Below are 1,153,433 nucleotides of genomic sequence, written 5' to 3' on the forward strand. Positions count from 1 at the left end.
CTACGAAGACCAGCCCCTTGGGAAGGGTTGTGTTTCCAGCGTTTTTATGACTACCTTGTGTGTGACAGACATTTCCTTTAACAACTCTGATAACTCTGCTAGATTGATTTGGGGTTTGTGGTAATATTTGTGGTAAGGGAGAAATTGTATGATAAACTGTTAAAAAACACAATTTTCAATTGAAATCTCGGCCATTGTGTGAAGGAATAAGTGAACAGTTATTATTTAGTATTTTTGTATACTCACATCTAAGAAATACAGTTCCTTGGGAGCTGTATTTGGAATTTTAAGCCTTGAATTGGGCAGGTACAATAGGCACAGACCTGTGATTCTGCCTACTGGGGAATCTGAGGCAGGAGAATCTTAAGTCCAAGCCAGCCTGAGCAACTTAGTGAGATCCAATCTCAAAGTAAAATACTGAAAGAGCTAGAATATAGCTCAGTGAGAAAGCACTTCTGGGTTCAATACCTAGTACTGGATGTGGTAAGGGGGATAAAAGTTAAACCTGAATTGAAATATTTTTGATAAAGTGTAAATTGTAACTTTCCCTCCCTGCAATTTAGCCCAAAGTCTACAACATGTCTGTTTTCCTGGTAGGGTCAAAGTTATTCTTGAGCACAGGTGATTAGGTGACACACAGTCCTCCTTGCCATTTTTAAAATCTAGTGTGGAGATTATTCATTTTAAGGCAAGGTGGATTCATAGCTACTCACAGAAGGGGTAGAACACACTGTTGATATAAAAAGTTATTGATGTATCTTCTGTCTGTACTGATGGTGATGTTCAATTCATACGGGAACTGTTTATTTCTATGGTGTTGTATTCAACAAACTTTATCTACCTTGGAGTACTGAAAAATAAGGAACATTTTAACCTATGCTTCAAGAGAATGCATTTGGTAACTTCACACATTACATTTTTATTTTATATATTTTTAATTTGTTCTAATTAGGTATACATGATAGTACAATGCATTTTGACACATTGTACATAAATGGAGCGCAATTTCTCCTTCCTCTGGCTGAACATGTGCAGAGTACATTTTTACACATGGAGTAACTGATGTCCAGAGAGAGGAAGTGGCTGTGTAAGGTGGCTGGGATAAGTTCATCTTCTTTGCCTCTTCTTTCTGCCACTCCAGTATTGCCCCAAGTGTGGGGCTGTACTGCCAGCAATCCTTGAGTTATATGGAGTTAGAGGTTACTCAATGAAAGAAGCATTTTCATTTCAATTCTTTCAACCATTTCCAAACAAGGAGATGGTATTAATTCAGTGCCATATCTTATACTTCTTTTTATAATCTTTTTGTAAAAGTGGAAGGCATCCTTGTTAAATTCTGGTACATTAAATAATATTGTCTTGTTAATTCTAGCAGATTAAATTATATTTGTTTCAGATGAAATTGTTTTCAGTTAAAGCATGGTACTGACTTTTAAATTTTCCAGTAGCAAATTAAACTTTTTAGAGCAAAAGTTTACAAAGCAAGTTGACTCAAAGAAAAATACTAACAAGCAGAAGAGGCATGAGAATATTGTAACAATTTGTAGTTATCCCAGAGCTCAGGTTTGGGAAACAGAGTTGTATTACATTGCTATTCAAATAGGCTTCAGGAATAATTTGTCACCAAATCCTTTTCTCTCCTCCTCCGTATGTATGAATATATTGTGTGTGTGTGTGTGTGTGTGTGTGTGTGTGTGTATACACATACATATATATAAATGTAAGTTTGTATACATTTAAATGTTAAATGTATACTCACATACAACATACACACATACTTGAGAGAATGAATAATTAATGAAAAGGAAGTAATATATTAAAACATCTTTAGGTCATATCCTAATTTCCTGATGTGAAAAATTCTATCTAGGCTCGGGATATTTTGATGGATAATTTAAATCAACTCCCATCTGTGTAGCTAGAGAGATTTTAGGCAAATAAATGAAAAAAGACCAACAACCTTGATGTATGATTATTTTTCTCTACTGAAAAACATATACGTGCTTATTGGAATATATGAAGAAGGAAATTTTATTTGCCAGCATGCATTTTAACTCTTTAAAAGCATACCTCCTCTTAGTAGCTCCCTCATCAGATAGCTCCACTGTGAAAGGTAACTAGACAAAATGGTGGTCTCCAGTCTGAATTTCTGCCTGGCATTTCTGAAAGTTTCAGAATTTTTGCTTAGCCTTCAGGAAATAGGGAATAGTTCATGTTAAGTTGGACCCTCTAATGAGTATACCTTTTTAAGTAAACTTATGGAGCTACAATTTCTGGAGCATTGCTTCTTGCCATTCTCAACACTGATCACTTTGCATAAGTTTTATCAATATCTCCATGAGACTTTTATCTTTTTTAAGGCAGTGAACTGAGGCTGTCCTTATTTTATTTTCTCTCCTTGTGTTTTGAGGACAATACTGTTACACTTAAGAGTTTTTCTTCAGTTCTTAGATTCTGTGCTTGGAATTTTACCACCAACCACATAGAGGTGCTCACTAGTTAAACAGCTTATCAGGCACCTTCTATGTGCAGGTAAGCTGGGCATACAGAGTCAAGTCATGGTATGCAATTCTCAGTGACACCTTGCTGCTCCACAACATAATATTTAGAGACAAAGGTATGGTCTACAGCAAATTTGAACTTGATCTTGAGAGAAGATAGTGGATCGGGTGGAGAAAAAACAGAAATGCAAAGTTACTAATATACATTGGTTCCCCATGCCCTTGAAGAGGCCATTGGGAACCTGTAACTTTATTTCTTTAAGCTTTCTGGCCATGTGGCGAGCAGTTTACTCCATCACGTGCTCCCTACTTTTGCCATTTAACACCCTCACCAGAGGCCTAAAATGGTCCACCTGATCATAGACTGGATCCTTTAAAACCATGAGTCAAAAATAAACCTTTTTTCTTTAAAAGTAAATTATCTGAAGTATTTTGTCATAGTGACAGAAAGCTGACAAACACAGGTAGCAATTAACATACTCAAATCTTAGTAAAGTAAGGGTTGAAAAGATGATTCAAATGTATCATTTCAGAAAGGAGACACCTATGTGGTAGCAAAGAGTTAAAACTTGGGTTATTAGAAAGTTGCTGACATGACCAAGAGTCGCACCTAGAGTCCTATTTGAGGTACATGGTGAGGCTTTGTCCCAGATGTCTGGGAAGGAATGTGATGATTAATACCCATGGATCTCAGGAGTGGAGAACAGCAGAATCAATGCTGTATGATCCCATAGGAAAAGGATAACATGAATGGCATGTATAAGAATCACAAGGAGCTGGGCATAGTGGTGCACACCTATAATGGTGGTGCTCAGGAGGCTGAGGCAGGAGGATTGCACATTCAAGGCCAGCCTCAGCAATTTAATGAGATCCTAAGGAACCTAGTGAAACCCTGTTTGAAAAATTTAAAAAGTGCCAGGAATGTAGCTCAGTGGTAAAATGTCCCTGGGTTCAATCCCTGATATCCTACCCACCCCCTCAAAAAAAAAAATCACAGGGAAGGAGCGCCCCCATGAGAAGTCGGAAGAACTGAAAGAACCCTCCTCAAGGCTAACCATTTCATTCCCACATTACTCTTCCCTCACTGACAAATCTCCTTGCCTTCCATCTCCTCCTTTAATATGTTCCCCATACCTCTATCAGCTCATTGTTTCAAAAATACTGCTTTGACCATGTGTTAGGTATTTTGGTCACAATGATATAAAGCTAAGAAGAACAATTTAGAGGAGAGAAAGCATATTTTGGCTGATGGTTTTTCAGGGTTAGTCTGTGGTAGGCTCACTTCATTGCTCTGGGTCCAACGTGAGGCAGAACATCATGGAAAAAGGGCATGGTGGGGAAATGATGCTGTGTTCATGGTGGCCAAGAAACAGGGGTGGGAAGGGACCACAGGGAAGATATATATACCTGCCAGGGAATATCCCCAGTGACACACTTCCTTCAGCCACACCCACCTGTCTACAGTTAGCACCCAGTCAATCCATTCAAACTAGGGTGGACAGATTCAATTATAGCTCTCATCGTGCATCTATTTCACCTCAGAACATTCCTGTAACAAATACAGGATCTTTTAGGGGACATCACCTATCCCAAACCATAGCACACCACTTTGCTTCCCAGGGACAGTAGCCTGGAGTTGAAGCTTATTATATGAATCTGTGGCTCCTTTCCTTTCATTGTTAAATATAGTTCTCTAGTAAGTTCTCAAGACATGGGTTGCTTCTGAGCATCTTCGTCTAGTCACCATAGAAACATCAAATCAGAGGAGCTTCTTTAAAATTGTCTCATTTTCTCTCATTTCTAAAGAGAAGCCTTTGGCTGCACTTTGCCTTGATGTGACAGACATCATAACCTGTGAGTGAACATCTAGTCATTTTATAGTTTCCCAAAGGTGATTCCTGTGATGTTGGCAAAGAGAGGGAATTAATTTCCATGTGTTAGAGAGGAAGTATATGAACTGTATCCTTTTCCCTAAAACATACTTCATCAACAAAATGAGCTGCCCACCTTTGAGGGGTGGCCTTCGGCTGTCCAGCTCTACCCATTCTACCCAGCACAGGGTAGGTAAATCTTCCTAATTCAGGGCAATAATAGGGAACAGGTTTTCCCACAGATTAAAACCGTATTCTCCTAACAGCTCTCTTAGTACCACATTTGATATTCTGATCTCCATCTGTCAGTCTCCTTTGTCTTCATTCTCATTTGATTCCCGCCCTATACATTTGTTTTCTTCTCATTCCTTTCTTTGCTTATTCTCCTCTCTTCATTATGAGGGGCCTGACCCTTCAAAAGACATTGACAGATTTGCTGCCAGCTGTCATCTTATGACTCAGCCAAAGGTGGAACCAGCAGGATGTTGGACAGGAAGATAGGAGAAGCCAGGGTATTCTCTTGTTTCTGACTGCTTAGGTCCCTGTTTCCATCAAGGGTGATACAGCTATCAAGGTGCATCCACTGCTCTTTCTTGGAGTCAATACCTTCTCGAAAGCTCCAGTGTAATTTCTGACTCCACTGAAGGCACCAGCTTCTGGACATCTCCCCACTTGTAGGGGGAGGTGCTTCCAGAGACGGATCTCTGCATTGCTACTGCTGTTCATGTTTGCTGTTTTAGCTCTGCTGACAGTCATTGTAACCAATTCCCTATATCCAGTCCTCTCTGCTGAATTACCTGGTGTGGCTTTTGCTTTCTTGCCTGCATTCTAAGGAATATCTTTCCAAATTTAGCAGAGGGAAAAGGGACTGTGTACCTTTGACTACTTGTACATTTGAATACCTGTCAGTATTCATTCAAAGATCCAGACCTATTGTGACCTGTCATGAGATCATTGATTAAACCAACTATAGTCCATTTTTCACACCCTAAGTTAGTAGGCAACATAGTATATAATCTGCAGCAGTATATATTGGATTAATGGCCTAAAAAACAGCTATGTATGAAAATACAGACAATATTGGGGACAATTAACATAATCTTGATGAGAAGACTTGTAGTTCTTCTCATTTTACAGTTGAAGATACTGAAGATGAATGGGACTTGATAACCTGTCTAGGAAAAGAAACACCATTAGAATTTCCACACCATGAGCAAAAGAACCCTGCTTGTCTTGTTTACTGCCACATCCTCAAGGACAAGAAATCTGTCACATTATGAGTGTTTCCAATCAGTGCCAGCAAATGGCAGAACATGTAAATTTGCAGTTCTTCTACTTGTCTGGCTTACCATTTATTAACAGTCACTTCCTAAGGACCTCAGGTATGCCATGCTGAAGACACTTAGGGACCGTAGGTGTACAAGGGAAAGAGTTGGAGGATATTGGATCCACATTGGTGAAACTGAGCAGGTCTGCTCAGAGTGTGGTTGAATGTAGTCACCTTGGCAATGAGGACAAAGAACTTACCTGGGCAGATGTAAATTTAAAAGAATTATAAAAGAGTAGAAATATAGCTCAGTTGGTAGAGTGCTTGCCTAACATACACAAGGCCCTGAATTCAATCCCCAGCACCACAAAAATACATACATACATACATACATACATAACAAAAATTTAAGTGTATGACGCAGTTGAGGACATGTGTTGATGTGATTGAGGACAAGAAAATTTGTGTCACCCCAAGACCCCTAGTAGAATACAGAGGGACAACTCAAAGACAAAGGTTACAGGTTGCTGACGTGAGGTGAAAACTTTTTATGTGGTCTCATGTTCCTTCACCTTCATCCATTGGCTACCCCAGGGTAATTGACAAAGGTCTTTATTTTTTTTATTACATTTTAATCATGATGGGAAAGTGGCAGAGGAAAGTTAAGTGTGCAGGAGCCACTCCAGAGTTACATTAGAGATTGTAGTAGAGTAGTTACATATCAATTATACATAGCAGCATAGTTGTATTGATTATATGTAGCAGCACAGTATATATTATACACAGCAGCATAGTGTATATTATGCACAGCAGCATAGTTTATAATCTACAGCAGTATATATTTATGTACAGTAGCATAGTATTATTGTCTATATGCAATAGCATTGTATGTATTGAGGTACTCATTAGTATACAGCAGCGTAGTAAGTATTGCAACATAGTATCAATTGTATACAGCACCATGTATATATTCAAAGTGGAAATGCAGTCATAGAACTGCTTTCCATTTTACTTAATCATAATTTGGCTATTTTCTAAGTTAATTTGTCAGTGAAAAAAGAGAAAGGGGAGGATTTCTGCCTTTAAGTTAGATAACAGTAACAAAGCATTTTCCACTTCTATATTATCAGAGTTGTGCTAGTTCCTCTGTAGCTGAGGACATGCACTAGTTTTCAGGCCTTTGAAGTGTTTCTATAATGTCACCATCAGCCCTCGAGGCAACCCTGCCAATGTTCCGACCTCTCCCTGTGGTTTAGCACTACTGGGACCCCCAGAACTCTGCTCCAGCTTCTGTTCTGATGGATCAAGGGCCAAGTTATATTGCTTACTAAATATTTTAAATGTCACATCTGGAAGCATTTTTATAGAATTAATAATGATGCATGGTAGAAAGCTTATCTCTTCATGGTTTCTTGATGGTAGTAAATTTGAGCTACAATTTATAGATTGAATTTTTCCTTTCCCCACTAAAATAATAATAATTATTGATAATTAATAATTTAAATACCACTACTAATTATTATTATGTTGTATGTTCAAGCCTTAACCACCAATGTGATAGGGCCTTTAAGGAGGTAATGAAGATTAAATGAGGTCTTAAGAGTGGGTCCTAATCAAATAGGGGTATCCTTAGGAGAACAGGATGAGACACCAGGCATATATATGTTTGCAGAGAGAAAAATGTGATGTGAGGACACACAGGGCAACCACCTGCAAGCCAGGAAGAGAGGCTTCACCATAAACCAGCCCAAACCTTGATTTTGGACTTGTAGCCCCCCAGAACTTCAAGGAAGTAAATTGTTGCTATTTAGCTCCTAATCTCTATTATTCCATTATGGCAACCCTAGCAGACTCACAAGTAGTGATGAACTATCTTTTCTTTCTACAATGTAATAAAGAGCACTTAGAAATAGCAGTAGATCAGTGTCATCTATCTTATGGCATTAAGACCCAGCACAGACAGTCTTGTTGCTGTGTATCATCCAATACTAGAAAACAGCCTGATGTTAAACACCAGGTGACCTGGTAGATAAGCTTTTATTGAGAGTTGATACAGGTCTGCACCTCCTCATTACCTTTCTCTCTGCATCCTCAGATGTCACAATGCTGGAACTTCAATAATATCTCAGAGAAAGATAAACTAAAATGACATATTCCACTTTGGAAGGGAAGGGCATCTTGTTTTCTAAGTCTTTCAGCCTACGTGTTCAAACGTAATTCATGACAATTCAAAAAGTCTTTTAAATTTTCTATGCTCATTTGACTTTATATATACAAGGTGATAGTGGGCAATATTAGTTAGTATCATCCCTAGTATAATTGCCCAGAGTTCTCTTCCTCCCATGTGAATGAAATATAAGGGAATGAGAGTGTGTATATGTGTGTCTACATTTATTTCATTCTGATATCCAGTGAGCATTTGCATTTTGTAAGCTCCAAAATGAATCAAGTACTTGATCTTCAGTGAGCTGTATATATTTTGGACATTGAAAAGAATTACTTTTACCACCCAGGCATTCATTCTTCATAGAATAATATATTCTTAAAACAGCACTTTGCTATTCCTTTATAAGCAAGTTAAGGCATCATTGGAAGAGAAGTATAAGTTATTTTCCCTGTGTACAAGGCCAAATCTGGATTCTCATAATCAAATTAGAGGTGCACTGTGTCTTGTGTATGGTATTGTCTGAAAGTGTTTTATAACCTGGTACCTCTTAATACAAGGAGTCATCACATATGGCTGAATCCTTATTGTGCATTTGCATAATTTTTTTGGAGGGATTGAACTGAGAGGCATTTGGCCACTGAAACACATCTCCAGCCCTAGTTTGTATTTTATTTAGAGACAGGGTCTCAGTGAGTTGTTAAGCACCTTGCTTTTGCTGAGGCTGGCTTTAAACTTGGGATCCTCCTGCCTCAGCCTCTGAAGTCACTGGGATTACAGAGGTGCACCATCATGCTGGGCTAGTCCTCTTTTAAAAAAATATATTTTCAGTTGTAGATGGATGCAATATATTTTTTATTTTGATGTGGTGCTAAGGATGGAACCCATTGCCTCACCATTGCTAGGCAAGCACTCTGCCACTGACCTACAACTCCAGCCCCCTGTAGTCTTTTTACACATTGTGTGTCAACATACATGAGGACTTGTGGTTATATACACACACACACCTTTCTGCTATTTTGTAAACGTGTACTCTGTTATTATAGTTAGAGACATCAGTCGTCCTATACACAAACATGTTTTATATCTAAGAAGTATCTGCTAGGTGCTGGATATTGTTACAAGTGTTAGAAACAGGGCAGGGGATACACATGTCCTTGTTTTCAAGGAACTTAACATTACTGTGGCTTGCATCAAGTTTACCCTTGAATAAATACAGGAAAAACTCACAAGATCATGTTTAGTACAGTTTTACTGGATGCAAACATATCACAAAGTATAAACAACATGAAATAAAAATGCAAAGAATTGTGAGAATTTGGAACATAATTGGTTGGGAACATGTTCAGAGAGTCTTGAACTGTAACATTCATTGGAAGTTCTTTATTTTAAAATAATTAGTAATCAGAATTTTTTAATATAATGGAATTCTGAAGATTATACTATTCAGGGCATTTAATTTTTTTTTCAGTTGTAGATGGACAACTAAAAAAATATTTTTATGTAGTGCTGAGGATTGAACCCAGTGCCTCACATATGCTAGGCATGTGCTCTTCCATTGAGCCACAACCCCAGCCCTCAAGGTATTTTTTTAAACCTCATTTAGGCTGAAATTTAGCAGATGAGCTTGAGAACTGTCAGTATTAACTGCATTTCATTTCCAAGTGTTAATATATGTATCAGTTTAGGCATTTTTACATGAATAGTAGTGGCTTTGTTTTTTAAGCATGTGTTCTATTGGAACCAGAATTCTATATTGATTTGGCTTTGGGAAAATGATTTGTTTTATGGTTGATCTTGCTGGAAACATTGGTATGGAATTAATATGTTTGAGACCATCAGGAAAACAAAACGAAAACTGACATGAATGTGATAAAAAATAAGTCTGTTCAATCTAGTGGAATGGAATAACTAAGAAGTGTGTTTTTGTTCAGCATCATAGATAAAATAATCAAATGATTAATACCTATCACATGAATTTAACAAAACTGGTGAGGCATCCCCTGGGGTTGGCTACCCTGTGGTCCTCTTGCCCATTATGTTTAACCTCACATGTGGACTCGTGGGGACAAAACACCTATTTTTTTTATACTTCCTCTGTTGCCATGGTTATAGGCAATCAGATAACTTATCCATAATTATCTATGAAGTACCCACTATGGGCCAGGCATAGAAAATCATTGAGGTATGTTTTCTTACAAACTTCATCAAAGATTTCTGAAGGAGGAATGCCACCTGTTCTAAGCACTTTTTACACATGACAGTGCTTCAGATATTTGAGAATCACTGTCATCTCTCTTCAGAGCTATAATGTCAAACTGAAGCACAACTATTCACATATTTAATCATGGCTGCTATGATTCCTTTGTGTAAGACCCCACATAAGTCATATGAAGGGCACCAAATATTAACTATTGAGATGCTAGCATTTCCAGTCAGTTTATTTATTTTTTTGGTGGAGGGAGGTTGCTGGGAATTGAACCCAGGGATGCTTAAGTACTGAATTATATCCCCTAGCTCTTTTTTTTTTTGATTCAGGTTCTCATTAAGTCACTTAGGTCCTCACTAAATTCCTGGGGTTGGCCTAGAATTTGTGATCCTCCTACCTCGGCCTCCCAAGTTACTTCCAGTTGATTCTTGTGCTCCACAGATAGCCTTCTTGGTCCGTCTATCTGAATGTAATTTCAGGTTTCCAACTTTTCATAGGCTTGTAGGTATCTCATAGATGAAGTGTATTGGTTTTGTTTTTGAGTACACATGACTTGTATTGGAAGCATGATATTCCTTAGACAGGTGAACACTACTTGGACAGCAGTAAGACTCTAGTCCCTAACTGGAGGCCTAAGAAGTGACTACACAGAAGTAAGTTGACTTTTGAAAGAGAAGATGCTAATGCTAATTGAGGAACATAGATACCAGCTAGTTTTGGTGAGTCTGAGATTGATTTTTTCCCAGTCATATTGAGGCAATTTGTCTATAATTTTCACACTGTATTTGGTTTGTTGGAGAAAAATAAAGCTGTGTATTGATTAGTGTTTGAAAAACCAGTTAGTTCTTAGTTTGCTTGAAAGATAAAAGCAAATGCACAGTGTCAGAACCAAATATAAGCATGACCAGGACAATAAGTACCCAGGGCTACTACACTGACCCTGAGTTTCTGGAGAAGCTGTGTCTAAGTGGGGTCTTGATTTCAACCAGAGCGTCCGGGCCTGAACTCAAATTTTTTTTTTTTTTGGAGGGGTGGTTGGGGGTCAGTAGCTGACTCTTCCTTGCCATATAGCCATATAGATTGATCCATTTTAAGAAATATAACATTATTTTTTTACTGTAAAATATGGGGACGAGCAGTTTCTAAACTGCATCCTATGAATACTAATTCCAAGAGATTAATGAGGTATGTGAACGACAGATTTTAAGGACATGTGCATTTGAGAAATACTGGGTTAGACTTAGTTTAATGGAAGGATACCTATAGGAGCTATAAATGTGTTAATAACAATGGTGGCTCCCAAAGAAGCATCTTAACAAAGACAAAGAATATCTGTTGTGGACCTGGAGTTAACTAATATGTGCAGCTGGCAGGGCAGCAGATTGTCTCTGGGTTCTACAAGTTGGCCAGGCTAGATCTTGGTCACTTCACAATAAGGCACTCAAAGTGCTTATCAAACACCCCACGTTCAACTCCAGTTACCCAATGACAAGTTCCTTCTGAGTCAGAAATGAGATAAAAGGGGCCTATCATGGACCAAGATTGTCTTGTCTAGAATCCATTGGGTCTTGTCATTACATTTTTTGATTGAAGTATTACAACATGAACTGTGTCTGTTAATTAATGAGATGGCTATAGCTGAGTTTTTACCTTTGCATTAATACCTCTGCAGACTTGGGGCAAAAATGGTCTTTGGAGGCATATATGTGCTGGGGGCAGTTTGTCAAGAGGATTCTTCAACTCCAGCATTTGATCTTGCAGACAGCATAGTTGTGATCATGATGTCATCGGTCTTTCTTATTTATTTATTTATTTATTTAGTTTTAGGTGGACAGAATATCTTCAACTTATTTTTATGTGATGCAGAATATTGAACCCAGTGCCTCACGCATGCTAGGTGAGCGCTATACCACTGAGCCACAACCACAGCCCGTCACTCGTCTTTTAATGTGTTCTGAATCCCAGGACACCCTAAGACATCTTGCACTGGGAAATTGTCTCCTGGGTGTTTTTGCAATTACTAGAAAACTTCCCATGTTCTTCTACAGATTTCTGCTGACATTTTCTTTGGACTTTTTACCAGAGGCTTCATTGCTGGTGAAATGGCAGGTGTGCCTGGGGTTTTGATTGAAAGATATTTACCTAAGCTTTATACTATAGTGGAAATGACTTCTCTGTGTCATTTGAAAAGTACATAACAAGGTGTGGTAGTTACCTTATTTGGAGCTTGGGGATACTTAGAGAAAAAGAAAAGTGGTCCCGATTTTATAGAATCTGTCTAGTTCAATGCTCTTATGATCCTTTAAAACAGGGGTCAGCAAACTAGAACACTGTATCAAATCCAACTGGCTACCTATTTTTGTAATTCAGTTTTACTGCACCACAGCCCAAACCATTTGTTTCTGTATGTTTTAATGACTGCTTTTACACTACAGTAGCAGAGTTGGGATGATGATAAGAGAAATCATCTAGCCACCAAAGCCTAAAACATTTGCAGAACATTTGGCCTTTTACAGAAAAAGCTTGCCAACAGCCACTTAAAATTTCAGACCCTGGAGCTTCATCCTAAGACATTTTAAGTTAGATTCACAGATGTGTGTCAGTGGACATGTAGGCAGCCTTTTCTGTGCAGCCCTCCTCTGTACCCACTGTTATTACTCAGTGCCCTCCTCTTTTTTTCTCCTCCATTTTTGTGTGGTTGGGGCTGCAACCCAGGGACTTATGCATGCAAGGCAGGAACTGTACCACTGATCTACACTGCCAGCCCAGTGGTTCTCTTAATTCTGCATATATGCCTTTTTTTTTTTTTTTTTTTTTGGTCAAACAGCTTCCCCTTCTGAACCCTCCATCAGTTTCACTTGGTTTCCTCTTCAGTTCTCTGGCGTTTCATTACCTGACTTCTCCTACCCTTCTGTTATTCACCTATTTTTTGGCAGTCCTTCATAAGTCTACGTTTTTCACCCCTTATTGTTCTCCTGATTCCCTCTGTATATTTCCAGTTATCTGGATCAGAGGGCTGTCTTTGTCCAGGTTTGTTATATCTGAAACCAAATTCATCATCATTTCCCCCAAGCCAACCTACCCTACAGACTTTCCAATTTTCTGTTATTGGTAACATCAATCTTTCACGTTGAGATCTTTGTCATTAATAATAATGATCATATTTTTTGAAAATTGTACCTACCTTCTGGACTTGAAAAACACATTTAATGGAAATTAGGACCTATGGAAAAATAATAAAGGGCATAACTGTAGAAAAAAGTTTACAAAGCTTACCTGATGCATAGACATAATTATTCTAAGAACAAAGACGGAGGGAAGGAAACTAATTTTGACCAGGGACCCCATGTGCTGGGTGCTGTACCAGCCAGGTTTTGACATAATGTACATTGTTTTCCTAATAATGCTTTGAGTAATTTATCATTTTATGCAAGAGAAAGTCTTATCTCACTGATGAAGCAACCTTATGTCACACATCTAGTGAATCTTGATACTGGTATCTATGTCTGTTTTATTTCCCCTTGTTGAATATGAAACTCGGCTTCCACTCTTTAAAAAAATATTGTGGTTTCATCAAATTGGTACATTGAATTGAAGTTTGCTGAGGTTTTTAAAATTTTTTTTTAAATACATTACAGTGGAATGCATTACAATTCTTATTACATATATAGAGCACAGTTTTTCATATCTTGCTGCGTATGAATTGAAACTCAAAGTATATTCAGTTAGCAGTGACTGTAGATAAGAATCACTGTCCCCACTTAGCTCCTAGCTAAGAAACAGTAGTAGTGACAATACTATACTACTGATGGCAACAGTTGACATTCATTGAATGTTCTATTGTGTAGGTACTGTCCTAGCCACATTCTATGAATCCTTAATTTTTGTTTTTATTTCTACCCTGTCTTCTGAAATGCTTCTAGTGGACAAATACAGACAATGAAATTTAGATTTTGTAACTTGTACATAATCACATAACTAGTCCATTGATTAGTGGTTAATGGTTAATAGTATATGGTTAAATGGGATTCAAACCTGATCTGTCAGACTTCAGTCTTACCTTATTCTCTGTAAAAAAGATAAACTGTTATATATTTATCAACTAAGTATTTTTTTGATGGGATATTTTTATATCACTTAATTTGTGTTTTATCAATGTTTCTAACATGGCTGATTTACATGTGGTATCACCAGCTCAAGGTATACCTGAAGTGTATAACAGTCAACTCTACTGAACCTGAATTAACTGGTTCTACACAACACCAGACATGTGGAGTTTGTATTTTGAAGATTTATTAATTTGCTTAATTATGTAGTATGCCAGGAAGTCCGAAACACCAATAGGGCCAAATTTGGCTTATTGCCTTGAACTTGCAGTTGGGTAACCTTAGTGTGAACTGGGATGGTTAGTCTTACAATGAAAGTGGAGCTTAAATCTGGGGTCTTGAACCATGGGAGCTACTTGGGAAGCAAATAAGGGTGTCTGAGAGGCAGAGTCAGGAGAAAACAGGGAAATGTTTGGGAGACAGAGTGGAATGATCTGTAGTAGTAACTTGGGGAGAAGAATATAGAAAGGTGCTCATTCAACAGAGGGTCTTGCCATTCAGGGTCTTAGATGGGTGTGGGTCCCTGAGATTTTGATCTTGTCTGGGTTGTATTGAGGAGCAGGTAATTATATCCACCAAGGGCAGCATGTCTGAGGATCAGCATTTCATGCTTTTCTATAGACCACTCTGCCACTCACTTTCAATCAAAATCCTCATTAGAGTGGGATTGCTTCTTATGCAGATAGGAGTGATTCAAATGTAAGTGTTTGAAACCAAAAACATTTTTAAAGGCTCTCAGTGCCCCCAAATTTGAAATAAGAAACATCCCTATATTTATTTTTAATGGAATTTTGAAATTTTAAAATTGTCAGGCCAGAGAAAGTGTAAAACGCGTTATTATTATCTTATTAGGTGCACTACTCGAGCCATTGAAGTGGAAGGAATTAATTCTCTTGGCTGGAATTCTGTGTACTATATTATGGTTTATGTGTCCCAGATATTCTATAAATGATATGATGTCTAAATTGTGACAGAGTATGTTAAAATGACCCTAGTGCTAGCAATAACCATATCATGTATGTGTATTACTACTGTTAACACTTAAAAATACATACTTAGATTTAATAACCCTGGCCTGGAAATTGAATTTGATAAACCATTCACAATCAGCCACAGTGTTATTAGAACAAATATTCTGCACCGCCCGCCCCCCCAGAAAAAGAAAAGACTAATAAATACAGAAAGTAAATATACAATGAGTACAGATTTATGCTCTAAGAAAATGCATTCCTTTCCTATTTTAGTTAATTACTGGTATGTTTTAATAGCAAATGCTAATTTTGAATTAGAGTTATGGTTTATAACAAGATCCTTGGGAATGCATGCCTCTATGCTCACTGGGTCCATTTGATTGTTGATTAGCAGGGCTCTGCCTCACAGTAGAGACTGGTCCTCAGTTCATTTGTTAGCTTTTTCCCAGGTTTTTTTCCTACAGGACGAGGAGTTACTAAACATGTATTCTCTCATCCTTGTCATGCATCCATAATGTAAATGTCATGGTGGAAATACTCATGGGCCTTGCCCATCAGTTCCTCACCTAAGACATCTTCCTTTCGGTAGATCATCTGACATGCAACTTGTCTACAAAGGGCCAGGGAAGAACTGGTTTTCATACATAGACTGCAAGAACCTACTCACAAATGCCAGTCTTATTCATCCAATGGTGTGTCACTGTAGGAAGAGACCAGTAGACAGCAGGACATTGTAAGAGTTGCTTTCTCCTTGAACTCCTAGAACTATTTAATTATTAGTGGTAATTTGTCTTGACTTGTTAAGGATGGGGGGGGGCGGGGTACGTAGAAAAGATTACCAGTATCCCAAACTGGATCAAAAGGTGTTGGAGAGTAAAGATCCTGCCACTTGCACATCTTTATACCTTTTCCAGAATTTTATTCCTAGCAGATAAAAGCTTACTAATATTTTTACTCCTTTACTTTAAAATTCTTTTCTTTCATAAAAATCTGAATGCAAGTGTGCTCATTAGACATGTAATATTATTCAGACATTTAACCTATCACACTGACTCATTAGACATGCAATATTATATAGACATGTAACCTGTTTATAAATGAACCTGTTTACTCATTTGTAAAATAAGGTGGTGAGATTTAGTATTGTATGAAAGGAAAGTGGGTCTCTAGAGATGCCCTGTGGAGCTCCATCTGCCCAATATTTTCATGAGCTTGGAGGATGTGAGCAGCCTACTAATGGAGATTGTAGAGAATGTGGAGCTGAAAGCCATTTGTTATGATTTAAATATGTGATATCCCCCAAAAGCTCATGTGAGATAATGCAAGAGAGTTTAGAGGTAAAATGATTGGGTTAGGAGAACCTTAAAATAATCAGTGGATTAATCCCCTTTATTGATTAACTGTGTGGTAACCATAGGTAGGTAGGGTATGGCTGAGTAAGTGGGTCACTGAGGGCATCCATTTGGGTTTATCTTTTATCTATGGTGAGGGGTACATATTCTCATTCTCCCTCTCTTCTCTTGGCTCTTCCCTCTCCTCTCTGCTTCTTGATGCGACATCCTAAACTGCTTTTCTCCTGCATACCTTTCTGGCATGATATTCTGCTTCACAGTGGGCCCAAAGCAATGGAGTTTACCACCTATGGACTGAGACCTCTAAAACAGTGAACTGCAAATAAACTTCTTCTGTAAAATTGTTCTTGTTGGATTTTTTGGTCACAACAATAACAAAAACTGACTAAAACACCATGGTTAATGGTGGAATGATAAAAGCGAGACAGATGAATTGTGGCACCTTGGAACAGTGGGCTGCATGTCCAGGGAGAGATGTGACCTCAACACCAGATTTCACTTTCATGAGGATATCAGAATGATCAAAGCCATGGGAAATGTCCAGATCAAGCTAGTTCATCTCCTAGAGACTGAGGTTGTGGACTCCATGGGTGGCAGAGTCATCATAAGTAGATGATAACTATCTCTTCTAAACCTAAGCATTATATGTTGCATCTCAGTCATCTCCATGTAAGCTGTGTGAATCCTAACAGAACACCCATTTTATAGATGAAGAAACTGAGGTTTAGATCATTTAGGTCTTTGTCCAAGACCACACTGGTAATCAAGGTAGAGTTCAGACAAAAATTCTCCTCCATCTGACCTCAAAGTCCAAGCTCTAAAGTGCTATTCTGTCACTTCCCTCCTTGATGCCTAAGAGTAGAAGGCTAAAGGTGACATTCAAATGCTAATGGAATGCCCTGGGTAGGTGTAGAGTAAAATTATCCTCTCTGCTGCTTGACCATCTTCTCCATTGTCTTCCTCCATCATGGTAGAGTTCCATCCTCCTCTGGGGATGATTTTGGGTCTTCAAGAGTGGATCCTTCTCATACCCGACAAGAGTGTTTTAGTGGCTTTGCGTACGTAGTTTAGTTTTCCTTCCTAGAAGGAATAGAGCCCCAATAGAAGTCATTCAGCCCCACATAAGATCAACTAGTTATTCAGTAGTAACAGTAGGGTTCATCCTTGTGTGTTCATATGCAAGGGTTACTGAGATGTTTAAAGGCCTTGCATTTGTGTGCCTGAAATTATTTCCTGGAAGCAGCAAAAACCTTGCGAATAGACAAGTATACAGCCTTAAGGGGGGAAAAATACATTTTGTGTCATTCTTTATTTAAGACTGGTTTGGTCAAAACCAGTACCTGAATGGCTGAAAAAAAATATATACCAATCAGCATCATCATATCCCAAGGAGGAAAGCATCTCTTTTGCTCACTTCTGCTTGAAAAAAAAAAATCTCAGGCACAGGTTTGTTCCACCTCCTGACTCGGTAGCTTTGACCACTGATAAGCAGCAAGCGTGTCAAGACTATGGCTGTATTCAGCAGGTCCCTGAGAGGAGCCAAACACACTTGTCAAAATGACCTCCTTTCAACATCCTGAGGTTTCTCCCCACTGTTAGCCCCCAAGAATGTAATGGGATGGAATGAATCTGGTGATAAATCAGAATTTACTTCCTTTGGAAAAATGATCTTCATGACTTCCCAGCCCAGAGCTTGGAGTGTGGGATGGAGAGGCTTGTTTCTCAGACATTGGAAAGGAATCTCTTATTAATACACATGAAGAAAAATAATTTTTTAAAAAAGACAATAAGCAGAAGTTGAAAAGAAATGAAAGACAAAATGACCTTTTCTTGTCTTTAAATGGTGAAGGGAGAAAACCTCCAACACTTAGCAGTGGTTTTCCTTGTGATCAGAGATTACAAGTGATTGAAATAATGTTTGCCCTTATTTTTATGTTCAGCATTCTCTGCAACAAGCAGAATTTCTTATACAATCAAAAAGTGGACATGTGGGGTTTTTTAAAATAATTTAAGTGTGATAGGATAATCTGGGATTGTGTAGGAACCCACACTATTTCCATTAGGGTGGGCTATCTTACCTGGGTTCTAGGCATGGATTTGTAACTCAAGTCTCAGCAAATCAGTGAATCAATTCCTTTGGCTTCTGCGTTCAGTTCAGGAATTTTCACATGATTCAAGATGACCCAGTGAGACTCAGTTCCAGGAATTGTCTTGGAATGGTTAGGAAAGAGAAGGTCTGTTTTCTTAGGGACTTTTGAATTGGTAGATGAACAAGCCTGAAGCAATCAGTGATCATTTGGCTTTGGAGTGAATGCAAAGGCAGAGATGAGACTTGGTTTTGTTAATTATATTTCTGAGTACCTAGATGTTATGCTGGAAGTTAGTGCACCCACAGACTTTTATTAAAACTAAAATGTGTGTGTGTGTGTGTGTGTGTGTGTGTGTGTGTGTGTGTGTGTGTGTGTGTGTATTTGGTACCAGGAATTAAATCCAGGAGTGCTTAACCACTGAGCCATATCCCCAGCCCAGCTCTGCCCCTTTGAAAAAAACATTTTTTTTTTTTTGAGACAGGGTCTGGCTGAGTTGCTAAGGCTGGCTTTGAACTATAGATCCTCCTGTTAGCCTCCCGAGCTCTTAGGATCATAGGTGTGCACCACTGTACACACCTAAAGTTTATGTTTTGAAATATGTTTTAGTCAGCTTTTGTGTTGCTATGACCAAAATAACCACCAATTAGAGGAGGAAAGGTTTATTTTGGCTCATAGTTTTAGAGATTTGCTCCATGGTTGGCCTACATCATAGCCCTGGGCCCAATGCTAACTATAACAAAGTTGCAAGATTGAGAATTTTATCAGTCAAACCTATACAAAGGTCAGTTTTACTAGAAATAGGAATTACTGAGAAAACTCAGTAATTCTAAACTTGACTACAATTAAGCAAGTGGTAAGTTAGCATAGAGCCTCAGGTTTTGTCATAGTTCTCTTGATAATTTACAGATACAGTTGACAAAAGATTTAGGAAACAGAAATGGGAATACAAATTAAGTTGCTCACTGAATTCACCTTTGTCTGAAGCCCATCAATAAAACATTAGCTAAGATTAACCAAGTACAAGAAAAAGTCCATATAAACATTAAACTATAATCATTTTAGAAGTCACATTCTTAAAAGACAGTGTAATTAAATTGACAGCCTATGAGAAGACAACTAAAATAAATATATTTACTTAGAAAAAATTAAGAACAAGTAGGTAGCTGGGCACTATGGTGCACACCTGTAATCCTAGTGGCCTGGGAGGCGGAGGCAGGAAGATGGAAAGTTCAAAGCCATCCTCAGTGACTTAGCAAAGCCTTAAGCAACTGAGACCCTGTCTCAAACTTAAAAATAAAAAGTGCTAGTGATATAGCTTAGTGGTTAATTGCCCCTGGATTCAATCCCCACTATGGGCTAGGGATGGAAGAGGGTTAATAGTGGACATCTTTAAATTTTTTACAATTTTTAAGAGATAATATTTCATAGCTACTCAGGTTTATCTATTCTAAGAAGTGATTTTGCCCATTTTGAAAATTCTGAGTTATTGTAAACCTTAAAACCAGTGATTAACATAGTTTAATTGGCGGCATTTTTTATCTTATAAACAGGGGTAGGTTAGATCTGATAGAATGCAGTTAGTTTAAGCTTTGCTGCAGATTTAGCAGATCAAGAAGTTCCCATCTATTTTTAGTTCAATAAGAGTCTTTTCTCCCCACCTTACATTCATGAATGGATGGATGTTAAGTATTATTGAACACTTTGCTTTTCTTATATTGAAATAGTTATGTGATCTTTCTTCCTTGGCTTGTTAATGGGGTAAATTTCATTGGCAGATATTTGAAAATTGATCTAGGTTTGTATTTCTTATATAAACCTCAGTTGGTTATGTAGTATTGCCTTTTAAAAATTGCATTGTTGACTTTATTTTTGCCAGTGTGGGGGGCAGATTTTTTCAACAAGTTCAGAAATGTCATGAATTTTAAAGGCCTATAATCTCTCTCATTTTATTATTTATGACTTATTTTGTAAGTGATCTTTATTATAGGGCTCCCTCTTTCTATTCTCTGAAAAAGTGTATATATTGTTGGAATTATTGGTCCAGTTGTGGACTTCAAACAGAACTTGACTATACAATTGTCTAGTTTGTGTGTGTGTGTGTGTGTGTGTGTGTGTGTGTGTGTGTGTGGTGGAGGATGGAATGTTTAATTATTTGCTTAACTTTTGTAATAGATAAGACTATTTGGATTTCTTTTCTGATTTAGTTTTGTCACATAGATTTTTCTAGAAACTTACCATTTTTTCTTTCATATTGGATAGAATTGTTCATAAAATTGCTCCTTGGATTTCCTCCTTTGTCTCTTAGATTCCCCATTGTTGGTTCCTGATACAAACTTATCTTGCCTTTTTTTTGTTGTTGTTGCCAGATTAACTGCTACTTCATATCTTCATTGACTTAATGATTGAACTCAATTACATTGCATTAACAACCCCTGTTTCTCTGGTTCTTTTTTAAATTTTGTTATGTCAATGACTTCCTGTATAGCTTTGATATAAACATTTTACATTTTTATTAGTTCAAAACATTACATAGCTCTTGACATATCATATTTCATACATTTGATTCAAGTGGGTTATGAACTCCCATTTTTCTCCCATATACAGATTTCAGAATCACATCGGTTAAACATCCACGTTTTTACATACTGCCATACTAGTGTCTGTTGTATTCTGCTGTCTTTCCTATCTTCTACTATCCCCCTCTCCTCTCCCCTCCCCTCCCATCTTCTCTCTCTACCCCATCTACTGTACTTCATTTCTCTCCCTTGTTTTTTTCCCCCTTTCCCTTCACCTCCTCTTATATGTAATTTTGTGTAATAATGAGAGTCTCCTTCCATTTCCATCAAATTTCCCTTCTCTCTCCCTTTCCCTCCCACTTCTTGTCCCTGTTTATGTTAATCTTCTTCTCATGCTCTTCCTCCCTGCTCTGTTCTTAGTTGCTCTCCTTATATCAAAGAAGACATTTGGCATTTGTTTTTTAAGGATTGGCTAGCTTCACTTAGAATAATCTGCTCTAGTACCATCCATTTCCCTGCAAATGCCATGATTTTGTCATTTTTTAGTGCGGAGTAGTACTCTATTGTTTATAAATGCCACATTTTTTTTTATCCATTCATCTATTGAAGGGCATCTAGGTTGGTTCCACAGTCTAGCTATTGTGAATTGTGTGCTATGAACATCGATGTAGCAGTATCCCTATAGTACGCTCTTAAGGTCTTTAGGGAATAGTCCAAGAAGGGCAATAGCAGGGTCAAATGGTGGTTCCATTCCCAGCTTTCCCAGGAATCTCCATACTGCTTTCTAAATTGGCCGCACCAATTTGCAGTCCCACCAGCAATGCAGAAGAGTACCCTTTTCCCCACAACCTCACCAGCACTTGTTGTTGTTTGACTTCAGAATGGCTGCCAATCTTACTGGAGTGAGATGGTATCTTAGGGTGGTTTTGATTTGCATTTCTCTGACTGCTAGAGATGGTGAGCATTTTTTCATGTACTTGTTGATTGATTGTATGTCCTCCTCTGAGAAGTGTCTGTTCAGGTCCTTGGCCCATTTGTTGATTGGGTTATTTGTTTCCTTATTGTTTAATTTTTTGAGTTCTTTGTATACTCTGGATATTAGGGATCTATCTGAAGTGTGAGGAGTAAAGATTTGTTTTCAGGATGTAGGCTCCCTATTTACGTCTCTTATTGTTTCTCTTGCTGAGAAAAAACTTTTTAGTCTAAGTAAGTCCCATCTATTGATTCTTGTTATTAACTCTTGTGCTATGGGTGTCCTATTAAGGAATTTGGAGCCTGACCCCACAATATGTAGATCGGACCCAACTTTTTCTTCTATCAGACGCAGAGTCTCTGATTTGATATCAAGCTCCTTGATCCATTTTGAGTTAACTTTTGTGCATGGCGAGAGAAAGGGATTCAGTTTCATTTTGTTGCATATGGATTTTCAGTTTTCCCAGCACCATTTGTTGAAGATGCTATCCTTCCTCCATTGCATGCTTTTAGCCCCGTTATCAAATATAAGATAGTTGTAATTTTGTGGATTGGACTCTGTGTCCTCTATTCTGTATCATTGGTCCACCCGCCTGTTTTGGTACCAGTACCATACTGTTTTTGTTACTGTTGCTCTGTAGTATAGTTTGAAATCTGGTATCACTATACCACCTGATTCACATTTCCTGCTTAGAATTGCTTTTGCTATTTTGGGTCTTTTATTTTTCCATATGAATTTCATGATTGCTTTATCTATTTCTACAAGAAATGCCGTTGGGATTTTGATTGGCATTGCATTAAACCTATAGAGAACTTTTGGTAATATCGCCATTTTGATAATGTTAATTCTGCCTATCCAGAACAGGGTATATTTTTCCATCTTCTAAGATCTTCTTCTATTTCTCTCTTTAGGATTCTGTAGTTTTCATTGTATAAATCTTTCACCTCTTTTGTTAGGTTGATTCCCAAGTATTTTATTTTTTTTTGAGGATATTGTAAATGGGGTGGTTGTCCTCATTTCCATTTCAGAAGATTTGTTGCTGATATACAGGAATTCCTTTGATTTATGTGTGTTGATTTTATATCCTGCCACTTTGCTGAATTCATTTATTAGCTCTAGTGGTTTATTTGTAGACCTTTTTGGGTCTGCTATGTGTAGAATCATGTCTTCTGCAAATAGTGATGATTTAAGTTCTTCTTTTCCTATTTTTATGCCTTTAATTTCTTTGGTCTGTCTAATTGCTCTGGCCAGTATTTCGAGAACTATATTGAATAGAAGTGGTGAGACAGGTCATCCCTGTCTTGTACCAGATTTTAGAGGGAATGCCTTCAATTTTTCTGCATTTAGGATGATGCTAGCCTGAGGCTTAGCATAGATAATACAATGTTGAAGTAAGTTCCTGTTATCCCTAGTTTTTCTAGTGTTTTGAACATCAAGGGATGCTGTACTTTGTCGAATGCTTTTTCTGTGTCTATTGAGATGATTGTGTGGTTCTTATCTTTAAGTCTATTATTGTGGTGAATAACATTTATTGATTTCCGTATATTGAACCAGCCTTGCATCCCAGGGATGAATCCTACATGATCATGGTGCACAATTTTTTTTGATATGCTTTTGTATCCGATTCGCCAGAATTTTATTGAGGATTTTTGCATCTAGGTTCATTAGAGATATTGGTCTGTAGTTTTCTATCTTTGAAGTGTCTTTGTCTGGTTTCAGGATCAGGGTGATGTTGGCCTCATAGAATGAATTTGGAAGAGCTCCTTCTTTTTCTATTTCCTGAAATAACTTGAAAAGTGTTGGTATTAATTATTCTTTGAAGGTTTTGTAAAACTCTGCTGTATACCCATCCGGTCCAGGGCTTTTCTTGGTTGGTAGTCTTTTGATGGCTTCTTCTGTTTCCTCCTTTATTATTGGACTGTTTAAATTGTGTGCATCTTCCTGACTCAATCTGGGCAAATCATATGACTTAAGAAATTTATCAATATCTTCACTATCTTCTATTTTATTGGAATATAGGGTTTCAAAATAATTTCTAATTATCTTCTGTATTTCTGTAGTGTCTGTTGTGATATTGCCTTTTTCATATCCCGTATGTTAGTAATTTGAGTTCTCTCTCTTCTCTTCGTTAGCATGGCTAAGTGTCTGTTGATCTTATTTATTTTTTCGAAGAACCAACTTTTAGTTTTATCAAGTTTAGTTTCTTTTGTTTCAATTTTGTTGATTTCTGCTCTGATTTTAATTATTTCTTGCCTTCTACTACATTTGCTGTTGTGCTCTACCTTTTCTAGGGTTTTGAGATGAAGTATGAGCTCATTTATTTGTTGTTTTTTTTTTTCTTTTTTTGAGGAATGAACTCCAGGCAATGAATTTCCCTCTTAAAACTGCTTTCATTGTGTCCCATAGATTCCGATATGTTGTGTCTGTATTTTCATTTATCTCTAAGAATTTTTTGATCTTCTCCTTTATGTCTTCTGTAACCCATTGATCATTCAGTAACATATTGTTCATTTTCCAGGTGATGCAGGATTTTTCCTTCCTTCTTTTATCATTGATTTTCCAGTTTCATTCCATTGTGATCAGATAAGATACATGGTATTATCTCCACACCTTTATATTTACTAAGAGTTGCCCTATGGCATAATATATGGTCTATCTTTGAGAAGGATCCATGTGCTGCTGAGAAGAACGTATATCCACTTGATGATGGTTGATATATTCTATATATGTCAGTTAAGTCTAGGTTATTGATTGTGTTGAGAAACTATAGTTTCTTTATTCAACTTTTGTCTGGAGGATCTGTCCAATGGTGGGAGCGGTGTGTTGAAGGCCCCCATAATTACTGTGTTGTGGTCTATTTGATTGTTGAACTTGAGGAGAATTTGTTTTATGAACGTTGCAGCACCATTATTTGGTCCATACATATTGATAATTGTTATGTCTTGTTGGTGAATGGTTTATTTTAACAGTATATAGTGTCCTTCTTTATCCCTTTTGATTAACCTAGGTTTGAAGTTGATTTTATTCGATATGAGTATGGTTACTCCTGCTTGATTCCGAGGACCATATGAGTGGTATGATTTTTCCCAACCTTTCACCTTCAGCCTGTGTATGATTTTCCTATCATATGAGTCCCCTGAAGGCAGCATATTGTTGGATCTGTTTTTTTAATCCAGATTACTAGCCTATGTCGCTTGATTGGTGAGTTTAAGCCATTAACGTCTAGGGTTACTATTGATACATGGTTTGTACTTCCAGTTATGTTTATTTATTTATTTATTTTAATTTGGCTTATTTTTCCTTTTTCGTTATTTTCCCCCTCTTTACTGAGTTACCTCCCACTGTTACTTTTGGGTGCTGTTTTTCATTTCCTTCTCATAGTGATTTGCTCAATATGCTTTGCAGTGCTGGTTTTCTGGCTGCAAATTCTCTTAACTTTTGTTTATTGTGAAATATTTTAATTTCATTGTCAAACCTGAAGCTTAATTTTGCTGGATACAATATTCTTGGTTGGAATTCATTATTTTTCAGTATTTGAAATACGTTGTTCCAGGATCATCTTCCCTTCAACGTCTGTGATGAAAAATCAGGCATTAACCTAATTGGTTTATCCCTGAATGTAATCTGCCTCCTTTCTCTTGTAGCTTTTAGTATTCTCTCCTTATTCTGTATGTTGGATATCTTCATAATAATGTGTCTTGGAGTTGGTCAATTACAATTTTGTACGTTTGGGGTCCTTTAGGCTTCCAGGATTTGGCAATCCATTCGATCTTTCATATCTGGGAAGTTTTCAAAGATTATTTCATTCAATGGATTGTTCATTCCTTTGGTTTGGACCTCTATACCTTCTTCTATCCCAATGACTCTTAAGTTTGGTTTTTTTTTTATGACATCCTATATCTCTTGGATGTTTTGCTCATGGTTTCTTACCAGCCTTTCTGCGTTGTCTATATTCTTTTCGAGTTGATAAACTTTGTCTTCATTATCTGATCTGACTTCTGTTTGATCTAGTCTATATGTAATATTCTCATTTGAGTTTTTGATTTGGTTTATGGTTTCCTGCATTTCTAGGATTACTGTTTGATTTTTTTTTAAATCTCTGTCTCCTGGTAGAGTTCATTTTTTGCTTCTAGAATCTGCTTATGCAATTCATTTTCAAAGTATTCTTTCATTGTTTGCACTTGCTTTCTAATGACTTCTTTAAGATTCCATTCCATCTGAGTCAGGTATGCCTTGATTTATTTCTCTGTCCATTTTTCTGATGCCTCTAGGTTCTCCTGTAAATTTAAGTTTTCCTGCATTGTTTGTAATTTTTTTTCCCTTGTTTTTTTCATGGTACTCACGTTACTTTCCAACTCTGTTAAACTGCTGTGTTTCTGTTTTCTCCTATAAATTTGTTTTGGTTTTGTATATCTCTGTGGTTTCTCCTTTGTGGTGGGAGACTATGCCTAGAGATGTTGGGCTTTATCGTAATTTGAAGCTGATTCATTCGATTCATAAAAGGCTTATGGATTCTGTAGGCATATAGTGATCTGATGTTTGGTCTTAGGACTTTATAGTTAAGTCGGGTCCTATGATGGTATGAAGGTTAGTATGTGTTGGCTAATTTGGAAGATTCCTCTGCTGAAGGGGAATATTAACAGGCGAATGGATCAGGGTATTTGGTAATAGCTAGGTATTTCAGAGCCGTATAGACAGCCTCGAAACAATCACCTATTTGCATTTAGAAAAATACACATATTGAAAATCTTAATGCTTGGGATGAAAGTTAGGGGGAAGGGGAAGGAAGGAGTCCTTAAAGGAAAAGAGGGAGAGAAAGATACGTAGAATAGAGGAGAATGGAAAGAACAATAAAAATTGAAAAAGGAAAAGAAAGAAAGGGAAAAATAGATAAATTAAGTCTTAGAGTTTTATTTTCTTCTCTTCTAGTAGGCAGAGCTGTGCCCTCCGAGCCGAGCTTCTTCCTTCTATGTGCTGGCAGCAATCCCTGTAAGGTGACTCCTCTTCCCCTACTGGATCCTGTTAATCCAGAGCTGTTTCTCTTCTCCAGGCCCTCCCCCCTTCCTCTTGCCAGCCAGCCAGACCCCGCTCACCGGAGGTCATCTCCAAGGATCTGGTTATACTTGCAGCCCCACTGCGTGCCCTATTTCCCGAACGACCGATCACTCTCTCTGTCATTCATCCAGACCCCAGGGTTGTGGAGCGGTGATCTGGGAACTGACAGTTTAATTTGTCCAGACCCCTTTGGTGGCCACACCCAGGGAACTGGCGGCTAAGGCCTTGCCGCTAGTGGTATGGGGAGTTGGAGATCGGGAGTACCCTCTGCTTCCCTCGGCCCCTACAGTCACGCCCACAGATCTCTCCGGCGAGATTTTTGAGGTTTCCCAGCTATATGTATCTTAGGGGGTTGGAGTCACACACCTGCTAAAGCCGATTCCGCTGGGAAGTGATCCCATCCACCGAACTATGGTGACATCAGCTCTCTGCTATGGCAGGCCCCAGACTCCTTGGTGGAGTGTCCAATGGGAGGGGTGGGTCTGGCCTGTCTCTGGTCTGTCCCAGTCTCGGATTCAGTTCTGGTTCACTTTTTCATGAAGGCTTGATTAGCAACCTCTTCTTAGGGTCTCTCCGCTGCACAATGCTGAACCGCCTCCTACTGTGCTGGTCGCCAGGCAGTGGCGGCGGCAGCCCAGACCTCCGTGCTGCGTGGCCAAGATTCACCCGTCTTGTCACCTCCAATAATCACACATTCCCTAGCAGATCTCACTTAAGCGGAATTTTGCTGGGAGTTTCTCAGCAGGTAGAATCTGAACTCATGGGTCTCTCTGTCCACGTGGTTGAGGAGGTATTGAAAGTGCTGCCTCCCCACCCGCCGCCATGTTGAGTCCTCAACATTTTACATTTTTGCTGTTCTTTCAAATTTTCATTGGTGTGACCGATGATAGGCATCATTTGAGATAATTTTCCTCCCTTAAGTCCTTGGAATTGCTACTGACAGGTTTACTTAACCCGTCAACTAAGAACAACCACTCATGCTCCCTGCTCAGGGTCTCTTTTTAAAGTGATTCACATCTAGCTGTCACACAATGAAAGTTTTCCCTTATTCAGAAGTAGACTAAGCAGAATTCTTTCTTCAGCAACTCACAGGTCTTATGTCTTAGAGCAAGAGTTTTACCATTGTATGCTCAGGCTTCTCATTTGCAAAATGGGCTATTGAGGACAATAAGGTGATCATTGTTAGTGTGACCTGCTTAGAGTAGGTGTCTTGGAAATGGCATTTGTCTGTTCCTGTTGGTAGCTTCTGCTATCAAAATATGCTAAATTTCTGGTTGGATGACAATAAAAAATTGCTACATTCACTCATTATAGTATTTTCTAATCTAGTCTAGTAAGTCATCTAATTAATATAAGTTCATAGAATTAAGTGAAGGGAGCTCTTTTTTCTCTGTGTGCATATCTTATGAGGCAGAAGAAAAAATAGAGTGTGACACCCAAAAAGCTAATGGGTTCTATATCCCTATATTAGCTTTTTCCTTAAGAGTGTTTTACAGTGGTCTCACAGATGCCTTTGATAATCGAGTAAAAATTATGGACACTTTCTTTCCCCAAATGAAGATTTGCATATTCTTCTTACATGGAATTCTATATTTGATAAGTTGAGACTAGAGACCCTTTGAAGAATATTCCCGATGAAGGGTGAGAATCATGTTTTAGAAAGTAACAGTTCTCTTTAATGTTAGCCTAATGTCATTTTTTTTGACAGCTTAGAAGTTCCCATTCCATGAAGACTAATGCATCCTGAGTTAGAAGATGTATTTGCAATGGGCCAGGTGGATGTTTTGACATTATTAATCCTTATGGGATCCATCATAATGACTCTGAAAGAACACTAGAAATAGCTTATGAGCCTAAACAAAATAGGAAAACATTTTCAACTCCTAGTATGTTCTGAGGAAAGTGTCCCTGGTGGTGTCCAAGTGAATCTAAAATTGAATGATTTAATACTTTGAAAACTTTTCTCTTCCCCTGCCTTGGCTTTGCATTCCAGCTTATCCTGGGATGACTTTGTATAAAAGCAGTTTGTAAAGCAGGTATGTGCTTGGTTTGTTAACAATAAAAGCAGAATGCCCTTTATCTTTGTTTTGAAAGCAAGTAGGATCTTGTTTGATGATATGAGAAAGAGAGAGAGAAAAGTCCAGACAGAGTAGTAGACAAAGAGCATGAATCAGAGACAGAGTCAGAATCAGGCAAAGAGAGAGACAGAAAGCCAGACAGAACAATAGACAAAGAAAATACATGTGTGCATGCACACACACAGATACCAGACAGGGCAGTAGACAGGGCGCGCGCACACACATACACATACACACATACACACACACACACACACACATACACGGCCAGATAAAGCAATAGATAAAAAGCAGAGAGAGAAACAGAGACAGAGAGACAGACACTGAAAGGAGGCCAGACAGAGCAATAGAAAAAGAGCAGAGAAAAGGGGAGAGACAGACACACGAGAAACAGAGGCAAAAGTCCAGATGGAATAATAGGCAAAGGAAACAGGGAAGATAGGCAGATGGAGAAAATGAAATTTTTTCATTTTGACCTAAGGTAGAAAGTGAGTCTATAATTTTCTCGAATAGCTAAAGCAATGAGATACATAAAATAAGGGAAATTCAGAAGAAATAAATTAGAAGCCTTAAATTTTTAAAAAAATCAATGATATATAAACACATTAACAGCTATTTTATAAGGTTCTCATGCAAATTAACTGAGGAAATATGTGTAACTATCTTTAGTATAATACCTGATAGAATATCCAAGATGATTACTAATTCCTACTTTTGTTACTTACAAATTATGTTTTTAAAGCACTGGGCTCCAGTATCATTTGCTGTTTCTTTTCCTAAATAAATAATAGTGGGAATGCTTTTCCTTAGGGATGTTTGATCATTTCAAGTGAGCTATTTGTTTCTCAGGATGTGGTAGAACTGGTTACACATGAAAAATGATTCATTAGCTCCACAAGATCACATATGTGCAGTAGTTTTCATAGAAGCACCCATCATAGACTTCAGTTGTCAGTGATCCCTGGAGAAGGGCTCTAAGCTCAGAGAATATTCAAAGACAAAATCGGGGTTAGTAATGAAAGTCCTAAATGTAGGCACAAAAATATTGGCTAGAGGAACTGTATAGAAGTCAGGAAAGGTTGTGCTTAACAAAAACAATTATTCATCTACAAATACTTTTTTCTAGGCTCCAGGGAACTTTACAAGATCAAGAATATTTAATTCATAAAAGACCTAAATAAATGATGTGGCGCTTGATCCTATGATGACTGCCAACTGCATCTTCAGTTCCTAGATTGTTCTGTTGGGCAGATAGATATGTAGAAAGCACTCTTTGACATTTGTGTTACTCATTTATTAAAGCAATTCCCTAAAGACTTTTACTTAGGAACTTTTAAAAATAATCAAAGATTGTTCTTATGTTGTGGATAAGAGGACCAGTTTGACATCAGAACACAAATCCTGCACTTAAGCTGGATGAATGTATGTCTCAATATTCTCAAGTCCATTTCGTTCACTGTAAGTGGGGATTCTAAGAGCCTTCTCCTTACAGGGTGACCATGAGCATTAAGTGATGTTTCTCTGCTCCATGTGCTTACCATGTGCTTACCATATGAATGGTACCTAGAAAGCACTTGCTATTAGCTGCTATTGTTGTTGACATAGTTATTGATCATTTTGACTTAAATGCATCATTGGACCTCAAGGAAATTGGTTGGGTTGGGGGGGGGAGAATAGGAGTTGAAGGATAGATGAAGTCTTAAAGTAATATTTGCCTTGTCAAGATATTTCTACACAAGTAGTCAGATGCATTGCATAAATCAATTGCCACATACAGAAATAACTGAAATACTCATGTTGATAGACTAAGGGGGGAGAGCATGGCCATTTCTCAAAGTAAATGGGAGAAGACAGCTGGGAGAGTCTCATGTTCTCAGAAGTGAGCCCTGGATGCCTTTCTAGAAGGATGGTTGCCATGACACCCCAAGGCCTTTCACCATATATTTTTTTAGTACTATGAAAAGTCATTTGGTATAATAAGGGTGGCAGTGATAAACGATTTTTAATGCCTTCATGAAGATTTGTGCAATGCTATTTTTCCAAAGATTTTTCTCTGTCACCTTAAGGGGCAAGCCTGGGAAGATATATTTGAATACATAAATGTTTCACTTGCTCTCCGAGGAGAGTTGAGATAAATATTTATATTGGTCATTTGCCATCCATTTAGTACTCTATGGGTTATTACATTCACACTTACTCTGAGATGTTCTAAAATTCCCACAGGAGTGCTTTTTCTTGTCAGCTATATTGGGGGATGGGATCAGGGACCAACACCAACTAATAGGAGACATCTCTGCACCTTAAAACAACGTTTGCTGGGTACCTACCTTTGACATTTCAGGAATGCAAGTGTGTTTTCTGTTCATTGATACAGAGTGAACTTCTGTACTCTTTAACAGATTGTTAGTCTCATTGGACCAAGAACCTAGAAAATAACTTGTCCTTAGAATAATAGTGCTTTAAGAAAATGAGATATTAATAAAATAGGAATTATCATTTATAGCACTGGGGTGATAACAGTTACCTTTGCATTCCTTATGTGCTTTGCCCAAAATCAGTTTTAAGTTGAAACATGCCACAATCCATCCAGCACTTATTGAGCACCTACTGTGTGCTGGAGAAACAATGTGTACTGTTAGAGTTTTGGATTTTAGTTGTCCCCAAAAGCTCCTATTAATGCAGGAATATCCAGAGATACACTAATTAGATTATCAGAGCTATAACCAAGTCAGTCCATCATGATTTGAATGGTGGTAACTGTGGATCTAGATTCTCTGCTTCGCCAATCACAAATTTGAAGAATAAAGTCTACAGAAAGTAATTAAAGGGAGGAATAAATGGAATAGGATTTATTTAACTGAGGTTAAAAAAAATCCTATGATCTGGGAGGGAGCCTGACAGCAAGAAAACTCATTTTTGTATGGTAGCCCAGGGGCTTGTCTGATTTTGGGTTATGAGCATGGATCAATGTTTGTGTTCTATAGGCATTAAAAAAGTATCAGGGCTGTTGGCTGTTCCTGGAGTTTTAGTCCTTTCTATAATTCCCAATGGGCTTCACTTCTACCTTCTATTTCCCTGCCTCTCTGAAACAAAGGAATTGGCTGGAGTGTTCCCACAGGGGACCCTTCATGGTGTTTTTACATTTGCAAAAGGTCTTTTTGGTGCCTATTAATATCTCTGTTAGCTTTTTGGTGTGCAGTCTTTGCCTTTAAATAAGACCATAATTGGGGCCTGTTGTCTGACCATTATCTATTCTTATTCAGCTGGAAGAGGTGTGTCACAGAGGGAATATCTGCTGGGCCCTTCCACCATGATGTCCTTGACTCACGTTGTGCCCAGAACAATGGAGTCAGCCACCTATGGACTGAGACCTCTGAAATTGTGAGCCCCAAATAAATTTTTCCTTCTCTCAGTTGTTCATTTCAGGTAATTTGGTCACACTGATACAAAAGCTGACTACCACATAGTAAATAAAGCATATCTTCAAGTGGCCCATTCTGCAATGGTAGAGTTGAACTTGAAAGCAGAGGTATAGATGTCTAATGTATGCCCAGAGATATCTCTGTAGCAAAGTATATAACTTATTCTGCAGGAGTCAAAGGAAGTTTCTCAGTGGAAAGGAAGAACTGGTATTTATTACACATTGTTGGTTGCCTTTTGTTTCTGGAAACACTAATGAGGGTATATCTGTCCATGCCACATAGGGTTTCAAATAATTTGAATGTGATGCATTGAATTATTGTTATGCTCGAATTCAGGACCCCCAAAAGACCACCAGAGACCAAGATAGATGTAAGCAGCAAAGAGGTGTTTATTGCCGGCTAGCTCCGTCCTCCATGCGCACATAGCATCTGGTGACGCTGAGAGGCTCTGAGCCCAGGGTTTGCAGCAGTTTTATACACTCTTTGGGAAGGCAGGGATTTCACATACATCATAGCATCTCTTAGCAAATCATCACACACCATGGGAAAATCATAAAACAACTCTAAAACATGATTAGTGTATCGTATCAAGTGGCAGGAAAGAATCTGGAAAGGATTATTGGTTAGTTTAAGGGGTTGACACACTTAAAAATGATTGGTTTAAACCGTGAGGGTGTCACAAGGGGGGGGGTCATGCCAAGCTGCAAGGCTTCTAGTTTAGATATTGGTCACCACACCTAGGTGGGGGCCATCTGATATTTCAATATCTTGGCCTATCTTAGGAAATCACCATCTTCACCTTTTCCAAGAACTGTTTGCACAGAGCTTTCTGTGGTATTTCTCGACTTTAGGACTGCAGTAGGTCTGGGGTTAAGTTTCAGAGCAAAATGAGGTCCCAAGTAGAATGAGGTTGCTTAGGTCTTTGATTATCTGAACATTACCTTAGATAACCCTGGATAGGATTTAGTCAGGTGAAAAACTGGTAGAACAGAAGGACATTCCAAGCCAAGGAAAAGGGGGGGTAAACAAAGACTGCAGCATAGGGGTGCAGAATGTGTAAAAAGAACCATTAACAAACCATTCTTGCTGGCACTTGAAATGTTAAGTACAAAAGATGAAGATGCTGATAAGGTCAGGGCAAGATGATAGGTCTTATTTTGGACCATTACTCTTGGTGTCTTCCATTCCTTGATGGGAGCCTTGTCCTTAGAATTTGCTATGACTGGGAGGACATGGGGAAGAAAGGAGGTATGCCAAATCTAAGAGCCATTCTGCAGTCCTGTTATAGCTCTTCACACCCACAGCCTATCATCTACAGGAAATAGAAGGATGTGTTTCCTGTTGTAAGCCACTGAGATTTGTGGGATGATTTGTTAATGCAGCAGAACTTAGTTGAAGCTGATTGTTATAGTTACATCAAACTGTATTTTGTAGGTAACATAGAGAATTTCTATTTATTGTGCTGAATCCGTGAGTATACAGATTGAGGAGTTGTGATATAGAATGCACATTTGTGATGCCCATCCTGATAAAGGGAAAATTCTACATGTACTTCTGTTCTCTGATAATGGTTATCCTGATATCTAGTGTGGAAGATTGATTGCAACTTTTCATAAATATAAAGCCTATATCATATACTCTAGTGTATCTGGATACTTTCACAATATTATGTTTCAAGGTTCATTTCTATTGAATGTTAAAGGGAATCATTCATTTATGGATCACTAGATATGCATGATGATGCACACTTATAATCCAGAGACTTGGGAGACCAAGGCAGGAGGATCACAAGTTCAAGGCCAGCCTGAGCAACTTAGCAAGACCCTGTCTCAAAATTATAATTTAAAAGGGCTTGGGATGTATCTTGGTGGTTAAGTGCCCCTGGGCCAAACCCATGATATTAAAGGAAAAAAATACAAGTCATTTATTGATCACCATCATTTATTGATACATGATTTTCCATTTTATGAATGTCCCAATGTATGCCACTTTTTTGATTATAGCAGAATTATAAATAATGCCATTATGAATATCCTTATGTGTGGTTTTTATAGAACACAAGTTTCTCTTGTGTATGTACCAAGAAAGTACCAAAGTATATGCCAAGATTTATCTTTAGTATATAATGCATAATAGTTTTCAAAGTGGTTGTATAAATTTCCACTCCATCAGCCAATTGTGAGAGCCTAGTTGCTCCATATCCTTGATAACCTTTTTTATTTTTTTTAACAGATACTAGGAATTGAACCCAGGGGCACTCTACTACTGAATTACATCCTCAACCCTTTTTATTTTTGATTTTGAGACAGGATCTTGCTAAATGGCTGAGGCTGGCCTTGAACTTGTGGTCATCCTACCCTTTAGCTTCCCAAGTTGCTGGGATTGCAGGTGTGAGCCACTGTAGCTGGCTTCTTGTTGATATTTGCCTTTAGCCACTTGTTTTGTTTTTAGCCCACCTAATTGGTATGCAGTGCTGCCTTCTTGTTTTCATGTCCATTTCCCTGAAGGATAGTAATTTTGAGAATCTTGTAGATACTCATTTGCTTTATGGAGTATACTTTTTTCCAAGTCTGTTGTCCATTTTCTTACTAAATTTGATGTGTTTCTTATCAGTCATAAGAATTTTGCACATAATTTGCTTGGGTGACATTCATCAATTATTCAACATATTCCTCAATAATTTATCAACACATAACAAACATGTTTTCCTTCAGGCTGACTTAACTTTTTATAATTTTTCTTTTTTTTTTTCATACTAGAGATTGAACCTAAAGGCCCTTATCCACAGAGCCACATAGCTAGTCCTTTTACGTGTTTAAAGACAGTTGTTTAGGGCCTCACTAAGTTGCTTAGGTTGGCCTGGAACTCCAGCCTCAGTCTTCCAATTTGCTGGGATTACAGGCATGTACCACCATGCCCAGTTCCTTTTTCCTATTATTGACAGTGTTTTTGGTATGTTTTTAAATGAAGTATAGGTTATTTACCTTTTCTCCCATGAATATTAACTTCTGTACCCCAAGTAAGATACATGTGTCAACTTCATGACACACATTACAGTTAGTCATCTGGAATTGACTTTTGTGTAGGGAGATAGGGAAGTATATATCAAGATTTTTTTAAATGTCCTAGGAGTATCCAACTGACTTATTCCTGTTATTCACATCTGCATTTTTTCCTCATATCTGTAACAGTACTATGTTTGTTTCAAATTAAATGCACAGTTATGTATGGATTTAATTCTAGATTATGGCACATTGGTCTGCTAACACTTATACCAATTTTAGACTTTCAGTTATTAAAGTTACAAAAGTTTAGTTACCAGTATAAATCTACCACCTTTATTCATGAAAATTATTTTGAATCATCTTAGCCTTTTGTTTATCCATATAAAGGAATCACAATTAAAATTTGTCTATGGAAACAAAATCTGCCAAAATTTTATTGTCATTTTAGTGTAGCTATAGTAGTCAGCGTGAAGGGATTTTATATCATAAAAATGCCCTTTTAATTCATAAATATTGTATGCCCTGTCTTGCTTTTATTGAAATTTCTATATTTTCTTAGTACTGTTTTAATTTTTGTTTGTTTGAGATTGGTTTTGTTTTTTTTTCCTGACTTTTTATTAGTTTTTTTTAGTTATATCTAACATTAGAATTCATTTTGACATAATTACAGAAACATAGAATATAATTTGCTCTAATTCAGTTCTCAGTACTTTTGTTATCCCTCTCCTCTCCCTCCCCCTCTTCCCTTTCTTCTACTGGTCTATTTTCTTTGATTATTTTAAATTAGTGCATTGTATATATACATACATTGTATATATAGATCCAATAGGGACTCTGTATCCTTGCTTAGACTTACTTCTAGTTATTTAGTGAAGGGCTGCTTGATATTATTAAAGGTTTGTTTATTTTTGTTGCAGATGTTTAGAAATACTATGACTTAATACTCAATAATCTTGCTAAATTCAGTTACTAATTCCAAACATTTATTTATATATCTTATAATTTCCAGGTGCACAAGACTGTTATGTGTATAGATAATGATCTTTCTAACCATTTTTTAAGCTTAATTGAGATGGGAAAAATTTGCTGTGTATGAAGAATACACATGGTACTGTACTAGGATTCATGTCTTGAATGAATGAATTTTATCCTATTATTTGACATGGATAAAGTTCATTCATTGACATTCTGTCTCATATGTGCTCAGGATTTCTTTCTAATTGAACTAAAACTGCATTGCATACCACATTGCATTTGGCTCAAACTCTCAGTGTATATTCCTTTAGCATAGGGATCATTGTCCCATGTAATCGCCATGAAATTATCAATTTAAGTGAACTTAACACTGATAGAGAGTTAAATTTACCAACTCTCATTTCTTGTTTGGGGCCTCTGTTTACTCATGACAGGAGCTGTGTCCTTAGGCATCACACGTGAAGGCACATGATACTGTCTACTTCTTGCTGGTGACGTTTAGTTGATCACCTTGCCATGGAATCCATTTTCTCCATTGTCTAGTTATTATGTATTCCTTTTCCACTAACATATTTTTGAGAGACACTTTAATGCCAGACATTCTGGTTTATTCCAAAAATGTCCCCTGCATTCAGTAATTCAGTATCTGTAAATGATTCTTGCTTGAACCCAGCTTTGTTATGAAATGTGCAAAATGGTAATTTTCCAATGCTAGCACTCCATATGCACTAGTTGGTGCTCAGAATTTTAGTGTAAGACAGAGCTCTCCTTTCTACTTCTCCCCCTCCTCCTCTTTATGTATTTATCTCCCATTAAGAAATTATATTTACATCCTTTTATTGGTTCAAAATTTACTACTGTATTGAATTATTTTGGTGTTCAAAGTTTCCCAGATTTTCCTGGTGAGAGAATCTTCAAGCAAGTGGTTTGTCTAAGCTTCCCCTCTCCTATATTGTTGGTTCCTCTGCATCCCCAGCCTTGCTGTAACAAGAAAGAAGGGAAACTGTTAAACTAGTTTCCTTCTGTAGTTACAGGTTAATCATGATTATACTTGTTTTCTAGTAAAATTGAAGCCAAAGCCAAAATGTTGTGTGTGGTCTTCTTGATTTTGTGATCCAGTATAGGAGAGATTCCCCATCAGAACCAGAGACCAGCCTGAACTACTTAGCGAGGGATTGTGGATGTGGTTCAGAGGTATAGCACCCCTAGGTTCAATTCCTAGTACCCTCTCCCCAAAAAACAGGGGAAGAGGTTTAAATTGATTTTTTTCATTAAAATATTTTAAATGAATCAAAATGAAATGCAACTTTCTGTGAAGATTTCCAGCTGACCTGGAATTTATCCTAAATTTAGCCAACACAGTCTTATCTAAAATGCTGGCGTCACCTTTCAACCAAAAATGCCATGCATCATATTACTTGGCTGTGGCTCTTAGCACAGACCTACCCAGGTCTGTGAAAATTTTGGAGAACTGCATGGCTTTGATTCTTTTTTTAAAACTAAGTGTTCCAGGAAATACTCACTTTTAAAGGATGATTTGCTGACAGTTCAAATCCTGAATCCAAGGTGCTGATTCATGAAATTTGAAGTTCAGGGAATTGCTTAAAGTTATAGCTTCCCAGGAAATAATCATATTAATGTCAGAGAAAGTTTGTAGACCTATGAAAAATTGTAATTACATACTCTGCTGTGATACACTGCAGCCTGATAGATAAGGGACAGATTTAACAGTGGTGCTGACGGTTGATCCATTATCGATCTTTTGCTTTTAAAGCTATCAATCATGTATCTTGGGCTATAACTTCCATTTAAATCCAATAGATAAGAAATTGCTGGTGTGAGAATAAGACACAGAATCAACAGGTTAGAAAATACGATCAACTATGTAAAACTTTAAAACAAAAGCATATCTGTGATAGAGTACACAAATTCTTGAATCCGATTTTGTTTTGTTGCTTCTCAGGATTGAATTTAGGGGTGCTCCACCACCAGGGTGCATCCTTAGTCCTTTTTATTTTTCATTTTGAGACATGATCTCACTAAGCGGTTGAGGCTGAACCTAGTACTTATGATTCTCCTGCCTCAGTCTCCCATTACACCTGGCTAGAATATACATATTCTCTAGGTAATTTTGTTTTGCAAGATATTCACAATAAACTTTATAAAACTCTATAGCCTAAAGAAAAACTCTAGCCAATATTTGATGAAGTCGTATTATTAAGATGGATATCAGTCAAAAAAACTATCTTGGAGCAATTTCTGAAAAATTCCTTTAAATTGACTACTGAAAATGCTACTTTAAAAGTATCAAATTTATCATAATTTGTCTATTCAAAGGTGCATTTAAAAAAATATGTCGTCACCACTTAATTCAGTGCATGTTTTTGTGTCTGTTATGATCTGAATTCAGTTACTGAAACCTAATTACCAATGTTTGATATTAGAATATAGGTCTTTGGGATTGAAATCAGGAAGGCTGGCCCTTATGGAATGGGAGTAGAGAGCTTATAAAATAGAATCAGAGAGCTGCCTTGTCCCTTCCATCACATGGGACTCTGAGCAAGGAAGACACCAAGACATGATCTTGGGGTTCCTACTCTTTCCAACTGTGAGAAATTTCTATTGTTATAAGCTACCCAGTCATTGGTATTTTGTTACAGCAGCTCTAATAGACTTAAGTTTCTTTTGCAATTATTCATAAACAAATAGCTGAGAAGTAGATACTACACCATACATGCAAATTATTAGTATATAAGAATGAGATGGAAGGTTTTAGTTTTTTTTAATGGCATGTTGATATTGTTTAGCAGCCATTAAGTAGATTATCTTGATAATCGAGTTTTAAGCTCAAGAATCTTTTCTTAAAAGTATTAGTTTCAATGTACAAAGAAGTACATAGGAGTAGATTTGTATAAGTCATTTACAAGGAATTACAGGAGTATTTTATTGTATTTTCTTTAGAGCTGTTTTGCTTTAAGAAAACTTTACTGATATAGCAAAAGTTTATTATTTTTAATCTTTTTTTCTTCCCTACTTAGAATGATTTAAGGCTGGTAACCATCAATTCTATATGAAATTATATGAGATTTACATAACAATTTTGGCTGTACACTTTTATTCTAGTTGAGCATCTGTCCATAATGTGTAGTATTATTTTGCTTGATCTGCAGCAATAGAACTGACTACAATACTGAGTAATCATTTGTTTCATTTTTTTGATATCCTTATAGAAACATCAAACATTTACAAGATTCCTGCTATAATCTCTTCCATTCCCATCATATTAGAGAAGGCACTCAGGATCAAGCTAATTAAATGAGAATGTTGATTGAAGGAAAGGGTCGAATATTATAGTTGTACCTTCTATGTACCTTATCTCATGTGTCTTTGACGTATAAAAGTCTTGACTCAAATATAAACTGTTCATGTGATCCTGAGTTGTTTACTTGGATTCTCATAGACCCAAATTTGTTCTCTGGAAAAAGGAAATGGTGAAAACAGGCTATTGACTTCAATTTGTGCTAGCAGGAATGGATGAGGTACAGTAACTCCAGGCACATCAAGAATGATCAGTAGATAGTTGTTTTTTGCATGGGAGATGCCTAACCTGGCATTGCCTCCCTCTGCTCCACAATTCTATTCAATTGCTATTGCTTTCAGATCCTTATTGAGTTCAAGTTCAGCAGTCATGATGCTAATGAAAAGAGTAAGTCTGATGAGGGGCTTGGATTGAACTGGTGGTGTTGCATTTAAGTTTGAAGTGTTGTTAAACATTATTATCATTAAAATTAATGCTCATCTCATTTAAGTCTTCTTCTCAATAAAATAAGAGCTGTAAGAATGCATCTTTAGAGGATAAATTGATAACCAGAACATAGCATTATCATGAGTAAAAGAGCTGAAATTCACTAAGCAGCTGTTGTGTGCCAAGCACCATGCTAAGTAATTTCTTAGATTAGAATTAATGCTGTCAGTACATTTAATTTCTACAAAACTAAAACAGGAAAGAAAAGTTCCTCCCATCACAAGACATTATAGTAGGGCCAGGATTGTGGGAAATTTAGTTCTATTTCACTTCTGTTACATCCTAATTTTCTGTGTGTGGTCTTGGGGATTAACCCAGCATGCTCTACCTTTGAACTACATTCACCCAGTCATTTTTTTCTCCCATTTTGACACAGGATCTCAGTAAGTTGCCCAGGCTGGCCTTGAACTTGTGATCCTCTTGATTTAGCCTCCTGAGACACTGAGATTTCATGTATACACCACCCACCCAGCTTACATATTAATATTGTTAAGGTACTCAGTATGAGACACATTAGTATTGGTATGTTATGATTTATATTTTATGTTTTTTTTTTACATAAATGCCATAGCATAGCTTGAGTGTTATGGAAACTAAGGGCTAGACCTAGACATGTGGATGGTGTCAGAGCTGGCATTGAATTCAGTTCCCTCTGATGACACAGCCGAACAAGAAGTTGACTACCACCCATGAGTCCTTAAAAGATACGTCACTTAAGCCTTAGTGCCTTTTTCACTGTTCTGCTTTAAGTGCTCAGCCTTATAAAGTTGAAAGTCGATTTTTTAAAAATATTTTTTTAGTTTTAGTCATTAATGGACATTTATTTATTTTTATGTGGTGTTAATGATCAAACCCAGTGCCTCACACATGCTAGGCAAGTACTCTACCACTGAGCTAAAAAGTAGATTATCTTCACCCTCATAAATTCAAAGAGGTACTTTCCCCCTCATAATTAACCTCTTCCAAATCAGCATGTTGTTAAATGCTTTTTCTTGATATTGTTATAAAAAGTAGTTCTGCCTGTAGCATCTTGGACTTAAGGAAAGGGAGTAACTCATTTAATCCTTATATTAACCCTTGGAAGACTATCATTTTCATCTCCTTTGAAATGCAGTTGTGTGAGGATAGACAACTAATGAGTGTGAGGGCAGGATTCCAGCTGGAACATCAAATCAGAAAGCTCTCACTCTTACCAATCCAGTTGCAGTGAATGCAACAGAGTTCATGTTAATAATATACAAATAACGATTTACCAGTGGTGGGTACCAAATTGTTATAGCTTAACAATTTGATTTCTGATTAATATCCCTCTTCCTTCCCACCAAATACTGCTGCTATGTCATCTCAAAACTTGAAGATTGACAAGAGCAGATACCATATTGAATCTCAGAAAATACAGCTGGGAATTGAGTTCTTCTGTGCCATAATGTGGCAGAAAACGTTCTGCCTTCACCCATGATTAATTTATAATAATAGGTCCATTGTCATTCACTCATTTAGATTTTACAGGTTGGGAAACCAGCTGAGTGAATTTTATATTTAAAGGAGATTTGGAATAGACTTTAGAAAGGTTGGGACACAAATATTAAGGATGCACGAGAGAATTTCCAAGGGTGATGGATCAAAACATGGCATTTATTAATGAGGACAGAGGGAAAGGGTGCAGCTGATTGTAAGATCATAAGATCTTTGTTACCTTTTTTTTTAAAATTAGGAACTTTCTGGCTTTAACCAACAGATCAAAAGGAGGGGCAGAGTCTAAAGGAGATGTCTTCTTAGTAAATACTGTTGAAAAGGCCATTTATATAAACTCTATTGCACATAGAATGTTTACTAACTGGTATGATTCACCCAGGTAATGTTTTGCACCATAACAATTTGAGGTCTTTAAGGAAAATAAAACACTCTCCTTTCTGGTCCATGTGGCCTGATTCTCTTTCCATAGGTATCTGCAAGCACAAGTAAGAATATTAGTCATGTGTTATTAAAACGAGGGTATTTATGATATATTTTTAAAATTGTGCTACTTTATATTTTATGGTGTTTATAGATACTGCATAGAGTTCCTTGAGTGTTTTATGTGTTAGCTATAGTCATGTATACAAGTTAGCTTTTAAGGCCATAATAAACCACCCTAGTCTACTGGCTTCAACATAATGCCTGTTGGATTAGTTCATGGGTCTGCAGTTTTGCAGTTTGAGGTAGTGTTAGATGGGTGGTTATTCTGGTCTCACCTGGGCTTGCTTATGGACCTGTGATCAGCTGCTGGGGTAGTGGGGACAGTCTCATCTCACATGACTTCCACTAAATCAGCTTACCTCTGTAGCACGTAGTCTCTGTTGAGGCAGGGAAAGTGTGGTACCTTTCCTCAACCCTTGGAAGGATCACAGCCTCTATTCCCATAGCAAATATAGGTTAGCAAGAAAAAAGCTTAATGGATTTATTTAATCAGAGTTCTATACAACATGGGAACCTTCATATTGAAGACCCAAAATACCTAGGGAAAATGGTCCCCTTTTACACTTAAGTTCAATGAAGCATGGACAGCCTTGTTGAAATCTGATTGGACAAAAGGCATGTGATTGAAGGCTAGTAGGATGAGGTGAGGAAGATAGACCCAGCAAGGCCCATTCCTCTGGAAGTCTCTTGACCTGTCTGTGTGGCATTCCTTCTTCCTGGATATAAGGCAAGACCATTTGTGGAATGAAAGTCTTATGCTTCATCAAAGAAGGTGGGCCAGAGAATTTCTTTATGACTTGTGCTTAACAGAATGTAGGGCAAGGTTGGAATATTATTTTGAGGTCTTAAGGCTGGTTTGGGAAAGAGAAATCCTGTGACCTGCATAGGGGCTGAAATAGAGGTTGTGTCTAAAACCCTTACAAGCCATTAGTTCAAAGTACTCAGTGTGCTAGAGTGCTATACTTTGTGGTATTGTTTCCTTAGTCTCCAGAGCTCTCGTTTTTCTAGCAGGTTAGCCTGAAGTTTTCATGTGATAGTGAACAGGTTTCTTGGAGATTGAAATGGAAGCATGTAAGCTTTCTTAGGCTTAGAATCATAACTGGAAAAATGTCATTTCTTCCCCATTATTCTGGCAAAAACAAGTCATAATACCAGTTTATATTAAAGGGGAATGTAAGTAGACTCCACCTTCTACCAGAAGAGCTGCAAATACCCATTGCCAAGAGCAAGAATATGGGGAGGAGTGGAGACCAGTGGTCCTTTTTGGCAGTTTACTTTATAGCCTTGAACTGATGTTTGGTTTCTGTGTTCCTTCTTGGTACTATTCCTGATTTTATTCTTCAAGAGCATCTACCATTAGAAATTTTTGTGAGTAGGGGATAGGGTTGGGGCAAGGCTGTGGAACACAGAGACAAATTTTCCAAATTGCAACCCTTTCCACAATGCCTTGCTACCTGATGACAACATTGATTTCCTGATAATGATAGAGGATCCTATCATAATTTTAGTCTCTTAATACAGCCCACCAGAGGGTCTAATGGAGTGCATAAAAGGACTGTTTCAAAAGGTAACAGATTTGCATGGTGCACACCTGTAATCCCAGGGACTCTGGAGACTGAGGCAGGAGGATCGCAAGATCTACACCAGCCTTAGCAATTTAATAAGGTCCTGTCTAGAAATAAAAAAAAAAAATTTTTTAAAAGGCTGTGGATGTAGCTCATTGGTAAAGTGCCCTTGGGATCAATCCCCAGTACCATACAGAAGACAAGATCCTGAAGGGGCAATGGAAATGGGGTTCGTAAGAGTGAATGGCAGTTGAAGGAACCTAGAAGTTAGTAGTTTAAAGAATTCAAGTCTTAAGAAAGTATAGCTAATCCAAGACATAACTTAGGTAAGAGGTGTATTGGTTTTATTTGTCCCCAACATGTTGAGCTAGTGCCAGTCATCAGAAATAATAAGAGTCAGGTTCTGATTTATTTTATGGAATAATTTAAAATAAACTATTAGGACTTTTTGGAACTGAAAGGGGCGATATTACCTATTCTGTGCACAGTTATAGGAAGTCTGGAGTCATTGATCCAGGCTTATTTGTTGTCCTACTTCCTAGTTGTGATCTTGGACATGTTGATTCTTCTTTTATCTATAAAATGGGGCTAAAAAAACCTTACAGCTTGTAGTATCATTTTAAGGACTGAATGATTTTATATATATCAGTCCTCATTGTATTAATTGGTAAGGCAGGCACTCAGCAGCAGTTAATCATTGATAATAAAATCTCTGTATGCTTGAAACTGGGTAAATTCACTATCAGTGAAAAACTAAGCAAAACACAACACTAGACCTTAAAGGTTTCCTGAACAAATGATTTATGTCTATGTGGTTAGAGATTTTCTTCTCACCATTTCAGTCACGGTTCAGTTTAAAAAATTTGTTTTTGCTTTTCCTTCCCTCTATAAAAACACCTTATTATTTTGAACCATGTCTAATTACCATGTACTGTAACCCTGTTTTCGATTGTTGGAATAATCAATAATTCCTTCTGAACAAAGATACCTACTTTGACCTATGACCTTATCTGAAAAATCATTTTAATGATCAGAGCAATTCATTTTCTTTTTATTCAACATGATTCTTCATCAGACCATTGCTTCAGGTGACTTACAAAAATCAATCCAAGGGAGAAAATAGTGTCTTTAGAACAGAATAATGGCAGACAGTGCCCAATGCACTGGCTTCTGATTACCCATCTGTTAGAGTGGGCTTTTGGATTGGAAACAGATTATTCAGCCAGTGGCTGCCTTATCAGTTTGAAAGTTTGGGCTCTTTGAGTCATAGGGCATTGCCAAGCTTCTGATTTCTCCTGAGGAGCCTGTGGTACTTGGATAGGGCATTACCTGGCCTCCCAGGGCATTTTAAGTGATCACTTACTGACTTCTGTAGCCAGCAAGCTGAAGAATTCCCTTGTAAGAAAAGTCCATTTCCTGTATCCAGTCTACCTTGCTTAGAAGAAACCCCTGTAAAAATGCTCACTTTATACCTGCTGTCCTCGAATAACAGCAGCTGTTTTGAGATAGATGAGAAGTAAGGTAACCATTGATTTATAAAGAATGCTGGGAAACAGCCTGTTAGGTAGTCTTAAAGGTTGCTTATAAAAAACAACACACACATTGCTTCAACAAGATCAGCCATGACTTGGATTTTATAGGTCTACTCTCTTAGTTCTGAAGTTACCCAGTAGCCAGAGTTTTATAAATAGCAGCCCTGACAGCATGGTGGCTCCTTCTCATAGGTGGCCATTAAGTCCTTGCAGTGTAGCAACTTCAAATTCAGATTTACTCTAATTGTACAATAGATTTTACTCAAAAATAAGATGGCAAAACACCTGGTTGACATTTTTGTTGATATTGAGATATTATTTTGGTATACTGTTAAATAAAATTCTTGCATTATATATCAACAGAGTTTTTTTCTTTTTTCTTGTCCTTTTTTTTTTTAATGTGACCACTGACAAATTTGACATCATAAAAGTGATTTGGGGATGGGGTTGTGGCTCAGTGTTAGATGGCTCACCTAGCGCATGTGAGGCCCTGGGTTCGATCCTCAGCACTACGTAAAAATAAATAAAATAAAGGTGTTGTGGCCAACTACAACTAAAAAAAATAAATATTTTTTTAAAAATGTGGTTTGTATTTGTGGCTCACATTTTCTTTCTACTGGACAGTGCTGGGCCTGAACTTCATGACTGAAAATAGGTCCTTAGATGGATGTCCTCAGCATCCCTTGAGAGCTTATTGGAGATGTGGAACTGTGGGCCTTCTCCTACACCTCCGGAATTGGAATCTTGATTTTAACAGCATAACCAGTTCATTGATGGACATACTAAAGTTTTTAGCATCACTGAGCCAAGTGTAGTAGGGATAGAGAGGACTAGTTGAGAAAGGGCTTTTGACAGTTTTTCATACCCTTGTTCCATCTGCAATGCCATTCCAAATAGTAGTTTCTGCCTGGTGTCTTATCCACACAGATATCCCAGGAAGTCCTATCTATCATTTTATAATGGGAAAAAGTGACTTATATAGCAGAAAATTCACTTAATGATTAAATTTTCTTTCTTTTTTAATTTTTTTTTTTGTGTGTGTGTGTGAATGACTCTTTTCATAAGCAGACCTCTTCTGTTACTGATTTTGACTTCCTTTTTCTGGATTTCTCTGCTTGGTGGTCATCCAAAAAGTTCAGGGCCCATATCTGTTTACTCACCAGTTTAACTCATTCATCTTGTAGTTTTGAGTCTGAGATTCTATCTCTTTAGTTCCTCTGGCTAGTCGCTCCCCATCCTACTAACCTGTCTTACCTTCAAGGCACCTATTCCTCATTGAAATGTTTATAATTTATGTGCTTGACATCTACCTTCTTTGTCCACTAGAGTTAAAGTCTCATGAGATCAAGATCTTTCACTCTGCAGTAACTTCTGATACTATCTAGATTTAGACCATAGGTTAAGTCCCCATAAACTACCATTGCTTCTGATCAGCTGGATTCAAATTTAATGGTTCCCTCTACCACTTCAGTTTGACACTTTGCTAAAACAACCTGGAGAACACAGGAAAGCACTGTACTTACTGCTATGGTTTAATTACAGCAAAAGGATACAGCTTAGAACCAGCCAAAACAGGTGAATTCTTGATAAGGTCTCCCAGCTCAGCTTCTGTGTCCTCAGGGACATAAGTAGCCCTTCCTCTCACATCAATGTACTCTACAGTATGTCTCCAACCAGGGAGGATCTCCCAAGCTTCCCCTATTCAGAGTTTTTATTGGGATATCACTTTTGTAAGCATAATGGATTGAGTCACTGATAATGAAATTAAGCTCAGTTTCTACCTCCTTTCTTTTTCCCAGAGGTTGGCTAGTATTACATGGCTCAAGGCCCCATTCTTCCAGTCAACACTGCCCTGAGTCAGCTTTAAGTCTCTGGGGGGCCCACTGTAAGTTACTTTGTTTATATGAAATCAGGTGTGTTCTAAGGGGCTCACCATATGTAATAAAGATTCTCCTATCCCTTGGGAAATTCCAGGGGTTTAAAGTTCCCTCCCCAGAACTTGGGACAAAGGGCAAATTGTTTATTACATAGAAACCCCTCTATCCCCAATGCCTGTAAAAGTGACTGGCACAGAGTGGGCACTCTTTAAATATTTCAATAAATAAATCCATTTTCAGCATGGTTCTTTAAACTAGGTGGGTTCTTAATTTTAAAAAAAATGGTAGAACAATTATACTTTTAACTCAGTATTTTAGAGACTGATCAGGATTCAAGCTACTTAACAAGTAGCCTTCTGTTGCCTTACAGAGATACAGCATTGTTAACTTTCATTATTGTAATTAATTCTGGTTAAGTACATAAATCTTTCACTACTACTTCTAATGCAAGTACTATGTTAATGGAGGGAAATCAGTTCCATAAAATGACTGCAAAATGGTGTTTGGGCTTTTTGTCTTGTAATTAATTATTGACAATTTATACTCATTACACACACGTTCAAGGAGGAAAAAACACCAATTATTAATATTTCAGGAAATTAATATTTCAGTGTTATTAAAAACACCATTGCTCTGTTAAGAAATGGTTGTTATATACTTTTTTGATTCTGAAATTATTGGTGAGAATAGTTAAAATGCTGCCTCTATGAGCAGAAGCAGCAAGAAGGGAAAATAACACAAGTTTTTAGTTTAAATAAGATGAAACCAGGCATGATATTGAATCTGTGTCCTCAGATGGGTTTGGGACCCTCTGTGATTTCTGTGAAAGTGAAGGTCATCTGCAGTAAATGAGAGTGAATTGGGACTATAGACAAAGATAGGTCACGTGGGGAGTCACAGATTTTGGTGTTTGGTGGATCAGCTTCCCTCTGCTTATTCATCTAGGTCAATATATTATGAAGAAGTTCAGAAGAAATAAATGAGCTGGATCTTTTTGCATTCATAAATCTAAAACTTTGCTCTAGCAAATGATTTGAGGTTAGTTGCCTAAGCTCTTAATCCTGGTGTCCTGGTCTACAAAATGGGGAGAATAATTCCTGCCTGAAGATGACATTGTGTTAGTGAGTATTTCATTGCTATAACAAACATCTTAGATAAATTAAGAAAAGGTTTATTTTGGCTCAAGGTTTTAAGGTTTCCATCCCGTTGTATTGGGACCTGTGGTAAGAAGCACATCATGGCAGGAGACATATGTAGAACAAAGCTATTCATATCATGGCAGCTGGGAGGAAGAAGAAAAGAGAGCCCAGCATCCCACATTTCCCTTCAAGGCCTTACTCCCAATGACCTAAGACTTTCCTCTAAGTCCCACCTTTTTGTGTGTGTGGTGGTGGTGGTGGTTGAACCCAGGCTTTGTGCATGCAAGGAACTCTACCAATTGAGCTATATCCCTAGCCCCTCAGTCCCATCTTTTAAAGGTTCAGCTACCTCCCAATAGCACCACACTGGAGACTAAGCCTTTAATTCACAGGTGTTTGGGGGACATTTCAGCTCCAAACTGTAAGAGACATCTTTCCAATTGGGCTATTGTGAGTGTTAAGTAGGCTGTGCATGTGGTGTTCATAGATAGCATTCGACATAGTGCCACAGTCTCAGAACATTGAATCCAGGGCTTTGTACATGCAAGGCAAGCACTCTACCAACTGAGCTACATCCCCAGCCTTTGGTTTACTCTTGAGCAGTATAAAAGTGCAACATTTTCAAGAAAATTTGTTTTTATATCCCTTTTGCTCTATTGTATTTCTTTAAAACTATCTACTCTTTATCTAATATGCCATGAACTCTTTAGGTTTACCTGTTAGTTTGGGTCTTCATTTTTTTAGGAAGACTGTTATGTCACCTAAAACTGGTATTAAATAAATTCTGTGCGTTTCTTTTATTAGTCTGTCTTAAGCAGGATATTAGAATGGGAAAGGAATTTTTCCTCTCCTATAATACCTAACATCAATCTATTACAAACTTTCTAGTGGAAGTGTTAGCCACATATAAAAAGGAACTCAGAATTGTGTGTACACTGTTGTACATCAGTCACCAACAGAATTAATGAGAGCAGGAAGGCTGATAAGGAAATAACCTTGAGGAATCGGGAAACTGTGGACACACTTCATAGGAAGAAGAGAAGTAATGTCTAGTGGTTTTCTGTAGGACTTGATTAGGGAACACCACACACTATGGTGGCCATGGATGGTAGAGGCAATGTGTGTAGCTGGGTATTACGGGTTGAATATGAGATGTCTCCAAAAAGCTCCTGTGTTAATGCAGGAATGTTCAGGGCGAAATGATAGATTTGTGAAAACTTTAACCTAACCAGTCCAACCTAGGTTGAATGAGCTAACTGGATTGTAGCTGCAGGCAGCTGGGATATGGCTAGAGGAAGTGGGAAAGTGGGGGTGTATTTGGCAGGGTCCATCTTCCCTGTAACTCTTTCCATCTCTCTCTCTGCTTCTTGGCTGCCATGAACAACAGAACAGTGCTCCTTTGCCATGCCTTTCCATCCTGATGTTCTGCCTCATATTGGACCCAGAGCAATGGACTCAGCCAACCATGGTCTCTGAAGCCCATAGCTAAAATAAACTTTCCTCCTATAAGTTCTTTTGATCACACTATTGCAAAACTGATGACACAGTAGCATGATGTTGAAAGTGGAGTTCTGTAGAAAAGGAGCAAATCTGGCAGGCTCCCTGGGAGAGGAATATCAAGAAAGGATACTCCATGGAGCCAGAACCTCATCAGAAGCATATGTGTGATGTAAGGGAGACTAGATCAACAAGAGGATGTGTGTACTTTATATGCAAATTTGGGGTTTTGATGCCCAAGGGTTAGGATTAGGGTTCTAGGACCAACCTCTCATGGATGCTGAGGGATGGCTGTTAGTTTGAACCATTGAACTAGGACTCCTTAAATCTCACTCAGCTGCTAATCAAATTGGTCAGTAATTACTAAGGGGACTGAGAGGTAAAGCCAGTATGTGGCTTTGAGGAAGAAACTGCTTCTAATTGCTTTTCTTCCACAGGTATCTTATCATGTGCTTTGATAACTAATTGGGTGTTAGTTTAAGTTTTGATCCCTGCATGATCCCCATTCTTGGCAGAACTTTTGTACAGTTTATTTGTTCATTTATTTTTGATACTGGGGATTGAATCCAGGGGTGCTTTGCCACTGAGCTGTATCCCCAGTTGTTTATTTTATTTTGATACAGGGTCTTGGTAAGTTTCTAAGGCTCTTCCCTGAATTATTGAGGCTTGCCATCCTTCTACCTCCATGTCCCATGTCACTGGGATTACAGATGTAAGCCACCACACCCCGCATTGTACAGATTACTTTTGCATCAATAGATGTCATGTTACTGAAACAGTAGCACATGTAATAAGCCAGTATTTTTCCTTGGGGGCTTTTGTTTTCCTGGGCCAATCCTTGGGAAAGAAAAGTAAGGGAGCTGCTCCCCAAATAGGAGAAGAGCTGCTACCAGAGAGGGGAGAGAATAGGGACTGCACAGCCTGTGAGCATTAGAGACCCACAACTTGCTCTCTGACATTGTTCTAGTGAGATGAACAAATCTCCAAAGTGAAGAAAATCTGCAATAAGCAAAATAGAGTCCTGAGTGACTCCAATGGGAAACTGCATATAGATTTCCATGTGCTGTGACTCTGACCTTTCCTTAACACAGACCTGTGTTGCAACTTGTGGATAATGAATCATAATGCAAAATCATTCTTGTCGGTATACATAAAAATAAATTCTGCCAGGTGGAAGATCAGTTGGCCCCTTTTTCTACCCCTGTGTCTGTTTTTAAATTAATTTCAACAATCCTTGTATCCATATAAATGGATGCTTCTGGGACGTCTCCTTTGAACTTGCAACATCTTGCGATGTCCTCATTAATACTGGATTAAATAAGATCTTTCACGTCTTCGTATTGCTTAAACAGAAGATTCATGATTTTTTCTTCTGTAAAATTAATCGTTTAACAACTGTGTTGTGGCATGATCTTTCCAGTTCTTCTAGGAATGGTCTGTAGGGAGCCTGTTGCAAGCGAGTTTGTTGTCATTTACTTTTGGTCAGTATCTAATTGTGACTGTAACTTCAATGCATGGGATAGCTAGATTCCTTCCTCACAACCTTACTTCTAAAAAACATGGTGTTGTAACAGTAAGTCCCTAAGAAAGTGTGCCATTTGGGTAAACACTGCAAATAAACACAAGTAGAAATAGGCACTCTCTGAAATCTCAATGAAGCACACTCTTGGACAAGAATCTTGAAGGTATACAGTCACTTGGAAGCAGGTGTTGCAGTATCCTTATGGTTGCATCAGATGACCTTCTGGTTGGATGAGGTGACAAGAGTTATCAGAGAATGAATAGCAACATAGGAATGAACGGCTTATCCACTAATGTATCAAGCTACAGGGCTTTCCAAATCCTTATGGGAGACATCCTGGTGCAAATTTTCTGACTACCTCTTTCTATCCCTCCCTCCCATTGAACGCAGAGGCACTTTACCACTGAGCCACATCCCCAGCCCTTTTGAGTTTTCATTTTGAGGTAGGGTTAGGGCCTCACTAAGTTGCTGAGGCTGGCCTTGAACTTTGAATCCTTTTCCCTCTCTTCCTGAGTTTCTGGGATCATATGTGCCCCACTGTATCTGGCCCACCTGTGTGTTTCTGCACTACTCATCTCACCAAGAAATCTTCATTGTGTCCTTTGTTAAACTGCTTATCAAACTTGTTGCCAGTTTAGATAGAGGCATTTGAAGCATTTTTCTTGGTGGCCACTGGAGTGGATCTTCCATGGTTAATGGCCCTTCTCTAAGGTACAGAATAAAGTGAGACAGACAGACAGACAGACACACACACACACACACACACACACACACACACATGCACACACACACACACATGCACACACATGCACACACATGAAGATTGCACTTTGTACTGATGCCTGGTTGAAGAAGTTACAGGGGTTTTGAATAGGGGGGTGGTCAGATCAGATGTGTATCTGAGGACAGTGCTTGGGATCCCTTGATGTTACTAAGAATCTACAAGAGATTTTATTAAAATACATAATCTGTTTGAGCAGCCCCTGGGTGGGACCTGAAACTGCAGTTCTAACAAATTTTCAGGTGAAGATGATGATTCTGGTGCATGGATTGCATTTTGAGTAGCAAGAGTTTAAAACAAGGATCTCAAATTTCTCAAAGGATTGAGTACTAGGTCATATGGTCTCTGTCACTACTGGTCAGTTCTGCTATTGTATCATGAAAGCAGCATTGAAAAATGTGTAGATGAATGGGCATGGCTGTGTTTCAATACAACTTTAAAAACTTGATAAAACTGGCAGAAGCTGGGATTTAGCCTGCAGGCCATCATTTGCCAGTCCCTGGTTTTAGAAGCATTTTGAAATAGTGTGAGGATGGTTTGAAGGAATGGAGGGGAGATTGGAGACAGGTAGCCCTGTTAAAAGGAAAGCATTTCAGTGAAAGCTAATAAATGCTCAGACTAGGCAGAGGAATAGGAAATAGAAAGCGAAAGAAGAATTGATAGAACTTGACAGGGGTAGACAAAATATGCAGAGTTGACATCAATCTTGGATGGTTTGGGAGACCTCAAGTAATAAAATAAGGTAAAGCGTGACTTTTCCTGGGCACATTTCAGGAGAATAAGTTTTTGGTCTATTGCTTCTAGGATGTGACAGCTTCTGTTACAGACATCCTTCAGAATCTATGAAAGCCCAGATGGTTTTATGCTCCCATTAATGATACAAAATTGAAAATTTTTATATGAGGTTTCAGGTTCCAGGAAGAAAGAAACTTTCTTAATTATGTATCTTTCTTTCGTACTATCATATAACCAGATAAAATTTTTTTTAATTATTGTAGTTTTCACAGGTAAATAATTCTGTGCCATTAATTAAATAACAGTTCTTCTGCTCAAGGGACTCAGATGAGACTGAAGAACAATCTCTAAGTATTTGTTTTTTGATCAAAGTTATTTGTGATTAAAAAGATGAACTTGAGACATGTCTAAAACTTGAATATTAGCCAGGTATGTTTGAACACACCTGGAATATCAGCTCTTGGGGAGGCTGAGTCAGGAGGATCACAAGTTTGAGGCCAGCCTAAGCAACTTAATGAGACCCTGTCTCAGAAGGGGGTGGGGGCAAAAAAAAAATGACTGGGGATGTAGCTCAGGCGCAAAGTGGCTGTTGGTTTTATTCCTACTACTGTAAAATCACTATTATCATATTATAAAAAACAAAACTTGAAACTTACTGTTTTTTGGTGGGGTGTAAAATGCAAACATCCCCAAGTTAAATAGAAGTCATATTGCAATATAATGTTGCCCAGTTGAGTTCTATAGATTACTGGCTCTGTAGCTGAAAATTTAAAAAATTGTAGGTGCCTTCTTTTGCATTCAGTTCATAAGTAGAACGTCATACATCTCCATATTCTAGTACTAGTATCAAACCTATGAAAATTTAAAATCCCATTATATTTAATTTCCATTTTGTCTTCATGTTTCCCAATAGTTCCCAATATTTTATGGCTTGTTTTAAAATCAGGATTTGGTCAGACAAACATTGTATTCGGTTGTTACATCTCTTTAGACCAGTGTTTTCCAAATGTAGTCCTGGACTAGCAGTGGCATTATCTGGGGAAATTGCTAGAAATGTAAGTTCTCTAGTTCCACCTAGCCACAGTAAGTCAGACACTCAGGATGCAGCTGAGGGTACAAGGAGTGAGCCTTCGGTGGTACCAGTGCTGCTGAAGACCAGGACCCTCTGTTGTCAAGGCTATTCATCTTGGCTGCACAATAGAATCACTCGGGGCTGTTGTAAGAAGACCAGATATCAGTTCCCCATTGGGTCCTGCTTCATAGCTAAGCTGGAATACCCTACTTTCTGCTAACCTTGGACTGTGCTCCTACCCTTTTATTTAACCGAATTGACTTTTATCTTGCAGAAGGGCCCACAATGTGTATATGTCCGATCTTATGCCTACTTTTGGGTTTGAAAGTGAAATAGGTGAAATAGATCTCATTACAGTCAACCTTTTGGGTTTCTTTTTTTCTTTTCAACCAAGTACATCTCCTCTTTGCCATCTATTTGTTCTGTGTTGTAGGCTAGATTGTGACTACTGTGGTTTTCAATTCTGTTTTTCATTTCCAAAGTTGTTTTCCTTCCTTCCTTCCTTCCCTCTTGAGAATTTCGCCCCTTTCTCTCTTGATAGCTTTGGACTTATCCATTTCACTTACTTTATTCTTCTGTCTCAAGCTGTATTTTATTAGAGGATTTGTTTTCAATATCCCATCTGGCCATCCTGCGTGGAGGAGAGTGGAGTCTTTGTTCTCGTAGCCTCTTTTTATTTTCACCTGTAGCCAGTCAGTACAGATTTGTTGAGATGCCAGCTCTGAATACCGTTTTGTGACATTCATGCTGACAGTTAACTGAGTTTCTTTTTGTTCAGATTGGTAGGACAAAGCCTGTTTAGACTTAATATGTTTCTGCATTCTCCCAGAAATTTCCAACTCTCTGCAGTTGACCCACTTTTTAAAACTTGGGAGGCGGCAACTCCTAGATATTATACAATGCCTGATATCCATCTGTGAAAGTAAATGAGACCATCATTCTTTTGGTTTGCATCCACTCCATTAAAGTGAGATGAATTTGATATAAAGGGAAATCAGAGACATTGATATCCTATGTATAGACAAAATGATTCCGAGAGAAAAGTAATTTTTTCCATCTGTAATATTAATGATGATGATGAAGGATCATTTTCACACACTAAGAAGTGAAAACATACAACAATCCCACTATTATGTATAATTATAATGCATCAATAAAAATACTTAAAAAATGGAATCATGACTGTCATACAGACTTAAAATGAGCATGTGTTAAAGACCTATTACTAATGAAGGAACCAGATAGATAAGCAAATAGATTCACAGGAAAAAAAATCTAAGAAGTGCAAATTTATAAGGGCATATAGGAGGGTTGAAATTGAATGTGTAAAATGGAATTCCACTGAACCACCATAGGATGGAATTTATGTGTAAGTCCATAGATAAGATTTGGTTTGCATTAGTACCTGTTATTTGTAATTTACAGTTGTAACATAGCTAAAGGGCAATGGAAGGCTACAAGCAGAAAACTGAGAAGAATGTGCTCTAAACTTTGCAGCGTAGTCTATTGGCGACACTCAATAATTCTTTTTTAGTATTTTCATCTCTTCACAGTGATGCCACTTGTAAGAAACATGATAGCCTATAAGGCATTTTGAAACATATGTTTTTGACAATCACCAAGACCTGTTAGGTTGGTAGTATCCTTTATAGTTTACCTTGGGAAGATGAACTATGGAAGATCTTAGCATGGTGTCTGGCCTCAGGTAGGTACTCACAGTTTTGTATTTGCTGCTGTAATGAGACAGTATTTGATGGTGGTTAAGAACAAGGATTCTGGAATCATGTTGTAGATTCTGCCTTATTCTCCTAAACTATACTGTAGGGATGAAAATGATACCAGTTTCATAAAGTTATTAGTGGTTGATGAATTAATTTCTGTAAAGTACAAGGAACAGTGACAGACTGAGTAAATTCTACATGTTGTCACCACTGCTAGGTGTCCAAAGGCCAGATTAAAAAATTGCACCTGTTCTACCTACCTTCAGGTCCCATGGGCATCTTTTGCTGAAGGAGGTACCTTATGAAAGATTGAATTATATATTTTCAGATTTGATAGTTTCCTTCTTTTTTTCATATTTGAAGATTCAGAGTTGTTTGTGGAATACAGGTTTCCTGTTTGAACCTGAGAAAGTTCCGGGTGATTCTTGAATACATATTTCCTCTGACTGTCCATATCCATGTTTGAGCAGTACTTGTTTGCTGTATGTTGGCAGATACGGACTTTGCTGATGCTTAAATCTTCAACACTTGATTGCATACAGGGAACATGCCATATTTTGGAGCTCTTAGCTTGATGTTTTGGCCACATTAGGAAGAAGGGTGAGATACCAGTCTCAGAAGTTTTTTCTTAAGAACCACAGAAAGGGTTTATTTGATTTCTCATTTACGTAATTTTCACAGCAGTTCTATGGAATAGGAATTATTATATCTATTTGAGATATATAATGTTATATGTCAAGTTGACGGCGGTGGAGACCCCAATATCTGGTATAAAATCACATCTAGATCTGTCTGGAAGGGTGTTCCTAGAAGAGATACACATTTGAATCATCAGGCTGAGTAAAGAAAGTGCAGATTGGGTTGGCATCATCCACTTCATTGAGGACCTGGAGAAAACAAAAAGGCAGAGGGAGAGCAAATTTTCTGTCATCTTGAGCCAGACATCCATTTTCTCATACCCTTGGACTCTGGAACTCCTGGATCTTGAGCCATTGGATTCTAGGACTTAGATGAGCACATTCTCTACCCATTCTCTGGACTTGGCCTCAGAACAGTGTGAGCCACTATGTTCTCAGACTCATTCCTCCCACCCCACCCCACTGCTTTCTGTCTGTCTCTGTCTCTCTTTCTACACACACTCTCTCTTAGTCTTTTGCTTTAATGCCCCCTCTAATGGGGATATTGTGGATTGAAGATTAAGATGAGGATCCAGTAAACTGACTCACCTCATGGAGCAGCAATCTTAGCTTCAGACAGTAGCACCCAGAGCTTTGATGAGAAAACCGGCTTTGGTGTAAGCTGTTTAAATGTTAACTAGAGCTCCTCAAATCCCCAGGGCCAGGAACTGCCAGGTCTGGTATTTTAGTGAAGATGTGAGAGGAGTCCACTCAGCCTTAGCTGAGTTGGTCCGGGGACTAGAGAAGCCCAGGTTCAATCCTGTGTAGTAGAGACTGGGGTGTGCAGTTTGTCTAAGTCCATACCACAGCCAGGCACAAGGATGCAGGCTACTAGAGGTCAATGTTTATGGTGGAAAGGAAGCCTACCATATTTCTGGTTCATAGAACTTTTAGTCAGTATCTGAACTAGTGGACAAATGTGGTGTTTTCTTTCCCCAGTGTGTTACTGTGTAAAGACAACAGCAGATGATGTCTTATACCAGAGTCAGGCTCAGACCCAGGGTGTGTTTCATTCCCAGCCCCTGTGCAACTCTCGACAACATCCTTTTTCTCAGGTTCTCCTTTGTTTTCTAGACCTCAAGTTTTACTGCCTGTTTTTTCATCTATTCCATCCATCCTTCTAAAACAAAAAACATTTATTAAGTGCCTATTGTGTGCAAGTCACCAGGGCTTCTGTGGTTTGTATGAGCAGACAGGGCCAAGGCTCTTAGGAACCTTCTAGTTGAAGGAGACAATAAAAGCAGGTAGATGAAGAATCACAAATTGCGCTTGATATTTTTTTATGACGAAGGGGGAAGACAAGGCAGGAAAGTTGAGGGTGATACTGGAGGGTAGAAGGGGGAAGCTTCTGCCTGGAGAAATGATGTCCATAGAGAGTGAGACGGTACTGCCCTAGGCCAAAGGAATAGCGAGTGCCAAGACCCTGGGCCAGGGATCATCTTGGAGCAGCTGAGAGGAAAGGAGCTCCAGTGAGGTGGGCCGAGCCAAGAAATTTTAATAGCTGACATTCATCATAAGACCATTAACATGCTACTAACAAGAATTTATTAAGTTTCTCCTGTATGACCATCATGGAACCAGGTGCTTCTCAGGTGTCATGTTATCCTCCACACTACTCTACAAGGTGCATACTTGACAAAGAGTATATGGGCCCTAGGGAAGTTGGTCCCTGCCCCAGGGAGTGTACAGTCTGTTGAAAACACCTGTTAACTAATGGCCTGGCAGTACCTCCTAACCACTCTGGTCTTGTATTCACTTCAAGTGAGGAAATGATAACATTTTCATCTCAGAGTGGCCTTGAAGATGAGCCAAGGGGTAAAAAGTGCCTGTGACCCATAGGTGCTACATCACTGGGAATAACTATGAAGTTCTTCATCACTGGGAATAACTATGCTGCGACTGACAGCTGCCCACAGTGTACAGAGCTGCATGAGGGACTGAGAGTCGGGGAAAGGCTGAGGAGAGGAGAGTGAGCTGAATCTTAAAACAGTGGGCATTTGTAGAACTCGAGGCAGACAAGGAGGAGATTGACAAAATTCCAAGAAGATTAATGCATGATACTTGAATAGTCATCATAAAAATATAGTGTGGGGAACAAATGCACCTGTGGTTTTGAGGAGAGGAGGCTATGTGCTGTTACTCCATGTCTAAACTTGGTAAAACACTTCTTATGTTTTGGTATACCACTTACCTGTCACACGGTTCTGCATATAATCTTAATCAAAATGAAAATTGTGTAGTAAATAGGAGCCTGCTTATTCAAGGACTCTTTCCAAGAATGTAGTAATATTTTCTTTAAAAATAAAAAGTACACGTCAACTTGCCCTCTAGTGACAATATTTTGTATTTCAGAAGATAACTTGCACTCTGGCTCCTACAACAGTGTCATTTTCTTTTTTTAATATTTAGTTTTTAGTTTTTTATGGACACAACATCTTTGTATGTGGTGCTGAGGATCGAACCCGGGCCGCACGCATGCCAGGCGAGCGCGCTACCACTTGAGCCACAGCCCCAGCCCAACAGTGTCATTTTCTTTTTGTCAGACATAGGATAGCTGTGGATAGCCCTACAAAAGAAAGGGGAAACAGCAATCTCAGTGAAGTATCTTTAGGTTGAGCTGGCATGGTATTTTCTAGACTGCTCATAAACAGAAGTCATAGGGGAACATTGAGGAACAGAGACTCTGATCTTGTAGTCTAAGGGTCCTGGTTCTGAAGCCAGCTCTGCCTCTTTGTAGCTGTGGGACTTGAGGCAGGTTATAGAACATTCCAGATACAGTCCCTTCAGCTTGGAAAGGAGTTAACCAGAATGTCATGAAGTTACTTTTGTAAACCTCACTGGTATACAGAATTGTAGGACAGAGATTTTGCTTTGCCACTGTTGAGTTCTTGTGAGCAAATAATCCATATTAACAAATGAATGAGCAGTGACAAATGACAAATGTTGAAAGCCATCCTTGTGAAAGGCCCGCATGTGGCATGAGGCGGTCAGTGACTTCTCTCCTACATACCCCTCCTCCTTTCCCTTGCTGCTATCATTTGTTTTTTATTTCCCATTAATTAAGTTTATTTTCCTCTGGACTGTTTTACTTGCTGTTCTTTTTTTGATCATTTTGAGCAAACATTTGGAAGAGAGAGAGGGGAGCATCGAGGAAGGTCAGAAAGGTCTTTGTAGACCCTTGTTAATGACATTTTAGTTAAACCTCTCTTGTAGACATCCATGGATTTCTCTTTATCACTTAGCTTTTAGGGCTCCATCATACACAGAGGATGCATTCTGGAACCCTAACTGGGTTTGTCTCTTAGCTTTCTACCATTCAGTCCCTTTAACTAAGCAGTATTTGGGGTTTTTTTAAAAGGATGTTAGCTGATTTTTTTCCCCATCATTCTAAATTATTTTGTTCCTTTCCCTACAGAGTTTATTGTTCACTTCTGCTTTGAAAAGCAGAACCTGGGAGTCTGCTGAGAAGAAAAGAAGCATGATAGGACTTTTCACAGCTGATGGATGAACACAATCGCTACTTACAGCTGAAAAACATCCTCATCTTCAAGTGCCACTTGGGATCCTTCATGCTGTGGAATAAAGGTGAGCGAGAATGCAAAGGTGGCAGATCTTAATGTACTCCTTAACGTCTCAAGAGTCTAAATGCTTCCTGAGATGGTAGCCCCCTAGAGAGAAGCGAATATGTCTTTTAGCTTCCTGCCTGGCATCTGAAACCTCACAGAGTTCTATCAAATCTGAGATGATGGAGAAAAGGCACCACATGAGAGGTGAGTGTGAAAAATGATTTTGATTCATGATGGTCTCCAGCTCAGAACCAAGTCACACTTCCCAGTGAGTAGATGATGGTAGTCCAGAGTTTCTAACCTTCAGTTGAAAGGCTTTTATAGCCAAGCATCCATTTATCTTTTTGACCTCACTTTCCAGGTGGTCTTGGTGTCCCAATCAAATTGTCCTCCCTGCTGCACTTGCATCTAGGCTCATGTTTTGCAGATATAATTACATTTTATTTTTAGGGAAAGATAATGTTTTGAATGATGGAGAAGAAACTGAAAGAGTTGTATTGGAGAATAATCTTTGGCAATACCCATATTGTTTCCAGTTTTTAAGAATAAATGTCTGTCCCGGATGTGGTGGCATATGCCTGTAATCCCAGGGGTTCAGGAGGCTGAGGCAGGAGGATTACAAGTTTAAAGCCACACTCGGAAAAATTGAGATGCTAAGCAACTCAGTGAGACCCTGTCTCTAAATAAAATGCAAAATAGAGCTGGGATGTGGCTCAGTGATAGAGTGCCCCCTGAGTTCAAACCCCAATATCCAAAAGAAAGCAGAAGAAAGAATATATCTATCAAGTTTCTATATTTGTCTAATTACAAGTGATATAGGAAATACATACTCCAAAGGAGATTTATTTTGTCTAGGATTTCTTTTACCATTTTATGGAAAATCTGTTCTTCAAGGTCCAGTTGAGATAACATTTGCTATATCATTGTGTCATCTGACATTGACTTCAAAGTTTGACTTTTTAGTTTTTTTTTTTTTTTTTTTTTAATTTGTGCACACTTCTTTCTGAGTAAATTAGTTTAGAGGATTCACATCTGGAACATTTATTGTATTCTATGGTGCTTAGTTTCTTACCTATGGTAAAGCCTAAGTAGGGCAGTCTGGTTTTGCTTAAAACTTAGATCTGTTAAAAGTTCTAGGATGGTCAAAATCATTGTTGAATTTTTAAAATTGTTGACTAATGTGTTGTGTCTAAATTAATCACTTTTAGCTGTTTTTCTTTTTAAACCACTCCTTTAATCAGTACTTCTTTGCTTGATCAATAGATTGAGGACTCCGTGTGATAAATACATATTATAATTTTTCAGTGCCCTTCCCTTATATTCCTAATACACCTCTCATGAGAGTAATACAAAAAATGTAACCAATAGGAGACAGAGTGGGTCAAACTGATCTAGTCCATGGGATATTTGCATTTATGGAAAGGATAAGAAGGAATCCCCTGTCATGTTCAGTATGCCCGCCCTTTTCTCCCCCACACCTCAACATGTGTATCTGTACCAGGTGTGCTTTGTGATAGGACTGTCATCAGAGGGGGACCTCAACTCAGAATTACTGGTTATTTGATTACGTTGTAGCAGAGAATTTTTGCTTGCGTCTGATATTGAGGCACTGAGATTAAATTAGGAAATAGGAAAACGAGGAGTACACATTCAAGGGAGACTAGGGTGAGAGGTGTTGTTGGGATCTCAAGTTCTTCTTTTAAAGAAGCCTTGAAGAAGGGTGATTATGGGAAGGTATGTGGGGATGCCATCAGTATGATATTCACAAGACTGTTTATAGTGGTCTGGTAGTTCCCAAGACCTTTGGTTCTGAGCTGGAGACCATCATGAATCAAGAGTTTTCCTTCATTATCTGCTTTATAGTTAACATGGCTAAGTATCCCGTTTTATAGATTTCATATTTCCCTTTTATCAATCTGTGCTAAAATTGCATGCATTTATGGGCTAATTAACAGTATATAGGGCAATTTTCATAAGTACGTGAATTTTCAGTAACTTTAATATCGTGAATGTTGATGTATAGCTTTCCCAGAAATTTGGGAATGGCTTTGGAAGTGACAGTCTGAGGAATTCCTGCACATTGCTTTTAGATTATAGTTTTTTGTCCTCTTCCTCCTATTTACTATCTATCTCTTCTACCTTTTATTTCTTCAGTCCATCTCATTTCCTCTATCCTATCTCTGGACCTCTCTGACGCTGTTCAGTAATACCTATATGACTCGGGTGCTGTGGTGTACACTGCTTGCAAGGCTGAGGAAGGAGTATCACAAATTTAAGGTCAGCTTCAATAATTGAGCAAGATCCTGTCTCAAATAAAATGGGCTGAGGGTATAGCTCAGTGGGAGAGGTGCCCCTGGATTCAGTCCCAGTACTGCCAAAAAAAAAAAAAAAAGAAAGAAAGGCAATAGAATAATAGTAATAATAATACTTGTATAAGGTAGTTGATCAACACAGTGACATGGGCAAATCAAGTCCTTCTTCCCTGTTCACACTGTTTTTATCTCACCTTGAGAGAGGATGAGACTGACCCAAGTAAATGCAGCAAGAGGTTAACTTTTATGCCATAAAACTCCTTGAGATTTGATAGAAATAAGTAAGTCCTTAAACACTTTCCTAAATCATGTGTCCTTGTGGGGATCATTTTGTTTAAAGCTCCAGGAGGCAACTTGGTGTGGAGACTTAGTGAGAAAGGCAAGAATTGGCTTGCCCGAGCATGCCTGGGCATCTTCCCCTCTTCCTCACATACTTTCCTTGCCCCCAGCACGTGGGGGAGTTGCTCCTGTGGTATGGCAGGAGCAGTGACTTAAAAGGTGCCATGAAAAGACAGGTGGTTACTCACAAATTCCCTGGAGGAGCATCAGGTGCTCTACCCAGGACCACATGGGGTAGCAGCACAGCTGGAGGAGGGGCACAGAGAGTGCAGAGGAGAAAGAAAAGAGCCTCTTGTGGTTCCCATAGGGGGGAATGGGTGAAGTGTGGTACTCAGGTTTAGGACAGGGTGGGGCAGTCTTAATAATCCCAGTGGGCTCTGGAGGGTAGGAGCCAGATAAGGGGAACTGGAGAGTGAGCTCTCTATTCATTGGTTTGCACATAAAAGCCCTGCTTGCAGGTGAGTTTTTGCCTCTCTAGGAATTGGTCTGCCCTGGGGAGGGACTCTTGCTTTAGATTCAGCAAGTCTCCAGATATGAAAGCATCAGATTATAAGAAGTACAAATGTAGTCCATGCAATGGTGTGCCTCCTGGTGACATTCCCTTAAATAAGATGTAGTCTCAGGTATCCACAGACCATGCTTTGTATCAATGTGAAATGCCACCAGTTGGGAGTTCCTGGTGGAGACAGAGGAAAGGCTACTGGGGGCAGGGGAAGGCCCTGAATGTTACAGAAATGAAGCTTTCAGTGAAACCAAGACAGCACAAAGGCCCTCTTCAAACCCAAATTTTTGTGTTCAAGCCAGAAAGATTCAGACCTGTCACTCAGAGTAAGAGACATGAGTTTATTAGAAGGGATAGGAAAGGAAAAGGGGACTCTATCTCAAAGGAGACAAGGGGGTCTTCTTAGGAGAGGGTTGACTTGCCTCTCTTGTCTGCCAGTTTTATTGGGAGTCCCAGGAAAGTTTCCAGAAAGTCAGTTCTAGGTCCCTTTCGTGACTTTTGACTGATAGAAGGATGATATCAGAGTTTTGAGTCCCTGACCACTCTTGGACACTCTGGTCCATGCCTACTGTTTCTAATTGGTGACTGTCCTTACAGATTTTATGGTTAGGAATCTTATCTCCCTGAGTTATGGTTTCTGGTCTGTGTAAGGGTCACAGAAGTTCCCTGTTTAGGGTAACTTGTGTTCATTTTATTGGGTGTTTGGTATGAAAGGGTCTGCTTTTGTCTTGCAGATAACAGGTAGTTTGCTGAGGAATATCCTGTGGATTCTAGGCAGTCGTGACTGGAGGTTGCTTTATTAAAAGAGAAAGCATGTGGGCATCAGCATAGGGGGTCCATTTTATAGAATATTCCCTTAATCTCTTGTTCCCACCTCTCTTATTTGTCTGTCCCCTGTCATACTCGTGAGTCCTGCAGGCTTGCTGCTTCTCCAAGACCTCCTGATGTTCCCTGTCTTTTTCCCTGAAAGAAAACTCCTAGTTTAGCCTACATGTTTTCATTGATTGGTTTCTTCTCTTCTCTCTGATAAGGTATTTGCATTTTGAATGCAAACCCAACTGATCTATGCTTTTGCCTGGGCTTCCTTTCATAGGGTATACAGACTGGTAAAATGGTATTACCATCTGTCCAGAGGCCCCCCACCCTGCAAGTAACCTGTGGAAACACCTTTGACCCTGCCCTCCCTCTCCCTCTTCATGTGACTGATGACTGTTGTTGCCCATAAATCTTTCTTATATCCATATGCCTGTCATCACTGCTTCTCCAAGGACTGACTTCTGTATCTCATTTTTTCTCTCACTTGAATTATAGCAACTTTTAGACAGTTACTTTCCTTTCAAGGGAAAAGAAGAGATGGCACAAATCACAAAATGAGAAATGAAATCAGGGGTATTTCTTCCAACTGTATAGAAATTATAGGATAAGGAATGTTATGAAATACTTACTGCCAACAAACTGGATAGTTTGAATAAAATAGGCAAACTCCTAGAAAGATACAAATTATCAAAAATCTCAAGAAAAAATAGAAAACTTTTCCATATCCATATCAAGAAATTAAAATCAGAAATTTTAAAAAATTCACAAATCTATGTGCAGATGGCTTATTTGATAAATTCTGTGAAACAATGAATGATGAAATATTACTATTCTGCACAAAAACTTTCAGAAAAACAAGAGCAAGGAAACACTTCTCAGTTCACCTCATTGTACAATGCTCTCTACCAGGATACCAAACCAAAGACTTTAAAAGAAAAGAAGGGGTTGGAGATGGAGCCCAGTGGTAGAGAGTTTGCCTAGCATGTACAAGGCCCCGGCTTCAGTTCCCAGTACAAAAAAAAAGAAGGAAAAAAAATAAGTTATTGAGTTACCAATCAATATCCCAGTTTTAAAAATTCTTAATAAAATTAGCAAATCAAATCTAGCAATGTATTAAAATAATTATTTACCATGACCAAATGCATTTATCTCAGAATTTCAGTGTAGGCTTACCTTTTGAAAATCAGTTATTGTAATATACCATAGTAATTGAATAAAGGACAAAACACATGAACATATCAATACATATATAAGACACTTGAAAACAATCTAATATTCACAATAAGGGGGGAAAATCCCACTTAATTCCCTGTGTTCATAATACTAACATCGGTCTCACCTCTGATTCCAGTGATGCTTGCCTTGACCCTTAAGGACTGAGCTTTTTGTGTTTTGATCTGCTTTATAAGTTTTTTTTTTATTTTTTATAGTCAGACATGTTGATGGGCTTAGTGGTAGAGCTCTAGCCTAAGTATGTTCATGGTCCTGGGTTCCATCCCCAGCCACTGTCTCCCCTCAAAAAAAAAAAATTAGACATAGTATACTGAATATCAGTAATTGCGGTAAAGAGGCCTTTATTTTGAGATTTTATGTTAATTTGGCTAGAATTTCTGCCGTGGTTAATTCTTTTTGTAATTAATTACTGGTGTCAGAGGTTTCAAATACCTCTTTTTGTCTTCCCATTTGACCTTGAGCTTCCTCAAGGTCACAGCTTCTGAGAGTCTGCCTATTGCAGCTCTTTCAGCTGTAATGCAGTTACTAAACCTGCCCTGTTGATGTGGTGGTAGTGTGTTGGGCATTCTAGAATCTTCTGATTTAATCTCAGCCTTCTAGTGGGTCTAGGTCAAGGGCCTGAAACCTTCATGAATGTTTTTCCAGTGTTGTTGTTTTTTTAGATATAGATGCGTACAATACCTTTATTTTATTTATTTATACCTTTATTTTATTTATTTATATGTAGTGCTGAGGATTGAACCCAGGACCTCACACATCCTAGGCAAGTGCTCTAATGAGCCATTACCCCAGCCCATATGTTGGGTTTTTCAGTCCCTTCAGGTGAGACAGAGACTAGAGAGCTGAGTACAGCTGAGTACTGAAATACCCTTCTAGAAGTTAAACCCCCACCACATTTTTCCTACTTTACAGGAGGCTTTTGTCATTGACTTTATAATGATCACTTTCCTCCTTCCTCTATCAGAAGGCAGAGAGGAGCTTTCATGAATTTTCACCTTGAAAACCTCACAGGGTTCCTGGGGATCAAGTCCAGAAGGTGCACCCCCTCCCCACCAGATTACAGCCCCAAGGAATTACCAAAGAAAAAACAAAAACATAGCAAAATGCAGACACGTAAATGTCAAGATGCAGATGGCTTCCATAATTAATTCTACTACAGATCTGAAGAGGAACTGATACTGGGTCTGTCACCAGAGAAGAGATGCCTCCAGAGAAGGGTCCAAGGAGTTCCCAGAGGCGAGGGGAACTTAACTCTGTACCAGTGGGATTCTTGGCATACGTGATGGAAAGAATTTCAGCATGATCCAGACAGAGACTGGGGTTTATTTAGGAGGGTAGATACACTTTCAAGGGAAAATGACTTGGGCTGGTTTAGTGTTCATAGAAGGTCTGTATAGAGCCCTACAGGAGGTGGATCCAGGGTGGAGCTTCACAGTTTCACACCAGTTTTCCTGGCCTTGTGTGTGAAGGGAAAGTGAGGAAGGAGAGAGGGTAAGCGAGAAATGAAACGACTGAGAACAGGCGGAGGTACTCATGAGAGTTTGTTTGTTAGAGCTGACAAACAAAGGCCATCTCTCTATAGGAGAGAGGGGCAAAATAGGCTTGAGTTCTGGGACTTTTATGGAGGAGGCTCAGGAGTCAGAGCTGGGCAGGTCCTAATGTGGGTAATTAAGGTTTGGGTTGATTTAAGGGAGTGGTGAGCCTTTCTCAGAAAGGTGGAAAGAGAAACTTTTTCCTTAAAATGGTGCTGTCATTTAAGATGGCCATCCAGATGCTAAGCAAGGATCTTATAGTGTATTTCCCTCATTTTATAAGGGCATGGGCCAAAGTGTTTTCTGCATCTCAGTGAGGGTGTTTCCCTTACAATTTCATATTTTTTTTCTTATGGTAGATCCCTTTCTCAGTCCTACACAAACTGAGAATAAGACGAACACTTCCCATATGTTTTTGTAATGCCAGGCTCATTTTGATACTCTAATCCACCTCCAGCACGTCATCAGCATTAGCATTTGAGTGTTTCCAGTTGTTTGTAGCTCTGTGGCCTTCTGCTCCAGATAGACACTTCTTGGCTGTGGTCCTCTGTCAGTACCCAGTTTTTCAGATTTTAGAGTAGTTTCTGCAATTTCCCTGCAATCTCAATTTTATGATAATCAAATTAAAAGTTAGGTCCTTTTTTCCTTTTTTCTTTTCTTTTTTTGTTTTTAATGTAGCATTCTTGAGTTTTAAGAATGGAGGCAGTAACTTCCAAGTTCATGTTCATTTCGAGTTGGAACTGAAATTGTAGGTCCATGTGTATTCAATTAGTTCCCTAAACTAAGGAAGTAGACAATATCATTATCCCCATTTATTACCAAGGAAAATGAGTACAAAGATATTGTGACTTTGCCACTGATAGAGCTAATTAGTGACAGAGCCACAATTATATATACATTTGAGTTTAATATAGTACCTAACATGAAATAACTGCTCAGTAACTAATGAAAGTGATGTGTATTGCTCATATCTTGTCATTTATTTCTCACAGTTGACTCTAAGAGGTAGACTAGTTCACCTGGCATTTTGTACAAGAGGGAGGTACCACCTTCATTCTTCCCAGAAGTTCTGATGTAATTGGATTATAATGTATCCTAGGCATTACAAAATTGAAAATGTGCCCTCATAATTCAGGTATGAAATTATTTTAGTCCGGTTTTTCATTGCTGTAACCAGAAGACCTGACCCCCCAAAAAAAAATTAGAGGAAAAAGTTTATTTTGGCTTTGGGTTTCAGAGGTTCAGTCCATGGTGGGTGGACTCCATTGCTCTGGGCCTAATGTGAGGCAAAACTTCATGATGGAAGGGTGTGGCAGAGGAAAGCAGGTCTGGATATGTCAATCAAAAAAGAGCTCTCTCTAGAGCTTTGCTCATCGGAGACAAAATATAACCCCAATGATACACCCCTAGTGGGACCAACCACCTCCAGTTACTTCCTCCCTGCCTACTGTTACCAGTAGGCATAATGATAATCCACCTGTTCAAGTGGATCAATCCATTGATTAGGTTATAGTTTAAATATGTAATCATTTCACCTGAGCATTTGTGCATTGTCTCATTTATGAGCTTTTATGAGACACCTTATCTAAACCATAACAGAAGCTAAGGAGGAAAAGCACAACCTAAGAGGCGTATGGATCAGTTCCATTGCATTTGTACCATGAGGGAGGAACAACTCAGTGTTTTCAGATCTAGTTTTTCTCCCAAATAGAAGGTGAAAATTTGAGATACAGTGGGAAATTTCCTAATATGGAGTTGCAGGAGATGCATGTATTCTTTAAATCCAGTTTGGAATCAAGTCAGGGAAAGTTGTGCTTAAGTGGTGGCACTTTAATGTGTTCAGGTCCTACCTCTGCCACTTGCATTTCAAAAAACCCATTAAATCTGCATGAAGTCCCCTTTCTTTTCAGCTATTTGAACTACACAAGAGGAGGAAAAGGAGAATGACTGGTTAGATCAGGGAAAATTATTTATGCTGTTAAGGAGGGAATTCAGCTATGGAATGGAGTTTTTACAAGCTTGAGTAATAAAATATAAAAAAGGAAACTGGTCTTGTAACTGTAGTGGTTAGTTTCAGTATATTCCTTTCCCAGATTATACCACACACACACATACATGCACATTGATAGAAATATGTAATATATATGGTGTGTGTGTGTGTGTGTGTGTGTGTGTGTGTGTAGAAAACCAGGTGAAATGTAGTATAAAGACCTTGAGCAGGAGAGCCAGGCATGGTGACACACAACTGTAATCCCAGCAACTTGGGGAGGCTGAGGCAAGACTGTAACAGTGGACCACCTCATGCTTTGAATATAGCCCTTGCTGCCCTTCTACTGAGGTTTACTCTAAAATAGACACTTTTTTCCTCCCTTTCCTGTTTTCCCTTTGCTCCTCCCCAATCTGGGGAACATAGGATTACCCTTCTTCCTCATTCTGGGCCAAGTTATTTGTCCTTAAACCCACCACTGGAGGAGTATGGCGCCAGAAGATCTAAGAAATGACTCTCCCAAATTCATAAGTCTCACTACAGAGAACACCTGAAATGTTGCCTTTGAAACTTATCTTGTAAAAACTCTGTTCCCCCTGATGAGGAGAATCACAGCCACTGGGATAGGAGTTCCTATGTGTTCTTCCTTTTCTAGCAAAGCAACAAAACTTGTTTTTCCTTTTTCTCAAAACTATCCTTGGGATTGGATTAGTATCCAGGACAAGGACCACACTTTTTGTAACAGGAAAATCATAAGTTCCCAGGCAAGCCAAAGCAACTTAGCAAGACCCTATCTCAAAATAAAGAATAAAAAGGGCTGGGATGTAGCTCAGTGGTAAAATGCCCCTGGGTTCACTCCCCAGTACTAGTGAATAAATAAAACTATACATATAGACACACCATGAGCAGGTGATGTAAGTTCCTGCAGCCAGAAAAGATTTCAGGTACAAAATGTAGAGTGTTGACAAAATTTAACAAAATGGGCTAGAAATGACTCATGGGGTGGGCGGGGGCAGGGCTTTTGCCTTTCATCAGGGCTTTTCCCCTAGAACATATTTGAGGCTGGGCAGTACCTTAACTACATCTTTGATAAACGGGGATCAACACTGAGCTTTTGGAAGAGTGGCTTCTATATGATAGCACCTACTAGTGAGAACGTTTTAAAAATAAAAGGAAAAACTGTCATCTACTATACAACTACACAGACCCAGTACAAATCTTTTGGGAGACTGCCTTGAGAAAAGGCAGAAGCTGGATGAAGAATAGTGTATGTACATTGTAACCATGTTTGCACACTATGTCTAGTATATACAAGTTGTTTATTATGTATTCTATGTATATGTACTAGAACTGGAGTTTTGAGGTGAGATTAGATTCCCTGCTTCACCAGTTTCCTTCTGGGTTCTTGCAAATTTGAAGAACAAAATCCACAGAAAATAACCATGTGAACAGTAAATGGAGTTGGATTTATATAAGTGAGAAGAAGAGAAGCAAAACTTCTGCAGTACAGAAGGAGAGCTGATAGCAGGAAAACCCATTTGGTGTGCTAGTCTAGGGACTTCTATGGTACTTGCATAGGGCATTGATCAAAGTTCCTGTTAAACGTGTATTGGAGAAGCTTCAAGGTTATTGGCTGTGTCCTTTAGTCTGAGTTTTTAATCTTTCCTGTATCAAGATTCACTTCTACCTTCCACTTCCCATTTTGATGTCCCCCCACCCCCCAACAAAGGAGTTGGCCTGAATGTTTCCATGGGTGACTTTCATTGTCTTTACATTTGAAAAAGGCCTTGACAGAGCCGATTAATGTTTCTATCCCTTAGTCTCGTGGTGTGGTGTTTACTTATGAGGAAGACCTTGATTGAGGTCCATTATCCTGTTATCTGACCATTAACTATTTTTATTCAGTATTACATACTAGTGTTACTGTATATACATGTAAACCTATGTTGTGCTATGTGTACTAAGTACACACTATATACTACATACACACCATGTATGTATATGTATAGTGTGTATACAATACGTACTATATATATGCCATGTACATATATGCATATTATGTATGCATACATGGTATATATGTATACATAGATTTTTGTTTAAGTTTATGGAAGTGTATAATGGAAATGAATCGGTCTGAAAATGATGTTAAACCTCAGCAAACTGGGTATTGAGATGAATAGGAATTGCTGGGTCATTGTCTCACCACCCTTGGTGATCACAGTCTCCTGGAGTGCTTGCTAGAAAAGAAGAGCACTGATTTCCCCTGGTGCCTGCTCCCCCAGCCTCCAGCCTTCATCAACTACCAATCTGAAGGGAGTCAGGACCTTTGTGGTGTTAGAAGTGACCACCATCTTAACCATGGCCCACAGCAAAGAGAATGCAACCTATACACACATAGGACAAGCTAACCTGGAGAAATATGAATAAGATTCTCCTGGGCAGGTCCTCTTGTCCCTGGAGGTTCTGAATCAGTTGGGGTGGAAAGGAACTGAGGGCCATATTTGTCATTGTAAATCTTGATCCAGAATTGAGAACCACTGTGGAAGGGCACTGGAAAGGCATGGTGTAACAGGGGTATGGTTTGATTGGAAGTTTGTTTTAAAATCACTCACTATAGTGAGAAAGTAGATCCAGGAGCAGTGACAGAAAAGGAACTGGGAGGCGATGGGAGGAACCCAAGGAGGATGGGAGTAGTGATGGATGTGTGGCTCTAAGGACCTAGCAATTGATGGGGACTGGACAGCAGAAGGGGATTTTTGAGACCCAGATGTCAGAGGAAACTGAAAAGAAAATGTCATTTTCATTGAGAATGAGTCTGAAGTTGACAGCAAGGATACTCCAGATGGTACTGCCTTATGATGATTTGATTTGAAATTCTGTGGGCTTAAGAATAGCAGAAAGGCAGTACATGTTCAGTAGAAACCATACTTGAATTTTGATCTTTTCCCAGACTAACAATATACAAAATGATCCTCCCTTACGACTATGGGCAAGAGTAGAGAGAGAGAGCTTCCAGTCAGACACCAGTACTTGAGGGCAGACTGCCAATGCTCCAGTACCCTGTGTTACTGAGCCAGTGGGGTAGTTGGATTAAATACATTTTGGATTTATATTGTTTTCAGCTTACGTTGAATTTATCAGGATGTAACCACATCATAAGTTGAGGATCTATAAGAGTGAAAGGCCCACAAAAATCTGTGACCATCAAAGCCCAGGATCAAGTGAAAGGGACCGGGCTGCATCATGGAAACTTCAAATCTACAACCAAAATCCAAGGCACATGTTTAGGGGACTTGAAAATGTGACCAGGGAGAGTCTTGATCCTGTAGCCTTCCCTTCAATCAATAAGGCAGAGGACAACATGGTGAAAGTGCTCTGTTAGAGCGAGGCTTGATAATAGGAAGGGTGCCCAACATAATGGAGGCAGGATCAATAGGGAAGGGAAGACTGAAAGTGAAAGGAAGTGGGGGAGACTAATTAGAGCAGTTAGGTAGGGAGTAATTGTAAGCCTGAATTAGAGTGAAGTAGTGAGACAGGAAGTAAGGAGGTCATTACTTGTGGAGTTGTATGAGGAAAATCAACAGGACCAGATGGCTGATTGATAAGTGAAGGGCCATGGAAAAGGTGACCAAGAGCCAGAAGGATGTGAAACTGTGGAGGGGCACAACAAAATAGGAAGGTAGGCTGGGCAGCAGGATTTGACAAAAAGATGGAAGAGTTTGGTTTGTGGTATGCTTAGTGGAGATGATGGTTGCTAAATAATGAAAATGAAAGTGCCTATTCAGGAGAGCAGCTAGAGAGGAGATGAAGAGGATTGGGCATCCAAAGAATATCCTCAGGGCAATAGCCAAGGACTGGAAAAGCTGAGGTTAGGCTCCCCATGTTTGCTCACAAGTTCAGTGTTGGTCTAGTAAACCAGGAACCTCAGCAAGGTAGACTCATCAAGATACACAAGGATGAACCTTAGTTGTGAGAATTTTGGACTTTTCCAGGATTTCAGATGTTGAGGCAAAGAGAAACAGGCAGTCATTTGTAATGTGGGTCTTCTGCAAAGAGATGTTAGGGAAAGTACCAAACAACTCTAGGTGCAAGCTAGGGGGAGACACAACATGGGGTCTTGGGGGTGAGTGGCTGGTTTACTGTGCTTACTTGCCATTATTCATTATAGCAAAGCACGTGGTTTGGAGTTCAAGTTCAGAGTCCGGAAAGCTACATCATGTAAGCTAAATCCAGTGCAACCCCCTGTTTTGGTATATTGATGTCACACAGTCACCCCTCTTCATTCATATATTCTGTGTGGCTTCCTTTGTGCCACCACAAGATGGAACAGAGCCTGTATGGGTGGTAAAACCTGAACACTATCGGGCTCTTTGCAGATATTTGTGGGATTCCTCCCGAGTTCCCCAGGTTCTGTACCATTATGTCGCTTGGAGAGTCATCAGCAGCAGTGCCAACCACTTCTGCCACCAGTGTTCCGGTATTCTCTCTCACATATTTATTGCTGTAGTTTTATGTAAGGCCTAGGAAGGTTAAGTCCCCCAACCTGTGGGCATGGAGCAAGTAGCTTTACCAACCCTCTGTACTCATGCATCTTTTTCCTCTTTGGTTGTAATTGACTCCATTGTTTTTCCATTGTTTTATAATTAGCTCTTTTGCCCCTCATGAAGTTTAAAGTTGGGGATCATAAAAAAGAAACATTTCTCTTCTTCCCTTGTACATGCTTCTTTGAAGGATTAGTCTCAGGAATTGTTGGCTGCCACGGTGCCTAGTCAGAGAAAAGGGGTGAGTGCTAAAAGAGTGTTAGGGAAGACTGAGCTATGATTCCTAAATTATCAGACACCTTAGAGCAGCCCAGTTTCTGCCCAGCCTGTGGGCACTATGTTTATGTGAACAAATAGCTTCCTTCATCATTTAAGTCAGTTCAGATTGAGTATTCGGCTATAGGCAACATAATAAGCCCAGACAGACTGGTCCTAACACAATTATTCCTCAGTTTCCCTAAGTGCTGAGTAGGGGGCCACTTCCCCCATACAGTACTTAGCAGAGGAGCTTGTGGCAGCTTCTCCATCTCCAGCCTGGGCTCAGCTGTCATGCCATCTGCATTGGCCTCCAGCCCTTTGTCCTGCTCAGTTTAGATGCTGGACTCCATCCCCTGGCATTGTGGATGTTGAGGTTTATTTTGGTCAGTGTCTGAATCAGACTGGTCTTGCTGAAGAAATTAGAAGCAGCCTTGACTTTTTAGGTGCTTTTACATGATTAAGATGTATTTTAAGTTATCCTGGGGTTGTAAAGAACAGCAGTTAACACTGGCAATTTCTGAAAGGGGAAAGACTATTATTGGATTATATTGGGTATCTGATATCATGGAGGGAAATCTTGAATCAGCAGAAGTTGGATCCTGGCAGCTCTTAGGTACTAGTAAGCAGAAATGAATGAACTTCTCACTGGGGTCTAGGTGTTTAAGAAACCACTCCAGTCCTCTTGTGCCTTTGTGTCTCTTCACTTACAATTCAGGTTCCAAAAGGAAGAGAGACTTTGCCTCACTTTTTTTCCATATGAAGAAGGGACTTTGATAGACTCTTCAGAATTATAAGCACTGTTAGAAGAAGGATTATCCAAAGAAAATCATGGTTACTATTATCCTGAGAAGGGAGCAGATATGAACAGGGAAATAATATTTGCCTTTTAAAAAGAAAACAAAACTCTGCTTATAAAGGCAAAAGGACCATATTCAGCAATATCTTGTGAGTTATTAAGCAGTTCTCAAACTTTATTAGGAATCAGCATACCCTGGAGAGCTGGCTGCTATGCCTCTGTCTTGTGTTCTGATATAGTACCCTGGACACAACGACCTGAGATTCTGCATTGCCAAAAATTTCTTCAGTTGTTGCTGATGATCCAGGGTACATACTCTGAAACTCACCATCTCATGTGGTGTTTTTCTAGATTTCAATTAAAACCCTTTTTCTAGGAGTAATGCATCAACATTTGCACTCTGAAAAAAAACGGAACTCACCTTCTTGTAACTCAGCAGCTTTTAACTGTATTAACTTGTGAGTGATGGTGGGTGGAGTGTGTTTCAGATTGTCTTCAAGTGCACCTCACTTAAGCTTTTTGAGAAGATTCCTTTGCCTTAGCCGTTTTAATGTCCATGAAAATGTGATGAAAATCAAATCCTACAGTGTGTTGGAGACTATCCGATAATTTTGATAGTTGCAGTCAAACTGCAAATAACTTCAGAGGACTGGGAAGATTGGTTCCTACAAATGTGTTGGCAATGGCTTCTCTAAGAAGAAAGTACATTCTTGTATCTGAATTCTGACAAGCCTATTCTCTGTCATTTCTCAAAGGAATAAGAAAAACCATTTCTCAGTTGAAAGTGATTCAGATTTTAGTGAATTTCTCATAGGATTTTGCCTTATAGAAGATGCTCATGACTTGGGATAAAATGCTGAAGGTACTCTGGGGACATCATCCAGAGCACCTTCAGCATCATACCCAGAAAGGGGAGGTAACTTCATCAGAAAATACAGTAAGTTGGGGTCAGAGGAGAACAGGAAACCATGTCCCCAGATTCCCAGCTCTGATGATGAGGGTGGGAACAACCATATTAGGTCACCATTAGGCTCACTGTGGTTGTCATCATGAGCTACAACAGCAGGGCTGTTCACCATTCATTGAGTTTATAGTTCATCCAGATTATGTTAAGTTCTTAACACATATTTTCTGAGTCAGGGGTTAGAAAGCAATGGCCTCTCACTTCGGCCCATAAAGCTTTCTTGGGCCATGGTTACACTTAACATGTTTTTGGAATTGTGTGTAGTCTTTTCCTGCCACTGTGGCAAAGTGGAATGGTTGCAATGTAGACTGCCTGGCCCATAAAGTCTATGACTTTTACTGCCTGTTCATGTATGGAAAAAGTCTTCTCTGATTCTTGGCATCACCCTGTAGTATCTACATCATGGTGCCATTTTATCAATAATGACATAGATGCAAAAGAGAAATGAGGCCTCAGGTCACATTCCTCATGGAGATGAGACTCAAAAGGAAGTCCATCAAGCTCCAAAACATATGTTCCCTGTACGTATTACAGTATACCTGATCAATACCGCTAAGTGTGTGGATCATATTGTACCGTAGCAATGTAGTGAGTTATAATATGTTGACAATTTTCCCTTCCTTAAACAAAATAAAGTGACATTTTAAAATGGAATAATGAGAACTGGTCCCTACAGGATAATCACATCACAGTGGCATATTTACTTCAAAAGGTAAATCATGTTTTATGGCAATTGCTAAGTTAATGAAATTATTATACTGCCAACTAAGTGGATTGTGTTATTGCAGACTTTTTGCATGACACCTGAGCCTTGACTGGTGGGCAAGTGATGAAAAAATTGATTTCCTAGTGGGAATTTGAGCCCTGAGGCCTGGACTCAGCCCAGTAGCTATATATTTGCACATGGTGCTAATTATTCCAAATATATCACTCAAGCAGGTTTTTTTTATTGCTTTTAAAGTTTCTGGTTCTATCTTTTAACTCAGTAGATCTCAAACATTATTGTGCATCACAATCATATGGCTTTTTCCTTTTTAATTTTTGTTGAGGTACTGGGGATTGGATCCAGGACCACTCTTACACTGAGCTACACCACAGCCCTTTTTATTTTTATTTTTTTATTTTGAGACAGAATGTCACTAAAGTTGCTAAGTTGCTGAGGCTTGCCTTGAACTTGAGATTGTCCTGCCTCAGCCTCCAGGGTTGCTGGGATTACCGGTGTGTGTTCCTGTTCCAACTGCATCTTTCCTTTGCAAAAAAGATCATTCCTATGTTTAGCCATGTTGAAATTGCTCACCCCAGGTTATGGTCCTCCTGACAGCAGAGAAAGTTAGAATTTTTCACTTTAGAATAGCCAGGGAATTACACATGTTATCTTGAGGTTTTTAGTTTTTACTTTGCTCATTCACTTATATTTTTTCCTATCAGTGGGTCCATACTCACTTGATTATCTTAATAAAAAAGCACTGGATAGTGTATTTTGGAAATGTAAATTAGACAGAGTCAGGCAGCATTTGTCTGGGAAGGGAGAAGGTGTGAATAATCCAAAGGCCAAGAAAAGTTGAAATGTCACTTCTTATTCAATATAGAAGAGCTGGCTTCTTATCACTAAAAGCTCTTGATAAAAATGGCAGATTACTGGTCCCTACCCTAGATCTTCCAAAGAGAATTTCAAAGTGGAAGCAAGGCATCCATAATTTTAAAATGTGGTAATAGTGGTTCTTAGGCACACTAGGATGTAAGGCTGTCACAGGTGTGGTTATCCTTATATTGGCATGTGAATGTTTCTATGCTAAAGAGAGAAGGTAGGGGAAAGAGGCACAGTCAGGCCTATTCAGCTATCAAAATGTTCCTTTCATATGTACAATATGTTATCTGCATGCAAATTCTCATTATTTTACATGTGTATGCATGTAGTCAAGCCCAAGTGTTCTCATACATTTGAACTTGATCTTTCTCTGAACAGGACAAGTTCTTTGTGTATCTGATATTGTCACCATTCAAATCTCAGCTCAAATATCAGTCTCCCCAAATATCATGCTAAGGGAAGTAAGCCAGTCCCAAAAAAACAAAGGCCGAATGTTCTCTGTGATAAGTGGAGGCTGATCCATAATTGGGGGGTGGGCATGAGAAGAATGGATGAACTTTGGTTTGGGCAAAGGCAGGCGGAGGGAAGGGAAGGGAAAGGGGAATGAGGGTAGAAAAGATAGTCGAATGAGAAGGGCATCATTACCCTAAGTACATGTACGATTGCACAAATGGTGGGATTCTACATCCTGTACAACTAGAGAAATGAAAAGTTGTGTTCCATTTGTGTCTAATGAATCAAAAAAAAGTCTTCTGCTGTCATGTGTAACTAATTAGAACAAAAAAAAATAAGAAAGAAAAAAGATATTCCTAAGCCCACACACACAATCCTGCAACAAAGGCCTCTCTTGACTATGGTGTTCGATGTACTGCAAACATGTTCACTCCTCTTTCTATCTGTCTTTGGCTCTATAATTTCGCAACTTCTTTCATGATGATGAAAAGATGAGCTCTGTTGCCCCTACCTTTGAACTGGACTGAGTGAAAACTTTGACCAAGTATAAGCAACTGGAGTACCAATTTATTAACTTCAGAGGTCACTGATATTTCTTTTTGTCTTGGAACCGTATGTCCCCTTATAAACAAATCCAGGCTAGCCTGTTAAGGATGAGAGACAGGCTTGTCATCTCATCATCTCGGCTGACTATCGGCCAACCTCCAGACCTGGGAGTTGAGGCTGGTATAATACCAGCCAGCCACAGCCACTCTCACCTGACTGCAGATTCCTTTGTGAGCCCAGCCAAGACCAGTCATACCTGGCCCAGATTAGCAGAACTGCTCAGCTGTTCCTCAATTCACACAAAATATTAGTTGTTATTTGAAGTCACTGTCTGGTGAGTTGCCTTATAATGCAGCCATAGCTAACTGAAGCAGTTGTTTGTTTGTTTGTTTGTTTTCAAAAGATCATGCCTCCTTACATCACCATCTTGTATACAGTATATTTTCTTCACATTACCTGAAATTACCTTATTTTTACCTGCCTTTCTCCATAAGAACATGAATTCACTGAGGATGAAGCCTCTCTGTCTTATTTGCTGATGGATCTCCAGTGCCCACAGCAGTGTCTGGCTGATAGCACTCAGTAAATATTTATTGAATCAATGAACACATTTCATATAGCATCCCTTGAAGATTTAACTTTTTTTTAATTGATTTTTTAAAAATGACAGCAGAATGCTTTACAATTCGTATTACACACATATACCACAATTTTATATCTCTATTTGTGTATAAAGTATGCTGACACCTAGTTCGTGTCTTCATACATTTACTTTGGATAATGATGTCTATCACATTCCACCATTCTTGCTAAGGCTTATGTTAAATTTATTCTCACAGGAACTATAATTGGAAGTTTTTAAAAACCCTAATGTGTGTGGAGGATTGCTGGGAAATTCCAGTTTGCGAAACTGAATAGGTATACAAAGCCTGTCACAGAGCCAAATTACAGGTCTACCTGTCCCAAGTGGATCACAGCATGTTTGTTTTAGTCCCAAGTTCTTTTTGCTGCCCTGGCTTTTGTTAACTCTTAGGAGGTTGTGGAGATGATTCAGTGATAAGTCTCATTCTAGAAAGGGATATAAATTCCCGGGGGCCTGTTGTCAGTGATAATCTCACCATAGGTTCTGCTAATTGCTTCCTATTCCTCAAGAAGGAAATCCCAGAGTATGGCTTGTCCTAGACAAGGACATCAAACTCTGGGGACAGATGTAGCTCTTTCTGCTGCCTAATAGTGCTTGGCAGTGTATCTCCCTCACTTTATCTTTTCAAACATCTTTTTTCCTTTAGCACTGACACAGTATGGTAGATGTGAATTTGCTCTTTGGAAATTGACCTCAAGAGTTAGTTTAAGAGTTCCCTGCAAACCCGCAGTGTATCCTTGGGCAAATCACTCAGCATTTCTGTGCTGTAGTGCAGTAATGATTTTAGCTATGTTTTTATAAGAATAAATAATCTAATATCTGCAAGATCTCCTAGACTAGAGATGTAGTAAATTCTCTGTAAATATTAACTGGTGATATTTTTATTAACATTCATTATCAGAAAAATTGAAAAATCAATCTTAGAATCTAGAGTTATATTCCCATAGTAGGGTAATTAATAAGTATTTACTTTACTACGGATATATAGGTACATCTGCTGACTGCTTACCCTAAAGAGACTGAGTACTAATAAGACACTTTATATTCCAAACCATAGTAAGGAAAGATTATTGCTTTTGAGATAGTCAAGATTCAGATGGGAAAACAACCTTGAGGAAGGTCACACAGACAGTAAGGTCACACAGACAGTCAGGACTTGAACCTATGTTGTAGTCCTGTATATCAAGCAATTCAACCTCTCGCTACCACAAAGGAAACAAAGTGTAATAAGGCAGAAGTTACCTAGTGCATGAGTCTACTCTTAATTTATGATGCCATTTCTGTAAAGAGCTGGAGACCGCATGTGACATATTAAGTCACAAAGTCTTATCCTCAAAACCACCTTGAAAGGTAGGTAGCTCCATGTCTCCATGAAACTCAAGTATTTTGAATTCCCTAGCTATTGAAACTTTGATATAACTCCGATCCCCCAGATCTAAGTCCTGCTGTCTTCACAATGCTGTGCTAATGTACTACCACTGGCTTTGAAAATTCAAATTTGTCTTCAAATCTGTGAGGTGTCAAGCATTTCTGGGGATAGACTTTTGTAATTTATGTCAATAGGCATTGTTATGGTTTAGATATGAGGTGTCTCTCAAAAGTTCATGTGTGAGACAATGCAAGAATGTTCAGAGGTGAAAAGATAAGATCATGAAAGATAGGACCCAACAGATTTGACTAAGTGGTAACTATAGGCAGGTAGAGTTTGGCTGGAGGAAGTAGGGTAGGCATGGTGGGGGTATGCCTTTGTGCTTTATATTTTATCCCTGGTGAGCAGAACTTGCTCTCTCTGCTTCCTGGTGGCCATGTTTTGAGCTGTTTTCCTCTGCCTCACTCTTCCATCATGATGTTCTGCTTTATTTTAGGCCCTGAGCTACAGAGTCAGTCCTGTACGGAGTGAGGCCTCTGAAACTGTGCGCCAAAATAAGCTTTTTCCTCTACATCATTCTAGGGTATTTTGGTTATAAGAAAAAAGCTAATGAAACGAGCATTTAAAAAATGAATTTGTGTTAAAGTATTCCTCTAAAAGGAAGATTTAACTTATGAAAAGGGAACAATATTTTTAGATACTTGAAAGAACTCATTGCCTATGTCTAATTAACATTTCATAGAAATTTTTTTAAAAAAATCTATTAAACAACATCTTCAGGCCATAGTCTACTTGGTCATAGTCTAATTTCATATCCTAGAGAATCAAGCCTTCTAAAAGACGTTAAAATAGATTTTAGATGGAAAATAATTAATCAGTGTAACTTGGTAAGACGTGGCATGAAACAGATTTCTTAGATGTTTTTAGAGTCTTTGCTATGTTAATGTATGCTTTGAAGCTCTCAAAAGAAATGGTTTATAGCTTCACAAGTTTATTTAACCATGAAACTCTCTACCACAGGAAACTATAGCTCGTGGATCATACCCAGAATATGGTCTGCTTCTATTTAGCTTTTGAGCTAAACAAAAGAATTTTACATTATTATACCTAATGGATTGTTACAAGTATAAAAAGAATATTCAGCAATCTGCGGTCAAGAAAGCTTGAAGTATTTACTGTGGTCTTTTATTGAAAAGGTCTGCCAAACTGAACACTACTCTGAGATAATATCACCACCATCATGACTCTCTCATAACCTTCACCAATACCTGCCCCACCTACACATGTGTGTGAATCTCCTATCAAAATATGGCACTCCTCCTCCCAACTGCTTGCATTGGGGCTGACTTGTAAATTCTTGGGCAATATATGAGAAGAATAATACTGTGGTAGTTTGGAACCTAGCCAAACCTGAGTTGAGAAAGCACAGTACTCATGTTGACTTCTTGGAATTGAGTCATCATATAAAATTCCAACCACTCCACTGGAGAGGTCACATGGATTTCCCTTAGGAGTTCTTGGAGAGTGAGAGTGGCCCAGCCTTCCTGACATCCCTATCTACCAGGTACCAGGTATATTAGTGAAACCAGCTTCGATCCTATAGACAGCCCCAGATTCTTGCTGACGTCACCTTTTTATTCCTCTCTGAACCAATGTACACATTCACAAGATATAAAACACAGATTGAACATCCTGAATCCAAAATCTAAAATGCTTCAAAATCTAAAACATTTTAAGTAGTCATGTGAGGCCACAAGTGAAAATCCTAGACCCTGAAATGTTTCATGTGCACAATTATGAAAAATACTGTAGAAAATAATCTTCAGTCTGTAAGGCATAAAGCAAATGAATTCAATATTGGTTCACATTCCCAGAAAATCTCATCATGTATATGAAAACAATCCAAAATCTGAAAAAACCCAAAATTCTGAAACATTGCTTGTCCCAAGAATTTCAGATAAGCAGTGGTCAACCTACGCTTTCTATTTTGAGCTAGGTGGGTTGGGGGCAATTGGTTATGAAGCAGTAGATCACCAGAGCAAGCTCCATGCTCATTCTTATTATTGTCTTCATTGTCGTTTTGCAGATGGTCTTTAGGACTAGAATCCTACAGCGCTCATTTTGAGAAAATCCAATTCTGAGAGCATAACGCTGTCTTCACAGTTTGGAGGTTTTATTAATTTATGCAGACCATCCAATAAAAGGTCTAAATTTGTGCAGTTTAAACCTAATAATAGTCACTTGATCAAATACTCTGCTATATGCAGGGGACTGTTCAATGTGACACACCTGCAGAGATAAGATAGCAGCCCAGACCTAATCTCATATCTCCAACCATTTTTTGCAACCTGCACTCCTGTTCCTGGGAGTGGAGAATTTCAAAAAGCTCATCCTCTGCTATCAAGTTGTAGTACAGTCTCTTTAGAGGTTTATAAGATCATAACATCAGGAGAAAAAAAAAATCTCTACAATCTTTACATGTGCACCAAAGCCCAGCACGCAACAGATGCTCAGTGATAGCATCATGTGGATTTATTTCATTTCACATTCAAGAGGGTATCATTTCTTCACTGAGATGGTCGATCATTTCTCCTTCTCTCTGATTTTGCCACATAAGTCCTGTATAAGCACCAGGGTACCTTGGTGGCTTGTTTTTTACCTTGTCACACTCCTGATTGCAAGCCTTCAGTGCCCCCACTGAATGCCAAACCTCTCGTTTCTTTAGCTACCCACATATGCCCTTCCCAAGTTTAGCCCCTGCTTATTTCCCCATCATAGAAAAAAAATTTTTTTTCTGGAATGCATTATGTCTTCCCATGGCTCCATGGCTGTGAATGTGCCGTTCTTTCTCCCCAAATGCAAACTTTCTCTTTCTAATTCATGTCTTCTCATCATACCACTTCTGCTCCCACTTCTCCTCCCACTTCTCCTCCAGTAACTTTTTAGACTTACCTTTAGGGAAAGTATCATTTATTCAGACATAAATACCCCCATGATATCTGTTAGAGTGCTTACTATGTTTGGTTAAAATTTATCTTCCAGACGTAAGTTTTGCTCCTCTGTGCCCAAGGTTTTTTAATGATGAAATGTGATTCCTATTGCTTGCCTGCAGACTTATAAAAATTAAAGATGTAATCATGCATAAGAACTTGGAACTGCTAAGGAAGGCCCTCTGTAAATCATTGCTGCTTTCACTTAATTTTCCTACACATGGCAGACTCTCTACCCCATCACACCCTCAGCTGCTCAGGGGTGGGCAATATACTGCTGTTGTCTTCTTATCCATAGTATCTGGCAGGGTCATTGGTAGGTGGCGTTACTTGAATTGTTCTTTCTAGTCTTATCCTGCTAGTTGCTGGGTTTTGTTTAGAACAGATAGCTACCTACTGAGAAAACTGTTTAAGTAGAAAAATGACATAGTTGTAAAAGTGTTCCTTTTAAGTTGTGGGACATTATGATGTGGAGAAAACACCATGGCAGATGGGCAGATGTGTTCATTGGCCCATCCCTGCTGTAGTGACCATGTACAAGGTCATTTCTGCTGTGAGTAATGATTTTTTGGTGGAGGGCCAAGTCCAAGTCTGGACCCAGTTATATTTTGTTCCCCAAAATGACTCAATGCTCCTTTTATAGAGCTGGGGGTCTGCTGGGTTGAGCTAGGAGCAGGTCCTTATGACTTCACCAGAAAGAATTTGAGCAAAACACAGAGTAATAAGCAAAAATTTTAATAGAGTGAAAGGAGAGGAAAGTGTGGTGCTCACAGGGCTGGAATTTTTTAAGGAAACTGAGTCCTTTGTTCTTGCCTTGATATTCCTGTCTCCCCTAAATTGGTTTAGTACCCTTTGGATAACTCCCCAGCAACTTCCTCTGAGAGGGCCTGGGCATTCTGGGTGATAGAGTGGTTGTGACACAGTTGGTCACAAGAGATAAAATTGGCATTTATCTTAAAACATAGTGCCCCTTGAGGGGTTATAACACTTTTCTGATACTTACCTATTTTAGTTAGGGTCCCAGGATTTTAATAATTCCCTCAAGGGATTATAGTTCTCTGCAGCCTAGGGAAGGTTAAGCACTCCAGGTCTCATTTCCCAGTGCTTGCTTGTTCAGATAAGATTCCCCACAGTTTTCAGTTTTATGGCTCCTGGACTCTTCTTGGTACAGAGGCCTAATGACTGTCCTTCATTGTCCTTTCCCTAGCTAACTAACCTACCTAACACTGCTTGCAACAGAGGACAGTGAATGCCTCATCAGCTCATATTGCTTGCAGGTGTCCAATTCAAGTGTCTTGATATGGATTTATTCTCCTTTTTTTTTGTTACTTCCTCTTCCTTGTTGACATTAAAACAGCAGATTGAGCTACAGCTTCATTGAGACACTCCTGTCTTCCCTTCTAATTGATATTGGAGTTTAATTAGTCTTTTTCTTAATGTAATTTATTATGGTTCAGCTCAGGTTTTGTTTATGACACTTTGTTTTTCACTATCACGTGAAATGACTCCCGAGTGAACACCAGTGGAGGTCACTTGGTACAGATCAGATTTTTGTGCAGAAAGCATGGTCTTTTCTGGTTCTTCAGCATCTTTCAGAGGTGTGCAGGTGTGTGTATTCCGTGGCTGCACAGCAGAGCATGAACTTGCTCCCTACTGCTTCCCTTTCTGTTACAGGGTCAGATACAGCCAAATTGCTTGGTCTCCTGCAGCTTTTGCTTAGGTACCGGATGTTTAAGTTAGTTTTGGAGATGCAAACCACAAAGCACCAGGAAACCTGGGCTAAATATCCTGCATAGGGTGTCAGGGCTAAACCAGTATGGCTGCTGAAGGGCCCTCAGTCCTCCAGGAAGTTGAGCAGGACAGTGGCCCCTGCAGATGAGATGTGGGAACCACTACCTCACAGATCTTGTTGCCAAGCAACTCAAAAGAAACCTGGGACCATTCATTGTGTAATCCTGTTGGTGTCCACCTGCATTTTTGTTAGTGATCTCACCATTTGGTCTTATAAATTCAAAGCAAGCAAGTCTCTGAAAATCTTTGATCCTATAAACACACAACACAAAAATAAGAGTGGCTTATATATAGGTGAATAAAATGAGAATTTTAATATTTTGTAGCTGAACTGGTACCACAATGGATAGGTATAAGAGGGGTGGATTTGAAGAAATCTCATTCTTTGAAATGCTCTCATTTGTTTTTCATTTTAAGCAGGAAGTTATTTGTAGTAAAGGAAGCTTTATAATTATAGTATCATTCATTTTTGTAACCTAACTAAGTTGTTGACAGCTTTCACAAGCCAGCTGAGTTGCTCATATTATCTGTATACTGCCATTGTTGTGGATTTGGGTAGTCGCTAAATGGCAGCTTCTGCTTTTCCATGTGAGGAATATAATGACCACCTCCATGCTGCTTTGCATGACTGATAGAAGTACAAGATAATTAATGCCCCCCTGGCCACCCCCCTTGGCTCTCTGGTGGGAAAATTGGGTACTATGGTTTTCCCTGGTTCTCAGAGTTCCCTAGTAAGATTTGCTCCACTTATCTCCAGGGTCAACTTTTTTGATGATGTACCTTCTGTTCTGTGCATTTTCTTCTGTCTTGCCACTCCATGTGTTTCATTGCCTCTCTTCCCCATTAACTACTAGCCCTCTTATTATTTTTTCAGGTCTGCCTCAGAGGAAAACCAAATGAAGACATGCTTGGAAAGAATTCTAAGAGCCCAGGGACTTGCTTGGGATGTAGCTGAGTGGTAGCGTGCTTGCCTACCATGCATGAGGCCCTGGGTTCAACCCCTAGTACTGGAAAAAAAAAAGTTTAAGAGTCCTTATTTCTTGAAAGAAATTCCATAATATAAAGGACTAGATTAGAGATATCCCATGTAAAGATGAAGTAACAGGAACACCCAGATTGAGGGGAAACCTATGAACTTGAACTGAGTCCCAATAAACTCAAAAGAGAGGAACTTTGTGGAAGCCCTCCAGTGGAGCATCTTTACAGATGGCTTCCTTTTTTAGGATCTGGCTCTAACCCCATAAGATCTCTTAAATTTTTACTCTCCTGTGTAGTTGAGAGGGAATGGAGCAGTGTGCTGCCTTTCTAACTATCTTGGTACATTTTCAGTTTTTACAACTGAATACCACAGACTGGGTAATTTATAAAAGTAGAAGTTTATTTAAGTCATGATTCTAGAGGCTGAGATGTCTTAAGAGTATGTTGTGGCATCTGGCAAGGACCTTCTTTACACATCATAACATGGTGGAGGGCATGGCAGGGAGAGTGTGTGCAAGTGAACCAGCAAGAGCTTGCTTTTGTAACAAAGCCACTCCTGTGGTACCCATTAATGAATTAATCTACAAATTGATTAATCCTTTTATGAAGGCAGGGTTCTGAGGTTTCAGTCCCTCCCGCCTTATCTCAAAATTACCACATTTGGGAGCAAGTTTCCCATTTACTGTTTGGGGGACTCATTTGAACCATAGCCAACACTAAGAAAGATCTGAGCTATTTCAGAGTGTGTACATCTTCCCCTGTTTGTTGTCATCTCTCCTTCTCCCACCAGATACACCCGATCATCTTATGTCATCTCTTCTACCTGGGAAGCAGGTACATATGGTGGTAGAAGGCAGGTACAACAAACATCTTTTATTTTTATTTTGCAGTATTGAGAGTCAAACCCATAGCTTTCATGTGGCTAGGCAAGCACTCTCCCACTGAGCTACACTTCCAATCCAAGAATCTTTTTAAAAGGCCACAGGCTTACCATTGGACAAAGCTAAAGAACATTAGCTTGCATTTTTGTATTGGAACGTAATTATACAGGTGCAGAATTATGGAACTCAGTTTTAGAAGGGACCTCGAGGATCTTCTAGACCCCAATTCCATCTTATTCCTTTATATCCCTCTGATGTAGAGAAGTACTGTTCCATAATAGGCAATCAGTCAGTATCTTACAAATGTCCATTTGAATTAATGAAGTGTCCTTCTGACAAGCTTGATCACAGCTAATAATTTAGAGATGACTCTCTTCCAGGAATGGCCTCTCCATCTCTACATATCCCTAACAGTAGTTCCTAATTCTACCACAGTCATGTGACACTTAATGAAGAGGGTATGCTTTAACAGATATGTTGTCATTATGCAGACATCATCGAGTGCCCTCACACAGACCTTCATATAGGTCAGTTACATGCTGTGACTGCTTGATGCAATCGAGAGATGAGAAAAGAGATAAGAGGCAGCTCCCAGCACAATATGGCATATGATTTAAGGCATATTTTTTTAAGTGGGAGTGCATTCTAACATTATGCCAAAAATAGAGTAGGTATAAACCAGTAATGTATCTGTTTATTACCAAGTATTATGCACTATACATAATTGTATGTGCTATGCTTTTCTATGATGGTTGGCACAGTAGTTTGTTTACAGTAGCATCACCACAAATGTGGGAGTAATGTGTATGATGTTACCTTAGCTTTGATGTCTTTAGGCACTGGGAATTTCTCAGCTCTTGTTGTAATCTTATGGGATCAGTGTTGAAAATGTGGTCTGTTGTTGACTAATGCATCCTTTGTCTATATATGACTGTACTTAAAAATCCTAAAAGAATTTGGTACAGTTTCACCCTTCAGCTATATCCTTTAATCCCTCTCTTTTCTGTTTAATAAGAAACACATTCATAGTGTGTCAACTGTTCTTCACATGAGTCATTTCTGTCATCTTCCTCTGAGCAAATCTCCCCATCTCAAATTTCTTCTTGATTCTAGGAGTTGAGTATAATGTATTAACCAATGCAGAGATCTAAGAAATGATACTAAAACTTGTAGATCTGCTAAAATCTGGGTGGTGCTGTCCTTCTCTTAGTTATTGGTATGCTGACTGTACAAATGCCCTTTCTAATAGAATCCAGTCATGCCTCAGCATTGGGCAACTATGGGTCTCATATGGCAAATCGAGATTAGAAGCAATCAGATGTTAAGAATCAAGACAATTAGCTATATAATTATTCAGTAGGTAGTAACTTGTTTTCCTGTAAAGATGAGGTTTTACTCAAATAATCAATTGGTTTTTATTTGCTGGCTTTAAAGGGAACATCAGTTTAAAAGCACAGATCTTACCTCTTCTGCCTGGCTCCTCAGAGATGACAAAAGGTTACAAATGGCAATTCCAATCATATGTCACTTAACTAAGAGCTTTATTACAATCAGTTAAAAAGCTGTTATGTAGGTGGATGAGACTAGAATTGGAGCTTGTTGTGTTTGTTCAGACTCTTACTGAACTTACTAAATGTGATGGCATCATTGCAGAGTCCTCCACGGTGTGGCCGACCTATAGATGCCCAGTTGATGATTGTGGCCACAAATGGATCTTACATCCACCATCTCCCGTAACATTTCTTTGGGTCATTATTTCTAGACTCCATGGTGGTGAAAGCTAGTGAATCACAGGACTTGTCACTTAATTACGACTCCCTTACCTGTTCTCTTACTGGCGTGCAAGGAGGGCTTAAAGTTTATTCTTGGTGGAACTTCAGGATGAAGAGAAAGTCTAGATTTATACCTGTAGAATCAGAAAGAAGTCAAGGTGGAAGCTGGGGTGGAACATTATAAAAAGACTAACTTTGGTCATGACGTTGATGATACTAGGTTTTGACATGCTGAGTTTGAGAGATCCAAGAACTGTGCATTATGCATTTGTGATTTTTTTTTTGGGGGGGAGCAAGTGCTGGGGATTGGAACCAGGGCCTTGTGCATGTGAGTCACATACTCTACCAGCTGAGCTATATCCCTTGCCCCCTGTAGTATGCATTTGGATAAATTAATTTTGAACCTAAGTGGAGAGGTTTCAACTGGAGAGAGAAATTTGTAAATTAATTGCAAAAAGTGATAATGGAAATGGTAATTTAGGGATATAAGTAGTTATGTAAGCTTGAGCAGAGCAGGGGGCCTTTGACCAGGCTTTGATGAAATCTTACGTTTATTGTCTGGGTAGAGGAAAATTAATTTATAGAAAATAAATTACAGAAGGATTAATTGAAAGTGAGACAATATCAGGAAACTTCAGAACACAGTATTATGAAAATAGAAGACTGCTCAGTATCGATGAATGCAGCTGAGAAACTAAATCAGGGCTTCAAACAACACCTTTTGTAATTAGTCACATGGAGTTCTTTAGTCAGCAAAGTGAAGCCATCTTAGGAGGTGAATGAAAAATTCCACAGCTTTGGTGTATGCATATTTAAACTAGTAGACTTCTAAGACTGGTCCTCAAATCAGATCCCAAAGAAAACTTTCTGAGATATTCAGGCCTCATCCAAATTAAAAGGCAAAGTATTATAATTGTTTTAAGGACAAGAAGGCCTTTGTTATTGGTGAACTCTGGTGAATTTAGGAATTTACTGACTTTCCAGTCACTGTTCTCAAATCATACTTTCCATTCCTTGGCACAAAGCCTTCCAAGATTCCCTTTGGCCCACATTGTGGTACACTTTACACAATTTTTACAAACAGCTGCTCCTCTGCCTTGCTTTATCCCCAGTAGTTGTGCAAACCCCTGTGGTGCATGGATCCACACCAGGCTTTCCTCTGAGTTCATGGATTTGTTCTTCCATTCCTTTTACAAGGCATTCATGTTCTTTTTCTATTGTTGCTGTAATAACTTGCCATAAATTTAGTGCTTTAGAGTATATAAGTTTGTTATTTTGCCGTTCTATAGATCAGAAATAATAATGTGCCACAACCTGGCCTTCTGTTGAGAGTCTCACAAGGCCAAAACTGAGGTATTGGAAGGTGCCATTTCTTTCTGGAAGATTCTGAAGTGATTTGCTTTTGAGCTTATTTAGGTTTTGCCAAATTAAGTTCTTTGTAGTTTTAGGTATGTGGTCCATTTTCTTGCTGGCTGACAGCCGAGGACCAGTCCTTTTTTTTTTTTGTACCGGGGATTAACTCAAGGGCACCCGACCACTGAGCCACATCCCCAGCCTTTTTTGTGTGTTTTATTTAGAGACAGGGTCTCACTGAGTTGCTCAGTGCTTTACTCTTGCTGAGGCTGGCTTTGAACTCATGGTCCTCCTGTCTCAGCCTCCTCAGCTGCTGGGATTACAGGCATGTGCCACCGTGCTCAGCAAGGACCAGTTTTGAGAAGCCCCCCGTGTCCCTCCTGTGCTTTCTATGAGACCTCCTTCTGGCAATGGCAGTTGAATCCCCCTGAGGTTTTGACTGTCCCATATCACTTAGAGTGCAGTCAGAGAAAAAACTGCTTTTAAGAGTTTTACTACTACTACTACTATTACTACTACTACTACTACATTGGGCCCAGATAACCCATGGCAGCCTTTTTGAAGTCTTAACTGAATTTCCAAATTCCCTTTTGCTAATTAAAGTGGCACATTCACAGTTCTGGAATCAGGGTCTAGTCATCTGGGGTGAGAATTATTCTGTTTTCCATAGAAGCCTGCATTCTTCTTTATTCTGGGGTCCTCCCTCTTCATCTTCAAGTTCAAGCACAAATCTTTCTTTCTCTCTGCACATTCTACTGCTTTCTCTACTTTTGGGAGGAACCATCTGCTCCCTGTGTTTCCCAAACCTTTTTGGTTCTGTCACATAGTATTACTGCCATGTGTATTTGTCTCTACCACTAGTCTATAGATATTTTGAAGATAGAGATGATGGCATATTTGTCTGTTTCCTCCATTTCATAGGATGAACCTATTACATGCAGCAGATGCATGCTTACTTTGTCTCATTGAACATGTATCTGGAAACCATTCTAGAATGTTTCATTTTAATGACCTCTTGACACTTCATCTTCCCACTCTTGTCTCTTTTATCTCCCTCCTTCCTACTACCCCAAATTCTTTAAGAGTGCGTAAGTGTTTTCATTTGCATTTACAGAAAAAAAAATAATTGATCTGAATATTGGGTTTTCATCTTGTAACTTACTCTGTGGTGTGGCATAGTGTCCAAAGTGCCCTGTCAGTCAACAGATAGGGTCAGGATCTGCAAACTGGCATTGAGTAAATTGTGTTTGTTTTTTCATTTGTGATATTTTATTTAGTCCTCTGCCCTCTTGAGATGGGCATGAACACTTCCTCTATTTTAGACAGGGAAATTGAGTCATGCAGAGTAAGGTGCTCACCTCGGTTAAGAAGGTGTAGGTGGAAAAACAGGAGCCCTGAATCCTGACTCTGTTTCTGGATCTGTTGTCTGTCTCTCTCTCTGCTGTCCATATTGCCTCAACTTGTATTATTCTCAACTTGCACATTATTCTCTTTACCAAAAAGAGGGCCCACTGAAGTATCTCCTGTCCTCTCTGTCAGGCAAGAGTTCAGAGATGCCTCCTGCCTTCTGACCCCCTGTTGTGCCTGGTAACTCCTGGAATCACCTACCTAGGTTCCTCTGCCTCCATCCCCACAGAAGCTTTCAGACCTATCTGGTTTACTCTGGTCTCCACACTTCAGTGCATCAGGTTGGGTTCTGTGAGATGGATGAGGAATCAGGATGCAAGGGCCAAGTTTGTCAGAGGTTGGGGTTGTGCATAAAATCCAAGTAGAGGCCTGCTGGGTCTCTTGAGAGAAGCCCCGGATATGACCTGGGGCATTCTGTAAACAAAAAGGAGGTGTCCAAGGGAGAGAAGAATAGAGGAAAAGAACAACAATAGCCAAGGGAGCAAATTTTGCTGTAAGATATTGGTTAGGGAGTTCCTTTTGGAATTGAGGAGGTCTGTGCTTTGGATGTGCCATGGAGGATTCACTCTCATTTAATTTCTAAGCCTCCTCTATAAAGGACAACTTTGAGAAACTTTTTTAAATAGAAGTAACACATTTTTAGTTTTTTATGAAGCTATAATTTATTTTTTTAAATTTTTTATTGATTGTTCAAAACATTACAAAGCTCTTGACATATCATATTTCATACATTAGATTCAAGTGGGTTATGAACTCCCATTTTTACCCCAAATACAGATTGCAGGATCACATTGGTTACACATTCACATTTTTACGTAATGCCATATTAATGACTGTTGTATTCTGCTACCTTTCCTATCCTCTACTATCCCCCCTACCCTCCCCTCCCATCTTCTCTCTCTACCCCATCTACTGTAATTAATTTCTCTCCTTGTTTTCTTTTCCCCATTCCCCTCACAACCTCTTATATGTAATTTTGTATAACAATGAGGATCTCCTTCCATTTCCATGCAATTTCCCTTTTCTCTCCCTTTCCCTCCCACCTCAATTCTCTGTTTAATGTTAATCTTTTCCTCCTGCTCTTCCTCCCTGCTCTGTTCTTAGTTGCTCTCATTATATCAGAGAAGACATTTGGCATTTGTTTTTTAGGGATTGGCTAGCTTCACTTAGCATAATCTGCTCTAATGTCATCCAATTCCCTGCAAATTCCATGATTTTGTCATTTTTTAGTGCTTCGTAATACTCCATTGTGTATAAATGCCACATTTTTTTTTTATCCATTCATCTATTGAAGGGCATCTGGGTTGGTTCCACAGTCTAGCTATTGTGAATTGTGCTGCTATGAACATCGATGTGGCAGTATCCCTGTAGTGTGCTCTTTTAAGGTCTTCAGGGAATAGTCCAAGAAGGGCAATAGCTGGGTCAAATGGTGGTTCCATTCCCAGCTTTCCTAGGAATTTCCATACTGCTTTCCAAATTGGCCGCACCAATTTGCAGTCCCACCAGCAATGCAAAGAGTACCCTTTTCCCCACAACCTCGCCAGCACTTGTTGTTGTTTGACTTCAGAATGGCTGCCAATCTTACTGGAGTGAGATGGTATCTTAGGGTGGTTTTGATTTACATTTCTCTGACTGCTAGAGATGGTGAGCATTTTTTCATGTACTTGTTGATTGATTGTATGTCCTCCTCTGAGAAGTGTCTGTTCAGGTCCTTGGCCCATTTGTTGATTGGGTTATTTGTTTCCTTATTGTTTAATTTTTTGAGTTCTTTGTATACTCTGGATATTAGGGATCTATCTGAAGTGTGAGGAGTAAAGATTTGTTTTCAGGATGTAGGCTCCCTATTTACGTCTCTTATTGTTTCTCTTGCTGAGAAAAAACTTTTTAGTCTAAGTAAGTCCCATCTGTTGATTCTTGTTATTAACTCTTGTGCTATGGGTGTCCTATTAAGGAATTTGGAGCCTGACCCCACAATATGTAGATCGGAGCCAACTTTTTCTTCTGTCAGACGCAGAGTCTCTGATTTGATATCAAGCTCCTTGATCCATTTTGAGTTAACTTTTGTGCATGGCGAGAGAAGGGGATTCAGTTTCATTTTGTTGCATATGGATTTCCAGTTTTCCGAACACCATTTGTTGAAGATGCTATCCTTCCTCCATTGCATGCTTTTAGCCCCTTTATCAAATATAAGATAGTTGTAACTTTGTGGATTAGTCTCTGTGTCCTCTATTCTGTACCATTGGTCCACCTGCCTGTTTTGGTACCAGTACCATACTGTTTTTGTTACTATTGCTCTGTAGTATAGTTTGAAATCTGGTATTGCTATGCCGCCTGATTCACATTTCTTGCTTAGAGTTGCTTTTGCTATTCTGAGTCTTTTATTTTTCCATATGAATTTCATGATTGCTTTATCTATAGAAAATTTAGATTGCTTTATTTATAGAAATGCCATTGGGATTTTGATTGGCATTGCATTAAACCTATAGAGAAAACTTTTGGTAATATCCCATTTTGATGATGTTAGTTCTGCCTATCCATGAACAGGGTATATTTTTCCATCTTCTAAGATCTTCTATTTCTATGAAGCTATAATTTTTGAATTTGGTTAAGCTGTCCTTGAATGTGCATGCAATTTTGGTCATCATCTAGTAGCTTCATATAATTTCATGGTGTCCTGTGATCTGTGGGGCACCCTTCCTTCATACCATTTGGGGATCCATCAATGCAATATTGCTTAGCTACTTTTAAAGCCTACTGGTATTCCTCACATCAAGATATATGGAATGTAGCATGTAAAAATTTCCTTGAATGTTGCATTAGCTGGCATTTACAATATAAAAGGGAGAGACTAAATTCTACTTTTTAAAAGCTTGTGTGTTATCACTTTGCAACAAGTGGCCCTCAAGGCATGGAGCATTCATGAGACTCAGGTCTCCTCCAGTGAAACACAAAACCCTATTGACTACACAGGGATTAAGAGAGAACAGGGACCTGGAGTCTATAAACCTCATACTTAAAGAGCAATTTCTGAATGACTTTATTTTTTGCTGAATATACTCATTTTTATGTACAGTCTCTTGCTGTGGAAGACCAGTAATGCACTGAGGGTAGGGTCTGATTCTTAGATTTAGTTTGTTGCTACCTAGGTGCATAGGGACTGGATTATAGAGATGCAGCTTGTTAGTGAGAGCCAGAATTAGATGTAGTGTGAGTTCCATTTTCCTCATGTGGAAAGTGCAACAAATGTGCAGGCTGGAGCTGGAGCTGCGTGTGGTGGGACACTCCTATAATCTCAGCAGCTTGGAAAGCTGAGGCAGGAAGTTGGCAAGTTTCAAAGCCATTTTCAGCAACTAAGTGAGGTCCTGAGCAATTTGGCAAGACCCTGTCTCTAAATATGTGTGTGTGTGTGTGTGTGTGTGTGTGTGTGTGTGTGTGTGTGTGTACACACATATATATGCCTGCAGATGTGACTCAATGGTTATGCGCTCCTGGGTTTAATCCTTGGTACAAAAAAACATGAGTGTAAAATCAGATTACGGGATCTTGAATACTTAGCCATGTCTTATTTCCTTTAGTCTTTAGTCTCTTTATTTTCTTCTATTCCTGCTTCAAAATAAACAGTACATCCAGAGTCTTTGTGATGGTAGTCATAGAACTTGATCATCAAATCTACCTGTATCAGTGCATCAGTGTTAATGCTGCTTCTGGATCACACAGTAGGACAGCTACTGTGTATGCAGTGAAAGACAAATGTAGACTAGGAAGGAGTGGCTGGATGCATGGATTCCCCTTGGCCCTGCGTCTCTCCTCCCCTTCTGTCTAGGGTGCTGCTATAGGCAGGGGCCACATGTGTGCAAGCTCGCATAGAAGCCAGTCTGCTGATCTTCCCAGGGAACTGGAACATCAAATAGATGGAACATGATCTCTTGAAAAGAATGGCAGGTATAAACATGAACTATGTCTTGTGCGAGGGAAAGGAGGATGCAGCACAAGGAACAGGAGTGGGACCTGAGCGTTCCTGATTCTCAACTTCTTTCTGGGGCCTCCCATCCCACGTGTACCTAGTATATGATATGTAAGTCCATCTTGCCTATCAAGTGTAAGACTTTACCTCTGACAACCAGCTCCTTAGAATACTCTCAGATTCTTGAGCAGATGTCATCTGTTTTCTAATATCTATAATAGACTCTGATTGAATCTTTGGAGTTAATCAGACCTGACTGATTGTTTGACTGATTTTTGGCATTGGAGATTGAACTTAGATTGTGATACCACTGAGTTACCTCCCCAATCTTTATTATTATTATTTTTTAATTTTTATTTTGAGACTAGTCTCAAACTTGCAAATTTGTGATCCTCCTGCCTCAGCCTCCTGAGTTGCTGAGATTACTGTTATGTGCCAACACAGACCTGATTTTGGCTCTGCTAAATACTTGGGCATGGTTTCTACTCTATTTACTAGTTAATTCATTCAAAGAAGGAAGAAACAATGCCCATGAAGGTTATTAGAGCAGAAGATACCATTTATTAAATACTTGATTGATGCAAGAAATTGTGGTAAAAAGAATAAAGATTTCCTTTTAACTAAATTTTAAAAAATCTTTGTGGTAGTAGACTGAATGATCTCCATCATTCAGTTGAGGAACTTTACTGTGGTTGACACAATTTACACAAGCTCTTCCAAGTGAGGGGAAAGCAAGGGCTAAACCCCAAATCTTTCTGAATCTTGCATTGGAGGCTTAATTGTTCATTGATTTTTTTTTCCCCAGAGCTGCCTTAGTAAAGTGAACTGGGGGTCTTTCACAACAGAAATTTCTCATCTCACTCTTCTGGTAATCAGAAGTCTAAAATCAAGATGGTGGCAGGACCATGCTCCCTCTGGAATCTGCAAGAGAGGGGCCTTTCTTGCCCTTCTCCTAGCCTCTGGTGTTTTATGATTTGTAGTTTTGTTGAGTCTCTCATGCCATCCCCTCATATTCATCTTCTTAATCTGTATCTGTCTTTCTCTTTTCTTATAAGAACACTGCTCAGCTGAATTAAGAACCTACTCTGTGCCAGGCTGACCTCATCTTAGCTCATTACATCTTCAGCAACCTTATTTCCAAATATTGTCCCATTATGAAATACTGTAAGTTAAGTCTTTAACATCTGTATTTGGAGACACAATTAAATTCGTTGCAGTTATTATAATATACAGCCTTTGGAAACAAATGCTTGCAGGGTTGTTGTGACAGGGAAGCAAAATCATGTACATAAAATATCTGGCATGTAGCAGCCCCCAGAAAAATGCTCATTTCCCCAATAAGATTATTTTAGGTGATAATGCCTTAATAAAAAAAATATGTAAATGGTAAAATTGTGGCCAATAGGGAAACCTTTTGGGGTGTGGAATCTTTGCATCCCCCTAGATGTAACAGCAACAACTTCTCCAGTCTTTGTGTTGTGTGATTAGTTTAAGGCACAGTAATTACTGAGCTCCAGCCCATTTATGCTGCTGCTTCAGCAGTTTTCCTCATCGAGTTAAAAAGCAAAAAAAAAAAAAAAAGAGGAAAAGAAAATATGTGAATCTAGTACTTTTACCATAGAATGAGATAGAAATATGCACTTCCAAAAAGGGGGAGGGGACATAAAAACAAGGGTACATACAACCCAGTTTAAGGACAAGAGAACAAGGTTCATCCACCAAATGTAATTTAAAAATTAAGTTCTGCTTTCCTCACATGCACAAGACCCTCAATTCAATCCCCAGCACCACACACACACACACACACACACACACACACACACACACACACACTCTTTATTGAGTTTCCCAGTTACCCTGAAGGAGGGAAATTGTCCATGGCATTATTTCTTAGAATTTTCTCCCACTTTTTATTTGTTATCCTGATGCCCCAAATTCCTTCTCTTGTCTTCTAACCTCCATAACTTTCCTTCTATGCAGGGTCTTGTCTGCTGCCTCCTGTCTCCTTTCTCTGCCTCTCTAGTTATGTCCCTTTTTGATTCTTCATACTCTGCATCACAGAATTTCTAAGTTGCTACCATTGTTGTGGCAGAACCCTGAATAGAAGTTCCAGATGCTAAGAAGCAAACTGGCCAAGGCCCCCCCCCCTTCACTGCCCTTTTGAGTTAGAAGCAAAGATTTGAGAATGATCATAGTCACTTTGTGTCCTAACAAGAGAGGGGATAGTTAGAGATTACATGAGACTTGATCCATGTATGGGTTCTGCTACTTTGCCAATGGCAGGATCTATGGAGCATCAGCTTGGTAATTGCTGAAGCATTTTCTCTGTGCAAGACTCTGCTAATCACTGGGGGAGTTTAGGTCCTTTGTACGCTGCCTTCACCACTGTCATATCTGAGGCTTGAGTGTGCCCTGAGATGCCTGAGCTTCCTGGGTGTGCCAGCCCTCAGATCTGGTTCACAGAAACATGAGACCGGAGGCCAACACTGAGGTCAGAAGCTTCCATCTAACTAAGATTTGATGCTTAACTTGAAAGAATGTTATTTTGGTTCATGCTGCAGGGTCTTAGGTATCAGGGATGACTTGAATTGCAAATGTAAGGATGGCATTATTTTGAAGGAATTGCCAAAGTATAAGATGCTAGAAATTATTTCAACTGGTTGGATAATGGATTGAATAGAGGATTAAATTTAAGAGGAATGCATGTAATTTCTTAAATCTAGACCTACAAATGAGTCTAGGAATGGGACCAGACTTCCTTTGACTCACTAACACTGCTCATAGGTGTGAAAGATGCACCCCATCAAATAACTGTGAATGTTATTTGTGATCAGTGCATAGAATCTATCAGTTACTTCTGGAGTTCTCTCTGTTGTGCTTAAAAAGAAGTTTCTCGGGTGTGATGCCACACACATGTGATCTCTGTAGCTCAGGAGGATGAGGCAGGAGGATTGCAAGTTCAATGCCAGCTTCAGCAACTTAGTGAGGTCCTGTCTCAAAATAAAAAGGGCTGAGGATATGGCTCAGTGGATAAGTTCCCCTGGGTTTAATCCCTGGCACCAAAAGTAAAATGAAAATTTAACAAGTGGAGCTTATGTAACTGTGAGCATGCTGTGGTGGAGATAAAACTGAGTTTGAGTTGAAGGAAGATTGTGTGGCCCAGAGAGAAGCCACCTCATGGGGCTCATGGGTTGGAAGGTGCTGTGCAACTTGGGGTGGGTGCAGAGGGGGAGCCAGGCCCAATTTTCACTATACTCTCCACTGCACTTCCCTTTGTGTGTCACACATGGATTCTTTCAAATCCTTAAAAAAAAAAAAAAAAAAAAAAGTTCTATCCAGAAGCTCAGCTGCAAAGGCATCTGAGAACTGACACATTTGCGCCCCCCTCCATCCCCACAGGTCCTTTTGGAAGTGTGGAAGGTAATTGAGAAAGGCTTTTCCAGTGTCCAGCACCCCTGGATGGGTAATAGAGCAGTGGCTTGCCTCTTGTTATCTCATTACCATTGCACAGCCTGGGTCCAAGTGTGTCTCCTCAGATTTTTAGAATGAAATGTGCAGCTTGGGAAGTGGAAGGTGAGGAGGGAGATAAATGAATACTCAGGTATTGAAGTTGGCACAAGATATACGTAAACATCATGATACCTTTGTATTTCTGTAATAATTCAATCATTTGTAGAGTGGTGGCCTAGGCTGGGAAAATGATCTATGCCTTCTATTTTTGATTTTGAAGAAATGTCAGAAAGTCTCCAAGTCAGTGAACAAATGAAAATAGAGAGCCAACATCTCTAAAAAAAAAAAAAAAAAAAAAAAAATTGAAAGTGTTTTTCAGTCAGTAGATGAGCTGCAAAGACTGATAAGAGGGGGAAACACATATTTCTGATCATACCTTTGATTAACCCTCTCTGCCATTTTGGATGGAAATAGTACTGCAATTTTGAAGGACAGTGTAATTTTAATTTTGGTATAAAAATGAGAGATGAGGGAAGAATGGAGTTGGGCCCATGCTCAGTTCTGTTCCAAGACAGTTTGGTATTGAAATTGCAGCCTGAAATATGTGATGTCTCATTGTGATTCCTTGTGTGCTAGCGACATAGGCTGAATAGACAATTTGCCTTCAAATGCAGTCCAGAATGGAAGTGGATGCAGGGACGTTTGCTGCTACCCTAAGTGCATATGGGCTTCTGAAGCTGCCTAATGATCTGTGCAGCGTGGGTTGGAGTGGCCCTCACCAGCCCTGGTATTTTCTTGTGCTGAGTTTTAGTTAAGTGGCTATGAGGATGGAATCCGTTTAGGTGGGCTTCCAAAGATAGCTTTGGGGAGCACAATCTGCCAGGCCCTCTGCTCTGTGGAACTGAAAGAGGAGATTCCCCTCCCAGTCAGCACATGAGTCTCTACCTGCCTTCGGGTTGGGTATTTGAGACAGGTTTGCTAGGATTTAATGAGTTATTTGCAGATCTCTTATATTTGTCTTATCTGAGATTTGGCATTGGTTATTTGGGGTGCTCTTATGTAGTTCTCATCTTCTGCATGAAAGAAGTTTCTAGAAGCAGAAAGAGTTATATGATATCTCCTTGGATAAAGAGTTTTTCTCAGCCAAAATGCGTTCATGGTACCTATTTCTGTCTCTCCGTTCAGAAAGAGCCACCTTTCAGAAGGGTTTAGAGCCAAAAATCTGAGAACCTGAGAGAATAATCTCTCTTCATCAATTAAGTATCTTAGGAAGAGGTCTGTAGCTCTTTCATTGATATTGCTTGGTACATCTGATGTCTGGAATTGCAGCAGCCATTTTGTGAATGTGAGGATGGAAGACATATCAATGAGAGGAGAAGGAAAATAACCCATATTCTTGAACTCTTCCTTGATATCACCCTACAAATGCCTTGTTTTAAATAGCACCATTTTTCCATGTGTTAGTTTTCTGTTGATTATAGCCAAATGCAGTTCTAATTGATAGCTAGTTAATACTTTAAATTTTATTTGTTCCTCTCTCATATGGTTACTCCTCTATGAGCAGCTCTTCATCCACATCCCCCCTACATCCTATCTCCTGTCTCCTCATTGACAAATGTATCCCGAGTGCCATTTTCTCCTCCGATGTCTAGAAAATTTTTAATAGTTTTCTGTGCTTCAGGTATAAGCAGCCATGTGTGGCTTAACCACAGGAATACATTGTGAGACATGTCACTAGGGGATTATATCATTTTGTGACCATCATCTCATACTTACACAGACTTAGATGAGGTAGTCCTGTTACTTGATATGCCTTTTTTGTTACTGGCATAACACAGTGGACTAGTAAAGTAAATTTGAGTTATTTTAGAATGTTCTCTTTCTAATTATAAACGTAAGTATGAAGTAGTGAATACATAAACTAGTAACAGTTCTTCTCAAGTGTTATGTACTGCACATGCTGGGCTTACATGGGACAGGAGGTGCAGAAGGTATATTTGTGCCAGCTTGACCACAAACACCTCATGTGGTGCTAGAATCTCATAGAGGCTGCCTGCCCAGAGCACATGCATTGTCCAGCTCTATTATAATGTTATGGGATCACCCTGGTTGTACAGCCCATTTCTGATGGAAATATCCTCATGCAGTACATGCCTGCATTATTTTCATTTATGTGAACCCTTTAAAATACTGGAGGGGGAAGTACAGTTTCTTTCAAATGAGGAAGTTTCTGTGGGATACAGAAGAGAACTGGAAAATACCACTATTTTAGACAAGACCTAAGGGGAACAATTTTAGAGGAGGAAAAATTTATTTGGGGCTCGGTTTTAGATATCTTAGTCCATAGATGGCCAACTCCATTTCTGAGGGCTCCAGGTAATGCAGAACATCATGGTGGAAGAATTTGGTGGAAGAAAGAAGCTGGGAGCATGGTACCAGGAAACAACCCCGAAAGCACACTGCAGTAACCCACTTCCTCCAGCCACACCTGACCTGCTACAGTTACCACCCCTTAATCCCTACTAGGGGATTAATGCATTGATCGGGCTATGAGAGCCTTAACCTAATCATTTTCCCTCTAAGCCTTTGCTGGGGAGCACCTCATATCTAAACCACAATAAACACACTGGAAATAGGAGGTCTTTTCCCTAAGATTTTAACGGGAAATTCTGAAGCAAAGGTGGACTTTTTTTTTTTTTTTTTTTAAGTGAACCACCTTGTTGCCAGCTTGGTCCCACAGTTTGCATTTCAGTGTGTTTGCAGTGCCACGTGACACTGTGTGACAGCTGTTTGCCCAGATGGAACCAATCTTGGATCAGTGTGTTAGTCAGCTTTTTGTTTCTGTGACCAAAAGAGCTGACAAGGACAATGTAGAGGAGGAAAAGTTTCCATGGAGGGCCGACTCCTTTGCTCTGAGCCTTTGGTGAGGCAAAACATCATGGTGGAAGGGAGAAGTAGAAGAGCACTGTTCCATTCATGGTGGCTGGGAAGCAGAGGGAGAAGGGGTCACAGGGGAAACAACCCTTCCAGGGCACGCCTAAAGTGACCCCCTCTACCTGCCTACTGTGACTACCCAGTCCATCCATTCAAACTAGGATTAGGTTATAGCTCTCCAGTCACTTCACCTCTGAACATTCTTGTATGGACACTGGGTGTCCTCTATACATTGGCATGCATGTCCACCCTCCCCCATACACATGGTAAATTTTTTTCATACTGTTAAGTATTTTCTCAAGTTTCTGTCACACAGCAGAGAGCCACATGCATAACTCTTATTTCTGGTTTCTCATTCTGATCCAATGGGGGACATGGGCTCCTCTGTCTGGTAATGAGTCCTGGGGACAGACAGGAGCTAGAGCCATAGTGGACAAAGATGGCTCTTCTTCCTAATAGCCAGTGGCCTTTCGGTTCTTAGTCCCTGTTTCCATATTTCTTTCAAGAACATGCTCTGGAGAAAATTATAAAAATATATCAGCATCTAGGTCTTGCTCCAGAGTTTCTGCTGCAGTTTATCTAGGGTGGAACCTGGCATCGGTGAATTTGCAGAGCCTGAAGGCAGTTCTGCCCTCACTTCAGGTCCAAAAAGCTGCTTTCCATTGTGTCGACACACACTTTTGTGTCAGGATCTGGTATCCTGTGCTATTTGCCATCTTAGTAGAAACTCATAGGATGAATTGAAAATCAACTTTTCCCCCAAGTATAAATGTAGCACATTCTCATTGCAAAAGACATAGGATGTAAAGGGGGAAATAACTAATAACTCATAATTACATAATTCATTTTGTACATTTTTTCAAGCTTTTTCTTGGCATGCACATAAGCATTTATGAACTTGAGATCATATTTAAAATATGAAATATTTTAAATATGATCTCAAGTTCATAAATATTCGTTAGAAATATTCGTTCTTGTCAATCATTTAAGTATTGCTTAATTTTCTTATTGTTATATACTGTCCATATAGACACTTCTGAGAAATCTTATTTCATTATGGTTAGAAATTTATTTTGTATATGGAGATTTTGATTTTTATTCTTGAGCAAAGAAGAATAGCATGTTCTGGGGCTGGGGATATATCTCAGTAGTAGCACTTGGGCTTAGCATGTGTAAAACCCTGGATTCTGTCTTCAGCAAATGCCCCAGAAAAAAAAAACATGTGATGATTGTTTCATGGTAAGTTGTATTGGGTCCAGGGTCAGTGAAACAGTTCAGATCCCAGCTCTGCTGTTTATCAGCTGCATGACATTAGGGAGCTAGTTGGTCTTTCTTAAGTTTAAAGTGAGGATAACATTTGTAACTCCACACAAGGCTGCTTTTGCATTCAGTGGATGGTGCACATGTGTTGATTGTCACAGTGTTCATACACAGCAAGTGCATGTTGAGTTTACCTCTACGATGTCTCTATGCTCTGAGCAGTAGCAAAGGTAGCCTTGCCCACTTGGCTGAAGGGACCAGTGTGATTTGCTGACCGTTTCTCTTACCCATAAGTGTCTACCAGCAGGACAGCATTTACTAAGATGGACTCTGTTATTGTCCAGTTCATTAGACACATGAAGCATTTTCTGGAGAGCTCTGGTTGTTAGAAGGAAAAGTTAAAAAAAAAAAAAAAAAGAAAAAGAAAAATCTAAAATACAAAGCAAAATAAAATTCAATTACTCTAATAACAATTACCATGAGCTAGCTGGCTGGTGGACAGTTTGCTCCCTGGGAAAACACTACTTCCCTTTCTCATAGTGAATATGGCATTTAGTCGAGTAGCAAAGCAGTTTCTCATCTATGGAACCAGGTGTGTGGACAGCTGGGGAAGTGTCCACTTGGGTCTCCATGTCTTTTTAGAGCCTATGGGAGAGCAAAGCAGAAAGTGACCAAAAAAAAGAAAGAAAAAAAGAAAAATGCCATGTCTAAGTTTTCCAAGTAGAAAGGAGCAGACCATGGAGGATGAGAAGAAATGCCACAAGAAGAGGAAACTCTGGGCTGGACTTAGCTGAATCTGCATCTTGAAGAAGTTGTCTTTGAACAAGAGAGGAGCATTTGAGAAATGCTGGGCACATCCTCTAGATACCAGCTCATGGAGGGAACTTGGCTTCTTACCTCTTGAGTCTCTAAGCATTTATAATGGTACCTTGTACACTGTAAATGCTAGAAACATTTATTGATTTAATGTTTTCCCACTGTCTGTTGTAATACCCAAGGGCCAGGAAAAAGAAAAGGAGTGTTTTTGTGGACCTAATTTGAACCAGCAAGGAGTATCTAGTGAGGAAGAATCTTGTAGGAAAGAACCAACGTCCTTCCATGTTACCGAGCCAGGGGTTGCAACCTAGACACAGCCAAGTGAACAGATGAGTCTTCAAAAAGACAGATTTCAAAAAGGTATAAGCAAAGTCGGGAATGGTGGCTCATGCCTGTAATCTCAGCAGCTTTTGGGAGGCTGAGGAAAAAGGATTGCAAGGTGGAGGCCATTCTAGTAACTTAGTGAGGCCCTAAGCAACTGAGTAAGACCCTGTCTCAAAATACAAAATAAAAAGTGCTGGGGATGTGGCTCAGTGGTTAAGTGCCCCTAGGTTCAACCCCTAGCACACACCCCTGAAGAAAAAGTGATAGCAGTCATAGTCATGAATCTGAGATAGAAGTTGGAATATGGCAAACCCAAGAGCAGGCGAAGGCACTTGGGAGTTAAGTCGGGACTGTAAGATAGAAGAACAGAGAAGTGATTGAAGGACAAATGTGGGTATCTAGCAGACATTTCAAGGAGTCAGGTTTCCAGTGCTTCACTGGGAAGTGGAGTTCCTGGGGCAAATACAGACCATTGCAAACAGCTACAGGCATCCATAGGAGCAGTGTGAGAAATGCTGAAGTTTCAAAATGAGCAGAAGTGTGCAAAGGCTTGCGAGAGCCAGCAAAAATGTGATTTGCGTGCCCTTTCCTTATGTGCAAAGACAAACAGGAAGAGCAGTCTGGTTTTTTGGACTTGACCAAAGGATGGTCCACAGACCAGCAGTAGTAGCATTACATCTCCTCTGGAAAATAGTTAGAAATGCAAATTATCAACCCCAACAGAGACCTGTCAAACTTGAAGAGCAAGGCAGCATTGTGTGTTTTGATAAACTCTCTAGGGAGTTTTAATTATCACTAAGAGACCCTCTAGATTGGAATATTATTCCTTAATGTCCTCATTAAAACTAACTTAAAAAGTTTGCATGGGGTTAGGGAGGAAGCAGGCTTGACCCCTGCAAATGCCATCTTGATGCTCTGAAGTGAGGTGTAGCCTTTGGAGTATTTTGAAGACCTTGAGGAGTTTGATATTCAGGCAGGGTTCATGGGAATCAAACTCCAGCTCAAGATTATGATCTTTTCCAGGAATGAGACCCCTTCTAGGGAATTGGTCTGAGATGCAGAATCCAAGATCCCTCCTGCTGCATCACAATCTGTCTTTTCAATAGGATCCCCAAGTGATTCATAGACATATTCAAATTAGAGAAGCATTTGTATAAGATACAAATGACAGCAAAGAAACCCGAACTTGCCTTTTGCCTCCACCTTCTCTATTGATTTACTGAACTCTTTTAAAGAGGTAAAAATGAGGGACAGGAAAAGGCAGGAGAAACAGACTGCTGTTTGATGCATGACATATAGTACAAGTCCAGTGTCATGGCAGGCAGGGCCCAGGCAGGCCACCTGGTTGACAGCACCCAGACCTGTGATACTCATTGCGACTTGGGAGATGGTCTTGCCTATACCAGTCTGGTCATTTCTCAGATCACCAGATGGTTTGGCAAAATTGTAAATGAAACCTACCATATCAAATTCAAGGTCAGCAGCCAATTTGTGATTTCCTGCCTTGTTGATTAATTTGTAGGTATGAAGCTAGATGGGTCCTGAGGGTCTGGAGATGCTCTCTCCCCTTGAGCAGTCTTGGAGAGTAGAAGCATCTCACAATTCAGAGGTGCATACTGAACCTCTAGAACTTCAAAGGAGGAGACTGGGGAAATAATATATGCACATAATTTAAGGGAAGACTCTCAGGCAAATACCTTACTAGTATGTAGAAAAAAAGGAAGCTCTGGAAGCCATTCTGGGTTCATGAGGTAGTAGGATTATTGATCTCACTTCTTCCCATTTGTGATGGAGATTCAGAAATACCATGGATATGAGAGGTTTTCATTTTCATGAGACATGAAAGATGCCTCCCTTTTGGGTGTATTTGCTGTTATTAGATACAGGAGAAAATAACTTAATTTTTCCTGCATTCTTATGGGGATTCTAAATGTTGAAATGACTACATTGATGTCCATCTAATTCTGATGAATGTACCAAAGTCATAGTTCTCTGGCAGAAGATTCCAGAGTCCTGTTCTAGGCCCTACCATCTTACAGAATATTCCAGTCTTCTGTCTGAGGATTAGCAAGGTGAGATTATCACCAGAACAGAGAATGGAAGGGTAGTGAATAGATTTGAGTGTCAGGATCTAAGCAGACACTGGAGAAAGCATGATAAAATCCATTTGAAAGGAGGAGGATCTGTTGTAAAGGAAATGTTAAATGGGAAATATCACAGCACCAACTGGCAGAGGGGTTGTGGGGTTTGTGCACTGGAGCCTCATTGATTTTGTATGTGTGAGGTCGCTACCAGAAATGGTGCTGGATGATTGAGACTCCATCATCTGTGGTGATACCAGCAGAGTGATTCTTTCCCATGGCCCCTGTGTCCAACCAACAGTGCTTTAGATTATCATGCTCAGTCTTGGTTAGCATACTCTGAGAGTGAAGTTCATGTTCTGGAATAAGTTTATGTAGTGTCAGTTGATGACTGAAAATATTTGCATTTATATTCTATCTACATTGTAAACATCAAGAAATGGAGGGTCCCAGTAGGTTAATGGATTGGCTGAAATTGTGCAGCTGGTGTTAAGTGTAAATTTCAGGAGAAACGTGTGTTTGGAATAAGCTCCTGCACTAGGCTTTGAAAAATCAGACCAAAAATGAAAATGGAGTCACTCATGCTCAAGTTCCATGTCTTCAGGCTGAATCTAAACTGTTCATCTGATATTCCTGAGAATCAGAGACAATAGCCAAATTTCCCTTATAGGCTACTTTCAGTTGGTATGATAATAAAGTTCCCTCTATCTTAATCCTTACACAAGAAAAGTTACTGATGTTAACCACTCATTTACTTTTGTTACTCTATCTCCTGTCCCTGCCTTATAAGAAAATTAACTTTGAAATGACCAGTCCCCTTTTTTGTTCTTTCTGTTTTCCTCAGCTTTTTTGTTTCTAAAACCAACCCCCACTACTCAGCTCATTAGAACAGTAGTGCTGTTTCAAGGAATGAAATGCTGCCTGATTCTAGAATCAAAAATAAAGGCAACCAAAATCTTTAAATTGTGCTTTGTCCTCTGATAGTGCAAGTGGTGGAGCTCTGCGCTTCGACCCTGGCATTCTGATTCTGAGCCCAATGCCACCATCTTACTCTGGCACCTCTGTCTTTTCCTTTCCTTCTTGGAATATCCAGATGTCTGTTTCAAGTTTCCACTTTACTGCCCCAAAAGACAAGCTCATCTTCTGATGAACAGAAACCCCACCTCATAGACAAGCCAAGGCTGAGAATAAAATAGTTCACACTTCTCTTCCTCTTGATGATCTGCATCTTTTTTTGTACTCAAATTCTCACCTGCAGTGTCTCTTGATGTAAAGTCAACTGCAACCACGTGAAACTGCCTCCTCCAGCTCTCATTTTGTATTCTCCATCTCCTTTGCTTCATCTGTTCATTCTTGTTTTCACTGACTCATTTACAAATATGTGTGAATGCCTACTACCTCTGAGGCCTTGTCTAAGTGTTAGGATATTAGTAGTGAGCAACACAAAAAATATCTGATCATACTTATGAAGGGGACAGAAACAAGAAAGAATCTATAAAATCAGATACTCATAAGCATTGTGAAGAAACTTAGAGCTGGTTACTAGATTCACTGGGATGTTAGGTGAAGCATCTTTTCAGATACAGTCAGGAAAGCTATCTGGCACGATGATGTTTAGAGAGAAACTAGAAATAAATAAGGAACTTGAGTCCTGTGGATATTTCAGGGGAGAGTATTCTTGGCAAGATAATTCCCAAATACCAAGTTTTATAGGTAGGGTAGGATTGGTATAATTGGTAAGGGGCAAGGGGACCTGAGTAATTAGAGTAAGTGTTCATCATGCTGCCCAATTTTACTAGGCAACATTCTATCATTATGACAAAATACCTAAGATAACCAGTTGATAAAGAAAGAAAGGTGTATTTTTACTTACAGTTTTGGAGAATCTAGTCCATGATGAGTTGGTCTGTTGTTTGGGGCCTGTGACAAGACAGCACATCACGGCAGGAGCGTGTTGTGGAGCAAAACTGCTCACCTCATAACAAGGGAGCAAAAGAGAAGGATGAAGAGATGGGAATCCTACAGTTCCCTTCAAGGACACACCCCTGATGACCTCATGAACCCCCACTAGGCCATCTTCCAAAAGCATCAATCAGGGGACCAAGTCTTAACACCTGGGCTTTAGGGTACATCACCGATCCAAACTATAGCATTGATTTTTGATAAAGTGTTTTAATACATAAGTTTTATGGGTGTAGAACACTGTATTCCCAATTACTGGGTGGGAGACAGAATTGTAGAAGTTGGTTAGAAATTGGGATAAATAAAGTATACATTTTAATGTGTATGATATGTGTGAAATATAAATGTATATAAAAGTTTCTTACACATAGCACTACAGAAATTTTTGTTTCTATCTTTGTTATTGATATGAGTGTGATTATCTCAGTTTTACCCTAAGGATCAATAGGTAAAGCAAAGATATTTGGAAGTGGCTCTTTGCAGTTCTGAATGCAATTTCTTTTGCTCTTCTGTTAAATTATAATTTTGGTTGTACCCTTGAGTAACAGGGAAAGGTTCTACTATAATAACTTAGTGAAAAAAATCACTTCTACGAGTGGCCCGAATGCAGCCTGGCTTTCCCACCATGTCCTTTGTTGTGCATATTCTGTTTCCATGGCTAGAATGTAAGAACAAATGAACAATTTATTCTTAAATTAAAACATAATGATCATAATATTGTTGATCTGGTGTTGTTGTAACAGTGGTTGTAATAGTTAACATGGGCTGAGAGTTAAACAAATGCACATCCCTGTTCTAAGGCCTTTGCAGAAATTTGTTCTCTTAAAACTTGTTAAGGTTTAGATATGAGTTGTTTCACAAAAGCTCATGTGTGAGACAATGCAAGAATGTTCAGAGATGAAGTAATTGGATTATGAGAGGCAGAACATAATGCATTAACAGGGTGGTGTTTTTGGCAGGTAGCTAGAGGAAGTATGTCACTGGGGGTGTGCCTTTGAGGTTTATGTTTTGTTCCTGGTGAGCAGAGCTTTCTCTCTGCTTCCTGGTGGCCATGTTCTGACCTGCATGCCTTTTCCATGCCCTTTTGCTATGATGGTCTGCCTTATCTGGGGTTTAGAGCCATGAAGTAAATGAACCATTAACTGAACCTCTGGAACTGTAAGCCAAAACAAACTTGTCGTCCTCTACATGGTTCTTGTCACATCTTTTGGTCACAGCAAAGACACTAACCCTAGGAGGGAAGCTCTATGCTGATCATTTTCTGTCTAAGGAAATGGAAAATTCAGAATGTTTATGTGACTTCCCAAAGGACAGGACAGAGGAAGAAGAGCCAGGTTTTACATTAGTGTTTGGCTCTACAACTTGAAAATTTGGATAATTCAAAATTTATTGCTGTTTCGATTTGCATTCTTCCTGTGGTGCATTGGCTGTGTTGGCTGAAGGGTGTTTGTTTAAGGAAGAGAGTAAACTGGGAAATCCATTTTTATTTTCTTTAGCCTACCATCAAAATTAATTTTCTAGTCTCTCTAAACATGTTGCTTTGGCCAAGGGATCCCAGAAACAGCAAGAGGAGTTTGGCAGGTGCCAAAGGTGGAAAGCAGTTTCAAGTTTTATTGGTCTTGGTAGAAAATGAAGGACCCGTCTAACATGGACCAACCTGTTCACCATATACATCATGTTGGTTTTCTTTAGAAACCGTATTCTTTGCTTGACTTTTGGGGGGGAAAAAAAAAAGTGTGTCTTTTCAAGAAATTGCCACCAGAAAGCAGTTTATTTAAGTTAATATTTCTTCTTTATTTTCTCCTTCCTCTGTCATTTTGGATGTTTTTGATAGAAAACACACTGAGTTAATATTTTAATGTTGTCAGGTCTTAACTCCACTTTTGAAGAAGCCAGGCATGGCGGTGTGTGTGTGCCTGTAATTTCAGCTGTTCAGAGGCTGAGGCAGGAGGATTGTGAGTTTTAGGCCATCCTGGGCAACCTAGCAAGACTCTTGTCTTAAAAAAAGGACTGGGGATGTAGCTTAGTGGTAGAGCACAAACAAACAAATGGTCTTTGCAGTTGCTCATTTTCTAGGAGTTAAAGTAGCCCAAAGTAGCACCTCTGGATTTTAATACATATTTCAGACATGGCTGTGACTTAGAGTGTTACTTTGACCAGTTTGGTTGTCCCTAGTGCTACCTAGCTTGAGATTTGAAATAAACTATAACTAAAAGGGGAAAAAAACAACTAAAATATTTATTGCAGAAAATAAAAAAGTTAACCAAAGTATTTTATTGATACATTCTTAGACAATACCACGGAATTGAAAGAGAATGGAAAGAGGGAATTTTCCAGCAAGGGTTTTTTTTTTTCTTTTTTGTCTTTTTTCTTTTTTTCCACTAAATTGGCACATAAGCAGCAAGATTAACGAAAGTACTTATTACAAACAGTAAAAAACATACATGCTTTTTTTTAAGTCCTTATCACACTGGTCAGTCATAATGGGGCATGAACAAAACCTCAAGACATGAAAAATCCATATTTCTTTCCTTCAAATCGCATAATTATTAAAATTATTGCAAAATATCCATATACCTTAATTAAAATAACAAAAGAGAACAGAAATACAAGTATCGAACATAAATTATTAACATGTACTGTAAAATACATTACTGGCATGCATTCCAAGGACCAAGACCTTATGCCATTGAGCCAATGCTTTCTTTTCATGTCACCTATCATGTACCACAGATAGGTGGGGTTTACTTTCTCAGCACAGTTTTTGGTCTTTAAATATCTTTTTTGTCTTAAAAAAAATAACGTGATTTGCAGTGGTACTATAATCATAACCATATAGTCACGTACAGATGTATGTGTGCCTTTGTCTGCCAAGATCTTTTTAAAATTTTAATCATTTTAAAAAATTTCCCAAACATTCCACCATCTGGAGGGCGGGGCTCTATGAAACAGGGCATTCGGAAACAATGAACCGAGGTACGACATCAGATGGCAAAGTGCAAAAGTCCTCACAAACTGTACAGAAAAATTTCAAAACCTTGCAGCCCGGAAGTGCTTATGTAGAAAGACCAGTTAGCCCCCAAGTCAGTCCTGTGGCTCTCCATTGCATCCTAAAGAGCCAGGGTGGGACTTGAGTCTCAACTCTCCCTCTGGTAGGGAAGGTCCACAATTCAAGCCTAGTTGGCAGTGCTAATGCCAGTGACTTATTAAGCCAAGATAAAGTAAGGGTATTTCAGAAAGCAGCTGTTTAGGACACTGGATCCTCTAACATTGGTCTCCTGGCCAGGGAAGCTCCTCCGGTGATGGAAGCGGGCAGGACCAAAAGAGTCCTATGCCAGGTTGGGTGACAGAATAACTGAGGGTCTCTTCTTCCTCCATGGTTCCAAGGGATGGAACAAGTTAGATAACCAGGTTATTATAACTGACATACTTCTTTTTTGCAGCAGGGCCTGGGGAAAATAAATGGAAAGAGTAAGTGTTGGCATTGACCTTATTTGCAAAAGAGGAGGTGAAGCTAGAACTGTGGGCAATTGTAGTGCAAAGTTAAGGCTGTGGGGAACACACACATAACTTTGAATTTTTCTATTTCTTTGGCTTTGTCCACTAAAATCAGCAGTTCTCAGAGATACTCAAACTAGTGAGGTTCTTTTTTTTCGAGATATCTTCAGCCACCTCCTTTTTAATCTGTAAGTGGTGTAGTATATATATCAGTGGTTGTAACATTTCCTAATTGCCTAAGCTTGCAGGATCCACCCATGTTACACCAAATTTCATCAGGTGATCTTCTCTCAGACCTTTGCATGGTAGAGGTCTGTCTTGGGTCATTAGAATTAATTTAAGTTGTCTAGAGATGAGGTCACCTAGAGTGCTTTCTTATTCAGACTCAAATATTTGACTATAAGAGCTACTTATAATGTTGTCATTGCTAGGTTGTAAATGGTAATTTGCACAAGTATTTCCATTAAGGTTTGATGTTCACGTTAATGTGCCAGGTAGCTCAATATGCATAGTCCCCATTTGTTTTCTTAGAACGAATTATTTTCCCACTTGGCACAGTGATTCTAGGACTCTCTTTCACTCACTGATCCTAGTTCTCAGTACTACTGGATGGAATGTCCATGGCAGGATGTGTTCTTGGTTCACTAAATCTCAGTAGTTCTGCATCACCTTCTGCTAGACCCAAAGTAACTGTCATGTATCATTTACTTGTAACTTATTTCGCTTACTCTAGTAGGTTCTAAATAACATTCAGTAGAGAAGGAGCAAGACTTTTTCCCAGAACTCATAGATAGCTCAGGAATTCATATGTGGATTTAGAGGAACTTGGAAGCAGCATTAATATACTGGGACACAGTTTGTATCTGATCTTTGAGTAGTGCATCTGGCATGGTATAGATGTGTATATGCATATATTTGTTTTCCAAAATTCTGTGTATGGGTGTGTGTATGTGTGTGTACTGATCTTATTTTCTGGGCTCAAAATTAGTTTAAAATTAGAATTGTCTCCCTCTGAGGAATTCCAATTGGAGAACTCATTTCTCTGTTATATCACATTGATTCACTAAAAGGAGAAATAGAATTTTATGAAATTAAGGGTCTCCTGAAAAATATGGTCATGAGACTCCACTTATGATGTGTCTTCACTTGATGGACATTTGGACTCAGCCTCAGTAACACCCAGGTTCTTCTGAGAAGGTCCCTGAGGTCCCAGCGACATTCATGGTCTTCAGCAATGTGCTTGTTTGGAGTATGAGGAGGAAAATTAAAGGAATTTTTATTTTCAGTGTCACAACTAAAATATCTCGTCTGAACTTTGTAAGTGATAGTCATGAGCACCTTGTCAAACACCACCTGCTGATTATCCTCAGACCAAAGAAAAAATGAGCAGAAACCTCAGTAACTTGTACTCACCCAAGTATATTAGACCACCTCTATTGTGTAATAAATGAAGATTGTTTCCTGGATAAACATAACTGTCTAGTAAAACAAAAAACAAATATAATTGCAGGTGCTCAAATAGGTTATTAAACCCTAAGGATGAGTTTTCACCAAAAAAAAAAAAAAAAAGTTTAGAAAGTATTGTCCCTGCACTGTAAAGCAGATTACTGCTGTAGATTAAGATATGGAGTTATCTTTCAAAAAAAACTTAGAAATGATGTTTTGCAGAACAGAATAGCATTCCCAGATGCTTTGCCTGGCTCATAGTCTCTGATAGCATAGAGAGAGGTCCTGTTTTACCTGGGAAGATTCCAAAGGTCCGAGAGACTAGTGTTCCAGAAACAGGTTGTTCGATGCTTGAGTCTGGACTTCCCTCTTCACCCCATGACACGAATCTCAAGCTGCCACTATACTCAGCTGCCCTAGATTCCCATCCAATTCCTTCCCCTACCTAAGGTGTGGTTAGCACAGCGCCAAGATGCTAAACTTCTCAGAGACTTTATAAAATTGAGAAAGGAATTTTACCCTATTGATAGGTAGAATGTTCAAATTATTCCTATTTCTCATGGGGAAGTATAATGTACAAATGGGTTTTGAGTTACAAATTTCTTTGTCAAATGATAAGCCTAAGTGTTTGCTTTCTTTGCAAAATTGCTTAGGAATATTGCAGCAAAATTATAATGAAGTTCATGTAGCTCCTAGAATGGCAATTATGTGCTTTTCACAGCAATGTCCAGTGTATTATAATACTTATTTTTAAACCATCTGGTGTTAATGAGTAAATAAACGAAGTGCCTATGGTGTCTGATAATTTCATTTATTCGGATAGTTAAGTAGCTTATGGTCCAGGAAAGAAAATGGCTTACCTCAAATAGTTGTCCAGTGAAACACTTGTTAGGAAAATAGTTTTATTTTAACATAGGGTTTTTTGTTTGTTTGTTTTTGTTATTTTATTTGGCTTATAAAGTTAAGTTATAGATTTTAAGAAAGAACAGGAGTAGATGGCATTGTCCATACTGAAATTTTTAAACTTGTCTATATCTATAGTTCACAAAGGAAGATATCTTAGAGAGTCAAAGCTTACCCATGAGCTAGGGCCAATGACACTGGTTTTTGTGAAGTATTACTGATGCACATCTGCTACCTGTGGAAGGTCAGGCAGTCCAGCTCATTCTCAGTGTCACAAGCAACCCTCAGTTTGACATGAAGTTCAGCAAGTTACTTGTTTCTACAATTTTATGGGAGCCCTTTTGTCTCACAAAAATTTCTCAAAGTGTTTTGTGGAACATTGGTAAACCACATTAAAAGAAGTATAGGGGAAAAAAATCACAATGGAAAAGAGAAAGAGTCTCACAAATATTATGCTGGAAAAACACTGAATAAATAAAATTAATGGAACTGTTTCCTCTACCCCACTTTTATTTCTTTATTTTGTAAATAATAAGAAATATGTTAGCTAAAGAAATAAGATAAATAAAGCTCAGTGTTTGGAATTTTATTATTTCAAAAACTATGTGTATATAGGCATATATATGTAGAAATATGTTTAAAGCATAATCAAACTTCCATTAAAGTTAAAAAAAATTCACATCCCTTAATATAACACATACAAATTCATGGGCATTTTTGCTTCAAATGTGCCACCCCCCTCATAGGAAATGCCTATAGTTAAGGCCCTCCCTCTTCTGCTCCCTCCCCATTGCTTCTGCCACTGCATCTATTGTTCCCCTTGAACTATAGGCAGGATTGTTTAATGAGTTTTAACCAGTTTAAAACATTGTTATTCTATGCATATGCATTTATAACTATTTTTCATATAGTAAGATTTATTTATATTGATTTGGTTAACCATTACTATATAGTCTTTCCATATCATTGTGGCAAAAATCTTTGTAGCTTTTTTTTATTTGATGGACTTTGCTTTCCAGTTTTCTTTCATAACAAACAATACTGAAGTAGAAGATAGCTAGAAAATATCATTAACAATGTTAAGTGACAAGTATGAGCCAGAAGAAAAAATAAATGCCATATATTTAGATGACAAAGAATGGCTATCCAGATTTGCACAAATGAATAAGTAATAGAATCTAATTTTTAAAAATTTTGTTAAATTTATAACTCAGTGTCTTGAAGATGAGGAACTACGATTAATTGAAAAATGCTCAATATCATCATTTAGAGAAATGAATTAAAACAATATGGTAGCATTTTGTACCCATGACATCAATGAATTGATAGGTCACAATGGTAGGCATGAAGACTGATAATATAATCATACAGGAGTGCCATGTGAAAAGATTTAGAAAATCTGAAGATAAGCATCCTATTGGCTTGGAAATTTCACTTCCACATTATACTTGAGGCATTTCTTCCATAGGTGCACAGGGACATGCATATGACTTACCAGAGCTTTCAATATAATGATGTGCTATGCTCAGAATGTAAAAATGCAAAGCAGGCCAAGTGAAAGATGTTAATGAATAATATGAATGAAGTAGAAAATGTGCACACTGTGTCAGAAGTTGTGATCATGGTGGGAGGCTCTCTTAGCAGGCAAATGCTCCATTTTCAGAAGAGGAGTCAGACTTTTGTATTTTTATATAAAAGTTCATTTTTTTACTTGGCCATCCAAGTAAAAAGGTATTTGGGGGGCACTATTAAGTGTTGGGCTCAATATTAGGGTTTTTAGTAGATGGTTTTCAATCAAATTAAAACATACAGCAAGGAAGATACAAAAGCAAAAAATTACATGGAGTCTATAGGCTATGAGTTTGCAGCTGGTATTCTCTGCACTGTTTCCCAAATATATTTGAATCTGTGGCACCCTGCCCCCCCCAACACACACGTGTTTTAGTGAATCCCTTGGCAGTGCACAGAAACATAATTTTGGAAATGCATGGTGATATTTCTTAGATCTTAATCCTACCTGTTACTTTGGTATGTTGTTAATTTGTTGTAAAACTCAACAAATGTGGAAATACTGGCTTGTTGCCTGCTGAAACTTGATTGGGAGTGACTCTTGAAGCCATCCTAAGCTCTCTGCCATTTTAACTGTCCTCTTTAACTGCTGCTTTCTTACCAAACCATTTGTCCAACTTGCAGTTTACCTGTGAATATTTCAACTGAGAGGGATTCTTCATATTATCCTTTGCAGTTAGTAAAAGTAAAAGAAATACTTTCTGTGTATGACTTCTGTGTTTCCTGCCTATTCATTTCATTTGCAAACTGCCCCTAGCCTGTGGCAAAGGAGACATTTACCTTCAACTGTTAATTCTCATTCCAGATTTAAAAAAAAAAAAAGCTAGTCAACTTACAGTATTTTGTGAAGAAAAAGCAATTTGTTTTCTAATCATTGCATCTACATTCTTTTTTTTTTAATAATTCGAGTAGCACATTACTCAGTCAAAAAAGTAAAAAAGATGCAAAGCTGAACAAGAAAGAACAGCATGATTACCAAAAAAAAAAAAAAGAGGCAGACATGGGATGTGGCTCTGAGTTACATTGCCTGCTTAGCATGCCTAAGGCCCTGGGTCTGATGCCCCAGCACAGGGGGACAAGAAAAGGTGTTCATGATAACAGCAGTTCAACTCTGAACTAGAAACTTCCTCTTCCCTGATTCACATCCCAGCTCCTTGGAGAATTCTAGACAGTTTATCCTTGAGCTTATTAACTAGACTTCACGACACCAGGAACTTGGTGTAGGAGTAGAATATTATCAGTCAGGGAAAGAATTCAGTATTCCAAATTACCCCGAGTTCCAACCCAATTGTAAAACTCCAAATTCTGGGTATCTGTCGACCTCTGCAACCACCTATGGAAGCAGATATTACTCAACACCTCTTAAATGTCATTCATTCTGATAGATGACAATAAGACTTTTTTAAAACTATTTTTTAGTTGTTGATGGACCTTTATTTTATTCATTTATTTATATGCAGTGCTGAGAATCAAACCCAGGGCCTCACACATGCCAGGTAAGGGCTCTATCACTGAGCCACAGTCCAGCCCATAATAAGACAGACTCTCAGCCCACGCTGCTGTTGGTTCACTTCTCATTCATCATATACTTAGATTACTAACAGACATTTCTGTAGGACTACCACGTGTCCTCAGCAAGTGGTGGACATTTCCTTTATTTTTTCTACTTACTACAGTAAGGATAAGGTACGAATCGCAGACCACCCTTACATAGAGAAGAAATCCCAAAGCAAAACTCGGCATTTTTCAACTATGCTGAATGAGGGGGTGCAGACCAGAGGATGGTGGGGCAGCCCAGCTGCAAGGACCAGCTTACCATCTTTGCAGACAGTAGTGATCCAATTCAAGAGAATGGAGAAGGAACAATCTAGAAAGCTTTGGGGAGGGGGTTGGAACATGTCACATGCTTCCTTGCTTTCAAGTAGGGACACAGAAGGCAATCAGAGTTGGGATGGAACCTTTGCGACAGGACAGAAAATGATCCCACTCCTGTGAGAAGTGCTTAGAGACGAGCTGTCAGGGCAGGTGGGAGTCCTGGACAGGGTGTCCTGCCTCATCCTAGCGGGCTTGTCAGGAGGTATTTGATTGAGTGCTGCAGCAGGGACAGCGTAAGGAGGAGGCAGAGCAATGGAATTCAAGGTCAGGGGGGCCAGTGGGGCCAAGTGAATTACTTCAGTGTATATGAATGTTTTCATACCAAATTCAGGGCGCTGGAAATGAGTGAACAAGTTGATATTCCTCTGGTAGTTTAGGTTTGTATTGGAGGTTCTCCTAACAGTCCTTTCATGCTGAGTTTAAAGCCCAGGTTCTCAGTGGCCACAGGGAACCTTTTAGATTGAAAAAACATCCTTAGACTTGTCCGTTCCGTCCCTCCAATGCTCTTTTCTACCTTTTCTCTTCTTGGATTACCTGATCAATTTTCCAGGCTCAGTTTCCCTCCTATTTCTTCCTTGTACTGAACACAAGGAGAGTGACCCTCTGGTTCCTTCTGGATGTAGTGGAATTGTAGGAGTCAGAACAATAGTCTTTTATTTTTTGTCTGTCAATGCTTAGGACATGTGCTGAATATTTGTTGAAAATGTGGCTAGATGAGCTTTGGTTTTTCTATAGCCATTGTTGTCTCTGGGGGAAATTTTAGAAATGAACAGGACAAAAAAACTTGGGACTTGGTGGGGTTTGGTACCTTCCTCTGACCCCTTCTCAGTATCCTCCTTGGTGCCACTGTGTACAAACTGAAGCATGAAAGTAACTTCTCAGATTTCATTTGTAACTTTTAAACCATAACATTCCTTATTCCTCTATCAGCATCCAAGCAGGGCTGGAACAGCTTGGTTACAATTGAGAAATCAATTTTCAATTCCACTCCAAAAAGAGTAAATGAACATTCTAGTGTTTCTTTAAAAAAGATGCAAAGCGTCAAGCAGAGGTTTACATGGTTCTTAGATGATGCATCTGAAGCAAATACAGTCCTTCTCTCAAAATATCTTTAAGCTTGGCTGAGTTCAAATCTGGGTAATTTAAGGCTGTGTATGGGTTGCTTTCAAAAGAAAAAGAGGTGCAGTAAATTATTGTATCAGAGAAGCTACTTTTTTCTTGTTATGCACTTTGCCTGGGCATTGAAAAGCTTTGTGCATCTTGCAATTTTATATATTATAGATGTGTGAGCATTCTGGAGCGTATTATGGATGCAGTGCAATAATGCATTCAAGATTGAAGCGGTGCACCAAAGTCTGTCTTAAGGCTAATGTTACAAATAAGGCAATAGTGATGAAATAGTAGCAGAGGAATACTTAGTGTTGCTGGAAGAAAAGCTCTTGCTGAATTCCAGGCCTTGGTATTTGGGCTCAAGAGATTTACAGTCAGTTTCTTTATTCCTTTATATATCATCCAAATTTATTAAGAGCTCAGAGGGTGCTAGTGAGCTTGTCTATAAAGCAGGGGCATAAAGATAGAAACATTGTCTATCCTGGTACAACAAGCATTTATTGAGCAGCTACTCTGTGTCAGATATGGTTTTAGACCCTTCTTCCACGGGAATTTTCTCCATGAGTGACACTTCAGTACTTAGGAGCCATTTTAAAGGGCAAAGCCACCACCAAAGTGCACCAAAGAACAGGTAATACATTGAGAAAAGGATGATTATTAACGCATGAGCAGAAATACAAGGGCAGAGTCTCACCTTGTTTGGCCTCAGCTGGGAGAGTGTGCACAGAGCAATTCCAGTATTTTGCTGCTCTACACATTTCTGTGAATGACTGCAAGAGCCCTGCAAGCATTGATTTTAGAATTAAAAATAAACTTCAGGGGGCTGGGGTTGTGGCTCAGTGGTAAGCACTCGCTTAGCACGTGTGAGGGACTGGGTTTGATCCTCAGTACCACATAAAAATAAATAAATAAAACAAAGGTATTTTATCCTACTACAACTGAAAAACATACTAAAAAATAAATAAACTTCAGGGAATAGGGGTGAGTTGGCGAATTTCCAAATACAGAATCATGCAACCAGAAGAATCATTTGTGTTTTGGTTGTTGTCAATCACAAACATCAAAGATGAGAGACTAGAGGGGCGGGGGGAAGGACCTCATCAGAAGAGAGGAGGTTTGAGCAGAGTTTGGCAGGAGGTGAAAGAGAAGCCATGCAAATCCTAGGGTCACAGAGTATATGTAGGTCCAATACCTGGAAGCTGAATGACCAGAGACTGGAACAGGTGAGTGAGCAGAAAGAGTAATACAGTATACATGGAGGAAGAGTCAAAAGTGAATAAAAGTGTCTGAGGAACTCAGAAAATGTCTCAAAAGAGGAGATAGTATTGAACTGTTTAATTATTTTTGTTGTTGTTGTTCTGGGAAAGAACCCAGGACCTTATGCATACTAGGCAAGAACTCTACCACTGAGCTACAACTCTAGCCCTTTTTACTTATTGTTGAAACAGTCTTGCTGAGTTGCTGAAGCTGACCTCGAACTTGAGATCCTTCTGCCTCAACCTTCTGTGAGTCACTGGGATTACAGGCATGGGCCACTGTATCTGCTTATTGAACCACTTCTTGAGCAGTAGATTGTGGACATTCTTCAGGCCTCCATAGGTGTTAAAGAAACAGGTATGCAAGAACATTCTAGATGGGAATACCACATTGGCAAAGGTGTACTCCTTGAAAAATCATGAATAATTTGATGTTTGAGTACAAAATTTATGTGGAAGAGAGAAAGAAAATTTTAAAATGCTGAAAAAGAGACTGCTAGGGAGATCCATTTCAGATGGCCAGGGGTATTTTCTGCTGCATACAGATATTGGGATGTACTGTGAGAGCTTCACCAGTATTTGAGTTTTCCAATAACAGCCTGGTGATAGCAATCACCAGAAAGGAGATCAGCCATATGTTGATGGAACAGTTAGGACTGCTTGCAATACATGGATTCCCAGTTGGAATTACAGTGGGGCTCTAGGCTCTTGAGGCCATGCTCATGCAGAAGCATCCTTGAGATCCCCCCCCCCCCCGTTACCAGGGGGTTGAACCTATTTTTTTTTTAACCACTGAGCCACATCCCCAGCCGTTTTAGTTTTTACTTTGAGATAGGGTCTTGCTGAATTGCTTAGGGCTTTGCTAAGTTGCTAGATTTGAACTCACAATCCTCCTGACTCAGCCTCCCGAGCTGCTGGAATTATAAGCCTGAGCCACTATGCCTGGCTCATTGGTTTGATTTTAATGTGGAAAGGGATATTTGCATGATGACAGTTGAGTTTTTTCAAGCACAATGTCCCCCCCACCCCTTTCTTTTTGAGAATTAGTCTGTTTTGCCCATGCTGGTCTCATGTCCTCCTCCTGGTTCAGCCTCTTTTGTCCTGAGACTACTGTTATGTGCCACTGGCTTCATTGCCTCTTGTTTTGGCTGCACATTTCAGAGGGCTAGATGAGACTCGGAGAAAGGGAAGGCAGAGAAGCCATCTGAGCTAGAAAAAAAAGAAGAGAAGGAAGCAACTTTCCTTCCATTTTTGAGATCCTGTCCCTGGAAGATGGTAGGGTTGGTATATAGTACTAATAATAGAAGTCAGAGAGAACTTTGCCAATATAAAGTAAATGTCTTCCAAGTTTTAAACATGGGTTGCTGGGGACACACAAGGAACCAGACATGTTGCTGTCTTTAAGGAACTCACAGTCTAAAAGGCCTGAATCCTCTGGGCTAAATGGGTATTGGGTGTAAAGCTTGAAAGTTATATCTTATACATAATCTTAGTGTAAAAGTGAACAGTCCTCAATTAGAAGTGGAAATAATATGTTGATCTAAATGGCTGAATCTTGTGGCGATTGTGTTTTATTCTTATAGTTAAATATTAATCACAAATACTTTATAATCAAAGAAATTAAAATGGAGACAACAGTGAACTGCAGGGTATTTTTGGTTTTTAGGTAAATACTTTTAATTGAAAATAGTATGCATAATAAGAATAGGAATAATAAGAATGTTTAAAAAGAAATGAATTTATATACATAAAGATTTGTGAAGATGTGCAGTATTATTTATAATTTTAAAATATAATGTCTAACACTGGAAGGTTATTAAGTTCTTTTTGTGGGGCATACTTGGGATTGAACCCAGTGGCACTTTACCACTGAGTTTTATCCCCAGCTCTTCTTTATCTTTTATTTGAGACAGAGTCTAGCTAAGTTGCTGAGGCTGGCCTGGGACTTACCAATATTCTTGCATCAACCTCCCAAGTCACTGGGATTAAAGGTATGCACCACAGTGCCTAGCTATTGAATCTATTTTAATCCTTTTTTTTAACACTGCATTTAAAAATCTATGGAAACATTTGGGCTGGGAATATGTGTGTTAGTGGTACATCATTTGCCTAGCATGTATGAGGCCCTGAAGATGATGGTTACAACTGTGGACCAGCAGCATGGAAACTGATGATGTTTAGTACAAAAGAACAGGTCACAAAATCAAGAGTGCTGTAAGAGTAAATCTGCTTCAGAAGTCGAAGAAAACCAACTCTGAAAGAGGACAGGTCTATTTCAGCTCCAGGTTTTGGAATTCTGATCCATGGTCGCTTGGTCCTATTGCCTGTGGCAATGGTGAGGCAGTGCATCATGGTGAGAGCATGTGTTAAAACAGAGCTGGGAGGAAAAAGATACTGGAAGGGGACAAGGTCCCAGTATCCCCTTCCAGGACACACCCCAAGCAACATAATTTCCTTACACCTCTGAAAGGTTCCACCACATCTCAGGAGTGCCACAGGATGGGGGATCAAACTTTTGACATATAGGGACTTGGGAACATTTCAGGTCTACACCAGCAATTTAATCATATAGATACATTGACTAGATGTGTATATATGTGTGGTGGGGGGAGGGATGAGCAAAATATTAATAAATGGTGATTTTATACAAAGAATTGGGGTGGGGTGTTCCTCATTTTAATATACATGCATATTTTAAACTTATGGTAATAAAAAGTTGGTAGAGATTTATAGTACTTTATCAGGGTAATCGAATTATAGTCATTTTAGTGTCTAAGCTAAATTTCCTATAATGTTGCTTTTTTATATTGTAATTAGTGTATATGTCTTTTTTGTTTTGTTTTATAACAAGTCATTTAGCAAGACACAGGTAAGTGCCCATGACCATCCTTCATACCTGAGCAGCCACAATTTTTCCTTTCATTTTCAGCCTTTCTCTAGGATAGAGAGAACTTCTTGTGCATTCTGTAGTTTCTTTTGAAGACTGTCTTATGCAATCTACTCCGTCTAATTTTTCTTCATGTTTTTATTAGTATAACCCACTCCTGAGTAAATACCATTATAGGAACTGATCCATTATTAATTATAGGGTAAGCATTTCTTCCAGGCTTTTTATTAGGGGAAAAAAAAAAACAGCTCTGAGAAATTTGTTGAGACCTTCCTTTTTTATCCACATGGTTTGTGTGTGTATCCACATCATGTAAAATGGCTCCCTAAAGTGTTTTCTGAAACGTGTGTGTTGAATCCACTACTGAGAGCCTATGAGAGACTCTCTTTTCCCCAATGTTAGGGAGGAAATAGTTTTAGAAATTAAACACTAATTAATTAAGTTAATTCAGCTGTTCTAGGGTTTCGGCTTTTAAACCATGCCAGTCATCAAATCTATTCTCAGAGGGAGAGAGTGCTGGGATGGATTGGTAATGTCTATCAGAAGTCAAGAGTGCTTGCTAGGTAATAGGCTAATCTGGTCTAAGTCTTGCTTCTCTAAGCACATTTTATCTACAAGATCCACTTAGTCCCTGGCTGGAAGCCAGGTGGGCTTACCTCTCTACAGAAGTCCAGCTTCCTTCACACAGAGAATTATCATTGATATGCAGTGATAGGTAGAGGCAGAAATGCAAATACCATGGCCTGGGTTAGAAGAATAATGGATGCCTACTAACAGACAGGTCTCTTCTAATCTAAGTCTTTTCCGTGTGCGTGTGCACGTGTGCGCACACGCACTCATGTGCAATGACTTAAGAGTTTATTTATTCAAAGGAATGTGGCTCAAGATTGAGAAAATGTAGAAGTGGAAGAATCAGGAAAATAATTGTAAGTCAGGCCCCAAAGATCATGTAGAGAGTGTTACAAAAACCATGCCAGAAGTACATGCAGGAGAGGAAAAGAGGTGGGGGGTGGAGGCAGAGCCTCTCTGACTCTAGGTTGACAGTGTTCTGGAACGTTCTTCCTCCCTTTCCCTAGATAGTCCTAAAGGTGGCTTCTTCTCTTTTTTAGATTTTCATTTTTTCCCCCATCTTGGTGCTGGGGATGGAACCCATGGCCTCACTTGAGTTAGAAAAGTGCCATACCACTCAGCTACACCCCCAGGTTTCAGTTTGAATGTCTCCTCCTTGGAGGTCTTTCTTAATCCCCTCTAAAAAACTGACTCCCACCTGCTTTTCCAGTTCATTACACACTTTATTTTTCATCAGATACCACTAGCACTCTCTGAAGTATTCTGTTGTTTATATTTTAATTTGTATTCTTCTTTCCCTGTTAGAATGTAAATTAGATATGTCAATTTTAGGTTGTCATTGTAGCCACAGGACTTGTGAGATTGCCTAATGCCCAAAGCATAAATAACTGAATAGGGGAAACTTTCATAGGAAGAAGAGGATAGATAGGCCCGTAGTTTGAGAATAACAGATGGTGATGACTGATCTGACATTCCTTAAAACTTCTTCCTTTGACTTCATGCTTTGGCCTGGAATCTTTCCCTTCCATTCTGAGATGGATGCAAAAAGGTGAGGGCCGTGATAGTTTTACCCTAGTTCACTTTCCTGGAGTACGGACTGGCCTTTCACTTCCCACAGATTGCACAGTCCTTCTAGCTCCCCAATCAGGGGGAGGAGAAAAGCCTTTCATTTTCACAAGGAGTGATCAGAAGAAACTCCAGCTGTTAATTGAGAGAAGTAGCAGACACCATGTTTTGATAAAATATGGATGGAGCAGACCATGACTCTTCAGTACCTGAGTTAGGAGAGCAGCTTTTATTGGGAGAAGGGAAGAGAACACTTAAAATTGCTTTTGGCTGAGGATGTGTCAAGCTTGGTAATAAATTGGAGACATCCATGGCTTGGGCTTGCCTAGCTGGAATATATCTTTAAATGAGGCTAGTATGGCAAAATGTTAAGAATTGTTGAATCCTTTTGGTAGATTCCACTACTACTGCTCCGTCTACTTTTCCAAATGTTTGAATAGTTACAAGATAGAAAATTTGAGAATCCCCATCTTCAAAGTAAAGTTTTCAGCTTTGGGGGGCAGTGCTCCCCACCTTCTTCTTATAGTCTCCGCCACTAAGCAGTTATAATGTTGACTTATTCTTTTTTGTATATCTCAAATAAGAGATGGAATTGAGTTGGGATAGTTTTTATGGGTTGATAAACCTGAGGCTCCTAATTTGACATTGAACATTAAAATAATCACCAGATTCAAAGGTAGAGCCATGGGAAAAGATGGACAACAGAGACCCAAGAGTAGCTGCCGTCCAACTGTGTGATCCCAGCAGATGAGCATCTCTTCATGCCTCAGCTTCCTCATCTGGACAGTGGGTGTCAGAGGGTTAATGGAGTTTTGGGTAGAGTACTTAGAATGTGGTTTGATAAAAATTTATACTCAATTTACTTTAGCTACGATTAGTCTTCTCTCTGGATGCATTTGGAGAGTCTCTCTCTCGATCTCTCGTGCACGCAAACACACACGCATGCACACACACACAAACAAAACACTGAGACATTGTGTTAGCATAAACTTTTCCCTTGACAGAAAGAGATCCTTCTGAAGCTGGTCAACCTGCCTATAAACAAAACTAAATTTGCTGTTTGAATTTGGACACTAAGTTTTCAGAAACTGTCTTAAGAAAGTTTGAGATGTCAGAACAACTAGTACATTCTGTCTGTTCACTGAAAAAAGGAGTTTGTCAATCACTGTCAGTGTGACCCCACTTCTGTCCACTCACACAGCCATGGTTATCCACTGTGCTATTTGTGCAGATATGATATTGAAACCTTACACTTTGAGAGATTGTACTAGTCAGCCGGTTCCAAAGGGAGAAGCAGGGATTTGACAGCTTCTGTTATGGCAAAATGAAAGTTTGTTCCTGTACAGAATGATGCAGGAGAAAGCCGAACACATAATCAATAATCAGTGGTCACTGCTGCCCTCATGTACAGTTCTTGTCATCTTTGTGCCGTGTTGAAGCTGTTAACCATGGCTTCTTGGAAACCTTGTTGTAGCATTGTTACATTATTTTCATAATCATTGCTGGAAATTATAAATGTGCATTTATTCCTATATTGCTTTAATTCATTTTGATTTAATAAATGAGACACATACTGATGAGTATCAGAAGAGATTCATTTAGATTAGCTGGAGTTATCCCCTACTTACCAGCTGCTGAATTTTACAGTTAAGAACTGATCTGTGTCTGCATTTATATATATAAAGCAAAGTGAAGACAGTGACAACTGCCAAGCTGATTCTGTTAAAATACATATTACCAGTGAAGTTATCCATGCATGACTGTGGCATATACGTATATTCATATAGGGGGACACACACACACATGGACATGGGTACCTCTTACCCGGGTTGGTTATCAAACAAACTGAATGGTGATCACTCAGAAGTCCCTGTTTCCAAAGAAGCTTTTGAACCCAATACTCAAAACAGTGTGCTGTATCTCAGTTTGACCAAAATGATGTGTGGTGAATTTCACTGGAAACAACACAAAAAAATGTTCTCCTGGTAGTTGTTGTTTCCCAGAAGCCAAGCAGTTAAGTACTGAACTGCCACACAGTTTGGCATGGAGCTGGGTGACGCTCCCAGTGCTGCAAACACTTGCACTTTGAACACATCATTCACTTAGCATTTAGAATGTGCTAGAAACTATGCAAAGCCCTGAATAGTCACAAACCCTTTTAATCTTTCCAGCAAGCTATGTGCATTATATATCTCTGTTTTATAAAAGGAGAACTGAGGTTTAGTGAGGTTAGGGAGCATATTCAGATGTACTCACCTTTTCCAAAACAACATTTTTGATAAGCAAGAGAAGGCTAAGCGAGGAGAACTAGATGGTCTCATGTGCCCACAGGACTGGCTAGGAAGTTCCAAGAGGTCATACGAGAAGCAGTGTATTTTGTGACATGCTCAGGAAGTGTAGCTACTGATGGCAGCATGAATGTGTAGATTCTAGGAGAAGCACCCCGTACCCAGGGCCACCCCTGTTCAGTGTCACCTCTTTTCTCCCCATGGGAACCAAGTCAGGGAAGATCCTTTGAGAAGGAAATGCAGTGTTGGGGCTTAGAGGAGGGTTTAAAATAATGTCATCACAGGTTCAAATGCAGAGAAAAGGTTGTGACCCAAAACAATCACACTAAAGATGATATAAACTTTATTCTTTATGCTCCCCAAAAGAAGTTATAGGCATTGCCTTGGACACTACTCTGAGAGGCAACATGTGGTTATCAGGGTTAATGCGACGTGGCTCATGTCAGAATGCCTGTATTGACATCCAGCTTTGCTCTTTCAAACTGATTTTTTGGGTTTTTTGAGAGGTCTCTAAGCTTCTTTTTCCATGCATTTAGCTTCTCTACACATAGTATAGTAGTACTAGTGATGCCTGGAATAACTGATACGGGTAAATGTAAAGGCTTCATTCAGCACAATAATAGCCAGTTAATAAAATGCACTTATTGTCAGTCACAGTGGTGCACACTTGTAATCTCAGCTGCAGATTACAGGCTGAGGCCGAAGGATCACAAATTGGAGTCCAGCCTGGACTACTTAGCAAGACCTGGTCTCAAAATAATATACAGAGGACTCGGGTATATCTCAGTGGTAGAACACTTGCCTAGCATGCACAAGGCCCTGGGTTCTATCCCCAGTTTTACAAAACAAAAACAAAATCATAACCTCCATCTTTGTCATGGCTCTGTCATTATAATTATCATTAAAAGCAAGTCATCTATATAAGTCAGTGAAATTCAGAATTTCAAACCATGTCAACACTCAGCCCCCTGTTTCAACGGCCCCTGTCTCATAGGATGAACTGCCTTCCTAGGATGTCATTTAAACACAAAAATGTTGTGGGACTTGAAGTTGCCAGTTTTGCTCTTGTGCAATAGAATGTTATAAACTCTGAACTTAATCTTTAAATGAAACCCTTTAGCCTTTCATGAAGAGCTAAGACTGTGTTGTAGTGTGTAAGGAGTCTATATTTTTGCAAAGGAAGCTCAGAAGTACAGTTAGATTTCCAATCACTTCAGAGAATAAGAGACCCATCTATCTCAACCTGATAGCATTTATGTAAATAAATACTTTACTTGGGAGGGGAATTTCTATTTTTAATGATGGCAACATAGGAAATTCTTAATAGCAACATAGGACATTGTTACTATCAATGCTATCTTAGAACTTTTGGGTGATTGTGTAGCTTAAGAGAACAGTACTTTTCTGCCTCGTACTTCTAAATAGTTACGGTCCCCTGAAGTACCATAGTGCACACTGTCATAAAAGTCCCACCATCTCAACTAACCATCTCATTGAGAGAGAAGGAAAACATTAAATGAATTAAATAAACATTTCCAAAATCCTTAACATGCCCCATATTCAAGGTCATTTCTAGGGCTTATGGGTAAGAGATCTGACCCAGTTATGCCCAGGCCAAGAGGCCTGACTTTACAAAGATAATCCTGAAGATCTGACCTTGTTTTCTACTTCTGTTTGTACTGAGTATCCTGAGTAGAATTTTCTGCTTTCAGTATCCTATGACCTGTGATCAGTCTTTCCTACTGGAGCTGACAACAGAGTTATTCCCAGAAACAGGTGTAGACGCTCCCCTGTCAATCACTTCCCAGCTAGGAAGCAGCTTGCCCAAGTCCTCAGGCAAGCCTTCTCTTGTCTCCTGTTGTGTGCCTTCTGGCTTTCATCGTTTGAGTTTGCATTTGCATTTGTGTTTTTTCCCTTTTGGTTATGCTATTGGTGAGTTCTCTTAGATTCCAACTCCCTCACCTCTAAGTTTACAGTTTTTCTCTTTTTTGGCTTTATTTTCTTCCTGCAATGTTTTTGGGGCTGGCCTTTCTTGCAGACTTGGGAAAATTATTCTCTGTTCTTTTTAATGTTGCCATGTTGCAGTACTTCCCTTTTTATTACTGCCCCCCCACCAATATCTTAGGATCCATCAGTTAGTTATATGATTCTTTTGTCTATTGAGAAAAAAATGAATAGGGGGTGAAATTGGGCAAGTCTCATGGGCTGTTAGAAATGAACAGGAGAGGATTAATTGAAATAGCCAATTTAAAAGAATTTGCTTAATATTAGTAATGGCTCATATTGCTAGAGTGCTGCTTCTACCCAGCCATGGTACTTGAGCATCATAGGCATATCAGCTCATCAGCTGTCTGGGAAGATGTTTTCATTTGCAGATGGGAAAGAGCAGGCACAGAGAAGTTAATTATAACTCCCACAGTCACATAACTCTGAGAGCCAAGCCATCAGAATCCAAGGCCCATGTGTAAACTACTATGAATCTCTTTGAACAGAAGATGTTGCTCATGCCCATTGGTGGCTTCTTAGAAAACAGAAATAGAGTGGAAAAAATGAGTAAGGATTGATGCTACACGAAATCCTTAATGCTGGCATACTACTACATACCTCTCATGTCAAAGTGAGGGAGACTGGATACAACATAAACATTGTTTTGAAAAGCAGAGAGCAAAATTCAACCCATAGTAAACATCTTGCACAGGATGTTATATCTTAACTGCTCCTCTGAAATTGCTCACCCTAGGACGACGGAGCACCTCATTGCTGTCCAGTATTGGAGACTCCCTGCCTGTTGCTCATGCACCTTGTACCTGCCTGGCTGCAGGTTGCCAACAATAAGCTCAGAAACTAGGACATATTAACTGTTGATGGAATTTCATTTACCTTTACATGCCTCAAATTTGAGTCTAGGATTCCATTTACTTTGTTTTTTTAAAATATTTTTTAGTTATAGGTGGACACAATATCTTTATTTTGTATTTATGCAATGCTGAGGATCGAACCCAGTGCCTCATGCATGCTAGGCCAGCACTCTACCTCTGAGCCACAACCCCAACCCCTACCTTGTTTTAATCTCAATGACACAGAAATACTATGTCATTGCTTATCTAAAGATGTATTCAGGGAGATCAGGTGGAATCCCACCAGCCAAGCCCACACTGACCCCCGGGCTGAGTTCGGGAGTTTAGACGGGGAAGGAAGCGGTACAGTCCCATCCCCCACAGCGGACACTCCGCCAAGGCAATCAGCAGTCAGCATCTTGAACAGCTGAAATTTCCACCACCATTCTCCGACAGATCTCAACAACAAAACAGGTGTGTGGCACTCAGCCCATCCCCCATACATCGGGAACTCGAATAAAATCTCTCCTAGGCTTGCCGGGGGAGGGAGAATCAGAGTGAGCCTGCATAAAGACTAGGGGGGAACTAGAGGCACCTGACCTGCAACCCCCCCTACCCATCTGCAGCCAAAACAAAACCTGTCTAGCTAGAGCTGGGGGAGGGGCAAGCAGGAAAAATCCAAAGGACAGAGTGCCTGGGATCCCAATTGCCAACTGTGGGACCCCGGAGATCCAGGCCAACTGATTCGTGCGGCCTGCCCTGCGGCTACAGAAGGCTAGCAGGAGAAACCAGGAGGCTAGAGGCAAGGCCCTCGAGACTGGGCAGCTGGAAATTGCAGGCCCGCCGGCGACAGTTCACCCACTGCCCACATAGCTGGGCGGTAGGAGAACACCCGGCAGCAGGTGACCGATCACCCTCCTGCGGCCTGTGATACTGGGCGGCTGGAGACCGCCTGCCTGCCGCGACTGGGAGCTGAAATCAAACAGAGACAGTCCAGTCACACCACCTCATCAGGACACCCCAGCAAGGAACTGGGGCCGGTCATAGCAAAGTAGTGTCGTCACTGGAGCTCGGACGTCGGATCTTCCTTCACAGTGGAATCCACGTCAGCAGGCATAGTTTAACAACACTAAGGAGAGGCATCAGAGTAATACAGAACCGAAACAAATCTATAGAAGAGAACAGAAACACGACAGTCAAATAGAGCTGGAAAGCAACGGGGACAACATGAGAAAACAAGGGAAAAAAGGAGTACAAACAATGCAAGACAACTTAATTCTACAAGAGGACATAGAAACATCAGAAGCAGGGATAGGGAAAGAACTCAAGACATACCTAACTCAAATGGAAAGGAATATTAGAGAAGACATGAGACAGCAAGTCCAAGCAATAAAAATATATTTTGAAAATGAATTAAACAAACAAATTCAAATGGCAAAGAACGAGCTCTACCAGGAGATAGAGATCTTAAAAAAGAATCAAACTATAATCCTAGAATTGCAGGAAACTATAAACCAAATTAAAAACTCAAACGAGAATATTACAAATAGACTTGATCAAGTAGAAGTCAGAACATCAGATAATGAAGACAAGGTTTATCAACTTGAAAAGAGTATAGTCAACACAGAAAAGATGCTTAAATCCCATGAGCAATCTATTCAAGAGATATGGGATGTCATTAAAAAACCAAATTTGAGAGTTATCGGGATAGAAGAAGGCACAGAGATTCAAACCAAAGGAATGGACAGCATATTAAATGAAATAATTGTAGAAAACTTCCCAGAGATGAAAGATGGAATGGATTGCCAAATCCTGGAAGCCTACAGGACCCCAAACATTCAAAACTATAATAGACCAACTCCAAGACACATAATTATGAAGATAGCCAACATACAGGACAAGGAGAGAATATTAAAAGCTACCAGAGAAAAGAGACAGATTACATTCAGGGGTAAACCAATTAGGTTAACGACTGATTTCTCAGCACAGACTTTGAAAGCGAGAAGATCCTGGAACAATGTATTTCAAACGCTGAAAAATAATGGATTTCAACCAAGAATACTGTATCCAGCAAAATTGAGCTTCAGATTTGACAACGTAATTAAAATCTTTCACGATAAACAAAAGCTAAAAGAATTTGCAGCAAGAAAACCAGCACTGCAAAGCATTCTGAGCAATATACTACAAGAAGAGGAATTGAAAAATAGTGCCCAAAACTAACAACAAGAGGTATCTCAGTAAAGGAGGAAGAAAATAACCAAAAAAGTAAAACTAGCCAAACTAAAATAAATAAATAAAGAAGCATGACTGGAAGTACAAATCATATCTCAATTGTAACTTTAAATGTTAATGGCCTAAACTCACCAATCAAGAGACATAGGCTAGCAACCTGGATCAAAAAAACAAATCCAACAATATGCTGCCTTCAGGAGACTCATATGATAGGAAAAGACATACACAGGCTGAAGGTAAAAGGTTGGGAAAAATCATACCACTCACATGGCCCTCGGAAGCAAGCAGGAGTGGCCATACTCATATCAAATAAAATCAACTTCAAACCTAAGTTAATTAAGAAGGATAAAGAAGGACACTATATACTGTTAAAAGGGACCATCCACCAACAAGACATAACAATTATCAATTTGTATGCACCAAACAATGGAGCTGCAATCTACATAAAACAAACGCTCCTCAAGTTCAAGAGTCAAATAGACCATAACACAATAATTACGGGTGACTTCAACACACCGCTCTCGCCATTAGACAGATCCTCTAGACAAAAACTGAATAAAGAAACTATAGAACTCAACAGCACAATCAATAACCTAGACCTAACTGACATATATAGAATATACCAACCATCATCAAGTGGATACACGTTCTTCTCAGCAGCACATGGATCCTACTCAAAAATAGACCATATATTATGCCATAAGGCAAATCTTAGTAAATATAAAAGTGTGGAGATAATACCATGTACCATATCTGACCATAATGGAATGAAATTGGAAATCAATGATAAAAAAAGGAAGGAAAAATCCTACACCACATGGAAAATGAACAATATGTTATTGAATGATCAATGGGTTACAGAAGACATAAAGGAAGAGATAAAAAAATTCTTAGAGTCAAATGATAATACAGACACAACATACCGGAATCTATGGGACACAATGAAAGCAGTTTTAAGAGGGAAATTCATATCCTGGAGTTCTTTCATCAAAAAAAGAAAAAACCAACAAATAAATGAACTCACACTACACCTCAAAAACCTAGAAAAGGAAGAACAAAACAACAGCAATTGTAGTAGAAGACAAGAAATAATTAAAATTAGAGCAGAAATAAACGAAATTGAAACAAAAAAACCATTGAAAAAACTGATAAAACTAAAAGTTGGTTCTTTGAAAAAATAAATAAGATAGACAAGCCCTTAGCTATGCTAACAAAAAGAAGAAGAGAGAGAACTCAAATCACTAATATACGGGATGAAAAAGGCAATATCACAACAGACACTACAGAAATACAGAAGATAATTAGAAACTATTTTGAAACCCTATATTCTAATAAAATAGAAGATAGCGAAGATATCGATAAATTTCTTAAGGCATATGATTCGCCCAGATTGAGACAGGAAGACACACACAATTTAAACAGACCAATAACAAAGGAAGAAATAGAAGAAGCCATCAAAAGACTACCAACCAAGAAAAGCCCTGGACCTGATGGGTATACAGCGGAGTTCTACAAAACCTTCAAAGAAGAACTAATACCAATACTTTTCAAACTATTTCAAGAAATAGAAAAAGAAGGAGCTCTTCCAAATTCATTCTATGAGACCAACATCACCCTGATCCCAAAACCAGACAAAGACACTTCAAAGAAAGAAAACTACAGACCAATATCTCTAATGAACTTGGATGCAAAAATTCTCAATAAAATTCTGGCGAATCGAATACAAAAACATATCAGAAAACTTGTGCACCATGATCAAGTAGGATTCATCCCTGGGATGCAAGGCTGGTTCAATATACGGAAATCAATACATGCTATTCACCACATCAATAGGCTTAAAGACCAGAACCATATGATCATCTCGATAGATGCAGAAAAAGCATTTGACAAAATACAACATCCCTTTATGTTCAAAACATTAGAAAAACTAGGGATATCAGGAACTTACCTCAACATTGTAAAAGCTATATATGCTAAACCTCAGGCTAGCATCATCCTAAATGGAGAAAAACTGAAGGCATTCCCTCTAAAATCTGGAACAAGACAGGGATGTCCTCTATCACCACTTCTATTCAATTTAGTTCTCGAAGTACTAGCCAGAGCAATTAGACAGACAAAAGAAATTAAAGGCATAAAAATAGGAAAAGAAGAAATTAAATTATCGCTATTTGCAGATGACATGATAATTTACTTAACAGACCCAAAAGGATCTACAAAGAAGCTGCTAGAGTTAATAAATGAATTCAGCAAAGTGGCAGGATATAAAATCAACACGCACAAATCAAAGGCATTCCTGTATATCAGCAACAAAACCTCTGAAATGGAAATAAGGAAAACCACTCCATTCACAATATCCTCAAAGAAAATAAGATACTTGGGAATCAACCTAACAAAAGAGGTGAAAGATTTATACAATGAAAACTACAGAACCCTAAAGAGAGAGATAGAAGAAGATCTCAGAAGATGGAAAAATGTACCCTGTTCATGGATAGGCAGAACTAACATCATCAAAATGGCGATATTACCCAAAGTTCTCTACAGGTTTAATGCGATGCCAATCAGAATCCCAAAGACATTTCTTGTAGAAATAGATAAAGCAATCATGAAATTCATATGGAAAAACAAAAGACCCAGAATAGCAAAAGCAATTCTAAGCAGGAAGTGTGAATCTGGAGGTATAGCGATACCAGAGCTCAAACTGTACTACAAAGCAATAGTAACAAAAACAGCATGGTACTGGTACCAAAACAGGCAGGTGGACCAATGGTACAGAATAGAGGACACAGAGACTAATCCACAAAGTTACAACTATCTTATATTTGATAAAGGGGCTAAAAACATGCAATGGAGGAAGGATAGCATCTTCAACAAATGGTGTTGGGAAAATTGGAAATCCATATGCAACAAAATGAAATTGAATCCCTTTCTCTCGCCAGCCACAAAAGTTAACTCAAAATGGATCAAGGAGCTAGATATAAAAACAGAGACACTGCGTCTGATAGAAGGAAAAGTTGGCTATGATCTACATATTGTGGGGTCGGGCTCCAAATTCCTTAATAGAACGCCCGTAGCCCAAGAGTTAATGACAAGAATAAACAAATGGGACCTACTTAAACTAAAAAGTTTTTTCTCAGCAAGAGAAACAGTAAAAGAGGTAAATAGAGAGCCTACATCCTGGGAACAAATTTTTACCCCTCAAACCTCAGATAGAGCCCTAATATCCAGAATGTACAAAGAACTCAAAAAATTAAACAATAAGATAACAAATAATCCAATCAACAAATGGGCCAAGGACCTGAACAGACACTTCTCAGAGGAGGACATACAATCAATCCACAAGCACATGAGAAAATGCTCACCATCTCTAGCAATCAGAGAAATGCAAATCAAAACCACCCTAAGATACCATTTCACTCCTGTAAGATTGGCAGCCATTATGAAGTCAAATAACAATAAGTGTTGGCGAGGATGTGGGGAAAAGGGCACACTTGTTCACTGCTGGTGGGACTGCAAAATGGTGAGGCCAATTTGGAAAGCAGTATGGAGATTCCTGGGAAAGCTGGGAATGGATCCACCATTTGACCCAGCTATTGCCCTTCTTGGACTATTCCCTGAGGACCTTAAAAGAGCACACTATACGGATACGGCCACATCAATGATTATAGCAGCACAATTCACAATAGCTAGACTGTGGAACCAACCTAGATGCCCTTCAATAGACGAGTGGATAAAAAAATTGTGGCAGCTATACACAATGGAGTATTATGCAGCACTAAGAAACGACAAAATCATAGAATTTGCAGGGAAATGGATGGCATTAGAGCAGATTATGCTAAGTGAAGCTAGCCAAGCCCTAAAAAACAAATGTCAAATGTCTTCTTTGATATAAAGAGAGCCACTAAGAATAGAACAGGAAGGAAGAGCATGAGGAAAAGACTACCAGTAAACTAAGACGAATGGGGGGAGAGAAAGGAAGAGAGAAGGGAAAACATATGGAAATGGTAGGAGACCTTCAGTGATACACAAAATTATAAGAGGTTATGAGGGGCAAGGGGGTGGGGGGAAAAAAAGGGGAGAGAATTGAACAACAGCAGAGGAGGTAGAGAGGGAAGATGGGAGGGGAGGGGAGGGGAGGGGGGATAGTAGGGGATAGGAAAGGTAGCAGAATACAACAGTCACTAATATGCCATTATGTAAAAATGTGAGTATGTAACAGAAGTGAGTCTGTATTATGTATTTGGGGAGTTCAAAACCCAATTGAGTCGAATGTATGAAAAATGATATGTCTTGAGCTCTGTAATGTTTTGAACAATCAATAAAAAAAAATAATAATAAAAAAAAAGATGTATTCAGAGAAACGATGGATTAATGCACCCATAATTTGAAAACCTGTAGTTGGATAGCTGATTCTTTTTCTATTTATAAGGGAGAAAAGAAACATACGAGCAGTTCCCAGACCTTCTGTAGATTTTTCCAGTTACCTTATTATATTTTTCCAAAATTGCCATCATCAAGAGGGTTGTGCTGTGGCTCTATATACTAGCAAAGGAATTTGTCTCGTTTTATTTTTTTTTTAAAGATGAAAATTTTAGAAGTATTTTTAGTCCATTTTGGAGTGATTTCAAAGTGAAAACTGAAATTGGTCCATCTGTAATTCATTTGTTTTAGATAGGAAGAAGAACATGGGGTCAGAATCACCCATTTTGAAAAGGGCAAGGGGAAAGGACATCCAGTTTCAAAAAAATTCAGGCAATCCCAGGAAGATGCCCAGCTTCATAGCCTCCCGCACAGCCCATCTTTGTACGTGTAGCATCAGTGATGAGAAGAAGGAACCCTAGCCCCTTTCAGAATTCCCACCTGAGCAAAACCAGATTAAATAATGCTCAGCATGTTTCCCCAACAGACTGGAGTGAAACATTTTTGAATGTAAGAATTTGAACTGTGAGGAATGGAACAAAGAGAGGTTATCAAGTGACCCCCAGCCACTGGAAAATTCAATAACCTCCAGCTCCCCATTTCCCTCACTCACTGCTTAAATCAGTTTCTCTGAAATCTGTTCGAATGAATCCACTTACATTTCAACAGGCAGTTTTGATGTTCCGTAAATACAGCCCAAATATCAATTTCTGTAACAGAGGCAACCACAGAAATAAATCAATGAGCAGCTCTGTGCAGTCCACAGGCTCCCAACATCTGGGTGGGCTGTCAAGCATGTACCCTGAACTGGAGCTGTTGGTTCTGTTCCATTTCCACCCCCCTGTATGTGACTGCTCACCAGCACACCCAGGCAGGGCTGCTCTGTTCACAGCATCTTTCCTTTTGGATGAAGGTCTGCAGATTCTCTCCCGCTTCTGAACACATGCCCTAGGCTTTGGGGTGTTGGCCTGTAGAGTACTGAGCACTGGAACCACATTTGCTGGGAGTGGCATTGGAAAATGTTTAACTATGGACTCTTAAGGCAGATTCTAAAAAGTACTGTTTTTTTCTGTAGGAAGAGAGATGGAAATAAGGGCAGTGGATGTATCCCATCCTCTTAGGAGTTTTGGAATGACAGAGGGGAACCGCTGGCTGAGGATCAGGCATTTTACCCTGGAGGATAAGGAGAGAGTGCGTGTGCTGCCAAGAGGGTGGAAGTACCTACCTCATGTCTGTGAGCTGAGATACCCCACTGCGTGGTCAGTGCTTCAGAACTTTTGAGTTAGACCTTGGGTTTTCTGAGATAACCTTGCATCTTGGGCAGGAAGGAGGCTAATAAGGACTCACTGAGTCAAGAATGGCACCAGGAAAGAGAACCTGGCTTGGGGGAGGAGTACCCAATTTCCTGCAGCTGCTTTGCAGGAGGAGTTATAAATGCACAAAGTAGGAAAGGGGACTTCACTGGGAAGTGAAGAAGATATAGAAAAGAAATCATTTTAAAAAGAGAAGCTGATATTGCAGGTCTTGAGTTACAGCTTTTGCCAGTCTTTGCAGAGTATTATGAATGAAGTTGTTGATATGTGAGACTTGGAGCCATAGTGGGCATTGGAAACTCTGCTCTGCCACTTGCTATGTGACACTGGTCAGATGAATTTGCCTCTCTATTCTTTATTTGGGAATAATAGCAAACAATAGAACTTCCTCACTGAGTAGTTCTAAAGTGTGTGGAATTAAAGTACTTATTAAAATGCTTTTACTAAGTGTTTGCTATTATTACGTCACTCCTAGGTAAGTGTTTATATATTGTTTTCTCTCTGTTGCTTTCTTTTTGTCAGAGGTAGTAAGAGGTATGATACAGAAATAAACTAAACATAGTTACAAGAGAGGTGCTAACTGTGTATATTAGGAATTGTGTCGTGAAAGCCTCATAAAGTATCTTTTTGGAACCCTAGGGGGTTCCAAGGTTAAGGATGACTTATTCAGGGTTGGGGTTTTACTTCCGAGCTGTTCTTCTCTCAGTCTCCAGTCTTTGTCATGAGCTATGTTTCCCTGTGCAAGGACACTGTGCCTGGTGTTTGCTGTTTGGTCCTGAGGATCCATAATATAGTCCCCCCTGGACTGTGGACACAGGTGCCCTGAGGGGGGTGTATTATGAGCCCTATGGCTGCCTATTCAGATTCACTAGAAAACAGTTACTGACCATCTAGCTGTAGGGTTTGACCTCTTTGAGGACCCCAAGGCTCTTCTCTGCCTCCCAAGAATGACAGATTCACTTTGGGGACATTCCATAGAGTGAGCCATAGGCCCAAGGGGTGGAGCTTCCAGATGCTACTAAAAAGGTCAGGCACTCTGGAAGTGTGGCATTTTCCTCCTCCCTGAGTCCACAGCTATTTTCCTTTCCCTGGTTTTTCTCCACAGCCTTCCTCCTCTCCCCCACATGTAGTTCCTTGGGCCAGAGGCTGCTTCCTAGGGCAGAAACCCTCAAGGGTTCAGCAGAGCCCATGTTCCCAGTCCTGGAGGAAGAGGCATCTGCTACCATGAAGCTTGGGCAGAAGGAACCTTCCCTGTGGCTTACCCTCAGATTGTGTGTATATTTGTGGCAAAGACCTGGCTAGCAAGAGCTAATCATTCCTCCATTGTTTGGTTAATTAAACATAATTAATGAAATATATTCCCTCAGGACCTTGATGGGGTGGCCCAGGTGATGATTATGTCACTTTCTTCTTTCTGCCTAGTCATCACTTCATTTTGATTCAGAGACAGAGTGTTTTCTTGACTGAGATTTGATAGTAGACAGCAATCTTTGTCATTATTACACAATCATGGAGGTCAGCTGAGTTGTTATCCCTACAGAGAGAGGGTGTCCTAAGTTGGATGGCATCTTATACCTTCTTTAAGTGCAAGCAATACGAACATCAAATGTGTGGCCAGCCAGGCCTTGAGATGCATCCTTGGAAATGGAAATGGACCACACATAATGTTCCCTAATCTTTGACACGAGGCTACTTTAGTTAAGTATATAATGGCTGTCGACAAGGCCATTGTACCTAAGAAGTATTTATTGCAGTTGGGTTATAAGTGACACAGCTGAAGCTGTTCATTTATATTCAGAATGGCTTAGATCATCCCTGAAAAGATTTTGTCCCCACCGATGAGCCAGTGACTTGTGATGGTGTCTGTGCTTTTTGAACTTAAAAGTAAATGGATTTAGTCCCTGCCAATATTTTGCTGTTTCCCCTGCATAGAGACCCCCCCTTTCTCCAAATACACTGTTTCTTTTAGCTTGAAAGAAACAGTATAAAGAAATAATCTTATAATTATGAGTCTTAAAATTTTCCTTGATATTTTTCCCTCAAAACTTTTATATAAATCAGGAAGAAAAATGCAGAGTAGAAGCTGTAGTGTTAATAGTAACATAGAAAAAAACCAGCAGATTCATTGTTTGGAGGGGCACTAATCTATGGGGAAAGGGGGTTAACTACTGAGAAAAAGATGCTTCTGCTAGCCAACTGTCAGAACTTAAATACTTAATTTATATGGTCTACTATAATATTCTTAGAGAATAATATGGTTTGTGGGGAGGAAAACATCTGACATCCATTCACTTAAACTTAAATAGGTTTGGATGAACATTTTCTCCATGAAGGATCAGTCGTGTTGGAGATGAGATGACCCTCAATTTCCAGGTGATCTCTATTTGTGGTGCTGTTTGTTTAAACTTCTGTTAAAGAAAATAAGGGGATCAGCTTATCAATGGAAAACAATAAGTTATAAGAAGGCCTTTGATCCTTGAATGATGGGAAAAGGAAATATTAGGTGAAACTTGGCTCAGATACTGCTAGCTAAGATTGCAAACCTCCCTGTCAAACCGTTTAGATGAGAATCCCTTTGCATTCCATAGAAGAAGAATGTAAGAGAAATGAGTCCTTGCTGTCCCAAATTTAAAGCCATATCTGTGGTCCTGGGAAAGCCCTGACTGCACTGTCTTTGGCAAGGAGTGGCCCAGGTTCGCCTGTTGCTTTGGCATGGAAGAGAAGCCAGCAACTGTGTTACTGTTCATTGCCATTGTCCTTGGCACAAGACTGAGCATATTCTACCTGCAATCTTCACAGGTGGGAACAAGCTATGTTCCAGTTCAGAAGTTCCTGAACATTGTCCCCACCGATGAGCCAGTGACTTGTGATGGTGTCTGTGCTTTTTGAACTTACAAGTAAATGGATTTAGTTATGAGAGGGCCCAACCTGTTCTGAGAAAGAGGAGTCTCTTCCCAGAGGGAATGAGGAATGAGGTGTTGAAGGGTCTTTTTTTGGAGGGGGAGGTACCAGCAATTGGACCCAATAATGCTTCACCACTGAGTCACAATCCAATTCCTTTTGAGACAGGGTCTTGCTAAGTTGCTTGTCACCTCAGTAATAAGTTGCTGAGGCTGGCATTGAACTCGAAATCTTCCTGTCTTAGCCTCTTGAGTAGCTGGGATCACAGGCAAGCATGTATCACCATGCCTGGTTGTTGGAGGGTTCTTGTCTGCTGTAGCTGGGCAGCTGAGTATATTTATGCACCTGAGAGTCAGCATGAGTCAGAGTAGACCAACAGATTGCTGCTGAAAAACACTTTTCCTGTAACCTGCATATGAATCACCTACATTGCTGGCTATGGATACTGACTCAGTTATTGTGGGATGGCTGAAGCTTACACATTTTTATCCAGCCCCCAGTGCTGCTGCTGGCCTACAGACCCAGCATTGAATGAAGCAATGCATTAGGGACATTTTTAGAAACTTACACTGCTGTCAAGTTCTGTTTATCACTCTTGGGGTTGACACATGCAGGGCAGAGGAAAACCAGTATTTTCACCAAACTGAATCAGGAAAGTAGAGATAAGTAAAATACACCCAGGTTGGGTTTTACTCTTTGGTGTAAGACACCAAAATGGTTCCTTTGCTTTTTCACTACATACGTGTAATGAGAGTCTGTGCAAATACCCACTCCCAGAGTGCAGTCTTATTTGTTTAATGAAGTATTAAGGATAATTCCAAGCTCTTTGAATAGTCCAGATCTGTAAAATATTTTGATTCCATCCCAGATGTACCCACTAGATAACATTGGCAATATATACTCATCGAAATGGGATTCAGACAAACGGAAGTGAATGATTAGTTGAAATTGGTTTTGCTTTTTGCATCAGAATGACTGACAGGAAAGAGCACACGCTAAGGATGGTTTCCAGAAATGCCCCTTTTGGTCAGAAGAGCTTGTGTGCAGAATGTGTGCTTCGTCCTCCCAGAGGCCTAGCCATGGGTGGGCATGGGCAGATGGCTCAAGGGAGCTCAAACCAATGCTAAGGAAACACCCCTGCTCTTCTGTGAGGGCAGCTGAGGAAGCTGCTGTATTTCATAGTTGTGATGATCGCCACAATCTGAACACATATTCTTCTATGAGGCTCATTTGGCATTAATCCATAAACTATTCCATAAGTTAGATCTTCTTTTTCCTGTTTTATAGATGGACAAACTCCAGTTTAAATGGAGACTCAGTGGGGGAGCACTTGCCTGGCATGCATGAGACCCTGAGTCCAATCCTCAACGCTGCATATGAATAAGTAAATAAAATAAAAGATCCATTGACAACTAAAAAAAATCTTATAAATAAATAAATAAATTCATTAGAACTCATCCTGTATCTTATGAATCACACTGTTGTGTCTGCTGGGGAAGTCTGAGCTCATCATAGTATTTGAGGTTCTATAGGACCCAGATTATGGGTTGGATTGTTTCCACAAAAGAGATGTTGCAGTCCTAACCCTCAGTATTCCAAAATATGACCTTGCTTAGAAATAGGATATTTGCAATATCATATCAAGATAAGGTCATATCAGATTAGGATGGGTCCAGATCTATGGACTGCTATGCTTTTAAGAGGAGGAAAATTTGGACAGGGGTAAACACAGGAGGGGGGACCAGGGAAATATCCTCCCCAGAGGCTTTAGGTGGACAAGGCCCTGTTGACACCTGGATGCCAGAGTGGTGTCCTGTAAAGCTGGATCCAATTAGTGGTGCTTTTGTAAACAGTTCCTAAGAAACTCCTGTATCCAGGATTGGACACTTAACACTTCAGAAAGGTTAGCCTCTCTGTATCTCTTCTTCTCCCTAGTCTCTCTGGCCTCCATAACCACCATTCTGCTCTCCATTTCCACTAGCTCAGCTTGTCCAGATTGTACATGTAAATGAGATCACTTTTGTATCTCTATACCTGTTTTAGTTCACTTAACATAATGATTTCCAGTTTTGTTCACATTGTTACAAATGGCAGGTCCTTGGTTACAGTTAAAAAGGAGCACAGAGTTCTCATGTGCTGTTGCACAGGAGGGAGACGATAGATAGCGGGCATGCTACATTTCAGAAAGCTACCAGAAAGGATTTTGAAAGTTTTCCATAAAGAGATGAAAATGTTTAAAGAAAGAAATATATTTAGTCTTAAACATTACATAATATAAACCTGAATCAAAACATTACATGGTAGCCTGGTTCATACATATAATTTTTGTGTTTATTTTTGTTTTTGTGATGGTACTAGATAGGAACCCAGAGGATGCTAGGCAAGTGCTATACCACTGAGTTTCATCCCCAGTGTGATTTCTATGTTGTATGTATCAGTTAAAATGTAAAGTTTGAGAGTAGATCTCATCTTAAATGACCTAACCATAATAATGTTGGGGGAAAAAAAAGTAAAACAAAAACACATACGAAAGTAGGATGAAGTTAAGAAAATGATGACATGTTGGGACCTTTTATTAATTAAAAGGATATTAATTGCTATTGTCCTGAGGGAGGGAGGGGGAGAGAAGGAAAAGAAAGGAGAGTCAAGTGAGCACATGAGCCACAAAGATAGATGAAGAGGAGAAAGGAAAGGAGGAGCTATGATCAGCACCTTGGCCTTCAAGCTGAGTTCAGCTTAGGGGCCACTGTTTGGGCTCCAGCTCAAGACTATACCACCCTCAGGTTAATAAGGTGTGTGCAGGAAATGGTGTTGAGTGAAAACACTCCTTGCACAAGTATAAGAAAGGTGTGTTTTATTTTTATTCCTTTTTCTAGAAAGGGGAGGTTTGGAGATGTTGACTTGCCCAAAGCTTCCCAGTTGGTAAAGAATGGAGCCAAGGTCATTCCTTCTGCCTGACCCTCGCTTCTCACTCCTGGGCTCAGGAAGCTGGGGAGTCTCGGGTTCTCCTGAAATGTCCATGAGGCAGAGGAGCTATGAGAAAGGCAGTCTCTTGGGGCTTTGCCATGTTAGTTAGAGTGGAATGCTCAGTGGCTCAAGTCTTAGTATTCTCCTGAGCTTGCTTTGTTATTTAGTTGTCACGTGCCTCAAGTTGGTGCAGAAAGAGTAGTAGACAATTGACTGGTTTCTTGCTTTCTGTTTTAGTAGCATATTGCTACTGTTTGGATCTTAAGTGGCTCTCAAAGGCCAGTGTGCTGAAGGCTTAGCCCAGCATGTGCTGTTGGGAGGTGGTGAAACCCTGGAGAGGCAGGGTCTTGGGAGGTCTATAGGTCGCTGGGGTATGCTCCTGAGGGGAATTGCCCCTTCCTCTCGGTTTCTTTGACTTTTTGGCCATGAGGTCATCTTTTTGCGACATGATGCTTCCTGGCCACAGACACAAAATCAATGGGGCCACTGGACCATGGGCTGTAGCCTCCTAATCCTTTTTTCTTCATAAGTTGACTGTCCTAGTTGTTAGGATGGCAGCTGCCTGACACACATTAAAAATTTCAGACGGCATTGGAAAGTACCTGTAGGAGCCTTGCATAGGTGGCACACAGGTGAGGTGTCAGGAGAACTCAGGTGGCCCAGAAAGGTAGCAGCTCAGAGTAGATGGTTGGTTCACTGACCCAACAGACTGCTTCCCTGAGTACCTCTTTGTTCCCGAAACTGTACCTTTCAGAAACGCTGTGATGGACAGTCGGGGTGGCTTTGCTCACATCAGGTTCCTCACTGTAAGGCTCCATTAGTGCCATGGAGAAGAGGGCAGTTTCTCCTCTAAAGAGGGCAGTTTCTCTTTAGAGGAGAAACTGCCCTCTTCTCCATGGCCTTCCCCTGCCATGTGGACTGGTCCAACCTCATTGTTTTCTGCTCACTCTTTACACCTGCCTTCTCACCCTTCTGCAGCACACCAAATATACACCTGGTCTTTGCACTTGCTGTCTGCATGCTGTACACTTGCACCTCTGAATACCTTCCCAGATATTTTTGCATTATTCATGTCCTCCTGCCTCAAATGTCATCCCCCCAGGAACACCTTAACTAAAACAGCAACCCCTAGCAACACACTATCTGCATACACTGTCTTCATGTTTTTCTGCAAGTATATTGCTTATTTACTTTTCTTTCCCACTAACACAAAAGTTGTGCATGGGAAAGAATTTATTATGCATACCATTTCCCCCAGTACTTAGGAAACACCATAAAAGGGTCAAATGATTGAAGTAGGGGAATCTCACACATGCACACTCACACACAGAGATGCAGAGAGGTAGGCACTGTACTTCGGAAGTACTCAGAAAGGACATTACAGTTTTAGGCAGTTGAGATAAACACCTTTAAAGGGGTGACTCTTAAGTAAGAGTGTTGAGACAGACAAGAAAGAGGAAGATGCCTGGAGCAGAGGGGACTGCATTTGAGGAAGAGACACCCTTCACCATGGATGACACACAGGTTATCACAATGGGAGTTGGGGAGAAAGAAGACCAGGGCAAGATCTTCTCAGGGTTTTGGCCCTTATTCTGAAGAGTGTGGGTAAGTGTATCAAATGCAGTGAAGCCAGGTAAGGGAAAGGGCCTGGCTTCTTGGAGTCCATCCATGCAGCTCACCTCGGCAGGACCCCAGTGCCTGCACCTTGCCATTGCTCAGGTAGAAGCTGTCTGGCCTGCAGCCTGAGTTCAGGTTCACATGTGTCATTTACTCTTGGAGCTCTGGCTGCCTTCCTCATTTACTCTTTGTGGCACATCTGGCAAGCCAGGAATGTGAGTGACAAAGCAAAACAAGTCACCTTCAGGTTGCCTGAAATGAGAGCAGCTAAGCTCTAGCTATTCCTGGGTTTGTGAGTGACAGGGTGGCACTCTGCACAGAATCTTGGCTGCAGCAAAAATGGGTCCCATGGGGGTTTATGTGAGTTTTTCTTTTTCTTTTTTTTAAATAATAGCTGTAGAATGTTGTGCATTCTTTTGCCCTATTAATGAGGCTGATTATATTAAAAGTACTGTTAGAATAAGTGTATTTTATACTGTAGAACTCTGTATAGTTTATATCTATATGCACGTAAATATACATATATATATATATTACTCTAATAATTCCAAGCAGTGTGTGAGCCTTTACATTTGAGAAGTCCCATCCTGTGACCTGTCTGAACTCTTAGAGCACCCACAGGTCATGGGGAATTGGGGAACTTGGGTCAGGGAGTACACTTCATCCCACATCTGGAATCTGGGAATTTGAGGGAGGAACTGTGATTGCCTGATGGTCCATTTCCATGAATATGTATGTACACTGTCTTCTGTGGACATCAGCTCCCTATTTTGGAGGAAAAGGGTCCAGAGATCATTGGATGGGGAGGATTCTGCCCCCACCTTTGCAACTCACATTCTTCCAAAGCAGTGCAAGGAGTTTAAGCATTGTTTATTTTTTTTTCTCTGAGGACCAGCTACTTGTTGAAATCAGATGTTTTCCAATTGGTTGGGAAGCCTGACTCAGATGACTCCTAGTTTGAAACCAAAATACAGAAGGGATGACAGGGAAGTTGTTTGATAGAGAGGCAAGGAGCCTGCACCCTTTCCCTGCTGCTTCACTTCCTGATGAGTCTGTGCCATTTAGACCACAACTAGTAAAGTACATGCACATGTGCACACTAGGCTTTGAAATTATAACTTATATAATTCTATATTTAGATCTCATATAAATCATTCATAATCTGCTTTGTTCTGAGATACCAATCCCAACTGAACCTCAAGCTCCTCTGCTCTTCTCCAAATCCTTTGTCGAGTCCACAGCTGGCTTCTGAGTGAGCAGAGGATGCTATCTGTTCTTGGGCTGTTGGGATGCCATGCCATTGCGGTGATTAGTTTCTGCATTCATTGCCGTCCTCTAGCTTTTAGTACTAATCGTATCTTTCTGTCTTCCAAGATGGCTCCTTTGCCTTTGTGAATGACAGTCCTGGCTAGTTCTCTAAACTCCCTTCACATGTTGCTCTTGGACCTATAACCTGACATGCATCTTTTGCAGCTTCTTTGCACTTGGCTTACCTAACAGACCATCTCAATTAATTCCTAGTTGCCCTTTGAGAATCTGCTGAGATATCACTTCTCCCTGACTTCCCCAGGCGGATTTTGGTCCCTTCTCCTCTCTGGCCTGCAGCACCATGTGATCTCCATACAACCAGGCTTTCACCCACCTTTGCAGATTTTTTCTTCATATCATCATTTAACCAATTCCATACACATGAAAGCATGCATTTAAGAATAAATTTTAAAGCTGGGTGTGGTAGTGCACATTTGTAATTCCAGTGACGTGGAAAACTGAGGCAGGAGGATTGCAAGTTTAAGGCTAGTGTCAGAAAGTTAGTAAGAGTCGGTCTCAAAATAAAAAAGGCTGAGTATGTAACTCAGTGGTAAAGCGACCCTAGATTCAATCCCCTGTACAAAATAAGTACATAAGTAAGTAAATAAATACTAAAAAGGAAAGCTAAACAAAGCTGCACAAAACCAACACCCTAGCTATGTATCATCAGAATTGGAAATGGAAGGATTAAACAGCAGAGTTGGTAAGGCAAATAAATGACACCAAATAAACTTGTTACATTCTGTAAAATCCTGTAATTATGTGAAATTAACCAAGATGAGTGTTTCATCAGAGTCCCCATTTTATAAGCACCTCAAGACTTTTCTGAATTTGAAGTTATAAAAAGACGTGCTTTATAGAGCATGGGAAAACTGGAAAATTGAAATCCCTTATAGTGATATGTTCTGTTGAGATGCCAGAAGCTGGACTGTGCCAGGAATGAAGGTAAATTGCATATGCAGCAAAGCAGAAGCAGAAACAGGAGTTTACAGCAAGGAGCCGCTAAGAGTTGGTCGGTCAGGATAGAGCCACCCACAGGAGTAGAGAAGGCCCAGGGAAGTTGGATTTCTGTGGCCAAGACAGAGGCTCTTATGTAAGTTCCTCGGAATGTTTTGGGGGCATTTGGCCCAGAGTGATTGTGGAAATTTCTGTTGACCTTAAAGTGTCTGCCATCTGTTGGTGTTTTTTAAATAATATTTTCATTTGCCTCTAAAATGGATGGTTTGAATTACAAAAAAATATAGAGTTGGTAAAGCATTATGTCAAGTGTGAGTCTCCATGGAAACTGCTTGGTTTTATCAAATTGCCAAGGATATGCAGTCGTCATGCTAAATAGGACGTTGCCCAGCCTCTGTGAATGCTCAGGAAGAGAAGTGGACTCTCTTTAGATCTGGCTTCCAACTGGGTCAGTGAGCAATAAATGACTAAACCTCCAAATCTCAGAAACTGGAGAAAGAGGAACATGTGTAATGTAGGGAACATTCCTTTTTAGCAGTCCTCTCAAAAAATGCAGTTTTTCCTAAATTGGCCACAAGAAGTACTTTTTTGGATACCAACAAGGATAAAAGAGGTAGAGAAATTCTTAGAAGTTTTCTACCTAAGAGCTACAAAAACTAGTTTCAGGAAAGATATTATTTTAAGATAGTTACGAAGGTAGCATTCAAGATTCCTAGTTCAGTGCAATATTACTTTAACTTCATTTCCTTGGCTAGTACATATATTGTCAATTTTTGATGTTGTTGGTATTATAAGAAAAAAAAATAAAGCTTGGTCCAAAGAGGTGTTACTCCAGGGAGAAAAAAAAAATCTTTGTTTGCCTGGGGACATCCTGCAAGCCAGAGAGTACTAATGTGATTTAGGGTTGAGGTTGGGATGCAAAAATGATCACAGGGGATTCAGTGGTGGTTTCAACTCGTGCATTATCAGTCAGTTGAAGACAAAGTTCAGTCACCTGGATCATCAGTTTTTCAGTCATATAGGCACAATGAAGTGCCAGTTGATGCTTGCAATGCTGAGGTTCAGTGAGCGTCCTCCATGGACCTGACTCATGTTGTCACATGTAGATACTGGGAGAGGCATGTGTCCATGACTGCAGGGGGAAAGGACTCCATATTTGTCTTTGTCCTAGACTCTAAGAAGTCCTATACACTTCATCTCTTGGCTGATTCCAGTCTTCATCCTTTCCCCATAATGAACTGTAGTGTAACAGCTTTCGGCATTTTCGAGGAGCACTCTTAACTAAATTATAAAAACAGTGGGTGGTTTGGGGAACCCCTCACAAATTTGCACTTGGTATCAGAAATGAGAATGGTCTAGATGGATGTTCCTTCTCAACTTTGTGGTTAGCCTGAATTCTTCAAACACAAGATTGTCCTTTGACTTTCTGTGTAGGGTCATAATATACCTTTACCAAGATCTCAAAATAATGGGCCTCATGCATTGGAGAAATTACTCTCTACTGTATCTTACAGGTAAAGTAGAAAAAGAAATCCACCAGAAGCTAGGCAGTACAGATCAGTAAAGATGTAAATTGCCTATTTGGTTGTTGCCTGTCTGAGGCCAAAGAAGTAAATTTGAGGATGTAGGTGAGCTCCACAGTCCAGATGACTGGGTTTGCCCTGGTCAGAGAGGTGGACTGGAATGCAAGTCATGACCAACTCTTCTTGGTTTTAATACCTTGCTTCCTCTTAGCTTCTCTCCATGTCTACTACTAACCATGTGGTCAGAGTCAACATTCTCACCCATTTCGTCAAGTTTCCCCAAGCTGTGTTCTCCACATCTACTTATTATCTCTTCACTTGTACTTAAGGCTCTCTCATGGCATCCCAATCCTCTTAGAATAAAGGTGAAACAGTTGCAATTTGGCATACAAATAAGATCAGTTGATGTTTATTTTGTAGACTTTTTCTCAACCTGCCTCTCCTCTGGTTGTCTTTCTTCTCTCCAGCCTCCCTGGCCACTCTTAAGCCTTTCCTGTTTGCTCTACTTCTGTAGCAGGATCTTTGCACATACTGTAACATGGCTTTATCTAGATGGCTTTCCCACCATTTTGTGCCCACTAGTGCCTTTAAGAAATCAGACCTTTCTTAAGAAAACTGCTCTTGATTTCTACTGCTAAATTCCACAGTTCCTTGTATTTCTGAATTGACAGAGGCCAGCAGCAGGTGCACATTTGTTATATCTGTGTCACAAACTACAGTACAATGATCTGCTTGGACTTTGTTGGATCTGTAATCCTATACTATTCACAAGAGCCCCCACGGCATTTTGATGTAGGTGGGCTTCAGAGTAGACTTCCTTTGGATAATGATTACGCGGTGTGGTGCTGGCTGCTACACTTGGGAATTGATCACCAGATGGAATGGGTGACTGAAATAAACACAACCACTAAGAATCATCACTTTCATCAGGAGATGTTTTCAGGTGTTGTTCCCTGGGTAAATCTGTCCTGAGTCACTCCTTGCAGGAAAGTCCTTAGAGGGTCCAAGGATGGCATAGGAAGGACAGCTGGTCAGTTTGTTGCCATCTTAATTTCCAGTGCAAAGTTATGACTTAAAACTTAAAGTCAGTTCTTCAAGGCTTGAGATAACCATGCTAGTGATGTGTATCTACCAGGAGCTGCTGTTTTCGGGAGCCCTGGGACTGCCTTGAAGTCTTCATGACAAGAGGAGGAGCTGGTGGTGTGTGAGAGAGTTCCTGTAGGTAAAGGGCATGCTAGTCTGCCTGGAGCATCCTCAAGGGGCTGCTCCATCCATCTGCACATGGAGATCGGCATGGTGCATTCCACTGCCCGTGGTGGACAAGAGGCCCCTGAGATCCAGGTGGCTGTGGATAGCAAGGAAGGATGGCTAGATGGGCCTTCTGAAGATCTAGGTTCACCAGTTGATCCCATGGTGTTCTCATGAACATTAACACTTCTTTCCATTTGTAACTACTGATGTACTCTTCTGGAGGCATCCTGGTTAATTGTGTTAATAATTGTTCTAATGGTCCTGTGTACTTGCCAGATTAAAACATCATCCTTATATAAAGTACTTGAGAGGAGAAAAGGTCAGATTGGGTTCAGAATCCATTCACATTCTCATAAGGCATCTTAATATTACATTTTTCAGTAGGAGAAGCTTATTCTTTAAGTAAAATCACTTTCACCATCTATCCATACTAAGGTTTTCATTTATAATCTCTATCAAGAATTTGAAAATTGCTACAAAGCCTTGTTTATAGCAGTCTCATGCATAGAAGTTGATATGAAACGTCTGCTCATGGCCCTCATTTTCATTAAAAGTTTTGGAAATACTAGATTCTGAAATGTGACACAAATTCACTATTCCGTCTCTAAAATTTTTGAACTTGGAAATCATAGTTATAAATAACTTATAATTTTTGTTCAGCAAGGTTTTCATAGATTCCCCAATGTCCTCATTGCTGAAAATGAGTTCTCTGTGTAGCCGTAAAACAAAGTACTTGATTTAAACTTTATAAGATGCCAAGTGGCTCAAAATCTCGTTCCCTGCAGGGGTTAAGTGTACGTCCTACCACCCATTTCAGGAATAAATGGGACAGCTTTGTACATTTGGTACAGAGTGTGCACCTAGTTAAGCATGTGAAGATAGAAAAGACTGGGCCACATGGTAGTAGGCTCCCCATATCCCTAGGCCTCCAAGGATATTATGGAAATGGCATCCCGTGAGAATTGAATCCTTAAATGAATCTAAGATCCCTCCCATTGCTAAGATTCTTGGACTGGAGGTAGCAGAGCCAATCTACAATTAAAACCAAAACCCAGGTTAACAGGACATTCAACAGAAAATTGTCAATGTGCCATCTTCCCATGAATTTCCCGTATGAATCCCTGGGTGGAGATACTGAAAAGGATCCTCAATCTTCTAAGAAACAAACTTCCAGAAGCATGCATCAGATACACCTGAACTTGTTAAAACATAGACTGAGGAGTCCCAGTCTGCCAGAGAACTTTAGCCTGGGGTCGTGTACGTTCTAAGCAAGTTCCTAGGCATCATAGATGCTTCTGTTCCTGAGTTGACAGTCCGTGATTAGAAAGCATGCTTCTGAGCATGGCTGTCCTTAGTTATATTGAAACTACAGCTGTCTGCAGTCTTATCCTGAAGCAATTACATGGACTCCTGAGTGGTAGGGCCCAGGCACAGGTATATGTTACAAGGTGTTCCTTTGAACATATTCAAAGGAGCAGTGTGTGCTGACAACCCTGGAGGAAAAGCATCCATACTAACAAGTATGGTGATCATCTTGCCATTAGCCTCCTGTGTTAGATTAATTTTTGCATTAGTTTTCTTTTCATTACTATCTATTTCATAGTTTTTAAAATGTCACAGTGACATTTGAATCACAAAAGTGTTTTTGTGCTCTGAGAGTATTGCAATGGTGATAAGTTACATCCCCTCCTCCTCCTAATTATTCAGCTTATTGTTAGCATTTAAATAAAAATCTGTAGTCTGTAATTAAGATCAGTATATACAGCATTTCAAAGGGGGTTTGGATATTTTATTGTTTATGCTTTTATTAAACTTTAGGGTGTTTAAAACAATTGTAGGTACAGAATAACTCCAAGTAATTTGGAAGTGACGACGACATTGCTAGCCCTGTTGATTTCTGCTTGGTGACAGAAACACCCTTAGAAGACAATAGCCAGTTAAATTACACCACGTTTTCACCTTCAGTGTTTAATTATGCAGTGACTCTGTGAGGTTAGTTAAGTGCTTATGTTTATAGCAAATGCACATCTTCCATGGGGATTAGGTTTTAAAGTCAGTGTACATACTAGATGTTGGATGTAATCAATATTTCCCCTTACCATCTCATACAGCCATATTATCCAAAGTGTGTTTGAAGACCAGCAGCACAGGAGTCGCCCAGGATTTGGTTCCAGATGTAGTGTCTAAGTAACCTATTAAATTCCATCCCTGCATTTTAACAAGATCCTAGGGTGATAGTATAAACATTAAAATTTTAAGAAACATCTCCTTAAATTTTAAGAAACATAAGGCAAAGTCCTGGGACTTAGGTAGTGGAAGAGTCCAGAATTACTTGGTTGGATTCTTTTTGCTGTTAAGGCTTTGCTTCCCCCCTTTGGAGGGGAGGCCTGGTGCTAAGTTGAACAGAGAAAACAGGAAGAACATTTCTTCCCCATTTTCTTTCTCTTCCTTCAACTCCCTCCCACCCCATAAAATTCATGGTTCAGTTCATGTTAGTTGAAAATATATGCATGCCAGCTTCCCTGTATTTTACACTCTAACTCAAAAAATGGATGGTCTGTCTATCATGTGTTAAGAACTGTGCTAGATGGTCAAGATGCAATGGCCAGGAGAAGAAAACTAGTTCCTGCCATCAAGGAGCTTAGTGTCTGCAAAGGTCTTACTGAAGAAGGTGAGAGTGATCAGCAGATCCACTGAGCATGAATAATACTGAGTTCTGTTCTACTGAGTGTTTGGCTTCCAAATAATTCTAGTGCAGAACATATTTGGTTAAGAATCCTTTTTAGGGCTGGGGATGTGACTCAAGCAGTAGCGTGCTCACCTGGCATGCGTGCAGCCTGGGTTCGATCCTCAACACCACATATAAACAAAGATGTTATGTCCACCAAAAACTAAAAAATAAATATTAAAAAATTCTCTCTCTCTAAAAAAAAAAAAAAAAAAAAAAAAAAAGAATCCTTTTTAGCTGACCATCCAGCTCTTTGGGCTAAGAGAGTTTTCTAAGTGAAGCTTCTACCACCACTTTCATAGACTCCTCCAACTTTTATTGAGGCCAAACAGGATGAAATGAAATCAAGGCAGCCAACCACACATGTAATGTCTTTCTGAACTTCAGAGCCAGGCCTCCATTGGCCAAGGAGAACAGTGGCACTGGGAAAGAAAAACATCTGAGAAAAGCATGCCAATGAAGTTCCTTCTGTTTCTGTTGCCTAGTCCCAAGCATCTGTGAGGATCTCTCTGATTTCAAAGCCACCCCTGCTATTGGCAGTCCCCAAGAACTCTAAATATTTTCTCCTTCTCTGGGGGACAAGGGAAAAAACACATCTTAATTTCTATTACCTTTATGAGATTTTCTGAATTGTACCCTCCTCCTTTCTGTTCCATTAATATCCATCTTAGAGAGTAGAAAGTATTTTTCCATTTCTAAAGGTAAGGGAGGTATCAGCTAGGACTGATCAATTAATCTTGTGAAATTATCCCTTCTACGCAAAGATATTTACATGCCGGCCAGTTGTTTGTGGTCCTTATGTTGCTACAGGCTGTTCATTGTCCTCTTTCCCCAGCAACACATGGCAGATGTGTGTGACTGGATCCTTAGATGCCCTTCATTGGTACAGAAGGCAAAGTTCTCGGTGGCTGTTACCTGGATATGCTGGGAGTTGATTAATTATTTATCTTGTTTAATCAGAAACTGAACTTGACTCAAAAGGAACAAAAGCACATACAGGATATTTATGACAATCTGTTTATGAAGAATCTCATAGCTTAGCAATCTTCTTCAAAGACAAGCTAAAGCATGGTGAGAAAAATCCACCTGTTTAAAATTTCAAACTCTTAGCCTAATGTCCACCTGATCTAGCCTAAAACTCAGGATTTGAGTATCCTTTCAAAACCATAGTTGTTGAAGGCAGTGGTAGGTCTCTGCCATGGGTTTTTCCCACTGTAATGCAAGTAGAGCTCTTGACACTGCTCTTAGGGTTTGCTTATGTTTAAACACTTGATACCTATAATTCTGGCCTCCCTGGTGCTACTGGCTGTCACTCAGATCTCCGTGAGAGGGGTTGTAGGGCAGGACTCTGCCAAGGGATGGATGTTCATCAGGTGTGCCTTTCTTGTTTTGTTTTTTGGAGGTGGGTACCCAGAGATTGAACTCAGGGACATTCAATCACTGAGCCTGATTGAGTTGCATAGCACCTTGCTTTTGCTGAGGCTGGCTTTGAACTTGCAATTCTGATGAGCTGCTGGGATTACAGGCATGTGCCACTATGCCCTGCAAATATGCTTCTTTTGAAGGCAGCTTGTCTGCTTATCTGAACAGAGAATAAAGCTGTGAGGTAGGTCTGCTTTCCCCAAAAGCCCTGAATGATGCACTTCTATGCTAGTTAGGAAGGGATGCCCATAACTGAGTCTCTTTCACCCATCCCTGAAAGAATCCGGTGACAAAGCAGATTCAACTTTCTGTGTTGACAGAAGAGGCAGCTAAGATGGGAAGACGTTTCATTCCAGGGTTACACCATGTCTCATATCAGAGCAGCTCTGACCCTTAGCTGGTTCTGTAGGCAAAGATGAACAGCTTGCCTCCTCAGGGGGGTCAGATAACTTGTCTTAGAAAATCAAGTTTTCTTTGGTTTGATTGTTTGTGTGTTTTGTCTTGTTGTGTTGCTGAGAATGAAACTCGGGGTCTTGTACACATTCGACAAGCCCTCTACCACTGAGCTATGCTGTCAGCCATCAGGTTATTCTAAGAGAAATCCATCTTCCAAAAGATAAAAGTTTGGAATTGCACTACATTAAAAATGGCCGTAGCTGAATTGTAGAGGTCCAGGAAAATCTTATTTAATCTTCTCCATGACATCATAAAGAAATCTCTGCCTAAAACAAATAGTAGAAAAGGAAAAAATAAAGGTGATTTTATAAAAAAAAATGGATTGAATTGTATGATTCAGTCGGAGTTGTCAACTAACTATCTGAGGTACAGTTCTGAATTACCATTTTAATCATAAACATTGTTAAAGCAAAAAATTGTAAGCTGAGCTTTGTGGCACACCTATGATCCTAATGCTCGGGAGCCTGAGACAGGAGGATCACAAGTAAGAGGCCAGCCTGGTATCTTAGACTCTGTCTCAAAAAGGAGTAGACATGTAGCTCAATGGGAAAATGCCCCTTGATTCAGTCACCAGTACCAGCAAAAACCTTTTTGACCATATTTCACACTTTAATTTACAATAGTAACATCGTCACTATAGAATATTTGGAAGGCCAGTACTTCTCGCCTCTGAAGGTTGATATGAGAAATGCTGTGAAAACCTCCTCTTTTGGTTTGAAATATTTGCTCACATGGAGACATGGGGTAGAGTACTTCCATGTTTCCTATTGTCACTAAGTGTAAATATAAGGGCTCTGAGGGCCTCTTTAAAGTTTATATAACCATGATGGTGTTTACAGGATGGTGAGGATCCTGGCATTGCATCTGCTTCTGAAAAATTGGATGATCCACTTTTTGTAAGATCCAGAAATTGAAGTGCAAGTTCTGAACTTCTGGGTCAGGGATTGATCACCTCCTAAGGCCACTGGGTCAAATATTTGCCCAAACTTTTTGTTTCCTGTGATGATCCTTTGCCATCCTCGTTAGGAATTATATAGACTTGAGAAAGCATCTTTTCTGAAGGTGAAAATTCCGAACAACTCACTGCCTCCCCTGAAACCTCTTGTCTGATTCTGCATGTTGTCTTTGCTCTGGGGTTCCTCAGGACCTGAACCTCAGATGGCACCTTGGTCACTATAGAGCACATCCTGGAGGCTATTCACAGTTGAATTGTAATAACTGTTTCCTGCCGTTCACCAGCCTTACCATTATGTGCTACACCATGGTTCTCACCTGGAAGCACCCATGCCTCTGGAAAACATTTGGAAATTTTTGGAGAGTATGCGTATATGTGTCTTTTCAACATACACAGCTGCAGGGTAGAGCTGCTCTTGGTACCCAGTTGGTAGAAGCCAGGGATGCTGTTAAACATGGTAGGATATTTAGCTGGCAATAAAGAATTATCCATCCCAAAATGTCAGAAGGACCAGGGCTGGGCAGCTCTTTTGTGGCTATTTTGGGGAAAAAAAACTATAGATATACTTTTAAGCATATCTTTTACCTAGTGTAGGAGGCAGTCTCAATTAGGAGCATGGACCTGTGAGCCCAAGTGACCTGTGCTTGTCTTTCAAATCCTCTACATACTGTCTATGTGACTTTCAAAAAGTTGCACCTCTCTGTGCTTCACTTTGCTCACTTATAGCAGCACACATCACTATCCAGAATTAATAACTCACCTTCCTTCTGCAGCTGTCAGTCTTTAGTCTCATAGTGGCTAGAGCTCTCTGTTCTCGTAGGTAAGGTGACCTACAATGCTTTTTGCTAGAGATCATCTATGGGTAGTAGAGAACAAAAATCTTGTTTGCAGACTGCACTGTGAATATGGATCTTCATAATGATGGATCTGTTGTTCTTGCCTTGGCTTAAAAATTAACTTGTCAGTTTGAAGATACTGCAGCTCTTTAATGAAGAATTGCCTGGGCGTAACAAGATCAGAATGAGTTCTCAGCGTTGGTGTCTCTGTCTCCTTGGATGACTTTCTGAACCTCCCTGAGCTTGGTTTGTAAATGAGGAAAATGTTACCTACTCGAGCCAGATTCCTTGAAAATGAAGAGATACCCTGTATACAAATAAATAGGAAAGTGCATCTGCAGAAGGATGGATAAAGACAAATTGGTTATAACTGTTAATTGATGATGATGGAACTTGTTCAGATTGGATAGATTTTTTTCTTTTTTTTTTTTCCTGTCCTTCTAAAACCTTGTTGATATCGTTTTATTGATAAGATTTAGTGATCTATATTATCTTGCTCTGTGTGCAAGTTCACAGAAAGAAAGTCCTTTCTCGCCTCTCTCTGGCCTTTTCACAGCATGGGTTCCTTGTCATATGAGCGTATGAGATAGCAGAGATTCATGGAGCTCCTGGGGATTAAGCATCTCACTCTTGCTCTTGTTCCCACCTTTCCAACAGCAGGAATGCCTTTGGCCAGAGTACATCCTTACACAACTTGGGGTTCACACAGAACTTAGGCTTGTGGAAAATTTGCTAGCCATAATTCTGTTCTTTGCCTGAAAAAAAATTTTTTTTTTTTAATTCTCAAACGGAGAATTCACAAAGCACCTGCCAGAAAAGGATGCCAGGGACTAGCATGGACAATTTGGACACAACACAACAGGACAATTTGGCTCTCCTGGGTACACCAAATGTGTTCCAGCCAACACCACCATCCCCAGTTGACCAATCATAGGGGAAGAGTGCTGAGAAATACCTCAAGGTCAGATGAAGGCTGTCTCTGTATCCTTGAATATTTAAGTAGGCCTTTCCCGTGTAGACAGTGGCATGGCAAGTAAATACTCAGATTGCTGCCATTGGGGTGGTGATCAAAACAAAACAGCCTTTCTGCTGTAAGAAGGATGTTTACCTATAGAAGCAATAAACACTGCACTGCAAATAGCTCAAGAAAGGGACTGGGGAAATCTTTCCAAGCAAGAGAAAACCATTTTTGGCCAATGAGGTTCTTGTTGTTGTTCACAATATTTATTGCCCTCTATACAATGTAAAGCTCTTTTTACTAGAACCTGCAAAAGAAATAGGCCCCATGCTTTCGGAGTCAACTGGTAGACCATTTCCATAAGCAAAAGGGAAGGCTGAGAAAAAAAAAAAGACATAGCTCTTCTGCAAAGGAACTTCATAGCCTTGTTTTTACTTTCTCTAATCTGTGGCTCAGTGCTGACCCCTTTGTGGTTACAGAAACGGTCTGCATCTTTGCCATTCAGTGTGGTAACTAACTGCTAGCTATGTGCACTTACTGAGCACTTGAAATGATGCTCATGCACCTGAGCAGCAAAATATGTAATTTTCATTCTGGTTAATTTAAGCAGCCACATGTGGCCTGTGGCTATTGTACAACTAACTGTCAGGCACAGTGCAATTGACAGAGGAGGAGGCGGTAATAACAAATCATTTAGGATGGTGTGATATGCCAGGTGCTGTGTTCAGCATTTTCTATGGATTAAGCCATTGAATCCCATTAAGCCTATGAGGTATAGACTCACATTATTCCCACTCTGAAGACGAGAAAACAGAGGCCTCAAGAGCAAGTGGTGTGCTCCCATCACCATGTGGAGCACAGGCTCTGGCAGCTTCAGTCTAACCTTGGCACCCTACTGCTTCTCCATAAGATCATGGCCAGTGTCACCAGCAGTGATGACTAAAAGCCACCCTGTTTTCACTAACTGATTAGGTATAACATGAAGAGCTCAAATGAAGATTTAAAATCATTAAATCTCTTTGAGGGCTTCAGGCCAAATACAGAGTTGACCTCCTGAGCTGCTTGAAATGATTGTATGAAGATCCACTTTGCCTACAAAAGTCACTGTGGCCCACAGAGTATAGGAGAAAAGAAACATTGACCTAACTTCTTATTGGGTGTTGTCATGGAGATTCAGCTTTAAACAGCTGTGCTGTGTGTTCCTACTGTAGCAATTAGAGCCAGCCTTATTTAGTCTACGACACCAGTCTGGAGACCCCTTGAGAGGGGACCTCAAAATAGTAGACAGTTAAGAGATGCAATCCTGGGGACAGGATGCTTTTCCAAAACCACATCACTCCAATGTCTTAGAAGATACTTGATTGTGTAAAAAGTCACCATCAATGTTCTATTTCATGTATTGATTACCAGGCAGAATTAAGAAAAACAGTTTTCCAAACATGGATATGCATGAGTCATGGGGAAGCTTGTTAAATATAGGTGAGTCTCGGATGGGCACGAGGTTAGATGAAAAATGCTTTGAATTAGTCTGAAAACTATAAATAGAAAGGTATTTCCAAAGATTTCTTTGTGGCAAATTTTCTGCCATAAATAGGGTTTATGTTTTTTTAAACCAGTCCTTGATATTTCCTTAGTTATGAACAGATCCTGCTAATTGATAGATCACCACAGTGCTGATCCTATTGAATGTGTTTATGCCTGAAGTCAAGAATATATTCTATGTTGTGAGATTAAATGAAAACTAAGTGTGTTTTCAGTGTGATTTCCCACATAGCTCATTTGTTAGTGCAGTGAAATTTGGGCTCTAAGGCTCCATCACTCCAAAAAGGATCAATACTAAATAGGTTGAAGACAACACAGGAAACATATTGATATTTGCATCTGAAAGTCCTTTAGGTTTTCCAGACAAAAATGAGATGCAGATAGATTGCTGGATACTCTCAAACTTTATTGTACATAGTACAGAAAGAGAATACACAGAAGAGATCAGGTAGAAGGCTATCAGCTTGGAATCTTCGAGATTCTTTCCTAGAGGAAGTAGAAACAGAAAAGTCCAGTCACTTCAAGGTGACATCATAGCACAATGAACAATTAACTTTGTATAGATACTGTGCCAACTCTGTTTTACCTGCTGTATTTTACTCATTCAAACTACTGAGTGATATAAAATCTTACAGATAAGGAAACTGAGGTCCAGAGAGATGATCTTTTCTGAAGAGCCAGGCTTTTCTGCTTTGCATAAATGATAATCTCACAACTCATTTGGTGTAATTTTTTCCTGATGATTTTGGTATACTGATAGGACATTGTATAGGGATCCCCTGGTGAGTAAGCTTGTACCAACTGGACCGGGTCCCTTTTATTCATTAAATTTGTTGGTGGGCTGCGTAGTAATTCTTACTAAGGATACTTGGAAGGATGTAGACAGATACTTGCCTTGGACAAACGCCTGACTATATGGGCTGCACAGATGGTCACGGCAGTGGCATTTTCTACCTGAAGAGAAACAACAGCTCAAGTCTGGACTTTGGCAAACCATAGGAAATTAACATGCAAAGGAAATTTGCGAAAGTGAGCAAAAACCAGAGAAAAAGGAATTAAGTTCTTAGCATGAAAAAATGCTAGATTTTCATTCTAACCCAAGGAGGCTACCTTAAATCAAATTTTCAGCTATACTGTGATGATAATGACCCTGATGCTGAGTTTCTTTATTGGGCTTTGCTGTGGCAAATGCAGAGAGAGGAAGAGCAGGTGATGGAGCTACAGTGGAAATGAAGTTTTTACACTTTTTTTCTAACAAATCCTCTTTTGAATTTAATTGGCTTTACTTGTGTTCCCATGTAAAATTTAACCTAAATATATAAAGACTCCTGATTTTAACTTAATGAAGACTGCTCTCAGAATAATGAGTGGACCTTACTGTGTGCTCTTTGGTGGATTTCAGTGAATTCTCCAGAGTTGAGTGCATCCAGCTCTGACTGGCCACTCAAAGAACCCAAGAGGAACTGAGATGACATCAAGTGGTCTTGCCAGTTGCAAGATGAAGGGAAAAAAGTGCATATAATTTTATGATGGCCTGAGATGAAATTTCCACCTTGAAATCCTAGAGGATCCACCTCATTTTCAGGAATTTGAGGGCCTCTGGACAGTAAATGCTCATTCAATTTCAGGAGAGGTCTCTGCTCACAGATCTGAGCACAGGAATCTACTCTGCCACTATTGTGTATGTTGCTGGTAAGTTGGTAGAGAGTTCTGAGCCTTAGTTTCTTCCTATTCCCAGCAAGGTTGAGTTCTTGGTAAACCCTATATAGCAATGGGGATAATATGGGTGCAATTATTATCATCATAATTAATATTATTTTACTACTGCAGAGCACCATGCTAGGCATTTGAAGACAGGTAAATGAGCCTGGCCCTCCAGTGCAGCTCCATATTTGATGTAAAAACATCAATAGAGATCTCTGAGCCATTTTATTCTAAGCTGGCCTCTAAAGGACTGTTTCATATCATCACTTTTCTGTCACTCAGGACTTACTAGAACTATTATTTGTGCTTATAAATAAATGTTCCTGAGCTTGCTAGCTGGCCTGGGGTGACCTGTCCAAATTAATCACATGGAATCGTTCACAGATCAGATGGTATGAATCTGCCTGTCCCACTGCAGTCTTTCTGAGTAACTTTCTGAGTCAGTTTCACCAAGCCAGAAGATTATTAGTGACCCATCTCAAAAACAGAGGTTGTTGTACATATAGGAAAGATTGCCCAATGTCACTGGCAACCTGGATGTCACCCCCTTCCAACTCTGATGGTTTATGGTAGACAAGATACATTAACTACAAAATTAGCCAATTAAAATGTCCAGAGGTTAAGTGGGGACCAGCACTGCCACTTTGCTATGTACAGCTCTTAGAAAGAAAGGCTTTCCTACAAAGCCTTCATGGTGTCCCAGCAGGAAAAGCTCGTTTTCATTTTAACCAAGGTGATAGTTCAAGCAGAAACTTAAGGACTGACTAATCCACAATCAGAGATCCCTGACATGAGCAAAGTATGACACCCCAAGTATCCAGAACCAGGGTTGGATTCCCAGTCCAGTTGTCCTTGTTTTTGCCCAGAGAAACGGACAATACATGCAAGGTCATGACCCAGACTCAAGCAACACTTACTGCAAGTGGGGTTGCCGACTCATGGTATGATCTTCTAAGCCTTCAGAACAGCTCAGCAAGAATAAAAGTTGAAGATCCATCCTCAAGCTGAGGTTACTCTGAAAAAGGACAGAGTGGAGAGGGCATTCAAAACTCATCTTCAACTTGAAAAGAAAAATAATGAGAATATTCATAGTGATCATAAAGAGAAATAATGATTACCTTTGATTCCTAGAGAAAGTTAATTTAAAATGCATCCAAGCTCCATTGTACTGGCAAAAAAAATAAAGAAATAAAAAAAAACTGCAAAGTTGAGATAGGTCTTTAGTAAGAGGAAATACAAGTCATTGTCTGTTAACTGTTGGGAAAATGCTCATTTACAATAACTGGGAGAAGAAGAATTGCAGAAATGAACTGACCTTGGTTTAGATCACAAACTTTTAAAATGTAAATGATACCTGAGGACTAAAAGACACAATTTTCCCTGAGTAGCTGGCTCTAAGAAAATGAACTAAAAAAATCAGAAAACAGCCAAATAGATGGTTCATAATTTTTTAATCAAATTAGAATCAAAAGCATTTGAAGTTATGTGCTTAGCATCCATCTTCATGGAAACTTTCAAGTTCATGTGTGCTTTGAAAGAAAAATTGTACAGACATCTGTAGTCAATAAAAGAAAATAAATAGGCATGAAACTTGTTTCACATACAGGTTCAGCACAGCAAAAGATACTAAATACATAAATGTGGGGTATTTTACGTGTTATACAACATTTTTTTTTTTTTGTACACAAGTGCAATACACTTTGAAATCTGTGACATCGGAGAAAACCAATGATCTTTTTTCAAGGTTTGTGACCTTGGACATGATCCGAAAGAATCCAGTTTCACCTTGAGGTCAGAGATTGTGAATTTTCTTATAAATAATTATTAACTCATAAATATTAACCGGGTACCTACTAGGTTTTAAGTAAGGTTGCCAGCTTGGGATTTGCCAGGCTTTTATATTTTATATTAAAGTCTCATAGAAAAAAGAAAACTTAAGCAACTACCATTAAGTAAAGTGATTAACTCTGAGTCTGCCATCAAATCTGAACTCCCTGAGGACCCCATCCACTTGTGACCCTCATCTCTAGTCAGTTCAGGAGAAGTGCTCAACAACATATCTTTGATTGATCCAACTTAGGACTATTGTTAAGGTTTATATATCTTAACCACATAGTGCCAGGGCAGTGTTGAATTTTAAAACCTACAGTTTTCATGAGTTTGGGGTATGAAATGTACATTTCTCATTTTGGGTTTTTTTTTTTTTTTTTTTTTTTGGTCCCAGGTTTTGAATCTGTGTGCTTAACCACTGAGTCCCATCCCCAGTCCATTTGCGACAGGGTCTCACTGAGTTACTTAGGGCCTCGCTAAGTTGCCAAGGCTGGCCTCACACTTGGGATCCTCTGCCTGAGTCTTCCAAGCACTGGGATTATAGGTGTGCATTTCTTTTCTGCTAAGAACTAGTAGGAGAATTAGCTGCTTGTACTCATAGTCCATTCTTTAACTGGAACCCAGAGTTGCAGAACACAGATGACAGGTATTATTTGGTTTGGGAAGGTGTGATGAGAGAGCACACCTGATGAGAGTAATGCAGATATTTCACAGAGATAACAAAGAGATTCATGGCTGTTTTTATTTCTGAGGAGATTCAATGTCAGATCATTTCTGTTATTTGCAGTCCTTTACTAAAGAGTGTGTCAAAGTGGATTTTAAATTGAGGTGATATCGAGTTAAAATCATGTTGAATGTTAAAACAGGGACAGTTGTGATATGATCCCAAAATTTGCCTGGCAGGATTCCATAAATCTTACAAGTGCTAAATAATCCCATCATATTAATGACAAGAAACGAGAAATAAAACTTTTATAATGCCATTTCATAAATTAGTGAGATGTCAGTGATAATCTGTGTAGTTGCTCATGGGAACAAAATCTTGTAAAAATTATGACTCAGGATTTCTCTGTCCCACCTTTGCAAGGCTATATTAAACTCTTTATTTAAAAATTTTTAACTCCAAACCTTTTTTTGTGGTGTGAAACTCGAACTCCTAAAAAACAATCTGTTCTTCTTGCCTTATGATAATGCCACATTAATCATATGTCTTTAGATGGATAACTCCTTATAGACCTGTAATGTTTATGAATGTTTCGATGAAAGATGGAGGCAGTATGGCTTTTGTGGATGCCGGCTCATAATGTTTATCACAGGACGGTGCTTTTAAGGAGAGGCGTTATATGGAATACAGTTCCCTAATATCGTTTGTCCTGTTTAGATTTGCTATATGTAGTATTTCAGCAGTGTGGCTGAAACAGGGTTGAACAGCACAGTAATAGAAACTCCCCTCTTAAATCTATAGTTTACTGTATTTCATCTTTTCAAAAACCATCACTAGAAATGGATCTACCATACAACACATGGCGCCATCTCTCCCTGGTCCCCCAAGCGGATCCGTCTCGTTATTGACTCTGTAAGGTGAGTCACCCTCTCCTTGGATACATGTAACTTAGACAGTCTTCCATTCTCGTATGTTTATTATGAATCTGTTAAAGCCAGCTGTAAATTGATCAAAAATGAGACCAAACACTGTTTGCATTCAGAATATCATTAGAAAAACAAACAAATATGGAAGAAACAGAATGATGAACTGGTAAAAATCCCTTGATAGAGATCATATTATTTTCTTTCACTTGTGATGGGATTTCCCTGCTTAGTCTCTCTGAATCTCTCTACCCAGAATCTTTGATGCAAGACAATCCTAGTGAGCAGGTTGAGTATATTCCTAAACATCATGCTCTAAAGGCGTTTTTTAACTGAAACATTGACTTGAAAATATTTTCAAGTCTATTCCCTTTAAACCAAAAAGCATCAATTTACAATGAAACTAAAGAGAATTTTTTAATGGATTGAGATTAAATCATTTTTTCTCACCCAGAGAAAATTTCTTCTCATTTATTCTCAGGAAGTCTCATGTAAAAGGACTATTAAAATGATGAGCTTCAGTGTTTTGACAAGCATTTGTACTGCAAAAAGTTGAAATCTCACTGGAATACAGTTACATATTCACTGTAGAGAAGAATGCCCTATTTAAAATCTAGGACAGATCATGTTGATACGGAAAAAGGAAATAACTATGTGAACAATACATCTGAAATTAAAGACGGAGTTGTTGGCATCCATCTAAAATCAACAGGAAATGTAATTACTCTTTGAAAGTACTCTTGTCCTATCTTAGAGTGCTAAATGGATTTTTTAAAAAAGAGCAAGATGTTATTCGTATTCAGAATATCATTACAAAAACAAAGACGGGAACAAACAGAGCAATGATCTGATAACAAGTCCCATGATAGCGACATGGGGAAAGAAAGCCAGTCCACGTTATTAAGCAGTATTGTTCCCTCCCATGACGTGGCTCCTGGCTTACTCTCTCCCAGGATCTCTCTAGAGATGGAGGTGGGTCTTTGTTTTTAAACAAGCATAAGAGGAAGTTTAGAGGAACTCAGAAAGGATCCTTTTATTCATAGTTACCACCTCATTTTAATAACTGGACTCCAGGGTGTTGACTGTTCATTTTTCCACAGTCTGCAGGGCCCTGACTCCAGCCGGACAAGCATGCTTGCCAAGACAAGGGTTGTTTTCCATTGTTTAGGCTGGGATCAGGAGATGATTATAATGCTACTAATGCTATTCTTTGAGAGCATAAATTTGTCAGTGAGATCCTAAAGTAATACATAGGCATAAATGGGGAATCAATGGACATTCTGAGGTCATTTGATTCATGTGGCCAGTTCACCGATCACACAGGTTGTCATTTCTCCAAGTTCTCAGTTTGAATACATTTGGTACATATATGTTGGTAATCTCTGGGTTTGACTAGTATTAAAATTCATCTTTAGACCCATGTAGTTTGTTGGACCCCTCTCTGGCTTCTAAGAGATGATTGCAATGAGTTAAGTTTCTCAGAGGCACAACCATGAGCTACGAATTATCAAGCCCAGCCAGTCTGTCTGTCTTTATTATGTCTTTGCTGCAAAAAAGGAACCAAGGCAGTCTTAGGCTGGTAGGGATCAGCCATTTGTTTTGTTTCAATGCATATACAATTTTGGGACCATGTATTACTTTGAATATATTTAATAACAATAAACCAGAACAAACATTTCTCTTCCTAGGTTTGTAAACGTCTCCCTTCTTTCCCTGTAAGCATTCCACATTGCCAGAATGTGAAAACATGCATTTTAAAATGATTTCTCACCACTGGATAAAGTAAAACATGTAGTGGAGTGACCAGCACCCATTCTCTGCAATGACAGGCTAGTTGCTTAGGAGAGACAAATGTGCACACACTCGTAAACATATTCTTCAGAACATATACCAGGCACGTGACCAATGGCGGCTACTGGCACACAGCTTATTGATACCATCTTTTCAAATGCATATTCTTCCTATAGGTAGACTTATATAGATTGTCATGCACAGTTCTCATGGAAACATGTCTAACTTGCGGTGTAGACAAGAACACATATACAAATAAAAATTAGATTGTTTTCTTACCTTTTGGAAAGCAGTCAAAAGCTATACTGTTGGTGGAATAGTGTACCAAGTGACAGACTTTTGTACACTCTTTCTTACTGGTGGGATACAGTCTACAGGAAAAGTAAATATATAGGTATATATAAAATAAATATGCACACAGATTTTCTTTCCATTATTATTATTAGTTTTCTTTCTGCAGAAGAGGCTGCGATAGAGACCATAGATATCATGTCCCCTCTTTGAGGGGGTTTGGTAGCCTTTGGTAGACCAGTCTGCCACAATTCAGGTACCTCTGAACATGGGAGTATTGGTGCCTCTGGGGTTTACTTTCTTGTGTTGGAACAGCTGAGGGAACCAGCTTCCCATTAACTCATCTATCTGCTCTGAGCATCATTTGCTTCCTCTGGCCATGCCTCTTGTCTCAGCCTAGCTGGTCACACTGACCATCTGCAATGCTAGTCCAGAGAGATGAAACAAGTAGCGTAATGTCAAGAATGTTAAGATTCCAAACACATGAAGAAGCCAAAACAAAGCAAAGCACTGTGACAAATGAACACAGCACGGGAGTGTGTTCCAGAAGTTTCGAGGCATTGTGGCTTGCGTAGAGTTGGGTACCCACATCCATTTTCCAGCAGCAGAAGAGGTTTCGTGTGTTTGTGTGTGTGCGCGCGCTCTCAAATGCCTCCTCCTAGCCACACTTCTACTCTTTTGTGTGATTGCTTTCTTCAAGAGAAACTCACGATTTTCAGTTACGTGTTCTCCTTATGGTAAATAGAGAAATGGTAGTAGTGAAAGAAAAGCAGTATCAGAATATAGACTCATCTTTAAGTTATTTTATATTTGAAATCAAATATAAAATATTTGATTCTTGAAACGGCCTTGCCTCTACAATATGTTCATCTGCTTAATACCATCTTTTATCTAGTATAAAAGATGTTCAGCCTCTGTTTCAAGGTCGTTTATCAGATCTATATCTCTACTTCCAGGATGGGGTTGTGTCCCGAGCTGTCCACCTGCCTTCCATGTCCAGGTTTTTGAAGGCAATCCACAGGCAGCTCACGTAGTTGAGGTGTTTCCCTGTGCTTTGAGGGGACACTGGCTTAGAAAATGGATGGTGTCTTACTTAGGTCAAAGGTAGCTTGAGGCCTCTCATTGTTATGTACTGTGATCCTTTACCAAGGAAAGCACAAGACCAGAGGAGAACTCGGAGTATCCTTTACCAAGGAAAGCACAAGACCAGAGGAGAACTCGGAGTACCTTCTGGTTATGACCAGAAGACTTCATCCACCCGTCCCTATAGAGCCATGCTATCTCTTAGTGACTTTATCCATCCAACTTGGAAAGGATCCTCGGGGTCATCAGTGAATGACAGACCAAGTACAACCATGTCCTTCTATTTATTTGGCATCATTATGTTCACCATGAACTAACATATGGTAGGTAAATCAGTAGTAGAGAGTACAGGTAAAGATGCCAAAATCAGGAGACAAATGACTTAAGATCCTCAGACTGAAGGGACCACCTTAGATAAATCTAAAAATATCCAAATCAGTTTAGGCTCTACTGAACCCCTCATGACATGAGCTTGCTATTTGTCATTTGAATGGAGAAGACTTGTAGCCGTTGGCCCTGGTTTGAATACGTACTGTTAGTGCAAAGATAACAACATTAAATTATATTTTTTGTTTCATACCCCAAACTGTTTCTTATTAGAGCATTATATAAGTATACATAGTAGTTCAGTTCATTTTGACAAAGTTATACGTGCAGGGAATTTGATTTCAATCTCCATTCTTTGAAGCCAGGGAATTTTTGACTGAAGAAGCAACTTGAGGGAAAACTAACTCCTTGACGAATAATAGACCATCCTAGGGCAGTTTAGGTGACTGCCCACATGAAGCCGACAAGCATGTTCAGGGCTGTGTAGACATGTAGTAGCTGTGTGGACTGGATGGGTGGCGGGAAGCGTGCATGCAGCAGGTGGCAACTGCAGCGATGAAGCAGGGCTGTTCAGAATGTAGACACTCAAGGTTGAAGTACACTGCGACTGAGTGCTTAGAGCAACAGTGAGCAAGAGGGTATTTCTGTTCTGTTATTTACTTTATAGCTCATACTGTAAACTCAAGTTTCTTCTCAGATACCTTCTCTCAGAAAAGAGAATACAGAATTTTTCCACTGAAGGTTTTTTCAAGTGCATGGTCTCTATATTTTTGCTTTTAAAATCCAGCAAATAATTTCTTTGTCTCCATTACCAAAGTTTAGATATTAGAGAAAAAAATGAGCTATATATATTTTAATATCTTTATTTTTATTTATTTTATTATTTATTTTTATGTGGTGCTGAGAGTCCAACCCAGGGACTCACACATTCAAGGCAAGCGCTCTACCACTGAGCTACACTCCCAGCACGAGCTATATTTTTTATTGAACAATGTTATGATAACGCTTCCTAACATCAAAGCAGTATCACCTATGTATATTAATTGAATAATTCACTCCTGCTCTTTATGAACTTTTATTTGTACATTTTTGCATTGTTAGAGACTTTCCAGTGAATTGCCATCTAGGATAACTACTTGTGTTCCATACTGGTTGCTCCTTTTGGAATCATTTTAAATAACTTTTTTTTATCCATCTTGGGTGCATTTCAAATTTTTATTAATTTTTTGATTCCTTTAGACTGGATCTGTCCCACATCAGCATTGTAGCTGAAGTAAGGGAGTTTTCTCCATTAAAGACTCAGACTGAGTGTCCTAGAATGAAATCCTTGCAATCTAGAGCTATGTCCTCCAATACAGCAGCCACAGCCATGGGTGTCTATTTAAACTTGAATAATTAAAAACAAAGTAAAATATGAAATGTGTTAGGTGAGTAGTGTAATTTCAAGGGCTCTAGGCACCTGTGTTAATGCTGACTTAATTGGATACAAAGGTTTTAGTACATTAATACCACTATAGCACGTGCCACTGGACAGCTTTAGTGAAACTAAGATCTTTGAGTTTCTCTTGGGGACTTTAGAGGGTTGGGTCATCAGAAACCCCAATGTTTGGAGGTACATGAATCTCCTCCTATGGTTCAGAAACATCTAGTCCAAGTTATTATGGTGTTTAAGGGTCATAATATGAAAAGTACTGAAAGAATCTTAAGATATTTTTCAGACTGGTGGTGAGTCAAAGGCTCTACTCGATTTGCTCAGTGTAGACACCTAGAACAGCATTTAAAAAAAAAAAAAGACAAACTAAAAGTTTATCAAGGAAAGACAACCAATGAATTCCCAAATGGAATAACTGTTGTGATTGAAATAGATAATGGAATATTTGGATTTCTGAGTAAGATGAGGCCTCTACCTTGGCAGCCTTATTTGAGTTCAGTTTACTCCTGTCTGTAGACAATACAACAAGTAATAATTCATTTCAAAGCACATTTAACTTAAGCATCTCCCACCAAACATCATAAACACATAACCGGTCAACTGCAGTGTACTTTTAAGCAAAACATTTTGCCTCTTCAGGAATGGAAGAAATTGGCATTTAGTTGATACACCATTTGCTAGATGCATAATATTTTTTATTATCTACTTACATCTTATATTCCATTTTATATGTAAAGATATTTAATTTTAGAAAAGCACAGTGACTCTCAGAGCCTTGTGACTATGGAGAGGAGGAACCTGGCTTTGAACTCGGGTATGTCCATACCCAAAAGCCTCTTCCTACGACACAGGGAGTGCCACAGTGCTGGACCATCATTTTTTTTTTTCTTCTTGAGTTGCTCTTAAGAGAGAGAACAGAACCTACACACTTGTTCTGTTGGTCCCCTATTTATTTTCCTCTCTCTTGCCTTGTTCCAGATTCTACTCTACTGAGAAGTCAAAATGTTGGTTCTAACCTCTGTCTACTTACTTTGAAAGTGTTGTACCACTTTTGTTTCACTATTTAGAAGTGTAGACTGGCCAAGAGTTGGGTCTTTGTATGGTACCCAGTTGGCCTCTTGAATTTTCTGCTGGGCAGTAAACATTTTGCCACAGTTAGGTCTATCTTAAACCCGGGGAATATCATAAACACTGGAATCTTTCATCCTATATGGAAGGGACCAAAATATTCTAGGAAATCAAGTCCTAGAACAAAGTTTTAATATAAAATTCACTCAGTACCAGCATAAATAAAGGCTGCTGGGATATTGCAGATATGACACACAGTATCTCAAATCTCACATTTTTCCCTTCATTCCAGCCCTAAGGTTTTGTTTTTAAGAGAACAAATGTGATGCCATTTTTACATGGTGGTGGTCTGGGCCTATGTACTTCAATGAGAGTTAGAACATTTTTTTTTTTTTAAGTCTCTAGGAGACTTGCTTAGTAAAGAATAACTAACTTTCTTCATATGCATGTACCAGTGGAGAGGAGCCAGGTTTCCTAAGATCTTAATCTAATTTTATTTCTTCTGCTACAATTCATTAGGTATAGACATTTGCCTAATAGGAAGTCGTTTCCACCAGCAGGAAGGATGCAAGGTGACATAATCTGAGAGGTGTATTTATGTCAATTGTAACTAAAGCACACCAAGCAAGGGAAAGAGGAGGCTTTGTACTTTTGAAGCAGAACTTCTAAAGGCTTTTTGTCAATGGGGAGTAGAAAGGAAATGGTGGCAGGAATGAGTCAAACTCAGAAGAGCAAGTGTTAGCATTTACCAGGGCAGCACACACCACATTTTCTAGGGCCTCCTGATGCAGGATGGGAAGATGAAAGAAAGGAGTTACTTACTGTTTGGGTCTACGTTTTCACAGAGTTCTGTCTTTGCCTCACCGTTGGGTCTATCACTGGGTTTGTGTGACAGCCGCGATGACATGGTGGCTGCTGTGACTACCGCCTTGAAGCTTCGCTTCCGTTTCTGGACATTGAGTTCAGGGTGGAAAATGATGATGTACACTTTCGGCATGTATAGCATTCCCAGCGCCACGGACGCACTTAGGTTCATGGAGATTGTAAGCGTGGTAGTTTGTATGTAGAGCTAGGAGACACAACACACAAGGCACTATTACAAATAAAATGACCGTAGAGGGGGTCTGTATACTTGAAGTGATATCAAGGGTAACTAGGCCTAGGAGGGAAAACATAGCAACCCTCTAGGGCCTTACAAAGAAGGAAGACAGAATGACTGCACATTTATTGGAGGGGTAATGTATATTAACTGATTGGACATCATTGGGTAAGTACAGAAGTGAGCTTGCCTTGAAGAAGTCTTCTATGTGGAAGTTCAGGGAAGACCTTTAATCAGAGTTAAAGTAATTTTTCTTCAGAATGGCAGGTATTTTATAAAGACATGAAGACCATAGAAATTTCTAATCTGGAGTAAGGAGTGGCTATTGTTAATTTCACCTGTGCAGAAATTGCAGAAATTCTGGGACCTCATTTGAAAAATGTTTGTTAATAAATGCCCTTTTTTCAGTATCATTTTAATAATATTGCACCTTCAGCATCCCTACAAAGTACTGAGTAAAGTTTTCCTAGAAAGTAAGACCTTCTTGCCTAAGTCTGTGTCACAAAAGACTAAGTCCCAAGACATACTGATCCTGGCTTGTCCACTCTGCATTGTCCAATTGCTAATAGAACGAAGAAAACTCATTCTACCATTGTGTTATCTGTAGTTTGGATGGTGCCCTGTGCTTGTCCTTGTCTCCTTTTGCTTCCTTAAGAAATCAGTGGATCTACCACTCACGTGGTGCCTGATGTGTGAAGTCATTGTCTTAGCTATACATTTGAAGAAGGTTAGTTAGCTGAAGGATGTGGAAACTTGGACAGTCAACACAGGAAAGGCCACCGACAATTTATGTTGGTCCAGTGTGTTTACAGTGTGCCCTACCATGACCTAGGACCCCTCATGTGATGATCAGGTGTGTGCTTTGCATGTTTCTAGATGCTAGGCTAAATTCAACCATCACCTCTTAAAGTTGGTGGAAAGAAGAGTTCCATGACAGTGGATTTGCCTGTGGTGTCCCACAGCTAGGCTGACTGCCATATTGGCATAAATTCCTATTCTTATTGGAGTCTACATGGTCCCAGTTGGTATGTACTGGACTATATTTTCAGACAAAATTTTCACCATTCTTCACCTCTCTGTCCCCTCTACTGGCAACTCTACCTTTCCAAGGCTCTATCCCCGGGGGCTGTCTTTCAAACCTTGAATGCGTTGTGCTCATTCAGCCAGGAAATCTTTTTAGAAATTCTTCTTTGCCTCTGTGTGGAATATTTCTCCATCCTAAGCTGCCCTCACCCACAGCTTCAAATCAAGGCCGACTTGATTACTTACACACTCTCAAAGGACTATTGTCTTTCCATCCTTGGTCTCAGTTTGTAATTACATATACTCTCTACCATGATTATTTGACTAACCATCTCTGCAACAAGGCCTTAGGGTCCAGGAAGATAAAGTCCTTATATCTGTGTTGCAGGCAAATATCAGATTCTTGATAAATAGGATAGATGGTTTCATTTGTTTGACACCTTTCTCCTTCCTATACCTTGGTGGTCAAACAGCTTTCCTTTAAATAACAGGAATTTCCATCAGTACTACTAACTGCCTGGACATCTCTGATGTTAATTCTTCAAATTGAGGCCCCTGTAAAAAAAAAAAACAAATCAAGAGAGACTTTGCCTTCTCATCTGGAAGGAATGAAGTTTTTTCACAAATGAGAATTTAAATTTGTATGTCTCTGAACAGTGAAAAGAATCTGCCAGCTGCTGACTCTATAATACACAATGAATATAAAACAGAAAGACAAAAAACAATGTTGAATTAATGATCCTTTGGGTTTTTAATTAGACCATATTTTTTTTTGTAGCTCATCTTTTCCTACTGGAATATCTTTAGATTTTGAATGTCATTCCATACTGCTAGCCTGCTAGCATGCACTGTTCAAAAAGGCTCCTCATGGGCACAGAGCTCTATGGATCTAGACCATGGTGCCGGCTTTCTTCATGGTCACAGGTTATCATTGCACTCATGAGGGTGTTGCAGTCCAAGAGAGCAAGGGATACAAGCAGATCTGTGGTAACTTAGGTTTTGTTTACATTTTTCTGCTTATGAGCAAATTCTGTAGTTGGAATTGTTCACTCATTTCTCTTAAGAAAGACAACTGAAGTCTTTTAAATGACATTATTGGGACTTTGAGACAAACACACATATGTATACATACATATATATTAAATTGTGCAGTCTCTGATAACACTTGAGAAATATATAGAAACAAAGATAAATGTCATGGGCCACACATTCTTATCCCTGTTCCCAGCCCACAGGTTCTCCTTATGCAGCAGAGAGGAGGAGAATAAGGAATCTATAGAGATAGTCCTGCTGAATTCAGTTAACTTTTACTAGTCCTGTATCATTTATCCTCAGCTTTCATGTCTGTAAAATGAGAATACTAGTATCTCATAATGTTCACATATTTTTTTATGTGGTTCTTAGGTTTGAACCCAGTGCCTCACACATGCTAGGCAAGTGCTCTACCACTAAGCTACTACCCTGGCCCGCCTATATCCTTTTTTAAACAAAGTCTCTAGGCCCGGATTTACCCTTTCTCTGGGTATCACCTTTGCTTATCTGTCCTGCTCAATACATTAGCTAAAGCTTTTCCCATCTTCTAGGTCAGGCCTGCCTCTTTTCCCAAGTTGTAGCTCAAAAAACACTCAACTTGCTCTGCTTAGAGCATGGTCAGTGGTGGCGTATGCTTTCAGAGTGCAAAGTCCTTCCGATGGGATTTACATGTTAGAAAGTAATTTGAGCATCACAGAAAGTTCATGCTACAACTTTGTGATTTCTTCAAGAAACCGTACGCAAACAGTAGGCTGCATCTGTCTTTGTCAGTACATAAGACCCACACTTGCCCATGTTCCAAACATCTGCTGGCTACCCGCTTCCAGAGTCACTGACAACCAGCAGTTCTTTTGGAATCAACTTCCTTGTGCAAATGATAGGCAATAGTAAGTATTTATTATCATGTCCCTAGCACAATTTTCCCTATCAATACTCAAGTCTTTTGTGACATAAATTTGCATGGCATGGTGAGTGTTATAGGATATGGGTGTCAAGTTATAGCACGACTGACTATATGATAAACACCATGTCAGTATTAAATTCTGGTTAATGAAAAAGTTATACACTTGAAAGAAGTATTAGGTCTGATAAACATCTTTAGCATTTACTATTAGTTCGAGAAAAGCCATCATTCACAGTTCATTGTAGTGGTAGTTTTCCTATTGCTTGTGCTGCAACTCTATTTCCTCATTACCAGAGTGAAGATAATAATGCCAAATACAGGACAGTGCCCAGCATATTAGCAACCACTCAATAAAGGATGTTAGTATCATTTATTGGCTGTAACAAAAAATATGTTATATCAACACTGTTCTTTTTTCATAGTCTTAATACATCTTGAGATGATTGTCTTTCTTACAGAATCCACTGAATAACGGCATGTGTTAGGGAGGAAAATCTCATTAAGTTTGTTGTATTTTGTTTTTGGAAAGTATTCTCAAACCCCTATTTCATCTGTCATTGACTATTTCATGAGAAATAACCAATGTTGTAAGTTCCCAGGTGACAGTTGAGAATTGGGACAAGAAAGCTTTAATGGAGTCTTTAGGTTGGATGGGAGAAGTTTCATAATTCTCACAACACCCCAGAGTCTGTGTAATAAAAATGAAAAATGTGCCTGATGTGACAGTAGAGAGGAAGGATGTGTTATTATCTGAATTTGAAATATTGATGTGACTAAACCAAAATGAATGTTCCTGTACCAAAGACCAGTACTTGATAACTTTTCCACCTGTAACCCCTGCTTTTTAATTGCAGTGGCCATGGCTGGGAAGGGACAGAATGTTTGCAGTCAGGATTCCCAGAGGTCACCATACTGAGGGATTTTTTTGTGGGTAAGAAATAATAGAACGATCCATTATGTTAATGGAGGAAACACTGCTTCCCCCCATTCCCTGGGGGTCAAGGAATTTGTATCTTCTATTAGGATAGTTTAAATAAAGGGTTGTTTGTTTTGATTATTAGAACTGATTTTTGAGTCTTGGCCTTAGACTACTGGTGGGTGATTTGGGGCAAGTTACTTCAGGACTGGTTAATGAGTGAGTCAAAATTCAAACCAGATTGTTTACCAGAGTGCCGGATATAAAATCTTCCTCTTTCTACCTCTACCATGAAGACTTTCCTAGTGATCTGAAGATAAAAGGAGATCATGTGTACAAAGTAGTCAGCATAATATATGGCATATGGTGGTGGTTAGGAATTCCAAGTGTTGTTATTAGACAGCTTCATAGTCTGCAGAAATGCTTCATGCTGTTCTGTTTAGACCTCCAATCTTTAAATAGATGTTAGACAGATAGATAATGTAGTTACAGAAATGCACACACCACACACCAAATAGTCTGGGGTAGGCATCTGATCATTGAATCATAAACAACAGAGAAAACTAGATGATTACTGAACAAGACCTAGTTTTACGTGTTTTGTATTTGTCATTGAATGGCTGCAGGCAGACACGGTACTAAGTCTATATGCAATTGCATTATTTATTTGACGTAAGGCAAGTGCTCCAGGTGAATACAAATCAGTTTCTGGAGCATGAACATGCTCGAAATCAGCTACATCTCAGAAGTTTTCTCTGCTGACCGGAAACCTGATGCTGTGTCTTTTCCAACATAGTGTCACCAGAGGGATGCCGTCATTGCAATTGAGCACATCCTTGGGAAGGCTTAGAGTTGCCCTCCCCATGCTACTTGGACAAGCTGCAGGCTGTCTTGATGGTCAAGTCTTGCAGAAAGCCACTTCTGATTCCAAGCACAGCCCCCTACACATACTGATTGAGAGAATTTCTGACCCCTTATCCTTGATGTCAAAAATATTTTCCCCTTTCAGTTGTCCAAGAGGAGCTCTGACAATATTGGCTAGATAAAAGAACACTGTTGGCTCGGTTGCATGATCTAAAAGGTTATTTACCACTCCTGCTGGTTTGAGAGCTGAAAAATTGTTAGGGGTTTTGCTTGCAGTGATTTTTTCCATACAACGGCAAAGCACTTTACCCATAGTCAGCCTGGAGAGAGCGACTTGTGCCAAATTCCATCAGCTAGCTCCCTTAAAATCTCCAGCCATGTTCATCCAGACTGAACCTGAAAGTCTTTTTGCAGGATATTATATCTGATTCCGTATTGAGATTGAAAATTCTGGTTTGTAACCTCACTGGAGACCATCTTGGGTAAGAAAGAAAGATATTCTGTGTTTTTTTTTTGTTGTTGTTGTTGTTTTCATTTCAACCAGTGGGTTTAAGAAAATGAAATCTGAGCTTAAATTATTCAGCTTCTAAGGACACAATAAATTATTCCATTTTTATAACTGAAAAGCTGTCAAACCTTGCCAACCTTCATCCCCGTTATTGTTAAGGTAAACATAATCAAATGACAATAGCTGAATGATGGGTTAAAACAACAGCCCTTAGTATTTATTAGGCATATTCCATGTACTTTAAATTAAACTTGTTCAGTGTTTATTTCAACTAGCCCCAGGAGTGTTACTTACTAGAAAACAATGTTAGGTTCTCATAAAAGCAAAGTGTGCAAAGCAAAGCCAATGACAAGAGCTTTTGGATGGACTTGAGCAGTGTAGATCATCAGGATCACACCCCTGCCCTTGACTGCTTATCGGTTCTGGGTGTAATTTTCGTGTGCCTTCCTCTGTTCTTCTTGCGCTATTGCTCTTATTTGACCACTGAGTGCTGATAACTTCCTTCTTGCCCTTCCTGTGTGCATCTTTACTTCCCTGCATGTCTAAAACTGCCTGGGTGGTGATGTGAGGCAGAGCCCCCAGCTGCTGCCTGCGCTGTGTGGCAGCCAGTAGTTAACATGCTACGTGGTGTCCCTGGCTGATGGGTCAAATAGTGGGGTAGATGAAATCTAGCTCTGCTGAATTGCCTACCTAAGGGTGAGTCTGTGTGCTCCAAATCCATCAGTAAGGTCCTTAGCTATGTGTAGGGGCTGATGCCCCAGTCATTCAGTTTATGCCTCTAGAGGTGAGGACTCTCAGATGGGGCACAGAATGGACATCCATCCTAATGAGAGGGATACCATGAAAAGGAGTGAGCTCGAGCCACACAGTAGTGGCTGCATGATCTGGGTTTGATCTTGCCTTCCACGGCCTCAGTGAGCTTCCAGAATGTCCTGAGGAGGAAGTTTATCACTTTTAATGTATGGATCACCTCCTATCCAACCCATAGACTGGTAAGGAGGTGCCTCTCTGCTAATATGTATCTTCTCGGGAACTGTCAGCTGCATCTCCTGTTTGCTTCAGTTGGAACTTTTAAGGGTTGTTTTTTCATATGTGGGCTTCCATCATATTTTGTACTTCATGTTCAGTCTTTTTTGCAGTTTTTTAGACTGTTCCGTTGTCTCTCTGCTGCTCCCATCCTGGTCTTAAATATATATTCATCCAGTTAATAACACTGTAGCACAAACAACAGTGGCTTTCACAGTCAAGTTTTAGTTGCTGTTCTCCTCCTCCTCCATCCCAATGCTTGGATATTATATGAGAATTCCAGCTAGCTTCGCTACATCCGTTGTTGTCTCCCTTTAAGCAGTTTTTCAGAGAGCAATCTTTATAGATCAGGTTGTGGGATCTCTCCCCAGACTCCACACTGCCTCACAGCATCTGATTTGGCTACACTGCTGGCTTCCTAACTAGTGTCTCTGAAATACGGTGCATATGGCGTTCTTGGGTGCCCTGCATTCATTCCTAACAAAGGTATTTAATGCATGCAGTTCTCTATGCCCAGAATTTTATTTTTTGCCTGAATTCTTCATTAACTTCTAACTCATCTTTCACGTTCAACTTCCATGCCCTAATATCCTTCTACAAAATTGATTTTTTTTTCCTGTGATGTTCTCTCTGATAGCCTATAAGAGAATAATTTTCAAGGAATCATTGATCTCAACTCCCCTCTTTCTTGAACTATTTCTGGGATATCAATGTTTTAGGGGTACATTTTGGTTCCTAAAGTGCACATACTCAGAATATATTAATTCAAAATTCTGTTTTCAAAGAGCATATGTGACCCGTTAAGGAATATAGTCATCCCTAGCAAAGCTTAGATGAAAGTGGAAGTTTTGTGACTCTAATGTTCATTCTGCTACACTGATATTCACTTTCAACTAAAAAGCCTATTTAATAAAAGAGTAGATTATAGACTTGTTTAATTTTTCATTCTCTGAGGCTTTAATTGCCAGTGCTTAGAAAAACAAACAGCTCTAAGTAGTTCTAAGGGAACAGACAGCCATTTATTTTCCCTACTAAGAAATGTGAGCAAACATTTTCTGCCTGAAGTTGAAACTTGGTTGGATTTCCTTGCCAAATCCAGATTCTTGTCATGGCAATTCAGGATTTCTGTCTTTCTCTCCGACTGTCTGTACTCTTACATCCAGGCCCACGTCACAAATGATAAAAGGATGAGCAGACAGGAAGAGAATAAAAACAATGAAGGAAAGTGAATTTTACAATGTACTAAATATTAGTCTATTAAAATGGATTTTTATTAAATGTAAAAAAGTAAATAATGCACAGATGGAATATACAAACTATCTGCAGATGAGTAGGTAATGGTGTCTGATGATTCTGCTTGCTTGCACATGGTTATGATATGCAACAGAGGAAGGGCAGAACGCAGAAACTGGACAGACAGGGAGGGTGGGTGAAAGCCATGTCAAGTTGACATTGAGTGACCCAGGATCTTTATTATTTTCTTGGTTGTGGTGGGACAAGACTTTTCTCCCCTCCATTCACTTTATCGTGTGTGTGTGTGTGTGTAGTGGAATAAAAACAGAGGACTTTGAGCAGATTGTATGCATAAAGACTTGTGCTGACAGGAGCCCCAGTGTTGCACCAGAAGGTTCTGGTATCTTTTTTAAAAAAAAATTGTTTTAAGTAGTTACAGATGACAGTACAATGACCTTGACATATCATACATCTGAATCAGATGGGAAATAAGCTCTCATTTTTCATTTTACAGGTTATATAATCATTGGTTATGCATTCACATATATATACAGACAGTAATAATCCTTCTTATCTCCCCAAACTCTCACCTCCCATCACTTCTCTCTATCTAGAGTAATGCTATTCCTTTTTTTTTCCTCCTCACATCTTCTTACATGTATTTCGTATAACAATGAGGGTCTCTTTCTACCTTCCATGCATTTCCCTTTCTCCCTCAATTTCCCCCCAATGTACAGGTAATCTTCTTCCTCTCTTCCCCATTGTGAGTCTCACCTCCCTTATATCAGAGACAACTTTTTGCATTTGTTTTTTTGACATTGGCTAACTTAACTTAGCATAACCTGCTCTAATGCCATCCATTTCCCTGCAAATGTGTATATATGCACAATATATACACATTTGTGTATATATGCACAATATATATTGTGTATATATTTTTTTATCCATTCATCCATTGAAGGGCATCTAGGTTGGTTCCCCAATCTAGTTATTGTGAATTGTGCTGCTATAAACATTGATGTGGCTGTGTCCCTGTAGTATATGTTGTTTTTTGGTCTTTTGGGTATAGTCCAAGAAAAGGAATAGCTGGATCAAATGGTGGTTCCATTCCCAGCTTTCCAAGGTTCTGGTATCTTTACAGAGATACATATAATGGATCTGTATAATGAAATACTCATGCCAGAGAATGGGGAAAAAGATCTGACACCGTAAAAAAGGCAAACCGAAGGGTTAGAGATAAGGAAAAAATGGGATTTATTCCCCAGGGATAATAAGGGAGGCACTCTTGGGATGACCTTAAATTGGAAAGAACAAACAAAAACACGAGTCAAGGATTTGAAGGAATTAGTTGACCAAGAGAGGTGACTCAGCTTGGACTGCAAATGCATCAGTTAGCATGTTTTACAAAGTTTGGCGGGCTATTGTATAGGGTGTTGTTGCTCCTTTTATTAAGCAGTAGCAAAGACCTCATATCTATTAGATAGGCTGGGGGATGGTTTTCCTTTGCCACCTGAGTTTGTAATCCCCCAGGCTAACAGAGACATGTGGTGTGAATATGAAATCACTGCTGTTCTAAAGTTGAGTTTTTGTTACTTAATTGTTGTGGGAATTAGGAAACATTTATTTCTAAAGTCTTGTATACTCATAGATTGACTTGTCTAGACTAGGAACCTCAGAATGTCTCCTTCCTTTCTCAAGCCAATATTTGTTTCCTTTTTGATAAGTATCCCACAAAATCTCCTGTGCTGATCCCAAAATATTCAGGGATGAAATGACTAAATTTTGAAAGTCATAAACTGATCAAGCAGATTAATTCACTTAATGAGTTAATCATTTGAATGGATTAGACTGGTTGCTAACTTGAAGTAGGTGGGTTATGGCTAGAAAAAGTAGGTCACTGTGGGGTACCCTGGTATCTGTATTGCTCTCACTGTCTGCTTCTTGGCTACAAAGAAGTGAGCAACTTTACTCTGCCCTTCCCTGCCCCTCTGCCATGATGTTTTCCCTCACTGGGGGCTCAGAGCAGTGGAGTTTAGCCAACCATGGACTGAATGTGTAAAACTAATTTTTTCCTCCTTTAAGTTGTTTTTGTTAGATTTTCATCTAAAAACTAACATACTATATATAATGCCCCAAATTTAGGAAAGGTATGTCATCTTTTGAAACAGCATACCAATGATGTTTAAATTTGATAAGCAATTATATACCAGTTAAACAACTATTGATTCTAAAATTATTTAGTACTGTAAAGATACACCAGCAGCAATGTGTTGTGGGTATTGAGCTGCATCATCCAGAGGGATTCTACCTTTGTTCAGGACTGAGGTGTTTGATACTGCAGATGCTGGTAGCTCTCTGCTGACCCTCTTTGAGAATTGTGTTGGGTGCAGACTCGTCTAAGATGATATTCCCTTTCCATGGCACACTGCCAGCAATCACTGGAAAATGCTGGAACAAATATATTAGGATCCAGTTTTTTGCTCCAAGTGGGGACAGCACCAGAACTCCCCAGAGGGTAGCAGCTGGTCCCTCTCATAGCCCAGCTTTTCCATCCAACCAGTGGCCCACTCATGACTGGTGATACTGAGCAAATTTCTTGCCATTGCTAGACCTTTTGTCATGATGGAGCTGTTTAAATCGTTGGCCTATTTTTTTTTTTAATTTTGTTGAAATTGGAGAATTTTGTATTCTGGACAGAGATCTGATATGTGGTTTACAAAGATTGCTGGTCTATATGGATTCTTTTCATTATCTTTGGCAGGGCCAAACTAATTTTTATCATAATTTTCTAATTATGATAAAATCTTGAGTTATCTGTTAGGTACCATTAGAAATCTTTGCTAACCCAAGATCATGGATTTTTCTCTTGTCTGGAAATCTAAAACCACAAAATTTCTAATCAATTTTATATTGGTGTGGATCTGCGTTTAGTTTTTGGAAGTGTATGTGATTTCAGCACCATGTATTTACAGAGCTATCATGTCTCTACTGTATTGTCTTTTGCATTTTGGTCAGCAATAGCTGTCCATATATTTGTGGGTTCATTTCTGGATTTTTTTATTCCATTGATCTACTTGTCTTGATACTAGTGCCCTGCTCTTTTGATTATAATACCATCATAATATGTCCTAAAATCGGATGGTATGAGAACTCCAACCTTGTTCTTCTTTACTTTTCTTCCAGGGTTATCTTAATTGGATCCTATTGCATTTTCTATATGAATTTTAGAATAAGCTTGTCTGATTCCATAGGACAAGTGTTGGGGTGAATTTAGAGAATGACAGAACTGATACCTTAATATTGAGCTTGCCAATTCATCAATAAGGCACCTCCCTCTGATTGTTTTGGTCCACTTTGTAAAAAAATAATAATTCTACATAGTTTTGGGGTATCATGTGTATATATTCAGTATATAATGATGAACTAAGTGGAATTACCATTTCCTTAGACATTCATCCTTTGTTTGAGAACGTCTGAATTCCTTTTAGTAAATTATATAATAAACGTTGTTAACTCTTCCTATATAAGGGATTTCTTTCAACAGAGTTTCATAGTTTTCCATATATAAGCCTATTGTAAGACACTGGACTCTTGGGAAGCTCCCATGCAAAACTTCAGGTTAAAATAGTCGTCAGGAGCACTTCATGGGTGGTACTGTTGTCACCTTGTGTACCCATTCAGGGGACACACAGTGCCAGGCTGGCCTGCTGCTAGCAATTTTCAGTTTGCAAAGTAAAAGCGTAAGGCTTGTTTACTTAATGTGATTTTTGTAGTCTTTCTGTAAGTAGAACTTCAGTTTTTTCTAGAGGTAAGAAGAAAGCAGAGGTCACTGTCCCCTCATTCCCCTGGAGTGACTGGGAGACATCTGTCTGGTCCCAGTACCTAGCCCAGGTGACCGTCGTCTTGGTATCAGGGCTTCCTGTGGAGGGAACCTGAGATGAGCTCCCAAGGGATTAATTAAAGTGAGGAAAACAAAGTCCTAACCTTCTAATTCTCTCTGTGTTGACAATCTACATTCTGGGCCTCTGTCAGAGAGCTCTTATCACCATGGAGCCAGATAGCTTATAAACCTATAAAACTTATCAAAACCTAAGAAGGAATCTGTTTAATAGGTACTGAATCAACATTAAACAAAAACAGGTGTTTCACTTACACAATGGTGCATACTATCTGTGAACAGATGGAGCTTCCAATAGGTGATTGCTTTCTTTCCTTACAGGGCATATTTTATTCACTATGAAAAGAATCTTTATTGAGAGTTTACCATGTGTCGGTCTTGGTGCTGTGGAGTTCTACATATGTGGTCACTTTAAAACAGTCTGCAAGCACAAAATATGTCTTGAAATGGTCATGGTTCATAGTCATGGTTAGTTTGGCATGTCACATTGTGGTGAGGCATATTTCTGTAAAATAACATGTCATCTTTCTTGCGTCTGGGAGGTATTATAGGATGTGTGCTTGTTTCGTTTTGCAAAAAAAGTATGGTAACTTAGTTACCAAATTGCCTTTGATGGAGGAGTAGGATGCAAGGAATATTTTTTGCATCCCTGAAAACCCAAGTATACAGATGTACTGCAAATAATAGAGAAATAGCAATATTCATTTGTGCTCCTGGGGAAGAGGGCCAAGATTCAGCCAGCTGCAGCTACTGTGGACGTCAGTGGTCTCGAACCAGGGCTTGTCTTAGAGGAAGGCAGGGAGAAAAAAAGAAAGGAGCAAATCAGACCAAGGAATATTCAATTATTGAGTTGAGGTACAGGAATTACTTTCCCCCCTTTGAAAGTTGGCTTTGTAGAAATCTTAGACTTAAGTTTTGCCAAAAATGCAGTTGATAGCAAATACTGTCAATCTTGCATTCATGTGAAATGTGTTTACCTTCCAAAAACTTTTATGCCTTGTAAGATTGAAGTTCACATGCGTGTGCAACAAAAATATGAATGAGAAGAGCTCAAAGACTCAAACCAAATATAGGTAATTTTATAGTACATATTTGATGTAATAATCTTTGTTTTCCTTTCTGTTGTCTACACTATAGAAAAAAATATGGATGTTTCTAGGATGTATTGGTATTTACAGAATCATTCTTCTCCCCCTGCCAAAAGAAAAAATTGTCCTAATTAAACTACTGTATTTTTGCCAGATAATCGCCACCATATTAATGTACTTAACACCTATTCCTTGCATACTAATCCTCCGTCAAAGGCAGTTTAGTAATTAATAATAGTGGATATTTTTTTGAAAAAATTTCACGTAATGGTTATATCCCACTTTTTTGCAAAGCAAAACAAAAACCCAAAACCTTGCACTAAAATCTGCTATGATTGTGGATAAGTATAGTATATGACATTTTTCCACTGAGGGCATTATTTACTAGCTGTGTACCAAGCTCTATGTAAGAATTGATAGTGTGAATCTCACACATCTCTACTGAGGGGAACTCTTGCTGCAGCTGGCTTTCATTAAGTGTCACACAGTGAATGAGTTGTTAAGATAGGATGAAGTAAGCTAAAATGATGGCAAATTGTTATTTAGCCAAAAAGCTACTGAATAATGACAGTGGAACCAATCTTCACTTTGCCCAAATAATAGTATTTAAGCTTCACACATTTTCTCTCTTCAACTTCTTACAATGTATTCTGTACTCAAAAGGTATATGGGGGCTGTAGCTCAGTGGCAGAGCACTTGCTTCCCATGTGTGAGGCAGTGGGTTTGATCCTAAGCATCATATTAAAAAAAATAAAGGCATGCTGATTACCTACAACCACAAAAAAGATATACGGTAAGCACTTAACTTCATTAGAAAATTATTGAACTTGGCTTATAAAATTCACTGTGATATCCAGCAAGGCTTGATATATTATATTCTACATTCATTTGGATTTTCGAATGTGGTTGTTTACTAATGTAAGTAATAATAATGGTCATGTTGTACTTATTAGCAACAGTGAATGGGAATTCTCTTCCCAGCTCCATTGGTAGGAGATGATGCCCATTTTATGTATGGTCATCCTTCAGTTGATAGGGATATACTCTAGAATTTTAAGGCATAGTCTTTAAAGTCCCAATTATTTCATCTGTTTTCCCACAACCTCTTCTTGACGTTTGTTTTCTTTTTGAATGACATTTCTGAAATCGGTAGTTCTTTCATGCAGAGGCATCAAGTAGCTTGAAACAGAAATAAGTGAATGCTTATGTTCACAGATGGAGTTTAACCTCTTTGCTTGGTTTTATGTTTGCCACCCCATGCTTCGTACATGTCATTTTTATTCTAAACAATATACATTTAATAACATGCACATGTGTCCCATACCAATTTAGACTGTGTGTGTCTCTTTCTACCCCAAATAATAATTTCAAAACAGAGCTAGAGTGAACACAAGGGACCTACCAAATGGTAAGACTTCAGGTTGCTATCATAGGTTAAGGAGAGGGTTAGGTGCCTTTCACTTGATGTTGTAATCCTGTGGGGGAAACATGATGATTTTCAGATGATGGGTTTTGAAAAACAAAGATTCTGTATATAGCTTGTAAGATCTTACACATGGTTTCTTTATAAAGAAACCATGAAAATGGAGTGCATTTATTTTTTTCCACAAGTCCAGAATTTCTGAAGAGGGCAGTGAGGAGCAGATTTCTATTCAGGGTGAGAAAGTTGTCTCTGCAGTTAGAAGCCATATGGTACTTTGGGTAAAACACAAGTTCATTCATGATAGTTTTGTTAAAAAATTTTTAGTGTCTAACTAGGCTACTTCTAGGTCCCACCTAATGGTATCCATTAAGGATGGCCAATATAGTGGATTCAATTGTGTCCCCCTGAAAACATGTATATCCTGAATCTTTGTTGAAATAAGGGGGTCTTTGCCAATGTAATTAGTCCTTCTATTTTTAATCAACATTTCTGGGAATGATTTTGTACCTTGGAGAAGATGTGACTATCTAGAAGGTTGATCCTATATATCAACATAGAGGCGGCTGCACATGTCATCGTGCCTATTATTAGCATTTGTCCATACAGAACAATCTGATCACATTTGTTCAATGTAACTCTAAAAATCTTCTGATTTTCAAGGGGAGAGGGTTCTGGGTGACATTCTCATCTTTTTTAGACCTCAGTTCCCATCCACAGTAACAATGGTTCTTATATAAGGCATGTGTAGAATTTTATCAGGAGCCAAGATGAGAGATGAAAATTTACTTCTTCCCCCTCTTTTGTCTGGTTATATATTTTTAATGGCCAGTGTTCCTTGAGTCATATTCTAAAAAAAAAAAACTCTGAATGCTCAGAGATTTATTTAACTGTGACATTTTGTGAAGATCTCAGAATCATCTAGGTCTGCTACTTAGTTATTTACAGAATTTGTAACGAACTTACCCTTGTTTACAGTAGGTGCTTAAGAGCTTTGAGCTGATAGAAATCATGAATGGTTACGTCCCTTGGGTTGGGGCAGCTGTCCCTGTGAAACCCTGCTGATGGTGGGGTGGCTTGGAGAAGAGATGCAGCCGTTTCTTTTCAGTCAGCCTCCTGAATTTCATTAAGCACAGCTTCATTTTATTTCCCCCTGTTCTAGAGTTTGTTGCTGCTGAACTGTGGCCACATGAGTTAAGCTTCAGTTTCCTCATTGCAAAGTCAATGTGAACATAACCCTCATAGGATTGTTGGCTGTGAAAATTGAAAGGATGAATACAGCACATGATAGTTGATAACTACTCGTTATTGTTGTTAAATTTATCATTGTTATAACAAAAATAAATTTAACAATTCCTCTCTTCTCTTAGCTGGTGAAACGTGCTTTCACTTCATCTGCTCTCACCCTTTTGCAAGAATTACAGAGAAAAATTATCTACTCTGTGTTTGGAGAGTGACAATCAGGCCGAGGTTGGGCTTGTGTATGGCCAGCCTATGTTGTTGAAACGGGCCCATTCACACAAGTGTAACCAGGGACAGTGGAAGGCATGGTTCCGAGAGTTCACTAACTTCCTGTGATGCTGTTAAGAGGTTACAGAGTTGAGAAGAGTGCAAGAAGGAGGTGTATTTCCATTTTAACAAGTAGAGCTGAGCACAAGTGAAACACAAAGGTGGGCTAATCCCAGTGATGGCTTCCTAAATCAAAATTATAAGTAAAGTTATGGATAGTTACTAATGGAAACAGTATTTTTGAAGCAACTTTGTTGAAGTATTTAATATGAAGTGTGCATCCTAATTTATGTAATAGTTTTTGCTTAAGCATTTCAAGACCTCCAGTATCCAAAACCACACAGAAAATGTTTTCATACATTCAGCCCTATGATGACGTTGAATTATAGCACTGTAGGAGGTTAACAACACTAGTTAATCAAATAGAATGTGGTAAAATGGTCAGTATCACTAGTCTTACACTTTTTGGGCCCATTAACAAAAAGTAAAGGGAACTTTAATACAAGCCCTGGGATCTCACTACCGTGGATCTGATAATTAATTAGCAAACTAGTGCCTGATGATGGGTATTGTTCAGAGCATGGACTAAGGGATGATTCACATATCCTAGGTGGGGTGGATGGAGCGAGGTGGTGAGAAATTTCTTTGTGCTATTCAGAATACATGCAACTTAAAACTTATGAATTGTTTATTTCTAGAATTTTCCATTTAATATATTTGGACCATGATCCACTGTGAGTAAATGGGATCACTCTATAATATGCTGTATAGAGTAGTTAATTTCAATTTTATAATATCTGAGGGGATTGCTGAGATAAACACCCACACATGTACAAGGTGGACCCAAATTCACACAGATGATTAGTGAGGGGGCGAGATTAAATTGTAGGGCTTCTGGATCCCAAAGTCCATGTCTCCACCTCTGCCTAAGAAGATATAAGCAAGTAGTTACCAGTGTTGTGCTGGTTTGTAAGTAGCAAGTAAAAATAGCATCTGCTTCCCTCCATTTGATACCATATTAATTTAAGAAGAATTTTTTTTCCTAGGGCCAATATGTTCATAAGGAAAAGAAAGGGAGGTAGAGATTGCAATTGGAGTTGGTGATGGTTTAATTATAGATAGCAGAGGGGCGGCAGATGTAGGAGTGATGGATGAGGCAAGTTGCACTTTGCTTTGTCATTATTACTTTGAGCTGCAACTTTACTAGAAGGACAAGCTTCTGTCGAAGGTCCTTGGTATTTTCACAGCCCAGGTTACCCTGCAGCTTACTCACGTGTCCTCTGTACTAGCATGAGGTCTTTTTCAAAAATGTTTTTGTGGGGCTCACCATACAGTTCTATGTACTGAAACAGAGAAGGGTTGAAGAGGATCCTAAGTTAGGGTGTATTGGGGCATTTTTGGCAGAGGAGATTGAGTAGAAGTAGTCTTATATCAAGGTGACTTTAGGGAAGGGATGGGGCTGCATGCTGGAGCCAGCGGGATTTGGAAGCCATACTGATCTTTGAGCCCTAGCCCCCATCTTTTAGGGGAATCATTTGTGCTGTTTCTTCCTATTATTTGTATAATGGTTATAAGGGTACCTACCTTGCCAGGAGAACAGATTCAAGATGGTACTGTATGGAGCTAAAGTTTGTGTAAGCCCTGGTCCCAGGCATATTTGAGTGGCCAATGCATCTTTGTTTGTCTGGAACACGCACTGTCAACTTAATGTCCAGCACTCACTCTATTTTACATCCAGCTGGTTTAGTCATTTGAGCTCGTGGTCTCTCTCAAACCCTTTAGCTTGAAAAGATAAACTAGCCATGTGAAATGAGCATATTAGTCTGTATCCATCCCTTGCCCATGGATGGAGAGATTTGATGGATGGGGTTTAGATGCAAAACTAGTTCTGCAGAGTGGCTGCCCAACGGTGAGAGGGGACACGACCCTCAGACATGGGCCTTCATCAGAAGATTTTGTGATAATTCAAAAGAAACTGACCCCAGACCATATTTTGAGCATAATGTTGCTATCTGGATTTCTCTGAGTCAGAGGATGAGTAATATGATTATTTAAAAATAATCATAAGTGCTGTGATATACTGAGTGCCAATCATAGAGGAATTTGTGTTTAGGTACTATAGGTGGGGGGGCAGATGGAAAACAAAACATACATTTACTTACTAAGTATATAATATCCTACAGTGGTAAGTAATATGGAAAACAGAGTAAGGAGACTCTCCTGTTGTGAAGATGGAATGATATCATTAATCATGCTGTATACTGACCCCTGGTCCTTGCCTCATGGAAAGGGCTTAGTGAGATTTGAACGACAATATAACTGGTCTAAAGGAATATTCTACTTGTTAATGATTTGGTATTTCCCAGGGAATTATTGGAATGGTTTTCACTGTATTCACTGACATGACTTAAATTCCATCAACTTTGTTCCTTGAACAAACATTCCTATTAAAAGAGCCATGGGATACAAAGTATAGCATGGGAGAAATAACATTTGGGGTCTTCAAAAACATTTTTTTTTCTTGTACCAGGTATTGAACCCGGGGCACTTCAACTCCTGAGCCAGATCCCCAGCCCCTTTTTTTGTCTTTTAGGATAGTGTGTGCTTTTTGTGTCCTCTGTTTGTCATGGTCCATGGCCAGAACAATTATATCTCTGAGACCTGTCTTTTTTGACAGGAGTAGTCCTTTTTATAAGTGGTTCCCAACTTATTAATGGTTTCCCTTACTCACTCTCATGCATACTGGCTTGGAAGAATAAGTGTTTGGTCATTCTAGATATAATATTACCATGTTGTTCAGAGTGAGCCAAGTACCACTCATTGACTGGAAGCCTTGGCCTTAGACCTTTTAACCACATGAACAAACTGCTTTTTACAAGTTTATGACCTATATTTCTCCCAAAATGCAGGAAAAAATGACCTGTTAAGAACTTGTCCATTTCCTTTTAGGAAGAAAAATGTATGAAAGACAGTAAAGATATTTACCAACCTGGCAGGAGTGGAGAGGTTAAGCTCAGGGCTACATAGGGGTGCTTGGCCTTGGAAAGGGAGGAATTCCATCCTCCATCTGTTACTCCTGATGGCTAAACACTGGCTTTTGCTATGAAGCATAGGACCACATCCTCTGAACCATACTGCTTTCTCTTTCCAAACATGCATAATGTGAAGAATATGGTGGTGAGCCCTCCTTTGGGCATATGTTGACTGGGTTGAAATTCCACTAGTGAACTCAAGAGCAAGTCTCACAGAGGCAGAATGAGGATTCTTTCCCAAGGAAGCCTAATGAGATGTATGTAAATAGTTCTTTCCATTCCTCCTCCCCCTACCACCAGCCTCCTCAATTACAGAGCAGGAGCTTTGCCAGTTTGCCTGTGTTCTAGAAATTCATTCTCCCGTCCAGCAAAACAGGCATTAGGAGGCCTATAAATAATCATCTTATTCTCACATCTCTGCACTAGTAGAGAGGCTGGTGCTGCAAACAAATGAATTGGCAGTAGATAGACAACTGAGTTGAATATTGAAGGGTGAATCTTGCATGATGCACATTATTTTTAAGCAGGACCAGAAGACCACTTCTCTTTTACTACCACCTGGTTTAAGCTGTGGCTTTAATTCTTTTCCCAGGATAAAGTCCATAGTGAGATCTCTGTTTCGTAGAAGGTAAACTTGAAGAAAGAGGAAACTTTTAGGGTCCCCAAACTGTGGGATCCTGTCATTTTTTTCAGAGTACTATAAATACCTACTACTATTAAAGCTTCATGTATTCAATTAAAAAAGAAGCTCAATGCCCCCATTCCCTGCCTCTCCCCCCACACACCATTGTCTTTCAAATAACAGGAATCATAGTTTAGTTGGGGGTGATATAAGAAATAGTCTTCATGAATTTTTACGAATGCCCTGTAGGCTTTTAATGTTTTAAGGATCCTCTGACATTGTTTTGGTTTTCTGAGGATATTATTATGTACTTTAAATGTTCTCAGAAAATGACCTGTACTTACCCTCTACGGACAAATAAATGAATGCTGCACTTAATAATTTCATGCATCTGAAACTGAATTAGGGCCAGAATCTTGGCCACTGAGACATTTCCTTTTCCAAGGTGACAGAAATACACACTTTGCCAGCAGAAAGAATTGCTGTGCCTGACACAATGTGCCACGTTCTGAGTAGAGTGAGGGAGGTTAGGGTTCAATCTTCAGCATCACATGATGTCTTTTTTTTTTAAAGTTGGATACAATATCTTTATTTTTATGTGTTTCTGAGGATCAAACCCCCAGGGCTTTACATGTGCGAAATGAGTGTTCTACTGCTCAGCCACAACCGCAGTCCACGTGATATTTATTTATTTTTGTGTTCATCTACAACTGTTAAAAGAAAGAATGGCCTCAGATATTTGTGCTGGGCCACCTTCTGAGCATAACTAGAGGCCCCCTCTGTGTGTTATGCACAGTATCTCACTTGTCCCCACACAGCAGATGGGTGCCATTTTTATAACCAAGTTCAGATACGAAGCTCAGAGAAATTATATCCTTACTTATGGTCAGAAGGCTGCAGATTACCTACCATGGACTTGCAAGTATCATTAAGTCATTTTAAAAATTATTGTATTTTCCTTACGTAGGATAAAAGAAGTTTTTCTTCCCTTTACTGAATAAGCTTGATATAGGCACATGAGCATTGAAATACAAATAATGTAGGAAAGAACATAAAAACAAATAACTCACCCTATAATTAAATACTCAGATTGCATTTCAAGACTAGATAATAGATTGTTATTTTTATAATAATTACAGCACATTATTATCACCACTCTGAAATTAACAATTATTACTGAATTCATATTGGTTTAGAATGTGTCTCCTTGTTACAGGAACAGCCCTCTTTATCCTCCCCCCCTCTTTACCAGTAGTAGAAATAAATTCCAGTAGAAAATGACACAGGATACATTATGAGTAGAGATAGTTGGGGGAGGACGAAGGTAAATGTTTGGATTCAGTCCACAATCTCTTACTATATTTATTATCATAAATGTCAATATCGTTCCCAAAGACCTGGGATATGAAAATTTGTGAAAGCATGAAAATTGTTAACTCATTGAAACAAGGACTGCAGCGATTCTGCTATGTTGTCTTGCTAAGTAAAACAAACACCCATTATCAAAGACCAGAAATTTATCTCTTGTAGAGATGATACCCACATAGGTTTATTTTACCATGTTGGCCTGTGAATTGAAGGACATTTTCCTTTTTTCCTAGGGGATTGATCTTGGCAGGGTGATATACCTAATGTTATGTTGTTCTATGGGGAATATGAGTGATTCCTTTGTTTTGTCCCATTAAGCATTCACAGGCTACTGTATCTATTGTGGAAGTCACTGGCAGAGGTATCGGTAAGCCCTACCCAGTTGTATGTGGGAATAGCATGGCCCAGGAGACCCAAATTTGCAGTTCTCCTAAGGCTGTTATCTTGAAATATGGTGGGTTTTCTATGCTTAACTGAATCTCAAGGTATATCATTTATTCACAAATGACACCAATCCCCCCAGGTAGTAGGAAACTGGCGTAGCCTGATTGTCTTGATCCTTCTTTTGGCCCAGATTTCTGGGTCTTGCTTTGGTCTACCAAGGTTTTTGTTTTGTCTCACCTGTTATTCCCTACAATAAATATACATGTGTGTCACATATGCACACATTTTTTTCCATCAATAATCATGAGAAATAAAACCATTCATACCCCCGTGGCTTAAAATCATTGAGACGAAAGTTAAAGGAAGAAATAAGACAATCCCTTATGAGCTCTGAAAAGATTATAATAAATATATAATACTTTCCTTGCTTTCAAAGGAAAGGGAGATATTATACATTTGTTTAGAGATCTCTTGTACCCTGATGTATTTCTACCATGGCAGTTAGAAAGTGGTGATGTGTCCTAGTGATTTCCAAGGGCCAGATTAAAGTTACCTGGTTAAAATACTCAATATTAACATGCATTATTTTCTATATATTTAGCCCTACAAATTAAGAATGGATCAGATGTCAAAATGACTTGGGTACTTTTGGTGTCCTCAAACCATCTTTTTAAATAGGGTTATGTACTGATGCTGTGACTCTTCCCTTCCCCACACCTGTGTAAGGACATTGTTTGATTCCAAATGTGCATCTTTTGTATTTAATTAAATGTGTCAACTAGAACTCTTCTAGCTGACATATAATGGTAGTAGAGATGGTTTCCATTATTGTTCTTGGCCTGCCTACCATCCTGAGTTGTTTTTATTATCATTGCTTTGAATGAGGTGATGTAGTACCCTTGCTCAACTTCACCTGCTACATAGGCTTTCTTTGGTGTTAACATTTCCATTCCAGACTGCTCAGTGTCATCTACTTTGAGCAACCCTAGCCTGTCTCTGTGCCACAATCTTTTTGTGTTTAGTCACTTTCCTGTTTCAGTGGGCAAGGTGACAGAAATATATTCTTGTTTATTGCCATTTTTCAGAAAGTATGTTAACATTCTCTCTAAGAGCAAGGAGGGGCCGGATTGAACAAATAGGAGGCCACAGTCAGGATGGTATCATTTGAAAGGAGAATAAAAAAATAAGATGAAGGTTTTTTAGGGTGATCCTTATTTTTTTCCAAGTGCATTATAATTAGAAGTGGGATTTGTTGTTACATATCCATACATGCACACAGTAAAATAATCATGGCAAAAATATATCATTCCCCAGAATTCCCCCCTACCACACACGAAAGACAAAACATAGGGCCCTCTTGGGTTCTTTTTGCTTTCTTCCACATAATTACTTATGTAGCACATAGTCCTGAAAGTAACACCAAAGGAACATGAAGATACAAGTGAATGATAGCACTTTGCATTCTGATGATCAGGGAACAAAGTTCATTTGAGTCCCCAGGGAAAAGTCACATCCTAATTCATTAAAGATTCCAGGTAGGAACTGCTTCTTAACATTAGGTCTGATACATATTCTTTCTGCTCCTTTAAAAAAAAATACCATCACGTAACATACATATATATGTTACTGGCATTTGTTGGCAAAGACAGAAAAATTGCTAGCATGTCTTTAAAATCACATGTACTGTGTGGTACTAATAGGTTCCATCAAGAAGGTGAATATTGGTTCTGACAAGACTAACTGCACCATGATGGCTGGAAAAGAGTATGTGCTGCAGACACAGTTGAAGAGGGGAAAAACCAACCCGTGTGATAGCAGTGTGTATGATAGAAAAATCTTGAATGAGGTCGGGGAGCTATATAGATTTAAGTGGAAAATGGCAAGAGAAAGGCAGACAGATGTATATGCTGATTGGGTCTTTAAGGTGTTCTGATGGCCTAGCAAACAGAGGCTCCTTCAGGTATTGACAAAACTAGGGTAGGCTGTTTGTGCAGGAAGTGGGTGAGATAAATTCTGCTTCAGTGTACCACTAAGTAGCAGAGGTTTAGGAAAGTCGGGGTTAGGCTGGTCAGTTGTCATACCCAGGTCCCCAACGACTCTCCTGGCAGCACACAAGACCAAGCTGCTGCTTGCAATGTGACACTCTGGAAGCCAAGTAAAGATTTCATGTCCTCTTTCTCTGTGCTTTGCAGAGATTGACTTGCAGTTGGGTTTGATGGCTCTAGGAAGACAAAAGGATTCAGGCTGTATAATTTGATTTTCCTAGGAATGTAGTCATGGTCTTCAGAGTTTGTATTCCCTGGCCTCTCTGATCTGTTTTTCTTGATGTAGAGAGAAGAGAAGGAAGGTTAAGGATGTGGAGCCGAGTTCTGTTTTCACCTGCCACTTTCAGGCTTAACCCACAATCTAAATTGGGTCTGCAAGTGCTCCTAGTGTGAATAGAAATCCAGGCAGGAAGTTGGTTGGAAGAACACTAAGGACCAAACAGAAGTTTGTCACCTCTGGACTTGACCCAGAAAGCAATAGTGAAGGTAATAATGCAAATTCTTAGAATGAAAACTTCCATGGTACCTTTTGAAGATGATGATCCACATTCTAATTTCTGTCCCTATTGAGCAGTCCCAGGACTGGCTTTTCAAAGATGATGAAGGTGAGACTATTAGTATGTCTTTTAATATTCTAGGAACTTTTCTGGAAGGGAATAGAATAATTTAGATAGCTTGACATAATGTGTGTCAAATGGCAACCAGGAGATAAATGATTTCTGCAAGCTATCCTGTCAGAAGGTTTGTAGTCCTATAAAGAACTTAATACATACAATGTAGCATTCTTGTGTTCTCTTAGGATCTTAGAGACTACCGCACATACTTATCTTGTTTTTTAGTTGTGATCCATGGTGAGAAGTATCACTGCTATATGTGTGTAAATACACGGTCACAGTTCTATCAAGATAAGACGTAGAAATGCAGAACCGTGGAGCAGGCTGATAATAGCCCGGAATTTACTTGTTATGACAAGGGATGGAATGGGACATACTGCCTCTGTTGTGAGTGGCCACATCCACTTGAGATCTTCTTTTTGTCTTCAACTTGTAAAGCAGTTAGTCACTATGGTGTAAAGATTACCAGTAATGATATTAATAACCTCTTACTTTGCTTCCATTATTTCTGACCCTTACCACAAAAATCCTACATGTGATTAGCCTCATTTGACAAAAAGAAATGCTTTTGGATGGAGTCCATATCTGGACAGATTCTGACCTAGGGAATAATGTGCACAGTGTACTTTTGAGTGGTAGCAATTCATTTCCCATTTTTAAAGTCCAAGGTTTTTGTGTAAAAATTTAAAGCCTGGCTGCTTGTTTTGTATCACTGGGGTTGGACGGCCCTTTAAAACAGGCCTTGATACTCCAGTTTGTCAGAGTCCTCTGTGCCCTATTTTCTTTACTATACTATATGTGAATATACATGGAATTTACACCTAATTCCTTTCCCCCTTCTGAGGACTCCTCACCGTTTTTATGCCTTCCTTATGTAAATATTTTATAAGTTGCCAAGATCAACATGTAAGAGTCAGGAAAACAAACTGGCTACATGCCCATGAAAAGATGAGGAAAGGCAACCATTTTATATAACATGGAATGGAGGAACACAATGTCAAGTGGGAATGTAAGGGACCACAATGTAGGATGGTCACTGAAGAATAAAGGTTATTTGTGGTGGAACAGTGTAGGAAGTCTCTGGGTAATGGCTAGCTAATTGATGCCATCAGTGCTAAATTAAAAACAGATTACAGTAGTGAAGAAGGGATGCTAGATAAACTTGTAAAACAGTGAATGAGGATAACAGTATTGAGTGCTACTATAGGAAGCATTTATGGCAGCATAACCTATGCTTTCAGGGCAGGCATATTGGGGACTTGCGTGGGGAAGATGTGTCTGGCCCTGGAACAGAGTGTGTTCCAATGTGAGGAAGGACTGACAAGGTAGCAAGGTTCTGGAGCAAAATTGGTATTGAGAAGGAACACAAACCGTGCATTGAGGGTCTTTCAGTTGCCTGGAGGAAGATGGGTGTTAGCAAGTGGGAAAAAAGTCAGTGGAAGCTGCTGAGTACACCTTGGATATGTTGCCAGTTGGTGGGAAAGCTAAGAAGCTCTGACTGAAAGATTTGGGCGATTCTGCCAAAGCATGACTTCTCTGTTCCCCTGATCATTGACTGAGAATCAAGATGAGAGTCTCATCTTGGAGATGTTCCCTGTAGGCATTTTTGTGACTGAGCCCTGAAAGTTTTCAAGGTGATATGCATGGTTCTTGAAATGGCCTGCAGCAATTCCCTAAAAATTCAGACTTCCAAACACTAAGTACATTTCTATTATTGCTCAGAAGGAAAAGGGATGATCTTATCAATAGGCATCATTACTTTAGGGTGGGTTGTACAGTGCATAGAAATCTGGAGATCATGTGGGCTTCTTTCCTATGTTATCTTCCAGTTGATGGTTCTGTTTAGTGTGAGCTTTAGATTCTTCCAGACAGAAGGATAATGGTGTGTGCCTTAGAGAGTTACTGAGTATCAATTGATCAGTGTCAAAATGCACTAAAAATTGTGTACCATGTGCTAATGGCGGAGACTCTACTTCCTTCATCATTGACTATGTCCCTAAGACATTGCAAAGGTAGACTCACATTGGCAATAATCAATTGATTGATTTTTAGGTTGACCTTGTCACAAAGAATATAGATGTATTAAAGAAAATGAATTCATAACACTATATTTGAGGAGGGGTTTCTAGTACATTGTTTCAATTCTCCTGGTGTACGACATCACGAATGTGTGTCAACTGGTTTCAAGTTATGTTTCAAACAGGTCTCTGACCTAACCTGAGTGCCATGGTGAAGAAAATCTGTGTCATCCTAACTCTGTTGGTTTCCTCGGGAGCTTTAGTGATAACTGAAATTTTAATAGGTGGTAGTGCCTGGCTATTCAACATGGGGACACCATGTTTTTTGAGAAGCAGTTGACTTAGTGCGCGTCTCTGTTGCTACACTGCACTAAATAAAAGGCTTAGAAGTAGGGCTTCAGTTTTACCCCAAATTTGCTAGAAAGCCAAGTACCTACCCCATTAATGGTTCTGAGGAAAGGCTCCAAATTCCTACGTGGTTTACCCTGACGGAAGGAAACTTACCCAAAGTATTGTCATGGGACGTGAGTAGAGAGGGTTCTGACTAGGTAACATTGTGTGTCATGAGAGACTACTAGGTTTACATTTAACATGTTTTGAGAACTCATGATCAAGAAAGTTTGTTCAGAGAGTCATGAGTGTGGGCAAGATTTCCATTGTCTCTGATAGCTGAAAATGCATATTGTTCTTTAATTTGAAAAAGCTGCGCAGCTTTTGTCACACTCTGAAATCACCTCCAGTTTTGCTTAAATGTGCAAAATATCAATGTTAGGTATATGGTACATTTTACTTGGATTAAACTAAGGATGTAACTTGCTTTAAGCACCACCTTACTTTTAACTGATGTAAATTAATAACAAATTTTTTGCTACTTATTAGCTATTTGGGAATAAATTGAAGGTATTAATTTCCTTGTTTCAAATCTGTATATGTAGTAGGCTGGGGGGGGGGAGATGGTAAACTTTTCCATCTTTGAGAAGGCAGAATTGCATCTGATGAAATTGTTAGCCTGTGAGATCAGTGCTCTGGCCTTAGCGTCTCTTCTTTAGGTTCTGTCTCTGGTATATTCTTGAAGGGATGAATATACAACTCTGCATTATATGCTTATCAGTAGTATTTTACTTTGACAGTCTCTCTCTTGGGCAGACAACATCTGTCCTAAACCCCATGCTTTTAAATCACTGATAAAGTTCCTTGCTTACCACTTCTTTTTATGCATTTTTCTGTCTAGGAGTTATGCAACATGTCTTTAAATAGTACAGCTGTACAAGATGAAGAAAAATGACCTCCTGGACCACACACTGTGCCAACTTCTTGGATTGTCCAATGCCTCCATGACACAATTCAATGGTAAGTAGAAATTTATGGACCAGTGTGTAGTGAGGCAATGAAGCGGTTGTACTACTTAACTGTACCCTTCCTATTCAAAGAGAAAGGATGATGATCATATATTAAAATACTACCCTAATAAGGTGCCCTTCTGCAGTCCGAAGACAGCAAGTCTAACACAGAATACATACTTTGGTAGCACGGGGAGAGGTATTCTTGTCATAGATATTCATTTTATTCTAGTAAAGGGAATCAGTGTACTGAGCTTTCCAGGTGCTTTCTAGGAAATTTCAAATAGAGAGTTTTAGGTGTACACTCTGACTTAGAGATAGCCAGAGGCACCCTTTTTTTTCCTTGCTGCAAATGCCAGATTTTATCATGGTTACAGCAGAAACTATCCTACCCTCACAGGCTTCTAATGTGCAAGTAAGAAGCGTTCAAAATTTCTGCAGTGACTATACACACACTCATAAACTAAATCAGCCCAGGGCCTCAACCCAGCCTCTAAAATCCTACCTCATGTTGGAAAGGGCTGAATATCAAATGACTGTAGAAGCATCTAGAATGCCCTTCGGTAGAAATGGATCAAGAAACTGTTGTTCATATACACAATGCAATTGCATTTAAGCATGCTGTTCTCCAAGTACATCCATTTACGGAAAACAAGCCAAAAGTTGATCTATAATGTGGGCAGGTGAAGGAAACATGGTGGAATGATATATACACACACATTACCCTAGGTACATGTATGATTGGATACAAAGAAGGGTCATATTGTGCACAATACATCAAAGTATTCTGTTGTCACATATAATGATAAGAATAAATAAAGAAGCACCACATCTGTTTTCCTTCACTATTACTTCCTTCCCCATTGTGTGTACCCAGTGGCTCTTCGGAGGATTTTTGAGGCAGCCTGTACATGGTATATAATAAATAGGTCAATGGTCGTGGTGGAAAAGAGGTGAGCAAAAATTTCACCACAACCATTGACCTTTTTCCAGATGCTACAGTAGGTGCCCAAAATGTTTATGGAATAACTGAATGGATGGGCACATCTAAAATTGAGGCCTACCTATCTTTGAGATAGAAATGAGCCAGGATTGTTCTAAATCTCCTCAGTAACCTCATCTGTCTGGGATCGCACATACCCTTACAAACTGTGATAGAGACACTTTGCCATCTGTTCAGAGTCATAAGCAAGAATTATCAACACCTGTCTACTTGATGCCAATCTCCCCTGTTTTTGCTACTCTTGATGAAAAGCCCACCAGCATGTCGGTGATGTCAAAACGTAACTGGGCTGCCACAGACAGACCTGCACTCTGCCTTTTCTATTAGAGATTCCCATTTTCAGGATCACAGTATGTGAGTGCAGACTCTGTGCTTTCATCATTTTCTATAATTGCTGTGAAACCTGGTCTGAACAGCACCAAAAAGAATTCCTGTGGCACTGATTGTTGCTATTGTTTTTCATTTGAGGATGGAACTTTAAAAATAAATCAACAGATATGGGTAAGAGAGACATAATTGGAATATACAAACATTTCAACTCTCCCCACAGGATTGGTGCAATCCTGTGGATGCTAATTTTATCCATAATTCTTTTGGCTGAGTCCAAGTTTGTGTTTAATTAACTAAATGACTTGAGCCATCCAATTCTTGTTGCTACTAATGTATCACAATTAGAGCAAATGGTAGCCATGGAAACCATTGGCTCCATCCTAATTCAAAAGTAAGGATGGCTTACTTTTGAGCCCATGAAATTTTCGGCCCTCCATAGCATACGTTAATGGTTATTTCTAAATTGGGATTTGGTCACTTTGGAATGTAAGATGTAGCAAATGAATATCATTATGAGAGGTATGCCATTTCACTGATTTGTGGCAAATTCCTCTCAGTCCCATATCCTTCATATTAATGTTCAGTTAGGGAAATATTGCAGTCCATAAAAACACATACAAATTCACTGTAGGGGCAGGAAAAGCATGCCCTCCCTTTTTCCTACAGTATTAAATAAAGGAGATTACAAAAATACTGTTAGGTTAAAACTGCAACCTTGAAATGAAACATCCACCTTATACTCAAGATGGGTTTTCCTCCTCACTCCCCTGTGACAAGAATATTATTGGAGCTTCCTGTTTGGTTGTAGCAGCCTTGTCTATAATCTCAACACTGCATTTCTGGCAGAACAAAGAGGGACTAAATATGGTAGTTTACACTTTGGGGCATTTGAAAGCAATTTCTGTACTCTGGATATAAAAATGAACAGAAAAATAACGTGTGGCTTTTCTCCACCAACATATCAAAGTCATTTTGGAAATAGTTAACAGCTACCTCACATATGATGTTGGTGCTAGGCCCAACTTCAGTCACATGTCCTGAGTATATATTGAGAGCATCCATTTTGAAAGTAAACTACTCAATATAATATTGAGACAGTCAATGATATATACTTTGGTCTTAGGTATTGAACCCAGTCTGCTGCACACTCAGTAAACACCCTAACACTGCGCTTTACTCTATCTAAAATACAACCCTTCATATGTCTCCAATACTTCCTATATTAAAATTACTCATAGTTCATTTCAAACACAATTAGACATCCCATATTTTTGTTGTTACATGTAATTTTTTTCCTCAGTCCTGAAACACTATATTGGGTATTAAATGTAGCCTCTCTTTTCCTATCTCTTATTGCTCATAATGAAAATACTGAGCTCTTTCCAAACACTAGGCAAGTGAGAGCTGGCTAGAGACACTCTAATTATCAGCACATTGTAGCCTATAATCACTTCATAGGGAGCCTCTTCTAGAAGGCAGAATTTTAAAAGAAAACATGGCACTGGACCCCTAAAATACTTTGCCAGTAGCTATCCGAGTCATCATGAACAAGGCCCGATCCTATGAAGACCAAGGAATGTGAACACAGTGTAAATCTCAAAATGAAAAGGGAGCATTTCACAAAACAAGAAACCTTTAGTTAGTTAGTTCTTACCTGAGGTTGAACGTGTAATAAAAAACCCCACTTTTCTAAGCTCAAATACCAAAAGGCACCTTTAGTCTTGATTGGTAGAAATGTTTGCTTAGCTACACCCAGTATTTTTCTTTTATGAAACATGAAAATGGCACCTACTCCATGTTACACCAATTCTAAAAGGTGCTTTCTAAATATTCATTCCTTGATTGATACCACCCCTACCTTCTACTGGGGCCTGAAAGATAGTGATTTTCCTACAACCACCTACACCTCCTTTGTACAGAGATGGGTTTTGATTATTGAGTCTAAATAAGGAAAAAATTGAAAATAATAATTACATGAACCAAGGTGTTAAGCACTATATTTGCTTACCACTGAACTAACCATGATCCATTGTTGTTCAGTGGTTTACATATTTCTGGGGGTGGGGGATTTATACCAAGAATTGAACTCAGGGGCGCAACCACTGAGCTGCATCCCCAGGAACTCGGTGAGACCCTACCTTTGAACTCAAGATCCTCCCAAGCCACTGAGATTATAGGTGCGTGCACCACCAAACTCCCCTGTGGCTTAGCAGTGGAGTGCTCACCCTGGGTTCGATTCTCAGCACCACATAAAAATACAGGTATTAATAACCCAACACGGTGTTTGAGAACAATCAGTCAGGAAATGACTGAAAAGATGTGCTGCACAAACCTGTGGTCCCAGTGAAACAAGAAGATGCAAGTTCAAGGCCACTCAGACCCTAAGTAAGAAGTAGTTTCATAATAGAAAGAGGACATTTATACTCAATCATCAGTCCAAAAAAACAAGTGCCCAGGGGCATGAGTCCAGAACCAGCCATCTGATTTGGAACCCTGCCACACACTACTGACAATTCATTGCTCAATTGAAAAGCTTTATTTAAAAACGGGTAACTTTTAGAATGTTTTTTTTTCACAGAGCTTCCTTCAAAGCCCCTCTTGACTCTTCCCTGTCTCTGAGAAGGTGCTAATTCCTGAGCCCTGTCCACTCCATCCCAGAGTTGCATTCTATTTCATTGGCTTCATCTCCTTGATATATCCTGTTTTCATCACTTGCATGAGTTCTTTATATTATTTCTTTTCTATGCTAATAGTATTTTTGTGCATTCTGACAATCTGTTTCTTCATGGCTTTCAGGTTAGTTACTGTTTTTCTTAGAGTATACATTTGAAAACTCCTGGAATAAAAAGCACTTTACATAATTTTTTTCTCTTAATTCACCTGTTTTCTATCTATGGTTTCCTTTCCATGCAGATTGTGAAATATGGCTTGAAATCTGATATTTCCTCTCATGACGGATATCAAGCTTACCCGACATTACACACTGAGCAAAACACCTTAATTCCATTATTTGCAATGACAACTTTAGTATAAACCATATTCTTCACCTTTCTTCTGTTCTATTACACCATGACTGCATCCTTACAATATCAGCACAACATTTTAATTATGTGGGTTTGCTATGCCAAGTCACTAACATGATTTTTCCAAAGCTATCTTCATTATTCTTCCAGATCTCATAACAACTACAGGAAACCTAAGAATTAGTGCACAAGTGGCCCTTTCATTGATCAGCTACTTTTTAAATAAAGATCTGGCATAAGTTAAACATTTGTGTCAGACCTCCAAATACAAAAAGATACACCTAATGTGTAAACTTAGGACTTATAATCATACCATGGAACAGTTCAGAAAAATGAACCAGTAAGTCATCATTTGAATGGGGACCGATAGAGAAGCATTCAGATCATCTGACATCATTCTGCAACTCCGTACATGGGGAAAATGTGGACATTCTTTTCTTATACACTTGCTTGCCCTAGGAGAACTAGTGCCTTATGTGTATTTTCTGAGTCTCAGGGATGAATGATACCACGTATTTAGAGTATTCATCCACAGCCTTGCCACCATCTGGGTCAAAATCTAGCTTCCTTTACAAATCTTTTGTCAGCTATAATTGAATCTTTTTAAAATATGCATGACATATGTACGTTACGGTTGGAATTTTGAACGCATACACCAAAATCCTGTCTAGCACGTGGAAGAACAGAGAGTAGAAGTGTTTGGTTTACTTTAACTCTAGAAGCAAGACCTCATTAATCAGGGAGCTAGCTACTGACTTCCAGATCCATGTTCATTCAGACCAAATAAAATTTCAGGGCAGAATTTAATTCAGCTCATGTAAGTACTTCCCAGACAAATGCAAAGGATCAATTGTTTTTAAGGTCTTTATATCACATAAGTATCTTTAAAAAGACATTCCTATCAGTAATTCATTCAAGTTACTTTTACATATTTGAAGAAAAAATGAAATCCTGCTTGCTTCAAGATAACCGGTGGTTTTTGTGACCAGAGCTAATTGGTTCTTTCCATACACTAATTCAAATGTGTGCAGTTTCACCAATGTTTTCTTGAAGACTACTTCTTCCTTGCTGCTCAAATTACTCTTTTCTCTAAAGCTGTTTTTCTCAATATTGGCCATTCCTCAGATCTTCACTGGTTTCCCATCCCAAATCCCTGTAACCTAATTCTTCACTTTGGCAACACCCATGGCAATTCTAGTCCTCTACTCTCTCCCCACAGCCTATTATATATTTTAAGACAGCTATAATGTCTCTTTGGCTCTCTTGTCTTCTCTAAGTAAAAATACCTTGACACAGCTTTTCACAATCTTCTTGCAGATGGCCATTCATCCTAATTCCAATATTTCTCAGGGGTTTCAGCTCAGAGCTGTCCTTGTCAAAGGCAGGACACTCATCTCAAGATTCCAGTATATCCTAGCCCTAGGAGTAGTTATAAAATGTATGTTGTCCAATTGTTTTAAGTGTTTTAATTTTGATTGCAAAACCAGCTTAAGGAATACCTGTTTGGTTTCATGCCCATATTATTAAAAATAAAAAAAAATACTGAGACAGAAAGGTTAAAGAAAAGTAACTGAGGGCAGCCAGGGATGATGACATTCAACTGTCATCCTAGTGGCTCCGGAGGCTGACAGAGGAGGATCGCTAGTTCAAAGCCAGCCTCAACAATGGCGAGGCGCTAAGCAATTCAGTGAGACCCTATCTCTAAATAAAACACAAAATAGAGCTGGGGATGTGGCTCAGTGGTAAAAGTTTGCCTGAGTTCAATCCCTGGTAACCCCACCGCCATCAAGAAAAAAGTAACTGAGTACACATAACCTGTGACCTAGAGCCTGGACCTTTGAAATACGGTAGTGATGTCCATTGTTCTAACTGTTACACACTAACCTGTAATCTTCCAAATGCCATGACTATAGAATTGTCATCCAGAATCTTCAGAAACAAGGTGCAGAGAGGTCAAAGACTTCAAGGTAACAAAAGTTAAGATGACATTTCTCGGCTTTTAGTACAAAGCTCTTCATGAGAAGTTTGAAGTAGTGTCCAATTTTTTTTTTTTGGTAAGTTCCTCTACAATCATACTTACTTACTTCAGTGTCTTACATCTTTATAGACTTCTCTTTGCAACAAAGAGCTATGCATTTCTAAATTTAATACTTACATGCAGATCGCCAGGAGATCTTGTACAAGGGAATGCTGCTTTTTTTTAATGACCAAAGTCACAGCTATTCTAGCTCTTTGGGCTGCTTGGCCTCACTAAGCCCAAGTTCCCTTCCAACCCAGGAAGTCTATGGCAGTTTTACTTTTGTTACAAGCTCTTAGGTTTGATTGCCATAGTTATGTCATGATCAGCAGAGGTCTACCAAACACCTCTCTCTGGATCCTGTTCTACTGCTCATAATAACTTCTCTGCCACACAAGATGCTTCAAGACAGCATACACGCTTTATTTAGTCCAGTGTAGACATTCAGCAGATGCTCATTTCTGTCCTCTCTCCACCACCAGACCATCAAAACAGTTATAGGTTCAGTCATCTCCCCTGTCTTCTCAAAGTCCATCTTAGTTAGCCACTCTGGTCACTAGGATACACAGAGATCTTTTTTATTACTATACACAAAATAACCTTTCATTCAACAATAGAGGGAAGGGATTGAAATATGCAAAGCCACCCATGATGCAAACACCTTAAAAACTATCTTCCAGTAGATCCATTGACTTTGCCTGGCAATCACTTTCCATGAACTGACTTAAATTCTGCCCATTTACATGCTCTCTAAGAGTAAAGAGACTCAAGGGACCAAGGATAGAAGGACAAAGCCCCACTCAAGAGCCAGGTACCAATATGTCCAGGTCTCCTAGAAAGAAAGAAGAAAACAAGGTAACTAGGTTAAGACAGAAATCCTTAAGCATTCACTCATCTGACTCGTCACCATTATTTGCATGAACATACGAAAGAGAATGCATCTGTCACTGTATTAATGGACAGCCTGATTGCAGGATTCTGTCTCACACAGCAAACAAATTCTCTGCCACTTTGGTTTTTATACATTCATCTCGAGTGTGGATATGTGAGTGGTTCCTTCACAAAGGTGGTAAATTAATTGGATCATCACAGTTTACAAAAAGCAGATGCACTCCATCCATGGGTGATCACTGGGGAGCTGACAAAGCAGGACATGTGATCCACAGTGCCCTGGAGGGCCTCTCCGAGGAGGTCGCCTGCAAGCTCAGAACAGAAACAAGGGAACTATTGATAAAACCATTGCATATTGACCTAGGGCTTATACAGAAATAGCCAAAGTGAATAGAGAGGAGTGCAGCGGTTGCAGCCCGTTTGAAAAGGGGCCAAGTCCATGTCACATGGGGCCCAAGAGTCTTTAAAATACTAGAGATTTTATTCACAGCAGTGGAAAGGCATTCGAAAGTTTTACTCGAGTAGAAGTGTCCTTTAGATTACAAATATCACTCATGACTGAAATGGACAAACCAATGCAGATAGTCAGTCAAAGTGGTGAGGAAGGATGGAAATCTAGGTAGTAGCAGTGCAACAAGGAGAGTACAGAAGAGTAGGAAGCCATCTCCTCTTCCCTAAGGGGGGTCTCAATATTCCTGCCTGGATTCTTCCTCAGGCGCATACACTCATCCTCGTCTGTTAGACTGCACAAAAAGGCTCCAAGATCCAAACAGTTTTACATGTAATTATCCAGGAACTGTACCAAAGCATTAAGATTACTAGCAATGAATGTACACACAACTTCATTCAATGCCTCATAGTATTCCAAGGAAATAAACACTATTAGTATCTCCATTTAAGATGAGAAATAGGAAACTCTACAAACTTCAGAATACTCATACACATTTGTAGCAATAGACTTTACCTAATGAATCATATCCTTCCTATATATTCTCTAAGACACCTTTGCACAGAGCAGCAATCTAAATCTTCACAGGACTCTATTACTTCAGCTGTGCCTAGGGGCCCAAACTTATATGATTTTGTTGTCTGTTTTCTAGCTAGTCATTCCAATAATGCTTCAGCTACCCATGTCCTGTTGGTTGTAATCTTCCACCTCTAAGGACATGTGTCCCTGGGGATTATTTGGAAGCTGAGGAAAAAAGCAAAATGTGGATTTCTATAGGAATAATGGAACAAGTCAGGCACAATGATCTGAAATAAGAAACAAAATCCTAACATGCTTCTTTCGGATAAACTGTAGACGTATTCTGTTTTGGTATTGTTACCACAACTAACTTTTTTCTGGCTTGGCCGGTTACCCACTGAAAACTTGAATTTTTAACTTATCGTGTATATATCAGGTCAACAAGTGTCGAGGTCCAGATCACTTTGAGATATGTCTTTATGCCATACACAGTTCATGAATAAATTGCATGTTTCTAAACAATAACTCTTTGCCAAAACTGCCACCACTAAAGATTCAAATTCTACATTATTTTTCACTGAATATCCAAGCACTTCTAACACAAGGCGGTTTGCTAAGAATTTCTCCAGGTGCAAACCACCTTCAATAAGAGACTTGCCACACATACTTGCTGAATGACCACCCTCTTTCCAAAAAGAAAAGGGAAAAAAATAGTTAACACCCCAATATAAATAGGACAGTTATTGTCCAGAAGTTGTTTCTTCCCTAGTATTACTGGTTTTATTTCTCCTTAAAGTCCTCAAAAAGAATTCTCGAAGTAGGCTGCCTTCACTGCTGATTCACCATTACTAACTATAGAAAGACTCCTAAGGTTACTGGGAAACCATATGCTATTCCTAGCCCTGATGCTTCCACTTTGTAGGTGACAGTATTATACATGGTCCTCAAAAGCCCAACACTTCCTGCCCTGATCTTTATATATATATTGGATGGCTTTGTTTTATATTTCACATAAGAGAAATTGTCAGGGAAAAAAAATACATACACACCTGTTTCCAGCCCCATATTTACCCACCTGTGCTACAAAAAGATCACATTTCCCGAGAAGGTTTGATATTTGGATCTGCTGGAACAGACTATCAGTAGAGAAAAATAATGACACTTATTTGATCTTTGTTTTACCCGACATGAGAGCCTTCAGACTGAAGACACAAAGAGCCATGGTGAACTTCCGTTCAGTGAAGTGTGGACAGCAAAGAAATGTGACTAGACCGAAATGGACTTGGCTGGGGAGACCCAGCAAGGCCCCATGGGCCAGATTTTTCTTGGACCTTCACTGCAACCATTCCTTCCTTCCAGGAATATACAGTGGAAAGGACCCTTTTTGGAGTGGGAACCTCATGTCGTACAAACAAGGTAAGTCACAGAGTTTCTGATCAATTTTTGCACAGAAAGGTGGAATCAATTAGGGCCTTGTTTTTAGACTTCATACTGCCTTTGGGAAAAAGAGAATTCTACTTTCTGCATTAAGAACATGGGAAAAAACTTTGGTTGGTTGGAAATCCCACACAAGGAACAACAAAAAAAAACCCCAGTGCAACAAAACTCTCAACCAGAAAACATCCCTGGCCCCAGCAAAATCTAGCTGATTGGCTCCTCTGTGGTGATGCTCATTGGGGAACTCCTTTGGCTCCACCCACGAGACCTAGCCAATTGGCCTCAAGAGCAGGAGAATTGTGGGAAGCCAGTGGTGGCAGTTGAGATCTGAGGATTTTTCTTGAGGAGCCGTTTTGTTTGGCCTGTGTAGTTCTAAAAATAAAATTAGTTTCTTTTGACAAGTGGCTCCTGAATTGTGCTCAGCAAGACTGCAGCACCTCTCTATTTTTAAAAAATAATTAATTTATTCTACTTAAGTATATATGACTGCAGAATGCCTTTTGATTCACTATACACAAATGCAGCACAACTTTTCATTTCTTTGGTTGTACACGATGTAGCATTGTACCATACAAGCAGTCATACATGTATCTAGGGTAATGATGTCCAATCTTTCATCCCTCTCCATTTACAGAGGATCCTCTCAGATGAGGACACCCAATGAAGATAAGAGAAGAGGGCAGGAAGAGCTCAAAAGGAAACTTGATCTCTGGGGACTTTGCTTTGGGTATCATTTTCTAAGCCTCAAGAGGTCCCATGAAGACTGCTTTCCTCCCACCAATTGTTCTGCTTAGAGTCTACAGCTTCTGCTCAATATAGTTGCAGGCATCTCCACCTCTGTAATGCACTATCATTTTCTCCCTGTCTACCAAAGCACTTGCATCTACATGGGGGTATAATCTTATTTCATTCAGCATCCATTTATTGTCTTTTTGGTCATCACATCCTGTAATTTTTCCAAAAATAATAAGAAAAACACCTATCATGAATGCTCCAGATATATTCACTGATGGGTCAAATAATGGTACAGCAGCAGTAGTTACACCTGATCAAACTTTTACATTTTTAGTACCCAAACAAAGGTAGAGCTTAATGCATTATTTACAAGCCCTTCCTCTACTGTTTTCTCTTTGCTTTCCATTATACAAAGTCTAATGTGAGACAGAAAAGATCCATTCTTTATAGGACATACAGGATTGCCTGGAGCCCTTAGTTTGGGCAATGATTTAGCAGATAAAACTACACACGACATACATATTTTCTCTACACTAGAAGAAGCTACACATTTTCATAAAAGGTTCCATGTCAATGCTAATACTTTTCAAAAGCGTTTTAAAATAACTAAGGAACAAGCTAGACAAATAATAAAACAATGTCAAAACTGTGTGAGCTTTTTACCACAAGTTAATCTTGGAGTCAATCCTAGAGGACTGATACCTAACCGAATTTGGAAAATTAAAATATTTGCATGTTACAGTTGATACTTCTTCTGGATTTTTGATGGGCTCCCTGCATGCTGAAGAAAAAACTAAAGATATTATAGCTCATTGCTTACAAAATTTTGCCACTGTGGGATTCCAAAACAGATAATGCCCCTGGTTTTACTTCCACCTCTTTTAAACAATTTTGCTCATCATTTAGCATTACTCATATAACAGGAATCCCATACAATCCTCAGGGACAAGGCATAGTTGAAAGAGCTCATCAAAGTATTAAAATGTACTTATTAAATTGGGAAAGGGTATATATTCCCCAAAGATAACTTAAAATAACCCTTTTTACCTAAACTTTTAAAATTTGGATTCATCAGGACTTAGTGCTGTGGAAAGGCATGTGTGTCCAATAAATGTACATAAGCCCAAGGTACTTGGAAGGATATTGTAACAGGAAAATGTAAAGGTCCTGACCTAGTAATTGTCTGGAGTCAGGGGTCTTGTTTGTGTGTTTCCACAGGCAGAACAAGTAGCTGATTTGGATTCCAGAGAGATTAACTAAAGTGATTTCTACAGACCAAAAAGAAGATGATTTGGCTCAAATCCATAACAGCTGATATCCAAAACTCCAGTTTGGCTATCCTTACCATCTTCGACAGAACCAGGATGCTTTTTTCAATATCTATTTTATTATTACCCTTTCCCACATCATGAAGTTCTATTTTATTTTTTTGAGCTCATACAGACCTAGGTTAATGTTTTGCTGATCAGTTCTATTTTTTGACTATAGAGTTTTTCAACATTGCAATGGAGATTTCACCTGTAAAAAGTTATAAAGCCTTTACTATTATATGTTGTGTGTACATATGTCCATATATCATATGATGAGCACTCATGAAAAAATGGATCCAAATATTTTTTTTTTATTCATGTGATTTAAATGGTTTAATTTAAATTGGGTAAACAACTGTTGAGGATTGTTTTAATATGTGAACAAATAAGGAGGTTAACAGATCTGTTTGTTTACTTTTACCTTTCCTTTTCATTATATTTAATAATTCTCTTCAAGATAATGTAAATTGTTAAGAAAATTGTTTTCTTTTAGTGCCTTCTGGAATGTTACATAATTTTTTCTTTAGCCATTATTGCCAGAATTCCTATCTTCATCCCAGTGCCGGTGAACACAAAGATAAAACCAATCTACAGCTTCTGCAATAGCCATCACTGAACTGCTTGCAGAACTTGCCTGGACTAAGTTCACAATGCATACAAGAGGTACAATCTGTTGGTGCAGCAACTTGTTAGGTAGTGTTGGGGTATTTTTGCTGATGGTGTCATTGGTGGTACAACTGCCTCACCATCTAAAGTGTCATTTCCCTGCTTCTCTGTGGGCTTGGATGTCTAGATCATTTATTTGTAAGTGACCTACAATTATAAGCACTTGGTCCATCTGTCCCATACCCATATGCATATAGAGTCCATTTCTGGAAGTGGGGAAAATGGGAGGCTTATGACCTACTATCAAACAAGCCTATCACAGTTTATGGTCAATACTTGCACCAAAAAAAAAAAAGTGCAAGAATTGACCATAACCTCATGATTCTAATTTAGAGGCTGTTTTGACCCTGTGAACAAACATGTTCCTCTGAGAAGTTGCAGGGGACATGTGGGGGGCCAAGCAAACGTCTATGACAGCCAGTCCTCAGTTATCCACTCCAATTTTTCTCAGTGAAATAGCAGCTTCTTTAACGTATTGACTATATACTTTGGCAAGAAGTTACTAAACAAGTGATTGAAATTCTAATTAGAAACAATGATTTCAGAGAACCAAAACTGAATAAGTATATATCTACATAAGTATATATCTACAGTTTCTGCATCCAGATTCAACCAAATTTAGATGGAAAATACCTGAAAAAAAACACACACACCTCTGTGCTGAACAAGTACAGACTTTTCTACTGGTCTTTGTTCCCTAAACAGATAGATAGCAATAACAACCGCTTACAATGGTGTTAAGGTGGCATTAGCTGTTACAGTACTTGAGAGGAGATTTAAAATACATAGGAAAAGTAGGTATAGGCTATGTAAAGACTAAACTGTTTTACATGAGGAATTTAAGCATCCAAGACGGGTCTTAGAACAGATACAGCAGGGATATGGAGAGAGGAGTATACACACTTTATTGTAAGTACTTTTATCTTGAGGCAGTTTGTGGTCTTTCCTATAGCCTCTTCATATACCTTATATCTTTGCACTCTTAAGGAAGACTTTGAATCTTTAAGCTTTCTTTCTAGTTTGTAACTATAGATATTTAACCACATTGGAAATTAACATGAAGCCATTTTTTTCAGAATGCCTATAGATTGACTCACGTGAAATGAGCAAAGCTGAAAGCATCACACATTAATAATGTTGCCTAAGTCTCCTCCAACGTCGTGGACCCCCTGAGATCTTCTGTAAAATTAAGTATCACTTTGTTTCAGAACCTAAAAGACCATAATCATGCACTCGGCATGGAGGGTGAAATCTATGTGCCTCAATCTGCAGATCTTATAAATATTTTATAATATTAGCAAAGCTGCTTCAGTTTTGCTGGGCTTAATTTTTGTTGTTTAATTCCTTCACTGCCTTATAGAGGATTGCTGGGGGGTTTTCCCCCCCTGAGTACTTTAGATATCAAAAGACTCTGCTCTTATGATGTAATTTCCATATTTTATGCTGACTTTAGTATGCCTTTCCTTATTCAGAGGTGAAGTTTCCTCACTTCCAAAACTGTTACCTTATAATGTCACATCTTAAGAAACCAAACACCTCTGAATTTTTTAAATTGCCATCTTTAAGTCAGATTGTAGAAACTTTCACACCTAAAACTCTCTATTTGAGACTTCCTAGAGAGCACCTGAAAACACACACATTTGTCCTCTGACCTACAGAAAGAGGGTCTGTAAGTAGTTAGGTTCCTGTGGTACTGGACAACTTTGGAAATCTCTCATGCAACTCCTACTAGTGGGTTGTCCAGCCTTCCCTAGATCACATTTATATTGGAGAAATGTTGTAAATATTCATAAATTATATGCTTTTTATAGGATGTTATGGGAGATTTCTCAAACTCTCATGTTTCACTTTGATGATCTGAGACAATAGGATATTACTTTTAGCCTATCTTTGCTGATCAGATGTGGCCCATCGTCTATGGCTGCTTTTGCACTCTAAGAGCAGTTATGACAGAGACATTAGAAACCATGAAGCGTGAGCTGGGGATGTGGCTTTGGCTCAAGCGGTAGTGTGCTTGCCTGGCATGCCTGCGGCCCGGGTTCAATCCTCAGCACCACATACCAACAAAGATGTTGTGTCCGCCGAAAACAAAAGAATAAATTTTAAAAATTTTCTCTCTCAAGTGTGAAATATTTACTAATTGGCCTTTTAAAGAAATAGTTTCCTGAGACCCAGTATACTCAGCAGTCCTAATTAACTATTTAAGATGTTCCATGGGCTACACACCTTCACTTGCAGCATTTTAATGGCCGTTCATTTCAGCTAGGGTTGTGTGCATCTACCTTACTAATGGAGTTTTATAAAAATGTAGATATCGATAGCTTACTCTACTCAGTCTTTTAACGGGATATTCTTGCTATGTATGTCATAATTTTTTCCTCACTAAAAATCATTTTTGTTCACTTTTATAAATCATACGTAGTATCCCCTCTCCCATAATCATTATTTGTAGCAATGCTTTATCTAAAAAACATCTTCATTACCTGTATTATTATCTTGTTTTACAGACACAACCAAATTTCCTTGTCAGATGCATTATTCTTTTTTTTTTTTTTTTTATTGGTTGTTCAAATCATTACAAGATAAGAACTCTCATCAGACCTTTCACACTTGCAAATTGCTAGTGATTAACCACAGCCCTTATTTGCGTCTGTCATCTGCAGATAGTTTTTGTTTGACTCTTCCCCAAAGGCCCTTTCAAAGCCCCAAGGAAAAAACTGAATCTCGGATGACTCCATTTAGACAAATTTCGGAGCGTATTAGGCGAGATCTGGCACGTTCAGGGTGGTTTGGCTGTAGGCTTCAGAGCATATTAGGATTTCAACAACTCTTTAAAGTCTCATGAGACTGTGACAAAAAAGTCCAATAGAACAAGAATGGATTACCTAGTCTGCATAAACTAGGTGGGAGGAATGTGCCGACAGAAGTGAGCTGCTGGAGAGCTGTCCTAGCTAGAAAAGGTCTATCTTCCATGTAGCACCTTCCCTTTTCTCTTATCATGCCCTTCTACCAAAATCCTGCACCTCATTTTGGGTCCATGAGCTCATAATAAAGTTTTTTCTTCTCTAAGTTGGTTGTATGGGGTAGTTGTGCTCAGCAAAAGCTAGCTGACACATGAGGGATTTTTTTTTTAACGTGATTTCTCACAATATTTTTGCTACACAGCTTCATGTCTTGATTTTTTTAATAGATACTGATATATATCCCTTTTTTGTCTTCTTAGTCTCTAGGTAACTCATAACAATTTGGAAGGGTCTGATGAAACACGTGAAAATGGTATCTAATTTTTCCTTTCTTACCAGCTGTCCTAATCTCATTTCAGAAAAATCTTATTCATGCCCTGTAGTTACAGCTACTTGCATGGATTCAGTGAGTCTGTCCTCCTCTTTTGCCAGAATACAAAATAAACAACGAAACGTTTCCTGATATGTCATCTTTGAGGATGCTGTTCATTAAATCAGATAGAGGAAGCCACATTTAAGTAAATATCATTGACTTCTGTGGGAGGTATTGCTACAAAACTGGCTTCTTGCTTGGCTAAACAAGCTGTAAGCAGAGTCACTTTCTAACAGACCAGGAATATTGACATAATTTGGGAATCTGTAGGACAGAATTGCCCCAATTTCAAGATAATGCAGGGGGCTCTGGCAGAGTTCCCCAGGCTTGGCCTCAGGATAGAAAACAACAAAGGTTTTAAAACTCTAACAAGAGACTCCTTATAAAAATTTCCAGCCAACCAATTAAGCAATACTTTATATTTGAATAATCAGGCTAAGCCTCCTGAGACTAGTCTTATTACTTTAAAGAAGATCATTTTTTAAAGGCATAAAGGTTATTTTTAGACAAAAACAAGGAAGACTGTCAGGGAATTGATAAGTGGAAATGCATTCTCTAGAGCAGTTCCTTCTACGTTACCAAATCTGGACTTTCAGCTATTTTATAGCTCTGTAATTTGTAGCCAACTGTTAGTAATGCAAAGTAATTCTGCCAGGTATTTCCATTAAATCTAGCTGATTTTTCTGCCCTTACCTCTCTCATGGCAATTTTGTGTCAACTTACACATTCAACTTTTCCTTATCCCGTGTAAGTTTGTTCTTTCTCGACATTGCTTTTGTGTTGACTTATTATAATGCGTTATAAATTTTTAAACATGTACCCTGTTGAGAGAGCCACAGCTGAAGGGGCCCCCAGCAAACTTCCAGCTGATTGGCTCCTCTACGGTGATGCTCATTGGGCTGTTTCCCCGCCCTTTCAGACCACGGAGCTGATCATTGGGGGACTCTTTTGGCTCCACCCACAAGACCCAGCCAATCGGCCTCAAGAGCAGGAGGAGTGGGGGGTGCAGAGGCTAGCAGGAAGCCAGTGGTGGCAGTTGGGCTCTGTGGGAATTCCTGAAGAGCTCATGTGGTGCGCGGTTTCTGCTTGACAAGTGGCTCGGGAATTGTGCCCAGCCAGACTAAGGCAGTACCCATTAACTTTTCTTAGTTACCTGCAAACTTGGAATCCCGCCCCCACACACTCACCAAAGTAGCCTGCAACTTCCCTCTTGGATAAAACCTATAACAAATAATAGGGAAGAAACAGCCATCATCCTGGCATCTTAGTGATCATTCATCTCCTTCAGCATGAAAGGACTAACATAAAAGAGTGCATTCAAAAATGTTAGTGTTCTAGAGGTAAACATAACATGTCGTCTATAAGATCTACTGTTCTCAGCACTGGGACATGCCAGGGTCACTGTTCCCAATTTGTTTGTGGCCTCTCATGGTTCAGAACACTGACACAAACCAGTGGAAATTTGGGAGCTGGAAACACACGGTACAGAAGGCAACCTCAGGCCTATAGATTATTAGTGTGTTGATTGGACAGATTTTCTTTTTATTTCACAAGATTGACCATGTGTATAGCACTTTTGGAAACAAATTTTGAGCTCTCTTGTACCAGTTTCATTGAAAGGCATGTATCTGGGCAGTGGTGGCTTTAACTAGCCCTAATTTTTGTAATGTAAATGTACAGTCCATGTCACAGATTTGTAGGAAATCAGCAGGCTGCAGTAATTTGTGCCTTTCTCCAAATACACAGAGTGTTCGTAAAACACCCTCCACCTTGGTAAAAAGATGTTTTGCCGACCAGATAATCCAAGACTTTCACGTACTAACTCCATCTGCAATAAGCCCACAAGTCTCTGGAAATAGTCGACTATGTGCCTACAGTAATTACTAGTATGTGATGGTGATGCTAAAGCCTGTTTATTTTACGCAGTAAACATCAAAGCTTAGAAGCTTCAAAGAATTCCTCATTCATGACCAGCGCTACCTTAGAGGGTTTCTAACTCATTAAACTAAATTTTTTTTCTGAAAAAAAAAAAACAAAAACAAAACTTACTTTGCCTGTGGCTATTCATAATAAAGAAACTGCAATCACAAAAGGTATCTATTCTCAGAGCTCAATTTTCAGAAAAACAATGGGAGACTAATTATGCAGGACTAGTCCCCCTTGATGCCAAGTGTGCCCACAAGACTTGAGATGTGAATTGCTACCTCTGTCAGGTAGCACCTTGCTTGTTGGTGGTACTCCACGAATCTAAATCATGGGGGTCTGTCTTTTCCATTCTGTTGATGAACATGGAGAATAAAATATATGAACAGCTAGCTAAATTCAACAGGTTTTTGTCTGCACTATCATTCTGTGTCTTTTCTGTCATGATCCACAAAGTGGCCCTTGAGATGGAGCAGGGTTCCCCCCCCCAAAAAAAAAAAAAGAAGAACAGGAAGCTCCTATTTCCCCCACTTGTGCATGAAATTCCCTTCTGAAGGCATCAAAAGCAGGGCTGCTTATAAATATTATTCTTATTTACATGCTCTTTCCCACTACCCCAAAGGTATGTGCTTAACAGACAAAATGGCTTGTTTCCCCTCTCTACTAACAAAAGAACCTTCTTCTAAAAAGACCTGTGTCATCACTCTGCTACTTGTCAACATTTTTTCCTTCCTTCCTCCTACCTGGCTTATTCCTGGATCCACACCCTCCCACCCCCGAGCTGCAGAAATGAAGCTCTTTAGCCCAACCCAATGAACACAAGGAATTACCCTGCCAACTCCCAATGGTCCAGGGAATGGCTGCTGTTTTCCTACATTGGCTCAAAAGACTGAAGGGGAGAATGTATTTCCTGTGGTTGGGAGTGAGATCTCTTTTCTACTGCACAGAAACAAGCATTTACCACTTGCAATATTTTGTGAGCCTGACTCTGGACAGCAGTAGAGAGACACATAAAGAACATGGGATCTTGGCGACTCTGAAACAGTCCCCTTTGGACTACCCAGGGGGGAACACACAGCTCCTTGGTAGTTCAGCTACCTGAGTCAAGATTCTATTGTTATTTTCAGCCCCAACCATTCTAAACGGATCTAAGGTTTTCTTTAACTATTCTTCCAAGCATTATAACTCATGAGGTTATATCAAGCAACTAGACTTTTGAAGCCAGAGTTATGTTCTCAAACCTTCTATTTTTATATTCATTCATTAAATACATTAATTGAGTACCCGAGGTGTGCAAAGAACGGAGATCTCAGCCAGATTGAACTCTTGCTTATGGTCTAATGGAGCTACGTAGGTGTGTTTGGTGCTGGAGGCCCCCTTCTGGGAATAATGCCTGTACACTGCCCTAAAATACAGAGAATTGAAAAGGCAGCAAGACACTTAAAATACTATTATTAAATGCTCTTTAACATCGTGACATTATAGAGTAATGGAACTGAAGGCACATGGACAAACAAGATCTATACAGATAGAGGCATACAAACATATTGCAGAAAAGAACCTTTTCAGTAAAAGGTGCTAGGAAAACAAAGTAACAATGAAACTCAATCCCTATTTCTCTCACTGCACAAAAGTCAACTCAAGAGTAGACTAGAAAATTCACAACTTCTAGGGAAAACATAGGGTCAGCACTACACCATCTAAGCACCAGCAGCAACATGCTCAGCAAGACCTCTAAAGCTCAGGAAACAATACCAAGAGCTAATAAATGAGATTACACCAAATTAGAAAGCTTCTGCACGGCAAAGGAAATGAGTAGGGATGTAAGGAGGGAGATTCCAGAATGGGAACAAATCTTGGCTTGGATTAAGAGGCAGAATATATAAACAACTCAAAAACCTTAACACACACAGACACACACCCTAATAAGCCAATAAATTAAATGGCAATGAAAACTGACACTTCTCAAGAAATGCCCAACATCATTAGCAATTAGGGGAATGCAAATCAAACCATGAAGACCAATGAAACAGAAGACACTGAGACAACCTCTTCAACAAATGGTGTTAGATACACTGGAAATCCATATGTAGCAGAATGAAATTTAATCCACTCTCACCCTGTACAAAACTCAATGGGATGATATGACACTTAAAAGCATCTAAGGAAAGGAAACAAGTATAAAGAGCCTAGAAAATGGGAGAAAATCTTTGCCCCCTACACCTCAGAGCATTCATCTCCGGTATATATAAAGACCTAAAACCAAATAACATTAAAAAAAAACCCTCAGTAAATGGGCACTTCACAGAAGAAGACATAAAAGGTGAATGAAATCTAGCAGAAAAGTGCAAATTAAAACTACACTGAGATTTCATCACATTTCAGTCAGAATGGCAATTATCAAGAATACAAGTAACAATATATGTTGGTGAGTATGTGGGGGAAAAGGGTACACTCACATTGCTGGTAGGATTGCAAATTTATCCAACCACTCTGGAAAGCAGTATGGAGATTCCTCAAAAACTAGGAATGGAACCACATTTGATCTGGTTATACCCCTCTCTCCCTCTCTCTCTCTCTCTCTTATATATATGAAATCAGCATGCTACAGTGATATGGCCACATCAATATTTATAGCAGATGGATTTACAATAGCTAAGCTATGGAACAAACCTATGTAGGTACCCTTGACCAGATGAACAGGTAAAGAAAATATGGTTTATATACACAATGGAATATTATTATTCAGCCATAAAAATTAAAGACTTGTGCTGATAATTGGATGAATCTGGAGACTATCATGCTAAGACAAATAAGCCAATCCCCCAAAATGAAAGGTTGAATATTCTCTCTGATATGCATATGTTAACACACAACAAGGGGAACCAGGTAGAAGAATAGAAGTTCAGCAGATTAGACAAAAGGGGAATGATGGAAAGGGAGGCTAATAGGATTAGGAACATCGGTAGAATGAATTGGACATAACAGTCCTATGTTCATATATGAATACAACACAGACTCCACATCATGTACTCCCACAAGAAAGATCCTAATTAGAATAAGTTATACAAAGTACACACCATGAAATTTTATTCAGCCATAAAGAAAAATGAAATTATGGTATTTGCAGACAAATGGATGGAAGAAGTGTCTATTATGTTAAGAGAAAGAAGCTAAAATCAGAAAGTCAAGGGCTGTATGTTTTGTCTCATGTTAAAGCTAGAGAAGAAAAAGAAAGCTGTGTGGGAGGGGAATCTCCTGAAAAATTAAAGGGAGATCGGTAGAGTAGAAGGGTCCCAGGGAAGGGAAAGGGGAAGCAATGGAAAATGAAATTGAAAAGTCATACAAATATATTGTACATGTACAAATGTGAGACACCAATAACAATGGCAAAAACTGTGATGTTATGTACACATGGTTCACTTTGAATGCCTTCAGTTGACCAAGACAGCAGGTTTCATAACCAAAGTACTGATGAACATAAAAGATATTTTGAGATAGTTCCATCAAGTACAGCAACTTGATGAGTCTACATCTATGATAAAAGACTCCATATGAAGGACAAAACACTCCAAGTAGTAGGGACTGATGCTGGGGTTGCTGGTACATGAATGATGTTCCATTGGCAGCCACTGGTCGCCTTCAACACCTTGTAAATAACGCCAGTGAATACATCACACGAAATGGAAATGAACTCACAGAACAGGAAACAGTAGATGTGTTCTATGTGCAATAGCACTTGCCGGTAATCCCGGCAACTTGGGAGGCCGAGGCAGGAGGAGGAGGAGCACAAGTTTGAGTCCCATCTCAGCAACTTAGCAAGACCTTGTCTCAAAATGGGCTTGGTGATGTGGCTCAGTGGTAAAGGGCCCCAGGGTTCAATCCCACCTTCTATACCAAATAACAACAAACACCAGATAGGGCTTTTGAAAAACATGCTTCTATTCACTAAGGTTCAGTAAAACAGTTTTGCCAGGGGTACTACATAGTAAATTATTATGATATACGCAAGTTATGAGTAAGTTCCCAGTTAAGTTCACTTCTTAAATCACAGACTGTAAGCAATGTTGGGATCCATTGTATGATTGGCAAACTGATGCCCAGAGCAAAGGAGATTGCCAAGGTCGTGCAGGTAGACAGGGGCAGAGCCTGCCAGAGCCCTGGTACTCTATTATCCTCTGTTCCTTTGGAAAACCCAGTTCAACAGAATAGGCATAACTAGGTCATTTGTGTTGCTTACCAGGAGCTTTTATCGACAACTATGAGCTCCGAGGAGAGAGATTCAAACAGAATTAACAACATCTAAACTTGTCCTTCTGCCAACCCTATCTCCCTACCTCAACCCCTGGGATCGAGAATGAGAATTTTATTTTGTATGTCTCTCATTTATTCTACATTTCTCTGTGATAAAGAAAATCCATTTCCTACTAAATTAAAATTGCTTTTTCATCCCAACAAACACTATACCCCCGGTATATACAAGAATAAAAATAAATTGATTTTTAAGTATCTACTTAGAAAAAAAAAAGAAACATAAAAATCATGATGCCACTGTGTGTGCTTTTTCCACAATTTAGCTATGAAAATGGATTCCTATCTTGGAGACATCAGTTCTGTCTCAATAATGACAACATTCTGGACAGTTCAGTGAAAAAACCCATCTCCCAGATTTTTTTTAATGTATGTCTCCTGGATGAGAGTTTCAACTCAGTGGATATTTTGATGCATGTGTGTATAATACATTTGTTTGCATATGTGATGTTTGGCTTCATTGTTGCTAAGATGATAGAACAGTTTATCAGATCATGAAGCAGATCACAAGGTTATAAAAAGAGAACAGGTATGGAATATCCCAATAACCTCCATCTGTCTGTCCACTAGAGAGCCACATACATCCAGGGTCTGAAGACCCACCCAGCCATCAATCTGTGCTCCTGAAACCACAGCAGATAGATGACAGCTCCACTTAGAGCAAAGTGTCTCTAGCCCACCTGAATGAACTTTAGGAAATTCTAATAAGAATTGTTCAACTCACTTGTCCTCCAGAAAATTCCTTCTTCACAATAAGGCTATTTAATACTTCAAAAGCCATCCCCCCCCACCCCGTGACACACACACACGCACAGAGCACTGTGTCTTTATGCAATTCTTGGCCAGTCACAGCTTAACTTCTTTCTTTGGATACTGAAGCAGGGTCAGATGTCCCTACTTCAACCTCTGCTAACAAGCAAAGACAGTCACTCCAGACATTACTGAAAACATTCAAGGACCAGGTTTTTTCTCATCTCCCTTTCAGGACACAGGGATTCAAGTGTAAAAAGATGCCAGTGATATATCTGCAATTAATAAGCTGATCCTCTTTGAGAACATACTATAGTCACTGTGAAATCAATGCATTTTAGTGTCATGAAAAGAAACACACTAAAGTATATTTGGAATTCACAGTATTATTTTGGCATGGCATACATTAATTTTACAGTAGAAAAGTTCAAGAAGAACTTCCAGAAATAATGGAAAGGCCCACATGTAAAGATATCAGTGTGTTTTCAGGGAATTATGGGAAACATGATCGTGGCATATGCCCTATTAAATTACATCAGATGCTGCCACTGATGATGGTTTCTAGAAGAGCCCCTTAAATCAGAGTCTCTATTCTTGGATGATGAAGTCAAAGGGCTGCACTAGATTATAGATGCTGTTCCCTCCTGTTAAAAATGCCCTTTGAGGGGGGATGCTCATCAAAAGAGACATTTATGATGCATTCCTGACCTTAGCTCTCACTAACTTTCCATAGGTTCATTAAATCCAAGTTTGCAGTCCTTCTGAAAGACAGATATGGCTCTTAAGTCATCAATGGTCCATTTTTAACCCACCCAAAATCAATGACGGATCATCTCCCTATTGACAGCTTCTCATTGTCCTACCATGGAGAAACTTTCCGCCTTGTCAAGACACCTCTATGTCTACCCTACCTTGAAATGCCACACTGAATGCAGAATCATGACTAGAATTTTCAGAACCTTAACATGTTTTTTAAAAACAAACTTTATAATTATTCCAAGGATTAAAAATTCTCACTTAAAAAAAAAGTCTATTAAAAACAACTTCAAGATCCTAGCTAACAAGCCAGAGACCCCTTTCCTTCTGAGAAATGTTTCCTAGTGTGTACTTCTAATGGAAGTTAGAGAGGAAAAGAAAGGGGAGATCTGCAGAGTAGGTAAAAGGAAATGAGGGAGAAGAAAGGGGAAACACTAGAAAACTACACTGACGCAGTAGGGTGGTTATACTGTGTGTATGTGCCTGTGTGAAGGAATGAATCCCACCATCATGTACTACCATAGTGCACCAATTAAAAAAAATTGTAGGAAAATGGTAATTTTGTACTGTTTCAGCAGTTAAAGGCAGTGCATCCTTCCAGAGGACCATCATTAGATAAATGGACGGGATCTGCAAGCCAGACCCGCCTTTTTATCAAAGGACAAGTTATTGGTGACAATATGAGCTGGGGACGGGCACTCCGTCTCTCCCAGGCATTCTTCTCACCTCTCCCTTGCTGCTGAGACAGCGCAGGGCTGCCCACCTTTACCTGACTCAGTTCCTGTCAGTCACTGGGACATGGGGGATTTCTCCTTCACTGGATCACACCCAGCTCTGCTGACTCATTCAAATCTGGACAGCAATATTTATCCAGACGCTGCATGGTGAGCACCCCCTCCTTCTTGATCCCTGGCACTGTATGTTACATTTTGATGACTATAGCACAGACTCCTGAAGTCCTCAGAAGGTTCCGTTTTGCATGCAGATTCCATTGCTAGCCCAGATACACCTGCATCCCATGGTTAGGAAGAATATATCCTCTTAAGTCTTCCCCAGAATGAAGCTGTCCTTCACTCTGTCTGTTCACGGGAGGAGGAGATGAGCAGGGAAAGGAAACACTCACAGTCTCAGATAAAACATAGAGTCTCCTATCCATTCCAAATGTCCCTCTTTTATCCTTTGTGTGCATTGGTCAACTACAAACTATATGCTTCCTATTTCCTAACTGAATTTTTCATACCTGCCAGCATGACAGAGCGTATCTATTGAACATTATAATTCCAACTTTTAATGCCATTTAAGTTTCCAGCAAACAACGTATTTTAAAATCTCACTCATGTGGAAACAAACAATGAGCCTCACCAAGAAACAACAGAATCCTGAACCAGGAGCCCAACATACCCTTCCCTACACTGCAGCAAACAGATGATGCACTGAAGCTACATCTCCAACTCCAGACAAGAAAGATGGTAGGACCAGCAACGGTAGCCTCTGTTCAAAATCTGCCCTACAGACTGTTTTCGTAAGACTTACAACCTGGGAATAGGTTTACTTTTTGAATAGGTTAAAAAAATAAATAAGCAAAAAGCATATTGCCCTAATAATGAGCTGAGGCTTCCTGATTTCTTCACTTTTTTATCTTTTCAAGATCCTGGGGACATCAGATACCCTTCCTGGAGCCTATAAACATACAGTTCCACCACTGCCTGTGTTGTGTTTGGGGTGTAAAGTTTCCCCAGTGATTTGTGCATTAAATGCTTGGTCTCCATGCAGCAATGTTCAGGGGAGGGGCTCTGATGTCATCAATGGATCAAATTTCCCCCTCTTCTTCCCAGTGGATTAAGGTCATAGCTGAGCATTATTGGTAGGTGGTGGGGCCTGGTTGAAGAAGTACATCTCACTAGGGGCATGCTCTGGAAGGGTATTTCTTGTCCCTGGCCCCTTCCCTCTCCCTGCTTCCTGTTTGCCATGAGGTGAGCAGTTTCCTCTGCCATGTCCATCTGCCATGATGTGCTTCCCACACACATGCCCAGAAACCACGGAGTTAGCCGGCCATGCACTGAAACTTGGGAAACCATAAATCAAAATAAATCTTTCCACAGGCATTTTCTCACAGTGAGAGGTGACTTACATAACCTGTGCCTTAATGATATGTTTGGGTTTTGCCGATTCATAGGAATAAGATCCTTTGCAAGTGTTTCATATGCTCAATATCACAACCTCTGTCCTCCATTCTCTCCTGCTCTCACTCTACTCAGGCTTCCATGCCCAGCACACCACCAAAACACTCTAGCTATCATGATGAATGAACCCTGTTGGCCATTCCAGCCTCGGTCCTCATCAAACTTCAGTTCTCAGCACCCATGTGAAAGATTCTTTCCCCCTTTCTTCCAAATTTTCTTCCTTGGTTTCTTGGTAATTGCTCTCTCCTGTTTCTCTCCTTTCTATTTGATTGCTCTAGTGAGCTCTTCACTACCTCCTCTGCTTCCATAGTTCTAAATATGGGAGTATCCTGGACATTGCTCCTCCTCCAACTTTCTATCTACAGTCCTGCCTGGAGGGTCTCATTTTGTCTTAAGGGTTCATACAGCATGTGTACTCTGAGAACTCCTAGCATCTCTCCCAAATTGTAGAACTGTCAACAGAGTTCCTGGTGGACTTATCACCACCTTCCGTAGGCATCACAAAGTTACTAGATTCCCAAACGTTCCCACACCTCCAACATATCTTCCTCTTCTCTGGTCTTGCTTGTTCACAAAAAGGACTCTGTCTTTGCGCCAGCCATTCATACCCAAACCTGCACTTTTCCTCTTGCTTATACTCTGTATCAGTGGCCAAACTCTGTCTAGTCCACCTTCCAAGAATCCCTTTCTCAGGCCACCTCTCAATACCTTCATCACGATTTCTGTAGCTCAGATCTCAGCTGTCTTGCCTGGGTTCTAGGAACACTGTCCTGACTCCTTTTCCTGCTTCTAGGTTTACCCCTAGAGTCTGTTCTCATAATTGAAATAACCTTTTTAAAATAACAAGCCAAATCCTGTTAATTGTGTCACTGGAAATCTCCTGCTAACTTCCCACAAACTGCAGAATTAAAGTGAAACTCCTCATTGCAGCCTGTGCAGTACAGTACCAAGTAACATGTAACCTGGCCCCTGCTCTCTGGAGGCGCTGCCAACTGGCTCCTCACTATTCCTCCTGCCAGAGCTTCTGCCCTGGGATTTCCTGACTTCTCACTGGACACTCCTCCCACTCCCAGTCATACTCTTGACTCCTTCCCTTGCTTGTTCTCTAAACCAATGCCACCTCTGCTCCCTCTCCCATCTTGCCCTACTATTTACAAATTTTTTTTCAAATTAGATGCTCATGTGCTGTATTTAATACTGACTCTCACACCAGAGTGAAAGGACTAGGAAAACAGAAAATGTGGTTTCTCAACTCTGTTATTCCATAAAGTAGATGCTCAACTTGTAGGACAAAAAGCAGAAGGATAGATGGAAGGAAGGAGAAATACCAGAGGTAAATAACAAGTCAGTGTGAATGAGTTCAAGAAATTGTCTGCCCTCTGGATCCTTCTCAACACAAATTCACCTTGAACACAGCCTCCTTACTCAAGTCTTCCCTAAACGCCATATCCAAAGGAACACTGCCCTCCCCAGCCATTCTTTACCGCTTTGGCCTGTTTTAGTCTCCTGTAGACACATCTCTCTCTGAAATGATCTTCTGATCATCTTCTCTTATTAGCATGTGAGATCTAGGAGAGTGCTGACCTTGTTCACTGTCCCCATGGCCACCCAGAGTTGATAAGTATAAACACAAGTAGACTGAACACATGAATGAACCCATCAATCAGTAGTCCACTGGGCAGATCACCGCAGTGCACTGGAGGAACCGGAGGGCACAGGACAGGAACGTGTGCAGCACGTCAAAAACACACACGCACAGAGAAAGGAGGGTTGGAGAACAGAAGGCGGCCTCACCCCGCCTTCCCCTACCTTCCACAGTGATATGAAGTTGACACTTTTTAACCCTGGGATGGTCAGGCAACCCTCCATCTGCTGGTTTCTCTGAGAATGGCTCTCTAGTCTTGCTCCCGGTGTGAGGGCCCCAAGCTTGGAGCTGGGCTGGCAGATGTTCTAGCAGGGGCCCAGATGGTGCTTAGGAATGTGTCTAGAATCTCCAATCAGTCCTGACTGTGGCTCATCTCTGTTACCTGCTTTGATCTGAAATGCTTCTGATGGATTTCCAGAATGAACATGGCCAGAGGCCTGTCTAGGGGTCAGACTAGAGGTTTTGCCTTTTTGTGGAAATGTACCCAGCTGTCAGTCCAGAGACTTGAATTTGCATAAAGGATGTTGATAAACAAATAAGCTCATTAGAAAACCAAGACAAGGGTAATCACTCTAACCCAGCTGCCTGGTGAACTAAAGATATCATGCCACCCCCATTCCTCATGTCTAGTACAGTAGCAGGGCTGCAGGACACAATGGCTCAGGGGGACACCGTACAAACTTCACAGAACTATGTTCTCATTACAGCCTTTGTGAACAGTGTCCCCTGGCATTGTGCAGGACACAACCTGCGCCACCCTAAATTTTGATCCAGTGGGGGCACATGAAGGAATGCGGTAAATTTTGCTGAATAAATGAGGATACTGTAAGCCTAGGAGACTCAGCCGCTATATGGAAACACTCTTGCTAGCCACTAGGCAGGTGAATGAGACCTGAAGGAGCCACATCTTTTCAGAATAGAGTTGGAAAGAATTGGGGCCAAAAGCTCCTGGGACATTACTAAAAGGATCTGCTAACTTCCTGAAGTTACAGACCCTTGCGCCTACATAACCGGTTTCATAGAGTAAGTTCCAGGAAGATAGGAATTGTGACGCCGCTTTGTAAATGACTTTTATTGATTTATTCCTGCTGTGGACTGTGTCACGGATGTAACTCCAGAAGGTCTAACAAACTGCATGTGTTTATGAAACCCCCATTTGGCTTCACCACCCTGCATGTCCCACCTTCATGTGGCCCAAGGGGACATTCTACAGCAGAAATCAACCTCCTCAAGTTTCTCCTCTAGTTCAGAGACATTCCAAAGCCCTAACGTCCTTGGCTCCCCCACTGATACATTCCCCACCATCCTCCACACTCCACACAGCTCTGTGTTCCACAGGGTCTCTTGCCCCACTGGGCACCTCCTCCCTGGCTGTTCCCTATCGTTCCCTCGTGGTACACAGATTCCACTTGAAGGCCACCTCCTCCAGGGAAACCTCCAGGTCCTGTAAAACACGATCACCACCCCCCCATCTTTATTCTGCCCATTCTTCCTCTCATTTCTTATTTATTTACACACAGTCTCTCTTTTCTGTAGAATGCCGTGTCCATGAAGGCAAGGGATTGTCTTATTCTGTCCCTGGCACCTACAAAATTACTTGGTACCTACTTGACTTTCAATAAATAGTAGTGGGACAGACGAAAGAATGAATGTTTTTTACTTGGAAAATGTAAAAAAAAAAAAAAAATACTGAACTAGACAGATCCACAAAATCACTGGGATAAAACTGTGACAACAAAACAATTCTTTCACTCTTTTCTATTTATCTGAATCTTGCTTTTACAAAGCTGAAGGAAAAAATCCTGTGGGGCAGTTGCCAGAAGCAATGAGCTCATCAGAGTGGTATTTTAAATTCAGAAGTGTTATTGGTGAATTGCTGCAGAGACATGTGGGGTTGAAAAGATGCTCTATCTATTCTGTGTATCCAAGAAGCACTTCTGTGCTCTTATTTATAGTATTGCATGAATACACATGGGAACCCCACTCTCTAGTCCTAGAATTGAAGCCACTGGCCTGCTCAGGGTTCCTGGGGTTTTAACTATTCCTCTGCAGAGTACAGGGCAGGGTTGTTGATAGAATTTCTTTTTCCTCGCCTTGAAAATGTTGAGCACACAGACATGAAGTTGATAAGGGAAGACCAAGGGGTCTTTTGTGTTGTTGTTTTTAAAGTACACTTTATCCCTGAAGAAATTTTGAAAAATATATTCAAGCTAGGAGATGAGGATGTCAATACTGCTAATAAGAATATCTGATCTTTGTCAAATACTTACTGTATATCAGAGGCCATTTTTGAGTGATTTACATGGAATTAATAAATTGAATATAAATCATAAATCAGATAATTTTGCAGCTCCACATGGAAACTCTGAAGTATTCCCATTTCACTCAGTTTGATTCCACATAAAATGGTACACAGTTCCCAGTCCATCCACAGGAGTCTCCTATTTTCCTCATTGCTCACAGCCCTTGCTATTATTTTCCAACATTTTTGACATGCTTCTGTCTCAGGATCTTTGCATGTGCTGGTCTCTCTACCTGCACTGCTTTTATTCTAGGTCTCCTCATGGTTTTTGCTTAGTGTCCTTTATTATGTCCTTTGTGAGCAGCTGTTCACAAATGCCAACTCTGTCCCACTTCCTATCCTTTTTACTTTTCCTATGCAATTGGCCCTCTCTGACATTCTCTATATTGTTCCTTTATTTATTTAAAGACTGGCTGTCTTCCTGGCACTAAAATGTGGACTGGGAAATTGATCTGTATTACTTCTTGCTGCTTCCTCCTTCTTTCCCATTTACAACAGTGTCTAGGGTTGGGAACACAGACACACACACACACACACACACACACGCATGCATAAATAAAATGAATTAACTCATCCGCTTCTCATAATCTTATCATATATACTACTGTTTTCCTCATTTTACAAATAAGAAAACTGAGGCACAGAAAGATTAAGGGTAAAAGACACAACCACTTCTGTTGTCACTGTCCATATCTCAAGAGCATGGTGCTTATGAGAGACAGGTCCTAATCAGCCATGTTCTTTGTCCCTTTCTGGCTCTGAGATGTAAGGAATGTCACTTCACCTCTCTGTAAGTCCCTGTTTTCTCATCTAAATAGGGATAATGTTAGTCCCTATTCAGAATTGATAAGGAATTTCAGTGTCCCGCCTTGTGATTGACACACAGAGTATTCAGTGATTGGTGTCCAAGATGCTATGGTTTGTACCACCATCTTAATTTGTTCCAGGTGGCGTATCATACAGAAGTTCTGCCAGGCATTTAACCATTTCCCTTGAGCCCTGATAGAGACATTCTGACACCTCCATCTTCGAAATGCTTCCGATTTCCTCGATGTCTTAAACACCCAGAATTGGAACAACTCCCTTCTTTCTGAAAGAAATGCCACCTTCTCACAATTCATAAGAATGATGAATACAAAGGGAAAATAGAGCTGCACCCGTATGTGCCCTCCAGTTTCCCTGGCCACATCCACGAGAATTTACAAGATAGATGAGACTGCAGCCATCAAGAGAATGAGTCCCTTTTAAAAGGGAACCCTAGTCTAGAGCTCATCAGGGGCTGTTGGCATTGCTGTGAACAAGTCAGGGCAAGATGCACCAACAGGATTAATGTGCATATTGCATTTATCAAGCACTGCTTCCTGAAACTCTGGAAAGGAAAGGATCAGAAACAGAAGGAGCTGGAAAGGAAGGTCCTGGGTTCAACTGCACCAGCCTGTGATGAACTGTGTCAGAAGCAACAACGCAAGGGAGCCTGAGCTGCCGGCACCTATTCCCCGTGAATTCACAGAATGACAGACATAAAAAACTAAACAAATCTTAACTGCACAAAGAAACAGCAGTACTTGCTCAAAAGTCATCCATTTCCTATAGGTTCTAGTACATGGTACAAATTTCCCTCCTTAAAGATTTTATCAGTTTAGACCAAGAATCTCCACTTCCCTACACCTCTCACCATCACTGAGTATTACTAATTGTTTAATTTATTTATTTGGACCCTTGATTCAAGCCTCTTGGGCTCTAAGAAGAGTTCATATGCTGTTCCAGTTGTGATGTTGGCAAGGAGGTGATAATGATAGTATCAATGGAAAGCCACTGGAAGGGCTGTTAAAAACAGAATTATATATTCCCAAGTTTTGGGGGGGCCTGAAGGCATGTACAAGCACTTAAAAACAGTTTCTTAAATAATACAGGCCATTCTGAAAAAGGAGAGTGTTTTAAAACTCTCATAGAAAATCGTGCTCAATAGTAGTAGGCACTGGAGGAAAAAAAAAGAAGTATCATTATGGGGAACAAAAACCTTTCATATTTGCAGTTGCTGGACATCTACCCAGCAGGGTTTTTTAAGACCTCTACAATTGGAGGCCTTGGATCAAAAACTCATGGTTGATTATCAGCCAAGAAATCAATGGAAACATCAAGCTGAATGGGAGCACACAGACAGAGACAGTTTTTAATTTCAGACACCGGAGGACCTGTTAGAAACACCAGCACCGGGTGGGCTGATCGTCAGTGCCGCCATTAAGGATTCATTTCTGAACATTTTCTTTTCCTAACAGCTGTCGTGGGAAACTGAATTTCAATAACAAAATAAAATTATAGCCCTTTCTTTTCCCAAAGACCTTAATTAGGACCTAAATTTCAGTGCATTTGCTTACCCATCATCCACACAGCTCTGAGCCTGGAATAAGATGGGGAATCCCCTTCTTCTGTGGCCATTTCTGGAGTTTTCAGTTCAATGACTGAGTGGTTGGTTTCTGTCTGCTCTTTTTTTTTGTCCTAAATTTTCATCACTGAAACAACTCAAGTTTCTAACCTGTTCTCTTCTACACTGTAACTAGGTAGCGCCTCAATTTAGAAACCAGTCCAAAGGTTTATAAAGCATTGATCCCGACTACTGTTTACCCATTTAGGATATGGGAGAAAAAAAAAAAAAAGAACTGCATATCAAACTTCACTACACAAATCAGAAACATCTGGTGGTTCCTTGGATCAAAAGTCTCCTTAAAAAAAACAGATAATGATCAAATTTCTGGGTTAAAACTAAACATTCCATTCATGTGGCATTTGGTCTGCACTGGACAGCAGCCCTGACTTTCTCAAGATTGCAACTTGGCCATGGTGTCCCAACCTGGTCATTTTGACCAAGCACTGGGAAGGTTACCCAAGAAAACACAATGGGATTGAGAGAACTGGAAGCAGATTTAGCCAGCCTAAATATCTGGTCTAATCATTATAAACAGATCTATGGCTTTGGGTCTTGCCTGTTAGCCAGAATCTCTCAGGTGGGAACAACTGCCAACAGTGAGTTTCCTTCATTATGGTTTGAGTAAAGATTAAATATGGTCAGTGTGGGGGCTGAGGTTGTGGCTCATGGTAGAGCACTTGCCTAGCACATGTGGGGTAGTGGGTTTGATCCTCAGCACCACATAAATAAAATAACTGTGTTATCCCCATATATGAGTATAAAAAAAAGTAGGCAATGCTACTTACAAAGTCCTAAACAACAAAAACAATCTGCAAGTATATGTCTATTTAAATATCAAAACACAACAAAAGAGAAGGCAGTATATCCACATATTCTTTTAATGTTCAGGAAGTTCAAAACAGCTTTCAAACCTACTCTTACCATTTCTATTCCCTCAAAGTAAACCTCAGAGTAGATGTTTTTAAGATTTTTAGTTAAGGTGCTGAAAGATCATGAGAGAATTTTAATCAAATAGTACAAAAACTAATATACTGCTTGTTGGGAAAAGTATAAATGGCAGCCACACCCCAGAGAAAAACCCCAACATGGCTGCCTAACGACCTCCTCTTCCTACTTTTCCCCCTTTTCTCACTGGCGCAAAAAGTTCCCGCCCATGTGAACTCTCTCCCGCTGGCGCCAATTTCAAATCTCGCTGGCTTAGCCCCAATAAGAACTAATTCCTGGGCTCCGGAGCTGTTATCTGGAAGAACTTGCCAATAAACAGGTGGTCTGCCATTTATCTAAGCCCTGCCATCTCCCCTTGGATCTATATAAAAACACAGCCTTTTGCAATAAAATTGGAATTCTCCCGGTAAAGTGTCTTTGGAGAATTCTTTCACTGCTCCCTGAGAAAACTCCTTTCTGAATGGCCCTTGGCCAGTTTAACAAAAGAGGTTTATATAATCAGGGACAAAATTTAGACAAAGTAAAGCATACTCTGTTTCCCTAACTGTAAAGCATACTCTGTTTCCCTAACTATTCTTTAGCTTTAAGTTGATTTTTTTTTTCTTTTTGTGGGCGGCGGGGGTGGTTACAAGGGATTGAACCCAGGGTTGCTTAACCAGTGAGCCACATTTCTAGTTGCTTTTATTTTGAGACAAGGTTGGTGTCTTGGATCTCTTGGATTACAGGCGAAACCCAGCATGCTTGGCTAATTAGATTAATCTTAACTAAAGCTGTTTGTTTTCTCACAATGACAACAAACAGGTATCAAGGATCATTTGCTAGAGCTCAAATTAAATCCAAAATGGCACATGGAATTCAAATTCCTTCCAGTTCTGATGTATTGGTAGCAGGTTGTTTTGACACAGTGATGAGAGACATTTCAAGACCACACCTGGGTTCTGGGGATTGACCAGTGATGCTAGACATGGACCTGGAGGGACCAATGTTTACCTACGGGATCTGATCCCTCTATAAGGTTTAGTCAGGTTGACATTGTGTTTACACTTTGGGGAGTTCTCACTTTATGTGGAAAATGAAAAGATCTTTATCTTTTTTCCTATTTTCTCAAGAAATACTTGTGAGAAACATCCAAAGCTGCCTGTCTTCTTGCTATTTCTGGTTCCAGGGCCAAAGCCTTGGTCCAGTTCCGGCGAACATCATGAATGTAAGCCACGGGGTTGATACACCACTAGGCCCTTCTAATCCATGCATTTCTCTTTCATCATGGATAGTGCCTTTCTGATCTCCTGCTGCCTTGATCTCTGCAGTCCCATTTTCTTGGGATGGGAATTAATTTATTCATAAAGGCTCTCAAAGAAGAAATCAAGGAAATATTTATAGGATATCCTCTGTGGGAAGAACATGTTTACACAGATTTTTTTTTTTAAGTATGGTTGGCTTCCCCTGGCATTTTCCCAGCACAGTTGTTTAAAAATGTGGAGTTCTATGCCCTATTCTAGCTCTTTTGAATCAGTTTGGGGGCAGCATACATGCAATGATTTTTTAAAACAAATTCTTCAATGGATTAATGGGCACCACACTTTGAGATCCTCTGAGTTAAGGACTCAGCACTGGTTCAGAGATTGACCACCACAGTGTCTTACTTCTGCCATTTAATGGGATAATGCTCCAGAGGAAAACCAAAGGGTCCTATTACTTCAGTCCTGTAATACCCCTGGTTCTGTGGACATTGCGTTGGAGACACCTCCCTCTTGAGCCCACTACTCTTCTGCAGCAATTTTTCCTGACCCTCCCTTGCTCAATTTTTCCTGACTCTCTCTTATCCAAATAACCACAGGCTGCATTCACAGAAGACCTCTGAGAACCCCAGATCCCATCCTTGGGGTCAAGTTGTGCAAAGCTGGCTTTCCTGCCCATATGGAAGAAATAGCCAATCCTGCACAGCTGGAAGAAATACAGTGCTGCAGCCTGAGAAATGTAGTGTGAAGAAAGCTCCTCACAGAGTGAATCAACACAAACTAGGACAGCCACAGGGTCACAAGGTGATCTTATGAGCAAAAGTGACAGACACATGGCTGTACTGGCTTATTGTGAAGATGGCCTTAGGCCTGAGCCAAAGCAACTCCATTTTAAAAACTCCAGTTTGAAACCGGCAGTCTCACCAGACAACAGAGCCCTCCAATATGGCCCCCAAAAAGTTATTTCCCCTCACCCTGATAGTGAAGCCCCTGTTAGGCTGTTCTCACCTGATAAGAGGGAAAGGCAAGAAGATCAGGGTGAAGACCACCAGACCAGATGTTTCTGACCCCAAGGTAAAAATTATGTCACTGAGAATCCAGTGGTACCTTATAAGCATTGAAAGGGGGGGTCAAAGGCCCCCAAATTTAGTATAAATAGTAGAGCAAATGAACAGGGATTCAGCCAGCCTAAACAAGGTACACTCGAGCTGGAGAGCCTGATGAGGACCTGACATCCCTTCACTTGTCATCGTTCCTGATCCTCTGCAGTATCCTCCTCACCGCTTTCAAACTCTACCGCCTGTCTGTGAGAAACTGATCTGACTCCATTTTTGAGAAACCAGCTTCTACCTCAAGGCCTGTCCTAAAGGAAGGGGGTGTGACCCTTATTCAGAACACACACCTACCCTGCTGAGTTGTTTGTCTGTAAATAACAGGAGAGATCTGTGGTGCCAGGTGTCCCTGGCTCAGTTAAGCTAGATGAGGACCCACAGCAACCCCCTAGCAACCTCCAATCAACATGAGACAGGGAAAATACCTGGGATGACCCCCCAGTGGTTTATGGTGGTTGATAACATGTTGGGAAACCATGTAGTTTAGCATATACACCCCTGGTGGCCTAAACCAATCAGTTCAAAGGATTCCCCCTCTTGTACTAACCAATCACCCCTACCCAACTTGTTCCTGCCAGTGAATGGGCTAATCAATGTTAAGAGTTGTTGTTTGATTTTCCCGAGGTATGGAATGATTTGCTGTATGATGTTGTGATTGCATAGAGTATCCCCCCCAAAACCTATAAAATCTCACTGGGACCTCTGTGAGGTCCAGGCTCCAGCTTGCAATAAAGACTCTTGTGTGACTGCATCGGATTCGGCTCCTGGAGGTCTACTGGGGTCCCACAATCTGGCATTACATCTGGACCTTGGTGAGAGCCACAACTTCTCCCTACCACCCTCTCCTCAACCGGTCATCCACTCCATACCAGAAAAGCCTGCCTTGATCATAGCGATCTGAGTGTGCATCTACTGGACATAAAGCCTAAGGCTTAAGACAGAGGGAATGTCTGTCATTAGCCTGTCATGATTAAGAGTGTTTTGCAGAGCTTAGAATTAATCTAGAATTGTTTTCTGTGAATTGATCATGTCTATTGCAGTGCCTAGCATTAAGGATTATCGTTTTTCTTGATTAAGAACCTATAGAGTGAAACTGTATTGAGTAATTTGAGTGAATAACGCATTGAAACAGGCAGAAAGAAGTGTGTGGACATTGTTTATTTCTCCCCTCAACTGCATACGCAATTTTGCACCCTCGACACACTTATCAAGAAACTTCTCCAGAAAACAACTGGCTGGAAAGCTGTGGATGGCTGGATCATCTATAGTTTCTCAGAATCTGCCAGGATAGCCAGTAACTTCTCTTCCTAAAGCAGACTTCTTTCCTTGTATGTATGACTCCCTGCCTGGATCAACCCACAGGCCAAGCCTCCACTTTCCACAGAAAACACTCTAGTCCTTCAGTTGTGTCAAGATATGATAAACACATAGTGCCACACCACCCCTGATCAGCCAGCTCCCCCTGTGATGCTGCTTCACCAGGTCTAGTGTCTTATTACATCACTACAGTCGCCACCTACAGATAATCCTGAAAACTGGTATCATGCTCCTAAAGCTCAAGTTCACACTTCCATTTCTGGTCCTGTTACAATCCCCATTCTAGGAGCCAAAGGTTATGAGTGACCAAAAAAAAAAAAAAAAGAAAAGAAAGAAAGAAAAGTGGCCATGATCTCATGCATTCTCCGGAGCAAAAGCAAAATTAAATTTCCTGGGGTCTGACAATTAGCAAGAAAATAAACTTTGCTTATTCTTTCTGCTATGCTAATAAACTCAACCAATGAGAACTATCCCTACCATAATCAAAGCAAATTCAATTTTCTGAAACAGTAAACAGTTATGAGTGAACTCACTGCCTAATCTTGATTTTCTCTGCTGAAGTGGAATTCTTCCATTTGAAATACTTAAACTGTTACATCTATATAAAAATGGAAAATGTGTGATCCTATAGTTCGCTAGCTTGGCCAAAAAAAAAAAAAAAAAAAAAAAAAAAAAAAAAAAAAGCCTTTCGCTGTCATCTCATTGCTTCAATTGGCAATTTGCCTCTTTCCACAGTTTAAATGCCAAGGTTTCATGTACACAGAGTGATATTTTTTAATTGATCGCTCATGCTTCTCTAGCCATATGCCTATCATTAGAGTGTGTGAATTTTCATACGATAATTCATTGCTCCCATTTGGCAATTCAGTACCTTTAATTGTGCCAGTCAACCATATAAAATATCATAACCTTTGGAGACTGTACAAAGAAAAAATGTGTTTTTTAAAACTGTGATATGGAAAGCATGCTGCTTAAAAACAGGTTTGTGTTTTCCACAGTCAATTGTATCAGCACCAGTGTCTTCCGGAAGAGCTGTAACTGGTGAATGCAATTCCTAGAACTTTGTATCATTTTCTGCTTTTTAAATTATACATGTGACCTTATTGAAAAGATCTACAGTCATAATTAGAAATGAAATAAGAAATGTATTGTCAAATTAGTGCTACAAGACCCATCTATAAAATACTGCTGATTGCCCAGTTTTATATTCCAAAACATTAAATGTGCAGGATGCAACTGACTTTAACTTGCTTGATGGTGTGTATTTTGTTCTAGTAATAAATAATTATCTCCATAGACTTTGATGATGCCCATCACTCCCTCCAGAAAGTTCACTGGTTATCAACCTACCAGCATATGTGTATGTATGTGTGTGTGTTTTCTTTTCTATTGCATTTCCCTACATTAATCTATATTCTGTAATTCCCTAGACCCAGGGATCAAGGAAATAAAGTGAATTTCAAGGTGGCTTAATAGACAATAAACACACATTATGAATCTGAAACATACTGTTGGAGCTTGCAGTGCTTATTAAGCATATATCTTAGGAAAATCTTCTAAGACGTTTCAGGACTGAAACTATAATCTGGAAAGGTTGACTTTCCTTAGTTTTAGAATTCTGTGTAGTTTCACTGAAATACTCAAAAAATGAAAGCACAGTTCCAACTTACAGCTTCTGAATCACACAATTTCAATAAAAGACATCCATTCAGTCAGCTAACCTGCTAAAAGCCATTCACTCTCTATATATGATATACAGGAGAGAGAGAAAACCAGTATCAGTCAACTAATTCCGGAAAGTACAGCCTTTGGTACATTTTAAGACAGTCCAGCTTCAGCCCTCGTTTCTTCCCACTTTAGAGTCTAATCTCTACACTTTTAAAAAGATTCATCCAAAATAACATGGGAAGAGACCAGATACCCAATGTCCTAGAGCACAATCTATAATGAGGCTCTCCCCTACATAAAGTATCAAGGACTCTAGATCTCAGTTCCAGCCTCAGTTGTACCAACCTGTCAGAACTCTTTATATCTACTGAAGGAACCCACATCTCATTAGATTAATCTCATTAGATGCAAAGGCACAAAACCATAGCCAAAAGAGGTAAGCACAGAAGTCAGATGCATATGAATCACATCAACTTTAGGAATGCCTACATGACAGGCATGTCAAACCTGAACCTAACAAAACATTAATTGTATTAAAAAATCAAGATGTTAGAACTAATTTATAGATTATAATTTGTTAGGATATGGGGGCCATATATCTTAACTGTACCTCAGACCAATGTAATAGAGCCTCCTGGCTTTCTAAACTTTGAACTTTCACAGCTTCTTCATTCCCTATCTCTCTCGGCTGGGAAATTCTCTCTGGCCTCACTGTAATTCATTTCCTCTGATTCATATGTATCCAGACATAAGGAGTCTAGGGAGAAATAATAACCAAAGTTCTCCTTCATTCACCCATATGCCTATATTTTCTGCGTGTAGAACTAGAACACTCTTACTACAATGTGTAGCTTACATATCAGATCTCATCTCTAATGCGGCAGAGACAGCCACCCAGAGGAGGCGGCAGGGGGAATCCTACCTGGAAAATGTGTCCCACAGCCACCTTCTATCCTGTAGAAATATGTGTGTAAGCAGAGTGGGATACGAATGAATGAACAGAAAGGTGAAATTTAGATAGATTAGATCATCTTATACTGGATAATTTCCTATGGTATCGAGTAATTCTATTGTACATATAATTAACTTGAAAAGGCTACCTATGGTCAGTTTTCAAAGGGCTATGCACAGTTCACTGCAAATTTTAGCTTCCTGGAACATGTGTGCCTATTCATTTGGCTCTTTCTCCTCTTAGAAATACCATTCATCATGTGTAAAACCTCCTACTTTATAAAACCTATTTGCTTTTGATGCTTAACAAAAACACATTTGTGAAAAGCATGGAGTGATGTGAGTTTCCACTTACCTTTTCCGCTGATTGTGCAGTGCCGAAAAAAATCGGAATGAAGGCGAGCCAGACTATGCAAGTCGTGTACATGGTAAATCCAATGGGCTTGGCTTCATTAAAATTTTCTGGCACACCCCGAGTCTTGATGGCATACACAGTACATGTGACCATGAGGAGGATGCTGTATCCCAAGGAGCAAATGATTTGGAGGTCTGTAATGTCACATTTGAGAACGCCCCTGGCCTGCTCGGGGTTCATGGTCTTATGTTCGTCATAGTCTACGATGATGTTGGGTGGGTCCACCCCAAACCAAATGAAAACACCTAGAAGTTGCACAGATATCAAACTAGAAGTGATTGCCAGCTGTGACGTTGGGCTTATGAGCCTGGGAGCTGTCACTGACTTCTTACCCTGCTCAAAGATGCGATATATCCGATTGGTTTTTGTCAAAAGGGCTGCATAACTGATGCACATCCCCAAGCCCAAGAAAACACGCCGGAAAGAACAGACTGCCACATCAGGTTTGGCGATCATCAGGAAAGTGATGATGTAGCAAAGAAAGATGCCTGTCAACAGAACGTAGCTGAGTTCCCGCCCAGAGGCCCGTACAATGGGCGTGTCATTGTAGCGGATGAAAGTGGCCATGACGAAGATGGTGGCGATGATCCCCAACATCGCCAGGAAGACAGGGATGACAGCCCAGGGGGAGTGCCACTCCAGTTTGATGATGGGGATATTCTGGCAGCCAGTTCGATTTTCATTTGGACGTTGGTCATATGGGCAGTGCTGGCATGTCATCTCATCAAACTGGTACTGGTATCCATCACAAGGCTCACAGGTCCAGCAACAGGGTGTTCCCTTCTGGGTCTTCTTCCTCTGCCCAGGCTTACAGGGCAGCGTGCACACTGAGGGCGGGATCTCCCGGACACCCCTACCCCATTGCATGTCCTCTATCTGCAGCATGAGAAGGAGAAAAGGGAAGACAGTCAGGTTACTCAAAAGAGAAGAACAACAACCAACATTAGCAAACAGCTACAGTAGCAGCTAACACTAGGTGGATAAAGCTAAACAGCTCGTCCCCTGCTAGTGACAGCCACGGCCATTGGCATCCAGCAACCTGCACACTCACCAATACAGACTCTGCTCCAGACATGCTAACTGTGAGAATTTACAGACAAAAACTAAAAACACAAGTTAAATGTTTCCATTGCTGATTTCCCAAATAAAAATATCCTAAAAAAGAACTTTGGGCTCTGGATTTTTTTAAAAAAAAATTTATTAGTGCATCGTAGTTATACATAATAGCGAGGCTCATTTTGACAGCATCACACAAGCATGGAATATAATCTGCTTCATTCCTGTCCCCAGTGCTTCCCCTGTCCCTCCTCTCCTCCCTCCCTTGACCCCCTTTCTTGACTCCACTCACCTTCCTTCTGTCTATGGCAGTGCTTTATATCTATTCATATAAATATAGCACCTACATGTACATAGGAAAGTTTGGTCAGATCACTCCACCATTCAACCCTTCCCTGTCCTTCTCCCTGTATCCCTTCCTCCACTCCATTGACCTCTCTTCTTCTATTTTTATGGGATTACCGCCCCCCAAACATTTTGTTCCTTGTTTTACTCTAGCTTCTGCATATGAAAGAAAACACTCAACTTTGACTTTCTGGGTCTGGTTTATTTCACTTAGCATGACGTTCTCTAGTTCTATCCATTCACCAGCAAGTCCCATCACTACATTCTTCTTTAGGGCTGAGAACTCCATTGTGTCTACATAGCACATTTTCCTTACCAATCATCCGCTGATGGGCACCTGATCTGACTCCTTAAATGGCTCTTGTGAATTGTGCATGTAATCACTGCTGTGACTGTATCATGAAAGTACACTGTTTGTAGATTTTTTAACAAGCACCCAGAGGATTCTTGGGAACTGATAAATTGAGAAACACTGACGTGTACTCTTCTGCCTGTGTGTCCCAGTTCAACTTGTAAATCACAAAAATAATGTCAGCAAAGTGAAACTTTCCTTCTTCCCCCTTCTTGGGAGCTTTCATAAAATAATCACTTAAAAATTATTTTAGATCATGTTTCAGTGCTGACCATCTTACCCAAATTCTAGCAGGCATTGTTGCCATTTTCATTGAAAACTTTTAAAATTCAGTGAACTTACTTGATTATTTATCAAAGAGGAGCAATAAGGCTGGTCATTGAAGGATTAACTGGATGCCTTAGAGATCAGAATAATAATAATTGATAAGAAAATAACATGGTCCAGAAACCTTTTAGGATTGGCCATCCACTTGTTTACAAATAAAATTTAAAGAAAATCACTGTATCCTAGAAGAGGATGAAAGTGTATTTGCCTAATTAGAGTGTTGGTTTTCTAGAGGAGGAATCATCAGCAGCGGTGTTCGGAGAAGTATTGGCATTAGACAAAAGGGAAAACCACTTTACTGAGCTGAAATCTCATTGACTTGGGCATCTGTCCTGCTGGCCAGCACAGACTCTGCTCTTTCTCTTTCCTGCTATCAGTTTTTCAGATGTCTTTGCCGGGTGCTTTCTGTTGGTTTGAGATTTCACTGAAGCTGTAGGAGCCAGACTGAACACTGAACAGTTAGTAGACCGCTGTGGCATTCTGGAGCACCAGCTGGGATTCCTGGAAGACACCATCTTAACCCTGCTCCCAGGTTTTCTGATTCACTGGGCCTGGAATGGGGCCTGAAAATGTGCATCTCTACCAAGATCCAATTGATTGTTGGAGAATACCGTCTGTCAACCACTGACAGATTCCAGCCTCCTAGACAGAGCATTAGGTCAAGGATGAGATCTTTGTGTACCTGATCACTGAATTTCATTTCCTAACTTTTTGAGAGATAATACACGGGAAAAAACTCTTTGCCTTTGGTGCAATTGGAGTTTTCAGAACACAAGGAAGCTAGTGTTCATGGATAAAACAAGGACAGTATGTGCCAGAGAATAAAGCTAACACAGGGGATAACAGAGTAAGAAGAGATCAGTAACTGGTGAACTTCTTTGAACTCCTGGATACAGCTACGTCTGAAGCAGGAATTGCCCAAGAGTGTGGTATGTAAGATAGTAAATTCACCTATGTTGAAGCATTATGAACTTCATTTCTGTTCCCTAAACCACGACTCCTGAGCAATATATGCACTAAATAATTTTAATATCTACAAGTCAGCAAATTATTTTACAGAACAAATTCTAATTAACAAATGATTCTTTCTCCCCATATCTCATTAATCAAATTTTTAATACAGTTGATCAAAAAATAGCTTAGAAAGCTACTGGAAATTCTAGATGCTTTTCTAAATGCATAATTTTAAGAGTTAAGGAGAAAGCAAACCAATAATTCATTGCTCCTTGGAATTCCAGTGTTCTGTTCGTACAGGATGCACAGCAGGGAAGGGTGCTTTCATTAATAACTGAATGTTAACTATGCTTAAAATCAAAAGCAGCCGATTCCAAAAAGTATGTATGTAGATGGCTCAAGGGTTAACTTCATAAAATATCATGAGCTTCCAATGGCTGAATTTAAACTTTAACCAGAGACCAGACTCTTCAGATGACTCTAATGTGAACTCATCTGCCTGCACACAAAACCCAAGTCAGCACTCATAAATCTAACTAAATATCTTAAAGCATAATCATTTCTTTCTCAACATCATCAGTTATTGAGGCAGTGAGTCACTGGCAGCCATCCCAAATCCATAACATTAAGGAAATAACTTATAATAAGACAGAAAAAAATATATGCATTAACTTTATAAATGTCACATTTCAAGAGGTATGAACATTTAAAAATTGCCATTATTAATACAAATGTTTTCAAATGTCAAATTAAAAGGCCCTACTCATGGTTACTAGGATAGATGGAAAAACCAAACAAATAGATACATTTCATTAGATAAATCGGTGGTTTCCTCATTCTAGTGCTTATGGATACTGATTTACCATATGATTAAACTGGATCAGTGGAAATAAATGCAAGGCTCAGATAAATATGAAAACAAATTATCATTTTATGTAATATTTTACAGTCAATTTCAAACACTGCCAACTCAGTTTTTTTTTCTCTTTTGGAATAAAACAAAATGTCTGGCAATACTGAACAGTTTTTTTTTTCCCCTTTCTCAACTTATCCTAATATATACAAGAGCTATAACCACAAATGTTACATTGTCTGATTACTTAATTTGTTCTCAATTTTCATCTAAAGTAGATTTCAACTCAGTTTAATTGTACATGTTAAAGCAACAAAGTTGCCTCTTGCTTCAAATGAACAAAAGTCTAGTTTACTCACTTTGCTAAGAAAATCATCATTGAAAGTGTAACTCCCATCTAACCTTTCAAAGTTCCAGTAAGAAAGATTTTGTTAAAACGATACACTCTGATTTGTGTGCATCCCTGCCCATCTGCACAGAGACAGTATCTTGTTTTGTAAGAAGAAACAATTAGCAGCAAAAGCCCACAGGCAGATATTGCAGGGAAGGTAAACACTAGGGGCTGTGAAAAATCAAATATGAAGTCAATTTACTTTGCATGAAAGGCGGTAGGAATATAAATTTCAAGGCTTCTCTGAACTCTGCAACCAGACTGTGTTTCAGTTAGCTGGAAAGCCAAATGTAAGGTTCAGACAGATCAGAATAAAGGTTGGTATGTTTATCATCTTCATTAGGAGATACAGGCTTACATCCAGATGAGATCGTGTTTTCTTCATGGGTAACTGGAGCTGACAATTATTTGATGCCTCATCTGGTCAGTGTCTGCCTTATGGGGAAGGACTGTTGAGGTCCCACTGCTCTACAAGAAAAAGAGCTTTACTTCTAGAGCCATCAGTTAACCTCAGAAATGGCATGAAGACATGGATGATTAGATCAGTAGTTTGGGCAAGAACAGATTATTCACCTCTGGCAAATGAAAGCAAGAACAATTCTGCTGTGGAATCCTGGGAAAGTGTTCTTCAGTCTTAAAACAGACACAAAGAAGAAAAAAAGGTATTCTGGGCCAAGTATGTTGCTCACACTTTCCTAGTATGTGTGAGGCCCTAGGTTCAATCTTCAACAGAGGGAGGCAGCAACAATTTTCCAATAATTCAAATTCTTGCATGCATAGTGGTTAACTGTAGAAGCAAAGTGAGGACTAGACTTGCATGTGCTCAGAAACACTCGTCTCTGATTCCTGAGAAAGCATAATGAAATACTGGACTCAGAGAATCAGCACCAAGTCCATTGTTTCTGGTTCATACAGAAAAGTGAAAAATCAAGTGTCAGCTAAAAATTCCCTAGCAAACATGTCATAGGGGAAAGTTGGGGTCTAGCTACAGTAGAGAAAGAGCTACTCCAGAGGGAATGTACAAAACCTTATTATCACTAGAATTTTAAAATAAAACCAAATTAGTTTCCATCATGCTGCCAAAACCAAAAATCAAACAGAAAGAATTTTTATAAACAGTTTGCTTCCATTTTATCTAGAAGAGATCTGTTCCTTTTCCCAGATAGTTACTCCAAGGATTTTTTTCTTGCTGAAATTCTACTTGCATATTTCCAATGATTAACTCCATAGTCCAAGCTGACTGGGGCCTGAATTGTACAGTTCTCTGCTATATTATTTCTACTTATTAGATCTTTAATAGAATGAGTTAGCCTACAAAAGGAATCTTATTAAAATGCTGTTTGTTCATTAAAATACATTTATCCTATCTATTTTATTGATGTATCCTATCCATTTTATTGAGGGGGGGAAGCTTTTTACAACAACACACAGCAATGCAGAATTTTCAACCTGAGATAAGAGTCAGTTTCAGTTCTGATGTGGACTGGGTGAGATGGAGGGCTAACAAGAGTCATAGAAATTCTGAAGCAACACTATGTCTTTTTAACTCAGTCCCTAATTTCATTTTTAAATTTTCAAAATTTTTATGGTTCTGGGGATGGTAATCAGAGCCTTGCACATGTTAGATACCCGCAGCCCTCAGCCCCTATTTTTTAAACATTAGGCAGCATAACTGGCCTGGGAACAGAATCCTAGGACTTATCTATTACAATAGGAAACTTCGTTGAAATTATACTCATTAAAATTATAGCTATCACCACCCCCTTTTATTCAATATATTGTAGGAAGAAAATAGTCTATATAATATTAGGAGTATGTTTTATTTGCTAAAGCCTCCTAGTATTGGAGGAGGGATTCAGAATTTCATCTGTGTGCAGTCCCCAACACAGAGACTGAGAGGAGGAGTTGGTGTGCAACTGAGTCTCCACTCTGAACGAACCAGGCTTCCTACCTTGCTTGTATATTTGAATCACTCAAGGATCTTCTAAAACTTCCAAAGCCTGGACCACACCCCCATCCAATTAAATCACAATCCCTGGGGTGTGAAATGCATACAGGTGTGTTTTTCATTTCCCCAGGTGATGGCATATAAAATGTGTGGAACCATTGAACTAAGATGTCCCTAGGGCTGGCATGCAGAAGAAAATCTTTGTGCTGTTTCAGGAACTCAGTGAATACAAAGGTACATCTCTGACCCTCTTTTCTGGATCTTGTGATTTACCATCTCTCACTGGAAGTCAGAATGGGTGACCTAAAATACTTCTTTATAGTCTATTACAGTTTAATGGAAACATAGAGGAATTGTACATTGGCAGAGTCAGGAAGATCTCTGGACCTAAGTTTCACTATCATCATTGGTCAAACAACTTAAAATGCCTTCAGAAACTGGGCACAGAAGTAAACAAATGAAGTGTGTGGGGGTAAGAACCACCCCTTCCTCCTAAAGCATCCAAGGTAAAAGAAATACAATCCTACTAAATTATACATCAAGAACATATAAGCCATCTGTGTTTCCGTCTCCTCAATAACAAGGTGCATCCTTATTTTAAACCTGCAGAATTCAAAGCTCCTAGACTAACTGAAGAATTGGCACCCATGAATCATTGTTAAGTCTTCTACGAAAGCTTTCTACACCCAAAATAAAAGTGGCCAGTTTTACTTGGTTTCACAACTTCCTTTATACATCTGTTTTTTCTTTTCAGAAGAAATCAGGACAGTCTTATGTGGAATCTCTAGACTTTTTATAACTTTTATGGTGTTGTGGCTTAAATATGGTTTGTTCCCTCCAAAACTCTTATTAAAATGTAACCCCCAATGCAGGACCCCTACAGAGTTATTTGGGCTCTTTCGTTCGTTACAAATCGATTAATTCATTCCTAGGATTAATGGGTTACAAGGTTAAGGATCAGAGGGGTAGCAGGATATCTCTAGAGTGGATCTACTGTAAAATCCATTTAGTTTGGTTCCTGTCTTTCCTGTCTCTCATCAAGTCATGATGCACAGGGCTGTCTTGTGACTCTGCCAACAAGAATCTCAACACCATACACGACTCCTTGACCTGAGACCAGAACCATGAGGCAAAATAAACCTTTCCTAATAGTTTCGCTAAGTATTACTAGCTCAGAAAATAGACTAAACAAATGCTAACAGAATGTGCCTGTTGTATTAGCTCTGGGTGAGACAGTACTACTGACAGAGGAGCAATTTCTTAATTTTTTTTTTAACATGCTGACTACCCTTGATGTCTTAGTTATTCCTCTTCTGGAGACAGAATTCCCTAAAATAGAACTCAAAAATGGATATTGAATCATATTCAAATTTACTAAATATTATTGAAAATAAGGTTTTTAGGTTGAGATTGTGGCTCAGTGATAGAGCACTTGCCTCACACATGTGAGGCACTAGGTTCAAACCCAGCACCACATAAAACAAATAAAGGTATTGTGTCCATCCATAACTAAAAATATTTTTAAAATACTAAAATAAAATAAACAAAATAAGAGTATGCTGTTTATAACTACAAAATTTTTTTTAATAAAATAAGGTTTTTAAAGACTGAATGTGAAGATAATGTAATTAGGTACATATAATTCACATGGATTCTTCAGCAATACCCGAAATTCAACTTGTTCAATATTGGATTTGTGGTTCACACAAGGCCTGGCAAACTAGAGCCTATGGATCAAGTCCTGCCCATTACCTGTTCTGGACATAACATTTTATTAGAACACCATAATCCACATTATCTACAGCTACATTTGTGCTACCAATACTAAAACTGAGCAGTTGGGAATATACAACCTGAAAATCCTAAAATATTTACTAGCTACTAGCTGGTCCTTCACAGAAAAAAAAAATCAGCTGACTTGAATCAAACAAAACAAAAATTCAAAATCCTAGTGCACCAAAGCCTTATTTATTTATGAAACAGCTAGGCTCATCTTTGACATCTCCCATCCCTTTAGCCTCCCCAAGATATAAATGACCAACAATTCTTCAGTTTTATTTCATGTACCCACTTTTATTATTTCATCCCAAAACTACTGAGCACTGGATACTGTTTTATTTGCAGTCATAAAATTAGTGCCTTTGAGATCTGAACCTTCTTTTTTCATCTTTGCTCTTACATCCTCTTTTGAAAAAGTTTTCTGTAGTTTCCGCAACTTTGCTGGCTACCTCCTAAGCCCAAGAGCCAGAGTGATCTCTTCAATGTGCCTGTCCAATTATGTCACTCTTTTACCTTAACCTTTTCAGTGACTTTTACTGCTCTTAAACCTACTAGATGGCACTGCATAATCGGGTAGGGATACCAAGAACTGGCATCACCTGCCTAACCTTGTCCCAATTCTGTGAAGCTTCTGAAAACTGTGGTGGCTCCATACCTCTTCAGCTCACCAGATTGCTACTCAGGAAGTCCTCAGACACACCAGACTGGGTCTAACTTTTATTAACTTGCAAAGATCCTTCTCCATACCACTTAACACAACTTCTCATTATACAAATACGTGAGTTGATTAAAGTCAAGCTCCTGGGCCAGAGTGTAAGCTTGGTGAGATCACAGCATTCACCACTTATCCACTATGCAAACTCAACCTCTGGAAAGGGCATCAATAGCATTGCTGCAACCAGTGGATAGAGGATGTGATGAAGGAGAGAACAGACAGACTGCTCCTTGAGAATTAACTTTTCTACAGTTAGAATTTGAAGTTGAGAGTAGAACTATGATTGCCAGAAGCTGGAGAGAGTAGTGGGGAGAAAAGGATAGAGCAAGTTCAATCAAGTGGTACCAAAATGCAATCACATAGTAGCAAGAATCTCTGATATGCTACTGTGCCATATAACAGAAATCTTCTACACATTTAAGAAATCTAGGAGCAAGGATTATGAAAGTTTTAATCACAGGAAAATGGTAGCCGTTTGAGGAGATACATATGCATTATGGCTTGGATATAAGGGTCCCCCCAAATCCCCTATGTTAATGCAGGAATATTCAAAGGTGAAGTGATGCAATTATAAAAGCCACAATCTAATTACTTCATCTTAATCGAATGGGCTTACTGGATGGTTAAGTGTAGGAAGATGGGGTGTGGTTGGAGGAAGTGGGTCACTGGGGCCATGCCCTGGAAGGCTGCATGTTACCTGTGGCCCTTTCCCCTTCCATCTCTCTTTCCAGCTGCCATGAGATTGGAAGCTTTCCTCTGCTACATCCTTCCACCATGATGTTCTCCCTCACATTGGGCCCAGCCATGGACCAAACCTCTGAAACTCCACACCAAAACAAACTTTTCCTCCTCTAAGACGTTCTTGTCTGCTATTTGGTCACAATGAAAGAAAGCTCACTAACGCAATGTGTAAACATGAACGTACACGTCTTTTGAAATATCACATATTATCTTGTAATATGCATGAGTTTTATGTTTTATGTACCTGTTAAAATATATTTGATTACTTTTTTTTTAAATGACGGAAGGATCCATAATCATATGAGTTCTGCTTTTTGGTCATTTACTACCTACCTATACAATGAAATGTTTGCAGTTGAGATGTCCTTGACATTTTCTTTTGGAAAGAAAGGGAATAAAATAGGGAGCACTCAATTGCTAGGTAGAGGGAAAATGAACACAATTAGCACACCATGGAGCAGGAGGAAAACAAGCCGTGCCATCTGGAGCTAAGGATAGAACTCGACTTCATGATGTCCCTGGCTGTTCTCTGAACACTCTTTCTACTTTGGTAAACTTAGGTATGCCTCAAAATAGAAACAGCATGAGCTCAAAGTCACTTTTTTTTGTGTTTAGAGACAAGATCCATCACCTCCAGACAGCAGGACCACAGGCACATTGACAATACAGTCTCAGCATTCTGAACTTAATTTTTACAAAGACTAAATGAGATGACAGGTATAAGGACCCATGGTGGAGCCTGAGATGCTACCTAAGTAAAAATTATTTTAATTAAAACATCTTATGGTTCCTCTGATCGTTTGACTCATGCAATTACCTTTATGATGGACTCTCCAGTCCTCTTCTCTCCCTACCTTGAGATCCAATTCTTCCAGCCACATATTACCAGTAGTAAATGTCACAGTGGCATTTCAGTCTGCAAATCTAAACCTGAATGTGTCATCTTCATTCCCTTTTTCTAGATCTTTCCATATACCTTCCAACCTGTCTTATTGTACTCAAGAGTTCATAGTTTGAGTGCTGGGAACAGATGCACACGAGTCACATTCTACCTGAGTGATGTTGGGAAAATTATTTCAGCTCTCTGAAAATCCTTTTCATCTTGAAAGAGAGGTGGTGATAATTATCTTTCAGACTTATTAAGAAAATAACATTTTCTCACATTGTCTAAGACAGTAAAGAGTTCTGTCTACTAAAATCATTATTAGGGACAACACAGTCATCTTTGACACCCCCCCCCACACACACACACATACACTTTGATGCTGCCCTCTGTTCATCCCAGCCTTCTCCATGAATCCCCTTCCTTTCTGTCCTCAGTAATGTTGATCTACTAAAGTCCTTAGGACTTCTGTCTCCCCCTTTGTCTCTCACTCTGTACTCATCTGCAGAGCAAGGACTACCTCAAATTAAATATGTGGATATCACTTCTTTATTCATCTCCTCTTACTCAAAGGCAAGTTATGAGGGAAGAGACCACATTTATCTTGTAATGTCCCTCCTACATCTGAGAATAGTGGCTCACATTGACTATGTGTCTCAAATTGCCAGAGAGCCTTCTTGGAAAGCAAGTGTGAATTCTACTGTACTCTGTTTACAATCTGAATGAGTCTCCACTACCTGATGCCAGGGACTAGAAGGGAGATCTCCTTCAAAGAATAGCCTGACAGTTACAAGAAACAGCCCCCTGGGAGACATCCTGCCTGGGAGACACCCTGCAGCCATCTATCTCCCCGAGATATCTGTCTTCCTGAAAGATCCTGGTTATCTCACCTTGTGAAGACATCCAGCAACTGCCAATAAGAGAGCTTCCCCATTCCCAGCCCATAAATACCCCTGTGTGAACAATAAAAGTTTGCAGTTTGATCAGACTCCTGTCTTGCTGTCAACTTTCATGTCTCTTGTCCCTTCATTCCTCCCCATCTAGGTTCACTGCCCACGTTGAAGTGTCCTGCCGGTCGGGGACAACCTGAGACAGAGCCAATGTAGACACTGCATTGGAGTATTCTAGTCACTTTGACTTTGATCTTCCATACCATCCTCTGTCTACCATGAATCTGCTAGCAAAGGACATTGCTTGAGCTTCCCTTTCAAGAAAGAGACAGGACAGAAAGACATGAGTGGCGAGAACATGAGGTTAAAGAAATAATTCTATAAACTGGGCCCACTGTGCTGACCCCCATATGCTTTCTTTTCCAAGAAGCCATTTATCTGCAGCCCTGCTCCGCTAAGTCAACAGTTTGCTGTCACATTCCTCAGCAAACCACCTGTTATCTGCAGGCGAAATGCAGGCCAAAATAAAGAAATAAGAGGAACCCAAGTTACCCAGAAGGGGGAGACTTTTCTGACCCTCTTCAAAGGCTAGATCCCAAAACTCGGGGAAATAAGGATAATTCATTCTAACCATAAAATCTGCAAGAATTTATGGTTGAGAATTAGAACCAGCATGGGACAAGTGAACTAGAGTTGCCATGGTGGTAGGGACTTGAACATCTGATGTCATCTTGCTGTCAGTCAAAAGTCAGAGGTTAACCTGGGCGGGACTCTCAGGAAACTTTCCTGGTACTCCCAATAAAACTGGAGTGCAGAAGAGGCATGCCATCCCTCTCCTTCCTGAGAGGACCTCCTCTCTCCCTTGCCACAGTCTGGCTGGGCACAAATCTCGAGCCACTCAAGCAGGAACAAACTGTATTTCCAAACTCACGCGAACGCCACCCATGTGGCCCTTCCAAGCATACCACACACCAACCAGAACTCTCTCCACCGGAACTCCACTGCGAACTCTCCAGGAATCCCTGCTAGAGCTCAACCGGAACTCCAAGAGAACTCAAAAGTATACACAGCTTAGCTTAATTATCATCATCTTGTCACCTCTCAACCATTACTTCTGGCAAAATGCCAGGGGCCATTCCGAATCCGCTGTGGCTCTCAGCACTCCCTTAAGAGTGTCCCCTCTTTCTCTTTTCCTATCATTTCTAATGAACTCATGCTCATTACTCTGAGTGACATGTTTGAAACTTTTCTGACTTGGTTACAAAAATAAGGGTTTGAAGGAGTGTTTTCATGCTGCCTCAGTTTCCTGAAGGGCCCCAGCCTTATACCAAAAAGAAAAGTTCCCAACTGCATTATTTTATCTACACTTATCCTTTCAGTTGTCATTATTTCTCCTTAATTCTTTAGCAACCAGCTTAAATGTCCCTAGTCTTCCCTGGTACCTCCAAGCTAGAAATGGCTTCTCCCTTGTTGGAAATCTCTTAGCATTTTATCTGCTACTTTCTTCCTTCCTCTACTTATACCTTAAAAATGGGGACTACTATCTGATTCCTTCTAATCCTCTACAGAACCTAAAATGTGATCTGGAGCCAGGGGCAGATTCTATCACACTGAAAAATTTTCAGGATTAGTACACAAAGGCATAAATCCTTAGGGGGAAATAAAAGCCTTCTTTTACGCCCTTGAACATTCCTTTTTGTTTGAGCTTTCAGAATCTGACTTGCTTTAAGTGTGACAAACTATGCAAGCAAGAACAATAGAAGTCCTCACATCACTGGTGCTAAATCTTCTTTTCTAACCAGCTCAGCCATCCCTCTTAGGTTTTCACACTGAAAACAACTTGCAAATTGCTTTTCACCCACTCACCTGGGGTGAGTCATGCTCTCTGCCAGGTGAGTGGAGGAGAATGCTAATCAGCCACTTTTCCATCTGAGATAGGAGAGCTTTGGATTCTGTTTCTCTCTCATTTCTATCCTTCTAAACCTCTGAAACTCTGCCTTCCCTTTTTTAAACTAGAGAGTAGATACTGTTTTGCACAGATTATTTAGGGTAGTTATCTTGCATGTCACTGTGATGAATACCAGCCCTGCAGCAGAATCCCTCCAGAGAAGAGAACCCACCCTACACAACACGGACACATCAGGGGAGCCCTGAAACATGTTAGCTTATTAAAAGCCTTGAGATGTTCTGTTATTAAGGAAAGACTATACCTCCCTGATTTAATCCAGTGCTGTCTAATTCACTTGAGGACAAAACACACCATTCTTTCTTTTCCTGTAATATTATTTCAACATTCTGCTGAATCCAGATTCCTCCAATAACACTGTGGAAAACCGTGATAGTGCTTAACTAACACAGCTATTGGATTCTAGTGTCACTTTTCAGTTCTTTTCCATGGGGGGCGGGGCTGGGATAACATGGTTGGGGTGCAGGTGGGCATGTAACAGATCAGAACAATCAGAGGACATGAATTGAGTTGTTCAATTTCAGGATCATTCAAGCAAGTTAATTAATTTCTATGAGTTTCATTTCCTCACCAGTAAAATCAAATAAAACCACATATATAAAAAAATCAGATATAATGCCTACATATGTATATGAGAATCAAATATAACTGCATGTATAAGGATTGCTGTCAGCAGTTTGCAATTAAAATCAGTATTTTTATTTCTTTTCTACTTTATATCACTGTAGGAGGAAGAAAAGCTATCGTTTCACAAGTTTTTGCTTTTTCTCACTGTCAGCACACTTGTGTTCCTACAGTTCCTGAGACAGACACACCCCTTCCCCCACTCAGGTTAACAAAACTGAGCCAAGTTTCTCTTACTGGTGGTCACCTGGCCAGACTAAAAGTCAACCTGCATCCTATAGGGAGATCTGTTAGTACTACCTGTTAGTACGCTGAGCATACAACAGAAATATTTTTAAAGCATGTTATGATTGGAGGCCGTGACCCCACACAGGACTCCGGACCTCAGTTTTTGAGCAGGACCCAAAGCCCTCGCAAGACTTGGCAAGCACCTTAGCAGATTCACCTATCAACACATCTGCAGACTGCCAAGACTTCACTCCGCTCCCACACAGGTCACTCAGCTGCTACCTACCCACTGCACAGCCATCACCCGGCTGCCCCAACCTCACCAGATACCCTGGCACTGAAAGGAGACTGCTGCCATCTTGGTTCAACATCCTCGCCATATTATGTGGGGGCAGTTTCCAGATCGGATCTCCAGGGGCCAGGGGATTTTCACAGAAATCACCAGCACTGCGACCACCCGCGCAGAAATCAGAGCCTCTAAGCTCAAGTAATTCTCCCGACCCTGGACCCAAAGCCCACAGTTCTAGCTCACGCACAGCTCACAAGCAGCTTAGCAGAAACACCTATCAGCACCTCTGCAGAACTCCAGACTGTGTGCCACTCCCACACAGGTCACACGGATGCTACCTATCCATAGCACAAGCCATTGCCCAGCTCCCCCCACATCACCAGACACCCCAACACTGGAAGTAGACCAACTCCATCTTGGAAAACCTTCCTCACCATTTTGTGGTGGGCAAGGCTATCAGATAGGATCTCCATTTGAGCAGATACCTGATTTCTAATTCCTCCCCCCTCCCCAGCAGTGTTAACTCAGCACAGAGGCCACCCAACACAAGAATAGCTCTCCATTGGACAGGAGTACAGTGCGAACAGGGCACTGCCCACCTGATGAGAGGTGGGGGTGAGAGGTCCCCCGCAGTTGGTACCTGATAAATAAGAGAGGGGAAGGGACTAAAGTCCGGAGCATAACAAAGAGATCAGGATTTGGGAATCTCTAGGTAGGAGAGGGAGACGATACAGGGGGCTCAAGTCAGACCAGTGGTCACAAAAAAAGATCTGTTAGGCGCTATTCCCTGCTGGGACTGGTGGGCAGCACTCCCCACTTCCAGATGCTCCAAACCAGGTCCAGTCTTCACACCCTGGTTACCTACACGGTCCTGAGGGCAGAGACACCTACTGGATAAGACATCTACTGGATGAAAAGAGAAAGAAACGAATCTCTAAGATGATTTTTTTTCCTTTCTCTTCTATTCTTCTATCCTCTAGCCCTCACAAGCCCAACATGTGTAAAACCAAGAACTTTGTATGAAATAGGACTTTGAGGAATGAGTCACCTGAATAATATAATATAGAGGAATTGCATAAGCCCTTTTTTTTTTCTTTTTCTGTTTTATTTCCCTTTTTTCTTTCTTCTTCCTTCACCCTCCAAATTATACTATTTTAACATCCTATATTTTTCTAAAAGCATATGTGTTTGTTTTATGTACTCTACTGACTTCCCACATAACTGTCTACCCCAAATTATTTCCTATGTATTCTCCCACTATTAACCCTCTTAATTAGATTTCTCCTTCATAATTCCTAAGATATAGTAACTATATACCCTCACACCTTTTCTCCTCAACATATCGTCCTACGCCTGAACCCCAGTTCATTGTCCGCCACCAGAAACTGTAAACCTTTTCATAAAATACTGATTATATTTTAAATAATAATTGAATCCAACATTTTTGGGCATACATACTAAACTATAAATGTCTTAATAACAACAATTTGTTCATAGGTGATATATTGTTGATATTAGGATCTACTAACAATGTCCTTCCCCAAAAAGAATTGATCTTGGAACCCTATAAGAGCAGTACAAACCTATAGGGTAAAAAACTCTAACACACCAAGATCCACAGAGCTGGAAAGGCAGACACATGAGCAACATGAATAGACAAGAGAAGACAGTACCACAAACAAATGAAGACAACATATCATTATAAGAATTGACAGCTACAACAGAAAAATGACAGAGGAAGATTTCAGGATATACATTGATAAAATGTTCTATGACCTCAAAGAAGACATAAGAGAACAAATACAAGCAGTGAAAGATCACTTCGACAATGAGCTACATAAACAAATCCAAGAAGCAAAAGATCATCTCAACAGGGAGACAGAGGTTCCAAAAAAAAAAAAAAAAAAAAAAAACCCCAAACAAACAAAAACCAGAAATCCTTGAAATGAAAGAAATAATAAATCAAATTAAAAACTCAAATAAGAGCATTACCAACAGAGTAGACCACTTAAAAGATAGGACATCAGACAATGAAGATCAAATATATTATCTTGAAAAGAACATACAGAAAAGTTTCCAGAAATGAAGAATGAAACGGAAATCCAAATTCAAGAAGCCTACAGGACACCGAATATTCAAAATCACAACAGATCCACACCAAGAAATATTATAATGAAAGTGCCCAAACAGAATAAGGAGAGCATTTTAAAAGCCACCAGAGAAAGTAATCAGATTACAAATAAGGGAAAACCAATTAGGATAACGGCAGATTTTTCAACATAGATTCTGAAAGCTAGAAGATCCTGGAACAACATATATCGAGCTATGAAAAATAATGGGTGCCAACTGATAATCTTGTATCCAGCAAAATTAAGCTTCAGATTTGAAGATGAAATAAAAACCTTCCATGATAAACAAGTGTTAAAAGAATTTAGAGCAAGAAAACCAGCACTACAAAACATCCTTGGCAAAATATTTCATAAACACAAAATGAAAAACAACAACGAAAACCAGCAGAGGGAGGTAGTACACTAAAGGAAAAACTAATCAAAGAAAAAAACAAGTCAAGTTAAATAATAAAAATAAATAAATATGGTTGAAAATACAAACCATGTCTCAACAGTAATCCTAAATGTTAATGGCTTAAAGTCACCAATCAAAAGACATGGGCTAGAAGATTGGATTAAGGGGGAAAAAAAAGATGAGACACTATGCTGCCTTCAGGAGACTCATCTGATACAAAAAGCCATACATTGACTGAAGATGAAAGGTTGGGAAAAATCATACCACTCACATAGACTACGGAAGCAAGCAGGGGCTTCCATATTGATATCAAATAAAGTAGACTTCAAGGCAAAATTAATCAAAAGGGATAAAGATGGGAATTACATGTTGTTCAAGGGAACCATACACCAAAATGACGTAACAATTATAAATGTATATGCCCCAAATAATGGTGCATCTATGTTTATCAAACAAACTCTTCCCAAGTGCAAGAGTCAAAAATTGACCACAACACAATAATCTTGGGTGACGTTAACATACCTCTCTCACCACTGGATAGATCTTTCAAACAAAAGTTGAATAAAAAAAACTGTAGACCTCAATAACAAAATCAATCTGCATTAAACAGATACTCTTTCTTTCCAGCAGCATATGTTTCTTTCTCTAAAATAGACCATATACTATGCCATAAAGTAATGCTCAACAAATTCAAAAAAGTAGAGATACTACCACACATTCTATCAGATCATAATGAAATGAAATTGGAAATCAATGACAAAATAAAAAATAAAAACTTCTCCATCACCTGGAGACTGAAAGATATGCTACTGACTCAACAATGGGTCACAGAGGACATAAAAGAGGAGATTAAAAAATTCACAGAGGCAAATGAGAACATAGACACAACATATGGAAATCTCTGGGACACTATGAAAGCAATACTAAGGAAAATTCATTGCAAGGAGTTTTCCCAAAAAGTCAAGAAATAAATGACCTCATCTAAAAGCCCTACAAAAGAACAAACCAGGAGCAAAAGCAATTTAAGGCAAGAAATAATTAAAATTAGAGCTGAAATCAATGAAATTGAAACAAAAGAAATAATTCAAAAATTGACAAAACTAAAAATTGGTTCTTTAAAAAGATAAATAAAATTGACCCTTAGCCATGTTAACAAAGAGAAGGAAGGAGAGAGAGAACTTAAATTACTAGCATTCATGATGAAAAAGGTAATATCACAACAGACATACAGAAATACAGAGGATAATTAGAAGTTATTTTGAAATCTTATACGCCAATAATATAGAAGACATTGAAGGCATTGACAAATTTCTTCAGTCATATGATTTGCCCAAATTCAGACAGGAAGATATACACAATTTAAACAGACCAACATCAAGGAAAGGAAATAGAAGAAGCCATCAAAAGATTCCCAACCAAGAAAAGCCCAGGACCAGATGGATATACAGAGAGTTCTAAAAGACCTTTAAAGAAGAACTAATACAAATACTTTTCAATTTATTTCAGGAAATAGAAAAAGAGGGAGCACTTCCAAACTCATTCTATGAGGCCAATATCATTCCAAAACCAGACAAAGACACATCAAAAGAAAGAAAACTTCAGACCAATCTCTCTCATGAACATAGATGCAAAAATTCTCAATAAAATTCTGTCAAATCAAATACAAAAACATATCAAAAAGATTGTGCACCATCATCAAGTGGAATTCATCCCAGGGATACAAGGTTGGTTCAACATACGGCAATCAATAAATGTAATTCATCACATCAATAGACTTAAAGATAAAAATCATATGATCATCTCAATAGATGCAGAAAAAGCATTTGACAAAATACATCACCTTTCATGTTCAAAACACTAGAAAAACTAGGGATAACAAGAACATATCTCAACATCATAAAGGCTATATCTACGCTAAGCCTCAGGCCAACATCATTCTAAACAGAAAAACTGAAGGCATTCCCTCTAAAAATTGGAACAAGATAGGGATGCCCTTTTTCAACACTTCTATTCAACATAATTGTTGAAACATTGGCCAGAGCAATTAGACAGATGAAAGAAATCAAAGGGATATGTATAGGAAAAGATGAACTTAAATTAGCACTATTTGCTGACGATAGGATTCTATACCTAGAAGACCCAAAGAGATCCACCAGAAAACTTCTAGAACATGTAAATGAATTCAGCAAAGTAGCAGGATATAAAATAATCAGCACCCATAAATTAAAGGCATTTCTGTATATCAGTGACAAATTCTCTCAAAAGGAAATGAGGAAAACTTCCCCATTCACAATAACCTAAAAAATAATAATAATAAGATACTTGGGAATCAACTTAATGAAATAGGTGAAACATCTATACAATGAAAATTACAGAACCCTAAAGAGACAAATCAAAAGAAGATCTTAGAAGATGGAAAGATCTACCTTATTCTTGGATAGGCAGAATTAATATTATCAAAATGAGCATTCTACCAAAAGCACTAAACAGATCTTATGCAATTCCGATCAAAATCCCAATGGCATTCATTATAGAAATAGAAAAAGCAATCGTGAAATTCATCTGGAAAAATAAGAGACCCAGAAGAGCTAAAGCAATCCTTAGCAGGAAGAGTGAAGCAGGTGGCATTGCTATACCAGACCTTAAACTATACTACAGAGCAATAGTAACAAAAACAGCATGGTATTGGCAACCAAACAGACTGGTAGACCAGTGGTACAGAATAGAGGACACAGAAACTAACCCACAAAATTAAAACTACCTTATTAGACAAAGGTGCCAAAAACATGCACTAGAGAAAAGACAGCCTCTTCAACAAATGATGATGGGAAAACTGGAAATACATATGCAACAAAATGAAATTAAACCCTTTCACCATGCACAAAACTTAACTCTAAATGGACCAAGGACATAGAACTTAAACCAGAGACTCTGTGTCTAACAGAAGAACAAGTAGGCCCTAATCTTCATCATGTGGGATTAGGCCCCAACTTCCTTAATAAGAGTCCTATAGTGCAAGATTTAAAACCAAGAATTCATTAATGGGATGGAATCAAACTAAAAAGTTTCCTTCTCAGCAAAAGAAATAATCTGTGAGGTGAAAAGAGAGCCTCTATCCTGAGAGCAAATCTTTACCCCTCACACATCAGATAGAGCACTAATCTCTAGGGTATAAAAAGAACTCAAAAAGCTAAGCACCAAAAAATAAATAACCCAATCAAACAACAAATGGGTCAAGGACCTAAACAGACACTTCTCAGACGAGGATATAGAATCAATCAATCAACAAATATATGAAAAAATGCTCATAATTTCTAGCAACAGAGAAATGCAAATCAAAACTACTCTAAAATCTCACTCCACTCAGAATGGCAGCTATTACGAAGACAAACAACAATAAATGTTGGTGAGGATGTGGGGAAAAAGGTACACTCATACATTGTTGGTTAGACTGCAAATTGATGTAGCCAATATGGGAAAGCAATATGGAGATTCCTTGGAATTCTAGGAATGGAATCACCATTTGACCCAGCTATCCCTCTCCTTGGACTATACCCAAAGGACTTAAAGACAGTATACTACAGAGACAAAGTGACATGAATGTTTATAGCAGCACAATTCACAATAGCTAAACTGCTGAACCAAACCTAGATGCCCCTTCAGTGGATAAATGGATTAAAAAAATGTGACACATATACACAATGAAATTTTACTCAGTAATAAAAGAGAATCAAATCATGGCATTTGCAGGTAAATGGATGGCGTTGGAGAAGATAATGCTAAGTGAAGTAAGCCAATCCTAAAAAAACAAATGCCGAGTGTTTTCCCTCATATAAGGAGGCTGACTCATAGTGGGGTAGGGAGAGGGAACATGGGACGAATAGATTAATTCTAGATAGGGAAGAGGGGAGGAAGGGAAAGGGAGGAGGCAGGGGATTAACAAGGATGGTGGAATGTGATGGACATCATTATCCAAAGTACATTTATGAAGATACAAATTAGATGTCTACCTACTTTATATACAGAGATGTGAAAAAAAGTGTAGTATATATGTGCAATAAGAATTGTAATGCAAAAAAAAAAACAAGTACATGTATAAAGACATGAATTGGCATGAACATACTTTATACAGATATATAAAAACTGTGCTCTATGAGTATAATACAAATTGTAATGCATTCCACTGCTGTCGTGTATTTAAAAAAATAAAATCAATAAAAAATTTAAATTTAAAAAGCAATAAAAAAATAATAATAATGTTCTCTAACAGTTAATGCCAGAGAACAGCTAAAATAATTGGGATTTCAGGCTCAATTCTATCTCAGAGGATGCAAAAATGACATTTTTTGGTAAAAGGCCTTTTTGTACTCTCAAACCACATCTGAGCAAGTGACTTCCTACCACCAGAATCCTGCTTTGTGATTTGAGGAACATTGCAGGCGTCATTGGGATATGTGTGATGGTGTTGATGTTTACTTCTACATGTGAATATAAAAACAGATGACAATCACACAAATTTATCTGTCCCCAAAGGCAAGGGAGAACCAAAGATGTACTTTTGCTTATTTTCACATTGAGGACTTAGGTCAGCTTGAGAAAGTGAGATAAATGAAGTGTTTATTTGATTCAGATTATCATTGCAGAAGTGGAGGATAAAACAGATACATATTAAAATTATGTTCTCATCAAGAAAACCACAAAGAGAGCTTTGGCGACTCTGAGTGTCCTGGAAGAATCTTTCTTGCCAAAATTTTGAAGTAGACACTAGTAACCAGTGTGCCATCCTTTTAACATCATCTTATATTTCTCCTGTCTCCTAATTCAAAAATCCTTCACTGAGCAGTTCTATATTCCATGCATGATATTAAAATATATTTTCAGATATATTTCTTATATCTGAAAATACAGATATAAGAAACACCTGCTTCCTATCTCACCCTAGGATTTCAGTGTCATAGTGGAAATCTGCAGGTACCTCTCACAAATTTAAATGTAACTCAACTTATATAAGTGTAACCTGGTTGGTCCTTATACTTTTTTTCTAGAAAATTAGACAGGAGTCTCTGAGGGCCTTGAGATGGGGAAAGTCACTCAAGAAGAGTGAGTAGCCTGAGCAAATGCTAAAGGGCCAGAAAGTTCCAGATACAGGATTTGGGAGGAGGAAGGTCAATGAGTAGTTTTAGTTGAGCTGATATAGAGTATAAGGAGGGAGAGAGAGAGGCTGGAGACCCAGATATAGGCAGGGAAAAGATATAGGAAACCATTTGTTCATCATTCATTCAATGGCTACTTTTTTAGCCACTCAGTATGTGCTGTGTGATACTAGCTAAGGTACGTTTAATTACTGAACAAGTTGGATGCCTGACCTCCAGGAGCTTAGAGTTGGGCAGAGAGCCAGGGCACCTTCAAGGGGCATATCCCAAGATACAAAGCAGATGCCCCAAACTGCAAAAAGTACTGAATCCTGCGTATAATATGTTTTTCCAATACATACATTTCTATAATCAACTTTAATTTATAAACTTATAAATTAGGCACAGTAAAGAATTATAAATTTATAAACTAGGCACAGTAAGAAATTAACAATAACATAACAATATTAATAAAATGCCACAGCTATAACAATGCGCTGTAATATGTTATGTGAGTTTCTCCTGAAAAGAGTCAAGTCAAATATTAGTATTTTCTAATTGAGGTTGACCTCAGGTCATTGAAGCTACAAAAAGCAAAATTGTGGACAAGGAAGGAAGTACTGCATAACAAACTGGAGGAAAAACACACACACACATATGAATTGTAACAAATTTTAAGCAGTAAATAAATAATATTCTAATAGAAAGTATAATGTGAAGGAAAGTGTTTTAGATAGAAGTTGACAGAGGTATAAGAAATGATTTTTATGCTGTGACCTGAAAGGTGAGGATGTAAGCATGGGAATTAACAGGAGTGCAAAGACCCTGAGGCAGGCAAGGATTGGTGTATTTGGGTAGTTATTTTCACAAATATGGAAACAAACCCATTGCAAATCTTGTAGAGATGCAGATGCAGATTCAGTTGGCCTAGGGTGGGCTTCAGGTTCTGCACTGTCCAGGTGTTATGGTTTAGAGATTAAGTGTCTCCCAAAACTCATTTGTGAGACAATGCAAGAAGATTCAGAGGTGAAATGATTGGATTGTGAGATCCCCAAGGTGATCTGTGCATTAATCCCCTGACACAGATTAAGTGGGTGGTAACTGTAGGCAGGTAGAGGAGGTAGGTCATTGGGGGCATGCCTTTGAAGTTTATATTTTGTCCATGGGCAGAGGAGAACTCCGATTCCTGGTACCACATTCCCACCTGCTTTCTTCTGCCACACTCTTCCACCATAATGTTCTGAGCCTCACCTCAGACATCAAGGAATGGAGTCAACTGTCTATGAACCAATATCTATGAAACCGTGAACCCCAAAATACTTTTCCTCCTTAAAATCGTTCCTGTCATATCTTATGGTCACGTAAACAAAAAAGCTGACTAAAAGACCAGGTAATGTTGCTGAGGTGAGGACCAAATTTTAACAGCAAAGTGATAGGGGAAAAAAGTCAGGACTGCCCCATGTGCCCTTGGGAAGGATACCGTCTTTACAGACCTATACTTCATTCTCCTTGATAGAGGACAGACAGTTGTGAGAGGTGGGAACACAAGGTTAAGGGAATAATTCTATGTACTTGGGCCACTGTGCTGACCTCCATATCCTGGGAGGTAGGGGGGAAGCAATTCACTTGGGCTTAAGTCAATAGGATATGTCACATTTCTCAGCAAACTATCTGTTCTTGGCAGGAGAAATACAGGCTCTGAAATGTTGATAAGAATATAAGTTGCCTAAAGTGGGGGACTTTTGTGACCCTTACGCAGGCCAGATCCCACAGCTCAGGGAGATAAAGGTAATTCCTTATAACCATAAAATCCATAAGAACAGGTTCCAATCAGACAACTTCAGCATGGGCCAAAGGTGACCTAGAGTTGTCATGGCAGTGGGGACTCAAATGTCTAACCCTATTGTCAGTCAAAGTCAAGAGGGTGACCTGGGAGGAATGCCTTGAAAACTTCCCCAAGACTCCCAATAAAACTGGAGGGCAGGAGAGATACACTGTCCCTCTGCTAGGAGGACCCACTCTCTCCCTTTAGAGTACCCCCTTTTCCTCTTTTCCATCTCTTCCAATAAACACATGCCCGTTACTCTGAGCAACATGTCTGAAATCTTTTTGACTTGATGGCAAGAATTGGAGTTTGAGACTGAGGTCTCTGTTGATGCCTCAGTTTCCCCCCCAGATCCCAGCTCTATAACATTATGGGATATGAAGAGAGTATGTGAGAGTATCTTCTAAAAAGAAAGAAGAGAGTTTTCTTGGTCTAACTTCATTGTCTGATATATATCTTTATAGACACATATAGGACTTACACACCCTAACATATTATCTTGGGTTAAAGTATGGCCTGAAGCCAAGAAATCAAACAAAGACCTGGGATGAGACTGGTACTTCCATACCTCTGCCTACCTCACTTATGTTTCACAATGTTTTTTAGCTCTGGAGTCAAGGGCACAGCCTGACAGGGAGTTATGTACTAACTCAGGTCACACTGAAGCTCTACCACCCAATGTGAGACAGGGCTTTTATGGAGATTAAGGAAAAAAAAAGTCGGAGGTCATAAGAATGGGGCCTAGTACAATAGAAGTGGTGTCCTTTATAAGATGAGGAAGACACATGATGACACATGTGCACGGTGTGAAGGCCAGCTAAGGATACAGCAAGGACATGGTCATTTGCAAACTCAGAGTCTTCAGCAGAAACCACCACCCTGAGTGTCATCTCATTCTCGGATATCTAGCCTCAAAAACTGTAAGAAGAGAAACCTCTGCTGCCTAACTCACCCAGCCTGTGGCATCTTGCTATGGCTTCCCTAGAGCACCAATATGCAGGATAAGATCAGGGAGCTGTGCAAATCAGATTTAATAATCTAATCCTCTGTGTTCATTCACCTTTGCAGAGGCATTGAGAAAGAATTCTGAGGACTGCTGGCTTAAAAGAGTGGTCCTCTGCTCAAAACATGCATAAGATACAGGTTGAAAGACTTGTTCAGGTCCCCCTAGAGGGGTACGGATTTAATTGGTCAGGAATGGGATTGGCACATCTGTATGCAAAGCTTTATGTGCATACAGAGGTGAGAGAAAGTGAGCGAAATCGTACTTGTAAAGATGCTTCTGGAGGCACTTGAAGGCAGTTATAGTAGATGATATGTCTGAAAATAAAAGCAAACTACACAACTTGGCTTCTGTCCTTTCTCAGACCCTGATAGGTGCTAAATGAGAAGCAGTTTTTTGCACCTTCAATCTTTCTCATACTTCACTACTCTGGCCTTTAACTCAGATGAGAAGTCAAGCAGCTCTGTAAGGGCCACACATCCTATTGATGCCCTCAGCCCTTGGGAATTGCTCATTTTCATGGAAAAAAAAAACTGCTGATATATGGGCATTACTAAAATGTACTCTTTGATCTTTCTTGCCGAACTTCACATTTCTATAATAAGCCATTTCTTCAGAGCTCAATTATTTTTGTGATGTTTGATTAAATAAAATCAGCACCACAATAATCCTATTAGGGTTAATTGACATCTTCACAAGGCAAAATTAGCCACTTTACCTATCACACTTCTAACGTCAACCTTCCCCACTTTAAGCAGCCATATATGAACACAATCCTTGAGAACTGCTTCGAAGATTGACTACAATTTTATATATTGTTTTTATAAAACAGTTATCATGTCAACAGTTCAAAAATTATTCAGCCTTATAGATAGCATTACAATATTCGTAAGACTTGACAGCTAGGATTTAACTATTAAAGCCTTATAATTAATTTCTTAATCCAGAGCTTAAGAATGATAATGGCTTAATGCCTAGACTATGTCAATAACGTTTAGGCAATACAATCTGCTAAAATATATGATCCCTTTATTCTATTATTTTTGCTGAAGGCCATCTTTATGTATTAATGAAAATTGGAATACAGATTCAATATAGCTGAGATTTCACTCATGAACTATGCTTTGTAATTATCAATTCTTTAGTCTTAGAACCAACTTTAATGGTCACTGATACCCCATGAGTTCAAGCTGTGTTGGAGGTAATTTTCCTTCTTACATGTATCTAAACTCATATTGAACAATAAGTATTGGGTTGCAAAGGAGGATTTATTTTCTAGATAAGTTGTAACTTATATTATTTATATTATTTAATTTTGGTTAATGAGCTTGAGTTCTGAACACTGGGTCAGTATTTTCATTTGCAACACTTCTTGAGTTTTAACTTATCCAGAAATTTTTATTTCATCATAGTCTTGGGGGGGCGGGCTTTTATCTCCCAGTAATACAGTTATTATTGAACATCCACTTTATGCCAGGTATTAAATACATTCTATCTCTAATCTTCATTAAGAATTCTACAAGGGAAGAAATATCCCAGAACTGTATGGATGAGAAACTCAGGCTCGGGTTTTAACTGTCTAAGTTTATAAGCTTTTTACAAGTTGATGCCTTTCAGGCCACAAAAGCTATGGATTTTAAAATATATACTTAGTGACACATTTAAAATTTCAAGGGTGCATATCTGTATACCATGAAAAGTTAACCTCCTTCCATCTCTGCTTCTATGAGGACCATTACTATGGTCAGTTTCTTCCACATATTTTAATGCATCTGTTAAAACATCTTTGCTAACTACAAGTTTATGCTAATTTTAATGCTACCTGCTTCACCTACTCCCTATAGAAAAGAAAGGAGGATAAAAACAAAACAATTAAAAAAAAAAGAACTCAAAGAGGTTTAAAACATTAATCATTAAATATTGATCCTCCTATTCTAAGGATCCACTCTGTCATCCCTCAACTTTATGGTCCTCTGGGGTTAAGTTCAGATATAAAAAGTGCAGCCTAATTTAGAAATAGTTGGTATAAAGGAACAAAAAGGAGATTTACATATTCATGCCACTCTTCATAATTATTTTTAATACTACTAATTAAGTTATTTAAGGATGGTTAATGAGCTTAGGATTTTTTCACTATTGTAAGATATATTTAATTTGGCTTTTGATTACTGTTTTCATGGGCAAACAGATTTCTGAAGATGGCAAAGCATTCCAGGAGCCCTGGCAGGTCTTTACTCAGTCTCATTCCTCTCCCTCTCTCCACCCTCTCCATCTCCTTTTAATGTATCTGTCCATCCCATGGAGGCAGCATGTGCCCCTTTACGTATCATTAACGTTGTCTGAAGTAAACCTCATTCTCTGACCTGCTCAGGCTCTGTCAGTCTCACAGTACATTTCCATAGACCCAGGGCATATTGTTTGATCCTCTACTACAGAAGAATAACCAGCATCTTCCTGAGCAATTGCTGTCAATTCCCTGAGGACAAGAATCCTATACTGTCTCTCATAATACCAACACACAGTAGGTATACCAAGGGAGTATTTTGTGCTGGAAACATGCAGCAGATTTTGCTTTTTCTCAAACCTATGACCAAACACATATTTTAAAAGTCATTATATACTCTTAGGCCAGTCATTCCATCTTTCAGAATTTATCCCCAAGGATGCCTGCCATAGAGTTTATCAGAAGGATGCACCAAGATAAATTAAAAGTACTCAAAACAGAAGAGGTGATGGATACATGATGATGTCTTAGCTTGTTGTTGTTTTGACAGTGCTTTGGCAAATTGTGCTATTGCAACTTTAATTTTAATATTAATTTGGAAATACAATTGAACTACAATACTACTTCAAAATGTTGCTTCTCAGGCTCAGCACTCTCTCTCTGAAGAGTGAAAGTGCAATTTAGAAAACTGAACCCATAATGAGCCTCAGCATTTTCTCTTCCCCATCTTCTGTATCTAACCCAAGTCTTTTAAGTGCCTATAATAGCTGGCTACATTTCTACTCACCTACCTGCATCCTCCAGAGACAGTTCTTTTATTTCTCTTAGAAGACTCATCTAGACTTTTAGAACTAAGAGTCCCTACTCTGGTTCACACACAGCCTCTCAATTCTACTCACTAGAAAGAATGATGTTTTCAAAAAAAGGCCAACCTGACCTAATCACAAAAATCCCACTCTTCCCTGCTTAAAATCTCTTAAGTGGCTTTTCATTGCCATATGGGTAAAACCCATAATTCCAGCTTGGCATGATAATACATGACTGTAATCCCAGTGACTTGGAAGGCTGAGGCAAAAGGATCACAAATTCAAAACTAGCCTCTGCAACTTAGTGAGACCATGTCTCAAAATAAAAAGGACCTGGGGATAAGGATCAGTGGTTAAACACTCCTGAGTTAAATTCCTGGTTCAAAAAAAAAATAAAGCCCATAATTTCCTGTGTGACCTAGAATACCTTCTGTTTTTAATTTCTGCTTTATGCCATATGCCACAATCCTCTCGGCTTTCTTCAAAGGTGGCCCCCTAGCTGGGGGAATATTCTGCTCCCTCGGATGGACTGTGCCCTTCCCCTTGCCCAGGCCAGCTCCTACACCCCTCAGCACCTGGGTTACTTCTATAAAGTCACTCCCTCCGTATCTTCCACTTAGGTGAAATCCTCTCATGATGGACTCACAATATCTTCAATTGTCACAGATGTAGTTTCACACTGGATGTTAGAATATTAGATCAACATCTGTCCCCCCTACCAAGTGGTAAGTTGAGGGCAGGGACCATGTTTGAGTTTGTCAATTAAGTCCTGGTTACCTAGGGCAATGCCTGGCATAAAACAGACCATCAGTGAATATATATTAATACCAGAATTAGTTACTGACAGCAGGAGGGACAGCGACTCAGTTTACCGCAACACCACATCTTTTCTTGGACAGTATGCATGCAGCACTGTGTTGGATCTCCATAATGAGCAGTGGGCCTTTCAAATCTCCCCTTACTGAGGAGGAAGTAATTAAAACATAAGAGGATGCTCTGATCTAAATATACATATCCTGCCAAAATCTACATGTTGAATCCTAATCACCAACATGATATTAGAAGGTGGAGGCTTGGGGGGTGATTGACCTAGGAGGACAAAGCCCTCATGGATGGGCTGAGTGCCCTTAGAAAGGAGGCCCCAGAAAGCCACCTTGTCTTGTCTGCCAAGTGAGGATGCAGGACCTAGTATCTGAGCCCCGTCTTTGCCAGACAGAGAATCTGCCAGCATCTTCATCTTGGGTTCCCTAATCTACATTACTATGAGAAATAATTTTCTGTTCTTTTATGGTATTTTGTTATAGCAGCCCAAAAGAACAAGTTAATTTACATTAATCACCCATAACGCTGGTTCCCTTCTCAGCATTTCAATTAGAAGTACATTTTCCTAACATTAACAATGCCTCTGGTCCTTCATATGGGGGTGTCTTAAATAGTGGACCGATGGTTTCTGGCTCATGCTGAGGTGGGTGCACAGATGGCAGAGGCACACAAAAGAGAAAGTAAGCAGAGTAATGACTTGAGGTGCTGCTAGCTGTTCCACTATTTTAAGTAATGATTTTGCTCCTTAATTGTAAGCATCTGCCTTAAACATTTAAATGTTGGCAAGTGAAAATATTTGCCAAGTCAAGATTTCACCGCAAAACGCCAAGACCTAGAATTCAGGAAGTCATAATGTTTTCATGTTCCATTAAAAGGTAGCTAGGTAGGACCAAAAGGAAATTTAAGGAGAAAACTTTAGTTGAACACATCATCTTACAAGAGAGAAAAATAATACCACTGTTGGTAAAATTTGAGTTAAAATTCAAACCAGGCATCTACCGCAATCAGCCTCAGGGTTAGGAGACTGGCATGCAACAAACCCGATACTGTATGGTAAAGGGAAGAGATGTAGGTTGCTACAATGCCAGCTAGCAGAGAACAAGATGAAATTTCGCAGTGAGGTGGACATGGGGACAATGATATCAATGAGCTACACAACAGTATTTGGGCCCCACTTGTTTAAAATTCTCATTCCTTCACATCTTTCCTTATAGTTGCAAGTGGCAGCCACAATCCTAATTTAACAGTAGCAATGTGCTTACAATGAACTCACTGGGTCCTATACTAAATGCTGCTGATAGGGACTGCATCAATCATTTGATTTATCAAACTGCTTTACTGCCATTACCCACATTTTACAAGTTACAAGACCATAGCACAGAGAGGCTGGGCACCTAAAGCCAAGAATCCCAGCTGGGAGCAGCAGAAGCAGGAGGAAATGCAGGCAGTGTAACTCTAGGATCTATACTCCTGATCTAAGTTGCTTCTGGGGAGGTGCCTCTCCTGGATATCCTAAGTTTTCCCTCCTCCTTTCCTATGGAGCAGAAAGCAACTAGGGACTCCTTGAGCCATCCAGCTGGACCGTGTTTTCAAGTCTGAGCTGTAAAAGTTTTAGCATGAATGCCATGCCTTTGTATCATCTGCCTGCTGAATTTACACAGATAAGGAAGGAGGCTCTACAAATGGCAGCACTAACTAATGGAAAAAAGGGTTCTTAGAGGACTGAATGGAGTCCAGGTACTTTCATCACTGTGGCAGCCCCAGAACCCACTATTGTCTTGTCCACACTGGACTGTACAGCATGAGTGACAAATAAGCTGCAAAAATTACAAGTGGAATGCTGTGTTAGCTTTCCCTAGCCACAACAAAATACCTGAGGTAGTTAACTTGTGGAGAGAAATGGTTTATTTTGGCTCATGGATTTAGGGGCTCCAGTCAAAGATTGGTTGGACCTATTGCTTAGGGTCTCTGAAGGGGGTGTCACTTGGCAATGCTAGAAGCATGTGGGTCTCTGAAGGGAATTCCAGATATCAATGGGGGGAGCATGTGATGGAGCAACAGAGAGAGATAAAAAGGATGAAGTCCCAAGGGCCCTTCAAAGGCACACCACAGTGACCTACGGACCTCCTACTGGGCCTCATGTCCTAAAGGCTCTAGCACCTCCCAATAGCACCAGCCTGGGGACCAAGCCTAGCAAGAGAGCAGCCTGCAGAGGACACATGGAGACATTGTCAGTGAAGACTGGAATTCTGGGGAGCATGCAAAAAGAAATATGATTGGGGGATATCTGGTCACAAAGGATTTCCTCCCGAGAGAGATGTGGCTGTTTGGAGACTAGCTGAAGAACCAGGAGTTCCAATGCCTCTAAGCACATTCTTTAAGGAATGCTTTCGGCTAAAAGACGGTATCTACCTCTCCCAAAGAGATGCACTTGAATGGAATTAGAACACAACACCAAATTGTGTCTCTAATTTGGCAACATTCCACCTTGCTGGCTGAATTCATTGTGGCCTTGGATATGGGTTGGATGGATGGATCAAACCACATGCACACATGAGCCCCATGTCTCTCACTGTGGACTTCCCTCCCTTAACTGCATTCTAGAAAGCCAACTGAGAACTTAATCTGCCTTCACAAGGGTCCTGTGTCCCTTCCTTCTATCACAGCTTCCCTAAAATGATAAGATCAATGAATGTGAAGGAAGAATCTCCCTCTGGACAGCCTACTCTGCACCAGGAACTCATGCTTGTGCACTTATTAATCTCCAGCAGATTTTCCAACACATTAAGATACAAATAGGAACAACAGGTGGTTCTGGCTCTACTACTTGTATAACTACCATGCTCCAAGCAAAGGCACTGTCTTATGGGCCTTTACATTATGACAACAAACCTATAAAGCAAAGTGTTAAGAAATAAAGTCACTGAGACATCCCTGTATTTGAGAGCTCTAAGTTACCCTAGACACTTTCATGGATGCTGAAAGAAAATAGGCAATTGCTGGGGCAGAGACAAAGAAGAATATTTACATTTGGAGTCATACCATATGTGCTGGCTTCCCAACCTCCAATTCCCACAGGACAATGGAAGGAGGGACAAATGGATGTTAGACATGCTGTGGGTTGTTTTATAAGTGAGGAATCCTGAGTTTAGAAAAACCCAACATTTTAAAGGGGTCTGCATGAAAACCTGACTGATCTTCAACATGGACATCGTTTGTATTACCCTGAATGGAAAGCAAATTGCCCTCAGCTCCACAGGAACAGCTTTACCTCTATTTTCCCTAAAGTTTGCTATATAAATATCCTTAAAAGGATAGTCTGGAACAGAAGCTGAATTTCTTTGTTCATAAGACAGGCAGAACTGAGAGAGGTCCATAGAGAATTGTTTCTACTTTACAAATGTGATAATGAGGTTCAGAATCATTAAGTAATTTTAAGTAATTTTCCCAATGCACTCACTCACAGGAACAAGAACAGGGATTCCAATCCTGTTGTCTCTTGCTCTAAAATCCACACTCCTGGCTACTGTGCAATTCTGCTCCCATGTTACTGGGCCGGTGACCAGAGCTCAGGGAGTTAAAGAGCAGATTCAATGTAACCTGCAGAAGCCTGGAAGTAAAGGAGCTGGGATGCAGTCCACATCATCTGAATATAGATCACAACACAGCTACTGATAAGACTATCAGTACACGTGAGTTTGCTGGGCAACCCGGAACATTCCAGGCAAAGCAAAGGTGTGTAGAGAACAGGAAGAACAACTAGCTCAAGGGAGGCCTGTGACAGAAGAAGGTTTGTGCAAGTGTGTATACCCACACAGAGAGAGAGAGAGAGAGAGAGAGAGAGAGAGAGAGAGAGAGAGAGAGAGAGAGAGAGAGAGAGAGGCAGGCAGAAGGAGTGGCCCAAGCTGAGTTTTGAGGTTGATTTTTATCCTTTGGGCTCTGAGATCTGATTCAAATGGAATTTGACTACAGTGTTTGATGAACAAACATCCAGAGGATGGATCTACCTTACCTCCCCAAATGAGTTCACTTGATTACTCCAGCTACCTGAAAGGCTAGTTTTATGGTATGGCAACCAATTGTAAGAATAAAAGCACTATAACAGGAAGCTTGTGGGCTGATGTCTGCAGGTTTTCAAATGATTAAAAAACAATCTTAGGAAAATTAGCAAAGGATCTAAACAGAGAATTCATTTTTAATAAAACAGGTTGTGGGGGGGATGGGGGGATGAATGGCACTAACTATAAGAATTAAGATGAGTGTCACTTGAAGTGAGATGTGCATTAATATACCATAAAGACTCTGTCACTCACCATTACATTATACTGAAGAAATCTAAAACTTTGACCATGTTTCTATTTGCTGGGATATGAGAGGGCCAGTGGTCCTTATGGTGTTACACTATGAAAGTTATTTATCTCAGCCTTATACAGTAGCAAAAAACTGGATACAACTAGGAGTCCAGGAATTAACTGAATGATTAAATTAATTATGGGATATACATATAATTGAACAAAATTTCTTAATAAAAGGGCTCTAAGTAATCATATAGGAAAATAAACTAAACCTGTTATCAAGAGTGGGGAGGAAAAACAAAGTGCAGAACACTGAACATATACTTGGCATAAAAAGGAGGAGGAGGAGGATGCTAAAAATCCAGATTTAAATTTATCTGGGTATGCCAGGAGAAACTAGAAGGCTATTTTAAAAGAGCAGTAAAGAAACTGGCAATGTAAACCACATGGCAGATGAAGTCATTTCATATTTTTCCATACTTCCTGTTTGGCTATTTGAATATATTTCCTTTAAAATGAAATTTAAAAATATAAACACTAAAAAATAATAAATAACATTTTTCTGCAAGATCAGTTTCAGGACTAGGAAAGTCTGTTGTCTTGGGTCTTACGAGGCAACTTCAAAATCTTCTGGCATCAGTTGTGAAAACAGAATCGATTTTGCCATTAGAAAGTAGAATGTGGATTCCTGCTTCTTGCTGGATTTCTTTCTGAAGCATCTTGCCTATTTTGAATAAGACACTGAAAGTAGTTTCTTCTTCCCATTTGGTTTCCTAAGCAACTTTTGTGAAAATCTTTCAAAGTTATATCCAGTCTTTCCTCACAATCACCAGGATGCTTCAACTGTGCCGATTCCTTCTGTCCTAGTCTGTGTTCCATTTCTATAACAAAATGTCTGACACTAGGTAATTTATAAAGAAGTTTAGCCAGGCATGGGGGCACATGCCTGTAATCCTAGTGACTCAGGAGGTCAAGGAAGGAGGATTTCAAGTTCTAGGCTAGCCTGGGCAACTTAGACCCTGTCTCAAAATACATAATTAAAAAAAAAGACTGGGGATGTAGCCCAGTGGTAAATCATCCCTGGGTTGGATCCCCAGAAGCATATTGGCCCACAGTTCTGGAGGCTAGAAAGACCGAAAGCATAGCACTGGCATCTGGCGAGGGACTTCTTGGTGAAAAGCAACATGAGGCGCAACAGAGGAAGTGAGCTAGTTCTACTTTCTCTTTTTCTTATAAAGCCACTAATGCCCTCATGGAGGCCTCACCTGCATGGCCTCATCTAATCCTAACTACCTTGCAAAGACCCTGCATCCAAATACGCTTCACCTATGACTCTGGGCATTAAGTTTCCCACACTTGAGCTGGGGAACATATCCATACTGCTGAACTTGCCCTCTTCCCCCACACCTGCCCTATTTTGGGGGAAATACCATAATCCATAATATTGGTTAATTCCCATGCTGTCAATCAATACTCATCTTGTCTAATTTCAAGTTGCCAATGTGGTGTCCTGAGGCAGCACAATGATAACCCAGCCTGATTCCAACTCTTAAGATTGGGAGTCATCACAAAGGCATGAAAAGTTAATTTCTGCTTTACTATAAATTACTGCAATTTCTAAACTTGCTTGGAATGCCTGCCCATCCCTTGAACTCACCCATGCCTGGTTTTCCCTAACCAGATAACAACACTCTCTGAAACCTTTGTGGTGCCTCATAAATTCTCATGTTGGAATCTAAATTTACTCCCCAAGTGCTAAACCATTTAGACCATTAACCTACTACTTGCTTTTGTATTATGCTTGTCAAAATACTGTTATCTGTAAGTTCTCAAGACACTCCCCTTTTGCAACTTTCTGTGCAAAAAACCTGCACTACTCCAGAGCCGGAGTACTATCTTCTATTCCCACAGATTTTGGGAGAGGGACAGTCCTGGCCAGTCTGAATAACAAGCTTACTTCAATTTGATTTAAATTGGAGTCCGTGGTCTTTTCTTTGCGTCGTGGTTTAACAACAGCATACAACTATATACTGTTTCCAACACTCAGATTTGATACGTGTAAATAATCTTAAGAGCAGAGATGACAGTAACATACATTAAAATCCTCTGGAAGGACCGAGTTTTGAGAACTTACTGCTTTCGCTTGTCATTTAACATATTCAATTTCAATAACAATTGTGTTTTAAAATGGACTTGCAAACTTCCTATAAAAATCTAACAGTTCTCATCAGCCAGGCCCAGCACTGCCAGCCCCCAAAGCTGACCCTAAGGATGTATACTCTCTCAACACTCTGCTTACAAAGCTGACTTTGAAGAAACTGAGTAAGACAATCAGACAGGGAGAGTGGGTAACAACAATCACCATAATGTATGGCAGCACAATTAACAGTAGCTAAATGATGGAATCAGCCCAGGTGTCCATCAACAGACAAATGAATTAGGAAAATGTGGTGTATATTCATAATGGAGTTCTACTCGGTCATAGAGAAGGATGAAATTATGTCATTTGTTAATAATGGATGGAACTAGAGGACATCATGCTAAGTGAAATGAGCCAGACTCAGAAAATCAGGGTAGAATGTCTTCTTTCATATGTGGAAGCCAATCAACAATAAGGGGAAAAAAGGCAGTGAGGGAGGTGATTGGATATCGAAGATATAGGGAAGATCAGTGAGTAGATGTAGAAGAATGAGAGGGAAGAAAGAAAAAGGCAAGAATTAAATAAATTTAGCAAAATTAAGTCCTATATATGTATGAATGTAACACAGGGAAGTTCACCCTGTGTGTATGTAGAAAAAAACAATCAAAAATAAAGGAATAAAAGGAAAACCAATAGAATAGGGAGAGGAAGAAGTGGAAAGACAGTGGTGAGGAACAGAGATTGAAGTCAAATTTCATGTATGGATGCTTCTGTCAAAATGACCACAAATACTATGTATAATTAAGGCCAGGGCAAAGGAGAGGTAGCAGATTATAAAAGAAAAGAAAATGGGTAAATAGCACTGAGAAACTGATGTGACTCCATTTTTTGAAAAAAAAACACCCTTCAAGGCCTGTCCAAAGGGAGGGCGGGGCATGATCCTTGTCCTTGGAAAAACCCACAGAGTGTTCCTCAGCACATAGCCACCCTGCTGAGTTGTTTATCTATAAATAAGGAGGGATCTGCAGCACCAGGTGTCTCTGACTCAGTTATACTAGTTCCTGGAAAGACCTAATGCCTGACCCTGAAGATCCATAGTAACCTCCTAGCAACCACCAATCAGCGGGAGACAGGGAAAATACCTGAAATGCCAGGTGACTCTCCCAGTAGTTTCAGTGATTGATAAACATGTTAGGAAACCATGTAGAGCCATATAGTTTATCATATACACCCCTCACCACCTAAATCAATCAGTTCAAATGTATCCATCTCTTGAACTAACCAATCACTCTTACTCAATTGTTCCTGCCAATGAATGTGCTAATCAATGTTAAGAGTTGTTGTTTGATTTTCCCGAGGTGTGAAATGATTTGCTGTGTGATGCTGTGACGCATAGAGTATCCCCCCAAAAACTTAGAAATCCTCACTGAACTAAGGGTCAGGACTTAGTTGGGACCTTGGGATCCCTGTGTTGGAAACAGTTGTGAGTCCAGGCTTGAGAGATTGCAATAAAGGCTCTTGTGTGATTGCATCGGATTTGGCTCCTGGAGGTCTATTGGGGTCCTATGAATCTGGCATTTCAGCACTTGGTTGCTTACAGTGTGTGTCGGGGATGGGGAGTGTGGATATCACACTTTCCAACACAAGCAATCACCCCTGAGCTAATCATATGATTTTTGTCTTTAGGTGGGGTGGGAGGAGGAGGCATGAGAAGAAAGGAAACCTGAAATCTATAAAAGGGGCAAGGCACCTCAACTCCCTTGGGAACCAACTCTGGAGCCCCTTCCCCCTGAAGGAGTGAGTCTCTCACCTTCTTGCTACCTCTCTCTATTCTGCTTCTTAAATAAAATTTACCTTTTGCTCTTGTCTGAGTATTTCTCAGATGTTTAATCCTCAACACCAGGGTAATGAGGACCAAATCTCAATTTTCAAGATCCTGATTTCAAGTCCAGTTTCATAATTAGATGCTCTAGTAAATGTATCTAGCCCTACAAGATTCCAGACGCTGTGAAAAGTGCTCTTGGGCATGATTTTATTTAAGCTTCACATTCACTTTGCACAGCTGCTTCCCATTACAAAATGGGGTGCAGGTCCTATAATGGGGCACACTCAGAGCTATAACCCAAGGTAGACCTTGTTTCTGAGCTTTTACTCTCTACTACTTTGAAAAAATTCAAGACATAATTTACACTGCCTTGGGTAAATGACAGGTCATTCCAAGCTGTGAAAACTGGAAGAAACAAAGATAGATTTTTTGCAGTGTAATGGCCTGGTTTCCCATCTTTCCCAGAAAACACATCTTTCCTATCTCTACAGGATGTTTTTTGTTTTTGTTTTTGTTTTTTTCCTTCAGAATTTCCATTGAGCCAGAGTCTGGATATTCCCTGAGAATTATGTCTCCAATCATGGTCTGAGGGCAGCCCAGAGCTGCCTGAGATTCTTGAGGATCCGCAGCTGTCTTTATCCACCTCTTCCTCCCCTATTTCCACCATTCTGCCTACACTGGGCTTCTTTTCAGTATCTATAAATTGTTCTTCCTCTTTTCTAAACTAGCTCTTCACAAAAAGACATCTTGTTAACCAAACATTTCCCTTGGTGTCAAGTCAATTGTATTTCAAAAAGTCAAAGGTTTTCAATTCTGTGGCATGGGATGAATGTCTGCTTATTATTATTATTTTTTTAACAATACAATGATGTTCTAATTTTCACACCTTTGAAGTATGTTTTGTTAATGCAGTGTCTCCTGCTTTGTTCTTTTATTATATTGAGTGAAACAAGCCAGGCACAGAAGGACAAGTACCTTATGATCTGATTCCATGCAAATGCTGCATCTAAAAGAGTTGCTGCCATAAACATTGAGAGTAGCAGAGTACTTACTAAAGCCAGAATTAGGCAGTCAGGATAGCTATGTAAATGAGTCAGGTCTGATCAGGGAGGCCAATTTTGAAAGAGTCTGGGAAGTTGGAGACTGTCCCCTGAGGGAGTAAAATGTTAATTCTTTCAGAACCCTTCCTCCACCTTTATCAAGAACCTGCCCCTGCACCTACCTGTAACCAAGGTAACCTGTCTCAGGAATTGCCCCTCTCTACAGGGAGCTATAAGGTTGTTAATGTGTCCTGGGCTACTCCAGCCAGCCTTCCCCCTTCAGCTCACCTGTTTCCCACCTTTGGGCCATCCTACCCAGCATTCCTGGGCCTAGTCAAGTCTGCAGGAAGGAAAAAGATAAGGAGGAAAAGGCTGGAGAACAAAGGAAGCCTAGGATATATAAAAAGGGCTGAATACCTCGCCTCTTGGGATACCAGGATACAAGCTATGGTCCCCTTCTGCCTATGAGGAGGAGTTTATGTTACCCCTTTTTAAACCCTTTTTAAACCCTGCTTTATATGCTTGCCTCAGCGTGCTTCTCTAATATTCAAACTTCACCATGTGGGGAAGCAGGACTGTTGTCTGAAAAACCAGCCTCTACCTCAGAGCAAAGCCTGTCCAAGGAAGTGGGCATGAGCCTTGTCCTTGGAAAGACCCACAGAGCACTCCTAGGCTCATACCCACCCTGCTGAGTTGTTTATCTACAAATAACAAGAGAGATCTGCAGAGCCAGGTGAGGACCCATAGCAACCCCCTAGCAACCACCAATCAGCAAGAGACAGGGAAAATACCTATGATGCCAGATGACCCTCCCAATAGTTTATGGTGGATGATAACATGTTGAGAAACCCTGTAGTTCAGTATGTACTCCCCATGTAGCTTAAACCAATCAGTTCAAACAAATCCCCCTCTTGTACTAACCAATCACCCTTATCACCCTTACCCAACTTGTTCCCACCAGTGATGTGCTAATGTTTTAGAGTTGTTTTATGATTTTCCCACGGTGTGTGATGATTTCCTAAGAGATGCTATGATGTATGTGAAGTCCCTGCCTTCCCCAAAGAGTGGGGAACTTCTGCAAACCCTGGGCTTGAGGCCTCTTAGCGTCACCAGTTGCTGTGTGTGTGTGGAGGACTGAGCTAGTTCACAATAAACAACTCTTTGCTGCTTACATGGATCATGGTCTCTGGTGGTCTTTTAGGGGTCCTGAATTCAAGTATAACATTGTCACCAATAACCGGGGGTATCAATACCACAGTCCCAGGAGAACTGGAGAGAGTGGGATGGAAAAAGGTTGATTCTAGGATACTAAGTTATCTGTAGACACAAGCAATAATTTCTAGAGTGCTAATACACAGTAGTTTAACTATATATAAAAATAATATACTGTGTACTTAAAAAAATATGGATTAGAAGACCTTGAATTTTTTCACTAAAACAGAAACATGTTGGACTTGATGACCCTAACCCCTAACTTACCCTAACTTAGACATTGTACAATGTAGTGAAACACCACATAGTGCCCAGATTTACAACTGGGGGTACAATTGGGGTACACTATATAATTTTTATGTATCAGCTAAAAGTTATTTAAAATTTTTTTTTTAAATCCAAAGAAATGACACGTTTTACACTGGTATGTAATTTAAGGCCGAGTTTACACTTTTATTTATTTTTGTATTTTTACTTGGCTATGTTTTATTTTAAGCTCAAGAGAAGTGGAATGTGTAGAAGGATAACTTCATGGCTAGTATTTCAGTTCTTCCCAAACTACTACACCCTGGAATCATTGGGGGGGGGGGAGGTTATCTTTAAAAAAACACATAGATGCCTGGTATCCTCTCCTCTTCCTTCTGACTTAATTGATAGGTGTGGAACTGGGTACTCAGACTAAAAGGGTAAAGTTTCTAAGCTGCAAAGCCTGAGTTAAAATGTAAAAGACCAGGCATTGTAAAGTTTTTAAACTACAAAGCCTAAGTTAAAATGTAAAGGATAAGATTAAGATTTGTTTCAAGTTCTGTGAAGTTTTTAAAGTTCTGTTAAGTTGCAATTTCCTGAAGTGAAATTAAGTTCTGTTTTCCTGGAACCTGCAATTCATGTAGAAGCTAAAAACAACCCCCTCCCAGAAACCATGCACTCCAGCACAGACACACTTCAGGGCCCAGACCAAACAGTTTGAATGTGTACCCCACTGTAGGAATGACCAATCACCCCAGCCAGACCTGTTCCCACCAATGAATGTGCTAATCATGTCTCAGAGTTGTTGTTCAATTCTCCCAAGCCTCATGCTGATTTGTTTGGATGTATGCAAAGCCCCTGCCCTCCTCAAAAAGTGTACTTAAGCACTGCTTAACCTCAGCTCTGGGCTCTGGGCTGCTCTCCCTTCTTGAGTGAGCCTGGAACCTCAGCGTGCTGAATTGGATCCTCAATAAATCCCCTTCTGCAATTGCATGAGTCAGTCTCTTGGTGGTCTCTTCCTCGACTTTTCCCGGGACCCTTACAGGACTTTCTGAAGCGACCATGATGATTTTTATGTGCAGCAAAGTTGAGCAAGCACTTTCCTAGTTACTGAAAAGTCCCTACTAGAGGCTGTGCTAAGGAAGGCCACACTGTGAGGGACTTGGTCCTGGGTCTACTCATCAGATAGGTCCATTCATTAACACTTAAATACACTGAATTTCCTTTGACCCCTCCCATCTTTCCTTAGGCCTCAGGGTTTCTGGAAGTTTTAGAATGCAATCCCATTTAGTTTCTCAGGGAGGGTCTCCTTGCTTCAAAACAAAAATACCCCTCTTCCACTCCTCCCTCCCGAGAGTTGTTTACCAAACAGAGTGTAACTTAGATGGCAAAGGAGAATGTTTTTCAATGGCTTATTAAGTTACTCTAACAGAGGCATTTACATGCAAATAATTAATGGGCCAATTACAAATTATTTGGTTTTGTTCATTAAAGCAGAACTACAATTTATTAAAGCAAGAACCAAAACAAATGTTCTTATTGTATAAATGATACATAGTCCTTAGAGGAAAATTAGACTACAGAAACTCAGCATATCCATATCCGTGTGTGTGTGTGTGTGTGTGTGTGTGTGTGTGTGTGTGTGTGTGTGTAAGAGAGAGACAGAGTGGGGGGGGGGACTCCTGGCTTTTCTGTATCTATTCAGCAAATACAGATACAATTCAAGATCAGCAGTAATTAGGAATTTCAAAAACTCTTATGAATTTACATCTGCTGCATCTCAACCTGGCCAAGCTAAGGTCTAGTAAAGGCTCTGTACTTCATTTGCTTCCCTATGGGACACAGCAGCCTTGAAGCTGGGTCACCTCAGTTTCCCACAGCAGGTTCTTTTGTTCATGGACTGCTGGTGAAAAACCAGCCTCTATCTCAGAGCAAAGCCTATCCAAGGAAGGGACATGGCCTTTGTCCTTGGAAAAACCCACAGAGCACTCCTAAGCACATTCCCACCCTGCTAAGTTATTTATCTACAAATAACAGAGAGATCTGCTGCGCCAGGTGTCCCTGACTCAGTCAGGCTAGGTGGGGACCCATAGCAGCCCCCTAGCAGCCACCAATCTGCATGAGTCAGGGAAATACTTGGGATGCCAGATGACTCTCCCAGTAGTTTATGGTGGTTGATAACATATTGGGAAACCATGTAGTTCAGCACGTACACCCCTCTTGGCTTAAACCAATCAGTTCAAATGAATACCCCTTTTGTACTGACCAATCACCCCTACCCAACTTGTTCCCGCCAGTGAATGTGCTAATCATGTTTTAGAGTTGTTATCCGATTTTCCCGCAGTGTGTGATGATTTGCTATGATGTATGTGAAGTCCCTGCCCTCTCCAAAGAATGTATAAAACTGCTGCAAACCCTGGGCTCAGGGCCTCTTAGCATCACCTGTTGCTATGTATGTGCAGAGGACCCAGCTAGCTCGAAATAATCACCTCTTTGCTGCTTACATAGATCTTGGGTCTCTGGTGGTCTTTTGGGGGGTCCCGAATTCGAGCACAATACTGGGAAGGATGAACTTGAAAAAACTGAATTATTCAAGACAGAGGGGCTCCATGAGAGGTTTAGCTGGGACACCCTCCCAAAAGTAGCATTGTTTTTTTCCCTTAACCAAGGTCTGAGAAATGGGCTCACAATACAGCAAATCTAGCACAAACTTGACAGAATTCAGGTGGTCAATCTATCAGAGCTCATCTTACCATGCTTTTAACTTTTCTGTGTGTTGGAAGACACTCATGCTGAAATGCTGGGGGAATGGGGAGAATCCTCCTTAGCTTTCTCTGAATTTAAACCTTCTTTACAAATGGAGTCATGGTGATTGATACCAATAGTATGATCTCAATAAACATGGGATTAATTAATGATGATGAATAAAAACAACTAATTAACACTAACTAATCATTAATTTTTATGGCACTGATCTAAGTGATTTATATGCTATTTTTTTCAATACTCACAATGAAACTGAAATAGAGGCTATTATCTGTTTTACAAAGGGGGAAAATGAGGCTCTGAGAAGTAAAGGGCTTTGCCTAAGCACCTGATAATCAGAAGACTCAACTTCATTCTTCTTCCTTTTAATTGGAATATAACATACATCCAGAAAAGTATACAAACTGTCAGTATAATGACTTGTGAATTATGATGAGACAAACCTTCCATACAATCAGCACCTAGATGTGGGAACAGAGCCTTTTCAGAACCCTCGGTTCCCTGCCCTTCCCTATCACCCCTCTCCCTACTTCTAACACTACAAATTCCATTTTCTTGGCCTCATTCTTACTATGTGCAAACTCCCAGAGCAATGGTTGCTTTTGCAATGGAACCACTTTATCATTCCAAAGACTTTCTGGTAAAAAAAAAATGAGTTGAATAAGCTTCTGCTCTACTGTGCGAGATTGCATTCTTCTCTGCCACCAGAGGGCTTCCAGGTAACAGAAAAAAAATCCCTTCAAGAGACAGAAAGGATGCTTGTGAGCAAAGGTGTCCTGACCCCTTCACCAGTGGAGACCTCTAGTGACCATTAGAGGGTCGAACTGTTTCAACCCTAGTTCTCCATTTTAATGCTTCCTTTCATATATTCTTTCATTAAGTGGGTAATAGACATAGCAGGTGATAACAGAGCAGAGGAAGATGACATGAGCCCTCACTGTGCCAACATCAGGTGATGGACACAGTAATAAAAGATCTGAAATTATTCTGATCGAGGTTTTATACGGATTTTCAGAAGCAAATACATATTTCCTATTTGTAGAAAAATGATTAGGTGATTTCTTTTTACAAGATTCTCTGAATCCTTATCCATCAAGTGATTAACCCACTGAGCCATACATTAAATATAACTGCACATTTCTTATGTGTTATGTGGTCAGCATACTGCACCAAACCAGACATATTTACTACTAACATATAAGTTGCTGTATAAAACATGCCTTTTCAGTGGGGGAAGATATTACCCCAAGGGAATAAAATTAGTTTTACTGGGGTCAAAAATAATCTTAGATCTTAACAATGCTTTATGACTTTCCAAAGAATCACACTGCAGAAAATCAATACAAAATAAATAACTGTAGTATTAAGGTTATAGGGAAATGGGAGAACAAAAAGGGATGGAAAAAGGTCAAAAATATTCCTTAAAGGAACAATAATTAAAAAAAAAAAGATTGAGAAAAAAAAGGTCCAGCAACAAAGGTCAGTAAATAATCAATATGAGAACAGGAGAGGTACAGGGACCAAGGAGAATAGGTACCTGTGAATTTTCTGTACACTGAGACTTGGACAAATCCATAAGGTTGCCACCAGAAGTGATTTGTGGAGTGCTAGCATCTTTGATTTACATATGGGACACAGGGCTGGGTCACTATCCAAGCTTCCAAACCCTGTAAGTCACAGTAAGATCTAACTTCAAACCTAGGGCCCTTCTCATGCTTTAATGTCAAGTTAAAGTGTGCTATGTTCTCAAGAGAATTGGGATTCTATCTCCTGTTTCTGAACATCAAACAATGAACTACCCATCTTAGGGGCTGAAAATCAACAAAGCTTCAGGTCTAGATTTCCTGATATAATTGTAGGATTCATACAATTGGCTTTTAATTGCAAAAAGGCTCTAACTTCAGAGAAATCTTTCTTTGCCCAAACAGTACACTCAGACACTGTTTTTACTATGTCAGCATAAGCCTGGGGATGAATCTATCCCTCTCATTTAAAGCTAACTCAAGTGCAGTGCCCCCGCAGACCTTTATTTGTCTTCTATCCCTTTCGGCAAGAGCTCGCCATGACTACAGGTTTCTGGGTTGATTTATTGCTTCCTAAAAGTATACGCATAGAATTATCATCTCTTCTTACATTCTAGCTAATTCTTCCTTCACTGTCTCTTGCTAAATTTTCCATTATGAAATCAAAAGCCTGGATCTTCCCTAATTCCTGAACTGCTGTCCTTTTACTTCAAGGATTTGGACTGTTTTTATGTAATGGACAGGTTACCAGGCCTGCAGCCTAGTGATACACTGGTGCCAAAGCAATTAGCTGAATGTGTGGCAGGAAAATGAAAACATACACAAAGTGGCCTTCGAATAATGCTGTCCTGCAGGTTTTCAGAGCAGCTGTGAGACATCAGTGAGTCAGGATTGGTCCTTTGGGAATCTTCTTTGCCAGCCCCAAGTTACATCTTTTTTTTTTTTTTTTATAAATTCCGGAATTATCTTTGTTTTTACTCCATCTTCTCCTAATTTATTGAGCCAACAGATCCTAGGATCAGCCTTGTTTGATAGACAGTATAATAGGAATCCAGTGCCTTGTCAAAGGTCACACAGTAAGTAGTGGGAATTAAAAGGAGAGTTTCATATTAACCTCTCTGCTCTGACCCTTATGTAAAACTGACTCCCTGAGAGAGCTGGTTCAGAGAATACTCACCGCACCTACTTATGGTTTGCTCATTTGTTCCTTGGCTTACCTAACCAAACAGGAAAGAACCCCCCACCCCTTGCCCAAGGACTTCCGGCCACCACCAGAAGCTAAAACAGAATCTAGAGGAAACATGGCGGTACTGACAACTTGATTTAGGACTTCCAGTTGCCAAAACTGTGAGAGAATACATTTCTATTGTTCTAAGGCCCCCAATCTGTGGGCCTCTGTTATGGGTGCACCAGCAAATTTCTATGGCTTGGTAGGTAGCAATAAGGAAGGGAGTTTTGATTGAAGGCAGGCCAGTGAAGCAGACAGGGGCACCCTGGAGACTGACATTAGCCATAAAATAGGATGCTGGTGTGGATGAAGCACAAATGCAGAGATGGGACTACCCAAGATTTTTTTTATATGCTATCTTCGAAAAACTGTGCAGCACCATCACTCTCTAATTCTAGAACATTTCATCATTCCAGAGAAAACTGCACACAAATTGTGTGCACTCTTCGTTGGATTTCATCTGGGCAACCACTCTTTGATACTGTCTGTGTGGATTTGCTGATTCTACACATTTCTTATGAATGGCATTCTATCGTAGTATTTTTTGTGCATCTAGCTACTTTCACTTAGCATGTATTCTTTTTTCTTTTCTTTTTCTTTTTTCCTTTGGTACTAGAGATTGAACCAAGTAATACTTTACCACTGAACCACATTCCCAGTCCCCCCTCCCTTTTTTTCATTTTGAGACAGGGTCTTGCTAAATTGCTGAAGCTGACCTCAAACTTTCGATCCTCCTGCCTCAGCCTCCCAAGTGGCTGGGATCACTTAGTATGTTTTCAGGTTTCAAATCTATTACACCTCGTTGCTTCATTCATTTACTATTTTCAAATGATGTTTCTTTGCATGACTATATCACATTTTGATCATCTTCTGACTCACCAGTTGATGGACATTTGGGTTATTTATTTCTGTTTGTGGCAATTAATAAATAATAGTGCTCTGCACATTCATGCACATGTTTTGCATGGACATATGGTTTCCATTCTCTTGGGCAGATACCTAGGGATAGAGATGCTGGGTCATCTGGCAATGCCATGTTTAACCTTTTGAGAAAATGCTAAACTGTTTTCTACCACAGCTGGTCTTGTTAACATTCCCACCAACAGTGCATGTGGGTTCCAGTTTCCCACATTCTTATCAGCATGACTTTGCCTTTTGATTAAAGATACTTCTTTATTTTTAAAAAGCAGATTATAATAAGAAACACTATTTTTGAAAGTTACCAAGAAAAACAAGTATGACAATAGAAATAAGGATGCTTTCTAAATGGGTTGTTTTCCTTATTATTCAGATAAAAGTAAAGAAGGAGAGTACAAAGTATTTCTTAGTGTGCCACAGAGATACCAAGATACTTTAATGTCTCAGTGAGACAAGCCACCTTTGAAATTCAATTCAGTGTCAATGTCATTTACAATTCTAATGAACTTTTAAAGCTGAAAGAACCCTAGTATTTAAAGCATTTAACACCCCTCCTCCCTTTTTGCACTCCACTGGTTTTATGCAACTGATGAAGCATTGAAACAGGACGATTTCAGCAAGACATTGAGAGGAACTTCCTGATTCAAAGGCAAAAATGTCAATTTTCTTTTCACTTGGAATTTTGCACAGTGTTTTACAGACACTTCTCAAAAACTTTAAGAAAGCCCTTCCAAACATTGGGGAATAAATGTCATCATGCAGGATTCTAGAAAGTAGAATGATCTACCCATTCCAATCCTCTGCTGATCTAGGAACAACAAACCACTTCCACAGACATGGTCTGGGGCCTCTGGGTGTTTAGAATCCCAGATCTCATCTTTAAGAATCAACCACCTGAAAGTTAATTTTAGAGGTCCATGAAGAGGAACAAAATTTTACATGATTTGGTAAAGGGACAGTTAATTTGAGGATAGAAGCTGCTGCTCAGTCCTTCTCAAAAACAGAAAAGCACACTGCAGTAAAAATGTGTTTTTGCTTTTTCTAGTTGCAGTCAAGCATAAAATCACATCCTCTCTGCCAAACCCCTGTTCTGATAATCTGCTCAGTAACGGAGGGGGTCATCTCGTATTCACTCACTTGATTTTGTTACAGAAAGAACAATAATAAAAAAAGAAAAAAACCCACAAAATCCACAATAAGGGATGTGCCCCAAACAGCCAATATGCCTTCTGAATCATCAAAAACAAAGTAAGCTGTGTTTCAACGCATTTGTTTTTTTTTTAATCACACATTGTTTTCTGGTTGCTGTGGTACCTGGTGGTGCAATATCAGCCCAGAATCTAACAACCAGGATGCACAATGTAGTACTTCCTGATTTTAACTTGATTTTACTGATGTTTTAAAACTGCCAGGATTTTACTGATGTTTAAAAACTGCCAGGATGTCTATATGCTTTTGTTAAGCATGAGCACTGATTAAATGAAACCTTGAGGTTTCTCAGCCTTGTGAAAGGAAAAGAGTACTTGCTGATATGGTTTCCCCAGCCTAGTGTATATGGCCACTCCTAGCCTAAGGGCAGTGACTTTACAGAGGCCCAAGGACCATCTGAGGTCCCAAATAACTGGATTTAGTTATCCACTGGCATCAGGAATAAGAGAAAATTGATATAAAAAGGAAACATGAATCTAACTGCAGTTTGGCCAAAACTGGGAATGAGGTGGGATAGAAGGAATAAAAGGTTGAAAAGAGACAAAAAGGAAGGATGTTGTGGTTTAGATATGGTTTTGTCCCACAAAAGCTCATGTGTCACGCAGTATAAGAAGGTTCAGAGGTCAAACAATTTGAGTTATGAGACTCTTAAACAAATCAGTGCATTACTCCATATGAATGGGTTAACTGGGTGGTAACTATAGGCAGGTGGAGATGTGGTGAGAGGAGGTGGGTCATTAGGTGTGTGCCTTTGAGGTTTATATTTTGTCCCTGGTGAGCAGACCTCTCTTCCTGTTGCCATGTTCTGAGCTGCTTTTCTCCCACGTGCCATTCTGCCATGATGTCTTGACTCATTTCAGGCCTAGAGCAAGAGAGTCAGCCATCTATGGACTGAGAGCTCAGAAACTGTGCTCTAAATAAACTTTTCCTTCCATAAAATTGTTCTTGTTGAATCTTTTGGGAACAGTGATAGAAAGTTGACTAAAACAAGGGCCAAGGAAATAAGATTTTAATTCAGAAGTTATGTATACCTTTTTGGGTCTGTCACTTCCTAAGTCAGTCTCTCTTCTAGTGTCGTTACTCTCAAATTCCCAGAAAAATCTATAAATTTACCTGTGCATTGTCAATGAACAACTCAACAGATAGATTCTGTAAAGAGAGATACCTATTTTGAGAAACCTATAATTGATAAGGCTTTGCAGTGCTTTCTACTAAGAATGAAGACCACATCAGTCTAAGGATCTAGAGAATGACCAGCCCACCCTTGTCTGAGTCAAGAAGGTGGATATCAGTTCAGATCCAAGATGGTGGGATAGAGGAGGTACTGTTTCTGGCTGCTCTTGGTACGAAACCAAGAAAACAGTCAGGCAGCTTCTCCACAAGGTCTCACCTAGATAGAATACAACATCTCAAGAGTGTGCAAGAGGACTCTTATACAGTGGATTTTCGCAGAAACCACCTGTGCTGCCACCACCCGCATGGAAATCAGAGCCTCTGTGATCAGTAAGACTCAGGACCCAAAGCCTACAGTTCCGGCGCACACAGCACTCAAGCGGAGTAGCGGAATCACCTAATCAGCATCTCTGCAGAACTCCAGACTGCGATCCACTCCCACGCAGGCCACTCGGCTGTTATCTAGCCACAGCACAAGGCCATACCAGCTCCCCCCAACACACTAGACACCCCAGCCATGAAAGGAGACCGACTCCATCTTGGAAAATCTTCCTAGACATTTTTTTGTGGGAGTGGCTATCAGCACAGATCTTTGAACAGATACCTGGTTTCCAACTCTCCCGACTCCTCGAAGCTTTGATAACCCAGCACAGTGACTACCCAACACAAAAAGAGCTCTCAGTTGAACAGGAGTGCAGTGGGGGATCAGGGTGCCACCCACCTGCTGCAAGCCTGAGGGCGAGAGGTCCTGCAGTTGGTACCTAATAGGAAAGAAAAGGGAGGGGTCTAAAGCCTGAAACAAAACAGAGAGACCAGGATCCGGGAAGCTCCAAGCAGGAGAGGGAGATGAAACCGAGGCTCAATTCTTCTCACCCAGGTTACCTACATCACACTGAGGGCAGAGACTCCAGCTTAAAATAGACAACCCCACCTACTGGAAGAGAAGAGGATCAGGAAAGAAACGAAATTCTAAGAGAATATATAAATATTTTTTCTCTTCTTCTTTCTCGACTACCCTTCGATCCTCTGGCTCTCACAACCCCAACATATGTGAAACCAAGAACTTTGCATGAAATAGAACTTTGAGAACTGAGTCACCTGAATAATATTATATAGAGGACTTGCATAAGGCCCCCTTTTTCCTTTTTCTCCCATTTTCTTTCTTCCCTTTTTTCCTTTTTTCTTCTTCTTACATCCTCCAAATTTTACTATTTTTACATACTGTGATTTTCTAAATACATTTTTGTGTTTGTTTTTATGTACTCTACTATCCTCCCACAATTTTGTCTACCCTAAATTACTTCCCGTCTATTCCCCTGCTACTAACACTCAGAGTTCTTCTTCAAATTTCCTAAGTTATATTAATCCCATACCCTCACATCTTTGCCCCTTAGCATATGGTCCTACACCCGACCCCCAGTTCACAGTCCCCCACAAGAAACTAGTGACTATATTTTAAATAATAATTGAATCCAACATTTCTGGACATTCAGACTAAACTATAAATGTCTTAATAATAATAATTTGCTCATAGGTGATGTATGGTTGATATTGGGATCTGTTAACATTGTCCTTAACCACAAAGGAGGAATCATGGAACCCTATAAGAGCACAACAAATCTATAGGGTAAAAACAAAAACACACCAGTCCCACAGAGCTGGAAAGAAAGAAATGCGAGCAACATGAAAAGACAAGGGAAGAAACTACCACAAACAAATCAAGACAACACATCTAGAGAAGAATTGACAGCAACAGCAGAAAAAATTACAAAGATTTCAGGATATACATGGTTAAAATGTTCTAATTTCTAAGCAGACATAAAGGAACAAATACAGGCTGTGAAAGATCACTTCCACAATGAGCTACATAAACAAATCCAAGAAGCAAAAGATCACCTCAACAGGGAGAGTGTAGAGGTTCTTCAAACAAACAAAAAAAACCTCAAGAAATTCTTGAAATGAAAGAAATAATAAATCAAATTAAAACTCAAATGAGAGCATCACCAACAGAGTAGATCACTTAGAAGATAGAACATCAGACAATGAAGATCAAATATATCATTTTGAAAAGAACATAGCAGAAAACTTTCCAGACATGAAGAATGAAACAGAAATCCAAATTCAAGAAGCGTACAGGACACCTAATATTCAGAATAACAATAGATCCACACCAAGACACATTATAAAGAAAATGCCCAACATACAGAATAAGGAGAGCATTTTAAAAGCCACCAGAGAAAGCAATCAGATTACGTATAAGGGTAAACCAATTAGGATAATGGCAGATTTTTCAACACAGACCCTGAAAGCTTATGATCCTGGAACAATGTATATCAAGCTATGAAAGATAATGGGTGCCAACTGAGAATCTTGTATCCAGCAAAATTAAGCTTTAGATTTGAAGATGAAATAAAAACCTTCCATGATAAACAAGTGTTAAAAGAATTTATAGTTAGAAAACTGCAAAACACAACATCCTTGGAAAAATATTTCATGAAGGAAATGAAAAACAACAATGAAAACCAGCAGAGGGAAGTAGACAACTAAAAGAAAAACTCAAAGAGGAAAACCAAGTCAAGTTAAATAATACAAATAAACAAATATGACTGGAAATACAAACCATATCTCAATAGCAACCCTAAATGTAAATGGCTTAAACTCACCAATCAAAAAACATAGACTAGCAGATTGGATTTTAAAAAAATGAAACACTATGCTGCCTACAGGAGACTTACCTGATAGGAAAAGATATGCACAGACTGAAGGTGAAACTTGTGAAAAATCATACAACTCACATGGACTGTAGAAGCAAGCAGGGGTTTCTGTACTCATATCAAATAAAGTACACTTCAAGCCAAAGTTAATCAAAAGGGATAAAGATGGGCATTACATATTGCTCAAGGGAACCATACACCAAAAAGACATAACAATTATAAATATATATACCCCACACAATGGTGCACCTATGTTCATCAAACAAACTCTTCTCAAGTTTAAGAATCAAACTGACCACAACACTCTAATCTTAGGTGATTTTAACACACCTCTCTCACCAATGGATAGATCTTTCAAGCAAAAGTTGAATAAAGAAACTATAGAGCTCAATAGCACAATCAGTTAACTTAGACTTAACTGACATATATACAATATTTCAACCTGCATCAAGCAGATACACTTTCTTCTCACCAGCACATGTATCCTTCTGTAAAACAGACCATATACTATGCCACAAAGCAACTCTTAGAGATACTACCAATGCATTTTATCAGATCATAATGGAGTAAAATTGGAAATAGACAAAAAAATAAAAAATAAAAATCTCTGCATCACATGGAGACTGAACAATATGCTACTGAATGAACAATGGGTTACAGAATACATCAAGGAGATTAAAAAATTCCTAGAGGTAAATGAGAACAGACACAACATATCGAAATCTCTGGGACACTACAAAAGCTGTACTAAGAGGAAAATTCATTGCACGGAGTTCATTCCCTAAAAGAAGACAAAGTCAACAAATAAATGACCTCACACTACATCTAAAAGCCCTAGAAAAAGAAGAACAAACCAGCAGCAAAAGCAATAGAAGGCAAGAAATAATTAAAATTAGAGCTGAAATCAATGAAATCAAAACAAAAGAAACAATTGAAAAAATTGACAAAACTAAAAGTTTGCTCTTTAAAAACATAAATAAAATTGACAGACCCTTAACCACGCTAATGAAGAGAAGGAGAGAGAGAACTGGTGTGATGAAAAAGGCAATATCACAACAGACACTACAGAAATTCAGAGGATAATTAGAAATTATTTTGAAATCTTATACTCCAATAATATAGAAGACATTGAAGGCATTAACAAATTTCTTAAGTCATATGATGTGTCCAGATTGAGTCAGGAAGACATACACAACTTAAACAGACCAATATCAAGTGAGGAAATAGAAGAAGCCATCAAAAGATTCTCAACCAAGAAAAGCCCAGGACCAAATAGATACACAACAAGTTCTACAAGACCTTTAAATAAGAACTAATATCAATACAGCACTTCCAAACTCATTCTATGAGGCCAATATCATTCCAAAACCAGACAAAGACACATCATAGAAAGAAAACTTCAGACCAATGTCTCTCATGAACATAGATGCAAAAATTCTCAGCAAAATTCTGTCAAATCAAATACAAAAAAATATCAAAAAGATTGTGCACCATGACCAAGTGGAATTTATCTCAGGAATGCAAGGTTGGTTCAACATATGGAAATCAATAAATGTAATTCATCACATCAATAGATTTAAAGATAAAAATCATATGATCATCTCAATAGATGCAGAAAAAGCATTTGACAAAATACAGCACCCACTGCATCCCCTTTTATGTTCAAAACACTAGAAAAACTAGGGATAACAAGAACATATCTCAACATCGTAAAGGCTATCTACACTAAGCCTCAGGCTAACATCATTCTAAATGGAGAAAAACTGAAGGCATTCCCTCTAAAAAGTGGAACAAGACAGGGATGCCCTCTTTCACCACTTCTATTCAACAAAATTGTTGAACCACTGGCCAGAGCAATTAGACAGACAAAGAAACTAAAGGGATATGTATAGTAAAAGAAGAACTTAAATTAGCACTATTTGCTGACAATAGGATTCTCTATCTAGAAGACCTAAAGAGATCCACCAGAAAACTTCTAGAATTCGTAAATGAATTCAGCAAAGTAGCAGGATATAAAATCAGCACCCATAAATCAAAGGCATTTCTCTATATCAGTGACAAATCCTCTGAGAAGGAAATGATGACAACGACCCCATTCACAATAACCTAAAAAAATAAATAAATAAAAAGATACTTGGGAATCAAGTTAATGAAAGAGGTGAAAGATCTATACAATGAAAACTACAGAACCCTAAAGAGAGAAATCAAAGAAGACCTTAAAAGATGGAAAGATCTACCTTGCTCTTGGATAGACAGAATTAATATTATAAAAATTACCATAGTACCAAAACACTATGCAGATCTAATGCAATTCTGAACAAAATCCCAATGGCATTCCTCATAGAAATAGAAAAAGCAATCATGAAATTCATCTGGAAAAATAAGAGATCCAGAATAGCTAAAGCAATCCTTAGCAGAAAGAGTGAAGCAGGTGGCATCACTATACCAGACCTTAAACTACACCACAGAGCAATAGTAACAAAAACAGCATGGTATTGGCAGCAAAATAGGCTGGTAGATCAATGGTACAGAGTAGAGGACACAGAGACTAATCCACAAAATTACAATTATCTTATATTAGACAAAGGTGGCAAAAACATGCACTGGAGAAAAGATAGCCTCTTCAACAAATGGTAATGGGAACATTGGAAATAAATATGCAACAAAATGAAATTAAACCCCTCTCTCTCACCATACAAAAAACTTGAACCTAGGAATTAAACCAGAGTCTCTGCGTCTAATAGAAGAAAAAGTAGGCCTTACTCTTCATCATGTGGATTAGGCCCCAACTTCTTTAATAATACTCCTACAGCAAAAGAATTAAAACCAAGAATCAATAAATGGAATGGAATCAAACTAAAAGTAGTTTTTTCTCAGCAAAAGAAACAATCTGTGAGGTGAACAGAGAGCCTCTATCCTGGGAGCAAATCTTTACCCTTCACACATCAGAGCACTAATCTCTAGGGTATATAAAGAACTCAAAAAGCACAGCAACAATAAACCAAATAATCCAATCACCAAATGGGCCAGAGACCTGAACAGACACTTCTCAGAAGAGGATATACAATCATTCAAGAAATGTATAAAAAAAAATTATCATCTCTAACAATCTAAGATATCATCTCACTCCACTCAGAAGGGCAGCTATTATGAAGACAAACAACAATAAGTGTAGGTGAGGATGTGGGGAAAAGGTACACTCATACATTGATGGTGAGACTGCAAGTTGCTGCAGCCAATATGGGAAGCAGTATGGAGATTCCTTCAAAATCTGAGAATGGAACCACCATTTGACTATGCCCAAAAGACTTAAAAGCAGCATACTACAGGGACACAACCACATCACTATTGATAGCAGCACAATTCACAACAGCTAAACTGTGGAGCCAACCTAGATGTCCTTCAGCAGATGAATAGTTTAAAAAAATGAGGCATATATATGTATACACAATGGAATTTTACTCAGCATTAAAAGAGAATAAAATCATGGCATTTTCAGGTAAATGGATGGCATTGGGGAAGATAATGCTAAGTGAAGTTAGCCAATCCACCCCCAAAACAAATGCCAAGTATTTTCCCTGATATAAGGAGGTTGACTCAGAGTGGGGTAGGGAGGGAGAGCATGGGAGGATTAGATGAATTCTAGATAGGGAAGAAGGGTGAGAGGGAAAAGGAGGGGGCAGAGGATTAGCAAGGATGGTGGAATATGATTGACATCATTATACAAAGTACATGTATGAAGACTTAAATTGGGTGTTAACATACTTTATATACAAACAGATATGAAAATTGTGTTTTATATATATATATATATATATATATATATATATATATATATATATATATGTATTAAGAATTGTAGGGCTGGGGATGTGGCTCAGGTGGTAGCACGCTTGCCTAGCATGCGTGGGGCACTGGGTTTGATTCTCAGCACCACATAAAAACAAAATGAAGATATTGTGTCCACCTAAAACTAAAAAATAAATATTTTTTTAAAAAAGAAATGTAATGAAAAAAAAGTACAAATATAAAGGCATGAATTGGCATAAACATAATTTATATACAGAGAAATGAAAAATTGTTCTCTATATGCGTAATAAGAATTGTAATGCATTCCACTGCAGTCCTGTATTTCAAAAAAATAAAATCGATGAAAGATTAAAAATAAAAAAGGTGGATGTCTTCAAAACTCAAGCAATCCATCAGTCACTAAGCAGAAGGATAAAGAGAGTGAAGTCTGGAAATAGAAGAGGAACAGGTAATAAAAGGAGAGAAACTCAAGCTCAGAGGAGTGAATTGTCATGCTCTAGTTTGCACAACTCTGATGCTTGTGTCCTGCCTTCGTATCTTCTTCTGGGGTCACCTGCAGCTCTGATGAGCAGTTCCAGTGTGTTCTACAATCTCCCTCCAGCACCTGTGCCTTTCTGCCTGAGGACTTTACCTGGCCACAGGAGTCGTGCCTGATCCATGAAAGAGACAGTGCAGAAATGTTGGAATGTAAATACCATTCTGGATTTGTCAACTATAATGTAAAAATTATCCAGAACTTAGAAACTTAATGTGTATTTATTATCACAATCACTGAGGATCAGAAATCTAGGAGAAATTTATTTGGATGGTGCTAAAATTTGGATCTGTAATGTCCCCCAAAGGGCCACATGTGAAGGTTCGGTACCTGGCATGGTGCTATAGGGAAGTGGTGAAACATTTAAGGGGTGGGATGTGACAAAAGGTATTCAGGTCACTGAGGGACTGAGTACTGAGTATCCTTGAAGGGGACAGTGAGACCCTGCATCTTCCTTTCCCTCTCTTTAGCTTCCCTGCCATGTAGTGAAAGCTTTGCTTTATTTTGTTCTCTCTACTATGATATGCTGCCTTGCTACAGACTCCAAAGCAGCAGACCAAGTGATCATAGACTGGAACCTCCAAATCGGAGCCAAAATAAACTTTTATCTTTGTAAGTTAATCCACCTCAGATATATGTTGAAATAACAGAAAGTTAAGAGTTCTGTCTTGAATTCATTCCTAAGAATGAATTCATTCCTAAGGCGCTGGTTAGAGGGGCAATGATCTGTGTATCTGTGTGGGATTGGATGATCCACTTTGAAGATCACTGAGTCACGTGGCTGTGGTCAGAGACTTTTCTCCATTTTATCCATTACCTCACCATGCTTCCTGGGATCATCTACAATAAAGCTACCTGATTTCAATATGACCTCATGAGCTTCTGAATTTGGCTTCCTGAATGGCAGTTGGCTTCCACCTAGCTAATGATCTGATAGAAAAATCAAAATAGAAGTGCCTTTTACCATATGGCTTCAATAGTGGTATCCCAATACTTCTGCCATATACCATTGGTTATAAACACCAATCCTGATACACTTGGGAAAATGGATTACACAAGGGTATAAATACCAGTTATGGGTGGGGGCAGGTCTCATTGGTGGTTATCTTATTGGCTGGTCATGTATCCTCAGGATTAACCCTCATCTAATGAGAAGTAGGAGTCGGTGGATTAAAGACTTCTATTTTTTCTCCTTGGTAAGATAATTCAAAGTGTGTCCAAAGTCTATTGGATGGATCATAGAACAAACTATAAGCTGCTGAATATAGTAACTATTATTGACTTTTTTCCATGTTATCCATTACCCCACCATGCTTCCTTTATCATCTACCATAAAGCTACCCGATTTCAAATTCTTGGTTAAAAATCCCAAACTAAGAAATAGACTCTGGGAAACAAGTCCTTGCATTCTGATTCCAGAACCCATGTGCCGAACCTCTGTGTGTGTGTGTGTGTGTGTGTGTGTGTGTATGTGTAAGTTTGTGCACATGCTATACCTAGGCTACAAACAAGAATAAGAATCATGTATCTACCATTCTTGTACACTGTCTTCCAAGAAGTTCCAGAAAAGAAGCACCAGTTCATCACCCTGGGATGCTTGAAGAGTAAGGGTTCTGCTATACCACATGATGCTTTGTGTAGATTTTTAAAAGGTACCTCCCACCCCAAGATTGATGGCTTGACAAAAAGATAATGTCCTTGTTAGATAATGCTTTCTCACAAGGGTAGATACATACATTTACCAAAGCATATGGCTTGGTGAGTAAAAGATGGGCTGGGTTGAAACATGACTAGGTTGGAGTCTGGCCTACCTTATATAGTATCTTTGAGAAAAAATATTTCTAAGTAAATCTTTCCTCTACTCTTAGATGGCTAGAACAATGTTTATTGTTGGTTCTTGGGGCAAATCTTCAGTGCCTGAAAGAATCCTACCATACAAGCAAGAAAACTAGAGCACATGGAAGTTAACAATGTGCCCAAGACTGCCAGACAGTAAATGGAGAAGTTTCCAAGAGTTTTTGAGGAGACTAAGTAAATGGAGGCACTTTCTGTTGCTATGACCCTGACTTCCTGTTCTGAGACTCCTGAGCCATCCCCACACTCACTAGTGGTTATCTCAGGCAGCTCCTAGAAATACATTTGACTCTCAGATTTATAATGAAAGCAATGCTCTTAGTTATCTTCCCAGTGTTCTTGTAAATGTCCCCTACCTTTTCCAAACAGAACCCTATTTTTTTTCAGGCATTCAACCCCATTTACATGCCTCTGTCCTGCCTATTCATTCTCTAAGTCATTCATCGTTGTCTCCTTTCCTGAGACAATACTACTTTGGAGGATTCATACTATGGGATTCTGACTAAAGATTCCCTTACCTGGTAATCGTTTTCTCATTTAAAAAAAGACATAAGAAATAGCATTGTCTTTTAGTGAATGATCATTTCTGGATGTGACACAAATACTCCAAAATAAACACCCTGTGATAATGAAAGAGTTAGCTTGGGGACACATGGAAAAACAAAGGCTAGAACCTGCAGATGCCTCCTTATACATTGAGAGGCTGAATAACAACCAGCCCCAGACCATCCTGCCTACTATCCTCACATTACAGGAGAAAATACCTTTCCTTATGGTCCAGCTCAATCCGAGACATGGCTTGCTGTTGCTGCAGCCAAAGTAATCTTAATAGATTTACCACCTGCACCATAACTGTGTCCCCATATTGTGCTGTGTGCATTATAGTTCCAAATCATACTTCAAAGAAACTTCTGAAAGTCAACTAAAGCCCTTGGATCCATTTGTTACCTGTATGTGCTGTATGTGGCCTTGGGAATGTCATTTCTAAGCGTTAGTTTCCTTATCTGTAAAATGGGAAGTGATAAAGCACAGTAGTTAAAAACCCAAGATATGCATACTACAGTGATACATTCATACCCATGTTTATAGCACCACAATTCACAAGAGTCAAACCATGGAACTGGCCTAGGTGTGCATCAATGATGAATGGATAAAGAAAAATATGGTATATATATGCAATGTGTTGCACTCAGCCATAAAGGAGAATAAAATTATGTGATTTGCAGGAAATTAGTGGAACTAGAGACAGACCCTTATCTTAACAAAATAAGCCAAACTCAGAAGGTTAGAGGTAATATGTTTTCTCTCATATGGAAGCTGGAGTGGATAAAGGGAAAAAAAGATGGGAGAGGAATCTCATGAAAATCAAAAGGAGATCAGTAGAGAAAAGGGACCAGGGGTTGGGAGGTAAGGAAGGAAAGGAGAAGTGCTGGGAATGATATTGGCCAAATTATATTGTTATATTTTATGCATATACAAATGTGCAACAATAAATCCCATCATCATGTATAACAATAAAGTGATAGAATAATGTGGGGGAAAATAAGATATGAAATTAGCCAGACTTGGGTTCAAATTCTGACTCTGCAATATTCTAACAAAGCAAATTTCTTCTTTTCTTTGTGCTTCAGTTTCCTCATTGGTAAAATCGAGCAATAATATGTATCTCAAAAAGTAGTTGTGAGGCTTAAATGAGATGGCAAATTTCAACTACTGAGCACTTTGCCACATTTAATCTTGGTTAATGAATCATGGCAGGATTTACCATGTGAATGAGATAAATATGTACATCATTAACACCCCGCACATGGTAGGAATGCAGTAATTCACTAAAGGAGAAATCACAACTGTAAGTCTTAGCTATGTGGGGGAGATGGCACAGCCCTTATTACACTTTGAAAGTGGGGGAAGATGGCAGTTTAACATAGGCTCTGGCATTTTCTCTTACCTGTGGGAATTAAATATTGATTTCATTTCTACTTCATTAGGTCTCCTATTGATTTTGACAAGGCAGAGTGGAAAATGACAGTCAATCACTAAGCAGACGCTGGGTAAATATCAAGAAAGTTTGCTCTTCTGTGGGACTGGGGTTTCCTCCAGATCATCACAGCCCTTTTGTGAGGTTGCATGGCTTACAAGAGAGCCTGATTTGCTCCTCAAGACCAGGGGCAAGAGAATGAAGGAGCCATCATGGATGTACTAATGTTGTAATGTCAAGCGCTTTTATAAAAGCAACCTGTTTGTTCCCTGGGTTGGGACATGAAAAAATATATGTAACATTGTAACATATGATATATAATATTTTATATAATATATGTAAGTTTATATTTATGATAATATCTATATATATTTCATGCCAGGATTGAATATCTGTAGAAAAGGGCTAGGCCATAGGACCAGGATCAAGGATCAAGATACTGAAAGTGGAGAATAAGGTATTAAGGCAGACAGGGTCAACCTTGAACAACATGCTAAGGTGTTCTGAATTCCTGGGCATGCCATAGGCAGGGGGCTAGGAGACAAGCTATGAAAACCAAAGCAGAGTCTGCAAAAAAAGTCCTGGAACAAGAAATTTGGCAATATGCAGATATTTATTACTAACCTTTACAAGGTAAAGGAAATTGATCTGCTAATTCTACTCTTCAAACTATGTCCTGAAGAAATAATCATATGGCCAGGTTATGCTCTGTCAGTCATAACAAGTAACTAATCACAACTGGCCTCTACCCTATTAGGTCCATGCCATATGCCAAGCCAGTCATGGTAATCCATTTCCTGTTTACACCTGGTGATTGTGGATTGGTCATGTGACTCACACCAAGACAGAGGCTCCCTCTGCATCTCCTCCAATATAGAGCTATGAGGGGAAGACCTATTCCTCTCTTTTCATGAGGCTGGTCAGCCACTGTGGAGTTCCTAGTGACCAGGTCTCCAGACTCAGAAAAATTTTTCTAGAAAATGAAATGAGGAAGAGAAATCAGACATGAAGAGAAAGCAAGAGCTTCAAGATGATAGAGTTTCAGAGGGGGGATAGTAGGGGATAGGAAAGGTATCAGAATACAACAGTCACTAATATGCCATTATATAAAAATGTGAGTATGTAACAGAAGTGAGTCTGTATTATGTATTTGGGGAGTTCAAAACCCAATTGAGTCGAATGTATGAAAGATGATATGTCTTGAGCTCTGTAATGTTTTGAACAACCAATAATAAAAAAAAAAAGATGATAGAGTTTCAGATTCCAGTATTTTGAAGACAGCCCCACCTCCATGTTTCCCAGTTTCATTATACCAGTCAATAAATCTGCCTTTGTTGGTTCAAGGTGTTTTGAGGGAAATGTCCCTCACAGTAACCACACATTAATCCACAAAAATACCTAAATGCTTAAAAATACATTAAGTGCATAATAAAGTTCTAAGAACAAAAATATACTCTGCTACAGGGTCTATCTAGGGGCAGGCTTTTAGTTTAAGATAAAATATAATGCTGCCACTAATATTCTTTGTTATTACAAACATTTTTTGAGTGTATACCATATGTTAGGCATTATGTAATGTAACAGGCTTTATCTACAGTGGTGGGACTATGTAGGGTCATTTATAGAAAAGAAAACTGAGGCTACAGAAGGTAAAAGAATAACCCATGTTCATATAAACTGAATGTATCCTGCATCCTACTCTATGTACTTCTGGGTCTTTGTCCTCACTCTGAACCTTTTCACTATATAATGTATCAAAAACACATAAAAGCAGATTAGAATTTGAAGTTAAATAAAGGAGAATTGACAGAACATGGAACCACCCATACAATAACAATAACTAGATAGGATGTGTATACCCAGCAAGTAGATTTAGAAATGCCAAAATGCACACTGAAGTGAGATCAGGGTTATTCATAAGGGCTTTTAAAATTTCTCAGAATAAACATGGATTACAATTACAATGAGGCAAATGTATGGGGAAAATATTGACTGATTATTTTCAGCTGTATATCTGTAGTAAAACTCCTATAAATTCCACTCTCAGGATTATAACAGATCTTCAATTTAATTCCACCTCCTGATCAGCACTGGTGGAATGAGTTAATGCAGGATCCAAGGATGGTGGGGATTTTCTTTACCTTATTGGCTGCCCCTTTCCTGCCTTCATTTCTGTAGGCCTTACACTAGAAACTGCTGTAGTTATGTTAGAAGAGGTTTGGGAGAACACTTTCGAAAAGTGGGCAAAGTGGGTGACCAGATAAGCTTTGACAGAAGAGGACTGGGTAGACAGGAATTCCTCTCTGCCTCATGTTTTTTCTTTTTTGTTTTTTTTGGTTTTTTTTTTTTTTTTATTTATACGTGGACACAATCTCTTTGTTTATTTTTATGTGGTACTGAGGATGGAACCCAGTGCCTCATATGTACAAGGCAAGCACTTTGCCACTGAGCCACAACCTAACCCCAGCCCCATGTTCTTACCTTAACTTCACTGCAAAACAACCCCACACCTAACAGTTCTAGCATTCCCCACTCTGCACCTAATTCCAAGTACAGAATTCTATACAGGTTCTTCAGATACATCTGTAGCCCTGGGTATTCATGCACTTGACCTACAGGGCCCCAGTAAAGATCTAGTTTTCATCTCATTCCTTCCAATCTTATATTTCTGTTCTTGTAACTCAGATCCTTGCTCTCCAGTTACTCATTACTGACACTCCTGCTGTGCCAAATCCCATCAGTTGCAAAGGTGTGTGAAGAGATGGCTGTCTGGCTTAAGTAGATCCTTTCATTCAGAACTGTTATACAGGAGCAACCTGAAGCATCTATTCCATAAACGTTAACTGAACCCAACATCTCAGGGATGAGGCTATACACTGGAGGCCTCTTTATTGATAGGAATAGAGCCAGATACTGTACCAAACACTAGGATACCTTGAATACAGGATTCTTGCTTTAGCAATAAGAAATTTTCTAATTTGGGAGAGGGCAGTGGGGGGTTCCCAGGGATTGAACCCAGGGGCATTCAAGCACTAAGCCACATCCCCAGTCCCTTTTTATATTTTATTTAGAGATAGGGTCTCAGTTGCTGAGGCTCACTTTCAACTTGCAATCCTCCTGCCTCAGTCTCTCCAGCCACTGGGATTATAGGTATGCATCATCACACCTAGCTTCAAGGCTCTTAGAAAATACAGGTTCACAAACTACATTTCCAAAGATCTGGATTTAATTTACTTGACTGGGACCCATAATACTACATTTTTAACACCAGAGGATTCTAACAAACTTGGCCTATAGACTTTCTTTGACAATTACTTAATAGAGATTCAAAGAAGCACCTGAATTCACTTAGAAGACCACATGGAGTACCATCCAGCCCCCTCATGGTCTCCTTGACCTCTGTGGGAAGAACAACTTTCCCAGACACACACTGGAGTCTATTACCTTGGAAAAACATCCATAGTAACCCCCCAAACTACATTAAAATACTACTACAATTATCTTTTATTTTTGTCAAAGTTATAGATTTTTATAGGTCTTCTATTTTTCTTAAAGGCCCATCTCCTGAAATCCTTCATCTCCCCAGCATTACATTTTCATTAAGTCCTTAATCCACCATACCTCCCAGTCACTCTAATCTGTTCATGTGTCAGTGACCATGGCAGGCACACATGCATTTGATGATAAGCCTAGCACCATCCCTGGTTGAGATCTTGAAGATTTCCTCTCCTTCCCACCATCTTTTTCTGATGGTGCCGTGCTTGGGAAAGCACCCCTCTTAATGTGTTTTCCAGATTCATTCATTTTTCTTCAATTTTTAATGATGCACATTGTAAAAGGACACATCCATTATTATTTAAATGCTGTTAGCCTATGGCCTTTCTTCTATAGGACAGAAAGGGGTAGAAGCCCACCCTATATGGACCCCTATATGAGTCACTTCCCAGGGCAAAGCCAACTGGGGAGTGAGATCTTGAGTTCTACAATCCAACAGAGAAGGAGTGATGGAATAAAAATAGCTGTACGTCACACAGAGGAAGGTGTGACAGTGCTTCACCTTGCTCCTTCCATCCAGGTTGGAAAGTGGGAAGCCATGATTGATTTTGCATGAGGAAACTGGTGAAGGACCTGTTCCTAATGAGTACCTATGCACCCTAAGTAGTTTAGTAGGATAACTCAGTAGAGATCTTTGATCTCTACAGGGCATATCAGTATTTGAGAGGCTGTACCTTAGACATTCATTGGTGAGACTTATTAAGACATGAACCCACAAACAGGAAGAGGTATTAACAGCTCTAGGATCCCATGTGAATGGATGCTAACTGTATTAGTAATAAAATATTCTATCATAAGTCTGTAGGCAGGGAAGTCTATGATCAAGGCACTAGCAGATTGGGTATCTGGTGAGAATCCCACTTTTTGGTTCACAGAGGGTGCCATTTTGGATATTCTCATGGAGAAAGAGATAAACTCCCTCAGGCCTCTTTTATAGTGGCAATTAATTTTATTCATGAAAACTTTGCTGTCATGACCTAATCATATCCCAAAGACCCTATCTCTTATACTATTACCCAGGGTGTTATATAATTTAAATATATGAATTTTGAGAGGACAGAAATGTTCAAACTATTCAGATCCAAGCGACAACCAAAGACTTTGAGACTTTGGTTTCACCTGATCATTCACCAATAATGTAAGACAATCTAAATCACTGGGAACCTAGGAAAAGATGGAAAACAGGGAGTCTCTGGTACATTTGATATCATGTTCCACCACCCAGTGTAGCAGGGGGCTCAAATTCTGTGTTCACTAATTCAAAATTAATTATTTGTATCCCTGAGTTTTTGACCAGTGTGCCCACTCCAGCTGGATGCTCATCAGTACGTTAGTTTGATTCCCTCCCTCCTCCCTCCTCACTCCACTTGCTCACAACCTTCTTGCAACTCAGAATGTGGAGGAGTACACGTGCCAAAGGAAAATGAAGAGAAACTAGAATATGTTAGAAAGGGAAACCCCAAGCTTTAAATAGATACAGGAATGTGTATCAGATATGTGGAAAAAAACTTATCTTCACAATTAAGTGTAATACTGTGAGCTGGAAGGTATATGCACTACCCAGGAAAGTAGGCTATTTGGTTGACATCCCCCCAGGGAAATAGAATCTATTTTAAATGGAAATCTGAATGTAACAATTATAGCTCAACTGTCTATGTAACAGCATTGTAAGTCTTAGATAGGGAATATGTTTTCCATACCCTGATCTCCCCTAAAGAAATAAAAGGGCAACAATATATAGAATGTGAACTTGTGTCAAAGTGAACCTCTAATTCTGGGCTTTAGATGTATTTGTTCTTGATGGACAATGATAAGAGGTCTGTGATGATATTTTTTTCACACCCAAAGAGTCACTTGACTTTGGGACAAGAAGAAGATAGAACCTAGAAGGACTAGATGATATGATGAAGATCAGAAGTTAAGGGGATTAGTCAATACTCATACCTGACTGACCAACAGAGTGTCTTTTAAACACCTGAATTCAACAGAAACTTTCCAGCCTCCTATTTATTCTTGCTTTTCCTTCAGATTTCTAATAAACATGGATAATCAGATTAAAAGACCCTCCTTTTGGAATATATGTCCCAAAGATTGTCCATGTTTTAGCTTTTGTGCCACTGTGACCAAAGTACCCAACAAGAACAACTTAGCAGAGAAAAAGCTTATCTTGGCTCAAAGTATCCCAGAGGTCTCAGTCCACAGATGGCTGACTCCATTGCTCTGGGAACAAGATGAAGTGGAACATCATGACAGAAGGGCATGGCAGAAGAAAGCTGCTCATTGAGGGGTCAAGAAGTAGGGAGAGAATGGACTGATTAGATCACAACTCTCATAACCCAATCATTTCACCTCAAAACATTCCTTCATTAACAGGAGCTTCTGAGGGAAACCTCATAAACAAATCATAACAGCACACCTAAATGCTTTTGTTTTTTTTAAGTATTTCTTTTAGTTGTTGATGGATTTTTATTTTATTTATATGTGTTGCCAAAAATCAAACCCAGTGCCTCACACATGTTAGGCAAGTGCTCTACCACTGAGCTACCACCCCAGCCCCCTAAATGATTTTCTTATGATACAACTGATAACCCTCTCCTTTAAGGGTTGATATTCATGTTCCTTCTTCCCGAGTCTGGGTGGGGGATTAGGATTACTCCAGCTAACACAGCATGGTGAATACGTCATGTTGTTTTCAAGGCTGAATTCTTGTTCTTGATGCTTGCTCTTAGCAACCAGCAACCATGTGGAGAGGAAGCAGCAACTTGCCCACTGACATGCACAGACTCACTGAGGCCCCCAACCAGCAGCCAGCATAACTCACCAGCAACCAAGTTACTGAAGTTTCAGATAATTCTTGGACTCGGTCTTTCTACTGTTCCACTTGGCACAATACCAAGCAAGCAAAAATCACCTGTGTCTTCTGAATCCTCTCTAAATGACAGACTCCTGAGCAGAATAAATTTGTCTTCTCTTGGACGATAAAGTTCCAAGGAAGCTTTTCTATACTGCTAAAGGTTTAACTGTTACCGATCTCAGACCCTGACTTTCCTTAAGCAGAAAATGATAAATTCATTCCTGAAAAAAAAAAAATCAAGAAATGACTCTAATTGTACTTCACTGGAAATGTGGATTTATCTGTGATCTTTCTGACCCCTGTTCTATCTGCTTCTGATAATTGCAAATAAATGGATCCATTATCTGAATTGATTATAAAGTTAACTGAGAGGTCCCCCCATGACAACAAAGAATCCAGACCAATCCTACACTGCAGATAGAGATTTTCAGAAGGACTAAAGAGCAGTTTATAGTGGAAGTAAATGTTTTTAAATTCTACTGAGAAGTGGCTTAAGTGAGCTAAAAGAGCAGTGCATTTATAGTGGGGGGAAGGAAGTATATTGTAATTTACACACTATCATTTTCTAGCTGTGCAAGTAATTTAACTTCTTCAGAAATCAGTTTCCTCAAATGTGAAACTGGGTTAACAATACTACCTACTTAGCACAGTTCTTGTGAAGATTTAATTAAATAGGTTAATGGATGGAAAAGGGCTCAAAATTTTTACAGGAAAATTCTGAATGACAGTTTAATTTTTCTCGAAAAGGACAGGTGTTAAATATAGTAAGCTAAACCTTAACATGAATCAGAGGTCTATATTTTCCTGAAGGAAAATTAAGAACTCATTTCATTTACCTATGTTTCTTGGTATCACATGAAACTTACTTTCCATTTACTGGTAACCACCTTTCTAATTTCTATTTGGGTTACTTTAAATTTGGCTGGCTTCTCAGAGTTTGGTTGGCTTTTACCCAAAACAGAACCTACAGAAAACCAGAGCTAGTACCTGTGGTACTATAACCTTGACATTTTAAAAACTCATCCAGGGGGTTGTGGCTCAGTGGTAGAGAGCTCGCCTAGCACGTACGAGGCCCTGAGTTTGATCCTCAGCACCACATAAAATTAAATAAAATAAAGGTACTGTGTCCAACTGCAACTAAATATTTTTTTTAAAAAACAGCCAGTTCAGAAGCTATTTTTCATAGCACTTTAATGTCAATGAATTAATGGCAGGGTGTCTGAAATAAGGTTAAAAAAACAGAGAGGAACCTTGGAAGTAGAATGTTTTCTCAAGGGAAAAAAAAAGTTAAGTTATAGAATGTTACATAGTTCCCAGGATGCCAAGAGAAATGAAGAGTGGGGAAGCCTGCCCCAGACTTGCTTTGTGAAATGCATATCTGAGAGGATGCAGCGTGCTGGAGCAAGGCTGGCAACAGAAAGACTGACAGTCCAGGGGGTAGACAGTGGGCAAGGTCTGCAAAGAGGTGCCCCTCTGGACCAAAGATGAAAACTACCAATAGTTGGACTACTACAGTAATTCCCAAAGTTATCTCAAGGTATATAGGTAAAGTATTATTAAGTGAGAAAATGTTGAAATGCTGGTGTGGGTGTAGAAGAGGCATGGTCATCAAGGCAAGCACAGGAAGATTAACCTAAAGGTCAACACTGGCCACCCCTTCTAAGAACTGGAATTTCCTGGTACACATTCCTTCCATAGGATATGCAAGTCATACTCTGATAATTGAATACCATGTGGCATTGGAGGGCTCCATCTCACACCCCTGGGTTCCCATTTTCCCTTGTAATTGTTTTGGGAATTAATAATGCTTTTTATATCAATTTGAACGAGTATGTACCCCTGATAGTTCCATTTCTCTTAAAGAATTCATGAACTAATCATGTAATTTTTATGCCAGCCTCATGAGGCACTGTCCCCTAGGTTAAGCAGCAAGAGCCAACTATCCCTAGGTACAGTAAAATCTCAGTCATGAGCAAGTATGAGGTCATGGCCTTATAAAGGTTGAGGATCCAGCCCTTTCCTGTGGCTAAGTGATGGGTTACTTGGAAGTTCTCAAAGAGGCAAGCTGGACTTCCTCTGCCTATGAGACTTCTAAGGCAGGGCAGCTTTCAAAAGAAAAACCCTCAAAACCCTAGCAAGATTACACTTCAGGGGGTAGCGCGCTCGCCTGGCATGCGTGCGGCCTGGATTCCATCCTCAACATCACATTGAAACAAAGATGTTGTGTCCACCGAAAACTAAAAAATAAATATTAAAAAAAAAAGATTACACTTCAGATTCCTTCTTCCTGGCAAGTTTTGATGTTTTTATTTGCCATTATACACCTTAAAATCACAGGACTGTGATCAATTGGGTATTTCCTCAGGAGATAACTGAGAAAATCTAGTGACATTTTTGATCGTCACAGGGAGGAGATGCTACTGATATCTAGTGGTACAGGACAAGCATATTTTTAAACTAAACCTGTTACAATGTACAGAGCAACCCTCCACCATCAACCCACAAAGAAATGTCAGGAGAAAATGTGTCTTTATTTCCCCCTAATACTGCAATTAGGTTTAAAAAAAAAAAAACAGAAAACCAGCATGTCTTGGGTACTCTGTATGCCCACCAACTGCTTGAGTATATTTTTAATTGTCACACATTGTTTATGATACTTACTAGTACTTACATTTTACACATGGGGTAACTAAGGGTAGGAGAGGTTGAATGACGTACCTAGGGTCACACAAAACCAGACCTTCTCTGTGACTTAAGAGTCCTAACTGGATTTCAGGGGTGGGGCAGAGGGAATCCAGCTTTGCTCAACCACTTTTCTGTGGATACTGAAATCTGAGTCAAGTCACTGAATACGAGTCTGGAGAATAAGATCAAATGATTGTGTTTTACAGAAAGGATTCCACTGAGCTCCAGAGTGCATGAAGATTCACACGGGAACCTTCAACCATGGTGTGTGTTTAGAGCAAAGTCAGGCTCAACCCTGGATTTATATTGTACTGTGCAATGGTTCTTGTTAGTTATTCAGTTCTACAAATGAGGTAGCCTATAGTTCTTACAGGACAGGTTTGGAAGCAGTGCCCAAGAGCTTTAGCAGACTGTCAGAAAAATCAATTATTCTTCCTTCAGGAGAAGGCTCCCAGATGGCCACAGCTACACCAACCAAATCCCCTTTGATGACACGTGAAATTCCACACAAGGGAATATCAGAGTCTACATCTGTGTTTAGCCAATCAAAAAATCCAGGGCTAATCACTTTTCTCTGACCAACCTTCTCAAAATTTAGCTTACATAAGAATCATCTGGGAAGCAGATTAAAGATGCAGGTATCTGAGGGTCTTATTCCAGATACTCTCACACAAAAGGAACCTGCAATTTTGATAAGCACCCCAGCAGTTCTGTTGCAAGAGGTCCTTATACTTTCTGTCTTAAGGAGAGTTACGTAGAGTGACCATCCATCTCCAGCTCATCTTTGTCCCTCCCTGGGGTTTTTCAATAGAATTATATATTTTTGTATAAGATGTACATGTTTTAGCTTTGGATAAAAGAAAAGAGACAAGAAGAAAATGAAGAATGATATTAGCATCTGACATCTTTGAGTTCACACCACACACCAGAGCTTTTGCTACAAGCTTCATGTTTATCAGCTCATTAATACCCAACAGAGTGGATGCTTGTCATTACCTCCATCCTAAAGCTGGGCAAATAGGTCATGTCATGCACTCAGGGCACATAGTTAGTGAAGAGCTGTGCTGGGCTCTGGTAAATGAAATCCTGCCCTTGAGAATGCTTTAGAATACTAGAAAAATGAGGCAGATTGCAAATAACTACAGATAGAAACAGACAAGTGCAGTGAAAGAAAGACTTTCTTTGCAACTTAAGTTCAGAGAAGCAAAAGAAAATACCCAGGGAAGGGATCAGGCAGGAGGTTATGGCTGGTGGTTTTAAGCTATGCAGTAACAGCTATTAGGAGTGCCTAGCCCTCCTCTAGGAACATCAGGAGGAGGGTTGAGAAGGTGGAAATTGATGATACTCCTCACAACAGAGTCCTAAAGGAAAACACCATTTTGTAGCCTTTATAGGTAATCTGTTTACTGTGCAACAGCCTTCTTAGGCAGAATTCTCCAATGTCTTCCTTGCAATACTCCTAGGAATTGAAAGCAATTCCCTACTCCCTGGACTCATTTATTTTCTCCAGGTACTGCCTGGTAGCCATCTGTAACTGTAAACAATAGTTCCATTTGGGACAATTAAAATTGATTTTCTATTATGTGAAAAACACTTAATTAGTATTTCTGCTTTTACCACATTGATTAATTTATTTAAACATGGCAACAAGGACCTGTGAAGGAGGACATCATCAGAGTCCAGACTGGCCATGTCACATGCCTTCTCCATCTTCCCTCTTCTCCATCCTCTCCCTGGATGTCTGTCTTACTTTCTTCTTAAGGAAGCAGCTGCTGGGTCCCTCACCAAATGTCCCCAGATTGGTCAAAAGTGTTTTCCTTGGCATCAACTCAGGATTTTCTAAGAGAAATTTACTTTAAACCACATGTTTAACTTGAAGAAAGTACACCCACAGATACTCTTGTACCCAGGTCCATATTCCCAAAGTCTCTTTTCCACTCAAAAAACAAGATCAAACAAAAAGTGAGATTCCCACACATCTACCCCTCACCCAAAAGATGCTTATTTCAACTATTTCCTTTTCCCTGAAAACTGAAATAAGAGAACAAATATCACACCATCATTACACATGTATGTCTACACTCAGTCTCCATGCCCACTGTGCATGGGCTTTGCAAGGGCTCATTTATCAGAGAGAATCTTTATCCCTCATCCTAGAAGGTAACTAACTAATATCTATCTTATTCTTTAGTAATGAAGGGTTTTTACTTTTTCAGGCTTAGATATTACCTATATCACCTAATTACTTTTAATATAAATCTCACACAAGAACACAGTTATCCAGGATTGGTACTGAAAACTGATACTCCTGGGCCTTTGCACAATCATTAAAGGGTCCTTTTTTATGTCAGTCAATACCTCCTAAGGGTAAACACTGGATACACTCTGCAGATAAATGTGAGAGCTCCCTTTCTTTCCAGTTCACCTTCTTTCCCTTCTTGAGAAAAGCAGTAATGCCCTTATAGTCTCATTCAGAAATATCCAGTTTAGATTTACTAACAGAATTGACTACAGTTCTGAAACTGGATGGCAAAAATCACAGTAGATCTTTAAAACCTTCCCTGGGCTTCCCCAGTGCTCTGTCACCATGGCACTGGGCAATACTTGTCTGGATATGATCCTATCAGCTATGATGTACCTGGAGGGATGAGAGATGAATGACAACACAGCCTGTAATGAGGAGTCCACTCAATCTTAATGACAAGAGGTCACAGTATAAGCTGTACACCCACTACTGCTCAGCAACCTTTGAGTATAACGAGGTGGCAAACAGCTTTTGTTGATCTTTGGGAAGAAAAGGACTCAGCTCTGTTATGATTTCTTCTTAGCATCACTGTTCAAGTTCTATAGTGGACATGTGGTCCCTCTGCTATTTTTTTTTGATGGGGCCATTAATCAAGATTCCCTCTGCCTTGATCCCTATAGTTAAGGCATGGGTATATAACCTACCTCAAGGCACTCAGACTGTTGGTCTACAATGTAAGATTAAGCCAAACAATGAGGACTGAGGTGACCACAATCTCTGTGATAGTGACAGTCTAAATGACAATATCTTCTGCCTACATTTCCAATATTACCCTGGTTTCCAAGTTCCCTGAGGTCTAGTTGCCAACTGGATCCCATGATCTAACTTCAGGATTGACAAGCTTTTCCTGAAAAGGACTTGGTAAATACTTGAGGCTTTTCTGACCACATAGTGGTATCCTCCAAAAGTCATGTGTGAGACAATGCAAGAAAGTCCAGAGGTGTAACAATTAGATTATGAGAAGCATAACCTAATCAGTTCATGAATCCACTCATATGAACTAACTGGGTGGAAACCAGGGTGTGTCTGGTAAGAATCAATGAAGAGATACTTTTAGGGCTTATCTTTTGTCCCTGGTGAGCAGAGGTCTCTCTCTGCTTCCTGCTTGCCATTTCCTGGGATGTTCCTTGCCACTATACCCTTCCACCACGATGTTCTGCCTCACCTATGGCCCAAGCAACAAAGTCAGCCATATATTGGCAAGACCTCTGAAATTGTTAACCACAAATAAATTTTCCCCATATAAAATTGGTTTTTGTCCCGTCTTTTGATTATAGGAACAAAAAAGCTGACTAAAACACCACCATGCTGTTGTAGTACAGATATGGCCAGAGAAAGTAAATAAGCAAGGCTGTACTTCATTAAAACCTATTTATAAACAACTTGATTTGAATTTCATATAAGTAATTTTCATATGTCATGACATATTTTCCTCATTCTGATTTTTCCCAACAGTATGTAAGTATAAAAACTGTTCTTAGCATGTCTGCTATACAAAAATAGTCAACTGGACAGTTTTGACGTAAGCCCTGGGCTGTATATTCTTGAGCTAAACCATTTCCTTCCAAGGAACTTCCTTTGTTTTGCCTAATCTAACCAGAGCCAGTATCTGTTGCCCGCCACCAAAGACGACAGACTATAATATGCAATGAATTTGTATCCGAAAGAGAAAGAAATTGCCTATAAGGTTCGTCAACACTGCTGAGTTTCTTATTTGTTCATTCATGCATTCAAACTGCATGAAGCACCTTTCATGCTCTGTAGACTATAACAGGCACTTAGAAAACAGCTATAATTTAGGCCAACACCATCCTGCCTTCCTGAGGGAGCTTTCTATACAACAAGCACAGGCAATACTGATGAGAAACAAAGGAGAATATTTAAAAAAATCAATGAATGCTACATAGGATGTTCTCTGGGGAATGTGGGTATTCAAAATACATGCTGTCTGAATGCCCATGTTTAAGAGACACTCCGTACACCATACACCATTCACCACAGCCCAGTCATATATCCAGCCTACATGTCTATTAACAGATGAATGAAAAAATAACATTTTTTGTGTATATATGTGTATATATATCTTATGGTATATATACACATAAGGGCGTTTCATCCAGCCATAAAAAAAGAATGAACTTAATAAATTTGCAGGAAAATGGATGGAATTGGACAACATCCTATTGAGTGAATCAGTCAGACTCAGAAAGTCAAGGGCTATACTTCTTTTACTCATAAGTGGAAGCTAGACAGAAAAAAGGAAAAATAGTAGGGAGATCAGCAGGTTAGAGGAAGGGGGCCAGGGGAAGGAAAGGGGAAGTACTGGAGAATGAAGCTGATCAAATTATGTAACAAATATGTCACAATGAAAGTCACTCTTATGTTTAATTATTATACACCAATAAAAATCTTTAAAAAGAGCTTCATGACACTCTGATTAAAAAATAAAATTACAAAGTGTCAGTTTTTTTTTTTTTTTTCGGTCACTGTGACCAAAAGACGTAACAAGAACAAGTAGAGGATGAATAGTTTATGTTGGATCACAATTTCAGAGGTTCAGTCTATAGACAGCCATCTCAATTCTCTGTGTACCAGATGAGGCAGAATATCATGGTGCAAGGGCATGGCAGAGGAGAACAGCTCAGGACAAGACAGCCAGGTAGTAGAAGCCCTTTGCTCACTAGGGACAAAATAAAATCCCCCAAAGGCTCATCTCCACTGACCCACCTCCTCCAGCCACATCCCACTTGGCTAGAGTTACCACCCAGTTAATCCATGTTAGATTAATCCACTGATTAGGCCAGAACTTTCATAATTCAATCATTTCACCTCTGGACGTTCTTGCTTTGTCTTAGTATGAGTTGGGTGGGTGGGGGATGCCACATATCTACACAATAACAAAAAGTTACCTCTCCTTAAAAAAAGGAAGGAGGAGGAGAAGGAGGAGGGGGAGGGGAAGGGGAGAGGGGAGGGGAAGGGGAGAGGGGAGGGGAAGGGGAGGGGGAGGGGGAGGGAGAGGGGAGGAGGGGGAGGAGGGGAGGAGGGGGAGGAGGGGGAGGGGGAGGGGGAGGGGAGGAGGGGGAGGAGGGGGAGGGGAGGAGGGGGAGGAGGAGAGGAGGGGGAGGAGGAGAGGAGGGAGAGGAGGAGAGGAGGGAGAGGAGGAGGGGAGGGGGGAGGAGGGAGGGGAGAAGGGGAGGAGGGGGAGGAGGGGGAGGGGAGGAGGGGGAGGAGGAGGAGGAGAAGATGAGGACGACTTGTACTACATAAGGAAAAAAAGAGGAAATCCAAGATGAGGATGATGAGGTGAACAAATGATATAAACAAGGACCAGTGTAATTCAGCTCTTAGTTGAAATTTCTAGGGTAATGGAAAAAATGTAAGGACTACCCACAGCAAAACTGTTGGGGACTGCAAATCAAGTCAAGATGGTGCCTGGCAGTTTGCCAGGAGGAGTGGTTTGTGAGGCAAGGCCACCGAGCCATTAAGATGATAGGATTCTTTATTGGCTGACTACTGTATCTAGATGATGCTAATTGAGACAAGCTGTGTGTAATCAGTAAGGTACATATACCTCTGCTGTTCCACAATAAAGCAGCTCCTGCTACCTTCAGTGCCCGCTACCTTGAGTTCCTGCTCAGTTCCTGCTCAGTTCCCACTGAGTTTCCATTGCAATAAAGCAGTTCCCACTTCAACCTTCAAGTTGCTTGTCACCTCCGGGTTATTTTGCCCAGCCGGACTGTGGAACAAAACTTCTTTTAATTGTTGGCTAAAGCAACATACACTCATTATTACAGAGGATGCTGGTTGACTTTCCTAGTTTTCCAGGCATGGAAGGAATCTGGACCAAAATAGGCATTTAGTTTAGCTCTCTTCTTTTAAGATGACCTGCAACTGAATGAGCTACATGAGAGTTCTAGCTTTTCAAGTTCTCAGTGGTCCTTCTCCCCTGTTCTCTTTTCATCCCTTGATACTTAGATTGGGGAAATCATTTTTAATATTAAACAAAATCTCTCCAGCAGGGAATGTAAGCATGCCCCTCTTGTCATGTACTCAGGAAATGAATTGCGACACCTTCTCCACCAAGCCTTTCTGAAGTGGTTCTAAAGAAAGATTGCTATTAGATTGACCACAATATACTATCATTTTCTGGACTTAATTAACTTGGATGAATGTACCTCACCCCAGAGGAATTATGATCAAAATCCATTAGGAAGTTTAGAGATCACTAATACAGACTGAATATCACGAATAAGAATCAAATAGAAAACCTCAAGGTTTTGTGTTCTGCCTCTTTAGTACTATAATACAGATGCAAATTCCAGTGCTCTAATACATATCTCTTTCACAGGTATATGGTGTCAGACTGGTAGCAAGAACTCCAGAAATGCATGGTAAACAAATGAAAGTATTCTGAGCTGACTCATCTATGACACTGAAGTCTTCCCTACCTTTTTATAAATTCTGAACCTCTTACTTTTCTTTCCTCTTCTCTTGCAGGAAATGTCATATAAACCATTTTTGTTCAAAACAACTTTTCAACTAAAATTAATACTGCCCAAACAAGGATGGCTGAAAAGCATAAATTAATGCAAACTCTACTTCAAGGTACAATTCAATAAGCCTTCTCTCCAAAATCTCACTTTTATTTACCAACTTCTAATTCAATCTTCATTTCTATTTTGTCCACAAAATTAGTTATAAACCTAATTTCCATTTTAAATGCTATTTTATTACTGGAAGGCTAGCACTCTGTATCATCCTTAGAAATGTGGGGACAGTAAAATACCATGTGTCTGAATGCCCCTTACCTGTTCCCCCAAACCTCTCCAAGCTAAAGAACAATGACAGAAGACCTGGGCCAGAATGCCCAGATACCTACTCTCTTGAATAATACTGGCTTTTTCTTATGTGCACTGGGAATTAGTTAGTAGTTAGTACTGTCTGTAGAAAGCTACTTTTCTGCATGTATGCCAGGATAGTTGCTCCTGGAGAGATGAGTGATTCTAGCAAAGTAAGAGAACTAATGCTAACGACATTAGTGTTTCTACATCTCAACATACAAAACCCCTTTGGGTGGTCAGTGGTATGGAGCTGAGGGCACTGTGGAAAGGGTATGTGTCACTCATTTAATTAGCTGTCACTACATAGGGTCTGCTTCACAAAGCATCTTAAGAAGGTGCTACCTCGTCAGCCTTTTGCCACTCAACTCTTGAAGCAGTCACTAATCTCTTGTAAGCTTTCCCCAATAAATCACACATCTCACACACCATCTCTGAGCACTTTCTTTGGCTTGTCTGCAACCTAGCCCACTGGTCCAAATAGGCTGTTTGTACGACTACTCACTACAGTTGTAGTCCTCACTACTTCTATTTACCTAACAGACCAAAACTAATTATTTGACAAGTGCTTAAAAAGGAAAAAAAAATCTGACTGGAATTTGCAGTAACTGGACTTCTAAAATGTTGCTTTACTGTTTTAATCCTCTAGGTGAGAAAAACTAAGTGTGCTTATCAGAAGAACAGAAGTAAGTATGACCTGGATTATGGCATAAATACCACAGAAATTCTTCTTTGTTCAAAATAAAACTGACCCTTATAATACATACAGTATGGATTCTCTAAAAGAGAAATTGAATGTGGTGGATTATGAATGTGAACAATATATATAAAGTGTCAAAACACCTAGAATAATGCAATGTTTTCTTGATAGTTAATTATCAGTTAATAAATGAACTCTATCTTGAGTATCTTAAGTTAGTGGAACTATATAAGTTCTCAAATAAGACCACACATTCAGACACGACTTGACCTCAGCTTTTATCTGCTGATAGGTTAATTGGCTTCAATTAGCTTGCACACCTTATCAGAACCACCAGAGTCTCTTTAATCTGACAAACCTTTGGAGTACAGAGTATGTTTTCCCCAAAGCAGCTTTCCCTATAAGAGAGATACAGAAGACTGAAGTATCTCTTTTCCTCAGGACCTAGTTTGTTTCCCATCTGTTCACAGTTCTCTATATGGAAGTAATTCTATAAATGTCCAAAGACAAAAGACACGGTTGGTGTTTACATGTCCCAGCAGCTGTGTCTTGATCAGATGTCCCGTGCTATGAGCCCACTTTTATGGCTACTGCTTCCAAATTCTCTACATTGGATTCTTCCTGCACAGATCTCAACCTGGTTCTTCTGATCCATAAGAGGAAATCCTTTTTAACCCCCTGCACTGAAACTAACCAGAGTTGATTTCTGCTATTTAGAATGAAGTATCCCTATCTGCCAAATAATTCATTTAACTGTTTTTTTTAAATGCTTCCTAGCTCTTGTGCATTTGTTATCAGTTATGGGCCATTGAAATGCCTCTGCTCATAGGAGCTCATGTCCTAGCAGACATGATTACAAAACTAGTGATGAGGACCATGTGATTAAAAATTCACTGGGTATAGAAGGAGCAGTGAGCCTTTTGGAAATGATGGTAGAGGAGTGACTCTGGGAGGTGGTTATAACCTCAGAGCTCAGCTCTAACTAAAGGAAAGGAGGCACCTGTCAGAAGAAACAGGGTGAGAATATTCTACCAGAGAACTAAGGATATAGCTCAGTGGTAGAACACCTGCTTAGAATGCATGAGGCCCTGGGTTTAACCTCTAACACTGCTGCCACTCCCTGCCTGCCTCCAAGTATTCTACACAGAGGGAAAAGCAAGGACAAAGACACAGGAAAAAATTTGGTGACTTCAAGTAAAATGGTTAAACCATATGACTTCACTGGGCATGGTGGCACATGCCTGTAATCCCAGTGGCTAAGGAGGCTGAGGCAGGAGGATCACAGGTTCAAAGCCAGCCTCAGCAACTTAGTGAGGCCCTAAGTAACTTAGTAAGATCCTGTCATAAAATAAAAAAAATATATAGGGCTGGGGATGTTGCTCAGTGGTTAAGTGCCCCAGGACTCAATCCCCAATACCATAATAATAATAAACGTATATGTATATATTTTGTATTTGTGTGTGTGTGTGTGTGTGTGTGTGTGTGTGTTTATGAACTCTAAAGTGGCTCATGATCTCTCTTTAGTTGCCTATACACTACGTAGTCACCTGTGGGCAGAAAATCTCTGTGATACAACCCTATTCCAAAAGTTTCTCAAAATTTTTGAGAATTATTTCACCATATAATTTATTGATTTTTAAATTTTATCACATATTTAAGGCTGTTTCCCAAGAAAACTTTAAACCCTCGCAGACTGGGGACAGGCCGTATACTTTCTTTACATTTCCACACCTTTGGTACATGGTAGGTATCCCATAACACATAAATTTACATTCCAACCATGCATCCATTGCGAACAGTTATCCTTAGTCTGATACAGTGTGTGGTACTAATAGTCTATAAGTCTAGGTTGCTTTATCTCTGCATTCATTAATTAAAGAAATTAGGTTAGAGATTCTTTATATATATCCAGGACAGTCTGGAAAAGCTGATAGTTCAATTGAATTAATCAGCTAAGTCCCTAAAGTTACTAGCTCTTATAATTAGCAATCGACTTCAGAGGCCTTAGCAAACAATGACAAACATACTGACATTTCCAATCCCTCCTAATGCACAGAAATCATCATGTTTAATACACCAGAGAAGAACCACATATAGAGAATATATGCAATATCATACCAAGTGGGGAATTCACTCTATAATGGACATTATTAAAAGATAATGTTTCTCACACAACTGATGAATTTTAAAAAAGAACTAACTGCTAGAAATGTAGCAAGGGATTGTGTATGTGATCCATCTGGAATAATTCTAGAACTCAAAAGAACTGAAATATGTTGCAGTTGCTATATGCTGGGAAACCTTAGCTGAATTCTGGGAAACTTTTTTTTTTAATATTTATTTTTTAGACATAGGTGGACACAATATCTTTATTTTATTTTTATGTGGTGCTGAGGATCGAACCCAGTGCCTCATACATGTTAGGTGAACACTCTACCTCTGAGCCATAACCCCAGTCTTGGGAAACATTTTTAGGACCTTTGTGCTAAGTCCTCTTCATCTAGAAAAATACCCTGTAAGAACTTATTCTAATGGCTTTGAGAATATGGATCAGGGAGACATGATGGCCAAAAGAAGCCTGGGCATTGTTTTTTCTTGGAAATTTTTCTTTTATCAATGAATTTTTTAATTCTCTAGGATGTATAACTTTGTTAAAAAACAAACAGACAATAACAAGAGTCTGGGGCTGTGGCTCAGCAGTAGCGCACTTGCCTCGCATGTATGAGGCACTGGGTTTGTTTCTCAGCATCACATATAAATAAATAAAGGTCTATCAACAACTAAAAAACACTAGTTTGCTAGTCCTTGGGAAAGCAGTTGTATGATATTATATGGTTTTCCCTGCTGTGTTTTCTAGACAATATTTGTAATGATAATTAAGAAATGCATACTAAGAAGAACAGTTTTATCCTAGACAATATATGAGTCAGGTGTAGTGGTGCACACATGTAATCCCAGCAACTTAGAAGGCTGAGAAGGGAGGGTGGCAAGTTTGGGGCCAGCCTCAGAAACTTAGTAAGACCCTAAGCAACTTAGCGAGACCCTGTCTCAAAAAATAAAAAGGACTGGGAATGTGGCTCAGTGGTTAAATGCCCCTGGGTTCAATCCCCAGTACCCCTGAACAAAGTAGAATAAATGCCACATACTAATCATTAATAAGTCTACTGCATGGGCAAGGAAGAGGGACTAAAATTTAAAATGAGGATCATAAATAAAAAATTTGAACCCACTTGAATCAAATGTATGAAATATGATGTCAAGAGCTTTATAATGTTTCAAACAACTAATTAAAAAAGAAAAAAATTGATATTAATGTAAACTTACTATCCACTTAATAAGGAAACTGAGAAGAAAGGACTTAATTAAACTAGAAAAGGGTGTTCAATTATAAGGGTGATATTTAAAGTTTTTTGTTTGTTTTTGGCAGTAGAACCTAGTGGAATACTACCACTGAGCTACCTCCATAGCGCCCCCAACTTAAAAAAAAAATATTTTTAGTTGTAGATGGATATAATAACTTCATTTATTCAATTTTTGTGGTGCTGAAGATCAAACCCAATGCCTCATTCATGCTAGGCAAGTGCTGTACCACTGAGCCACAACCTCAACCCTCCATAACATTTTTAATGTTTGAGACAGTCCTGTTAAATTGCTGAGGCTGACCTCAAACTGGCACCCTCCTACCTCAGTGCCTCAAGTCGCTGGATTATGGTGTGAACCACCATGCCTAAGTTGAAGGTGCTCTTTTCAAGAGTAACATTTTCCAATGGAAACATATCCAAATGAGAATGATGGAGATGTTGAGGGCCTGTGCATGCTTTCTCATAAGATCATAGTTACTGCTATGATCTTTTTTTTTTTAACTTTGTATTGGCGTAGTCATTGAGCTAAGGTCTTTTAAGGCATTTCAGTCTTAGTAATTTTATAGATAAAGAGAGTGAAGCATGGCAAGATAATGTAGCTTGCTGAGGTTTATATTCAGCAGGCAGGAGAGTCAAAATTTATGTCCATTTTTGTTTGAATTCAAAACAAAACATTTTTACAACAAATAAGGCTGCATTTACCATTGAATTAGACACTTAGTTCCTACATGGAATGGAATGATCAACCAGAAGTTCCAGAGTAAGGCCTCTGCTACCCTTGTGTTCTATTACCATATAGCAATAGAACTTAGATTTGCTGATACTCAGCCCCAAACTTTCCCCAGTTGTCCATTTCCACTGTATCTTGAACATATTGTATTCTGAATTAATACATTTAACATTTTTGTGCATTCAATGATATGATTAAAACAGAGTCTGACTAAACAGTTCATGGAAGTCTTAATCAGATCTTATCTGCTATATATAAAAATGTTGGTTTCCAGCATGGTACTGGAATAATCAGATCCTAATAAATAGAAACTGTCATGTTCCCTAAGAATCTTAGAAGCACCTGCTTTGTGGATGTTAATAAGGACATTCAAGTTCCACTCTGGTACCTCTTTCAAGAGAGTAAGTTTTTATGAAGGATTCTAATCATGTTCTTCAAAGGCAAAAGCCTCTTAAAGGTTATAAAATGGGGATAATGGTATTATATTCTTTATAGGCTTGTTTTAGAATGAAAAGAGATAATGCACAGGAAGTGCTTACCACATTGTAGATACATAATAACAATAATCTAAAAATATTCAATGCTGGATAGTTGATAAAATGTTACTGCTACATGTTGTCTTAGATTTCATGCTGTGAAACAAAAGTCAAGAATCTTGAGTGATTTGCAAGGACAAACATTTCCTTTCCCCCTCACAGATCTGCAGGTTGACTGATTGATGTGGCTGAAGTAAACAGGGTTAGCTGAGAACCTCTGTTTCCAAATATCATGCTTCAAAGCAGACTTCAGCTTAGACCAAAGTCTGTTCCATGTTGCATTTCTTTCCTTTTATTTATTTATTTATTTTTGGTACCGGGGATCGAACCTAGGGGTACTGTACCACTGAGCCATATTCCCAGCCATTTTTTGAAACAGGGGTCTCACTAAATTGCTAACGCTGGTCTCAAACATATGATCCTCCTGCCTCAGCCTCCTGAGTTGCTGGGATTATAGGAGTGCATCATTGTGCCCAGCCTTTTCCCATTCATTTCTTGTCCTATTTGTGCACCTTCACCCCTTGCCTGTCTATCTCATTGTGAACATGAGGTGAACTATGTCTCTGGTCCAGTTATGTTTGCTAATAGTCCAATGATCAAAGTAAATTCTACAGCAGGGAAATGAAGTATAGTTGCTTAAAAGGATGGGCGTGGGATTTGGATAAATAATAACTGATCATATCGTCATTGGAGTTCAGCTGTTCAGCAACTAGGTAGATAGATCAAAGTCATCCACTATCAAGCAAAATGCCCTCCAGGTCTCTGGAGCACTAAACCCTGGGAATGAGGGTAACTGGATAAGGAAAGACTCAAGATCTTTTCTCCCTCAAGATCTTTTCCTGTAGAACAACTTAAAGAAAACTGGCCCTCTGGCAGCAAAACCACACTTAGAATTCCACACCAAGAAAGCTAGATTTTAGGGAGATTAGCACAGTGAAGCAAATACCAACTCCCAACTCTTATTATGTATGGTTGAAGGGGATGCCACCTTCAATATACCTCCAGTGAGAAATGATTCCCTTCCAAATCCAATCATAAGAATACTGAGATTTTGATACAATAGAATACTTTTTATACAACAGAACAGGAGACTTAAAATCAAAGACAAGAGCTCATAGGAGTCTCATAGTGAATTCCAGGGGACATCTCAACCTTGTTTGTCAAAACAGATTTGCAAAAATAGATTTTAAGGAATACTGTGCGAGTTTTGAGATGCTATGGTATAGGAAATCAAAAACAATGTATACCAACCTAGCTCGACAACTCAACCATTGGATTTTTAGTAAATTACAGTTTTATAAGCCTCTCCAACCTTATCTTGAGAATGGTCAGAAACTAAGCTTCAGATACTAACTTTGTCCTTATTCTTTGTTATCTGGGAACTCTTTCTCAATTATCCCACCTGCAAAGAATTGCTTATTCTTAAAGGATTTTGTAAGAGTTAATATGTAAAGTATTCAAAAGATGCTCATCACAGCAATCCCCTCATGAAACATTAGTTTCTGTCAATATCAGCAGTACTAACATTTACCAATGGATCTACTTCACAGGGTTTCATGGTTTTGTAACAGGTCTGCACAGTCATTGACCATAAGAAGGTAGTGTCTATGCCCCTCCCTTTGAAACCAGGTGGGTCTTCATGACTGTGTGAAGGAACAGAACATTGTTGGCGCTCCAGTTGATTCCTCAGGCCACCACAGAGAAGTTCTAAAGTTTCTACTTGTTTTTGGTAGGATATTCTCTTTGGGAGCCTTCACATTTCATGTAAGATGGTCAGAGATTATAAAACTACCTAGGCGAAAAGTAGGCAAGACCCCATTGTGAGTGAGAGATGCCTGGGAGATCCCAGATCTCCCATCCCAGACCCACCCATGGAGCAAAGAAGCCTTCAGAATCTCCCAGGCCCAGCTGCCACCCTGCAATGACACACCAGAATGTGGGTGAGAAATGTCCAGCTGAACCTTGTCAACCTTGTCAAATCTATTTTGCCTTCTGTCACTTTTTCCATGATTTGATATACATTGACAAATAATCAGACTACAGTAATTCTTCATAGGTGTCCCTTCAGCCTTCCCCCTGTGGTAGGACAGAAACAAGGTAGGCAGAAAGTATGGGGCTGTGGTCTCATTCTCTATGTCAATCCTAAGACCTCTCTTTCATAGACTGAAATTTTCTATACATTTCTTATTTGGAAAGAAATAAAATGGCTCATAGAATTTTCAAAGAAAAAGTTTGAAGACCACCACATGATATCTCAAATGATTTTGAGATCCACAGCTTCAAACAGTGTACATGTTGAATAACAATACTTGAATATGTATTGTAAAGCCACATGTACTACACAGAATCCTTCATGTTTACTCAATCACAAAATCATCTTCATGTCCCACCAGACCAAAGTTTACCAAGTGTGAAACCAGAGTAGGTATTTGAACCCAGGCAGTCTGACCTGGGGCCCCATGCCTCATTAGAAACCAAGTGCTAAACTCAGCTATCTTGCTTTATAAGGGAGAATGCTTGAATTTGCTAAGGATACTTGTCAATAAAGGCCAGGTCTACTTGTGAGATGAGTGACAGACACAAAACTCAATTGGCTTTTAAAACATGGCCCTATCTACTTTAATGTCCCCAGTTCCATGCTCTTCAGGGTAAAGTCATCCTAGGCTACAGTTCTTGGGAGAGAGAATTCATTAAGTTAATTTCCCACATTAATTTTTCGAGTAGACTGGCAATTACTTATAGAAACTTGGATAATAAAAAGACAGACAAGGTTCACTGGTGGGAAATGGCAGGGAAATATTTTCTCTGAGAAATATATAAAACTTCATGGGGCTGTTTTTGTGTGCATGAGAAGAGAAAATAAGGGAGAAAAGACAGATTAATGAAGAGAATGAGAAAATCTGTAACTAACTGAATTAGAAAAGGTCCTTACATTTCTTCATTGATTCTTTTTAGAAGACTGGCCTTCCTGGAAGAATAATCAATAATAATTGATTTATTATTAGTACTACTATCTGTTATGTCCCCCACCATGACCCATGATTTCAAATATATTAATTCTTAAAATAACCCTGGGATGTGCATAATAGTATCTGCAGTAGGCACATGAGGAAACTGAGTCTCAGGGAGATCAAAGACTTGTCCCCAGATGACAGAGCTAATAAGAAGTGGAGGCCAGATTTAAATGCAGAATTCAATGACCGATTTCACATCTGCATTTTCCTCAGACACACCAAAGGCGAGGTCATCTCCATTCAATGATATAGTAGAGTCCATGTATATACCCAACACCCAAGTCCCCCACCTCTTCTTTAAACAGGCACAAAGGAAATGATATGAGATGGAACACAGAGGCATGCTGTGCGAACTCAAGGTGCTCCCATGCAATCTGCAATCAAAGGTGACTGAGAGAAAAAGACAAATTGAACCAAGCAGTGAAATGTGCAGTGTTGGCAGAGACAGTCACTATGTGGGGAGAAAATATGGATCCAAACCAAGAGGGAAGGAGGAGGTCCTCAGAACATAACAGATCCTAATGGGTGGGTTCATGCTCCATGAGAACACTTTATGTGGTTTCCAGCCTACCATGGGACACATTGCGTTTTATTTCTACATATGGACTCATGAGAGAACAACAGTGACTGCCTATGTCTAGACATCTCACAAGCACCTCAGTGTTTATTGAGGCAATATAAATCGAAAATCCACATGACTGAAAAAAAACTCATATCACTATCCAGAACCCTCAGCCTCTCCAATCCTGGCCCTGACCATGAGGGCCACTTTGTGACCGTAAGAACCACTTAATGACCTCGAGGGCCACTTTATGACCATGTTGGACATCGCTGAAATTTCTAAAGAGCCTGCCCTAGTGACTAGTAAATCTTAACTAGCTAAAGCAAGAGTCATCATTCCTAAGTTCTCCTATAGTGCCTATGAGGCTAGATGTGAACTGGAATACTAACCAGATTTTTAACATTTATATATTTTTGCAATATGTTCAAACTTAATGTAAAAGTTGCAAGAATGACACAAAAAATTTCATACACCTTCTCATAAATTTGTAACATTTTACTACTTTTCCTGGTTACATTCTCCTCTGTCCTGTGTGTGTGTGTGTGTGTAAACACACAATATCGATATCTACAGTAATTTGTTTCTGAATCATTTCAGTTTAGTTGCTTATGCTTACCCCTTTATACTTCAGAGGACATTCCCTAAAAATTAGAACATTTTCTTATATACTAAAGTAAAATTAACCAAAGCAGAAACTTTAGCAGTGATAGGCTATGTTAATATACTTTCCATGTTAGAAGTATTTCATGGTACCAAATACATAACAGTGTTCACCTTAGCAATTTTATTTGCTTTATGACTTCTAATATAAAACTCTATATTGCTTTTAGCTGTTATTTAGCCAGCTTTTTCATCACCGTGACCAAAAGACCTGACAAGAACAATTTGGGGAAGAAAAGTATATCTGGCACTCATGGTTTCAAAAGTTCAGTCCATGGTAATCTGTCTCCACTGTGCTCTGCCTTAGGTGAGGCAGAACATCAAAGTGAAAGAATGTTGAAGAGGAAAGCAATTCAGGGCATGGCCAAAAGGAAGCAGAAAAAGTGCTCTGATCACCAGAGATAAAATATACACCCTAAAGGTATGCCCCCAGGGACCCACCTGCTTTAACCACACCTACCTGCCTATAGTTACCACCCAGTTATTCCCTATCAGGGGGATTAATGCACCGATTAGGTTAAGACTCTCATAACCCAATCATTTCACCTTTATACTTTCATATATTATCTCCTACAGGAGCTTATAGGGAACACCTCACATTTAAACCATCATAAATGTCACACCCCTTTAGTTTCTTTCATTCTGGAAAAATTCCTGATTTTGTTTTCCATAACATCATCACTTTTTTAAGAATATGGGCTTACTTTTTTTTTTTTTAAAGAGGTCTTATCTTGTGTTTCTTCTGTCTCTTCAGGATAAAATGATGATTAGGCATTCCTGCCAAGAATTCTACCCCAGTTCATCTGAATACCTTGTCTATAGTCTCATGGTATCCAGTTGCCTTCATTGATATTAGTGATAATCATGGAGTCCAGATGTTGTTAAGGTTATCCACTGGTAGAAAGTAGTTATCTCTTGCAACGAGTAAGTGCTTTCTGAGGAGACACTGGAGCAATCCTATGTTTCAAGTACATGATTCTGAGTCGGTCCCCCAGCTTACCCCTGCCTACATGTTTCTTGCTAGAAGTTCCCACACTCTCATACCGATAATAGGGATGGGAGATGAGTTTCCTAAACTAAGACATGGACATTTTTTGAGATGGGAATAAAGTGGCAATAAAAATTGATTTTTTTACTTCCTCTTTGGTCAGGCTGACACAGATTCAATTTTCCTAGTTCTCTCCATCTAAGCTCAACTATAAATGATGAGATTGGTGCAAAGAAGAATTCTGAAATGTGGTGAGAAGAATATGATTTGGTTTGGGAACAAGAATAGACAAGTAACATGGGAGAAGGCATCTGATTCCTCCCTCTCCAACAGAAGGTGACATTTCATGATCTAGCAATAGTAGATATCCCAAGTAGGTCTATGCCTCTCTTAAGGAGGAGAGCTTGTGACAACATCAAGTGAACCACACATCTAGGGGTCTATCAGGAGTCCCAGAAGAAGTAAGCACTTGGAGGAAGCACTCAATTTCCTTGCTGGAATTAAGATTCCCCTTTTCTGTTTAGAATACTGACATGAGCATGGAAGGCCAAACCTGCAAGAAGGATCCAGCTATAGCAAAGGTATGGTCTGGGAAGTCTCTTTGTCCCCTCAGGCCTAAGCCTCTTCTGCTCCATCAGCGAGACACTGGGAAAAGCAAGGAAGAGACTCAGTAAGATCAAGAATCCTGATCAGGGAGCTTCTTTGTCTCTGCAGACCCAAGAATTTTCTACTTTCTTGATCCTCCATTAAGAGAAACTGTGAATGGAGGAACAAAAGGAGAATCTCATCATAGCCCTCTTCCAGCAAGATACCTGGTAGCTTAGAATGGGAAAATGTCCTCCAGCCTTCTCAGGTAGCACCATCAGAGACAAAGGGGAGAGCAGCAACTGACAAATGAAGCCATAAAAACAATACTCCAAAGACTCTTAAAATTAAATACCATTAAAATGGCATTTCACAAAAATTGGCCAACATCCATATGCCAAATTTTAACAGTAACCAATTGATACTAAAATAAAAGACTAATAAGGGACACAATGTCTCCTAACTCTATAAACAAAGGAAGTGAAAATTACCTGTCACACTAAGAACCAATTAATTCATAACCAGAAGAAAAGGCAACCAGTTGATGTCAATGTTGAGATAAATCAAATAGTGGATATATTTGAAAAATATTTTAAAGCAACCATCATAAAAATGATCCAATAATCAATTATGGATTCCCTTGAAACACATGAATTAAAAAAATCCCATAAAAATTCTCATCAAGGAAAATAGTTTAAAAAAGAGAATGAAATGAAAATTACAGAACTTAAAATTAAAACCACAGCAATAAAAAATACTGGATGGGCTCAAAAGACTGGATATGACAATATATAATCAATAAACTTAATAACACATGAGCATTATTTACCTAATTTAAATTATAGAAAATAGACTAAAACAAATCAGAGCTCTAGTTAAGGTCATGTGAGTGATAGTAGCAAAAGAAGCAATATTTGTATTCTTAGAGTCCTAAAAAGAGGAGTGAGTTAGTTTAAAGAGTATTTTATAAACAAAAAAAAAAAAACCTAATGGCTGGGACTAGGGTTGTGGCTCAGTGGTAGAGTGCTTGCCTAGCATGTGTGAGGCACTGGATATGATCCTCAGCACCACATAAAAATAAATTAATAAATTAATTTATTAGAGATAGTGACTGTATGGGGATACTTAAAAACAAAACAAACAAAACTAATGGCTGAGCACTTCCCCAACTTGATAAAAGGCACAGCCCTAAAGAAGCAGAACTAATTCCCAAATGAATGAAATAAGTGCACATCATAATGAAAATTCTGGAAACAAAATATGAAATCTTCAAAGGAGATGATTTAATAAATGATTTAATAAATATAGAGGAGTAGCAATTCACATGATAAATTTCTATTTAAACCATGAAGGCCAGAAAGACAAAATACTTTTCAAGGACTTTAAACAAGAATTGCCAACTGTGATTTCTACAACAGGTAAAACTATCCTCAGGGGCAAAGAAAAAAACAGTGTGTAGTCTATCACTTTCCTTATCATTTTCATAAATTTATTTATTTATTCTAACTTGTTATATATGACAGCAGAATGCATTTTGATTCATGTTATACATACAGAGCACAATTTTACATGTCTCTGGTTTTATGATTGACACAAAAGTTATAACACTGTATGATACTGAAAATAATAAAATATAAGGAAGTTAAGGAGCTTTAACTAGAAGCAATCTGGTAAAATATTGACCCAGTAGAGTGTTAACAGATCATGTACACATACTATAATACTAAGAACAACCACTATGAAAAATATACACTCGAAAATACTACAAATCAAGATGGAATCGTAAAAAATGTTCAAGGGACCCAAGGAAAACAACAACAAAAAAGAAATAGATGAGGTATTACCAAAGAAAAAAAATCAATAATTAAGTGAAAGAATGAAGCACTGATACTCACTTACCCCAAATATAAATGGTCTAAAATGTCAATTAAAAGATAGAGATAACCCAACTATATGCTTTTTAAAAGAAACTCATTTCAAATTCAAATACATAGGTAGGTTGAAAATAAAAAGAATGGAAAGAGATATACCATACAAGCATTAATTTAAAAAGGGTAGAGTTATGATTATATTAGCATCTGATAATGTACAATTTCAGAGCAAAGAATATTACTACAAAGAAAAATGTTACAAGGAAAAAAAATCAGAAGCAACTCACCAGAAAGACACAATGATCTTAAATGTGTACTCACCAAAACACAGAGTCTAAAAACACATGAAACAAAAAACTGACAGAGCTGAGAAGCATGATGGAGAAATGCACGGTAATAGCTAAGGACAAACTCTCCTTACTTGGATACCCGGTTAAATGACAAAATAGAAAGTTAGTAAGGATTTATAAGATCTAAGTGACATATGAATAATGAATGCCCTATTCATGATAGGAAAATACACATTTTTAAGTATCCCTAAAATATTTGCCAATATCACATCTTTAAACAAATCTCAACAAATTTGATACAACTAAAATTATATGGAGTCTCCTGAATGTTAACAGAAATAAACAAGAAATCAATAGCAGACAACCTAAAAACTTTAAATATGCAGAAATTGAAATTGCTTCTAAATGATTTATGAGTTAAAGAGAACATGTAAGTAGAAAATTTGCAAAATATCACAGAAATCAATAAAAACGAACAGGATATACCAAAATGTGTGGGATACAGAGAAGGCACAGCTGAGAGTAAATATGTAGAAAGTTCTCAAAAATAGTAATCCAAGCTTATAGCTCAAGACACTAGAAAAACAACAGTTAACTCAAAGGATGCAGAAGAATGGAAGTAATGAGGTGAGAAATTAAAGAAACTGAAAATAAAGAATGTATAAGAAAACTCAATGAAATAAGAAATTGGCTCTTAGAATGAGTTAAATTGATGAATTCCTAGCAAAACTGCTTAAAACAGAGAATACAAATCACCAACACTGGAAGTTAAATAAGATGAAATATTACAGATCCTGTAGTCATTAAAAATATAAATAGACACATCAGGAATTAAAAAATAAAAAATACTACAAATAATAGTTACTAAAAATGTAAATACATACAACAAAGCACTTTTTACTCATAAATTCAGCAACTTATAAAACATAGAACAACTTCTAGAAAACAGTAGGCTGCTTAAACTTCATCAAGATAAAGTAGATAACCTAAATACAATCATTATAATCTAATCTGAAATTTTAAAACGTTTTTTGTATGTGTGTGGTGCTGGGGATTAAATTCAGGGCCTTGTGCATATGAGGCAAGCACTCTACCAAATGAGCTATATCTCCAGCTGAAATTTTAAAACTCTTAAAAGAAGTTAGGACCCAAATGGCTTTCTGAGATAATTTTGTCAAACGTGAAAACAATAATTAATGCAAATTTTACTCTATTTCAGGAAAAAGAGGAAGAAACATTTCTAAACTCATTTTATAAAGCCAATATTTCTCTGATACCCATACTGAGTGAAGGTAGTGCATTACAGTGATAACTACAAATATCTCTCATTAAATTGGATTCAAAACCTCAATATAAAATATGATTTCATGAGTAAAACTTAGGTTTGTATTAAAACAAAAATATCCTCAAAAAATATTAGCAAACATGGGGCTAGAGTTGTGGCTCAGTGGTAGAGTGCTTGCCTTACACACGTGAGGCACTGGGTTTGATCCTGAGCACCACATAAAAATAAACAAGTAAAACAAAAGGTATACAAAAATATTAGCAAACAAAATCCAACATGGATAAAAAAGAATTATATTACCAGGTATGCCAAGCTGGTTCAACATTACAAAATGGAACAAAGCAATCCATCATATCAAGAAGCTAAGGAAGAAAAATTCTAAGATCCCATTTTCAGGGTTTTGATGCCAGACTCCTTGCAGAAGATGAGGAACATTCAAGAGATTTTTAGAAATGGGGCATTTCCCTCACAGTAGAAAAAGTGAAAAAGCTGCTTGTCATTCAAGCATTGTCTACATATTTGACCCATGCTTAGGACTGTATCTAGCGTTCCCATACTCAACCTTATTTAATCCTTACTACTTAGTCTGTTTTTCAAATGAAAAAAACCAATAAAAAGAGAAGATGACTTGCCCAAGGTGAGATTGAAGTGGCACACCCGTTCTCCACTGAAAAGTCTTAACTGGGCCTCTCCAGAAATCTTCGCCATGGCTGATTTTAGGACTGTCAGCAAAACAGTCTCTGCAAAAGAGTCCAATGTAGATAAAATTCCTATTTTTGTGTCGCCCTGTTTACTTGGCCACTGGCTGAAAAGATACCAGCACTCCAGGTGCTAGTTATCCCCTTACTAGTTTTCTCAAAAGTATCCAGTATAGGGCTGGGGATGTGGCTCAAGCGGTAGAGCGCTCGCCTGGCATGCTTGCGGCCCGGGTTCGATCCTCAGCACCACATACAAACAAAGATGTTGTGTCCGCCAAGAACTAAAATAAATAAATAAATAAATAAATTATCTCTCTCTCTCTGTCTCTCTCTCTCTCTCTCTCTCTCTCTCTCAAAAAAAAAAAAAAAGTATCCAGTATAGTACTTTGAAGAAATGTGCAAACAAGGCCTCTGGCCTTGAGCTGGGCCTCACAGTTGTCATCTACACTTTTAAGTTGCAATTGGGCTCCATGGTAACAGCTGGCAGGGGGAGAAAAGGGGAGAAGAAGCTCTCCCTTTCTCAGGTGTTGTCCTTGAAGAGTTAACTTGCCCAGAACAGTGAAAGAAAAAGCTGCTTTTATTTGAACTTCTGCAGACTGCCTCTCCCCTTACATGCTGGGTATAAAATTCTGAAACTCCCTGAACTCGGGGTTCAAGGGATTAACTGATTACTGCAAAAGCTGTGCCCTCTGAACCTGGCTGCAGCCAAATAAAACAGTTTCCTGCTATCTTCGGTGCCTTGCCTCATTTATCCCTACAAGATAGATCTTATGTAAAAGAGGTGGTGTCCAAATCCAACTCCTCTATTCATCCCTTTTCCTGTTGACTGGAAGCATATTGTCACAGAATGTGATCACAGATCTTGTCAAGGAGAGCTAGAAAATCAGTTGTACTCATCCTCCTTGTGGTGGGGAGCAGGTGGCAAGGTCATATAGAATAAGCATATGTTTTGGTTTTGCAAATTATAATACAGACAAGTTCAAGTTTGGGAACCAAACTGCTACTCTTTTTGCTATTATATAACCTACACAACTATAAAAGAGGAAATCAAAACACAAAACAATCCACCCATTCAGAATTCCAACAACCTAGCAAATTGTCTCTTCATTATGGTCTGTTTTCTTCTTGTTGTCTATCTACACGTGTCATTTTACAAAATTATCAATTCAGTCATTTGATATATTTGAATTGAACATCAAATATAAACTAATTTTTTCTCGACTTTGGGAAAATAATGAAAAGCAAAAGTAGAAACTCTCATGAAACTTAGAGAGAATGAGCCAGTTTTTATTGTATCATAGAAATCTTCCTACTTGTTGACATAATTATATTATAAACCACAAAGAAGCATGTACCATTCAATAAAACATTATTTTTAGCACATTATGGTTTAATTCATTTCTTATTTTTAATACTTTAGATAATAATGCTTTTTTGGTTTTGCTTTAGATTATTTCTTTATGTTAAACTCCAAGCAGTAGGGCTGTGGGGTTATGTATACGGGGGCTCTGCTTATGAATGCCCGAGCAGGCTACAAGGTTGTAAGCCTATGAACATCTTCAGAGGCTCTAAAACACTGTGGAATTTACTTGTGAAATACCTGTCCCTACTTCACACAGCTAACAGGAACATAATTACGTCCTATTCCATGTATAACAACCATGTGTAATATTGTGACTTAAATTTTTTTCAAACGGGACTTTTCCAAAATTAAAAAAAAAGAGAGAGTACAATGGATCCCTGTATAAAAACACTCAACTTAAAAAATGATTATAAGCACCTTTTAAATTATTTGTAAGATGGAGAGTATTAAAGGGAATACCATTTTTCCTTCACTCAAAACATAATAATCAAACTACAGCAACAAATAGTTCAACATTATAGGTTAGGCTTAGATCTAACCATTCACTCAATTAGCTATTTTTTACTAGTTCATTATAATTATACATAGTATTTGGGATTCATTTTGACATAGCTATACAAGTATGAAATATAATTAGAAACCAATTCAATCCCCAGTACTTTACACCCTTTCCTCCCCTCTCCTCATTCCCCTTTCTCTACTTTACTGATCTTCTATTTATCCATAGTTCATTTTTAAATTAGTGCATTAAGGATATACATAGAGGTGAAATTCACTATGGCATATTAATATATGCACATATAGGAAGGTTTGGTCAGATTTATTCCACCGTTTTCCCCCTTTCCTGTCCGTCCCGCCTCCCCATCAATTCCCTTTCTCTACTCCACTGATCTCTTCTATTTTCATGAAATACCAGTTCTCTTTTACTCATGCTTTTTCTACCCCCCTGCATTTTTTTCATTATTTTTTCTCTAGTTTCTACATATGACAGAATACATTTGACCCTTGACTTTTTTTTAATATATATATAAGTTGTAAGTGGACACAATACCTTTATTTTATTTATTTATTTTTATGTGGTGCTGAGGATTGAACCCAGGGCCTCACATGTGCTAGGCCAGTGCTCTATCACTGAGCCACATCCCCAGCCCTGATCCTTGACTTTCTAGGTATGGTTTCAATAAGCCATTTTTCTAGTAAGACAGCATTGCATAGAGAAAATCTAACTGAAAGCCACATTTAGGTGAATTGAAAACGTTGCTCTGCTCATATATGTCCAAGGGGGAGGTATAAAGAGGGAGAATCTTCCATGACTCTTTAATTATTTAATCAACTTCCAGAGGTTTCAGAGTATTCTGTACTCTGAAAGTACTTTGCCCTAAAGCATGTATTTTTTTGTGCTTATCATTTTCTTAAAGTGAAGTTGAAGTGCAAAACATCAGCGTGACCCCAAAGGTCAGAAAAACAAATGCATAGGTTCTTCCATTGTTCAGCTTCTCTTACATGTGCATGATTTGCAGGCATGAGTGAACGATCTGCACCATTAACTTTGGGAAGTTAAAAGTTAACCTGCACCATTTTCTTTTGAGGAAAAAAAAAGGTCAAAAAAGCCAAAGAATTAATAAAATAAATTTCATTACAAATGTTTTATGTATGATCTCCATATACCAAACTTCAAATTGTGTTTACTAGTTACATGAACTTGTTTACATTGTTGTTGTTGTTGTTAAATGGGTATCTTTTTCTGTTACAATGGGGCATCTTTGGGGTTGATTTCAGCATTTATTTTATTTTCCCAATTACTAGTATAGTATGGATATTAAATACAGTATATAATATGAATTACCTTTAAATATTAAATATTATTCATAATGTCCTCTTAGGTGCAGTCTATATTTAGTTCTAAAGCCTATGTAGTTTGTGCACCAACTTTATGTTTAAGTCCAAGTTAACACTAAATGAATATATGAAGAGCATATATTCATAATATGTCTAATATATAACTACTTGTTATATACTATAGGCAATATTATACTCAGATTTCTGGTTGGTCTCCTATGTACCTTTGCACTCTACCTAAAGAATCTGGCTCAATCACAGGAACAAGACAACTCAAACTACCTTGTCACCTGAAGCATCAACCTTAGAGACAGGTTATGGTTGCCATGGCTTACAAAGCAGGATGGGGAGATGCAGCATTTTGAAACTGACAGGTCTGGATCAACTTTTGACTCTGATTCATATTAGCTGGTAAGTTTAAATTCGCTCTCTGAGCTTCCTTTCTAAAATGGAAATAACAACATGTCCATTACAAGTTTGTTGTGGCTACTAGGTTGAGTTATGTGAAGTGGCTTATAACAGATTTTTAGCAGATCTTGACAGCAATAGGGAGTGGGGGAGGAAAAGGAAAAGGAGGAAGGGGATAACAGGGACTAGTTTACAACTGGTATCTTAAAATAAATGATAAAGAACTGAAAATGCTTTTCTTGGAGTGTATATGTGTGAGTGTATTTGGGCTTGTTAAGTGTTCTTATCCTGGACCATATTCAAGTGAGTTTTTAAATATGTACATCCATGCAGACACTTTAACACTGTGAGGATTGTATTGGTCTCTCCTTCCTGGAGGGGTTGTTTCCTGAGTTTGTGCAAGAAAAGTTCTTGAAGCAACATCTGCACAGGACAAGCAGTAAGGTGAACCATTGGTAATTACTAGTTAAGGATTATTTTCAAGTTGGTGGTATCTGTCACTGTCACCAAATATGGGAGAAGGTGTTACCTCATACACACACTCTAACTACATTTTCCACCATGTAGTACTATATGCTCAAAGAGTTTTCTAGATTAGTGGTTTCCAGAAATATAGAAATATAGAAAATCACAAATGGCGGGGAGCAAAGACAATCAACTTCTTGCTTTGCCAAGAACTTGAAAACAAATGTGTTCCTACATGTTCTCACCTTATCATATCCACAAACATAGTCAAGAAAAGCAAGGATACTTAAATTCAAAGTATTTTGAATATAATTTTTCAAAAAGCAAGAATACTTAAATTCAAATGACATTGGTAGAGAGCTGCCCCGCCCTGAAACAAGTCATCAAATAAATTTAGGCTTCTGAAAAATGCCAAGGTGTTCTGCTTGTTCTTCCTTACTCTTGGAATATGAAAAATATGATACATAGTCTTAAATCAGTCAGTTCTAGAAGCAGTATTGAAAAATCTAGATTCTTGCCCTGTTTGACTCTTCAAAACTTTAAGTGTAATTCAAATTCTGTAAAACACAGCACCTCTCTACAGAATCTGACAGCATGCCACATCTATTTATGCATGTACACTTACTTATACATTCACATACATCTTAATATATTAAAGGCACCTCAAGTTGCAGCTTCTACTAACTCCTTTTGAATTGGTACAGAAAAACAAACACATAAGTGCTTCCATCGTTCAGCTTCTCTTACATGTGCATGATTTGCAAGCATGAGTTAATGATCTGCACCATTAACTTTGGTGGCACCAAAGAATCTCTTGGCATTATGACAGGAGACTAGCAATAAGAAATGACTGCTAAAAAAATAATTATATGCTTTCTATAATCTCCAAGAAAGCAAAAAGGTTCTCTGGGGAAATAGGCACCACTACATGGGAATTAAAAGAGCCAGCAATTACTGGACTTGGTGAAGTAGTTTCTGATACTATGGGATGGTTTCCTCTCAAAAAATCTTTTTAGTTATACATGACAATAGAATCTATTTTGATATATTTATACAAGCATGGAATAGATCTTATTCTATTTAGGATCACAGCCTTGGAGTACACAAGGATGATTTCATTTTTATCCTGCCTTTGAGATCATATTTAAATCTCCCATATTTAAATGTTCTGAAACTTTTTTTTTTTTTTACAGATTATTCAAATAGGAAAAGGTATGTATAAATTAAAAGACATAACGAATCTCTCATGAACAGACCAAACTCCTACAAACTTAGGGATTAATGGTCTTACTTAGAACTGAGATCCTCATTCTGCTCCTACCAAATATTTATCCAATTAGATGTACTTAATTGCTAAGCCCAGGACACCCTTATAGATGAACTAAGAAACTCATTAAGGAATATTTCACTGATAATTTTTAATGCATTCCACTCTCATAAGAGTTATTAAAAAATATTAAGGCTAAGGAAAATACAGTGTATTAGTTATCTATTGCCAAGTAACAAATTACCCCAACCCTTAATGACTTACAACAACCATTTGTTTTCTCACAATTTATATGATTTAGAAATCTGAACACAACTTCAGTGAGTCCTCCGATTTAGAATTTCTCTTCTATGGCTACATTGAAGATGTCAGCCTGTGGGTCATGGGGCTGAGGATGTTGCTCAGGAGTGGAGCACTTGCCTAAGATGCACAAGGTCTTGGGTTCAATCCTCCAAAACCACACATACCAAAAAAAAGTCAGCTGGGACCAAATTTTATCTCAAGGATCCAGTGGGGAAAAGATCCACTTCCCAGCTCAGTTTGCTGCTGTTAGCTGTATTTATTTGAAACAAGGCCTCAATTCTCTCCCTGGCTATCTATCAATCTGGGGTCTTAGTTACTTGAAACTCACAACCCAGCAGCTAAAATCTGTCAGACCAAGCAAGGACAAGTATGAGAGACAGAGTACCCCAAACAGATGCCACAGAATCTTTGTATCTTCATCTCAGAAATGAACATCCTATAGAACTCAGGGGCATTTATCCACTAAGCCAAATCCCCAGCCCTATTTTGTATTTTATTTAGAGACAGGGTCGCACTGAGTTGCTTAGTGCCTCGCTTTTGCTGAGGCTGGCCTTGAACTCTCTATCCTCCTGCCTCAGCCTCCTGAGAGACTGGGATTACAGGCATGTACTGCCGTGACCAGCATAGTATCCAATTTTAATTTATATATTTAGAACATTTATATTTAAAATAATTATTGAAATTATAAGATTAGCTTTGCTACATTTGTAACTTTTCTATTCATCGCTCTTGTTCTTGTTTCCTTATTTTGTCTTACCTTTTTTTTCTGAATTATTTGATTTCAATTGAACATTTCATATCATTCTCTTAGAAGGTCAGTTATGCTTCTATGTATTTTTTTGTGGTTTTCTTAGAGTTTAAACAAATTCTATTAAGTATCAACAGTGTCATTTTTTATAGGAAGTGAATATTTTTAAAATATTGATTAAAACTCTTGGCTTTTCAGCTATCTTATGGTATTTGACATGTCTGCAAAATAAACAGCAGCAACATAAATCTTAATGGTTTCACTGTTGTACTATTATAAGTAGTTTTTCTAATTGTGCTGTATATGTGTAATAAGAATTGTAATGCATTCTGCTGTCATTTTTTTTTAAAAAAAAATCAATAAAAAATAAATAAGAGAAAGAAAGAAAGAAAGAAAGAAAGAAAGAAAGAAAGAAGGAAAGAGAGAGAAAGAAAGACCGAACATCCCATCTTGATCTATTTCATATCTGAGAAATTAGTTACTAACTTTGGCCAATAAACAAAGGGAAGGGAATACACACTAGTAATAAGTTATACTAAGTTCTTATAATGAGTTATAGGAAAAATCAATGCAAATACTAACAATAGGCATGTATATTTTTTCTATTTGTTCACTATTATATCCCAGTTCTAAAAACTATGCCTGGTGCAAAACTGAATGACTAATGGACCAAGCCATGTTTCCTGTCTGGATCATAAGGGGGTTGTATATTTTCCACTTTGGTTTTCCTAGCTCTGAGCACTGGAAGAGACCTATTTTCACCTTCACAGGGGGTCCCACACATTCAACTTGGAGGATATTGATATTATCCAGTGTAAATGAATCCTCACAGGTGAGTCAGTTTTAAAGGACACCTACACTGGAACCTTGTACTGGAGAAAATCACATTACTGTTGGTCCACTAATCATAATAATCTGCATAGCCCCCAAATGGTAGAAATGACACTTTTCTTATTTCTAATCCAATCCCACTAAAGGATATAAAAACTTCTAATGTAACCAGATTTGAAAAAAATCATAAATTTAAAAAAAATCAGGAAATCAGTTGGAGGTACAGAGTCATCCATTCTTATTTTAAACACCTTACCATAAGTATTTTACATTTATATATTGTTTTTAACAAGTGCTTTCTCAGTTGTGAAAAATATTGTGAAAATAAACTAATTTTAGAATTAGATCTCTGAATATTTGTATCAGAATGTGTTGAACCAAATTTTCTTAAATAAAGCATTTTCAATTATATTACTCAGTGTCACTTAAATATCAATAGTGCTTTAAATAGTAACATTTTAGTGAGTACCAACTTTTATTGTAATACAATAGTTATCATATTTGTTCCCTTTTTAGCTGACACTTTTAAATGCTTATTTTTTGTGTGTTTTATAATACTCCTAAGTAAAACCTAGAGTAACCTATACGTGTGTGTGTATATATAATTATAATATATATTGCTACTGTTTGGACTTTTAATGACCCCTAGAAGCCCATTGTTGAAGGCTTGACCCAACCCACACAACCCCTGGTACTACTGGAAGGTGGTAGAACCTTTAAGAGTTAGTGCCTATAGGAAACTCATCTGATAGGAGAAGACATACACAGACTGAAGGTGAAAGGTTGGGAAAAATCATACCACTCCTATGGACCTTGGAAGCAAGCAGGGTTGTCCATACTTGTATCAAATAAAATAGACTTCAAGCTAAAGTTAATCAAAAGGGATAAACAAGGACACTACATACTGCTTAAGGGAACCATACACCAACAAGACTTAACGATCATTAATATATATGCCCCAAACAATGGTGCAGCTACATTCAAACAAAGGAACTCTTCTCAAGTTCAAGAGTCAAATAGACCACAACACAATAATCATGGGAGATTTTAACACACCTCTCTCACCACTGGACAGATCTTCCAAACAAAAGTTGAATACAGAAACCATAGAGCTCAATAGTACAATTAATAACTTAGACTTAATTGACATATACAGAATATACCACCCAACATCAAGCGGATATACTTCTCAGCAGCACATGGATCCTTCTCAAAAACAGGCCATATATTATGTCACAGGGCAACTTTTAGCAAACACAAAGGAGTAGAGATACTACCATGCATTTTGTCTGATCATAATGAAATGAAATTGGAAATCAATAATAAGAAAGAAAAAATCCCACATCACATGGATTTTAAACAATATGCTACTGAATGAACAAAGGGTTATAGAAAACATCAAAGAGGAAATTAAAAAATTCTTAGAGGTAAATGAAAACTCAGACATAACATATCGAAATCTCTGGGACACTATGAAAGCAGTACTAAGAGGAAAATTCATTTCATGGAATTCATTCCTTAAAAGAAGGAAAAGCCAACAAATAAATGACCTCACACTACACCTTGAAGCCTTAGGAAAAAAACAAATCAGCAGCAAATACAGTAGGAGGCAAGAAATAATTAAAATCAGAGCTGAAATCAATGAAATAGAAACAAAAGAAACAATCGAAAAAGAATGACAAAACTAAAAGTTGGTTCTTTGAAAAAATAAATAAGATTGATAGACCACTAGCCACGCTAACAAACAGAATAAGAGAGAGAATCCAAATTACTAGCTTATGGGATGAAAAAGGCAACATCACAACAGACACTTCAGAAATACAGAAGATAATTAGAAATTATTTTGAAACCCTATACTCTAATAAAATAGAGGATAGTGAAGGCATCGATAAATTCCTTAAAGCATATGAGCTACCCAGATTGAGTCAGGATGATATGAACAACCTAAACAGACCAATATCAAGTAAGGAAGTAGAAGAGGCCATCAAAAGACTACCAACCAAGAAAAGCCCAGGACCGGACGGATATACAGCAGAGTTTTACAAGAACTTTAAAGAAGAACTAATACCAATACTCTTCAATCTATTTCAGGGGATAGAAGGGAGTACTTCCAAATTCATTCTATGAGGCCAACATTACCCTGATTCCAAAACCAGATAAAGACACTTCAAAGAAAGAAAACTTCAGACAAATATCCCTAATGAATATAGATGCAAAAATACTCGGTAAGAACCATATGATCATCTCGATAGATGCTGAAAAAGCATTCAACAAAATACAGCATCCCTTTATGTTCAAAACACTAGAAAAATTAGGGATAACAGGAAATTACCTCAACATGGTAAAAGTTATATATGCTAAGCCTCAGGCCAGCATCATTCTAAATGGAGAAAAACTGAAGGCATTCCCTTTAAAATCTGGAACAAGCCAAGGATGCCCTCTCTCATCACTTCTATTCAACATAGTTCTAGAAACATTAGCCAGAGCAATTAGACAGACAAAAGAAATTAAAGGCATAAATATAGGAAAAGAAGAACTTAAATTAGCACTATTTGCCAATGACATGATCCTTCCTATACCTAGCAGACCCAAAAAGCTATTCCCCTTCTCAGACTATACCCAAAAGACCTAAGAAAAGCATACTACAGGGACACAGCCACATCAATGTTTATAGCAGCACAATTCACAATAGCTAGAATGTGGAACCAACCTAGATGTCCTTCAATAGATGAATGGATTTAAAAAAATTGTGGCATTTATACACAATGGAATATTACTCATCACTAAAAAATAAGATGATCATGGCATTTGCAGGGAAATGGATGGCATTAGAGCAGATTATGCTAAGTGAAGTTAGCCAATCCCTAAAAAACAAATGCCGAATGTCTTCTCTGATATAAGGGGGGTGACTCAAAATGGGATAGGGAGGAAGAGCATGAGAAGACGACTACCACTTAATAGGGAAGACAGGTGGGAGGGAAAAGGAGGGAGAAGGGGAGTTGCACAGAAGATGGAAGGAGAACCTCATATTTATACAGAATACATATATGATGTTGTGATGAGAAAAAGAAAAAAGTGTCACATTAGATTGGATAGAGAGAAAAGATGGGAGAGGAGGGGAGGAGGGGAGGAGTCAAGAGTCTCATGTCTTCTCTCATATGTAGAAGCTAGAGAGGAAAATAAGATATTTGTACCCATATCAATGTAATCATTCAAATAAAGTCAGAATTTTAAAAGATATTTTCATTCCTTAAGATTTCCAAATCAGTGCTGGAGTTGTGGCTGTTGAGCACACAGCTAGAGTATGCAAGGCACTGGGTCCAATACTCAACACCACATAAAAATAAATAAAATAAAGGTATTAAGTCCAACTACAATTTAAAAAATATAGAGATTTCCAAAGACTTTATAAGCCACAATTCCTCTCACCTGGAATAATAAAACTAGCCTAAGTGCCTTTCATGCTGTTTTTCTCAAATTCTACAAATCAATTTCAGTTCTGAAACCACAGCTATAACTCAGATAATATCATGTCCATAATGTAAGTCTTTACATGGCTTCCCATTGCACTTTGAAGAAAACCCCAATTTTTCCCACTGGTCATTGCCTACCTACTCTATAAGAATAATCATTCAGCTTCTACCACCATAGTGTCTCCCCTCAGTTCCTAGAACACACCAGGGTCTTCCCTTCCCAATGCTTCTTTGTGCCTGTTGCTTTTTTCCTGTCAATTCCATTTGTACTCAGAGTGGTACTCTTGACTTCTCATCCCTGACATGTTGTTCAACTATCAAGCCCACAGGTAACTCTTGTTTTCCAATCCAGAGTATTCTTTGTATCATGTCACCCCATTTTTATTTCCCTCATAGCACCTATTATATATATTTATTTATTTACTGATTTATTTCACTCACCTGTTATCCTCCATATCAGCAAAACCCTTCTTCCTCATGTTCAAAGTAGTATCCTCAATGTTTACAATACTTTTGCACCACAGGCATTTAATAAATATTGGTTGGATGAATAAGTGGATATGCTCCAAAGAGAATTCAGCCTACTCTATAAGGCTCCCAGGAGTATTGAATGGGATAATGTAAGTAACTTCACATACAAAAACTGACATATAATAAGTATAAAACAAATGTGTGTTCTTTCTATTCTCTCCCCAAGGAATGTGTAATTCCTTTAATGTTACTTATTTAAAAATTCACCAGGAGGGTGGAGTAGGGTGCTTTGCCTAGCATGTGTGAGGCACTAGGTTTGACTCTCAGCACTTCATATAAACAAATAAAATAAAGGTCCATTGACAACTAAAAAAATATTAAAAACAAAAAACACCAAATGATACAACATACGGGTTTTCAGAATCAGATGAACCACATCCTTACCCTTTTCCTAAAACATTTCTGAAAGCTCTTACTCTTGGCATTCACCTCACCTTCCTCACATCATATTCCTTCATAGAAGCCTCTATCCCTAGGTCAACTTTTGTTGACTTTTCGCAACTGACCTATTTGTAACATCTTCTCCAGCCTCTAAAAACATTGATTTTCTTCCAAATCAACAGGTGCTCCATGACTCCTGACTGTGCACATGTTGGTCCCATGTGTCATTGTCTTCCTTCAGGACTCAACTTACAAACTGACTTGTTATTTGTCCTTCTTAGTTTTCCTAGGTCAGAGTTAAAATGTTGGAAACCTAATGGGAACTAGTTACCCACAGACTACATTTTCCTCGCTTTGGCAGTTAAACTAAAGGAGTTACATTTCTTCAGGTCATGGGAGTTTACTTGGAATAAGTAAAGGGAAAGACAGAGTCTTTGTCCAAAGCAGAGTTAGAGCATATATGAGATTGAGACACACTTAATCAAATGTAAAGAGTTTGTACCTGATTTAGGCTCCATGCCATGAACACCATGCTGTGAAATACTAATTTCTAATTAGCAAAATACTTTGACCTCTGGAATGCATTAATAGCTCCCACGCTTTCTGAAGCTCACAGCAGGGCAGTCTGCATGGCCAAGGGCTACACTGAGAAACTCTGAAACTTAGTACTCATTGGGAATTCCCTGAGAACCCTGCAGAGGCATCATGCATACTGAATAACCACATTAACAGACTTTAGTCCTTTTCTTTTCCTAGAAGGGCTCCTACCAACAAATCATTAGAAGATATACTGGTTACTCAGTCACAAACAGTGATAAAATTATAATTATCCTTTACTCTGTTAGCCAAGTACCATTCCTGTTTTCACAACTGAGAAAACTGAGGTCCAGCTAAGCCACATAATTTGCTTGAGGCCTGTTAGCCACTCATTAACAGATATGAAAAAATTAACTCCAAGTTTATGTTACTTGCTGCACATTACTTGCATCAAATTAAAAGATATATCTGGATTTGCTTTAGAAAGCGTGAAGTCTAATGTGCAAAGATTTCTGCTTTACAACCTCATCCTGTAGGCCAAATTATGTAGCCAAATTATGTTTCCATGTGGGCAACCATGCTGGGCTCTAATGTACTCTCATTTCTAGGTGTGTCTCCTTTCTTATGTGCTTTATATTTCAATGGGTAATTGCTTATTTGAGCATTATATTAGCATTATATAGTCAATTCTGGGTTCCTTGGTAAATACAGACTGTGGTGAGTATGGTCCACAACTCAACTTCATAAGAAGTATCTCTGGCCCTGAATAATACTGTTTCAATCAGACTTCTGTTTGGTGGTAGGCTTTGGTAACTTCCCTTTCAAGATGCATCCTAGTGATGTGAACAGACAACATACTCTAAATTCCCAGCTCTAAGCTCTCCTTCTAAAAATAGTAGTAACTCTATAATTCAAAAACAATTATTATTCACCAAAGGCAATTAAGAAAAGAGAAATAGTATGTATGGACCACCAATTTCCTTTTTATTTAAACACATCAGTTAGGAGGATGTTATGGGGGCAATTTCATACTTTAAATCTGGTTAAGTCCTTGTTAACCCAACTCTAAACTCAAAGCCTCAATTTTACTTCAGTCGTGCTTTTATTAGTGCATTAAAGTTATACCTAATAGTGCAGTTTATTTTAACATATTCATAAATGCATACAATACAGTTTGTTCTATTTCAATCCCCAGGGATTCCTCTTTGCCTCCCATCCTCCCTCACCTGATTCCCCTTACTCTTCTCTATTGGTCTTCCATTTCTTTAATTATTTGATGCTTTATAGTTGTATATAAAATTGGAATGTATGGTGGTATATTCATACATGCACCTAATACAATTTTATGAATTTCTTTTTGCAATTCTTTTCCTTTCCCTTCTTTCCTCCCACTTACTCTTCTATCCTATTGTTCTTTCTTCTTTTCATTTATTCTAATTGCTTTTGAGGTTTGTTTAAAGATAACCCATTTCTCCCTTCCATAAGTGGGGAGAATTGTCTCTTCCTTTTCCTATATACCACTCTCCTTGTGACTTATCTTTTTCTATGGCATTGCTCTATATCTGCATTTCCACCACCTAGAGCCCGAAAGCATATGATAAAAAAGGAGGAAGAAGCCGACCTTGAGAGGCCCGAGTTAGGCATGCTTAGTTTTAATTTCTGCCACTTTGATAGGTGAATATGAGCATCTTCAATGCCTAGTTAGACTCTGTGATGATGGAACTGTCTCCTCTACTTCCTCTGTGACCCTCATAAGCTCTGAGAACAAAGCTCTGCACACAGGAGACCTCTAGTCACTGCATTTGACTGAAGACTGCACCTGGTTCTGAGAAGCATAGTATACTGCAAATGATGGTGAAGGGTCTAAAGAAAAATGTCAAGTTATTTGTTTCTAAGATCTTTTCCTGGGTCACCTAAGTTGCCCCAGTGACAAGGTGAAAATATTTATGTGAACATAAACATCTTTTTTACCCAACGTTTTCTCCTTTACTTGTAGAAAGGCAGTATATAGAGTGGTTATAAATGTGGGCTCTAGAACAAGAGTATATGGGCTTATTTAGCATTCCTACTTATTTTCTATTAAAACATCACTGATTGAACAATAGTTCAAGAGAGGACACTGGGTTCCACATCTGTAAAGTGAGAACATAAATAGTATCTACTAATAAGTACGCTATGGGGGTTAAATGAATTAGCAGTAGCTAAGAAGCTAGCATCCAGTAGGTAATTAAAAATGTTACTTATTATGAGTTCACATGCCTTCAGGAGCCCTATGAGTTAAGACACTTAACTAGCTCTTTTGCATATATCATCATGGGATCTCTGAGAGGTAGATGTATGTAGCACGTATTGTCCATACCCCATTCATATCTCCTGGGCCCACATTGGTGTTTGCCTGGCAGGCACATTCTGTACATGTTGACAAATTTCCCAATATACATGCTAAAAAAGTACTTGACTGGCTGCTTATGGGTGTTCTCTGGTCATTTTAGATACCAGTGCTGGGGAGAAGATAATGGCCAAGGAGCAGCCCTCAAGCACTGAGGCATGAGGGTTATAGATCAGTCCCCCAGCTTCTTGCCAGTTATGAGAATATTCTAGACACTCTGAGTCTCCATCAGGACTTGGCTCCTGATGCCCAGAGTGCCAGTTTGTTCCTAAACACAGTTCTATTGGCCTTTTTCTCTTTTTTCTCACTCACCTACCCTCTTACATGTTTGCTGGGATCATCTGCCAAATCCTTGTCTCAGAACCTGGGTTTGGAGACATGAGGACTAAGACAGTATTGATGTCCCCCACCTTATACACGGGTATACTAAGGTCCAGAGTGGTTTGCTGGACTCCAAAGGCTGTACATTCTGCCTCTGTGCTGTGTTCCAGTCCTTAGCATATGCTTTTGAGTAGACGCCAAGTGGGAATTCAGAGAGGTTTTACAGAGCGAGTGTAAAAAGAGCTGCCTCTTCAAAGATGTGTAGGGTAACTCCAAGCGTGGTGGAACCAGGCAGACACAGAACTAATCATTAGTCATATGGAGAACAATGGTCTCGTTAGTAGTAAAGATTAAAATGCTTTCACACTGGGTACTGAATAGGACTCTCCCTTCCCTCAGCAAGGATCCCCTGCTTCCACTTTTCCACATTTTCCCTGGAGTGCCTGGAGTCTACCTATGCTCCAGCAACTTACAGGTTAATTCAGTGGGGGACTTTCAGGACCCTATGCCAGCAATAGCTGACAACTATACTCACTAATTGGTCCCTAGACCTTACTGGTTATTAAATATTTGGCATCTAATCCTCTTGGCAAAAAGAAGAGCACTAGGCAAAGATATTTACTGTTTAAGTCCCATGCTTTCTTTCCTCTTCAAAATGTCCTATTCATCTCTCTGCTGAAAAACAAATGTCTTCTTGATGCACTGGCTAATGTAAATTATTAACGCAGTGAACAATTACCCAGTTGGTATCTTTCCCATAGCACAGGAGCTAACAGAAGCCCACTGCTTGGAAGGAAGACTTCTACCTAAGATGGCAAAAAACATGATCTTTCCACAGGTCAGTAGTTCTCGAGAATTCCCTCCAGTTGGCATGGGAAAAACTAAGCTGGCAAATTCATGGTTACTGAAAAGCACTGTCAGTATGAGGTTCAGAAAGCAGAAAAAAAAGTATATTCAAAGATATGAAAAATTGTGCTCTATATGTGTAATAAGAATTGTCATGCATTCCACTGTTGTGCATTTAAAAATAAATTCAATTAAATAAAAAAAGAAAGCAGAACAAAGGAAAATGACTTCGAGGGAGGCATCAGTGCAGCAGATAAACATTGATTGCCAAGTTCACACACCAGAATGGAGGGCGGCACTTTTCACACTGAAGAAATTATCTTTTCTGGCACTTCAGGGAGGGAAGGAGCACAAAACCACGATGAAGCACAAATACTGTGCAACTTGTGATCAAAGTCCCCTTGGTCATTTACCACAATCTAGATTAAATATTGATTCAGACCAAGGTATGCTGAATCTATTTATGTGTGATTTTTGATTTTTAATTGGAAGATTCTGGCTTCTTAGGGAGAGAGGGAAATTCAGCAACCCCATGAGAAATTACTGGAAAAAGAACATGAAAATATTCAAATTGGGCTTCAAAAGTAAAGAAACCTACCATGATTTTTGTTTGTGTTGGATGGAAGGAAGAAGGAAGAAAGGAAGGAAGGAAGGAAGGAAGGAAGGAAGGATTCATTTCACAAAGAAATAAACTCAAAGGCAGACCAATAATTGCCCAAAACCTAAGTACTTGGTAGAGGGTTTGTTCTTAAAAAAGTTACCTAACACAGTTAAATCTATTACTTCTGGCCTCAGACCTGTGGATACCTTTATGAAAATCATGTCTTCGCTCAGTATTTATCTTAAGAGTTAAAGTCGTCATACTACACTGATACATGCATACCCATGTTTATAGCAGAACAGTTCACAATAGTAAAAAAATGGAACCAGCTAAGGTGCTCATCAATAGATGAATGGATTAAGAAAATATGGTACATGTACACAATAGTCTTACTTGGCTATAAAGAAAAATAAAATTATGTCATTTGTAGGAAAATGGCCAGAACTTGAGAACATTATGTTAAGCAAAATGAGTGAAACTCAGAAAGTCAAGGGATATATGTTTTCTCTCATATGTAGAAGCTAGAGAGGAAGGAAAATAAAGGTGGGGCAGATCTCAAAGAAATAAAAGGGAGATCAGTGGTGTAGGGAAAAGGTTTAGGGAAAAGGGTCCAAGGGGAGGAAGGAGAAGAGGGAAGGGGGATACTGCCCTGTTGTTTGAATTTTTTTTTTAATTTAAGTCAAAGGTGCTTTTCCCAACTCCAATCAAGACCCTTCTCATGAAATTGCAGGTGCAGAGCTCTCTGAGCAAAGAAAATTCATGCCAGAGAAGAGATCTAAGTTTTCACCACTCTACATTTTCATTCTCAAGCACTGATTTAGTGTAACAAACACTCTGTGGGGCCTTGCAAGTGGGGCAGTGCTAGGGAGAAATTCACTCAAGTAGTTAAAGAAGTCAAACTGACAATGGAAGAGGTAGAGTTTGGCAAGAGAAGTTAAGGAACAGGAATCTTTTATATTAATCTTTGGAAGTTGAAATATGTTCAGGGGTCAGGATTTGGTTCAGAGGCAGAATAAGGCATGTTTAGGTGGTGTGTACAAGATACAGAAGTGTGTCAGCTGGGTGCAGTGGCACATGCCTGTAATCCCAGCAACTCAGGAGGCTAAGGCAAGAGTATCATAAAATATCAGAGCAAATATGACAGATCCCAGACCCTCAGATTGGTTTGTGAGACAGAAACATCAATGTGAGCAGCAGAACAAGGATGGTGAGGTAGGGACAGAAGGCAGGAACTGAGAACAGTGCCTACCCTCATCCTGCAGGAAGGAGACAGTGGTAATAAGTTTTACCAAATGGGAATGGCATGGTCTATGGGTTTCTGGAAAGCAGGTAGAAATTTAATAAGCATCATTCTAGCAAACTTTTATTATACTAGCTGCTGTCCCAAGCACTTTTTATGATCCTGTGGGGGGTGGGTAGGCAGCATTATCAGTCCCATTTTATAGAAGGGGAAAGTGAGGAACAGAGGGGTGAAGCAAATTAAGTGGTAAAGCCACTTAGAGGTGTATGTCAGGAACTGTATCCAAGCATCCTGCCTCCAGAGCCCAAGGTTTTTAACACTGTCCTATCACCTCTTCACAAATGAAGAGCATATTGTTTTAATACAAATACCTCTCCATCTTTCAGACAGGAAAATAAAAGAAGAGGAAGAAAATTTGATGAGGGTAGTTCACACAGAAGAGTTGGCAGCATTTTCTGTTTTAAAACAATCCTATCAGTCATTGTAGATACAGACAGTTCCAAAAGCAAATTTAAGTACAGAGCAGAGAACGGCAGAAGGTGGAATTTCAACAGTAGTGCCTAAATCCTAAATACCCCATTATAAGAATGCTCACAATACTGTTTGTGCCTAATAGGATGCTTGACAGGGAAATCTTCAAGACAGCCAGAAAATTGTCTATCATTTTGCCCCAATGTTGTTAGGTAACGACTAGGAATCCCATCAGTGAATCTTCCACTCACATCTCCTTTCATTATAGACAGCCATCTCAAGTGGCAATGACACTCATTTGTGTAACAATAACAGTGATGAGAAAGAGAAGTCATCATTGGTTCCACCCCTTCTTACCACACTCCTGACAGGGTAATGGGGCACTGTTGATTGAATCCTGCCAACTAGCACTTACAGCCAGGGTGATCTACACTGTTAATGGAAAAAAAATTAACTATCAAGAAATATGCGCACAAATCATGAAACTGACTATTAACCAACTCTGATACTAGCTTCTTATTGAAGCCTGAATGATTTCAGTGCCATTTCAAAAAGCCACTTACCTTTCCAGTACATATCCAGCAATGTGTTAAAGCTCGATTTCAGAGTATGATTTCAAATGGCAAGCACTGTGTTCCCGGCTAAGATAAAGGCCTCATGTCCCTATTCAGTCATTGTGAAGGCTCCCTTACAGTATCAGCACACAATAAATCAAGAACACATTTGTTATTTATGAGAAATTCAGACTTCTCCATATTTCCCTACCACATCCTTCCAGTCTTCCTTGTTCTGAAATTGTTATTTCTTTTTCACTGTCATTTTTGGGAAGATGGTAAAGTCAAGCAATTAAAAACTTCCTCTATGTGTGAACAGTTGCGTGTTCACCGAGGACATTGTAAGGAACACATACCTATTGGCTGGAGAGCTGTGTGGTTACCTTTGAGGCACAAGACAAAGTGGCATTGCTGGAGGACCCACCATCCCCCCACTTTCTCTCATCCCATTTTCTCCACACGATGGAGGTTCCTCTCTGGGCATCACAATCAGGCTAATGGGAGCAAGTAAGATTTAGCATCAAAAACTCACTGAAACCCCTTTCATCCTTAACAATGGGAAATTAGCTACAACTGTGAAAAAAATCAGCCAGAATTCGATTCCAGGAATGGGAAGCTTTTATAAATGTATACAACTTGGGAGCTCACAGAGGATTTGGCTCATTGAGACTTTTTGTTTGGAAAGGGGGCACCTGCTTCTCTTCATAGATTTTTTTTTTAAGAAGCTATTTGTACACTTGATGCACATAAAATGTTAGACTTGAGCAAAACATTCCTAGGAATAGACAGTGCCTAGCTGAAAGGACAGGGATAGGGTGGACACCAGGTAGAGGAAGAACAAGGACTCTTTAAGACTAAAGCCCCCACTTAGGACACAGACACTATAATTTAAGCAGGAAAGCTTTGGTGGAACAAAGTATGGAGCTGGCTTTCTTAAGCAATAGGGAAAGATTAGGATGACACAGCTCAGTGGTTATGGTTTGTTGGTTCTGAAAGTTAAGGGACAGTGAAAGAGGCAGATAAGTTTGACATCTCATCATAGCTCATGACATATAAGCAAGAGTATTTGTTATCCCTGAATATGTCCAGAAGTGATGCCACCAAACACAAGGTGTCACAGAACTCTACAGAAGATAACACTATATGCAGAGGACGTATCAGAGGCTAAAAAATTCTAACACAGTTCACCTCCCTCAGAAAAACTTGCCCATAATCACACAGCTTAACAGGACCCAGAAAACTAAAATTGTTTGCTCTAATAGGACTTCACTATGCCATAAATTTTTCACCAGGAAAATAACATTACAGATTTAAGGGCGGGGGATGTGGCTCAAGCGGTAGGGCGCTCGCCTGGCATGCGTGCGGCCCGGGTTCGATCCTCAGCACCACATACAAACAAAGATGTTGTGTCCGCCGAGAACTAAAAAATAAATATTAAAATTCTCTCTCTCTTTCTCTCTCTCTCTTTAAAAAAAAAAACACAAATTTAACAACTTCCTGATTAACAAAAGTCTAGTTGAATAAGAAATCACTCCATTCTTACAAAAATTAGTTGCCATGAATGTAAATAGTCCTTTTTCAGGGCAACCCATTACTTAACTGGGCAAAGCCTTCCCATCAAATGACTATTTACTCAAAAGACTTGTTTCAAACCCTTCCTTTGCTATGCCAGTCAATGCAAAACTAAAATATCACATGCTTTTCCAATTCTTACCAAATATCTACATTAAAATAAGTACCTTAATCCAGATCCTCAAATCTTAAAAATAACTGCCTTTGACTTTCCTCTGTGGTACTCAATGAACATGACTTTGTTTTATCAACAGTGTATTTTGGTAGCTTTTTCAGTCATGTGGCAGTCAGTACTCCAAATCTCAAGCTATTAACTACTGTATTCTACTGTTTTATAGCCTTTACAAGCAGAAGAATGTTATAGCTTATAATATACCTGGGATGTTTGGGGTTGCTGGTTCATATAGTAACTTCATGTTTAACTCTGAGAAAATGCCTAATCTATTTTCTGTTATCCCACTATAAATGAAAGAAGAAAGTTGATTCTTACAGTTGAGTTTGGAGAAAGAAATGGGGAAAGGGTCACTGTCTTCTCAATATTTAACAGGTCTATGGTTCTGCAGCATCTTTTCTCACTACTCTGCTAAAAGCTGCATTCAGTTTCTGTAGCTTGGGCCACATCAGCCAAAAAAAAAAAAACAAAAAAACACCTCAATCAATAAACGAGCCAAACCAAAATATATAACAGACACTTCTGAAAAGAATAAAATGTTCCATAAATATATGAAAAAATGATCAATATTCCTAAGCAATGAGGGAATGCAAATCAAAACTCCATCAAGATTCCCACTAACTCCAGCAATCAACAAGAATACAAATAATAAATGCTGAAAAGGAGGTGAGGAAAATAGTACACTAACTCCAGCAATCAACAAGAATACAAATAACAAATGCTGAAAAGGAGGTGAGGAAAACAGTACACTCATACATCTTTAATAGGACTACAGATTAGTACAACCACTTTAGAAAGCAGCCTGGAGATTGCCCAAAAGAAAAGTAATGGAATCCCCATATGACCCAGCTATCCCACTTATAGGAATTTATCCAAAATAACTGAAATCACCATACTATAATGATACATCAATGTTTATAGTGGTGCAATTTATAATAGCCATATTATACAACCGGTCCAGGTACCTAACAACAGATGAATGGGTTTAGAAAAAATGGTATATGCACACAATGGAGTTTTACTCAGCTATAAAAAGAATGGTGGCATTGGCTGGTAAATGGATGAAAATGGAGAACATTATGCTAAGAGAAATAAATCAGACTGAGAAAATCAAAAGTCAAATGCTTTCTCTCATATGAGAAGCTATGGCAAAAATCATGGGAAAATCACGGGAATTTCAGATATTGCATGGATAAAGGAAAGATATGGATTAAGGAAAGAGGCATGGGAAAGACCATGGATAAAGGAAAGAGGCATGGGAATTTGCATTTCCCACAAGGCATAATTTTGTCAAATTAATTCTACAATCTAAATAGGTAAAAGATCTATATAATGAAAATATAGAAAAGAAAGAAACTAAAGAAGACCTTAGAAGATGGAAAGATCTACCTTGCTCTCGGATAGAGAGAATTAATATTATCAAAATGACCATACTACCAAAAGTACTATACAGATTTAATGCAATTCTGATGAAAACCTCTATGACATTCCTCACAGAAATAGAAAAAGCAGTCTTTTGAGATTCATTTGGAAAAATAAGGGACTCAGAATAGCTAAAGCAATCCTCAGCAAGAAGAGTGAAGCAGGTAGCATCACTATACCAGACCTTAAACTATACCACAGAGCAATAGTAACAAAAACAGCATGGTATTGGCATCAAAATAGACTGGTAGATCAAAGGTACAGAATAGAGGACACAGAGACTAAGCCACATAATTATAGTTATCTTTTATTAGATAAAGGTGCCCAAAACATGCACTGTAAAAAAGATAGCCTCTTCAACAAATGGTGCTGGGAAAACTGGAAATCCATATGAAACAAAATGACATTAACTACCCCCGCCCCTCACCATGCACAAAACTCAAAATGGATCAAGGACCTAGGAATTAAACCAGAGTCCCTGCATCTAACAGAAGAAAAAGTAGGCCCTAATCTCCTTAATAAGCCTCCTACAAAAATTAAAATTAAAAAAATCAATAAATGAGATAGTTTCAAACTAAAAAGCTTCTTCTCAGCAAAAGAAGCAATCTGTGAAGTGAATAGAGAGCCTACATAAAGATACCATAGAGAATTTGTGTGTCTCTATTAAGCACCAATCAAAAACAGATTTAAGAAAAAGACCAGTAGAGTAGGAGGAGGAGGGAGCAGAGGGGAAAAGGGGGTCCCGGGTACTGAAATGCAGCAAATTAAATGCCATGCATGGATGATTACATCAAAATGAACCCCACTATCATGTGTAACTGTAATGCACTAATAAACACATTTTTTTAAAGTGGCATGTGGCCATAAACCTCACTGGCATTCTTTTATCAGGTAATCACAATTCATCCTCAAAGTGTCCTTCTGAGATAGATATTTTGCTTGATTTGACTTTATTTTAAATACAAGGGGTCTATATTTAGGGATTGTTAATACGTTGGACTTTCAATGTCCAAAGGTCCAAGTGTTAAGGCTTGGTTCTCAGACTATGACACTGTTGAAAGGTGGTAGAGCCTTTAAGAGGTGGGGACCAGAAGGAGGTTTTAGATCATTGGAGGTATACCTCAAAAGGGATATTAAAAGGTATACCTCAAAAGGCATGTTGAAAAGCTTCTCTTCTCTGCTTCCCAGTCACCATGAGGTAAGCAGCTTGCTCTAACCTGTATCCCCTGTCCTAATATTCCAACATGCAACAGACCCACAAGCAATGCAGCTTACGGATCATGGACTGAAACCTCTAAAACTCTGAGCCAAATAAACCTTTCTGCTTGTTAAATTGATTCACTCAGTATTTTATTACAGGGACAGAAAATTGACTAACAGGGATGTTAAGTGATTTTCTTAAGCAACCAGTGGAAAAGATAAAACTTAAATGGGGACTTTTAATGGGGTTCTGCTTTATTACATTATTTCTTAGTTGTTTGCAAACACTTGAAATATAATTCTCATATTTTATTTTTAACATAAAGTGATCATTCTAGAATTTTTGGTTTCCTAGGGCAAAAAAGTTAGTTACATAAACTCATCTTGTCTCCTGTCAAAATTCTGGATTGGCAAAACTTGTAAGAATCCCTGTTAAAATAACTGAGCTCTCTAACCTCATATATATATGTGTGTGTGTGTGTGTGTGTGTCTGTGTATACACACACATATACACACATATATATATACACATATATACACACACATATATTTTTAAATTTTTATTATTTGTTCAAAACATTACATAATTCTTGACATATCATACATTTGATTCAAGTTGGGTTATGAACTTCCATTTTTACCCCATATACAGATTACAGAATCACATCAGTTACACATCCATTTTTTTTTTTTTTACATACTGCCATACTATTTATTGTCTGTTGTGTTCTGTTGCCTTTCCTATCCTCTACTATCCCCCTTTCCCTCCCATCTTTTCTCTCTACCCCATCTACTGTAATTCAATTTCTCCTCCTTGTTTTTTTTTTGAACCTAAAATGCAAATAGTAATGGAATTCAACAAATTCCCACACAGAATGTGGAGTATATTAATAAATACAAAGTGATTTGCTTGAATGCCTACAATGTAAACAAGAATTTATGGTGGTTTAAGTTTCTGTAATGTACATGTTTGTGGAATCCTAGTGGTAATTATAAAAACTAATAATCTTCCAGACATTCACAGAAAGAACACTGCTATATGCCATTGATTACTAGAAGAGATGCTGACCAAACAAGGGAAATTCCTGTTTCTTTCATTTCCAACATGTGTGAGAATAGGTACTAATGCATGTCTTCAAAGGAAAAAAAACACTGTCTTTAAATTAAGGTAGTATTATATTGCAGGATATATTTACAGACCCATAACAGATATTATTATATACTGACATGTGTTTAGGGTCATTAGTTTTATTAATCTATTATTACTTAATTTAAATTTCCTAAGTTTATAATTTAAAAGTCAAGCATATGTTCAAATCAAATTAGTGGAAGTTAACTCAGAATCTACTGAAACTCTAATTTAGGTATATGAAAATGCCCCTGGGAGTAATGTTTAAATGAGTGGAGTTTTAAGTGAGTGGCTGTCAGGAATGGTGAGGTCTGTGGTAACTAGAGAGTTTTTACCCTGTTTAAAGGAGGCTGCTACTTTGATCCATCTATCTATTTTTTTAGAGGCAGGGAGGGAGAGAGAGGGGGGGAGGGGTAAAGAGAGGGGGAGAGGAGGAGCGGGAGAGAGAGGGGGAGAGGAGGAGGGGGAGAGGAGGAGGGGGAGAGGAGGAGGGGGAGAGAGGGGGAGGGGGAGAGAGACAGGGAGGGAGAGAGATAATTTTTTTTAATATTTATTTTTTAGTTTTTAGCGGACACAACATCTTTGTTTGTATGTGGTGCTGAGACTCGAACCCGGGCCACACACATACCAGGCGAGCGTGCTACCTCTTGAGTCACATCCCCAGCCCTATTTATTTATTTTTTTTTTGAGAGATAGAGAGAGAGAAAACATCTTTTATTTTATTTGTATGTGGTGCTGAGGATTGAACCCATTGCCCTGCGCATGCTAGGCGAGCACATTACTGCTTGAGCCACATCCCCAGCCCCCAACTATCTATTGATAAAGGGAATAAGAACATATTTTTGCCAAACCCAATCTTCCAAAGAGAAGCAAAAAATACAGGTATTGTGGAATTTCCAGATTTATAAAATACTGGCAAGCAGTGAGTTGTGTAAATTGCTTTTTCAATTTGGGATGTTTCATCCTGGGCTAGCTAACAGATATGCAGCAGTACACACTGTTTGGGATTTATAAATGTCCTTTGCAAAAATTCAGAGATGCTGACAAACTGAAATAACTCTTGGCATAATGGTGGCAGGTTAAATGTCATCTTTTCAGAGAGACCTTGCTTGTGTAGGTTCAAAAATCTAACATCAGGGCCGAGTCATGATTAGAGACCAGATTCATCTGATCCTAAATCCTTTCCTGTTTTAACATTTGCTCTAAGGGCATCAAGGAAGGTAGCAGATGCAATCAGCCTCAATCACTGGATTAGTTCACTTTAACCAAAGCAAAAGTAGCCAAGACTCCTCCACTTGATCTCTCAAGAGCAGTAATTCCACCTCATGTCTTCAAATAACCATTGAAAGGTTTCTAAAAATAAAAGGTTTCTAAAAATAAAAATCAACTTGAACAAAAGTAAAGTCAATTACTTTATCCATTTTCCTTCTTTTCTTCTGACCTGCCTTATCATTCAAAAGTTTATCTTTGCAATGTGAACAGGTCTATAGACTACTTAGAGAAGACTCAAGGAACCCTTCTGGTAGACCAAGTTTGTAAATTGTCTACTAGAGTCATGTAGAATTGCCAACTAAGGTCTGATTCTGAATCCATCTATTCATTCTTCCATCCAGCATTGGAACACTAGGTCAACAAATTATATAGTCCTGCCCTTAAGTAATTTATCTAATTTAACTGTCTGTTCATCTCCCAGTCCAAATAATATTGAACAAGCCATATCTATAAGCTAAGCATTATGCTAAATGCTGAGTGTAAAGAAAAATAATCAAACTAGAACTAGAAATTGACATCTTGAGCATTTTTACAGATCATGTGGCATATTAAGTTTGTGTAACTACTGTTGTTCATGAGGTTGTAGCTAAAAAACTGGTGAAGTTTTTCACTCATCACCAGGCACTGTTCTACATCAGTTGCATATATTTATTTTAAATAATAACATAATGAAACAGGTACTGATGTGATCCTGGTTTACAGCTAGTTAAAGGAGAAATGAGACTCAGGTTCATTCGATCAGTACATCTTCAAAGCCTGCACACCTAATCACTAATAATAAAGCTCCAAATTACAAGAGATATTAATTATAATAGGCAACATAAAACAAGCCTTCAAATTAAAGCTGAAGTAGTACTGGGTTTTGACAACTTATATATTTTTCCTTGTGTCAACACTGCTGATTATTGTCTATTACCCCAGATCCCACCCATCATGTTATAAATGAGTGTTTAAATTTTTTAAATAAAGGGAGAGAGAAGGGAAAACATATGGAAATGGTAGGAGACCTTCAGTGATACACAAAATTATAAGAGGTTATGAGGGACAAGGGGGAGGGGGGAAAAGGGAGAGAATTGAACAACAGCAGAGAAGGTAGAGAGGGAAGATGGGAGGGGAGGGGAAGGGAGGGGGGATAGTAGGGGATAGGAAAGGTAGCAGAATACAACAGTCACTAATATGCCATTATGTAAAAATGTGAGTATGTAACCGAAGTGAGTCTGCATTATGTATTTGGGGAGTTCAAAACCCAATTGAGTCAAATGTATGAAAGATGATATATCATGAGCTCTGTAATGTTTTGATCAATAAAAAAATGGAAAAAAAAATTAAATAAATGAGATTGATTCAAATTAAAAAGCTTCTTCTCAGGAAAGGAAACAATCAATAATATGAAGAGAGAGCCTACAGATTGGGAGAAAATCTCTACCACATATACCTCCGATAACGCATTGATCTCTAGGATATATAAAGAATTCAAAAAACTTAACACCAAAAAAAAAAAAAGAAAAACAACCCAATCAATAAATGAGCTAAGGAACTGAACAGACACTTGACAGAAGAAGAAATACAATTGATCAACAAATATATGAAAAAGTGTTCAACATCTCTAGCAATTAGAGAAATGCAAATCAATACTACGCTAAGATTTCATCTCGCTCCTGTCAGAATGGCAATCATCAAGAATACAGGCAACAATAAGTGTTGGTGAGGATATGGTGAAAGGTACACTCATACAATGCTGGTGGGACTGCAAATTGGTGCAACCACTATGGAAAGCAGTATGGAGATTCCTCAGAAAATTGGGAATAGAAGTACCACTTGACCCAGCTATCCCACTCCTTATATTCAAAGGATTTAAAATCAGCATACTATAGTGATGTAGCCACATCAATGTTTATAGCAGCTCAATTCACAATAGCTAGACTATGGAACCAACCTAAGTGTCCCTCAATAGATGAATGAATAAAGAAAATGTGGTATATATATAAAAAAAAAAAGAACTAAAGTAATTCAGAAAAGGCAAGGCAATATTCACTCCATTTTTATTTAAGAGAGAATGCCAATCACTACAGTAAGTTGCCTCTTAAGAATACCTTAAGATTTGCAGTCCCACCAGCAACGTATGAATGTGTATGAGTCCCACGATCAATGTATGCATATGCCTTTTCCCCCACATCCTCGCCAACACTTACTGTTAGTCTTCATAATAGCTGCCATTCTGACTGGAGTGAGATATCTTACAGTAGTTTGGATTTGCATTTCTCTAATTGCTAGAGATGATAAACATTTTTTCATATATTTGTTGATTGATTGTATATCCTCTTCTGAGAAGAGTCTGTTCATGTCCTTGGCCCATTTATTGATTGGTTGCTTTTGTTTGTTTTTTTTGGGGGGGGAGGGGTGTGCTTAGCTTTTTGAGTTCTTTATCTATCCTAGAGATTAGTGCTCTGACGTGTAATGGGTAAAAATTTGCTCCCAAGATGTAGGTTCTCTACTCACCTCAGATTCTTTTGCTGAGATGAAACTTTAGTTTCAATCCATCCCATTTATTGATTCTTGGTTTTAATTCTTATTAAGGAAGTTAGGGCCTAATCCCACATGATAAAGATTAGGGCCTACTTTTTCTTCTAGTAGACACAGAGTCTCGGGTGTAATTCCTAGGTCCTTGATATACTTTGAGTTGAGTTTTGTGCATGGCGAGAGATAGGGGTTTTCTTTCATTTTGTTACATATGGATTTCTAGTTTCCCCAGCACCATTTGTTGAAAAGGCTCACCTTTATTTCTATCATCAATAGAGTTCATGAAATATTTGTAGAATTTTCTAAAGCATCCACATTCCATTCCTTTCCGTTTTTTTATTGGTGATTGAACCCAGGGGACACTTAAGCACTGAGCCACATTCCCAGCCCTTTTAATTTTGAGACAGGATTTTGCTAAATAGCTTAAGGCCTGACTAAGTTGCTGAGGCTGGCTTTTTTTTTTTAATCTTTTTTTTAATTGGTTGTTCAAAACATTACAAAGCTCATGATATATCATCTTTCATACATTTGACTCAATTGGGTTATGAACTCCCATTTTTACCCCAAATACAAATTGCAGAATCACATCGGTTACACACTCACATTTTTACATAATGGCATATTAGTGACTGTTGTATTCTGCTACCTTTCCTATCCCCTACTATCCCCCCTTCCCTCCCCTCCCCTCCCATCTTCCCTCTCTACCTCATCTGTTGTTGTTCAATTCTCTCCCTTGTTTCCCCACCCGCCGCCTTTCCCCTCACAACCTCTTATATGTAATTTTGTGTAACACTGAGGGTCTCCTACCATTTCCATATGCTTTCTAAGGCTGGCTTTGAACTTGCAATCCTCCTGCCTCAGTCTCCCAAGCCTCTGGGATTACAAGTGTGAGTCACCACACCTGGCGCCTTTCCTACTTTCTAATATATTCCCTACTGCAATTTTTAAACAGTACTGCATTGTGCATTCTAAAGCATTTTTTTCTTATTTCCTTTTTTTGTTTATTTTTTTGTGTGTGTGCTGAAGATTGAGCACAGGGGTGCTTAACCACTGAGCCACATCCCCAGGCCTTTTTTATATTTTTATTTAGAGACAGAGTCTCTCTAAGTTGCTTAGGGCCTTGCTAAGACACTGACTTTGAACCCACAATCCTCCTGCCACAGCCTTTGGGATTACAGATGTGTACCACTGCATGTGGCAATGTTTTTAGAACTAGTACTTATCCTTCAAAAATCCTGGATTTTTCCCCATAACTCAATGTCTATGTGTAGTCCTACCATGTAATCTATCTACTATACATCCATTATTGAAGTCTGTGGACTCAGAACATAGGGGCTTGCTCTTTTTAGTCTATAGACACACTGCTGAGAAGCAATACAATACATATTTGTTGCTTTTGTGTCTTCTGCGTTCTCTCAGGAAGTATGTTTTTGTGAAATCTCTTACTAGTAGAATAGAAACCTGAAAAATTAAGGTTATTTACTTATGAATTGCAACTGAGAGAGTAAGTGACTTTTCTGGTTCTATAATTCCCTTTTGCAAATTTCTCATTAGTGCAGAAATATTCTGGTATGAGCCATGCAGTCATCTCTTAGAACACAGAAGAGTCAGGGCTCAGAGCTACCACACTGGCAGTAACGGTACATGGAATGCTCCATTAACAGAATATGCACTACTAGGTACCTCAATTATAGCTGATCGCATGTAGAAAAGGCACATGAGTCTGCTCTGCAGCATTGGGATTCAGACAACCTGAAACATTCTTGGCTCAGAAACTCACCTGCAATTACTGACTTAAGAGAAAATTCTCCTGAAATTTTCATTTGCTAGAGAAGATATAACTTGGGATTGCAAGGGTACCCCTGGGTATTTGCAAAGGAAAAGACCATTAGCTACTTGAAATGCTTTGTATTCTTCTCTTACTGAGAGGAAAGCAAACTTATAAAACAATGCTTGCTGTAATTCCACTCTTGGAGATGTGTTAAACTGAATCCCAACAAATACAACAAGAAAGAAGAGCATGAGTAGTGATGTATGACAGGATGCCAATCACTGGATAGGATGTCTGAACCGTGGCCATGGGTTCCAGGTAAGAGGGATGAGGTAAACTCTAGAGACTGTACTTTTCTTCTTATTTTCCTAAAATGACTTAATTCCAAATTAATAATAAAAGCGGTCCACAGTATCACCTCCTATTACAACCTGCTATCTAAGTGGTCACTCTAGTTGAACTAACCCAGATTCTCACCCCTTTAAAAACAACTGTTCATGCCTGATTCATCCCTCTAGATTGCACGCAATCCTAAACATAAACAACTGCATCCACCTGAGGACTCAGGGAGACCATTAGCTCTTTATAACACACTTCCCTCAGCATGACAAAGTAGCATCAAATGTGTCCTCACTTGATGCCAAGCCAAAGATACACTTCAGATCTAGCTTTCATAAAACCAAAAGAAAATTCAAAGTATGTAGTTGACCCAACTTTCCAGGCTAATTGAATATTTTAAACTGGGTACTGTTTGGAGTAGCTGGAATAAAATTATATTGTTTTCTAAGAAGTTTTGAAGGCCAGGAGTTCTCCGCTATTCTCCTTTCTGTCTTCTTAAAGCCCATTTATAGGTTTATAACTTAGTTTTTAAAAAAGATAATTATAGCTCAAAACTCTTGTTTGCATTTCAGGCTTATATCCATTTCATTTCGCTTTTGATATTTAAGAAGTCCCACATATTTAAAAAAAAAAATCCAAGTTAAGAACTGGCAATCCTGATTTTTATTCCTCCTACTGCCTCCTATTCTTTCTCATCTGAAGGTGTGCCAGCATCCACAAAGCCCCTTAAGTAATACATATATACCTCTCATTTGGCTTAATCTCCACAATCGTTAAATATGTCTAAGCCAGTGTTTCTTAAAGTACCACCTACATTACCCAGACTTCTTAGAAAGACAAACATTCAGGTCTCCCTTAGCCCCAGGCCTTTTGAATCAAACCCTGGGGATGAGGCCCCATAGTTCATGTTTTCACAAGCTTCCAGATTGTTCTGATACATACTGAAGTTGAAAATCACTTCATTAAGCCACCCTACTGTCACCCAACATTTGCAATACTTTTTTGCTAAGTTACTTTTTATTCCTTAATTTTTTTAAAATTTATTTTTGTGGTGCTGAGGATTGAACCCAGTACCTCACACATGCTAGACAAGTGCTCTACACTGAGCTAAACCCCAGCCCCTGCAATAGCCCATTAGTCATTCTATTACCCTTCTTTTCCCTTCCAATTCATTTTCTTCCCAGCAAAGTAATTTTTATCCCTTAATTTGAAGAAGTCACTTCCTTATTATCTCTTAGTGGCTTTTAAATGCACTCATAATTAAAGTTAGAGTTTTCACCATGGTGTACTAGGAACCTCAGAGATAAGACTTTTACCTATAGCTCTTGTGTCTTCCCAGTCCCTCCCCATCACTGATGACACTAGGGCTATGTCAGCCTTCTTATCAGCTAGATGCCCATCCTGTGGACCCTACATCTCCACTTCTATTATTCGCTAACCATCTCTCTTGTAACACTCTGGAATGACCACATACCCATCTCTTTACTTGGACACCTGGTAGTTCCCTCCTACATGATCAATTGGCATGAGAACAAGTATCCTGTTTCCTTTGGCAATATGTATTTACCCACTTCCTCTCACAGAGTGTATCCAAAGACAGGTATTGTAAAAACAGAACCATCACCAAATTTGTTGAATGGCGTATCGAATGTGATTCTCACAAGGGATATGATATATACGCAGTAAACAAAAATAAAGTTAGTATTGATACTGGTTCTTAACATTAGTGTGCTTAAGAAATTCCAAATCATATATGAAGCTGGTAAATGCCACTGGCAAAATCTTATGTACATGGACAAATCACGCATTCCAAAAATTAAACACAGGTGATGAAGCTTGTGCTAGAAAATATTAATCACCTGTTTAATGTCCTGGGTTTTATAATAATCTCTGTGCATTTCACATATACCACAGACCTTGACTATACTTTTAGTCTTGGTTGAACCATCTTTCTATCACACAAGTAATACCAGGTAAATATCCCTTTAGGTAAGTCCATCAGATTAGACCACACTTTGATTCTGCTTTTTATCACTATACCCTGGATTTTCTTTTTTAATTTTCTGTTTTGCTTTATTTTTTAATTCCTTTTTGCATACTAGATTAGGACACATTGCATTCAGGACAATTTTAGCTGCTTTCCAGCTATGTCCCTGAGCATTCATCTCAGCTAGAGCTGGCACTTGCTATCCGGTTCCATTCATTCTTGGATGCCATATTGTAATCCTTTAGGTTCAGGCTTGGTGTCAGTTCATTTGGCTGGTGAAACTCAGGAAAGGGAGATGGAGAGGTGGACAGGTATAAGCAAAGTCAGGCCCCAGGAATGGGCAAATAAGGTTAATTGGCTTGTGATCACTTTACACTGTTCCCTTTTTAGAAACCATGGAACAAATCCCCATCCCAGCCCCAGATCCTGATTCTGTTTTCCACTTTCAATGATTCCCCAAGTGCCTCCAAAGGTACAGAATGATAAAGACTAGTGACATCATTTTCAGCTTCAGAAGAGACAGAAAGAATTTTCTGGGAAAGGACTATGATGGTTAATATTATTTGTCTACTGGACTGGGCCAAAGGGTGATAAGACATTTGGTCACATGTTATTCTAGGTGTACCTGAGTAGGTGTTTCTGGATAAGATGAGCATTTTAATCAGTAGACTGAGTCAAGCAGACAGCCCTCCCAAATGTGTGTGACTCATCCAACCTATCCAAGGACTAAATTGAACAAAAGAAGCTGAATAAGAGACAATGCTACCCCCTCCCTCAAACTCCCTGAGCTGGAACATCAGCATGCACTTGATCCTATGCAAAACAGTGGCTGTTTACTTGAGATCACATTTTAAAGAAAAAGGTAGAAGTTATGGAAATTGCTAATACTGCAATTAATCAGATAATCTCAGTTTAAACCAAAATGACTCATTAAAAATCATCCAAAGAAATTTTTAAAAAATCATGTCAACTCCAAATAAGGAAGAAGGAAGAAAGGACAAAGGAAAGTGTAAGAGAAGGATCCCACAAAGGTGATAGCAGATAACTTGTTAAGCAATATAAGCTTTGGGTTAAATGAGAGAATTCACAGAGGTTATAACTATAGTGCAAAAAATTCAATACACGTTTTCTAATGCATGACCATGATCATCACCCTTACTGGTACTATTAGTCAGTCCTTGCTGGTGCCAGTAACAAATTGCAACTTCACTTGTGTATGCACAAGTGTAACTCAGTGTTAAGTGCTTACTTAGCACCTGTGAGATCCTGGGTTTAATCCCAGCACCAAAAACTGAGAATAATTTGTTTTACTGTGCAAATTAAAATTCACGCAACACTGTGGCACCTGCCTTTAATCCCAGCAGCTCAGGAGGCAGAGGCTGGAGTATCACAAGTTCAAAGCCGGCCTTAGCAGTTTAGCATAGTACTAAGAAATTCAGTGAGACTTTGTCTCTAAATAAAATACAAAATAAGGCTGGGGATGGGTCTCAGTGGTCGAGTGCCCCCGAGTTCAAAAACAAAACAAAAACAGTTCTACTCATTCATCTGTCAAGGGAAGAGGAAGAGCAAATAGAACTCACATTGAGCTGCAGTTCATCTGTCCATTGCCCAATAAGACGATAACCGGGATTGGTGGTGTTCGTTGTCTGGTACTGAAAAATGTCATAACGCCCAGGGGCATCCCCATTCTTGTTAAACATGACAGGGGTGCCAGCGCTACCTGAAGAAGGCAAGGAAAAAGACAGATTTTAGAGTTAAACCAGATTCCTGTGTCTCTTGAACTATGGATGAGTCTGCAGACCTGTGGAAAAGAAAGTTGGGAAATAACACCAATGCTTAGGAGGTTTTCCCCAAGTGATCTGTGCTGTTCAAAGGCAGGTTATGTCTAGGCCTGCAAATGCTAATTATAAAAGATAGGAAGACAATCCACCTCTTCTTTTGAAGAATTCCAGTTCTCAGTGTTTCTGAAAATTTTATTCCAAACTCTTCCCACATCAGAGGAAGAAAAACTATTATTTTTCAGAGATAACGTAAGTCTTGGCATAATGCTACTGTTGTTGAATACAATTCTGATCACCGTAATGGTTGTTATTATTTTAGTTTCCTTCATAAATTGTAGTCAAAGAACAGTTTCCAAACCAATAAATTTTAAAAAGTGTAATTAAAAACAAGCAAGGAAATAAGTATAAATGTTTATTTAAATATGTACTTGTCTACTGACTGAATTTAAAATAATTTATTTGATAGCCAGTTTAAAATGCTTATTAGCAGTGGGTCTAGAAGAGGGTCCATAAACATTAGTTTCTTTATCAATCCCCATTTGGATCCTCTTAGAATGTCCTTCAGATGCAATCAATCTGACATTGAAGTCACTTTAAAAAAGATAAATGTGTTAATATATTGAGTGTATATACACACATAATTTTCAAGTGTATATGGTTGAATGAATCAAAAGCCCTTAATGTCAACTACCTGGAATAATCAGTAAACCATATACAAAGAAGGCAAGACATAAGCTTTGGTTACTTTTAGAAAAACTCATAAAAGAATAAAAACAATGTTCAGTAACTTGTATTTTTTACATGTTTCCTTAAACCAGGAGAAATATAACTGACTTTATGGTATATATCTGATATGTGACTATAGATTTATATACTGGGTCAATATTCTTACCAGAAAACAATGCTCTACTTTCTGTCATTTATAAGTAAATTCATAGGTCATTTACCAGCCAGAACAAGATCACTGAGAGGTTCACTCTACTTCTCAATGGAGTGGAACAGGTATAGACAAGTGTTAAACAAGAATCATGAAGCACTTTTGATAATTTTCTCATTATTGAACATAAGATATTAACACTGACAGAGTTCTCCATGTAGTTAACCAAATTTTTAGCTTCTGCAGAACTCAGGGAAACATAAATATTTGCATTAATGATATGGATGAAAACGTAAATCATGTGGTGATTTGCTAAGGGAGGAAACTGAGGAAGAGTCAGTTGTTAGGTGTAACACAGTGCAGGACTCAGATAGGAGTGATGGAAAGGTTAAGTTTATTACTCCAGATCCCAAACAGGTAGCCAGCTTCACAACAGGGCTAATGGGATGAGTGGGTGGGGAACAGCCTGGAGTAAGTACTCAGCCAGTGGGTGGAGAGGAAGAGAGAATGGGAGGGGCCTGAGGGTCAAAGCCTATGCTGGGTGTTACCTAGGTGGGTTTCCTATGACGAAGTGGGATGGTTAATATACAGAGTGCACAAGCCTGGTGACTTGTGGATTACGTTAGCGAGCTCACCAGGCATCAACCAGAGAAAGATGTTCTAGCAGTCCAGGGTAGAAGGCCTGTGTATTCATCTCTTTGTCACTGTACCCAAAAGACCTAAAAGGACTATTTGAGAGGAGGAAAAGTTTATTTGGTGCCCAAGGTTTCAGAGGTCTCAGTCCTTAAGTGCCTGAACCCATTGCTTCAGGTCCAAGGTGAGGCAGAACATCGTGGTACAAGAGTGGAGATATGGTTCCACATAGGATATGGTTCCACCATGAAGTAGAGAGAGCACTCCATTCAATGTGGGCAAAATATAAGCCCCCAAAGCATGCCCCCAGTGACCCACCTCTTCCACCACAACCTACTATCCTACAGTTACCACCCAGCTACTCCCTATCAGTGAATTAAAGCACTGTTTGGTGTAACATTCTTATAATCCAATCATTTCACCTCTAAACTTTATTTCATTAGGCTCTTGGGGGCCACTTCATAGCTAAACCATAACAAGGCCTTTTCTCTCTAGAACATGAAAACAGGAATCGGAGAAAGACTGCTTCAAACTATGTAAGTCAAGGATGACAAGACTGGAGAGCAAGATGATATGAGGCTGCATTCCTATGAGAGAGTTATCACACCATGTTAACCAGACAGGAGGAGGAATGTTTAAAATAGTTATAGAAAATAGTTATAGAAACCAAAGAAAATACTTGAAGAAACAAGCATGAAGTCAGACGTGGCCCCATACAAATGATCATTCAACATAAGGATAAAGTTAAAATGAGAGCCAGAAAGAGGGCAATATATGGGGTCCTAAGAGGCCTACCATACCAAGCTGGAAACTCATGGTGACAGTGACCTCCAGGCAACATGGGCTCAACATCACAGGTAGGATAGAGGAACAGCCAAGCAAATGCACACCATCCTACAATTTTATGATACCACTGGATATTAAAGAAAAGTTTTAAAAAATCAGCTTGTAGTAGGCTGAATAATGATCCAAGTAGGTCCAAGCCCTAGTTTGCAGAACCTGAAATGTCACTTTCTGTAGCAAAAGGGTCTTTGCTGAAAATATTAATTAAGGACCATGATATGGAAGATTGTTCTGGATAATATGGGAAGGCCCAGTGCAATCACAAAAGTCCACATAAGAGGAAGGCAGGAGGAGTAAAAGGTGGAAGATGTGATGATGGAAACATCATCAGGAAGTTGGAGTGATGAGGCCTGGGTCACAAGCCAAGTGGCCTCCAGGAGCTACAAAAGGCTAGAGGACAGACTTTCCCCAAGTCTCCTGAAGGGACCAGCCATGTCTTCACCTTAAATTCAAATTAAGAGAAGCCTATGTTGGACTTGCCAGCAGCAGAACTGTAAGATAAAGCATGGTCATTGTTTAAGCCATCAAGTTTGCAGTGATCTTCTTATGGTAGGAGTGGCCAATGAAGATGTAGCTGGAGGAGACAGAGCATGCAACTTCCTAATTTTATAGGTGAGGAAGCATAGGCATTTCTTAAAAAAAGGTAAGTCACTTGTTCTAGTCACCCAGCTACTTACATTAGAACAGTGCTTGTTAACTGGTTTTGGAATCCTCTTGAATGGGTTTAAATTCCAAGTTTACTACTTAACTGAAGTTTGGCCTCTGTTAAGGTCTCACTTTCTAGCACTCATATTACATTTCTCATAGAGTGAGGATGTACTTGGTTCTGTTCCTTTTACACAGTAAAAGCTTAATAGATAATGATTTTTCTTCTTCTTGTTGCTTCATTTGCTGATATTTTGAAACCAGACAGAACACATGCCTTCAGTTAGTCACACTCTGGTCTTTTCCAGGGCACCAATGCTGCCTCTGTTAACTGGTATCTAATTTAAATGTCTCTTCTGCTAGAAAAAAGTTTTTTTCCCATATAACAGGCTAGAGCCCAGTTTGGAAGTGGGAACTAATCTTCTATGAACAACACTGATTTGGTCTCACCAGTTAGTGTCACTGGTTAAATCTGGTTAAACAGCCAAAGGCACTGTTTTAATTTCTTACTTCTCTGTGTTACTGAGACATCATTCCTGCAGACTACAAAAGCACCCACTTTATCTTAACAGATCTTGTAAACTCCATGTATGAATCAACACAAATCTTCCCAAACAAAAGCCACATCAACAACAACAACAACAAAAAAAAAGGTTTAAATATTGGCTTCCTGCTTTCAGCAAGTCTTCTAAGTCTTTAAGCAGAAAACAATGAAATCTGGATTTCACATTAGTAGCAAGAAACAAGAATCCTGTTGTTTCACACTAATAACATGCAGATATTCACCTTTTTTTTCCCCCACACTGGATACTAGGATTTGTGTTCTGCTTTGCTATAAATTCTACAATTTCGATTCATTCAATAATACAAGTGGAGTTTTTCATTGACTTGGAGAGGAGAAAGAATATAGGAGCCTAGGACTCCAGAGAGACTCAAGAACATGGCCTAAATATTCACTGGAATGGGACAGGTCACCTAAATCTTCCTCCTCCTCACAATCTTTGCTAGAAGAAATGATTCTTGTCTTGCCTTTTCCAGAGCTAGCTGTGTTTAAAAAAATCCAGATTGAATAGCTGGATACTTTATCTAAGTGATGACTTGTAATAGCATGTGGTGCAGCCTTGACCTTCTGGATGGGTTCTATATACTGCGACTGGGTTATTATCTCTAGTTTCCCACCCCCCCCAACTCTTTTTTAACGGAACCCCTGAACTTCTTGAAAGAGAAAAAACAGACTTTGTATTCAATGAACTTTATATTTAAAAAGAAAATCAAAGAAGTCCTGAGAGAAAAAAAGAGATGGGGAGGGGCGATCACTGCAGAGATTTCTACAAGGTGTTATGTCTAGAATACAGATATGCTTGGGCAAAAGAAATAGGGATACCTGATAAGATGGGTGACAGAGAAGAGAGTGTACAAATGACTGAAAACCCCACTAGGTGAGAAGATGTGAATAAAATTGCTTTCTTCCTGAATAGAGAAGGACTGGGGATTCAGACTGCCCTGATGATGAAAATATCCCCTCCGTCAAGTAAACTGCCTGGCAGGTTTTCTGTTCTCATTTTACCACCCCATGCAAAGAGTCCAGAAATGCTGCACTGATATGAGTTCCTGTTATCTCTTTCAGCTCAGCAAATAACCCTAAATCTTAGCACTCAAGGCAATGAAATCATGGATTTGGTAATTAGGTCAGGACCCAATGGAGGCAGTACATCTCTAGACCATGTACATCAGTTTGAAGCAATTAGAAGCTCACATGCAGGATAACTGACATGGGCTGTAAGGTGGGATCTCAGCTGTGGCTGTGACTGTGACTAGAGCACCTATGAGGGTGACATTTTGTCTTTTTATCAGCATAATAATTGTGTTTGTATTATTTGTAGAGAACCATGCAGAGCTCTATTACTTTTTGTGCAATGAGAAGTCATGTGATGTCACTTCCAAATTAGTCACAGCCTCACCCAGATTCAAAGGGATGGAACACAAACCTTATCTCTCAATGAGGGAAAGCTAACATCATGCTCCAAGAATGCACGTGAGATGTGACATCTTTACAAAATATCTCCTACCTCAATTTCTCCTGAAATGAGAAAACATAGGTCCAGACATGCATTCATTCATTCAGTTCATTTTCTCTCTCTCTCTCTCTCTCTCTCTCTCTCTCTCTCTCTCTCTCTCTCTCTCGGTGCTAGGGATCGAAACCAGGGCTTGGTGCATGTAGGGGAAGTCCTCCACCAATTGAGCTATATCCCCAATCCAAGACATACTTTAAACACATTATTATATCAAGATTTTATATCCAGACACCAAATCTCTTAAAGTTGCATTTCCAAGTAGTATTATCTGGTCATATGGGTCAACATACCAATAACTATAGTGAATTTTGGCTTGAGATTTTGCATTCATTTGGGAAGCAGGGAAAGGTGGTCTGGAATGAAGAAGAGTCATCCTTTTCCCCTCCATTCATAAGAGTAGGTGAAGTACTTGGTGAAATGGTAGTAATAAGTCATGGATACTCTACTATCATTTTCTAAATTGAAGGTCAGAGTTATTAAATTGTACTCTATTGGTCTGAAACAAAATTCCTAGGGATAAATGGAATTTCTTACTAAATTAAGAGGAGCACAATGAAGCATATTGAGACAAAGAACAATCAAAATCCTAAACATAGGAAAGGAAGACTAAATTCTCTATAATGGCCTGAAAAGAGACTTGCGCTATAGGTCTCTATCATTTGCTCACTGAAGTCTCAGAAAAAATGTTCTCTCACATCTTAGGATTTTATTTCTTTACCTATAAATCAAGAAATTGACCAACTAAAACATATCAAGTTTCTTTTCTCTCTCAACGCAACATGGGCACTTCACTGATTAAATTGTGCACAGCTTCTTATTCTTTACAAAAACTTTTGAGCCCTGCCATCAATCAATGTTGCAATGTCCCAGAATCTATAAAAAGTTTCCCTACTGTCCAGATTTTTAAAAAAAGATATTCCTCAGAAAGATACTGTGTGGGCTACAGAGCTTACACTGGTGTGACACAGGGGGAAATTGACCTTTGCAGTGAAATCCCCAGAACTGAGATCTACGATGGACCAGCAGGACTAATGTAATAAGCCTCTCCTCTCAACAACTCTGAGAATAATAGTCAAGGGGGCAAACTGTGGATGCAGGAGCCCTATGCTCTAGGAATCCACACAGGTGTACAACTGTCCATCGTGATTCTCTTAACATCTCTGTGAATCAGCTACCTTATCTATGAAGAAGAGAAAAAAACAGAATCTAAAAATCATGTAGTCTTGAAGAGTAAATGAGCCAAAATATTCAAAGTACTTAGAGTTTCTGGCATAGAGTAATCACTGTGATAGATAATAGATAGATATCTATCTTCCATCCCCTGTATCTATGCTAAAATTCAGCAACACTAGTTCATCAGCAGACAAGATGGTCTTGACAAAAATGAGTCCATAGTCTATAATTATTGTCAGGGAGAAAAAACAGGGCACAATAATTAAGAAAACTTGCACTTTTTTATCACTAGTGTAAGAATGGTCACACATTTAATGGAATTAATTTACATGGACTAGAATACAAAGCCAGAAACCAACCTCAGCTTATGTTATTTACTGCTTTGTAAGTAATGAAATTCACATTTGTTTTGTTCTGTGAAAATTGGTTTTATATAGTAAGAGATTCTGTAAGATCAGGAAAAAACTATGAAAAAAAGATGACTTATAGTTGAAGTATATTCTGGATTTATATATAGTCATTTTTGTCTTCATCTTAACTAGAAAAATACTGCTCCCCAAATTGGATCACTTCATCCAGATACTAGGTAACTCCTGAAAAATGGACACAATATTGTGAGTCTAAATGTACTTTAAATTCCAACAAGAGAAGCAAAAAGAGTTATTGTTGTCTTGTGTTAACTGTTACATGGCTAACTAAACAAGGAAATTGATGCTGGTATATTAAAACTATAAAACAAAATTTATTATGATTCCTTCAATATCCCATGAATGTCCTTCTTCTGATGTAAGATAACATTCCAACATTGCATTTGACAGCAATCGTTTCTCAGTCTCATTCCTTCTGAAACAGTTCTACCATCTGTTTTTCTCATGCCTGGAGCACTTTTTCATTTCAAGACAGGGTCTTGCTGTGCCACCCAAGCTGACCTCCAATTCTAGGACTCCAGCAATCCTCTTGCCTCAACCTCCCAAGTAGCTGCAAGTATAGACATATGCCACTGCACCTCACTTAACCTGGATACTTTTGAAGAGTACTGGTCAATGATTTTCTTAAACAACTTTGAATTGGATTCGCCTAATGTTTCCTATATATTATTGTACATTTATATTATATTATGATTTATGCATGATATTTATTTTTTGCAATAAGGCCTCAGACATGATGCTCTAACAGTGCCTGTGCATAGTATCAAGACACAAATGACAATGATAAGTTATTACTGGTTTCGTTTACCTTGATCATTTGTTCAAGGAGCTGTCTTGAAGTTTCCTCCACTTCAAAGCTACTGTTTTCACCTTAGAAATTAATATGTATCCCAATTGAAGATACTTTTGAGACTAAGAAAATACCTTATTTCTCTTTATACTTTAACCCAATAACTTTAGCACTCATCAATGATTATTGCCAGAAACAATGATTACTGAGGCCTTTGCAAATGGTGATTTTTCATTTCCATCTTTATGTCATTCTATCATGCCACCCATTCTCTCACATTTGTTTATTCAATCCAATTATTATTTATACAAGTATGGACTTATGGATATTTACTTTCCTTTATGAATTATAACCCACTTGGTCCCAGAATTGGCAAATGAGACCTCTTCCAAGTTGATCTGTGCCCTTGTCACACAACCTCATTACTTTCTGAGTGCTCTCTTTCTAGAAAGGCAGCTCTCTTCCTAGAATGCCAGTAGCATTCTTTCTTTCTGGCACAGAATATCTGAAGTACACACTGTATTTTCTCTGCACTGGTCATGGATTCCATTTCTCTAAGGAACTCTGGTTCTTTTTCCTGGAGAATGGTATTTGTAAACAAGATCTGAGTGCCAGATGTTATTTTTTCCTGAGGTGCCACTGTCCCTAGGCCACTCAGTGGACATACCTAGGTGGTACAAGTAAATAGATACATTAAATGCATATCTGTTCCTGTAACTACTTATGTGTATGTATATGAAGAAATGCAGATATCTTTAAATATAATCTGACACAACACAGTTCATTCTACCCTTCATTTATCAGTAATTTCTATCTCCACCAAAGAGAAACCTGGTTCTCATTATCCACAATGAGAAAAATCCAACATATTTACTAGCAACTGTATAATATCCATGTTATTTTTCTGTAGCCATACCTTATACAACTAAATACTATATCTAAAAATTTCTTGCATTTATTTTTTTTCTTCTTTTTTCCCCTTTAGTGTCATTATATTATTAATTTGTGATATAGTTAAGAACATTTGGTAACAAATATGTTGAATCTTATGTTCTACATTGAGGTTTATTTGACTTATTTGTTTAGTTAGGGGACATGAAATATTAAAATGTTCTAAGAGTCAAGATAATACTTAAAGGTACTGTGAAAGAAATGGTATTTCTCCCCTCTCCACCAAAGTCTTTTAAATTGTTTACCGATTTTTCTGTTTCTCTCTCCTCACGTCTTTTAGTTAACCTATTAATTTATAGTTGCATTCTATAGTTTGAGAAATAAGTTTGTACTGTGAAATGTGGTTAGTGTGGCAAATTACAATTATTACTTCTATTACCTTGGGTACCTATAGCAATTGTGGTCATGTGAAGGGTGGGGTACCCTCCACTCTCTCCTCTTCCATGACTGGACTGTGCATATAACACTTCGAGTTTAAGCAGCCATACTGTCCCTTTCCCTTCCTTTCCTCTCCTCCCTTACTCACATTTATAAAGGAAGAATTTGGCTTTGTACAAGAATTTCTCTATGTCAACATGAGAATGAACTACAACCCCCAAATATGAATTAATTCATTCAATGACTCAATCATTCAAAATTACATAGTATCTACCACGTTTTGACACAAGCTCAAGGTCAAATAATAATGTAACTATTTGATTTAGGAAACATGAATGCCAACCATTTTGGATTCCAGAAAGTTCAGATGGTAGGGACTCACCATTGAAGTTAACATTGCGGATATACTTCAACAACTTCTTGCCCCCAGCTTGCTCCATTTCTGGGCACACACCCCGGTAATCAGCACAGAGATCCTTGTTCATGTGGTGAAGAGCATGCGCCATAGCATATACAGCATCGATCACGAACTGAACTTTACCCTCCTGCTCATAGTTGGAATCTTTTCCAATTCTCTCCTGTCCTGCACATTAAAACAAGAAACACATGCACCAAGATTGGTGTTGAGTAGAAGGTCTAAATTTGCATTGACTTTCAATGGAGCATTAAGAAATGAAAGCTCTAAGGAATACATAATGCAAGCCACTTAGCCACATTTGGCTTCCATTTCAGTTGATCTTAAGAGTTGTGGTATTTTGCTTTGGAGCACATCACACTAACTACCCTGATTTATTAGATAAATAAAATTTATTTTGGGGGGTAAGGGGGTAGTAGATAATCAGGAATATGTTATCAATGAGCCACATCCCCAGTACTTTTTATTTTTTGAGAAAGAGTCTTGCTAAGTTGCTGAGGCTGGCCTTAAACTTGCAATCCTCCTGCCTCAGCCTAGATTGCAGGTGTGCTCCACTTTGCCCAGCTTATTAGATAAACTTTAGAAGCAGTACTTCAAAGGGTCACAATGACAGCTTTTGCAATAAATCAACACACTATCCAAAATATAATGGTAACATAGAAATAAGGGATTTGGAGTCAGAAACAGAGTTGCCACATTCAAATTCAGATCTTTAAAGGCCATCAGGAAAATGATAGAAAACATTCTAAATTCCACACCTGAACTCCTTTTGTATACCTACTCCCCCTACCACACTGCCTATCTGAACTGTAGGTATTATGAAAGACTCAAGTTGCTCAGGAGAGAAACCCTGGTGTCTGTTTTTATTCTCTTACTCCTAACTTTTTCACGTATATTGACCTAATGGAACAGCCGGGTCCTATCAATTCTACCTCTGAAACACTGAACTGTTCTGGACACTCTACTGTTGCTCTACTTATCATTATTGGGGTCCAATGTTTGCTATCTACCTGCGATTATTGATTCCTCCATATTCCCCGTTGCAAACTGCAGAGCTGTCCACCCCAACCCTGTTCTCAAAATCCTTTCTTGACTCTGCACTAACTATATTAAAAAAAAAAAAAAAAAAAAACAGAACCTAATCTGTTCCCCTGACAACAGAGAGTATTCCCTCCTTTGCCCTCAGCTGCCTAATAACAACAGACTGACATCGATTAAGTCCCCATGCTGTTTTGGAAACAATGCATTTTGAAATTATTATCTCATCCACAGTTTTCGAGTTTCATGTTATTTTTTCTTATTCCACTCAAGGCAAAGCTGAGGCTTCTAGTGACTAAATTACCTTCCCAAGATCATTTACACGTAGAGCAATCACAAAGACTTAGGGTCCCCAGGCCCCAAAGCCCATGTTCATTTCACAAGGCTGACCCTGCCCATCCTTTTTCTATATTCTTTTTCCCTTCCAAATACAGATGACTGATCTTTCTGTTAATAAGATTTTGCTCTTTCGTTTCCTGGAGATATCCTCTTTCTTTTCACCCATATAAAACACAACATAAAGGTCTTCTACACTTTGCCCTTCAATACTAATTAAATGTTTCCATAGAACATTTCAAACTTCTATCAAAACATTAAAGATAGATTTTTTAAATGGCTACAGACATTTTTCTTCTTTCATTCTTTCTCTTCTATCCCGAGTCCTACACAACTTGTATTAAATTATGTGTTAAGTACACAATACTCTTTATTCTCTTTAGATCTCCCGTCCCTCTATGAAGCTTAGTAGTCATAGATCCAGTTTCACTTTCAGTGATCTTTCCACAATAATCTTCTATGGCACACATGTGTAGTGAAGAGCAGTAGGAATTCCAGACCCCAAACCCTGCCCTGCAAAACACAAGACTTTTTTTTTATTGTTGTTAAAGTATTGGGATACTCTACCATTGAGCTCCATTCCCGGCCATTTTTATTTTTTTATTTTGAAACAAAGTCTCACTAAGTTTCTCAGGCCAGCCTGGAACTTGAGATCCTGTCTCAGCCTCCCTAACAGCTGGAATCACATGGAGCATGTGCCAGTGCTCACGGATACAAGGGGTTCTTGACTTCCACTGTGTTAAAACCATGTGTATGGCTGTGTTTGTGGCTAAGTGGTAGAGCACTTGCCTAGCACATGTAAGGCACTGGGTTCAATCCTCAGCAACACCTAAAAATAAATTAATAATAATAATAATAATGATAATAATAATAATAATAGAAGGTATTGTGTCCATGTACAACTAATTTTTTTAATGTGTAGGTTTCCTTCCTGAAAGATTTTTTTAGACCATTTATTAAAATGTGAAGCATAGAGGATCCAAGATGGTGGGCCAGAGGGAAGCAGACTTCTGTGTCTCTCTATGACCTAGGATTCAAGTAGTGAGAATACTGCTTCTCTGTGAGCGTTATTCTTGCTCCTGCAAAGGAATAACAGCCATCGTGCCCATGCAGGGCTCCAGGCCTGTCAGAGTAGGTCTCCCAAGTACTCAACCATGCAGGACTACCAGGTGCCTGAGCAGGACCATCAGCACCCATGCATAACGAAAGCCATCCATTTGAGCAGAAATCATATAGGCCACTCCCAGATAGGACATCCGGCAGCTTTCCACATGCTGGAACTCTGGTTGACATCCAATGTGGACCCCCAGCTATCAAAGTGGGGCTTCTCCGGTCACCACCATCTTGGGACATTGAAGCAGCATCGATAGTCCCCTATGCACAGTAGCCTGCGTGCACCCAAGAACCTCACACAGGCTCTGAAGACAGCCGACAGCCACACACTGCAAGCCACAGAGCTCGTCTACTGAACTCCTTAGCCAATGCCATCGCTCGGCTCCTGGCACCCAACCCAACACCCCACCACCAAAAGCAAGCATCTCCATCTTGGGTCACGTTCATCACCAACTTCAGTGAGGGAAACTCCCAGTTTGGAATTCCAGCTGGCCAGGTACCCAGTTTCTAACCCATTCCTCTCCCCTGCAGCTGCTACCCTGGCACAGAGACACCCAGGTTACCTTCACCATCCTTAGGGCAGACACACCAGCTAATGACAGACAACCCCCTCTATTGGATAAGAAAGGAAGCAGGAATGATACTAATTTCCAACCAAAACAATTCCTGTTTCTTCCTTCAAAATTTTTTTCCCTCTCCCTCTCCATTCTCCTGCCCTCACATCCCCAACATATGTGAAACCAAGTACTTTGCATGAATTAGGATTTTGAGGACTGAGACATCTGAATAGTACATTAAGCCTGTGTTGTATATTATTTTTTTCACCAATTTCTACTATTTTAACATTTTGTGTTACTATATATGTGTTTTTGTGGTTTGTAGTGTACTATCTTCCCACTTACTTTTGTCTACCCAAAATTACTTCCTCTCCCTTTTCCTGCTACTGATCTCCCTCTTTAGATTTCTCTTTCACATTTCCTAAGAAATAACAACTCTACATCCTCACCTTCTACCTCCTCAGCATATTATCCCTACTGTTCATTCCTGGTTCTTTGTCTACCAACAGAACCTGTAGACCCTTTTACAAACTTACTCAGTAAATTGTAGATAATAATTGAATTCACCATTTCTATACATTGTGACCAAACTGTAAACATCTTAATAGCAAACATTTGTTTTTAGAGTGTATATTGCTTATATTGGGATCTGATAACATTGTCCTTCACCTCAAAGGAGAGGTATTGGATCCCTACAGGAGCACTATAAGCCTATAGGTAAAAACAGTAATGTCTAGGATCCACAGTGCTAGACGGGAAGACACACAGCAACATGAAAATACAGGGAGGAAAGTGCTGAAACACCACAAGATACCACATTATTAGAATCCATGGCCAGCACAGCAGAAGAAATTACAGAGAAGGAGTTCAGAATGTACACAATTAAATGTTCTGTGAATTAAAGGATGATATAAGAGAGCAAATATAGGCAGCAAAAGATCATTTTGACAAAGGGCTACATACAAAAAAAAAGATCACTTCAATTGGGAGACAGAGGTTAAAAACAAGAACAACAAATCCTTGAAATGAAAGAAACAATAAACTAAATTAAAAGTTCAATTAAAAGTATCACTAACAGATTAGACCACTGGGAAGACAATATATCAGACTATGAAGACAAAATATATAATCTTGAAAAGAATGTAGACCACATGGTGTTAATGGTAAGAAACCATGAGCAGAACATTCAAGACATATGGGATAGCATAAAAAGACCAAATTTAAGAGTTATTGGGATAGAGGAAAGCATAGAGTTCCAAACCAAAGGAATGAGCAATCAATACACTGAAATAATATCAGAAAATTTCCCAAACATTAAAAATGAATTAGAAAACCAAATTCAAGAGTCTTTTAGGAACCAAATGTATAAAATCACAACAGATCCACAAAAGGCACATTATAATGAAAATGCCTAACACAGAGAATAAGGACTCTTAAAAGCCACGAGAGAAAGGAATCAGATTATATATAGGGGGAAATCCATTAGATTATGGGCAAGTATTTCATTCCAGACCCTGAAAGCTAGAAGATCCTTGAACAACATGTATCAAGCTCTGAAAGAAAATGGATGCCAATCAAGAATCTTATATCCAGCAAATTTAAGCTTTAGATTTAATGATGAAATAAAAATCTTCCACAATAAACAAAAGTTAAAAGAATTTACAACTCGAAAGACTGTACTACAGAACATCCTTGGCAAAATATTCCATGAAGAGAAACTGAAAAACAACAAAGAAAATCAGCAAAGGGAGGTATTACACTACAGGAAAAACTAATCAAAGGGGAAACCAAGTCAAGTTAAATACCAAAAATAAATAAAAATGGCTGGAAATATAAGTCATGTCTCAATAACAAACCTGAATGTTAATGGCCTAAACTCACTAAACAAAAGATGTGGACTGGCAGATTGGATTTTTTTTTAAAAGAGAAGACCCAACAATACGCTGCCTCCAAGAGACTAGACTCATAGGAAAAGACATCCACAGACTGAAGGTGAAAGGATGGGAAAAAAAAAAAAAAATTACACCACTCACATGGACTGTGGAAGCAAGCAGGGGTTTCGAAACCATCCTTATATCAAATAAAGTAGACTTAAAGCCAAAGTTAATCAAAAGGGATAAAGAAGGATATTTTATACTGCTTAAGGGAAACATTCATAAACAAGACATAATAAATTTATATGCCCCAAACAATGGAGCATCTACAGTCACCCGCCCCCCCCCAAAAAAAAAACCCAAAAACCCTCTTCTCAAGAATCAAATAGATAACAACACAATAATTCTGGGTAACTTTAACACACATCTTTGACCACTGGATAGATCATCCAAACAAAAGCTGAACAAAGAAACTGTAGAATTCAATAATACAATCAATAATTTAGACTTAATTGACATATATTTAATCCTTCAATGAATGAATACGCTTTCTTCTCAGCAGCACATGAATCCTTCTCTAAAATAGAGCATATATTATGCCACAAAGCAACTCTTAGCAAATATAAAAAAGTGGAGCTACTATCCTGCATTCTATCAGATCATAATGGAATTAAATTAGAAATCAGTAATAAGATTTAAAAAAAGCTATTCCAATACCTGGAGATATTATATGTTACTGAATGAAAAGTTGTTTGCAAAAGACATCAAGGAGGAGATTAAAAAATTCTTAGAGGTGAAGGAGAACAGAGATATGATGTATCAAAATCTCTGGGACACTATGAAGGCAGTACTAAGAGGAAAGTTCATTGCATGAAGTTCATTCCTTAAAACAAGAAAAAGTCAACAAATAAAAGACTTAACATTACATCTCAAAGCCCTAGGGGAAAAAAAAGAACAAATCAACACCAAAAAAAGATAGGAAATAATTAAAATCAGAGCTGAAATCAATGAAATTGAAAGAAACAATTGAAAAAATTGACAAAACAAAAAGTTGGTTCTTTGAAAAAATAAATAAAATTGATCAACTCTTAGCCAAGCTAGCAAAGAGGAGAGAGAAAACTCAAATTACTGTCATGCATGATAAAAAAGAAAATATCATGACAGACACTACAGAAATACAGAATATAATTACAAATTATTTTGAAAACTTGTACTCCAATAAAATAGAAGATATTGAAGGCATTGACAAATTTCTAGAGTTATATGATTTGCCCAAATTGAATCAGGATGGTATACACAACTTAAGCAGATCAATTTTAAGCGATGAAATAAAAGAAACCATCATAAGCTTACCAGCCAGGAAAAGCCCAGGACAAGTTACATACACAGCCAAGTTCTACAAGACCTTTGAAGAAGAACTAACACCAATACTCTTCAATTTACTTCAAGCAATAGAAAATGAGGAACACCTCCAAAATCATTCTATGAAGCCAATATCACACTGATTCCAAAACCAGGCAAAAGACACATCAAAGAAAGAAAACCTCAGACCAATATCTCTAACAAACATAGATGCAAAAATTCAATAAAATTCTGTCTAATCAAATACAAAAACATATCATAAAGGTAGTGCACCCTGATCAAATGGGGTGCATCCCAGGATTGCAAGGTTGGTTCAACATATGGAAATCAATACATGTAATTCATCACATCAATAGACTTAAAGAACCATATGATCATCTCAGTAGATGCAGAAAAAGCATTCAACAAAATAAAGCACCCCTTCATGTTCAAAACACTAAAAAAAAACTAGGGATAACAGGAACATATCTCAACATTATAAAAGCTAAGCCCCAAGACAACATCATTCTAAATGGTGAAAAATTGAAAGCATTCCCTCTAGAAACTGGAACAAGACAGGTATGCCGTATTGCACCATTTCTATTTAACACAGTTCTTGAGAAACACTGGCCAGAGCAATTAGATGAAAGAAATTAAAAGGACACCGATAGGAAAAGAAGAACTCAAATTATCACTGTTTGCTGACATGAGTAGAAGACGCAAAAAATTCCACCAGAAAACATCTAGAACTAGTAAATGAATTCAACCAAGTAGCAGGATATAAAATCAACACCCATGAATCAAAGGCATTTTTGTATATCAGTGACAAATCCTCTAAAAGGAAAACTACCCCATTTACAATAACCTCAAAAAAAAGGGGGGGGTGGAAATCAACCTAACGTAGGAGGTGAAATATCTCTACAACAAAAACTACAAAATGCTAAAGAAACAAACAAAAGAAGACCTTAGAAGGTGGAAAGATCTACCTTGATCTTGGATAGGCAGAAATAGTATTGTCAAATGACCATACTACCAAAAAGCACGATACACATTTAATGCAATTCTGATCAAAGTCCCAATGACATTCCTCATAGAAATAGAAAAAGCAGTCATGAAAGTCATCTGGAAAAATAAGAGCTCGGAATAGCTAAAGCAATCCTCAGCAAGAAGAGTGAAGCAGGTAGCATCACTATACCAGGCCTTAAACTATACCATAAAGCAATAGTGACAAAAACAGGATGGTATTGGCACCAAAATAGACTGATAGACCAATGGTACTGAAGAGAGGTCACAGAGAATAACCGACATAATTACAGTTATCCTACACTAGATAAAGGTGCCAAAAACATGCATTGGAATAAAGATAGTCTTTTCAACAAATGGTGCTGGGAGAACTAGAAATCCATTTGCAACAAAATGAAATTACACTCCTCTCTCTCACCATGCACAAAACTCAACTCAAAGTGGATCAAGGACCCTGGAATTAAACCAGAGACCTTGTGTCTAAGAGAAGAAAAAGTAGGCCCAAATCTCCATCATATCAGATTAGGCCCCTAATTCCTTAATAAGCCTCCTATAGTTCAAGAATTAATATCAAGAATCAATAAATGGGATGAACTCAAACTAAAAAGCTTCTTCTCAGCCAAAGAAGCAATCAGTGAGGTGAATCAAGACCCTAAGCATGGGAGCAAATTGTTACCACTTGCACATCAGATAGAACACTAATCTCTAGAGTATATACATATATTAAAAAAAAAACTCAAAAAGCCAAACACCAAAAACAAAAACAAAACAATAACATGATCAATAAATGGGCCAAAGAACTGACTAGACACTTCTCAAAATGTGATATATAATCAATCAACACATACATGAAAAAAAATATTTAACATCTCTAGTCACTTGTGAAATGCAAATCAAAACTATTCTAAGATTTCACCTCACTCCAGTCAGAATGGCAGCTATTATGAAGACAAACAACAATAAGTGTTGGCGAAGATGTGGGGGAAAAGGATCCCTCATGTGTTGCTGGTGGGACAGCAAAATGGTGCAGCCTATCTGGAAAGCAGTATGGAGATTCCTTGGAAAACTAGGAAGGAAACCACCCTTTGACCCAGCTATCCCTCTCTTTGGATATACCCAAAGGACTTAAAATCAGCATTCTATAGGGACACAGCCACATCAATGTTTATAACAGCACAATTCACAATAGCTAAACTGTGGAACCAACATAGATGCCCTTCAGCAGATGAATGGTTAATAAAATGTGGCATGTATACACAATAGAACATTACTCAGTAATAAAAGAGAATAAAATCATGGCATTTGCAGGTAAATGGATGGAGTTAGAGAAGATAATGCTAAGTGAAAAAACCAAATGCCGAATGTTTTTTCTGGTGTAAGGAGGCTGATTGATAGTGGGGTTGGGAGCAGCAACATGGGAAGAATAGATGAACTCTAGATAGGGCAAAGGGGAGGGAGTGGAAGTGAGGGGGAAAGGGGCTAAGAAAGATGGTGAAATGAGAGTGACATCATTACCCTAAATACATGTATGAATAGTGTGAAAATACTTTATGTACAATCAGTGACTTGAAAAATAGTGCTGTATATGTGTAGTGTGAAATGAATTGCATTCTGCCATCATATGTAACAAGTTAGAATAAATATATAATAATCAGAATACATAATTAAAAAGATGGGCTTAACCACAAAATGGAGGGGACAGAGGAAATAATCCATGAACTGGAAGGTAAAATAAAAAACTTATCTAATCTGAACAACTGAGAGAACATAGACAAAAAATGAATAAAGCTTCAGGTACCAGTTGGACTGTAATAAAAATACAATACTTTTGTCATCAGAGTTCCAAGAGAGAAAGATGCCAAGACTGAATATGTGCTTTAAGAAATAATAGCTGAATTCTTTCCAAATTTGACAAGAGACAAAAATTAAAGAAGCTAAGTGAATTGAAAGCTAAAAACCAATGCAAAAAATATAGCATACTCATTTATGAAGAATAAAGGCAGAGAAAAATATCTTGAAAGCAGCAAGAGAAAAATGACATCTTACCCTAGGGAAACAACAATTTGAAGGATAGCAGATTCCTCATCAGAACTGGTAGAGGCCAGAAGGAAGTTGTAAGTTTTTCAAGAGTTGAAAGAAAAAGAATTCTATATACAGTGAAAAAATCCTTTAAGAATAAAGAAGGACATCAAGACATTCTCAGATAAAAGGGGGAAAAGATAATTTGTTACCAGCAGGCCACTCCTCAAGGAACGGCTAAAGACAGTTCTTAAGCAGAAAGGAAACAAAAGAGAAAGACTTGGAACATTAGAAAGGAAGAAATACATTTAAAATCAACAGGCTTTCTTATATGTTTTAAATTTTGTTTGATGGTTGAAGCAAAAATAAACTGGTTCTGCTGTTTATTGTGAAGCATAATATGCGTAAGAAATTCATGAAAAATACAAATAAGAAATTTGTATTTTTCTTATCAAGATTATACATTAATCTCTCAGACACTTTTTGTTTCATGTGAAGCTCATTTACATATCAACCTGATGCTCCCTGTATGTCACAGAAATGAGGGCTTTATAGCACAGTCATAGTGCTACTCTCAAATAAAATTCAAGACTCTGGGGGTTTTATTTAACTTGGTATTTTTTGAATACTTTATCTTAAAAGGAAAATGCTCGGTCTTAGATTCAGTGTCATGATTACTCATTTGCTTTATTCTAATACTATGTAAATGATGTTCTTAGAACAACCTCGTCTAATAAGTAATCTGAATAGCACAGTGTAATACACAGTCTGGTGTACAGACTTTGCTTCCTTCATTTTTTGTGTGTTTTGGGGATGGATTCTGGGAAGAGGGATTGCTTTTTTAATGAGTAAATTTCACCTGAATTTTTGCCATATAAGAGCCAACTCCTCTGAAGGGGTTGTACCATTTTGCTTTTGTGCAAGAGATGAGATTTTCATTTCAAACCAGATATAATTTCAGAATTTGCATTTATCACATATGTAATAAAAGCCACCATTGAATAATTTTTATTTGCAATTTTTTTTTCTAATGTGGGAGTTGAAACATCTTTGCAAACAGAAAGATGCAAATGGTTTCTATTTTGTGCAAATTGTGCATAATTGAGGCAATTTAATTTTAAGTTATTTTCTATTTTAAAAAACTGCATTAGACAGATTAATTCTTAGAGATTAAGTTGCAAATATTTTTCGTGTTTTTATAATATAATTTTGTTCCATTAAAATTTTTCTAATAAAATTTATTGATTTTTTTCCCTCATTACACCTGGATTCTCAATCATGGCAAGAAAAAAATGTACCACTTCAGGTTCCATTTATGGGTTTTTAAATTTATTTTTTATTAGTTACACATGACAGTACAATGATTTTGACAATTCATACATTTCAATCAAATGGGGTATCATTTCTCATTTTTCTGATTGTACAAGTTGCAGAATCACATTGGTCACACATTCACCTATATACATACATCAATAAAAATGTCTGTTTTATTCTGCTGTCCTTTCTATCCCCTTTCCCCTCCCCCCCTTATGTTTTCTTCTAATAACTCTAATGTAAAGATCAACATTTGATCCACTTGAAATATATTCAGGTGTGTAGTGAAGAATGAATAACTGTTTTACTTCCGATCATGCAGTTACTGTAAAAATAATTTTTGGACAGTGCATTGTTTTGGTTTTGGTACTGGGATTGAACTCACGGGTGCTTAACCACTGAGCAACATCCTGGCCCTTTTTTAATATTTTATTTAGTGACAGGGTCTCACTAAGTTGCTAAGGTGGGCTTTACACTCCTGATCCTCCTGCCTCAGCCTCCAGAGTGGCTGGGTTTAGAGGTATGCTCCACTGTGCCCAAATGGATGTTCTATTAATAACACACAATAGTCACTTTCTCTCATTACATATTAAATTTCTATATGCAACTCTATTTTTGGATTATCAAAATCTGCTTCTTTTCTATCTATTCATGTACTAACACCAAAGTTTAATTATAAAGGATAAATAACATATTTAAATACCTAGTAGTGATAGCCCCTTTCCTACCATAACTGTTCATCTGTTTGGTTTTTTAAAATATTTTTTAGTTGTTGATAGACCTATATTTTATTTATTTATATGTGGTGCTCAGAATCAAACCCAGTGCCTCACACATGCTAGGCAAGAATTCTTTAAAAGAGCTACAACCCCAGTCCTTGCATATTTTTTTTTAAATTTTCCTGGACGTTTTTGCTTATTTTTTAGAAATAGCCTTTAACAATTATTTAGATCCGAAACAATGAGTAAAACAATATGGTGGTATGTTTACTGAATTTCTCTCATGTTTATTGATGAATTTACCTAGAATAGATATCTTAATGAAGATATCTTCCTGCATGTCTTTTAATTTTCCCACATCTATTTGGCTTCCCCGATAGTGTTTTAAAATGTTTCTCATATAGATTATAAAGCGTTGCTTGAAAATTTCAGCCAGAGTATTTCATTTACTCACATGTGTATGTGTGTATATATTTATGTATATTTATACACATACATGTGTGTGAACGCATATATGCATGTGTGCATAAAGAGAAATATGAATATAGTTATATATCTAGCTCTCTATACACACATATGCATACACACACACATTTATGTCCAAAGTGGCCTTGAACTGTACCTTGTCTTTCACTCCCCCCATATATATATTTTTCTTTTCCACTTATCTTCTCACTGATTTTGAGTATATGAAAGATACTTTGTTCTATTTGTTGTATGACTTTTGGTTATATTGCAACCTTCTATTATAAAAAATATAATAAAACATAAAGGTTAAAGAAATTCACAGTGAGCCCACCAACCAGATCTTAACAATGTCATTTTGCTATACTGTGGTATTTACTTTTGTAACATTACCATTGTACTTGTTTTATAAGCTAACCATTTTAAATATTAACTTTGTAACATGATACTTTACAAATTTCTCATATTTTGTGGTATTTAGAAAATGCACTATTGGAGGCATTATGGCCGTTGTAAAATATATACTATTAAATGAATTCAGACTAATAAAAACAGTATGTAAACTGTGTTCATGAAGACATTAGTCCCAGAAGGAATGCTCTGATAATAACTGAACTATTCACAATAACAAAATATTTTATTATTTGAAAAACACCACGGGATCTATCCCTGTCTTGGAGGATCACCAGGCATGTTAGTGTACTGAAGAATCTGAGAAGACTTGAGGGTTAAATGTGTCACTAACAGAACTGGAAAAAATTTAACTTTATGTCAAGAAAATCAGAAATGGCAAGTTCATTTAAAAAGTAAAAAACACTTTTACTTTTGCTAGTAGGACAGACACAATTCTTTATCAACCCCACAGTCTCTGGCTAGTTATCTGCAGGCCCCTGCACCTCCTCTCCTAACTGAAATCTGATTCTGTTTAAATATTGGTGGCTACCCATGGAAGGGTTGGTGTATGTCTCCTGAGGCTCATCCTGACTTGATGTCACCCAAGCCATTTCCTCTGAGGGACAGTTATAGGAGCAGCCAAGGAACCCAATTCTAATCCTGAAAAGTAAGAAAAGAGTTCCTGGCAAACTTCTAGAAAGTTTGCTCTTACTATGAGATTAGTCAATGACATAAAAACCTTCCCTCCTCACATACTCCACAATTACTGTATTTATTGTGTAGGACTGAGAAAAACACACAGTATATACCCACAATAATATAATGAATATGTGGTGGGGACATGAAAATACATCTGAGCCGATTGTTAAGCCTTAAAAAAAAAAAAATAAATCACCCTAAATTTGTTTTTCATTTTTTGGTTTTTGTTTTGTTTTGTATAGGAGATTTAACCCAAGGGCACTCAATCACTGAGCCAGCCTATTTTTATTTTTGAGATAGAAGTCTTGCTAAGTTGCTGCTTAGGGTCTCACTAAATTGCCGAGAATGCCTTGAATTTGTAATCTGGTTCCCTCAGCCTCCTGAGCCACTGAGATTACAGTGTGTGCCACCACATGTTTTTTTTTTTTTAATATTTTTTATTAATTGATTTTACTAATTATTAGTTGGACACAATACCTTTATTTAATTAATTCATTTATTTATGTGTGGTGCTGATAGAACCTAGGGCCTCACACGTGCTGTACCGATGAGGCACAACCCCAGCCCCTACATTTTTTTTTTCATGGAGTATATTAAATGGTTCCACCATTTATTAAAGCTTGATACTCAATATCTTCTATGTTTGCTTACGCACCATTTATGCACCAATTCGCAACATTCTAAAGGAGTACCATTAAGCACATTACCAACATGCTGGAATGTGGCACTAACTATTTTCAACAACACAGTTGGAAACAGAATTTTTAAAAAAAACATTTCCAGGGCTGGGGTTGTGGCTCATTGGTAGCGCGCTTGCGTAGTGAGGCACTGGGTTAGATCCTTAGCACCACATAAAGACAATAAAGTCCATTAACAATAACAAAAAGAAATTTTTAAAAAGCATTTCCAATTAATGCTCAGTTAACAGCTCCTTCTTTCAACCTTTCCGATTACATGAGACACCGTTTTGTTCCTTCACACTCGTACTTTCTTTATATAGGTACTTCATCCCTTTCGTTATATTTCCCAGGAAAGAGTCTAGGGGTTTAGAGGAAATGAGAACTTTGAGGCATTATCTTCTGTCCTCCAGCATGCAAAGAGGCTTAGCTTTCCAAGTCTCCTGATTTTCTGCTTCTGTTGTTACTTTTACCTCGAGTCCAGTATTTATCTTCAAAATGCACACTCTTTTAACCCTCTGTTGAATAAATTGTCAGTTTCCCTGCACAAGAATAATCCATAAAGGCTTTTGCTATCAAAATTTCTAATGTTTGCACTGCTAGTGAGGGCATTTCTTTGAAGTACCTGCTTAACTTGCACATTCAAACAAACACACTCCTTCTCGGAATATGCGCCTCAGTGAAGAAGCATCTGCAAATTGTTAGGGAAGAGAAGTGGAAATTGAACAAAATCACTGACATGAAATTATTAATATAAAAATGATGTTTGGGGGGGCGGTGGAGAGTGAGAGCACTAGGAAGGCCTGGAAACCAATAAAAATGTCTGCTAAGACACACTTAGATACACATACCAGGAAGGTCCGGGGCATTGAAACAACTGGCCCACTGCTTCCCTGGTGTTCTAAAGGAGGGAAAAAAATGGCAATTTTTATTCTGATTTCAAATATTAATTCAAGTTATTTGCACTGCGAAGCCCTTTCTGAAATAATGTACATTTGGTGCTGAGGGCCCTTTTAAAAGACTGATCTGCCTTTTATACTGAGAAGGCACCTGATAGCACTCCTAAACCTCACATTAAGCAAATTTATTTTATTGAATATACACACTCAAATATTTCTGAGGTGAAAGTCCTGAGTAATGAGATATATAATTAACTGATGTTTGGATTTATGAAAAAGGATAAATATGCTAATAGAAGAAAAAATGTTGTAGGATTTTTTAAAAGAGGGTACATTTTGGTTGCCACAAAACTGCTAGATTCTGAATATGGAGGATACAGGAACAGCAGGGTGGTTAGAACCAGAAAGTGTTAGGAAAAGTTGCAACATTTTGAAAATACAATATGGATACAGTTTCACCTCAGCAAGATACTACTGCTATTCCTTCTATAACTTAGAAACAGAGAAATAAATAATTGTGGACTTCTCATTTTATCCTCTCACGATGAATGTTAATGGCAAAATAAGATTTGGTATTTAAAATTTTTTATTTCAGTGGCATCTTCTATAGTGACCACATTTACAGAATCCCAGTGTAAAAATATCCATGACCTTGCAAAATATATTATCAACAGAAGGAAAATTGGAAGAGCTTCATCGAGTCACGAACAGAACTGTGCCTCTATTCCTAGGTAACGATGAGTGAGAATTGAATGGGATAAGCAAGCTGGGAAAAGGATGATGGGGTCCCAATCGGTCCTAGCACCATGAGCACTGTGTGTTTATTTGTAGACTTTTTGTGGCCACGTCTTATGAAAAGCACATTTATGGTTTCACTTTTAGCTCTTAATACCCTCTGGGAAGAGATACTATCATTTTTTCCATTCATTTCCATCTGTTACTCCATTGCACACTATAGTCAGTGAACCAAATCGTTTCCTCCCCAGCTAAACATGGAAAAGTGATGTGCTTGAGGTTACCCTTTTAATTCTTTTCATTTTCAGCTTTTTTATATTTTTTTAATTGTAGTTGGACAAAATACCTTTATATTATTTATTCATTTTTATGCGGTGCTGATGATCAAAACCAGTGCATCTCACATGTGTTAGGCAAGCGCCTCTACCTGAGCCACAACTCCAGCCCACAGCTTTAGTTTTGAATAACAAATAATCTTCAAGTTAATGCAAGCCATGATTTTTATTCACATTTTCTTATCCTCACTAAAGTTTCACTAGAGTTCCCTACAGGAGGAAACAGAAGGTTATAGCAACCACTATTGTATCCTTCCCTGAACTTTCACTGAGTTTTTTAGTCAGTACAATTGCCGAGAGCCTGGAAGAAAAACCAAACCACATAAAATAAAAAAGAATTTTAGCAACATGAGAGTTAATAATTAAAGAAATTAGCAGCTGGTCTTTAACCATGACATTATTTTGATTAATGTGTATTATCCAATAAAATCCCAAGCACATGTTATTTAAGATAGACAAATAAGTTAGCATGTACCCCGAATAAGTTGTTACCTGAGGAGTCCATTCACTGAGTGACAAAGACCTTCTACGGAGAATTACATGGCCATACGTGTACATGCTGACTCCATGTCTAATGATGCTTTCTTTTCTCAGTGGCTCAGAAAAATAATGCATAATGTAAAACTGTGTGCCTAGTCATGAAGACCTATGAATCTTCAGGCAATATAGCTCATTGGTTTGAGGAGGGGGGCGGAAATAACCAATCAACCAAACTACGAAGTGAAAAGGCCACAGGACCTCCCAACTTATATGAACAAGAGTTAAATGAAACTGAACCATTAATATCACAATGTTCTGTGACTGAAATAATGAAGACTTTGTTAAAGGTAAGGGTTTGTTTGTTTGTTTGTTTTGGGGGGTACCAGGGACTGAACCCAGGGGTACTTAACCACTGACCCACATCCCCAACCCTTTTTATTCTTTATTTAGAGACAAGGGTCTTGCTATATTGCTTAGGGCCTCACTAAATTGCTGAGGCTGGCTTTGAACTTGGGATTCTCTTTCCTCAGCCTCCTGAGTCACTGGGATTACAGATGTGCATTGTTAAAAAGATTTTTTAAAAATTCCAGCAAAGGAGAAACCGTTTCTAGCCAAAACATTTAATTTCTACCCATTTTTTCCTCCAGGATGCTTCCTGGAGGGCTCTTCAATTTTCACTTAAAACTACATTTACTTGGACAGTTCCATTTTCAATTTCCAGGTAAGTGTATGTAAAAATGCAAGCAGTAAATAATGCTAGGTTAATAGGGTGGTGAGTGTGGTTTAGGTCCCATGTGCACATTGAAAGGGAGAGATGTTTCACCTCCATAGTCAATGCCCCAAACATGTAAAAGATCCCCAGAGAGCCTTAACCAAGGAACTTCTCTATTGCCAAGAGCAGTCTGTTAAGAATTGTTCTGGTTTGTCTCCCAGGTGTCTCCCAAAGCTTTAGTTACTGTAGCAATATTCAGAGGTGAAATGCTAAGAGAACTGTAACCTCATCAGTCCATCCTCATTTGAACAGAAAACTGGGTGGTAACTGTAGGTGGGGTATAGCTGGAGGAGGTGGGTCACTAGGGGTGGTCTGGAAGGGTACATCCCCCACTCCCATATCCCCTTTACCCTTGGCCCTCTCTGCCTCCCAGATACCATGAATGCAGAAATATCACTCTTCCATCATGCCCTTCTGCTAGGATGTTCTTCTGCCTTACCTTGGGCACAGAGCTATGGAATCGGCCATCTACAGGCTAAGAAGTCAGAAGCCATGAGCATCAAATATAATTTTCCTCCTCCATATTGTTCTTGAAAGGTATTTCGGTCATAGTAATGCAAAAGCTAACTAAAACAAGGATAATGCCAACCAATTCAGTTAAGCTAATCACAATGTTCGCTATGAAAACTAAAACATAAAATGTAATGTATCTTGCTACTAAACAAAAAGCTATGGTTTCTTAAAGAAGAATGCATAAATTGTTTTAATTTCTCACATACATCTTCTCTCCTCTACATTCTTAGGTCAAATTTTTGTTTACAGGGTTTGAGTGTTTTTTTTTTTTTAATAACCCATAGAGTCACTGGGGAAGGGTTCATTCCAGAACTGAGTAAAGAAATTCATCCCTGGATTATTCTAGCCTCTCGACCCACAGCCTACCCAAATTCTGCATATGTCACTCCAGAAACTGTATTAAGGCTGAATTATCAAAACACTCAGGAATCAATTTATTTAATGCTGTGAGATTCAAGATAAAATAAGAGGCTGTACAATTTTTACAATGATTGCTAAAAACATGAGGAGGAACAATCATGAAAGATGAGTAACATAATCCCAGAGACTTGGGAGGCTGAGGCAGGAGGATCACAAGTTTGAGGCTAACATCATCAATTTAGGGAGGCCCTCTCTCAAAATAAAAAAGGGTTGGGAATGTAGCTCAGTGGTGGAATACCCCTAAGGTCAATCCCCAATATTAAGGAAGGAAGGAGAAGAGAAGAGAATACATGATGTCGGTAGGCTGAAGACACTGGAACTACAATTTACCTTTCCCTCCCTCCTCCTTCTCTCCTCTACTCTTCTTCCTTCTCCTGCTCTTTCTAGATATTAGCAAGATTTGTTAAACTTGGAAAACAACATTGAATGCATGCTTGTTTATGTGCATGTAAAATGTTTTACTAAAATATAACTTTTCAGTTGAAAGAAAAATGTTGCCTTAATTTTTTTGCCCCCAAAATGTTCTGCCTCCCAAACAGAACCACTTTCTCTTCTGATCTTAACACAAAGTTATACAGATTTTATGTAATTTGTAACATGATGCAATAGTCATAACATCACCTGGTAAATATTCCAAGAAAGAAATGAGGAGGAGGAGGTTGGGGGGTAGAAAAAGAGGGAGAGAGAGAGAAAAGAGAGAGGGGAACACATGAACCTAATCATGCTTCTGTATCTACTGACTAAATTTTTACTAAATAGAAAATACAGAGAATGTAAACCAAGGTGCAAAATCAAAAAGTGTGAAACTCTACAACAGAGATGGAAAACACTTTGAGGTTACAAGAAATTTACTTTAGAACATAACTCACAAATGTGGTAGATGGACCGTGTTTGGATAGTGATGTAAACAAATCAACTGTATAAAGGCATTTATGAGAAAAGTGAAGCTATTTAATGGCCTATAGGGTGTACTCTTTCTTATAAAATGCTTTCTACTGGAAGCCAGAAGGGAGACCCCACCTGGTACTCTTGTAATGCCCTTAAAGCATTTCTGGCTTAATGCATGTCTCAGGTTTACAACTCACAGGGAGCTTGCTCAGAGGGAAAGCCACACTGCTCAAATCAAAGCTGCTCCCCTAACCCTAGTTTTGTGGCCTCTGAGGTTTGTTAGTACTAGAGAATAATAGCATTGTGTCAGAGCTTTAAATATTAAGTTTTCATTTGAATGCATACTGCTTTCTCTATAATAATGAGCTTATTCCTATTCTGGTCCAAATACATTTGTCCCTTCTCACCTAAGGACCAAGTTCGAATTATCTGTTATTCATAGACAGCAAATATGATGGACTACACTGTCAACATTCATGCAATATTTTTCTGTATTCCAAAAGTTACCTCAAGCACTTAGCGTGAGTTATCTCATTTAATCAACCTATGTGCTATTATTATTACTGACATTTTACAGGTAGAAAAACTGGGGCTTGATTTAATAACTTACCTAGTATTACACAGATAACAAGTGGCTTAGAATTGACTTCCAATCCAGTGTGTGAATATTTTTTATGAAGGTATATTTTGCATACATTGAAATGCTAAGTCAAGAGTGAACTGTTCAAATTTAACTTATTAATGTCAATGCACAGAACAGAACTCTTTTTTTATTATTTCAGAATTATGTTGTGGGCCGGTGTCCTGTTATTCATCATTAACTCTTCTTACTAAGAAACAATTGTTGGTCTGAAATCCAGGACTATAGTTATGTTTATTCAAGTATCTCAAACAAATAGAATCATACAATGCTTAGTCTAGCTTTTCTTGATCTACATAATACTATTTATATTTATCCACTTTTTGCATGCATCAATAATTCATTTTTATCAATATTATTACACTTAATGGATATAGTAGAATTTGCTTATTTTCCCATATGATGTCTGGGCTATTTCTAGTTTGGCATAGTCAACTGTTGAGGGGCTGGGCATGGTGGTACACACCTATAATCCTAGCAACTCAGGAGGCTGACAGGAGGATCACAAGTTCAAAGCCAACCTCAGCAATTTAACAAGGCACTAAGCAATTCAGTAAGACCCCGTCTCTAAATAAAAAATAAAAGCCCCACATATAACAGGTTTGCCTTCCACAGTTTCATTGAGTAGGTTGAGGTACTAGACCCCGGGCTTAAAGCCAGGCAGAGGAAGCAGCACAATTTTGTTTGCACTTGATTCCCCTCAAGTCCAGTGGATGTGAAGCAGAGTTGTCCAGCTGGACTCTGAACACACAATGTGCTTATGTGACAGCTGTCAAATTCTGAGCTTTAGGAAACGAAATCTTTTATGCAGGACTGTCATTGTATCTAAATGACCTTCACTCCAGAGGGATGTATTATTCTTATTTTGATGACCAGTTACAAATCTTCCCTGTGTTCCATAAGAACCTACCACATTTGTCCTCCAAGATCACTTTCTACATAAAAACATTTTGAAAATATTACCAGTGCCTCTACTTGCAAGCTAAGCAGAAATGAGCGATCCAGAGAGAACTGGCCTTAGGAGGACTGAGTACAAATTAAGCAGCTGTGAACCGCTACACAAGGGTCTGGGGACATGTGTCTTCATTTATCCTAGACAGTTGCTTAGGAGTAGACTTGTGCATCATAGTCTCCAGGATATTTAGCTTTTAAAGAAGGCGACCATGTCCCCAATCCTCATATTTTAACAGTGTTTAAAAGATTGGTGGCTTCTCCATATCTGCTTCCATGTTTGATGCTATCCATTTTTTTTTTCATTTTATCCATGTGTAATAGAATCTCGTAGTAGATTAATTAGCATTTTTTTCTAGTGAATCATGGTTAATGGAATTTTTTTCACATACTTACTAGACAGTGGTGTTCAAAGTAGTAGCCTCCTCTACCGAAAACCTTTGAATAGAATATATCAGGTCTTGCAAATCTTCTTCTAGGAGGACCAGCTGGTCCAAGAGGGAATATCTTAATGCCGGAATGATGGCAAAATACATTATTTAAAAATCATTATATTAAATAAAAAAGGACCAAAACACAAAAAAATAAAATTTTTTTTATATTGGCTACAACCACTAAATTATAACTACACAAGAAATAACTTCCTCCATGTCCCAAATGTACCTAATTCTTTGTCATTTAATAAATCTTTTAAATGACATATTTAGAATGTAAGGTTTATTTTGTGTATCCAAGTGAGCTAGCAGACACAGCTTATGAGATTTTGAAATGATATTCTCCCAAGGGTTTAAATTTATATGGGGAAAAGTTTAGTATTACTCTTGTTTTTATTGATTGATTGATTGATTGATTGAGCTGGGATTGAACCCAGGACCTTGTACATGCGAGGCAAGCACTCTACCAACTGAGCTATAATCCAAGCCCCTCATGTTTTGTTTCTTCACACACACACACACACACACACACACACACACACACACACACACACACACACACGATATTAACCCTTGAATGCCAGAAAGATGATACTTCTATGAATCAGTTTTTACCAAAGAAAAGTCAAACACTTGGGTTCAACTCTCAGCTCTGCCAGATGGTAGTAGCTTAGAGTGAGCCACTTAAACTCTTTCAGAACTCTAATTTTATCTTTTTCTTCAGTAGACTGTAAATATCAGCAGCTCTGCTGACTCCAATGAGTGGTAGGGTGATCAGATGACATAAAGGATACTAAAACAATTTAAAGACTCTAAAATGCCTCTCATAAAACAGGTAAATCAGTCCTCCACATATGGGAAAAAATATTCAATCTTGCAAGTTTTCCAAGAAACACATTTGAAACAGAGGTAACATTTTAGTGGCTTTGCCAGTGGCTGAATAAATTAGGATGGTGCTTTCAGAATTTTACTTGGCAATATATTTCCCTTGTCTAAAAAAATGTTTATACTCTTTGGATCAGTAAAGGGGCGGGGGGGGGGGGGAGAACAATGTGCATCTACCACACTTATCAGAGGGTTTCCTATGTGCCAGGCATTGTACTGAGCACTTTATATGTACTAATGCAGTGCTTCTCCTTAAACGCAAAACAAAACTATCAGGTGAGTGTGCTCACCATCACATTCATAAATTAGTAAACAGGCAGAGAGGTGCACAATCACTGCTGTATGGTTTCAGTGCTAGTAAGAGCAGGAAATGAAAGAAACTTTAAGGTGATTGGGCTTTACAGTCCTCATTCTTCTGTTTTACAAGTTCTAGAAAAATATCCTAAGGAAGCAAGCCATATAAGGAAAAAACAAGAGGCCTTCCAATATTTCCTTAATATGCGTTGTATAAACCTGAAAACTGGAAGCAAACAGAGTAAAGAGTCAGCAGATGATAGTCTGTCAAATCACTGGGTTGTCATAAAACATTCAAGATGATCAACCCATGTCAGCTAGCTTTTGTCCCTGTGACCAAAAGGCCTGAGAAGAACAAGCAGAGGAAAAATAATTTGGCTCATGGTTTCAGAGGTCTGGGCCACAAGTGAAGCAGAATGTCACGGGGAAAGGTGTGGTGGAGGGAAGCAGCTAAGGACTCCACTGTCATGAAGCAAAGTGAGCTCTGCTCATCAGGGACAAAATATATACGCAAAGGCATGCCCACAGTGACCTACCTTCTCCAGCCACACTCTACCTGCCTATAGTTACCACCAGGTAATCCATTAGAGTACATTAATATATTAATTATATTTAGACTCTCATAGCCCAATCATTTCACCCCTATACTTTCTTGTACCACCTCACACATGAGATTTGTATTTTTATTATGTTGGTCTCAGAGAATTAATATAATTTTTGATTCAGTCCATGCCAGCCCTGTAAGTTTCATACATAGGATTTCAAAGTACAGTGTAATTATTTCCTGCCTACGTACTACAAGTCAGGATCATAAACCCCAGTGATATCCTGAGAAAGTCTTAAGTCTCCAGGAGTGCTCATGGGTAGGAGAGTGCCCAGTAGATATGATCCAGTATTTCAATAAAAGAGTACACACAGAGGGTTAAAATCAGAAGAGACATAACAAATAATCTAACAGCTTGTCCCAAGAGGAGAGAGGTAGTGGGGCATACCCTGGAGCTTCAGACAACCATCTCCATCAGAGCAGTACAATCTCTTTCAAGGATAGTCACTTTTCTTTGGGTCACACCCTTCCCTATGCTTGGGTAAAAAGGAACTCAATGACCAAATGGGCGACACCTTGCATAGGCAGGGAAACTCAATAGCCAATAAATCTCTAAAATAGGACTCTTGTCAAACTCTAGATTTAGGCAGATGTTAAAAACAAACAACAACAACAAAAAAAAAACAGCAGAAATCTGACATCCTGTGGTCACATGTGTCACTCCACTTCTTTTCCCAGGTGTTAGGTGGATAGTACTAAATGTCCTGGACATAGCAGTGCCCATTTTTACTCCGAGTTGTCTCAATCCAGGAGCACCATACAGAACAGAGGAAATAAGTAGAAGCACGGGGGTCTGGGTGGGCCAGACTTGGGGTGGGAATTCAGCCTTGGTCATTTTTCTAATGGAGGGACCATGGGGTTTAACTAAGCTCCCTCAGCCTGGAGGATGCTGTGTGAACTTGGGCAAGCTGCTGTTGCTCTCTGTTTGTTGTTTATAAAATAGCAGAAATAACACTATCTCAGAAATTCTGTGAGCAGAAAAATAAGTTTAAATTGGGTTTCAATTTTATCAACTCAAAAGTGAACATAAAACTGTAATAACCATTTGGGGAATGATTATTATCTGTGGAAACTGCTTGGGCTAATGACGGCATATTGCAAGTATTCAATAAATATTGCTTATTGGGATTATTTTTAAAAAGATGTCCCAAATTAAAATCTTCAGTGTAAAGTTTATGAAAACAATTTTTGTTCATTTAGATTTGTGTTTACTTGCCTATGTTTTTGGAAGACATTGTCATTTAACAAAGTATCTAATTATGTTGTCTATTTTGTTATTTTTTAGTATTATGGTTTTAACCCTGTATCTGAGTTTTTCCTAGTTGCACATAAAATACAACTATTCTTTAGTAATGAAAATGACAACTAATCAAGGGAAGGCTATGGTCCACACTGATGCATTTGTTTCCATTCTCTGTTCCTGTAGTTTTGTTTTTTTTTTTTTAAAGAGAACAACAGTTAAAGGATATTATAACTTATTCAATTTGGGAATTATTGCATTTTTTCTTTTAAATGGAACACTAGTCAATACAAACAAATTCAGATCTTGGTATTTTCGTTTTGTGTCTTCTACAAAACAACATAAGAGCCTTAGAAAATATTTAACACATACAGACCAATAAATCCTACAAAGCCCCTGATTGAACCCATTTTCCTGGGCTGATCCTTCAAATGAATGATGCCACTATGGTGCCTGAAGTACAGCAAGCTGGGCACCTTGAAGAACACGCAGGTGTGTATCACCTGCTCTTCCTCTTCTAACCCGATCAATTGCATTGAACTGTTTCATGCAAAGCAGATGCTTTTAAGCATGGAAAGTAAAATTAATTCCTTAATGATTACTTATTAAACTCGTATTCCATCTGAGCTGGGGCTGCAGATGTGAAGGAAACTAGGCAGAAACAGAGGAGTAAGGGCTAGGTTTCACTAAGCCTGAAGCTTAGAACAGGAGAAAGAAAATTCCACATACTCACATGGAAAGTACATCATCACAAGTTGGACAAGTGCCTTTCAGAAGGAAAGATGAGCAAAGGTAGGAGAGTAGACAGTAAACCGTAGATCACTGTGGGACTTTAGAGGAGGCTTCTATAAAGAAGTGGCACAATGAGAAATGACAAGCAGGTGAGTATAAAGGAACAGTGTGTGCAAAGGTCCTATGGTAGGGAGAATGCAGATCCCCCCCACAGAACTGAAAGAGGGTCAGAGCACAGGAGCATGAGAGTCTATAGGATCCCAGAGACCGTGCTGAGGGTCTCAGCCTTATTCCAATAAATAATAGGTTGGCCATTGAAATGTCCTCAATATTGAGAGTAACAGGAATTAATTTTGCAAGATACAAATATCACTAAACTATAAGTGTTTAAAATTCAAAAATATTTCTGCTATCTTAAAGCTAGTCTAAGAAAAGAGAAAATCTACTGATATACACTTGTTGATGGATGTGTGATTTATATAGTCACATTAACAGTCAGGCTGGCAGTCATTGGAAGTCTAATAACTAGCCATTCCAGTGATCTCTTTTTCGTACACTTGTATGCACAGAGGGGAGCTGCTTCAGTGTGGCTATTGAAATCTTTTTCTTTTTGTCTTTTGTATTTTAAAAAACTTGGATTCTAAAGTACAGCCATTGTTACAAATTTGTCCAAAACTTGTAATAAGATGGTTGGGTTATTCCTCAATTAAAAAAGAAACTACACCTTATAATTCAACACTTTTCTTCCACAGTTAATTGTGCATTTCTTCCAGAGACCTGGACCGCTTTGGAAGCTGAATTTATATCTGCTATTCCAATACTGGTAGGACTCCCCTTGAAAGTATTATTCTGTACAGCCCTGGCTTCTCAGTACTTCAATCTCTACACTTTGCTTCAATAAATTTGCAAGACTGTCTGCCTGGTCCATAGAGGACAGTAGGACCAAAGTGAGGGAGACACATCCTCAGAGAATTCTGTACACATGGCTGTGATTCCCTGTTGTATTATCAAGTTGTTTGCGACAAGGAGTTTGAGTCCTGTGTATTCTTCCTTTCTGCAAAAACTTATGAGATTTTCATCAATATAATAAAATCTGAACTTAAACTGGAATATATTACCCTACTTTTGATTCTCCACTAAACTGTTCATTAGTGATGACTGAAAGGGATCAACTGAGGATCATTATCAAGCTTGTCCCAATAGAGCCCTGTTGGCCTGGGTATCATAAAGCAAAGGGACTGGTTATCAACAAAACAATAAAATTATCCCCAAATTTGAAAGCATCTATTCATATTCCCTAAGGGTCTTGGAAGGCAGATAGGCATCAGAAGAGAAAAAGCACTAAGAGTAATGAGCTACATTTACCTTTCCCATTAATGCATCTGAGCCTCGACTTCACCATCTGCATATTGGGAATAATCTCCTACAGACAGCCTTGAGGCTGTGGTCCTCTCTGCTGACAATGTACTCTTGGAACAACTGCTTACAGGAGCTTTCCAGCTCAAACTTTTTGCTTCCACAGTACTAAGTACAACTTGTAATTATTTCACAAAACTACATAGAGTTTTCTTCCTGCCTCCTATATGGTAATATAAACTCTCCTGAGAGCAAAGGCCATGCCTGTCATCTCCTGCCCAGCACATTCATTTGTCATGTGCCACCGCTCAGTATCCATTTGCTGAATAATTAAATGAATGACAGAATGCATGAGAAAATGAATGCACAACATTAGCTGCTGATATACATGCATACTTCTCATTAGTGGCCATGTTCTCAGAAAAAAATCATGAAATTTTTAAAGATTGAGTTTTGTTTTAATCTGTGTAAGAGCTGCCTTCTCTAGCTCACAAGGTTTGTAGGGGATCCACTGGAATGACAAACATACAAAATAGTACTGATGTGTATAGCACAATTCATAAGATAAAGGATGTTTCAAGCAAAGGAAGAGTAAGGACTGTCATGAAAATCAAGGAAGAGTTGGCAATATGAATCATGGAAAGCTCTTTTAAAAAAAATGGAAAAGTTTGTATCAGTCACCACCATCAACATCATCCACCAAGATGGCGCATGAGGCCAGTAAGCACTAAGCATCTGCACCAGTGTTGTTCTATTTAATTATTGTGAAAGATCCCACACAGCAGGGAAAATTACAATTATTACATTACATAGATGAGAAAACAGGAGTGGGATGAGAATGTTTAAGTAACTTGCTATGGTTTAGATATAAGGGCCCCCCAAAACCTTGTGTATAAGACAATGCAAAAAATTTTAGAGGTTAAATGAATGGGTTATGAGATGTACCCTGCAGTGGATGATTTCTTCCTCTGCCACCAACTCTATGAAGCATGGAAAGGGGTCTTTACTGTCCCCCTTAGCCTAATCAGTGTGTTAGTTCATTGAAGGATTAACTGGGTGGTAACTATAGGCAGGCAGGGTGTGGCTGAAGAGGGTAGGTACTGGAGGTTGTGCCTTTGTGGTCGATATTCTGTTCTTAGTGAGAGGAGCTCTCTGCTTCCTATGGCCATATCCTGAGTGATTTTCTACCTCCACACCCTTCCACCATGATGTGCTGCCTCACTTGAGGCTGACAGGGCAAAGGAGTCAGCCATCTAGGGACTGAATAGACTGCCAAATATACTTTTCCTCCTCTCAAACTGTTCTTGTTAAGTCTTTTGGTCACAGCAGCAAAAAAGCTGACTAGACACCCAAAGTGTCACAGTAATAAAAAGAGTTGGCATTAAACTCAGGCAGTTTGATGCCTCAAATCCTCATCTGTCTTATGAGCAAAACCATGAGGCTTCAGCCTACAGCTGGAACTCCATGTCTCTATATAAAAGACTGTATTTAAAACCAGCACAGAACTTTCTGTGCTTAGGAAGGTAAATAATAAATATTATTTGAGGATGAGAAAATTAGAAGCCTCACCATGTGGCCACCCATTTGGGATCTCCCATATTGAAAATAAGGAGACAAAGTTAGAAGGAACTTGTCAAGTTTTTAATCTGGCTTTTTATATGTAGTTGACATTTATCTTCTGAGTTTTTTAATTTTCTAGAAAGGTGATTATGACTTTGCACAGACTACAAAATCCAAAAATGCTTTTAGTATCCACATTTCTCTTTGGGGATGGAGAGAGGATTGGAAACTTCTATTCCCAGAAACTCCATGGGAAGTTACACTCCATTCTGATTTTCTTGAAAACACTTGATGAGTCATTCAGCCATCCTTTCTTATCCCTCCTAAAATGACTCTAAGCATCCACTTTATAATACTTACATTGAGACATTTTATTTATCAGAATCATTGCTTAAAAGATGCATACACAATAATTTGCCTAGTTTAGGAATTTCTTTTCATGAGTGGCCTTGCCTGACATCTTTTCCAAATATGGAAAGGCTGTAACTCCCATCTTTAATGCCACTGCATGCTGGTGTTAATGAGAAATTAATGACAAACAGCTCAAATAACTGCGGCTTGTAGCATTGACGCAAACAGTTTTACCTGGGTATTCCTTTCAACTTGGTATCCCTCTGCCTGGTTTGATTCTGCACAGAATTCTGAGCACAGTTCTTGTGGGTGCCTTGAGGTGCTACAGGAAAAGTGGAATTTGAGGGAATGGGACATGCATTAAAAGGGGGAAAGTTGGGCCGGGGATGTGGCTCAAGTGGTAGCATGCTCACCTGGCATGCGTGGGGCACTGGGTTCGATCCTCAGCAGCACATAAAAATAAAGATGTTGTGTCCACCACAAACTAAAAAATAAATATTAAAAATTCTCTCAAAAAAAAGGTGGGGGGGGTAAAGACCCCTTTCCATGCTTCTTAGGGATGGTGGCAGAGGAAGAAATCATCCACTGCAGGGTCCATCTACAAAAAGCAAACTCATAAATGTAAAGATAACTAGCCCCCACCTGGGGCATCTGGTCAAGATTCAGGGAAAAAGTTTATGAGTTCAGTGCTATGACTGCATTATTTCTTTGAAGACAAGGGTCTGGCATGCTTCGATTTTTGTACTTTGGTGTTCGAAAATGATATTCTAACATGTTAATGTTAGATTAATGAATGTGCTTGGCATTTCTCCTCCCAAGTTTTTTGCCTAAATTCCAAACTCTTCTTCATTGCTTTGAGGGAGGATGGTTATCAATGAACAGAAGACAATAGGAGAATAGACAGGTGAAGGAGTGGGGTACACAGAAAAAAGAGGGGAGTGAGAAAATGAAGGGAAGAGCAGAAAGGAGGATCAACTTTTGAGTTTTAAAAGTCAGTGTTACATGGTCAATACGAGACTCTAAGCTTCAAAAAATGGATCTCTACAGGATTCAGGATATAAAGTACATGCCATATGCAATAGATGTGGAAGACGGCATCTGAGTTAGTCTCCCTTCTCCGTCTCCTTAAAGACATTCAGGATTGGAAAATGAGAAAGGAGTGGCTGAGGGGACTATGAAGGTTAAATGCTGGTTTAAATCACAGCAAGGGTCTGGGGCTCTTCAACCTCCCTGAACCATTAGGACAGGAGGGTCCAAGAGATCCTCAAAATGATAATCGAACCTGGGACACTGAGGTTAGCACCATGAATGCATGAGGTGGTAATCTTCAGAGATCCACCAGGAAGGAGAGTAACAGACAAGGTACATTTCTGGTGTTGGATCTGTGGATACGAGTAGCCATGCATAGAAACCAATGGCCAGAGCGGAGCTACCCTACAAGGAACTGCAACAACTTGGGCTGAAAAAAGTTGTAACTGCATTGTAACCAAAGGTCAGACCCATAGGCCAGGTAGGAAAAGGGAATATAAAAAGGTTGGTTAACTTTCTATAAAACTCGGGAATGGAGACTTGCAAAACCAAGTGAAGTTGCAGAAAATGATCACAAGTTCTATTTTTTAAACTGGTGGTTTTGTTCATCAAGATTTTTGCCTATTACCATGTACAATCACAAGAAAGACCCTGCTAATTATGCTGTCAGAATCAAGAATTGTCTAATCATTTGCTTATCTTCTCTCAAATTCATCCAGTGGAATAATTTTGACAATCGACACAGTTGGTAATATGCTGCCATTGAAAAGAGTTTCTTTTAGTTTCTAAATTCCTGTTAAAAAGAACTTTATTAATATTAAGAAAATAAATTTCACATCTAAGTGAATTAAAAATAAAGCCATAGCATTTACATGGCATTCCATTCGATTAAATGTGACACACTAAAGTTTACTTTTGACTATAATATCTGGGAACCCAAAGTTTAGAAATGATCATCCTTTTGGGTCATATGATTTTCATTTAATACTTCATGTTTCAAAAAAGATTTCAAGAGATTTTCCAAGATCAACAAAGATTTCTGATGTGACATTCAGATCATTTTACATTGGGGAATCCTATGCTAAATGACATCTATCTAAATTCTATTAGCAAGTTAACTCCATCATTGCTGTAAAATGTCTTACTAAATCCAGAGTTATATATTTTAACCTTTCTGGGGCAATTCTAGGATACTAATATTTAATGTTTGTCTTTAAATGAATTTGTTAACAAATAAAAAATCTTAATGATTTAACAGGTTTCCAGTTACCACAAAAACAGAAACTATGTAGGAGGTAGGTAGGGGAAGACTTAGAACAACGGTGGAAGAGAAATGTTCATCAAGACTGACATTTAGTGATGAGTCAGAGAACCAAAAATTTAACAAAGCAGCATATGAACACTCAGTCCTATGATACATGTTCATGGAGAATAAATCATAATTGATGTGTGTTGAGCCTTGGTTTGAGATAGCAAAGAGATGTAAAAATGCAGCTTGCATGGCTTGCCATTCAAAGGACTTGAAAATGTCTCCAAGCATCAAGGGTCAGACAGTATTTATCAAATTTTTATGTGGATTCTTCAATCGTGCTACACAAATTAGGTGCCACAATACAGCATCTATGTCATAATGAAAGGTCAATTCAGAAAAGAATAAAAGAATGACAAAAGCTAATTGTAGAGACATAAATTGTTTCTGCATGTGTATTCCAAAAGCACTTGACTTTCATAAGTGTAACTCTTTTGTCCTAGAGTTTGTTAACAAATTATGGAGGCTCCAATAGGTCTGGGTTCTAGTGAGAAGGAAAGACTTAAGAAATATACAGTGTATCCACTGACAGTATTTAGGAATTGGCTTTTCAGCACCAGTAAGAAAGAGACCTTTACTTAAACTACTAGGTTTCAGAAATGAGGTGTGAAGGATAACACAGCTAATGGTTCTGACCTTACAAAATATGGAATTTACCAGTTTGCTCTTTACCCCAATCTCTTTCCACAATGAACACTGGTTGAGAAGCATACAAATCAAAACAGAAATCGGCTTGTCCTGTGACTTCGAAATAAAAGCAATGAAATACATGGGTTGTTTATAAAAAAAAAAAATGTTGCCAATTCACTTATCCTCTGTCATCACAAAAGGAAAACACAACTCTGAAAGTCAAATTGTCCCTTCACAGGATGATGGATTTCTAAAAGCTGGTTCCTTATTTTCAGCAAAGAGGTAACAATGATGAATCAGAATCCGCAAAGTGGCATTTGGCAGAAAGAAGATGTTAGACAAATGCTCTGTGTGAGCCATAGATTTGACAGAGTGATAATCTTTATGGCTGCAACAGGCACATGCAGATTCCCAGAATCTCCTTATTGATTTGAAAAATGCATTTGGGAGCTGAGACCTTGAGGATGCTACCAGCCATGCGAGGATATAGCTCATCACAGTAAAATGGACAGAATTTGGTAAATAAGGAGTGCAAATCCAAGCCCTGTGGTACCTGGACACAGACTCTGCACCATGATGCTGAAATCTGTTGGGTCTTTACCTTATTCCACTCAGAACATTCCACCGTGTGATGCCTGTGTGTAAACTTTTGACACCTCCATCAGTCACTCACCCAGTAACATGTACCCCATTGAAAAGCTCCTGTCTATAATTATGTGCCAAACCAAACCTCTGCCTTTATTTTTCCATGGCAGTTTGATGTATACCTTGATTTTCCTCTAGACTGATGTACGTGATGGAATCTTCACAAATTCCTACAGACAACAGTAATAGGCCCAGAACCACAGATTAATATTACCAACATGGAGCTCTTACTATGTGACACTGTCATTTCAGGTTCTATACTTGAATTATCTAATGTAAGCCTAACAATTTAAGAATTAAAGTTTTTGTCCTCATTTTAAAAATAAGGAAAGAAGCTGGGTGTGATGGCACACTCCTGTAATCATAGTAACATGGGAGGCTAAGACAGAAGAATCACAAGTTAGAGGCACACCTCACCAATCTAGCAAGGCTCTAAGCAACTTAGTGAGACTGTATCTGAAAATAAAAAATAAAAAGGGCTGGAGAAGTGGCTCAGTTGTAAAGAACCCCTGGATTCAATATTCAGCCAAAAAGAAAAGGAAATAAAAAAGTCATTTTGAGAGGTAAAATAATGCTATTCAGACTTTTACAGCTATAGTCTTAGGTTCCTAACTCCTTTGATTCCAAATTCTTTTTTTTTTTTTATTCCAAAACCTTCTTAACCAGTTTAGTATGGGAATTTTCCTCTCTATAACTTGGCTTCCATCTGTTTTCCAGTGACATCATTTGAGTACTTTTCCTTCTTTCCTTGGCCTTAGTCTCTCTGCAGAAACATTATTCCCAGTGAGGTCAAACCCTAAACTGGTCTTTGAGTTGGCAGTGTACTGGGAGGTCTCATGGTAAACACACTTAGTCCACTGGCTGCAAGTGCAGGGACGTGGACACAACCCAAAAACAGGTCACACCTGATCTTTCTGCCTCTAAATGACAGAGTCTGTGGGGAACCCTTTAGAAGGGCTTGCTTAGTGTGAAGAGCTGACACCCAATGAGAGAATGTACCTCTACCATAAAGTAGCATGGATGGCCTTAACACCTGCCAAATAAAGTTTGTGTTTTCAGGGAAAGGTTGGGCCACTGTCCACTTGCAGGCCTCAAGGGATGGAAGCCTTCAAGCTTGAGAGTTGCTGGCCCATGAGCAGGACTGGTCATACCAATGTTTTATCTTTATTGGTAAAAATTAGGCTACTGCTAAGGAAAATAGGAGGAAGATAGCTAGCTTGAACCAGGTATCAAGGAAAAGAGAGAAGTTCTTAAAATATTAAAGAATGTGGTAGCATCCCTTGCTTGAAGGAAATGTTAAGTGAATAGGGATAACTTATAGGAGTGAAGAGTACATGGCTATAATCAGTAAAAATGCTTCTAGCCCCAAGTTAAATTATGAGGTATGTACAGCTTATCCCATATTTCTTCATTTGTATTTTTCTACAATTATTCTTCCTTTCAAGATCTTTTACTGTCATGCAATTTTAGAACTCATCATTAAATCATGACTCCAAGAATTTGGTCACTTCAAATATTATGGATCTCACTCCTCGTTTTTGAAGCTTGACTTGAAAGATAACTGATTCAATGATGGTCTAGTTGGAATTGATATATAAGAAATAACTCATTATGGCTAATGAGCATGTTAAAATGTTTACACCTTAATTTGTGCTCACAAACAGAGTATTATACTGTTATTATTTAACAGAACTAGTAACTGAAAGTTACAAAGGGGACTCTTTTCCATATTCCTCATATCTAAACATCGCTATCTCTACACTAAACTAAACATATACTGTATTACTGGATTGTAAAACTAGACCACTCATCCAGAAGCCACCTTGTCTTGTAGCTTCTTGCTAATGCACACACTTTTTTAAAAATTTTTTTTTTAGAGAGAGAGAGAATTTTTTAAATATTTATTTTGTAGTTTTCAGTGAACACAACATCTTTGTTTTGTATGTGGTGCTGAGGATTGAACCCGGACCGCATGCACGCCAGGCGAGCGTGCCACTGCTTGAGCCACATCCCCAGCCCGCACACATTCTTTCAATGTTACAAAAGCTGGCTACTAAGGTAACTTGCCTTACACATCTTTCACATCCATAAATCCACCTGTGCTTCTTTCTCCCATGCCTTCTTCGAGCTTAAGACTCAGGTTCTCACCATACATTCAAGAATTCATCTCTGCAATGGAACTGTCCCTTCTGTTCATTGTGACTCTTTTCCCTCTGACTAGCCACAATTTTCTTACAATTCTCCAAGATGAGGTATAGTTAAGTGTCAAGATTTTTTAAGCAGTATTTTGAAAATACTACCAAAGCAATATATAAATTTAGCAGGACTTGGAAAAATAAAGTGAAGGATCAAAGACATTTACCCACATATTCTCATCCCTGCAAGAGTAAGAATGATAGCAACAGGACTTGCCATCCCTCAAAATGGTGCATCTTATCACAGAGAAAAAGGGAAGAAAGGAAAGGGGGAAGAAAGACCAAGATATAATCTGGGGTTCCAGGTAATTTAGTAAACTTAATCATGGATTATTCATACAAAAGGAGTATGACAGGAAGACAGCTCTGTTTCCATTTTTACAAGGTGGCAGTTTGGGGAATAACCCCGTTTCTATAAACCCAAGTTATCAATTTTAGCCAACACTAAAATATGGTGACAGAAAAAAATGCTTGGATTGGTTCATGTAAAAAGACAAGCTAGAACATGTAAGAAGATTGTTCCAGAGACAGGAATAATCCTGATGCCCATCAGACAATCGGTTCCGCCTCCAGATAGCCCATAGAACATCCAACATTAGAAAAACTCAGAAAACTTCCATCAATCATCTGCATACTTTTGGTACACTTGAATGTTCCTTGTCTTAGAGACAAATTATCCAGATGTCAAACTAATTTTTTTGGTTTCCACTTGAAAACTTTGTGTCACCTAGGTCCAGTCACCATTGAATTAGTTTTATTCCCTTTCCCCCATCCTTATTGAGCCATATTTCTGAAAACACTTTATTGTTATATAACATAGGCTGGAGAATGTGATTAATGTGATATTAGAGTTCACTGTTCTGCCTTCCATATATATCCTGTTCATTTCATATCACTGCTTTTATTCACATCTCTGTTCCTATCTTCTTTGTTTTCACAGAAAACAACTGAGAATTAAGTCCTCAACTCTTCGTTGTATTCTTAGTACCATGTTGTTACCTGCATTCCACCTCATTCATAGATGCTTGTCCAGTGGCTTCAACCATAGCACCCAGGTAACCAGAATTCAAAGAGCAATACTGCAAAGATAAAACTCAATGCTAGAATTTTATCCAACCTGAATGTCCCTTCCCTGGTTCTAAAGATATTTTATGATTTTTCAAGGTCACCATTAAAAATGTTGAAGGCTACTGGAACAGAGTTGAAGAATGCTGCTATTAACATGATATGTAATGTCATAACCTTGTGTAACATCCTTCCATGGTTGTCCAAAACCCAGGATAAATTTAGATACATCCCAACCAACTTCATATTTTCTCATCTCTTGGCACCTGCAACAGCAGTTCACACAATCTCAGACATTTTTCTGTCTTTCAGATCCTCAGAATTACAGTAATCCCTCTTGGTACACCTCTTTGCCCTGTTTTCTTCTATAAGAAACCCTCCAACCCATTTTTCTCCTTCCCTAAGCCATCGTCAGATTTTTAAAAAATATTTATTTTTGCATTACAATTCTTTTTTTTGGATTAAAACAAAAATTAGCTTTATTAAGAACTTTGCAATTATTTTTGAGATAAGCAAATTTTTTCATAATATAATGAATCAAATTGAGATGCTACATAGGAATGATGGTAGAATAACTATATTGCTAATGCCTGCTGAGTCTTTTGTATATTTCAGTCCTTCTTTATTATATTTCAAATTATTCAGAACCCCAGAAATCTTATTTTAATTGGGCTAAAACTAAAATCACAGCCAACAAAATGAAGCAAACTATTTGATGATTTTTCTTTTTATTGGTATATGAGATTAAAAAGCATTAGCTCTGTGAACACATTTATTGATAAAGCTATCTAAATTATAACTCCAGTTCTTCTGGATAAAATTCTAGTTATGAATTCAATAATGCATACAGCCAAAATTTCCAGATGTTACCCTTTACACTTTATAGAGATGGTTCTTAATAAGGTTTCTTCTCCAAATAGTTATTTTTTAACTAAATAATGTCTAATAATTTATGTATATAAATCTAGGTATATTTGGCTAACGAACTTTGTTTAGTAGTCTTGCATTTATATTTTATTTTTTTTTCTATTTTTCTTTCTCAGAGAACAAATCTTGAGAAAGGGAGGCATGAAGTGCATATATTTTTTCTTTCCGTTTCACTATACATTACGAATTTTAAAAGCTATTTTCTCTTAATTATGTCCAAAATGCAATATCATTAACCTAATAATTTCCAGCTTAGGAAGATAGTATAATTTTTAAGTATAGTTGGATTATGTGAATAGAAAGCAAAATTATTTTCTCCTTCATGGCTGGTGTCTCTGTTTTAAGGTAGTGTGTAAACAAAAAGTATAGTCTCTGATATTCATTTGAATGTTGTACTAAGAAATATACATAGCCTGCACCGTAAAGTAATTTTTTTTTCTTTTTTCTTTTTTTTTAATCTTTTTTTTTATTGGTTGTTCAAAACATTACAAAGCTTTTGACATATCATGTTTCATACATTAGATTCAAGTTGGTTATGAACTCCCATTTTTACCCCAAATACAGATTGCAGAATCACATCTGTTACATATCCACATTTTTACATAATGCCCCATTGGTAACTGTTGTATTCTGCTCCCTTTCCTATCCTCTACTATCCCCCCTCCCCTCCCCTCCCATCTTGTCTCTCTACCCCATCTACTGTAATTCATTTCTCTCCTTGTTTATTTACCCATTCCCCTGGCAACCTCTTATGTGTGATTTTGCATAACAATGAGCGTCTCCCTCCATTACCATGCAATTTCCCTTTTCTCTCCCTTTCCCTCCCACCTAGTGTATCTGTTTAATGTTGATCTTTCCTTCCTGCTCTTCCTCCCTGCTCTGATCTTGGTTGTTCTCATTATATCAAAGTGCATTACAATTCTTAATACACCATTCATCTTCAGATCTTAACAAAAGCATCATTCCCTCCATTTGAGAAAGGTTCCACCTTATAAGTCAAATTCCTCAATTACATGTCCTCATAATATACATAATTATGGACTGCAATATATAACCCTAAGAATATGTATTGCAGTCCATAATTTTTTATTTCTTAGATCACTGGAATAATGTTAAATTTCCCCTCACTGAACTATAAGCAACATGAAAGCAGAGCCTTACCTGGTTCACTCGTCCTGAAACAACAAATGCCTAGCACAGTTCTTAGCAGAAAAGGAGGTTGTTTAATAACACTTATGAATGAATGAATGAATACATGAATAAATGTGATTTTTCCTTTTGACTACTTGAACACACGTTCTTTTAAAAATTTTATTTGTTATTTTTAGATATATGTGACATAAGAGTATGTTTTGATCTATTTATGCAGCATGGAATATATCTTATTCTATTTAGGCATACATATTCATATTTGGACCATTCACATAAGTTTACATATAAGGAGGAGTAAATATTTTTAAGTGTATTTTAACTAGAAATTGACTTTTTAAGTTAGATATCATGCAAATCATTTGAAAATTTCATTATTAGAAACTCATAGCACTTTGTTTCCTTAATCAAATATACTATTCTTGGTAATAGTTAAATGTGATACTGGTATGAAATTTGTTAGAGATTTTTGAATATGTGAAAATGACTTCACACCCTTGGCTAAAAGATGAACTAATACTCATATTAATGACAGTTTTCAAAACAATGTGACCTCTTCTGAATTCAGAGAATCAATGAAAATGTCAATTACTGCTTGATGCACAGGCAGAAAAGAATATAGTCTTGTCTGTACTTCTCTTGTACTGCAAGACTTATGCTTCTGTTCTATTTTCTGAACAATCTAGTAAAATTCAATTTACTTTTTCAATTTGTCTCCAGCCAAGCTTCCTTCTGTCAACTACGCAGACATTTCAATGCTGGCCACGTCAAGTCACAGGAAAAGGACAATGAAAATGAAATTACCTGTGCATTTGCGATCTGTGTCTTCCTTTTTTGACCCACTAATGGTCAACTTGCAGTTGAAGTTCTCCTCCCAATACTCGGCAAACCACACATTTCTTCTGTTGTTTTCAAGGGTGCGAGATGTGAAGTAGGCATCAAATCCTAAACAGAGTTGAAGGAAAAGGTCAGTGTTTATGGGGCTCTCCGGACACATCTAGAAATAAAAACGCCAGTGATGGTTTTTCTTCGGTTCAGTAGACAAACTGCTTTTTATGTCAATCAAAAGCAAAAATCATCATCGATAAAAGACGACAAAAACACATATTCCAAGGTCATGAATGAATCTGCCAGACTGATGTGTGGCCTAGAAATAACACTGGCACAGTGAAATTTGCATCAGAGAGCCTAGAAATGACATAATGATGACAACATGTTTGCATTTCTGATGAGCTAAAATAGGACAAAACATTCTCAACAGCATCATCAAGATAATAACTGCCAGCTAGGTGCACTGGCACACACCTGTAATCTCAACAGCTCAGGAAGGTGAAGGAGGCAGATCACAAGTGCAAGGTCAGCCTTAGCAACTTATCATGCCCTTTCTCAAAATAAAAAAAAAAGGGGCTGGAGATGTGACTCAATGGTTAAGAGCCTCTGGGTAGATACTATTATTATTCCTATTTGCAGATGAGAAGATAGGCTTAGAAAAAAATAACACATCCAAGATTAACCTTTACACCACCATCTACATTGCTAATTCAGTGACTAATCTAGGAGTATCATTTTAAGAATTCATTCTTTTAGGACAATCCCATCATATAACTGACTCTGTAGTCAAAATGAGAATAGAAGATTTTTTTTTAAGAGGCCATGGATGAAATAAGCCCAACATAAACCTCAATGCTACTTATAAAGAGTGTCCAAATAAGACCTAAGTGACAAGATTCCCAGGACTTCTGCCTTTTTAAGATAATGGAACTTTAAACATCCTGATGGTACTATCAGTTCTTGTGAGAATGAGTCAAGAAAAAATATTGGATTCAGAGTCACAAAGGACAGACTTCAATTCCAGCTCCACTGATCTCACTATGTCATAGTCTTCTTTATATTCTCTATAAATATGAAAGTGGTACCATCTTCTTTCTCTGAAAACTTAGAGTTGAAGGTCAAGAACCAGGGAAGGAGGAGTTGTTTTCACATATTCAACTTATTAAAAGTTTTCCTTTAAGACCATGAAAAAATTGCATCAATTGGTACATTACAAAAATAAGAAGTATTCATATACATTTTTCTCAGTGGTTTAGTAGGTAGAAGAATTAAACAATTATGAGGTCAGGTGTTGGAATAGGCAGATCACTCAATGGTACAACCAGCTTCATGGTCTGACAGTGGTAGGGCTAAGGCCAGTTTTGGAAAACAGGATTCCTGTCAAATCATTCAAAGAGGCAGATGTATCAGATGGATATTACACCATTTATTTAGTTCTTCCTGACATACCTCTGCTTAGCAGAGTCAGATTTCTTTCAGGGCCTAACAATCTATTGATGTCTCTTTACCAGAGATATTGAAAAAATACTGAATCAATTTTCACAAGTGGCTTCTAGTCATTTTCATTCTTGAAGACTGTTACCATCAGCCAGGTGTGGTGGAGCGTGCCTGTAATCCCAGTGATTTTGCTTCCAACTCAGGGAGGGCTGAGGCAGGAAGATCTAAAGTTAAAAGACAGCCTCAGCAACTGAGACCCTGTCTCAAAATTTAAAAATAAAAAGGCCTGGGATGTGGGTCAGTGGTTAAGTACCCTGGGTTAAATCCTGGGTATAAAAAATTTTTTAATAAAAGAAGCATGTACTGTCCAAGAGATCTTCATTTTTTTTAAGTTGTATATGGACACAATCTCTTCTATTTATTTTATTTTTATGAGGTAATGAGGAAAGAATCCAGTGCCTCACATATCAAGTGCTCTACCACTGAGCTATATAGCCCCAGATCTTCAAGCTTTTTTTAAAAAATTATTTTTTAGTTAGTTACACATGACAGTACAATGATCTTGACATATCATACATTTGAATCAAATGAGGTATAATTACTCCTTTTTTCTGAGTGTACAGGTTGCTGAATCACATTGGTCATACAGTCCCATATATACATACAGCAATACTAGTGTCTATTTTATTCTGCTGTCCTTCCTATTTTAAAAAAGATCTTATTATAGCCATACATTTATGGTGCCTTAGAGTACACTTGGCATCTCTGGGTAGCTCTTCTTTAGTAAGAGATAAGGGCTGGTTTAATGTCTTCCATTTGCCTGAAGACACTAAACCCTCACTTTTAGCCCTCACTCCACAACCTAAAGATCCTGCCTATCTTTTTTCAGGAACAGGGTATTCAGTACAAGATGTGCAGACCCCAATGTGGAGCAGAGTCAAGGCTAGACACAGAAATTAGAATAACTCTAATAATGTAATTGTGTTCCTTGTTTCCTATTAAATTGAGGCTTTCATCCATCTCTACTAGATCTCAGAAGAAAAAGGATCTGAATGCATCTCTCATTACTATTAGTTAAATTATCAGAGTTTTAAAGTATATATCCTTAGGCATAGAGACCAGGATTTTAGTTCAAAGGAAACAGAATCAGAGTTACAACAAAGAAGATCAATCTTTTACATGAAGCAGATGGAATTCTGAGTATCAATTTTTTTTCCTTTTCCTGGACTGATGAGTTTCATTTCAAAAATTAATCTCCATGCTGTTCTGAAACCAGTGTCCCACTGGGTACATAGTGAGCAACACTGCTAAAATCTTAGTACAAAACTTGGAACAACATACAGAAAACGAATAGGGCTTTAGCTGGCATTATAACTGTAAGTACCTGCTTCTTTCCCCTTTTAAATGGGGTACTGCCCTCAAACAGTCCCTGAAATTTGTGGCTGAGACAAGAGAGTGTAAATCAATAGAGACATAATTCATCCCAGGTGGTATGTTTGAGAAGTGACCTTTCCAGCTGAAAGGGGAAAAAAAAAATCTCTTACCAGTGTATGATATAAAAGGAAAGCTATCAGAATGTCAAGAGCAGGATCAGAGGACAGAGCTGCCTGCTCTGCTGGGGCAGAAGGAGGCTGACAGATACTAATGGGGTTTTATGTGGTATCAGAAAGCAACCTGATCACAGCCATCTCAGGTCATGCATTGCAGATGAAAACTGCTCTGTCAGCCCAAGTGCCAAGGAGCTTCCAAGACCTCTGGCCTAGACTCTTGGCATTTCCTGTTCTGCTTCTAACTCGGGGAAGATGTGCTAAGTATTGAGAGAGATTATCAGTTATACAATACCAGTGGATTAAATGACAGGAAATACAAATAGAACATGAGAATGAGAATAGAGGAGGGGAGAGAGAAACATTGATCAGGGTGAGAAGTAGCGGTGCTCACTTCCCCTACTGCTGAGAGGGTTATTCTATAAACCACTTTGCAGAATAGTTCAGTGTTATATTAAGAGTCTATGGCACAGGAGCCATGGCCCACACCTTCCCCATCCAGCCAAGGGTGACAGATGCTCGGGGGGGGGGGGGGGGGAATAGACTCAGTGTTACCTATTAATATTGCTAATGTGTGTATTCTAAAGATCCAGCCATTCTGCTCTGGGTTCTTTCCCCTACATAAGACCCATGGCTTTAAAGTTCACATGGAAAAAAATATACAAGAATCAAGATAACTGAAAAAGAAGACCAAGAATGGATGAGTGTTTGCAGCTTCTGGTGAAGGGACAGAACAATAAATTATAAGTTAATTCTGTATTCCAGTACTAATGGAATAGTACTGGCATGGGCACAAATAAAGGATCAACAGATCTTAGAATATAACAGAAAGCCCAGAAAAATGGGCAGGGGAGTTGACAGTAGAATAAAGGCTGTGTTATGGCTTAGATGTGAGATATCCCCCCAAAAGCTCATTTGTGAGAAAATGCAAAACAATTCAGAGGTGAAATGACTGTGTTATGACTACATTAACATTATCTGTGCATTAATCCACTGACAGCAATTAATTGGGTAGTAACTATACATAGGTGGGGTGTGGCTGGAAGACATAGGTCACTGTGCAGCTGCTTTGTTGAGTTCAGCTTAGTCTCTGTGTTTTCTGGTGGCCATGTCCTGAGCTGCCTTCCTCCACCACACTCTTCTGCCATGATGTTTTGCCTCACACTGCACCCAGATCAGTGGAGTCAGCCATCTATGAACTGAGACCCTGAAACTGTGTGCCCCCCGCCAAAAGGTTTCTTCTTCTAAAATTGTTCTTGTTGGGTCTTTTGGTCACAACAATAAAAAAGCTGACTAAAACAAGTAGTATTTCAAATTACTAGGGAAATGAGGCCCTTATAATCATCATCTATCAAACAGCAACTGGTTGAATAATAGGGAAATGATCCAGTTGGACACCAGAAATTTAACATTATATGAACTCACAAAATATATTAGGATTCCTTAGGTGGATTCAATCTGAAGCAAGTTAACTGAGGTTTTCTGTCTCATGATGCAATTTCACATTGCTGTAGAAAGTGGGGGTGCACCCTTGAGGCCTCTGCTTCTTGAAGTTTTACCTTGGACTTTTATTGTTATTCATGGTCCTATGTGCATTTCCACAGAGCTGAGAGCAGCTGGTTCCTTGTTTGCCTCTAGCAACCTGGGGTTTCACTGGTCAAGGACTACTTCCCATTCATCTCCACTTTCCCCATTTGAGGTCCTATAAACATTTACTGAAGTAAAAGTAAGTTAAAGACATTTAAATCAGTTTGGCAAGAAGATAATTACTGATCTAGTGGGACCAATTCAGGCTCTCAGACATACCCCAAGACACTCTGGCTGTGTCTACTGATGAGTGGTGGAAATCAGCCATCATTTTTGAGAAAACAAATAAGAATTATTGCAATGGAAATTATTCCACAAAGAACAAACAATCCCACGGGAAGTGTTTATGGATGAGGTAGAGGGAATAAAGTCTACACTATTATCCCACAAAATGCTTCCAAAGGGCTGTTGCATATTATATAATGCAGAATGCCTTCCATTTGTCATTCTTCTGCAGTGCCTAGGGAACGAAGGGCATTTATGTAATCTGAATACACTTATATGGGAATAAATATGGTTAAAAACAATATATACTAAGTTGATAGTTTAATGTTTAAAAGCAGAAACTAAAGCTACGATTCTAGGGCCCCACTCGTAGTGGAATGGGAGCAACAGACCTAACCAGACTAAATTTCTCAACAAAATAGGGATGATGATAACATCTACTCTGTTGGATTGTTGGAATCACTGAACATTCAAAACACACAAAGTTTATAACAATGCTGGACAAGAAGCAGGAGTGTGGGGCTGGGATTGTGGCTTAGCGGTAGAGTGCTCGCCTCTCATGTGTGAGACCGTAGGTTCAATCTCAGCACCACATAAAATAAAATAAAGATATTGTGTCCATGTATAACTTAAAAAAAATTAAAAAAGAAAAGAAACAGGAGTGTAAATGCTACATAACTTAAAAAGAAAATTAACAGACACACATATGAAGTGCAAAAGAGGAAAGAAGAAAAAACATTTCAGAAAAATGTGGACTTTAATACCAAAAACTATGAAATATTCAGTTATCGTGAGACTGGGTTTGGAGTTACATGGATCAGAATTTGGACCCTTTTTTATTTCACTTATGTTACGCCAAGTCAGCATAACATGTTTTGACACTAAGTTAAAACATCACACAGTTTTCTGATGATTTTGTTTTGGTGTTGTTTTGTCTGCTTATTCTATTTTATTCATTCCTTGCTTAACCTATTCCAGAAAGGACTTGAAAAGACATGTAGGTTTGCTCATGTAGATAATGAAGATAGCGGTACATATCCTAAAGATGGTTTTGAAAATTTAAAATTTTAAGCTAAACCAACTAACACTTTGATATTGTTTACTGAATGCCAGTTTTCTTTCCTCTGGTGTTGAAATTAGTAGTTTCAATATCAGATCCTGACATTAAGAAGAGCCACCACGTGTGAAAGTCCCTCACCATTTCCCTGTAACATGTACACTCATGTAAACATCATAGCTATAATATGTGTCGTTTAGAGGCTGTTCAAGTTGTCCAAGGTCCATAGAGATGGAAAATAAAATAAGTGTCCCTTGAGTGGATGATTTTGGAAAGAGACTTCTTAAGAGACTTCTACCTGGAGACCACAGGCTGTGGACCGGATAATGGATCACTATATGGTGGGATACTTTTGCTCTTCTGCAAAGAGCATGGAAATGGGGCCTTAGTCATATGGCTTACAACATTTCTTTTAGGCCTGGGTTTTTACTGATATTGTGGGTAGTAACTGTAGTACCCTTCTGCCTCCCTACATTTCCTCCTTGTACACTAGGTTATTTCCAAGGCATCTAATATTTTCCTATTTTTCTTTTTCTCTCAGCAATAATGAATATAAGAGGTGTCATACAAGATTTCTGCCATCTTTGCTGCAGTACATACTGACATTTGCTAATAAGCATCAGAAGTCACAAAAATTGTGCAAACATGTCATAGTAGCAATTTTATTTTGAGATATTTATCCTCATGAAAGAAGTACATGCATTTAAACATATGTATAGAGCACCAGAGGATATTGAGAAAATTTAGTTTTACAGGATGTGATAATATTATGGTAATTATGTAAATAACAGGTCCTATTGATTAGAGATAACTTCTGAAATACTTTAAGTGAAAGACATAATGTTTAAGATTTGATCTTAAATTTGCTTTCACAATAAAAGTTCAGCACAGATACTTAAAACCCAATTAGCAAATTATAGATGATGTTTGAAACTGGGATCTTGGTTTATGGGGTTCATTATGAGATTCTATCTATTTTTATGTATATTAGATAAGTTCTATCATAGTGTATTTTAAAGCTTAATTATAAAGATACTCATTTGAGCACTGTTTATTATAATAAAAACTAAGAACTACTGCAAAAAAGTCCAAGATACATAATTAAATATGTTCAAATAGTAAGGAGTCACCAAAGTTTGAGAAAAAAATCATAATTTTTAAAATGATACCCCAGGAATCAAGAATCCAAAGTAATGTTATATTACAAAGTTACAATATTTTATAACATATATATTACATATGTATAAATTCACATACAATATTCATAAAATCAAATATCTATATCAATTCTATGCTTTTGATGACAGTAAGTGATATTTATTGACTTTTAACTGACACATAAAGATTGCACATATTCATGGGGTACCATATATCAATACATGTGTATCTTGTGTTATGTTTATAACAGATTAAACATATCTACTTTCCAAACATTTATCATTTCTTTGTGGTGAAAACATTCAAAATATTTTCTTCTAGTTTTATGAAATTTATGTAAAGTACTATTTTCTACAGTCTCCCCTACTGTGCAGCAACACACCAGAACTTCTTGCTCCTAACTGTAATTTAGTGCCTATTGATCAGCCTATTCCCATCTCTGCCACCCCCAGCCCTCCCTGGCTTCTGGTAGGCACCATGCTTCTCTCAACTGCTATGAGGTCAATTTTTTTTTTTTTAATTCTACATGTGGTTGAGATAATGTGGTGCTTGTCTTTTTGTTTCTGGCTTATTTTACTTAGTATAATGACCTCAGTACCATCTGTGCTGGCACTAATGACAAGATTTCATTTTTCTTACTATTAGCTCATTCATATATACTAATTCTTCAAAAAATACATGTGTGCATGCATGTATGTATATATGTGGCAAAGCACACACAATAAACCTACGCATATAAAAATACCATTAAGATATATAGTTATACAATTTTATGTATTATAAATACACATAAAGCTACACATATAAACTACATAGTTATGTATTTACATATAGCTATATATATAGTTATATGTATAGTTATGTAGTTACGTGTGTGCGTATCTTTCACCTAAGTATCTGCCCTTACCAAACAGTATCCAGGCTCTTTTGAGTAGTAAAACTTTATACAATAGTTACCCTCCAACATAAATGAATACCTGTTTCTGTGCACACCCAATTTTCACACACACAAAAAAAACTATGAATCACCTATGACTTTACCTGTAGTAGATACAGTAAATATACTCATCTAACCATTCCCTACATCAACTCCATATTGGATATCAATAATCAATCATGAAAATCAGTTTTGGTTATGGACACAATACCTTTATCTGTTTATTTTTATGTGGTGCTGGGGATTGAACGCAGTGCCTCACACTTGGTAGGCCAAGTGTTCTACCACTGAGCCACAACCCCAGCCCCCAAAATCAGTCTTAACTATCCTGGTCTCAAGCTCCTTTACAATTTAGGGCTTTAGTAAGCTCATGTCAATATGATTTTGAGTTCAACCTGGTATACCATTCTTGAGAAGAAAGTATACTTCCAAGAAGTTGTTCCTAGACATTCACTATATTCCAAATTTACTATATACCAGATATGAATATTTAAACAAATTAACAATATCACCATATCATACTTAATGGGCAACAATTAGACCCAGAACTTTGGTCTACAGTTTCCATTGATCTTCATAAGTTGTACACAAATACCCTGCCCTCTGTTCTCATAGAGCTCTCAGTCCAGTAATCTCTCTTGGAACATACTCTGTTAAAACATAAGGTCTTCTCATTTACTATAATCTGTTCAGTACCTTTATGAAAGAAATGTGCTAAGTGGTGGAAATGTCCTCACAGAAAACCCACAACAGTAAGATGTGTTGCACTGTTGTTGATAAGGTTAAGACAAAGATGCTAACTCATTTAATAACAATATAAAGATGTTTTTTTCTCCCTATAGGACTCAAAAGAGTTCAGGAGATTTCATGATTTCCAAGAGAATTCCTGATGGGAGAGAAACAAGGACTGGAAAAGGGTCTAACGGAACTCACCCTTGGTATTCCCTCTGTGAAATTCCATAGAGCTGGCATCCCTGTTGCCAGCTAAGGCTGAAAGCTTTACTTAAGATGAACAGATTCCAGAGCAGTTTATTTTTAACTCCTCATTATTAAAACCAGTCTTTAAAGAATGCATCATTTACCAGAGTTTCTTTTCTCTGTCCCCTGAACTCTAAGACCCCATACTAGCTTCTATTACCTGTTCAACATCCATGAAAAAAACCTGACAGTACAAATCCAAGACAGGCTATTAGCCTAATTAACTAGCTGAAGAAAATGATGAGCAATCAAAAATAATCACCAAGAATCTACCAGGGAACTTCCCAGATGAGATCTGCCTTCCATGAAGGATGACCTTTACATAATAAAAAGGGTATTTGCCAAGATCTGATTCCTACAAATGCATTTTTAAAGACTATACTATAATAACCCACCAATCCCGACTCATAAGAGAGACCCTTTCCAGAAACTCATTCCCTCATCTAAGTCAGGTATTTGCCGAATACCTGTGTTTAGAACAGTAGTTCGCATTGCTGGTTGGCTATACGCAAAAATTATATATGGCGGGGGTGGGGGAGTACCTATGCTGAAACTTCAAACCAGACCAACTAAATCAGAGCTGCAGTTGGTAGGCCTAGGCACAGCATCTTTAAGTTTCTATGTGATTCAGATGTGCAATAAGGATTTACAAAATGCACCATGGAATATTTTTGTAATTATGTAATTTGTAATTTGATCACTCACATGTTCGTTTTACACACAGCCCTGGAAGAGCTATACGAGTCTACCACAGAGAAGAAAAAATCCTCTCCATTGAATCTATGATATGTATCTCACAATTGCTCAAACAATATCACATGTTCAAATGTCTGCGGAAACAAATATTGAATGAAGTATATTGACCATGTTTGACTACATCCTGGTGTCATTCTTTGAAAATTGTTATTCATTATATGAAAGAGTTCAAAGTTTTAATTGGTAATGCTATTTAGTATACAAAGCATATCCATCCACGTGTTTATTCAAGCTTGATATCATCTTAATGACTCTGGGGTCGAACTCACGTTTTCATAGCAGACTGTGTAAACATTTGTAATGTGTGATTTTTGTTCAAAAATATTTATGGAAGGTTTTTGAGGAGTCATATTAAATTATGATAATTGCATTCATGGTGATTTATAACTTTGCAATAACCATAATCTTACAAAATAATGAATTTTACCCAGAGAAATTACTGATAAAGCAGAACCCATCTCTTTTTCCAGGCCACATCATAGTGAAAACCAGGCAAACTTGCCAGAGAATTATTCTGCAACATAGAAGTTTCACGATTTATTTTTAATAACAAGAAACATGTTGCCTGGTTACCATCTTCATTTTGTCCTCTGATCTAAAATAGTCTCAGCAGCCAGAAGTTTTCTGAGAACTCAAAAATCTAAACTTATACAATCAAACATCTATAACAACAACCCAAAAGGAATTTAACCAAAATGATATTTCATTTTCTTCCTAATCAGCCATTGACCAAAGATTGAGGGGCAGGAAGAACACCTAAAATTTTGAAAGTATTTCATTAAATGCATACATCAAGGGGGGGGGGAATATAACTTGAAACCTCACCAAACAATACCAGTGTCCCAGAAAATAACAGTACTATTTAATATGAATTTCAATTGAAACACATATATCAAAAGAACAAGGTTTCCAAACATCTAGAAAAGCTTTAACTGAGATTTAAAATTTTCATGACAAAGGTCTCTTTCACTTTAGAGGTATTTTCAGATTTGAGGAGAGGTACATAATATATATATTTTTTTTTCAGGAATGCTAAGACAAGCCACAAATAGATGCCCCATGTAAATAAAAATCCTCATATAAAGAGCAAGTTAAAAAAAATTTTCAGATCATTTCATTCTTTCACTTTCTGAGTTACTAAGATATTTTTCAGGTGAAGATATTGCATTAAGTTAGTTGTCCTGATCCCTAAACTCATACATTTTTATATACCTGTTTTCTAGGAATCTTATACATTCATATGGTTGTAATAGAACTGATGCACTGGATTAGGGATGAGTTCCTAACTCTGCCAGAGCCAATCAATTTCCCTTCCATGATAACCTGAAATTGGAAATAATAAAACTCAAATCAACCAAAACTGCTCACTTATATAATGAGATGTAAACTCAGGAATTGTTGACAGTAACCATGTAGATTCAGAAGAGAAAAATGTCAATTTGCTTCAGGAAAAAAGAATGAGTCAATAAAAAATCTAGAAAGGAGACATGGAAGGTAAAAAAGGATTCTGCATTTTCTACAGTGCTCAAGCATCTGGTTCCAACCTGTTTCTCAAGCCCTGAAGTATTCCCTTCCCTCCAGTTCTTTAAGACATTTGTTTTTTTTTCTTACAATAAACCAACTGCCTCCTTTTTGCTTCTGGCAAACTCTAGTGGATGTCTGCTACTGGTAACTATAATGGAGTAACTGAAATGGGAACAGGTCAGACAGATCGAGAGGCAGAAGTTATAGGAATGAGGTAATAGAAGTTTTCACAGGAAGAAGAAAACATTCCTAAATCTGGACAAGGTGTGTCAAAGAGTTTGTTGCAACAGTGTCCTTTGATGGTATTTGAAAATCTTTGGAATATTGACCTATAATTCCTTTTTTTCCCCTTCTTCTATGTGGTTGGTTTTGCAGGAGCATAACTTCAGCCCACTGCTAATTGGTTTAGACAAAGAATTCCTCGATTTTCTCTCAAAGTGGAATGCTGCTGGTTTCAGTGCTCCAGATTCACTGGAAATAGTAACTAAACTTGGTGTTCACACCATAAGACAACATTATAAATATGGTATTGTTTTGGACATGGACATGATTTTTCAACATGAACATGGTCAGTACTGTTTGTGCTATTATCCCACTGACAATTTTCTGTTCCTTTAATGGGTAGGCAGTACACTGAGAGCCATGTCAGAGTTTTTGACAGTTCCTGTGCTTGTGACCTGGGTCACTACAATGTCCAGAGGAAACAGTACCATTATAGTTGGCAGGTATTACTTCTTTGTCATATAAATTTCAAGTGTGTCTTGGATGCAATCAGAAAATGGCATGATAGAGCAATTAATTACAGTAGATATTAATTAAATCAAGAGGCATTATGTGGAGAGATTCTGAAAGCATATAATGCACAGTCCTTGCCCTAGGGACACTTTTATTAGTGTTTGGTGAAAGAAAACAACAATAGTCATAGTTCTGGACAATATTTATTGAAAACTTTAAAAATGATTACATTTGTTCCCTTCTTTTTTGAAGGGTAACTAGAGATTGAACTCAGAGACACTCGACCACTGAGCCACATTCCCAGCCCTATTTTGTATTTTACTTAGAGGATCTCACTGAGCTGCTTGGTGCCTCACTTTTGCCGAGGCTGGCTTTGAACTTGTGATCCTCCTATCTCAGCCTCCCCAGACACAGGGATTACAGGTGAGTGCCATCACATCTGGCTACACTTGATTCTTAAATGTATTATTTCAATCCTCACAAACTACCTAGGAATCAGTCGTGATTATTGTCCTTATTTGGTGAATGAGGTCAACTAAAACTTAACATAGGGTACACATTTGGTCCAAAGGCTTATAGCTCATATGTGGGATCTGAACAGAGTCTACCTGATCCCAAAAGATGAAGTTTTAAGCACAATGCAAGAAAAAATAAAAAATGAGAGCAAAACCATGCAAGAATGTTAGAGGAAGTCCAGTCATGTGATAGAATTTCAGGAGATTAAGAATGCTAGGCTGTGGAGGATAGGGGGTAGTCATTTATGCCATGGGAGAGCTGTGGTCTAAATTCAGCCTAGAAAATGCTGAGTTCATACAAACAGGAAGGAAAGAAGAGACGAGAGAACGGAAGCATAAGGTTAAGAATGGGGGCACTGCATGTGTTTCTGGGAAAGGAGCACATTAATATGACTATAATGGATGTGTGATGCAGAGGAAAACTTTACCTAATGGAAACAGACCATAAAGGCCCTCGAATGGGAAGAGTTTGTATGTTATCTCACAGGCAGCAGGAAGTCATTGAAGGCTGCTCCTTAGGTTTGGAAGCCACATTTGAAGAAGAATGCAATAACAGGACTGAGTACAAAGTTCACATTTGTTGAGTGATATTGCCATGGAAACATTCCAGTATATGGTTTCCTATAATCTTTACAAAATCCTGAGATGTAGAAACTACCATGCCCTACTTATATGATTGATCCAAAATTCTGTCATAAAAGATGTCTTCCCCAAGTTGGTCAGATAGAAAATAGAAATATTTTGTTCCTGATCTGTTTACTTCAAAACCCACACTCTTAACAGTTCCCCAAGAAGCAAACAGTTATTGCAAAGCTATAATAAAAATAGTAACAGCTAATATTTACAGATCTTTTCCTATTTCTACATTTGAAGTGATTTGCATACAATAGGTTATTTAAACTGAGAGCCCTGAGATGGATACTACATTATTTTGCAGATGAGAAAAGGAGGCAGAGATAGCATGGATCATTTGTCCAGGACTGAAGCAGATGCCATTTTTTTCCCATCTTTAAGCTCCAGAGGCTGTACTCATGGTCCTGATGAGCCTCTCATTTACAGCAACAGGTGACCAAGAAGTATTTTAAAAAGCAACTAGTAAAATTTTTGCAACGATAGACTTTAAACAGGGTACTTGATGGAGGAAAGAATGAGATGTGATTAGATCTAGCGTTTGAGGGAAAAAGTTTAGGGTGGACTCAAGAAAGACTCAGGGGATCCTCCCCTTTTAATAGGTAGATGGTATGATTTCTAAATCACTGATCTTGAGGTGATGTTGAACCATGAAGGAAAATGCTCTGAAGTGTGAAACTGTGGATTTGGAAGCCAAGCAAATAATGCTGGTGATTCTTGGAGTTGAGGGGAAGGAAAAAAAAAAACCTTCAGGTGGAAGAGTATAAAAATCAGAGTGATACACAAGATGAGCCACGAGAAGGGTCCACATTTAAGTATACTACAGAGAAACAAAGGGGTCATGAATGGAAATACAGGGAGACCTGTCAGAGAAGTACCAAGAGAATGTGGGATATATGGGACTGTGGAATCCCAAGAGACAGAAACATCAGGGAGGGCCTTCATGGGCTTGCAACCTGAGCTCTCACACAGGTTCCCAGCTTCACAAAAATGCTGCACTTGGGTTAAATGCTCATGTTACCGTGTTGAAGCTTACAGTGTTTAAACAAAGGTCCTCATATTTTTCTTTTACATTGGCCCCTACACACACATACACACATACATACACACACACACACACACACACACACACACACACAATTCTGGCAAGATCTTAAGAGTTCCCATTTCTAATATCTCAATGTCAAAATTGTTTTCAAAATTTTTCCAGCCAAAAGCATCACACTTCTATCTGCATGTATCCGCCACAAGGAAGATGCCATATATCATGGGTAGCCCACGGTATTTTCAGATATAATTTGGGGGAAGGGTTGTCTACTGTAAGCTGAAATTTCTAATTCCTATACATTTCTTCTTGTCTTACTCTTACACAAAGAGTAACTATGATGCCATATTAAATATAACTTGCAAATTTTACCTGATTTCAAATTTTTCATCATATAAAAGACAGGTGTGGTAGTGCACACCTATACTTCCAGGGACTCAGGAAGCTGAGGCAGGAGAATCACAAGCTCAAGGCCAGCCTCAGCAACTTATCGAGGTCTTAAGCAACTCAGTAAGACTGTCTCAAAATGATAAAGGGATGGGGATGGGGATGGGGCCCGGTGATTAGGCACCCGTGGATCCAATCACTAGTACCAAAAAAATTTTTTTAAATAATAAAACATGTATAGGGGCCAAGGCTCCTGGATTTAAAAGTTCTAAATATGTAGTCACTTTAATTTTAAAGTCAGTGCCACATGGTAACCCTGAAAAGCTTCAGAACGCAAGTGTCGTGCCTACACTGAATCCACAAGCAAGGCCCTGTGTTCCATCCATGGCTCATCTCCCCCCTGCCACACACACACACACACACACACACACATACACTAAATAAACAAAATAAAGAACAAAAAAACAAGAAGAAAACCTCTAAACATTGCAGAATATTTTCAGAGGAACAAATAGCAGCCACAAGTGAGATCTACTGACTTTAAGTGAAGCAACTCTATATGATGGCTCTATATGATGTTAAAAAATGAATGTAGGCAACCAACCGGCAAAACAGGCCCACCCGCGGGGTAGACACGTCACCCCAATTGGAGGAGGGGTAGAGCAGAGCCAGCGCCCGCGCCTGCAAGGTAGGCAGACCTGCGACCTACCAGGAGAACAGGCCCAGTGGCCCACTGGTGTGGTAGACACATCACCCCAATTGGAGGAAGGGCCCAGCTACCGCCCGCAAGGTAGGCAAACCGTGCGTCCCGGAGAAGGGGCTCAGCGGCCCGCCAGCCTAGTTGAAAGATCACCCCAATTGGAGGAGAGGCACAGCCACTGCCCACGCCTGCAAGGTAGGGAGACCTACAACATGGAGAACAGGCCCAGCGGCCCGCCAGCATGGTACACAGATCACCCCTATCGGAGGAGGGGCCCAGCCGTTGCCCGCAAGGTAGGCAGACCATGTGACCTGGAGAAGGGGCCCAGCGGCCTGCCAGTGTGATAGACAGATCACCCCAATTGGAGGAGCACAGCCAGCGCCCACCCCTGCAAGGAAGACTTTGCAACCATACAAGAGCAATATAAATATATAGAGGGAAAATTCAATAACACAACAGTTTCACCAAGCAGAAAGAAAAACACGAGCAATATGAAAAGACAAGGAAAGAAAGGACCACTAGCAATGCAGGTCAACTCAACTTTAGAGAGGTAATAGCTGCAGCAGATGGAATGTCAGATAAAGAATTCAGGATTTACATGCTTCAGATGATCTGGAGTCTCAAGGAAGACATTAGACAGCAAAATCAGACAATGAAAGATCACTTCGACAATGAATTACATAAACAAATCCAAGAAGCAAAAGATCGACTATTCAGGGAAATAGAGGTTATAAAAAACAAACAGAAATCCTAGAAATGCAGGGAGCAATAAACCAACTTAAAAACTCAATTGAGAATACTACCAGCAGAGTAGAACACTTAGAACATCAGACAATGAAGACAAAGTATTTCAACTTGAAAAGAGCATAGACAGCTCAGCGAGACTCTTAAGAAACCATGAGCAGAACATCCAAGAAATATGGGATAACATAAAGAGACCAAACTTAAGAGTCATTAGGATACAGGAAGGTATACAGGTCCAAACCAAAGGAATGAGCAATCTGTTCAACGAACTAATACGAGAAAACTTCCCAGACTTGAAGAACGAGACAGAATCCCAAATCCTAGAAGCCTACAGGACGCCGAATGTGCAAAATCATGAGATCCACAACTAGACACATTATAATGAAGATGCCCAACATACAGAATAAGGAGAGAATTTTAAAAGCTTCAAGAGAAAGGAAGCAGATTACATTTAGGGGTAAACCAATCAGGATAACAGCTGATCTTCCAACACAGACTCTGAAAGCTGGAAGATCCTGGAATAACATATTTCAAACGCTGAAAGAAAATGGGTTCCAACCAAGAATTGTGTATCCAGCGAAATTAAGCTTCAGGATGGAAGATGAAATTAAAACCTCCCACAATAAACAAAAGTTAAAAGAATTTGCAGCTAGAAAACCATCTCTTCAAAATATCCTTGGTAAAACATTACAGGAAGAGGAAAAGGAAAATAACAACGAAAACCAACAGTGGGAGGTAGTACAGTAAAGGGAAAAAAAATCTAAGAGGAAAAACAAACCATGTTAAGTAACATAAATATACAAATATGGCTGGAAGAACAATCCATATCTCAATAATAACCCTAAATGTTAATGGCTTAAACTCACCAATTAAGAGACACAGGCTAGTAGAATGGATAAAAAAAAAAAGATCCAACAATATGCTGCCTACAGGAGATGCATTTGTTAGGAAAAGGCATACATAGACTGAAGGTGAAAGGTTGGGAAAAATCATATCACTCATATGGACTTCGGAAACAAGCAGGAGTGTCCATACTCATATCAAATAAAATAGATTTCAAGCCAAAGTTAATCAAAAGGGATACAGAGGGACACAACATACTGCTCAAGGGAACCATACACCAACAAGACATAACAATCATAAATATATATGCTCCAAACAATGGTGCAGCTATGTTCAAACAAACTCTTCTCAAGTTCAAGAGTCTAACAGACCACCATACAATAATTATAGAAGACTTCAACACACCTCTCTCACCACTGGACAGATCTTCCAAACAAAAGTTGAATAAAGAAACTATAGAACTCAATAATACAATTAATAACCGAGACTTAATTGACATATATAGAATACACCACCCAACATCAAGCAGCTACACTTTTTTCTCATCAGCACATGGATCCTTCTCAAAAATAGATCATATATTATGTCACAGGGCAACTCTTAGACATTATAAAGGAGTAGAGATAATACCATGCATCTTATCTGATCATAATGGAATGAAACTGGTAATCAACGATAAAAGAAGGAAGGAAAAAATCATGCATCACTTGGAGAATGAACAATAGGTTACTGAATGATCAAAGGGTTATAGAAGACATCGAGGAGGAAATTAAAAAATTCTTAGAGATAAATGAAAACACAGACACAACACATCGGAATCTATGGGACACAATGAAAGCAGTTGTAAGAGGAAAATTCTTTACCTGGAGTTCATTTCTTAAAAAAAGAAAAAAACCAACAAATAAATGATGTCACACTTCATCTCAAAATCCTAAAAAAAGAAAAGCAAAACAGCAAAAGAAGTAGAAGGCAAGAAATAATTAAAATCAGAGCTGAAATTAATGAAATCGAAACAAAAGAAACAATTGAAAAAATTGACAAAACTAAAAGTTGGTTCTTTGAAAAAATAAATAAGATCAACAGACCCATAGCCATGCTAACGAAGAGAAGAAGAGAGAGAACTCAAATTACTAGCATATGGGATGAAAAAGCCTAATATCCAGAGTATAAAAAGAACTCAAAAAGTTAAACAATAAGAAAACAAATAACCCAATCAACAAATGGGCCAAGGACCTGAACAGACACTTCTCAGAGGAGGAAATACAATCAATCAACAAGTACATGAAAAAAATGCTCACCATCTCTAGCAGTCAGAGAAATGCAAATCAAAACCACCCTAAGATACCATCTCACTCCAGTAAGATTGGCAGCCATTATGAAGTCAAACAACAAGTGCTGGCGAGGATGTGGGGAAAAGGGTACACTTGTACATTGCTGGTGGGACTGCAAATTGGTGCAGCCAATTTGGAAAGCAGTATGGAGATTTCTTGGAAAGCTGGGAATGGAACCACCATTTGACCCAGCTATTCCCCTTCTCGGTCTATTCCCTAAAGACCCCAAAAGAGCATACTACAGGGATACTGCTACATCGATGTTCATAGCAGCACAATTCACAATATCAAGACTGTGGAACCAACCTAGATGCCCTTCAATAGACAATGGATAAAAAAATGTGGCATTTATACACAATATAGTATTACTCTGCATTAAAAAATGACAAAATCATAGAATTTGCAGGGAAATGGATGGCATTAGAGGAGATTATGCTAAGTGAAGCTAGCCAATCCCTAAAAAACAAATGCCAAATGTCTTCTTTGATATAAGGAGAGTAAGAACAGAGTAGGGAGGAAGAGCATGAGAAGAAGATTAACATTAAACAGGGATGAGAGGTAGGAGGGAAATGGAGAGAGAAGGGAAATTGCATGGAAATGGAAGGAGACCCTCAGGGTTATACAAAATTACATACAAGAGGAAGTGAGGGGAAAGGGGAAAAAAACAATGGGGAGAAATGAATTACAGTAGATGGGGTAGAGAGAGAAGAGGGGAGGGGAGGGAAGGTGGGATAGTAGAGGATAGGAAAGGCAGCAGAATACAACAGATACTAGTATGGCAATATGTAAATCAGTGGATGTGTAGCCGATGTGATTCTACAATCTATACATGGGGTAAAAATGGGAGTTCATAACCCACTTGAATCAAAATGTGAAATATGATATATCAAGAACTATGTAATGTTTTGAACAACCAACAATAAAAATTAAAAAAAATAAAAATAAAAAATAACTGAAATAACACACAATAAGAGGTCTAAAAAAAAATGGCCCAGTGGTAGAGCATTTGCCTAGCCTGTGTGAGGTACTGGGTTCAATTCTCAGCACCACATATAAATAAATAAATTAAATAAATAAAGGTCAATCAACATCTAAAAAACATTTTTTTAAAAAAAAGAATGTAAAACCACAGTGTTACATTCACACTAGTGTTTGTAGCAGTGTAATTCACAATAGCAAAATTAAGGAGCCAGCCTAAGTGTGTGGTGTGTACGCGTACACACACATACATACGTACATACACAATGGTGTCTTACTCAACCTTTAGAACAATGAAATAATGTCATTTATGGGAAAATTGATGCAGCTGGAAAACACCATGTTAAATAAAATAAGTCAAGACTCAGAAAGTCAAGGGTCATATTTTTCTCAGATGTGAAAGCTACAGAAGAAGGAAAAGACTGGTCTCGTGGAAATAGAAGGGAGACCATTAGGGTAGAAGAAGGAAAACGTGGAGGAACTGGGGAATGAAATTGACCAAGTTATGTTATGTGCATGTATGAATATATCACAATAATATATTTGTACCCCCTATTACGTGTAAGTATTGCATGTCAACAAAACATTTTTCAAAATTTAACAAAAATTGATTATATGCAAGACAACGTTGGTAAGTTGTATTTAAATACTAAGATGTCAAGGAGAAGAGTAACCAAAATCTCAGTATCATAAATTTTGGTGCAGAATGAGTTTTCCTCTCTATATCTCTTTTTAAATTTAGTTACTTAGTCAACTTTCCATCCTCTTTAACAATTAAAGTGAACACTTTTATAATTAAGAGAAAGTTGATGTTTACATTGTGAAATCCAAAATTAACATGTAGGAAGGTAAGGAAGTAGAGCCTGTGATACAAAGAAGATGCCTGAGGCAGGCCCCTGGGATATTCTGTTCTCTCCCTTTGTTTCTCAAAAACCCATATTCTGTAGTTTGTAGGAAATGGTAAGAATATTAAATTCTGTGAAGTCCTTCTACTTTATGACACAAAACTATTCGATGTACACAAAGGAAAAACAGACAGTTATAGTAAGCTAGAAGGGAAGTATTTTAAAATGAAGTAGACAAACCAAAACACAGTGATTCCTAAGAAATAAGAAGAGTGCTGCCATTTTGGCATCAGAAAACCTGTCCAAAGGGACTTGTGAATTTCTCATGAAATAAACACTGAACTGACCTCATTTCCTGCATAGACCTAATCATCTATCTAAAACATGCTCCTTAACAACTACTACTTTTGGGTCTCAATGATACAAGAACATAATAATAATACATGAGACACATTTGTGCAATATCCCAAAGCTTCCTGCAGGGCATTTTAAAATAATACAAATAAAAATATAAAACACAGTTAAATCAGAATATCTCTAGTATATGTTCATTCAAAATGCAAAAGTTGAGAATTGAATGAATTTGAGAATAGGCTAATGATGAGGATTTACAGCTGTTTTTTCCCCCCTTTCAGTGTCAAAAATATGTTTTAAAAGGAAAGTAAAAATAAGAACAAGGGAGTTAAAGGGATACCTTTTTCACTATTTCAGATTTACCATTCTTGTTTGGTTGCAGTCTTATAAGTCACTTCAGCTTATACATACAGATTATATTAAGCACCATGTATGATTATGTGGATTTTGAGAAAGAAAATTTTTAATGAGTTCAAATTCAAGTTCGGACCATGTATACTCTGCACATACTTATTAGACTAAATGAAAGTAGTCAGAAATCAGCAAAGATACTAAGAATAGGAGTGTTGTTTTAAGATGCCCGACAGAAAAGTGTTTTCCCTATTTTAAATAGAAGAAGGCAAAGAAAGATGAAATGTGTAAAATAATCTTAAGATCATTCCTTGGAAAATCCCCTTGTAATCTCTTAACAAATAGTGAAAACAAGTAGTACTTTGCATGAACACTCTTTCACATGCACACAAATGTATTGCAAGAGCCAAACAAAAACACTCAGAGTATCTTTGTTGGCAGAATCCAAATACTAGCAGCACCTAATTATCCATTAGAAAGAATGAAAATTAGTATCTTCATCTCTTGCAAACTACCAGCAATAAAAATGAATGAACTGTAATGGAAATCTTTCTTAGGAATGACCCTTCATAATGAAACAAATCATTGACTGAAAGACACCAAACACAATACATACATGGTAGGATTCCAGTTACATTAAGTTAAAAAATATTACACTTGAAGTAGACTAATATAAAGAAAAAATGAAAGAAATTATCAGAATACTGAAGAGAATTAATGTGTCTCTACAAAAACAAGGTGACAAAATCACTCATTCAGGGATTGGGCCAGATTTTGTCCAACAAAAGGTCTAGAGCTTTCACCTGTCTTCTCTTAATGTTGATTTCATTATGATCTTATTGTCATAATAATTGAATACATATTCTCTACAAATAAGAACTTAAAAAACAAAGAAAAAACAAAAAACAATTTGTTTAACTAATGCATTCCTTTAAAAAACGCAATTTACTTGAAAAGCAATGTCTCATTCTATATAGTCAAATATCACATAATTTATTTTCCTGAAAATGCATTAATCCCTTATTTTGATGAGAAAGGTTTTCCAAGGTATTGTTTGCATATTTTAAAGAGAGGTTCAATTTCTTTCTTTGGCCCTAAGGGAAAACGTACATGCTGAATATTGTTTGGAAGCTTTCCAGATTAAATCGTTTCCATTTGAAGGCAGTTTACAAAGGAAGGTATTTAGTCAGTTTGTCATCACTGTAACAAAATACCAGAGAAAATAAATGAGAACAGATTTGTTTTTGATCAAGGTTTCAGTCCAAGGTCAGTTGGCTCCCTTACTTTGGACCTGAGGTGAGGCAGAATATCATGGCAGCAGGAAAGTGAAAGAAGTTATCACCTCATGGCAGGCAGGAAACAGAGTAACTAAGGAAAAGGCCAGGTCAGGCACAAGATATACCTTCTAGGACATGCCCTCAATAACTTATCTCCTTCAACTAGGCCCTGCCTCCTACGGTAGGCCATTCAATTATGAATCCATCAATGAATTAATCCATTAATGAGATCAGAGCCCTCATGACCAATCATTCTCCAAAAGACCCATCACTAAACACTGCTATACTAAGGACAAAGCCTACAACACATGTCTTGGGGAAAGTTTCAAATTCAAACTATCTCAGAAAGCAACATATCAGTTTTCCCATCACTATTACATCTTTTTAAATAAATTCCAACTATTTAAATTGTGGGGACTTTGATTTCCAAAGCACATTTCTGAATTTTCTGATGTTTACTAGAGGAAAAAGAGAAGACACATTGGTTAATGAAAGATTTTGAACAGGAAAAGATGACAGAACCCTCCTGAATGTTCTGAATCTCTTTGGGGGCAGGAAAAGTTAAGCCATTCTTTGGAACTTGGTAATCACCAGTCACATACTGGCTACTGAGTAATTGAAATGAGGCGTAAACAACTTAGATGTGCCTTGAATATAAAAAGACATTTAGGATTTTGATAACTTTGTATGAAAAACAATGTCATAAATAATTTTTTATATTGCCTATGTGTTCTGATAGTATTTTGATGTATTGGGTTGTGTAAAACATTCTGAAAAATTAACCAATGTTTACCTTTCTTAAATGTGGCCAGTATAAAATATAAAATTTCATAAGTGTTTGCATTATATTTCTTTTCTCTTTCTGGCACCAAGCATTGGACCCAGGAGCACGTAACCACTGAGCCATATCCCAGCCCTTTTTATTTATTTTTTTTTAATTTTAAGAGATGGTCTTGCTAAGCTGCTTAGAGCCTCGATAAGTTGCTGAAGCTGTCTTTGAATTTGAGATCCTCCTGCCTCAGCCTCCTGAGATGCTGGGATTATAGGTGTGAGCCACTATGCCCAGCTACATTATACTTCTATTGGAAGAAATATAAGCAACTAAAGCAAAATCAAATATTCAAGAAAGTATATGAATTTCTTTTAATGATCCAGATATTTATTTATGGTACTTCACAAAGAAATGTAAAATTTATTTGGCCTTTAATGTTATAATAATTTCAGCTTTACACTTACAGTAAAGTCTAAGTTGACTTATTCTTAGTCAGAATTATTAATAAACTTAAAGATACAAAAAGTAAACTTCACAAAGCTAAAGACAGTGGGGAAATATAGTCCCACTTAAATAGGTAAATATTAAGGTTAATTAAAATAAAGCTTGAGGCAGATTTCATCTATCCCAGTAAGGTATAAATGTATTTATGCATATTTCATTAAGTTAATATTTGAATGACTTGTATGTAGATGTTTCTGTTTTTGTATCCTTGCCTCACAATAGAGTGGGGAAAGCAAAAGATTAGTTTAAGGGGTCTTTAGGGGAGTCTATGACATTTCACAATGAACTCCTTCTTGAGAGTATCTCAAAATTATCTGCAGTTTATTAGTCTTATTAACATTTTATTTGATACATAAATATTACTGTGTAATTTAATGTGGAAGTATGTAAGCAGCAAAGGTATGTCCATTTTTGAACGGCTAAGTATATAAGGTTTTATTTTCTAATAACATGGGAATGGTCTAAAAGTTCATTCTCTTTTTTAAAATCTATTTAAATCACAAAGATGCTAGTTTCTTCCCCTCCATAAACCATCTTCATGTTCATCCTCAACTTTCACCGAGTTCTCTTAGCTACCAGTTCTACAAATGAACTAAAGAGGCAGATAAAAGATGAAATGTGGCCATCAACATTTGGAGCACCTCTTAGGTGTCAGGACCTATACCACCAATTTTAAGTTTCTGACTTTTTAGTAAAGCTAAGTGAAGCATCTTAACCATGTTCTATGGAAACCCATGAAGAAAAAGGGTATTTCTTTTAGGGTCAATGCTTTGGTGTTTCAGTCAGCTTTTCATCACTATGACCAAAAAGACCCAACAAAAAAGTCTTAGAGAAGGAATAATTTATCTTGCTTCATGGTTTCAGAGTTCTAGTCCATGGGGGGCCAAATCCATAGCTCTAGATCCAAGATGGGGCAGAACATCATGGTGGAAGGCAATGGTAGAAGAAAGCAGCTCAGGATATGGCAATAAGGAAGTAGAAAGAGAACTCTGCTCACCAGGGACAAAATATAAAGCCCAAAAGCATGCCCCCTTTGGAGGACCTATGTCCCCCAGCCACACCCACACCCTATCTCCCCTACAGTTACCATCCAGTTAGTTCATTCAAGTGGATTAATTCACTCATTAGGTCACAACACTCAAAATCTAATCATTTCATTTCTGAAGATTCTTGCATTGTTTCACACATGAACATTTGGGGGACACCTCATATTTAAATGGCTATAGTCACCAGCACTATTTTTACTTTGTGGATGAAGAAATGAAGGCTCAGAGGTCAAGTAGTCCTGTACTTCAATGGAGCCAGGCTCTTTGGATCTATCATCTCAGAGAAGCAAATGATTCATCATTTTCTCCTTTTTCTTCCAAAGAACTCAGATTATATTTATATACACCTTGGCATAGCTGTTTGATGAATACTTGCCTTTCTCAATGAGTCATAAACTCCATAAGCAGACTTTAATGAGTTTCGTTCACCAATGTAAGCCCATTATTTGCACATGATGTAGGACTTGGTTATCATTCAGTAAACATTAGCAGAATAAATTAATGTGTGAAAGTATAAATTATGAATGGACCTGTGCAAAACTGCATAGTTTTTAAATAGGAAATCTCAAATCCCTGTCTTGCTCTGCCTGACCTCAGAGCCCTACACACTGTCAACAAAGTGATAAAACAAACAAAAATGGAAAAATGCATTTATTTTAAAAGTAATAAAGTGGTGCATCAGAAAGAAATCTACTATATGAAAGAATGAAGTCGGGGAAGTAGATAGATGTAACACAGAAATATATGTAGGGGGAAAATAAAATTGGCTTTGAGCCTTGCACTGGCCCAAGCTAACAGACAGCAATGATTAATTACCTCTGCCTTTAAATTTGACTTTCTCCATCACAAAATGCCTCTCCTGCTGTAATCCCCCATTTTTGCTGACCTTGTCTTATGACTTCTAAACATATAGCCTTGCTGAACAAGATTTATTTTTTTTATCAGAGACTTGGATACCAAAATGGAAAAATACCAGGGGGTATGTACTTGGAAAGAATAGTGTACACAGAAGGAGCAGATGTGCCTCTGACTGAGCAGTTCCAAGGGGAAGTTGGAAATTCTTTACCTTCCCTCCTGTGCTGAACCTCTGTCAGCTGGAACATTACAGAGAACACATTCCTTTAGTTGAGTTCAGCTTTGGTATTTCAATTAGTATGTTCAAAACTGAGTAGACCTTAAAAGAGTTCATTTTACCAGGTGGGTAGGCTAGACAGAGCCAGGCCCCTTACCACCTCCTTCTTGCTCCTTTAGAAGCAGTGCCTGCAAGTCAGTTATTTAACTAATTGAAAAAGCAGTTGTTTATCCTGTGAACCTATGCTGCACTGAAGCCAGCAGGAAAAGTGTGGCAAGAGAAGAAATGTGCTGAATCAGAGAATCCATTTGCTGATGCACTCATTCAACCTCCATCAGGGAACAGTGTTTCAACTCTGGTTAATATTTTTATTATGAATTACCTTCTCAACAGAATATGAAGTGAAGATAAGGTCCAGGGTACAAAGTCTTTCTTTTCCCACTGTTCCAAAGGATCTTCTGGCCTTTATAACACAGCTATTCCAAAGTAGAATGTTAAAACTGCTTCAGACTATGTCCAAACTAGGTCATTCCAATCTCGTTTCTTGCACTTGTATGGAACTTATTTTAAAAATTCTGTTAAAAATTATTTATTTCTCCTGCAATGTTAACAAGCATTTATTTGTTCACCAGTGAATATGGACCTTCCCTGTTTCAAGCCATGTCAGCCTTCTATGCTTCTCCAGTGGCTTCTATTGGTTTTGCAGGAAGAGCTAGCTTAGAATAAAATAATAGGTACAAGCTATCTTTGTATGGTGTCGTCTGCTGGTAGAAATAAGACAAAAGCAGGAAGCAGGTGTGGAGAATGGAGACACAGGGAGATAACGGAAAGAAGGGCAGCAAAATTCGAGGTTGGACTTAAGAAGCAGGCAGGAAGAAAATCTGCTCCAGGCTCTAGGGAATAGAGCTCCCTGTGCAACTAAAAATACAGAGAAAGCAGGCAACCAGGAGGTGCCAAGCAAGGATTTAGGGCAATCTCAAGTTCCCAGATACAGAAGGAACATATGTAAAATATGTTTTCCAAACTGGTTTGCTTTAAATATAAAATTTCTACCACGCATGATTTTTTTTTCTCCTCCTGAAAATTAACATGCTTGCATTCTTAATGGATTTGCAAAACATTTGGTCATTTTCACATCAAAAATCTTGTATAAATATGCAAGAGAAATGGAGTAATCCCAATGTTACAAGATTTTTTAACCAATTAGACTGTTTACTAATAGAGTTTTAAGAAAATAGAAGTAATAGTCCAGGGTTTAGGATAGCTATTTTGATAGCTCTTAGGGAAGTCATCAGGCATCTCTGATCTTTACATGTTGCTATGATACTGCATGTGAATAACCACATGATGTCTGACACATAATAATTCAATACATGTAACTTATTTAAAACTAATGTTACAAAGTTATCATTTAGACAATTAGGGGAATTTGATGTTGGAATGGTGACTATCTCTGTTAGATGTGATAATGGCATTGCAGCCATGTTAAAGAACATTCCTAATTCCTAGAAAAGCATGAGACATTGGGGCGGGGAGGAAAAAGTTTGGTGGCTGGGTTTTTTTAAGTCCTTAAGTTAAAAGAAATAAAAAGTTCAATAGGACTAGGGTTGTGACTAGGGTTGTGGCTCAGGGGTAGAGGGCTCGCCTAGCATAAGTGAGGCCTTGGGTTCGAGCCTCAGCACCACATAAAGATATTGTGTCCACCTGTAACTAAAAAATAAATATTTTTTTAAAAGAGCCCAATAAATCACATGGGGCAAAATCCTGATAACTGTTGAAGACAGGTTATGTATACATTGCAGTTTATATTAGCCTGTCTACTTTTGACTGTGTACACATTTATTCACAGTAAAAATTAAAAATTTAGATATTAAGATATGTTATAATGATGTTTAGTTAATGTAATTAATGCAATTTCATCCATTAAATATACAGTAGTTTTTAGAAGTTTCTGAAATATGAAACACCCTTCTTGTCACAAACATGTTTCAAAGTGTGAATTCTACCTTGGCATTTTCTATAAAGGAAATAGAGGATGTAAAGGACTCATCTTAATAGTTGATACACTTGGGTGGCAGAGGGACCCCTTGAGTCCCAACATTGCTATAATACTTGGGTCTTCTTTCATTTCTGGTTCAAGCAAATAGAAAAGTTTTTGCTTCATTTAAGGGTACATGCCCACGTGTTTAATTACTTCCAAGTTTGATGGGTTTGTGACAAAATATCATAGAGGCTCACTCTCCATTTTTTCATCTCTGCATTTTACTAGGAAATTTCACACTCAGACTTCACAAGCAGTAAGATGACAGTGATCACTCCAACTTCCATGACTCCTCAAGTTTTAGGACCGAAGAGAGTCCTTTTATCAGGAACTTAAGAGCCTGTTGGCCCTCGATGAGCTGGGCTGCAGTTCTACCCCCAACCACCATGAACCTTGGCAGGAAGGCTGTCTTAAAGCCCTAGATTTTTACTCAGAATTAAAAGTACATTCATCTCCACTAAAAGGACATGGATTAAAATGGGGTGGGGAAAGGGGGGCTTTCCAAAGAAGACAGAGGCAACCGACTAGATTTTTGGGAAGTAAACTCAACAGTTGTTCCATATGACTGAGACTACCATTTGAGCTTCCACAACAAATACAGCAGAGATTGTTTTTGTTTGGTAAAGAAATATCTGCACTATTTCGTTAACTTAGTAGCAACATTCCATGACTTGAAGACTATTTTTGGAACTGGGGATTGAACCCAGGGCTTCTTTTCCACTGAGCTATATTCCCAGTCATTTTCATATTTATCATAAGACAGGGTCTCTCCACATTGGTGACAGTCTTACTAAGTTGCTGAGGCTGGCCTTGAAGTTGTGATCCTCCTGCCTCAGTCTCCAGCTGACTTTGAGACTGTTAATGTTCTATTAGCACACTGGTATTCAATATTTTTAACTCATCTTATATAATTTCTTGTTATGTAAGTATTTTTATTTGGACTCTTCCACTTGCAGCCTGAAGAAATGGACCATGTCTTTCAGTGAAAGACCTAGTTCCCATCCTGCAGGGGACATAAGCCCTGTCGTCAGTCATGTAAGTGTGACAGGGAGTCCAACATCCGAGGCCACTTTCATGTTTTTTCAACAAACACGTTATGAGCTTCATATATCCTTCTGCCATCTGACAGGTTGCTTTCTGAACACCAAGGTCATTTTCTTCCTCCCCTCCACTGTCCTCCTCCTGCTCTTCCCCTCTCCCTCCACTACCACCATTCATACCATAAGCACTCACTAGGTACCAGGGTCTCAAGTTCTTTATACAAATGTGACCTCACTTAGTCCTAACAACATTTGAACAAAGAGAAAACACAGGTTCAAAGAAACAAAATAATGTGCTCAAATTTATAGTGCTAGATGACAAGGCTCAGATGTAAACCCAGCCCTGCCAGGTGCCACTGGGTATGTTGCTTAACCTTCCTATGACTCTGCCTTCACTCCACACCCTAGTTGATTTGAACTTCTAGTTTAAGGAAAATAACAGGAAGCAGATTAGAAAAATCTCAATATTTCTCCAACCATGCAGATAAAACAGTACTGCCCTAAGGTAAGTGGCATTTGTACAGTAAGTTTAGCAAAAAAAGAAGTTGATACCTTTGATGGCTTCACATTTTTCTAGAACTCATTTGCTCTTTCTTCTAAAATGGATTTGAGTCTATTGTGTCTCAATCATCCTTCTCAACTGACAATGATTTTCCCCCCAGGAGGCATTTGGCAATGTCTGAGGACAATTTTGCCTGTCATAAAAGGACAGGGTGTCACTATTGGCACCTAGTGGGTAGAGGCTGGGTGATACTACTAAATATTGCATATTATACTTGTTGTCACCACCTCAAAGAATTCTCCTGCAACAAATGCAATAGTTCTGAAGTTAGAAAATCTACTTTAGAACAGAGGTTAAAAACTTTTTCCTGTAAAGAGCCACTGTTTTAGTCAGATTTTTGTCATTATAACCAAATGACCTGCCAAGAACATTGTGGAGGAAGAACAGCCAATTTGGGGCATGATTTTAGAGGTCTCAGTCTACAGTTGAACAATGCCATAGCTCTGGCCTGAGGTAAAGCAGAACATCATAGTGGAAGGTCATGGCAGAGGAAAGCAGCTCAGGACACAGCATTCAGGAAGGAGAGCTTTGCTCACCAGGGACAAAATATAAGCCCTAAAGACATACCCCCAGTGACCTCTTTCCTCCAGCTACTCCTCAACAGCTTACAGTTATCCCCCAGGTAATCCACATGAATGGATTAGTTTACAATTTTCATAGTCTAATCATTTTACCTCTCAATGCATTTTCTCACACATGAGCATATCTAAACCATAAGAGCCACACACAGTATTTTAGGCCTTCCAAGCCATATGGTGTCTGGCACAATGAGTCAACTACACTACATAAACAAAGGAAAGGGGCTGTGTTTCAATAAAACTTTGCTTATAGGTCCAAAGGGAAGGGAGCTGAATGTGTCCTTAGAGTCATATACTGTCAACAGTTGGTCTAGAGTATTCCCCAAAATTGTCTAAGTTCAGCTGAAAGATGGCAGAGGTTCTACTAGAAATATTCTCAGGATAATTCTATTTTCAAGTAAGCAATTATCTTCTCTCAGGGGATGAAGGAACTCTCACTCTTTTGAAGTCCTCACTGTGTTTCCCTTAAGGGACTCAAAGACATTTTGCATAGGAGGAGGAAATATACACTTGGCATTATTTAAAAATTTTTATCAGTTGATTGTGGTAGTAGAGATTAAACCAAGGGTGCTCTACCACTGAAATATATCCCTGGACCTATTCATTGTTTTTATTTTGAGACAGAATCAAAAGTTGCTCAGGTGTTTACTCAGGCCTGGGCTCAAATTTGCAATTCTCTTGCCTCAGTCTCATGATTCACTATGATTACAGTAGTGCACCATTGTGTCCAGCTCATGCACAGAATTTTTGAAAATAACAACCTGGTCTGAGAATAACAATTTTGAGTAGATAGCCAGCACAGCACTTGCAGCCACAGAGCATAAACTAGTAAATGAGAGTCCAGGGAAGGGGAAACATCCAGTTTGCTTAAAAAGGAGCTACTTGGCCCATATGGTGAGAAACATCCAGACAGCTAGAACCAATGGGCTTGAACATTTTGCTTCTTAGAGCTCATGATCAGCATGATGCAGACACCAAGTCAGAAGGAAAATTTAATTAAAATGATATCACTTAATACCTTTGGGGCACTTTGCCATTTTAAAATGCTTTCACCTATATGATTTTGTAGGATCCCTGGGACAACTTCACCTAATCAGGAAGACCCTCTGAGCTATAACTAACAGATACTGGGGTAACAATGTTGCATGAGATTTAAGCTTCTCTTGGTCTAGTGGGAAAAATATAGAAGGACAAAGAACACCAGCATGCATTAATTGAAAGATCTGAATTTAGGAGAAGCTGGAGGCATAGGGTGGTGAGGGTGACACCAGGGGGAAGGCATGACCAGGGATGCTTCCTTGAGATTGTCTTGTTTGAGTGATGGAGTGATGAGGAGTTAATGTAGAATTAGGGGTGGGAAGTGGAATTGAGAAGAGAGGGACATACAAAGTATGAGCCAATCTGGCAACAAAGAGGGATGAAGGGGGAAAGAAACAGGAGATGGTAGGCACAGAGATAGTGAAGCCATGGAGCTGAAGAACACAAGAGAATGGCTGTGCGACAGCAGCCTTACAGAGAAGTGAGGTTGAATTTGGAGAAGAAAACCTAAGTAGAGAATGGTTGTGTAAATGAAACTGCTTCATGGTTTGTTCTTGGTTCTTCTGAGGTGCATGGACTTGATTGTTTAGGTAATAGAGAACATAAGATCAAATGTCAAAAGTCAAGTCATGGTACAAAGTCCTCATTTAAGGAGAACAGTAGAGGTGGTAAGTCCCATAGGAAAGTTGCTGTGTGTTTCACACAGGAGAGGCTACAGCCATTGTAGGAGGAGAAAAGAAAACAGACTCAGGAATTATTCAGGACATTGGTCTGAGCTTAGAAGTACCCTCCAGTAAGTAGGGCAGGAAGTATCATTTCCATCTTGCAAATGAGGTTCCAACATATGAAACCTGAAGTCATCAGCTCACGATCTCAAACATGGAAGCTCAGTTTACTTCAAGTCCTTATTTCTGACTATATTTGTATCCATGTGTATTCATAAATATATTTGTGTATGTATTTTTAACTCAATTCAGAGGTCAAGAGATTTACATAACATGTAACATGCCCAAGGAAGGGCCTAGAGATAATAGCAGAAGAAGATGGATTTCTACCAGGCTCTGCTGCCCTCTCCCAAAGGACCCAACGTGAAGATGACTGCCTCTCAGAGCTACACTTTTCAATATGGTAACAAATAGTATTTGCCCATTTCAATTTATTACGCAAAATAAAAATAAAATATAAAATGCAGATCCTCCACCCACAAGCCATATCTCAAGGGTTCTATAACCACATGTGGCTAGTCACTACCCCATCATGCAGCATAGATGCACACCAGCCATCAACTCAAAGAAGCCTACAAATGCTGTGGCCACTTCAGTTTCTTAAATTCCAAAAATGTCTGTCACATTCCAAAATTATTGATGGAGCACAGTTTTTAATGTCACAAGCCCAGAAATAAAAAGGTATCAGCTGTCATTTTATTTTCTTTTCCTCCATCCCTCAGTAACTAATACAGATCCATTTGTGAATAGAAGACAAACTTAGAGTGCTAACTCATTAAATTTTACCTTAATGTCCACCTTAAAACTAGGGAAAAGTCTGATGTGAGGAGTGGAAAAAAGCTTAAGAAGCTCTGAACTTTCCTGGTAAAAGCCTGGCTTCTTTGCACCATGTTTATCAACAGTTTAATGGAAACTGGAGATTAACTAAAGAAGACTGATAAAGAAATTCTACCTAACAAGCCCCTTTAAAAGAAATTAAAGCTGAATCTAAGCAGGTATATAATCTGATTTCTTTGTATGCTCACATGTTCAGAAATAAATTAAACCTGATCAAGATGAAAATCATTTGGGATAATATTACAACTAAACTTGAACTAATAAAATTAGATGTTTGTGAAAAATTAATGACCCAACTACTGGGTCCCAATCATAAAAGCAACTTATGATCCCGAAAGAAAAAGTGGATAAATAGGATTTAGAAAATCAGATATCAGTGGTACCCAAGATTAGGTACCACAAATAATTATAGAATTAAGCAGATAGTAGCAGCTTTCCTTAGAACTATGGAACTTTCTGCAGAGTGTCCTTGACAAAGAATAAGACAACCTGAGTGCCTTTGGATTTTGTCAATGGCTGGATTATAATTCCCAATTTCAGAAAAGTTTCAAATATACTATTCTAATTATGCTTTCAAAATGGTAATTTGCATTATATTGGCTTAAAGATATATCATATAAAGCTTTCCCCCCCCCCAAGAAAAACAAAGTAAAATATAACTAGTCTTCATTACAAAGGTCAAATTTCTTATGAAATATTTTTATTAAAAAGCTTTCTGCCGTTTAATTTTCTGACCACCTCCTCCCCTCTCATATCCACTATATATAAAATTTAACATGGGTCAATATTGTTGTTGCAAGGTATAAAATGATAATATCCCCCATGTCCTTGGCCAAGATGACAAATACCAATCTGTTATCTGTTTTGGACCAAAATGAAGATTTCTGAAACATCTATATATCTGGGGACCTTAATTCCGAGTCCTTCTGTCACATATTAGAAGGATGATTCCATGTTGAAATGCCACAGCCTAAACTGTGTCCAAAGTGAATGGTGTGCAATTTCAGGCTACCAAGTGTTCTTTTGCTTCTAGCTCCAAGACAAATTGGGAGAAGATTTATGTATGCAGAATGCTTTCCACAATTCTGGGGCCAAACTCTTGTTTCTCTTAAAAGAGTTTTGATCTCAATGTCCCATGGATTTCCCAGTGTTTTCTGAACATGATTAAATCAAGTGCCACCTGTCTCAGCCTGCTAAATTGCTAGATTACAGGCATGTGCCATGCAGCCTGGTTAGAATTTCAGAAACTTTTAAAAAATTTAATTTCATAGGGCAGGGTCTGTAGCTCAGTAACTGAGTGCTTGCCTAGCATGTGTGTGGCAATGGGTTGAATCCTTAGCATCACATAAAAATAAACAAATAAAATAAAGGCATTCTGTCCATCTACAACTACAAATTTTTTTTAATTAAATTTCAGAACATTCTCTTCTGTTTTTCAGGTACACTTCAAATTGAGCAATTGAAGAGGAAATGAGAACTCTGGTTTTTAAATTCTCTAATACCAGACTGTAGAAATGCCAGCCCTACTGCTGATGTGCATGATGTCTTGAAGGAGGAAAGATGAAATAAGATATCTAAGAAGGAGAAGTTTCATTTCTGACCCTATTTCAAGATTTTCCTTATTGACCCCTCAGCTTCTGGATATTTCGGCAGACATCTTTGCTGTAGTCCTGAACTCACAGCATGCACGACTCTGGGATATGTGAATATGAGGCATAGGTTTAGGCAGATATTACATCAACATTCCACAGACCCTAGGAAACTTGTTAAAGGACTCAATGAACTAGTTGGAAGAAAAACAAACCAATCTCAATATCAGCTATTTAAATCTCATCCCTAGATTTAAAAAACACTTTTAGTTAATCAGAAACTTATTTTGTAAACTAAGCTAGGGGCTTATGATAGAGTTCATTGCCCTACATTATGCATTCACACCACAGTCTGTGCTGGGCAGAGAAACCACAATTTAACTTGCCCAGCTACTGGTTTTTCAAAGAAATTTCTTTTAAGAGATTGCTCACATCTCAACTATTTCTTTCACCTATAGGATCCTTGGTTAGTTCATAGTAAAGATAAAAAAATGGGAGAAAAGAAACTGTAAACCAGAGAACAGCTACATTTTCCAAAAATCATGTGTGATTTTACCACATAACTCCAAGTAGTTCACACAAGTTCTGGGGTGGCTCATGCATTTAACAATTTTGATTTTTTTTTTTTTGCATTTAACAAATGCAAAACTATGAACATCACTAGTGACACGATGATAAACAAAACACATTTTCTGTCTTCAAATCCTCTACTGAGAAGAACTAAATGAATTGACATCTTTCCAGGGAAAAGAGTGATGTAGGAGAGAATTATGAAAATTCACAGAGCAATAATGATTAATTGTATTCTAATCCCCCCTTGAATAATATAACCCCAACATTTTAGGTAATACAGGTTAAAATTATGTTTTCCAGGTTATTTATTAAGGCTACTTGGCAAAGTGTTTTTTAAATATTTTTTTAAATTGTTGATAGACTTTTATTTTATTTACTTATATGTGGTGCTAAGAATCAAACCCAGTGCCTCACACATACCAGGTAAGTGCACTACTCCTGAGCCCCAACCCCAGCCCCATATTTGGCAAAGTTTTGACCACAGGAATATAAGAAGTGAGGTTCCCTTTTGTAGGAAGAAATTGATGTGCTCACCTCCCACTGCCTGGACATTTTTTCCTACTTTCTGAGCTTAAGAACTTCCCAGACACAGAAGACACATGGTGTATAGTCTCCGACAACATATCCCCCATTCAACTCTGTTCAGTCATGCTTATTTCTGGTACATGTTATAGCACCTTAGCATGTACCTTGACTAATACAGTATCTCTTGCCAGACCTAACTGGTTTCTGGAAGCAATCAGCATAATAGAACAATGGCAATATTTGTGATGAAAAAGGAATGAAGCAGAAACTGGGCCATATTGGGCCGTAAAGCTATGTAAGAAATGTAGACTAACTTTACATCAATGTGGAACATGAGTATAAATGTTCTTCAGAAAAATTTCTCAGATTGTATTCTATAACATGAAGGGAGAACAAAAAAACAGAATAGATGAATGAGAATGAAAGATGACTAGAACATGGCTGAATTTTTTTTTAAAGTAATTGGATCAGATAGATGGATTCACAGTGTTCAAGGAAAACACTAACTACTGTTATTAATTTGTTGATTCATCACCTTTTTAAAAGGCTTTTCTTACGTGCTAATTACTGTGTTCAGTGATAGAGATAAAACAGAAATTAAGAATAGATATAGTTTCTGACAATGTGAGGCTAGAAATTAAGGGACTAGAAATTAAGGGACCCATGCATTTTCCCTGTGATCTGTGCTACACCCAAAATATAAAGCTCATTGTAAATGACATGTTTACAAATGAGGAGAATGAGGGTCAGTTTTAAACAGTCCAATGTAAATCTGGCTCGTCTGTTGTTCAAGCCCATTCTCTCCCAACTAAATCTTGCAGCAACCTGAGGAATACCATAAAAGGAAGAAACAAATAATCCCCATTTTCAACACTAAATGCTAAAGTGAACTAAAGGCATGAGTTAACCTTTTGAATAGAACCTGTGAGTTATATAAAGTAAAACTATTACATGAATCCCATTTTACCTGTTGTCAAATCATAATCTCTAAGAATTTAACTATCAGGAGAAAAAAATTTACTAAAACAAAGCTTGATATTTAAGTGGTGTTTACAGAAAAATTATGGTTCATTTTGTGATATGTAGAGAAAGATAATCGTGTATCTCTAGAGTTTTGCAAATCACTTCCTTTCTTAATTAGTGGCATGATTATTGGTTCTAGTTTGACAATCTCACCTCTATCCTGGGGAACAAAATTCCCAGAAATTCCCTCTCAGTGTCTGCAAGCCCATCTCTAGAAAAGATGAGAAGTCCAGACAGGTGAAATATTTTCTTAGCCATGTTGCTCATGCTCTCAAACTGTAGGTGCTTCTGTTACACTTGTTCTGTTTTCTCTAAATGGATATTATTTCTTAGAATCTCTTAAGCCTTCTTAAAATTCCATTTACTGAGGTTTCACATTCTTTTTCCCTTAATAGCTAGGTTTAGAGAATAATCATTGCAAAGGGAAGAGTGCAGAATGTGCAGTTTCAAATGAAAACTTGGATCAGCTGCCCATAAGGGCACAATCTAGATGACTCACAGAAAAATCACCAGGGGATTTTACTATCTGGATCTTCTCAGGAGTTTTTCCAAACATGAATATTGCAATTTCTCTTCCCCTCCCCCCAATCTCTCTTAGAACTACCATTATAAACTGCACTGTTAACATGTAATTCAGTTCCTTGATAAGATATTAAGATTTTGGAGGAAGTCCAAATATGATTATTGGGTAGGGCTCTCACTTCCTTCTATCCCTGTTGTCTGACAGCAATTCAACTTGGTGCAAAAAAAGTACAAGAAAAACAGATGAAAAAGCATAAATAATATTCATATTCTACTCAAACCTAAAAATATCCTTACTAGTGTCATTTCAGGAATTCCTATTACATTTTAGTAAGAGAGTTGGAATAGCAAAGACATTGATTCATGTCTGATTTATTCAGGCTTGACATCAATATCACTCTCACAAACTAAATATCCTCCAAAAGGACCTAGTGATACCAAAATCTACTTTCAACAGAAATTATGAACAATGAACATCTTTAGAAATACAGAAATGATATTGTACATGCAGAATAAACAAGTTGAAAAAACAAGATTATTATGAAGGGGAAAGAGAACCATATACTTTTCCCAACAAGGTTTTAGTATCATTATGCAGAAATCAGATGGAGGGAAAACAAAGAAATCCATATGATGTTAAAAAAAAAAAACTTAAGTGGTTCAACCTCAGAGATGAACTGTTAAGTCACTGGAAACAAATTCATTATAGCCCTACAAGCTTCTTTATAGTGATTTATGGCAATAATAAGAAAATACACTATTTAGATTATTTTAAGATCCATTAAAATAACTCATTAAAAAGTATAAAATAACCAACTATTATAATTTATCTAACAGCTCTCATTAAAATTTATTTTGATTAAATAGAAATCTCAATGACCCATGGCTTTTGCTAATATATTACTTAAGAAAAAAAACTCAATGATAAGGAAGGAGTGGGATGTGTCATGTTATACAAATTCTAGTAACTGAGTCAGAACCTATGCAGTCATCTCTCATGTGGCCTTCTTAGTATTCTCTGCCTTTTTTTATAGAAAGAGAAATGAAGTTGCAAACTCTGTGGCTGAGACAATGAAAGAGTCTTCAAAACCAGAGAAAGATAAGGGATTGTCAAATGGTCTGTGGTTATAGAAATTTTTTTTAATTTAATAATTTCCAAGCAGAATTAGCACCAGAAATTAATAAGAAAATTTCATTTCCAAAATTCATTTCTTAGATCCTAATTAAAAGTGCCCTTCACTCAAACTATAAGGACATTGAAAATAAATGTTATTTTATTCCAGCAATAAGGTGAACTGGGGTATGCAAATATTTGAATGAACTTTTTTTTTAAAGGACACATAAAATGTGCATGACATGAAACATAACAGTCTTCCAATACATAGAGAGTTCAGTCATGTCTCATTTATTGTGCTTTGCTTTTACAGTGCTTCACAACTATTGGATCTTAAGAAATTAAAAGTCTGCATCCAGTCAGTCTATTGGCGCCGTTTGCCAACAGCAATGTGTTCTCTCATGGTCTCTGCATCACTTTTTGGTAATACTTCAGCATTTCAAATTTTTTCATTATTACAATAATTTGCCACAAGACAGCAAATTTAATGGATAAATGTTGTGTGTGTTCTAACTCTTCCATGGACCAGCCTTTCCTGTCCTCTCCCTCTCCTTTAGTCTCCTTATTCCCTGAGACACAATATTGAAATTAATCTAACAGTCCTAGAACAGGTTCTAAATGTTCTATTGAGAAGAAGAGTTGTACTTCTCTTCTTAAAAGCTAGGAATGATTATGTTCAGTGAGGAAAACATATCTGTTTTAGTCAGCATTTTCATAGCTATGACCAAAAGACATGAAAAGAAACATTAGAGGAGGAAAATTTTAATTTGGGGCTCATGGTTTCAGAGTCTTAGTCCACAGACAGCTAGCTCCATTTTGGGGTGCCCAACTGAGGGCAGAACATCATGGAGGAAGAGTTTGGCAGAGGAAATCAGCTGGGAGCACAGCACTAGGAAGCGGAGGGAGAGACTTCTGCTGAGCAAGGGCAAAATATAAACCCCAAAGGCCCCAAGGACCCACCTCCTCCAGATACATCCTAGCTGCCTACAGTTACCACTCTTTTATTCCTTATCAGGGGATTAATAAACTGATTAGGCTAAGGTTATCATAAACCAATCATTTCACTTCCAAACCTTCTTGCATTTTCTCATACAAAAGTCTTGGGAGACATCTCATATCTAAACCATGACAGTGTCAAAGGCAAAGATTGAAATCTAGGCCTCTAGCATGACACAGACAAGCTACAATATAAGAAAGTGAAATGGCTTTGTTTCAGATATAGAAGACCTTTCAGTGGTCAGAAGTTTGAACCAGCCACAGGATTCTCTCAAGCCAAAGCATCATTTATAGACTCAACCTCTTTGATTTTATGAAGGCTGAGAAAGGCAAAGAAGCTGCAGAAGAAAAGTTGGAAGCTGACAGAGGTCGACACATGAAGTTTAAGGAAATAAGTTGTGTATAATCACAACGATCAAGAGGAGGCATGTGCTGATGTATGTGTTTCAGCAAATTATCCAGAAACCGTAACTAAGATTTTTAATCAAAGTAGCTATACCCAATAATATGTTTTTTTTTTCCCCTGATACAAGTGGTTGAACCCAGAGTTGCTTAGCTGGTAAGCCATATACCCAACCCTTTTTATTTAGAGACAGTTTTTCATTAAGTTGCTTAGGGCCTTGCTATCAAACAACAAAATTTTTGTGTAGTAAAAACATTCACTTATTTTAAGAAGGCACCAGGTAGGACTTCCATATAAGGAGAGGAAAAGCCAATGCCTGGTTTCAAGCTTCAGAGACAGGCTGACTTTCTTGGCGGGGGCTAACACAACTGGAGAGTTCAAGCTGAAGCCAATGTTCTCTTACTGTTCTGAAAATCGTATGATCCCTAAGAATTTCACTGAATCTACATAGGCTCCACTCTGTAAATAAAACAACAAAGCCTGGATAGGAGCACATCTATTTATAACTTGGCCTACTAAATATTTAAGCCCACTGTTCAGACCTATTCCTCAGAAAAAAATTTATTTGAAAATATTGCTTTTCACTGACCTTGTACTGGTCACCCACAAGTTCTGACAGAGCTATCCATGAGATGAATACTGTTTTCATACCTGCTAATACAACCACCATTGTTCAGCCCATTGTCAAAGGAGTCATTTCAACTTCCAAGTCTTTTTTAAGAAATACAATTTGCAATTCTATAATGGCCACAGATAGGTAATTCTCTGGTGGATCTGGGCCCAGTGAATTGAAAACCTTTAGGAAAGGATTTATCATTGTAGATAGAAACCAATGAGGACACTCACGTTTCATGGGAGGAAGTGAAAATACCAATGTTACCAGGCATGGTGGTGCACAACATGCAATTATAATGACTTGGGAAGCTAAGGCAGAAAGATCACAAGTTGAAGGCCAGCCTTAGCAAATTAGCAAGACTCTGTCTCAAAATAAAAAATAAAACAAAAAGGTTTGAGGATGTAGCTCAGTGGTAAAGTACCCCTGGGTTTAACCACCAACATTACCAGGAGGTCTGGAAGAAGTTGATTCCAATTTTCATGGGTGACTTTGAAGGGTTTAAGAACAAATTGCTCATGTGGTAGAACTATTAAGAGAACTAGAATTAGTAGCTTAGCCTGAAGCTATGACTGAATTACTACCATTTTATAAAACTCTATTTGGATGAGGTATTTCTTCTTATGCATGAGCAAAGAAAATTGTTTTCTTGAGATGATATCTACTAATAGAATGCTTGCCTATTATGCACAAGGCCCTGAGTTCGAGACTCAAAACTGTTAAAAAAAAAAAAAAAAAAAGGCTGGAAGAGATGGCATCTACTGCTGGTTGAAGATGCTATAAAACATTGTTGAAATGGCAACAAAGGATGTAAGGATAGTAGTGAGACACCAATTTTGAAACAAGTTACATTTATCAAACAGCACTGCATGCTTCAATGAAATATTTCAGAAAAGGGAAAAATCGATTGGTGAGTCAAATTTTACTGTTAAATTAGTTTAAGAAATTGCTACAGCTGCCTCGCCTTCAGCAACTAGGACCTTGATTAATCAGCAGTCATCAACACGTTAAGCAGGAACCTACACTAGCAGAAAGATTATGACTCACTGAAGGCTCAGATAATCGTTAGCATTTTTTAGCAATAAAACATTTTTTAATTAAAGTATGTCCACTGTTTTCAGTCATAATGCTATTCAATGTATACATAATAGGCTACAGTACAGTATAAGCCTACATTTCATAGGCATTAGAAAGCCAAAGAATTCAGGTAACTCCCTTTATTGCTCTGTTTACTTTATTATGATGGTCTTGAACTAACTTGCAATAAGATCGGCAAGGAATGTCTGCAAAGCAAAGTGCCTGGATGTCAAAAAAGAAGAGGGCTGGGGATGTGGCTCAAGCGGTAACGCGCTCGCCTGGCATGCGTGCGGCCCGGGTTCGATCCTCAGCACTACATACAAACAAAGATGTTGTGTCCGACGAAAAAACTAAAAAATAAATAAAAATTCTCTCTCTCTCTCAAAAAAAAATGAAGAAGAAAATTAACTAGAGGTCTTAGTAATCCAGGAAATAGGAGAGTGACGGAGAATATAAGAGTATCCAGTCACAGGCTATAACAACAAGTAGGGGTTGGCAGTTAAAGTGCTCTTGAGGATGGACAGTTGGACTTTGGGTCCACTGGAGGCATAGGTACCCTTGCAAAGTCAGAACTCAAGAAAAGGAGTTCTATTTCAGTAAAATGAAACAATTTGATTCCTTAGTCAGAAAAGTAACAAAATAAAAGTATAACAAGGTAGCATCATATACTGAGTACTAGTTTAAATTACTAGTATAATGTGAGACACAATGATAATATAAAATCTGTTCCCAAACTGGTTAAACTCATAGTCTCCTGCAAAATCAAGTATTAATTATTAATTTCCTCTATTATCTATAACCACACTTCCACAGAGCAGGCCACTTAGACCCTACAAAGAAAGTCCAGTTCTTACTGAGAAAATTTGAAAAAAAAAAGTGTTTCAATAGCATAAATTAGAGTCAATGAAGAGAGAAAACAGGTCAATTAGTCTGCAATGTTCAGGTAATGAAGCCAGGTGAAAAAGGCTATAAAATACTGGGCTTAAGTCATTAGAAAGATAAAAAGAAAATATAGAGACAATTTAAAAATCAGAAAATTATAGTCTAAGAAAGAATAAAAGGAAATTGTTTACCTGCTATGACAAATATAAAAAACAAAACTAATCTTAATGAGAAACAAAAAATAGGGTTAAAAATAAGATTAGATATAAATGAAGAGATAATCAGTGAGATGAAAGACAGTTTGAGAAAACTTGATAGACTTTAAAAGACCAGTGCTCTCTTCTCTGAGCCAAAGGCCCAAAATGTCATAAGATTTAGCACAAAGAAATGAATGGAGAAGAAAATAAATGTTGTCTCCCTACGTATAGGGACAGAAAATCTGTTAAGTACTCCCAGAAGAACAGAGAGAAATGTTATAAGATTCAAAGAGAAAATGGCTAAGACTTATATTGAATTCATATATCAATTTCAATTTAAATGAAAACAGGTACGCTTATACACTACCTGTGTCTTTAGAGAAATCACAGACAATAAATAAAAGGGGGACAGGAAGTGCCTTGAAAATAGATATGAAAAAGAATTTGATTGGAAGCAAAGAAATTATTGGTAATGTATGAGCCAGAAAGCTGGAAGAATATCTTTCAAGGTGTGAAAAGGCAAAAATTGTTAGCTTTTAATTCAGATTTCTATGGTTTACTACACTGCTAATTAAAAGTAAGGACAATTTTAGACAAGGACTGCCACTGCTACACTTTTATTGTAATGAATGCTAAAAACAATACTTTCAGAACCAATAAGAGAAAACTAGATGACCGAGTTGGATATGGGGGGAAAAAGTGAGGAAGGAAATTAATTATCATGTAATCATTCAGACAAATTTCATTTTTTTGTATTTTCTATTTTTATGATTTCTATTTGCCTTTTCATTTCTTCTTCCTTATGCATCAATAATCATGATAAAATGGATACGATTAAACTCACTATGGAAAGGAGAGAGATTCTCAAATGGATCTTTAAAACTTCACATCAATCATACACATGGGGCACCCACTAAAAATTTATAGCAATCCAAAATCTTGAAAAAAAATGCTAACAAAAACAGACTTTACCTATGAAAACAAAATTTTAGGCAAAAATCCATAATGAGCTAAAGAAGTTTAATAAGACATTATGAAAGGGGAAATGCACTAGAAAAAGATCAATTCTGAACCTCATTATCTTCTAACAAGAAAAATTGATTCTTTTCTCTCCCATAAAACATGATAGGATTACAGGGAGAAAGAGAAATCATACATAATCATGGTACAGCATTTTAACAAAACTCTCTCAAAATTAAACAGTGCTTTCTGTTAGGTTAAAGGTTTAGTTGGCACATTTAACAAACTATCTACAAGTTATGTACAGAACAACTTCTTGCATTTAGAGAACACTCTTTAATCATGAGTAGCTAATCCACTAACAGAAAAAAAATATGTATATTCACTTCACAGAAGAAGAAATTGTAAGGACAAATAAACATGAACACTGTACTAATGGCCAGGACAATTCAAAACAAATTAGTTATCACTTTACTCTTGTGTGAATTACTCTAGAGAAGCTAGTGGTGCAAGCCAGGCATTACCAATGCCACTGGTTACTTTTGGGAAATGTTTCTCTAAATAAAAAGAGATGTTATTGAAAAAGAGGGAATAAGTGTTTTGTAGCAAAGGGAGATAGACGTACATTACATACATGTTAATTTTATGTAGAGAAAACTATGCCTTGTAAATTTTTATTCCAAGAGTTGTTGGTGCTTATGTTTGGAGGACTATGGAAAAAGTTTGATGCATGGGTAAGGAAGAATTTGGAGGTGACTGGGTTTCCTAAAGTCCACCATGATACTATGCATTATGCTGCAATAGCTTTCTCCTTTAGTCAGCCTGGTCTATGTGCCAAGTAATAGCTTTTCTCTATATTAAAAAAAAAAAAAAAGATTAACTGGGAGCCAGAGGGTGGTAACCAGGAATTGAACCCAGGGGCACTTAATCTCTGAGCCACACTTAAAATAAAATTTTTTTTTTTGTATTTTATTTAGAGAGAGGGTCTCACTGAATCGCTTAAGGCTTTGCTAAATTGCTGAGGCTGACTTTCATTTCACGATCCTCCTGCACCACTGGGATTACAGGTATGTACCACTGTGCCCAACCCTTATCTTAATATTGATATTTAGATTATCTACTGCCAGGTAGATACCCCTTGTGATGTCAAGACCTTCTCAAAGCTGGCTGCAGGATGAATCATGGAATTGAGGCAACAGCAGTCATGGCTCTTATGGTTTGCACAGAATGATATTTAAATACCACAAGAACTTTGTGAGTTATTATTTTATCACTGTTCCTACTCTAAGTGTAGGAAACAACCTCAAATGGACCCAATATTGTTCATGTATCAAGGCAATAGTAATGATACCTAAACTAAGGCATCTTCTCTGTCCCATGCATTAACTTGGGGGAATCAGCCATATTACACACCAGAAAGTCTCCAAAGAAAAACTGCGGAATTTTATTGTTTTTTTTTTTTAATGAGATGTTCAACTAATAGACAGTTGTGATAGATCCATGGCAGTGGATGTCACCAATGCCCATCAAGTAAACTGGATACATAAGCTGGCATAGGACACAGTCCAAGAGATGAGTATGTCTTAAATTTTATACCTTAAATTCTTCTGGGATGTTTAAGCATAATTACTTTCAAACATGGACATTTTACCTTGTTTTTAACATATTTGTGCGTATGTAGACATATGCATGTATATACCTTAGAACACATTACATAAAACATACATATTATATGATACATATCATATGATATGTTATATATATCAGATGATATAAGATAATTTCTTAATATCTGGTAACTTTTCACACACTTAATATCTGACAATAAATTTTTGAAACTAGAAAATATCTTTAATGATAGAAACTTGCTATGATATGTTTAAGATATGTTCAAAATAATCATCATTGCTCTGTTCCTCACCTCCTACTAGGGTGCTGATAACAGTTTCAACTTTCAGTCATCCACATCCCCTTGCACATTTATCATGCTGTTCCAAATGGCTTGAAAAACATTGCTATTTTAAGAGTATTTCAGATATGATGATATGCTATAACTTTCAAACTCTAGCTTTAAACTTTCATTTCTCTGCTCAGTATGAGGAATAAATTGTTGTGACATGGCATTACAGACTAGGCCCACCCTGCAGAATAATCTACTTATTAAATCCTGATCTGAGATGTGCCTGATCATTAAACAACAAAGAGACTTCCGATGCCCCTGGAACCAGCAGAAATCCTCCATAGAGATCCTCCAATTCTGTAGCTGTCAATCTTAATTTGATTCTGAATCTCTGGGACACTACCTAAGTAACATCTACCCAAATTCTTTCTCCTCCTTTGAACAAAAGGGGCCAGGTACGTATCAGTGGCTGGAAGAAAGCAGGTATGTTTCTAGCTGTATGATCCACTCCATTTTCAATCTTTTTGGAGTCCCCTCCAACCAATTTTTTTTTTTTGTGTGTGTGTGTGTGTGTGTGTGTGTGTGTGTGTGTGTGTGTGCTTGCGCGCGCGCGCGCAATACTGGGGATTGAAGCCAGGGTCCTGTGTATGTGAGGCAGGCACTCTACCAATGGAACCAACTCTCCCCCCTTCTTCATTACCCAGAATTGAACCCAGAACTTCATGCATGCTAGGCAAGCACTTTCCTAATGAGCTACATCCCCAGCCTCACATAATGTTTTTCTAAAATTAACATGCATTAGTTTCTGCTGTTTGCAGCCAAAGAATCTCAAATGATAGAATTCTGCTGGAGTGTTTGAACTCATTTGAACAATTCACAGGGGAGAGGGACCCCAAGATGTGAGGCTTAGCCAGAACTCTTTAGGAAACAACAACAAAACAAACAAACAAAAACATAAACATCAAGTACAGAGAACTGTAATAAAACCATGCATGGGAAACAGGTAGTAGAGGCCAAGAGCAAACTAGCCTGCAAATAGGTCATGGTTCCAAAATACAACAAAATGTCCCTGAACGACCTTGGGTCTAGACTTGACCTTTTTAAATATGTATTTATCATTTTTAGTGGCATAGTTGTGCATATTACTGGGGTTCATTTTGATGTAATCATTCAAGCATAGAATATAATTTGCTCCATTTCAATCTCCAGTGCTTCATCTGTCCTTCCCCTTTTCCCTCCCTCTGTTCCCCTGCCCCTACTCTACTGGTCTTCCTTCTATTTATTCATAGTTTTTTTTTTTTAAAGAGTGCTTTAGAGATACACATAAAGTAGAAATTCATTATGGTATATTCACATATATACATAGCATAGTTTGGTCAATTTTATTCCACCATTCTTTGGTTCTTTTCTTTTCCCATCCTTCCTCCCTCTCTGTTCTACTGATCTCCCTGTTCATGGAATTCCCAGCGCATACACTTTTTTTTTTTCCTTATTTTGGTCTAGTTTCTACACATTTGACCTTTGACTTTTTGAGGCTGGCTTATTTTACTTAGTATGATGTTACCTTGATTTTTAAAGTTGGCTTGAACTTTTTGAGCTGAAAATGCAGGATAATGAAAATATACATGTTAGAAGTAGCTACTGATAAACTCCTGAAAACTACTTCTAAAATATACAGTCCTATCACTATATATGTATATAGGCACACACATACATACACATACATATTCTTTATAAGTTTGAATAGAGTATTTGAAATATCAAATCAGTGATTGGGTCAGAAAAATGAAATACATTAATAAGCAAAAATATATATATAACCAGTAACAGTAGTTAATCACGGGACTTGGAAGTTTTGAATTATATCAAAAAGGATTTTTTTGAATAGGAATTTGGGAGTTAGGCATAATTACAAGAATCACAGGTTAAGAGGAGAATTTCCAAACCACTGAAAAATCATGCCTAGCATGGCACTGTATTTAAACAAATGCAGAGAAATTAAAATCTTAAAACAGAGGATCTCATCAGAAAGAGCAAGGAAGAAAAAAGGGAGAGAAGAGAAAAACAGAGGAAGACAGGAAGACAGCAGCAGAGTAGGGCAATCCTTTGCAGCCTATAATTTTCACTTGATATGTTATGGTTCAAAAGGCCCACTCTTCATCACATTTTATTTCCTTAGAGAACATAACTATATATCTTTATGACTTTTTGCTAGCTAATGTTAATTACATTTTTCTTAGAAAAAATGCAAATAAATGAATATTCTTTAATAGAGTTCAGGCTTTATTTTCTGAATGTATGCTCTCTAGCCTGATTTGTTTTTTTAAAAAAGTGTACTGTGAATAAACACATTCAGATTTACCTGAAGACTCATATTTCATTATTAATCTATTCTTTTGTTACATAGTCACACACACACATACAAATATGAAGGGATCCCTAAACTTGTTGACACTACAAATTGGAGACTCAAAGACCAACAAAAAACAAACAAAAAAACACCAAGGTGCTATTTGTAACATCAGAATGCACATTAATCATGATTTATCAGTTTTCTATCAATACTCTGACTCAGCCAGTGATATGGTTTCGACATGAGGTACCCCCCCCCAAAGCTGATGTGTTAGATAATAAAGTGTGAAGCAATGCAAGAAAGTTTAGAGATGAAATGATTGGTTTATGAGAGCCTCAACCTAATCAGGGGATAAATCTACTTGAATGGATTAACTCGATAGTAGTTGTAGGCAGGTAGGGTACAGATGGAAGAGCTGGGTCACTGGGGTGTTCCTTGGGGGTTTATATATTGTCCCTGATGTGTGGAGGTGTCTCTGCTTCCTGGTGGCCATATCCTAAGCTAATTCCTCTGTCATACCCTTCCACCATAATGTTCTGCCTCACCTTACATTCAGAGCTATGGAACCAGCTGACCATGGACTGAACCTCTGAAACCATGGTCTCAGATAAACTTTTCCTCCTAATTTTTTTTGGGGGGAGAGGGGGGGTCAGGTCTTCTGATGACAGTGGTAAGAAGCTGACTAAAACACTAACATGTTTGCTAAAAATCACAGTAATTGATAAAGTGTGTACTAAACTTTTAGGTGGTTCGAAGAAGCCTCAAGTAGAATCTGTTCAAGACCCAATTCTGAACAAGAACTACACCAAGAATCACAGGGGTATGTAATTCCATGAACATTTTTTAAAAATTTTATTTATTTTTCCAAAAAATGTTTTATAGTTGTAGGTGGATGGAATGATTTTGTTTATTTTTATGTAGTGCTAAGGATGGAACCCAGTGTCTCACACATGCTACGCAAGTGCTTTGCCACACACATGCTATGCAAGTGCTTTGCCACTGAGCTACAGCCTAGCCCCACAAATGTTTTCTTCACACCTATTATGTGCTGTGCTCATTTACAATAATACAAAATCCACATAACAAAACTATGTTACGAAAAAGTCAGAATAGAAAAGGATATTCCTTAGATTAAACAAAGGGAAAAGGATTCATTTTTTTTGTGTGTGATGTATCCAATAAAATTGCAGTTAACACACACAATATAAAATAGTAAAAGCAAAATCACTTCAAAATTCTTTAAGTTCAGGTTTATAAAATACTTGCACAGTTTAGTGAGGGGTAAGGTCAGACAAATTATACAAAGGGACAGTTAGCTATAAAAAAATGTATTCAATAGAGAAGCTTAGCACAAAAGGCATTTTGGTAGAATATTCTTCCCACAAGGAGGTAAACATTGTTATTTGTAAAGAAGTGTTCTGTGGTGAAGTAAATTTTGGAAGCACTAGGCTAAAGTTAAATTGATTTCTATGTTGCAGGAATTCCTCAAACCTTTATGATATTAAAACAACTTGTGCCTCTTACAGAAAAATGATAATATATTTTCCAAATTCATTTGACCAAGGGATCCTTTGAGCGTGGAACATTTGAACATTAGTGTTCTATGAAACAAACTTAGGAATATCTCTTGAACATTAGTGTTCTATGAAACATCCTTAGGAATATCTCATCCATGTGAATTCCTCCAACTTTTATGAATCTTTGTTATTGATCAAATGACTATGGGGACTGCGGGTGCTAAACTCCTGGGAACTAATCCTTATGTTCTCTGTTTACTTTTGGTACCAGGGGGTTAAACTCAGGGTTGTTTAACCACTGAGTCACACCCCCCAGCACTTTTTATTTTTTATCTTGAGACAAGGTCTCATTAAGTTACCTAGGGGCTTGCTAAATTGCCAAGGATGGTGTTTCAATTTGTGATCCTCCTGCCTCAGTCTCCCAAGCCGCTGGGATTATAGGAATACACCACTATACTCTGCCTTCTGTATGTTCTTATTTTTAAGACCCAATTAACTAGATTTCTAGTAATAGCCCAAAGTCTGTTCTTTATTGCATTGATATAATTTGGTCTCTATGGTCATATACCCTGAATACTAAAGGTCTTTTGTTTTTACTTCTGGAATTTTTTTAGATTTTCCTCCTTCCTCTTGCCTGCTATATGGCATCCTGAAATTGCTAATCTGATTTTCAACTTCCAGCCCCTGAGAAGAATTGCTTGTGATGTATGATCTTAGAACGAGTTGGCGGAAGACTGCAGCAAAGGAAAAGAAAGAGGTAGCAGAACATTATGTGCATTTGTATTTGAGGCCATAATTTCACATGCCTACAGCAACTAGGCAGGTAACTGACATGATTCAGTTCAGTTCTGAGTTTTAGCTTACTGGAGCATAAGAGAAATAATTTTCATAGCTACCAATTACTGCTATAATCTATAATCTTCTTGGTCAGTCTTCTCATTTCCTACATTTGATAAAAGCATGAGAGAGAAATATCGTCTTATTGTAGGAAAAAATAAGGATGCAGATGACACATGATTATGTTTCAGTCTGAACATCAGAGAGACCGTGAAGCACTGACCTATGAAGAACTGGGATATGAATGCTCTGGCCAGAGATGGTATTCCCTGTGGCAGGCAGGTGCTCAGCTCTGTTGTTTCCAGCCTTAAAAAAGACCTCTGTTTTTGTTTTTAAATATCTCAGCTATTCACATTTTATGAAACATTTCTGACTTTTAAATGTTGTCTCAGTATTTTAGTAACAACCTGGGAAAGAAAGCGGTCTACAGTGACTAAGAGTTTCCAACTTCACATATGCTCATTGATGAGGAAAAGAGGAGAAATAAAAGTGTTATGTACTTGAAAAATTTTTGTAATTAAATTCTGAATTGTTTGGGATGAAAGAAAACTGGGGAGACTTGAGAAAGTGTGGTGGCATAGAGCTTGTTAAACTATATTTCTTTCAATGTCCATTAGAAATAGAAGCAACAAAAATAAATAAATACTTTGCGACTTCTTTTTCCTCCTTTTGGACAATATGAATTACAGCTTTGATGTGGTCAAACTAGCAAAAAGAAAAAAAAGAATTCAGTGGACAGACATAAATAAACATTTCTCCAAAGATATATAAATGGCCAATAAGTGTAAGTATATGAAAAAATGTTCCATATCTCTTAAGATTAGGGAAATGCAAATTGAAATTATAATGTGATATCACATGACCCCATTAAGAAGAGCTATTATCAAAAAGAGTAAAGATAACAAGTGCTAGCAAGAATATAAAGAAAAGGGGCTGCGGATGTGGCTCAAGCATTAGCACGCTCGCCTGGCATGCATGCAGCCCGGGTTAGATCCTCAGCACTACATACAAAGATGTTGTGTCCGCCGAAAACTAAAGAATAAATATTAAAAAGACTCTCTCTCACTCTTTTTTTTAAAAAAAAAAGAATATAAAGAAAAGAGAACACTTGAACACTGTTAGGGGAATATAAATTAACACAGTCATTATGAAAAATAAACTAAACATTCCTCAAAAACTTAAAAATAGGATTATATAGGATTCAGCCATCCTACTCCCAGGTAATATAGACAAAGGAAATAAAATCAGTATGTCAAGACAGAGCTGCATTTACAAGCTTAATGCAGTGCTATTTACAACAGACAAGAAATGCAAACAACTGAAGTATTCAACTGTCAGATGGATAAAAAGAATGCGGTATATGTACAAAACGGAGTACTATTCAGCCATAAAAAGAATGGTACCCTGTCATTTGTGACCTAGGAATGGAATGGAGATCATCACATTAAGTGAAATAAGTTAGGCACAAAAACACAGTACGGCATGATTTCATTCTCATGTGGAACCTAAAAAAAGTTGTTCTCATGAGAGTATGATGGTAGTTATCAGAAGCTGAGGACAGGTGTGGCAAGGAGGAATAGGGAAAAAAGGTCAATCAATGAGACACAACTATAGTTGGGAGTAAGAAGTTCTGGTGTCCTACTACATGTGAGGGTGACTACAGATAACAATAATATACTAAACTTTTCAAATACTAGGAAAAAAAAGATTTTTAAATATTTTCTCCATAAGGAAATAATAAATGTTTAAGGAAATGATAGATATGTTTAACCTGGTTTAAGTATTACACAACATACATTTATCAAAACCTCACATGGATGGTACCTTGTTAATATGTATGACTTTTACATTTTAATGCATCAGTTAAAAGATTTTTTTTTAAACAATGGCATTGCAAGATTATGAAGATTTAATTTTTGTGATGTGGAGGGGGTCGGGTCAGCTTACATCAGTTTTTCACCTGTAGCTAAAAAGATACTGACTGCTGAGAGAGGAGCTGGAGGTGGAGAGACAGCAGCAGTATGTGGTCTATGTGTTTCCTGGGACACAAGATGAATGTCTTCTACCTTCTCAGATATTCAATGACAACTGGAGGAAACATCACTTTCCTCTGATGACAAAATGCAACCTGCTAGCATTAACACTTCCTTTCCATAAGAAGAGATAAATATCATGAGCTGGGACTGAGTGTCGGCTCCATCCTATACTGGGAACTCTGGGGAAATCACAGAAGTTACAGAGATTCAGTATCCTCAGGACAAACATGAAAACAAATGTTCTTCACAGAGCATTGATAAAAGAATAGATGAAGTCACATAGCTTCAGTGATGAGAAATGATTCTGACTTCCTGCACACCTCAGATTACCCCTCTCCAGTTTTATTATCTTATTATATACTGTCTTGTACTTTGATGCTTCACAACAAAGGGAGTTTACATATCATTGGTATGACTGAACATTCTCTAGCTTATTTTGTTTAGAACATCGGAACATCATTAGGGAAAATGACCCAAACAAGGTTAATTTGGGGGTATTATCAAGCTCTATTAAAAGATAACAGAAAACCAAAGAAGTGTAACACAGTTTTGAATTGCTCTTGGTGGTATGGCCCAAATGTTGCAAATCTTAGAAAGCTCAAGAATCACGTAAGTTATTTTAGAAAATAATCCATTATGAAAAGAAACATGAATGCCTAAAGTTGAAGTACAACTTCAAATTAAAAAAACCCAACATTATCCTTAAGTGTCGTGATCAGGAACTTACACATGGTCAATCATTCTAACAATAGGTTTGTCCACAGATTGAATACATCTGTATTTTGAACAGTATAGGCAGAAGGCAAGTAGATATTTGCTAGAGAACAATGAGATGTTTCAAAATGTGGTGTCAAAAATGACATAGAAAGCTGAGCATGGTGGTATATGCCTGTAATTCCCAGCAGCTTGGGAGGCTGAGACAGGAGGATTTTACCAAAAAATGAAAAAAAGAAACTAGGTTTAAAGATGTATAAATAGTATGGGAATATAATATTCCTCAAAAGAAAAAAAAGGAATAATTCCAAATTATCATCCCATACACAAGTTAAATGTGTGTTTAGGAAAAAATAATCATTTAAAGATTTTAAGTAGATGTTTAATTTCTAGTCTATACCCTTAGATGTTACATATTCAATTGCCCATATGAAAACTTTTCTTTTTCTAACCCTTAACAGGGAAAATGGAAGACTCTCTTCCATTAGAGAATACATAATATACTGGATTCTGTAATGACATGGCTATGCTCTGTGCTACAGAACATTCCCCAGGGGCTGAATCCAGTCATGGGAATGATGCTGACTTATTAAATTACACAGGGCTTTTTCGATTCATCCTCTTCAAGACCCGAAGACAAAATTTAACACCCCCCCCCTACCATCCATGGATACCTTTAGGATTTGAGCACCAACGAATATCAGTGCAGAATACATGTGGAAATGACAAATTACAAATTAGAAACATTCACACTGTGCTTGAGCAACAGCTAGCCATTATGTTCTGAATTCTGCATGACCAACCTATCAGCTGGACCACTTTATGTTAACAGAAAATAAGCTGACATGTTACAGCAACAGACACTCTCTTAATGAATAGAGAAAAGAATTTATGTCAAGCTGTAACTAAGTAAAATGATGGAGAAAAATCAAACTACTTGGAAATGTGGAAGAACAAATAACAGCAATGAATAAGTAGAAGGGGTTAAAAAAGGAGTGAATTAGATTAAGGAGTGGAACTGGGGATATGGTGCATTTGGAACATGTCAGTAAGGAGAAAGACTCAGATGGAGAAAGAATTTGCATTAGCAAACACTGAGGACCTAAGTATCAAGATATAAAAACAGAGTCTATGACTTCATGGTTTGGAATGCCAGATTCAGAAGACTTAACTCGACAGGGAATTCCTAGATGAGATGATCCATAGCTGCTTAAAAGAATGCTATGCTCATGTTGATCTGAGCTGGCTAAGAACAGAAGTCCAGATGCAAGTGATGGACTTCATTTTAGGGCCTACTGCTGTCATTCAGAAATCAGCCAGAGTTTCAGACAGATCTTAGAACTGATCACTCAATCAATTAGAAACTTAGTTCCCTTTTCTAGCAATAAAAAAAATGGCCTTCCAGGGTTATTGTAAGGCTCACATGCAAGTGTGCATAGGAAGCATTTGCCTCAGGCTCTGTTGTGAATCCCCCAATAACTTTCGGCTATCAGATCAAAATTGGAAGGAATGAAGAAGAAAGAATAAGTCCAGAGAAAACTGTTAAAGAAGCACTTTGAGGAATTTATTACCTATTATATGTACTATAGAAAAGACAAATGAGTTCAAATTAATATTTCTAATTTAGGATGGTTGAAAAGCGTGGAACAAAAGATAGAAATAATGCAGATGGGAAGACTGACATAAGACAATATCATTTGTCTTCCTTTGCTAGTCCCTCTATGCTTGGCTGGCATTTGGTCAAAGTAGGCTTGAGGAAGATGTAGAAGAAAATAGACTGTTGGGATATTTGGATATTATAGATGTCCAAACATTTAGGGTAAAGAAGACATGCTATGGTGACAGTTCTTTGAAAGAACTCAAGGTTCAAAAATCTAGATAGCTCATGATATTACTATAAATTCAATTTGTAGCACTGAAGAAAATACTTTAAAAATTTTTTTTAATTAGTTTTAAATAATTATACATGACAGTAAGAAAATGGTTTCCTAATTAAAACAACTCATTCCTAACCAAATATAACTGGTATATTTACAAATGCCATAAGTGAACCAAGAGAGATCAGAAAGAACAGCCTACTGGGAGTCACCAATGGCTATACATATCCATTACATGGGCACATATCCATTTAAGCAAGTAAATGTCAAATCTATCAGCAGTTTAAGCATGTTGTCTAAAACTCTCAGATATTGTAAGGAGCAGCTTTGCAATATTTTTAAACATGTTGTGATTGCACTGTAGCAGCAATACTCCACTTAGATTCCAGAGCCACCTTATCCTCTGAATACATTTGAAGACCTCTTTGGAACTGCAATAACATTTTTATCAATTTTACTAAGTGACCTGGATTGACTGAAAACTTGGGGAAGCTTAAAACACTAAAAGTGGGCTGGGGATGTGGCTCAAGCGGTGGCGCGCTCGCCTAGCGTGCGTGCGGCCCGGGTTCGATCCTCAGCACCACATACAAACGAAGATGTTGTGTCCGCCAAGAACTAAGAAAAAATAAATAAATGTTAAAATTCTCTCTCTCTGTCCCCCCCTCTCTCTCACTCTTTAAAAAAAGAAAAAAAAACACTAAAAGTTCCTCAAGGGCATATTTCCCTGGTATATGTTTTAGTTATTTTTAATAGTGTTCTCCCTCCACAACCAATCCGATTTACCATTTTATCTGTCTGGTTTCTTTTAGCGAGTTCAGGTATAGCACAAGATTCCTCTGGATCTGAACTCACTTCAAAGCCCCAAGAAGGTGTTCATGTTGGGGGATATCTTACAGGTTCAAGATTTCATGTTCTAGACTTATGGTCTTTTCTGGTGCCAGAGCTCACTTAGATTCTCATCTTATTAGAAAACATCAGAGTAAACTGAATGGATACAAACTAAGTGATAAAACTGCAAATTAGGAAAGATTTTAAAAAAGAAATACTTTCTATATCCTCAACACAATGGCACTCAGTGGGTACTTTCACAGCTAACTTAACAATAAAAAATCACGAAGACTGAAGATACAAATCTTCCAAGTTTCCATTTTCAGAGAAGAAATAAATGAAAACATGGTTCTCTTTTCTCACACCACTGAAGTATCCTAACATTCCTGGGAGTAATTGTTCTGTCACATCTCCATGGAATATGATACTTCTTACAAAGTAAATGATTCATTGGAGAAATCAAACAAGCAACCCAGGTGAAATTCACTGGGTTTTCCTCCATGCTTCACTACAGGATGAACAAATAAAACTATAGGGTTCTATTCAGGAACCTGCACCTACATGTTGAAGTGTCTATTTTTTTTTTTCCTCCTAACAGTTGCATAATTCGTGGTTTTAGACTTAGATCCTTGATCCATTTTGAGTTGACTTTTATGCAGGATGAGAGATAGAGATATAGTTTCAATCTTCTATCTATGGATATTAGTTTTCCAAGTACCACTTGTTGAAGAGGGTGTCTTCTGAAAGGTATGATTTTGGTACCTTTGTCAAGAATCAGATGACTGCAGTGATGCGAGTTTGTTTCTGCATTTTTTTCTGTTTTACTAGTCTACCTGTCTGCTTTGATGCCAAGGCCATGCTGTATTTGTTAGGATAACTCTGTAGTGTAACTTGAGGTTTCTGTGAGGCCTCCAGCATTGCTCTCTCGGCTCAGAATTGATTTGGATATTCTTTGTTCCTCTATATGAATTTTAGGATTATCTTCTATGAAGAATATCATGGTATTTTCAGGGGGTTCACAATGAATCAGACTGCTTTTTGGTTAAATGACCACTTTAATATTTATTTTTTAGTTTTGTTAGGTGGACACACTATTTTTATATGGTGCTGAGAATCAAACCCAGTGCCTCACGCATGCTAGGCAAGCACACTACCACTTGAGCCACATCCCCAGCCTCAAATGTCCATTTTAACAATATTGTTTATCCATGAACATAGGAGAACTTTACATCTTCTAGTGTTTTCAATTTCTTTAGTAACTTATAATTTTCACTGTAGAGCTCTGTTGTCTCATGGGTTAGGTTTATTTCCAGGAATTTATTTTATTTTGAAACTACTATGAATCAAATTGATTTCCTGATTTCTATCTCAGTGAATTCCTCTTATTGGTGTGTAAAAAAAAAAAAAAAGCTGTAGCTCAGGAAATAAAAGTATCAATAAATGGGATGACATCAAATTGAAAAATTTCTGCACTACAAAGAAGTAGAAGTGAAAAGACAATAGATAGAATGGGAGAAAACTTTTGCAAGCTACTCTTATGACAGAATATTTAGATTGTATGAAGAACTAAAAAACAACATTAAAAAGCAAATAACCTGATCAACAAATGGACAGATACACTCAACAGCATTTCTCCAAAGTACAAATGGCCATTAACTGTGAGAAATTCTTCTACATCTTTAGCCATCAGGAAATGCAAATCAAAAGTACATGAGATGTCATCTTACTCCAGTTAGAATCAATCATCAAAATACAAATGTTGTGTGTTGAGCCGGGGCACATTCTTATACACTGTTGGTGGGGATGTAAATTAGTACACCACTATGGAAATCATCAGTATGGAGGTTCTTCAAAACATTAAAAGTAGAACGACCAGATGATAAAGCTGTACCAGTCTTCGGTATATACTCAAAGGAATTAAAGTCAGAATATTTCAGAGATACGTGCATACCCATATGTTTATAGCAGTACAAGTTATAGAGCCAAATTATAGAATTAGCCTAGGTGTCTGTCCCTCAACAGATGAACGGATAAAGAAAATGTGTTTTACACACACACACACACACACACACACACACACACACACACACAAAATGGAGTTTTACTCAATCATAATGAACAAAATTAGTCATTTGCAGGAAAATAACTGGAACTGGGTATCATTATTTTGAATGAAATAAGGCAGATTTATAGAAAATTACTGAATGGTTTTCTTCGTATGTGGTACCTAAGTGGGAAAAAAGGGGATGCCATTAATGTAAAGGGTGGCCATTAGAGGGAAGGGATGGGGGAATAAAGTATAGTAGGGACTGAAACTAATAAACTTGTGATTTTATGTATGTGTTAATATGCTACAGTGAAACCCACCTTTTCTATATAATTGTAATTCACTGATTCAACAAAAAAAGGAGGTGGAGTAATGAATAAAATCATGTCACCTACGTTCCACACAGACAAAAACACATAGACCTTGCTAAGGCTCACAAAATTCACAAAACATTTTAAAAATTGAGTCATTAGAGGTGCCGTCGTCCTGCTGGAATATATCAGAATTGATAGGATGTGGAAAACTTACAGATAAGCATGTTGTTCAAGTCTGAACTCAAGGCTTCCATGGCATGGAAATCCCCTAAGCACACAGATGGTGTGATGATTGATGAAAACATACTATAATCACCTAATTCAACTAAAATGGAAATATAAGTATTTGCCACATGTCTGCTAGGTACATAAAAACGTAGATTAGCGGCTAACTACTTACTTATATCTTTTGCTATTTGTGGTCAATATATTGGGGGGGGGAGAGAAACATGGTTTAATTTATATCATAAAATTACTTCTCTCTAATGAGAGGTAACATTTTAAAGTTTGAAAACATCTTCTGGGGCTGGGGATGTGGCTCAAGTGGTAGCACACTCACCTGGCATGAGTGTGGCCCGGGTTTGATCCTCAGCACCACATACAAATAAAGATGTTGTGTCTGCCAAAAACTAAAAAATATTAAAAAAAAAATCTTCTGGGTTGACCTTGGTATACTTTTTGAGAGTCTCTTTATTGTGTGTCAGCTGCCTGCAGGATTCAACTCCACCAAAGAGATATAGTAATGGAAAAATGGGAAGCATATGAAAGCAGAGGTTATCTTCACCCATTGGAGAGACTAGCCATTTACTATAATCAGAGTTTATGTGTATTTGAGTACTTTATATGTGTTACAGGCTTTGCCTAAAACAGGCTGCCAGGTGTTCTGTCAGTCATATGGAAGTCAGAACAAACAAATGAGACCTGAGACACAGTTTGCAAATCGTAAGTGGAAATCACTACCAATTCATAGGCCATGCCATGTAATACCACTTCAGACTGGGACATTCCCACTAGGATATTCAGAAACCATTCTTAGTACTAGGTAAGTTTCCTTCCACAACAATCACACATTATGGATTTTTCTTATTTTCAAAAACAATTTGATAAATATCCAACTGCTATGATTTGATGAGTGAAACTGGAAGGTCCCTATGTAAAAGCTTGATCCACAAGATCACAGTATTGGAAAGTGGTGGAAAGGTGGGGCCTAATAAGAGTTGAAGTCACTGGGTGTGTGTCCTAGAATGAATGGGACAGTAGAATCTCATCAGCCCTTTCTATCTGCTTCCTGACTTGAGATGTGACAGCTTGCTTGGACACAATCTCACCATGATGTGCCACAATCACCAGAGGCCCATCCTGCAGGCCCACTCAATCTTGGAATTGAACCTCCAAAACAATAAGCCATAATAAGTAGTCTATGTCAGGTATTTTATTACAATGAAAGAAAGTTGACTAGTAATAACTGAAGGTTAACTTCCCAAGTCAGGGTCAAGAACTCTAGTGATTTAAGTGTTCCGATTTTGAGTTCAGACCAACAGCCAACCCTACAGTGAGAACCTCTATGATGGGAAACCAGACTCCTAAGAATCTAATTCCTCAACTATCATATGCAATTGCTAGCTGAGGGGCTCAGAAGGAATATCAGAACCAAAGCACAATTGTGGATGTACAAAGAAATGATGAAAGGAGCAAGGTAATTCAGATGAGGGTTTCAGTCATCAAAAGAAGAAATGCCTGTCATAAAACCAAGCCACGCCTGGTGACAGCACAATTATTTCAAAATTTTTCTATAGATGTAAAGAGAGACAGTTCTCTTTATAGTGCTAAAGATGTTCTAGCAGTTTAGTCTTTCGTATGACAAGGTTGAGTATTTTTCCAAGCATCAGCAACTTAACAGTCTGCCTGTTTGTGCATCAATCTAATAATCAAAAAACTGAATTGTTTATACTATACTTTATGAATAAATGTTTCAACAACAAGAAAATTCCTCCTAAAAGAGCTGTAAACTTATATAATCTCCTACATCTTAATACCTTCCATTGCTTAACAGGGCTATATACCATATATGTCACTATCTGAAAGTTGAATCACAACACATTGATCATTTGTGTAATTTCCATGTACAGAGCTCTGAACTGTCAATAGCCACAATAAATAAATAGAATTAGTTAACTATCTTGGTAAACATTTTAATTTCCAGATCCTTTTATAAGTACTTAACACACAAATTCACTTATTCCTGACACAGATTTTATGAGAGAGGTTCATCACACCACATTTTACAGATGAAGAATTGCAGGTACCCAGAAGTTCAAGAGTTTGTCCAAAGGCACAGCCCTCCTAGGTAATGAAGATCACATTTATACAGGCAATCTCCTGATAACCATGATCTCAACTGTAGTATTATTAAACAATGGTGGTTCTCAAAGTTTGAAATCTGGTGCATCATCTTGAAACACATTCCTTAGCCCTGGAGCTCAGACATACTGAGCCTGGTATACTCAGTATGTATACTACTGGTATACTATACTGGTATATATACTATACTATACTGGTATACTCAGTATGTATATGCCATCCATACTACTCTGGCATTAAATCCAGGATACTGCTTTAACAAAATATCTTGCAGGTAATTTTAAGATAGGTCACATGTTGAAAATCATTAGTCTAGGACTAACACACTGAATGGGGCAGAAGGGCAGGTTCTCTTCCAGTAAGCCCTTGAGATAAAATGTGTGTGTGTGTGTGTGTGTGTGTGTGTGTGTGTGTGTGTGTTTTCCTATCTCTTGTGGCAACAGTGAAATGTCTGTTGAAAGGCTTCTGAGGCTAATCTGATCCAACAGGAAACAGTGCTATGATTAATCGGCGATATCTAGCATGGCCTCCTAAGAGTGGATGGACAGATGGCTGCTTTTTGCCTTATAGACACTAGACAATCTAGAACCTAGACACTTTTCCCCTCTTTTTTATTATTCTAATTTGTTATATATGATAGCAGAGTGCTTTGTAATTCATATTATACATATAGAGCACAATTTTTCATATCTCAGGTTGTATACAAAGTATATTCACACCATTTGTGTCTTCATACATGCACTTAGGGTAATGATGTCCATTCTCATTCCACCATCTTTTTTACACCATTCCCCCTCCCTTCCCCTTCGGCTTATCTAAAGGTTCATCTGATCTTCCCATGCTCCCCGTCTCAGCCCCACTTTCAATCAGCCTCCTTATATCAAAGAAAACATTTAGCATTTGGTTTTTTGGGATTGGCTAATTCACTTAGCATTATATTCTCCAACACCATCCATTTACCTGCAAATGCCATGATTTTATTCTCTTTTACTGCTGAGTAGTATTCCATTGTGTATACATACCACATTTTCTTTCTCTATTCATTTATTGAAGGGCATCTAGGTTGATAAAGCCTAGACACTTGATATTTGTTGGCAAGCTTTGAGATCTGAATTGAGGAGAGAAGCTACATAAGAAAGGCAATAGAAGCCAGACTAAATAAAACAGTTTTTCTTATAAATCACCATAGAAGGGAGCCAGGGACAATGTCTCTATATAATCAAGTCACTAGAATGTCACTTAGAGCAGATAACTGGTTCCAACAATGAGACAGGACACAGACCCAGTAAGGAATTCATTTGGGGACTACAAACAGAAGAGAATTGGGCATAATGTTGTCATCTCCATCATATCCTACACTAATGAAAATTTTTTATGAGAAGTTGGTATCTGATCTGGTATAAGCTTCCTTTCCTAAATGATTCTACTGTCTATATGATATATAATGTTAACTTGAAAAATCTGTATAGAGCTTTAAATGACAGAGGCAACAAATTAATTGTTCAGAGCACTGGTTCTAGACTCATACTGTGTTCAAATCCCAGCTTTTCTCTGAACTTACTACAGAAACTTAAATATGTTATTATACTTCTTCTAACATTTAATTTCTTCAGGATAGGTTCTATCCAAAAGGTTTTGGCAAAGGTTAAACACAAGTGAAATATATAGTAAACCCTCAATAAATATTAGCCCTTTATGTTACATGATGTGTCCATTATTGAGACAAATTATATAGCCATATAGTACATACGGATATACAGGACTCTATCAAGTGCTCCCTGAATGGATGGTTTTAAAGAAGAACTTGAGCAAAAGTACTTATTATGGTTTGGGTCTTCAATATCCCCCTAAAGGTCATGTGTTGAAGAACCATTTACTAAAAAGATATATTTCTTAGTTAAAAACAAAGCCATAATCAACTGTTGCTACAGGTAGGGAAAAAAAGCATTTCTTCAGATTTGAGACTTATGGAGATTACATATGGGTAAGAATCCAACACATAACTTTCAATAACAGCAGGAGACTATCATTTAAAGGGGATTGTGTGTATGTGTGGGGCCCAGTGGAATAAAGTTAGGTCACTTGAGTATGTGCCCCTGAAGAAGGCAGAAAGATGCTAGTTCTTCCTCTCATTTTTCTTCCTAGCAACCATGAGATAAGCAACTTTGTTCCACCATGAGTTTCTCCCCATGATATTCAACCTCACCACAGGCTCAAAAACAATGGAGCTAACTGACCCTGGTCTAAATGTCTGAAACCGTGAACTAAACTAAGTATTTACTCATTTAACTTGTTTATCTCAGGTATTTCTTCACAGTTACAAAAAAACCCTAACACAAGTACTTAATGCTGATCTAATCAATGAATACATTACTACAAAAGTTTAGTTCTATCTGTAAGAATGCAATCTTAGAAAAAGCAGAGCAATCTCTCAAAATCCTTTGCAATCCCAGCACAAAGTATGATTCATAGTGTTGAGTAAATATTTGTTAAACAATAAAACATGACTTGGAATTCACCATTCTTGGTACTATTATCTCCACAACCCCACACATACACACAATCCCCTTTAAATGATAGTCTCCTGCTGTTATTGAAAGTTATGTGTTGGATTCTTACCCATATGTAATCTCCATAAGTCTCAAATCTGAAGAAATGCTTTTTTTCCCTACCTGTAGCAACAGTTGATTATGGCTTTGGTTTTAACTAAGAAATATTTTATATCTTTTTAGTAAATGGTTCTTCTCTGACACTCTTCCCCAAGCCAGAAAAAATGCCAAAATTAACAGTACTGAAGAACAAGAGAATCATCTGGCTGTAGAATTTTTCTTCATTTCCTACCCTTAGTCATGTTTGATGTTTCCTCTGAGCTAGGGAAAGCTGTGGGAGATGGACCTCTCTGATAGTGCCAGATGCAGGCGAGGTAAGCAATAGTTGTTTGATCTCACTACCAGTTCAAGGCTTGACAGAGAAGCACAGTTCCCACCTGTGAGTTGTCTGAGCAAACTGCAAAGAAAATTCAGGTTGGCTTTAATTTCATGTAGGACCACTGGTCACAGATTGGCAGATACTGATTCTCTTACTCATCATGGACACATAGTTTTCCCTTCTCTAGAACAAAATGGCCAAAATGATTCATCCAAAGCTCTCACTTCTGAGAATGATCATCTTCTAACCAGGAGCAAAAATCATGGAAGGGCAATAACAGATGTTTACAGAAAACATAGTATATTCCTGGATGCACTAGCTCTACACATTTTTAGGTATTTGAAAAAATGAATATGATACCACTCTTGCTCAGAAGAATCATTATTTTATAGCAAGATCAAAAACTACCCTAGGACAATAAGACCACTTACTCAACGTGCAAAGTCCCTTGAATTTTTGAGTGTTAGAAGAAACATAAGCAAGTTACTTTACCCTAAATATTTAAAATTGTTTCAGAAAGTTATTTCTCAACTTCACAAGGATCCAGAGGCCTACTTAAGATATTTAGAGCCAAGAATGCATTTTTCCTTGGCTTTTATTATCCCCTTCTGATATCCAAATGGACACAAACGGCAGTCCTAGAGTCATTATTTTATACTTGAGGGACCATGTTCTTTCAGGTCACTGAATGAATTTGGGGGACGAGTTAGTTAGGACAAATGGTCCCATAGCTCATAGGTCTAAGAGCATTCAGCAAAGCCCTCCAATTCACCTCTCTCATCCTTATTAGATATGATTGACATGTTCCCTTCCACAAAGATGCCTATTTTCACCTTGAACCAAATTTCCTTAAAATATGGAACCTGCACTCTAGGTGTACTAATCTTCCAACACCTGCTTAACAAATGCTCCAAGCTGACTATAAGAGGCCCAGGGATGGTAGAGCCCAAGGGGACCTCCATGGAATTTTGACAGAGTCCTATGAAAAGTGAACATTCTTGTAACTCAACAGATGTTTCAGAGTCTATCAGAGATGAGTAAATGTATGTAAGATACTAAATTTACACAGAAGACCCATTTTAGCTGAACATTTAAACCATGTGGCCCATACTGTACTTAGAAAGCAGATGCATTTCCCTTATAACAGGGTCCTACTTAAGAAAGGGGAAGGATGGCAAGTTAGAGATGGAGTAAAGGAGTTGGCACCCACTAACTGCCTTGATATTTGTCTTTCTGGTGACTTTCCAACCTTTTAAAAGTCTACATACAATCCAGGCAGGCTGTCAACAGCCACTGCTACTTTGGCAATTCATTAAAAAAAAAAAAAAAAAGCAAAGTTTCTCTAGAGCTTTTCTTCAGAGATATTCCAAATATATAACCACATTCCTGCCTAGCACACATTTGAGATGTGATCCTTATAATCTCACGTGTATGATCAGATGATTGCTCAATGCATTTCTCTATGGCTTGAAGATTCCTGGGGTTTAAAACATTATTTTATAAATTCTGATATTTTTTTCTGAAGAGATAGAAGTACAAAAGATGGCACTATGAGGTGAGGTAGTAATTCCAGATAGGAGGTTTTTTTGGCCTGGAATAGTCTTTCTCTATGAAATTACAGCAAATTCAGTGTTTTACTGGTACAATGCCAAGTTTACAGGCCTAAATTTATTTCTATAACCATAAAACTAAATGGAGAGAACTTGTTGGTTTCAACACCAAAATTAATCCCAACTTTATAGGCTTGTTCTGGAAATAATCATCTACCTTTATTTCTATAATCATGATATCCAATGGAGATTATTTTCTATGTTCAGTACTGTTGGACCAGTGATTGAAATTCAAAGAGCAGATGTTCTCCAGGTGGCTATGGAATGATGTTCTGATTCCAAGGACTAACTACAACCATTTATCTCATTTAAAGATACACGTGAGGGCAACATGTCTTTAAAAGAAATGACCTTTAAAGACTTCATTGTCTCTGATTCTATTATTGATTCCTATAAAACCTAGAGGGGAATTAGGCAAAGATAAGATTCTTTAATTACAAAGAATATGTATGCTACCTTGGTACAGTGAAGATAGTTTATGGTCTGTCTTGAGGTAGACTGTCATTTACCATAGAATAGTTCCTTCTGTTACCAAGAGACTACAGAGGAATCAGTGTTTGCAATTTAAGTCCAACTCTCACTATTTATCAGGTATGATCTTAGTTCTTTTTCTTACCCTATAAACTACATGAAGTATCTCCTCCTTTCCCCCAAAACTTTTGGATCACATTAGACAATGAAAGGAAGGAGTCATTCAAGCTTCAAATGTGTACAAACTCAGAAGCAGTGAATCAAAGGACACTGGATTGACCTTCACTATCATCATGGAATTCTGCTCCATGCTTAACAAAGTACTGGTGTTTTACTGGTATTTCACTGGTAATTTACTGAAAGCCACTGAGATGTAAAATCTACTGTAGATCAAGGAATATTCCTACTGGATATACCTTCAAGACCTAACTACGATCCAGCCACTTTTCACCATCATCTCTGCTACCATCTTAGTCAGAGTCACCATCATCTTTCAACTTTTAGTTTTAACCTATTCCAGTCACATCCAATGGGAATGCCTTAGCTTGGTCCACTGGTCAGTTGTTAGACTATTTAAGAAATCTAACAAATGTCCTTGACATTTGACACCAAGATTCTTTCTTAATTCTTGAATTGTAGAGCTAGCAGTGGCCTTAGAGGGCCCCCCTCTGTACTTTTTACATATGTGGTGACCTGGGCTCAGTGAGACATCAGACTCCTCTTGCTCCATACAATTATGAAACACGAGAAGCATGAGACAGGACCACAACATGAAGGACCTTGTTCTATGACATAGTCTTCCCCAAAGTCCCTGGAAAGATGTAGGATAATGAGGCCAATGTATTTACAACTGAAACTGAAGGACTTCTGATGCTTCTGGTGATAAAACCCATGCTGCTGTCTCAGACTGGCTGCTCAATGACAGCAAGAGGAAAAATGGGTTATGCTTTTAGAGTGAGATATTTTGTCTTTTAACATCTTAACTGGACTTGGAGCCCATGAATCTTCTGCCTTTTCTGAATGTCCCTCAATTTGTCCAATTCTTTCTCTAAGCTTTGGATCATTTGATATTCCTCTTCAAACAAAATTCCCCCTTCTTCAAACCCAGCCTATTGAAATTCTGCCAAGTTCTTTTCACATTGGGAAGCTTTTTGTTGGCCCTACCACTCATTCTACTTCATAATTATTTTTGTAGTTTGCCCCCACAGTATCATGCATGCTTTGTACTCATTGATTTTAAGAAAGTTATTGAGTACCTAATATATATCAGGTCTTACTTTAAAAAAAAATTGTACTAAAGGAAGAAAGCATTAACCAAGACTGGATACCTGACTTTGTGGAGTTTTCATTCTCCTAGGTAATACAGAAGCAAGTGAATAACTAAGGGAATTTTCAGTTAGGGTAAGTTTTATAAAGACAATCAGAAAAATGAACTAGGTAATAAACTTTTAATGGCCAGAGACGAGGAGGAGATTCTTCAGATGGACCATGAAAATTGAAATAACTAAGATAGGAATGATAGAGGAATCAGTAACATGGAAACATGGGAAAAGAGATTCTAGGTACCAAGAACATCTGGACTCCAAGTCCCAAAGTGGGAACCAACAATCAGTAATGGAGAACAGTAGAGGATGCCAAGATAGCTGAAACCATGGGGCAGATGGCAGAGGGCCTAGAGATGAGAATGGAATTCAGGCTGCAGCCCTAGAAGACCAACACAGAGATGGGGTTTCTTACAGATGGGACAGTAAGTCACTGGAGAGCTCCCTGAATCAAACTCAGGGCCTCACACATGCTAGGCAAGCGCTCTACCACTGAGCTACAACCCCAGCCCTGGAAACATTTCTTACAATCATTAAAAATGTCAATGTACCATAGATATCTTGGCACCTCTTCTAGCACTAATTCAATGCCTTAGAAACTAGAGTAGGGATTCAATATGCATTTGAGGATCTGGTTATGTAGTTCATTTTTATGAGGACTTCTGAGTTCATTTAGTCAAGATTCTATCTGAAGTAGCTACTCCATGTCTCAACCTCTGTGATTATCGGATGTTGACATTTTCTTCTCTACAATTATATTTCTTCCTCCCAAGTATCATTCTTAAGAGTTTAGCAAATTGTTTAATCCTGAGTTTTCCCAAACACTAGTCATTCATGTACCACCTCCAAAAATTTGGTGGAAACTATGCAGTCTATAGAATTGGACAATTAATATTTCTCTTCAACAAAATGATATTCACTCAAATAAGTATAAATGTGTTTGCATGTATATATGCATACTAGATATGTAACTATATAAAGAAAAATAACATACAATAGTGTTGTATATGCATATCTGTATCTAAAGAATGTAACATTATAAATGTATTTATATTTTATGTCCATGTAAAAATATGACTTAAATTTTTTTAGTGTTCATTAATGCACACCTAAAAAAACCTCATTGATGGTATGCATCTAAATTATGATCTAATCCATTCACCCTCTTTATTCTGGAAAATCTCAGCTCATCAAAGCAGGGAGAGAAGAGTTGCCTGTAAGTGGTGGCTACATATGCACACCCAGAAATGATAAATCAGGTTGCAGCTTATCAATTACAGGTGACGAAGTCTTGCTCACTGTGGATGAAGTAGCTTCTCTGTGGTCCTATGTGAATGGCAGGGTAAGGCAATGTATGGTGAAGCTTGGCTGCAGGGACCTTAGTTGCTGAATGACTGATGTAGTAGTTTCCAGCCTAGCTGTCCTACTTCAAAAATAAGTACCTTGGGAACTCATCTCTCTCCTCAAGGAAGTAGCAGCAGAGTAACAGAGCTGAGGAGTACATCTGTCATCAGAATGTTCAAGTGACATTGTAGCCTTGGTTCAAATACTTTGATGATGTCTTTCATGGCAGAAAACAAGTTATGATTAATACTAATGTTACAGAGCTCACATCCTTAACATAGGCCAGGTTACAATATAAGGTGACCTAGGAACTGCTTTTATTTTTTTATCAAATCTCTCAGAGAAATTTAATTTATATTCACAAGGAAGAGCACCTGCAAAGACACTAATGGGTCCCATAAAGCATAGATGGATATACTGAAACATGCATTGCATACCACGTGTACTCATCCTCACAAAAACATACCCATCTTCCTACCATCTGCAAGGCTCAGTTCTAAGTATGGTAGGAAAAAATGTTAAATAAAATTCCAGAACTGGGAGGGCACTTACAGTGCAACTAGCTTTATCTAGCAAACTTTATGTCACAGAGGAATGCATTTAGCTAAAAAGAATAAGACTATTCATGCACTCTTAAACTGATGGGGGGGGCATTTTCTTTCCTTGCAAGTATTCCCAAAGCAGAACATGGAGTTCTGGTGCTGAGGTGCAAGCATCTGAGACCCAAGTGTATTCTGAATTTCTGTGCTGCTGTCTACCATGCTGACATATTGATTCACAGACAAAGGGACAGTCCAGTCACCACATTTACCTGTAAGGCACACAGTGGTGATCAGGGTTGCACTCTTGTTTATATCTCATGGACCAAAACACTGTCACCTGGTCACCTCTAAGCAGCATGGGCACCAAAATCCTAATTTAGAAATGAGGCAGCAGTCAGAGATTAGAAATAGTTTGGGAACATACAAATCCAAAGTTTGTTTCACCAGGCTTTTCTTCAAAACTTCTTAACTAGGACCCATTATTACAGTATGAGGTATAAAAAAAATTTTTTTTTTTAGTGAAATGATTCAAGACACAAAAACCATGGTGGTGAATTAGAAAATGTCTCCTAGTCCATTATCTTCAGTAAGTTAGCCATGTACAATTTTTGTTTTCATAGAAAAATATTTTTAATTCAAAAGTTTAAATAAACCATAGCCACTGAAATTTATCAGGTGGTTCAAGAGTATGATAGATAAAGTAGGAGTTTCAGCACTGAATTAGCCCTGAGTTAAAGTCCCTTCTTTGAGACTTGGTAGCTATAGTCCTGACCAAAATCACAATCAACCACTCAAAGCTCTTATTTTCCTTATTTGCCAAATAGAGGACATACCACTTATATTTTCATACTTTTCCTATAGGGTGTAATGTTCTTATACATTTTTTAAAAATGGTATCCAACTCAAGGCAGATGCTTATTCAATAATTGCACTGGAAATGAGTTTAACATAAGCACCGATTCCACATCAGGGTCACACAAGGGATATTTTTTTTTAAAGCAAATATTATGTCATCCTTTAGACTTCATCAATAAGGACTTAGAGAATAGGGCTAAGGAATCTTGGTTTTTTAATAAGCTTCACTGGAGATTGAAGTGTAAAGCTTCATGGTGGACAGAAACATCATGTACAACCACAAGGCTCGAGTCCAAATCATATAGTCCATATTTGTATAAATATGACAAAAATATTCTGTTGTGTATAACTAAAAAGAACTAAACTAAAAACTAAACTAAAAATAAGTTTATTGTTCCTGACATAAATGTTGTAAAATTTCATGTACATAAATACTGCCTTTCTATTGTAAATAGACTTATTACAAGAGAAGGCAGATATGGTTTTTTGGAGTTAAGTATACAAGGCAAATTTTTCACTTAGATAATATTGTAAAGTCAAGATTTTTAATATAATAATTAATATACATGAATGTTATCTTGTAGTTTAAAATCAATACTTTATAGGACTGAACTGAATTTTCATCATTGAATTATTTTTAAATTGGGAGAAAAGAACCATAATGCTGCTGCTCCTCTCTCTCGCTCTACCCTCTCCACCCATTTTTATTTTTTTGGTGGTGGGAGTGAGCAACATTTATATCAAATCAACTTACAAAGTAAACTCATAATCTCATAACCATCACAGTATTTGCAGAGATAAAATGGTGCAGTAATTGTGTTGGCGACACCATACAAAAAAAATTAAAATTTGTAAAAGAAACAAAATTTGAATGCTTAGTACATACTAGGCACTGTTCTAATTATTTTACATATATAACTTTGCTCACTTCCTTTTTCCCATAAGCTTTCCCAGCTATCCCACTCCTTGGCATTTTTCCCAAAAGATCTAAAATTGGCATACTACAGCTAAATAGCAACCTCAATGTTAGTTGCAGCACAATTCACAATAGCTAAATTATGGAATCAAACCAGGTCCCCAACAAAAGAAGAATGGGTTAAGAAATTGTGGTACATACATAAAATAACGTTCTACTCAGCCATAAAGAATGAAATGATGGCATTTGCTGGTAAATAGACAGAAATGGAAAACATTGTGCTAAGTGAAATAAGCCAGACTCAGAAACTCAAAGGTCAAATGTTTTCTCTCATATGTTAAAGCCAGAGTAAAATAAATGAAAAGGAGAGGAAAGAATAGGATAACAAAAAGATATAGGGAAGATTAGTAATGTAGGAGATTGAGAGACAGAGTGGAGGTACTAGTAAGGGGATGCAATGCAGAATAAATTCTTTAAAAACTCATGTTATGTGCATATATGAATAAATGACAAGAGACTTCACCTTTATACACAGGTAGAAAGGATGAATCAAATGTAAATAAATATATGAGCAAAGGAAAGTCTGGTAGAAGGAGGAATAAGAGAGGAGAGGGAGGACAGAAAGGAAAAGATGAAGGGATCAGGGGATAATGAGCTGAAATAAAATTCTATGCATGTTTTAGTTTGTCAGGATGAATCCAATTATTTTGCATAATTATAAAGCTACAATTAAAAAAACAAAAATAAAACTTGAGAATCCCTGATTTACACTCTTACTTGTAAGGAACTCAATCAGAGAAATGGATGTCATTAACATGGGTACATCTCTAACAACAAAATGTCTTGTTGTATAATTCCCCACACTCCAGTTTTCAAAAGACTCAACAAATTTTACTTACCAATTTGCAAATTTCCCTTCCCCTAAATAGGAGTAATAAAGGAAAGAGCTGGCACTGTGGCTCAGTAGTAGAGTGCTTGCACTCTTTCTCTACACACACACACACACACACACACACACACACACACACACACACACACACACACACTTTAAAAAGAGGGGCAGGAATCAGGTGGTTGTGTGACAAAACCAAAATCCCAGTTTCAGCAGGTATTATCTTATATAACGGAGCAAGTTATCTAACCCAGGAATTTTTTTTCCACCTATAAACTGTGGATAAAAATACTTCTGAGATTGCATTTCATAACACTTGGCACTTTCTCAGTGTCTAACAGAAATTCACTACGAATGTCATTGTTACCACCATCAACATTGCTATGGAAACAGCTCCATATAATTATCTAATCATTATTCATCAAGGAAAAGAATTTAAAACTCCATATATTTCCTTTTTAAAAATATTTACACCACTTATTACAAAGGAACCTTGTTCTTTTTTATATTGGCTATGTTCTTAGTATCTTTGGGTTTTTCTTGGAATCAAACTCTAATTTGCTAGAGGCCATTTACCTTGGCATTGACATACAGAAGCCAAATGTAACCCACCACCCCAAAAGTCTCCAGCACCTGCATGAATGAAGTTGAGAGTTGAAATAATGAATTCAAGACAAGATTTTTTTTTTTTGGAAATCCAATGCTACCCAAAAGGTGCCATTATGTGCTATTTCCCTTGGCTTATATGTAAGAAATTCCCTAATTTTTTTTTTTAAGAAAACACCAACCAGGCAGAAAATTTTAATGCTCGATTTGTTCCTAAAAAGCAAATTACCTGAGGTTAGAATAAATTAATGCTCCAAATGTCAGAGGGATTAGCTTTCGACATTCTATTTGATTAAAATAAACAAAAACCGTCACATACCCGAGTGTTAAAACTCTGCTAAAATAGGAAAAGAGAACTTTTATTCTACTGTGATTTATTTTGCAGAGAAAAAATTACATAGCAGAAAGATCATAAATAATTTAAAAAGTATTTTTTCCTAAGGAGAATAATTATGTGATTAATGACTTTGGAGCACTGTTAGAGATTGGTTTTTATCTTCACTAAACTCATCAAATAATTGAACTCCCTACTTAGTATATATTGGTATGGCCACACATCTGTCAGAAGGCAATTGAGATTACAGGTAGAACTATAAGTAGAAATCCCATCTAAATTGAACATTTTTTGTGTCATCATTAATGGCAAGAACCTCATCTTTAATAGCTATATGACAACTCATATCATAAATAATCCTTTTATAATATTTTCTATATTATTTAACTACATCCTTTCTTTGGTGGGGGGTATACATTTGAACTCAGGGGTATTTAAACACTGAGTCACCTCCCCAGCCCTTTTTATTCTTTTGAGACAGGATCTCTCTCAGTTGTTAAGGGCCTCACTCAATTGCTGAGGCTGGCCTCAATCTTGCAATCCTCTTGTCTTAGTCTCCACATTTACTGGGATTACAGGCATGTGCCACCACACCTGGCTATTTAGTTGCATCTTGCTGCATTATCTGACTTCCCACTGCTCTCCAGCCATATCTATTATTTTTCTTTGGGACTTTGTTTTATGATTGCCACAAAAGCTCCTCAAGAGCCAAGAGTCATAAAGATGAAGAAAAACACTGCAATACTTTGTCAAATGGTACATTAGCTGATAAAATGTTCAAGAACAGGAATTTACCAAGGAAGACATGTGTTTCAAAAAGCAGTGTAAGTAATAGGAATATTTGTGTTTAAGTATAATCTTTCAGGGGCTGATATTGTGGCTCAGTGGTATAGTGCTCGCCTAGCATGCATGAGGCACTGGGTTCGATCCTCAGCACCACATAAATGTAAAATATATTGTGTCCATCTAAAACTAAAAAATAAATATAAAATAAATAATCTTTCAGCTTGAAGTAGGGAGTACCAGGAATTAGATCTGCACGGCATTCACACACACCAAAAAATGTTTATGATTTATCAAGATATTGATACATGGTACATTTGTAAAATGGAATATTACACAGCAATAAAAGCAGCTACTATTCAGTTCAATGTGAAAGATTCATTTCTAAAATACTGTTGAGTGAAAGAGAACTCACAGAGATGTAGTTTAGGACATGCTAACCCTAAATATTCTCTTAGGATTTGATGAAGCAGTAGAGTCACTCTGAGCTTCTCCCATAACTGCCTTTGAAGCAGGTCATAGGACTCTCAATTCAGGAAGTTCCCTCCTCATAGCTAGAGAACAGGGTTGTCTTATCTTTTACACAGACACAAGGAAGAATCTGAACAAAAAGTCCTAATAAGTCTCCAGTTTATTACTATTAGAGCATACCTACCTTTTCATACTTCACAAGTATCCACATCATCAGAATAAACATCCACACATTTCCCCTTTCTTTGGGGTCTTCATTTCTGAAAGCTCCCAACTCATGTATAACTTATATATCATAAATGGTGAAGGCGATGCCCCTCCCACTGTCTTTGCAAGGTCACAGTGATGATGAATGCTGGCAAAGCCTCGATGGTGGGAAACTGAAACCATGAGACCCTTTTTTATGTAATCGGGACTTAATTTTCCTGCTCATGTTCCTGGCGGGAGGCATGAGTATGTTAAATGCCAAACCAAATTAAATTTCAGATGGCTAGAACATAACAGGTAGTTCATGCCTTGAAGGCTGTTCTACTATCCCCCTCAGCATATCAAGGACAAAGTAGAAAGCTGCTCTTCTATCTCAGCTCACTGAGGACAAAACTGATAATGGACAACAATCATTCTCCAAAAGGTCACGAGAATCTTAGGCACCACATTGATTATATCAACTAGAACCCAAGCCCATATTTCCGGCCTCTTAGAAAACCTAATTATTTTGCTCATTGTACAAAACCCTCCTTATGTAGTTTCATTCTTGATTAAGGAAAGTTATGTTATACACTTAAGAAAGTTAAGATATATAAGGATACATTCTTCTCGTTTTTATAAACCATCTTTACATAGGAATTTATGATGAGCATACTTGATATTGGCGGAAAGTGAACTGATATTTAGAAGTTACTTTTTATTAAGTTTACAAAGATATAAGAACTAGTGCACCTTGACTGAGAAACAACAACAACAAAAAAAAAACCAACTCTTTGAGAAAGCAGCTCAACCAGTTTTATGAGAATAAATTTAGGAATCAAAGTAGCTTTATAAGACATATTTAGAATAATGTTAGAAATATTATTCTATTTAGATTCTTAGGTTTAGAATTCTTAAGTTTTTAGTCATGGGTTTCTGATGTTTTAAGGATGGTTTATAAACTTTAGGATATTTTAAGTATAAGATTTTTTTTACGAGAGAATTTTTAATATTTATTTTTTTTTAGTTTTTGGCAGACACAACATCTTTATTTGTATGTGGTGCTGAGGATTGAACCCAGGCCGCAAGCACACCAGGTGAGCGCGCTACCGCTTGAGCCACATCCCCAGCCCTTAAGTATAAGACTTAAGGGGACTTTTTTAGATGGGAATTTTAGATGAGAAATAAAAGTACAGGTGTATTTTAAAATTTAAAGGTTAATGATAGGTTAGGAGACTTAGAGTCTGGTTACATAGTTTGGCATTAGTTAATAAGAAAATAGCATATCTTGAGGAAAATAGTACATCTTGGGAAAATCTGAAAAAATATACATTAGTGATGCATTTTATTAATGATTGATAACTAAGGTCACATCCTGGAAAATGTAAATTGATGTACATTTTTCTATACCCCTAATTATCGTTAAGGAAATGTTAGGTCTTGACAAAGTTTTGAAACTATATAATCAATTATGTATTCTGAGTCTATAATGATTAAAAATAATGCAATAAAAGATGACACAGAGAAAGCTGCCTTAGAGCTCGCTCTCTGGAGATTGCTCCAACAGAAGGACTCCTGTCTCATCTTTTCGCTGATGCCACTCATCCTTCAGGACTCCCTGGACCCCGGCACATAAATATGTATACTTCTCTCTTGTTCACCTCTCTTTTGCTATAGTCACATCACCTATGAGCCTAGTAATGGGTGGGGAAAGAAGTCTTTCCTTTTCTATGGCACGCCTGCGCGCACATGTGCGCGCACACACACACACACACACACACACACACACTCCAAAAAGCTAATTCTATAAGTATTAATAGGCAAAACTTGGGCTGAGTAGCTCAGTTGGTAGAGTACTTGCCTTGCATGCACAAAGCCCTGGGTTCAATCCCCAGCTCTGCAAAAAAAAAAAAAGACAAAACTTATCTACTGGGAGATAAATCATTCTATCTAAATGAGGCAGGAAAAAAAATAAACCATTAACCTCTAAAGGGATGAGAGAATTTGTGATGGAATTACAGCCAGGGAACCACACCTGGTATGATGGAAATATTTTGTTTGGTTTGTGAGATGGTAAAATTCATATGAAAACTCATTCAGTAGCATATTAAAGTTTTGCATATTCTAGTTTATGCAACTATTCAAGTAAAAAAAAAAGTAATAATGACAGGATACAAATGACAATACAAACACATGGTTCTTAAATCAGAAAATACATAAAGAACAATGAAAAATGGGAACGATATATATTACATCAGTTTGGATGGTTTGTCGTTGGCTTTGTGGGTTTCTGTTTTGGCCACAAAAGTCAAGGAACTTGTTGGCTCTTGTTCAAAATGTATTAGCAGCTTCAGGCAAGAACCACCTCACTAAATACATCCAAATAGCTAGTCTTTTCTGAAGCCTTTGGCTATATGAGAAGAATTTTGATTCTCCAGAATAAATCCTACAAATTGTCAGATATCTAAGAAATACTAGTTTCAGTTCTGTTGGGATCACAGCTCAAAATTAAATACTCCAGAGGCTCAGCTGCTTCCATTTTGCTGTAGGTCTTCCTAAAAGCATGTGCATGGTTTTTCATAATTTGATTTTTTTTTCATTCTGACCTCTCTACCATTCATCCAAACTCCTTCACACTTCTAGCTTGTTGACATACTATATTTGTACTTCTGTAAATTCTGTGTCCCCTAAACTGACCCCTTCATCCTCTGCCTCCTGAGGCTACTATTGTCCTTTAGAACTGAACTCTGGTGTGGCCTATTTGTGTCAGCTAACACTATCTACCTCTCATGAGTTGGGACTACTCTTACCTGTTCTTGCCAAAACATCCTAAATTTTCACATAACAAACTGGTGTATTTGACTGAAATATGAACTCAAAGAATAAAAGCAGTCTTCTCTTAGCAATATTAAAAAAGAATGAAGTTCTATGAGGTTAGGAAGTAATTTTCTAAGACAAATTACAAATGGCACACTACACTTGGTCTTTGGAAACACTGTGCGGGGGGGGGGGGAATGTTTTAACATATAGTTGAAGCTCATTTTAACTTTAAAATTCTAATTAACCTACAGCACACACCTAATATCATGAACATATTGGGCCTGAAATATACTCATCGCTTACTTTTGAATTTTTCCTTTTTCCAAATGAGGACATATTAAAAAGCATCTAATTTTTGTGAAAGAACATTAAAGAAGCCCTTTCACCCTCCCAATTTGTATAAATGACTTTTCCTCCAGCCATCCATTTGGCTAACTTAATGGCTCTTTAAATTCTCACTACTGGTTTATGTTCATACTCAGCCTTGGATTTAATAGTTCCAAGCACTTCCTACCTTACTGCTCACATTTGATCCAAACTAATCACACCTTTTACTGCATTAAGTATTCTTTTCATCCCAGAGGTTCTTGGGAATAGCACACTGCTTGCAAAACAAAAGGAAACCAAGTCAGCATAATCTTATATGGTGAAGACAAGTTGTTTCCCTGCTCTGGGTGATGAGGGAGGTATATAACTAATGTTATATATGAGAAAGAAAAGCAGGTTTTGGACAGGTTTCAGGGAAATTTTTATTTGGCTATAGGTGATTCCAAGGAAAGTACTTGAATACTTTACAGCATTCAGATGTCTGAGATGTCCTCCCTCCTCGCCCAGGTGTACATTTAAAAAAAAGTTTAGGATTTAAGGATTTTACCTGGACCTGGTTCCCTTTCTTTTCTTATTCTTTAATAATGTCTTGTTTTCTATCCATCCTTTACTGGATAGCTGAATAAAATCAAGATGAGCATCAACAAGTCTTTTTGCACACATTGGAGACTGAACCCAGGGTACTCTACCAACGAGCTGCATACCCAGCCAGCATTGTTGTTGTTTTTGTTATTTATTTTTATTATTATTATTATTATTATTTTGAGACAGTATTGCTGTTGTTGAAGCAGACCTTGAATTTGTGATCCTTCTGCCTCAGCCTTCTGATTTGCTGGGATTATAGGCATGCCCAACTGTCAAATCATTTTTTATTTAACGTATTTTATTCCTCTCCCCAGAACTCTACTACTCTTGTGATTTTCCCTCCTCTTTATTCCCTCATTTTCTCTTGACCTAAGTGCTCAAAGTGTGTTTATTACAGTAGTGTAGCTTAGCCTATTGAGATTGAGGTTCCCTCTCCTCCCTCCCAGGAACCCAGGACCTCAGGCATAAGAGGCTCTCTAGCACTGAGCTATATCCCAGGACCTCAAGAACCATTTTTAAGTCTACTCTCTCAGTATCCTACACAATTCATAACTGAATCCTGTAAGTGCTGGCCTTGGAAGAGGGAAAGTAGTTCCTTCCTTTTGCTAAGAGTATCTTCCTAGGATAGCCTCATTCTGTTATTCTTTAAGTAGTAGTTCTTCTAAAGTCTGCTCAGTCCTCAATTCACTTTCTAGAGGGTAACCAAATAGTTCACCTGTATTACTCAAGATTATTTTTATCATTTAGTCCTAGTTTACTAATGATTTTTATCATTTAGTCCTAGTTTACCACTCCTGATATGCATGTAGAGTAGCTGCTTATTTGTGACAGGTGCTTCATAAGCAAAACAGAGTGCTTGAGAGAATGAAATTAGAGAAAAGGAGAGGCAACAGAGGAAGGAAAATATATGTAGATAAAACTCATGATGGGTCCTGAAGAATGCATAGCTTTCATGAGAAAGGGGTAAAGAAGGAGAAAGGGAAACAGAGGGGCATCCCTGTGGGGTAAATTACACTTGGAAAGGATATAACTCAGAAATGGTAAATGGTAGGGAAAATGCATGCAAGGAGGCCATGGTAATAATGTTCAACCACATTTGTCAAGTCATTTGGGTTGCAAGTCTCGCTCTAAAGCATGTGATTTGATTAGTGTAAGTCTCTAAGTTTATAAAAAAGAGAAGTCCAGATCAAGAGTCTCTAAGTTGATAAAAAAAAAAAAGAGAGAAATCCAGGCACAGATGGCCTTATGGAATCTGCCATCTTCTTTTCTAGCACTCAGGTGGAAAATGTTTGCAGGTAGCTTTCCTTCTCTTAACAAAAATAGGTTCCAGCAGCTCAGTTTGCATTGAGGGATTAAATAACAACCATAGTCTGCCTTCAGAGCTGGGCTAGCTTTGAAATCTTCCTTGTGACTACGAGTGACTTGTACTCTGTGCTTGCTCTTGGAGTCAAGGGAATAAACTACTGCCACCTGAACAATGTAGACTGTGGTGCTTTGGGTGCTGCAGATGACAAGTGGAGACTGACTAGAAAGGGAATGGATGCTGAGTAAGCAGAAAAAATAGTTGATCACCACAAAAGCCTAACTTGGAATGATCCTCCTACAAGGCAACTTAGAAGTAATCTAGTTGGAACTCTTTGTTTTACAAGTGAGAAAATTAAAACCCAGAAAGGGAAATCCCGAAAGAAAATAAATTAGTATACTGGACACCCAAAAATCAAATATGATTGGAATATACAATTGGTTAATCCAAAAATTCTCTTAGAAATGAAATATTGAAAAGTCATAAATAAGTGTTTTTACTCAAGTCATACACATACACATAACACATACACAGGGTGGGGAAGAGGAGGAGGATGACTTGTCAATCTTGATGTGGAGTCAAGTTCCTTCCTGTGAATAAGTATCACTGGCCTGTTATGGGGGGGCAGGGCAGGGAAATCAACTGTGATCAAATAGAGTCTTGGGCTTTTTAAAGAAAAGTGAAACCTTGAAAGTAGCTGCATGGCAACCTACTTGCAACATATTTTCTAGTATTCAAGATTTTTCTCCAATATTTTACTATTGTCTTGTCCATGATTAACAGTGACAAATTCATCCAATGTTTTTAAAGCACTCAAATTCATTTTCTCTGAAACAGCATTCTCTCTTCTTCCACTCATTTAATTTTAAGTATGCAAGGAGGCCATGGTAATTAAATAATTGTAGTAACACATTATTGGAATAAACCAATTTGAAAATAATAAATACAGTGAACTCTTGGTAGCCCAAATTCCTGCTGGTAGGAAATACTACAGATCAGTCTATAAGTTTGAGTGTTTAGTGCTTTGGGGCATCAGATGGTACATCATAAAAAGAAAATAGCTTCTTTTGGGTTTACACATTTCCTAGTTCAAAAATGACCACTAGCCAGAAACAAAAGAAATTGGTGAAGAGAACATCTATTGTATTATTTAATAGGAGACAGCATGTCTCAAAGTTTGGGAGAGATAGTATATATGTACAGGTAAAAATATACATATGTGTGTGTATGCATAAAAGGAAACAATTATTCCCAAATCTCTTTATCTAGGTTGTAAGTTTCTCTGCATTCCTTAACACTTGCTCAAGGCCAAAATTCTTTAAATACCACAAGATTAAAAATAAGATGGCATCACCTCCACTGAGGTGTTCTTCTAACCCATGCTTTCTCAGGCCATTCTGTTATGAGAGGCAGCACAGTCTGAAAAGTTTCCACAGGGATGTCTAAGACAGACAGATGGCCTCCTCTGTGCTTTCTACTTTGGGGAATTAGGGAAGAGGCTTTCATGAATGCTTATAACATCAACAAACCACAATGGAGCCATCACTTCACTCCTGCATGGAAAGCCCCTCCAAATGAGAAACACCTTTTTGGATGAACATTTTCAAATTTATACATATAAGCATCTCTCTGCATATTCTTTATAGGTCCTCCTGTGAAAAAGCAGGAATTCATGAATAAAGACAGCATGGCAAGGAATCAAAAGACTGATGGCACTTCCCTCAAAGTGGCTCAGATACTAGTTGTGAACACTGCATGAGCATATGAATATAGTGGTTGCTATAAAGTGGGTCCATGGCATGTTTTTGACTGTGGATGCCATGAATTTGCTTTGGGAGGGGCAGTGTGGAACAACTCTTTCTGGTAGTCTTAAAAAGTCATCCATGAGAGCTGGGGATGTAGCTCAGTGATCATCTACTTGTCTAGCATTCATGAGGCTCTGGGTTTGATTTACAGCACCACAAAAATAAATGAATGAATGAAAAAATTAATAAATTAATAATGATTTACTTTTGAGAAAAATATTTTCCAGATCAATAATAAATAGGGAGATGAGAGATAATTGTTGGCTTTTAGGCAGAAAAAGGTTCTAATTTGAGTACACACCAAAATTCAGAACAGTCTGGAGATGCTTGAGCTACTAACCTACATTCATATCCTTCAAATCTTTATGGTGACTGCCAATGTATCTCAGCTTCCTGACCTTTCTTCTTTCTTTGTATCTTCGTTATTGGTATGCTAGTCCTTAAGGAAAGGTGCTTTATGGTAATTATCCTATTAAGGGATTTTCTTATATTCTTTATTATCATCTGTCTTCTTCATATCAGATGCCAGACCTGACGTAGAACTTATATAGTTTGTAATCTGCTATGTCTCAGTAGACGTAGGCCTGAGACTCTGTTGGAGCTTATAACTTGGACAATTATAAAAAGACTTAAATTGTCATGACAGTGAACATACAGTATCTCACTGCACCCTTATTAAACAAGCTTCTAGGTCCCCCCAAAACATGCCTTGCTTAAAAACAGCATTATGGATCAAGGCAGTATTTATTTTTTTCTTGGTGTTTTCTCCCAGTCACCTAACAAAACTGACACATGAGGTATATTCTAGGTAATTATGGAAGGATACAGTACAGCATATCTAAATTGAGCCAGAAATATTTTAGTTCAGATCTTCACAGCTTTGAGCTTTCTGGTTTTATGAAAAATAAAGCATTTGATCTTGGGATCGTGAGTAAAATCATGAAATCATCTTCTATAAAGCTGATTTTTTTTAATGCTGGGTAGAGTTTTGGTTTTTTGTTGTTTTTGTCTATTTGCTTCACATATAGCAGATTTAATTCAGAAAGCAAACTGTTCTATAGGCCCACTGGAAAACCACCACCAATTGGGAGAGCCATTAGAGTTAGCTCTGAGAATCCACCCTTCATTACACTAGCTTCCCTAATGTTAATGATCACAGCACTGATGAAAAATTGCTGGTTCATGACCTCTACTGGCTCTAAGCAAAGGATACCCAGGACTGCCTACTCTCAGAGAAGCAAAGCATTTTGGACAGTGAAGAGTTTAAGGTGACGTGGGGATGTTTTGCTCCAAAGACAAGAGGTCTGAAGAGGATTACTGTGTGTTCTAGCTAATGGGCAACACACAAGTGAGGAAAATGCCAGGAATTCCTTGGCTCATCAGGAAAGGCAGAAACTAAAAATTACACAAATGCTTTGGCTCAGGAGCTAGAGGAGGGCTGCCAAGTTCTGGAGATATTCCCTAAATCCGCCATGAATACGGGGCAGCCAGTGGGACTACAGCTGACCATCCCAGAGCTTGGCTTCAGTTATCATTAAACTTCGAAGGGCAGAAACAATACCTCTGGCTTAAAAAAAAAAAAAAAAAAAAAAAAAAAAAACACTGATTCTTCATTTTCTATAAATGGAAAATAAACACAGAAGATAAAAGGAGATATAAAGCTACTTTCACAGCAACAGGGTACTTGCTTGCAATTCATCCAAAAACAATTTGTTATGTTTATGCACATACAAAAAATGCCAGCCAAAAATCCAGATGTTGGATGAACATGATCAAAATATGAATCTAAAGGGTAATAATGTGAATTATTAGCTTTTTACCTTTTCTCAATGAAGTGTTTAACTTAGTCAAAGATAGAGGATGTATTATGAATGCTGCAGGATTTGCCAATTCAGCATGACCCAATACAGCACATTCACAAAACTGAAAATATATAGGGGTGGTGAGGACAAGGAAGGGTAGAAAAACTTACTTGCCCTTATAGAATATGCTCCATTTATAGTTTAATTCTAGATGTTACACAGCTTTGGTCAGAAGTCTCAGCTTAACTGAAATGTTATTTCTTTCTCCCCTTTATTAGGAGTAATTCCATAAAGGCATTGCCTCAATCTTAATGTTCTATCTGCTATGAAATTGAAAGAAGCTTGGTTCTCTTCATTACAATGCACATTGACAGTATGGCTGGATAGAAGCTATATAGCCTTTTCTATGCATCCACATGACAATATTCATTTTTCTCCGAGTAGGAAAGTTTTGCATGAAATGGTTACTGTTCCATGCATCTCAATATTACTTTTAATAATGACAACATTTCTCCTCCATTTCATTGTCTAGGGCTCTTTTTTCCCTTCCTTTCTCTTATCAGTTCATGATGCTATTTTGTGTCTGATTTTGTAAACTTGCATATCCTCATACATGCATGAAAATAGTATTTTCTTTTAAGTATTTCTGAAACCTTTCACATAACTAGTAATTTTCTAAAATAACATGCACCTGGGGCGGTAACCATGGAATATGGGCATCATTATGTGTTGTCTAGAGCTTATGAAGATGATCTCAGCTGAGACCCTGTAATTTGTTGGTTTGCCTTGATTCATGCCAGATCCTTACCATTCACCTCTCCATAGAGACCTTTGAGTGAGCCTTGTAAAACCCTCACATCACATCTCACATATACAACTCAGGTTATACTCTACAGACTTTCAGAATCAAGTACAAACTCATTGTGATTTTCAGAAGCCTTAGCTATCCAACTCTGGCCTACTTATAAACCCTAATTTGTGTCAGGTCCTTATGTGATGTGTGATTCCTGATCCATCCAGATATACAAACACCTAAAAATTTGGTTTGAGCATTGCAATATCTAGGCAAAGAACTAAATGCTAGTGATACAATGGTACACAGACATATTTTCAGAGAGAGATAAGTAATAAGGTAATACCATCATAGGCGACATGTGGAATGCTGGAAAGGCAGGAGAATGATCTACCAGCTGAGACTGGAATTGAGTGTGATGACCTCAGAGTGTTACGGTTTGGATCTTCATTACAATGCACATTGACAGTATGGCTGTCAATGTGTATCTCCCAAAGGCTCTGTATTAAGGGCTTGTTCCCCAGTGTAGCAAACTTTAAGAGGGAGGCCTAATGAGAAGTCTATGCCATTGTGAGTGTGCTCTTGAAGAAGATTATGAGACCCTGGCCCCTCCTCTCTTTTTGGCTTCCTGGTCATAAAAAAAAAAAAAAAGTGTATTTTATTCTCCTTGTGCTCCTGCTATGATGCACTGCCTTGTCCAAGGCCCAAAGCATTGGGGCCAATCCATCATAGATTGAAACCTTTAAAATTGTGAACCAAAATATCATTTTTCTCTTTATGGGGTGATTATCTCAGTTATTTTATTATAATGACAAAAGTCTGACTAACACATGGTTTCCATGCAAAACTAATATCTAAGCAAAGACCCAATGAATATAGAGATATCAGTCAGCCAGATAGTATAATCATGACTAGTCATCCAGTAGAGAGGGGTCTTTCTAATGTCTTATAATCAGCAACATTTTTAAAAACTGTAATTATTTCACGATGGTTGCAATGTAGGACTATGGTGAAGAATGAATGATTGGCAGCTCCCCTATTATGTCTTCCCCTTCAATCCTCTGTCCCCACATACTTAAACCCTCTTCTTATTGTCTGCAAGAGGAGCTCCCAGTCTTTACTTCATGTACTACATTCTCAGAGGAGTATTCTCCACCCTTATCATCATCCTGCACTGACAAAGACTCCTTGACTTTTCTGACACTTTCCCTCAATTATACCTGCTTTGAGGGTGTCTCCATCATTTGTTTTTTTTCCTCCTAGCAAGAGCAAGGGACATAATGAAAATGTATTTGAGTAAAAAGGAGAAGAGATGGTTAAAAACCTCATCTTTTATACCTGCAATCTATCTATAAATGCATTGGTCTGCATTGTAAGATAGGCAATCTGATCTAGACATGTATTAGGGAATGGAATTGATTCAAAACCTTCCAATGAAAACATGGGTGACTCATGGGGTCTTTATCTCCTGATAACATACAAAGGGAATAGTGATTTAAAAAAAAAAAGAAGAAGCCTAAACAGAGCATGAAATCTTCTAGAGAAAATACTTAGAGTGGAGAAAGAATAGAAAACAATGCAAATATTGGATTTCCTTTGAGCAAGAGGAAGGAGTGCAAAGCATTGTGCAAAGCATATTTTAAGAAGTCTTTGGGGGACCTGCACCATCAGAAAAGAGATACAAAGCAGGACATTTGCAGAGGAGTTCCTTTCTCTTAACATAGTATCTTCTTTTAGAAATAACTTTCCTTTTAAAATTAAATAAAACAAGTTATAATCAGCATGTTACCTTAGATCAAAAGGATATCAGTAAACACCTTTCCTGCTGGTGTCACAAGAAACTGTTGAGCTGAAGCACCTCAGTTCTGTGTCCCAATGAAAGAAAATTTACAGTGTAGTGCAAAAAGTCAAGCAAGATAATTTTATTAAAAGTGAAACTAAGGCTCAAGCAAACAGCTCTCTAGAGACTGTGTTGTCTCTGAGCAGAAAATGACAAAGAAAGCTATTCTATTTTCTAATTTGTTGCTTTGATATTTCCCAGGAGAACTGGGTTCCACCTTCTGCCGTCTTTACCAATCTCCTCCTTCATATTGGAGGGAAGTTTTTGACCCTACTAGGTCCTAACTGGAACTGTCATGACAACCAATCTATTCATGGAGGCTTCATCTACAAGTTTTTAATCGTGTGTTCTCGTGAGTGCTGGGGTTAATGATGGGACAGACTTCATCTTAGTAAGCCTGTGCTACTAAAGGAATTTCACTTCTAAAATACACCGAGAAACCTATGACCATAAATCCTAACTTTACAATGCCTTCAGTAGATTGTTATAAGTTAGCCTTATTGATCTTTTTTTAATTGACATATTTCTTAATTAGCTACCTTTGTTTCTCCCTGTTTATTCTAGGGGGGTATGTACACCTGTTGTTCTACAACTTGATTATTCATTAAAGGCAATTCAAAGAAACTCTTGTCCCTGCTATGTAACGGTTCACATTTCATTACTCATTACCACTACCTAACACTTGTATCTCTCAAAAAGTCTTTGTAGTAGCAAAGAAGATAGATTAAAAGGAAGGAGAACAAATTTAGGAAAGCAAGAAAAGGACAGAGTGAGAAAATAAGAGATCTAGGAAAGCAAGGTGACATTGATGTCTACTAAGAGTAGTGTGCTACTCATCCTACTCATCAGAGCTTCCTGGGTCTGCAAGAGACCTGGAAAAGAAAAGGGGAAAATGATTCCTGTAGTTTTGCCACTAAGGAAGTAATAGATAAATTACAAAGGGAAAACGGTCTTCTCTGAAAATGCAGCAAACTTAATACACACTTGGATGCATTATTATTTCACTTCTTATTAATATTAATGCTCTCCTCTCAGAAAGCTCTCCTCTCATAAAAAAGAATATATGCTAATTGCAATATTATGAAAACAATATGATCACTACAAAAGAGGAATGTCAACTCAAAGAACAGACCAGGTGTGTGGATTCATTTGCATTTCATGGCAACATGTTGGAAACCAGCCTGCATAAATTATGTGCAAACACCAAACCTTCAAAGAGACACATGCTTTGGCAGTGGAACACAGCACCAACCACTCTCTCAGTATATCCTACTGCTGACAAAACACCTACCTTCTACTGTGGCTCGCTTGGGCTGGATGGTGATGGCTCCTTCTGCAATATCTTCATGCTGGTGTAGAGGATTTATTTTGGATCCCCAGCTGTCTGATCCCACCCAAAGAAAATGTCCCACTTGGTCAGCTCTTTTGGCTGCTGCAAGAATTTGCCTGTAGAAAGGAATATAAAAAAGAGCCTTAAAATAATAATAATAATAATAATAATAAAAAGGAACATTAATAATAGCAGAAGCTAGACATAAGCATATTCAAAATCAAGTAGAAGGAAAGCAAGCTGTTTTTCTCAAAAAGTAAATAATTGATAACAAAAAGCATGCCAAAAGGATTTATATGCCTACTAACAGATTTTGCAAACCAATAATAAAAATGTCAGAGCATCTCAAAGGACATAAAAAAAATCAAATTATAAAGAATTATAAATGCCCAATAAGCTGGATATACATATGTCATAAAGAAAGGGAATATAAACTAATAAGATAGCAAATTTATGTCCTATTTGGGACTTTTTTTTTTTTTTTTGAGTTTGCACTTGGTGCTGAAGAAAAGACTTCCATTTACAATTGGTGGTGTCATTTCAAGAAAGCAATATGTTCACATAAATCAAAGTTATTTATTAAGATAAACAATTTGACATTAAACAAAGAATTATAATCTATGTTTATGGATTAAACTACTTTATAAATAGCAAATACAGTAAAAGTAAATGAAAGAAAAAAGAAAACTAGTTATTAATGGAAAATCATTACAGTAGTATTTTTGGAAGAAGAGAGGGATGAGAAGTAATTTTGTTTTCAGAACACACACAAAAAAGTACAACTAAAGCTCCTTTGGTGGGTAATGCAACAGGGAAAAAAGAAAAAAGAAAAAAAAAAAGTGTTGGCCTCACCGGATTCGAGGTTACCAGAGGTATAGAACTAAAAACAAAAGGACCAACTTAAAGCATGTACAGGAAATGACAAAAAGCCAGCTCATTTCTTCAAGTCAGGAAAAGGAATGGTTATTCTTAAAAAGAAATGTAAACAATGGATTCTGATATTGTGAACACTTAATAAAAGTAAGAGTTATATAAAACATGACTGCAAATTAGTGCAACCTTTCTGGAAAGTAGTGTGGAAATTCCTTTGAAAACTGGAAATGAAGTATAACCCCCACTCCTTTGTATTTACACAAAGGAAATGAAATCTGCACTGTGTAGTGATACAGCCATATCAACGTTTACAGCAGCAGAATTCACAATAGCCAAATCATGGAATCAACCCAGAAGGCCATCATAGATGAAAGGATAAAGAAAATATTGCATATATACATGATGGAGTTCACTCATAAGGAAGGATGAAATTATTGCATTTTCCAGTAAATATATGGAACTGGAGAATATCGTGTTAAGTGAGATAAGCCAGACACAGAAAAATCAAGAATCAAATGTTCTCTCTCATTATGTGGAAGCTAAAGCAAAATAAGGGTAAGCAGAGTGGGGGAACAGAAATTCATAAAGGTGTAGGGAAGATCAGTGGAGTAGAAGGAGGAGACTGAAAGGAAGGAAGAATAGAAAAGGGAAGGAAATATAGAAGAATTAATTTAACAAAATCATGCCATGTACATTTATAAGCATATCACAGTGAATTCCACCTTTAGATATACCTATAAAGCACCAAGCTAAAAATATATGAGGGAAAGGAAAACCAATAAGGTAGAGTAAAGAGAACAGGGGGAAGGAGAAGGGGAGGGAAAAGGTGTGGAGTCCCAGGACTAAAGAAGTAAATCAAATTCCCTGCATGTACGATTTTGTCAAAATGAACTCAAGCATTACATATAATTATAATGCACTCTGAAAATTAAAAAATAATTATACAACAACAAAACCCATTGAGGTAAGGATGGGAAGAAATGTCTACAAATCAATATATTAAATATTGAAATGGTAAGACATCAGGAAATATTCAAGTTCTGCTTACAGAGCACAAAAAACCAGGAAAAAAGTTTGTTAAGTTCTGAACCATCTCAGAGGAAAGACCTGAGATACTAACTTACAGGAAATCCCTCAACAAAATGACCAGTTTGATGCCTGACCAGCCCAATGGGGACCCTTAGCTGGTAAGTGTAGCCCAGGTACACAATGGAGGATCACAATGCCTAAATGAAATGTGAATGGCCTGAAGTTCCCTCAACTATAGAAAATATCCTACATAAAATAGAATAATGAACAAGAACAAAGACATTGGTGTGGTATGGGGAAGAGATAATATAGGAAAAGAACAAAATAACAAATACATTTAATTGAAAATTTTCACTTGTGTAAACAGCAAGATGAAACAGTAACACTATGAAACAGCTCTTCCAAAAAATATGAAATCAAAATTATATTTGAAGAGATAAAAGAAAAAGTTTAGAAACATTGCAGAAAGTAAGACAACCAAAAATAAGAAAAAAGTGTTAAAAAATAGATATAGGAAACCCTATATCCAAGTAACATTTGCAGAACAAATGTGTGATGATTTTTTTTTTGGACCTCTGGGGATTAAATTCAGGGACACTCAGCCACTGAACCACATTTCCAGCCCTATTTTGTATTTTATTTAGAGGCAGGGTCTCACTGAGTTACATAGAGTGCCTTAATTTTGCTGAGGCTGGCTTTGAACTCAAGATCTTCTTGCCTCAGCCTCCCAAATAATTTTTTTTAACTTTTTTATTAATTTTAATTTAAATATATTTTTTAAATTTTAATGTTTTTTTTACAGAAGAAAAATCCAAGAAATTGAAAGGCCTAGATTTTCAAAATAGGAAAGATAAAATAGTGTAAAAATGGGAGAAAATAAAGCATATTATAAAAATTCAAGATGACTGAAAATAATGAGTATTCTGAAATCATTTAGAGAGAAAGTGAGGATACGTGCAGAGAAATAAAAAGATCAATTGCTCAAGTGCAAAAAAGAAAAAAAATGAAGGATGAGACAGCAATGATGCATTAACTCTAAATTTGGGGGCAAAATTTGTTGTTTAATCCAAAATAATAAAAGGTAAATAAAAACCCCAATGCAAAGAGAATTTGCATGTATGCCAAGTGGGTCTTATAGGTTTTTCCATGCTAAACCAGAATTTTACAACCTCTACAAGCATGAACTTCTCTTTAGGCATCTACAGATATTTGTTGTAAATCATTTATGGGCTAGATATGGTGTATTTAAGAAAAAATACATGAGACAACACCTTAACACCCCAATTGTATTCAGTATAAAAATAAGTTTAGTCATTAAATATACAAAGATGTTTTAATTTACTCTTTTGAAAAACTTATTAGAGAATGTGCTCTAGGGATATGAGAAAATAAACCAAGAATAAAAATCACTACAGAGGCAGGAAAAATCATTGAGAAATAGAGCGTGTACACATGAGGGAAAGACAAAGCAAGAGAAAGTGATAGAGTTTGAAACTCTTGACAGTAACTGGTCCAAATTAAGAGAATGATGGAGATTTCAGGAAGGATGTGCACAGGAAAAAATAATGGAACTCAGATTTTTTTATATATGAACATATAGCAAAAAGTAGTAGGCCTATGAGGTCAACAGAAAAATATTAAAATAGCTTCACAAATAATAAACATTGTCATGAGGCTGGGGATGTGGCTCAATTGGTAGCGCGCTCGCCAGGCATGCACGGAGTGTTGGGTTCGATCCTCAGCACCACACAAAAATAAAAGATGTTATGTCCACAGAAAACCAAAAAAAGAAAATTAAAAAATTCTCTTTAAAAAAAAAAAAAACATTGTCATGTTAGCATGAGGAAAAAGCAAAAGGATTTTTCTAAAATACAAGATAATAAAAAAAGATGCTATTGTGTGTGATAATTACATAATCATAATAAACACATTTTTATGAAATAAATATCTGATAGAATATACTGGGAAGTTAGGAGAGAAGTGACTTCAATCCTACCGGAAGGGAATTCATTATGCATATAAAAGCAAAAAAAGGGGGGGGGGCTTAAAGATTAAAGAGTTAACGCAGGCTGGGGCTATAGTTCAATGGTAGAGTGCTTGCCTTGCACATGTGAGGCACTGGGTTCGATCCTTGGCACCACCTAAAAATAAATAAAGATTATGTCCATCTACAACTTAAAAATAAAAGTTAAAATAGGCCCATGGTGGTGCAATTTAGTGAGATACTGTCTCAAAAACTAAAATGGGTTAGAGATGTGGCTCAGAGAGTAGGAGCCTCTGGCTTCAATCTCTGGTACAGAAGGAAAAAAAAAGTTTTATTTTCCAATGGATCTACAATGGGAACGTTACTTTTATAATCAGAACAGTATTTCAGAAAAAGATTCACTGTTGCCTAAAATCCAAATGATCAATACTCTGAATGATTTAACACTTAGCTTCAGAATCTAGATACTAATGTCTTCTCACTGCTATTCTCAGACCAAGTATTTGAAGTTAATGTTCCAAGAAATCTCAAAATCTCCCATCTACAGTGTAAAGCTTCCGAAACAAGAAATAACAAACATTGTAGGTGATCTGTACTCTTCAGACACCCGTGCTTCTAAGATCACATTTTGGAAGAAATATATATGTATTCCACTTTTATCACCATGCTCAAAAACTATGATTGCAGTCATTACAATAAATCACAATATCCAGTAACACTCAGTGCACAGACCAGAACATTGAAAGAATGAACATAATTATTAAGTAAACTACATTCATTCTACATCCAAAATAAATATGCTACCTACAGATCAAACATATTAGAACTAATCAATCAACAGATCTATCAGTAGTACATTTTGTATGTGCTGAGTGCATTTAAAATAAACATAAGGCCATGCCTTACCAATATGATACAAGTTTTAAAAATGTGTGAAATAGGTATGGGAAGGAGTTGAGATAATTAAGGAGGTTATTATTAGTAGCATGGGGAAAAAAAAGTGTAGCCCAAAGACAAGTATAGTAATTACAAACACAGAATTTCAAAAATAACTAAAACATTGATTGAAGAAGAAAATATCCTAAGAACAACACAACCAGCATTTTCTAAGGAGAGAGAGAATATATTTAAGCGTAATCAGAAACATTTCCCTAGCATGTATGAAAGAGACTTTGAAGAACAGATATTGGTTCATCAGAAAGAGAAAAGGCAAAATGAATAAATGCTATGACGGAGATGAATTTGGGGTGGAGAATTGGGTGTGAGGTCTAAAATGCTGAAGTGGGACATTTTAAATAATTGTGTAGTTCAGAAAGAAAAGTTTGTGCTTCCAATCATGAAGTTCTGGCATAAGACTATGTATTTCTTTCATGTATCCAATGCCACTCACTGACAATCAACTATGGCCTGTGTACTAGCACAGGTATTAAAAATACAAAAATCAGTCAAGGGAAGCATTATCTCTATGCTAATAAGGATTACAGATTACTGGAGAATACTGACATTAATTTAGCCACACAATGCTATAACACTGCACTACTGGCATAAACTCAAGTATTATAATGAATTTTCTAAGCTACTCTGTTCCATGATCTCCATGACAAAACAACACTAGAGCTGGCACTAGGGATAAAAAAGGGAAGGAAATGCATTCTAGGTAGGTGGAAGAGAAGGTAAGAAGACCTGGGAGGAAGAAAATGCAAAAAAACCCCTTAAAAGTATTTTCATTGTATTGATGGGAAAACTGAGGACTTGAGAAATTGGGACTTATTGGGAGGAACTTGCCCGAAGTGGGACAGTGCCCATTGAAGTAGTTAAATATTCTCAGATTCAAGTTTAATACTTTTCCATGTCTCAGCCCTGTTGTCCACCTGCAATCAGAGGTTTGTACCAGGATGGATTTATGGGTAGTACATAGACTACATAGACAGCAGAGCAGGGGCAGATGAAGGTACAAAGTCTGGTTACTGGCAATGCATAGATCCAAACAAACTGTGATCATGGCCTGGCCCTTTTTTTTTATTATTTTTGTTTTCCTGTGGATTAAACAAACGGTCTCACAGGTGCATGATAAGCCTTCTACCAATGAGTTACAACCCAGGCCTTGAGCACTACAACTTTACCCAATAAAAGATATTTGCCTTCACATTCAATGATATATAATTTTGAACTACCAGATAGACAATGATTTAAACAAGTTCTTTCACATCATTGAATCAAAAACTGGCATGTCTCTAGGAGACAGTATTTTAAGGAACACATCTTTATCCTAGTACTTTCATTTCAAGGACTTTATCTTATTTTTATTTATTTATTTAGGTCCCAGGGATTGATCCCAGGAGTGCTTAACTATTGAGCCTAATCCCCAACCCTTTTTAATATTTTTATTTAGAAACAGGGTCTTGTTGAATAGCTAAGGGCCTGGGCCTAAGTTGCTGAAGCTGGCCTTGAACTTGTGATCCTCCTGCCTTAGCCTCCCAAGCTGCTGGGATCATAAGCAGGCACCACTGCACCTGGCTATCTTATAATTCTTTGTAAGATAAATATATAATATTTTTGTATCATATTATTCCTGAACAAGGTATATAATACATCAATGTTTACATGTTAATAGATTTGTATATTAAAGTCTATAATCAAACTTAAATGTCACTAACAAAGGGACACTTAGATAAGTTAATTATATATGTAAAATAAAATTCTGCATGGCTATTCAAAAGACTACATCTATCAGGTACTGAGATCCTCAGTGAAAAAAGCCTGAGCAAAGACATTCAAGGTGCAGAATAGGTACAGGTAGTACATGTATTATATTTAAAACAGGAACATAAGCACAAACACAGTTCTCTAAGAATGATCTAATAAGAGGCTAGAATGATCTAACAAGAACTAAGAGACAAGATAAATTATATTTTACTTTCTAGCGTGGATACTTACAGAGTTATTTTACTTTTGAATCAGGTATAATTACCATTTATTCTATAAAGATTAAAATAGATCCTGGACAAGATTGGGAGTGATTAGCAAAGGAAGCAGGGGACATCATGTTCTAGAAAGACCGGCTTTACATGGTTTGCCTATAAATCCAAGGAATTAGGGGAAAAGGGAAGATTATAAGTAGCTTTGTGTAGACTGAGGGAGAGGGAATAAAGACATGAGAAGGAAAAAGGGGATTCAGGAATCCACAGATTGGATAAGTTTTGTTCTGAACATAAGAGTTTAAGGCATTGCCAATAAACTAGACTTTTAAGACTTTATTAACATTAACAGCACATTCTTTAGATATAAACCTACTATATCTGGATATGCTTTAAAAAGTTTAGTGTTTTTTCTTCTTTTTAATAACTGAATACATTTATTTTCTAATAGAAAAGACAGAACACGAACAAGGTGCTATATCCATGGGAAAGTACAGCTCCCTGTGAGGGAATAGAAAGCACACACAGATATTGCCACTGAATCATTACGGCTTTGATACTATGCTGTGTTTTCTCTTTCAGTCAGCATCCTGGTCTTTCTGTCTCCTATAGCCGCAACATGCATATGAACATATTTCACCAATAATCCTTACTTTATATCCTCATCGTTGGCAAAAATCACGACGGCCCTGGAGTTGGGGGTGTCCAGGAGCTGTTTGATAATCCTATCAAAGTCAATGGTCCTGTCTTTGCGCTCTTGGGGTATTCTCACGGACTGGGCAATGCAGAGCCCACCTGTTCAAGAGAAGAAAGCAGAGTGTCAATAAAGTTCCCACAGAGATACAAAAGGAACCAGGGAAGGTAAATGGGAAGGAGAGAATCCTAATTTCACAGCACTTCCCTGGTGACGTACATGGCTTTGGAAGGCAAAAGACAAGATGCTGTCTATTGCTCATAGTTCATGTACTTGTCATCGGGCTGTAAACCTCACTCTCTGCAATGCACTTGTAAATGTCTAATTATACCTAAGAATACCAGTGATGTTAATTCTGAGTAGACAAGCAAACAGTGGCAGATAAGGTGGGCAGGTGGGAGAAGGTGATATGTTACACTAAAATAATAAAGAAAATGGAACACCTAAAGCTCATGTTTTTCTGAATTTTCCAGTTTGGGGATTCTCAGTAAATTTTTTCCTTTCACACCAATCTCAATTTTCAAAACTCAGTTCCAGTGAAATAAATCTAAAAGGAAAGCAAGAATATCAACTACTATATATCATAGTACACACACCATTTTTACATATTTATCTTATGCTATCTCATTTTATCCTCTTAAAACTCTTATAAGGTACTTACTATTACATATTTTATCTTCTGGAAAAGGTGGACTAAAGGATTTTTTTTTACTCCATACTTCATAGAGTAATTATGATAAAAATTGATATTATGGATTTTAAGGTGGAAAAATATTCAATAGGTTACTAAGCAATTGGTAAACTTCTTCCTGTTCCACCTCCTGCTTAGTGATTGTTTCAGATTGTAACATTTTGTAAAACACACTTTAAGAAAGGCAAGTGTGGGTGAAAGGTGAAGAGTATATTTGTGGAAAAGACTATAAAGTCATTCAAGGGGCAGAAGACTTAGAGGTACGGACAAGAAAAATGTCTTACTCTACAGACGGCTATAGTTAGCAAGTTTACACTTTGCAGAAACAATTGGTTGTATGTTACTAGGTATCCATAAACACAGGAAATATGAACCTGAACTCCAAATTGAGCATTTATTACACTTTACTGTCAATTAGTGTTAGTTTTAAGTGGCCCTCAACCTGCAGAGTGCCTGAAATTATCTGTTGTCCTGCTTCAAAATATTGCTAATAATACTATCAATCAACTTGACTTAACTGACATCTCTAGAGCAATCCACATAACCACAGAACAGCCCAGGCTCTTTTCAAGTATAAATGGAACATTTACTGTGACAGACCATTATATAAGGGCCATTATTGGGGGGGGGGGACCTTAAAATTAGAAAGCACAGAAATCATACAAAGTATGTTCTCAGACCATAACAGGGTCACAGAAGAAATTAATAAAAAAGGTAACAGAAAAATTTAAATACTTGGAAATTAAACAGCATACTTTTAAATGACCCCCAAGTCCAAAATAAAGTGCCCAAGAAAATTTAAAAACACTGAACTGAAAATGAAACCGCAACTTATCAAATTCATAGATTATAGGTAAAGCAGTGTTCAGAAGGAAATCACCATTATTCACATATCTTAGAAAACCTGAAATCAGCAACCTAAACTTCTTCAAGAGAAAGGGTGAATAAATACCCACAGAAGGCAGAAAGAAACAATAAAAATTAAAGCAAAAGTCAATGAATTCGAAAGCAGAAAAAAATAAAAACAATGAAATCAAAAGTTACCATTTTGTTAGGATCAGTAAAAATTTACACATCTTGACAGGATGATCAAAACGGGAGGGATGGCAAATGACTGAATGAGGAATGAAACATAATACTGTCGAATTTACCCATGGATATTAAAAACTAATAAGAGGGTATTACAAATAACTTTATGCCAATGAATTCAGCTATGTAAAATTAAGAACTCTGAAACACAAATTTTCATAACTAGATGAAGAAAAAATATGTATGTAGAATCCTGGTATAAATTAAAAATACCAAATTCAGTTTGAATTAAAAAAAAAAAAAACTTCCAAAAGAAGATTCAGACTCAGATGGTTCCATTCATAAAGTCTACCAAACAATGAAGGAAGAAATAATCTCAGGAAATAGAAAAGCATAAATCATTCCATGAGTTCAGAATTAAGAAATAACTAAAATAGACAATGTTTACATAATAAAGTGAAATACAGTAATAGAGTGCAGTGGCCAGGGCAGACTAAAGATCTGTGGCCTGCTAGGTGGCTTGCTTGAGCCAATATTATAGCTGCCAACAAACCTGGATTCACACCTGCTATTCTACATCATGGAGGACCCAGAGATGAGCACCAGCTGATAAAAATGTGACCATCTTGAGAAAATAAGATTTTGGGGCACAAGGAACTAGGCCACCAGAAGTGACAAGGAAAAAACTGTGTCCCTAGACACAGTATACCCCAAAAGAAAAATGGAGCAGTTACACTAGCAGGAACTGGAGAAGTTCCCAGAGAACTTTACTACCAATATCAACCTCAAACCTGTCACTGAAGATATGGCTAAGACCCATCACCAGGTCCTGTCTCCCACCACTGCAGCAAGAGATACCTTAAATTATGAAGAGGTCCCCGAGTACTTTGATGAATGTTTTCCCAGCAAAATGTGTGTGGCTCCAAATTAATTTTAGTTGTTCGATGTTTGCTAAATTCTAAATAAGAATTTCGAAGGTATATTTGACCATTAAATACGGAAAGTAAATTAATATAAATTGATAGGCTCGGTAAGATTTACTCTAATATGTAAAAGGCCTGAACTCCATTTCCTTTATTACACATAAGGGATATAACTATTCAAATAGTAAACTCATTTCATAATTTGCACAATTGGTATACAGAAAAGAGAAAAACTAAGTTTATGTAAGTTTAACTTACAGAGGGATAAAGACCTTCATCTAATAAGTTTCCTTTATTTTTAGAGATGCAAAAGACTATCACTTTGTTCGAGTAGTGGATACCTTGTTATATAAATTGGTATGAACTGCGAAAGTTCTAAACTTAGCAACTCAATTTTTGGAGACAAAAGTGTTTAAAAAGAAATTTTAGGGGCTGGGGTTGTGGCTCAGCGGTAGAGCGCATGCCTCACATGTGCGAGACCCTGGGTTAGATCCTCAGCACCACATACAAAAATAAACAAGTGAAATAAAGGTGTTGTGTCAACTAAAAAATAAATATAAAAAAAGAAATTTCAGAAATATTAAAGTAGTTGATCTGTTTTATCATGCCAATAACTGGTAAGAGGCAAAGAGTAAAAGTGACCAACATACTTTGGTGAATATGAGAGACATGTTGGTATTTTGAATTGGCCAGAAGAATATCAAGTAATATTACTTGATATTCTTGATTACTTTCAGAAAACATTTTTAAATTTATCTTCAGATCCTGTATTTCAGCAAAGTTTCTTAATTTATAAAATTCTTTGTACATTCCTAATGTTCTAAAACAAAAATGCCCAAACTCAAAAAATATGCAATTTGATGAAATAAAATCAATTAATTTTTTTTAAAAAAGAAAAATTCAGATCAATTTTATTCATGTGCTTATGTGCTAAAGTCCTTGAAAATATCAACAAATCCAGAAACATACAAAGAAATTGTAACACATTATGACTGAGCATGTTTCATCCAAGGAAGATAAGGCTGATTCATGATTTGAAAAAAATCAATGATTATAACTCACAAGTTGTCAGATTAAGAAAACCCACATAATCTTCTCAATACATGCAGAAAAAGTACCATACAAAATTTACTATTCAAAGTAAAAACCATAAATTAAGGTTAAAAGTAAAATTTTTTAGTGTAACATCCTTCTACAAAAAGCCCATAGGCAGAATCATAATTAATAGTAAGAGAACTAAGTTACCTAACTAAGGTTAGTTGGAGAGGATAACCTTACCTAACATTGTATTGGATGAGGAAAACAAAAAGTACAAAGTTTACAGAGCGAAAAAATAAAGTTTTTTCCATTTGCAGATGACAATTTTATAGAAATCACTGACTCCCCCCCCCCACTCCCAACCAAACATCTCCATCAAATACTAGAATCAAGCAAGGTGGCAGGATATGAACTCAACATACAAAAGTCAATCAGGTACCTACATTACCAATGATCAGTTTACATTATAAATTAAAAACAATGCCATTCACAAACACTACCACCAAAACCATGGAGTCCTTATATATAAAAGTGTGGAGAATTTGCAAACTGAAAATCTCCCAAATGTCAATGTCGTTAAGTACAACACAAAATCTCAATGAACTTTCTAATCTGTGTTAATTTTAACAGTTAACTCTACATTTATATGAAAACGCAAAAGAACTAGACTAGCAGAAAAAATTCTGAAAAAACAAAATTGGAAGCCACATGGCTGTTCGTTTCTATAATCCCTGCAACTCAGGAGCTGAGACAAGATCACAAGTTTGAGGGCAACCTCAGCAACTTAGTGAGATCCTGTCTCAAAATAAAAAATAAAGTAACTAGAGATACAGCTCAACACCCTGGATTCCATACTTAGTACTACAAAATAACTAAAAAGAACAAAACTGGAGTCTCACAGAACCAAGTCCAAGACTTCATATAAACCTACAATATTCAGGGGCTGGGGATGTGGCTCAAGCGGTAGCGCGCTCGTCTGGCATGCGTGCGGCCCGGGTTGGATCCTCAGCACTACATACAAACAAAGATGTTGTGTCTGTCGAAAACTAAAAAATAAACATTAAAATTCTCTCTTAAAAAAAAAAACCTACAATATTCAAAAGACAGTATTGATGAAATTATAGACACTTAGGTGAATAGGAGAAAACAGACTCAGAAATATACCAGAACAGCTACCATCAGCTGACAGTGAGGAAAGTTACAAAGGAAATTAAAAGAAAAAAAGACTGTTCATCATATGATGCTGAAATGGCTATTCACATTCAGAAATAATGAATCTTGACAAATACCTAATAATCTATACAAAAATTAACTCTAAATTGATGATATATCCAATTGTAAAACACAAAGCTAGAAAACTTAGAACAAAAAGGGAATCTATATAACCAATTTTGGGATCTGACATCAAAAATACAATCTCTAAAGAAAAAAAGACATTGGGTGTTGTGAAGATTTAAAACATTTTTCTGCAAAAAGACAGTATGAAAAGCTGCAGCTGTAGCTCAGTGGCAGAGCGCTTGCCTAACATGTGTGAGGCACTGGATTTGATCTTCAGCATCACATAAAAATAAATAAAATAAAGGTTTTATGTCCATCTACAACTAAAATATATACATGTTATATTAATGGCATTAATATGTACCATATATATGGTGTTAATAAAACATGAGACAGACCAGGATAAAAATCACATATCTGATACTGGATTTGCATCCAGAATATACAAATAAACCAACAAAAACAAAGAAGAAAACAGGCAAATATCTCAATTCATACTTTTTTAAAAAAAAGATACAAACATGATAAATGAGCATATAATAAGTTGTTCTATTGTGGTGTTAACTATTACAATCAATGAGAGTAAGTTATAGGTTATCGATTAGTGAAAAAATATATATTATAGATATATTTTGATAAGTGAGATAAGAATTATAAAGCAAGAACTGTCATAGAAAGGCCTAAGATTCCATTTGGCTGCCCTCTATAAAAAAGTGTTACAAGAGCTATTTCTGAGAAACTGAAATGAAAGCTGTTCTTATAATATATTGTTTTCTGTACTTTGTACCCCACAAATATGTACTCAACCTAGGATATAGTGGTCTTGGTGACCCAAGACTTTGAAGTAGATTCTCACCCCTGCTAACCACCTGCTCAAACTCAGGATATGGTCGTCTAAAACCTGCTCAACTCCAAGATGTGACTGTCTTGAGTAGCTGTGTAAATTGCTGTGTTAGCTTCTATGACTGACTTGGTTGCATGACGCTAAGGATACCAAGTCCCTGAGTTACGGTTTTTGTCCTTAAATTCCCAAGCCACAGGCTAAGAAACTGCTGTTCTCCCACAGCGCCTCAATCTCTGTGGGTAGGTTTCAGAGCCTGGCCAGGTAAATGAAGCTCTCTTTGATTTGAATTCGGACTTAGAGTGTTTTCTGAAGCGGCTCCCCATAACAGTACCATACCACTCCGGAGAAATGTTGATAAAACCAAAGGTAGAGGGAGGAAAAAGAAAATGGCGGACTAGAATGAAGCAGCGTTTCTCACAACTTGGCTACCGGGGACACAAACCGCGTGGATACTGTTTCTCCCCTACGTGAGTGAAAAGGAATTTCACTAACATTCAATATTGGACAGAGAACCTTAGAAAAATACCAAGTTTGGGTCCATTAAACAAGGAAAAGAGACAAAATTCAAGAAACTGCTTGCGGGAGCAGTGGAATTACCACACGAGACAGACAAAGCTGAGAAATATCACAGACTTAGCACAGAAAATCCTGAGACTGAAGGGGTAACCTGTCGTAGCCAATCCAGAGGCTGTCCAACTCATTAAACAGGCCCACAAAAGAAGCCCCAAGTTTACCAATTGTCTGCAGGGAGCTGAGGCCGGAGCCATCTTGGACACTGTGTGCAGTGGCGCAAGGGGATCTGGGAACTGGGACCTGGGAGTTCCCGGCTGACACCGCGCAATCTGACCTGAGCCTGCCAAGACTCAACTGAGTCGAGAACATTTTGCCCTTTGAGTCTGTCACTTAGCATCCTCACAAGGCCAGTTACAGTGGGTCAGGAATTTGAAGGGTGGGTGTGACAGTGCTCAGTACTCAGTCCCCCCGCAACACCTCCCCCCAATTTTTTGAAGGTAATTATTTTCCCTTGATCTGCTTTCTATATAGTCTTTTTCACTACTCTATTTCCCTTGTTTCCCTTTTGGCTAACAGCCAAATTTTACTATTCTCTTTAACTCTTCCTTATTATTTTACTTATTTTTTTCTCCTTCCTCATAACCAACACATCTACATTTACTGCTGCATTTGCCCTATTGATCTCTTCAAATTGCAAACACCTTTCTATCTTCCTATCTCACTTCTTCTTAATCAACTTTAAATCCTTTAAAAATAAAAAGGAAAAAAAAAGTTTTAATGTGGTGCTGATCGAATCCAGGGCCTCACATGTGTAGGCAAGCGCTCTACCACTAAGCCACAACCCCAGCCCCTATCCTTAAAACTCTTAACAGTAATTGGTTTATATAACTTAAGTCCCACCACCATTGTTATAGCAATAATTAATGTGGTGGGATACATAGACAACACTGATTACTTGATTTTATGCCAGTCATAATTTTTGATTATCTATTGCTTTTACCAATGAAAATTGCTGATTGCACCATTGTAGACATAATAGGAATGAAGTACCTAGTCTATTGCTATATATTGTTTGCATAGGTTGTTGCTATTATTAGGTTACCCCCCCCCAAAATCGGGGAGATACTAGTAATATACAGGGACATGAAAAGCTCACAGGGTAAAAACTCTGCTGCTTCAAAACCATCCAGATAGATGGGTAGACACACAGATAATATGAAAAAGCAAAGGAACAAACCATCCCATATAACACATAATACCTCAACAACAGAACTCCCTTTACACCACAATGGAGGAAATGTCATAAAATTTAGAAAGTTCATTGTCAAACTGATCTACAAGGTAAAATATGACTTAAGGAATAAAATCAGGGAGAAAGTACAAGAAGTGAAAGATTACTTAAATAAGGAGATAGAGATTCTGAATAAGAATCAAAAATCCTCTAAATTAAGTAATCAATTAAAAAATTAAAAATTCAATGAAAATAATCACCAATTGGATAGACCACTTGGAAGATGTAGTTTCAGGCAACAAAGACAAAACATGTAAGCTTGGAAATAAAGCTGACCATGGAGAAATGATGTTAAGAACCCATGAACAGGGCTCGGGTTGTGGCTCAATGGTAGAGACTTACCTAGCACATGTGAGGCACTGGGTTAAATCCTCAGCAGCACATTAAAAAAAAAAATCAAAAATAAAGCTATAAGAAAGTTTTTTTTAAAAAAAAAAAGAACCCATGTATAGAATTTTCAAGAAATATGAGATAATATGAAAAGGCCAAATTTAAGATACACGAGGCTAGATGAAGTCTCTGAAATATAAACTAAAGAATGTACAATCTTTTCAATGAAGTAATATCAGAAAATTTCCCATACCTAAAGTGGAAAATCAAATACAGGAGGCATACAGGACTCCAAATATACAAAATTACCACAGACCCAGTCCAATATACGTTATGAATATGCCTACAATAGAGTTTTAAAGGCTGGTAAAGAAAAACAAATGGTCATGTTTAATGGTAACTCAATTCAGACCTTAGCTGATTTTTCCTTCCCAGACCCTAAAAGCTAGGTGGTCTAGGAATAAAATATACCAAACTCTGAAAGAGAATGGATGTCAACCAAGAATACTATATCCAGCAAAATTAAGCTTTACATTGAAAGATAGAGCAAAATACCTTCCACAATAAGCAAAAGTTAAAAGAGTACACAACTAGAAATCCAGCACTACAAAACATACTTGATAAACTATTTCATGAAGAAATGGAAAATAAAAATGAATAGAAATAGGAACGATAGCAGAATGAATCTGACATAACTGAATCCCATAATAATGTATATTCACAAGAAAATGGTCCTAATTAGAATAAGATAAAATATATGCTTGTATTTTTGTATCACAATGATTCTACTATCATATATAGCTAAAAACAATCAAATAAAAAAACAGTGATATACCATTATTTACATATTTGAATAGAATAGTAAAAAACAACAAACTAACAAGACTAAATGCTGGAGAAGATAGAGAGAAACAGGAATGTTCATTTATTGCTAGTAGGAGAATTTAAGTCACTCATTAGAAAGTTATTATATACAATTTCTATCCTGGGCTTTTGGTCTAGTGAATTGAATACCTCTATTTATACAAAAATGAATGCACACGTTTATAGCAACTTTATTAATCACTAAAACTAGAAGTAATCATTCAACATTAAAAAATGAAGAGAATACTACTTCATAAGAGAATTTTATTTTTTTTTATCAGCTTTGTCATTACTGCCAAACATTATTCTGTGCCCAAGGTGAGGCACAACATCATGTCAGGAGGGTGTGGCAGAGGAAAGCAGCTCAGAACATGGCCACCAGGAAGTACACATAGCTGTGCCCACCAAGGAAAAAAATATATTTTAAAGTCACGGCCCCTACCCTCCCTGTCACCTACCTCCTCCAGCCATAATCTACTTTCCTTCAGTCATCATCCAGTGATTTCCCATCAGAGAAAATTAGAGAAATCTAATCTACTATTTAGATTGTCATTACCCAATCACTTCACCTCTAAAGTTTCCTGCATCATCTCACACAGGAGATTTTGGGGGACACCTCATATGTAAATCGTAACACTACTCAACAAACACTCAGTAACTGTTGGTTCATTCAAGAATGGGAATTATTACTAAATGCATTTTTCCATACCTGAGATGAAAAAGTCAATTGCAGATAATGGAAGCCAGGTTTCTCATGGTCAGAAAAAGTTTAAATATAAGCAAAGGGATAAAGCTGCAATGAGTCATGTGGTGCTCAGAGTCAGAAACCAGAATAAACTCAAGTTTTCGAAACAGAAGATTGCATAGTATGCTATGGTTTGAGTATGTGTCTCTCCCCAAATGATCTATGCTGCAACTTAATCCCTGATGTGGAGCTGATGCTGCTGGTCTGGGCAACTTCACTTTGAGAACCGCTGGACTAGGTGCAACAGCTAAGGTGGCCAGGAGTGGGAGTTAGTTTTGAGAAATACTGGCTTAGTTGCCTCCATGTAAGTTGGAACCAGTCCTGGTAGTAGAATTTGTGTGCATATTCTAGCCAAACATTTTTAGAGAGCTCTTAGGATGGTGAAATGGAAGGAAGGGGATGGATCATTATGCTTTGTTATAAAGTACACAGAGATGCAGAGAGAAGGCAACAGGGAAGGTTTCTCTGGGAAATAGCCACTACTGCCTCCATGCTATTATTCCTCCAAGTCTGGATGGCATTATGTAATAGGGAGGAATGACACCATCTGCAAACTGTCCTAGGGCTGCTGAGGAGAAATGGCTATTTCACCACCTTCTCAGCAGAAGGGAAATCATTCTGGATGGAAACCCAACTTCCCATCAGGATTCAATTACAGCTGAGTGATTAAGCAAATGAGAGCAAACTCCATTTGGAGATGTGATTAGTGGAGGGGCAGTCTGTACTCTGGGATGGAGAGCTCACCGTGAGAACTGATGCGTGGTGTTCCATGATTGTAAGAAAGGGTGAGCGTCTGGATTCTGCAGAGAACTGCCCACAGGTGAGCAAAATCAAACAATTCTACAGAAGGGGGAAATAGGCTATTAACGTGATAATGGGAATGAACATGTTCATAAAGCTAAAACACAAAAGACAAAGAAGATTGAAAAACAGGAATAGACATAAACATGCTGTTTTGATCTGCTCTTGGAAGGCTTGGGTTGTACCTGCTATGAAGATAATCACCACATTTGCATCAGAGCCATAAGAGAATGTGTCAAGTTTAAAAAATCACTTATATTGTATGTAGATGACTTCAACTGGGGCATTCAGTTCAGACCAATGATGCGATGCCAGAAACGTGTCACTGAGAAAATGCTGTGTCCTGTGTGTCCAACAAGGAATGAAATGATACACACCATATACACGTGCACACCTTGTGCTCATGAATCAGTTCTCAATGATATTCATATATCAGTTCTCAAAAATATTTTTAATAATGATAACTAAGCACATATTTGCATACCAAGCTATTTTCCCATTGAATGCAAATTCATTCTCTATTCCAGTTTAGTCTCTCATAGTGAATTCAGTTTGCCCTCTGTGACAATTCTGATGCTATTTGATCACCACAGTGTGTAAATAAGCTGTATTTGAGGAAGTATTTTTTCCAAAAGCAAAATTTTACAAGTCTACCTTTTGAGGGCATTTAATTTGCCTGTGAAATGTGCTTGGAGTTTCACTTTTTCTGTTGGTCTTGCTATTGCCCAATTAATTCACACTTCTGTGGGGTGCAAACACATGGAACTGGACAGTCTCAGTATAAATGTTTCAAATGAGCACCATGTCAGACATGACAACTCTATTCATGGTATCTCAGCTTTGGCTGAGAAAATCCACTTTAAGTGGCTGGAGAAGATACAAGCTGCTGAGATAATGGCAAGAATTTGAGTCCCCCCAAAATCAATTTGCTTCTTGATATGGAGGTAAAAACTGCTCAGTTTTCTGTCTGCCCAGGGTAGGAAGCAATCTGTCTGAGCCAGTGGAACCTTAAGAATCAGCACACAGATTGTTTCCAATCAAATACTTCTCTCTCAAGCACTTATGCATTCATCATCTAAAAAGCAGAGGCAAGAGCAAACAATTTACAGTTTGCATCACAATCCTGGAAGAGCCTCCATACAAAACTCTTCTACTGATGATTAGGCATTTGTATACACCAATTCAGTGCTCCAAATATTGAGACCAGGATGTGCAAGGTTCTTCAGGACTGTGTTACTGGGAATTGAACCCATGCTAGGAAAGCACTCTGCCCATAAGCTCAATCTCCTGTTCCTCTGTAGGATTTGCTCTAAAAGGAACTACATAAGCAGAAGAACTAAGAGAGATAACTATTAAAACAACAGATAGTTGAACAGTGACACCAACCACAGGGGATGGATTGGCTCTTACCCAGTTCAGACTATACATCACATACCATTTTAAGTGCTTTATATGTACCAATACATTTGAGGGCCATCCCACCCAGGGAGGTAAGAGGAAACGGGAATCTTCAAATTACTTACCCCAAACCACAAACTTAACTGCAGAGTAGTGCAGTAAATTTCATTTTCCAGTAGTTCAAGGTAAATGATGAAACAGTGTTCTTCTCCTTATATACTTTACAAACCAAGAGGGGAGAATAAATGGACATACTTTCTTAATAGAGGAATCAAGGTCTTTATGGAAGAAATTCAATTTCAGATTAGATGTTTCCTATCTGGGAAAGGAAAGGATACTTGGAAGAAACAGTAAGGTCAAATGTGAAAAGTCAAGGTCATTTCAGGTAAGACTGACTGTTGTCTCCCTTTGGGTGATTGCTAATAGATTCCTGAATTTGCTTAGGGTGGCCAGGTACACAGTCCCAAACAACAGCTTATCGCTGATCACAGACAAAGGGGACAGCTCTTTGCCTCTTTCAGCCTCTTTTCAAGTAGGAATGACCACATGACCCAAGGAACAGGTAGAAAATTTCAAGAAACCATTCTGGGAAAACTTTTATTCCCATGGAGAGAGGTTAGAGGGAAGAGAGAGACACTGGTATGGCTTTTCCTGCAGTCTTGTGTATAATATGATGTCTGGAGCTATTATAGTCCTCTTGACACCACTAGGCCATAAGCAAAAAGATGAAAACTCCTTAAAACTGGTAAACCAGAAAAATGATTGGAATCAGAGTCCCTGACTTCATGTATCATTGATCAAAAGATATGGTGTCAGCAACCACCTATTTCCTGATACAGGAGAAAAAGCGAACACTTTCTTTTTTTAAAAAAGATACAACATTTTTTAATATCTTTATTTTATTTATTCATTGTTATGTGGTGCTGAGTATCGAACCCAGTGCCTCCCACATACTAGACAAGTGCTTTATCACTGAGCCACAACCCCAGCCTGCAAACACTTTGTGTCAGCTATCCACAATCCATTTTCTGTTCTTTTCAATTAAGTGTAGTCCTAAATGATTTTGCCATCAAAGAACTCCCAGTTTAGTATAAAAGGTGAGAAAATGCTTGAATATATTAAAAAGTCAAAATGACAAAGCAAAGTCAGACCCAAAGAACCATCATTTGTAAAGGAGAGGCTGATGAAAGGTAGCAACTGACACCTGTACAGATTTGTGGCCAAGATCAACGTGAGAGGAGAAAACAAACTGGAGAATGATCAGTAGCCAGAATGTAGGAAAAATTTCAAGGAACATAGTGAGATGAGTTTGGCTGCAACAAAGTATAATGCAGCTCAGTGGTTAGACAGGTGGGATTGATTTTTAATTGCCCAGGATACCAAAAGAAATCATGTACTTGAACTGGGCAAGGTAGTGCACACCCAACAACTCAGGCTGAGAAAGGAAGATTACAAATTCAAGGCCAGACTGAGCAATTTAGCAATACCCTGTCTCAAAATGAAAATAACAAGGGCTGAGTATGTAGTTCAGTAGTAGAATGTCCTTGGGTTCAATTCCCAGCACCATTTAAAAAAAACCAAAACTATTTACTTTGGAGGACCGTAAATCTCATTCAGAGCACAACTCAGGCACTATCTATATATACTATTAAGGAATTAGTCCACCATATATTCCAGCCAAGAAATGTCAGATGGCAAGCCTCAGTTAAATGTGTTCAGGAAATTCAAACTCATCATTTGTCCTGACAAGTATTTGCATTATACTTTAAACACATGGAGGCTTAAAGTGATCTTGGACAAAATCATGTACATTCTACTTTTGACTCTAAGAATGAAAAGAAGGCTCAGCACAAGCCTCCTATTAATCAGATGATGAAACTGGTCCAGAAAGAAGATGCAGCCAAAACAGCCTCCAAGCCAAGGTTGAAATTAAGCTTTTGGAGCCAGGCATAGTCATGTACACTTGTAAGCCTAGAGGCTCAGGAGGCTGAGGCAGGAGGATCATGAGTAGAAAGTACCCTATCATGAGTACTTTGATAATGAGTACCTTATCTCTAAATAAAACACAAAAAGAGGGTTGGTGATGGGGATGTGGCTCAGTGGTTAAGTGCCCCTGGGTTCAATACCCTGACCAAAAAACAAAACAAAAAACCCTTTTTGGGATTCTTGGTTAGATACTCTCATTTTGTGATGTTATGCTATGAGTTACTTTCTTTGCTGTTTTCATATTCATATACTCATCCATTCATTTAAAAAATACATATTTACTAAGCAACTGCCATGTTTCAGTCACTCTTTTAGTTGCCTGTAATAGAGAAATCAGCACAAAAGACTACCATCCCAATTGCTTGCACAGGAAAACATATCAATAAAACAACTTCCCTTTTTAAATTCCCTTTCCCAGACAGTAGATGCTCCAAGCTTAGCTTACAACCAAAATCCCAGTGGAGAACAAACAGCTCTTTTCAACAGCTGGTATCTTGGCAGGTCGTGAGTGGGTAAATCAAGAATGTGCTCAGTTGCAGGAAGCCTTTGCAAGGCAAGCTGCTCCTTTCCCTCAACAAGAAGTAAGAAATTGGCTGATTTTTTTTTTTTTTTTTTACAGTCACTGGTTTTCCCTGTGGCTGTACCCACCCACAGCAGTTAAACCAATTGTCATTTATCTCCAGGTATCTCCTCCCCAAGGCTGCCCCACTATCTACCCTGGACAATTAAAAAAAAAAAAGGTTAATTTTGTATTGGTTCTTTCACTAATGTAATGTCTCTGTAGTAAGTACTTTTACTACTGCCGAAGATTTTTAAATTTTTTTTTATTAATTTTATGGTGCTGGGGATTGAACCCAGGTTGTGTATGCTAAGCACGGGCTCTACCACCGAGTTCCATCCCCAGCCCCATCTCCATTTTTTTAATATTTATTTTTTAGTTGTAGTTGGACACAATACCCTTATTTGATTTACTTATTTTTATGAGGATTGAACCCAGGACCTTGCACATGCTAGGCGAGTGCTCTGCAGCTGAGCCACAGCCCCAGCCCCCATCTCCATTCTTAGTTGAACACAACCAAGTACCACAGAGTTTGGCAGAAGTGAGATGCTGGTCCATTTTACAGATAAGGTAAATGGACCTTGGAAATCAAGTTGATTTATCTGGCACTATACGGTTAATGGCAGTGCTAAGACAAGTAACAAGAACTCTTGACCCTTACTCCAGAGCTATTTCCTTACATATATTAAGAATTTGGTTGAGATTTCCCTCACTCTGCCCCTCATTCTTTTCTCCATTACATTTCTTCCAGTGGCTCAATAAAACATAATAAATGGAATGCATTTAAACTTCTCTGTGGTCTTATAGGATATCAAACTCTTCTGACTGGTAAACATTTTTGTCAACTCATTCATAATGTGTCTTTACATTCAGTGCCAGATTTTTTTAAACTCAACCTCTCCAGAAATATATCTCCCTTTGTATATCTTTTTTTTTTCTTTTTATGTTTTTTTTTTTTTTTTCTTCTGGAACTGGAGATTTAACCCAGAGCTGCTCTATTACGGAGCCATATTTCCAGCCCTTTTGAGACAGGGTCTCACTAATTTGCTGAGGCTGGCCTCAAACTTGCAATCCTTTTGCCTCAGCCACCAAAGTTACTGGGATTACAGGCATGTGCCACCATACCTGGTCCATCCAATTATTTATTTATTATATATCTTTAAAGGAGAAAATGAATCTTTAAAAGGATAAAAATTCTGCCAACAGGATTGGGAACAATTTCTACTAAGATCTTTAGTCTTGTTCTGTGCGGTAAAGAAAGCGTTACTTTCATGCAAGTACACCACCACTTTGGATAACAGAGTTTGCTGTATTATCAAAATCAGTTATACAACGATTAGCTGTCAAATTAGCGACTGCTGCATGCTAAAAGATAAAATGAGATGTAAGAATTTTGATATATTTCAGCATCTTTTTATGCAGCTCTCTTCTTTCTTCCCATGATATTAATGTCTCTAAGATATATCAGTACCACAGCAAAACACAGACTCACTGTTCCTTAAGACTTAGAAGACTACACATGTCAATAAGAGCCATTTAAAAAGAATTGGAGCATTCGTCATTGTAAAAGAAATCTTGCTATTTATCAGTATGTTATATCCCAAACCAAAAAAGTAGAAATAAATCCTGCCTTTCGTGGCTTTAGAAATGTGACATTCTCACCATTTTTCATAAAGCTCAGAGAGAATATTTGCCCTTCTTCAGTGAAAGGTGTAACAGTAAAGGCTTTGTATGAGCTGATACTTTTTCAAGCACAATAGGTAGATGTAGATGCTAGTCAGCCTCACAGACAATTTTGCACAAATGTGTCCCAAGTTCCAGAAGATCCATTGATTTGTTGAATTTGAAGCACATTCCTCCATCTTCCAATTTACTGGTCAGTGCTTGGAAAATTCTTTTTTCTTTAGAAGATCCCCACAGGAAGTTCAAACCATGAAAGTAGCCATCAAATTTGTGAATTCAATACTAAGTTGCTTAGGTCACACTTGCAGTCTGAAGGACTTCCTGCAGCCACCTCTGCAAAATGTATTTGGATTTACTTACAGGACTAATCTGGGAAAAATAAGCCTTATTCAGTAACACAGGATTAGGAGTGCTGCTCTAGAGGGGAAGTAAGCTCTCTGCTTAGGAATCAGGACACAGACTCAGTTTCAAACACCTCCCAAGTGACTTAGCCAAAACGGCACCTGATAAAGCTAAAGTCCACTCTACAAAGGTGCTATCATTATTAAAACAAAACAAAACAAAAAAGCCCTCTTGGTTTTCCTCCTCATGGTATTTGCAAATATACTTGTCTTTGAGACAGTCATTTTTATTGTATTTCTAAAATAGAAAAATTTTTCATTTTCATAGTTTATACAAAGGAGGAAAATCACACCTCTATTCACCTCAAGATAAACTGGATAAACCATTTGCAGTAGTCTTGAAAGAAAAATGGAAGAAACACGCACACACACATCCTCAAGAGAACATGAGGGATTAAATAAAGTGAGGCTAGTGTGTAAGGCTTTTTATTTTGAGTAACAAAAAAAATGTTTTTAAAGAAGGAGACAATAAGGTATTATTTTTCACTTTTGTTATTTCATATTCCAAGGGTTATTGAAACTTAGTAAATGAAAAGTTAAAGAGGTGGCTATGTTCCATGCATAAAGATGAAGCCAAAGCTTTTGAAGCAGCTGGGACTGCAAATCAATTGCCTCTGATAGGCAGAGTTCCAGGATAGTATCACATCAACACCCATAAGGAAAGACTGAGGAAATGAATATTTATAGACATCACACAATTTCTCTCCAGAGTATAGTGAGTCAGAAATTACGAGAACCTCAGGTTTATCAATTGGTCTGACAAATGCTGAATTACATCTTGAAATGTGTTCATACAAATTACCATCGTATCAACTAATGTTAAATGTTTAATGCAAAATTTTAAGGAAAATGTATGTAACCTTGTAACAATAGTAGAGAGTGAATGTAGGTTAAGATCAAGGAAATACTTTAACTATTCTAAGTTCTGAGCCAGCCCTGGCAAGTCTCCTTCTCCAGAGGGCGAAAGTGCGAATTACTTCTCATTCAAATACTTTAAGTAGAGCCTAGGATCATATCTGTATTGGTACCCTGACAATATTGTGAGTTTAAGAAATCAAAGGCATGCACACAATCATCCTCATCTACAGACATTTGCTATATTTTTCATGTCACATGGATTCCATCAATGCTACCCTTGGGCTTAAATTCCAAAAACCAAAACCATGCTCAAAAATCACCTGGGACTACATGAATGACTCCAAGACATAAATGGGAAGACAAAAATTCCATAAATAAATATGCTAAGTGGAAGGGTGGTAACCTTTCCGTGAAGGATCAAGAACGCCGTCTTTCTTTCCAGCCAAGAAGAGAGTTGTCTTCTCATTAGAAGAATGACATCATAATGAATGGAATTGGCATTTGGAAAGTAAAAGCATATTCCATTTCAGCAGGATCTAGCAATCAGAGTCTGACCTGGACCTCTATGGTATAGGGGTTCATGTGCAACATAGTTGCTAGTATCTGCACATTTTACCCCCCTCTTAAGAGTTCCTCTACCACCACCCCCAATAAATTATGGTTACAATTAGGCCCTATTTGGTTCATAAATATCATCCTCAATTAATCAATCACACAATAACACCACAGGTTTTGTCAGAACACAGAAATGGAGACAATAGGAAGGATTAGGCAATAAGTGGGGTTGTTTACAGGGAATTAAAAAACAAAACACTAGAAGTCAACAGCCAAATGATAGGAATTCTAATCAACCACAGAAAAAATACTGTTCTTCCAAACATTTTATATATATATATATACACACACATATATATATGTATATATGTGTATATATATATACATATATATATACATATATACATATATATGTATATGCATATATATATATATACACATATATATATGTATGTATATATATATATATATTTTTTTTTATACATATACATACAGATTTTAAGGCAGGAGTCAGGAAATGTTTTCTGAAAAGGGCCAGATAGTGAATATTTCAGATGTGTAGGCCACACAGAACCTGTCACAACTACTCTCCTCTGTCAAAATTCCAAGTTAACTGCCATTGACAGCACCTAAATAAATGATCATTTCCAAAAATCAAATTTACAAAATAGGCAGCTGGGTGAATTTTCCCTGCAAGTCCAAGATTGTCTAAGTTCCAAATAATTGTTGCAGTTGTAGAGTTTTAGAATTACATGCATAAGCTTTAAATCTTCACTATTTGCAAGTGAGCTCTGAGGACTCTCAATCATGCAGTTGACCTTCGACTCATGCAGATTCCATTATACAAGCTCAAGACTAAATTCTTCACTTTTATATTGTTGATGGAACCATAAATTAATATAGCTGCTAAAGAAATCAGTGTGGAGTTTCCTCAAAAGACAAGAAATGGAACTATATGACCAGCTATACCAAGAATTAGTCATCTTACTACAGTGATAATTGATACTCATGTTTATAGCAGCATAATTCATAATAGCCAAACTATGGAACCAGCCTTGGTGTCCATAAACAGATGAATGGATAAAGATTTTATCAGATTTTATTCAGCCATAAAAGAAAATGAAATCATGGCATTTTCAGCAAATGGATGGAACTAGAGTCCATGGCATTAAGCAAAATAAGTCGAACTTGGAAGGTTAAGGGTCCACTATTTTCTCTCATGCAGAAGCTAAAGAGGAAAAAGGGAAACAAAGGTGGGGGTGGATCTCCTTAAAAAAAAATAATCAAAGGGAGATCAGTAGAGGAAAAGGTCCAAGGTATGGAAGGCAAGGATGGAGGAGGTAAATGCTGGGAGGGATACTGACCAAATTACATTGTTATATTGTGTGCATGTATGAAGGTGTAGCAACAAATCCCATCAATATGTACACCTATAATGCACTGCTAAAAAAAAAAAAAAAAAAAGAGAGAAAGAACTAAGTTCATAACAAGAACCATTGAAACTTACTGACAGTTCCTGCCATAAAATCATACATTCTCTGGCTGGAGTTGTGGCTCAGTGACAGAGTGCTTGCCTAGCATGTGTGAGGCACTGGGTTCAATCCTCAGCACCATATAAAAATTAATGAAATAAATCGTAAAAAAAAAAAAGAGGTCCCATTTGAATTTCTGGGAAACAATTTTTTGAAATAAAATCATTCTTTGACCACTTTTGAATAAACAGAATAGCTAAAATGGTTAGGCTGTCAATTGAACATATATAGGTAAAGAATATTGACTTTTTTAAAAAAACAAAATAATTGACAAATTTATGGAAGTGAACGCCTTCAGTCAGAATCTATGATTTATTATTAACACAACAGGCCAGACTCCTTATATTCAGGTAAAATTTTCTCCCCTTTAAGAAAGACAGTGTACTTAGCTGGCCCTAGTGGCACATGCCTAAAATCCCAGTGACTTCATAGGCTGAAGCAGGAAGACTGCAAGTTTGAGGCCAACCTCAGCAACTTTGTAGGCCTTGAGCAACTTCATGAGACCCTGTCTCAAAATGAAAAAAAAAAAAAAAAAAGGAATAGGACTGGGGATGTAAATCAGCAATTAAGTGTCATTGGGTTCAATTCCTGGTATATAATTATTGTGCACCAATAAAAAATTTTACATTGAGTTCATAGAATGTATCTGAGCTCAACAATAATTCTGTTTTATAAATGGGTATAGGAAGGTAAAGAGTGATTTATTTACCCAAGACCAACCAATAAGAAAATTAAGCCTGACTCCCAAACTAGGTTTAATTATATAACAAGTACTTTATTTCCTCACAATAAACGGAGTGTAACTACAGCTATGACTTGGAGGAAACCTCAGAGAGGAAAATTCCAGCCTTAGGTTTCCTGGCAAGGGTTCTAATGAGAGTGGATTAAATTTAGAATGTAAGACGACGACAGAAGATGGGGTCACAACTTGTAAATTTGTCTAACATTTCCTTAATTAGACCTCCCCATTCTGAGTGAGGAAATATTTCACTTTATTAATTAGGCTATTTTTCTGATTTTGGAAGCAATTGGTCCATTTTGACTTGGAGCATTTCACCCGGCACTGGCACACAGAAGCAGGAGTATGCACATGCTCACACCTGGCCTCATATCCCACAAGCCTCAATCCTAAAGTTTAGCACTCTGCTCTCTTGGTAATCAGCATTTGATAACTAGTTATATCCGTGATTATGAGTATTGTGATTTCTACTTAGCTAATTAAACCTGTGGAAATTATTATGTTTCTCTCAATTTTCTTCAAAGCTAATTTTTCTATCACAACTTAATTGAGTTATTAGGCTGCAATAGAAACAAATTAAGATTCCCGATTATGTTTTCCTCTCAGGAAAGATATTGACACTGCAGTTCCAGTTATATTTGAACTGTCACTTTACAAAGGTACAGGCAGCACTTTTAATTAAAAGATCTAATCTTGTGAATTGGTTTGATTAATATATTGTTTGAATCAACTTTCATATGAAATTGGATTTATTAGAATTTCAAAATAAAATACCAAGTCAGGAGCCCCACTCATATTCTTTTGAAAAACTGCTGAAGTGTTTTATGTTTGTCAATAATTCTTCTTTGTGAACTTTTCAACTGCCAGTAAAAATTCATGCATAGAGCTTTAGAGAATCTCTCAGTGATTGGGCTCAGGCTATATTTGTGTAGCTGTTCATCCGAAATGATAGTTTTGATAAAAGTATTTTTCTTATACAATTCTGACAAAATCTTTAAAGATCAATTTTTCTTTATCTGACCAAATGCCCTCATCCAAATTCTTTTCCTTGGTTTGTATTTAACAGCAAATCTTAATTTATAATTCTTTTAATTTTCAGTCTCTTTATAAAACACTCTTTCATATCCATTAAATCAACACTTCCACAAGAAAGTGAGTTTACCTTTGTATATCATTTGTTGTATTGGGTTTTGATATTTAGTCATTTTTATTCCTAACAAAAAATCTCATCAAAACAGTGAAAATTAGTGTTCCAGGCTTTCAATTTCTCTATATGCATCTATATTCACAAAAATCTTCTGATGTTTAAAGTACCTTTGCTTTATGTGTACAAACCAAAGTTCAAAGAGGTTAAGTAATTTCTGGACTACATGGCTATGAAGCAGCCATTACCAACATTTGAACTCTGACTCTAGATCAATGTTCAAAAATTCCCTACAACTTAGAACTGGGAAACTAATGTTTAGAGAGATTAAATTCAAGGCCCTAAAACCAGCAAGTTGCTTTAGTCAGCTTTTTCATAGTTTGAGCCAAAAGAACTGCCAACAAGAGTATACAGGAGGAAAAAATTATGTTGAGTGTTTGAGAGGTTTAGTCCATAATCCCATGATCAGCCAGCTCCATAGCTCCAGGATTCAGAAGATGTGGAACATCATGGCAGAGGGGTATGGTGGAGGAAAAGTGCTCAAGACTTGGCAACCAGGAAAGCTTGGAGACAACTCCTCTCACCAGGGACAAAATAGAAACCCTGAAGTCATACTGCCAGTGACCTACTTCCTCTGTTTACACACCGTCTCTATCCACAGTTACTACCCACTATTTAATCCATCAGTGGATTAATCTATCAATTAAATTTCACCTATCATAATCTAATAGCTTTACCTCTGAAAATCCTTGCACTGTTTCACACATGAGCTTCTGGGGATACCTCATATCTCAGTCATAACACAAGTGGTAGGTTCAAGGTGAATGAAAATTTCCCAATAAACCAAATAGAATTGGAATATGGGAGTGAAGTAATCTGCCTGTAATTAGAAAGATGTGAGATTAAGATCTCTGATAAAACTTTAGTCCTAAATACAGAAGCCCAAGGCTCCATTGTTGGTTGACTAAACCTCAGAGAATGCAAAGGAAGAATGTAAATTCCTCTAATGTCTGTTTTCCAAATTAGTTCCCCTCTTCTAGGAAATGATAATGACAGGATACTGGTTTCAGAACATTTGGTGAAAATCCCAGTGTCTCTTACTATCAGTTATCTCATAATGGGACTTTAATATAGTAAAGATTTTGAGAAGCCCTGTAGAAAAGGGACATTCTTAATTACATTTAATCAACATTGCCTAATTGTACTAACTCACACATCCTATTTGTAATAGGCAGAATAATGACATCCCAAAGGTGCCCAAGTCTTACTCCCCAGACCTGTCAATTTTTTACCTAACAGACAGGTAAGATTACGAATGTAATTAAGGCTGCTAATCAAATGACCTTGCTAAGGGTAGATCATTCTGGATGATCTAGTGAGTCCACAGTAGCAGGTAGACCATTATATGTGATAAAGGGAACCAGGTTAGGCCGAGCAAGACAGATTTGAAGAAGGTACACTTCTGGCTTCAAAGATGAAAAAGGCCATAAGCCAAGGCATGGTGGCAGAGTCTAGAATCTAGAAAAGAAATGCAGTCTCCCAGACTCTCTGATTTTAGCCCACTGATGTGTATTTTGGATTATGACATCAAGCACTTCAAAATAAGTCATTTGTATTCTTTTAAAACCATGAAGTTTAAAGTAATCTGCTATAGATAGCTACAAACAAAATGAATACGGCATTTTGGTAACACTTTTTGACAAATTTAATTTTGCAAATACTGATCAGGTTCACCATCTTAGCTTGAAGAGATACATTTTGAAAACTTGAAGGACATAGATTTCTGATGTTTTAACTGCACTTACATGTGTAATAAGCACATGGGCTAGGTAGCTACATATAAACACACACACCAGGGTTTAAATCCTGGGGCTCTTTACCACTGAGCCACATCCAAGCCCTTTTTTTATATTTTATTTAGAGGCCAGGTCCCACTGAGTTACTTAGGCCCTTGCTAAATTGCTGAGGCTGGCTTTGAACTTGTGATCCTCCTGCCTCAGCCTCCAAAGCCTCTGGGATTACAAATTCGCACACTGCGCGGAGCTCTAGGTACATTTTAAAAGGGAAAATTCTGATACAATTGATCTAGATAGTGCTTGAATTTCTGCATTTGTAACAAGCTCTCAGGTAATGCAGATACAGCTGTTTACTTTTAGCATAGCAAAGTTCAAAAAATACCTAGGGGAAAAAATGCCTTAATTCTTGGGAACACTTCAATAAAACAAGAAGAAAAATAGCTAGCTGCAGATAAATGGCCATGGAAAGAGATTACTAAATACTGTCCCATCAATCAGAATTTAAGGCAAGAAAAAATTATAAGGAAAATGGGATAGATGGAGAAACCACAGTTGATTGAGGTCTTCCATCTCTAAAAATTTAGGTACAATCTGCCTCACTAATAAGCCAAGTGACATGTAACACAAAAGGAGGTTTTATAAAATATTCTCGATTTGATCACAAAGTCCCAGAAAATACATGTTTTAGTACAACAAGAAGAATTAGATTTACATAAAATGCAATGCTAAACTTAAAAAAAAAAATCTAGAGATTTTTGCCTTGTTCTCTTTTTCAAATGATATTTTAAAACCAGTTTCATTTCCAGTGTTTCGTACTTGCTTTAAAATACCCGAGTTTATGGAAAGAGAAAGCCTCATCAATTATCTTACCTGCCTAGAGAAGGGAAAAGAGCTTAAGTAAATTTGAGAGTGCCAAAGAAAACCATTCCCTACCACCTCTGCCAGAACAAAAAGAACAGATCCTTATTTTTTCTTTTCAAAGTAAATTTAATGACCATGAAAGGTGCCAAGTGAAAATCCCTAGAAATATACATAGGCTCCTGACCTGTAAGTCTGGCAATGGTGATAAAAGCCTTTTCATATGGCTGCTCAGTCCCAAGGGAGAGTGTATTTCTCAACCATTTCTACTTATCTGGTCTTTATATAAGGAGAGAGAAATTACAGCCAGTAATCAATTGTAGACACTCTGAGGATTAACTCGAATACATCATCTTGTGCCTCAAGAAATCTTTGTTTAAACATGATCACATATGTACAATGCTATAGAATTTGCAAAGCACGTACAATAATGAAATGCACAGCCTTGAATTTATACTATGTGCCAGGCACTGGGCCTTGAATCAGGTGTTTTAAATGCTTAATGATATTTATTTCTCATTATAACCTAAGAAGCTGGTACAATTGTTATTTCAGTTTTGCTAATATACAAGCTGAAGCACAGAGTGATCATATACATTGTATGCTCTCAGAGTCACACAGTAATAGAGGATCCAGGATTTGAATCCAAAACCCTGGTTCTAGAGCTCACTCTAAGAGTTAGTTTGCTCTAACTGACATTTCAGCACAGCATAGAAACGGGATTCAGTTGGAACTTCCAGAAGGAAAGCTAAGAAACTAAGAACGTCTCTTACCTCTGCCTACTATAGCATATCTGCCGTCTTCTCCTTTTCACAGAGAACTCCTTCAGTTATTTATAGTTTCTGACCCCTCATAACTGCAACATGCTCATGTCAACTGGTGGCTGTGGTGCCAAATATCAAAGTCAACATGACTGTTAAGTGGCTCAGTCTTTCAGACCTGCTCAAGGTGGGCTCAAATGTCTATTCTTTTTGCAATTTATGTGCAGAAATGAAAAGGTGGTATAACTTTTGCATCAGATATTATTATCCAGATTTCCTGTAGTGTGGACCAGGGCCTAAGTAAGAAGAAGTGTGCATGTGTAGTCAGGCCCAAATCATTTTCCTTCCACCATCTTGAAATAGAGCAGGGTATGTCACACCTTTATTATTAAAAATTAATGGGCATTTTCTTAGATTTTAAAGTTCTCAGAGAATGGAATTTTATATTTTTACTTGACAAATTATTTCAATACTTGGTGAACCTAAACATAACCTTTTTATCAACTCAGTTGTGAGTGTATCTGTAATATCATTCCCTCATCTATATTGAAAAACTAAAGCAGTATCCTATGCTTTGCTTATTCACCCCAAAGTGGATATTAGAATCATAAATTCCCATGGTTGAAAAGGAACTACAGAAATTATCTATATTGGACCTGACATTGTCTTTCTCCTGAGACCAAAGCAATAAGATTACAATAACATTGAAATTTATAATCTCAAGTCTACCCGAAAGCTAAATGATGACTGTGTCCTATCATTCTTCTTTACTTTCACATTACTCAGTTTGTATGTAACCCATTCAGTGAAAACCTGAGAATCCCCTGCCTTCTAAGCACAGTGTTAGTGCTCAGGCCTTTTCTCCTAATGTTGTTACAGATTCAGCTTCATTCTTCTTCTTCTCTTAATTTCTAAGTTTGCTAATGAAATGGGAATAAATGGACATCCACTTGCAAACTGAATCTACACATCTAACTTATCCCCTTCACATGAATTAAAAGTGGAACAAAGACCATGGGAAATACAGAATTATAAAACAAAGAAAGCATGGGTTGAGATCTAGATAAACTTGCATTTGACATTAACTTTTTAGATATAGCACCAAAGGTATGATCCATGAAAGAAAGATTGGCTGGACTTTATTAGCTTTACCTCAGCAAAAGACAGTCTAGAGAATGAAAAGGCAAACCAGAGAGTGGAAGGAAATATTTGCAAAAGATTTGACTGATAAAGGACCATTGTATTTTCTAAATCATGCAAAGATCTCTTAAAATTCAAGATTAACTCTGGACACAGTAATGCATGCCTGAAATCCCAGTGACTCAGGAGGCAGGGGCAGGAGGATAGGATGGTAATTCTATACCAGCCTCAGCAACTTAGTTGAGGGCCTAAGCAACTTATGGATGCTCTGTCTCAAATGAAAAATAAAAGGGGGGGGGGCTGGGATTGTGGCTTAGCGATAGAGCACTCGCCAAGCATGTGTGGGGCCCTGTGTTCAATCCTTAACACCACATAAAAATAAATGAATGGAATAAAGGTATTATGTCTAATTTCAACTAAAAAAATAAATACTAAAAAAAGAAAAAAAAGAAAAAGGGCTGGGGATGTGGCTCAGTTATTTAGTGCCCCTAAATATACACAGTACAAAAAAAAAAAACCCTCAAATAACACAATCCATCTTAAGTATGTCCCCCAAATAGATACCTTATTAAAGAAAATATATACAGATGGCAAATAAACATAAGAGATGCTTCACATCATACACTGGAGAAGTGCAAATGTGAATAATGAGTTGCTTCTACACAATGGCCAAACTCCATAATGCTGCTAAAACAAAATGCTTCACTGCTGGTGGGAATGAAAAATAACAAAGCCCCTTTGAAAGGCAGTGCTGCAGTTTCTCACAAAACAAAACCTTCTACTACCCTAAAATTCAGTAATTTGCAGTCCTTGGTATTTACCCAAACTCATTGAAAACTTATTTCTACACAAAAACCTGTGCACAGTTTCTATGGCAGCTCTATTCATAATTGCCCCAACTTGGAAGCAACCAACATGTCCTTCAACAAATGTGGTAACTCCAGAGGACGAAGTATTACTGAGCACTAAAAATGAACTATGGAGCCAAGAAGAAACATGGAGGAATCTACAATGCATGTTACCAAGTCACAGAAGCCAAGCTGAAGAGGCTACATAATGTTATTCCAACTAGATGACACTCAGGAACAGAGAAAACTCTGGAGACAAAAAAAAAAAAAAGACTAGTGGTTGCTAAGGACTGGGAAGTAGGAAGGATGAATAGGCAGAGCACAATGGATTTTCATGGTAGTGAAGCTATTCCATGTGGTATATCAAACATTTGTTCAAACCCACAAAATGTAGAATTTTAAGAATATTCATGAAAACTATGGACATTAAGTGAATGCATTAACAAAAGCTCATCAATTGTAATAAACATCCCACTCTGAAGGGGGCAGTATAAACTATGGGGGAGGGTAAGCATGTGCAGTGGCAGGGAATATATGGGAAATCTCTATACCTTCGGATCAATGTTACTATGAACTTAAAACTATTCCAAAAATAAATCCTATTATAAAAGGTAATAGCTAAGTGATAAATATTTTTCAACTGGTGCAGTAGTGTGTAATCTGCAGACACCTAAAATATGACTATTGGACAGCCCTAACTTGTGACACATGCTCAGCTCTCATACAAAGGTGAGATCAAATTCTTTATAGAGAGCACTGTATTGGGTGTTGGAAATCTGTTGTACTCTAGCCTCAGTTATTCATGTACAAAATGACTGTGCACATTCTTTGGTCTGCATCATCTCTGTAGTTGAGAGAAGGTGTGAGCTAATGCTCCAAAAAATGTCAAATATATAAGAAACAGAGAAAGGGGCATGGGAGGAAGGGAGCAAGGGGAAATAAAAGGGCCTGAAGAGATCAACTGGGAAACAAGAGGAAGATGGAGTGTAAGAATAAATGATTGCACCTTAACTGCACAGAAATGGATTGCTTCAATAAAATGTGGATATGATTTACAGCTTCTAGATAGGTCTTTCTTTTCCATTCATCTGTCATAATATTTAAGATGACTGCTTTCTTAATTCATTTCAATGGGGCTTAGAAAGACCCTGTTAAAACAAAAGCACTCATCTCTGAAGGTGGCTCTCAGCAGTTATCAGCTGTCAAGAGCACAACACTTGTGTTGGTACAATTCCACAGTGATCATATGCAGAATAGAGGGGGAAAACAAAGGCACACAATGAAATAAAGGGGACTACTCCGATAAAGAAAGAGGGTCAGAGGGAAAGAAGTAGAAAGGGTGGAGAAGGTACTAGGGAGGGAAACTGATCAAATTTTTTTGTTATACATATATAAATATGCCACAATGAAACCTAACATTTTGTATCATCAAGAAAAATTCCTTAGTCACTCAGCTGAGAAAGCCACGAGAAAACAGGGCAGACTGAGGATATATGGGGGCTAATAAAAGAATGAGGTTAGGGTTTTTGTTTTTGCATTTTTTGTTGACATTTCAGAGCTCTTTATATATGACTTGGTCATTTTTTGTTGTTGTTTTGTTTTGTTTGTTTTAGAACCAGGGATGGAACTCAGGGGCACTCGACCACTGAACCACATCCCCAGCTTTATTTTGTATTTTATTTAGAGACAGGGTCTCACAGTTGCTTAGCTCCTTACTAAGTTTCGAGGCTGTCTTTGATCCTCCTGTCTCAGTCTCCCTAGCTGCAGGGATTACAAGTGTGCGCCACTGCGCCTGGCAGTCATTTGCGGTTTGGTTTTTTTTTTGTTTTTTTTTTTTTTTGACTGTGTTTATGTTGTATTTAATCATACACAAGATATTTATTTACTTATTTAGTTACCAGGGCTCAAACCCAGGGTGCTTAACTCCTGAGCTATATCTCCAAAGTTCTTGATACAGGATTGGGCTAAATTGCCTAAATTGAGATGAATGTTTCTTGAACCTCAGTGTACACAGAAAATGAGCCAGGGACTTAATGAAACTGTAGATTCTGATTCAGTGTGTCTGCTGGAGGACAGGAGAGTCTGCATTGCTAACCAGCTCTGCATTATGCTGAAGCTTCTGGTCCTAAACCCACATATTGAGGATAAATAATTGGTAACTGGGAGAGAACATCCATTTTAATCCAAGCTGAGGCATCCCTGAGATGATAGCAGGGAGGCAACTGAAACTTCAGGAAAACACAAAAAGAGAAAAAAACTCAGAAAATGGGGGAAAAACATGCATTGTAATGTGAATACTTAAGTTGTTGATTTGCCATTCAATACTTATTTGCCCATCAATACCACATGCTAATGACACTGTGGTGTGTAAAAATCAGTCCTTGTCCTCAATGAGGTTACAGTCTAGCAATACTCTAGTAAACAGGTACCAAAACTAAAAACATACAAATGGCAACAGAGAAAATTGCACAGATCAGAGTTGCTATAAAACCTTAAGGAGACCTCAGACACCTTTCATGTGGAAATAGCAGTAAGCTAAGATTCAAAGGAATTGTTCTCCAAACTTGGTTCCCCAAATGAGCAGCATCAGGTGATAACTTGATTAAAATGTAAATTATCATCAGGAGTAGTGATGCAAATTTGTAATCCCAGTGACTTTGGAGGCTGAGGCAAGAGGTTCAAAAGTTTGAGACCAGCCTGGGCTACTTAGCAAGTCTTTGTTTCAAAATCAAATGTAGTGATCTTGTGCTTGCTTAGCACATGCTAAACCCTGCGGTTCAATCCTCAGTGTTGGGGGGGGGGGGGGAATCAAATGTAAGTTCTGTAAGTTCTCTGGCTTCACCCCACATCCATGGAGCCAGAAACTTTGGAGTGGGGGATGTCAGGGATGCACAGCAATAAGTGAATTCACTAGCTTTCCACATGATTCTGATGTAGGCTAAAGTTTGAGAAATAGTAATCTAAAGGCTGTGTTGGAGTTAATATGTTAACACACTGGGGGAGAAATCAGGGTGTTATAGTTTAAATATGAAGTGTCCCTCCAAAGTTCAATGTGTTAGACAATAAAGAAAGTTTAAAGGTAAAATGATTGGGTTTCAGAGGTTTAATCTAATCAGTGCATAAATCCCTTGACAGAGATTAATTTAGGTGTAACTGTAGGCAGGTAGGGTGTGGCTACATGTGGGTCCCTGGGGGGTGTGCTTTGGGTTTGTGTTTTGCTCTTGTTGAGCTGAATTTAAATTCTGCTTCCTGGTGCTATTATCCCCAGCAGCTTTCCTCCACCACACAGTCCTGCCATGATAATATGCCTCATTTTGACATAGGGATTTAGGATAAAGAGAAATACTTAATCTTACAGGAAATACCCACAGCCATTGAGACATAGAAAGCATACCCTTGACCCTTGCCCTTGTAAAATGAGGGAGATACACAAGAGCAGGGAAAACAGGCATGAAATTGTGTAGCTCCACCCTGGACCCACCTCCTGTCTGGCCCCTGATATAGCCCTTCTGTAAATATTGGACCTCAGCTGAAATCAGGGCTCCTTCTCACCCTTGAGGCAGCCCATATTCTCTCTTGAAGGCATATCTATCTTCCTAAATAAAACTTTTTGCTTGGCTCATGCTGAAATTCTTTTCCACATGTATGCCAAGAACCCCATTGGTCGTGAATTGAGTTACCCCTCTCCTCAGACCCTTCTCCTGCAACAATTTCAGACCCTGATGAATGGGGTCATCTATCTATGGACTGAGATCTCTGGGCTCCCAAATAAACTTTCTCTCCTCTAATTGTTCTTGTCAGGTCTTTTGGCCATAGCGACAGAAATGCTGACTAAAACATGGTGTTATAATAAGACAGGTGAAAAGACGTTCCTAGTTCAGAAAACATTAAGAGCAGAAACCCCCAGAAGGGACGGGTAGAGCTACAGAAAACCTGAGAGTCAGAGTGAAATAGACATAACAAGAAAATAATCCTTCAGTTTTCAAAATTAAGAGTAGCCAAATGTCAACCTAGAGACAGAATCTGCTCATAGACCTGTCTTCCTTAGCCTGCAGGAAAATTAGCTTTAATTTGAACAACTAGAAGGAGCAGGATCATGCATTTACATCTCCAGGATGGCCCCCAAAGACCTTTGTTGTTTCAACTTTTGCTAAATCAGCTGGTTGGAATTAGTTCATAGCTCCTTAGAGCAAACATTCTCAGCCATGGCGCTGGAATCACCTGGGATTACTTTAAAAAAAAAAAACAGGAGGCTAACCCACAGCCGCATATTAAAATCACCTGTGATCTCTTAAGAAGAATAGTAATCCAGGGGGAAAACAGAATAATTAAACAAGAACTTTAGGTTTGGGATCCATGCATCGTGTTTTTGATCTATAAAGCTACCCAGGTGATTTTAATGTGCATCAGGGATTGCTCAGGCACCCCTTGATTTGAAAAGCAAGAAACAGCAATTCATGATCTGGCAAAATTTCTGAAGATCAAGTTAGGAAAGAACATAAGAGTTTCCATTTTGGCTTTGTTGTTTAAATCTGTTGACATTGGGAAATTTTTCTGTTAAATTTTATGTTGATTTTCATGAGCAGAATGCATAAAATGGACTCCAAAGCAATGGATATGTACTTCCAAGGTAAACTCCCCTCACTGAGGGCACAGCCCTGTGGGTTATCTAATTCTATGGGGGCTGATTCATTACTTTTGAGCTATTTTACAGCTCCTGAATTTGTAGATAAATGACAAAAAAAAAAAAATAATTCTTGTCTAACAACATGTAAATAAATTGTCCGGTGGAGGGTCGGTGGACTACCTTCCCATTGCCCAAGCCGATTTTCTATGAAAAGTTCATTTCAATATTCCTTGGATACTCCTCTGAACCTATTGTAACATCTCTCCAGTTTCTTCATTAATAATTGAAGATTTTAATGTGTTACTTGTATGTTGGGGGGATAGGGGATTGAACCTGGGAAAGCTTTACCACTGAGCTACATCCCTAGACCTTATTTTTTTTGAGACAACTTCATACTCTCTCTGTGCCCAGTGAAAAGTATCCAGGGCCCTCTACACCATTCTCCATTCTTTTCCTGGTTCTACCAAACTAAGAGATCACAAAAGTAAAATTCTAAGTTCCTAACTCACAACTCCTTTTCAGAATACTAATGGATGCAACTTTCTCACTAACCTGTCCCAGAAAACAACAAGTAGCTCCAAGAAACTTCTGTAGTAGCAGAAGTAGTAGTTGGTTTCATTAGTTGCAACAGAAAACTCTCCTTAGCGTTTTGTTGTTATTAGATATCTTTAGTCTATATTTTTTTAGCTTCTGCCAACTAAAGGTGATTAAGTTGCCAAAACATATAATACTTCTGTCTTTGACTCCTTTATTTTCTGTTATTAAGAATACAATAGCAAGGAGCGGTAGCACATGCTACCGCTCCTAGCAGCTTAGGAGGCTGAGACAGGAGGATCATGAGTTCAAAATTAGCCTCAGCAAAAAGCAAGCTGTTAAGCAACTGAGTGAGACCCTCTCTCTAAATAAAATACAAAATGGGTTGGGAATGTGGCTAAGTGTTTGAGTGCCCCCAAGTTCAATCCCTGGTACAAAAGAAAAAAAAAAAAAAGAACACAACAAAGAATTGGTAAATTGTTAAGAGGTCATTTTGGCTTACGGTTTTTCGAGTCCCAGGTCAAGGGTTGGCCTTTGCGGATCGCCTTCTTCCTGACAGAGGCCCCAAATGGCAGGGAGGGTTAGAGAGCAAGCACACTTTACATGTATCCTTGTGTTTTTTTTTTTTCCTTCAATTTTTAAAAATTTTTGGTGCCAGGACAGAACTCAGGGCCTCCCACACCCCAAGCGAGCGTCTCCGGAGTGAGCAAGTTCTCAGTATCGCTCCCTATTCTTATAAGGGATTCAATCATGGTGGCTCTATCCTAGTGCTCTTATCTAATCCCAATCACCTGCGGGACTCCAGCTCTGAACACCAAAATCCAATTGAGTTTTCATCTGCCTAATGTCTCACAATGGATCTTAAGCTCAAGCCTGGTTTTTCAGAGGGGACAAATCATGTTGTAGCCATAGCAAACTTTCCAGGTGGAGCCTTTGCATTCCTGCAATCAGTATCAATCTGTGTTTCAATTTACCACAAAAAAAGCCATTTCCATTTTTCTTTTTTTTTATGAATATTTTTGAGGTTTAATATTCAGAAATTAATATACTAAAAAGGAAAAATCATTTCAATAAATGCAGAAAACCCATTGACAAAATGTACCATCTATTCCTGATAGCTCTTGGCAAATGAGGAATTGATACACTGTACTTTTTATTTTTTCCTTTGGCAGTATAGGGGATGCAACCCTGTGCCTCACAAATGTTTAGGCAGGTGCTCTACCACTGAGCTACATCCCCAACCACTGTAAACTTTGTTTTTTTATTTTATAAAATTCTTGTCTCTCTCTTTAGAAAATGCCTATTTTATATTTTTTATGTCAGATTATCTTAAAACATGTTACAATCTGTAATATATTTAGATTTTCTTTTGTTTTGGCTTTTTTTTATGCAAAAAGGAAAAAAAAATTAAAGTCCTTTAATCACAAATTACAAATGCACAACAGTAGTTAACTTGAGGTTCTTTTAAACAACTTACAAAAATACCAGAGAGCAACTCCAGCAAACATTTCCACTCTGTATAAAAACTTGCCAACTGCTGTTACAAACTAAAATAAATGGCCCATTAAACTTTGAAGGGTCTCCTCTCAACTCTAAAGTAAAGGGCTAGGACAGTAGACATTAAATAAAGTTACATTTAAATGCAGAATAAAACTTGTTTGAGACTGCTTGGGAGAAAGCCTGGAGGCTGTTGAAAAATATGAATTATCCCAATTTCAGAAGCAAATATGATTTCTTTGAGTTCGGGTTCAAGTACGTTCACCAACTTAAACCATGATACAATACCCAGTTTCTATACGGATTGAAATGAAAATAAATATTTTTCTGGATTATATTAAATTGATACACAAAATTTTGAGCTCAATGCTTTTGCTGAGTTGAAAAATAAAATAGAAAATGTTTTGTTCAGTTAAAAAAGAGTGGGCACTTTGTTTTCCCTTTATAAGGTCTTCAAGGGTGAGAAATAACAGTGTTCAGGCATTGCTAATTTAAGGAGATTTGTTTGTTGCATGTAATTTCTGGGTAAAACCCTGGTCACACACAAACAATCCTTTCTGATGTCACTTGGGCTGCCTTGCAAAAAGCAATTTCCAGCAACCTCTACCTACGCTGAGAAACTCCCCGTTCCATGACATGATTTTATTTTTTAGGTCCAGCTCTTGTAATTTCATGCAATCATTTAGGTGATTGTCGAGCATGGTGTATTCAAACGAAATGCTTTCTTTTGAAAAGTAACACTTTGCTTTGCTGATTCCTTCAATTTCTAGCCAGAAGAAGTGGGTTTTAATAGCCCTGGCTTGAATCTCTATTTTGGATTTTTTTCTCCTTTAACAATGGACTCATTTTTTTCTACCATATTATTATATTTTTATTTAGTCATTTCATTATGGTAAGGAATATCAGCATTCCCCCCCCTCCTTTTTTTTTTAGAGAGAGAGAGAGAGAGAATTTTTAAAAAATATTTTATTTTTTGGCGGACACAACATCTTTGTTTGTGGTGCTGAGGATCCAACCGGACCACACGCATGCCACGCACAATTGAGCCATATCCCCTGCCCTCTCCCCCCCTTTTTAAAAACCACTTTGCAACTTCATTATCATGGAGAGACACTTACAGGCTCACAAGCCCTCCTGGAGTAGGGATTAAGTCACCCTTGGCCCAGCACTGACTATTGTCCTGCTGAGTCTCCCCAAAGAAGAATTTGATGACTGGATACCCTTCCCTGCAACCTTGCTTGGCCTTCCAGGGCCTGTAGAAGGATTAAGAGAATAATGCCATCAAAAGGCTTGCATCTTCTCAGCAGGGCCATTTTCAGAAAATGAAAACAAGAAGAGTTGAGGCTGCTTGGATGGAAGAAACAAAGGTAGCTCTGCCTGCTCTGTACGAAGGAAGCTAAGTACAGCTGTAGCAGAACAGCAAAACAGTGAACAAGTAGGTCCCTTCGCCCTCCTTGAGCTCTGCGCACTCTCCAGTCACCCAGAGAGCATTTTGCACAATGCCAACTGGGTAAGATATGCAATTCACAATGTTCTGTCTCCTTATTATTTACATTGTGTAGATGTAACTGAAGCATCACTCCTTTCTCTGGGGACCAAATATCTGTAAGTGGGGGAAATCCTAATCTCACAGCCTTCTCTCAAGTTCATGGAATCCATTTGCTTTCCTCTAGGGCAGAAAAACAAAGATATTTAACCTTTCTTTCCCATTGATGCTCATGACTAAGATGTGGATAATAATAATATGCAAATGATAGAATTGCTATGAGTTCAATTACTAAAGCTCTTACAAAACAGCCTGGTATACATAAACATGTTTGTTTTTCTAGTAAGCAAACTGCAGAGAGGTACTTTCTTCAGATTTTTACACTTAAAGTCAAGGCAGATCAAAAGTCTGGACTGACTAAGTTTCCATTCAAAAAATGTTCAAAGATAGTTAGGATGTTACAATCAAGTAGGGAGGCTGCTGGGCTACATCATTTTTGACACTTTGCCAACATAAGATGAATCCAAATGTGACCCTAACCCCTGGGGGTAAAATGTGCCTGCTAAGAGGAATACAAGTGACCTGAAATGGAAATTTGAACATTGCCACCAATCTCTAAACACAGTCCTCAATGAGAACTGAGATGCATATATCCAATGAATACAAGTCATCTTATTAAGTTACCTAATAATGCCACATTAATGGAGTATCAACTCTATAGCAGCCATAAACAGCCATTCACCAGCACTTTACAAATGGTGAAACGAAGCTGAAAGGAGTCAGCTTAGTACCTTTGGACACCAATCTAATACGAAGTGTTTTTCACTTATTCACTTGGTCTTCACGGCGCTTCTTGGCCTAGAGAGATGCTCACCCAAAGTTCAAGAGGCTAACTAATAACTGGTAGAGTCAGAATGTTAAGTCTCTGAGACTCCAATGCTCAGGATACTTTCAGCCTGAACCACAGACACAGGATGCAGGAAACCAGATCGCAAAGTTTTTCCTTGCTTTACACAGAAAGACAGGAGCCTTTTCTAGCCTAGCTCTTTATCAACAAACCAAGCGAAGGGACCTGCAGAGACCTCCATGTGTGGGGTAGGGGGCCAGCTTTTAGAAACCAGAATGACTGAGGAGAAGCTTTCCCACGTGGAGGGGTGCCAGGCAGTGCAGCGGAGCAACTCCATCCGGTGAGACCAATTTGTTTCTAAACATCCTGTGAGGCCTAGGGCTCCCCCTATGCTCTGAAGGTGTTGGAGAACTCTATTTCTCAAACTAAATAACGTTCTTTTAAAAACTGTAAAATATACCCAGCAACCACTTTGGCTTGCTGGTGACACACTCTAGCAAAGAAACAAAAACAAAAACAAAACCCCACAGAATTCAAACTGGAATTAGATATTTGTTTTTAAATATTGGAATCTACTGGCTGATTAGCAGCAGCTTTCTTTCCACTTTGTACAAATTAATGTGGTTGCTCATAAGGACAACCAGATAAAGGTCTATAAATCAGCATGTATTTATCCCTTTTGGAAAAAAAAAATCCTCAAAATAGATGTCTTTCTATACTGCTGCTAGACAGTGAAGTAAACTCATCTTTGCATTAAGAAAAAGAAAACAATAGATGAGTTTAAAACACTCATTTTTATCTCTCTACACATATTTTTTAAAATAGACATTTAATTTTTAAGTACCTTTTGAATATTAACTTCACAGCATGGAAAAGTAGCCAAGTATGTAGTTATAATCCCTGAGTCTGGGATTAAATTTATATGGGTTGAAATTTAGCTCTAACACTCACTGTGTGACTTCATGCAAATTACTTAACCTCTCTGTCCTCCAACTTTCTTTTCTGTAAAATGGAGATTGCAATAGTGCCTTTCTCAACAACAGTTGTGAGGACTAGACTTAATCTAATAAAGCTTTTTTTTTTTTTAAAAGAATGAAAGAGAGAGAGAGAAAGAGAGAATTTTTTAATATTTATTTTTTAGTTCTTGGCAGACACAACATCTTTGTATGTGGTGCTGAGGATCGAACCTGGGCCGCACGCATGCCAGGCAAACACGCTGTTGGGGTGCAGCGAAGCGTCGGAGGGGAGAGACCACACAAGAGACTCACTTCGTGCAATCGCAGGGGGAAGTTTATTGAGGATCCTGTTCCAGCGCGCTGGGACTCTGTGCCCACCCAAGAAGGGAGAATGGCTCAGAGCCCAGAGCAGAGGTCAGGTGGAGCTTAAGTACACTTTTTGGAGAGGGTGGGGGGCTTAGCATACATCAGAACAAATCATCATGAGGCGCGGGAAAATTGAACAACAATTCTGAAACATGATTAGTACATACATTGGCGGGAACAATTAGGGCAGGGGTGATTGGTCGAGTCTAAGCGGGGTACACATTTAAACTGATTGGTTCTGGGGCCTAGATGCTTACGTGCCAGGTTACCTAGAGCCCTTGGCTACTAAACAACCAGAGAATCAATGGAGATATTTACTAGGTAGTTTCAGCATTGTCCTGACATCCTTACAGAGATTACAGGTTCCGGGGATAGCAGAGGAAGTGTAACAATAGACTTATATAATTGGGACAATTGTCCTTTACTTTTTAGCCCAGGCCTTGTAATCTAGAGGCTTCACAATGCCCTAGTCTCTTACACTTTAACTCAAGCTCTGCGGCTTAGAATCAGCTTGGAAATTTTTACCTTTACATTGCTACCGCTTGAGCCACATCCCCAGCCCTAATAAAGCTTTTAGTACATTATTAAGTATTTTATAATTCCTGTCTCTAATTAGTTTATTAAACTTCTAAACATGGCAGTGGGGGCGGGGGCAGATCATGGTGATCCCAGCAGCTCCAGAGGCTAAGACAGGAGGATCACTAGTTCAAAGCCAGCCTCAGCAATTTCGCAAGGCATTAAGTAACTCAGTTAGACCCAGTCTTTAAATAAAAAACAAAAAAGGGCTGGGGATGTGGCTCTGTGGTTGAGTGCCCCTGAATTCAATCTCTGATTATCCCCCCCCAAAAAAAAACCCCATGGGATTTCCACCCTCACTTCAGGTTGCCACATGGGCTCATGCTTTCTTTTCTGCTCCTGCAGCTCTGACAGCGTGCTTCTGACCCTACCTTCCCTCAACCAACTTTTTGTCATCTTGCTGAATAAAAATAGAATAGAGGGTAAAATGTCAGGCAGTCAGGGTAATGTGCCCCATTGAGGCCTTTTCAAATGTAAAGACCACTCTCAGAAGCTAACCCTTGACAACCAGAGGGGCAGGGAAGGTGGGGCTGAACCCAGTTGGGAGTTCCAGGAAGGATTAACTCAAAGGCTAGCCTGCATACCTATAATCTCAGCAGGTTTGGGAAGCTGAGGCAGGAGGATTTGAGTTCAAAGCCAGCCTCAGCAATTTAGCCAGGTGCTAAGCAACTCAGTGAGCCCCTGTCTCTAAATAAAACACAAAAATAGGGCTGGGGATGTGGCTTGGTGGTCGAGTGCTCCTGCGTTCAATCCCTGGTGCCAAAAGAAAAAAAGAAAAGAAACCTCAAAGGCCATAGTTTAGTTGCTAGAGTACTTGCCTCGCATGCACAAGACCCAGGGTTCAAGCCCCAGGACCACAAAAATAAATAAATAAATAAATTTGGGCTGGGGTTGTGACTCATTGGTAGATCTACTTGCCTAATATGTGTAAGGCACTTGGTTCCATTCTCAGTAGCACATAAAAATAAATAAATAAAATAAATGTGTTCTTCTACAACTAAAGAAAAACAATATTAAAAAAAAGAAAGAAAGAAAGAAAGAAAGAAAGAAAGAAAGAAAGAAAGAAAGAAAGAAAGAAAGAAAGAAAGAAAGAAAGAAAACTCAAAAGGCCAACAGCCTCAAAACTCCATCAAAGCCTGTTTAACATAGATTTGGGGCAATGGTCATACCCCCAAACCATATAAATCCTTAGGGTAGTGCACCAAAATGGTATGCTGCTAACAGGTTTCCTTACCCATCTCAGGAGTTCAATCTCTTCTCTTCTTGTAACAAAGGTACACTTTATGCTTTGAATTTAGCCCTTGCTGCTCTGCCACTGCAACTTATTTTTAAAACAAATGTGTTTCTTTCTCTTTCTCTCTCCTTATTCCTTCCTCATCTCTCCATCTCCCTAATCTCAGGGAAAATGGGATTACCTTTCTTCCCTGTCCTAGGCAATTATCAGTCCTTGAGCACACACCCACCATAGGAACAAAGTAATTCAGATTTAGGGATGGCACCCAAAGATCTCAGAAATAACTATCTCCCAAATTAACAAGTGAATTCCAACCTCGGACAGGGAATACTGAAGTGGCACCCCCTTTCTCCACAGAAAAGCCTTCTACACCATGGCTGATTTTAAGACTGTCAGCAAAAGAGTCCATTGTAGATAAACTTCCTATTTTCATGTCACCCCGTTTACTTGGCCACTGGCCGAGAAGATATCAGCACTCCAGGTGCTGGACACCTCTTACTAGTTTTTCACAAACGTAGTATCCAGTATAGTACTTCGAAGAAATGTACAAACAAGGCCTCTGGCCTTGAGCTGAGCTTCACAGAGTTGTCTACATTTTTTAAGTTACAAATGGGCCCATGGTAACAGCTGGCAGGGGGAGGAAAGAAAGGGTAGAAGAAGCTCTCCCCTTCTCAGGTATTATCCTTGAAGAGTTTAACTTGCTCAAAACAGTGAAAGAAAAAGCTGCTTTTATGTGAACTTCTGCAGACTGTGAACTTCTGAGCCCCTCCTCTTACATAAAACTCTGAAACTCCCTGAATTCGGGGTTCAGGGGATTAATTGATTACAGCAAAGGCTGTACCCTCTGAACCTGGCTGCAGCCAAATAAAACTGTTTCCTGCTATCTTCAGTGCCTTGCCTCATTTGTCCCTACAACAATACAACATGTAGAAGGTAGCCTTCCATTATCTCTTTCAAAATCCCCTGTTGCCCCGGATGAGCAGAATCACAGCCTTTGGGAACAGGGATGTCCCCTGGTTTCTCCTTTCTTCACAAGGCAATGAAATTTTTTCTTTTATTCTTTTTTATTTTCAAAATTACATTCTTGTTATTGGATTGGCATTGGGGACAATGACTGAGCTTTTGGTTTCCATGGACTTTATTCTTCAAATTTGCTAGACAAGAACCCATAAGGAAATGGCAATGAGTTACTAGGCTTTGCTGCGACACCAAGAGCTGCAACATGTTACAGGCTGCTCCACTGCTCTACACTAGCAGTAAGGAATCCACTTTTGCAAGCTTCAGCCCTGGGGCTGTCACCAGCAGGCCTCACCTGCTTTATCTTGCTGCTAACACTGAAATGGGCTTTCTCCTCTGCAAAGGCCTGCAGCCTGCACAAACCCCAACTGCCAACATAAGTGGCCAATCTAGTTTCATCAAAAACATAATGCAAATACTATCTCTCTTTCAAGTCTCAGGTGTAAGGATTAAATCAAGGGCCTAGCATAGTGCTCCATGGGTTCAATCACTTAGAACTGTTGAATGTGAAGAAGATGCATGAAAGAGAATGGAAGATACCCTTTGCAATTTCTTAAGGCCAGTCACCCAGTTGGGAAAAGAAGGAAAAACAAAGAAAAAAATTTTACAAACGTTAACCATAGTTTCTGGTTTGCATATGAGGTATGCCCCAAAAGCTCACTTGAGAAATTGCAGGAATGATTAGAAGCGATGATTAGACTACGAGAGCAGTAACCTCACCAGTGGATTAACCCACTTGTGGAATTAATAATTTGAAAGGATTACAATATTGGTGATGACTATAGGCAGGTAGGGTGTGACCAGAGGAAGTACATTACAGGGAGCATGCCTTTAGGGTTCATATTTTGTCTTTGGTGAGTGGAGCTCTCTCTTCTTCTTGGCTGTCATAAACTGAGCAGCCTTCCTCTGCCACAGCATTCTTCCATGATGTTTTCCCTCTCCTTGGGCTCAGAGAAATGGAGCCAACCAACCATGAACCACAAGCCTAAATAAACATTTCCTCCTCTAAGTTGTTCTTGTTGGATATACCGGTCACAGCAACACAAAGCTGACTAACACAATCATTCAGTGTGAGAATATCTTATAAGGCCAATGAGTGAAATTTAAATAAAAAGTTTGTGTGATTGTGATAGAACTTGTACAAGAGGCTAGAGGTGGACAAGTGAGATCTGAAGACCTGGTCCACACTCCCAAGAATGTTTCAGCAAGAGCAATCATTACTTTTGTCAGTTATAAATTAGGAATAAAATTTGCTTGGTATAGCTAGGTTTGTATTCAAGGTCAGTTGGACATGAATAAATCTGCTTCATATGACAGATGTGAACAATTTATACTCAGGGCTCAGACCTTTCAAAGTACTTGTGGGAGAAAAGGAAAAAGAGCAGAAGTTAGAGCAAAAGCAGATTCTCTCTGTGAAGAATGTCATCCTTGGGAGGTATTGAGCTTCCCAAGTTATTTGTATGGAATAAAAAGGTTCCAAAGGCTTTTTGGAGAGATTAACTTGGCTTCTTAAACTCTCAGGTTGCTTTTATCAAAAAAGTTCTTTTGATCTGGAGTGGTCATGATATCCCCATAGAATTCCTTTATGGATATTGTTGGGGGATGTAATTGTCAATATGCAGACAATGAAGCAACCAAAGGGATACTGCCTTCTAGGAATGCACACACTCCTGTTAGCGTAGATGGCTCCCATAGCGAGGATTATTCTTATTAGTCCCTCACCTAAATTCACCTTACTGGAAAATCCCCCTCGCTTAGGGCTCTCCAGAAAAGTGAGAATCTGTGGATTCACTAAGGATTACCCTGCTTTATTCTGTAGTCTGAACATTATAGTTAGAGATGGGAAACGGGACAGAGAATACCATAGAGAATTTAATTTCATACATCTGAGCCTTTGATGAAGAAAATTATTGTCTGAAAGTGCTTTGTTTTAGTAAGCTTTTTTTGTCACTGTTACCAAAACACCTGCCAAAGACAGCATAGAGGAGAAGTGTATTTTGGCTCACAGTTTCAGAGTTTCAGTCCAAGGTTGTTTGAGGTCAACTCCATTGCTTTGGGCTCCAAGTGAGGCAAAACATCATGGCAGAGGGGCACAGTGGAGGAAAGCAGCTCAGGATAAGGCAACCAGGAAGCAGAGAGAGTTTCATTCTCCAGGGACAAAATATAAGACCCAAAAGCATGCCCGTAGTGACCCATTTCCTCCAGTCACACCCTACTTGGGTAGAGTTACCACTCAGTTAATCTACTCAAGGGGATGAATGCACTAATTTGGTTAAGCTTCTCATAACCCAATCATCTGCTTCTGAACTTGAGCTTTTATTTTTTGGGGGGCACCTCATGTCTAAACTATACCAGGCTTTCTCTTCTTTTCTACACATCAAATGCTACTTGCTTTTTGAAACCTAGCTACCCACTCAAGACTTCTCAAACATCCCAAGGAACTCAGTCCCTCTATTTTATATTCTCTCAGTAATTTTGAACAAGAAAATTTATAAGATTGCAGTTTATTTGTGGCACAATCTCAATCTTTTACTAGAGGATGAATTCTTCCAGAATGAGCAGCATACATAAACTTCTTTGCATCTCCAGGTCCTAGAACATTCCTCAGGACGTGTTAAGTAGTATCTTGAACAACTTTCATTAGGAACTTGATTTCACTTAGTGTGTATGTGGCTGGGGAATCTGCAGTTTCACAGATAAAGGTGTTATCATGTTCCTTCAGTGGATTCTGAACCATGATGTCCTAGAAGTTTCTCAACACAGCAAAATGACAGAAAGCCATATGTATACTCTGGTAGACATCCAGTTTTGTCTCTGATACTTACATGATAAAATTGTGAGCTGGTATGCTAGGCTGTTTGTTTAATATGTTTCTTTCAACAAATGGCAAAAGAAATCATCCTATTCATTCATTTACTCATTTAATAAATATTATTGAACACCTAAAATTTATCAGGCCACATTCTAGGGGTTGGGCTGAACTAGATAATCCCCTATTTTGTAGTAATCTTTTTGTAGTCAGGAACTATAAATGAAGGAATCAAATAGAGAATTTCCTAGGGAAATAAGTCTTATATGATAGTTGAGCTCAGTGCTGAAGAATAAATAAGATGGCAACAGCATGTGAAGCTCTGGTGGTTTGAAACAGAGGAAACAGCCTGGCAGCAGCTGGGGGAGGAGGGAGTGTGGTGTGCTGAGGCAGGGTGCATGGAGAAAAGGCCCTCATCCTGAAGGAGAAGCAGGTAAGAGATTATTTCAGGGGTCTGATAGGAACATGTGCATCAAAATAGCCACCTGAACAGAGGTATGCATTTTATCTGAATGCCAATGCAGCAATTTAAACAGGGGAATGGTGTGGTTTGATGTGCAGATTTGCAAGATGGTTTGTGCAGCTCTGTGCAGAAACACACGATGGGAGATACCCAAGTGTGGTAACAGAGCCCTGAGGGGGATGTTAGGCTAATACAGTGAGGAAACCATTCATTGCTGCTTGGGGTGCTTTGTGGGATCCAGATAGCACCCATGTTAATCATGAGGAAATTACACACTTCTCAATATTGTCTTCAAGGGAGAAAGCATGATGTTCTGCTAGAAATTGCATCCAACTAACTTCTCATGCCTTCTATAAACAGATTTGTGGTTTAAATATTTTGAATGAGCAGAATGACTTTTTTCAAGCCATGTTTTTGTTTTTGTTTTTATCTGAAAAATTTGAAGCAAATTAATGTTGTTGCAGTAGTGTACATTTAAAAGGGGAACAAATTTGAGCACTCTTTTTTGCAATATGTCAGTTTTTAACTCAAAATTATGATTGGGTCATCAAGGCATTGTGTTGACTCCTTATTTGAAGTATGAAGGATCTAACAATGGAAGAGGACATGGCTTGACCTTTTAGTCTATGAGCTGGAAAGGCAGTGGCCTCTATGTGCCTTGATGGAGCACCACCAACCTAAGAACAACTAGCGATGAGACGGAAAGCCTAATGTAGTCACAGCCCACGGGCTCAACATTTACACCATGTAGCTTCTCCAATTTAAAAATGGCCTTGGGAGTTATTTTAGTGCAGCCCCCCATACTTTTTTCATTACAAGTAACTTCTTGATTTCAGAGCTCAAAAACTGAAGTACAGATTTTACAGATCAAAAACTGAAGTTCAAAGATAATAGACTTTAAAAAGTGCATATGCTTGATATTTTGCCTTTTTGTTAAATAATTCCACTGAATATGCATTCTCTATTAAGGCTAAAAGTTTCTTACTGTGATGTATTTGCAAGGGAAGATGGGAAAAGTACATTTACATGGGATATTTATTTATTGGTATTAGGGATTGAATCCAGGGGTGCTGAACCACTGAGCCACATCCCCAGCCCTTTTTATATTTTTTTCTGAGACAGGGTTTTGCTATGTTACCTAGAGCCTCGCCAAATTATGGGGGCTAATCTTGAACTTGTGACCCTCCTGCTTCCACCTCCCGACTTGCTGGAATTACAGTTATACACCACCATGCCCCGCAAACTTGAAGTATCTCAAGACTGATCTGGCAAAGGATTTGACAAAAGCATCTTCTTTTATATATATATTTTAGTTGTAGACATACACAATAACTTTATTTAATTAATTTATTTTTTTATGTGGTGCTGAGGATGGAACCCACTTTTACATGAGAGATCAGCAAACTACAATCTGTCAGCCAAATTCAGCTCACTACTTATCTATCTAGATGAAACTACACTTTCTTTTTTTTTTAAGTTGAGGATGGACATAACACAGTATTTTATTTATTTATTTTTGTGCAGTATTGAGGATCAAACACAGGACTTCATGCATGCTAGGTACATGCTCTACCACTGAGCTACAACCTCAGCCCTTACACTCACCTTTTACTCTGTTCTCACAGCTGCTTTTGAGACACACTGGCAGAACTGAATAATATGATTGAAAAAAAAATTTACTATTTGGCGTGCTGTGGTTTAAATGTGTCCTTCACTGGGAATTTACTCACCAAATTAATATGGTATTGGTATTTGGAATTCACATCTTATTAAAATTAGATGAGGTCATAATGGTGGGGCTCCCATGATGGCAATAGTAGCTTTATAAAAAGAAGAAGAGACTCAAGCTATCATGCTTGTTCTGTCTTGCCAGGTGATTTCTCCGTGATGTTGTGATGGAGCAAGAAGTTCCTCACCAGATGCTCTTCCCAGTCTCTAAAACTGTGAACCACATAAACTTCTATTCTTCATAAATTACAATCTCAAGTATTTTGATATAGTGACTGAAAACAGAATAAAACATGTTCTTTCACAGAGACTATTTACTCATTTAGAGCCTATATCCTGAACATCTTTAGCTAATATTTACTAAGTGCATAGAGTATGGGAGGTGCTGTGCGGGGTGTTCAGTAAGCAGAACACGTAAACCTAATGGGCTTTTGGAGCAATATGTTAAAAGATGCTGCCTCCTGGTGTGAGGCCCAGTGCAAAATCCAAATGGAGGCCTTTAAAAAAATTATTAAGGGCTGGGTTTGTGGCGCAGTGATAGAGTGCTTGTCTTGCACATGTGAGGCACTGGGTTCAATCTTCAGCACCACATGAAAATAAATAAACAAAATAGGATATTAAAATAAAATTAAGACTTTTAAGGCAGCAGTAGCAGAGCGTTAAGCCAGGCAGAAGGCCTTCTTCAATCACGGGGTCCTGCAGGACTGCGCAGGTCACATGTCTATGAAGGTGGCCCTGTTCCTGATATAGGTTTGCTGACAGGCTGTGAAACAAGTGTGTCAAGAGAGCCCGACAGCATGGTTTTGGTGCATGAGGAAGGAATGTTCTTCCCACCCTTGATCTTCCAGTCCCAGTAACCTTGGGGGTGAAGAGAGAAGGCAGTGAGCCCACTCTTAGCCTTTGCGCCCCCCGCCCCGCCCCGCAGTTCACTCACTGATGCTGTCACTTTCAGGCAACATGTAGGTGCCATCATTGGTTGGACTACAGGAGTACTGGACAATTTGTATCCATATTCTGATTTTATCACTCATCACACAAAGGGAATACAAAAAAACTCATTCTCAGTTTCCATGAATTTCTATTTCAGAATGAACAAGTGAGCATTCCAAGCAATTGGGGATGGAACCCAGAGGTGTTCAACCACTGAGCCACATTCCCAGCCCTTTTTATTTTATTATATGTCACTAAGATGCCAAGACTGGCCATGAACTTGCCTCAGCCTCCCAAGCCGCTGAGAGTCCTGGGCCATCATGCCTGGTTCAAAGCAATTTCTGAGAGACTTTGTACACAGGGACCAAGAAGTCTTTTCAGGGTTCTGGAAAAGGGTGTGTCTCATCAATGTGCCCTGAGATGGTGAACAAAGGCTGCAGATAGATGTGTGAGAGGTTATTCAGAAACGTGTTAAAAGCCCCAACTCTGCAGGTCTAAATGTCTGCACTGGAATCTTTCCTCTAATACAGACTAGCGCTATGAGCTTGGGCAAATTAACTTCTCTTTGCCTCAGTTTCTCTGGCTATAAAGTGGAAACAGGAAAGGTAACTACCTCATAAAGATGCCACAATAATTCAATTTAAAAATGTGAAATGTTTAGAATGATACCTGGCAACTGCTGCATGCTACAGGAATTTGAATATCATCATTGTTGTTATTTATTTCCTATGGAGGGAGATACAAGTTGGAGATCCTATACTATTTATTAAGGCCAAAGTAACTTAAGCAAAGTTAATGCAAATGAAGGAAGTTGGTATTTTAAAAGAGAAAGTAATGAGAAATATGTAAAATGAGAAATGCAGGGTTATCCAAAGGGCCATCTATCTACTCAAAATCAGCCAGTTGCTTTTATTCCCAGGACTGCTCCATTAGAAGTAACCCTTACTCTTCTACAGAAAAGCCAGAAGTCTAGATTTTTTTTTAAGAAATTTCCCATTGTTCTCAATTTTGACAATGAATTCAACTTCATTTAAATACAGTGAGCCTGGGCTGGGGTTGTGGTTCAGTGGTTAGAGCACTTGCTTAGCATGTGTGAGACACTGGGTTGGATCCTTAGCACCACATATAAATAAATAAAACAAAGGTCTATTGGAACAAAAAAATACACTGGCCTATTGAGCCATATTGAACTTTATTCTTTATTGAAACACCTTAAAAGAGCTTTGATCTATATTGTTCATCAGAGTCTCAAGGGAGTGTGGTCTCATAGTGAGTGAGAATTTCCACACCAGAGCTCTCTGGCTAATGAAATTGATTCATCCATTTTAGGCTCATACCCAGCCACAAAACCAGATTGGTGACAACCATGTTTGATAATTTGCTCTCTATAGCAGATTACCTCTGTAATTCTTAATGGATACAACAGACAGAAAAGCCTTAAATCCCAGTTGACAGGGGATATTTTGGTGGAGTTACTATATTTGTAGAATCCATCACAGAGTTAGGCACACAAATTGAATTCACTGTGTGGATTGGATACGTGGGAACAGAACCAAATGGTGGCCCATGTTTCTGGCCAATGTTTCTGAACATGAACCAGATATTCAGTGGCCCATAATAGTATGCTTAACAACAAGTATCACAAAATTGCAAATACAATAACAGTCCAACACAGACCTCTAATGTAACTACTATTTACTTTATTATAATGATAGCATAGCACTGATTCAAATGACTGGTATGTATGGAATTTGAATGGCATTTAGTATCTTTCCATGTATTTTCATGAGATTCCCATATTATCTTTATTAAAAAAAAGAGCATCAGAGAAAGTAACTTATCTTGACTTCTAGCCAGTTAACACTCTTCTCAATAAATGAACTACTCCTTTTATTCTGCATTAAAATTATTAAAAATTCTTCCTGGTTTGTCACACTTTCAATAGTCCCTTGTTGAATTGCATGAACCCTGGTCACATCCCTTTCAGTCTATCATTAGTAAAGACCTAATAACATAAATTTCCCACAGAATAATATTCAAAATCCTTATCAAGGTTTAGATGGTACTTCACAGTCTAACCCAAGTCAACCTCTCCCCTTAGAATCTTCCACCTTTCACCCTGTGTTTCCATTGGAGTCATACTGATCATCTCTCCATCTTCTTTTTCTTAAGTTTCCCTAATTAGCTCTTCTGACTTCTAATCAACTCATTCTATAATGAGTTCATACATAACTAGAATCACTCTCAAGTTCCCAAGTGCCTACCATGCAAGGACTTTAAAAATTCATACCAGTTTCAACTTAAAAAAATATATGAGGGTAAATGTTTAGTTTTTACACAAATACTTAATTATTAAAGCCAACTATGTCTAGAGTTAAATAAAGTAAAGCAAACTATGTCTAGAGTTAACTAAATTAATATATTACTTTCTTTTAACTACTTCTAAGTGCATCCTTTCAAAATAGAAAAGCAAAATTGTAACTTCAGGATCCTAATCATGGGCAATATAAATTACAAAGAATGACATAATTCTTTGAATGAAATTGTATATAGGACAAAGAATCTTCTGAGGTTTTTCTGGTTTGTTTATTTTCATACATATATGGGTTTTTTTAATTTAGTTTTCTTTTTTCTTTCCTCTTTACAGGTTTAATTTTTCAGAGGTATCTAGTTTCAAACGTTTTTCCAAAAGCATCCACACTTCCCTCATTTTGCCCAAGATTTAGCTAAGCATTTAATCAAAAAGAATGAGAATTACATTTCCCTGCCTCATGTGGGGACTTCCTTCTGACCAAGAGATCTGAGCACAAGGATGTCTATAAACTGGCTATGTTCTTAAAGGGAAAAGTATTCTCTTTCCTTCCCATTTTTCTCCCTTTGGTTGAAGGCAGACATGGTAGTGCATCTCTTGATTCTTGAAAGCCAGGGAAATGCTCATGAGATGGCAGAGAAGGCAGAATTAGCAGGAACCCTGAGAACTTTCAAACATTACCTCTCAGACATTAGTGAGACAGATATTAAACTCTCTCTTGATTATTGTGCTATTTTTGGTCTATCACATGCAACTATATCTATATTGTATCACATGCATATGGCTAATTCCTTGTTAATTTCCACAGATTTTTCATGTGGTAAATTCAGGAAGCAATCTAATCCTAATGTGGTAATTTGTCTATGTCAGCATTTTCCACATTAGAGATTTTTTTTTACATCTAATCCATTTTCATTTCCCTTGTAAGAGTATATTTCTATGTTATTAATACATATTTTTTTTAAGGTGACAATGCAATTTTAAAGATAAGCACTAAAAATGCTTCCTACCCATGTTCCCTAATTATCTCTAGGTACGTGGCTGATAACACATGGAATTATTCTGCAAAAATAATGTTGACAAGGTTTTGCTTCTCTTTTCTCATTTACCTTCAATACAAGAAACGATAAAAAAATTTAAAAAGCTAAAAAAAAAAGCCCAACAAAAAAATGCAAATAACTCTACAGCTGATATACTCACATTTATAAACATGATCTAGAGTCCTTTTGGTTTTATTTTTTTAAAGCTGGGTAAATACTTGGTATAAAAACTCCCTGTGGGAAATAATTCCAGAAGAGATATAACTAATCTTTGGTAGACATCACAAAACCACTTTGATGAAATTTCAAGAAAGCTATAGAAATGTTATTCCAAGTGATGCACTTGTGAATATACATATATGCTTAACATACAATTAAATGAGGTCACTGGTTGAGCTGACCATGAGCTCAGTGAGCAAAGTATGTATACATACAACAATAAAAACTAATACTTGATATTGTACTTCTAATGCAGGTTAAGGAAAAGATGCTGTCTGCCATTACCAGCACCTTGGTTCATCAAGTTTGGGCACTACAATACACTGTTCCTCAGAGTGGCCTACTGAGCCAAGTGCTATGGTTATCTAAAAACTCCAACAAAAGAGGAGAGGAGGGTAGCAGCAGATGTGAAAAAAAGAAGGATAAACTGAGATGTCTATGTCAGCATTTTCCACTTTGGAGATTAAAGAATTTTTTTTTTTCCTCTAACATCTACTTCCAGAGAGAGATCTGGCAGAAGCCCAAGATAACAGCATATTAATAAGTGAGAAATTCTAGGTGTCCATCAAAGAATAAATGTGTTAAAAATGTGTATATATACAAAATGAAGTTTTACTCAGCCATAAAAAAGAACAGAATTATGTCATTTGCAGGGAAGTGGATAGAACTTGAGAACATTATATTAAGCAAAATAAGCCAAATGAAAGTCAAGGGTCATTAACTTTGCTCTCATATGTGAAACTAGAGAGGAAAAAGGAAGAGAAAATGGGGAGCAGGGGGAATCTTATGAAAATCAAAGGGAGATCCAGTAGAACAGAGAAAATGAGCCAGAAGGAAGGATACACAGAAGAAAAGGGGAAATACTAGGGAATGATATTGGCCAAATTATATCATTTTATAGTATACACATATAAACATGTAACAACTCCTACTATTATGTACAATTATTATGCACAAATAAAAAATAGAAAGAAGTGAGAGGTTTGTGGGATCCTGTATTTGTCTGGAGTAATAATATATAAATATTTTTTTGGAATTGTGTGATTTAAAAAAATGTATTTATATACATTGATATAAATACCTGTATCTACAACTCTGACAATGTATTTAAATCTATTTTCTCCAAGATTTTTAAAATATGTTTAGTGTTTAGTAAACTACTATGTTCTCTACCTGAACACATGTATGAATGATGATAAAGATGATAATAAATAAAAATGATAGCAATAGCTACCTATATTGATTATTTACTCTGTCTCAGGTACCAAGTACTTTTGGTCTTATTTAATCTTCAAAACAAGTCTTTTCTATAGGTGATTTATAGATGGCATATATGAAGCATAAAGAATTTAATCACTGGATAATGGCCCTTACAGACAGTGAAAAAATCAAGATTTGATACTAAATCTGTTTTTTTTTAAATTAAGGAGTAATTTACATATCATAAAATAAACAGATTTCAAGAACAAGGCTCAAGGGCAAATGTAGTTCAGTGGTAAAGTGCTTGTCTAGCATGTTCAAAACCCGAGGTTCTATCCCTAACATTGCAAATAAATTTTTAAAAAATTAAAGAAGAAAATAAAAGTCTTGATAAACTTTGACACATATATAACCATGGGAATAAGAATAGGAGTATTTCCATTTCCTTCCAAAATTTCCCTTTTAGTTAACCAACCCCTTCAAGCATGGTTGAGATTTTCCTCCACTTGTGTTAATGTTGACTGTTTAAGAATGTCACAGAAGGTTGTGCATGGTGGTGCACATCTGTAATCCTAGCAGCTAGGGAGATTTTGAGTTCAAAGCCAACCTCAGCAAAAGTGAGGTGTTACACAACTCAGTGAGATTCTGTCTCTAAATAAAATATAAAAGAGGGCTGGGAATGTGACTCAGTGGTCAAGTACCCTTGAGTTCAATTCCCGGTACCCTCCCACATGCCCCTCCCCCTAAAAAATATAAAAGAAAAAGAATGTCACAGAAGCCAGGTATAGTGGCTTCTGTGTAATCCTAGTGGCTTGGCAGGCTAAGGCAGGAAGATTGGAAGTTTGAGGCCAGCCTCAGCAACTTAGTGAGGCTTTAAGCAACCTAGTGAGATCCTATCTCAAAATAAAAATTAAAAAGCATTGGGAATGTTGCTCAGTGGTTAAGCTCCTCTAGATTCAATCCCTGGTACAAAAAAAAAAAGTCACAGAAATAAAATTGTTCATTGTGTTCTCTTTGTGTCTGGCTTCCTGTATTTGACATGTTTTTAAGATCCAGCCACACTGTTATATTTATTAGTGTGGCCATGTGTTGCTTAAAAACTGGGATATGCTCTGAGAAATACTCTGTTGGGCTATTTCATGATTACATGAAACTCACAGAGTTTACTTAGAACAACCTAGAAGGTGTAACTTACTAGCCTTTGGTACATGCAGTCTGTCGCTAACTGAACTGTGAGTTACGTAGCATATCACAGTAGCGCTGTTTGTGTCCTAAGATATCTTTACATATCTTTAGGTTATGAATATATATTCTTAAACATTTTCCCTAAAAGCATAGTAGGGAATCAAGTATGCTTATATTTCCGATTCTGAATAATTTTATGTATGTTGGGGTTGTAAGGGTACAATTTCGCATTTTAAAATGTTCAGATGAAAGAATAGCCTAACTCTATTGAGTTACCTTTTAGACTTTGTAGAAAATCAGTTCATATGTGTGGTACAGTGTGGGTCCATTTCTGGACTCTTTTCTGTTGCATTGATCTGTTTTTCTATCTTTATGAGAGAATGATACTTTCTTGATTACTGTAGGTTTATAATGAGTCTTGAAATCTGGAGTTATAAATCCCACAAGAATTTTATTCTTTTTCAAGACTGTTTTGGCTACTGTATTTCCATATAAACTTTATAATAAGATTTATGATCCTTACACTATTCTAGAATACTCATTTGGGAGTTTAAGGATTACATTAAACTTATAGAACAATTTGGGAAGAATAAGTACAGCAATGTCTAACGGGGAGCCTTCTTAGGTCTAATAATATCTCATTCAAACACAACTGGTACCAGTCTATGTTGAAGGATTTAGATAAGGCAAGGACTTGGCAGAAGGGCAAAGTCATGTATTCCTACTCAAAGCAGTATTAATATCCAATGCTACTCGAATCACAAAGGAATTATTATTGATCTACTTGTGATGACTGCTGAGCTAAAAGGCAAAATCCCCACTCTGGATGTGAGGTTCGCCTTTCTGAGAAGCCCCTATATACAAAGGCCAATGTCTTCTATAAAAAATTCACAGATATCATTTCCTGAGCTCCTGCGACAGATATGGCCCTGTGTAGAGATCACCTTCCTAAGTAAGGGAAGCCCAAATTTAAGAATGCCTACAGGAATATATAGGACTTCCCAGAGATGCAATATACAAACCCTGAGTCACATTTACTACACAGCTGATACATCTTAACCTGCCACAACATTTCCTGGAGAACAGAACTAAAAAGCAGCTGGGAAAATCTAATAATTTTTGACGTCTAATGAAGTTCAACCATAGCCAGATGCCATATTCTGGTTTGACATCCAGTTCAGTTTCTCATGCAGGAGGAGAAAGGATTTTGTTAAAGATGCACTCAAAGACACAGTAATATTATGCCTTTCAAACTATGAAAAGGTTCTATTTCTCCAGCTATTTGCATTTTCTTTAATTTCTCCTAGCAATGTTTTGTAATTTTTCAGGTAATAGTCATGTATCAAAAAGACTTGGGAGTACCCACAAGAAAAATGCCAGTTAAATATGGCTCTCATTTGGACTGTGTTCCTTCTTCCATGGATTAAGTTCTCTCAAAATTTTTCTTGCTTTTGGTCAATCTTCAGTATCTTTAAATTTTAAAAAATATCTTTCCAGGATTTATAATGGTTTTTGGTAGGTAAATTATTATGATAGAAATTTTTCCAACATTATCAGAAACTAGAATTTTAATACAGATCATTTTATACAAAAGCCATTTTTTCATACAAGGAAAAATGTATATATTTATGTTTTATATATATATATATATATATATATATATATATATATATATTTGTACTGGGCATTGAACCCAAGAGCACTTAACCACTGAGCTACATCCCCAGCCCTCTTTTGCATTTTATTTAGAGACAGGGTTTCAATAAGTTGCTTAGAGCCTCCCTAAGTTGCGGAGGCTGGCTTTGAACTCATGATGCTCCTATCTCAGTCTCCTGAGCCACTGGGATTATATGTATGTGCCATCCTGCCCAGCTATATACAATATTGATAACAGGATGCTGCTGTTGTTTGAATGGTCCCTTTAAATGTGTTTTTGAAATTTAATTGCCTCTCTGCGGGTGTTGGGTGATGAGACCTTTGAGAGGTGATTAGGTTATGGAGGCTTCAGACTGAATGGATTAATGCCACTATGGTAGAAGTGGGTTAGTTATCTCCAAACTGGGTTGTTCTAAGGCTGAGTTGAGCTTCCTAGGCTTTCTCTTGATCTTGCCTGTCTCTCTCTGTAGGGTCCTCTGCCATGTTAAGACAAAGCAACAAGTCCCTCACCAAATGCTGGCATCTTGATGTTGGTCTTTTACAAATTTCTTACTCTGTAATCTCCTGTGACAGCAACAGAAAATGAGCTAAGACATGATGTATGGCATCCCGAAATACATAGGGAAATTTGCTTCCAATTTTTTATAAAAAATATAGACTCATAAATAAAATAAACATTTTAACCGTTAATAGAAGTTAAAGCTGTTGATGTTTAAAAATGGCCACACACAACGTGGGCTAGGACATTTCCACAGTTACTATTACTGTGCTTGTGAAAATCATTTTCCCTTATTGGATACATTGTGTTCAGATATATAAAGCATATAAGATTATTTGGGTCACACATGGAGACCCCATTGAATGTCAGCAATTGTAATTATTATAGAAAAGAAGACTGATTGCTCTAGTATATTTAACCATTACACTTCAAAAAATAGGTGTTGAAACAAACATACATTTACAAAAATAATATACCTTAACTAATAAAATATAAAAATAAAAATCATGGTAATATAGGAATCAGAAAACCTAGCAGAAACCATCTGTCATTCTTACCAACAGCTGCCCATTTTCCCTTTTTTTGGTAATTGTAGTGTAGTGCTGGGAGCTGTCTTTTTGACATTTTGCTTAGACTCACACTAACCCGAAGGTCAAGCTCATGACTTTGGCCTAAGGCAATAGTGGAAACACCTACTTCTGGGTATAGCACTTGGTTTAGGGCTGGGTTTATGTTCCACTCAGAATAAAGGAGGTGTCAGAAGAATTTTTACAAGAATTCTTGGAAAAAGCCTTTTCATTACAGAAGTATTTATCACCCTAAAATTATTATCAATATACATGGGGGGGGGAGCAAGAGCCAGTAGAGCTAATGGATGAAGTTCCACAAGAAGTTCCACCCATTGAATCAAGCACAACTTTATAATTTAAGAGACAATAAATACCATTTTATCCTCAGCAAATATAGGCTGGGCTACTGTAGCTCTGATAAAACAGTTTAATTTAGGCCAGAGCTTTGCAAAATGGGGTATCATGGAATGTTCCATTAATTAGTTGAAATATGCTTAAGATCTTTATCTTTTGGCCTTCAGGAAAGCCAGAAAAGGTCAACTGCCACTACAGCCCTTAGGTTGGTCAGTTGGAACCAATACCCACCCTCATTGTTAGCCCAGTGTGGCCCTCAAATATCAACAACTTTTTCTGCACCACAATATGAAAACGTTTGGAAATCATTGCCTTAAGCAAACCTCTGGATATTTTTAAACTTCATTTTGACTTTAAACATTATTTGAAAAATGAGATAGCTATAACAAGACAGCTTTAGGGGATTTTTAATATTCTGCATTGTCAATTTTGACTGTAGAATTCTAGTAACTGAGTTCAAAAATCACATTGTATAACCATGAGGGGAAAAGGGATACATCAACATTGAAAGAAACAATGGAAAAGGCATGATTAATGAATGAAGAAACACTTAATGCATGACCTTGAACATAGCAGGGGGACTGCATAGAATAACCATAAAATGGATGGGGGTCTCTGCCTCTGAAACCAGGTGCTTTATGGTAGCTTTTAAATTTTTATTTTATTTTATATTTTATTTATTTTCTGGTATTGGGGATGGAACCCTGAGGTGCTTAACCACTGAGCCATATCCCTAGTCCTTTATAATTTATTTTTGAGACAAGTTGTTGCTAAGTTGCTTGGGACCTTGCTAAGTTGCTGAGGCTGGCCTTGAACTTGCAGCTATTATTACAGACATGCACCATCATGCCCAGCTTGTGATAGCTTTGTAAAAAATAAAGTCCTATATTCCAAATTTCAAATATACTTAAATAGGATATAAATATTGAACCTAAAAAACCTGTTCTTTAAAGTCTCCAGCTCTTGACCCATAACTGCCAACTTCCAATAATAGGATTCACATATGCAATATAATTGTTTAAAGCTGAAACTTAAAAGGTAACACATTCTGTCTATTACATGGGACAGGACACAGTTTGAATGTGGTCAAGCCAAATTTCACAAAGCAAGATAATTCTGCTATATCAGAAGAGATTTTATACAACATTTCCCAACTCTGTCATTTTAAAGATGAGAAAGATCATTCTAAATATGATCATTTTCTGATAAACCAAATAGTTTCTTTGGCTTCATGACACTCAATCATGGCCATCTAATTTAAGATGCAAATTAGTAAAAGATTTTGCATTAAAAAGATTTCCTCTATGGATACAAAGATGCAAATCTGTAAAAGATTTCATTATGAATCCATTTGCTCCTTGGGAAGTAAACAATGCCTGCTTGTTCTTTAGTCATTTTGCTCTATCCAGTTAGAGAATCTTCATTTGTTTACATCTTTGTTTACTCTTGTTTTGATGCTAAGATACGTCGTGTAGGACATAAGATTTAAAAAATTGGCAAAAAATGAGGGATCTATTTATCACTTCAGTTGGGGGGTACCAGTGATTATTCTCTTTCCTCAGAGAGGAAGGTATCATTTCCAACCCATTTTCTCAAAACTATTAAAAAGATTCACAGGTAAAAAAAGCAAAAACTTCAGCAGGGGATATGGGAAAAACAGGTGTAGTTATGGTCCCGATATGCCAGCTTTGCTGAGAAATTTGCTCCTGGGGTGTGATAACAGACTGGGACCTTCAAAAACTGGCAGATCTCTGAAATATTCTACCAATTCAAGCACCTGTGCATAAATGTAAATCTGGAACCATGCCCTGGAACCATGTGCCTTGGTAGCAAACCTGAAGTACCACCAGCCTTCAAAGTCCTCCAGTTTTCATGCAGTTTTCATGCAGATAGAAGACAGGCATTCTGGGAGATTTACAGTGAGTCTCAACTCTCCACCTCTTGCCTCACTGGTCACCCAAGTGTATTGCCTAACATTTAGCAAAGTTTACTGCATTTAATGGCTAAACAGTACATCTTGATCAAATTTACTAAATATAAACTCTTTTTTTGAAATTGCACTTTACCTAATTTGACTTCATGTTTATAAAATAGTCTTATTTCCTTAATTAAAAAAAATTCCAAATTTAAACTTCAAATGGAATTTCCTTTATGGATAAAAAGTAATGTTAATGATGAACTGTCAACTTAAGGCAGTGCATGGCACATATATAAGCATTAATTGTTAGCATGATGATAGCAGTAGCTACTATTACTATTCAAATGTTGGCAATCCATATAGACTTCTTCTTCTTTTTTTTTTATGGTGGTAGTACTGGGGATTGAAACCAGGGGCTCTCTATCACTGAGCTCTCAGCCCTTTTTATTTTATTTTGAATCAGGGTCTGACTAATTTGCCCAGACTGGCCTTGAACTTGCAACTCTTCTACCTTAGCCACCCAGTAGCTGGAATTACAGGCATGCACCACTGTGCCTTTAAACCTCCCTTACATAGTTAATTAAAAAGACATATATTGATTGAATACTCATGTACCAGGCATTGTGCTAAGAAACATGCTACCTTCATGTGGAAGAGTGAAAAAATGAAGGAGTAAGTACTGAGGAGAGCAACTGGAATCTACCTGAGAAGAAATAGAAACAGACTTTTCAATCCTATATCAATGTTAAAAGTTCAGGACCCAGATTGCTGAAATGTAGTTCAGGTTGGAGGGCTGAGCAAGACACATGGCTCTTCTGACAAGCTAGACTGTCAACACATACCAATATGTAACTATACTTTAATAGTTATAAAACTACCCATTCACAATAGCCTCAAAAAACAAAACAAAACAAAACAAAACAAACTTGGGAATCAATTTAACAAAAGAGGTGAAAGACCTCTATCATGAAAATACAGAACACTAAAGAAAGAAATTGAAGAAGACCTTAGAAGATGGAAATTTCTTCCATGCTCTTGGATAGGCAAAATTAATATTGTCAAAATGTGCTCTACAGATTCAATGTGATTCTAATTAAAATCCCAATGTCACTCCTTATAGAAATAGCAAAAGCAATCATTAAATCCATTTGGAAAAATGAGAGACCCAAATAGCCAAAGTAATCCTTACCAAGAAGAGTGAAGCAGGAGGTATCACAATACCAGACCTTAAACTATACTACAAAGCCATAGTAACAAAAATGGCATGGTATTGGCACAAAAATAGACATGTAGACCAATGTTACAGAATAGAGGACACAGAAACAAACCCATATAAATACAATTATCACTCATACTTGACAAAGGCACCAAAAACACACATTGAAGAAAAGATAGCTTCTTGAACAAATAGTACTAGAACTGGAAATCCATATGCAGCAAAATGAAACTAAACCCTATCTCTCACCATGCACAAAACTCAACTCAAAGTGGATCAAGGACATAGGAAATAGACCAGAGATCCTGTGCCTAATAGAAGAAAAAGTAGGCCTAAATCTTCATGACATCAGATTAGGCCACTACCTTCCCAATCAGCATACTATAGCGACACAGCCACGTCAATGTTTATAGTAGCTCAATTCATAATAGTTAAACTATGGAAGCAAACTAGATACCCTTCAATAGAAGAATAGATCAAGAAACTGTGGAATATATACACAATGGAATATTACTCAGCATTAAGAGAGAATGAAATTATAGCATTTGTGGTAAATGGAGGGAGTTGGAGAACATCATGATAAGTGAAGTAAGGCAATCCCCCAAAAACAAAGATTCAGTGTTCTCTCTGTTAGATAGACGCTGGTCCATAATGGGAGGCATGGGAAAAATGGAGGAACTTTGATTGGGCAAAGGGGAGGGAGTATGGGGGCAGGAAAGATGGTGGAATGAAATAGTCATCATTGTCCTAGAAACATGCATGACTGTGAATATGGTGTGACTATACATCATGTACACCAGAGAAATGAAAAGTTGTTGCTGCAGTTGTGTACAATATATCATTTTGCTGTCATATACACCTAATTAGAATAAATAAATTTTAAAGAAAGATTCACTCATTCCTATTTTAGACTATGTACATCTTACAAACAAATCTTAGAGGCCCCAAGGTATAAGTCACTGAATTTACTCCCAAAAGAAATGTTTATTTAGTGCATTTTTTAAAAATTAGGAGCTTTCGAATTAAAAGAAAAAGAAAAAAACACTTCATATGTCTAAATAGCTTAAGAAACTTCAAGCTGTGTCAACGCAGGGCTCTCCTTCCCATATGACCATAGTTAGCTGCGGAGTTATAGCAGCTGTCCTCTTTAGACAGGTTTCCTTGGCAGGATTCAAGTCCCCCTCCTCATACCTCACAAAAGTGCATGTACATAGCTCATTTCACTTCTTCATATTACTTACTCAGCCTCTCCCAGCATTGGAGTGTGTGACTTCTGCCCTCCACCCATAGACTCTTTTTTTTTTTTAAGAGAGAGAGAATTTTTAATATTTATTTTTTAGTTTTTGGTGGACACAATATCTTTATTTTTATGTGGTGCTGAGGATCAAACCCAGCGCCTTGTGCATGCCAGGCGAGCGCACTACTGCTTGAGCCACATCCCCAGCCACCCATAGATTCTTTTTTTTTTTTTTTAAAGAGAGTGTGAGAGAAGAGAGAGAGAGAGAGAGAGAGAGAGAGAGAGAGAGAGAGAGAGAGAGAGAGAGAGAGAGAGAGGAGAGAGAATTTTTAATATTTATTTTTTAGTTCTCGGCAGACACAACATCTTTGTTGGTATGTGGTGCTGAGGATCGAACCAGGGCCGCACGCATGCCAGGCGAGCGCGCTACCGCTTGAGCCACATCCCCAGCCCACACCCATAGGTTCTTAAGGTGTCCTTTGTGACTAGGAGGCACTGCAAAAACAATGACTCGTAAGCTCAGGTGCCCTTGCTAGCACACCTCCGTGTAAGGCCCCGTACCTAATTTCATCTTTTAATTCTTTATTTAAGAGTCCTCACCACCAGATTACATATTTCAATTCCTTTCCACCTAGGTATGCCTCTGCTTTCTCTAACAAATTTCCAAATCAGGATGAAATCAGACTGTGAGAAAACAAAAACAAAATAAAACAAAAAGCATACATGCTAAATGATTGCTGCTACTCCTTATGTATGCATGGTTGATGGGAACCCACTGGGGAGAGTGGCTATCTGCTGTTGTTGAACATTATCTCTAGTAGGATATGGAGAATTAAATGATAAAATGATAGAGTGCTTTTGCTCCTGCAATGCTTGTTAAAATCCAAGGGAAAGCTTGCAGCCAAAAGAAATTGAAAATATGATCAAAAGTTACAGCCAGACCACATGGTACAGTGTGTGATGTTCTGATTTCAGGAGAAAGGCAGAACTAATGTGTGAACGAAAGCCTTAGGAGACCCTGAAAAAGGAGCACAAAGCCTAATCCCCTGTGTCTTTTATTTCCAGACCTCTGCCTGCAGAAACAAGTTGAACAGTTGAACAGTCAGTATTTTTTGAGAGTTCTCAGGAAATTTTCCCAAAGCAAAAATGTGTCTCCTTATTTATAGAGCCTGGCCTCTAGAAGCATGATCCTAGAGATGGTGCTGGTGTTTTAGTGGCAGTTTAGAGGGTCTCTGTGGGAACTCCAAGTGGAAAGTAGAGAGAAAGAGACCACCAGAGTTGAAACAGAAGGCTAAAGCTGAGGAAGGCCCAGCTGTGACTTGAGCCTAATGTCATTTAAAAATAAGGGCAAAGCATAAAGGAGTTAGAACAGAGGTAAACTGAGATAAGACAATGGTAACAAAGTCACTCCAAAGAAGAAATTTGGTAAATGATGGTTCACAGGCCATTTGCTTATTTCATATAAATAAAGTTTTATTATAACAGTCACACCCACTCTTTCAGTTAAGACAGCAAAGCTGAAGGTGTAACAGAAGTTGCATTGTGCTTCAGGTAAAGTTTAGCAAACTTCCGGGATGGGTGTTGCATGTCTATAATCCCAATGGCTCAGGAGGCTGAAGCAGGAGCATTGCAAGCTTGAGGCACCAACTTAGCAAGGCCCTAGGTAACTTAGTAAGACTCTGTCTCAAAAATAAAAAATAAGAAATAAAAAGGAACGGGGATGTGGCTCAGTGGTTAAGCACCCCTGGGTTCAATACCCAGTAAAAACAAAACAAAACAATTCCAATAAAACTTTACATACTTTCTTCCTCAAATTATTCCAGGTCTGCACAATGTGAACTCTTAGAGTTGATTCTGACTCAGAAGGCTGAGGCAGGAGGACTGCAAGTTCAAAGCAAGCCTCAGCAACTTTTTCTGACTCCAAGCAACTTAATGAGAACATGTTTCAAAAAAAAAAAAAAAAGTGCTGGGGATGTGGCTCAGTGGTCAAGCCTCTGGGTTCAATCCCTGGTACCAAAAAAAAAAAAAAAAAAAAAATCAGCAAAATGACTCTAGGTAATTTGGGGTTATATGTAAACATGCACATACATATACATATATGTCATGTATGTGTATATTTGTGTATCCGTGTGTGTATATATGTATATATGTATGCATGTATGTATCAAAAGAGATTTATTATGAGGCTTTTGATCATGTGATTTTGATGGCTAACATGGTCTGTTATTTGCTAAAGACTTAGGAAATTCAATATTGTATTTATGCTTCAGCCTGAATGCTTGAGCCCCAGAAAAGTCAATAGTGTGTCTCAATCCAACAGTCAAAGATGAGATGAGATTACTTGACTCAAGTAGTGGGCAAGAAGCAAAGGGTGAGTTCCTATCTTCCTCTACATTTTGTTTATTTGAGCTGTGCATGGACTAGACGCTGCCCATCCCTACTGGGGAGTCCATGGATTCAAATGCTAATCTCACCTGAAAACACCCTCACAAACATACCTAGAAGCAATGCTTAATTCAAGTACCCTGTGGCCAGACAAATTGACACAAAACTGTCTATTGCAGCTGGGTACCATCATCATTTCCATTTCACACTATTATCTAACTAAACAGGGAGGATTCATTATAGAATTATAGCTGAACCAATTATGGCATCAAGGAGAGAAAATTCTCAGAGCCTCCTAGTGGGCTACAGGACCAGGTACTGTTCCCAAAGCCCAAGATGTTTTCATGACCTCACATGGTGATTCTGAATTGGAATTGTGCACGTATGTTACGGAGTATCAGGGAGGTGAATGTGAGTAATGATGGGCAAAGTCCCAACTTACCAATGAGTCATTTAAATCTTTAGACAATTCCTTTAACAAATACTTTTTTTTCCCTATACATGAAGCCTTAGAATAAAGCAGTGAACTAAGAAAAGGTCTTTGTACTAATGGAGTTTGTGTGTTGAAAGAATAAAAGAAAAAAATAACTAAATAAGGATATTAGAAAATGTCTAGTGATATTAGATGGCAATAAGTGAAATGAAGAAAATAAAATAGCTTACAGGGTAGGGTGTGGCTTTGGAAGGCCACCCTGAGAAGGTGGGCTAAACTTTGACCTGACTCATCAGCCACTCCTGGATCTGGGAGAAGAAAATTCCATACAGAGGGAATAGTGGATGTGATCAGTCAACAGTGGAACAACTGAGGGACAGGAAGAAAGTTCAGGCAGGGCTGAACAAGGGGATGAGGAGTCGGTGTGGATATCAGGGAGGATGGCAAGAGAGCTGCAGTGACAAAGCGAGTCACACCATGAAGAATACTGACAGGTGTGTCCATCAAAATTTATGCCAAGGGCTGGGGATGTGGCTCAAGCGGTAGCACGCTCACCCTGTATGCGTTCGGCCCAGGTTAGATCCTCAGCACCACATACAAAGATGTTGTGTCCACTGAAAACTAAAAAATAAATATTAAATTAAAAAAAATTTATGCCAAAATTATTATTTTGATCAATCCTACATTGCATGGAACACACCCTTGATGAAGTGGACTTTGGTTTTGAAGGGGAGACAGAGGGTTTGTTATTCTTCCTATCACTTAGAATGGGTCCAAATGGAATGGATTTAAAAAAGAAAGATCACTTACTAGTTACTCTACAGAATTCCACAGAACAACTAATAGTAAGGACTGCTTAAAATTGAGGGATTTTTTAAAAGACAACTGCTGAAAATCAATATCAAAAAGAATGGGGGCATGAGAATGGGGCCAAAGGGAAGGAACACAGGCTTCCAGCTTGGGTTCAGATTCTGGCATGGGAGAAGACGCTTCTTTGGAATTTCAATTTTCTCATCTGTGACTGGAGATAAAGCTGTCCCTCTGAAATTCTTTAAAGACAAAATAGGTACATAAAGGACCATACATAAGGAAGCACTTGATATTTTCTTTCCTTTTCTTATCAGTATATTAGGTAGCTGAGCAAGGAGGAGTAAGTAAAAGGAAGAGAGCTTCCTGTATCTGAGAGCTTCTCCTGCATAACAAAATCCCCCAAGCTAACTGGTGAGCAGCATGCATTTATTGTTGCTCAGAAATCTGTGGGTAGTTCTGAAAACCTGGGACAGGCTTAGATGATTTATTAGGGCTTAATCACAAGTCTGTGACCAGTTGGTTCAGAGGTGAAGGGTCGGTGTCCTAGGAAAGATACCAGTCACATGTCTTGTGTTTGGTTGGCTCTTGGCTGTCCTGATGGTACTAGATGGGTCCTGGGTCTCTTCTTGCCTACAGAACTAGTCTGAACTTGTTATTTCTACGGTGCAGGGTTCAATGACAAAGAAAAAAAGAGGCAGTTCTCTTGAGAGCTGTACTGGGTACAGCCACTGTGTCTACTTGTACCACATCCTACTGGCCTGGTAAGTCACAAGGCCAGTCCACACTCAAATATTGGCGGAAAAATTCCATCATTTGACAGAAGGAGCAGTCAAGTCCCACTGCATACAGCATGTATATGGGATGACATAATAAGTTAGAACCACAGTCAACCACTTCTTTCTTAAAACAAACAAACAAAAAAAGGGACAAAAATTACATTTTTTTCAGATTTGAGATAAAGATTATTAGACAAAGTATTTAAATATCTAGGATACTCTTTATTACCTATAAACAGTAGTGCCTGCTGTGGTTTAAATCTATGTGTCCTATACAAAATTCATGCCCAAACTCCCATCTCTAATGCAAAAGTAATATGATAGTATTATGAGAGGTGGGACATTTAGGAGGTGAGTAGTGCCCTTCTGAACGGGGTTGAGGGAGTCTGTTACTCCTCCGCTGCCCTTCTCCCCTTCCATGACATGAGGATGCAGCAAGATGACATTACGTTGGAAGCAGGGAGCAGCCCTCACCAGACAACAAATCTGACAGCCCCTTCATCTTGGACTTCCTAGCCTCCAGAACTGTGAAAAAGAAATTTCTGTTGTTCAAAAATTACCCAGTCTAAGGCATTGCTGTGGCAGTACCTGTCTTAGTTAGTGCCTCTCTCTATTGATCTAATTGATGTACTATTATTTAAGCAAATATTTTCTTCACAGATTGAATTATTAAATGAACTCCAGAAAGAATTAATTCTGAGTAAGGAACAAATTATATGCAAGCTATATTCTTTGCATCAAGTTGAGAAATGATAAATATCTGAGAAGGCAGCTAAAAGTTGGACTGTGCTTCCTTTGTGAGTTGAATGCATTTGCATGTTTTCTGTGTTGTGTTAAATCCAAAAGTAAGACCCAAATGATGAGGGTGAGCTGTCACTCTCTGGGAAGAATCTGCTTGGTGGCTTAGGTCAAACTGGCTAGAGGTCTTTCTGTAACTATGTTCCATCACTGCTTCATCTCTGAAGGTTGGAGACAAAACAGAGGCAACATTTGGGCATAATGGGGAACCTAGGGGCACTTATCAGTACCATAAAAGAATCTATATTGGTAGTGATCAAATCATTATGATATAGTAATGTCTTCAGAGATGCTTAAAAGCAAAAGACTCTATACCCAATCATTTGAAACATTGTTTCAAATACAATGAGTTACTTACTCAAGTAACAAGAACAGAAAAATACTATTTACACCAGCAGAATATGTCAGAGCATGTTGATTTTTTTTGAGAGAGAAGAGAGAGAAGAGAGAGAGAGAGAGAGAGAGAGGGGGGGGGGAGAGAGAGAGAGAGAGAGAGAGAGAGAGAGAGAGGAGAGAGAGAGAGAGAGAGAGAGAGAGAGAGAGAGAGAGAGAGAGAGAGAATTTTTTTAATATTTATTTTTCCGTTTTCAGTGGACACAACATCTTTATTTTTTTTTAAATTTTATGTGGTGCTGAGGATTGAACCCAGTGCCCCACGCATGCCAGGCGAACCGTACTCCCAGCCCCCATGTTGATTTTTTTTAACTTCAAGAATAGAAACTCTGCTAGGTTTCAGGGTACCTGTCTGTAATACCAGTGACTTGGGAAGCTGAGACAGGAGGATCACAGTTTTGAGGCAACTTAATGATTTCCTTAGCAACTTAGCAAGAGGTTGTCTCAAAAAATAAAATATAAAAAGGAATGGAAGTGTAGCTCAGTTGTTAAGTGCCCCTGGGTTCAATCCCTGGTACTTAAAAAAAAAGAAAAGTAGAAACTCTACTTTTTATTCTAATAAGAGAGGTGCTTAGATAATAATTAGGTATCAAAATGAATTTATAGAGAGGTGACATACATAAATATTATGAAGAGTTAAGTGTAATTATAGCAACAAAAAGATAGATGAAAATCATACTACAGAGGCTTGTCCTAAAAATTGGTCAAAGGAAAAACTTTAATGAGTTTAATAAAGGACTCTTTGATCTGGCATCTTCAAGAATATTAAGTAGTAAGGCAAAATATCTCTAAAGAAGAGTATGGAAAAATGTGTCAGGAATCTTCTCATTATTTTAACTGTTACATTAACAAATTATTCCCAAGTGACAGTGTTTTGCAAATAAAGAGTGTTTGTAAATTAATAACTACTCTCCCAAAAGCATGAGAAGACTATTTTCTTTGTTTTTTTTTTTCCAGAAAAACATGTGAGGGGGAAAATGTAATATTTCACTTTTTCAGATAATCTATTCCCATGTTGTGATATCTAGAATCACTGTTAGATATGATATCTGACACATGTTATCAGTAAATATTTTTTGAATGGAGAGTGTATTGAGAATTTGCTAAGTACTTCATAAATATAATCACAACCACAAAATTCTATGGGGCAGGTACCATTATTACTGGTTAGGAAATAGAAGAGATAGGAGCTTACCGAATAAGTAGTGGAAATAAGTGGAATGCCAACTGTGCAGTTGGAATCCACATCTCTGGATTAATGACTCTCCTTTGCATAATCAAAGTTAATCATCAATGCTAACTAGGCACATAAACATTTTCTAATGACCCTCAAATACAGGTTAAAAGGACAAATCTGGTTTTGATTTTTGAAAGTTACATTTTTCTTTTTTTAGTAATTCATTAAAACACTGTTTCTAGAGGAATATGAAACATAATTTGGTTTTCTTAAATACTATTACAATTTGTCAAGGATTTATTTTCTTTGGCTATTTCAAAGGTTTAATACATGCAAATCTGCACTTGAAATATTGAAGTATTGGGCAATAAAATTAGGACAATGGGTGGAATTTGCAAGAATAACATTTTTGGTGTTTCGAACTATTTGAAAATGCTAGTCATGCATGGTGGCACACGCCTGTAATCCCAGCTACTTGGGAGGCTGAGGCAGGAGGATCACAAGTTAGAGGCCAGTTTGGGCAATTTAGTGAGGCTCTGTCTCAAAAAAATAAAGGACAGGCAATGTTGTTTAGAGGTTCTATTCCAGTAACAAAAAAATAAACAGAAAAGTGCTATGAGGGCTTTGGCATATAGTAAATTACTCATTGCAGGAAGTATTCAAAATGACTAAGCAGTCCTTCAGTAGGAATGCTGCAGATTAGAAAGCCAGAAGGGGAGAGATTAAATGGGTTCCCTCTCAGTTTGGAGATTCCATAGACTCCAAAAACTGGGTTACTCATTGCAATGTTGACACATTTAATAAAGAAAGATTTTTACCTATTCAGAAGTCAGACTCTGCAAACTAAGTAGAATAGTTCTAGTCACAAGCCATTTTCTCTTTCCAAACTTGGTGTCTTACACAGAGTGGGTATTCAACAAACGCCGATTGCTGTGTTACTCATAGTTAATACAATTACAAAAAGACCATATCCTCTATCAAAATAGCTGTTAAAGGGGCTAGGGATGTGGCTGAAGTGATAGCGCACTTGACTAGCATGTGAGGGGCACTGGGTTCGATTCTCAGCACTACATAAAAATAAAATAAAGATATTGTGTCCACCTAAAACTAAAAAATAAGTATTAAAACAAAATAGCTGTTAAAGATTTTTGTTATCCCTGTACAGATTAAATAAGTTGAAAGGCTTTAAGAAAACTTGAAGTTACAATAACTGGTACACTCTGATATCATAATCGTAACTTTATACAATTAAAGGGAGGGTCTACATCCATATTCCTGCATTTTTCAACAATTATATTCATGGTTTCTTCCCACTATATTTGAGGATTAGTCACTGATATTTTTAATCAGTGAAAGGATCATAATTAATCCAAATGCCCATTCAGAGAAACTTGCAACTGATCAAGACTTTTTAGCCTTCTGACAAATCTTATCTTGGAAAGCTGCAATAAGCAGATTAAATAAATTGGGCTTTCTCTTTTAAAATGTAATTCTGTAACTTCAGTTACAAAGTTTCCCAGAATTCTAAACTAGGACATATTCTTTTTTCTATTTTGAGAACACATAATCTGATTTCAAAGTTTAAAAAAAAAAAAAAAAACTCTTTTGATATAATCATCCAAACCTAAATTTGGTAATGGCTTTAAATTTATTCAACACAAAAAACGATTTTAATACATCTCTTCATATAGTTGTGCACATAGAGAAGTATCTGTATTCATATGGCTCTCTATCATCTAAGTATTCTTTTTAGTGTGCTCATTCAGTATCATATGAAGATTCACAGAAGGAAGTCATCTAGCTGGAAGAGATGGTGAATAGGCCATGTCAGGTGGCCTAAAAGTTCATCTTAAGCAACCCTATAACGGGTTCATCTCAGTTGAGCCTGGGATAGAATCTAAGCTCTGTTACTAACTCATTGTCTAACTATCATCTGCAAAATATTGCTAATGGAATCAAGTTACTAAATGAATGACTCAAATTAAGTCTTGCAAATGCCAGTGTTTTGTAAATGGAATGCCCCAAATATTAGTCTTTTATCACATACTGCAAGACCTACTCCTCTATCTTTTAGGAATGATGAGAAGTTTAAAAAGAAAAAAAAAAAAGATGTTGATTGACTTACTGTCCTTTCATACAAACTGACCTTAGGAAACATTTGCCCTGTTTTAAAATTTCTTTTCTTATCTTCAGATCCTTAAACCATTTTTAATACTATCCATCTGGGTTTTTCTCACTTGGTGCACAAAAGGAAAGACAAATGTTCAAAATTTTATCCCTTTTTAAAAATCATATTCCAATTCTCATGATTAAAATCTCAGCCCAGATTTGAAAACGTTGATTCAGTCCAGAGCCAGCACTGAAAATTCAGTGTTTGTGTAAGATCTGAGTGAGAAAAAAATGTTGGAAGGGAGTCTACCCATATACCAAAGACCAGCAGCAGTTTCATGCCCTGGGGTATGCATGCCTGTTATATTCCTTCTGATCATTTGTCAAAACTCCTACTCACGCATCAAAAAATACCCTATAGAATTTTTCCTTTCTTACTTACCCAGGAATTAATTACTTATTTCTAGGTTATTCTGATCAGTGTGCTAATGCAATTTTGTATTCACATCTTTCTCCCTCAGTAGCTTCCCATGGACTGTTGGGCTGTATCATAGGCATCTACAACAGAGTCTCATGTACACTGGGTCTTCACAAATGTTGAATGGAAATAATCACCAATCGGAAGGCAGTAATTAAAGGCCAGACTTAGAGCTGGACTACCTGGGTTAAATCCAGCTCCAACTCTTTCCAATTTGGGGACCTTGTGCAATTAAGCACTACCTGCCTTAGTTTCCTTATCTGTAAAACAGTGGGCAATCTTATCTATCCTGCAGTAATGTTTTAAGTATTAAATAAATCAGAGCATGTGAAGTTCTTACATCATATTAAGTTAATATATGCTGTCTTACCTGATGGTAGTTGTTATTATTGTTGAAGCGATTGGCTTCTATACAACTGTAAAGTCATAGGGTATGGATGTTCCAGAGATGCTTTTATTGGTTAGTTTTATTATTATTTAATTTTTTTTCTTTTTTCAGTGTTGGGAATAAACCTAGTTGAGCATGCTGGGCAAGGACTCAACCACTAATCTACATCATAGTCCAGACTCAATAGATTAGCCTTGGTATAGAAAAGTTTTTGGAATGAATGTGTGTACATATACATACACACATACACACACACACACACACACACACACACACACACACACATATATATATATACTCTGTGTATGTATGTATGTATATGCACACATTTTAGATTTTTTAAAAAATGATTTCAGATAAAATATGTAAGATTGCCATCTGTTCCTATATTGAGGATGGTAGATTTGATGAAATTCTAAAGAAACTTTTAAATGCTGCTTTAGTTTGAATATGACTTGCTCCTAATAAAACACATGTTGAAATTTGTTATTGTGAGGTGCTGGGAGGCAAGGCCTTTAAGAAGTGATTGATTTATGAGGGATTAAGTCCTTTCTTGTGAGACTGAGTTAATTCTCCGGGTAGCGATAAGGTTCTCCATCTCAAGGGGCTGGGGTAGTTACTGCAAGAGTGGGTCTTTATAAAGCAAAGCAGACCTCAAGTTTTTTTCTCTTCTGCATAGCTTGCTCAGTCCTTCTGACTTCCACCATGCTATGAATCAGAATATAAGCCTCACTCTATGGAGTAGCCCAATCTTAGACTTCCCAGCCTGTTGCAACCAAAAGCTGCACAAACTTCTTTCCTTTTAAAATCTTGGAAATTCTGTTATAACAACAGAAAACAAACCAAGACAAAAGCTTACATGTCACTCTCAACGATATTCTTTGATTGGGTTTAGTCCAATAATCTATGCAGGGCACATGTTCTTTGGATGGATTATATGGGTAATAACAAATCAGTTTAGAGACCAGGTATCACCATTTCACATGTCAAATGCCTAAATTAGTGACCAGGGCTTCCAAAGGAGGGTGACACTTAAACATTTTTCCTTGTGACAGTGTTGCAGATTATAGGGATCTCCCTCCCTCATAAAACACACACATAATTTAAGGTCCATGTTTAAACATATTGTATGGGTGGCTTTTCAGTGCTTTGGTGAATAAGCAAATGGATGGATGCATGTGAATGCTGTTTCTTGTGGTTCATTTATGGTGGGAATGGCCTATTTCACTATTCTTCTCCCTCCTCCAGAGTCTTAAATATGCCAAAAGGGCTTATTTAATAGTTGCTTCCCAGAATTACTCCTACATTCACAACCCTGGCTCGCTCCATTATTTCTTCCCTGAGGCATACTTAATGCTGTTTGCAAAAATGTCTTAACACATCAGATTTTAAGTCTTTCCAGATCATTGTCAATTCATGAATGTGATACAGAAAAATGATCCATTCTTATACAAACAAAATCTCTTCAAAAGCTTCTTCAAACCACTGGCCCATAACCAACTTGTTATATGCTTCTGAGTTTGTCCTTACATTCCATGCAGCTTTCACTGATTTCAGAGATATGGTGGACATTTGTAAGAGACGCATCAAAGCTACATGAAATGACTCTCTCCTCCTAAAAAAAAAAAAAAAAAAAAAAAAAAACCAAAAACACCTGACCTCTCAATCAGAGCTAGACACTAAGGAACTGTTGCTGATACGTTCTTAATCAGGTGACTAGAATTTAATTTTCTACCTAAAGGCTATCTCTTGACCCTTGATAGGCAATAAGAGAAGGTCACATAGGAATATATGACTTTACTTGCTCTTGAGATACATATTTCTACAAAACAGCATCTCCATGGTGTCTATTCTGTTTTAGTTTTCGACTTCTTCCAAATATCGGGGTCAAAATTTTGTTTGTTTCTGTTTTAGAATGATTGTGAACATCTATTTGTTTACTTGACAATAAATCTAATCAGTTTGAGTAGACAATTTCTTTCCTACAAAAGAGTTCAAGTAGGGCTAGGGATGTGGCTCAAGCAGCAGCACGCTCGCATGGCATGCGTGCGGCCCCCTCAACACCACATACAAACAAAGATGTTGTGTCTGCCGAGAACTAAAAAATAAATATTAAAAAATTCTCTCTCTCTCTCTAAAAAAAAAAGAGTTCAAGTAGAAGATGAGAGATTGCTGATCCACAATCTTTAAACATAAGAAAGCATTAGACATCTGTCTACCGAAAGGAAATGTGTGTAGGGTGAGCAGTGTTGGAGGAAGAAAGTAGCTCATTTGCTTTCTCTCCTACTATTGCTTTTCTTCTCCTAAGAGTATTTTCCACTAAGATCCATCTACTCTTTAATTACTCTTGCAAAATAGTCAAACTTTCTACACATTTTCAAAACTCTCATTGAGTCTAACGAATACAGAAATGGATAAATGAGTAGTATCTACATATGATGAGAGGTTGTTAAAGGCAATACTTATATAGTGCTTGGTCTTGAATTCCAGCTTTGCCACTTCTAGATAAGGAATCACACCAGTTACTTAGCTCTCTGTGGCTCAGTTTCTTCAGCTACAAGAAAGAAATGAAAGAGCCTACTTCACAGGGTCATTTTGAGGATTAAGTGAATTGTGGGAAGTGATTCAATTGCCTTGTGTTATACTGGAAAGATGCCTCAAGTCACTTAATGCAGAGCAACATGGAGTAAATATTCTGCCTGTCTCTGTTCTGTTGTCATGAAAGTTAACATGCAGGGCTAATCCATTAAATACTCCTCCTGCCTCACCTCTCAACTTCAGCATCAGCCAAGAAGATGAAGTTGGCTGGCCTTTTCTGAGTGGTCATATAGCCCATCACAATGGATGCCAGGAAAGCCACTGACATGGACCAAACTGACTTTACTTCATGATTCTGTTCACTGCATGATGTATAAAGTGTTGAAAGAAAAGCCTGACTTAATTTCAATTTGTGTAAAACTATGCAATCATACCATGTCAGTATTTCTCAAATTATCTTCAAAAACCACTGATATGTCACCCTGTTAATTGGTTGGCGAATGATATGAACATCTCAACATTATCTTTTGCCATTCTAGACACCTAAAAGGTAGGCACCAATGTTATCCACATGAATAAAGGCAACAGGTAGGATTATGTAATGTCCCAAACCATACACCTGGTAGTAGTGCCATGATTCAAACCTAGATCACTTGATTCTGAATCTCACAAATCTCTTGTGAAAGAGACTCTTACCGTGACAATAGAGAACAAGGCTATGGATCCCTCTGTTATTCTTGCCTTCCAACATCCATTTTCATTTCTTTTTTAACAGTTGTACTGATTTTGATTTGAAAACTATCTTTTTCTTACTGAATGCATTCTTAATAAGACTAAGGCAGAAGACACTTTTATGTTTCTCCCCACCTCTTGATGAAGAATGGAGGCATAACCCAAGCTAAGCTAATTATTCACTCTTCCCCTGGAAGGTGATTCTTCAATTCAACAATACAGGATTCTGGGCACATTCTGAGAAGATTTTGATGGCATTCCAGAGAGGACAGCCACATACCCTCTAAAACTCTTATAACAATGTTGTACCCCAGAAATGTCAAATTATTCTAGAATAAATGGATTGCCCTTCATTTTCTTAATTCCTGAACCATGAACCCTTTGCAATTTCCCATGGATTCATATAAATGATGAAATTACATTTAGCCAAAGGTAACCAAGAAGAAATTATATCTAGTGTAATAAAATAATTAATATGACATTAAAGGAAGACTTCTACATTTAAACTGGTAAATACTGCAGTGGAGATACCTTGATTCATATAATACTAATTTAAATAAAAGTTATAACTAGATGTATCAGCTTATTTATTTATTTTTAATTTTAAAAAATTATTCTAATTTGTTATATATGACAGCAAAATGCATTACAATTCATATTATACATATAGAGCACTATTTTTCATATCTCTGGTTGTATACAAAATATATTCACACCATTTGTGTCTTCATACATGTCTATCTCATTCATTTAAATACTAATTTAAGTAAAAGTTATAACTAGGTATACCAGTTTAAATCTATTTTCTTCTAATCTCTAGGTAAGTTCTTACCCTCTAGAAACTCTTAGCTAACTCAAATACCCTTGAGAATGCCCTTTGAATATGCTTCATGGTAAGTGAATTTATTTATGGGACCAAATTATGGAAATACCACCCTTAGGCTTTGTAGGTTTTGATTCTGAAACAAGTGTTTGTGATGAAATAAAACAGACCTTTAAAATAGTTTTATTATCATGCAAATTCTTCAAGAACAGACTACAGAATACAACACAGCACGAGCTTCCACAATAATGAAGTAGATAAATGCAGAAAGTCATTGAATGCAACAAAGAATAGAGAAGAAAGCTTGTTTTTTATAAGATTGAATAGGAAATTCAGATTTTTGTGATACCTCCTGGGGCGGACACACTCTAAGGTGACCCAATGAGTCCTACCATACTTCCCTCCTCATCTGCAAGTAGATCTTGTGAGTTATAAGATAGCAAAGTTTATGGATGTCACATCTAAGATCATATTATATAGGGTTCCCTCTGAGCAGAATGGAACAGGAGGAGTCTTTCACTGGTCTTCAAGAAGCAACAATCATGGAGAAGGAAACAGGGCAGAGAACTGGTGTGACTGCTACCGTCCTAAGATATCCCCAGCCAACAACCAGTAAGAAGCCACAGTCATACAACCACAAGGAAATTAATCCTGTCAACAATCTGAATGGGAATGCAAGTAGACTTCTCCAGATAAGACCAAGATGAGACCCCTGCCAGGGCTGGCGTGAGGATCACAGATGCACAGCTTTGCCTCGACTTTTGAACCATAAACTTACACTTTAAGTATAAAGTGTCTCTCCAAAGCTCATGCATGAAACAGTGCAAGAAAGTTAGGAGAAACAATTGGGTTATGAGAGCCTTAACCTAATCAGTGCATTAATCCACTAATAGGGATTAACTGAGTGGTATCTGATGGCAGGTGGGGTGTACTGGAGGAGGTGGGTCACTAGAGGTGTGCCTTTTATATTTTGTCCCTGATTAGCCAAACTTAATAACTTTGCTTTCTGATTGTCATGTCCTCAGATTCTTTACCCCATCATGTCCTTCTGCCTTACCTCAGACTCAGCAATGGAATAGGCTATCTATAGGTTGAGACCTCGGAAACTATGAGCCCCAGATAAAATTTTCCCTTCTCTAAAATTGTTCCTGTAAGGTCTCTTGTTCACAGCAGCAAAAAAAGTTGACTAAAACACATGATAACTATGAGATAACAAACACTTGTTCATAGTTGCTAAATGTGTGGTGATTTGTTCACAGCAACAGAAAACTCTTATACCTTCTACTGTGAAGTTCATGGGTCTTAAGTCATATCACATGGTAAGTACACAGTAAATATTTATCAGTGAAATAAATGAAAGTGAATTTTTAAAACCCGAATTAAGAATACTACTTTGCTCCTGTAATCCCTGTGACTGGGGAGGCTGAGATAGGAAGATCACAAGTTCAAAACCAGCAAAACCAGCAAAGCAAGGTGCCAAGCAACTCAGTGAGATCCAGTCTCTAAATAAAATACAAAAAAGGGCTGGGTTGCAGCTCAGTGGTCAAGTGCCCCTGAGTTCAATCCCTAGTACATCCTGCCACTCACCCGCCCAAAAATCAAAAACAAAAACTACTGTTCTATATCTGCTTCTTGTACAAGCCAAATCAAACACCTTATAAAAATATTCACCTTGGTAACTCAGAGATTAATTAGTTAATTTATTTAAGATATGAAAGAAATTATACTCAGTACTGCTAAATTTGAATGATGAAAACGATAGTGAGAACGATACAGTCACACACTGTTGAGAATGTTATAAACTGGTATGAATCTTTAGAACAGCAATCTAAAAATGTATGAGTAAAGAATTATGAAGATAAAGTCCATAGACTCTGATACATTCATCCTTCTTCCTCTAGGTACAAGAATGGGTAAAACAGTCAAGAGAAACATTGAGATTTAGATATTCAATCTATTATTTCATACAACAGCAAACACAGTAAACTGTCAAAATGTGTGTCAGAGAGCAGATAATTTAGCAGATTTTAGGGAACAAACTAAATGAATTATTACCTTAAGTAGTCATAAAATTACAATGATCTAAACTAAAGAAAAACATTAACAATTTTGGTATATAATATGAAATACATAGAGCACAACAGAAAGATATTCATAGAATGAGCAATACTACTGAAAATGGGATTGAGGAAATGTTTCATATTTGGGGAACAGATGGTGACTTAGGGATAAGTCCCAACTCTTCCTGTGATCTTATTTCTTCTGCCATTACACATGGCCCATCAAACACATCCACCATCTGTAAAAACTTTAGAACATGATTGAAGGAATAAAAAGGGAGAGAAGATCCTCTATAATTATTTGAAATAAAAATATGTCATGACTAACTGCAAAGTTTGACGCATTTTGCAAGGAGTAGTTGTTTGGAGAACAAAATTGAAGAAATAGAAGTTGCTCAGTTGATACCTTCCATTATATCCCCCTTATAAGTATTAATTAGAAAATAAAAAATTATATCAGGGTTATCAGTGAGATTACAGGGACCAGTACTGTGAAACTGTGTCTCCTTCTTCTGGAACAACTTTTGGATGTAGTTTCTCTGGAATGATAAGTCTGAGAAAGATATCAAAAGACAGCCAATGCTTATTTGAAATAATTCCTCAGTCTACAGTTAAAAGCAACAGGAAAGAGTCCATAAATAGCCATCCTGTGTGCCAGAAACAGAGAATAAGTTAAAAGGAAAATTGGTTGATTAGTTGAAAGGTAATTAGCTTTACCATGTAAAGAAGGTAATTTTCTTTACCATGTAAAGAAGAAACTATGGTAAGGTCAAGTGCCTTGACATAACAACCTGTAGCTACCTCCTCACAGTCTTTCACATGGAAAATTCCTCAATTGGCTACATATATTTGTATCATGCTGCTCTCCAAGTTATAAAACTTGACAAGCTGGCTAGTTGTGATGGTGCACACATGTAATTCTGGCAGTTCTGGAGGCTGAAGCAGGAGAATCATAAGCTTGAGGCCAGCCTCAGCAACTTAGTGAGGCCCTAAGAAACTGAGTGAGACTCTGTGTGCCAAAAATAAATACTATGAGCTCAAATGTAGCTCAGTGATAGAGCATCATCGGGCTCAATCCTCAGTTCCAAAAGGAGGAGGAGGTGGAGGAGGAACAGGAAGGAAGAAAGTCTTAACAAGCCACTTATCTGGAATATCCTTGTAACAATGATACAGGCAGAGGGACCTCTGCAGAAAAGATCAGACTTGAGCCCTTTTTATGTTTTTATTTTGAATTTTCTATATACAGATAAATAAACACAAAATACCTAAAGTAAAACATATAACTTTTCTGTAAAAAAGGAGAAAGGAGAGCATATAATTCAAGAAGAGGAGCTTGCCTTTGAAAAAGATTTATTTAGGAAAAAAAGTATTAGATTATGTCAGGTGATTTCAATAAACTCAGATGTAAATCAGAATATGAAATGAAAGATTAACCAGAAACAGTGAAGAAAAGTGAAAAAATACTGTGGCATTATGGGAGGGAAGGAATGGAAGCTTAACGAACTTTTCTAGTATTAGAGGCAAGCAGGAGAGATAAACATCCAAAAATTAAGATTTATTAATTGTAGAATGGTTAATAAGACAAAACAAAACTGAGATAATTAGTAATTCTTGAAAACTAGAATGGAAGGAAACCAAACAAAATTTGAAGTTTAATGTAAGAATGTTTTCTGAGTGTTGATGCACAGTTTGTACCAATTAACTGTCAGAGTAATAGGGGAAAAAACAGCCATATTTAATTTAGTCAATGCATAAATTTCAAGAACAAAAATCTAAACAGAAAAACAGGATTGTCAAAAGGGAAAAGAATCCTTACTAGCATTAGTTTAATAATGTGAATCAAATTATGAGAACAAGGATGTGTGATATCAAAACTCATTATACAGATATGCTGTCATTTATATTGATGGCAAGAGATAAATATTCTTACAAATTCAAGTGTTAAGAAAACAAACTGGATAGAATTACTAAAAAGACTGGCATTAAATAAAGAAATAATCTGAAGATAAAATTATCCCAAATTAACACTTGACATGTAATGTAAATCTCAAGATCCTACCAACAAATCTTGGATGGTGTGAAGAGAAACTGAGAGCTAATTTCATTGCTTATTGAATTGACTTTCCCTTTGCTGATTCAAAAATTTTCATAAAAAATGAGCAGCTTAAAACAACTTATGCTCCCATAGGTCTGCAGGTCAGAACGCTGGTGGGTTCAGCAGGTTTCTCAGCTGAAGAACCTCACACCAGGTCCAAAGCAAGGTGATGGCAGCACCTTGTTCCTTTGTGGAAGCTATGGAGAAGCATCTGCTTTCACATTTGTTCAGGCTGTTGGCAGAGTTCATGACTGTAGGATTGAGATTCTGTTCCTTTGCTCCAGCGAGGGGATAATCTCAGCTTTTGGAACTACAAATCCCTTGGCTCATGGACACCTTCCTCCATCTTCAAATATGGTATGTTGAGTTCTTCTTATCTTTCAAATATCTTTGATCTGTCTCATCTCACCTCTGCTTATGTTTTTAACTCTTCTGTCTTCTACTTAAAAGGGCTCCCTGATCAATTAGTAACTTTTGTTTTTTTTAGGTGTGTGTGTGGGGTCTCACCTCGTTGCCCATAATGGCCTCAAATTCCTGGGCTCAAGTGATCCTCCCACCTCAGTGTTCTCATTTGTTGAAAGTACAGGCACGTGCCACTATTCACTAGTCAGGAATGATTTTTCTATCATTGATGATGTTCAAATTCTCTTCATAGCACTACCTAGACTGATGTTTGAGTCAATGAATCTTGGGGGCATATCTTGAGAATTCTGCCTATCAGACCTGGCAAAGAAGCCAGTCAGACATGCCATCAGGATGCTACCCATGATGATTCATACATATACTCTAAAGAAAGATGTTTTCTCAGGAGGCTAGGATTGTGGCTCAGTGGTAGAGTGCTTGCCTTGAACATGTGAGGCACTGGGTTTGATCCTCAGCACCACTTATAAATAAATAAATAAAGATATAAAAAGAAAAAAAACTAAGCACATAAATTTTTTAAAAAAGATGTTTTTCAGGACTTGAAAGTAATTAAGAAATTTAAAAATAGGATGTATTACTTCCAAGTAATTTAAGAAAAGCAGAAAAAGAATTATCATAAAAATTATTGGTCTGGGGTTGTGGCTTAGTAATAGAGCACATGCCTAGCACATTCGAGGCCCTGGATTCAATCCTCAGCACCACATACAAACACATAGACAAAATAAAGGTATTGTGTCTGACTACAATTAAAAACTAAATATTTTTTTAAAAATTACTATCAAAAACCAAAATCACAAAATAATAAATACTGGTGAGATTGTGAAGAAAAAGGAATCCTTACACACTGTTGGTGGGGTTGTAATTAGTATATCCACTATAGGAAACAGTATAGAGGTTCCTCAAAAAACCCTCCAAACTACCATATGACACAGCTGTCCTACTACTGGATATATATCTGAAGAATATGAAGTTAGTATACAAAAGAAATACCCATTTTTATTGTGGCACTATTCACAGCAGCCAAGATATAGAATCAGTCTAGGTGTCTAGCAATAGATGAATGGTTTATAGTTTGGATATGAAGTGTCCTCCAATGATTTCTGTGTAAAAGGCTTGGTTCCTAATGCAGCAATGTTCAGAGGAGTAGGTCTTTGGAAGAGACTAGGTCATGAAGTCTCTCATATCATCAATGATGTCAATCCATTGAGGGTGCTCAAAGCTAAATAAACTATTGGGAGGTGGTAGAAACTGTAGGAGGTAGAACCTAGGTAAAGGGAGTAGGTCCCCATGGGTATTCAGTTGAGGTATATCTTGCCCTTATTCTCCTTTAATCTTTCTGCTTTTTAGCTGCATTGAAGTAAGTACCTTTGGTCACCATGCCCTTCCACCATGATATACTGCCTCACCACAGATCCGAAAATAATGGTGTCAGTCAACCGTGAACTGAAAGTTCTGAAACTATGAGCCAAAATAAATCTTTTCTCTTTTAAGTTGTTTTTTTATCAGGTATTTTGTAAGAGTAATGAATAACTCTCTAACACAAATAGATAAAGAAACGCACACACACACACACACACACACACACACACACACATACACAGGAACAATATTTAGCCATAAAGAAGAATAAATTTGCTAGAAAATGGATGGGACCAGAAGACATCATGGTTAGCAAAATAAGCCAGACACAGAAAAAAGAGCATTGCATGGTTTCTCTCACAGATGAAAAATAAGAAAGATAACTTGAAAGTAGAATAGAATCTATTATAGGGACTTGGAGCAGGGTCAGTACAAGGAGGGAGCAGGGACAGAATAAATAGAGGACTTGATTTAAGCTTGATATTGCATGTATGGAAATGCCACAGCAAAATCCAATAATTTGTATAATTAATACATATTAATAACTGTAATAAAATGAAAACAACCACATAGCAAATGATATAAAGCAAATAACACAAGCCAGGCATAGTGATGCATACCTATAGTTCCAGCCACTTTGGAGGCTGAGGCAAAAGGTTCAAAATCTGCTTTAGCAACTTACTAAGTTGCTAGAATAAAAAATAAAAATTGCTGGGAGTGTTGCCTAGTGGTTAAGCATACCTGGGTTTAATCCCTGATATTAAAAAAATCAATAAAACATAACATAAAATAAAAGAAACATCCAAAAACAAAATTAGGGAAATGTAAAAATTAATAAATGTAAAAATTATACCAGTAGAGAAATAAGTAAAATAAAGTGTGAAAAAGAAACTATAAAAATATTAGATAAAAACACAAAAATTTACTTAACTAAATTCATATTTAGAATTCCTCATGATATAAAATGCAGCATCTATGGAGATTGGCTAAGTTGACTAAATAAAGAGCAAATATTTCTACATGTTAAGAAACAGCAAAATCAAAGACATTGAGTAGAAAACTATTTGCCACTTGGTTCCTACAAATCAAAGAAAATCAACCCACTGGAAAAATAAGCAAAGGATATGGGCAAAGAGTTGACAGGAAAGCACACAAATGCCTTAAAAATATCTGAACAGATGTTCAACTTTGCTCATCAGAAGAAAAATAAATCTCAAAATTACACTGAGATTTTATCTTTACTATATCAGAGTAGCAGAATAAAAAACATTTGATAAATATTTTTAAAAGGAAATAGTTGTTAAATAACTGATGGAAGTAAAGATTCATATAATGTCCATGGGGGTTATTTGGAAACATGTTTACAAAAATAAGTTTTACAGCAGCTTTGGGTTATATAAAGATTTTAATGACAACTATAGAAACCTCATATCATGTTTCCTGTTATTATCATCTAGCACTAGTATTGCGTTTTATCTTGATTAGTGAAACAATATTTATACATTATTAACTAAATCCAAGTGCTAGTGATATTTCATTTAAAAGAAAATTAATGTCCTTCTTTTGCTGTTCCAGGATCCACTATAGCTAGTGGTCATTTCTTCTGAGGTTCCTATTCCTGTGAGAGTAACTCAAACTTTCTGATGACTTTGGTAGTTTTGAGGACGACGACCAGGTATTTTGTATAATGGTCACCCACTGGAATTTTTTTGTTGCATTTCTCATGACTAATCTGAATATGTGTTTTGCGGAGGAAAAGCACAGGGGTAAATGCCATTCCCTGCATACCATATTAAGGTAATTTACTATCAACATGACTTCTCACTGTTACTTGAACCTCAGCTACATGTTGGAGATAATATTTCTCATGTATTATAACAGTAAAATTACACCCCCATCCCTGCTTTCTATACTGTACTTGTTGAAAAGGAAGTCACTATACATGGCCCACACTTGAAGAATGGGTTTGTGATGCACTAACAAACATATAAAGAATATGTATATAAGCTGGGTGTAGTGGTGCATGCTTGTAATCCCAACAGCCCAGAAGGAGAATTGCAAGTTCAAAGCCAGTCTCAGTAACTTCTCAAGGCTTTAAGAAACTCAGTGAGACTCTGTCTCTAATAAAATATAAAAAAAGGCTAGGGTTCAATCCCCAGTAACACCACCCCCCACCAAAAGAAAAAGAAAAAGAATGAGAATAACTATGTATATGTAAAGTTTTTAGAATTCTGTATAGGAGATTTGTCTCTCAAGTTTATTTTTTATTTATTGTCTTTCATTTATATCAGTACAGACTCATGGATACTGTTTTAGTCAGCTTTTTTTACTACTGTGACCAAAAGACCTGAGAAAAACAATTTCAGAGGAGGAAAATTTATTGGGGCTCATGGTTTCAGAGGTCTTAGTCCATAGACAGTCAACTCCATTGCTCTGGGCCTAAGGTGAGTCAGAACATCACACTAGAAGGGTGTGGTAGAGAAAAGCAGCTCAGGACATGGCAATCAGGAAGCAGAGAGAGGGTTCTAATACAACTTTATATATTTTCTTTCTAAAATTATTCCAGTTTTGCACATGAGAACTCTTTGAGTTGGTTCTGGTGTCCTTCTGATATAGTGTTTTCTTTGTGGCTATTTTTGTTTCTGTTTTTATTGTAAGACACTTTAGGTTCACCTCGTGTGTATCCTGCCCCAATCACAAAATCCACCATTTCTCAAAGGAGCTCTGGTTCCATTTATTGGATAGTGTTAGTAGAAGCCAAGACTTCAGTGCCAGGTGTGCACTAGGGTGAGTCACTTCTGGACCCTGTCAATAAACACTAACAGAGCAAGTAAATATGTGTACACTAACCAGTACACATAAAAATACCCATAAATACTTCTGTAAGTAACCATCACTATCTACAATGAACTAAAGGGGAGCTTATACAAATGTTGCCCACTCTAATCCATCACCACATAGATACCAGAGCCTCCTACCATAGCTGATCCATAATCTAACAGTCCAAAACTGGAGGAGATGACTTATAATTTCAAAGACATACCCAACAATTTTACCTACACAGATAGATTCTTACATGTAGAAAATGACACATACAAATGCATTCACTGTAGAGACGTGAAGATAACAGGGGAATTTAATCATCAATAGATGACTCACTGAACAATTTTTTTCCATAGGAAGCCATTATGTCAGCTTCATATATTCTGATTGGATAAAATCTCCAAGTTATAGTATTCAATAAGTGAATGCATAAATGGATGAAGGAATAAAAGATGAATAACAGAATTCAAACAAACAAGAAAATCCCCAATAGGATATTATATTACTAGTGTGGATTTAGGAAGACCTTTCTACTAAGGTAGAAAATTTAATAACTAGAAAAATCATAGTTTTTCCTCACACTATATGCAGTAATTAACTTCAGAAGGATTTAAAGACTAAATGGAAAACAAGAAATCTATGTGTCCTATACATATCGCTTCATGATCAAAACAGCTCATACCACTAATGGCAAAACATCATATAATCAATAGCATAAACACCATTAATTTCTCTTAGTGGCCAAAATAATAAACATACTACCAATAGGCAAAGCATACTTTTGGAAAAAATAAATTCCTACAGCCCTTCAAAAATCAATATCTATAACATTAAAACATAAATATGAAAAGACAAGAAAAATATAGATTATAGAAATAGATAACAGAAGAACAAATTCAGAGTCAATCAAAATATGAAAAGATTTCCAACCTTCCTGATTAACCAGGAAAATGCATTAAAAGTGATATAATAACTTTATACCAACAAATGTATAGAAACTGAAATATTAGTATAGTTAAGTTATTGTTGGAGAATATGGGTAAAGTTTACTTATTTATCTATCAATTTATTTATCTTTTATGGTACCAGGGATTGAGTCCAGGGGTGCACAAAACCACTGAGCCACATCCCCAACCCTTTTTAACATTATATTTAGAGACAAGGTCTCACTAAGTTGCTGAGACTGGCTTTGAACTTTTGATCCTCCTGCATCACTGTCCCCAGTCACTAGGATTACAGGTGTGCATCACTGTGTTGTTTTATTTTTAATAAGGAATATGTACGTGTGTGAGTTTGTGTGTGTGTGTGTGTGTGTGTGTATACATACACATATATATGTACATGCATTCATATATCTACAGCATATCTATGCCAATATCTATATCACTATGCAGATATAAACAATGGTTATCTCTTAGTTTAGGGATTTTAAAATGTCTTAAAAAACACATATGTATACATATTATAATAATTCTTAAATATTTTATTATTATCCATGTAAATGCTTTTTTATATGAATATAAAGTTTTCCATAATGCATACATATTATATTTGCTATTAGCATATGTGTGTAGAGAAGATAATAAAATGTAAATAAAGGACTGTAAGTCAATTTTCCTTATTATTATTGAAATGTAGTTTTAGTGAACCAGAAAGTATAACTGCATTGGTGTTTTTTATTCTTTTCTTGGAGATTTTAGGTTTGGATGAACATTTCCATTTTAACGTCTGTGATGAGAATCCAAATGAAAAACCAATTGCAAGCAATAAAGCTGAAGAGGATGGCCAGGAAGGCATACGGATAGGAGGGCAACTTTGACCTCCATCCATTGAGTGAGGCACACTTCAGTCAATCTACCACTTGGAGCAACAGCTGCAATTGCCTGAAGAGAATCCCTGGTGGTCCATTTGTAATTCTCTTCTGTCTCATTCCTTCCTCTCTCTGTAACCTTACTCTCGGTCATTCCTCCTTCAAATTAGCTCCCCTTTTAAAAATAAAGGCATTTGTTCTTTTGTTGACTTTCCCTTTTCTCAATTTCAGCAACAGTTAAGCAGACAAATGACCTTTAAGGAATGTTGGCTCCACTCAAAGAAAGAAAACCATTTTCTCAGAATGCTATAAAGAAATACTGTGATTACACAAAGTACAGAGAACTTTCTACAAAGCTTTCTATTAGAGTGCCTGAATCTCCTCAGTCAAATATGAATGTTTGCACTTAAACCAGCACCTTCAGTCTTGATGCAGAGAATAACACAGGCATATATAACACCATGAACAAACAATAATTTGTGTCAATTATGTTCCTAATGAACACAAAAGGGAGGAAAAAAATCCTTAAAACAAAATGAAAACCAAAACCCTGAACAGACTTTGGATGTGCACAACACACTTGTCGATTTGAGTAACAGGAACATTTGTTAACAAATTCATGTAATAATAGAGAACAACTTATTTGGGGCATTTACAGAGAGTAAGGTAGTGGTGTTACACTGCCCTTCATGTTTAAGGATATGGTCACAAAAGATACGTTATTTTCTGAGTTTGAATAAATCTCTAATGTAATCTCAAATTCTCAGAGACACCACCATCTCTCTACTTGATGGCAAAGCACCATTACATACTCCATTATCAGTTTTGGTCTCTATTTATTTGCTTATTTTGAGGAAATAAAAAATGTAAAATATGTTCAAATGTCAGTCACAAACACATGTACACCAATACATAACACATGGACCCATAGGCTCCTACTCCCTTCCTTCTATCAATTAACAAGAGAGTATGCTTACTGTTTATAGAACATGATGATCACATTTAAAGACAGGTTTTCTGTGAAAACTTCACCTCCTTTGTTGTCCCCAGTGATTTAGTCAATTTTTGCATCACTGTGACTAAAATACCTTACAAGAACAATTTAGAGGAAGGAAAGCTCATTTGGAGCTCACAGTTTTAGAGCTAGTTCCAGTACACTAGGTCCAAGGTGAGGCAGAGGATCGTGGTGGAGGAAAACTGCTCACTCCTAGCAGTCAGAAAGGAAGGGAAAAGGGGAAAGAGCCAAGGAGAAGATTCATCCTCCCAGCACATGTCCCTAGTGACCAACCTCTTCTAGCCATGACCCATCTGCCTACAGTCAGCACCCATTTAGTCAATTTAAATTAGGATGGACTAATTAGGTTACAGCTCTCATAATCTAATCACTTTGTCTCTGAACATTCCTAAATTAACAGGAGTTTTGTGAGCACACCTCATATCCAAATTATAACACCTAGCTACTAAATTCTGAAACCACAGGCATAAATCCACTTGTTTGATCAGACGTGGAGTTTTTAGTGAAGTGACAGAAATAGCAGGAGATAAATTTCAAAGGCATTTTAAAAACCATTAGGTAATAAAATAGAGTCAGATCTGGGAAATATATCCACTTCATTATTTTTAAAAGATCTAAAAATTTAAAAACCTTTATATAGAGATAGAACTTTCTCATCACCTAAATGATGAATAACTGAAAATTCTTATTCCTGTCTCCTGACATGGGATATCTTTTTCAGGAAGATTTTTCCAAAGAGCAACAGATGAGTGGGAATTCCTGAGAAGACACCAAATATTCAGTTGATGGGAAAGTTGAATTTAGTCCAATTTTCCAAAAGGCTGTGTTAGAAGCAGTGACTCATAGAGGGATGTAATGTTTAATTCTTAAAATTTTCATTCACAAGGAAATCTGTCTAGCCTTTATCACTTTTAAGACATTCTTAAGCTTGCTCACTTTAAAAATAAACATTAGCAACCCACTCAGGGTAGAAAAAGAAATTCATTCTAAAAATCACTTCAATACAAACAGAGGCACAAATAAACTACAGGAGTTGCCCAGAGTCATGAAGAAAAGGCCACAATCAGGATGGAGACTAAATTTTTGACTCTAAAGTCTCTGTTCTTTCCAATGTATTAAGTCATTTTGAATGATCAAAAAATGATACATTACTAAATCTTGCCCCAGATTTTCGTTTTTTTTAATATTTATTTTTTAGTTTTAGGTGGACACAATAAGTATATCTTATTTTTATGTGGTGCTGAGAATCGAACCCAGTGCCTTACACATGCTAGGTGAAGTTACCACTTGAGCCACATCCCCAGCTCCATCCTAGATTTTCTAAATCAGAGTTTTAGGGAATATTTTTTGGAAATATAGATATGTATGTATGTGTTTGTATACAACTAATTGTTTCTACATTGTTAAACCATTCACCCACTGTTTCAGAAGTCAAGTTTTAAAATTATATAATGAATATATAGTTTCATGAAACATAGAAAGAAAATATATTTTCTCACTTTGAAAGAGGTATAACTTGAGACATTCATTTGCAAAGGAAGCTCTTAGGTCTTTTGGAATACTTATCTCAGAAATATCCTGGTGGGTATAAGGAACCCAAAGGAACAGAGTTTACAACCTTCTTAGGAAAAATCTGTAGGTGTCAGAATATCTGTTCCAAGAAAATGAGAACAACAATATATAAAAATAAATAAATCACAGCCAGGATGATTTTTTTCCAGTGACTAGCAAATCATATTCTTTTCTTCTGAACATATTTTTCAAACTGGGCAGCATTTCCTTTCCTTTATAGTCTCCCTCAGGAAGATTTATGAGGTCTCTGAAATCTGGCTGGAAAAGAAATATTTGTTCAACAATTAATTATTTAGAGATGTGATGGTGGAAGCTCAAGTACTTGTCTCCATGTGTAGAAGAATTTGCAACTTTTTTTCTTGCGCCAAACATTTAAATGCCAGTCATTTAAGTCAGTCATTTAAGTCAGAGGTATAAAGAAAAACAAAACATAGCTCAATAATCCAGAGCCCACAATATAGGAAGAAAGATGTGAGAAATCCAAGAGAATAACCTCTAAGAGATCAGGCCTTAAGGGCAGTGTTATAGTTTAGATATGTGGTATCCCCAAAAGCCCATGTATGAGATAACATGAGAATAGTCAGAGGTGAAATGGTTAGGTTATGAGAGCTGTAACCTATTCAAGTGCATTAATGCTCTGATGGATTAATGGGGTGATAACTGTAGGCTGGTAGGATGTGGCTGAAGGAGGTGATCACTGGGGGTGTGCCCTTGGGGTTTATATTTTGTTGGTGGTAAGGGAAGTGTGCTCTCGTTCTCTCTCTCTCTCTCTCTCTCTCTCTCTCTCTCTCTCTCTCTCACTCTCTCCCCCCCCACCCCCTGCTTCCTGGTGGTCACATCCTGAGCCACTTTCCTCTACTATTCCTTTCTGCCAAGATGTTCTGCCTCACCTTGGGCCCTGAGGAATGGAGTTGGTCATCTGTAGACTGAGACCTATGAAACTCTTTTGTTCTCAGCATCTCAAAAGCTGACTAAAACACACAGGGACCTTATTTTGATTGCTGCTAAACCTCCAACTCCAAGAACATTGCTGAGACATAAACAGGGGGCTCAATAAACATGTATGGAATTTAGCACTGAGCGTCAAGGGTTTTGAATCCAATTTTCAGTCCATTACTGAATGACTGCTTTCTCACTTTTCTATAGATGGATATTTATGACCTCTACATTCACTGTATTTGCTTTGTAGGCATTTTGTGACCTCTGTTTTCATTGCATTGCTTTGTAGGCATGTTTTTGTGACCTCTGCATTCATAGCATCACCTTGTAGGTGACCTTCCAAATCCATAGTAAAGGATACTTTAATCATGAGGCCTTTCCCCAAGAATCTTCACCATGTCTTCTTCAGCTGTTGCTTGCAGTTTGGGGTTCTGATAAGCCCTTGGGCATCCAAAACTAACACTGAAATTTGGTTTCTCAGGTAGCTGCATCTTTCTTAATTAATCCTTTTACTTAAAATAATAACTAAGACAACATGCACTAATGAAAAACTTAGCACAGAATCAAAGAGAAGGCTCTTGGCTCCTCCACACTTGGATATACTTTTTTATGAAACGATTCTTATCCCAGTGGTAAACTATCAAGTGGACTCTGGCACAATACCCTTGTTCTATCAGCTATAAGGACCACTGGAAAGTGGTGGCTTTCCTAGAATTTCCCTGTGTAAGATCATGTTTCCTCCCCACAGGAAGCCCACCTCCAGTGTCTTACCCATATGCCTCAAAGTAGAACAGAATTCTCTGTGGAATCATTTGAAGCCCTTGCAGATACATGGAAGGACAACCACCTCTTCTGCCCTCCTGTGACTTCTACTCTCCTAAAGGAGTTCTCCAGAGTTCCCCACCAAAAGACTTCCTGCACATATAACTCTTCCCCATAGCCTCTTCCTAGAGAATCTAACTTTAGATACCCCATATTAAGGCCTGTACAGGTATTTGCATGACTTTGACCAACTTAGTTAACATTCTTGAGTTTCATTTTTATTCTAACATTGAGACTAAAGTGCATGATCTCCAGGGGCCTTATTGCCTCTAAAATTGTACAATTGCATGAGCCAGTCATACTATTAAGACATCCATGAATGGTTAGTTTCTTAGCTGTCAGAAAGATAGAAAATCCAAATTATTACTAATCTTGAAGGGCAATGTTTGGATAATACTATTCAAATTCAATTTTCCCATTAAGATGATTACAACAATTCAAATTACTTTGCCTTCTTGGAGACAACTAAGAATATTTTGTTCCTGGATGGTTGAACTACCATCTAGAGGAGACTCCATTGCCTTGAGCAGGGATCCACAGAAGTATCTTTAAGTGTTTTATCTGGAGCTCAATGGGACCATGGTGAAGAAAACAAAAGTGCAACAGAACTGGGATGGTAAAAATCTGAAAAGTCCTCCAAGTAGGTGTGGGTTTTGAACCAGGTTTTCTAAGACCAAAGCAACATGCAGCAGATCTTGGCAGCTACTAGAAGGCTATGAATAATCCTCTCACCCCCACCATGATTCACTGGGCCATGCTCTTGTGCTAGACATGGTTCTTAGTTATACCTAAAATGAACAATTACTTGGAAAGTTTTATCTTCTCCAGTTTTAGAGATGACAAAAACTAAGAGGAATGAGTCACCAACACAATGTTCAATGTCTAGGACCAAACTAGGATTGAAATTCAAAATCTGCCTCCATAGGTATTGCTCTTTCCACTTTGCCACTTAGGGGTCTTCTGGAGGGAGAGGTTATAAGCTAAGGAAATATACAGAGAGATGAGTAGATACCAAACAAAGCACAAAGACTGAGTTAATATGTGTCACAAAGGATCAATTCACCAAAGACAAATATTTGAATTTGAATAATCAAATATGGTATGATTAGAGAAGACCAAGAAGTCTAATTTTTTTTTTGTACTAGAGATTGAACCCAGGGTCACTTTACCACTAAGTCACTTCCCAGCCCATCTTTTATTTTTTTGTTTTGAGACAGGGTCTTGTTAAGTTTCTTAGGTTCTCACTAAATTGCTGAGGCTGGCTTTGAATTTGCAATCCTCTTGCCTCAATCTCCTGAGTTGTTGGGATTACAGGTATTAGGCATATGTCTTGATCCTTTTTTTTAAATTCCCAGCCTGTGGGGAGTGCATTAGTTAATAGGGAAAGAGGTGCCCGCCCAAAATTTCCGATCTAGAGAGTCTACAGAACACCAAGTCAGGGAGTCAAGAGCAGAAGGTTTTAATTAAGGTGGTCACCATTAGTTGTGTCAAATGCAGCAGAGGGGTCAGGAAAAACACCTGGCTCTCTTAAATTCCTCATTAATAATTTGTGCTATTAAAGCCAATATGCAGCCTGAAGTGCAAAGTGAATTTCTGCTCGTACTTGCCTTTTATAGTTATTTCTTGTTGATTTTTATTTCTGGAATACAGAAGCTAATTTTAAATGCTGAGAAATTTTTGTTCATTTTTAATAGGTTCATATAAAATCCAATCCTCCAAAATAGATCCTATCTGCTGATATTCCACAGGTAATCGTCTTGCTTAAATCTTGCTGAGCAAAGACCAGAGCAAAGCTTTACCAATTAGAGTTTCTAGGCTATAACATTCCCACTCAGGAACCCTGAAAGACTCATCTTCAAATCCATTTTTTTTCCTCACTGGTTTTCTTCCCACCAGCATCAGAATCCTAGAGTGTGCTTCTTAAAAGTACAAATTTCGGTGCCTTGCCTATAAAGGATCTGACTGAAAGTCCAATAGGAGTGTCTACAAATTTGACAAGCAGCTCAAGCATTCCAGATGCATACCATTTGGTAGTTTGCAAAATTCTCTGGGAGTTTATACAGAATTCATCTGTTTTTACATTTGGCATTTAGAATACTTGGTTAAATCATACACGTATTTTAATCAAAAGTAAAGCATTTTGATCGAAGGTGAAGAAGGAAAAATCTACTGTTTTTATTCATACTAAATATCATACTGTCAAAAGGTCTGAACACCTCAGGGATAAACACAACAATAAATACCTAGCCTAGTTGGTGTGTTATTTATTTATTTATGAAGTTGACTTTTCTATTGGGAACTAAACTGGTAAATAATATTTGTTTCCATGGAGCAATATACCACCAGGGTAGATGCATCTTCATTTACTAAGTGATTTCCATTTCTAATATTGGGTAGCCCTCCTGCTATGAATTATTCATTGTGCCACCAAAATGTACCATCAGTTTAAACTGATGGAAAGTAATATTAGACCTGTGCCTTGTAGCTCAAAACAGAACATCATAATTCTTCAGAAAGCCAATATTCACATGTGTATCACGTATTTATTGTGGTTTCTTTTTTATCTTCTCTCATAGAGGCCCAGTGCCTGCAAGGACAGGCCATGGAAGGCTTTCATGGTGAGCACTGTCCTCAGTTTTACCTTTGGAGCTGAGATATTCAGAAACTCCCTTTTATTCAACCTGTCTTGAACATTGTGCCTTTATTTTTGGTGACAGCAGGATCTTAAATGAAAAGGAAACTTCCATTAAAATCCCATCTGTGGTGCTTCCAGCATTTCTGTTCTTAACTTGATTCTTAAAAACACATTCGTCCAGCACCTGGTCTAATGCTTGCAAGCCCTCTAGTTTATCACTTTTTTTTTGAAAATAATATTAAGGCTCTGCTTTAAGAGTAAAAAATCTTCCAAAGATACCTCCAGCCTTATTGGTATGCTGAATGGAACACTAAGGTTTTATACAAGAGCGTAGGAAAGCTTCTTAGGCTACATTTCTAATGTAGCCACTGCCACTAATAGATGGGAACTTGGTAAACCCTTCATTTGTTTAAGCTTGTAATACCTTTCCCAACTCTGTGCAGCAAAGGATCCATGGAAAGTTCCTTACCTGGGATTCCTTGACTCCACACCCCAGCTATTACCGATTACCTTGAAAGATACAGCAATAGCTGAATGCAAGAAATATTTTATATGATGGACTGTGAACAGCTGATGATGAGGCTCCTGGACAGATTGAAAGGAAACATTTCTACATGTATCTAAATGATTCTACAGAATGGTCTCTGCAGGGATGGCAGTGAGGACATGCTCCCAGCATAAGAATGTTACTATCTCCATATTTTTTAAAATATTGTTTTAGCTGTAGATGGACATGATGCCTTTATTTATTTATTTGTGTGTGGTGTTTAGGATTGAACCCAAGGCTTCACACATGCAAGGCGAGTGCTCTCACCACTGAGCCACAACTCCAGCCCACTATCTCCATCTTTCTATTTCTTCTCTTCAATACTCCTGTTAGGTGAGAGGTAAGATCTTAACTGGTCCTGTCAAACCACTGACCCTCTATTGTCATATAAAAACAAAATTAAATATTACCCTCTGATGCTCATGCTAACCAGCCATATCTTCTACTTTTACCCACCTATGTCCTGCCCCAGATTTATGTATGGCTCTTGGCCAATCTCCAGGTCAGTTTCACATTCGTTGAACACCTTGATCTGGTTCCAACTCTCTCTTCAATCTATTAATTTATTTATTTAGTTTTGAGCAGGGTCTCACAATGTTGCCCACTTTGATTCCAAATTCTGGGCTCAAGCAATACTCCTGCCTCAGCCTCACAGGTGGCTGGGACTAGAGGTGCATGCCACCATCCAAGCTGCCTCTTTAATCATAAGCCCTCATCTTCCACATGACTTTCATGTGCCTCTGAACTACGTTGACAACTAAAGGCTCTTTAGTTGCATATGTTTTACTTGTACATTCCACATTGGCTGCATCTGCTACAGTAGAATCTGTAGCTGGCTTCTGATGTCATCTGCATGGTGCCATTCTTTTAAAACTTTGAATCAAATGCCTGACCCTCTGGCAATGAGTTCTTGCATTCTGAGCACAGAGTGAATTTTTTAATCCCTCTGTTTTTTCTTACCCATGTGCCTCCTCCTCTCTCTCTTGTCCTTTGCCTTATTAATTTATTTATTGTAATGTGACCTGACTTCTCAGTTTTTTACAGCACTAAATTCCTGGGCACAGAGAAGGTACATTTAAACGTGCTCTTGCCACACTCTCAAATCACTTGATTTCTCATCTGTTGCACTCTCCTGAAAAATTCTGTCCAGGTTAACGTGAAGCATTTGTCACCTTTGCTCCTATACCCATGTCCCCAAATCCTAAGGCACATTGCAGAGCATATGGAGTAATGTCACAGTTTCATTAAATAAACTAATTTGTTTCATGAAATACAATCAGATGTATCATTAATCATCTGCGATGCTCTGAATCCCTCAAGAACCCAGTATAGCCCATGATAATACAAATGGTAACAGCTAGTATTTACTGCAACCAGTGCAGGCTGAAGAGATGCCCTGTGAGCAAGCTCCCTTCAGCCTCATTCCCTTTCATAACTCCACTACCCAGTACAGTGCCTGATATCCAGAATGTACTCAGGATAGATGTGCTAAGTACATCTATATCACACAGATGAGAAAACTGGGGCTGAAAGAAGCTAAAGAACTTGGCTCAAGTCCCACAGTAGTGAGCAGAAGACCAGCAACATAACCTGGGAATTACAGCAGCACACTATGCAAGCTTCTGGCTCACTGTACTGAACTCACATTCTGGGCACATCCTCTTCGTGGCTAACAACACGGAAGAGGCAGAGCCCAGACAGATCAACTTTGCTCTGTATCAGAATGACTTCCTCTAAGAAGATGGTTTGAATATATGAATGAATGAATGAATGAATGGATGGTGAATGATCTTTTGGAAGGCATCAAACTGGGGGCTAGATATTTATCCTCTCTGATCCTGAGGAGAAATAATAGCTGCAGATGCTACAGGGAAGAATTCTAAGTGCCCTCTTAATTCACCTTGCCACATTTCATTTTAAGGCAGTTGTACTAAAAATAGAAGGCCCAGTATCTCTAAATGACCTACTTAATAACATTTTTCCTTTGTTCTTCAAACTTTTCTTTCAAAAAGAAACATATTTGAGCTGGGTGTGGTGGCATATGCCTTAATCCTAATGGCTCCAGAGGCTGAGGCAGGAGGATCTCAGTTTTGAGGCCAGTCTCAGCAACTTAGAGATGACTTAAGCAACTAAGTGAGACCCTGCCTCAAAATTAAAAAAAAAAAATGGATTGGGGCTATAGCTCAGTGGCAGAGCGCTTGCTTGCCTAGCATGTGTGAGCCTCTGGATTCGATCCTCAGCACCACATACAAATAAAATAAAGGCAAATTTGGAAAGCAGTATGGAGATTTCTTGGAAAGCTGGGAGTGGAACCACCATTTGACCCAGCTATTCCCCTTCTCGGTCTATTCCCTAAAGACCTAAAAAGAGCATACTACAGGGACACTGCCACATCGATGTTCATAGCAGCACAATTCACAATAGCACGACTGTGGAACCAACCTAGATGCCCTTCAATAGACGAATGGATTAAAAAAAATGTGGCATTTATACACAATGGAATATTACTCTGCATTAAAAAATGACAAAATCATAGACTTTGCAGGGAAATGGATGGCATTAGAGCAGATTATGCTAAGTGAAGCTAGCCAATCCCTAAAAAAAACAATTGCCAAATGTCTTCTTTGATATAAGGAGAGTAACTAAGAACAGAGTAGGGAGGAAGAGCATGAGAAGAAGATTAACACTAAACAGGGATGAGAGGTGGGAGGGAAAGGGAGAGAGAAGGGAAATTACATGGAAATGGAAGGAGCCTCTCATGGTTATACAAAATTACATACAAGAGGAAGTGAGGGGAAAGGGAAAAAAAACAAGAGTGAGAAATGAATTACTGTAGATGGGGTAGAGAGAAAAGAGGGGAGGGGAAGGAGGGGAGGGGGATAGTAGAGGATAGGAAAGGCAGCAGAATACAACAGACACTAGTATGGCAATATGTAAATCAGTGGATGTGTAACTGATGTGATTCTGCAATCTGTATACGGGGTAAAAATGGGAGTTCATAACCCACTTGAATCAAAATGTGAAATATGATATATCAAGAACTATGTAATGTTTTGAACAACCAACAATAAAACTTATAAAAAAAATAAAGGCATGCTGTGTCCATACACACACACACACACACACACACACACACACACACACAAATTTTTTTAAAATAATAAAAAATAAAAAGGGCTATTGCTGTTGCTTAGTGGTTAAGCACCACTGGGTTCAATCCTTAATAACCCCCTCCCCCAAATAAAAATAAATAAAGAAACATATTTGATATATGTTCTGTTTTCACAGGCTGTTAACTACTGAAGCATTAAAAAGATTAAAATGGGTCATTTCCATTATGTTTTTCAGCAAATGCAGCAAGGCCAGTATGATTTGGAAAGATAGCAACACATTCCAAAATATATACTATTGGAATCTTAAAAAGTTTTAAATATCTACTATAAGTCTATTGTTTCCCATTACAGAGCTTCATATTCTATTGTTAGTGTCTAAAGCCCAAGTCAAGACAAGAGAATCCTTGTACAGAAATTTTGATTTATGAGGAATTTGATTGGAATCTTTAGATTCCAGAGCATTATTGGAAAGGGTGACTGCAAGTAAATCATGTAAGGCCACTCCGAAAACTTGGGCTGTATAAGCTGTGCGCTAGCCCAGGTAACTCAGAATCCCTAGGATTGGGTAACTCAGGCAAGAGCCTAATTTCAACCTGCCCAGCTGTTTATGGAATTCAGTCAAGAATGAGAAATACTGTTCCCATCTCTAATATGGACAGCTGTTAGAAAGTAGGGTCACAACAGCTCAACAGGCAGTGTAGGACATTTGCTTATTTTTTCTTTCTGGCTATGTTTACTTTGTCATGCCAGATTTCTTTATCATTGTTAGTTATTTCCATCCAAAGAGTCCATTGGCAAATTATCTAGCCAAAACTCCTGCCTCATTGCACATATATATCTTGTCCCTGTTTTCAACCAAAACCCTTCCTAGCAAATCTTCTGCTTAAGTGTCCCCCAACACAAAGCCAGCTGTTTAGGAGCAAGTATCTATTAGCACATGTCAGATGAAAAGAGGAGGGAGAAATGACTTCCCATTTCCTTTAAATCACCTTGTTCTCCAAACCAATTATAGTCACACCATGATCACGAGGTGGGCCCCGAAAGCTACCAAGACTGCTGAATTTTCTCAGATGCCATCTCTCATCTTGCAGAGGTTTAGCACATATAAAGATAGAATCTCCTGTCTTGCACCTTAGAAACAACAGGGTTATTTTTTTTCCTGATCTATGATGACTTCAGTGTAGCCATTGTTAGCTTTGTCATATGTCCCAGAGAATAAAGGAGGTTGGCTATGTGAGGTCATGGACCTAGCTTTATTAAATATACAATACTTTATTTCTTTTCTGTCAAAATTTTCAACCACTGGCAAAGAAAAGGTATATCTGACATAATTCAGTTTGGCAATAAACTGGTTTGCTTAATTATCAATTACTAATAAAATGGTAACAGATAAATAATTCCACATAGATGAGCACTCAGCTTCATTTTTGCCAACAGTAAAAACTTTGTCTCCCACCAAACATTTAAATGGAGCTGCTAACAGGTTACAAAAGTAGCATATTTAAATCTCATTCTCTTTTGATTTCCCTCTCCATCTTCTAATGAAAGATCTAATAGTCCAGCAGTCAGCCAGGAGGAGGCCATGAAAAAGGGGAGAGAGGATCAAAAGGAGGAAGGAATAGAGAACAAAGTTTAGATTCCATCCCTCCTTTCAGGGTCCTGGCAATAATCACGATGCCAGAGGCTCCTCTCGTTCTTAGTAAACTTTGGGGTAACATGAGTTAAAACCAGGGTCCTGACACAATATCATGAACAAAGAAAATCAGGTCTAATGCACAGTGGTACCAGGAAGAAATTTTAGGAGTGACTTAAAAACCCATAAAATAGTCCAGGCGTGTTGGCTCATTCCTGTAATCCCAGCAGTTCGGGAGGATGAGGCAGGAGGATTGTGAGTTCAAAGCCAGCCTCAGAAAAAGGGAAGGTGCTAAATAACTCAGTGAGACTCTGTCTCTAAATGAAATACAATAAATAGGGTTGAGGATGTGGCTTCAATCCCCAGTATCCACGTCCCCCAAATCCACATAGAACATTTCTGCTATTCTTCTGTGCTCATATCTTACTTTTGCCTTCTCTTCTGTCTCACAAGAGCCACCACACTCACATAATTATCCAGACTCTATAAGCAATACTCTTATGTGAGGTTATTAAATAAAAATGCACATCCTCATTATGACACTTGGGGTATGGCTCTGAATGAGTTATGTGGCCTCTAAACCCAATATCAGTCTTTGAAGTCAGACTTCCTGTTTCCAAGTGCTACCATAGGTATATGTGACTTGCGTTACTGAGCTATGGAGTTGAAGTAAATGGTTTTATGGTTGCATCTAAAGATCTTCCCAAATGTTATCCATGAAAAGTTAAAAGGTACACAAGAAAATATGACACTAAATCCAGGGCACTGTTCATAACTCAAGGGCCCCCATGTTGTTGTCCTTTGAAATTATGTTATTTTTTTTCCTCAAAAGTTCCTGAAAATCATGGCCAGTTCACTTAGTTCATGTGAAGACTAATGTTAACTTCTGAAGATGTGTGATGTTTGGAAGTAACAATCTTACACCATGAAAGAACAGAAAGGAAATTGATATTGTCAGGAGTCTAAAACCCTGGTTTTCTCATTCTCATGCTTCTCTTTGGATATCTAGGACAGTTATTCTTCCTCACTTCTACCCTTCTTCTGTACATATTTTTAGAGATAATATTTAATAAACCACCCGTAAAGAAGATGGTTATTAATTATTTACTTATGTGGAGCTACACATTTTGAGTTTTCACTGAATTACTTATTTACAAATGGAAAACAACTCAGAAAACCTAAGCACATTGACCTAGTACATAAGTTTCACATCTTTTTCCTCTTACAAAGCTATTTTTAATTTGAGCAATCACAAATGCATAGATTTAAACAAACTTGCTCTGTAATTAATGCAGTACTGGGTCCAGTATTTTTCCATTTCTGTTAAAAAATAATGATCTCACGCTTCCCATGTTTAGAGCAGCACAATGCACAATAGATAAGTTACATGAAACTAGTCCAGGTGTCCATCAATGGATGAATGCATAAAGCAAATGTTGTGTGTGTGTGTGTGTGTGTGTGTATATATATATATATATATATATATATATATATATATATATATATATATCAATCAATGGAGTTTTATTCAGTCATAACAAAGAATGAGATTATGTCATTTATAGTAAAATGGATGAGACTGAAGATTATCATGTTAAGCAAAATAAATCAAATTCAGCAGGTCCAGGGTATGTTTTCCCTCACATGCAGAAGCTAGAAAAGAAAAAAGTGATCTCATGAAAAGAAATGGGATATCAGTATGGTAGAAGAAGACAATTAGGAGGAAGGAGAAGGGGAGGGAAAGGGGAGAACAGAGAGTGAAACCGATCAGAGTATATTAAGGGCATATATGAACACATCACAATGAAATGCACAGTTCTGTATAATGAACAAATAATAATTTTAAAAAAGTAGTGTCTGTCTATTGGTCCTGGTGGGAAAACCCTAGTGTGATAGATGAACTAACACTACGCCAGGTCCTCTTCCTCTGGAGTGGTTATTCACCAGTCCAGCACCCAATTCTCCTATGTTCTTCTGTGTGTGTGTGTCCATTCTTTCCCACAAGATAGCCTGTGTGTTTCAAGGATAGCTGACCTAACCTCTGGACCTGATTAAGCCAAGTCCTTCTTTACCCTATTGCCAAGAGTGGGCCTCAGGAATGCAGGAGTTAGAAGTCAGTTTCAGGAGATTTTTTTTTGACTAAAGGGACTGGAAGGAAACCTATTATTAGCTAATAAAAATTATTAGAACTTTATTTTTGGTACAAAACCAAAACAAAACAAAAAACAAAAAAACAAAAAACATAACCTTTCTAAGAGAAAACCCTTGGAAAAGCTCACCTCTCTTCCTCTGACCTGAAGAAGGCCTTATACGTGGCATGACCACTGTCTACCTGGCTGAGGATAAATCTGCCCCATGGTAGAGAGGTAACCCAAAAACATCTGATACCTCTTATGTCTTTAAACTAAAATAATGCACTTCCTATATTATTTAAGTGCATTTGATTTTTCTTTCCTACTAATTATAATCCAAAGCACTTTGAAAGAGTCTCCAATTATAAACATTACATCTCAGCTTCCTCTAGAAGCTTGTGCCTTCCTCTTAAAGCCTGGTCCCTTCCCAAGCACATGTTTCTGCACAGATCATTCATGATTGACTGAAAATCAATCTAATATCCAATATCTAAATATAAGGTGATAAGATTATGAACACACAGGAGCACTTATTTCCTTTGTATCTGAGTTTAAAAATGTATATCATGTGCCAGGTGCAGTGGTGCACATCTGTAATCCCAGTGACTTGGGAGGCTAAGGCAGGAAGATTGCGATTTCAAGACCAGCCTCAGCAACTTAATGAGTCCCTAAGCATCTTGGTGAGACTGTGTCTCAAAATAAAAAATAGAAAGGGCTGGGAATGTGGCTCAGTGGTTAAGTGCCTATGGGTTCAATTCCCAGTACAAAAAAAAAATGTGTATAATATTATGTGCAACATATTCAGAAAGTTATGAACTTGAGCAACATATTCAGAAAGTTATGTATTTGAGTCTTGAGTTTAAACTCAAGACTCAAATACATACATACACACACACATATTTTGAGAGATGCCAATACAAATCAGTTTTGAAAATGCCAATGGGTTTCTAAATAATCACAGCTCAAAGTCCAGATTGTGAATGTAGAGGTTAATATACAATGCAGATTTCCACCAAGCTAAAAAAAAAAAAAAAAAAAAAAACAGTTTTCTAAATCCCTTCCCCAGAGGCCATGACTCAGAAGGCTTCATGGTGATTGTACCTTGGATAATGTCAAGAATAAGGAGAAATAGGTTTAAAAGCAGCAAAAGATACTGTGCCTGCATATTGTTTAAAATATGTTTTGCTTGGACTTGGGAGTTGAAAATTATGAATGGCAATAAAAATGATTGGCTGAAACTCTACCTAAATTAAATATTAATGAGAGCAGTTACAGATGACAGAAAAACCTTAATCTTCCTTATAAATCAGAAAATTATTTATTCCAATCAAATTACCTTGATTGGAAACAAGGTGACTGTAGACATTCTCAGCTAACCAAACACCATTACTATATAATGCATGGCACAAAAGCCCCAGATAGTGAAAAAAAAGATAAGAAGAATATGTCAAATTTTCATAAAGTTAAAAAATAGCTGGTAATGTAATTAGTCATAGACAAATAGAAAAAACTGGTGGTCATAGCCACATCCTGTCAAGGCAACATATTAAATCTCATTTCAAAATATTTCCTTTATTCATTTTCACAGAGTGAGGCCATTCTGTTTGAAATATTGCTTTAACTAAGAATTTTTTAAAAAGCATATTTAAATACAGAAGCCCATATTCCATCCCTGAGAAATAGTTAGACATTAGATCAGACAGGTTGAAAATTGTGGCTCTGATATGAATTAGTTATATAATCTTAGGCAATTATCTTAAACTTACTAAGCTTCATTTCTCAGTGCATGCATTGGGGCTAGTAACTAATACCTGCTTCTGAAGGGACTGCCAGGTGTAATTCATGAGATAGCACTGACACAAGCTATTTACAAGATGCCGGGTACATAGCAAAAATTTAAGAAGGTTGAACTCTGGCCATCACTATTAATGTCTTTTCTCTAACTTGGTAGAAGCATCAAATTGAAGCTCCAATAGAGAATATAATTACACAAACTTACACAAACCCAGAAAGAACTAAAAGACTGACTCAGGGAAAAAAAAAGAAACCACCACTTTTTAAAATAAAACTTCCGTTAATAGCACATATCCCATGACTACTCTTGATAAGCATAAAAATCTTCCTCACTTTTTGCATGTTGGTCTTTCAAAATAACTTCAAGCTGAAAATTAGAAGTCACTTAAATGAATTAGAACATTAAATGTGTTTTCCCAATATACACTTGCTTTTCTTTCCAAGTGTAGTATTCTAACATGCTCCCCTAGCACAGTATTTGATAAAGTGCCATTATGGACCACAGCTATATGAATCACCCTAGGAGAAACAATTTATTAAAATGCAAATTACTAGATTTCCCATCCAGACTGAAGGAAGAAATATGGTGGAGGCTGACAGAGTATTGAGAACCTGCAAGGTTTTCAGCTACCTTAGATAGTTTTTATGTACATTTAGGAAATGATAATCTAGGGCAGTAGTTCTCAAAGTATGGTCCATGGAAAGAAGCATCAGCCTTACCTAGAGACTTGTTGGACATACACATTCTCAGGTCATGCTTTAGACATGCAGAATCAAACTTTCAGAGGGAGGCCAATGTGTGTTCCTTCCAGGAGTTTCTGACACATGGTTAACATCAAGCACTCCTGTTTTAGAGATTTACTATGCAAAGTATTGCTCAAGGAGCAAAGCCCTGGTCCCAGTGAATCAGATTCTACATTTTAACAAGCTGTCTGGATCATTTCTACATGCATTACAGTCAGAAACCCTTGTCTAGGGCAGTATTTTAAACCTTTCATGAAAGTAAAAATATAACTTCCATGAAAAGTCTGGTATGATTTCAAGGTATCAAATGTACATCATGAATCCCAGGAGATGAAAATTCTCATGAAGATTTATGAAAGATGGCTCCTGAAGTTATGAAACACTTCTCTATTAACATTTGGGGGTGGAAACTCTCTTTTGGCAGAGTGCTCTATGCAGTTAAGGATATTTACCCACCTCCTTGTCTCTCCCTGCTAGACACCAAGAGAAACCTCTCCAGTTTTCACAATTGAAACTGTCTCCAGACTTCACAAAAATCCTCTGGTGGGGCACAATCTCTTTATCTCCTGTAGAGAGCCACTGTTCTAGAAGAAAACTGGTTATAGACTGCTGTGTAAGCCACCACTCCAAAGCTTAACAGCTGGAAACACCACTATGGGGGGTTTCCCATGGATTAGGGATTCAGGGGAAGTTTGGCCCCAATGGTTCTTCTGGTGTCAGTCCATGGTGTCAGTCCATGGTGTCAGTCAAGCTGGAGGCCCAAGATGACCTCTCTCACTCACACATGTGGTCATTCATATTTCTCTAGCCAAAGTATGTGCCAGTATTCCTCAGTCCAGTCTAAGCTTCTTCATAGCATGGCTGATACATTCCTAAAAGAATGCAGAAGCATCCAGGCTTCTTAATGATTATACCCGGAACCATCCTGGTCACCACATTCTATGCATCACAGCAAGTCCAAGAATAGCCCAGATGTAAGGAAGGGGCAAACAGAGTCAAGCCACTTACAGAAGAGGAGATACTGATGGCAGCCATTTTGGAAACAGCCACATTAAATCTCAAAGAGAATAATTAGATACTCATAAGATAAATAATAAGAGAAATAGTCATAATAGTAAGAAAAATAGTTATATTATGTTTATATATCCCACTAGACTTCTGTTTTGAAATATGCTCTATGGAAATAACTTTTCTGGCTTTCTAATTTCTATCACTCCAATTTTAACCACCCCATTTTTGGGAATACATTTTTTGAATGACAACACATTACTATAAAATATACATAACTCAACTGCACAAAGAGATCAGATTTTACATCCTGAATCAGGATATACCAGGTGATTAGCACCCAGATACCTTCTATTCATTATTTCCCTCCCAAAATAACACCACTACTTTTCATCACCATAAATTACTTTTTTCTACCTTCCAATTTCACATAAATGGAATCATGGAATATTAGCCCCTTGTGTTTATTTCTTTTGCTCAGTGTCACAACTGGGAGATATATCTTTACTGTTTTGTATAGAGCCTGGCCTTTTACATTTCCCCTTAACTAGTATACCTATCTTCTATCTTTTCCTTCTACTTTATTCTTTCTTCTGCAACTCCATTGTTTCCTTTAAAAGCTGATATTAGCTCTTCTGATTAAAACTCATCACCAACTCCTGGTTCTCTGCTACTTCCAAAACAAAATCTAAATGTGCAGCTTCCACAACATGAAATCAATTTGTCTTTTCAAATCTTATGTTACTCATGAAACAGAAAACCCACCTGGGTTTCAATTAGTCTGACTTTAGTCCACTATATTTTCATTTAGCTTCACTGGGGTGAAGAAACTAGCACTCTCCCCAGGGGTCTGGTTTTGCTTTTGTTTTTCTTGCTCACATGAGTTGGCTGGAATTCTAATCATGAGTCTGCAGTCAAATCATACACAGCATTAACTAGTCTATAAGAGACCGCCTAACACCAGAAAGTTGAAGCTGTTCTTGACTAAAGTGGAAAACATTTTTGAGGTAGCAAATACTTTTTATCCTTGAGATGTTACCTCAATTAGAATCAGGAATTCTCAAGATACTTAACCAAATTGAGATCTCAGAAACACAAATGGATTAAGAACAAGATTGAGGAAATTGAGAAAAACATTTTAACAGAAGGCTGCATAGTATGACCATATTGTCTGGAAGAATTACCCATCCTTCTGTGGTAGGAATCTGTTAGAATAAAGAGTATTATCAGGTTCTTGTTATCACAGCTTTGGAGAGACCATGTATTAAAAAAGTAAACACATCAGAAAATACTAAAGTTTCAGAAAGCAGTGACTATCATTGAAAAAAATGTAAAATTTTTATTTCAAACCTAAAGGAATAGTGGACATGAAAGATGCCTTTCAATAACTGGAAATAATGTTATTTGTGTCCCCCCCACCCTCGAGTCTACAACTGGATCTAAACTACAGGTATCAAAGTGGCCCAAATAGCATCAGGAGCCAATGAGCTCCCTAACACTGGAATTTTAGCTTCCATTAAAATTTGGTCTAGGGCTGGGGATGTGGCTCAAGCGGTAGCGTGGTCTCCTGGCATGCGTGCGGCCCAGGTTCGATCCTCAGCACCACATACCAACAAAGATGTTGTGTCCGCTGAGAACTAAAAAATAAATATTAAAAATTCTCTCTCTCTCTCTCTCCTCTCTCACTCTCTCTTTTAAAAAAAATTTTGGTCTAATATAAGTGGTTTCCAGCTATTGGTTTACTAACCAGAAGCATCAGAATTAGTGGAACATTTGTTAAAAGCAAAATCCTCCAGTCCTACTTTCTAACCTACTGAATCATTTGGGACATGATGACCAAGAATATACATTTTTAAGCAAGTGCCCAGTCATGGCTCTCGAACCTCTTAATTAAAGAAATGTTTACCTGTCAAAGGAAAGGATCTATTAAAATGTTTCAAATTTATCCCTGATTAAAAAGAAAGCATTTGGTTTCTAAGTTTAATAAGGAAATGTCTTTTGGATCATCTTAACCTCCACTCATTCACATGTGAATGACACAAATAGACGCATGTGCCAGGTCTCTAAACTCATAGGGCAATGAAATTAAAAGAGAAATATATTAAAGTAATAGACACAGAAAATACATTGGTAATTACATGTAATTGTGAAAATAATGTGGGGGAAAAAAACCAACAACCAATGGGGCTTGACACTAAGATGCTAATAAGGAGACCTGACTGAGACTGGAGATTAGGAACATCTCCACTAAGGAAATGTCATGGAAGCTGAAACTGAAGGATGAGGAGGAATTTTCCAGGCTGTGAGTAGGTGAGAAATTATTCCAGGTACAGTGAGAAGTATCTGTGATAGTCCCAAAGCTTAGACAGGACATTTGTGGTCCTGAGGAACTGTAAAAAGATCCATGTGTTTAAAGTGGCTGAGTGGTCCAAGATGAAGCTGAGAGATTGCCATAGCCAAATGTGCCAACGTGATGGTCAATTTTATGTGTCCCCTTGGCAAGGTCATGGTGCTCAGATATATGGTCAGACATTACTCTGCTGTTTATTTGAGGGTGTTTTGAACTGATGTTAACATTTAAATAGGTGAATAATTAGAATAAATTGCCTTTCTTAATGTGGGTGAACCTTATCTAATGCACTGAAGACTCAGTAATACAAAAGATGGATACCTCTGGAGCCCAGAGGGAGTTCTTCCAGAGGAGAGTCTTCGGACTCAAATTGGAATATCAGCCATTTCCTGGATCTGTAGTTGGAGGCCCACCATAAAGGTTTTAGACTTGTCAATCTTCATAATACTTGAGCCAAGACCTCTCTTGAGATAGAGATAAATAGATACATCTGTATATCTATCCTTATATGTACACATCCTATGGTTTCTATTTCTCTGGAGAACCCTAACTACACAGCAAATATTGGAAAATTTCTAGCAAGAAGAGAGAGACAGACAGAGACAGAGAGGGAACTTATAGTACAAAACACCTTAAATATTATGAACACTTAAGATGTATTGATGATTACTATTTATTATCACATTAATTTTGAGCTTTGCTTTTGGATTTTCACAATAGAAGTCCTTGCAAGGAACAGAGGGAGCAAGAAATGAACCAAACCTTAGGTCTGCCCAAAATGGTCCATAAGCTTCCATGTTCTATCATGGAACTTATAAGCTAAGAAAAAGTCAGTATTCTGATTACTTCTAAATGCTGGGTAGAAAAGGAAAGGACTCATGAGAGTGAACAGACATTTAACAATCATCTCTACCATAAACAAATTCACACAATAAGATGCCTATGACATTTTCCCTTGTTCTAAGGTGTTTCACTAGTTCAAAGCAATTCATTCAGTTATCTATCCATCTATGTGCCTGCTAATTTGTCCTTTAAGTAAACATTCATTGCATGCCCATGATTTCATTCAAGGCATATGACCCTAACCAGAGGTGTAATTATTATTATTATTTTGAGGGGTTCTGGGGACTGAACTCAGGGTTCTTAACCACTGAGTCACCTCTCCAGCTCTTTCTATTTTTTATTTTGAGATAGGGTGTCACTAAGTTGTTTAGGGCCTCACTAAGTTACAATCCTCCTGCCTCAGCCTCTCCCTGAGTCAGTAGGGTTATAGGTATGTAGTACCACACCCAAACACCAGAGGTATAATTATAAAATCATGAGTCTACAGATGGTGGTTGAAGTCACAGGCATGGGAAAGATTTCCTACAGAAAAAAAGCCAGCATCAAGGATAAACCCAAAGAGAACACAGACATTGAAGGAAAAGGAGTATAAGCTAGAGATGGAAATTCACACAGAGTGATCAGAAAATTAGGAGAACAAAAAAGATATACCTTTAAATAAGAAAGAATGGCTCAGCAATATTAAGTCAGAAGACAGAGTAATTTCAGAGAACTGGACTCAAGAGGTTAGTGGCAGGTGCCCAGTAGCATCTCAGCATAAGGGTAGAAATAAAGTCTGATGACCTTAGGTTGAAAAGTGAAGGGTAGTACTAAGCAATAAGTGTCATCTGATGTCATGTACTTTAGGCATCTGGCTAAGAAAACAAACAGAAAGCATGAGCAACAGAACAGTGTGAGTCAGAGAATTGATGGTATGAGATGGGAATGAGCACATTTGCAGACTGAGTGGAAGATGGTAGTCTAGAGGGAGATATTGGAAATGCAGGAAAGAGAAAGCAGAAGTCAATAGCCACTCAGATCAAGAGCACAGAAGCAGAGATAAGTAAGCTTTGCAGATAAGGTGCACCTCTTCCTCAAGTACTTAAGTTGATGCTTTTATCAATAATTTCTTTTATCAATATTTTGTTCCTTTTATTTCAAGTTGTATTTCAAGTTTGTTTTTCCATTTTTTCATTGTAGGGCATATAAGTTGTTTCTGGTTTTAACTACCATCAGAATGGCTAGAATGAATATCTGGGTACAGATTCTTCTTTTTAATGTGTCTTCATTTCTTTAGCATAAATAACCATGAGTGGGATTGTAGAAAAGGAAATTTCTTGATTAATGAATAGTTATTGAATAGTTTTTTAATTAATGAATAGTTACTGAACAGCCACTGTACATAATACAGTTTTAACTGCCTAGGAATAAAAGAATTATCCTTAAGTTGAATAGGATGCAGAGAGGGCTTCAACATGAACTAGGAGAGATGGAAATTCCCACACTAAAGAACAGGGTTAGGGAAGGGGCTCTCAGGGGAAGTGTTGACTGGTCACTATATTTTAGAACATATCACCACAATTAGAGCAGTTTCATGCCCCAGAGAAATTCTCTTCTGCCTTTAGTGAAATTATTCCATGATTGCTAAAATTCTTTCATTGCCAATCCTATAGTAAATTCCAATTGCAATGACCAATCTGAAATCAAGCAAAATAAGACACACACACACACACACAAAACCCCAAAAAACAAAAAACAAAAAAAAAACAAAACAAAAAAAACAAAAACACCAGCTTTCATGGATATTTTTGTTCACCACTGTATCCAAAGATTAGTATACAGTATACAGCTAATAAATACCTGGTGAAGCAGTAAAAGAGTTACATATATGCACATATGGTGGAGCTAAAGGGCAAGAGGGTAGTAATGGAAGTTGTTAATGCTGTAGCAAATGAGATCAGGTACATTCAAATCTGTTTTGTGTTGTAAAATTATAGTTCTGGAACAGCAGGAAATCCATTTCTTATCTGGTACTGCTTTGCATGATGCCTTTCTCACCTCTGGCCACAGAGAGCCAGTAGTGGCAACTGTTGTCCAAATCTAACAACTCAGTGGTAGGTGTTAACTGAGGAAGCCATTACACTTGTTACTTTGTACCTGGAGACCACCGCCCATGGAGGAGAACAAAACCAAGAAACCAGTAAACTGCTTGCAGGAAGGACAGCCACAAAACAAGTCTTAAAATGATGGTTCCCAAGCTTTGTCCCAAACCAGAAATCAGAACTGTCAAAACCTCAACACCTTGTTAGTAGGTGTTGAGTTTTCTATGAACTTCACAGAATAAAGCAAAGTTGTTCAGGAAGTGCAAGGGAAGGCATCCAGAAATGTCTGATCTCACTTCCAAACCGGATCAAACAGGAGACTTTTGATTCTCCCTTGATTTTAAAAATAGGAAAAGGACCCAGGAAGCCAATTTATCTAAAATCAACCACATCTGTTTTGAAATCTGCTTCTTAGTCTTTATTTTTGACTAAGACAACATCCATTTGGGCACATTACCAGGAGAAACATGGTGTGCTGAGAATAGCTAATGAATAGCCTTAAGTTTGTGAAGGAATAAGTAGGCTGACTAATGTGAAATGAATGCCAATCGCCTGTCTTACTTGGCTCAGCCTGCTCTAAAACTGGGAATACTAGACATTGAGAAAGCACAGATAGAGGACATTTGCCAACAACATCAGTGGACACATTATTTGACTACAGTATAGTGACCACCATGACCATGGCTCTGGGAGTAGCACACAGGATATAACCTGTACAGATAAGAGGACTCAATGTGTAAAACCTTACAGAAAAGAACAACTTGTATATAATGAAAGTTTTTCATAGAATATATTTATGAATCTTTATGTAGAATGAAATTGACCAAATTATATTGTTAGATTGTGTGCAAGTACAAATATGTAATAACAAATTCCACTATTATGTATAATTATAATGCACTAATAAAATACATCAAAAAGAATATATTTATATGTATAAAAGTATATATACTAGAGATTATATATACACATATGTATATAGCATTATATATATCATATTTAATATATGAAAAAAAAAACTGACAAAAACAATATATATATTGTTTTAGTCAGGTTTAGCCTTTTTTTTTTGGTCTCTGTAACTAAAAGACCTGATAAGAAAGAACAACATGGAGGAGAGGAAGTTTATCTAGGGCTCATAATTTCAGAAGGTCAGTCCATAGATGGTTGATTCCATAGCTTGGGGCCAAGGTAAAGCAAGACATCATGGTAGAAGGTAGTGGCAGAGGAAAGCAATTCAGGACACGGCAATCAGGAAGCAGAGAGAGCCAACTGCTCACCAAGAACAAAATATAAATCCCAAAGTCACAACCCTAGTGATCCACCTTCTCCAGTCACACCCTAGCTTTACCTACATTTAATGCCCAGTTAATCTATATTAGTGGATTAATCCAGTTAAGGCTCTCATAACACAATCATTTCACCTCTAAACTTTCTTGCATTGTCTCATATATGAGCTTTTGGGGGACATCTCACATCTAAACCATAACACACATATATCTCTGAGTATCACTATATGGTTTCTGATTTCACTGCTAAGGGAAGCAATCACTCCCTAGCTGGGTCAACTGTCACCACTACTTCTCTGTGTCAGAAATGGATAGCACAGAGGTAGTGACCATTACACGTAGCTGTTACTGAGAAAGGACCACTGGGCCAGGAAGGACAGGTACAAGGCACTCTGGTTTCTAGATAAGACCGAACAACCAGCTGATGCTGATAGAAAAATGAACAGTCACTTAAAAACCAAAGTTGTTCAAAAGCAGGCGAGTCAGCTGGAAGTCAACAATGAAGACATATTGTGGAACGTCAGGACAACAACATGAGGAAGGGAACCCAGGTTCCCAATTCATCACTTGGCAAAGGGCTGTCTCCAAGAAAAACAGGTGGATTTTTGCATCCATGAGAAACCATCTCCTGTGCTACGCTGTTGAAATGGAGGCACCTGTTTGTCACCATTCTCTTCTCCACCCTTCTGCACACAAGCACCTCACTTATTTCTGTCTGTACTCTTTATTCCCCATTTCTTACACCTACAGGGATCAGGAAACTCTTTCTGCAAATGGCCGGACAGTAAATATTTTAGGTTCTGAGGGCCCCTCAAAGACCTCTGTTGCATATTCTACTTTTTTAAAAATATTTTTTTAGTTGTAGATGGACACAATATCTCCATTTTTATTTATTCATTTTTTAATGGGGTACTGAGGATTGAACCCAGGGCCTCACATGTGTAAGGCAAGTGTTCTATCACTGAGCTACAACCACGGCCCTGTTGCATATTCTATTTTGTTTTAAATACAACTTTAAAAATGAAGAAAAAATTTGTTGAGTGTCATTCAAACACAGATTATGAGTTATATTTGGCCTGCCGACCATAGTTTGCCAACCCATTACCAAGAATATTGTAATTAGACTAAAATTTTATTATAAACTATAGTACCCACTATATCCAGTAATAGAGATATTTGAATCTATGTTTTCTAATTTATTTAGCTTTTTTAGCTCTCTACTTAGAGTTTAGGCTCTTCTGTAGGTTGGTAATGCTCACTTCTCTTCTTGCTACCACTGTAAAATAAATCCATCTGCTCCTTCCCCACTTCATACTTCTCTGTCTCCTGCATCTCTTCTCCGCATGACTTTTCTCAATCCTCGTGCCCAAATACAACAGGAAGTACAAGCCCTGTGAGCCAAGGCCCATCCTGCTTTTTTCCCCCTCAATAAAACTTCACCAGGAATCTCTGATTCTTCCAGGCTCACCTTTCATATGAGCTTCTGAAAGAGGACTCTTTAATTCTATTCATCAGCACTTACTGGTATTCTTGGATATCAATTCTCAGTGGTAGTATTCAGTACCTATGCCCATGCCATGTCCCTCGACCTTCACAGACTTATGAGGAACTAGAAAGCAAACAGGTGATGATAACATAAACTTAACTGCTGTCAGAAGGAATCAGAATGTGCAATGTAAAGCACGCAGAGTATTCAGTAGTCCTCCTGATCCATAATTTCACTTTCCTCAGTTTCAGTTACCTGCAGTCATGGCTGCCCATGAAAATTTATAAACAATTCATAAGTTTTAAATTGCACACTGTTCTGCATTGCATGATGAAATCTTACACCATCCTGTGTAAGACACGAACCATCCCTTTGTCCAGCATTTCCATGGTCCCATGGGAGACATGAACCATCCCTTTGTCTAGCACTTCCGTGCCTGTCTATTAGATGCTTGGTAACTATCTTGTTTCTCAGATTGGTGGTGGTGGTATTACAGAGTTTATGGTCAAGTAGCCCCTCATTTTCCTCAAAAATGGCCCCAAAGCACAAATTTTCCTGCAGTACATTGGTATAATTGTTTTCTTTATTTATTTCTGTTTTTTGTTTTGTTTTGTTTTTTTGTAGTACTATGGATTGAACCCAGGGCCTTTGCATGCTAGGCAAACACTCTATCGCTGGGCTACAGCCTCAGCCCCTTGTAGCATTTTATTTTGAGGAAAGATCTGCCTAAATTGCCCAGACTTAGCCTTGAACTCATGAATTTCTTGCTTCAGCCTCCCAAATAGCTGGGATTACATGCATGTACCATCACATCTGGCCACTGTTTTATTTTCTTATAGATTATTATTAATATTTTCCTTATTATGCCTAATTGATATTAAATTTAATCATACTTATGAATGATTAGGAGAAAAGATAGTACATGTGGGTTTCAGGCATGATTTCAGGCATTCATTTGGAGTCTCTGAGACTCTTCCCTTTGGATATTAAGGGAGACCATTGTATCTTTTTTGTTGTTGTTGTTGGATATTGATTTTGTTTATTTATATTCGGTACTGAGATTAGAACTCAGGGCTTCACACATGCCAGGCAAGTGCTATACCACTGAAACCCCAGCCAGAGACTATTATATTTTGCAGACATTTTTGTTTTTGTTTCTGAAGGCACATCTTGTTATTAGCTGAATAAGATTGTGTGTATGTGTGTGTGTGTGTATGTGTGTGTGTGTGTGTGTGTGTGTTCTCCCCTCTGGCAGTGGGATGGACTATTTTGAAACATATTCAGTTGATTCAGATATAGAATTTAAATTAAATCATTTGTTAATTGCTACCTACATATATGAAAGTCAACATCTAGATGCTCAGGCAAACTGGAAAACAAAGAAAACATTGTTTATAATTTTACTAGTTCTAAGAGAAGTTTGAAGTTTCTAACAATAGAAGACTAATTAATTAATACCAGACTCATTAAAATAAAAATAGAAAACTAATACAGTACAAGGAAGATGATAATTACACTATAAACATGGGCATATAGTAGTTATTACAATGACACATTCAATGTATCTTTCAACCACCCAGTAACCAATATGAAAATATCCAATAAAGATTAACAGATTCATAGATACAATTGTTTAATAAAATAAAGGGAATCAACTAACCAGCAAATTCAATTTTTGTGAGTAGATGATTATTGTTAGAAATAACTGTGTCCTGGCCTTACTGGTTTTAATAAACCACCAGGATGGATGCTGGGATGATTAGTACAAATGAGATTTTTTTCCTGGCACTGAAATTTAAACCAAATGTCTTGCCTCAATGATTATACAAGGAAAAATGAAATGTTCATTCATAACAACTTTTTAATCAACTTTTGAAAAACAGTGGAACTTCAACCTACAGCCGGTGCTTCCATGGCTGAAGTGCAAAGGAAAAGAGGCACTAGACATATGTGCCAAGCATTCAACTTTTTATTGATTTAAATTGGCACAAGGTTACAATAGAAGAAAAACCAAAACACGACTTGAAATGAGGGTATTTATGTAGTGCATTACACTAATTTTCTTAAATGTCAATAGTTAGAGGAAGGGTTTTGGCAGGAGCTGAGCTGTCATTGAAGAGTCAGCTCACTGTGGAAGGACTGGACAGCAATCTTTATCTTTTACCACAGGATACACATCTGCACTAGAGCAGCTAGATTTGCCCACCGCGAAGCTGAAATTTTGATAGGAACATTAAAGATCTCACTTTGTATTTTTGTTTAAACAGAAGGTCATAACTTCTCCATTTCCAGATGCGTTAGAGCAAGGAGAAAAGTGACCTTATAGCACAATTTGCTGAAGTTTTACAAGTAAGGTATTTGGATCTTGTTCTAGCTATTTAAGCCGAGGCACAGTTTGCAGACTTTGAAGGGCAGATATTCCCAGGTGGCTATGTAGACTACAAGGCACTGGTTTTCATGGGTCGGTATGTACCTGAAACTCTTTGGGAGTTTGTTAAAACAAGTTGCTGGTCCCACTTCCAGAGTTTCTTAGTTATTGGGTGTGATATAAAAGCACCAAATATTTGCATGTCTCACAGAACCTCAGGTGATGCTATTTCTCTGGGGAATCACATCTTGACAGTTACTTCAATCATTTTGAATATTATTCAATGAGTTCACCATCATTGAGTAACTGCAAAACAGTCATAGAAATCTAATTACAATGTCTAAATAGAGTTATATAGTAGGGTATATTTGAAAATTGAGGAAAGCTGGCCAAAATAATCACTTTGGTTTGAGCAAAGATTTGACTGAGTTATTCTGTGAGGTTTTTGGGTTTGGGTTTTTTTTTTTGGGGGGGGGTGGTACCAGAGATTAAACTCAGGGGCACTCAACCACTGAGCCACATCCTCAGCCCTATTTTGTATTTTACTTAGAGACAGGGTCTCACTGAGGTACTTAGTGCCCTACCATTGCTGAGGCTGGCTTTGAACTTGAAATCCTCCTCTCAGCCTCCCAAGCCACTGGCATTACAGGCATGCACCACCGTGCCCAGCACTGTGAGGTTTTAAATTTGCTAACAGATTCACATGATGTGTAGAGGTAACAATAAATGCTACAACCAAGGCCACAGAAAGACATCAACACCCACTGGCAATGGAATCAGGATTAACAATTAGTTTTTTCAAACTCCCTGTGAAGGTGTCAAGGTCTATCTCATCAGATGTGAATATCACGGTATGAAAGTATAAGCTACTTTGTCCTTCCATTAGATGATAATTAAGGTATGGTGTTTATATTCATACACATCAGGGTTTAAATTTTGGCTTCCGAACTCACTAAATATATTATATTTGGCAAGCCATTCTCACTTCCTAACCTCTAATCCCTTACCTGTACAATGAATGCTAGCAGTGTCTCTTAACTCATGTGACTTTTAAGGGAATGAAATTAACATACAAAAATATTCAGTATTGATGGGCATGGTGGCATATCCCAGTAATCCAAATAGCTTGGGAGGCTGAGGCAGGAGTATCGAGAGTTCAAAGCCAGCCTCAGAAATTTAGAAGGCCCTAAATCACGTAGCAAGGCCTATCTCTAAATAAAACATAAGCTTGAATCAAATGAATGAAATATGATATGTGAAGAGCTTTGTAATGTTTTGAACAACTAATAATAAAAAAATAAAGAAAAAAATAAATAAAACATAAGAAAAGGACTGGGGATATGGCTTAGTGGTTAAATACCCCTGAGTTCAATCCCTGGCACACGCGCGCGCGCATGCACACACACACACACACACACACACACACACAAAATCAGTGTATGGTTGATACACAATAAGTACTCAGTGAAAGTTAGCCACTCATACTAAGATTTCCTTCTCTTCTTATTATCATTACTATTATTGTCACTAGGTGAGAAGAGCGTCACAATAATAGCAATGCAAGCATGCAATGGAAATGGATCAACCACAGAGATGTCAAGGAAGCATAGAGCTGAATGAATAATGTAGGAGTTACACACCATAGCATAGCTTGTGAAAGCAGAAACTATCTGAATATATAAATATTCAAAAGAAGAAGATTGATTAAGTATATTAAAATTTGTGTGATGGAATATCATATGGTCATTAAAAATGATTATGTAGTTCTAAGTTGTTTATATGGAAAAATGGCAGGATGCATTTGGGGGAAAAGAAAGCAGTTTACAAAACAAAGAAAAAGATGCAGATCTGTGAGGAGAGAACAGAAAAAATTATTTCGGAAAAGATCTATATACTGCAATGTTTATAGTATTTAGCACTGAAAAGAAAAATAATTAGCATATTTTATTTTCTTGTATATAATTTCTGCTTTACACATATATGTATATATGACTGATACACAAAAATATGTATATAGATGTTTATAAAACAATTGTAATGTTTTGGGCTTTATTTAGAAAAATAATAAAACTAGTTCCAGTTTGAAAATCAATATATAAATTAGATTAATTAATCTAATATAAGGAGCAATATTAAAAAAAACAGTCACAGCAGAGAGCATCTGTCTAGGAAAGGATAAATGGAGACTATATTCATAAATTGTTCAGAGAAAGAAACTTCCTATTTCACATGTGGGCTGCAGTTTTCCTCAGAGGAATGCTGTATGATACCCTATGCATGTAATAAAATGGTTTTGTCTTTAGTTTCTCTCATTCTATCTCTCTCTCTCTCTCTCCCCCATTCCTAACTTCTGCCTCTCCCCTTTAATCATCTCCCCACTATCACAAAACTAATCATTCCCACTACCACAAGCAAATCTTCCAAAATACACATTTGATATCACTTTTTGGGAGGTACTGGGGATTGACTATAGGGGTGCTTATATATTGAGCTACATCCCCAGGTCGTCTTTAAATTTTTTGAGACAGGGTCTCACTAAGTTGCTTAGGGCCTCACTTAAGTTGCCAAGGCTGGCCTCAAACTTGCAATCTCCTGCCTCAGCCTCCTGTGCTGGTGGGATTATAAGTGTGTATCATGACACTCCACTGTTGTCACTTTTTTGAAGAGGCACCTTCCATCAGGGCCACATCTAGATGAGTGATGCTCTATCTTCAGAGTATCATTTTTGTATCTGTCAATTCCCATGCATTTGCTTATGTTCCTACTTGCATCTCTCTTCTTCAGAAGACTTCCTCAGTGTTTTCGTTCTGAATTGTTTTGTTTCTTTGGGTTTTGCTGTGTGCACTCGTGCCTGCACATCTAATATAGGATTTATGAAAACGTGCTTTCTTCACAGCACCAACGGCAGCCATAACGAAAGCAATGTCACAAATAGATGTTAGCATTTACTGAGCTTCCACTTTATGTCAGACCCATGACAAGAACTCTTCTTATCCCCATAGAATATAAGGTTTCACTCTAAGTATCTTAACATTTGAGATGAACAACACTTACATCTCAAATTAGGGGTTCTTTCTTAATATGGAGTTAATTTGAAGTTAATGGACATGGCATCTATTAAAGTGCTTTAGATACACATGGTATTATGGTTTAGATGTGAGGTGTATCCTAAAGCTCAAGTGGGAGGCAATACAAGGAAGATTAGAAGTTCAATGATTGGATCATGAGAGCTCTAACCTAATCAGAGCATTAATCTGCTTGAATGTGGAGTAACTGGGTGGTGAGTGTACATGTAGAGTGCAGCTGGAGGAGGTGGGTCATTTGGGCACGCCTTTGGGGTATATGTCAAAGGCATACACCCAATGTGATGTCCTAAGCTGCTTTCCTTTTACACTGCCTTCTGCCATGATGTTCTGCTTTATCTGAGTCCAAAGCAATGGAGTCAGCTGTCTATGGACTGAGGCGTCTGAAACCGTGAGCCGCAAAATAAACTTTTCCTCTTTTAAAATTGTTCGTGTTAGGTCTTTTGGTCACATCATCAAAAAAGCTTATTAAAACATATGGAAACTTTAAAATATATATATGCTTAGCCACAGCCTAGAATTAAAGAGCCTGAATCTCTTGGATCAAGGCAAGGGCAAGAATATATACTTTAAAAATGTTTTGTTTGCTAGCTTTCTGTTGGTCTAACAAACACGTAAGATTAATCAACTTAAAAACAGGAAAGTTTTGTCCTGGCTCACAGTTTGGGGGGATTCAGTCCACTGGGAGGCAGTCATTGTGATGGGGAAGACCAAGATGGAACAATCCATTCACTTCAGGGAAGCCAAGAAATAAAGATAAAGGAAGAGAAAGGGCAAGGGTCCCACAATCCTTTCAAGAGCATGTACCAAATAACAGAACTTTCTTCCACTAGATGCCACCTCCTAAAGTTTATGCCACCTCTCAAAATGGGCTAGGGACCCAGCCTTCAAACATGGGGACCTTGAGGGATATTTACCTAAACAGGACAGGTTCACAATTTGCTCTGATGCCCAGTCTGTAAGTCACCACCTTGACTCTTCTACCTATCTTACCATGCTTTGATAAACTCTATTTTGCACTCTGCATGGAAAATCCTAAAAGCTCTAAGCTTCTATGTTATTCATCTCTTTAGCATCTTCCTCATGCCCTACATCTAAGACATAGTTCATAGTAGGGTCACAACAAAATCTTCTCCACAAAACTACATATGATTTTTGTAAAATAGTCTATCTCCTCTTCAGGAATGGGAAAAATTATCAATGAGGACTCCCCAAGAAGAATTTGTTTACCTTCAACCTTGTTTATTACTCTTGGTGGGAGGTTAGGTGAATGTTTTTCTTCAGAAGAAATAGTTGTTACAATTAATGGATTCTTTCTTATTTAAGGACTTGGGGGAAGAAATCAAGCATATAAAGCATACACTCTGAAGGACTTGGTACCATTTCTGAACCTGACATTTAACAAGAACTAAGTGCAAAACACAAATTGCTAGGTTTATGGTGTTGTAACTTCATCTTTAAAAAAAAAAAACAAAAACATCCCAAGCTGTTTCTTCCTATTTGACCATGGAACAAACAGTAAAAAACAAAACAAAACAATAGCAATCCTATCCAAAAGATTTCTATTGAAGCAATAATGTTTTTTAAAATGTCCAAAAGATACCAGAGGAAATGAAATTTGCAAACTCTTCAAACTGGCTAATTAGGGGGCAGTTTTTATTACAAAATGCTTGGATACTGGCACATTAAAGAGAGGAAAGCTTGAAGCTATCACAAAGTTAAAAGATATTAGGATGCTCTTTTATTTAAATGACTATATTTTGCATCATCAGTAAATTTTGAGAGTTTTTTTAAATTACCCACATAATTCACTGAACTTCAATGCAGAAGGTATCTATGAATAAGGATAGTGTATTAAGTGGAAAAAACGAATCAACACAGAAAACAGCTATAAGAGGAATAAGACCACACTAATTTTGGCTTGTACTACTCTTTATCCATGAATATGGAAAAGAAATTAACATATTGGCATTGTATCAAGGCCACTGCTAACTAGATTTACATACACTTATTTGTATCCAGCTAAAAGCCTATGTCTTTTGTTAAGTTTTACATAATTTAATATGATTTAAATGATGTTGAAACTACTATTTCAAAACCTGATGGGGACATATCCCCTGTTTTAGAAACGGAGGAAGAGTTTGGAATATTTCTTTGCTCTATTTAATACTTTTTGGAAAAAAAATACAAAACTAGCATATGATCAGACAGAGTTGATCTGAAATGCTACTTCTGGTTCTTTCCCTTAAAATTATCATGAAGCTCTTGCACTCTTAATATTCTCTTTTTGCCATGCCTGGTGGCCACTAGAATAACAGGACATGTTGTCCCCCTTCATTTACCAGGCAGTGTCTCCCAGCTTCTTTCTCAGGGTTATTTTAGAAGACTTCCAATTATATTTCTCTCCCTTCCATGAAGATCCTTTCTTTCTAATATTTAAAGGGCCTCTTTCCCTCCCTAGGAATCTACCATTCTGAAATCTTCTCCCTGGGTTTTAAAACACAATACTGATTCAGTTTAAGTGTGACAAGTTCAGCTCTAGAATTCTGATTACAAGAGTGAACTAGTAATTAATTTTTGTCATCTAAAGGAAAAACTATTGAAGAAAATTAACCAAAGGATGCCTAGATAGATAGAAAGCCTGGTTCTAAACTTTACTTTAGGAATGTGCAGCAGAGTCACACAAGTTAAAGTTTTGCTCTTGGAAGGATTAAAAGGGGAAAGAATTAAGTATTTCTGATGTTTTCCTTGGCCCATGCTCCATTGTGAGAGTTTCGTGGGGGTTGGGTTTGAAGTTTCAGGAGTTGGTGAAGCATGAACTCGACATCCTGTCCATACACTGAAGATACTAAGAACCTCTGTCAGGAGTAAAGACTGCTCTGAACCAGGATTTAGTCTAGAATATCAAGTCACTAGATTTTCCCTAAAACAATCCTTAAAATTAAAATCCATAGCACACTTGTCTGGTCCTCAACTGATTAAACAGATTGGTTTCAACACTGAGGGGAACCGTACTGGGTGAGGCAATTTGATACAGACATGTCCATTTGCAACTCCACCTTTCCTACAAGCTTCTCAAGGGAAATTTTGATGAGATGCAATTTCTGCATTCATGATCTGATTCCTGAATCTAATTCTCACCATGAGTATATAAATATACACTAACCTGAGAGAGGAAGCAGAACAAGGCTGAGATGCATACAGGCCCAGTAGGGAGCTATGATAACTACAGAGCTTTGATAGGGCTAAAAGTACATCAGATATTTAAGATAACGTAAGATCGCTGGATCCTTCAAAATGCAAATTGCAAAAAAGAAGGTGAATTCTGATCATACAATGTAAGTCAAATAATAAGTCAGAAGAGAATGGCATAAACAAGGTTTTGAAGACCAAAAGAAGGTTCTTAAGTCAACTTCCCTCTTTTTCCTTGCCAATCAGAGGTATTTCCATCAGAGTAACTCCAATTAGCATGCAAACATTCATAGATGCCCTGATATAACTTTGGCCTCAATAAAACACAGAGAAATTGCTCTTTAAGAAGACTTGTTTTCAGGGCTGGGGTTGTGGCTCAGTGGTAGAGCATTTGCCTCTCACATGTGAGATACTGGGTTTTATCCTTAGCACCACATAAAAATAAATAAATAAAGTCATTGTGCCCATCTACAAGTAAAAAAAAAATAGTAAAAAAGACTTGATTTCATATAAGCTGACAGATATGCTTAAAGTATTGAATGCACTAAAGAACCATTTTCTAATAAGGAAGTCAATCAAAATGAAAATCTAAACAAAAGCCAAAATAATTTAAGCAAATAAGTGAAATGATTAATTTCACATAGACCTTGGGATTTTTAATAAAATATAATAGGTGATTTTTTTTCTGGAAAGCAGAGAATACTACTATTGGAATGAAAAATTTTATGCTAAAAGTATTTTCACTTGTGATGGGATTTAAATCAAACTTTAGATCTTTAGTAATGATTAATTATAGGTACTGATAAGAAAAATCACTCTTGTGTCCTCAGAGCAAATATTACAGGTGGTCAATAACTCTAACACTAAGAATACATTATGAAGCCTGATTCTCAAAATTAAAAAAATGTATATTTCCTCCCTCACTCACTCTCTTTCTCCTTCTCTCCATCCCTTCCTTTCTTCCTTACTTTATTTTAGCTTATAAGTACAAAAACTCAGTTAGGAACCTAAATGAATCAAGTACTACTCTTCCGGTCATAGAACGTAGAAGCAAAAGGGATACTAGGATGACTTAGACATAACTACTATACCCTCAAGGTACTCACACTCAGGAAGTAGAAATAATACCTATGCATAACAAGTAGAAAATGCCACCTGTCATTCTAGAAAAACTCCAAAAGTTACAACCACAACACTATTTCAACCTCAAAAAGTCCCAAGTCCACGCATTTGAGAGCCTAGTTTAGCAAAGAAAAGGTTGAATCTTCAGAAGCTTAAATAACTTGCTCAATATTCTGCTAAAACAATAATACAAAACAAAAAATAAAAACAAGTTAGATCAGAATTTTGGCAGTTGAACTTAAATATTCATATTATTTCCCAATTCTGATCCCTAATACTTGAAGAATCTGTAGAGATATAGGAGTAAAGGAAGAAGGGAACAAAGTAAACAAAAAGAAAGATTCAGAAAAAATTGAGATCCATGTGAGAAGAGTGGTAAAATTGCTGTGGCTAGACCTTGGGCTGTATTGAAGGGCACTGGTAGAAAACTTAGGGAACAGAGGAGGATTCTGATGCTTAAAATCTTAGGGTTATTCAATCTCTTTCACCAGAAGTTTAGCTTTTGTTGATCATTACGTAATTCTGAGTCACAGAACTTGGGGTAACATCAACTCACAGGTGTAAGTTAGAAGACTGGTGTGGTTAATTAGTTATTATAATAATTGAGTTGAAGACTGAAGATCAAGACTGAGGATGGGAGGGTGGAACATAACCAAGATGTAATTAACTCAAAGCTTTGGCCAACAGAATAGTTCTAAGAGACAAGAACAAGACACAGGTGGGAACATGGTGTCAAGGTTTCCAGTTTGAGTGCCTGAGAAGGTAATTTTCAACCCCTTATTTTTCTAGTCCTCATTCAATAATTAATACACACCAACTCTTTAGAAGAACAGTAGATTATTCCTTCTTTGCAGACAAATTGAGCAGATTGACTACATATATTTTTCTCCTCTGAGAGCAAACATGAAAGTATTAGCTTGACAAATCATAATATAAAGTGTCACATGTTGGTATTTATTTATTAATATTTTTGGCCTAATCTACAAACAGAAATGATTCTCTAAAATTTCTGTGTCACAGTATTTTCTTAGCCATGCCAATGTCAAAATCAGAAATCACATGGAACTGCTGGATCTAATGCTGCAGGTACAAGGTCCTGGAAATGTACACAGGTGCACACACACACACACACACACACACACACACTTTAGCCAATCACAAAGAAATCATTTCACCTTTTGGAGGCTTTGAATTGACTTCTTTGGTAGATCTTTTGTTTACTTTTGACAATACTTATTGATAAAGAGTAATTTCTAGTTGATTCAAGTTCCTTTCATCATTAAATTTCATAGTTGTTTTAGACACTGTGCACGAAGCTGCAAATTAAGAAGTGATGTAATCACTATTTCTCCATTATGGGCTGAGTCCAACATTATTTCTTTGTTCCATGAAGACACGACAACAGGGTCAGACAATCTTACAAAATGAATTAACAACTTGGAGTGTAAAATTGTTAGAAATTATGAAATCAAGGCAAGTTTTGAGAGCTACAGTGCTAAGTGGATGGGTGTAGGACTAGGGTGCTTCCATATAACTGCTGGTAGCAGCTGCTGGCTGAGTTGCAAAGTTGTCTCTAGCTCAATATAGGAAAGTTATCATTTCCATTCAAGTCCTCAAGAATTTAAATACATGTTCCAAAAGCAAAAATGAAAACATCAATTTGAAACCAAGTATAACACACTCTTTTCTTGGTTCTTCATTTTTCTCCTTTTTTGCTGCATTCTGTGGCATCTGGGTCTTGATCTCTACTTCTTCCAAAAAATGATCACTTATGTCTAGACATTCCATTTGGATCATTACTGTATTCTTCATTATAAATCTATATGCTGGCTGTCATTTTCTTTTTAATTCTACTGAAAACTAAATTGTGGCTTAGAGTATGATGCAAAATCATTTGACTGCCTACCAAACTTTCAAACCCCTCTTTCCATAGTGTAAAGTTGACCTGGAAGACAGCTAAATGGCTTATTAGTTTTCCAGCACCCTTTGCATCTAAGTAAAGCCATGTGATGAGTTTTCGCACGTGGAAGGTAGAGCCAGAACTTTTGAGAACAGGAAGGACATCTCTCCTACCTCTTCCCCTGTTTACCAAACACAGCAGACTCTTCATACTTTATGGGGATCGCAGAACCATGAGGCACAAGAAATAAAGACCAAGGACTCCCATGTTAGACAACAGACAGAAAAAAACTTTTAAGCCACTGAAACAATACAATTTGTTTGTTACCAAATGCATTTAATAATAAAGGGCATAAATGAAATTTCCAAGGTCAATCAGCAAGAGAAAATCAGAACTGGAATAGAAACCTAAAATACTCAATTTTAACTACATCCCTGTCAAATAATGCTTGCTAGGCCTGGCAGAGTGGCACAAACCTGTAATCCCAGCGGCACAGGAGGCTAAGGCAGGAAGATCACAGTTCAAAGCCAGGTTTAACAACTTAGTGAGACCCTAAGCAACTCAACATGAATCTATCTCTAAATAAAACATAAAAAAATGGGCTGGGGATGTGGTTCAGTGGTTAAACACCCCGGGCTCAATTTCTGGTACTACTACTACTACAAATGATAATATGCTTGCTAAATCACTAATGTCATTCCCACACTTACATTTTTAAATGGTTTCTTTTTTCTTACAGAATAAAAGTATGGCTTCTAGCTCCCCAAATTTACTTGATCCTAATTTTCCAAAATTATTTTCTGCTACTCCCTTTTCTACTACTCCGACTCTGTATTCAAACAAACCTACACTCACCATCAGCAATAAACATTGTGTTTGTCTAGCACTAAGATTGACATGGGATTTTTCTGCTACCTAGAAAGACCTCATTCTCACTCTGTAACCTAGTCTTATTTAGAGCCATGCTTCAAAATAAAGGGAAAAGGCCACCTTCTCAATGTTGCTTTCCTGCCTGCCTCAATGAAAACATTTATCTTACTCAGATCATTCAACAGAAAAGTAGCAATTCAACCATGCATGATTTTATGCAGGAAATGAGAAAAAAATCTATTCTCATGAGGTTGCCTTTTAGAAGAAAGAAGCAATCAAAAGCAAAATAAATAATGGATTAGTGAAAATTAAATTAAATAACACAGAAAACTAAAGGCTGCTAAGAAAATCTATTGAAGAGGAAAGTGCTTAGTTGTGGAGGAGGATATCTAGTTTTCATGAGATAGTGACATGTGAGTCAATGTCTGAGAGTTGGGTAGAAGTTAACTTGGCCAAAGAATGGGGGAGGAGCCTGACAAAGGGTGGAGAGAAGATTTTTAGGCAGTAAGAACTGAGTGTGTTGGGACCACTCATCTACAGAATTATGGAATATTCAAGAAATAGAAGACATTAAGGTTGAGACCAAGATATACATCTTGGAGAGGACATAAGAAGTGGTGATCACCCAAGAAGGGCCAGGTCATTTAGAACCTTGTAAATATGGGAAGAGATTTTGGCTTTCACTCCATGAGAAATGGTAATCTGGTGGACAGGCTGAGAAAGTGTAATGTATGAAATGCATTATGGTCATCACAGGAAAAATCAGTGGGAGTACAAGAGGGGCTGAGGGGAGCAGCTGGCAAGCTTTTACTGTGGTCCAGGTGAGACATTACACTGATCTGGACTTGGAAATAGAAGCAGAAATGGAAAAAGTTGGTTCAATCCAAGAAACTTGCAAGGAATAAGGGCAGGAGAGCTTGGTGATTAATTGGAATGTACTTGACTTCATTCCTAAGAAGCTTAGTAATGCCTTGGAGGGATACAGTGATTAAGACATGAGCTGTGAAGTGAAACTAAGTGCCAGCATTCAAGTACAGGCTTTGTCACTTCATGGTTCAGTGACTAGGGACAAGGTCCTGAACCTCAGTGTCCTTAGCCAGAAGATGGAGAAATTAATAGGAAAATAGGTTTCTCCTTCATAAGACTGTTCTGAGGATAAAACACATACACATACACATATATATATATATATATGTATATGTATTTAATAAATTATGCATGTAAATATATATTTAATAAGTTAAGCATGCATGTGTATATATTTAAAACATTGGGTATTTGTTGTTGTTATTATTATTATAGAAAATCTATGTATATTTTTATCCTTTCCTTAGTAAACAATTATTTCTTTCTCTTTCTCCCTCTTTTTTTTTTTTTTGGTATTGGGGATTGAATCTAGGGGTGCTTAATTACTGAGCCACATCCATAGCCTTTTTTATATCTTATTTAGAGATAGGGTTTCGCTTTCTTAGGGCCTCACTAAATTGCAGAGGCTGCAGGCTGGGGTTGTAGTTCAGTGGTAGAGCACTTGCTTCACATGTGTGAGGCATTAGGTTCAATCCTCAGGACCACATAAAAATAAATAAATAAAATAAAGGTATTGTGTCCACCTACAACTAAAAAAATTTAAAAAAAAAATTCCTGGGGCTGGGGATGTGGCTCAAGCGGTAACATGCTCGCCTGGCATGCGCGGGGCGCTGGGTTCGATCCTTAGCACCACATAAAATAAAATAAAGATGTTGTATCCGCCCAAAACTGAAAATAAATATTTAAAAAAATTCTCTCTCTCCTCTCTCTCTCTCTTAAAAAGAAAAAAATTCCTGAGGATGACTTGAACTCATGATCCTCCTGCCTCAGATTCCCAAGCCCTTGAGATTATAGACCTTTGCTATAGCGCCCAGTGAGTAAACAATTATTTTCTTAAGGGCTGTATTTACATCTACCAGAGCATTGTATTTACATAAACTAGAGATTCAATATATGCTTATTAAGAATCTACACTTTAATATACATTATTTATCATTTTCTAAAAATTTAGTCTCATGGTACCATTGGATGCAATCCTTCAAAGCAAGTATCAGTATTAGTAGAAGTCAGGTTATTTTCCACTCACCAAATAAAAGAGCTTGTTCTTTCCCAAAATATAACATCAGAAATTAAGTTTATAGCCACTGATACAATGCCCAGTGATGCCATTTGGGGGCAAATATGTAATGTTATATTACACAATGTTTGATGAAAGACTGTCATTCACTTCCAGAGATGTCCTGGGGATTTGGAGCTAAGAAAAAAAAAAAAAGATGTGAGCATTGTCTGAAAGCTTCTAGTGAGAAGAAATAAAACTAGCCCAGCTCTTGAAAACAAGCTAAGATTATTGAAATTGCTAATATCTAAATTGTCATAGATGTAAGGCTGGAAAATAACTTCATTTATTCCCTTTCCTTTAGAAGGACTGTAGCTAACCCTGGGAAGCTAAGAGAATGTAGCTCCATCTATTTATGTAAGAATTTTAAGTGTCTACCAATGATATTACTAAAACTCCCTCATTCCATCTACCCTGTAGTTAGATCTCAGATTTGTTACTTAAACACACACACACACACACACACACACACACACACACACACACACACGCACCTGCCATTTAAAATCCTAGAAAGCATAAGATATATTCCTTTGCAAATCTTTTGGGTGACCAACAACTCAAGCCTTAGTGACATGGTGTTATTTTGAAAAACCTGTGCTGAAAGAATTTATACGGAAATGAAACACACTGACAAATTCAAACCTCAGCCTAGAAGTCCTTTCCCTTAACACAAGTGCTGAAAGAAAGACACATATCTTTCCAATGAGAATGTATTTTAAATCTACTCCTGCATCCAGGGAGTAAGTGCATCAGTAAACTTCATGCTGTTTTCATTTCAGTGCTAATGTATTATTCTCCTGAGGGAAGCTGTAGGGAGAATGCTTTAAACTGAAGTTTGCCTGGTTGCACATAACCTCACCCCCAATCATGGGATGCACTCAGCATTTCTTCGGTGCTAATGTTCAGGCAGGAGGTGATGTTCCCATTTTCTAAATCAGAATTCTCATCAAGTCATGCCCTGTGTCTCATAGTTCAATGACTATGCCCAAACAGCTTAGCCTGCATGCAGAGTTCATGCCTTTTGCTTATTAAAAATATACTCAGTGGCACCCATACATAAGTTGCTAACCTTGCCATCTTAGGGAGTGTCTTCTTATGGGGGAGACAGACAACCACATTCCTGTATAAATTACACTGAATGTGATCTATTCTAAAAGTTGAAATGTATGGTGCTATAAAATTTATTGCTGTGCGTTGATTTTTGACCCCCCCAAAAAAGATCAAGCTGGAATTATCACCCCCTAGTATATCAGAATGTGAACTTGTTAGTAAACAGAGTCTGCGCAGAGGTAATCAAGTTAAAGTGATATTAAGGTGGATCCAATCCAGTATTAAGGGGATTATGATCAAAGGGGGGGCCATTTGGGCACAGACACAGATACACAGAGGGAAGACAATGTGAAATGACAGATGATCATCTACAAGCCAAAGAGACACCTGGAATAGATTATCAATTCAAGATCCTCAGAAGAAACCAACCCCACAGACACCTCAGTCTTAGACTTCTATGCTACAAGACTGTGAGCCAATCAATTTCTATGGTCTAAGGAACCCAGTCTGCAGTACTTGGTTGTACCAATGAGGGAAATCAGGGAGGTGACAACTGAGTGGGTAGCACAGCATTAACTAGGACAAAAGAGAGAAGATAAACTCTGAGGCATGGGGAATGGTATGTATACAGTGTATCTGTCTGTGTATATTAAGCACCTATTCATGTTCTCAAGGATGAATAGAATGTCCAGAACTGATGGACCAGGAGGAAATGAAAGGCAAGCTCAGGCTGGAAACAGATGCTAAACCCAGGGTGTAAGAGGTCTTGTAATTCTCATCAAGGATTTTGTTTGTAGCTGTCTTTTTCTCATATATTCTCCCAAACAGTCCATTCTTATCCCTTTCTTCTGAACAAAAGAATACCTGTAATACCTGCATCCAAATATATGTAAAATCTTCCTGCAGTGGATATAGGTTCTTTGTACTCAGTCCCTTTTGAATAATCACACTATGGATGAGGAGAAGCCAAGCTCTGTTAGTATCACTTCCCCACCTTTCTTCACATATAATGTAGGGGACAAGGATCCACCCATCAGATTCTACCCTGTGATGATCTGCTTCAAAATTCAACAATTTGAGGAAAAAGTCTCCACTCAGAATCCAAAAATGGGAAAGACAATCTGGCTCTCAGGCAACACAGTCATTTTAAGAATTGGCACTGATGTTGACACAATCAAAAGAAAATCAAAAGCAAAGTTCCTGGCAGCCCTGAAACTGACAAGTATTCTTTGCTTAGCTCTTGGTGGCCATTCAGTCATCAAGCCATTTACTTGGTGTGTTATTCCTACAAAATTTGCCTCCATGATTTCCCCATGAATCACCCAATATCCACTTTACACACACCCATTTTGTTAGCTAAACCCTGCTTTTCATAACTAAGGATTCTCAAAATTGACTGACTTCCCTGATCACCCTGCAAGTGGATGTAGCGGGTCCCTAGCTTCATAGGTCCCTGTATCAGTGGTTCTCAAAGTGTGGTCCCCAAGCCTTCAGCATTAGCACCACCAGAGAATAAATTGGAAATGCAAATCTCAGCCTCTTCCCTAGACCCACTGAATCATAAACTGTAGGTAATGGGCTCGGGGATCTGTATTCTAATAAGATTAACAAGGTGATTCTGATGCAGATTGAAGTTTGAGAATCATTTTCCTCTGTTGTTACTATTTTAACAGATGTTAAAATTGTTTGTTTCCCTTCCGGATTCTGAGTTCTTCAGAGGAACGACTAATTTTTTTATGGTCCAAGCAACTCAGTCTGCAGTACTTAGTTGTACCAGTGAGGGAAATCGGAGGTGACAACTGAGTGGGTAGCACAGCATTAACTAGGACAAAAGAGAGAAGATAAACTCTGAGGCATGTCTTATTTATATTTAGAGCCTCAGCATTGAAATGAGACTGGTACAAGTGCTGAATTACTGGCAAAGTAGTGCCTCTCTTCTGCTAGTCTCTTGGTTAAAACGGACTAACCATTGCCCCAAGAGCCTTGTCTAACAAGTTGATGTCATAAGGAGATGATCAACAGGTCCACACCCCAAGGAATGTAAGATGAAAACAAAAAACTTACAGTTTTAACTGGGATTCTGCCTACCTTGTCACTAGGTGCTGCCACCTTATCAAGCATTTTCAAAACCCAGATGAAATTCCCCATACATTCCATTCAATGATATAATTTTTGATAATATTTTTTAAATTGTCAATGGACTTTATTTATTTATATGTGGTGCTGAGAATTGAACCCAGTGCCTCACACATGCTAGGCAAGTGCTCTACCACTGAGCCACAACCCCAGTCCTCAATGATATAATTTTTACAGTACCTTCTACTATTCTACATCCATCTGATTTGATGTGTTCTCTGGATGGTCTTGAGGTGTAAGTATTTATTCATGTAAGGGATGCTCCTAGTACGCCACCCCACAATAACACTTTTGAATGAGGCTGAGTGCTACCCACCCTGCTTCTCACAGCTCTAGGGAGTCAGGGGACCAATAGTGGAAGCCATCATGCTGAGTGGATGAGTAACCTTTATTACCAAAGGGACAAAAAGGTACTTTTATAATATGGATGTACCATGGTAGAGGATAAAGCCAGGGGAAAACCACTGATATTGCTATACTCTCATCCCCAGGAAGAAGATAGGATTCTGGAAACAAAATAAAACAAAACTCCACTACTGTAAATACAGGACTCATTCCAGAAGAAGACCTTTGGTTTGTTCAACTCTAGGCAAAGACATTAAATCAGCTGCAGTATTAATCATAGATAAAGGAACACATGTTGTGGGTCTATGGCTTTATGAACAGTTTTTAAACATTTACATTCTGACAAAATTGTACAAATTCATACAAATGCTTTCTTTTTTTGTTATAGTCTCATTATTTTCTCCTTTTATTTTATATGAGTAATGTGGAGATGCTTAAACTGGATATGCATCCACTATATGATGAATTGTCAGCACAGGATGATATCCTATCATGGAGAGGTTGGTCATTATCTTAGGACCCAGACTTGGTAGTTAATTCATAACATGAAGTCTCTGGATGCGGCTATGTACTTTTTGATCCTGAAAAGTGCTAGATAAATTTTTAGCATTATATGGAATATCTGAATCATATGGACAGGTATGTATATGAATAAAACTGTCTTAGTTAAGTCAGGCTGCTACAACAAAATGCTCCATATTGAGTGGCTTGAACAACAGATAATCATTTCTCACAATTCTGGAGGCTAGAAAGCCCCAAGTCAAGGTGCCAGCAGATTCAACATCTGGTGAGGGCCAACTTCATGGTTCACAGATAGCTGTCTTCTTGTGGTATATCACATAGCAGAGAGTCATAGCTCTCTCCTTCCTTTTCCATTAATCCCATTATAAAGGGCCCAACCTTGTGATCACCCCTCTAAACCTAACCACCTTCCAAAGGCCCCACCTCTAAATGCCATTACAAATGGGGACAAGAGCTTTTATATCAATTGGGAGGGACATAATTTGGCACACAGGAAACATAGATAACCTTGAAAATGGAAATAGTATAACAATCACCAAAACAAAAGTGAAAACTGTGCCTTTATGAAGGATCAGGGACTCTGCTAAGTGTTTTACATAAAAAAGACAGTGCTTGTAAATTGGGAGAAATGAAAGGGGTGGAATAAAAAAGGCAACTACTTAATACACAGAGATCCCCCCCCCTTCTTTCAGAACTGCCATCATGATGATAATGTAAAAGTGAGTAGCCAACTTTAGCTGGGCTTTTCCAACTAAGAGTCCCAGATTTGTCACTGAGTCTTCAGGCTGTCTTGGAATGGAATTCAGTTTATATCACCAAAACAACTACCAACTTGGGTGGAGACAGTGACTAAAGGAAGGAAGGAGAAGTTTATAACTACTTGGCATACTAAAGAGAGCATCCTGCTAATTATTGAATTTCCTTTATCAGCTAATTTGTGGGTGTTCAATTCTAAGATGTAGATGAAATATATCAACAATTATTATCCCAAATTCTGGTTTAGGCTATTGGTTAAATTTGATATATAATTCTTCTGTCCTAAAAGCATATGGCAGTGTTACAAAAAAAACCCCACAGGATTAGGAAAATTTATATATGCCACTTTCAGAAATTCAGATTTTGTTTTGATAAGAAAAATGGACACTTGTAATCACTGAGATGACTAGAAAGATTTATGAGGACCCACCAGTAAAGGTCTTGATGTGCTCTTAGCTCGCCTTTTCAGAGATGTGCTTATTCTAGTCTGACCTGAACACTGTGACACAGGAGAGTGTTAAATAAATTCAACATTTCCCTTTGGCTAGCAAGAATCAATTGCTGTTATTTGCAACCAATGAACGCTTAACTAACCACAAAATGGAACAATGTGTGCAAAGGTACACCCAGGGATGTGTGAAAAGCCATGTTGATCTTACCTCTAAAGTAGGACTAGGAAGAGTGAGCCCCTGTCACAATATGCTCATTAGAACAGGGTGTCACAGGATGCACAAGCATCTAACAAGTTTCAAAACTATGCTTGTTCTGTGTGGCCAATGCAAAGTATACTTATCAGGGGATATTGTTTCTAATCAATAATAAAAACAAGAGTGGATGCTATGATAGCTTTGCTCAGAGAGCTGGTGAGTAAAATGTCTGATGGGTTGAAAATAAACTCACTTTCTTAACCTTCTATTGCCAATACAACGGTGAATATTAAACTACAAAGAGCCATGCTGTCTGTATAATTAAAATACCATTCTCTTTTATCATTTCATTCAAAGTATAATGAGCCTCCATCCTATTCAGCCGGGCAAAGCTTACCTTATTTCATAATAACTGAAATACAATAAAATACAGAGGTTGTCATGATATACAACACATTCCATTTGAACACAAATAGTCAAATTTTATTCATTTCCTAAAGCCTGATAAATGCCAAGGCAACATGAACTTTTATTATTAATAAAGCTGTAAGCAGGAATCCTGAGACAATGCTTACAGTGGTGATTTCTGCACTGCCCTGGGACTGATTCAACAGAATCATTTCCTCTGATGGATGTCATGCCATCAAGTGACATCTGTTCGTTAATAAGCAGCTGCCCTGGAATTGGCTTAGAAAATGCAGGGATTTGGTGTACATGGTCTAGTGGTTAGAATGGCAGTCGAGAGTCCACATTCTGGGCCAGAGTCCCAGGCCTGTCACTGACTCTTCAGGCTGTCTTGGAATGGAACTCGGTTTAGATGACACCAAAACAACCTCTCAATTTGGGTGGAGGCAGTGGCTAAAGGGGGCAAGGGAAAGTTCACACTAATTTGGCATACTAAAGAGAGCATCCTGCTAATTATTGAATTTCCCTCATTAGCTAATTTGTGGGTGCGCAATTCTAAGATGTATATGAAACACATCAACATCTATTATCCAAAATGCTTGTTTAAGCTATTGGCTAAATTTGACATATAATTCTTTTGTCCTAGAAAAAAATGACAGCATTATAGGTATAGGTATAGGATTAGGACAAATAATTCAAATATGCTACTATTATAAATTTTTTTTAAGTTTCTTTAGTTAAACTCAAAGATAGCTCCTTGTCTGAAAGGAAGTTCACATTTAAAAAACAGCTCAAGTATTTTGCTCTCAGGATGGAAAGACTATTAACTGTAAGATTATATAAGTCTCTTTGTCCCAGTTTTCTATCTGAAATTGGTGATGATAACCTTTGCCCAAATCAATGAACTTTCAGGATAACATATTGCAAATATTAAAAAGATAAAGAAGATATTTACATTATTTTTCCCTCTTTGACATTGAAGTATGAATATATTTCCAAATACTTGAGAATTTAAAACTATAAGCAAAATTTAATTTATAATTACTAAGAAAAATCAGTAAAAATAAAGAATAAATTGGCAATACTAATAAAGAATGCAAGGTTTGGTGTTAGGATATAAATTCGGAAAGCCAGCTTGTGCAATTGAAATTTTAAATATTTAAATAGAACTTTAAAAATAGTTTATCATTAATACATGTTGGTTAAATGGCAAACCTTTTTAAAAAAAAATTTCCTGAAGAGAAAATGTCATCATAGCCAAGTATTGATATCCTAGTATTTCTACAACATGTGTAGAGAATAAATTTGTCAAGTACACTTCATTGAATATACCATAACTCCATTGCTGCTTCTGTGATTGGTAGAGTACTGGGGATCAAACTCTGGGCCTTACACATGGTAGGTAAGCACTCTACCACTGAGCTACATTCTCATTTTATTTTTTTATTTTGAGACAGGGTCTCTAATTTGCTGAGGCTGTCCTTGAACTTGCAATCCTCCTGCCTCAGTGTCCTGAGTAGAAGGAATTATAGGTGTGCACCACTGAGTTAGGCTCTAATGTTACATTTTACATTTTCTTTTTTTTTTAAATTTATTTTTTAAATACACGACAACAATGGAGGTTTTCTTTTCCTCTAGCATACCTGAGTCTATCATTGTAAAGGCGTAGAACTTTAAACAACAATAAATTAAAAATAAACTTGGTCCAACGAAAAATATACAGAAAATATACATACTCATAGTTCCAAACAGTATAAAATATTTACTTCTAAATTACTGATAATTTCAAATTTTTTTCTTCTTGCCTTTATAATATATATTACCATGAATCAGATGTTGACATTCTATGAAAAAAAATCTGTGATTGCTCTGTGCAATATATGTTACGGTTTGGATAGAAGGTGTTCCCCAAAACCTCTATATTAAAGCAAGAATGTTTGGATATGAAATGATTGAATTATGGGAGGTGAACCTTAATCATTTCATCACGTTTGAATGGTTTGACTGAGAGTTAACTAGGTAGGTGGGGTGTGGCTGGATGAGGTAGGTCACTGGGGCTGTGCCCTGGAAGGGTGCATCTTCCTTGTGGCCCCTTCCTCTCTCCTTCTCTCTTTGCTTCCTTACCCCACCATGAGCTAAGCAGCATTCCTTTGCTGGGATTTTCCACCCTGAATACCTCAGGCCCAGAGAAATGGAGTCTGTTGTCTGTGGACTAAGACCTCTGAAACCACAAACTCCAAATAAACTTTTCTCCTCTACATTGTTCTTGTCAGGTATTTTGATCACAGCAATGAAAAGCTAACTGAAACAGCACACTTAACTCAAGAATCATTGAAGGTATCTAAGCAAGAAATAGTTGCTAGGATGTGACATAGGCAGTAAGTCTGCTTCATGGGGATGCAGAATCGGGCGGTGAAGAAGTTGGGAAGAATGGAAACAGAAACATCTGGAAAATGCTGTCACAATATCTCCAGTGAAAGATAATGAAAGTCTAAATTGGCTAGCAGTTACTTGTGCCTTCCTGAATTAGTTACTTGTACCTTTTTGAATTCACTGCCCATCTCTCACAGCATCCTTTTAACTATGTGGGGAAATGTATAGTACACTGGGCAACAAATGCAGATGCCTATCTTGCCACTACAAAGCCATAGGAGCTCTTGGAATCTCCTTTTCTTTCTTTTTCTTTTTCCAGTGTACTCGTCATCACCAGGGGATGGGCACAGGATTCAGTAACCTCTTCTCTAGGCTTGGCCTTTGTTTCAAGTAATACAAGGATGAAAAAAATGCTTGAATTTTTTACATTTCAATTGCAGAGTCAGTAAGAAGTAGATGAATCTTGGGGCTGGGATTGTGGCTCAACGGTAGAGTGCTCGCCTAGCACGCATGGGGTCCTGTGTTCGATCCTCAGCACCACATAAAAATAAATGAATGGAATAAAGGTATATAAAAAAGAAGTTTACATTAAAAAACAAGAAGTTTTTCAGGAGCCACCTGAGTATCAACTATTTTACTCCTGCTGATTTCAATATATTTTTCTATACTTAAATTCGTTTCTGTTGCTTGCAATAAAAAATGTATTTGATTGTTATGATAACACCAATGGAAAGAAGAGAAGAGGAGATGGTCTAGCAACTAATTGGACTTGAAAGGGAGAGGTGAAAGTGGGATTGGTTAATGGGGATGCTGGAGATAAGCTAGGGATGTTGCATAGGACAGATGGTTTGGGGGTAGGGGTGATAACTTTGTAGAAATGCAGCTCTGAGAAGAAGTCTTGGTATCTTTTGCTGTCCAGAGTTATATAGAGGTTAATTGTAATGCTAGGCTGAAATCCTAATTTTTGTTTTGTTTTCATATCAGGGATTAAATCCAGAGTCCTTAACTACTGCACCACATCCCCAGCCCCTTTTATTTATTATTTTGAGACAAGTTACTTAAGGCCTTGATAAGTTGCTAAGGTTGGTCTCAAACTTGCAATCCTCCTGCCTCAGCCTCCCCAGTCACTGGAATTACAGATGTGCACTACCATATCTGGCTGAGATTCTAGTGTTTGACAAATGCTAAAATGATGGGATGGGATGCTTTGCGAGATGGTCACTGTATGCTTCTTATGGGGCCTACAGAGAAGCCACCAAATAGGGAAGATTCCAGGATGATTCCAGGATGAGCACCAGAAGCACAGTTAGACTAGTATTAGCATTTTTTAAACATGTTATAAAAGCATCAAGGGAGCTTTTTTTCTTTTTAAAGGATGGTATCATCATGGCCTCAACTAAATCATTCCATATAATGAGATTCTTTCTTTGATGTTAGTCAGACATTCCTACATCAAGCTCTTTGAACATTGCTATCCCTTTTGCCTAGAATAATTTCTTACATATCTTCATATGGCTAAGTTCCTCCCTTCATTCATCCCCCTGTTCAAATAGCCCCTCCTTAATGAGGGTTACAACCACCCTGTTTAAAATAACATCCAACGGACACCTCTTCTTACTGTCACCCTTTAATCAGCTCTACCAGCTTACTGTTCTCTAGTATAAATTCCATGAAGACAGAAACTTCACCAGTGATCACTCAAAACCTCCAATAGACATGAGCAGAGGAGGCACTCACTAAGTACTTGTGAGTGAGTACTCAATAAATACTAAATACAAAAAACTAAAACAAATTTTTGAGTTGTGCACATGTTTTCTTCAAGAGAAAAGTGGAGCTTTTGCTTACACATTCTGGGCAAGATTTTTTCACTTTTCAATTTAATTAGGATGAAGAAGAAGCTGTTACTTAAAATTAATTGAAACAAACACCCTGGCTGCAATTTTGAGGAACTTGTCTAGTACCTCTCCTATCACCTCTGTGAGTCTGTCCTTGCACAGAGTACTCCGTGATACCAGCCAAATGGTCCAGCTTCTCTTATGATGTCATCCAATCACTTTGTCCAATTTCCCACCTCCAATTCTTTCTTGAGCCTACTCTATTCAGGATTTGGCCTCACCATTCCACCCAAGCTTCTTCTTCCAAGTTATCAATGACTACCATGTTGTAAAATGCAGTACTCAGTTCTCAGGCCTACTCTTTTTGAACCTTCAGTTTATTTATCATCCCTGCTCCTTTAGCATCTTTAAACTTTTTTACTTGATCTCTGAGACACCATAATTCATGGTGTCATAATTCTTTCCCCTACTTCTTCAGGTATTCAGATTGCTGGATCCATCATCAATTCTAGACTCTGAATTATTTTGCTGGCTAAGTCCCCTAAGCATCTTCCCTGCTGAAATGATTGCATCTCATCTCATAGAATTTTGTACCATTTATATACTCACAAATCTCAAGTTATATTTCCATTGTATTTTCCCTTGTTAGCTCTAAATATGTATATGTACCTGACAATTCAGGTACTGCACTTATATATAGACAATCAAGATGCAAAAGTTCAAATTTTTAGGGATTGCAACTCCTACACCATTTCCCATACCTACTCTTGAATCCTTTAGTAATAGTCATTGCCATCCAATTAGTTCTTCATAACAAAAAGAAAAAACAAAGCATAGTTGAATCTCCCTTAAACTGTGTATCCAAATAATTAGCAAGTTCAAGTTCTTATTGCCATCCCACCCTCATTCACCTTTCCAAGTCATCTGCATTTCTCACTATAATGCAAGCTTCACAAATAAAAAGAAATTATGGTTCACTAATACATCCCCAATATTATACAGTTATTTTTCCACTCTTTCATCTCACTAGAATGTACACAAAAGGTCTGGGTCTATCTTCACTCCAGGCATCCAGAATAGGGCTTGACACCAGTAGGCACTCAATAATTATTGAATAAAAATAATATAAATAACAAGAAAAAAAGAAGAATTTTTACTATTTGTGATTAGTTCATTATAGTCATACACAATATTGGGGTTCATTTTGACATAATTATTAGTCCTAGAATTACCATTAATCAGCATTATAATAACCATTAAATAGTTAATATTTATAGAAGATTTATTCTATGATGGGAATCATGATAAGTATATATATATGCATTCCATATCTCACTTATTTAAAAAAAGCCTTTTAATGAAGGAGCTAGTACTTTTTATGTTTTATAAACAGGAATATGAAAGTTCGATGAGGATAGGAGATACACATATTTCTAACATAGGTAGAGTAAGAATTTTAAAATTAGGGCAATTTGGCCTCCAGTTATGCTCATAAATATCAAGAAATACCCATATATTCAGGTATTCTATGGATGTTTGCAGAGAGGATGAAATGGGCAGATGAATGAATAGTAGATATTGACCATTTGCATATCTCCTCGTGATAATCACCATCTTCCTCTATTAAACTAGAATGGAGAGGCGAGATTTAGATGAAGACAAAAACTTCATGAAGACAGCAAAATTTGAATAAGAAGATTCGTGAAGTTTTAGATGTATAAATTTTATTACATAAACAGATGCTGATCTATTAGTAATTAATATTTCCATGGGACTGTGTTATCAACTCACACCAGCATCTGGACCATGAAAGATGCCCAATGATTTTTAGTTCACCTTTGCCATTTTTAATATTTGTAGCTACCCTGAGGGAGTTCATAATCTTTATGTCGTAACAGTGATAAGATAAAATGTGTTGCCATGGATATGCATATCAGTGGCAGGGATTCATTCCTCTTTATCTGGGAAAAGAGAATATACTGGAAAAACTTCAGACAAAGTTTTCCAGGCATCTGAGCTTGGGAAGGGATGTTCCTGCAAAGGAGAGTGTGTGGGTAAAACCCCAGAGGAATTTAAGTGTTTGGTGTTTGGAGATTGCCTTGTCCAAGGGAGGAAAATAGGACAAAGGAAAGTAATTAATAGGTTAAAATGAAGCTGAGAAAGTGAAAAAGAGATTTAAAAGCAGAATGATGGGTCTTCAGTCCTTCCCCTGTGTTCACCTAGTTAGTGAACTTTTTTTTTTTTTTTTAAAATAACAGACTATTAGTCCACACCTAAACAGTTGCATTTTGGTTCTAAACTTTTCATTCTTGCAGCTATCCTTCACATCTTGGAAAAGTGAGTATGTGTGTTGAAAACTCCACTTTCCTAGAGTTAGCATTTTCCCAACTGAACAATGAATGGCAGGCTTTATAAAGATAGTTTTGCTAGAAACTTTTCCTTCTGAAACTGTCTCCCACATGGTTTTTGAAAATGTTTACTACACTGCACAGCAAACACTACCACCAGCAGATTCTCATCTCCACCCCAGCATGCAAAGCACCCCTGTTATTTTCTTTCTCCAGGAGGTTCCTTTCTCCTGGGCTTCCACACAGAACATTCAGCTACCTGATTAAACCCATGCCCCTGCAGGGAAAGATGCAGGAGCAAGCTCTGTCTTCTGCCACTTCTACATTTCAAAGAAAGTTTGTTTATTCCCATTATCAAAAACCCATAGCCACAGAGATTTGCTTGGAGGAATTCTAGAATTGTTAAAAAAAAAGAAAAGAAAAAGAAATAGCATTTCTTTCTCCAAATTGTTCAGCACAAAGGAAACCAACTCATTCTTATATAAAAATGCTCTCCTTGACCCACTATCATCAGAAGGAGTCTTTAGATACCACAGAAATTTCCAGTAGAGATGACAGATTGTCCCCCTGAATATTTCTTACATTTCATGTCTGGGGTAGGATAGAGCTAATTGTATCACCTGATTGAAATCTGGCACTTAATAAACCCCATCACAGATAGATAGCTGGGAAAATTGTATTTCCTATCTCTTTAGAAAGCAAGTAGTTTGGGAAATCTATAAGCCTTTAAGTTGCAAAGGTTTCTTTTGAGCTTCTGGATAAAGGGAAAAAAATAAAATAAAACAGCTTTTATTTGAAAAAAAATCAACAGAATTGCTTCACCTAGAAAATTTTACACCACTATTAATTCTTCTTTTTCCTCCAAATTTGCATTATGGGGACAAGACTATTTTGTCCTGCACATTTATTATTTTCTTTTTCCCAGTTACCCTTTAGATATCAAGATCCAAAATTTACCTTGGAGTGTCTATAACAGTTCCCAAAAATTGTTTTACTGAATTGACCCTCTACTGTTCCACTGTCCTATGGCCAAGGATGACCACATTATCAATAGTGCACACTGGGATGCTTTCCTACCAAAATCTAAGTTTGGGGTATAGAACTAAAGGGCTAAATGAAGTTGGAGCTGAATCATCCTGTTGGTGGTGCCCTGAATGTTACAGGGCATAGGCCCTTCACAAAGGTGAGACAGCAGGGAGCCCCTCTTTTTCAAGCCCTGGTTTGTACAATCATGCCAGAAAGATTTCAGACATGTTGCTCAGAGTAACAGGCATAAATTTAATAGAAGAGATGGGAAAGGGGAAAAGGGGACATTTTCAAGGGAGAAAGTGGGTCCTCTTAGGATCAGGACAATGTTTCTCTCCTGCCTGCCAGTTTTATTGGGGGTCCCAAGGAAGTTTCCAGAGAGTTGGATCCAAGTCTACCTCTTGACTTTTGATGAACAGCAGGATGACACCAAGTCATCCTGCTTTTAAGTCCCACTGCCATAACAATTGTTATGGCCCATACTGATCAGTTCTATTTGAAAGCTGTTCTTATAGATTTTGTGGTTAGGGAGAAATATCTTTATCTCCCTGAGTTCTGGAATCTGGTATGTGTTAAAATCACAAAAGTCCCCCTTTCAGGGTGATTTAGGTTCTTCTCATTGGCATTTTAGGTCTGCATTTCTCCTGTAGATAACAGGTTGTTTGGTAAGGAATATAATGGATCCTGTCAATTTAAGCCAGGCAGGGCTGCAGTAAATTGCTTTTTTAAAAAAGAAAACATGCAGGGGTCAGCAGAGTGGGCCCAATTTATAGAATTATTCCCTTAATCTCTGTTCCCACCACTTATATCTGTCTGTCCCATCATTGAAGACACAGTTTATCATCTTTTGTGCCTAGTAGTCTGTTCTGTTGTCATTTCCAAACTTGATTCTTTAATTCTTTCTTCTAATTCCTTGAGTTACTTCATAACTTTTCAGAGAATTCTATTTTTTTTATTTTGCTTAAGCATCCAAAGTTAGTTTATGTTGCTTGCAATTTTTTGTTTGCTTTCAGTAATTCTTAAAACAACTGACATAAACTGCCAATAAAGACAATACAAAATGCATGAATGAAAACAAATTTGAAAATAACTGGAAATCCTGTTGTCAAGAAGCATGATACCAGCCCTGACCTTCTAGAGCATCCCACAAGGTCATGATGTAAAGGTGCATGCACTCATTATTCTGTTGTGAAGTGACTCATGCATTTAACACTCAGGAGGATACTTCAAGGTTGAAGCATTTTCTTTGTACATGCTCAGCCATAAACAAGATTTTATGTTTTCACATAATAGATACCAGGATTAGTTCTCCATGTAAAGGGAGTGGACACAAGCCAAGTAGCAAATAATAATTATTAGTCAAGAGCTAGTCAAACTGGAAATCAGACAGTTCAGGAGAAGCATCTTTTGCTATTGATCTGATTGCCACCCAAGCCATTACTTTAATATGAATGTGGTAATCTAAGGCATAGTGAATGTATTCAGAGAAAATAAGCTTCATCCAACTCTTACCTACAACATATGAGAAAATAGAAACTTTATTTTTGTTCAATAACATTAAATGAGCACATTAGAAAATATTATAATCTAAAGAAAAGTTGTAATGATAAGCCCATTAGCACAGCTTATCCATCAGTCCCCAGCCACCTACGATCCTGACTCTACCCTAATGATGTTTTATGTCTCACCATGAAGAGCCCCCTCCATTAGAAATAGGAAAATTGATGCTGGCCAGGTGTGGTGGTGCACACTAATCCCTAGTGAGCCTCTAAAAAACTTAGCAAGACCTTGTCTCAAAAAACAAACCAACTAAACCCTGGGTTCAATCTGTAGTACAAAAAAAAAAAAAAAAAAAAAAAGAGGAAAGAAAAGAAAAATTGATGCAAACCCTAAAGCTGTATGCAAGCTAAGAGTCCATTGTAAGCTGTTTTGTTTTTGTTTCCTATCTCATTTACTTACTGATACATGTTGAACAAAGCATCTATTAGAATAGACTTACTGTAAAATAACATTCCAACCATTCAAAAGTGTGAAGAGTAGAATGAATGCTAAATACATTACCATATACTATGGAAAATAATATTCATGACCCTGAAATGAAACTAAATGTTACTACACTTTTGCTAAAAAATAAAATCAGAAGCATCAATAATTTCTGTACCCATTAAGACTTTGAAAACAATATACTCATTTAGTGACTACTCATCAGAATTTCTGCAGTCATAACTGACCACTTCACCTTTTCTAAGAGAAATTATCATCTTTTTGATAAGAAATACATCTGGTATGCTGGTTGATGTTGTTTTTGTGATGCTCAGGATTAAACCCAAGGTCTCTTGCTTGTGTGTTCTCTTACTAAGCTAAATCCTAGCCCCAGTTTTTAAAATATAGTTAAATCAACAATGAGCACTAACACCTTAGGGAATTGTGTACATAAATCTTTTTAATAATAATTATTTTATGGGGGTGTTTCTAATTATATATATATATATATATATATATATATATATATATATATATATATATACTGTTAAACAATAATTTTGTTATGGTTTGGTATCACCCAAAAGCTCACATGTTAGACAAGAAGGTTCAGAGGAGAAATTATTGGGTTGTGGGAGTCCTAAATCAATCAGTGAATTAATTCCCTGATAGGGATTAACTGAGTGGTAACTGAAGTTGTAGGATGTGGCTGCAGGAGTTGGGAATTGGGGCATGAATTTAGGGTGTATATTTGTATCTGGCCAGTGGAGTCTCTCTGTTTTCTGATCAACATGTGAGCTACTTCCCTCTGCCACACTCTTCTGCCATGAGCCCTGAAGAATAGAGTCTGCTCCATGAATTGAGGCCTCTGAAACCATGAGCCCCTAAATAAACCTTTCATTTTCTACAATAATTCTGGTCAGGTCTTTAAGTTGCACAAGCAAAAAAGCTGACTAAAACAAATGTTATTACAATGATGTTGACTCTACTTTAATATTTTCCTTTATATGTTAATGCCTATACTGTAAGCTCTACTGTTTCTCAAAGATGTATCCTAGGGCTGAGGTTATGGCTCAATGGTAGAGTACTTGCCTAGCACGTGTGAAGTACTGGGTTTGATCCTCAGCACCTCATAACAATAAATAAAATAAAGGTATTGTATCCATCTACAACTAAAAAAAAAAAAAGGTGTATCCTAGTACTACTGCCTGGAGAGCATAGTGCTAAGTAACACCTACTTAGCAGAAGCTTGTTTGACAACTACTGTGACCTCTGAAATATTGCTGCAAGGGAACAACAGAGTCCAAGGATTATTGGCCGTTACTACTTGCTGTTCAAGTCATCCAGCCAAAAAAAGTAACAAGAAATATGCATACTTGGAAATAGAAAAAAGCTGGAGCTACTTGAGGTCAAGGTCTCTCAAAGTCATTGGATGTGATCTGTGATTAGGATGGCTACTATTACTCCCAGAGATCTAGATCCTCTGCTGCCTGACTATTTGCCTGAGAGTACTAATGCAATTGATGTGGGGCTTTGTAGAATTTTCTATAATCTCTTGAAAGATTTAACAGCAGGAATCCATTTGGCAAATTCAAGGAAAACAGATCCCTTTGTGTAAATCTCTAAGAAGCTACATTTACAGGTATCAAGTTGTTCAAAATACAAAATAATTTAGGAAGTGTTAGCATTCATAAATAGACATTTTGCAAGAAACCAATTATTAATTTAATATGTTAATGGAATATCTGTCTCTTCTTTGAAAATATCCATTTGACAAATTCTAGTGCCTACTTTCTTGCCTGTTTTAAGAAATTTTGCATTCTTCTGTGCAGCCACAATTCAAATCTCTATTTTACTTGTTCCAGTGGGGTGGAAAAATGGGAAGCTTCTAGCAAACACAACCAAAAAAAAGTGGTGTTTTTTGCAGCATGACTACCCAACTTCAGTGGAGCACCGAAGTTACATTACAAAATATCTTCTCTTCCTTATTGTGTGTAGCCTTGCAGGGATGAAAAATCAAGGGCTCCTACTTTCCCACAAACCAAATACTGGCAAATGCCATTGCAACTAATTCCCGTTCTTAGATGAGACACTGAAACGTGAGCACAATTGGTGCACATTGGTTGCTCTGGACTTTACTTAACTACTTGGTATTGAACCCAGGGGTACTTAATCACTGAGCTACATCCTCACCCCTTTTTATGTTTTATTTAGAGACACGGTCTTGCTAAATTGCTAAGGACCTCTCTAAGCTGCTTAGGGCCTTGCTAAATTACTCAGGCTGATTTTGAACTTGTGATCCTCCGGCCTCAACCTCCCCAGATGCTGGGATTACAAGCGTTTGCCACCACACCCAGCCGAATACATTTTTTTCCTATTAAAATTTGTCTTTTTGCTACTATCAAAAACTATGGAATTCAGCTGGGCACGGTAACACACAATCCCAGCGGCTCTAGAGGCTGAGGCAGGAGGATCACAAGTTCAAAGCCAGCCCTTAGTAAAAGTGAGGTGCTAAGCAACTCAGTGAGACCCTGTTTCTAAATAAAATACAAAAAAGGGATGGGATGTCTATTTAACATAATCCTTGAAACTCTAGCCAGAGTAATTAGACAGACAAAATAAATTAAAGGGATACAAATAGGAAAAGAAGAACTCAAACTGTCACTATTTGCTGACATGATTCTATACAAATAAATTCAGCAAAAAAGCAGGATATAAAATCAACACCCACAAATCATATGCATTTCTGTATATCAGTGACGAATCCTCTGGAGGAGAAATTAGGAAAACTACTCCATTCACAATAGCCTCAAAAACAAAATACAATACTTGGGAATCAACTTAATAAAAAAGGTGAAAGACCTCTAAAATGAAACTACAGAATGATAAAGAAAGAAATTAAAGAAGATCTTAGAAGATGAAAAGTCTCCCCTGTTCTTGGATAGGCAGAATTAATATTGTCAAAATGACCAAACTACCAAACACACTATACAGATTTAATGCAATTCCAATCAAAATCCCAAAGGCATTCCTCATAGAAATAGAAAAAGTAATCATGAAATTCATTTAGAAAAATAAGAGACCCAGAATAGCCAAAGCAATCCTTAGCAGGAAGAGTGAAGCAGGAGGCATCACAATACCATACCTTTTTTTAAACCATACTACAGAGCCATAGTAACAAAATAGACATGTAAATCAATGGTACAGAATAGAGGACACAGAGAAAAACCCACATAAATACAGTTATCTCATGCTAGACAAAGGCACAAAAAACACACATTGGAGAAAAGATAGCTTCTTCAACAAATGGTATTGCAAAAACTGGAAATCCATAGGGAGCAAAATGCAACTAAGCCCCTATCTCTCACCATGCATAAACTCAACTCAAAGTGGATCAAGGACATAGGAATTAGACCAGAGATCCTGTGCCTAATAGAAGAAAAAGTAGGCCTAAACCTTCATCATGTTGGAGTAGGCCCCTACTTCCTTAACAAGACTTCTAAACACCAAGAAATAAAATAAAGAATCAATAAATGGGATGGATTCAAACTGAAAAGTTTCTCAGCAAAAGAAACAAAGAATGAGGTGAAGACAGAACCTACATTTTGGGAGCAAATTTTTGTTATACACACGTCAGTAGAGCATTCATCTCTAGGGTATATAAAGAACTCAAAAAAAATTGAAGACCAAAATCACAAATAACCCAATCAATGAATGGGAAAGGAACCGAACTGAACAGACACTTCTCAGAAGAAGGTATCAATCCATCAACAAATATATGAATAAATGTTCAACATCTTTAGCAATTAGAGTAATGCAAATGAAAACTACTCTAAGATTTCATCTCACTCCAGTCAGAATGGCAGCTATTAAGAATACAAGCAACAATAATTGTTGTTGAGGATGTGGGAAAAAGGCACACGCACACATTGCTGGCAGGACTGCAAATTGGTACAGCCAATCTGGAAAGAAGTATGGAGATTCCTTAGAAAACTTGGAATGAAACCACCATTTGACCCAGCTATCCCACTCCTTGATGTACACCCAAAGAACTTGAGAATAGCATACTACAGTGACACAGCCACATCAATGCTCATAGTAGCACAATTCACAATAGCCAATTGTGGAACCAATCTAGATGCCTTTCAATAGACGATAATAAATGCCTTTCAATAGAATGGATAAAAAAATGTGTAAATGGATAAAAAATGGATAAAAACTGTGGTGTATATATACACAATGGAATATTACTCAGCATTAAAAGAAAATAAAATTAAGGCATTTGCAAGTAAATGGATGGAGTTGGAGAATATCATGCTAATCAAAGTAAGCCAATCCCCAAAAACCAAAGGCCAAATGTTTTCTCTGCTAAGTGGATGCTGATCCATAATAGGGGTGGGGAGCATGGGAGAAATGGAGGAACTTTGGGCAAAGGGGAGGGAGAAGAGGGGAGAGGGCATGTGGGTAGGGAAGATGGTGGAATGAGATGGCCATCATTAGCCTAAGTACATGTATGAAGACATGAAGGGTATGACTCTACTTTGTATACAACCAGAGAAATGAAAAATTGTGCTCCATTTGTGTACTATGAACTGAAATGCATTCTGCTATCATGTATAATAAATTAGAACAAATAATCAATACATAATTAAACAAAAAACAAATAGGGTTGGGGAGTGGCTCAATGGCCAAGTGCCTCTGAGTTCAATCCCTGGTACCCTGAAGTCAAAATTAAAGACAGGCAGTCAGTATAGATAGATAATCTGGTCAGATGAAAGAAATAGAGGCTGATTTGTGCCTGGAGATTGCCCCTGAGGAATTAAAATGTTCATACTTCAGAGTCCTTCCTCCACCTTTATCTAGATAATCTACCCTTGCTCCAACCTGTTGGTAAGGTAAACTGACTCAGGAATTGTCTCTCTCTAGAGGGAATTGTAAAAGTTGTTAGTTAATGCACCCTGGGCCAGCTTCCTGCCCAGATCACTCCATCTTCACCCCTCCAGCCATTGGCTTCTTACCTTTTTAAAAACAATTAATTAATTAAATAATTTGCCCTATTCAAAGTTCCTCTGTTCCTCCCATACCCCCTACCTCCTCTAGGTTGATTCCACAATTTGGCTATTGTGAACTGTGCTAACTATGAACATTGATGTGGCTGAGCCACTGCAGTATAAGGTTTTTAAGTCTTTGGGGTATAGACCAAGGAATAGGATAGCTGGGTCAAATGGTTTCCAAGTTTTTTAAGGAATCTCTATACTGCTTTTCATATTGGCTGCACCAATGTACAGTCCCACCAGCAATGTATGAGTGTGCCTTTTCCCCTACATCCTTGCCAACATTTATTATTGTGTGTATTCTTGACAACTGCCATTCTGACTGGAGTGAGATGAAATCAGATACAGCAATAATGTCCAAGATATAAAGAACTCAAAAAACTTAACACCAAAAGCAAACAAACAAACAACCCAATCAATAAATGGGTGAAGGAGATGAACAGACATTTGTCAGAAGAAGATATACTATTGATCAACAAATATATGAAAAGAGGTTCAATATCTCTAGCAATTAGAGAAATGCAAATCAAAACTACTCTAAGATTTCATCTCACTCCAGTCAGAATGCTTCTCACCTTTCGGCCATCCCATTGGAGCATCTCTTGGACCAATCATGTAAGTAGGACTGCAGGAGAGAAATAAGGGTGGAAGAGAGCAGGAGAACAAAGGAAATCTAAGATGTATAAAGGAGGTAAAATGTTCTCACTTATTGGAATACAAGGATATTAGGTATGGCTCCCTTCTCCCTCATGGGAGAAGTCTGTATTACCCCTTTTTATATGCTTATCTTGATGTACTTCTCTGATGTTATACTTCAACCTGTGAGGAAGCAGAAATCATCACAGATGACTAGCAGTATCACCCTCTATCCACCGCAAAAAACAAAAACTAAAACAAACAAACAAAAAAACAAAAGACAAAATCCAAGAACTATGGAATTCAGAATTGGGACTCTTCCCATGAACCTTTGTGTGTGTGTGTGTGTGTGTGTGTGTGTGTGTGTTTATGTGAAAACTTGGAAAAGAAAGTTTCACCTTGAAAACTGGATGCAGCCTCATTAATCAGAGGAAAGAAAGTTTTTGCTTCTATAGTTTATTGGTTATGAAGCTATTATTAGAAAAGCCTAGTTATTTCACAAAGTAAGCCACCACAGGGCAAAAGTGCTCTTCCCTCTCTACTCAGCTGAGGAAGAATTTGTATTGTTCAATAGGATTTCTTATACTTGAATCTATATTCCTTTTAATTGCATTTTTCACCACCATGCCTGAGTCTCATAGGAATCCTCTCCTTAGCACATGCATCAGATGACAGTCAAAGTCAAGAAGGCAAATAAAGACTCATTTCACCTTAAGATCTTATCAAGTTTGCCATATTTACAAGATGCAGGAAAGATATGTAAAAGAGAAAAGAAGGAATAGGTGAAATATGCTCTTCGACTGTTTACATAATTCCTTGCTGCATAAGGAATTATGCAGCAAAAACAGCCTGCCAGTATTTATTTCCAGACCCCTGCCACCAACCTCAGTCTTATTATCTGGGAGGAACCCATTCTCTGCAAATAGAATGAAATGCCTGGAACAAGACAGACAGTGTTCTCAATATACATGTGAGAACTTTGCAATCCAGAGAACAAATATGCTGGTTCCCAATGAGTTACCTAAGAAATCAAGGCCAGAACCTCTAGCTCCTGGTTTAAAATCCAAATCATTTTCAGGAATAGTTACCATGTTGCTTGGAAAAAAACTTTTACATCATTGTAATTCAAGAGCCACAACGTTTTTCAAAGCAATGGTATTTCTCTTATACCTTTTAAGAATGCAAATACATGATTTGGGGTTTTTAACATGCTTCTCTCTTACTAGAATATCATCCACAACCCTTTTTAGGGCAGCTTTTTTTGGCCAACTCCACTACCTTTGGGGCTTGTTAAGAGTCTACCTTCTTCCAGAGTTCTCCCTTGAAGCATGCCTCAGGCTGTGTTCATTGCTCTACTTCTGTATTTCAAATCTTTGAAAGTCAAGCGTTGTTTTTCTTTTTGTCTTGTGATTATCAATACTGTAATTATTACTTAATGTAACAATTCCAAAAAAACAACTTGCCTAAAAGAAAGTATTCAGATTTACATTACATGAGCAAACTTATAACACTAGATACCCTGTTCTAGTGTTTTCCTCCTATGAAGTTAGTTTATTATAGCAGATTAACAATTACTTTAGAAAATCAGAAATGGAAAACCTTTCAACAGTTTCACTGAACCAAATATAGCTTCAGGCTCATCACCATTCATATCATGAACATATTATTTTGAAATTTCATTTGTGTTTATTGAACCCAGACTGTATTGTTCAGTGTACTGGGTATGGAGTGTTGAAGGTCAAATACAATTCACCATCTGCCTTTCTTATTGGAGCAGATAGCAAGGCAGATCATCATGATGAAATTCAATGAATTCTCTTTCAGAGTTATACATAGGTTATCATGGAACTCCTAGAAGACATCCCTAATTGTTTTGATACACAGGCTTATTCATTGATTAGAATTTCTGCAACATGGTTATTCCTTAAGAATATATTCATGGATTTAAACACGTTGTGTTGTTACAGAGACAAATGTGTACATCACAATCCAAAATGTGACCATAAAGGAAGACTGGGTAAGAGATAGCTCTCTCTAGGCATTATGTTTTGAAAAAATAAATTGGAGTTAACTGGAAGTCAAGGCAGAAAGCAGAGCATTTGCAAAGGTTCAAGATATTCTGGTACCTACAAGAAGGGTGAATGTGATTGATTTCAGAGTATAAGAATGGGGCTCAAGGTGTGGATTACAGAAGTTTAAGTGTAGGAATGAGACTGGAGATTAAAGCAGATATCAGGTCATAAAGTTCCTTATGATCCATGCTAAACATCTTTACTTAATCCTCTGTGGAATGGGAAGCCAGGGAATGATACTGAATATACTAAAATGACTGTGTTTCAGAAAGATGATCTACATAGCTGATTGGATGTTATGTTGGAACAGTTATTCTGAAAGGAAAGGTCGCTGCACCTATAAATTCAGATGAATAAAATGAGTTCCCAAACTAAAGCAATTGTAATAATTATGGGCAGAAGGGAACATTCTCAAGAGGTGCTAGCAAACTGTTTCAAAATAAAAAGAGCCGAGAATGTAGCTCAATGGTTAAGCACCCCTGGCTTTAATTCCCAATACCAAAAAACAAAAAAACCTCACATGAAGCAAATCCAACTAGATCCTAAGATCAGAAAAACTGAAGAATAAATAATAGTTAATACTATTAAATAATAAATAATAGTTAATACATGGAGGCTTCAACTCCAAGGAAAAAATATTCTAGGTCAAGATAAAGTATTAATTCAAAAGATACTTCAGAGTTTATCTGAAAACCAATAATTACTTTATAAGACCAACTGAAATAATTATATGAAGTGATTGCAATGGAATATCAAAAGGAGAGTTTGAATGTTCTTTTAGGATTTGAAAAATTGGCAAGTCAGTGGCAAATCATTACTATTTGTGACACACTTTCTAGCAGCAGCCCCGGAATACTCCTGGAAATTGTCTCATAGACTGTGAGAGTCATATATGTATTTGGTAATCTTAAAATCCTTGAATTGAATTTGGTTCAAAGGATCTAGACCTTATTACTTCCTCATGTTATCATCAACATTTACTTTGACCTTCATTTAGAAAAAGGAGTCTCTATGTCCACAGGAGGCCAGTTACGTTATTATGTGGACCTGAATTTTAGAGCATACAGGGAGTGAATTTTCTCTCATTCCCTGCAATATTAAGCAATAAATTGCTTTTGTTGACATTGCATGTGTATCCATTACAAGGCAATTTATGCAAATACAACTGTTTTATTACAAATCTCATTATCTGAGAAAATCGTGTTACAGTCCTTTTTGAAAGTTCAACATGAAGCAGCTTCTGTGTTTATTTAAATTTTCCAGGACCATCCACGAGAGAACAATTATTAAGGCTCTCTTGGATGGCTTAGAAAAATTTTGAATGGGCATCTGTGTTCCAAACAAATTATATGACTCCTGTTAAAGCACAGATTCTTTTCTCTCATGTGATTATCTTGATTTGCTTTAACCCAGAATGACATGACAGAGCTCATCATGCTCTGCTACCAGGTGCAGGGCAGAGATAGCTCCACTCTGGGTTCTAAGTACCTGCTACCTGAAGACTTAAGTCAGAAGGAAATTTTGAAGCTAGAGCATTCTAAAAGGGGAAAGACATTTATAAATGAGAATTACAATCCTCCATGTCACTCTGTTTAGAGAGAATGGAAGTGAACTCCTTCAGCCTGCTCCCAGCATACAGAAACAACAGGATTGAGCCTGTGCTTGCTTACTGTCTCTCTTATACATGTGTGTGTGTGTGTGTGCGCGCACACACACACACACACACACACACAATCCATACACTCATGGGAGATCATGAATAGCTCACCTCCTCTTCTTATACTTTTTATTTGGTGAAAGCAAATTAATAAGAATAGTAATTTGCTTATGAAATAAAGAACCTTGTAATTACAACTAAAGGCAGATATCATCTATTACTCAGGTTATATTCCAACTATTCAAATTCAAAAATAACTGTCCTTATCCAGTGTGATCCACTAATGGTCAGATATTGTTGGATATTTAAATGCTTTCCCTATGTCTTCTGTAATTTACCAGCCTGAGGAAGCAGGCACCATGAATCTCATTTTCTCTATGAAGAAGCCAAGGCTTACAAAATTAAACCCTGTATCAAAGTGTTTATAATACAAAATATTGGAGTTTAATATTCAAATACAGGTCTTTCTGGTACCAGAACCAGTGAGCTTGCTCATTTCTGCACCATATCACTTTACTTACACACACACACACACACACACACACACACACAGAGTGAATTTGTGTCCTTGAGGGTCAATTTCAAGAGTCAGCAGATAAGGAAAGAAGTGTACATTTAATATTATCTCAAATATTCCATCAACCAGTTGGGTGTAGTAGCACAAACCTGTAATCCCAGTGACTCAGGAGGCTGAGGCAATAGAATCGCAAGTTCAAGGCCAGCCTCAGCAACTTAGAAAGACTTCTAGCAATTTAGCTAGGTCCTAGAAAGACCAGAGATGTAGTTAATAGGTAAGAGGATGCCTGGGTTTAGTTATCAATATTAACATATCCCTTACCTGTAAGAATATAGAGCAAGTTTTCCCTCTTCTCTTTCAGAAATATCATATATTCCTCTTTCTTTCACTAGATATCAGAGGAAATAATTATATATTTTTTAGAAGTCATGGGATATAAATACATATCTTTAAATACTAGAATAACCTTTGGAGTCACAAGATCCTCACATTGAAAGGGTCCACAGAAATGAAACCAAATGAACCTCCCACTTTTTTGAGGCCATACTCACATGGAGTATGATACAAATTACAATTTCCCCTTCCCTCCTTCTTTCCCACCCTGTCATTTCTTATTATATAAGTATATAAGTTAATTTATTCAGATTAATTGCTCATATGATATAATTCCAATTAATTTTATTATGAATATCTCCAAGTACCATCATACTATGAGGAACTAATGTTCAGGACATCCCCTGAAGCTGAACCTTCAGTGTTCTCTCAAACTTCTACAGCAGCACATGGCTTTTAATTGATCCTCATCCCCAAGAGAAAATATTCTCAGACTGAAGGATTTCATTCAAAATGATGTCTTAAGATACAATTTTTATTTTGGAACTGGGACATTTCAATGAATGATTGGATAAAAAACACATTCTGAGGGAGTTCAGACCACATTACAAGGGCTGTTCATTTTTGCAAAGTCATTAATTAGAAATCCCTGATATTGTGTCTTAAATTTCCACAGAGTAACACTAGGAAAACATAACTGTATGAACCACATCAATGATCTGTCTTTAGAATACACTCTTTTATAAAGACTCAGAACAAAGATATGACTTGGTCCTAAAGGAAGAAAAACCATCCTTTACTGAATAATCAGCAATGATTTTAACCTTATAAACCTATAAAGTTTGTAATAAAACAATTACAATTCTTTCTTTGCTTTATCCAGTACAAAGTTCAGTATTACAATTGAGTATCTGAGATTCATCTATGAGCTCTATCTTACTATATTTACCCATATTCTCTCTTGATCTTATCAGCCTCTAGTCATATTGTGATCAAAGCAGGACTCAAATAAATAAAGAAATAAAAACAGTCATCCTAAATGAATAGGTATATCTTTGGGGACTCATGAAGTCAGTTGTTAATGAATCCTATAAATCATAGCATGGCACAAGGCCAAGGTTAAGAATTCTATACTAATCAGAAAGTTTTTAACTAAATTACACTCAATATTTCTCCATCAGGAACACAACAGTTGAGGCCATAGTAATGAATGAGACAGACAGGGTCTCCTGTTAGAACCTGAGGGACAAAGTAAGGGCAAAAACAAGAAGAAATTATATTAACACAAGATAAGAGCTGTGGAGGAAGATGCTAGACCAAGCCAACAGGACCAAGGATGGTGGGTGAATGTGTGTGGTCAAACCTAGAAATGATGTTCAGGATGACACAAATCTCTGATGAATTTTGAAATAATAGCTAATAAGGATGCACTGAATTAAAAATAAAATTTACAACCAAACCTTAGCCCCTTTCTTCCAGCAGCCACATGCAGATATATCAGCCATATTTTTAAAAAGACATATCTTAATATACATGTTATCTGGGAGTCAAATACTCAAAGCTCTGTCTTCAAAACTTGTGATATCTTTCCTCATCAAATACAACTCTTTCTTTCTTCATGATTAATTAATTAATTTTGCAATATTGGGGATTGAACTCAGGGGTGCTCTTCCAATAAGCTCTATTACTAGCCCTTTGAATAATGATAATAATAATAACCACAATTATTATTATTATTTGAAATTTAGATATGGTCTTAGTAAGTCCAAGCTAACCTCAAACTTGCAATCCCCCTGCTTCAGCCTCCTGAGTCACTGGGATTATAGGTGTGTACCACCACACCTACCTTGGAATCTATTTCTCTTGCCCTGTTAATTTGTTCACATTTATAGTCCATTAGCCACAGTAGTCAACAAGCATTTCAAGTGAATAAATTTTTTACAAACAAAACTGAATTTAAGCTTATTTGAGCATAAGAACTATATAGAAATTTCCAACCATGCACACACACCCACATATACAACACACACACACACACACACACACACACACACACGCATACACACATTTACTATATCTAATATTTCAGTATGTGGAAACCTTAATATTTATTGTCAAAATTCCTAAAGTGAGAATTTTGTCTCATTTTCTAGAACCTGCCAGTAGCCAATATTTGAACCTATTACTTCCAATTTGAGTTGAATAGACAAACATTAAAGAATCCTAAGTTTCACTAAATAAAACTGTCTTTATTAGAATAATCTAAAGTCCAAAAGGTTAAATACATTGTACAATCTGGATATTTTATTTTGTTTTGTCTTAGTCATTCAGCAGCATTACTGTTAGTCTTCAATCAAAATGGAACTGTGATACAGTTCACCTAATTCTAAACCATTCTGCCCATTTTGGAAATGTATCCATGCAGAGGCACATCCAGCATATTCTCAGGTTTCTACATAGACTGGAATCTATCATCTGATAGAAGTAAGATATCAATTATAGTACCTATTTTCTTCTATTCATTTCTACTGGTACTTAGAGGACCTTAGTTTCACACCTTTGAAAATCTCTCTGAAAATAGCAGCATATTATAAACAAAGATGTTACAGTTGTGGTTTGCAGGATTTTGGGAATGTGAATGTGAGACGGGGTGACTCTCTGTAGTGTTCACTCAATAACGTCTAAAAGGAACCCTACAAGCCATTTGAAAAGGGCAACTTGGTGACTGCAATTGCTTCCTACCTGCCTCTTTTGAAATCTGTGTGAAGGATTCGACACCTTTTTCTCCATAACTTCCTTCAGATGCGAGAGTAGACACATAGTTCCAGCCAAGGGCCTTTACGATGTCTACCATGGCCTGGGCTTGAAAGGAATCAGGTGGGACCACACGGGAGAAGAAGTCATACCGCCGATCGTCACTGAGCTCCGGTGCTGTGGATGCATAACTAATCTGAGGGATCTGAAAAAAAGAAAGCATCACAAGAGAGCATATGGTCAGGATAGGAGCAACTCACTAATATTTATGACAGGTTACGCAAAGTACAGAGCAGGAACAGTAAAAGGGGTATGTGTTTGGCCATATTACCCTCATGTCATCTTAGACCATCTAACTATGACTACTTCTTTGCAGTACAGAAGTGTTGTTGAAGTCTTGCCCTTTCATTTTCCCTCTTAGAAGGAAAGGTTGATGATAGCATGAAAATTTCAAGGTCAGGGTTGTGGTTGGTTAGGAGAAAAGCATTTATGCCCATTCTACTCAATATTGTATATTCCCTTTCATGCTTTCCTTCTTAACAACAATAGAAATAAAAGCATAACACCCTAACTTGACTGTATTCAGAGCTTGGTTTAGTTGATACAGCTTTCGAATATTTAGGAGTATAATTAGCCATTTTTTCACTGATTAAGTCCTGGAGACCTGCTAGGAAATATCCGAGTAAGCTACATGCATTGTCTAATTGAGTCTTCACAAGAATGGCACAAAGCAGCTCAGCCCCATGCAAAGGCATTTCTTGCTCAGAAGAAGCCAGAGCCCTGCAGCCCTGCCTGGCTTAAGTCCATATTCCTCAGCAAACTCTGTTACCTGCAGGAGAAATGTAAGCCCAAAATGCCAAAAAGAAAAACAGAAGTTACCCTGAAGTGGGAGACTTTTGTGACCCTTATATACACCAGATCCTGGAACTTAGGGTGATAAGGATAATCACCAATAACCATAAAATCTGTAAGAACAGGCCCCAGTTAGAACCAGTCATTTTGGACCAAAATGATCTAGAGTGGTCATAGCAGTGGGGAATTGATAGTCTGATACCATTGTGCTGTCATTCAAAAGATAAGAGGTCGACCTGGAGGAGACTCTCTGGAAACTTCTCTGGGATCCCCAATTAAACTGGAGGGGAGGAGAGACACACTGTCCCTCTTCTCTCTGGGAGGTCCCACTCTTCTCCCTCTTTTCCCCTTTCCTATTCTTTCTAATAAACTCATGCCTGTTACTCCAAAAAACATGCCTGAAATCCTTTTGGCCTGATTGCAAACAAGGGTTAAAGAGGGGGAGGGTCTCTGTGACTGCCTCAGCTTTGTGTGGGCCCATGCCCTGTAACAGAAGGTCACTGATTAACAATCAAATGGCTTCCCTTAGCCCAGGTAGTATCTCTTTTTTAGGAGCATAAGTGATATGATTACGTGAGTAGTCTTGATACCTTGATTTTAGCCAAATCAAATTATGTAAATAAAGAAATTGCATTTAAAAAGACTTGCTTACACTCTCAAACAACCTAAGGCAACCCCAAAAATAGGCCTGGATGAGGAATCTTGTTTGGAAACTAATGCCAGGAACCCTATGCTAGTTACTTCTACAATACACTAAACATACACACACACACACACACACACAGACACACACACACACACACACAGACACACACACACACACACACACACACCATTCTTTCTCTTAGCTCCAGCAAGTATTAAAGTATTATTAGTATAATTTGTATGTAAGAACAATCAACTCTAACAATATTCTGCTTGAAAACTCTTTCAGGACTTAACCCTGATTTATCATAATGATTTCTCAGATATCCAAAATCCAGTTATAATCCGTGTGCAGATTGTGTTCAACAGTCAATCTAGTTTGGCCCCAACATGCCAAAGCTAAAGTTAAAATGACCCTTTGAGCCCTGCATGCTCTTCAATATTAACCTTTTTGCATTTTTCTCTTTTTGTCTTTTGGCTGAATGTATCCATATGACAATGTTTAAGGCTGGTTATCACTTCTTTAAAGATCATTTCTTCACTCTTCAGCTTCAAAGTCAAGTCATGCTGCCTTGACATCATATCACCCACCACTATTTTCCTTGTATCAGAACTGTGTTGCAGTTCTACTCTACAGACAGTCAGGGGATGGCTCACTGCCCCTGACTCAAAGCCAATGCAGAATGAGGAGGTCTCAATGTCTCTTAATGGATCTTTACCTGAGCAATTATTCTATCAGTACAGTATACTAAATCAAGACTATACTATACCATGCTATTCTATTATTCTACTAAACTATAGCAGACGACTTTATTACTACATTACACTATATCATATTATTCTATTTCTACATTACTGTATCACATGCTATTCTATTACTAAAGTGTATTACATCATACTATCCCATTACTATGCTATTCTATATCAATGCTAAACTATTTCATACTATTCCATCACTATGCTATATCAACACTATACTATATCATACTATCCAATTACTACACTTATTATATCATATTATTCTATTTTTACACTATACTATATAATGCAACTCTATTATCAACTTGTTTTGACAAAAGAAGTAAAGAATTAAGAGAAGAATATGAAAAAAAGAAGAAGAATATGAGCCTGTCTTAGGTCATAAAGTTGTAGAGATCCCTACTCAAACACTGCAAATGTCTAAACTCTTAATTTTACTAAACTGTTACTACGATGTTTTAATAATAATCAGAACATGAGGAAAACCAGTACATTATGGAAGTCCAGGCTGATTTCTGCCCACAGCACAGACTAAATAGTCATTAAAAGTTATTTTGTTAGTCATTCTTAGACTCTGTTTAGACATTTTATTTAAATTCCTTGGTAGAAATGCATGCAAATATTTTTATAGAATAAGTGTTGTTTATAGTTCAGAGGTTTAAGTATGAGTCAAGGAAATCTAATGAATAAAGACTTTGAGAGAAAAGGGAGGGAGGGAGGAAAAGAGCCTTCTCCTCACAAGAAGTAAAAAGGGAAGAAGCCAAGCATGTCAATCCTTTTCCATGAATTTCAACTTATGGGAATGCAAAAGCTTTGTACTTTTGCACAGATGCCATTCCTGCCAAAAACCCTTCCACCTTGGAAACAGTGCTAATAAAGATACACTCAGCATTCTATTTGAATTTACATTAATGTAGCTGCTGCAAAACATCATAATTGGAAAGGCCTCAATGTAAATGAATTTTCTAAACTGTGCCCCAAAATTTTATAATGAAAATCCCAGTGAAGCAGATTAATGACTGCTCTCTATGGTTGTCCCTTCCAGTGTAAATAAGCAATATCTACTGGCTTAAGACCTATGTTTCCCTTTAGGATCATGCACAGGTTCTCCATTTGATGATACTTGTTTCTATATTACACATATAATGATGCTAGAGTAAGAAATGAAAGAATAAATGAATTTCATTTCTGAGATAACAATATAAATTTACAAAGATATCTCTTCCAGTAAGAGAGATGAAGGACTGGAAAGGTTTATGTAACCTAGGAAAATATTTAGCCATGATGCTTCTTATTTGGACACTTGTTTCCAAGCTAATGTTTAAGTCTCCACCATCATTATTTGGAGGTGTGGGTTACAACTGGTATATACAACTGGCCAAGTGATTATTAGTCAACTATAGTGATTAACTTCTGCTCTGTCCTTGATACCTAGAGATACTTTCTCTTTCTACTATTAAAACCCTCCCTTCATGCCAATCTCCTATCAAAGTCAAGAACTGATCTTTTAATAGAAACAATTCAGTGTAATGATTTTCCAGCTATAGATAATAGACATTATGTCCCTTCATGAGGCTCCTTTTCCATTTAGAAAACTTGAAAATTTTTTATATTTATCATATAGATAAAATGTCATATTGTTTTTCTTTTTTCTCATTTCATAAAAATTGGCCTATCATCACACAAGAATGGTTTTGTTAATGATTGAGTCTCCAAGCTTTGGAAGTATACATAGCTTACTCTACATGCTTTTACTTAGGAAACTAACAATAAATATTATTTACAAAAAAATACAGAGAATAAAAACCAAGAAAATCAGTTAATGTTAATTCCTGCATGCCTTTTAACATTTGTTATATCTTTTTTATTGTCCTTGTTTGTGTATTTGGCTATGCATACATATGTTATTCATTATGAGAATTTGAATCTTGGTCTCTTCTTCCCTCCTCTCTTTTTCTCCCACCTCTGTTTCTGGTTGCATAATATTCTGGTTGACTATTTAACACCCTTTTCAAGCTTCACTATCATTAGAAGTCAAAACAAAATCCTCAGACCTGATCAAGTCCCTTGTACACATGTACGCATCCTTCCTTGGACATGTTCAAGACTCTGTTTTTTCCAAGTGACAGAAGTATCTCTGACCCTCACTGAAATCTTTCTCTTCATGGAAATTACTTTGGGTTGTCACATAAGGTAGAATAGTAATATGTATCTTTTTGCACTTGAATGGGTAGCTACTTGTCCCATACCATCTATTAGGTAATTATTCATTCTTTACTGACAATTCTCAAACAGTGGTGGGCCTTTGGGTGGGGTGTATCTTTTATTATTCCTCTTTTCTGTATTCTAAATCTTGGGCCAGCATTTTACTATTTTAGTTCTTACAAGCATAGAGTATTTCAAGCATATATTATTTGCAATATTATCCCTTCCTCTTCTTTTCAACTTTTCTTTTAAAAAATGACAAATCACATATGCTTAGTTTTCCAAATAAACTTTAGAATAAGTTTTTTCAAGTTCAAAAGAAGTCTATTAAGATTGTTGATGAGAATTACATTATAGCCATAAATTAATTTAGGCAGAATTGAAACATTTACAGTATTTTGTTTTCCCTCAAGGGAAAATAACTGTTTTCATTCACTCACTTGTTTATTCTTTTGTTAGTAAAATTTTGTAATTCTTTAAATGTGAGTATTACACATTACTTGTTAAATTCGTCTCTAAGTAATTATAATTTTCATTGCATCTTGCAATGAGAAAATATTACGAGTTTGTTATCTCTCTATTGCTGGCATGTAAGAATCTATTGGTTTTTGCATGTTTTTTGACTTGTATCCTTATTAAAACTGTTATTACTTTTAATAACTTACACTTTATTTTCTTGGGATTTTCATGTAAGTTATAGTAATTCATTTAGTTTTATTTACTAATTATATAGTGTAGAATTTTGAGAATGAGATGGTGGGGAGATTGTTTTCCCATTTCCTGTTTCTCAACAGTGAGCATTTTAAAATTAGAATTTATCCTCTTACCTTGAAAAATTATATAGTCCAGAGAAGAATTAAGTTTATCATTTAAAATTTTATTTTGTCAATGAAGAAACTTAGCTAAAAATTCTATTTTTTTTTAGATTGAGACTTTCAGAATTGAAAAACAAAAAACAAACAAACAAAAAACCAAAAACTTCTAGATCCTCTGGCTCAATGTCTCTCTTTACATATAAATGTGTTTCTAACTTTCTCTCTCTTTTTTTGTACCAGGGTTTGAACCCAGCAGTGCTTAACCACTGAGCTACCTCCCTAGTCCTGTTTAAATTTTGAGATACAGTCTTGATAAATTGCTTAGGGCTTTGCTAAGTTGAGGCTGTCTTTTGAACTTGTGATCCTCCTGCCTCAGCCTTGTGAACTGCTGGGATTTCAGGCCTGTGCCACCAAGCTTGGCTCTCCCTCTATATAATGCTCTGGGAACACTTGCTCAATCTCTCTTATTGTCTTCCACCACACTTCCTAAAAACCCTTCCTTTACACTTGCTATCAATGTAGAGCATACTTATTCTACTTGGGATATAGAATGGCACTTCTCCATAAAATCTAGGTAAAGCTATCCTGTGAATAAAAATTAAAATAATATAAGTATCACTTGGCTTTTTCTCATGAGGAATTATACTAAGTATTGTAATGAATAATCTTATTATGATCCTCACAAAACCCATCCAACTAATTTCAGTTTTTCTGACTTTAGAATGTACGGAAGAGAAAGATCAAAAACCAGTGCTAAGGGGCTGGGGTTATGGCTTAGCGCTTGCTTCCCATGTGTGAGGCTCTGGGATGGATCCTCAGCACCACATAAAAATAAATAAATAAAATAAAGGTATTATGTCCATTTACAATTGAAAAAAAAGGTTTTTTTAAAAAAACAGTTCTAAGGTTATATGTGAGTGGCAAATCTGAAATTCTCCTAAACTTTTTATTCCTAAGCACGTGCTATAATTCATTATTATTGTTTTTATTCCTAAGCACTTGCTATAATTCCTCATTATTACCATCATCATAATTGCTACTGGGGATTGAGCTCAGAGGTGATCTACCACTGAGTTATACCCCAACCCATTTCATTTTTAAAATTTTGAGACAGGTTCTCACTAAGTTGCTTAGGGCCTCACTAAGTTGCTGAGGCTGTTGTCAAACTTGTGATCCTCCTGACTCAACCTCCTGAGTCAGTGGGATTATAAGCGTTAGCCAATCTGCCTGGCAGCTATAATTCCTCTCTAAGAGAAATGATAAGGTCTGGGGGTATAGTTCAATAGCTGAGTGCTGCCTAGCATTGGTGAGGCCGGAGTTCAATCACCAGCATAACTCCCCTACTATGCTCTCCCCCCACAATCCCCACAAAAACAAGATACCATCATGTTAGAAAGCAGCACAGTTTACAAAATCTTTTTTCCTTTTATTGTGTTATTCTCCCTGCATTGTTTGATACCAATGAAGAATTTTTCTCTCTGTGATTGAAATACTTTACCATTTTATATTCTTTTTAGCATACTATATACTTTTAATCTTACAAATTTTCATTCTTTCTTTTGAGAAAGACAGGTACCTCAGAATTTTTTTTCCCCACCAATTTAGGGCCCTGAGCACTTGATGTCTTTTGTCTTTATTTTTGTTTGTTTGTTTGATAATACTCAACAGGCATAGGTGATATTTTATTGTGGTTTTGATTTGTATTCTCTGCTGATGAAGGATGGTGAACACAGTTTTATATACTGGTTGGCCATTTCTTTGTCTTCTTTGGCGAAATAGTTATTCATGTCTGTTTTAGTTAGTTTTGAATTGCTGTGACCAAAAGACCTGACAAGAAGAACTTAGTGGAGGAAGTTTATTTTGGTTGATGATTTCAGAGGTTCCATCCACAGTTGGATGACTCAATAGCACTAGGCCCTAGGTAAGGAAGAACTTTATGGCTCAAGGGTATGTCAGAAGAAAGTTGTTCAGGACACAGCAACCAGGAAGCAGAGAGGGCTCTCACCAGGGACAGAAAATCTCCAAGGCATGCTACCAATGACTGGACTCCTCCAGCAACATCTTACCTGCCTACAATTACTACTCAGTAATTCATATCAGTGGATTACCATACTGATTAGTTTATACCTCTCATATTCATTTTAACTCTGAATATCTTTGCATTGTCTCACACTTGAGCTTTTGGAAGATACCACATATCTAAACCATAACAAGGTCCTCTGCTTACATTTTATTTTTTATTTTTATTTATTTATTTATTTTTTCATATAAATCTTTTTTATTTTTTTATTTTTTATTGGTTGTTCACAACATTACAAAGCTCTTGACATACCATATTTCATACATTAGATTGAAATGGGTTATGAACTCCCAATTTTACCCCAAATGCAGATTGCAGAATCACGTCGGCTACACATCCACAATTTTACATAATGCCCTATTAGTAATTGTTGTATTCTGCTACCTTTCCTATCCCCTACTATCCCCCCTCCCCTCCCTTCCCATCTTCTCTCTCTACCCCATCTACTGTAATTCATTACTCTCCTTGTTTATTTTCCCATTCCCCTCACAACCTCTTATATGTAATTTTGTATAGCAATGAGGGTCTCCCTTCATTTCCATGCAATTTCCCTTTTCTCTCCCTTTCCCTCCCATCTCATGTCTCTGTTTAATGTTAGTCTTTTTTTCCTGCTCTTCCTCCCTGCTCTGTTCATAGTTGCTCTCATTATATCAAAGAAGACATTTGGTATTTGTTTTTTAGGGACTGACTAGCTTCACTAAGCATAATCTGCTCTAGTGCCATCCATTTCCCTGCAAATTCTATGATTTTGTCATTTTTTATTTTTTATTGCTGCATAGTACTCCATTGTGTATAGATGCCACATTTTTTTTATCTGCTTACATTTTAATTGGGTTATTTGACTTGGTGCTATTGAGTTCTGTGAGTTCTTTATATGTGTTTATTAACATCCTAGATATAGAAACTGCAAACATGTACTCACATTTCATGGGCTGTCTCTACTTTGTCAATTGTTTCCTTGATATCACCCCATTTTTGTTGTTGTTGTTGTTTTTAAAGCCTGAACCTTTGGTGTAAGATTTAAAAAAAATAATTGCTAATACATTATTTGTGAAATTATCTTTACAAATTCAGTTATGTCACCGATTTGCTCTAGTGCATATATATAATTCTAGTATCTTATTTAGAGAAGAAAACAGATTTATTTCCTTGGAGAGACTTCACTATACATTACAATATTATACAGACTCAGAGAACCTATGAATGAATTTATACTCTCGTCTGCAATTAATTTTCTCACACCTAAGTTTCCTCTTCTGCAGAAATCAATTTTTTTTTCTCTAGGGAATTTTTTTCTTCTTCTCAAATCAGTATATAGACTATTTTTACTTCTATTACACTAAATAACTTGAAGCACTAATTAAACCAAACTTGCCATTTTTATATTGATCCTTCAGGTTAATTTACAACTGGAGAAAGCTGTGTGTCACCACTTCTGGACACTGTGATCCTTCTAACATCATCGTGGGGCCAACACTTTTCCTCTAGTACTCTGATGTGTTCAATATGGTAAAGAGAAAATGTGATGAGATACTCAAATTTTCACTGGTTTTAACAACTAATTGTTGGTAGAAGTTCATAATATCATCTAAGAATCTAAAAAACACTCTGTGAATAAACTACAAAAAAATGCAATCCAGGTGAAATTTTGGTCAGACTTAACAATAATAACTCTTCCTCTTCAGTGTCCCTTTAATTTCTTTTGAGGCCATAACAAGAAGATAATTTCAAATGTGTCAGAAGCATGAAATATACCTCAACAATGAATTCCTTCTTTTTCATATTTAATGATTCTTATCACTGAGTTTAATAAATGCCTCATTGCTCCCCATCCTCATGGATGGATGCCTATCATATAAGCTTATGACAAACATATATGTACATGGACATATTGTCCACATCTGAATTATTTTTATCTTAATAATTTAAAGAAATTGTGAGAAAGAAAAAGTAAACTTTGATTAGGGAATTTTCAATCTTTAGACATGCATATGTGCCTCTTGTTTTTCAATATCCTGCACTACATTAATGAATACTACCATATTTTCATAGAAACTAATTTTTTATTTACTTAACATTTTCAACTTCTTATGATTCCTTACTTAAACAACTTAATATACAAAAAGCCATTATGCCTCTAAAATGATTTTATATATTCAAAGATGAAAGCGGAATGTGTAATTTTTATTATTCGTTGTATGTTTGTATACAAACTTATGATCTATTTTATCTATATATTACTTTGCTGCTTCTAGATTTTCAGGGTAAAGAAGGGTCTTCTGTCCTGTTAATTGTACATATTGTCACCTAGAATTCATGACAATACATTTGCATAATTGTTTTTTAGCTTTTATACTTTAATGCATGAAGGAACTATTTTTTATATCTCATAGACAAGGCCTCAATTTTTTTCTATTTGATAGGCAAATAAATAAGCAGTGTGTTAAGAATAAAAGTGTATACTTGCATATTATTATTACTATTACTCATGTTTATACAAAATTATATCCACACAAAAAGACTGTGAGCAATATAAATGGATATCTCATCTTCTTGGATGGCTTACAAAATTCTCTGTTCATATATAAATTATTTTCTTTTTTATTAGTTCCTTATGTTTATACATAATATTGTTGTTCATTTTGACATAATCATGCAAGCACACAACATAATATACCTTCAAGTAACTGAATTTTAAGACAGACATGAGCAATTCTCATGTCTCTGAATAGTCATTAAAAACGTATGAAGTTGGGCTGGGGTTGTGGCTCAGTGGTGGATCGTTTGCCTAGCATGTGTGAGGCACTGGGTTCGATTCTCAGCACCACATATACATAAATGAATAAAATAAAGGTCCATCAACATCTTAAAAAATGTATGAAGTCAGCTTTTGTGACCATTTTAAATTAATCAAAAAGCAAACAGAATAAAAACAGCAATATAGATGATCATTTTTGAGTCATTAGATGTAACATTTCCCAAACTCATTTCTTACTTTTAAGACATAAAAAAGACCAATTCTCTTTGTTCCTAATTTAATCTTCAAAATGTTCATGAAAATGTGTTGTTCAAAGAATTCTTAAACCTAAGAGCTAAAGTTAGAGGAAAACCAACTTCAAATATAATTAAAATGGACATCTAAGTAACTCATGCCACAAAGTATTTTGTAAACACTTTTGAGAGATGAATATTAAAATCTCACCAATACAAGTGATTGGAATACTTCAATTATTTTGGTGAACAAAGAGAATAAAGAAAAATTAAATTACATCCAACAAGGGGCACACACTAACCACTTGAGGACACTCTAGGCTACTCCCCTAAAGTCTCCAATATTTGGCCTAGAAATCATGGAGTGTATAGAAAGGTCAATTGATGAGTTCTTCTGGGATATGGCAGCTTTCTTTGGTAACAAGCTTCACAACTCTAATTAAACAATTATGTGCATAATTATATACTTATTATTCTCTGTCTTTCTTGACAGTACTTAACCTCATGGAGGGCAAGGACCTTGTTCGTCATTGCTTCAGCACTGGACAGCTCTCTACTGGGGACAGAATTGGAGTGAGCCAGTAAATGAATAAATGGCATAATGTACTGCATGACCAATGTGATTCTGCAACCTGTTCACTCAGAAAAATGAGAAATTATACCCCATATGATTCAAATGCATGATATGTCAAGATCATTGTACTGTCATGTGTATCTAATTAAAACAAATTTTAAAAAAGAAAAGAAAAATGAGATATCATATCCCATCTGATTCAAATGTATGATATGTCAAGGTCATTGTACTGTCATGTGTATCTAATTAAAACAAATTTTAAAAAAGAAAAGAAAAATGAGATATCATATCCCATCTGATTCAAATGTATGATATGTCAAGGTCATTGTACTGTCATGAGTAACTAATTAAAACAAAAAAATAAAAAGAGAATTACAAATAAATGGCATAATCTGAAGACAACAGAGTCCTCTGTTGTGCCCTCACACAGCTGTTGTGGCCAGAGAGAACTGCAGTACTAGGTAATACTAGGTAATACTAGGGAGGGTTGGCAAGCCCTAGGCCCTGGCAGAATTAGTTGTTCTCACTCTTTCTTTTCTTGGAAAAATTTTCCTGGGATTTTCTTCCTCATTGGAATATAGGACAGGGAAAGCTGCATGGAATTGCAAAAGTAAAGGGACCATGTGTGGCATTTAGGAGCCAACCCCTATTGTTATATGTAGGTCTCTTTCCTGACCACTCTAGCATGTATCTTACAGTGCCTCAGGTGTCAGTCTGCTGCCTTGTGGGATCAGTCATTTCAAACAACTTGGTCCTGCCCTGCCATCTCCTGGACTTCTTTTGCCTCAGGAACCAAGTTGTCAGCCACAGGAAGAAAAGAGAGAGTGTGGGGTCTCAGGTCCCCAGTTAATCTTACCTTAACATTGCTACCCTCAAATCAAAATGGGAAAGTATGTACATGTTTACAATAACAACAAACAAAAGATGGAATATATTCAACAGATCTAGAGAAAATAATTCTGTGTTATTTCTACTACATACAACGTACAAAAATCAAACAATATAAGTGTGTAATACATTATCACATTCTGAGTGTTGACAGATTGAGCCCTTCTAAATTAAATTATATCCCATAATTACTACATAGTCGACTGCTACTTGGAAAGAGATCTCCTAGGCTTGGAAACACACTCCCTTAGGCATCATCTTATTGTCAACATCTGTTAAAAATAACCAAAGAACCATGTCCAGATGTGTTCTCAATTACGTTAATACAAATGTTTTAAAAATTCAAATTGCCAAAACCACGCCAGCACAAACTTGGTTCTCATCAAAATACATTTGAGAGTATTCAAGTAAGTTAGGGGAGAGTTCTATTTATTTTTTTTAAACTGGAAGTATCTGGATTTGGTCCTTCTTCATCTTTATATTACAGCCTTTTTGCTTATGATATAAAGGTGGCATCTGGAGAACATCTTATTTTTGGAAAGGAGAATGAGGTCCCTTTGTTCCTGGGGAATTTGCACAGCTAGGGAAGGTAATACAAAATGTACTAACCCTTGCAGCAAAGGGCAGCTTCCACAAAATTTGTAAAAGACAATTTTTGAAAGTATAATGCACAATTAAGATAATGCTTCAGTGTACCTGTAGTGATATTAATGAACTCCCAGTGGGGCACTATTAAGTTCACAGTTAGCAGTAATTTCACTTTTAGTTCTTATTAAGCTTTATTGGTATGAATCTCCCCAAAAGAGAAAATGGGGTGGATAATTTTTTCAGTCTCATTCTTTGAAGCATTACTCTCTTCAATTTATAATTACATCCTCCATTGATACCATCTCTACTCATACTAGGACAAAAAGGCAGTAATTCCAATTTTGGGTAGTATTATTTATTCCTAAGTACTAAAGAAACACTAAAACTTTTGAATTATTTGAAATCTGTAGTTTTATACAACTTTACATTATTCATGACGGGGATTATCATTAATAATTGCAGCTCTTTTCCCACATCTTTATTTCTTTAATTTCATGCCAATCACCTTCAATATTCTATGGATGATATGTAACATTTTCTTGTGATCTAAGAAGTCATTTTTGTGTGTGAATTTTAAGTCTTTTTTTTTTTTTTGGTGCTGGAGATTGAACTCAGGGGCACTTAACCAATGAGTCACATCCCTAGCTAACTTTTTTTTTTTTTTTAATTTTGAGACAGGATCTCACTAAGTTACTTTGGGTCTCATTGAATTGCCAAGGCCATCCTCAAACTTGTGATTCTAAGTCACTGAGTTTACAAGCATGTATCACCACACCTGGCTGTAAGTCATATTTGAGACGGTACATGTTTATAAGAATGCTAGCTGTTACTGTTTGTATTATTATTGTTTATTATGTCTTTATGTACTAGGCATTGAGTTGTAAAGAACACTACATGTATATTCTCATGGATTTTTTTCAAAAAAAATGAAAAAAATTTGCCTATATTTGTAATAGGCAAAAATATTAGTGTCATACTAACACTTTTTCCTCATACCACAAAACTGGCCATTCTTAGGGCTAGGGCTTCCTTATTTGCCTTGAGAAACCCCTCTCCTCAACCCTGATGTCTGTAGTTTAGACAGAGATAAAATTCTTCAGGATCTACATGTTGGCACCTGGGATAGACCTTGACTAATCAGAACACAAAATTCATTGAGCCAAGAGATTGGCTCAGGAGGATTCATATGGCCTGATCCAGACCTGGGTGCACAAGTGAAATGCAACACTAAAGTAAGGAAAGAATGCAGAGAAGAAAGAACCTTGTTTTTACTAAAATGTCTGAGAACAAATGATGGTACTGATGAAGAAGAAGGAGAGGATGAGTAAGAAGAGGAGGAAGAAGGGGAGGAAGAGGAGAAGAGGAACAGGAGAAGAAGAGGAAGAAGAAGAAGGAGAAGAAGAAGAAGAAGAAGAAGAAGAAGAAGAAGAAGAAGAAGAAGAAGAGGAGGAGGAGGAGGAGGAGGAGGAGGAGGAGGAGGAGGAGGAGGAGGAGGAGGAGGAGGAGGAGGAGGAAGAGGAGAAGGAGGAGGAAGAGGAGAAGGAGGAGGAGGAGGAGGAGGAGGAGAGAAGAGGAGGATGGGGGAAAAGAAGAGGAGGAGGAGGAAGAGAAGGAAGGGGGGAGAAGGGAGGAGAATGGTTTTCCAGGAAAAGGTGGAGAAACACTGTTATCTTATACAAGTCAGAGTTGGTAAATACCAGGAGCAGAAATAGAGATAAAATATCACTTTAAAACCATTTGATGCCATTTCTTAAGGAACACAGAAAATAAGGGGAAAAGTAATTAATAGAAGTTAAATAGCAAGAATACATATGGCTCCACCAAGCTAGACCAACTCTCCACAACTTCCCTATCCATAAAACAGGGTTAATTATTTTAGTCCAAGAGACACCACAGGATATAGACCTGTACATTACATGCCACACTAACACACCACATGTTTTGTCTGATGCTGTTTGCTTAGATAGGCTTCCTGGTTATAAATTTGGGGGGGTCCATGTATGTGAATAGTGCATAAACAAGCTCTCTGAGGTAGACTGTAGAGATGTGGTCACCCATATGTTTATAATATTTGACAAAAAAATTCAGTACAATGGAGGCCTTTGCTCCCATCACAGTGCCACAGACATCACAGGTACACAATTTCCTAGAGGAGTGGAGAGAAGAAAAAGGGAAAAATGATATTTATGACTTTAGGTTCCTTTCTGATCTTAATTGTCTAAGAAATGTCTCTTGGTCCACAACTTAGTATTCATCCTTATAGTCAGCCCTATAGGAAGAAACAAAATTCTACAAATGGTTTCTCCAACATTTTTCTTCTTTGTTAAATATACTCTACATCTTTTTCAGGCCCCAGGCCCAGAATCTCCTGTATAGAAGTTTGGTTAGTCAAGCACTGAAGGCTGATTTTTGAGGTAGTTTTCTAGCAACATGAACACCAACTCTGTATTGCAGGGCTCCTCAGCCTCAGTACTATTGACATTTTTGGCCAGATGATGCTTTATGGCAGGGTGAGGAAGAAAAACCATTTTGTGAAATGTAAGATGTGTAGCAACACCTCTGCCCTGCTTCCATTGGATACAAAACTAAACACCAGCTGGTCATGGTGGCACATGCTTGCCATCCCAGTGACTCAGGAGGCTGAGGAGGGAAGAAAGCAAGGTCAAAGCCAGCCTCAGCAATTTAGCAAGGCCCTATACAACTCAGAAAGACCCTGTCTCAAGATAAAAAAAAAAAGTGGGAAGAGGGAAGGGGCTGCAGATATGGCTCCGTGGTAAAGCACCCTTGGGTTCTATCCCCAGTACCAGGGAAAAAAATTATAAATACATAAATAAGTAAATACACATATTATCCCTTTTCTTGCAGAAGGGAGAGCAAACTTGTTACAGCTGAGGACCACTGGGATAGAGATAGATGTGAAGGACAGTCACAATCATAAGCCATGATCACAAAAGGAAAATAAGAGAAGAAGCTGGATTTCATGTGTTGTAGACCCTCTGTACTTTCCACATTGTGTCTCCTAGTTTCCAATATTTACCAATGATCAAAGTTCCTTGTGTTCCCAGGCACCTTCAATCTTCTGGTTTCTAAGAAGTGTGCACAATGAGAACAGAGGGACTTCTTAAAGTGAAGAGATAAAATTTTCTGGAGGGAATGAAATTAAACTCATATAATTTTCTTCCTTTTTTTTTTTTTTTTACATACTGGGAATTGAACGCAATGGCACTTTACCATTAAGCTACATTCTTATCCCTTATTTATTTATTTATTTTAAATATTTTTTTAGTTGTTGATGTACCTTCGTTTTATTCATTTATTTATATGTGGTGCTCAGAATTGAACCCAGTGCTTCACACATGCGAGGCAAATGCTCTACTGCTGAGCCACAACCCCAGCCCCCTTTTTATTTTTTATTTTGAGACAGGGTTGCTTGGAATCTCACTAAGTTTCTTAGGGCCTCACTAAGTTGTTGAGGCTGCCCTTGAACTTGTGATCCTCCTATCTCAGCCTTCCAAGCCTCTGGGATCACAGACATGTACCCTGCCCAGCCCAGCCCAGCTCAGCTCAAATAGGGTTTTTTTTTTTTTTTTTTAAGTCTTTGTAGATGGACACATCCTTGTATTTTTATGTGGTGCTGAGGATCATCCCAGTGCCTCATACATACAAGGCAAGCACTCTGCCACTGAGCCACAATTGCAGTTTCCCAATTAGTTTTTTCAGAGCCATCTTCACCTTTGTTAGTACATTCTAGTATAAATAAATATACACATTTTAAATCAAGTAAACATATTTTTTAGTGTTTATATATATATATATATATATATATATATATATATCCATCAGTAACAATGATTTGAACTTATAAAAGTTCACTACAAAAAAAAGTTTCAGTGATAAAAAAGAAAAAGTCTTGATTATTTAGTATGGTTGAACATAGAGTAATAGAATTAATTGTATATTCTAGTCAACTGCCTGGTATGATCTATATGAATTCCAGTTAATAGACAATGAAGTGTATTTCACAGATGTGCTACTGAACCTGATGCAAACTTTTCTTAATGATTCAGAGGCCACTGTCAGGGTCAGGCAGAGCCTCAGGCACATTTGTTCTCATTGTATAAGGCTTCAGATGTAGATGTTCTACAAAATGAGGTTAAATCTGCATGGATCTATTGATTCCAAGAAATAGGCTGACTTGAAAAAATTCCTTATTTACTCTTTGTTTTCTTACAAAAAGAAGATAAACTAGGCTCTTTTATTTTTAGTTTTTGTCTGCCTCAAACTCTAGGCAAACTTTAATGTCTAATTGCTAATATAAAAAAGATGATTCATAAGATTTTTATTTGCTAAATAATTCCTTATTACTTAATTCAGATAACACCATACCCCACACTAGTAGTGGATGACCCATTTTTAAATTTTTTAATACCTTTATTTTATTTATTTTTATGTGGTGCTGAGGATCAAACCCAAGGCCTCGCACGTGCTAAGTGAGTGCTCTACTGCTGAGCCACAACCCCAGCCCTAATTTTTTTTTAATCTGTGAATTTTATGGATTACAGATAAATTAAATGGCTGACTCTAAATGTTCTTGTAGGCACCCAGGAATTATTTAAAGCATGCATAGAGAGCTCCTTAAGTGCATGCATGCGTAGTTTCTCACGAGAGAATAGAATATGGAGTTTTGCAAAGGACATATGAAACATAACTCCTTCTCCCCCCACCCCCTAATAATTTCTTAGCATCTCATGATTGCTGTTCTTCAGAAAGCACTAAATAAAATAATAAAACATTACTGAGAAGAGAACAACTATTGAATGCCAGAAGCTTGGAAAAGATACAACCAAGAGATGCTATTTAAGCTAACAGTGAGAGAGAAGGCAGATTTCCTCCAGCCAGAGAGCAAAGAAAAGTGTTTCTCAGTGAAGAGTAATGAGGAAGTGGGGTTCCTTTGAAGAAACCAGAGAAGCTTGAGGGTAGAATCTATAATTCCACTTGATTTACATCCAGAGAAAAGCATGTGGCCAGAAGATGAAATAAAGAGAATTAATACTTCTCTAAATTAATTTTATTTCTTCTCCTATTATAATAATTACTCTTCCAAACTAATACATTACATAAAATTTTTCTAATGCACATTATTGCACATGTATAAGAATAGATAGAAAATACACAAATAGAAATCTCAAGAACTACTAAACTCCAAATACCTCCAGTATAATAACTAAGAGGCTCCTTCATTCAGATACTGGCATCTCTCAACAAGGATTCAAGTCGAGAAAGTGCCATTGATTCTTCAACAAGCTCTGTGCAACAGAAGGTTTTCATTGTTCCATTTGGTGTCTGAAGTAGGCCATTCCCTGCTGTGAGAGGGAATAAGGAATTTGTTCACTTCAGTAATAAAGATCTTTCCTACCTACAGACTGTAGAAGAAGCAAAGCTGAGCACTCATTAATTTCCTCTTTCTGTTCTTGTTCCTCACTCATATGTATCCTGGATGGGTATATAAGCATAGAAAAAGAAAAAATAATAATAAAATTTTTTGGAGAGGGAAAATCTAAGCCATAGATCAGCAGTATTAGTGAAGTTCATTCAGGGTTAAGAGATCCTGATAAAACTTTGTGTGTGTGTGTGTGTGTGTGTGTGTGTGTGTGTGTGTGTGTGTGTATGTATGTATGTCTCAATTTCAACTGTAAAACTCTCAAGATATTTTTTCAATCTGGAGTAGCCTGGTAGGATATCTTCATTGCACATTATTGGAATTATTGATTCATTTTGGATTTTAACATTTTCAATATTCCTTCTCTAAATCCAACGATTTCAACTTCAGCTATCATACCACCTGCCACCATATCATCTTCCAATTACAATGATTGCATCTTTTTTGCATGTAATTGCATTTCAGGTTGACTGCTTCCTGTGGAGACCTAAGGAGACAGAGCCTGCCATAGTAGACTGTGGGCTGTTTTTTAACAAGTATGCTTGAGGGAAGATTTTGAGAAAGAGCTGCTATTCTTCTCCATAATGCATGGATTTATTCAAGGTAAGACTTAGCTGGACATAGAAATTTTGTCCTCTTCTTCATCTTGTGCTTTAGATCTATGATTATAAGGGACATTTTTGTCAGAACAAGGTATCTCAAATCATCAAAGAGGGAATGTTAATTGCCAATGAAATCCAATCTCTACTTTTCCAGGATGTGATACTCAGAGAGAAAAAGCAATTCACCCAAAGTCACAATATTATAGAGCTGCTGAGAAAAAACTACCACCACAATTTTTAAAGTTTTTCAAATATTTTTAGTTGTAGATGGACACAATATCTTATTTTACTTATTTCTTTTTTATGTGGTGCTGAGGATTGAACCCACTGCCTCACACATACGAGGCAAGTGCTCTATCACTGAGCTGCGACCCCAGCCCCCACCATATTTTTTGATGCTATACTTTTTTCCAAAAATTTATGTTATCATGTCAAAGTATTAAGTCCCCTTAGAATATTAAATTTCAAAAATTTTTAAAAGGGTTCATTTTGAGTATTATAAATTTTGCACCAATTTGGTTGCAAAAACAAAAAACAAAATAATACAAAATAATAGAAACTTAACAATGTTTATTCCTCTTTCCTATAGAATAATTTGATAGTTAAATAGTTCATAGCTGATTCAATGGTCCAGAAACCCATGCTCCTGGTGTTTTAGCTCTGACATCCTTACCTATAGATTCTATCCTCAGTGTCATACATAGTCCCAGATTTCTGTTGAAGCATCAACAATCTGGGGCATATTATAGGCAGTAAGAACTGAGATGAGGAAAAAGACAAAATAATATATTTTTCAGTAGGGTGTCCTTCTAGGATGCCTTCCTCTTCCTACAGAATCCTTTTACTTGTATCTATCATTGTCCAAAATAGTCTCAGGTCACACTTGGTTGCAAGGGAAGATTTTTGAAAAATCTAACCTTTCACATACAATGTCAACTCCCCCCCCCACCAAAAAAAAAAAAACAAAACCAACCCAAAACCTAAAGACTACTATTAATGAAGCAGCATCATTGGGGGTGAGCATCATATGGTACAATCCTAAAGGTGGATAAGATTTGGCCATGTGCAGCTAGAGGCCAGGGAACTTGGGAGTAATAGGGATGATGACTTGGGTGTGATTAACTCAATCTTTGTCTTTACCTCAAAGAAGTCAAAGCCATCAGGAAATCATTTCCTAGTAGGGTATTAATTGCATATTGACTACAAGCAATAAATTATGTGGATTCCATTAGGATCATCTGGTAATGACCTCCTATTTCCATGAAAACATTCCAGGCACAAATTTGGTATGCTTCTAATGACATGGCTTTTACCACTCACAGTTCTTCTGCTATGAACATCCATAAACATTCATTAATCTCATTAAATTTCTCCTACAGAAAATTCTTAAGTGTTTTAATATGTGCAAGTTTATGATTCCTTCAGAAAACAACATTAACTCCCGACTTCAGCTGAAAGGCAATTTTGCCATAGTTTACTGAGGTTCCTGTATTCTTTTCTATCATAATGTTCCTCAGTGCATTGAAAAAAACTCAGCTTCCTTAATATATTTCACTTTGCACAATTAAGAAGTCATGATTCTTGATTTTTTCACTAATAAAAACAGGAAAATACCTATAACTATCTATAAACTATCACTCCAGATGAAGAACCCAGGAGATTCTCTAAGTGATCATGGTCAGATCATGCATGTAGGGCAATGAGCTATGGGTGTGAAGTGTCTGCTTTCCAATAGTCAGTCATGAATCATGTTTATATTAATGCATATAAAAAATAGAAAAAAAATTTCTCAGCTAAAATGGAAATCAAAACAGTGAAGACATTTTTCATTCATTTCTTTCATGGAATAGATTGACTCTGAAAAGAAAAAAAAATTCACATTCAAACTTTAAGTGGATTTGGGAGACCAAGACTTTAAGTATCTTTTAAAATATATGTATCTGTATTTTTAGTTGTACTTGGGAAAAATACCTTTATTTTATTTATTTATCTTTGTGTGGTGCTGAGGATTCAACCCACGCCCCACACATGCTGGGCAAATGTTCTGTCACTGAGCTACAAACTCAGCCCCACTTTAAGTATCTTCAAATTTAAAGATATTTGAAGAACAGCCATGCCAACTAAAGTATGTCTTCTAATTTCTCACCAATAACTGTTATTTTGTTTCATGACTACAAGCATTTTGTTTGTTTAAAAAAATGTCCCCATAGATAAACTTGAATTCTTCTAGTCATTCCTTGGCCATCTTTTACTTTTTTCTCTCTAAGATTATACTGCATGTGCTTCCAACTTGAAAGAATCCATTTTGTCCAGGTTGGCACAATTATACTTGAGAAAAGGATTCACTTTTTATTTGGATGTCAATCTATGGACACAGAAAAATCAATATACAAATCAAGGAGCCTGGACTGCTGTATACTTGATAGAGAATTCATGTAAAACTTTCCAGGTTTGAAGATCTTTTATTCCAGTGAAGCATATAGTACTGGAAGTAAGAAAAATGTCAAAAGATTCCAACCTAGCTTCTTTTAGGTTTCAGACAAAATATTTATACTTATTGCATGTACATGTGTTATAAATAAAATTTACTGTTGTAACACTGTATATATTTTTAATTATAAAAATTGTACATGTTAAATATAGTTTAAGGAATATACCTTCTCATTTAGTATTAAATAAAATCAAACTAAAAACCTTTATTCATCCAAAAAATATTCTAACAAGAAGCTTTTATCAAGAATACTAATGCTGGAGTAGAAAACAGCCAAACAGCCATCTTGAACTTAACTTATGTTACTGATAAGGAAAATGGGTGCTGAGATATGAACTCTAGCTTCTATGATAAGATTGGCACTGTACCATCCATTCTCATGCAACTATACCTATTATTGAGGTTAGATGCTGTCAACTATTTTCTTTGTGGTGATGGTAAATCTATCCACAAGAAATCACTCATCATTTCTATGTTCACTAGGTTCCCTGAATATTTTATTAGAGCCATATTGTGAAAGATGTAGGGGCACAAAGAGTTGTAATCACTTTTCTTTAGGTACTTAGTGGAAAGAAAGAGATATGCAACTTTGCAAATGTGTAGTAAATGTGACTCCTATCCACTACTGCAAAAATATCTTTCTAAATATTTCCCTTCATCTTCCCATCAGAAGGATAATTTCGTAAGTGACATCCATTTTTAGGGAAGGGATGAGCTCTTTTAATATAGGCATTATACCAGTTTGGTATAGCTGTCAGCAACTAGTCAGGATATCTTGGGTCTGGCCAAGGCCCTTTAGTATAAGTTCTCTGAAGTGGAAGATTTTGGTAATTTAGGTTTACTGAACCTGTTAAAATAGACCCATGCACATCTTGATCATGCTGTCTCAGATAGATGGTGCCCAAATGCATTTCTTAACAAACTTAAGAAATATGCCATAAGGGAAAAATATGAAAAGAAAGTCCAAGCAATTAGAGACAGATATTCAGAAATATACTACAGTGGAAAATGGAGAGATTGATAGGAGAGAAAGAAGAAGACCGATGCAAAGAGAGAGGGACTGAAGAGGGAAACAGGGGAAGGGATAGCTGAACAATTTCTATGACAACACCATCTTTTATCTTAGGAAGTTTAACTTTTTTGTTTAATTTTTTGTTCACTAAGGATCTTTTTAAGTTCCCTATGAAGCTCATAGTAATTAACTCAGTCCCCCTCCTTCACCATGAAAGTCCTGGAAACAGTGAAAGATACACATTAAACAATACATCGATGAGCAAAAGGTCTAGGTATGTCTATATTTCACTGTTTTCCCAACCACAGGTCCATACTTCTGTTAAAGTAAACAAATCTTCAGGACTGCATATGTGATTAGCGTCCCCCAGCCAACTCTGTGTCCCAGAGAACAGCAATTAAGACATGAGGGATGAATTCCAATTCATTGCTTGCTCTACGTCTAAGAGTCACATATTTGACCTCCACTGACTATCTACAAATGGGAATTTTAGTGTAGAATTATAGTAATAGATGACACTTTCAGAAAGGCAATTTCAAATCTTAATAAAATACCAGAGCACCAGCCTATTTTGGGAGTGGAAACCACTGGGCCCATCATTAGTCAAGTTCACTTAAGGCTAGAGGCAGTTTGAACCAACTGAGTAACCTTCCTAAACACTGCATCTTCGAAATTGACCAGTGTCTTTGAGCTCTTCCCAATGTGATCTTTCTTGGCTCCCAGGATATCCTGACCTGTTTGCTTTGCAGTAGTATAAGAGATTCGCTTTCTCTGTTCTTCTGTTTCCTGACACTGCACAGAACAAATTATAATTAGGAAACCACCTGAGGAGAAGTTGTCAATTCATTTATCAATTTTCATGGATAAATCCCATTTTTAGCAACACAACCTAGGCAAGCCTCTCACTCTCAAAATAGATACACAGGAGACTCTGTAGTTATCTGGTTCATTTCACTAAGGAAAGCAAGTACACAGAAGACAGCAACTACCACAACAACAGAAAATGTGAACAGAAAGAGAACTTCTCACTGTACGTATGTCCATGGCCAATAAGTCTCTAATAGTTGGTGTAAAGTGATGTTGCAATAGACATTGTGCAAAATAGTGCCAAGTAGAAACAGCATGTCAGCATATCAAATGCAGCCCAACAGGACATTCTGAGATAAATGAGTGTAAATGTGCAAAAAGCAGAAAATAAGCGCATATGCTGGTTGAGATGGGAATATTTATATAGCTCAGACTCAGTGTGAAACTTCAGCTCAGAATGGATTAAGAATATATTTTAACCATCTTATCATTAGTCATTTGGATGCAAGCTATAAACTCTGTTATCCAAAGGGAATTTTTTAAAAATCCCAGATTAATTTTTCCCACAACAGGCAATCTTTATGCTATGAACACTCTATGAGATGCATGTGAGGGGAGCAATTTGTGAGACTAATGTAAAGAAAATGTGCCAGTCATGGTGGCATACACCTGCAATCCCAGTGGGTCAGAAGGCTGAAGTAGGAGGATCACAAGTTCAAAGCCAACCTTAGCAACTTAGTGAGACCTGAAGCAACTTCCCAAGACCTTGTCTCAAAATAAAAAATAAAAAGGGCTGGAGATGTGGCTTAATGGTTAAGCACCCCTGTGTTCAATCCGCAGTACCAAAAGTAAAAAGTAAATAAAAAGAAAATGTTATCCATAAAAAGTAGTTATCTTAGACCAGAATACTTTTCAACACAAAAGGTAGCATTCGATCAGTCTGCATGACTATAACAAGGGTATAAATCATGGTTGTCTGAAAAGATATTTATCTCTTTCTTAGATTTTTTTCTTCATCATATTTTTTTTCTCTTCATCAAAGTTCCTCATTTTAAGAGGAAAGAACTAAAAGAGAAGTGGCACTATTAATAAATGACTGAACTGCCTCCCTGGTGTTAAGGAAAAGTACAGTTGTTATAATCAGAGAAATTAGGGGAAAAAAGAGCTAAAAACTTTGCTAGTGTCTATCCTGGCAAAGTAACAAATATTTTCTCAATGATTAGGTAAATGTAATCAAAATTCTGGGTCAATCAAGTTCCTAATACTGTGTTTAACCACTCCCATCCTCTAAGTCTTTATTTTTGTCTGACATTCTGGATTATGTAGCTCTCCTCTCAAGTGATAAAAGGCCTGGCTCTACCACATATCTTTAAATCTAAGCAGTCTATGCTCCGCAGTTTAATTTCCCTGAAATCAGGATGCCTCCTCAAGCAAGATGCTGTCAGAGCCAGGGAGCACTGTTATTGGTCAGCATTTATAACTCCTGATTTAATAAAATGCTTTGCTTTAACTACTATGCCCTTAAAACATCAGAAAAATAATTGTATCCATGACAGCTCCATTGAATTTGATTATGTTTATCACCAGGGTATATGCAGGATAAGGAGTGTAGACAAACAGAAGAGAAAGATATGATATTGCTGGATTCAAAAAGGGAATAGGTCAAGAAAAAGACAGGATATCAGGAAAAAGGATTAGGCCCAAGATAGAATAAACATGGAGACCCAAGACTCAGAAGAGGGAAGAAGGATGAAAGGCTCTTCTGCAAGTATTGATGCCTAGACCAAAGGACAGGAATTAAAAGGTGAAGAAAGGTTTCATCAAGGGGACAAAGGAAGGTCTCAACATGTTCTTTCAGAAGCATAGTCAAATCCAGGAAGTGTGGACCTCCAAAGCTGATGAGAGCCATTATGGAGTCCAGTTATAAAGAGCAGAGGATGAGTTATCTGTGCAGAAAGACTGGAGGGAAGGAAAGGACACATAAGTAGGAAAAAGGAGAACAATGTTGAAGACTTTTTTTTTTATTTTTTGGTGACCTTGTGGCTCCACCACTGAGCTAGACCATAGTCAGAGTCTTTTAAGGATCTTTGGGTCCCTGTGTGGGTCTCTGGAGAGCATCAGGAAAATGCTCTCTTATACAGTGTGTTCCAGAATACATCACACTCCCTTTAGCAGAGTGCACAACAGCCTATGGGATGAGACTACCCATTGACACACTGCCATCCTTGCACATGGATCTCCCCAAGTCACCAGCCATCCTCATCCAAGGATGAGCACTTTCAAAAATGAACAGCAGGGCGCATTCATATAATCTCTGCACCCACATGGTGATGATCCACATGTGGATTTTAATAGAGGAGGAGGGAAGAGATGAAAGGAGTGGAAGATGCTAACCATTTGTGTATTTGTGTTGATCATGCATTTACTACTAACATGTTCAAAAGACAAGATGCTTCTGATCATAGTGATTCTAATTTACCTAATGCACTGTGAGCAACGGTGCATAATTTCTATATGTGTCTCAACAAGAGAAAAGGGTATCTTTTCAAAAATTCCCAGGAAAGCTTCTTTTCATAGCTACTAGGCTGTTCTTACACTCATATTCAAGGTTAACCACATGTCCTTCCCCATGATAAAGTGCTGGTTAAGACCTTATTAGTTACTTTGCCTATTTGATTTATTTTAGACTTAAAAAGCTAACAATTATTTTTGAAAAGTAATTTTTATCTAATGGCAATTATCTACCCTAACAGATGTTTGCTAAATAATTTGTGCTACATGCAGAAAATGTTCTCTTGCTATTTTCTACAATTTAAAATGTTAGCACCTGAATATCTTTTGCTAACAAGGATTCTTAAAGTAGAAGGAAAGTTAGGTAATTACTGTGTACATAAGTCAGTCACATTTTTTTTCTAGAGCATTTCACCACCACTGTCTGAAAAATAAAATCATTCTGGTAAAATATGTACTTTTACAAAATTCATTTGTATGATTTGAAGAACTAATCATATTAAAACAGAAAATATTAACTTTAAAAAATTTTTGAAATAATTTCACAAAGGTATAATTTATAACACTGTAATTTGCCCTTGAAAAAAGATATGTGGTGGTTTTAGTGACTTTTTTATTGTCACTGTGACCAAAGCACCTTATAAGGATAACTTAGAATAGGAAATATTTATTTGGGGCTTACAGTTTCAGAGGTGGCCAACTCCATTGCTCTGGGCCCAAGATAAGGCAGAACATCAAGGCAGAAAGGTCCAGTGGAGAAAAGCTGGTCAGCTCATGGTGGGATCAGGAAGCAGAGAAAGAGGGGCTGGGGTGGCAGGGACGATGCACCCTTTAGGGAACAGCACCCAGTGACCTACCTCCTTCAGCAATGCTCCATCTGCCTACAGTTGCCACCCCATTAATCCATTCAAACCAGGGTGAACTGATTATGTTACAGCTCTCATAATCTAATTATTTCACCTCTGAATATTCCTGCATTAACAGGAGCTTATGGGGACACCTCACATCCAAACCACAACAATGGCTTAGTGTATTTTTACAAATGTATGTATGCATTGTGTAACTACCACCACAGTCCATGTACAGGACATTTCTTTCATCCATTCAGTCATTCTTTTCTCCTCCTAACCCCACCTTAGCCTAGTAGGCAGTTATCTGGCATTATTCTATCTTAGCATCACTTTTCCCATAGTTTCATATAATAGAATCTGATAATTTATATTCTTCATGTCCTCTTCCACTTAGTATAGTATTTGGAGAGTCATTGGTATTGTTTCTTTATAGTGTGGAGTAGTATCTCTCTTATGGATCTGTTTATCCATTCACCTGTTAATAGGCAGGTTTGGATTTCTTCCAATTAGGAAATAGAACTACTATGAATAGAACTACCAAGAACAGTCCATGTGTGGAGACTGTTTTGATGAGCAATTATTAGTGTATGTTATAATCATTTTATCTTTTGGAACTAGGAGATTATCTTTAAACCTGTGCTTCAATCATCTATGTATTTATTATAAAAAATATTCTGCACATTTCTAAACCATTACTTAGTCATTGAATTTTATATAACTTGTTCCTTATGGCTCTTGCCCCTTTTGTCATGAGAAAGAAATATGTTATTGGCAAATTTGGTCACTGTGTGCTGTTCTTATTTTTAGGCTTACCCCAGAAATTCTTACCTCTGTTTCCTCATTTATCTTTACACTACAGTAACTCCAGGAGACATTGTGTCTCCAGATTCTTAAAGGATGTTCAATCTCTCCTTGAGGATGAGTTATCCTTTCAGTGAGACTGGGTGGGAGATGGGAAGGAATCCAGAATAGAAGGAAGCAGAAACCATGTTGGAGTCTTGATTATAAGGATCTCCATGTTACTGAATTAAAACTTGAATTTGGTACTTAAATACACCAGAATTGGGCATGGGTTCAGAGAAAAGCATAGGTTACTCATAAGGACTTCAAGAAAGCATTTTTATACATTCACTAACAATGCCATGTGGTAGTCAAAGTATCAAACACAATGCCTTAAAATGATTGGATGGATGGATGAATAAAAAAAGCACAGTGAATCTAGTACCACAGCAAGGGGCAAATGGTCCTGTTGTCTCTAAGCACAGCTGGCCCTTAAGAGAAATTCCTTTACGTGTAATCTGCCATTGGAAGATACATGGAGTTTTTGAGCCACATCCAAATAAGCATTGCCACCAGGAACAGGAAAACTTCACAGCAATACTCTTTCATAAAGAATTCAACTCAATAGGGCTTGGAATATAGATTACTTGGTAGAATGCTTGCCTCATATGCATGCACAAAACCCTGGGTTTAATCCCCAGTACCACAAAAAAAAAAAAAAAAAAACTCAATAAATATTTACTGAGATCTGTATTTATCAGGAAGCCTACCAGGCCTTGGGAAACCCTATCATGAGTAAAGGACTTAGTCTCTGAATTTAGGGAGAAAAGAAGGGGAAAACAGCCACAATAATAGTGTTGAATGTTGTGATTTAGGTAAATGTAGTATGCTAACAGGGGCAAGGTGGAGGGTACCTAAACTAAGACCGAGCTTGGTGACAATTTAGCATTCCCTTCTACCTGAGTTTTATAATTCTAACTATTCTAACAAATAAATAGTATTCTCTAGAAAATCATAAACATAACTTTATTATGACTCATGTAAAACTAGCACCAGATATATAGAGTGTTATGAGTTATGCTTTTAATATTCCAAATCAAACACTTTTGATCTAAGCAATTCATGGATCTAAGATTTTGATTGCTTCTAGAGATGAAATGTATCCTTTGATTCATATCTGTTTAAAACAATTGCATATTCAATATGGAATGTGTTTTTAGGATTATATAAAAAAATATTCAGTAAAATCCTGGTATAATCTTGTATGATTTGTTCAAGCAATTATTACATAGATCTTATCAGGTTCACCAAAAACAAAAACAAAACAACTACAACAAAAACAAAAATATTTAGTTCCTGATAGGAGCTATTTACTACCTAAGGGTATTAATTGCCTCTGTAGAAACAGAAATATTCTGTTCAAATTTCCAGAAAATATTACTATTGACTATAACTATGATTGAGAGTGGGTCCCCCAAGTATTTCCAGCTTCTAAATACCTTAAAATATTATGCTAATTAATGCAGAGTTTCACAACTACATATGATACAATTGTGGATTTAGGAAGCTGTGATTTTAGATATATAGAACTTTAGCCTCCTACACAAAATTTCATTTTTTCAGTACTTAATTCATCTTGCTTTTATTTTAAGCTTTCTAGTACATGAATATTTCAGTCTCTGTGTAAATTAACTTTTTGTATCAATAATGGTTACCTCTTTGTTCTAATTTTCTTCCTGAAGCCAAATACCTTAAATGTCTACAGACTTTTTAATATTATCAGAGACTTTTTGTGCTTGTTTATATCTCTCAATCTCCTGAGATTTATTTGTAGGACTGTGGCAGGGGTGGGGTGAGGCAGGGAGTCATCATCTGCTACCTTAATGAAAGATTATCATCTCTAGAAAACCTTACAAGGAAAAGCCATATTAAATCAAAGCAAGACAAATGTCCTGCAAACATATTTTACAATGGGAGGAAATGAACTATGTAAATCAGAAGCACTCATCATTTTAAAATGTGAGCTCAAGTCATTTTCAAAGATATTGACCTGATTTTGCTGTGAATCAGTTGTGAATTTGTCTCTAAAATGATGATGCTGTGCTTATGGACAAACATCTAATTCCCGATTCTAACTAGAATAGAGGAGAAGCTCACAGAAACAATTAGGCTAATCCTTTAATATACAGGATTTGGCTTAACATGAGTGACTACAGGGTATTACCCTGTCCCAGATTAAAGATGTCAGAGCACACTTCAAGTCATACTTTCAAAACATTCACCTTACAGCTCAAAGATCTAATTTTGGTAAAATCTGTCAAGTGTATATCTGAAAAATGTAATTGTTTTTCCTTTGGCCAAAATTCCTTCAAATATTTTGTGTGGTTTCCAGGGTAAATGAACCACCAGTCTAATCCTGTATGTGAAATCTCAAAGAGGCACTGTGGACCACAATCACCAGAAAAGAACAGCTTAAGATACCCAGGAAGTACACAATTTCAGTAAAACATGATTGAAATTGACCTGTTTTTAAAGTTTCCAGGGAGATAAAAAAAATATGGACCAAAATTAATCTCATAAAAATGTGACTGTATCACATGGGAAAATAATACTGGGTAATTTGTAAGAACATACAGCAGATGTTATGCAAAAGCAAACATGGTTCTGGACTGCCAGAATGCTCACATCCACATACTTTTTCATAAGAAAATAAAAGGTAAAAAGGACAGGGAATATCTGGGAAATTTAGTTGATTTTTTAAAAAATGAGAATTCTAGAAAAGTTGGATTATAAAAAAAAGTAGAAAAGTTGTTCCTCCGTTGTAAAGCCAATACTTAGAATGTTCCTAGTTAATGAAATAAGAGGGGAAAAGACTAATTATTGTTTTAAAGCAAACCTAAATATGATCAAAAATAAAATTCACACTCTAAGATAAAAATGTAACCTTCTAGGCAGGATAGAATGTAAATGTGGAAAGATTTAGGGAGGCAGGATGTATTTAAAAAAATATAATAAACTCTTTTAGTATTTTTATTCTTGGTGCTTCTTTCAGTTTTCATTGTTATGACCAAAACACCTAAAATGAACAACTTAGAGGAGGAAAAGTATTTTTGCTCAAGGTTTCTAAGGTGTAGTTCATAGTGGACTGGCTCTACTGCTCTGAGCCCAAGATGAAGCAGAGCACCAAGGAGGAAGGGCATGGCAAAGAAACACCACTCCATTCACGGTAGTCAGGATGCAGAGAGAAAAAGGGGAAGAGATCTTAGGGAAATGAATCCTTTCAAAGCACACCTCCAGTGACCTACTTCCTCTATCTATACCCGACCTTGCCTAGAATTACCACCCAGTCAGTCTAGTCAAACTAGAATGTCTGATTAGGTTATAGCTCTCACAATCCAATTATGTCATCTCTGAATTACTACAGGAGCTTTTGTGTGCATGTGTATGTGTGTGTGTGTGTGTGTGTGTGTGTGTGTGTGTGTGAGAGAGAGAGAGAGAGAGAGAGAGAGAGAGAGAGAGAGAGAGAGAGCACCTCTTATTCAAACCACAAAAGTGTTTTAAGATTTTAAAAAGGTAAAAACTATTATAACTAGTTTCCAAAGACATTAGCCCACTGTCTTCAGGCAGGCTATCATAGAAACCACATGGACAAGGGTGATTTTTAGCTCACAAATAAGAAAGGAAGAATCAGTCTCTCTCTCTCTCTCTCTCTCTCTCTCTCTCTCTCTCTCTCTCTCTCCCTTTCTCAGGAGAACTGATAACCATTTCGTATTTTCTTAATATATCTCTCTAAAGATATATATATATATATATATATATATCTTTTAAAAAACTGAAAGGATTGAACTATTCCAATGTCCAAATTAATCACATATAATGTCACTTCATGCTATGAAAAAAACAAACTATTGTTATTGTTTCCTGTAACATTTTTAGAAGGAGAGGGCTAAAGATATTCTAGATTATATTTTATCCTTTATCTCAAAATAGGTTTAATTTTGTGACAGATTTCCCTGTGGGTTTTGTATGTACAATCATGCTTAAGGAAAATATTTTTCCCTTTAACAGAATCTTCTCCCACACTTTTGTAATCCATAACTAACAAGTTGTATCTTGTGTACTCATAAATAGTTTTACAAGGTCTGGGGCAACCAGGACTTGATTGAAGGTGAATTAAAATTGTCACTTATGTTTTTAGATGGCAAGAAACTGAGAGTTTAATTTTATGAATAAAAGAAGGACAGGAATTATTACTAAATCCTTAGAGTTGGCATATATAATTTAGCCAACTCAGTGGCACAATCTGTCACTCTCCAACTGAACAGCAAGTTCTATAAAGAAAGGGCGTTTTCTTAAGTGGTCCATGGCCTTTGAGATATGAGCAGATTATTACATAGATCCTAAGAAAAGAGCAGATGAAAGGCTTAGCTCAGGATTTTATGGAGCCCAAGGACCTACTAAAGCAACCCCTGTATTGTTATTTCCTCTTTTTAGATGCTAATAGAAAAGAAATCTTGGGCCACTTAAGCTCTTCAACTCATTTTTTTAGAATGATGACATGTAACACAGGGTAATGTGAAAATTAGATGTAAAATGTCAAGTCCTATGCTCTCATTTAGGAGGCCTTTCCAAAATAAATAGATGAATGAATAAATAAATAAAGGGTATGGAAGGAAATGAGCTTTTGGACTTGAACTTGTGCTTTCAAAATCCAACTCACATGATGGTGGAGCCCAACACACTTGACTGGCCAGGCCCATTATAGCACTGAAATGAGCACCATGGTTATTTCCTCTGCTGTATCACAGGAGTATTCCTCCACCTCCTCCACCCTGTGAATACTGGGATGTATTATTCTCTGTTTCCAGGCCTGACCAGTACCCCTGGCAGGAAACGAAATCAGTGGTCAATCTGCCTACTCTTATCTTAGTTTCTTCATCCAGTTTCACCTTGACAGCTAAAAAAGAAATTGCCTGACTCGAAGTTTTATTCTGCAAATTTTGTTCAAGTTCTAATTTTATGCAAACCCTATCCATTTCCACAATCCCAAGCAAATGAAATTTTGATCACTCAGAGAAAATTTATTTAGTACCCGATTCTTTTTTTTTCAAAAGCTACAAAAAATGAGTATAATATTTGTTGATAAATTTATTTTATAGCAAAATAAACCATTATTTTTATTATTTTATTTTTGTATTTAGGTACCAGGGTTTAAACCCAGGGGTACTTATCTACTGAGCCACATCTGCAGCCCATTTATTTTTTAAATTTGAGACAGGGTCCTCCTTAGTTGGTTAGGACCTCACTCAGTTTCTGAGGCTAGCTTTGAGCTTGTGATCTTCCTGCATCATCCTCCATAGCTGCAGGGATTATAGGCACACTCTATTGTGCCTGGCTAACCCTTGATTTTTTAAAAAAAGGAACAAATAAAACAGAACATCTGCTGAAAAAAGAAGGGTTATATTTTGCTCACAGTGATCAAAACCTGCAAAACATAATACTGTGGGGGAATTATGTTTTTCTTGGCACCATTCTAACTCATTGCCTTTGTATTAGCTCCTGAAGTTATTGCTGGGTCATAATAGTAAAGTAACCCCATCACTACTTTACAGTACAATAACAACACCTTTAAAAAATAAAGGCATATGTAGAAATAGTGAGAAACAGTGGAAAGAAGCTTGTGCTCTGGATCCAGACCTGCATACAAACATTATACTTTTCTACTTTTCTGCTGCATCTCTCAATCTTGGCCTCAGTTTTTGCATCTGCTTAAGAGTATGGTAATAGATTGTCAAAAGTGCTCAACAATCAAGTACAAGCCAATGATGCCCAGCTCACAATCCATATGTATAGCAGCTGTGCCTCAATTGATATAACAGTTTATAATTTTCAATTTGCTGTAAAACTGGCTACCCCTACAAAGAGGTGGACAATTAGACAATTGTTTCTATGATCACAAGGGGACAGCTTCCAATTCTAAAAGGGAGGAGTTATTTTTGCTACCATCAACATGCTTTATTGGAACAGCAATGGAGTACCTCCATCTAACACAACCAGCACATACCCTAGAAATATTCTGACAGTCCAGAGGAACAAAACTCATAACTTAATTCACCTACAAAATCTACAATTTTATTGCTAAGAACCCTACACAACAGTCTTCTGGAAGAATCCAAATAGAGTGGTGAGACATTTAAAAGAAAATATTTAAGCAAAATTACTTTTGTAACCAAATGAAATAATGTCAGACTGTTAATTTGCAAGGGTCAGCTTGTTCTAGGAGGCTGAAAAATTTATTTTGCTCCTTCAATACATACAGACTGATTCATGTTCTACCTTAACAAAACTTTGATTTCAGAATAGCCAGGAATGATTCTGGAACAGGACAGATGTTTTGTGTTTTTTTCTGGGCTCTCTCCATGAGTGATGAGGGTGGAAATTGTTTAATTAGGCGATCTGGGTGACTCTGCTACAGCCACCTGTCCTGAATGGCTTTCAGGAACAGGCTCTGGGAAAGACTAACATTTATAGCAAATTAGCTATAAATTCCCTCAGATTGGCAGACAGATATGGGCTTATTGTGCTTTGGATCTTTATAGACCTTAACACGAGAGAAAAGTTCTTGTAAATGTTCCTTAGCACTCATCTATAGGTTCATGGTTGGCATGAGGAGCAAATTTGTCTTGCCTCTATGGACAAGTTCTGCTCAGAACTACACAGAAATAGAGGAATTTGGGTAATGAATGAGCTTGTCCTGAGCACCTAGAACTTTTCAGATGCTGATTCAGTTGCTTGGCATATGTTGTTTTATACTTTCCTCATACAACTTTAGTAAGTCTATTATTGCTAGTTATAAAACTATTGATGAAGATATGGAAATCTATTATAAAACTATCGATGAAGATATAGAAATTAGCACAGAGCAGCTAATGAAATTGCACACAGAAGCCTCCTAAGAAGCTGAACAGACTCTGAACTGAGAGTTGTCTATCCTAAAGCCTATACTTTAAAATACAGCACTGTGGTTCAGATCATGTGTCTGTAGTTTGGAAAAGTTAGACTCAAGTTACCCCTAGGGCAATGAGCTAGCTCCATAATCTCAGATAAAACCTGTTTGTGACTTGGAATGCACAGCTGTGGAACAATCCCAATAGCAAAGATGGTGATGAATCAGGTTACCTCTATTCATTCCATCCTTCACATACAGCAAATGATTGCCAAAATGGTTTTACCACCTGATTTGCCTCTTCATAAATAACCACTTGTACATGAACAAAGACCACTAAGACAGCCTAAACCATAAGGAGACTGTCAGTGACAATCTGTATTTGGACTTAATATCAGCCACAAAAAAAAATTTCCCTGGGATCAGCATTAGAAAATGATAAAACTTGTTGGTCTACGCCTAGTTCCTTCTCCCCAAACCTACCATCTTGAACTCAAAACTGATGCTCACTAGTGCCACAGTTCAAGATTTCTAAAATGGAGTTTAAACAAGGCCAAGAAAGACAAGCTGTGTGGTGATTCCAGCAGAAATAGGCAGGTGGGAAGAAAAAGTTGTACCTATGGGCTCTATTTGTTCATTCCCAAGCAAGAGTTATATTAGTAAGTTTGAATGATTTCTTCTTTTTTATAGTCCCATCAGAAAAGAGAGAAGAAATAATCTTCTCCTTACAGAGGTGACTGCATTTCTAAGTGCATATTAGGTCCTTGGAAAATTTTAAATGTTGAAAAAATTTATTCCTATGACTTTTAGAACAAAGCTCCTCAGTTTATTAGGGGGCCACCAGATGGGATCATGCAAACCAAAGCTTAAAACCTAAAGACCACAGCTCTTAGTATGATGCTGTCTTTTTCTTATTATTATTTTCTTTAACAAAGTGGGCTTTGGAGTGAGCTGTGTACACATGTGTAGCAACTTCAGATCAGGTTGCATTTCTATGAGAACCTTGGTGCTCCCTAAACCATTAAAATGTGAAGCTGCTGGATGTGAGTTCCACTTCTAGGCAGCATGCTATAGTGATCCAGTCTACACAACAGTAATGTAATAAAATTTACAAAACTCCAGAGTTTTTCCCCCAAAATTTGAATATTTTCTTTTCATCAGGTTGGACAGTTATATTTGCTGTGACACAGCTAATGTAATAAATGAGTAAACAATAACAACAATAAAAAATCTGATCTCTCTTATCCAAGAGGCAATATATATACTAATCATATTTAGGAATTTGGAATTAGCTAGATATGGGTTTCAAATTCAACTTTATTATTGAAGATCTTTGTAATCTTTGGAAGGTCACTACATTTATAAAATGAAGATCATAATATAATTTATAGGGATATTAGCATTGAAATAATATACATAAATAATTTATCAGAATATTATACATGTGTAATAAATACTCAAATATCCACTGTTATTTTCTCTTTACCATGGTTGTAGATCAATGTTCTGTTGGAAGCATGCACAGAAATTGGGTGATGGGATTATCTGTAAGTGTGGGAAATACTATTATTCATTACATCTGACACTAAGCACTATAAGATGAAGCATTATTTAATATACCACAAAGAACAGCAAAAATGACACAAGAATAAAAAACTCTGCAAATATGAATGAGTCCAAACTCATTGCTTCCACAATGCCAAGAGTAAACCTAATGTAAACTGTAGACTTTATGTGATAATGATATGCCATGTATATTCATCCACTGTGATAGCTGTGTCACTCTGGTGGAGATGTCAATAATATGGAGGCTATCAGAGCAAGAGGTATTTGGGGAATCTCTACATTTTTCTCAACTTTATTGTGAACCTAAAAATGCTCTCAAAAAATAAAGTTTATTTTTAGAAAAACAAATGAAATAAAGCCATTACCACTAAACTATGCCATGATCTGCTCTGATCATTTTGTCACTTTAACTTTATTTATAGAATTATTTTACATTAATGAAAGACACAGTTCAATAACATGAGAATTCTTTATGTGTCCTTTACAGTATTAAACAAAAAAGTCATTAAAGTATTCCTAAAACTTCAGCACATTCAACCTCTGAATCTTCTCAATCACTTTATCCCTCAGAACCATTCATTAATTTCTGCAGTATTTTCATCTGTGCTCATTTTGCAAGTTTTGAAATGAATGCTCTCCTTACCTGAATACTGTCAGCTTTTTGTCTTTCTCTATAGAGTTGTAAGTTAGAAGGGGAGAAGGACGGAAGGAGCCTTCCCCTTCAGAGTCATCAGGAAGCTAGCTGTATATTCCCATGTTTGATGTGTTACCAAGTCCTGCTGGTCAGTCACAGGAGGCACTCATAGCTTTGACATACCTTTTTCTTCTTGAGGGATGGGGCAATTTCCCCTGCCTTGTGGCACTGCATGGGGACCCTCATCTGCAGCACTAGCCAAACATATAATCAAAGTGATAAGTCATGGCCAAGCGCAAGTCAAGTCAGGGCAAAGACACACTAGCAAGAGCTGCCACCCACAGGCTGATAGTGGCTGCAATTCAGTGTCCATGGTGAGATTTGTCTCAATGTCAAAGACATAAAAATGTGAAAAATACATTTTTAAAATGATAAAATATAGAATCTCAATTGCCCAACTATTAAGAAGAAACATACCCTCTTCCATAAAAATGGTGAACCAAGTCCCTTCTGTTATCAATTCATGGGCTAACTGCATAACCTTTGCTTTCTTTGAGATATGATCTTTGCCATATGCTGTATTAACAGCTTCAATAAATCTCCTGCCTTTTGCACTGCTGCCAACTTAAATTTCAATTTCATCAATTTTTGCCCCTTGCCAAAAATAGTGGGCAGCTTGAGGAATATAATTTTTACAGAAAGCCAATCTCAGGCTTAACTTTAAAAGGCACTGAAATGGGCTTTCTAGGGGGCAGGGGAGCTGACAATATATTCTACTTCTTGACCCAGGTGCTAGTTATACAGGTATGCTCACTTGGGGAGAAAAAAATGGAGCTGTGTACAAATCATAAGTTTAAAGATCAATAATTTTTTCCCAAGTGATGATAACCACATAGATATGGTACCTGTATTTTCCTGCTTACATGGCATAATTAAATTAAAAATTAAAAAGAAAACAAAAGGCATTTGATTATTCTAAAAAAATAGGGTGAGAACAAATTGCAATTATGTAATAATGAGCTTATCTGACTACCCTATGATTAATTATATAGTCACATTTTTAGTGAATCTGAACCTCTGTTCCTCCAAATCTGTCAATTAGAAGCAAAGCCATTCCCTAGCCACTCATGTTGTAAATAGGTTCCTGACATGCTTCCATTCTCCCTCTCCCTTTCTATCTTGGATTGAATGCCAAGTCTTGCTGATGTTACTTTCTAAATACCTTTTAACATGGTCCCCTAACAGAGCGATTTGCTGGGACCTCTGCAATATATTATCATTTACAGCAACTCTGGTCTCTACTATTGCCTACTTTCAATACACTTTATCACCATGTGTCTTAAAGTAACCAGTTCAAATGCATGCCAGGTCATGTGACTTTCCTGCTCAAAACCATATTTTTGTGGCCCATCCTCCTGGCAAACTCAGCACCTGAACAGGTGTATGCTGTAATCAGCCATTGCAGCCTACTCCCATCACTTCCTATTCCATCATTTACACTGACACCTGTGGCATGTTCCATTCCCTACCTCTGTCCAAACTCTATTGGCTTGAAAAACAGTTCTTTCCCCAGTCTTATCCCAACCTTCTTTCCTGCTCTCTGGGCTCCCATTCATCCTTCTTTTCACTCAACAGTTGTACTTCAACTTGAATCTCAGCATCATCTTCAGGAAGAATCTTTCCTGAAATCTCTCCACACATACTGTGTTGACTGCACTCACCTGTGTTCCTCACATGTATATACTCATGTATACACTGCCTCTTAGATCTCCCAAGATCTTCTTGTTGTTCATTTACACATTAATTTCTCCCTCCAGTCTACTCCTCAAATTCTTCTCTCTATGTGCTATTTACTCTGGCACTCTGAACTGTGAGCATCTGGCTCGTAGTAGGTACTCTATTAATATTTTATAAATGGAAATTAATGTGAAAGAGCTTGATGAAATGGGAGGGCCCCTCTAGCAAGAACTTATTCACAAGTGTTTATCTGAGGCTAAGTAAGATAATATAATTAAATATATTTTATGTGTTTGTGAGTTTCATATTCATTTCTAAAAATCAGCATTATATTTTATGTTATTGCTTCCTATAAGGAATGATATATTATCAATACTCACATAAGTGGGTTGAACATCCAGCACTATAGGCTTTAAAGTTTTCCCGGTAATCAACACCTGTTAGAGATTTAGGTGGTATGTTAAATTACTTGGCTACTAAATGATTTTTCACAGTCAATGGATTGAAGTTTTATAGCTTCAATGTTTAAAAATAAATAGTAAGACTTAGTCTTTGAGCTAGAAAAACCTCATGTCCCATATCGTTTTAAAATATTGCTATTTACAGTTAGAAAAGTGCTCAAGTACCTTTGTAGAGAGAAAGGTTTGGCTTTGATTTTTCTTCATCTAATTTAAGGGAAGCTAAGCAGATTTAATTTAAAATTGCAAGATAAAAACATCAAAAAAGAAAAATCAATCCTGGATGAGAAGATTGTATTTATAATGGACTCACAGAACATGCTTTTCATGACAGTGGGCGAAATGGGAAAAATGTAATAATTGCTTGCCATGGTATTGCTTTTCTCTAAATTGGCATTACCTGCATACAATTTAAACAACAAAAACAACAACAGAGAAACAAACAGATGGAAGTTGCTTTTCAGTGGCAAGTAAATTGATTCATTTGAAGTACCTCTTACATTTAGCATAAGTAGTTGAACATAGCAGAAGAATGGAAAAGAATCCACCCTCCTTCAGGCTGCATGTGAATAGCGAAAGAATGGTTGACAATCTTTTGTTAGATCAAAAGATATTTGGGCCACTGTTGGCCCATTCCTGGGCAATAAGTCTATTAGCAGTGATTATTTCTACAGGTATTGTTTGTCCCAGCCCAACACAGCTAACAAATAAGCTAGATATAGCAACAGGTGAAATGGTTCTGTAGCATGGAGAGAGAGAGATGCAGGACATTTTTTTTTTTTTTAAATAGCAGGGATTGAGCCCAGAGGCTCTTTACCACTGAGCTACAGCCCTTTTTATTTTTTGATTTGGAACAGGTTATCACTAAGTGGCTTAGGGTCTTGCCAAATTGATAAGACTAGCCTCAAACTTGTAATCCTCCTGCCTCAGGAGTTACTAGGATTACAGGTATGTGCTGCCATGCCCAGCTGCAGAGCTTCTGTTAAGAGTTTGCACTGAGTTTGGTAAAAGCAATAAATGACCTTATATCCATATTAAATTAACAAAAGCTTTATGGAGCAAAAACAAAGAATAATCATTAACTTTATATCAAATTTCACAATATTTGCTTCTTTGAACTCAAACTTTCTGCTGAGTACTTATTCAAGTCATACATTATGATCAACAAAAATTTCACAAAACTATACCTTACACCATCTCAGCATCTTTTGTGCTTAGTGCTTGGCTGTGGATACTTTCCTGAGTGTTCTGTCTACTTTATCACTCCGTCCTTCAGAGAATTATCTAAATCAAAACAACATCCAAAACTTATCATATTATGGGGAGGGAAACATGATATCTCTGGGACAAATCTCCTATGAATCCTGCTACTACTCCAAATCCTATCATGATAGAGACACTTGGGGAGCTTTACCTGGATGGATATCAAGTGCCTAATCTTACTGCATCTTTCTCCTGAGGACTCTCACCCATTAAGCCAGCTGTTCCTTCTACATAAATGGCCTTTTGTGGGGATGTTAAGTGGTTTGCCATTTTGGCCATCATGGATTGAGTTTACTTATTTGCTCAAAGTAGCTATCAGAACTCTAATCTGATCTAGATTAAGAAATTAAGCGAGATGGTCCATTATGGGTGTGGATTGCCTGTCCTTGACATGAATCACAGAGAAGAAAACAAATGACAGAGAAATACAGATCTCAAGAGGGCAAGAAACATAAGAGAAAATCAAAAAATAGGAATTCGAAAGTCCAAGGTATGGCAAAATCATAATGGGAGCAAACACTTTCTAGCATTTGAATGTCCCCACCAAAACTCATGTTGAAATTTAATCCCTATTGTGAGATACTAAGAGGTCAGACCAGGTGGGACTTTTATGTCATAACTGGGTCAAGAAGGCTTTGCCCTCATGAATGGCTTATCCCATTCATGGATTAATGGATTAGTGGATTAATGGGTTATTTTTGGAGTGGCTTTGTTATAAAAGTGAGCTCTCTTTGGCTTGCTTGTTCTTGTTCTTCATGACATGACCCAGAATCAGGCCCTCAGCAGATGCAGAATAGATGCTGGCACCCTGCTCTTGAACTTCCTAAACCATTAGCTATAGAAATTTCTTTTCTCTATAAATTAGCTTTCCTTACAAATTGCTCAGTTATAGCAATAAAAAAAAGGGACTAAGATAAACCTGCTTATAAGGGAATACAAGATCCCAGATTCTTCAGAACCCTGGGAGTAGATCTATGTCCAATAGCTAATCAATAATACTCCATTTCTCCATGGAACCTTTCCACACATGTGTTCAGACACCTTGCTCCTTTGTACTGCCTAAGGCCACCCACACATATCCCTTCTTAGAGTCACAGCCCCAACCCAGGTCCCTTACATGGATGCTGACAGTTCATTTTGACTCTGAAATATAGAAAGTGTAGGATTCAATAGTTTTTCCAATCCTCTGTCAAGTGGCACTGACTTACAAAGTTCAATCAGCTCCAGTTATAGCACAAACACAGTTTCCACTAAAAACAACCCCACTCCCTCAGGCAACTCTACTGCCTGGTATGTTGAATAATGATGAAAAAATTACTACTCCATAGAGGATCTCATGCATCCCTTTCCTATCTACATGCAAACTGTTCTCTCTTCCACCTGCTTTCACAACTAAATATCTGGATTAGACAAAAGGAAATGAAGGGAAAGGAGTGAGAAGGGGAATAGGAAAGACAGTAGAATTAATCTGTCATAACTTTCCTAGCCTTGTGTTTGTATACACAATCAGGGTAACTCCATATCATGTATACCCACAAGAGGGGGACCCTACGTAGAATAAGTTATACTCTATGTATGTATAATTTACCAAAATAATTCTACTGTCATGTATAACTAAAAAATGAAAAATAAAGGTATAAAAATTAAAAAATAAGAAGTTCCCCTTTAAAGAATGGATTTATGGGGCTGGGGTTGTAGATCAGTTGGTAGATCATTTGCCTTGCATGTGTGAGGCACTGGGTTCGACCCTCAGCACCATAAAAACAAATAAATAAAATAAAGGTATGTGTCTGTCTACAACTAAAAAAAAATTTTTTTTAAAAATGAATTTATGGGACAAAGTGCCTTGAGAAAACTTGGGTAGTCATGCTGTAGAATCTATTATATATCCATTCTACAAACATTTGTCAAGCTCCTATTAGGCATCACACACTTATCTCACTGGCAAGTGAAACAGATTGTATTCTCCAGAAGTGAATAGGAACCATACAGTCTATCACTTGTTCATGGCCTGAGAGTTTCTCTATTCTAATGAATAATCAAGAGGAGATTGTTGAATGAAATAACACAAATGCTCTGTGATCTGAGCCTCTCCTTTTGTGCCTGCCCCAACCTGGGCCATCTTCTGTCTCATTCTCTGTGCCAGAGACCCAAGGGTATTATGTGGGCTTAAAAGGGTAGCTCCTTTCTAACTCATTTGTTTAACAGGGGTTTGTGACCATCATCATTACGTCCTCAGTGTCCCACCTGGCACTCAATACATTTGCCCAGCAAATTGCATTATTTTCTCATCATTTGCTGATCGTGTCCTGGTCATGCAATACCGAGCAGGACTTTCTAACCTGTCAAACACACACAATCTGTCTCCTCATAGCCATTATAAGTAGAAATACACATTTGCTTTAAACAAGATCATCACTCTAAGTTTATCCCATAGATAGTTTGTCAAGTGTCTGGAAGTAGCAGGTGGAACTAGGTCACTAGCAGAAATGAAAATGTGGTCCAAATGCCATAACTAAAATGGACCGAGTGCCAAATGAATCTGATTGTGGCCTTGCTTCAGCTGCATTATCCCGCACTCATTCCAGCTCAGCTGTGGCCATTATTCCTGTGTTGATTGCTGCCCCCCACCAAAGTGGATGGCCATCCCATTCATTAGAGCTTTGTTTTCTTGAAAATTATTTATCACAATTTTTTTTGGTAACTGTCTAACATAGCAATATCCAAGAAGTTGGAAAATTCAGGCATTTGATGAAAAAAGAATTGGAACATGAGTGGGGTCAATACGGGAATGAATGGTTCCATAAGTGATCAAGAAGAAGAAAATATTCTTAATTGCTTTGTTAAAGTTGTTACTGACCTCCAACTTCTCTCCCAATTTAATTTTTTTAGAAATTCCCATCTTGAAGACTATTTTTATTTTAGCTACAAATTGATATTCTATTTAAAAATTCATCACTTTGTGAACATTAGCTAAGTAAATGAAGAAACAAAGAAGCAAATGGATTGCACTGCATGAGAATTAGCTGAATGGGCAACATAAAGCTTATTTACATTTTCCAAATAGAGTTTTTAAGAAGTTAATGATTTTGGAGGTGAGACTGTACTGCATACAATTTGTATTAAGAAAATAAGCTCTATGTAGATATCAACATAAATTCCAAATGAAGTCATTTGAAAACAAATTTATGTTATTCCATCATGGTTAGTGAATAGAAAATATTTATTTCCCTGATGAGTATTTATGCTGAATATTTTTTCATACACCTGTTGACCATTTGTATGTCCTCTTGAAGAAATGTCTATTGGCCATTTTTCAGATTATTTAATTTCTTTTTTTCAATAGGATTTTTGGAGTGCTATATTATATATTCTGGATATTAACCCATGTCAGATGTACTATTTAAAAATGTTTTCTCCTTTTCCAAAGTTGTCGCTTCATTTTTTTTAGATGTTGATGGACCATTATTTTATTCATTTATTTATATGTGGTGCTGAGAATCAAATCCAGTGCCTCACACATTCGATGTAAGCACTCTACCACTGAGCCTCAATCCCAGGCCTATCACTTCACTCTTTGTTTCTTGTAATCTCACTTGTCTGTTTATATTCTATTCACTTTTGTTTCCTGTGCTTTTGTTTTATTTCATAGTTACTGGTCTTACATTTAAATCTTTTTTTTTACATTTCTTTTTTTTTCTTTGTCTTTTTATTTTATTGGTTTTTCTTAGTTATACATGACAGCAGAATCCATTTTGATAAAATTATACAAACATGGAATGTATCTTTTTCTAATCAGAAACCCATTCTGTGGGAGGGCAAGATGGTGAGATTCATTTAAGTATTTTCATATGTATATGTAAGAAAATTATGTTAAATTTATTCTATTGTTTTTCCTATTCCTATCCACCCTTCCTTTTGTTCTCCTTTGTCTAATCTACTGAACTTCTCTTCTTCCTCTCTCCCCTTTATTGTGGTTTAGGTTCCACATGTCATCAAAAACATGTGACCTTTTGTTTTTTGGGGTTGGCACGATATTCTCCAGATCCCTCCACTTACTGGAAAATGTCATAAAGTCTTCTGTATGGCTAAATAATATTCCATTGTGTATATATAGCACAATTTCTTTATTAATTCATCTGTTGAAGGGCACCTATGTTGGTTCCATAACTTAGCTATTGTGAATTATGCTGCTATAAACCTTGATGTGGATGCATCACTTTAGTATGCTGATTTTATGTCCTTTGGCTGTATGCTGAGGAGTGGGATAACTGGGTTAAATGGTTGTTCCATTCCAATTTTTCTGAGGAATCTTCATACTGCTTTCCATACTGGTTGCACCAATTTGCAGTTCCATCAGCAATGTATGAGTGAAAATTTTTCCCCACATCCTTGCCAAAGTTTATTGTTATTAAGTATTTATTCTTTCTAGTTATACATGACAGTAGAATATATTTTAACATATATATACAGGGAGTATAACTTCCCATTTCTTGTGGTTGTACACGATGTGGAGTTACACTGGTTGTGTATTCATATATGAATACAGGAAAGTTATGTCTGATTCATTCTAATGTCTTTCCCATTCCCATCCTTCTCTCCCTGTCCCATTCTTCCCTGTCCAATCTGATGGACCTCTACTTCTACTTCCATCCACCTCTGCCTATTTTGAGTTAGCATCTGCATAAGAGAGAACATTCAGCCTTTGGTTTTTTGGGATTGGCTTATTTCACTTAGCATAATAGCTTCCATTCCATCCATTTACCTGCAAATGCCATAATTTCATTCTTCTGTATGGCTAAGTAATATTCCTTTGCATGTATGCACCACATTTTCTTTATCCATTTACCTATTTAAGGGCACTTAGGTTGGTTCCATAGCTTAGCTACTGTTAATTGGCTTACTATGAACATTTATGTGGCCAAGTTAATTCAGTATGCTGATTTTAAGTCCTTTGGGTATATGCCAAGGAGTGGAATAACTGGGTCAAATGGTGGTTCCATTCCAATTTTCCTAAATAATCTCCATGTTGCTTTCCAGAGTGGTTGCACCAATTTGCAGTCTCAGTAACAATATACGAGTGTACCATTTCCCCCACATCCTTGCCAATTTTATTGTTATGTGTATTCTTCATAGTTGCCATTTTGACCTGAGTGAGATGAAATCTGTGTAGTTTTAATTTGCATTTCTCTAATTGCTAGTGATATTGAACATTTTTTCATATATTTGTTGCTCATTCATATTTTTTCTTTTGAAAAGGGCCTGTTCAGTTCTTTTGCCCATTTATTGATTGGGTTATTTGGGTTTTGGTTAAGCTTTTTGAGTTCTTTGTATATCCTGGAAATTTATGCCCTATCTGAGGTGCAGGTGGCAAAGATTTTTCTCCCATTCTCTTTTCACCCTCTTGATTGTTTCTTTTCCTATGAAGAAGTTTTTAATTCATGTTGAGAAGTGATATTGGCTAAATTATATTGTTACACTGTGTGCACAATATGTAACAGCAAATATGTAACAACAAATCCTACCATTATACAACTACAATGCACCAATAAAAATTGTGGAAAGAAAAATCTTTAATCCATTGTGAATTGATATTAGTAAGGAGGAGGAGGACGGAGGATGGAGGCAAGGTGTAGGATTAATCAGTGGCCACTAAGTTGGAGTCAGGTGGAAGTAAGAAATGCTACTCTTGCATAGTAGGGTGACTACAGACTAACAATGATGTACTGTGAATTGCAAAAACAAGACAAAACAAAATGTTTCACTATTAAAAAAAAGATAAATAATATTTAAAGAGATAGAAATGTTTAACCTAATTTAAACATTCTATAATAAATGCAAGGATCAAAATATCACATGATAGCCCATAAATATGTAAAATACTTTTGTTTTTGTGTATCAGTTAAAAGTGATTTTAATTTAAGAAAAAGGAAGTAAAATATTAAGAGGAAAAGTATTTCCCAGGCATGGTAGTGCATACCTGTAATCCCCAATAACTCGGTAGACTGAGGCAGGGGGATTGAAAGTTTGAGACCAGCCTCAGCAATTTAGTGAGGCTCTAAGCAACTTACCAAGACCTTGTCTCAAAAAGGGCTGGGGATGTGGCTCAGTGGTTAAGCATCTCTAGGTTCAATTTCATATTTTGTGCATTTATTTAGTAACAAGCCAAAATTTCAGTTGAGTAATCTCAAATTCATATATAAATGAAATCATTCAAATTTATCTCTCACACACCACTTGATTCTAATTATTTTGCCTATGTGGTGCTGGAAATGGAACCCAGGCCCTCACACATGCTGAGAAGCAGCTCTATATACTCAACACTGATTCTAATTTTTTCCCTAACATTATAAATTTACTCATCTCACAAAACACTTGAAGGAATTAGAAACAAACTGAAAGTGAAGGTACAATAGATGTAATTGTTCACAAAAATCAAGGAATAAGAATTATTAAAATTCCAAGATCTTGCTAAGTAATCTTTAGAACTAAGGAAGAGAATAGTTTACATAATATAAATCATAGACTTAAGAGAGAAACAAGTTGTTTCCACTCCTGTAGGTCTCATCAACTTAGTCTCTTAATTAAGGCAGGAAAACCAGAGGAAGATCTATGCTCCCTAAACAAAAACTGCAGTATGAGGGACTTGGAAAACTTGCCAACAAATACCATAATTTCATTCTTCTGTCACAATAATTGTGTGCTGAGATGCAGGAGAGAGCTAAGACCTATAAGTTAGACTCCAGAGTGAGCACAGTTCCCACCAGATCCAGCAACACTGCAGCCAGATCTCTGGGGAGATGGCTAAAAATGTAAGGTATCTGGGGTTCTTCATTCACTTTGAATAATGAAAGCCCAGGTACAAATTTGCCAAGTTGTTCTAGGTCAACCACTCATTTATTGGCCATAATAATCTAGGATCCTGTTCATACACTTTTTTAAAAAATCACATATTACTACATTATGATAAAGAATATCAGGGCTGAATTAAGTAATATATTAGGTTCTGAAATCTGGGCCTGAGTAAAATGGAATAGCTAAGTATTTATGGTCAATCTCTTATATGCACTAGTCAGGGAGAGTAAGATAATGCTTAGGGATCAAACCATTGAATCTTAAATTAAATGGCAATATGCACTGCATTTATAATAGTATATAAAACACAATTATGTCACTTAAGTTAATATTATATTATGTTATATTAACCTTGGTAAACATTCTGGACTTTGGACCCAAAAGGCATAATTTTGAATTTTAAATATGACAATTTCCCCTTAACTTTGTAAAAGTTTCTGAGCTGCTCCCTGTGTAACAGGAATAATGTCAATTCCTAACCCATAGTATTGTTGAAAGGCTGCGTGAATAAATGTCTTTCACAGGGCTTATGATTGATTTTAAAGACATTGTTGAACGGGGTTGGTAGCCATATAGTGTGCTGGATGAGCACAGGCATAATATAAAACATGCAAAAATGTTTAGGAGAAAATTCTAGTATTTACTATTACTTGGCACAAAAAAATTAGAAAATTAGTGAATAATAATCAACCACATGTGAGCAAGTGTTAAGTGAGTCAGTGTGATGACTGAAAGAATAGCAGGCTTTGCAGTCTACTATCTGGGTTTAAATATTTGTCTTGTGTATGTATATTCTCCTCTCATTGTATTTCACATCATCTAGGATAGAATGCTGACATAATTAATCATCAGAAAGAACATCATTTCTTTAGTATTTGGCAGGAAACCTTGTTAGAACTGAAATATGGCAAAAATTTCTTTCATCTTCCTTTCTAGAAACTTCTTTATCCCACTTGCCTACTTTGGGTGGATGAGAAATAAATCATACAATTCTGTGATTTGAAATTACAAAGATTTGAGAGTTGTTTCTTCAGTGCTGATAATGGAAAGTGACTGATAAGAATAACATTTTATAAACAGAAAAAAAATGATAAGGAACCAGATTGTGAAAGTGGAGTGAACCTGGGACATCAGTTTGGTCTGCCATAATAAAATATCACTGAATCAATGGCTTATGCATGAGAAATGTATTTTCTCACATTTTGGAAGCTGTGAGAAAGACCTGACAAGAACAACTTAGAAGAGAAAAAGTTTATTTTGGCTATTGGTTTCAGAGGTCTCAGTCCATAGTCAACCAACTCTATAGCTCTACTCCTGAGATGAGGCCAAACATGATGGTGGAAGGGCATGCCATAGGAAAGTTGCTCAGTTCATGGCAGCCAGGAAGCATAGAGAGAGCAGAAGGAACCAGAGACAAAATATAAACCCCAAAGGCACACCTCCAGTAACCTGTTAACTCCAACCACACTCAACCTGCCTACTGTTACCACCCAGTTAATCTATATCAGTAGATGAATCCACTGAAGATGCTAATGCTCTCATAACCCAATTTCTTCACCTCTGAACATTCTTGCATTGTCTCACACATGAGTTTTTTGGGGACATCTCATATATAAAATGAAAACACAGAGTCACTTTCTTAGTGTGTCATTATAGGGAAGTAGGGAGAGAAAGAAAAAAAGAGCAATCTCTCTGGAATGTCTTCTTACAAGGGCACTAATCCCATTAAGTTTACTTCAACCTCATGCCCTCATCTACACCTCTCAAACACCTTCACATTATGAGTCAGGGCTTCAGCATATGAATATTGGAATGGGGTGGGGCACAATCAGTTCACAGAATGGAGACAACAGAAGAACTTTAAAAGTAAAAAAAAATGCTAAAATTCAAACCTGTAGCCAAAAAAAAAAAAAGTAATATTGCAGTGACTGGGCATACTGTGAAAACACCAACCATCTTAATTTAGTGGATTCTTGATCCCCAGACCCAACTATAATGATAGTCTGATGTCAGAAAAGAAACAAACAAAAAGGTCAAAGACTAAAGATCACTAGAAAGAAAATTTTAAAGAAGCCATGCAACTAACTGTCAGTTTATTTGATTATGGAAATGCAGATAGAAAAAAAGATAAGGAGATGTGAGATGATGATAAGAATCAATGTTGGAACTAAAAATCGTGTAGCAATCAAACTACAGAGATGCAATGTCAGGGTGTTCTAGAATCACTGGCCACAAAACATCTTTTCACAAGTTCAAAGCTTTGCTGACTCCTGAGATAAAATTTATGTGGAAAAAGTCCAATGCTTCCAGAAGAATTAATGCCTGCAAATTTATAAAGCCTGAGCCAAGATTTCAGTTTCTGCCCATTATAGGGAGGTAGAATTCAGGATTTGGATCCTATCAAATTACAAAGGTTTAGCAAACACTTCACAATCATTCTGCAGGGGCAAAGGCTAAGGCTTACTCTCAGACGACAAATGAAACTGAAATTTTGTAAGAGTCTCCAAAAATTCAAGCCAATTGCCCAGGATTTTTAACATCATATGAAAAGGAAAATAAATTTTTAAAAGAAACATTAGAATCCAGAGTCCCTATCAGATACTATGCTTAATTTTGAATGTAATTTTTTTTAAAAAAAAAATGAAAGTATTTTCATAGTCAAGAAAAAGAAAATCAATAGAAATATGTTTTCAATTACCTAGTTGTTCTCAATTACCTACTTACAATACATGCTTTAAGCATTCTCATTAATTCTAAGTATATAAGAGACTTAAAAAGAAAAGGTGATCAAATGACAATTAACAGAGAACCCTAGAAGAGCAAAGGAAACTGAAAAGAATTATAAGCTGAGTGTGTTGGCACAAACTGTGATCCCAGTGGCTGAGAGGTTGAGGTAAGCAGATTGCAAGTTCAAAGCCTGCCTCAGAAACTTAGCAAGGCATAAGCAACTTAGTGATACCTGTTTCTTAATAAAAAATAAAAATGGTTGGGGACGTGGCTCAGTGGTTAAGCACATCTGGGTTCAATCCCTGGTACAAAAAAAAAAAAAATCACATAAATCAAACACAAATTCTAGAGCTGTGAAATAGAAATTTTTATATGAAATAAAAATTTGCTGAACTGACCTAATAAAACACTACAAACAGTGTCTGATAAAACATTATCAGACAAATGCCTAAGAAAGTGTCACCATAACATAGAGAACATAAATAGACTCTGTCCAATGTAACAGGGATATCATGAGACTGAAAAATAAAATAAACAGAGCTTTAGTCACCTAAAGAACAATGTAAAAGAATCATATATGTATCTAATTGGAGTCTCAGAAGAAATATAATGACATAGAAAAAATATATGGAAAGAGAAACTAAATAAATATTTCCCAATTCAAGGAAACATCTCAATTTACATATCCAAGAAGATCAATAAATTCTAGTAGGATGAATAAAAAGGAAGCCATATATAGGCACATCCAAGTCGAACTTCAGAAAACTAAATGATCAGAAAATCTTGAAAGCAGTCAGATAAAACCAGCACTAATGGGGCTGGGATGTGGCTCAAGCGGTAGTGCGCTCGCCTGGCATACGTGCGGCCCGGGTTCGATCCTCAGCACCACATACCAACAAAGATGTTGTGTCCACCGAGAACTAAAAAATAAATATTAAAAATTCTCTCTCTCTCACTCTCTCTCCTCTCTCACTAAACAAACAAACAAACAAACAAACAAAAAACCCCAAAAAAAACTAAAAAAAAAAAACCCAGCACTAATGAGCATAAAATTACAGATACTCTGACAGTTCTTCAGAAACAATGGCAGTCAGGGGTATGATGGAATAGCATTGTGATGTGCTAAGAATATAACTTTTAACTAGAATTCTAAATTTGGAGGAGAAGGGGATTCATATGAAGGCAAAATCAAAGCAAAACAAAACCACAGTAAATAAATAATACATTATCTGACAAATAAAAGCTAACACCTTTGCTTGGCAGTAGAACTGTAAGCAAGAAATGCTAACACAAATTCTTCCAGGCTCTAGACAACACAAGGAGTAAACAATTTTAAATGACAAATAACTGGGTAAACAAACTATCTTTTCATAGTTATTTGTAAGGAGTATCTCCCATGCTGGGACATGCTGGGACTCACTAAGTTGCTGGCCATAAGGAATAGCAGCTATAGGCATGCTTAGCAATGAATGGTTACAATAATTAGGGAGCACAGCTCCATGGACATGTGCAAAGATCATGCCCTGTTGCAATTACATCATCTCACTGGACATAACCAATGGACATTGACTTTCACTGGGTGTAACAAATCACCAACACACACCATCAACTTGGAACTGTATTTAAACTGCTTGTTCTGCCATATCAATGAGGCTGCTACGAGGACATCAGTGAGACTGGCCACCTGGCTGTCTATCCCCAGATCCACTCCACCATTCCCTGACATTCAACCATAAGATAGAGAGAACCACCAGATAATGACAATGTCTGCTCCCTGGCTAAGAAAAGTTGTCTGGCATCAGATGTATTTTGGGGCTTATGGTTGCCCAAAGAATGTGTGATTTGCTTGTAGTTTCATTGGTGTGCATTAAATGCTAGTTGGGGTGTTCCAGCACACAAACACTTTTTGCATTAATTATTTCAGTTTGATGATTGGTATGATTAAATATATACTTGCATTACAGAAAATCTACCTCAAGGAATTATTCACAGCACCACTGGCAACGTTACTATAAAAGGAAACAACTGAATGAAAAAAATTAGCATTATAGTATGAAATGTATGATATACCATAATATAACAAAATTAGTTGACAAAATCACATAACATAGGGGTAAGTTAAATGAATTTATACCTTTGTAAGAGATTTATACCTTTGCAATTCTCTTACATTTTATTTGAAATAGTACATTGTAATCTCTGAATGAACTGTGATAGATTAAGGTGCAGATTGATATCTCTAAAATAATCTTTAAAAGTACCAAAAAAAAAATACCAAAAGCCATGAAAACAAATTGGTCAATAGACATTGACTCAATCTAATAAATATTTTATGGATGAATAAAAAACATAAGAGGAGGAAAGAAGGATTTTAAGAAATCAGACAGAATATACTAAGAGGGAAATGACAGACCTAAATATAGTTGTATTACACAGAAATCTTCGAAGCACTCAACTGAACTGAGGACAAAATGAAGATATGATTAAATGCTATCTATATGATATACACTTTAAGTATAAAGACACAATAAGAAAATTAAAAGGAGTGAGCATAAGAAAACTAGTAAGAATATACTAATATCCAACAAGTGTTCATACTTCCAAGTTAAATAAAAAGTGTGATACAAATACCCATAAGAAAGGCTGAAACTAAAAAGAGTGGCAAAATCCAAAGCTGGAGACACCATGAAGCAACTATGACTCTCATAGTTTGTTTGTGGGCATGAACTTGGAGGAACTATCTTGGATAACAGTTTAGATGGTTTTAATACAGTTAAACATAAAGCTACCCTATGGCCCAGCAATTCTTACTACTGAGTAATTTCCAAGAAAACAGGAAATAGATGTTTTCAAAGACTTGTACAAACAAGTTCATAATGACTTTATTCATAATAAATAAAAACTGAAAACCACATAAATGTCTATCAGCTGGAAAACACAAACAAATCCTGGTATATTCAAAAGATAAAATACAATTCAGCTACAGGAAGGGATAAATTACTAATTATACAGAGAGATGAATCTCAAGAACATATTTTAAGCAAAATAAGCCAGTTACAAAAGAACACATGCTTCCTTTCCCCAGGACATCAAAAACAATCAAACCAACATGTTATGATGAAAATCAGAACATGATTTGCTTTTATATGTGAAAGGGTTGGTCAGAGAGGACATAAGGAAGCTTTGTGTTGATGGGAACATTCTACACATTGATGAAGTAAAGGGCCACCTGAGGGTATACATTTACCAAACTCTCATAACTGTTCTTTTATGATCTGAGAATTTTACTGCATTCAAATTTTCTTTAATTAAAAAAATCACATTTCTAAATAATGCTGGATTTGGAATTTTAAGGCTCATTTAATTTCATAGTCTGACTTTTCCTCTATTCCACACTACATTCATTAACATTAAATTATGGAAGAAATCTTAGCTGATGATCTAGGTTGGTATTTTTGTCTATGAAAAACAACCTTATTTTTATTTTTCTAATAGCCATATCTTCCCTTTTTACAATATGCTTTCTGGGGTAGAAAAAGAAGTGAGCCTCTTGGGAAGGTGCAGCAAGCTCTTTAAAACTGCAGGAATGCCAATTACATAGTTTCAGAAACAGATCCCAGAGAGATAGTCCCAATACCAAGTATGCAGATACCACATTGTTTTATAAAGTATGTATTTCAACAGTCATCTAAAAGCAATGAGAAGTAAAGAACAACAACAAAAAACCCCAAAAAAGTTCATAAAATCAGCATGTTATAAAAGTTTGGGCTTTTTAGTTCTGTCCCATTTTGTTACTTCATTTTTATATCCACACTGAAGATTTTAAGAGGCAAATTTATGTCTATGACCTTTGGTGGGTCAAATAAAGAAAAACTGTATATGCAATTAAAGCCATCAGTTGCTCCAGGCCTAATGTTTTTCCTCCATTCGCTGTATAGTCATTTAGTTATTCATTCCATCATGAAAGTTACTTGAGTTTCAGATTAGTGTTGATATAAGATTAAGCACAAATGAGGTACAGGTTCTGGCTTTAAGAAGCTTTGGCTAACAGCATTTGTAGATAATTACAAGGATAAATTATGGCAAGTGCTAGAATTAACCCATAAAACTTCATGGCAAGTGCTAGAATTAACCCATAGCATTAGAGAACATATATGACAGTCACTTAGGTATGCTTCTGCATACACAGATATCATATATATATATATATATACATATATTATCATGTAATATAATGTCATATATTATATCTTATATACAAACTATATATTATCACATGCATATATAATATACTTTATATGTATGTATGATATATATATGTGTATATATATATATATATATATACATATATATATAATGTGTTATTTATATTATTTCTCAATGAGGGAAGCAGAGCATTGTTTATCTAATAGCATGCATGCACTCCAAGTCTCATCTCTTCCTTATGCAGAAAATTCATGATATACATAATCACCACCCTAAGGAGCCAAACAGACTGTGATAGCTCTGTACAAATGGAGCCTGTCATATGGAGCTACCCATTTTAGATTTTTTTTTTATAAATGGCACCTAAAAATATTTCCTAACAGCTTTCTCTACTATTGTTCTAATTATAGTATTACTAAAAAGAAAAATAAAAAGTTAACGACATATATTTTCACCTTCAAGTTCTTTAGATAATGTAGTTCTTGCTTTTGATAGATTACATAGATAATCTGGGATAAGTATTTTGTGAGATTAATTCACAAAAGAGAAAAACATCTCATATCCCATCGAAAATTTCAGGGTTTTGGAAATTTCCTAATTACACCTTCTTCATTTGTTTGATAACTCAAAATTGATTCTAGAAACTACTACTCGATCCATGGTAATGTGTTATATCATTGTAGGTTAATTAATTAGATTTTCAAGCTAGCCTAATTCATATTTCTGGATTGCTGGACATAGGTTTTAATATAAGCACTTCAACATGCAGTAACCCAACAAATAACAATTCACTAGATTTGAAATTGTTAATTCTTATATCAAGTTATTCAACAGGCCATGAATTAACATTTCTTGGCATATCATTTCAACCTTCAACATTCATGACACACAAAGTTGAATCACTAGAAAAAAACAGCTGTTACTGAGTGAATAAGGGAACACTGTTAAAAACTTGAAAATCATTCTGGGTAATCTGTTCACATTCTGGAAACTAACAGCTGCTTTGCAAATACAAAATTCATACACTTCAGTATTTATTTTACTTTTGTCTCTTTGGCATTTTGATGTTTGTCATCAAGATGTAATAACTGAGATTACACAGCTATTGTATATTGGACTTTCCACCAGCTACCCATCTCCTACAGGAGGTTCAATGGTGCCCCTATTGCTTGTACAAGAATAGCCAAGTCAAACAATGCTGAGCAATAAGTAAAAGATAAAAATATCTCCAGTAATAATGGAGTGTTAAATGAGCATAGGAATCCAGAATTTTGACATGCTATACCAGGCCATGAAATGTGGCCATTGGGAAGCTCTAGTGATATTACACAGTTTTCAGTACTGTTAAATATATGGAGACCAAACCAGCAAAGATACTTGAAGAACTTAGGCAGTAGACAGTAGTCAATCCACGCATAATACTTAGTAAAGTGAATAGAGATTCTTTATTACAATACTTATTTTGGCAATCCTAAGTATTTTGTATTTCATATCACTTTACTCATTAGTAGATAGGTTTGATGGTGTCTTAAAATTTCTACATACTCCACCCCGTAGGAGAAGGGAATGATTTTAGGGATTGTTTCTGGTTCACCATAGACTTCTTCTTTCAGGCTAGCATATAGAAGAAATTAATCTGATTGGTACAGCATAGTAGCAGCCATTGATTGATATGTCTTCCCTGGGTACATAGTTACTGCAAAAAGAGCATTAGCTGTATCTTGACTGTCTTCTATCCTCTTAGACATGCCAATATGTAGGCACAATGCTCACCTTGGCTATCAAACTAAATGGTGCTGGAGGTTGGGCTCCCTTTCTGAGTAAGTCAAATCCACCTTATCTTTTTTACCTATTATTGGTAAATGATCAATCATTCTTTGCCCTGAATGTATGGGGAGCTTGTAGTAAAAAACTGAGCACCGGATCCAGATTATAACCCCATTATCTCCACATTTAGGCCTTTTGTGTTTATTCCTGATGAGCTATTACTCACAGAAGAAGGGGATTGACACTGATAGTCCCCTATTCAGCATCACTTCTCTACTATATAACTGATTTTGATAAAGAATATGTGTAGTATAAATATCTGTCCAAATCCTTGGTACCTAGCTTAGTGCTTCAAAAACCCTTGGAATTTCCAGGCTGATAGGAATGGCTCTGTTACCCTAATGAGGTAACTTATAGTTGGCCCTAACTAGCTTCCAGCTGTAGTTTGGTCAACTGAAGGACCAACTATTGTGATTAAAGCATTGGATCATTGAGCCATCCTGAGCTCCGGGGAGCCAATCGGGTTGAAGTTTGAGTGCAATCATGTGGCCAGTGCTTTTATCCACCATGCCTATGTAGTGAAACTCTGGACTCCAGGGCTCGGTGCAGTTCCTGGTTGGTTAACACAATGATGTGCTCAGAGGGTGATTCATCCTGACTACATGAGGAGAACACAAGGACGCTGCTTGCTCCCTCCTATACTCTGCTATAAGTGAATCCTTTACACTAAAACTATAATCATAAATATAGTACTTTTATGAGTCATGTGAATTATTCAAGGAAATTATTGAGCCTATTGGAGTTATGGAGCCCCCCAAAATCATTCCATTAGAAGGATGAGTGGCATGGGGACCATCAAAGTATGCCTAGTGTGTGAAGTAAAGGCAGTCGTGTGGATGACTGAGTCTTTAAGATGTGGGTCTATGCTAACTCCAGATGGTTAGCATCAGAACTATATTGCTATATTCCCAATTGGTGTCAGACCACTGGAGCTGGTACAGAATGGAGTTTTATAGAGTCACCTGCATGAAGTAATGGAGACCACCATAGTTTTGTAGGCAACATAGAAATTTTTAGAGAAGATACTTGAAATAGACATATAAAAGACAGTGATTCATTTAAATATAAAGATAATATAGTAACTTCAAGATTTTTAGTTTCAAGCAATAAAGTGTGTATGCATAAATTTATGTAAACATGCACTATATACATAAATGATATAGGTATCAAATGTCTATTTTGCATATGAATATAGATGTGTGTGTAAAGCATGTATGCTCTAAAAGCTTCAGATAATTAATCCTTTGGCTTTTCAACAAAGATGTTAATTTTCTTTGAGAAATGGAACATCTTAGAGAATCAAAGTAGGGCCAATGGAGGTATTTCACCTAGTAGCCAAGAAGAAACATGGCAAAGTAGACATGAAAGAGATGTCCTTTGAGACCAGAATTCTGACCCTATCTTTTCATGACCTTTCCTATTTTTTATCTATTTTGCATTAACATAGAATACTATACCCTCCAAATAATGTGAAATATGAAAATCCCTATTTCTGATAAAATAGAAAATATCAGCCTATTTTTTAAAGCAATCAATGGATAAAGAATATTGTTTTCATTTTCAAAGTTACAGTCCTGCCAAAATGTGTCATTTCAGTATCAATAAATTATGCAAAATAAATATTTAGAACAATGGAAGGAAGGGCAAAATGACAGACATTAACCCAATCATTCCTTAAAGAAAAGGCATCAGTTTGCTGACGAGTCCCTCACTAAGTCATTCCAGAGAGGAATGCTTTGAAAAGAAAGCAGGAAGTTAATAAGTTTAGAGATGAAGCCACTTAGAAATCTGAGCAAAAGAGTGGAATCTAGGGACTCATTGCTTCCATTTCTCCATCTGTCAGATAATTAAAGCTATTTACCTTCTTCTGAGAGGTTTAGGAAAGATTATTTAATTTCCTACAGTATGTTGAAAGCAAAAACTGTGTTTTCAGCAAGTTTGTTTTGTACACTTACTTGGTTGGGCATTACTGTTAATCAACACCAGAGACCAAGAGATTCAACAACAGAAACCTAAGAACATAGAGTCATGAGTGGACAAGAAATTAAATCAATAGGGACTGGTTTACAGACTCCTTTGATTAAAAAGTGGAACTGCCACTTTTAAAAATCTTTTTCATAAAACATGCATAAATATCCCCCTCTGTACTAAATAGTGTAATGTATTAATAAAGTGTCCTTGGTTGAATTAAGATCTAATAACTTTTTAGAATTTAATTTATATCTGGATATATGTTAAGTGACTTGCATGCATTAACTCATTTCATCTCCAAAATTATAATTATTGATAACATTTTACCATTCCCATTTTGTGAATTAGGAAATGGAGGTGACACAAGTTTAATTATTTTGGGCTAAATTAGCTGTACAGCTAAGAGACAGCAAAGCTAAAATATAAATTCTGTAGCCTGTGATCATAGTTGTACTGCCTACAGATGCTATATGTTTTATTCAGGGTTTGAGCTGTTGTGGGGAAAAGACCCAACAAGAAAATCTTATCGGAGGAAAAGTTTATTGTTTGGCTCTCAGTTTCAGAGGTCTCATTCCATCCATGGACCAAAGAATGGACCATAGATGGCTAAGTCTATTGCCACTTGGGCTCTTATAAACATAACTCCCTTATTCTGTCTCACAAATGTTAAGGATTCTAACTTGAGCCCAACAGTTTTCTGAGGGTCCTTCAGGATCCCAAGTGACTTATGATCCTAGTGAACATCCACATCCAAAGAAGAATGCAACCTAAAACATCATCAAAGAATAAATAATAATCTCTAACTCTTAAAACTAAGTGTCAGGCAGCATTTTATTATTCACTGTGGATTATCTTATTTATTAGTCTTCCAATATGTCATTTTATAAAAAAAGCAAACTAAAATGTAGAATGATTATCAATGGTCCAATCTCACTAAACCAGCAAGTTTACAGATCCAGGATTAGTTACAGATCCTGGATTGAACCAAGAGTATGGTAAGAAAAACTTCTGATCTGAACATTATAGGTAGAACAACCATGTGCCAAGTTTAAGATCAAATATTAAGTAATTATGTCTATTTGGATGTTTTACCCTAAAATTAGCTAATTAGTCCTGGGCAAAGTAAATTCAAGGGCTTAAAATAGATTCTGATATGACATATCATGAATTTCTTAATTTTATTTCTTAATAAAACTTTAAAAATAAAAATTCAAAAATCCTTCTATTGTATACATGAGAAAACTGAGCTTACAGGTAAGCAGAAAAGCTATGCCACATGATTACTAATTTGACAACTGCAACAGCAGATAGAAAAGAGCTCCCTGATATTATGCCAAGACAATACCTTCACAGGAAATAACACAAAGTAGCTAATGTGGCATTCACAGCTCCTAAAATTATTCTGTGCTTTTAAACTCAGTCTGCACTATACTGTCAAAAACATTTATTCCTGACATTAAGTGCCTGGCTTTAATTAAGTTATTTATATAGGTTTTTTACTCCAAATGTATTTGTTGAAAAGATGGAATGTATCAAAAACAAATTGTGAGATTTTGCTATGCACTACAGCATCTCCCCTCCTGCACATAAATGATTTAATGAGATAATGGGACTTTGGAAGGGTGTGCAAATCCAAAAGGGAGCAGATGCTGCCAAAAAGGTCATTTCTTGATGCCTGTAGCAAAGGGAAATGTTCAAAATGGACTGGCATAAACACACCAGGAGGTACTTTGGAGTGTTCTCTTCAGCCATTTACAAGGTATTTTATGTGATGTGCTTGATAAAAATAATAAACATCTTATATCAAATGGTTGAAATGATGTCTCATGGTTCTGCTACCTGCTATGGTATCGCTATGTCACCAGAGAAACATAGAGAATGTTTAAGTCCAACACAAAGTTAGCAACACTTAAAAAAATCTATTGGTTACTCTATCATAAGTTGTTGTTGTTTTGTGGGGGTTGTATTTTTGCTTCTGTTTTTGTACATTATAGTAGGCTCACAAATAAATTATTTTGGCAATTATTAACCTATAAACTCTTCTACCCCTAAGTTGAAATTTTGCCATGAATTAATCTGTATATAATGAAAATTCCAAAATATGTTCCAATACAGGGAATATGCAACATTAGTATTTTGGGACAAATAAAATATTACAGAAACATTCAATATGTTAATAATTCAAAATTAGATGTTTAATGTTCATCTCAGCATGTCTTCTGTATTCTCTTCCTTACTCTTTGAGTAATTTTCTAAGCAATTGTTTAGAAAAGTTCTGGAAAAGGATCTCCTAGTAGCTTAAGATAATTTTTGTTAAGAAGCTAAATTCATCTCTGAAGCACTTCAAAGATCCATTGCTGGCTTTGCGTTAGCAGCTCATGAGACAGGATCGCTTTCTAAATCCTGGAATTTTTGCTTTCTTTTTTTTTTTTACTTTATTTTTGATTATTGGTTTACAGTCTGAGTTCCTTAAAGATATTAAAGGACAGAGATAAGGATTTTATGCATAGAGGCTTATGAGATCAAGTCCTGTATCCTTGGCTTGAAAATAATGTCACTCCTCTGTTCCACCACAAGTAGAACATCTGTCCACTGCCACTTTGGGAACTTCAGTGATACCAATGAATTAGGCAGGTATCAGACCTGAGGGTCAGCTGGTCATGGTCTCCAGTTTGGGAAAAGGGGGTTGGAGGCCTCTTCAGGTGGCAGCATTTGCCTTTTGCATGAACACTATTCTAGAAAGTCTTCTATGTTAAAATACCCACTTTCAAGGTCCTCTTCTCAAGGCCTCTCATTCAAGCTGACATCCCACTCTTTTAACTTCCTAACAGGTCTTAAGACTCATCTTTCTCAGTAGCTCCCCACTTTTTACCACCAACAAAATAAAATAAAAAACCAAATAAATTAAGTAAAACACCAATCAAACAAATGAGGCTGGCTTTGAACTTATGATCCTCCTGCGTCAGTCTCCTGAGCTGCTGGGATTATCAGTGTGCACCTTGGTGTCTGAGTCAATTATCTATTTTTAATTCATGACTAATTAAATGTTTGGCTTTGCCTCCATACTTACTCTCATCAGATCTATCTTACAATGTCTCTAAATTATAGTTATTTCCTAACTACCCACTCTTATTTCATCATTGGTATCTTCTTCTTTCCCTGACAACACAAATGCAAGGTCTTCAAAGATAAGCTTAGCCTTTAAACTCTTTTTTAAAAAAAATTATCATTTTTTTTAGTTGTAGCTAGACACAATACCTTTATTTTATTTATTTATTTTTATGTGATGCTGACAATCAAACCTGGTGCCTCACACATATAAGGCAAGTGCTCTGCCACTGAGCCACAATCCAAGCCCAGTCTTTAAACTCTTGAATAAATCTTTGAGACAATCAGTAATGGATCTCTGATTATATCAAGTATCAACAATCAGTTGTTTTCTGCCTTCAGTTTTTATTTTCCTGGGAATAAGTTCTCTTAAATATGTGCAGAGAGCAGAGAGAAGCAGAAAGAAGATACACAATTGTCCTGATTCTCTCACAGCTCCTAGTCAGCTCTTTGGTTGAATGAATACAATTAGATGAGAAAGAAAATCTCTTTAATACTATGTTTGGAGAATTATGGAAGAAATACAAACAGCCTTAAAAGAAACTGAATATACAAAGCAGTCCATTCTATGAAACCTGCCAGTATAAGAAAACCACATAATTTGAAAAGTTGATACCATTCTCATTTATTTTATGACTTGATATTTTATTTATAATATTTATTTATCTTGTTTCCTTCCCTGTAGATTTTATGCTATCCCTGGTACAACTGAATTCTGAAAGGCACTGGCTGCATACTGTTTGAAATAAAATAACTTTTCCAAATGAAATTGGAATTTCCCAAAAGATAAAATTTATCCAAACCATCAGAAAACAGAGAAAGTAAACCTAAAGAACTAGAAAGGTCACAGACAATTTTTGTAACTGATGCTTGCTTCTGGTAGGGAGAAGCTAGCCTTTCTTTTCTGAGCTAGAACAATAACAAGCTGATAACAAAGGAAATCTTTGCTTTTAAGGTAGGAGCTTGTGCCTTTCACATTTGCCAAAGCACTGAGTGGATATCTTCTAGAAAAGCCTTGATTGGATTCTGTTTACAAACCAGAATGAATTAAAGCACTCATTCAACAATCCTCATTTATCATTTAAATAGGAAAATTATAACCAAGTGTTTTCTGAGACCATGTGTTTGTTTACAAGATCACTGGCTCTACCAATGCTGGTTATAGCATATATAACCACTGTATCACCATAAGTCCCGGGGGGGCTTATTCTACGTAAGCAGCCATTTACCATCAATGCACTCTTAGAGCCATTTTCAAATTCCACTTAAATTTCAAATTCTTGACTCCCTCATACATTTAGATTCCTTCCTACAGATATCTTGCTTTAAAATTTTTCTTAGCTTTTCCTTCAAAGCATACTTGACTCAACTGTCCATTTTGGTAATTCATTCCACATACTTCCCTGAGTTGGGCAACCATGAAGAATGGAAGGGTGGGACTGGGGTTGTAGCTCAGGGGTAGAGCCCTTGCCTTCAAGTGTCAGGCCCTCGGTTCGATCCTCAGCACCAAATTAAATAAATAAATAAATAAAGATATTGTTTCCATGTACAACTAAAAAAAAAAAAAAAGGAAAGAAAGTAAAAAAAAATGGAAGTGTTGACATTTTCTTTTTTTATCAATTTTTTTTGTTTTAGAGAGAGAGAGAGAGAGAGAGAGAGAGAGAGAGAGAGAGAGAGAGAGGATTTTAATATTTATTTTTTAGTTTTCGGCGGATACAACATCTTTGTTTGTATGTGGTGCTGTGGGTTGAATCTGGGCCACATGCATGCCAGGCAAGCATGCTACCACTTGAGCCACATCCCCAGCCCCTGTTTTTCATTTTTTATTTTGAGACAGGGTCTCCAATATTGCTTAGGATCTTGCTCAGGCTGGCCTTGAACTTTCCTTCCTCCTTCTTCAGACTCCTGAATTTCTGGGATTACAGGCATGTGGCACCATGCCTAGCTCATTACCTTTAAATAGGTAGGCAATGTATCATTTGTAATTTAGGGATAAAGGAGCCAATTCTATAAATTCTAATGTTACAGAGTTCTTACAGAGTCATCCAAGGACATCTGTCCTAAAGAGCATTCACTTTTTAGGGCATTTCTCTTACTTTCTATCTTTCATCTTTGTGTTCAGGGTTTTATACACAGAATATTCACTTAAGATGGTCTTTAAAATTTTTATTCTATGGACCAACAGGGAATAAAGATAATTAAAGTCTGCCTTTCTTTTCCTTCAGCTGTCTCTCTTATGATCCTGAAAGTTTTCTTCTCTTTGCTGTAAACAAACATTCTTTCTTAGTTATCAATGGAGAAAAGGTCATGAGAGTTATACATAACTTTTCATTTAGGTGAGAAAATGAAGTATATTCCAGCATAGAAGATGTATAGTAGCTTAGCAGAGAGTTTACCACACACCTGATATAATCATTATAATCAAGCCCAAAAACTTAGTAATTTAATTAAGAGAACAATTTCCTCACAGGGAGAGAGTAATACACCCCACAAAGTTTAACATCGTAAGAAGATTCTTTAATCTAGCAAACTAAGAATAATACTCTTAATAAACGACATCTCTTAATCATTAAATGAATCTACCTATCATAAGAAAAGTCATGATCATCAACCAGCTACTTAGGGCTTACTTTTTAGCATTACCCCTAAAAAAAAAAAAAAGTGACTTTTTCATTTTCTTTTTAAAATTTTCTCTTTGGCCTCCTATAATATCTTCTTTTGTTTAGCACCCATACTCTCATCCAGGAAATGTGTCCCTTGGGTGTCAGTTATTGATGTAAGGAAGCACCAGAATGGTGGTTACACAAACTCAGATCCTGATCAGCTAAAGGAATAGCAGTAGCACTCAGTCCTCCATTTGACCACAGCCAGTAGCCAGAGTATGGCCTCCAAATGAACCTACATATTCACTACTAAATCTTGAGACAGGAACTTTTCTCCTTCTATTCTTTTGTAAAATTTTCTTTTAAATTTATGTGTTATTTTATATTTTTACATTTTACATTTTTAAATTTTTTCTCAATATTTTAATTTTTTTAATTTTAATTTTTCCTTTTCTTAACCAAATGCAACAAGTAAGGACACAAAGTAAAACTATGTCTTTATTTCCTTCAGTTCCAGGACATATGCTAAAGTCTTGCATCTTTCCATCTGGCTACATTCTTTGGGAGCTTCTTGTTGGGGAACAATAAACCAAGCATCCTGTGGGACAATGACACCCAGCTGCCACTCCCTAGAACCTCATATCAATAGATATCAGTATAGAAGTCACCAGGATCTGAGGCAAATATCACAAAGCATTTGAAGTATTTCTTTGCAAATATTGTTCTTCCTCTGTATAGTTCTTTTTTTTTTTCTAAAGATTTTCAGTGGACACAACATCTTTGTTTGTATGTGGTGCTGAGGATCGAACCCGGGCCACACGCATGCCAGGTGAGTGCGCTACTGCTTGAGCCACATCCCCAGCCCCTGTATAGTTCTTTATATTCCTAAAAAACCAATGTTCTTGCATCCTCCTTCAATCTAGTAGAACTCCTGACCTCTCAAATCCCTCCAAGCCTGACTGCTCTATAATTTAAAAAATAAATAGTGTGTTTAAAACGAAAACAAACATGTTCTTATAGGGCTTTAAAAAATGTCAACATGTACATTTATACACACATTGCTGTAGTGTGGATCTTGAATATATTCCATGGGTTCATGTGTTGGAGACTTGATTTCCAAGATGATTCTTTTAAGAGGTGGTAAAACCTTTAAGAGGTGGGGCCTAGTGGAAGGTCATTCAGTCATTAAATGTGTCCCATTATGATATGCTGACTCATCACAGACCCCAAACAAATGTGCCACTCAAGTAGGTACTAGAACTTTTAAAACTATGAGCCAAAATAAACCTTTTCTCTTTAAGAATTATCTGAGGCATTTTGTTATACTGACTAGTACACCCATACAGGTTATTTTGTTATACTGACTAGTACACACATACAGGTTCATACACACACACACATACAAAACACACACACACACACACACACATTCACTCACAGTTTATATATTGAGATAAAGTACCACTTGGAATGGTCATGTTAGATAATATCAAAATGTTAGACATTGAATCTATAGACACAATATGGCTTCAATAAGCATATCTAGAAGTTACAGGAAGTTCAAAAGAAGACTGCATTGGTGCAATACAAAGGACTGTCTAATATAATGAGATGCTTAGGAAGTAGATTTCCCTATCATGGGAAACAATAATGAAAAGTTCTTACCAACCATGTATCAAGAATACAGAAGATGGGGGTTGGGTTGTGGCTCAGCGGAATGAGCACTCACCTTGCATGCCGGAGGTGCTGGGTTTGATCCTGAGCACCACATAAAAATAAATAAATAAAATAAATGTATTGTGATCAACTACAACTAAGAAAGTATATTTTTTAAAAAAGGAATACTTAAGATATTTGGAGCAGGTTGACCTAGATGGTAGAGTTTCATATAATCCTAAAATTCTATGATGTGTGTATCCATTTTTTCCCCTAATAACTTAACACTTGAAGAAAGTTTATAAAGCAATAGTGACTTATTCAAACTATAAAATAGCATCCATGCTACTACTACTTAGTTTCAATGTCTCTTTATATCTCCCAAACTACCAGGCACCTCCTTATTACTGTGCCCTGAAAAAAACTAACATATTTGTTGCTGAAGCAGATGCTGGAAAGAAAGCATTCCTTGTAGGGATAACCTATTCTATATTTGTCCTCTTGAGGGGCACATGTATTTTTAAAGAGAAAACACTATTATGAACACTACACACATGGATAGAAAACAAACGTAGAGAATAGTAAGAAAATACCATCTGTGCCAAAAGGCACAGCACCCACGTTTCAAAATGATGTAGTCTTTTCCTCATGAGATCAGTTTAATAAAAATTTAAAAGTTCAAACCAGGCATGGTGGGACACACCTGTAATCTCAGCAACTTGGAATGCTGAGGCAGGAGGATCATGAATTTAAAGCCAGCTTCAGCAACTTAGTGAGGCCCTAAGAAACTTAGCAAGATCCTGTCTCTAAATAAAAATATAAAAAGGGCTGGGGATATGGCTCAGGGTTAAGTCCCTGGTACAAAAATGAAAAAAAAAAAAAAAAGTTCAGCCATCCCCTCGACTACATAAACTACACACACACACACATACACACACACACACATGCAGTAAATATATATGAAACAAATTTCTATTTATGACACTTATTCAGGTAAGGTTGTATATTTAAAATATATATAATAGAAATGAATGTACATATATATTATACTTCCATTGCATATGTGATAATACAGATATATTTACTTGGACATATATTTCTTCAGTATCCAATACTTATGAAATTATTTTAAGTATCTACTTGTGTCTTCAACATCAACCTTCTTATTTCCAATGGACACATTTGTCATACATATTGCTGAAGTAATTCCACTTTGTCCCATGATGTCAAGATACATTTATTCAATCTGAGTTTCATGTTATTTCTGAAAATTTTAACATAAGCTGAGATATAGAATTCCATAATATTAGAATATACCAGCTTTAATATTTACACCATAAATGTATGATCATGGTTGCTGCAAGATAATTGTATACTACTTCGTAAGTAAATGTGATGACATGCTTAGGACACAAAATGACTATAACTGTGAAATCTTTATGAGTAGACATCAAATCTACACTAATTTTTCTTCCTAACTTTTCTTTATTCTTATTACATAACTTCCATAAGCATTCAAAATGAGAAGTGACTCAGATAATTTCAGGCTACAGTGTATTCTGCAAACAGTGTTTTATTCCTTTAAATAAATCCATTAAGAGAAAGCTTTATATTATGGAAGATTTGTGAGGAATCTAATATAAGGTACTACCTTTTTTCTTAATGAATTACTATTCTGATTTTTGTTATTATAAAACCTCAACTGACATTTGGTGTTAGGATTTACACAAGACAGCAGAAACTTTCCACCATGTGGTCTCTATGTCAGAGACCACTTCTTTCCACTCCCAGCTCCATAGTTAAAAACACTCATCAAAGTTAACATCTTTTTTTAAAATATTTGCTTTGGGGATTGAACCCAGGGAGCACATAACCACTGAGCCAAATTTCCAGTCCTTTTTATTGTTTATCTTTTAAAAATATATTTTTAGTTGTAGATGGACACAATACCTTTATTTTATTTATTTTTATGTGTTGCTAAGGATTGAACCCAGTGCCTCACACATGCTAGGCATGTTCTCTACCACTAAACTACAACCCCAGCCCCTTTATTTTTTATCTTGAGATAGGGTCTCAGTAAATTTCTTAGGGCCTCACTAAGTTGTTTTGGCTAGCCTTGAATGTATCATCCTCCTGCCTTAGCCTCCAGAATTTCTGGGATTATAGACTTGCACCACCTTGATTGGCTCACAAGTTAATATTTTGATGTCCCACTTCTGAAACAAAAAGATTCCCACTATAGCCCTTATCCTGAACTTAAAACTAGCTTATTCAGGTCCATGGAAGCAGAAGAGGCCATGGAAGATGGTTACAAAGCACATCCATCACACAAAGTCTTTCACAAATATCACTTCTGATTTATTGAATATTAAATGACAGACAGGGTTGTTTAAAAGAGCCAGATCAGCAGCATGAAGGGATCTCTGCTAACACACATGAACCACAGCAAGCTGAATGCTTGAGCAAAGAATGTCGAGTTGTAGCCACTCAGCACCGGGCTGAGAGCAAATGGCAATGTCACAGGGCACCATGAAGCATGGCTGCAGACCACCTGAGAATGGCCAAGGCCAGGCATGCTCACGGACTCACATCAATGGGAACATTAGCATCACTGAAGCTTCCTTCAAAGAAACAACTTTAGACAATTTTTACTAGGAAAAGGACTTCACTCTCCTTATCAACTCAAAGGCAACTCATTAAAGCTCAAAGTTTGTCATGACTGTTGTTATTACATTTTATTTATTAATTACATATATTGTGATTGTTTTATCATTTTTGTTTTATTACTTACATACATTACAATTGTTTTATATCTGATAGATAAATTTTTACCTTTGTTTTCTCTGATATGTGGAAGCTAATGCACAATAAGTGTGGGGGTTTGTATCAGAAGTTCATTGGAGTAGACAAAGGGGAATTCAGGGAAGGGAGGGAGGATGGGAAAAAGAAAGAGGAATGAATCTGACATAGCTTTCCTATGTACATATATAAATACACCATAGTGAATCTCAACATTGTGTACATCCACAAAAAATTAGTTAATAAATTAACTAGGTAAATACAGAAAGATCAATAGAGGGAAGGAAATGGAAGGAGAGGTACTGGGGTCTGAATTAGAACATGATATATTCCATGTTTGTATAATTGTATCAAAATGGATTCTACTATAATATATCACTAAAACGAACCAATATAAATTTAAGAAAATATGCTAACATCTCTGTTCAGTTTAAATAGGCTTCAAAGACTTTAAACAACTGAGCCACATTCCAGATACTGGGTGGATTCCACATCTCCATGAGAAGACAGATATTTTGTCTGCCTTCACATCTCCTCCATAGGAGGTTTACAGAAGACACTGAAGCCCTCCCAGTATATAGAACTTCACTGTCAACTACAATGCCAAAATCAACTCAATCTCAGGCCGTGAGCGAAAACGTAAGTCAAACACATCATTGTTCTACTCCCAAAACACACAAAGTAATTAGTACTGAAGTTATTCTAGTTTCCAACTCTTTTATAGTTTACCACTAGTGATCATGAAAACATACCAAAACCATAATGCAGGACCAAGCGAAGCAACTACTGCAGCTTATGTTTAAGAAGAGAACAGTGTTCTACTTATATTCATAATTTCATTATAAGTCTAAATAAAACTACTTATCTCTTACAATTCAGCCATTTTCTATATAGTTGGAACATTTAAATTCTTGAAATAGAAAAGATATGCTGCATTTCCACCAAAGAAGAAAATTGGTTACGTGATACATGTATCTGAATTTCATAAAAGAAAAAGTTATGTATCAGCAGCCAATATAACTCTGAGCTTGGGCTGCTCAAAATTAAATTGATTGGTGTGAATTAGACAGAGCCAATTCTGACAAGGTTTGATATGAAACAGATTTCACAGCTTATTAGGATCCTTGGTATTGTCTCCATAAAAATGTCACTCCATGGTCTTCTACAGCAAACAGGCCCCTCAGCAAGCTATTAAATCAGATATAGAGTGCTACCTGAGGATATGAAATGCTCACAACATCTTTGTCTTTCAAAGTAATAAGGGAATGATTTTAATTTCTGGGCTCATTAAAATACACTTAGTCATTTAGGAGATTCTATTAGGTGATCCACAGCATATGACAAGTTGAAGGAATTAGTCTTGGGAAAAATTTCAGAATATACTTCTCTTCTTGAGCTAATTTTAAAAATGCTGCCCTAGATAGTTCTTTAATCTCTACAGGTCCTTTTCTAATTCCATTTCTTCAACATGGAAATCAGAATAGTAATGTTATCAGCATATGTACAAGGACTTAAGCAGATTTATTAAAGAGAGACTCCAGATTTGAGTATCCAACTAACTAGTCAGCAACTCCACCTGTAGGCCTAATAGACTCACTGAAATGAATATGCCTAGAACTAAACTCATTCCAGCTACTCCCCCAGAATCTTCTCTCTGCCTGCAACTGGATTCAACTAGTTAGTTCATTCAGAAACCTCCCCTCTCTATTTTTCTCATATATATCTTACACATTAACCATCAATCAATCCAATTAGCTCCAACCTTAACCTATATCAATAATACGACCACTTCTTATTAATGTCAAAGCCATTAAGGTTGAGCCAAGTGGTTGCTGAACTTTGGTGAGCACTGAATTCTCTGGAAGGATTGTTATAACTCATGCTCCTGTCACTACCATCTCTGATGCAGATGGTCTGGGGTAGAGCCCAGGTGATGCTAACGTTGGTGCCTGAAGACGCACCTTGAGAATCTACCATCTTGTATTAACTCACAATTACCTCTTTACCAGACTATTTTGTAGACTTCTTTCTGCTTCCCATTTTCAGTCTATGCTTACTGAAGTTTGCCCTCCACATTGCAGCCCACATGTTTTGTTTGTTTATTTATTTATTTAGGTACCAGGGATTGAACCCAGAGATGCTTAACCCCTTAGCCACATCCCCAGCTCTTTTTATTTTTTATTTTGAGACAGGGTCCTACTAAGTTGCTTAGGGGCTCACTAAGTTGCTGAGGCTGGCTTTGAACTTGGGATCCTCCTGCCTCAGCCTCCTGAGTCACTGGGAATACAGGCATGTGCCACCCCAAAAAAGTTTATGTAAGCCTAAGTCAAACAATATCACTTCTCTTCTCAGATCTGCTCTGCTCCCATGACTCCCCTCTTATCCAGAGAAGACCTAAAGTCTCCACAGTGACATGAAGACCCCACAACTTCTCCTATTGCCTATTAAAAAAGTCATTCTTTTTTTCTCCCAAAATTCACTGTAAATTCCTTCATGGACATTCAAATACATTCCCATCTGGATGTTGCTCAGCTTCACCTCAATACTCACCCTCCACATTTTGGTATGGTGTGTTCCCACTGCATGAATGAATGATATCTTATTAAAAAAGACTTTATCTTCCTCTTAGCACTCACAGAGAGCAGTGTCAACTTTAGTAGATGTATTTGTTTATTTCATGTCTGCCTCCTTGAGTGAACATGTAAGTAACCACAAAAGCAGAGACTTGGAGCTGTTTGTTCCTCCCTGGATCCCCAGCACCTAGGACAGTATCTCACACACTTTTCCTGATTACACACTATTAGACCAATTGATGGGAAAATAAATATAGACCTAGAAAAGGGGTAATGAATTAACTTAGAGTATCTGCTGTGCTTTTGTATCAGGAACTGTGCTAGACCTCAACTGTGTGGCAATATTTCTATCCTACCAAGGACTCTATGCTGGAGGTAATTTCATAAGTGATACCAAGATGATTAGAGGGGGACTCAGAGAAATTACACAATTACCTTAAATAACACAGGTATAGGCAGATGCCTAGGGATGCAAGTCAAGTCTCTGTGACTATGTGGCTTAAGCCTAGGTTCTTTTCAGTGTATCAAGTAATAAATGAACTACACTAGATTAAAGCTGAATACTTTAAGTGTACATTAGGTATTATGTAAGTATATGACACACTAGAATAATAACAAAAAAATACTCCATTTATAATCCAGTAGCGAAACTGGCACAGTGGCACACACCTGTAATCCCACTAGCTCAGGAGGTTGAGGCAGGAGGATCATAAATTCAAGGCCAATCTTAGCAACTTAGAGAGGCCCTAAGCAACTTAGTGAGACCCTGACTTAAAGTATAGAATTAAAAAAGGCATGGGATGTGGATCAGTGGTTAAGAATCCCTCGGTACAATCATTGGTACCAAAAAATAAATAATAATAATAATAATAATAATAATAATAATAATAATAATAACAATAATAATCCAGTAGAGGAGAAACACAATTGTTATATACAACACTCACACACATATTTATGCACATATAAACATATACATATATGTATATATATACATATATGTATATGTACCTGTTTAAATATATACACATATATACATACAATTGCTATATGTATAGATGTATATAACACACTAATGCATATAGTTGTGTTTAATTGCAGCAATATTATACACACATCTTATATATTTATATAAAATTTCAAAATGAAATGAGGCTGAGAGGGAATGTAATAGTCCCAGCACAGTATAGTATAAAAATTTTTAAAAGCATATTAAGCTAAGTTCAAGAATTTAGTTGAGATTGTTACATATTGGTTGTCTATCAAACATCTAATAAAAGATGCTAAGTAAGACACATTCCCTATCAGTCTGAAGCTACGAATAAAAACCAGAATGGGTGGTCCACATTTTGGGCTGGTCATAAGAGAGCTGGTTCATAATAACCTGACTACAAATGTACTTCCAAAGCAGCCATACCTAGTAAGGAGACAGAACCTGATGTGGCCATGGGAAACTCTGGTATTTTAAGAGTCCAAAGAAAGTGTTTCATGAAGAGAAAAATACTTAACAGTGCTAGCACTGTTGAGTAACTCACCAAGATTAGTACTGCATAAAATAATGGGATTAAGAACCACATTTTTGGAGGGGTTTGTTGAGTGAATGGAAAGGGAAGACAGCCTTTGTAAAACAGGTATTTAAAAAGACCTGCAGGGTACTTGCTTACAACAATGTGTGTAAGGAATTAGCATCAGTGTATTAAGGAGATCAATTAACTCTTTGTTTCATGTAAGTATTATACATCAAATGGATTCTGGTATCAGACTTTCTGGCTAGAAGAATGAATGAATTAATAGTTTTGAGTGCAAGCTCCCTACACTGAGTTCTTTCATGAGCATGACCACCTGGGATTCCCACAACATAAAGGCCTGTGTGGAATTATCAAAAACATCAAGCAACATAACTGAGATTTGCTGGAAATTAAATTTCTGGAAATTTTCAGAAACTCTGTTCAATATATATCTCCAAATTCCTGTTTTATCAGTTCTCTTAAATGTACTGCAATCACAGGCTGAATCATCCTAATCCAAATCTCTATACCCATTAAATCCTTCTCCTGCCCACTCCTCCCCTTCTCCTTGGTACCTGTGGTCATTCGTTGACAAAATGTCCTCTAGCTATAGTGTGTGATCACCCAGCATGGCTGGAGAATACTCTGAAATCAACTTGCATTATTGTTTTTCAAAGAATTAATTGCAAACTGTTTCAAATCTGCCAGTCATTTCTCCAAGTCTCCATTTTTGCTCCTGACAGTCCCTGCTACCTGTTTAAAAGGTTGAAATAAGATAGTGAGATTTATACAGTATCCTTCTTTCCAAGAGCACAGTGACCTTTATCATCTGTCTCACAATGTACTAGAAGAACAGGCTTTATTCTCATTTAACAGCTGACAAAACAGTCACAGAGGGGTTCAGACTCTGAGATGATGTTCCTCTGATATTCTTGTTAGCGGTGACCTTACACTGTGAAATTCTTTATGGAATGTGGATTTTTTAGAAAAAAAAGAGGTACTAAAATTGTGGTTAAGTCTCCAAACCCAGAGATTGGGTCATTGTTTTAACATAAACCAGAAGCTTAAGTTTACAGAAAAAAAATAAAATAATTCAGTATGTTATTTCTATTTATACATCATACAACTAAAATGAAAAAATGCAGCATTTATGTGTAAATTTCTAACTATTAAGAACATTGTATGGGGGGCTTAAGTCATTAAAACAAAATTTTCTCCAACATGATATTATATCTCTACGCTTTTTTCACTTCAAAGATAGTGGCTATCCCCATTCTAATAACATCTATTAACTCTGCTTACCACAGCCAAACAATGAAAAATAATCTCAGAGTTCAAAGAAGATGAAAGAAATACCAGCAGGAGGTAAGCCAATATTTCTCTTTCTACTTGATTTGATAAACCCACTTAATGAGGCATTAATCACAGGATGGAAATGGTTCACTACACAATCTGCAGCGACTCTCATATGCTTTATCCCCGATCACTCATGACCAAATTTTATTCGTCATTCCAAGACAATTGCTTACAATATCTTTGTAGCTTTCACTAGATTCTGAGTTTTCTGAGGAATTGGATTTCTGTATTAGGAACACAGGCATGGGTGGATGGAAAGTGAAAGAGTGATTACATTAGCTTCATTATGGAGAGTGCTTTAGGGCATCATTTCCGCTAACCATACAATTCAAAATTCTGTCTATTAGGTTCACCATCAGTAGCTACCTGTTGCTTTTCCACCTCAAATGTGCAGATATTCCAAGGAGCTTGTTAAAATGCAGATTCTGGAATCAGTGAGGCCTTGGGTAGGTAGGGCCTATGATCGTCTAACAAGTTCCCGGGTGATGACATGTAGACTACAAAGTGCACCTGGTCTATCTTGGGCTGTTACTAAAGAAACAGGCCAGGAGAGTTTATAGAGTCTTATGTTTATAGGACATAAGATACAATTACTGTTCATACCAGAATGTGCCACCTGGTTTAATTCCAAAGCCAGGAGTCTTTATCAGGGTCCAGCAAGCTGTTGCCCACAGGTAACTGAAATACAAGCCAGCCTATTCCTTTATCTATTGCCTCTGTGGCATTCATTCAATATGTTCTGCAAAGCCTCAAATATTAACTACCTGGGCCTTTTCAGGAGAAGATTGCCAACCTCTGCTCATAATATTACTGTGCAATATCATTGTTAATTTGTTTTAATTTCCAGAGCCATACATTCAGTGCTGTGAAACAAACACTTAGATTTCATTAGTTTAAAGTGATAGCTCAGCTGGGTGCAGTGACACAGGTCTGCAATTCCAAGAGCTCAGGAGGCTGAGGCAAGAGGATTGTGAGTTCAAAGCCAGCCTCAGAGACTTAGTGAGGCCCTGAGCAACTCAGTGAGACCCTTCTCTAAATACAATATAAAAAGGGCTAGGGATGTGGCTCAGCACCCCTGGGTTCAATCCCTGTTACAAAAAAAAAAAAAAAGTGATAGCTTTCTTTAATCTCTCCACATCATTTTACAACTTTTATGACCCATAATTTCTACTTATATTAGCCTAATATCCTCATGCTCTTCTCTTTGAACTGCAGTCTTTAGAGTGGGGTGCGCTTTCCTGCAGAGTATTCAATGTGATCAATTGGAGTACAAGAAAATGGAACTTTGATTCATATTTTTTACTATTCTGATTAAAGCAGTACATTGTATATGCTTTAGGATTATTCTTAATAATATGTATGACAGTGACTTTCCCAATAAATACCAAATAGGTAAATAACCCAAATTTTGTTTTTCTCATGCTCAGAGTGCCTTATATATAGTAGGTGCACAGTGAATCTTTACAAATTACTCATTTAGTAAAATTATTTTTCTTCTTTCTTTTTTCCTTTAAAACACAGATGAGATAATATCCACTAAAGTTTCAGAATTTGGGACAGAGGAATATGGTAAGAAAATAATGTCATTTGGAACACAAGGAAGGAAAGATTCTAACTTCTAGGAATGTAGTACTGGAGACTGCTGAAATAGTTTGGCATTTGGGTAAGAATATTCTATGAAAGATGCCTTCTAGAATATTCTGTGAAAAATAGATGGAAATTCAGGTCTTAGAAGAAAGAAGTTTTGTATACTGAAAAAAGATCAAGAGGAACTGTCTGTGTAGAGTTGAAGGAGCCTTGAAGGTATGAAAGTTATAAGAACGAGGGAATACCTCAAAGAACAGGCTAGCAAAACAGCATATCAAATTGAAGTCCCCCAAGGCAGCAGCTAATGCTGCCTCTGAGTTGCTCAAAATCCTCCCCTGGCTGTCTTCAGCAAGGAAATCCTGGGTATTGAGCCCCAGAGCCCTTCCTCCACGTATGTACTGAAAACATCACTCTGAAATGTTCATTTTCACTCACAATTACTGCAAAAATGGATCTCAGTTCATACAGACTCCAAGAACTTCTTCACAATTCTTTTTTTTTGCATAGATCCCCTGACATTAGGCTTTTTCATATAATTTTCTTTGTTTATTCTTAAAAGTGAATTACAAAAGCAAACTGAAAAGAGACCCTGATAGAAAAAGGTGTCTGACTTCAATAGTGTTCCTTGAATTAAAATGTTCACTGGAGTAAGATGCAGTGACACATCTGTTATATCACTCTTGTTTTTTTATTCTTAGGGTAACGTGTTCAGTGCTTTTGATTGAAAATCTATCATGCTCTATAAGCATAGTACAAGATCTTAGCTAACATATTCCATGACAGGGGTTGGATGTGTGTTGCCCACAAAAGCTCATGTGTGGGAAAAGGCAAGAATGTTCAGAGGTGACATGATTAACTGTAATTGTGCAACCTAATCAGTGTATTAATTCACTTGACTGGATTAACTGGGTGGTAACTGTAGGCAAGTAGGATGTAGCTGGAGGAGGTAAGTCACTGGGGCTGTGCCTTGGAGCTTCTCTTTTGTCCCTTGTTGAGCAGAACTCTCTCTCTCTTCTTCCTACCTGACATGTTCTAAGCTGCTTCCCTCCACCACACGTTTCCACCATGATGTTCCACCATGATGTTCCCCATCCCCAGAACTGTAGAGTCAGCCAACCATAGACTAAATGTCTAAAACTGTGAACCCAAATAAAGTTTTTCTTCTCTACATTTTTCTTGTCAGATCTTTTGATCACAGTGACTAAAATCTGACTAAAACATTCCTGTTTTTAATCTTGGAAACTTTCCTAATTAATTAAACCCACTGAAAAAAAATAATAGTATTATGTTTGGATCTTGAATGTCCTCCAAAAGTCTTAAGTGCTTAGAAGAACTTTTGGAGAGTGATTAAATCATAGGGGTTCTGACCTCATCAGTAGATTAAATCAGAGAAGGCTGAATGAATTAGTAGGAGATGAGACCAAGGTAGAAGAAGCAGGTCACCAGGAGGTATGCCCTGAAGGGTTTTAACTCACCCCCAGTCCCTTTCCCCTTCTCTCTCTGTTCACTGGCTGTCATGAACTGAGGACTTGTTCTCTGCATTGCCCCTCCACCATGACATTTCTCTCTAGAGCCAGTCAACCATCAGTTGAGACTATTAACCATTAAATCTTTCTTTTCTAAGTTGTTCTTATAAGTTGTTTTGATCACAGCCATGAAAAGCTGACTAACACAAATACAAACCAATTGAACCAGAATGGCTTTCATTTTACTTCAGTCTTCTTAAATTATCTGGTGGAAAACACTATATTTTTGTTTGGTTTGAAATTTTCTAAATCAATCCATGATCACTATAGAATAAAATGATCAAAATGACAAAAATATAATCCTAGAAACAGTAAAAGAAAATCATACACAATGGTCCTTGTCAATTGTTCTTAGATTCAATAGACTACCAAATTGCTATCCAAGTTTTGGGCATGGACTCAAACCTACATGCAGGGTGCATCAGAACTAGAACACAAAGAATTCTTAAAATGACAGAAATCCATGGACCACACTTTGAGTATGAGACAGGTTTGAAGGGCACAATTTACACACCACAGTCCACAGGCTATTTTCACTCTTAGTTTTATTGGTAGCCTGAACCTCCACATTCCTTATCATTCAGACTGAAAGAACTGAACTCTATGCTGATGCTCATGTGATTTACTGGATCAAAATCTGAGCTCTAACATTCACCACTAGTGTGACTTGAGGTAAGAGCTTCAATTTCTAAGCCTTGATTTTTTTTAATTCAAAATTGAAATAGTTACAAACCAACTCAATTATTATTATTTTGGGAACTGAATGAGACAATGCATGTAAAATTCTTAGTACTAAGCATATTAATGCATTGGAAATACTCAGGTATTTTTTGTTACTCTTATTAATAAATACAACAAAACAAGTATTACTTCCATTCTCTGTATTATCTCTTTCTATATGTGTGTGTGTCTCTCTCTCTCTCTCTATGTGTATATATATATATATATATATATATATATATATGTGTGTGTGTGTGTGTGTGTGTGTGTGTGTATACACCTATATAAAGTGTGTGTGTGTGTGTGTGTTGCTAATTGCCTTTCAGTACCATGCTACATGTTAACACTATCCAGTGATCTTTATTTATTTATTTTTGAGAGAGAGAGAGAGAGAGAGAGAGAGAGAGAATTTTTAATATTTATTTTTTAGTTTTCGGCAGTCACAACATCTTTGTTTGTATGTGGTGCTGAGGATTGAACTCAGGCTGCACACTTGCCAGGTGACTATGCTACCACTTGAGCCACATCCCCAGCCATGATCTTTCTCTTTTAAACTCCACAATTTGTTTTCTTATTTAAACCTTTGTGATATTTTTAAAAATCCAATAATTAAAGGAATGTTTTTGGAAGACTTAATCTTCATGTCATTTTCTTCACCCCATCCTCATGCGACATAGGTATCATTAGACACATTATTCCTTCAGTCCGTCATCTGTGAGGACAAGGATACCATGAAAATTATCTTCTTCATATGAATCAGAAATACCAAATATACTATACACAGAGTGCAACAAATATTTGCTGAATAATTTCCCAGTATAAGACAAACCTGAGGAATTATAGCTTAGGCAATCTATAATCCACCAGCATGTAGATTTGAAAACACTCTTCCATAGCACCAGGGTTTCCATGTTAGATTAATACGGACTTGTTAGAATCCGTAACTCCAATAGTCATTTTAGATTTGAAGAATTCTTGAAATCTGACTCGACATCAACTATAAGGGGCAGATTATGACTGTTCTGTCCTTCACATAAAAAAGATGACAGTCTCTCTGTTGGCAACACCAAGGTCCAATGCTGCCTTGAATGAAGGAAATCAATCAGATGCTATAAATTCCTCCCAGCTCCAGGGATTTCATGGAGTGTATGAACCATTATTTCCAAGCTGTACTGACACAAGCTCATCAACATCCATTACACAGGGCAGCAAATGTTACACAAGGAGGAATTATTTTGAGATGTAAGATATTTGAATTGTTTGTACTTTTGATATTTAACTATTTTATCAGCATATCCAACTGAAAGTATCCTTAGCTAGAATATCAGTCATGCATTTTATATAATTGTTTTTAAGATAAAAATATTACTATTTGTTTATTTGTTCTGGGAAAAGAATGAAACACAAAATGAAAAAATGTCAGCAGTCCTTGGTATTCTATGAAAATATATCTCCTTCATACTAGGTAAACTATCTTAATGGTTACCTGATACAGCATCTATCAATTTCTACTTTTGAATCCATAAATTCTTCCTACAAGTCATTCACAGAAGCATTAAGGACAGCACACACATTGGGGGGTGTTCAATAGCATAATGTAAATTTAGTCAGACTTTAGCCAAGATGGAATGATTTGATGAAATAGTCCCGTAAGCAAATAAGCACACTGGAAAATCTGAAGTAAGCATCAAAATACTTCCCAGCAATATCCTTTCACAGGCAAAAGGGATTGGGGATATTTCACAATTTTAGTTACTTGAAGTGAGAATTTTAGATATGACCTGTCCAGCAGATAAATGAACATACTAAAAATAACTTCAAGCTATTTAAACAGATAGTAATTTAATAAAACTATTTAAGGCCTCTGAGACTCATAGGACCCCACCTGTGACAAATGTCCTTTCCTGCTCACTGTGAAAGTTTGAAAAGCTAATGGGGATTGTGGGGAGGGATAGAAATTTACCCCACACCCACCTGCAGGAGATGCTGCAGGGTGTTTCCAAACAACAATCTCTCCTGATTGAACCAGACATACTACTCTCACCTTGGGTGATCCAGGACCACCAGGGAGCAAGACAAAGACATAATGTGAATCCAGCCATGAAAAGTGAACACAGACTTTTTCCCTTCTTTGCAGTTGTCATGGTAACAGTAGAACTGAATTTAACATTTTATTCAACATCTTTTTTTTTTTTTTTTGGTAGACAGTTTCCTGAAATTAAGAAAAACTGAGTAAGTTTTAAATATTATTATATACTAATGGCAATGCTACTGTAAGTTTAATAGGACCAAATGGTGTTCATTCCCACAATATTTTAATTTACCTTTACCAAAGAGTTTATCATAGAGGCATCTTATTAAACACTGATAAATATAGAACATAGTATGCATAAATAAATATTTTATATACTTTCTCCAAAGAACTTAGCATCACTAAAAGATTCTTCCTTATTTTATGGTTCCTTTCATAACACTTCTTTCTATCTTAAACACAGAACATAGTGGTTGTTAATGTATTCTGTAGACATAACTCATTCTAATGCAAAGACTGTAAGTCCCTGGAGTATAAGAATGGCTAAAGATAAAACAGTAAGAACACTGGGAGAGAATGTTTGGAAAGCAGGAAATGTCTTTCTTCACTTCTAGAATGGTTTTTTAAGGCCATTTTGTTGCTTCAACAAAATACTTGAGACTGGGTGCTTTTATAAAGAAAAGGGGTTTATTTAGCTCACTATTTTAGAGGCTGAAAGTCCAATATCAAGCAGCCCTATCTGCTTCTTTGATGAGGGCCTCCTGGCTATGTCACAACATGGCAGATGACAAGGGCATGTGACAGAGCATCAAGTGACACAGGTGGAAGAGAGAAAGCAAGAGATTAGGAGGGTCCAGGCTTGCTCTTTGATAGCAACTCACTCTCATGGAAGAGATCCACTAATGCAAGACCTAACCCATTCTAGGAGACCAGCATTAACCCCCTTCATCACCAGATCACTTCCCTCTGGGCTCCACCTCTAAAAAGGTCAGAGCATCTTTCAATACTCATATATTGGGGACCTCTGGGGCCTAGCCATATCCAAACCATAGCAAAGAATTACAGTATTATTCCTCCCGGAAAGTTCTGCTCAGATGAAAAAAGTTTCATCCCTAGGCTTAATTCTTTTGAGAGGGGTCAAAAGTTATTCTACCAGAGAGAGAAACTTGCCATTTATCTCATTCCTATTAACTCTATCCAAGCCTTTTCTATGACTAAAATACTCTACTTCAAAGTGGAAAACAACTCAAAAATAAAAACTCTTGCCAGACAGATGAGTTTAGGTAAAAACCAAGCAGAAGAAAGCCATCATCCCCTGACAAACTGGACTCCAGCAGACAAGCTTTTCTCACCTCAGAAAGAGGCTTGGACTTCTCAAAGGAGCACTGTGGTGACTCTTTTCTTTCATGGAGAATGAACAAGCTGTCTCACCAGAGAATTTAAAATAGAAACCCCTCAGCACTCTTGAAAAGACTGAGATAACAGCTTAAAAAGCAAATTAAAGTTAAAAGAATTCTTTTCAGTCAAGCTGAAACATTTGACTGTCCCTGTGTCAGGTATTACAGAAAGACTCAGAAATACATGTATTTTCTTTAAATCAATAAGCTTCTGGTTTCCATTTGATATGCAAAATTTATATTCACTCTATCTATAATTCTTAGTTCTTCTACCCTAAATCATTTCAACTGTGTTCTCACAAGACTGAGCGGGGGGGGGGGGGGGGGGAGGGGACTCAGGAGCAACTAACAGGAGGTAAAAATTTCTGTGGAAAAAAGAATGGGTAGGGAGAGGAATCAGCTAGACATTCGTCATCCTCCAAGAGTGACTTTTAAAAAAAACTGTATTTGTCATAGAGCTATCAAACCAAAGGAACAGATCCTATGTGAAAAATAATTTGTTTGTACTCACATTAGAAAAGTATTAATAAACTATTGCTACATTTTTCTGTAGCAAAGACTATTAAAATAATAACAAATTGATTAATAGCAAATCATTTTCATTCTTAGCTTTCATTTGGAATTAATGTAGATTATTCCATCAGGAGAAAACTATTCAGCATATAGATCATGATACTACACCCTCTAAGGCAGGTTATTCTCTATTTTCCTCAGCATAACTGGGGAATTCTACACAAAATGCAATATGGAAACTCTTACTCTGCTAATTGACCATTTTATGAAGCATGCATTAACCAGCTATTCTTTTCCAATTTTGTGTTAGACTTTGAGAATATAAATATTTTTAAGGGAGTGAGGATGTATTATTCTTTTCCTCCATGCTATGGAAAAGTATAGAAGACGAATCAACTTGGCATCCATTATATTCCCAGGGTGACTTTGTTTGTTCAAAAAGAATATTTTTTTGTCATACGTCAATGTCCATCAAACTAAAGGAATAGACCTTTATGCAAAAAAAATAAAACCCACCCAATTTGTTATGTATTCATATTGGAAAGGGATAGGTTATCTTCCTGAAGAAAACACTACATTAATACATAGTATTTAATCCTCAGTATTCATCATTCCTCCTCCTCTCTGGAAAGTGAATCATTTCTTTGGTTTGAGTATGAAACACTTGAAATCTACTGGAATAAGTCACCAACAGGGAAAATTAGTGTCTTAAAATCACACCCCAGATACATCATTTTGCTCTCAGATCTTGTCAGTTTCATGGATCTACAAAAGTTATTGTTTGAAAAATCCTCCCTAATTCATGAGCTCTTGGTCAGGTTGTCAGTCACACTATCAGACATCTACACAGACAGGGTTATACAACCCAATCACCAAATTTCCCTGGCCTTATGATATGTGCATCTAAGACCCAAGTAGAGCCCAAGGAGACTTTTCTCTAAAACTCAGGAGGCTAATGAAAGACAAAATAATCTATTTACTCAGAGTGTCTTCTCAGCAAAAGAAACAATCTGTGAGGTGAATAGAGAGCCTACATCTTGGGAGCAAATCTTTATCCCTCACACATCAGATAAAGCACTAATCTCAAAAAACTAAGCACTGAAAAAACCAATAACCCAATCAACAAATGGGCCAAGGACCTGAAGTGATACTTCTTAGAAGATGATGTACAATCAATCAACAAATACATGAAAAAAAATGTTCATCATCACTAGCAATTAGAGAAATGTAAATCAAAACCACTCTAAGATTTCATCTCACTCCAGTCAGAATGGCAGCTAATACAAAGACAACAATATGTTTTGGTGAGGATGTGGGGAAAAAGGCACACTCATACACTGTTGTTGGGACTGCAAATTGGTGCGGACAATATGGAAAGCAGTATGGAGATTTCTTGGAAAATTGGGAATGGAACCATCATTTGACGCAGCTATTCCTCTCCTTGGTCTATACCCAAAGAACTTAAAAAACAGCATACTACAGGGACACAGCCACATCAAAGTTTATAGCAGCACAATTCACAACAGCTAAACTGTGGAGCCAACCTAGATGTCCTTCAATAGATGAATGGATTAAAAAAATGTGCCATATATACACAATGGAATATTACTCAGCAAAGAGAATAAAATCATGGCATTTGCAGGTAAATGGATGGAGTTAAAGAAGATAATGCTAAGTAAAGTTAGCCAATCCCAAAAAGCCAAATGCTGAATGTTTTCTCTGATATAAGGAGGCTGATTCATAGTAGGATAGGGAGAGGAAGCATGGGAGGAATAGACGAACTCTAGACAGGGCAGGAGGGTTGGAGGGAAAGGGAGGAGGCAGAGGGTAATTAATGATGACGGAATGTGATGATCATTATTATCCAAAGTACAGGTATGAAGACATGAATTGGTGTCAATATACTATGGATACAATCAGAGATATGAAAAATTGTGCTGTATACGTGTAATAAGAATTATAATGTATTCTGCTGTCACATATAAATAAAACAAACAAACAAATAAATAAATAATGGAAAATGCCAGTATTACTATGTGACCCTCAAAAAAAAAAAATGGATGAACTGGCTTGTAGGATACTCTCCATTTCCTCTGTACACCTAATTCTTACCTTGCTCTGGACCCTTGTACTCCATAAAGTATGGCAACTGCCATTTTTTACATTCAGTTAGATCTTTCTCTGCTGGGCTGCAGGTTGAGAGTGGCTGTGTTTTCTCTTACAGGCCACAGCTTAGTTTAATGGCCCTTTATTTCCACTGCAGTACTCACTCACTGATCTGGGGAACCAGTTTTTCCCTTATTCCTTCAGCCCTGAGATAAAATGGTTTCCCCTCTGCCTGTAGTACCTTTCCTTCCCTCCTCAAAACTTGCCTAAACTTGTAAATAATTTTAATATTATAGGCTCCTTAATCTCTCTTTTAATTGTACCATTTCTTTCCTACAAGGTATTTCAGACTGGTATATATCATAACATCATAAAAACACGCCTTAGTCTGATAACACCCACATTATGTGCCTGATAGAGAAACCACACATTTAATCAAAAGTCCATTGAGGAAAGTGCAGCTAAAAGATGGGAAAAAAGGATAGTTACCCCCAAAACTGCTTTTCAGTCATGACTACACTATGCCTGATGCCAGAGAAACCCCTAGGCATTCTGCCTAGATGATTTAATATATTTTCATTTTCTTCTCAGTAGTTTGGATTGGTTTTTTGGCACTTGGAACTGCAAAGAAAGGCTCAGCTCTTGTAATGAAATATACGCAGTGCTGAGAACTTCAAATTCTGCAACATCAATAAAAATAATAAGGTTTATGAGAAAAATAGGATTGAGGGCAGACTATACAAAACATACAACTATAACTCTGGATCTCAACCATTAGTGAAAATAAACTTAATACAATATTGTCTTGGTCCAACAAAAAAGAGACACATTTCCAGTATAAATAAGCCACAGTAAGAAATCCTGCACATAACATGGTCAAGATAAGAGTTTATGATCTCACCAATGCTTGTAGGAGATCACAATGTGCATGGGCATTGCGGACAGAGAAATAACTATTTGTTGTAATCAGCCATGAAGTTTACTTTGTGTTTAACTATATTACATGATGGCACAGAATCTTAACAAGCTGGGGGAGAAAGTGTATACATCAGTGAGACTTCCACATTACGCTGACATTCATTACCCCATTTGCAAGTAACAGATGAGTTAATTCACACTGTAGAAGCATGTGCTGCACCAGAATAGACCTCAGTCCTACACAGCTATCGTTTTTCCTTTGCTCACTTGTTCCACTGGGGATTTAGACAGGGATACATGTGGCATTTATTCTATCAGTAATTACTTCTAAGTATTCTAAAAACACATTTCAATCTCTTTTTCATTTCCATGCAATCTCCTCGTCTCAGATGGTTTATCAGGAAGACTCCTTGTCTCAGCATCGTTGATGCAATATCTTTATACACTGCGAATGATCTAAAATGATCTCCCATTTCTTGTAATAACTACATCTTAGGATGGCAGTTGCTCTGAATAGTTGTTTTGAATAGTTTGCTGGAATGGGGAATGAGAGTTTGCCTTTTTAAAAAGTAAAAGATAATATATGCATAATATATTTATGTGTTCAGTATCATATTGTGGTTTAACAATGAGGGCATTTTAAGGTAATATGATAGTAGAAGTTGAGTGGCATCACAGTACAAACTGGTTGGTTATTCTTTAAACTTTCCATTCTTGCTAGGCACACAGCTATACTTTATTCCCCAGACTTTCTTACAAGCATGCATGGCCTTACAACTGAAATCTGGTCACCAGAATGTAGACACAAATGATGCATGACCTTTTCAAACTTAACCCACAGAGTCTTCTCTCTAGTTTCCAACTTCTCTCTTTCTCTTGCCTGCCAACCAACATTCAGAGTCATATATTAAAAATGTCAGATCCTCTGACAGCTTAGGTCCCTGAATGACTATGTAGTTCATAGAGTACTACTATGCATGCCTCCCTATTTTTATTCTATATGGCTTGAACATACATTTCTATTGTGTTAAGCTACAGAGATCTCCAGACTTACCTATTAAAGCAACTTGAGTTACTCTAACTAATATGGACAGTTTCTGTTCGACATTACATGGATTCTAATTTCAAAAATTGAAGGCCTAGATAAAAAGGTTATGTTTATATTTACTCTTATGTTACTTTGCAGGTAAAACAGCACCCAAGTGCAACAGATAGTAGTCTGGAATCTGTCCCAATGGCGAGATTCACCTACTTGCTAACACATTCCCCCTACCCTCAGCTGATATGTGCTTTAGCCAAGATACTTTTGGCTTCAAGGATCATAAACCTACTCAAAGTATTTCATGGAATGAAAGAGATTATTTTAAGCTACAGAGATTTTTATTGAATTCATGAGCAACAGCATGAACATTTTGCAAAGAATTAGGATCTGTTAGCTACTGAGAAACCTACTGCATCTGAGGTATAGCTAGTTTCTTGTGTCTGCTCTTTCTGCATGTTCAGCCATTCCTCTAACCACCAGCTTTGTCTGCTCACTCTCCAGGCTCATGCTCCCACATAGCCACCCACTCAGTAATAACTTCCATGGAACAATGATTTCTGAGTTCAAGTTCTAGAAAAAAATAAAAACAAATGAATAGGAATACATGTGATAAAATTAAAATAACCTCTGATTAAATGAAACCTCGAATGACAAGCCTTAATTGCATCTTGGTTGTCCTTGGATTACTAATGTGTTCTCCTCCAAATCAATTGTTCTTGGCTGGAGAAGCCTAGGTTTTAAGATCCATAACCATATATCAGGGAGTATCTTTAATACAGGCAGCAGTGGGCATGTTTGAACCAAAAGGCAGTCACTTCAGCTGAACTTATGTTTGTGCTACTTAGTGAAGGAGAGTTGGGAAATAAATGCTATTAAGTGGTTTTTTTCCAAATATTATGTTTTAGTTATAGTTAGACACAACACCTTTATTTTATTTTTATGTGGTGCTGAGGATCGAACCCAGCGCCCCAAATGTGCTAGGCTAGTGCTTTACCATTGAGCCACAACCCTGCCCCTTAAATGTGTTTTTACTTAGATTGACTTTCTGGTGTATAGCATAGCTCCCCACTGGTAATCAGATGGTCCCTTGAACCCTTGTTTTCAAGGGGAAATTTTAGTGTAAATCTCTAGGAATATAGCCAAGAATAAACTATTACTCTTACAGGGTTATTTCACTATGAAGAAGCACAGCTAAGACAAATACTTTGTGAAATTCAATCTCTTATGTGTTGTTTTTTTACCCAAATCACCCAGTTTTAATTTGTAGATGACAACCATTTAATGTTGCTATGGGTCACTTTTGTATATATTAGCAACTTAGTAGAGTTTAGATGTGGCAAGAGAGAGTGAGAAAGATATGCTAAAAGTCAACTTTTAACATGGAGTTTTCTGTTGCTTATTATCAGTATCCAATGATGCCTTGACCCCCAAAATTCTAAACTTCCCAAGTGAACTAGCTTAATCCAAGGTACTAAATTGCAGAGACCACAGCTCACATTTCTTTGCATTTATTAACTCTTGGCTTAATATTAAACATATAGTAGGTTCTATACTTCTTAATTAATTTATTTTGATTCTCTCTTATTAGAATGAAACTCTTCTTGTTTTCTCCTTCATTCACAGGAGGATGCTCCCAAGTTTAATTGTTAGTCCCACCCTCTAAGATGGTACAGCATCTCCATCCTGTCCTTTGAACAGAAAAAAATTCCTTAGTATAATGTTTTATATCTTCTATGAACAATCCACCTCCTGATTGCCAGGCCTCTTTCATCTTCTAAGATCTCTGTATTCTGAACAATCCAAGATGATTGAGTCTTAGCATATTATTTTCTGTAGTTGTTTCCATACTATTCTCTCTCCTAGATGAGCATACCACATAGATAATGAGTGAGAAAATTCTACTATTTTGCACTAAAAAAGGCCTGGTTTGAATTCCAGCTCTTACGTTTACTCTGAGAAGAAAGTTCTTTAACATCCTTGTGCTTTATCTATTTTGCTTTAAAGGTCAATAATAAAAACTATTTTATTAGTTGCTTTTTGGAGGGAATTAAATGATGTTACATTTGCAAAGTACCCAATGGGGTAGCTCCTATTTTCATTCTGTGAGTTCTTATTCATCTATTCTGTTACTCAGATTAAATATCACTATAGTGGCATTGTGTGTTCCTTGACTTTTGATGGGTTTACATTCCAATAATCCCACGCTAGGTTTAAAATATCATAAGTTGAAAATACATTTAACATTCTCAATCTACAAAACATCATAGTTTCATGGCACTGTACAGTATCACTTATTTATCCTTATGATCAAGTGACTGATTTGGAGCTGCAGCTCAGTGACACTGCCCAACATCATGAGAGATTATCTTATAGCATATTGCTACCCTAAGAAAGATCAAAATTCAAAATTCTGGATTGGGGTTGAAGTTCAGAGGTAGAGCACATGCTTAGCATACATACAGCCCTGGGTACAAACCCCAGTGAGCATGTGCACACACATACACAGAAATGCACATTAAATTCAAAACTTGCATATGGTTTCTACAGAATGCATATCACTTTTACACCATTATCAATGGTGTAATTAGTCCCATCCCAAAATAAGGAGGTGGTGGTAGTGGAACCACAAATTATATGTTGCATTGTCATAAATCAGCAACCCTGTGCATTTATCATTATGTTTCTGTTTCATAATTTTCACTGTTGTTATGTCTATTTATTTTTTGTAGGCTTGGTTATTTTAATTAAGGAAGAACAAGATATAAATACTTTCTTCTTTGCTACCACAATTTCTTAATTCAGAAGCCCAGTAGGGTAATGTCTAATAATATTCAACTCCAGATTTGAACACCAGCTGGCTGTTTGTGGATATTTAGGTGTATTACTTATCTGTCCCTCTTTTACTCATCTGTAAATGAGAGTAATGTTTATATCCTATCTCATGTTTTCTATGGAGATGGAATGAAGTTTGAACTTTTGACATTATCTGTCCTATAGTAACATCTCTATTACTGTTAACAGTATTATTATAGCTAAGTTTATAGCCAATATAAACTTACTTTGCAACTACCTAAGAACAATTCAACATTATAAAAAATACATCCAATATTATGTTGAATTTTCATACACTGACTTACTGATTTATTACATACCCTAAATCCTAACATGAGGAATGTATTCTTAAGGAGTTTGCCCACTTGTAAATCTCAATATATTTATGAAAGTATATCACAAAATACCTGTACTAACATGATAGTGAATTCCAAATAAAACTAAGAGGGCATTAAATTACATTCACAGAAATAGTTTGGGGAAAAGCTTATGGATTCAAGGCAGTGGGTTTTATAAATCAGTTACCCAATGTGACAATAAGCACCATGAAAGGTGGATGATTCATCTCACATGAGGTGGGAAAATTGCTCCAGAGATAAAAAATGATGTGCCATATAAATATCAACATATGCTTCAAAGGCACTGCTTTTATCTTTTCCCGTAGTACCGTTTATTCTTGGTTTTCTCAATATAAATAAGGCTATTTCCTTCATTTATAGGCACAAGAAAATGTATCTAGGAAGTAAAAGGAATAAGCATAATATTTTTATTAAGCATGATTAACCCCAAAAGTAATTTGAGTTAGCATATCAAATAAATACCCAAACTAGAGTAGCTTAACATAACCAACACATATTTATCATTCTTGAAGCAGCTGATTTTGTGTGTTCCTGATTCATGGGCAGCTCCCTTCCCCAAAGCATTTCCTTCTACTGTGCAGACTCAACAAAGAAAGAGAACAGAGAAGGATAGAAAAAGTGTGTCTCTTTTTCATCATCTTGTCTCTACAATAATAGATCCTTTCTGCTTCTACTCAGTTGGTGAACAGTAGTCAATTAGTCCCATCCCAAAATAAGGAGGTGGTGGCAGTGGAACCACAAACTAATATTCTGCTGAAAAGACATGTCCAGTACTTTTACACCAAACCATTGCCAATGAAACACGGTCTTGGGGTTTCTTATTTAAATAAGCTATATATATATTGAAGGAGTTGCTCAAAGCATGAACCCACAATGTCTAAGTAGAAGGGACCTCCTGGGAAACTTTTATCCTACTTCTTCTGCCCTCCCCCAACTCCAAATTATTACAGAATATAGGGAAGAAACTGGGTCTGGGCCTTCTAGAATATGTGCACTCTACCCCTTCTAAAGATAGTGTCAGTCTATCCAGGATGCTATAAGAAAATGCCATAGACTTAGGTGGCATATAAACAACAGAATTTATTTTTCATTTCTGGAGACTGGGAAGGCCAAGGCCAAGATAGTAGCAGATGAGGAGTTCGGTTAAGATTAATTTCCTGGTTCATAGAAGGCATCTTTTTGCTTAGTCCTCATATGGTAAAAGGGGATTGCTAGCTTTCTGGGGACTGTTTTATAAGACCATTAAAACCACTCATAAGAGCCCCATCATGACCTAATCACACCCTCAAGTTCTGACCTCCTAAAATCATCATCTCAAGTATTTTAGATATATTGTTAGGAACTCAGCACATGAATTTTGGGGGTGGGTGTGGGTGGGTAGCACAAGTATGCAAATAATAACAAATGGAAAAGAAACTATTTTAAAATTTAATTTGCTCTACTTCACAAAACAAAATTGAAATTACTCTTTCCAAACATTTAATATTAATCAATGTGATAGTCTATAATAGCCAATTAAGATAGAGAAAGCTTTTGTATATTTGTTTCAAAACTGGAAATTGTGAAATATATAGAATATAATTCTACAGATAGAAAATGATTTGGTTCAGTTTTTCTAGTTAATTAGTTTATACAGTTAGTTTTCTAAAACTATCTGCAGCTAAAAGAAAGAAAATTTAATAAGATCAATCATCAAAAGGCCTAAGATTTTCACTTCTGCACTTTGATGAAAAGGCATTGGAATTTACAAAGGGTAAATGCAGCATGAACTTACATAAATGAGAATTAAGGTCTGAGAAATTCACTCTAATTCACACCAGGCTATTACCAAAAGCTGAGTCTTTATCCCTATCACAATCCAAAAACACAGGTTTTTAAAATTTTTATTTATTTTTTTATTTTTTGTTTTTTGGTACTGAGGCACTTGCTTTTTGTACCCAGGGGCACTTGACCACTGAGCCACATCCCCAGCCCTATTTTATATTTTATTTTAGAGACAGGGTCTCACTGAGTTGCTTAGCACCTGGCCTTTGCTGAGGCTGGCTTTGAACTTGAGATTCTTCTGTCTCAGCCTCCTGAGCCACTAGGATTACAGGCATTCGATACCACGCCTGGCCAAAAACATATTTGGAGGAAAAGAAAATTTTATTGCTTTGCTAGCAAGGGAGAGACACAGGAGTTACTTGTCCTATAGGCTGTAATTATGATTCTCCCATATTGGGGAACAGAGGGCTTTTAAAGGTGATTTAAAGGCTATATTCCAGGTGGGCCTGACAGAGCAGGAATAGACTTGTTAAGTTAAGTTGGGAGACAGTCATTTCTTAGATCTTCTAGCCATATTCCCTAAATCTGAATTACTTCCTTCCTGGGGTGGATGTGTGCTAGAAGAGAGATAATTCCTCGTAAGATGGAGAACAGGGGTAATACTGTTTCTATCTACCCCAAGATTAGGGAGGGGGAGAGAAAGAAGAGAAAAAGAAAACATTTAAAAATAAGCTTCAGTGGCAGAGCAGCAAGGGCTGTATTCAAAGCATGGGTGGGCCACTGTTACAAGGCCATCAAATATCTCCAGAGAATTTAATTAGGTCCCAGAGGGAAAAGTGGAAAAAAAACTAACTAAATGTGAAAGCCATACATTATACAAAACATGTCCTATCAAAGTACTTGAAGAACTCATAGTCTCACTATGTATTATCCACCTAACTCTATAAATCAACTAATAAGAAATAAAGCAATAGAGATAGAGTAGTATATATAAGAAAATAAGAACATCCTGATAGGTAGTAGTTAGTAATGAGAAGTGGAATGCAAGGTCACAGGCTTACTTAAAGTTACTCTCAGAATTTTCCTTTAGTTATCGTCAAGGTAGATGAGTAAATAACTTGTAGCAGATAACCTGAGGAAAAACACCAGTGCACAGACCTTGAGAATAAGCAAAGAGAAGCCAAAGAAGCTAATTGGGGAAATATTCAAAACAGAAGGATTAATAGGAATGACTCCTGCTTTTCAGGGTTCATTGAGGTTGATGTGAAGTTAGGAATTATGGATTATAAAGGTCTTCATTTGTCTGGGAAGGAAGATTCTTTTAGTAGTGCAGGCACAGTAAGGTAACTTCTGAAGACTTACCCCAATACCCACATTAACATCCCCTACTAGGATGGCCACCATGGCAGTTCTGGAAAGGACCAATTATAGTCAAAAACTCCACTATCCATTGTGATTGAAGGCATTGAAAACCTGATTGGCAAAGAATACAGAATGTGATCCCTAGTTCTCCTGATAGACATCAAGCAGCAATAACTTTAGAGGCAGCATTATTTTGTCTGTCATTCTTGGCTTGGAGGTGACCTACTCTCTTTCCTGAGAGAGCTCTTTACTTGAGCCTCACTTTACTTTTACTTAAGTGTTGCCTATAACAGGTTCTCTTGCATGGTTTCTTGTGTTGGACTTCAAATTTTCTTTTATCCTAATATAAGGACTGAGGTTTGGTCCTCCCCAACTCCCCTGTGACACTGATATATGAAGAGAATACATGTCAAAAGATTATAAACTGCACCATCCATTCCCAAATCTTGTTGAGATTCAATTTCACTAGCTGGAAAATTCAAATTTGAAAATATCTTAGAGATCAGTTCACTGAACTCAAATTCAAGGTACTCTGAAGTAGATATACTGTACATTACTCATTATTTAGAAATATCATTTATCTTTTCTTTACAAAATACAGGGATTTATTACCACAAACTTGAAAGAAAAATAAAAGCAAAATGATTGAATTTGTTGGAAAGGCAGTTCTTAGAATTCTTATCTGTAATATGGATGAAAATTACTTCATTAGGGAAAAGGTTATTAAACATATAAAAATAGTAAAACAGGGACTGGAGTTGTGGCTTAGATGTAGAACACTTCCCTAGCACACGTGAGGCACTGGGTTTGATCCTCAGCACCACATAAAAATAAAATAAAGGCTACTGTGTTCACCTATAACTAAAACAAATATTAAAAAAAATAAAATAAAGGTATCATGTCCACCTACAACTAAAAAATGAATATTTAAAAAAAATAGTAACACAACACATAGAGAACAAAATTCTGGCCACTCACATTCCAACTACCCAGAGACAACCCCTGTGTTACTTTGTACTCTGCTAATTGAGAATAGTTTACTTGAGATGAAAGATCACCTATAAAACAAAAGAAATGTATAAATACAGGGGAAAACATTTCAGAGGTACTACAATCATTATAATTAAATGAATTTAAGCTCCTAAGAAACATTTATTTGCATTGAAACAACCCATATGTTAATTGTCAAGCATTTTGATCTGATATACAATTCCCAAGAAGTTTCCTAGGGATCTACCATAGATAACACTTAACTTTGTTAGCCCAGCTTTTCATACCAAATGGTCTTGAAATGAACCTAATTGAATTTCTTTTAATATTTTGATTAATTCCAAACACACAAATAGATGTCCCCTACAAAGTCCAAACTAGCATGTTTAATTATACTGCAGAATGATTTAGAAAATTAAATTAGAAAAAGAAAATGACAGTTTTAAACCCTTAAAACTAATAAGGACAATCTATGAGGCCTACAGAAAAATCAAGCACTAAATTATAATATTAATACAAGGTAAGTATTCAAGTTCAAGTTAATAATGAGATAATATATATTTTTAGGAGAAAAATACTTGAGATTTTTCTCTCTATTTATTCCACTATTAGAAAACATAAATAAAAGCCAAGCACAGTGGCACATGCCTATAATCCCAGCAGCTTGGGAGGCTGAGGCAGGAGGGTCACAAGTTCAAAGCCAACCTCAGCAAAAGTGAGGCTGCTAAGTAGTTCAGTGAGACCCTGTCTCTAAATAAAATACAAAATAGGGCTGTGGATGTGGCTCAGTGGCTGAGTGCCCCTGAGTTCAATCCCTAGTACCCTTCCCCCTAAAAAAGAAAAAAAAATATAAATGAAAATATAAATTTTAACCAAAATTGGATGTTGTAAATAGTAAATACAATAATGTGGCACACCACCCAAAACTTTTTTTTAGAGAATATTCAAATATCTTGAGTGCAATGATAAAAAGAACTAAAAGAAAAGAAGTTGCCATCCTTTGGAACAGCTGCAAAATCTATCATCCACTATACTGCATCTCACTGGAATGATTAGTTGGTTATTCAATGGGGCTATATTTTAAAAAGCCTAGGTGATTGCCCTGACCAGCAGTGGGAGGGCCACACATACCTATGCAGGCAGACTATATACAGCAGTCCAGTTCTTGATCTGAACACACAAGCAGGGAATTGTTAGTTTACATTCAATAAAATGAGCCTCTCTCCAGCTCTGAGCACCACAGCATCCTGTCTTGGAGGTGGTCCACGAAATTCCTAAACTGTCAGTTAAAAGTCAAAAAATTGGAAAAAGCCTGGCCTTACAGGTTCTCCTCACCCAGAATATCTGAAAACTCAAAGAGTAGTTACTACCATCAAAAGCAGTCTTAAAAAACAGCTAATGACAAGAAAGAATCTTTTCCACCTTGAGGGGAGGAAGGGAGAAGAAGAGAAGGTAGGAGAGAAGGAAGGAAAGGAGAGTAGACCCAAGGGCAGTAATTCTGGATACATTAAATAGAGCCCTAGAGAGTGAGTTCGGATGTCCCTCAAAGACAATACATTTTTACTTGGTGTAAGCAAAAAATTTAAAAAATATATTCTTTTTTAATTTTAAAAAGGCTGATTTTGATAGAAATAAAAATATCCTTTCAAAATATGAAGGATTATTCAGTTGAAGACCACTTAAATGCAGGGGAGCCTTTGCTTTCTCTCCATTTGCCCTATAACAGACTATAGGTCTAAAATTTTTACCCTTCTTCCTCTTTTCTCACCTAGAGAATTCTCTTCACAACACTTGCTTATCAGCTCAGAGGTGACAGGGCTGGAGGAATCTGTGAGAAGACTTTTTTTTTTATGCTATTATACATGACTGTGAGCAGACTTTTTCCCCAATAATTTACCTTTCTACAGTTTTCCCACCTCTGAAGCCTGGGACGGCTTTTCTTTTGTCCTGTCACTTCTCTAAAATATATTGTTTTTTGTTAAAATAATATTTAAGCTAGTACCCTAGCTATTCTCCTGTATGATTTGCACTGCATGGATTGATAAACCTGTTTTTCTCTTGCTATTTTCTTTTGTTATAGCCATCTTTCTCAGCTACAAATTTAAAAGAATTTGAGGAAAATTGTGGTTTTAGCCCTTCAGTAACTAAACATCTACTAAGGAGTCCTGATGAGAATAAAAGAGATCAGATTTATTTACCCACCTTAAATAAAAAGAAAACTGGAATATATATTTTATGCACACACACACACACACACACACATACACACACACACACACAACACACACACACACTCAAATCAGGGAATCGAATTGGATAAGCCCTACTTCTTGTCAAACCCATTGCCTGGAGAGAGATTGTAGGATATACTGTTAGGCAGCTACTCAGCCATGAGTGGGTGAGCAGGAAAAAGATAATAAGGGTGACTGAAAGTCAAAGGGAGCCTTATCTAACAGACAAGCACTTGGAAAATGAGGACCTGCTGTGTCAAAACTTTCCCCTGCCATAATTAAGTCCCTACTGTTCAGGGACTATTATCTCTTATAACCAAGTCTCCAGGACCCTCCCTTATCACCAAAATTATGTCACCCTCCATCACAATGACAGCAAAATCATTAAGACCTCACAAAGAAAACTTGATAGGGGCTATTCAAAGGGTAATCCCCTGATTAAGGGGCAGGAAATCTAGGCAAAAACAAGGGAACTCAAGTTCCTAAAAAACTCCAACAACTCTGTTGAGTAACACCTCATCCTCCAGGAGGGGTTCTAAGCAGCTCCTAGGTTGTCAGTCAAAAGTCAAGAGGGGGCTGGGGTTGTAGCTCTGTGGCAGAGAGCTTGCCTGGCACATGTGAGGCACTGGGTTTGATCCTTAGCGCCACATAAAAATAAATAAACAAAATAAAGATAAAAAAAAAAAAAGTCAAGAGGACTTTGGGGCAAGACTTTGAAAACTCCCTAGGACTTAACAATAAAACTAGAAGGAAGGAGGGTCATGCTGTCCCTCTCCCCTCTGAGAGAACCCACACTCTCCCTTGAGAGTGTCCCTTTCCTATCCATTCTAATAAACTTGTACCTATTCTGAGCAACATATCTGAAATCTTTCTGTACTGATTGCAAAAATTGGAATGAAGATAGGATTTGGTATTGCTTCAGTTTCATGGTAGGCCCATGTCAGGACCCTAAGCTATCTCCTCAAATTGCTGTTCTCCCATGATGTGTACTGCATAGGTTAATAAAACTGTCTATTTTTCTCTTGTTATTCTGTCTTTTGTTACAACCATCTGTCTCAAGTTCAAATTGAAAATGGTTAAGGAAAATTATGTATTTGTATCCATCAGTAATGAAATAGTTGCTATGAAGGCATGATGAGAATAAAAGAGATAAGATTTATATACCTGCCTTAAATAACAGGAAAATTATAATACATATGTTTTAGGGAATCAAATTACATGAGCTATATAGCTTGCCTAATCCATTGCATGGAAAGACATTACAGGACATATCACAGGAGGAGGATCCTGAGTACAGCTTGGTACCTTAACTGAACTGAAAAGTCAGAAGTTGAGGTTGAGGGTTCCCAAGATGCCCAGAACTACAGAGAAAGAAGAGAAATTTATGTGATGAGGAGAGAGCTAAAGAGAGGGAAGTAGAGAGGGAAGTAGTGAGGGAGGGAGGAAGGGAGAGGGAGGGAAAAAGGGAGAGGGAGGGAGGGAGGGGAAAAAAGAGAGACAGACAGTCATACCATCCTGAAAACGACAAAGAAATCTATTTGAGGTTTTGACCAAATAATGATCTGGGCATGTGAGGGGGCGGGGAACAGCAAGACGGTGGGAAGGGGCAGATAAGACAAAACTGAAAGCCTACAATAGGATTGAGGACACTGTTTATTCCCATATGCACAGGTCATGAAGAAGCAATCAGAGAAAGGTATTAGACTATTCCTGATTAGTATTAGGTATTCCTGATTAGTCTAGGAATAAAGGCTACACAGGACCTGACATAACAAAGATTAAAAGCAAAACTCAAAAGAAATCAAACTGCTTCCAAATGACTTAAAAACAGAAGAAAATATTACATCAACAAAAGGAATACCACAAACCCACCTGCCAATGATGTAAAATATCCAGCATGCAATTGTAATTGATCTAATAAACAAACAAACAAAAAAAAATCCTTTAAGAAACATGATGATAAAGTAATGTGACTCAAAATTACAAGGAAAAAGTGGGCAGAAACAGAACCAGAAATGGCAGATCCAGTACCAAAGATGTTATCATAAATATTCTTCATCTATCAAAAAAGGTAGGGGAAAGCATGCACATGAGATAAAATAGAAAATTTTTTAAAAAAGTAAGTGTAAATTCTTTAAGTAAAATATAATCAATAATATGAAATGCAGAAGAGATGAAGTTAAAACAAAATTAATGGAAGAAACAGGTAGTAAATAGTAAAAGCAAATATAAAATGTCTAAAAACAGTATTAGTGACCAGTTGTGAATATCAAAAGCCTAACATGTTGGTAGCAGGAATCTAATAAGTGCAGAAATTTCTTAAATGATCAAATAATCAGGAAGTTGATACTAAACTACGAACCACAGACTCAAGAAACTTGATGATTTGACGCAGAATAAACAAAAAAGCATAAAAACATCATATATCAACAAAATTTTTGAAAATTTTTCATAAAGAGAAAAACTTTAAAGCAAAAAAGAAAATGTATTTATATACATTTAAAACAAATAACAGCAGACTTGTCTTCATAAGTCTGTAAACCAAATGATTACTTGGATAAATCTTTAAAGCATGAAAATGGGTACAAGGAATGTTTTCATATCCAGTAAAGATATCCTTGTAGACTAATGCCAAAATAACATTTTTCAGGGCTGGGGCTGGGGCTCAGTGGTGGAGCACTTGCCTAGCATGTGTAAGGCCCTGGGTTCAATCCTCAGCACTACATAAAAATAAATAAATAGAATAAAGGTATTGTGAAAAAAAATAACACTCTTCCAATTTGCTTACTTTGAGAGTTTCTTTTCAGCAGTCCTGAAATTCAAAAAATATCTGGGAACATTATGGGAAGTCCTTAAGATAGAAGGAAAATTACAACAGGTGGAATTTGGAAAAATTTGGATCAGAAGCAATTGAAATGCTGCATATGAAAAGAAATATAAAACAATTATTTTTCATTGTTTACATCTTTTCACAAAGATAACTAAATGCTTCATGCAAAAATAACAATCTCAAGATATTTAAAAGGGTTGAAGTCATAAAAAGTATGCTACCTGAATATATCAGAATCGATTTAGAAACCAAACACAAAGAGATAAATGGAAAGTCCACCCTCCAATTTTTAAATTAAACAGCACACTTTTAAAAAAGATGTAAAGTCTAAGGAAGATGTCACAAGGACAATCACAAATTTCTGTAAATGGAATAAAGGGGGAAAGAGAACATTTAAGTATTTCTGGGCCCCATGCAAATAAATCAAGCTTATAGGAAATTTATAACATTCAAAAATGAAATGTCTCTAATCAACTAAGTTTATACTTTAAAAAGAACAAACTAATTTCTCTTTCTAAAAAAATAGTGTTAATAAAATAATAACATAAGAGCAGAAATTAATTAAATAAAATAGAGAGCCAGGCCAGGTGGTGCACTAGGAGGCTGAAACAGGAGGATGGCAAGTTAAAAGCCAGCCTCAGCAACTTCACAAGGTTTTAAGTAACTCATTGAGACCCTGCCTCAAAATAAAATATAAAAAAGGGGTTCAGATATAGCTCAGTGGTTAAGCACCCCTGGGTTCAAACCCTGTTATAAAAAAATTAAATAGAAAAAATTAACTAAAGTTTTGTTTATTTGAGAAGAAATTGATAAACTAGTAGCCATACTAAACAGAGAAAAGAAAAAAGAAAACTACCAATATCAACAACAAAATAGAGAATACCACTAGAGTCTATAGACATTTAAAGAGCATCAAGAATTAAAGAAAAAAATACACCAAATTTTAAACTTGATTACTTTAAGTTTACAAGTAAAACATGCATATATTTATGGTACACAGCATGATGATAAATATATACTTTGTCAAATGGCTAAATTAAGCTATCTTATAATTCATCGCTATATATATCTTATGTTTTTGCAATGAGAACATTTAAAAATCTACTTTCAAGGGCTGGGGTTGTAGCTCAGAGGTAGAGCGCCCTCCTAGCACTTGTGCGAGGCCTTGGGTTCGATCCTCAGCACCACATAAAAATAAATAAATAAAGGTATTGGGTCCAATTATACCTTAAAAATAAATATTAAAAAAAAACCACTTTCATCAATTTTCAAATATATAGTATTTTGCTATTAACTGTGGTCACTCTACAGATCCTGAAAATCATTCCTTCTGTGTGAATGAAATTTTATATCCTTTCACCAACTTCTCTTCAATTGCTTCCCTTCCAGGCTCTGGTGACCACAGCTTTACTTTCTCTTTCTATGAAATTTGACTGTTTTATTTGCCATATATAAGTGAAATCATAAGATAATTGTATTTCTTATTCTGAATTAATTATCTTAATAGGACATCCTCCAGGTTTATCTATGTTATGTAAATACTAAAATTATCTTCTCTTTCTAAAGCTAAATTGTATTACAATATTATATATACATGACACGACAAATTCTTCATGTATTCATCTATTGATGAATGTTGCAATAGGTACTAAAGGACAGAAAACTCTTGAACATACTGATTTCTTAGCCTTTGTGTATATACATGTTATTGGGGTTACTGGGTCACCTGGTCCTACTTGTAACTTATTGAGCACTCTCCACACTGTTCTCCTTAATGGCTATAACAATTTACATACCCGATAACAGTGCACAAAAGTTTTAATATCTCCTCAACCTTACCAACACCTGTTATCTCTTATCTTTTTGATAAAAGCTTTTCTAGCAGGTGTAATATGATATTTCATTACAGTTTTAACTTGCATTTCCCTGATGATTCATGATGTGGGATATCTTTTCATGTACCCATTACCCAATTTACATTGTGAATAATTTAAACGACAATTTGAATCCACCTACAACTCTAAATAAACTAAATCCCTAATTCAAAATTTCCCTCAAGGAAAACTTAAAATCCTACCAATAATTTTGGAATATACTACCTATTTTACAGTAACACTTCCAAAAGGAGATTAGGAATCAACACATCCAATCTTGTACTGTGAAGTCAGTACTACACTGATACTAAAATCAGAAAATAATACTAGGAAAGATAACTACAGGCTAATATTCCTTATAAATATAGACACAGGGTATTTAATAATATTTTGTAAATATTATTTTTAGTAATAACTAAAATAGCATATCATGGTAATTTATCAAAGAAAGTAACATATGGACACCAATCAATGTAACTTACCAAACTGAAAGGTGAAAGAGAGATGCAGAGAGGGTGGGAATAATAACAATCAAACAATTGACCACTTCAATACATGCAAAGTTTTTGACAATAAATAAATGATGTTTAAAAATAAAAACTTTACAGAAATTAAGAAATGAATTTCATTAATCTTAGGAGTTTTAACCAAAAATCATAGTTAATGATAAAGAACTGAAACCTTTCTTCCTAAGACTGAGGCCAAGGCATAATTTCTATTTAAAACTGTAGTACTGGATATATATTTATTACAATAAGGCAAGGAAAAAAGGGCATAAATATCAAAGTATAAGATAAACATATCTTGATTTGCAGACCATCTAATTAGGAAAACCTAAAAAATCTTCAAGAAATAGATTAGGTAAATTTACTTACATCACAAGATATAAGATCAATTGTATAAAAAATTCTTTAAATTAAATTGTTTTATATGTTAGTAATTAAAAGTCAAAATAAAATGAAAATATAAGTTACTATAGAAGAAAATATAAAGTTAATATATGTTGAAGAATATATTTGAGACACCTGTAGAATAAAAATATTAAAACTGGTAAAATTAAACAAATTCAATATACCATACTCAATATTACTAAGTATGAATTCATATAAATGATTTATAGATTTATCATAATCTCAATCAGATTTTGAAGATTTTTATAGAAATTGACAAACTAATTCTGTTTTTATGTGGAAAAGCAAAGAACATATAGTAGACATATCAGTTTTAAAAAAGAAAAACAAGGGCTGGGTTGTGGCTCAATGTTAGAGCGTTTACCTACCATGTGTGAGGCACTAGGTTCAATTCTTAGCACTGCATAAATAAATGAATAAAATAAAGGCATATATATATATATATATATATGAATGAAAAACAAAACTGAGGTACATATGCCATCTGACTGCAAAACATTTTAAGCTATAGCAGTCAAGACAACATAGTATTCAGGTAAAGAGAGACATCTAGAGAAATACAACAGAATAAGCCTGTTATACGTGGTCAGTTCAGTTTTCCAGAAGGTATCAAGGCAACTAATCGAGAAAGGACTACATTTACAACATATGGTTGAAAAATTAAGATATCTACATACAAAAGTCAATTAACCTTGATCTTCACAGTAAAACAGCCAAATTAAACAAATGGATAAGAGATTTGAATTGACATTTTACGAGAGAAGATTCATACATGGTATTAAATGCATGACAATATTCTCAGCATCATTATAGTTTAGAAAAAATGTAAATTAAAACCACAATGAAATATGATGAAATATGAACACACACCAAGTAGAAAGACTAAAATTAACACAGACAAAATGCCAAATGTCAATGAGCATCTGGACCAATTGGGACTCTTATGATGCTGGATGAAATGCAAAATAGCTCTTTTGGAAAACAGGTTAGAAGTTTCTTATGAAGTTAAACATGTACTGAACTAAAACCCCACAATACACTACTAAGTATTTACTCAAGAGAACTTAAGACATATGCCACTGGAAGACTTATTCACAAGTGTTTGTAACAGCTTTATTCTTTTTTATTTTATTTTATTTTTTTTAGAGAGAGAGAGAAAATTTTAACATTTACTTTTTAGTTTTCAGTGGACACAACATCTTTGTTTGTATGTGGTGCTGAGGATCCAACCCGGGCCGCACGCATGCCAGGCGAGCGTGCTACCTACAGCTTGAGCCACATCCCCAGCCCCAGCTTTATTCTTAATACCCCCAAATTGGAAAGAACTCAAATATCCATCAAACAGGGAACAAACTGTGGTGTATCCAAATAAACCACTACTATGCCGCCCTAGAAAGAAACAATCTACTGATACTGCAGTAAGGTTGCACAGCAAAGCAACACATTGAATGGGAAAACAACAACAACAACAAAAACAACAACAAAAACCTCTAGACATGAAGATTACATAGTCTTAATTCATTTTATCAAAGAATAAAATACAAAACCATACCAACAGAAAGCTGCTCAGCATTGCAAAGACCTGTGTGTGAGTGTGTGTGTGTGTGTGTGTGTGTGTGTGTGTGTGTGTCTGTGTGCGCGCGCACACACACATTCAAAGGAGTACAACACAAATAAATTTGGAGGATGATGGAAAAGTTCTATAAATTGATTCTTGGTGATGATTTAGATTTTATAAACAGATTTTATGTTTAAATTAATGAATGGTGTTTGTAAATTTAATTCCTCAAAAAATTAGTTAATTGTTCTTAAATGTTTCAATTTGGATAATTATCAAAGAATCCAATGAATAATTTGCTGCACAGGAGTTTTTTTAGTATTATTATGAAGCAGAGAACAGAATAGGATGAGTAAATGATTCTGACCAGCAATGACATCTGTCAGTAACAAAATATCCAGCTTAAAATCAAAGGCCATGAAGCTCAAAGGCAAATAAACATTCATTCATAAATTTAGTTTTAGTCAAAATATCAACTGTTCCTGCTCTGTAATTTGGAAACTCCAAAATTAAATCCCTGGAGCAAAGTATAAGAAAAAAGAGAATTAATGACATGAGTTTTCCCTAATATGATTTATTATTTTATTAGATTAAGTGTCTGTAGTTCTGTGAAGGATGGAGAGTATCATCTTGTCTCCTGGCATGAAGGATTAAAAATTAATTCACATAAGTATCTTCTCTAGCTAAAAGAATTAATTAGATTTATGTTGTTTCTAAGTTATTAAATAAAGTTGTCCACTGATGAAGAGTTTACAGGTTGATCTAGCAGCTTGGCCTCTGTTCCTGTTTTCATTATCTATTTGGAATCCTTTGAAAAATATTGCTCTGGGTGAAATCAATGGGAACTACTGCAGAATACAAGAAATGCCTACACACTTTAAAAGGCATTTGAAACTGCTGGCTTCATTTAGAAAGTGAAAACCAATCTTTTATTTAGGGTTAGAAACAGTGGGGAAAAGGAGGACGATTTCTGGTTACTTAACTCTTTTGAATACTCTGTAGTCAAGTGCAACTGGATCAACATTTCCTAAGGACTTCTTCACCAATAATTTCTATTTTTAGAAAGGGTTGTTCAAGATCCAATTGCTAACTTACTTTCCTTAGGTGGACCCTTAGGCCAGGAGAAATGCTACCTGAAGCGTATAAAGGCAGAAGGGAAGGTACCATAGATTTCCTTTTGGATTCAGCTTCCAGATGATTTATTCTGACAGTTTGTTAGAAACTTTGCTCTTCTGTCTAGTAGAGCAGGAATTTTTATTTTTCTCTTCATTGTATACAAACTACCCTCTGGTGCAGACCAACCATGACTTTTCAATAACTAACCAATCTCAAAAGGTTGGGGTGAGGATCTAATGAAAAAAAGAAGTTTGACTATTTTTTAAAAATTAAAGTACTTTTCGCAAGAAACTTTACAAGATGAAGCCTTTGATTTTGCACATCATGTATTATAAATCCTGTTCCTCAATTACAAATCGTCTCTGATTTTTTACCTTTAATTAAAGCAGTGGTCCCAATCTCTAAAAAAATAAAAAGTATGGGTGAATATGTATATATATTATATATAATTATAGTACAATAAATATTTAAAATGAAAATTAAAAATAATGGGACAAATAAAATTCAAATCATTTTACCCTATAGTGTTTACACAACATGAACAGATTTAACCAGATATAAAGCAAATAAAGCTTTATAGCTTTATTTAACGACAACAGAAGTTGTCACTCAACTGGCAACTAATTGCTGATGAATCAAATCAAACTCTATGGGGAAAGGAAAAGGTATTTAGAAGGTTTATTGAGCCATTATGGCTCATTCTCAGAATTTCTAAATCCTGGTTGTTGACAATATTATATAGCAACATTCAATACAAAATCATTCCTGTAAAAATTACCAGAGGAGTCAATAGGAGTGGACTCTTGTGGTTTCCCCTTTGCATTTATATGGGTTATTGTTTAACTTGCCTCTGTGAGTCTTAGCAATTACCTCTTGGAAAGAAACTCCTGAATTTGTTTTTCTAGCAGTTCCTTAGATTTTATTTAATAATACTTAGTCATTGATCCCTATTAAAATGTTTACATTAAAAGAGGATTCTAAGCTAACTCTGAGGGATAAAACATGGGTTTAGAAGTGAAATTCATGGAGTTAAATTGTACTTTAGGAAGCTGTATGAGACTCATGGAAGTTTTGCAAAGCCCAATTTCTTCATCTGTCAAGTGGGATTTACATATTTATGAACTTACATATTTATGAACTTGATCTTGAACAGTTTGATGTTTTCTAAGCTTTGAGGTCAGAACAGAAGCACATATTAGTTATTTTCTTCTTGCTTCATTGCATTGAGGTGTCTTTTAATTGACCAAATTAACATAAGTGAGGTCCATGGGAAATCCCACAGTTGTGAAGGAGTAGCAGGTGAAGAGCGATTCCACTGCATGCATCACTTACCAGAGGCCTCCCATTCCCTGGAGCCTTCCATTCTCAATTCTGCTCCAACTCACTATCTCCCTAGCTACAGGAGAGGTATTTTCAAATCCATGATCCTTTCCAAACTCATGCTCTTCAATGGAGGTCTCTTACTCCCGACCACACTCACTATGGTGTGGTCTCTACTTTTATTCCCAGCTTCCTCTTACATTGAACTATTGATCTTCCAATTCTTTGACCTAGCCTTGGATCTTGAGCTGGCCTTCATGATAGGACTCTTTTTAAAAAATTTTTCCAATTAGTTATACATGACAGCAAAATGCATTTGAATTCATTGTACCCAAATGGAGAACTACCTAGGACTTTTGTAAGAAAGTTAATTCACTTTGCTGGAAACACTCCCTCACCCTCAACTCCACCCATCCTTTGTTAGTTCTTTCTGGTTCATCTATAAGCTCTCTGCTCACAGGCATTCTGAAAGCAGGAATTGATGCTGAAACCCTATTCGATGTCAGGTTTGCTTTGCATAATTTTTCATAGAACTCTATAACTATGATTCTTTTCTCCCTAACACTTTTCTAGGGTGTAATTCCACATTTATGTAATATTATTTTAATAGCTGCCTCCCTCAGTACGTATAACACATGCAACATGAGAACAATGATAGCATATGGTTTTCTCAGTGTTTATTTTAATAGGCCAGAATCAATGAACTCTCAAAAGTCACTTGTTTAATGAGCAAGTGTGACCAGGAAAAATGGACATGACTGAGATATTTGACCTCAAGATTTCAGTATTTATTGAATCTGGGTGATAACACTATGATCATGTCCTTATTTAATTTGTAGAAATACACACTCCATTAACCAAAGAGCAAAATCCTAAGGGAAAGAAATTGTGTAAAATATGGGGGAGTAGAAATATGCAAGATCTTTCCAAGACTGGAAAAATGTTGGTCAAATGATTTAAAAAGTTCAATTAATTGAGGAAATTCAGTGATTCTATTAGCTAAGCATTGTGGTATATACCTGTAATCCCAGCAACTTGGGATACTAAGGCAGGAGGATCACAAGTTGAAAGTCAGCCTCAGCAAATTAGGGAGACCCTGTTAAAAATAAAAAAAGGCAGGGCATGTAGCTCAGGGTTCAACCCCAGATACCAAAAAAAAAAAAAAAAAAAAAAAAAAAGGCAATAAGTCTATATACAACATGGTGGCTAAAGCCAATACATTATAACTTTGAAAATTGCCAAGAGAGTAAAATTTAAGTGTTTTCACCAGGAACAATAAATATATGAGGCAGGGTAGGCAATGCATGTGTTAATTATCTCAATTAAGCCATTCCACAAGGCACATATATGTTTCTAAGTATACTTGATAAATATGTTCAGTTTGCATCAGCTGAAAACAAACCAATTTTCAAGACATGGGGGAAGGAGAGCTTGTCTTTCTAAGCCTCTAAAACTCATTTACTTCTAGTGAAGTTACTACACCTCCTTGCTACTTCTCCCTCCCTTTAATCGCATAACCTATACCTTCCTTAGTCAACAAAACATACAAACATAAATTGTGCATACATTTTAATTAATTATTATTATTTAACATCAACACACTGGACATTTATTTTAATAACAAAGCATTAATTTTATGTGTATGCTTCCTTCTAGACAAAATCACAACAAACAAAAATGAAAACTCTCAATGCTCAGTATTCCAATGTCAGATGCTAAGTGGACTCGGAGTTATGGGCTCCAGCGTACAGAAAGACAATGACTCAGTGATATTTGATCAAGAGGGAAAAAACTTTGAATGCAATCTGTTACTTTGCTTATCTCTTATGCTTGACAATGTAAGGCAGAGATAATTAAAAATATAGAAAATCAAACTTCTCTAGAGTACTTTCAGTATTCTAAGAATTTGATGCACAGATTCAGCTGTGTTCTATTTCACCACTGTGTTAAACTCAGAATAAGGATCATTAATTATGTTCATGTCAGAGGAAATTACTTACATCAAAATCTTCACACTGCCAATACTTATTGTAAGAGAGTGTTGCTCAGCAGAGGTGCAATGAAGGGCCTCAATGACATTGGTAGAATTCCAAAGTTGAGGTCTCACAGTCATTTTCAAAATTAAGAGCAAAACCCTTGGTATCAATAAAGATCCGCCTTGAAAGCTCACTCAACTTTATGATAATGCAAAAGGTTCCTGCCAGGATCTTCTGTAAACAATGACTCCATATTTTGTATTGGGGTGTTTTGCTATTACTAGGAATTTAACTATTTTGGGGTAAAATCCAAAAGATCTAGACATGCTGATCCACTATAAAGCAGACACCCAAAATGTGAAGGATTCATGAAAATACTAGACAAAAAGATCACATATACATTCATAATGAAGCTTTCTTTATCAACTTATTTAGTAATGCCTAGAACTATAAAGGCCTGGAGGTGTACTCTGTTTTGGTCACTAATTATTTGTGTGACCCTGGGCACTTTCCCTCTTGGTTTCCTTTGGTGGGAAAATGGGATCAGGACTAGATTACTCCTCTGAACCATGGGGCTCGGTTTTAAAGCTAGACACACATCTATCTCCCCGTCTATCCTTTCACAGTGGATTCGGCAAACAGAAATGTTCTAGGTCTCAGATCTATGTATAGGAAGTTTTGACAAAGCTTTTCTATGAATGGAATAAATACATATTTTCAGCTTTATAGGCCATACAGGTCTGTGTGTCACAACTACTCAATTCTGATATTGCAGAGCAAAAAAAGTCATAACTCAGACAAAAAAAATAAATTGTTTTCCAACAAATTTTATTAAAAACAAAACCAGATCCAAGCCAGATTTGATGCACAGACTGCATTTTGCCATGCCCTAGTGTATACTTTAGTATGCATATCACTATAGGTTTAGAAGAAAAAAAACCCAATGTATCTCTATTCTTACTGATGTAGCCCAAATATGTTTAATTAAAAACTCTCTGTCATCTAAATTTGCTTCCTTTTCCTTCATTCATTCTTTATACATCTATTGTCCTACCATTTTTTTCTGAACAAGACTAATTCCTTTAAGCCTACAGTTTCAACTCCCCAGAATTCTGGAAGTTTCTGAGAATGATAAAGAAGTAGGCTTTCATGTCAGATTCTCTTTTCTTAAAACTGCAGTTTTATCAATCAGGGCTGATTTTGCATCCAGAACCTTGAAAGTTATTTGTTTTCCCGCCGTAAATTAACTGTCTACTTCTAGTCCTGTTGTCTTGTCTAATCTAACTTCCAAAATAAACCTCTCAGAGAGGACAGCTAGTTACTCTGACCAACTGTCTAAGAGGGAGGGTTTCATAAGAAGAGCCTGGGGGGTACAAAACCGCAGACCAGAAAATGCAATCAAAGTCTGGTGTGATGGCACTTGCCTGCAATGCCATCGATACAGGAGGCTGAGGCAGGAGGATTGCAAGTTGGAAGTCAGCCTCAGCAACTTTGTAAGATCATCTGCAACTTACCAAGAATCTGTCTCAAAATTAAAAAAAAAAATAAACTGAAAAAAGACTAGGGAATATGGACATGTAGTTCAGTGCTAGAGTGCCCCTGTGTTTGATCCCCAGTGCCTTCCCCACATGCACAGAACAAAGAAATGAAACAAAAATGACTCCCTGTTGGAAGGCAACTAGCTCCATCTTACCAAACTCCTAACTCTACCTACCACTCACACATACTCTTTTAATTATATTCCAGAATCCTGCTAAAAAATACATAAGGAACATTGAAAACAACAGCAAAAAAGTGAAAATTTTAAAAAATAAAATTAAAAAATAGCCTGATTCAAACAAATGGGCAAATGTCCTGAACAGACATTTTAAAAAAATGTAAATGCCAGCAGGTATTAGAAAAGATACCTAATATCAAGAAATGAGAAAATGCAAGTAATACAACAATGAGGTATTTACTACCTTACATCTTTAAGATGGCTATTATCAATACAAGATAAGAGCCGGTAAAGAAATACAGAAGAGTAAATTCTTGCACAGTATTGAGGATGTAAATCGGTACAACCACTGTGGAAAACAGTGAAGTTCCTAAAAAAATTAAAAATAGAACTACCATATTGATCCAGCAATTCCACTTCTTCTTATATATCCATAGGAAACAAAAGCTGGATTTCCAGAAGATATACACAATACCATGGACAATGCAGCATTATTCATAAGACAGTTGTGAAGACAACCTAAATATTCACTAATAACGGGGCATCCAAAAAATAGGAATATTTTATATCAGAATATTATATGAATATAATATATCAGAATATTATTCACCCTTTAAAAAGGAGATCCTGCCATTTGTACCTACATGGATACATTTGAGTACCTTATGTTAAGTAAAGAAAGCCAAACAGAGAAAGACAAATACTGCAAGATCATACTTATGTGTGAAATGTAAAATTGTCAAACTCATAGAAGCAGAATAGAGTGGTATTTGTCAGACACTGGGGCTTAGAATGGGCAGATGTTGATCAAATCCATTTTGGAGCTCTAATGTACTGCATTGAGACTCCAGTTAACAATGCCATATTGTGTATTTGAAATTTGGTAGCAAAGGGGCTGTTGGTGTATTTTAGTGTATGCTTAGCATATTAAAGGCTTTGGCTCAATCCTGAGCATCAAAAAGAGTTAAGGAAATAAATTTCTAAGAGGGTAAATCCTAAGTGTTCTTACCACTCATATATAAAGAAAGCAAGGAAAGGGGCTGGGGTTGTGGCTCAGCAGTAGAATGCTTGCCTAGCACATGCAAGGCCCTGGGTTTGATCCTCAGCATCATATAAAAATAAATAAAATAAAGGTATTGTGTCCAACTACGACTAAAAATAAATATTTAAAAAAAGAAAGCAAGGAAAAAGAGAATGATGATATGAGGTAATTCATATGCTAATTAGTTTGTGGTGATCATTTCACAGTATATACATAAGTCAGAATGTAAGTTGTGCACCTTAAATTTGCACAATTCTCATTTGCTAATTATACCTTAATAAAGCTGAAAAACTTAAAGGAAAGAAATATTAACAGACTGTGCAAATGGCTAGGCTCTCAAATTCTAATGGATACCTCAAAAGAAAGATCTCCTATAATAATGTTCTCTCCTTAGAGGCAGCAGAAAGGAAAAGGTAAAAAGAGATTTACCCAACGCTTTGCAGGATTCTCCCATCACTTGGGTTAGTTTAGCTGAGCTACAAGGATTCTCTCTATCCCAAGAAACAAATATGACAAGTCTCTTGGTACATTTCTTTCTATGAAGAAGTTTAGAAGAGTTTCTAACATGCATCTATCATTTGGTTAAGCCTGCTTAACTCCAACTTTCATTGATTCTAATCTATCCTAGAACCTTACTGCTTGATGAATAAATTCACTAGCATGCTGGAGTTTACATAGAACAGCAAGAGCAATCAAAAAGACCCCCTTGCAGTGAATGAATCTGCCTACATGTCCATGGGTCTCTCTTTTGTCTTTGTGCCCTTAACAAAAGGAGTCTCAGAGGCTACCTTTCAAGATGGAACTATGAAATTCAACTCCCTTTGCTTGTTGCCCAGGCAAATACAGAGGATTCAGCAAGAGATCTTATAAGACACCTATGCCAAAAGATGGAAGAAACTTAACATGGCTAGCTGGCTGTAAAACATCTGGTTGCAATATGCATACTTTGGTTTTGTACCAGGGAGATGTTTTGCAACATCTCCCTAGTACAAAATTATTAACAAAAATATTAACATCATTTTTTTTACAAAAAATTATTACAAAAATATTAACATCATTTTGTTAATTTCACATCTTACAAAAAATTTGTAAGAAGTGATATTAACAACCCTGGCAATCAACTTGTGAAATTCAACCTCATAACATGTTGTGGTCATGAATATCAGGCTATATATTAAAAGTACACCACCTCTTCCCACACCAACACACACCACTTGTGGTCGAAAATACACATTCAGGAAACTTCAAGCTGTGTTTTGATAAACTTCTAAGATGAAAGCAAGAAAGAGTAAGACAAATAGACCTTGGAGCCAATCATACAACAGTATTTACAGAATGGAAATAGAATTCTGTAATTGACTTCCCATCTTGAAAATTTCTATCAAGAAATAGTTTTTTTAATGGCCTGCAAATTATGGTGGGTAAAATAAACATCAGTTAAAATTCTACGAAGAAATGGGAAGAAATTAGATCTATAAGAATGTGAGTGATTTCCACCAGAAGAAGATGCTCTGAGAAATTTGAAAACTTCCAACTGCAATTGGTCAGTTTCAGGGCAATGTAAGAAATTCTACTGAACAGGAATATTAGAGATTAACACTGTCCCACATTTCTAAAGGAGAAAAACATCTGTGGCATAGATTCTAGAATGGATGATTAAAAAGACAGATTGTAATCCTTTTAAATTGAAAATATGATCATTTGGAACAAGTAAGGATTAACTAGTAAAAAGTCACTGCAGAATGTATTTTCTATTATTCTGAGTCACCCCACTGATACATTGAAGGATGCTGAAAATAAACAACTTTTAAAATTTGTTTTCTCATATTAATACATTTTCTCATAAAAATAAATCCCAACATAAATTAAAGTATTTTTAAGAAGTAAGCCAGGATAATCACAGCCTTTGGGATAGGTGTCCCCTTTACTAGCAAAGCAGTGAACCTTCTTTTTCCTTTTTCTGAAAACTGTGTCCTCATTATTGGATTGGCATCAGGGAAAAGGACTGAACTTTCAGCAACAAATGTGGCCACCCAGATGGGACCTGAGAGCAGCCCCTGCTATAGCTTTCTTGGGCAGGCCTGGCTTTCCAAAGAACTCTACTTCCATGCTGAGGACTCATTGTGCTGGAGAACTTGTTGAGAACCAACTGCAGGAGAGTTAGGAGATAAGTGAGTTTGCCTTTGTTGAAACAGAGGAGCTGTTCCTGTGAGTAAAGGGAGGGACTGAGGAATCAACCCAGTAGTTACAGTGTATGACCTGGGGACTAGAATAGTCTTCCTTTTGAATATCTGACAGGAGATCCCCATTTGGCCAGGGGATATAATCACTGGGGCAAAGCAATTCTTGCTATAATAGTATCCCAACAAACTAAATGCCTGGGGAGATTAGCAGAATAAATAATGGTACCCAAAAAAGAAAAAGACAGAAACTAAGGCCAACCTGTGTTTTGTAGGCAGCCTCTGCACAGTGATCTCAAGGAAACCTAAAGAAAAGGATAGAAAGGGCCTCCTCCATTGCATATCAATATACCTAGTATCAGAAAAAGGCCCAAAAAGAGGCTCTGGGTGTAATTGACAATGGAGAACTCACATAAAGTTGATGGCATTGTGATAATAATAACAGAGACAGGTCAGGCTCAAAATGTCCTGTTCTTCAACCTCCTGAATGCAATCTGGGTGAAAAAAGATTAAAGTACAGGTTTTGTATATGCTGGATTGTCCAACCCTCTCCTGGGATGAAATTTGTTGTGTAAATTAAATTCACAGAAAACATTCATTAGGACTTTTTCAGAATATAAATTTAAGAAAGGGTCCAGAACAAGAAAAGATAAAAGAAGGTTGTAGGTATGGAAATACATTTTAGTATGGAATATTGGAAGGTAAAAGAAATGATAGTGGATGAGAAAGTATTTTATCTGTTAAAATAATATTCTTGGGCTAAAGTCCAAGATGAAAGAGGAAAAAACTAAGGATGTAAAGTTGTGAATGTCTTAGTCACAGAAGGTTTGTGGAAGGTAAATCTCAAAAAGTTTGTGTTTGTAATTAAATTGGCTATAATTAGGACAGTCAAAGTTATTTGAACTTTAATGGACTAATATGAAGCAAGGTCTGAAATATTGATCTGCCGTTATCTATTGAGATAATTTTCTTGTATTTGTTAGGTTTTATTACTTGGGCAAACTAAGTCTTAAAGGAATTAGAGTTTGTATCTGTTTTAAAGTCTTATGATCACTTTGTAGCTGGTTAAATAAACAACTGTTATCTAGGTTATCACAATATTGTTGACACCAAAATATATGTGACCAGGTAGATATATGAATCTGATAACTGTATCTGTCTAAGCCTTTTCTACCAGTGTATAAAATTAACAATGTTTCCTAAATGTATAAGAGATTTAAGCCTATTCTTTGATTTTTTGTTAACCCACGCAGACTTGTGATTATTATTACCATACACTCTGGATTCTAAATTATACTTTAAAAGTTAAACTTAGTTAAATGTAAAGCTTAGAAGAGCCCTTTGCCAAGTTGGTGTTATCAAAACTAAAATTATCTATAGCAAAAATCTTGGATAGATTCAGAAATAACAAATTTGGTTGATATTTATTCATGTCATTTGATGTTTTTTAGCTGAATAAAGTAACTTGTTATCGATAAGTTATATATACAATTTTGGGTTACTTTTCACACTGTAATTAAAATTTAAATGCATTTTGGAAGATATCAAAATTGTTTAAAGGTGACACTGTGAAACATTGAAGCTTTTTGACATTTTTTTCCACAAAAATAAAGTCAAAAGTTCTCTTAGCCTTTCTTTGATTCATGTTTCAGATGTAACATTATATTGTGTTATTTGTGAAGAACATCACTTTACCTGAGGTAAGGCCCTGCCTTCTACTTCCACCTTACTCCATGTTAAAATGGCTCCAAAATAGGTTTGACTTCAGCTCATTTAAAGTTGTGTTCAAAAGATTGATTTTTGATGTAAAGATTACTGTGATCTCAAACAGGGGATAAAATATATAACTATGTAAAGGTTCAAGATTATAAAGATCATTTTTCTTGGTTCAAACTGAATATGTTTTGCTCTGTTAATTTCATTTTGTATTTTCCTTGTAAACTTTATAACTGTTACCTGTTAGTGTTTTCCAGAGGTACTACTTCTAAGAAAAAAGCCAACCTTGGTTAATTTGAGATAAAAAGCCATCACCTATAGGATAGATAGATAGTACATAATGTGACTTACAGTACTAATACTAACCCCAATTAAGTGAAAGGGTATCTGTAAAATAACTGATATTGAAGTTATAACCTTTTACTCCCTCTTTAAGACCAGTGAAACTGGCTTGTTGGGTGTTAAAAAAAAATTGGAGACCAAAGTCAAGGAAATAGAAGGGCCAAGAATAAAGCAGCAAACATTTTGGCCCTTGGCCTCTAAGGTCAGCCAGGACCTAGAAAATGATGGGACCCTTCTCTGGGCCCTGCAACTCTGGTGAGTAATCCAATCTGCTGATCAGGGAAATTGAGAGGACCCTAGAGAATAGGAAGCCAACCAGAGCACATTCTTCAAAGAGAAGGGTGGATGGAGATGGAAATGCCCCTGATGCTTCTAAGAGAAGCCTCATATGGTCAGCCAGACCCCAACCCATCCTGGTAAGAGACACCATTAGTAGAGAAAAGCTAAAGGAGCAAGGAGGTTTTACAAATCTCCCCAAAAGTGATTTTTGAGAAGTCCACCTAACTCTGAAGAGTAGATAGGAACAAGGTCAGTTTTGACCAACTTGGTCTGAAACACCTGGCAGGAGAATATAGCCTAAAAACACAGTCCTACATTGATGTTTAAAAGGAAAAACAATGTTTTTTTAAAAATGTAACTTAAGGTGTACATTTCTGTCAGCTCTACCAAAAGTAAGTAAAGCTGGAGGCTATAAATAAAGGGGTCTTGTGTGAGAATGCCTAATAATAATGATCACAAGAGTTGCATATTTGTCCTGAGTTAATTTGAGTCGATTTCATAGACCTACAAATCTTTCTAACTTCATACATTGATGAACTTGATCTGTTTTTCCCTGATAAGATTATGAGTAATTGTCCTCATGGTTTTCAAAGACTGGCTGAAATACTAATTTTGTGCTAATTACAAAAAAGTAATGCTTTGCTGTCTTTATTGTTATCTTAGCATGATCTTTGCCCTATGCATACCTTGTCCAGTCACCTGCCATCAGCCACTGTGGATCTCCATACTTGTCATAGTCAGCTTTCTTGCTGCTGTGACTAAAGGATATGACCAGAACAATTTTAGAGCAAAAGTTTATTTGAGGGCTCATAGTTTCAGAAGACTGTCTCCATTTGTTAGGGCTTCAGGTGAGGCTGAACATTATGGTGGGAATGGGTGGTGGAGGAAAGCAGCTTACATCATGGTGATCAGGAGGCAAAGAAAAAGTATACTTGCCAGATACAAATATATATCCCAAAGCCACACCCCAATTCCCATCTCCTCCAGTCATACCCTACTACTTCAGTTAATCCCATCATGGATTAATCAATTGATTGAGCTAATACTATAATTTTCCTTCAAACCTTCGTGCATTGTCTCACATGTGAGCTTTTTTGGGGATACCACGTCTAAACCATAACAAGACTGCTCTGATATTGAATGCCCTCAACTGTCCACTTTAGGTTACTTCCTCCAACTTCACCCCCTTTCAGCAGGAAGAAGTTTGGAGACGTTGTTGCCCATTTATCTACAGAAGTGAAATATAGAAATTGACAGTAGGGAAATTTCTCCATAGAAATGGAATATAGAAATTAACAGTAGAGAAATGTAACAGTGGTTCACTTTATACTTTAAATGTAGCTCTTTCTGCTCTGTCCATTTTATTTTTAAAATGGACATGTTTCTTTCCCTTCCTCTCTCCCTTCTCCCTAATCTTGACCCTTCCCTTAATCCCAGGGGAAACAGGATTACCTTTCTTCCCCATCCTTGGCAGACTTATCTGTCCCTGAATACACACCCATCATAGGAACCCAGTAATCAAGACTTTAGGAATGGTACCAGAAGATCTCAGAAATGACTATCTCCCAAGAGAACACATGGAAGGTAGCATTTGAGTCACCTCTTTAAAAGCTCCCTGTTCCTGCTGATGGCAGAATCACAGCCACAGTCTTTGGGACAGGAATCTCCTGTGTTTCTCCTTTGCTGAGAAAGCAATAAACCATCTTTTAAGTTTTTCTCAAAACAAAAACAAAAACAAAGCTGGGCATGGTGGCTTACACCTGTAGTCCTAGTAGCTTGGGAGGCTGAGACTGGAGGATTGTGATTTCAAAGCTAGTCTCAGCAATTTAGCAAGCCCCTAAGCAACTCAGTGAGACTCTGTCTCAAAATAAAATACTAAAAGGGCTGGGATGTGGCTCAGTGGTTAACTGCTCTGAATTCAATCCCTGGTTAAAAAAAAAAAAAAAAAAGTGAATCCAAACACCATCAAGAGACAATCACCATCAACATTTTCATTAACTCTGTGTATTTATACATTAAAAACACAGAGCCCATCTTAATGTCAGTATGGATTTTAGTAAAGATTTAAGATATCTCTGTAAACAAACACAAACTGAATGGTCTTCAATAGGTGAGTTTTAGATTTGGCTAATTTGGTTCATAAAAATTATTGATTAATAGATCAATGTGAGTCTGAAAGAACTCAGAGCGATATCACCTGAATTATTCTGGTCAATATTTTTATTAGTGACTTGGATGATGATATGAATAGGCAACATATTTTCAGATAATATGGAGCTGGGAGTACTTTGAAAATAAGATGATGGTGTATTTTTCAAAAGTGTATTGACTATTTTGAGGGACTGTCTAAAGCAAATGGATGGCAATTAATCAACATGTAAAATGTAGCCCTACTAAAAGAGGTGATGCGGATAGGAAATTGTGCATTTAAGAAAATGGATAAGTCGGGTATGGTGTGTCCCTGGAGTCCCAGCTGTTCACTGGAGAGGATGGGGCAGGAGGATCATTTCAGCTTATGAGTATCAGACCAACCTGAGCAACATAATAAGACGCTTTCTCAAAGAAAGGAAAAGGAAAAAAGAGAGAAAAAGGAATGTGCATAGGCAGAGGACTCATGCCAGGTATCATCTGAGGATGTTCAGCCTTAAAAAGAAAAGATTCAGAGAAGTCATGAGAGATGTCACGTGGAAGAATGATGCTTCTCAAAATTTAATATGCCTGAGATCTGTTTCTGACCAAGATGGAGTAGAAGAAGGTAAGTTATGCAAGTTCCACTTTCACTGGAAACAATTAAAAGTTGGGGAAGAAAATATCTTGGAGAACTTCCTTCAAGATTTAGACCTTAGGCAATGAAGGCCTCTGAACTCTGACAATCAAGAATAAATGAAATGAGTTTATGATTGCCCAATTTACTAGATGGAAAGAATTTCCAGGCTGTGACACAACAGGGAAATCCAGAAGATGCACTTAATTGAGGATATATAGCTAAAAGTTCAGGGAGACAGAAGATCACAGAGGAAAGAGATGTCTTGGGAGAGACTACTGAATTTATTCAAAGATTCCCGCTGCTTCAATGTACAGCCAAGTACTGCTCAGCTCTGATAGGTGACTGACTGCTTGAGGCCTACAAAGAGCCTTTTGAAAATATTGAGAGAACAATACCAGTTCTCATAAAGCTGGAACTAGTGTCTGCCCCTGCTAGCCCAAGAGGAAAACCTCATAATTCATAGAGCATTGAATAGAGGACTGCAAAAAATATATTCCTCCATAGTGAAACAAAAATTAACTCTTTGCTTAATGATAATCTGATATCACTTAAGTTTAAAAGAAAGGCTAAAAAAGATAAAACTGTCTTCAAGTAACCTAATATGTTCTAGAACAAGACATAAAAATATTTATAAAACTATAAATTAAAATATTTAGCTTTCAACTTGATAAAATTCATAATGTTTGACACTCAATGAAAACTTAACAGTCATGCAAACAGAAGGAGAATTTGACCAATACAGAGTAGGAAAATCAATCAGTAGGAGTCAATCCAGGAATCATATAAATGAGAGTAGATAAGAACATTAAAACAGTTATTATTACTGCATTTCATATGATCAAGAAGCTAGAAGAAAAATTGTACAGGTATAACAGAGATGTGAAATTAAGAAAAAAGATGCAAATTTATAGAGGTGAAAATTAAAATGTTCAAGATGAAAAAATATTTTGAATAGAATTAGAAGAAGATCACACAGTGTAGAAGAGAATACTGGAGATATTTGAACATGAAGATATAACTAGAGAAACTATCCAAAACAAAAATAAGAATGGAATACAGTGATGGGGAAAGAAAAAGAACTGGGTTTGGGGGAGGAGGAATGTAAGAAAACAGAACCAGTGAAGTGTGGGATGAAGATCTGGCAGTTTCTAAACTAAAACCACCATATGACCTGGGTATCCCACTTCAGATATTTACTCATAAGAAAGGAAAGCACATGTCCTTATGAGGACTTGTACGTAAATATTCATAGCAACTTCATTTGTAATAGTAGAAATATAGAAACAATATAAGTGTCCATCAAGAGGTGAATGCATAAACTATGGTATATTCATAAGGAACACTACTTAACAATAACAAGGGATTAACTATTAATACATGCAACAACAAGGAGAACTCTCAAAAGTCAAGAATTAATTTTTTTAAAAAACATATATGTTGTATAAGTCCATTTATTTTACAGAAAGTGAAAATTAATGTAGTGATGGACAACAGATTGGTGCCTAGGGAGAGAGGGAAGTAAAAAGGATCAGAAGAAGCAAATTATAAAGAGATACTAAGAATTTTCTAGCCATGATGATGTGCTCATTATCTTGATTGTACTGATACTTACACACTCATGAAATAACATAAACATTTATAAATTTTTTTTTGCTTTAAATGTTTACCTAATTTTATGTGAGCTACAGTATAAAGCAGTTTGAAAATGTTTGATATGCAATCACCAGAGGGAGTTGGCTTTTTAAATAGGATGACTCCCAGTCAGAGATTTGGATTGGGGTCTGAGCACCTTCATTTCTAACACACTGCCCATGAGACCCATTCTTCTTGTCTGGTCCCAAGAGAGGTTTTTTGTTTGTTTGTGTCCCCCCACCCCTCACTTTCTTCCTACCCCTCCCGCTCCCTCTCCCATCCCCTCCTCCCCTCCTCCTCCTCATTCCAAGAGAAGTTCCCCTCCCCCTTTTTTCTCTTTCTTCTTCTTCTTTTTTCTCCTTTTCTTTCTCTCTTTCTCCTCCTCCTCCTCCTCCTGGTTTCTTTCCCCCTTTTCTTTCTTTTTTTCTTCTTTTTTCTCCCTTTTCTTTCTCTCGTTCCCCCCTCCTCCTCTTTTTTTTTTTTTTTAAATGTAGGAAAAGACCAGATTCATACTTGGTAATCTAGACAATAGTACAAGGTTTAAACTTTTAGGGAGACAGAACCCAGAAAATATACCTCACCTTGGAAGACTGAGTGTTCTGTGACAAGAAGTTTTTACAGAGTCTTTAGTTTTCAACTATGTTGTAGAGAGGTTGGGGTTAGAATATTTCTAAATTTCCTTCCAATGCAAAAATTTGATGATTCATTAAACTTGAACTTCAAGTCAATGAATTTTATAAACTGGCAATCTTGGAATGTGGCCTGCAATGGTGTACTGCTCCAGTAAGCATAGCACAAGGACAGTGGCTAAGAAATAACCTAGCTAATGAAGGAAACATCAACCATTTATCACTAAATGTTATGAAGCAATTGCTATGTACTTGATAGAAGAGAAACAGTTCTGAATGTGATGAAACCATCATTTGAAACTGCCATTGTTTTAAAATTTCCAAGAGAATGAGGTAAGTGCTTCTACTCATAAACATTCTAAAACATTGAATGAAACAGGAAATAACCAGTTTATATCTTCACAAGAGCCAAGAAGCTTCGAAAGAAAGACAGATCAGCAACCACAGACCAAGTCCAGTCAGTAGAACAGAGCCTAATTTATTGAGGAATTCTTAGACATTTTTTTTCTCAATTATTGTTCTGCATCCCCAAAATCCAAGTGCGAAAGACTTGGTTGCTAGTTTATGGAGCTACTGGGATCTGGGGCTACCTTTAGAAGGTGGAGCCTAGAAAAAGGAAGCGAGGTCACTATACATGTACCCTTCTGTTTCCTGGCTGCCATGAGGGAAGTAATATTGGTCCACCACATTCTCCTTGCCATGATGTTGCGACGGGCCCAAAGCAATGTGGTCAAGCAAACATGCGCTGAAACCTCTGAAATCAGGAGCCAACATAAACCTTTCTGCTTGTCAATCAATTTTGCTCAGATATTTTGTCACAGGGATGCAAAGCTAACTAACACAGTTACTATACCAGATTATCACAGGATCAACATTTCATCAGAACTGAATTTTAATTTTGCAATGATTGACATCATCTTAGGTAGGAATTTTGTGTCTTTCACTTTCTCTTGTCATGACATATCCAATATTATATATGTGACACGTATTTCCTGCACAGTCTTCTTCAAAAGCAGAATGATGCCACTGTCAGTTTATTAGCATAGGCATTGCTCTAATCCCTTGAAAGGGACTGAGCTGTCACAAACACTCAGGAAAAGGAAGGTTACTTTTTATCTCAGTGTACTTCGTTAGAGAAATGAAGACATAAATAGAATTTCTTAATCCATATAATACCTGTCACAAAACATAAGAAAATAGTCACATTTTCATTTAAAAGTAAGCTAATTTTCTCCATGTCACCTGCCTTCCTATATGGTTAGAAGTGGAGGTTTTTCACTATATGTGACAGAATTTCAGAAGCCTTGGGTTTTCTCCAAGTTTTTCTTGACAACCTGTTCTTTTGTTACAGGTACCAGGCAAACTTTACAATAATGGGTTTATAATAATCTCAGCAATCTTAGCTGGGTTTATGAGCTTATTTTTCAATATTTTAAGATTAAACATACACACACACACACACACACACACACACAGATACATGAGAGACACTGTAGCATAAAACAATAGTCCTCAAACTCTACCATGGAGCAAAATGACTTGAAAAAACTTACTGAACCACAGATGGTTGGGGTCTACCCTGGATTTTAAAATTCAATATGTCTGGGATAAAGATTTTTTTTTTCTCTTTCCCCTGCTAGGAATGGAACCCAGGGCCTCAGGCATAGTAGGCAGGTACTCTACCTATCTCTGAATTATACCCCCAACCCATGTGTGCTTCAAAATTCCAATTCCTTGGAAATAAGGATATCACTGTCCTCTGGCACCTTGAAAAACCAATTGACATAAAGGTTAAGAACATGCCTGTTGGGATCAACAAAGTAGATTTTTTAAAAAATTATTTGGAGTTGGAGGTTTGCTAAGATTTGGATGTGGTTTATCCCACCAAAGGTTCATGTGCTCAAGGTTTGGTGCCCAGTATGGGGATGCTCGGGTGGTGGAAACTCTAGGAGATAGGGCCTAGTAGAAAGGAATTAGGTCATGGGAACCACTTCAGAGGGTTAATGCCTATATCTCAGGAGTAGATTTGTTTTTGAAGGACTGGATCAGTAACTTGAGTATGGGGTCTTACAAAAATTCTCTTCTGTGTGAACCAATAGGGATTTCTCCCTGCCATCTGCCATGTTGTGACATAGCTAGAAGCCCTTGCCAAGGCCAAACAGATATAATCACCTGATTTGAGGCTTTCAGTCTCAAAAACTGTGAGCCAAAACAAAATCTCTTTTCTTTATAAAATATCTATATGTGTTATTTTATTAAAGTAACTCAAATTCATTCAGACAGGGTCCTTATTCATTACCTTATGTGTTGTCTAAAAGTTCCTTGAGCAAATTAAAATTTTCTAAGTCTCAACATTCTCTACTATGACAAAATAATAATTGTTATCAATCTTTTTTTTCTTTTTCTTTTCTTTTCTTTTCTTTTTTTACTGTTGAGAGAAAGAGAATAAATGCTTATAACAAACTTATTGCATAGTAGGTTGTAGGCACTTAACAAATACTAGCCAGCACATGATCATGATAAGTAGTGATAGTAATAGAATTATATAGGAAGATAACCTTTGCGGAAGGGATCATATGATAGTTTTTTGTTTCTTCATTTGTTTTTTCTAGCACCAGGATTTGAACTCAGGGGTGCTTAGCCACTGCACTACATCCCCAGCGCCCTGCCCTTTTTTTAAGACAGGATCTCCCTAAGTTGCTAAGAGTCTCGCTAAATTGCTGAGGCTGACATTGAACTTGAGGTCCTCCTGCTTCGGCTGGAGGATCTATAATCCTATAAACCACTGGGATTATAGACATTTACCACCATTCCCAGATGAAATCATAGAACCAAGTATTTTCCTAGTTTCTCAGTCCATAAAGTTCCTGCCTTCCTATCTTTGAGCTCTGATTCTGAAGCGAAAGAGCTTCTTTACCAGAAACTAAGTCAATGAGTTTTGTTTTTTCCTGTCTCTCATTTGTTGATAAAATCTGTTTGAATGCCAAGGGAAAGGGAGAGAAGAATTGGGCAAATCTGATGCAGTTTGCAGGAGAGTATGGATTTAGAGTGCAGAGGAAAGATCCAGATTCTTAAGGAGCCTCAACTGTAAGGCTATGTGTTAATGAATACCTTGGAGCCTCTGTTCTTGGCTGGCAATTGAGTGGAAGCAGACATCCGTCCTAAATGTGATCCAAGAGAATCAGAGATTTTAAAAAAGAATATCCTCAACTATATTATGCAGGCACTGTGCAGAAGCCTGCTCTCTAGCTGAGATTGCAGCTTTAGTGCATCTGCTAGGAATCAACTCATCGTTAGTCAACAGAGATGGGTCTACATATGAAGAGAAAACTTTCATTAGTTTCAGTGCCTTTTTTTAGTGACTGAAATGATGTTATTTGTTATAATTCATCAGAAGAAAAAGTGGCTACCTCTTTAATATGGAAAGCAATTAGACTTTATTTAAATTAGTATAGTGGGGGTTGAGTACTTTATGCTTAGAATATATTTCCATGTTTATGAGGTCTCTGTTTATTATTTAATAACTAGAGACTTGGAAATCTGCTCCGAGTATAATTTCCCCTTTGTGGTTTCTATGACTACTCTCCCTTTTATTTTATGAACACATTTTAGTCAGATATGTGGCTGTTGCTGCAGTAACAGGTTCTATTTCTTGAGGAAATTAAAATATTTTTACCAAATATATTTTCTCTGTTCCTACAGGCATTTAGCAAACTATCAAATCCATGGCAGGCTTGTTGTTTCCTTTCTTCAATCAGACATGGTATGTTTAATGTTCTTTTCAGTTCCTCAGGAGGTGTGGACAAATATTTTGTGTCTGTAGGAAAGTACCTCAGTTCCAATTTAAGTGAGAAAAGTAATAGGTAACATGCTTATTTTTATGGTATGAATATAGCATGTCCCCCAAAAGCTCATGTGTGAGATGATGCAAGAATTTTCAGAGGTGAAATGATTGAGTTATGACAGTCTTAACCTAATCAGTGCATTAATACACTTATATAAATTTACTAGGCAATGACTGTATACAGGTGGGGTGTGTCTGGAGGAAGTGGGTCACTGGGTGAGGTCCTTTGCGATTTATATTTTGTCCCTGGTGAGCTGAGCTAGCCTCTGCTTCCTAATTATGACATCTTGAGATGCCTTCCTCTGCCACACCTTTCCACCATGATGTTCTGCCTCTCCTGTGAACCAACAATGGAGTTGGCCATGTATGGACTGAAACTTTTGAAAATGTGAACTCCCAAATAAATCTTTGCTCCTATAAAATTACTGTTGTCAGGTCTTTTGATCATAGTGATAAAAGAGCTGACTAAAAGACTTACCAAGAATGACCAAGTGCCAGGCATTATTCTAACTCCTTTGCTTACAGGAACTGAATCCCTAAAACCATGCCAGGATGTAGTATCATTTTTCCTGTTTTTAAGATGAGAGGACTCAAGTAGATTAAATAATTTGTCCACCAGTGACCAAGCTAGGTCATGAGCCCCTACACTCTAAACTCTTGATTCTTTTCTTTGTAATGTATAAACTATGTTTCTTCTAACCTGGTAAGCAAGCCTCTAATTCTAAATAAAGGTAAGAGACCCCATTAGCTGTTGAGTCAACTAGTAAACTATAAGCAAAACCTTGAGAAATTTATGACTGTCTAAATAGTTCTAAAAATTTACCCAAGACTAAAGTTATCTCTAAGAACTTGTATTATTTCCAATATTAAACAAACATTTCTATGCCCTAAGAGAGTAATTTATTGATTATACTGCTGTCATGTCAACCTTATTTCAGATAAAGAGGGCACAATGGCATATTATTTCATAGATGTCAAGTTAGGAAGATAGACAGACCACCCTTTTATCTATCACTTATTTTGCCATGCCCTCTTCATTTCATAAATTTCATCAACATTGTGGTTCCCAGACCCATTTTGTAGATGGAACAATTTGAAACATAGAATAGTTCCTTATTTTCCTGAATCTTATTCAAAGTTTGTGACTGAGTTTGTAACTGCTATTTAGTATAATAAAAAGTAATAAAGATTTTTCTCAAGTCTTTAAAAGAATGGTGATTTAACACTGCAAAATTGTGGGGAACTAACAATGAAAATGAAGTTTTATATAATTTCTGAATTAGATTGGGAAGCCTCTCTATTCATTCAGTGAAATTAAAGTATATAAGATTTTATAAAAAGTCTCCCAAGTAAAATGTCTATTTTATCATTCAATTAGCTCTTCATTGAATTATAATTGGATTGTATTCTACCTGCTCTCCTCTTCCAGATGATATTTTTAATGAATTAGATGTGAGAGTTAGAGATTCTAGAATCATCTACATCCTGATTATGAAGATACAATTCTTAACATGATGACCTCAAGATAGTTTCCCATTTTCAAAATCATTCATGTCAGAGTTAGGTGACATGGGCATGTCCTCACCACACAAAGCAAGTAAATTAACTCCCACATAGAAAACAAGCTGTGGAAATTACATTTTCATTTCCTTGTATTGGAGTATGTTTCTTATTTCTTCCTTTCTCTTCAACACTGTTCCAAATCACTAGCCACAATTCAGTTATCAGCCTCTTTTTTATCTCCCTTTTCAAAGATATTTATGATCCAGTTCATAGATCATAATGCAACAACCTCTAAAGCCTGGGATGAGAACACTTGATTTAGAGACTGGTATGCCTGAATATAAGTCCTAGCCCTGTTCTTCTCTAACTCCCTAACCTTGAGCAAGATACTTCCTCTCTCTCTGACTGAGTTGCCTCATATATAAAATAACAATAATAGAACTAACAGAATTTGTTGGGGGTGATGGGGCTGTGGCTCAGTGGCAGAGTGCTTGCCTTGCACATGTGAGTTCGATCCTCAGTACCACATAAAAATGAATAAACAAAATAAAAATATTGTGTCCATGTATAACTAAAAAATTTAAAAACCATAAAAAGCCAAAATTTGTTGGAAAAATAAAATGATACATATCATCACTTTAGCCACAACAACCTACTATATGCTCAGTAAATATCTGGAAACAGAAAGCACCAATTCAAACTTAATCTGCATTTGTTTCCTAGGAAGGTACCAACAGCCTGTGAGTATTTTGAAGACATGGTAAGAATCTGGCTCTGGGCCTTGTGTTTAGAATGCTCCAAATCCTTAACATGTCCTCATTTTATAGGTGTGTAAGCTCTTGGGGAAGCAGATCATGATTATACTCTGATATCCTTTTAAACCACATCTAAAAGGAGATATGTCATTCAAGTTGCTTCTTCCAGAGAGTTCCCTCCTTATGCAGTTCTTCATATGGGCCTGGAAATAGCTTTTTTCTAGCCTATATTCTTCTCTATTCTTTCATGTTTTCCCTACCGTCAGGAGACTACATTTTATTCAATAGACATCCTAAGTTACTGCCTAAATTGCCTGATTTCTTATATGAACAAATACACATCTTTGCTTGGTTTTTCTGCCTGCATTTCTGCTGTGGCCATTTCAATAAGCTCAACTATGGCACAGCACATCTCTGATCTCAAAGAGGAATTCTTTGTCAACAACCTGCCCTCTTAGTTCTACCAAGGGGTCAACCGCCATCCTGGAGAGGATGCATCTACTCAGTCCTAAAGCAACAGGCAGCACCAAGACACATTCCTCCTCTGCTCTCCAAGTGTAGCCCATCCCTCATCCAGAAACCTACCCAAAGTCCAATGAAGACCAACCCCATGAAGCTATCACTTCTGCACAAGCCTGACTCACCCAGAACTTCATCTTCTGGCTCCTCTTTCTCCAAAGTCTTATCCTTTCTGAAAGTCTGAAAGACATCTCTTCACATTGCCACATGGTAGCTGAACTACCATCACATCATGTCCTTTCCTGAGCTATGGGAGCCTGGGAGGGTTGGATATCCAAGTGGTCTCCAACTGTCCCCATATGAAATGGACACAGCTAGTCACCTTTCAATGGCTTCAGGTTCTGGCTACTTTACTAATAATTCACCTAACCTTTTTTTTTAAAATTACTTTTCATCATAAATATCTGTTCTTGGCTCCTGAATTCTTACTTGACAAGAGTGAGATATTGTTATATTAAGATTTATAATATAGAGAGTTCTTAATTTAAAGGAAGTAATAATATTGAAAATATTGACATGTAGATCTGTATATATGAAGTTTTTTTATTCCTGGTTAGCTTTAAACCAAGAAGTAATGCTTGTTGGTAGAAGCCATTTACCCAGTTAATGTTTTAGGGGTAGTTCTTTTCAGATAATTTGAGTGGAGGCCAAATATTTCAGTAGTTTAAAGTTATTCTTCCTAAATTTTGTTTGATCATCCAAACCACTTAGAGTAGCTTTCTAGTCTCCACCAGGTATATTTCAGGCTTTTAGGGATGGGGTCAGAATTTTTATTTTTTCCCAAATATACCCAAGTGATTTGAATAATGAGAACAACTTAGAAACAAATGAAGAATGAGATCATTCAAGAAATCTGCTATAATCTTTTTTTTAAATTTGTAGTTGTAAATGGACAAAATACCTTTATTTAATTTATTTATTTATATGTGGTACTGGGATCAAGTGCTCTACCATTGAGCTACAAACACCAGCCCCTCTGCTATAATCTTACCCAGAGAAAAACCTTCCCTTCAGTCTACTTTGACCAGTGTCTATATCTTACTATATGGTTCTTCTGCTTAGGAGAGAAGGTATGTGTAACAAATTCATGATGACCATTAGCAGGAGGACTCAAACAGTGAAAATGGTGCCTATACAAAGTGCAGATAATTGCCATTTGATATTTTAATCAATGTTCTATATTCTATAGTACCTGCAATGTAAGGCAATTTTCAGAAGGGTGACACTTTAGAAATATAATAAATTAGCAAACGATTACTACTCAGTCCTCCTTATCACTCTCACCCTCTAGAGTTGCCTTCCCCTGACCCTTCTGCTAGGGTGGTGAACAATTGTTACCTGAGATGGAGGGGTTTCCCAGCATGGGAGGCTTTTAATGCTAAATTGAGATATCCTGGGCAAACTGGGATAGTGGCCACTCTATTCCTTTTGTTTTTCTTAAGCATAGAGAAAGAAAATGAAAAGACTTAGAAAAGTAGCAAAAAGATAAAGGTGACCATGAAAAGGACATCTACAGCTTTTTTTGGGAAAAATATCTTTCAGAAACATTTTATATGGCTTAGTATGGGAAAGAAGCAAGATTTAAAGAAAGGACAAATCTAAGAATGTCTGTGGCCAGCTAGATACAGTGGCATATACCTGCAATCCCAGCAATTCAGGAGGCTGAGGCAGGAGGATTACAAATTTGAGGCCAGCCTCAGCAAATTAGTAAGACCCTAAGCAACTTAGCAAGGTGCTGTATCAAAATAAAAAATAAAAAGTGATGGGGATGTGGATCAGTGGTAGGTAGCCCATAGATTGAATCCCCAGTATAAGAAAGAAAGAAAGGAAGGAAGGAAGGAAGGAAGGAAGGAAGGAAGGAAGAAAGAAAGAAAGAAAGACAGACAGACAGGCTGGGATTGTGGCTCAGTGGTAGAGCACTTGCCTAGCATATGTGCAGCCCTGGGTTCGATCCTCAGTACCACATAAAAATAAATAAATAAAGGTATTGTGTCCAACTACAACTAAAAAATAAATATTAAAAAAATTTAAAAAAATAAAGGAAGAAAAGAAAGAGAGAAAAAAGAAAGGAAGGAAGAAAGAAAGAATGTGCCTGGTATGAGAAGAAATGCAATTTTAGTAATATTTTGAAAGTGATTTTATAACTTTCATTGCTTTTAGATCAGACATAATGGCTCATGCCTGGATTCCCAGCTCCTCAGAATGATGATGAGAAAGGACGGCTTGATTGTTTCTTTTGCTGAGAAAAAGCTTTTTAGTTTGAACCATCACACTTATTTACTCTTGATTTTATTTCTTACACTTTAGGAATTTTGTTAAGGAAGTTGGGGCCTAATCCAACATGATTAATTTTGAGCCTACTTTTTTCTCTATTAGGCACAGAGTCTCTGGACTAATTCCTAGGTCCTTAATCCACTTTGAGTTGAGTTTTGTGCATGGTGAGAGATAGGGGTTTAGTTTCATTTTGCTGCTCATGGATTTCCAGTTCTGCCAGCATCATTTGTTGAAGAGGCTATCTTTTCTCCACAGTATGTTTTTGGTAACTTTGTCTAGTATGTTATAACTGTATTTATGTGTCTTGTATTCTGCACCATTGGTATACATGTCTATTTTGGTGCCAATACTATGCCGTTTTTATTACTATAGCTTTGTAGTGTAGTTTAAAGTCTGGTATTGTGATGCCTCCAGCTTTACTCTTCTTGCTAAGGATCAGCTAAAGAAACAATCAATGAGGTGAACAGAAAGCCTACATTCTGGGAATAAATTTTTGCCACACACACATCAGATAGAGCACTCATCTCCAGGATGTATAAAGAACTCAAAAAAACAACCTAATCAATAAATAGGCTAAGGAGCTGAACAGACACTCAGAAAAAGATATACATTCAATCAATAAATATATGAAAAAATATTCAACATCTCTAGTAATTGGAGAAATGCAAATCAAAACTATTCTAAGATTTCATCTCACAACAGTCAGAATGGCAGTTATCAAGAAAACAGATAGCAATAAATGTTGGCAAAAATGTGGGAGAAGAGGCATACTCTTACATTACTGGTGGGACTGCAAATTGGTGCAACCAATCTGGAAAGTAGTATGGAAATTTCTTACAAAACTTGGAATGGAACCACATTTTGACCCAGCTATCCCACTCCTCGGTCTATACCTATAACGGCTTAAAATCAGCATACTATAGTAATGCAGCCACATCAATGTTCATAGCAGCTCAATTCACAATAGCTAAACTGTGGAAGCAACCTAGATGCCCTTCATTAGATGACTGGATAAAAAACAGTGGTATATATACACAATGGAATATATTATTCAGCATTAAAAAATAAAATTATGGGCTGGGGATGTGGCTCAAGCGGTAGCGCGCTTGCCTGGTATGCGTGCGGCCCGGGTTCAATCCTCAGCACCACATACAAACAAAGATGTTGTGTCTGCCGAAAACTAAAATAAATAAATAAATATTAAAATCTCTCTCTCTCTCTCTCTCTCTCTCTCTCTCTCTCTCTCTCACTCACTCTCTCTTTAAAAAAATAAAAAATAAAATTATGGCATTTGTAGGTAAATGGATGGAGTTGGAGAATATCATGCTAAACAAAGTAAGCCAATCCCAAAAAACCAAAGGCCAAATGTTCTCTCTGATAAGTGGATGCTTATTCATAATAGGGAGGAGGAAGGTATGGGAAAAATGGAGGAACTTTGATTCAGCAAAGGAGAGGGAAGTTCAGGAAGGTGCATGGGGGCAGGAAAGTGGAATGAGATAAACATCATTACCCTAGGTATGTGTATGACTGCCCATAGGGTGTGATGTTACATCATAAACAACCATAGAAATGTAAAGTTGTGCTGCAATTGTGTAGCATGAATCAAAATGCATTCTGCTGTCATATATACCTATTTAAAATAAATTAATTAATTAAAAAAAAAGAAAGAAAGGATTGCTTGAGCCTGGGATTTGAAGCCAGCCTGGGCAACAAAGCAAGACCCTTCATCAAAAACAAACATCAAAAACAAAAATTAATGGATTTTGATGTTTTTCCATAATAATAAGATAAAGCAGAGGAAACTTGATTTTATATTCTTCATTTTATGTTTGAACAATTCAAAATAATTTTATTGTATGTTGTGCATTGAATATCATACCCCAGATTCATTTGCACCTGGAATCTCTGACTGTGACCTTATTTAGAAGTAGAGTCTTTGCAAATATAATTAGTTAAAAAGAGGTGTGGGGTTATAGCTAAGTGGTAGAGTGCTTACCTTGCATGTGTGAGGCACTGGGTTGGATTCTGAGAATCATATAAAAATAAATCAATAAAATAAAGATACTGTATCCATCTACAATAAAAAATATTTTTTATAAAAGAGATCATATTAGATTAGGGATGGCCTTAAACTACTGGCTGATATCCTTAAATGAGGAAAGATACAGAGACAGGTAGGCAAGAGAGGTCCATATGAAGATAAAGGCTGAGATTGAAATGATAAATCCACTAGCCAAGGATTACCAGCAATCAGCAATCCTTGGCTTGTGGACTCATAATTGCAAAGGTAAGAGAGAAGCCTAGGAAAGATTCTCCTTTGAGGTTTTTGAAAGGATTCACTCCTATTGACACCTTGATGTCAGATTTTTTGCCTCCAGAACTATGAGGAGAATACATCTACACCCAGTTAGTGGTGATGTGCTATACCGTGCTCCTTCAAAACTAATACACCCTAGAAGCCAGTAAGTTAAAAGACATGGGAAAGACTCCTGGATGAAAGTGGAAGTCTAAAATGTAATTCTATTTTTGCCTCTGATTCACCTTATTTTTTAATGTGTTACTTATTGGGTTCTGATTTCCTCATCTGCAAAATGATAGAATGAACTACAACAAGAAGATGTTCAAAGGATTCCCTCCCTAACCCTTTGGTGTATGAGTTGAATATGAGTGAAACTTTAAAATGATTTCATATTATTATCATGCATATAGTTTTAATAGTCACTTCCTACTAACAACTCCTGCAATAGTATCTTTAAGCAAATAATTTGAGATCATAATGTTGTATTACCCCTATTTAAAAAATATTCTGGAGAATTTCATCCAAGACATGGTTTAAAAATAATTCTCACTTGATATGGAAGAGAGAGGACCTGTCCCAAGCATACATCTGAATTTCTTTTAAGATCCTAAATTGGGGCTCAGAGGATAATACCGCTCAAATTTGGCATCTTTTGGCATCCTGAGAAGTTAGATCACACTGAAATTAAAAGGCCTTAAAAACAGGCCTAAAAGCAAGGTCCTTCTAATCTTCACTTTTTTTTCTCCCTTCCCAATGCAGGGAGAAGCTTTCAGCAAAATTCCCTTAGTTTTCTAAAGTCTGCACCTGCCAAAGAAGAAGCAGGTAACTCCCATCATGTCCCGGAGGTTTCATTAGCTAAACTCAAATTGCAGGAAAAAAGAGTGAAGTCTGTGGATCCTCAGACGTTTATCATACACTCTTGTCTTCTACTTCCATCTCTTAGAGAATCATTTAGAAAACACTGTTCTGCAGAAAATACTCTGTCCCGGGCCACTGTGTGTTCTCTAAGCCCCAAATTCCCTTAAAAATCATTTACTAATCCTTGTTCTCCCATTCCTTCAACTACTACAGAAGAAGGGCATATAAGTTTCTAAATGATGATCAACTGCTAGGTAATCACACTCCTGTGGTTATCTCCTAAAATATCTCTCCTTTTGCATATTAAATTAATTTCTTTTTCTCTTGTTTGATCTTTGTCAATTTATTCCAGTGACCCTTCAAAGGACAGGGGGAGATCTTCCCTTTTTCCCTACAATAGTTATTAACATGTATTGAAAACTTACTAGGTACCCTCCTAAATGCTTTTATTCTATTATCTCCTTTAATCTTCTCACAACCTTGTGGAGTTGAAGGGATAAAGAGTTGTCCACCTATCCTCCTCATAGATAACCAAATAACTCATAGGATCAATTTTAGAACACAGACGAACAGTTTGGACTGAAAGCCACATTTCCCTGCAGCTACTTGATGCATTTGGGCATGAAGTATAGATTCTATATTCCTCTTCAGCAGAAGGCCTGCTTGCAGTTTAGACAGCAAAATCATCATTTACAGCATGAGAACATATTGTTCTGCAAGCTGGCTTACCAAATTAGCTCCCAGAGCTGCTGACATCTCTGTGAGATGTCTTTTACATATTTAAGGAGATCAGGCACTTCAAATACTCAACTACAAATCCTTTCCTTAGAGATAGAAGTATTGATTACCATTTCCTTTAATGTGTGGTCAATTTCAGAGGACAGGAAGGTGAATGGAGAGGGCACAGGTCAGGAGACTGTGTTAGCTTTCTAAATTAAGTTTTCTTGGCTATATCACCAAATTCTCTGAGTTTGATTGGTTCATTTTCACCTTATATTTATCAGATGTGTATGACAGCAAATTCTCTGAGTTTGGTTAATTTTCAACATATACTCATCAAATACATATTTGTACTAGGCTCTTTGCTACCTATTGGGAACAAATTAATAAAGAAAATGGAATCAAAAGACACAGTGTGTGAGGGAGACAGAAATTAAACAAATAAAATCATGTATTTTATGTTCCTATACATCATCTTACTATTAACTCAACACTCAATAATAGCAAATAAAGTGTACTAATAAAGGGAAAGTATTACAGTAACATTATAAAATGCTCTTTCAAGTCAACATTTTTATGGGATTTAAGGAAGGTCACTGTGAGGATTTGATGGAGATATCCACATTAAATCAAGGGAATTGCAACCTAGGCAGAAATGTGCTTGTAATCCCATCAATATTGGGGACTAAAGCAGGAGGATAGCAAGTTCGAGGCCAGCCTCAGTAACTCTTGCAAGGCCTACAGCAACTTAGCAAGACCCTATCTCAAATAATTCTAGTACCAAAAATAAAATAAGAGGCTGGGGTTGTGGCTCAGAGGTAGAACACTCGTCTGGCATGCATGAGGCACTGGGTTCCATCCTCAGCATCACATAAAGTAAAATAACGACATTGTGTTCACCTATAAATAAAAAATAAATATTAAAAATAAAAATAAAATAAAATTTTTAAAATATTGGGTATGAAAGAAGTTATTGTTTCAATGGAAGTTAAAGAATAGACACAGCAGTAAAACAAGGGGGAACAGAGTGGTATAGGATGAAGGGATATGATTTTAAACTAAGTTTAATTGGAAAACAGCAAATGATTGGGTTAGTGGTATTTATTTCACACTTTTGTCTGCCTCAAAAATAATGTGTTAGTGTTTATGGGTGTGTGCCTTACAGAAATGTCAAATGATATAACATATTTCTTGCTGCAAACATTTTTTTTAACAGGTACAGAATAGAGCCTATTTTTTAACTTCTGTTCCAAGAATTTTCCAAAGACAACCACAGGAGCAGGGTGCTTTCATATTGCACTCCCAGAGAACCAGAGCTTTAGGTAAACCTGATTCTGAATCATTTGCTTCTAAATAATAGATGTTAGACAATTTTATGACTGACATATTAATTATTCATTTGGATAATTTAAATTGATTTCAAATTATACTATATCATTTTCTATTAAGTTTCAATAGGACTGTAAGAAATCCATCAAATTCCAAATCATTATCATTAATTTTCATTAAGATGCCTGGACACCAAATACATTCTATCTCCTAAAGTCATGATTTCCAGGATCCATTTGACCAAATTACTATGAATTTGAGCCAAGCCTTGGCATGTGTTCTTCATAATAACAATGACTTTAGATCAGAAAGTTTTCCTACATATACACATATTGGCTTTTCGGCTAGTGTTATGTTACTATTTGTTAACATTTTTATTGAGGTTTTATAATACAGTAAACTTCATATATTTAAAGTATTCAGTTTGATGAATCATGACATAAGTTTAGTGATAAAATCAGCAAAATTAGGATAATGAACATATCCAGTACTCTGGTACTCCACAAGTTTCTCAGTGGCCTTTTGGGATGCTTCCACTCCAGCCTGTCTGCTGCCACCTGCCCTTCCAACTCCTTGAGCTGCACATGCTAATCTGTAGACCCACCACTGATCTGCCTTTTACTGATAAAGATTAGATTGCATTCTCTAAAGTTTTGTATAAATGCTATCATAGAAAGAATTCTCTTTTCACTTCTCTTCATTCATAGTGAACATTTTAGTATCCTTCAATGTTGATATGTATCTCAGTAGTTTATTCCTTTTAATCCATGAGCATTATTTTATTGTACAACCATACCATAGTTTGTTCATCCATTTGCTTGTTGGTGGATATTTCCATAGCTCCCACTATTTTAGCCATTACTGGTAAAACTGCTATGAACATTTGTGTGTAAGTTTTTGTATAAGTGCATCCTTTATTTTCTTTTGGATAAAAGAGTAGGAGTAGAATGACTAGATATTATTTTAAGTAAATGCCTAACTTTTTATTGTGGCCAAATACTCATAACATTAAACTACATTTTTAACCATTTTTAAGTGTATGGTTTAGTGGTATTAGGTGCATTCACACTGCTCTGAAATCATCACTACCAACCATCTCCAGAACTTTCCCACCCTCCCAAACTAAACCTCCGTACTTATTAAAAATAGTTCCCTGTTGTGATGTAGATATGAGTTTTTCTCCAAAAGCTCATGCATGAGACATTGAAAGAACATTCAGAGGTGAAATAATTAGATTTTGAGAGGTATAACCTAATAGTGGCTTAATCCACAGATATAAAGTAACAGGGCTGTAATTGTAGACATGTAGGAAGTGGCTGGAGGAGGTAGGATACTGGAAGTGGGCCTTTGATACATATCTTTTGTCCCTACTTCCTGTTGCCATATCCTGAGTTGCTTTCCTCTGCCAAGCCCTCTTTCCCATGATATTCTGCCTCACTTGGGCCCAAAGCTATGGGCCATAAACTGAACCTCTGAAACCATGAGCTAAACTAAACTTTTCCTCTGCTTGTTCTTGTCAGCTCTTTTGGTCACTGCAATGTAAAAGCTGACGAAAACACTCTCCATTTCTCTCTCCCAACATCCAGCCCTGGTAACTGCTTTTCTACTTTCTGTCACTCTGCCTGTGACTACTCTAATTATTTCAGTGTAAATGGTATTCATAAAATATTTGTCCTTTCGTGTTTGACATATTTTAATTTACAGAGTGCTTCAAGGTTTATTCTTGGTATAGCATATGTTAAAATTGCATTTATTTATAAGGTTAACTAATATCCCATTGTTAATGTACACCACATTTTGTTTATTCATCCAGCAGTAGACATTTGAATTGTTTGTACTGTTTGACTCTTGTGAATACTGCAGTTATCAACATTATGTATAAATACTTTTGAATCTGTATTCTCCCTCTTTTTGGTATATACCCATAAGTGGAACTGCTGGATCATGTGGCAATTTTAAGCTTCAAAGAAGCTGCCGTATTATTTTCCATAGCAGCTACACCATTTTACAGCCCCACCACCAGTGAAGTAGAGTTCTGAATTCTCCTGAATGTCTAACTTTTTAAGAAACTGTCACACTGTTTTCTAAAGTAGTTGCATAATTATAGGTTTCCACTAAGACTTCCTATTTCTTTGTATCAATGTAGACTCTTGACATGGTCAGTCTTTTTCATTTTGGTGATTCTGACAGGTGTGTAGTAGTAGTTCATGGTAGTTCCAATTAGCACTTCTCTGGTGACTTCTGAGCCAAGGATATTATTATCTAATTGTCCTAAAACTAATATAACTAATAGATTCCTTCATACTGGAGTTTTAAATGCATTTTAAAGTCACTCTGTAAACATTATCAAATCTCTGTGAAGCATCTAAAAAGCCATAGATTTGTCCTCTTAGTGGATATATTTTTTTTAGTGTGCAAAGCTAAGTGTTCACTTATGAGATGCTTATTAAACTGGCGGGGCAGAGAATGCATATGTATCTATTATATACAGGACATTCTGAGCCAGGCAGGTGATTCAGTAAGATGATTTTGCAGTGGTTGTCCACTATATTTGTTCTGCACTCTGCTAGGCTCTGGAGAAACAGCAGTGAAAAGATGGACATGGTTCCTGTTGACTGGGAGCTTACAGTCTACTACAAGAAAACAGGAAATAGGATCATGTTACATAAGCAGTACTTAAGAGCAAACAATGATCTGAAACTTAAGAATGGAGTAAATTTTTATGGGATGATACAGTAAGTCTTCAGATCTAAATGATAGAAAGTACCATACATATAAAAATCTGGAAGTAAAACAAATAGCTAAGACAAACAAATGTCTAAGTAATGAACAACTGGGCATGTTCAAAGTAGAAGAAAAAGGACAATGGTAGACACATCATGAGTCACTGTGAGAGGAGTCTCAGGGGAGGGGAGCTATCAGAACATGAACTAATGAAGTGACGATAATCTCTTATATAGTTTCACACATTTTTTTTCCTTTAGAAATATTGGCCTACCTTCTATGTAAGAGGGAGTAGTAGAGAGGCAAAAATAATAAGCATAAGAGCTAAGTGAAATTAGCCAATCCCAAAAAACCAAATGCTGAATGTTTTCTCTGATATAAGGAGGCTGATTCATAGTGGGATAGGGAGAGGGAGCATGGGAGGAATAGACAAACTCTAGTCAGGGCAGAGGGGTTGGAGGGGAAGGGAGGGGGCATGGGGTAATTAATGATGGTGGAATGTGATGGTCATTACTATCCAAAGTACATGTATGAAGACACGAATTGGTGTGAATATACTATGTATACAAACATAGAAATGAAAAATTGTGCTCTACAGATGTTAATTTAAAACATATGCCATACTGATAGTGCATGTTTTAAAAATTGCTTTGGCAGGGTCTACTAACATATTGGTACATTCTCTTCATGGGGTCCCTCACGTACTAACTGCAACTTTGCACATTATAATGAGTAAGAAAAAAAATTGTGCTCTATATATGTAATAAGAATTGTAGGGCTGGGGATGTGGCTCAAGTGGTAATGCACTCACCTGGCATGAGTGGAGCAATGGGTTCGATTCTCAGCACCACACAAAATAAAATTAAAAGATGTTGTGTCCACTGAAAATTGAAAAATAATTATTAAAAAAAATTCTCTCTCTCCTCTCTCTCTTTAAAAAAAGAATTATAATGCATTATCTGTCATATATAAATTTTTTAAATTACATAAAAATATAATAATAAGCATAAGAAAAACACAAAAAAAGGGTAAAGGCTAATTTGAAGCTATCACAACGTCTCCTGAGAAGCAATAATGAAATAACATGAAAGAGTTAAAGGTGTTTGGATATAATGAAAAGCATTGGTGTCCCCAAATTCTAGTCACTTATTGTCAATTTAAATATAGGCACAATGCTGCTAACTGTAGTAATCTTTCAAAGATCCAGACATCCAGATTTCTAAAATAGCTTAATTTTAAAATACTGTATATGATACTGAAAAATATCTAGGAGATATACTAATTGTGCAGGCCAACATAAGAGAGAAAAGGCAGGAAGAAAAAGATAGTGTTATGTATTGTGACCTCTACAGATGAAAATCTTCTCACAAGAAAATGAGAGTCAGAAACTGTTATGGTTTGATAAGGTGGTACCCCAAAAGTTCATGTGTGAGACAATGCAAGAATGTTCAGGGGTGAAATGAATACATCAAGAGAGCTAATCATAATCAATGGACTAATTCGGTGATATGGATTAACTGGTTGGTAACTGTAGGCAGGAAGGGTGTGGCTGGAGGAAGTAGATCATTAGGGGTGTTCCTTTGGGGTTTATACTTTGTCCCTGGTGAGCAGAGCTCTCTCTCTGCTTCCTGGTTGCCATGTTCTGAGCTGCTTTCCTCTGCCACATCCTTCCGCCTGATGTTCTGCCTCATCTCAGGCCTAGAGCTACGAGGTCTTTGGTCATGGAAGAAACATCTGAAATCAGTAGCCAAAATAAACTTTTCCTCCTCTAATTTGTTCTCGTATGGTATACTGGTCACAGTGATGCAAAGTTGACTAAAACAGGAATAGCTTCAAGGAAGAGGCGGTACTAATATGCAGAGAATGAACTTAACTGGAGAGGGGATTTTAATGAGAAAGGATGACATGAGCTAAGGTAATGCATTTTGAGAGCTCAAGAAATGTTGGGGAAAGATGAATAAGTTTGGTGATACAGAAGTAAATCAAACTGAAGAGGCCGACTGGAACCAAATGAATTAATTTGGGTAGCTTTGAAATTCAATCTACAATTACTACAATTGAGCCTATATTTTCTGGTGTGATAAGAGTCAGGGAGATTGGCTCAATGATTATTCTTAATTTTATGGCCAATACACTAGGTGTTCATGCTAGCTGAGGGAAGGGCAAATGACAACTTATTGGAGAAAAATTGAGTTAGTATCTTCAGTGATGATCCTTATGTGGGCAAAAGTCTGGGCATGCATCTTCATGTAGATGCATTTCTTCCTTTTTCCTGAGTGCCAGGAGGATGCTTTTCTTTCATACAGGTGCCAAGATGATAAAACCTCCAAAGTACTTTATTAAAGGCCAATTTAATCAGCTTTTCAAAATCTCTCAGGGTTAGAAAAGCCCCTGAATAGTGAACACCAAAAGCTCTTTTGTCCCACAAGCATTTATAAGCAGGAGTAGGTGACAGGAACTTGAAACAAGCATTTTATTCAGGATTCTGTCATCCACCTTTGCATGTAACAGCTAAAGCAATTCATATGATGGGATTTCCTGTAAACAGCATAGAACCATCTGAGCAGAGTCATTATGACTGGTCCTACTGAAACAGGGGTCCACTTTCTGCTTTGAATATAAACCTTGATGCCTGGCCACTGGTGGTTCATTTTAAAGCTGCATTTTTTTTTTTTTTGAGAGAGAGAGAGAGAGAGAGAGAGAGAGAGAGAGAGAGAGAGAGAGAGAGAGAGATTTTTTAGTTTTTGGCGAACTCAACATCTTTGTTTGTATGTGGTGCTGAGGATCGAACCCGGGCGGCACCATGCCAGGTGAGCCGCTACCACTTGAGCCACATCCCCAGCCCTGCCTTTTTTTTTTTTTTTTTGGACCTTTTTTCCTCCTCCCTTTTCCTTTCCCTAATTGCAAGGGAAGCAAGATTAATATTCTTCTTGTCCTAAGCTGAGTTATCTTCCCTTATACTCACTGTCCACAAGAGTAAAGATGCTCTGGACCTGGAAACTGGAAAAACAGCTCTTTCAGATACAAATTACACTTTACTTAGATCTACTGATAATGATGGTTGGAAAAGAGCCTTTGTAGCCCCCTTTTTAAAGCTCTCTGTTCCCCCTAACAATTAGAATAGCAGCTTATATGATGTGAATCCATTGTCTTTCACCTTCTCTACCAAAACAATACTTTTTCCTTTTTCTCTAAACTTTGCCCTCACTACTGGCTTAGCTTTGGGGACAAGGACCAAATTTTCAATATCACTCCTGGCCACAATACACCAAGCAACTTGTAGCTGGCACTGATAGTTAGCAATTTTAGCTGCTGCCAACAGTGTTTCTCAGAAAGAGAAGCTACATGAGTCATGGTCTCCAAATCACTGGGTTATGTCAGATCCCATCATGCTCTCTGATATGACTGACAGGACACTGCCAAAATCTGTGCTTTCTCCTTCTTCCCCCTTTTGATTAGGATATGAAATATGTGATCAGCTTTGAGAAGCTACAATTTAGTCATTGTCAGGGGGTGTATAGAGATGATAAACAGTCACAAATAGTCACCTAGCTACATTCTCTTAACCATGTAAGGCTTTGTTGCAAGGAAGGTGTCATGAGATAAAAAGGATATAAATATATCAGTGCATTACTTCTGATACTGCAGACTCCTACTAGTTGTTAACTAAATGGTAGGTCTCTGGGTACAGTGGAATTTGCCTTTTAAATGTAAATGATGGTACAAATGTCATTCTCTGAGTCATGGAATTATGGTCACTAGCTAAACCCCTCTAACAAGATGCTTTGATAATGAGGGTTCTAAAAGAAAGCAGGAGACTAATGTTCAAATAAGATGCATGTAGAGCAAAATATAGGAAGTTCATCAAGAGAAAATACCAGAGAAGACACAGAGTGGAAAAGACAGGGCAGAGGAGTGACCAACAATTCTGTTGTGAAAACATCTATGTGTGTTCATGTTGCATGACTCCAGGAGTTGGTGTCTCAACCTTTACAGAGATAAGTGGCAAGAGACCTGAGGAGGTTGAAATGTCATGCACTGAAGATATACCTAAACATCTGTCCCCTCTATATAAACAGACAACATCTATAGTTATCCACCTATGCCATCTATTAAATCCTAGAATGAACTATTCCTTAACTTTCCACATGGCAGAGACATGTGGACCTTAAGTCTCTATTTTACCCTCTCTTTGTGGTAAGAACAACTTCTCTCCAGTGATGTCTGCACCCTAATTCCTGGAACCTATGGAATATGTCCATTACTTGGCAAGGGTGAATTAAGTTTATAGGTGGAACTAAGATTGCTAATGAGGTCACCTTGAGATATCCTGGATGATCCAGGCAGGCTTAAAATAATCAGAAGTTCCCTTTAAGTGAAAAAGGGAAGCAGGAGAGAGTGTTAGGTAACTGAATGTGAGAAAGATTGAGCCACCATGACTGGGTATGAAAGTGGGCAGGGCCAATGAGCCAAGGGATGAGGGAAGCTTCTAAAAGTTAAAAAAAAAAAAAAATGTGCTCAATGACATCCACCTCAACTTCTGACATCCAAAAACATTGGGCAATAAACTTATGTTTTAATCTCCTAAGGTTGTGGTAATTTGTTACAGCAGCCATATAAAATTAATAGTCTCCCCAGAAACATCTGCAATCAGTGTCATTTTAATGCAGTGAGTTTCCTGGGGCAGAGGTAGTTCTAGGGAATGGTTTTTAAATAACCCCTCTTCTAAAGTTCAGGAAACTGATCTCTAACAGACAGATTTTTCTATGCTCAACTCTTATCTTATAGTTCCACACACTATATTCATAGCCACACCAGACTATGATTTTGTGAACATCTCTCTGCATCTCTGTTCTTTGCCTGGAATGCCCTGCCCCAATAGAAAACTCCTTGTGCCCAGCAATCACTTATGTGCCCTTGAAATTTCCAGTTCAAACATCATTTCCTTTTATGTTCATCATCTTTCATCTTGGAAAGAATTAAGTTTTCTCCCCTCTGTATCATGAGGCTGAGGTTAGCAGTCTGCTCTACTCTGGAAACAGAGATTATGTTAGATTTGGTTGGTTGATTTGGTTTGGTTTGGTATGACTTCCTTTGCTGCTCAGCAGGATAGCATTTATCACCCCTCCCTCCTGGGGAAGGTTTAAGCATTAAGACTTCTCTGACCTAGATAAGAGGATGCTAGTTTTCCCATTACTAAAGATCCAGGCTTTGAGTTAAACAAGTCTGTGTTAAATAAGACAAAAGAAGGATTTGAGGAGAGACCACCCCTGAATGAAATGAGGAGCAGGTAAGAATTTTCCAGAAGTGAAAAGACAGGAAGGGATAAATTCCAGAGTCACTTGAAAAGTTGTACCATAATAGAGTGAACTTGCTACCCCTATTTGTGTGTTTATTGCAGGAAGGTCCCATAGCCTGTCTGCAAAGAATCTGGGACCCAGTACCATCAACCCCTTGAGAAATCTCTATTACCACCACTTGGTATTTGTCCCCAGGAATGATGCTATCCAGGCCACAGTATACTTCAGTCCCCTTCTGATGGCCCCCATGCTAACTAACACTCCGCTGTGGTTGTATTGTGTCGTCTCCAAAATAATAATAAGTCAAAATCTAATCTTCAAGAACTCTTACTGGGAATTTGTTGGAGACTTAGGATATTTATGGAGGCAATCGAGTTGAGATAAGGTCTTGATTGGATGGTGTCCTAATCTAATATGTCTGGTCCTTATAAGAAAAGAGAAGTTTGGATAAAGACACACAGGAAAAAGGCCATGTGATGACAGAGTCAGAGAGTAAGTGATATAGCTAAAGGAACACCAAGGATCTTTGGCCAGAATCTGATTCTCTCTTACTAGGAGGCAATACTTTTAATTCCTTCAATTCAGACTTCTAACCTCTAGAGCTGTAAGAGAATAAACTTCTATTATTTTATGGCCCCCGTTTGTAGTGCTTGGTGAGAGCATCCTTAGGAAACTAATATGCAATGCTTCAGAAGGAAGCCTATTAATTAATAAAAGAAGAGGAGGCCCCAAGATACTAACTTGGGCCCCTGTTTCTGCTACCATAGCTGCACTGGGACCTACATGGGTACAAGGCACTTTTGCTTTCATGGGCCACTTCCTCTGTTTAAAAAAAAAAAATTAAGAATTGGGCTGGGGATGTGGCTCAATGGTAGAGTGCTTCCCTAGCATGCCTGAGATACTGGGTTTGATCTCCAGCCCTGCAAAAAACAACCAAACAAACCAAAAGCAAAATGTACATTTTACAAAATGTATTTGCAGTATATCCACACCTTCATAGATATAAAGGTGAATGTGTTTATATTACATATTCAAACACATTCTTCAACTTTAAAGTTCAGGGTTTTTCCCCCTGTGATTTTTTTTTTTTTTTTTATTGTTGGTCGTTCAAAACATTACACAGTTCTTAATACATTATCTTTCACAGTTTGATTCAAGTGGGTTATGAACTCCCAACTTTACCCCGTATACAGATTGCTGTTTCACATCAGTTACACCCCCTGTGATTTTAGAAGAAAGTAAAATATTTTCTTGGGCACCTAAAAATTGTGTGGGCTTATTCACAGGGTCCTGCCTCTATCCAGTGAGTCAATCAATTCTGCTACAGCAGAAACAGGAAGACAGAAGTTCCAGAAGTTCTCTAAGTTGGGACCAGTGATCAATGATATTTCCATACCTATTTTTACATGTCAGTTTTGTAGTTTTCTTTGATATTAATGTATTTGGTTTCTATGAAATGAGTACGGTGTATGATTTTTTTATGTGTGTGTGAGAAAAAAGCCCTTAGACTAATTCATCGGGCTATACTGTAACACCAAGTACCAAGCCATGCTAAATGCTATAGAAATAAGTGGTATGTTGTAGACATTCAACAAATATTAACCAACCACATGAAGAAGGAAACAAGGAAACATCTGACTAAAACATGCTTTGTTTTAAAAATCCTTTAAGCCAAAGGATCCTGGATAAATTAAATTATTTCATTTATTAGAAAGGTTTTCTTCCTGGCAAGTGAGACCTGTACAAAATAAGCAGATGTTCTACTTTTCCATTCTTTAGCAACTGCCCAGAAGTGACACTTCTAGGTGAGAAAAGAACTTTCCCCATTCAAAGTCCAGAAGACTAAACTTTCATTCACTCAATCTTCTTCTTACTAAGTGACTAATCATGAGCAATGTTTCAGTCAGCTTTTTCATTTCTGTGACCAAGAGACCAATAAGAACAATTAGAGGAGAAATAGTTTATTTTGGGGTTCAGAGGTCTCAGTCTATAGACAACCAGCTCCACTCCTAGGTACTCAAGGTAAAGCTAAATATCATGATCGTAGGGTGTGGTAGAGGAAAACAGCTCAAGACATAACACCAAAAAGCAGAGAGAGAGAGAGAGAGAGAGAGAGAGAGAGAGAGAGAGAGAGACAGAGAGAGACAGAGAGAGAGAGAGAGAGACAGAGAGAGAGAGCTTTGCTCACAAAAGACAAAATATATACTCCAAAAGTACACCCCCTCTGATCCATCCATATCCTAGCTACCTACAGTCACCACCCAGTTAATCCCTACCAGGGGATTAATTCACAGATTAGGTTAAGGTGCTCATAACCCAATCATTTCACCTCTAAACATTCTTGCATTGTCTTACACATGAGCTTTTGAGGTCACTGTATATCTATAACCATAATAACCAAGTAGTATATATATCCATCCAGGAGTGGGGGAGATTCATTTAAATCAATGATTTCTGTTGTATTAAGATGAAAGTGTATAATATAATAAAATGCATTTGATAGAAACATATTAATGAGCCATTTGGACAATGTAGGCATGTATCTATGTTACTTGGAATCCACAAGGAATGTTCAAGGGAAAGAGGATTAAATAACCTACGGGCCATTTATTTATTCAAGAAGAGAGAGAAAACATTTTATTTTATTTTTTATTTTTTAAAGAGAGAGAGAAAGAGAGAAATTTTTTAATATTTATTTTTTTAGTTCTCGGGGGACACAACATCTTTGTATGTGGTGCTGAGGATCAAACCCGTGCTGCAAGCATGCCAGGCGAGCGCGATACCACTTGAGCGACATCCCCAGCCCAAAGAGAAAACATTTTAATTGCTTAAAAAATAATGACAAAACTATTGACAGATCATTTTTTAAAAGTGTCCTGAAAAACAATCTGGCAGAGTTTATTAAGATGATGTGATCTAATTGCTTCCTATCTCATTTAAGAGATCTGGTCTCCCTAGGGATACCTTCCTCTTGGCTCTCAGAAACTATTTTATATTATGTAAATTGACATCATCAAGCTACATCAACTGTATCAATTATAATCTACATTCTGTCAACCAAAATGAAAGGTCTTAGACAAGTGAGAGTAACTTATTTTATCATGAATTGCCAAGTACTTAAACAGACTCTTACACATATCAGCACTCAGAAGAGATTATACAAATAAACACATGCATTAATGAAGCAGGAATAAATTTGGAAAAAGTTAGAAGTTAGGTGGGAGCACCACTACAGGCCTGTAACACAAGTGAATCAGGAAGCTAAAGCTAAAGATCACAAGTTCAAGGCCAGCTTGGGTAATTTACCAAGACCCTATTTCAAAAATGGGGGATTGGGTGGGGATGTAGCTCAAATGACCTTGAGTTCAATCCCCAGTACTACAAAAAAATTAAATTAAATTAAAAAGTTAGAAATTTACATACAAGTTCATTGAGGTCATATTTATAGTATTATATCTATACTAAGAAGTCTTTATGCAATAGATCTCACAATTATATTATTTTAAACTGCAGTTCTTAAATTTTGTTAGATATAGTAATTGCATAGTTATCTTATGTGAAATCCAGACTCCTGGACTCTAAGAAATGATGATGTCAGTAAATATGGATTGAGCTCCAGGAACTTATCTGCATTTGAACAATGAAGTTCAACATCTGATAAACAATCTGAGAAACACTGCTCTGAAGAGTAGACTTTCCTATGACACACATGATTGAACATCCTGGTTTGGAGTCACTCTTTAGATTTATGTAGTTTACATACATTTACACATATATTATTTTACATATTTATTTACATATATTTAAATTTATGCAGTTCACTACATTTTATATTTTATTTTAAAATATATCTATTTTATATTTAGAGATATATCTATGTTGCTATTTTATAGTGATCACCAGAGCATCATAAAGAAACAATTTAATTGAATAAATCATCTTGCAATGCAGTGCTTCTGAAACTTTCACATGCATATGAATCACTGCAGATCTTGTTAAAATGCAGCTTCCCATTCAATGAGTCTGGTATTGGTCTGGGATCTGCATTCTGATGCTGAGGCTGTTGGTCATGGGCACATAGTGAGTAGTGATGATATCCTGCCTGTCTTTCAAAATTCTGATGCACAACAGACAATCTCCACAAGATACACTTTACTGACTGTATTCCTTGGTCAAATAAACATTTTCGTTGCTGTGTTATAGCTCACTCTTGTAAGTTACTGTTCATTACAGAATCATATATTTTAAAAGTTGGGACAAAATTGCATGTTACTAAGTGAAAGAAGTCAATCTGAAAAAGCTGTCTGCTATATGATTCCAATTACATGACATTGTGAAGAATGTCAAACCATGGAGACAATAAAAAGACCACTGGTTGTCAAGGCTTAGGTAGAAGGAGAGATGAACAGGTAGAGCACACAGGATTGTTAAGACAATGAAACTATATGATGTTATCTACAATGGTGGCTATGTGTCATCATACCCTTGTCTATTCCCAGAGAATGCACAACACCAAGAGCGAATCCTCAAGCAATAATGATACATCAATGTTGGTCCATTGTTTATAATAAATATACCATTCTGGTGCAAGCTATTGATAATAGGGACTGTTGTGCATGTCCATGGGACCAAGGAACATATGGGACCTCTCTACACTTTCCTCTCAATTTTGGTGTGAACCTAAAATTGGTCTTAAAAAAAAAGTGTTTAAAAAATTGTAAGGAGTCATGCAATAAAGAAATAATACATTCCCACAAAGTTTATGCTCACAAAACTCACTTTTTAAGCCATACGATTAACTTCTGCATTATATAGTCTGTAGGGCATTTCTTATGCTGCAGATCCTAGCAGTTCCAACTCCTATTGCCCTGTAGCTTACTGCTTGGGGAGTTATTTCCCTCCCTGAGGTGCTTTTTTAATCCCATCAGCCAAACACTGCCTACTTTCTTCCTGAATTCAATGCAAGGAAGAAAGTCCAGAACAGAGTCATGACCTTGTGATAATGCTGTCCAGAGATTTTTGTTTTGTCCCCTAGTAAATTAATAGATTTAAGCAATGATCATCAATAGATATAACATCACTAAAAGATAGCCATACACCATATATATTCAGATAAAAGGAAAAAAAAAGAAAACACAAATGTTGTGTGCATATTGTTGTAAAAACAAATGAACAAAAACCTCAAACCCATCAGAATAGATTAAGCCTTTATATGTAATTGTCAATACACTGAAAATTCAATGGAGGGACAAATATGTCAGACAAATCATTAGAAACAAATACAAATTGTGCAAAACACAAAGAAAAAAATGATGTTGTTTCTTTAATAAATTAAATGAAATAGATGATAAAAGAAAGGGTAGATTAGTAGATTAAAAAAATATGTCTTAAAGGACATATAAACAGTTGAAAGGCTTGATTTTATTTGGATCTTAATTTAAGTGAACTTGGAAAAAAATGATAAAAGGGGAAAATTGATCAGTATTTAAAACAAAGAAAATTATAAAAGTATTAGGAAATGGTGAATATTAACTACATATTTTTTTATTTTTAGGGATTGTGATATTTTGATTGTCTTTTAAAAGTCCTTGACAGAGAAATCTACTCAAATTATTTCAGTTGAAATAGTATACTATATAGAGTTTGCTTCAAAATAACAAAGGCAGAGGAAGAAGAGAGACAAGAAAGATTATAAGAAAGACAAGAAAGACTATGAGTTAACAAGTTTTGAAGAATTATGAGTGGAGGGAGGAAAATGTAGTTGTTGTTTTTTAACCTATTCTAGATTCATGGTGGAGGCCCCTACATAAAATACAGATTAACAAGATAAAATCACACACACTTATTTAGTATAAATTTGACAAGACACATTTTTGGAAATGAAGACTCAAGAAATGGAAAATTTTTAGCTTTTAGTTTATTTTTTTAAACAGGTTTCACGAAGAGCAGATAGTAGAGGAGAAATATGAAAAGGGTGTGAATATCACAAAGGAAGTGTTGGAACGGTAATGATAGGGAGACTTAGCAAGGCCAATCTGTTCAGGTTCTTCTCTGTGTCCCTGCATTATCACAGGTAAAGATGTTTCTTTCTGTTACTGAAAGCTCGGTCCTTGTCCCGATGCCAATCTCATAATGAGGACACAGTTTTGAGAAAAAGGAAAAAGAAGGTTTATTGCTTTGCTAGCAAAGGAGAAACACAGGGGGCTCCTGTCCCAAAGACTGTGATTCTGCCCATCCACAGGAAAAGGGAGCTTTTGTAGAGGGGATTCGGAGAAAATGAGATTAGGGAGATATCAGGAGGAAGAAGATCAGGGAGGCGAAGTTTAGAGTAAAGAAGATTGGGGGAAAAAAAATGTAAGTTTCAAAGCCATGAGGAATATAGTCAAAGCATCAAGTGAACTCCTGTTACATTTTCTTGGGGTATAGGAGCCATCTCTCAGAGGGAGAGTTTTTGGACTTTCTTTAGGAGGGAAGGAGAGGGGGAAGGCAGAGAAAAATCTCCAACTACCAGTTTCTCAAGTGCCTTCTACTGAAAGTACTCAATATGCCAAAGTGACAGATTTGGGGGTAGTGTGTGTCCTAAACCCAATCATGGGTACCTGGAGGTTCATTAATAATTGTTTTCTGCTTTTTTCATCTATTTGGAATTCTAAGAAACTATTATTATTATTATTATTATTATTATTTTAAATTAGGAGATTACACATAACTGAAAGGGACATTTTCCAGGTTTTTTTGGGGGGAGAGGACAGGTACCAGTGATTGAACTCAGGGGTACTCGGACAACAGTGCCACATGCCCAGCCTTATTTTGTATTTTATTTAGAGACAGGGTCTCACTGAGTTGCTCAGCACCTCGCTTTTGCCAACGCTGGCTTTTAACTCCTGATCCTCATGCTTCAGCCCCTCTCCCCCATCTCAGCCACTGGGATTCAGGCCTGTGCCACCAGCCTGGCCTATTTTAGGCACAAGGGGATTGGACTGACAGCTGAGATAGAACATGTTGTTGTTTAATACTAGGGATTGAATCCAGGGGGCTTACCACTGAGCCACATCAGTCCTGTTTATTTTTTTATTTATTTTTGAGATAGGGTCTAATTAGTTAGGGCCGCACTAAATTGCTAAGGCTGGCCTCAAAATTGTGATCCTCTTGCTTTATCCTGGGATTACAGGCGTGCACCACCAGCTAAAATGTGCTTTCTTAAGTGAACCCTGGTCCTCTAGGCTTCCTCTTGTCCTTACTTGACAGGCTTCTTTCCTGCACATCCTCTTGCAGAGCACTCAAAGCAGGTGATCTCCAGGGAAGCAAGGCCTCTCTGAAGCACCAAGGAGGAAACCAAGAGTGAGCATCAGGATTCTAGTGGTAGTGAAAGAAAACAGTCCAAGAAAATGCAGGGGGAATCTGATTTGGCAGCTTAACCTCTTTCTGAGGTAAGTTCAAAAGCTTTATTTGAGAGGAAAGCTATGTTCCAAGGAACCCTCATTTGCAAAACAAAGGGCAGAATTAAAAAAAAAAAAAAAAAGGAGCCCAGTACACTTAAATGGCTGATTTGCCATTTCCTAAGGCTTTTGAGGAAGCTCAAATGTAAAATGATACCTTTCCCACTGTTTCTATTACAAATTCACTTAACATTTTGAAATCTCTTTTTAATCCTTTAAGACTGAAGAAAAGAGACGCCCATTATCACACACATGGTCTCAGTATAGATAACTCAAGCCTTTTTCTGTTACTAGGTTTGCTTTCAATTGTTAGTCAATTACAGGAATAAGTACTTGGTGTTATTAAATGGATTCCATTTTAGATAAAACAGATTTTGCACTGCTAAAAACTACTGGCCTTGAGTGATAGCTATGTAAATGAAAAATAAGATAATTACCTTGGCTCTGTTCTCTGCATTAAACTGGGTTAAAAGATAATGCAAAGACTAAAATGACCAAAAAAAGTACCTCCTAGTGCTCAAATTCCACCAGAGACATAAAGTGCTCATTTAAAAGTTACTGTATTTAGTGGAACATGAACATAGCAACTTAGTAAATGCTTTAAAAAGAAAATTTGTCACTAAGAACATCAGAGTAGATATTTACCAATTAACTAATGGTTATAAAGGTTCTTTTATTTACAGAAAGTTCTTTTATATATGGATTTTCACTTATGTCCATCTTATTGTTGTTGATGATGATGATGATATGGTAATGATGATGATGACTGGTAACATTAATATATGTGCCAGGTACCATTCTCTAGGTGTGTGGATCACCTCATTTAATTCATGTAACAATTCTACAAATTTTTCCTATTTCTCAAAACCTTGTCTTCATTATTGGATGGAAAGGGCTTTCAGAAATATGAACACAATATCTATGGGTTCCTCATCCTCCATAATGGGTCTAATGATCTTGGATCTACCTTCAACAAGAATCCTGTTAGGCCAGGTTAGTGTGAACATCTTCACAAGAGACTAAGGGACATTAGTGGTGAGAATACAAGGTTAAGGGAATAATTCTATAAAATGGGCCCACTGTGCTGACCTCCTCATGCTTTTACTTTTAAAAAGCAATTTATTTGCAGTCCTGCCTGGCTTAAGTCCACAGGATTGTAATATTCCTTAGCAAACTACCTGTTATCTGTAGGAGAAATGCAGGCCTGAAATAAAACTGATAAGAGAAACACAAGTTATCCTGAGCAAAGGTACTTTTGTGACCCTTACACAGACCAGATCCTGGAATTCGGGTAGATAAAGATAATCCTCCCCAATCATAAAATCTGTTAGAACAGGTTCTAATTAGAACTGGTCAATAAGGGCCAAAGTGACCTAATGTTGCCATAACATTGGGAACTTGAAAATATGAGGTCATCCTTTTGTGTGTCAAAATTCAAGAGGTGGACCTGGGTGGGACTCTCTGGAAACTTCCTTGGGACTCCCAATAAAACTGGAGGGCAGGAGAGGCATGCTATCCCTCCCCTCTCAGAAAGAATTCACACTCTCCCTTGAGAGTATCCTCTTTCCCCTTTCACATTCCTTCTAATAAACTCCTACCTTACTTTGATTGACATATCCTAAATCTCCTTGTCTTTACAAGAACCAGGGTTTGAAGGGGAGCCTTCACACTGCCTCAGTTTCCCAGAAAGCTCCAGCCTTGTAACACTCTTTTTCTTGATGTTTTCTATCCACTGACCTATGCCCTGCTCCTTGTGTATAAATTCCCTTGTTCCCTTATTAGAACTGGAGTTGAGTCTGTCTCTTCCCTACTGAAAACCCCACTGCAGTCATCCCTACAATGTCATAGTGGTGCTAAATAAAGTCCACTTATTTTTCCTGTAACAGGTACTAATGAATAGTATTTTTTTCAGTATAGGCCTGGGTTTCTAATTTTGGAATCTATAAAAAAACAAAACAAACAAAAACACTCACCTACCACAAGCTACTGTGCTTAATTCTGGGGATTTCTCAGATTCCCAAAACCCATCCCAAGGACCTCCTAGACATCTATCAGTTAAGGATTTTTTTTCTTGGGATAACCTTACAGTGTCTACAAGGTGACAATCATCTTTTCTAACAGCTAAAGGGACCCAGTGTGTACAGGATCTGACAGAGCTGGGTATGGACCAGAGTTCTGCAACCTGCCACTGTGTGACCTTGGGCAAGTTCTTTATACAAACTCCAGCTTATTCATTTATAAAGTGGTGAATCTATAGTTCTTATATCATAGTTTATGGGCAAGTTAGTTATATTAAATCGTTCAATGTTTAGTGCCCAGGAAATACTCAGTATGTGTTATCAAAACGGCAAAAATATAGGAATAGAGATACTACAATCACTGTCACATGAAAAATAGCCCTCCCCCTTAAAAAAAACCAAAGAAAGAATGAAAAACGTTTAGGCATCAGTTTTGTATCTGAGGACAGAATGGTGGGAAACTGGCTTTAAATGAATAAAGCTGAGTCTATTTGTTGTGAGGTAAACAAAGTCCTCCACGAAGACAAGAATGAATAATTTTGAAATTATTTCTACAAAGAAATCGCTAGCTCCTAATAATAAAGACTTACAGGTTTGGAGAAGGTCTTTTCACACTCATTATTTCATCTAATCCTCACATAAATTTTATGAGATCGTTGTTATTATCACCTGCATTTTTCAGATAAGAAAACCCAGTTTGAGAGCAGTAAAGTGTTTTGTTTAAATCTGTGCTATTAATTACAGCACAGAGAGAACTGAAGTCCTATTAATAGGCTCTAAGCTTATTCCAAGGAAGAAAGAAGAAAGTTAAGGCAGAGGGGAGTAATGGAGGAAAAAGTTCACAAGAGACTCGGGGGTAAACCTATCAAATTCTACAGTCACTTCTAACCCTAAAATTAAGTAAAAACAACTGACTATCTCATCCAGAATGATAAACTTGTATTTAAGGGTAGAAATAAAATCATCTTTCAGTCATGTTTTTCATTCTTTGCAAACCATTTTCCTTTAACAAGATGGTATTTAATTTTGTTTCCATTTGTCTTCTGGAGGACATGCAAATTTCCAAACAATTGAGTTTCCCATTCAGCAACTTTCTCCAGATTAAGGAGAGTTCTCTTAATTAAATGTGAACACATTTGGCAAATCAGCAGAGTAAGTACCTAAAGGTTTCTGGTGATGATGTGAGCTGTCATCAGAGGTTCCATCAGTTAGGAGTGTTTGCTTAGAATACCAAATGATTTCAACTCCCTGAACAAAGGAGGAAAATTGAATCTTCAGGAACAGTCTGCGTAGGCCACTCCTGACAAAGGAAACAGACAATTGGAAATACAACTTTAGACCAAGCTGTTGCAGAGATGCTCAGAGCCACTTGGTTCTATTAACTCATTTTGGGTCAGAGAGGTACCTTGGCAGAGTGAGAAAATCCACACATTGTAAACAATCCAGTTAAAAGGCCCCAAAAAGCCAAGCATGGTGGTGCATACCTACAATCCCAATGGCCGGAGGCTGGGGCAAGAGGATCATAAGTTCAAGGCCAGCCTCAGCAACTTAGAGAGGTCCTAAACAACTCAGTGAGATCCTGTCTCAAAATTTAAAAAATAAATAAATAAATAAAAACAAAAAGACCTGGGGATGTGGTTCTGTGGTTCATTCCACAGTAAATAAAAACACAAACAACAACAATAAAACTCCAAAGATAGTTGCAGAGGATTACACTTATATTTTTAAAAACGTGCATACCCATTGGGATTTGCAGACCATTATTCAAATGTACACTGCTGCAAATCTGTACCATGGACGCTCTTTTACCTCCTTGTTAAATGTTAGGATTTTAGGCTTAGAAAAGATTATGATTTGCCTTAATTTCAAAGTAAGATAGAAAGGAGCATTTTGAACATTCCCATGCTCCTAATTCTACAAAACAATTGAGCCAAGGACCAATCAATGGCCTATTTTCTTTTCATATATATATATATTTTATTTTATTGTAGCAGTAGATAAACAGAACGTCTTTAGTCTTTATTTTATTCACTTATTTTTTATGTGCTGCTGAGGATCGAACCCTGTGCCTTACATGTGCCAAGCAAGTGCTCTACCACTGAGCCACAACCCCAGCCCTCAACGGCCTGTTTTCTAATACTGAAAACTATTAGTCCTCCTTGCAGTTTCAGAGTTTGGATTTCATTTGAAGCTACTCCAACTACTGTATGTTACATACTTAGTGTTTTCTTGCTTATGAAACAACCTATAGATAAACTTGAACATTTTGTGGAGGTCAGATTATTGAAAATTCTTTCATTAAGAGTATCCAATTTTATATTAAGAAGAAAATACAAGCTAGATTTTCCAGGAGAGAGCAAACTCAGAAAAGGGTTGGTAATTCAGAACTTCCCATCTTACACCATGAGAATATTTCCAGCACAGGTGCATTGGCTGGGAATTTGAAAAGGGAGCATGAGATAATCTGTGCTCAGAAATGTTAAACTATTTCAAATACTGAGATATATCTACTCAGAGACTGTCCTGAATCTCTGTGAGTTAACAAAGTAACCAGTGCAATCTCTACTTTGAGTATATAATATCTGCTAGAGAAAAGTTAAGTTTACAGAGAAGATCTCTAAGCTCCCAAACTATTAATAACTAGATTTCTATTGATGATTATACTGTTCTGTGTTAATCTTTACATAATATGTATGTATATACAACCATGCATACTTGGTAAAGGAATATTAATTTCAGTTTATAATATTTACAATAGCCCTGCAAGGTGGATAGGACCATTGTCTCCTTCCATAGATGGGAAAACATGCTCAAAGAGCTGAAGGGACTTGCCAAAAGCCACTGTTAAGTCAGAAGCAGGTCACCTGCCTCAGGTCCTCATTACCCACACTGTCACTAGTTATTTGAGAAATCTAGGTTAAGCTGGAAACCCAAGTAGAAATACTTCTGGCTAGTATATGCAGTCTATTTAGAAGTAATCATTAAATTATCTCTCCTAAGTTATCTATCAAATTTTGTTGTTTTCCCCTAACAAATAGACTCTCTTCTAACTATACTCCTTGATATATTCTGTATCATTTGAAGTCACTTAATTGTGTCTTAATTATCATCATTATTTGTCAATTACTTTAAAGAAGGGTCACATTTGTATCCTTATAGTTTCTTCAGATTCTAACATAGAATAGGTACTCAAAGGAAAGTTTGTTTTGACTTAGTTCATTAGAAATACTTCAAGATTATAAACTGAAATTAATATCTCTTTACCACACATGCATGGGTGTATATACGTACATATCATGTATATATCCATATATATATTCTATCTATCCATTTACATATGTGCAACACATACATAACTTTATACAATGTTACTATATTTATAGGAATTTTTTTCTAAAATGAAAATTAATTTAATGAAAAATTGATAACTTTTCCTACCAATATTAAGATTTTATTAGTTTGTTTTTTTGAATATGATATAGGATTTATTGGTGAGTGTGATTAAGGAGGGGGCAACATAGTGGAAGCCTTCATGAATGCAGGATTCCCTACCTGTCTAGGGAACCTCAACTGGGGGTCTATTTGACCCCACAGCTATCAGAAATGAGCCTCTTCTCAGTCAACATGTTTTCAAATTTATGAGCATTAAACCTGATAAAGCTCCACTACTTCTGAGATATATATATATCAGCCAGGGAACTTCAACTTGGCCTTGAACTTGAACTTGCGTAAGGCCTCAATCACATGATCCTTGCTCTGCAATTTGGTACAGATGTCCATGATGATTAACCAATGGTCACCATGGTCAACCTTGGTCACCATGCTCTGAGGTTTCCCAAAGGCACCCCACATACTTATCTGGATCCTAGATTGTTCCCAATATCATTTTGTGTGACTTATGATATTATTCTAGAGTTATACATGGAATAAGAAAGAAAGAAACAAGGACTGGGAGAAAGGATATAACAGCCATAAGAACTAATATTTTTATGGAAAAATAATAATTTTTCTTCTGCACTTCTTTACAGTTTGGGTAAAAAGGAAACACAATCAGATGAAAAATCCATATGGCCAAATGGAAGAAAGCATAATAATACACCCAGATATGGACTGTAATTGACCCTGTGGGCATTCCCACTCAGTTATACTCTGCATTTCTTAGCAATTGTTCCTTCCACTTTTTCTGGTAGTCTACCTAATGCAACTTTGAAGCATGGGATATTGATTGAGATTCACTAGGCATTTATGATCCAATTAGTTTTCTAGCCATTAACCTATCTATTTAGAAATGATAAAGGGTATATGATGTATATGAGACAAGTACTTCCTCATTTCCTGGGTAATTCTTTCCAAACATATATCCAAATCTTTGCTCCTCTGAAATTCAGATGAGCAGAAATAATGGATTTGGGGATGAGAGAAAATGGGGGGTTAGTATCTTTCTGATTACAACATCCCATTGTCCTTTGAGGAATCATCCTTCTCCTATATCTTAGTCACATGGTTTATATGGAATTGGCTTTATCCCCTTCAATGCATGAGCAGGTACAGGACACAGGCCAGTCAGAACCTTCCTCACCACTGGCCACCTTGCTTGGCTTCTCCTGAGTTCCTCTAAGGGCTACCTTCCATGGCAGCCTGAAGACTCTGAACACATTTGAACACTAGGGCTTTTGGACAAGTAGGCAATAGTGTGCCTCACTTCTACCCACAAGTGTTCTGCATCCATATCTCTTGCAAACCTATAACTCATAGTCCAGAGTAATATCAGTCACATATGTTCAATATATTGAACATATATTCATTCATAAAAGACAATAAATTTTACTGAAAACGGAAATTCTTTTAGAACTATAAAGATGTTAGGATTATGATTTTATGAAATTACTAATAAAACCATTTGATAGACAAATTTAACAGACAAATTTCATCAGACTCAAAGTAAAATCAATCATGCTCCACTTAAAAATGGGATATGTTCTGATAAATGTATAATTAGATAATTTTTGTCCTTGCTTCAGTATCACAGAGTACACTTACACAAACTAGATGATGTAGGTTAATCACTCTACATAGCCTCTTGATGCAGTCAAGATACAAGATAAACTTGAAATGTTTGAAACTGTTGCCAAGGTAACATCGTATCTAAATATAACTAAACTTTTTCCCCCCATGTTAAGTACAAGGAATACGCTCTGAAATAACAGTAAAAATTAAAGTATAAATGGAGTATGAATTCTCAGTTTTTCCACGTGTACAGATTGCAGGATCACATTGGTTATACAGCCACATATATACATACAGCAATACTAGGGTCTATTGTATTCTGCTGCCCTTCCTATACCCCATTTGAATCAAATGTATGATATGTCAAGATCATTGTATTGTCATGAGCAACTGATAAAAAAGTAAAATATAGTAAATACATAAACCAGTAATAGTCATTTAAAACCATTACCAGGTGGTATGTTTTGCATATAATTGTATGTGCTATATTGTTATACAACTGACAAAACAGTGCTATGTATACCAGTATCCTCACTATCACATGAGTGATACATTGTGCTGAGTTAACTAGGACCATGTCACTCAGCAACAGGAATATTTTTAGCTCTATTATAAGACCATGGAACTGCCATGGTCTGTGGGGTCTATCTTTGAAAAATTGCTGTGCAACATACTATTGTTACTGTAGACTATGAGGTATAGGTTTATAAGAAATATGGATCCAGTGCACTTGTATCTACTTGTCTAGAGTCTCCATGCTAAAATGTGTGCAGTCTTCAGGTTTCCCTAGAAGGTAGCCCTGAGAAGAACCACTAAGTAGGCCTATGGACCTGCCTGCCTGGTAGTAAAAAGAATGAACAATATCTAGTATTTGCTGTTCCACCTGATGTGCTGATTTGGTCAAGGACATGAACTAACATATGTCCATCTATCTCAAGAACCAGCTGCAAGCTATGGTCTTCCCCACTACACATGAGGTGCACTGCCAACTTCTCACAGAGCCAAAGTACAAATGCCAGAAGGGCCTATGCAGGGAGATTCTAAGCAGGGCCTCCTGATAGTTCCAACTCCAGCAAGCAGTCTGAAATCTAAATTATCTCATATATTGATTTTTTCTGTCCATTGTCTGATGTGTTTTTTCTTGTATTTGTCTCATGCTATTTTGGAGGCATCCAAGCTCATTGTAGAGTCCCTAATCCAACAAGGCAGTATACATTTTGTAAATTATAGTTTCATCATTATTTTGAAATACTTGACAAGAAAAAAATTGATAGAATTTTAAATCTATTCACATTTTCACAATAAATTGAAAAGACAGAGATGTTATAATTCTAAATAGAATTTGATATAAGTTTTAAATAGTTATAAAAATGATTTTTATTATTTTAATATCTATGGACTTGAATAAAGTTTTTTGTTGAAGATGTTTATCAAGAATTTGAAGAAACTCATGTAAAAGTCTTGATCAAGAATTTCATATAACTACTTCAAGCATAAAATGAGTTCTTAAAAGTAGTTTTGTTCTCAACAGAAAGTACAAATTTCTCATTGTAAATGGTCTAAAAAGATTTTATTTAAAAGTTTTTCCTAGCTAAATATTTCATATCTGTCCTAATACTTACGTTCTGCAATTTCAAAGTTAGATATTCTTTTTTAAAAACAAGAGAGATATCTTTCACTAAATATTATTTTATAATTCCAAATCCTTTTCATTTTAACTCAGTGCATATATACACACATGCAATTCTTATTATTTTACTATGATATCCAGTCTCTTAAATGGATCCAAAGTATTCTCATTTCTTGTTCCTCAGGTTTGTATTTATTTTTTTTTACATTGTTTGTGACTGACCTGTGTAACCATGAAATACTGCATAATGTAGGAATATGACTTCTGAGATTGTGTCAAAAAAGACCATGTGGGGGCTGGGGTTGTGGTTCAGTGGTAGAATGCTTGCCTAGCACATGTGAGGTGCTCGGTTCGATTTTCAACACCATGTCAAAGTGAAATAAAGATACTGTGTCCACCTACAACAACAACAAAATATTTTTTTAAAAAATGACCATGTGGGGCTGGGGTTGTAGCCCGGTGGTAGAGCACTTGCCTGGCATGTGTGAAGCATTGGGTTTGATTCTCAGCACCATATATATGTAAATAAATAAAATAAATGTCCATCAACAATTAAAAAAGAATATTAAAAAAATAGACCAATGGCTTCTTCTTTGAGCCCTCTGAGACCACTTATCCTGCTTGCCATGATGTAAGCTAACAATCTCTATTGACATTTTTTTGGGGGGCAGGTAATGGGGATTGAACCCAGGGGCATCCTTCCACTGAACTACATTGTTAGCACTTTTTAAATTTTTTTATTTTGAGACAGGATCTCACTAAGTTGCTCAGGCTGGCCCCAAATTTGTAATCCTCCTGTCTTAATCCCCAGAGTAGCTGCAATTATAGGCTTGCACCACCATGCCCAACCTTGTGCACTTCCCCATGCCCAACCTTGTGCCCTCCCCCATGGTACTTGTGTACTCCCCCATGCCCAACCTTGTGCCCTCCCCCATGTGGATCCTCAGCCAAGGAACTGAGGATCCACACCTCCAACCAGTGCTAACTTGGTAGGCACAGGCAACTACAATCTAGGAAGTAGATCCTCTAGTTCTTATCAAGCCTTCAAGACACTTCAGCTCTAATTGGCATATAAACCAAAATCTCTTTTAAGATACTGAGTCAGTTGAACTACTCACATTATCCCTGACTCACAGAAACCATGAAATAATGTTTACTTCTGCTTTAAGCTACTATATTTAAGGGGATCTTGTTCCACAGGAACAGGTATCTGCACCATTGGATGGTATCACTATTATAGAACTACACTGAATTAATTACTCCTGTAGCAGCAATCATCCTGCCCTTAGCTAAAAGTGCAAAATCAAACAAAATTGAAGCATATGCTTAACACAGATGTAGGCTCACTCACTAGCTCAGTGACTCATTTCCACACATCAGTCTTAGAGTAAGCAAAAGTCTTATGTGTAGACCAGTAATATCTCAGAGTTTCCTATGGTAGGATCCTTTGAGAACCATCCAAAAATGTTAAATGGTTGTGTTGCAGTTGTCTATTGCATTTGCTCATTGCACATTATAATCTTAGTACATCTACCATTAGGCTAGGTACCATCTCCATTTTTGCATATCTCTCTATCCCAAATGTCTATCCACAAGCTCAGGATAAAGCATATGTTCAACAATATCATTTCATTTATGTATGCAAAATATTTTAAAATATCTTACATGTGTTTATTAGTGATTATCAGTAATGCATTTTTTTATTCAATATCACATTCTGTAAAATGGGGCATAATAAAAAAACCTGTGCTTTAATAAGTAACAGTATCTGCTGGGCATATGGTTCTCATTTAATAATCTGAGCAAATTTATGATTATTCTAGTTTTTCAGAGGAGGAATCTGAATGTAGTAAAAGCTGTGCTAAATTCCTCAAACATAAATCTGAACAGTTTTATGGGGCAAGATTAGAAATGAAACGGCTGTTTGATTCACACCTGGGTTCCTAAGAATTATACCTTTAAGGCATCGGCATCCCTTCAAAATTATTAATGATTCATTCTTCAAAGAGAATTATTTACCTTTTTCCTACTTCTGAATTTGAAAAAAGTAAAACAATAGATAAGGAGTCATTCAAATTATAGAACTGCTTTCTGTTTTGTTCAAAAGAGCTAGTCCAAAGACAGTCTAATAAACAAAATTACACTAAGCACATTCTTTTCAAAACTAAATTAATTTCAAAACCCTTAATTCAGTTTTTAAAAGTGAAACCACTTTTGTAACTCAATTTATGGGTAACTTACTCTTTTTTTCCAACTCAAATTAAAAGTTAATCATATTATATTTTGAACTCTGAAACAAGCTGTTCCTTATATGTGGGAAGGGCCTATTTACCAGTTTACAAATAGGTGTATTTTTCATGTGCTATCTAAACAGGTCCAGAAATAAGTTCATAATTAAACAGCTCATCTGTAAATTACACACATGTAAAGCTGTCTCTTTAACTACACTGTGCATTTTGTGCACATGCATACAAACGCAGCCTTTAAAAAAAGCTTTGCACAACTTTAAATTCTCATATTACTTTTTTTCTTTATTTTGGTTTATATTGGATGACTGGGTATAAATTATCACCATTTCTTAAGATTCTCAGGCAAAAGACCATTACTCTGCTAAGTAACACCCTGATGGGCAATATCACTGAAGCATATTATATTTCCCCCCATTTATTTGTTCTCCTTTTCCATACATGAATGCATGCCTTGTAGAGGATCCCTGCAGAGTACAGGTGGGGCCCTATTATAAGTCTCCATCATGTGACTCGCTCTGGCCAATGGAATGTAAGCAGATGTTATATATGCCACTTTTAAGGGGAAATTTGATTCAGGCTTGTTTGTCCTTTTCCTTTGCAATGTCTATCTAAAGTAGTAGTCACACCTTGGGCTTAAGTTCCAGAAAGAAAAGAAACACTGAACTACACAGGTCAGTCTACAACAACTGATGAATTTGGCTTGTGGTTGTAAGTCACTAAGATCCAAGGATTTAGATCTTAAAGCAGTTGACAGATACAGCCATCTTTTAATAGACTTTGTATAACTTAAATTTGATGCTTTTCAAAGAGAAGAGAAATTATCATTTATTGATCATCTATTGTCTGATTTAATCCAGATAGTAATCTATGTGAAGCAGGAATTTATATGTTGTTATACAGATAAGGCAATTCAGGTTCACAGAAATTAAACTGCTTGCTGGGCATAGTGGCACATGCCTGTAATCCCTGCAACTCAGAAGGCTGAGGTAGGAGGATGATAAACCCAAAACCAGCCTCAATAACTTAGCAAGATCCTAAGCAACTTAGACCCTGTCTCAAAGTGAAAAAGAAAACAGGGCTGCAGATGTGACCCAGTGGTTGAGTACCCCTTGGTTCAATCCCCAGTATCAGGAAAAAAAGAAAAAGAAAGAAAGAAATTGTTCACATCACAAAGCAAACAAATAGTAGAGATCAAACTTAAACTCAATTCTAACAGACCCTACTTATAATCTAAATTTTTCTATTACACTTTGAAACCTCAGAATGTGCTTATTAAAATGTCAAGCCCAATATTATTACTATTGTGGTTGCATTTGCTGATTTTTTAAAAAATATAATTTCATAAGAGAAAATTTTTTTTTTAAATATTATGTAAGTTCATGTACTTTGTTTATGTAGTCCATAATGAATCCAATAATTTGTTAATGAGAATTTATATTATACTCTGAAGTTTAATTAGAAAATACTATGCCTCTTATTTTAAATATAATAATCATCTTCTTTTAAGCTATTAAAATATTAAGCCAAAATTTTTATTGAAAGGAGATAAAATTAACTATCCACTTAGGAAGTCAATTTCAGTAAAGGACTTTGATCAAGAAAACATAATTTTCAGTATGGTTAATAAAATCAGCTTTAAAAATTAATAAATAAATAGCAAGGCAAAAGTGCTCTGGAATAATGAATTAAGTATATCTATAAGTATGTCTATATTAAATCTAAACTCTCTCACACAGTAAAAAAATAAAATGAAGCCAAGATTCTGAAATTATAGATATATCTTTTTTATCACAACTTATTACTACATTCTGGGAACCTGATAATTCTCTGATAATTCCCAGTTTTGCAGTGTTTCATCTGGATTCAGTCCGTTTGTATGTCAGAGAATTGGATGGATATTTCTCTCCTCCTCCCCCTCCTCCTCCTCCTTTTTTTTTTTCTTCTTCTTCATTTTTTTTTTTTTTTTGATAGAGCTGCAAAGATTTGTTTGTCAGGGATTTTGCTTCTGGTGAATAGGATCCTCTCAGCTCCCCTAAGGAATCCTGGGTTTAGGTTTCCATTTGCAATGAAGCAAGAAATCAGCAACACGGATGACAGAAGGCAGATAAGAAATAAAGGCTGTGGGCAAGGAAGATACCTTTGCTTTCAGGACAGAAAATTGATGGACATAAGAAGTTTGGCTCATCAGAAGAGAAATTGAGGCATTTTCTCATGAAAGAGATATCAACACACTGTGAGGATTAGCCCCCAAAGAATAATTGTTTTAGAAAATAGGCAATGTGGGAGCAAAGTCCCAATATAGCATTGCCTAGAGAGTCCTTGACTATACCATAGCAAGATGAAATTTATTGACCTAACAATCACACTTTCCAAATCACTCTTTAACCCAGATTGTGCATTGATTATATAATGTTTCAGAAATTATTCATTTCACTCTAATTCTTTAAATGACTAATTTAAGTATAACATACATACAGAAAAGGACACCTAAGCCCAGGTATACAGCCGGATACATTTCCATAAAGCCAACACACCTATGCAACCAATCTCAAAACTTGAGAAATAGAAAATCACTAGCATCCCTAAATCTCACCTCTGACCTCTTTCTAAACCTCTGTAATTACAATTTGAACTCATTTACTATTTTTGTTAGGGTTTAAATGGCATAGAAAATGTCAGAAGATGTATTTCCATGAGTCTCTGCTTAGATATAACTTGTCTTCCAATTACCACTTTCCTGGCCATTGTTATAGCTTTTCAGAGAGAATTTCTTTCCTTTTTTTTTTTTTTTTTTTTGTGTGTGTGTGTGTGTGTGTGTATGTGTTCAATACTGAGGAAAATTTCTAGGTGACCTACTTTTTCTTAAGTAACTCTCCCCAGTAGATTTTTATGGCCCTATTTCATTGATTCCTGCTGTGACTGAGTTAAAGATCTGAACACAAATCACCTTTACATGGTCCTATTTTAACAAATACTCTCACAGAGAAATACAAAATTGCCATTGCACCTCTTCACTTTTCTAAAGCAAATCTTCTTTATAAAGTGTAAATAATAGTTATATCAGAAGGTATAGTATATGTTATGCTGCTACAACAAACTCAACAACTCAGGGCCTTAAAGCAGATTTCAATAAATTCCATAGACTGAATCTGTCTGCTATCTACTTTTACAAAGAAAGATTTATTGCAAATAATAATACCTGTTTATTTACTTTTTATCTATGATAGCACTAAAATACCTACAATGGCAGATTTGAAGAGTTGTAATGTAGATAATGTTACCTATGAAGCCTAAAATACTATAATGTCTCCTAGAGGCAAAGCTTGGGTGACATATTATGTGAACAAAGTTTATTTATTACTTATATCTCAAGATGCACACAATTTGGCTGAGAAACACTATGTTGCTTGCAGTCACTACGGCATCTTCTATGAATGAGTGTTTACTCTTTCACCATGAAGCAGAAGAAAGCTTGGTGTGCTCTGTCTTTAAATGTATCCCTCTTACTTACTCTCATTTATGCAAAGCAAGCCATGTGATTCACTCATTCCAAGATACTGGGGAAGGGTAGCCTATATTGAACCAGAAATAGTAACATCACATCGTTAATTAAAATCTCATTTTCAGCACAGAAATACCAACTTAATCCAGTTATTTGAGCACTCAACTTCACCATGAAGAACTTCAGAAACACACACACACACACACATTAAACACTTACCACATGTATATGCGATATAATTACTAAGAAAACAGTGGAAAAGAATTTATATTTTTATCATTACTCAAGGTCTATAAAAATCATGCTCAACAAGTAGTTTTCTTAAAAAAAAAAAAAAGCTATATTAGGTTAAAGGAAGAATCAGCATGTCCAAGACAAATGTTCTACAAAAGTTTTAAAAATGTTTCTTCAATATTTTACAACAGGAAAAAATAAATATGTAAAAGCTCCAGATACTAATTTAAGCATTGAGAATTTATGGTAATTTAATTATTCATCAGGTCACTTTTAGAAAGTAGTGTCTCCCTCCTGTGGACTCTTAGTGTAATGTTATTAATTTTTTTGAGGACAACTAATAGTTTCAGTTACATAAAATAGGCAGAAAACAGAATAAGAGGACTGCTTTTCTACTCCTTGCTAACACAGTTGGGTCTCCTCTCACTGAAACAAAGCCCCATTACTTCCCTGCCACCTCCCCTGCACGTGGTCTGTCCTCACACAGCTCCTTCCCCATCAAAGTCTTTGAAAGAATAATTTACATAATTGCCCACTCCAACAGACTTTCTCAGTCCTGGTTCTTTTTAGAAATGTTTTACCTTAAAAACACCACTTTCCTTAGCATCTAATGGCCCGGTATTTTCTTCTTTTCTTCTCCTACCCTAAAATATCCCTTTTCTACATCTTGTATTGACACCTTTATATAATCACATTACTAAGATGTGATTTGCCAAATTGCCCCTAATAAATCCATTATTATTTCATATTCTTGGAAACTCTATTTACTTTAATGAAGTTACTACCATCTCTATGCAGTTAAGACTTCCCCAAAATGTACAACTTCAGGCTATGATCCACGCCAACCCTTCACCGGCCCAGCACAACTAGAATAAATTCATCTCTTCCTTGCTCAGTTCCAGTTCTGACTGACCTCTTTCCTTGTGCTATGGAACAACATATATTACCCAGATTCAAAGCCCTTATTCTTACGTCTTGTTCTATATTTAATCCATTGCTAATTCCTTCTGGCTGTAGAACCATGATTTCCTATGGTCTCCCCACTTCTTCCAGACCAGCATCTTCACTTATTGCAGTGACTACACTATTCTCCTGCCTGGTTTCTCTTCAGAGTCTCTGGGACCTCCAAGATATCCTTTCTGACACAAGCCGGATTGCTCCACCATGCTCTCTAAGTCAAGACCATTAGACTACCACCCACAGGACAAGCCACCTGGGTTGGCACTAAATGCTTTTTCCCACTTCACTATAAGACCACTTCTTTGACACATACCATATCTTGTAGCCACTCTGAGTTCATGTATTTCATTTTCTACTCCCTTGCTTTCTTTCCATCTGTTCACATACCTGGGGAACATTCTCTCCTGATATTAGCCATGCTGTTGGGTTCCAAAGCTTGTATCATTGTGTGACATGCTCTTAAGACCTCCAACAAGAACCTCCCTCATCATCAGACCTCTCTTCTGTCCTTGCCTATCCTGATCAGAGTCCTAAGAGGCTACATTATCTTACTGACTACAATATTCAGCCTCCCACATCAGCTGACTTCACTGTCTTGGCCTGTGGAACATTACATCAAGAAATAAAAAATTGGGAAGAGAGTGAGAAGCATTGATTTTTTCATTCCATGTTCCAGCCCCCTGCCTCCCTATTTTTTTTTTCCCCTGGCAGTGGTTACTTTCCTATAACTGTGGTTACGGCTCCTGCAGGGCATACTTCTCCCCACCTCCACCACTTATTGGGCTTCAGTAACATGATTTCCTCCCCTGGTCCCTTAAGGGCCAAAGTTCTAACAGCTTCCCGTGGTTGCTAGTCTCTGCAACTTCAGTATCCCTTGTGAGTTCCTCTGAACCTATCTACACCTCTGTAAATAGTTCCTTCATTAGTTTTTAGAACCATCTGAATTGGATTCTGTTCCCCGCTGACAACCTTGTTGATAGGAAGGGGTGACATGACCCACTTAGCAGTCCCCAAAGGCAATTTGCTCCTGTATTTGTGACTTGTGTCCAACTCTACTTTGCATTTCAGTTATTTGTAAGTGCATATTATCTCTTCCACTTGACTGTAAGTGATTTCATGTTAAATATTTATTTTTGAAGACTCCAGAAAATCAAAGTACATAGCCTCACACAGAGACTCAATAAATGCATGTGCAATTGAGTGTATTAAATATCAATAAATTATGTCAAAGAGCATGAAGCACAATAGGTAGGGCAAAGGAGGAACACTAAGAGCAATTTTCCTGAACAAAGACCTATCTTTGAAACTATTGTACCCCTTAACCAGTGGCTGCACCCCTGTTCTCTCACTTCCACCCTTCTTTCTGTTACTATAATGTTCTCTCTTTTTTCTTTTTATTGCTGAAGCTCTCTTCAGTTTCCCTTTAAATAGTAATATTATAGAAATCAAATGTTTCTTGATATTTCTATATTCCTAACTAGCAACTTTTGTTTTTTGTACTGGTGATTGAACCCAGGAGTACTTTACCACAAAGCCATATCCCTAGCCATTTTTATTTTTTATTTTGAGACAGGGTCTCACTAAGTTGCTGAGGGCCTCACTAAGTTGCTGAGGCTGCTCTCAAACTTACATTCCTCCTGCCTTAGACTCCCAAGTCACTGAGATTGTAGGCATGTGCCACCATTCATGGCTCTAAATGGCAACTTTTAAAACATGAATAATAATGATAATAGTTACAACCTTGAATGCCTGGATGACTGGAGTTTTACTAAGGAAAAATAAAACTGAACAAAAAAGTTGTATTTTTTATTTATATGTAATTCCTAATTATAGTCTTCCAATTCAGTATGAATTAATCGTGGGAAGTTAAAAACAAACAAACCTACAAAAAACATAATCATCCTGAAAGTGTCCATAAGTAGTATTATAGAATTGCTTTTTGGTTTACTGTTAATATTTTTAAGTTTTTCTTACAGCACTTTCAAATATTAAGGTAACAATAGATGAAAATTCGTGACTAGAGAACCAACATCTTTCAGAGATTTGGGGAAACAACTATTAGACAGAATTCTCACCACATTTGTTGGGATTTCATTTTAATTCAAGATAAAAGGGGGAAGTCGGGAAGGCTTTCTACCTCAAAGATCCAGTGAGTTAAGAGGATACCCCAGGTAGCATAAAGAGTAAGTATCTTCATTAGATATTGCCCTCCAAGAATGGAGAAGAGGTCATTGAGACAGAAAAGGATGAATCAGCTAGCATTCTGTGTAACTAGAAGTCACAAATCAGAAAAACAAAGGGAAGAATAGCCATGCAGAAAAGGGGATGCCATTGCTGTCCACATTTCTGAATGTTCAGCCAACATTCTAGCAGGCTCATCAGCACATGGTAGAAATAGACTTATTTCTCTTTCTCTGGATACTATATTTCCCTTTATGGATTCCAAGATGACCTTAGCTTTTCTCATAGCAATGTGACACTGATGATGGATACTGAGTTAGTGATAAATGAAGATACCATTTCCTTTTACAAATAACACTGACCAAACAACACCAACTTTTGTTTTTTTGCACCCAAGTTTGAATTTTTACCCCTTTATCTACATTTAGTCTTGGCTTTCTAGGCTTGATCAGTTTCTCTCAGAATACTCTTTGTATTTACAGATTCACGTGTCTTCTATATTTGTTATCCTGGTGGCTTGAAGTAACATGGTCTGGAGTAAAAATTTGGAAAATGAAGGGAAGGTTGAGAGAGAAGCAGAGAAGTGGGATAAAAATAGATTCTCCATTCATAAACGGTAGACATGATCATCATAGTTAAAGAATTACAATACTACAATACTACCTTCCACCCCAGCTGTGTGGCCTTAGGCAGTTCACCTGACTTTACTTTGAATTTTCTCATCAGAAAGTCAGACCCCCTAAAAATTCCAAATTTCATTAATCTAATATTCTATGTTGCCCTAACTTGCTTGTCCTATAGCATTAGCCAAGGTAATTAAGAATATGAAGTATATGTAAGAAACAGTTCCTTCTTTATTTTGAGCCAAACAATGACTTTCCAGACTGATATTTGAATACAGAAATATCTTCAAGTGAAATTTATTGATAGACTACTACTTGTAAATGCTTTATGCAAAAGGGTTCTCTTCTCAATTTATTTTTAGAAATGTGGTAGATTTCAGCAATCTCTCTCACCTGAAGAGCCTTATGGCATATTTTCATCTTTTAGGGTTTAAGAAATCCTATCCCAAAGAAAACTAATTGTTTTTAACATTTTATTTTAAAAATAATGGGAAATCAGGAACTTTTTTTGCAATAATATCTTCTAATATCTCAAGAATCAAATTGACCCTTAAGGAAACATTGCCTTAGGAAGATTTATTTAATGGCCTATAAATAATTCTAAACTTTTGTGTGTATAGAGAGAAGAAATATCCAGCTTTGATTATAGTTTGTGATTCAGAAACATAAAAATATAAATGACTTGGAACTTATGCTCCAAATGAAAAGTTTAGCAAAATATGTGTTCTCTGAACAATTTACAAATTAAAATTAAATTTTAAGACCTCAATCTCCACTGCCATCAAGCGAAATGGGAAAAAAGGTGATATGAAATATCATGACAATTGGTATGAAGGAAAACAACAAAAATCACCACTAAGCATTTTTCATAGCTTATACCTGAGCTACAGTTGAGAAGCACAGATTTGTTAAGTATTCAGCATAAGAAATGATAAGAACAACATTAAGCCCTGGCACTGACACTCAGTGAGTAGGGAAATAAATAGAGGGCTTTAAACAAGATAACTCATTCAGGGATTGAAAGGCATTCTCGAAGAACATGGACATGTAGTACTTGATAGAACTTTTGATGGTCACACAAAAAGTCTAGCTGTTAAGCCTAAAAGAGTTGAAGCTGGAGGTGATGTAGTTTGCCTAGCTGAGACCAATTCTGAGAGATAGCTCCTGTAACAAGAGTGCCTTGATGTCTCCTTTAAGGATTCAGACTCTTTTGGAATGAGAATAACATATGAAAGAGATGATTTCCACCTCACTTCTATTCTCTTGGCCCATACTGCTATCAAGCCTTTGCTGGGACATGTCCACAGCCCGCTTCTTGGTCTTATTACTCTAGCAATCTTGGGCATTAATATTCCATTATATAATAGCCACTGTCACCTTTATATATGGTAATGTGATCACACTATTTTCCTGTCAAAAATCTCTACTAGCTTCCCACTACACTTAGAACATAATGGCCTGTGAGTAGCTCTCAAACTTTATGTCAAAGTTCCTCTGTTCACCTGTCTTCTCCTTGAATGCCCCAAGAAGTCTTTAACCCATGAAGGCTAAAGTAAACATGCTGAGTGACTACAATATCCAGAACATTTGCTCCACCAAAAGACATTCCTAAGTGTAATTCATGATAAGACAAACTATTTTACAATATTCATGGGGTAGGAAAAAAAAGGATTCATGGGAAAAAAATTATTTCCATAACAAAGGTATAGCACCTGTTTCCATGATTACTTTTAAGCACTTATCAATCAATCATTACTCACAATGTCTGTAAACACTAATGGAGTAAAATCTCTGTAAATGCTGTTAAGGATTATAATGGTACTTCATCAGCTTTCAAAAAAGTAGGAGTGTACATATTAGACAGCAGGATTATCAATTAAAGATACTTTAATTGCACTGACTAAATTGTACTCCTTATCTATAATTCTTTTGTGTTTTGCTTTTCCTCATGATCTACATGCTATCTACATACTAAAAACAATAAGGATAAAAACAATGCATTATATTCAATGAGCTCTTGACTTATACTTCACCTTCTTATCTATTTCATCAAATAAGATGTACCAATAAACTTACATATAACTTAATATGGACAAATGGGAGGGGGTAATATCTTTATTCCAAGCATGCCTAAAAGTCCTCAAATATCAAATGTAGTAGGGAAGTGAAAGACATATTTTGAGTAATGAGTTTTTATTTGTCCATCATGCCATTCCAAGGATGTAATCACTTGTCATTTTTTTAATACATGGTATAAGCTTCTTGTTTTATGGTGAAAGAGGAAAGCAAATGTTAAGTTGTGGACATGTGGTATCCCCAAAAGCTCATGTAAGACCATGTTGAGAGGTGAAATGATTAGGTAAACTGAGGTACAGCCTCATTAGTGGATTAATCCACTAATGTGATTAACTGGGTGTTAACTGTAGGCAGCTAGGGTATGGCTGAAGGACGTTGGTCACTGGTTGCAAGCCTCTGGGGTTTATATTTTTGTCCCTTGTGAACAGAGCTCTCTCTGCTTCCTTGTTGCCATGTCCTAAGCTGCTTTCCTCTATTATGTCCTTCTGCCATTATATTCTGCCTTACCTTGGGCCCAGAGCATAGAGTCAGCTGACCATGGACTGAATCTTGGAAACCATGAGCCAAAATAAACTTTTCCTCCTCTAAGTTGTTGTTCTCAGGTCTTTTGTTTACAGTAAAGCAAAGTTGACTAAAACAGAAAAGCAGGAAGGGAATTTTGTTGATTGTTTTATGGATTAAATTAAGATGGACTCTTTAATGAGATCTATCAAGTTTATTACCACTCATGAGACTAAAAACTAAAAGAAAAAAGTTCAAAGGAAGGGTCATCTGAGGGCAAGATTGTAGAAAACGCTTAATGCACTTAAGTCTATAAATAGGAATTTGGTAAAAGTAGGGTTCTTTTATAATGTTTAATTTGAGGATGAACTGCATTTTTCAATGTCAAGCCAGAAAATGGAAATATCCCAAGGCAATTTACAAGTTTGTGGTACTCTGACAAAATGGGAAAGTTTATATTGTTTTAATAAACCTTGAGGTCATTTTATGTATAAGAATCATGATGAACAATAACTAGATCCACAGTAAACATCTAATTCACAGTGTCAACAAGGTGTCTCTTCTCAACCCTTAAAAAAAATTATGTTCCTAAAACTATTATGGAGAGTAACCCTTCCCTATACTCGATCCCTCAAGGTTTCTACATATAAACTCTGAAAGTTTTCCTCAGTGGATTTATCAGAGTTTTAGCTCTATCCCTACAATGGAAATATCACACCTAATTTTTTCCTTTATATGAAAATTAACTATGTATTACCATTGCTCTGTTTTTACTTAGTATTCCCTGCAGAAATTAACTTGGCAAATTTTTGTGCCAAATATTCTTTGACAGTCAGAGATATATATGGCTTCTTAGTGGCGTATGGTTCTGTTTCCCAGCCCATCTTGTTTTGCAATCCTTCATTTTTTCCTATACTAAGTAGAAAGACCTATACCAATAAAAGTAGAATTTCTAAAGAAAAGGGGCAAGGATTTGATAATTTTAAATAATTTGAGACTACCATTACCTGTTCCATATTGTTTTTCTTTAAAAACCAAGGTAAATCCATTCCTTGGTGTGTTCTCTAGAGAAATGGAAATTCATGTTTATACAAAATCCTATACACGAGTGTTCCTGTTACTTTTATGTGTAACATCCCAAATTGGGGAAATATCCAAATGTCTTTGTTGGATGGGATTTAAAAAAACAAGTTACAAAGTAACTTTTGGATGACTTGGATAACTCTCAAAGGCAACATGCTGAGTAAAGAAAGTCAGTTTGAAAAGGTCTGGTTTCATATGCACCATGATCTCAAAAGGCCAAGGCTACAATGATGGCGAACAGATCAGTTGTTGCCAAAGTTATCTGTGGGGAAGAATCTCACCATAATGTGGTAACATGAGAGGGTTTTTTTTTTTGGGTGGGGGGTGATGGAACTCCTCTCTGTATCTTGACTATGGTGGTGTTGATAAGGATATATCCATGTGATAACAGAAATAGAATTGTACACCAAAGGCAATTTAAAAAGTAAAATTAGAGGGAAAAAATCTAGGTGTTTCATAATTGGCCTTTATATTCTATATTCTCCCCCACCAACTTCCTTGTAACCTCCATTAAAATACCATTTAACTAGAAACCAAGCAGTCCTGAATCAGAATCAGAATCAATCAACTTGATATTGATCAGGTAGCCAGTGAATCACCTTTGAGGGAAAGAAAATTCCTTCAAAAAGAGGAAGGTAAGATTCTAAGTGGTTATCCTGCTATGGAAACTTTGCATAAGGTGGACAGTCCAGGCTAACAGCAGCCTCTGGACACAATATTTATGAAAGAACCAAAATGCTTCTGGAGCCTCATTTCAATAATTTTGAGCAGGAATGGGGAGATTCCACTATTCAAAGTTTCTTTTTCACCTTCAACTTCTGCAGATAAACATTCACAGCAAAGAAAGCCCAGAAGTTGTGGTGAATTATATAATATGACTAAATTTAGACCATGAAGATAAATGTATTAGAATGCTTAAAACTAAGATATTTTTTCTTTAAAAGAACACATCTGAATTATAAATGAACCAAACATTCATAATTTAAATATTAGAAATATGCAATACCAAAAAATATAGGTCCCAACATCCTTCAGAGTTTTGGTAAACTTTATCTGAACTCCATTCAATGGCATCCATAGATTTGTATAAATTATTGATGGAATCACTGTTTTTACCTCTGCTTCCATCCCCTCCAACTAAATTTGCCTTCAAGGCAGGCTAAAAACAAAGTTTAATTTTTTTTCAAGGTTCTGCTTTGGGGCCAAAAAACCTCCCAACTTAGCATTTTTGGACTCAAATAATTTCACCAGTTTACATGCTTGGCTTCTGGGAAGGGGACATCTCTTCTAATCTAGATCTTTTGCCTTTCTCTCCAGTGTCCCATTTTCCCTCATCTTCTCACATTTTCTCTTTGGAGTAATAAGAAAGTTCTTTTTTTGCTTCTCCAGCAGAAAAGCTCACTCAGGTCCTAGTGAACAAGGCTGAATTGAAACTCACTCAGAAGTGGCTAAGAGAAATTTGAACATTTCATTGGTTGTGTCCTGGGTATATGTTTGCTTGCCACATATGGTATTCAAAGTTTTTGGTCCTATATATATACATACACAATGAATTCAAAACATTAATCTTTTGTCAAGCAAGAGACATTCTCAAATGTAGAGAACCAAACTTCTTATAAACATGATAGTTGGGCCCCATAGATGGAGGAGTACAGATCCAGGCTTTCTGGATGCAATAGACAAGAAGACTGCCCTTCAATTTTTTTTTTTCATTTATAAGATTTTGTTGGAAGACAAAGAACTTTTTAGTGCAGAAGAATGACAGGACTACAACACTGACCCTTTCCTTGGCCTAGAAGAATTCAGCTACAGGGAATATAAAAGATGATTTCATCCAGGAGGTCCTAACCTGAAATTGATGTGTCATGGGCTCCAGACAGTTCACAAACATCACCTTATCCCCAAAATATACCAAGTTGTTCCTATGTGCATTTTCTGGAGAGAATATCAATATTTTCATCAAACTCTGTAAGGGTCTGTGACCTCAAAAGTATTGAGTATAATTGAATTAACCATTAATACTGTGCTCTGATTATTTAGGCTAAGAGTTAAATTTCTTCCCCCTCTCTGGAGTCTTCTATTACAGTTAAAAAAGAGAGGAAAAGAAAAAGAGAAGGAGGGAGAGAGAGAGAGAGAGAGAGAGATGGGATCAAGAAAAAAGGAAAAGAAATTATGAAGCCAAGGTTAGCAAAATACGTGCCTCTTTAACATTTAACTCTAAATAGTGTCAACATGGAAATACTAGAATCTGGATGATAAACAAACAAATCCTAGTTGAGATTCAGCATTGTTTAAATAAGAATTGACAATCACAAGTCTCATCCTTATGCTTTTATGGAGTGGAAAATGGTACTTCTCACAGAACCATACAAATATACTACACAAAAGAGTGACAATCATCCAAAGCTGGCCGGAGTGGTAATCATATATAAAAATCTACTATATAACTTTCTAGTCTATTTTCTCTGCATGTAAATATTTCCTGAAAATGAGATAATACAGTAAATAATGATTTGTAGTATGCCCTTTCAATATTTCAATACATATAGATCTTTGTAATATTTTCAATTGCTGCTGTATATTCTGTGATCTCTATGGGTAATCTTTCAGCTAATTTCTTTGTTTTTGTTTTTTTGGTACTAGGGATTGAATCCAGGGGCACTCAACCACTGAGCCACAGCCCCACCCATTTTTTGTATTTTATTTAGAGACAGGGTCTCATTGAATTGCTTAGCGCCTTGCTAAGTTGCTGAGGCTGCCTTTGAACTTGTGATCCTTCTACATCAGTCCCCTGAGCCACTTGAACTACAGGTGTGTGCTTCCACCCATGGCTTCAGCTAATTTCTATATTGGGACATCTAGTTGTTTTTTTTTTTTTTTGCTATTAATAAACATCACCTAAAAAAATATCCTTACAGATACCTCTATATGCATCATTGTGATTGCTGTTAGTCTTAGAAATGTGGTTATTGGGTTAGAACATCTAAAAAGCACATGCTTATGGGCATGTTGTTGTCATAGTTTGGATCTGGAGTGTCCCCTGAAGTCCATGTATTACAGGCTTGGTCACCTGCCTGTTATACTACTGGGAAGTAGAAACTTTAGGAGCTAGTGCCCAGTGGAAGGTAGTTAGGTCTTTGGGGACACTAGCCTCTTCCTCCTCTCCTTTTGCTTCCTGGCTGATATAAAGTGAGAAGCTTTATTCTTCCATGACCTCTTAGCCATAATGTTCTACATGATCCCAGGCCCAAATCAATAGGGTAAAGAAATCAAGGGTTGAAAATTTTGAAACCATGAAACAAAATAAATTTTTGTCATTTACATTGATTCATAGCAGGTACTTGGTCATAGGGACAGAAAGCTGACCCATAGTTATCCCTAGTTTGTAAGAATCACATTGGACATCAGAGATACCAATAATCTCTTCTAGCTATTGAGATAAAGGTCATGGTTGACAAGATGGTCTGGCCAGTTCTTCTTCCCTAAAAATGGTGTGATTTAATAATATCACTACTGAAACAATCTACGGCAGAAATTACTCTCCTGCTGATGTTTAGATTCATTTCCTTATTATATAATGAGGGGGACTTAGTTGATGTTAGAAAAAAAATTTTTTTTTTTTTGGATTAGGGATTTAATCCAGAAGCGCTTAACCACTGAGTCACATCCCCAGCAATTTTTTATTTTATTTTTTAAATTTTCAGATAGAGTCTTGCTAAGTTGGAAAGGCTAGCCCTGAACTTGCAATCCTCCTGTCTCAGCCTCCTGAGTTGCTAGGATTACACACGTGCATCATTATGCCCAGCTTGGTGTTAGAAAATCTTAAGTGGTGGGTCATTTTGATTGATTTTACATGGATATATTTTGTTATTGCTAATCAATTAAAGGTAGTTTACATGAATACAATAAGTATGTTGAAATTATCTGAGTTTCTCTTTTATCTATTTACTCATCATTTGACCAAGTGGCTACTCTGAAACATGAATATATTATCACAAAAAATTCTTCCTATAAACTCAGGTAGAATAAAAAGAATTGTGTGAATGTCCCTACATCTTCTCTCTAAGGCCTACTTTGTTTTAAGTCATTATCAAAGGTGAATGATTATTTTGAAAGTATTTGGAAGTCTGCCTTCCCAACTTGGAAAAATAATACTAGGGAAATGTGTAACAGATGAACCCTGGGTTATTGTTTCCACTTATTAACAAAGTCTTTCCTATTATTTTTTTAATAAGGAAAAGTGTTCTAAGAGATCTTTTAGTTTCCTGTAATGACATTATGTGGTTCTATAATGGAAATACTGTAAATAAGTCATCCTTTCCCCTATGCAGCACCATAATGGAAAGTAGTTAGAATGAAAAAACAATCCTAATATTTCAGTGTAATTTTGCCTAACCCAGAATTCATTTGACTAAATAACTTTTCCATTGATAGAAAATCATTCTGGAAAAGAATGAAGATCTGTGCCAGTCAGTGCCCAAAGCAATTTTTGGATGAAATGGGAGGGAAGTACTAAAGTATTCATTCATCACACCTTGCTGAACTAATTTACTAGTGTTACAACCATTAAAAAGCAACAACAACAACAACAACAACAAAACACACACACACACACAAACTCAGTGTTTTAGAAAAGAAATTTATTATCTCACATTTCTAAAGGCTAGAAATCCAAAATCAAGGTATTGGCAGAGCTTCACTCCCTCCACAATCTCCAAGAGAGATCCTTCCACTCCTCTGGTGGCTCCAGGGTCCCTTAGACTGTTTCTGCATAACTCCATCTCTGCCTTGGTCTTTACATGACCTTCTTGCTTTGTCTCTACTGCTGTCTATATCGAATCTCTCTATTCCTTTTCCTCAAAAGGACACTAGTCATTAGAGTTAGAATCTACTCAGATAATGTATGATGATCTCATTCTAAGATCCTTCTATATTTCTTCAAGGACCTTTATTTTCCAAGTATGTGCATAATTCACAGGCTTTAGAGGTCAAACATGGACATTTCTTTTGGGGGGCTACCAATAAAGCCACTACTCTTGCTCACCTGGGGCCTTTAAAACAAAATCTAATATGTTTATTAATATAGGGGTGAGAACAGAATCTTATTTTCCAGTTCATTTTTAGAGAAATATGTTTTATCTTGGTTTTCAGGTTGGCACTATTGGGAGGTGGTGAAATCTTTAACAGGTGGGGCCTAGTGGGAGATATTTAGGTCACTGGGAGTGTGCACTGTAAGTTGATTGTGGAACCTTGTGTGTCTCTCTCTCTTTCTATGCTTCTTGGCTACCATGAGGTAAGCAGCTTCCTCTGCCATGTACTCCCTACCATGAAGGGCTGCTTTGCCACAGGCCGAAAAGCAATGTGGCTAACTGATCATGATTTGGAGCATGTAAACATATGTATGCACTCATGTCTCACCTGAACTTTAAGACACTAGTTCCTCTTGTTCTCACCAGAGAATATGTCTCAGTATCCTTTGGTGTTACCCTGTCATTCTATACAATGCTAAATGCTTAGCTCCTGGGCTCAGTCCCCATATATCTATTTTCAATCCAGACTCATTTGCTTAATAAACTCAACACTCTCATTCTCTAGGTGTTCAATTCCTTTTTAGGCTCATAGCTCCCTAAATGGGATCCTCTGTTGAACCTGCAGAGCCCTTTTACTCAACTATCTATTCAATTATCTACTAGAATCACAAGTAGGACAGGATAATTTGGTTTTTTTTGTCCCAAGCTGAAATTCTGATCTTTTCCCAGATGCTACCCTCAATATCCTCCCAAATAAGCTATAAATATCATTCCCTTCCTATCTTAGCAAACCGCTGCCCTTCTTGTTTTTCAAGTTCAAAACTTCATGGAATGATTCTTATTCTTTAATTCACATTTCATACCCTCTTCCTTGATAAATACTGTTAGCTTTGCATTAAACTCATGTCCAGAATCCAGTCACTTCAGTTGAGATTCAAAATCTGAGCTATCATCATCTCCCTCCTGGATGACTACAGGGGCTATATCTCTCTGCTCAGACACTCCAATATAATCCATTCATAATAACACACCAGCCTTTGGGATCTTGTCCAACCCTGCTCAGATTCCTGCAATGCCTTCCCCTCTTATCAGTCAAACCCAAGCCTTTACCATGGTTGCTAAGACTCCATCTAATTGGCATCCTCACTGTTATCCTTGACTATTACCTTTCATTCTCCTTTGCTTACTCACTCCAATCCCACTCAACTCTTGCTGCTCCTTGAAATTCTAGGCATCTTTCCATTCAGGATATTTAGACCTGCTATTCTCTAATGGTTCCTTTTCAATATGTACCATGACAGTTCTTGCTGTCTTCTTATTTGGTACAATTATCACTGTAGCAGTAAAATCTGTCTTGATGACTATATATAACAGAAAACCCTTATTTGGCCTGTCTTGTCTGCCTATATTTTCTCTCCCAGGCACTAATCACTGTATGAAATCTGATATATTATATATTTATTATTTGCTGGCATATATACACATATTTAAATATAATTGTTATATTTATATAAATATGTATATTTATATTATTTATTTATTTCTCATTGGTATGCAAACTCCCTGTGAATAGGGACTGATTATTTTACTACTGTAATCTCAGTAGTAAAAAGGAGCATGATACATAGCAGGTGTTCAATTAAGAGATGTTCAATGAATGCTTGAATGAATGAGTATTGTTTCAGCATAATAATGATGATGATGATAATAAAACAACTACCAAAGTTTTCAAAGCATTTGTATATCCCACATAGCATCTGCACATACATCATCCCATTTTTTATCTTTCCACCAGTCTTCATGATTGATATATACTATGTCCCCATGTTACAGAGAAGGAAAGTAAAGCTCAAATTGCCCTAAAAGCTGTAAAATGGTAAACCAAGAAACCAAAAGTGACATTCATTTTATTTGACTCTAATTCTAGTTCCAGTTTTCTCCTGAAATGTTCCACAAATTTATCACCCTCTGGTGGACACACCAATGTGCCACTGATATTCCCCGTAAGAAATTGCTTTTTGCCCTCCTATGTGATGTGAGGTTTGTTTACAGCCTCAGCTCTTCATTCTCACAGGATCTCTGTCAGCTCCTGAGTTGAGGTCAATCTATTCTGGGGGCCAGTAATGGAATAGGGTAGGCAATTTCTGCCTGATACAAGAAGATTCTAAAGGGCAGTCTTTGTCTCAGACTTCTCCGTTAGCCTTGCAGACTTCCTAAGATCTTGCCACAGTTTTGTATCTTCTGTGGCCTATCCCTGCATCCTTTTTTCATTTGACAGGCTATTTTCAGTAAACTATATTCAGTAAACTTTTTGCATCACTATCTTCATCTCAGCTTTCCCCTCCCAGAAAACTCAAATCAGTTACTGATAACACCCAAGGCACATCAAGAGTGACAATGGATGGATGAAAAGCAAGAGAACCTGAGTGGCCTCCCTACACATATTTTGTAGTGTATATCTGGTCAACCCTGTAGGGGGAGAATTATTTACTTTTTCATCTTCACCTTCTGCTTTATGTCTGAAACCTAGAGACATGGATCAGAACTCTCTAAATAAGGCAAACCCCAGTACTACAAAGATTCAAGGAAGGACTTCTGTGTTCAAAATCTAATTCAGAGAACAGTCACAGGAGCCCTTTGCATAAATTGCCTTCCTGCCCTGGAATGCCAGACACACATCTAAAGATAATGGTACTGCATGTTCTGATATCAATCAAGTGAGAAATGACACTTCATACAACTCACATATCTCTCAGGAATCTGTGCTGATAATGCATATTCCTTTTATATATTTTTAGCTTGGATTGACTGCAGCCAGGCACTCAGATATCTCAACTGTAAAATGATATAATAAGACCTACCTGTTAGATTGTATGAGAATTAAATGAGATGACACATGATAAAGAGCATACCACAACACTCAATATTGCTTGTAATCATCTTATTAATTATTTCAATGCTAAAAGAAATGGAATAAAAATTGCCTTTAAAATCATATTTACTTCTAAGTCTTAATTTTGTTTTGTTTTCATTTTTATGGTTCTGGGTATTGAACCCAGGGGTACTCTACCACTGAGCAACATCCCCATCACTTTTTATTTTTTATTTTGAGACAGCATCTCTCCAAGTTGCTTAGGGCCTTGCTAAATTGCTGAGGCTGGCTCGAACTTGCAATCCTCCTGCCTCAGGCTGCTGAATAGCTGGGACTAAATTCATGTACCACATGCCCATTTTAGATCTTACTATTGGTTTCAGTAAAATACCTGTGATGAACTCTGTAGATATTAGTAAATTATTGCGTGGTTTTCATTTTATTCAATGTGAGTTACTTTTCTCTTCATTGCTGTAAGGCCTTTTTTTAATGCACATTATCTCTACCTCAAAAAGTAAATTGAACAATAATATGATAAAATATGTAGAAAGGAAAAAGAAAACAAAGAATTGGGGCTAAATCTACACACATGTGCACATGAACAACATCTAGTATTCCTCTGGCTAAAATGTCTCCAAGTCAACCAGGAAGCAGTGCCTGATCCTAAACTGGATTCTTTTACTGCAAAGGAGAGTTTTATGGGAAAGACTGAATTGAGTCCAACATGTATTTAGCAGTCATTTAGCAATGCCCATCTCCTGATTTTATGGTTATATTGAGGTTTGCAGGAGTAATGTCTTGTTTGTAAGAACAGTACCCTAGAATATTCAAGGTGTGAGGGTGATGGGCATCTGGTAGGCTACTCATTCTCAAATGGTTCAGGAAGAAGAGTTCTTTGCACTACACAGTCATAACACTCCTAATGATCAACAATGTACATGTGCACATGTAGGATGGTACTCAAGTAAGACTGCAACACCCATGATGACTGCCATCTTAATTTGTAAAAATATACTCTATTATGTTTACACAATAACATTGCCTATTGACATGTTTTCCATAACTTAACCACTCCAAGAAGCAGCATCTGAGTATGTTTGCAACTCTTCTGAAAGGGTGTAATTTTTCCAAAGTAATAATAAAAAAATAATGATAGGAAAAATCTATCCAATTATTGACTCTTTTGTTGATATGGATGGCTTTTAAACTAACTGGTTATTAAATGTACATCCTATTAGGATCAATTAGCAAAGTGTTTTATTGTTATTTTGATGTTTGTCTTAAACACAGCAATTAGCTTTGAAGATAAAATAGTAAGTTTGAACACAGTGATTCAGCTAGGAGGCCTAGTGTGCTTTGGTTTGATAGGTTAATAGCCCCTAATTATGCTGTAGTCCCTTAGACACTAGTTCTAACCTGGGGATCAGAAGGGAAAGTCTTAGAACAGGCTTTTGAACAGTGGCTGAATTTCTGAGTTGAAGATCTCATGAATCCTCATTGACTAGGAACCAGGTAGACCTGAGTTTATTTCTCTTTAGAAAGATATATTGAGAAATATAATTTTACCAAAAAAAGGTACATTCTGGCCTAGTTCACTTAGTGCAAGGGACAGGCAAGGAGTGTGTGAGAGGCAAGAGTTTATCATCCTTCGTCACACCTCAGGCAGAAGAAAATTGATTCCAATACTAGCAAAGAACACTTGGTTTTTTGTTTTACAGGTTATGAAGATGGCAGGAGGAAAAAGAGGTGACAACTCCAGTTATACCCAGTGCTCTGCTTTTTCTGGTAACTCCCTTGTGACCCAGGAAAATATAAGTGACAACTCCATCTGGGATTGGGGATCCACCTGTGTCCTTAACCAACTGTTATGGTGTACCTATGAGGGGTCCACCAAAAGTTCATGTGTGAAACAATGCATGAATGTTCAGAGGTGAAAGGATTAAATTATGAGAGTTTTAACCTCCACTGATATGGATTAACTGGGCAGTAACTATAGGCGGGTAGGGTGTTGTTGGAGGACATGGGTCACTAGAGATGTAGCTTTGAGTTATATATTTTTCCCTGGTAAGCAGAGTTTTCTCTGCTTCCCAGTTATCATGTCTTGAGCTTGTTTCCTCCCCAACATCCTTCCACCATGATGTTCTGCCTTACCTCATGCCCAGAGCAATGGAATCAGCCATATATAGAGTGAGACCTCCAAAATCATGAGCCAAAGTAAAATTTTCCTCTTCTATTTTGTTCTTGTTGGGTTTTTTGGTCACAGTGAAAGAAAGCTTACTAAAACACCAATCACTAAGGAGCTCAGTATGGCATATGAGTAGAAATGTCAATTTCCATGACTAGAAAAGACAGGGTAAAACCTTGGGGTAAAAGTACAGACAGTTGTTTAGATATCAAGAACTGAAAGATTTGTTATATTGACCCCCTCATTCTGTAAGTATTCATGAAGCACCTAATCTGCTAGCTTAGGAGACATAGATTTTACAGTCTGTGATATTCCCAGAGATCTTTAGCATGCTCTAAAGATGAAATGGGTCATGGAGGGAAGAAACCCTGGATTGAGACTTAGGAGACTTGGGTTCAAGTCTGTAGTCCAAGTCCATTAATTCAATAACTCTTCACTATATGTCCTCAGAAAGTTTAATTAATCTCCTTGAATGGTTAGTAGGGATAATGGCAGCCATCTACCACAGCTATTTGAAGGTGAAAATAAGCAATGTATCTAAAACTATATCTCTGAACTGCAAAGGACCGTGTGTGTGTGTGTGTGTGTGTGTGTGTGTGTGTGTGTGTGTGTGTAAAATGAACCAAAGTAGTCAGGCATAAATACTGAACATTTATGACATTATTAAGTCATAATGCCTATTTTTCCCAGATGGGGTCAACTTTTAAAACTAAAAATTTCAGAAATTAATAACAAACAGGCAAACACAAATAGAGATGTGCTGATGGAATTTTAATCATTTTATCATTAGGGAAAAAAGCACATAAACGAAGAAGTCTAGATTTGCAGAGTAGGCCAATTTCAGTGGTGTAAATATTCCTACCACAGCCAATTTCATACTACCAACATGACATCAATATTGGAGATAAACAGGGAAGAATTAGTTATAAACATTTGATTTTGAATAGATTTCACATACAAATTGAATTTCTGGTGACAATCTGAGGCCCACATCCCACATAACGGCAAGTGTTTCCTGGTGAATGTGTAGAATATATAGGAAAGATCAGGCTTTCTGCTTTAAGATACAATTCATAAAACTTTGATAGGGAGGGCAACTGTTTTGGGTCAGCTTCCACTTCCTGACCTATAATAAAAGCTCCCCTGAGCCAATGGAGCACAAAAGTCTTGGCTATTTCTCTTAGAAGGACAGGAAAAATTACAGGAGGACAAAGTAAATTATAATAATGAGAACAAATTATCCAAACAAGTGATCCTGATACATAGCTAATATTAAAGTTTATTATTTCTGGCTAACTATTGCAACAAATATTCTTAGTTAAATTTCCCTTCATTCCCTCAATAATGAAGTGGGTGTAATATTACCCCACTAGCCAGATTCATGTACTACACCTTATAGTTTGAACCATATCATTCTGAAAAGATATTTCAAGTCATAGCTTCCTGCTTTAATCAGCTTTTAGTTGCTGTGACCGAAAGAGCTGACAAGAACAATTTAAGAGGAGGAAAAGTTTATGTTGGCTTCAGAGGTTCAGTCCACATTTATCCATCTCCACAATTTTGGGCCCAAGGTGAGGCAGAACATTATGGCAGAAGGAAGCTTCAGAGGAAAGCAACTCAGAATATAGCAACAAGGAAGCACAAGGTACAAAACAGAAACCCCAAAGGCACTACCTATGACTTACCTCCTCCTGCCAAACCTTATCTTCCTATAATTACTGCCCACTTAATGCATATTAGTGGATGAAATCCATTGACTAGGTTACAGCTCTCATAATCTAATATTTCACCTCTGAACAAAAGATTTTGGGGGACATAAATCATAATACCTCCAATATCTCAGAATGTGACCTTACTTAGAAATAAGGTGTTTTCAAGGTAATGAAAATAAAATAGTTCATAAGTGTAAGCCTTAATCCAGTGTGACTGGTGTTTTTATTAAAAAAAAGGAAATATGGACACAGAGATATATATGCCCAGAGAAAAGATGATGTGAATAAACAAGAAAGAAGAGGTAGCCATCTAAAAGACAAAAACATGCACGAGGTTACCAGAAGCTAGGAGACAGGCATGGGATAATTATTTCTCCCTATACCTGTCAAAGAGAGACTGCCGTTAATGGCCACTTGATTTCTAACATGTAGCTCCCAGAATATAAGACAATACATTTTTCTTGTTCTGTGCCTCTCAGTTTGTAGTTCTTTATTATAGGAGTCCTAGGAAAATGACACACTAAGTTTCACACTATCTCTCCTATTAAATTCTCAACTTGGTTGCCACAAGTTTATTTCCTTTTTGCTTTTTTAACAAATACTCCTCATAACTACATTCTGGTGTTTTCCTCTCTTGCCTTCTCCTTTTCCCACCTCAAATGGTAATTTAGTTGGCCCTGGGTTGGGACACCCTCTGGAGTTCTGATATGCAGCCAGATTTAAAGTAGCAGGATTGGGAGTCCAACCCAGGCCTGCCTGTCACCAAACTCTGCATTGAGATAATTCTCTGACATTCCACATTTCACACAGAAGAGAGAGCCTTGTTCTATATCAATATATAAAATACTCTATCCCTTTTGATCATTATATTTTCCTCCATGAAGACTGAAAAACATGCTCACTTACAATGTACATTGAATGAAGACAGAAGGCATTTACATGAAACAATAAAATTACTTGATTAGGAAAATCAAAGAAGGTTTACTAAGGTCTCTTTAGAGTTGAGAACACAGAGCAATGCCTACAGTGATTCCTAGCATTTGTTGGGAACCAAAAGAATATGCCAGGCTACATCATACCCTATACCTAACATTTAACCAACTCTGATGCTCATAAGAATTTTGTAAAATACATTGTTATTCCTCTTTAAAGACAAGATTCTGAAAATGGAAAAGTTCAAGCCTCTTGGCCAATGGTCACATAAATTATAAAAGCTACGATGGAAAGTTCAATACCACATTCAACACCATCCATTTGATTTATCGACAATTATAGAAACCCTCTAATATTACTGATCAGTTGCTGCCACCATTTTCCATATCTGACATTAAGTTGCCCTTCTTGACCCATTTTCTATAAGGGAAAAGTTTTAAAAATTTCAACAAATGTGCTGATTTTATCACTTGTATCGAATCTATAGAGTGTCTTTGCAGGGGCAGAAAGAGAACACAAAGAAATGGGTATAAAATTCATGTCTGAATCAGAGCTGATCAACAGTCTTGGAAAGTTTACCAAGAGGTAAAATCTAAGTCTATGCTCTAAGAATATTCATTGCAAGAAATGCAAATGGCAAAAAATACAGTTACTTTCATGGCAACAGCCACCAAAAAAATCCCTAGGTTAGAAGGTGTTACTGGTCCAACCTCATAACCTCATGTCTTTCTCCTCCTATTTAAGGTTATTCTATTGTGATCTACAAAGGAGAACAACCAAATGTGAAGGAGAACTACATCTTCACAACTCTTTCACCTCCTATCTATTCTAATTATGTTGTCTAATAGAGGAGATTAAAATGATGCCATCCAAATGTAAAATAAATTCTATGACTACAAAAAAAATTCCCTGGATCTCGGTAGTTCTAGGGGAGTCACTGAATTCTCACTATCAACAGAAGAGCCAGGAAAAGAACCCAAAGGACCTTTTAGTACAACTGATGATATTTGCAGGCATTCCCGGCAAAAAATTCTGCACCCCAGGTTTGAAAATCATTCTGAACTCTTTGGTGCAAATGATAGGATTGGCCAACAGGGATAATCAAAAGACTACTTCTTATAAGTATGGCTGTACTTCTCAACTTGAGTGCGACTCATCTGGGTAAGTGCTAGGGATACCTTCCTTCTCCTCCTTGTCTGCACATCAATAATTGGCAGACCCTTTCATAGAACGGCACCTTCAGACCGATGTGAGCAGAACAGTGCACCTTTACTCTCTAGAAAGCACTGGTAAGTGGTCATTTACAGGTAGAAATTGAGCTGGGGACAATTAAGAGTAACCTAAGACTTTTATTTTTGAAAGGAAAACATTTCCATCTCTTACCTGAGCTGTCAGGTGCAGACTGAAAGTAAAAGCCAATGTGCTGTTGACCAAAATGAGAGCAGAGAAGGGGATGTCTGCATGTCAAAGCCACCTTGAAAAAGACCTGGACTTCTCTGAAGCAAATTTCTTTTGTCCTATCTGTGCTTCCATTACATTGGCTTATTTATTTATTTGTTTGTTTGTTTATAACAGAGGTTTAACCCAGGGCATTTAACCACTAAGACACATCTATAGCCCTTTTTATTGTCTCTCTCTCTCTTTTTTTTTTTTCCTTTTAAGACAGGGTCTCACCAAGTTGTCTAGGGCCTCACTATATTTCTGAGGCTGACTTTGAAATCTCAATTCTCGGGGCTGGGGATGTGGCTCAAGCCGTAGCGCGCTCGCCTAGCATGCGTGCGGCCCGGGTTCGATCCTCAGCACCACATACCAACAAAGATGTTGTGTCCACCGAGAACTAAAAAATAAATATTAAAATTTCTCTCTCTCTCCTCTCTCACTCTCTCTTTAAAAAAAAAAATTTCAATTCTCCTGCCTTAGCCTCCTGAGCAGCTGATGTGCCATCATGTCCAGTCAAATTGGCTTTCAATTATGTTCCTCTCAAGTGTCAAAGGAACCTGCCCCAAAATCCACCTAGAGTCTCTGGACATTGCTGGGAATGTTCTTCTATCTCTTTAACAGTCAAATTCCATCATTCCTCTGATTTCAGCAAAAATGTCCATTTGTCAATGAAGCCTTTTTTGAACATATGCCTCCCACTCTTAAATTTTAGAACTATAAACAGAAGCTCTTTTCCTTAAAGCATGTATAGTTTGTGATTACATCAGCCCCTTCCATCAAACAATGTGAATACAAGAGTAGAAACAGTGTGTGTTTACCATCATTTTTCCCCCCAGTTCCTAGCCAGGACCCAACACATAGCACACACTAAAACACCAGCTAGGTATGTTAAAATAGGTAGTCTCTTTCCACTACTACTTCCTGTGCCCTCGTGTCATAACACATGGAATCTCCCCCTTCAGAGAAGCATCCTTTCTCATGATACATGATGTGTTATTTAATTTAAACATTATGACTTTAATTGAGTGGTCTCTGGAGGTTAGGAGGGAAGATGGACGTTGAATAATAGGTACCAGAAAACAGTTAGATGGATGGATAAGCTCTGCAGATCTATGGCATGGTAAGGTAAAAATATCTTATCAATTTTATAAGGAACTGTAAGAGATTCTGGCACAAAGAAATGACAAGTGTTTAAGGAGTTTGAAATGCTAATTACCTTGATTTGCTCATTATACATTGTATACGTGTATTAGGCAAATGAATTATATATACACCATATATATGTCAATAAAAGTAAAATACAAAAAAATCTTATAAAAAAACTATTCATGAAAATCCAGAGGAAATAATAATAATAATTAAAAATAATTTGATCACTTTAAATGATTATTAATGATTGTGCATATCTCTTTGAATAAACACATTCACAGACACACACATAATTAGATATTTTATGAATTAAATACTATTTACAAATATTTCCAAGTTAGTGTAGAGCTGTTATCATAATGGAATAGTAGTCTGCTATGGGGAATTAATTTAGCCAAACTCTTTCTTTGAACTCTTGAATTTTAAAAATTGGAAACTTTAAATTATTTAACTAATGGACTATTATGCAACAATAAAAATGTCCTCACTTTTTAGACATGTGAATTTAATACAATGGAATTTACTCCATACAATGGAGCACTATGCAACATTTTAAAATGTCCCTATTTTTGACATTTTGGGCAGATATAATTTATCATTCATACATTTAATGTATTGAATCTAAATAAAAAGTAAATATTTATGGGCATATATCTCTTTTGGGAATCAAGTTGACAGTTACCTGCTGACATTTACATGAATTAATTTATCAGCATACTTTATTAAATGCCATCTAGATAAGTGTTAGTTCATAATTAAGTTGGGGTATTCATGAGACCAAGGGTCAAGGGAAATTTGAAAATTTTTTGGAAACTAGAAGAGAATAGTTACAGCTATTGGGAGGGATGCTAATTAAAGGACAATACATGAACATCATTTACTTTCATGGGGGTTTTGCAGAGCAGGTGCCAGAATGAACGCTAAGCTTTCTCTGCTTCACAATTCTCAAAGAACAGGACTCTGAATTAAGGAAAAAGTGAGATTAGAAATCAGATCAAGATTTTACATACATTAACTGAAGTGATGTTTATAACAATCTTACAAAACAGGCATGGTAGTGTTCATTAAGCCCACTGTAAAGATGAATTAAATAAGATTTAGCTGAAATAACATTAAAATCTAGCTAGTGACTGAAAGCAAAGCCCTGATTTCTGACTACAAATGCAGAGTATTATGGAGGTTTCATACATTTGTCTCAAAACTTCTTTAAAGGTTTCTGGCAACCTGAAAAGTCTTAAAACAGAAAGATATTGTGATTTTTAAAACAAGCATGTTTGACATCTTTAAAATTTAACAGTGGCTTTCATAGGTTGAGAAAGCAGATGGGGTGAAATTCTTGCAGAGTTAAAGGACCAGTCTTTCTTTTGACTTGGGACTGATGTCATTTTAGCCATTTGCACATGGCTTTCCTACTTTCACTTATACTCAAAACCAAACTCAGCCTTGTCTTTTCTTATCAGCTCTCCCTGAACTTCTTAGTATCTGACAAAACCACCAATATCATTTTTATGGACTTCTAGTTATTCTACTATTGTGGGTTTTGAAATAGTATTGATATGGAATTCCCCCACCAAGATTCCCATGTTGAAAGCTTGTGAAAGTGCTGCAGTGTTCAGAGGTGAGACCTTAAGGAAATGATTGGATTTTGAGGATGGTAATCTAATCACTGCATCAATCCATTGATGGATTCATAATTTAATGGCATTGGGAGGTGGTAGAAACTGTAGGAGGTAGACTTAGTTGGAAAAGTAGGTTACCCTGGTACCATGGAAGAGTATATCTTCTCCCTGGCAGCCGCAGTGGCGGCGGGGCTTCTTCTTCTTCTCTTTCTTCTCCTTCTTCTCCTTCTTCTCCTTCTTCTCCTTCTTCTTCTTCTTCTTCTTCTTCTCTCCTCTCTCTCTCTCTCTCTCTCTCTCTCTCTCTCTCTCTCTCTCTCTCTCTCTCTCTCTCATCTTCTCATCTCCATGGCTACCATGAAGCACCACACTGATTCTGCCTTGGGCCCAAAGTGATAGAGCCAGCTGACCTCTTTCAACCTCTGAAAGCATGAACTAAATAAATGTTTCTTCCTTCAAATTACTTTTTAAAATTTTTTAGATGTTGATGGATCTTTATTTTATTAATTTATTTATATGTGATGCTGAGCATTGAACCCACTGCCTCACACCTGCTAGGCAAGCGCTCTACTACTGAACCACAACCCCAACCCCCTTCAAGTTGTTTTTCTCAGGTATTTGTCTCAGTGACAGTTGACTAACACAGCCATCATAGCACTATTAAATTCTAATTGACAAATGGCTATTAAGCAACTTCTATAAACCAAATATAGAACTTGGACTCTGACCTCAAGTAGTGCACTGGCTACCTGGTACAGGTCAAGAGCTAGGTAGTCCAGTGCTACTTCTCTGATTTTCCACAACAATCAATTGGTCAGAGGTGTGGACTCAGACAAGATGGTGGCAGTGGAAGTAGAAAACAGATATTTGGAAGAAAGCATCCATGGCACACAATGAATAATGAAATACAAATTCAAGAAACAGGAAAGAGTTAATCAACACTGGCAGTGAGATACTGAACATAAGGGGATTAATGCTGGAATTGGTGTCAGATTCCGAGAAATGTAGAGGGGAAACTGGTATAAAAGAGCAATAATGGGTCTGGTTCTTGGGGAAAACAAATAAAAGATTCAGCAGAGGGATGGCATAGAAATGAACATATAAAATGAGCTAATAGAGGCTATAGTTCAAAATAGTAGAATCATTCATTTCTATGGGAAGAACAGAGAGCTAAGACTGAATCTGAAGACATGTCTATTTTATGGAGCCATATGGAAAAAGTAGGGTCAGCAAAGAAGGGGCCAGGTATGTTTGAGAAGTAGGACAAGCATGGGAAGCAAAAGAGTTTGAAGAGGAGAGATATAATGGACCCAGTTTACAATCCTCATGAGTAACATTAGTGTCCTTTTAAGAGGGACCCAGAGAACTCTCTGACTCTCCACCAAGTGAGGTTATGACATTTACGCAATGTGTAAGTTAGAAGTGCTCACCAGAACCCAACCATGTGGATACCCTGACCTTGGACTTCCAAGTCTCTAGAACATAAGAGAAATTCTGTTGCTCATGATCTACCTAATTCACCCAGTCTGTGGTCATTTGCTATCAAGAGCCTTTACATTTGGTTATGAAAATGCTATTACTGATCTCTAAGGGAGCAGTTTAAATTAAACACTGCATTAAAAAAAAGAGGCCTGGGTTGGCAAATCAGAGATGAAAATATGGAGGCAGGGAATGGAGATGGTTTTGTACAGAAATTAAGTGGTGAAAGAAAGGCAGTTGCTCAAAAGTATGGAAGTGTCAGAAACAAGCTTTTATAAAGTAGAAAAAACTCCAGTAGGACTTAACCTTGGCAAAACCCAATGGGCACAATGAAGATAAAAAAAGAAGCCTTATTTTCTTATTCATTCTGAGAGTACCCTTACTATTAAGTGTTTATTTCATTGAGTCTAGGATATTAACCATGTGAGTGACACTATTATTTTACAGAAGAAAGGGAAAAATTCTACCAAACTATGACTCACAGTGGTTGTGAGCTACACCATAATTTTAAAAGTGTTAAAGTGTGTGTGTGTGTGTGTGGGTGGGTGGGTGTGTATGTGTGTGAATGTATGTGTGTGTGGAGATGTGAATTTTAGTCTGTTTTTATGGCTGTAACCAAATAATACAGACAGACTGGACAATTTATAAAGAATAAAAACAAATTGAACTCATGATTTTGGAGGATGAGACTGAGGAGTTGCATTTAATGAAGTCCCTCTTGCTGGCTAGGGCTCTACAGAGACCCAAGACAGTGCAAGGCATCACAGAGAGGAACTTAGCATCCTAGCTCAGCTCTCTCCTCTTTCAAAGGCTTGGACTCATTGGATTATACCTCTACCTCATAGCCTTATTTAACCTTAATTCCTTCCCCAGAGTCCCACTTCCAAATAAACATCATGATCAGATTAAGTTTCTACCCTGCTCACAACAGGGATTAAATTCCATCATGAACTTTGGTGGGTATCTTCAACCACACAAGTGTGTATGCATGTAATCATTTTTGGAATGGATGAAATTTAGTAGTGGCTTTTCTCCAGTTTAAATCATTAGCAAAGATATACTTTTCATGGTATTGTATGCTCACACACCCTTATGCATGATATAGATTCAGCAACATCTGGATTCTTTCAGTACTTGAAAACAGATGTTGTTTTTTAATTACACTGTAGGTCTTCATAATTGCTGAACCCTAGAAAGCAGGAATATCAGACAATTACAAGTCTTAAGAACCTCAGACTTCTGAGTTTTTTACAGAGTTCTATTTTGGCAAATAATTTACTTTGCAAAATTGCAGAGGTGTGTGTGTGTGTGTGTGTGTGTGTGTGTGTGTGTGTGTGTGTGTCTGTTTGATAAAGCAGCAGCTACATGTACATTGCAGAATATTGGCCACCTGAATAACATACTGAAGAAAATGAGGGCTCCCAAAGACTATGATGGCTCTTTTTAATCTTATTTATAAGAGCTGTAATTATGCACTGCTGAGAAATGAACTATCCAGGGGTCCTCTGGCAGTTTTCCAGAGATAAAGGCAGTTCTCTCCTGAATTTAACCTTGAAATACACTTCCTCACAATCACGTCATGATTTACAATAGTTGGAGACAAATAAACAGCTTAAACTTGAAAAGTAAAATGATTACAGTATTCATTCTCCTTTTTTTTAAGGAAGAAATTCTGTTCACTTTATTTTCCTGTTGGGTTGTTGGTCTTCTTGAAGACTCCTGCAGTTATCCCCTCCTCCAGAATTACTTGGTGGTGTAATTCATGTGCAATGGCCAACAATGGTTACGAGCAAGCATCCTTGTCAGTTCTGGATTTGAATCCCACTTTTGACACCACTAGTTGTGTGACCTTTATCAACTTAATTATGCTAACAGAACCTGATCACGTTTAACCCCTTATCACCTGTATTGACTTAGCAATGGGAATGGGCCAGAGACATGTCACCACTGTCAGTTATTTTAACACTATTTTTGCCTTCACAAACTGTTGAAGACTATCTCAGTATATTCATGTTCTTAAGATTTCACCTTCATAATTCTAGCTATTTTCCCTTTTATTTTCCATCTAACATACTGTTTCCTGCTTAGTTCTCAATTTTCCTTGTTCTCTATTCCCTCGAGTGTCTACAAATGTAATTTTCACAGACATCCCTAACCATGGGTGAACTGCTTTTATTTTGTCATGCTTTTATTCACAAAAATTTGTTCAACTTCTACTATTCTACTATCCACCAGGATTGTGCAAGGTTGTGCAAATACAGAGTCAATTATGATACAGTCTTTATGTACCAAAAGTTCAGGTGGGAATAGACAAATAATCATAATGCAGCAAAAGGTGCACCAAGGGAAATGTAGTTCTGGTGGTATTAAGAGAATGTATAAGGTGATGAATGAAAATTAACATTGATTCGGTCAGATAAACAGTGTGGAGATTAAAACTCAATTGGAGTGCATTAGGAAAAGACTGGAAATTATGGGAATTTAGGCAAAATTTTCAAGGACTTTTGCTTACATAAAGGGAAGAACTGATTAAGGATTTTGGCTATAGTAAACTTGAAGTTATCTTGTTCTTTAGATGGGCTGGTATAGTATCATATCCTCCAGTGTGGGTAATCCAGTAGAGATTAGCACATCACTCAGGTGAGGTTAGAAGGAGGCCACAGTACAGGTGTGGATGGTCGAATCAAGGCAAGAATGAGAAGATGCAGGTGGGTTGGCAGATATGGTGGTAGGAAGACATTATTTTTTTTAATTGTGTCTACACTATTTTTCAGTGAAATGAATAGTAGAATCACTGAGAGTAAAAAGGAAAAGGAGAGACTTGATGTTTAAATAAAAGGAAGCCAAGCACAGTGGCATTTGCCTGTAATCAGGGGGCTGAGGCAGAAGGATTGCAAGTCTGAGGCAAACCTATTTAGCAAGACCCTGTCTCAAAAAAAAAAAAAAGGATTGGGGATGTAGCTCAGTGGTAAAATACCCTTGGGTTCAATTCCCAGTTCCAAAAATAAAAAATTAAATAGAGAGGAGAATGATGATTAACTTAAGGTATGGGCTGGATTCCCCATCAGTGTGGAGGCACTCAGCATACCTGTGCATTTTTCTACTCCTCAGAATCAGAAACCTATTTTGAGATAAGGTCTCCCTAAATTACCAAGGCTGTGCTCAATCTGTCGATCCTCCTGTCTCAGGCTCCAAAGTTGTTGGGATCACAGACCTTGTTCAGGAGTCTAATGGTTAAAAAAATTGGTTAGGCTTTGCCAGGCCTACCAAATGGAAAAGGAGATGAAAAAGGGCAGTGGTTATGACAAGGATCACAGCAATGTACTGGGCAAGGAAGAAATAAATTGTGGAGGGGTTATAAGAATGGAATAATTGGTGTGATATAGAAAGATAACAGGAAGCTGTGAGAACAGGAGATTCTATAGATTGCGATATGGGAAATTACACTCTTATTGAGACACGTTTCAGGAATGATTAAAGGAACTGGCCAGAATCAGGTGGAAAAGGAAGTCATTTCTTGAATTTAGAGAAAACTATAAGAAAGAGATTTTTAAATCACTAAATATAATGACAAGAATTTTCAGAGAAGGACAGAAGGCTACAAGTGAAAGTATTCCCAAAACAAGGAAAAATGCAGGAGACTTAATAGACAACTATGGCATCCAGAATATCCAGAATAGTAAAATGTGTTGGCATGTGTTTAGAGCAGGCTGAGTGGAATTTGAAGAGATGTCTTAGAGTAGTGATAGAGAAAGAGAATGGCAGTCTTTAGGTCAATGGGTAACATAGAGGAGGAAGAAGTATTTTCCTATCAGGGGTCATCAGGGAAGCCAGTTTTTAATTCACTATGAAATAAAAGGAAAGAAAAAGTATGAGAAAATATTGAAGACTGATAATTTTGGTAATGACAGACTATAAGTTCTAAAAGATAAATTCAAAAATTTTTGAGGGGTGAAGTACTGAAAAGAGATGAGAGAGTATATCAGATTAAAAGATTTATGATGTTATGAGGATGAATTTGGAGTAAAGACCTTGAGTTGCTTGAACTTTTGGTGGTTACAGAACAAAAAGAGGGGGAAAAGACATAATGGGATCCATTCTAGTGGTCTTCTGATGGAAGATGAATCAGTAGTGAAAGCAGAGGAGGTGTGGAGAGATGCTGCTTTGGATTGGTGAGGAATATTTTACATAATTCCTGTGGGCTTCCAAAATGATGTCATGGCAGAGAAGAGGAAATTTTTATAGGACCTTGGAGAATTTTTTGGATATTTTTAAAATTCAGAATGGCAATGAAGAGGTTAGGAAAAGCATAGGATGGGACTGGGGGTGCCTCACCTGAGTCATAACTGAGGTACAGATGGGGGCTGGGAGTAGTCCTTAAAAGAGAGGCCTGGGGAATCAATATTTGTCCAATATAATACTGGAATTAATTACTGCAAGCAATGTATGTATAGTTTACAGCAGTCTACCACTCATAAGCATGACAAGAAAATGAATCTCCCAATAGAGACACAGCATTTTAAACTCAGCATAAGGAAGATGAGTGCAGATGGGGTCTGGGTGATCATGGGCTGATGATCTATAACAAATGTAGCTATAAAGATAAATGGATTCTGAATGGATCTGGTGATAGTTCTTATTTATACATTGAGTACTTCCTATTTATAAAGTCTATGAACTCATTTGAGGGATATATGTTCTTTGCAATTAAAGATGAGAATCAGGCCCCTTAATGAGCCCATATGGGGCAATACATTGTCTGGTATTAGCATTATGCTGCTACTTTCTAGGATGCATGGTTTGATAGAATCTCTTCATTGTCTTTCAGATAATCACAAAGGGTAATTTAATCATCGAAAAGCATTTAGAGAAACACTTCATTTATTTGGCATGATTGGGGAATAAACGTTTCTACCTTAACTCTTATTTTAGATACTTTAATTTTCTCCCTAGAGCATCTAAATTTTGAAGAAAAAAATGTGTTTTTTTAATAGAATTCTTTCAAAATGTATTGTTTTCTTACACAAGTTAAAATAGTATAATAAACTTTTCTTGGTGACTTGACAGGCTAGGATCATGATGGCTAGAACTTTAAAACAAGATCAAGAGGCTGGTGCTGTGGCTCAGCGATAGAACACTTACAAAGCATGTGCAAGGTCCTGGGTTCAATCCTCAGCACCACATAAAAATAAATAAATAAAATAAAGATATTCTGTACAACTAAAAAAATAAATAAATAAATACTTTTTTAAAATCGAAGACCAGATATTTAACTTTCCTAGGGTTTACTTTTTTCTTCTTTAAAACATATCAATACCTACTTCATTAGTTCATCATATAAATTAAATGAGATAACACAGAGAGAAAGATTGGCATCAATTCTGGTACACAGTACACAATCACAGAGAGCTATAATTATCAGTAACCTCTCCAGATCAGTATTTTAATAATGCCATCAAAAATTTTCCCAACTATGATCAAATGATACCATCAGGGTCCTAGGCCTCTGGACTTAGCAGCCCTACTACATGACAGAGGTTTTGAATTACGATCTTGTGTATTTCAACACAGTCCCTTTTTGTTGTAGGATATGTTCTCACATATCTGCATTAGTACTCTTTAGTCATTGGATGTGCTGCCTCTGATGTGCTCTGGTATAAGAGACTTGGGGTCTGGATTTACTAAACTAGAACTGTATAAAGTGAGTATAAAATAGACTCAATGAGAGTCTGAGGGACTCTTTCATGAACAAGGTCACTGATTTACAGTATGAAATTGGTGAAATCCATATTGGTTATTGAGAAAGCTTTCTTGAATTTAGCTCAGTTTCACTTCTATTTGTGTCAGGCATCTGTTATATAAGGCCCAGATCATAGTCACTGCCACTTATTCAATGACCAAATGTCTCAGGTAATGAAATTATGGGCTCATGAGTCCACTCCTAGATATTTAGCCGTGGGAAATGAAAGTATAATGGCCACCTGAAGATTTGTAGACAAAGATTTGTAGACAAAGCAACTTAATTTAAAGTAGACAACTTGACAAGCAATCCAAATGCCCATCAACAGGTGAAAAGATGGGTTCAAATGGCACTAACTTCCTGGCCTCTGTGCTACTTAAATAAAACACAGTAACTTACTAAAATACTACAAAAAAAAATTCTTCAATCGAACACATAATCGAGAAAGATGAACATTAATTTCAGGTGGTTTTCAACTTTTCAGATGTTCAGAGAGGAAAGACGTTCATGTGAGCAGGACTGAGCAGGTACATATGCACAGAAGCATCCCTTGAAAGATGCTTCGGATTGAGAAAGTGAGAGAAGACAGAGGAAAGGCATCCACATGGCACAACATCAGAATATGAGCAATGCAACATGAATCTCTTAGAATTCCCCCTTGTACAAAAAATGTTAAAGGATTAAAAATATTAGAAAATTTAAAATCTGTGGTACCTGAGTTTGTCCAAAGTTTTATAGGGAGATATCTGAGAGCAGGAAGATTTCTTTGCAGTGACAATATCCTCTAATCTGAATGAGAAATAATTTCAGAGTAAAGGGAGGTCAACAGGAGGTATTTCTACTTTTTCTCATTAATGCTCACTGTAGACATTATTTATAGATGAAAAACTCTTTTTCATGTTAATCTCAGATTTGTCCTCAGAACCTTTCCTAACACAACACAGTGCCTGTAAAGTAAAACCTAAAACCTATTTGATACCCTGACTTAAAGGATTATATTCTTTTTTTTTTGAATTGCCTGAGAATAGGTCTTCTATGGCATAGGTTGGTTTTTATCCACTTTTGAATTTATTTTTATGTCTTTTCAGACTTTTCTACCAGGAGAATCTCTGGTAGGTACTAACTTTCCAAATTGAATGTGTCTTTAATAATGATCTTAAATTTAACCCCAGGTAGGGCTTAGAAGATTATACATTTTTAATGTTTCTATTGTTTGTGATTAAAGCTATTCCATGTGTTGCAGAAACAAAATCACAAAAATTAGCAATGGTCTTCTTCTGTGATTTCAATGGTCAAATACTTCAGGGAAAGAGTGTCATCCTATTCTTACATAATGGTGTTATATACAATAGTATTTTTAATAGTTGATTAAAGCTTTGTTTTATTTAAAAATTTTAAAAAGTAGAGGGCATAGTTTATGTGTTGCCTAGAGCCACAGATAACTAAAAATACAAGAAGGAATTTTCACATGCATTTAGTTCTAGGTAAGGTTCTATCAACTTTCACGTATCTTATAATAGGATCACTGTATTAATGCTGGAAGGAGGGTCCTGTTAACCCCCTTTTATGGATTAAGAGACTGAGTAAAAGTAATCAAGTAAAAACATGCACATAAATTTGAATCACTATACTCCAGCTCCAAAATTCTGTCTACTACATTATGCAGCCTTTTCTTTGTGGCCATGCTATTGATTATAATACCTCACTATCTTATATCAATATCTGTTAAGTTTTCTACATATATAATCACATCTACATCATAACATCCTGATGTGAGGAGTCTCCCAAAAGTGCATATGTGAGACAATGCAAGAATGTTCAGAGGTGAAATGATTATGTTATGAGATAACTTAATTATCGGATTAATCCACTGATAGAGATTAACTGAGTAGTAACTATAGGTAGGTAGAGTGTGGTTAGGGGAAATATATCACTGGGAGCCAACCTTAGGTTTTTATATTTTGTCTTTGGAGAGGGAGTTCTCTTTCTGTTTCCTGGTTGCCATGTCATGAGCTGCCTTCCTCTCCCATACCCTTCCACCATAATATTCTGCCTCATCTCAGGCCCAGACCAATGGAATTGGCCATCTACCAACTGAGCTTTCTGAAACCATGAGTGCCAAATAAACTTTTCCTACTCTACATTATTCTTGTTAGGTCTATTGGTCATAACAATGAAAAACTGACTAAAATATGTCCTTAGGAAGCACTATCTCTGGCTAAATTTCAGAAAACACAGGTGGTTAGATTCACACAGTTAATGGGCAGTGGGACAAGAGTTTGAATTCTGAGTTTAAAAACAAAGCTCTTTATTAGCATGTTTTTCTGTTTCTAGGGTGGTGAAATCCAGTCAGTTATAAGTGTTCATAACCTTATTTACGTGGTATGTACAGAATAAGTGAGGAGAAAAACCCATTCTCTCCAGGAACCAGGAATATAGCACACAGTACAGGCTTAATAGAAGTTAGCTGCAGAAAACAAACCAAGTTTAAATTTCTTCAATATATCATCATCTTCACAGAAAGGCACTTTTTAAAATTTAATATCCTACCCATAACTATTAGACCTTCAATTATGGATTACTATCCATATGAACCTGGGATGATGTTTGGCATCTTACATAAATTCTCACTTATGTCTCACAACCACCCTATTCAGTTGATGAACTCTTCGATTCAATCAAAGGAGCAGTTTATAAATCTCAAAGAACTCCCACAGATACTATTCCACTTGGTTCAAAGGGAGCTGAGCAGTTCTGTTCTACAAATGCCTTAGAAGATAATGATCTCTTCTTTTTGTAAGGATGCCACAGTTTTAGGATGATTCAGTAATCACCTAGTGGGATGTAAGGCATGGTTTTGATCCAAGTGCAGGAAACAGGCAATAACAAGAAACTCAGTGTGCTCTGCTTGTTGTACAAGAGAAGCGGGATCCATTGACAGCATGAGTGAATGAAACACCAAGAAACCTTCAGACTGCTGCCCATGATCAGAGTTGGAGGGATAGAAAAATAAAACTAAAGCATCATTTTAGAAAAGACTGAAATACCAAACAGTACTTTGCTTCTCAGAAGATGGTGAGTAATTCAGAAAAGTGTGTGTTTTCCTTCATCTGTGCAAAGCTGTTGACAGATGTTGACCTGAGCTTTATTTGCCAGACCCTCTGCATCCAGATCTAGACAATGGGATGGGAACTGAGGTAATGAATGTCCCTTCAGGGTTGAATTAAGAATGGTTTCACTTCTATACCCTTTTCTGTCTTCCATCTATATTAAAAACCAACCAAAAACCAATCAACCAGGCCCTAGGGAATGACAGAACTAGGAGAAGGAAGAAGTCTGGGAGTCTGAGTCATTTCATAGATAAAAGGCCATAGCAAATTAGCAACAACATGTTTGATTATTATGTGGAAAGAACTAAACCTTTTTTTTTTCACATTAAAAGTTCACTAAGATAGAGAATTGTCACTCCAGTAGCTCGTATTACCCTTGCTAAGTATGATGTAGAAATGAAAATCTTCTTGATTTCATTAAGAACAGATGTTGTACTGTGCAGTCAATTATCCATTGTCATTGGAATTTAGCATCATGACTACATTAGGAAAATCCACCGGGAAACATGAAACTTCATTTTAACCATGAGGATGTTGGTAATAAAGTAATATGAGAGCTAAAATCATATGGTGCCATTAATTCAATTGTGCATGCTCACACACTTCCTACCCCAAGTAAGATGAAATAATAAAGGACAGATTTACCCTATTTCTTGAAGCATTAAAAAATAAAATAAAAGATAAAAGAGAGAGAAAAAACGCATAAGAAGCAAATTTTAAGAAATGAAGCAATGAAGGTCAGTTTTCCTGAGAGATGGGAGACAAAGATGACCTCCATGATTGTCCCAATTTAGCATACACATGGAGGTTTCAGGCCAAGGGCAGAGAGGAGAAATAAGGAAGAGCCCATCAGACTCCTTGAGTGGAGGAAACATAGCTGATGGCCTGGAGAAACTAAGACAGCTAGACTTCACAGAAAGTATAATAATGGATAGAATAAGAGGAGAGAATATAAGAAAACAATGAGCTGCACATGGAGCTCCAGGGATCCACAGAAGGGCTCCCTCAGCACTCAACAGAGTACTGATAGGTGTATACATGGGGAGAAACATCAGAAAGCAGAAAAAGAGCAGTTCAAAAGGTTTAGAGGCAACAAAGTTAGGTGCCGACAGGAATTGAAAAAGTTCCTATTCCTTCTACCCAGAATGGGAAAATCTCTTGATCTCTGAGATGTTAGGAAGAGGACTCTGGCCTCAGTTGTAGGTAGTAATTAGCCTTAGATTATGACTCTGTTCCTTCCTAACAACTCTTAAAAGCAAGATTAGAAAGAATGGGACTGTTTCTAAGAAACATCACAGCCTGCCAGAACAGAGCTCAAGAATATTTTAAATCTCAGACATAAAATGGACTGAACAAGTAGAAAACAAATAGCAAGATAATAAATCTGACAATATCAATAATAACTAGTAAAAGAGAGTTAAGAGGTTACACTAAAAGTAGACAAAGTGGGTTCTGGAACAAAATATTGCCAGGGATAAAAATGATTTCATAATTATAAAGGGGTCAATTTATTAAGAGGACATAATAGTTCTAAATGTCTATGTAAAGAATAACAGAACTACAAAATTCATGAAGTATAATAATGGATAGAATAAGAGGATATGCTAGACTTTTACCATTAACTTGACCTAGTGGACATTTGTAGAATCCTCCATCCAGCAAAAGAGAAACATACATATTTATTTTTTGGATTGGTACCTGGATACCTAAGATATATGATATTCTTAACCATAAAACAAGTCTCCATACATTTCAAAGGTTGAAAGTTCTGTAATCAGAAAACCATAACAGAAAAATCTCTGAGAAAAATACCAAATACCTTAAAAATAAGTAAGGCACTTCTAAATAGCCCACAAGGCTGAGAAGAAATTATGAAGGAAATAAAAAAAACTATCATAACTTAAATGTTAATAAAAACAAAACATCAGTGTTTATGGAATGTCACCAAAGTAGTATTTAAGGGGAGAAATATACAGTGCTAAGTGTATTGTTTTAGTCAGTTTTTTATCTCTGTGTCCAAAAAGACCTAACAAGAATGACTCAGAGGAGGAAAAGTTTATTTTGCTTCATGGTTTCACAGGTTCAGTCCATGACTGGCTGATTCCATTGCTCTGGGCCCAAGGCAGAAAGAACATCATGGCAGAATGTGGTGGAGGAAAAATAGCACAGGACATGGCAAAGAAGAAGCACGAGAGATCACTGTTCACCACAGACAAAATATAAAACCCAGAAACACACCCCCAGTGACCTACCTCTCCCAGCTAATCCTGACTATGGTTACTTCATAATCTAGTCATCTCACACTGAAAATTCTTACATTGTCTTACACATAAGCTTTTGGGAAAAACCTAATACCTAAACCATAGCATGCATACATTAGCAAAAGAAGAAAAATCTTAAATTAAGCAAGTTTAATTTTCACAATAAAAGACTTCAAAATGAAGCAAAAATCATTCCCAAAGTAAAGAAAGAAAGATCCGCCCCCAAAAACAACAATAAAGAGAGAACGGCCAATACAGAAAAATCAATCAGACAAAAAACTGATTCTTTCAAAAATTGACATATTTTTAGACAGATTGATCAGGGAGAAAGGAGAGAAGACACAAATTACCAATATCAGAAATAAGATGTGACATAGCTATAATTGTACAAACATTTAAAACATAATATAGAATATTAAAAATACTTTGTGCCACTAAATTAATAGATGAAAAATACAAATTACCAAAGCTCAAATAAGAAACAGAAAACTGGATATATACTTCTATCTACTAAAAAAAATCAAATCTGCGATGGAAAATATTACAAGTAAAAAAATTTAGGCCAGATGTCTTCACTGGTATATTCTATTCAATGTTTAAGACATAATTAATACAATTCTACATATAATTCAGAGAATTCAAGAGGAAGGAAAATTTCCCAGCTCAATCTGTGAGATCAACATTATTCTAATAACAATTTTAAAGGAAAAAGAAACCATCATGAGACAATAAAACTGTAGACCAATAATCTCTCATGAACACAGACACCAAAAATTCTAGACAAAATTTGGGGAATCAAATTCAATGATATATAAAAAGGATCCTATATCATAACTAAGTGGGTTTATCCTAAGAATGAAATGCTCATTTAACATTAAAAAAGAAATTGATAATATCTAATATATTAATAAACTAAAAAGGAAAACCATGATTACATCTCCACAGATGCAGAAAAAAAAATCAGTTAAGAAAACCAACATCTGGATATTTTATCTGATATTTTTATATGAATAATTTTGTTCAGATAAAAATTCTTAGAACATTAGTACTAGAAAAGAACTCCCTCAACCTGAAAATGAACATGTATAAAAACTTAATAAATCATCATGTATAATGATGAAAGATTAAAGATCTTTTCCCCTAATATCAGGAAAAATATAAGAATGTCTTGTCTTGTTATTTCTATTCAACTTTGTAATAGAAATTCTCTCCAGTGAATGACAAAAACAAGAAATAAAGAGCATCCAACTGAAAAACAAAGACTAATATGTCTTAATATATAGATGGCATGATCATATATACAGAAAACTGAATGGAACCTTACAAAAAAGCTGATAAAACTAAAAAGTGAGCTCATGAAGACTGAATTATATAAGATCAATACACAAAATCATATATATTTCCACATATTAGAAAGAAAGCATTAAAATTGAAATTGATTTTAAATGCCATTCCCTATATCATCAACATTGTGAAATATTTAGGGGTTAAAGTGACAAAAGATACAAAAGCCCTGTATGCTGAAGGCCATAAAACATTGTTGAGGAAATCTGAAAAGACCTAAATAAAAAGAGATTATCTTTCTCATGAGTCAGTAGGTCAATATTATGAAGAAGAAAGACAATTTTGCTCAAATAGATCAATAAGCTGAAAGCAATTCCAGACAAAGGCCAGCAGGTGACTTACACAAAATTGATTCTAAAATTCAGATGGACATGTGAAATACCCAGAATAGGTAAAATAACCTTAAGGAATAAAGTTAGATGATTTATATTACTGACTTCAATATCCATTATAAAGCTATAGTAACTGACAGAATGTGGTATTGGCATAATGGGAAACTGAAGTGCAAATGAAGAAAAATAGCATCTATAAATTAACTCACACATACACTAGCAACAGATTTTTAACAAAGATAATTAAGTGGAGAGAAAAAAGTTGTTTCAACAATGGCATTGGAAAAATGAAATTTCCAAATGCAAAATAATGAACTGTATAACATATACCATATATAAAAAATGAGCAAAACATTTATTATAGATCTAATTGTAAATTTATAAAACATATAGTTGAAAACAAGAGAAAAGTTTCAGGTTAGGCAAATAGCACACCATAACCATGATTCATAATGTATATGAATTAGACTTTATCAAAACTAAGAACTTCTTTTAGAAAGACCTTAAATGAATGAAAAGACACAGTCTGAAAAAATAATATAAAGCATATAAGTCATGAAGAATTTGCCTCTAAAATATATGCAGTATTCTCAAAATTAAAAAATAAGGAAACCAAAAATTTGGACAAGGATTTGAACTTCTTAAAAAGATATATGGAAGAAAAATCTAAAGAGATAATTAAAATAATTCATCATTAGGGAAATTCAAATCTAAACCACAATAAGATATCACTCCATGTATACAGAATGGATAAACTCTAAAAGGTTGACGATCTAGTTTGGTGGGGATATAAAGAAAGAGGAGCTCATTTGATGTGTTGGGAATGTAAAATGGTACAACCACTTTGGAAAAGTTGGGCAGTTTCTTAAGAAGTTAAGCATATCCTCATCCTGACTTCACTTAAGTGATCCTAACCACTCTTCATAGATATGCATTTGTGAAACTGATACATGAAAAGCGGGACATGAGATAATGATCCCCCAAACTTTGGGGCTCCCAGCAGAACCTGGCTTACTCAGAATCCTGGAGATCATCATAAACTAGTCACAAAGCAGCATCTCAAGGGTCTCTCAAGAAGGTGACCCAGGACAGGCAGAGAATGATGGAGAGTTGAGATGACCAAAAATAGTGAGCACAGAAAGCCACACTCACACCCAAGAGTCAACCACAATGGATTGACTCAATGTTCAATTGCCTGGATATCAACTGCTGTCATTGTCATCACCAGCTGAAGAGTATGCCCATGCTCACTGTGAACACGGAATGGCTGGTCATTTTTGTGACATGCTTATAAAAACAACAAACTTAATTTTATGCACATAATCAGAAGATATTTTAATTTCTTGAGTATACCAAAAAAGAAATAAGAAACCATAGATTCTTTCAACTTTGTAATTTCTGAATATGTATAAAAATATGTCAGAATTTCTCATTGCATATGACTGTGCACTACGGTAACATAAATGTGACTACAAGTTAAAGCATAAGATCTGATAGAAAAATATTCAATAAATATCTCTTGAATTGTCAATAAAATAATGTATGTTATATATGTGTTTCTTGCACAGTGGTTATATGTGAAATCAGTATTATATGAATGTGGTTGTTTTCTCTTTTGAAATCAGATAATAAAATAAAGATGAATACAAAAAAAAAAGAACAAGAACAAATTTCTCATTTAAAAAATTTAAAATATTTTTTGAGAATTTTAAAGAAACTAAATATTTAAGATCTTCCCAACACCTCATACTTTATTTTTACTTCAGTTGTTTAATATAAAAAACATAATACCATTTTCATCAAGCTCCATTTACATATCTTCCAGTTTACCCCAGTGTGGTTATATAAATAATATCATTTCCTAAACATGCTGTGTAGTAAAAACAGCAAGCAGTAGTGGCCTGGTATATGGGTAACATGTCAATATCCACAACTAGACACTTTGTTCCAGATCAGAAAGGGACAGAAATCAGAAGATATCCTCAGCCTGTTGATGAGATACATATTCAGTATAAGATTACATCTTCCCTAGACCCACAAACAAAAAAAATAAATAGCAAGATAACAGTGGGATTTGAGATCTGTGGTTTTATCTGGCAAAGTAGACACTAGGGCAATAATCCCTGGGGTTTTATACATTAATTGCCTTCCACGGAGTTTTTTGACACAGAGTAGAAATTAATTTCATAATCTTACTGTTCTAAAACTTAGTTACATTTTTTCATGACACATGCAGAATCCAAAGATTTGTTAAAATGAGGTAGACAGACTTATCATTTAAATGCAGCAACAAGCTATTGCTCTGAGCCCCAAATAACAAAGAGAATAACTGTTTGTTTTTTTAAATCCCAGATCAACTTAAGTTTTATTATTATTTTTTCTTTAACCCACATTTATTTTTATTTATTTATTTTTTGGTATTATCCTATGGAGTCAAGCCATAGTATTCTTCATATGAAGAATCAAATTTATTGCTTGGTAATGAGATGAAAGAATCAAAAATCTGTAGATAGCCCAAGTGGATATGTCTGACTACAATTTCTTCATAGCTTTCTGGTCAGGTAGGTGTGGATCAATTCACTTAACTGTACTTGAGTTCCCTCATCTCTACAAAAGTGTTGGCATGAAATATTTATTTCTGAGTCCCCCTAAACATGTGATTTGGGGTCTGTATAACTTGTGCAGAAAAAAGTTAAAATATCATGAATTTCAGCAGTAGTTATTCTAGTTACATATTCAAACAAGGAGTGGAGAGGGATTATTTATACACCACGTTTCAATGATTTTACACCATGTTGTCTACTAATGAATAAATAGCAAGTGCAGATAGAGAATCTATAACCCACAATATATCAACAGATATCCTAAGTTTTGGGAGTAGGAGGTAGTTATTTATAAGGCACAACTTATGATGTTCTATTAACTTCAGTCTCTTTCATTTCTTTGGCACAAATTTTTAAACACTGAGCAAAACCTCATGATTCAGAATTTCCTGGAAGTGGCCTACCTTTAAAGTACAAATTCCAATTATTTGGCTTGAGAATGGGCCACACAGAGCTCTGCCCATTGGAAGCCCCTTTGCCCACTCTCCCAATTTCTTCTCTGCCTAATGATTAAAGTGATGTTGTCAATGGTATCAATGCCCATCTCTCTTATTCTGTTTTATTATTTTAGAATCCCCTACAAAGGGGTTGAATGAAGGTGAAGAGTCTTTTAAAGTCCATCATGAGATTTTCTTTTGCTTCTGTGTATGTGCAAGTCAGTATAGTTCTCAGGCTGCTGCCTTTGAAGACAGTTTGATTTTTTTTTTTGCACTAGCAAAATACTGATACAAAAGTGTGATCATAACAAAATTCTGGATATATTTCTCCTCAGTGCCTTTTTATATAAAATGAGGATGGTACTGGTATTTACTTCTTTGGGGGGTACTTATTTAATAGAGGGTTGTGGAGATTAACTAAATCAGTTCACAAATAAGAGGCATGGTTGTTTATACAGTAGGTGCTCAATAAGTGATAGTGTGTGGTTAATGGTGCTAATGATCATGACCACAACAACAAAGATCCTACATCCCTCGGTACTTCTATGATTACACTGTGATATTACATACAAATGTTACAACACCATATTCTGAGACTAGCAATGGCACCTCTTGCAAACTTCCAAATTGCTTGTATTCATAAATGCACCAGCTCATTCAGAAAACATCTAAAAGCAAATTGGAAATATAAATATTGCATGAAGATGACTGCTTTTAGAGGCAGTCTCTAAAGCATGTTGGTTCTAGAAGGGATTGTCCCCATGTCCATTTTCATTGGCTTTCAATGAAAGTATCATTTCCTGGTTGGTTCACATTAAATGGAAAGATGCCCAGTAGTTCAGGTATGTTCAGCTCCACATCCAGCATTTTCTATGCCTGGGAAGCAGTTGTGTCTAGAAAGTAACTGGGCCAGTGGATGAAGGATTCCAGCTGGACCTACAGGGGTCTTTATTGTAAACATAGGAAATCAGCCAAACTCGATTTGTTTAAAATGTTCAGGTTAACAATGTGATTTCTTTTTCAGAGCACTCCCTTGCAAGACCTACCAAGTTATTCTGAATAATTTAATTCTTTTGCATTTACAATTCTTTTGATGAGGTGTATTTCCTAAATGTAAAACATGAGGAAAACATTTAATCAAAGCAGCAGCTAGAAGTGGTTTATGATAATTGATATTTAATGGCTTGGTCTCAAATCTCATTTTAGTTCTTGTGTTGCATGAGACACTTTACAAATTCTTGCTATGAAAGTTTTGTAGGAAACAACAAACGTCATGACTCCCTTTCTTCTTATATATATATTTTCTGACATTTTATAAACCACTCAATGATTCCCCTGGGATTACATAAAGCATTTATGAGGTCCAAATGACTAGACATTAATTGAGGGCAATCATTACATACGTGAGCAAGGGTTTATGTTCAAGGTTGTTCACCAAAGTCCTTTTTGCAATTTAAAGGCAGTATATATTTTTAATAATGAAAAATGAAGCAGCATGTATGGCTGATAAAAAAACTGAAGGAAAAAAGATGATGTACAACTTTTATAAACTACTATGCAACCATTAAAATAATAATGTAGAAACTCATAAGATATTTGTGGAAAAGGGTACATAATTCTTTTAAAACTAAAAACAGTAACATCCACACAAATATTAGGTTAGAAGATTTAATACTTATTTGGGGTCCAACCAGCAGAGAAAAATCACACAACTTTAGACTGGAAAGTTTCATAAGCAGAATTATTAATTATAGTGGGCAATGAAAAAGTAACGAGGAAATAGATATCAGCTACATAATAGATTTAACACTCATTCAATAAATCTTACTTTTCATTTAATTGCAACATGAAGCACAAACACAAGCATAATATGAACACTTTTCCTTCTAATTGCTATTGGCTCTTTCTCAATATAACCACTTAGTTGAAAAAAAAGAGTTTGTAAATCAATGTTTCCTATCACGTAGATTGGCTAAACTTAAAAAATCTTCTGGTCTGGTCTTGCAAGCCGTGACTTGCCATCACCTTGGCTTCTATCTGAGATTTTATGCAGGCCATAAAATGCATTTTGTATCAATGGCCTCCTATGTACCAATTAATACAGGGCTGAAGATGGCATTAAAATCCATCAGATGCCTTCCATCTTAAAGTAAGCAGTATCCAGTGGACTTAAACATAGTTGCTGCTTCTATCTATACTGACTAGCAAGATTACATATGAGCGCATTCAGGATGATTTAAGGAAATGTCTTGTCCTATCCTTTCTTTATTCATCCCTTCTTTTTACATCTCTCCTTTATTTTTTTAAAAAAATGAATAAGCCAGAAAACTCCAGTCCATTTCTAAAAAGATTTCAACTGGAGAGTTCGTGTAATCTTTTTCTCTAATGAATATAATACCTAATAATTTATCTGTAAAGCTGAAAGAAAGCTTGTGGTATATTTAAATTAATCTTTTATTTTAAATATCCCTGACTGTACTAGTAAAGATATTTTTTTCATCCCTAAATTATTTTTCCAAATTTTAATTGGTACATTATAGTTGCACATAATGGTGGGAATTGTCTTACATATTTATACATGTATACAACATAACAATATAATTTGGTCAATATCATTCCCCAGTATCTTCCCTTTTCCTTTCCTCCTACCTTCCTCTGGACCCTTTCCTCTATTCTACTGATCTACCTTTGATTTTCATGAGACACCCACAGCTTTCTTTTCCTTTTTCCTCTCTAGCATTCAGGTATGAGAGAAAACACATGACCCTTGACATTCTGAGTTTGGCCTATTTTGCTTAACATAATGTTCCATCCATTTTCTTGCAAATGACATAATTTCATTTTTCTTATATGTCTGAATAAAACATATATATATATATATATATATATATATATATATATATATATATATATATATATATATATATATCACATTTTCTTTATCCAGTCATCTGCTGACAGACACTTAGTATGGTTACATAGTTTTGTGAACTAAACTGCTATAAATGAGGGTGTGCATGTATCAATGTAGTATGATAATTCTTTATCTCTGTTATATATTCAAATATAAAAGACAATTATAACTTTACTCCTCTAAATGATTCCACTATAATTTCATGTCCCAAAATTGTAGGAGATGCTTGGTCCATTTTCTGCTTAAAATATTAGATCTATGTTTCCATAATCCCCACTAAACTTTGGCAAATGGACCCAGAGACTCAATACATGCTCCTGAATTTGAACAATAGAGGACATATCAAGTAAAAAGCTACATGGGGGGCAGGGAGAAAATGTGGTATATATACACAATGGAATATTATTCAGCCTTAAAGAAGAATGAAATTATGGAATTTGACAGTAAATTGATGGAGCTGTAGAATATCATGCTAAATGAAATAAGCCAATCCCAAAGAAACAAAGGCAAAATGGATACATGGATGCTAATTCACAATAAGAGTTGAGGGGCTATGGAAGAATAAACATACTTTGGTTTATATAGAGAGGAGTAAATGTAGGGGAGAGAAAATGGGAGTAGGAAGGGTAGTAGAATGAATCTACATCATGTACAACCAGAAGAATGAGACGTTATATTCCATTTATGTTTGATTTGTCAAAATGCATTCTACTTTCATGTATAACTAATTAGAACAAATTAAAAAAAGACAGACCATTGACGAACGAAAACAACACAAACAAACAAACAAAAACAACAGCATTACTGGGCATAGTGGCACACACCTGTAATCACATCAGCTTGACAGGATGAGGCAGGAGGATCTCAAGTTCAAAATCAGCGTTAGGAACTTAGCAAGACTGTAAGCAACCTAGTAAGACCCCATGTCTAAATAAAATATACAAAAGGGCTGGGGATGTGTCTCAGTGGTTAAGCACCCTGGGTTCAATCCCCAGTTTTAAAAAAAAATTCTCAAAGTGAAAGCCCAATTGTGTGCTTTCCAGAGGCAAAAATGTCCATTAAAATTCTTTAAAAAATGCTTTTAAAATAATACTGTAGATACATATTAATTTACCTGGTAGTTTGATTTGATTTGAATAATAAAAATACTTTAATGGTGAAATATAGCATTCAAATAGAGAACAGAAGTTGCAGTGTTTGATTTTTTAGTTGCAATTTTATTGAGGTCTACTTTTACTTCTTACTTAATCTGACCAGCATACCTGGTGTGTTGTCCCAACTCCTGTCTCTTGATTCAATCAGCAATATTCCTTTACATCTGTACTGCTTTTACCCCAACCACTCTCTCATAAACTTTTATTTTATTTCTTGGCTTTATTTTAAATATTTTTTATTCATTCTAATTAGTTATAGATGACAGCAGAATACACTTCAATACATCATACATAGATGGAGTATAATTTCTCATTCTTCTGGCTGTATGTGATGTGGAATTCTACCGGTTGTATTTAATGAATTTTCTCCTTCATTGGAACATGAGTTCTGCAAAGCCAGCAACTCTGTTACATCATTAGGATCTCCAAGGTTTAGCGCATTCATTGTTACCACAGGTATTTATCAAATGTCTACTTTCTCCTGGGTGTAGGTACTGGGCACAATGTAGTTGATTGAAAAGAGAGAGATGGTTTTGCAGCTCCTTGAGAATAATAAGTATAAAAGTAAACTTACCACATCTGACACATGCCTGTAATCCCACCATCTCAGGAGGCTGAGGCAAGAGGATCACAAGTTCAAGACCAACCTCAGCAATTTAGCAAGGCCCTTAAGCAACTTAAGAAGGCATTGTCTCAAATTAAAAAATGAAAAGGGTTGAGATTTGGCTCAGTGATTAAGCACCCCTGGGTTCAATCCCTAGTGAAAGAATGGAAGGAAGGAAACTTACCAAAGAATGGTTACAAATTCATACAACTTTGATAGCATAAAAGAGGAGGGAATTGCAATGTACAATAACCATAAGCAATTTCTGAAGGTAAATGGGACTTCCCTGTAGAGGCCCCTTTGGAGGATGGATGCTCAGGCAAGCATCCTGGCAAAGGAAAGAGAGTGCATGGAGATGCCCAGTCAGGAAGATTCAGTAGCAACTTAATGGAGAAATGAAGCAAAGACCATGCTGGTAATTGTCTGAAAATAAACTGTACAGAAACATGATAAAAACTAGGGACATAATCCCAGTCTCCAAGTTGGTCATACAGACCAAGGACATTAAGGAAGTCTCAATGTTGTCCTTTCAGTCCTCTATGCCATTCTTAATTCTGTTATTTCCTCTTTCACTCAAGGAAGATATTGCTTATGAATCATGACATTCTTCCCCACTGAAGATAGACGGTCTTGAGATTTTTCTTAACTCTTCTGTCAATAAGAGTGCTTTTGGCAGCCACTACAAATTATTCAAAATAGGGCACTTGGGATGATACCATCTTGCCCTTCCTAAGTAGTTAATGCCATATTTATCTAATGAATGAAAGATTGATAGTTGTTTGGGAGAGACAAGAGCTAACACAAATTTAGAAAACATGTTTGCACACCACACACACACACACACACACACAGCAGTGCACAATGTAAATGGATATGAAGCCAAGCTCATTACAGGCACTAAGTTGTTCAGAGTGATTATAAAGATGTTAGAAATAAAAGTAATAATGGTGAAAAAGGATGGGGTATCCCAGTAACTAGAGGGAGTTTGCATTTCAGATTACGGAATGAGAGAAAAATAACCAAAGCATTGCATGCCTTTAACAACTTTGTGGATTTTATTTGTGTAAGACATATCCTTACCCTTCAAGAAGATGACCATCTCTAAGTGCATATAGCTACTGGAGATCAGCATCTTGATCTAATCTAAGCAGCCTCAAAATGATTAACTTACTGTCTCTGCTAATTCTACCTTTAGTCTATGGAATGAGACTAGAAGCCCAGACTAGAAGCTATGGTCAACCAGTTCAAAATCTTTATTTTTTTTTTCCTCCCCTGCATTGGGCAAACCATGTATTTTAGATATAAAATGCTAGCATTTATAATTTAGTAAGGGCTAAACTCAAATGAACTCTAATGAATTATTAAGATTGAAAAATAAAACAGTGAGAAATCAAAGAATTCAAAGCTTTAGTTCCTATAATGACATGTGTTGGAAATGTGTTACCTACACTACATACTGAGAATCTCTCTGTAAGTTGATGCTTTAAGATCTATCTACAGGACAGTCACACACTCAGATAAATCTTTGCTGACTCTAAGCTTTTCTGACAAGTTTTCAATATATTGCTTCACTTTAAAATGGTCTACAATAGATAGTTTTTCCCCAAGTTTATACATAGCTACCCCTTTGAATGTCTTTTTTGTTAGGACTGACCTTTTTACATGTATTATTTCTAATGCTCACAATAATCCAGCAAAGATTGTACCCACTGCTACCTTATAGACAAAGGAACTGCAGTTTAGAGAATATAAACAACTTTTCCAATTTGCATAATGAGTCCATGATGGGGTTGGGATTTTAACACAGGTGACCTCACCCCAGATCTCCTCTCATTCCTCTGCTGGCACATTAATTTAATTGCATCCCTTAGCAATATATGGGTTGGGGAAATCAGATGAACATTGTAGACACCACATTTATAGGGACTTCCCTTATAGATGGTATAAGAAGGGGTAATCTGTGTAAGAAAAAGAGTCATTCTCATCTGATACTGAGAAGCTCTGGGACAGGATTCATATACCCTAATAGCTCCCCAAGCCCCTCTGATGGCATCTGAGCAATGTGTGTAATTGGCACCTTCAACTTTCCCCACACAGCCTCAGGCCACTTATGATTCTAATCAACTTTTAATCTTCTAACATATGTTTAGGTTATCAAGTGTCTCCTTATAAATACTGCCAGATGTAGGGTCCAACCACTTCATTGATAGCCAAAATTCCACATATATTCTCTTCCCCACTTCTATCTTACAATCATGGATGACATTTTAGTCCAAAGCAAGAATAGAATGGAATCCATTTTCTTTTCCTTGGGAAAGAAAAAAGTAAAAAGGAGAGAAAGCATACCTACTGGGTGATATACAGCAGGTAATCTGCTGCTTCATCTTCCTAAATAGCCTACTGTTGTGTAACTATTCAATTTTAGCTCATATTCTCTTTCATTAGTCTCCTGATTCTTGTGTTATATTGTACACCTCATAAAAGACTGATTCATCTTTTCAGAAAATGGGCCCTGTACTTTCAGAGCTTCATCTAGTAGATATTCCAAAGCAGGTCCTGAGACGAGCAGCTGGTAGGATGGGGGAGGCGGCCAGGATGGAATGGAGTCCTAACGAGACTGATAATGGGGACAATGAAGGGAAATGGACACCATTCATTATTAACAATGAATATAAGCCCTCTTCCCAATAAGATACACCATCTTTATGAAACTGAAATGATGCCTTTCTCATGCCTTCTGAACTACTGCTTTTTAAAATATATATATATATATATTTTTAGTTGTTGATAGACCTTTATTTTATATATTTATATGTGGTGCTGAGAATCAAACTCAGTAACTCACACGTGCCAGGCAAATGGCTACCACTAAGCCCCAGCCCTAGACACTGAACTACTGCTTTGACTGTGGTTTTTATTAACAACTTTACATGTGCTATAATAATATCACACTGAATGGAACAGATTGATAGTCCTACAGAGATCCTGCCCTTTTCAAATTTTTCTCAGCTTTCTGAGCAGGCTGTGGGTGGTGAGTGTAGCTCTCTCATTTGCCAGCAGAGACCAAGTGCTGCAAGATTTTTAAGTGAGCACCTTCCCAAGGCATCTAACCAGAAGGGTAGATGTGAAAAAATCACCCTAAAAATCCTACATGGGCATACTATGAGCCAGCTCCAATAGAGGTGAATCTAATCATTGTGAGCTATAAACAAGTGTTCACAAAACTACTACTTATTAGCACTGCAAGCACCATTCGAAAGGAAATTTTCTAACAGTAAACATAGCAGAAAACTGCAATTACAAACTTTCAATGATTGCAATCCATGGAAAAGCTATTGAATGATAAATTGAAGGGCAAGAGAAGATTATCACCTGCTTAACTAGGCTTCTATTGATTCTATCAAGTTGTTTGCCTGGAAATATCTGGGCTATGATGAAAAAGTTGAGAAAAACTATTTTTTTTCCATATCTAAATATTATTAATTATAAGCATTCATTTTGAAAGTTATGTGGCACTTTGACTGTCAGAAAAAGATTTGCTTGACAGCTACTAATTACACTTAATAATAAATAATATTTATCATTTGCATAATTATTTTCACATTTAAGTCCTTTCACAAATTTTGCTTCCTCATACACCATGATGCACACATGGAATATCAATACAATTGATATTCACTGTGCAAGTAACCTTGGGATATTCCTGTGGATGTAGCCCCAAATATAGTTAAGTTCTCATGGGAAAATTGTGGTACTTAATTGGATCTATACATTAACAAGCCATTATAACTGCATTTTTAATTATGGGAACAATATTGAGCTATCTTTGAAGGTTTTCTAAGAGACATTTTGGCAAACTGTGGAGGTAACTTCAAAACTGTGAAAAGTACTTAGGGAAGGCAGGGGTGTGGAAAAATAAGATCAATGAGAGATGAATTAATATATTTATATGTATATATACATAGATATGTAAAAAATTAACTCTTCTCTAATTGATTGTATTTATTGAGACAAAGGAGAAAAGGAAATAAAGGAATATAATTGAAATTCAACTGTAGAGGTGAACATATAAATTTAATTTTTTAAAAAAATTACACATATGAGGGTATAAACTGAATGTGACCTAGTGATGATTGCATATTTAGAAATTTGTTCTAAGTGTGTAACTAGAAAAGATCAAAGAAATATGTGTACAGTGCCATTGATTGGAGAATTTGTGAATGGAAACATTTTGAGACAACTTAGGTGCCCAACAATAGGAGATTATTTAAAAAGTGATCCCATATTTTGGAATAGGAAGTATCTTGGAGGTTAGCTGATGAAGAATGTTAGATCACATGGGAAATGGTCATGTGTAATATTAGGTGAAAAATGTGATAATAAAATTATATAAATAGCACATCCTAATGCTATTGAATAACGTATGTATAAAATACAAGTAAATGTGTTTATGTATATGGTTATGCATATAAAAATAGGAAACTATAAGTATATGTAAATATATTTATGCATATAGACATGCAAATAAAATAGGAAAATTTTAAAAATAGAAACTATAGTACTTATTTTCTCAAAAGTATATGTACAAGGAAAATTATATGGCCTTGAAGAGAAATAGAAGACACTAGAAGGTGGAAATAACCTCCCTTGTTTATGGAAAGGCAAAATTAATATCATTAAAATAGTCATATTACCAAATGCAAACTACAGATCTATTGCACTTTCCATTGCAATACCAAGAACATGAATCCAACATGGCAGCGGGCGCGGAGAGATCAAGTCTGTGACCCCTTCAGCTGCGTGAGCATAGGGAGTCATAAACTGTCTAAATGCTGTTTGCTCAGGATCACAGGGCAATGCAGAGCTGACGTGGATCTGAGGCGAACAGTCCAGGCCTCTCAGAACACACACCGAGCCGGGATCGGCTGCATTCAAGCTCTCCTTTGCCTGCTTCTCGCAGCCAAACCGCTATGATTCAGCACTAACGATCCGGCCGAAACAACTGGTCAGCCCTTCTGATCCTACGGAAGTAAATGCCAACCGAACCTGCATAGGCAGTGGCCACAGGATTGAAACAGGGCTTGGAAGAGACAGATAGGACCCACCTGTTGCATTGGTCACCCGGCAAAGGGAACAAACTATCACCATTTGCATGGGATATCACCATGGCAGAGAACTGACGTCACCAAAACGCAGCGGAGGAGATAAATTAATTGAAACCAGCGGCTAAAGCATCAAATAAATTTATAGGAGTAAACAGTAACTCAGCAGTCAAACAGAACAAGAAGAAATATGAGCAGCATGAAAAAGCAAGGAAGAAAAGGAGTACAAACAATGCAGGACAGCCTAAATATTCAGGAGGACCTAGAGTCATCAGAAAAATGGTCATATAAGGAACTCAAGGAATACCTTAGACAGATGGAATGGCACCTTAAAGAGGATACGAGACAGCAAATTCAAACAGTGAAAGAACACATTGAAAATGAATTACATAAACAGATAAAAGAAGAAGTTAAGCATCTTTATCAGGAGATAGAGATTATAAAAAAAATCAAACAATAATTCTCGAAATGAAAGAAACTATAAACCAAATTAAAAACTCAAATGAGAGTATCACTAACAGCATGGAGCAAGTAGAAGCCAGAACATCAGATAATGAAGACAAAATATATCATCTTGTAAAGAGTCTAGCCAACTCAGAAAGGCTGGTTAAAAATCACAAGGAAAACATCCAAGAGATATGGGATAACATAAAAAAAAAAACAAATTTAAGAGTTATCAGGATAGAGGAAGGCATAGAGATTTAAACCAAGGGAATGAGTAACCTGCTGAATGAAATAATTACAGAAAACTTTCCAGAAATAAACAAGGAAACAGATATACAAATTGTAGATGCATACAGGACACCAAGCACACAAAATCACAGTAGACCAACGCCAAGACACATTGTTATGAAGATATACAATATACAAAACAAAGAGAAAATATTAAAAGCTACAAGAGAAAGGAGGCAGATTACATTCAGGGGTAAACCAATACGGTTAAGAATGGATTTTTCATCACAGAGGCTGAGAGCAAGAAGATCCTGGAACAATGTATTTCAAACACTGAAAGACAATGAATGCCAACCAAGAATTCTGTATCCAGCAAAATTAAGCTTCAGTTACGACAACGAAATAAAAGTCTTTCATGATAAACAAAAGCTAAAAGAATTTGCAGGCAGAAAACCAGCATTGCAAAGTGTCTTGAGCAAAACACTACACGAGGAAGAAATGAAAAACAATAACCAAAACCATCAGTGGAAAGTGCCTCGGTAAAGACAGAGGACGAGAAGAAAGCTAATCATGGAGAAACAAAATAAATTAGAAAAAAAAAGATAAATAATCAAACATGGCTGGAAGTACAAACCATATATCAATAGTAACTCTAAACGTTAATGGCTTAACCTCTCCAATAAATTGACATAGGCTGGTAACATAAATTAAAAAAAAAAAAACAAATCCAACAATATGCTGCCTCCAGGAGACACATCTGATTGGAAAAGACATACACAGGATGAAGGTGAAAGGTTGGGAAAAAATATACCACACACATGGTCCTCGTACACAAGCAGGGGTGGCCATCCTCATATCGAATAAAATCGACTTCAAGATTAAGTTAATCAAAAGGGATAAGGAAGGACATTATATACTGTTAAAAGGAACTATTCACCAACAAAACAAAACAATTATCAATATTTATGCACCAAATAATGGTGCTGCGACGTTCATAAAACAAATTCTCCTTAAGTTCAAGAATCAAATTGACCACCACACAATAATTATGGGTGACTTCAACACACCTCCCTCACCATTGGACAGATCCTCCAAACAAAAGTTGAATAAAGAAACTATAGAACTCAATATCACAATCAATAACCTAGACTTAACTGACATATATAGAATATATCAACGATCATCAAGTGGATATACTTTTTTCTCAGCAGCACATGGATCCTTCTCAAAAACAGACCATATATTATGCCATAGGGCAACCCTCAGCAAATATAAAGGGCTGGAGATAATACCATGCATTTTATCTGATCATAATGGAATGAAACTGGAAATCAATGATAAAAGAAGAAAGGAAAAATCCTACATCACATGGAAAATGAACAATATGTTACTGAATGATCAATGGGTTACAGAAGACATAAAGGAGGAAATCAAAAATTTCTTAGAGATAAATGAAAATACAGACACAACATATCGGAATCTATGGGACACAGTGAAAGCAGTTTTAAGAGGGAAATTCATTGCCTGGAGGTCATTCCTCAAAAAAAGGAAAAACCAACAAATAAATGAGCTCACATTTCATCTCAAAGCCCTAGAAAAGGAAGAGCAAAACAACATCAAATGTAGCAGAAGGCAAGAAATAATTAAAATCAGAGTGGAAATCAACGAAATTGAAACAAAAGAAACTATTGAAAAAATTAACAAAACTAAAAGTTGGTTCTTTGAAAAAATAAATAACATCGACAGACCCTTAGCCATGCTAACAAAGAGAAGAAGAGAGAGAACTCAAATTAATAACATACAGGATGAAAAAGGCAATATCACGACAGATGCTACAGAAATACAGAAGACAATTAGAAATTATTTTGAAAACCTATATTCCAATAAAATAGAAGATAGTGAAGACATCAATAAATTTCTTAAGTCATATGATTTGCCCAGACTGAGTCAGGAGGATACACAAAATTTGAACAGACCAATATCAATGGATGAAATAGAAGAAGCAATCAAAAGACTACCAACCAAGAAAAGCCCAGGACCGGACAGGTATACAGCGGAGTTTTACAAAACCTTTAAAGAAGAATTAATACCAATACTTTTCAAGTTATTTCAGAAAATAGAAAAAGAGGGAGTTCTTCCAAATTCATTCTATGAGGCCAACATCACCCTGATTCTGAAACCAGACAAAGACACCTCAAAGAAATAAAACTACAGACCAATATCTCTGATGAACCTAGATGCAAAAATCCTCAATAAAATTCTGGTGAATCGGACACAAAGGCACATCAAAAAAATCGTGCACCATGATCAAGTGGGATTCATCCCTGGGATGCAAGGATGGTTCAATAAACGGAAATCAATAAATGTTATTCACCACATCAATAGACTCAAAAATAAGAACCATATGATCATCTCGATAGACGCAGAAAAAGCATTTGCCAAAGTACAGCATCCCTTTATGTACAAAACATTAGGAAAACTAGGGATAACAGGAACTTACCTCGACATTGTAAAAGCTATCTATGCCAAGCCTCAGGCTAGCATCATTCTGAATGGAGAAAAATTGAAGGCATTTTCTCTAAAATCTGGAACAAGACAGGGATGCTCTCTATCACCACTTCTATTCAATATAGTTCTCAAAACACTGGCCAGAGCAATTAGACAGATGAAAGAAATTAAAGGCATAAAAATAGGAAAAGAAGAACTTAAATAATCACTATTTGTGGATGACATGATTCTATACCTAGAAGACCCAAAAGAGTCTACAAAAAAACTACTAGAACTAATAAATGAATTCAGCAAAATGGCAGGATATAAAATCAACACGCATAAATCAGAGGCATTTCTGTATATCAGCGACAAATCTTCTGAAACGGAAATGAGGAAAAACACTCCATTCACAATATCCTCAAAAAAATTAAAATACTTGGGAATCAACCTAACAAAAGAGGTGAAAGATTTATACAATGAAAACTACAGATCCCTAAAGAGAAAGTAGAATAAGATATTAGAAGATGGAAAAATATACCCTGTTTTTGGATAGGCAGAACTAACATCATCAAAATGGCAATATTACCAAAAGTTCTCTATAGGTTTAATGCAATGCCAATCAAAATCCCAATGGCATTTCTTGTAGAAATAGATAAAGCAATCATGAAATTTATATGGAAAAATAAAAGACCCAGAATAGCAAAAGCAATTCTAAGCAGGATGTGTGAATCAGGCGGTATAGCGATATCAGATTTCAAACTATATTACAGAGCAATAGTAACAAAAACAGCATGGTACTGGTACCAAAACAGGCAGGTGGACCAATGGTACAGAACAGAGGACACAGAGGCTAATCCACAAAGATACAACTATCTTATATTTGATAAAGGGGCTACAAGCATGCAATGGAGGAAAAATTGCATCTTCAACAAATGGTGTTGGGAAAACTGGAAATCTATATGCAACAAAATGAAACTGAATCCCCTCCTCTCTCCATGCACAAAAGTTAACTCAAAATGGATCAAGGAGCTTGATATCAAATCAGAGACTCTGCGTCTGATAGAAGAAAAAGTTGGCTCCGATCTACATGTTGTGGGGTCGGGCTCCAAATTCCTTAATAGGACACCTATAGCTCAAGAGTTAATAACAAGAATCAACAAATGGGACCTACTTAAACTAAAAAGTTTTTTCTCAGCAAGAGAAACAATAAGAGACGTAAATAGGGAGCTTACATCATGGGAACAAATTTTTACTCCTCACACTTCAGATAGAGCCCTAATATCCAGAGTATACAAAGAACTCAAAAAATTAGACAATAATATAACAAATAACCCAATCAACAAATGGGCCAAGGACCTGAACAGACACTTCTCAGAGGAGGATATACAATCAATCAACAAGTACATGAAAAAATGCTCACCATCTCTAGCAGTCAGAGAAATGCAAATCAAAACCACCCTAAGATACCATCTCACTCCAGTAAGATTGGCAGCCATTATGAAGTGAAACAACAATAAGTGCTGGCGAGGATGTGGGGAAAAGGGTAGCACTAAAAAATGACAAAATCATGGAATTTGCAGGGAAATGGATGGCACTAGAGCAGATTATTAATGTACTTCTATGCAATAGCATACTAAGAGAATTCTTGGCTATTTTAATCAACTGAAACACATCATTAGTTCTTCATGACCACTAAAAAGGTATTCATTGAAAAGACACAAGTAACCTTCTTAGGTAATGGAAATACAAATGCTTTTCAAGCTTATTTATGATTGTTTATTTCTATCCTGATCAACATTCAGTTTCTCAGACTTCAGGATAAAAGCAAATTGCCAGGTGATGAAGGACATGTAGTAAATACAGAAAAGAAAAGTCAGAGTAGGTGACAAGGCTGTGTTCAACTCAGCTTCTCCTCCCTTTACATATCTGTAAAACAGGGAACACGACATGTTAGACTCATGATTCTGCCTTCACATGTTTGGGAGGGAATTGGAGATCCAAGCTCATTGTGCTCCATTCTGCTACTAGAAAAGAATTTGCTAATGTTAGTGGCTAATGACCAGATATGGAAAGTGAGTGGAATTTTTGCTCCGCAAAGGTTTACATTAGTCACAAGGTTTTTCCTGAGTCATGAGAGCCTAGGCTTGTCCTATGGTCTAGGCATATGTGATTTGAGGGATGGAGAAGGCAGGGGGCGGGAGGGAGGGAGGGAGGGAGAGAGAGAGAGAGAGAGAGAGAGAGAGAGAGAGAGAGAGAGAAAGAGAGGTAGGTAGGTGAGGGGGAGGTGTAGGACCTCATGCAGAATTCCAAAATGGCAGGACAAGGGCCACGCAGTATTAATGAATCATATTTTGATAATATTTGGTATTCTGGCTATTGCTTCTTGTATCCAGAGCCAAAGGAACTTTTATCACACACTTCAGAGATCTGGTATTATATAAAATACAGTATGCAAATCACAAAGTGCAGCATGGAGTATATAATAAGTTCTCAAGGAATATTAACTGGTTGGCTTTGGAATTCCACCTATACTTTCTATACTTTCGTTGCTGAACCAGTTTATATAATACCAGGTATCCTGAGCCTTATAATAAAAATAGATCCATGTGTTCTAATAGATGAAAAGCTTTTTGAAATTCTAAATAACAGACTGTGCTATTTCAGGTAGGTAGAAGCTGTTAACTGGGCATTCCCTTGAGACATAGGTACTGACTGAAGGACTCAGGGTGTTGAAACCAGCCTGGCAGTGGATGGTAAGCCATTACCCAGGCACTGCTGCCTCCTGTTCAGCAGAAGGATCTCATGCAAATTGCTTTCTGAATCATTAGCTGTCATCTATCCCCAATTCTCTTCCTGCAGCTGTTCTTTCTGATTCTGCCTGCAAACTTTTTATTAATATTTATTTTTCCAGTTGTAGTTGGACACAATACCTTTATTTCACTTATTTATTTTTATGTGGTGCTGAAGATCGAACCCAGGGTCTTGCACGTGCAAGGCAAATGCTCTACCGCTGAGCCCCAGCCCCAAACTTTTCACTAACTAGAGTCAAACTAGTTGCCTATCTGCAGCTTTTGTTCCTGCTGGGGGTTAGAATCAAATCACAGAGATCAGCAAAATATGGATGGGACTTGTACTCATATATTTATTGTAAGAACAGATGCCTCTAGGCCAGTGTGATGAATGCCTTTGGGATTAACCTGTATGAATTAGCTTTTATACAGGTTCACATGAGAGTATCATCCAGGTTTCAGAGTTATATGCTGCTATATTAAAATTATCTCTTTAAGGATTTCCTAAAGTGTCCATAATTTAAGAAGTACTTTAGATCATATTCTTCCTCTTGGCTAGAATATGCTATTTTGGGGAATATATGATTCTGAGATATGTTTGGGTCTGCTCAGGCAAAATAAAATGATACCTGAAATTATAAGAAGTTCATATAGAAATCACTTCTCAGGCACACAACTTTCTCCTATGTCAACAACATAGGAGATACAACTCAACCATGTCTGAAAATCTGAAGGGAGAAGTAGGGCCAACCTCAAACAATGGTAATGTGAGTATTGGGTGAATTAAAGTAAGTCAGACACTGAACCAGATGATGCGTGAGAGTTATAACAAGCAAGTTTGGTTAGATCTACAGAGATATTATTTTAAAAAATTGCAAGAAAAGTCATCAGTCTCCATTTTTTTTTTGTTTTAGGCCTTGATAAATACTTTATTCTTTATTTGTTTCAGCTTAGTAGTCACAAAACTCTTGTGAAGTAATGAGGGATAGAAATGCATTTAAAAATAAGAGATGGAGCTGGGATTGTGGCTCAGCAGGTAGAGCGCTTGCCTCACATGAGCATGACCCTGGGTTCGATCCTCAGCACCACATAAAAATAAATAAATGAAATAAAGATATAGTGCCCAACTACAACTAAAAAATAAATATTAAAAAAAGAAATCCGTGTGTTACATTTAAATCATGCTTACTGCTTTTAGTGGTGAAAGATTATATATATTCCCTGACTGGTAGTATCAAGGAATAGAACATCTTCGTGTCTGATTCTTAAAAATTATGTTATACTATACTCTATAAAAAGAGCATAGTAAACATTTGCTGAGTAATCACCATCTCATATAGTTAAATGAGCATAAAGTAAGCTTTGCTCTTGCATTTAGCAATTTAACCTGTTGAGAAACTCCAAAAGGAAAAGGCACAAATTCCATATAAACAAATTAAGGAAGAAGAAAGGAAAAAGAAAAATAAATGATGCTTTACTCAAATCCTAATTTTCTATCATGGCCTAATACAACATCAGGAATTAAATAATTTGGAATATTATAAAAATTATATTTATCCATATCACCTCCCCCTAAAATCAATGATTGGCATAAACTCAAATCAAGCAGGGAGAGATTCCCATTATCTTATATCCGAAATAATTTTTTTTTAATTTTTAAATTTGTTTTAATTAGTTACACAAGACAGTAGAATGTATTTATGCTCTTTGATAAATCATATATAGATGGGGTACAGTTTCTCATTTTTCTGATTATACATGTTGTAGAATCACATTAGTCATGCCATCATATATATATACATATATGATGGCATGACTAATGTCATATATGATACACACATAATCTAAGGTTACTCTATTCTTCTTTAGTAACCTCTCTTTATTGTGAATTAGCATCCGCATATTATAGAATACATTCAGTCTTTGTTTTTTTGCTTCGCATGATATTCTCCAACTCCATCAATTTACAGACAAATGCCAAAATTTAATTCTTCTTTAAAGCTGAGTAATATTCCATTGACCATATATACCACATTTTCTTTATCCATTCATCTATTGAAGGACACCTAGGTTGGTTCAATAGTTTATCTATCGTGTTGATCTGCTATATACATTGGTGTGGCTGCATCACTGTAGTGAGAGAGTTGGGTCAAATGGTGGTTCCATTTCAAGTTTTCTGAGAAATCTCCATACTGCTTTCTACAATGATTGTACCAATTTGCAGTCCCACCAGCAATGTATAGTGTGCCTTTTTCCCCACATCCTCGCCAACATTTGTTGTTGCCTGTATTCTTGATGATTGCCATTCTGACTGGAGTGAGATAAAATCTTAGTATAGTTTTGATTTGCATTTCTCTAATTGCTAGAGAACATTTTTCCATATATTGGTTGATCAAATGTATTTCTTCTGTGAAGTGTCTGTTCAGTTCCTTAGTCCATTTACTGATTGGGTTATTTCTTTTTTTCATGTTAAAGTTTTTTGAGTTCTTTATATAGCCTAGAGATTAATGCTTTATCGGAGGTATGTGTGGTAAAGATTTTCTCCCAATCTGTAGGTTCCTCCTCATATTATTTCCCTTAATGAGAAGAAGCTTTTTAGTTTGAACCCATCCCATTTATTGATTCTTGATTTTATTTCTTGTGCTTTAGGAGTCTTGTTAAGGAAGTCAGATCCTAGGCTGACATGGCGAAGATTTGGGCCTGTTTTTTTCTTCTATTAGGCACAGGGTCTCTGTTCTAGTGTCTAAGTCTTTGATCCACTTTGAGTTGATTTTTGTGCAGTATGAGAGATAGAGGTTTAATTTCATTTTGCTACATATGGAATTCCAGTTTTGCCAGCATCATTTGTTGAATAGGCTATCTTTTCTCTAGTGAAGGTTTTTGATACTTCGTGTAGTATGAGAAAATAAAAGCATTTTTTTTATGGAGCCTTCTTTACACTCTTTTTTTGTAGGCTACTGAGGGAAAAGTAGCTTCTGAGCATATCCAAAAAATACAAAAATCTATATAGCAGATAAACACAAACAAAAAACAATAATGTCTTCCTTTGTTTTGAATTTGAAATGTTTAAAAATCTTTTAAGATTTCCCCTATTTAGGCAGACATACCTAAAGAACCATAAGTAAATTTAATTAGAACAGAGAGGCAAAAATTTCCCACTAATGGAAATGGTGAATACAATTGGAAGCCCATATCTAGACTCAGCTAGAAAATCACAGAGTGCATGATAACTTGGTATGGAGACGGGTCATGGAGGTCAACTTTAGTTACAAACACAGTCATGTGTAATAATTTGCTAAATCTTCCCTATGTGCAGTCCTCTTTTAATCCGTACCAAATGAACAGGGTTCATTACTCACATCCTCCAGATTTGGAAACAAAGACTAGGAGTGTAATACATCTCAAACCACAGCATATTATGGATCTCAATTATCTCCAGGGCTTTTGAAACTGTGTGAGAGTCTTTCCTTTCTCTCTCTTACCTGAGACTTTCATCTTCTTCTATGGTCAGTTCATATCTTACCTCTAACCTTTCTTGACTTCTACTATCCAGTCAAAAAGTCCTTCTGGCTTCCTAGGAAATTTGGTCATTCTCAGTCAAATGCTCAGTAGGTAATAAATACATAAAATTTTTTAAATGAATAAATGAATAAACAAAAAACACTATTAAAACTGACACTTAATGGAAAGAGAACAGGCTTTTAGAGGTTAAATAACTTTATCCGAAGGTACATAAAAGTAGAAAGTGATAGGAATCAGAATTCAAATTTTAAAGTACATGTGAAAACCACAAGGATAGTTAGAGTTATCTATATCAGGGCAGAATATGCCCAGATTAAATTCTTCACTAGTGCCTAAATAACAACAAGGAGGTACCAGATATCTAAAACACTTAATTTCCTATGCATCCAACAAGGTGATGGTAAAACTTCCTATGAAAAGATTAACTGCAGGCGTGAGTACTCTCTTGGCCTTCACATTTAACTCTGAGTCATTTCTCTGATGAAATCCTTGTGTAATTTAGAGAATGACCTTTACCAAGTAGCTTTCCTGTACACCTTCCATTTCCTCTTCTGTAAAATACTATTGGCAGGTCTTGCTCTATCTGCCTCATAGAGATGTATATACAAAGCTCTTTGGAAAACAATAAAAGCTCTCTTCAAAAGCAAGTAAATATTTTAAACGTCATTACCAGAGGACTTCTAAAGAGGGACTTCTTTATGGTAAAAGAAACATTAGCTTATCAATTGTACAGCTAAACCATACAAAATTTAAGGTAGGATATTCTTGGTGCAATAATAATTTCAAGTAAATCTCTCGAAGGATAAGTAAAGAGTTAGTCAAAACCTCTTTCAAATTATTTTGATTTAATATGGACAGCATCCCTTAAGAAGTTATGGAAATTTAGATACAGAAACTTCAGTCCTAGATTGCAATGTGACATTTTATTTTTTCTAAACCTCTGCTGCCAGTCTTGCTATCAGTTGAGTTGCAATGTAATATATTACTGCATTTCATTTCTAGGCAAGAACATTATTTACTCACAGGAGAAATACTTTCCTGAGGAAAGATTGTCTTTGGGAACTTTTCAAGGACATTTGAGAAATACTTCAGTCCAAATCACAAAATTATGAGCATTTGTTTGTGCCTCTGTGTTCCAAGGGAACCATTTTTAAAAATCTTTCATTGAAGTTTATTACAAACATTCATCTTCCTTTCCAAAAAAAAATAGCAATTAACAAAACTTCATTGATTTCCAGTTTTCCTAGGTGTCATTGCATAATGCATATTTTTAATCAATTCACATCATCATGTTTGCCTCTTTCAAGAATTCTTTCTCCCTTTCTGAATTTTGACCTTGTATGAAAAGTTTTATTTATCCATAACAATTTGCTTCAAATAAATCTTTTTCAGCACTCACCATTTTAAAACCACATTCACTTTCCTTATCTACTTCTAATTTAGCAAACTATGTGCAAAAATGCTATGTGACACCAATATCTAAAATTTATATAGAGACTAAATGCTGGGCACAAGGCTAAATAGAATCTTACCAAATCCTATAAAGTAGGTATTATTAATAATATCACTTGGCAAAGGAGAACACAGAAGTACAGTAAGCTTGAGTGACTTGCTGTAGGTCCTACACTAGTGACTGGTATGGCTGAGAGCTTTTCTAAATCTAGTATTGAGAAGGTGCTGCTATCCTTCCCTGCACCCAATAAAAGGAAGACATCTAAATCTGAATTGGGAAACAACATGAAGGTGACTTACAGTGATTATGTGGAACCATGTTATCTTGTAATAATCCCTGTCCCTACCCAGCCTCACTTCAGTTTTGGGGAAACATTCTTTTTCTTCTTCTTTTCTTTCTTACACTTCAGGACAGAGAAAATGATATGTAATAAGAAATAGATATGTAGTAAGTTATGAATGAAAAAAGATAAATACAATAAATCCTACTTTTGTTATGGTCTGAACTTTGTCATATTCTCCAACACTGATGTCTTGGAGAGTAATACCCAGTACAATAATATTAAGACGTAGACAGGACACATGGTAGGCACCATCTACATTGCAGATACTTATTCTTTTGGCATCTTGATCTTGGACTTTTTAAGCCTCTAAAACAATAAAAAGTAAATTTTTATTATTTATAAATTATCCAGGCAAAGGTATTTTGACTAGCAGCAAGAAAAAAAATAGACAATCTGCTTATATTGCTCATTTCTCTGATTTCCCCCATCACTCACGCCATTTGCTTAGGTAATACATTTTCCCACTTCAGTTCAAACAGCATGTAGGAAAGTCTTTCATGGATTCCAACAATACTGAATCTCCCTTGACTTATTTGTCTAGCATTTCATATTTATTCTGCTTTTCACATATACTGGTGTGACTGTAGAATATCTGAACCCCTTTTTCCTATGGTATCTCTAGAACTTCTCTATTTGCCAAAATATAAGATCTATAATTCCAGGACTGGAGATGCAACTTGGTGGCAGAGTACTTGTTCCTCATTGTATCTTCAATATCTGGCACATAATAAGACTCCAGAAAAAGTAATCAATAAAGGACTACAGGACTTTATTTGAACAAATGAATGCATGACTGAATCAATGATTTTGGTTGTGTGTAACATAAGCAAAAGTGCCATGTTAAAAATTTACTCAGGTTCTGATCCTTGGATAAAACATTTTTAATATATTTGGGTGAAGGATGAGATAGGATTATCAGACCCATTATCCGTTATTTAATTCTGGTTTCCAGCTTTCACATCCATTCCACTGAATTTGAATGCCTACAGGAGAAGCTCAGCCAAGCATTTATACCATCTCAATGACTACTGAAATATCAATTGATACACAGAAAGAAAGTTACCAAATTTCATAGAGAAAATATTATCATAAACTTAAAAATGTAGGGGCTGGGGATTGGCTCAAGCGGTAGCGTGCTCGCCTGGCATGCGTGCGGCCCGGGTTCGATCCTCAGCACCACATACAAACAAAGATGTTGTGTCCGCTGATAAATATAAAATAAATATTAAAATTCTCTCTCTCTCTCTCTCTCTCTCTCTCTCTCACTATTTCTTAAAAAAAAATGTAGCACTCAGGGTCACTGGCATACATCAAATCAAATGACTATTATTAAAGTTGAAAAATTGATGCCTATAATGGGAAATTGCTTCCCGTTTTAAGATTTGGAAATTAGAAATATTTTAATGATTCACATTTCTTCATAGTTGCCATCCAGGTGAGTATAAAATCATTTTTTATATATTATGCTTATAAAATTATGCATATATGTTGCAATGGAAGCTGCCTATTCTCTTTAAGGCACAACACAGCATAAAACAAACAAAACATAGCAGTAACAACAAAAACCCAACTGTTCTATTTAGCCTCTTCAGTTATAAAATAATTGCATTCAGAGTTATAAAAACTAAAACTTTCAAAGGAGTTGCACTCTGAAGAATATTTTTAAATACTAATGTGCTGTATGTGATTCATTCACAAAATCATCAAGGTGCAACTGTTCAATGCATATGTTTAAGAATATCTTTATGATGTGGAATGAAGAACTGCATACAATCACATTGGCTTCAGCCTGAAAACAGGTAGAACATTTCCTATCTTCTTGGATTCCCGTCATACGCATCTGACCAGCTGCTATAATCAAAGTATATTGCACACAAAAAATAGCATCCCCATTGGTCTTTAATAGAGATGAGGACTGGATGACATTTCCCTCATTCTCCAATGTTACTGGAACAAAACTGACCAAATGATACTGGGCATGTGTGACAACATAACAACAAATCACACTATAATTATAATGCTCTGAAAAAAATATAGAAATAAAATATAAAGGCAAATTTATTGAACATCTACTTCATAATCAATAAGGCAATATACTAGAATGTTAGAGTCTGTAAACAAGTCTGGATAGTGCCTGGCATTTTGCCAGAGGGATTGGTTATTGTTAAGGTCTGTAAACAAGCCTGGATGGCGCCTGGCAAAATGCCAGAGGGAGTGGTTTGTGAAGTAATGCCAGCGAGCAATTAAGTGTGGAGATTCCTTATTGGCTGACTGCTTTATCTAGTTTATGTTAATTAAGATAAGCTGTGTGGAATGTATATATACTGCTCTGGTCCTACAATAAACGACTCCCTCTCCTGCTGTATCAATGTACACAAGTTGTTCATCACCCCCTGGTTATTTTGCTGCAGCCGGACTGCGGCACTAGAAGATTGAAAAAACTAACAATTATTGCTTAATGGCTTCAAGAAACAGATATTATCCTATAAATAACAAAATGTGTAAAGTAATGTACTAAAGAATATTTTAATAACATTTTAGGTAGCATTAAGTCAAATATGTGAGCTAAAATATATTATTATGAGAGCAACATAAGCATTGCTGATGAAGAATGACCAGTTTGTTAGGAGTGGAGGGGAGAATTTTGTCCATCCTGCAAAGTATTTTTGAAGTCTTTAAAAACCAAGTAGAATTTCGATCTATGAATAATTTGAAGGAACTTTCTAGGGAAAGGAAAAGGAGATACACTGGACTACAAGAGAGAGAAAGCCACTTATTCTTCAGATAACAGAGGGCAGTCCAGGTGAATGAATATTCAGTATACAAAGGAAAAAGTAGAGAATAAGATTAGGCATGTCTGAAGATGAGAGTGTGCAGTATTCCAGTTAGAATGGCAATTATCAAGAACAAAATAATAATAAATGCTGGTGAGGATGTAGAGAAATGGGTATATTCATAATTGTTGGTGGGACTGCAAATTACTACAATTACACTTAAAAACAGTATGGAGATTCCTCAAAAAATTAGGAATACCACTATATGAACCCAGCTACCACACTCCTCGATATTTATGCTGAAGAACTAAAATCAACATATTATAGTGATATGGGCACATCAGTGTTTATAGCAGCACAATTTACAATAGCCAAATTATGGAATCAACCCAGATGCCCATCAGTGTATGACTGGATTAAGAAAATGTATATATACATAAAGAAGTTCTATTAATCCATAAAGAAAAATTAAATAATGGCATTGGCTGGCAAATAGATAAAACTGGAGAAAATCATGCTAAGTGAAATAAACCAACTCAGAAAACTAAGAGTTGAATTTTTTCTCTAATATGTGGAAATTAGAGTGAAATAAAGGGAAAAGGGGTGGGGGTGGATATCATAAAGGCATAGGGAAGATTAGTGGAGAAGAAGAGGGAGGGAGGGAAGGAAGAGAAAGAGGAATATAAATGAAATGATTTTTTAAGAAAAATCATAGTATATGTATATACAAAGGTACCAAAGGGAATTCCACCTTATGTTTATGTAGAAGAGATAAAATTCAGAAGAGTAGAAGAGGGAGAATAGAGGGAGAGAGGAGAAAAGAGGAGGGAGATGGGGGTGAATTCAAATTTCTTGTATGCATGATTTTGTCAAAATGAACACAAATACTACATATAAATATAATGCTCTAATGGAAAGCAGGAAGAAAGGAGAATAAATGAGAGAAGAGAGAGAGAGAGAGAGAGAGAGAGAGAGAGAGAGAGAGAGAGAGAGAGAGAGAATCTTGAATACCAAGCTTAGCAACTGGGAATTTGCCTGGTAGGCTATTTCTCAGATGAAGAAAGGTTGCCATGGTGGAGGAAAAAAACTACTAGTCAAAGTTATAAACTTGATCATTCAGTCTGGTCATCTGTCTTTCTACTGCATGAAACTAACCAGAAGCAGGATGAGGTGGAAGATTACACATGGCTGAGGACAACCCATATAAACTCACGCTAATAACTTTCTGAATTCTGAAACTAAGTGATGTGAAAAAATGAGAATAGAGCACATGAAGTTCATGGAGATATATGTGTATATATATATATATATATATATATATATATATATATATATATATATATATATTTGTTATCCATAGCCTCAAAAAATCAAGTCCTTCCAAGATGATAATTTATCTGTCTCACATTAAACCAATTACTCACTGATGGCTACATGACTTAAACAATGTAACATACAATAGAAATAAAATGCAAATCAATTGCAAAATAAAACCTTAAGTTGTGCAGATAGAATCTTCAGGAATCTGCTAGGTAAAACATGTAAAGCCATTGCCAAATAAGAATATAGCAAAGATATATAGTAAATAATTACAAAATTTATGAAGAGACACAATAGAGGCTACAGAAGGAATTTTTGGGGAATTAAATGACTAAAAGAAGACCTTAGGGAAACTGTTAAACTCCTTGAATCTAATTTGGTCAGAATGATTCTGTTTGATTTGAACTGTTAATGTTGAATATTAGGTGAAGGACAGTGTTCTGTTCCATAATCCAATTTTGTTTGGATAATCACTGAAGATAATATGTAATTCTATTTTCATTCTAGAAATTATGCAAAATTACAATTTACCCTATTTTTACTAGATATAAGTTAAAATTTGCAGGTTTTATTTATATAATAGCAGTGAATTTCAACATAAATTTAAATTAAAATTCTTTTTTTAAAAAAACTATTTAATCTTTAGTTATGATTGCTAATTTTAGGAAGATTTTTTTCTTCTGGATAATAATTGTCTTAGAATAAAAAGGATTATTTGACTTGTGTAGCACTTTCCTTAATCCATATCTGGATAGCCTATTTAGGTCCAATAGGCAAACTTTAGAAGTTAAAACTTCTTAACCATAAAAAGCATTCAGGTTAAACTGTCTTGGGAGAATGTTTCAACTGTAAAATCAGCTGATTCATAAGGTCTTGAACATGTGTTATCATAGCACTAATTTGCAGTCAAATGAGCCTACAACACAGATATTGTGTAGATTTATGTATTGGAAATGGGATGAGCTTGTCTGTGGGCCCCTTTCCAACTGTCAAAATTTCAGCTGCACAACTGAGACTCAGAATTTCCCAGTGTTGCTAGAGACAAGAGTACTTTAAAATGTTCTACCAACAAAGGATAGACAGTCTAACTAAACCTACTTAATGTGAAAGTTCACAGGGCCCATTATAGCTCTTTCTATATCCCAGAAGCCCAGAAATCAAGAAACTTTTATCTAATCCAGCACTGCCTGAATATATTTTAAATGCAAAATTTTTCATTTTCCCCCTTTCACTTAACATTGATTATGTCCTACAGAAACTCAGGTGATATGTTCAAAATATTTAATAATGTTCAAGGGTAGGCAGTAAACAATTAGACAAATGTCTAATTAGAATGACCATGAAATGGTTATTCTGTGGAACATACTTGGGAGAAGGGAATCTGGTTTTAAACTGATAATATATTTAATAATCTAGTGCCATCAATCTGCAAAGTTGATTTAATTTTTTTTTCTTTTGGAACTGGAGATTAAACCCATGGGTGCTTTACCACTGAGCCATATCCCTAGCCCTTTTTATTTTTATTTTTTTTAATTTTAATTTTTTAAATTTTGGGGTATGGGAGTTGAACTCAGGGGCACTTGACTACTGAGACACATCCCCAGCCCTATTTTGTATTTTATTTAGAGACAGGGTCTCACTGAGTTGCTTAGTGCCTCACTTTTGCTGAGGCTGGCTTTGAACTCACAATCCACCTGCCTCAGCCTTCTGAGCTGCAGGGATTATAGTTGTGCACCACCACACCAAGCTTATTTTTTTTAATTTTGAGACAGGGTCTTTTAAGTTGCTTAGGGTTTCACTAAATTGAGTCTGGCCTTGAATTTGAAATCCTCCTGCCTCAGCCTCCCAAGTTATTGGGATACAGGCATGCACCACTGCCCGGAGCTTAAAGTTGCTTTAATTATCAAATTGCTTGGCTTATGTCTGATGGACTCTCATTGGCTGACATGATGCCAATAATTTCAGATAAATCTTACATGTTCCTAGCTTCATACCCATTTCCTAAGTTTAAAACAAACTCATTTTAAGTGGAATTTTTAACTTTTGAAAATTTAGTTGTAAATAAAACTAAAGGCAGCCTGGAGAGGATTCCAACATGGCGGCGGGCGCGGAGAGATCAAGTCTCTGACCTCTTCAGCTGTGCAGGCATAGGGAGTCGTAAACAGCCTAACTCTGTTTGCTCAGGATCACTAGGCAATGCTGAGCTGACGTGGATCTGGAACAAGCAGTCTGGGCCTCTCAGAACACACACTGAACCTGGATCGGCTGAATTCAAGCTCCCGTTCGCCTGCTTCCCGCAGACAAACAGCTGTGACTCAGCACTAATCCATCCGGCTGAAACAACCGGTCAGCCCTTCTGATCCTACGGAGGTAAATGCCAACCGAGCCTTCATAGGTAGTGGCCACAGGTTTGAAACGGGGCTTGGGAGAGAAAGTAAGGACCCACCCGTTGCATTGGTCACCCGGCAAAGGGAAACAAACTGTCGCCATTTGCAAGAGATACCACCATGGCAGACAACTGACGTCATCAGACTGCGGCGGAGGAGATAACTTCATTGAAACCTGCGGCTACAGGTGTGTAATTCGCTAGCCTTCCCTCTCCACACATCGGGGAAACCTTAAGGGCCAATCTCAGCTCTCCTGTAAGGGCCTCTCCCAGCTCTCCCGTGAGCACGGTAGCCAGACCCAGGGAATTAGAGGTGGCGCGGGACCCGCCGGCGTGGGACTACCGCTCCCACCAGTGCAGACAGCTGAGGTCTCTTGCACCAGCTACCGGGGGTGTGGCTACCGGAGGGGCAGTAAAATTCGCTGAGGATTCTCAGCCCCAAGCTCTACAAACTTAGGGTCTGAGGGAATGGCAAACTGGAAGAGTGTGCCCAGTCATTCATGACAACAGGGCTCCCGGGAGCAGCAGACCTGGTGTGTACCCAGTATTGTGGTGAGCGGCACCCGTGAGAGGGGCCTGGCTAGAGGAAAAGTGGGGAAGTGACTAGACACAAGAGGACGCCCTAGGCACCCAGGATTGGAGACTCGCCCAGTCTGGGAGGAGGAGCTGCTGCACAGTGATTGGTTTCCGCGTATTGATAGGAGAAACTTGGCCTGGTGGTCACAGCGCCACCTACTGGAAGAGAAGTTAATCAAACTCTAAGACTGCATTTATTAGTTTTTTTTTTGTTGTTGTTGTTGTTTTTTGTTGTTGTTATTGTTGTTGTTGATGTTGTTTTTTTAATTTTGATTTGGGGTTTTCTTTCAGTTTCATTTTTCTTGTTTTTTTAATTTTTTTTTACAATTTTTTTTTTAATTTTTTTTTCTTCCAATTTTAATTTTTTTTATTATTTAAAAAAAATTTTTTTTCTTTTTTTATTTCCTATTTTTTTCTTCTTTTGTCTTTTTATTTCTTTTCAATTATCTTATCCCCCTTCCTTGAATTCTACCTGCTTACTCTCATTCTCTTTAGTGACTTTTTCCATTCCCTTCTAATACCTTTCCTCCCAAGCATCAAATAAATTTATAGGAGTAAACAGTAACTCAGCAGTCAAACAGAACAAGAAGTAACATGAGCAGCTTCAAAAAGCTAGGAAGAAAAGGAATACAAACAATGCAGGACAGCCTAAATATTCAGGAGGACCTAGAGTCATCAGAAAAATGGTCATATAAAGAACTCAAGGAACACCTTAGACAGATGGAATGGAACCTTAAAGAGGATACGAGACAGCAAATTCAAGCAGCAAAAGAACACATTGAGAATGTATTACACAAACAGATAAAAGAAGAAGTTAAGCACCTTTATCAGGAGATAGAGATTATAAAAAAGAATCAAACCATAATCTAGGAAATGAAGGAAACTATAAACCAAATTAAAAACTCAATTGAGAGTATCACTAACAGAGTGGAGCAAGTAGAAACCAGAACGTCAGATAATGAAGACAAATTATTTCATCTTGAAAAGAGTCTAGCCAACTCAGAAAGGCTGGTAAAAAATCACGAGAAAAACATCCAAGAGTTATGGGATAACATAAAAAAGCCAAACTTACGAGTCATCGGGATAGAAGAAGGTACAGAGATTCAAACCAAGGGAATGAGTAACCTGCTGAATGAAATAATTACAGAAACTTTCCAGAAATAAAAAAGGAAACAGATATACAAATTGAAGATGCATATAGGACACCGAACACTCAAAATCACAGTAGACCAATGCCAAGACACATTGTTATGAAGATATCCAATATACAGAACAAAGAGAAAATATTAAAAGCTACAAGAGAAAGGAGACAGATTACATTCAGGGGTAAACCAATAAGGTTAACAACGGATTTTTTATCACAGACACTGAAAGCAAGAAGGTCATGGAACAATGTATTTCAAACACTGAAAGACAATGGATGCCAACCAAGAATTCTGTATCCAGCAAAATTAAGCTTCAGGTATGACAACGAAATAAAAATCTTTCATGATAAACAAAAGTTAAAAGAATTTGCAGCCAGAAAACCAGCATTGCAAAGCATTTTGAGCAAAACACTACACGAGGAAGAAATGAAAAACAATAACCAAAACCATCAGAGGGAAGTGCCTCGGTAAAGACAGAGGGCGAGGGGGAAAAATAATCATGGAAAAACAAACAAATTTTTTTTTTTAAAAAAAACGATAAATAATCAAACATGGATGGAAGTACAAACCATATATCAATAGTAACTCTGAATGCTAATGGCTTAAACTCTCCAATAAAGCGACATAGGCTGATATCATGGATTAAAAAAACAAATCCAACAATATGCTGCCTCCAGGAGACACATCTGATTGGAAAAGACATACACAGGCTGAAGGTGAAAGGATGGGAAAAAATATACCACGCACACGGTCCTGGTAAGCAAGCAGGGGTGGCCATCCTCATATTGAATAAAATCGACTTCAAGACTAAGTTAATCAAAAGGGATAAAGAAGGACATTATATACTGTTAAAAGGAACCATTCACCAACAAGACATAACAATTATCAATATTTATGCACCAAATAATGGCGCTGCGACATTCATAAAACAAATTCTCCTCAAGTTCAAGAATCAAATAGACCACAACACAATAATTATGGGTGACTTCAACACACCTCTCTCACCATTGGACAGATCCTCCAAACAAAAGTTGAACAAGGAAACTATAGAACTCAATACCACAATCAATAACCTAGACTTAACCGACATATATAGAATATATCAACCATCATCAAATGGATATACATTTTTCTCAGCAGCACATGGATCCTTTTCAAAAATAGACCATATATTATGCCACAGGGCAACCCTCAGTAAATATAAAGCGGTGGAGATAATACCATGCATTTTATCTGATCATAATGGAATGAAACTGGAAATCAATGATAAAAGAAGGAAGGAAAAATCCTACATCACATGGAAAATGAACAATATGTTACTGAATGATCAATGGGTTACAGAAGACATAAAGGAGGAAATCAAAAAATTCTTAGAGATAAATGAAAATACAGACACAACATATCGGAATCTATGGGACACAATGAAAGCAGTTTTAAGAGGAAAATTCATCGCCTGGTGGTCATTCCTCAAAAAAAGAAAAAACCAACAAATAAATGAGCTCACACTTCATCTCAAAGCCCTAGAAAAGGAAGAGCAAAACAACAGCAAAGGTAGCAGAAGGCAAGAAATAATTAAAATCAGAGCGGAAATTAATGAAATTGAAACATAAGAAACTATTGAAAAAATTAACAAAACTAAAAGTTGGTTCTTTGAAAAAATAAATAAGATCGACAGACCTTTAGCCATGCTAACAAAGAGAAGAAGAGAGAGAACTCAAATTACTAACATACGGGATGAAAAAGGCAATATCACGACAGATGCTACAGAAATACAGAAGACAATTAGAAATTATTTTGAAAACCTATATTCCAATAAAATAGAAGATAGTGAAGACATCAATAAATTTCTTAAGTCATATGATTTGCCCAGACTGAGTCAGGAGGATACACACAATTTGAACAGACCAATATCAATGGATGAAATAGAAGAAGCCATCAAAAGACTACCTACCAAGAAAAGCCCAGGACCGGATGGGTATACAGCAGAGTTTTACAAAACCTTTAAAGAAGAATTAATACCAATACTTTTCAAGTTATTTCAGGAAATAGAAAAAGAGGGAGCTCTTCCAAATTCATTCTATGAGGCCAACATCACCCTGATTCCGAAACCAGACAAAGACTCCTCAAAGAAAGAAAACTACAGACCAATATCTCTAATGAACCTAGATGCAAAAATCCTCAATAAAATTCTGGCGAATCGAATACAAAAACACATCAAAAAAATTGTGCACCATGATCAAGTAGGATTCATCCCTGGTATGCAAGGCTGGTTCAATATACGGAAATCAATAAATGTTATTCACCACATCAATAGACTTAAAGATAAGAACCATATGATCATCTCAATAGACGCAGAGAAAGCATTCGACAAAGTACAGCATCCCTTTATGTTCAAAACACTTGAAAAACTAGGGATAACAGGAACGTACCTTGACATTGTAAAAGCTATCTATGCTAAGCCTCAGGCTAGCATCATTCTGAATGGACAAAAGTTGAAGGCATTCCCTCTAAAATCTGGAACAAGACAGGGATGCCCTCTATCACCACTTCTGTTCAATATAGTTCTCGAAACACTGGCCAGAGCAATTAGACAGATGAAAGAAATTAAAGGCATAAAAATAGGAAAAGAAGAACTTAAATTATCACTATTTGCAGATGACATGATACTATACTTAGAAGACCCAAAAGGGTCTACAAAGAAACTACTAGAACTAATAAATGAATTCAGCAAAGTGGCAGGATATAAAATCAACACGCATAAATCAAAGGCATTTCTGTATATCAGCGACAAAACCTCTGAAACGGAAATGAGGAAAACTACCCCATTCACAATATCCTCCAAAAAAATAAAATACTTGGGAATCAACCTAACAAAAGAGGTGAAAGATTTATACAATGAAAACTACAGAACCCTAAAAAGAGAAGTAGAAGAAGATCTTAGAAGATGGAAAAATATACCCTGTTCATGGATAGGCAGAACTAACATTATCAAAATGGCAATATTACCAAAAGTTCTCTATAGGTTTAATGCAATGCCAATCAAAATCCCAATGGCATTTCTTGTAGAAATAGATAAAGCAATCATGAAATTCATATGGAAAAAATAAAAGACCCAGAATAGCAAAAGCAATTTTAAGCAGGAAGTGTGAATCAGGCGGTATAGCGATACCAGATTTCAAACTATATTACAGAGCAATAGTGACAAAAACAGCATGGTACTGGTACCAAAACAGGCGAGTGGACCAATGGTATAGAATAGAGGACACAGAGACTAATCCACAAAGTTACAACTATCTTATATTTGATAAAGGGGCTAAAAGCATGCAATGGAGGAAGGATAGCATCTTCAACAAATGGTGTTGGGAAAACTGGAAATCCATATGCAACAAAATGAAACTGAATCCCTTCCTCTCGCCATGCACTAAAGTTAACTCTAAATGGATCAAGGAGCTTGATATCAAATCAGAGACTCTGCGTCTGATAGAAGAAAAAGTTGGCTCCGATCTACATATTGTGGGTTCGGGCTCCAAATTCCTTAATAGAACACCCATAGCACAAGAGTTAATAACAAGAATCAACAAATGGGACTTACTTAAACTAAAAAGTTTTTTCTCAGCAAGAGAAACAATAAGAGACGTAAATAGGGAGCCTACATCCTGGGAACAAATTTTTACTCCTCACACTTCAGATAGAGCCCTAATATCCAGAGTATACAAAAAACTCAAAAAATTAGACAATAAGATAACAAATAACCCAATCAACAAATGGGCCAAGGATCTGAACAGACACTTCTCAGAGGAGGACATACAATCAATCAACAAGTACATGAAAAAATGCTCACCATCTCTAGCAGTCAGAGAAATGCAAATCAAAACCACCCTAAGATACCATCTCACTCCAGTAAGATTGGCAGCCACTATGAAGTCAAACAACAACAAATGCTGGCGAGGATGTGGAGAAAAGGGTACTCTTGTACATTGCTGGTGGAACTGCAAATTGGTGCGGCCAATTTGGAAAGCAGTTTGGAGATTCCTGGGAAAGCTGGGAATGGAACCACCATTTGACCCTGCTATTGCCCTTCTCGGACTATTCCCTGAAGACCTTAAAAGAGCATGCTACAGGGATGCTGCCATATCGATGTTCATAGCAGCACAATTCACAATAGCTAGACTGTGGAACCAACCCAGATGCCCTTCAATAGATGAATGGATAAAAAAATGTGGCATCTTTACACAATGGAGTACTATGCAGCAATAAAAAATGACAAAATCATAGAATTTGCAGGGAAATGGATGGCACTAGAGCAGATTATGCTTAGTGAAGCTAGTCAATCCCTAAAAAACAAATACCAAATGTCTTCTTTGATATAATGAGAGCAACCATGAACAGAGCAAGGAGGAAGAGCAGGAAGAAAAGACTAACATTTAACAGAGTCATGAGATGGGAGGGAAAGGAAGAGAAAAGGGAAATTGCATGGAAATGAAGGGAGACCCTCATTGCTATACAAAATTACATATAAGAGGTTGTGAGGGGAATGGGAAAATAAACAAGGAGAGTAATGAATTACAGTAGATGGGGTAGAGAGAGAAGAAGGGAGGGGAGGGGAGGGGGGATAGTACGGGATAGGAAAGGTAGCAAAATACAACAATTACTAATTGGGCATTATGTAAAACTGTGGATGTATAACCGATGTGATTCTGCAATCTGCATTTGGGGTAAAATTGGGAGTTCATAACCCACTTCAATCTAATGTATGAAATATGATATGTCAAGAGCTTTGTAATGTTGTGAACAACCAATAAAAAAAAATTAAAAAAAAAAAACTAAAGGCAATTTTAAAATCTAACAGAAAGTTTACAAAGTAAATTACTAGATATAAGTGAGAGTTAAAGTAAAAAAGAAGTTTCCATTAGCTATTAAAAAATCTCTTCTTAAACCTGATTTGAAAAATAAATAGCAAAGACTGGTTATTACGTTATTTTCTCTGTTGATTACCATTTGTATTAGAGTGCAAACATCTACTTAGATAACCTATTCTAGTTTCCTTCCTCTATAATTTCATGATATGATAACCTTTGAAATATATACATGTACATTTGCATATATTCGCAAAATCTTCAAATGGACGTGTGAGAATCAACAACTATTACAAAAGGTGTCTAGGCTCTAATAACTGGTTAGGTGAAGAAAGAAAAATCCCAAAAAGAACTTACTGTTTATCTTTTCATCCTGTGTGATTTTTTGAATATGTAATTCAAATGGATATTACAAAAAAAAAGCAATGAAGAAGTTACCCTTTTAAGAAAGAAGCCAAAGAAAATGTGGTTGTATTCTTTGCCCAGAAGAATGCTGAAGAATTCCACCACAGACTTAAACAGGCCAAGAAATATGGAAGAAGAAGGGATTATTCAAATGTAGAAAATAAATGCCAGATTTTAAGAGGTACTTTTTTTCTTTTTAAATATTTTTTTAGTTGTAAGTGGACACAATACCTTTATTTTATTTATATTTATGTGGTGCTGAGGATCGAACTCAGTGCCTCACACGAACTAGGCAAGCGCTCTACTGCTGAGCAGAAACCTCAGCCCAAGAGGTACTTTCTGATATGTACAGCAATGAATCTGACTCCTTTCATTTTATTTTTGGTCAAGCATGATGAGATGCTTTGTGCACATCAAGTCAATTGTTCATACCCTGATATAAAGTACTAGAGATGAAACAGGGCCCCAGAAGAAAATAATGGTAAGTTGCCATTGCCAGCACAGTACTTGGTTGATACAAATATTTGTTGAATTATTAAATAAAAGATATTACTATATTTCTTCCTATCTAACACACAAACTAGATTGGTGGTTTTCAGTGGATACTTTAATCTATTTCAACATGGAACTCATTTAGATGGGACAATGCCCTCCTCTGTCATATTTTAACCAACTTCAATTGTGCCCATATAGTGAGTTGCATTATATTTCACTCTTCCTAGACACAGAACAATCCATTTTGCAGGCTCCCCTGCAGTTAGATGGTAGTCATATTTTACATTATGGCCAAAAGGACATGGGTACTATCATTTCCAGGTTTAGCCAGGAGAACTCATGCATTACTGTCCATGTTTCCATCTACTAAAATTTAAGAAGCCATGTGTTTCTGTAAAACAACTGCATTATAAGAAGGAAAGGACATGGGTTCCTGATTCACTACTTGGAGACAATCTACTATGAAACAATTTCCTTATTCACACTGGAATCTAATAAAAATTAATGAAGTCATACCACTTGGACTTAAGGAGTACTTGTTATAGCATTTAAAAGTGACCACTCTGATTGATTTATTGTTAATTAACACACTAGTGATAATCATAGATTAGTGATGCATCTCCTTAACACCAACTCTCTCCATTTTTTATTGTTCATTTACTCTATGTACTAGAAATTTTCAAATACCATTTCTTGATGACTAGCCCAGCCCATATTATCCTTCACACTTCTTTTTCTCTTTCTTCAGTGCAGCTTCCCAATAAGGAAAGGAACATTGTCCATTAGCTAAATAGACAAAATCCTGGAAGACTGGACCATAAAGAGATCATTGCTGAAAGGCTCTGTTCTGCAGGATTCATAGCCTGTGTTGGATTATGTACCCTGGGTTTACTTATGAGTTTGAAGTAAAAATAATATGACTTTGAGGAAGGATGGTCAATGACTAACCAAATTTCTAAAATCAATTAGATATTCATTTTCTTCCTAAAGTCTATATCAGTTCACTTCTCAAAATCTTCTTTCTCTATTGTATAAATATAAATTATTACATAAAAACCACTAGTATCCCCAATATCTATGCCATGGATGAAAAAATAGGACTTCTCTAGTATCCCAACTCAAATCAAAGAGTAATGGATGGTTTATACTGAGCAGAAGAATCCTAAGGTCATGTCTGGACCCAGAGGGAAAGAATGTCATGATACATTAGTAATTAATGAAATGAATGAGGAAAGAAAGAGTGGTGGCATATGTGCCAGAAATTTATATTCCAGACCTAAATTATTTCCTTGTTATACAAGGTAAAAAAAAAAAGTACTAGTTATTCAAGTGGTGCAATCCATTCACCACTCTAATGAACATGTATGACTACTTACTTAATCAGGACCAAGGAATGTACTTTCCAGAAAGGGAGAGAAAAACATGATCTCAGATGTGCCCTGCAGGACCTCCTAGGGTAAGACTCAACTTACCCCTAAATAGTAATTGACACAAGATAACAGAAGGACCAAAGAAGTGGTTTGCTTTATTGTGCACTTGAGGGATAGAAAGTAAAGATAAAATTATCTCTGAAGTTCTAGACCATTTTCTTATTATCATTGATTTTGGAGTAACCACCAATAAAAAAGGGCAGGTTTAGAATCTACATATAAGTGCTTCACTAAATGACTACAGGAGCTTGAGGCCTTCAAGTTTTCTCCAACCAATGAGTTCCATTTCCTTTTCATGAAGAGACAGTTTAGAAAGTCAGAGGCCATGTTTCTGTGAGTCCACAATGGGAATGATTTACTATACCTGGAAAGCCACCTGCTTTGCTGCTACCTAAGGTTATAAGAATTGAATCACAGGAGGATTTAATGACTTGAGCACCTTCTTTCTTGCAAATATGTGCAAGACAAATGATGAATAGCCTTCAATTATAATACAGGGTGTGGATCCTGAATTTTGAGTCTGTAAGAAGGAGTGGAGGTGGGGGGCTGGCAAAAGATATTCTTGAATTACCTGCACAGTAATGCACCTCCAACTCCCAGGCATTCATTGGAGCAGTCAGGCCACAAGATATTAAAGATATCTGAAAACCCTAGTTCTAGCTACATTGAACGGGAACATGATCATAACAGATGTCTCATGTTTTTCATAGAGTAGGGTTGTAAAATTTTGTGGAATAAAGTTAACCAAAAAGATGCATCCTTTTATAGAGCATTCTTTGTGTCTGTCATAGCCTGAGCATCCTAATCAAAAGAAATTTCAGGGATTCTGTGTAAAAACAGGAACAGTGCATTTTAGCAGTCAGAGTCAACCAGTGAACAAGAATCACATGAGGGAGGGTGAGCAGAAGGATGCTATTCCTGGTGCTGGCATCACTTCAAAGGATGGCCATGGCTGAGTCATTTTGCCTCTCTGAACCTCAGTTTTCTCATCTGTGAAATGAGGGAAAGAGTTTCTTACCCTTTTCTCCATCTCAGAATTATTGGAGGATTAAAAAGGTAAAGGCTGCCAGCTAAAGTACATTAAGCCCATGGGGAAAAAATATTTAAAAAAGACATCATCTATGTACATTATATTTTTCTATTATCATTAATTTCCAAAGGTGAAGATAACATTGTAAAAGAATCATGTAAGCTAACTGTTCTCTTGGAAATAAAACAGGAGCTCAACCAGCATCCTGCATTAGGAGAGGGCTGTCAGGGTGGAATATGCTTTATGAACTTACTTTGAGTAAAAAGATCAAGTGGTTCTTTTTACTCTTCTGAGATTCTGCCACTGTAATATTATCTTAGTTATTATCTTCTTTAAAAATATATTAGTTGTTTTTTGGAGTTTTCTGAGTGCATACTATTGAATATGGAAGATAGACAGTTCACTAGCAAGGAGACATTAAAGAAGAGAGAAATAAATTAAGAACAAATCTACAAAACCAAAGACAGTGTTATTGTCCCCTCAAAAAGCTCATCTGAGAGACAATGCAAGAAAGTTTACAGGTGAAATGATTGGGTTATGAGAACCTTGATCTAATCAGTGCACTAATCCAGTTGAATGGATTGATTGGGGAGGACTGTAGGCAGGTGAGTGTGGTTGGAGGAGGTGGATCATTGGGGGAATGTCTTTGGGGTTAATATTTTGTCTCTGGTCTATAGCTGCAGTCTATCTATCTTTCTGTCTTTCTATCTCTCCTCCATCCCTTTCTGCCCCACCTTTGTACTGAGCAATGGAGTTGACTGCTTATGGACCCAAAATTCTGAAACTGTTAACCACAAATAAACTTATCTTTCTCTAAAATGGTTCTTTTCAAGTCTTTTGATCACAGCAACAGAAAGCTGACTAAAACACAAAGCAATTTAATAAATCTAAAATTCTGCATAAACAAATTGAAGAATGTGGTTGCCCTAAAAAGAGTAGCTTGGAAGAAGATTCTGTGGTTTCTGCTTCATGCCCTGTATTTCCCTGCTTTAATTAGAGACCTGGTCTGAGAAAAAGCTTTATCCACCAGGAAATGACAAAAGGAATAATCTTTTTCCCTCCATGATTCCTTAAACCAAAATGGACTTATTCCTTCTCATTTTTGTCTTTAATGCCACTCTTTATCATAGTCAAATGAGGGAAAAACAGCATTCTGGAATTATTTAGAAGTAATTAAAGATCATTCAACAATTCATCATTTCCAGGATCCTTACGCAAAAAAATATGAAATTGAACCCAACAAGTTCTTTAGTTCTAGCTATGGGTTCTTTGATGGGGAGACCACATTGTCATGGTGCTGCTCCTCATCGATTATTTTTAGATTGGAGATCAAACTACTATTTATGTTATTCAACATAAACCTTCAAAAATCTAATGTCCCCATGAGCTTTGCAGAACAATTTTCACTTTATAAGCATTTATTTATTTATGTTTGGAAGTGCTATGGATCAAACCCAAGGCCTTGCACATGCTAAGCAAACACTGTACAATTGAGCCACACCCCACAAAACTTCATCTGTCAGAGTGGGAGGCAGAGGTGGTGGGATTTTTCCTTCTTACATTGACTATATTTTTTCAAGAATTTAGTATAGTTTAATTTTTAAAAATTATGAGGAGTTAGCATAATTAATCCACTACTTATTGGTATTTATTATAAAAGCCATCAAGGAATCTTTGGCAAATGCTGGGTATGTCTGTAACCTTGATTCTTGCCAATCATGCAAAGGAAGCAAATAGAATCAGTTTTTAGATACAAAATTTACAATGAGAGATCAACCACAAACACCCAAGTATTAATACCTGCAAAAGGATAAAAGTCAATTTGCAAAGTCACAGTAGACTACCTTCAAGGTAAGATATCACATCATTTCCTTGGGACATGATTTCAAGAATTTGGTATTTAATTGTTTTAGAATCATCAGTTATTATGCCACATAAATAATGGTCCACTTTATATCATTAGCAATTAGGGAAATGCAAGTCAAAACTACACTGAGATTTCATCAGAATGGCATCATCAAGAATGCAAGCAATAATAAATTTTGGAGAGAATATAGAGAAAAATAAAAACTTTTACACTGTTGATGGAATTATAAATTAGTACAACCACTATGGAAATCAAGGGAGGAACAGGCATGGAACCACTATATGACCCAGCTATCCCACTCCTGATTATTTATCCTGAAAAATTAAATTCATCATACTATAGTGATACATATACATTCATGTTTAAAGCAGTACAATTCACAATAGCCAAACTATGGAACCAGTATAGGTATTCATCAATATATGAGTGAATAAAGAAAATATGGTCTATATATATGATGGAGTTTTATTCAGTCTTAACAAGAATAAAATTATGACATTTGCAGGAAAATGGATGGAATTTAAGATCATTACATTAAGTGAAATAAGCCAAACTCAGATTAATGATTCTGTTTCCTCTCATATGTGAAAGCTAGAAAAAAAAAAGAAAAAGAAAGGTGAGGAGGGCAGGTTTCATGTGTCACATGAAAATCAAAGGGAGATCAGATGAGGAAACGGACCAGGGAGAGGAAGGATGAATGGGAAGAAAGGGGAAAGTGCTGGGAGTGACACTGGCCAAATTACACTATTATATTGTGTGCATGGAGGAATATGTAACAACAAATCCCATCATTATGTATAACTGTAATGCACCAATAAAAATTTAGAAAAGAGATAAAAAATAATGATCCATTTTAATCCAAAAGTACATAACTCTGCACATTCTAGATTCCAGAACAGTAGTGTGTGTGTGTGTGTGTGTGTGTGTGTGTACGCTTAAATGACTCAAGTACATACCATGTACCTTACTACCTTCTAACAGGTCTACAATGAGTTGAATTGAAGATCAGTTGTAATCAGATAGGGGCCACTTCACTGGCACTGCAAACTGTTAGGCAACTTGCAAGTCTATCAAGACAATCATAGTTTCTTTTGAGACTTGATGTATTTTTATCTTCTTATTAGTGGAACTGAAAGTGTAACTCTTAGCAGCATTTTAGAAGTGATAGAACAGATATCACTACAGCAAGCCAGGAGTTTATGGAACAAGATTGTCTGAGTACTTCATGTACTGAAATTCTAGTTCTCATCATTGAACAAATTTAGGTTGGATTTTTTACAATTCTAAATTTTATCTATAAAGCAGATATATATGCAATGATAACACTAAAAGCCTATGAATTGGAGCTTTGGGGTCTAAGCTTTCTTTCTCAATGACCTCAGGTTTAGCCAAGACATTGAGATTGGCCTAAAATTTTTTTCACTTCTGTACTCATGCACAATTTCTCAGCTTGTTTTCTTGGATAGTTGCCACCAAAGAAGTTTATGCAAAAGCTAATGGCTTATACAAAAAAAAAACCAATTTCCCCTGAACTTACAGTAATATAGGCAACTCCTTGTATTGGAAGCTTGTGGTTTATGGTATACACAAATCTGGAGGTGAAGGAAGGGTAAATTTGTTGAAGTACATAAACTACTTCAAACATGTGCATGATGTTAATTCACTTTGCAACAAAACCTTTGCCTTATCCTTACCAGGAAGAGTGAAGCAGGTGGCATTGCTATACCAGACCTTAAACTATACTGCAGAGCAATAGTAACAAAACCAGCATGGTATAGGTACCAAAACAGACTGGTAGACCAATGGTACAGAATAGAGGACAGAGACTAACCTACAAAATTACAGTTATCTTATACTAGACAAAGGTGCCAAAAACATGCACTGGAGAAAAGACAGCATCTTCAACAAATGGTGCTGAGAAAATTGGAAGTCCATATGCAACAAAATGAAATTAAACCCATATCTTTTATCATGCACAAAACTTAACTCAAAATGGATCAAGGACCTAGGAATTAAACCAGAGACTCTGTATCTAATGGAAGAAAAAGTAGGTCGTAATCTTCATCATGTGGAATTAGGCCCCAACTTCCTTAATAAGACTCCTATAATGCAAAAATTAAAACCAAGAATAAATAAATGAAATGGAATCAAACTAAAAAGTTTCATCTCAGCAAAAGAAATAATATGTGAGATGAACAGAGAGCCTACATCCCGGGAGCAAATTTTTACCCCTCACACACCAGATAGAGCACTAATCTCTAGGGTATATAAAGAATTCAAAAAGCTAAGCACCAAACAAACAAATAACCCAATCAACAAATGGGCCAAGGACCTGAACAGACACTTCTCAGAAGAGGATATACAACCAATCCACAAATATATGAAAAAATGCTCATCATCTCTAGCAATCAGAGAAATGCAAATCAAAACAACTACTCTAAGATATCATCTCACTCCAGTCAGAATGGCAGTTATTATGAAGACAAACAATAATAAGTGTTGGTGAGGATGTGGGGGGAAAAGGCACACTCATACATTGAAGAAATATGTAATAACAAATCCCATCATTATGTATAACTGTAATGCACCAATAAAAATTTAGGAAAAAGATAAAAAAATAATGGTCCATTTTAATACAAAAGTACATGGGACTGCAAATTGGTGCAGCCAATATGGAAAGCAGTATGAAGATTCCTTGGGAATCTGGGAATGGAACCACCATTTGACCCAGCTATCCCTCTCCTCAGACTATACCTAAAGGACTTAAAAATAGCATACTACAGGGACACAGCCACATCAATGTTTATAGCAGCACAATTCACAGTAGCTAAACTGTGGAACGAATCTAGATGCACTTCAGTGGGTGAATGGATTAAAAAAATGTGGCATATATATGAACAATGAAATTTTACTCAGCAATAACAGAGAATAAAATCATGGCATTTGCAGGTAAATAGATGGCATTGGAGAAGATAATGCTAAGTAAAGTTAGCCAAACCCCCCCCAAAAAAAATGCCAAATGTTTTCTCTGATATAAGGAGTCTGATTCATAGTGGGGTAGGGAGGGGGGGAGGAATTGATGAATTCTAGAAAGGGCAGAGGTGTGGGAGCGAAAGGTGGGGGCAGGGAATTAGCAAAGATGGTGGAATGTGATAGACATCTTTATCCAAAGCACGTTTATGAAGACACAAATTAGGTGTCAACATACTTTATATACAGAGATATGAAAAATTGTGGTATATATGTGTAATAAGAATTGTAATGCATTTTTAAAATCAATACCAAAAAACCCTTTGCCTTTTTCATAGAAAAATTAGTTTTTCTTTCTAGTTTAACTCCAAGGAAATCCCCATGAATCTTGCCTCCATGGACAAATATAAAGAATTCTTTTCAAAAAAAATAGTGTATTATACCTATATATAGTGGGGTTCATTTTGACATTATCATACATACATGGAATATAATTTGCTCCATTTCAGTTCCCAGTACTTCTTCTTTCTCTCCTGATTTTAATTACCCATTTCCCCTACCTTTACTGCATTGGTCTTCCATCTATTTATTTATTGTTTTTCAATTGTTGTTTTATAGTTTTTCACTGTGGTATATTCATACATGCAAGTAGTAATATTGGGTCAATATCATTCAACAGTTCTCTGATTTTTCCCATCCAGCATCCTGCCCTCTTAAGCTCCTTCCTCTATTCACTGATCTCCCTTTTATTTTAATGGGATTCTCATTCCCCTCTCTTATTTCTACCTTCCACAAGAGAGAAGATATTTGACCTTCAACTTTCTGAGTCAGGCTTATTTGACTCAGCATGATGCTCTCCAATTCCATTCATTCACCAGAAAATAGCATAATTTCATTCCATATGGCTGAGTAAAACTCCATTGTGTGCATAAACCAGATTTTCTTTATCCACTCACTCACCCATTTATGAACACCCAGGCTGGTTCCATAGTTTAGCTATTGTGAATTATGTCACTATAAACATGGGTATGTATGTGTATCACTGTAGTATGCTGACTGATATTTTAGGATAAATAATGAGGAGTGGTATAGCTGGGTCATATGGGAATCCCATTCCTAGTTTTATCAAGAATCTCCACATTGATTTCCATAGTTGTTGTGCTAATTTAAAATGCCACCAAACACTGTAAAATTGTTCCTTTCCTCCACATCCTCTATAGCATGTATTATTATCTATACTCTTGATTACTGCCATTCTGACTAAAATGAGATGAAATCTCAATGTAGTTTGATTTGCATTTCCCTGATTGCTAGGGATGTTGAACCTTTTTTCATTTATTTGTTAGCCATTGTATTTCTCCTTTTGAGACATGTCTGTTTACTTCTGTTGCCCACTTATTGACTGTTTTCTTTTTCTGTTTGTTTGTTTGTTTTGTTGATAAGCTTTTTGAGTTCTTTATTCATTCTCAATATTATGAAAATGTCTTATCAAATGTGTAGAAAATTAGAATTGTCCAAAAACTTATAATTAGTCTAAGAATAAGTTCAGTCAATAGAAATTTAAAGATTTTAGGAATGGTATATGGCCTTCATGCACTGAGATTGTAATATTAAGAAAAATTAATTATTTCTAAATGTATAGGCAGATGGAAACTGTAAAGATTAAAGCTAGAGGAAAAAATTAAGAACAAAAATATTAGTCCATACAGTTAAAAACATCATTAATTTTGGTGTATTACCAAAGATCACACAAAATATTTCAAATATCTCACAAATAAAAACAAACAAACAAACAAAACTGTTTTCAAATTGTCCTAATTAAATTTGCTTATTGCTAAACTGGTAGGAAGAAAACTTCTCTTCAAAAAACTGAATTATACCTATTCATAGTTTTAATTCTGAGATGGATTCTTTTAAAATATATGTAATTTTAAAAGAAACATGTCTGGTTAGTTGTGGTGGCACACATCTGTAATCATAGCAATTTGGGAGGCTGAGGCAGGAGGATTACAAATTCAAGGCCAGCCTCAGCAAGTTAGGAACACTGTGTCTCAAAATAAAAAGGGCTGGGAATATAACTCAGTGTTAAATATAGCTCATGGTTAAATTCCCACTACCAAAATTAAAAAAAAAAAAAGAAAAGAAAATGTGTTTAATTGTTTGGGGCATCTGTCATTAGCTCAGATTTAATTACCTAATTTATCTTTAGCTAACACCTAAATTAAAAATGCAAACATAACATGCTTTATAGCATTAATTTCAGAACTCTAATAGTTAAGAATGCTAAATATGAAGAATAAACTTTTGTTTTAGTGAAAAAAGAAACCTGCTTTCCAGTTTATGAGATGAGGGATTATTCTATGTGAGAGAAGGAGGCATCACTAAGGCAAAAACACAACCATCCTTGCTGAGTTCTGGTGCCAGGAATACTGTGAATGTTTCCCTGGATTGTGTAAAAATAGCTACTGTTCTGGCACTTCCAGCTCTGGGTCGTGGTGTGTTAAACAATATAATACCTCATACTGATGGAACTTCTTTGAGCTAAAAAGCTTTCACCTGCATTATTCCATTAACCTCGATGCATTGTTATGGGAAATGTGTTTATTTTTTGAAATGACATTCAGATACATCTGTAAAAGAACACTTCAGGACTCCACAAAATTCTCTTCTCTTTTGGCCAACACATCACCTTTTAAAAATCAATAGTTTATTTCTTTCTTTGTATCATCATATTTCAAAACTGTAGTAGCTAAGAAATGTTAGCATAATTTTTTCAAGGATGCACTCTTTCTAAATTACTATGCCCTATTTTTTATCCTGCCTATTAAGGAAAAATGTAATTTTCCCCATTCTTTATAATAGTATTGGGATTATGAATTTTTTTCCCTAAATTTGAGTCTTGAGTGACATCTATGTGCATCAATTAAATCTACATTGAGTTAATTCATGTGTTTTTAAAACAATTGTTGTAATGCCCTTCCCTGTATTCAAATGTTTAGAAACATCAGTTTAGACTGGGGTAGCTTTTCTGCAACATTCTGATCAACATTTCTGCTGTCCAAGCATATTTTATTCTCTTTCTTCCCCACATATTTTATTCTTCAACTATTGCCCTTAAATCTATAAACTCTCTTGAAGGTCTTCAAACTTCTTGTCATTTGAACTTCTACTTTTTTCTTCATTTTGATCTTCTTCTTTTGAATTGTTTTTAAATTGCCATCTCTAACCATATCCCCTTTCTAGCTGAATTTATACATATTCTTCACCATAATTGTTTTATTTTTACCTCTTTTTAAAAATTCTTAAATTCTCTCTTATGTCAGTATCCTTTATTGCACAAATTATTTTGTTTTACATTTTTTCCTGAAATAAGTTCATGATATTTTTGACAAACAAATTTGGAGTTTGGAAAGTAAACTAACCTTAGGATTTTAGGAATGGATTTATGCCCTTCATTCACCACTAATGAACATCATGACTCCCAATAAAACCTGAAATTTATAGAAACTCTATTTGCTCAGCTCCAAAGAGAGCTGATTAAAAATATAAAGAGGCAAGGTGCAGTGGCAAACACCTGTAATCCCAGTGGCTCATGAGGCTGAGGCAGGAGGATCATAAGTTCAAAGCCAGCCTCATCAAAAGTGAAGTGCTAAGATACTCAGTGAGACCCTGTCTCTAAATAAAATAGAAAATAGGGCTAGGGATGTGGCTCAGTGGTTGATTGTGTCTGAGATCAATCCCGGGTACCATCCTCCCGCCCCACAGAAAAACAAAGAGCTTGGTGTTTAGATTTTTAGTCACAGTTCTGTCACTGAGAATCTCAAAGTCTATACATTGTTCTTATTTACATCACTAGCCAGGTTCCCTAAAATAAATTACAATTTATGAAGACACTGTTGTTATTATTTTATGCAATCTAATCACAGTAAATATCTATCACAGATCAATACTTAGAATGCCTACAATTTGTCCTTCTGTAGTCTTATCAACTTGGCTCCTCCTATAACTGTCACAGAAACCTTTTATACATACACACACACACATTTTCTTCTAATGACTTTAGAATTTTCAAAAGACATGACACTAATATTAATAGGACCACATATCCTCCCCAAATCCTTAACTACACTGCCTATTTTTTAAGTTAATATTTAATCCACAGGTGTTCAACTATATAATCAATGCTCCACTGTCAGATATATCACATGTCCTGTGTGTTGTCCAGCTGATGAGTTGACTAGGAATTAATTTTCTAGTATGTTTTACTTTGATACTCTCCTCTCAACTACATCATCAATTGTGTTGCTGTGTCTACAGATAAAGCAAAGCAAGAAAAGACATATAAAATGACTAACACCATATCAGGCACATAAAAAGTGTTCAGTAATCATGCCAAGTCAAATAAGCCAGATTCAGAAAGTAGAGGGTTGAATGTTTTCTCTCATCTGGGGAAGCTACAGCAAAGTAAGGAGAGAAAGTGGGTAGAGGTTGGATCTCACAAAAATAGAGGAAAGATTAATGGAGTAGAGGAGATTAAAGAGGAAGGAAGAGAGATAGGAAAAAGAGGAGATGCAGAAAGAATTTGACAAAATTATGGTATGTACATGTATAAATATACCACAGTGAATTCTGCCTTTATATATATGTATAAAGCATCAATTAAAACAACAATAAATAAATAAAATCTAGATCAGTAGAGTGGAAGAAGGGAAACATGGAGAGGAAGGGGAAGAGGGAAAGAGGAAGCACTAGGGACTAAAATGGAGCAAATTAAATCATGCATGTATGAATATATCATAGTGAACCTCACTATTATGTATAATTATAATACACTAATAAAAGCATTTTTAGAAAGTGTTCAATAGTATTATTGTCATTTTCACATTAAGACCTCATTGCTGAACTTAATTCTATCTCCATTACTCATTGGTCTTCCCAGCAACACTCAAGGAAACTGCATTTTGTCTCCATTTTACAGCTGGGGATAATGGCCTCTCAAGGGTTCCAGTAACTCATTTGAAATTACACAGTCAAGAATTCAGGCTGAACTCTTCCATAACCACTTTCCTGTGCTTTGTAATAATAATACCAACTAATTGCTTACCTGGCTTCACCACATGTTACTGCATTTTCCACACTTTTATTTACACTGTTATTCAAGCTTCCCAAATCAAGTTCACTTTTACTTCCCAGCTTTAGTGAAGCAAGTAAATGTGGAAATCTCTGGTGTCATTCAAATACCAACTTGATCTTTACTTTCAACTCCTCTAGTCCATTTCTACTCCCACACTCTCCATTAAATTCCAAAGCCTTTAAAGCTTCTTTAAAGCTCAACTCAAATTCCAGTTCTCCTTGAAAGCTATTGGGATTTTTCAAGTCAGAACTAAACACTTGTTTCTGTATGTGTCTACAATGGTAACGACATTACAATGGAAAATTATTTCACAGCTTGTTCACCATCTGTGGCAAAAGTATCTGCTTTTCCTGTCCAGATCATTTCTCCCTGTGCCTTTAGTGTCTTAGATGTCCTACTTAAAATTGCACCCTTGGCCTCTGGCTTTTCTTAGAGTTGACCAATGGAGAGTACCCTTGGGAGACTGTTGGAAAGGCAGAAGAGTGAGCCAGAATGTCTCCACCTGTGGCTCCCTCCCAGCCATGCTGCTGCAGGTTGGCTGCATTTCTTGCCTTGAGGTCAGAGCTTCTGAAGCAATGCTCCCCCTTTCTCTAATATTGTTCTTCACCTCCCTCTCCTAGACCTTGACTGATAAAAGTAGCCAGAGGTTTATTGCTGCCATCATGTGACATCATCTCATTTCTCTGCCCACTGCTCCAAGTATCCTTTACAGGGTGCCACTGATTTCCTGCTCAAATCCTGCCTGGTGAGCTTCTCAATAAGCTCCGAATGATGATGATGGTAACAGCCAGCATTTGTTGAACTGGCATTGTTTCACTCTCTGGGGTATGATGGATGCATTAATCTAATGCAATTATTATCATTATTAGCCAAGTAAAGCTGAAAGATGGTAAGAAGTTTCCAGAAGTAACTTGCCCAAGTTCACTCTAGTGGCTGAGTGGAGTTTTAAGAGTCAGGTCTGTCCAAAATCTAACCTTTATTCTTTAGATCTAGATCTGGGGTTCCTAAACTAGATTGTGATCAAAAGCACCCAAGGGGTTGTTGAAACACAAACACTGGGGCCCAGATCCAGAGGGTACAATTTTATAAGTGTGAAGCAAGGCCCAAGCATTTGGATTTCTATCAAATTACCCAGTGATGCTAATATGCTGACCTGGGTACCCACAACCGGAAAACCACTTCTTCATGTCATATTGCTTCTTAGACACTTTGACTAAAGATATTAAATAGGGTAAACTACAAAATGTTAAGCCTTTCCATCTATTTGGAAATCAGAAGAACAAAGGGATATTACTGTATATAAATTGGCAATCAGATATGATCCAACTCAGCCAACATTCTAAAAGCACCAATTAGATGTTGGAATAATTTTCTGATGATAGATGTCACAAGGGAGAAACACTCAAGAATTTATTCTGATTATGTTAATGCTTAGGTAAACAAATAACTCATATTATAAAACTTGTAATAGAGCAGATAGGTAGGTAATGAATGGAACATAGTAGATGGTAAAATAATTATGTTGGTGGGAAGATAATAATTTCAATCTCAAAGACTAACTAATGAAATTAAGTGTTCAAGGAAGAGGAGTTATCCTCCAGGCAAACAAGATGACATAGAAATTTAAGGGGAAGAACATGCCTTTTTAGCATGTGTACTAAAGGAACTGGAGAACAACTTAGCAAGTTTCTGGTATTTGATATTCATAGAAAACAAGAGTGGATGGATATTTTACCTTTCTCCGTACAACATTTAATCTTTGCTCACTGGTTTGCACACATCATTTGCTACAGATAGTTACTGAATATTTCCTAAATGCTTAGACACTGGGGTCAGCACCAAGGCCACATTGAAGATGTAGGTCCAGGGCCTGCCCTCAAAGAGTTCGCATTTTAGATGATACCAAGTGGCTAGATAGACTGCATTATGGATAATATACTGAGTTCAAACTTAACCCCAAGCAAAATATATTCATGAAAGCAAACCAGGATTCCAAAAGCATCAGATCTCATCTCAGAATCAGTGCTCATTTTATGAAGTAGTAGGAGCTATCTATTTTCTATGACAAGACAGGCTTCATTTGGAAGATGCACAATTCTTTTCTTCTTAGTTTAAGATCCAGCTGTAAACATATGGCTTTTTCTAAAAGAAACTTTCTTTCCCAATAACCTAAATGTAGGGGTGAAGGGGTAAAATAATTTTGATCAAAAGCAGAATCTCATTCCAACTGCCCAGCACAACTCTAACTCACAGTCTTCTGAATGATTTCTAAACTAAGTAATTTAACAAAGTGATGAAGAAAAAATGGCCCATTAATCTTAGGCTGCATGTTATGATTTAACTCCAGCTTTAGCATAGCAAAATATTATTTGCATTGATTTAAAATATGCTTTATGGCTGCATACATTATAGGCCATAATATATGGCCTATAATTTAAAAAATTTTAAATTATTGACTGGGTTGACATGATAAACTACACAGGGGGACTATTAGATGGCACCTCCATGTCATCTGCTTCTAGTATCATATTGGTCTTAGAATAAAAATATATATTGCTAATGTGTGATCTAATTCCAAACACCAACACACATCCATTTCCATTTGGTGGTTGTAATCATGAAGCTCTTAGCTAAACATTATTCCTTGGAAAACTCATATATAGATAAATTCTTATTCTAACTATCCAACCATTATTTTGGTATTCCCCCTGCTATATGAACCGCATATAATGTCCTGCTCAGTCTTGCCATGAGGACTTATTTATTATTTCATTCAATAATTCATTCAAATGCTCTGGGGAACATTTCTAAGACTTAAGTTGTGGTCTTTGGGACCCAACTAAAAAGCTTCAGGATTATTTCTTACTAACCATATGACCTCAGCCAAGACATTTGGTATCTCTAAATATGGCTTTCTGAATTCATAAAATGGAAATAATAATAGCACCAAAGTTGTAAGATTAAATTTAAAAATGAGTGTAGCAATCTAGTATGACATGACAGAAAAGAGCAGTTATCAATGGCCACTGTAATGAATATGGTTGCTGAGTATTAAAAACCCTTTGCATGTGTCTATTCAAGGAACTACAATTTTAAATAAATTTTTAACCTTATTCCCAATTTCACATCTAAGATCCTGCACACGGTGGCATTTTGGGGAAGAAGCCCCACAACATTACTTGGATATAAGTCATTATAGGTTCTTCTAAATACACAAGGAGTACACGAATTGTAGGCTATCTTTGGAGTTCCTCTTTGGAGCTCTATTTACTTTTCAATAGTGTCTTAATATCTCTCCTTGTAGGTACCAGTGGCCTGGATGATCTGTTGGAAACTTCTGGAATCTTCTGGACAGAGGATGGGAAGTCAGATGAAAGGCTTTACTCTTCCACTCCTATTGCTAAGAACCCTTTTGGATAAAGACTATGAGAAGGCAAGTTGTGGCAGGACAAAAGCTATACATAAAGAAGAGAAAATTGGAGTCTATTTATATTTATACTTACTCTATTTATACTTATATTTTATGTGAGATACCTTTTACAGATGAAAGATTGAAGAGAAAGCAGAGGCTTCAATGCTCTGAAGGCACTGGAATATAACAATCTGGGCATGTCTGCAATAGCATGTTTTTGTTTGTTTTTTTTTGTTTGTTTTTTTAAGAGAGAGAGAGAGAGAGAATTATTTTTTTAATATTATTTATTTTTTTTTAGTTTTTGGCGGACACAACATCTTTGTTTGTATGTGGTGCTGAGGATCAAACCCAGGCCTCACACATGCCAGGCGAGTGCACTATCGCTTGAGCCACATCCCCAGCCCCGAAATAGCATGTTTAATTGTACTCTTCGTTTTAGATAGAATAGTGTTCCCTCAAGGTTAGAGTGACTGACCAATTGAAACATCTGACTTTATCTTAGATGTCTGATTATATCTGTTATAGTTTAGATACAAGATATTCTCTAAAAGCTTATTACAAGATAATGCAAGAAGATTCAGAGGTGAAATTATTAGATTATGAGGTTTTAATTTAACCAGTGCATTAATCCATTGATGGATTAACTGGGGGGTAACTGTAAGCAGGTGGGGTGTTGCTGGAGGAGGTGAGTCACTGGGGGCATGACTTTGGGGTTTATATTTTGTCCCTGGTAAGTGAAGATCTCTCTTCTTCCTGGTGCCATGATCTGAGCTACTTTCCACCACCACACCCTTCTGCCATGAAATTATCCCTCATCTCAGGCCCAAAGCTATGGAGTCGACTGACCATGGACTGAACTTCAGATATTATGGCATGCCAAATAGGTCTTTTGGTCATAGCAATGAAAAGCTGACTGAAGCATTATCCCAAATTTAGAACCAAGCAAATTTGTTGAAAGCCTACCCTGTCTACCATCCTACCTTCTCTGCAAAGCCTTCTCTGAGTGCTCAAGTTAAAAAACAACCTCACTCGGGACTGGGGTTGTGGCTCAGTGGTAGAGCACTGGCCTAGCACACATGAGACACTGGGTTCAATCCTCAGTACCACATAAAAATAAAATAAAGGTATTGTGTCCATCTACAACTAAAAAATTAATATTTTTTTAAAAACCTCACTTATATAGGCATACATGCATGTATATATGAGTGTGTACATACATGCACATTATATGAATTGTATTTTATATACATGTCTGTGTGTTTGTTTCTTTATCACATTAAATTATACTTACACAGCTTTTCTTCCTGATTCCCTGTTAGTCACAGTGCTCATGTACATCATTATATCTTCCAGAATGTCCAGAATAATGATATTCAGTATGATAATGTCAGATGATATTCAATATAGAGTTACTTCACAAAAATTAATTGTTATATAAAACTAGTATCTCTTAATACATGTCCTTTGGATCATGAATCCCAGGAGACAAGGCATGAAGAGTGGAATTAATTGGTAAAACAAATTGAGGACCTGCTGCTTATCACATTTCCTTCATGGAGACTCATAATTTACTATGACTATTCAAGAGGCTCTGTAGCAAGGAAATAGCTGGACTTAGCTTCATCTAGTATTTGAAACACACATATACAAACCAGCTCCCAAAGGCAAGAACTTTTTCCATCTGTAATGCAAAATCTCTACTTAGGCCTTGTGCAGCACCTGGCTCTCAGTAGACACCTAATGAATATTTGAATGAGCTTGAATATATAGCCTTCTTTTTAAGTCATAAAAGAATATAGTACATAATATATATTTATTTGTTTAGGGTATATAATTATATACTGTGATGGAAATATGAATAAGTACATTAATATAAAATCATTTTAAAGTAATATATAGTATTTTTTTACAAGTCTACACAATAGCATATTAAGTTTTATTGTGATGGCAAATAAAATACATTTGCTTTGAAAAACTCACTATTAAAAACTAAAAATTTCATTCAGAAAAATACATTCAGTCCATTTGTCCCCATTCCCTAGTATTTTTAGGATAGAAAGAGCCAATGATCTAGATTTGATTTTTGCTATAATAGAACATCACCTAAGGAATTATATTTTATTAGCTAGAAATAAGATTTGCTTTGATTATTACAGTATATTTGATAAAATAAGAATACTGCAGGATTTTTTTCTTATGTGAATTTCATCACATCTGAAATTTACCTGGGAGATTCAGATCAAATTTCATGTCAGTTCCTAGATTGTTAAATATATGATGCCACCACGACTTTAATCTCTATGTGACAAGGCGTGGGAGAGAAATGAAATAAGTATATGCAATGACACTTTACTAATATTTCCTCAAATGCAGGGGGGGGAGTTACATCTGTATATAGAAAGACTTTTCATCGTGGAATTTATAGTGGTTGAACTTTACAAGAACATTTTTCATTGCCAAAAAAAAAAAAAAAGTGCAGTTTGATTTACCATAACCTAAAAATTTTCCATCTTTCCTCTTCTAGGTTTGACCTCAAGATTGTCACTTACCTTAATGGAAATCACTCATATGCCCTGAGAATGAATTCACAACTAGATAGGAAATGCTTAGCAAGAGGCGCAAGGGGAGCACTTCACCCCACCCACAGAGAGCTTATGTGTAGATTTCCCCTTCCACCTTATGTCTTTCAATGTTTTCATAACTTTAATGAAAATGTACAGTATAACTTGTTCAATAGTCTACAACTATTGTTAGAATAATAAGAATATAAATAATAACCAATCATAAAACTGCCTTGTAAAAGAAATTCCTTTATTTAAAACAATCCAAATTGCTGAATGTTCAATGCTAAATGGGATTAATACAAAAGATAAGAGACTATGGAAGATGACTGTAATTCATATACCAAGGGTCTTATTTCTTTTACTATTGGCCTCTGTTCATCTGAGGGCATTCACTCTTGGCCCCTATTCATCTGAGGGCACATATTTCCAACATGGGAACATGTTTGGGATGTTAAGTTTGTAACTGTGGTAAAGAACAAAGATTACTGCCTCAGGTCATATGTTATATAAGAAATGAATCAGAGATCATATAAAGATTTATGTTGTGAGTACACAATAGTTACCATTAGTACCAATCATAAATACCAGAGTTATGCAATAAGTCTATATATTTATTTTATTTTATTTTATTTGATAATTGGGATTGAACCCAGGGGCATTCTATCACTGAGCTACAAGTCCAGCCTTTTTTACTTTAGATTTTGAGATAGTGTCTCCTTAAATTGCTGAGGCTGACCTCAAAGTTGCAATCCTCCTGCCTCAGCCTCCAGAGTTCCTAGGATTACAGGAATAAGTCACCATGCCCCATCAAGCCTACATATTTTAGAACAATTTCCCTTAATTTATTTATTATGTATAAAGACATCTTAGTTCAACCACACTCAACTGCTTTTTAGTCACTCCAGAGACTGAGCTAAAATTTGTGTGAAGTAGGTTCATGTTCATTGCTCTGCCTACATGTCAGTGGTTCCATGTCAAGAAGTGGTATTCAGGCATATCTGCTGTCCTGTCACTCAACTGTAAGCCTGGGAAAATTCCTAAAATTTTGAACCTTGTGGGTAAGGGGATAATAAGAGTGCTTACCCCAGAGGGTGGTGTATGAGATATAAAAGGTTTTTGAGGTTTTTGCCCTTCAGCTAGGAATATCTATCATCAAGATCATCACAGATAAAGACAACACCAGCACCTGGAAGCCCAACATTCCCTGGGACAGACACACCCTTTTCCTTCAAGAATTCACATTATATGTCAGTCCTAACACTGTGGAGTGACAGAAAAATGTAAGCCTTTATGCTTTTTCTGTAGCTACTTTTGGCATCTTTCAGTCCTGTGTACTTCAGTCTTAGTTCAGTGTATTCCTGTCACAGGCAGTAAAAGCTGCTCCCCAAGGAGAGGAGCAACTTTGTTTCAAGTGATAAAGGCATTGAGTGAAGTCCTTCATGCCTGGGGATGCCTGAGGCACTGTGCAGAGGACCTCTGGGTTGTCAGCCCTGGGTTTACCTTGCCTGCTATCACTGGGGGAAGGGACAGCCTCCTTAGCACAAGGTCTGCCAAGCAAAGGAAGCTGTGGGTAGAATTCTAAAACAAACATAACTGACTTCAGTTTTTCCTTACTTAACAGATGCTCCCAAAGTGCTCCTGCTCTTGCTCCCTAACAGGAATATGTTATACCTTCCTGGATTGTATGGCCTCTAGTAGAGCAGGGTAGTTCTTATTTGCAAGCAACACAAACCAGATTATGGCTGGTTTGGACAGAAGGATTTAAAAAAAAAAAAGGTTATATGTCTCAGTAACTAGACATAGACTAAAGAACCAGAAGACAAGGATATACTATTGAGATAGATTCAAAAGGAGCTGGGGTTATAGGCAGTGGTAGAGTGCTTGTCCCTCACATGTGAGGCACTGGGTTCGATCTTCAGCACCACATAAAAATTAATAAAGTAAATATATTTTTAAAAATCATGGCAGAGCAAAGTTAAATGTCCCAGTATGCTGACCCAGTGGAAAGAGGACATGGGATGCTGATCCACATACTGCAGCTACACTGTTACCCATGAAAGGATTCTTCTCTGCACTCTTTCATCCTCATATCATCATTTCTGCTTCAAAGCCTAGGACAGGATGTCATTGGCCAGCTCTGATTCGGACAGTAAACAATGTTTCTGATATTTTTAACTTGTTTTGTGGAAGACTGGTAAAGTGAGTAATTTCCCAAATAAAGAAAGAAATTTCAAATCAGATGCTTGGAAGCTCAAAAGAATAAAAACAAGCAAATTCAGAAGTAGAATTATGTACATCTTAAAGTTAAAAACAAATGCTTCCAGAGGTCCAGACCTAAGTTCATATCTTGAGCAAGCTACTTGATTTCCTTCAAAGGAAAATAATGTGAAAATAATACCTACTAAGTAATGTGGTACTGATTAAATGAGATGATGTATATGTAGTATTGGTACATTCTAAGTATTTTGTAAAGTTCTTATTATTCTTGTTACTGACTACTAAAATAATTGCAAGAATCAACAGAAAAAGATAAATATTAATTTAACATGCTAAGTATATTTATTATCTTAGATGAATATTTGCTGATTCAATAAATAATCCACATACACACAATAACCCATTAGCATATTGATTTTTTTTTAATTGAGGAATAGGAAGCATAGACAACAGACAAAAATATTGCTCAGTTAGAGGTAATGGAGAGGAGATTCCAGCTTAGGATGATCTGGCTATAAAATTAGTCTTACCCATAGTGATAATAGTAGCCCTCACATCAAATGCATACCATGGAGATTATAGTTAATAATAATTATATTGCTAGCTTGAAATGCATTAGGAGAAAAGATCCTGAGTATCCTCAAAACACATACAAACACAATGATAAATGTGTGTGTGTTGATGGATATGCTAATTAATTTGATTGTGTTCATAATTCTATAGTGTATAATCATGCTTTACATCTTAAATATACACATGTAAACTTTATAAAAGCTAGAACTGTAATATGTGCTCCTCCAATCTGAAACTGAATTGCAAAATCTCTAACCAACCTGTAAACAATACAATATAATGCCTGTCAATCAGGTATGATAATAAAATGCTTAGCAAGTTGGGAAAATTAAGTAAGTAGTATTTAACTATTACTTGCTATTAGTTGCACAATTTCCTCCTTAACTTTAGCCCAGCATTTCTAAATTATATTTAACCATGGGTTCTTTTTCTAAAATACCTATAAGCAGATCAAGCCTATTAATATTCCATGAAACACAAGATCTCTGGGGTCCCTTCCAGCTACATCATTCTGTGAGTTCTTGTAAGTTTTTGGCATAACTTATTTCAAACTACAAAGGTTTGAGGTGGAGGTTCTCGCTACAGAACTTCAATGCCCCTGACAGCACTTGGGGAGTAAACAGAGTAGGGAATGAGGTCTCTCAACTTCCAATACAGAAGCTCCTTTAGTTGAGTGGCCTTCACACCATCTCCCTTAGAATGTGAGAATAACACCTTTCTGTCATTTGCATTGGGCATGGATGCCTGTCAGTTTTTCTGGGTGTATATTAAACTTTTATTTATATTCTCATCTACTTGGACTTGTTGTATCAATAATGATTTATTCCTTATAGAAGTAAGGTATACATGTTGAGCATCAGAAGACTCCACCCACAGACACTACCACCCATCTTCTTTCAGTCTTTAAAAGCACACATTATTTCATGTAAAGAAAATTGTCTGAGGCAGTTTAGTGACTTACCCAAGACCACACAGCTTGACTACAAAAGAGAATAAGGGCATATTTTAATGGTGATAGTTGTTATAACTAGGTTATAACTAACAAAATTAAAAAGTCAAAATTATCCTAACATACTATTACCAGCCTTGATGTTGTAATATACACAAGACTGCAGAAATGATACATAGGTTCTTTAATGTGCTACTTAATATTTTGGGCAAGGAGCTAGCTACCTATCAGGTTGCTCCTTTCCTATTGACTCCAGAGGTCAAATGTGGTAACACCTTACTGCCTGCAGTATCATCCAGCTTTACCTGGAGACATGAACCACACAAGCAGCCAGCTGGTCTTGATAAATGGATACAATTTCAGTTTTTCAAAAACTGAAATTGAGTGTCAGATTCATTCATTGTAGTAAATAGATCTGTCAGATGGCTTTGCCCATTGGCCAATAGGTATACTACAAAAAAAACAAACAAACAAACATGCTGGGTCATCAAAAGGACTGTCACCTCACTGATACTGTCATCAATATAATTTATATTGGCATTTACCACACATTGACTTGAAGGGTCACAGAGGAGCTCCATGTCTCCAATCCACAGACTTACCACCTCTGCTCTACAGAGTACTATGTGCTCCTTTCCAGAGGGGACAAAGGATAATTGCCTGGACTCTTCAATTTGCTCACCCAACCTGACAACACATGATTGTATCAAGAGCCCTTGAGCAAGTGCCCCAGAGTTAAAAGTTCTGAATGTTTTGATGGAGGACAGAGGATATGATATGCACCATGCTCTCTTCTTAATGATATGCCTATCCTATGTAATGCTTGCTAATGTTGTTTCATACAAAAATAAACTGTATTTTTTAACAAGTATAAATGTCGTCTTTATAAATCATGAAATTTCCAACACAGTGATTTATGATTGTGTGTGTGTACTTGTATTGTAATGGGGCTCAAATACAGTTCTTATGTGTGCTAAGCCCATATTTCAGTGCTAAGCTATATTCTAACCTCCTCCTTTTGAAAATATATACCATAGCTAAACCATAAAATCTTGTTTTATTGGATCATGGAGTTTATAATCCCTTTCAGAGCACATAGATCTTTTATAAATATAACATGAAAAAAATTAAATTCCCATAATGACAAAAGGAATTAAAATAGCTATAATAGATGAGACAGTCATATAATTTAATATATGACTGATGATTTTCCTCAGGCCTGGGTTCAATAAAGGGCTTTTGAATACACTGGACAACATAAAGAACTTCTATAAGCATAAAATTATAATTGATAAATTAAAATCAAGCAGGCAAACTGCATTGGCAAAAATGTGACAATATAGTGAATACTCCAATATATAAAAAGTTATTACAAATGAATATGGAAAATGAGTAAAGATCAGAAAGTCACAAAAAGTAGAAAAGCAAACAGCCAGAAGTATATGAAAATAAGTTCAACCTCACTCTTCTTATCTAAAGAAATATAAATAAAATCATTCAGGTGTCTCATTAGATTTATCAGAGGAATATGGATGAAATAAATAGATAATAATGGTAAGAGTAAGAGTGTTAGGAGCCACAGATGATGCTAAATTGCTAATGGAAAGGTGAGGTATGTAACCTTCCAGGAACACACGTCAATATGTGCCCAAACTGAAAAGAAGATTTTCTACTTCTAAAATGTCATTCTAAGGAAGTAAATGAGTAAATGCTCAAAGACATATAAATAAGAATGTTTCTCTCATTGTTTTCAGGAAAAGACAACCCAAATTTTGAGCAGCAGGTGACTAGTTAAACAAATAATGGAGTGCCATTCAATCATTACAAATTATGATATAGAGTTTTATCAAATGATATGGAATCACAGTTGCAATATAATACTAATAGGTAAAATATATAAGTTACAAAAACAGTTTTATAGTTTGATCTTGTAATTAAAGATATTATGTGTGCATTGTGTTTGTGTTTACCACCCCCACCAACAACAAAGTCTCAAAAATTACAGAGATCATTTACTGGAAGTGATAGCTTGAATTATTTTCATTTTTTTCTTTATATATTCTTCATTTCTAAAGTTTCCACAATAAGTTTGGTTTCTAAAATTTTTATTGGCTCTTTTTAGTTATACATAACATTAGGATTCATTTTGACACAAAATATAAAAGTAATAGAATATAATTTCCTCTAATTCAGTCCTTCCCCTTTCCTCCTTTCCTTCTCATCCTGTTTCCTTCCCTCTATTCTACTGAGTTTTCTGCTATTTACTTATGTTTTTTTTTTAGTGTCTTGTGGATGTACATGATAGTGAGACTCCCTGCCATATATTTATATATGTACTTAGGAAAGTTAGGTCAGATTCATTCCAATGTCTTTCCTATCCTATCCCTCCTTACTCTTTCTCAATCCTCTTCCTCTATCCCACTGATCTATTTTTATATTTTCATAAAATTCCCTCTCTTTTCTTCCCCTTCTTCCCCCCACTCCTCATTTTGGACTAGCTTCATATATCAGAGAAAATATTCAACCTTTGACTTTCTGAGTTTGCCTCTTTTTTCTCATCATGGTGTTCTCCAGTTCCACCTACTTAATAGCAAATGCCATAATTTTATTTTTCTTTAGGGTTGAGTAAAACTCCATTGTGTATATATAACGCATTTTCTTTATCCATTCGTCTATTGAAGGGCACCTGGGCAGATTCCATAGCTTGGCTATTGTGAATTGTACTGCTATAAACACTAATGTGGCTGCATCAATTTATATCTTTTGAATATATACCAAGGAGTAGGATGGCTGGGTCGTATGGTGGTTCCATTTCTAGTGATTTGAGGAATCCCATACTGCTTTCCAGAGTGGTTGCACTAATTTGCAGTCCAATAAAAAATGTACAAGTGCATCTTTTTAGTTTATTTACTTTTATAAGTGAAAACATTATAATTGTCATCCAGACTTATATTTCTTAGGTTTTCCAATTATTTTGCACCACCGCTCAGGGTATTTGTGTAAAAGAAAAAACAGTCCCCTTTCTGCATTAATTAAAATGTATTTTCCACTAATCATTTAAAATTGGTGAAATCTCTATATACAAAAAGTGTTAGGGTTTGGTTGTGCTATCTACACCCTTCAAAGCATTGGTGACTGGAGTGATTTCTTTCAAAGTTTTCCTCATAGAGGTACTAAGGTAAGTGTGAGGTGGCAAGTGAAGGAAAATAGCATTTATCTTGAGTTAGGAGAGAAACAAGAGGAAATTGGATCTATACTTTTCTATAAAGTTGGATTATCAAAATGTCTATTTATATTATATGAATTCTTCCCTACCCCACTTCCCCTCTCTTCCTCCCCACCTCTCTCATTGACTTAGGCTAATAGTGCATTATGGCTGAAATGACCAACTACTGACTGCCTTGGAGTTTGGAGACCCTGTCCTAGCAACAGAGCAGGAACAGTATTATCCATCTCCACTTCTATCCGAGTGTGGCCATATCACTCACTGTTCATCAGTCCAAAAAATGTGTCCAGAAATGGTATAAAGAATTTACGTTGGACAGATGAAGAGTTTACAATTGAACTTGGATTTTTCTCTTTCCTTTCCCTCTGAGAGAAACCTAGAGACACACAATGAAGACAGAAGGCTCCTGAACCATTTTACAGAGAACTGATCACTGAACCACCAAAGTCTGTACTAAATTATTGAGTGCATGAGAAATAAATTTGCAATGTGTCATACCATGGATGTTTCAGGTACAGTTCTTACTCTTTCTTACCTACATTTTTTTTTCTTTTAAGCCTAAGTTTCTCATTTGTAAATGATGTGCTCAGATAAAATGATTTCTAGTATCTTCTATTGCCTATATTTTTCCTATTTTTAAATTCTCAGACACATTCCATGTATTGCTTACATTTTAAGCTCATCAAGAGTCCTTAGTCTTTCCTTTCTCACAGAAGGATGTTCTTCATGCTTCCAGGGAAACCATAGCAGGATAATCAACTGCAAGTTGCTAAATAATGAGCAAAATGTCCTTAACCTTGAACATTTTTCAAAGAGTTTTTTTGGAAGAACAAGGCTCTATAGGGGGTTGTATAATTACACGATTGTACCTTTTATAAGAGGTTATTTACAGGTAAGGAATGTTTCCCTTCCATTCTTCAAAGCAAAATATATAAAATAAAATAGAGGTGGCAGTATCTGTCAGGGTGATTGCACAGGAAGCCTGCGCAGATGCTGTAAGGCTTATTATTCCATTCTTCCCTTATTATTTGCTTTCAAACTCCTGATCTACAGACCTCCCAGGATGTGGAAATATATATATATATATATATATATATATATATGTGTGTGTGTGTGTGTGTGTGTGTGTTATTTGTGTGTGTGTATGCATGTGTGTGTGTATGAATAATAATATAATATATATCACATTGTGCTCTACAAATGTAATACAATCATGATTCATTAATTAAAAATAGTACTTTTAAAAAAGACTGTGAGCAGAATCCCTAGATTCAACTTTCTAATGTTCAACTTACCAGTTGTATGACTCAAGCAAATTAATGAACTTCTCTGGCACCCTATAAAGTAGGAAAAATGAGGGATATCTCCATACCTTAGTTAAAGAATTAAATGTTAATGCAGGTAAATTTCCTGTAATCTTGCTTGGATCAACAAATTTTATCTGGTATTATTATCTATGGCCAATTTAGGGTACAACCCTCCCTTTGCCTTCCTAAACCTCTCTGTAAACAATGCTCATGGCACACTGAATCCTACACTGAAGATGTTCTCCATAAACAAGTGGTTCTCAACGTATGATCACTAGATCAGAAACACCAGTCACACCTGGGAACTGCTCAGAGGTACAAACTTGGGGATCTGGAAACCTTAAGGGTACAGCCCAGAAAGCTTTTATTGAACAAGATTTCCATGTAGATGTGATGCATAATAAAATTTGAGGGCAACTGTGAACTGAGACATCAACATCTGTCTGAGAACCTCCAGAGGATGTTCAACAAAAATACAGTCTCCTAGACCTTGCACCTGTCCAACTGTGGAAGGGTGCTTACCATGTGATTTTTTTTTGGCACATTAACACTTGAATATCTCTGCTATTTCTAATGTGTGGTTTATTTCTCTGTTTTCTTATTTGACAGGATTTGCAATTTTTATTGGTTATAATGTTATTATTTTATGTCCATCTCTGGAACCCCTAGTACTCTTTGTCCCACACTAATAGTAGTTGCTCATTAAACTGGGTGTCCCAAAAGTCTCAGTAGAGCTTCAGGATGAATTCCTCCAGAGGAATAAATACTACTACCACAAGAAAGTGCCCTTTGAAAGTTTAATTACTTAAATGTCTTTGGCATTTATTCAGTTTTGATGATTTTGAATAATACATATTTAATTTTAATTTTTTTCCTTCAATGTTTGCCATCTTCAATCAGAAGGACAGAAACAAGTAAATATGATTAAATATTTACTTTCTAAAATTCACAAATGTAAATAAGTATAAGTAAAATTTCAATAATTAAACTTTTGAATGATTTTTGGAGGTATGTTTGTGATTCCATTCTTGTGAAAGCTATTAATAATTAAAACTACACTAAGATATTTGGAACAGGTTTATATTAGTCTTAATGTAATTTTGTGGTGGAAAGTGAAAGAAATATTTTATTCAGATAGAAAATCATAGATACAAATCTACAAAAAAGCAAGTTAATAAATTAAATTGAATCAGCTATTTTCCTGTGTGTATAGATGCTTATGACTTCACTTACTTCTTGCTATCAGAAGACAAACACACACACACACACACACACACACATATATGTATATAAACTAATTTCAAGTTGTTTATATATATATATATGTATATATATATACATATATATATTTATTTACCACAATACATGACCTTGCACATGTAAGTATACATATATGAAACTTTTAAAATCAGGAAATTATGAAGTAGCTATTTTTTTCCTCCATGAATTGTAAAGGAATTTCATTTTCTACTTTTAAAATATCAGTCTACTTCATACAGGTCACAGATTCATATTTGAAAATCCATCATTTTAGCCATGATGTCTTCACTAGGACACTGGACCCTGTGCCATTTTCAAGTGCTTTTCCCTTGGAGAAATAAGAAAATAACTTTCCCAGGTTGTAGAAAGTAGTCATGGTGGATGGCAGGTAGCTGTCAGCTGATGTCACATGTCCATATGCATGTAGGGCCATCAACCCATAAATACATGCATGTTCCATGTTCAAATTTGAATCTATTTCATCATTAATCCCAGGCAAAAACAGTAAGGTAAGTGTGTTGTTGTACTACAACATCAGAATGTGGTACATTAACAGTCTTGGTTTTGTCAGAATGAGACACCCCCTCCTTAGGCTCCCAGCACCAAACCCTCTGTATATCAGGTGAACCAGTCCAAGACTTTTGTGTCTGCTGAGGAAGAATTTAAGGAAAGGGAGCTTACTACTACAATGCATGACCTTGCACATGTAGGTATTCAATACATTATGAATGAATGAATGAATTGGTGTCATAAAATAACCCTCACCTATATCTAAGGAAAATACTATTGAATAGCCTGGAATTCCTCCTATCCCTTATGAACTTACAATCACACTGAGTTAATTACAAAAAGAGTAAGAAAAGTATAGAAATGAATCCACCCTCAGAGAGTCACACACAACTTTATCTCAGTGCTAAAAACCTCTGATTTGTCAGTCATGTAGACCTAGCTCAAGATCCACCTCCACCATTGGTTAACATGTGCATTTAACTGTTTTTGAGGCTCTGTTCTATGTATGCACTGTGGGGATCATTCTATCATGTCTTTTTACAGTATGACTATCTGGGATGAAATGACGCAATCCAGTTATAGAGGTCAGAAAATTTCCTTGCATCCAGAAAGCACTTAAGGCATTATCTGATCTTAATAGGGAGGAAACAAATACACAAGAAAACATACCCAAGGCACTGACTCCTATCCAATGGTCCCTGATCCATGCCATAGTGACATTCTTCATTCAGCCTAGTCTCTTCCCATTAAGATTGGTAAAAGGAAGATGAACATATTATGATAAGCCTTCTTAAGACAGTTTTATATTCCTAAGTGAGCAAATTTATATATGAAAAATTGATGTTCTCCAGAAATATAAAAAGACTCTAGTTCTTCATGTTACTTCTTCAGAAGACAAATTTATGGATTTAAGATGCATCTCCCTACACTATACCAACTCTGCCATGATCAATTGATGGCATTCCTAATGGATAAATCAACAACACAAGCAACAAGCTAACTTAAAATCAGTTGAAAATTCATAAAATTCCTACAGGAAACTTAGGGTTTATCAGTATATATTAAATAAGGTAGTAGGGATTACAGGTTAAGGATCCCTATCTGAAATACTTGGGTCCAGAACATGGATTTTAGATTGGTTTTTCAAATTTTAGAATATTTGCATAATGAAAATATCTTTAGTATGGAATCCAAGTCTAAACATAAATTATTTATGCTTTATGTACAGCTATTCACAAGTGTTAAGGTAAATCTATATAATATCATAGTGTGCCTATGTTTTGAAAATGACTCATGAGGCCATTGTGGGATTTTCCACTTGTGGTGCCATATTGATACTTTAAAAATTTCAGACTTTGGAGCATTTTAGATTTCAGGTTTTACACTTAAGGATATTCAACCTATACCCAATGTAAACAGAGAAAAAAGTGTCTGCAGAATCATGAGTTAAAACTCCTATAAAAAGGCTATAAATATATTTTGAATGTCACCTTTTAAGAAAGAATTTTCTATGTAACTTTTAATGTACTATTGGACACAATTCAACAAAACTCAAATAAATATTTGCAGAACCCCTATAAGATAAGAAGCATAGAGTTAGATGCTACAGGAGATAATTGTACTCCAGGATGAGTAAGACCTCACACTTGACCACAAATAAATTAACTTTAGATAGAGTGAATGAGTCATGTGTAGGATGTAAAAATACTGAAAGGTCAAAGTAAGTCCCCAAATGAACATGTAGGGATTCTTAAGAAGGAAATAAAATGTTAGCTAGCTGTTGGAGGAAAGGCTAAAGGGAGGAAGTTCCCTTTGATTTTTGAAGAGACCCTCTTTTCTCCTCCTATCAGCTCTGACACTAGGATGGCATAGGAGCTAAAGAGAAATGGGCATCAAGAACCTTCTCTAACAGGAGTGGCTGAAAGGTGATCTTCTCACTAGGATGTAGGAAAACTACATTTTTAGGACTACTGAGCTCAGAGAGTCAGAGTTTGAATATCCTGACTCCATCTCTTTTACTGTGGGTCATGTATAGCCTTCCAATGCCTTACTGCCTTTACAGGTGAAAAGGATTTCTCCTACCCATGTGAAAACAAAGGGCATAAAGCCTATACAGGTTCAATCCTCCTACGTGACACAGAGTATGTGCTTAGTGTAGTCAGTGTGGTGAAGATGGTGACAAACATGATGTGTTAGTGGTAGTACTGATGTGCCCACACCTAGAGCTGACCCTGACCGGGGCAAACTGAAGAACTTCCAGGTTCCTGAGGCATTACTTGTAAGTGAAGCTTAATAAATATAAAGTTGATTATCCAAGTGATCTTGTGAAATTCAAGAAAAGGAAGGACCTACTGAGCAATAATGTTAGTCATGGAAAAATGTCATGGCAACCAACATTGATTGAGCACATACTATATGCCAACCCATATACCCAGTGCTTTCAAAGGATTTATTCTTTTATTATTCACAATAGCAGCATGCAGTAGGCCCTAATATTACTATTCCTTTCTTTTAGATGTAGACTCAGGATTGCAGAGATTATAATAGGCATCTAAGACCCAATGTCAGTACATGATAGGAATGAATTCAATTTTTGTCTGTCTGACTTTGGCCTCAATTACAGAACTATATAATTAAGCTTTTTTCCCTTTGCTTGATGCTCCTTTCTGCCTGAATATTTTCCTCAGTGGTTCCCTAGGTGATGAGAAGAGAAAAGTCTTTTTCCTTGACTCTAACTTGCCCTAACACCCAATTTTCCTTCTTAAACAAGAGATTGCTTTAATGAGCAGCAACAGATGCTGTGGACCAGTGAAGACTAGGTGACAGATATTGGGAAGCAAATACTCTCTGACAACCCTGCCCTTGCACAGGGAAAGGACAGGTATGTGGGTTAGGGAGTAATGGAATAAGGCATAAGACTGATCACATATGAAAAAAATAGCAATAACACTACTGATAAATCAACAATCAACTCCCCTGGGCTGTAGGTGTTGTATTAAGCACTTGACATTGATAATCTTGTTTAAGCCTGAAAAAGTCCTAGGAGGATAGAACCATTATTATCATTATTTTTCAGGTAGGAATAGTGAGAGGCCCATGGAATTTGTTAAGCAGTTAGCAAGTAAAAGCAGGGATTTGAGCCATGTTTAGTACCTAAATGCTTAACCATAGCTATACTGGCTCCCCAAGATTAAAAAGTGCAACTTTTTAACTTTTCCCAGAAGTCATTCTTGCTGTCCAAACTTAAATTTCAAGTCCAGGACAAGTATATGAGGGGTGTGGTGGTATTGAAGAGTGGAAGGTGAGGGAAAGCTGCTGCCTATCATTTCATAACAATGAAATCAGCCTTACGTGATGCAGTCTTGTGATAATCTTCTTAATTAATTATCAAAAAGCAAGAAGCAAAGCTTAAAATATAAATATGTCCTTACTAAGGGGGATGGTGAGACAGTATATTTGACATTATGCTTAACTATTCCAGAAATGGTGGTCCCAGTAGGCAGAGAAGCTAGTAACTGTGGTCTTTCCAAAATCAAAAGCAGTATTTCATTTTCCTAGTACACTCTTATGCCTGTCATTTATCTACTGGCCTGTTTTATTATTTCTATATAAAAAGATGCTAAGTCGGTGTGATGAGGCATAAAAAGGGTGGCTGAGAGGGAGCCACGGTGCCTCAATGTGTGTTTTTTTTTAAATCTTAATTCTATTATGCCAATTCCACTGAACTTAATTATAGTGAATACAGAATTACACAATTACCCTCTGTTCTGTTCTTCAGATGCTATATTTTCATAAAATTTACTACATGCTGCTCTCCCCCTGAACACTAGAAATGGATGTGTGTTGATATAAAATGTGTTATAATTACAATTAAAATATAGCTTACATAATGATAGTGGTAAAATAAAATTATAGATGAGTAGAGACAACATGGTCATGAATTCTGAGTATAAGTACATATTTAGACCAATATCTGGTAGCCAAATAAATAAGGAACAAAATTTCGGTGAAGCCAAAGAGGCTATTAAGGGTATATAAATATCTAAAGGGAATCTAAACCAGGGAGATAAAATTTCCCTATCCAGTTTTCATTTAAAAGGTGAATGAAGGACTGGAATCATGGTTCAGTAGGAGAGTACAGGTTTAATCAGGCACTATGCCCTGGGTTCAATCCCAAGCACCAAAAAATAAGTACTTTTTAAAAAATAAGATATTAATAAAATTTATGAATTTCATGAACTGTTCAAAGTATCCAAAGAGGTATCTTAAGGCAGGCATAGTTTTTCTTCTTGAATACCTGGGTAACTGCCTAAACTTAGCAAATGTATCAGAGATGACTAATTCTCAACCAAGTTTAATGAGGCAAATAATAATAATAATAATTATTATTATTATTATTATAATAAATAGTAGACTCCCAACTAAAAAGCTCTAAATTGCTTCTCATTAAAGAAGTACCCAATCACAACTAACTTAAGCCTTACAGAATATGTTTACAATTACAATTTCGTGGGGGGGGGGGAAGGAAATTTAAATGCTTCTTCTAAGTGTTTGTCCTAATGGCATCTGACTAAAATAATTGTGTATTAAATATTAGTAGAATAATGTGAAACCATTGTGCTCAGTTGTACCAAGAAAACAAACTACATAATTTCTTTTTCATTTGTGATAATTATTTTTTGCTAATATGGATTTTTCAGAACCCACAGTGCTAACTGTGTTCAATGCTGGAAGTAACCTTTTCATGTGATTATTATTTTTGTGTGTGGAGGTGGTGCTGGGGATCAAACCCAGGACCCCTCAATGCTAGGCAAGGGCTCTACCATTGAGCTACATCCCAGCCCTGTAATCATCCTTAAAATCTCCATTTTATACAAATTTACCTCTTGTTCAGATCTTCCTTCCAAAGTTGCATACCTGTCTAGCTGACATCTCTACCTGAATGTGAGGAAACTATCTTGAACCTTCTATCTTCAAAATTGATCTTTAAACTCCTAAACTTGCCCCACCTAGAGTCTTTTGCATTTCAAATGATAGTATTGACACTGCTCCAGATAATCAAATTATAAATCTTGGATTTGGATTTATCCTTGTTGGCTTTCTTGGTTTCATATCCCACATTCCATCTACTAGGGGATACTACTTCAAATAAGCCACTTCTTGGAATGTCTGCTGCCAACATCCCAGCTGAAGCCACTAAACTATCATCTATCTCAGGAACACTTAGAAGTAGCTGCTATCTGTTCTCCCTGATTCCATTCCTCCTTCCTTATCCTCAATACTGACTACAGTGCCTTTTAAAACAAAAGAAATCATGTCAAACCTCTGGATCCTACCTGTGGTTGTCTACATATAGAAAAAAGAAAGTGCTTGTGATGACCTCCAAGGCCTAACACTGTCTCCATCACACCTGAGACCTCAGTCTTCCTTTTGCCTCTTCCTCTCCATTGACTCTGCACAACTACAGTGGCTTCCTGGATATCTCTCCAAATGCCAGGCCCACTTTTGCCTTAGAATTTCAACATTGGTTGTTCCTGTTCCCAGGCAGCAATGTTCTCCTAAATCCACTCCACCAACTCTGACCTCAAGTCATTGCTCATGTCCCCCTATCAAGGCCACCCTGACCACACTATTTGAAACTGGAGCTACATGTAAACCCTTGCAGCAGGGCTGACCCAGCAGTCTTCAGCACATTCCAGGTTCTCTTCCTTCCCTTATCCCACAACTTCCAATATAACATAGGATTTATTTATAACACCCATCTGTTTTCACACATGCTAGTGTAAGCTGAAAGAGAGGAAAGAAGAGAGAGACAGAGAAAGAAAGTGTGTGCTTTTTATTGATATGTCCATGGAAGTACACATGGAAGGGGTTTAATATATATTTCTAGGTTGTAGATGAAGAAAATAGGAGTTAAGAGAGAAAAAGTGTTTAAGAAATTTTCCAGAAATTCTGCGGCTATAAAAGTGTTGCATAGAAATCCAAACTTGGGTCTGGCTAACTTCCACTGCTCTTAGCTTCTCTGCTACCTTAACTTCACAGAATTTGTGATCTGTTTTAATCAGGGCATGAAAATTCTCATTCCACGGAACAGTATCAATAAAGTATTTCTCTTACCCCAGCCCCCCAGACATTCCATTCAAAGAAAAAGAAAACAGAAAAGAGTGAAATGCAGTATAGGTAATAGGGTCATTTTACAGCAAATTTAGCAATAGTGATTATTTAAGCAGTAGTGACATTTAATGATAGTACCATAATAATAAAAGAATAGCTTTTAGATTTATAGAACACTTATGCCAACTTCAGTGCTAAAATATTTCCATGCATATTTCATGCAATTCTTACAATTACTCTGTCAGACAGGCAAATTTTTATTGTCCACATTTCAAAGATGAAGGAATTGGTGAAATGTGTGATACCAGTTTGATCAAGGTCAGACATGTATTAAGTGGAGAGTAATGATTTCAGTCCAAGTCTGTCTAATTCCAGGATTTGACTATTAATCCTTATAGGGAAATTCTGATAATTCTCTTGATACTATGTTTTTCTCATGAGCAATGGCCTCAATGATGTTTGCCTGACCAGATACCTTCATAGCATACTCAAGTTTCAAACATGATAAAAATGTTTAAATACTACTTTAACAGAAATATTTCCATCTAAACAATGATGCAGAAGGACTGAGCCCTTATAAGTGGCTAAGTTGCTACCTTCCACCAAGACACAGAGGAAAAGTCAGCAGCTCGGAATGGAGAACACACAACACCCAGAGATGGAGACTTTTGTAAATGGCCAATTATAAAACTATTAAGCTGCAGCACTTTTATAGCAAGAGGCAAAATAATCCATTAAAATGAAAATTCTCCTATCCTTCCCTCCACAGCCCACACAAACATTAGTGCTGCATTTATTAGGAGGTACTTCCTGTGCTCTGTCAACTTCACTTTGAGCAATTGTATTAATCCGTTCCTCTCACTTTTGCATATGTATCTGCATGATGGATTTCTCCACTGAGGTTTGTAGAAAGGGTGGAGTGAAAGAAATAAAGTTTAGGAAGAGCCATCAACAATCATGATGATGAGCACTGAATCAGGACAATAAGGAAGATTTTCTTCTCATTTATTTGAATGAAAATTCTGTAGATTTGAGCCTGCATAATGGGCTACCTGGTGACTAACAGAGAAGAGGAACCTTATATTTGGAGATATGAGATTGTGTGTTTCAGTTTCTATGGGCCTACAGAATTCATTTTGTCTTAGAAGTGAAATACAGTATTTCTGTAAATAGATATAGAAGTAACTGGCAACTTTGATGTCTTCTAACCACTATGTTTTCAGGGCAGGCAAATCTATAATTATGCTAATCATTTCTACATTTGTGCAATGACTGAGCAGTATACATAGTCATTAACAGCCTGAGTGTTATCAGAAAACACGAAGTTGGAACCCAGACTTTGCTCCTCACCAGCTAGGTGACTTTGGGTTATAAAAATTACTTTCCTTTTCCCCCCGAGCTGGACAATGAAGATGACAATATGTACATTTCTAAGACTATTGTGAGAACTAAACGGGAAGAAGATATTTTTAGTACATGGCACAGTGGCTCAGTTTGTACTGAGGACTCAGATTGTTATTGTGGTCACTATTACTATTATTGAAAAAAAATTAGAACTCTTATTTGCATAAAATGTGATATGTAGCCTATACTGTTGTAATTTTATATATTTCACTTTTGATCTTATAATCTAAGAACTTGATTCAAGAAACATTTAGTAGTAAACATAATTGAAGGTTAGTTGTCAAACATGAACATGTCATACATTAAGAATTATGATACTCTTTTCAGATACATATTTCCTACAAAAGGGTTTTCTTTTTATGCATATAACATTTATATTTACTGTATCAATTTTTAAGGTCCATTAGTTAATTACTCTGGCTATATATATGTATATATATATTGCATAAATATCCTCTTAAATATTAACCATATATGCAATTTAGTTGTTGGGAAAATGTGTTTGCAACTGATTTTAGTTGCATATTTAAAGAAAAGGGGACCAAAGTAGAGTCAGGCTTGTTGCTTACTGTATAGGGACCCAGAAGTTTAATATACTTTGTATTCCATTATGCCATGAAAATGTTTCTGTGCCCTGGGGATATCAACAGAAGATTTGCTTTAATGAAGGGAACTGAGTACAGTTCCAAAGCTTCTAGACAAGAGGCCCATAGGTTACAGTTTACATCAAAAGTATCTGCCCTCTCTCTGAACTGCATCAAGATAGGAAAAATGTACTAATGAATGCTTTAAAGAAATTGTAATATATGTTAGAAAGAGTAAGAAAGGATGTAGACTCCTGAAGATCCCAAACCAGGGCTAGAAGGATTATGTTTAAAGCACAAAAAATGTATGTTATTCTTCACTTAATGAATGCCTGTCAGTGAAAGTTACATTAATGTAGAAAATCAATTGTTTTCAATTGTATGTGGCAAAAATCAAGCTCAAATAGTGAGGAATTTTTTTTTTAATTTAAAGACATGTACTAAAAATTTAGAGGTGAATCTAGATTCAGTGCTAATTGGACTTATAAGTTCCAGGTCAGCTGGGCTCCAGCTTTCTCTCTACTATTAAGCCCCATTTACTTCAGTGTGAGTCTTTGCTACAGAAAGTGTTTTCCTGAGTTGGATGGTCACTGGCTGCCCCAGCATCCCATCAACTCCATTTTGGAAATTCCAGAGAGAAGAAATAATTTTCCCACTTTTCTTTGACAGATATGTCTTGGGGAGGATTCTGATTGGTCTAGATAGTCAGATACCTACAACTGAATTAATCAACAGATTTATTCAGCCTGGGACAAGTGACTCATCTCTGGGGCCAAGAACACAGGCAGACTGTCACTATTTAGCAGTTTCCCCAAAGAGAAACCTAATACTGTTGTAAGATGAGATGGGATGGAACACTGGATAGATGAAACTGTAAACTCCAGAGTTCTCCTACCCTGTCTTGACCACATAGTTAGCTCCCACAAGGTCACTTTCTCTACCACCATCCTTGATCTATATGATGGAGGAGCAGATTGATAAAAGAATTCCCGAAAAGTCTCAATATGGGAAATTAGTAAATAACGACCAAGTCAGCTATGTGAAAATACCCTTTTAAATTCTCCCAAACTCACTGAAAGTTCTAACAGGGAACTGGAAAGATGTGTCTGAAGGTTTTGATAAGAGCAAATTTTCTCCAATCTAAAGAAAAAGAGGAGACACTCCTAGAAACTACATTTTTAATTAATTTTTAAAATTTACATATGACAGCGATATAAGGAGGCTGATTCATAGTGGGGTAGGGAGGGGGAGCATGGGAGGAATAGACAAACTCTAGATAGGGCAGAGGGGTGGGAGGGAAAGGGAGGGGGGCACAGGGGTTAAAAATGATGGTGGAATGTGATGGGCAATATTATCCAAAGCACATGTATGAAGACATTAATTGGTGTGAATATACTCTGTATACAACCAGAGATATGAAAAATTATGCTCTATATATGTAATTAGAAACTACATTTTTTAAAGAGAAAAGTCAAATGAAGTAGATGAGTGAAGAATAATTAAGTGACTTATTGAGGGTAACTTAACTTCCTGATGATGGCAGGATTAAGAAAGACTACAGAATACTCTGTAACCTACCTATGGTGTTTTATATCTAATAAGACATAATCTGCAGGTAGGTACAAAAAATAGAGCAGTTGTCGTTTGCCAAAACTCCAAACATTTGTGAAACTGAAGTAAACTTGCTCATTGCTTCAATTATTCCCCAGGGGAAAAATGCCCAAAGACATCCTAATTATATGGGTTGCATATACATAAAATACACAAGGAAGTCTCTTCAAATATAGCAGGTGCATGTCTTCATTCCTTCCCTCTCTGCTCTTTTAAAAAATGCCCCTTTAAAAAGTTCCCACTCACCATCTGTTAGGTAAATTTCCTAAAACCCAGTAAATGTAGAGTCAGAGATTGTTATACAGATTATTCCAAATGGCAGTGACACCTATATTTATGCAATTTAAAAAATATGTAGGATAGAGTTGCCTTTAAAAAAAATTCCCCACTATAGTAATACCACATTACCCCAGGAGCTGAGTTCTGTTCTATTACATAAGAGAGAGAACAGGGGGAGAGAGAGAAGAGTGGGAGCTGGGTAGAAAGGAAGGGAAAGTGTAAGCACTTATGTATAAAATACTATCCTAGAAGTTTGACATTGTATTTTTTTCAATGAGCAGATGAAAAAAATATTAACACATTTACAAATGTATGTCAATTTTGGTACGGTCTTATATTTGCATATGCTCCCATAAGGATACAGTTGACCATTATTTCCATCTAGTTAGTTTGGGGGAGAGGACAAGTGGAAGAGATGCTATTCAATTCCAAGTCTATACTCTGATCCATGTCACTACATGTAAAATACTGTTCATTCAAAATCGGATGTAGCAAAAGTTATTTATACTGTCATAGTGTTTGCTCTCAAGTCAATAACAGAGGAGCCTTGAATAAAAATGTTCCCATTACTTCCCAGTATAATATATCTTATTTACAACCCATAAAACAGTGGTCAGAGGAGATTTATTCTTTGGTCACCAAATTATATAACCTCTCAACTGTAAGCCATCCCCACTATGTGATTATTTTCTCAAAATATGTTACTCATAGTCAATATTAATTTATGTTTAATCTTTCTTAGCATTAAGAGAGTATTATTTTGCACAGGCTCAAATACAAATCTCCAGAAATTCCTCCCTGATGCTTCCAGGCTGAAAATGCATTGCAAGGCAGTGGTACTGATTTAATTCTACTTGGCAGAGCCCTGGCCACACACTAATTTCATTAGCCTCAAATTCCTGGATTTGGAAGACCCACTGGATATGATTCCTGTTCTCAGCCATGTCATTTACTAACCTATTCAGTGTGGCTGTAGAGCAGAGAGAGAGAGGGGGCAGTTGCTCAGCTCCTATCTTTGGGTTATCTTTGGACCAGAACAGGAAGGGGCAAATGAGAATTACAAGTCAAAGACACTATTTAGTAGTCATTCAAACCCAGGTCCTCACTTTCAGCAAAGAACTTCATCCCAATGCTTTGCCAGTGGCAGCAGCAGCAGCAGCTGTTACATCTATTGCTATCTCATTACTCTCTCCTGCTCCCCAACACCCCCACACTTTAGTCCCAGAGAATTTCCTCTCCCAAGCTAGAGACTTAGCTCACCATAGATTTATACCTCAATTGATTAGTTTGGCTTCACCTCACACCCCAGCAACCCAGAGGGATCAGAGGGAAAAAGAATACTCAAATCATTGTAAAGAATTCAATCATTTGGAGGAATTTATTTTCTATAGGACAATTTTAATTGAGCTGAACCCTGGAATCCCAGAGAAGATTCACTTATTCTCTTTTTCTTCATTCTCTGATTGTGTTTATGAACAATGGGGTCCGTGCACCATTATTCTCCTTACTCATTTTGCAGGCTGTCAGAAGCTGGAAAGCTGGGGGCTGGACTTGCATGCTAGGAGCTTCTGAAATCACATGCAAAAAAAAAAAAAACCACTGGGAAAGAAACACACACACACACACACACACATACACTCACACGTCAACTTGGGCAATGGCTAACTAATGGCTATCTAGCTTGCAACACAAGCTACAAGTTAGTGCAACCTCTTCTCAATAAAATGCAGGTGAAAACGGGGGGCTCTTTTCCCCTCAGCTGTTCAATCCAACATGATGAATAGCTGCAATTTGCAAATTAGAGGAATGACAGTGTTTTCTTTGAATGTTTTAGTCCCAACCCACACTGCACACACTGGCATTCAGTTCCTCTTCTCTGGGGCTCAGGGAATGGGGAAACTGATTGTAAGATCAGCTGTTTGTTTCCATAAGTTGCCTCAGGTTCTAACACTAAGATGAGGAATTGGTTCCTGCTGTAATCTTTTCCAGCAAACAGTTCTGAGCTTAACCTGCAAAGGCTTTCTTGACTTCAACGTGTCTCCCTTTTTTCAGACCCACAGGTCCATCTGCAGTGGGCTCAATGCTCTGAGTGAAGAGACAAACAGGCAGCAAAATGATTTGAAAATGCTAAATACAAAATGTGCCTTCAAGCCCCAGGAATGAGAGGAAAATGCTATTATCACCCCAAGCACTGCTCTCTCAAGTTGTCCAGCACTGAGCTCAGAGATAAGGGAAGTACTTCTGGGTTTTGATTATAAAACCCCAGGTTCTTCCCCCAAAGCAAGCAACCCAGATTTAATCTAACCCCAAAGCACTTAAGGTTTACAAACATCTAGAGACTGTCTATACTGGTACACTCAGGAGGCATCAGGGTTGTTCTAAGGACCAGAGGGGCCATGCCAGGCTGCCCCCTTGGATGAATGCCCCCCCTTCTTGAAAACAAACTTTGCACCCAAGGAGGTGAGCAGTGACATCCTGAGTTTGACAAGGAGTCCCCTCCTGAAACCCACACCCTTAGAGAAAACTCTTAAGAAAGAGACAATTTCTCAGATTTGGACAGCATAATGGTGCCAGGAACATCAAGCACATCTGGGGAAGGGATTAACCAGGCTTGGGTACCATTAAGCACAGAGAACCTTTCATTAAGAAAGGGCCATATCAAGACAGAGATGAATGTAGAACTTACAACTGAGAAAGGATTCTTGAGAAAAACAGAGGTTGAGGGGGAGAATAAATAATAAAGGGAGGGAAAACAGAGCAAGGAGACAGAGATAGATGCACATACAGGAAGAAACACGGAGAAGAGATCCCTCTGTCGCCGAGACTCTGAAACTCATTTTCTGAAGCTCAAAGCTATCCATTTTTACCCAATGCAGCACTGGAGCCCCGGGGCAGAGGCTGCAGGAACAGGAGGCGAGAGAGCACTGCGGTAGAACCCACCGCTCATCAGTCCCGGATCTGCCTTCCTCCAATTTTTGCCACGGCTCTCGGGAACCGGAGTAGAACCTCGGGTCCCTGCTAAGCGCACCCCACCGCCCCAGGCGCATTCTTGCCTTGCTCTGAGAATCTTCCTTTGAGATCAGAGTCCAGGATTGGGGTTGGGGGCTGAATTAGGGAGGTGGAAGGCGAGGGGGCGGAGGGAGCAGGCAGTGAAAGCTATTTTGTTTCGCAGTTAGCATGAGCTCATCTCTGGGCTGAGGTCTTAAGTGGCAAGAGTAGAAAGCTGATCGTCCAGCTCCTGCCAGTGGCGGAACTGCAAATGCAATTTAGATGGTGCAAAAAAAAAAAAAAAAAATTGCCCGGAGGAAATCAATTGGGGGGTCACGTCTGCAGGTGGCATCTCCACGTTTGGGGAGGTTCCCCCACGTATCTTGCCCCTGGCTCTGTTGAAGACTGGCTACAGGTCGGAAATCCAACCCGAGAAAGAAAAGCTATTAACATCCACATCTAGCTGACCCCTCAGTTTAAGAAATGCCTCCTTAAGGTCGTCTCAAAATTTTCCAAAGAACTTGAGGTTTCTTAGGTGGCTCCAGGTGGGACGCTAGGGAGTTAGGAAATGCCCAGTTTCTAGGCATCTTCTCATCTTTCATATCCATGCGCCTAACCTGCTTTTCTAGGAGCCCAGCACTTTTACCAGCCGGTTTTCGGACCATATTTCACTCTAATGCAAACCCATTTAAATCATCGCCTTGTTTTTCGCAGATTGCTTCTTGTAAATGGGGCCATAAATCCAGAATGTCAAGTCGGATGGAGTGGAGCGTGGACAGGGGAGAGATGGAACCTCCTAGGATGGAGAGGGAGGGATTCGGCGGGATTTCCAGAGTGGAAATGCGGGAAGGCCGACCTGACCCCGCAACCCTGGAGTCCAAACCAGCTATTAAAGCTAAAAGCGCCTAGAACCAAAGCATGTTCCAACCCGAGGGAGCGCCCCCCCCCTACCTGGAAAAGCCTCAGAATGTTGGCTACCATGATGGAGACCGAACTCCCCGAAGCCCCAATCACTCCAACTACTTTCTCTGGCTTGACGAAAACGGGGGGCTCGCCATTGGTGCAGCGCACGTCGGAGGTGTCCTTCTGGATGAGCGCCTGGACGAAAGTGAGCGACTGTTCGAGCGCATAAGTGTCCCTGGAACAAGTGTCCAGGATCCGCGCGCCCAGCGTCACGTTGGGCAGCAGGTTGGGATCGCTGTTGATCTGGTCCAGGGCATAAAGCATAGCTTCCAGCCTGTGGATCCCGTTCTCCCTCTTGATGTCGCCACAGGGCACTCCGCTGGGACCCTTGGCGTGCACCGGGAACAGCCCCCCAAGGGTGACGTCCCCCTCAATCCGGATCGAGTGCGGGGCGTACATCTCCTGGCCGCGCGCCGCCGCCGCCAGCGCGCACAGGAGCACCTCCAGCACGCAGCAGGGGAACTTCATCAAAGTCAGGACGTGGAGCAGCTTCCCCAGCTGGACCATGCTGCTCGGACTGCTGTGGTGGCGGCGGCGGCACTGGAGGGGATGGTGGTGGGCTCCCGGAGGTCCGGGCCCCTAGAGGTGAGCTCCTTTGGGGAAGCCCAGGGACTTCTGCAGGCACCGAAGGTGGGGGCGCCCGAGGATGGGCAGCCAGACAGGGTGAGGGGTCCCAGGGCGCCCGCCAGCCTGGGGCGCCTAGCGCTCTTGGGTTCGCCTGCCAGTGCGCCGCGCTCGCGCCGGGGCTTGCGGCTTGTGCTCTCGAACAGCCCAGCACTGGGGAGAGGGCAGGGACTGCTATCGCTTTAAATGGTCGTTCGGCTCCCTCTCCTCCTCCCACTCTCTCCCTCCCTTCCTCGCCTGCTCTCCTTTTCTCCCCACCCTTCCCAGCGCCCGCCCTCCCCACTGGTTTGCATCATCACGCAGGGAGGGGCTGCGTGCTGAGGTACGGGGGGAGTGGGTGGGCGGCCGGGGAAGGGGGGAGGTTGCCTCGCAATGGGAGTTTCATGGTCCCCAAGGAATCTAGGGATTTCGGGTCGCAGGCGAAGGCTGAGCTCTTGCCCCCAACTCACTGTGGAAGCCTCTTGTCCTCCTACACCCACACCAACATTATGGGTATAGGTGGCAGCAGTCTTGGGATGAGCCTGGGATGACTGGTGCTGACTGCTCCCAGTCCCTAGGTTCGGAGACTTGGCTCTTCCCTCTGGGAGAACGCGAGGGAACCAGGAGGAGGAGGAGAAGCCAGGGAAGGAGTGGCACTGGGATAACCTAGTCTTTACTCCTGATTCATCCTTGTGCTAGTTTTTACTAAGAAAAACCTATAACACACCGGAGTCTGATTCATGATTTAAAAAACATTTACCTAGACATTTATCCTATCCATAGGGCTAGACACTGGACTAGCCTGTAGGGAAGTAGAAGCCAAGAGCAAACGTTAGAGATAGCATTGCATCATTGGTATTTAGGGGTTACTAGGGCTATAGCTGGCTACACTGACCGCAGTCTCCAGCAGCTCTGTGTCAAAAACCTCGGACTCATTGTTTTTCTTCTTTTTGTCGCTAGAGATGGAACTGAGAACTCCGCAGAGCACACTTTCTTCTCTAGCTCTGACAGGTGTAAGGCTCCCTCCTACCTATTTCCAGAGACATTTCTGAGCTGGTGACAAGCTTTTGCGGGTTAGGAAACAGCAGGGAAGAGGTGCTGCTAGGAGAAAGGGACACACATAAGTCTCCCTGTAGATTAGGAATGCCTTTCTCTTTCTCTGCTGGGGATCCTGGGGTAAAGTCTGGATGCCAAAGCAGGTTGCAACTGCAATTATGAAGCTCTTTATTATAGGTGTTCCCTCCTGCAAAACTTGGCCCATTAAAGCAACAAGTGGCTCTCATTCCTATGTAAGGACATGTAATATTTTTGTCCTTGGGAACTAGAGTAGAGTCAAGGAGATTAACTCAAGGCTTGCTGAGACTTTCTGTTGGAGCACACCAAAACCATATTGCATAGAATTGAGGGCAGAAAGAAAACCAGACACAGATGTTTGTTGTTGATGATGGGAAAGTATTACTGCATTTAAGAGGAGTTGGGAGGGACAAAAGATGGGTAGTTTATTATCTCTGCCGCCAACTACCTGTGTGCCCTTGGCATTTCTATTCCCCTGCTTGAGTTTTAGTTTCCCCATCTGGAAAATGATGAGATTGAACTGGATGCTCTCCAAGTTATCTTTTAACTCTCAAGTCCTCTGTTAAAATAGGCCATGTCCCTTTGGCCACGGTGCTCTTTTTAGGCCAATGTTCTCTGTTCCTTTATGTGTAGAAAACCAGCACAAAGATAGCTAAAGATCATTAGCAACATTTTCTGGTGTATAGGACTTTTTGTTTTGTTTTCTTTTGCTGAATATCCACTTTCCTCCTTCTGTGGAACACTCCATCAATTTATTTTTGGACAGACCCCTGCACATTTCAAAGCTTGGGTTTGAGAACCCATTCCATTTCCTACAGTCTAGGCCTGGCTAATCAGAGCATCAGATCCTTCTGGCCCAAGTGCTGAGTTCAAAGATGAGCACAGAGCCCAACCAGAGCCATTCAGAGTTAAGCCCCAGATGGAGCACCTAGAGTGGAGACTCAGGGTTACCAAATACCACACAGACATATTTCTGTACAAATCAGATAAAAATGGTCCCCCTTCCTCAATATGCTTTATGATTCTCTTTTGGGAAATGGTTATGCAATTCTGATTCTGTAAGAACAAGATGTTTTACTGTGATCTTCCATAAAACCATGCTGTAATTCATATATAAACCTGCCCTGGTACACAGTGTAACTATCAATCACCCTTTCATTTGATGACTTCCTACGTAAATGCACACCATGTACAATAGTGTACAATGATGACACCTACTTCTCTCTCCCAGTCCCCCAGCTGTGAGCGTATAACCCTGTCATATTTTGTGCCGGCAGTTTCCACATGAACAGGGAGATATTTGAATTCAAAAGAAGAGAAATAAATATAAAGAGACAGAGACAGACAACACAGACAGACAAATCAAGTGAGAGAGTGAGAGGAAGAAAGAGATTGGAGCTTCATTAAAACATTTGTGCTCCTGGACCCAGGCCTGTTAGAAAGAATGCCTCTCGACTCTTTCAATTATATAGTATTTTCTTTCTGTTGTTTGAAGCCCCAAAGATTCCCTTCTAGTTCTTCTGTTTCAATACTGGAAAAAAAAGGTGGAATCCCCGGAGATACTATCCTGTTAAGATAGCACAAACTAATTTGGAAGGGAAAGAAGCAGCAAAGGAAGCCACAAACAGGCACACATGGGAACTCAAGTGCTAGTTTTTAAGCGCCCGCATCTCAGGCAGTCTTTGACCAAGACTACATCCATTTTTAAATTTTAATTTCAGGCTATTTATTAGAAACTCCATGCCCCAAACAAAACAAAGCTAACAAACAAACAACAACAACAAGAGAGATAAGTAACAAATAGTGCCACCTGATTTTTCACCTGTACGTGTCCCTGGTGGTGCTGTTCTCCTCCATTTTCATCTTGCATCCTGTAATTGCTGAATGCACATCTCCTAGCTGACTGTGGAATGCTGCCTTACTCTGTGTTCCTTCCTTGCTCTGTTCAATTCTCCCCAAACATCTGGCAGCCATCATTATCGTCCTTGTAGTGAAGCATTTGTGTGCAAGTCTTATTTCCCCTGCCAAGTTATAAGATCCTTGAGGGTAAGGGCTGGGGATTATTTATCATTTTACCTGGGACAATGCTGTGAATGGTGTTTTGTGCCTAAGATACACTCATGTGTTGAATGAATCAGAACTGGTTTTGTCATTCCACACCATCTTTATCTGACAGTGACTGAAACCTAAATTAGGCAGAGCAGGAATACTGGCAGATAAATTACTACCCTTTTAGTCATCATGCACAGTTTTTGGAACTCAAACAATAATTAGTGTATTTTGAAGTGGATTTGCTTTTTAAAAATTTTGAGACAGGGTCTCAGTAAGTTGCTTTGGGCCTCCCTTAATTGCTGAGGCTGGCCTTCAACTTTCGATCTTCCTTTCTAGCCTCCGAAATTGCTGGGATTACAGGTGCATACATCACACCTGTTTGAAATGATTTTGTTTTCAAAATAGTTTTTAAACCTAAGGTGTTCTAACTGTAAGGAACTTGATAAACCTTTCATGAAAACTTTAATAGGACTTTCTGGAGTCAACTGCTCATTCTTAATTCATTAACTGTGGCCACTGCCATAGGCTGCTTAGGGAGGTCACAAGCACAACCTTCTTTCTATAGCCAGAAAATATAAACACCTGGATTACACAGCAAATGAACTCTATCTGTGTATGGTGGCACTTTCCTGTAATTCCAGCAACTCAGGAGGCTGAAGCAGGAGGATTGCAAGTTTGAGGCTAGCTTGGGCAACTTAGCCAGACCCTGTCTCAAAATAAGGGGTGTAGCTCAGTGGTAAAGCACCCTTGAGTTCTATCCTAATACTGGGGGGAAAGTATAAGAAAGCAAGTTCTGTTACTAGAGAAACCAGAATGTGATGCTGAGTTTGGAAAATCATCACACATGCTGGGCATGATGGTGTACACCTGTAATCCCCACAGCTTCAGAGGATGAGGCAGGAGGATAGTGAGTTCAAAGCCAGACTCAGCAACTTGGAAAAACCCTAAGCAAATCAGTGAGTACTTTTCTCTAAATAAAATCTAAAAATGGGCTGGGGATGGCTCAGTGGTTGCCTTGGGTTCAATCTCCAGTACAAACAACAACAAAAAACAACAACAACAAATCATGACACATTCAGTTTCTACAGTATCTTATTCATCTTTATACAGTTAGCCAGGGTACACAGAATCTGGTCCTTCATAGATGACTTGGGGATTCCATTTTGTTTCTGTTTTTTTTTTTTTTGAGAATATGGACTGCAAATTTCTGTGTAAGACTAGTTCATGCAGAAATGTGCCAATCATTATTCTAGGGCCAGGATTGATAGGAGGGGAAAGGAGTTTTAGGGACAAATATTACACATTATAAAGGCTAAGATTAAGTTACTGGAAGATCAGTTTTTGGATTCTGACACTCCAAATAGAAGTTGAGGACATGGAGCACTTAATAAAAGAGAGCCCAGAAAAGTTGCAGTTGAGTAGAAGGGCTAAACACTCACCCTAAACAGTCTTAGAAATAATATTAGAATAAGCCTGGAAAAGATCATTTCGATCCACAAGTACCTTCATGCCTACTAAAACAAAATTGGACAGTTTTTAAAGGGTGACAATAAAATGCAGACACATAACTATGTTACATTTACACTGTATTGAATTCAGTGCAAATCAAACACGGAGAATGCTGGAGGAAAAAAAACTACTCAACAAAAAGAGAATCTGGAATGAAAGATTTTGGAATTAGCACCTAAACACAAACAACAAAGTAGACCAAGTACTGGAATTATCCACATGGTCTCTTACATTACATGGAAAAGTGCTCATGTTGATGTAATTAAGGTAATCAATTAGTTGACATAAAGGTAAAGAGATTATCTAGGAAGCCCATCTGACACCACAGGAATCCTTCAAACAAAATGACTTTGCTGGTTGCAAAAGAGAAAAACAGATGTGAGGAAAGATGAAGATATGACACAAAGGAGAGTCTCTTTTACTAAGAGGAAGAAGACCACATGGAAGGACCTGAGAGTAGTCCTAGGAACTAGTTGAAAGACAGCCAGAGGGAAGGCAGGGACATCAGCTCCATCTTGGCAAGGCGCCAATTTCTATTAACAACCTCAGAGAAGATAGCAGTGGACTCTTCTCAGAGCCTCCAGATGGTATCTAGGCCTGACACCTTGATTTCCATCTTGTGATGGCTAAGGAGAGAATCCAGCAGAACCTGCCCAGACTTCTCACAATAAATGGTAACTTGTGACATGGCAATAGAAAACTAATACAAACAGACACTGTAAAAATGTTGAGGAGTTTGAGAAAGAAATACATATAATTAGGAAAGAACTAGAAAATACTTTTTGAAAAGAACCAACTAGATCATCTAAAAATGAAAAATCTAATAGAGTAAATTCAATATCTGAAATTCAATGCCTGTAGCAACAGGTGCACACTGCAAAAGAAATGATCAATGATATTGAAGATACATGGAACATTAATCAAAACAGATCCCATGTTGCTCTCTAAACCAGGTCTTAATACATATTAAATCATAGAATTAATTCTGATAACAATAGCATTAAATTAAATGTCAATAACAAAATGATGTCTTCAAAATCCTCAAATATTTGAAAATTAAACAACATAAGCCCAAATAACACATAATTCAAGTATTGTGGGGTCGGGCTCCAAATTCCTTAATAGGACACCCATAGCACAAGAGTTAATAACAAGAATCAACAAATGGGACTTACTCAAACTAAAAAGTTTTTTCTCAGCAAGAGAAACAATAAGAGAGGTAAATAGGGAGCCTACATCCTGGGAACAAATTTTTACTCCTCACACTTCAGATAGAGCCCTAATATCCAGAGTATACAAAGAACTCAAAAAATTAGACAATAAGATAACAAATAACCCAATCAACAAATGGGCCAAGGATCTGAACAGACACTTCTCAGAGGAGGACATACAATCAATCAACAAGTACATGAAAAAATGCTCACCATCTCTAGCAGTCAGAGAAATGCAAATCAAAACCACCCTAAGATACCATCTCACTCCAGTAAGATTGGCAACCACTATGAAGTCAAACAACAACAAGTGCTGGCGAGGATGTGGAGAAAAGGGTACTCTTGTACATTGCTGGTGGAACTGCAAATTGGTGCGGCCAATTTGGAAAGCAGTTTGGAGATTCCTGGGAAAGCTGGGAATGGAACCACCATTTGACCCAGCTATTGCCCTTCTCGGACTATTCACTGAAGACCTTAAAAGAGCATGCTACAGGGATGCTGCCATATCAATGTTCATAGCAGCACAATTCACAATAGCTAGACTGTGGAACCAACCCAGATGCCCTTCAATAGATGAATGGATAAAAAAAATGTGGCATCTATACACAATGGAGTACTATGCAGCAATAAAAAATGACAAAATCATAGAATTTGCAGGGAAATGGATGGCACTAGAGCAGATTATGCTTAGTGAAGCTAGTCAATACCTAAAAAACAAATACCAAATGTCTTCTTTGATATAATGAGAGCAACCATGAACAGAGCAAGGAGAAAGAGCAGGAAGAAAAGACTAACATTAAACAGAGTCATGAGATGGGAGGGAAAGGAAGAGTAAAGGGAAATTGCATGGAAATGAAGGGAGACCCTCATTGCTATACAAAATTACATATAAGAGGTTGTGAGGGGAATGGGAAAATAAACAAGGAGAGTAATGAATTACAGTAGATGGGGTAGAGAGAGAAGATGGGACGGGAGGGGGGATAGTAGGGGATAGGAAAGGTAGCAGAATACAACAGTTACTAATATGGCATTATGTAAAATTGTGGATGTGTAACCGACGTGATTGTGCAATCTGCATTTGGGGTAAAATTGGGAGTTCATAACCCACTTCAATCTAATGTATGAAATATGATATGTCAAGAGCTTTGTAATGTTTTGAACAACCAATAAAAAAAATAAAAAATTAAAAAAATAGGAGAAAAAAATCATTTAAAATGATAATATAAGCAAACTGTGTAAATTTGAATGATACAAACTAAAATAGAATGATATAAACTCCCTATTAAAAAATAAGTTAACTCTAAGTAGAAAGAAAAAAAATAATAAAGAGCAGAACTCAATGAAATAGAAATAGAGCAAAAATAGAGAAAAATCATTAGTACCAAAAGAAGTTGTTTGAAAAGTTAAGTAAAATTGACTCTTTAATTGGACATGAAATAAAAAGAGGAGAGAAGCAACCAGTATGAGAGAACATAACTCTGGACCCTCTACTTATGAAAAGATAAGGAAACAAATGGTATGAGTAATTTTATGTCCATAAAATAAATAATAATGAAAGGAAACAGGTTCACTGAAAGACTCAATTTAAAAAAACTGACTCAAAAGGAAACTGAAAATCTGAAGAGGTTTATGTCTCTTAAGTTGACTTTATGATTATAAACCTTCCCACTGTTGCTTGGGCCAGGTGGTAGAAATGAGAATTAACTGTAAAGAGGCATGAGAGATCTTATTAGAGGTGTTGAAATGTTCTAAAACTGATTTAAGGTGACAGTTGCACAACTTGGCAAAGTTAATAAAAATTATTAAATTATACCCTTGAAATAGATGGATTTCATGAGTAAAATGTATCTCAATAAGCTGTTTAAAATAAAATCTATGAAATCATATGTCTTTAAAATTCTTCCCTTAAGGAAAAATCCAGATTTAGATGAATTTATTCACACAATTAAGGAATATCTTTTACAGACTCTTTAAAAAAAGAAAAGAGAGACAAACAGGAATGGAGAAACATGTAATTAAATACATAAAACATGTAATTTGATAAAAAACTTGTTATATAAATCAGGTTATCATGCTTACATGCATACACATTGAGAATAAAGAATTTATATATCTACTCAATAATATATATAGAAGGCAATGAGTATATAAAAAGATGCTATAAATATTTAGTTACCAGAGATAATCAAAACCACAATGAAATGCCACTACCTATTAGAATCACTAATAAAGAAACTACCATCCCAAGTACCAGCAAGGATGGGGAAAAGCCAGTACACTGTTGGTCAAAAGGTAAAATGGTACAACCACTTCAGACAACTCTGGATCAGTTTCTTATAAAGTTAATCATACATCTGCCAGGCAATCTAACATTTTTACTTCCACTCAAGGAAATAAAATATGTCTATGGAGATGTCTATGTAAATGCTTATAATAGTGTTGCTGCAAACACCCAGAGAGTAAAAGCAACTAAATATCTATCAAGAGTGTAAATACATCATGGTACAGTTATACAATAGAACCATTTCTGTTTATGACCAAAAAAACCCAAAAAACAAAAAACTATAGATATAGCACAGAGAAATCTAAAATTTGTTATTTCAAGTAAAAGTAGACAGGAAAAAAAAAGATTATGTGCCAAATGATATCTTTCATTTGAGAAACCAGAAAAGCTTCAATGTACAAGAATAGCTTTTCAGCCTGGGTGTGGGGGTAGTGGATGGACCGTGTAAATAGAGGTACAAAATACTTTTCTAGGGTGATGGAAATGTTGCATATTTTGAATGAGGTAATGCTATAAGATTTATGCTTGGTTTACATATTTATAACATTATCAACCTGTATATTTATCATGTGTGCATTTTTATCAAAATTACATCTCAATAAAGATGATATAAAGGGTTAAAAACAATATGATCCTAGTAAATAATTGAACTTTTTCTTACATATTTATCTCATCTATAAGCTGAAGTGATATTTTTCCAAGTTTTAACATTTCTTTCAGTTCTAATGTCATTATTCTTATAACTATTGATAAAAATATAAATTTGGATAACATCTCCTTGTCAACTTTTACACTTATATTTGTGTTGCTTCTTGTTAATAGCATTATTTTCCCATAAACCTAACAGTAATAAACGTTGAAACTGATGCTTTCCAGAAAGCATTTATAAAAGCTGCTTTAGAAAGTGCTGCTGATCAAGTCTCACTTAGGAAGATGGGATCACACCCAAATTACACCTAATTTTATAGACCTCATAAAAAAGTGGACCTTAGAAAGCTTTGAATATTGAATATCTTTTGATTCTCTTGCCTTTCATTCTTGCTCTTCAGAAGACAATATCCCCTGATTAGACCCCAAATAGTCTTCTATGCTAGTCTCGTTAGTCATGTCAGGCTGCTTCCTGTATCCATTCTCACACATTAAGCAGTTATGAAGGAGGTCCCTCTTTCCTCTGTTTTTTTTTTAATATCGTATTTTTGTCTTTGTAAATCTCTTTTTTATGAGAGTAGATTATTAAACTTATGTTCATTCTCATATATGGGACAAGATTTCAAGACATGGAAAAGTTCATTTCTTAGTCTGTCCAGTCAGGAAAGACACATAGCTCAACCAGTCTGTGGCACCTTATAGAATAAACCAGCTACTTATTTCTAGAGCAACTTAAATTGTGTGCTATACCTGAGATAGCTGGGGGCACTTTCTGACCCCATGCTAACTTAAAAGCTTCTCTAGATCTTCAGGAAGTAAAAAGACTGAGTTAAGTTAAAGTTTTTATCAAGTCTGATAGAAAAGTTCCACATTTTGATTTGGGGAAGCGGCTATGAGGATGAATTTATCAGTCAAAAGTAATGGCTTTGCACATTTGAAGTGTGTACATTTTTCTTTGTATAAACTATACCTCAAATAAATAATCTTTTTAGCAGAGTAACTTTACAGTGGAGAAACATGCCAAACATTACCTCACATCAAGTGACCCAAGGTTAGCGTCAACAGTGAAAAGTCACATAAATGGTTCATACCTTGGATGTGATGTGAGGATTCTGTCGCTTCACTACTTGGTAGGCTGGAGGCTCACAAGTCTGAAGCCAGGCTTGGCAATTTGGAGAGACCCTGTATCAAAATAAAAATAAATACATATGAAGGAAGCCTGGATTCAATTCTCCCAGTGCAGGAAAAAAAAATCAACTGGCATTTTATTTCTGTGGTCTTCTTCTCAAAAACTCATAGCCTCATTTTAATTATGAAACACTGTCAGATAATGCAAGTTGAAGGACATTCTGTGAGGAACTATCACAGCCCCAGTTGAGCCCAAGGAGACATGAAAACTGCATAGATCATGGTATTCTGGATGGAACCATGAATCAGAGAAAAGGAATTAGGAAAAAATGAAAATTATGAACAAAGTCTGTACTTTAATGATAAAGTATGGATATTGGTTCATTAAGTTTGACAAATACATATCTGAAGTTAATAATAGGAAAACAGGATGCAGGATATATTGGAACTCTGTTCTATCTATCTATCTATCTATCTATCTGTCTATCTATCTATCTATCTATCTATACATCCATTTATATATTTGGTAATGGGGATTAAACACAAGTGTGTTTTACCACTGAGCTAAATCCCTAAACCTATTTAATTTTAATTTTGAGACAGGATTTCTTTAAATTGCTGAGACTGGCTCAAACCTGCAATCCTCCTACCTCAGCCTCCCAAATCTTGGGATTAAATGGTATGTTTCACTCTGCCTGGCTTTTCTATAAATCTTATTCTCTTTTCCTTAAAATAAAGAAGTTTACTGAAATCACTTTGAATGAAAGACATGTACGTAATTGCATGAGAGGAAAACTGAAAGCATTTTCTCTAAGATCAGGAACAAAACAAGTCCACTCTTCTCTTATTCATTATAGTACTAGGAAGTTTAGCTAGAAAAACTAGGGAAAAAAAGAAGAAAAAGAAAAAGAAAGAAAGAAAGAAAAAGGAAAAATAGAAAAGGCAAATAAACAGGAAATGAAGAAGTCAATTTAGCCCTGTTTATAGATGGTATAATTCTATACACAGAAAAGCCTAAAGATTCCACCAAAAAAGACTATTGAAACTAATAAATTCAGTAAAGTATCAGGATACAAAGTTAACATGCAGAAATTGGTAGCTTTTCTATACAAGGAACATAGTTTTTATTTTATTTTTGCATTTGCTGAGAAAAAAATCATGAAAGTTATCCCATTCACAAAAGGGGGGGGGAGGTAGAGGGGGAGGTGCACGCAGGAGGAAGGAGAAGAAAGGGAGAAAGAAAGAAAGTGAGAGAGAAAGGTAGAAAGAGGGAGGGAGGGAGGGAGAGGAAAGAAAGAAGACCTAGGAATAAGCTTATCTAAGGAGGTGAAATTTTCTACAATTTTCTACCATGAAAATTACAAAACACTGATGGAAGAAATTGAAGACAACAGCAAAAGATGAAAAATATTTCCCATGTTCATGAATTGGAAGAATTAATAATATTAACATGTCCACACTATCAAAAGAAATCTATAACTTTAATTGCAATCCCCATCAAAATACTAATAACATTCCTCACAGAACTAGAAAAGCAATCTTAAAATTCATATGGGAATGAATGACCCTAAATAGCCAAAGCAATTGTGAGCAAAAAAAGCAAAGCAGGAAGCATCACAATACCTGACTTCAAGATGCAGGATGGAACAAGCATAACCAAACCAGCATGGTAGTGGCATAAAAACAGACACATGGACCAAGCAGTGGAGTAGAGGAAGTGAATTGATGGGGAGGGAGGAAGCACAGAAAAAAGAAGGAAAGGTGGAATGAATCTGACCAGATTATCTTATGTACATATATGAATACACCACAGTGAATTTCACCTTTATGTATATTTATCATGGATTAATTAAGAAACAATAAACCAAAATATTTTTCATTTTAAAAAGACACTAAAATATATGGAAGTTCATTTTATATACACACAATACATATATACACTCACACATGTATGGGGAAGGCCATATTAAGGTGATCATTATGAATTGCTGTCCAAACTTAGACATTTTTTTAGAGTAAAAGGGGATGCTATTAATGACCATGTTAGGACAAGAGGCCTAAACTATGATGTATGGACACTCTAAGGAAACCACATATTAAATATTCAAGTATTGGTTTCACACTTCTGGTGCTTTAGTCCAATCTCTGCCATTACCCATGATATAACATTTGCAGTTTCATGATATAACATTTGCAGTTTGGGAAAGATAATCACATGAACCTTACAAAGTTTGAGAGGATTAAATGAGGTAACCAAATTAAAGTTTTTATTTAGTACAATGCCTAGACTATAATGAACATTAAAATGGTAGATATAAAATGTATGCCATATATAGACATTAGCAAAGTTTGCTCTAATACTTGCATGGTTTCCCTTATACTAATGAGTCTCTTCGAATTTCATCTGTCCAATAGTGGCATTTAATCACATTTACTGCAAAACATAGCTGTCATCACCTGACACCTATCATGTGTCACCCAGTAATGATAATGAAGATAAAATATTAATAATAAATAACAACAAATGATATTGACTACATACCGTGCTCTTTTGTTTTTGGTAACTTTCTCCCTCTCACTTCTTCTGATCTCAGTGTATCTATCAATACCATAGCCCTGGCACACAGCTACAGATGTGGCATGTGGACCAAACTGAAACACAGCTTCTCAGATGCAAAGATCAGGACAAGACTAAGTGGAGTTCATCAGAGTCATTTGGGGAAGAAAAATAACACTTGTCACTCAATTCAAGACCTCTTACGGCAATAACAAAGTTGCCAATATTTTTCTTTGCCATAGCTTGGAGAGACAGAGACACCCTGAGAAGGAAGGCGAAGCAGAACCAGACAAAATAGAAAGATGAAAGGGAAACAGACTCTAGTGTTAAATTTTAAACCCCTATATCTAACTGTGCCTGAATGCAGCCCCTACACAGAGCTTTTTGTTTATTTTTAACTAGAGTTAACTTAAAACATTTTTTTTTCCTTGTCACTTGCAACTGAAGAAACCATGAGTAATAGAGTGAATTACCCATTCTTTCCTGCATTTGCCTACATTTCAGTGTCTATCATGCTGAGCATAAAATCTTGAACTGTTCTTTCCCCCCTGGATTGGACAGAGTCTATTCAAGTCCAGAAACTTCATCTTTATCAAGCTAGATTTTTTTCACTCTTGAGTGATGATTTATAAATACTCACTGAAACAATAGAACATGTTGAATGATTAGTCTTTCATCATTAGAAAGCAGAAACAGTAGGTGAACAAAGGACAAAGTCTTTGGTTTAGATCCTGGACATTTTCTTCCTCCATTATCGTCTCTATTTCAATCTTCTATGAGGTCATTTTTCTCTGGTGCCTCGCTTGTCCTTGGGTAACAAGCTTGCAAGAAAACTTACACACTCATTATTTCTGCATTAAGGTTCAAAGGGCTTTATACTCCTTTTTATAACTATTGGGTTTTTATGTCTCTTTCTCTCTTCCATTCTATAATCTATTTGTATTTTCAATTCCTTACTCACTTTTGCTCAGAGTATTCTCTTTAAACTGATCTCATTCAACTGTAAATGATAAAAACCTAACATAAACTAGATGAAACAAAGAGATTATTTTATTGCCTCATGTTGCTGATGTCCAGGGGAAAAAATCTACCTTCAGATAGGGCTGGATCCTGGTGCTTAAAGAAGTCATGAAACTATCTCTCAGGGCCCACTTGAGTTTTCATTTCTCTACTTCTTGGCTCCATTCTCTCCTGTTATAACCAGACTCTTGGCACTAGCAAGCAAGATAGCCCAGCACAGTATCATTTGACTTGCAGAAACTTTAAAGGGCAAAACCCAACCATAATATAAATCTCTCTGCCAATGTCTACAGAACACATCTTTTATAAATCATAAAAGTAATCTGGGAAAAATTTCATCACATTTCTTCCAGAAAGTGATCAGCTACTGTAAGTTGATAGATTCACCAAAGGTAATGGAGAAACAATTCTATTTTGGAAATAATAGGGGCTCACTCAATATAAAGTTAAAAAAATCCAATAATGGATAAATCAATAATACCTTTCTTCCTTTTATAGTAACTCTGGGGAGTTGATTTACACATTCCTCTGGTTTTGCGTAGTAAAGGAACAGGTTCAAGACATAAGTTACATAGAATGGTTCAGTTCATTCTGCAAAATAGTCACTTCTTCATGGCATTTCCCTTCCTGCACCATAAAACATATTTGGGTATCAAAGTTTTTCTACCATCATGTTCACCATGCTCAGCTCAAGAGATTGACTGCTTTGTCCAAAAGTTAAGAACAAAGATTTAATTCTGTTCTGCCCAATATTTCTAGAGCCTTGACTCTCACACCTGCCTCATGTCAGTCCCAATTATTTTCCTTAGAATGCCTCAAATATCTCATTATTTTATCTAAAGCCTAGTAAAAAGTGTCTGTCCACAAAAACTAACAACAATATGACATCTTCCCATATCTCTCAATTCTGATCCAATTCCACATTGCCTACATCAGTGGTGCCCTCCAGTGGATACTGGGCATTATCTGGAGATGTTTTTGATTGTCGTGACTGGGGGAATCTCTCCTCCTATCTAGTATGCTGAGGCCTAGGATTCTACTAAACATCCTATAGTGTTCAGAACAATAACATCCCAAAATAATTCAGCCCAGAATTTCTGTAATGCTGAGTTTGAGAAACACTGACTTAGATTAATAATCTCAAAGATTCTACAAAAAGAATTACATTATCACTCCAATATCTACAATGTACTCAAAAGGGTGGAGAAATATCTAAAGGCAAACTTCAAAAGACAAGGATAACTAAAAATGACTTTCGTCCTTTTATAACCATTTTCTTTCATTTATTTCCAATCCCTCACGTCCCGTTGTCACATTCTAATTGGGTTCAACACAAAGAAAATGGAAAGTAAAAAGCACAGTTCAGGCAAACTCAAGAAACCCTGATTTGACTTCTATTTAGGTCTTTCCTGGAGTTATGATTTGGAAAGATCATTCATTCCCATTGAAATTTATTTTCTATCTGTGGAATATGAAATATTTAGATTAAATCACTGTTATTATTTTTCATGTAATAAAGAAGACCAGAATATAAAAAGAAACATGCAGAAACTCTATAGGAAAGAAAATTGAAGAACCAGGGATTCTATTGATTCATCTTGTGCCTTTTTCCAAAATGGCATCAAAGAAAGAGATTCTTCTAAATTCATTTTTATAATTACTGAATTCAATGACCTCTCTTTTCTCCTCCAGCTTTCATGTTAGATGAATAAAGCAATATTTATTATTTGTCCAAGTTTTACAATATTTTGTTCTTTAGTCTAACCTAATAAAAATACATATTTTTTCTACATATGGAAATGTTTCTAATATAAACATAAAGAGGTCTCTTTAGCAGCCATTCTAAGACCTACTCTCTCAAGCACTATGCCAATATAGGGCAACTGACATTTTAGGTGAGGGTGTTACAGGAATGGGGCATTCTGGGAAACTAAGGCAGCACAAAGACCCCCTTCAAATCATAACTCTTGTAAGCATGCCAGATATGTCAATCAGAGTTATAAGCATAAGTGTATTAGAAAGGGATAGGAAAGGGGGAAAAGGACACATTCAAGGAAGAAAGTGGATTACCTCAGAAAAGAGAGGAACTGCACATTTCTCCTATCCTTCAGTTTTATTGGAGGTCCAAAGGAAGTTTCCAGAGTGTCCTGGCCAGGTCCACCTCTTAATTTTTGACTGATAGCAGGATAATATATCAGACTTTGCAGTTCCCACTGCACCTGACAACTCTACATCATTTTGGCCCATGCTGACTGGTTCTCTACGGAGCCTAGTTAATATTTAGAATGACCCTATGTTGAGTTGCAGGTAATTCTTGTCTCCTATAAAAGAGGAGAACAAGACTTGGGGAAACAAATTGCTTCTTGGTAGTTCCATGGGGTCTTTCTCACACAAACACACACACACACAACACACACACACACACACATATTTTCACAGCCTTCATAAGTTTACTTATTGTGGGGCATGATAATCCCAGCCATTTGGAGGCTGAGGCAGGAAGATCACAAGTTTAAGCCCAGCCTCAGGAATTTAGTGAGACTCTACACAACTTACTGAGATCTTATTCAAAATAAAAAATAAAAAAGGACGAGGGATGTGGCTCACTAATAAAGTTCCCCTGGGTACAATCTCCAGTACCAAAATAAATAAATAACAATAAGTTATGCTAACTTAAGGAATAGACATTCTTTAAATGTTGGAGTCATTTTTAAAGTTCTACTGAAACATTAATTGCCAAGCATGAGTTTATATATCTTTGCCATCTTATTTTTATACAGCATAGAGAAGCTAAATATATTTAGCTCTGTTAATAAACAGAAAAAATTATACAATGAGGAGGCATATGCCTGTAAGAAATGTGAGATAATATATTCATAAAAATTTGCTCATCTGCTATGGAAAGCTGGTACATGGCCAACAATTCACAATTACCTCCTTCCTTATTTTCTCTATGAAAGAAAGGTTACTAAGGGTTAAACATTGTTATCAGCTGGCTTGGTAGTGCAAGCCAGTAATCCCAGTGGCTCAGGAGGCTGAGGCAGGAGAACAACCAGTTCAAAGCCAGCCTCAGCAAAATTGAGGTGCTAAGCAACTCAGTGAGACCTTGTCTCTAAATAAAATACAAAATAGGGCTGGGGATGTAGCTCAGTGGTCCAGTGCCTTAGTTCAATAATCCTTGGTGCCACCCCCCCAAAAAAAATTGTTATCAATATGTGAAATACAACTTACTAAAAAAGAATAAAGGAAATAACTTTGCATACAAAGTATGTGAGGATCATAGCCTGTATTTTTGATAAGGAAAAATAAACAAGACCTGAGAATATGACTTATGTTAAGAGGGAGAGGGAACCAAGTGTAATTTTATCCTAAAGTAGGATGATTATTATTCTAGAGTGATAATAAGGACAAATCTTGCATATAAAGTTGTACAAGATTTGCCAAAAAAGAGATCTTATCTCAGGTAGTTAAGCTAAGATATAAATGGATTTATTGTAAGATTTTAAAAATGAGCTTTAAAATCAATAGTGTACCTGCATAAAACTAGACCCTAATTTTCTTTCTCTGTTAAAAGGACCAAGTTTGGTTGTAATATTTTCAAAGATTTTTTTATTTACCATTAAGTAATTTGCCTAAGAAGCAAAGATTCTATGCTGTATCGGAGTGTTTCCTGGCCTTTCATGTTCTCTTTATCAGATTGTTGATGATAAAGAAAAAAGCAATCTTTTCTATGTTGCAAGAGCTAAGTTTTTGTTTTGTTTTTGTGACTTATTTTTTCTACTTGCCTTTAAAATACTTAATTGTCTCAGGTTAAATTATGATTATTGTTTAATAAAAAGCTGTGGTTCTATTTAATCAAGTGTTCAATCCTTTGAATATTGTTTTACAAACTGCCCAAGTCAAATAGTCTTTGTAAATTCAAACTAACTTTGAGATTTTCCTGAGGGCCCCTAGAAAATCTCAAAAGTATTCCTTTCAATCTTATAAAATAGAGAGAGAGAGAGAGAGAGAGAGAGAGAGAGAGATATTAAACTAATTAGATATTTTTGATATGCTAAACTACTTGGGAAGCATTATCAAATAAGTAGTGATAATAAAGCTTTATGTTATATTTGTAAGGATATATGTCGCCTATATGTATTTCAGATTGTCTGAAATTCTTATAAATTTGCCTTTATAATTTGTCCATATAGTCCCTTATCATTCCAGTTATCTTAAAATATTGCATGCCAAATATAATGAATTATCAGTGCTTTAACTAGGACTATTTTTAAGACTTTTGTTGTTTTACTATAATTCTCAGAAGGTGTTTTTGATCAGCTACAGTATTTCCAGAACTCTAATAGAGAATTTGATCCGTTTATGGAACTACTCATTCAAGATCAGTTGGAACAAAAATAAATTTCACCAGCCTGAGGGAATTAATGAAGAATTATGATTTTTAAGGACCTTTCTGAATAAAACATTGCTTTTTTTTTCCAATTGGCCTGTGACCTGGTTTACATATCCTCCAATCTTATAGCTGAGTAAGGACACTTCCTAACAGGTTCAACACTTTAGGATATAATGCAGATTTTGAGAATAAAAGAATTTGCCTAAATTTGTAAGTTGTGTAGGAAAATTCTACTGCCACATTCCTAGAGTGGAATTTCTAGATTCCAAGGGCTCTTAAAAGTCCAACCTGAAATTTCCTAAGAAAAGTTCCAATAAAGCAAACTAAAGAGGAAGCATAGGTGAACAATTACCATCCCTACTATACTTATGTAAATAACCAGCCAAGTGTAATGTGTGAAACTTGACTTACTTAGCAAACAAATCAGTCCTACTTTGATTATCTTTGATAGAAATGGGATGAGTGGAGAGAGAAAATTTATGTTTCTAAGGAAAATCATAGCATACCCTGTAGGTTCGTTGATTCCATTTCCCCTGCTCACTGTATTTGAAGTTTTGTTACTTACAAATGAGACTGGGTCCTGCTTAGTTCATTCACCTACTTCCTATCTCCAAAATCTAGTTATAAAATTAACATTTACATTACTCTTTCCTTCTTTTGATTTGGCACCACTGAGAGCTACAATCCTACTGCCCAGATCCTTAATGAAATATCTCATGAAGCCCTGAAAGCTAATGTTGGGCACTGCCATGCAGTGTCTGTAATAGTGACATCACTAGAGGAAACCAGTAAATTCACTGCTTGGCCACTGCTGTTCAATTCCATCATCCAAGGATACTTTAAGCTAACCTTCTATACTCTGGATTGAAAGTAGAGTTAACAGTTTGCTTTGACCATTAAACTTTTGATACTGTTGTTCCCATGGAAATGCCCACTTTTAACTGCCTATTCTCTTACCATGTAGAGTCCTAACTTTGGTGGGCACGCTACTATCATCTACACCACTGGCTCCATAAATAAGACACAAGTATTTAAGTCACGGGGAAAAGAGTTGTCTCCAGAGAAGGGTCCAAAGAGTTCCCAGAGAGGAAATACAACTCAGGACCAGGTGGCTTCTTGACCTACCTGGTGAAAAAAAATTAATCACAAGTCAGACAAAAGCATAGGCAGATGTTTATTTAGAAAGATAGATTTTCCCTGCACTTGTGTATTGCCCTCATTTTACAAGGACATGGGCCAAAGCCCTGTTTCTCAAGATGTACAACTGTGCTTTCTGCATTTCAATGGCTTGTAGACATTGCCTTTAAGAGTTCAGTATTTCTCTCTCTTTATACTAAACCCCTATCTCAAACTGACCTATTCCCAAGACTGAAACTGGTCCAATGGAATATGGAACAACATACCAACTAATAATGAAACTTCTTGGAGAAAGTTTCACAAGGGGGAATAATCAAGTTCAGAATATACTACCCCAAAATCTGATGCCTTGATCCAAACTATTTTAAAACTGAAGGAATTTGAGAAATGGAAAGTCCAAGGAGGACTCTTTGACCTTTCCTTGAAGCAAGTTATGAGAAACTCACATGAGAAGTTTCCTCTCTATTTCCAGATGAAAAAGCATCCTCACGATTGAAGATGGAGGGTGGCCTTAAGGTGTTGTGTGAACAAACCCTGCTAGGTTTCCCCCAATTTACCATTCTTAGCTCATGGGCTTTTGCACCTTGCTAACATGTTTTCCATGACTTTCTATTCTTCATCAAAGCTTGTATCAAGACACCCAGGTTTAGTCAACCTCCTTGGCTCTTCATTTCCTTACGAAATTGTTCACATCACATAAAACTTACATTAAATAAATGGGTATGTTTTTGCTTGTTAATCTTTCATGAAAGCCCTTAGCTAAGATACTTGAAGAACAAGAGAAAAACATTTCTCCCCCTTTCCTGCAAAAACTTTTAAGGAGAAACTGATTACAACTAAGGTATTTGTGCTTCGATTCCAATCAAACTTATCCAGCGGGTAGAAGTGCATGTGATCAGTGACCTATTTTCTCTCATTAGGTCCCCCCTCCTAAAGTCTCCATTAATACTCACTAGCATATTTGGCTATGAATCTAGCAATGGACCCATCCACAGATTAGAGTCCTTATGATCCAATCACCTTCCCAGGCCCTACCTCTGAACACTTCTGCAATAAAAATCAAGCCTTTGACACTTGAACTTTTGTGGGACTTTTCAGATTCAAATATTACTGCTTATCTGTTTTTCAATATCTTTTTCAATCTGCATTGTGACCTCTTGATGTATACTTCCCTTGGTAGCAGAGTGCTTTTGCAAGAATCTCCATTGATTCTGAATTTCTGATTTCAATTTGTGTGTGTGTGTGTGTGTGTGTGTGTGTGTGTTTAGTTTTTCACCCTCACTGTATATTTATATATATAAAACCACTCATCACTTCCTACTTGATTCACCAGTGTCTCTTGATTTTCAAGGTGTTATTATCTCCCAATTTTCCTGTTACATGATTTAGCAAGGAGTAAATTTCGACCAAGATTTCATCTTTAGTTCTATTATTTTTATATTACTTTTCTTTTATTAGTGCATTATAGTTCTACATAATAGTAGGGTTCATTTTTTAAAATTTTTTAAAATATTTTTTTTGAGAGGGAGGGAGAGAGAGAGAGAGAGAGAGAGAGAGAGAGAGAGAGAGAGAGAGAGAGAGAGAGAGAGAATTTTTAAATATTTATTTATTTATTTTTAGTTTTCGGCGGACACAACATCTTTGTTTGTATGTGGTGCTGAGGATCCAACCCGGGCTGAAATTACACAGCATCTATGTCATTATTTTCTCCATCAAATCTTTTTGTTGTTGCTTTTTGGCAGTACTGAGAATTTAACTCAGGGCCTTACACATACCAAGCAAGTGATCTATCTTTAAGCTAAATCCCTAGACCTTCACTGAATCTTAAAGGAAACTAAAAAGAACTTGGAGACTGATCTGAAAACATCAAAAATTCACTATTAATGAAACCACTAAAGAAATACATAATGCTAAAATCTCTTCCTCATTTTGAAACTTACAATAAGATTGGTGTTAGCTGCAAAGATTTAGAAAACAGTATTTCTTAATAAATATTAGATTAATTTTAACCACTTAATGATTATTTCATTTTCTGTTTTCCATAAATTTTGAAAAGATGAAGGAAATTCTGAGAGAAAAACAATACTGGCCTCCTACTGGCCAGAAATGCTGGAAGACCAAATACTTTCTATTCATTATCAGAGTTAATAGAGAGGTCACAAATAGGGAATATGGCCCATAGCAACTTCTGAGTAAAAAACTAACGGCAAAAGCATTGGCTGACACTTAAATCACCACTGTGTTTGTTCAAGCCACATATATGAATCAGAGGTTTTAGTAGCCTGAGATTTAAATTTAACCTTCTTTCCATTAGAGTGAAGATGTAAAAAGGAAATAGCTAAAGTAGATAGTTCATCAGTGATAAAGGCATATACTATTATATAGCTAATTTTTATATTTTTCAAATGCACTTGAAATTATGTAGCAATATACTACATAAAACATTGGAAGAAAAGCTAGCATAAAAATAAATAAGATGGGGCCAGTTGAAGTAATATACTGTCATTACTATTATTTTGGGGAGTGATGAAATGGAATATATCAAGAATATGGATGAGTGTTTGGTATCCCCTTCATAAATCCTTACTGCATTCAGAAACAAGTCTTTCTTCAACTTGATATTGTTAATATTCAGCAGAGCATGTGCCCATGAGAAGGGTCTGTAGAAGGCTGTTGAATTCAAATGAGTTTAAAGAAAAAGAGAGGGAAATATGCAATATATGCATTAATGATATTAGCAAATAAAAATACTGTGTAAATACAGTAGAATCTCTTTTTACTGACCTCTACTTAACTAACCTATCAGATTAACCAAGAATCACAATTTCCATTGTAAAACTTGTAAGTTATATGCATCACTTAAGGACTGTTCAAGGCTACTTAATTATGGTCTAGTATTGTACACTTCTGCTGCTACTATATAAGTTGTATGCTTACCAGGAATTGTTTGTGCTTCTCCCTAAATCTGTTTTTTTAGATATATTTTTTATTACTTCTTTCATTATTCATACAATCTAATGGAATATGAGCTGGAAGAGAGCTGTTCCTATGAAAACTATATTTATTGGTTTCAAAATAGTAATAAAGACAAGTTGCAAAAAGAACCCTCTTGAATTATTTGCAAAATTAAAAAGATTGGAGAGGGAAATGTAAACATCTATGAACGGTCTTGTCTTGAACTGTTTCAAAAATATGCATGAGCTCTCAATTCACTTAAAAAAAATAAAAAACATGGAAATAAAAGACAAAACGTTGTGGGTATAGTTGATACAAAAAAATGCAAGACAGCTCTTCAAGCATGCTAAAAACTAAAACCAAAAAAAAAAAAAAGAAAAGAAATGTAGCCCTACCTTAAATTATTGAAAAATGAATGACAGGCATATAAAACATTTTAAAATCATTTCTATCCTTAAGTGATTTTTTTCTCATTAATTGACCAATTAGATCAATATTTTAAATAGACTTCAGTCCAAACCAATCACAATATGTGATACCAAGAGTCAATTTCAAAAACACTTCTGTAGTTATCACTTCTTCCTAGAAGAATTTCTTTCATAGTACCCATTGTATCATTATAAGTTAGCCATGAGATTTATTATCTCAGGTAAAATTCAGGCAAATTCAACACAAAATTTGCAGTCCCTATTTAGCTTCAAGTCTCAAACTTGACTTATTTTTTTCTCGGGGGGCGGGGGACAACCTTTATACTTTTCAAAGTGATATTAGGATCTCAGTATTCCAAAGGATCTTTTGTTTAATGCGATAAAAGCTAATGTGGGAGCAAAAAATAATGAATTAGGCATTTTTTAGTTAGTGGTTTCAACCATCATTTATGGATAAAGCTTTAAAAAGTTCTTCTTGCAAAACAAGGCACCTAGAAAACATTGTGTATGTTAATGGTTGTAAAATCATGTTTGTGATGAGGCTTCACCTGATAAATGCCATATAAATTGTTCCCTCTGAAAATGATTTACTGAGTCATTTGCAGTTGAGAAGGGAGAGAGAACAGACTGGTATAAGTCATGAGACAGTCAAGTCCATCCAGAGTGGGAGAGGGATCCAGAAGTTCTGGTATGTCCCTAAAGGGAAAGGTAAGCTTGTCAAGAGGCTGGAGTCACCACAGTGAAAGAATAGGTATTCTTGGATGGATAACCTTGGTATGAATGGTATTCCCCAAGACTTGAAAGGTGGGCATGTCTCAGACTCAGAAGATCTGACCTACTAGTGAAGCCAAATTACTGCTAAAGGGAAAAATTCCTGAACATTTCCTCAATGATAGGCCCATGAGCCTTCAAGAGTAAGAAGCAAGTAGAACAAGATATAAAACTATGGCTCACAGTTCATTTGAGAGGAGTTACAGGTTGTCTGGAATTTATCTGAAGTTAGAGAGGAGCATAGAGACCAGGTACACTTAGATGAGTATCTCTGGACAGTAGGTGTGAACTCTGACCTGACTGAACATTCACTGCCAAAGGAATTACTTTCATTTAGGGAATATAAGTTTTTCTGAAGGTCACTTATGGAGAAATAAGGAATCATTTTATTCTTTCCACATTTGAGTGACAGTGCATACATCATTTTTTACACATATACAGGCATTCAAACACACACACACACACACACACACACACACACACAAACACACACACACACCCCTAAGAATAAGAAATGAATGTATAGTGGGGGGAACCATGTCTATGTTTTCACAGATAAAGTCATATTTGTTCCATTGGTTCTATGGAAATTGCAATAAATAAAAATGGATGCTCCTTGTCTTTGTTTCACTTATTAAATAGATTCACTGGCAGTTTTGAAAAATAGAAACTTTTTAGTATTATAACCCTTTAAAGTGTTTTCATACAGTCATAAGAATTCATGTCTCCAAATTAATTATTCTAATATATGTAAACATCAATAGCCTAAAAACAAATAAAACTACATCTGTTGAATTACTTGATATATGAGATTAATTTTGGTCTTATTTTTTTAAAGCTCATGGCCAATGAATCAGGCTAATACAGTTAATAAAAATAATGCCATGTTACAGGGATGCATGTAATTGAAAAGTTCTATTTTTTATTAAATGTATAGCATGCTCCTAATCAGACTTCACCTTCCTGAGAGCAGGAATGAATGATTTAGCAATTAATAGCTCTATCATCATGATATTGTTATCAATTTGATTTTACCCCCCCCCAATTTATTTATTTTTCTTTATTACACATTCTGCTATTATGGTTTGACTATAATAACATGATATCATAGCAAATCCTATTTGTATATTTTGGTGATTAGTAGAATATTTCATGTTCACATATTCATGCTCATAATCTTTCCTTTAATTTTTTTCTTAAAATATTTTTTAAAAAAACACATATGATACCATCGGAGAAATGCAGCTGTGGATTTTAATCATATTTAGAAACTATAAAGATCTATAGGTACTTTTTTTAGGACAATCAGCTTCTCCTCATAACTTTCATTTTAATAGTACTTGAGTATTTTCTGTAAATACTCTGATTCAGTTATATATTATGTGGTATACATGAAAATTACAAATTAATACTAGAAAAATCCAAAGGGAGTAAAGTTTTCTAACAGAGTCCTTAAAGTTTGCTTAAAGGATTTTTTCACTCTTATATCTTTCTCGTCAATAGTACCTGCGACATTCTCAAGGTGAAGTTTGGTGTTTCTTCCCTAACTATATTTTATTCCCTGATCTAATGTGGTAATAGAGTTCCACTCCCTGTCACAGACACATCTCCACTCCCTATGTATGGCTCTGATGCCATCCCTACCATCAACCTCATAATCATGTAACGAGACCCACTGAATGGACACTGCTGAGAGTATCCTTTTTTTTTTCCCCTAGCTGATGTTATTCTTTTCTCCAGCAGAATAAATAATATTCTGAGAAGCCAGCATTTGAGCACACAGAGCATACGGTTCAACAGAGTCACTTTAGGACACACACCTGGCCTATCCCCCCCAGATGAGCTCTACTGTTCTCCTAATTGTGGTCCATAATAGCAACTGGCAATGGGTTTTAACAACTGTGTTCTACCCTGTAATTATAACAGTAGCTTCCATATTTACCTTCCTTACTTGGTATAAACTTCAAGTCACAGTCTAATCTTCTTTCTACTTGTGGGTAAACGAGGAAAACTATTATCTGTTTTATATTGAACCCAGGAGTGCTTAACCACTGACCCATATCCCCAGCCATCTTTCTTTTATATTTTATTTTGGGACAGGGTCTTTCTAAGTTGATTAGGGCCTTAATAAGTTGCTGAAGATGGCCTTGAATTTACTATCCTCCCGCATCAACCTCCTCCAGAGCTGCTGGGAATACAGGCATGTGCCACCATTCCACAATGCTCTATTTTATATTCTATTAGTAATCTTAGTAATTCTCCAAATCTCACTTTTATAAATCACAGTTAAATTATATCCAATAACGGTGGTAAATTATCATGTTAATAATTAGAAATTTTAAGTGAATTTCATTTCAGAAGAAATATGATATTTTGTTGGAGGTTGACCATGATTGAGTTTATAGCTCCTTTTGTAAAATTTGACATTTATTGAAATAAATTAGATATTTTAACCTGTTCATGAGAAAAACAACAAGAACAACACAATAACTCTAAGTGCTATAAGCTTTTATTAGCAAAAAAATTAAAAAAAATGTTCAACCATCCAAGAATCATATCATCTTCATTTCGTTACCATTATCAACAATTATAAAATATAATGTGCTTTGAAAGTCCTTTGTATCCTCTAACTGCATTTACACTTAATAACCACTTGAGCTTAGTAACCTCTCACTAGACTGCTTATTTTCCATTTTGTAAGGTCAGATTACAGCATGCTAAACAGTAAGTCAAATAGCTGTAACTTTCGTTAATAAATATATTTAGTTTTCAGAGATACTGTCTCTCCCCCATTCTCTTTCAAGTGCGTGGCAAATGCTATTTTCCAAAATAAGGTGAAGTTTTAAAAAAATTTCCTTATGGTGAGTCCAGTCAAGCTAATTTCATTGTAGATATAAAGAATAGCACACTTTTGAAATTGCTGGTGATAGAAATTAAAATAGAATGTGTAGCGTACTTAACCACAGCATTGGGCATTGGTCTGTCTGCCCCACAGTCTATAGGAGTCTGTATAGATAATTCTAATAAATTATCTGATAAATTCTGATTCCAAAAATGGCAAGGAGTAAGGAATTATTGGTGTCAACTGAAAAACTTAAAAGGTGGAAAAAAAGCTACATCAGAACCCAAAGATTAACTTGTTCTCTGCTTAGGGTTCCCAGCAGGAAGCCAATATGAACTGCATGCCTAGGCTTGAGGATGAGCAATTATCTCTTGGCTGGAGTTCGGATGGGCAAAGATCCAGGTGTCATGGCTATATGACACTGAGAATAGAGTGACATTTGGTGGCTGAATGAAGCAAAATTCTTATCTTTGATTTGTGGTGCTATCGAGTATCTTAGGATGAGCTAAAAAATTAGTGTGTTCCCTTTCATTTGGTCAAGAGGAGCAGCCAATTCTCTGTGGGTAGTTTCTTATTATTAGCTAGCATATTCACTATTCACCATAAATGAGAAGACATAAGAAAATTTTTATAAGATGAATGAATCTGGACAATATAATAGAAACTTCTATATAGGGTGAGCCAAAGGCAATGACAACAGTAGATCAAAAGATATAAATTGAAGTACATTTTGAGTTGGAGACCTCACAATTACCCACAGATAACTTTCAAAAGAAATTCTCTTTTTACAAGAAAGGGGGGTCTGGAAGATTTTGGGGTGTGTGTGTGTGTGTGTGTGTGTTTAATTAGTTTTAAATGCCCCTTCACCTCCTAAATACCTTGAGAGTTCTTCCGTTTGAAAAGGATTTCCTAGCAGTCATATATACTTTAGAGTGAATTAAAATCACTATGGTTCCAAAGGGAAAATATACTTACATCAAAATTGCATGAAGAGCCTGGCATGGTGGAACATGCCTGTAATCCCAGCAACTAGAGAGGCTAAGGCAGGATGATTGCAGATTCAAGGCCAGTTTTAGCAACCTAGTAAGGCCCTAAGAATCTTAGGAAGACTTTATCTCAAAATAAAAAATGAAAGGGGCTGGGTGTGTGGCTCAGTGGTAAAAGCACCCCTAGGTTCAATCCTTAGTGTAAAGAAGAAGCAAAAGAAGAAATGAAGAATTTTTCTCCTACTGAACAGAGTATAGCACATTAAAAAGAAGGAATGGAATGTGAGAAAGAAATGATGATTATAGTTTAAGATATTGTGCTCTTTATTGACTAAGCTACTAAGTCTCCTTGATACCTACACACACTCACACAAACACATACACAGTAACTAAATGCAGTGACAGATGTGCTCATCAATTTGATTATAGCAATCATTTCATAATGCTTATATGTATCAAATCATCATGCTATACACCTAGAACATACACAATTCTTTTTGTTAATTACAAATAAATAAATATTTATAAATAAATAGAAATGGAATTAGAAATAAAAATAGAAATAAAGTATAGGATAGGGAAGATTGGAGAAGGGAATACAAGAATAAAACAAAATAAGTATTTTTTGAATAAAAAATGGTAGTGCTAAAAGTTTCAAGTTCACTTTGCTATTTAGTTCCCCAACCACACTGGTATCTAAAATGAATTCTGAATTATGACCTGAGATCTTTTTGCCCTGGTTTTGCTTATTCTCTGAGATCCTTCACCATTTAAAACAGCAATGGGTTTGGGATTCAAGGCCCAGCAGATAATGTCAAGGCAGCAGATATGGAGCTTTGTATTCTGTGAGCTTCCCAAAATATCTCTGGGATTCTGCTGTACAGACTACTTTGAAAGAGAAGAATTTTAGACATAAATGATACACTTAGAGAATGTTTATCTAAAATTCAGGTTTTACCACTAGTACAGTAGCATGAAAAATCATTTGTAGTTCTAGAGAACATTAGAATTAGTTGCTGGGCTGATAAATGAACCCACAATTCTGCAGTTCTGTGTCTGGTTCAGGCAAGAAAGGAGTGGAATGATGTGTGTAGAGATCCATCATTTAATTGGCACAAGCTATTGTGGATTATAATAATATTAGGTTCTCCCTCCTTTTATTCTGCACAAAAAATTTAGTGACACTAACACATGATTACATTAAAATATTCAGTTCATATTTTCTATTTAGTTATTGATCAATTATCAATACAATAATAAGGAAAGCATAGGAATATTTGTAATATTCTTCATTCAAGAAGTCAGAACCAGTTAATAAATTACTATTTTCCTTGATGTAAAATAATACAACCTAAAAGGGTCATAAGTTGTGTTCTCTTTTTAGAAACACTTAACTTTGAAAAATTCAAAACACTTTCTAATTGATCTTATTTGCCCTCACAGCACACCTGTGAAATTCTTACCTTCCATTTTACAGAAGAGAAAAATGTTCTAATTTCTATTGATCTTAGAGTTTACAAGTTTCACTCACTTCTATAAACTAAGTTTATCTTCATAATACCTGTGTGTGAAGCTGAACAGGTGATGAAATGTCTATTTTAACTTTGATGCAAATAGAGCTACATTTGTCCATGTACCTTTGTCAAAGATACACCACTAGCAAATGGCAGATTCAAATTCAGACTGCAGGTCTCCTCTCTTAGGACTAGAGTTGTTTTTTTTTTCCATCAAATCATAAGACCCATAAAAACTATATGATTTATCCAAGACAACTGGCAGAACAAGAACAAAGGAAAACAGTCTTTATTATCCTCTGTGAATCCAATTCAGTAGGTATGGCTGGGGTCTGGAAATCTGTTCATTAACCAGACTCAGTTGCTTCAGATGATAATGAGCTATAGACTGCATTCTGAGAGACAAATGGCTTGTGCCAAAGTTATCATTATGAACCCAGAAAGAAAACTTACTGTGGATCCTAGAAGGATGCTCTACAGTTTATTTCACGGGCCGGGGGGGTGGGAGTGGGGGTGGTTACTTTTGTATGATATCTGTGTACTTGTCGAGATAAATAGATAATACATGTAATATGTATATATACACAAATACATATATAATATACATTTATAATTATATAATTACAATATATGCATGTTTCATATTTATTTGTTGAAAGGAGGTAGTGATTTCCATTCTAGAAATATCAGGCACCAGTTCAGACACTTTTTTAAAATTACTTTAAATTGAAATGAACAGGGAATACCATTTCCCCCTTTGGCATATATCAAATTACCCTACTTCTAAACTAGAACAGCAAACTGATAAATCTATACCATATATCAAAGATGAATGAAATGATATTCATAACAATCATGATACCATAAAAATCCTAAATTATTTCTAACTTCTCAGGAATTGGACAAGGCTGTTCTCTTCACATTTCATAGAAAAAGAAGGTAGGAAGGAAATGTCTATTTCATTAAGGTAAAGAAAGGAACTATGCTGAGCCTGAGGGTATTCTGGACTTAAAGGATAGGACTGTAAATACTTTGCTTGCTAGATTCACAAACTTCAGCAAGACAATTGCTGAGCCTCTGTTGAGCCTCTGTTTTCCTTGAGCCTCTGTTTTCCTCACTTAATAAAAGGGAGGTTTTAATCAAGCTTATACTAGGTTTATAGACTGTTTGAAATAGCATGTGTTAACTTTCTGGTAACAGAGCTCATGTTCAGTAAACTTCTTAATGCTGATTTCTACCTCAGGATGCTCTTGATAAATAATATTCCAGGAGTAGAGAAACTTTGGAGGTGGAAAATAGAATAGAATATCAAATGGAAGGTATAGATATAACCCATTGTTTGTGAAATGAGATTGGTTTTTAATTGTTATTTTCTCTGAAAATTTATGTAGTGTTCTCTTAGATTTTCAGTTTCTTCTCAAGAATGCTATGGGTGTTAAGAGACTATGCAATTCTGCTGGGCACCGTGGCGCACACCTGTAATCTAAGCAACTCTAGCTACTAAGGCAGAAGGATTATGAGTTCAAACCCAGCCTCAGCAACTTAGCAAGACCTTAAGCAACTCAGTGAGACTCTTTCTCTAATGAAATATAAAAAAGGGCTGGAGATGTGGCTCAGTGGTTAAGTGCTCCTTGGTTCAATCCCTGGTACCCACCTCCCCAAAAAAGATGATGCAATTCTATTTCGATTGTCAGAACCATCTCTTCAAGTTTTACGTACCACACACTCAATTCTCTCCACAACCTTATGTGGGAATAATCATTATCCCCATTTCCGTACTTGATAAAATAGAGATACAAAGAAGCAAAATAACATTCTTTCACCAATGGCCATGCTTTTTCCAGGGTACTACCGACCTGGGGTTCCAAAACCCATGATACAGACACTTTTTCTGGTTAATATAAGTGGAACATGTTTAGTAAATGACATTAGTAGCCTTCTAGAACTTCTATGTTGGCAATTGGGCCAGGGACTATAAAACTAGAAATAATACTTACAGTCAGTATGCCCACCCCACTGGTTGATGTGTAAGCTGGGAAATTTTACAATTAGACATTTTAACTGTGATAGTGGTGGGCAGTCTCTATCTCAGAAGGCAGGAAGTTTCCCTAAGTCTAGGAAGGAGTTTTGGATGCTGGATGTCCAAAAAAATGAAAAGATAGATCCTGTTTCCTGATTGGAGCTCAAGTGCATGTGCAAAGATAAAACAAATTAATATGAGGAATTTATACAAATAAACTACCTTCACACATAAATATATTAGAAGCTAATTATTTACAATTAATTGTAAGTATGTATGTGTACAATGTATACATGCATGTGTTTGTATATATATAAATGAAATACTAATGCTTGATTATTTACCAGCTATTGGATAATAATATAGATTATGATAAATCAGAGAGATGCTGGTGCAAGAAGAACTTGAGTTTCAGTACTGATGTTGAGAGAACAGTTCCAACAGTTTTCTCACATGTAAAATAGAGATGCAAACACCTACAGCAAAAGGTAGATGAGGATAAAATAATAATGCTTTCATACATAGGATATAAGTGTTCAATACTTGGCAGCTTAAAAGAATGAGTCTAAACAGGACAACATGTTTGAGTTTTCTGGATCATGTAATTTATATAGTATGATATGATATATTACTAGGACAGCTGAAGTATCATTATATTAAAAATGCTTTTTGAGCATGGAGAAATATCAGGAAAAGCTTTAATGAAAAAGAAAATGGATACCTGTACAGGGAAAGAGGATTGAACATTTTATTAGTAGATTTTTGAGTATGATACCTTTGTAGTTTGGCCATCTCCCACATTCTTTCTGACTTCCTTTTGATAATTCTGTCTTATCATTCCCTCTTTTGAGAACTTAAGGCTTGCAAAGGATTAAGTCTCTACCATAGCCATTTCAGCCTCTCAGACTCAGCTGCATTTGGGTATAGCACTTAGTGTGTCTCAGATCTCCTCCACTGCTTCTGAATAACTTCCATTTCTTACTGAGGTAGAAACTGGGTAAGAAAAATGAGACTAAAACCCATCCATCCAACTAATGACAAGGTGGTAGAAAAAGGCAAACTAAGGCTATTTAAAAATTTTGAAGAAAACTCCCAGGGTTTCCACTGCATACTCTAACAAACCATGATCACCGCCAAAATTACTCAGATACACACACACACACACACACACACACACACACACACACACACACACACACTAATATATCTGATATCAGATATATTAGTATACGTATACGATTATACATGGAAATATGTATGTGACTATGGGTTTATTTTATAAAATCAATACTGACATCTTGATCCTTCCAACAAAGGAGTTAAAACCTTTAGATATAAAACTCAAACTCCAAGAGAAGGGATCTGGATGTACGTATCCCCGTGAAGGAGGTAAACCAATACGTACCAAGACATAGGATAAGTTCCCCAGTAGGAAATGCCACTCACAGTAAAGAGCCTCTTGGGGACAGGAAAAACATGTGCCAAAGATATTTAACATTGTAAAGCTTGAGCCCCTCTGAGAAGGTTCCATTCCCAACTGGAATTCTTCCTGAAATGATCCAGTGTAGGATTAGTCTTTAATTCATCCTTCAGTTATCCCGACTGATCTAATAATAACTACATACATAAATCCGTTCTTCTGCACCTGAGGGGCATTCAAGTGTTCATGTTGATTATCTGGGGCCACATCTACATAAGACAAAGGGGAGTCCAGGACTGGTTTTTATTAAATGGGTCTAGTCTGTGTAGATCATTTAGATCATGTGGGCTAGGAAAATTCACCCCTTTTCTCAATTATTTAAGTAGTTCAGATGAAAGCAGTTTTCAAATCTGATTAAGAAATAATTTAATGCTAATTAAAAATAGATGTTAGAGAGTCTGGTTAACCTGAAGTTTCTAGATTCTACTTAGAGCCCACCCTCCCCACATGGCACCTCAGAGAGTGGTTGGGCAATTTAAAAGGAAAAGAAAACATCTTTCTGCATGTTAAATAATCAGTGAGAGTCAGAATTACTCTCACTCATTATTTATTTTGATCCATTAATTCAATTTTTTTATATATTCCCACCAATATTTTACTATTTTGAGTTGCAACTGTGCAGCTTTGGATAAATTCTCTGTGCATTCAGTTGCCATGCCTGATTCACCAAGCCCTCACCTTCAAAGCCAACTCCTTATAACAACAAGCCACCACAATGGAATGTTCCAAAACTGGAGAGACCTGCCAAGATTTGGGGAAGTCAATATTTTTTCTCTATGTGTTCTTTAGTTTTCTTATTTGTGAAATGGAGACTGGATATTATAAATTCAAAATCTATTCCAACTTGGACCTCTTGTTACTCCTTCTGAGCCTAATGTTTTAGTTCCTTTATAGTTAAGACACCCTTGAATCCTTACGATTTCACTTTCTAGTTAGAAATAAGTATCTAATGGGAAAATGGCCCTTTAGGGTTCATTTTTATCATGGTTGTTTATTTCTATCAACCACATAAATCCAGAGGTTTGGTATCTTCTCTTACCAACTTAAGTAGCTCCTCCTCCCAGTACCAACAGTGATAACCTTTGTGGCCATGGCCATGCAGTAATATTTACTGAGAATAACATAAATAGTTTCTGGTCAAACAAACCATGAATTTGAAAATAATTATTAAATATTAAGCTCATCTTTTGGGAAATGTCCAGCACATTGCAGTCACTCAATAAATATTTGTTGTCTAAATCCATGAATATGTTCATGCAAGTGTGGGACAAAGTTCAGTACATAACAAACAAGACATCTATTCCTATGGGAGTGACAGTAAAAAAAGTCTGTGTCTGGAACAATCTCTTTTGCTTTGTAAAAGGACATATATTTTATACTTCTGGATGCAGTGAGGATGAGAACTCTTACTCAAGTAACCACAAGAGATGCTTCTGTTGAGAGAAGAACAGGCTTTGTGTATATGTGTGTTGGGGAAGGTGAGAAATGGAAGGGTAAAGAAAATTAAAATTAGTTTGACTGAAAAGGCTGTAAAGAAAGAAAAAAGGAAAAAATGCTGGCATGGAGGTGAGTTACAGTAGCAGAATCAGAATAAAAATGTAGATGGTTGAATGAAGTTTGATCATGTGCTGTCTAAGGGAGACTGTCTTAGGTACTAGCTCTCCATGAATTAGTCAGTGAAATACCAATTTCTCTTCAATAGAATGTGGAGTTAGTTTTTCTGACAGGTCAAAAGAGGAGTTTGTCATCTTGGTTGTAGATGCTAACAGTGCTATTTGCTCCAGGCAGTCCCATGGAAGCCAAGCTCATTCTACCTTTTATATCAGTTCTTCTGCTTTTTAACTCATTTCAACTGGAAATAAAAAGTATTAAATAATCTTCCCCCCGCCCTAGTGCCACAACATACACACAAATTTCAACATACCATAATACTAAACCAAAGCATCCCTTGAGGAGCAATGCTATTCACAGAAAACAAGCAGAAGTTCCAGACCAAATTTACTGAATATCAAACAAACACTAAGGAAAACGAGGTGGGGGGGGTTTAGAGGAGACTTATCCAAAGGGAGAATATGCATTGGGCTTTGCAATTATACTCTATTTTAGTCTTCTTTGTATAGGTCAACCCAACACTTGAGCTTTCTGACTCGGAGTCTGAATACTGTTCTGAAAAAGGAATGAACAGTTGGTACATTTTGAAAATCAGACTTATGCTAAAAGAAAGAATTGTAATAAATATTTAAGAACACTACATTTAAGCATACATAGGGCTGCTGAAATATAAATAAAATAATTACAATCAAGTCAAGTCCATTGAATATTTGCTAGACCAAAGTAAATGTAGTTAAGAATTCTGAATCATTTAAACACATCTAAAATGGAACTAATGGTGTTTTCTTCAAGATAAAAATATTGATTTAATATTGATTAAATATTGATTTAAATTCCATGCATACGTGATTATGTCAAAATGAACCCAATTGTTACGTATAACTATAATGCACTAATAAAGCATAAGAAAAATTTGATAATCAAAGAGAATTTGACTCCATCTAAAATTGGACAGGTAAATTTTGCTTGTAACCTATCAATTTTAAGAAAAAGAATCTTTTGACTGACTTTGTTAGCTTTGTTACCGTTTATATGAGCTTAAATCAAGTCAGATTTTTTTGAGAAATAAGATGTGGTTTAGTCTTCTAGCAAATCAGACCACAGCACTATAATTAGCTCAAATTAATGGTATCCCACTACTCTTATTCATTCATCAAAATATTTATCAGCATACTATAGTAACACAGCCACATCAATGTTTATAGCAGTTCAATTCACAATAGCTAAACTGTGGAAGCAAACTGGATGCCCTTCAATAGATGAATGGATAAAGAAACTGTGGTATATTACTCAGCATTAAAAGGGAATAAATTTATGGCATTTGCAGATAAATTGATGGAGCTGGAGAATATCATGCTAAGAAAAGTAAGCCAATCCCCAAAAACCAAAGCCTGAATGTTCTCTCTGATAACTGGATACTGATCCATAATGAGGGAGGGCATGGGAAAAATGAAAGAATTTTGATTGGGCAAAGGTGAGGGAGGGGAGGAGAGGGGAGGGATATGGGGCTAGAGGGCTAGCAGAGATGGTGGAATATGATGGACATTATTATCCTAGGTACATGTATAACTGCACATATGGTGTGATACTACATCATGTACAGAGAAATGACAGTTGTGCTGCAACTGTGAACAATGAATCAAAATGCATTCTGATGTCATATGCACCTAATTAAAATAAAAAAATAAGTTAAAAAACTTAAACAACTGCTATTGGCCAGGCATTTTGTTAAAGCTCTGAGTCTACATGAATGAATAAAATAGAGTTGTCTTGAACTCATCAGCTAGCAGGCTAGCTAGATTTTCAAAAACCTAACAAATAAATAGAGAAAGCTAACAAATATCATTTCAACTCAGGATGCCAGACACCATTCCTGCTACTGGGAATATAATCAATCGTTAATAAAATTTGAATGTCCTACTCCCATGAACTTACATCAAAAAGGGTTTCTGTTAGAATATAAACATATTTAACATGGCAGCAGAAATGAAAGTTGAAAATAATTTGCTTCCATGTAGAAACGATTCTTCAAAAACTGCCACTATTGCTATAGTAGCCATGCAATTTAACAGAAAAGATTTTCATTGAGATCTCTTCTTTGACTTTAACTCTATTTGTGCAATTAGGTAAATAATGCAACCTATCTAGGATCACATTTTCTTTATGTCTTTTATCCATCAAGTGAAAGAGTGGGCCAAATATTCTCTAAAATCTCTCTAGCACCAAAAGTCTATTTTCAGAAACAACAGTCTTCATTCAATTCAGTAATATGTGTTGGGGTAATTTTAAACAGTAAGGGGTTAAAAAAAAGGTAGGGGTTGAGAACATGTACAACAGTAAAATGCATATTTTTTGAGGAACATTGTTAATCAAGGAAAAATAGATCTGAAGCTGAGATAGTCATTATGGCTGTTTATCAAGTATTACCAATTTTAGTTATTCTGGACCTATAGTAGGATTGCTCTTGTAATATTTTAAGACTCATCCTTACCTTGGACCACAGACCTGCAAATGATTTGCTTAGACCTGTATATAACATGCAAGGAAGAATCTTTATAAGCTGGAGCATAATTCACCTTTCCTTATGTGTGCCAAGGTGATAATGATATTCAAAAGAGCAAAGCATCCATCAACCTGTGTCTCTGGTAATGGGAAGCAAGTATTCCTGCTGACCCAAGATGGACATATAGCATGAGAAAGACCTTGTTTTCAGCCACGGATAGTTAAAGACCTTATTTTAATACAGCAGAACCATACCCATCCTGACTGATTTGGAGGCTATATTAGCACATTGTATTACCAATATATCTATTCTGGTCTTCACTTTTATCTATATGTAAAGAAAAAGTTTGGCTCCAACTACTCTATGGCTATTACAAAAGAAGAATACAAGAATTAAGGAATAAATGAAATATTAAATTCTGTGAGATCAAATGTCTATAGTTTGTTAGAGATTTCTCAAGCATCTTAAACTGAAAAGTGTATGTTCTTTTATCTTTCATTCTCAAATTGAATTTGGCTGTCTTTAGTAAATTTTATGAACAGCACTATTTAACATACAAACTCAAAAGGTGTGTATCATGGTTGGAAAAGCTCAGCAGAGATTTACAGTGGATGCTCAACCCAGCAATCCTGTTTTGATCTCCTTCTCCTGCCAAGAAGGCTGCTGGAGTGTCTTTATAGTATTTTTCATTCCAAGTAGAGATCCTTCTGTGTCTAATAATCCCAAGGTCCCTCAGCCTCAGAGTTGCCTTGATTATCTTCCAAAAGTTTCCTCACCATCTACAAATGCCAAGTGTATATCAGGCTGACTCATGGAGAACCTGCCTGCGAATACACCACCCACCTAAAACATGTGGAACTCCAACTCCAAGCTGGATGCTCCCACACATCAAATCCCAGTTTACAAAATCCAACAACAAAATCCTACAACACCTGCCCATGATAATATTATGACTGAGCTCACATTGATCAAGGGCTGACCCCAGCACTATAAAAAGGCTGTATTCTGTGATATTTTAATGACAGATCATGAAGCCAAGGAAGGTGGGAAAGAAAAGAAACATGGATGGTCACAAATAACCAGTTTTTTCTTTCTTTCTTTTTTTTTTTTTAATTAGTTACACATGACAGTACAATGATCTTCCAATGCCAATGTTCAGGCCCAAGACACACCTGGTGAACCTGTGCAAAAAGAAATAACGATCCCATTCATCAGCCTTTACTAATAATTCATAAACTCTAAACTACATTATTGATCATGTATCTTTTAATGCCAGCTTTATTTCTGCTGGTAAATAACAATCCATTTAATTACAGAAATAAATCTGCTGGGCCACCACCATGAACTTGAGAGTGATAAAAAACTTTAATAAAATAAAGTCCCAGAAATGGAGAACTCAATTACATGCCACTTCTTTGTCCTCAAAACCATTTTATTTTAGTTTTTAAAAGACCCTCTGAACTTCCCAAACATGGCTGCCCAGTGCAGATAATTGTGAATTCTTCCTATTAGTAGTTTCTCCTTTTGAGTTCACTGCCACAACTATTTAGTTTCTTATAGTCTTAGGTTCTTTCTTAGGCAACCTGAACTCTTACCTATACTGTATATTCTTTTCTCCTCTCTTCTGTCATTTTTTTTCTCGTTTTTTGCTATGATCTTCTTGTCCTAGAAAAGGTAATTTCACACATACTGAATTACTGCAATTTAGGTCAGAGAGACCAGGCACCATGAAAATAAGTTCTTTATTTAGAAAAAAAAAAAATTCTGGTCTGTCTCTCCTGTTAAGCTTGTGAGAGTCTCACCTTCCCTTGTGTTATGGATATTGCAAAAAAGATATTTTTAAAGCACCCTTTTAAAAAGACCTGAGAGGTACAAAATATGCTAGTGTCTTTCTGGAAAATGCTGCTCAGGATAAGGAAGACCATGTTATGGGAAATAAGTGGATCTGATTTGGTGCTTTCCCGTAGCATTATTGGCAATCTTTCTGGGGCTTCATTCAGATCAGACAAGATCTATTTTTGTTTTGGTACCAGGGATTGAAACCAGGAGCACTTAACCTCTGAGCCACATTCCTCACTCATTTTTATTTTATTTTAAGACAGGATCTTACTAAATTGCTTAGGACCTGGCTAAATCCCTAGGCTGGCTTTGAACTTGTGATCCTCCTGTCTCAGCCTCCCAAAACACTGGGATTAAAGGTATGCACCACTGTGTCCAGCAAGACATGATCAATTTTTGTGCTAAAGTTAAGGATAAGGTTAGTGTACTATGATTCTGGGTTTTGGCAGTTTGTGAGGGTTTAAGGGATTATTTTGACAGGTATAATTTCATTTTGCATTTGTTAACAAGTATTCATTTATTATTTGTGAGAGGGTATGTCTATTTGCTTATGTACTAATGAATACTTTCCCAAGAGCTTTGCAAAAGCCATATTGCTTCAGCAAATACAAGAGCATTATTGCATCAATTGAAGAAACTAAAGATATTGAGAGTTTAGACAACATGACCAAGACTACATAGCTCATAAGTGCTACTCCAGCACTAAATCCAAAAAGTAAGACACTGGAACATTCCAAATCTGTTATTCCTTTTTTTCCTCCACTTCCTCTATCCCTTGGTTTCAAATGAATAAATAGAGTGAATGTGTCCAAGCTATTTCCCTGAGCAAACTGCCCCTCCAGATGCTGTGGAACATAAACAGGGGGATGAAAAAACAAAAAAAAAAACCTCATAAAGCAAGTTATGGCGCAGGTAGTCTTGCTTAGTTAGAAGCCTCTAAAGAGAGAAGCATAAAATAAACAGAAAGCCATTTTTCTTCTTCCTGACTGACAACCTGGTCTAGATATTCTTTACCTTGGAGGGACAGGCCACCAAATAAAGGATGAGATAGTTTTCCAGATTTTACCCTTTTTTTGCCATATTTTAGTCATAGGTTTCTATCAGATGACTAAGACCCTATTGAGGGCTTTACAGCATGCACAAAGAATTCCTTGAGGAGGAAAATGAAGAAGATAGAGATATGCACAAAGAAAATGTAAAGAGCAAAAGAAATCCTGAATTAAACTCCAATGACTGACTGTAGCCAGAGAGAAGGTGATGCTGATGACTTGATGACTTGATGTGCATCTAGCACAAGCTGAGGCCCTGGATTCCAAGCTTGGGAATAATTCTGGCACTGGACTTGTTAAAATTGAATGTAAAACCCCTTTCCCTAAATGGCAGTTTTTAATCCCTAAGTGGTTGGCAAAGCCCTGTACCCGGTCCCAGGGATTCAGAGTGAAAAGCAACTTACTCATGGCCTTACCATCAAGGAGCTCCACATCTAAACATGGATACACAACATAACAATGTAATTATAGGTGCTGATTAGGACTGTGAAAAGATGGTAGTATGTAATGAGGATCTAGTCAGAATAAGGAAACTCTACATGAGTTTTCTGGATCAATCTCTTAATTATGGCCACAGCTCTATCTGGATTTTTTTTTCCTCTTATATGGTCACCTTCACATACCAACAACACAATTATTGGTCATTCCCATCAAGACAGTACTCATTTTTTAAAAATATTTATTTTTTTAGTTGGACATAATATCTTTATTTATTTATTTTTATATGGTGCTGAGGATGGAACCCAAGGCCTCACATGTGCTAAGTGAGTGCTCTACCACTGAGCCACAACCCCAGCCCCAAGACAGTACTCATTTTGAAGAGTATATTATTATGTCATATTATTGGTCTGTTGTAAGGGCTTGCTATATCTGCAATTACTAGCATCAATATTGAAAGTCTTATGCCCAGCCTGCTTCAGATATCTTAATATGAGGGTCTGAATGATGCCAATTAAAACACATATTTACTTTTTAATTCCAATTTTGTTATTTAGTTATAAATAACAGAACAAATTAACTTTCTAATGATAAAGCAAAATTCATTTGAAAATTATTTCATAATGCACAAGGTCATTGACTACTGAGATTCTGAATTCAGATGTTACATTTGAAATCCTTCATAGAGAATCTGAAGCTAAATCAAGAATATTCTAAGTACTTTTTAAAGGCAATGATAACACTACTATTTCCCAATCCTATACCATTAATAATCAATCAAGTAAGGGTAAATTTCATCATATTCTAAAAGTATATTTTACCACAAACCCACTTGGCTAATTATTTATTTATTATAGCCAGTAAGCTAAGAGGAGATGTATAGTTATTGGTCATTCCCACCAGGACAGCAAGCACATGGGTTCAGTCAGAAGACCCAGGAATGATACTACCCTCTCAGTCATTTTTGACACTCAGAAGCCTGAGAGCTAAATCCCTGTATATGTGACTCTATTTTCTTTAACCAAAAACTTAGAAAATGATGGTAAGAAAGTAACAGAGAAGGAAAATATATTTTCTTTTAACTTCAATCATAATTGGGTAAATATCTTCCATTCTAGAAGAACATAGGACATACCTGCTATCAGTGAAATAGTCAAGAGTGACATGACCAGCAGTGTATTTTGGTTCTATTCTGAACTTTGATGAGTTTCTATATACTAACTATATTAGACTGTTTTCTTCATTTTTTTAAAAAAATAATTATTGATTATATAGAAATTTACAATCTGTAATTGATCCTAAGTCATGAAGTTCAAGTCATAACTTTTCTCTGAACATTTTTTAATGATATTAAGGGCACACAGCTAAAATTTTGATGAGCAATAATATATTAGGTTGCAGTGGGCAAAGAATAATGACAATAACTTCTGAAATCAGCCATCATGTTGGTGGTCTTTCCCATAGTGTGCGCTGAATCAGAAATTACAGTTTGATGCTTGCTACAGCATTAGATAGGGACACTAAATCTTTAAAATTTATGATTCGATGTTCAACATTCTTGTTGATTATTTTAATCACATCACACACAGAAGTACTTCAGTCATCCAATATCTCCCAGGAGGCACAGCCTCAATTGCTATCTCTAATCTTTTTAGAGCACCTCTTCTGCTACTGTTCATTAATTAAACATGGTTCTGCTGATGTTTCTTTTGGCTGCTGTTCCCCCCAGAAGCTGTCGTTCTAGTATTTCTTTTATCCCACTATACTGGTTCATCATTAATTATTTTCCTCTTCTAGAACTATTTCCCTCTCTTATAATATTCTTTGATGACTTGATAAATCATTACAATCAAATCCTAGCTCATTTCTTCAAATTGCTACTCTCAAAGGCAGGACCAAGCCTTCTGTGTAATCATTTCTTTAGTCCCCAAAGGAGATTAAGACTCCAGTATCAACTGTAGGCAGACAAAAGCAAATGCCCATCTGAAAGAGTATAAATTCAACCCAAGAGACAAGCTCCATATAAAAAATCATTGTCAGTCAGGAAGGGCACAAAGAAGGGTAACAATGACGATTTACTTGTCTCTTTTCTTTTTTTTATTATTTGATTTCATCCAGTGAATTTTTTCACTCAATGAGCAAGTATTTATTAAGTAACAATATTGTAGCAGACATTATGCTGGACAGGTGGGCCAAGGAGAAATGGCATTTTGGGCAAATTATTTTTTCAAAAATGGTCACAACCAACATGCTCTTCACATAACAAAATTTTGACACTTAATCTATGGGGAGATGATGTCCACATTCTTTTCTATTGAATATAAATGGATTTATAATGACAGAGCTGATGCTGTAAAGTTAGATCAAAAAGGTCACAGTTCCTGCCTCGTTCTTCTGGGATATTCTTTCAGGAGCCAAAAGCTATTATTTAGATAGTCTGAGTGCCCTGAGGCCATCATGCTGTAAGAAGCCCAAAAAGCAGCTGGCAGGAAATGAGACCCCCAGTTTTGACTCAGTAAACTACCAACAGCCAACACTACCAACTCAGCATCCATGCCAATGAGCCATCTTGAAGTGTATCCCCATCCCTCTATCAAGATGAACCAGCCTGAAGTATGGAGTAGAGAAGAGCCCTAGTTTTAGATTCAGATTATTGTGGTTTTAGTCACTATGATTTAGAGGGATTTCTTATCAAAAATAGACTTGTAAACCAATGGTACAGAATACAGGACTCAGAGACAAACCCCATAATTACAGTTATCTTAGACAATGGTGCCAAAAACATACATTGGAGAAAAGATAGCCTCTTCAACAAATAGTGCTAGGAAAACTGAAAATCTATATGCAATAAAATGAAATTAAACCCCTGTCTCTCACCATGCACAAAACTCAACTCAAAGTGGATCAAGGACCTAGGAATTAAACCAGAGACACTGTGAATATTAGAAAAAAAGTAGGCCCAAATCTCCATCATGTCTGATTAGGCCTCAACTTCCTTAATAAGAATCCTACAGAACAAGAATTTAAATCAATAATCAATAAATGGATGGATTCAAACTAAAAAAAGCAAAAGAAATAATCAATGAAGTGAATAGAGAGCCTACAGAATGGGAGCAAATTTTTACCACATGCAAGTCAGATAGAACATTCATCTCAAGGATATATAAAAAACTCAAAAATCTTAACACCCAAAAAACAAATAACCCATTCAATAAATGGGCCAAGGACATGAACAGACACATCTCAGAAGATGATATGCAATCAGTCAACAAATGTATGAAAAAATGTTCAACATCTCTAGCAATTAGAGAAATGCAAATCAAAACTACTCAAAGATTTCATCTCACTCCACTCAAAATGGCAGCTATTAAGAATACAAACAACAATAAGTGTTGGCAAGGATGTGGAAGAAAAGGCACACTCATACCCTGCTTGTGGAACTGCAAATTGGTGTAGCCAAACTGGAAAGCAGTATGGAGATTCCTTGGAAAACAGGGAATGGAACCACCATTTGACCCAGTTACTTCACTCCTCGGTTTATATCCAAAGGACTTAAAAACAGCATACTACAGTAATGCAGTCACATTAATGTTTATAGCAGCACAATTCACAAAAGCTAAATTGTGGAACCAACCCAGATACCCTTCAGTAGATGAATGGATCAAGAAAATGTGGTATATATACACAATGGAATATTACTCAGCAATAAAAGAGAATAAAATCATGGCACTTGCAGGTACATGGATAGATTTGGAGAATATCATGCTAAGCAAAGTAAGCAAATCCCAAAAAAACAAAGGTCAAGTGTTTTCTCTCATATAAAGATGCTGATTCATAATGGGGATGGAGGGGGCAGTGTGGGAGGAATAGACAAAATTTAGACAGGGCAAAGGGGAGAGAGGGAAGGGAGAGGCATGGGGGTAGGAAAGATGGTGGAATGAGACAGACATTATTACCCTAAGTACATGTTTGAACTTTGTGTACAATCAGAGACATGAAAAATTGTGCTCTATTTGCGTAATATGAATTGAATTGCATTTTGCTGTCATATATAACAAATTAGAATAAAATTTAAAAAATAGATAATCATTGCAGCTCAAACCTCAATGCATCTACAGCCTAGAAGATAAAAAAGTGTTACATATTTGTATGTATATTATATATTGCAATATATGCAATGGTCTCCTAAGTTCATTATGTCTGAATTAGTGGGTGAAAAAAAAAACTCAGAAAGTTCCACTTCCAAATGAAATAACACCTTTCTGTGAATTAGGAAGAAGTGCCATATTCATGAACTTCACCATCACCTTCTGGAACACAGGAAAGGTGAGTCTAGGATGTCTGTGAGCTTGCTTCTTCCCCATGAGCTATATGTGTGGTGTAGTTTTAACCTAAGGTAAAAAATTGTATTCAAAAAGCCCCATAAACCCATACAGAAAGCCCAGGAAACAAGGACTAGAACCTCAGAAAATAATCTCAACATACTTGTTGAACCTTAATACCATTCCACGCTGGGAGGTATTTCATTTTTTAGCTTCTAAGTTTCAATAGCAATAATGATGATGCACCAGGTCCAGAGAGCATGGCACCTTGTGGTCAGTGTAGATGCAGAGCAGGGTTGGGATGCCAAAATCAATCCTTTGGGTCCTTTTGGTCCTCAGAGATAACATATGTGTGACCTCCTCTTCATGTGAATCACAAGGTAAGGGAAACAGGAAGCTGAAAGCCCTTTTGCAAGAGAGCAAAATGAACTCTACTTGTTATACCCTAGTCCTTGGAATGTGATACATATATACAGAGGAATGCTGAGTCAAGTACAGAAGGAAGATGATCTACCTCTGCTACCCTAATTCTGCACTTTTTTTTTAATGGGTGAAAGAGGAGGGAGGTATTAAGTTCATTGCCAAGCAAATTTACTCAGTGCAATTCTCCCCTCTGAGCTCTCACAAATGGAAGGCAGCTCTCTGCCCCAGTTTCTCTGCTCCATTTAGATGTCATCACATCAAAGTCACTTTTGTGTATGTGTTCAGGAATGCTCATGTTTTCTCCCCTTTGCAATCTACTGACTACTCTCCATTATAATTTTCCTGGACTTCCTGGGTTGTTCTATTTTACTCTTTCCCCAGCAATGACTTTAGAGAAAGGATTTGGTGTCTGCAGGATTCAGTTCATACCCTCCTTTTCTTACTTTATATTCCCACCAAGTTGTCCATGCAATGAGTCATTTCTCTTACTACCCAACATGATAAAATTAAAGTTTCCTTCTTTTGGAGGAAAGAAAGAGCCTTAATAAATAGAAACAGTTATTGACACATTACATAGAAATTGCTATTGTTATCAAATCAATTTGAGACTTATTTTATAAACATTTTTTATAAACATTTTTCCTGCTCATAATCACAAGAATTATATTGCATTCCTATTGAATCTGCTTATTGAGTCCTGGCCTCTCTTCTCATTATGCAAAAATATACATTTATATTATTACTAACACTTTAGTCCACTCCTGGAATTTATACTTATGACACTTTCTGCTGTGTGACTCCCTGGGATCACTCTTAGCCCTATCTTTATGAAACCTTATGAATATCGACATTTTCTGTCATACAATAGTGATAAACAAGCAATTTGGAAGCCCCTTCTAAGACGACTTGTTCTCTCAGGGTTATCCAATCACCTTGTTCACATTAAACTTTGGATATCATCCAATTTCCACCAAATGAATATGAAAGAATACTGAACTGTTGCCTGTTGGATTTCTTCTTCTTCTCTGATTCCTTTTGTTTTTGTTTTTTTGTCCTTCCTTTGTTCTTTGACAACAGGATCTAATGATCATACTCTCTCTCTCCTGTTTCCATGGCTAGTAACCCTGGGGTTGCTTTTGACTCAGACTGTTTCTTTGAGATGCATATTAGTCAGACAGTTAGAATTCATGTAAATCTAGTTTGGTTCAGAGATGTATAGAAAATTGGAATGATGGTCACACGCTCTCTGGGATCTTTGTTTTCTTTGGTTTCTTTCAGTCTGCATCACTGAACAGGAAGAAATATTAGTCTTCCTGCTCATTTCTAATCTCTATTGGTGCATGGATTGCTTGAAATCTTCTTACAAGCTCTGAGTGCACAAATTTTTTTTCATTTACACCTGTCATGCACCATTATAAAAATTTCCTATCATGTGCACAATCTGTATATTCTGTGGCCTTGTTTCCTTTCTTCCTCTCTACCTCTATTTATCCTTCTCTTCTCCTTCCTCCCTTTGTTTCTTCTATTTTTTTTTAGCCATTGATTAAGTACATTTTCTAAACCAGGTATGTTCTAGATATTGAAAATAGCTTTCAAAGAAAGAAAGGGAGAGAGAGAGAGAGAGAGAGAGAGAGAGAGAGAGAGAGAGAGAGAGAGAGAGAGAGAGAGAGAGAGAGAGAGAGAGAGAGAGAGAGAGAGAGAGAGAGAGAGAGAGAGAGAGAGAGAGAGAGAGATATGATTCCTGGTTATTACATTCTTACATTTCAGAAAAATCAGGAAGTGGGGGCCCAGAAGGATTTTTAAACAGGATAACTACTGATAGTGGTACTTTCTCTAACAGGTAATGTAATAGAAAATGGTTTTGCAGGTACTGTGGTAAGAGGAGATTTCTAAGTTTAGCTAAAACTATTATAAGAAGTGAGCCATATATACAAGGCTTCAGAAGAACATTTCAAACCAAAGAAACAGCATATGCCATGATGTCAGGAAAACTTGGCTTGGTTTGATAAAAAGGCAGAAAGAATGCAAAAAAAAAAAAGTTAAAGCCAACATGAGAGCAAGAATAATGCCCTGTGTTTCACCTATGGTACCAATAGTTAAACAAATGAAACAAGAAAACTAATGCTTCAAAGAGGATTCCAATGATGCACTTTCTGTATACATTTGTTTCAATAATACAGGATGGAATCAGCTTAACCTATTAAATAATCAAACTCAACATCAATGAGACTGTAATCAGTGTAGTATACCTGGTGCTATTATGTTATCCCAGTCCATCTCTCCAAATGATTTTCCAGGAGAAAATAGTTTTAAGTAATTCTAAAGAAGCATAGTTGTCATTATATAACTATGCTGAAATGTATGAATTAGGAAGTAGAAATACATGTATATACAGGACAAGAAACAGATGTAACGTTATTTAGAAACATGGTATTCCATGACCAAATGTCACTCACTTTAACCCAAAGTTACCTTGAATATTAAGAAAATCTCCCCTTAATGGGGTTAAAAACATGTGTAGTGGGGACTTGAAAGTCTGATGACATCTTCTGTTAGTCAAAAATCAAGAGATGAAACTGGACTGTGCTCTAAAAACTTCCCAGGACCCCCAATAAAACTGCAGAGCAGGAAGGTTTCTGACTCTCTCTTCTCTGAGTGGACCTACTCTCTCTCTTGAGGGTGTCCCCATTTACCCTTTCCTATCCATTCTTATACACTCATGATTTCTATTCTGTGCAACATGTATGAAATCTTTCCAGTATGATCACAAGAACCAGTACCTAAGGACCACTGTGACTGCCTCAGCTCTGTGGTAGACTCTTGCTTGGTAACATTACTAAAATGAACAAAATGAATGATAGTCATACAGTCAAATAAATTGTGACATGTTGATATGAGAAAGGCCCAAGTCACCAGGGCTGAGAATGTAGCTCAGTGGTAGAGCATTTGCCTAGCATGCATGAGGCTCTGGGCTTAATATCAAACACACAACAGACATACACATACACACACACACACACACACACACACACACACACACACACACACTAATGGGCCCTAGGCATGCTACATACAAGAATATGAATGAACACTATAAATGAAGAGTTGAGTGAAGAAAGAGAGATATAAAAGAATTTATAGTGCTATGAGTCAATGTATTTCAACTTTAAAAAATGGACCAAAATCCAGCAAGTTTAGATGCATACTAATGTAGTAAAACTATAAGGAAAAGTGAGATAACCATGGCCATAAGAAGAACAGCAGGAAAGTGGGGAGAAAGGGAGCTGGCATCCAGCTCTGCTGGTTAGCTATTTTGGGAAACAAGTAATTACCAGTTTCTTGACCTGGGTAGCATTACAATTGCATTGTCCCTTCCTCCATATCTATCTATTTCTCTCTCTCTCTCTCTCTCTCTCTCTCTCTCTCTCTCTCTCTCTCTCTCCCCCCTCCCCTTCTCTGTGCTCGTGTGTGTGTGTGTGTGTGTGTGTGTGTGTGCATATGTGTGTTATAAACCACTAATCTATATATCTTTTATTATGGATATATAGATAAATATTAAATTTCACAATTAAAAATGGCTAAAAATTTGCACTAACATAATTCCTGACCCATACCATATATTTCACATATTGAAAAGGATGTTATTATTAGCTTTGAAAAGACATTTCTCCTCATCTATAAAGGGGAGGATTATTGTTTTCTAAGTGCCCTTATAGCTCAAAGGGCGAAAGATACAATGTTTTAAGAATTAGTTTAACCCCCAAGTAAACTCATCTACTTTGGGCTCAGTTTCTTCTGTATGTTTAACATGAAATTCAGATGTCTTTTCATCCAAACTAAAATTTGTAAATAATACTAGTTAATAAATAAAAACAACTTGCCCACCCTAGAGCAGTTCAGATCCTTCTATGTATGACATACTCCATAGCAACTGAATTTCTGTTTTGCCCTTCTTCCTTTGTATATAGCATATGCATTGATTGCAACACTTTGAATTAAGTATGGTTTCCTACAAATCTAACAAGTCTATTCTTACCTTGGGTACCAATGAACCCTTGGAATACACAGTATGTGCACATAGTAGGCAGTTGAAAGCGGTTATAATGTTACTAACTGCAGCCACACTATCAAAACAATGCATGCATGACCTTCCTAAGTTAGAGTGCTATTGGTTGTTGGAACTACATTCAATTTTCCATTGACAAGTTTTGTCAGCAGAGGTCTGGAGAAGTTTTGTTCCATGTGGTTGATAACAACAAAGATTCTGCCATTCATCACATTTTCCCCCAGGTAAAGAGATCATTCATATCCAGTTGGCAGAGAGACAAAAAAGGTGACACAGGATAAATCACACAGGAAGATTGTGTAGGTCAGGCCTGGGAATGGCACACCTCACTTCTGCCCACATGTTACTGAAGCAAATCCAATACTTTGGCATTTCAGATGGGGGGTTGAGCAATCCAATCCTTATCTGACGTGGGGGCTCCTTGTAGCACCAGGACCTGCTGGATTTGTCTCCCATGAAACTGTAGTGGACAGGGGCCTCCCTCCTCTGGGAGACTATTCAATTTATTTATTCATATAGCCTCTCCACTCACCTTCCCACTCCCACCAGCAAGATGGTAAGCAGGTGAAAGCAAAGAGATTAGATTGAAGTTGGAGTTTTGAAGAGACTTTACTTCTCTCCTTTGCAAAGCATTTCCTTTAGTGTGATCACTGTAGGTTGCTGCTTTGTGTTTTAAGAAATTAGAGAATGAACAAAAATTTTTGGTTTTTTGCTCAGCTGTGAGGAATTAAATACATGGTAAACTAAGGAAGATTTACCAAAGCCCTTTATAAAACACACACACACACACATACACATGGTGGGTGAGAGAGAGAGAGAAAACACTTGCTCAGAGTTTTTGAGACAATGTCTTAAAACATTCAACATTCAAGATAAAGAGCAGCTCTGCTAGAAGATGAATTGTCATTCTTACACAGTGCTAGGTGAAATTTGAAATCACAACTTTGATTCCTTTGATACGTATCAACAAAGGAATATTTCCAAGACCCTCTCTCATATAATAATCTTAATTTGTGAAAGTAAACATTAAATGGGGACTGCATTTTCAGACTATTCCTGAAATGCCTTGTCTCTGCACTATCTTATTTAAAGTCAGCTGCAGACATGGTGGCCATTCACGAAAGGGGATCTTAAAAATTCCAACATCCTAATAGACTATCCCAAAGTGCTGCTGATCACCAAGAACTGGAAACTGTAGAATTCTGCTTCTGTGATTCCAAATTAGAGCTCTCAGCACCTTTGGCATAATCCACATATAAAACAGCTTCACAGCGCTAGGTGATTTAAACATGACAAATAGGAACAGGTAATGTGGTTTAGAACCAAATTGCTGAAGTCCTGAAGATTAAACAGAATTAATGAATTTTATGCTGCATTCTTTACAAATGAGCCAACAAATATGCAGCAAAATCCTGAGCTATAGACTTGAAATAAAGAGCTTAATGTAATTCAGTGCTTATTGGTTGCCTAGAAACTAACTTACAAGCGGGTGGGGAAGGGAGTACTCAAAAACATAAAGGGTTCATAGGTTTAATAAGAAAATTATTAACTCTGAACTGCTTAGGAATGTGATATATATGCCCTGAAGTGCTCTCCTATCCCAGGAGCTCCTCTGTCTATCAGAGGGCAAGGTCAGAGGGCAGAGAGCAGAGACTGCTGTAGAACAACTGGGCATCAGTACAAGCTCTGGGCAATCACAGCTCATACCATCCCTATTCAAACCCTTATAGTCTTGCAACTCCAGATCATCACTTCTTGTTGACAAACTGCTTCTGCAAGTAAACCTTGCTTATTTGCTTTTCCTTAATTATCTTCTAGAAACATAGTCTAGGACTCAATTATCACATGAGCCAGTTCACCAGTCTCTTTCTATCACTAAGGATATTTTTAAAAGACTACTTTAGGCAGCTAGGCTGTGGGATGAAAATCAGAGGGTCCTTTGATCAATTTTATAGTAGCAAAAATTTTGGAATGGGCTTCCAAAAGTCTTTTGGAAGAGAAGGGACTAGTTTTTAATTGCAAACCATGTTATGTTAAAGGGTCTGACTTACCACTTACATTAGACCTCCACTATTAATTCAGCTTCTTGTCCTTATTCAGAAGAGGTTATAATGCTCAGGTGGCAATTCACCAGGTAACATTCCAGCATTTCCTCTAAAACTATTAAGAAAATGATCTTCTCCATTTTAGCATAGTGCATCCCCAGGAGATACTGTGTGTTAGCATCTTGGCTTGAAAGAGTTGCTTAGGGAGGACATATTTTATCCTAATTATTTTTGACAGGAATTAGGTCAGATTAATTAGTTTAAAATTCAGCTGAACAACAACGTCTTTGCAAATTACTTCGGGGCGCATACATAATTCATCTACAATAGCAAAAAAAAATATTCTAGAAGAGAATGCTACCCAATTCTGACCCCTTGGACGGGCCATTCATAAATAGAGGACTTTTTATTTCCGAAAAAGGGTAATAGAGGACAGAGAGTATCTGAAGCATTTTACCAAGTATGAGGACAAACATTTATTTATATAAATACACATTTTACATTGAGTTATGTTTCTGAGTATCTGTATTTAAACATTTAAGAATGCTTTTAAAATAGTTTAGAATATAATCCTGGGTAAATCAGAGGAAGACAGTCAATGATAAAGAATGGAGGTTTTATTGATTTTTCCATATTTTTATTGACACATTATAATTATACATTATAATTATAGTGAGATTCATTGTTACATGCACATAAGAATATGGGTTTTTAGAAAAAGCATTTTTGCAGTTCTGCCCTTACAAGCTTTGTGACCCTGGGTAATGCATATTACCTCTCTAAGTTTCAGAGTTTGATTTTTTAATGTTATTATTAAACCAATATCAGCATTTAGCTGATATTGGCTTGTTATAAGAATTACATGAGATAATATGCTGCATAAACCACAGGGCTTGAAAGAGAATATGTAATATGTATTAGCTATTATCATTTCTACGGTAGTACAGAAAACTGAATAAATACTTGTCATACTGCCTTTACACTTTCAAACTTTCCTCCAAATATTTCCAAAATGAATTACCCATTTGGGTTAGCTTAATTAAAAAGCCCCTGATAAATTTAGGTTCAATTTTCTATAGCCAAAGAAAAAAGATGGATTAAAATATTTCACTATATTAAATATCCAGTGACTTCAAGCAAAAACCAAGACTGCCTAGGAGTAATTGGGAAAACAGGATATACAGTGTAAATATGCATTTCCGTTCTATTGTCCTAATCTAAGAGAAGATCTCAGCCAGGTGCAGTAGCACACACCTGTAATCCCAGTGACTCAGGAGGCTGAGGCAGAAGGATTACAAGTTTGAGTCCAGCCTCAGCAATTTAGTGAGGCCCTAAGAAACTTAGTGAAACCCTGTCTCAAAATAAAAAATAAAGAGGACTGGGAATGTAGCTCATTAGTAAAGCAACCCTAGTTTCAATCCCTAATACCAAAAAAATAAAAGAGCATTTCAAAATCTTTGATTTATCATGAAAAGCCCTAATAAAGATTGTTTGTGTGTGGTGAGCTCAAGGTCTCACACATGTGAAGCACTCCAAGCTAAAGTCCCAAATTGAACATTTTTATGTGGAATCTCCTGATATGTAGATGCACACACACACACACACACACACACACACACACACAAACACCTTGAGACAGACAAGGATGCACAATGGCCTCTGTTCATTTAAGAATTATAGGTTAAATTATGTGTGGATTTAGCAGTCTATCATCAAGCATTTAGACGCATGTAAACTGAAGACTAGTTTTGCTGACATATCAACCTAGTTCCAGCCTCTGGCAGGAAAGACCACTTAGATTTTCTTTGCAAACACTAGAATATATTTATAGCTGCAAAATTAGATGGACTAGGAAGGCGATAAAAACTGATGACACGGAAGGAAATTGTAGAAATATTTTCCACATATGGACCCAAGCTGAAAATACAACTTGTAACACTCTGCATCTGTGCTAACTATTCTGTTGCTTAACATACATGTGAACATGATTGTTGCTACTTCGATTTACACATCTCCCTGACGAAATAATTGGATACTAAAGAAAACCTGTGGTCCCAGTAGGAGGTAAAATGGGAATCTGGATGGTGCCAATCACATTTGGCCAAAAAGAGGTGTTTTTATTATCTGCCAGAACTGTATATGTGAACTCTATGAAGAGCTGTCCTGTGTGGTTGATGAGACAATTCTTCCCCCCTGAACACCTATTCCATATTAGAGGTGTTCTGGGGATAGTTTCCTTTTAAAGTTATAAAATACCTTCATTAAAATATACAACTTAATGATTGGTATTAAACAATGAATTTCAAACATCTATATAAGGGGGCAGAGAATATGGAGAAAAAAGCCTGTGTATTTAATCTACAGGGATAACGTTTAAAAGTAGGCTTTGGGTCAGGGCAACATTTAGGCATTAAAGTGAAAACAGGAAGTAAGCATGTGTTGGCTGGGCTGGGAAGGAGAATGCCACTATTGTGAATTTCGGACTAGCTCAATGTAGTAATAGATTTAGGCCATTTTTGATCTTGTCTCTTCAGAGCGACAAAACCTCACAAGAAGCCAGGTGTGGAGGGGTACAACTGTAATCCCAGTGGCTGGGAAGGCTGAGGCAAGAGATCGAGTTCAAAGCCTACCTCAGCCACTAAGGGAGGTCCTAAGCAACTCAGTGAGATCTTGTCTCTAAATAAAATATGAAAAAGGGTTGGGGATGTGGTTCAGTGGTTAAGTATTCATGAGTTTAATCCTGGGTACCAAGACAAACAAAACACCTTGTGAGAGTCTGGCTGCAAGGCATACCTCACACACTTTTTGTAGATTCTCTGCTTCTCCAAATTAACCAGCTATGATTGGTGCTGTTACCACTGGCAGAAGCAGCACAGTGGCCACAGTCCGGGGTTGTGTGTGTGAGGAAGATGAAGCTAAAAATCATTTTTCCAACACAAGATGTTCGAATATTTACCCATGCCAAAACCATTTTCAGCATTAATTGTTTTTATTTGTACTGGGTCTTGAATCCAGGGGGGCTTAACCACTAAGTCACATCTCCAGCCCATTTCATTTTTTACTTTAAGACATGGTCTCACTAAATTCCTGAGGCTAGCTTTGAATTCCTGATCCTCCTGCCTCAGCCTCCTGATCCAGTGGGATTACAGGTGTGCACCACCATGCCTGGAGCAACATTAAATCTTACATATAGAAGATATTAGCAAATTCCCTAATATATTGTTGCTCTAAGATAATGAAGGAAGTATTGCTATCATTGTGATTTTTTATCAGTATCAAATAAAACATGTAGTTCTAAATTTCAAGAGGCTTCAATTTAAAATGCAGAACATAAGCATGAGATATGAGCAAGGGAGACAGAGAAGATACACAAATTCCACAAATAAAACTGCACCGTTTTATTTGATGACACTCTTGGTTGTATTTTACATCATAAAATGTTAATACTATTTATTGAATGCCATCTGTGTGTTGAACTGTTAGGTGACTTATATATAGAATCTCATTTAATCACTGCACTGTTCCTTTAAGATCTGCATTACCATACTCCTTATTGTGAGGTTGGGGAAATTGAGCTTACAGGGAGTTTAATAACTTTCTCTGAGTTCCCCAAATCACAATGCTTAATTAAGCATGTGATAATAAATATCCATGCCTCTATGGACATGATGGTGCAATCTAGGGACTTCTATCTTCTCGCCCCACTGGACCGCCCTATACAACTTCTAAATTTGTATGGGCATACTTAAACCATCTGTCTTCTGTTAGGTCTCTGCAAGAAGGGAGAGATAGAGATGGAGTGGCAGGGTGTTTAAAGAACAGAATAGAAAAGCTCACTACAAAGTTTGGCCCCCTGGATCTAGGCTGACCATATAGTAGTATATGCCATCTCTGAATGACAAGCTGATGCTCAAATTTCAGCCATTCTTGACCTTACCACAATACACAAAAGCGAGAGGAGCACCCTACTTTGATCCTCACTATCAAAGGAGCACAGTTCCATTACTTTCGGTATAAATGAATGCAGTTTTAAAGGTAAATAAATACATACAATCTCATTAGGGTAGAGATGGGGGAGTGTAATGTAAAAATGCCAGTCATTTTGGAAAGGACTTTGGCACTCCCTTAGAAAATTCAACATGAACTTACACAATAACCCAGCAGTCCCACCCCTAGATAACTATCCTAGAGAAATGAAAACATATGTTAACATAAAGATTTTCATGTGAATGTTCATATCAGCATCACTGATGAAAGCTACTTAAAATATTAGAATGTCTAATGGCTAATGAATAAATACATAAAATGTGGTATATCCACAAAAAAGAATATACTTCAAAAATGAAAAGAAAATGGGGTACTGACACACAATATGAGGGTGAACTTTACCAATTACATACTAAATTATATACTAAAGAACAACCCAAAATGCCAGACTCAAAAGATCACATATTGTATGATTTATACAACATGTCTAGAATAGATAAGACTTTAGGGGAAGAAATGCATTAGTGTTCGTCTAGAGCTGAGCATGAATGAGACTAGGGATTAACTGTAATTGGGTGTAAGGAGTATCCCCGTGGCAAAGGAAATATTTTCATACTGGATTGTGGTGATGATTGTACCTCTTTATAATTTTATGGAAAATCCACTGAATTGTATGCACACTTTAAATGGATGAATTAATAATTTGTTAGGCTTCAGTGAATCTGTTAAAAACACAGCTTTAAAATAAAATTAGAGATTGAGAACATCCTGAAGAATTTACCCTCCACTCCACATTCCAATGCAGCAACCTCCTTTCTTTCTGGTCCTAACTTCCATTAAAAGATTTTGTCTCTGCATCCTGTCTCTTCACCCTCATCACACAGTCAAACCTCAACCAACTGCAATCTGGCTCCAGCCCACGTCTTTCTACTGAACTGTGCTTGCTAACTTTGTCTAACCTTCTTTTCTGCTCTAAGCAGTGACTGTCTTTCAACCTTCCTCTTTACCTCTCAACACTAGGACTCTGTAGACTGCCCCTTCTCTTGCACCAACTTTCTTTCCATAGAGACTGTAATAATCTGTTGGGTTTTCTTCTGTGTGTCATTACTTTTTCATCATCTTCTTTCTGTGTTCCTCTTCCTCTGTCTCTCACTTAAGTATGAATACTGCTTAGGCTACTATGCAAGCTCCTCTTCTTTTGCTCCAAAATGGGATTAGAGTATCATCTCCATCCAGACCATAAGAAAGGGTTCTATCTGCCAAAAATGAAGACTTGTGAGCTAAGTTCTTCACCTATTCCATGAGACATTCTGGATTTGGTACCCAGGATTCTAAATATTACCTGGTTTCCTGGTCAATGATCTGAGCCCAAAGTTTCAGAATCACTCTTTTGCATATCTTCCCTGGGGAATGTCACTTATTCTTTATGTTGAATTACACTGTATCCATTGATAACTACAAAAATCATACTTATCTCAGACCTTGTTATGGAGCTTCAAAATCCAGAAATACAACTTTCTTCTAATCATCTCATTTGGAGTCTTATATAGACTCCCTGAAATGATCTCACTGCCTTCACTTGCAAACTTGTCCTGTGTTTCCTTCCTTTGATTGTGGAACTACCCACCACTGTTGCTGATTCTGCTTCTTGTACCCTTCATCTGCATACTCTTCCACATCATAACAACTTGGAAGCCTAGCCTATTCAAATTACCTTTATAAAAAAAATCTGGTGATTCCAGCTGTTTCTCTTCATCCCTACTTAATGATACCCTAGTTGAAGTCAACAGCATCTCTCACCTAGAATCATTAGAATAGGTTCCAAATGAGTCTCTCAGCTTATATTTCCCCCTCTTATCTATGCATGAGCATCTCTTCATGTCAAAATGATTTTTCTAAATGCTGACCTGACTAGGTTGCTTCCTTAGAGAATCCCAGTCCTCTTAGAAGGAAGGTCAAATTCTTTTACATGATGAAAAGGGATTTCCATGATGCAATTTCAGCTTCCTATATCAATCTTACTTACTATGTTTTCCACTTTGTCTTTCCAAAAATCTTGTCTTCTTTGTCTTTCCAAATGGACTTGTCTTCTTTAATAAATGCTAAGTCATCTTTGCCTTTGATATCACAAATCTGTCAGCCATCCCTTCCTTGTGGAATCCATGGCAACTCTCCCTAACCCCCCTCCCCCATTTCAAATAAGAAAATCCTGCAATGTATATTTATAATGCTCTGTGTTGATCCAATCATAGAGCCATGACATGGCATTGTAAGTCTCAGTTTCCCGAAATTTTCTTCCAAACTATAGGTTTAATGGAGGTTAGAATCAAGTGACCAGAACTTGGAGTTGGAGTGTCAAACAATTTCAATTGAATTATTCAACAGAGGGATTTTTTTCCCATTGGGTAATACACAATCTAAAAAAAAAAGTTGCACTATAATATTTTAAGCTTCCATAAAATTAGAATTATTTAAAACCGAAAAATTATGTGCTAGATTTTTGGATGATAGGCTTCATATTATTTTAACATAATATTCAAGATATTTTAACATTTTATTTGTTAAGGATTATTTTAACATGATATTTATTGAAGATTGAATAAGTAGACACACATCAGTGTTTTAGGGGAAAGTATTAGAAAGTGTTAACATTCTTAGTGCTAACTCATCAAAATCATAATAAATTATATTAAAAAACACTTTCACATGTTTGTATACAGGTTGTACCACAAATTGAATAAAATTCATATTTAAATAGACATAGAAAAGAGTCCTGTTCAAGGTTTTTTATCCCGTCGATTCACCTTCTCCGAATGAATGCCATTTAAGAAACTGTAATGAAGACTTCTTTTTTTGAAAACATATTCGCCTCCTCTAAAGCCTGTGCTTTTTACTCTGTAGGTTTACTCTGCCGATGGAGTGACCTCATCACTTCCAATTTCAAGGTACTTCTTGTACTTTACATGCAAACTTTAGAATGAAATGAGGTCCTTTGAACCTTTGTACAGAAAGCAAATTTTCCCAGGAATCTACATGAGAGCTCTTTAACTAGAAACCTAGTCTGGATAAGCAAAATAATCAAATATGCAAGCTTAGCACCTGCTCTCATTTTTCCTGCCTCAGTGGACATCCTGATGGCAAATGCAGCTCTGGACAGCTCCCTCAGAAATTGACCATCGTGGGGTTCATTACAACCAGTAGAAAATATGTGTCTACCTGTGGGTGCACTGCAACATCATGGTAAATCAGAGTACAGATTGTACAACTTCAGACATATCCACTTGGATATAGAATTGATAATGTAGTTGCAAAAATATTTTTTGACCTCTTATAAAAGAATCTGGAAGACCAGTTCTTCTACTTCCTAGTTATGTGAACTTAAAACAAGGAAGGTCAACTGTTAGAGCCTCAATTTCCTCTTACTTAAGATAAAAAAATAACATTAGTTATATCAATTCTCTATTACCACTGTTATGGTTTAAATATGAGGTGTCCCCAACATTTTATGTGTGAGACTGTTATGGGCCAGGTTATATGGGCAATGACCAAACATACTCCACTTTGTTGAGTCTCTCTCTTTTTCTTTTCTTTTTTTTTCTTTTCTTTTCTTTTCTTTTTTTTTTTTTTTGTGGTGGTGGTGCTGGGGATTCAACCCAGGGCCTTGTTCATGAGAGGTGAGCACTCTACCAACTGGGTTATGTCTCCAGCCCCCCTGTCCTGAGTCTCCATGTCATGTAAAAACTGCTTTTCCCATGGGGAAGCCCTTCTTCTGTACCCCTCAACAGTTGCTTATTATAGTATGTTTGGCAACACAAAATGGCAATTCTTATTCAATGTAAAATTGTTCTTTCTTTGGTACCCATTTTTCTTGGACAATGTACTCTGTCGAGATTGATTGTCTAGACGTTAGTAACCATTCTTTAACTTGTACTCAACTAGGGATGTTTTAACCCACTCCCCCTTCTGATTATGATTTTAGATCTCATGATGTTTGTTTATGGTTTTGAATCATAGCAAAAGTCACTTATAATTAACATTATAAAAGGTGTACTCAAACCCCAGGAGGGAGTTGAAGGGTGTAGACTTGCAGCCTATTCCTTGGCCCACCAGCTGGTGGATCTGGATCGCCAACTGGCAAATAAAGTTTTCATGTCCTGCTTTAAGGTCGACTTGGTGATTTATTGCAATTCACCATAATGAGACAATGAAAGAAGATTCAGAGGTGAAATGATTAGATTAGATTATGAGAGTTCTAACATAATCAGTGGATTAAGCCAGTGTTGTGCATTAACTGGGTCATAAGTGGAGGCAGGTAGGGTGTGGTTGGAGGCAACAGATCACAGAGGGGGTGATTTTGAGGCTTATATTTTGTCCTTGGTAATTGAAGCTCTATCTACTTCCTGATGTGATCCCCTGAACCACTTTTCTTCTCCACATCTTTCTGCCAGGATGTTCTGTCTCACCTCAGGACCAAAGCATTGGAGTAGGCCATCTATGGACTGAGATGTCTGATAATATGAGTCAAAATAAACTTTTCCTCCTATAATTGTTCTTTTCAGATCTTTTGGTCATAGTTAGAAAAAGTTGACTGAAATAACTACCCAAAATCCACATCCAATTGTTTAGCTTGATTCTCTGGGTCAGCAATTTGGGCTGACCTCTGTTGGTGCTTTGTAATTTTGAGTATTTATTCTTAAATATCTATAGTGAGTGACACATCGGCAGTGTGGCTCTCACTCTGCGGCTGACTGGCTGTCAGCTAGGACATGACTGGACCATGTCTTTGCTCTTCCTCCACTAAACCCTCTTATTTATTGGCCATGAGGCCTGGATGAGTAGCTGGGCAGCCTTGAGGCTACTGCATTATATTAGCAAAGCAAGTCACAAGACTACTCCAGATGCAATAGTGCACAAAGGGATCCTACTCCTTCATGGAAGACACTACTCCAATATATTGCAAAAACAAATGGAAAGGAAGATATCAGGGCTCACTCTTCGAGGCTATTACTCAAGTAAAAAGCTGAATTTTGAGAAAACACACAAAATAAGGGACCCAAATTGTGATTCCAAGACAGAAGAATTGTTAACCATCATGAGTCAACAAGACACTAAACTTTCAAGTTTTTTTAAATATATTTTTTAAAGATGGACAGAATACCTTTATTTTATTTATTTATATGTGGTTCTGAGATTGAACCCAGACTTTCACACATGCTAGGCAAGCACTCTACCACTCTACCACAATCCCAGCCCAGTTTTCAAGTCCTTGAGACATGGATGTGAGATTCGCATCCCAGTCCTCCATTTCTTAGTTATGGAAACTTGAGTAACACAATGAATAGGAATGTCCTTCTCTTCCAAATATGGCTAACACCTATGGTTATATTCTTTGTTGTTGGTGAGGATAAAGCCATATTATTTTTTAAAAGTTCTTTATAGAGGCTTCATGTTGCAGATACATTATGAAGGTATAGAATAACTCCCTAACTTGAGTATGATTAGCACTACTATAGTTGTCTTGTGGATCACAATGGATGAACTTATGAATCAGGAAATAAAATAAAAATAATGGAATGGTGGGACTGGAATTATGGCTCAGTGGTACAGTACTTGTCTAGCATGTGTGAGGCACTGGGTTCAAACCTTAGCATAAAATAAAGGTATTGTGTCCATTTTTAAAAAAACAAATAACAGTATGGGAAGAAGTCTAAACTAAGGGAGATAGGATTGAGATCATGGATTCTATATCTACATAACCTTGGGCAAGTCACAGTATTTCTCTAGACCTGTCTAGTTTCTAAGGAAGGGGTGCTTTCAGCTCTAAAATTGTATCCATGGCTGGAGATACAGCTGAGAGATAGAGTGCTTGCCCAGGATGCAAGAGATACTATGTGGATCCCCATTATAGCAAAAGATAAATATATAAAAATAAAATTACATCCAGCTCTAAGAAAACTACAATGCAAAATGTTCCTTTCTCATTTCATTTTCCAACATTTATTACTGCTTGAAAAATAAGTTTGCATACTTTCAGTTGTATCAGAAAGTTTTAATCCAAACATAATGAAGCAAATATTACATTATACAAATTTGGTGGACCAGCATGAGAAAACCCATCATTTTTACCCCAGTTAGCAAAAAGCTGTGAAGACCTTGCCAAATTTAACCCTTTATGATCATTCTGCTCATTAAGTTTATTCAAAATAATTCCATATGATTTTTAAATTTTGCCCCAGTTATAGCAGTGTGTGATTCATTGTTAACATGTATTTTAATAAGCACATATTAAACTTCAAGATGGAATATTTCTTAACTGTACTACCAATGAAATTACACTACTCTGATGCTGAGTTGTTTTAAATAACTGGCCATTTGAATTATATAAAAATATACATATAACTCAATATTCCAATATATCCTTCAGTGTCATTTGCTGCTCTGGTTATCCCCAGTGGCTGCAGATGACAAGAAAATGTCTTAAAATCAAATAACAAGGCTAAATTCCACCAAGTAATACTGAACATATTTCACTAAGAAAAAAAGGAGAAAAGGAAAAAATATGAAATAGTGGCAGTTTCTTTAGACAAAAGCTGAGTAAAAATTGTTTCCTTCAGGGTAGAAAAGTTTTTTGAACTGGGAAATCATACCCTGAGCTGAGGGTTTGGGACATTTGTTCACAAACCTATTAACTTTTCTATAGCCACACATTAAATATCACAAGTAGTTTATTCCCTTACGATCTGGGCCAGTGGGCCAAATTCTGTCTTGTATTTTTCATTCCTATATTCCTTTTGGCTGTTTTAACTGTTCTTCATAACATTTTTGATCAAACAGTAGACTTTTTTCCCATCCCTAATTATCAGATGTCCATGTGATCCTTATGACCTCTTAGTGAGGGACGTTCAACCCAAAATGTAGGGAAACTATGTAAAAGCACTTTTCTTGATGCTCTGTGAAGCAAATACAATAGTTCATCTCTGTAACCTTGAGTAACTACAGGGAAAACACTGGAGTGTCAAGTTCCTCATCTGTGGAATCAGGATCAGGATGATAAACACCATTTTTCCTTCTAACCTTTAATACTTTTAATATACATTATCTTCGTTAATCCTTACAACAACCTCTGAGGCAGATATTATCACATCCAGCAGCATTTCATTATGGCTTTACACAAATCTACATAAAGGAATACAAATCACTACTCAGGTCAAAAACTCTCAGTTATGGCTCATTATGTCTGGGCAGAAAATTACTTATTAATGTGCTACTAATCTTCCTGGAACACCTACTACAGGTCTGTCACCTATTATGTGTCTACTACTACTCTCCTCAATAGTGAGAGAGCAAAAAACAATAGCTCATACATGAGAGAGGGTGGAGAAAGACCATAACTCTAGGAAATCAAATAGCAAACAATATAATTCAGGACTAGAAATGGCACCATGAAGAATATAAAACAAGGTATATGAAAGGAACATATATATATATATATATATATATATGACATAAAGGGAACCGGGATGTTCTGGAGGTACTATATCTAGAATGACTAGGAAAAGACTTTGTAAGTGCCAATCATTGTTACACTCTAGTATGAGAAGGAATATATAGGTATAAGACAGGTGTCTTCTGGACAGCAGAAAGAACAGTGACAAAACCCTAAGGTGAGAGTTATTGTACTATACCAGAGGTGAGAAAGAGCCAGGATAAGCAGCAAAAAGAAGGATATAGGAAGATGAAGGTAGACAGGAACCAGATGAAAGAGGACCTCATAGGCCAGCATGAGAGAACTACAGTTCATTCAAATTGTCATTAGCAGTAACTGGAAGGTAATGAACACTGGAGTAATAGTATTTAAGACATTTTCTCAATTGTGACACACTGTGTGCTATATATGTGAAGAATGACCATGCAGAGAAATCAATGAGGTGAGTTGCTGAGGTTTAGGTCTAAGATGACCATGGCACAGAATTGGATGGTGATGGTAACTGGAAAGTTTTAGATATAATTTATAGATAAGAAATAACAGATGGACTGATTGAAAGGGATGAGAGAAAATAAATCAGAAAAAAGTGCCTGATATATAAGTGCACAGAATTTGGTCATGGTAGGACTAATGGAGAACATAGAATATATGGAGTCCAACCTCTTTATATTGCAGATGAAGCTCAAGCTCAGGAGGAGAAAGTGACTTGTCTTGGTCCTATACAAGTGTGTAATGCCACATGTAATGATTAGATGTATTTATTGCACAACAAATCCATGCATGTCCTTAGCCATGCATCTAAGTCACTGCATCTTCATCCAGTGACTCGTTTGCTCATTACTCATTCAATCATTCACCTATTTATTCTTTGCTGAGCCATTATCTTCTTTGTCCACCTAGTACTAAGAACTGGAGGCTGAAAGTAAGACATGGCATAACACACACAACAACATCATATCCTCAAGTAGCTAGTAGTCTTCCTGAAAAAGGTAAAGCAGGTAATCAAAATCTGGCTGATTGAGTTCAGGTATTGAACCCATGATGCAACCCTAAGATTTTCAATTCCCTGCTAGTTAATGGGCAAACTCCTCAGAAATTATCTTGGAAGAGTTCTGTCATGTCACTTCTGGTCATTTTTCTAATTCTTATTAACCTCAGCTGAGGCTGTTGCCAGTGCCTTCATGTAGGAAATGAGAAAAGACATGGAAACTCTCATGACTTAATAAATAAATGTAAATGATTGAGATGCAGGCCTTCTATTTTATGGTTGTGGGAAATATCAATGTTGTCCTGCAAAAAATCTTCAGCTTCTGCTCTCAGAAATAATTCCACATTATAGACAGTGCAGCTGCAAAAGCTAGACTAATTCTTATCCACGGAATCATTGAAAGTCAGAGGTGAAAGGGGAACTGTTATGATTTGGATATGTGGTATCCTCCAAAAGCTCAGGTATGAGATTATGCAAGAATGGTTAGAGTCAAAATGATTAAATAATGAAATTTACAACCTAATCAGTGGATTAATCCATTAACATATCAATTAACTGGGCAATAACTGTAGGCAGGCAGGGTATTACTGAAGGAAGTAGGTCCCTAGGGGAGTGCCTTTGGGACTTATATTTTGTCTGAAAAGCAGAACTCTCTCTCTCTCTGCTTTATGGTTGTCATGTCCTGAGCTGCTTTCCTTCACTATGCCTTTCTGCCATGATGTGCCTCCTCCCCATCTTGGGTGCAGAGTAGTGGAGCTGGCTATCTGTAAACTGAACCTCTAAAGCTGTAAACCAAAATAAACTTTTCCTTCTCTTCATTGCTCTTGTCAGGACTTTTGTTCACAGTTCCTGACTAAAATAGGAACCTAGATAACATATAGTCCATCATGCTCGTTTTTAAGAATTTTAGAGGAAACTGAGATATGATAGAAGAAAAACGCCTAATACCTATGATTTTAAATTCTTACTTGCTTTCCCCTCCCCTCTCTTACTGCTATTTCTGTAACATCTCCTATCACCAGCTTAACTGTTCTGGTCTGGTTTGCTCTCCATGAAACGTTAAGCAATTTGATTTCAAAATAGTGTTTCAACAGCAATTTTGTTATGTTTTCTGAATATAAGTTAAAGGCATTATTTTAAAATATTAGATGTTGTAAGAACACATGTAATCCCACAATGACTAGAAAATCACTCTTTGGGGGTAATTTGGAGAGTATAATTCAGGCATTTATTTTGTAAGTACCTAATTGCATTTTTCTTCTCTGTGTAACAGGAATTACTCCAAAATGTGCTTACTTTTTTGATTTACCAACACATTTGGACTTTTTAAAATCAGTATATGTAGATTCTCTTTACAGTATTGTTATGAATCATTTGTTTGAAGCCTTTTATCACCACTCCTAAGATAATTCTCTGATTTGGTTACTAACTTTTCATTGCTTTTAAGCATCATGGCATTCTTGCAGTTATCAATGGGATTATTCCTGTCTGAAAGATGTTGAGTATATCTAGCCAAATGGGATAGATACTGAAATTGGTGATCATATTATATTTTTGTACAAACTTACATCTGCACCAACATTGTCCAACTTAGGGAGAAAATAATGTAAATGCAGAAGACTTGGAATATGTTGAAGAAAGGAGGCAGGTGAACAAGCCTGCACATGTAGGCTCATGCTAATCCAGGTTGCCTGCATAGGGCCAATCAATCTCATTGTTTAACATGCATTTAGACTAGGAGAAAGATTAATTGTCTTTTTTGATAAGCACTGAATACTTAGTCATTCTAGTCTTTGCACAGTTTTCTCCTGTATTATTTTAAATATTTTTCATTATTAGTAAAATTACTTTATATATAAAATATATCCCCCTTTGTCACATATGTGTATGCATATATATATATATATGTGTGTGTGTGTGTGTATGCATATATACACACACATAAATGACATATGTATGTCTATATATGTATATAAAGAGTCATACAGATTGAAACTTTCTCAAAATTTTAAACAAATGCTCATTGCAAATTTTAGTTATAAGCTATCTTCTTGTGTTCTTTGTATCTTGGATATTATCATTCTTGACGAAATACTTGAATGAGGCTCAGCCTACTAATACTGAGTCAGTGTTCTGGGTGGAGCTATAAATTTTTAAAAGCTTTAGGATAAACTTCTACTCTTTTGAAAACCTCCTGTTGAACCAGTCTTGTCCTTCTTAGAAAGATGATTATGACTTAGGACCTAAAACCACTGATAGAAATATTGATATCTCATGGCCTAAGTCTTCTTCTCCAAAGTAGGTCAGTATCTTGGTATATGAATAATGGAATATTTTAAATGAACATCAGTGGGGAAAACATTTGTAACATTGTCAGGTTGTCCGAATTAGAGATGAGTTGAAAATTTATCAGAGGTTGCCAAAAGCATGTTATTTCCATGTCATGGAAGTCTGTATGAACAGCACAACTAATCACTTTGAATAACTCTGAAAGCAAATTTTAAAAGTTTCCAGCATAACAGAACTCTAAATTTTGAAAAAAATTAAAAAGAAGCCCTTCTCTAAAAAGAAATCTGCATGTTGAAGTTTGGTTTTCTCCATATTTAAGAAATAATAAATTGGTATATATTGGTATTTTAAGAAAGCTTGATAATGAGAAACAGTTCTGTCATCTGCTAAAAGTTTATGTATAAATTTCATATTCTAGCAAATATGAATACCTCTGCTATTAAAAGCACAAGTGTGCCCCCTTCTGAATAAATGAAATATTGAGTCCTATATCTGCACTTAAAATAACAACCTCCCTTCTTTGGGACCAAACTGAATAAATGAATTGGTGCAAATACCAGTGGCAAGTTACTCTTTTCTAGAAACACAATTCTTGGAGACTTTAAACAAATTCAAACAATCTCTGTTAAATATTTTCATATGTGTTTATCTTTTTCCATAGCTGGAATCTGTTACAGTATCCCAGAAGAAATTTTGATCTCATATTGGGCAGAGAATCAAAAGCCAGGAGTTATATAAACCAAAATAAAGTGAAGAGAGTTTATCAGAGGATTGGTAGCTTCTGTTTTATAAACTGGAATACTATAAAAGATATCAGGATGTGAGGGCACATTCCACTAAGACAGTTTAATTATGTTTTGAAAGACAGCAGTTCCATAAAGCTAAGTATTTGTATTGACTTCAACCTCTACTTTGCTCTTTATTTTGTAGCTGAAGAAATAAAAGCCAGAATGATCAAGACAATTTGGGAAAATCAACAACCAAGTCATGCATTTCTACGCTCAATCAAGTATTTCAACTATTATAAAACACTGTGATCCAGATTAACTTGGTAGTTTAGTATGTGGTAGTTTAATCTGGTAAGTCCTGTATTTAAGATCATATATACAAAAATAGAATCCAGATTTTACTTTTATCTCTCCCTGTAAATTAAGAATCCAAAACATTTTTGGACCAAAATATGGCACCATGTTTAATTTGATGCTCTTGGGTAGTGTGCCACTTTGTTATTTTAAGGCACCACAGAAATGAAATGTTGATGATGTCAATGACAAGGGCTTCGGCAAAAGCCATAATAAAATCACAAAGTAATCTAATCCATAATGTTATTAAAATCTGGGTGGTAACTGATAGCTACAATCACAGTTAAGTGATATCCTAAGTCACCTGAATGAATAAGAATGAGTTACAACAGCTACATTCCTCAAATCCTGGTTATATTCTATCTTCTTGTATTCTCTGTATCTCATGCAGATTTCTTTTTAGACAAGGGCTTCTTTTTAATTTTTTTTCAAGTCCAGGGTCCTGTTATGCTGAAAATTTTTAAAATTTTCTTTCAGAGTTATTCAAAGTGATTAGTTGTGGCCCTTTGTCTTGTACCTGCTCTTAGAGACAAAACTAAGTTGTCTCCTTTTCAGATAGACAGGCAACAGGTTTTAGTGGATGGGTAGCTAAATTAGTTACCTTCCTTGCCAAATCTTGTCATTTTAACAAATTAAAAAACAAGACACACACTGATGAAATTTGTATACATATTAGGTTTTCACATACTATGTAAAAATCCATTCATCTGTAAATCATTCTTATTTCCCTTTTCTTTTTTCCAGTACATTTCCAGAAAACACCAACCGCCAATGTTATCAGAACTCTGGATAAAATAAACACATGCCTTTGAATTGGATAAATACAATCTATCATCAGTTTAAATTCTTTTGACACTATTCTTCCATGATTTTACAAAGATTTTACATAGAATCTTTCCACCACTGTATTTATTACTGACTTTGTGTCTTCTCTAGACTACTGCTTCAAGAAATTTACAAAGTGCTGATCGTTAAACTCTTCCTTAATGGATAAAATTGGTAAAACACACACATAAATGTCAGTTACATATGGCTTAACCTTTTTCTAATGATCAATCCCAGGTTAAATCAATCTTTGCACAAATATCATTACACAACTGTGAAATATCTGCACTAACTCCCCTCTTCATGCCCCAAGTTACATCACTAACTTGTTTTAATAGTATAAGCTTTTAACCTATACTTATTCCTCCCTATGGGAAGATTCAAACACATCAATTGCATTTTAAGAGGCACCCCTTTACATAGTCAAAGTATTCATTTTCAAAGAATATTTATTGAATCAATACATGTAAAAATCTCTTTGATTGAATTAAGGGGCATTGTATATTCATTGCCAAAAAATATTCTCAACTAAAACATACACTCTGATCATCAACCCAGAGTCGTTTGCTGATTATTCATAATTGTTCAATGAACCATCTTGCAGAATAAACAACATCCATAGTTCTTATTTTAGAGAAACTTTACAACATTCAGACTAGTAATTGCATTGAATAATAGCTTAATTTAAATTGTAAAAGACCTCTAGTGAATTATTTATTTCATTTCAACTGGGTGGTATTTTTCACACAGAAAGGAGCTCTATGTACTCATGAATCAAAGTGGACAATAAAAAATTAATATTGAAAATTGATGTATTTTATTCCACATGTCTTCACATTGTTTCAGCTCATACTCGTATTCCCATTGGTACTTACTCCAGCCTCCACTGTATATGTGTACTATTTTTTTCTTTAATCCTCAAAAATACTGCATGTTTTCACCTGAGAATAATTTAAATATGAGCATTCCTTCTAATATTTATTACTATATTTCATCAGGAGGTTTGTTTACATATTTTGTAACTAATTGATGTGTTGGTCATTTTGGCCTCCAGGTCTCTTTATAATATAACTACAAATCTGTTTTCATCTGCAATTGGGTATCTGCAATTTACTGACAATTCTTGTGGTCCTTGCTGGAGACAAAAGTCTGAGATGCAGATGGTCAACCAATACAGAGATTGAGTCAAGGGTGGACACAAGACTGGATTAACTTCATTAGGATATTGCATATTAAAACAACAAGAAGGGGCTGGGGTTGTAGCTCAGTGGTTGAGTACTTGTCTCATATGCATGAGGCATTGAGTTCAATTCTCAGCACCATATACAAAATAAATAAACAAAATAAAGATATTTGTCCATCTACAACTAAAAAAATATTAAAAAGCAACAACAACAAGGAGATGGTCCTCCACACTTATGAGAATACCTAAAATCCTATATACTGCCAACAACAAATGCTGTTCAAGATATGGAGCAATAGGAGATTATTGATTTTGGTGGGAATGCAAATGGCATGGCCACTTTTGAAGACATTCTTGCTGTTCTCAGAAAGCTAACCATTGTCTAGCCATAGGATCTTTGAAATTTATCCACAGAATCTGAAAATATATGTGCACATGAACCTGGACAAAAATGTTTATGCTGACCTTTAATAGCTGTCCAAAGTTGGAAGCATTCAAGATGTTCTTCAACAGATGAGTGGATAAGCAAACAGTGGTATATCCATGCAGCAGGATATTACTCAGTGACAGGAATAAATGAGCTATCAAGCAATGAAGAGGAACTTTCATTGCCTATTGCTATTGGAAGAGGCTATACACAGTTTGATTTCAACTGTGTAACATTTTGGAAAAAAACAAAGCTGAGGAGACTATAAACATATAACTGACTGGCAGGGGTTTGGCAGGAAGGAGGGAAGGATGAATAGGTGGCATACAGAATTTTTAGGATAGGGAACCTACTGCAATATAATGACCCATATATGACATTATGCACATCTCAAAGACTCATATGACTCTACAACATAAAGAATAGTCCCTGAGTTAAATTATGGAATTAAGTTAATAAATATTCATCATTACTAGTTCACCAATTATAATAAATATAGTACATTAATGCAAAATGTTAACAGGGGCAACTGTCTGGAAGGCAAGAGACTATATAGGAACTCTTTGTATTTTGTTCAATTTTTATGTAAACTTAAAAGTACACTGAAAAATAAAGTCTGACCTTGCACATAAGACAACTCAAAGTGGATTAAAGACCCAGGAATTAAATTAGAAATTTTGTAGCTACTAGAAGAAAACAGGGTCAATATTTCAATATGTTGGCAAAAGCACCAATTTCCCCAATAAGACCCCTAAAAACCAGGAATCAATAAGTGGGACATCTTCAAATTTAAAAGATTCTGCCGAGCAAAAGGAAAAAATTGGATGGGTGAAGAGGCAGCCTACAGAATAGGAGAACTTTTGCCAGCTACTTTTCTGATAAAATATTAATATCCAGAATATATAAAGTACTCATGAATCTTAACACCAAAACAACAACAACAAACACAATCAATGAACAGACAAATGAACTAAACAGATATTCCTGAAAAGGAGAAACACAAATGGCCAACAAATATATGAAAAAATGTTCAAAATCTCTAGCAATCATGGAAATGTAAACTAAAACTACATTGAGATATCTTCTAATCCAACTAGAATGGCAGTCATAAAAAATACAAATATTAATCAATGCTAGTAAGGATGAGGAGAACAAGTCACACTTATACATTGTTGGTGGGACTGCAAATTGGTACAACCAGTTTGGAAAGCAGCATGGGGATTCCTCAAAGGACTAGAAATAGAACTACCATATGACCCAACTATTCCATTCCTTGGTATTTATCCTAAAGATAAAAATCACCATACTATAGTGATACAGTTACATCAATGTTTATAACAGAGCAATTTACAATTGCCAAGCTATGGAACCATTCTAGGTGCACATCAACAGAGGAATGAAAAATGTAGTTTATATACATAATGAAGTTTTACTTAAACAAAAAGAAGAATGAAATTATGTCATTTGCTGGTAAAAGGATAGAACTTGAGAACATCATGCTAAGTGAAATAAGCCAGACTCAGAATGGCAAAATTCAAATGTTTTCTCTCATATGTGTAAGCTAGAGAGATATATCAATTTTTTTTAAAAGGGGAGAGGAATCCCATGAAAATAGAAGGAGAATACTGTAGTAGAGGAAAGGAGCTGAGAGGAAGGATAAAGTGATACAAAAGGGGATAAACTGCATAAAGAAATTGATAAAATTATGCTATGTGTATGTACACCTACATCATGATGAATTATACTTATATCTATATCTATAGTGTAGCAATTAAAAAAACAGTAAATACATAGAAGGAAGATGAGTAGAATTGAAGAAGGGGAGCAGAGGGAAGGAGGAAAGGAGGATTAGTAGAAATACTGGGTATAGGATGGAGCAAATTATACTACATGCACATATGATTATGTCAAAATGAACCCCATTCTTAAGTATAATAATAATATAATACTTAAAAATTAATAAAAACATCATAAAATAAAATTTATGAATTAAAAATTAGTTGTCAAATAAACTTAAATTCAAACATTCTCTTTAAATTTGAAAGAAAATTATATTAGAGACTCCTAGGGATCAAGCACATGAAGACATGAAGAAAGCCTGTCCATAAATAAAGCCAAAATAAGATAAATTAAGATGAATCACAGGAAGAGAGAGAGAAAGAGATGGAATATTGCATTTCCCAGTCCCCATAATGTCACCTATATTTAACTCAGAGCCACCCCAAAGCCTTTCAATTACAGCCAACAGAACACCTTGAGGTCAAATTGAGTTGGATTTTCTGATACTCCAAAATAATACATTTCTACAGGTACAGATCAATAATGCAGTGCTATTTTTAGAATATGAGTTAAAATCATAGATTATTCTTAGAGAAGGGAACATTTCCAAATTACACTGATAATAAACTTGCAGAAACTCAGGAACAATCAAGTGGACTTTTAATCTAAGCAGTGTTTCCACCCTGGGTATGGCAGGGTATGGCAGAGCAGAGCCCTAGAGAGTTTTCCCCCAGCGGCTATGATGAAGCAAGGACAGACAACACTTTATTGTGTATACTACACAACTGTGTAAGTGTGTCTTTAAACAAAGGAATGTTCAATTAAGATGAAGTTTGAAAACCACAACCTTTGGAATATGGGTAGCTCCCAAGTTTAGGCCATGCTCAGTTCTAGAGAAAAGTCTTCAAAAGAACATGACAGGACTTGCATCATATAAATGATAACTTGGAAATTAGATTTAGTTGGAGCCTATTGTTAGAACAGATAAACCAGCTGGGACGGGATAACCTGCCAACTTCTTAGAAGATACAACCAGTATCCATAAGGGTAGATGAAACCTGGTATCTTGGCAGATCATTTTTATATCCTAGTGTAGGAGAAGGGAGAAAACACATCTACACAGAACTGATACAAATAAAAGAACCAAATGACACCCATCTCAATGCATTCCCTGAGGCTTTATAAAGAGTCTCTCAGGATGGTCTTTTCAAATTGCCGCTTCTGCTTAGTGTTCCATGGCATTATGTGGAATAAATGCCTGAATAAATGCCAATACTCCTTGGATTTGTTCAAGGATCCTGCTATGGTCACACTAACACCAATACTTCTGAGTACACATTGGCAGCTATTATGGGAATTTCCATTTTAATACTATAATGCTAAAATCACACTCTGACAAAGCCATGTTCACAATTATCTCAGATCCCCTTAGAATCTCAGATCCTCATCTTCCAGGCATCATTTTTTAAACCAAATTCCCTCTTGACAACTTCTGGAAAACTTGATTTAATTTAACACTTTATATATTCATGTTCATTCCTGGTCACCAAAGCCCTTGCTTTCTGACCAACATTTTCATGTTTGTCAAAACACTTGTATATAGCCAAGATAAATCAATAATAAATGGAATAATAATAATTGATTGTTGTAGCACATTATACTTCTTAAAAACTTTGAAATATATCCTCCTATGTTTTAGGAGATTCTAATTTCGAAAGAGAATATTGACTGACTTCTTTAAGTTGTCCCGAGGATCCCTTCCTTGAATAGCTGTCTATTTAACAGGTACAACTAGCATTTATGCCAACTGGGATTCCTGCCTCTCATGTGGTTTCCCATATTGCTATGTAGGAAGAATCGTGATATCAACTTCAAAACCAGCCGTGGAAATAGCAGATCTCACACTCCTACTCTGCACACATCATCACGGCCAGTTTCCCTCTTTCCTAATTGTAAAAAGGGGGAACAGATGATTTGTGTTGCTTGAGGGGGTGGAGATAAAAATTCTCTAGCTATTTCTTGCACATTGAGCCATGGGAAAGGTTTCAAGAAGGATTTGAAGCAGAAATGAATAATTCTGGTCTCAGAACTTTCTTCTATTGCTCTTTCAGGAAGGGTACATAAATATGCCTTTTTCTTTTCATCTCAGAGTACTGGCAAATGTGTCAGGGAATGAGGATTAATCCAATTTCCCCCAAACTGTTTTTAGTCATAAGAAACATGGAAAGCAATTTTTATGAGCATTCTAAATGATTTTTTGATGTTAGTAGTATTAAAAAATAGCAAGTTAAATCTCTTTCTTTTTAATTAGTTATATTTAAAGGCCAATGTAGTTTTTATAGGAGCATACATACTTGGATAAATACATATCCTGAAAAGAATAGTTCCTGATGAATTGAACTGTGTAAAAATTTTCTTATCAAACACTTTTATGTGATTTTTAAGCATGCTTATTCAGCATTATGCCTAAAAAAGTAATCCACATTATAGTTCAGTTTGCACCTGTATGATTTTGGATTTTAAGATAACCATCTGGATAAATAAGGCCTTACAGAAACCTCAAAAGAAAAAGAAATTGCAAGCAGTGGACATGGTGGCACATGCCTATAATCCTAGCTACTTAGGAGACTCAAGCAAAAGGATTGCAAGTTTGGGGCCAACCTGGGCAATTTAAGGAGACACTGTCTCAAGATAAAATAATAAGGAAGGGCTGGGGATGTAGCTCAGTAGTAAAGTGTTTGTCTAGCTTGTGCAAGACTGGGGGTTCAAACCCACTGCCAAAGAAGAAAGGAAAGAAGAGAAGGAGGAATGGAGTAAAAAGGAAGGAAGGACGTAAAGGAAAGACAGATCAGACCCAATCATGCCCAGAAAGGGAAATGGTTAAAGGAGACCCATGACTATCATTTTATGTAAGAGGGTCAGGACAATTTCAGATAAAACTAATCAAAAGAAAGCAAGATGCATATTTTTAAGACTATATTTAAGAGTAATTTTAGGTACACAGCAAAATCAGATTTTTACAAAAGTATAATAGCATTATATCTATCAATATAATACCATACAGAATATTTTTACTGCCTTAAAAATTGTCTGTGTTCCATGTACTCACTACCCCCCCAATCCTTGGCAACCACTGATTCATTTTGATTTTTCCATAGTTTTGCTGGGCATTTCTTTTTGGCAGCTAAAGTAGCTCTACCACAGGGGAAAGTCAGTTTCCAATAGATTTGTCCCACCAGTTTTCAAATAACATTATATTTTTTACTTGAGAGATTTTTCTATATTTAAATATTATATGTATACTGAGGGCATTTTGATCTATTTAAATCACTTTTCAATTTTGCATGGTTCAATTTATAAAACTATGACTGGTCCTATAACTCAGGTTGAGGTACCTAGCACATGAAAGTTTTTCTCACATGAGAAGTATAAATTTTTGCTATAGATAACCTCACTTGCACCTCATGAAGGATAACAGAATAGTTTATACTAGAATAATACTTAATTACCTTACATCTATGAAGTCACATTTCATTTATCCATCTGGCATAAGGTCAACATGTAAGACCCAGAAAAGAGTAGACACCTAGTTTTATTCTTCTGCTTCTACATGCACAGCACAGAACAGGATCTCATCTATAAAAGCAACTCTTTTTTCTTTGTACTGGGGATTGAACCCAGGGGTAGGGGTGCTCAATCACTGAGCCACATCTCTAGCCCATTTTTGTTTTGAGACAGGGTATTAATAAGTTGCTTAAGGTCTCACTAGTTGTTGAGGCTGGCTTTGAATATGTGATCCTCCTGCTTCAGCCTCCCAAGTTGCTGGGAGTAACTGGGATTACAGGCAGGCACCACTGTGTCTAGCTAAGAGTAACTTTTTATACTTCATATTTCTACACTCTTGTATTAAAGAATGACTTCAGATCTGTGTACTTATACATGAAAAATGACTGAACATGACACTGTCCTCTGGAATACTTTTTTTTAATATCTTTTTTTGTTTATTTATGTGGTGCTGAGGATTGAACTCAGTGCCTCACACATGCTAGGCAAGCACCCTACGACTGAGTCACAACCCCAGTCCCACACTTGAATAGTTTTGAGGTAGTAAGGAAGGACTTTAGAGATGACCTAATCTAGTCCTGAATTCAATCTTATAGCTCCAAAAGGGCAGACCCAATTGCGTCCCCAACCAAAATTTCTAACCCATGGACTCTAGTCCCATTTACTGAATCTTTAATATCATATAATTTATATTGTATTGTAATTTTGCCCGGCTGTTTATTAAAGTCTCTGTACAAGCTTCAGTGAGAGGTGTAAAGGACAAAAAGCAGAGTCATTTGCAATTTTTCTCAATAAGATCTTCCAATCTGGAGTTAAACTACTTCAGATTGAAACCTAGCTATGCCATTTACAAGCTAATCAAGATACTCAACCTGTTCACTTGTCTGTAAAATGGGAAACACACTACCAACTTCTTAGAGACTCAGTAAAGAGAAATGCATAGCACAGAGCACTCAACAAATCTTAGCCATCATGCCTATATCCAGTCTCTATCTCAATAAATAAAAGTGGATAGTAGCTGGGTGCTGGTGCAGTGTCTCTAAAAATATTAAAAGGTCTGGGGATGTGGTTCAGTGGTTGAGTACCCCTGGGTTCAATATCCTCACCCGCAAAAAAGTGGATAGTAGAACTGAGCATTTTTGGCCCTTTGTTAAACCTGCTGGTCTTCATTTCTTTTCCTTTCTTCTCCAAAATAGAAAAATAGGTCTAAAACAATATTATAACAAGGTTCTAAACTTCATGAGCCTGAACAGTATATTTTTCCAAGGAAGGTGTACAGAGATTTAATTCTACAATATCTAATAAGACCCAGGCAAAGGAATTAAGCATCTAATATAACAAGGGAAATGTACCCAGAAAGAAATCAACAAAATATTTCCCTTGCCGATTGATATTGATTTTTATCACATGGGCCCTGTGTTCTCTAGGAATGTCCTAGAAAACTTCTATGTTAATGACTACCAAGTTCCCTGTACCAAGGAAATACTATACAAACACTGTAACAAGAAGTGACAACACCACTGTTTATTGTTCTGGAAAGTACAATTGTGGAACCCTCCAGGGAGACTATTTCTGCAGAAAATGATGTTTTCATGAAACTCTTAAAGCATCGATTCAGTCAATAACATGCATAGCTCTATAAAAGCAAAAGATTAAATGGGAAACTGTTGTTAACTGACTTGATATCTTCAAATGGAAATGAGAATAATTGCCAATTTGTATTCTGCATGTGGTACAACATCTCTGGTTCACAAGAAAGTAAATTCCATCAGCATAATGTTACTTTCCTTACATTTTAGCACTATGTCTCAAACCACAGCATATTATTATTCAGATGATACAGATGATATGGTCCTTATGTATCAAAATAAAGTAAAGTACTGGGGTTTTTTTGTTTCCATTTTTTTTCTTATTGCTATTATTTGTTTTAATAAAACAGTGCAACTGTGTTCAAGAGTGCTTAGCATTGTGTGCCAAAAATATGAAAAAAAATGGTGGTATATGGAGGAACCAAAGTAATCCATAGTTGAGGCATTGTTAGCACAAACTCTCTTAAAATGTGGAGAGACTTCTAACTAGCCAAGTCACTCCTTTACATCCCTCATAATTACTCTAGGATAGATTGATAGGGCACAGAGCTCCAGGGTCTGGCTCCATATTCTATTCTAATTCAACAATTATTTTAGACAAATCTAGGTATTTCTCAACTTTAAAAATAATTCAAAAATAAAATGCTGAACATATTTCACATAGACACACACATATTATGTGTATATATGTATGTGTGTATTAAATATTTTTTTGTTGATCTATCTGTATTTTTACTGCTTCAAGGACTACCCTGAAAAACCCTGTTCCCAAGAGAAAACCTGCTATAATGCACACAATGTAATATATAAATATGTCCTTAACATCTCATGCCTTAGAGATATTTTGCATAGATATATATTCACACACACATTTTTTTGAATTAGTTGTTGATGTAAGTTTATTTTATTTATTTATATGTGGTGCAGAGAATCAAACCCAGTGTCTCACACATGCTAGGCAAGCACTCTATTGCTGAGCCCAACCCCGCCTCCCCCCCATACACACATTATTTTTATAGTCAATATCGAAATGGTATTTGCTCTGTGAAAGCCAATGGATGTAAAATGAGCCCAAACTCATTATTATTATTTTTTGGCTCCCATTGCCCTTTGCTTTGTATATTTCTAGATTTTTCACACAAGAGGAAATATATCCATATTAAAATTCTCATAACTATTTCCTTATTTAGACACTGAGATAAGCTTATGTATTTATTTTTCCTTTAATGACTGATTGACTTCTATTAATTATTTATTTACAAGTGGGGGCTCTTCCTCCTTGTCCAGGCCTGTGAAATCAGACTACTGATATTTGATGCTGGCTGATCCTTTGTTCTTGGGCTGTTCTGTGCACTGTTGGATATCTAGTAGCATCTGTGGCCCCTTTCCTCTGGATGCCAATAGAATCTTTCACCCAAGACAACAATAACCTCCTGAAGAAGTTGCCTTGGGCTGAGAACCACCACTGTAAAGTATTGCTGAACACATGTATGCAGAGTTAGAAAGCCATACATGTAATACTTAGTCTTATCACCTATTTCTGATAACATCAGACATCAATAATCCTTGTTTAAGTAAAAACTAAAGGCTAAAAAGAAATCACTTAACCTCTCCAACGTTTGGTTCCCTGTTTTGTCATATGGGCATAATGAAGAACCTAGATTACAGAGTTCTTTTAATGACCTTTAATGGAATTATACAAGATTATGTATTTAGACCACTGCATTTAGTTTGTGTATCTGAAGAGGACATCAAGATGGGATTAAAAGTGAAAGGATTTATTAGGATAAAAGCCCTGTGAAAGGTAAAGTGGACCTAAGAAAGCCTGGGAACAGAACAGGAAGAAAATCTGACTTTGAAGGAAGGAGAATGGGAGTGATGATTGTGGGGAAGGGTCTTGAGCCAGCTGCTCATTTAGCTAGGCTAAGCTGATGGGGAATCCTGGAGCCACAATCACCCAGAGTCCCAGCTGCCTTAGAATCCCTGCTGTATTCACACCTCCCGGAGGGAGTCTCCATGGGAGGTGTAGTTTAGGTGCAAAGGAAGCAAAGAGTGGCAAAGCAGGGGTTGGAACCCTTCATTAATTACGCACCTTCTAGTACAGGTCAGCCAGATTCATGCTTGTGACTGACACGTTCATTGTGTGGTGTTTAAAATGCATTGGGATATTACAAGTACTAGTAGTAATTCTGTCATGATTACCAGTCTTATTTGCATGCACTGTTGCCCATACCCTCAGCCCTCTTGTGAAATTCCACAGTACGTATTGTCTACTTCACCTCTTGACATTCAGGGGATGTCTCTATTTGGACATCTGGTAAGAGTACCCAATGAACACATCTAAAACACAATATACCCTTGATCCTTCTCCAACCCTGGCCTAATGACTAGTCCTAATGACTAGTCAGCAACAGGTTAGTAATGGACACCATTACAAAGTGTTTAGACCAAAACTTCTGGAACATCTTTGACTCCTATATTTCACAGCCCACATCCAATCTGAAAGCAAGTCTCCTCATGTGGCCTTTAAAATATGTCCTGAATCCAACTAATTCTCTCTTTTCCATGTTCTATCCTTCATTCCATTTGCCAATCATCATTTTTCCTCCTCTCCCCTGCAGAATTAAAATTTTCATGGAGAAAGAATACATGATTACATTGTCTAGGCCTGAGGCCTAACATAAGTATCTAAGCCATGGCTGGCAAACTTTTCCTCAAACGGATAGAGAGTAAGTTCTTGACTTTGCCAGTCAAGAGGCAACATCAAGGATATTATGTTAGTATTTATACAACCATTTAAAGTGTAAAAAAAATTCTTAGATTTCAAATAGCATAAAAATAGGCAGTGAGACAGATTTGGGTCATCTACGATAGCTTGCCTAAACTACCATTTCTTAACAAACATTCTTTCTTGTTTTCCAACACTTTTCTAACAGGACTGGATTCTTTTATAACGTAAATAATAATTATTTTGTAACATAAATAATATTATTTCATTATTTCATTCCATCTCAATCTTTCTACAGCTTTTCTTAGTAGTTATTTTAAAATTCAACATTCTAAATTTGATCTAGAATGAAAAATACAATGTGTCTCCCATTGCTCTCTGTCCTTGTTTCCCATATTACCTCATGATTTTCATCTGTCTTCCAGCCACACTATTTTCTGGGGTAACTTCAAATGCTTCTCACATGTTCTGCCATAGGGCCTTTACACTGGATTTTTCCTCTGCTGTTTTCAGAGAGAACAAAATGGCTTCTTTCTCATTTCATTATTATTTCTGCACTTCCGTGGTTAGCAGAGGTCCCAACACATACTCAGATAATCCTTTTTTAATTTTTTTCCATTAGAGAATTGTACATAGTAGCTAGGTCCATCCTGACAAAATCATGCATGCATGGAACCTGACCCACTCCATTATAATCCCGTTCCTCCATCCCTTACTCTCTCCCTCTCTCCACCACTCCCTTCACTCCACTGGTCCTCCCCTTGCTCATCCATGTATCCATCCTTGACATAAAGTTGAATTTCCCTGTGGTTATATTTATATATGTATATAATATGATTTTGTTAAATTCACTGTGCATTTCCTCCCCTTTCCCATCCTTTCTCCCTCCCTCTTTACCTCTTTCTACTCCACTGATCTTCCCTATGCCTTTGATATCCAATCCTCCCTCCTTTTTTTTTTTCTTTATTTTCCTCTGGCTTCCACATATGAGAGAAAACATTTGAAGCTTGACTTTCTGAGTCTGGCTTATTTTATTTGGCATGATATTCTCCATCCATCCATTTGCTGGCAAATGAGATAATATCATTCTTCTTTATGGCTGAGTAGAACTCTATTGTGTGTGTGTGATATATGTATATATATATATATATATATATATATATATATATATATATGTATGTATATCACATTTTCTTAATCTATTCCTCTATTAGTGAGCACCTGGGCTTATTCCATAATGTAGCTATTGTGAATTTTGCTGCTATAAATACTGATGTGCCTGTATCAGTATAGTATGCTTATTTTAGTTCTTTTGGATAAACAACAAGGAGTGGGATGACTGAGTTATATGGGATTCCATTCCTGGTTTTTTTGAGGAATCTCCATACTGCTTTTCAGAGCGGTCATATTAATTTAGAGCAATCCCACCAACAATGTATGAAGTGAGCCTTTCTCTTCACATCCTGACTAGTACTTATTATTATTTATATATAACAAATAAAAATTATAACTGCCTTTGTGACTAGAGATGAAATTTCAGTGTAGTTTTGATTTGAATTTCCCTAATTGCTAGAGATGTTGAACATTTCTTTCTGCATTTGTTGTCTATTTGTATTTCTTCTTTTGAGAAGTTTCTTTTTAATTCTTTTACCTAATTATTGATTGGACTATTTGTGTTTTGGCATTGAGTTTTTTTAGTTCTTTATATATTCTGGATTTTAATCCCCTGACAGAGGAGCAACTGGAAAAAAATTTTCTTCCATTCTATAGGCTCTTTCTTCATCCTTTTTATCATTCCCTTTTCTATGCAAAAGCTTCCTAATTGGATGGCTTCCCACTTACTGATTCGTGATTTTATTTCTTGAGCTTTTGTTAAAGAGGTTGGTGCCTGCACTAATAGGGTGGAGTGTTGACCCTATGCTTTTTTCTAATGACTGCAAAGTTTCTGATGTAATGCCTAAGTCTTTGATCCATTTTGAGTATGTGGTGAGAAGGATCTAGTTTCATTCTTCTACATATGGATATCCAGATTTCCTAGTACCATTTGCTTAAAAAGGCTGACTTTTCTATAACACATATTTTTGGCACTTTTTTCAAGAATCAGATGGTTGTAGGTATGTGGGTGTATCTCAGAGAAACCTCTTATTAATGTCCTAACCAAAACAGCACTGCTCAGTCTCCCTTTCTGTGCCTGCCCTGTGCTTTTCCATAATACAGGTTATTGCTAGTATGAGGAGTAATTTCATTTGCAGGAGTTTGTCTGTTCCTTGGAAGAAAGCCTGAAATTACTCAGGAATTTGATGAATTGAAGGATATCTCTGCCAAAAAGAGTTTCTCTTACTGAATATCAAGTCCTCTCATATGTTTTGCATAAGTAAATAGAGTTTTATGTCATTGTGACTCATTGTCTAGATTAATGCCAAGCACCTTAAATTTTGAATCCTATCTCTCATTTCTTTCTATTCTCTTACTCTTTTGTCTTATGCATAATCTGTACTAAATATTTACAACCATCAAATCCATATAACACTGGACTGAGGTTGTAGCTCAGTGGCAGAGCATTTGCCTAGCATGTGTGAGGCACTGAGTTCAAGCCTTAGCACAACATAAAAATAAATAAAATAAAATAAAGGTATCGTGTCCATCTACAACTAAAAATATATTTTTTAAAAAAATCCAAATAACATATTTCAAAGTGATCTCTTTTCTTTCAATGAAATAGAATTTATTTCTTTTTTAGGGGTGGGCGCCAATAGGAAGATAAGTCTCTGTTTTTGTTTTGATTTTTCTGAAACCAGGTGCACACTGGAAAATAAAGGGCAGAAAAATAAAATATATAAAAAATTGAAGATTTCTAAATCCTGGAGCTATGGTACATGCCTGTAATCCCAGTGGCTTGGGAGGCTGAAGCAAGAGGATTGCAAGTTCAAGACCAGCCTCAGCAACAAAGGGAGGCCCTAAGCAACTTAGAGAGAGACTCTGTCTCAAAATAAAAAATAAAAACGGCTAAGGATGTGGCACAGTGGGTAAACACCTCCAGGTTCAATCCCTGGCACAAAACAAACAAACAAACAAACAAAAAAGAACAAAACAATAACAACAACAACAACAACAACAACAACAAAACAGCTGAAGAACTGAAGATTCCCTAAAATCTAATGCCTAAGAGATAATCAGAGAATGGATGGATATATTCTGTTAGTGTTTTTCCTGTGCATTATATTCTATCTTTTAACAAATGAGATCATATTTCCTCATAAAGTTTTAGTAGTTTGTGGTCTTTTTTTGTTTTCAGTGAATACTAGGCGTTTGGTGTCTTTCTAAACCAAGAATTTATAATTTAAGAATTTGTGTTTGAAAACTATGTGAGGAAATACAGAAGTCTCCTAATTATAAAAATCTCCTAATTAACCCTTTTAGATGAAATTATAGCAGAATGACAAGTAGGATCATTAGAGGGCCAGAGAAGATAAGAGTTAGGAGCCTGAATGGGGAGATGTTAAAGTCTAGTTGGCTCTCAGACAAAAATATCATCTGCAGATTAACAGATCACTTATAAGATGCAGATGAACAGTCTAGATTCCACAGGAATAAGAATGAGTTGGAGCTATATAATAAAGGAAGAAGTCTCGGGATTGCCACGAGCAGTCAGATGCATTTGCTTTGTGGCAATAACTGGGGAAGGTCTGGTAATGAGGCAGTAGGAATAGCTAGTGGTTGCCATATAAAGAGAAAATAAACAGGATGAAATGGTTGAAGTTATAGCATGATGACTTCTGTAACAATCTGGAAAAGGTTTTGAGGATCACTTAAAGACAGAGAGTTTATGTTCAATACTAAGGTTAGAAAGCTTATTTTCTGGTTAACGGGAAAATACACATTTCAAACGCAATGCTATTGCATTTTATAAACTAAATTATTATTACCAGTATTATCTTTTTTCCTGGCTGCTTCATTTTTAGTTAGAAATGCCAAACATTCTCCCTTGACAGGAAAGATGCATTAAAAAAACAAAGTAATATAAAAGATTTTTGCTTGCTTTCTTTTTAAGGGTGGTTGTTTATATAGAACTATTTCTTGAGTACACAGAGTTCTTCAGGATTTGTGTTGAGCAGTCTTGATGCTGTACATTTTTTTTAAACTCTCCAATGTCTTCAAGCTCAGATGTAGAATTTCTATCTTGATTTCATTTGTGTGCAATTGTGACACTGTGTGATTCTCATGTAATCCTTTGAGCCAAATGGGATTGCTGCTAAGGCATTACATAAAATATGCCTATAACCTCAGGGATATGCTCCTTTCTTATTTAATCTCCTGTTTGCTGTTGGAGTTGTGCCAAAGTATTCTGAGACCATTTACATGAAGGCATGTTTGGCAGGAAGGGAATTATAGTTCATCCTTTCCACCATAGATGACCAAAGGTGGCTTCTCACTTTCTTAGGTGATGTTATATCAAAGCTATCACTTCCCTAATTTCAATCTGATAACCTCAAAATTGAACTATTTCCTCAATGTGTAATCTAAATGGGCTTGGGGGTAAAATAAAGGCACATGATAGTGGCTTGAAGTTCCTATATATAAGACATTTTCAGTCTGCATCCTTTTTATTTCTCACTGGTGATAATTGATGTTTTTGTAGGATTTAAATTTCAGCAATCTGATTTATATGGAATTTGATTTTGAATAGAACTCTCATTTATGGCTTTATGTAAAAATTGTTACTTATATTTATCCTGTGCTAACATACATGGGTACTGTTTTAAGCATTCTTTATGTGTGTTATTAAATCTTCAGAATAGATAATCTCTACATTTTCAGAAGAGGAAACTATGGATAAGAGAAGTTAAGTCACTAATCCATAGTCACACAGGTTGTAACTGAAAAAGTCAGAAAATGAATCAAACAGACTGACTCTATAGTTCATTCCATTATCCATTATACTGTACTGCCTCTTATTAAATTAATTGATCATATGGGTTATTGAAATCTCTACAATTGCACAATCTTTTACTTAGGACCAAGGAAAGATCAATGTACAGCAAAAGGAAAATACAGATTGGTCCTTCCTTCTGCTCATAGTTTCAAAGATTAGCTTTTCTGAAGTAAAACTATGTTTAAATATTTTTACTAGTGCTTGGTCTATGACAGGGACTCAATTAAAGAAAGATAAATTCATTTAACCAACCAAGGTGCACTAACCACCTGTTATATTGAAGCACTGTGCTAAGATGCTATCAATTTGAGGATATAAAAGGCCCCTACCCTTGAAGTATAGATATTCCAGTACAATAAAACCAACAGTACATCAAAAGAAATATTCACAAGTGAATAGCAGAGTGTGTTTGGCTCCATGAATTAAATGGATAGAGTGATCTATTTAAGAGCGCTGGGTGTGACTGAAAAGACAGTGGCTCAGAAATGTCCTTTGGAGAAGACATTTGAGCAAATTTCTGAATAGCACAGAACCCGTTCTTAGAAACAGAGGAAGAAGCCAGGCACAATGGGGCTTGACTATAATCCCAGTGGCTCAGAAGGCTAAGGCAGGAGGATTGAGAGTACAAAGCCAGCCTCAGCAATTGAGCAAGACCCTCAGCAACTTAGTGAGACCCTGTCTCAAAACAAAAAAAAAAATGTAAAAAGGGCTGGGAATGTGGCTCACTAGTTCAGCATCCCTGGGTTCAACAATAATAAATAATTCCTCTTAATTTGTGCCTAAAGTTCTTTCAACACTTTTCTTTAAGATATCAGTTAAGGCCTGGGTTTATGGCTCAGTGGTAGAGTGCTCACCTAGCACATGTGAGACACTGGGTTCAATCCTTAGTACCACATAAAAATGAAATAAAGATATTGTGTTCACCTACAACTAAAAAATAAATATTTAAAAAGATATCAGTTAGATGTGGCCTGGAAAAGCAGAATTTGTAAAGTTAATGTGAGTCTTAAAATGCTTAGTGATCCTGAGAATCAGCAGTGATAAGAAGAGATGCCTTCTCCACAACCTGCTAAAGAAGTCGCTTAGAGATTGTAAATTTCATTTTGTATTGTCACTTAGACTCTCATTAGTATGTCCCTTTATTCATCAACTTCCTTGATATGCAATGACAACAAAATAATTTACAGCAGCCCTTTGTTTGAGTCACAATGAATTTGAAATGTACTAGAGGCATTTCATTTAGTGCTGTTATCAAATTGCTTCTGGAAACAGGATTGTTTCTACATAGCCCCCCAATTTTTACAAATCCCATTTCTTTACCAATGGCATTTTATATCTAATTCTCTTTTTGCAGTGCTGGGATTGAACCCAGGAACTGGTGCATGCTAGGCATGTGCTCTGTTGCTGAACTACATTCCCAGTTCTGTAACTGTAAATCTCTTTAACCCTTGCAAAGTATTTGCACATGGTCTGATTTATTTGTTCACCTCAATGAGAGGACACTGTGTGAAGCATGCATCTAAGAGTATGAGAAACAACAAATTGTGAACATACCAAGCATCTAACAACAAAGCTGCGGCAGAACTGCTCAACAGTGCTATTGACAACAAATCTCTGAGTGTGGTCCCCAGACTAAGAGCATCACTATCACTTGAAATTTTAAGAAGTATGTTAGAAAGGTGAAGTTTGGGGTCCCAACCCAGACTCTTCAAATCAGAAACATGAAAAAGAGTAGTGAAAGGGCCAGAAATCTGTCTTTTAATAAGTTCCCTAGGTGTCTCTAATGGTCATAAAAGTTTGAGAATCACTGAGTTACAGTAAATATATTTTCCAAAGTGAACACTGGAATAATTTACTCAGTATGAACTCATCTTGGAAATGATGTTTTGTAGTTATAGTAGTTACATGGGTAGATTTTAATGGCAATGGTTTTGCTCCTGAGGTGAGTTCTGGCAATGTCTCAAGATATTTTTGATTGTTGTGACCATGGGGAGCAAGGGCTACTGCATCCAAGAACAGACTAGAGAAGATGCTGAACATCTTGCAATGCACAATACAGCCTCTAAACGACACAAAAGAGGCTGGGGTTATGGCTTGCTCAATTTATCTTGCACCAAAAGTCAAGAATGCCGAAGCTAAGAAATACAAAAATAGAAGAAAAAGGAGTTCTGAAAGAAGAAATGACTAATCCACAGGAAACAATTCAAGAAAAGAAGAAATCAAGGGGAGGAGGTATTTGGGAGGAACTTTTAAAGACTAGAATATTTTTGACCAGATTAAAGAAGTTGGTGATTTGGAGAGAGTGAGAAAAAGAGAGGACTTGGGATTGGAAATCCAGATTGAGAAATCACCTGCATTAAAGCAAGGCAAGAGATTGGGATGTGATTCCAACTCATTTAGCCTATCCACCGCCCCAAATCCAGGACTATGCATGTAACTTTGAATGTGGGTAGAATATATTTCCTAAATTTCTTTATCTAAGTCAGCTCTTTTTTAACTTAATTAAAGATTCAGTCCATGTCCCTATTTCTGCACTATCATTTTGGCATAGTTCAAGGTATTTGCATATGTTATCTCCCTTGAGGGAAAACTATTGAACAGCAGTTTAGGAGCATCAGATCTGGATTCAAAATCAGATTCATCTTGGGTTTGATTCATGGCTGAATTTAATTTGTGAATATGGTTGCAGTGCCAGCCAAATAATATAATCCTTATAAATAAACTAGATAGTGACTGGCACATAGCTAAGAGCTCTGTGCATGCCAACTGCTATTAGTAAAATATTGTGTTGTATTTCACACCAATGCCATGAGGGAAATGATGAAGTTGCCTATTTTACATAGGAAAGTACCACTGAGGCTCTGAGAGAATAAGCTGCTGATCCTGGATGATAAAATTGATTCTTGTGGGGCCAAAATGTGGGTCTCTTGTTCGTTTAGGATTTTTTCTTCAAACCCATACAACCAGGTATAAGTTCACCTTCATTTTCCAAGCAAAGATTTGGATCTTAGGCAGCTGAAGGTTATATTGTTGAATTTAAAAGTAGATGTGGTACATTCCAGCTAGAATGTATACATGTCACTCTTCGCTAATGACAAAGTGACAGTAGGGAAGTTTTGTGCTGGGAAGAGTTGTTAAAGTGTAGTCATTTTACCACCACTGCTGGAAATTTATCTTGTATCTGGAATTGTAGTTGATATCAGGCATCCTTGAGGAACTGACAATCTAGTTCAATGTAACACAACAGATTTTGGCATAGGATGCTAAGGAAACACAAGGAAGGGTCAAGCTTGCCTGAAATTGTTTATTTGGTCCCAATAGGTATTACAAGGGAATTGCCCTTGAGCTTGGGAAAGATTAGACTGAGGAAGTGATGCCTGGTTTGGGCATCAGACCAGGGGATTGATCTGGACAATCTAATCATTCAGACCTCCTAATCTTCAGTACTTTTCAAGGATTCCCTAATGAGGAATATGGACCCAATCCCCAAGTAGTTTGGATATGCCTCTTCAAATCCATCCTCATTGCAATATTCATGAATTAGCAGGTTAACCAGCAAGCCTAGTCTATGGACTCATTTGAGCATCTAACATTATGTCTGAGTCTTTACCAGAAGCTTTCAGTGTATGTTCTGATTTTGTGTTCATTTGGGCAAAAATTGCAAGGTGAAATAGAATAATACCCACCCCCTTAGTAAATCAATATTCACAGTAGATATGTTTTACTAATGATTGTTATATACATGACAGGAAGTTTGTTATGGCCATGTTACATTTTTGTTTTACGTATAAGAGTATCAAAAGACTTATAGGAGAAGTATATGAGAAAACTGGATTCTAGTCCAATGTCTACAAAGAACATTGGAAGTTTGAAACCAGCCTCAACAACTTAGCAAGACAGTGTGTCAAAATTAAAAATCAAAAGGGGTGGGATTGTGGCTCAGTGGTCAAGTAACCCTGTCAATCAGGGAACTATGTGTTTGTGAGCCTGTGTCACTTCCTATTTGGGGTCCTAGTGTCTCATTTTGTTAAAAGAAAAACTGATGAATTCTTAATAATTTTTCATCAATATATTATTATATGTTACAAAAAGTGTGAAATCAGATGTAACACTGAGTGATGCCATAAATACACAGATTTCATTCTTTTTTCCTTCCCTTCTTCTTTCTCTCCCTCCATTCTTATTTTCCTAAATAAATTCCTCCAAGTTTATGAATTTGGGGTAATACTTGAGAAGAAGTATTATAGAACTGACAATTATAATTATAATATAAAGGATTTCTCTATAATCATATTTTTAAAAGCTTTTATGGAAAAAAGTTTTTATGATAAAATGTTTACTTTGAAATCTTAGTATTTCCTCTTTAAGAGAGAGGATGTAGGAAATAGGATACAGAAAAGTAAATAGATATTCTGTTGCTGTAATACATACATGCAGGGCACACATAAACTTGCATTTACAAGCACCACAGTCAGCTGCTAAAGAAGAACAAACAGCTATACACATTTTCTACATGTGTACTTGTTACTGAAATAGCAACAGTATTTGAAAGATAGTGCAACATCTCCTACCTGAGTGGTGACTCAGCTCCTGTCAATCTAGATTTATTTTTATATGAAGAACGAATGGAAACCAAGATGAAATGTTTGAGCAAAACTTATTGCTTTCTAAAAATCATTCAAACAATGGTTTAATCTTATCCTCTATTTCAAAGATTCTAAAATTATTTTATGTCTCCATTCTGGGTCTGTCTAGAAGCCAGAGTGAGGAAGAAAAAGAGTCTTTGAAAGAATAATTAACTAATTCCTGACTTATAAATACTGAACACTGGCAAATTTCAAAACTCTCTGTCTTCCTGCATCTTAACTTTCACATTTTAATGCAGGTACAATGTCTTTGAAAACAGAAATAAATTAAACACCAGAAATAAATTAAACACCACATTTTTTTTTTTTTTTTGGCGATAGATGCTTGGTAGAAGAGCAACAGTATGATAAACCATCTGTTGGTATGAGTTGTGGGAAAGATGTGTGCTTTTTTGCAGGGGCAGGGGGCTGGTGGTATTGGGAATTAAACTCAGGGGAACTCAACCATTGAGCCATATTCCAACCCCTATTTTGTATTTTATTTAGAGTCAGGGTCTCACTGAGTTGCTTAGTGCCTCACCATTGCTAAGGCTGGCTTTGAACTCAGGATCCTCCTGTCTCAGCCTCTCAAGCCACTGGTATTAGAGATATGCGCCACCACGCCCAGCTGAAAGATATGCTCTTGTTTCTATATCTTAAATATCAATAAAATGGTCAGAAGAAGGCAATTGACTTCAACATCAGATGGCTAATATACTCACCACAGTCTCATCTCCAGCCTGATACTATCAGCTTGCCTTCCCATAAAACGATGCAAGAAAATCAAACCTATCAAAAAACTCTGAAGATGAATCCACAAGGCATTAATTAAAAAAAACTATAAATAAATAGAAGAAAGATCACTAGAGGAAGAGGAACAGAGGGAGGGAGGAGGAGAGGGAAAGGGGAAGTACTAGGGACTGAATGAGAGCAAATTATATTCCATGCTTGTATAATTATGTCAAAACAAATTCTAATATTATGTATAACTAAAATGAACTAATAAAAAAATGAAAAAAAGAGAAACCCAGCTCTGAAGTTTCTCATATTTTTTCTTCCTTCCCCGCTGCCCACAGCTCTTCTCACTTCTCCCCCACCCATCACAACATGATCCCGGAGAAAAGAAAACAGAGAGTTTCTCATTTCGGGTAGACAACTATACAATCATCACAGAATCATTTAAGAGAGGGGCAACGTCAGCCACAGAGAAATCCCATTTTAGTTTTCATAGGAACTTGTATTGGGTTAAAGAAAAAGATGGAGGATGAATGATCATACACAGAGAAAAAAAAAGAATATTTTTTTGATACCCTGGACTTATTCCCCAGGCTGGTTTACCAAGGTAGAAATTGTGGCTTAGAACTAAGACCTATTCACTGTAGAATAATAAATATCATAATCGCCCAGAACAGTAGACCCCCATCTTCAGATTTCTCAAAACCATTTTTCTTGATTTTTATATATTTATTATTATTTGTATCATTATTTTAAGTGAGTTGATACTTTTTATTGAGTTGATTTAAATAATCATATTCAAAGAAAGAAACATCATATCAATAATGTAAAAGCAAAACCAGTATACCTGGCAAAAATTTAAAATAACTCTAAAATCAAAGGTAAGGAAAGAAAAATGATGGTTCCATCTCACAGGGAAGGGTTGGAACCCCAGGGCTGATGGTTAAAACAGATTAGTGTGGATAACAGACTTCCTGGAGACCAACAGAGTCTGACCACACTGAGACCATCCCTGTGAACAGTGATATGAGGCTAAGGGTGTACAACTCCAAAGCAGTGCAGATAAATTTACCACATTCTAATTTTTGAAATGTCAATCTTCCCACCATGGCCAACTTCAAATTACAAAGACCACATCACTGAACAAAGATGAAGATGGTGCAGACACATGGCACTATGATCATGTAAATACCTGCCAAACATCATTGCCTTTAAATAATAGGCAGCACCATAAGATATTAATACAGAAAGAATTCCCTTACATGTATTTCCATACAACTTAATTCCCCTTTCGTATTGAACCCCAAATCATAATTCATCACCAAAGGCTTTGTGAAATGTCTTAGGTAACCTCCTGCTCTGGTTTGGCTGTGGTTTATCCCTTGAAGGATCATAAATTGGAATTCTGACCCCCAAAGTGGCCAGGTTAAGAGGTAGTGGGACTTTTAAGAGGTAGAGCCTAGACTGAGATAAGGTCATTGAAAACAATATCTTGGAAAGGATTTAGGTACCCTAAATTAGCACCCTCTGGAGGGTTGTTATATATATACAGAATCCCCTCCTAGCTTCCTGTCATCCAGAACAGTGAGATAAATAAATCTTTTCACTTTATAAAGTAAAGTACCTAGCATCATGAATTTCATTACAGTAATGGAAAATGTACCTCCCAAATATACCTCCCAAACCACCTCTTTCTTTTCTTCTCTTTTTTTAAATAGTATTACATTGAGGCACTTTAATAGATAAGATCATATTATGGGAATGTAGGAATGCTAACATTTTTCTATTTCAAAGACAGATTTCTCTGGTATGGTTGAACACACCATACCACCTTCTTTAACATACTAAATTTGTTCTATCTGTAGTGAGTTGATAAAAAATGTTGTAAAAATATGCACTCATTTCAACTTTGTGAAACACAAACAAAGTAAAAGAGAAAGCTATACTAACATAGGAACTCCACTTCTATTGGAAGAAAATGGGTATTTGTTTGTAATAATTAGAAAATTTCAAAATGTTGGCATAAGAGAAAGTTTGAGGAAGAAAAATGTGCACTTCCTTATTTTCATTTTATTCCCTCAGCTTATATTGTGCATCCTCTTTGTATCTCTTTGTACCTTTCCAGCTACTTTTTCTATTGTTCTCAGACAGAAAGTAAATTTTAAGAGAGTTTTGTTTATTTTGATGAATCCTGATGGCATTTGCAGGCAGCAGAGAGACAGGCACCAAACGACACAGCTGAGAATAATGAAGCTCTTACATTAAATCAAAAGGCTCATGATTTCATCTCAACAATGCAGATTCAGCAACTAAGACCTTGAAAGCGTCTATATGGAATACAAATGTGTAAAAGTAGGGACGGAAAATGTCCCAAATCTCTTCAGAATGCCACAGCAAATCAAATAAGAAGAAAATGACTAGATTTTTAAAGAATCTGATGTTCTTTCAATGGATAAAGATTCAATGGCATCCAGAAATGAGATGTGAACATTCAGAATATAGTGGGGTGAAACTCCATTCTGTCACTTCCATTTTATGAATTTATGAAGAGATTAAATTATTATAGCTTGCTTCAGCTCCCAACCAGTTCCTCGGGAATAGAGGAGAAATTGGAGGGTGATTTAAGGCAGCATTTACATCAACAGAGAAGAGGCATTATTTGTCAAGAGAGGCTCTTATGCTTTCTTATTCTCTATAATGCTCAACCAGGATGACATTTTAGCAAGTAGAAAGCTGTTTAAAGAAGGGGCCTGGAGCTCCAAAAATTGGGAGTGGGGTCATGAATAATGTTATTGGGATTGTTCATTCTTTTCTTTGCTGATAATCATAAAAGTCCTATTTGAAGCTGGAGCCCATGTGACCCATGGCTTCCCATTTTCTCTCTACAATATACAATAAATTGCCCACTTTGACTTGGAAATACTGCCTATTAAACTGAATTTCTTGCTTCCTCTCTGTTCTCTTGTATCACTCCTCTAGCTCAGACCTTCATCGTTTCTTGCCTAAATCAGTCTACAATTTTGTGACTCCAGTCTTATCTGCCACAGACTCCCAAAGTGATAGTTCTGAAAGTTGAGTGTGACCTTCTATTTCCTAGAAGAGAATATCTCTGCATCAGAATGGCTAGCAAGACCCTAAAGATGGCATTTGAGGACACCACGACCTAGGCCCTACCTACCTTTCCAGCTTCATCTCTTGCCATCCTGAACCATGTGCTTCCCTGGGCGGTCTCTCCTCCCTCTATGTCCTCTGTCATGTCCCTCTCTTGTCTGTAAGGTTCTGTTCCTCCCTTTTTTATCTTCCCCAATTAACAAAAATAATAATAGCATATATGTTACTGTACTTGCCAAACAAATGTACTGTTCTAACTATTTCACTTAGTTCTCAATCAATCCTTACAAGTATGGACTATTATTATTATCAGGGAGATTAAATAACTTGCCTGTGGTCATACAGCTAGTAAGTTTTAGATTCTGAGGTTCAAAACTAGTGCACTCCACTGTGTCACATTTTCTATACTTGCTGTGGTTAAAGTTCAACCTATCTCTTCAGACCTAGAGTCACTATTCCAGCATACTGCTCCCACAGACCCATGCAAATGAAAAGAGTTCAATAGTTCCATGGGTTATATGTTATTTCCTGTTTTATCATGTAAGCCTTTGTAAGCTGATCTATGCTATACTAATTCTTCAAAGGTTTTTCTGTATTTTAATTCTCTGTATATATCTCTCTGTGCAATTAATTCTTCATTTTTCTCTCTATATAATTAATTCTTCATATATCCCTGTACTCTGTTAGACTCAGTAGTTATAACCCATTTATTTTACCTACTGATCCTGATCATTCAATAAATCTAAGTTGAATTTGAATGTAAATATATATTTTGCATTGTATAAAAAGCAAGGCACTACAGACAATAACATTTACAGGTAATTCCTCCTTCTACTTAAGTCAATATTTGATGAATGAATAAAAAGGTCCATGATAAAATTTTAAGGAAAACTTAACAGTTTTTTAGTAAACATTTAGGGAGTTCTAAAATAAAGAAATAGCACATCAAATTAACTCAAGATAGACCAGAGCCTCTAGATGAGACATATTATGGGTATAAATTAAATATCTGAAGGGTGTATGAACTGATCCATGCAAATGGAAAGAGTTCAACAGTTCCATTTCAAATTTAAATATATAAGCTTGCAGGAAGTGGTGATTTGATAACAGTGATTTGAAAAGGTTCATCATTTTAGTTTGATTCCATCCCATTTAGTTTTAATTAGGAAGTTGGGGCCTAATCCCACATAATAAAGATAAGGGCCTACTTTTTCTTCTATTAGATGCAGAGTCTCTGGTCTAATTCCTAGGTCCTTCATCTATTTTGAGTTCAGTTTTGTGCATGGTGAAAGATAAGGGTTTAATTTCATTTTATTACATATGGATTTCCAGTTTTCCCAGCACCATTTATTGAAGAGGCTATCTTTTCTCCAGTGCAAGTTTTTGGCACCTTTGTCTAATATAAGATAATTGTAATTTTGTGGGTTACTCTCTGTGTCCCCTATTCTGTACCATTGATCTAACATACTGTTTTGGTGCCAATACCATGCTGTTTTTGTTACTATTGCTCTGTAATATAGTTTAAGGTCTGGTATAGTGATGTGACCTGCTTCACTCTTCCTGCTAAGGATTACTTTAGCTATTCTGGGTCTCTTATTTTTCCAGATGAATTTCATAATTGCTTTCTATTTCTATGAGGAATGTCACTGGGATTTTGATCAGAACTGCATTAAATCTGTATAGTGCTTTTGGTAGTATGGTCATTTTAATAATATTAATTCTGCCTATCCAAGAGCAAGGTAGATCTTTCCATTTTCTAAGGTCTTATTTGATTTCTGTCTTCAGGGTTTTGTAGTTTTCATTGTATAGATCCTTCACCTATTTCATTAAGTTGATTCCCAAGTATCTTATTTTTTTTTTCCTGAGGTTATTGTGAATGGGGTAGTTTTCCTCATTTCCTTCTCAGAGTCTTTGTCACTGATACACAGAAATGAGTGTTGATTTTATATCCTAATATTTTGCTAAATTCATTTACTAGTTCTAGAACTTTTCTGGTAGAGTTTTTTTGGGGGTCTTCTAGGTATAGAATCATATTGTCAGCAAATAGTGTTAATTTAAGTTCTTCTTTTCCTGTACACATCCCTTTGATTTCTTTCATTTGTTTAATTGCTCTGGCCAGTGTTTCAAGAACTATGTTAAATAGAAGTGGTGAAAGAGAGCATCCCTGTCTTGTTACAGTTTTTAGAGGGAATGCCTTCAATTTTTCTCCATTTAGAATGATGTTGGCCTGAGGCTTAGCATAGATTTCTTCTCAACAAAAGAAACAATCTGTGAGGTAAACAGACAGCCCACATCCTGGGAGCAAATTTTTATACCTCACACATTAGATATAGCACTAATCTCTAGGATACATGAAAAACTCAAAAAGCTAAGCACCAAAAAAACAAATAACCCAATCAACAAATGGGCCAAAGACCTGAACAGACACTTCTCAGAAGAGGATATACAATCAATCAACAAATTTATGAAAAAATGATCATGATCTCTAGCAATCATGGAAATGCAAATTAAAACTATTCTAAGATATCATCTCATTCCAGTCAGAATGGCAGCTATTATGACCACAAACAACAATAAGTGTTGGCAAGGATGTGGGAAAAAATGTACAGTCATACATTGCTGGTAGGACTGCAAATTGGTACAGCCAATATGGAAAGCAGTATGGTGATTCCTTGGGAATCTGGGAATGGAACCACCATTTGACCCAGCTATCCATCTCCTGAAACTATACCCAAAGGTATAAAAACAGCATACTACAGGGACACAGCCACATCCATGTTTATAGCAGCACAATTCACAATAGCTAAACTGTGGAACCAACCTAGATGCCCTTCAATGGATGAATGGATAAAAAAAATGTAGCATATATAAACAATGGAATATTACTCAGCATTAAAAGAGAATAAAATCATGGCATTTTCAGGTAAATAGATGGAGTTGGAGAAGATAATGCTAAGTGAATTTAGCCAATCCCCAAAAACCAAATGTTGAATGTTATCTCTGATATAAGGAGGCTGACTCGTAGTGGAATAGGGAGGGGAAGCATGGGAGGATTAGATGAATTAGATAAATTCTAGATAGGGAAGAGGGGTGGGAGGGAAAGGGAGGGGGCAGGGGATTAGCAAGGGCAGTGAATATGATGGACATCACTATCCAAAGTACATGTAAGAAGAATTGAATTGGGTATCGCCATACTTTATATATAAACAGAGATATGAAAAATTGTGGTATATATGTGTAATAAGAATTGTAATGCAAAAAATATGTACATGTATAAAGGCATGAATTGTCATGAACATACTCTATATACAAAGATATGAAAAATTATACTCTATGTGTAATAAGAATTGTAATGCATTCCACTGTCGTGTATTTTTTAAAAATTAATGAAACTAAAAAAAAAGAAAAAGAAAAAGAATAAAAAAGATGAGATTCTTAAAAAAAAGAAAAAGAAAATGTTCATTTTGACCTCATCTGACTATAAGCATCACCAGGCCACCAAGTTCATGGTGGACAATTGCTTACTTTCTGACAAAATATTATGGAAGTTTGTGAGTAGACAAACAATTGCTTACATATATTCACTTCAAAATAATTAAATGACTTTTTTTGCTTGTTTTTTTAAATTTATTTTTTAATTTATTTTTTAATTTCAATTTGTTATACATGATAGCAGAATGCATTACAATTCATATTACACATATAGAGAGCACAATTTTTCATATTTCTGGTTACAAAAAGTATATATAACAAGTTATATATAGTTTGTCATATATAATAAATTAAAATAAAAAATAAAACAAAAGCAAACAAGCAAAAAGAAGTTAAGTCTAGACATTCTTAAACAAGAATCTGATGGAAAAACTTGTTCTGTTATCAAGATACTATAATTCAATAGCAATTATAATGTGTACTTGGTGCAAGGACAGATAAACAGACCAAAGGAATGAGCAGAGAGCCCAGAAACAGTCATGTATACATGAATACTGATTTATGAAAAGAGCATCTCTGCTTTATGCGTGCCTGTTCTGTCAGCCTGGGTCCAATTTGAGAACAAGACAGCTGGATGAGCAAAATAAACACGGGCAAAAAAACCCTGTGGTTTTAATTTTTTAAAAAATGAAAGAAAGAAAAAGAACGAAATGAAGCCATTCTAATACGTGAAATCATGGAAATCAAAGTTTTCGAACTAAAATTTCCTACTAAGTTTAAATTAGTTTAAACTGCATTCAGTAACTGCCTACTTCAAACCTTTCACCTCCATTGACATTTTGTCTATTTTTTTTACATACATGGCAATGGGGGGCATTTTGTCTATTTTTAAAGTGGGTAATATGTACACCACCCTGATATTCATGCACATGCACAGGAAGTCAGACCCCCATGATTATTTTCCTAGTTCTTTCTCTATAAGCAAGACCTAATACCATTTTTGTCTGAATTCTTCTAGATACAGTCTAAATCTATAGCAGCTCACAAAGGATGACATAACTAAGCTAGATCATAATACTAAATTCAGTTCTATTGCTGAACATTTGTAGTATTTCTAAGTTTTGCAACCAATGTCTCAACATCTATTCTCATATATAAGCCTGTGTGTAAGCCTATTAAACTTAGAAGGTATGAAGAAAGAAAACACCTAGAAGTAAAACTGCAAACACAAAATGCAGCCAACTTTAAAACCTGAAACACATTAGCAAAATCATCAAGCTGACCTCTGAGGAAGTTTTGCTATTTGCAATTCAAACTGTCATAAAAATGAAAGAAAAATTTTTTATAATGTTCTTATTGATAAATGAAAAATTTATCTCTCCTATGTATATATGCACATATATTTCTTTTTTTTTAAAGAGAGAGTGAGAGAGGAGAGAGAGAGAGAGAGAGAGAGAGAGAGAGAATTTTTAATATTTATTTTCTAGTTCTTGGCGGACACAACATCTTTGTTGGTATGTGGTGCTGAGGATCGAACCCGGGCTGCACGCATGCCAGGCAAGCGTGCTACCGCTTGAGCCACATCTCCAGCCCTGCACATATATTTCATAAGTAGAGTTTAACATCTTGCAACTATTTAAAAGATATATTTTGACTTTTTTCTGTAAACTTCATTTATCCTATGCCTATTTTCCCCCACCAGTTTGTTTTCTGATAAACAGATACCAATGCAGTAAAAATGAATAGTAGTCATAATCATAGTATTTCTTAGAAGTATCTAGTTGGTTCTGCTGTCTTTTGGACATTGCCTATAGTATTTTTTCCACATAAATTGTGTATGTGATTGAGTTTATGATTTCTTTTGCTATGGTTTTTATTATTATAGTGATACTAACAAAGTTCTGTCTCATTTCAAAATAATAAAATGCTGCCATGTTTTCAACAAATATGTTTGTACATTCATTTGTATCCTTCAAATGTTTTATCCTGTTTTCTCCATGGCATTTATCCAACAATTTGTACTCTCTGCCTTGATGTAAGTTCCCATTTTATATATATAAAATCCCTTATGCATCAGCAGACTCTGTTCTGCTCCAATGCTGCATTTGGCATTTAGTGGCAGACATCAGTTAGACACAATTTATGGTATGATTTGGCACTTTGCCGTAGCACCTTAGTTAAATACTACCTGAGGTACATTTTGCCACTTAGTGGAAGTGCCTCAGCTAGGTATTTGGGACGTTTTGCCTCTTAGTGGTAGTAACTTACTTAGATTCTACTTGAAATATGATTTGCCACTTAGTGGAAGTATCTCAGTTGAATACCATTTGTAGTATGATTTGGCATTTAGTTGCAGTATCTCAGATACCAGCTGCGGTATAATTTGCTACTTAGTGCAGTACCTTAGTTAGATATTACCTGGAGTACTATTTAAAGACCTAGTTCTCATCTCTTCTCAAACTTCTTTTAGAAAATTCTTCTGGTTATTATCAAATGGCTAGTTTACCATATGAGCTTCAAAAATCTGATTCTCCAATTCCATAGAGAAATAACTCCTGTTGACATTTTTATTGGAATTGAAATATATTTACAGGCTAATTTAGGGAAAATTGAAAAATTCAAAGTATAAAATTCACCTATCCAAAATCAGTGAGACTTTTTCTCTATTTGAATGCCTTTTCAGGGATTTTGATAACTTCTTATGGTTTATTCAATAAATGTGTCTTCAAGATTTTTTTAGTTTAATCATAGGTATTTACTCTTTCTATTTCTATTAGAATCTCTTCTGACATGTATAAATATAGTTGTTCATATATAGCACTGTTGTTGAATTTTGTATAATATTTTTATCCCCAGTTATCTCAATGTATTCTTTTATTTGGTGTAATAAATTCACAGCAGATTTTCTTGCATTTTTCAGGCATGTCACCTTTATATATATAATGATAATATTATCCTCTTTTTCCAATTTTCATACCACATTTATGATAACAGATATTTTTGCTTTCTCCCTAACTTCAATAGAAAGTTTTACATGAGGCCAAAGATATGCTTTTGAAAAATCCACTCTTGTAAACCCACCTGTAATTTTCTGTCTTGAAATGAGTGTTCAAATCATTGATTGAATACACTCTTAACTTTTTACAGTGTAAATAAGGTTAAATTTTTTCCCTGAGCAGTCTTTAAATTTTATCTCATAAGTTTCATTACATAATATATATTTTCATTTTTATATATCTTGAAATTTCTTTATTTCTTTACTGACTTAAAATTGACAAAGCATGGTCATTTTTCCTGGTGGTAAGGCATGATTTCAATTTTTTCTTTTACTATATCTGGATTAGATATTATTGTCTACATTGTTTATACATGATGAGATTTATTTTTAAATAAATACTGCACCAGCACAGGAAAGTTATACATATTCTCTTTCCAAATATATTTGTTGATCTGCTTCATGATCAGAACCATTCCATATGTTTGCCTGGTAGTCTTCAGTGTGTTTGAGTTTGTACATTCCATCTTCCATGGCCTGTGATAGACAAATGAATGTCTCCCGTGGTCAGTGTCTTTTGTCTAATTTTCAATTAGTTTACTGTATTCTTTGGTTTATGAGCAAACATGAATACTGATCTAATTAATATGAAATTAATGAATACTCAATGAATAGGAATTAAATAAAAATGTATTTTAAAAATATTAATTTGTATTAATTTTATGTAATATCAAATAAAATATAAATTAGAAGTTTTTAAATCTTCTGTATTAATATCTTAGGACTCTCATAAGAAAGGATCTCACACATGGCTATTAAGCACCACAGGAATTTGTTATCTCTCAGTTATGGAAACTGGGAATTCAATGCCAAACTGTGGACAAAAGCTTCTCTCTCTGAAACCTCTAGAGACCATGCTTCCCTTCCTCTTCTTGTCTGTTGGCAGATGTCAGCCATTCTTGGTATTTCCATGTGACAGCATCATAACTTCAGTCTCTCTTCTTCATGTATCTGTTTTGTGTCCAAATTTCTCTTATAGAAATGCTAATATTTGGTGGAGTCCTCTTCAATCTAGTGCAAATTCATTTTAACTTGATTCTATCTAGTAAGACTATTTCCACATAAGGTCACATTCACAAGTACTAGGGGTTAGGACTGGAAGATATGTCCTTGCCGGGGCATAATTCAACCCACAGCTTCTTTATCACCTTCAATATGTTTTGTCCCGTTTGTCTACATTAAGAGCACAAACCTTGATTTTTATGTGTGATCTCTTTATGCTTTTAAAATCCTTCTGATTTTAAACTTTTTACTTTGGATTTCTCACATAATTACAGAAAGACTAGGCTTTCACTTTGTAATATGATCTATTATTGGAAATGCTTTTATTTCAGTTGTATAGCAGTCCCACCTTGTCTGCAGTTTCACACTCTGTGGTTCCTGTTAGTTGTCAATTCTGAAAATGTTAAATTAAAAATTCCAGAAATAATAAATCATAAGTTTTAAATTGTGTGATATACACACAATAAAAAATGAGTACAATTTTTTTTTAGAGAGAGAGTGAGAGAGGAGAGAGAGAGAGAGAGAGAGAGGGAGAGAGAGAGAGAGAGAGAGAGAGAGAGAGAGAGAGAGAGAGAGAGAGAATTTTTTAATATTTATTTTTTAGTTCTCGGCGGACACAACATCTTTTTGTTGGTATGTGGTGCTGAGGATTGAACCCGGGCTGCACGCATGCCAGGCGAGCGCGCTACGGCTTGAGCCACATCCCCAGCCCCTACAAATTTTACTATAAATTTAGTAGCTTTATAAAAATCCCACACTGACCTTGCTACAGTCTACCCAGAACATAAATCATGTCTTTGTCCAGCATATCCACACGTATAAGCTACCCACCGAATAGTATGTACGACACAAAACTTTGAGAGAGATGACATTCACATAATTTTACTACAATACATTGTTATAATTTTTTTATTATTTATTATTCTTTTACTATGCCTAATTTATAAATTAAAACTTACAATAGGTTTAAATGTGTAAGAAAAATCAAAGAATATATAAAGTTCAGTGTCTGTGATTTCAGATACACACTCCCCGGTCCTGGAATGTATCCTATCCTCTGCTGAGAAGTGAGCATTATGTAATTTATATTTAAAAATTTATGGTATCCATCTAAAACTAAAAAAAAATTATAGTTTATATTAATTGAGCATCGTATTATATGCTGTTTTCTATTACTGTACTTTTTCTGTTATGCTTTGTTGTGTGATATGTTAGTAATGCGTTACCTGACTATGCATTAGAAATTTTTTTCCTTCTTTGAGTCATCATACTGTTTAATTTAACCCATACAAAATAATTTAGTATATGTAATCTCATAATCTCATATAAATGAGATTATATACCAATGAGATTGGTATATCTCCAAGGAATTACTTTTATAATCACTAGTCCTAATACTCCACACCTTAAAATATATCCATATATCATTTGATTGAACTATCAGCTCTAAGTGAGAGTTTCAGACTTCTGGTTATATAATCAAAATAATGAATAGTCTTACATAACTCTCTAATTTTTTTCCAACTCTTCTTGGCTATATGGTTTCTTCATTGTCACAGTATATAATGAAATGTGATTCTAAGAGTTGTTTCTCTTTAACTTTTAAAAGTTCACTGGATTTTAGGTTGAACTCTTTGCTGTAGCATTTCTATTCAACTAGTGTTCAACTGAGGTTTATGTTTTCAAAATATTCAATCTGTCCTGACATCCATATTTAAACTGTGCTTTAAACACCCTGAAGTTACCTGTTTCTTTGTGCTTTGGCTCTTTTGCTTTTTTAAAAAAATTTTTTTAAGCTGCAGATGATCACAATATCTCTACCTATTCAATTGTTTTTAACATGGTGCTGAGGATCAAACCCAGTGCCTCATATGTGTGAGGCAAGCACTCTTTTGCATTTTTTTTTAATTTAATGTGGTCTTTGTCTATGTGATAATTTTGCTTTTCTCTTCCACTTTTTTCTGAACTGCCCATTCAGTTTCATTAATTTCTGTAAAAACAGTAATAATTTCTTAACTAAACTCACATTTATACAATAAATCTTATTTCTCTTAAATTTAGGTTTGTTTCTTTAAATTATCTGAATGCATGGCAATGTGTAAGATCACAATCCTTCCATACTTTTTCTCATCTATGATAATATTTTTTCTAATGTCTGGTCTCTATTTGCTTCTCTAGCTCTGTTCAATTATGCACAGATTTAGTATTATCCGATCAGTCCTTGTAGAGTTTACATGAGTCAGAATAGCCAAGTTTTAAGAAAAAGAAACTCAACTCAAATTGTCTTTTGTAAAAATAAGAACTTCTGGGATAATACAATGCACTAGAGAAAGAAGGAAATGAAACTGCATTCAGAGAGAAACACAATTATGCTTTTCTCTGTGTGTCTATTTTATTGTATCTCTGTCCCTAGCCTGATCACTTTCTACTGTCTTTTGATTCCCAATTGGCTAGAACTTTAGTTTTCCATCAAATAGCTCACTGAAAAGAGTAGAAATAATCTGCTCTTATTCCACTATGAAAAACCCTTTGCCCTTTATTCCGAGTCATGGGCTCCTCCTCTGGATCAATCTAGAGGGATGAAATTTTCTGACTGGCAAAACCCTGGATGGACTCCTGAGGCAAGAAGATGGCATGTTTTAATTAGAGTCCCTCATTGCCACAAGAAGGAAGGAAAATGTGCTGTTTAATTTTATTTTTACATGAAAATAAAATTATATTTTATTTTGCCAGAAGTGAAATTCCTAAACAAAGCATTTATAAGTTTTGAGGATCTATTATATCTCTATAGTTTATAAAAATATTTTACCAATTTAATTTACATTGCTACAACACTGGAGGCACTGTTTTTATCATAATCCTAAAATAACTGACTTTTTTTCTCAATAACTTGAAGTGAATCATTTGAGTACATATATTATAGAAGTAAATCCTATTCATTAGGGCAGATAAAATGTTTAAAGACTAGTTTATTTAGATGATTATTCCCATGTGTATTCCACTTGAGAATTTATATACATGTTTTTTTTCTGAACTATAAAATGTGATAATTATCAGTGACTATTTAACCTAACTGAAGTAAAATTCAGTGTCATAGAAAATCACTGTTTCTAAAATTTTAAGTAATAGTGCAATATATATGTATGGTTTTATGTGGCACGATATATGTGGCAATGTGTAGCATAAATAGATTATATGTAATAGAAAAGAGAAATAAATAGATTATATATAATAAAAAAGAGATAATCTGATTGCTCAGAATAAGAAAAATAGATACAAGGAATTAGTAAAGTTCAAAAAAATTAAAAGCATCAGTAGGTGTTCATGTTGTCTAGAAGAAATAAGAAAATTTTATATTTTTTATATTCTGGCATTTAATTTGTTAAAAGTCTTTGTTTTACCAAAGTCTACCTTCAAGGTTTATAGGAAAGAAGAGAGTGAACATATTGAATACTTAAACCAAAATCTGTATACTAGCAGCCAAGCAAAGGAAGTGAGCTCTGGGGGATTTTGAGGACACAGGAAAATTCACAAGTCAAATTAGTGACCATCAAATAAAAGTAACTTTAAAAATGTAAGGAAATAGTGGCTGAAGAACCAAGGAGCAACTTCAAAAATGCTTTCACTCTTTGAATGACAGCATGGCAAAAAATAGGTAAACAATAATTGCAACCAAATGGAATAAGGCACAGCTATTAAAAGCTTTCATGATAATACATAAGAGGAGAAAATAGTTGTAAATGGGACTCATGCATGAGTTTCCAATATTACACACTTAAATTGCAACCAAGTTAAACGAGCTCTACAGCCATGTTTCTTATCAAAATTTAAGCTGGGGATCACAGTCGTTCAAAAGAAACTACAAATAATGCAATAAATGTACTAAAAACTCATAACCTTAGCTAGTATAAAAATGTACTTATATATTTACGATAGTCTCATAAATGGGACCATCGTAAAAATTAAGATTAAAAACTGGGCAGGGCTGGGGTTGTAACTCAGTGGTAGAGTGCTTGCCTAGCACATATGACGCACTGGGTTCAATCCTTAGCACCACATAAAAATAAATAAATAAAATAAAGGTATTGTGTCCATCTACAACTAAAAATATTTTTTTTAAAAAACTGGTAGACAACCATCTATGAGAAGATGAACATTAGAATGAAATATCAAAAACAACAGGGCAATAAACTATCAGAATAAGTGTTCAACACACACATTAAGTACTCAGCTTCTGGATATTACTTCAATACTACTAATTCATAAAGCTTTTTAAAAATATAGCAGTCTCCCCTTATTCTTGGGGCATATGTTCAAAGACTTCCAGTGGATGTGTGAAGCCACAGTCATACCATGTTTTTTCCAATACTTATATTCCTATGATCAAGTATAATTTAGAAATTAGGCACAGTAAGGAATTAAAAGAATAATAAAATAGAATAATAATCAACAATATATTGAAATAGCACTATGTGACTCTCAAAATTTCTTAATGTACTATACTCACTTTTCTATGATGATGTGAGATGACACAGTGCCTCATAATGAGATGAAGTGAGGTGAATGGTGTAGGCTTTGTGACATAGCATTAGGCTACTATGTAAGAGTCACTTAAACACAAAAACTATGACACAACAATGGTTGATCTAATCATCTAGAGGGCTTACAGATGGATAGACTGTACAATGCAGATATGCTGGTTAAAGGGATGGTTCACGAGTACTCAGTGACTATTGGGTGGATAGCATATATAGTGTGCATATTATGGTGAAAGGGATGATTCATGGCTACTCAGTGATTAAAAGGTGGACAGTGTATATGACAGTGAAAGGAATAATTTATGCCTGGTCTGGACAGAGTAGGATTGTGTGAGATATCATCATGTTACTCAAAATGACAGTTACCAAACTTATTAATTGCTTATTTCTGGAATGTTCCTTTTAATTTTTTGGACCAAGGTTGACTGGGAATAACTGAAATCTCATAGTGCAAAACTATGGATAAAAAGGGAATATTGTAGATGTGTAAAGTATGAATAAACATCATTTAGTAAACACAGTCAATTTGTGTGAAATTACTACAGGAATACACATACATAAGCTACAGCTTAAACTACCTGAGCTATCCATGCTCTAACACTGTCTGCCAAAAAAAAAAAAAAAAAAAGAGGAGGAAGAGAAAAAGTTCATGCCAAAATACCTGAAGAAGTAAATTATATACTAATATTTATCAAAATATTAAAAACATATTCACAGAATTTAGGAAAAAATAAAAAGACTAAACATCATAATACTAAGCCTAAACACCATATATGCATCCAGAAACATCTCTTGGTTTATAAGATCATTTAATCAGGGTAAAATTTAAATTTATCAAGTGCCTGTCACAATGAATCTCACTCTTCTGTATGATTATAATGCACAAACAAAAACAAAATGTAAAATAATTTTATTTGTACTCCATAGCTTCTACAAAATGAAATACTATTAAAATTTAAAATTAAGCAATTTCTGGCTGAGGTTGTGGCTCAGCGGTAGAGCACTCACCTAGGACGTATGAGGCTTGGCTTATATCTTCAGCACCACATAAAAAAAAAAAACCAAATAAAATTAAGTAATTTCAAAAACAAGGAAATAGATTGCACAAATCATCAAGTTGAGATGTGGAAATTTCTGTCTATAAATTATCAGTATAATGGGACATTTGTCATTCTGGTAATTTTACTTTGGACACTATGGCATATTTGGTAAAGGAAGAATGGGAGGAAGAGATGTAGAGGTCGGGATGACTATTTTCTTTACTGCTGTGAGTCAGAGAAGGTGAAGAAAAAGCTACACATTTTCTCAGGAAGAAGGAACCCACCAGAAAGAGATGACAAGACAGCTAAGGACCCAGTTGACCCAGTTTGTAGGGATCACTATAAATGGCATTTTTCCATCAAGCTGTGCAGCCACATTCACTGGTCAGATGTAAAAACAAAGTAGGAAGCAATTTAGATGTAAAATGCTAGCCAAACTGCAGAGAGAAAGAGAAGAGAATGGCTTATATATATATATAAAATTATTCTAAATAGTGATAAAATCTGTGCTGGAAAAGAAAGAAGAAAAACCTGAGAGCTAGCTGCAGAAGTCCTTAATGAAATGCTACATAGGTCTACAGTGTAGACCTACAGCACCAAAAGATGGAGCAGGGGCTGGGTACTAATAGTCTCTTACTCCCACCAAGAAAGAAGGAACCACAGTTTGTGATTCGAAAGAGGGAACCAGGTAAGCTTGCCAATAAAGGACAGTGACATCCAACAAATGATGTAAAAAGAATAGGAGACAGATGGTAGTCTGATCCAAAAAAATGATTTTAACAGTTAACAGCATAGACTTTACACATATTACATGTCAATCAAAAAATTTTTAAAATAATTCTGAACATCTTGCTTAAATACTTCAAATTCACTTAATGCAACACATGCAGTTAAATATAAACCTTTAAAGATTTCTGTAAGAATCCTAAAATCGGGGCTGGGGTTGTGGCTCAGTGGTAGGTAGAATGCCTGCCTTGTTGGGACCTCTGCTGACCATGGAAATGCAATCGCTGGGGATAGAGGAAGAAAAACCACTGTTGGGAAATCCCCAGTCTTGTGATTCTGGTTTTGTGATTCTCCATGTACCTGACAGAGCTTGAGAAATGGCTTCCATATACGTGCCTGAACGGCCCCAAGATATGGCTTTCGCAAACATAAAGAATAACTCTCCAGCAATAGGGCACACATACCTAATGGGGTATTGTTTCTGTAACTAGGGTAACAGGGCTCTGTTTCTGCAACTGGGGTGCCTAGACTACCCCAACCTGGGGGACTCTCCGATCTCTGATTGGCCCCTGCCTTTGCCCCTACCTCCCTTCTCCTCTCTCTATATAAGTCCTCTCCCTCCTCAAACTGAGTTGCTGCGCCATCTCGGTTGACTCAACTCCCTACTCGGTGTGATTTTCGCCAGGCAGGGTGGCGGGCCGGGTCTGGACACTCACCCTCTCACTCAGCCCGGAGACACTCACTAGCTGGTCTCGTGATTCTCCCCAACCTCTGTCGGTGGGCGGTCCAACACTGCCTAACACATGCAAGGCCCTGGGTTCGATCCTCAGCACCATATAAAAATAAATAAAATAAAATAAAAGTATTGTGTCCAACTAAAACTAAAAACAATCTAAAAAAAAAAAAAGAATCCTAAATCCATAAACCAGGAACTTAGTTGTTTAATGAATGAGACTAAAATAGTGATTTACACATAATTTCTTCTAATCAAAATCTTAATTTTTCAGGACTAAAGAGCTTAGTATTGAAAATCTATATTTTATAAGATTCCTGTTCTGGATATTTTGATTGTTTCCAATTTGTCTGCTATATAAATAAAAACACAATATATGTCCTTTTTAATACACCTTTAAGTGTGTCTGTAATCATTCCCTTTCGTTAAATTCCTAGAAAGAGGGATTTGAAGTCAAAGAAGAAAAGGCTTATCAAGCACATCTCCCCCAGATCTATTTGTAAAATCCATTGCTGTTTATAAAGTAGATGACTCATATGACTCTCTATGGTAATTAAAAAGCAGCATCTTCCCTGGCAATCATATCCACAAGAGACTTAAAAATATATCTACAAATACATCTATTAAATCTGTAAACAGTCCCATTTTGGTAGCCTATGCATGTTAGCAGCCACTGTTCTGAGGAGATGAGAGGCCAGGGAGAAAGCTTGTCCTACAAAAAAAAAAAAAAAAAAAATCCTCCAAACAAATAAACAAAAACACTAGTAAAAATTTTTTAAAAATCAAATTTCTAGTAAATTTGAGAAAAGTGACCCCAGCCAAAATCAAACTATTATGGAACTGGCACCTGAAATTTATCTTTCCCTTTGACAACAGAGATTTTGCTTTTAGGACACAAATAAAATATTCTAATTCACTGTTCAAGCAACCATTTACCTGGTGTCAGATAAGCCAGACCCAGATTTAAAAGGAAATTAATGACAAACTTGAATTTGAGGCAAGTCAAAGCTAAAAATATATTATGGTTCTTATTTTAAAAAGAAAACATGGCACAAAATTAAAATTAAATAGGTTTTAAAACTTGAGAACCACTGGGCACAGTAAATCTTAGTTACAGGAGAAAATGAAGCATTGTAAGATAAGATCAGGACTGATAAGGTATAATAAAAACATGAAGCATGATACATAAGGTCAGGAGAATTGATATAAAGTGGGAAATGAACATAAAAATTGCCTAGTTCTAGTCACCCAAAGTATTTGGCAATGATGAGAGAATTAAATCTCAAGGGAAAGTTAAAGTTGAATATTAAAGGAGGCTGAACATGTAATACATCATCCCTAAGTCTATCTAGATATTCCTAAAAAAAAAAAGTCACATTTTTTTTTCCTAGAAATAACCAAGATCTTGTCCAATGTTAAGCTTTTTTTAAAAAAATGAGAACACAGATATTATGAAATTTTAATAAGGTCATTGCAAATCTATGATGGGAAGATTAGGAGGGGTCATGGTATCTGGGCAAAGTAAAATATAGTTAAGAAACCAGCAGAAAGGCAGGCTTAGTGGCACACACCTGTCATCCAGCAGCTCCAGAAGCTGAGGTGGGAAGATCACAAGTTTGAGGCCAGCCTCAGAAACTTAGTGAGGCCCTAAGCAACTTGGTGAGATCCTGCCTCAAATTAAAAAATAAAAGGATTGGAGGAGGTGGCTCAGTGATTAAGTACCCCTGAGTTCAATCCCCAGTATGAGAGAGAGAGAGAGAGAGAGAGAGAGAGAGAGAGAGAGAGAGAGAGACCAACAGAAATTTATTCCTGTAAAACACAGTGTGACTTTCTGTTACACAGAACATTAGTTGACTGTGCAAAGCTCACAGGAATGAAAATTGTCAGAAGCATGATGATATTGAAACACGGAGCATCATGACATTTATCCTGCACACATCTCTTACTATGCACATCACCTTTTCACAAGCAAGAATCTTTCCATTTTTTTTTTTTCAAAATCCATTTTCTTGATGGTATAAAGTTCCTTCAGAAGAAGAAATAGCTCTGTACTTCATCATGGCAGCATTTTGACTCTGTCTTTGCTGCTTGCTAGTTCATGACCTGGAACAACTTCCAGACTCTCCCGAGCCTCAGTCTCCTCATCTGTGAAGTGCTTCAGCTTTCTTGTGAAGATCAACTAAATTAAAATATGGGAATTTGTAAGCATAATGTCTGTTGTTCCATAATTTCCAAGAAAATTACTTCTTTTTTCCTTGCTACTCCTTAACCTCCACTCACAGTAGAAATGTGAATTGATCTTAAGTGGACAATTACTGTCTTTCTTGGTGGCTAAAAATTGTTTCTGAAATGGAATGCAAAAAGGGAGAAGCAGCCAGGCATGGTAGTGCATGCCTATAATCCCAGCGACTTGGCATGCTGAGGCAGGAGGATTTCAAGTTCAAGGCCAGCCTCAGAAAATTAGCAAGGCTCTAAATCACTTACTGAGACCCTGTCTCAAAAAAAAAAAAAAAAAAAAGATCTGGGGAACCTGTCTCAGTGGTAGAGAACCCCTGGGTTCAATCCTTAGTACAAAAAAAAAAAAAAATTCTCCTCTTTTTTTTTCTAAACACATTTTACATGGTTTTCATCCTACTCCTGTCTGGCAGAATTTACTGCAAAAACAAACAAACAAACAAAACCACCATGAAGAAGATACCCTATACAGACATTTGTAATTCAATAGGATAAAGCCACAAACACCAAACCTTTGATCTAATAGGAAATTTGCTAAATTATTCTCTCCTTTTAACTTCACAGCTGGACCCATTTTAAAAGGGTACCAATCTGTAGAAGAGATCAAAGTTTCGGAGCTGCACAATTGACTTGGCATTCAATGGTTTTCTCCAGGGAATCCATTCTGGAAAATGTGCCACAAGGTATTTCTGTCCCCCATTAAACATGGTTGAATTGAAGTAGAAGGAGGTGTAAGGGGAAAAAAAAAAGATACAAGGTAATTTTAACTGCCTGTTAAGGTAGTACAAAGGAGAGAGGGTAAAAAAAGAGAAACATATGAAAAGAATCTAAGCAGGTGACCCAGTTAGGGAAGTACCTTTCATAGTTTAGAGAATCCTGGAGGGATTCTCATCTGGCCACCCATTTATTCATCTGGAGGGAGCTGCCTTGGAGGATGCATCCTTGTTCACATGAACATAGTTACATTGAAGCTGAGGTCAGGGAGGTTGAATTTCCTGTGTGATGGCCAGTGCACAGGCAGTGAGAAGAATTTACCACTACAAAGAGAAGCAGCTGAGAGAATTTACTGGGCTGAAAGGGTGCAGCTGAGACAGTACAAAGCCTTCTGTCTCAGCAGAGTGGGGTCTGGGTCTATAAGTGTTCTTGAGTTCTTTCTTTGACTTTGGCAAGATTTTAGCTAGGAGTGGTTTATGATAAGTGAGAGGTGATTGACAGATTCTCCTGCCTTGCCCATAATGTTTATTGCATACACCAAAGGCTCATTCCAAGGTTTTAAGTCAGATGCATGAGATGCAAGTAATATTTATGAGGTCTTAAACAGGAGATTTCCTTTCTCAGGTTACTATAGGTCAAACTGGGGGGGTAGGTCTCTGTGCATGCTCCTTGCTCTTCCAGATGGTTGGGCAATCTTTTGAAAAACAGGATCTTGTTTATACTTTGGGGAAGTGAGTTTCTCTGATAACAGCAATGGTCAGGTTGAAAGGAGGGTCCTTAGCTCACATCAGCTCTGCTGACTGAAGGAAGTATTTGGGGCATAAGACAAGGATCTTTAATCTATTCTGTATCCCTAATATAGGGCAATTTGGTAGTAACTATCAAGGGCTTAATCAAGAATGCATAAAAGCTACATACCTGGTTATACTAAGACAATATTTTGAGAGACAAGCTGAGATATTTGGGAGGAGGTATTTGTGAGAAACTAGGAATTTGTGTTTATCTGAAGCTAAATTCTTCTAAATGTAATGGATTATGTATTGATTTAAACATTTCTTAGTAATTTCTAGGATTTTAGCATATAAAAGAAATACCACTTTCCATGCATACAGAGATGCAGAAGAACATGAGGTGAGGAATTGTTTAACAGGAAAAAAATAACATTCACCTATTACTTGTGAAAATTGAGATATACCTCCATACTCTTGTGTGGAGTTTAGTAGCATATTCCTAGATTAAAAGATGTTAGCTAGAGAAAGATATGTGTAGTATAAACAAGTTTCATTAAAAATGAGAGTATGAAACTACATTATATATGTACATATTTATGAGTGTTTGTATGTGTATGTGTGTATGTGTATATAAAACCTTGAATGATCTACACCAAGTTTTTAGCAGTGGTTTTATTGGGAGAACAAAAATGGAAAGGAGAAATTTCTACTTTAATCTTAATTTCTTATTTCCTTTGTTTACATTAAAAATAATTTAAAATATAGAAGTGGTTACTATTTAAGATATTTTAAAAGTAAACCATCTTTTTTCAACAGCAGGATATAATTCTGTTTGTTAATTCAATCGATTTTAATTAGTAAAAATTAGTTTATATAAAAAGAATTGGTCTTGGTTAGGAGTAAGAGAAGGGGTAATTTTAGAGAAATTTTTACCAAAATACAATTAGTGGCTTTATGTAGTTCATTTCATTTGTTCATCTTCTAAATCAGGGTGTGGTGGCACATGCTATAATCCCGGTGATTCAGGAAGCTGAGACAGAAGGATCTCAAGTTCAAAGCCAGCCTCAGGAATTTAGCAAGGACAAGGCCCTAAGCAACTTAGTGAGATCCTGTCTCATAATAAAAAATAAAAGGGGCTGGGGATATGGTTCAGTGGTAAAGTGCCCCTGGGTTCCCAGTACCAATAAAGAAAGAAAGAAACAAATAAATAAATCCATCAATATAGGCTATGTTTATTATCCAGAAAAATATCATTAAAATGAAAAAATACAAGGTAATTATATATTTTAAAATATCTTTGTACCTATTACTTTGGCAGTTTTGAATTAATGGCCAAATTTATATTTCATTGGTAGGAAAGAAGCTGTTTGTCTTAGGTTGGTGCCTTAGAAGTAAAATTTGAGATTAGGATTTGGATGCAAGCCATTTATTATAGGAGTGCTCCCAAGGAGGACTAGTAAAGAGATAGGGAGGCAGGGCAGGAAACAGGGGAACCCAAGGAGGGTATGATTTCTGCAAATGTCTCTCCAGAATCTAACTGTTCCTGCAGGACAGCTTAAGAGCATATATTAACCTCAGAGATGTCCAACTTCAAGCAAGGTGTTTGCCCTCAGTTATTCATTGACTAAGAACTTCTGCCAAAGGAAGAGATTGGGAATAGAAAGAAATAAACTCCCAGGAACTCTGCAGCAGGTGGATTCCAGGACCCAGAGGACGGAATTCCCAAGAGAAATGTAGTTGCCCAGCAGCCACAGGCAACTCAAATCTGGAGAGGGAAGCACCCAGGAGAAAAATAGGATGGAGGATAGGAGGATAAGGCACAAAGAGCAACCTCTTCGAACAGGATCTAATTATATTGGATTGCTAATGCTTCATTTGTAAAACAGTGAACTGAACAAATGGTCTTTCCTTCTTTCCAGTTCTAGCACTAGTGTGTGTGGTGGGGAGGGGGATTCAAAATTTATATTTGAACAAAGCTACAGAGGTTTCTAAGAATTCACAGGAAAGCATGACTTAACAACTGCAGATTTAGTAAGACCAAAGTTCAAAGTTCTTAGTATTTTATGAACTTAACACTAGAACAAACTGGTGATTAGGCTTCTGGTTCTATTTTTCTTTAGGAACAATCTCTTTCTTTTTTCAACTTTTATTGTTCTTTTCTACACTGAGAGACTCAGTATAAAACTCTACATATTTGTTTGTTTTAGAAAACTCTACGTATTTCATATTGACCATCCCAATTATTTACTCCTAAATTATTCAAATGCATCTTGGACATTAGAAGAATAGTGCTTTCAGGCTTGTTTTACAAAGAGTTTAAACTAGGGTACAAAGAAAATAAAACAAGATTTATCAAAAGATATAGATTAATTACTCAGAGACCCTTCTGGCTGAGATCTCACATAAACATGGCTCCATTTTTCCCTTTTGAATTCCCATATTCTAGCTGCGCATGGGAACATATGCTTGTAATCCCAGTTACTCAGGAGGTTGAGACAGGAGGATTGCAAGTTCGAGGCCAGCCTCAGCAATTTAGTGAGGCCCTAAGCAACTTGGCAAAACCCTTTCTCTAAATAAAATATTAAAAAGGACTGTGGATGTGGCTCAGTGGTTGAGTACCCTGGGTTCAATCTCCAGCAACACCCCCGCCATTCCCCCAGCAATTCCTATATTCTTCTATACTTCTCTGCAATTTTGGGCAAATTCCTTAAGCTCTGGCAACTTCAGTTTCCCATTAATTTCCTGATCTGGCTCTGGAATAGAGTACACACACACAACAACTGTAGAAACATAGGAAGACTTCAGCAAGGGATACTATGAAATCAGTTGATGCTAAGCCCTTTACTGTAGGTAGAGCATGGTTACACAGATTTAGGAAAAGGTTTGGACTGAAAAATAAAAATCACTAGGCTGCATTAGCCAATGAAGAAGGTGCTGCTCCATTTCTGGCATAGTTGAAGAAGCTGATTAAGGACAAAGTTATCATCAAAAGTAAGTCTCTCATTGTCATGAAACTGAGGTCTTGAGGAAGACATCCCAATAGAACCTACATTCAGAAGCATGCAGAGGCTGTCTATCAACTGAATTTAAATCTCCACCTGCTGCATCAGTACTTACACTACATACATCTCAACAGAGTGACATCTCATGATGGTTACCCTATTCTGTGGGTTGAAGCAATGCATGGGTTCTGCCTGTACTGTAGGGAAGGGATCACATAAAAGTGTGACTGCTCTGATGTACTGTGACTCACTCCTTCACAGTGCATGTTATACTTCACATACCCTCAAGGTTTTGTCTTCTCCTTTGATCCCCAATCACTAGATTCTAGATAGAACAAAGTATGCATTTGTCTAGAGTGGTATTTTTTATCATTTGTCATGTCTTGTAACACACACATACACACATACACACACACACACGTAGGATTAAATGCTTAAAGGATATTACTTGAGCTCCTCCAAAGCTGGAATCTTGGAAATATCTTAATCTTTATCGGTATTTTGGCACACTATACAAGCCATCAAAAAGTTATGCTAAATTTGCTACACAGACACTTAGAATCTTCACTTTTTTTTTCTTTTTTAAAACCATTTATAGTCCTTCACTTCAATTCTGATCTCAAACAGATCGTTTGAGAAAACCATGTTGGCTATACTTCCAATCCTTGCTAACTCCACGAAACTCTGCACAGGCTGCTCCGTGATACTATCATCATACACTGATCTTGGGCAATCCTCAAGGCACAAGCCCTGCATTTTCTTTTCTCAAAGTATTTTAAAGTATTTTAAAATCACTTAAATATCTCATATTTTATTCAGTAGATGTATAAACTAAGAATAATTTATGTATTATTTTTTGTTTAGGGAACAAGACGTTTAAATAACATTTCCAAAAATTCAAATAAAATAAAATTCTAAGCCCATATGAATAAGGCAAGTGATTTATTTTTTTTAATTTTAATTTTATTTTTTTTAAAGAGAGAGAGGGGAGAGAGAGAGAGAGAGAATTTTTTTAATATTTATCTTTTAGTTTTCGGTGGACACAACATCTTTGTTTGTATGTGGTGCTGATGATCCAACCTGGGCCGCACGCATGCCAGGCGAGCACATTACTGCTTGAGCCACATCCCCAGCCCAAGGCAAGTGATTTATTATGTGTATAAAATATTATTTTTATGACATAAAAATGACAGTTTGAAGTTACTTTGGTTTTAATTTTAATTTTTTTTCTCAAAACTAACAAGTATTTAAAAAAATTTAAATAAATACTAAATTTAAAAAATTTAGTATTTAAAAAAAATCTTGCTTTTTTTGATAACTGCATGGAACCCAGATACTACTAATAAATGAATGTGACTTACAATCATCTGTGATCTAAAGAAGTAAATGGTTCTCAAAGTTTGTGGAGTCTGATACAACTCAGATTAGTTCTGTACACTAGAGAAGCTAATTTTAAATGCTGACATAATGGAGTTCTATGATTAAAATAATAGAAAATTAAATCATATCTTATATGACTTCTTATGTCATAAAAGTCATCATAGCAATACCAATGGTGTCCAAGACCTAGGCAATCTGACATAGTTAATGGAAACCTTTCTTTTTCCTATTCTTTTTGGAGGCATTAACCTTTATTGTTTTTAAAACATTCAAAAAAATCTACATGTTGATAATTTTGCCAATTTGAAAAATGTGGAGTTATGCATTTATTAACTTTACAGCATGAGGCTGACTTGGTGCATTGATGAAATCTGGGAAGTCAAACAGGGAAGTTCAGTATTTGGAGGGCTCCCCAGCATTACTTTTGGTAATTCTAGTTTATTTAAAGCTTAGAGAGATAAAGAGATGAACTATGAACAAACTGGTATGCCTTGCCCAAGGAACTACAATGGAAAAATTGATTGTCAAACCTTCTGTGTTTTAAATATTTCTTGTTAGTGACCATTATTATGTATTTTAAACTATTAATTTTTTAATGTTTTTTAGAATGACTGTAGCAGCATTTCTTTTCTATGGCCAAAGAAAAATCATCTTCTTCATAGGCTAAAAAAACTATAGCTAAATCATTCTGGTTGGGTGGATCTGTTCTTTGATTATCAGGAATTACACGTGCATGCAGTCAGAATGGTGGCATCTAACTGTATATCCAAATATTTCTTTATGTGTTTGGTCTGTGATCTTCTACACACTCTTAGATCAATGCTTTATTTTAATTAAATATAAGTGATTTAAATGAAGCAGCCAAAATTGATGTTTCCTTGAACTGTACCATTTATACAGCACCCAATTCATTTTCTGCATTCCAATATCCAAGCCTCAGCAATAATCAGCCATAAAACTCTCCATCAGAATTTGTTCAATAAGTAAGCTACTGAAATGTTGAAGAAACAAAAGTGGGTCAAGGCACACTTGGACTTGATCACTTACCTAGAGAGGTCATTATTTTTGACCTTGCCACACACATCTTAAGGGAAAATGGTCTGCCCCTCCTCCTTGTGACTTGTGGTGGGGTATGTTTTATACCTTGTAATGCAGCCATTTCTTGGTGTTAGCTACAGAGCTAAAGTGAACATTTAACAAAAGACAAGCTCTCTACAGACCAACAGCATCTTAAAAAAAAATGAGACTGGCTGATTTGAGCATCATCTCTGGAACATGAATGAAGACACAGAGAAATTAACACAATTAACAGTAATGAAAGAATATAAAGGAAGAAAAGAGAACAGAAAATTATCCTGGCCAAAAAATAAGGAAAAGATAAGAATAAAAAATCTTGGAGTGGGTGTGCTAAGTATGTAGTGTATAGTGAAGGTATAGAAACTCCCTGGAAAGGATCCCTGTGAGCTCAGCATAAAGAGTATAGGAAATATCTGGTTTCTGTAATTGCCACCTTTGTTTGAACATTTCCATCTAAGTGAACTTCATGATATATTTTTCTTTCTTTAAAATGTCTTGAATGCCTCAGTTTCTAACCATAGATAAGAGCAACAAAAAATTTGCTATTAATAGCCTGGCATGATATTTAAACTATTACATACTCTGTACAACCCAGGCAGTGACCAACCTGAACAGATGCTGAGGACCTTTTCCTTTCCTGATCAGTGCAAAAATGTTGGAAATAAAGTTCAAAAGTAGCAGCAGGATTTAAACTTGTTTCTCTTTGACATTAATTCTAGTTAGGATTATATTATAAAAACAGCACTGACTGGCATGTATTGAGTGCTGAATGTATACCAAACACTTTATTGAGTCTTTACAATATCCTCCTTATTCATATTATTTATTTATTTGTATTATTAATGATACCATTACAGAGTTGAAGAAACTGACAGTTTAAATAACTCACCTGTCCTCAGCTGGCGCACACCTAATCCCAGTGGCTCAGGAGGCTGAGGCACGAGGATCAAGAGTTCAAAGCCAGCTTCAGAAACAGAGAGTTGCTAAGCCACTCAGTGAGACTTTGTCTCTATATTTACACAAAAAGGACTGGGGACATGGCTCAGTGGTTGAGTGCCCCTGAGTTCAATCCCTGGTACCCTCGCCCACAAAAAACAAAACATCTCACCCAACATAAAAAAACTGATATATTTTGGACAGTCTGTTGAGACACCATCTTTATCTTACCACCCGCCACACTATAAGATCAATCAGCCTTCCATGTTTCAGGTGCTAAACTTGCAGGTTCCACCAAACACAGAAAAATGGGGAAAAATTGCATCCCTACTGAATATGTAGAAGGAAGATTAACATAGATTATATGTGAAATTACTTCATAAGGGATTTGAGCCTCCTCAGATTTTGGTATCCACTTTGGGTCCTGGAACCAATTCCATGCAGATACCAGGGGTGACATAGTTGTAATATGGCCTTCAGAAAGTCCAACAGGAAGTAAGCAGTTGTGATAATTACATCTTCGGTGCAGTAGCCACACAGGGCTTTTGAGGAAAGCCTTATTTCTATCATTTGAATACTCAATTCAGTTCAGAAGTCGATATTAACAGCCACCTGCATACTGAATCTGGATTTCTGCTGTTGCTTGCTGTAGACTGGGGCCTATGGTTTGTGGGACATAATGTGACTAAATGTCCCCATTTAGACTGTTGCCCCTGAACAACAGTCTCAGAACTTTGGAGCCATTAAATCATCAGAATATTTGAATCATGAGCCTTAAGAGGGCAGTAAGAAGTACATAGCACAGAGTGAAGACTGTTAGGAGACAGCCAACAATAAACAAAATGCTGGACTTCTTTGCTTTACTACAATGAATGCTGCATTTCTATAGTAAATTTCTCTTAGGATTTTATGAATTAATGCAGAAAATCTGCAAAAATTAAGGCAATTTTTTTTTTGTGCCAGAGATTGAACCTTAACTACTGAGCCACATCCTCAACAGTGACCCCTGCCCCTTTTCTTAATTTAGAGACAGGGTCTCACTAAGTTGCTTAGGGCCTTGCTAAGTTGCTGAGGCTGCCCTCAAACTTGTGATCCTTCTGCTTCAGCCTCCCCAGCCACTGGGATTACAGGTGTGCTGCACTACACCTGGTAAAACAAATATTTTTAGAGAATAAATATTTGCAATAAGACAGGTAATTTTTTAAGTACTAACTTAATGATAGGTAATTTTTTTAGTACTAACCTAATGATAAGTACTAACCTCAGATAAGCATATACTGATTCTCCAGTATACAATATTATATTCCAAGCTCATTAGGAAAAGTGTAGAATTTTATTTTTCTTCTATTTCAGCATTCCATATTCACTGTACATATTTAATTAGACAAGGATCAGATGAGTTCTTACTATCTGTGTTGGAATGTATTAAGTACCTGGACAACTCAGAGACAATAATAAATGTCATTCCTGCATCCTTTTTACTACAAGCAACACTAGCTACCAAAGTTTAAAGAAAAAAATTGACCTGTTCAGTGAAATATATGAAAATGCCAATGAAATATTTAGAAAGTTTACAATAAGATTTCTGCTTTCCTAGGCTGTCAAGGATATGGATTTAGCCAACTTAAAAGGATTTTTACTAAGGGCCTTTTAGTAACAAGGGGTTTCTCTTTTTCATGGAAAGTATCATGGTCTATGTGGGAGTAACTATGGCTAGACTAAAGATATATGCTAATTACCTTTGGAGTCACAGCTTTCTGACTGGGTTAGTATGTTAGTCAGCTTTCTATTACTATAACAAAATACTTAAGATGATCAATTTATACAAAAATAATTATTTTGATTCATTGTTTTCAAGGTTTAAGTCTATAATCTGTTGGCCCTATTGCTTTTGGGCCTGTGGTAAGACAACACACCACAGTGAGGAACATGTGCCAGAGTACCACCAATGATATAAAGACCTCCCACTAGACCTCACCTCTTAAGGTTTCCACCACCTCCAAAAAGTGCCACTCTGGAAAAAGATGGAGGCTTTAATACATAGGTCATTGGGGGACCATCAAGACCCAAACCAGAATAGTATAGTAGGCTAATTAGGTTCAATAAGGGTAGTGAAAAACTACCACCATCTTTCACAGTTAGTGGATGAAATACCAGGAAATGTGATCTTTTAGAGGTGATGGGACATTATTTAGTTATAATAACTACATTATTTTAATATATAGAGCCTATTTGGTCAGGTTAAGTTTGTTTATGCAAAAATGTTTTAATGCTGGCATAGAAATAGTCCCACAATTTTGCCTGTTATTGCTAATTTCAAATGCATCCAATTTCAAATCAAGTATGTCTCCCTACTGTCTCTCTGAATATTTAATAGTAACAGACCAAACTTTTGCATGCATTTTTCCCCCTTATCCTGGAAAGGATTCTGGTTCTTACTTTCTAATTCCTATTCATCCTTAGAGCTCAAATCTCACTTTTTTCTGAAATCACTCTCAATGTTATCAATTTCATGTTTTCTGAAGTCTTTCTGCTTTTTGTTGTACAAAACACTTTAAACTGTCTCTTGTATAAAGCTGTTTATATCCCATTCCTGTTTTCCCTTGGGCTCAAGTCTTTCTTCCATAACTAATCAACTGACAAGGAACCAGAGAGCATAGAGCAAGTCTTATACTGCTTCATTCTTTTGGGGCCTGGGACCCAGTGCTAGGGTCTAAATTTTTCATGATCTGCAGGAACATTATACATTTTTTCCATTAAGTTAACCATCAACATTTCTTTAGGTTGAAAATAAAACTTCTGATGATTTTTCTTCCTAGTTCTTTCTTCCCAAGACTAATATAAGTTGTGGCTTTCTTACCAATTAGTAGAAAACAGATCATGAGTTTCATGAAAATATCATGGCGGGGGATGGGTCTTAGCAATGAAATATGCTACTAGAATAGCAATAATTATAGTGCCTTAGGAAGAATGGGAAGAAATTTTAAGATAAATAGTTTTTGCAAAATTAAGCCCATATTATTTTGGCCTGCATTAAATATTTCCTATTAATTTAAATTTCGAAAGAACTCATTAGATTACACATGTAAAGCAACAAATGAGAAGAAACAAAGGAATGTTAGAACAAGATCTGCATTTTTTACATAGGACCTTACTAGAACCCTTCTTAACATTTATAAAAGACAGATTTGTGATACATAATCTCTTTCATAATTCTTTCTCTTCTGAAATTTTATGGTGAAGTAGATCCAATTGTTAAATCTCATTTATCTTTGCCACTGTGGGAAAAAAATAACTGAAAATCATGTGTTCATATTGATCATGTTTTACAATTTTTCAACTGTGGTAACACCTTACATGCAATCCATTCTCTTGAAAAATGTTTAAATACAAAATGTAGCTTTGTTAACTACTAGCACAAGATATAGCAGATCACTACAGTTTAGCTGTCTGCATGATTAAAACCCTGTTACCTATTGAACAGCATCTTTTTATTTCTCCTCCCTTCATCCCTGGCAACACACCATTCTACTCTATGTATCTACTATTTTATATTCCTCATATAAGTAAAATCATGTAGTATTTATTTCTGTGCCTGGCTTACTTCCCTGAGCATAGAGTCCTCCTGGTTGATCCATGTTGTATATGGCAGGCTCCCTCATTACTACATCGTTTTTTTAAAGGCTGGATTATATTCAATTGCAAGTATGAAATACATATTCATTATTCATTCATCCATTAATGTATATTCTAGTTGTTTCCATATTTTGTCTATTGTGTAATACTGCAGTGGATATGAGGAATAAAGATATCTATTCTAGGCAATGATTTTTTAAATATGTATCCAGAAGTGATTTTATAGCAGTACTATTGTTGATATTTTGAGGAATATAAATATGCTTACTAAATGACACTGGCCTCAGCCAGTGTCATTTAGTAAGGATATGATTCTGCAGATTGGCAATTTGGGTTATGTTGTCCTTCTGGTGTAGGTTATATTTACTCATGTGTATATGGATCAACTTCTAGATCCATACAATTCTTCATAGCAGCTGCACCATTCTGTTAAGGAGTTCTGATTTGTCCACAACCTCACCAACACTTTTAACCTTTACATTTACTACAATACTCAATCTTTAATTAGTATTTTTGAAGAAAAGGGTTCTATCATTTAGCATCTTATGGATCATCTTCCCTCATTACTACATAGTGAAGGTAGTATAATTGACTTGGTTTCTTCAAATATTTCTTCCATTAAAAATCTTACTGATTTCTTCCACACTCGAAAGTCTATGATGATTTAGCCCATTCTAAATGCTGGGATTAGTCTGATACTCTAGAAAAACAAATGAACTCCTGGAGTAATATCTTGATTGGTACATATTAGTTTGGTGTCATAGAAGATACTGAAAGGATTCTTCATCCAGAGATTAGGATCTTGTCATTTAGCACAGAATCTATGTTTCAACCTACTATTTCAGTACATGGGAGTGTACATTTAGCTACTGAGGCATAATTCAACTTTCTACACACTAGTGGCTGAGGCCAGTGTCATTTATTAAGGATATGATTCTGCAGATTGGCAATTTGGGTTATGTTGTCCTACTGTTGTAGGTTATATTTACTCATGCGTATGTGGATCAACTTCTAGATCAGTAACGAGTGGACTGAAGGGCTTCAATAAATGCAACTACCCTTTCTACCTGGTGTCTCACCCCCAGAAAGTTAGGCTGGGTTTGTTCACCTGATATCAGGCTGAGTTTCAAGAGTGGAAAAGGAGGCATGCAAGGTCTTCTGATATTCAGACTGGGAAGAGGCCCATTGTCACATCAACCATATTCTATTCAACAAAGCAAGTTACAAGGCCAGTCCATATCTTTTTTGTTTTTTTGAATCTTAATTCTTGTTTGCCAGTGTCATCTTTGTCTTTTTTTTATTTTATATTGTTATTTTGTTTGACTATTTTGCAACCAGGTTAAATGGGGGAAGACAAATCATTTTTTTAAAATTTATATGGTTTAATTTTTATTTTACTTTTTTTATTGGTTGTTCAAAACATTACAATGCTCTTGACATATCATATTTCATACGTTAGATTCAAGAGGGTTATAAACTCCCATTTTTACCCCAAATACAGATTGCAGAATCACATCGGTTACACATCCACATTTTTACATAATGCCATATTAGTAACTGTTGTATTCTGCTACCTTTCCTATCCTCTACTATCACCCCTCTCCCCTCCCCTCCCATCTTCTCTCTCTACATCATCTACTGTAATTCATTTCTCTCCTTGTTTATTTTCCCATTCCCCTCACAACCTCTTATATGTAATTTTGTATAACAATGTGGGTCTCCCTCCATTTCGATGCAATTTCCCTTTTCTCTCCCTTTCCCTCCCTCCTCATGTCTCTGTTTAATGGTAATCTTTATCTCCTGCTCTTCCTCCCTGCTCTGTTCTTAGTTGCTCTCATTATATCAAAGAAGACATTTGGCATTTGTTTTTTAGGGATTGACTAGCTTCACTTAGCATAATCTGCTCTAGTGCCATCCATTTCCCTGCAAATTCCATGATTTTGTCATTTTTTAGTGCTGCGTAAAACTCCGTGGTGAATAAATGCGTCATTTTTTTTATCCATTCATCTATTGAAGGGCATCTGGGTTGGTTCCACAGTCTAGCTATTGTGAATTGTGCTGCTACAAACATCGATGTGGCAGTATCCCTGTAGTACGCTCTTTTAAAGTCTTCAGGGAATAGTCCGAGAAGGGCAATAGCTGGGTCAAATGGTGGTTCCATTCCCAGCTTTCCCAGGAATCTCCATACTGCTTTCCAAATTGGCCGCACCAATTTGCAGTCCCACCAGCAATGTACAAGTGTACCCTTTTCCCCACATCCTCGCCAGCACTTGTTGTTTGACTTCATAGTGGCTGCCAATCTTACTGGAGTGAGATGGTATCTTAGGGTGGTTTTGATTTGCATTTCTCTGACTTCTAGAAATAGTGAGGATTTTTTCATGTACTTGTTGATTGATTGTATATCCTCCTCTGAGAAGTGTCTGTTCAAGTCCTTGGCCCATTTATTGATTGGGTTATTTGTTATCTTATTGTCTAATTTGAGTAAAAATTTGTTTCCATGATGTAGGCTCCCTATTTACCTCTCTTATTGTTTCTCTTGCTGAGAAAAAACTTTTTAGTTTAAGTAAGTCCCATTTGTTGATTCTTGTTATTAACTCTTGAGCTATGGGTGTCCTATTAAGGAATTTGGAGCCCGACCCCACAATATGTAGATCAGAGCCAACTTTTTCTTCTATCAGACGTAGAGTCTCTGATTTGATATCAAGCTCCTTGATCCATTTTGAGTTAACTTTTGTGCATGGAGAGAGGAGGGGATTCAGTTTCATTTTGTTGCATATGGATTTCCAGTTTTCGAGCACCATTTGTTGAAGATGCTATCCTTCCTCCATTGCATGCTTTTAGCCCCTTTATCAAATATAAGATAGTTGTAACTTTGTGGATTAGTCTCTGTGTCCTCTATTCTGTACCATTGGTCCACCCGCCTATTTTGGTACCAGTACCATGCAGTTTTTGTTACCATTGCTCTGTAATATAGTTTGAAATCTGATATCGCTATACTGCCTGATTCACACTTCCTGCTTAGAATTGCTTTTGCTATTCTGGGTCTTTTACTTTTCCATATGAATTTCATGATTGCTTTTTCTATTTCTACAAGAAATGCCATTGGGATTTTGATTGGCATTGCATTAAACCTATAGAGAACTTTTGGTAATATCGCCATTTTGATGATGTTAGTTCTGCCTATCCATGAACAGGGTATATTTTTCCATCTTCTAAGATCTTCTTCTACTTCTCTCGTTAGGGTTCTGTAGTTTTCATTGTATAAATCTTTCACGTCTTTTGTTAGGTTGATTCCTAAGTATTTTAGGTTTTTTTGAGGATATTGTGAATGGAGTGTTTTTCTTCATTTCTGTTTCAGAAGTTTTGTCTCTGATATACAGAAATGCCTTTGATTTATGCGTGTTGATTTTATATCCTGCCACTTTGCTGAATTCATTTATTAGTTCTAGTAGTTTCTTTGTAGACCCTTTTGGGTCTTCTAGGTATAGAATCATGTCTTCTGCAAATAGTGATAATTTAAGTTCTTCTTTTCCTATTTTTATGCCGTTAATTTGTTTTGTCTGTCTAATTGCTCTGGCCAGTGTTTCGAGAACTATATTGAATAGAAGTGGTGATAGAGGGCATCCCTGTCTTGTTCCAGATTTTAGAGGGAATGCCTTCTATTTTTCTCCATAAAGAATGATGCTAGCCTGAGGCTTAGCATATATAGCTTTTACAATGTCGAGGTAAGTTCCTGTTATCCCTAGTTTTTCTAATGTTTTGAACATAAAGGGATGCTGTACTTTGTCGAATGCTTTTTCCGCATCTATCGAGATGATCATATGGTTCTTATCTTTAAGTCTATTGATGTGGTGAATAACATTTATTGATTTCTGTATATTGAACCATCCTTGCATCCCAGGGATGAATCCTACTTGATCATGGTGCACAAATTTTTTGGTGTGTTTTTGTATCCGATTCGCCAGAATTTTTTTGAGGATTTCTGCATCTAGGTTCATTAGAGATATTGGTCTGCAGTTTTCTTTCTTTGAGGTGTCTTTGTCTGGTTTTGGAATCAGGGTATGTTGGCCTCATAGAATGAATTTGGAAGAACTCCCTCTTTTTCTATTTCCTGAAATAACTTGAAAAGTATTGGTGTTAATTCTTCTTTAAAGGTTTTGTAAAACTCCGCTGTATACCCATCCGGTCCTGGGCTTTTCTTGGTTGATAGTCTTTTTATTGCTTCTTCAATTTCATCCATTGATATTGGTCTGTTCAAATTGTGTGTATCCTCCAGACTCAGTCTGGGCAAATTATATGACTTAAGAAATTTATCGATGTCTTCACTATCTTCTATTTTATTGGAATATAGGTTTTCAAAATAATTTCTAATTGTCTTCTGTATTTCTGTAGCAACTGTTGTGATATTGCCTTTTTCATCCCATATGTTAGTAATTTGAGTTCACTCTCTTCTTCTCTTCCTTAGCATGGCTAAGGGTCTGTCGATCTTATTTTTTTTTCAAAGAACCAACTTTTAGTTTTGTTAATTTTTTCAATAGTTTCTTTTGTTTCAATTTCATTGATTTCTGCTCTGATTTTAATTATTTTTTGCCTTATGCTACATTTGCTGTTGTTTTGCTCTTCCTTTTCTAGGGCTTTGAGATGAAGTGTGAGCTCATTTATTTGTTGGTTTTTTCTTTTTCTGAGGAATGACCTCCAGGTGATGAATTTCCCTCTTAAAACTGCTTTCATTGTGTCCCATAGATTCTGATATGTTGTGTCTGTATTTTCATTTATCTCTAAGAATTTTTTGATTTCCTCCTTTATGTCTTCTGTAACCCATTGATCATTCAATAACATATTGTTCATTTTCCATGTGATGTAGGATTTTTCCTTCCTTCTTTTATCATTGATTTCCAGTTTCATTCCATTATGATCAGATAAAATGCATGGTATTATCTCCAGCCCTTTATATTTACTGAGGGTTGCCTTATGGCATAATATATGGTCTATTTTTGAAAAGGATCCATGTGCTGCTGAGAAAAAAGTACATCCACTTGATGATGGTTGATATATTCTATATATGTCAGTTAAGTCTAGGTTATTGATTGTGATATTGAGTTCTATAGTTTCTTTATTCAACTTTTGTTTGGAGGATCTGTCCAATGGTGAGAGAGGTGTGCTGAAGTCACCCATAATTATTGTGTTGTGGTCTATTTGATTCTTGAACTTGAGGAGAATTTCTTTTATGAATGTCGCAGGACCATTATTTGGTGCATAAATATTGATAATTGTTATGTCTTGTTGGTGAATGGTTCCTTTTAACAGTATATAATGTCCTTCCTTATCCATTTTGATTAACTTAGTCTTGAAGTCGATTTTATTCGATATGAGGATGGCCACTCCTGCTTGCTTACGAGGACCATGTGCGTGGTATATTTTTTCCCATCCTTTCACCTTCAGCTTGTGTATGTCTTTTCCAATCAGATGTGTCTCCTGGAGGCAGCATATTGTTGGATTTTTATCCATGATACCAGCCTATGTCGCTTTATTGGAGAGTTTAAGCCATTAACATTTAGAGTTACTATTGATATATGGTTTGTACTTCCAGCCATGTTTGATTATTTATCCTCTTTTTTTAAAAAATTTCGTTTGTTTCTCCATGATTAGCTTTCCCCCCGCCCTCTGTCTTTACCGAGGCACTTCCCTCTGATGGTTTTGGTTATTGTTTTTCATTTCTTCCTCGTGTAGTGTTTTGCTCAAGATGCTTTGCAATGCTGGTTTTCTGGCTGCAAATTCTTTTAACTTTTGTTTATCATGAAAGATTTTTATTTCGTTGTCGTACCTGAAACTTAATTTTGCTGGATACAGAATTCTTGGTTGGCATCCATTGTCTTTCAGTGTTTGAAATACACTGTTCCAGGACCTTCTCGCTTTCAGCGTCTGCGATAAAAAATCCGTTGTTAACCTTATTGGTTTACCCCTGAATGTAATCTGCCTCCTTTCTCTTGTAGCTTTTAATATTTTCTCTTTGTTCTGTATTTTGGATATCTTCATAACAATGTGTCTTGGCATTGGTCTACTGTGATTTTGTATGCTCGGTGTCCTGTATGCATCTACAATTTGTATATCTGTTTCCTTTTTTATTTCTGGAAAGTTTTCTGTAATTATTTCATTCAGCAGGTTATTCATTCCCTTGGATTGAATCTCTATACCTTCCTCTATCCCGATGACTCTTAAGTTTGTTTTCTTTATGTTGTCCCATATCTCTTGGATGTTTTTCTCGTGATTTTTTACCTGCCTTTCTGAGTTTGCTAGACTCTTTTCAAGATGATATATTTTGTCTTCATTATCTGATGGTCTGGCTTCTACTTGCTCCACTCTGTTAGTGATACTCTCATTTGAGTTTTTAATTTGGTTTATAGTTTCCTTCATTTCTAGAATTATTGTTTGATTTTTTTTAAAAATCTCTATCTCCTAATAAAGATGCTTAACTTCTTATTTTATCTGTTTATGTAATTCATTTTCAATGTGCTCTTTCACTGTTTGAATTTGCTGTCTCATATCCTCTTTAAATTTCCATTCCATCTGTCTAAGGTGTTCCTTGAGTTCTTTATATGACCATTTTTCTGATGGCTGTAGGTCCTCCTGAATATTTAGGCTGTCCTGCATTGTTTGTACTCCTTTTCTTCCTTGATTTTTCATGCTGCTCATGTTACTTCTTGTTCTGTTTGACTGCTGAGTTACTGTTTACTCCTGTAGCCTCTGGTTTCAATGACATTATCTGCGCTGCAGTCTGGTGACGTCACTTCTCTGCCATGGTGGTATCTCTTGCAAATGGTGACAGTTTGTTTCCCTTTGCCGGGTGACCAATGCAATGGGTGAGTCCTGACCGTCTCTCTCAAGCCCCGTTTCAATCCTGTGGTCACTGCCTATGAAGGCTTGGTTGGCATTTACCTCCGTAGGATCAGAAGGGCCGACCAGTTGTTTCAGCGGGATGGATTAGTGCTGAGTCACAGCAGTTTGTCTGCAAGAAGCAGGCAAACGGGAGCTTGAATTCAGCTGATTCAGGCTCGGTGTGTGTTCTGAGAGGCCCAGACTGTTCGCCCCAGATCCACGTCAGCTCAGCACTACCTAATGATCCTGAGCAAACAGCATTTAGACGGTTTACAAATCCCTATGCCCGCACAGCTGAAGAGGTCAGAGACTTGATCTCTCTGCGCCCGCTGCCATGTTGGATCCCTCAAGGCCAGTCCATATCTAAGAGATGGAGAAAGGATATCACTTCTTCATGGCAGAATTAGAGTCACACTGAAAAAAGCATGGATAGAGAAAAAAAGGAACAACCGCGGCTGTCTTCACAGTCAATCTTCCACATGACATTTCTTATTTTATTTAGTGACTAAAATCTTATTTCAACACTATGCTCCAAGAGACCAGCTCTTCTTGCAAAAATCATCATGGCTCAATTTAAATTGAAGTTTACGCTCCAAACCCAGACTCCACAGTTTCCATCTTATCACTTATACCCTTGTGGTGTTAGTTTTTCATCTGATTATTTCCCACAAAATTCTACCCTGTGTTCCTCATACCCATCTGATAATACAGACTGAATGAACTGAGTCCAATTATACTCTATAATAGTGGTTTCATTCATTCTTAGGTTTTAGTCATGCCTTTTGTTTTCCTTTTTATCACTGGATGATTCTCTATCCTGTTACTAGTAATACCATACACAATAAATGATTATAAATTGGTCTTGTCAGGAAAAAACATGGCATGTAGGAAGCAGAGAACTTAGTAGAAAAATACAAGCAATGATTAAATTGTGGCAACAAAAAAAATGCAGTAGAATTCATATTAGTAAGTCCTGAGGAGGGAAGTAAATCATGTACCAGCTGGGCTGATATCATTACTGCCAGCCACTATTTCCATAATAAAAAATGAAGGGCAGAAGAGTTGTAGTTTGAGAATTTCAGTAACCCTCAAGTCAAGTTTGACATGAGATGACACATGGGGACCTAGACCAAAGAATCAAATTAGTCTTTGAAAGCCCAACCCAAAGATGAAATTTTATGGTGTCTGTTTGGTCAAAGCTCAAAAGAATAAATGCTATCAAATATTAGTCATTTCCTTTGCAGACTATGTAGTAGCTATCAATTCAATATGAGAAGGTAAAGGACAGGGAGCTGTGAACAGCAGCTATTTTGTATTTATGGATGGTTTGGGAGCCTGAACAATTCAGTTCTAATTATATTTTCATCATGGACTCACTTTTTCAGAAACTTGTGACCTGCAATATGCCTGCTTAATGGATTCATCATGGTGAACCAGAGAGTTATTTTCAGCTGCAGGAGAGAATCATTGGTATAAGCTTCTGGGATACAAGTGGATTTAAGTCATTTATTATCCAATGAAGAAAATAGATTCATGGTCAATTGAAAGAAGAAATTGTCTAGTGGGGGAAGGTTGTAGCATCCATCTCTGAACAGAGGTGACTGAGTGACTTGAAACCAAGGTCAGAATAGTGAAGCTACTAAACAGAGTCCCAGTCAAGAATCAGGACAGTCGGGATCATGTAGCCAGGTCAGTGTCAAAAAGACGAAGGTCAAGAGGGAGTGGAGGGGAAAAAAATCCCTAGGGGCAAGATTGTGGGAAAACTGCCTGCCTCCCAGGTTCCCTAACACAAGAGTAAGCATTTCTCAGTCCCAAACTATTCATGGTCACTGATGGTCAGGGTAGACAGGTAGTACGCCTGAATTCTTGAACTTGAATGGCAAAGACATTCGCAATTTGTCAAATTACAGATCATATGAATGATTTCAATTAGTCACTCAAACATGGCTATGAGTACCATTATCTATTTGAATCAAAGACACTCGAACATGGCTATGAGCACCATGATCTATTTAAATCAAAGACAAATGAGATTTCAAGCATAGATGATTATGATTTGTACTGAGGATATGATTTATAAAAACCTTCAGAGTTTTTTTAAATTTTGGTTTGGTTTTTAGATAGGGCTGATTATATATGATGTACTTTATTGTTAATAGTAGTTGTCATGAGTAGGTTTTACCATATCAAGTGATTTTATTCCTTTTCCATTTAGTAATGAAGAATGACTTAAGCAAACCTCAGGATTTGAAGTGAAATTAATCCTCTTCCATGGCTGTATTACATCCCTTCAACTCTAACAGTGTAACATACACCAATCTCTTTCCATTGTCTATGTATGTGAAAACTCCTACCTCAGTATTGTGTCAGTCTAGAACATCCAGTATTTCAGAAAGAACATTATTGATCACAATTACTCAAGACAAGATTTTTTCCTGACTCAGTGAAAATAAACTGTTATGATAAATAAAGACATAAATAAAATAATAATATTGAAAACAACAACAATAAACTCTGGCAGACCATAAGAAAATCCCTTAGTATTAAAAAATATTCTTGATGTAATTTAAATTTCTAGCATTCAAATGTGTGTGTGTGTGTGTGTGTGTGTGTGTGTGTGTGTGTACATGCACATGCTAGGTGAATATGATAATTTTCTAGAATCTTAATTTATTTCAATTTTGGAATAAATAGTGTATGATGTGATAAGCTTAAGGAAAATAGTTTTCCAGGCTTAGATAATATGTGTCAGTATCTGATTAAAACATGCATAAACAGGGAGGAGAGTGGTTTTTGGAGAAGGTTCTAGAAAGGCTTTAATTTGAAATATTTATCATCTCCATCTGTCAATTAATATGTATCTTACTTTTTTTTCTTTGAAAGTACTAATAAATCTATTGGAAAGAGAATATCTTTTTCATTTTTGTTGACTAAGTATTGAGTTCATAGTTGAGAAGATTCTACTATTTTCAGATTCATGATATCCAAAGTATTTCAGACTCATTGCAAGAAAAACATGATGCTATAAACCATTATAAATTCGTGTTCTTTGATCACAATTATATAAGGGTTTGTGTTTATGCATAAGAATTAGAAGGGAATGCACAAAACTGGAAATAAGTCATATATTAGAATGAAAAATTAGTAAGAAGCCATTTTCTCTTTTGTCCAATCCTTTAAAAAGTTGATGGCATATTGATTTGATAAGAAAAATGAACTATTTGTCTTAATACTCAAAAATATAAAGATATGATTCCATATATTATAGTTGTCTTAGAACTATAATAATTATTGTATATTGAAATGAAATAAGGAACTTGATTTTATATTTCTCAAAAAATATATATACAAGCTGTGTGTAACAGTAAAGAATGTTGAGTTACACTGTATATGTTTAATGTCATCACCTTTAAAACAAATCATATTTCTAGTAACTCCCATAAATAACAAATTCCCAAACTTTGAAATAAGAATAAACTCACAGCCAAAAAACTTGGTCTGAACTCTTATGTTAAAGCCCAAAGCTTCTTTTCTACGTAGAATTTATTAACTCCTCAGTCTTCCCTAGTTTTCCAATGCATGTTAGATTAGAAGTACAGAACAGAAGGATTTGGGGAGGCAATGGGAGACAGGGAATGTTGAAAAATCCAAGAAAAGCAATGGTTGACAAGTGACAACAGGTATAGATCCTGTAGGGCTTTATATTAAATAATCACCCTAAAAACAGCAACAACAATAACATCTAATGTTTCCTAAGTGCTTCTTTTATGCTAGATACTGAGAACTAAGTGATTTGTGTAGGTTTTTAAATTCAAATTCTCACAGAAAACTCATGAAACATCTACTATCATTATTTCCTTTTTTTAATACAAGGACTCACAAGCTGAGAATGGTTAAATATCTTGCTGAAGGTCACAGACATAGCGAGTAATTGTTAGAACTTTAATCCAGATATTGTAAGAAAGGCTGCCCTCAACAAATGAAGTGTTGTCCATTTTAATGGTGTTGTTGTAGTTACTAATTTCAGTGCAAGAAAGTACACATACATTATTTAAAAAAGTATTTGGATGAAAAAAATAAACCTCATGCAAAATGGTGTGAGCTTTGATTATCAAGAAAACTCATTTATGTGTGCATTCTTTTCCTAATCAATTAAACATTGTTGTTTCACTATACTTTCTCCCTAATTTTTACTTGTAAGTTAATATTCCACTCATGTTGAGTGACATTTAATAAGATTTTCAAAAAAATGTACTTACAGTACCTAGAATTTTTCTTTCCAGGCATTTAAAATTCTTTCCAAAAAATTTCCAAAAACACAATTACAGTTCTCTCAAGGGTTTTGAATACAGTCTAAGAAGATGTTGTGGTGTTAGCTTATAAAACTCTGAGTCAAAGGCTAACATTTTCACAATATCACATGGTTAATTCACCTCAGGGCCATAGCCTATCTGTTCCTTCCAGCTTATAAAGGCTTTTAAAGTAAATGCATAAACATTTCCTCTCTTAGCCATATTCAGAAACTAGTCATGATACAATCATGTATTTGTTTGTGCAGTTCAGGGTTTCCTAGGAACTAGAGCTTTTAGAAATAATCACCCGTTGGGCCAAAGCTTATTGTGTGTTGAGATATTTGTTACCACCAGGACTCTTGAGTATAAGAGCTGACTCAACTCAGTAGAGTTGATATGCTTCAAACTTTCTTGTGTTAATAGGTTATTTTTCTAAAATATACATATGTACAAAGTATGTAATATATTCTGACATTTTTGCTACTCAAAAGAGAAAACCAGCTTATGCTGGTCTATCTTAACAAAAATATGAGTTGTAAAAAGACTTCCCCTTATAAAGAAGAATATAACTCACTCTCAGCCAACTCTACCCATGCACAAGCATTGTCATGAAATCTTCAAGGTACACTTTGCTTTGGGAATCAGCATAGTCAGGTCTATAGGATTCATGTGCAGGTATGTCTGATTTCAATGGGGCTCAACATTCAATTGAAACTGTCACTCACAGCAGAAGAAAAAGAGAAATTTGAACATACACTTTAAAATGAATCTCGAGATACAGGATCTGATACCCAAAGGGGAAGGGAGAGGGACATGCGTAAAAAGAAAGTTCATGCTAGCAATTGAATATTTTTGAGCTCATAAACTGAGAACACCCACCCATAATAGAGATGTAAGACCTTGAAAAGTTTGGATTTGATGATGTTATTGAGACTCATGTTGAGATCAAGATTAGATCTCATCACATGACTATAAGATGCAGAGCTGCATATCAAAAGAGTGTACCTATGACTTTGGGGTGCTTTAGAACTTCATCTGAAAATTGAGGAATCTGGTCTCATTTGGTGGCTAACCACTGTTAGCATAAGAAGTTGTCATGGTTTAGATATGTGGTGTCCCCAAAAGCTCATGTGTGAGACAATGCAAGCATCTGCAGAGATGAAAAGATTAGATTAGGAAAGCTATAACCTAATCAGTGGAATAATCTGCCGATATGGATTATTAGGTGGTAACTATAGTCAGGAAGAGTATGGCTGGAGAAAGAAGGTCACTGGGGATGTGACTTTGGAATTTATATTATATCTGTGTTAAGCAGAGCTATCTGCATTCTGATTGCTGTCCTGAACTGCTTTTCTCTTTCATGCCTCCTGCCATGATGTTTTGCCTCATCTAGGGTCTAGAGCTGTGGAATCAGCCAACCATGCACTGAAACTCTGAAACCATGAGCCAAAATAGTTTTCCTCCTCTGTTGTTCTTGTCATGTCTTTTGGTTACAGCAATGAAAAAGTTAACTAAAATAGAAGTCTTTGTTTAAATGTGATTTTGTAGTAATGCACACATATATACACACACAATTGGATATTGTGGGGCTGCTCTGACTGAAGTAGAGTGGTTAGGGAACTCATTTCTGTCTACATTTCTCTGAACAACAAGGAAACCTCCCAAGGAATATGAGACACACAGAAGAATCACTAGAATGTATAATCTCAGAGGTTTCTGATACTCTTCCTCTAATTGTGGTCTATAATATGGATCTGCCATGAAATCAGAACAAAATTTCTGCACAGGAATAACAAAGTTTGCCACAGGTAACTTGTATAAGAAAATGTCAAGTCATTTTTATTTCATTTGCTACTTTTGAAGCATCCTAATTTTGGGGACTGAAGTATTCTTCTGGTGCATAATTTCTGATAATAACTGAAGAGTTTTTAAAATTATTTAAAGAATTACATTATTATTTATGTTGTTAATTGACATAATGATATTTTGATTACAGTTCTAATGTTTCACAAGACTTTTCTCAAAGTACTCTGGTTCAGATTTTGTGAAACTTTGTTCAAATCATCAATGTCTTTGCTAAACACTTATCACTACAACATGTAGGGAAAAAATACAGATTTGTGATCAGAAAGGGAATGTTTTGGGACCCAGCAGAAAGGGAAAGTCATGCTATTGAATTATCTTCCTTAATGGGATTTAATCCTTATTAGGTATTTATTAGACTTTCCTGGGGCTCTTTTAAAACATTTCCATATACTCAAGTCTCCACTCCACATTAAATAAGTGGTTCTGGATATATTCAAGAGAATAAATATTTTTTTTATTACATATGTGTTAATTTCAGAATACTTGCACATTTGCAAAAAGATAATTGAGAGGAATACTCGATTTCACCTATGTAATGATTTAGATATGAAGTGTCCCCCAAATGTTCATGTGTAAGACAATGTAGGAAGGTTCAGAGGTAAAATAGTTATGATAGTTGTAACCTAATAAGTGGATTAATCCAATGATGGATTAACAGGGTGCCAACTGTAGGCAGGTAGGATATAATTAGAGGAAGTAGGTCCCCGGGTGTGTGACTTCGGGGGTTTTTACATTGTCCCTGGTGGCCATGTGCTGAGCTGCTTCTCTTCACCATGCCCTTCCGCCATGATGTTCTGACTCACCTCAGGCCCAGAGCAATGGAGTTGGTCATCTATGGACTGAGACCTCTGAAACCATGAGCCAAAATAAACTCTTCCTCCTTTATGTTGTTCTTGTCAGGTCTTTTGTCCATAGTGACGAAAAAGCTGACCCAAACATCCTATTATTATCACTTAATATTAAAGATGCATTTGATACAATTAATGAATAAAAATGGCATATGATTTCTAAGTCCATGCTTAATTTAAATTTAGTTTTTACCCTTCTTTTTTTATTCCCCCTGTTCTAGGATCTTACCATGTTGTCACATTCCTTTAGGCTCCTCTTGGCTATGACAGTTTCTACAATTTCATTGTTTTTAAGTGGCGTGGCAGTTTAAAGAGGGCTGGTCAGGTACTAGGAGAATGCCCCTCTGTATTTGTCTGTTTTTCCTCAGGACTAGACTGACATTAGGGTTTTTGGAGAAAGACCACACAGGTTAGGTACTGATCTCATCACATCATTTTAATCCTACATGCTGCCAACATGGCACTATTGTTGGTATTGGCCTTGACCACTGTAAAATTACATTTTCTTCTCCTTTCCATACTTGTCTTTTCGGAAGGAAATCATCAGATTTAAGGGAATCACATTTAAGGGAAGTAACTCATATTCCACTTCCTTGAAGGGAGAATATCTAGAATTACTCTACTTATGAGATTTGTTTATTCTTCCTACATATTTGTTTAGTGAATAATCTGTTTATACCAATATGGACTCATGGATATTATAGCATACTCTGGGTTATAATTCAATAGGACGATATTTATTTCACTTTTCAAAGTGTTCCTACTTTGGACATTGAGAATCTTTCTAGCTGGCTCCTATATAAATTAATAGTGTCAGTTTTTGAGATTTAAACTCTTCTTGTGTACTTCCTGCCTTCCTTAAAAGCAGCTATTTCTCCAAGCAGCCCTGGTTCCCTTTTTTTGGAGAATGGTATTAGAAACAATTAAAATCACTATTACCATTGAGTATGCTCTTTGTTTCTGTGTTGTTGCTTCAGGTCTTCTCAATGGACAGAACTGCAAAAATTTGTGTGTGTGGGTGGGTGTGTATGTGTGTGTGTGTATGTGTGTATGTGTTGTGTACTATCATTGACCAGTGAATGTATACCTATCTGCATTAAAGCAACATCAATCTCTTCTGATGTGGCCAACTGTAATCCATTACCACATGAATCATTCTAGCTTCTCCCCTTTAATTATTCATAACCTCCTATTCCAACTGTGAGAAACGTGGTGGCTTCCTGCCTAGCATCCAACTGTATGAGTGTTGAAGTCGAGTATACAGGTAGGACAGTTCAAGCTGTTTATTCCTGTAGTGCATCCTCCCATTGATTATCACAATACCTGCTTCAGAGTTTTGGATGAATTAAATGGATTAATGAAGGTGAATACCAATTAAAGTGTTGAAAAGGAGCTGGTAATTAATGAATGAATGTTAGCCACTTTCTATTCCATGTCCCAATAGCTTCTTAACATGACTCACAAAGAAAACAAACAAACAAACAAAAAGGAAAGAAAATGGAGAGAAAAAGCACAAGAGAAGCAAAAAAAAAAAAAAAGACATCTTTTCCTCCTGCTTTTTGACTTTGATGATTTCTAGGGTAAGCATTAACTATTTAGCTTCCCCATAGGATCATTTGGGAATATATAACACCATGACACCCAGTCTGCCCTCAGAGTCATTAAGTTAGAGTCTCCAATGGTGGTGGTAAGGGCAGAAGGAAGAGCTTTAGTAGTATCTAAAGATCCCCAAGTGATTTCATGTTGTTTTAGTCAATTCAGGCTGATGTAACAAATACATAGACTGGAGGCTTGAACAACATTTATTTTCCACTGTTCTAGAGTCTGTGAAGTGTCAGAACAAGGTGTCAGATAATCCAATGTCTGTCGAGGGCCCCTGCCTGGTTTGTCTTCTTATCCTATCCTCACATGGTGCTGTGCAGAGAGGAAGCAAGATCTCCCACAACACCTCTGACCTGAGCACTAATCCCATTCACAGGGGTTTCACCCTCATGACCAAATGACTTTCACAAGAATCACAATGGGGATTAAGCTCCAACATATAAATTTTTGGAAGGCACAAATATTTAGTTCATAGCATATGAGCAGCCAAATTTAAGAACCACAAAGCAGAGCAAAAGAACTCTTCTACTCCAACTCTCCCAGATTTTTCTGACTCAAGGGTTTAAAAAAGATTCCAGAATGACTAGAAAGAGCAGCTTGGCTGAATGTGTACATGAGTCATCAAAAAAATAGTATCAGAGCTGTGATGAGCAATTTCCCCTGGGTCTCCAAATCCAATTCTCAGGGCCATGTTTCCTTTAATTAGCTCAGCAAAGTCAAGGTGAGGGCAAAGTGAAGTGCCACCCTTCCCTCAGTTCTGCCCATTCAAACTTCTGACGCTCTTTCTTGTTGCCATTTCCTATTCCAGGTGGTGACTCCCCCTGCTTTGATGACTTTTGTTTCTGACTCAACAGTGACTATTACAGCATTTCATTTGCTCTAGATTATTCCAGCTGCTTGGAGAGTGATACAAATACATACATTTTTTTTTCTTCTCTCCTTCCTTCACCTTGGCATGTCCCAAATTATGTTCAAAAAAGGTATTTTAATGTAATATGTTAAGAGATACATTGAAAAATGGTCGTCCAACAACTTTTAGAAAATATTTTATATTATTTCCAACACATACAACACATATAAGTCTATTAAAGATAAGGTGATTTCCTAAGATGGTATAAACTGATTTAGATTAAATTACACCCACGCATTTTTTGAGGAACATTATGAGGATGGTAAGACTCTTTAAAGAAAAGCTCTAGTCTGTGACACAGTGTAGACAATAATTAATACATATAAAATAGGGGTACACATGGTGGCACATACCTGTGATCTCAGTAACTCTGGAGGTTGAGGCAGGAAAACCTCAAGTTCAAGGTCAGCCTCAGTAACTTTACCAGGCCCTAATCAATTTAGCAAGACCCTATCTCAAAATAAAATTTAAAACTAAATTAGGGATATAGCCTTAGTAGTAAAATACCTCTGGGTTCAATCCTCAATACTTACTTAAATAAATAAATAAACAGACCCTTGTTTCCCTCTTATGATGCAATTCAGTGCCATAAATGAAACCTATTTTTACACTCAAAATTCTATCCCAAATCAATGTCTGTTTTTTTATGTCAAGAAACAAAAAGGAAAAGGAAAAGAAAAAGAAAAGTCTGTTCAAAGCCAGGCTCATGCCTATAACCCTAATTGCTCAGAAGGATGAGACAGAAGTTGAGGTAGAAAGATGGCAAGTTTAAGACCAACCTGGGAAATTTAGCAAGACCCTCTCTCAAACCAAACAAAATAATAATAATAACAACAAAAACAAAAATAATAATGATGGCTAGGGACATAGCTCAGTGCCAGAACACTTTCCCAGCATGTGCTAGGCTCTGGGTTCAATCCCCAGCACCACAAAAAAATAACAATTCATTTGGAATGTCCACATGAATCCCTAGTGCTGGAAAAACAGATGGTTGGCCTGTCACAAACCTACTGTGTAAGCCTTTTTCCAAACCTACTTTGTAAGCCTTAGAATCACTTTGTTATTTGAAAAGCACAGTTTGAGCAGTCATGTTCAAAATTTGTCAGGCACTTGTATGTGCACCAATTCATTAATTCTGAACATCATTTATAGAAGAAATTATCCTCCTATAAGCAGATGGTGAAAAAATTCAGACAAATGAAAATATTTGTCTAAACCAGAGTGCTCAATCTTGACACTATTGATAGTTCTTTGTTGAAGGCTCATCTTGTGCACTATAGGGTTGTTAGAAGCATCACTTGGCCTTTACCTAGTATGAGCTAATAATACCCTCCAACCATCTTCCAAGATGGGACATCTAGAATCTTTCTGTACATTGCTAATACCCTCTCTGGAGCAAAGATTTTTCATTGAGTTTTTTTTTTTTTTATCAGCTGAGAAACCATTGTTCTAAATACACATGCAGTATATAAAATACCAAAGTCTCTAGTTCTAGTTGTCTTCTTGGACAATTACCTGTCTCTCCAAGACAATTATGCCTTTATGGTCCAAGCCCCAACAGGTATGATTATTTGCTAAGCTCTTTATCGTATATGGGTGAGCTGGGTTAGTGCAAATGCCCTAAGTCTGTTCTGAATTCGTGTGTAACTTGTCTTGGGCCACAAGGACAGACAAGAATCTGTGTGGTATTGGTAATCAACTGGAATGTCCAAATGAATCCCCATCGCTGGAAAAACAGATGCTAGGCCTGTAACAACAATTTTGAACATACAGAGCAGGGTTGTTCTTGGCACTCCACAGCTCAATAATCTCCTGGTGTATGTGCCACTTTCCAAGTTGGCATCAAGTTTCTTTATCATTGCTAAATCCTTTGCACACAATGACGATGATTAGATTTTTTTCCTTTGTCTCTATGGCATTTTGTTTTCTCCTAAATGTTAGCCAGATCTCTGTCTCATAGATTCTTTTATCAATTTGGAAACCTCTTTTCCTTCTGTAAGCTCACTACAGGCCACACCACTCCCCAAATTCCTCATCACCTGTATTACTTTTAAACATTTTTTTGAAATTATGCCTCTTTTCTTTTCTCCTTAGGAATTTAATGCCTGTTTCTTGTAATTTTTCCCCAATTCTTCTCTGTGCACAAAATTGAAATATTCTTAGTCTGTCAATAAATTACCTCTTTCCTGCTTCTTAGGAGGCTGAATGCTCCCTTCCATCTCCTCTCACTGGGTGATAACACATCTTAAAATTAATTATAAGTAGACAGGAAAGCCAGAAGTTAGGAAGGCAGGCAGGCAGGCAGGCAGGAAGGAACAAAAGAAAAGGAAAAGGAAAGGAAGAGAATTCTTTCAAAAAGAAACAAAAAGCAAGGCACAGTGGTGCATGCCTGTAATACCAGAGACTCCACAGACTGAGGCAGGAGGATTGCAGGAGTTCAAGGCCACCGTCAGCAATTCAGCAAGGTCCTAAGCAACTTAGTGAGACCCTGTCTCAAAATAAAAAAAAAAAAAAATGAAAGGGCTGAGGATGTGGCTCGGTGTTTAAGTGCCCTTGGGTTCAATTCCTTGTACCAAAAAAAGAAAGAGAAAGAAAAAGAAAAGAAAAAGAAAAAGAAAAAAGAATAAAAGAATTTTTGGCTGACATTTTCTTCCTTCATAAAGTTTGTAACTGAGCTTAAATGTCCTGTTGAGACTCTTTTGACTCTGAATTTCAGAAGACACCAAGGCTAAAGCCAAAAACTCTGAATTGACTTGAGATGTGTTTCGCCCCAAGGCTGAACTGTGCCAAGCAAGGAAACCAAAAGACAACAGCTTTCAGTTCTTTGCTTTCTCTAGCTTTCCAGGAGGGCTGTAAGTATTCTGCAGTCCTGGAATCAAACTGCCTCAGAATGAAAGATTCCCTCTTGGAACACCAGGTAGGTTTGCTTTTTTTCAGCCTGTTTCATAATTTTCACAGGGATTAAAGAAATTTTCCTTTTAACTTTGAGGAGGGGAAAGAAACCCTCAAAATCGAAGAGGTATCAATAGTTAACTCCCAGCGAGACAGAGGAAGGGGATCTTTTTTCAAATATTATTTGAGGGGTTTAGAAAACCCACTACATCTTGTTTCTGCCCACTGCACACAAACCTTAAAAACTCCTCCTGTTCTATTAATCTTCTGAAAGACTGATTCCTTGTTTCTAATAAGCATTCTATCTAAAAAATTCATAGCAGGGTAAAGTATATATCACTGGGACCATATTTAAACAACCATTAATTAGTATTTCAGAGTAATGTTTCCTCAAACTTTATCTTAAAAAGTACCTACTTTTAAGATATTTTTTTCATAAGCTTCTGAAAATACATATAAAATACTTTACTGACAAAAGTTAATCTTTAATATCCTCCTATTAATTTAAAAATACAATTACCTCAAATCATCTAAAGTGCAGAAGGAACTGTTTTTTTTTTTTTTTTCTTAAAACTTTTTTTTAAAGAGAGAGTGAGAGTGGAGAGAGAGAGAGAGAGAGAATTTTTAATATTTATTTTTTAGTTCTCGGCAGACACAACATCTTTGTTGGTATGTGGTGCTAAGGATCGAACCCAGGCTACACACATGCCAGGTGAGCGCGCTACCTCTTGAGCCACATTCCCAGCCCTTTCTTAAAACTTAATGTTACATCTACTTCCTTGTTTATTTTAAAGCTTCCCAATACACTGTATGAAAACCCAAAATACTGAACTGTTTTAAGTGTGAAAAGATAAAATATTAGGCAAGTGAAAGACAATGTTGGTTACTTTTGGAAAAGAAAATAAGAAAAAATCTGACCTCAAGATCTAAAAATATTTTTCCTCTTTTGCTGAATGAATACTGTTATGGTTTAGATGTGAGATATTGCTGAAAAGCTTACGTGTAAGACAATGTGAGAAAGTTCAGAGGGGAAATGATTGTTGGGTCATGAGTTTTATACCAATCAGTGAATTAATCCTGATAGAGATTAACTGGGTGGTAAGGCAGGGTATAGCTGGAGAAGGTGGGTCTTTGGGGGCATGCCTTTGGGGCATATATTTTGTCCCTGGTGAAAGAAGTCTTTCTCGAAATGTTTCCTAATGCCATGTCCTGAGATATTTTCCTCTGTCCCAGTCTTCTGCCATGAATGTCCTACCAGACCTTGGGTCCAGAGCAATTGGGTTGGGACTGAAAATTCCCAAAACTGTGAGCCCCAATTAAACTTTTCCTTCACTATAATAGTTCTTTTCAGGTTTTTTAGGTCACTATAGCAAACAAAGAAACCAAACCAAACAAAACAAAACAAAAACAAAAAAAAGCCAAAGGATTAAAACAACTTATATTTTATTGTATTGGTAAACTGAGGCTCAGATTGTATTGCTTATGAGTATTTTGGAATCAAGACCATCTTCAAATGTATGGTCTTGACTATTATACTGTAGTGCTTCTTTGACACTTCCATTCTCTTTTCTTTCCATAAATATTCATTAAATATTTACTGTGAGTCAGAAAGCAGTCTAGGTTTGGGGAATGTGGAATAAAAGACGACAAACAGAGTGTCTTGTGGAATTTAAATTCAATACAAAGAGACAGAAAATACCCTTTAACCATAAGCAATATGTATCATGTGCTATGTAAGGAGGTAATAAATACTATAGAATAAAAGGGAACAGCATAAATGAATTCAGCAAAGAGCAGAATATTAAATTAGCATCCACAATCAATTGTATTCCTAAACATCTGTGATAAATCAAATGAAAGAGAAATTAGTAAAACTATTCCATTCACAATAGCCTCAAAAAAATTGGGAAATCAATATAAAAAGCAGGGTGAAATGAAAATAAAAACTAGAGAACTCTAAAGATTAAAGAAATTGGAGAAGACTCTAAAAGATGGAAAGATCTCCCATGTTCTTGGATAGGCAGAATTAATGTTGTCAAAATGGTCATATTGCCAAAGCACTGTACAGATTTAATTCAATTCCTATTAAGGTTCTGATGACATTCTTCATAGAAATATAAAAGTATTCATAAAATTCATTTGAAAAAATAAGAGGCTCAGAATAGCCAAAGCAATTCTCAGTGAGAAAAGTGAAGCAAAGGCATCATAATGACATATTTTAAATTATACTACAGAACTATACAAATTATACTACAGAGCTATACAAATTATACTACACAAACAGCATGGTATTGGCATGAAAAAGACATGAAGATCATTGGTACAGAATAGAAGATACAGAGACAAATCCACAAAGGTATAGTTATCTCATATTAGACAAAGGCACCATAAACATACTTTGGGGAAAAGACAGCCTCTTCAACAAATGGTGCTAGGGAAACTGGAAATCCATATGCAACAAAATGAAATTATACCCCTATTTTTCACTCTGCACAAAATTCAAATTTAAGTGGATCAAGGACCTACTAGGCATTAAACCAGAGACCCTGTACCAACTGGAAGAAAAAGCAGGCCCAAATCTCCACTATGTCAGTTTAGGAACCTACTTCCTCAAAAAGACTTCTAAAGTGTAAGAAGTAAAACCAAGAATCAATAAATGGGATGGTATCAAATTGAAAAGATTCTTCATAACAACAGAAACAATCATGAAAGTGAAGAGAGAGCTTACAGAATGGGAGAAAATCTTTGCCACCTGCACCTCAGATAGAGCACTAATCTCCAGGATGCATTAAGAACTCAAAAAGCTTAACACCAAAAACAAAAACAAATAACCCAATCAATAAATGGGCAAAGGAACTGAACAGACACTTCATGGAAGAAGAAATACGACTGGTCAATAAATATATGAAAAAATGTTCAACATCACTAGCAATCAGAGAAATGCAAATTAAAACTATATTGAGATTTTATCTCACTCCAGTCAGAATGGCAATTACCAAGAATACAAGTAACAATAAATGTGTGTAAGGATGTGGGGGAAAAGATACATTCACACATTGCTAGTGGGACTGCAAATTGGCGCAACCACCTTGGAAAGCAGTATGGAAATTCCTTAAAAAACTTGGAATGGAACAACCATTTGACCCAGTTATCCTACTCCTTGGCATATACCCAAAGGACTTAAAATCAGCATACTATGACGTAGCCACATCAATGTTTATAGCATCTCAATTCACAATAGTTAAGTTATTGAACCAAACTTGCTGCCCCTCAACAGATGAATGGATAAAGAAAATGTGGTACATATACACAATGGAATATAACTCAGGCCTAAAGAAGAATGAAATTATGGCATTTGCCAATAAGTGGATGGAACTAGAGATTATCATGCTAAGTGAATAAGTAATCCCCAAAAAAACCAAAGGCTGAAACTTCTCTCTGATATGCAGGTACTGGCTCACAATAGGTGGGGGGTGGAGGGATGACAGACAAGGGGAGGTTCATCATATTGAACAGGATGGAGTTGTGGGAAGGGTGAGCAATGGAAATAAGAAAGACAGTAGAATGAATCAGACATAACTTTCCTATATTCATATATGAATATATAACCAATATAACTCCAAATCATATATAACCTCAAAAAATGGGAAATTATACTCTACGTATATATGATATGTCAAAATACATTCTACTGTCATGTGTAACTAAAAAGAACAAATGAAAAAAATAGAGGAGAGGGGGGAAGATGGAGTTTGAGGGCATATGTCCCCACTGCAAATCCATCAGTCAACATGGGCCTCATGGAGATGGTGACATCAAACAAAGACATGGAAAGAGAGAGGAAGTCATAAAGAAGTCTTTAAGAACAGTGAGGTTCTAGAGATAGCCCTACATTTGCTGTCTAATTTCATCAGCCTAAGTTCTCACTATAAGGAAAACAAATTATAGAACCACACACTGAAACAGATGTCAATCTGAAAATGCATCACACTTAGTCTCTTAGCTAGAGCTAAATTCCATCTTATGACTCTCCTACTTTGCCTTCAGAGCATGCACACTGTTGGATAAATTCTATGTTTTATATATGTTCACTTTCTTTTGGTGCCAGTGTCCAACTAGTAGAGTTGAGGGAAAGAATTTCTGTGTCCAATTAGTATAGTTGAGGGAATTATTAGAACCTATCTCCATCGCATAAAAGATGATCTGACACATAGTAGGCCCTGAATACATACTGTTCAATAGGTCAATTGCAGATGACAGGGCTGACCACTTCAAATGCTACTTGAACATCTCCTATAGGGTGAGCTAATTGTCTCAAAGGGAGTGCCATTCCTCTGAGGCCCTATTAAAATAAATAAATAAAGTCAATCTGTACTACCTTGATACCTAAAAAAGGAGTTATGTGACTTTGACTTCCTGTCTGCTTGTGCTAATTGATCAGTACAATGGTTTCTCTCATTATTGTACACATTCCTCACTGTCTCCAAAATGCTGAGCAGAAATCTCTAATTACTAGGAAACTAAAGGCCCAAGACATGAAGAGTCAAAGTGTGCATTCTTTAGGAGCTAGATCTGAAGAATATGTTCAAACACAATGGCTGAAACTTAAATTGACCGCTGGAAAGCTGACAAGAGGGGCAAACTCTTCATTTCCCCACTTTTGTATACACACCTTGGTCTCTTACCAGATTAATTAAATTAAAATGTCTTTCTAGGCACATAAATTTAGTTGTGGAATAATGTTCTTCCATCCACAGCTGTTTTTCTTATATTTGTTTCTCATCTGTACAAAAAGGAGTAGATGATATGGATATCTTATGGCTTCTTTCCCAGGACCCAGTTTTCCTCTTCTCTCAGAACTATAAGTTTTCATCTACAGGGAAGCCATGTAATCTGAGTAGTGTTATTTGTAATCTCAAAAAAGGAGTGGACTCTGATGGAGTAAAATAAAAATCCAGGCATACCTTCTCCCAGTTGTGCAAACCATAAAGAACTCAAAAAGGAAGCACATATTAGAAACAGAGCTGTGAAGTAATTGAAAGTGATGATACACTTGATGACATTTTTGAACCACTAGATCAAGCCTTACCTGAAGCTTGACATGTATTTAGACTATTCATTAACAGAAACCATTAATTTCTCTCTATCTTAAGTGAATTCCAGCAGTGTTTTCTATAACTTGCAGCAGAAAGAATCCTGATACAAATGATAAAACTGCCTTTTGGCTTTTGGCTCTAAAGCTCTGAGCCTCTATTTATGTCTTCTGATAAAGGATTATTCAGAATTAAAAGCAAAATAAATTCCAAAGAGCTGCTGAAGACAGAACAAAAGAACTCCAGAGGATAGGGCTGAAGTAAGGAAACCTTGGCAGAAAGCCTTTCTTCAGGCACATTTGTGGGAAGGAAACTGATTTATGTAAGGCTCATGTCTGCCATATTTTACAACTGTAATGGCCAGTAAATAAAAAGAAATTGTTTCTGTCAGCTTACCACCTCTCTTACTGTGAATGAGAGAAGGTGAAGTGCCCTATCTTCTAAAAATTCTAAAAAGGTCAACAGGGACTTCCATTCTGCCTTCTCTATGGGGCAAAATGGTTTTCCATTTTCAGAGTAGGATGTAGGATCACGCAAGCGTCTCTTTACAAATTCAGTGACACCTGTGGCTTTTAATAAATTTAAAAACACACTTATGTTGTGTTGTTCTATGATGTTTGCATTTTAAATTTAAATATCATTTATCTACTAAAATGTGTAACATATTTAATTGAATTGCACCAAGTAACTGGGGGCTAGTCTGCATTCGTTTTTATGGTTTTGGGTGCTAATGACACCACAGCACAAAAACTTTACAAAACATCATCAAAGCCAAAAATATACAGTAAGTGGAGGTATTTTCTTTTTTCATTTTAGAGTCACACTTAAGTATTTTATTGAACCTATCTCTCTTCAAAGCTGATAGTTAGCTGTTTGCATTGTATTTATGTTTGAATTGAATATCACTGAATTCTAGTTGCTAAACTATTTCTTCTAATTCACAATGATAAATCTGAGAATCCTAAAAGAAAAACACATAGAATAGTGTAATGTATGGCCACTGAGTGCCATGATTAAGAATAAGTAACTCTAAAACCAGTTTTGTATGTCTTACTCTATTACTCCCTAGAAAATTATGACAGATAGTATTTCTCCTGTCTCTGCTCCATTTCCTCTATTTGTAAAATAGAGATGATCATATTAGTGATGCAAAGAACTGTTATAAAGATAAAATCTATTAATATATGTAAATGGTCACACTAGTACCTTTATGGCTATTGCTATCTAGGCTCCTAAAACTGTATTTCCATTTAGATTTTACCATATGCACTTTAGTAAAACAAAATGTAATTATGAAAATAATGTTAAATGGGTCCTTAGATATAGAGAAGAAAATATGTATCAAGTGTTATATTATATAATATACATATTATGTTGTATAATATACATATTACAATATAATATATAATTATATGTAATATATAAAACTATGATATATAGTATATAGATTAGTTGTAGTTGTATGACATATACATTAGAACTATGCTATTTTATACATACGCACCCACATATCTTAGAAAGAATGAAGAGAAGGCAGAATTTGAAAAGCAAATGTTAAAGAATAATGTGGAACTGATATAAGATATATATTCTATAACTCAGGATATATGACAGATTCCAAGCCTAAAAAACAAAATGTAACTAAAATCCTGGGACATCACATAAAAATTTTAGAATATCACATGGACCTTAAATAAAATTTGAGACTAAAATCTGGATAAATTTCAAAGGTAAGAGAGTTATATGCATCTTAGTCTCTATTTTACTTCTACTCCACAGATTTTGTAAGTCTGCAATGGCCATTTTCTTCAAGGAAAGTGAAAAGACAGATTAAGAAAACAGGTCAGAGGTAAAAACAGCAGGATTTGATGGCTCATTATCTGGAGAGAGTGAAGAAAGGAGAAGGAATCAAGATGACTGCAAATTTTTCAATAAATGTACTCAGAATGTTGTTCTCTAGGAGAAGAGAAGACAAGGAGGAATTGGGAAGACTATGAAACTTCAAGCAAAAGTGCCTTCTGAGACTAGGCATGGAACTATTGTATGACCAAGTTATTCCACTCATTGGTATTTATGCTAAAGAGTTAAAGTCATCATACTTTACTGTGTGTGTGTATTAATATATAACAACAAATTCCACCATTATGTACAACTATAATGCACCAATAAAACATGTAGAAACAAATAATGCCTTATATGGTTGTGGGTGTAGCTCAGTGGTAGAGTGTTTGCCTAGCATGTACAATGCCCTAAATTCAATCCCCACCATTGGGAAAAAAAAAAAGGTCTTACAAAACAGTAAAAAATTGAAATGGAATTAAAGTAAGAAGCCAAAAACTTTAGAAAATGCTTAGAAGGTATCAAAATAGAATTGGGAAGCAGATATGTGAGATGAATGAAATCACCAACAGAATAAGCAGAGGGGAGAGAATCAAGAAAATCACAGGGAAAGAACCATTAAATGCACAGAAGGAAACTGACACTAAGGAGTCAGAAGAATCCGGGCAACCCTGTGTTGCATAAGCCTGAAGAATGAAGAGTCTGTAAGAGTGGATGGATATTTATCAGTTAATCTATAAAAAAGAGGAAATTCAGCCTTATAGAGCAAATCACACAAGTTTTATAGAAATTGCAGATCAGACACCACTGTGACTGCTTTGATGGCAAATTCTATAAATTTCCACCCTGACATCTTTAGCCTGTGAGAGAGTGGTGTTCATCTGCCCAAGGTCCTGGTATAACACTCAGACATGTGACAAGCTTAGCAACAAATGAAACCTGTTATCCTTTCTCCTATCACAGAAAATCTTTCTTAGATGTTATCCTTCCACTGCCTCTGATGTTTCATCATCAAATGTCTATTGCCGAATCAATCAATGGTAAGTAGAACAGACTATCTATGCTTCACATAAACTAATGCATATCTACCATCTTTCTTTGGCACATGATCTAAGAAGAATGAACCAATTCAGACTCTGCCAAAAAAACAAATTGAGGACAAGAAAAGGTTTCAAGAAGAAAATGGGAATTTTGCTAAAGTGGCCAGTTGGGTTTAAATAATACTTAGGAGTCAAGTAAGTTGGAAAATAAAAAGACATTATTGGATTTGACTTTAGACTCATGTTATTTAGGTTCCTTTATGTAGCAGTCACTGTAAAATGTCTGAAATATAAAGATAGGCAGGGTACAGTTTCTGTCATCAAGGAACCTAAGGTTTAGACAGAGAGACACTGTAATAAAATTGTGCGTCTGAAAGCCAAAAAAAAAACAAAAACAAATTACACCTGTTAATTTTATCACTACAACAAATTTCCAAAGAAACAATAGTACAAAACCCTATTTGAGAATATTATCTTTCCCAGTACTCCAACCTTTACTGTATGTATCCTCGTGGTCTGAAAATATTTAGGGTATATATCAGGATGCTTTTGACTCGGAGAAAAGAAAAATAAGATGAAAAATTTCATTTATCATATTGCTTTCTAGGTAAAGGATTTGTATTCAGAGGTTCCTCAATTTGAAGAACTACACTTGCAAGTTCTACATTTGTATTTAACAAACTGCCTATCTTAATGATACTAGGTCTGATCTTATGGCAAGTTAGGAAAGAGTAATATGTTTTCTGAGAGTAGGGGGGAGAAATAGGAAAAAATTTAAACAACTATACAATCCATGAAGTTTCTCAAGTACTTTGACATCTATGTCTGAATTGAAGGATCACTATGACCCTAAAGTTAAAAAAACAATTAAAATTCAAAATTATGTATAGTCTCCATTATTGATGATTTAGCCACATAAAATCTATATTATTTGGCCATTAAACTATCAAACCCTTACTGACAGAAGTTAATTTTTAATATTGTCTAATAATTTAAAAATGATACAATTATCTCAAATCATGTAATGCAGAAGGAACTGTTTGTTTTATCCTAAGAACTTGATGTTCTTCAACTTTCTTATTTATTTTAAAACTTCCTAATACATGAATATTGTCACCAAAACATATGAACTATTGTAAGTGCACAAAACATAAAATATCAGGCAAGTAAAATATAATTTGGGGTTCTTCTGGAGAAAAATAAGAAAAATCCTGATATCAGTATCCAAAAATATTCTTTTTCCTCTTTTATTGGATGAATACCTAGAAGACTAATTGTAACCTCTGTGAGTGGAGATTTTACCCACGTATTGCTGTACTCATCCTTGAAAGAAATTATAATTTACTATGGATGCATAACCACACCAACCTCTCAAGGGAGAAAGAGAGCTAAAAGGCAGGTGCTGCTGAGTGGAACAGTCATTTTCACCTTTTTAAGTTGGTTAGTGAGCCTCAATGAGAATCAAGTCAGAATGGTCATTACCTGGTTCATGTAACGAGTTTATGGTGACTGCTGTTCTATTGCTCTCTGTCACCAAAACTCATGAACATCCAGAGACTAATTTAAAGTATATGTAACAGAAAGACAGTGGCCATAACTAAGTTTTAATAAAAATAAATTCAGAAGCCCAGTGCTGTGAATTCATTAATTCAGAGGATAAACATATACATGGGATTGCCTTCGATTTAATTCTGCTGGATCCCATACAGTGATTCCCAGGAGTGAAGTGGGATAGAAAAACGACACTATGTATATCTTCTGTGACTATCTTTACAGAGAGAATGGACACTACTTACACTAGTTTATGTGTAATTAGCAATGTGTACAGGAATTAAAGTCAGAGTGTATGCCTATCTCTCCAGTGATGAGTGCCTCCCACTTGGGAAGGCAATATACAAATACAATTCTTAACACAATTGCATATTAACATAGCAGAGGAAAATTGGCCTCTAGATAACAATCATACCAGCTAAATACTTATATTGCTTAAGAAAGGCAAATGATAGATTGTACTACTGGCCCCTAAACTTCACCTGTTCTGAATCCATAACATCATCCCATCTTGCAACTTTGGGTTCATGACTTTGCATGTAGCTTGTGATTTGCTTTGGGCAGAGGTATATGGACAAAAATGACAGTGTGCAAATTCTAAGAACAGACTTAGGAGGTCTTCTATGATTCTGTTTGCTCGTTTGTGCCTTAGTCATCATTATGAGAAGTACTTGTAATTAATTAATCCACTAATCTTAGGAGAGGAAGAAGGACTTCATCAGCCAAGCTGTAGACCTGAAGCAAAACCAGTTTTTTTGTTTTAGTCAGCTTTTTTGCTGCTGTGACTAAAATACCCGACAAGAACAATTTTGAAGGAGGAAAAGTTTATTTGGGGGCTAATAGTTTCAGAGGTCTCAGTTTATAGAACTGGTTCCATTCCTTGGGGCTCAAGGTGAAGTAGAGCATCATGGCAGAAATATGTGGCTGGAAACATGGAAGCTGAGAGAGAGAAGAGACTCCACTGCCAGGTAAAATATATATACCCCAAAGGCATTCCCCCAATGACCCACCTCCTCTAGCCACACTCTACCTACATACAATTGCCACTCAATTAATCCATGCCACCCATTAATGCACTGATTAAGTTCATGTTATCATAACCCAATTATTTCACCTCTAAGCCTTCCCGCATTGTCTCACACATGAGCTTTTGGGGGACACTGAATATCCAAACCATAGCAATTGTCTAGACCAGCTGCAGCCCAGCCAACCTGTATACATAAAAGCAATGATAAACTTTTGATTTAATTAACTGATTATTAGAGAGGTTTGCTCTGCAGCATTATTTTCACAAAATTTAACTGATAGAAAGTACACACAAAAAATACACAGAAACTCAAAAGGCAGCTATGCCAACCTGGGGAGATGGTTGTAAGTGGCTTTGCTTTTAATAACAGGCACATATAATTTAGCATTTGAAAATGCTGATGATGGGAATTTTATGTCTGAAGGAGAGTATGAGAAAAATGTACAGGAAAAAGAAGATCCATACCTTTGAAAACACAGGAAGCAACTTGGGAATAACAAGCTTTGTTGTAACTCTCTAGTCCAAGGATGCAGTGCTGCCTTTTTTTTAAGTTTAAGAAATAGGAATGGTTGTAGAAACAATTGAGAAAGATATTGGGTAAGATTCTTTTCTTCTTCTTCCTGCCATGATGATAGGAATGGTGGGTTTTTCAAAACTCATTGTTATTTGAAAGGGATCTAAGATGTACCCTGACTGGTTGAAATGAGAGAGATGGATGGTCCTAAGATGAAGATTTGTATTACTGAGAGAAATTCTCTCACACATTATGAATTAATATGGTGCTATGGTATTAATATGGTAATGCAGTATTGAGATGTGATAGAACTCAATTTATAAAATATTTTATAGAGTCTATGAAGTTGGAAATGAATCACCAGCCAGTGGTGGAATACTTCTACTGCCTCCTAATAAACATTGCTAAGACTTTTCAGGATTCTGCAAATAATTTATGCATAATGACACCATTTAGATGAATATGATGAAAATGATAACACTAATTTAGAGGAAACTAACATTAATTGTTTTGAAAATAATTTTCAATCAACTTCTATTTTATCTTGTTTCATTTTCATTAGTTTAATTTTATTAACACAAGGCCTACACAAATTTAACCGGATTTAAGTTGAAGTGAATTTTATAATACCATTAATACACTAGTTTTATTTGTGTGATACAACACCTTTCATGAAAATGCTGTTTAAACAAAACCTCATATTATCCTGTGTAACTGCACTGAAAATAAATTAGAAATTTTTCTCTGCACTTGTAAGCTGCTATCAGATTTGAGAGTTTGAAGAAATATTCTTATCTATGACAAGGTATAAATAAAATTGGTAGGTAATTTCAAATGTCATTTTGGATGCTACTGTCAATTTTCTTTTTCTTTTCCTACAGTTCCTGCAAGTAGGCAGTGAATGTACACAATTATACAAATACTTCAGAATACCATAAACCCAACCATCAAAAAGGAGGAAAAAACAGGTTCTAGCTTCTGTTCTCCAGATCCAGTGTTTGGATTGCACCCTACCTCTGATTCACTTTAGCCAAACATAGATGCCAGTTCCAAGCCTCAGCTCCATGAGATCTCTGATGGAGGTCTATTACTAAACTAATATAGCAACCTTCCCAATCTTCTATTTCATACTGTTTGTTCAGTCTTAAAAAATGCCAAGGATCAGTTGTCTCCTTTTGGCCACTCTTCTTTCAGTGTACAAATATGTATGATGGCATCCTATGACATAAGCCCACAATGCATTACAAAAACATGTAAGAAATGAGAGAGGCCAAGCCATTTGCTTGAGCTACAGAGAAACACAAAGAATAGGTGGGGAGAAGATGGACAAATGGTTTCCTTTATTTGTATGAATATTGCCCTTAGCATAGATCCACATTTTGATGGAAACTCACATTTGTGATTAGTATTGAAGCCTGCTTCAAAATCTCCATCTCTGTTTTTTCAATTTTTTTGGGGGGGGTTGTTCATGGATTTTTATTATTTATTTATATATGGTACTGATAATCAAACCCAGTGCTTCACACATGCTAGACAAGTGATCTACCACTGAGCCACAACCCCAGCCCCTCCACCTCTGTTTTTATGGTCAGGGCTTTTGCTGCACTTGTAGATACCTTTATTTTCCAGAAACCCTTTCAAATCTTAATGTCATTACAGCAACAACAACACAGAACAAAGAAGAATGTTTTAAAGAATAACCTTTTTTCTTTTTAAATTATTCTTCAGGAGGGAAGTAGTAACCAATGTGAATTCCCCTTAATGAAATGAATCCCTGCAGCTCTCAGACTGAACTCTGGTTTTCGGAGGAGGAAAGAATAGCTCTGGTATACTCAGAAGTACATCTAAAATATGCAAACTTATTTTTTACCCCAAGATTGTAAAGGGAGACAAAACTATAACAAATGCCAATAGGTTTTTATAGGCAAATAAGTACAAAGGTAAAATAATGCATATTTTTTATCTCACTAGTCCAGGCTTTCTAACAGGGCTATAGTCAAGGAATTCACCAGGGCTATGTTCTTATGTCAAGGTTCCAGTGAGAAAGTATCTTCATAAAATTTCCATTACAAGAATCTTGGAAGGATTCAGGTCCTTGAAGACTTGGGAAGTCAGACCTTCAGATAGCTAGAGATGGTCCTTAGTTCTATATGCTTTGCCTTCTCTACAAGGCAGCTCATGTGATGGCAACTTGATTTATCAGAGCAAGCACAAGAGAAGAATCAGAGGATTCCTAAGAGATCAATTGCTGTTGTTGTGTTTTTTTTTTTTGTAATTCAATGTTGAAAGTGACATTCCATCATTTTTGCCATATTATTTTCATTAAAAGCAAGTCATTAACTAGATCAATGCTCTAGTATAGAATATGGAGGTAAGAATCACTTGGAATCATTTCAAAGACTCTCTGCTACAGGGATAGATAAATTTTGGAGAAGAGAGAAAATGAATGGTTGAGGTGCATTGGTGGAGATAGTAGGAAAATATTAAAACCTAGGTCCAGCATACTTTAAACACAGTCCTAAAAGTAACTGTTTATTAATGCCCTTGAAGGAGACACTCTTATCTGTAATTTACAACAGAAGAATTAGGAAATTGCCTAATGTCAGAGTATGAGTCAAGACATTATAACCCTAAGTTTCATATTTCATTACTTTACTAGAAGGAGAAAGGTAGGAATTGTTACAGGAAAGGAGCTATAAAAGTGCCAGAGATAAATAATTCTCTCAATTATATAATTATCATCAATTTCATTGAACAAAAAGAAACTTTTTTTCTCCTCTTTCACTGCTTTCTGTTTCATTCTTCAAATCAACTTTAATTAGCATTGCTCCTATCATAGACCAGATTCATAACATTTTAACTCAAAAATTTACTAATATAATTGTAGATTTACATGAAGTTGAAAGGAATACAGAAGAATATACACATATATTTACATATACATGTGTATGTGTGTGTGTATATATATATCCCATTACATTTGTTACCTGTTGTAGGTATAAAACTGACCACATACTTAGTGACTTAAAACAACAGAAGTCTATTACCTATAAATTTCAAAGGTAGATGTCCAAAATGAGTTGCAATCCACTGAAACAACAATGAGGGGTGCATAATGCACATGCCATTGAGGAGGCTTTAAAAGCATCTGCTTTCTTGCTTTTTCTATCTGCTAGTAGCTGCCTCCATGCCTTGGCTTGGGAAATCCCGACAGTAATTGCATTGCTCTACTAGCTGCTTCCATCCCCTGCCCTCTCTTTCCCTTAAAAATACCTGTGCAATCATCTTGTACCCACCTGTATAAGGCAGGAAATTCTCCCCCTGTAAAGATTCTCAACTTAAGCAAACATGCAAAGCTTCTCCTGCCATGAAAGGGAATATATTCACTGATTCCAAGGATTAGAACAAGAATATCTTGGGAACCCATTTTCCTGCTTACCACTCCTGGGTTCCCAATGATAACAACTAAAATTCAGCAATATCACAACCTGATTATTAATTTTGAAGCAATCTACCAATCCTATTCAAATGGCTTCAATCAATGAGTTAAACATTTTTATCTCTCTTCTATGTTCTGGATGATTATGTAGAATAGATTTTTTTTCTGTCCTTTAAACTCTTGGTTGAATTCTCTAGCTTAATCTTCTGGACCTGGAATACATCTTTTTCAGTAGCAATCTAGCAACACATTCAATTTTAAAATCGTAAAAGGACTATTTAGATTATCTGTTTCATCTTGGTTGAGTTTGAATTTGAACAGTTTGTAGTTTTATAGTCATTGGTCCATTTCTTGTAAGTTTATGAGATAAAGTTGTTGGTAATATTCCTCTTTAATTTTTTTCAGTTGCTATGAGATCTGCAGTGATATCCTCTTTTCATTCTGATATTGGAAATTCATTTCTTCTCTCTTTATTTTAGTCAATTTGCAGTAGATTTATTAAATTTATTAATTTTCTAGGAATCTGCTTTTTTATTTTTTTAGTTGTAGATATTTATTTATTTATTGGTGCTAGGGATTGAACCCAGGACCTTGTGCATGTGAGGCAACACAGAATACCATTTTACTTACAAATTTTATAAATTATATTTGATAATTAAACAAAAATGTTAACTCCATCTTATACTAGATAATGTTATTTAAAAGTAAACTCATGATTGAAAATGCTTTTCATTTTGTATTTCAAAAATATTTTACCTCTTTTGTTAGATTGATTCCCAGGTATTTTATTTTTTTTCTGAGGCTATTGTGAAGGGAGTAGTTTTCCTAATTTCTTTTTCAGTGGATTCATTACTGATGTATAGGAATACATTTAATTTATGGGTGTTGGTTTTATATCCTGCTACTTTACTGAATTCATTAATTAGTTCTAGAAATTTTCTGGTAGAATTTTTTAGATCTTCTGGATATGGAACCATGTCATCAGCAAATTGTGATAGTTTGAGTTCTTCTTTACCTATTTGTATCCCTTTAATTTCTGTCTTTTGTCTAATTGCTATGGCTATAGTTTCAAGGATGATATTAAATAAAAATGGTGAAAGAGGATATCCTTAGCTTGTTCCAGTTTTTAGCAATAGTGCTTTCCATTTTTTTCCATTTAGAATGACTCTGGCCTTGGGTTTAGCATACATAGCTCTTACAATGTTGAGGTATGTTTTTACTATTCCTAGTTTTTCTAGTGTTTTGAACATGAAGGCATGCTGTATTTTGTCAAATGCTTTTTCTGCATTTATTGAGATGATCATGATTCTTGTTTTTAAGTCTATTAACATGATGAATTACGTTTGATTTCTGTATGTTGAACCAACGTGCATCCCTGGGATGAATCCCACTTGATCCTGGCACACTATCTTTTTCATGTGTTTTTGTATGCGATTTGCCAGAATTTTACTGAGAATTTTTGCATCTATGTTTATCAGAGATACTGGTCTGAAGTTTTCTTTCTTTGATGGTTTTGTTATGAGGGTGATATTAACTTCACAGAATGAGTTTGGAAGGGTTCCCTCCTTTTGCTATTTCTTAGAATACTTTGAGGAGTATTGGTATTAATTTTTCTTTGAAAGTCTTATAGAACTAAGCTGAGAATCCATCTGGTCCTGACATTTTCTTGGTTGGCAGGGCTTTTGATGGCGTTTTCTATTTCATTACTTGAAACTGATCTGTTTAAAGCATGTATGACCTCCTCTTTCAGTTTGGGTAGGTCATATGTCTCTAGAAATTTGTCAATGTCTTCAATACTTTCTATTTTATTAGAGTATAAATTTTCAAAATAATTTCTAATTATCTTCTGTATTTCAGATGTGTTCATTGTGATGTTTCCTTCTTCATCTTGTATTTTAGTAATTTGAGTTTTCTCTCCTTTTCTTTTTGTTACCATGGCCAGGGGTTTATCTATTTTATTTACTTCTTCAAAGAACCAGCTTTTTGTTTTGACAATATTTTCAATGGTTTCTTTTTTTATTGTTTCATTAATTTCAGCTCTGATTTTCATAATAGCCTCAATCTAACAAAAGAGGTGAAAGACCTCCACCATGAAAACTACAGAATACTAAAGAAAGAAACTGAAGAAAACATCAGAAGATGGAAATATCTCCCATTCTCCTGGATAGGCAGAATTAATATTGTCAAAATGGCCATACTACCAAAAGTGTTTTAAAGACTTAATGCAATTCCTATTAAACTCCCAGTTACAAATTCTTCATAGAAATAGAAAAAACAATCATAAAATTTGTTTGGAAAAATAAGAGACCCAGAATAGCTAAAGCAATCCTTAGCAAGAAAAGTGCCAGTCCTTAAACTATACTACAGAGCTATAGTAACAACAATGGGGTATTGGCACCAAAATAGACTTGTTGACCAAGGGCACAGAATAGAGGACACAGAGACAAACCCACATAAATACGGTTATCTCATATTAGACAAGGGTGCCACAAACATTCACTGGAGAAAAGATAGCCTATTTGACAAATGATTCTAGCAAAAGTAGAAATTCATATGTAGCAAAATGAAATTAAACCTCTCTCTCTCACCTTGCAAAAAAAGCAACTCAAAGTGATCAAAGACTTAGGCATTAGAACAGAGACCCTGCACCTAATAGAAGGAAAATGTAGGCCCAAGTCTTCACCACGTCAGCCTAGGATCTGACTTCCTTAACAAGAATCCTGAAGTTCAAGAAGTAAAATCAAGAATCGATAAGTTGGATGGATTCAAATTAAAAAGCTTCTTCTTGGCAAAGGAAACAATTGACAATGTGAGGAGACAGCTTACAGATTGAGAGAAAATCTTTATCACATACACTTCTGATAAAGCATTAATATCTAGGATATATTAAGAACTCAAAAAACTTAACACCAAAAAACCCCAAATAACCCAATCAATAAATGGGCTAAATAACTGAACAGACACTTTACAGAAGAAATACAACTGATCAACAAATATATAAAAAAAGTATTCAACATCTCCAACAATTAGAAAAATGCAAAACTACTCTAAGATTTCATCTCACTCCTGTCAAAATGGTAATCATCAAGAACACAGGCAATAATAAATGTTGGTGAGGATGTGGTGAAAATGGACATTCATACATTTGTGGTGGGACTGCAAATTGGTGCACCGCAATGGAAAGCAGTATGGAGATTCTACAGAAAATTGGAAATAGAACCACCATTTGACACAGCCATTCCACTCCTTGATTTATACACAAAGGACTTAAAATGAGCATACTATAGTGACACTAGCTAGACTATGGAACCAACCTATATGTCCCTCAATAGATGAATGAATAAAAAAGTGGTATATATATTCAATGGAATATCACTCAGCTTTAAAGAAGAGTAAAATTATGGCATTTGCCAGTAAATGATTGGAGTTGAGAAATATCATGCTAAGCGAAATAAGCCAATCCCACAAAACCAAAGGCTGAATGTTTTCTCTAATATGCAGATGCTAATTCACAATAAGACAGGGACATTAGGGAAGAATGTGTTACCTTAGATTAGGTAGAGGGAAGCGATGGGAGGGGAGGGGATATGGGGATAGGAAAGATAGTAGAATTAAATAGACATTATTACTGTATGTATATATGTGACTACATAACCAATATGATTCTGCAACGTGTGCACTCAGAAAAATGAGAAATTATATTCCATCTATGTATGATATATCAAAGTGCATAAATGCATTCTACTGTCATGTATATCTAATTAAAACAAACAAACAAAATTTTTAAAAAGACGCACACATATTACAAGACAAACGAACAAACAAAAAGTGTACTACTTTTTCCTGGCTTCCTTGATTTCTGATGGAAAATCCATTGACATTAGAGTTAATATTCCCCTACAGATAATGGTTTATTTCTCTCTAGTTGCATTCAGGGTCTTTCTTTTGCTTTTATGTTTCAGATGATATGAATCTCCATGCATTTGACATCTTAGGTATTTCTTTCTTGAAGTTTTGTATCTTTTTCCAAAGTTGGGAAGTGGGAAGTTTTCAGTTATGTTTCAGCCATTCTTTTTCTCCCCTCCTGGGACTGTGACGATATGGATATTGAAACTTTGATCATGTTTCTACCGGTCTCTTAGTGTCTGTTCTCCTTATCCTCTTCTTCTACTTTTAGTCTACTTTCTGTTTTTTAAGTTAGGTAAATTATCTTTATTTGTCCCCATGTTCCTTTATTCTATTCTCTTGTCATCTGTACTTTAATTTTGAACCTACATAGTATTTTTTAAAAATTTCTGATATTGTAGTTTCACCGTAATGTCCATTTGATTCTTTTGCAGGATCTATATTTGGGGTAACATTTTCTCTTCTTTCCTTTTTCCAATTTGTTTCTAGAAAAATCTATAATTTATTGTTGAGGATTTTCATGATAGTTGATTTAAAATACTCATCAGAAAATTTCAACATCTGATTCATCTTGTTGTTCATTATTGTCAATTATATTTTATTATTCATGTTGTACATTTCTTCATTCTTGGTGTGATGAATGATTTTCCTGGACATGCTGTCATATTAGGAGTCCTTGAATTCTATTTAAATTTAAATCTTTCACCTTAGCTTGAAGTCACCCACTTTAGATGAAAGTCTAGCTCTGGTCTGCTTTGTGAGCTGGAGCTTTTTGATAGTTTAATTGTCAGAGCCTGAAATATAATTGTGGTCTATTTAGTATGTTTTTAGGGTCTGATGCCCTTCAAGCTCCCACTGGTTTCTGCTGATGCTATCTGAAGAGCAACCTAAAAGTTCACCTAGACTGGACCACCAGATGTTTCCCCGTCGAGCTCTGGCAAGGATAAGGGTTTCCCTTGTAGGATGCTCCTTTATGGTTGGATCCCTTTATTGATATCCCCAACCTTCAGCTGTCACGGTATGACTGCTTTGGATGGAGGAAGGGATTCTCATACCAATAAGGATTGGGAGGATTTCTCAGTCAGAATGCCTTCCATGTCTGGGTTCCTCCTACCAGTTCTGTCTGGTACACTGGGGTTCCTAATGCAAGCAAGAAGTCTCAAGTCTGCAAGTCATTCCAGTCAAAAGCATCCTGTGGCAGGATCCTCTTTTTTCAGAAGACTTGGAGAGTGTTTCTGGGACCAGTCACTTGTAGTGGTGGGATCCTTACATTTGTGTCCCTTCTACTCCCTGATGTTCCTGAAAGGGTGAGTCTCAGGACTGGCAAAAAATGTTTCTAAAAACCACTCTCCTTCCTATGGTCTCTCTTGCTAGTGTCACCATTGGCTTTGGTATCTTCCTATAGATGAGGAAGTCTTAATCACAGTAGGAAAGAGAATCTTTCCCTGGTTGACTATTATTTGCAACCTCCAAATTGATTCCATCATGAGGCCTGCCAGTTCTGTTTCCTGCGGGCACTGGTTCCATCTAGGAGAATCATGGGCCAATCCAGGCTCTCTTTTGTTGCTAGCCTGGGTAACTGTTGGACAAAGTCCACAAGACACTCTTGAGCTGTGCTGTTTCTTCAATCCTGAGATCCCTAACCAGTTCACCGTCTTACTTTCTGAGATCTCCCGAGTTGCTTGCTATATGGTCTGAATGTGTCTTCTTAAACTTTGTTTGAGGAAATCTAATTCCTGAAGAGATAATATTATAAAGTAGTGTGTTTGGGGTGGCAGATCTCTCATGAATAAAATTAGAGCCCTTATTAAAGAGACCCTGGAAAGTTCTCTACCCCTTCACCATGTAAGTTCTCAGAGAGGAAACAACCATTCACAAACTGGAATGTGGGCTCCACCGGGCATTAAATCTGCCAGGGCTTTCATCCTGGATTTCATCTCCACCAAAACAGTTAAAAAAATAAATATATTTTGCTCATAAGATTCCAGTTTGGGGAATTTTTTAATAATTGCATCAATGGACTACTTTTTGTGCTATATTCTGAGTTTATAGATTATATTTAGTTGTACTAATTTCATTTAATTTAGGGAAAGAGTAAGAATGAATGGGTTCACACTATCTTCTCCTAACCTAAACTCCAAAAAGTTTTTTTTTTTCAGAAACACTTTCTTGAGTCTGAAAATTCTTCTGAGTATTGAATTCAGTGTCAGTAAATGTGACATGTAAATTGGGTAGGGTAAGGTAACTCATACAGCCTCATCTTTTCCCACTCAATTCCATCGTATTTTGAGGATGTCAAGACAAAGAGGCACTCATATAATTAAATCCACAATGAAAAACTTTAAAATGCTTTACAAAAAAGTAGTTTAACTTCATCACTATGTAACTCTGTATGCATTTTATTTTCCCAGACAAGTGAGGCAATAAATCCAGACAAGATAAAAAGTACATGGACTTGTATAAATTTAATGTGATATAAAATATATTGCAACTAATTCCTATTTTGCTGGCATGCAGGTCACTAGCTGCTACCTATCCAATGCACAAGGCCATCACCCAGCTCCCTACACATACCAGACACCCTGACACTGGAATCATATATATACACAATGGAATTTTACTCAGCAATAAAAGAGAATAAAACCATGGAATTTGCAGCTAAATGGATGGCTTTGGAGAAGATTATGCTATTTATTGTTAATCTTTTCCTCATGCTCTTCCTCCCTGCTCTGTTCTTAGTTGCTCTCCTTATATCAAAGAAGACATTTGGCATTTGGTTTTTAGGGATTGGCTAGCTTCACTTAGAATAATCTGCTCTAATGCCATCCATTTCCCTGCAAATTGCATGATTTTGTCATTTTTTAGTGCTGCGTAATACTCCATTGTGTATAAATGGTGGGAGGGAAAGGGAGAGAGAAGGGAAATTGCATGGAAATGGAAGGAGACCCTCATTGTTTCACAAAATTACATATAAGAGGTTGTGATGGGAAAGGGGAAACAAAACAAGGGAGAGAATCGAATAAGAGCAGATGGGGTAGACAGAGAAGATGGGAGGGGAGGGGAGGGGGGATAGGAAAGGTAGCAGAATACAACAGTCACTAATATGGCATTATGTAAAAACGTGGATGTGTAACCGATGTGATTCTTCAAGTTGTATTTGGGGTAAAAATGGGAGTTCATAACCCACATGAATCAAACGTATGAAAGATGATATGTCATGAGCTTTGTAATGTTTTGAACAACCAATAAAAAAAGAGAAGATTATGCTAAGTGAAGTTAGACAATCCCTCAAAACAAATGCCGAATGTTTTCTCTGATATAAGGAGGCTGACTCATAGTTGGGTAGGGAGGGGTAGCATGGGAGGAATAGATGAATTTTAGATAGGGAAGAGGGGAGGGAGGGAGAGGGAAGGGAAGAAAGGAGGCAGGGGATTAGCAAGAATGGTGGAATGTGATGGACATTATTATCCAAAGTACATGTATGAAGACATGAATTGGATGTCAACCTACTTTATATACAAACAGAGATATGAAAAATTGTGGTATATATGTTTAATAAGAATTGTAATGCAAAAAAAGCAAAGTACATGTATAAAGACATGAATTGGCATGAAACATACTTTATATAAAAAACATGTGAAAAATTACACTCTGTATGTGTAATAAGAATTGTAATTAACATATACTCAAAATTCTTCTTGAACAATGTACATTATTACATTTATATGTGCTCCATGTCAAAGGAAAAATTAGACTAACAGTACTTGAAGAAAATTGAAACAAAATGTTAAATGTGTTTTTTCCTATTTAGATTCCCACCACCCAGAATAGTTAATATCTGTCAAATAATAATAAATTGAATAGAATAGAAATATAAACTACTACTTCTTATTTGTAATAAGTTATCAAGACTAGGTGACTTCTCAGCTCGAACTCACCAGCTAAATCTAGTTCTTTTTTTACCTTTTTTTTCTTTTTTTTGGTACCAGGGATTGAACTCAGGGGCACTCAGCCACTGAGCCACATCCCCAGCCTTTTTTATATTTTATTTAGAGACAGGGTCTCATTGAGTTGCTTAGCCCTAACATTGATGAGGCTGGCTTTGAACTTGCGATCCTCCTTGTCTCAGCCTCTTTTTTTTTTTTAACTTTTAAATAAATACAATGACCTTATGCTGGCATTTTATTTGACTCATAAAGTAAAACCTCAAAATTATAGTCTAAAGCATACGGTTAAGGGGAATTTTTAAATTAAATTTTTTAATTTAGCTATAGGCTTATTAGTGATCATTTTAGCCTGGTTATGATAATCAAGAAAGAGTATACACTCATTTTTAAGAAAGCACCATGAGTAATTTCCTCCATAATTGTGTCAAAAGGGAGGCTTAGAAGGGCACCAGATAAGGTAGAGTACATCTAGTGTGGTTATTTTTGGAAGGAAAGGATAAAAAATTCAATATGGAACACATTATAAAAAATTGATATAGATCAAGTCCCATTCCATCTGAACCTGCAGGGCATCTGGAATGTTTGCTGTGATGAGAATTTCTCATGAACACACAGCTGGAAATTCCATTCCCAGAAGGATGATGCTAAGCAAATATTGTTCTCTGTGGTGAATAAAAAAAACAGAAGATTAAATTTTAATAGTATGAGGAAAAGAAGCGTTTCACCTGTAAGTGTTCCTTCTTTACTGCCTTACTCTTTTCCAAGCTCCTGAATCATTTTGAATCATTTGGCTCACTCACATTGACTTTGAGAACTGGTAAATCTGATATTTTCCCCTTAAATATATTTTTGAAATTGCAGACTTGAGGAGAAAGAATTGTTTTTAGTAATGAAATATAATATGCAATGTTAAATACCCTATGTAGCAGTATTTTCTTCAGTATCTCTAATATTGAAACTAGAGGCATTTAAAAAAGGAATGAAGGAAAGAGGGAGGGAAAGAAGGAAGAAAGGAAAAGTAAAATGAAGAGAAAATATAGATGAAATATTAAAGCAAAAAAAGAAAATAAGAGAGAAAGAAACTGTTAACTGAACTAGTAATTATAGAAAATTATGGTAAAATGATAAAAAGTATTTTTATGTCATAAAATAAATTTATTTTGTCTTATATTTTTAAGGGAAGATTGCAATTACTGGTTTAAAAATAAATCAATAAAAGATCTTAATTTTACATATGCATATGTATGTGTATATATATTATAATATCCACATAAAACATTCTGAAATTAAGGTGATAGATTTTATTTATTTTAAAGAGAGAGAGAGAGAGAGAGAGAGAGAGAGAGAGAGAGAGAGAGAGAGAGAGAGAATGAGAGAATTTTTTAACATTTATTTTTTAGTTTTTGGTGGACACATCTTTTTTTTTTTTTTTTAATGTTGTGCTGAGGATCGAACCCAGTGCCCCACACATGCCAGGCAAGCGCACTACCACTTGAGCCACATCCCCAGCCCCAAGGTGATAGATTTAAAAAAATTATTTCACAGAATGTTATTATGCATTAAATCTAATATTTCCAAAATTTTTGCCCACTGGATTGCTAGATTACGATTTCTCCCAAACACTGTCATTATCATGTTCTCTTTCTCCTCTTCCTTCAGTGGCTTCTGGAGATGTTTGGATCAAACAGAACAATTTAACATCTCATTTAAGGCTTTATAATGTTTTCTTATTTCATTTATCCTTCCATTCCTTCCTTTCTCTTTTCTCCTCTTCATCTCCCTGACACTAGTAGGATATTAAGCCCTATTGTGTGTTAGACTATTCTAAGTGTGGGTGCTACTTCAAGGAATGGAGTAGTCAGGATCTCTGGCATAGGGTCTTCCTGATTTGGGGAAGAATATGTAACAGAATAAGCAATACCAACTCTAAGAAGTGCAACTACAGGAGATGTAAGGTTATATCCTGGAGGTGAATTTCAATCTTGGTGCCTTAACTAAAACATGAATGACTTCAGAAGTTATATGATCTCTGTGAGACTATATAATTTTTAAACTATGAAGGCAGACTAAGAATAAGAAGAATGATAATAACTGCTTTATAGATTCAGTAAAAATACAGAGAAAATATTTATCACCCTATAACAGGATACTATAGAATCTCATAAAATTTAGCTTCTGTCATTACCAATATTGCTATTGTTAAGGCTATAATGATAATATATATATAATATAAGGTTATAAATAATATACAAGCATTTGGGGTTACAACTGTACTTGGTAACTACCAGCCAACTTTCTACCATTTATAAAGGTGATGTTTTGCTGTTTGTATAGGTGCTGGAAACTGAACCTGAGACTTGTGCATGTTATACTATACCCCCAACCCCCAAACAGTTATTTGATAATCAAAAATTCATTCCCCTGGAATTTAGTTGACCAGGAATAAGTAATCGAATATCTAAAAATGGCTAAAGAAGTGATTTTTATCTTGGTGCTTTCCAAAGTTAGGCAGGGGAGGGTGAGTTTTTTATGTGTCAGTATATAACCTAATGTATTTGTGCAATCTATTCAGAGAGGAGGAAAAAAAAGAAACCCCGCCCAGGCTCATAGTCCACTGCTGCTCTAGGGCCAGGGAGCATTGGTGCAGCACATACTTCCTAGCTTTTGATTGGCTGCCTGTCTGATCTGCTTCTTTTCAACCTGACAAGGGTCGATAAAGCATTGCCAAGAACAAAGAGGATGTGCAGAATAAAAATGGCAATGAAGAAACTGAGAATCTTGAGTCATTCTTCAGTCTAGTGAATAAAAGATAGAACATTCATTCTAGGACATGAATTTATTTTCAGCTCTAATTATTACTATTGAAATCCATACACAAGGGAACACATGAAGCAAGAGTTATAGCTTTGCTCATCACTGTGACCTGGGGAACCAGAAAAGGAAAATAAAAATGGTTGGAGAAATGAGATCTTTGATTGGTATTTCCATACATTTTTTCATAGATACTTTTCAAGCTCATTAGTGAAATTATATTGAAAAAAAATAAATGAAATAAGCCTTCAAAAGAGGTTTCAGAATTGCAGTGGTTATTATTTAAAGGGAAATGATCTGCATTTCTTTCCAGAGATATGATTCTGCTGATATAAAAAGTATAAAACAGGGAAACAGATGTTGTTCAGAGAGGAAGGGACTGACTTTGAGGAGCAGCTTCATCAATAGAAACAGTCCTGAGCCAGAAATTAGGGATCTCAGAGGAAAGTCCAATACAGCTTTAGCTGTCAATAAAACCCAAGGCCACTTACGACATAAACCCTCTGACACCCAATGTTTTCATCTGTCATATGCAGGGAGTCTTTAAAACCTTCCTCATGTTTCTCAAAAGGACTCCTGCCCATCAAAGAGTAACCATTTGCAGTTCTCTTCATAAGCTGTAACAAAAGCTGCTTTGAAGACCCATGATTCATTTAACTACATCTGATAGAAGTTTGGTTTGAATTTACACTTTTATCAAAGAATAGTCTTGCTTTTTAATTTGCAGGGCCCAATTCTTACTTGATTTGTCAATGTCATCATTTCTAATCAAGACATTGCACTTCTTCCATTCCTATTTCTCATCATCTGTTCTCTTCTGGGTTTTTCTGGGAATACACACTGAACCTTAAACCCTTTCCACTCCTAATGTACGAAGTATGGGCTGGGGATGGGAAGCATTGGTATCTAGGAAGAGTTTGTTGGAAATGCACATTTTGAGACTCTACCAAAACCAGTATGCATTTTAACAAGGATCCCAGAAAATTCCTTTTTGCATAGTAGGTATGAGAAACACTGACCACATGCAACTTAACTGGCCCCTGGGCTGTTACTCACTATCTGTTGCACAATCTTGAACAGGGTAGGAACAGCCATCTAAACAAAGAACACAGGCTTTCAAAATTGGGAGGGTTCTCTCTGGAGGTCAAATTCAAGGTGAACCTTATACCTAAACTGAGAGAAAGAGTATACACAGGACTCAATCTGCTGGCTGAAATGGTGGATACTTTTCAATAATACCATTTTAGCAAAAATGTACTTTGTTACCAAACTTTTTCATTTTCACTCTCTAGCCTATGGAAAAGGTAATCACAGTTTCCCTGGGTCACCCTTAGGCTTTGGACTCTCAGGTTCCCATGTGTGTGTCATGTATTTACAGTAGAAAAATAGCTATAAGCTGCTCATTTGAGACCATGGCCATCTGGGTTGTTCTAGTAATGGCTTGGCTAATTTACCAACTCTTGCCTTGGTTCCCCCACTATGGAGCAGGAGATGGTGCATCTTTTCAGAGACCTTTAACAGGCTCAGCTGAAACATCTCTGAGAAGCAAACAGCATTAATGTGCACTGCATACAAAAACAACACCATTCTCTGAGCTCTTTCTGCATCTGAAACTGAAACTCACATTAGCAGGGGTCACTGGCCTAAACCAGGCCTTGCTCAATGGTTTATTCCCACAGGCAGCCTTGCAGATTGTGAACCCTAAGCACTTCATTCTCTGTGGAAGTAAAAATACAAGTAAAAGATGTGGGGTTAGAGGTTCTGGGTTTGAGCCCCAGTTCCTCTATTTACTAGTTGAATGCATACCAGCTACTACACCAATGCTCTAGGCTTCTGTCTCCTCTTTTCAAGTGGCTTTAATTCTACATAATTCTATATTTTCTGTCTGCTCTTTATGATTGTTTTAGTGACCACCTTCCCACTTTGGCAGCACTTATTTTGTTATTATTGTTGTTCAATTTTTTTTTCTCTCCTAAGACCAGAGGTTCTTCATTTTGGTGCCCAAGAGGCTAAATGGAAGGGGGTTCTAATTGCAGCCCTTGTCTGTGAACAAGCCATTAGCACAGAGTCCACAGTCACCATGGCCAGCCTCCATAGTTGGCAGATACACTAATATGGTGGCATAATAGGTGACTCTCATGGTTGGCCAGGAAATGATGTAACCCAGATGCTCTCTTCCTCCTCACTCCAGATGTTCTCTTCTTCCTCACCCCACTGGGACAAGATGTGTAGAAGTGCTATTGCAACTTGATTCCACAAAAAAACAAATTGAGGACAAAGCCAAATGAGTAGCTGAGCTGGAGCCCTAAAAACACAACTGACTTCTGGATCAAGCTACAGCTAAATATAACTTTTCTCTGTACTTTTTCAATTCGTGGAGCCAATTCTCTAAACTGGTTAAGCTGGTCTGAGTCTGACTTTTTCTCTTTTAGGATATCTAATATAAGAACTAATGTAAACATGTGGTCTCAACAGAAACTTCTTCAGATACCCAAGTTGTCATGTGATTTTAAAATATTATTTAAAATTCTCCCTATTCCAAAGGACTTGAAATGTGATTCCTAAAAAGAGTTCTTTGAAGGTTGACATAAAATACATAGCAATGTTTTATCAATTGTGAAGCACTACACAAATCAGAGATATTTTTATAGAGTAATGAGTCATAAGGGAACAGACTGGTTCTGTGTTTTTTTATTTATTCAAGGTCAAAAAACCAATGAAATCTGTTGGACTTATTCTACAAATACTGAGTGCACACACACATTTTTTACTTAATTTCAGAGTTCACGGACAAACTACACAGGATGCTCATTATTTCTTCAGGACTGATCTTCTAGGATGGGTTCTAGATTTGTACTCCATGGACCCATATCTTTCCAAAACATTTAAAACCATATACCATCCTAAACCCCAATGAGTTCTAATAATTTTCCTACTGACCAGAACACACTAGGCAATTCCCACATGTGAGCTGCATGGGAATTCAGCAAAAGCTCCATTACAATGAAAGCCATAATTAAGGCTGTTCAGCTAAGGTCCATTGTCCCCCTTTTCTTTCTGTACTGTCTTACATCTCTGTCATTATTTCATAACCAGGATAACAATCGAGGAGGACACCCAGATCCCAGTTGGATGGTTTCCTTCCCACTGGGAAAAATCTTAAAAGTTCAGCTCCACAAAAATCAATTGCATTGACATAAAGTTAATATTCAAATGTAAAAATGTACATTAAACAGAGCAAGGTGGGGAAATTTTTGATGGGCATCTAAAACACAGATTGAAATGGAAAAGACTATAATAATTGAACTCAAGATCTTACTTATAGATAATTTTATATCTCTCTAGAAGGTACTGCAGAGGTATATATTACATAATTTTCCAGCTGAACCAGAGAAAGGAGATGAAAACAAAAAGATGAGGGGGAAGAACTGGGATTGTGGCTCAATGGTAGAGAGCTTATCCAGCATGTGTGAAGCACTGGGTTCTATCCCTAGCATCACATAAAAAATACTAAATAAAGGTGTTGTGTCCATCTACAACTAAAAAAAAAAAAGTAAAAACAAACAAATAAATAAACAAAGATAAGGGGGAAGGGAAAGGAAGCAAGGTTCAAGCCAGTGGAGAAATATTAATATCCTTACTTCATCCATTGCAAACTGTTGGAAAAAATCTTTGACAAAAGAGAGCAAATTAATTTATGGTCCAACCTGGTACAAAAGCTGCAGTTTTGAAGTCAGGAGATTTGAATTTCAATTTCAACTTTTCTGTCTTCTTGCTAAGTAATATGGAATATTTACTTAACTGATTTCTAACTGCTATCCCTGCCTTTACTCTTGGCCCCTGGCCCCAAAGGCTATATGATATTAATATACTGATGTTCCTCCACCTATGACAGGTTGAGATAAAACTGTTATAAATTCAAAATACCATAAATTGAAAATGCATTGAATACATGTAGCTTACTGAGCATCACAGCTTAGCAACTCACAGTGCCACTTGTTTTCCTTCATAATCTCCTGGCTAACTAGGAGTTGCAGGTTGCTGCCCTGCCCAGCCCAGCATAGCATCATATATATCATATGTATCATGCTTGTTGCTATTAGCAGGTCAGCAAAACTTCAAACTTCAAAATGTGAACTATCATTTCTACTGCATGTGTATAACTTTTACACTATCATAAAATCAAACATTGTAAGCCATACCAGTCTAAATCACTGATGGAGATATCTCTATATGTAAACTATATTTACTGCACCATTCCCTAACAGATTACAAACTCTAGAGAAGTAGGAGAGCTTTATCTGTTTGATTCTCTGATGGATTTCCATGAATGAGAAGAAGGCCCAGCATATCACAGGCACTCAGTGCATATGTGATTGACATAACTAAATATATTAATTTCTATCAATTTTTAAATCTAGAAATTAAACAGAGTAATATAGTATCACAAATTTTTCTCCATATTAAAATAATATTCTTATTCAACTAATAATGTCTACCAAACAGTAAGTTAACAGTTCTTCTCTATCCTTCCTAATTACCACATTAGAGATTTGACTGAGAGTAATTGGGTTTTGGAAACCAGCTTCTTCACTCCTTGCCATATTTATTGTTTGAGTAACCAACAACCCTACATGATCAGGAAAGATCATGAGTTAGGCTTTGAGGCAAAGTTAGCACATGATTATTTCAAGGGAATTGTATAGTGGAAAATGAATGCAAACACAGGTCTTCAGTGGGAAAAATGATGTAAAAAAGGCAATGTTAAAATGATATGGGCCAGGTTTGGTGTCAAATGCTTGTAATCCCAGCAGCTCAGGAGGCTGAGGGAAGAGGATTGTGAGTTCAAGCCAACCTCAGCAAAGGCAAGGCAATAAGCAATTCAGTGAGATCTTGTCTTCAAATAAAAATACAAAATAGGGCTGGGAATGTGGCTCAGTGGTTGAGTGCTCCTGAGTTCAATCCCAAGTACCAAAGAAAACAACAAGAAAAACCTATGGATACCAGCATTATTTAAGGTGAGCCACCAAATCATGTTATCATACCAGTGAGGCAGAGCAAGAAGATCAGTCTACCTGTACTTGTGCAATCCTTAACTACCCAAATTGCTGGCTTCTCAAACACAGTCAAAAGAATGAATTTATTGCAGAATCACGTCGGTTATACAATCTGCATTTGGGGTAAAATTGGGAGTTCATAACCCACTTCAATCTAATGTATGAAATATGATATGTCAAGAGCTTTGTAATGTTGTGAACAACCAATAAAAAAATAAAAAATTAAAAAAAAAGAATGAATTTATGAGGTGAGCAGTAGTAAATGAGAATGAGTGATATAAATTGTACAATTTTGTGAGAAAGAAAGACAATAAGACAAATTCCTTAAATCCTATAGAACATTACATTATATTCTTTGGATTATTTCCTCCCATTAACACAATAATTTATGAACATAACATTTGTCACTACTGAATGTGATAATTTCCCCCAAAGTAGAATTTGTCATTTCCACTATTATCTTCCCCCAATATCGTTTCTCTGTGTATTCTCTGAATCAGTACCACCTATTTTATTTTGAAGAGGAAAGAGAGCTTATGCATAACTAAACCTTGGAACTGATTAAAGAGTGTCTAGAGGTAATTCTCAAAGTCCAGGCTCATCCATGGTGCTTGCAATTTTGTTGTGATGACTCATAAAAATGCAAGAGCCAAAGAGTTAGGGAAAAGTTCAGCAGAAATGATTTGGGCTTCCATTAAGACAGTATTGGAGCTCTCTCCTCTATCACACCATTAAACACCTCATTATCATTAGCTCCCTCTGTCAGTTTTAACAATTTTCTTTTCATCCAAACACCACTTCATTCTCTGACCCAACAAATGCAATTTTGACCTCATTAACCTCCTTGGTGTTAACCTTGGAATAATAATGAGTTGAAACTAATCTCCATGTACATTCCAAGTATGATTCTTATTTAGATTGGGTAGCTGAGATTCTTGGCCATGGCCATAGGCTGTACCTGCCAACTAGGTCAACCAGCACATCTTAGAGACCCAGAGCTTGGGTAAATTTATGGCAATGAATAAATATATATGTATTCCCTTCATCCTTAGAAAATATAAAAGAAGTAAATATTCTTTGATTTAAAGGAAAGAGCCTTAGCGATGATATAGCCTTTATCAAGTGACAATGGTAACATAGAAGAGGGGGGAAGGTTTGAGAGTACTGATGATTTTTTTTACTTCTGGGGGAAGTTTCAAATAACAGTCACTATTATAGGGTTGGCAGAACAAATTAAATATAGAAGAGTCCCAGTTATACATGAATTTCTGAGAGGCAAAGAATTTTTTTTAGTATAAGTCCCATGCAATATTTGGAAAATATACTAAAAATATTATTTTGTGTTTTCTACCTGGAATTCAAACTTTATTAGCTGTTATTATTTTTATATGGCAGTCCTAGGCCTGGGCCATGTCTCTTTTTAGTATTTGGTTAGCTCCATTTCACCATTATGTGGGTAAGAGTGGAATAAGTTCTTCCTCTAGGACCACAGAGGAAATGTATCACAAATTTCCATCTCTATGTTCCAAATATTAGAACATATACTAGATTTAAGGGAGAAGAATGAAAACCTACCTGTAAAATACCAATATTTTCATTTCTCCAGGGCACTAGAATATTTAGTCCTGTTGTTCACCAAATGGTACTAATGAGAAAACAGGTCAATGGATTATTTCCCTAGAGGTGCAATTAGCATTGAAAAGAACCATGACATTTTACAGCTGCAAGATAACAAACCAATAATTTTGTGCAACTCCCTTCTTTTCAGAAGAACTACAGGCCCCCAGCAGTTAGGGGATGTGTCAAAGGTTATGAGGTAAATGACACTGATTCTGTGGTCTCACTGTGCTCAGTCAAATGTAAGTATTTTATCACTTAATCCTCACCTAACCTCTGAGAGGTAGTGATACTATCACAGCTTTATAGAAAGGGAAAAAGAGTTTACATGATGTTAACGAATTTTGCTTGAGGAAGCAGGGCTGAAAAAAGCAGAACTGAGACTTGAAGTGAAAATTGTCTGATTCTTGTCCCCGTTTCCTCTTTCCTCTCTCCTCTCTCCCTCCCAACCCTACATTCACCCATGAACACACATATATACACACATTGCCAGTCTCTGATTGGGCATATTATTCCTATTGCACAACATCCCCAGGAAGTGGACAAAAGATATAAAAAGAGAGAAAAATGAACAATTTGACATAGGCTAGACTATCACTGCTGCATAGGTCTACAAGGGCTTCAACGAGGATAAAACTAGGGTAAGATTCTGAGTTCTTTCCCAATTGGGACACATCTCTTGAATGAGCTTTCTGGTGTTTCTCATTAACAAAGTTTTCATTAACAAAGAATTGTAATATTTCCTGCATAATTGATTTTTTAGATATACCACATATTATTTATTATTACCTATTAAAGACATCTTGGTTGCCTTCAACTTTGCAATTATGAATAAAGTTGCTATAAATATCCTTTGCAGATTTTTGTATGGATATAAGGTTTTTTTAATTACTTAATTTTTTGAATTTGTTATATAGAACAGAATACATTTCAGTCCACTGTACACAAATGAAGCACAATTTTTCATTTGTCTGGTTGTACACAAAGTACAATCACATCATTTGTGTCTTCATACATGTACTTAGGTAATGATGTTCATCTCATTCCACCATCTTTCCTACCCTCATGCCTCCTCCCTTTCCCTTCTTCCCCTTTACCCTATCCAAAGTTCCTCCATTCCTCCCATGCCCCCACCACCACCCCATTATGGATCAGCATCCACTTATCAGAGAAAATATCTGGCCTTGGTTTTGTGGAATTGGTTTACTTTGCTTAGCATGATATTCCAGAACTCTAACCATTTACCTGAAAATGCCATGATTTTATTCTCTTTTAATGCTGAGTAATATTTCCATTGGGTATATATACCACAGTTTCTTTATCCATCCATCTATTGAAGGACATCTAGGTTGCTTTCACAATTTAGCTATTGTGCATTGTACTGCTAAAAACATTGATATGGCTATGTCCCTGTAGTATGTTGTTTTTAAGTCCTTCGGTATAGACCAAGGAATGGGATGGCTGGGTCAAATGGTGGTTCCATTCCAAGTTTTCTAAGGAATCCCCATACTGCTTTCCATATTGGTCACACCAATTTTCATCCCACTAGCAATGTAAGAGGGTGTGTTTTCTCCCACATCCTTGCCAAAACTTGTTGTTGCTCATATTCTTAATAACTTCCATTTTTGGCTGGAGTGAGATGAAATCTTCAAGTAGTTTTGATTTGCATTTCTCTAATTTCTAGGGATATTGAACATTTTTTCATATATTTGTTGATCAATCATATATCTTGTTCTAAACAAGTCTGTTCTATTCCTTAGCCCATTTATTGATTGGGTTATTTGTCCCCCGCCCCAAGCAATGTTACCTTTATTTATTTTTTTTAGTTTTTTTTTGGTTATTTGTTTTATTAATGTTAAGTTTTTTGAGTTCTTTGTATATCCTGGAGATTGGTGCTCTAGCTGATGTGGGTGTGGTAAAAATTTGCTCCCATTTTTTAGGCTCTCTATTCACCTCACCAATTATTTTTTTTGCTGAGAAGAAGCTTTTTAGTTGAAACTATTCAATTTATTGATTCTTGATTTTATTTCTTGTGCTTTAGGAGTCTTGTTAAGGAAGTCAGGGCCTAATCTGACATGATGGAAACTTGGGCTGACATTTTCTTCTAATATACACAGTGTCTCTGGTTTAATTCCTAGGTCCTTGACCCACTTTTGAGTTGAATTTTGTGCATGGTGAGAGATAGGGGCTTAATTCATTTTGTTGCCTATGGATTTCTAGTTTTACCAGCACCATTTGTTGAAGAGGCTATCTTTTCTCCAATATATGTTTTTGGCACCTTACAGAAGTTCTATATTCATAGCAAAACTGAACAGATGGCCCAGAGAGTTGCCATATCTTCTAGGTCCCAAGTGAACATAGCCTCACCTCATCTATGCCCTGAACCAGAAGAGTACTTCTGTTGACATGTCAATATCACCCAGAGCCCACAGTTGACATGAGGGTTCTCTGCCTGTATAATGACAAGTATCCACTATTATACTTATTGCCTGCATTTAAAGTCCAATTTTCAGTTAGCAATTGCAAATCAAACTAGAATTATCAGAAATCATGGGCCATAATAATGTTAATGAAGCATTTGAATAGGAATTAGTAAAATTTTATAAAAGCAATCAGTACTAGCCAACAGGGTAGCTTTGACAACTTCTGCCAGATTTCTAAATACTATATTAAAATTTGCCTTGAAAATGCATATGATGTTCCAATGCTAAGTAAATACATTTAAACAGAAATAATGAATTTCTACAGGAGTCCAGAGTGAGTCTAAATTGTTTCTGTGCTAAATATTAATTTGTGTTTGAGTAAATATTATCCTGCTCACTATAGACTTATGAACATTTAATATAGCAGGGGGGAAATGTCCACATTTTGTATTTACCACAAATGGAAGGATGACCTTTTCATTATGATTTCTTCTCAAAAACAAAAGTTTTTGGCTAAGGAGGTTCATTTGTGGCAAACTAATCTTATTCATGTAAAATCTCTTGTGCTTGATTCCCTAGGCAGGTTCATACTGGTCAGCTTACTTAGTATATACCATAGGCTCCACGAATGAATGGTGGCTACCAGAGGCATGAGTGGGAGAGTGGGGAGGAAGGAATAGCAAGGAAATGGCCAAATAATTACAGATAGGAGAAATATGTTCTGGAGTAGTCTTTCCTTCCTTTATGTCTGTCTGTCTGTCTGTCTCTCTCTCTCTCTCTCTCTCTCTCTCTCTCTCTCTTTCTCTTTAATTTTGCATAGTAAGATGATTATTGTTTAAAAATGCACATTTCAAAATAGCTAGAAGATAATTTTGAAATATTCTCATAACAAAAAAATGGTTAAAATGATGAATATGTTAATTACCCTGACTTGATTATTCCTATTAAGAAATATATATATTCATAAACATGTATAATTATCAGGTGTCAAAACCAAAATTTTTAAAAAAGAATATACTGACCATCTTACTTTGAATGTAAAAAAAAAAGATAATTGTAGGCCCTGGCTTATAGTTTTTGCATTTTATTATAGTATTGATAAGAAGTTTACATTTTTCAAGATGCTCTTTCTTTTCTAAAACACTTTTACTGACTTAATAACTGAGTTTCTGACATATTTGGGGCAGTCAAAACTTTAAATGAACCTACTTCAGGCTTTAATATGTGAGACTAATTCTGCTGGCTCAGAATTTTTGGAACAAAAAAAAATGATGTAATTACAGAAGAAAAGGGCTTTTAAAGTAAACAGTGTGCATCCTTTGAGTCCAATTATTACCAATCACACCCAAAGCATTAAAGAGTTCTATTGATTATATCCTCAGAGTACTTCAAATCTTTGTCTTCATCATCACTTCTGCTCCTGTTCAAACCTATCATTTCCCACCTGGCATGATGGAGCCTTTCATTCTCACTCCTTTCAGACCCTCCTGGTCCATCTTGCCTCCTCAAACTTGTAGGAGTAACTTTCCATTGGAAGCTAGCAGCTACAGCAGCTCAGATTGCTTGAAAAACCTACGCTCCTACAGGCCTAACAGGAATACCTGCAGGATGGGGCGCTCTGCTCTAGAGAGCTATCTGAGAAACCACATCCTCAGTGGTTGAGGTCAGTGTTGCCAAGGAACCAAGAGGAAAGGGCCTCAGGGCATGATTCCCACAACTCATAAGGCCCCGTTTTCATAGGGACAATGATCCTTCCAATCTGCCTTCCACCACATAACAATATTTAGAGCTTCCTCATAGTGTGGTTACATTAATCATAAGGTGATTGGCTTCTAGATGTCGTATAACCTGCTTTGCTTATGTATGATTGGAGGATGCACCTATATCAATTGTAATCATTCCTGCATTAAATGAACTTGCTGGAGGTTGGCTGAGGTTGCCACCTGCCAGCTCTCACCAGCTCCTGGTGCCTATATGTTGACTCCGTGTCCCTCACACCCACCTCAACTGAGGTAGCTGAGTGACCCACAGCAACATCTGGTGCCCAACATCTGCTCACACCCTTGTACCTCGGGGCTGGCCACCCCATTCACTTCAGGTAGGGACCCATTCTGTGTGAACTGATCTTGCCATGGTCGGCTGCTAGTATGAACTTTCTAAAGTACATCTGGGTCAAGTACCCACTCTCCATGGCTCCCAAGTACCCTTAGAATGAAGCATAAAATCATTCACTGCCCTGAGAGCCCCGGAATGATTCAGTTTAAAAATGAAGATTATTTAACTATGATTACTATACTATAACCAGTTCCTTAGTCACTAAACTCCACCCACACTAGTCTCTCTGATCCTTTAACACATCAGGTTCTTCCTAATCCTAGGGCATGTTCTTTACCTTGCTTCTTCTTTTCCTTGATTATCTGATTAATTTCTTTTCTTTCTTCAAGCTCACCCTAAACATCTCTTTCCCTAGGCATCCCTGAGACTTGCCACACAAAGAGGCTTGGTAGAGATGTTGCAAGCTCTCATAGCACCCTGAAATTCTCATTTGTAGCAACTAACATAATCATGGTCCAACAATTATTGTTGTATCGGCATAAAATGTTTCTTCTTTTGAGCTCCCTGAAATCATATGGGACTCATTCAACACTGGCTTCTCCATGATTTTGGCTGAGAATTAAAATAATGTGGGGAGACTGAGGAAATCCAATGTTCAGGACATGCCCTCTGTCATTGACATCAGAAACTCCATGGGCTAACCTGAGGACTATGTTTTTAAAAAGCTCCCAATATTTTATTTTAACTTCCTTGGGGTGATTCAAAGGAACTGAAAGTTGATACAACACCTATCATAAACTCTATGTTGAAGAAGTATTTCTTGTATTAATGGCATCCAGATGAGAAATAGAGAGATAATCATAAGACAAAGGAATCATAGAGAAGCAAAATAAGTAACCAAACTTATGCAACAGAAAAATTTAAACAATCTTTTAGAAATTAGGTTAGTTTGTCTAAAAGGTAGAGAAAAACAAAAATTAATCATTATCCCTATTTTCAAAAAAGACACAATATAAGTAAAGCAATCTCTGTTGAGTAAGTATATCCACCAAAGAGAAGAATGCTTGTTTGGCGTGGGGAGCAGTGACAGTCAGAGAGAAATTATGTAGGTGTGAGATTCAGGGACACCTGTATCCACATAGCTTACCTGACAGTGCTGAGATCTGAGGCCAACTCTGTCAATGTAACTTATCTATTTGTTTCAGGAAAATCTTGCCCAGAAAGATAAACTATAAGCCAAGAAATATGTTTCCTCTTTGCTTCAGTCAATTTTTTCAAAATTGGTTCAGTTCTACAGATTAATATATCTGAAAAGTTTGGTTATTTGGGTAAATAGTTCTATCAGGACATTGTACTGCAAACAGCTCATTTGTCAAACTTACTTCAAGAATCATCTTGCCACAATGACTTCTCATCAACTATTGCACTTTGAATTTTGTCCTTAGTTTCCAGTGTTGGAACACCATCTTAAACTCCTTGTGGCCAGACCTCAAAAATATCTGATTCTCTACTGACCTCCTCATTTTGCAGTGCTATTAATGTTTTCAGAATGGCAAACCTTTTTGAAAAGTTCTTTGACATTGATCAAGTGTCAAAAAATCTGTATCCAGAGTAGAAATCAGTCCTGCCAATAAGAACATGTCCTTTACTCTCTTCTGCTACACAAATACCAATAAAAGGATAAAAACCAGGGCTTGCATTTCACATGTAAGGCAGTACTACACTGGACATGTTGGGATTTAGGCAAGCAGCAAGGAGTGTACCTAAATGAAACCAAGGGAACAGATCTCCCCTACACAATTGGAGGAAACTGAAGGAGCCCTCTGCCACGTGGAAAGCAGAAGGCCATGATAAGAGAGTGTGTTAAAATAAAGTCTAGTTTTTCTGCATGTGAAGAATAGGTTAGTACAGAGACCTTTTTTCTGAGCCTCTGGACCTTCCCTTAGAAGAGACATACAGGAAGCCTTGGTTGAGCCACAGGTACCAGCTAGGCTTCCCCTCTCCCCCGTGGGTACTGGGATTGAATCCAAGGGCACTTACCCACTGAGCCACATCCAAAGCCCTTTTTATTTTGAGACCATGTCTCACTAATTTGCTTAGAGCTTTGCTAAGTTTCTAAGGCTGGCCTCAAACATGAGATTCTCCTGCCTCAGCCTCCTGTGTCACTGGGAATACAGATATGCACCAATTAGGTTTTTCAAGGTTTCTTATATTGATATCACAATTGCTTAGGACCCAAAGGGAAGGTAGAGTAAGTAATCAACATGTTTTACCCTCTGACAAAATGCTGTGCCTCAAATCAGTATTTCTATCTTAATAGGCATTAAGTAGATCAACTAACCAAGCTTTCATTTGGACCAAATAATTAGAAAACAAGACCAAAAAATGTTAAGTTGTGGCTCAAATTACAAGACTAACTTATTTTTTAAATCATATATCTTTATAAGGATATTTTTAAAAAATTGTTCCTTTGAGATATTGCTCATTCATAAATGATCTCCTAACAGTCAAGCAAGTTCACCAGAATAAACTTTCTAGCTCCCACTAATATCAAGCCTCTTATTTCATGCTTTGAAAAAGACTTTCCTTGAATTGTGATCACTTTTCTCCACTTACTTGTAGATGTCAGTCTAACCAATGAAAGATGATTTCCTCCCTCTTAGTCCTTTTCTCCTTCTTCCCTTTCAATAAGCATATAAGAACTTTTAATTGATGATTATTCCCTGAATTTTTAGTTATTTCAATCATAAAAAACCTGTCCTTGAAATAAGTAAGTAAGTAAGTGTGTGTGTGTGTGTGTGTGTGTGTGTTTAAATATCAAGTTCAGATTAACTTGGGATGCTTGTATTTTAACAGAATAACTTTAAGACTATCTCACACAGGAAAATGACAAAATTATTAACTAAATAAAATAAAACTTACCTGATGAGGATTTCTGGGTATCTGTGTTCATTCAGCAAGTTTCTTAAATATCTTCTCTTGACCACATAATATGGCAAAGGTTAAGAATTACATTTTGCCAAATTCATGAATCACAGAAAATGTACCACATCTACTCAAGGTACAAATGTCATCATATCACCTACTGGCCTGTGTTAATTCTATACCAATAATTAAATACATTTTTACTTTTTAAAATATTATCATGCTTTTATTTAAAAGAATAATCTTCCTGGGTACATGTTGGAGGTCTATAATTCTAGCAACTCAGGAGGCGAAGACAGGAGAAACTTAATCAAGGCAGACTAGACAGCTTAGAAAGACTCTGTTCCAAAATAAAATATAAAAAGGGCTGAGAATGGAGCTCAGTAGTAGAACACCCTGGATCTCTAAATAAATAATAAATAAAAAATCTTAAGATTACACTACCTAAAACAAAAAATAAACTTTCCTAACTTTTATCTCCTAGAATAATTTCTTTTTGCCATAAAGATGTTGCCCCTTTTCTTGGCTACCAATTGCCAAGGCATTAGTGCATGTGCAAAGGAGACTACCAAGAGAGAGATCATGGCACAAGAGAAAGTATAAGAGTAAAAAATAAATGAAAGAGTAGACGTTTTTGGTTTTCATAGAGGTGGCTGATCTTAGACCCAAAGGTGCAAAAATAAATGAGCTGAATAGAAGAACATTCTCATAATTAAAGCAATATATTTAAGGAAATATAATTTACCATGAAGTCTTTGTCTCTGAAGATACTAAAAAGAGGTATCCACACATGAAGTATGCTAGGGTGACCAAACACAGAATGGTATCCAATTTCTCTACTATAGTTTGAAATGATTTTAGGTTATTACCTGTAAGCCAGTAGCCTCCATTGGCCAACATCAGAAGTCTGAGCACTTCTTCCCACTGCATCCTGGTATTGTATTCACCAGAAAGCCCATGATGCTGTCCAGCATTGGATGGGACAATGTTGTGCTCCCATAGTAAAAGGACACAGTGAGATCTTCTTCAGCGGTGAACATAGGTCTGGATGGCAAGTGAATAGCTTCTTGCTACTGATGAGGGGAAACTGGCCACTTTCCTCTTAATACGTCTCTACAGAAGACACTGGAGTAGTAGACATGGCTACATGTCACCTGATACAAGCTGTAAACAGATCAGAGGAATGCACATTGAGTCTGAGAGATTCTCACAAGTGAGACAGGCAGCACAGCCTACCAGAACCATACATCTCTGGTTCTAGGGCCTTGCACCTTTTGGCCTGTTCTTACAGGGCCAAAAGGGAGTCAAGACTATAAGCTGTGAGACTGATTTTCCATGTGCTACAAATAGCCTTTACTAAATAGCAGAGCTCTTCCTCACTCCTCCCAAGTCCTATAGGTGGATCAAGACCCAACTTAGGTCAAGTAGGATTTTTAACACTTGGAAATCTCCATAATCAGGAGAAAGCAGGCTTGGGCTTAAAGCATTTAATGGACAATAGTAATGCACCACACAGTAATCACATTGTTTTGTTCTCTTTGTATTCATTTCTCATCCTTGCCTTCTACTTTCAGCAAAGAATTCTGGATTTTTCATTTATTACAGTGATATCCTTCCCTCTTAAATAAATTTATTTGCATAAAATCTGATATGATTTCAAAATACTAAGTACATGAGAATAAAGGGGGCAATGGTTATGTCAAAAATTGTGGAGTTCACACAGCAAAGTTTGGGAAGTGCTGAACTGGATTAAAACTGAAGTGGCACTTTTTTTTTTTTTTTTCAGTACTGGGGATTGAATCCAGGGGCACTCTACCACCCCAGCCCTTCTTTAAAATTCTGAGGCATGATCTAGCTAAATTGACAAGGGTAGCCTTGAACTTATGATCCTCTTACCTCATAATTTGGAGATTATAGAAGGGTACCACCATGCTGCTCTTAAAATAGCTTAATTCTGAACTTCATAGCACAAAGTATAGTGCATTATGTTATTCATGTATAGGGGTGGTATGAAAGACATTTCTATTGGTCAGCCCTTAAACATTTACAACTTAATTACATAAATAACAATTCAATTAGCAAAAAAAAAGATGAGAAAAATTGTTGAGAAGCTTGCTTTAAGATATAGCAAAATGTACAAATTTGCATTTTGAATTCCAGGCAGGGGAAAATATTTCCCTTACCAGGTCCCATTTGTAACCATTCACTAAAAGTGAACATATATGCTTTTTACAGAAATTAGGTTTTAAATTTAGTACAACCATACCATCCATACATAAAAATCATATTAATTACATTTGACCTATTAATAAAATGATACCTTGAGGAAGGTGAAATAAATTAGTAAATAAAAGATATCATATATACACTGCATTACTTAGGGTACTCCAAAGAAACACAATAGTGTGTGTGTGTGTGTGTGTGTGTGTGTGTGTGTGTGCATGCATGTGTGTTACTGATACATTTGTGGGGCTACCAAATTTGAAACCCATATAGCAAGCCAGCAGCTGAGAAACACAGAAGGAAGTTGGGATTATGATCCTGGGTGTGAAATCTGTTTGGCAGATGGGCAGGCTGAAAACAGAGGATTTCTACTTTACATCTTAAAGCAGAATTTTTTCTACTCTGGGGAATCACAGTTTTTGTTCTTAGAAAGATTTCATAATAGTTGCTGAACAGATTCCATGGCCTAGTTTTCAAAAAATAACCAACACTTTGCCCAGTCAATACTAAATGCTCTTGGTAGAAATTATTAAGAACAAATAAGTAGCTAGCTATTCCTTTGGACAAGAGGCATATGACATCTAGACAATTGGCATTACTCTGAGTTGAAGAAAAATGTGTTTGAAATTTTTTAGGATTTCTCCCTTAAGCAAAAGCTTTGGTCATTAATAGAGCTCTAGTCTAATTTCTAATTTAGCCAAATCTCATTTTATTCCACTACTGGGACACATTTCTCATTATAACATATAATATCTCAACAGAGAAATTTTTTATATGTTTTTTTACAGAGAAATTTTAAAACTGTATTATTACTTGAGATGGGGCTATAATGTACATTTTCTTAAATGATATTTCTTTATTCATTCTTTTGGCTTTTGCCTAGTTTATAATCCATTCAGATTTCATGAGATTTTTGTAGTATATCTGAAGTGTAGATTTATATGCATTTCATTAATTCAGAAAAAAATTCATAGTCATTTTCAATGTTTTTTAATGTTTAAAATTTTTATCCATGTAATGTGAACCTTTTTACTATTAAAAATTGTTTTTTGGTAAAATTATTAAAATTAAATCATAGTCTTGTAAAATTCAGTCAAGAAAAGCCAGTAAAAGTAAAATGCAGAAACAAAAACAAATTCTCACCCCTTAGAAGAGCATATTTTAGATCTTTCTTATGCAAATATGCAAATAAACCTACATATATAGTTAGTATTATTTATGGATAGATGGGTGAATAGATGGTGAATGAAGAGAAAGAGATGGACTAAAAAATGGAATCAAACCAATAAAAATGGAATGTCCCACAATGATTTTGAAAATTTCAAGGTAAATTTAGTCTCACTTAAACAAATAAAGACATTGAAGAGATGATACAACAGTTGCAGAATTATCCTTCACCACCCTTCCAAATGAACAAAAGTATGATTTGCTACAAAAGCAGAGGCAGAGTCTTCTATATTGTTATTAAAACTATATGACTTGCAGTTGGACCATATCAGTTCACAAGTGAGATACTAGTTGATGTGGGCAAGACAGGAGAGAGGTAGAAATCACTGGACTGCTTCCTTGCCTCTGGGGCATGCCTCTTCTCTCAGGAATGTAAGATGTGTTGAAAGGACTTATTAGAACCAATCAGTAAATGACCATCTGCAGAATAGAGAGAATGTACTGGGACCTGCTGGCAGCTATGTGTGGGCAGTGAGAAGAATGCATCAAGACAAAGCACAGCAGTTACGTAGTTTTTTGAACCCTTGATGCAGGGGCTATGAAGACATCTGCCCTCTGATTCAGAGGGCTTCTGGGCTAATATTCACTTCTGAGCTCTTTGTTTGCATTTGACCTGGCTTTTTGCTACCAGTGACTTATGCTAAACAAGGGGTGATAGACCAATTCCTGTGCCTTCCCCATAATGCTTATTGCACATGTGCCAAATGCTCCTTCCTTAGATGCATGAGATGCAAAGTAATATGTATGGGGATTTTAGTAGGGGATTTTATCTTCTAGGTTACTATAGCTCAAACCTGGGGCTCTCTGAATGCTCCTCAGGATGACTAGGCAATCTTTTTGAAAAAACAGCATCTTGTTGTTTATACTTTGGGGAAGTTAGATCCTCTGATTGCAACCTGGCAGGATGAAAGAAAGTTCCTTAGGCTCATGACAGCTCTGCTAATTGAAGTGGGCTGAGACCTAGGACAAAGGTCTCTAATCTGTCTTCTCTCAGAGAAGAGACTATTGCAAGTTCTACATAGTTTTGCTGAATTGAATGATTTACATTTTGACCTTTGGAGTTGACTTACCTTAGGGACCTCTGATGTAAGTACTTGCTGTAAGTACTTTCTGGAGAATTTGCCAGGGAAAAAAAAACTGTGGAACTTAGGATTTCTATTTTATTTCTACTATTTTATATGCATTTTATCTTACAATCAATTGCTTAAGATCAATCAATTGCTTAAGTGAAAATTTCTTCAATGACAAAATGAAGATTATTGGAGGATTAAACTACGCAACAGACCCTAGAACAATGTCCAGAAGATAAAGAGTCAATAACTGTCACTTTTAGAGTTTGGTGGATGATCTAAAACCATATTTATCTTTATTACTTAATCTGTGATATACCATAAAATAAGGTTTTCACATATACAGTACAATATGAATTGTAATGCATTCCACTATCATATATAAAAAAAATTTAAAAAGATAAAGTTTTTGTCTGAAATTGTAAGATCCATTCTCAATGAATTTTGAATTATGAATTGGATGAGTATCACAAATAATTCCAACTAAAAGAGACTTACCTCTCTCCACATAAAGGATCAAGAAGTGTTTATTAAATAGGTAGGCAAAACCTTGGGATTACACAACTAGAAATTATGTTTTCAAGTTGTTCAATACAAGGAATTCATTATTTGAACATTATGTGGAACATTTACAGACAAATTCCCTCTGGCAACACTGGCATTTTGCAAATATATTGGCAAATGTCAGCAATTTGCATGTTAGAAATGTCTTCTTTTAGTTATAATTTCAAATAGTTTGGTTATGGTATTGCATTCCCTGCATTCTGCAAAGACTTGGCAAAATTGTTTTAAATATTATTTACAGTTTGTAAAGTCCAGTTTTTGCAGAATCCAGGTGAAACTTCTATTTTTTTCTGATCTGAGAAGCTACAGCTGTTTAAACATCATCAAGTGAATGAATGTAAGGGCCCATTTTAATGGGCCACAGGACAGAAGACGAAGGGATGACACTAAACAGAAATTATACCCCAGCTTAGTTCTTCACCTCCACAATCTTGGATAAACTTCATCAAAATACTATGAATTTCTCCAAAACCCAGACAAGTAAAAAATTTAAAAAGCATTCAAAAGAGTCAAAAAGTCAAAAGATAGTAGTTCTTGGACTTAAATTAGTTTTTAACTCCTAATCCTTATTAGATCTGAAATCAACACTATGTACTTTGCATTAATTCAGAAAAGATTTCATAATCTTTTTGAATTGTTTTTTTAAGCCTTTAAAATATTTATCCATGCAGAGTGAACTCATTAAATAATTGCTCTATGTTTTATAAAAATACTAAAATAAAAATACCATAATCAAGTAAAATTGAGATAATACATAAAAGTGCTCTTCTGACTGCTCTGACTCCATGGTAGGAAATGATGCTCATAAAATGTTTATTGAGACCTCTCATGATAAATAATTAAGAAAATAATCAACCCTGTGTATTTTATCATAGTTAATAATTTATATAGCCAGAATATTATTTCATATATAATCTGTCCTTTTTAGATAAATAGAAAAGCACCATTAAACCAGGAAATGGGTTCCTGTGTTTGTGGTAACTCTGATGCCTCAATAGTCCTCAGCATGAAGCTGCTGTTCAGGTAAATGCAGATTAAATAGATATCAGTCACCAAGGATGTGGCAGCCATGTGTCCCATCTGGGAAGGAGGTAAAATCTTTGAGGATATGTTCACCATGATTAGTTACTTTTTCTTCTTCTTTCTCTCTCATTCCCTAATTCTAACTGCAGCTCTGACCTTCAGCTTCCCTGGCCATGGGGCCCAAATTGTTCAGAATATGGAGGAGAAATGGAGTGAAGCTTGCTTGTCCCCAGAATTCAAACCCCAGTGAAATAGTGAGCAACATAAAAAAAGTGTCCCATCCCTTAAAAAAACATTCAATACTTAACCCAACTGGATTTGAGAATGTACCCTAGAGCCACGGACAAAACTGGGCTTGCTACTACCTCTTTATGCTCCAATCCAGAATGCCAGATAGATTCCCTTCTCAGGGCACAAAAATGAAGGCTCCTAGGAGACTTGAGCTGTCTGTTAGCAGGAAAGGAGATAACATTTTGTGATGCAGTGGGCCTGAAAAGCCAAATAAAGCAATCTCCTTAATTTAAACTAAGTAGAGTGAATAGATCTTCAAGTGTAGAATTTGGTGCCTATGGGAGATGGAGATAGAGCAACAGCAGCTGGAAAAGGCGCACTTTACAAACATCTATGCCAAGATAGCCTGAAACCAGGGAAATAAGAGTCTCCGGAGACAATAAGACTGAGATGCAATCAAGGTGAATCAAAATGAGTATTCAAATAACAATCTATTTGGCAAAGAATTAACTGATCAAAGGGAAATGTATGGATTAAATAGGTATTATTTGAGAAAATTTCCCATAATGTTATCTACTTAGTTGATCAATTACATTTCTGTTCTGCTACCTTAATAGATTTGATTTATACCTAGAAGGGACTCAGCACACAGTTAAGTAAAGTCTAAGATCATTTAATTGAAATCTACCTCTCACTTATTTCTGCACCCAAGGCATTGTGTCTTCAGTTTCTTATAATGCTACTCTCTCTGTGGGAGTCCTGGAAAGAAGGATGAAGATTTTAAAAAGGATATCAATAAAGATAACAAACAAAGGAAGGGATAGGTTCGAGAGATTATAAAGAATCAAGAGGACATAATGATTTTGAAAGACATACAGTTTGGGGCTGGGGATGTGGCTCAAGCGGTAGCGCGCTCCCCTGGCATGCGTGCGGCCCGGATTCGATCCTCAGCACCACATACCAACAAAGATGTTGTGTCTGCCGAGAACTAAAAATAAATATTAAAAATTCTCTCTCTCCTCTCTCACTCTCTCTTTAAAAAAAAAAAAAAAAGACATACAGTTTGGGGGAATCTGGGTGGGAGGGAGAAGAGAACTCCAGAATGGGATTTGCTTGGAAAAATGACTAAACTATTAATTCCTCCAAAATGAAGTCCCTTACGTCTATAATATTTGGCACCTTCCTTATCACTCAAAGGTACCAAGTTGATTGAGTTGTTTTGAATGGTGTGTACTAGTACCAATAATGCACACAGGACTAAAAGCATATTTATGGCAAGAGACAGTAGATGAATTCAGTTTTGTGCATGGCACCTTACACATGGCAAATCTAAAGTTCATATGGGACTGCTATGTGGAGATTTCCCATTGATTGTTGGATATGTATGGGGATGCAGTCTGGATATGTAAAGGTGATGTCAGTAATCGCATAAATGGTAACTAAGAGGAACATAGTACAAAGAATATTGTAACATAAAAAGAGAAGAACTTATTAGATGATACAGGTGCTTTTTAAAAAATTCTCCTTTTACAAATAATAAAACAGAAGAGCTGAAAGAGCTTTAATTGTCTACCCTAGAGAATGGAGTAAAAGTCCAAGGAGGCACCCAGAGTTTGCAGTAGTTGAGGAGATGGGTGCACTGAAGGAATAAAACATGGACAACTTCTTCACAGTTGTGTAAAATTGTCCAGTAGTTTTCAGGATTCCAGGGAAAGGCCCCAGGGAAAATTGGAAACTAGAAAATTCCTAGGTGAAGGTTTATCCAGTTATATAGAATAAAGGCCCAATGAAGCAAAAGAGGTAAAGGTAAAAATACGTCATGGAAAATATGCAGGATTGCAGGGTTTGGAGTTAATAACAATAGGGGAGTGTTATGGTTTGCATGTAGTTTGTCCCTGCCAAAACTCATGTTGCCCTGCAATATCATGGTATCGAAGGTGATAGGATCTTTAAAAGGAGGGGCCTAATGTAAGGTGATTATGTCATGGGGCACCACTCTTGGAAAGGATGAGTGCAGTTCTCATGGGATTGGGTTAGTTATAAAGTAAGACCACCCCACATAATTTAGCCCCTTCTGTACGTGGCCAGTTGCCTTTTTGTTTCTTTGTCTAGCCAGGGCATCCTCTCTAGACACTGATGCCATGATATTTGGACTTACAAGAATCCTAAGCTGAAATTAACCTATTTTCCTTAGGAGGTATCCTGTTTCAATTAGTTTGTCATAGCAACACAAAATAAACTAAGGGAGTGACAGAAAAATATTACATTGGCCAAGGAATAATATCTTCATGAAGCTGTGTGTTGTATGTTGCTGTGGGGAGTTAATAAAGGCTAGGGTTAGAAGAATAGAACTCTGCAGCCAGATGGTGGGCTGTCTGAATTCATGGTGCCAGAGGCGGTTCTAGTTGATGAGTAGTTGTACCAAGCTCTCAGCTGATAGTAGGTATTAGACACAAGGGAGGTTAAAGGCATTCCATATCAGCAAAGTACAACGAAATTATATAAGAACATGGTAGGGCTTCAAACAGAGATGAAGCTAGATTTAAGATTTCAGAATATAAATATAAATAAGCACAAGAGATAATAGTTGCCAATGGCAGAGAGAGGTTTACAATAAGTCATCGAGACAATATGAGTCTGAAGGGGCCAGGGAAGAGTTAGGAGGATGCAGATCATAGCATCCACAGTTAAGCATGTTTCAAGTGAGGTAACAATCAGAATACAATTGATTCAGAAAACCACAAAGAATGAGGGTTCTCCAGGGAGAGCCAGGATTTGATCTTCACAAAACAAAGGGAGAAAAGTCTTTGAATTTGGGATTTGGTTCACAAGGGGTCAGATAAAAGTACATCCTAGAAAAAATGTGGAGAGAAGTGAGGAATAGAAGAATCTTAGCATTATGATGAAGTAAATGTGGGAAAATTAGACATCCAGAAGAACTTTCATCATGTGGCCTAGGATAACAGGAAATGGAAGGATGGCAGATTTTGCAGACAATTTTTAAAAAATAAAACATCAGTCCCACATGAAAACAGCCCAGGTTATCAACAGGAGAATAGAAAAAAACTGTGGTATAGTTATACAATGGAATACTACTTGGTGATACAAGCAGCAATCTCTGAATACATGCAGCAACATGGAGAGATCTCAAGAGCACCACACTGAAAACTCAAGGAATAAAAATTGCTTACTTATAATCCCATGGCATTAAAACATAAAGTAAGACAAAACTATGGTAATAGGAAAACAATCTGCAACTGCTTATCTCTAGGGTGCTTTGAACTGACTAAAAAGGGACATAAGGAAACTTTTTGGCATGTTGGGTGTTCTGGGCCTCAGTAGGGGTGTGAATTGCATATGTTTTGGTATCTGCCATGCAGATAAGACTTGCAAATTATATATAACTGTATGCAAATTATATATCAATTTAAAAATAGCCCCAGTACTCCTTTAATAATTCATTCTGATATGGATTATGTTGCTTCTAAGGATTCACTGCCTCACTTGGGGCATTGAAAATCAATTTCAGGACTCCTGACAGTCTCCCCCAAACTTGAAAACACCAGCAATCTGTAGTAGTTGTTCAGAACTCTGGGATTTGTGGGTAGGATACTATTTGTTCCCGCCCCCCCCCATAATATAAATCAGCTGTTCTTCCATTATAAGGAAACAGTCTGTGTGATGCTTTCTTAGGTAAAAAATAAACAATGACTTAAATGGAAGATCCTTGGATAATACTGGCAATAGTTGGTATGGTTTGTGGGAAATACTGAAATATGTGACTATCACTGTCTGCCAATTATTGTGGCATTTTGAAGTCAACAACAATAGCATTTTTGCTCTCCTGTATTAAGCTATGGTTGTTTTTATAAGGGGTTAGCATGCCAAAACTTACTCTTACATCTGAATTTATGACTAGTTCTTTCTTTTCTTGTAGGAGTTTTTCTTAATTTAAACATCAAAATAAATATGTTTTCGCTAATAAGAAAAATGCAATGCTGTATTTTTGACTAAATATAATTTATCAAAGTTATGTTATAAGAAAACTACACTCATAGTTGCCAAAATCTACCATATTTTTTAAGTATAAATAGTTATGTATTAGTAGATACACGGCCCCACAGTTTTATTCCTATACTGGGAAACAAAGAAAACCTTTGCCTGTTGCTTACAGGAAAGACAAATAGTAAAAAGTTATTATAAAATGATATGTATTAGAGAAAAAAAGTTTGAATACCATGCATGAATTATAGAGCTTTCTCAAGATACACCAGGGCATGTTAAAATGAAAGCTACAATCTTCTTAGCATTCTATTACACATTCTTTCTGTGGTTTTGTGAAAACCATGAACTTTATATGCCTCACACACATGCTACCAGGAGCAAGGAAGATAATATCTCTAAAAATTCTGTTGGATTCTCCCAAAATTGTACTTAATGGAATTATTTGGACATTTTGAAAACAGGGAGATATATAAAGTCCCCAAAGAATTCTAGTTATCCATTCTTCTGATCAAACTCTGTACTAAGATCCAGTATGTCTTAAAATCTCTGAAATGTTCTTGTTCACTCTAAAATATGACTTAATATTTTTAGTAAAACCATGCTACTCTTTTAAATATAATGATGCAAAGATTTTACAATTCCTTTGGACTGAAATATTTATGTGAATGGCAATTCTAGCCATTTGTGCTGATATCTAAAATGCAGGTAAGTCTAGCACCCATTTTGCTCACCTTTCTTAACATTTCTAGCAAATAGCCAACACAGAGAGTGCAATAAATATTTGAAGGTCAATGGTGTAAATCAATGGCCGAGTGAATGATTGTAAGGTTGAAAGGCATGCAGAAGTTGACAGCACACAGAAGCAATGAATGCAATAGGCAATTATTATGAATCTTTAGATTGTTAATAGCTGCTTGAACTGCCAGCCTCACACTTTATTATCTGGCAACCTTCTACTTGTTTTTAAAGAACCAACATAAACATAACTTCCACTATGAAGCTTACTGTACCCAAAGGAGGGAGGAACTGCTACTCAGAAATGTGCATCCCTTTGTCAGAGCACCTATCCCACTGTGTGGCAGGTGGCACTGGCAGAAGACCCCAATAGACCATAGGCTTTCTGAGATAGGAGCTCTGTATTTGTAGACACACAGATCCTGGGACTATGCCTGACACACACACAAAAGACCTCAATAAAAGAAGAATAAAGAAAGAGTCAGTTTATGAGGCTAGGATGTACCTCAGTGATAAAGCATCTACCTAGAATATGTAAGGTCCTGGATTCAATTCCTAGCACTGAAAAAAAAGGTTTAAATTTTATTTTAATGCTTTTCTGAAGACAGACATTAATTTTTTGGAGGGAAAAATAGAAAACCTGTCAATCAAATAATAAGCTCAGCAGACTCAGCAAAGAGAAATAGAAAAGAGGCTATTTTGGAATAACTACAAGGCAGATTCCATATTTTTTCTCCTGCTCCATCTAAAATATTTGCAGCTAGCATACCCTCAAAACTTAACAACAAGCTTTTTCATCCATAAGAAATGAAAAACCAGTTTGTTTCCTTTCTATAATTTGTGACATGATAAGGTATCAAAGACAGCCATTCTGTAGACTCCTCTTTTCTTCCTAAAGTCAGAAAGATTCACAAATACCCTTTAGTTGATAATTTTCCTATATGGACACCAGATTATGGCAAGCATTTTTCATTTTTTTTTGATCCATTGTTCACACCTCCTTCCTCAGCTCTCAGAACTACTCCTGGAACAGTGTAGACACTCAACATACTTCTTGCAACAAATAAATACTTCATAATAAAGTTGTGAATTATTCTAAGTGATAAAGTGGCACCAAACTGTAACTGTGAAAATTAAATAACAAAAATTTTGAAGTTCCTTATTAAACTTTTCATCCATTAATTGTCTATATTTCCATTTATATAAGAAAGTTCATATCAAGCTTCTAGAATTGTCTTACTAAATCAAGAAAATAAAGTAAGGTCTTCAGGGGCTGGGATGTGGCTCAAGCGGTAGCGCGCTCACCTAGCATGCGTGCGGCCCGGGTTCGATCCTCAGCAGCACCACATACCAACAAAGATGTTGTGTCCGCCGAGAATTAAGAAAAAATAAATAAATGTTAAAATTCTCTCTCTCTCTCTGTCCCCCTCTCTCACTCTCTCTTTAAAAAAAAAAAAAAAAAAAAAGTAAGGTCTTCAGCTTTATTGATTTAAAAATCAATACATAACTTGACTAAGTTTATTTAAAGCATTTTTTGTTGAACAGGACATTTTAAACATATTTCTTAATGCTTCTTCTATTGTTAACTTCTTTTTTCTAACTTCTTAACTTCTTTTTTCTAACTGCAAACATAAAATGTAAATATGCAATGAATCTGTAAATGATCTGAGTCTTCTCAGTTTACTTAGCCTTTCCATAGTGTTTCCTCTAGCATTAATCTTTGAATTATATTCAAAGTAAAGCTGATCAGTATAAAAGTCATGAATTTAGCTTTGTGGCTAGTGCAGAGTTTCTTGGAAGTGAATTTCAGTCATAATTTTAAAACAACCCATTGTGATAACTGGAGCTATTAGGATAGAGTAATTTACTCTTCTGTTGCTGCCATGGCACAGCGCTATAAGTTAATATATTGCACTAATAACTGCAATGGCAATATTTGGAGGGAAGGAGGGTGCTGGTAACCTAGTACCGGGATTTGTGCATGCAGGCAAGTGCTCTACCCCTAAGCTTCACCCCTAGTGCCTGCTATACAACTTTTAAGTTTCTAAATACTGGAAATATTCTCGCTATGCCAAAAGCTATCTCAGGAAAAAAGCAATATGTGAATTCACATATCCACTATGAAGCTTCACTTTGACATATTTGCTTCAAAACTGTTGTTGTTTGTTTGTTTTTAAGGACTATATCTTCACAGATAGAGCTGTAGCTTTCTTTGATCTGCTGCTCAATCTCATTTCACCCCTACACCCACCATCCCTCTCCCATTGTCCATGCCCCTGAATTTTGTGCTTACCACTCTCATGTACTTTTTTCTTTTACAAAATATATTCTTTAAACAACATATAGCAAAATTTTACCTTTAAACTGTGCATATAAAATATTTGCAATTTACCCATCACCAAATAAGCTCCTAACATATGCTATTCTTTCTGCTCTGCTTTTTGTCTTCTCTTTTATTAAACTTGAGATTTGATTACATTGATGCATCAAGTTCTAACTGATGCACTTTAGCTGTAATATTAGGTTCTATTGGATGAGAATGCCAGACAACCAGTCAAGCCTCTGCTCTCTAAAAGTTCCCTTTCCTCTCTTTCCTTTCAGCTCCTCCTGGCACTCAGCCACCAAGTAGGAAGTTTCCCCCACACTGCCACCTCTGTAGCCTGCCTACTGGTTTGTATTGTAAGATACAGGACTGGTACAAAGAGATTTTTTTCTTTTTCTTATAATTGACCCAGTATTGTTGCTTTTTTTAGTAGACATAAAGTATAGGTATAAGTAACTAAGTGTGCAGACTCTGCAAAACAAATAATTAATAAGTAAATGAAAGAATTAAGTAAAAGAAAGATCTTCTCATAAATGTATCTGTTGTACTTATTTTTTCTTCATACAGATAACCCCATAATTAAGTTGTTTGCATTATCTTGCTTACATACTGGAGGTTTTTTACTGAATCATTACCAGTTGAACTTGGGTTGAAAATATGCACATTATTATTTACTAGATAATAGCAATTGCTCTGCAAATTGGTTTAAGAAACCTAACCAGACAACAATTAAGTTCCTTTTCTAGGTATCTTTATCAACACTTATTATTTTAATGATTTAAAATGTTTTACCAATCTGTCAGTGTGAAACTTATCTGATTATTATCTTCACATGCATTTCACCAAACTCTAGTGAAATGAAACATCCTGTCAATTTATTTATTGGCCCATTCATTCTGACCTCTTGTGAAAATTACCTGTCTGAATCTTTTGTCCATGTTCCTATTAGTGATTGTCTATTTTGTGAGCTAACATAAAAATTCTTTATAAAATTGAAACACTTATTCTAGGTTGTTTATATATGTTATAAATATCTATACCCGTTGTGTGACTTAACTAGTGTTTTTATAGTGATTTTTTTGAAAAGGACATATTTTATTTCAATGTAGACCGAAATATCAACTTTTAAATTTAGTATTTATAACTTTATTTATCATTTAAGAAAATTTACTCTTAATTTATAAAAACTATCCTATATTTTATTTCAGTAATTTTAATATTCACTTTAAAAATTAAGTATTTAACCTACATGCAAGGTATTTGAAAACTACGGATTTAATTTTTTAAGTATTTACAGGTGTAGATTTAATTTTTTATAGAAAATAGGGCATTTCTAGATTATTTATTTACCAGTCTATTTTTTCTTTACTATTTTCTAGTGCTATCTGTATGATAAACCTAATTATTTACTGAAATTCTCACCTTTAAATATTATCACATTGGAGCTCAGAGTTTCAACAAACCTTTCTTTTTTGTGGGGGAAGGATGAAGGGCACAAATAGTGAGTACTCAATAAATAATCTGATTTGTTAGAAAATATTTTTGAGCTAATGCCCTAAAGTGACCACCTATGAAATATTATTCTATCCATCTAAGAGCTAACCTAAGTTTTATAAGAGTCATATCATTTCTGAATTATATTTACAGAATTCTAAGTGTAGATATTTTAAGCAACAAACAGGGAAGGAGAGAAACAACAAGTGACTCTGACTGCCCTTTAGTGAATCTAACTAGTAGGGTCCTAACTAGAAGAAAATGAATCAGCTACACCCATACTGGGCTTTGGTTTTGGGGAATATCTGTGGGTGTAAGCATCCTGCAGTGTGTGCAGAGAGTGATTCTAGTTTAAAGATATTGTATTGTGTGCATACATATTTTACTGCCTAGAGTTGTACATACAAATCTATTTACACATCACCTTATGTCTAACTTAATGGATTTCCAAGGACATTTTCAGTTTTCACCTTAAGTGCTGACTTTAAACCCTAATTGCTATGTCAGATGTAGCTCCTCTATGATCAATGTGTCAATGGACCATCAAAATACTGTTTTACTTTGAAGGAGAGGCACAGATGGAGAGCAGCTTTTAGAGCAGTTGTGTGCTGTTTAACAAGGACACAGTTTGAGAAAGGCATCGTTAGGTGATTCTGTCATTGTGTGAACATCATAGAGTATATGTAAATAGACCTAGATGGTATAGGTCAATCACTCAACATGTCCTCTTTGTACACAAGAGACCTATAAATGTGACCCCTCGTATAACATGACATATTCTTTTACAGTACAATTTTTAAAGTAGGGGTATAATCTAAAATAACAATAGAAATTATAGTATAGTAAATATATAAACCAGTAATGCAGTTATTCACCAGATATTTTGTACTGTTTATGATTGTATGTTCTATGTTTATATATGATTAAAAGTGTAGCAGATGTGTTTATTCCAGCATCAGCAGAAACACAAGAAACACACTGTACTATGATAAAATGATGACTATGATGTCACTAGGCAATGGAATTTTTTTTTTAGTTCAGATATAACCTATATATGCAGTCTATTGTTGATAGAAACATTGCTATTTGATGTGTAATTGTGTTTGCTCAACAGTAAACCAGGAGACGAAGGGACAAGAATGATGCTGAGATTAGACCAGCCTGTCTTGGTTCCCCAGGTAGACATAGGCATAACATGACACTAAACACCTGGAAGCAGAGGTACTGCTCAATTTGGGCAATAGCTGAGCATTTTCCTACTGAACAAAGACATGACCTACTAATGTTGTTTATTTCAAGAACCGAAAAGTACCTGCGATGGCCTCAATATTTGTGTCCCAACCACCCCCAACTCTAATCTCCAATGTAATAATATTTGGAGATATGGCTTTGGGGAGTTAATTAGTTCATGAGGGTAGAGCTGTCATAATGACATTACTTCTCTTATAAGAGAAGACACAAAAGAGCATGCTATTTCTTGGCCACGTGAGGATAGAATGTGAAGACAGATGTCTCTAAACAAGAAGCGGGCCTTCACTCTGCACCTGGTCATGCTGACCCTTTGACCTGGGACTTCCTGTTGGGTGCAGAGCAGGCTGAACTGTATTGTCTGCAGGGCAGGCTGAACAGATGTTGGCTGCAAGATAGCCCACACACTCAAACCCCCCTCTATCTGGTCCTTTATCACCTGTTTGTGTCAAGTGCCGCTCAAGGCTGAGCACTCAAACCCCCTTGGGCCAACAAGGCAGCTTGCAGACCCAGAGGCCCCATTAGATTTGGGCTATAAACACTCCCTCCTGCCAGGCCCCTCTCTCTCTTGCTCTTTCTCTCTTGCTCTCTCTCTCTCTCTCTTGCTCTTTATCTTTCTTGCACGCGCTCTCTGTCTGTCTCTTGCTCTTGCTCTCTCCCTCTTTATCTCTTCTCTTTTCTCTCTCTTTCCTTCCTTCTTTTCTCTTTGTTGCACTGCTGCAATAAAGATCTTTTGGTTGCTCCAAGTGTTGTGGTCACTTTCCTTTCACTTCCCACCTCCCAAACCAAGAGAAAACAATTTCTGTTGCTTAAGCTACCCATCTATAGTATTCTGTTATAGCAGACCAGACTGACTACAACAGTGTAATAAATATTATAAGCTCACAGAAATAAACATGATAGGCTAAGTGTAATCTCTTTTTGTATGGTAGAAAATATACTGAACATGAGTTCATGGCCTTATCAAGAGATGAATTTCCACTGGGTACGAACTCACATATCTGTATTCCCAATGGCTCAAGAGGTTGAGGCAGGAGGATCACAAGTTCAAAGCCAGTCTCAAAAACTTAGCGAGGCCTTAAACAACTTAGGGAGATCCTGTCTCTTCATAAAATATAAAAAGGGCTGGGGATGTGGCCCAATGGTTAAGTGCCCCTGGGTGTAATCCCCAGTACGAAAAAAAAAAAAAAGGTGAATTTCCCAAAGTTAGACTTTCCATAAACAATAGCATTGCTAAATGGGCAAACTCTTTGGGAAAACCATTGTCAGAGTAAACCTATTCTGATATGAGTTCCATTGCCAATTTTCTATGTGACTTACTTTTGATAAAATTTTATCTTATTAGCTTGTTATATTAGGAAATTGATCTATCCCGGGGTTGTTGTCTGGTGGTGTACAGATAATCTATCCCTTATACAATACATATCAATGGATAATTTGAAGAATAATTTTCCTAAAATGTATTATATCATAACTATTTTGTTTCCTGAGAAACAAAAAGCAGAATTCATTCTTTGAAGCATGAGAAAAAATACCCTTGCAGATTCAATCACAGAATGTTAGTTCTCATAGACATCACAGAAACTACCAAATCCACAATATGGATAAGACCCTAAGAAAAAGGTATTGTGCCACCCAAGGTCCTCCTGCTAAGAGGCTAAGAAATTACTGAACACAGTTTTCCCAAATTGTAGCCTACAATTTTGTCTACAAAGCCAAATTCCAATAAGCAAATGAGAATCAATCAATGTAGCTATTTTCTTGCTTAAACAATTAACTACATCATGAATTTAAGGCCCTAAATATTTACATTTCTAGGAGTTCAAATGAAATCATAAACACACACACACACACACACACCTGCGTAAATGTGATTATTCATAGCACCAATTTTTGATATTTTTAAGAAAATGGCCAGTGGCCATAATTCTAATCCATTAACTGCTTTCCCAGGTTAGTCACTATTTCAAAGGGTCCCAAGTATTATAGAGACAGTCCAGTTTCAGCTGCATGGAAGGAAGATGTGCAATCTTTCTAATGAGTATCAAAGTAATACATGGCAAAAATAATAGGTGAAACATAGTAACTGTCTAAGCATTTAATATGAGTGCTATAGATTGGACATTTAATTGGCCCACAAAGTCTCATGTTTTGGAGGCTTGTTTCCCAGGAAGGGGCTTTCGGGGGGATGGTGGGACCTTTACAAGGTGAGACTTAGTGGGAGGTCACTGAAGGTATGCCCTTGAAGGTGTGTCCTTGAAAGGGATTGTGGGAACATGGTCCCCTTTTTCTTTCCCTTTGATTCCTAGCCATAAGGTGAGAAGTTTGCTCTGCCATGCACTCCTTGCCACCATTTGGTACTCCCAGCAGAGGGTTCACAAAATTCTGCAGTGGAACATCTACAACTGTGGACCAAAACAAAAATTTACTCCATGTAAGTTATCTCAAGCATTTTGTTATAGTGACAGAAAGTTGGCTAAAACAATGTCTGAATTCATTCAATCCTCAAATACATCAGATATATCACCTATGTGGAAACTGAAACAGACACAGAGGACTTATACATCTTGTGGGGAGAAAAGAAGCTCTGCATCTAGAAATCCCTCTCCAGAATCCATGGCCTTACCCATTTCTTATTGAGATGGTCATACATAAATAAAGAAGATTAAATACAGACCTATTCCTTTCCATTCTGAGTTTAAAATTTTAGTTCACTGAAGAGGAATTTGCTAGCTAGTTTGTTAGTATCTTGAAAGACTTAATGATTTACCTAAAGTGGAAATCCCCTGGAAGGAAGTAATTCACACTCTGTGGAAATGTAGCCCAATATGTTAACATGGAGAGCAAATGAGTTCTATCTACAGTGGTGTCAAGGTTGACATGTTACTCAGTATCTTCTCTGCACCCTGCAGATAGCAGCATATGAATAATATAGTCAAAATAAATAAGGCTTTGAGTGCATGGGAAACATAATCACATATCAATTTGTACATAAACCCAAAATTGTCTACTATATATGATTGTTGCAGTTCAAGTTCTCAAGGAAGACGAGTCATTTCCAATGAGCATTTCCAATGAGTCATTTCCAATGTAGCCTCTAGCTACATTCTTTCAAATACTTCCTTCCCTCTCTGATGTCAGAAATACCACCAGAGCTGAAAGGATCCCCTTCAGAAGAGAATCCATGGTTTAATGGACAGATGGTCAAGTGCTCAAAAAATTTTGTGGGTCAAGAGGAAGGTCCAATGTGTGTGCAAGTATGATAACACAGTTTCCAATCTCTTTACAGATGATCACTCTGAAATGCAACATTTATTAGCATCTTGGTCTAAAGTCTACCTGCTGTTAATGCAAACAGATACAGAAACTTGGGGATGTCTATCAGGAACCTTCCACTCCTGAGCATTAGTAATCAGAAAATGATTCCAAATGGAGCAACTGCTCAAGGCCACATGACCTGCAGCTGTATGAAAACAAACTTCTCAATAAAATGGGGAGCCTGTTCAATATAGTCTCTCTGTGAAGGAGTACTTGGCAGTCACTAAATATTAGACTTAAAAATCAAAACAGCCAGGTGTGGTGGAACATGCCTTAATCCGAGGGGTTTAGGAAGCTGAGGCAGGAGGATTGCAAGTTCAAGTCTCAGCAATTTGATGAGGCCCTAAGCAACTTAGTGATACCCTGTCTCAAAATTTAAAATAAATAAATAAATAAAAGGGCTGGGGATATGGTTCAGTGATTAAGCACCACTGGGTTCAATCCTTGGTACCAAAATAAATAAATAAATACATAAAAGTCAAAACGGTAGAATACAAAATTACAAATACTATAATCCACTATTTTTCTAATTTTTTGTAGCTTAAATTCTCATTCTCTCTCCTTTCTTTCCTCTTACACTTTCTCCCTTTTCTTTCCCATTTATTCAAACAACAGAAACAAGTTTTGGAGGAAGTTTGGTAGGAAATGTACCACAATGGTGAGAGTGGTTTTGAGTTAGCTAACCAGCCCTTATCACTTCACTCTAAAGATGTGAAAAGTGTGTCAAAAGCATCCAGCTGCTTTACCCATGGGCAACAGAGCTGTCAAGCCTGGGTGGCAGGATACTGTGCAGCTTCCTACCTACCCACTTATTTTATTCCTCCACCACCTCTTCTATGAAAAGAGGATATTTTTCATTCTCTTCAAGTATGACTGCAAATGGGACGAGCCTGATAATGACTTCATTAGATTCATGTTTTCACCATAAATATTGTTTGCCAAACAAGTTAATATAGAAAGGCAAATTTTCAGAAATGTCAATAGAATTATCTGGTCTTGAATGTGTTTGCATATGAAAACAAGTTTGAATTAAAATGAATTCTTTTAAATTAATGAACAGACGGAAAAATAATTCCTTTGTTCATTCATTCACTCCCTTGCCATATATTTACTGAGCATCCTAGTGGAGAGAATTGACATGATGATCAGTTAAATGCTTATATTCCTCTCCACCTGGTAGTTTGGAGCTCTTTAATGGTTATGTAAGTGAGGCCATTTAGTAGGACAAGTCATGATGCACCACACCAGAGCAAGAGATGCAGAGGCCCTGAATGAGGGCACTGGTAGCAGGAATGTAGCAGAAAGGACAAATCTAAAAAGTAACTAGCTCAATTCACATGATAAAAGATAAGAACCTGCACACTCTATATAAGCACAAGTTTTGCATGCCATGTCAAGTAGCTCAACTATTTCAAAGTTCACTCTAAGAATCTATTAATTCTCAATGAAGGACACTTTGTCTACAAGTAAAACTGATGAACACCCATGGAAATTAGGTAGAATTAATTTATCCTTGAAAGGATTAAATGAATACTGCCCTTACACCCTTAATAATAAAGAGGGATGAATAGGATCAAGTCACACCATATGGAACAATCACAGTGCATCTCATAAATATGTACACTTAATGTGTTAATAAAATAGATTTCATATAACAACAGCAATAATAAAAGATGACCTATCCCTCAACCTGACTCAGTGAAATTTTATCTTAGATATGATTTCCTAGGAAATCAAAGTATTCTGCTTTCCCTGTAACAAGAAAAAAAATGATAGCTTTCATTATTTCACCCTCACAAGGTTTGTGATAGCCTACTTTTCCTAAATTACAAAATGAAACACAGAACTCACACACACACACACACACACACACACACACACACACACACACACACATATATATATATATATATATATATATATATATATATATATATATATATATATAAGCTGGGCTATCTCTTCAGGGACATATTTATAACAATTTGTTAAGTGAGGATTCACTGAGCCCCAAAGTACAACTGTAGAACATTTTACATTTGTTATTGCAGACATTTAAAACTAAATCCTGGATGTTAACTAGGAACACACATGTTTATAAATTTGACTGTGTTGAATATGAATAATATCTTTAAAGTCATATTGACCAAGTCTTAGATTGTTAAATAGCAAAAACCATATAGTTCAGGGGAAAAAAGTGTGTGTGTGTGTGTGTGTGTGTACACACACACACAAACATACACACACATACACACATATACACATATACTATCACATGGCAGATCAGTGGTTCAAATTTTAAACATATTGGATACCAGTAAAATCTGACAGATAACGCATCAAATAGCAGTACATGATCACTTCTGTTTTTGATTATTTGGCCCTTGACTATTTCCCCTTGAATCTGTCACATCTCCAAAGTAGGCTGGTATAAGAGAATTACTGTAAGTAATGAAAGAGGCCAAAACTGTGAGCATCATGACAGAGGAAACTAAGAAAGAAAATGGAAATTGATAATTTATAAATTAGTTGTGCATTTCATTAATAAGCCAAAATTTACTGACACTTTAAACGTTACCACATAAAATATAAGAAAAATTTACTTTTTCAAAAAATATTATTAGTAAGTAAAATTATAATAAACGTTCTGTTATTTGCTAATTTTAAATATTTTTATTTATGTATGACAGCAGAATGCATTACAATTCTTATTACATATATAGAGCACAATTTTTCATATCTCTGGTTGTATACATAGTATATTCATACAGATTCGTGTCTTCATACTTGTACTCTGGATAATAATGATCATCACATTCCACCATCATTAATTACCCCATGACCCCTCCCTTTACTTCCAACCCCTCTGCCCTATCTAGAGTTTGTCTATTCCTCCCATGCTCCTTCTCCCCATCCCACCATGAATCAGCCTCTTAATATCAAAGAAAACATTTGGCGAGAGTTTTGTGATTGTGCTCAAATTGACATGATTTGTTGAGTTATGTGTACTCATCGGTATTGATGTTAACATCATGAAAGCATTTCAAATCTAAACAATGAGAAGCAAACAGGGTTGTAACCACTTTGCATGGTTGTGGATCCCATTTGAGAAAGAGAACCATGGAAGAATTTATTATTGGGAAGATAAGAAATTCAGTGCAAATATTTATTCCTTGAAGAGCAATTATAAAGAGCCATTGTCTGAGTGCATATATGTCAAATGACAGCTATTCAGAGAACTTAATGGATGTGAAAAGTTGGCACTTTCCAACTGAAATCTCTGTGACACTAGAAATTTCCAGGAACTGTACTGTTCAACACAGTAGCCATCAGCTACATGTGGCTAGTAAGCTTTTGAAATATGGCCAGTATGATGAAGAAACTGTATTTCCAATTTAATCTAACTGAAAATTCATTTAAATTTAAGTAGTCATAGGTGGCTTGGGGCGACTAAAGTCTATAGTACATTTAGACTAAGCACACTGAAACCAGACATTGAGCTTTTTCAAGTAAATAAAACTACCTACTGGGAAAAAATAAGTTACAATTCTCCTCTTTGGTCTCCAAGGTCCTTTGCATGTGGTGCCCTGTTACTGCTGATAAGACTTGCACCGCTGACCATTTACCCCCTAAGAGAAGAAAACTGACATTGCTTATAAGTTCAAAATGACACTGCCAGTGAACTTTACTTTCAAATGGAACAATTACCTCTTACTTAAAGGGGCTTCTCAAGACGTGTAAAGATTTGCTGTCATAAAAATGCATATTTTGCTAACATCTCCTTCTTTTCTTTTTCTTTATTTCTGCCATGACTGGCTGTGAGAAATAGAAAGTTATATTTCTTTGAAAACAAAATGGGGTGGTAATCACAGGGATCCCCCTTCACACCTATATGAAGCTAGAGATTTGCATGCAAAGTGACAATTTTCTAATCAGGTATGATGTCTTACTCTAGAATGGACCATTTATTTCTGTTTCTCCTGGAACTTTACATGAGCTGCATCTTTTGTACTTCTAATCCAGAAAATTCTAAGAAATCCTCCAGCATGCAGAGAAGAAATCTCCTAAATATCTTCTATAACATGTGCTATTTGATTTTGTCTTCTGCCATAACCTACTACATGTTACATAGTAGTATGTGTTCGCTATGACAGTAAAGCCTATTATCAAGCCTATTTCATTTTCTGTCTTTCCCACAAAACTGTAAACAACTGAGGGCAGGGGTTTTATTTTATTTCCTGTAAACATGGTTTATTAATATCTGTTGGTTCAAACAAATGAAGTAAATCATAAAGTTATCAAATATAGAAAAGTGAAAAATAAAGGGCAGATATTACTCTTATCAAAAGTTCATTTGATTCTATCCATACATAAGCAACATATTCCAATATAGAGCCCACAGCACATGCCATTTTAAAGAACCCTTAATTTGTACTGTATAAGAATGTGATTATGGGCTGGGGATGTGGCTCAAGCGGTAGCGCGCTCGCCTGGTATGCGTGTGGCCCGGGTTCGATCCTCAGCACCACATACCAACAAAGATGTTGTGTCCGCCGAGAACTAAAATAAATAAATAAATATTAAAAATTCTCTCTCTCTCTCTCTCTCTCTCTGTCTCTCCCCCCCCCTCACTCTCTCTTTAAAAAAAAAAAAAAAAAGAATGTGATTATGTTCAGGAACTCAAAACAGGAAGCTGGGCAACCAGATCACAAATTCAAGGAGGATCACAAATTCAAAGCCAACTTCAGCAAATTGGAGAGATCCCATCTCTAAGTAAAAGATAAAAAAAAGCCTGGGGGATGTTGCTCAGTGGCTAAACACCCCTGGGTTCAATCTTCAGTATAAAAATAAATAAATATAAACATTATATATAAAGAGGGAGAAAAAAATAAATATATAATAATAAATATATAATATTATATATAAAGAGAGAGAAAAAAAATTTTCTTAAACAGGCAGAGTATAGATTTTAGGGTTTGGAGAGCCATTCGGTTTCCATCAGTCTCTTTTTTAAGCCCTATAAAAATGTAAAACCATTTGAAACAGGTTTTAGAAAAAACAGGCTGTGACCCTGATTTGGCTCATAGATCACCATTTCTCTACCCCTTATGTAAAGGACTAATATTAATGTTGTAGCTTCATATTTTAGTCAGTTTTTTCATAGCTGTGACCAAGACACCTGACAAGAACAAGTTAAAGAGGAGGAAAAGTTTGTCTCATGGTTTAGAGGTTAATTCCATTATCAGCTGACTCTATAGCTCTGGGCCTGAGGTGAGGCAGAACATCATGGCACAAGGGCCCAGTTGAGGAAGCAGCTCAGCAGCTCAGAACATAGCAACCAAGAAGCGAAGAGCTTCACTTGCCAGGAACAAAATACAAATCCCAAAGGCACACCCCCAGTGACCTACTTCCTCCAGTCATAACCCAATGGCCTACAGTTATCACTCATTTAATTCATTGGATTAATACATTAATTAGGTTACAACTCTCATAATCGAATCCTTTCACTTCTGGAAATTCTTGCACTATCTCACACATGAGCCTTGGGGGACACCAATTATTCCAAGTATAATATATATTTTTAAATTTTTGTTACCAAGGACTGAACCCAGGGCGCTTAACCACTGATCTACATCCCCAGACTTTTTAAAATTTTATTTAGAGATAGGATCTCACTAAATGGCTTAGGACCTTGCTAAATTGCTGAAGCCAGTTTTGAACTTGTGATCTTCCTGCCTTAGCCTCCTGAGTCTCTGGGATTACAGACATGTGTAACTGCACCTGGTTTAAATATAATATTTAAACTATCTGTTTTTCTTTGCTTCAAAGAAGAAAATGGGCACATTTCTCATGTGGATAATGTAGTTTCCATTCTTTTCTTTTCTTTTTGTTTTTTAGACAGTTTTGGGAAGAAAAATTCCATTTCAAGTCAATTTGGAAATGTGTTTTGGATAATGGTAATCTAGAATTCAAACACTCTCACAAAAGTGACTCTTCTAGATTTCATGTTTAAGAGAAAGGAAGAGGAAGGGAAAGAAAGAAAAGAAAATAGTCAAGAATATGTAACCAGAACAATATTGACCCAGTTATAGATGTATCTGCAGATGTCATGGGCAATCTGTAAAATATGTTCTCATTAATGAGGCTTGATATCTGATAACTACAGAAACCCACATTCCACAGAATCTTGGAAATGTCTAAAAGTATAAATTGTTTGCAGAAAATGCTATCTTCCTCTAGGTCCAAGAAGACCTGAAATGAAAGGATCCTTCTTGGGAAAGTTTCATCACTATTGCTGGCTATGAAAGATACTTTTCTCCTTGTCTAAATTTCAGTTGTTTTATTTATTTTCCACATCAGAGAAGTGAATACTTTAAAAGATGTCTGTCCTTGGTTCCAGCTATAGAATCAGTACATTTTTTTCTCAAATAATTTAAAATTGTCTTTAAAAAAAATGTGAATATGATGTCATACATCCATGCCTCTGCTCCCCCCCCCCATAAAAAGGTACTCTTTCCAGTTAATTCTCCATTTGCACTTTTTTTTTAAATACCAGGGATTGAACACAGGGGCATTTAATCACTGAGCCACTGAGCCACATCCCCAAGCCTTTATTTTTTATTTCATATTAGAGACAGAGTCTCACTAGGTTGCTTACAGTTTCACCAAATTGCTGAAGCTGGCCTCTAACTTGTGATCCTCCTGCCTCAACAGCCTGAGCCTCTGGGATTACAGGTATGTGCCACTGTGCCCTGCCTATTCTCATGTTTTTTTTTTTTTTTTGCAACATCTGAAAGGCTTAAGAATATCAACACATGGGGCTGGGGATGTGGCTCAAGTGGTAGCACGCTCGCCTGGCATGCATGTGGCCCGGGTTCTATCCTCAGCACCACATACAAACAAAGATGTTGTGTCCACCGAAAACTAAAAAATAAATATTAAAAAATTCTCTCTCTCTCTCTCTCTCTCTCTCTCTCTCTCTCAAAAAAAAAATACCAACACATCAGAGGGCTGGGGATGTGGCTCAAGTGGTAACGTGCTTGCTTGGCATGTGCGGGGCACTGGGTTAAATCCTCAGCACCACATAAAAATAAAATAAAGATGTTATGTCTGCCGAAAACTGAAAAATAAATATTAAAAAAATTCTCTCTCTCTTAAAAAAAAAGAATACCAACACATAAAAAAGTACTTAAATATGCCTGAATGGTAGCCCACACCTATAATCCAAGCTGCTCTGGAGGCTGAGGCAGGTGGATCATGAGTTCAAATCCAGTCTCAGTAATTTAGCAAGACCCTTTCTCTAAATAAAATATATAAAAAGGGCTAGGGATGTGGCTCAGTGGATAAGCACCCCTGGGTTCAATCACTGGTATAAATAAATAAATGGTACTTAAATAGAATGTACCTATTCTCTTAACACCTTCACATATAGCTAGCACTTGCTTAGTTTCCTAAAGAATGCTAGTTTTTCCAGAAACTGTGAATGGTTTTAAAATAACCCTTTAATTTTTGAGACAGAGAAATGTCTAGGGAGAGAAAAAAAGAAGTGCTATCCACTGAATAAAAAAATAAAGTGGCTAAACAAAAATCAATCTCTTTTTTTTCTTTTAGATAGCTAAAATTGCTAAAGTGGTTAAGGTAGCATATAATTTTTCTTGTTGAAGAATTTCATCCAGTTTGACAAGTAAATAAATGTTTAACTCTGTCCCTCCTTTTATTGCTGCAGAAACCAGAAGAAATGGAAAATAACTGCAGCATGTTTACCACATATTAGCTCCTTTCTCTACATGAAACACACAATGAGAACACTTTATAGATGAATTGTGCCTTTGACTGAATGGAGAATGGTGGACGAGTTCTGGTTTTGTGGAATTGGAAAATTTGTCACAGTTTCTATCCTACCTCTGAAAAATGAAAACCCAAAGAAAAACTAGTAGAAAGACTTATTTTTTTAAAAGTGATAAAAATATAAAATGATATTTTTGGTGCACCTAAGTATTTTAAAATACATAATTTACAAAGAAAACCACTAAGTTTAAGGATGGCTATTACTAATAAACAATCATGGTTGTAGGTTTCAACACAAGCTATTCATCATACTTTAAGTAACATTACTTACTAAAAAATTTTTGAGATTGTTCTGTGATTATCATACGCTTGTCTGATTGCCTACTTTTTATTATCATTATTAAAAATAAATATAAATGGGATATTGATATAATTATGCCTTATATGTGTCATACATATGTATAATTTTAGTTTATTTTTTCTCATACTCTACATCCTCTAATATGCCAATACAGCTAAAAAGAAGTATCTAAATATTAATTACTCCTCCCACAGTAGTTGAATATAAAAGAGACAATTTTTCCAAAATGGCTGACCTCTCCATCACAAAATATAGATTAATAAATGAAAAGCCCACCACATTGATTTTTAAAAGTTTGATGTGACACAGGAAACAACAAATGAAAAAATTGAAAATCAGGAAGAAAGGATGAAAGAAATGGATGGTTAGAAAGAAACGTGATTAGATGGAAAGCCTATGAGCTAACGGGAACACACTGGGGGAGACCCAGCAGGACCTGTTTAGTTAGGTTCTTCTTGGCCTCTCTATATAACTTGCCTATCTCTGGGACACTGTTGCAAAGGGTCTTATTTTCAGGGGAGATAGGTCAGAAAAAAGCCTTTCCAGGCTTCACAGTTTGCTTTAGGAAAGACAGGGTTCCTGGTTCTTTGGTCCATGTTGGGGAAAAAGAAAGCAGAGCAAAGAAAAATGAGGACAGGAGAAGGTCAGAGACACCTTGCTTCTGAGACCTCCTGATCTCCTACATTTCAAAGTAGTCAGCATACCATATTGCTATATTTTGGGCATTATGTTCTCAGTCCTTTCAGTTAAACATATAATATTTTTCAAAAATAGAAAAAAAAAGATTTGCTTCAGAATGCTGCAAACCAGTTTTCTACAATTAAATTTGAAAATGTTGCCAAAATCACATTATTTTTCTTCTTCATATAACTGTGAAGTTTTACTATGATACTTTAAGATTAAAAAAGAAAAATACACCTAAATAGTTCAATTGGAGAAGAGATTCAGAGGAATATTGGTTCAAGAGTATTTCTACTCTGCCATCCTCCTAAAATTAGTAATATATTAAGTTAAAAAATTGAAACAGTCTGGTTGGATAAACACAAGTCTCCAGACTTGTTAAGCTACCGGGGGAAAGACATGTGCCTCTAACACAATGGCATATTCCAAGGTGTCCTAGACCATTTGGTTGCCATTTGGCAAATGAACAGGAACACAGCTTCCCTTAATATGGTTGAAATTTAAAGATGATGTACATATAGTTTTATAACTATTCTTTGAAGGTTTTGGTCTCTGTTCCACATGCAAATTCAAATTGATTAGGCATTTACCAATATTGAAAGAAAAACTGAAATTCAATGATATCTCAATACTTTTTGGGTACAATGTTTTTGTCACATATTCCCATCACTAAAATTAACCCTGGATGATTTTATTGCTCTGAAGATTAAAATTACTTTTGGATATACTCATTAAGTATTTTCTATATTTAGGATGCATAGTCAAAACCCCTTTTTATGTTTACAAACCATCTTTAAATATATTTTGGTTATAAATACCAAACTAATCACTTATGCCCTAAATAACACCAATGGAAAAGAATTACTTTAAAAACAAGTGACAATTTTAAAAAATGGGAATTGGACAAGCTGGGTCAGCCTTCTGTCCCAAAAGGTAGAAAATATAGGAAATATCTAGTATCATAGACCAGACCTTAATTATATCCACAAAAGCAACAAGAGGTTTATTTTTAAGGAACTTTGTGAGAGTTACCCTCTACATAATCCATTCCAAATTTTAAACTATATCAGCTACTTTTCTTCCAAGCTGGCAATAGACTCCTACACTTCTGGGGTGAAAAGCAGACCCCTCCCTTCTCTCTTCTTTACCCCACAGTGACTTCCCTGGAAGTGAAAAAATCCCATTCCTTTCTTTCCCTAGACCCTTCAAATATAAGTTATTTATTGCATTATTTTAGTCAACTACATCACCCCTATTTGTGGGACAGGTTTAAAACTTGTAGTAGAAATTACTGAAAAAAATCCTAAACTAGACATCATCTAGTCCAGTCTTCAATCATGAGAAAGTTTCGGTTAAATACTCATGACAGAGTCAAGGTTCTGTGGACACGCCCATGTAATGATTTAATTCTGTTTTCTTATGAGAAACCTATTGGACTGACCAAATATGATTATTTTTCCCTTAAGGAAAAAGTAGATGATTTTATCTGGTTGCACTTAACGAAAGATGGAGTCTATATACAGTCACAAAGCAAAAGAATATATAATTTCAGCAGAAGTTCCCTGAAAACCCATTCTTTGATTAGAAATGATGCTTGCTTTATTTTGAAATATTTGTTGTACAAAATAAAGAGAAATATGACTCCTGAAATACCAAATATGGTAAGAAGGTTGTGATTCTTCATCACTTCAGTCTGAAAAACATTAGGTGTGGAGTCTGCTATGGTTTGGAAGTGTCCTTCCAATGATTCATATGTTAAAGGCATGGTTGCCAAACTGTGGCACTATTGGGAAGTAATGGATCCTATATGAGGTGAGGCCTAGAGGCAGGAAGTTAGGTCATGAGGGGGGGGTCATGCCCTTGAAAGGTAGTCTATGATCCTGGTCCCTTCCTTTCTCTCTCCTCTTGCTTCCTAGCAACATAAGGTGAGCAGCTTACTCTATCACACACTTCCATTATCTATACTGTCTCATCACAGACCCCAAATCAATGAGCCAACCAACTATGCTGAAGCTTCCAAGACTATGAGCCAAAGCCAAAATAAGCCTTTCCTCTTAAATTGAATTCTTTCAGTTATTTTGTTTCCTTGATGGAAAGGATCCAATCACTTCCCTTTAGACCTTAGAATTATGCCCTATAAGACGTATAAAAGATTCCCCTGTAAGTCTATCCGTGTCCAACCACAACCATCAAAACAATAAGTTTCAGATTTAAAATTAGTAATTCTGGTTGTAGTTCAGTGGTGGAATGCTTGCCTTGTATGTATGAAGCACTGGGTTTGATTCTTAGCACCACATAAAAATAAATAAATTAAATAAAGGTATTGTGTCCATATATAACTAAAAAAGTTTAAAGAAATAAAAATAAAATATGTAATACTTGTAGGGATCCTTCCTTCAATCAAAGAACTTATCGAAGTAAGAAAATTACCACTACTGCTTTATTTGAAAGGAATATAAAGTCAAATTTTAACATAAAATGGTAGACAGCCTTAAGTTTCCAGAGGAAATACAAACTAGTTTTTGTCTATAACTGTCAATGACCAATGCAGTATTTTGATTTTAAGTTGTCCTAAATATACCCAGAATGACAACCCTTCCTGGAAAAAGTAGGTTTAATTAATATTTTTTTAAAATAATTTATTATCTGATACATTCTGGGTAACATTTGAGATTATGTCATCATGATGTTTAAAATAGGCCAGACTTGATTTAAGATTGGAATAGGTATTTAAAAAGTTAGAATATTTTAAACTTTATAGATTGATTGTTCTTTTTTAACAACATTTATGATTGAAGATATCCAATGTTAAAAACTTACACAACTAAAGAGTGCCCTATGATCCACTAGTGCTACCCAAGTAGGAAACATGTTTTCCAGGATACTGGTCTGGAAATGACATTAGATTGTTATGTTTTTTGAATTATAAATCATCATTTTCTAAATATTTAAACTAAACTTGCCAAAGATGTGATGTTTACATTTTCCTTGTCAGTGAAGCCTAATTTTTTTCTTCTTTCTTGACAAGATAAAAATAAATAAATAAACCTCTCCAATTTGAGTCAGAAACTCAACATTTTTAAGATAGTTATAAAATAGAGCTGCAAGTAGGTTTTCTCTTAAAAATAATGAGTTACCATCACTCAAAACCTTAGTTACTAAAGTGCTCACTTCCGAGAACAGAGACAACATGTGAATTTGCTTAAAAACAATCATAGATAACGTTCATTATTGACAAATTGATACTGTTGTGTGCAGATGTCTGAAATTTTCATAAAAGGCATGTGGAAATTCAAAGATTGATGATTAAAACAGCTAAAAAAAATCTCCCCTCCTCCTAGAATACATAATGTTCTTTGTACTGAGGTATAACCTCAGTCATCTGATTTATGTATTAGTAATTATATTAGAAAAATTGACTCCAGAGATTTCACGTGAAACACCTTAATTTAGGGAAGCTTCCATTATGTGAAATGTATTTGTCAAAGTTACCTTATTAACACAGATAGATAATGCATATATATTTTGCACACACATAAATACAAGATTTAGAAGGTACAAACTGAAAATAATTCATTGGTCAACATCTTGGAATTTCCTTTGACTATGGGAGTGAAGTTTTAGGATCTACCAGTGAGATGTGAGTTAAGAGATAATTCTCATGTAAAGACAAAATTATGAATTTTATACAGATATGAAAGTAACCATATGCTAAGATTTTATTTTATTCCTATGATGTGAGGGAAGTAGAGAAATGTTTTAACAGATTCAAAGGAAAAGTTAGAAGGGCAGATATTCACATGGAGTAAAGGAATATTAAGATGAACTGCAAATGGCAAGAAAGTCCTTTTTTTTCCAGAGGAGGGAGAAAACGAAATAAAATCACTACTAGACGGGAAATAATTTATATATCAATCAATTATCTACTGGTAATAAATACAGATATAATCTAACTACCAAGAGGAATCACCTACAGAAGATGTGTAATTTTCTATTTGAATACATTTTTTCCTACATATGGCAGTTAAATGAATGACTACAACCTGAAATTGATCTTATAGAAATAAGTGCTCAACTTCAAGAGAAACTGTAGTCACTCTGCACTATATGCAAGTAAGAATTACCTCTAAGAGCTAAACACTGTGGCACACACCTGCAATCCCAGTTACTGAGGTAGGCTGAGGAAGAAGGATCACAGGTTCAAGACTAACCTCAGCAATTTAGTGAGGCCCTGAGCAAGTTGGTAAGATCCTATCTCAAAAAAGTAAAAAGAGCTGGGTTTATGGCTTAGTTTTTAAGCATCCCGAGTTCAATCCCTGATACCAAAAAAACAAAAACAAAACAAAAAACCACACACACACACATACACACACAAAAAAACCAAAACCAACCAAACAAAATCTCTAATATTATGTGAATCCATAAATTTATTTTTTAATTGTAGATGGGCCTTTATTTATTTATATGTGGTGCTGAGAACTGAATCCAGTGTCTCACACATGCTAGGCAAGCTCTCTGCCACTGAATCACAACCCAAGACTCTAAATTTAAATTTTTAAACAGAACTATCCACTTACCCTACTCCAAGCTCTCCTCTCCCACTCCATTTCAGAAAAGGACAACAGTCCATCCAGTATACCCCCAAACTAGGAAGTATCTATTCTTCTTTTTGAATCATCACTCACCCTGACTCTAAAACAAGATAATCCATCACTAAGGCAGTTGAATAATTTATCCTAATTTTGTCTATATTCAGTTTCCATTATTCCAGTCTTATATACGCTCATCCTCCCTCCATACCCCTTCTCTGGAAAACCCCTTGCAAGTTCACCACTTCCTCTCTTGCCTCTCTATAATCCATTCTCCATAGAGAAGTCAATGAAATCCCTAAAACATTGTACATCAGACCAAATTCTTCCATACTTAAAGGCAACAAAAATAACTATGATACATGGTGAAGTGCAAATCGCTTATTTTGTAAGACCCCATGCAATCTCTCCCACCTACGTCTCCTACTTTAATTCTTCCCATTTCCCCCCACATTTGACTTGATGCAGTTTCTAAACTCCTTTTGTCTTTTGGATACCCTGGTATGGTTCTTCTCTTTGCTCTAGTGTTTTCCTTTACTTAGCTCACTTTGAGTCTAGATACTGAACATCTTGCTTCTTTCTTGCCATTCAAAGGTGACTTTCTTAGGGAGGAGAATATCTCGCTCTATTCAAGTCATATAATGTTCATAAAATGTTTTGTTTTGTTTTTTAACTCCTTTTCAGAGCAATTTACAGCTGAACAAAATGTGAAATTAATGAATTTCTTGAACATTTTTCCTATCTTAATATGTAAATCACTTGAAATCAGACTCTTCTCTTTGCTGTCCATGGTTGCAAATAAATACACAGAAAAGATTCTAACACTATTGGCCATCAGATAATATTTTTTGTTCCTCCAGGAGATAGATTTTTCTGATTAGGTGATATCTCTAGAATTCATGATACAGTCAGATGTATTGAGAGAAATATGATCAAAAAAATAAAGAAAACTTGGAAGACACAGGTACTGTTAGTTTGGAGGCTAATATGGATGAATAAGCAAACTTTAATTCTTGGGTCTTTTAGCATCTAATTCAAGAAAATCGAGTAGAGGTTTTTTATGTTGAAGGACTTGGACGAAAGTACTTGGTGGTGGTATATTGAAGGACTCAGAGGAAAATCTTTGGTGGGAGAGCCTCATAGGCTTAGCAATAATAGTAAAAGAAGATACCCTACACAGCAATGAAACATGGGATCACTGTTTTGGGTAAGGCAAAAAAACTTCTGTATGCTTTATAGAGAAGCATCTACTTTTCTAATTTGTAATCTGGAGGTAACAGTTTTGGATTTCTGCTGTCAGAAAACAAAAATGAAGGGACTGGGGTTGTGGCTCAGTGGTAGAGCGCTTGCCTTGCACGGGTGAGGCCCTGGGCTCAATCCTCAGGACTACATATAAATAAATACAATAGAGGTCCATTGACTGCCTTAGTCCAGCTAAATAACAGAGAGGTGACAAGCAACTTGAAGGTTGAAGCGAGAACTACTTTATTGCGACTGAATTCAGCAGGAACTGAGCGAGAATTCAAAGTAGTGGGCACCTGAGGTAGCAGGAGCCGCTTCTCTGCTGGACAGCAGAGTTATATATACTTAACTAATTACACACAGCTTGACTCAATTAACATCATCTAGATACAGCAGTCAGCCAATAAGGAATCCTCATCATCTTAATGGCTCGCTGGCGTTGCATTACAAACCACTCCTCCTGGCAAAGTGCCAGGTGCCATCTTGACTTGATTTGCATCCCCAACAATTGATATATATATATATATAGGCTGGGAATGTGACTCAGTGACTCTGTGGTTAAGCATCCCAGGTTCAATTCAGGGAGGGAGGAAATGAGGAGAAAAGAAGGAAGGAAGAAAGATCCTGAAATTTACTAATATGCATACCTCATGAATATGTAGGAGATACTCAGAGAAATTAAATAAGTGACTTTGAGTTCAGTTTAACACAGCATTGTCCATAGAAACAAAAGAGGTATGGAGAAGGCTACTTATGGGGAGATATCCAGGATAAGCACAGGAAGCAAGGGTAAGGGTTGTCCCACAGATTTGAGCTGTGCCTTCTCACAGGTAAGTTTCTAGCATTTTAAAGCCATCCTTCTCTTTCTTGTACAGAGCAGGGGATACCCTCACAAATGGAGATTTCCTTTGTAGAAATAATAAGTTTCCCTCTCAGAGAGCCACTTTTTGCTCTGTTGGTAGAGCTTCTGTATCTGAGACCTGTCCAAATAATCACTCAAATTAATCTTGGTATGAGGGTACCATATACTATTTTGCTACATGCACAACAATATTCCAGAATACAACAGCTATACGCACATCAATATTCCAGGTCAAGCTGCAGGAAGTTGGACACCAAGTCTTACCATGAAGCTGAAAAGGGCCCAAAATGTGTGACTTGTCCTATTTGTATAATCCAATACTAAGTGAGAAAAGCAGGACTCTAAAGTAGAGTCTTTCCAAATTCATGTACAAGGCTCTTCCATATACTATGAAAGAGGTCCATTTTATGCTCTGAATATAAATCTTGTTACTCAACTCCTGGCAGCTTACTTTTAAATGGATATTTTTTCCTTTCATTTTCTCCCTCATCCCCTCCACAACTGTGAGGAAAGAAAGATTAATATTCTTCTTGTCCTTTGTGGAGTATCTGCCCTTCTACTTTCTGTTCACAAGGGTAAAGAAACTCTGGATCTGAAAATTGGAACAACAGCTCTTTCAGATAAGGTAAATATTAATTAGATTTACTGATAATGATCCTGGAAAACAGCCCTGTGTCCTCCTTTTTAAATTCCCTCCTCCCCCTGTTTCCAGTTAGAATGGCAGCTTCTGTGATGTGAGTCTGTTGTCCTTCTCCTTCCCTAGCAAAGTAATAAAACTTTTTCCTCTTTCTCAAACCCTTGTCTTTATTATTGGATCAGACCTGAGGACATGGACTGAATTAATGTGAGAGGACACCATTGCCTCAGTGTTCTCATGGGTAATGTGCTCTTCTATATAAACATATCGTTAGGGAAACCAGGCCCAGAATATGCAAAAATTTCTTAATAAACAGTTTCTTAATACATAGTTCCAAATATTAGAAAGCTTTAATTCCAGCTTGTCACTCATGTTAATAACCAGAGTCTCAGGGAGAAATACTTGGCAAGCTGTGTGGGAACTGTACAGCCCAGTTCCATTAAAGTCATTATGGGCTTTGCTTCTGAAACTCCTTTTAGGCTCCCTGGAAAACAGTTCCCCTGCATCTCTTACAAGAAATATTAGCATCCAAGATGACTTCTCTGCTTAGCTTGTGTTCCTCTGAGAATTGTTTGTCAAGATAAGTTTAGGAAGAGTTCCTAGAAGAGTCATGGAACCTAAAGATGCATAAGCAAGAGGAAAGCCACACATTCATCCAATACATCATTTACTTATCTTTCCTCCTCCTCAAAGTTAATAAGCATGCAGAGTTCTCATAGATATGAGGACAAGGTATCTTCAACAACATTCTTGAGCTATATGACCAGAAAAAAACAATGTAAGGGTTTATGTTTTCAATACAAAGGCAGTAGATATTGAATGTTTTATTTTATATGCTTTGTTTTTATTTTGAAGATATTTTATAATTCCTGCCTAACCACACCCCTTTCTAAAATATTACTCTACTACTTCATTTTTAAAGATGAGGACTAACATGTCCATGTTTTATATATCTTGGTTGATACTATTCTGGGCCATCCCTGTGTCAGGACTCAGAACATGATACCCCAAAATCTAGCACCACAGGCCACTGAGAGCTGAAGAAATGGGAAGGTCACTCTGATCTTATTTTCCTTTTCTGTGTAAAGCATGGTCATAAAGGAATTCTTTGACCTTCCTTTCCTGAAAGTGGGACATAGGACCCTTTGGTGACAGATGTCCTGCTCCATACAGGGTGGGAGGATGCAACCTAGAGGCGGACAAGAATCTAGACAGACAGGCTTTGCTGAATTTCCCCCAATTTATTATCATTAGGTCATCCTCCCTTTTTTGTCCAATCACATTTCAACATTGAAATGGATCCACTCTTCTTTGAACTGAGGCATAAAAATACACAATTCTTCCTGGATCTTTGTGTCTTTATTTTTGAAGGCCGTATGTCACATAAAAGTTTTTAAATAATTTCATTATGCTTTTTTTCCTTGTTTATTTATCTTTTGTTATATAGGTGCTACCCATGATCCTTGTAATGCCTGAAATAAGATATTACTTTTTCTCCTTTACACCAGCTTCAACTGGACCAAGGAACTTGAATATACCAAATGGCAAAGTTCTATGCTCCATGGAGCCTTGCTTGAAAATGACCTTCACTGATTATATTTCATTCTGGGGAACTAGAAGGATGTAACAGAGAATAAACAGATAGAAAAGTTAATAAAAGAGTTTCCTTATTATGAAGGTAATAAGTAATCTCAAACTCTTCACCTTCCTTAGAGCAAAGTTTCCCAGCCTCAGTTCTATTGATGTGTTGGACCAGATAATTCTCTTTTTTAAAATGTACATGTAAGGGTTATCTGTTACATTATAGAATAACGTCAGTGTCCCTAGACTCCGCCTACTAGTTGCCAGTAACATCCACTGTCCAGTCCAGTCAATCCAAAATGTTTTAAAAATGTTGTCCATGTCCCCTGGGGTCAGAAATCATTCCCAGCAGGAACTCACTACCTAATAGATCTTGAACAGTTAGATAAACATACACAGAAATAAAAAGGGAAATTCTGATAGCTATAATTCAAATAAAATCATAATATGGCTTACTATTAGAAATCAAGGTTCCTTTCTTTCCCTCTGAACTGAAACTACAAAGCAACAGAAAGAGAAAGTAAACAAAAGAATCAGAGGATATGAATGAGTGGTAGATGCTCAATGGTCCTGATCTGGAACTCCTGAACCACAGTAGTCAACATTTTCCCAATGATGGAGGTGTTCTGAGAAGAAAAAAAAAAGAAAAAAGCTTTTCTTTCTTCCATAGAGAAAAGGTCCCAATTTGTACAGAAAAGCAGATAAGATTAACATATCATTTAAGAAAAAAAAATGTGTGATGTTGACAGGGGACAAGGATAATCCAGAGGAAGGAAAATATACAAATGGAAAAGATGAGCAATGAAGAAACAGAAAACAAGAATGAGGAAACATTTCCCTTTTATTGGTTTTATTTTATTTTATTTTTTAAATGAAACACATGGATGCAAAGACACAAAGACTTAGGGAGGGAAATGTTTATTCCTATGCCTATCCTAGCCTACCTAGTCAAAGCAAAGTTCTTGTGTCCATAATAATAGCAAAATCTCTTTTTTCTTTCTGAAAGAATCCTACACAATTCTTCCTCCTTACAAGCAAATAGGTCAAATTCAAACACTGGTATTGCTGTATCATTAGTGTTAATAGAAAAGTGACTAGTTAATATTCGACACAAACTTAAATTCATGTTCTTTTTAAAAGCTCAATTTAAATAGCTAAAAGGATGAGTATAATGGTGCATGCCCCAAATCCCAGCAGCTTGGGAGGCTGAGGTAGGAGGATTCCAAGTTCAAAGCCAGCCACAGCAATTTAGAGAGGCCCTAAGCAACTTAGGGAGACCCTGTCTCCAAAAATTTGAAAGGGCTGGGGATGTGGCTTAGTGGTTAAGTGCCCCTGGGTTCAAACTCTGATATCAAAAATAAAAATAAAATAAATAGCTAAAACTCTGCCTTGGTGTTTATATGGATTTTAAATGACTTCTCTCCGTATGTGTGCATGTATATAACTATTTTTTGTCTACTGATTTTTCTCTTTTTAGCTAGGCACATTTATAATAAGTCCAGTTAATTATCTCTATTTTAGTTTTGTAAAATCTGTTGTTTTTTTTTTCCTGCCAGAGACTGTACCTACCTCTTGCATCCCTGAAAGAGTCAATTCTTTTCAATCCCTCACAGCATCTTTTCTAAATTTCAAGACTGTGTTCAAGGATTCTAGTTGTAAGAATCAAAAGCACAACAAAACCAACAAGCTTTGTAAGGTTTTTTTTATTCCTAGGAAAATAACCAGTTGTCACCACGGAAAACCTCACCAATATGACAAGTTAACATGATTTAATTCCCACTTTCCACAAAAACAACAATAAAAAGTACCTAAGGTACCTTCCTCATATTCAATGGTATCTTTCTTTAAATTGCTTAATTCACTTTTCATAATGCAAACGTTAGGCAAGTCATTAATAAGAAAATCTCTTCATAGTTTGCCTTCACCCCCTTTCTACAATGAGTCACATGAAGAAGTGAACATTGAAGGTGTCTTAATTATTATTGCAACTTAGAAGCAAATGAAGCTGGAATATAAGTCTCAGAATTTTAAAGGCTTGATAAACATGATGATGATCTCATCCATCCACCATTGTAGATGAAACAAATAAATCCTCCCAAATTTTGCTCAGGGCTAAATGGTAAGTAGTTCTGAAAGTTGAACTTACATTATTGTACTCTAAATATTTGTTCAATGTTCTCTGTTCCTACTATTATAATACACTACCTCTACATCATGCTATATTAAGTCTTATGCAGCCTGCCTATAACTAACAAGTATATTAAGATGATTTAAATTTTCTATCTTCAGGCAAGTTCACATTGAACTTCCCAACACATCAGCAG

At 37.1% G+C, this 1,153,433-nt stretch overlaps 1 protein-coding gene, 1 long non-coding RNA gene and 1 pseudogene across 10 annotated transcripts; 1 reads left to right on the forward strand and 2 right to left on the reverse strand.

Annotated features, from left to right (window-relative positions):
• Positions 1 to 110,099: 110,099 nt before the first annotated feature.
• On the reverse strand, positions 110,100 to 935,757 carry Grm7 (glutamate metabotropic receptor 7). Of its 9 annotated transcripts, none has more exons than XM_078033529.1 (14): positions 934,890 to 935,756; positions 653,675 to 653,891; positions 501,024 to 501,165; positions 493,528 to 493,682; positions 408,261 to 408,401; positions 370,818 to 371,018; positions 361,442 to 361,581; positions 237,190 to 238,125; positions 170,470 to 170,716; positions 165,726 to 165,817; positions 161,357 to 161,406; positions 161,156 to 161,253; positions 159,429 to 159,488; positions 158,920 to 159,020 (listed from the first exon to the last, which is right to left on the reverse strand). In XM_078033529.1, the coding sequence occupies exons 1-10, from the start codon at positions 935,406 to 935,408 to the stop codon at positions 165,747 to 165,749; spliced, it is 2,769 nt and encodes a 922-aa protein (XP_077889655.1). In that variant the 5' UTR covers positions 935,409 to 935,756; the 3' UTR covers positions 158,920 to 159,020; positions 159,429 to 159,488; positions 161,156 to 161,253; positions 161,357 to 161,406; positions 165,726 to 165,746. The 9 variants fall into 9 exon arrangements, with proteins under 9 accessions (XP_077889658.1, XP_077889661.1, XP_077889656.1 ...); XM_078033537.1 differs by lacking the exon at positions 934,890 to 935,756 and adding an exon at positions 679,629 to 679,774; XM_078033533.1 differs by lacking the exon at positions 165,726 to 165,817.
• LOC144371178 (uncharacterized) lies at positions 203,386 to 209,541 on the forward strand. The gene is made up of 2 exons (XR_013431331.1): positions 203,386 to 207,237; positions 207,893 to 209,541. It is a non-coding gene; the product is annotated as an uncharacterized LOC144371178 (long non-coding RNA).
• LOC120891929 (small nucleolar RNA SNORA40) lies at positions 263,277 to 263,371 on the reverse strand (annotated as a pseudogene).
• Positions 935,758 to 1,153,433: the final 217,676 nt, after the last annotated feature.

This window comes from Ictidomys tridecemlineatus, chromosome 16 (genome assembly GCF_052094955.1).
Source record: "Ictidomys tridecemlineatus isolate mIctTri1 chromosome 16, mIctTri1.hap1, whole genome shotgun sequence".
Lineage (NCBI taxonomy): Eukaryota > Metazoa > Chordata > Mammalia > Rodentia > Sciuridae > Ictidomys > Ictidomys tridecemlineatus.

Excerpts from the sequence above, each read along its gene's own strand:
- Grm7 (XM_078033530.1), bottom strand. The coding sequence starts at position 935,408 with ATGGTCCAGCTGGGGAAGCTGCTCCACGTCCTGACTTTGATGAAGTTC. Across the intron at positions 371,019-408,260 it reads CACAGATCGCAAATGCACAG|GACAGGAGAGAATTGGAAAA; the intron begins GTAATTTCATTT and ends TTTAATGTGCAG. Across the intron at positions 238,126-361,441 it reads CAGATGAACTGCAGCTCAAT|ATAGAGGACATGCAATGGGG; the intron begins GTGAGTTCTATT and ends CTCATGCTGCAG.